Source organism: Botrytis porri (genome assembly GCF_014898465.1).
Source record: "Botrytis porri strain MUCL 3234 chromosome Unknown BPOR_002, whole genome shotgun sequence".
NCBI classification, from domain to species: domain Eukaryota; kingdom Fungi; phylum Ascomycota; class Leotiomycetes; order Helotiales; family Sclerotiniaceae; genus Botrytis; species Botrytis porri.
The window spans coordinates 75,676-1,198,692 of record NW_024066076.1 but is presented as its reverse complement, the minus strand read 5'-3'; the positions used below and the strand labels follow the sequence as shown (position 1 = coordinate 1,198,692).

Here is a 1,123,017-nt window from a genome sequence, read left to right as displayed (position 1 = left end):
TATCTACTCTTTATATAATCGGAATTTCTTCACCTCCTTCTTTACTTTTTATAAAATATCATACATCTTACTGTTACGGGAGCTGCCTCTAGGGTCACGTGGAAGTGTCTAGAGATCTCTCGAGGTGGTTTAGACTAGACTTCAAGTAGGAATTCAATAAGGTTGGTAACTGGTTGCAATTCTCGTAACTATAGTAATGAAACTAATAATTGTTCTTGAGCACGAAGCTCTACATTGTAATGAAACCCATTCCCTTATATAGACCTTCTTGCTCAGTGTGATCAGTACGGCTCAGTACTGGTTTGTTTGTACTTTCATGGCTCAGTGTCTATCCCGCTGAGGCAGACTGAGCCAACCACGTGACTTAGTGCCCCAGTCCCGTGCCTATGTTGCGTCGTTCGTAACACTTACCTAGTATCTATCTCTTGTACTGTGATAATAGAATCAGTTCTTTTTAATTGAAATCAAATCTAAAAATTTTAACTTAAAGAAAGATAACTTTAAGCTTTAAGCTTTAAGCTTTAAGTTATTTAGATTTAAAGTATCGAATTATTTCTATTAAAGCTTTAGATTATAAAGTTTTTAACAATTTATAGATTCTAGAATTTTTTAATTAATTAAAAACAATAGTTACTTTTTCTGGTTATTATTTTCAATCTATTTTTATATAAATAATTGAATTATTTTATATATTATTTAATTCATTTTTTGAAAACCAAATGCTTAATTCTAGTGTTGGGCAGACTTGGTAAGGTGTGTATACACAATATGTATGGTTAAAAGGGTTGTTTATTTCTGTCTACCCTCTTTGTATGAAGAGGGAATTGCTATATCTATATACGTGTACTACCCCTACTTACGCACTTCGTGCGTATGTGGGGTAAAGCGTGACATGTAATGTCACGTTGTTGGTCACGTGTTCCGACATCTAGTGAATATATTAAATATACTAATAGTAGAATTATTCAATGAAATCTGTAATTTGATATTCGAATATAAATCCGGAATTTATTAAAATGAACGAATTATTCAATGAAATCTAATCCGATCTGTACATTCAAACTAGCTCTCAAGTACTCCACAGCGGATCATATATATAGCTGAAATTCACCATGGATTTCACCTTTAGCTTGAAAAATTTAGTATTTATTGACTGACTAGTGTCTATTGAAAACAATTGCACTCCAGCGATCAAAATATTTCGGGTCATTCGTTGAAGAACGACATACTGGACCCCAACCCTTTTGCTGAGGTAACCTTATTGCATGTTGCGGCAATTGCTATTTGAAATGAACCCCAGCAAAGCAAATAAGTGTGTTATCCAAACCACTGAATTAGCGAGCGTAGTTTCTATATCAGTCAAGCTGGATATTCGCTTTGTGTTCTTGATCAGCATTCTAGTTTCTGAATAAAATGTCCTCTCATCACCAAGGAACTACCGTATGATCGATTGGTACCCTTCTAAGGATAAGAAATTGAAGCTTCGCACAATTACAACCTACACAATAGTGAAGCTGCCCGAGTTGTGATTTATCCTTAGATCTAGTCATGCTATCTACAGTGAAGTGTGCAATTGAATCTCAGTATTATGCCGCAGCGAGGTAGGGCTACACTCCAAGTCATTATATGCAAAACCGTATGCTTTCGTACGTATGATTTATAGCATTGGTTTAAGATCTTCTGTAACTGTAAAAGGTGCATCTGTCTTGCTCTTGACCTCTTCCACTGTCACCCCATCTGCAATCTCAATCAAGGTGAGTCCCTTTGTGAAGTCGACATCAAATACTCCCTAAATATTTGTTAGCACTCTTTCTTCTTTGCCATCCATCGCCATTCGCCAAGTGATCACTTCATTATCGGCGTGGACAACGGGCCACTCACCAATTCAGTAATAATCCTCGAGACGCAAGCTTTTCCTGTTAGAGGAAACTCGCACTGTTTAACAATCTTTGCATTTCCCTTCTTATCACAGTGCTCCATTGTTACAACAACCTTCGTCATTGAAGGGTTGCTAACTAAATCCATGGCCCCTCCAAAGCCCTTAATCTTCCCGGGTAGCATCCAATTCGCAAGATCACCATTCCCGCTTACTTGCATAGCCCCCAATATGGTCAAGTCTACTCTTCCTGATCGAATCATACCGAAGCTCTCTTCACTACCAAAAACTGAAGCACCGGGGTTCAGCGTCACGGTCTCTTTGCCAGCATTGATGAGATCCGCATCCTCAAACCCCTTTTGAGGATAAGGACCTAACCCTAAGATACCATTCTCTGATTGTAGTTGTACTTCGACTTCTGGACCAACAAAAGATGGCGCAAGCATAGGCATCCCTATGCCGAGATTGGCATACATACCATTTTTGAATTCTTTGGCGGCGCGCCTAACGATTCTCTCTCTCTTGGCAGCGGTATCACCACTACCAAGTGCACTCTTTGCCGCTGGATCATTTGGATCTTTTGCAAAGGTGAATTTTTCGATGTCTTTGGACGTTGTAGATTGGATAACTCTCTTGACATATATTCCCGGGAGATGGACAGCTTCCGGTGGGATGTCTCCTGGCTCTACAATGCTCTCTGCCTCCACGATTGTCATCTTCGCGTTCCTTCCCATTGCACCATTGAAATTGTTGGCTGCTAACCGGAATTGACAATTTCCAAGCTTATCCGCTTTCCAGGCCTTCACGAAAGCGTAGTCACCTCGAATACTTTCTTCCAGAAGATATGGTTTGCCGTGAAAGACTTTTACATCTTTTGGATAGGAAAGCTCCTTTGGTGTACCATCGAGATTGTTACGAAGTGGAAGCTCGCCGGTCTGTACAACGGTTCCGAATGCAGCAGGGGTGTAGAAAGCAGGTATACCTTTACCACCCGAAGCACATCTTTCGGCCAACGTTCCTTGTGGTGTCAATTCCAACTCGACTTCACCAGTCAGGTACATCTTCTCAAAAGTTTTATTCTCCCCGATATAACTTGCAATCATTTTTTTGATCTGCTTCGTCTTCAACAATTTTCCAAGACCTGATTCATCGGTACCAGCATTATTTGAAACTGCAGTAAGACCTTTGAGCTCTGGTCTTTTGACGACTTCATCAATGAGGGTATCTGGAACACCACAGAGGCCGAAGCCTCCGCATAAAACCGTACTGTCCGGCTTCATATCTTTGAGAGCCTCGGAGGCTGAAGGAAATACTTTGTTTATTTCATTGCGGCGGGTGGTCGATGCAAATGTGCGAGCGAGTAATATTGATTGCTAGAACCTCAATTAGCAAAAGATATGCATGGATCAGATTATGCCGGCGGACTACCTTTCTGCTAGTCCTAACATAAGCTCTCGCTGTTCTTAAATACAAATGGTTCGACATATTTGTGATATGGGGACTCAATGAACTGAAGAACTAGATAGTTGCACCGCCTGTATATTTACCCAAGGGATATCTCTACTGTGTCAATGGCAGTAATTTAAAGCAAAATAAAGTACGGCAGCACAAGCAACAACAAAATCATTTCAATGATTCAATTCACCAAGCTGTTTTGTGAGAAACAACACGGGATTCAATTCTCCTGATTTATTATGATTGATGATGCGGAGTGTTCATTCAAAAATCTGGGGTAAGAACATAACCCTATGTAAACCGAAAGGAGGGGCCGTTGGAGCGGAATGGATTTATCGGAATTATTCCGAAATTCGTCAAGTCAAAGGTGAAGTACAGTAAAACTGGACTATATCGGACTGGGATGTACCGGAATCTTTTCTCATTTGATTACTTTTTATATCAGTTAGTAATATTGGATTTCTAAACAAAACTGAAATATTGAATACTTTTTTTCGATTTTGATATAAATTTTAATAGTCAATTTAACTAAATAAGCTTAATTAGCTATTATTATATAATACTTTTTGAGAATATTAGGATTTGAAGCTAAAATCCGATTGAAATATTAATTAAAACACTTGGGCCACTATATTTTATACCGAAATCTTGAATATACCGGATTTAATTGATCGATTTTTTCGTTTCAGTATAATTAAGTTTTACTGTAACAACAGCGGTCACGTGGTTTAGACACAATCACAACAACCTCATCATTTCACTTCATTTCCATAAATACATATAATGCTGTCTTTGTGAATGAGACCCTGATGTTAATTTCTATGTTGCGTAGAATTTCAAATCATCTCTCCTTAATCTGCTCTTCTATTCTTTGAGTTGATATCTCAATCTGAGGTCTACAAATACCCGGGTATCATTGGCCTCTCTACAATCGGACTGGCTCGGCAGCAGACTCTAATTAAGCAGCAAGTTTACAGACAGCTGATCGTTATTTTGACATTTTGAAGAGGACATTTGCATTCTATGCCACCGATTTTTTTCTCAATCATGGCTAAATGAGTTGATTCAAACAGATTATATTGGGTCGAATACACATCCTAGTGGAACCGGACCTACACAAGGTTTTGAGAAAAGTTGTGAAGTAGAACATGTAACAGTGCGAATGTTTGGCGCCTTTCTAGAAGGACGATATGGATTGGTAGAGAGAGATAACCGCTTTAACGAGGGAGTGGAAGGTAATGGAGAAAAGGACTGGATTGAGGACCCGGTTGAAACAAACTCAACCGAGGGTGGTTATCGGAACTGTCTGTGGTTCCAAAGGATATGATAACTTGAGAGTCTCATAGCAACCAGGGGGAGAGAAAGAATCAGACTCATCAGTAATATCTCGATTGATTCACATCAGCTAAGTTTTACGTTTTCCCAATATATTTCATATAGTGTCACGCATGCCCTCCACTTCAAGATATAACATTTCTTAGAAGGATGGAAAGTAGAGGATATGTGAAAATTGATAGGATAGGATTGAAGAAGAAGAAGAGGATGTGAGATTTGAAACGCTGGAAATTCCGCCTTTGGATATTACCCCGTGACTATAGCATCACACACCAACCACATTCATGGCTTGCTCGCTTCGCTAGTTTTACCCTTATGATGAGATCACTCTCCAAGAATGGTATTACAGCCCCCTGGATGAGATAGTCCCATCCACCTTTATCATATTTCTTAGATCTATTTCAATATTGAAGTGGTACAAAAGCAAAACTGCAAACATCAAGAATACACGGCGAACCAAAAATCTCTCGGACAATATGTCGAGCCGCCGGCGAAAGAACGATAGCCGATTCTCTTCGCGAGTAGTCTATTTGTATCAAAGGCGCTTTAGTTTAAATCCGTTATCATTATCGACAAGTGGATAAGCCTCAGTATATATATACAGGATTTAAACAAGGGCGAAAGATTCAAAACCTATACGCAGTACCCTCTTCGAATCTTCAATTCTTTTATTTTATTAGATTTTGAAGAGCTAAGATTGAATCCATTAATATCTATTTATTCAAAGCTATACAATATACCTATTTCTGCTTCATTTTCGAAATTTCTAATATCATAAATTATCCCCATCAATACCTCGATATCCTAATATATTAAGGTATTTTATATAGGTATTAGTGCGTACATCATATTAGTACGTATACTACTCTTTTTACATATAACATGGTTTATCAGTACGTACACCATATTAGTACATACACCATTATTTTTATATACACAAAACAGCCGTATATAACCATACACTTTCTTTATTTATTGATATAATTTAATTTTTCCTTGTATATATTATATTTATTTATATAAATAATATGAAAATGAATTAAAGTAGTAAAATCTTATAATAAAAAAGTTATTTAAAGAAATAGATTTTTGTAATATAAAGTATAATATTCTTGAGTTATAATTAAGATATTTATAAAAAGATTAAATTTTATAAATATTTTATTTTTATTATTTATAAGAAAACTTTTTTAGAGAAAAAATAATGATTAATAATTTAAATAAAAATATTAATAAAAGATTAATTTTAATGTATTTTGAAGTAGTGTATATACTGATATAGTATATGTACTAATAAACCACGTTATAATTAAAGAATTGAAGAATTTATTATAATAACGAAGAGTTCACTTCGTCAAGCACTGATTCTACCATTATAGGGTTGACAGTCTAGGGGATACTATATCATATAGGATTTGAATCAACAATCTCCTGTTGGGCCGACGCACTCTACTATTTATGTACTCTCGCTCGCCACTCGGACGCACCAATGGAAAAGCTTTTAAGGGGGATAATCTTATTGTAGAAATAATTTGATAGAAAACAACGAGTGAGGAGATAATTCATAACTGATCCCACGGCTCGGTTGTGATGCTGGCTAGTCTTGGTAACAACTGCAACAAGACAAGATCGGTATTAAAGGTGGTGAATAAGACACCAGAAACAGGACCTGTAAGGAATCGTGTTGATCCGACACATGGCTATAGCGTGACGCAGCATGTCGGTCAGCAGCTTATGATCAGTGTGTTATGAATCTCAGCTACCATAGACAGCTTCCGCAGTTATCGCCATCACTAAAGAAGCCCAGCAGTATACATCTGATGAACCCTTGGACATCGAATATGCCAAGAAGATGTAGCATGATAGTTGATTTCGGATACTGTGTACTGTAAGGATCTTGCTTATTGTCACGGGCACATTGTCACGATATCAACTTTTTTGTCCTTTGGAATATGCTATTAAGTTGAGTACCCCATTTTCAGGCCACCTCTCTTTTGGGCCATCTCAAAAATTTACATTATATGATATTAAAACATTAATTATTCAATAATTATTCAGTATTATAATAAATACTTGAGGATACACTTTCATTATTATCATTAATATCTTTTATATCAATTTTATAGTTTCTTATTTCAATTTGTATCTTTCTAATCTTTTTAATTTTAGAAAACTTTAAATTTGAATTAGTTTCTATTTTATGTTTCTTTTTAGGAACGATTTACTTCAATTGATGTTCTAATTGTCTTATTCAATATCTAAATTGTAGAATTTTATAATCCTTAGCATCGAATCCCTTAGTAATCTTTCTAAAAAGCTGGTGACAAGTATAAAGATTAGTTCCTTCACTTTAAAGAAATATATATATATATAATGAAAAAAAAACATGGAAAAATAAGCATTCTGAAAATTTGAAATAAAATTGTAGAATTATTATAGAACTATAAACAAAGCCCTATAATATTCCCATAAAATTTATCTGATTAAAACAAGTTTAAATGAATATATCATTACTATTAAAAACCTAATAAATACCCCTGTAGGAACCCTTTAAGATTATAATAACATTTAAAATAAAGAAAATAAAGATTTTTAAAGCAAAATATTAAGAGATAATTAATATAATAATATTTGAATTCTTAAAGATAATCATTAAATCAATAATATACCAATACAACTTGATAGAGATATTGAAAATAGAGATAGGAAAACTCTATAATATTTAGATTATTTACTATAATATTAATGAAAAAGTATTGGGATAGTTTTAAGAAATATTAAAAGATTTAAAAAAGAATATAGGGAAAGGAATATAAAAAGTATTAAGAGAATAATAAATATAATTATATATAGATATATTAAAAGCTAGATTAGTATTTATATAATACATTAATGTAAACAATTTGATTGGGAAACCTATTACTATACATACTTTTGAGAATGTTCGAATTAATCTCGATATTATAGATATAAAAAGATATAAAAGTACATTCAATAAAAATCTATTAAAGAATATTAATAAGGAAATAGAAAGAATTAATATAATAAGAATTAATAAAATATTAAATATCAAATTCATTATTATAATTAAAACCTAAAAGAGATGTAATAAACTTATAAAGGATTTTATCTAAATCAATATTATTTTTCTAAATATAAAAATGAAATAATTCAGAAATCAAATTATTATATATAATATAAAAGTAGAACAAACCAATCTGAAAGAAGGTCTAATATAAAGAGGATTCAAGATTGTTTTTATAATAAACAACCTTAAGATTAATTTAAATATAAATCATTTATTTTAATTATATAAAAAAATTATTAAGAAAAAGGAAATATCATTTATTATTATGATCATATTCTTTTCAAAAGTAGTGAATTAAATTCTATCCGATAGTCTATTTTATAATAAAATATAATTGAAGATTAGTCTTTATAATATAATATATTTATTAAATTGATATTATAATTACTAAGAACTTGAAAACTATAAATCATTTATATATATTAGATAGATAATATATAATAATTATATAGAAACTTATTATTCAGATTAATATAAGAATAAAGGAATTAAGAATAAAAGAAAATAGAAATATGTTAATTATAAGGGAAATTATAGAGTATAGAATAGGTATAATTGCTATAAATTGATAGAGAAATTCGAATATATAAAGTAAATGATATCTTTTACCCTAAATTACTTTATAATAAAAAACGAATATAATTAATTCAGTATTTTAGTATAAAGAAGTTGAGAATCTAATATTATCTTAAATAGTCAATTCATATTTATTAGCTTATAATAGCTAATATTATTTCAATAATAAAAGGTGATATGACACAAATGATTTAGAATATTATCCCTAAATTGGGATCAGAGTCCTAATATTGTGGAAATAAGGTAAGAGTTTATCCCAAGTAGTGATTCATTCAATAATCAAAACTAACCTTCGGAACCCTTATAATACTATATTATAATACAATATTAACAAATAGAAATTTATAATAATTACATTTCTATATTATAAAAAGATTATATAATATTATATTATTATAATCTAAAAATCTTAAACTAATCTATTTAATAAGTCCATTTACAACAATAATCAATAATGACATTTTATTTACAAATAGAAAAACAAAACTAAAATAATACTATATATAAATAAGACCTTAAATATAAATAAATATCCAGTACTTCTATATACAACCTCTATTTTATCTACCTTGAGATTTAAAATGAAAATATTAAATAATAAATATAAATCATTAATATCTATAATCCCATTTTATTAGCTAAATATAGAACTACTGGATTATTAATTTTACTAACAATTTCCTACTAACTAAAGAATCTAGATTAAGAACACATAATTCTAAACAACTTTAACCTTTATTATTTATTTTAGAAGAGAATAAAGGTAATATTCACGAAAATATACAACAAGAAACTTATCAATCTTTACAATCAATTCCTTCTTATATTCATCATTCCAAAAGGAATTATAACATAAAATAAAGGAATCCAAAAATCTATAATAGACTTTGTTTAGATCTTAAATAAAATCCTAAACTAAATCTATAATAGACTTTGTTTAGATCTTAAATAAAATCCTAAACTAAATCTACTTTACCACTACCTACAAATATTTAGATTTGAATTTGAATTATATTTCACTTCTCATAAGAATTACAATACAACCACATACCTTTGAATTACCGCCAAGATTTTTATAGAAAGCCATAAACATAGATAAATTTAGGAACAACATTATAAATAATATATCAAATATCACATCATTAAAGATAATAAATGAGATCAACAATTACATTAATGAAATACATTACTATCTACAAACAGCTATAAATAATAATATATTTATAACAATTATATCTTTATATTCTAAGCTATATTAAATAAAATATTACACAGTATTAATCAAACAAACTCGATTACTTTATTAGAAATATATTACTAACCCCTCTTCTAATCTTTATAAAGCTCTTAATAAAGTATAAAAACTAAAAAAAAAGATAATTCAAAATGAAATAATAAAATACTTTTAAAAAAGAATTAAAATAATAATGAAAAAGAAAAACGATATATAAATTTTAAAAAGGTAGATTAAGAATAAGAACTATTTATTTAAGATAATATCTTAATTTTTTAATCATTATTAGGGAGATAAAGTAATAATATTAAGGGAAAATAAAGTAATAGTACTTGAGAATTACTTCTTTATATTATCATTAATGACAGATTTATTTAATATAGACTAATATATAGAAAATTCTTTTAAATATTTTCTCATAATAAATACAAAGTTTCAATTAATGTAAAGAATGTGGGGTTCCGGGGGAATCCCGGCCAGGGCCGAAGGTTAAACTTATATAATATATCATATAATATAATAAGAAATCAAACCTTTTCGAGCCTGGTAAGAACCTTATAGGTACTCAAAATCCCTATATATACTACTTTTTGAATAATAAATAATAAAAATAATAAAACTTTTCTTATAATACTATATAATTCACCTTAATTATAAGTTTAATAAGTACTTGAATTATAAGATATTCTTTTAAAAGACTTTTAAATAACTCATATAAACTTACAAAACTGAAATATATATATTATATTTCTATTTTCTTATAATTATTTCTTATCATTCGTTTTCTTTTTATAATATAACTTTGCTAATTTTTTGTAAAGTTCTTTTTGAATTTGAATCTTTATAATGAAAATAAAGCTAGTTATTCTTTTTGATAATAAAGAAAATTGTAAGAACGTTTTTCTAAACAATCATATTAAGTAGATTAAATAGTATAAAGAATTAAAAAGAAAAAGTAAAACTTTTGAGATTTGGAAATACATCGAGCCTAATGAAAATGACAACAAAACTAACCTTCCCCCAAAATCTATTTAATCAAAGCTATTTGTAACTGTATCTTAATCGGAATTACTCACTATCAAACCCGTCAAATAAAACGACGCTATTACTAGAAAGACTGTAAACGATATAAACACTATTTCATTCTAAAAATATCTAAAGGAATAAAAATTTTCAAATATACAAGATCAGATTTGAAGAATAAGCTTGAAATAAAAAAGAGTATAATATAATTAAGACATAAATTATCGAATTAATATCAATTTTCATTTTGATAAGGGCTTAGAATATGTTCATTATTAATAACGAATTATACTCTGTAAAAGCATTTATTACAATATTTCAAAAAGAATTATAACTATTCAACAACGAGATACAAGAATTAGCATGTTTTAAGTACATTAAGGTTATTAATAATACTAAGTATATTTATATATTAATAATCAAATAATATTAGAAATAAATTAAAGCTTACTTTAAAGCAATGAAATACAAAATTCCGGAAATTATTAGAATATTGAATATTAAATTCTTTTTAATTATAATTATAATTAGATTTACATTAGAATAAATAAATTCAAAGCTTTGAAATATAATTATGGTATAATTCGAAAACTTTAATATAAAATCTTTACAGAAATAAAATCTTTAATATAAAATCTTTACAGAAATATAGGGATATTTTCGATATATTTGTAATTACTTTTCCCTATATGGTATTAGCTAAGGGAAGAAGTGGGGATGGTATGGGTCAATATTTAATACTTCAAGGTAGATTATTTAATATAAATACATCTGGGTTATGTCTATACATTAAACCTAGTAAAAGATCTTATAAATAGTCTAGTATTAGATACCATCAACTAGAATATATACTCATTGGGTTCAATTCGAAGTCAATCTCAAGCGTATTTACTAATTAAAATATAAAGAAAACATTCGATAGAATTTAATTAATTAAATTTAAAAATAATCAAGTTATTTGAAAAGAAAAAAAAATAACTGAAAGTTTATATTAAGGAAAAAGAATAAAAACTTTATTTCTTCTTTATAGGACAGATGGATATTATCATAATTATTCTAAACTTAAATAATTTTGAAAAGATTGAATCATTTATTAATGTTTATTTCATTTTTAAATTAATTGATTATTTATTATCGGTATTTATTCTGATGGATAATTATAATGTAATATATATTGTAAATGATAAGGAATTGTTTGTAGAAGGGTTGTACTACAAGGTTGAGGATAGAAGGAAAGTTTATGTCAGATCCTTGTCCCTTTTGATTAAAGGTTATGGTATAAGAGTGATTGAGAACTATCTCAAAGGCAATACAAAGCCGAATATAAGGAACTTGATTTTCAAGAATATCACTTATATTTACGATTTTAATGTTAATATTATCTTTAAAACAACTCTTAATAAAACGGGAATCTAATATTATAATCTAGATGTTACGACCGAGGTCGTCACATGACTAGATTGATTAAAATATCACCTGACCAAGGTGTCCCACTGAGTCCCACTGAGTAAGGCCCAGTGGGACACAGTGGGAAGCAGTGGGACAACAGAGAACGAAGGTCTATATAAGGGAATGGGATTTCATTACAATATAGAGCTTCGTGCTCAAGAACAATCATTAGTTTCATTACTATAGTTACGAGAATTGCAACCAGTTACCAACCTTATTGAATTCCTACTTGAAGTCTAGTCTAAACCACCTCGAGAGATCTCTAGACACTTCCACGTGACCCTAGAGGCAGCTCCCGTAACACTAGATTATATATTGAAGGAGGGTAAGATATTTGAAAAAAGTAAGGTTATTAAAAAGTTAGAATATAAATTTATAATTATCTTTTTTGAATATAAACTTTTATACTTTTATTTATCTTTTTTGTATATTCTAAATAATTCGATTGATATTCTAATATATTTAATAATTGTAAAAAAAATGTTGAAATAGTTTAGGTAATAAAGAGGAGAGTATTTGAGGCTGAGGAATAATTCAAGTAATCTTTAATATAAATATATGAGTTATTTAGGTTAAGAAATATTGAAATATTTAGTTTATTTAACGAGAAATGTTAAGATTATAGGAATATTTTGTATTAAATACATATATTGTTTAATAGTTTATATAAAATAAGTGATATTTTGTCAATTAAGTTCATAATTATTAACCAGATTCTTTTAAAGAATGTTTTAGGATCTTTTTGATTTTAAAATTAGCTATAATAAGTTGTTTTGATTATTATTAATTAAAAATGAATTTAATAAAAAAATCTTTTCTTTTTTTTTTATAAAAACTTTTATAAAAAGATAATATAGATTATCAATTTGTATTTTATATTATAATAATAATACTTTAATTATAAATATTAATAAGGAAATAGAATACTAGAAGTAAATGTAGAAATAAGGTATAGATTTTAAATTTATTTTTATTTATATTTATAAGTCAAATAATAATACTAAAAGAATAGGATAAGAAGTATATATTAAGGTAATTATAATATAAAAGGAAATCAATCTTTCTTTAGATTTTTGATTAGAGAGTATATTAATAATAACTTATTTATATAATATTAGTTTCTCAAAAGTATTAGATTAAAAGTTTCTAAATAAGAAATTGAACTTATGGTTTTATAAATACTTTAGGTATTATGATCTAGTAATTATTTAGAAAGTTATTTCTAATCTATAATCAAATTGAAATGGAATCTATATATACAAATATAGAGTATATCTATTCTTTAAAAATAAAGAAATTAGGAGATATATAAAAAACTTCAAAATTTGTTTGTATAGATTTATCGAATATTTTATTGAATATATAAATAAGAATATATATTAATTTGAGTATTGTAATTTAAATAAGTTAATATAATAAAAAATATAATATTTAATAAAAATACTTTTTTTCTATTAATTAGAAATCTTAATAATAGGATAGATATTAATATTATAAAATATATTATCGAATTATTAAAGAATAATAAAATAAAGAAATAATCTTTTATAATGGAATATAAAAATGAATCAATCTTTAATAATTTAAATAAAGAATTAATAGATTCGGAAATGAGGGATGCTTTATTTATTGGAGAGTTTATCTTTAATAAAAGTTTAAACTTGAGGGTAAATAAGATATAAGTATTTTTAATAAAATTGATAATATTTAAGTATACTTTAAATTTGATTGGTATTGGTTAAGATGAGTCTATAATAAGAAGAATCATTTTGCAATTACTAAAACATAAACCTCTAATAATTTGAGATAATAAAAAAGATTTGAAAAAGGAAGGACAAATCTTTAATTATATAAATATCCTTATATATCCAATCGTAGAGCTACCATTAATAATTTATAACCTAATTATATTTTTATTTCATAATAAGAATTTAAAACTAGAAAATAAACATTATCAATTAGTTATTTACATAAAAAAACCTTGAATTATAGTGTTGTAGTTAATATAACCAGTCGAGAGGGCCTGAATTAGGGCCTAAATTGACGCTAAAGAAAGATCAAAAGTTAAAGCTATACGAAAAGCTATAAAGAAGGAAAGAATTAATTTATTAATCAATTCTATTCTTGATATAATTTTTGATAAAGAAATTAAAATTACTTTGAACTTAAAATCCTTAAGTATTAAAACAGAAAAGGATAAGTTTATTAACTAATTTAATATCATTAGAAAAGGAAACTTTTATGTAGAATTGTTTTTGTAATAATTAAACAAAAATAAAGCACTATTCTTCTTAATATTCTTTAATAATACTATTATATCTAATTAGTTTAAATAAATACTTAAAGATAATACCAATTTGAAAAACAAGGTATTAGTAATTATATATATAATCATTATTATATTTACATAATAGTTTAGAAAGAGAAAACTAAATATTATATTTAAAATACCTAATTCTGAATTATTAATTGTTTCCACTTCAATACTGAAAAAGAACTTTTTAAATTTAAATAAAGTTTTACTAATCTTATATATACATATAATATTATTATTAAAAAAGCTAATAAAGTATATAAACCTAAAGAAATATATTTTCAAACTATATTTCAAGTATGTAATAAAATTAGAGATTTAAAAGCTTGAAAATACAAATTATTAAAGAATTATTAAAAAATCTAAAGTTCGAATATATTTATTATTTTTGAAATAAATATATAATTATAAATCGAACTCAGATAATTATTTAAAAAGGTGTAAGATTAGATTAGTAGTATATAAGGATTTGTAAGATACTTTAACTATTAAGATTATTTTTGTTGTCATTTTAGTAGTAATATTATTTCAGATAATGATAATATTTGTCATATAGGAAAACTTAAAAGTAAAGTAATCTGATATAGTAAATATATATATAAACATATTTAAATCAAATACTTCCGAATTTATTATTTATTTCTTACCAAATGATTTTAGGTAGTCGGGTATAATTAAAAAAGTAAATCAGATTCTTTATAATCTTAAAGATTCTATAGTATTTTAATATAAAGAATTCATATTGAAGTTAAAATACTTAGGTCTAAAGGATAATAAAGAAAATTTATGTGTTTATTATATTAAGGATAGAATAATAAGATTATTATTCTTTATAGATAATTATTTTATAATATATATAAAGAAAAATAAAGAAAAAACCCATTGAATAATGATCGAACTCAGGTATTATTATATACTGAAGAAATTAAGTAATATCAAATGGTTTTTAGGAATTCAAATTATAAGGAATAGAAAATTGAAAAAGCTATAACTTATTTATAATATTTATATTAAAAAAATCATAAAAAACTTCAATTTCATAAAAGAAAAATACTTATTAATATTCTTACCCTATTACGATTTATTCCGATATAAAGAATAATTATTTGAAAAAAATATTAAAAGATTTCAAGAATTAATTAAATTCATTTTTTATTTTATTATTATAATTTGAGTGGATATAATATTTGTTATAAGTAAATTGTTATAGTTCTTGAAGAATCTAAGTTCTATTTATTTAATAATTATAATAAAAACAATACCTTATCTTTAGAGTATTAAATTCTTATTAATCAAATATATTAAGAATAATAATAATATAATATAATATATTATAACATTTGATTCTTTATTTACTAATGATTTAAAAACGAGATAATTATTTTAAAGGTATACAATCTTAATATATAAAGATTTAATAATATAAAAAGTTTTTTATCAAAATATTATAATTATATTAATAATAAAAATAAAACTCCTTAATATCGAAAAAATTGTAAAAAATATTCTAAAGAAATATGGTTTGAAATAGTATTTATTTAAATCTTTTGTAATAATTAATAAACTATTTGTTTGATAATAGAAAAGAATTACAGGATTCGGATAAAGCTATATCATATTGATATTTAAAATATATAACTATAATAAAAACACGAAAAAGAAAGCTTTATTGTTATTTATATATCAACAAATAAAATATTAATTAATAGTTTAATAAAAGTATTAATCTAATAAAAATTCGAGTGTTTTCGGTTATTATTGAATTATCAAGATTTTCATGAATACATTAAAAAGATTGATTAATATATATCAAGTTTGACTAATATAACTTTGCAAAAAGTTAATAAAGTTATGAATATTGAATAAACTTATTGATATTAACTATATTATATCTTTTTTTATTTATACTTATATTTTATTTTATTTACAAGTATAATCCATTATTATGAGTAAGCTAATATTTCATTTATTTAAAAATACAGATTCAAGAAATACCAACTAAATCCGAAAATATTCATTTAAAGTTTACTAAGCTTATTATTAAAACTATTCATTATTATAAGATTACGTATCAATATTATCTAAGGATTAATAATACAAAAACATATAACAGGTAAAGAATAAACAAGAAAAGTATTATGAAAATTAATAACAATAATAAAGTAAATGAATATAAAATAAATTGTTTAAATAAAAAGGATATAAAAAAAAAGTATATTAAAAAACATTTAAAAGAGGATATTTTTAATTCAAAATTGAAATAACTTGAACAAAATCGAAAAGGATTTGGGAACAATATTTATTTAAATAGAAACAAAAAGATATATTTTTTAAAAAGAAGAAATAAATTAAGAAAATAAATTAATAAGAATAGAATTATTATTATCCTAAAAAGGATTTTAATTATCATCTCGAATTTGGGGGGTAAAGGCTTTTCAAAAGGCGGAAGATCTTTTAATGATTATTAATAAATTAGGTAACTTAATAAATAATATATTAACCAAGTCCTTATAAAAAAAAAATTATATTTTTAAATTCTAAAATAAACTCTAACTTATTTGTATAAGTAATTGTTTAAATATATATCTTCCTTATATCTTCCATAATTATATAAGAAAAGAGTAATATCTTTATTAAAATAATTATATTCTAATAAATAATGGAATTCGTTTGGCTGGTATTAATATTAATTTTAATTTTAATAAGCCTTTCTTCAAAATACTTATACAGATTCTTTAAACAAGTTGTTTTATAATTCTAATAGCTTTAATAAATAATAAAACCATTATAATTAAGATAATTTGAAGATTTATCTAATATAAAATATTTGAAATAAGGAAAGTAAATTAAAAAGTTTGTAATATTAAAGTTAAGATTGATTTAGAAAATAGTTAAGATAGAAATAATACGGATTATTTACTAAAGTTTAATAATATGTTTTTTCTTTTTGAAAGAATATCTTTTCTTTTTAATATAATTCAAACCAAAATCTTTAATAATAATTAAAGACTTACAGCTTTAATCAGCAGAATTAATTATTCTTTTAAAAAATTAATTAAGATTAAATAAGTATGTTTTTTATTAAATTTATTATTAAAAAGAATAAGGTTATTAGGAACAAGAATATTATTCTTATATTAAACGGGAATTTCCCCTTTTTTAAATATATTATTATTAATATTATTATTATTATTATAATATTCAGTTTTTTCCTTGTATTCATTATCTTCATATTAACTAAAAGGAGTTAAGGAAATATACCAAGATCAATAAAACAAAAACTATCTGGAACCAACTGTAAACAATTCAACATTACTTATTATAAAGGAATTATTACTAAAAGATTTTAATATATATTATAAAATAGAGAGAAATGAGATAGGAATTGAAAGAAATTATATTCTTTTTAATTTCTATAAGGTAAAGAATTAATATCAATTAGAATAATTGAAGATTATTGGGAAGAAGTTATATTATTATATTAATTAAAGGAGATAATTTGTAGAATATAATTATTAAAGGAAACAAATTAGGAAAGGGTAATATTAATATTAAAATGATTAAATATTAATATAAAAAAAAGAAAAAGGAAAGTTAACTATTATATATCTTCAAAAATATTTATAAATCAATTAATTTATAATATTGTTTATTATATTAATATTATAAATACTTTTTAATTTTATAATAATAAAGATTACAAATAATTATATAAGAATTAAAAACTTAAATATACCAAAAATAATTATATTTTAGTACTTTATAATTAATAACCGTATAAAAAGATAATGAAATTCAAAAAGAAAAGAAAAATTGAAGATAATATATATAACAAATAAAGTTATATTAAATATAAATAAACAAAAAGTACTATATTTATATATAGCTTTATAGTATAGTATAATAAATAATAAGCTTTTCTCGGGGGTAACAAATAATTATATTAAATTATAATATAATTTATACTTTATATTATAAAAGGATTAATAAAATAGGATTATAAGTATTAAATAAGAATAACAACTTTAAGCGTTATATTAACATTTCAATATATAGGTGTTTGTAAAAGTAAAGAATGTGTAAAAAATGTAGCGTTTTAGGGGAATCCTGGTTGGGGCCGAAGGTCACACTTATATAATACATCATATAATATAATAAGAAACCGGGCTTTTTTGGGTTCAGTAAGGGCCTTATACGTATTTAAAATCTCTATATATATTATCTTTTGGGTAGTAGATAATAGGGATAACGAATATAATAAAACTCTTCTTATAATATTATATAATTCATCTTAATTAATCAAAGTATACCTTATTAAAATAATAATAAAATTGAAATCCTATATAATATTAAAATTATTAAAAATTATAAAATTTATTATCAAATTCATATTAAAACTTAAACTAATAAATATCTACTACTATTATCTATTCTAAATCTATATAGCTTATAAATATTATTCAAAAGTATTTAAGAAAATATATATAATCCTTTTTTACAAATTAGAAAAGGATAAATAATAAATTAAATTATATTACCCAATTATTTTTTTAAACATTTTAAAAAAACTTTTAAAAAAACTTTTAAAAAAACTTTTAAAAAAACTTTTAAAAAAACTTTTAAAAAAACTTTTAAAAAAAATTATATCTAAAAAATTATTTTATATTATAAAAATCTATAACCTTTTATTTAAATTTTAAATAAAAGTATAATTAGAATAAAATATTATTATTATTTTAAAGATATTCACTAAGTAAACTCATATAATATAAAATATTAAATCAAAGAAAATTATATGTATACTTAGTTTATATATATTTAAAGCCTTTAATAATACTTTATATTCTAAATTGATTTATATTTTAAGGAATAAGGAGATACTTATTTAAACAATTAATTTTATAATAAACTTCCTTCAAAATAGAATTAATAATATTTAAATAAATAACTATATCAATCTTTAAATGAAAATTTTAAATAATATCCTTCAGGGTTTTTTACTAAATTTAATTCTTTTTCTATTTTATAATAATGAATTCATTAATATTTATATGAAAATTGAACAATATATTAGTATAATAGATTTTATAGATAATATTAATATTCTTATATAAAATGATATTATAATAGAAAACATATATATTCTATATAAAATCCACAAGAAATGTATATAATGAGTAGGATGATATAATATACAATTCATTTCAATGAAATACTAACTACTTTATTTCATTTGATATTCTAAATTTTATAATATAAAAGCTTCCCTTTAGCTCGACTTTATTATAATAACATTAAAGTTAAGTATCAAAATACTAAACCTTTATTTAAATTCCAAACTATCTTGAAGGAAGTATGTCTAGTAAATAAAAGGAAAATTGATTAATTAGATGCTTGTTTTATATAGGATTACAATATTGATTTAGAAAATTAATTTATATTTATTTTAATAAGTATATAAAGTAGTAGTGCTGTTTGTAATAATATATGTATTATTTATATGGTATACTTTAGTAATTATTAAGATAATGACTAAATCTATTATTCTCAATCTTTAAAGAGAATAGAATGTTTGTCTTTGAATAATTATTGATGCTTATAAAGTGATACTCATCTATATACTATATATAAAAGTCCTTATAAAACCTTTGAATATTTATTTAGATGAATTATAAGCTATAATAAGATTTAGATTGAAAGGAACAGGTATACTGAAATTGATTTAGGAAGAATGTAATAGAGTATATAGGAAATATAAATCTGTAAAAAGATTGAGGAGAATTTACATCACTTTTGGAAAAGTAAAGTTTAAATAAGCTCTATTTAAAATAAAATATAATAAGATTATTAGAAATTATAAATAAAAATAAAAAATAAAAAAGGATAGTAAACGAATTCTATATTAAATAAATATAATAATTTATTTTCGATTTTAAAGTATAATAGATTGAATAGTTATATAAAGAAACATTCTTTAGAATCATTATGAATCTAAAACGCTTGTAACTTTAGATTATCAAATTAATAGGAATCAGTTCAAAATCTATAATAATTTTAAAAAAAGAATTAGTTTAATAGTATTAGATATTAGAATAGAAAAGATAGGTTTAAAAAGTTTCCTTATAAAATAAAGGGTTTTAGGATATATATTAGAGTATATATAATATAGATAAAGGAATTAGATTATTAATTAGATTATATTCTACTATATAGATATAATATTATAATAATGGAGGCTTTGAATTCAGATATAATAAATGTACAATTTTATATAAAACTCGAGATCACTTAAAGGGATAGTTATATAACTTATCAAAACAGAATTACTTTTCTAATATATATTTTTATTAAGAATATTAATATATAAATTTCAAAAATACAAATCGAAATTATAAAGATAATTATAGAAATACAATAATATTAATGAAATCTTATCAAACCTTAAACTTTATTCTCAAAGAATTGAAATGCAATTTTCGTACTAGTCTTGTTATTATTATTGAGGTTCTCCCTTTAAAAACCATACTATATTAATTAGTAATAATAACGAAAAGGACATAAGAAACAATTTATAATAGTATAATATATATCGACGAATTAGGTGAAGAAGGATATAATAGATTCTATAATCTTAATCTATTATACCCATATAATAGTTTTAATAATGACGAAAGTATAATACAACCTTTCGATTATAGCATATATAATAGTCTTAAATATATTAAAGAGATTACAATATTTAAAAGGAATTTCAACGGGCTAATCAATATTAGTGGTACTGACGATAATAAGTAACTTTTTATAGGTATAAAGGTTATAAGTAATTATAAAGGTATAAAGATCCTAATTATTATTATAAATATTAGGATCATCTATAACCTTTTGTATACTCTTCTTATAAATGGTAGTGATATGTAGAGTAATCATTATAATATTCATATAATTTATTGGAATTTATATTAATAAATGTTTTATTAGTTAGAAACTTTTAAAATCAAGATCTGGAAACGAGATACTCATATTATAATAGAAGTACTTCCTATAAATACGAATACAGATTATAATAGGATTATAAGTAAATTGATATAGGTATTTGATATAATAATTACGAAATAGGTGTACAATAGGACAAAAACGAAGAAAAAGCTTTTAAATATTTACTCTCTTTTTAGGAAGTATTTAAAAGAGTATTATTTCGAAAGTAATAGATTAAGGTTTAAGTTGATAGAGATTAAAGGATAATAAAATAGATATAGAATAAAGTATAATAAGATATCTAAAGGAATATAAAGGGATTTATACTTTATTATAAAGAATAAAATAAATAATAAACAAAAGATTAGATAAGATAAATAAAGAGAAAAAGAGTAAAAAAGATAAAAAGCAAATAAAGAAATATAATTGTTGTAAAATAAAGGTGGGTAATTGTAAAGTTATATTATTATAACGATAATAATATCAATAATAATAAAAATTGTTGTATTATAAAAAAAGGAAAAGGGAATCTATATTATTATATTAGATAGAAATAGATTATATATTATTAATTTATAGAATAAAAATAAAATAATTGTAACAATATTATCTTCAAAAGTATAAATATTATAGACTATAAGTATTGAATAAAACAAATATATAATATAAGCAATTTAATAGGATATTAAAAAGGGATAGATTTTTATATCTTTTTCCTATTTACTTTATTCAATTAGATATAGATATAGGTATATCGCATGATCTTAGTATAGCTATATAGATCGAATTGATTATGAATTTACTACTATTACTACTATATATATAATTTTAAATCATTAGCTTTCTAAAGTGTTTTAAAAGTTGAAATTGCGAACTCTTTATTTTATTAATATACAGGATTATCATTAAAAAGTAAATTCTAATTTATAACTTTTTTATTATTATTTTTAAATAACAATCTGAATATAATAGACTTAATATAATTTAAAGGCCATAAATCTAAAGCTTTTCATTCAGCTAGTATATTATACTCTATTAAACTATTTAATTATACTTTCTAATAGTATATAAAGAAATTAGTCTTTTTAATTACTTTAGAATCTAATAAAGAAACTAATTTATTAAGGTAGTACTTATATACTCTTTTAAAAGATAAGAAAACAAATAAATTAAAAGGCTATAGGATATATGATATATATAATAAAAGAAATAAAAGGTGTATATTATATTTAAAGCACTTATATATAAATTCAATAGTTTTATAATTTCTATACCCGTTTAATATAAGGGGTTTTAGCTTATCTAATGAGGAGGGGGCTGTTTGAAATATAAAGACCTTTTTAAGTCATTCTAGGATAATATTATTTATAATCCATTCATTATCTGTAATAATAAAATGCTACCCTTTATAGGGTTTTAAATCAGCCGGAAATCATTATTATTATACTGATTTTCTTTTTAATATAATAAAAGAATCAAAAGCTTTTCCTATAACTAAGATATACTTTATAAGTAATATTCAAGTTCTAAAATCAAGCTCCTTTTTCTAAATAAAATAATATTCTAAGCTTCTTAGAACTAGTCTATTTAATCTCTAGCCTTCTTATATACTTACTTTATTCATATTATAATAATGTTAAGGTTTAATATAATAAATTGAAAGTAAATTCAATTTTGAAAATTATTAATTAATAATATCGATAATTATATCTTTAATATGTACTAAATCGATTTTAACTTGTTTTTTAATCCTAATCTTTAAATTCCTTTAAAGAAAGTTCTATACTTATTGTTTTCTAAACATAGAATTACTTCTTTTAATATTAAAAAAATACTCCTCAATTTCACAAATTTATTAATATATAAGACTAATATTCAAAGACTCTTGAATTAATATCCAATCTATTAACTTTTTTTTTGTATTGAAGCTATCTTTTGTATATATTACATACCTTTATTATAAAATAGATGACCATTTATATGATTTTAAAGAATAACCCTTGAAATCCTATAATTTAAAGTAGCTTATCGAATTGAATACTTATTCACTATTACATATAAAGCTAAATTAATATCAATTTTAATATATATCTTAAATATAATATAAATAATAATATATTAAAATTTTAAATCAATTAATTTAAGAGTTATAAAATTATTAAAGATTTAAAGTAAGAGGTTGCTTTTTGTAATGAGCTTTTTTGAGGTGGCCTAAAAGAGGGGTGGCCCGAAAATGGGGTACCCGACTTACTTTTGCGGGTTGCAAAGAATATGCATACAACGGTGACTAAGAAATTCGATAGCTAAACCTGGTCTTGGACTCTAAAAAGGAACAGTGATTATGCAAGAAATGATCTGGTAGAAACAGCGGTTAGTGGGAAGGGCATGGAAGGCAAGATTGAATGGAGATAGAGATCAGTATGGGGTCAGTCGTGATTAGCCGGTCGCGTGGGCCAATCTGTAGCGCTGGAAGTGCTTCCATATCAAGACAACTTGAGCCGACGCTTTTTTTTTTTTGAAAATGATGGCTCCAACTGTCCGGAGCACCGAGACATCCATGTTTCCGAAATCTGTGATTGGCGGGTTAATCCGAAGCGGTATGAGAGTAAATTGAAGTCAATTTTAGTGGCGTGACCGCAATTCACCGATATATATATCTTAGCACTACCCCGTAGACAAAGTCAATCCGAGATCAAACCACTCTATTCGTACAATTTTACTCAATAAACAATCGTCACTCTCATCTAATGTTCCACTTCTTCACTCAATTATCAATTTATCTTTCCAGGCAATATCAGTCACGATCATGTCTGAAATTAATTCTGAGTATCCCCATAGGGCATCGCTATCGTTGGTGGCGGTATCGCTGGAATAAATTCAGCTTTGGGCCTCGTGGATCGAGGCATCTTTTGAAAAATATATGGCTGAGACCACATCTTTTCCGAGATTGGTGTTGGTGTTGCATTTGCTCCAAACTCTATTTGCGACATGAAAGTCATGTAAGCCACAGGTACAAGTGTGCCTATTGCGGTCGTATACCGATGGAAAAACCGATGGCTGAATTGGGTGAAGATATGGCCGCGAATGCTAAGATGCACCTCGGGCTAGACGGTCACGTTGTAAATTTCCCTGTTGACAGTGGGGAAACTATGAATTTGGTTGCTTTCAAAAGAACTAAAGAAGGCTAGACAGATCCAAATAAATCCACACTTGCGGCGACTAAGCAAGATGCACTGAGTGAATTTGTTGGTTGGAGGAAGAAAATCACTTTCATTCTTAGTCTGCTCAATGAACATGTTGACATTTGGGCTATCTTTGATATTCTGGACCATTTTGCGTCCACTTATGCCAAAGAAAGAAAGATTTTAACAGAAGATCCAGTACATACAGCCAGTCCTCACCATGGCCCAGGTGCAGGTTTTGCCATTTGAGGACTCTGCTGTATTAGCCGAAATGCTCGCGACGCCGGCCGCAAGAACACATAAGGAGCTGCGTGCAGCGTTTCAAGCCTATGACCTATGCCGACGTCCAAGAATTCAACGGCCTGTGGCTAGTAGTCGACGCACCTAACGGCTCTATGAGTGGCAAGTCGAGGGTGTTGGAGTAGATATTGAGAAGCTTGCAAGGGAGGCACATGAGTGATTTGAGAAAATTGTAAGGGAAAAAAAGACTGCCGAGGCGATGATCAATATCAAGAGTAATTGCAATAGCTTGAGTTTAGAGAGTGATGGATAGAAGGTATCCATAAGATTGATGTAAAAAACCGTAAGGATTGTCATCCATATTTATTGAATTTATAATAACTCGAAACCGTTGCCATAATAAAAGTACGTGTTTATATATCTATACTTTGTTAAGCATAGTATTTTTCATGTATGATAATCGGTCGAAATTAGCATGAGTTGATAATGTGTTACCAGACACGTATTTCCATGGGTGTATGCGATCACATTCAGAACAACGAGACGACGACATCGGCATCGGCCGCTTGATGCGCTGGTTGAGAAGTACTTCGAAGCTTCGCCTGGGTGATATTATTGAATCAACGAACGCGCAGTATAAGGTCAGAAGATTAAGACATCGCTGTGTAAAGAATCGATTAAGTGCATAAGCGAAAAAGAAGCCGGCTAAATTACCTGCTGTCACAATGATAGAGAGCCATGTTGAGCACCCAACTCATATCTTACAGCTACTTGAAAGTCAAACCACCACCGAAGCTGTGCTCACTATTCTTACCACCCTTCGTAACTTTGCCCTCGGTAATACCGGTCTCAAAAGCACAACTTCCCATATCCAGCTTCTTTGCAGGACCAGAAGGGGAGATATCGAAATCAAAAATATCCATGGGCAAACCAAGAGTCGTACATGCTGGTTTCAAATTGTAAGTGGGCGATCTTGTGGCTTAGAAACTTTCGATTGAACTTACCGTTTGGAATATCTACGATTCCAGCGACGTGACCTTGTACTGGTGCACAGGATAACAAGAGATAGATCTGGTAGTCAGAGTATCCAAATCGACGTAGGTACTCGATGCAACGCAAAATAGTCTCGCGGTAGGCTACAGTGACGTCCATGTAGTGCTTTCGTGTTTCGTTAGTAGCCAGAATCACTACACAGACTTGCAATACTACGTACCTGCTTACCATGGTGGTCTACACTGAACCCTTCAAAGGTAAGGTATCTTCCTGGTCCGTAATGGGGCTCGACGGGGCCGGGTAAGTAGAGTGGTGATTTCATACCAAGATCTGCTATACCATTTTTCATCACCTTAAAATTGATGGTGATGACACCGGACATCTCAATGGCACCGCAAAATGAGATTTCACCGTCGCCCTCTGATTTCACAATTATGACTTTGTAATGATAAACAACAAAGAGAACCACTTACGAGAGAAATGGAGATCCCCAACAGAGAACTTGGCTCCTTTAACATGTACTGGAAGGTAGACCTTATCATGTCGTCAGCATTGATCTTCAATCATTTCGTTACTAGGTAATCTGACCTTGCTTCCTCTGCTCAAATTCTTGATGTCGCAATTTCCACCATGTTCGGGACGACCTAACAAATATTAACATTTGAACAGCAATTTGGGACCACATGTGATCATAATACCTGGGATCGTTCTTGCGCCTTCGCGGCCAATCTTTGTTTTGATGTCCTCAGATGCCGAACCAGCATGCACGTTTTGGGGGTTAGGTGGTTGAGCAACGATCCTGTCCAGCTTGTTGGCAGCGATCAATTCACCCTCCCGTTTATTCCATGTGGCTAGAACCTATAATCCATCATCAGAACATGGAGATTTGGAAGGGACAGTGTGAAATAAATGGCGAATCGGTCGGGATATTTATAGTCTAAACGTAGTAAACCTTTGAGAACCTTCAACCTTGGAAAATATTACGGGCTCTTTGGATATAGCATGGCATCTTGAAATCGACCTGCCACATCCCAAGTAATTTCAACAACTGTACTAGCTTCTAAGACCAGGAATACTTTGTTCTGGGACTGTGGCCCCGACTGTGCGAGTCACTGGATTCAACTGTTGCTGAAGTGCTCCTGCGAGAATGGGAGAAAGAGTAAAAGTGATAGCTTAGGAACCTACCTCTGCAGATGGTGCACAGCCAAGAATACCAGGGTGAATCAATCCAGGAAATTTGACATGAGGAATATGTCGCGATGAGCAATAGATCCCCTCGAAATCCCAAATAGCCTTAGCTCTATATCACCACTCATTAGTTCTAAAAGCCAGTGATCAATCGAAATTAGACATACGCCGATGGGTAAAGTTCATCCAGGAAACCACCTCCATTTTCTTTGGCGAAGACACCTAGGCAGTCAACGTCAATATCAAATCTATTGAAACTGCTTGAACAAGTTGTTGCTCACCGGTGCTATACGCGATCAGTAATCAGTAAGCGATGTAGATGTGACATTGATTGCAAGTGACTTACAAGCCCCAAGGATGCTCTTGATGTGGCTGTACATCCATAATTTCAACAAGCAATACATCTCCTGGCTCTGCTGTCTCGATTTCAAATGGCCCAGATAAATAGTGGATCTTGGTCAGATCGACATTTTTTACATCATCTGCACTGTCATCGTTCTCTTCAGCAGCCATGAGTAAATAATTACGAAGACAATGACGTGAGTCGACAGCTTACTGATTTGACCTCCAGTCCAGTCAACCTTTAGCAACGATTAGCCACTGCTTTGAAAAGGATTACGGTGCAAGGGGCACTTACACATTCTATCTTAACGGTTTCACCGTTCTTGATGGTGTCAGCGAATGGGATATCTGGATGCCATCTGTTATGAAGCTTCGGTTGACTTTCTGCAGGTTCATCGAGTGAAACCTTGCAGATATTGCGGATTTCTGATCGACCCATTGTATCTAGTTGAATATCGAGTTGCAATAGTTACAGATGGGAGAATGAAGTAAGGTGTCGATTACGTTCAGGAATTTGTTGTGAAAAGAGAAGAAGGCCAGATGAAATTTGACGATGTGGTCAAAAGTGAAATGAACAGGGAGAAAGCACTAACTATCACTTACTCTTATACTTTAGGTTACCTAATAGATAGTCAACCGAAAATGGGATATAATTACTATCAATTCCTATTAATTTCTAGATACAGATAAAAATCCAGGGAGTTGATCACAGAAGAGACGCAAGAAATGATAAGAAAAAGGACGTTCGGAAGCTCTTATCGCAAATTACAAATTACAAATTACCCCTCCCCTCTCAGATGGATCGAACCAATCATCTGTGCAGACCAATCTATGTGGCACTCGAATCAAGAGAGTATGGGGATTCGGAGGAATGCGCGGGGTTCATCGGCTTGGAAAATATGTATGATGCCGAGAATTTCAAAAGAAAGGGAATCATGCGACTGTCTCGGGAAGTTCATGATGGCTCAAGTGTGCCTAGCATGAGGTTGGAGTTTGGCCATAGAATGTGGCATGATTAATGTCTAGTTAGCTGCAGTATACAGTCTTACACAGATGTTTCTTAGTATTTTACCCTCAATCTGCTTGGTAACCGTAGAACATGGCAAACGTTTTGGTCATGCTGTCAAGATAACTGGGCGATTTTGCATGCTACCGAGCTCGGTCATACGCTCTCTATTTATACCATCCATCCATTACCGTGATCTTAAATCGCTGTACGGCGGAGGCACTTCTGTGGCCGATGACGAAGCTTTCTCGCTTGAAACGCCCTGCGTGACTTCATTCCTACCGGACGTATTCAAAGAATCTAATTGGTCGAGCTTGAGGTTCAAGAATTCATGCTTGTTCTTCCACTTTTGTTGGCTAGCAGCAAACTCGTCCTCTTGTCCAGCAGGTGGAGGAGGGTCGGTAATCTTGGTAATAAGATATGCCGTGGATGCTTCTGCAATACCATAGACAAGTACACCGAGCAGAGGGATTCGAAGGAATATATAGAAGCCGATACCAAAGCCAAACAAGAGTCCTTCTCGATCATGAAACCAATTCTTCTTTTGTTCCTTGGTAAATTTGATACGAGCAAAGTATGGCTCAAGCTAGACTAGTCAGATGCGATTCAAATCACTACAACGATTCAGGACTCACCAGTTCACGCATCAAACTGCGTGATGAGAAGTAACTCTGGAGAAAGATTACGAGATATCTGCGAGGCAAAAAGATACCCGTGCCAAACACTATAAGGCCAGGACCAAGTCCTGCGGCTCTAAGGACTGTTAGTATAATACATATCATATTTTGATTGGGTTTCGTACTTATTGAATGTATAGAAACTGGCAGCCGGAAGCACGAATCTTCCCAGGATCGGAACGTAGGATAGAGCATATACTGCCAACGAGAGCCCCGCCTTCTTTCCAAACTTTATCAAAAACATGGACATGTTCTCTGCTGTGCTTGTTTTATGGGTTGTGCCATCTCTCTTAGGATATCGTCGTAGATTTGGATAATATTCGTCTCTTAGTGTGGACCGTTCTTCTCCTTTGTGTTTCTCGTAATACGTTTCGTCAACGAACGCGAGGCTCATCATGAACCTGTAGTGATTAGTACAGGATCGCGATTCAATGGGATTTGTGCGCTCGCACCGAGATACTCACATGTTGTCAAGGGTTGGAGTGACTCGACTTAGTATACTCATGAGAAAGAACGGAACCTGTAAAACATGATTCTGGATAAGGTCTAAGCCCTCAACAATTCTGTTGTCGAAGGTAGAGGCTCCGAGGTCTACAAAAAATGACATGAGCCATAAGAAGACTCTCACACCAAAAATCTGCTACATGTTAGCAGGCAGCATGACGCGCCGAAGTATGGCGAGAAGTCGTACGGGGATCTCTATAGCTAATCGAATTACGACGCCTGCCAAAACTGCGAGAGCAGCCTGCTTGTAATGCTCCGAAGTAAACAATTGCGGATTTCGCAGAGCCCTTAGAGCTATAAAGCAGCCAGTCAGCACTGTATCTCAATGTACAACATGGTATTATTGTTGTTGTGCTGTGAGACTGACCTCCCACAATTGTCAATTGGGCTCCTCGCAGAATAGCGTTCAAATCGAAATGATCGATAGACAATTTCTCCTTCAATTCATCACGATTTTTGAAAGGCTTCTGCAACCTTTCTGAATCCATATTTGCCTCGCCTTTACTTGAGTGGACGATAGTTGAATATCGAAGGTTGAATGAAAGATGAGAAGGATGTGGATGTATCTGCCTTTTTGCTTGTTCTTATTGAGCTATTGGATATGGACCTGGAGGTAGGAGTAGCAGAAGGAGGAGTAGCAGCAGTAGGAGTAGCAGAAGTAGGAGTAGTATACATTACACAATTTTACCCCCCTCAATCCCGGTAATACGCTGCATACGACAGCTCAGAGCTCTCTAATAAGAAGCTACAACATTCCTAGTTCGGCTTATGCGACGTCATCATTTTGAACCCCTCATTGTCCATTATTCATTGTTGGGGTGTTCTCCAAAGTCCCGTAGATATATATACGAAGTATTACTGAGTCTATGAGTGGAAAAGAAATACCAGCAATGGTCCATCGGATATAGCTCCGTATACTGTTCATTGACATCTTTCAGTCTTTGGGGCTTTGGCCACTTCTACGGTAAAGTCCTACTCCTACTGTACCGTCTACCTACAACCTACCTAGGTACCTAATATGACCCAGATACCCATCAACGAGGCTCTTCAAGTATCTTGTACCGGTACATCTGCATCCAGTGCATCCATTCCATCCATTCCATCCATTGCATCCATTGCATCCATTGCATCCATCGCATCCATCGCATCCATTTCATCCATTTCATCCATTCGTTACACGTTGGTGGAAACGGTTAATACCATACCATTCCTACATCGTAATTGTTGGGGGAGCGTCTGAAATTGCTTTGGAACAGCAAGTTGAAGGTCCGGGGCACATGTTACTTCCTTCCTTCCTTGGATCACTCCACTGTCTGATCCCCCACCACAAGCTGCAACTCTAGCTATATTACTTTACTGTATGCTCCGTGCAATGCAATCCGCCAATGCCCGAACTCAATCAATCTCCAGGAAATTGAAACAATGTGACTTTGACTCAGTGGTAAATTCGTACCGTATATCCTCCGAAATCGTACATGTTGGATAAATCCTGACTTTTAGGAGGTGAGAGTATGTGTTGGAGGCAACATTGTAAGCGCGCCGTCTCGTCATAGATGTTTAGTACAATATACAATATATACCTGCCGCTATACACACTAGGTATATCTACAACTATAAACTTCCTTGCTTCTAGCCACCACCATCAATAGTCCCTTCTACTGTCCCGCGTACACATACTCGCACATCTTTAAATTCACTACTCTACACTCTTTCTCGAAATTTCACCCCAAGAAATACCGGTAGAATTGTCAGGAAGCCACCTTTAGGTCATACGTGGAACTGCCTGTACCGTCTTGAAACTCGCCGAATCTAACTGCGACAGCTTGCGACATACAACTCCATATCTCAAATTTGCATTTATTTTCGACGTTCAAAAAAAAAGACCGTCTCTTATCGCGCAAATGTGCAATACCATGATGGTCATCAGACAGGAAATATAAAAAGGAAATCGGCTCATATTGCCAATGGCTTATTCTTCGTTATCGACACGCGCTGTGTCTGTTTCTGATCGATCAATATCGACTCCTGATCCCCAAATCGAGACACTTTATAGTGTCGATGGCGCCCGCATCATATCTTTTTCAATACCATCGCAAACTTCATCGCGACCGAGCTCGAGTAATGGATCTGCGAAGGAAAATACGGAAATAGGTTCCTCTTTGAGGTGGTCGTCCCCAGGGGAAAGGACAATCGCAGTTGGTACGCGTTTTGTGGCAATTTTGTGTTCGCTCTAGGAATGAATGCTCATGCTGATGTGAGATTTGCAGGCACCTTGCGCATCTATAGAGCTCCCGAATCTGTCGCGTTTTTCAATTGCCAGAAAGCTTTAAAGCCGATATTACCTCGAAGTCAATGTTGGTTTGTCTCGGACGATGGATCTAGCAAATTTGTGTTGCAAGTACGAAGGCTACAGGAGTACTGGCGAATCGAGATAAGCAACACAACTCCCGAAGAAATCAAGCAAGGAGAAGAACTCAAGAAGATATTGGCGCAAGTATTGTTATATGAAAAGACTCCTTGTCCGTTCCAAAGAATGTTTACAGTTGATCTTCCGATTGCTCTGCAAATACCTACCACGCAAAAACCGTGGAAGCCAGTACAAAGATCATCATCTAGAATTCCTTTACCTAGGGGCGACCTTTATCCTATTGCTTTGAAGTCAACCTCGTTGGCCCCAAACTCGCCAAAGCTGTCATGCAGAAGAACCCGCTCTTCTTCCCCACTTCAGACTTCTGCATTGCATCGATCCGTGGCCAGCCCCACAGATACATGCATATCAGACTTGCAATTCCAAGAAGAAACGCCAGAAACATCTGTAGCCAAATCAACGAATCCAACAGTACATTCGCCAATATGCCCACTAGAAACTCTTGCAGCCGAACCTCATCCAACAGAATATGGTGTAGCCTCATCAGAATCTATAGTTACCGCCTTGTCCCGTACAGAGGTTGTCGGGGGTGGTAATAGTGACTCAACGGATGTCTCTGATGCTACAGTTAAAACTCCCGCTCAATCGCCACGTTCGCAATCACTTCCTGGCTCCAGAAGTCCCTCACAAGTGTTACATCACTGTAGTCGATCGATCACGGCCCCTCCTGTCCTCTCTCTAGTCACGAGTCCACCCTCAAAGCGTCGAAATAGGTCTCCAGTGGGAAAAATTGCGGTTGGTGACCCTGAATCAGAGCTCTCATCAAGCGTCGATTCATTTCACTCTACACAGTCATGGCACTCTCCACTTGATGTACCACCGTCACCGCCCCTGTCCGGTCCACCTTCACCTATCACTTTTCCCTACCCTCACGATAATATCGTCCTTCCAAAGAAGGTACACCCTACGCAAGCAATCTCACAGCTCAATGCAACCCCCGAAACACATGGAGTATGGCACACACCTTCACTCATTAGTACATCTCCTCGAAGTTTGTCACCTGCTCCAAAGACACCGACTTTGGTCAATGACTGCGGCAAGTCTGAAGATGAACCCTTTGAGGCCAAAACTCCTTCACCACCAAGATTGAGACAACGTGGTACTACAGGTAGCAACTCACGAAGAAGAACACTATCCCCTCTCCCTGCTGCAGTAAATCTGTTTTCTCCACCACCGGGATCACGGCGACTACAAACCGCTCGACATCTTCCAACAGCCATCATCCAAAAGACATGTGAAATTCTTTTGAGTCCTCCAAGTCATTTACTGCAAGTTATGATCAATGTTGCATCTAAAATTGCAGCGGGTGAATGGAGAGGGGTGCTACTCGGTGAAGGAGAGGCCGTACATTGGGATTTCACCGAAGACGAATATCATGGCGAAGATTGGACTGAGGATGACTTTGGATTTAGTCTCACACACACGCCTTCAAGACGAAGGGAGGTTTCCTCACAATCCAACAGGGATACGACTTCCAGCGAGAGTTGGGAGGTCGATTAGGATTCTGTTTGTACACTATAAACCCACCATTTGTACTACTGTGATTTTGTAATTGGGGCTTGGTATAAATTGTATCAAAGATGATTTACTAGGAGTATTAGTGGGAAGGTCATGCAATCATCAATTTGGTTGAAGTGGTGCTTATGATTTTGACGGGCTTAATTCGGACATGGTTTGGGCATGTATAGATAGTATGGATATGATGCATTAATATTATGGAATACGCCATATAATAGATCATTTGGGTCAACTTTTCAAATGAAGATATCTATTTTCATGAAAAAATGTGCGTGATCTAATGTTGTGGATTTGGTGTCATGGAAGGAGGAGAATGGACATAAACGGCGTCTTGACTTTACAGAGGTCATGTTCGATTAGAGATTCGCCTAAAGAGTAATGAGTGTATGGATCTCAACCAATGAGGTTCTACTTGGTAGCTGTCACTACCTCTTGCTTTTCTACTCATACTTCACGGCGATAAATTTTATCTTTATGCTATCATCGTTCATGTCCTGCTCTGATCTCCTGCATTTTCAATCTTGTCGGTCTCCACTTCCACACACGTCATTCAAGACCTCGGCTTTCACCCGAATCACTAAAGTCGTCTCATTTGAGTGAAGGCACGTATTATAGAATCATGGCATGTATGTGAACGATGATTGACAAGTCGATGGCATCGAGATTAATCTGAAGGTATCTATCCACGCTTTTCACTTTCTTCAATTCAACCTTTACCATACTTGAAGGTCCTTTCCACTACCCTGGAAATCCTCCCCTGGCCATCTTTCTCGCTCTTCCCTCTCTACGATTGTGATTAGCTCTCGATCCCTTATTCGCTTCTTTCTTCTGTCTAGCGACGTCAGTCTCCTTATCACCACTCGTACCCGCCACGTTTCCATTGCCTCTTCCCCCTCTTCCCCCACCACCTCTCCCACCTCTAGCCTGTCCTCTAATTCTGCCTCCTCTACCCCTATTGCCAATCCCATTCCCGTCTTCCTCCCCTTCAACAGCCTTCCATGACATGCTCTCTAGACTTGTCTGCTCTCCCTTAAACGTAGCGAATCGAGTTTCGAGTCGTCGCATTTGCCTAGGGTCACGGGAAAGCATGACTGCCCACCCCTCGAGTGCTTCGTCAGTCATGCCTGTATCTTGTCTTATAGCTGCTCTTTCTTTGCTTCTACGAGTGGTTGCATCTCTAGCAAAGATGCTTGGTGATGACTTGTAAGCACGGAAGAGGGCTTCGTCGTGTGCACTCTGTTGTGAGTTGTTCTCAGGGTTGAATTCTTCGGGGGTGGCGGAATCAACTGTTCCGCCGACATCAGCGACATCATATGTATCGTCTCTTTCATCATCGTCAGAATCGAATGCAGCGAGTGCCGAAAGAATCGCGGCTTTATTAGGAGCGGTGGAGCGATCTTGGAGCACATCATCGGCTGTTTGATTGGGGTTGCGACGGCCGAAATGCAGGCGAGATGCGTCAACCGTGAGCTGGTCAAGTTCGTCATCATCAAAGATATTGCGGCGAGTAGGAAGTTGCGGGGGAGTTGAATGAGGTACTAGGTCGGCGTGACTTGCAGATGGTTGGTTAGGTAATTCGCTATGAAAATGGTTAGAGTAATGACTTTGCCAGAATGAGAATACATACAACTCCTCATATCGATCAGCATTCTTCAAACTTGCTGGTAAGGATCCATCCAGAAGGTGAGATATGACTTCCTCTGTATTATCATTATATTCTTCAAGTAACTTCACAATAAAGCCTGATCCAAGATCTGGGAATAGATCCTGGACCTGTGATATGAGACTCATCTGATGAACGTGTACACTACTATTTTCATGATCATCAGTGTCAGCCAATCCCTTGCCTTTGTTGAGTCTCTTCTTGACATGGCGTAGAGGCCGACCGCTACTTCCAGGTTTACGAAAGCCATGTAGAGTAGCAAACACAGACTTTGCTCTGCTCGACCCCGAGCCGCTAGCATCGATTCTTTGTTGAAGTTGCTTCAAGACAGGTGTTACAGTGACCAACTCAGCAACCAACGAGTCATTCACATTGGTTGGACCTTTTTTATGCGCTTCAGCCGCAGCACTCAAGGAATAAAGTTGGTCGACGAGTGATGAAAATCTTGGTTTGGGGCCTTCTGTAAGCCCAATGATACAAAGATAGATAGTAGAGATGATGACCTTTCGTAGTGGTGGATTCATCAGCTTGTAACAACTTGTCAGAGCATCCACGAAATCATCCCCAGCTATGAAGAATGAAGCTGCTTCAGGAGAAGCGTGTAACAGTTGATTTAATCGCCTCAGCTGAATTTCCGAACCTTTGAGATCTCCTTTGATCCCAGCATCCAGTTCTTCCGTCAACAAGCTTTTGACACTGCCCAGCGAGCCTTCGATTATTGAAGAGTGCTTGCTCCATGCTAATGTTGTGACTTTGCTGCCCTTTTCCTTCCCATACACTTTACATACATCCGCGAGAACTTCCCAACGCAGTAACGATTCAGGCGACTTGTCAACGCCAACCAGTCTATAGAACAAGAGATATGCTTGCTTGCGAAGTTGCTTGGTCTTTGAGGGATGGGCTAACGAGTTTTCGTCATGTGATAGAGCTGTTTCGGCAAAGTAGGATGCTAGGAAGTTCGGTAGGGATTCATCTTTTGCTGATATCCGTACAAAATCCGGAGATGGTATTGATAGATGTGCTTCGGTCAGAGATATCCAGGCATCTAAGCAAGCTTCCCACTCCTCCGGTAGCATATTTGACCTCCATGATAGTTTGGGATATGGAACTACAGGTGGGAGAAGTATTGATTTTGAAGCCATCTCTGAATTCTGATGTAGTATCGGTAAAATGGGGAGGAATTGTGAACTCGTGAAATAGGATGATATTTTGGGGCTAGGTCAATAGGTGACAGTAGGTCTTGTATGGTACACCAATGCTTTCCTCGTCTGGTCAATTAATATGATGGAAACTTAAATAAGCCAAAATGGAATGGAAAGTTTTGATCGTCTAGTACTTTTAAGAGATATGTGTTTGCGAGTGAAAGGAAGAAAGTGCAATCGAAGAATTTAAATGTATCAAAATATGTACAATTAATGCTCTCGCCGTTTGACTCAACATGTAGGTATACCATCAAATTACTTCTGCTGCTACTACACTCGGCCGCACTTGTCAACTTGACCCACCTATCAAATCAATGATGATGGCATCTTGGACGAAAAATATATAGGTGCCTTAAATTGAAGTGGTATGCCATGTAGAAGACTTTAAGGCATCAACATTCACGAAACCTCACAGGTGTGATCCCCAACCAATAGAATTCATTCGTTTAACCCTGCAATGCCAAGACTTTCACCCACAGTTGTCGTGAATCTTCAAATTTATCTAATCCTCGCGCCAAATTTCTAAACCCTTTTTTCTACGACCACCTTCATCACTTTGCCGCAACTGGAACCATCGTTCGAGTCTTGAAGGAATAATATCAATCAATAGAATCCCATTCTATCAATCCATTCAACCTATCAGCAAACATGTCTTACAACAAGGAGAAGGATTTCGCCGGTGAAGGCCCAGTATGTTTTCTCCAAATACATTCAAAATCCCCCCCCCCTCGTTTGCGCGAAGGCCAAACGGCATATCGGATAAGAAATATAGAATATGCAATTAACCATTTCCCCTCTCACAGAAAACCCACAAGATCAGAATCACCCTCACCTCCAAGAAGGTTGAGTCCCTCGAGAAGGTCTGCCGTGAGCTCATCGAGCGTGCCAAGGGAAAGGATCTCCGCATCAAGGGACCAGTCCGTCTTCCAACTCAAACCTTGAAGGTCACCACCCGTAAAACCCCTTGTGGTGAAGGTTCCAAGACCTGGGATTGCTTCGAGATGAGAATCCACAAGCGTCTCATTGAGTACGTCTCCCCCGCATTCTTTACAATTGGAAATCTGGCAGAAGATCGAGAGAGAGGCCTAGAGAAATCTAAAAAGAGAATAATATACTAACTGCTCAATAGTCTTAACGCCCCTACCGAGGTTGTCAAGCAAATCATCATCAACATCGAAGCTGGTGTTGAGGTTGAGGTTACCATCGCTGCATAAATTAGTTGAATGTGATGAGAAAGGGAGGAAATGACGGTGAAGAAATAGGTCGACCACTTTATGAAGGTAGACAATTGAACGCTGTTCCTCTCATTTATTGATACTCTCCATGATACTTGTATGATGCTTTGTGACCGAGATGTATACTGCCAATGGGGATTTCTATTGATGGATGTTGATGTATTGCTACGAATCCATCGCATGCGGAAAATATATAGCATCCAATCTCCTCTTTCTAGTGTATCCTTGGGGCAACCCTATACTATGGAAAAATCACATTCGACTTTCAATTGCCTCTAGCCAATACAGCTTTCCCTTGCCCTGTCGTCATTTTTATAGGCAGTCTCATGTCTACGCCTATGCACATCTCCAATCCTCTACGATCCATTGCACCATTCTCCTCACCATCATCCACACTCATCTCAAGCTTCAATATACTCAAACTCCACGAACACTCATCTCCCCATCTCCAAGCATCCCAAGACAACAAGTCCCCGCCACCAAAGGACATCTCATACTTAAGGTAAAGCACAATAGCTTTCTAACATAACAATCTTCGTAGATCATCAACTCTTATCCTATCCCCCATCCACTCTCTTCTGCTCACCTTTTCACCTCCTCACCTACCTCTTCAAACCCAAACTCAAACTCAGACTCCAATCCAACTCAACCCACTAAATCAATATTGTCTTTGAGTCTTTGAGTCTTTGAGTCTTTGAGTCTTCGAGTCTTCTACTCTCCCCTTCACCCCATAATCTCACCATCTCCCAATTAAAACCCCCTCCTCCAGGCCCTAGGAAAAGAATACTTATTTACCTACCTACCCACCTACCTAAAATCACACTACCCCTTAGAACCGAAGCGAACCGGACCGAACCGAATCAACCCAAACCAAGCCAACCACATCATTCATCCATCCATCCATCCATCCATCCACCACCACACCACCACACAACCAGAAAAGCAACTACACAAGTAGAAATCTTTCTATTTCCAAGCTCTCTAAATTTCCCGGTCTCCACTATCTCGTCTACAAGACATATGTATATATACTTGCTTCAAGAGCACTTGTGAAAGACACCTACTCTCCTCTTCCTTCAGACATGAATGATATGGTAAGAGAAGGAATTCCCAAGTTCCAGATCCAGCTTTCATATCCCAACTCTCTACGACTCCTGCAATCCCAACTTCGAGTTCTGTTCAAACCTACGCTTGATTCCTTGATATTTTGAACGAGAGACATTGATACAACCAATTGCGGGCTGTTGTTTGCATCGCTAAATTGATACCGGCTCCTATGCCGCCTTCGATTAATATCGAAACCTCGAGGTCCAGATTACTCAAGCCCCCGAATAGATCCCATCACCACATCACGAAGCATACGAAACAAATTAAGACCAAAAAATCCCCGATTGTTGTCATCATTCAGGTAGGTATCGTGATTTCTCTCTTTTCTCCCTCCAAATAAAAACTACAATATGTACAATTGAAAAGTATCTCCATTCTATCATCAGGCTCCCAGCACCATTTTGCGTCCTCAGCCCATCTAACCTCCGCACCACAAACCGCGCGCAGTATATACTCGGAGCCTGGTACCCAACAGTCGGCTCTCAACAGTATGAAATACACTCATGTTTTATCTCAGATTTCCATTCATCAATCCTTTCCACTCCATCAAGTACAATAATAGCAGAAAAAGATTTTGTATGTTCACACCACATGTATGTACATATTGGTCACAAACCCCAAAGAACGCCGTGAATACTCCAAAGGTTAGATCAGATCGTCATTCAGGTCTGCGTGAGAATTTAGACCAAGCCAGCTGCTACATCAGAAGGAGCATTTCCAAGGTATCCCCAGGATTGTTCCGCCATGAAAAGAGCTGCGGTGTTGACCTTCCAGTAATCATTGAATGTACTGAAAAGGAAGACGTTGGATGCGTTGGATGCAAAAAGATCCTTGATAGCTGCCATAGCAGTGGTCTGCGCTTCAGGAGAGGCGACAGCCTGATCGTGAGATGTTCCAGCGGATGGCCATCCGGTCTCAGTGATCACAATGTCCATATCAGGGTTGGACAAGAGGGCTCTCAACTCGGAGATTTGGGTGCTAAGGAAGGTACCAGCAGCATCGGCGGCCGTGTTAGTATCGAAGAAAGGATGGCAATTGACAGCGCAATAATCAACATTGTCGCAAAGACTTGGGTAAAGCTTAGTGGCAGCCAAGGTATCAACGGCTACAACCTTTCCAGAGTAGTTGGCAGCAGAAAGGATAGATTTAGCAGTAGCGACGGCACTGGCAACACCAGCAGCATCAGTCACACCGTTGTTGACCCACTCGTTTCCGATGGAGATGGTAGTAATCAAACTCCAGTCACCATCAACAGCATCGACAATTGCTTGAGTTTCGGATGAAACCTCAGCGAAATCATATACACCAGCAAAGATCTTGAAACCATACTTCTTGGCGGCTACCAAAGTAGTAGCTACTTGGTTGCAATCTGTTCCGTAGATACGGACGGTAGAGTACGATGATGGAATGGCGGCAAAATCCTGGTTCACTTGGTCTTGAGTCTTGCAATTGTTATTGGCCATGTAAGGAGAGTATGCGAATCCATATCCTCCAGATGATGCAGCGACAGCTGAAGTGGATGCGGCTGCAGCGGAAGAAGTGGTGGAAGAGCTCGAAGACGCTGGGACCGAAACAACGGCAGCGCTGCTAGAGGAGCTGACAACGGGAGCAGCAGCACTGGTAGAAGTAGAGGCAATAGGGGAAGCAGAACTAGTGTAAGCTACAGAAACTGCGGAGGCGGCGACAGAGACCTCTACACTTGGAGCTTGAGCTGCTGGTGTGCTTACAGCAGCGGCGGTGGTTTGAGTCGATGGTTGAACGGCAACAGCGGCGGCAGCTTGAACATCGGCAGCTGGAGTAGTGGTAGCGGTGGCACTCGAGGTAGCGACAGATGGGTTCGATTGATAGATGGTCGTGGGTTCGTTGTCAAGATATTCGGTAGTAGTCGAAAGAGGGGTACCGTCGGTGCTAACATAAATGATGACTTCTGGAACCTCGGTAGCCTCGACGACGACGGTATCAATCACTGTAACCAAGTTTCTCTTGTCATGAATTGCCCGGTGAGCATTGTGACGGTCTGTGATGTGTTAATAAGTATCATGAGAGTGGATTGCGCCAGCGAATACATACTGAATGGTTGAGCCAAAGTCAATTGGACAAGGGAGAAACCCGCGAGGGACAAGATGGCGCTCTTCATATTGAATGTGATATTGGGAGAAAGACTGTGTTGGGTTGAAAGTCGAAATAGATTTTATCTATTGCCGGCCAGCGGTTAGTATAAGGTTCAATGTAAAGTTGACAAAATAAACAAAAAGAAGACGAGGAATGAAGTATTTGATCTGAGTTCGTGAGAAGGACAAGATCCAAGATCTTGTAGTCAAATAAACTCCTTAGGCAGGGCAGGAAATTCCATGTTGATCTCTAGAACTTTAGGACCTTCAAGGCATGCATTGAGAATGGCCTGGTGAAGTTTGATAACAGGAACGAAATCAACCGACCTTAGATTTCGAGGTCGTTGGAATGTAGATATGGTCTTGAGAATGTTCTCGTCAAGAAGGCTTAGTCTCAATTGGGTATCAACCAACGACGACAGGAATGTAGTGTTTTCTTGGTAGTAATCGAAATGAGTGAGTGACTTCGATCTCGAGGTTTCAAGTTATGAATGAGTGTTGGGCAAATAAATGCAAGCAATAAGCACGGCAAATTTTGCAATTGTAATTGTCGAATCTATTTCTGAAAGACGTCTGGGTCCAAGAAATCAATGGAAAGGAGGGTTATGAGATTTGACTGATTGTCAAATCGTCGTTGAGAGAGAGAGAGAGAGAGAGAGAGAGAGAGTGTGTGTGTGTGTGTGTGTGTGTATATGTTTGTACGTGTGGATATTGAAGGATAGTGATGAGAAATCGAAGATCAATTCGAATTTCTAAAAAGAGATTAGAGACTTTATTAATTCTGGTGGTAGAGAATGATGATAAAATCCCAAGTCGAGGAAGTAACCAACGATAGAGATTAATATGGTTGTCGGAGGAGGAGGAGGAGGCTTGGTTTTGTTTACGGAAGCACTTACTTATTATCTCAGGTATGGATTCAGGTAACAAGATGAGGTTGACGTTCCTTTTTTATTTTATTTTAATTTACTACTCCACTCCGTAATTCACTACAAAGAAAGTGGAGAGTAAGATTTTTTTGGTTGGTGTTTACTGTTAAGAAGTGAAGGTCCAATCAAGTGAAGGTGAAGTACGATGTAAAAGAAAGGTGAGGAAGGTAAGGAAGGTAAGCAAGGTAAGAAAGGTAAAGAAAGGTAAGAAAGAAAAGGAAAGATCAAGAAATGATCAAAGTCCAAGTCGAATTCAATCCGAACAACGGTACCACGGGATGATGGTGGAGGTTGACCGGGGATGATGAGAGAGAGAAACAAATTGACGATGAGATTGGACGAAATAGGAAAGAGAAGCAGCCTTTCCCGTATCTATGAAGATCACAAAGTCTAGACGATGAGAAAGACCAACTTTCTTTTCCCCGGTCAAGGTAAATTTGAGGAATAATACTGTGTGTGTACTCTGTAGAGTTTGGAGAATATAAGATATAAGATACAAGACATAAGATATAAATAATGAATTATGAGTTATAACTTACAAAGTCTAAAGACTGAAGTCTAAACATTACCTAGTAATGACGGAAGATTGTTCAGAGTGAAGGCGGCATGACGAGGACATGTATGGGGTAACAGAAAAATAGAACAAACATATGGGGTCTTGGACTCTTCATTCTGTTTTGGAAAAGAGAGAGAATAGAGAAGAGAAGGGAAGGAAAGGAAAGGAAAGGTTCATCCCAACTTCATCACCTCAAGTCCTCAAGGTCAGAAGCCCTCGATGAAGACTCCAAACTCCAGAGTCTAGAGCGACCACATGAACGAACTCTCTTTTGACAGTTTGAAATGAAATGGAAGATCCATAAAGTGGATGAAACAAGAATTTCTGAGTGCTACAACTAACAACTACAAATCATTTACCACCTCTTTTCATATTAATATAGAGTATTGAGTATTAATATATATCCACTTCATATATCATGGTAATATATGTTAACGCTTTCTGACTGTACTTACTTTATGGTACAGATCCAATCAATAATATTAGAATTCCTTCTCATCCCATCTCCAACTTACAGATCACTCTGAGTTGGATCCTGACTCTGATCATTCTGTTCTTCTCGACTTTTGCACCACACCCCCTTTTCCCTTCAAAGTCGGAAATCTGTATCTTAATTTTCATCTCATCTTTTGGTGTACCTACTCGTAATCTTATCACACATACCTACCCCCGAATTTGTGAAACTTACTATTATGCAATGCGTATCCCCGAACAACAACCTTATATAAATTATTCCGTCAACGTTGCTGCAACTTGCTTGGGTATCATCAGTAGTTGTTCAATGTCGTGTTCGGCCAAGACTTAAAAGCTTAAGAGAACCTTCTTTTTCCCGACCTTTCCTTCCCCCTTTCCACTTTTCGAGTATGACCTACCCATACCATTTCACCAGGTTACCCACCAAACCTCACCAGACCACGCAGACAAAAACTTTTCGTTCGCAAACTTACAAGTGAGAGCCCTTTCCCAAAGAAATTGTGGAAACAGGAACCTTATCCACACCCACCTACCTACTCAAGACTCAAGAGATCCCAGCAATCGCCCAGGACCTACGTGGTCCTTAATCAAACGACCCCCTTCCTAGTACCTACTCGTGTGAGCCTGAATTCGCCCCTAGAGCACAACCTATTGGAACCATTCCTCACACAACCCTTCCCCCAGCCGCCGAACGAGTAATCTTCAGATCCCGGCCGCCGGTTGGTGTGTATATGTCAGGTACAGACTGCAGAACAGGGCTGCAGCAATCCTTACCACGGGCCTCCGATTGGATCGAGATGTGCGCTCATAAGAATGGGTCTCCTTCCTTATTATTGTAAGACGTAACCGATGGATGAACGAACATTGGCGATGGGAAAGAATGGGCACAAGAAAATCTTCCGAGCCCGATTGCAACATCATTTTTGTGCAAATCTGAATGTACTCCCCCACGGTGATCTTGAGTCTTGAGTCTTGAGTCTTGAGTTCTGGTGGTAACATTGTTTCATCCAATTGATTCTGATGCTATGAATTGAATTGAATTGAACTGAATTGAATTGAATAAACATGCCATACGCGATGTGATGTATTTCAATTCATTGAGGTAGGTATGTGAGTGTGTTTGAGTGTGTATGAGTGTGTATGTGCACATGTATCATGTACTAGCTCTGGTCAGTATGTCAGTCATAGGAACACACGACAGTCCGGACTTATCCGTGAAAGCCCCCTAGTTCCAACTTCCCAGTCACCTCCTAGTACACTTTCATGCCCTGCCAGGCTGCAAACTCTATCACTCTGCCCTAAAATTTCATTATAGCGGCAATCAACAAGCCCATAAGGCGCCAAGTCTTTCCTTCCAGAATCCAGACTTCTGTTTGTTCAATTGTTGTCCTTTCAGGTACCATCTGAATGTCACTGGCTAATAATTGATTGGTACCTGCATATCTGTCGGCCATTCATAAGTTATAGGTGACCGTTTCTTTCTCTTTCTTTTTTGCCTGGGATATATCTACCAGTAATTAGGTCCAGTACAGCATACCATATTCTAGAAACTTCCTCCAAGATTTGAAGAGAAAACAGACGGTGAACCGGATAGAAGGGACTTGGGACTCCGAATAATCCCAATCAAACATTTATACATTTCATTGAAACTTCTCATATTCCTTTATTTAATTGCTTATTTATCTATTTATTTATTTATTTATCTACCTACCTACCTACCCACCTAATCTTCCTCATCTCCAAACATCCACCTGTCATACCAATACAACCCCCAAAAGTAGCATCGCAAATAATACATACATACATAATACATACAGCCCAGTACCATTCAAATGATCCACTCTCAAGACACTCAAGCCATCATCCACAAATTGGTCATCATATCCGAATTCCTCCCTCTCATTTCCCAGCTCCAATCCATGTGACATAAGTTCTCCCTCCTTACTAATTAACTCGAGTAAGCAAAAACAAAGACAAGAACATAATGCTCAAAAAAATTCAACTCGGAATTGATTCTGATTTGTATACTCAAATATGCGTGTTAAGCCCCATGGCATCCCCGTCCCATTCGGCTCAGGTACCAACATCCTATTTGAACTCAGATATCCACCGATTCAGTCTCGAATCTATCAGATACCAAATCCAATGAACATAGAATGCCAAAATGGAATTATCTACGAATAATCTCATTCCTCAGTAGGAAAAGTCACCCTTGAAGTGCAGTATTCCATGAAATTTGCTACGTGAAGATCTTCATTCGTAATCTCTACTTTATATATTTCTGTCTATACTCATATCAAATACACATACCCCATTATTATACATTACAGCTCTTCAATCCTCTTCTAGCCCCCTTCACAGCCCGTTCTCCCAACCGCTTATCCCAATAACCCCCTATCCATCCATCATCCATCATCCATCATGTAAAAAGAGACACTCCGCTACTAAAAATGTAGCCGAGGAAACAATGAAGTTAGGCCAGTGGCAAGGCCAACTTACTACTCGCCTTTCTAGTCAAGACTTTCGTAATAGCATGTCTAATAGCGACACCAGCCTTCTCAATCTCCTTTTTCGAGAGTCCTGTCGTAATGCATACTTTGAGTGCTGGCTGTAATTTCCACTCTTCATCTTTGCCATTGCTACCCGAGTAGACTGGCATACTTTTGAGTCTAGTAATCATAACTCCATTGGCGAGTGCCTGTATACAAATTAGTGGATAGAAACAAGATTAAGTGACAGAATTGCTCGCCTCATCAACACATTCTTGCATGATACGTTCTTGTTCTTCGATACTCAGACGTCTGGAATTGACAATATCTTGCTTGAGAACAAGGAGCATGACCGGGTTTTCAACGGCACTGGTGCAGTGAACCCAATCACTTCTCGGATCAAGCTGAGCCCTCATCGCCTTGATGTTCTCTCTACATTGTACCAAAACCTCAGGATTAGTTTGTAGCATGTTGAGCGTTTCGCTAGCGGTAGTAGCTAACATAGCCGGTAAAGCCGCGGAGAAAGTGTAGGAAGCAGCAGTGATACGCTGATGTTCTACCACATCGTTTGAGCCTGCGCAGAATCCACCTCCGGCACAGAGAGGTCCAGCCAATGATCCAATCAACATATCAATTTGTGATGCATCCACATTCTGTGCTTCCGTAAGACCGCGACCAGTTCTACCAAGAACTCCAAAAGACCATGTCTCATCCAACATCAGGCGGAATTTGTAACGACGTTTGAGTTCAATCTAACGATTTGTTAGTTATGCACGTGTGCATTAGAATATGATTGGAGAGAGTTACCAGCTTGGGCAAGTCCACGCAATCACCAACTGTTTCTGACAATCCCTCTGTAACAATAAATCTTCTGGTCAACGGTCTCTTGGATTGTTCCTTAACCACCTTCTGCAATACCCTTTCCAAATCTTCCATATTGTTATGTTCGAAATATTTGACTGTACTTCTAGAAATTTGCAGACCCTTCCTGATTGAGTAATTGCTTGCTCGATCCGCCACAATAATATCACCTCTTTTGCAAAATGCTGGGATCACACTCGAAATCGTAGAAAATGCGTGAGCATACACAATGCACCCTTCCGTTCCCAAACATGATGCAATATCCGCTTCAGTTTTCATGTGTACATCTTGAGTGCCGTAGAATTGAGGGGGTCCGCAAGGTCCTACGCCATAAGTTCGGAGAGTTTGGATGGCCTTTTCTTTAACTTGCTCATTACCAACGAAATTGTAGAAGTTATAAGATGCGAGGTTTGTTACCGTTCGACCATTTGAGAGCTTAGATTTTGGTCCTGTAGGTCTTCTTTATGTTAGTACACTGCACAAGCAGAATATTGAGGAAGGGGAAGTCGAACTCACCCTACGATAATGGGCGTTTTCTCACTGTCTGCCTCTTCAAAAGGGGTCATTTTGGCAACCAATGGCTCTGGCTGCCACTCGTCCACCAAGTCATCGATTTCCTGATAATATGTTAGATCAGTTTCCATAACTTTGCCTCGCAGACCAATCTCCTGGTGAAAGACCACTTACCTCCTCTGTCAACTGAACAAAATTATTGTTGTGCGTCACATAACTTGGTGCCAACAAATATCTAATGAAGAAGATAACTAGAACCAATTCGATAACAGATCTGACTGGATCATCCTGATAACTCGATTGAATGTAGCGGATGAGCATGGCAGAGCCAGGCACCTTTTGAAAAGTCGATGTGATCTCGTTCATGGACGAGACCATGTATGATTGAATATCCTGAAGGTCCATGTTGATAGCAATCGGGTTGACTGGAATCAGAGAAGAGAATTAAGTATTTTGCTAAATGGACGATTGGTAGAAAACGTTCCCGCTTCCGTTCGTACTGGCACAAAAAAGTGCTGGCTTGTTCAATAGTGGTTATCGCGACTTGCTGTCGGTTTCGCGTAAATGAATGTCCGAGGAGTCCAAGTTAAACAGGTGGGCCAGAGATAGATATACTGTCACTGTCCGTATAGATATCAATGATGCAAAAGAAAGATGCTATTATTGTATTGTAAGTTCTTCAAGGACTATATATCTGGATTATCGATTTATCATAACTAGATAGCTAGAATGTGATGTGGGCTGCAAAGAAAATTATTAAGCTAGTGAAATTCATGCTATGATTCTCTGTTAGGGAAAAAGAGGCACGTCAGAGTTCCCTCGTTTCATTCAAATAGATTGGACTAGCATTGCATGAATGATTGGAAACTTTGGTCACATTGCAGTCGTCACAATAATTAGCCATCTAAACAACTTGGGTTAACCAAAAATTTACTCGTATTCATTGTAAAGACTCTGTATTATCTTCGCGCTGTAGAACATATTACAGCCGTAATTTGGGACTCGGGGTGATTGAAGCCTGAGCATCCAGTATTGCATTCGGGTCATTATGGAACAGTAAAGGAGGAAAAAGGAAACAAAAAACAAATATCTAAAGCCGTTTACCATGCGAACACCCTAACTCAAAGTTTAAAAACACCCCGTGAAGTGGCGATGGCCACGCATGCATTCCAAAGATCTTTTTAATGTACTGCATACCATACCATTCTATATTACAGCCCTAGCAGTCATCTATACAACACCGTCATTCTAAAATAGCCTAATTTTGGCAGCCGCGGTGCTAGAGGCACTCGCGGTGGCACTAGCACCAGAGCAAGTCACGCAGCCAGTACCGGTTTCGTTGTAGCCCCGAGTGTCGTTGTTATTTTGACCGGTAGGTTGGTAAAGATTAAATGGAATCTTACTGGTCAAGCTATCGGACAGAATCATCTTGCCGGCAATAAGTGGACCGATTAACAAGGCAAGGAATACGACGAACAAAACGAAGTAGATGACAGCGTATCTCCAAACACGTCTCTTTCGTAGCTTGGATTGCTTCATTGAGTAAATTGGAGGACGAATTTGTCGACTGGGAGAAAGTTAGCTCTGAACCTATGTGAGTGATGTAGTGAAAATAAACATACCTTGGACGAAGCCAGAAGAGCATCACAGAATGAAGCTTGTCAACCTGAGGAATGGCGATGATAGGAAGCATGATGAAGAGAATGAGGTGACCAAGAACGAAGTCACCAGCGAACATTCCAAGCTCAGTGATCTTGCAAAGGAATTCACGACCAGGTTGCGAAATTGAATGCCAACCCATGGAATACCATTTACCAGTCCAGAAGGCAATGTTGGAGGTGTCGGTCTTTAATTCTCTGGTCAACGTCAAACTGATAATGAGCTTGTAGATAAATCTCTGAATGGCGGCCGAGGCAATCATTCCCAACAAAGTCTTGGCGAAGTTAAATCCTTCCAAGAAGAACATGACCTCGAAGAATACTAAGCAGAAGACAACGGCGAGAGCGTGTGCAATAGCGGCGAGAACCGATCCGAATTTCTTGCAACACATGCCAAGAAGGGGCCCCATACAACAAGCCATACCAAACATTGCACCCGCTACACCAGCGTTGACTGCAATGGGAGCACCGGCTACAATTGCCACACGAATCAAGGCGGCTGTTGGTTTGGTCGCGGTGCCATTGTTGTTGTCTGGGATGACACCTGTTTGAGCGTTGATGAAGAGATATGGAATCAAGGTGAGAGCGACAATCATGAGCGGTCCAACAATTTCACCGAAGAAAAGGTTGGAGAACGTGGCACGAGCGGTATCCCCAGACATCTTGGCCGATGGGTCTCCCAGAATCTTACGTTTGTAACCTGTGATTCTGGTACGCGAAAGACGACAAAAAGCAATCCAACTTGATGCATGGGAACGAGAGTTTCCGCGAGATAACCATCTCAAATAGTCTCTGTAATCAATGAAGAAATCGTTCCAGGCAAATTGATGAGGGTTGTACAAGAACGGTGAAATACACAAAGCAAGGAGAGTAACCCAGAAGTAGACCAACGCAGCTTGCCAGACAGTGATGGTTGCGAACAACAACATCATCAGTAATCTAGCTCCGAGATAAATCGAAGGACCGGCAAATCGAGAGAAGAGAATGCCAAAGGGGATACGAGCAGTAGCGAAACCACGACCAGTTCCGATATACCTGGCACCACCGAAAGAAAGATCTTGTTGGACAGCGTTGGCATAGATTTGACAGACGAAAACTTCGAAGAAAGGTGACAAAGAGCAGAATTGCTTTCCAAGACGAGTAGCCGCACGCCAGAAACCACGTTCTGTCAATTCCTGAACCGTCAAAGGCACGAAGGAAATGAAGAACACAATGAAAATCGAGATGACGCAACGATATACCCAGTTGGTAATAGGGATGATGTTTGCACAACCGGTTGGGAAGAGCGCATCGGTGATGGGGACGTTGACGTTGTAATTACACTCAATGACCTGGTTCTTAAGGGCTCCCAAATTGATTAAGCAGATCATGAAAAGATTGACAGACAACATGATAAACATGTTGTTCAAATGGAAACCAGGATGGGCGTAGTAAAAGGACAAGAAACGATCAATGGGCAGTTGAGTACCGAGGTAATAATACTCTCTCGACAACATTTGTTCACCCATACCAGTTCCAATCTTTGTAGTGAAGTTAAGAATCGAGCCAAAACCAAGATCACGACCTTTACCGCATTGATAGTACTCGCAATGCTTGATGCGACCTCCGCGAAGAAGTGCAGTCATACCGGCGTAAATATCCTCGTTGAGATGAAGACCTTTTTGAGCTTTGGAAACACCACCTCTGGTAGTCATGAAAATACCATTCAAAAAATCAGGATGTCCATAATGAAGCTTACCACCGATGGCAGCAAGAGTACGTGCGAAGAGTGTACCGAATGTTTGTTCCTTTCCGGCAGCGATATCTCCCAAAATACCAATGTTCTCGGAGAAAATATACTCGCGAGCACCGAGAATAGCGACAGGGGCGATCTTAGGATTGGAAACACCAGGAGTATAGGGAGAGACGTTTTCGGTTGTCATTTCCTCAAACTCGGCCAAAACGCTACGAATTTTCAAGCACTCTTCCAAATAGTTGTCCTGATTAGCATCAATGAGTTGAATATACTCACCACGATAGAAGATAATGGCATGATTTTGGTTATCGGATTTTCCATCACCCAAAATTGGGTTACCAGAAAGTTGAATACGGAACTTAGGTCTGCGCATTCCATTTTCCATGATTTCAGAGTGACCATCAATAAGAGCGGAGTAGAGACGTGGCTCTTCACCTTCGGCAAGAGGGGCTTCTTCATCCAGGTACGCGATTTGAAGATCAGGGTAGGCACGGAGGAGAAATTCGGTGTTTTCCATCTCCTCTTTCTTGAATTTGGCATAACGTTGCATAGAGACACAAAGCTTGAACTTGCGGCGGGCCATGCGTTCAAGTTCGCGCTCGAGCTTGTCAGAGTTACCACCGAACATTTGAACAACCTCAGGGTTCTCGACACGGTAGAGAAGCTTGATAGCACGACTATAGTTCATGAAACCAGAGATTGTACGGTAAAGAGTTTGGGCTCTCAAAGAGGCCCAGATACGTGTGCGGAGAGTGTACTCGGGAGCGGCCGATTTGAACCCAATGCAGTAGAACGGAAGATCATCGATCTTGCTCTTGGCAGTGTTCTTCTCATCCTTATCGTAATCACCATTGAATTGAGACGTCTCGTCGGCCAGAATCTTAGTATCCTTAACGAAGCAGTCCCACTCGTGAGGGTGCAATTGCTTCAGATACTCAAGCATAGTAACACGGGAGTATGGTTCGTCTTCACGAATGATTTCACGCAGTGAGAACAAGATCTTCTCTCCGTAATGAGGAATCATAACAGTGAAAGTGGGCATGTTATCGACTGGGAGTGGCTCTGGTATAGGAGTGGACAAAGATTGGGCGAAGAAAGAGATACGACGCTCGGCTTCACTCTGACTTGGGAAGAATTCCGTTTTGAAAGAATGATCTTCTTGTGAGACGAAGAAAGTTGGGGCTCGAAGAGTTCGCTTGCCTTCTTGTTCAGATGGAACTTGATGGTAGAGAAGCTTTTGGACGTGGTCGATAGCAAGGAGATGCTCTCTGTACATAGAAATAACTATGGCGTTCCAAATCTGGGAAATAAGGACCTTTGGCTTATACTTGATCTCCATGTCAGTGGTGGCGAGAACCTTAGAGTAGATACGCTTTGGCAGGCGCGAGAAGATATTTCTCCATGGTGTCCAGATAGAGACACCGAGGTAGAAAGACCGAGCCACTGAGTAGATAGTGTTCATGATAATGTACCACATGAAAGTGTCCAAGAAGAACAACGTGAGATCAGTAACGAACATGATACCAAGGAGAATCTTGGGCTGCAATTTGCAGAGAACGTCGCCAAAAATAGCATCTCCGGCACAGTAAGAAATTTCCATACTGGCCAAGTATCTGATAGGATCACGGAAGGATAGAGTCAAAAAGACGTAAGATTCAGCGAGTTTGGCTCCGAAGACCGTGATCCAAAGACCGTAAGACATCCACATGTCGTTGCCCGTCAGACGAGGATAACTTGCAGTGAAAGTTTGACTGGCAACGTATTGTCGAGAGTTCCTGGTCAAGTAACTACCAAACAATCCTCCCATCGGCATAATCGAGAAGAAGAAGTAGGTAACCAGAGCGATGAAGAATTGGACAATACCCAAAATCAAAGCAAGCTTCGTCTCTTGTGTGTTGGGAACGACGAAGATGTAGACACTGGGAGCGACATTGAGAGCAAGAACAGCGAGAAGGAACAATAGCTTCTTGGTCAAATGTTGAGCACCTGCCCAACGACGAGGAACGTAGGACCATTCGCAAATTGTAGCTATAACCATGATGAGACTTGCAAGAGCGCCACCCAAAGCGACTGCAGACCATTGTGCAGAGGCTGGAGGTTGATTGTTCTCCTGTTGCTTGTAGTTCTTTTCCAAAAGGGTGGGGGAGTTCTTAGCAGTGAAGAACCAAAATGCACTGATATGGATGACCCAGATACGATTGAAGTTGACCAGCATGTGGAACCAGGAGCGGGTTTCGCGATACGTTTTGAAGAAGACCTTGTTCCAGTTGACATCCTTGAGCTTGAGATAACGTTCCGCGGGAGAGAGATCCACTAGGCGAGACTTGTCTTCCATAACAATTCTCTCAATACCTTCAGGATACCAAAACAGTTGATTGCAGTCATCGTATCCGATAATCTCATTGTGATCACGTTCTCGGCGAACATACTTGCCATCCTGAACTTCGTAACCTTGATCTCTGCAGTATTGGTACAGAGGCGTTATGACGTGGTTGAGGTATGTGAATTCCTCTACTGGCTCAACCAAATTTTGACAAGCAGGAGAGTTCAGGTAGTCATCGGCACATTTGAAAATGAAGCAGAGAAGTTCGGGCATGAATCGGACTTGGTTGGCTTCACCCCAACAGAGGAGGTAGAGGGCCAATTGACGTACTCGGTCATGTTGAGACATGCGGTTCATGCGAGTCTTCCATCTGTACTCGGCAGCTTCGAGACTATTGTCGCCCTCCATCTGCTCCAGGGTCTGGGCTTCATTTTGAGGATCTGCTGCTGCCGCCTTGGCTGCTTTGCGGGCTTTGCGAGTACGACGATCTCCTTTGCCAAGTTTCATGTTGGCAAATCCTACAGCATCATCAAGATCGAGATGAGCGGCAAAATACCATTTTCGGTAGTTTGCATTGTCACCACCAATGTAATCTGCGTGGAGAGACAAGAGGGCTTGATTTGGAGTCATACGCGAAGCTCTCGAATCGAGCAGAGTCATCAAATGATCGTACACATTCCTCATGCTATCACGTTGGAAACCAAATTTGGCGGTCAAATCCAGGAAAATATCTTCGATTTCTTCCTTAGATAAAGGGATTTGAGCATCGGAGGTCCAGGCAGGATATGGCTCCTTAGATCGTTGTCCGGCTGGAAGTACATTGTTGTAGTCCATCCCGTAATTTGGCGTTGATGCTCCGGACGATCTGTTGCCACCATACGAAACCTGCGAAGATGGCGGTCTGTAACCACGACCACCCATTTGGCTCTCGTTGTAGCTGTTGTATCTCTCATCGCCGCGGCCATAGTAGTCCATGTCGGTGGCTCGAGCCATATCTGATCTCATGGTAAAGTCGCTGAAAGTCTCTGAATCCTCTTCTGAATCGCCCCGACGCTTGGCTTGAGGTGCTTCGCCAGCTGCTGCACCACCCTGCTCGTAGTACTGGTCGTTGTAGTATTCATCTTGGTATTGGCCTTGGTGTTGATCACCACCCTCGTAATATCCTCCCTCTTGGTGATATGGATTGTTGGCATCAGCATTGTAGTAGCCTCTGTAATGCGTCGTTAGCTTCCGATCTACGAAAAATTATCATTCAAGGCCACTCACGATTCATCATAGTACCCTTCACCACCTTGCTGCTGATGGCCTGCATGACCTTGCTCGTAGCCAGCATTATTATCGTAATATTGTTGACCTCCGTGTTCGTCCTGGTAATAAGATTCGGTGTTACCGGGCTGATGGCCGTAGCCTTCGTCGTATTGAGCACCTTGTTGTGGGTGTCCCGACATGATTGCGTGTTAAATTATTTACTGACAGATGGAATGTTAACATTGAGATCTCTAAGAGTCTTCCGAAGAGGACTGGCGCGTAAAAGTACTGTTCCTTTGCCCCGGCCTTCGTGGCGGATGTGCGAGAGTTGAAAAGTGAATAGAACGAAGAATGAAATTGGTACTCACAAATTAAAGGCACATTGGAAGAGTGAATGATTCCGTTGAAAGTCCTTGAATTGAAAATGGGCTGAGCAGAATGCTTGAAATGCGGTCAAAAAATGATGGTCGTGATGTAAATTAAATAAGACCGATTTTGCTCGTCTTAACAGTGAATCTTTCGAGAGGATGAATTGAATAAAATAGAGGTTACAAGAACTTGACCTCCTTTCGAAAAATAGAGTTTACTTTATCGAGAGAATGTCGAATGAGTTGTAAAGAGTGACTATTCAATTAAAATAAAAAAAAGATATGTTGATGATTTGGAGAAGGAAGCAAATGGAGCGAGATTTCCCTTCTGTTTTTCTCCCCCTTTATTTTTGGTGATTCGTTGCTGCTTTGGTCTTGTTGATTTTCGTTAGGGCGGCTTGTTGTCCTTCCTACGAACTCGAACTACCTAGTAAACTTTCGATACTGTCGCGTCTAAATGGCACGAAACAGGAAAAATAGCGCTGAACGAGTGTTGAAAGATTTACAATATCCAGTTTACAAACAAAGTGATAAACAAGAATCGAGAGAGAGAAAGAGAAAGAGCACACTGAGAAAAAAAGAATTGCCTTCCTTTCTCTCGAGGTTCTATGCCCAAGATGTTGGTATAGTTGTCGAGGTGAGAGTATGATCTTTCCCAAGAGTGAGAGATTAGGGAGAGGAAGAGAGTGGAAAAGTTGTGAGAGAGGAGCAGAGAAGGATTCTCAGAGTACTACTAGGTAATTAACTTAATAATAAGGAAATTCGGTCTACGGTTCGTTGAGAAAATCAAATTTGGCACTAAAAACAGGGTGACAGTTATTTATTCCTTGAGATGGGAGAGAGCGGGGGGGAGAAAGGTTGTTTTCGTCAGTAAGATATGAATTGGGTGGATCTACAAAATAGCTAAATAGATACTGGCTCGAGTCTGGTAGTCCGGTACGAACTGTAGTGCACCAGCAGACATATCTAGGCAAGAGAGTCAAGAGACAAATGATATTTACCAAAAATAAAAGAGGCTGGTTTCTGTGGTTGGTGGTGGCTTCACGCTTTCCATTGGTTCAGATAATTCAAATATCAGCATTATGGTGATAATCTTGGGGAGTGAAAGGGAGCAATACTTCCTCATGGAGTTAAGACGTTTACACAGGTGGACAACAATATCGAGGGAGGCAATAGGGAACATGTAGAATAAATTTAGATATTCCAGGTGGATACTAGATGCACTAGTAGGAGCAAAATTAAATGGAACTGGGAAGCTATGAAATGGTTCAGTTTAATAAGTTGGATTGACTCGTCTACTACCTACCGAGGACGTAGACAGATAATGCTGACAATTGATTGTGATTGGGAGGGGAAAGTTCTAGAGTCCGGATCATACCTAGTAGCCAGGGGCAAGTATGAAGAAAATCATGAGAAAGTGCCCAGATAGGATTTTCACCATGCTGCTTTTGTCTCCCGATTGCCAGCTCCATGCCATTTTCAATTAAATTCGTTCATCTATCACAGAGTAGGGTAAATTCTATTCACCATGCTAATTCAGGGGCACGCAACAAGCTTGCGCATCAATTGATCATACTCCGTACAGCTGAAAGCTTCGACTTCCCTACGCTCGAACTACTCGCACCATCTGTAGATATATATATGCATAGAGGCAAGAAAAGAATCGATAGAAATCAACATGGGAATGAACGTATTTCCCAAGTTTCTTTTCCTTCTCAACCTAATTTGACTTAGCCATTGACTTGATGCGTCTTTCTCTTCCCAAGGCTGTTCGTTGTCAAAAGCTTGTCTCCTCTTAAATCCACAGAGGTTATCGATATCTGAACGCCTTATGGTATTATTCTATTATACCGAGTATGTCAATATTGCCATCGATATTTCTAATTGCTTTTCAAAAGAAAGGACCATGGATTATCATGGCACAGCATCATCGTCTCCTCTCCTGCCCCCTGTTGCTTATTAGCCCTAGCTACAAGGGACGTATCCATAATAGATTCTTATCTGCATCAATCTATTTATTTCTACTCTCGAGAGCTTCATTGTTATTCCAGATCATCACACTTACATCAACGATTCTACCACTGTATCCTCATTGGATTGACCGTCAGGCCGTCTTACAGGTACCCAAATCCACACCAAATATACGCATAGGTACTGTTGAAAATCTTCTGGTGTGATGAAGCCATTGACGACACTCAGTCGATTCCCGGGTGGAACGAGATGATCCTCTTCCAAACGGTCCAGAGGAGATGAAAAGGGGGATAAAACGGCAACTGATCGGTGGTAAGTGGGTGCGTTAAGTGGATATGTGCCACAGTCAAGTTGGAACAAAGGCGGTGCAATGTGCATGCATGAATGATACTTTGCAAATCGACCAGGATACACGACCACTTTTATTCGAAAAGATCTCGAGCTATCGATCGGGAGTCGGCGTCGGAATCAAACATCTACTTCCCTAAAAATTGTATTATATAAAGTGCTGCTTCAAATGTTCGAAACATCGATAGTAGAGCAGCCCTCTTGAGATTATTGTACCAGGTCTACTAATGTCCTCGAAAAACAGCAGGTCTTCCGTTAAATTATGTAGAGATGGAAATTTGATATTGTCCGCTCCTATGGAATCTGAAATCCATTATTGAAGCGCGTCGACAACCCACCCACTCAGAAGTTAGAAGGGCTTGAAATTTCTTCTAGCCTGGATTACTTTAACAGCGAACTACCTACTCGGCCACTACTTTTATTGTCCATTGTTTTCAATGCTAGACTCCCGGGTTTCCGAAGGCTTTCCCATCCGATCAACAACAAAGACGGGCTGTTAAAAAACTGATCGGGCTAGGTTATCTTGATTCGTGTCTCTCAAGATCTCCTAAAATAGATCAAACTATGTTCCAGTTGAGTGGCGATTCGAGATTTTTAGTAAGCTATCATTGGATACTGTAATATTAATGTCCGAAGCTTCAACACACGATAGGACAAAGACGATGTTGATTGGCAAGGTTGGATTGATATCAGAGAATGTTGATGGGAGCTACTGCAAACAGCAAATAACCTTTCGATAAGTATATATTACCAACCATCTCTCTATCGAGCTTGAACATGTCCCGTTGTATTTGATCCAGAATGTTGTAGAAGGTGAAGGTGATGCACCAAGACGCGTTTTGAAGAGACAGCCGTTTAGATGACAAGCGGAGGTATCGTGGGACTTTTGCTACCAATAGGTACTGGGTACTCCGTATGATTTTCAATTGAAGTACTATCTCGATGACAGCATGTGATGAAGGACTGTATATCGGCAATTGATTGACATGAAAATCCTCGAAGTTCTCGGGTAAGTTAAGTTTCGAACGTGATACAGGAGTGTAACCTTCGCCTTGCTGCACGACAACAATTGGAGGGGAGAAGTAACCTGGCTCAACATTCACTTACCTAAATACGAGCTCACTACGACTGTGTCAAGGCGGCTGATTTGAGGGAATGAAAATGAGAGATAATCCTGTATCAGCGTCTGAAAAGATGTTGTATTATGTACCTAGTATGCTCAGCCTACCAGTGATACCAAATTCAGACTGAAGCTGCTTGTCGAGCCTCCCGATCAGCAGAGGATATGATGCAAAGGATATTGTATTGTGTTCGAAATCTTGAGGTTCGATTGATATTTTATACTCGACTGCCTATGTAGGCACGGAGGTATTGACGACAATCTTGTGTGAGAGGAAAGCGTATCAATACTCAGAGAGCCGAAATAAGCGTCTTCTTTAGATTTCATACAATTTGTGTGCCCTCTGGATAGCATCATATATACCCTTTTGATGAGATAATTTGATTTCTAAATCCACACAATTCCAAAACGACATGTCTCCATTCCTCGCATTCCGCACTGCTCAATTCATACCACCCAGACCGAGTTATCAGCCCAATGATTGCTCCTTATTATTTACGAGTTTGGGGCAGTGCTTCGAGAAGCATTCAAATTAGGATCAACCAATATCCCAGACCAAACCAAGGACGTGTTTAAGCTTTACTAAGTATGATCAGGTTATTTAAGAGGCCCCTAGTGAGTGTCCTGAAATACCTAACGCTGCAATCATCGAAATAGGTACTGGGTGGGGTTGTGAGCATTGCGTAAAAGACAGGACCGTACGTCGTACCCAAAACCACCGTTGTCTGTGAAGTGGCTTTGAGAGACCGGTATCCTGTAGGATTGATAGAGTTGATAGAGTTGGTAGAGTTGATAGAGTTGTTGGTGGCAGTGTGGTGATTCATGTCATACTCCCCTCGTGTACTCCGTATATGTATTTAATCATCCATTCATCCATCCAGTCACGATTGAACAATCCAACAACAGGGTCAATAATTCCTACCAACCTAGAAGCCTAGCTCGCCTAGGTGCTTCGGAGGCGGCATGTACTAACTACAGTCTACGAAGTACGTATGAACCTTACGAATAGCCAAGAATTTATTCCAATGAAATCCAATGAAATCCAATGAAATCCAATGAGATCCAATGAGATCCACCCCTTTGATTGGCTCATCCTCCTCTTGCCGTACTACCGGCACGCTCCTTCCCCATGCTTCTCTTTCTCACAAGTAGATTCTTCTAACATGAGAGACAAACGGGTTTCCTGAATTTCCCAGGTAGGCAATCCAATCGACATAAAAGAGGATTTGGACCAACAGACCCAATCTAATCTCTAGCCCAGGAACATTTCTTTCTTTAGCACACATCTCTCTACCAAAGTACCAACGTACCTTTCGTACCCATCTCCACTCCGAATTTATACCATTGAATCATTGTCCCGTATCCCCTAAATTGTTCTTCCATTTCAAATCTCCTTGCCACTCTTATTGGGACTGTGTTAATCATTCCACTTCCATACTTCTCGACATTCATTTGCTATCTTTCCATTTCTCTAGCAATCCCCATCCCCATCTCCATCTCACTCTAGTTGGGAAGACAGTCATTCGTTAAAACACTCTTCTTTTTTCTTTTTAACTAGGACATCTGCCGTGCAAGTCGTTGTTAGAGAAGGAGAAATTACATCACCATCACACTCGTTCTCTCCTAATCCAAAACTCACCTGAGACGGAAATATCTTTAACTAAGCATTTTGATTGGGATTGGATTCTTGAATTTTCATCTCAACATCAAAAAACAACTACTCACATTCATCTATCGCCAACCAAAATCAACATTATAACACACACACACACACATTGGTATTTCAATTAGCATCATGAAGACCTTTGGCTTTGCTTCAGCAGCTGCTGCGGCATTGACCGGTGCTTTTTTCGCATCGTCTGCTGCCGCGGCTGATCTCCCTTCTATCGTCATTAAGGTATGTCACGGATCGGTCCATCCGACGTTGTTGGAAGTCACTTTCAAATGCTGATTCGCATATCAGGGCTCCCATTTCTTCTACGAGAACGGTACCGAATTCTTCATTCGTGGTGTAGCATACCAACAAGACGTTAACGCCAACACTTCTTCCGACGCTACTTTTACCGATCCCCTTGCAGATGAAGCTGGTTGCAGGCGTGACATTCCTCTCCTTCAAGAGCTTGGCACCAATGTCATCCGTGTCTACGCTATCAACTCCTCGTTAGACCACTCTGTCTGTATGGGATTGCTCAACGATGCCGGAATTTATCTTATTCAAGATTTGTCTAACCCCTCATCTTCTATCAATCGAAACGACCCAGAATGGAACACCGATCTCTTCGCCACCTATGCCGGCGTTGTCGAGTATGTATATCTTGCACTTGTTACCCATCGTCATATCCATCTTTCTGACCTTTCACTTGCATTATGAAAGGGGGGGGGTAATCAATTCATCGTATTCTTCGTGTGCTAACATTCCAATTTCAGTGCCATGGCCAACTACACAAACGTCCTCGGTTTCTTTGCCGGTAACGAGGTGTCCAACGATGTCAACAACACTAACGCCAGTGCTTTCGTCAAAGCTGCCGTCCGTGACATGAAGGCTTACATTAAGACTAAGGGCTACCGCACCATCGGTGTTGGTTATGCTACCAACGATGATGCCAACATTCGAATTGATTTGGCTCACTATTTCAACTGTGGTGATGCTGATTCTGCTATCGATTTCTGGGGTTACAACATCTACTCGTGGTGTGGTGATTCCTCTTACACTGAGTCCGGATATGATCAACGAACTCTCGAGTTTGCCAATTACTCCGTCCCCGCATTCTTTGCCGAGTATGGTTGCAACACTGTCCAACCCCGTAAATTTACTGAGGTTGGGGCAATTTACGGCAATAAGATGACCGAAGTCTGGTCAGGTGGAATTGTCTATATGTACTTCCAAGAGGCTAATGACTATGGTAAGATATGACGTAGAACCTTCTGAAGCACAAGCTGACAAAAACTTTAGGTCTCGTCTCGGTTTCAGGAAGCTCTGTTAGCAAGCTCGCCGATTTCACTGCTCTGTCCAAGCAATTGGCCTCTGCCACTCCTAGCTTCACCAACTCTGCCTCTTACACTCCCACCAACACGGTAGCACAAGCATGCCCAGCAACCGGTACCGCTTGGGCTGCGTCTAGCAACCTTCCACCTATCGCAAACGCTGAGCTCTGCGAATGTATGGTCAAGTCGTTGTCCTGTGTTGCCAACAGTGGTATCTCTGGTAACTCAAGTGCCGATCTCTTTGACTATGTCTGTGGTTTGGACAGCGCTGCATGTGATGGTATCTCAAAGAATGCTACCACTGGATCCTACGGTGCCTACTCCATGTGCACAAGCGCTCAGCAATTGTCTTTCGTATTTGACCAATACTATCAAAATCAAGGCAAAGCAGCTACTGCATGTGACTTCAACGGTAGTGCTAAGACTCAAACTGGCTCCAAGAGCTCAACCTGTTCAAGTCTCATCAGCCAAGCCGGAACCGCAGGAACCGGAACTGTTACCAGCGCACCAACTGGTACTAGATCTTCAAGCAGCTCATCAAGTACATCCACCTCTACTAAGAAGAGTGCTGCCGGTGCTACTATTGTCCCACGTTTCGATTTGGGCTTGTTGCAATTAGGTGCCTATCTCGTGGTTGCTGGAATGGCAGGTGCGGGTATGATCATGTTGTAGATGATATTATTAGCATTTCCCGGCGGTGGATTTCTGGCTGTCTGGATGAAGGTATCTTCATTCGAAAATTGATCGAGTAGTAATATGTCATTCATTCCTTGATAGTCATTTCATATTGCCGAGGCGTCATTTCGTCCCTCTTCTCTTAGTAACTCACGGCATCAATTGAAGATGTTAATTTGTATATTAAACGATAGACTGATCAGATATTTAAAATGGTGAGAAAAGCAATCTCTTCTTGTAATTTGAGATTGATGTATTGTTCCTCAAAATGTGCTCACGACCAAACTTGTTTCAAGCCCCTATTCAAGGCGAGTTCAGATACTTTTCACATTGAAGTTTGCACACAAAGGCCTCAATATCTAGGCATGTATACACCCAATCAAAGTTATCTAAGCGAAAAGCACATCATCACTGGCTAGCTTACGACTCCGATGACAAGCGCGAATTGGTGTGTTTTTTCTTTGTAGATAACAGATGACTTCAAAAGGCCAACGATACTTTTGAAATTTTACTTGCGTTCCAATCCAATTTATAATTTTGACCTTTAACCAAATTTTACCCTCTCTATCCGATTGGCAATTTAAGGACTGATTGAACTATCAACTAGAGAAGCAGAAGTTAGGAAAGTGTCAGGGAACGTGCCTAACATTGCGGGGAAAGGGACAGATTAAACAAAATGGCGGACGTAGCAGCGGAACTAGAAGAGGGGGGCTTCAAGAGAACCTTGAAGGACTTGTTTGCCGGGGCTGCTGGGGGTGTAGCTCAGGTTCTGTTGGGTAAGTGAGATGCTGTTTTCATCCTGGGGTGTTTTTGAATATTTTTGGGTTGGTTGGGAGGATCACGTGGAGGTAACGAGATATGTTGAGGAATGGAACTGTCTTCGGGCGATGACAATGGTCTGTAGATTTGCGCAAGCCTTTTGATGGATACGTTTCAAGTCTGGATCTTCCCTTGAACTTGTTTTTAGGATGGGAACAACATAACGAGCACTTCACAAGATGATGATCTAACCTCTTCCGCAGGTCAACCATTCGATATTGTCAAAGTTCGTCTCCAAACCACTACACAGTATGCCAATGCTCTTGAAGCCGCTCAAACCATCTACCGCAATGAAGGTGCTCTCGCCTTCTACAAAGGTACTCTCACGCCTTTGATCGGTATTGGAGCCTGTGTTTCCGTCCAGTTTGGAGCTTTCCACCAAGCTCGTCGTTACCTTGAAAACTACAACACTACTCGCAATCCTCTTTCCCCAGGTCTTTCCTATGCACAATACTATGCGGCGGGTGCCTTTGCCGGTATCGCCAACTCTGGTATCTCGGGTCCCATTGAACACGTGAGAATTAGATTACAAACGCAGCCCCACGGTGCGGGAAAACTCTACAATGGTCCCCTGGACTGTGTTCGGAAATTGTCGGCCCATGAAGGCGTTCTCAAGGGTCTCTATCGTGGTGAGGCCGTTACCATTATTCGAGAAGCGCAGGCTTATGGTGTATGGTTCCTTTCTTTCGAATACATGATGAACAGCGACGCGGCCCGCAACAAAATCGAACGCAAAGATATTCCGAGCTGGAAAATTGCTTTCTATGGTGGTCTAGCTGGAGAAGCTTTATGGTTGGCCAGCTATCCGTTTGATGTTGTAAAGAGCAAAATGCAAAGTGATGGGTTTGGTAAGGAGATGAAATACAATGGTATGAGAGACTGTTTTGCAAAGACGTGGAGAGCGGAAGGTGCAAGAGGATTCTGGAAAGGCATTTTTCCTACGTTGTTGAGGGCTATGCCGGTCAGTGCGGGTACTTTCGCCGTGGTGGAAATGACTATGAGAGCTATTTCTTAGATGGTTTAAGGAATCAGAATAGTGGTGTAGGCGGTATCTTGATGAATTCATGAGATGATGAGAGTCATGCCACATGCTTGTTTATATGATATATTTTCAGTAGAGCGAACATGGCATGGCGTGGTATAGCATCAGCATCAGCATTAGAATTATATCGATGAATGAGATAAAGAAATCTACGTAAAGATTCCGTGTATATCAGAATTCACCAACATCTCCAAGTGCCCACTGACTCTTAGTTCCAGTACGTAGACTACGAACCAGAAAAAAAGACGATACTCGTGAAACACAACTTTCTCTCACTTATCACCCCCAAGGTCCTATATTTTGACATTCCAATTGCAATTGACAGTTCGTCATGAAATTTGATAATGAATGTACTTTATCCTACTAGTAATATCAGTACTCAATATAAAAATTTCACACCGCTGGCTTTCTTGGGATTAGACCGCAAAACCCTAAGTGTTGTAGAACTATCTATCTATCTATATTCCATGATCTCGTTCTTTGTGCTTGGATCCCTTCCTGTGAAACAAGCACGTACTAGATTTATTAACGAGTTGTGTCTTGTTTTCCTTCTTCTCAGGCTTTACTAAAATCTTAAAATAGCTACATTCTGGACGTTGGGGCGGAGGAAAGATTTGTTTGATGGATCATGGTAGGATCTTTATCCTTGCATTGGGGTGCGATCAAAAGCTAGGGAGAAACTAGAGTGATAAATGGGTGTGTTTTGATGGGTTATTTTTATCAACATTTCTATCACTGCTATGTTACGGTGGTGAGAAGATGTTATAAAGAACTTGATGATGTGGAGTGTAGTGAGGTGGTAAAAGTTATTGACATGAGCTCTGCTTGACAAGAGCCGGTGAGTGTATACTAGATGTGTAGGCTATTTGTTTACTGTCTTTTCCATCTTCCAATCTATCGTGTTTCTAACCTTTGGAAATATCCCAACCATCAATATCTAGCTAGATTTATATAGATGCCACCCTTGGTGTGGACATTTAGTCGTTGAGTAGCTAGCCGATTATCTTTGCGGTAGCCGATGTTTACGACGTATACTAGCTCAGTAGATTCATCATTCCTCTCCTCAAACCCGACTATATCATAATCAGAATCTCAACCACAATTTCAAGTATCAACCTCAGCCATGTTGTAGTGGCCTAATTGCTGCGCATGAGCCGCCGCTTGAGCTTCCCCATGAACAATCACACCACAATCTTTACACTTGATAGCCATCCCTCCTGTATCAGTATAATAATGCTTTTCTCTTAATTTTGAGCATAATTCTACTGCTTTGGCGATAATGGTGTCGTCGGATTTATCGAAAACTCGAATGTCATTTTCGGGAGTTGAAGAGAAGGGAGAAAGGGCTAGCATGTCATAATGGATTCCGGAGTAGATCAAAACACATCTGGTGTTGGTGCCAGATTCGTGGAATTTGTGGATGGATAGGGACTGGGTATTGTTAGTTTGTGAGGTTATGATTGAGGGTCATAATGAATGAGGGTTCTCATGGGGAATGGAAATGTCAACTCATAATTGAAAAAGGGATGACATACTTGAACATCGACACAAACGACTTCTATACCAAAGGCCTCAGCCAAAATGCCCATCTCGATAGCTCCACCCCAAGCATCAGAGGTTTGAATCCAGCGACAGTAATCATCGGGTGCTTGTTCTAATACAACTTTGCTATAAAGTTCGGGTTTGCCTTGAATGGTAGAAGCTACGACGGATCGAAGCTCATGCATAGAAAGGTCATCACCAGGAAGAACTGCCGTTCCAAAAGCTCGGAAAAGACATGAGTTATCGTCTGGCATGACACGGAGGACTGAGAGATGTTAGTGGAGTGAATGATAATTTTGGGTGGAAGACTTACCAAGTGTAGCCTGGAGTTCCGGAATTGGAATCTCAGGTACATCTCCAGCAATACCTCTTTTACGCGAAAGGGCCACAGGAGGTGCAGAATCCGATGTGTTTTTCGCATCACCATGCATACCAGAGAAAGAAAATGACTTCGCCTCTGCTGTTTGTCTATCTTTTACTTTAGGAGGGATAGATGAGGTTTTAGAATCAGAAGGTGAAGTCGATTTTGGTGATCCCCCAGATTTACGTTCTTCTCTTGAACTGATCGTAAGTTGTTCGCCATTTAATTTGATATCCAACTTGCTCAGAGGTAATGAAGGCTCGCTTTGAGAAAGGAGAAGTGGTTTTGGCGGATAACCATATTTAATATCGAAATTTGTGAGAGACGTCTTTAAGGCGATTTCGGATATGAGATCACTGATTTTGGCATCGTCTGAAAGAGTTATGGTGGATGTCCCTTCTGGTCCTCGAATTCGCATTCGCGGCATCTTTGATATCTGGGTTGGTATTGGCACGTGGGTGTCGTCGAAAGTGGTTCAGTACTTGGTTTATATGGACAATAATTTCTTGAAATGTTTATGAAAGATAACAGTTTAAAATCGTCGTGGATTCGTGAATCCTATATATTAATTAATATTTATCGTCTAGAATCGTTTGGAACCCGTACTTAGTTTAGAGAAGAATGTTGTGGCAAAATAATAAGTGAATAAAGTCCACCCCTTCCAGCTGTTCGCTGTTCACTTCGGCTTGAATACCCCAGGAGTCACGTGGCAATATCCTTTGCTCGACCGGTTTCCGTTGCTTGTGGGGATCGCGCTCCAACGCGATTACTCGAGCTCCCTCAAAAAGCGACCAAATCCTTAGCAACGCAACCCCGCGATATAGTTGCTAGATTCAATAAAAAAGATGGAGTCGCCTGCACCGGCCCCGATTCAAGATGAATCAAGCGTCAAGACAGAAGAACCTAAGACTTCCAATGATGTTGAAATGACCGATGCGCCAGAAGCAAAGCCTGAACCCGAACCGCAGCCTGAACCCGAAGCAGAAGTAGAGACAGTAGCTGCAAAGCCAGACACAAAAACAACGGGAAATGCGCCAGAACCTGTAGGCTCCCTTGCGACGGTCAACGGTGTTACAAAGGATGGATATATTGTTATGAATGAAGTTGTACACAAATTGTCGGAATATCGCACGGAAGAGTATGTCAATTGCGGTTTGCGCATGTGTTTTTCAAGGGATGCTAATATGAATCTAGCGGTTACGATATCTCACAGCTTTTTCAGCGCATGCTCAACAAGAGGTTTCTACCAGATTACTTCGAGGTGATTAAGGAACCTACCGCATTCAGCACCGTTAGAGTATGTCATTCCTACCTAGCAGATGCGCGCGCGTGCAGCAACTGACACATTAATAGCAAAAAATCCTCAAGAAGCAGTACAAGAGCTTCAAGGAATTCGTCCGCGACTTTGCCCTCATATCTCATAATGCACAAGTTTACAATCGTCCGTCTGCAGCTGCATATCATGACGCCATTGCGCTTAGAGAGTTATTCAAGAAGGAAATGCAACAATTGGTAGATGGAAAGGTGATTACCGCAGAGGAAGCAGAGATGCCGTATCTAGGAGAGCTCCCACCCGTCGAAGATTCACCACCACCTGGCCCTGGAGACGAAGAACAGGAGGAAGACGACGAAGATGACGAAGAGGATGATGAAGAAGACGATACCGATGATGAAGGCGCGAAACGAAAATACAAACGCAAAATTCGACGTTCGAGCGTGAACAGGCGCGATGGTAATACTGATGAAGCAACAAAAGAGCCCGAAGTGCAGAAGAAGCGCGGTAGACCACCTAAGGTGCATACTCCCATGGAAGCCCGCATAAATAATATTCTGAAGGGATTAAGAAAGTTTAAAAATCCTAGGGGAGAGCTTAAAATTGCACCATTCGAAAGATTGCCCGATAAAACAAATATGCCCGAATATTACCAGGAAGTCAAGACCCCTATGGCAATGGATCTCATTAAGAGGCAGGCAAAGCGTAAGAAGTACGAAACTGTGGGCGAGGTTTTGAAGGATATAGAGCTCATGTTTGAGAATGCAAAGGCGTTCAATGAGGAGGATAGCGAAGTTTATAACGATGCAGTGTTCCTTCAGAATGAAGCTAGAGCTCTAGCTGAACAAGAGAAGAACAGACCGGATGAAGACTTTGCCTCTGAGGATGGACGAATACCTCTCAAAGAGATCCTTTACAAAGGCGAGATGTGGAAGGTTGGAGACTGGATTCACATAACCAACCTTAACGATGTTACAAAGCCAGTAGTTGGCCAGATTTATCGAACCTGGCGGGATATCTCAGGACAAGACTGGATTAATGCTTGTTGGTACTTACGGCCCGAGCAAACAGTTCATCGTTATGATAAACATTTCTACGAAAATGAGGTTGTTAAGACTGGACGCTATATCGATCATAAGATTGATGATGTTGTTGACCGTTGCTTTGTCATGTTCTTCACAAGATACTTCAAAGGACGTCCCCGTAACTTTCCTGCGGATAAGGAGATCTATGTTTGTGAGGCGCGTTACAATGAAACCGTATTCAAGCTCAACAAAATCAAGACCTGGGCTAGCTGTGTACCAGATGAAGTGAGGGAGAAAGATTATGAAATGGATCTCTTTGACACCCCAAGGCCCATGAAAAAGTTTCCGAGCCCGATCAAACATCTGCTCCGCGATGATGCTACAGAACATGACGAGACTCCAAAACCCACCAAGGGTGTAGATGGGGCGCCGCCTATTGTTGGAGCTGTGCATAAGCTACCTCGTGCCGAAAATGTAAGTTCTCTATTATGAGATGTGTCAATCTACGTATTCTAACACTATAAAGGACTCTCCACCACCATCGCCCACTCCACCTGCCGCATCTCCTGTACCAAATTCAGAACGAAGTCGTCCCCCTCCTACAAGCGAAAGACCTCGATTTGACTCACAGGGAGATATATCAATGGGTGGAACAACTCCAAGCGCTACTGCCTCGCCCATGATCAATCAGCATTCAGCTCAACCGGCATATACGCAATCCTTTACACAAGCTCGGCCATCTGCATCTCCAGCGCCTCCTCAGCACGCTCATTCATATAGCTCGCACGGAGCCACACAAGCTGTACCACCAACTCCGACGTACCAGCCAACAACTTCATATAACCATCATACTTCCTCCACTCCCACCACCACCCACCACCACTCCAACCCATTAGCCAACTACCAGAGTTATCATAGCAGCAGTACACCACGTGTTGGTGGCTCTGGTTCGAATTCACATGGTTCACACGGGAACGCATACAATCCACCACGTGCAATTGAAGTATACACACTTTCAGATGCAGCAAATTCTGCCATTCCACCCGACGTTCGATCACAATTTCACACGGATGAATTTGGCAGGGTCATTTTCTATACTTCTCCTCCACTTGAATCAAACCCAATCCCGGAAGAATCCCAGGTTTTGGGACATAGTTTGAAGTATCTCGCCAACAAAGTACGACGTAAGGAGGAACTTGAGAAGAAACGCAAAATCCGTGAAATCGAGTTGGGAATCGAAGCTAGTGAAAGATCGAAGCGTATGAAAGCTGAGACAGAGGCCAGAAAACAAGCCATACTTGACACTCAAGTCATGCAGATTAAAGCCTGGACTGAGGACTTGCGAAAGGGTACAGAGGCGCTTTATAAACAGTTGAATGGTGCGGAGTAAGAGAAAGTCGGGACACAAGAAATATGAAGCATAAACCCTTGAGATCGGGAGAACGAAAGCACTATGATAAAGAGTGGCGTTTGTGACATTAGGATGTACGAACAGATAATCGTATTTGGGCTTGATTGGCGTATTTTGGCGTGGAAGAAATTGATTGCGAGGATCTCAGATCCTCAAATTGTACATACCCAAGAGAAACTTGATGGATAGTCTTGGAGCTGGGTAAAAGCCGTTGGGTTATTACTTACAAATAATATACCATTCTTATGAGATTCATACTATCTATCTTGACTTTATCAGTGGGCGCTTCATATTGGTGTAGAAAAGTATTAGCACATCGTATCTAGGTATAAGGATGTTGGGCAGGTTTGAATTTGGCTTGGAATTGGGTGACTGTGTATCTCAGTCTCACAAGGCTGACGGCATTTTAATATAATATGTACTCGAGTAAGCTTTTCAAGAAAGCAGATTGGAGGCTTGATGTATGATATACACGAAATCTATTGGACTACTTCGAGACTATCTAAATCTAAAAAGATCTAATAGTGAATGATTAAGACAAACGCAAAAGGCTGGTAGTATCCAGATCATCCGCTGAGAAGAACTACAATTCATGGCGAAACGATATCCTACTGTCCTACTACTCTACTCTACTCCCACGGAGCAGATAGGCATCTCCACTTGTCAAGCTGGCAATAGTATAGTGAGGCTCGTTCGTTGATATGGTTGTTAGTCCTATAAAATAAATCAGATATGTTGAAACTGATTTCGTATCATCTTGATATAGTTCTGGTGGTCGATTCGGGTTATTTTAGCCGGTTCTGTATGGGAGACAAAGGGGGCTGGGTGCATATTATTTTCATCGTGTGTATGTAGGTATTCATTGAAAAATGCCTATAGGGAGGAAGCGAACTGGCTGCTCACCGGCGGGCATTCGTGTGTGATAAATGGATATGTTTGATTGATTAGGGGTAAAGCACAGTTATGAGATGTTGGGCAGCGGCTTTTAGTTTCACTGTGCTAATGGTCAGGAGGTGCAGATGGAGAGGGAGACATGGCACGCGTTAGGGATTGTCAAAGTAATGCTGCTTTTCTTTCTTTGAGGAATGGATGAAGATTATCTAGGGAGGACTTGGAGATATGTGGACTTTGAGATAGGTAACATAGTGGCAAGCCATAATGATGAGTATGTTATGTCTGGCAAGAGGTGATTGAGGAATATTGTTCGCTGGTGAAAAAACACATACTGTGCTTCTACAATATGAGAAAATATGAAAGGCAAAACACAAGAGATTGTAACTAGGATGCGTGAACAAGAATGGCATGTTATGTAATCCAAAAACTGCTCCGCGGCCTGGACAGAATTTACGATGACTTGGGAATTGGTATCAATTTACAATACCAAGCCAAAGATCAAGAAGCAATAACACGAGCCATTCAACTCCACCTCCTAATACACCTCCCCCCCTCTAACCATTCTCAACAACGCCGCTCGTGTGGTCTCCTCGTCAAAAACTCTCTCCAACAAAACATCCAATTCCTGCTCAGCCTTCAACACCTGATCTCTCTTCCTAGGATCCTTCAACGACAACCTTGCTTGCCAGTGCTTGGTGAAAGCCGTAATCTGTTGTACCAAGACCTTTTCTAATTCCTTCATAGCATCTAATACTTTATCAACCACAGCAGGAAGTAGTTGACCTTTGATCATTGGTCTGATATATGCAAGGGGATTAAACACTTGGTGACGAGATTGGAGTTCCTTGAGCGTCTCCCAAAGAGGAGTGAAGTCGAGTTCGGCTGATTGACGGATCGAGTCTGGGATTTCGTGAGTCATGAACAAGTTTTCGATGAGCATCAAATTTTTGATGAGAAATAGCTGTGCATCCATTATGTTATTCGAAGTTCGCTTTATGATTGTTGCAGCTCTTTGCAGAGATTCGGTAGTTTGATGCACAATTTCGTAAAGAACATCACCTTTCTTGAGCTGTATACGAATGTTAGTGCAGTCACATTTGTATTTGAAGCAGTGTGACTTACTGTTCTCTCATGCATGCTTTCGTTGTATAAAACTAGTAAACTAACCGCCGTCTTGACTGTCGGAAAGGCATTTGAAACACCAGCCTCAACAGATGTTCTTTCTTCGAGAGGCTTAAGGGTCGTATCAACTCGTAAGCCACTTGTTGGAATGGATTTTTCATTGGATAACTTCTGAGCATTTGGCGATATGATCTTGAGATCTTCCGGAGATGCTTTGAAGTGCTCAAGTTTTCTTGCTTCCATGATAAAAAGCTGATCAGCCAATGGCCAGAGATGAACGCCCAACAAGACCTGCGCAGCCAATCTTTGTCCATCACGACTCTCATCTTCGTGTGCCTCTGCTGAGATAAAAGTGTCACCCAGCCAAGCAACCAAGTCGCAAACTCGATGCAAGTCACCATTGCTTAAATATGGGGTTAGGAAGCCGTGGAGTATCTTTACATGAGACAGACAACTCTCCTCCAATTCCTTGAGGTATGCATTAGGCATGTTCCACGGAACAGGAGGTGGGGGATAATCGGCCATGAGAGGTCCATTCTGAAAGAATTTAGCTGCTAGTTTCAACTCATTCTGACATGTATCAAAGACATATTGCACGGATCGTCTAGCGAATAGTTCAAACTCTTTGTCCGGGAGGGGTGAAGTAGTTGAGAATTTTTGAAGATTTTTGAGAACAAGAGGTCCAACAGGATCACGGGATCTTATGTAGGACTCAAGCAATTGTTGATAGAGGTTATGCCATTGTTGGATATATGGTGTTCGGTCCACATCTCCTCTTCTCCCAAACGCAAATTCATCAGTCGTCAAGAGTCGTTCAATCGAAAGACCTAAATTCTCCCTAGCAGATTCGTACTTGCCATAGAGAAGAATATATTGATTTGTCTCCGTTTGTTCTTTGGCTTTCAATTGTTTTGAGGCATCATCTGATACTTCACGCAGAGAATTTGAGAAAGCAATTTGGACGAGGTTAAGAGCTTTGTCTAAAAGTGTTGTATAGCGAGTCTTATACACGGTCGAGTCTTTATAGTTTGGCTGTAAATAATTAGTTACAAGTAATTTAAGGTCTATCTCAAGATATATGAGCCTCGTAATTTATTGTGAAACAGCTCCTTGATTTGAGAACGGATTTGATAAAAGTAGCATGCATAGAAGGTGTTTCTACTAGTCTACACGAAGCAACCGCCGAGTATCAAAATTTCCGAGATATGGGCATAAAAAAGACAAGACCTACATGCTGATCCATAAACTCAATACAAGAGTTAAGATTCTCTAACATATCCAAGAAGTCGCCGTTTTTGACCAGCCTTCCAGCACCTGGAGCATTCAAGCGTCGAGTCAGAGGTTCAAGATAAGCATAGTATTGCAAATCCGTTCCAACATCATCTGCCAATTCACGTATACGTTTTTGTTCCTCTAAAAGATCTTCACATTGGGCCTGAAAGGCCGTGGTTTGTGCTTCGACTTTCTTGAATGATTCGGAAAGACTAGTAAGCGTATCCAGTGCGCTTGTGGTATCACTTAAAAGAGTGTCAAGATGACGCTCGGATAGAACTAATTGGTCTAGATATAATCTTCAGATGGTCAGCGTTTTGGTTTGATCCTCGTCGCTTATATTTGACATACTGGTATTCCTCGAGGCTTCCATCCACCAGTTCGTCCTCAAGCGCACTGTACCGCTCCTCAAACAGAGGAGTCCTAGATTCCTCTCCTTCAGCATCGCGCTCGTTCTGTGTCTTTCCCTCATTCGTTTCCTTGTTTATATATGCCATAGCTACTTCGTAGAAATCGCTATATGATTTTGCTCTTCTTGCCAATGTAGCTTTCGGAGGGTCATTCGATACAGGTTTATCCTCATATATCCCTAGCATTGGAGAGTTCTGGTCCAACATTTGGTTGCTGCCCTATATAAACCATCAACTCAAGGCACTTTTCGAAATACGAAAGGGGCTTACATTAGATTGCTGCAAAAGAGATTCTTTGCGACGATGTTGCGATGCCTGCGAGGTGACATAATTCTTTTTGGTATTGGTTTCCGGTACAAAACTGTACCACGCATCTTCGTACATTTTACCGGTACCTTACATTGACGTTCCAAGATGTTGAGTAAGGCTGAAGTGTCGTGAGTATTAGAAACACCGTTTATTCATGGGGCTCGGCACGGACTACTAGCCTTACATTTAGTCAGATCATTATTGGTTCATGAAAGTCAATTCGTCATGGGATGGAAACGGACAAGGCTGAGGAGAACTTTGTGGTATGAGGGGCAGTGGCGAGTCTAATAAATGTCATTGTCGTAAATGTACAAAGCCCTAGTTCTCAATTTTTGATATAGGCATAGGAAATCAATGATGTTGTCAAGCAAAGTTATGCCGAAATGCGGCACGATTGTTCAACGAGCAAATCGACATACCAATCGCTCAATTGCATTCCAGAGGCGATATATTGGAGGTTCCAGTGATTCCAGAGTTGCTGTTGCCAGCAGAGCTTCAAACTCACGGAAAGCTGCCTTATTATTATCACTGACAATATGCGCTGGAGGTTTATATGCGAGCGGCTATCCACGAGCTTTACATGCAGAAGAGCTCCCTACACCCGCCGAGCTACAATTCGAGAAGAAGAGGAGGAATACTAGCACAAAAGAAGAGAATCGAGATCAAATAAGCTCACAGCATTTGCAAGTGAAGAGGAGCTGGGAGAACCCAGGAGTATATGCATGGGGGTCAAATACGGGTCGTGTTGTTGCACCCGACTCCGAGGAGATCAATGTCAAAACTCCAAGACGAATACCATATTTTGATGGGAAGCTCATTCGAGATATTAAGTTAGATCGTAATTTTGCTGCAGCAATTACCGAAAACGGCGATCTGCTACAATGGGGTACAGGATATTCACCGGATTGTAAAGGGCCTACATCAACATTGAAGGGAAAGGACCTTGTCAAGTTATCTATATCGAAGGACCGGATCATAGCACTTTCGTCAAAAGGCACGGTATACTCGATTTCAGCATTACAAGCAGATCAGGCATTAGAGCCAAAGCAACCAGAGAGCTCATGGATTCCCTTCTGGAGTAGTAAATCTTCAATTGGTTACCGAACCTTGAACCCGGATAAAATGGTCTGGGGAGAAAAGGTGACGGATATTAGCAGCGGCCTTGAGCATTGCCTTCTCCTCACATCCAAAGGACGTGTTTTTTCTGCAGCATCCGCTTCTGAAGATTATCCTTCAAAAGGACAACTCGGTGTTCCTGGTTTAACATGGACGTCGCGGCCCCCTGGAAGATACGACCAACCACATTGGTTAAGTACGCTTCAGGGGTTTGACATTGCAAAGATTGCTACCGGTGACTATCACTCTCTCGCAGTTGATACGCAAGGGCGAGTTTTCAGCTTCGGCGACAATTCCGTCGGCCAATTAGGCTTTGAATACAACTCTGAAGCATCTACCATCGATGCCCCCTCGCTAGTCCCCATTGATAGACTCTACAAAGGCACAAACCTACGTCCTCGCGTAACCGACGTCTTCGCAGGGGGCGTCAATACATTCTTCACGGTCGACGCTACCCGAGTGGCCGGACAATCAGAAGACGAACCTCCTGCAGACCTAGGCCGTATCACAGCCGATACCTGGGCATGCGGACAAGGAATCTATGGCACCCTCGGCAACGGCCGCTGGACACACGTCCAAGGACTTCCTTCGAAAATAAAGGCCCTTTCTGGCCTTTTCGAATACGACGAAGTTGCCAACAAAGTAGTCCCTATCCGACTCGCCCGCCTCTCTATTGGCAGCACTCATGCCTCCGCCGTAATGAACAACGTAACTCATCTGAACGCTACTTCTAAATCTAGCTCCAATGATACGAATTGGGGTGCCGATGTTTTATGGTGGGGCGGAAATGAATTCTACCAATTAGGCACTGGAAAAAGAAATAATGTTAGTCAGCCAATTTATATCCAGCCACTGGATTTGGCGGCCGATAGAGAGAAAGGGAGGAGAGAGGAACATCGCTTCCAGATTACGCCAAGGAAGACGGTGAAAATTGGTGGAAGGAGTGTCAGCGTGGAACAGAGAATCGAGTGTGGGAGAGGCTGTACCGCGGTTTATTCTGGTGCTTAATTGTTTCACAGCGATGCATTGAATTCAGCTGAGCCTTGTTATAAAATTTCCTTGAGGTTCGAATGCCTTGTTGTACTGTACTTTTAGTTTAGCCAGCGAGGGGGGGGAACCGGAATTGGTACGTAATGGGAATGGTAGGGGGAAACGGTGTCAAAATCCAATGACTGTACATTTATTTCCGACGAGACTCGACTCTGTATCTGTATTGGGATGTCAAGGACTTCGCGGCTCCATAGCATAGAGTAAATTATCCAGTCATCCAATACAGTCACAATTAAAATAAATGAAGTAATTTATTTGACGAATTTGAAAAATCAAAGATCTATAATCTTACACGTTTTAATGTCATCTTCCAGTGCACAACTGGCTTGCTGTAGGTACAGCCCTAATAACCACCAAAAGAACACGTATTGATCATGGGCCATCTATCTATTCATTCCTGATCGCTTCCATCGACTTTCCTACCATCCATGCCCCATCCATAACTGAATAGTCCCAATAAACGCCATCCATGAAAATTAAAAGTACTCTGCGCGTAAAGAATAAAGAAAAGTGCTCGACTTAGTTCTCACTCTCCTCCCAAGATTTGCGCGACCATCCTACGATTGTTCAGACATGACTGCCTCGATAGATTCCCGACCTAAACACCATGCAATCGAACACTTCATAGCCCTGCCGCAACGGCACTGCTACCATTGATTTGCGGCTGTGGTGATCCCAAGGCACCTGCTTGAGCAGTATTTCTTGCCTGATGTTGGGTCTCTTGCTGCTGAACAATTTGGGCGCGCTGACGATCAATTATAGTCTGTTGCTCGCCTGAAGTCAAAAAAGTACTCATGTTATTATAGGAGTTTTGGTGATGTGATTGCGGCGGCAGAGTCTGTTGAGGCTGAGGTTGAGGTGATTGAGAGGAGCCATTCATGACCGGTGGTTGAGCCAACTGACCTTGCATGTGCCTAGTGGCATTGGGTGGTAAAATCGGAGGAGCGGGTGTTGAGTACGGAGGGCGGACTTGAGGTTGAGAGTGTTGATTTGCTTGATTATACACAGGCTTTTGAGGCGAGCTCTGTCGGCCAACATGCGTTCCATTTCCATAAGCCTGAGTATATGCAGCACCATTTTGAACTGGCTGTTGCTGGGCAGCGTATGGTGGCTGACTGGGGTATCGCACTACCTGAGGTGTAGATTGTGGAATGCTTTGGTACGGCTGAGTTGGAGGGCGTGTGTAGGAAGTGGTGGGGGTATTATGGTGATACTGTTGTTGTTGGCCATTTGCCTGAGCATATTGTGGTGCTGTTGGACCTGGCGTTCGGAACTGGTGTGGATATGCAGCCCCCGGATAAGCTGCCGGGCGATATGACGGAGCAGATGGGGCACGCTGTGCATACGAAGTAGGAACCGGCGCAGTAGCAGGCGGACGTTGCAAATTGCTTGGTGGCGGTCTGATTGGTGTTTGAGCAGTAGCGTAGTGTTGTCCAGTAGGGGCTGGAGCTGGTCGCGAAGACGAGTATTGATTGCCGTAAAGTGCAGCAGAAGAAGAGCTTCTGTGCAACGAAGAGCTAGTGGTGGGTCGTGTGTTTGAGGCTGCGCTCATTGCCGCGACCTTTGCGCGAGCTGCTATCTCGTCTTCTTCCATGACACCTTTTTGATCGTTCAATTGAACTTCAATCTTTGTACTGATGCTGAGTTCAGCCAATTGGTCGGAGTTTAACTTCGCAACGGCATATGGCGGTAACATGGCAACCATCAATGCTAGCTGCGATTTGAGGATCTCATATGTCGTCACTTCTGAATCGCTGGGCTTTGAAGGAGTTCCCATGAAATTAGTTTCTAATGTCCCGAACGCGCTAATAGTTCGATTCGTAGCATTGAGAGAAACGTGTCGATTCCTTTGATATGAGTTGAGAGTCTCTAGCAACTCCGAAATTCCCTGCAGTACTTCCTCAACATCTTTTTCTTCTGCCGTCTTTTCCACATTTGAGTCGGTAGACATCAAGCTGGGATCGATTAAAGCATCGGGCGATCCTTTCGCCGCTTGCTCGAGCTCCTCAAGTTCCGCATCGTTGAAAGACAAGCTAGTGGTACTTGGCTCCGTGGGATAACCATCACCTAGCCCCTCAGCCCTGTTAATTATGTCTCCCCATCGTTTTTCACCGACTCGTTGCCACCAGATCTTGCTCAAAACACTTTCCGGAGCGATAGCTTTGGAATCATCCTTGGTCGGCGCAAATCCTGAGTACGCTCTCCGAAACAAAGCATCCAACTCAGCAGCATCGATTTCGCTCGAGTCAATGCCTGCTTCGGCATCTTCACTAGAACCTGCAACTCCAGTGCGTTTCCTCTCTGGGCTGAGTGACGAGGTATTGCTATAATCAAGCCATTGTCCAGTAGTGAGTGGTTGTTTCCAATAGCTAGTACTTCGTGGATCGGCAACCAATGGTTGGTGCCACCCGTCGATTGAAGTTGGTAACGAGCTCTTGGAAATTTTTGGCGGCTTCAAGGGATGAATGTTTGGAGGTGTTGGAAAAAGCTCTCCTAAAGTCTGCGGGCGTTTCTTATTATCGTCAAAGCTCGTGGGCTGTAAGGGAACAATCTGAGTTGTCGTAATACCATTTGGTAGGCCGGCTTCGCGAAGAGGCTTAGAAATCGATTCTCCGGCATACTTGACTGGAACCTGTAAACTAGAGAATAACTGTTTCGGTTGCGGTGCGTTGCCGTAGAGTGTAAGAACCACTTTGCTATCCTCCGACGTTGCAGTAACTGGCGCATTAGCATTGGATCCAAAATTCCTGTTTGATAAATAGTTGTTGGCATTGGTTATTTGATTGCTATTCGCGTTTTCTTGTAGCCCCGTGGTAGCCTTTTCTCTGCGCACAAGCTCATGTGCTTTCTTTTTAAAGGCCGAAATCTTGACAGCTAGCTCCGATTGTCCAACGGGAATAGGTATGTACTGATTCTGATTTGAGCCAACAGTTAATTGCAGCCTTTCTATGATATCAGATGCGACAGCATCAACGTCTCTGAGAACTTCATAAACAGTAAGATATTCATGTGCTGTCGCGCGTGATAGAATAGTTGGTGAATCAGTCGCGCTATCTGACTTTTGTCTTTTAGCGTGAGGTTCGGTCGAGGGGATGGATTCAGGAAGAGCTCGTGTTAAGATGGAGGGCGAGGGATCGTGACTACAAAGTTATAGATCAGTAATAGGTCTGGAATGAATTGATATGATACTGGAAGCTATGCTACCTGATGAACAGATTGAAAGGGTGTGTTGAAAGGTAAAACTCACCATTTGAGTACATCAATCAAATCTTCGACAAGACCTTGTGTATCTATCGTCGATGGTTCTTTTGTAATTGCGATTTTGGAATCGTTGCTGGCGCCATTCATAAGAGCTGTCTGATCGATGTTATCGTCGCGTTTTCGTTTTGCTGGTAGTGTAATATCTAAATGCGGTTGGGTGGGGGGACTGAGAATCCCGTTGGTCGAGGCCATCACGTAGTCTCGCGGTCCAAAGATTTTTTGGGGATTCCTTTTTTTTTTTCGCGTCGCGATCGCAGATGGTATGTGTGTTACCGATGAAGGAGACGCTTTTTGGGGGGGGGGGGGGGGTAAGGGTAAGGTCAGATTGTACGGGTAGGTAGGTAGTTGGAGACTTTTGGGGGGTAGAAAGGAAAACCAAAATTCAGCGCTGCAGAGTCATTGAAGTCTTCATTCAAAAAGAATTCATGTGTGAATTTCAATGCGCAAAATATGAATGAAAATTGAAGTAGTCGCAATATTGGTATCGCTTTCTCTTGAAGGAAATATTGGTTGTAAATATTGCAAGAAAGGGTCGAAAGTGTAGGAGATGTGTATATGATGTTATTATTTCTTCGTTCCTCAATATTGGTTGCGAGGCTCTAATGGAAAGACGAGGCAGATTGGTAGGATGGTAGAAATGGTAATGGTAGACCAAAGGACCAAAAGGCACGGACGTGAGACAACTTAAGCGCAGAACAGAACGATAAAGTAGACTTCAGCCACAATAAGCTAATCTGGAAGTGGTAAGTGTGGCGGTTGCCGATCTGGTCATGTGAGATCTTTTGATTAGTCATCCACAAAATAAATTTCGATGTTGAAATGGATTTACGAGCCGGTATAATAACTATCACTTTACTTGCGAAGCAACAATTCTTGCGTTCCTCTCTTTCTTGCAAGGGGCATATACCTCTACTTCTTTGAAACCTTTTCCGCGCATTAGTCTCCCGTTTTGTCCAAGGAGACATTTTCTCTACAATACATACAATACAACGTCTGATATCTCAACTAAATCATTTACCCTGAAATCCAGTAATGCAAGTTAGATTTGCATTTTGATACTGTCTCGACAAAGATCTTGTACAGTACAACATGAACGGATGCAATCGTGCCTCCATTCTTCGAAATTTGGCAATGCCTCCTCATGGCGTCATGCCAGGATCCTGTCCATTGTATCATTCTTTCGAGTAAGCAAAAGAACATTTCTACATGACTACTCAGCAATTGAATGAATTCTAATATATTTTGCGTACAGCTCCCTACAGAAATAAGAGATATTCGTAGAAGCCAAAGCCACTTGCTCCAGCCACTATCAACTAGACACAACTCGACCACTTCGAATTTGAATGAGTCCAGTGAGGATAACCCTTCGCAGGATTTTTGGGATCATGTCAGAAATCGGAAGAGTCCGCAAATGAGATGTCTGAGTATCAAAAGCTGCATTGAACGAAGCCCCATTGAGCTTCTCAGACCCAGAGACGATAACACGTCTAATCGGGAGGGGTTTGATGAAGATAGCAGCCGCTCAAATGGACTCGCTCCTGGCGTAATAAACCATTCGCCAGTCCATTTACGGTCCAAGGAGGTTAGACCGCTAAGGTTGAGCAATAGGCTTAAAAAAGCACGACGACTTTCGAGTCTTGATTTTTTTGGGAAGTGGCTAGATTTGCCAGATGACGATGCTCGGGAAGTACTTTGGCAACACTTTAGATCAGAGAAGTCTAAATCAAAAGTCTCGGAATCAGCCTTGCCAACAATCCTACTGCAGCACATTAGGGTATTTCTATCAAATCCTGCAGCTTGACATTGCTAATTTTGAGGTGACTTAGGGCTACCCCTTGACCACAGACATGAGCCTTGCCTTGCGGAAGCGAGGCTTCAGTATAGACGATCTAGTCGTATGGACTTACATTATTCAAGGAAAAGATACAGATGAAAAGGCACAACGATTCCTTTCTTCGCCCTCAAAAAAGCCAACATTTTTATTACTGGAGATTCTCCGTAATGAAATCTCGCACGTGGAAACTTTTAAATCACTTCTAAATTATACTTGGACTCGAGTTTTCTCACCAAATCCCCAACAACGCACAGGAGACCCTTGGCATGCAATTTTCGAGTTTTCCTTTGCGGAAGAGACAGCGGATTCAATGTTATTCTCTTCACCAGACATGGAATTAACTACTTTCACAGTTCTTATCTCCCGCCTCCTCCATCATGCACGGCATCTACTACCCTCTGCTGTCCTCCCCATATCCCATATGGTTCCTCCATATTTGTTCCATAATCTACATCATGGGTCTACAACGGAGTCGTTGGAGCCACGTGCACATAGCCGATGCTCTCATTTGCTCAATAAACTACTTCACGCCTTTTCTCGACCATCACAATCTGTCCCATTTAAATCTATGATCCATAATTGGCATGCGCAAAAAGTCCTATTGCGTTTGGCAAATCAGACTAAACCGCCCCTAATCATTGACAGGGGTGGTTATCATGCTGTACAAGTCGTACTACTTGCATTGCAAAAAACCGATGATGAAGTAAGATTAGCTAAGCTCCAGGCAAAAAGTTGGCCTCCCTGGAGAATTGACCAAGATGGTATGGATGCCCGAAGATCGCCAGATGAAGATCTGAGTAGGGTCGTCTTTGCAATAAGGCAGATGAAGCAAGCTGGATACAGTTCGAATGTCAGCACTCATGCTCATGGTATTCTTGGGGGGCAAGAAGATGATGGGACACCAACAATTCATACCAGGTCTTTGTCCAAAGGTCGTATTAGAAAGTTGCGCTCTTTAGTAAAGTCTAGTCCTCTGCATCCTCGGGTTTGGAGTTCGAGGATCACAGCAACGCGTGATGTACAGGAAGCTTGGAGCGCATTTAAGACTTTTCAACGTCTAGGTGGCACACCCACCTCTTCCATTTATCATGCTGTGATGGAGAAAGTTGAAGCCGAAAATAGGAGGGCCGGTCGTTCCCGAATTATAGATGTGATACCTGGCGAGGGGAAAGAAGTTCTTCCACCTTCCGTCGACAACTTCAGCGATTTCTATAAAGAGGAGCTTCGACCGCCATCATCTATTGATTTCTTGTATGAGACCATGATGTCAGCTGGAGTACGGCCACAAAGTGATTGTCTAAATTTCCTTATCGGACATGCTAGGGGAATACCTGATGGTATAAAGTATCTTCGTGAAAGTGGACAGCGACGTACTTTCTTGAAGTATATCGTTGGCCAAAACGCTAATCCACCAGCCAAAATGACATCTGCCGAAATTCGCATCATTCATGCATTCGTCACCTTACTTTGCAGGTGTGCGGATAAATTTATCCCACAAGCTTCTTCAGACTCCGAAACATCAATGCCCAAAGATCCGAAAGGGCAGCATGAAAATTTCGCAAATGTCATCAGCGATATCAACGCAAATGAGACAATGCCACGGACGCTGCCCAGATCTAGAAAGTCTGGTATCAATCCGCTGTCTCACGCACTGGAGCTCATACGAACCAGCCAGACAAGGTATAAGCCCACATGGTATGCGGTCTTCAGTGCACTTGCTAGACCTGGCATTACGATTGATCCTAATGTAATTGGTGACCCGCAAGATGATATCAATTCCTGGAGAATCTCTGCTGCTGTACTACAGGACTTCCACGACGCGGGGCTTGAGCTTGAGCCAAACGGCTTTCAATTCATTTGTCGAGGACTGGAAAAGGCAATGGTCGCATCATCCAGAGTAGACCAAAAGTCACCGTTCGCGGACGATGTTCTACTTGTGAAAGATGAATTCGCAAAGTTATCTTCGACAAGTTTCGATATTGGACTTTCGACCCTTGCTCACGAACTACAAAGCAAAATGCACGGCGCTGTTCTACATGCCTACGTCCGTGTTCTAGGACTAGCAGAGGATTTCGAGGGCATCAAAGCTGTAGTAGAGTGGATGGTGCTTCATCACGAGCGTTTAATTGCTGAGGCTGAGTGGGGCCGCAATGGTCACGAGCTCTTGAGAAGAACCTTGATAGCTGCAAAGGTTTTTTGCAGTGGGACATCCTACGAAGAAGAAGCACGCATAATGTTGGAAGGCGCTGAGGGCTGGGCATGGCCAACTGATCAAGATGCCAGAACTTACGTTGAAGGGGGCTCATCGTTCGAATCTGGTGAGAGCTCTTTAGTGAGAGATGGAAATGATGAAAAGACCTTACTTCGGGATTTCTACTAAGATAGGCCATTATATTAATTTAATTGATTGTTCATTTAGTAAATCCTTGGAATGAAATGGTTCAGGGATTGGGCTTTTTGGTGTACGATATTGAAGTAGATAGATTGCCAGTGGGTGTACGGACTGTAGACAGGCACACTGCAGAAGTCGGCTTGGCAATGTCTTTTGAAATATCAGTTCAGATATCTTGAACGTTATGACAATGACCCACTGAAGATTGCATAATGGAATAAATGATTCAGATAATGCATTTATTACAAATTTTGAAAGTTGAGAAGTGTCCCGTCAGTCTATGTACCCACTGAACTTGATAACCTTTTCACAAATTCTTGAGCATGAAATGCTCATTTCCTCAGTGAGTATCCTCTTAGTAACTGGAAAAGACATCGCTGCGCTCAGAATTCGGCACATGGGTCATATTGGGTATTGGATATAATGGGATGGACACAGGGATAGACCAAGAATAGTTCTGGCACGCTAGGAAATGGTATGTGGAAAATGAGGTATGCGGGTATGCAGGATAGGATGGCGAGGATGGGTTATAAATGAATGAGGTTTGATGGCTTGGAAGTTGGGAATGGTAAGGGCTGGATGTATGGCTCGATGGACAATATTGGGCGGGTGGGGAAGGAGGTGGGAAAGTGGAGGAGCTGTGAGCTGTGAGCTTGGAGCTTTGGGTTGGTTAGTGTTGGATTGGTATCGTAGATAAGGGGAGCTGGGAGCTGGGAGCTTGGGGATTGCTTGGGTGTCGGTGGATGGGTGGATGAGATTGACAGTGTTTGGCAGAGAGATAGAGCCATGGATTCTTTCTCGATGAACTTGCTATGTTTTGAAAATTGTAGTTTGGAAAACGTCTCTTCATTTATTTATTGCTCATCCACACTCTTTCTTCTTTGGATATTTCAAAAAAATACTATAACATATACAACGTACTAAGTATATAACATACATCAGAATGTAAAATAGCCTGCTAAATACATGTCCAATCCACCGCGGAAGGTCTTAACTGTTCTTCAATCTCCATGTACAATTTTTGCTGCATCTGCATGGGCATCTGCAAATTCTCCTCTTCGTCTCCATCAATCTTCATATATCATGATCAATCGTGTTTTCGCTCACCTCCTACTCTCACGAAGTAAACATCCCCAATTGTTTCTGAACATTCATGACCCTCCTCCATCTTTCCATGACCCCCAATACACTCATGACCCCCATCAACTCAAACTCATCTCCCAGCCCCGCACTTCCGCTCTCGAGCTCCAACCACCTCATCATGCCCAACACTTTTCCCCTCTCCTTTCTCGGCCTCCTTTTTCGTTCCTTGTCAGCCCAATCTTCATTCCCAACCCCGACATACACAGCGATCGTCTCGCCCGTAGAACAGCGCATTAACTTCATTTTTACCCCGCCTTTCTTACTCGTCATTTCCTCGGGTACGGACGCCAGCCCGACGTGTGGCGCGGAGGAAGATGAGGATACTTGGCGCCATTCGAATTTCTCTTTTACGAAAGTGCGCGGAAGAGTGTGGTAGAAGGCGTAGCGTTCGGCGGTGAAGATTCCACCCGTAGGAACGAGCTTTTCGGTCTTGTACCCATGGGATCGCACGCCGAAGGTGAGGGATTCGTTGGCGGAGGTAGGAAGGTTGTAAGTCGTTGGGGGCGGGACGATGGATTTTGAGGGGTGGGAGGAGGATGAGGGGGGTGTGAGGGGAGAGAGCGGGCGCGTGGGTGGTGGGAGGGTGGTTATATCTGTTATGAGGGTGACGGTGTTGAAGCTTGCAAAGGCGAGGAGGGGTGAGTTGGGTGAAGCGGTAGAATGGAGCGCTATATCCGGTTTATTAGGATTACTGGGAGGTGGTAGGGCTGGAACACTCTGTGGTGTGGATTGATGAATTGTTATGTAGAAGAGTGGTGGTGGTGAAGAGGCAGGTTTATGGCCATTGCTCACTGGTTGTGTTGATGATGGCGAGAGAAGAATATCATATATTGAATTCCTCGTAAATGTTAAATCTCGTGGGAACCTGATTCCGGAACTAGAAGGATTGATGGGGGTATGAGATGGGGGATTGCTCGGGGCATGCGTCGAATGAGTAGTGGTATTAAACCTCGACGTTATCGCTGATATGGGGGTGTGTGAAAAATTAGACGAAGTTGGGGATCGAATAACTGCTTCCGGAGCATCTGAAGATTTTATAACTGCCTTCAAGGCATCTGAGGGTTCTATCACTGCTTCCGGAGCATCTGAATAGGTATAATCGAGAGGAGTTTCTATCACCTCGGGCGCATCATTGTAACTGTGATTTACGACTTCTGGTGCGTCGTGATATTGGAATTTGGGAGTGAGTTCTTCGAGCGTCTCATGATAGTAGGATACAGTAGGACTGATGGACCCTACTGATTCATAGATGGATTCGGGGGATTCATAGCGATGATATGGAGGAGGAGTTTCGGATGTGGGGTAGAACCCCTCGTCGAAGCCTAGGACTTCTTTCCACTTGGATACCGATCTTGTCCGTCTCACAGACATAATTACATATATGTAGACCGTCTTGATGTTGAATTCTCTGGAGAGATGGATATTTGCTTGCAGCTCGGATTCTTGATCGAAAACAATTGGATCGGCATGAGGTTGCGAACACAAGAGATGTATGATGTTTGTTGTATACGAAACGGCTAAGAGCGATCGATAGATAATATTGCAGTAGATGAATGGCAAGGTAGGTGAGGTAAGGTAAATTGTAATGTCACACAGAAAATAACTACGGTTAATTTTCCAAAGTGCATATGTCCACACTGAAACGGCACAGCGTGAGCTTTCATGCTGACCCCCCTATTAGTTATTGGTTATTGGTTATAGTGATATTTGCTCCCTGTAACGTGGAGAGCGAACGAGACCACGCCAACAAAGCCAGCAAATGAACAAAACACGAAAAGCTAAAGCATTTTTATTCAGGCATTGAGTGAAGCATGATGAACTCATATCGTAAAATCTCACATACCTAGGTAGCAGGTAATCGCTCATACCTATATCTCCACTGTGCAAAATAGATCAACGAGAAATCTTTTTCAGAGGAATAGAACCTTGAAAGAGTCCTTACGAAAGAGCTTCCAAGATCTGCTTGTTGTCCTGCTTGCACGCCCATCCACACACTTCTCTCGTCGAACTCTCCACATAATCTTTTCTATTAGATGTTTCTAGATGGTTTGAGATAAAATGAACTTGTGATCGGCATATTATCCATTATCACAGGCAAATATGCACCACGATGCAGGTAATACCAGAAATCCATGGTGTGTTGACTTCGTTTCCATTTTCCATTTGTTGGTTTTGTGCAACCCTGACATTTTGAGCGCGGACATCCTTCAGAAATTGGCAAGGTTTGTGTATGCCAATATATGAGATAGGAAATGGTGTGGGAGAGATTGAGGTGACACCTCCGCCCTACCCCTGCATCCTCGCACTGGGCTCCCGTACCTGACCTACCATGTCCTACTTTCCGGCAATTTTGCTCGTGGGTTCCATAGAGCTGACAGCTTGTGCATAGAAAAGAGCCAGAGTGTTTGGCTGGATGTCAGAATAGGGTAACTACAGTATCCCCTGCGTCAACGTCAAATGACAGCCAGCTGATGCAGAATGATTCCACCAGACCGGATCAGCGAAATAAAAAACAAAACCCTATTGATTAAGTGGAATCAGTGGAGGTGAGGATAAGAACCCTTTAGATGAAGAGTGGGATGGGTTGAAATTTGATGGTATGAGAATATTATTATTGAGTTTTGACGTCTAAGAGCTCATTAGCTACTGTACGATATTGCGTTTTATCACATTCGCTTCTTCCGAGTGGATATTCGATAACCGAATTGATTGATGATTAATTAGACGATGGTTGATGACTCTGATATGGATGATCTGGTCTGAATCATCTGATACGTCCGAACACGAACAACACTTGCCTAATGGATATTTCTTCGAAATTGCTCTCTGGGGGATTGAAATCATTTTGCTGAAAGGGGATTGCCGTGCAATAGATAGCAAGTACCCAAATTTCATCTGATATACAAGGTACAAAAAGGTACCAGCCGTGAAGGGCTTAGAGTAATCAGGGGTAATACGCCATCGGTCCCATTCGGGCGCTTCGAAGTAACTGAGCCTCAAGCCGACCATCTCCCTCATCAACCTATAGGATTATACATGTACTTCGTGATCGTCCAACTTTTGCTTTTTGAGTTGTATTTCCTCCCGCGTTCAGATCCTATACGGAAGGCTCGGCAAACGTATAATTCTCTCCTATCCCTCGGATTGATGATTATTGATGGCTCTCCAAATTTGCACCTCGAACTTCAACTCGTTGTCAACTTTTAAGCTGTCATCCCTGACTTCCGGAGCAACATTGGAGCTCGGGCATCCAAACCATCTAAGGAGTGCAACTACCACGACCCGGTCCAAGTAATCTTATTAATGGCCGTCCAACGCACACCGTTTATCTCGTACAATAACTTCCCCAACATTTCCCCGAGACCATCGATAACACAACAATTGGTGCCTGTGTCCAGTTTGGCCAATAGAGACCAAAATGTGGGGACGGACACCAACTTCTTCAGATGTCGAAAAGTTTTCTGATATGTTCATTTTGACATAAAAATATACTACTGTATATTCATCCGTCTAGGCATCACAAATTGTGATTTACAGTATCTCAAATATTTGACGACGTAATCTAAGCGGCAAAAGATCGACTACACATCGAAGATGCATTGATGGCTGGAAAAGTCGTGCGTTGTGGATTTTTTTTGGCATTAAAACGTGGCCACCATCTGAGGGTGGCTTAATATTTCCCGTCCTTTTGCTTATTTATGCGTATGCAGCAGCATCTTGCCAGACGCCGAACAGGAAGTATGATTTATTGAATTCGCATCTTTCTCCGGTATTTCGAGAATGATGCTTTGATGATCCAGCAAATATGTACTGTGGTTTGATGTAAGCAGTTATTCAGGCATCGAAAGTCCGGTCGTACTTGGACATCTCTTGATACAGCGGGAAGCAGCGTTTCTGGAGCTCCTGCACCATCGGCATATACTCATACTTTGCGATAAAGCAAGCTCGCCAATATGCACTACTAAGGTAATCAACTCATGCTGGATGTGTCGATTCATCAATGATCGGCAAATCTGCATGCACACCAGCCATCTCCCAAGTTCTCGGGTTTGAGGTTGTCTCACTCAGAAATCTGTTTTGGGATTTCAAGTTCTTCAGAGTATTCTTGAATTTCCACTTCAAGATACCCAGTTGATGTCCCTGGTAAGGTAATGCAGCATTGCAGTTTCTGACGTCAGTACTTCTTCCCACTATGAAACATATAGGTAAAGGGCGATTGGGTTGCGGCAACACGGTCTTTGAATGCCGCTTATCTGCAGCTTGTCAGGCGCCATTGAATCATATTGCTTACAACAAAAGCTAGACCACATGATGCTGTCGTTCATGTCGCTGCAGAGATACTGATTCATGATTGGTGAAGAGCTTCGGAAATACAGTATTGCTAGTCAACAATGCATATCAGGTAGTCTTGATAGTGATTTTGGCCGAAACAGTCATCGGAGATGCGAGTGTGATATCCATGTGAGCTATGGCTATTTGTCTTGTCATTAGGAAACGGCAGCCGACGGTCATTATGGATCATACAGCGTAAAAAGGTGTTCCTAAACATGTAGGCCCTCAGACGACGCGGCAGTCGGAGTTAGGAGATATTGACATTAGAAAGGTTATGATCCAAGTATGATGATTATCTGGGCTGAGCTGTCGCATTTACAATATCGATTTTCAAGTAGGAATGATGTGCAATACTACATCTCACCGCTTTGCCGACGCGACCTTCCTCAATTCACTGTCGCCTCTCGCCCCAAAAAACATAAGTTTTAACACAACCACTTACAACCTCACTCCCTGCGCCTTCAAAAATTCCAAGACGAAAATATAAATACAGACAGACAGCAAGACTATGCAACTGGCAAAACCTTGCCGCCCCATGAGAGGGACGGGAGGAGAAACCCCGCGACGGGATTTTTTTCCGATTCGAACCAGGCGTATTACCACTCCACCACCAGACCGCATTTGACCTGAACAAACAAGTCTGTTTGTCGCCTTTGCGATCTGGATGGGAGAAGTTGCTTAAGAGGGTTTATATAGTAGAGTTGATGTTTGTGTGTGGGAATAGTAGATATTTAGATGCTTGCTTGATTGATGAATATTTTTGTATATCGCAACATATCTCTCTATGTATGTGACCCGCGCAGTTGATATGGCAATAGAAATACTTTTATGGGCAATGAAATGCATTGGCTCTCTACAATCTTTCTATCAACTGCACGGTGTCAACGTCTTTTCTATACTGTTGAGAATTTCCTATCACACATATAGGCACGCACCACAAGTCAAATTTGTCACAGCAGCTCTAGCATTATACTCGAGTACTAGAGATACAGTGCCTTCGAGGTATAATGCGACTTGTCTATAAAATACAAAAAAGGTCAAAATGACATGCGAAGCAAATTATCTTGCGTGATTCTATCACTCATTAGACTTCAGACTCTGTCCATACTCAATTTCCAATTTAGCTATAAATATCATGCATGTACAAAAACACCGCCCAAACTTGTTCACAAAATTACAATTAGCAATACACAATACACCATTCCATCTGCAATCGCCGTTGTCTGTGATTTTGACCCTGCTGGAGCACTCGTGCTATCTCCAACATCAGTTCTGCCATGAGTGAAATCTGTGAAGGTAATTCTTGTAGACGTCTGATGATTAAGGATGGGGTACAGAATCCATTTCCCATGATATTTTGAAGGACTTCTAATTATACCAAGTACCCAATTGAAGAGACAAAAGACGTGAGTGTTTATTGAAGGAAGAATATAGCATAAAGTGAGCCATTCCCTCGGAGACATAGACAGGGATAATCACAGCGTGAGTCGCTGAGAAGGAGCCTGTGGAAAGATGCTCGGATCCCAATAAATCTTGGGCGGTATTGTGAAGGTCGTTACTTCAACTTTGATGCTTCCGACTTCCAAATTCCCCTCCCAATATAGTTGATACCGTACCAACGTGCTTTATGTGAATGTCGTTGTGATGCGGACGCGAAGCCGATGATTCCCCGGAAGCTCTGACTTGTGATGTTTAAGTGTCGCACTCAGCCTCAACATTCACCTACCTAGGCATAAGCAGGAGCTTGGAGTTATCATCCTTCCTGTAAATTAGTCGATTGTGCCTCGTTCTCTATTTATTATCACTGGTTGAAATACGCCAGAAAATCAGCTGAAGATAAGACAACAAACCCTCGTCGGATAGCCCTATTTGGTTGAGAAAAAACAGACTGCATTTGTCAATCTCAATCTCAACATCGATAATTAATATCCTCTAGAAAATCAATCGCAAATAAAACAATTAATTTTGATAGCATGGAATAAATTTTCGGCTTGAACTCACCTAGGAACGCATTCTAATTTCTTTTAAATTATATCTGTGGAAGGAATAGTTACATTGTTGACAGGCTTCACTGATGGTCAATTGTCATCTGTCCTCCGGCTAAGCCTCTTCACCGATGTCTATGTATCGATGATGTAGAGCGCCGAGGAGCAAGGCTACAATAACGGTGCCGATTTCCTCAGCTTCTGATCCAAGTATACCCACCATGCCCCAGTTCTACTCAGGGGAAACTCTGTTATGTGTCAAGCCACAGAGTGAACATGTTTCGCGGTCGGGTGATTCATAATAAGGCTGGTTGTTGGAAAAAAGGAATCAAATGTTTGCGTCACATTCCTTCATCAACTGAAACAAAAACACATGCCTTGATATACCACTCCATGAACTTCTAGCATTATTCGCGTTGCTTTCTTCTGCGCGTCGGTCTATTTCTTCATTTTCATCTTCATGTTTATTCTGTCTGTCTGTCTTTCCCTAAGCAAATTCATCAATCATGGCCGTTAAATTTTATCCGTCGCAAATCGGATCCAACCTCGTTACCCCTTTGTCCTACACTGCATCTCCCGCCAAATTGTTTCTTCAGGATTTGTGGATTGTGTTTGTGAATCTTAGATTTGTTCCTGGTATCTTTCTACCTCTGACTCCCACACCTTCTGGTGTGCTGGACGAATTATACCCTTCTGCAGGAAACCTATTCGATCTTGCTTTGCATGCTGTTCTGTTCTTTCTGCAATTATGTTTTATCCTTTCGATTCCTATCTGGATGATGATGCCCGTGTGGGTGGTAGCCACGGGCTTCACCATGTTTTGGACGTTTAATTATTACCTTTGTTTGGTTTTGAATGGGTCAGCATCGGTAACAACGTGTGAATCAGCTCCCGAGTATGCCCAAAGAAAGGAAGAGCATGCTCATGAGCGATGGGTGTACATGAATGGTGTTTGTACTGGGTAAGTCTCCCGAGGATACCATTTGCATCGTAGACTAATGGATGGACAGTCACCACTGGCTCAAAGGTTCCGTGGATCGTCTTGCTCTCACATTCGGCCGCCCGGTTCTAGGAATTCACAATAGAACGTAAGGTCTTGGAGGATTGTATTCCAGTTTTTTATTAACAAAGTGTAGCAAAGGACTCGTCTTTGATCTCTTCGAATGTCTGATTCAGCGCACTCTCAATTACGCTACTACTGACATTCGTACCTCGTACCGCATCCTTAAAGCAACCCTGTACGAACCTGAGGTTACACGAGTGATATATATTCTACACTCGCAAGGCTCCATTGAGGGCAGCATGATCATAGACTGGCTTCTCGCCGAGATTCCCCAGGATCTTCTCCAAAAGCTTGAAGTCTACACCTTCGGAAACGCCGCTAACCATTTCAACAATCCACATCTCCAGATCGCATCTCAGAACAAGGCCCTGGCTCACCCGTCATTACCGGCAACTTCTCTAACTAGAACAGTAACCACCTTGTTCACCAACTCAAGTAACCCAGTAGAACTCCCAACTACCCGAAATGGAAATGGGAAAGCCATCCCGCATATCGAACACTATGCACACACATATGATTTCGTCTCCCGATTCGGAGTTCTCCACTACCACAAAAATTATAGTAATGATACCTTCGCCCCGCGTTTCATGGGAAGACTATTTGAAGTAGAAACTGTGAGTACATTTAAAAGAAATGTTGACACATCTACTAACCCCGATATATAGAGCGGTCACATGTTCGTGCAGCACTACCTAGACACCATGTTTCCACTTTCCAAATCCGCACGAAGGCTGTTGCAAGGCACCGGAATCAAAGACGACAAGAAGCCTACAGATGCAAACTCAGATCAAGAGCGTGTGGATGAAGAAGACGCATTTATGACCAGTTCTGTCGAAAGCAGAGGTCGTGTGGCCCCGGAAGATAAACTCGGGAGAGAAGATTGGGAAGTTTCTTGTGTGGGGGAATCGACTGATGATGGGGTTGCGCCACAAATGAGCGCCAAGAGTGGAAAAACGAATGGGTCAAAAAAGAAGAAGGAGTCGAACTTGTCGGGAGAGGAAATGATGGTAACGAATGGCGATTTTGGAACGGGCGGTTACAAGGTTAAGAACTTGAGCAGATTATGGTTGTATCGCGATGGTAGAAGTCCCATGAATTAAGATGGGTTACAGTAGTGAATTCTTTTTTTGTTCATTGGAAGGGCAACTTGAGTATGGTGTTTGGTGATGTGCCCGGGAAGGACTTTTGGTTCGTCGGGCTTTTGAAAATTTCTTCTTAGAGGGGTTATATTCAGTATGAGTATTGATATACCAGTGAATTTGGATGATTTAGGGCTGGCGCTTTGGGATCTGAAATTACATTTGGGTACCAATCTCTTTTGCTTTTCATGAATATGCACATCAGAACCCCTAAAACCGTGAAAGAGCAACCATCCTGTAAGTGTAGGTATTATTATATTCTGAGTTTCCTATTCCGTTATAACTCTCTCCAAACCATGCATTCATCGTCCATATAATACCGCCTAAGTTCACGCAAATGCGCATTAAGCATAAGCACCATCGCCCTTGTCTTTACATACAGGACAACCGCCTCTAATTCTATCCTTCAATAACCTTGCCCTCGTGACTTTCGTTCCAATACTATGCACATTCGTGTACCTGCGCTCATCATCCCCATCGTCAAATCCGTCATAAGTAGGATGTCTTTCTGCATCTGCGGATTGGCGAATTTGATCTTCACTCTTTCCATAATTCAATAAATGTGATAAGTGCCACACATGACCGCATGCAAAACCAACCAACGTCTCCATTTCGCCTTCATAAAAGGCACTTTTGCAACTTATGCAATGAGCAGGCTTGTGCTTATGTAGTCGTCTAGCGGGAGGTTGTTGGGTTTCGTTATCCACCTCGAATTCTTGTTCGGCGACATCGAATTTGACACCACGACGTTGACCTGCTCGAAGGGTATTCTGGGCCATTGCAACTTCACCTCTTAATACTCTTGCTACTCCTTGGCTGATACTTTCTTGAATTTCATACTCCTTGATCATTCTACTTAGACCTTCTCTCAAGCCTTCAATCTCTAGACCTTCAGGAATTTTGCGGACTAGTCGGATTGGATCAATCGCTGTTCCAACCTCTTCCAACAATCCGCGAATGAATCTAGGTTTATCCATCGAGTATTCAAGAAGATCATCCCAAAGGTCGGCGTCATTTTGAGATTTTGCAAATGATATTGCTTGTGAGACATCTGCCAGACGATCAATGATGAGATAGAGCGCACGTTTTGTTTGACCAGTCTTAGAGTAGAGATATACGAGCTCTGGGATGTATGAATGATTTTCGCATTCAAGTGTTGCCTAGTAAATTGTTAGTTTGCATTGAGAACAAATCGAAGTCACACAAACCTTTTCGAAACTGTAGAAGGTGGAAGACTTAAGGAACTCCATAAGTAGATCGCGATCATATGTCGCGAAGAGTTGTAAAGCTAAATCAGCCAGACCGTCGACAAGCGATCTACTTTCTGCGATTAATCGATCACGATTCTCGCCTGGAATATCGTCGATGCCGTCTCCTTTCCAGAGGGAGCTGACGTAGAAGAAGAGGTACAACGGCATTTCTTCCAACTGATCCACGACAATCTGAGGCCGAACAAGGCCATGATGAGCCTCGTCAACAAGTAGTTGAATAGCCTCGGAAGTGGCTTCCTTTAATTCTGAAATAGGAGCATGTCGCCTCTGCTCTTTCGAAACGCGGAGCATGATAAGACTGGGTAGATTATCTGCGACTGCGTCCACCAAGTGATATTGTTTGATAAGGCCCATGGCGGTGTCTGCATCCTGCAGCTTCATGTAACATTTTAAAGCCTCACGATGTCGACCATCAGCCACGTAAAGCTTTCCCAAGCTTTCCATGACAATTCGCCAATCTCTACCGATTTTGCCATCCTCTACGCTGTCTTGGCGGACATCACGAAATTTGAGCTGGTTTTCTAAAGCTGTGGCTACAGCTTTGATATCGAACAAGTCGGGAGACCATTGATCGAGTAGCTCACCAACTCGTGGTAAGTTATGTGTGATATAATGCGCTAGTACGATTTCATAGATAGTCGAAGGCAGAGGTGGCGTGATCTGTGCTGTCGGTATAAAGTTGGTAATCTCATCAAATTTGTCCTTTCCGGCAAATGTCCAGACCCAATGTTCCCACCGATCAGATGTACCCAGCACTTTGCCGCATATCCTGCCTGCTGAGGTCCAGTCATCATTCTCAATCAAAGATTGAATCCAAAGTTCACCAATCCTACGCTTCTCTTTTTCCACAGAAGAGTTAATTAAGCGACTTGCAGATTCGATAGTCGTGCTTTCATTATCGTAGAAATCATCACTACTTGAGCGTGTTCGATCCGGAGTTGCTGGCCCAATCTCAGAGAGTTTCTCGGGAGAAGATGAGATCACTTCGGGATGTTCATCAATCAGCTCCCAGGCCTCTTGGTGCTTTTCGTGCTCTAACAGCCATGCAAGATGGTCAGATAAATCTCGCTTTGTAGCCAAAATGCAGTCATATGGACTTTGGATAAAGATTTTCATCCCTGGTGTGATAATGTGCGGATGAGCAGCCGTGGCGCGATTGTGGTGAGCAACTTTTGATCTAATCGATGTGTGTTTCGAATCACCATCGCCTGTACTTCCATTGCTAATCACACTTGCACTGGAACTCAGCAGTGCTGTAGCGTTAATTGTAGCATTCCACATACCACTACCCATTCCAGTAAGGGCTTCCAGAGTTCCACGAGATGATTGAACTACTGGTTGATCTCGAGCGGCAGGCAACACGCACAAATGGTAATCGCCAGCCGAGAGCCTTTCATAACGGCTAACCGTCAATCCATCAGTATCAACTTCTTGGGATGTTCCAAGATCAATGAGACGCAGTTCTGGAGATAGTGCGTTTTGTCGACGCCGTATTCCACCGCTCGGCTCACTACCTGTGGACGGATGCGATCTATGTCCTTTCGGCGTAACAGATTCCTCATCTTCATCATCAGGCATAACATAAGCAAGTACAACAAGTAAAGTTGGGGTATATAACGATAATCCAGAAATTATGCAGTCCATCCGTAACCTAATGATGTTAGAAAAGTGCTGGAAACACCGTGATAATGAGTTCAAATCTTGCAACTCACATTTTAATGATCTCAGCGCTACCAACTGTGCGCTCTCCCACATTCTTTCCAACACCGGTTCCACCAGGGTGCACATTAATCATCCAGATTGTACCACCCCATCCAACGACCAGCTTTTCAATACGCAATTTGTCTCGCGAGGCTTGCAATCTCAGTTTTGCTGTGGCCGGGGAAGCAGATGATGCTTCGCGAGCTTTGTCATCTTCATCAGTTTCAAGAGTTTTCTCGTCTATCCATTCGACTCTAGCTTTCCAAACACTAGCCATATCTTCCCATTGCTCTCCATCTGGACGAGGTATGTGCCCAATTCGCTTCCAAGCAGATTCGGTATCCGCACTATCCAGTTGTAGATGAGATCTCATAATCTTGATACCATGCTCATTGCTCCATGCCACATATCTTCCTGATAAGGACCACTTGATGGTATTAATTGTGCCTTCGCCGGAGTGTAACACAGTATCCTTCCCAGCATGCGTTCCTAGACCAATCGTCCCCAGCCAGCCACTTGCAGTAGCCGCTGCACTTCCTGTAGTAGTAGAGGTCGAGCTTGTACCTGCTTTGCCGCCGACGGTAAGCACTAGATTTCCTGCCAGTCCTCCCGATATATATGAGCGATCGTTTTTGTAATCCGGCGACAAACTGACAGCTTGGACAGGTCTCGCAAAATCTCTCAATTGTACATCTTTTACATCAACCAAAGATGCTATGCATACCTTGCCATCAACAGAAGATGTGCCAATGTATATTGCGTTCGAAGGAGTTTTGGGGACTACTGGACCTCCAGGACTCCGAGCTGTGGTTGTGGAGGTCTGTGATGCCATTGACGGAGCTCTCTGCGGTGCATTTGAAGCTTCTGGTTGCACGCGCGATGTGAAGCGCTGTACAGCTTCGGGAACTGGTGTGGGTAGCGGAGGAGGGAAAGGGGATATGGATATGCTCGTAATTGAAGCTGAATGGGCATGGTAGGTTCGAATCGACTTGAATGAAGGCAACGATAATACATGCTGCATATACTGTTAGAAGATCGTTTGGGTGAAGGGAGGGATCCATAGCATACAATATTACCGTTATGTGTACCAATAAACTAGAAAACAGTTAGCTAGAGAAATACAGTCACCTGGTGATGGAGGTTCACCATCTTGTCGCCAGCGACTAGGAAGGTACTTGTAGCATCGCCATTTCTATAGACTGGGCCAAGATGGCTTGTCATTCGAGCATATTTCAGCTTGGGCTCTTCCTCCTCTTCATCCTCCTCGTCGTCCTCCTCTTCCCCATCCTCCGACTCTGTCTCAACGGTGTCATCATCGTCCCCGGTTTCAGTTCCACCTTGACTGGACTCAACACTGTCCAGGTTTTTGGTGTCGCTTTGTTCTTCTGACCCTTCAGCCATAACGGCAGACTCTCCCGATCACATTTGCTTTTGTTGTCAAGGATGGCAGGGGTAGCTACACCGACGACGTCAATGCAATTGAGGTTTGGAGCAACCTGAGATAAGGTTAGCCGAGTTCTAGGCTTTCGGCAGTAAATTTAATTTTCTGTAATTTTGAGAATTTGTTTCGAACCCCCGCAAAGATGGACAATTTTCTGTATAATTTATGTTGTATGACTGATAAAGTCTACAATAATCATGAAGTCATTCTCTCGCTCATTTTGCTCTATCGCAGTTAAACGGCCAATTGGTGGAAATAATTTACAGCTTCCTTATCGATGCCTCCTTGCTTCAGCACCGACACTATACCCTAGGAAACGGAACTTCTTCTCATCCAATGCTATCCTCCAACAAGATGTCGCATCCTCAAGTATTGAATCAGCAGCCGAGCTGAAGCCGGTTCAGAAAAGGAAATCTTTACGGTCTCCCGCCGGAAAGACGAGTTTAAGGAGGGTTGCAGTTGAAGCTCAAAGATCCAGGCAGAACATAACTCGACCTGAAAACACCTCTGAAAATGTTGAAGGCACAAATAGAGTTATTGCTATCTCCGTAGCTGATCATTTTGATATGGAAGCTGTAGCTCGAGTTCTACGATCGCATGGTTTCTCAATTGACCCGGATGGAACTGGCTTTGAATCCGATGAGGTTATACATACACGAGGGGTCAATAATGGAGATATATTTGTGTTTCCTTCAGGTTCACTGGTAGCGTGGTCTTTGTCCGAAGATGTAGTTACGGATTTGGCAACAAAGACTCTATTGCCGGCTGCTATTGATTCACATGTAGGCAACGTTGAGATAGAAGATCTGGAATGCGAGGAAGACCCCAAACGGGAAAACAGCAGCATCAGAGGCGACACCATTGTGTTAGGAACTAAGGACTCACCAAGCGAGGGACGTGTAAGGTATGCTATGCCCGGTCATATTTGCGTCATGAATAGTGTACACTAACTGTTGCTGTAGCTCACAAGTCGACACAACTCTTGCAAAAATAGCCTTTTCCTCCGGCCTTGCTAGATCAACAAAACTCGCGGTCCTCGAGACTATGCTATCCAAGTACTTCGAATCTACTAAATCTATACCCACATTACTCTCACGAGGGTCAAGGCTACCCTTCAATCGGCAATTCATGTTACAGAAGACTGGAGAGCTACTCGATTTACGAGCGCGGTTGAACCACTATTCTGAGCTCACAGATTCACTTCCGGATTTGTTCTGGGACAGTCGGCATGAATTGGGCCTGGAAGGATACTATGATCAGGTTGGGAGGGCTCTTGATGTTGGTGTACGAATCAAGACTTTGAATCAGAAGATGGATTATGCCCAAGAAATCGCGACGATTCTTCGGGAGACGATGAGCGAAAAACATAGTATTCACCTAGAGTGGATTATTATTGTTCTCATTGCTGTGGAAGTAGGGTTTGAGCTTCGGAGATTATGGAAGGAGCGAAGTGAGCGATTGGAAAAGGAAATGGAAAAAGAGAAAGGAACATGACATTGCTAGACCGTTGACTTGTTTCGTTTTTCTCAAGATACCCCACTCCATATTTGATACCAGAAAATTAACATTTATCCCCATCATTTTCGGATGCAAAATGATACAGAATTCTATCCTGCGTACTCAAATTATTCCAGATGCAGACTATCTTTAACGCAAACCAGCAAATATTTTGATGAGTCCAGCGTTCGTACGAATGCAAATGTCCCACCTATAACCAAGGAGTGAGCAGGCTTGAACTAGTGTTATACATCGTGAAGGGTTCTTGATTGGCTATTTTCAGCGACTGCCCTGAATACCGCCAGCAATTCTACACCTACGCACCAATAAGGCTGTACACAAGAACTTGCTTTCATGCAAATTAATCCTTAGACATCCCGTCCTGAGTATCAGACCTATGAGAACAACCGCTCGAGCTTCCAAAACATATAATCTCTAGTCGCCCATATTTTACTTCTTAATCGTAAGAGGTATGAACCCGGCAGTCATGAATCGTTGGAGGAGAGAAAGAGCAAAGGAAAGAGCGCCTATGTACAAGGTGCCAGTCACTGCGGATGGACCAGACGCCAATGACGATGATGCAGACTCTGAATATCGTCCAATAAGAAGATGGCGATCACAGAGGAGCGAATATCGTATATCAGAAAGGTACGAGAGACGAAGCCAGAGTCAGAAGCAGCAGAGGATGTTGATTCGGGTGGTCGACTGTCCACCTATGCCAGGTATTATTCCAGAGTTTCGGGGCTTGTTAGAATGGATAACTAGTTAATTCAACGACTGGAAGCATACAAATAGTCACAAAGTCCCAATGTCAACATTTCCTGGAAATTCTCAAGTAACAGATATACAGCCTATGAACGGGCCAGATCAATCAACTCCCAATCTAAGGAATAAGTCGTATGTGCTTTTGCTTCCACCTTGTGCGATATTCCTCGTACAGCCTATACCCAATCTTATCACCCTCTGGACCAATGCTCCGATCAGATTGGACTTCTAGAACGAGTAACTACCTGGCCCGAATCAAAAAATTATGGAGATTTACTAAATTTCAAGCTTGTTGTAAGGTCGCTCAGCGAGCACCCAGAATATTCTGCGTTATCTTACGCATGGGGAGAGGAAACCTCGATAGGTTACATATTAATTAACGGCAGCCTAGTTGAGGCGCGAGCGAATCTAGTAACCTCCTTGGAAGATATTCGCCCAATGACTGCCTATTTGTGGGTTGACACCTTATGTATCAGTCAAGATGATGTCAATGAGCGGAACCACCAAGTAATGCAAATGGGCAGTGATTATAAACAGGCAAGTGAAGCTATAGTGTGGTTAGGGGGTGAGGCTGATCGCATGTTTGGGCATGATGTAGAGACTGAGATGCCCGGCATTGGGCTCTGTTTCAACAAAAAGTTGGCTTCATTGCAAAAAGGTCCAATGGAGAAACCATTCGGAGCAGGTGTTACCGCTGAGATTGATAGGCTTCTTGCCGGCGCAGAAATTGTGTCTTTTAGCGACTTGTGTAACAGGCCATATTGGAATCGGTTAAGGATTGTGTAGGAAGTTCTCCTCGCCAAGGAGCTGGCTATTTGCTGGAGCAATAAACATAGTCCAGGACTAAGAACTGTGACCTGGGAAGAATGAAGTCGAGCTAGACAAACTTTGGAAAACTTCAAGTATTCACTTGCATTGAGTTGGGATAGAAAGCTTAAGATAAAAGTTATCGAAGCTATCCTAGAGAGTGCACCCGCAAAACTTGACCAACTCCGAGAGACTGGCAATCAAAGATGTCCTTTCAAAGTATTGCTAGAAATGTTCTCGAGATCCGAATGCCAAGTCCAAGCCGATAAAATATATGGTCTTCTAGGAATAGTAAGTGATATGAACTTTGCGATTTTCCCGTAAATTATGCTCGGTCTTTTTTTGACACACATGTTCAGGTTATTAAGTGCTATACCCGGGCGCGATTTTCAGAATCGTCGCCACTCGACATCATCAGGCTCAGTCACAGTTTAAAGCTTGCATTAGATGGTTCTATTCCAGCGCTTGTAATGGCTTTGAAGTGGCGCGACACAAACCCCGAAGGACCAGGCAAAGTGGTTCAGATATCGGGGTTATTTGGAAGGCTTCATTGTCGCGTCTAATCTCGCGAAGCATGACCTCTCCCAAAAATTGAAAGCAGACTCACCGGAAATCAAAAGGGCATGGAAGAAACTTTCAAGCAAATTCCGAGATATGGATCTCGGTGGCAAGAAAAGCTCAGAGCGCTTCGACGACAAAGTGCACGAATTAAATCTTTTCATATCTAGCACAGGAGAATTTGGCATTGCCTCAGTTAGAGTCCAAGAGGTCGATTTCATCTGTCGTCTCAAAGACACTGAAATCTCACTGATCATTCGTCAAAAAGGCGATCATTACCCACTTGTCAGTGTAGTAGTCGTTTCATCCTCTGTAAGCGATGTAATGGAATTTGGAGGACTCACCAAAAGTAAGAAGGACGATACCCTCGATCTCCCACTTGATTCATTGACACTACAGGCACTGACATGCCCGATTGAGCCCGATGAAGCAGATTTATACTGGGACTGGCTTACGATGGAAGATGCGATCCACAAATTGGTGACGAATGATACGACAAAGAAAGATTCCTCCCAGCATTTCTGGTTCAAACCCATTGTTATTCAGTGAATCTGTTTTAAAAATCCAACAGCGGCGATAATCTGCCACGAAGTATCACTCGTTTCGCGACGTGTTTCCTCACCCGCTACCTGCTGCGTTTTGTAGTGTTTATGAACTGCATTTACATTGATTCTGCTGCACTTAAGTATGGCCATTGGACATACTATGATATGCCGACGAGGAATTCAGTACTTGACTGCAAAGAGTGGAATGTTTTCCACTGTCAACCTTTCACACAGAGATCTCTAAACGCATAGTCCAAAGCACCGGATGTAAAACATCATGTCAGTCAAAATATTACTTTATATAGTTTTAAATCTAAGCTCATAATAATTACATATAGGTCTCCAATCCAATTCAATCTCCTCATCTACCATCCCCTTCTAGTACCACTCCTCAGCCCCTCTATTCCCGCAGACCCCAATCTACAATTCGATCTCCTTCAATCCCTTCTCGCTCAAAAGTCCGTTGGTGGTGGTCAAGATACCACCAACAGCAGTGTTAACCTCTTGGATCACACCAGCATCACCTTGGACAAGACCAACAAAGGTGAGAATTGGAGTGAGGACTGGGCTGAGGAGGCTGTAAACTTCTTGTACCTCAGCGGTGACGAGCTCGAAGGTTGCTATAGAAAATTAGTTTTATATTTCACGGGATGGTTTATGGATGAGAAGACGAAAAGGGAATACATACAGTCCAAAAGGCTACCGAGAAGGTCTGAAAGCACTTGAACGATTTGGAAAACAATGGCCTCGACATCGTTCAAGATATCGAGAACATCAGTGACTTCAGTGACAACAATGTCAAGCACAGTAGGTAAGGTCTGGGAGAGAACACCATCAACGGCACCAGTGAGCGCAGCAACAATATCACCCAAATCCTTGATGATCTCCTCAGCAAGACCTTGTTGACCGGCTGCAGTGGTACCAACAGAGGTGATGAGAGTCTTGATGGAAGAAACATCAGAAACGACGGTGGTTCTGATTGATTTGATGGAGGTAACAACATCGGTGACTTGAATGATGTCGCGCTTGATAGCGACGTCGGCAAGGATATCAGTTACTGGCGAAATGACAGGTGAGGCGACACTGGTGATACCGGTGAGTCCTCCAACTTGTCTCTTGGCTCCGACCTTTGAGACGACACCTTCGACGGCTGAGAAAGGCGAGGCGAGGTTTTGCGCATCTCTTGGGATTGGGAGATCGGAGACTGGAGCGGAGGGAAGCTCGGAGAGGACGGAGGGAGCAGATCCGAGCTTTGGGAGGGAGGCTTGGGGTGCGGCAAAGGAGGTTGCGCTGAGGCCGAGAACGGCAATGAGGCTGGCTCTGTATTGCATTTTGAGGGATTGAGATTGGAATTGGAGAATTAGGGAATTATATAAAAAATTATGGATTGGTTTTTGTAAAGAACGTGGGGGTTTTAAGGAAAGTGTAGTAGTTGGATGAATGAGTGATAGTGAGAGTGAGATGAGAAAGTGAATGATGGGGTATATATATAAGAATCTATACATATACTTCACATCGTCATCAGAATTTGAATGCGGACGACGATCACATCAATGCTTGAAAGGGGAAGAGACAGGAGCTATTGAACCCCAGGAGATTTTGATGGCTGTACAGTGGATGTTGGTAGACTAGGCATTTAGCACATCCTCTCATCTACGAAACTAGTTGTTCCACCTTTGTGGTCACTGATCGCCCCGACTTTTATTTCCCCGAAAGTACCTGCCCTTCTTTCCAGCATATCTAAACGTGGAAAGTACCCAACTAAGACAGCTTTGATGCTCAAATTGATCCACTCCGTATTTCGATATTCTGGCAGCACGAGTAGAACAAATAGGAAATAATCATACGGCCTCCACAGAAGACGCGAAGAACAGCTACCAAAAGAGACGAGATAGTGAAGATCATCATGGAGAACGAATCAACCATGCAGAGATTTTCCAATGACGGTAAACGTTATTGGGCTAAAAAAAGACCTCCTAATTGGGAATTGCAGTGTCTGCTCCGTATATCAAATTTTCAAAGCTTAAAACGGGGAGTATTGCGGTCAGAAAAACAGCATATCAAAGTTTGACTTTCGTATCATTAATTAGTGCATGTCATTCTGTAATTTTGATTCAACAACATGATAAATTTAGCAAGGTCCAGAAAGAAACTGTTCCTCTTTTCTAGTACCATAAATCCATCACCAAAATCAGACAGCATATATATCATTATCGTGCCCCCAAAACCACTAACGTGATTCATCACCGAGTGGATCATATCACCAAATGAATCACTTTCACTTCAATTGATATATTCAAATTTATATTATTCAATAATCATTGATTCAATTGATTAAAGCTATTAAGAATCTAATAATCTAGAATCTATTATATCAATTTAACAAGTTCTTGTATTATAACCTGTCTTTCTACAATTACTATAATATTGACTAGAAAATACTTCCCTATTAGAATTCCTTCTATTTTGATATTTGTTGTATTGAATTTGAATATCAACTTCTTGTTGAGATAATATATTTATAGCCTCCTATTTAATAAATACTTCTCCTTAATATATTTGTGTCTTTTTTGTATATCAATATTGGTTTAATGTTTCATTAACTTTTCGAAATGTATAGTTTTTTATATTTAAAAGTGTATTCTTATATACTAATCTCTTTATATTCTTAACTAAAGCTAACACAATCTTAAATAAAGGTATAGGAAAACTTAATTGATGATAAGTTATTTGAGATTTAACTAATATTAATTAAGAAAGAGCTTTTATAGGATTATAAGGAGTTTGAAAAACCTAAAGATCTAAATTGAAAGGGGAAGAAGTAGACATATAAATTTGAATATTTAATTTAGAAAGCATTACTTTAAAATTAAATAGAACTAATCCTGCTCCTCAAGACCCAACTTTTATATTCTGATTTGTAATTAATTATTAATATATAGTTTTGAAAGCTATAAAGAATTCGATCTTTGAGATATAATTGATATATGCTCTTATAAACCCCTCAATTTGAGTATCATATTCTCGTTTTAAAGTATTAAAACATTTAATATTAAGAGGCTAAATTAAATGACTTGAATATAATAATAAACATACATATTTAATATTATTCTCTTTATAATAATTCTGGAATAGTATTAATTCATGGTTCTTATATTTATTCAGTACTAGCATTCTATATTTACCCTTAATTCAATTTCTTATATATTTATTGAAGTGTTTCAAACCATTTTAATCCTATCTCATTATTTGTCCATCCATTAGAAGTAGGTTTAATAACTCAATCTACAAGAAGATCAGTTTCTGTATACCAATTAAAAAAATGTATCTATTCTTAAACTATTAGAAATAAAGATATAATATCCCTCTCATTATTGTTATATATAATTACTATCGTTCATTCTCGATTGCCTGGTTATATAGTTTTACTTCTATTGAATCTTTTAAAGCTAATAACAATCATACTAGTATTTATAATTCCCATTATAAAGCCTATTTCATTGAAATTCCATAAATCATAATCGAGAATACCAAATTTGTTTTATATATTCGATATAAATCGGAACCAATCTTCAATAAGTTTAGGATCTTTGTAGAAAGCTTTTTGAAAATCATAAATACGAGTAAAACATATCCTTAACTCTTTATTACGTTTTACAAATCAATATGCTCATTACTTTCCAACTCTTTTTACTCCTTTTGATTTAAGAATATAATTTGCTATATCTTCCACCCCCTTATATTTAGACATAAAACCTTTTATATCCATATCAATTATATATTGAATAATAATCTCCTCTTCTAATTTCAAAAGGTTACTATTATTTAGTAGAGATTTGGTATAAAAAGTAAAACCATTCATTCTATAATATAATATTATATATAATATATTATATAGCTTGATAGATTATTGAATACTAAGTTTTTTGTCTTTTCGAATAGCCTTAATAACTAAGAATATTCAAGCTTTATTATTATTCGATTACATAATAATTGATTGATAAAATGTATATTGAATTGAGATATGAATATTTGAGGTGAAAATGATTCACTCAGTGATATGATCTACTCGGTGATGAATTACGTTATACAAGCTAGGCACATATGATATAATGATTTTAGCATACCGTTACTTTCGTCAACAATGTGGGGATAAGGCTATTAGGAGGAAAAACAAAATAAAAGCATAATTTCCAACGGCGGAGACTACGATGCTCAATATACCAAATGGGCAATGTGTCAGTGCACACGCGGTAGATCACCAATCCTTCTCGTACAGATCGACGCTGTCAGAAATAATCTCATTTTAGACCCTGGACAGCACAGGGGCTCATAATTCAATTGCCGAGACTTCTCGTTATGGATGAATTACTGTACTTTGTCTCGAGTGTGTTTATATGAAGTGGTGAGCGCTTGGTCTCTACGGAGAGATGATTAGCTATTGACATGCTCGGACTCCATATTAGTACCAGTAGTTGCGTGCGTTAATTTAAGGTGTCTTTACGCGGAAATTTAGAGTTGGTTGGGTGGATGGCTACAACCTATTTTGTAAATAATAATCAATTCGGACAACTTTTGAACCATAAACCACGATAACAACGATGGCAGGATTTACCTCCAAAAAGATAGCAATAAAAAACATTCAGGAAGGAAGAGACGAGTTAAAACAATACCCTAGTAAAGATAAACAAGGTACTTGCCCAATCAGACCCTAGCGTCACACTAGTTCGTAGCAAGAACATCCAAATGGGGTCTCTTGGATATCACCCCTGTGGGTAGCGAGTGTCAGAATTTCAAGAGGACATTTGGTACAGGGAGTTTGGTAAGCAACGAATGAGTTCAAAGAACCATCTATCTACAGAATCTAACAAACCGCCAATGCAAGTCTAAACACCCCATAGAAGAATAACTATCTACATCTAGTACCCCTTTAATGAAAGCAACTCCAACCTGTAAAATAGCAATAACAATAAAAGTAGCAACAGCAAAATAAGACACCACCTACACCTGCACCACCACTCCGTAAGTAATTGCAGGAGATAAGAATGAAAAACCACGACAATGCAAAAGCCAAATTCCAATCAAGCCATCACTAAACCAAGCACTACCTATCTATAACTCGTCCCCGCCGCATCCTGCTCAATAATAACCGCGGCCGCCTTCTCACTAACCATATAAATCGGCACCGCGATATAGAATCCCGGAATTTTAGGGAAAACACTCGCATCCACCACTCTCAAACCACTCGTTCCCCTCACCCTAAAACTGCTATCCAAAACCGCCATCTCATCATCATCAGCACCGATAGGATTCGTGCACGAAATATGATGACCCCAAGCTTCATCCTGGATGAATTCCTTGAGTTCTTCTTCTGTAGAAACATCTGCTCCCGGCCATGTCTCATTGAATGATCCGTCGAGCGGAACAACACTGTTCATGATCTGGCGAGAAAGTGACATGCCCTCGTACATTGCCTGGAGATCTTTTTCCCACGCATTATCGGTCGATGTTCCTTCGTCGAAATAGTGCATCTGGATTAATGGAGTATCGAGCGGATCGGATGATCGAAGGGTGACTGTCCCCGCGGTATTGCGCGCATGAGCCTTAAGCGTAATCCAACTCCAGTGTAGAGCATCACCAAGAGCAGGACCGGAATAGCCTGGATAATAGCCGTGGAAATTGGCGGGGGCGCCGGAAATCAGGAGATCAGGATCTTGTTCTGCGGTGCTGGAGCGCGTGATCATGGCGAGTGGGAGACCGGGCGTGGCGTAGAGTCCTGCATCAGCAGTGTTGTTTTGCCATTTCGTTAAGCAGGGATCGTCGGTAGTGGTGAGGAAGGTACAGCCCTCGGCGATGGAGAATGGAACGTCTGATTCAGATACGAGAGTCGTTTCGTAGCGATCTTGCATGTTGGTACCGACACCGGGGAGATCAACCAAAACTGGGATATTAAATGACTCGAGTTCAGCTCTGGGTCCAACACCACTGAGCTTGAGGAGCTGAGGACTGTTGTATGTTCCACCTGAAATTATGACCTCCTTTCTCGCGTTGACACTACCGGGAGTACCTTGAGTTCCAGTTTTTCCAGCTCTGGGGTCAGCTCTATACAAGCTCTTGCCTTCCAAGTAGTCGACACCGAGAGCGCGAGGTGTTGTGTCGTTGGAGAATCGAATCTTGGTGACGAATGTGTTGAGTTTGAGAGTCAACTTGTACTTTTTAGATCCGTCAGTATTAACGGCATTCACTGTCTCGAGGATGAAATTTCTAGCTCCGTTTCTTGTCCTTCCATCAACAGCAATTGGAATCTGGTATAATCCAATGTCGTTGTCTCGCGTAGGTAAGTCATTATTGGCATCTAAAGCCACGACCTGGTTGAAGCCTCCAGCAGTCGCAAGAATCGAGTCGGATGCATTTACTGCGAAAGCATCAGCGGCAGAGATAACGATAGAATTAATCTTGTCATCTTGAACAATCATAGTTTGATTCGTGGCACTTGTGTGGAGCCATCCGTCAAAGCCATGCCCGGGAGTGTCTTCTGGGAGATAATCACAACGCTCCATCTTTTCAAAATATGTTCGCATGTTGTCAGGAGCCCAAGAATCGTCACCGGTAATATTTACAATGTATTTCCAGTCACTTTCGTGTGGGTAGATTGAAATCATAGCGTTATGGTTCGAGCAGCCACCAAGAGTTCCAGCTCGAGGATACCAGACACCAAGTGGTTCTGCGCCCGCTGGAGGATCTAATCCGACGTAGTAGTCTCCATCAGTAGTTTGATAGGTCATTTTCGTATCCTTCTTTTGACGTTCGAGATCAGAGTAATGATGCACGAAGAAATTCCATCGCTGTGCTTCAATCTCAGTCGATGCGAATTGGAAGATAGGCATTTCAGCGAGGATCTGATCCCCTTGGTCATCTCCAGCATCGATCAATAGCACTTCATATCCGGCAAGAGCAAGACGAGATGCAAGAGGTCCACCACCTGGACCACTGCCAACAACAATGTAGTCAACTTCACTCGGTGTGTCTTGTGTGACTTTAGCCCGAGCATCATTTCGAGACCAGTATCGTGCCTGTTTGGGATTTCTCGAAGATGTCAGTAAGAGGATTTGCCAACTAGTTGATTTGCAAGCACCTACAATGCCAATACAGATGAAGACCCCAAGGCCCAAAGACTCAAGGCGCGGATGGAAACCATTTTTGAGAGTGGTCGATATCAGAATCTGTTCTGAGCGGATGGAATCTTGTCGAACAAAGTCGTTTTCTAGATACAAGGTAGAATTTTGCGCGAGTAAGTTTCTGAGAAAGCTCTGAATGATCCGATGATCTCTTGAGGAAGAGTAGTGAGAAGCTGATGAAGGATACATCTTGAGAACGGGGAACAGCCATGGTATTTATCGTCGCCGCCGACAGTATTAATCTCAAGCACTGTCAGTCTGATATTGGTTCTTCATCCAATTTAGAAGACTCCTGAACTCCGATTTCAATCCTCCATTGTCTTCTCAGATTTTCTGTTCACAATCTTCAAGATTCGAGGTCAAGATCCAGTTTGAGGGAGCGTTGTTTACGGGACCCCGAGTTCGAGTTGGGAAAGTAGTATTGATCGCGAAATCAACAGACAACAATAAATTCGACGAAGATTTGGCGTTTTTACTTTGTATCAGATGCCACCATGAAAAGAAATATCGAGTTTCCTAAACGACTGAAGATATAAAATCCAAAGTGATCCGCTGATGTAATGCTCTTGAAATGGTCTTACGCCCCACAAGATAATGATGTTGAGGGCTAGGTATAACGCCAGAGCAAGGGAGAGAACCCGGTTGGTGTACATGGTTATTCTGCAGTCACTCGTGCCACCGATGCCACCAATACCACCATCGCTGTCATATACCCTAGGGCATAGCCTACCTGTTGAAAATCATCTATTTACCATAAGCTTGATTTCTTGCTTACACGCCCAGGCGTATCGATCAAAATTCAAAAAATGTGTGTCAATAACCTTAACCTGAGTTGAAGCATGAGTTTACGAGAAATGAAGAATCGGAATAATATGAAGCCGAATATCACCAACCCCTTCTGTCCATACGAGAGTACTGTCTAGGCTTGCGAACCGCGGGCAGCCTCCCCTGGTCACAAAATTGCTAGGGGCAAACGCCTCTCTGCAATAGGATTTCCAATTCATCCAATAAGATACTATTTGTTGTATTGGCCACAAGCAGTTGTCAGTCAGTTGAAGAATTGAGATTAGCAATCCAATTTCCAATCCTTATCGCAAACATTCTAAGTGTTACCATGGGTAAAAGGCTTATGGGTTCAAGCATGTCATCGCTTTTTGAAGTAACTGAAAAACAAATGCCGTGGGCATATAAAAATTTCAGTTCATTTTGTCCACAGAAAACTTGAGTATTTGCGCCATCCCGCTGCTAAGGGTTCCTTGGCAATCCCTTAATGTAGTAGGCCTCATCTGATAAATATTTTAAGTGGTGGCCTTCGCTTCATTCCTATTGGCTTAGCTACCAAACATCCTTGCTGATTGTTGCCTTCTGCATTTTTGCCCTTGTCAAAACGGATTGGGTGTAGATCCCGAGGTTAGCTATGAAATTACATTCATCTCGTTGTATATTATACAACCTGAGAGGCCGTATGTTTTGAGTGCTTATAGCGCCGTAAATCATCATGTGTCTCCTGCACTAGCCATGGATGGGCTGGTAACACCCGTCTCTATAACTTTGAAGACGGGCAAGAGGTTTTAAAGTCCCAAAAATAGATCATTGCAGCTGCCTAAAAGCCACGAATAATAAACGGGTTTCATGTGGTACGATAACGGTACAGAGTTACATGAACAACTTCGAAGGAGATAGCATGTGAAAAGTCGTCATCGGCGATAAGTTGAGACAGACAATCATCATTGACTATAGATATCAACGTTACCAGATTAAGAACAATACACTATCTGGGGTAAATCCCAACTTAGGAGTTCACCCGTGCTGGGTAACATCTTTGTCTACACTTGTTCGAAACCCCCGCCATATTCTGAAGATATGACGGTATTTCACGCGCAATTATGCATTCGAGCGGCAAGACTCCCGAGAAGGGAAGTAGAAATACACTGGAGATACGGAGTATGTATATGCCCACGAGGAGTACTGTGAAGAAATAGTCTGAGAAAAGGTTGTGTTACAAACAATCACATTTCTTTGTGAAATTCGCCCGTGTTTGTGCAAATTGGAATGTATACAAAAGGCAATATGAGGTACCTACAATAATCTGATACTTAGCTTGTGAATACTACCAGGAGACGATATGCCTAGCAATCGAAACCTGAGAAATTATTTCGCTTAGCTCATCCCTTTGGAGGCTCTGAGGTCCTTTATTGGTCAGGAATGAGGCTGCCAATATTTGGGCAAGCTGTTTGACTTTATTCCTAGGCTCAATGAACCCAATTTTCTGCGATCTGTTCTCGACTATTTCGTTTAACTTGCTGGCGCTAGCATCTTTTGGACATTTCGAATCGTAATGTCTGCCTAATTGCTTTCTCGACCAGACGCCCACTCTCGACCCGCTTCCCAGCCTTGCTCAAACTCATCATATTGGAAATAGCTCCTGCTCGAGATCGGAGAAACTGTGGGAATTTGAACTTGATTTCGCAAGTATGCGTTTTTGCACATGCATGTCTGTTGAACAATTATACGATGATTATCAAGACAACAGAAAAAGAACCCTTTGATCGTTGACCCGAGTCTAGCTTTCGATATTGTTGTTGAGGTAAGAACTTGCGATCAGGTCAATTCATTGTTCGATTCATCAATGCAGTTGGAGACAAGTAAAAGTTCTTGACTCGGGTTCGTTCCTGTCGTATATTCCTTTCATTCGGTTTCGGAATCGGAACTACAAGCGGTTTCTAATCTTGACCAGCGTTAACATTCCGCCCAGGTATCGTAGCGTGGAAATCGCGTGGCGGATCTCGCGTGGAACACTTGATAATATATTGTGCATAGATCTCGAAGCCTCACAATGGACCTGCAGTAAGCGTGGAGAAGGAAGCACGAGCTGCATGCTGACAAGGCTTGGAATGTCACACACGCTAGTGATGTCGTGTAAACCAGTCCGACGGTGATCAGGTACGGCTATTATGACAGAATGATTCGTTCTCACATTCAGCTCGGCTGGAAACATCGGCCACAAGTGTAGCTGAGGACTGTCGTCCCCCTCCCTTGCCGAAATTCTTCAGTGTTAAACCGATCAACAACCCGGAATACATAGCCTGCATTCCACAAGCTAAAGTCATCAATCATAGGAATAGACCTCGTGTAGGCCATTCACTTGTCTAGTGGATCATGCGGGCGGCACAAGAAAGGTTCGGAAGATTCGACCCGAATCTTTTCATAGGCTTATACTGGCGCCTTATCATCGAATATCAATGGTTGGCGAATGACCGCCGTTGGTATTCTAACATGAATTCAGACTACCGATATGGACCCGAGTCGTGAGAGATCCCGCAATGAGAATTTGCGGCGCAATTAGGCTGACGCGAGGTATTCGATGAACCAATTTCCTTTCCAGAATGATTGTGCTCAATCGGTGTTGAGTTTGATCCTGATGTGGGGTATGCTATATTGAGAGCGCACTGCGAAGTCAACCCCAGTAATTTAAGACGCCTAGCAAGCACCAACATAATGTGGAATGCATCAATGAAAGTTGCTAGATGAAGCATGATGTAATGACTCTTCTGCTCACCACCACATACTTTGTCGATGGCCAGAAGAGTCGAATGTCATACATCTTATCGTCCATGTGCTTCTGTCCAACCTTCTCTATCTCTGCAAATGCCTAGTTTGAGAAATCTTGTCTCTTGCATTCTTTGAGAAAGGACACGGCTATGCACAAATAGCCAATGTTTCAGTGACTTATGGACTTGAAGTTGAATGCTAGAGTGGTAGGATGACCAAGGTTGACAGATCAATACCGATAATGGCTCAATAGATCAACAATAATCGTGTTGCAATCGTTGTCCATACTGTAACCCATACATCACGAACCAGCGATGTGTTCTCCCATCAATTTTCTCCATATGTGCAACAAAATGGCCAGATTTCCCGGTGTAGTTATGACATTCTGTCCACTGTTGCGAAGTAGTCCACAATCGAGTGGAGTGCAGTTAGCAATATGGCACCCCAAAACAGAGCCTTCATTAGCTAGATGGAGCATTCAGAGCTGCGGGGTTTGAACCAGGATTTAACGTTTGTGTCATCATCTAATTATGCTTGCACAGATCAAGCAATTTTGTAACCGAATTGGTTTTCTGAAGGAATGTGTGAAGGCTCAATGATATATATCAATGGAGCGCGACTCCTGATAATGGGATAATGCAGTAATTGATTTTTTCATTACCATGATTGAGGGAAAACTATGTTGTTTTGTTGTGTTTTCTTCATGCGTTGGAGGTGCAATGGAAGGTTTGTCAGCACCTTTAGTAAGCCGTCCTCGCTTTCTTTCGTATCGGCGGGTAGAGAGCCTATGGAGTACATACAATTCATCCGAAAGCCTACTAAGGGGAATGAGCTGACAACTACACATAAATTATGCACTCTGTTGACATAGACCATCATTTTCATGTCATGCTTTCTTCACATTGTTGTCGTCGTGAAAAACTCAAACGCTGATATGATATCACTAAGTTACAATTTCTTTTACTTTCATGATCCACTCCAAGCCGGCTCAATTATCTATCCGATTAAAGGCCGACGATATGGTGCTTTCAAATCATTTCACGGCCCTCCTTTCAAGACACGATGGGTACACCTCGGTGATTGGGACTATATAAAACTTTGAAAATTCTCGAAAAGACGAACACAATCAAGATATCAAATACTGCAATACTTATATATCCAAAATCTAGAAGAACCGTCTCATCATGTTACTTTCAGAGAAGATCACATTACCATGCGGGTTGACCCTACAAAATCGTCTTTGCAAGGTATGAAACATCTATCAAAATTCTATCACTGCAGTCTCCATAATGCTAATTCAATCTCAAAAGGGTGCAATGGCTGAAGCTATGTCAACTACACATGTGCCAGATGAATCATTTTTGAAGGCATATGGTACTTGGGCCGACGGTGGATGGGGAATGGTAATGACAGGTACGAACCAGGAGTGCATTACGACCAAGTTCAATACTCCAAGTGGGTTTGATCAATTGAAATGCCCAAACTTCTCCGTTTCTAAAACTTTCACACGTCAAATCTCCAAGTCCTAATCCAGATAACAGGAAACATCCAAGTATCTTCCAAATACCTCGGAGGCCACAAAGACGTAGCCAGCACTCCCCAACCCACAGAAGAAACCAAAGCCATGTGGAAATCCTGGGCAGCAACCTCCCAACGCTCCGGAACACCCACCATAGTCCAAATATGTCATGCCGGTAGACAATCGCCCCTTGGGGCCGGCGACCGCGGCTTCTTTGCAAAAACCGTAGCTCCATCTGCAGTGCCAATAAATTTTGGAAGCAGTTTCTTCGAACGGGCTGCTGCTGCGTTGATGTTCGGCACACCACGTGAATTGACGACTGATGAGATTTCTGGACCCGGCGGTATCATTGATGAGTTTGTGTTAGCTGCGAAGCAAAGTTTCGAGGCGGGATTCAAGGGTGTTGAACTCCATGGCGCGTAAGTTGTCCCCCAAGTTCTTGTGGTCCCCTGGATAGCTCTTATTGATTCAATTATAGACACGGTTACTTGCTAGCGCAATTCCTGTCACCTAAGTCCAATCTCCGGACCGATGAATTTGGCGGCACAGCCGGAAAGAGAGCTGAAGTCGTAGTAAGAATTATCAATGAAGTCCGAAAACAAACAAGTAAGGAGTTTTGCATCGGTATCAAGGTAAACAGCGTGGATGCTGCTTCCAACGAGTCATTAGAAGATAGTATGGAGCAAATCAGGTGCATAGTAGAAGCCGGAGTCGACTTCATCGAGATTTCCGGAGGAAGCTACGAGAATCCTCGCATGATGGGTGAACCTTCTTCCGCCCCTTCAACTTCTTCTCGCGAAAGTTTTTTCCTCGAATTCGCTAAAACAGTACGCGAGCAATTTCCTGATGTGCTCCTAATGGTCACGGGAGGTTTCCGCACGAGAGTCGGTATGGAGGAGGCTTTGAAGTCGGGAGGATGTGATCTCATTGGCATCGCCCGTCCCGCTGCCGTTATTCCCAAATTACCAAATGAAATTATTCTCAACAAGGATATACCCGATGAAGAAGCAAACATCACTCTTGCACCACTTTCTCCGCCATTTTTGGTTCGCCACTCGCCTGTCAAACAAGTCGGGGCTGGTTTTCAAAGTATGTATTACTCGTCACAGATTCAGAGAATGGCAAAAGGCATGTCGCCTATCAATACCAAAGTATAGATCGCTGTTGGATGTAGATAGATGAGTTGTAGACAGAAGAATTGTAGACAGAGGAATTATAGACAGATGGGCTTGGATATACCTAGATATAGAAATCAATATAGATTATGTACATATATACAAAGAATCTTCCTTTCAGACCCCCCACCACAACGCCCCGCTTCTCACATTACCCAGAAAGTCCTCATCACCCAACCTAAACACAGCTTCCCGCAATACTACTTGTGGTATTCTTGCTATACGCGCTTAATGCACTTCCTCCACACATAAGACCCTTCATAAACGCAGCAGCCACTGTGTTAGCGCCCGCGGGACTAGTATGCGTGTGATCATTTGGATAATACGCATCGACGACTGTAGCACCAAGCGTCTTGTAAATATTTGCCACATATTGACCGTGGTCGACAAAGGAGGCCAGCGAACCAAGAGAAGTGACGACGGATTTCCCATATCCGGTAAAGCGGGGGGAGGTGTAGGACCAGGTGCCGGTTTCCCATAGGTTATTGGGAGTAGGCGAGGCGACGATCAAGTGTGCGCCTTTGGCGGTTATGAGACGTCTGGAGGGAGTGTTAGTTAAGTTAAGTTGGTGAGATTGATGGGGTAGGGTTTGCGGAAATGGAGAATTGGAAAATGCCGAAGGAGCAGAAACATACCCTGCTTGTAAAAGGTAGTATACATATGTATACACGGTCTCCCCTGTAACAGGAGAAATACACGTCTCGCTACCGCCTCCATAGCAATCGGTACGGAGATTATCAGTCGTGGTCAAAGAGCCTCCATCATTGTGGCCAAACTCGCTGAGGAATAAATTAGAACTTGTTTATCAATGAACAAAGAGTGAACCATTGAAGACATACAAAAGAACATAATCGCCGGCAACAACCAAATCGGCTAATGCAGAAAATTTCCCTTCATTCCAATATGAGCGGGCGGATCGTCCGGCAACGGCTTTGTTCACGACGTTGATACCGCTGAAACTGTATTTGGGATATTCACCGAATCCTATACAGAAGATATGTTAGAGAATATCCCACACTCCTATGTGATGTCTAGGATGAAAAACAAAAGCACAAACCTTGAGTACCGGTTCCACCGCCACCAAGCGCCATAGTGGAATCACCAGCCAAATACAAAGTTGGCACTGCGCATACCTGAGCCGCGAGCGCGGAAAGGAGAAGTTTAAGGGAAGTCTTCATGATGAATGATATGAGATGTTATGAGATCGATGTTAAGAAGTGCTGCAGAATTGACAGACACTGTTCGAGCCAAGCTTTTGGATTTTCGAGCCGATCTTTCTCTCTTTATATAGTTTTTCTAACCTTCGACCCATCATGCGGAAACATAAAAGAAATGGTCTTTATCTACCTCCATGTTCAATTTCTCCATCTGGCCCCCTCAATACGAGCGAGATTCTCGGCGCCGAGTCCCCCTTCCCCTCCAATCAAATTTACATTCTGCTAGCCATCGAAATCCGCATACACCTCCACTGAAAAATCCGCATCTGGACGCCCTCCAATTCCAAGCGCCAAAACAACCCCCAAAATTTCCCATACTCCTCGTACAATCTCCACCCGAGCAACCCACCTTAGCTATTATTCATCTAGGCAAAACGCCAAGACGGAAACTTCATCGTGCATGTTAAGCTTATTCTTGATCCGAAAAATGGAATACAACCAGGAGTCAAAAACTTCGCGCTCGGTGAATCTTCGCTCACGTTGCAGATTCGGTATACCCCAGATTTTTGGCGCGGGTCCCCCTCATTTGACATGTAACTATCTGTGCCTGAACGTGAGAAAGGTTGCCGGGACATTCGGCTGCGTGTGTCAGATCCACCAATGAAATTTATCCGTTTTGATTAAATGCCGGCTGAATTGATCTTGGCAAAGGCTTGATGATCACGAGATGGGGAGATCGTCGGCTTTTATGGTTGCACGAGCTGGGTATGGCGATTCAATAGAGGCGATGTTGTGAGTGCGAATGAAGATTATTTGTGCGCTTGCGTGTGGAAAATATGCTTGGCGGAATTTTTTGTTGAAAATGAGGGTGTGGATTTGGAATTTGGTTAACAGTTTAGGAATGTTATGATTGAGATGCTTGCGTACCACTTTGGTGCATTTGTACTATCTCGTAAAAAAAGTCATTCGCACTGCAGAAAAATCAGATGAACAAATCGAGTGCGATAGATATTTGGCTAGAGATCAAGCTGATTAAAGTCTTTGATCCCCTCACCTGACAATAGGCTCAAACCAAAAATGAAACGACCGTGCAACATGAAGTCGTGAACCTCTACATCGATGATTTGTAGCTTTACAAATCAGTAGAAGTTGATTTCTGTTAAATAAAGAATCATAGACTCAACTGAGCATCGCACGTTTGATGCGAGGGAAATTGTTGAGTACATCATCGCATTAACGGATTGGATGTATGTTTTTGAAGCCATCCGCATGATAGGTCGGTATCGCAAGACCAAGTTCAAAAACGTTATTTTGATGAAATCAATATTCTAATCGACATCCTAAGAAAACAAAATCTAGAGGGATTTAGTCGAGCCCCAGAGACTTTCGAATTATTGATGATGTGAGTGAGAAGGTGGGTTGTTGGTAGAATGGAAGGTTTCCGTTGGAGAACGTTCTGAATGAGGTTCCAAGTCTCATCAATTCTTTATATGATCGCTTGTGGCTGAGATCACAATCCAAGAAACGACTTCCCTCATGATCCGATCCATACTCGATGTTCTGGTTGCGGCGTTTCGATATGGATATCTTCACATGTTCTTTTCGCGGCAAGCAATAAGGTGACCCCGAAGACACAAACGCCGGAAGGTTTCTCAAACAGCAAAAGTTGTATCACATCGACGTCCACTTCAACGTTGACCGTGATATTGATGTATGTGCATTAAATTGAGTGCAAGTGGGGACAACAATATCTTCCTCGGGAAAGGGAACTGACTTCCTTGACCTAAACTTTGGTCTCCAATATTCACTTTTGAACGGCAATTCCACTTTCTCACGCTATCTTATTTCAAGACTGGTCTCGCCTAATTCTCAAATATAACCAAAGAGATCGCACATACTCTCGTCAATTGGTGGTATGACAACACGACACTCTAGCTTAACGGTTAGATACGACAACTCGAGGTGCGCGCGGTATCTTTGTGGGGAGCATTCGATCCCTTCGGAGTCATTGATACCGCGAAATAGGTCAACAAAGATGTAGGGCCCCAAATTGGGGCCTGAACTTTTGCTACTTTTGCTACTTTGAATTCTTTTATTCTTTTATTCTTTCCAGCCAGGGTCTCTTTTGGATGACTTCGTTCTTTGGCCTTTTTTGGGAGAGAGTATTTTGGCGACTGTAGATATTTGACGTCTAAAATTGAAAAGAGAAGGCAGGAGGAGAATTGATATGATCTGCTTGAAGTCTGGTGATAATGAATTTGCTCCACTCAAAGCTCTCTGACAATTGCTTTTGTATGGATGGCTGAAAAAGTGATTATGGGACGACTATCCGAAGAGACATATGATGATGAAGCGCGAGAGTCTGAATTGGCACGGGACAATGGAGTTCTACTGAGCTGTCTCTGTTGGATGATAATTCCTGAAATCTTAGAGCTAGCCTTGAAAACATGACGGTGATGGGAATAGAAAAAACGAGATTACCTTCTGTTTGAGTAAAGCAGTTTGAATAATGTACTGGGTATGCCACAGATAATAACTACATGACCTCGGGGCGCCTTGATAATCTTACATTGTGGCTACTTCGACTTCCTTGATCCCTTTTATCCAAAGATCCGGCAAAGAAACACGAGAGCGAGCTCCTGAAGCCCCAGGGATCTATAGAAAATCGATTTCTGAGTGGGCGATTGTTGTCAAGGCGACAGATGATCCAGAGCAGAATATGGACGATGGGTGCTTTTGAAAAATGTTCTGTAGGCTTGTAGAGATATGAAAAGAACTTTCTCGTGTTGGATCATTTTGTGTGCAAATTCTTGATCTGAAGGTATACGGTAGTAACGTTGAACAAGATCTACCACACTTTCGCTGGCTTAGTCATCACGAATAACCTTGTAAGATACTTTATTCCGAAGTTTGATCGGTTTGTGATGCCCCAACCTCTTGCAAATCTGTCTCTTTTAAGTCTTATTGATTCATAGTATAACGTCGAACTGAATGCTATCTTTGAGGACATTTCCAATCGATTTGCTAAGACTTTGCGCATTCCATTTCTTCGTGTTTGACTGCGCTTTCCTCATCCGTTTGCAGATAGACATCCGCGAACGAATAGAAACAGCGATGATGAAGAACCTTCCAACTTTGCTTTACCGTTCTCATCGAGGGCTGTTGAGCTTTTGAAGTCGAATTAAGACTCTATGAAGGATGGTCTCGTTACGCGCGCAATTCCAGCTCAACTTTGAAGGCCCACTTGGATGTTGGTTGACCTCAAGTTGTTGCTCTCCTAATATTACCTAGGTCACAACTTCATGTTTCCTTTTAAAAGTCTCTTTGGAAATAAAGTCTTTCATTTGATAACACTCAATTGTCAAGACCGTTGCATTGCTTGCATCTGGGTATATCCTTCGAGATGAATACCTATAAACATTCGTCAGAGACCTCCGTCGCGGAGCACGTCCCAATCACGCGGAGTATGCGTCGCATCATTGCATCTAGATACATTCAGTCTATCGATATATGCCCGCACAGCATCTTGGATGGATCATCTTTACCAAAGTTGACGACCTTTTCACTTTTTCGCAATTTACCACTTGAACTCCGCGCTCAGATTTGGACGTTTGCTTTTCAAGAGCCTCATGTAGTAGAGCTTGAGCTTTTGACTTCCATGAATACAGCATCCAGCCCGCAGCAGCGATCATCGTCATGGCGCTTTCGCAATACAACCCCGCACCCTCTTCTTTCAACCTGCATCGAATCCAGGGAAGAGGTTTTCAAGCGGTACCGATCTTCTGAACATTCGAGATATAACTCACTTCCTATCAACTTTGTCGTCAATTCATTGTTTCTCAAAGATCTCAACTTTGGTTCTGTCCAAGGTTATTGGCTGCGGAATGTGAACTATGTTAAGAGTGGAAATTGTAGGGTGCTTCTACCGAACATTTTTGAGTCTGTAGAAAGTTTAGTGATTTCTCGAACATCTATCTTAAATGCAAAATGCGAGGCAGAAAACATCATTCGTCACTGTTTCCCGAATCTTTGTCTACTCATCGTCACTGTCGATGTTTGTGTCGGGAACGAACCCTCTTCGGGCCACACTTCCCAATTTCTTTTGCATCCAGAAGACGATCACCATATTTCGCTGTTAAGCTTTGCGCCAACGACTTGTTCTTGGGACGCGATTTATGCATCAAGGATCAAATTAAATATGCAAAGACGGTTTGCAAGACAGGAAAGAATTCACAGAGATTATGTTGCGCCCGTTATAAAGGTCGTAAGCGCCTGTTGACGCTACGGCGGAACATAAGGGTGTTTTATCTGGCTGTTTCAGATATGATAGTAAGATTTCACTACGTTGCGTGAATAGTTTTTCGAAAGGAACAAATTAAGACACGAAAGAATCTCTTACAAAACAAATCGAATTGATTGGCATAGCCATGACGGTGGACTAGAAGGAATCACTCTCCATATACCCGGCGGCACTACAGAGAGAGTACTCTTGCAATTGTGACGTGACACAAGCCCTGTCACTCTGTTCGGGAGCTATGAACTGGTCATGTTTCGAAAAAAAGAGGATTCAACTCACAAGGATTGTGCATTAGCTACCTTATCTGGATCTTATCCATAACATAACCAAACTCCCGGAAGACTCTGCGCTTCCTGATAGGAGCATCATGTGCAGAGTAAGAAAAGTGATGGCTTTGCAGCAAAACCTTGCTGCAGAATGGGTTCGGGAATACCCTCAACCTAGGCTCGCAAAGGCAGCTGGTTGTAACCTAACTTATCACTGCACCTTCAAAATTTGCATGGGATCGTCCGAGCCAAGTTTGGCAGCCTTCAATCGTTATCACTCCGATCAGAAATCAATAATGCACAAACTACGATAATTCCTTTCAGATCCCGTTGCAATGTCCCATTAAATGGCCACTACCCAAGTGCTGTGGTTTTGGTTTATGTTTCTAGTCTTTCAATCAGTTCTTAACCTTTGGTTAACAGTCTCGAACTACTAGGTATCCGCCCCAAGTGGTTTTGTTGGTACGAGCGTCTGTGTTATGATTGGTTGATACACACTGGATCTTGCCGCCGTGGAAACTACCTTGCAGTTCACAACCCCGCAAAGCTTTTGCACTTGGGCAAGAATACCGGTACTTCTTCCCATCTTCTTGTACTCGGCATCCTTGATTTGGCTAAAGTCAACGTTATCGCAACTGTTGTTACCCGAAATCCCTAGGTAGTTCTCGCCATCCACGGCAGCCAAGCCTTACCTCTCTGTCTACATAACACTTCTACTTGTACAGAAGATAGCCTTGAATACAAGATCTTTTGTTCAACATGTCAGCCAGCGAAAGTTATCGTGCTCAGCTAGCAATTCAACAACGGGTTCCTCTTCTTTCGGGGATCTACAGTCCACCTCCGACTCATGAACATGAGCCTGAGACTGCAAAACGCTACGAAGCTTTAGAAAATGAGACCGAATTTATCATAAGCCAAGCCAAGACACCTCATATTCCTTCAGAATCAGATGCTCCACCTCAGCCTCCACCTCAACCGCCACAGCATCATCGAGGAAACAGTTCAAGCCGCCTTGGCATCTTCACTAAAGTTTTCTCTACAAGTCCTCCTGCTTCTCCAAGATTTGAAACTACTTCTATCACTGTCCTCTTATTACCTCAAGCGGGCACACGACCCATCCTTCTCAAACTTCGCACAATAGATATCCGTCTCGAAGGACTCAGAGATAACCATCTCTCGCATATCCCTGATATGCGTTCATTTTGGGGCGATGGAGATGCCTGGCACGCTCGTATACAGAAATATTCCTCTCTGGGTAGGGTCAAAGACTCAACAGACCATGCTTTGATTGGCACATACATGTTACTATACACGCCTGAAGGAAACGGATTACCATTAAACCAAAGATGGAGCGCAGGCGTCAGTGGAGATGCGTGTATTGCGAAGATGTGTAAGAACATATGGGGAAGAGGAGGAGTGGCTGCATATGAGGATATCGATAGGGAGTTTCTGGATAGTAGGTTGTACAGGAAGATGTTGATGGGATTGTTTGATAGTCCTTTGAAAGACTCGCAGGAGGGTGCTACGGGAGAGAATGAGGATATTATTGATAAGGAGACTTTGTGAGGTGCTGGCACTTCTAGGTTCTCCTTTGTCGTTCAAATTCTGATTCACTTGGGTATATAATTGCTGGGATATCTTCAGAGTACTACTGGAGTAATATTGGGGTTTGCGGACTTTACGGAGTTTAATCTCTTTGTAGGGTATGTTGGATTTTCTGAGTTTTAATAGTGAAAACCGTATAACAAATCAAGAGATGAGGCAACCATTTTGGATCTAGAGTAGTAAAAATGCGAGTATATCAACGTGATGAAGGAGCTTGTCTGTACAACTGGCCGCAGTACGCACTTCGAGTATACAGAAGCTTAGACTTGGCATATGCATACGCTAATGGACCCTGAGAATTAGTTCCCGGGTGAGGTCCCGATCTGCCCCTCCTTCGCATGCCGAAAGCACTGATAGTTGCACCCGCTGATCATTCCGATGCTTCCAATTAATATCAATACTAGCTAGCTCTGGGTAAACAGCGTCTTCCATTGGAATTTCGAAAATGAAAAAAGCACATATCAATCCGTTCCATTCCATACCATATCACAACTCAATCATCTGTATTCTTCTTAACCAACTCCACAATCCTATCCGCCGATAAATGGGCATCTCCAGGCCACCTCCCACTAGTGTAATTATACTTCTCATGCTCTACCACAAATCTATTTTCTCATCAGTCTCGACCCTCTATATCCCATAAAACAGAAAAGGGAAATGAAAGAATAGAAGAAAAAACCCAAACTCACGGCTTCAACCCCAAATAATGTTTCCACTGCCTCTCTCGCTCATCCAACCCCTTCCTAACACTCACCTCTACCCTTCTCACTCTCCGCCCCATAAGTCTTATGATAATCCCCCAACACCCATCTCGTACCCCAATAAGCCGCTCCATCCCACATCCCCGGAAGAGCCGTCGTATCACACTCATGAGTAATCGATTTATCCCCCGCCGTTAAAGTCTCACTCAAAACCATCACACCGTGACACACAGCCCCGATATGTTTGTTCCCGGCTTCTCAACTCCTTTCCAATAGGAAAGTAGATATCAATGCATAATATCAGGATCAATCAATTGACACACGTTTTTCTCGTGGCCGCCGGGCAAAGATGCTAAATTGTAGGGGTCGAGAGAAAAGGAAGAGGAAGACTAGGAAACAGGGGTGCTGAATTCCTGTGTCTGGGACATTTGTTTGTAGGCGGTGATGGCTTCTTGAGTTGCGCCGAGAAGCTTCTGAGTGATTCCCTCGAGCATTTTACGATCGCAGGCTGGGGGAGCACCGTTTTCGGTGGCGAAGTGGACGGTATATCTGGCGTTGGTGAAGACGGTGCATAGGATTGCGGTTTCTGGGATGGGAGTTTAGTATATGGTATAAATGGTGTGGTTTGGAAAGAGATAGGAATGATTTCTTAGGATGTTTGGAGTTCTGTGTGGGAGGAATATATTACCTGTTTGATCATGGCCGTAATTTGACGTGGGAATTAATATTTTTACACCAGGCATCTTTGCTGAATGCTTCTTTGTGAAATTTATTTATGGGGCGATGAGAGTAATGTGAAAACCATAAAATATACTCGGGATTGAAAAGACTAATGTATAAATGGTGTTAAGACCCTACTTCTCAAGACTTGAACGCAGTAAGCCAACAAAATGAATGAGCTTTTGTTTTAGCTTAATCTGCTGTTAAGACTTTTTGCTCAGAGATCCGAATTTGGCACCGAGGTTTAATTAGAATTGAGTGGTTATAATTATTTCATATCAATAAGTGAAGAAGTAACAATGTCTACCTAGACACACATCAAGATATCCATCACTGTTATGGCGCGAGAGGCTGTTGGTGAACAAAGGGGTCGATGGCGAATGAACCGAGGGATTGCAGGGTTGGCTGAATGGGTATCTGAAGATCGAATGCATACTCCAACCGTTGCTCCCTGATTCGAGGCCAAGCCTTACCCCCTTGCTCGAAAAATTATTCTTGGGGTTTTCATCCTGTCGCTTTGGTTCATTTTCTAGAGAGTCATCACAATGTATTCGTTATTCGAGAATGTGGCTCTTGGGTTTGCGTCTTGGGTAGTCTCATCTTGCTCTTCCTCATATGCGGCCAAAAAGAACACCTGCGTCGAAAGAGAAGAAGAAAAGAAGCTGAATTCATTGGCAATCAGGCTTTGTAGCGTTTAGAGGTATAGAATCCACTGGAAATTTGTAAAAAGAATAATGTTTTCAACGATCCAAATAATTATATTCAGAATATACAGTCTCAATGAACTACCAGAGTCCTTATGACTACAAATACACACCATCACCCTACAATCCATTCCTCCTGAAGCTCTTCATCTCCATCATCTCGAAGAGGACCTTGTCTAAATTTGACTAATGCCTTTCATCGTCCAAGGGACGTTATTTCCGTTACTGCGATCCGAGATGACTCCACCACTTCCTCGGCTTTCGAAATATTCTCTAAATCCTTCTCTTCCTTATCTATAGTCCATCTGCCAATACTACTCGCCAAGTTACTATCCCAACCACCTTCTCGTTTGAATGAGCCGACCAGAAGAGCGTGTGCTCTCCTGCGAAGCACAGGATCACGACATTTGGTTGCCACACAAAGCTACAGTGGGATTATTGCAGTATCGAAAGAAAACAACCGTCCGTTTTCCAGCCTTGAATTACCGTACGATTTGAGAAGAGATTCGGCTAGTGAAGTCATCAGCTCGAACTGATCCATATATCGATCGTAGTCCAATTCAGTCCCGAACTGCGCCGCTTCGAGAATTAGTTTGTTGGCGACATGATGACGTTTCAGGGATATTGATGCTTGTAGATCGTTTGTAGTCATTGTTTGACCTGCTGCTTGTGCAAAGTTGTTGAAGACTCTGGACCACTACTCAAGCTGCAGAACTCGCTCACTCTTTTCTTCCACGATAGCATTCAGGCTGATTGATTGTAGAGTATCATAATTATCTGCCATCTCTGGGCTATAATGCTGTGTTGCACTCTGATGGTACACCAACATTGCGTGGGTCTGGTTTTGTAGATGAAATTTAGCTTCATTCAGCGACGAAATGGGGTTTGGTATGTTAGTCTGGGTTCTGAAATCAAATTTCGTGGTCCCGCTCGTCAATTACCATTAAATAGAGCTAGTTGAAAAGTATTCTGATTGTCTGGATGTCTAGAGCTCCGAATTAAGGTACTAGTTCCGAGCGGATGATATCTCGACCCACGCTTGACTTTGAATGAGTGAGGGGATTTTGCCCGTTTCTCTCCATCCAATCGTTTAGAATCTTTAAACCACTGTTTAGGTGAGCAAATGCAGCTTGGTAGTTCCCTTGCATTGCTTCGAAGCAAATGAACAAAATACAAGATATCAGAATTACTTCTGAAGATTGTCGGTGCCCTCCATGCGAGAGATGACCCGTCAAGTAACGTATGGCTTTTATATTCTGTAACAGGGCGAATCGTTGCTTCGGATCAGCAGTCACTCCCGCTTGCAGTAGTTTGATGTCGCCGAACTTAAAGGACGTGTTGAAGGCTCCCAAAGCAATGACTGCATGGATGGGCGGATCCGAGTAACACCTCTGCAAAATGAGACTGGTCTAGAATTTAGATTCAAGATTACCCGCTAATTTCGGTGCTGTCTTGGTGATGAAAAAATTGACGCTTCTTCGCTCTTCTTCATCCCATTCAATGACCGGAGAAGGCATTTCGACTATGCTTGTGGTAAGACTCACGATGGAACTATCAGTCGACGAAGAAGCCTCACTATCCCTTCGTGTAGGTGGGGAACTCGACATCTCTGGACCATCAGAATCATAGCCATCGCATTTACGTCCAGTCTTCGAGCATCGAAGGCACGCCGGTCTCTCTTCTGCACATTTGACACGGCGAATTCTAAGGCTCCATTAGCGACCCAACTTTGAATTTTCTCTTGTGTGCTGATTACATAGAAAAGATAACTTGATGTAGAAAAACTAACCGGCAAGTAAGACTGCTAGTTTGGGATGTTGGTCTCCAAGTTTTCTTTCTCGCAATTGTAGCCATTGTCTATACAGTTTATTTCCTTTCGGTATATGAGATTGTACGCATCACACTGATTGCGGAAACTACTTCTCGTACCACCCAAGACATTATATCAGGTACCCACAGCATTTCTCATATCTCGGGGGAGCCGTTGACCCTTGAGTCAACTCTCAGATTCAGCAACTGTGTCGCGACAGCGTGACTCTAACGAGGGATTTGTATCTAGCGACAAATGGCCACTTCCCTTGATTACAGGGGTCGCAACTATAGAATTCAGCCTCGCTCCTTGAATGTAGAATGCGCTTATATTAGTGACTAACGCAAAAGTCGCATTGCGGTGTCTTCATTGGCCTCTACACGATGTGTGATCACATTTAAACCCAGCCTTGCGATATTGCACGACGCAAATAAGGCTGTTTTGGTCGCGCGTCCCTGCAGCGGCTGCAACCCTACCGCTACATCGAGATTCTGAGCATCACTTGCATCCACATGAGCACAGAAGCTATCCTTACGTACATAAATTTTTGGTCTGGATTACAGTATTCCTTACGTTCGTAAAGTAACATCTTTCTATGTAACTCTTCTAGATTGTTGATCGACGAGTTGAAATAAATTAAAGGATGTTCTTGAATGGGCTAGCGGTGTACTTCGTAGGAGCTTTGGATCGTACCTTTGACACATGACATCGCAAGGGCTATGCATGCCGTGCTATATCGATAGCCAGAAGACAGTATCTAGATTTCGCATCCCTCAAACATCTGCCGGCTGTAAGGCGGATAAGGACGTAAATTATTCCGTGGCCCAAATCCGATTTTTCAGCTCGAGAACAGTATTGTCAGCAGTGACGAGTTATTAATTGCGAAGCCATCACAATTGCCGATTGAGGCATTCAGAACATTGACGCGCATGAAAACGTCGTATAGGTACTTCTTCAAGCTTTGCCGACTCTTCAGCCTTGGGATACCGAATTATGATTCGACGGTTCGGACAGCCCTAAAACCGCGAATGAGATATCTACCGATAGCTATTGGTAAGCTGTTCTTGAAGACCTAGTGGACAATGCCCGAATGTGTGTAATGACTTCAAGGTTTGTCATACAGAACTTTCATTCGCTTTTCGGGACCTATAGAACGTCAAGTGGAGGGTACAGAAGAAGGATTGCGCTACCCCGCGACGAACCAATCCAGGAATAGGAGTGGTTCACCATATATCATGTCAGGATGTTAGACAGAGGACGACGGGAAAGGCTGAGGACCTTATTTGGGAGACACAGTAGGTCCAGCTATGACCTTGGACGCTCTCGCGCAACGAGAGACAAATTAGACGGCACATCAATGTTGATTAAGGTTGTCTAGGCTTAGGATAAGTAGGATGAAGGATGGGGAAGGCTGCTGTGGCAGTGGCGGTGGCGATTTATGTAGATGTTGAGCATGGTGAAGATATTCACACTATTATCTTATAAGATGAGATGAATCCGTTACGAAGTGATGAGGGTGTGATAATTTGCAATATGCATGAATATGTTTTGACTTCAATCAGGTACGTAAGGTTGAAGGATCACTACTCGTGGAGGTAATATTGAAGTTGCTTTTAGCTCTAGTTCCTGAGGAAGAACATAGGAAGAAATCCAGGGAAACAATTTGGCGCTGATAGTGTGATATGTTGTGTGAGATTGGAATGGATGCGAAATGCAATTTTCAAACAAAGCTCGGTGGGAACTGTTCCCCAGTGAGTCCGTGGTAAAATAAAATGAATTGAGAGGTCATAAGACAGCCCTGCTCACCGGTAGATGTTGGTCTAGTGGGGGTGGCTGAAATATCAGTGGCACTATGTAGTGTGGCAGAACTTATCTCACGTGTAAGAGATTACGGACACCGACAAATAATATGATAGCAAAATCGCGACGCGAAAAAAGTTGAACTACAATTGATCAGGTAGCGGCAGCAAAGCTTTGAGAGTTCTTTTCATACCCTAGCAACGCTCTCTTACATACCCAGCATTGCGACTATTCGGTGATTCAGGCGTCTTCTTAATTTGTATCATAAACAGAGTCTCTTGCAAAATGTCGTTCGGTGGCCAGACTCCAACCATTATTGTGCTGAAAGAGGGTCAGTAACCCAGATATTGGTTTGACCACATAGTATACTGACAGAAGTGTATAATATAGGCACAGATTCTTCTCAGGGAAAAGGACAGATCATTAGCAATATCAATGCTTGTTTAGCTGTTCAAAACACAATAAGAAGTACTTTAGGACCATATGGTGGGGATTTATTACTTGTGGATGAGAATGGACGACAAACTATCACTAATGATGGTGCTACTGTTATGAAGGTAAGCCTCTCGGCAGAAAACTCTATGAATTTGGTATAGCTAGAACTCATAAACTGATTTCTGGGCGTAGTTACTTGACGTTGTTCACCCCGCAGCACGAATTCTTACCGATATCTCTCGATCACAAGATGCCGAAGTAGGAGATGGAACAACATCCGTCGTTGTTTTGGCAGGTGAAATCTTGAAGGAAATAAAGGACCATGTCGAACAGGGAGTCAGCTCGCAGACTATCATTAAGGGTTTACGAAGAGCCTCTACGATGGCCGTCAATAAAATAAAGGAGATCGCTGTCAATACAAGTGAGGGTAACCAGAGGGAAACTCTCATTAAATTGGCCGGTACTGCCATGAGCAGTAAGCTGATTAAGAGAAATACCGGATTCTTCACAAAGAGTATGGCTCCAAAATGTTGTAGTGAGACATAGCTAACAACATATAGTGGTCGTTGATGCGGTTATGACATTAGATCAGGACGATTTGAACGAGAAACTCATTGGCATGAAGAAGATTCCAGGTGGATCCCTTACCGACTCACTGTTTGTTAACGGTGTTGCATTCAAAAAGACCTTTGCATACGCCGGATTCGAACAACAACCAAAATCTTTCAAAAACCCCAAGATTGTGTGCTTAAATGTTGAACTTGAGCTTAAGTCTGAGAAAGACAACGCAGAAGTTCGTGTCGAGCAAGTCTCGGAATACCAGGCTATTGTCGATGCTGAATGGCAAATTATTTACAACAAGATGGAAGCTCTATACAAGACTGGCGCAAAGATTGTCCTTTCCAAGCTACCAATTGGTGATCTTGCTACTCAGTATTTCGCGGATAGAGATATTTTCTGTGCCGGCCGTGTAGGATCTGATGACCTTGAACGCATCATTCAAGCTACAGGAGGATCCATTCAATCTACTTGTTCCGATATTCAACCAGAGCACCTCGGAACCTGCGGTTCGTTCGAAGAACGTCAAATTGGTGGAGAACGTTTCAACTTTTTCGAAGATTGCCCAGCTGCCAAGACCTGCACATTAGTTCTCCGTGGAGGTGCTGAGCAATTCATTGCCGAAGTCGAGCGTTCCCTCCACGATGCTATCATGATCGTCAAGCGCGCCATCAAGAACACCACAATTGTTGCTGGAGGTGGAGCTTGTGAAATGGAAGTATCAGCTTATCTCCATCACTATGCCGACAACAATATCCGCAACAAGCAACAAGCAATCATCAAATCCTTCGCTAAAGCCCTCGAGGTCATTCCTCGTCAACTTTGCGACAACGCCGGTTTCGATGCTACAGATATCCTTAACAAGCTCCGCGTGGAACACAGAAAAGGAAACATATGGGCTGGTGTTGATTTCATTGGTGAAGGTATTAGAGATAATATGGAGGCTTTCGTCTGGGAACCAGCGTTGGTCAAGGTTAATGCTATTCAAGCAGCAACTGAAGCTAGTTGTTTGATTTTGAGCGTAGACGAGACCATTAAGAATGAAGAGAGTCAACAACCACAAGCTCCACAAAGAGGCTTGCCTCCGGGAGCAGCCCAGAGAGCATTGAGAGGTAGAGGAAGAGGCATGCCAAGAAGATAAGCGATAAATGGTAGAGAGGGATCATGATTCATGAATGATGCAGAGGAAATTAAGGACAAGCAGAATTTCGACGTGTAGATGACTATTCTATGATATGATATAATAGTGCTAGATGTATGGCAAGTACATACTTGCACTTTAGAATTCAAAAGTTCAAACCCTCGCTTATGTCTGAATTTATGAATTTGGTGATGAAATTTACTTTGGCATTTCTGTGATTGGTTAGTGGTGTCTGTTCCAAGGTGTCACCTATTTGCAAACTAGACCTCTCGTGTCTCCAATTTTGCAGTAACACAGCTGTTCTCTGATTTGTGATATCATTGTTATCGACCATAAAATATGTCTACTAGAATATGTATCTCTTGTGTAAACACATCCTACGCTAATTCATATCAGGATTAGATGCACATGATGCTTTCCACAACATCAAGACATGACCTGCAAAGCATGTTGTGGATTATCGACGATGTACCCCCGACATTAACGATCCAACATTCAACGAGAGGCCGCTAGTACTAACTATGGTCCTTGGCATGCCGCTCTCGTATTTGTCGTCAGCCAGTGACAGACGGTATGCATCTCGAAACTCGGTTTCGTCTCCATCTCATTAACGATTATCCATCATTTTCTTATCGAATAATACGGTATTCAAACTCATCGATGGCCCTCTACTTAACACCCTCATCCCCCATTCCCATCCATCACCCCCCTCGAAATCATTTCCTGCGCCAATCTCGCCGTAGCCATAACATCATCATGAGATTTGTGTCTTCCATTTCCCATCGAACCATTTATTGTCTCGTCAGTATTCATATCATTCCCGGTATTATTATCCACGGTGCCTATATCTCCGATATGCTCTACATCTACTTCATCTTGATCCACAAGCATATCGTCAAGGTTTCCATCCACGCCGGTGCCCCCATCCCCAACACCCCCATCCACATCTACATCCCTGTTTTCCAACATCGCCTGAAAAGAATCCGTATCATGTTCATGGTGCGCGTCAAAATGCGGATGCGGGGAATGAGATGCATGTGTGTAATCCATGATTTGAGGATCTATTTGTAGGTAATCTGTTGCAGAATGTCTATGCGATGGGGCATGAGATTGGGAGTGAGCTTGAGCTTGAGCCTGAGCCCGAGCTTGAGATTGTGTACGAGTTTCTGCGTGATGAAGTTGCATTTGGGAAATAGGTGGTTGATGTTGTTTGAGGTGGATAATGGGATTACTGTGAGGATGGGGAGAGTGGGATGGTAGTCTGCGGTTAAGGACTTGAGGTGACACAGATGTACTGGTGTGGTCATGGTGGTGTTGAATTTGCTGGAAGTCATGCTGCAAATGGGAAGGTTGTGGTTGCTGATCATGGTGATGTTGTTGATGATGAAGATCTCGATGGTGGTTGAGTTGTTGTTGCTCGGGCAAAGATAGTATGTTTGCATCTGTTACATCTTGACTTTTGCGAGGAGATTGACGGGCTAGCTGAGCTTGGTAATCCGGTTTGACAACTGGTGCCTTGCCCAGTTCTTTGCATTCTCCACAGTTCTTAATTACTAGACTAACCGTCTCTTTGATTCTAATCCAGTGATATTTCTCGGCGATCATAGCTGTGGTTTTGTTGATTCCACCATGTTGCAGTACATGTATACCCCTCGCAATCTCGTATTGTTTTTGCGGGTCACTGATGACTTCCTTCCCTTTCAACATGAGCTTATCCTCGTCCGGTAGTAGTTTGTAATGTGTGGCGGCGCTACGAAGTCTGCTTTTTTCCGCGCGATCAGCACCCAATGGATATTCTTTATGTTTCAAGTAGAATTTGATTTTATCGAAGCGTTCTTCACTCACGAAGTCGGAGCCATCAGGCCCTAAATCCCGCCCATATATAATAGCATCGATGAATTGCCCTGGATAGCTCTTGAGATTTCCTGCACCTTTGACACGCCCAATACGCTTGAAGCCTAATGCATCCCAAATGCGACAAGAAGCTACGTTTGTCTCATATACGAGATTGAAAACCGAGTATGTGTAGCCGAGAAGTGGAGCCCAGTGGAGGTAGCTTTCACCAAGTAGACGCCCAACACCTCTGCCTCGTGCAGCGTCTGTGACGAGAAATCCGGCGTTGCAGATGTGGGAGCTACGTCCTGGATAGTTGGGCTTTATATAATAACTACCAAGACATTCTGTAGCCCAATTTTTGCCTTCGACTACTTCATCTGCGGACTCGATATTACCAAGGAGCATTACTGCACCAAAGTTTTGAAACCAATAAGAAGCAAACTTCTCTCGTGGCATAGTATCAAGCATAGGATATGTGTCACCCAATTCGACTTCCTTTTTGAATTGGTCACTGAGATATGCGAGAAGCGAGGGAGGAACCCGGTTTTGTGACGCGAAAGGCACGATTGTAGCGACTGTCACTCGATCACGTAGAGTAACCTGTCGAGGGAAGACATCGAGGGGCAATGCGGGGTTAGTGTCGTGAGGATCTGGAAAAGGCGCGGACCCAGAAGCACGGTAGATTGTGGGAGCGCTGGGGTCATCGAGCATGGCAGGCATTTTGAAAGCTAGTCGGTAATCCGAGGATTAAAGGGGTTCAGGGGTAAACACTGATCATATCGTTAGAACACTACAACAACTCAATTCGTCCATTTCAAGCCGACGAACCCAAAAATAAGAATACCACCCCGCACAATCAACACTGTGCAATTCTCAGAATGATTCAAAGAGCAATATCAAGAAGTATGCAAAAGTTTCGAAATCTCTATTGAAGTATTTGTATATGGAGAGTGATGAGATGTGCAACTGTTGTTCTGAGAACGACAACTGAAGTTGTCAAGAAGAGGGCGTTCGTCGGAGAGGTGGGTGATTATGTAAGCGACGTCATGAATTTGGTAGATCGCCGAGATCACTTGATTAGTGATAGATTCATCAATACAACAGCCAATGTATATCAAATCCAACAAAATCGTGAATATTCAGGGTTTGATCTTCGATTTGCTTTACTCTTCAAACCATTCTAATGAGAGCTGCCGAAGGTCAACAATCTTACATCATACAGACTCGCACCGCAAAAGAAATGGCTTAAGCTAGCATCAGTGTCATAAGAGTGTGATCAGCTTCACAGCTATGATTGGAATACATTATAAGCCTGTAAACCGCCTTCCGACGGTTGTGTTATCCTTATTATCATAGCTAGAGGAGGAAGTTAGGTCACTACCCATAATGTAAACTATTGCACCCACCTTTCTCTTATTAAACCATCATTGTTCCATAATACCGGCCTCTGCCTCATCGAAACTCCTTTCAGCATGAATAGCCTTTTGCCTCAATACTTCATGTCCATATATCTTCCTTCCACTCGAACATGGCTGCTGTCTTATCCAGCCTGTGCGGAGTACTGAATTTCTTATGCCAGTCCTCTTCAGTTTGCGAAATAGAAGCGCTAGATTGCGAATAGTTTCCTATATGAATTTCACTACGAATGCAGTGATTTCAGTTTAGCTATCGCCTACATAAGATTCGGAAGTAACAGGTCTTTAGAACACTCATTGCATTGCCATTCCAGGAAATTAGCATGATGGAATATTGCCAATATTCTATCATCAACCATCAATTGAAGGCGATCCGTCATATTTGAAGTCAATTATATCTTAACCTTAGGCGATAACCTTGAAGTTCTGAGCGTTGAATACCTTCTCCAAGTTTCCTTCCATTTGTTACGGCGATGGCTGAAACGATCGAATTGGCAATCCGATAGAACCGAGAGCCTAGACTAATAAGCCGTTATCAACTCATAATCTAGTATACCAAGATATGTCATCCTAAAGAGCAATGCGGCAAGGTCAGTGTTCTGGGGGGTAGTTTCTTACACCAAGAATCAGTCAGTATTTTCTCGCTGAACTGTGCTTTACTTTATCATGCAGAGCCACAAGTCCCAGGACTTTTATCTAAGCCTAGTGCAACAGATATTAGTATTAGCGGTATTCATCGAGGTGGAATCGTCTATAGGGATTGTCTTGCAGCATTGTTGAGATTGAGAGTATAATTGACCGTGATATTATTTTTTGCAGTATATTCCTTAAAAAAATTCCTTGCAGCAACTATAATTGAGAACTTCCGTTGACAGAAAGCTGCTATGGTGGGACATTCCCGTACACGACCTCTTTCGAAAACGTCTAAGAACATAATCCATGGTACTTTCAAACTCGCAATTGCGAAATCGCTGAGCCATCGCCCCGCAACTTCTGCTTCGCCTGCTATCGATTCTTGGGCTAGTAATAGTAGCTTAATAGGAAGAGAAGAGTGCGGGCTTTGGGGCTTTTGAAACGTTGCTCATGAGCGAAGGACTAGATATATCTACAACATCTACGCACACAATATAATAGCCTTATAGTGATTGAGCGGATTAATGAACGCAATGAGGTTTCCTCGAATCAAGAGCTCGTTATAGATACCCTAGGTATGAAACGATCTTTCGCTTCCCTGTTAAAGGACGCGTATTCTTGCTGCTGTGTAGGCCGTGTTACAAGATAAAGCGCCATACAGGGTTTCTTCTTCAAACAGACATAGAAAACTATCGAACTCGTAGGCTAATCAGTAAAGTTAAACTTGGGACATCTTGAACTTGGTTTACTACTTAATCAAGAGCGATGTGAGAAGAAGGAGAGGAGGGAGGGGGGAAGTTCCTTCAACTCTAATGCCCGACTAAAAGAGTCAAGGATAGCCAATCCATCTCGACAATCTACGTCTTTTTTTGCTGCTCAGTGCAAGTTGAAAGATCACTATTATGGTACACCAGTATCATAAAAAATCAATGATGAGATAGTGAAAGACTGTTGATATGTTCATTTGAGCAAGGCCTCCAGCTAGAAAGACTGAAGGGTAGAAAGGGTAGGCGGTAATTGGTTTGATACAATTACAATGGACGCATGATGCAACGAAGAATGGCGAAGTATATTCAAGAACTATCATGATGGAAAATTGCTGCTAGATACACAAGACAACAATATGAAACATGACGCCATGAGACTTTTACGACACCATTTTTCTACTATTACACATAAGATCGCAAAATGAAGATGTCTTAACCACCTAGATGAATGTCCAGCTTGTTGTTTTGGACTGCAAAGTTAAGGGTATTTGATGAATCAACTGAAGCTCATACCAATATCTCATACTGTCTTTCACATTCCCCTGGTTTCTGTTTGATTGGTTTATTTAGAAGCACTGGGAAACATGTCCTAGGTACCGTAGTAGCTACGTCACTTGCATCAGTGTTCGGGCTATTAGAGTTCTTCTAGTTCCCACATAGTTCCTTCGTAGCATCACCGTTTCATGATAATATCAAATATCACATACTTGATACAACTTCAACGAATGCACCTAGTACCGTGTGTGATAGAGTGCTACCACAAGTAGACTAATGTCAAGTAACCCGCTGAATTTACTGTAAAATATGTATGTTTCATCTCAATTTTAGCGATTCGAAACGAAGACAGTTTGGAGTCAATTATATTCTGAGCGTGATACGGTTTTCAACCGAACCTCCATGTAGTATCAACAACTACCGAATGAAACCCTGAGTGAGAGCCTCAAATAAAACATCGGATTGTTAAATATACTTTGGGCAATAATCTAGAGTCTCTTTTATCTTGAAATTTATCAGTATACACCTTGCTCAACATTCCTGGTATACTGTGAACCCAAGGGGGTTAATATTTAGCAAGGTGAACGTACCATCTTTACTTCAGCCTTTCTACTACGGTCCCATGTTTATTTACGGTAATATATTCACTCAATATCATCTGTCATACTTGCACTAGCGTGCTTAAGAAAGCCATACAATATAGATACGGTCGTCCTGGAGACTGGTTCCAGACTGTTTGAATACTTAAAAGTATCCTAACACTCCACCACTTCTTATTCTTGTCGAAACTTCAACTTCCAAACCTAAAGTCTTCTCATCCAATTAACAACAATCATACCATCTTTCACTTTCCATCGAAATTGCAAGGTGCTATTCAGATACGATACCATACCACACCATACCATCCGATAGAGAACTCTCACCCAACAACTTCTATCCAAATACAAACTCGAAACCCTATCTATCAAAATGTCAACACCATCCGGCTGGTCAGTTCTTGATCACCCCAACATGGTAATATTCATACGACCCAACTTCACAAAGCTCACCACAAACAACGGTCCAGTCCCATGCAGAGCTTGTAACACATCCATTACATGCCAAGGACTTGTCTGCGAATGCACTGATCTCGAATACTACTGTTCTGAATTCTGCCGAAGCCAGCACTTGGGTTTCTGCATCTCCCATATTTCAAAACATGTCGCTCGTCCTACACCTCAACACAAACTCGCACTTTATTTTCCACCCAACAGGGAGAATCCTCAAGTCTTTTGGTGTCCCTGTCCTGCTATCATTCAGAACCCATGTGTTCCCTACTGCGACACCTGTATTGTCTGCGAAATCTGTCACGAATGTCATGGTTATGACGTTCCGCTCCCTGCCCCCATTATAGCACAGGGAGCAAACACTACAGCCAATCTACAAGACGATCTTGTGAGCTGGATGATCACTCCAGGAAAAGAAGATTCTGCAGGCTGGACACCGGGTACCGTCATGGGATTGGAAAATGGAGATATTCTCGATCAATGCGGAGAGAATTTATGTATTCAGAAACTCATAGGATGGACACGAGGTTGGATCGGACCGTTTGTGCTGGTTGGGGATTCGTGCGCTGACTGTAATGGGAAGACGATGACTAGAGATATCAATATGGATGATATGGAAACCGCGGAGAAGTTTTTCCTGTCAACGTCTCCTAAAGATTTGGTTGCTGCGGAAGTAGCGGTTGCAGAACGCAAGGAGAGAGGTGTTTTTGAGATGAATGATATTTTAAGTCGTGTATTGAATAGGAAATAAGTTGCTTTGGAGTTGAAGAGTCAAAATTGTGACGGATGACTTTCGGATAAGGATATATTGTTCAATGAATTCGAGCCATTGGGGGACGGGAAAGGGATACTGAAGGTTTCAGAAAACGCGATGATTTTCCACGTTAGACAGTAACTTTGAATGAATATCAATGTTATCCATTTAAAAGCAATTGATAATCGTGAGGTTTTGACAACTATAATTTAGAGAAATGTTGTTTCTCCTATGATAACTAAAAAGTGATATATATTCCACCCATAATTCATGAATACAGGTCCAACAACAATGTAACACTCAGAACCCCTCAAATGTCCTAATCTTTTCACAAAATTTCAACAAATAGACTTTGCATATCAAATTGAACCGTCGCACCAATCTTCTGTCTCCTAAACGTTCCCACCTCACCTCTCTCTTCGAAGTTCAGGAACATAGCCACAACAATAGACGCAGACAAGGAGTTCTGTGAAACAAACCTAAAAATACCAGAGAACTCAATACATATGTAAAACCCAACGACTTACCTAATCCTTCCCATCACTCAAGATATATCATCTCATCAATCTGCATTGATTTCCACCCTTGCTAGAAGCATTTAAAGCAATTTCTCTCGCAGCATCTCACAAACTCACGGCTCTCGTTTTTAGGTATAAACATCATTAGTAACACCCAGCCTTGAGATTCCATTACAATGCTAGAATAGTTAATCATAATATATGAAAGATTCTCAAGGTATCTTTCATCTTAAATCACCTAATTATTTTACACATAGCTCAACCTGTACTTTCAGCGCTGCTACTCAAGTATTTCCCTTACGGAGTTAGATATTTACAACATTCTGCGACATATAATCAATGACTTACCACTACTTCTGAGAGTCATCGCCTGGTAGTATAACGCACACCAGTATATGAAAAGCGCCGAGAATATAAATTCTTGCTGGACTTATGGTTTCATGACCGTGAGGTTTAACAGTTTGTATTGAGAATATTTGATTTCATGAAGAAGTGTCTCGATTTTGAAGAACTCAGTGAGGCAGGCCTGTAGTTGCAAATGATATCAATCTCTCAATGATCGGTTTGATAGCTTAAGATTCGTTCATGATCTGATGTGTTAGGCGGGTGCTGCAATACTGTAGCTTCAGTCTGGCTCTGGATGGCAAATCCTTATTATATTCGAGAACTTTGATTAGATAGAAGCGAGTCGAGTATTATTGGCATATCATGGAAGAAAAGGCGAAATTGTCACGATTAGTATCCTCGCTACCTCTGAGTTGAAGTATGCAGTTCAAAATATGCCTATCCTACGAACAACCTCCAAATTATCCCCGGCATTCTGTGATAGTCGAAATATTGTTAATACTCTTACTTATTTATCATTGTCTCTGCTACTCTGCATAATCCTCACTAGGGTTGAGTTGAGCCATATATCGATATAGCCGAAGACAAAATAAGATGATTTGATAAACTAGCGGTAAATCTGACCTACCATATTTAGAAGAACAAGAACATCACACACACAACTTATCTCTTGATATTAATGTCCAATATCCATTCAACCAAACGAGAATACAGGTGGTTGGTGTGGTCGAAGCAAAGTGATCACCACAAAACCTTCCATTGGCCAATTACCGAGTCGCCCCTGTCATGCATGAGATTTCCAACAGTCACCAACACCAACGTACTTCCCGCATAATGACTGAACATGTTGGATAGTAAGATTAAGGCCACATTTGCACAAGTGCTTATGTATTCATGTATCTCCATCAGCTGCGCCTCGAAATTTGCGAGAAAAATCTACAAGATATCTTTCTCCAGGGGCTGTACATATTGTGGAAATATCTCATTTCAGAAACCATTATCAGTGGCCCTAAGCTTTCAACGACGAGAACTCTTTCCTTGGAATCAACCCTCTAGAACTCTTCTGTCCTAACCGGAATCCCTTAATCTGAGATCACGTCTTGTTTGATCCCACCATGGCCCCCACTCTTCGCACCGTCACAACTTTCAAAGAATTTTGTCTCGTGATAGATTGCATGTGGGAGTCGTATGCCGATCCCTACAACCCGTTTCTGGGTATCATGGTCCCGATCAAAGAACCCACTGCCGAAGGAGTAGCGACTGCAGTCCAGGGGCTCAAGGAACGATTTTGGAAATCTCATAAAGCGGATAAGGATGATTATTGGGTGTATATTGTTAATGTGGAGGATCAAGGAGAGGGTGCTGGAAAAGTTTTGGCGGCAGCGAATTGGGGTTTTTATGAAGCGAGTCCGTTTGGGGGAGAAAAAGATGGGGAAAGTGGTGAAAATGAAGATAAGAATGGCAATAAAGATGCCGAAAATGGTAATGAGGAGGAAAAGGAAAAGAAAGACAATAGCATTATGTCTTGGTGGCCCGAAGGCGAAGCACGCGAGTTTGTACAGACGGTTATCTTCCAAGTATTTGGTACGAGAGCCACAAGAATGACAAGACCTCATGCTCGTGAGTAAATTCCCAGATCCCTTCTGTTCTCCTTAAAAGGTCTTCATACCTACCACATTATTCTTGCTAATATTACCAGATCTCTCCAAGATGTTTACCCTCCCTGACCACTGTGGTCGTGGTTACGGATCTTTACTCATGGATTATGGAATGTCTAAAATCTCAGAAATGGATGTAGAAGCACTCGTAGAGGCCTCCGCCGGGGGAGTATCACTGTATGAGAAATATGGTTTCCGAACCATTAATAAAGTGCTCGTAGATACCACTTACAAGAACGGGAAACCAGGATTTATTTGGCGTAAGATGGCGCATGAGTGCAAGGGAGAGACTACGTGGTGGATGTGGAAACCGAAACCGAGTGATGGGGTACTTTATAAGCCAGGAATGGAGTTACCGTGGGAGAAGAAGTAAGAGAGCTTGGGTCGGTAGATGTGGGATTTTGATGGAACCATGGCTGAAGCCCAGGAAGTCGCAAGAGGTATAGTATTGGATCGGGTCATCTCAAGATTTTGCTTCTTGTATTCTCTTTATGGGCCGATCAAAAAGAAAAGATGTGAACTTGTAGAGTAGAGGTAGGCAGCTTGCTATTTGCATCGACACAGTAGAAGTTATTGAAGTAGAAGTAATGGTATCGAAATTTGAATACCCACCATTTTATTCATCAGTGACTTGATTTTTCCAATATCCCATCCATTTTCAATATTTTGGAAGAGGCACGAGAGATCCAGAATCAAGGAGTCTACCATATTTTTTCTGACTTTCTACCTGGTGAAAAGGTTTCCTAGTAGTCTGTACTCTGTATCTCCTTTACAAGATAGAAAGAAGTCTGACAGCAAGTAAAACAGGAACCAGTACGAAATATCAAGTACTCTAAGGACATTTTCTTTATAAAAGTCCCAAGAACAAGGTCCAACTCCAACTCCATCTCTCAGTAGGAAAGTCGTAAGCCCTGTTAACCACAGTCCACAAAGCCACCCAACCCATATCCCAAACCCAAACAGATCAATTCGTGCACGAACCACCATGGCTCAACTTCGGACTCGGAATAACATTCTCCTTCTCCGACCATCCAACCACACTTCCCCAAACCCCTAAGCACATGATTCTATTGCAATCCTCGAGCTTTTTGTTGCATATCTGAAATAGTTGATTTTAGATTTTCTAGTTAATTTCTAAACTTCGAGGTTACTTTCAAGAAGTACCTCAAAGTTGATTTTTGGGGAGATTTTTGAGAACTTGGAATTTTGCTTCAAAGTTGGATTTGTTCGAGAGAAGAGACTTTTCTGATGTTAGTGATCAGGGTTTTTATTATTTAAACAACTTTTTGATGTAATTAAAGTTGATTTTGTAGTATTGGGGGTTGATGAAGGAGGGGGGGGAAGGAGAGATTGCTTTGTGAGTGTTGATATGTTTTCTTGTTATTTGGGGGTATGAGAGGTGGACTGGAAGATATAATCTAAGACAGTTCAATTCTACTTAACATATCTTTCAAGACCTGAGGATATAATGGATGTAAGTGTAGATAAACAGTGTGGTTGTGAGGAGACATGCATAGAATCTTGGTCATAAACACCAACTGGATAGACTTGAGGCCTAATTACATTCCAGTCACATTCCAGTCACGATTAAAGAATTGAGATATGAATCTATTTATAGAAAGGAACTACTGGCCCTCGAGCTCAAGACAACTAGCTGTAGTCTCAGATGTTGGAAACAATAGAACTTTCTTCACAACATAACTAGAAGGCAATATAGGGAGAAATGATTATTATGGCAAAGAATGTTAAATACTCACTAATTCTGCAAAAGGATAAAGCTCAAGTGACAGAATTTCTATCATTCTCTACATCCTCCAAGCATAAAGATCCACCAAACTTCAGTGTCCTAGAACTAAGCGAGAAGGGGAGAATAGGAAACAGCTTATCACAATATATAGATCTGATAATGATGAGGCAAGGAGAGAACAATTGCAGAGAAACCTTCACATTGTTAGACTGTTTAATTTCGAATTTCAGGGACTTCTTCCTCTCATTCATTTCCTATCCACCCTTGTCAACTTTTCCTCTTCCCTTTCGAAGAATGCCAATCTTTCTACTTCACATACAAATATACAAAGTTACAAAATCACAAAGCCCTATAACTAAAAATCCTCACATACCATACTTCACACGTTCAACGTTCAACCGTCTATATCCTCCAATTTCCAAATCCACAATACCCAACCAACGTTGACTACAGCCAACTTCCAAAACTTGCATTCCCACAAACAAACCACCCCAACTAACCCAACCCAGCCCTTCCTCGGAACAACAATCCTCCATCCCAAACCCTAACCGAACCAACTACAGCTCCTCAAAACACCTGATTCCCATTCTTTCCCCTCCTTGTTGCACATCTCAAAAGTTGATTTTCCAATCCCAAATGACAGAATTGTTAAAAAACCTTCCACGAAATTTTGAAATAGGTCTCGAAAATGTTTTGAGTATGAAAAAGTTGATTTTTTTGAGATTTTTGAGATTTGGGAAATTAGAGTTTTTGGAAAGGAGGAGAGGGAGATAGAGAGATGGGGATTTGAGAAAAGTTATTGGATTCATGGGGATTGTAATGGTTCTGTTATAATAGTTGATTTGAGGGGTGGGATGGGGGGTTTGGAGGGGGGAAGGGGAAGGGGGAGAATCTTTGGGTAGGAGGATTTTTGTGAGGAGGGTTGAAGATTATAATAGCTTATTTCTATAGTTCCTATTGTTCCTTTTTGACTCTAAAATTTCACGGCAAGATATTTTATCTCTAGAAACAATGGTTTGTGTACTTGAAAAGTTGAATTTGGTATAAAATAGCTGAATATTTCTCACGGAAATATCCCCTCTTCTTTTCTTGCAACGTCCTTTTCTACCTCTCACTCAACTACCCCCATCTCTTGAACATCCCCCAGACCCGCGCACTATTATATCTTCGTATCTCTTCTTTTAAATAGTCACCCCTCCTACTGTTTCCTTCACTCTCCCCATCCCCAAACCTCACACCAACCTCTCACTCAACTACTCCGTCTGTTCCTACACTTCTGGGCCCGCGCATTATAACGTTTTGTTTCTTCCCTTAAACACTCACTCCTTCCTATCTTACGTCCACCTCTCAACCATCTCCAAACCTCACACCAACCCCCATTATCAACCCCCATCATCAACCCCTAATCAACTACCTTCTTTCCTTCCTCCAAGCAAAAAAACTCCCAATCCATCACCATCTAAAACTCTTCATCACTCTTTTTAATCAACTAATTAATTAATCAACTCATCAACTCATCAACTCATCAACTCATCAACCAAACATCCAACCAACTTCATCTTCATCACACTCCAAATCCCACCCCAAACCTCACCTCAACCCGCTTCCCACCACAAAAAATCGTCCTCTAGATAAGTTATCTACAATATCTCAACATCTCCAATCTTATGTCAACAATCCATATTCATAAACATGGCTCAACCTAAGTAGGTTTCCGATGGCATCACTATCGACAAAAACCATCTAGATTCTATAATGTAACCCCAAGAACCCTCCTGTGATAATACCGCATTCCACTTATTCACATCGTATATACCAGAGCTCGATTCAAATCCATAACTTCACTTTCCCACTGGAGCAAAACTCCGAGTGTACATGCATGAACAGAGCACCTAAAATTATAAAGTCAAGATCAATATGAATAGAACAGTTACCAAATTATCTTTACATTAAAACTAACTAGAAAAAGTATCCTCATATCATGTTCGCCACCAAATCTCCATTTGCATACATAAGAAGAGGTATTATATCATATCATACCACTCCACCCAATTTTTCCTATTTTAGACATACCGCAGAATAACAAAATAAAACAAGTAGAACTATATCGACAGGTAATTTGACAGACAGATAGACTTTCATCCATCTGTCTGTATGTCTATCCAGTTTTCCATTCCCATTCCCATCATATATATGCTCATTCAATCCAATCCACCCCAGTTCCCAGTCCCCACATGGTATAGAGCGGTATAGTACAATATGGTATAAGGTATCCGGCATCCAATACCAGAAATCCAGACAGTCATTAGTGAAAGTGCCATAAATCAAGTAAGTGAATCCACTTCCTCCCTCTTACAGCACATATCCTCTCTCTCCTTTCCGTCATCCTCAGCTTCATTTTGTTCCTCCTCCAGAAATCCTAGTCCGCTATCAAATCTTCTCCTCTTCTTCTTCTCACTAGCTCTCACTCTACCACTTGATCTTCTTCTTGCCTTTGTCGCATTCAGAAACTGACCTTTCTTGACAATTGGGGCTTTGATTCGCGAATTCCTTGTAAATTCTCCAGCTTCCGTCTCGCTGGACTCGTAACCACCCTCCTTCAATCTCTTTGCATATTCGGTAACACTCTCCGCTTGTTTCGCCATTACATCAGCTGCCCTCTCTCGTCTCTTCCTTTCTTTGCTAGCTTGTCTCTTTAATTGTTCTGCGTAGTTCTCAAGACCTTCGTTTTCGGTCTTCAAATCCGAGTTTTCTTGTCGCAAGTTCTCAACCGCCTTTTGAGTATTCTTCAGGATGTATGTTGTTCTTTCCAATTCTTCTTGAAGCTCTGCTATTCTTTCATCACGTTCTGTTAAGTCCTCGCTGATTCGTCGATCTGAGAGAAGTATTTGCCCATCTTTCTGATTGAGGAGATCCCGGAGGGTGGCAGAAGCATTCAAAGCAGCCGTTAATCTAGTCGAAAGTTCACCCACAATCATATTCTTTCCTTCGAGCTCCATGGCAAATGCGTTTGCCCTGAAGATTTCGTGCTGGAGTTGATCGTCTAGGTTATGAATTCCACGTTTCAAATCATCCTCGACGACTTTGTGCTCCTTTTCGATTTTCTCGACGAGATTCTCCAACCCAGAAACCTCACTTCGGTATCCATTCAGCGCACTTTGAAGGCGTGAGTTTGAAATTTCGTTTTCGGCGAGTTCTTTACTCATTCTTGAAACAGCGGTCGAAACAGCCGATAATTCCTTTTGAACATCTTGGAAGGCATCAATACGAGCCGCCAGTTGTCGTCTGAGAATGAGCTCTTGTGCGTGATACTGATCGATGGTTTCATCTTGTGTTCTCGCTTTCTCGACCAAAGTCTTGAGACGTCCCAGCAACATACTCAGAAGTTTGCCATTTTCGAATCCTTCACTTTCTTCTCCGGGATTAAGATACTCGAACTCAAGTCTTGCGTTGCGGAATTGTTCGACAATAATCTGGATGGTGGCTTCCGGATCGGTAGAGAATCCTAACGAGGTTACTTCGTTTGAGAGAGCATTGAATGATGCTTCCTTTTCAAGAGCCTGAGCTTGGGCAATAGTAAGAGTTGTAAGAACCGAATCAAGCGCCGATTCGAGGGATGAACTATCGTGAGATTGGTCAGATGGGATATATGACATTAACTTTTGGGAAAGGCGATATTCATGATCTTTGTTCAGTGCCAAAGTGGAAGTAAGACTCTGGATCTCGGATTGCAAATGAAGAAGTTGAGCTTCGAGCTTTTCATTGAGAGGATTCGGGAAGTCAGCTTGTGTCGACGTTGATGAGTGGGAAGGCTTTTGTGAAGAGACATCAGCTATTGCGGCAGGTAGCGATGGAATTGGAATATTGTGCATGTTTGTCAGGTCATCGGATTTGGAAAAGGGGTCGTCAAAAGTTGCCATCTTATGGTCGTCATATGAAGAGTCGATCACCATGCCAGGATCATCATCATGTCTATTAAAGGCATCATGATCTCCGGCAACACTCGTATTGATACCATTATCATCATCATCATCATCGTCACCGAAATCAAATGGATCGTGCGTTCCAGTTTGCCAGTCATGTTGAGCGTTCGAACGTTCTTCCTTTTGCGATAACTCGGCTTTCAGCTCCTGAATCTCTTTTTCCATTTCCTGAAACTTCTCCACGATAACAGGATTTGCACAAATAGATGTGCCTGCCTCGAATCCTAATTGGCTTGCGACGTCATGTTCATCCTGGATACACTGTAATTCGTGATTTTTTCCCTCCAATTCCTTCTTGAGTCGAAATATTTCCGATTTTCTTGCTTTAGCCTCATGTTTCTTCTCCCAGTCAATCTTGTTGGTCTCCTCACTCAATCGATTTCTTTTCATACGTCTTGTCACTCTTCCATCCAACACTTGTCGTAGTGGGGCAAATTGTAATTCTCCGGAGAATGGCTCGTTGTCCTGCCGACGATCGGGTAGTCGCTTTACAGGTGCTGAATGTCGACGGTTTGATCTCGCAGATGAGAGAGAAGATTTTCGAAGGAATGGTGTCAAACCAGAAGATGATTCCTGAAGAAGGTTTGGACCTGGATCGGAGTATCTTACCTTCTTCTTAGGTTTTCTTGCTCTGGGTGTTGCGGGTAAAGGTATTGATACTTCGATCATAGACGGCGTTGAAGCTCGAGAAGTTGATCGTGATTGTGTCTCTGAAGCAATACAACTTCTTCTTTGCTTCCGTAAAGCAATGGGTTCATCAACCTCCATGATCATGGCGACGTCGTTGTCCGCCATACTTTCAATGTATGGGCTTTTACCTTGATCAACAATTGATATGTTTGTTGTCTCGCTGGAAAGCAAATGAATACTGCACAATGTATTGCGTATGGAGTTAAGAAAATGCGCGATGCTTCAAAGAATCAAAAACCAAAGTACAGAGCAAGAATTAAAAGATAACATGGGGTGAAATAATGTTAGAGAGAATGGGTCGAATGAATTCGGGTTTGTGAATATGATATGAGAAATCAGATCAAGATGAATTTAATTGTTTACATCCTACCGCATTCGGCTTAGCGTCGTAGCTATTTCCTCTAGTACCCCACCGTATCAAAAATTGGTTGGATGGTAGAGGGACAACGGGGCCAAATTGTATATGGACACGACAAAAAAGCATGATACAGTACAGGATACAGCATGGTGTGTTGACTCGTGAGTGGAGAGTAAGTGGTTTCAAGGCCGTATGGCTCGATTGTGAAATTTCGAGAACTCTTCCTTAATGGTAATGTTTGGCCGTTGCTGCAGGGCTGCAGCTGGATCCACGACATTAAGAGCATGGGGTAGCAGCTTTCGACGACTCCACCGAAATCTCCAGATGTGCAATGTTGGATCCTTGTACAGAGATTTGGAAGGGTCCTTCGGTGTTGATGATATTGACGCCGTAGATACGCGTACAGTGTAGGAAGAGGACGGAAGAGAAGAAGGAGGTAGAAACAAGTTTGATTTCGTTGGTGGTGGTTCCGTAACCTTATCCGGTCGGATAAACGTCGGGATATCGACAGTCAGTAAGATTCTGAACAAACTGATTGAGCCACCACAGGACTCCGTTGGTGGGATGTTGCTGGCGTCGTGTTGAACTAAGTGATTTGGGCGTACCTCCATTGGTGTTGGGTATTTTCCTGCAGAAATGACGTACGTTTGCTAAGATTTGCCTTGTTGAACTTCTAGCTCTGGATAACAATTCAAATGCCTTCATTGGAGTAATTCTTCGCATCAGCGAAAGGTTTTTCTACCAAAGGGCTACCGGTACAAGTATCGAATCTCCATCGCCTACACTCACAGATCTACTGCATATACATGCATCGATATCTGCATTCTACGTTCTAATCTTCTGTTGTTAGACTTTGCTAGAAACGCGGGCTAAACTTCTAACCACATGCCGAAGTTGCTTTAGAGTAGCATATGCAGTATTTGTTAGCAACATTGCAATACATGAAGACAGAGACGGTAAATTTATTCTTCTTTTTACTTTTGCTTTATCCATATTGCTCGAGGAGACGGTTTCCTTGAGTTCGAAATTTTACATGATGCTTAATATACGATTGCTGCTTCACCAAGAGATATCTCTCATCACTGGCAAATCTAACAATGGTTTATTGTCTCCTGTTGCGAAAGCTAGGGGATCTTTGTACTTGATCCATTTGATACAAGTCCGTGGGCTTTGATGACAAGTACTAATTACGGTCCCAGCCATTCTTGGCTGATTGCCCCTATTATGGCTTTGCGATTGCTCCACAAGAAGCTGAGTTGCAGATAATTATATGAAGAACTGAGTACAACGATGAAAACGAGTTCTGTAGGTAGGAATACGGGGCTCAATCTTTGGTGGTATCATTGAGTATCTGCTTAAGCGCACATCTGTGCAAGTTAGGTGTGGAATTCGGAGAGAAAGTATCATGGGTCGATGAAATAGTGAAGGGTATCATTCAGTGTCAGCTCAATGTTTGTCATACATTTATTTCTGAGATTCATAGGTAAATATTATCCCAATCTTGCCCAATTGGCTCCATGAATCACCTTGAAGCTTTTCCAAACTCAACCCCCTCCAATCATCTCACAATACCTTTGTTACTCAATCCTCCGAATGATTTTTCTAACGTATCACTAGATTCGAGACATAAGGGCGTATCAATTGACCATTGACAATTTCTCTTTTAGCCTGCTTCAAATCCATGATTTTCAGAAAGGTTGCGCGGTCACAAAATTGACCAGAATCTAGGCTAATGCCACCTACCGATTCGGATTAGCTAGTGAGATGAGCTCGACTGTAGACTGATTCTCTGTTAGTCCGAAATAACACATTCAACATCAAAACCGTGCTTCTAAACTTTAATAATTGAGATTGTACGGAACAATGACGGACACTGAAATGAACGACGTCTTGTCTGACCCTCCAATTGAGCCTCATGATTTAAGTCAACTACAGTATCATATCAACTTACGTGACTTTGGTGAAAATGTACAAAGAGCTGCTAAAGGGGCCTATCCAAATGATCAAAACAGTAAGTAATACACAGCACTCGGCATCTGACTCTATGTGAGCCATTGATTGTCGCATTGTTGAAAATGTCGGAAGAATATTGTTGACTGGAAGTGCTGTAGTCAGATATGCCCGAGACTATGCTCTTCTCATATTATGGGAGGACGAAGACCCGCAATTGCTTGTTCCACTAGAAGTCCATGAACTAGGCATTGTTTTAGTTTCCATTTACAGGTACGAAGTACAAATATATCGAATCCCTAGTGGCGGACGCCACAACAAATTGAATCAAAAGATTTCGGATTCCGTTGAACTAGGTGGAGATAGTAAGGAAGACCTAAAAACTGTTTATTATGGCGGACATGGCATGCTAGCTCAAAATCTGCAGCCTTGTTGGGTGAGGTAAGGTAAGTGATTAATGAATATTTCCTACGATACACTACTAAGCTTAAACCTAGCACATACCGATTTTCGGGAAATTTGATCTTCGAAAGTACTTTTGTCTCTGGAAAGATTTGAGTTCAACTAGTGTGTATAATTGTCTGAATAGCAGTCAGGCAGTGAGAAGTATTGCTGCACTGAAACCAAACGAAGTATCAAATTCATCTGAGACATTGGTGTCATTCCGAGAGTTGGGTTGGTTTCGGACGTTGAATTAGTGCTGGAAGTTTTCATTAATTCTGCTGCTACGAGAAGTTTGAGGCATACCGCTTAAGGAATCACCTATGATTGCCTCATAAAACTAACACTTCATTTGCCTAGCCGTTCTAATCCCAAGGCCCTAGTCTCAGCATGGTGAAATGGGGCGGGATTCAAAATTCCTTGGAAGAAGCACAATCCGACGTTCTACTCTTGATTGACTGTTGCTCCTCGGGCACTGCTAACACAGGAAATGGGTATGGAACCACAGAACTCATTGCTGCTTGTGGTTTCAACAATGTCGTAAATGGTGTCGGGCGCCATTCATTCACCTATGCCTTGACAACTGAATTACGCCTGTTAAGCTCATATCCGAAGTTCACTGCAGCGGTACTATACAATAGAATACTATGCCGAATACAAAATTGGATGCCCGAAGGTAGAGAATTGCAGAAAGCTCCGCTGCACGTTGTTCTCACTCAAAATACAACTTTGCTATCAAGCATACAACTTTCAGTGAAGCCAAAGCCAAAACCAAAACCGAAATTATTCGGATTCCCTTGGCCAACACTAGGATCGCCGAGTACCGCTTCGTCTGCGAGCAATGAAAGGACGGATCCCAACTAAGGTTCTGGTCCATCGCCCATGTGGAGCCTCCTTTCAGTTGATGAAACATTTCCGAGGATCTTACTGAGTGTGAGACTCAAGGAGGATCTGACTCCAGAGTTATCTGCTGATCTCTTCGCTGAATGACTTCGTATGATGCCTGTTGTTGCCAACTCTATTACTGTTGAAGCTGGATTCAGCAGCTGTTCAACATTAATATTGTTGTCCATGCCAACACCAATGTGGGTCTGCCTTGGAAAAGATCCGGCCTTCAATCTTGTTGGTACTAAATACTACCCACTTGCCTAGTGTTTCCTCAAAATGCCCTCGCTCGAAACACTCTCACTCGCAACCCTCGCATCATATGGCCAATATGAATCAGGATTATCCGGCCAATATAAACCAGGATTATGTTTATAGCTTCTCTACCAGCGGGACTGACCCGAACTACCATTGAACAGCCGTGGATGATGCTTAAGCTTTTATTGAATGGACTGTATGACGAGGTCTACTCCTAAGATCTAAGCTTATCTGAATCTGTCTTGCAGCATTCATGTCCCTCAGCTTTCCGATAGACATTATTGAATATGCGACCATGATTTAGGGGGTTTCACTTTTTACATGTTGCGAAATTTCTGCATCAATCAAAGAGATATAATAGTCTTCAAGCTTGCATACTATTATGGTAGACTTTGGTTGAATTAAAGAAACTTCACTCACTTCATAACGATAAGCAAAGGCGAGAGGGGAAGTCTTGGGATATTACTCCCGACACAACATACCCATGGGACTTATTCGTAAGAACGTTAGGCTTTCAATAATAGATTTCTGGATGTTACCAGCAATTAGTTCTGAAGATAAATTGAGTGGAGACTAATTGAAAATTATTCTAACACAGAAGCTTCAGAAAACTAAAGGGTGGTGAAGCAAGCACATGTTAGTTTTCAAAAGGGAACTATTCTCGGAAGCGAAATAGGGGCAGGAGCGCTAAACGTTCAGGAAATTGGCGAGGCACTAATCATTGCATTTCGGATTCTTGTTTCATTCAACAATGTCGTAGCACTGTCACTACGGATGTTATATAGGACCGGAGTAATTACTTTAAGATATCAAGTTATTGCTATGAGCTTTTGATGATTCATGGGATAAATTCTTCACTGCCTTTCGTTGAAAAGATAAAACGTAGGCAAAATTGATGTAACTTATGGATTCTAGAGAAACATTTCAATGCCCCCTCGAAGCTTCAAAAATGAACATGAATTGCATGGATCAATTTCATCTAGGCGAAGTATCTAAGATTCATCACACTCATACTGAAAATCCTTTTTTTATGAATAACCCACCCCCACTTTCCCCATAAAGATTCACCCCACCTCCTCTCGAAATCAGGCTGAAGACACATTTACCCCTCCTTCCTCATATGACCTCACTAATTTTCTTCTCGGAAAGGAAATCTCTACCTAGTGTTTACAACATCTTGAATTGTTCACCCTCGTCCAGATCTTCCATTCTTCAACCAGCAAAACCGAAACATCAAAATGCCTCTCGATGCAGATTTCGAATTTCTCCCATTGGGAGCCATCATCCAAAGCTTCCTCATCCCCACGAAAGATAAATCGGTGAATATCGTCCAATCATTTCCAACCGCGGAGCTCTATCAAAAACACAACCAGCCGTTTTTTGGAGAAACGATCGGAAGAGTCGCGAATCGTATCGCTAATGCGAAAATTAATTCTTTGAATGGGAAATCTTATACTCTTGCGCAGAATAATGGGGCGAATGCGTTACATGGTGGTGTGAAGGGATGGGGTAAACGTGTTTGGGAAGGTCCAAAGTTGGTGGGTTTGAGAGAGATTCCGGGAGTGGAGGGATTGGAGGGAGGTGAGAGTGTGCAGTTTACGTTGAGGGATGAGGATGGTGAGGAAGGTTATCCGGGAACATTGGATGTTAGTGTGGTTTATACTACGGGAAAACAAAAGGTCGATGGAAAGGAAGTCAGAGTGTTGGGTATGGAATATGAGGTCAAGTTGGTGGATGATGGAAAGGGAGTTGAGGAGACAGTTGTCAATGTCACCAATCATTCGTGAGTAATCTTTGTTTAACTGAATTGTTTTGACTTTCTCGGAAGAGAGATCATTGATGTCATGACAGTTATTTCAACCTCACTGGCAAATCGACAATCGAAGGTACACAAGTCACATTATGTACCAACGACTACCTACCAGTCGACGATGGAGGAATTCCTACCTCTGGACCAAAGCCATATGAGAGCATTACACCTAATAAGGAATTTACATTGGGGCCCGAGGAACCAAATGTTGATGATTGTTTCATTGTGGATGCGAAATCCGAATCTACCCCCCTCGATACACGATCTTCGCCTCTCACTACCCTAGTCAAAGCTTCTCATCCAGAGACTGGTATCCATCTGGAAGTTTCGAGTACCGAACCCGCATTCCAATTTTATACTGGAAAATACATCGATGTACCAGCAGTTGAGGGACTGGAGGCGAGAGGAGCTAGAAGTGGATTCTGTGTCGAGCCAAGTCGATACGTTAATGCAATCAACGAGGAGAAATGGAGAGGACAAGTATTGCTTAAGAAAGGACAAGTTTATGGAAGTAGGATTGTTTATAAGGGGTGGTCTGAAGTTTAAGCAGTGGAACGGATGCGCTCGATATCATTGGGAGGATTTTTCTGAAGCAACATTGCACGGCCCAAAGTTGGTATTTGACTCGTACGTGACTTGAGGGTTCATTAGCAAAATACCATAGCATATTATTAGGATTCCCATGCCGAGTCAGATCTAGTGGCATGCATGACATGTGAAGAATCCGGTGAAACGTAGTACTTTGTCTGAGAGTTCTTCGTTTGCACTTGTTTGGCTTCATTGGAATAATAAATTGAATCTCCATACATAGGTTAACCGAGAACAGTCACGTGTGTTCTATTGTCGGTGTTAGTGAGTATACCTCGGCACCCGGGCATCAGCGCTAAGTGCAACCGGTGGGATTTCACATGTCAAATACGATGTATGGACCAATCATATGATGGGAAATGGTAAGACAGAGTGCACATGAGGTGTTTCCGGAAGGCAGGTGATAGCATTTTACTTGTACAAGATGGAGAAAATCCGGGGTGAAGAGAGGTTAGATGTGAGATCAAATTGGTTGGTAACGGAAGACGGTGTACAGCTGAACCAAGGATTGCATGCGATGCTTGTTTGAAGTGAGAGTGACATGTGAAAGAGAAAGAAAGTTGCTTGTCAAACAAAAGCGAGTATCATCTCCCGAATAATTAGTAAACACATCTCATTCTTCACACCTCACCTACTTTATTCCTATCCACTCACTTACTTTCTTGTTCTTATTTACTACTCAGAATCGATACATCTATCTACATTGTTAGACTTACGTTAAACAAATTCTATAATACGAACCAACACATACAGAAAAATGTCAAAGACTTTCAGTCAGAGTGATGTTGCATCGCACAATAAGCCGGATGATCTCTACATTGTCGTAGATGAAGATGTCTATGACCTCACCAAATTTCAAGACGACCATCCAGGTGGCAAAAAGATTCTTACCAGAGTTGCTGGGAAAGATGCTTCGAAACAATTCTGGAAGTACCATAATGAAGGTATTCTCAAGAAATACAAGGCAAAGCTACAGGTGGGATCGTTAGATACAAAGAAAGCCGCAGCACCACCAACACCACCTGCGACTCCTCCACCAGCAAAAGAAGCAGTCAAGCCACAGGCGGAAAGTGGTGCGGTTGTGCCGGTTCCAACAGCGGCTGCGAAGCAGGTTGAGGAGGAATCGGAACCGTTGGATCCGTATGGTGATTTGATTCCGTTTGCAGACCCATCGTGGTATCAGGGTGTATGTTTTTTCCACTCTCGCGAATCTGCGAATTATACTAATGTGACAATAGTACCACTCACCATATTTCAATGAGACACATGTTGCTCTCCGCGAAGAAATCCGCGAATGGGTATCGGCTGAAATCGAACCAAATGTCGGTGAATGGGACGAGGCACGCAAAGTCCCAGATGAAATTTACAAACAGATGGGAACTCGAGGATATTTGGCTGGATTGATGGGTATGCATTATCCAACTCAATACACAGAAAATAGAATCAAGAGTGTGGCACCGGAGAAGTGGGATTTGTTCCATGAAATGCTTCTCACAGATGAATTGTCGCGTGCGGCAAGTGGTGGATTTGTGTGGAATGTTATCGGAGGATTCGGAATTGGCTGTCCGCCTTTGGTCAAATTTGGAAAGAAACCTTTGGTCGAGAGAATTTTACCTGGGATCTTGAATGGTGACAAGAGAATTTGTTTGGCTATCACTGAGCCAGATGCTGGTTCCGATGTTGCAAATTTGACTTGCGAGGCCAAGTTGACAGAAGATGAAAAACATTATATCGTCAATGGGGAAAAGAAATGGATCACTAATGGTATTTGGTGTGATTATTTCACAACTGCGGTTAGAACCGGAAAGGATGGTATGAATGGTGTCAGTGTTCTGCTCATCGAGAGATCAGCTGGTGGCGTTAGCACGAGAAAGATGGATTGTCAAGGTGTTTGGTCTAGTGGAACTACTTATATCACATTTGAGGATGTGAAGGTTCCAGTTGAGAATCTTATCGGAAAGGAGAACCAAGGATTCAAAGGTATGTTACGTCGTAACCTTATCCTTGAAAACCCGCTGACAATAACATAGTTATCATGACCAACTTTAATCATGAGAGAATTGGTATCATCATCCAATGTCTCCGTTTCTCCCGTGTCTGCTACGAGGAATCTGTGAAGTACGCACATAAACGTCGCACATTTGGCAAGAAACTCATTGACCACCCTGTCATTCGTCTCAAGCTCGCTCATATGGCGCGTCAAATCGAAGCCTCATATTCTTGGCTCGAATCCCTCATTTACCAATGCTCAAAGATGGGAGAGACAGAAGCTATGTTGAGACTCGGTGGACCAATCGCAGGTCTCAAGGCTCAAGCTACTGTTACCTTTGAATTCTGTGCCAGAGAGGCAAGTCAAATCTTTGGAGGTTTGAGTTATAGTCGTGGTGGACAAGGTGGAAAGGTGGAGAGGCTTTACAGAGATGTTAGAGCTTATGCTATTCCGGGAGGAAGTGAGGAGATTATGCTGGATTTGAGTATCAGACAGAGTTTGAGAGTCGGACAAGCATTGGGAATGAAATTGTAAGAGGGAGATGAATTGAGCATCGGGCAACAGATCGTACTCTCGTTAGGATAGAGGGAAGACAAAATGATCTTTTTGTATATTAGAAATCAAAGATTGAGGATTTGCGATTTGGTGGTGTTGGAGTTTGGATAAGGATTCGGGAGATTGTTTAGTTCAGAACATTATATTTTACATTCACAAACTCCATTTTCTCATGATAGTGCAACTGGCTGGCTGTATGATATGCAAATATCTACTCTCGACTTGTATATGCAGGAGCTTTCATTCAAGACCATTCTTCAACGTGTATCTCTAAGACCTCAAATCTAAAGCTTGGAAATCTTTAAGATAAACGATAGGGACTGATGGAATTCAATCAACGGGATAATGTTGTGGATATCCAACATAAGCTCGGCGTAACATTCACACGTGATGTGTCACATGGATCTTGAAAAGTGTTGATTTTGTTTCGTGTAAAGAGAATGAATATTAGAAGTCGTAACTTCAGATGTAAATAAATTTGCGAAGGTGAGTTGAAAATAAAACTTGTGATGTGCAGCGGAATTTTGAAGGGCTTACGACACGTGATTGATAGAATTTGATTGCCAATCTCGAATCCAAATCTCGAGTGCTTTAATCTTACTTCTAGCCACGAGATGTTCTTTCTGTATGAAGATCATCAACAGAGTCTACTCGCTGCTCAGGACAATTAATGATCTATGTAGTCTACTTCGACGATCGCACAAATGTCTCACATTGTCAAGGTCACTCCAATGGCAAGTACTAGGTATGCTTCACCTGGCAACCAACTCTGTTCTAGACCAGATCTACATGGAACATATAGAGGATTTCGAGTTTTTCTACCGCGTTTTATGCTATCAATTGGGTTTATGTCTTATTGGAATGTCTACCAAACTATCCAGTTCTTCTTAAGCAAACTTCAATGGGCGAGATTGAAATGTGCAATTGGAATATCAATGAAGTCAGTAATTAATCTTAACAGGAGGCAAGGCCAAAGGAAAGTACATGTTATATGGTAGTTCATCCAATATATACATTTATTGATTCCCCCTTCATTCTTCATGTGGTGCATTCCGAATCTCCGCTTTCTCGACCCCCTTTGCTCGGTTAGTGGAAACTACAGGAACGGAACATTCTCCTGTGACAAATACAAATTTCAATATCACCAGGAATGCGAGTTTCATTCCGAGAAGATTTGAAAAATACTCCCAACATATCAATGAATACCTAACGGGTTGGAGATAACGGAAAACAGTGGCTATGACAACACTTGGCCCTGAGTCTAATAGTCTCACAAGAAAATATGAAGAACATAAGAATGTGATCTAATCCCCGCCTCTTTTAAGACCATTCTTCCTATTATCTTATACTATTGCATTTTATCCAGTCACTCGTTTCTCCTCGTTTCGTTTCTCAACTCCTTTCTTCCTTTATACCTTTAAAGATAGTCTAAAATGGCAACCTCATCACTCTTTTTGAGATGCCTTACCATCTCTAGCTTCATAACTTCCATTACGGCACTCACAGGATATCAGTTGGAGGAAAGCTATAGTGGCAACACTTTTTTCGATGCGTTTGATTTCTTTACAGCGCCCGATCCAACTCATGGGTTTGTGACATATGTGAGTGAAAGTGCTGCTTCGCAGCAAGGATTGATATCGGTGAGAAGTGATGGGGTTTATATGGGAGTTGATTCCAAAACGATATTGAATCCTAGTGGACCGGGAAGAAATAGTGTAAGGATTGAGAGTAAAAAAAGTTGGACTCATGGACTTTTCATCGCGGATTTGGGTCATATGCCTGGTGGCGCCTGTGGTTCTTGGCCAGCGAGTAAGTTGTTGACTCGGGTAGCTATTAATGGATATTAGACTAATCTGTTCGTACAGTGTGGACTGTGGGCAATAATTGGCCATATAATGGTGTGTTGTATGCCATCTTTAGGGAGGAGTCAATTGTTAATGACGATTCTAGGGGAAATCGATATCATTGAGGGTGTGAATAGCCAGAATCACAATCTCATGTCTTTGCACTCGTTAGTCTCCCTGAAAGTCACAAAACCCACCTTGACATAGTTCGCTAATAAGAATGATCAAAGTGGTCCAACATGCTCAGTCGCTGGTTCAGGACAAACTGGCACTCTCCAGACCGCCAACTGCAACAACTTCGCCAATCCCGTCGGTGTCGGTTGCGGAATAAGCGATCCACGTACCAACAGCTATGGCCGAGGGTTCAACCTCAATGGTGGTGGTATCTATGCCATGGAATGGACGTCCTCCCACATCCGCGTCTATTTCTTTCCAGCTGGATCAGCACCCGCAGATATCAACGGACCAAACCCCGATCCAAGTAAATGGGGAACTCCAGTTTCAAATTTCGAAGGTGATTGTGATATTGATACTCATTTCAAAGAAAATAGATTGATTTTTGATACGACGTTCTGTGGAGATTGGGGAAGTGCTGTTTGGTCAAGTGATGCTACTTGTGGATCAAAAGCGGCAACTTGTGTGGATTATGTGGCGGGTAAACCAGAGGCTTTTGGTGATCAGTGAGTTCTCTTCCTTGAGAGATTTTTATCTTTGTTGTTCAACGGGAAAGGCAAGAGACTAATTCAACAAAATCAGATACTGGTTGGTCAAATCAGTCAAGGTATATCAACTTGGAAACGTCGCCAGTCCAGCACCTTCCAGCACTCCAATCGCAGTACCAGCACCTTCTCCCAGTGCCGTAGCACCACAAGCATCTCCTGCCGGTCCACAGCAATCACAAAATCCTCCAGCTCCAGCTGTTACCCCCGCAACTCCGGCCAATTCACCAGTCGCTCAACCACCTTCCCCACCCAGCGGTAACAACAACCCCACCCCAAACGACGACTCCATCCTCAACCACATCTCCGATTTCGTCGGAAGTATCGGCGACTTCGGCGACTTCAACGACGAAGGTAACTGCACTCCCCCTCCACGTCCCTCACCCACCTATGATCCCGCATACCCCAACTGTGGCAACGGTGGTAAATGTCCACTAACCCCCGCCTTCACCTGTATAGGAACCCCACTGACGATCTCACAAACCTCTTCCCCGCCTCTCCCGCTCTCCCCAGCGTAGCCCCCCGCTTTCGAACTCCTCGGTATCGGATCTGGAGGTATCCCAGATTTCGACCTCGATATCAACGCGGAGAATTATCTCAATGCCGCAAAAGATGATTTGAAAGGACAACTTCAGGGACTCGCTAAACAGGCGGTGGCATGGACGGGAGATGAGGGTGGGAATGAGGATGCGGCTGCGGAGACGGGAAACCCGTCAAGAGTCATTGTGGCGAAACCGTTTTATCCTGATGAAGCTGGGAATGGGAATGAGACGGCGGGATCGGTGGCTAGTCCGACGCCCGGGTTGAATTTGGGGGAGAAAAGTAATGTGGTGGCTTTTGAGGGGGGCGCGGCGGAGATGGTGAGTGGAGGGTTGGTGCTTTGGGGGGCGGTGGTGGTTGTTTGGGGGTGGGCTATGATGTAACCTTGGAGATTATGATGATGATGATGATGATGGGTATGGGTATGGGAATGGAAATGCTTATTCGAAGATTGGTGGGTTATGATTATTCATGTTGTATAATGGAGTTTTGTTAAATAGAATAGTTGATTTTATTCGTTTGATTACCTTTTTAGGTGTCTTGTGAGAATTTTATTTAAACCCTTGTGAATACCTTGTTGTCCTTCTATTTTACTCAAGAAAGTATAGTGGTTACCATAAATACGTAGCTCTTCTTTAAAAAAAGTTGAAGGATCTTATTCAACTCCAAACACACAAATATTAACATGTACACTTCCTTCAATTCACACCAGCATCCAACCTCAATGTCCCAGCCCAGGTATCTCAGCTCTCTTCCCGGCTACAACTACATACTGCATACTACACCACCATCTCCATCTCTACTATGTCCCTACTTCTGTATATTCCTCAACCCCTTCCATCCATCCATCTGTACAGATCTCACAACACTGAATATATCATACATGTCCTCCACCCCCTTTTACCTGCTACCACTCCAAAAGTTAATAACTTCCAAATTTACAATTCTATTATCATAAAACTCCTTCATTCTTTCTTTTACTACAATCATAACAAACTATTCTTCTCCTCTTTCGCCAAAAAAGCAGCAGAAGCCGATGCTTTGATCAAACATCCACACATCCTCCACCTAATTTTCACCAACCCAAGTCTAAAAAGTTGATAATCTCCCTACTTACAGTTCAATTATTGTAAAACTCTTCTTAAATTTTCCTTTCAAAACCTCAAAATTCAATCATCTCTCTCTTTTTACCCCAAAAGACTAAGATATGATAGGTTCATTAAACATTTATATATTCGTCACTCCTTCTTTTATAAAACAACTCTGAAAAGTTGTTGATTTCCAAATCTACTATCTTATAATTACAGCCTCATCTTATACTTCCTTTAATAATTCTCAACACTTATAAAATCATCTACCTTCTCCTCATTTTTATTAAAAAGCAATAATGAAATCAGATGATATCATCGAATATCTAAACATTCTTCACACTTTTTCCTTTAATGCAGCTTCGAAATGTTCTCAATCTTTAAAAATACTATCTCATCATTATAAAACCACTCTATACTTCTCGTGAAGATCTCAAAAATCAACTATTCTCCTTTTCTCTTGTAAAGAAATCAAGAAAATCATAATCAGATAATCTTATAGAACATCTTGTTACGGAGGTACCCGCACCGCAATATGAATTATAAGGTAAACTTAAGGCCTTGGTGTTGGAACCTACGAAAACAATATTATAGGAACAATTGAATTAAAGGGTAACTAAAGATAGTGGTAATCGAATCAATAAGTAATAATTAAAAGATAAGTACCTATCTTTTATTAGTATCTATTCTACAATAAGCATAAAAGGGATTGTGGTTATAGGTTATCTAGTAAGTATAGATTAAATAAGCAATAGTATTATATAGATTATAGGGTAAGTATTATATAATGGATAGACAGAATAGGCAAGCTATTTAGGCTATTTATAGATAAACAGGATAGATAGTTTATCTAAGCTATTCAGATGAAAACGAAGGTTTATATAAGGGAATGGGTTTTATTATAATATAGAGCTTCATATTCAAGAACAATCATTAATTTTATTATTATAATTATAAGAATTGTAATTAATTACAATCTTATTAAATTCTTATTTGAAGTTTAATTTAAATCATTTCGAAAGAATTCTAAATATTTCCATATAACCCTAAAAACAGTTCCTATAACATTTTAAGCATTCTTTTTACTTCAAGTATTAATTCAATAACCTATTACTAAAATATAACAATTAGAAATATTCTTACAAGTCAGCTTATATTAATAGTAAATATTAATAATATTAAAATAATCAATATTCTATAGGAAATTATTATTAATAAAACCCTTAAGATTGTTTTATCAAACAAATATTAAGATAATCAATAGAAACTCAACATTTTTTTTTATAATTAGAAATTTATTTTTGATTTAATAAGGATAAGTTTTACAGTTATAGAATTCAAAAGTATATAAACTATATTCTACTTTAAAGAAGAAGTAAATAAGTGGATTCAATTATATTTGTAAGATTATTTCGAGTATAATGATTAGGATTATATATAACTCATTCAAACAATTTTTAATAATTTTGAAGAATTTAAAATAGAGATTTGTAGAATCTTTAGGAACTTTAATAAGCTAAAGGTAATAAAAGATAAGATCTTTAATCTCAAGTAAATAGAATTAGTATTGAAGTATGCTATGGAATTCCAAAGATATGTAGGAACAATTAAATAGAACGAAATTGTTATTATAAATTATTATTATAAAGAACTCAAATCAGAAGTCAGATTAGAATTAGAAAGATTTATTGAGAGTGTAAACTTGAATAATCTAATTCAGGATTTTATTGAATCAAATGATTATCTTTATTAATATCGATAAAGTTAAAGATTATATAAATTTTAAGGAAATCAAAAGTAAGAGTGTTATTGTAAGAATGAGGAAAGATTATGTTATAATTCATAGAGTTATAGGGACTTTATAGAATTAAACATTATATACTATAAGAAAAGGAATAATAATCTAGAAAAGAAATAAAGATGGGAAAACAATTTATACTTTGAATATAGAAAAGTAGGGTATTGAGCAGTAGATTGTTAAATAAGAAGGTAGGGGAAAGAAAGAGTAACTTTAAATCCAAGTTTAGCAAAGGTCAACTTAATACTACCTTTGTATTTTAGGAATATTTAATTAAGATTGAAGAAATTGAGACCTTTATCAATAAAGAATTCCGGAAATTATTAGATAAGTTACCACAAAACTAAAAGAATATAAATATAGTAGACTTATAGGAATAAGAGTATTATCGAACCCTATTATCTTTTATAACAAAAGAATATATTAAGGAAGAAATATTAGTGGATTACATAATAATAAGCTAAACTACTTATTATAATAAATTCTACGGAATCCATTAATTAAATAAAGAAGCAACCAAATAATTCTTTAAAAAAAGAAAGATAAGGAATCAATAATCTAATAAAACAGATAAAAAACAAGTTATCCAGTAATTGAATGCTATAGGATAAGCAGAATAGATATATTATAAGGTCAAAATAAACAGATATATATAACAAGTTATAATAAATTTAAAGGCTATAGGAAACTTTATTATATTAGAAGCTATAGAGTACTTAAAAGTTTTATTCTAAAAAAAACAAAAATCTTATTAATTATAATTAGTTAACGAATAATTAGTAAAATTTAATGGGAATGTTTTATAAAAGATATAATCAATATAAATAAATATAATTTAATATTCAAAGGTTATATAGCTTGATATTATATTATTAGGTCAATAATAGATCATTTTAGGGATACTATAATTGAAGGTATATAATTCTAAAATAAATTAATTATAAAAAACAATAATATTTGATTAATATAAGAACAATTATAATAATATGTTCAAGGTATCCACGAGATGTAATATATATTAAGGAAAATTGAATATAAACAATATTGGTAATATAGGACATTTAATTTAAAGTCCTTTATTAAGAATGAAGGTTAGTATATTTTCTTTATAAATGTAGAAGCTAATGATATAGTACGAAATTACAATTAAAGTAAAGAAGCTTATAATACTAGAACAGTATAAGAAATACAAATATGTTTTTAAAGAATTAGAAATCCATAAGACTTTATTAGAATATAAGCCATAGGATTATAAGATAATATTAAAGGAAGGCAAGATGCCTATGTATATTCTAATTTATTTAATGTTAGTTGATAAACTGGAGATATTTAGGGAATATATCAATGATAATTTGGCCAAGGGATGGATTAGGGAATTTATATCTTAAGTGGTAAGTCTAACTATGTGGGTACTTAAGAAAGATGGTATTAAGAAATTAGTTGTGGACTATAGAAAGCTTAATATACTTATAAAGAAAGATTGATATTCACTTTTATTAATTATAGAATTAAAAGATTGATTAAATGGACTAATAATATTTACTAAGATAAACCTACGAAACAGGTACTACTTAATTAAAAAAAAAAAAAGGCGAGGAATAGAAAACCATTTTTAAAACAAGATATAAGCTATATAAGTATTAAGTTATATTATTCAGATTAATTAATGTATCAGCTATTTTCATAAGACTTATGAATAATATGCTATTACAATACTTAGATACTTATTGTATATACTATTTGAACAATATTCTAATATATTTAAATAATGAGGTCCAATATATCAAAGATATTAGTAATATTCTTGAAAATTTAGTTAAAGTTGATTTATTATATAAATTAAGTAATGTGAATTCTATGTTATAGAAATAAAGTTTTTAGGATTCATTGTATTAAATTAAAGGTTCAAGATGAATAAAGATAAGGTTAAAGCAGTGCTTGAATGGAAGTAGCCAATTATGATTAAGGAAGTACAATCATTTTGGAATTTATCAATTTCTATTAAAGATTTATCAAAAGTTATTTAAGGATTATTATATCCTTGACCATATTAACCAAAAAAGATTAAAGAAGCTTCGAATAGATTACTAAGATATAGAAGTTCTTTGAAACACTCAAATAGGTAGTGACCGAGGAGCTAATATTATTGATATTCAATCCTGATAAGCAAATTATAGTGGAGATAGACTCTTTAGATTTTGTTATAGGTGTAGTATTAAGCTAATCAGGTTAAAATGAGGAATAGCAATCAATTATATTCTACTTTTGAAAGCTATCACTAGCTGAATTGAATTACGAAATATATGATAAAGAATTACTAGTGATAGTCAATGTATTTAGAGAATGGCGGGTTTATTTGGAAAAATTAAAATATATAGTATAGGTATATATAAATTATAAGAATTTGATTTACTTTATTATAATGAAGTAGTTAAACAAACAATAGGTTAGATGATTGGAAATTATAATCAATTACAATTTCAAAATTTCATATATTAAAGGATCAGAAAATACTAGAGTTAATGTTTTTAATCGAAAATTAGAGTACCAAGAAAATAAGATGTACGAATTATACGCTATATTTAAGAAAGAAGGCGAATCATTGGTTTATAATGTATTACAGCTTATAGTTACTTATATATTAAAAGATAACCATCTTAGAAGTCAAATCCAATTATATTATGACAAGAATACTACAATTATACGTATATGTAAGATAATAGAATCAGGATTTACAATAAAAAACGAAACTATATACTTTTATAGGAAAGTATACATTCCGAATCAAATGATTAAGGAATTTGTGACAGAATAATATGAATTGTTGGCATATAGATATTAAGGAATTACAAGAACATTTGCAAGATTACGGGAAATCAGTTATTTCCTACAAATAAGAACGATAATTGAAGAAGTTATTGGAAGTTGCAATACCTGTATATGAAACAAGTTATTACGATATGCGCTGTATAATCAGCTCTAGACCCCAAACATACCTTCTCAGCTATGGAAGTTTATTATATAGGACTTTATGGTTAAATTACTATTCTCAAAGGATTCTATTATAGGAATTGAATATAACGCAATACTCAATATAATAAATAGGCTAACGAAATTTGTATATATAATATTATTCAAGGAAATATAGGATATTAAGTAACTAGTATATATATTCCTTAAAATCATAATAAATATATATAAAGTATTAAATGAGATAATCTCGAATCGAGACAAGCTTTTTACCTTGAAATTCTGGATTATCTTATTGGCACTTATAGGTATCAAAAGAAAGCTATCAATATCTTTTTATTTATAAATAGATGGTCAAATAGAGAGGACTAATTAGATAATAAAAGTATATCTTAGATGTTATGTAAATTATTGATAAGATAATTGGGTAGAGCTATTACTTATAGTACAATTCGCATATAATATATCGAAAACAGAAACCACAAAAATCACTCTAGCACAAACTAATTTCAATTTCAATCCATAAGTATATAAAATCCTGATACCATAAGAAATTAATGCCGAATCAGTGATAATACAAATCGAACAACTAAAAGATTTCCAAGAGCAACTAGCTCTTAATCTAAAATTCATATCTTTTAGAATAGTAGTGTATTATAATACGAAACGTAATATAGAATTTATATTTAAAAAGGGAAATAAAGTTTATTTACTATAATAAAATATTGAAACTAAAAGATTAAGCAATAAACTCGACTACAGGAAACTAGAATTATTCAAGATTAATAAAGTAATAGGAACAGTTAATTATCAATTGAAATTATCAGATATAATGAATATTCATTTAGTATTCTATATATCCTTGCTCAAACTAGTACTATTAAAAGCGCCAAGTATGTTATTTATAAAAATCGAATTAATCAACCCAAATGTTATATATAATGTTGAAACAATACTAAACTGTAAATATATTAGGGGTAAAATCAAGTATTTGATTAAATAATTAGACTATTTATATTCAGAAAATATATAGGAATTTAAGAAGGATCTCAGCTACTCTAAGAAACTATAGGCATTCTATCTGAAATATTCACATTTGTCAGTAAAGCCTTAAGCTTGGTATCAGATAATGGAGGTAATGAAGAATCGAAGAAGTTAAAGAAGGGGGAATTATTAGGATCAAGCGCAGTAATATTTGCGGTTTCTTTATCTATACATTCCTTTTCTAGCTTTTCCTTTTCTTCTAGAGCATCAAGCTCATTCATAAAACTAAGACCAATGGCTATCATTTTCTTTTCTTGTTTATTTAGAAATCGTTATTGTTTACATAAACAAAGAATTTTAGTTATAGCCTTTTCCTTTTTATTATAAAGGTATTGACACTAATGATTAATAAACTCCTAATCGGATATAAAAGACATTTGATTTTGCTCTTTTATATTATAGATTTTACCCTACCTACAGCATTCAGTACAGCAACCAATATTAAAACCAATTTTCATTTTAACACAATATTTGTTGGATTTTTTATAACAAGAGTATACAATCATTTCGATTTCTAACCTTTTAATTCGTTAACCAAGGGATATTTGTTTTGTTCGTTTTTTAGTATGCTTAACTAATATATTAAAAGAAAGAAGTAGTTAGTTAATTAATGAGAAATTGATATAAGGAAATCCCATTATATAAACGCTTGGGATAAGCACTAACCTAAAAAGAGGATAGTATTATAGAGATACCTGTATCGTAACATAAATTATAAAGTAAACCTAAGGCCTTGATATTGAAACCTATGAAAACAGTATTGTAGGGATAGTTGAATTAAAGGGTAATTAAAGATAGTAGTAATTAAATCAATAAGTAATGATTAAAAGATAGGTATTTATTTTTTATTAGTATTTATTTATAATAGGTATAGAAAGGATTGTGTGTTACGAACGACGCAACATAGGCACGGGACTGGGGCACTAAGTCACGTGGTTGGCTCAGTCTGCCTCAGCGGGATAGATACTGAGCCATGAAAGTACAAACAAACCAGTACTGAGCCGTACTGATCACACTGAGCAAGAAGGTCTATATAAGGGAATGGGTTTCATTACAATGTAGAGCTTCGTGCTCAAGAACAATCATTAGTTTCATTACTATAGTTACGAGAATTGCAACCAGTTACCAACCTTATTGAATTCCTACTTGAAGTCTAGTCTAAACCACCTCGAGAGATCTCTAGACACTTCCACGTGACCCTAGAGGCAGCTCCCGTAACATTGTGGTTACAGGTTATCTAATAAGTATAGGTTAGATAAGTAATAGTATTATATAGGTTACAGAGCAAATGTTACGTAATGAATAGATAGGATAGGTAAGCTATTCAGACTATTTGTGGATAAACAGGATAGATAGTTTATTCAAGCTATTCAGATGAGAATGAAGGTTTATATAAGAGAATAGATTTCATTATAATGTAGAGCTTTGTGCTCAAGAATAATTATTAGTTTTATTATTATAATTACAAGAATTACAATTAGTTATAACCTTATTGAATTTCTACTTGAAGTTCAGTCTAAATTATTTCGAGAGAACTCTAGACACTTCCACATGACCCTAGAGGTAGCTCCTGTAATACATCTACAAACTCATTACAATCAACTATTCTTATCTCAAAAAGTTGTTAACTTTCAAAACTATAATATCATTATTGTAAACCTACTCTAATCTTTCTCTTACCATCTCAAAAATCAACTCTTTCCTCCTCTCTATTAGAAAAACCAAAACCAGAGAATCTTATTAAACATCTATATAACTCATTCATACAACTTTTTACTGTGAAAAGTTATTCTATATCTTTATAAACTTAATTAAACTACTTTATTTATACTAAATAATAATCTATTCTAATGTCATACGAATTGAAGGAAAATTTAAATAATTATTAATTTCTAAAGTTGAATGATTAATGAAAAATTAAGAAATCAGAAATAACCAAAATTAAATACTATCTTTAAAAAATCAACTATTTCTCATTTCTTTGAAAAGAAATCCACTTTCTTCAAGAGTAAGCGAAATACTCTCGGAAATTCAAAAATCAACTTTTTGAGATATACAACAAAAAAGTTCGAAGAGCAAGATTATGAGATCTAACTAACTTATAAAAATCAACTTTTGTACCTCTATAAACTCTTTTATCATTACAAGAACTTGAATAAACTATTCTCTACATATCTACTAAGAATCCCTTCCAATTCCAAAGCGACGAAAGGAAAATTAGAATTATAACAATTTTCTCAAGTCAAGTTATTAATGAAAATTCTAAGAAATAAGAAATAAGAAATAATAAAAATCAACTATTTGTTCAACCCTCCCTCTGAAAAATCAACTCTCTCAAAAAGTTCTTTAAGAAACCTTGAGAATTCGAAAATCAACTTTTCAGATATGCAACAAAAGAATTCGAAGACAGAGGTCACGAGATTTGGTATGTGCTGATTAGTTATTAGTTGATTTATGAAAATCAACTTTTTTCTACTTCATGAACAAACAATCAACTTTTTCACACTCGGAAATTCTTCCATCTTTTCAAAAACTTGAATAAACTATCCTCTTTGTACTAAAGAATTATTTTCCTCAGTTGCAATTCAATCAAATCAGAGATGAAATAATCCTCAATTTTCAAAGTTGAGTGGTTGATGAAAATTTACTAAAAATAAGCGGTAATATTGAGAATCAACTATTTTTCCCCCAACTCACAAAAAATCAACTTTTGGAAAAAGTTGAAAACCTCGAAAAATGGAAAATCAACTTTTCAGATGTGCAACAAGAGGATTCGAAGAGAGAGGTCACGAGGACTGGGGGATGTTGGTTGGTTCGGTAAGGTTGGTCTGTGTTAGTAGATGGGGAATTGTTTGGCCGGCCGAGCCGAGGTTGAGCCTGGGGTGGATGGTGTGTGGAATGTGGGAAATTAGTAAACCTGTTGATTAATTAGTACAACATGCTCTTGAAAATACACCTACTCCTGCAACTGTGAAGGTTTGTCCAATTTTGATGTTGTTGTTTGTTCATCAGCAATGGTATGAAAATCTGTTGATTATTGTTGAGATGTTGTTCAAATAACTTTTCTTATACTCATGGTGGGAAGTTTGGAAATTTGTGTTTGTTTTCGTGAGTGTTGGGGTTCTTTCTATTGATTTGAAGAAGAAAGGTCATGTTGGAATTCTAACATGGAATCTCATAACAACAATTATTTTCAACAAACTCCATAATCCATGAATTATTAGAAAGAAAGAAGGAAGGAAGGAAGGAAGGAAGGAAGGAAGAAAGAAAGAAAGAAAGAAAGAAAGAAAGAAAGAAAGAAAGAAAGAAAGAATCAGGATGAGGGGTATAAAGGAATTGCTCTTTGCTATTTCTATTATACATCTCTTTTGTCTCCTCACCCACCTTCAAAGCTTTGCTATCTTGAATATATTTCTTGGCAAATTTGGCAACTTTTTTTGATGGCTAAGCGTAACGATGTTCTTGGATGGAGGAATGATGAAGGGTTGCAGGAAGCGACAATTTTGTCCAAGGCGTTAATTTTTTGTTGGTGCGGTTTAGTAACTACACAAGTAAAGAGGAGATTTGCGAAGATAGAATGAGAGTGATGCTTGCGGTATGTGCTGAGTGGGCAATAGTTTCCCGTCTAGGTTCTTGTATACGCCAAGTGGTTTCATTGCAGGCGAAGGGCAAAGTTTACAAGTGTGCACTTTGCTGTATGTGAAAGTCAATCATCTTCTTCCATATTCAGGGAGTGAAAAATGTTATTGCGTATAATAATATCAATTCTCGATGTGTTTGAGAAAAAGAGGTGACTACAAGTTGTGATGGAAATGTATTACGCCCACTCTTGGAAAGTTGTCCGCCTTGTTTTGTGTGGCACTAGAGACGAACAAATTTTTGGGTGCTGATAATGATAGTGAGAATGAGTGCAGCAAGGACTAGATTCTTCTCCACACTTGCTGGATGATAAAACCTTCGTCTCAGGCTGTGTTCGTCTTTTCATGACCTTATTAATTCCATCACTCCCCATGATCTATACGTAATGTAAATTCTGTTTCCCCTGCCTAGTGGGCTTCACTCGCAAAAATGAATCGGGTCAAAATGCAACATACGAAGGTAGTATAGAAAAGCGTTGCTCCATTTTCCAAAGAGAGTGCATCAAGTCATCGCCCTCAATCTAGTTATCTCAAGGTTTACAAGGCTTCTTGTGGCATGAGCCCATGGGTCCACATCACACCTTCGAATGTCTTTGGAAATGGGCCGGGTAAAGTTTGTAGACTCCCTTGCAAAATAACACCTGTAAACAGTATAGAAGCGAAACTAAATGTATAGGAGCCAAATGATTGCTGTCTACATGCAGGTTCTTGAAACTCATGCTAGATCACAAGTGTTGAAACCCCTCCCCTCTATACTTTATTCACAATGTTTATTCACGTTCCCTTTTAAGCGTTTCAATCCTACTACTAAAAGCACCTTCAAAAGAAACTTGGCTTGTTGGAGCTAGTGCCTCCTCACAGTACTGCGAGGAACTCCATGAGAACTCTGTATTCGCAACTTTGCCTACTTCTCTTGTTCCCACATTGCTCCCTTCATTCAATTGTCCATCTCGTGTGACTAGGCTATGGTCGTCCAAGTGCCCTGTAACAATGCTCAGCATGCTCTCAAATTTTATACTCCACCCAGCCACGCCGCGGGAGTTCAAATCCCGCCCCTCGAGTTCTCGGACTTTTGCCTTGCCGTCTCCGAACCACCCTCTTTTCGCTCTGTTATTCCTATGCTGGGTCTCCTCACGAGTGGAGTTTTCACCTTAAACCTTCTTTGTCTTCTGGTCTTTTGCCATTCCGCCTCGCCACCACCATGTTCTCTACCTATATATTTTTGGCTTTCTATGTTTTTGTTCTTCCCTCCGTTTGCCCTGGTACTTTTCCCCTCGTTCTACAATCATCGTACATCTGCCTCCGTTCCCTTAGCCCGGTGTCCCTCAGCCCTCTGGTCATGAAAACGATGTTCCTTCACAACTTCTATCTTTCGCTCACCGGTCCCTCGAGCCCAACCATTTGCATATTTGTCGGGTACTTCAAGCCTTCCACCCTCTGTACCACCAAATGTCTGCGCCCATTGTAATCATATGGTCGCCAGTTTCGCCTTCGACGGCATAGAGCTCTGGGGCCTATCGAGAAGTAGTCAGCACAATGGACCGGCAAAAAGTATTTTTGTGATCATCGATGGGAGATTGGATGGGTCATGAATTTTATGTCTACTTAGCCATAAGGGATTCCAGAGCCTTTTGCAGTCAAACATTGGTGGCCTGGCTCAGAGGCCAACGGATTTCGACGACGAAGATCGAATGACCTGTGCTTGAAAATGATAGTCTGTCGAGTTTTAGTCTGCTACAGCGTATCTTGTCCATATCTAGATTCTCGTCGTCCCCAATGTAGATCTATTCTGCCACCGGTTATTCTCTTTTCGTACCATGATCATCATGATTGGCTGTTCCGCATAGAGAAAGTGCTTTTGTAGAGATAGGCGATACTGTGCGGTCTTCGATAATGAATGGATATGTGGCAAGAGAGTTATGATTTTTATTTCTTTGAGAACTGTTCATAAGCATTCCCGTATATAAGTGTTACTGGTATCTCGCTTGTGGTTCTAGATCCGCTCGAAGTTTCACAATCTTTCCATGTCGAAAAGGTAGCAGGAGAGTTAGGCGTGGAACGAGATAAAGAAGCTGCTCGGAGGTACTCAATTGATGTCTTGATCGACGTAATATAGAAAAGAAATGGAACTGCTGAACGTCTCGGGGAACAATTTGTAGTCCATAGCCGTCCGAGTCTTTAGGCGATGTCTGTCTCTGGCTTTCATTCAACCCCAAGATTGACAATGAGCTCTTCTCTCGGACTGGGGGATTTTGGCCCGCGCCGTCGTAAGGATGGGATTCTGGGTGGCCAAGCAGTTTATGTCACTCAACCCTTGATGATTGCCAGCAGAGACAGCAAGGCTCGGAATGCAGAACAAGATTTATTGGCATAGTTATCAGGAATAGTTAAGCCTCTCAAACCATTCCAACTGGGCTCTCTGGATTCTGTGACTTCGAAAAACTCATCTGCAGTCCTTGTTCTGTGTATTCCTGATTTCCCCCACAGGTACATGTTTTCTTTCAGATCCGCCCTCACATCAACGCCTGGCGCGTTCCAGTATGTTGAATATAAGGTCTTCGAAAACTGTCACAAAGGAGATAGGAGTGTTGGGAGTCGCGTTTCTGGTGACTTCAATGACTGAAATGATTCGAAGTGATGTGCATTAGACCAGTTGGTGTTTCGTCACCTCTTCCCAATTTCGTCATATAGCTCGTCCTAGATTCCTCTCCAAAGAATGACAAATACCGTTCTTTGTCTTCGATGTTCTTGAGTCCTCGATGGACACAAACCTTCTGCGAACCTTGCTATCATAGTACGTGCCTGTGATTCCGCCTGCCAATGCCGTTTTCTGAATCCGAGATCGAGACTCGTTATGAGTTTCTGTATGATGAGTGTAAGTCACTCATCAATCAGAGAAAAGAAGGAAAGAAAACTTTACCGATAAGTAAATAAGATCTTCCAATATTGGAAGATAGACAGAAGACTATGGGTAGACTATGCTCCATACGCCAGCCTTGATATTGTGATACTTGCTTGCTGATGACACTGGTACGATCTAACGCCGTGTCTCGCCTTCAGCTTGGTGCCCCACTTTACCGAGAGAGGGAGGATTCTCGCTGACAAGTAGTCGGTTTTCTCAGTACACAGACATAGGTAGCTAGTAAAGCCAAAAGACTAGAGTTCATCTGCGGCCCGTTTTCGCCATGAAAATTATCGATTAGTTTCACGATCCCATGCTCTCCGTGCGATTCGGTTGATTAGACAACTGTTGGTGAATTCCCGAGCTTTCAATGTAGAGTTAAAATTTATTCTTGAGGGGCAGCCACTTGTTGATATATCAATGGGAATTTTGGAGATTCAATGATAGCCAGAGTCTTGTGAGGCCCTCAACCTAGATTCAGACCTTATCGCGGTAGCGATTACTCGCTATCTCATGGTATCAGTACCGGTGTCTCGGTTCACTTTATACTAAAACTAGCGGTCACCCTATGTGTCTGCAGTTGATGAATGAGAGGCTCGGACTCAGGAAATATATCCAATGAGTGGTTAGTGGTGCTTTATAGTCCCGCAGATGGTTAGAAGCAAGCAAAATGTCCCCATCCATCTGCGGAGCCTGTCACTATTGTAATTCTCGGCTATCGCACTGATCTAATGGAGTCATCTGGAACCAAGTCGACTAGAGGGTGGAACTTTAGTTGGTGTAGTTGATATTTAAGACTACCTACTATCAGTTAGCAGCGTAGAGAGAGGGTCTAAGGTGTCAAGCAGCAGATCCTTTCCAGTTCTCGGCGATAGTCGAAATTATAAATGTATTCAACCTACCGCCTAAGATCATCCTGTGTGTGCATTAATATGATCGCCCTAGCCCAATACTATTCATTGAACTCAGTTCATTATGAGCGCCCACGATCCGTCCCTTCCTGTATCTATGTGTCCAAGATAATGATCGTCCATTGAGAGAGCGCCGATGGATTTATGCAATTAGTCGGTGCTCTGGATTAGGTAGTAACGGCAGGAAGCAAGAAAAAGGCCGGCTCCTTCTGCGGAACTCATTGAGGAATAGAAACATTCGTCAGTCACCCAATCCAATATTACTTTTAGGTTCGAGTTCGTATCAAGAGTACTTCCGGCTTGGCAACAACGGTAGTATGGATATCCCTTCTGCGGATCTTATCGTAATTTATAAGCTTATGCTCGCCACCTAATCTTATATTACTTCGCGGGTCGACTTCATGTGAAGACTGGCAATGAGCCCATATATTCGTGAGTTAATCATGCTGACCGGCTCCTGAAAAGTGGAGAAACAAGGGTGTTGTGTGAGTATGTAGGTTGTAGTGTTCGGGTTTCGGCGTTTCTTAGATGTCTGGGTGCTAAAAGGAGAGTCCGACCTTTCGCAGAGCTTGTTGTGAGTTGTGAATACTGTTTTCTACACCATCTCATATCGATTCTTGTGTTCACACTGCCGTAAACCTGGCACTGAACCTCTATGCCCTGCGAGTCATGTCTAGCAGTCGACTGTTGAAGAGAGACAACGCAGCCTTTTGTGAGCAAGAGCAAGAGCAAGTGATCTGTGTTATCTGGTTCTCAACAACATTCGAGATGGAAAGGAGGGGGCTGATCCCTGACATTCTCGGGGACTTTTTCGTGATTTGTATCCTTTTTCCGCCTTATATAATGTTGTTTCTCCGTGTCTGAACTATCTCGAGAACTGACTATGGGCGCTTCTGGCGATCCGCGAGTTATGGATGTCGAATTATCGTGGAAGAGGGAAGGGGTCCTATAATGGGTAGGAAGTTAGTATTATTTAGTCGTCGTCAACGCTCGGAAGTAGATAGAGGAGCCCGAATCTTTCACGGATTTTATTGTAGGTTGTAAGTCCTATTCCCCGCCTTATCTGATTAAATTTCTTGTGTCGGTCTACCGCGAGGGCTAGCAACGAGGGGTTTCGTGTGTAGGTAAAAGGTAATAGTCGGCTGTTGAAGAGATTCTTTGGTCAATAAGCAGTCAGTGCTCAAGTCCCTGACAGCACCTGGAAGAGAATAGAGCTTACCGTGAGTTTTAAAACCTTTCCTGCACCCCATCTGACATTTCTTATTGTTCCGAACTTATTGCAAGAGCTGAAATTGAGCTTTCTCACCCGCATATCCTAGATGATTGACAATTTTGTAAGAGAGAGATGGGGTTTTGAATCGGTAAGTAGTATCTTCCAGTCTTCGATAACGATGAGAGACGAACGAAGCACCTGCCCCTCCACGGATCCTGTTGTAAGCTGCGAACACCTGCTTTCCGTCCGCCCAACCGAGTATTTGTTGCTTCGCTCCAGGTTATTGTGAAAGTTGACAATTTTGACATTGAGCTCTGCGATTCGAAGACGATGGCCGGTTCCAACAAACGGAGCCAGAGTAAGATGGCATCTTCAGTAGGTAATCAGTCAGTATTCTTTGGTCTTCACCAACCATATGAAACGCAGGAAACAAGCAGATACTCTTACAAATTCTGTTATATATAGTAAGTCTTTCCTTTCTCCAGAGCTGTCGCTCCTTTTCTCCGAGTCTAGTCAATGGCGAGATCCTTTACCCGTCGCTGAAGGTGCTCATAATCATCTGCTTAAGATCAAAGTGGATTAAGAGCCGACCCACAACTGATATTTGGAGGTTCCAGGTGAGTTTTACAGGAACGAGAAAGAGTCGAATACTTCTGCCAAGCTTGAAAGAGGTAAGTATCTGCCATTGATCTGCTGTATCACCTTTTTAGATCTAGACTACCATCGGGTTATAACAATCTACAATCGCGTTATAAGAGGACAAGCAGCTGGTGAAATCAGGAAATGGCTTTGATTTCAAAGCGGGTGGTATCCTTCGACTGACGGCGATGGTTCGCCGCAAACAGAAAGACGGATCGTATTATGGTAAGTTTCTGCCGCTCTCTTGATTTAAAGCTACTATTTAGGTCTAAATTCATAGGGCTTGACGTTTAATCTGTGTTCTCGTGGTATATAGTGGCATAAAGCTGGCGGTGCAGAGAAAGCGCTTCTATAATCAAGCAAATAACTGACCTTCGGTGGCTGTTAGGAACGATTCGAATGGAGACGAAGATTCCAATTGCTTCTTAGATCCCGTTATAGTTGGCGCACTTCCTCCGGATTAATATTAGTTCTTGAGGGCTTGAATAAATGAGATTGGAGCGATTCGAACGGCAATAATATAGAATACCTAGAAGTTGTGCATGTATAGGAAATACCATTCAGCTGCTCAGCAGTCACCAGATTCCAACTCTAGCAGTGACAGGAAGCATAAGACGGACTTCGACTGAGGCTTCTACCTCTTCAACATAGTTGTATACTATTCTCTTGGTTTGAATGCCGTTCGCAGATATTGGGATTAACATGGAGGTGGTAAATGAACCAAAATCTAGATTATATCACAACAAGAGGTTAGCCAAACAAGTGAGAAGAACAATGGCAATAAAAAGTCTGGAGCCTTCTTCTCAGAATAGTTTGCTACTGCTAAGTGAGATCAGACAAGTATGCCAGGCTAAAAACCTGTTGGAACAAGACAATAAAGCAGGTTGAAAGGCATGTCGATCCAAAGTATATTACTGTAGGATATCTAATTAAGCTGATAATACCACTGATAGATGCTTTAGGATCAAGTCCCCAGGAAGAGAGCATATTACACAGTCTACAGAAGCCAGCTTCCAAATATCAGCACATCACAGTTCCCAGGTCCTGGCAGCAACGCCGAGACAGACCCTCGAGGGTATCTAGGTACCTAATACCCTTTTAGGTTAAGTTTAATTCTTAGTGCCATTAAGCTCACACAAACCTTTCCATTGTCTTTAATTCAAAGTTCTCTTTCCTGCTCAATTTAAAATCTTTTTCTCTTTTTCTCCACACCATCCATGTACCACGATCAACACCAGCACCTCAACGCCAACATGTCACAACCAAAGGTACGTAGTTTATTTCCTATTATATTCTTCTTCTCATTTCTTTGCCTCTTCTTCTCCAATTGAAGCGTTAAGCTTCTTCTAATTGCTGATGGCGGCATCTGAAAGTCGTTGATCGGCAAGATCGCTGCGTTCAAAGATCGAACACTTCGAACTAAATCAACAATACAAAGTACTAACATGTATAGAATATAGTAAGAATACTTCTATAATATAGATTCAGCTTTATAGGTTAATCTAATATCAATTACAGTACCATTGTGTGCGTTTGAATGTTGAGATGGCTCCGTGCCAATCGGAAGTATCACTCCCGCATCTACCTTTCGCCTTACACTTAAGCTGACGTCGTTTCATAGCAGTTCAAGTAAGTAAAAAGGAAATCTCCATTATTGGAACACTCAATTGTGATATATGCGCGAGTCCATCTGCTGTTATTTTACTCTTGCAGATTTACATTGTGTCGGCACAGTTGCATGTTGGAGTCTATGCTAGCGCATGAAGATGACATCAATTTATATGGTCATGACCAGCGTCTGGCTATGCGACATGATGTCTGGGCTTGTGATAAGTCATCTCAAGCAAAGATCATATACAGACATACAGAACAGCCATGGTATTTGTCACAACACCACGCATTGAGCTATGTGCAACTCACGCTCTGCTTTGGATCAGTCACCTCGAACAAAGCTTACAGTTATATGCACAGAGATTTTTTTGTGCTATAATACCATAGAGGGATCACATAAAAAGCGATGGAGTACCTGGAAAAAATCATGTGACTTTCATTCACTGAAGCAGTTTCTTCATTGATGTTGTCATTCACCTCTTTGCAGAGATGTTAACCTTCATTGGTATTTGCCCTAACTCACCGCCACGATGCGAATATTCACCATTGAGCTTTGCCACAACAGACAGCAAGCGCTTTCTTTTCAGAGTCCTATGTGCAAGATTCTGATTGGTGCTCCATAATTCAAACCTTTCACTCTCCTGTCACTCATAAAGCGATACCAAACGCCACAACGACGATATATCTCCAGTTACCTGACCCTTAATACTCGATCTCTTCTTATTTTGTTGTCGGCTCTTTCTGCTCTACTTCTACTCAAGAGGATTGCCATCAGTATATCTTCTCCCGCACGATACCGCTCTTTGTCACTATTCAACGCCGCTGCCAAGCAATACCGGCCGTCAATCTCTGTCCTTCAGGCAAAAGAGCATCTGGAATCGAACCTTCCCATTTTCGCACAGCTTCTCCTCCACTTATCTTGCTATCGCTGCAAAGTCCTGCCATTCATTCGTTTCATCGCGCACCAAATTCAGTCAAAATCACCCACCGTCGCACAGAATACAAGAAGCTTGCCGTCAATCTATCACTCGCACGAGGAAGTTACAGTCCTAGCTTGATATATTGCACAATAACATCACTGCCAACTTCGAAGCCGGAGCCGATTGACAACCTTCTTAATCCCTTTTATTTCGCGAAAGACCAATCCTTTAATCTACGGCGAGCAATTCGATAATACTATAAACAACAACCTTCTTATCCACACCTTCTCCTCTCGCTATTCTCACCTTAAGACAATACCCTTCAAGACCACGATATTTTATCCGGATTACACGCTCTTCTCTTTGCGCAATCAACACCAGAGATTTCCACAGCTCCCAAAAATTTACAATTGGGTCAATTTCAGCGTTTCTTCACAGACTTTTTCTCGTGAGCTATTGTTGGGACGACGCCAAGCTTCTTGTCAATCAGGATTTCGCTCTTCTTTCCGACTACTGCATCAAAAAACCCTCACAGCGACCCACCTCTACTATTTCTCACCTTCTTCAGAAGACTTTCAACTATAGTTGTTTAACACTAGCCATCTCATGAATAGCTGCGACATCTTTCTTGTATTTAAATACTCCCACAAAGCCCCTGGAATTACCGAATCTCTGAAAGCTCGTTTAGCCCACTGAACTTCGATCCTTTCTATTTTGCAACCACGCCAGAGCTTTGTTTCTAGGACCACTGTCTCGTACGATATTCAAATCACGTCATTTGAATCTACCAATCTCCTCTACGTCTTCAACTTATCAATTCCTAACCTTTAATCATATTGACCATCCCTTGTCTCTTTACATTCATACACGGTTTATATATTGCCACAAATATAATTCGCATTCGAGGCTTATCTCTGTTGAAAAAACTCACTGAAGAACCCCTTTGCATTAGCAACACTTGTCGTTTGTCCGATTCCCAGAATTTATCTCCCCAGTAGGGAGTAAACAAGATATCAATCGTATGACAAGCTTTATTACTCCAAATTCTTCCCATAGCTCTTTATTTCAGACCTCTTGCAATTGCCAACCGGAAGTCTTGTTCATTTTCCAGTATTTCATCTTTCTAAAGGAGATTTGTCAGTTTTCTATCTGTTTTTTGAGACATCCACTCCCTATCCATGACTCTAATGTTCAGGAATTCATGCTAACAGATACTATAGATCTCCGAAGATCATAAAGCCTTTTAAAAAAGTAAGTACATTCCCCCCCAGTCAAGATCCCGGATATCTCGCCCTCCACGAGATGTCAATTGCTTGTCTCTTCTCTTCTATGTCTCTCATATCAATACTAACATGTGCATAAGAGGAATATGGAGGCAATTTCAGAGGAGACGGCCGGTTTCCGCCAGGCAACCCAAATTTACCTGGCGGAAAACCGCGCCGAGATGGAATCGTTAATCCACGAAAGCACCGATCGGCTCATGGAGCAAACACGGGTCCCGGCCGAAGAGGCCCATAGCTGGCAGACGAGAACTGTCGAGCTCCAAACGGAGTTCATGGTTAGTTATTCTCCCAAATTCCACTTGCCATTGATATGTTTTGTTATTCATATTGGTGTGATGTGTGGAAACTTCACGTTTGGCAGTTTGCTCTGATGAAAATTTTCAACGTTTCATGGAAGCATTGAGACTTCTGAGGAATACATGCTGACCTTCACAGGAACTCTTGAAACAATATCTGGAAGCGGGAGGCACTGTCCTCGCCGCACCAATATACCGCGCAGATGCCCGTAAGTTCCCAGACTCTTTTTTGGAAAGTGGAAGCTGCTTGCTAAAGATATATAGTAAGGGTCGGCGGACGACCGGCAATACGCCCTTCGAGGGTTCATAGTTTCACGGAGTTCAAGAAGCGATATGCACCGGGCAATGTGCCACTTCATCTCCAGCATCTGCTAGAACATAGATCCAATGGACTATGGATCCAAGCTTTGGCTGTCCAGAACCAAGATGGGGACATGATCCAATGTAAGCACTCCTGAGCGTCCCCTTTCACATGAAGCGATACTATTATCAGAAGTACAAATAACTAATCTAATCGTCTAGTGAAAAGAATAACCGAAGAATCAACACCTCGAGGGGAAGACTCAACTGTCTGGAAGTGGTTGTTCTGTGAGCTTGGAGAGGGGGAGGATTTGAACACCTTGGTGACGGAAAAAGAGAGATGGGGATGGGGTGGAAAGTTTACGTGGGGAACGCCATTGGAGAGGGGAGAGCAGTGGGGACATGGTCAGTTACTTGGTGGTGATGAGGAGAACATTGTGGTGTTGATGTAGGGCCTCGAATACAGTATGAGCATAGGGGCTGATTCCAGCGTGGGTCAGCAGCTGCCAAGACACGGGTCGCACCGTGACACTCGCGCCCTGGCTCTTTTAGAGCACTCTACTGTTGATGATGGTCAGGGGTGGATAGTGTGGTGGATATGGGCTTACGATTTACGAAGAGACGAAACGATGGCACGATCAACTTTTTTCTCAATCGGTTCTATTTATAGATAGTTGCATTTACACTGGCATCAGCGGCATTGGACTTCAACTCGTATGATTTTTAAAGATTGCGAAGAGGTTCGCCTGGCATGGCGTTGTTGAAAAGGGGCATTGGGCTTATACCATCGTTGCATTTGCGTTCGCGTTGCGCGCTGGATTTCATTACAGAAAGGATTTTACTACCGTTGATACCCATTAAAATTGATATGGCTTGCTATTTCTTCTCGTATATGAACTATTCTTGCAGTCTCAGTGATCATATGCATAATGACCTGATATCAAATGTTTGATGGTTGCGAGTGTTGAATCCATCAACGATTGAGCCACTTAAGAATTCCGTAGAGTAGACTTTCGATTCGTCGGCAAAAGTAACGCATCGAACAAATATTTAATTTGTTTTATTGAATCCTTTGGATTATCGAGTTAGTTGAAATTTGAGTTCTGGCTGTTTAAAGTTTCAAATTCGTCCGAAGGATAATGGCTCTTCATTTCCACTCAGCGAACCAAATACTCAATTGCAACGACAACAAAAACCACGTAAAGTTTACCATCACAGCAATGACCTTTGACATGTTTCGCAGACACAAAAGAGCTCAACCCAACCGACAGGGAAAGTCTCACGCATCATTATTTTATTTTGAACGTTAGCTTTCTTCCGGCAAGTAACTAGTAGAGGTCAATGAAGGTTAGGTTTACTCCCGACATTAACTCAGGTATAATCTGCTGGAACAAAAAGCTTACGAAATTTACTTGAAAGCTTTTTATCACTAAAGCCAAGTTTTATGCCCAGTTAATTCAGTCAACAAAGTTTAAGAGGAAGAGTATCCAGCAACCAAACATTCCCGCACACAAGCGACTGCTCACCTACCTACTTCAATCCACTGAAATTTCCAATAGTCCACCTGCGATTGATGATTGCTCTCCTCTGAGAGGATTTAGCTAGACCCCATGCCGGCAGAACTCAGATTCTTACCCAGCGAAGGAAACCCGCCCAACTCTACCATGGAACAATTTCCTGACCGAGAACAAACATCGGTGACTTGACGAGGAAGAAAGAAGCAGGTTACTGAAATATATCCAGGCTCAAAGACCTCGTAACTTTGAGCCAATGGAGAAAATGTGACATAAAATTATGAAGAGCACCTCCTTCGCTCTATTTGACACTGCAATCATAGATATGCTCAATCCACTAACGACATCAGTACTCCGGCCTGAAAGAGGTACTCCGCTTTAGTTTCCTTTTCGATCTGGATTCAGGGAATACTAGGTTCCGCTTCGCAGCTGTTCATTTCTAGCTTCTCCATTAAAATTGGGCACCTGCCAAACAACTCTTCCAGGGATTTTCTGCTCATCAAATCCATAGGTCGGTAGTTTTAGGTATCTTTGAGAAGACCTGACAAGAATTAATGAACTTCATACATCAGAAGTGTGGAAGCGGTGGTAAGAGGTCATTGCTGTACTAGTAACGCCCATATAGACTGGTAAGTCTTGTGTTTGATAGAGAAGCTCAGCCGCGGGGAAAATAAGGAGGACTAAGTTGAGGACAGAATCTAAATATGTCTTTCTGAGAACTGACTCCAACACAAATAATAATTCGCGGGATAAATGAGTGAATTTCAGTATGTACGGAAGAGACAGGATGGTATGGTGATAACCTCTTAGCGATAAATGTATCAATTCAACTCGCTCATCCAAATTTTTGATTGTGTGCTGTAAGCTTCCAAAGTATATATCAACTTTAGTATCACTAACGCATACTAACCCCCGTCTTTTTCAGTTGAATCATAAATATGCCAATGCATCGGACGAATCTCACAGATGCTTCCCTTCTATAGTCTAGTATATTCATCAGAACTCGATTGTACATGTCACCCATTCTTTAGGGTAGCTGTGTACTGACGTTGCCGGAAGAGCCGATGACTTCTTTGTTCAGCTCATTGACTGCCAAGGAAATCCACGGAGACTTTCCATCCGCAAGATTCAGTAGAACTTCCTTGAGGGTAGCTTTGTGCTTGTCAGAAATACTATTCATGCGTTAGATACTTTCTGAAACAAATGATCTGAGGTCTTCTGTTCTCTTTTCAGTGTATTCTTTATCTAGGTTATCCAAGTTGATTTGCAACACCGTCTGAATCTGATCTTGTAATGAGCGGTTAACGATGAGAGTTTCATTTTTTCTAAAGACTCCCAACGATAGACCTATTAGATCCTTCCGGTTTTGCTTGAAGAAATGACATCGAGTCATGATCGCGCTCATCAAGTCCGTCCAAGATTAGAACTACATTCTCTGGAATTTCTTTGACCATAGACTGAGAGATACGCCATAAATTTTCCCTGTGAAAATTCCTGGCAACAGTTCCATCTTGACGGCGAAAACTATCAAACTCACCCAGATATCCTGGTATAAACTTCTCTTTGCTCTTAAAAGCTGAAAGATCAGACTCCGAAGTACACATAATGCCGAATTGCTTTGAGAATTACTACTGTCGCAGTAGTATCTCAAAACCAGATGACGTGGTTCTCGAGAGTCTACAAACGAAACCCAGCCGCTCTCCAAAAAGATGAAAAGGTATGTTTTCCCTTTTACGGAATCACTGTACATCTATAGGGAATTTTTGGAATTAGGTATCAAGCTCTACTCAAGGATCTGAGTATTCGCACTTCTTGCTAGTATGTTTCCACTTGCGACAGAGAATTTGGTTTCGATCACCATTGAACGTTCGGAATTCGCAACTAGAGAACATGTTAATTATGCTCTACAGATCACCAGTCCCATCAGCAAAGGTTCGAATACGCCCAAGATTCAAGGAAACTCCTATACTGGTTCTATATGGGAGAAAAAACAGGTCAGAATTGATCACTAGTTGTTGGTATCACTATGGGGATGTAAAGTCAATATAATACTATGATTCACATTGTTGTGATATTACTTGAGATTCTAAAAGCTAAGACTATGAAACATATTACTATAATGTCGAAAGGTATCAGCGTTAATGCTAATGTGATTATATAATTCCTATTCTAATATCAATAACTCTTAAATACTAATAATATATCCTTTCTAGTTAATTCTTTTTTATTTATATATCTATCCTTTTAATCTCTATCAATTCATTTTATACTCTTAATCTTTATTATATTATTATCAATTAGATTCTTTGAAACTTAATATAGCTTGAACTTAGTTATTATATATATAAGATTAAATTCTTTATTAATTTATTTAGTTTCTATAATCTCTTATTTCTTATATATCTTCTGAATTATTATTATATTAATTATTAGTTTCTTCTCATTAATGAAAGGTTTACCTCCTTGATAATCTTATTATTCGTGAGGATTATAATACTATTGTTACGGGAGCTGCCTCTAGGGTCACGTGGAAGTGTCTAGAGATCTCTCGAGGTGGTTTAGACTAGACTTCAAGTAGGAATTCAATAAGGTTGGTAACTGGTTGCAATTCTCGTAACTATAGTAATGAAACTAATGATTGTTCTTGAGCACGAAGCTCTACATTGTAATGAAACCCATTCTTTATATAGACCTTCGTTCCTTGTTGTCCCATTGATCCCATCGTGTCCCACCAGGTGGGAGCAGTGGGATCCAGTGGGAATCTCTAATCCCGTGACTTTCTGATCAGGTGACTCGGTATGTTAGATGTCGTCGTAACAACTATATATATATATAAAATAAAAACTCTTATTTAATGAGACTCAATTTAAACGATCTAATTGATCAAAGTGAATTTTGACTTTATTATTATTATAATATAATATAATATCTGAAAACATTAATTATCTTTTTTAACAAAACTATTTTAATTGAATTAAAAAAAGAATCAAAAAAGTAATAATTATATAGAATAAACTGAAAGCTTTTAAATAATATAATTTTTATAATTCTAATTTTAAGTATAAAGTTTATATAAAGAATTAAAGTTTATATGTGATATTTTAAAGCGAATTAAGGGTTTATTGACTTTTTTAATATTATTAATAATATATACACAACGGAAGAATTGAGAATTTATTATTATTATTAGTATTATTATTAGTATTATTATTAGTATTAAAAGAATTGAAGAAGTTAAAAGGAGGTAAACCGACTTTCTTTACAAGCTCTTAATACAACTACTATTCAAAACTATATTTAAAAGTTTATAATAATAAAAATCATTAAATAATACTTTCTCAAAAAGCAAGCGGTCCGGGGGCACGCAGACCCCTAATAATATTAAGTTTTGTAAGATAGTTGTAAAGTAATTTAAAGTTGATATATATGATTAATAGGATTTTGTAATTTAGGAAAAATCTATTGATAATTCTTTTAACTATAATATTAATACCAGGGGCCTGCGAGCCCCCGGAACCCTTGCTTTTCGAGAAAGTATAATATAATAAATTTTTTCATTATTAAAATTTAAAAAGAAGTTTATTAAATGCTTACAGACGAAGTTGTTTTATCATTAGATTACTTTTCTTTTTTATAATGTTTATAATGTTTATTTTTCTTAAAATTTTGATTTAATGATTTTGTTTTGAATTATATTTTATTATTATTATTACAGGCATCGATCGGTTCGACATCGGGCCGACTATTATTCCGATATTAAAGAGTTTATATATATATATAGCTTCAAGAAAAAGTTTGAAAAGGAATTAATGAAAAGTCTTTGAATTTGACTATGTTCTATTATAATACTAGTCTTCACCTTATATTAATTCTTATAATTATATTATAAAAGCTTTAAGTATTAAAACAATTTTATTAATATAGATCCTACTACATCTAATATATTCTCTTTCATATTAATTATATAAGCTTTAAATCCTTTAAAAGAATTTAACTTTAATTTATTATATAAACTCTAATTTTAAAGCTAATATTATAAAAATTATTTCAATTACAAGCCCTTGGCTTATTCTATAAAGTTATCTCTTTTTATTTCTTTTATTTGAATTAATTTCAATAAAATAATTAAAATAGATTTCATTAAAAAAATAGATTTAAATTGTAACGCTATAATATTATAATATTATAATATTATAATACTTCTATTCTTATAGACAATAAGTAGTACGTGTATAGTGTGAAAGAAGGACGAAGTTCTTATTATGCTATGTAGAAGCTATTTATATGTACCTAGGTACTCTGTTGCGCTAGTATTAGCGTATCAAACAGTTCGAATAATCTCCTCTGAGGCGTCTGTCATAGGGAAGGGCGGGCGAGATTTGGCCACGAATTATAATGTATATGGATTAATGGAAAGGCGTGTATCTTGAGGACGTTGGTAAGTATGGTGGGTATGAGAGAACTCACTTCTGGAGGTATAGTTGTGTTCTAATACGAATTTGTATTTCGAACAGATAGTCACTAGGACTTGCTATCATTTAGTACATGTATGATATGAAAGAAGGACGAAGTTCTTATTATACTATGTAGAAGCTATTTATATGTACCTAGGTACTCTAGTACGCTAGTATTAGCGTACCAATAAGATTATTAAGGAGGTAAACCTTTAATAATAAGTATATTAAAATTTAATAAAATTATACTTATTCGAATAAAATAATACTAAACTTGAACTAAATAGTATTAGTTTTTATTCTTTAATAGACATTACTATAGACATTACTATAGAGAATAAAATATAAACTAAAATTAATATAAAAGTTGTTATTATATTATTAATTACTCTCATTCATATAAAAACAAATATCAAATTATAATAAATTAATATAAGTTTTTTTAAAAGAAATATCAACCTTAATTCAAAACACATATTATAATTAAGTTTAAAGTATTAGATTTCTAATTTATATTATTACTAATTATTACTAATACTATTATAGAAATAATAAAGTCAATATAATATTATAATTCACGTTATTATAATATTATTTAAGATTCTAAAAGCTAAGACTATGAAACATATTACTATAATACTAAAAGGCGCTAGCGCTAATATTAGCGTAGTTATATAATTCCTATTCCGATACTAATAAAGCCCTTTAATAATCTAAATGTTCCATTCCGATTTAAAGAATTAAATTTTTTTATAATTTTTATAATTGAAAGTTATTCAAGGATTTACTTGTTGTTATTAATTTTTAGAATTTTATTATTGCTTGAATTATTATAGAATTTATTAGAATGATTAACTTTGACCTCTTTTTTCTCCTACGAATAGGCTAAATAATACAACCAATTCAAATTCCCCATCTCGCTTGAGTACCCCATACAGACGAATCCACCTAAGCGCCCTCATCAGTGAACTCGCAGTCTCTGAACCAATGAATAGTCCGGTGGGGCATAGATCTGCCACACCCAAATATACATGCGTTCTGCATGATAAGATCGACAACTTAGAGCAGAGCGAATCCAATTTCGTGGGCATTATCCTCATTTATATAATTTACCGCTGGGTTAATTACCCCTGCGAATACGAATGTGGGACGATATCCAATGAATTCAAATCAACTGAATGAGGGTGCACTCGATGTAAAGATTCTCTATCGAAAGATGCAACGTATGCCAAAAAAAGATCAAGCATGCGTTTACATCGCCGCGAAGCCAGTGTGCCTCATAACCCAAAAAATATCAAGAAAATCTGTTCGAAAAAAAGTGGTGGCTAAATAGTATTAATAGTTGAGATTAGATACACTCAAAATGTTGTGTTTTTCCTCCAAAATTTGTATTCTGAAATTTTCATTGTGGTATCCAACACACATCTAATAAGAAAACCTCGGAATCTCGATTATCTGCTCAAAAGCCTACAATAACACAACAATCCCGAGTATCCAGCTCTCTCCATTCATAAACTAAACTTGTGAACAAGAATTTTAAACCATCATCTCCTCCAAACCCTCAAAATATGGTAACCACCCCCCCTCTCCCCACAAAATAAGAACAGACCTCCTAACCGAGACTCAGTCCGGACTCGAAATCATCGGCGCCCTATCCGCCATATCCGGCCTCTTAGAAAGCAGCATAAATCTCCTCAGCCGCCTCCGCCGAACCTACAACGACCAGAAAAACGCCTCCCAAGTACTCGGAGCCCACGTTGTCGAGATCCAAGGCCTCCTCACCATTCTCGAGCTCGTCAAACATGAAGCGAATCTACGCACTGCGGGCGTCCTCTCCGAGATTGAGAATATTCGCAAGATAGCGATGGAGTTGATGAGTAATTTGGAAGTAATGTTATCAGGGGAAAAAAGCCAAGCACGGCGTTTTGCGCATCAATTCCTACAAGGGACGAAAGAACAAGAGATACTTGCGAAACTGATGGAGCGGCTGGAGCACGCAAAGTCGAATTTGAGTCTGAGTTTACATGTTGCTCATGTGGGAGTGACGCAGTTTGTGGGTGATAAAGTTGCGATTAACATGGATATTTTGAATCGAGTAGATGGGCTACTGCGGAATGTGTTTGGAGATGATGGAGGTCTTAAGATTGCTGAAGCAGTTAAGAACTATCGCCCCGAAAGTATGCTGCCATTCCACTCTTCTCTTTCGAGAATCCGCTGACAGATACCAGAAGATGGATTGGTACATATCAAGAGTGAAGAACTTTCACTGAGAACAGACAAAGATGGGAAACAGGCGGGACCAGTTTCTAGTCGAAATGTCATGAGGAATGTGACCAGAGACCAAGCTCTACAGATCAATGGACCCATTGGAGAAAAGGGGTGGCGAGAGGTATCGCAGCTGGAAATTATAGAAAACGAAGCTGCTGGAAATGGCCTCCAAATAAACCATGCGATTTCTGAAGATATGTTCATTCGGTTGCTGGCGCAAAGAGACCGAAATCAGTCGGATGGTACACTGGGACCAATTATGCAAGTCAGCGCCAGGCCTTGTGTTCCTGTTTGTAGTCGCTCTTCCATTATGCCTAAGATTGAAACTAATGAGATCAGCGAATAAGCTGAGAATTAACTAGGAAAATATACTTATATCTCCTCCTATATAAATCATTTTAATAAATGAGAATTATAAACATATACACATAACACACACACACATAGAAACAGACACAAGCATAAAGTAAATTCACAATATAACAAATATATTAGCCTCATGAATTCTCTCTTTCTCTTCTTCCTAAACTACACCTCGCACCCCGCACTCCTCATCTTCACCCACCATCTCTCTTCCTCTCCTGACATCCATAAAGCAGTAGCTAGTATAGACAAGCAAAGCCAAATTATTAATACACATAAATTTACACAGCAACTCTGCCCTTTCTTCTCTCCCCAATGAAGCGAAATTGAGCTAATCCAAGTTACGACATTTCAAACTTGTTCCCTGATTCTCAAGTGACCATCACAAGCGAACCCCTATTTCCTCTTCTCTTTTCTCCCTTTCTTTCTTATCCTCCTCTTTCCTTCTTCTCTCCCACTCCAAATCAACCAACAACGAAAACAGAATCCAAGCCAGTAAGCAAGAAAGCGCAAGAGCAAATTCAACAACAGCGAACGGGGTATAACCACAACCAGCCAACCGACCAACCAAGAACGCGCCCAATCAAATTTCAATAAGCAATTTGGGCCAACTAAAAGCAAAACCAATGCCAATCAGATAGCAAAGTAGCGACAAGAAGCGCACTACTCATTAAAGTGCCTACAGATTAAAACGTCCTACCTCCCTCCCCTTCAAAAATTTGTTAAACGCCATTCTTCCATTTTCCTGCCATACTCGCCATATAATCATTCCTCCTATCTCTCATCCATCAAGAGAACAAATCATCGGAGTTTTTTTGAGGAAAGCATCATGCGTATCGTATATACATAATCGTCGTGATGTATCTTTTTTTTTCGTGCAATGAAACTTGCTTTAGTTTTATCCAGTGATTGTGGTATCAACTTCTGCTTCCTCTTCCTCACTTTTCCCCTCGGCGACGGCTTGATGTGCCGCTCTTTCATGATAGATTCTTTGTCTGCCAATTTCGGCTGCATGTAAACTATCAATGTATGTTGTAAACTTTACAATTTCGCGAAGCAGATATGAAGATTTCTTTTCCCAATTCGCCATTGCTTTTTGCGCGTTAGGATGACGCGGTGAATACTGTACTAGGTTAGTGAAAATAAACCACGAGGAAAATTCGTAATACTTACAGCTAGAAGCATAGCATTCCTCAAAATATTATGTTTCTGCAATTCTTCCTCAATACTCTGCACATAAGCAGTCAATGTTTTTAATTGATCCGGCTCCATCAAGTTACTAGCTCTCATGCTCTGTATTGGAGGACTCCAATCGTTTATAGCAATTCTATCACCTGGCAATCTTGATCTAACCCCGCCTACATAGCCGTGATCCAAGCTTGATCGTAGAGAGCTCTGCATGCTGGGCCTAGCACCAGAAGTCGATGGTCTGGTATTCTGTTCGTTGATCGCCGTAACTAAGGCGTTATTTACAATTTCATCAGACCAGCCGTATTCGATATTACTGATACCACCTACGAGAGGATGGTTTGATAACCGAGCACTCCAATAATTGGCTGTTGTGACAAATTCTTTGACGATATCTGCTGTGCCTACTTGAAAGAGATGTACTGCTCCAGTGGGCAAGGAAAGCGCCCAGACATGAGGGCGAGCTTTGGAGTAGCCTGGTGAAGGAAGTGCACTGGCAATAGTTTGTCGGAGGAGAAAAGAGCCAAGACTTTCGGCATTTTCTTGCCAATTTCCACCACCAACAACTCCGCCACTAGTTTTACCTTTAGTTTTGCGGACATTCTTGGTGGAGAAAGAGAACAAGCTCATGTAGCCCTTTTCGATAACGGCAAATGTTTCAATCCAGTTACGATCCTTTGCTTTCTTATCGAGAGCTTCTAAATGATGCTTATGCTTGACCATACCCTCCTTTGCCCATGGTGCACCAGCCAATTCTAAAGATTCATCATCAAGTAGAGGGGCAACACGAAGCTCTTCATGATCGCTGCCCCTACTTCCTGAGCTATGAACCGTCTCTTCACGAATGATTGCTTGGCTGAGAGCATTGGCGAATCCAATAGATTGTTGGTAATCGCCTTGGAATGCCGAACCAAGAGAGTCCACAGACATCGAGGTATGTTTTCCAAGAGAATACTTGCTCCAAGTACTAGACGATACCGAAGGACTCCACATAGATGATTGATCGTCCAAACTAGTTCGACTAGATCCCATCCCCGAGTTAGGATATAAACGAGGTCTCGATCTGGTCTTGTTGCTCCACTTCCCGTTTGTGCGCACGGTCTCTGCTGTTCTTCCACGAAGATAACTAGGTGACTCTGAGGGAGCTTTACTCAGAACACTAGGAGAACGGCGCAACATACCATTGGTGAATACTGAAAGAGTGCTGGATGATGAAGCCGGCATTTGTGATCTATCGACGGCACCAAATAATGGAAGCCGGTCATTCCGGATAGAATTATAAAAGTCCTTAAGAACAATCTCAACCTGTACTTCCCATGTACGTAAAGTTCCGCGGAAAGGTGCCTTGACCAAGGGGCCACAATCATCCATGGGAGTATCATAATCTAGAGGTGTAGGGGCACTTGGGTTATCAGGATCTGGACGTGGCGCAGGCTTGAATGAAGACCTCCAAGAAGGTTTTTCAAAAGCTTCAATTGATACAGCGTCGGAGTTTTCGTCGTTGACATGAGGATCATCAAAAGCGGAACTTTTTCCAGGGAGTACTGTCGGCCTAATAGGCTCAAATTCATGCACAGAATCTGCTACACTTCGACGGATCGTAGGCATTGTATTCTTGATGAATTGACTACGAGTCATCTTTTGTTCAATATCGGCAAGATGCAAATCCGTGTTGAGTAAAAGAACCGAGTAACAGATTGTGTGTACGACATCTAACAATGTTAGCTTGCTATAATTTAGATAAACTCGTAAACTTACCTGTAGTTTTAAATCCATGGTTGGGATTGCTCTGACACCACCTTTTTGAGAAAGCGTCCAAGATTCTATCAACTTGTTGACTTTCACCCTTGAGCACTAATCTGCCACACATTACGCGCATCGAGGCGAGTATATTAAGGTTTGTAAAGTCGTAAAGGCTCATATAAGCTGTCAGCGTTCTTGCTCGAACAACTCCCTCATCTCCCATCCATGCCGTCGCCTTTTCTTTTTGAATGAAATCCTCATTGCCATCGTAAATTTTATGTGCTCTAATTAAGTCTTCTTCCGTAGGTTGTGCGTCATCAATCCCTTCTGATTCAGAGTAATCAAATGGCTCAACGTCGTCTCTATCGGACATAGTAGGTGGACTGGAAGGGGGACCTTCCTCTTGTCCCTCAACTTGCAACAATGGTAGACTGACGGCCGATTTGTATATCGTATCTGTAGAACCTGTAGCTGCAATCGAGTTTGCGAATTTAGGTTTCAAGGTATTTGTACCTGGCAAATCATCTTCAGATGATCCAGGCTCCAACCAAACACGATCTTTCTGTGGGAACTCGGATTTAGAAGGAGAAATAACGACCCAATCTTCTTCTTTGGCAGGACCTACAGGTAGTTCCTGACTGTCATTCGAACCCACCGTACTCAGAGGTGAATCCAGAGGAAACTCTACTTCCTTGGGCTCTGATTTCGGTAGGACTTTGGAGGACGTTGGAGAAAGTTTGGAATGTATTCTTTCATATTCCGCAACAAGAGCAATATCTCTCGCCACCGAAGGGGAGTGACCAGGAGATGTCGTATTGGGTAACAGTGTATTACCAGGTACATCTTTCGTAACCTTCAACTTGAACTTCGCGTCACGATCATTTTCATTAGATTCTTGGAAAATGGTTTCACGGTCTTCTTTGGCTTGCCCATCGAATCCACCGGGTATTGCTAAATTGGTACTTGCCGATCTACGTGGTTGTTTAATTGACGAATAGGATGGCTTGCGACTATCTCCGGCATGTGATGACGCTGGTTTTGAAGGAGGTATTTGTCTGATGGTAGCATTTGGGTCTGGATCGTAGTCTGGAGAAAAGCCTCTTACATGGCGTTTATTTACAACATCATCGGAAATATCATTAACTTGCCGATCGAGACTAGCCGTCGGTGCATGAGCTTCAATGGGAGGTCTCCCTGGGCTATGAAGGTATGGATTCATGACTTGGCGAAGACTGCTGACGGGGCTAGCCTCAGGTTGCCAATCTGGAATGTCCGGTCGCAGTTTGTGTGGCTCGAGGTTCATGGGTGGCAACGGCATTGGTGGAACGGGGATGGATTCGGGCTCAGATACCGACTTCTTACGCCTTCGGAAGAATGATGACGGTTTTTTGGTAAGTACATGCGGTTGTTCCTTTAGGGCTTGCGGGTTTTCTCGAGACGATGCTACGTTGTTAGGCTTCATCTGGTTAGCAATATGAGTTTTGCTACCTGGATGATCCGCCGTTTCAGTAGAGGTAGTGGAACCGTGCGACGATGGTAGGTCGGGTACCGCAACATTGTTGTTTCTGGAAGAACCGAAAACCCTTCTGAAGAATCCAGGTCGTTCCTTGGGCGTTTGGGTGAAAGCTTGCGGCGACCCTAGAATATCTTTTGTTTTTGAATAAGACCGACAATTTGGCGGAGATTGCTCTTTGATGAATGCTGGCATGGGTGGCAATTCTTTACTTCGATCATTTAGATTTACACCATATTCATGCCTGGCAGTGTTCGTATACCCCTTCGACTTATATGCGCTCTTCGAGGATTTTGCGCTTCTTTTTCTTTCTAATTTCTCCATTGGGGGATCGATAAGGCTAGGGTCGGGTCTTGAGACCAAAATTGGGGATGTAGGTCGAGGGCGTCGTGGACCACCAGGTACTGTGGGTGTGGGAGCGGCGTCGTAGTCGTATGAAGGGGTCGAAGGTACATTTGTATTGTTATATCTTCCTGCATTTAATTGTGAAGTTGCTTGGTGACCGCTTCCGTAATCAAAGCTTGAAGACCTTCCTGCTAAACCATGCGCCCACCTTTGGCTGCTTGTAACTTGTGCGTATCCAAGGTCGAAACTATTCGCACTACTCGCCACACTACTACCGGTATTCTTTCTTCCTCCTCGATGTGGAATTGGAGGTCCTCTAAGTGATCCACCTGTATCGTTGCGTATACTATTGATTCTGGTCAACCCAGTTTGGAAGTTGGAACTGCTATTGCTTCTTCGACTGCGAGAAATCTTTTCTGAATAATGACTTGAGTCGTCCGCTGGATCGTAGTCGGAACTGAAGGAGTAGGCGTGTCCTCTGCCACCTCTAGCTGCAAAGTTTTGAGGCGATTGATATGGCTCTTCATCACCGAAGGAGGAATATAATCGATCTTCGTCAAGCGTAGGATTGCGCAAGCTAAAATCTTCTTGGCCGAAAGAGAATTGGTCCAAGGAAAGTAGCATATGATCTACCAATGAGTCGCGGGTAACTTGTCGGGGGGAAAGGGAGAGGTCGTGAGAATCCCGGTTATTTCGTACATTCTCAGGATCGTTTTCTTGGTTGGAAGGATCAACTGGTGTAATGTCATCTAAAAATGACTGCCCTGTTCCATTCCGCAAATTAAGCGCCCGATTCGATGGAGTAATATTTTCTGGACTGGAAGTCTGCGCCTCCGGTGTCTGGGGCGGAGATATGCTTTCTCTTCTTTTTGCCTTATAGCCAGTATCAACATTCAGGTCAACGCCGAGTCGCTTCGTCGGTGCATTCGGCATCTTCTCGACGGTATGCATGGCAGCCACAATTGCAGCTGAGCCGTCATGAAGTATTATAAACTAGTTCGAATTTCGAAAGGATTATATGATGGTTCTTCGAATTGGTTCCTGGTTTGATCCACCTTCGCTGCGACTGCAACCCGGATCAATACGTCAATTTCGATTTTCAATTGCGTATCAATCCTCTGCCGATGCGACACACTCAATCGATCCGTATTCTAGATTTCTCGAAGATACTTCCCGTCTATCTGCCGCTTGCGATAATTTATCTGCAAGTAATATATTTTAAATGGGTGCTAGATATGTTTGAGGCAACGAACGTCGGAAGAGGTTGATGCAGCAGAAACTCTTTGGGAAACAAGCCGGAATGTTGGGGAAAGTTTGTTTGCGTGCGACCAGAACAATTTACTTTCTCGGGATTGAATCGGTAGGGACTGACTAGAAATTGGCATATGCTGGTGAGGAAGCAATGGGGTGTGGTGAGGTGATGTGAAGGTACAATTAAGGGAAGATGATTTCCTATCCGTTTGTTTGTGCGTTTGATTGTTTGTCGTCGGACAAGTAAATATTGAATTGGCAGGTTGTAAAGTACGTAAAGTATGTAAAGTACTATGCACAATAGCGGGATTCGTTCGTAACAACGGAAAAGCAGAGGCAGCAGCAGCAGCAGCAGCAGATGCAGGACAATGTTGATACTCCAAGACTCTAAGCAGCTATTGAGTAATAACGGGTCGTGCAGTAATGAACTCGTGATATGGGGCATATACTTTATTGGGTTTCTGTCACTGATTGCTTTTGATATCCATATCTATTTAGGTAGCGGTACCTGGTAAATAAATGATTAGATACCTTACCTATATGGAGAAAAAAAAGACCCAGGTAGCTCAATAATTTCTAGGATATCCGACTCCGATAGAATGGCGACCACTGGGATTGAAGATTCTCAATCCCAAAAGAGCTTCTGGAAATGTTTTCTCCAAGGGTTGTAACGGGTAAAGAGAAGATTGGTATGTCCAAAAGAAAATATGCTTTTCCCGTAAATGGACGAAGGGGAAGGGAAAGAAGGAAAGGACGGGAAGGGAAGGGGGTAGAGAATTGGATGATGGGTGGGTGAAGATTAAAGAGTGAAGACTGAAAATTGCGAGTGAAGACTGAAGATTGAGAGTGAAGACTGAAAATTGCGAGTGAAGACTGAAACCCGAGAGAGAAGATTGATAATTTTTCTCATCCAGAAAAATCCATTCATATTCATTCAAGAGAAATTTGATTTGATTTTCATTAAGGATATGATTTACACTTACAAGTTGATGAGTTTACACACTCATTTCCGTTTTCATTCATGGTTCATGGGCGAACATGAACAGTGCAGTTGAACAGTGCAGAGGGCAGTCATAATTGCACTGAGTTGCAGCAGAGAAAGCTGCTGTGTATCAATTTGGGCCCGTGCTGGTTGGCCATATGGATCTATGATCTTCATGACAAGAGAAACAAGAGAACCCAAATCTATCCGACCCAAACTACTTCCAGTCCCCGACATCCACAAAAAGGAAAGAAGAGGAAAAAAGAAAGCGATATTTGTGGAAGAGCAATGAGCAATCATGATACCGAGCATCCACGAATTGATCAAAGTTTCCATCCATGGTCAAAGTCAAATTTCTTCGACATGTACGTACTTGGTATCTAGATTCTACGGAGTATCTCTATGAAAGGTCTATGCTTGCAAATTACAAACTCACCAACCAACCAACAATCAATGGCCGCTGCTGCATCTCCTGGGGAACCCTTGAATTCCTCTCCATTTTTAATTTAATCGAACGATTTCATTCCGAACCTTGGATAAAAGTTTAAAAAGGAGGCACACTGCGAGACTGGCTCTGTCCCTACCACCAAGCTGCACCAAACTGCACCAAACTGCATAAAGGGATTGGGGCCGGCAGAAGAAAGGATCTAACCAGGGATTGAGATTGGAAGGAGAGATGGTACGAAGGAAAGATGCCATCGTGACACTAACAGCCTCTTCGAAGTTTCAGGGGGAGGGGGAACGGAAATGTACGTGCAACCATGACCTTTCGTACCCTTCTAAATCTGTCAAAAAAGGATCCTGCGATCCCTTGCCCTTGAGATATACCTGCGGCTACCCGTCAAATATACACACACGGAAACACAGTGTAACTACCCAGGTAATTTGGTACGATGGGACTTTTACAGAGGAAAAGAGCGGTGTACCACGAGCATGATATACATCACGCCTTCGTGGACGCGTTTGATATAGGTACATAATCTACTTTGGCAGAGAAGGGAAATTGCATTTGAGATCCGTTGGACGAAGCTTCCAATAGAGTAATGTTTCATCTTCTCATACCGGTATCATGCCCGCCCGTTCACAATCCTGGAAAGACAAACATTCAAATCTCATGGCGATCAAAGCTTCGAATCATCTTGATATCCAGAATCCAGATGTCCCGCATTAAGCCTCTGCAGACGACCTGTTGGTTAATAGGTCAACACGCACCCCTATTTCCCTGTATGAAGACGGGACAGAGACCAATGAGTTGTTCATTCACAATGATGGCGGAAAGGATATCACGTGATTTTATAAACCTCATATGGGCCGAAACGGAAGATCATTGGATCACGAAATGCCAAGGAAGGATAAGCGACATTTACCCGGTATGATTCAAGCATTGAGTTCTCTAACAGATCTACACTGTTGACGCAGTATGATTTGGTCGAATGTTATCGCTATGTTCTCAATTCTTCAGCTACATTGGGCACTACCGACTATGACTTTTTGTTATTTTTGAGTTTGAGCTGCGCTTTTTGGGGCTGAGACTTGAGTACGTAAAAGGATGAGAGATGCTTCGGAAACATCCCCGACTTTCTCCCGAAGGATCCTAATTCCTTACATATCTTACATCAACTTTAATAGGCTCGACCACATCAGATATTCATATGAAGATACTTCGAAAATATGACCAACGGGGAAGGTGAGACTTCAACTCGAGCTTATCACGACATGCTATGGTTTCTTTCTAGCATTTGCAGTTTTTGAATTGTGCGGTGATTTTGTATTATATTGCATTTATCTGATAATGCAGGTATTGATGATCTTGTAACACGGAAACTGATATCACGTATTAGAGTTTACGAAGATCACCAAACGCTGCCGCAGGCTGCATGGATGACTCGATCTATCATCTTTGGTAGCGGCAGATCTTCAAACCCCTTCTATTGCTGTATGCATCACAGAGTTGGGACAAAAATACATACGAAAGTTTTACGAACGATAATCTGTTTGTCCAGGGACGAATGCTGATCATTCGTATATTCCAAGCCGATGTATACGAAATACTCGCATCGCTTACCATGAACAGCCTTCTCGCTCACAATCACTAAATTCTTCGTTTTATGGAACAATTCAACACAGCTAACGACATTAAAGCTCAATCCCAAAATATCAACTCCCTGAGGATTTCCCATTGGCGTCATCGCGCGTTGGGCTTAGTCTCATACCGCCTTGACAATACCATCAAAGTTATCTTCGTTGACCACCAAACCATGTCCAAATTTTCATCCTAGCACAAAACCCCACGAAATTGATGGGCAGAGAATACGAATTCTCCACTGTCCACGTCGTTGGAGCTTGCCATGAAACTAGAACCAGATGTCACTTCGGCTTCACATGCTGTAGATAATTCTCAATACCCACATGATGCTTGCTAGGACAAGATATAATCCGACCGCAAATGTGAAAGTCGATCCTGATTAAGGTCTTCCTTCCTGGTCGGTGCAGTGTGGAAGAGTCGCCTGCAATAGAGTTTTTGGAAGTTCGGTTCATCTTGTGCAGAAGTAGCAAACCCGATCTGCTCGGGTTCAGGCATCGACAACTTGAAGACCATATCCAATCGGTCATTGTTGCCACGACATATGCATGAAGCGCACAGCATCCCAATCACTAGTTCAAACAAAAGAGACAACCATACAAGTGTTTTCTCCCTAAAAACCACTTTGATGTATAGATCTTCATGTCAGCATGTCATCTGTCTTATACTTTCTTTTCCCTTGAGAGATTCTCATTCCTTTCAACAACTGGGTCGCCCATCACAGTCTCTGTAACCCACCGAATCAGATCATTAGGTCTTGAACATCTCTATGATGTTTCTTGAGTCAGTTTGTAGCAGCTTGGGCGGGGGTGCAGATCTGTTTACAAACATGTACGTCGCCTGCGACCGACGCGGGTTGATCATAACTTACTTTGGCTCATCGTAGACCAAAGTCGCCGCTTCGTCATAGGCGGCATCTACTGTCTCATTGTCGGAGAATTTCCCAGGCTCGTCATATGAGACCTTGGCGGCTTCATCGTATGCAACTTTGAAGGCTTCGTCATACGAAATCTTGGCAGGCTCGTTATGTGAGACTTCTGCCGCGTCGTCGCTCGACAAAAGCCAGTTAAAGGCCTAGCCTAGTTGTATATCGAAAACGTTGCCTATGCGAAGTATTTGGTAGCGATTGGCAGGGCAAGAGCACCAAGAACGAAAGAGCCAACAATGAACGCATATTTGGCGTGCATTTCAATGAGCACGTGGCATTATTGTTGTATGAAGAGGATGGATAGGTAAAAGTTTGTTCATACCTTGACAATTGATGTTTTTGATCTATTGTATGGATCATGATGTTACCGAAATTTTCTGGAGAAGCTATTCCAATTCACTGCCATCAACTTACTCTTTCTTAGTATGCATTTTCACAAAGCAATTTTCTTCCAAGAATTACTTATATTACTTTCATATGGACTACATACATTCGCGTTGGACTTTATAGCGATAAGAAACTGATCAGATGTATCTTGAGCGGTTTGTGTGTATCCTTTAGAGATACACATCGTTTATATAGCTTTCCTCTGTAGTTTACAGATGGTCAGGTGACAATTAAATATTGTAGGTAGCTAGGTTTCCTCCTAGAGGGCTTTTGGCATTGATTACACCTACGATATGGAAAAATCATATGTGTTAGAAGACCAAAGGTCCAGTAAGCTCATACAAATCATCTAGTCTTAATTTTGTCCGGACAGCAGCTTGCCTAGATCACTACCGCAACGTCGCACTTACATGGCGTGATGAAAATCATACCTTCAGATTTATCTTTATCAGCTTTCTTCTCCATTTATCTATTCCTTTCGCATCCCTCTCATCTTTCCGTCTTCTTTCATTTCTCTTTCCATACCCCTATCATGACCTCCAACTAAGTCCCGATTGGCCTCTTCCCCTCTTCTTTATAGATCATCGTATAGAATGTTATGCATTAATCTATCTTGTCAAGTAGATGGCGGAATACCTCTTGCGCTGGATTGATGAGTGTGGACAATCACTTGTGGGCTTTGGTATAGCGCTTAAATATCGAGAGTCGGATATGGTTATTGGGTGGGTGAAAGGGAGAAAAGTTGTGCTGAGAGAATATGGAGGATTGTGGAGTGGGGAGGGGGCAATTTGGGAGACTAGGGTTGGACGGAGAGTAGAGCTAAGGGGGGGTGCAATGCGCGAAGCCTTTGGGAATTATCCGTTTGTGAATACGAGAGAGGAGTAGGGGTAGGTGGGTTGGGTTGAGAATTGGCAGAGCAAGAGGATGGAGAGTGCGGTGCCATGCATCTCCTTTCCCTCTCCGCTTCTTGCTGCCTTTTCTTAGCGTTGTGAAAGTCTGGATGAATAATATTAAATGAGTTTCTTTCATCTTTTTGCTCATGAATACTGTGTATTTGTATGTTTGTATGCTTATGTGTTTTCATCCATTTGATAGATTGTGATGCGAACGCAGCTGATCATTTTGTGATCTGATAAGTTATGGTAAGGATGGGAAGTCTTTCTTTGGGGTGAGGGGAGGGAAGGGGTGTGTTGGGTAGAAGTGAGTCTTTGGGGCGTACTTGTGCTATATATATGATAAATTGTGTATGTGTTTTGAGTGGATGAGAAAGGGTGTGAGAAAGTAGGTAGGTAGGTAGGTGTGATTTGTAGTGGGGGGGAGGGTTGATAATGATGCCTGCGGGAGTATGGGACTATATGTGATTGGAAGTTTGAGAAGAAATCAGGGGAATGGAGGGTAGACATACGATGCTCCATTTCTTCCAAAATTGCACTCCCGAAATAGAAATAGAATAGGAAATACACGGCTCTGCCTTATGAAATGTCTCATCCACTTACATTCCACTCCTCAATAACTTATAAATTACCCATCACATTTTATAGTGTATAGTTACTCACCCCTCCCTCTTCTCAAATTAACTTCCTTCTTCTAGAAAAATGTTATGTTCATATCAATTATCGATATCCTCATAGGTATCTTCTCACTTGTCTAAACTCGAATAAACCAATGATATAACTACTTCACCTCAATACCATCTATTATATTAGCGTTAGTCTTGCAAGTATTGTCAGGGATTTTAATATGAATTTTCTTATTCCTAACGAGAGGAGGTTATGAAATGTGTTCATGAGATCTGTGTTAGTAGATTGGGTTCAAGAGGGGATTATCTCCGATTGTATGGGTGAAGCGCCGCGTACGGCTCTTTCGAGGGCTTGGTGCTTTTCTTGATTCTGGATATAGGATGGTTTGTAGTTTATAGTGTGATTTGGAGATATGTTTCGAGACTTCTTGATGGAGGCTCTTGTGATTAAATTGAAAGTAAGTAGAGAAGGGGAAAAGGGAAAGAGTCGAGATTCTGAGAAACGCGTTTGAAGTTCACAGGTCACATTATTTACAATCTCAACATCAGTCAAGCACGACTTATCCCCCAAAATCTTAAGAACAAGATACGCGTCTTTTTCTCAAGTCCCATAGAACCTATCACTGTCTGCACATCCAGAAATATCCCTCATTCCCAGCTGTGGGATATGAAAACTTATCGTTTTTCGTTTGAGAGAAAGAGAGGAGGAATAAATTAAAGTTCACTGTGCAGATTGAGTCACCCACTCACGTAAGACTTTTGGAGGTAGTTTGATGATTTATTTTTTGTGAACTAGGTACAGAACTTGAGGAGAGTGGTGGCGACTTATTAGAGGTTTATATATCCTTGATCTAACTATGGTAGAAATCTAAAACTCGGGTATCCTGTAAAATTGAGCGTTTTGAATGCTCTTTATTATGGTACGAGTGAGACTGTCGCATTCAACGCGGCTGGATCTACCATGGTGATGCACTAAGTCGGGTACCCCTACTTTCGGGCCACCCCTGTTTTGGGCCACTCTTTACCACTAAAAATCTCAAAAAATGGAATTTTTAACTTTCTTATTTATGGATAAAATTTATTGAAAATTAGTATATATATAATTCAGATCGTTTTGAATTTAATCTGAAAATTTTAGATTTTTAGGATTTTTTTGTATTGAGATCTAAAGCTTTAAAATATCGATTTTTTAATTTATATAAGAATCACATATAAATTTAGAACTTTTATAAAATCTTTAATAAATTTTTAATAATAATCATCAAAAGAAAACTGTATATCTTTTTGAAACTTTTGAGCTTAAATTTATATAAAAATTCAAAAAAAAATTCAAAAAAATTAACAAATATAAAGATATAGTATATAATGAGTTTGAAGTAGTATAAATAATCCCTATAATTTTGAAGGTATTCTTTTAAATATCTATTTATAGGAAATTTTCTTTTTTTTCTGAATCCTTCAAAATAAACATGTTATAAATTTATAATAAAATTTTATAGTTTATTTTTAATAATTTTTATTAAAAAGTTATTAAAGATTTTATAAAAGTTTCAAATTTGTATGTGATTCTCATACAAATTTAAAAATCAATATTTTGAAGTTTTAAATCTTAATACAGAAAATTCCTAAAAATCTGAAATTTTTAAGTTAAACTAAAAATGATCTAAATTATATATATATAAATTTTCAATAAATTCTATTCATAAATAAGAAAATTAAAAATTCCATTTTTGGTATAAAAAGTGGTTCAAAAGGGGGGTGGCCCGAAAATAGGGTATCCGACTTACAGCAGTCCTTTTCACCCTGCTGGTAATTTTGAAAAGATTCGAAGCGTATGATATTAGAATCCTCACAATGGATCCCCATTTATACGTCTCCTAGGATTATTCCACCCCCTAGAGCTAATCTCCGCGCGAACCGCCACCGAAGAATTCCCCCCCTCAGCCATAATCTCCTGAACATTCGACTCTGTCGCATTAACCTTCGCCTGCGCAAGTCCAATCCTCTTATTCTGCAAATCCATTACCGCATAAGCGGCCGAGAAAAACGGGGCTCCGAACGATAGAAGATCATCTTCATTCGCAGTGGGGTTCACCGGAACGATGCATAGGTTGTTGCCATTGTTATCTTTTGCTTGCGTGCCATCTTTGTTTTTTGCAGGCGTGAGCATCATCTCGATGGGGACTTGGATCGTGGTATCTGAGAATCCGAAAACCATGTTCATGCCCTTGGTGGCTATGTTACAGGTGACCTGCATTGAACCGTCTGGGCCTGGGTTCGCGTTGAGGGCGGTGCCGATGGCTTCGACGGCGGATAATGGGACGTCAATTGAAGGGTTTCCGGTATCCAAAAGTACGGGAGTATTTCTGCTTGGTAGAGATATATTCATGGTGGCACGTTTATTGTTGGAGCCTCCTGTGATTGCAAGAGAAGTAGCTGATATTACGAATTCGGTAGCTTGGCCATTGGAATTTTCGAGTATGGGCAGCATGGTCATGTTGCCGGTGAACTTGGCGGTATCCATACCTCCAAAAATGATCGAACCTTCAGTAGACCCTGGGATATATATTAGTAAAATCTCTTATATGTAAAGGATAGGAAATGCATACTGAAATCGTTGAGGTAAATACCATAGGCAGCGGTATTGGTCAAACCTGCCGATTTCATAGCCAATGGGAGGTTTTCATATGGCGTTGGGCTCTGCTTCGTCGCAGAGAACTCTTGAGTCGCAAAACCAATGCCCATAACTGGAAAGAGGGCGCTGGGTAAGAAACCCTGGGTACTCAAACCCATGGTATTATTCTTGAGTTCAGTATTTCCAAGACGAACCGAGTCTTGCATAAATGTCCCCGTGACATTCACACCGCCAGTATAGATTGCAAAAAAATTCGGATTTCCTGCCACAAAAGTAGTAGAGCTATTGGAAGCGAAGGAACCTGTGGAAAACTTTTTGTCGGATGCAATGCACTGGTTTTTTGGATCGGCGCAGAGTTTGCTCCCACTTGCTGGTACCCAGAAATCACTGCTGCCTGTGTCCAAGATGGCGGTCATATTTTGCGGTGGGTTGCCAACGGCGACATTGACTGCTGCGACGAACGTGTCACCATTGGTGACTCGCGCTATGGGGACTTGAACAAACTTTTGTGCGCAAGAGAGGGAAGGAAATGTGACGGCGCTCACCAGGAGTGCAGAAGCGAATGTAGTTCTCATGTTAAATATATTAAGTAAACGAATGAAGAAATAGAGAAGGTGATCTTAATTGCTGTTTACGCTTCACGAATTAACCTCTGATCTTATAGTCAGGCTATAAGGAGTAAAATCCAACTCATTAATCCAGAGCTCTTCCATGTTTCAGTATAAACTCAGGCGGTCCCTCCCGGCAAACACCATTCTAGAAATTCTAGAAAGGTTTGCGAAAATGGAACAATAGAGAGCCAGACGCGTATATAATCGGTGCTATCCTTGGATGAGTTTCTTCCTCGTTGAATACAATCCCGTTCTAGCATTTGCATACCTGCGTAGTCCGTAACAGAAGATCCAAATCTCTCAAGGGGGTGATCGTTATTCAAACAACAACATATCAAGTGTGTTTCGGATGTCAGAATAAACTTTTTGAGGGTCCGAAACTCTGGAACTCACCTGTTCTCGTGTTCTCAACTCCGTCTTGTAATACTTGGAGAATTTCAGCCCCGCGTTTCGCACCCAAAGTTTATTGGAAGAAGGTTACCGCAGATGCTGTCAAGTTGAGCGTTTGATAGTCGACCACGAATATTTCCCCACAATCTTAGGGCCTCTATCTGATATTGAAAACGGCCAGCAAAGTCGAGATCTAAGCCTGTATGTTGGCTCTGAGTATAAATCTCTGATTGCAATAATACTAGAAAGCTAGGAGATTAATCGCAATTTGTCGAATTGTGATGATGAAGAGATGTAATTGGAGATTTTAAACAATCAAAAATTGAAAATTAAATCAATCGAGTTGTCGATAGGCCCCCCGAAACAGGATAGCCATCAAAAGAAGATAAGCATGAAACCCGTCCGACTATGCATTTATCTGATTTGCGATCAGATTCAATTGAGATCCTAGACGCCGAACGACAAGTAGCATTATCACGATACCTCTGAAGCAATTTACACAATGTTCACGACAGGCGGAGGGGTTCCATGGGGCAGCAAAAGAAGGACTTGGCGTATGGTTTCACGCGTATCAGAAGGTGGTTCAAGAGTATGGAAACATATCATATGGAAGATTCCGAACATCCAATCGGAACTATGGAATCAATTCGATTAATTGATTCTGTACCTCAAACGAAATATTAATATAGTTTATCAGTACATACATTATATCAGTGTGTATATCACTTTTACATCAATTTACACTTTCAAATCTATATTATTCAATAACAATTAAATCAATTAATTAAAACTATTTAGAATTTAACAATTTAAAATCTATTATATTATTTTGATAGATTTTTATATTGTAATTTGTCTTTTTATATTTATTACAATATTAAATAGAAGATACTTCCTTATTAAATTTATTCTCTTTTTAATATTTATTATATTGAATCTGAATATTAATCTTTTATTAAGATAATATATTAAAAGCTTTTTATTTAATAAGCACTCCTTCTTAATATAATTAGGTTTCTTATATATATTAATACTTATTTAATATTTTATTTGTTATTTAAAGTATATAAATCTTTATATTTAAAAGTGTATTTTTATAAGCCAATTACTTTATATCTTTAATTAAAGTTAATACAATCTCAAATATAAATATAAATGAATTTAATTGATAATAAGTTATTCAAAATTTAATTAATATTGATTGAAAAAGAGCTTTAATTGTATTATAAAGGGTTTAAAAGATTTATTAATCTAATTTGAAAGAAGAAAGGATAGGTATACAAATGTGAATATTTAATTTCGAGAGTATAGTTTCAGAATTAAATAAGATTGAACCTATTCCTTGAAATCCTGATTTTATATTCTAAAAAATAATTAATTCCTTATATACAGTTTTAAAAACTATAAAGAATTCATTCTTTAAAATATAATTAATATATAAGTTACCTTAATAAATTTATTAATTTAATTATTATATAAACATTTTGGATTGTTAAAATAATTAATATTAAATAATTGAATTAAATAACTTGAATATAATAATAAACATAAATATATAATATCATTCTCTTTATAGTATACTTGAAAAGCTATTTATTTATAATTTTTATACCTATTTAGTACTAATATTTAATATTTGCTTTTTCTTTAATTTTTAATATACTTATTAAAGTATTTCAATTATTCTAAACCTGTCTCATTATTCGTTCATCTATTAAATATAGGTTTAATAGTTTAATTCATAGAAAAATCAATTTCGATATATTAATTAAAGAAATAAATCTGTTCTTAAACTATTAAAAATAAGAAAATAGTTTCATCCTTTTCATTCCATATATTATTACTATAGCTTATTCTCGATTATCTAACTATACTGATTTGCTTTTATTATATCTCTCAGTATTAATAATAATAATTATTATATAACGTAACGTATGGGGAACTCGGACACTTTTAGCCCATCACCAACTTGAAACCGCAATAACTTTTATTATGCATACCCAATCACCTTCTACATCTGCTCAAATTGAAGAGAAGCTTCAAAAGGCTATAATTTCACTTCAATTGAAAGAATTTAAATCAATTAGAAAGGCTGCAGAGCATTTTGAAGTCCCTAAGTCTACCCTAGCTGATAGGCTGGCTGGGAAGAAAACACGTTCCCAAACCCACGAAATGGCTCAAATTCTTTCAAACGTAGAAGAAAATACTCTTGTACGATGGATTTCACGACTTACCATCACTGGATTCCCTGCTACACCTATGTTGGTGAAGGAAATGGCCGACGAAATTCGTCTTCGACGCGTTCGGGTCGCGTCATCTCGAAATCCTACCTCGACAGAAATTCCACCTATAGGCCACGAATGGATCTATAGATTCCAAAAACGACATCCAGAACTTAAAACATGCTATTCACGTCAATTAGAGTCTAATCGGGCTAAAGAAGCAACTCCGGAGAATATTCAGGCTTGGTTTGACGCGTTTCGCACGCGTCTCATTGAGCGAAAGTATGAATTAGATGATATGTATAATATGGATGAAACCGGATTTGGAGTTGGAAGTACTCAAAGTACGCGCATTATAGTCGATTCTACTCAGAAATCGAATTGGAAAGTTACAGCTGGCAAGCAAGAATGGATAACTGCATTTGAATGTGTCAATGCAGCTGGAAATGCTCTATCACCTATGGTCATTTTCAAGGCTCAGAATACGAATTCTGCATGGATTCCAAAGGACACACCTCAAAGCTGGCAGTTCTCTACTAGTACAAATGGATGGACCTCAAATAGCCATGGATTAGAATGGTTAAAAAGGGTTTTCGAACCAGAATCCAAGAAAGTGTCAGGTGACCGACCTCGACTTTTGATCATGGATGGCCATTCAAGCCATATTACAGGTAGCTTTATTGCTTTCTGTATAGATAATGATATTGATTTACTTATATTACCTCCTCATTGCTCTCACTTGCTTCAGCCACTTGATATTGCGGTGTATGGGCCAATGAAACGATATCATGCTTTAGAGGTCGATCGATATTCTCGAGCTGGTGTAAAGCGAATCCAAAGAGCTGAATGGGTAGAACTCTTTCAAAATATTAGAAAAAAAGCATTGAATTCTTCTAATATTAAAGCTGGCTGGAGAGGAGCTGGTTTAGTACCTTTTGCCCCACGAAAAGTACTCGATTCATTACCATTTAACTCCTCCCAGCAACCTTCTACTCCACAAATGAGAACCCCCAATCAAGACCTAGACTTGTCTATACTCAGGAGTTCTCCTCCAGATGGAACAGAACTAAGGCAAGCAAATCAGATCTTTAATACAGCTCTAGCAAGCAGTGGTTCTCCTGCATCGCCAACTCGTCGATATGCCAAGAGAATGACTAGGCTTGTAGAATCTCAAAATGCTGAGATAGCCCTACTTCGGAAACAGCTCTCTGATGCTCAGGAGGTAATTGAGACTCGAAAGAAAAGAACTAAAGGCAAAAGAGTCAAATTACAAGGTCAATTTGTCTTTAGTACTAAGGAAGTATTGAAAATGGTACGTGAGGCGGAGGAAAAACCGAAGGAGAAAAAGCCACGAGGACGGCCACGCAAACGCCCAATTGAAGAATCAGAAGAAGAGATTGAAGAAGAAGAGCTAGAGAATAGTTCAAGTGATTCGGAATTGGAATTGGAGGATTGTGTGGCTCGTAGAACAAGATCGCGTGTAGAATAATTGAAAAAGTGTCCGAGTTCCCCATATGTCCGAGTTCCCCATACGTTACGTTATAGATTTTTAAATATAATTTTAAATAATAATTGTATTGAGAGCTTATAGACGAAGTTAATTTAACTTCTTTTAACTTCTTTAATCCTTTTTATTATTATTTTTGATAATAATAATAATAATAATAATAATAATAATAATAATTCTAGTAATAAATTCCTAGTTTAATTAAGTTGATTAATATTAAGATATATATGTATTTATATATAGTATATATTATATATATACTATTAATAATATTAAGAAAATCATTAAATCATTAATTCGCCTTAAAAATAATATATACAAACTTTAATTCTTTATATTAGTTCTATATTTGAAATTATAATTATAAAAATTATCCCATTCAAATGCTTTTAATCTATTTTATATAATTATTACTTTTTAATTCTTTATTTAATTTAATAAAAATAGTTTTATTTAAAAAATGATAAATTTTTTTAGATATTATATTATACTATGATATTAATAAAGTTAAAATTCATTTTGATTGATTAGATCGCTTAAATTGAATCTCATTAAGTAAGAGTTTCTATTTTTTATATGTATATAGTATTAGGGCCTGTTTAATAGTCGAAATAAATCTAATATATATAATATTTAAAGGATAGTATGTTAAATATTATGACGTTTATGTTTGATATATAGCATTTAAAAATCATTGATTAAATACTAGTATTTATTATTATATAAAATTTTCATATATTATATATTAAAAAAGAGGACCATTTTATATACTATATCTTAGTATTTGTAATATTTCTAATAATAACTTTTAAATAATAATAATTAAAAATAACGCTAAGAAGATTTCAATCTTAATAAAAGTGTTAATCTTAATAATAATATTCGATTGAATTATTATAAAAAAAATTCAAGAATTCATTAATAATAATTGAATAATTATAATTAATCCTTTTCTCTCAGTTTTTATAAATAATTCTGAATTGAATTCAATATTGAATCTAAGTAATTGATATTTATTATTATAAGTAATAATGAAAGATATTGAAAGTCTTCATTTTATAATAAGAAAGCTTATAGAACTACATTTTAAAAGAATTATAAAAAAAACTTTTAATCTTCTCGAGACTTATCGAAATTAAGAAGATAATTCTTTTGATTAATTTAAAGTAAACTTTACTTTTCCAATAGCTTTAATTAAATTAATCTTAATAGAAGTAAGAGGAATTCTTTTAATTAATATAATAAGATTATTTATAGTATTGTATATTATACTACATATTATATTATGTATTATAGAAGGACAATATTTCTTAAATACCTTTATTATAATAAAATATTAATAAAATATTAATATTTATTTTAAACTTTATTCACTATATAGATATTAATTGTTAATATCTCTAAATAATATATTAAGATTATTACATATAACGTAGTTTATTAGTGGGTCGGTCATATCAGTGGATCGGCCACTTTTACCTCGAATTGTTACTCCAAAGCTATATTATTCAACAACAATTAAATCAATTGATTAAAACTATTAAGAGTCTAATAATCTAGAATCTATTATATTATTTTGATAGGTTCTTGTATTATAACCTGTCTTTCCGTATTTACTACAACATCGATTAGAAGATACTTCCCCATTAGAATTTCCCTCTTTTTGATACTCATTATATTGAATCTAAATATCAACCTCTTACTGAAATAATATATCAAGAGCCTTTTGTTTAGTAAGCATTTCTCCTTAATATAATTAGGTTTTTTTTGTATATCAATACTTGCTTAATGCTTCATTTACTACTCGAAATATACAATTCTTTATATTTAAAAGTATATTTTTATAAGCTAATCTTTCTGTACTCTTAATTAAAGCTAATACAATCTTAAATATAAATAGAGAAGAGCTTACTTGATAACGAATTATTCGAGATTTAACTAATATTGATTAAGAAAAAGCTTCAGTTGAGTTGCAAGGGGTTTGAGAGATTCATTGATCTAGATCGAAAGAAGGGGGGGTAAATATGCGAATTCGAATATCTAATTTCGAAAATACAACTTCAGGATTAAATAGGATTAAACCTGTTCCTTAGAATTCTGATTTTATATTCTGAAAGATGATTGATTCCTTGTATACAGCTTTAAAAGCTATAAAGAATTCAATCTTTGAAATATGATTGATATATGCCTTAATAAATCCATCAATTTGACCACCATATGAACGTTTTAGATTGCTAAAACAATCAACATCAAATGATTGAATTAAATGATTTGAATACAATAATAAACATAAACATATAATATCATTCTCTTTACAATATACTTGAAAAGCTATTGATTCATGGCTTTCATGCTTATCCAGCACCAACATTCAATATTTGCCCTTTCTTCGATTCTTAGTGTACTTATCGAAGTGTTTCAACCATTCTAAACTTGTTTCTGTTACGGGAGCTGCCTCTAGGGTCACGTGGAAGTGTCTAGAGATCTCTCGAGGTGGTTTAGACTAGACTTCAAGTAGGAATTCAATAAGGTTGTAACTGGTTGCAATTCTCGTAACTATAGTAATGAAACTAATGATTGTTCTTGAGCACGAAGCTCCATATTATAATGAAACTCATTCTGTTATATAGACCTTCGTCCTCTGGAGCCCCTGGGATCCGTATGCTCCTGGAGCCCGTAGCTCCCCAAGGCTCCCTCACGTGACACGCGAATGTGTCATGTGATGTCTGTCGTAACACTATCCCCTTCCTAGTCTAGCGCTTGTCCCAAGCGTTAATATAGTGCTACCTGTCCCCACATGATGTTCATATCGTACCGTACCTCCTTGTCTTTTAACTATGTCGTCAACTGTTAATAAAATTCGAATAACAGCCAGAAAACGTGAAGAACAATTAATCCTTGCTCAGCTGATTGATTCCTGTGGTGTCGAAATGTCTCCGTGTTCTCATTGCCGTGAGCAAGGTTTGCGCTGTGTTAAGGATTACGGCAATCCCCAAAGGACTCGTTGTTCGGAGTGCGTGCGCTCCCGAGTTTCTTGTGATGCTGAATTTGCTCTGGAGGATGATTGGGATCGAGAAGTTCCTCGTGCCTCTGACTGGGCTTCCCTAGATCGTCAAGAAGAGAAATTGGATGAAGAGGAAGAGCGCGCGGTCGCGGCTTCCCAAGAAGCGATGGCCAAGGTGGTTCGCCTTCGTAAACAAAAGAAATTTCTTCGCGAACGTAGGAAGAAAATGGCTGACCGTGGCCTAAAATATTTGGATGAGCTTGATGCTCTGGAAGAAAAGGAAAGACTAGAGAAAGAGCGTGTTGAGAGAGAAAAGGAGATGACGTCTGCTCCTGTCGCTGGTCCTAGCGGCGACTCCTTGGCTTTCGACTCTTCTTTGGATCCTTCGATCCTTGTTTCGATGGAATCTCCTTCTTTCTGGGCAAATTCGGGTATCTCTGGTGAAATGCCTCCAACTTCTCAGGGCAGTTGAGGTTTTCTTTCGGTTCCCATGAATTTTCGGTATGTGGGTAATCTAACCATTTGATCAAGTATTTGACTATGCCTCTGACGTATTTACAATCTAGTATTGTTTCGACATCATATATGGCGTTGGGGTTGACTGGTTCGATTTCGGTGAATGGCGCACTCGGCGCTCCTGGTGGTGCTGGTTCGAGTAAGGATATGTGGAATACTGGGTGGATATTCATCGTGTCTGGTAGTTTTAACCGATAATTGACGGTTCCTATTACCTTATCAATCTTGAATGGTCCTAATTTCCTGTGATCGAGTTTATTGCTTGGTCTTTTGGTTTCGATGTTTCGTCGTAGCAAGTAAACTTTACCCCCCTCTTTAAGCGTAGGTTCCATACTACGTTTCGTATTGTAGTACGCTGCTGTTCTGGATGATATGAATCTTAGATCGAGAGCAAGCTGCTCTTGTAAATCCTTTAATTGTTCGACTTGTATTATTGCTGATTCGGCATTAACTTCTTGTGGTATCGGGATTTTATACGCTTGTGGATTAAACCCAAAATTAGCTCGTGCTGGGGTGATTTTCGTGGTTTCCGTTTCCGATGTGTTATATGCGAATTGTGCCATAGGTAATAGTTCTACCCAATTGTCTTGTCGATAATTTACATAGCATCTAAGATATGCTTCCATTGTCTGGTTGGTCCTCTCTGTTTGACCGTCTGTCTGTGGGTGGAAGGCTGTTGATAGCTTTCTCTTAATACCCATAAGTGCTAATAAGGTAGTCCAGAATTTCGAGGTAAAGAGTTTGTCTCTGTCCGAGATTATCTCATCTGGTACTCCGTGTATGCTTACTATGATCCGGAGGAACACATATGCTAGTTGCTCAGCATCCCATGTTTCCTTGAATGGTATCATATATGCAAATTTCGTTAGCCTGTCTACTATATTGAGTATCGCATCGTACTCAATTCCTGTAGTAGGATCTTTTGAGAGTGGTAGTTTAACCACAAAGTCCCATGTAATGGACTTCCATGGCTGAGAAGGCATGTCTGGGGTCTGGAGCTGACCATATGGAGCATGTCGTGATGACTTGTTCCGTATGCAGGTGTCACAATTTCCAACAACTTCTTCAACTATCGTTCTCATTCGTGGGAAGTAACTGATTTCCCGTATTCTTGCAAATGTCCTTGCAATTCCTTGATGTCCGTGTGCCGGCAACCCATGTTGTTCCGTCACAAATTCCTTGGCCATTTGACTCGGAATGTATACTTTTCCATGAAAGTGTATGGTTTCGTTTTCTATTGTGAATCCTGGTTCTATTGCCTTGCGTATGCGTATAGCTGTAGCATCCTTGTCGTAATGTGATTGGATTTGGTTTCTGAGATGGTTGTCTTCCAATATATGAGTAGCTGCAAGCTGTGGTGCATTGTAAACCAGTGATTCGCCTTCTTTCTTGAATATTGCGTATGATTCGTACGACTTATTTTCTTGGTATTCTGGTTTTCGGCTAAGAGCGTCGGCTCTAGCGTTTTCTGATCCTTTAACATATGAAATCTTGAAATTGTAATTGGCCATGGTCTCCGACCATCTGACCTGTCGTCTGTTTAACTGCTTCGTTGTGGTGAAGTAAACCAAGTTCTTATGATCTGTGTACACTTGTACTGGGTATTTCGATCCTTCCAAATAAACTCGCCATTCTCTAAATGCATCGACTATTGCCAGTAATTCTTTGTCGTATATTTCGTAATTCAATTCGGCTGGTGATAGTTTTCGAGAGTAGAATGCGATTGGTTGTCATTTCTCATTCTGGCCTGGTTGGCTCAAAACTGCGCCTATAGCGAAATCTGAGGAATCCGTTTCCACTATGATTGGCTTCTCAGGGTCGAAGGTTAACAGTATTGGCTCTTTCGCTACTGCTTGTTTGAGTGTATCGAATGACTCCTGCGCCTTGGTGGTCCATTCGAAACTTCCTTGATCCTTCTTGGTTAGGTTGGTTAAGGATGTTGTAATCCCTGAATATCCTCTAATAAACCTTCGGTAAAAGTTGACAAATCCTAGAAAGGACTGTAATTCTTTAACTGTATTTGGCTGCTTCCATTCAAGCACTGCCTTGACCTTATCTTTGCTCATCTTGAGCCCTTGGCTTGATACGGTGAATCCTAGGAACTCCGTTTCCGTAACATGGAATTCACATTTGCTTGGTTTACATAGCAAATCGGCTTTGGCTAAACTTTCAAGAATGTTGCTGACATCTTTGATGTGTTGGACCTCGTTGTTTGAGTATACTAGGATGTCGTCCAAGTAGCATATACAACAGGTGTCCAAGTATTGCGACAGCACATTGTTCATAAGTCTCATGAAAGTAGCTGGTGCGTTCGTTAGCCCGAATGGCATAACTTGATATTCGTATAGCCCGTATCTTGTTTTAAAAGCGGTTTTCCATTCTTCGCCTTCCTTCATTCTAATCAAGTGGTACCCGTTTCGTAGGTCCATCTTGGTAAATATTGTTGCTCCGCCTAATCGATCTCTTAATTCCGTAGCTAATGGAAGTGGATATCGATCTTTCTTTGTAAGCGTGTTGAGCTTTCTGTAGTCCACAACTAGTCTCTTAGTACCATCTTTCTTGGGTACCCACATAGTTGGACTTGCCACTTGGGACGTGGATTCTCTGATCCATCCCTTGGCCAAATTGTCGTCGATATATTCTTTGAGCGTCCTTAGCTCATCGGCTGACATTGAATAAATTGGGGTGTGCACAGGCATCTTGCCTTCCTCCAATATTATTTCATGATCCCATGGCTTGTGTTCTGGTAAAGCCTCATGGATCCCTGGTTCCTTGAACACATGTTCGTATTTCTTGTACTGTTCTGGTATCATAGGCTCTTCTGCCTTGATTGCGATTTCCTGCCGTGTCGTTGGCTTCTGCATTTGTAGAGGAGGTGTACTGGCCTTCGCTCTTAATGGAGGACCCTGGACTGGGTGTCCTACGTCGCCGGTGTTGTTCGCGTTCAACTCTCCTTGGCGCGTGTTACGTCTCGCGGACGCCTTGAACGTGTCGTCGTGACCGTTCTTGCACTGATCAAATGTCACTGTTTCTTGTGACCAATCTATTCTAGGGTTGTGTGCCTTCAACCATGGCATCCCTAAGATGATCTGTTGTTGGCCCAATGGCACAACGTCAAGCTGTATAACCTCTGAGTGTTGGGTTATGCTCATTCGTACTGGTCGTGTCTCTTGAGAAACGTTCCCGTCAGATCCTGCTAGCTGTCCGTCAACTAACTGCAATTGGTAGGGTTCTTGTTTCTCTTGGAGTGGAATTCCCAGGTACTTTGCAGCTTCTCGTGCAATAAAATTTCCTGTAGCCCCTGAATCTATCATGGCTGGCTGTGTTTGTCCATTTATCTTGACTCTGCAGTATATTTGTCCTGCTTGTCCTGTAGCATTTAGCTGTGGTGTAATTTGCTCATTCTCGTTATTCTGGATGATCTCATCGGCAAATGTTACACGTCGAGGCTCTTCCTCTTCTAGATAGACAGCGCTTGTTCCTGATCTAGCTCTGTCATCAAGTAAATCCCTCCATAGGGTGTATCGGTAGTTCCCTTGAGTGACTTTCATTATCGTACCCACAACTGGTGGTGGTATTATGGCCTGAGCCTGGACCCGGTGTTCTTCTCCTACTCTTCTGCATAAAAATAGAACCTGATTCTCATTTCTTTCAGATGTGTGGTGATAGAACACTTCCCATAGCTCTCCCCTGTCTGGCCACTGGAGGTGATCGGTACTAATTCTTTCTATGAATGATGTGTTTGTAGTGATTCCAAACCATAGGATTCGATGCTGATCAACGTATCGAACCTCGTACGATTCGCCCTCTTCAGCGCCTGTTACGCTGAGGTCTTCGTTCATAGTCCCTTCGTCTGTATCTCCAAATTTCCAGATACGACGGTTCCATTGGTCGATTCCTTGAATAGACCATAATTCTCCTAACTGTGGGTCTCTATTTACCCATGAGAGGTCTTCTACCTCTTCGTCTTCTCCTAGCTCTTCTTCGTAAGCTGGTGGTGGTGTGGCTAGTCCTGTGATGCTGACTGCACACAATTGTGGCGTGAAAGTGGCGTTGAGTTGGCCTTTGCCGAACTTATTCTTAAAGTTGCTCTTCTTGCCCCCTGTTTTCTTGCTTCGACATTCTGCTGCCCGATGCCCTGCTTTTCCACATTCAAAGCATAAGTTATTTTCTCGTCTTCGTTTCTTTTCCGGATCATCATTCCCACCTTTGTGGTGCGTAGCGTCGAGTTCCATAGGGTCTCCATATCTCTGTGGATTGTAACGTGGTCTTCCCTCATTCTTGCGGTAACGCTCTTGCTTTTGATTTCCCTGGGGTTTGTATGATCTTTGACTTTGTCGATATCGGTAAAGACGATCATCTGATTCGATGGAGTCCTGGATTAGGTCGTTCAAGTCTACACTCTCGGCAGATCTTTCTAACTCCAGTCTGACTTCTGGTTTGAGTCCTTTACGATAGTGACTCATGATGGCGGTTTCGTCCCACTTGGTTGTTCCAGCATATCTTCGAAATTCCGTAGCATACTTCAATGCTGATCCTGTCTGCTTGAGGTTGAAGATTTTATCTTCCGCTACCTCTAGCTCATTGGAGTTCCCGAAGATTCTACGAATCTCTGTCTTAAATCCTTCAAAACTGTTGAAGATTGTTCGAGTGGGTTGCATGCGATCCTGGTCGTCATGCTCGAAATAGTCTCGTAAATATGGTTGAATCCACTTGCTTGCTTCTCCTCTGAGATATGATACAGCCCATACACTCTTGGATTCCTTTTCGGTGAACTTGTCTTCGTTAAATCTGAAGTAGATTTCAAGTTGTAAGAGGAAGGTGTCGAGTTCCTGTCGACTTCCTTGGTATTTGTCTGGTAAGGCAATCTTGAGTGTTTCGTTGATGGTAATTTCCTTGGGAGCGTCGGTCATCTCGACATCGTCGGTGTCGGGTGCTTGTGCCTGACTGCTCGCGGATGCACTGGTGGGTGCCATATCGTCGGTTGGTATTGAATTGGTACTTGAAGCAGAAATGGTGCTCAAAGTGTTACGGGAGCTGCCTCTAGGGTCACGTGGAAGTGTCTAGAGATCTCTCGAGGTGGTTTAGACTAGACTTCAAGTAGGAATTCAATAAGGTTGTAACTGGTTGCAATTCTCGTAACTATAGTAATGAAACTAATGATTGTTCTTGAGCACGAAGCTCCATATTATAATGAAACTCATTCTGTTATATAGACCTTCGTCCTCTGGAGCCCCTGGGATCCGTATGCTCCTGGAGCCCGTAGCTCCCCAAGGCTCCCTCACGTGACACGCGAATGTGTCATGTGATGTCTGTCGTAACAGTTTCATTGTTTGTCCATCTATTAGATATAGGTTTAATAGCTTATTTTATAGGAAGATTGGTTTTGGTATATTAATTGGAGAGATGGATCTGTTCTTAGACTATTAGAAATAGGGGAATAATTTCGCCCTTTTTATTTCCATATATTATTGCTGTAGCCCATTCTCGATTGCTTGATTGTATAGATTTACTTCTGCTATATCTCTCAGTACTAATAACAACTATTGCTGCACATATAATTCTCATTATAAAGTCTATTTCATCAAAATTATAAAAATCTCTATCCAAAATGTTGTATTTCGCTTATATATTCGCAACTAATTGAAATTATTCTTCAATAAGCTTGAGATCCTTATAGAAAGTTTTTTGAAAGTTATAAATATAACTAAAACATATCTTTAATTTGATTTAATATTTTACAAATTAATATACTTAAAGCTTCTCGATACATTTCGTATCTTTCGATTTGAAAATATAATTCATTATATCTTCCACATTCTTAAATTTAAGTAGAAAACCTTTTAAATCCATATCAAGAATATATTGAATAAATACCTCTTCTTCTAATTCAATCAAATTATAACTTTTTGATCGACTCTCAGCTATATTAGATTTACTTCAAATTCTATTACCCAATATAATTCGAGGTATACAATAGAACTAAGCTGCCTTTCGAATTGATAATTTTTTATCTGATTCAATAGCTTGAATAATTAAGATTATATGTGCTTCTTTAGAATGAATTTTCATAATTAATTATAAAGAAAACACATATTGAATATAAAATAATAATTCGAGGTAAAAGTGGCCGATCCACTAATATAACCGACCCACTGATAAACTACGTTATTAAGAATGATTTTTATTAAATATACTGCTATTTTAAATATTATTTTCTATATATTACTAATAGTTAGTAGTATATTATATACTATTGATTAATATTTATTTCGATTATCAAATACTTTTACATAGTCCTCGCGGAAGTAAGATTATTAAGGAGGTAAACCTTTAATAAATGATAAAAAAGCAAATTAAAAGATTAGAAAAATAATAATATCTGACTTATAATAAACCTAATTTATCAAATATTAAATGGTTTATAAAACTATATTTTATTTTATATCAAAATAGACTTTTTACTCATAAGATATTATCACCTGATTCGATTAATATCTATATGAACGAAAAAAACAACCCGTATTCGAATATGTAGATCTAGAATAGAATCGATCGATTAATTGAATTACTATGTGGACCTCTTATGAGAAGATTAAATGATTGAATGAATGAATAATAGGTTTGAAAAGACTGGAGTAGGATGAGATGAATCTTGTAAGGATTTACTATTTTTGTTTTTGTTTTCGGGGTTATAGGGAGGGAGGGAGATAGATGATGAATTATTAGATTGTTAATTAAATTTACCTATCTCTATAAGGATATGTACGTAGATAGAGCAGCGCAGCTATCTCCTTCCACCCCTGCATGTTCAACCATTCAATTCAGCCCTACGCACCCAATCCCAAGATCCCTGCACCCGACATCGGCAAGTACAAACGCATAACCGAGAAATCCCATATCTGTTGCCTCGGGCCGTGACCGCATCATATAGGAATGGGAAGATGCGATGTTAGGGAGTGGGATTTGGGTTGATGGGGAGCATGGGGAGGGGAAAATTTTGCAGGCAAATGGGCAGAAGTGAGTGCCAAGGTGCCGAAGGGTTGAGGGTGATGGTTGGGGGTCTACCGGTAAGGGATTGGTGAGGGCAGGGGAAAAGTTGGTGAGGGCAGGGGAGGTGGTGGTGTGTATCTGGGTACTGGGTTAGTTTTGAGTGAGGGAGGTAGGGAGGGAGGTAGGGAGGGACGTTGGGGGGGTCTAGGTTGTGTGGTGTGGTGTGATGGTGTGGTGTTAATTTGTGAGTTTATGAGTTTATGGTTGATGAATATAGAATCAACCTTCGAGTAGGTAACTAACATTTTTCACAGGGTGATTGAATTGATACCGAATCTTTGGATTTTTAGGCTTATGTATGAGTAGATATACAGGCTAACTTTCTCATATTGAAGAGTATGTTACAGTATCTGAGATGAAAGAAATGCGATGATCTCATCAATCTTCCAAACTATTACTACAAAAAATCGTGTCCGAAAAATCAACCCCATTCGATACATATTCCCGACTCCTTTACTCCATCATTTAAACGAGACTTATTCACCACCCTAGACAGTAAGATCATCTCCACCCACAAGTTACAACCTCAGTTCGCAAAATAGAACCATCACACACCCGGGTAAAAAGCGGCTGTAAGTCGGCAATAATAATCTTTTTGGTACCGCTTTGTTTCTATTATCTCAGAAAATGGTGTTCTTGGAAAGTTTTATGATGACTTTGAGATCTGAGACAGGGTTGTTGGATTATTTGTGGAGTCGCGAGATGTAATAACTAGTTTGTATAGGGTAGTTAGGTCGAGTATGTGAATGGTGGGAGGAAGTTGTCGGATCTTGAGGATTTGGTATGAGGGAGAGCGGATGTGAAGATCTAGATGGTGGGATATATAAAGGTCTAGGTACCTTTGTGAGAGAATTTGTTTGTTTGTTTGCTAGGTTGCGCTTCAGATATTTTTTATATTGTCTTGTATTCTTACTTTTTTTTGTGCTGCAATCTTGTAGGAGTTGTCTATACAGGATTTTCATTACATCGCATGGTAAACATCCACATTTATCTCCATCAAAATGTCAGACTCAGAGAGTAGTACCTCGAATCCCAAAGATGTCCTTTATAATTCCATCCTCAACAATCACACAAGAAACCCCCAAACACCCATCACCCGCACTCCCACCCACAAATCTACACATTCCCGACGCGGCAGCACCACGCTCCAAAATACCCCAACCCATCTCTCACAAAAAGAAACCCGAGATCCAAATCTGGACATCAACCTTCCCTATCGAACTCTCAGTTCCAATGCCAATCTTTCCGAATACACAACCGAGAAAGCAGAAGGTGAAATCCCCTCCGCGAGACGAAATGGAAAGAGAGATTATAAACTCGTTACTTTTCTTCCTGATGATCCGGAAAATCCCAAAAATTGGTCAAAGGCGTTTAAATGGTATATTACCATGGTAGTTGCATTGACGTGTTTTGTGGTGGCCTTTGCTTCCTCGGTTATTACGGCGGATTTGATTGGAGTGGAGGAGGAATTTGATGTCTCGGAGGAGGTGGCTTTGGTTAGTATTACGGTTTTTGTGATGGGTTTTGGTATTGGTATGTTGATCTCATTCTTCAATGTATATTACAAGTTGAAGAACAAGGGCTAACATAAATCAGGTCCAATGATGTTCGCACCTCTTTCCGAAGTCGTCGGTCGCCGCTGGATATACGGCGTTACATTATTCCTCGCCGTAATCTTCATCATCCCCTGCGCCGTCGCTCAAAACATCGAAACCCTCCTCATCTGTCGCGCTCTAGATGGGATCTGGTTTTCCGCCCCCATGACCCTCGTAGGCGGCACCCTCGCCGATCTCTGGCGCACCGAAGAACGCGGTGTCCCCATGGCGGCTTTCTCCGCCGCCCCTTTCATCGGTCCTGCAATCGGTCCTCTCATCGGTGGATTCCTCTCCGACGCAGCAGGTTGGCGCTGGCTCTACTACATCCAAATAATCTTCGCCTTCGTCGTCTGGATTCTCATCACCTTCACCGTCCCCGAAACCTACGCTCCTACAATCCTGGCACAACGAGCGAAAAAAATGCGCGAGCAAACCGGCGAACAGGAACACGTCACAGAACAAGATCTCGATCTGAGACCCTTCGCAGAACGTCTCCGTATTTTCCTCATCCGTCCTTTTCAACTGCTTTTCGGAGAACTCATCGTCTTCCTCATTTCTGTCTACATGAGCGTCCTCTACGGTCTCCTCTACATGTTTTTCGTCGCTTTCCCCATCGTCTATCAAGGAGGAAAAGGGTACTCCGCAGGCACCACAGGACTTATGTTTATTCCTCTCGCGCTCGGGGTCATCGCATCGGCTTTATGCGCACCCATCGTAAACCGAAATTACATGACCCAAGTACGCAAATACAATGGACATCCCCCAGCCGAAGTTAGACTAATCCCAATGATGTGTTCATGCTGGTTTATCCCCATCGGTCTCTTTATATTCGCTTGGACCTCCTATCCCCATCTCCATTGGATCGGTCCCGCTATCGGTGGCTTTCCCGTCGGATTCGGATTTATCTTCCTCTATAACGCGGCGAATAATTACTTGGTTGATTCCTATCAACATCAAGCAGCATCAGCGCTCGCGGCGAAAACTTTTCTGAGATCGTTTTGGGGAGCTGCGGTGGTGCTTTTCACGGAACAAATGTATGCGCGATTGGGATATCAGTGGGCGAGTTCGTTATTGGCGTTCATAGCGTTGGCATGTTGTGCGATCCCGTTTGTGTTTTGGGTGTGGGGAGCGAAGATTAGAGAGAAGAGTCGGTTTGCTTATGGGGGGGAGGATGAGGAGGGGGGGAGGAGAGGGGGAGAGGAGGAGTTGGAGAGGCAGAGGAGTTATGTTAGTACGCCTTAAGGGTTAGGGGTGGGAGACGGTGGTTTGGGGAGATTGTGGGGTGAGGGTGGGATAGAAGGATGAAGTAATGATTTGTATGAGGAGATGTGTAGGGTAATGGAACAGGGTGTTTGATTAGCGTGGTAGATGGATAAACGGGATTCCCAATAGATTTGTATTTTTATTTTCACATTATAATAGTTTACTTGCATCAATAGAAATTACAAAACACCATTCACACGAGCAGTTTGCTATCTGAGTAGATGCATATATGTACACAATTTTTGTGAAATGATCTCTGTATTATTCATTTTATTCTGTCTGACCCTCTACCTTATCTATCTCCTCATCTCCATCTTGTCATACCCCAATCCTTCATCAAGATACTCCAATCCATTCATTACCCCCCCTTATAGTTAAAATCTAAAACTTCCATACTCTGTCGATGTAGGTGGAATAGTCAATCGTTGGATAATAAAGAAAAGCGAAATGTTGAATCCGGGGAATTTTATTCCTGTTGTAGTCTGAGGGTGAAACACATTCGGATACTGATGAGTATTGGAAGGGACTTGAATCTTAGCCTTCACATTGTCGAACCAGTCTTGAATCTTAGCCTTTACATTTGCTGACCCGGCTTGTGGCCCTTGCAATCTCATCTTGCACCCTGCTCTTTCTGATATCCTCGCATAATATGTACTTCATCAAGTTCAGGCCGGCATCAGTTTGAGTGGTTAGATAAAGACTTAGAGAATATGGTGGAATTCGAGGTCTGCTTAATTGCGATGACGAACGAGATTTGAATCTGTGAAGAGAACTGGTTGATGTTGATATGTGTGTTGTTCTGGTGGTGTTGGAGACTAGGTGTGTTGGGTTGAGTGGTGAGCGAGACTTGGATCTTGGCCTTGAAGTTGTTGGGGAGACTTGAATCTTGGCCTTTACGTTGTCGATAGGTTCATGCAGTCAAGAAGAAAGAATCGTTAAATCTTCTTCCGAGAAAATCCACTCCTGGTCTTGGATCTTGGCCTTGATGTTTTTATCAGTCGTGTAATGAAACTGAGATGTGGGAATGATCATGCGCAAGCACAGCATTAATTAGAATGTGATCGCGATTACTGCTCTGGTCCTTGCATGATAAGAAGCCAGGAACCAGGGAATAAACACGGAAAACCGTAGTCTTGAACTGTGATTCCCGAAACAGAGAGTGACTCCACCGCATGCTGTAATCACTCAAGATGCAGGAATCCTCAAGTTGCTTTCCGACGGGAACATACTTGGATCTTAGCCTTGATTATCCATTTGCTCCCACTATATTAGAATCCTAGAAGCCAATCACGAGTAGTCGTAGTTTTCGATCCAGAGACTTATTGTTGACCGATTTCGAGGTAATTGATGGTATTGATGTGCGAGTTGTATAGTCTTATTATCTTGTTGTCGAGTCTAGAGAATAGATTAGTATCATGTAGAAAGAGAAAAGGGGTGGTAGTATTTACCTTTGTATTGTTGAAATGAGCTTCTCCACAGGCAAAGCCTTTGAATGTTGTAATCGGAGAGAGAACAAACATCAAGTTGCTTTCCGACGAAAATCACTCTGAATGTTGTAATCGGAGAGACCACAACACCTTCAAGTTGCTTTCCGTCGAAACTAACCCCCTGGATACTGTGGTCAGAAAGACTACACACATCACATGAGGGTTATAACAAGATAAATCTTGAGTTTTTGCCATTTCCCTTCCTGTAGAATCCCAGATCTCCAGCAGGAGGTCCGTGTTATAGAGCCCAGCGATAAAATTATGATGTCGAGGGTTGGAAGTGGGGGCAGAAGGGACTTCCCCTTCGTATCCGCGCTCACTCCTAGCCCCAAGCATAAGGGCTCTGAAACAAAGTGAGTGCCAGCTTGCACACAACTAAATCAAAACACACACCAAAAGGGATGAAGTTTATGACAGCTGTCCAACCGGCCGAACACATGGAGTCCACAGTTGATAATGTGAACATCATCCTTAACAGGACTTTGTTCACACTACCTAAAAAGGGAGGCATGAGGTAAGAAGTAACACTACTAACTACTCTGCTAAGAAATCGTTCCAAACGAGGGTAGTTTGTCGTTATATATAAAGTATATAGTTGATACTGAACACTACCCTCATTCCCAGATAGTGATTCGCGGACTGGGAATGAAGGTAGAATGTACACGAGTCTGGATTGCAGTTTGATGGTGAGGACTTTCGATGTTCGAAAGTCTTTCGTTGTTTGAGAGCAAATGAATACGTGAAGGTACTTCAGAATCGAAGGCTCTCAATATCTAGATGCATTTTGACGGCTGAAAGAGCATTGAGATTTGAAGACACCCTGTGCCTAAAGTCGTTCAAAATCTGAAAGCAGTCTAACATTTGGACATAGGACAACGCTAAAATGAACTCAGCATTTCAGACTATCTCAATTTCACATATGGGCTTAAAGCTTGAGTGTCTTTAATGTCAAATAGTACTCTAGACCATTGTTATCTATGCAGATTCATTACAGGTGCTCGAAAGTTGAATCGATACGATCTGCCTGATGTGAGTGGTTCCGAAACACTCAAACCTCGAGCTGATCAGTGAGCCATATTGGCAAATCTCAGAAGCTAATATTGAAACAGAATCGGCGACAAGATGCAAGGGAAATCTTATTCTCCACCATAAGAGGGTGAAGAATACTCCTTATATACAGTCTCTGTTACCATAGTTGCTGAATCGAAAGGTATTTGAGGTACTGATGTTTTATGGACTATTGGTATTGGACTAAAGGCCAATTGCATTAGTGTATGTGATCATGAAAGGCGAGGAATACTCAACTTGGAAAGCTCTTTGGTTTGCTCATAATTGTCGTAGATATTTTTAGGCTTGGGTCTCAGGATCCGAGGCGAAATGGCTGTTAGGGTAGATTCGATCGTTCTCGATAGGATGGATCCATTTGGAGGATTATACAAAGACTACTCGACTCCATATTCATTTCGGTGGATTTAGAAGTTGAGAAGAAATTGAGAATTGCAGGGGAAGTGCAGACTTTTATACTCCAAGTGAGAACGAAGATCTTCAAGCTAAGATTGCGTCATTTTCCTAAGCCCACACTACCTCGAACTCTAATATCAAACTTTTCGAGTCTTGTAGATCTTTTTTCAATCACTAGAGTCGATTCAGTAAAGTTTGATCATAATTTTCTCTTTCTTTAGGAAGAGCTTGGCATCTGAAGATGACAGCTGTTATTAAATGTGTTCTCTATTGACGAATCAAGCATCTTCTTGAATAATCACTTAGTGGAAGTATAATTTCAGCTCCTCTAAATGTGTATCTAAAGCCTGTTAATTCTTCGTTTGAAGATTACAAATACATTTTGATCCAGAAGTCATACGGTACATGGGAAAAAATTGTTAGTTAGAGTGACTAAGGTTCCAACAAAGTGATAGTGTAGCTCAGCCACATATAGCAATTATGACAAGTAAGGCTTCCAAAAGATGAAGCTAAGCTCAGGATATTCTGAAACTAATTTGAATCCTGTTTTCCTGCTTTGAAAGCACTATAACCAGACTGTAGTAGCAAATCGAGCTTTCCGTATTAAGTTAAACTTCAGAGTTTTTGCGGTAATATCACAAAGCATCAACGTTTTTTGGAAAAGTCCATCGCTTGCTAGTGACCTAATGCTAATCTACAAGTTCATATGATACCAGATCGATCTTGCCCATCCGCCGCCTGGAAGAAGACTACGAAGATACGCTCGTGGTGCCCACGGAGCCATTTGCTTCGGCCATTGTTGATGGGGAGGAGTTTGGCGAGGCAATTGATATCTTCGTAGTCTTAGAAGTTCGCAAAACTTTTGATATTTTTAAAGCGAGGCGGCTTGAGAGGTTTCTCGTTCCATCCTCCCATGAATTGTAGTGAAATGCAGGCGTCATCAGCAACATCATCAGTGTAGCTAAGCCAACTCTCCATATACTAAAATGAGATGTAGGCATCATAATCAATGTCATCAGTATAGCCCCAAAGCTTAGAGCCCGGGGTCAATATATGAGTGATTAACTCTCTCTCATTCGGATCATTGAGAAGGAGGCTCTGTAAACCAAGCCTAGCATGATGGAAATCCGAAAAGTAAGTAAATCTTTCATCGGTGGAATGTCGTAACCTGTACCTCCTGGATTCGACTGATTTTCCCAATTTGGTCAACATGGGGCAGATGTCAACCTTCTGAATTCGCAATTCTCTAAAAGCTCGAACCCAAGAGAACCTCATTGGAGATTCTCAGACCTCCTGAAAATCATCTTCAGCAAAAGTCAGCCAGAGAATCGTAGAATCAAGGTCGGGAAGATCGGAAAGATCGGTCGATATGCACCGGCATAAAGCAACAAAGTCCCCCCAAAAAGGTATATTAAATTCATCTCTAGGGTCGGAATCTATAGTGATGTGCTTTACGCAGGAATGAAAAATCTGTTTCTCTTCAACCATGTCAAAGACTTCTGCAAGATTAAGTTTGTTAGCCTTTCATTGACAAGGAAATTCAAATCGTTTATGGTGACAAATGAATCACCCACCTCAATGATAGGAGTGTTACGATCACTCTTCCAATCTTGGTTACAACATTTCACAGACCACACCACACGCGTGCAAATGAACCCAAGAAATCCCTCTTTCGCCTCTTGGCTACCGTCGCTTTCTCGTCTTCGCAACACTTCGGCAAACCCTCTTATCCAACAAAACTCTCCCATTGCATGATTCGTCGTCATCCCAACCTTATTTTCAAGTGTAATAACCCCATAATACTTATTGGAGGCGAAATCGCTATCTGTTTTCTTAGTCTCTGTTGGGGATGTTAACATATCATTCGTGGTAACCAAACTAAAGAGACCCTTATAATGAACGACATGTTCATAGATAATTTCTCTAATTAGCCAAGGTAGAAGCATAAGGCCCTTGAGAAGCCTAAGATGTGTATTAGTAGATATTATGAGATCCTGACTATTTGCAATATTACCAATCTGGAGAACAACCATGGTCGTTGAAATAATATGCCATTTCTTGTCCACATGGAATAAATCTTGTAACTGATGGGCAGGTGAAGTGAGTTGCACCCATATACCATCCGTCTTTGTGATCGCAAGGCAGAGCAAGGAACGTATCTCTGTTTGTTGAAAGCGGAGCCAGGTTACTGCGTTCCAAGTATCTTACTCGTTCATCAGTCGAAAGAAAATGGTTCGACCATCCTTGACTGGCGTACGATTCTCTAGTGTTGTAAAAATGTCTTTCTGTTGGTGTACGATCAACTCCGTCATCAGGCAGTGGACCGTTTCCAAGAGATCCCATTCCTAGTAGGCGCGCCATTCGTAGTAAGGGGTCACCCATATTTGCAGAGAAGACAACGCCTTTCAGTGAATGATAAGATCGTACGATAGGTATTTCCTGCTTGCAAATTGACTCATTTTTTCCCCTGATAATGTCTCTATGACATCGATGTTCTATTTATGATAATGGGAGAACGGCAAAGCGACTGTCACATATAAACGATATCCCTGTATCGTGCACGACCCTGTATCTTGTACGCTTTAATTTATTAAATTAAAAATTGATTATAAATTCAAAACTGTTTATAATAATATTAAAATTTATAAAAAACAAATTGAAAATTAATGAAATATAATAAACAGTTTTTAATGAATTTGAAATATTAAATAGAATATTAATTAATTTAAAAAATAATATTTTAAGATATTAATAATTTAATAAAAATTTGTATCAGAATGAATTTATATTATTAAAAATAAGTTTTTCGAATTAATTTATATTATTATTATTGAAAAAAAAGTTGAAATTTTGAAAAATATAAAAAATTGAGTTTTAAATACAATTTCAAAGATATATATAATATTCAAAAAAATAAAAGAATTTAAAAATTCTTTTTAAAAATTTTAAAATATTTATTTATAGATTTTAAGAATCTGAAATTATTACTTGGATTTTAATTAGAAAATTAAACTTTTATATATTAGAAAATCTATAATATAATAATAATAAAATTATATAAAAAATTATAACTTATTATATTATAAATTAATATATAAAATGAAAAAATAATAAATAAAATAACATATTCTAATTTCTTAATGAATAAGTCTATTAATTGTTTAAAAAAAATATAAATATTATAAATCCATTTTTAAAAGAATTTATTTTTTTAAAAAAAGTCCTTAAATTTAATAATATTTCTAATAATTTTACAGATTAAATATAATTATAATTCAACATTATAATATATTCTGTCTTTTATTAATATTAAAATCAGTTCTATTTTTAATAAATTTAAAAAAAAATCTTTTTTAGAAATATCTTATTATTAATTATATAATCCTAATAACGTAGTTTATTAGTACGTATATTATATTAGTATGTTTTTACAATGAAGAAGTAGGCCAGTGAAATGCATGTAATATTGATTATGTAGATTAATTGTACTAAGGTAAAATCTAACTATAAAGTGAAAGTGATATATATACAATAGCTAAGTACATGTACTACAACTTTTAACACTCTCTTAAAGAGTTTATTCTTTCAATTTTAATAATTAGCTTTGAAATTCTAGTATATTCTTAAATCTTTTAAATATTACTTTTATATATAGTTTTATTAATCCATCTATAATTATATTATTTATATTAATATAGCTAATATTAATTAAATGTTTTTCTATAAAATCTCAAATAAAATAATGATATATATTAATATGCTTTGATTATTTATATAGATATAGGTTTTTAATTAATACTAATGCTTCTTAATTATCTTCAAGTAAACCGTTAGTAAATAAGAATTTTAAAATAAGCTATCCTTATATCCGGAACATAATATTAGAAATGATTTGTTTTACTATTAACTCATAAAATCATAAAGTGATTCGAATACTATCGGAATGGTAAATCTACTATATATACTCAATTAGGTGATTACTCCCTAATAATAATAATAATATAAAGATTAAAAAACAAAACAAAAAAAAACAAAGAAGAACAAAAAAAAAATAGCAAAAAAAAAGAAGAAAAAAGGAATAAAGAAGCTTAAAAAGAAAGAAAGAGATAAACTTATATAAGTTGAGTACTCTACTTTCGAGCCACCTCTCTTTTAAACTACTTTTCACATCAAAAATGGAATTTTTAACTTTCTTATTTATGGATAGAATTTATTGAAAATTTATATATATATAATTTAAATCATTTTTAGCTTATTTCTAAATTCTCAAATTTTTAGGATTTTTCTATATTGAGATCTGGAGTTTCAAAATATCGATTTTTAGATTTGTATAGAAATTATATATAAATTTGAAACTTTTATAAAATCTTTACTAACTTTTAAATAAAAATTACTAAAAATAAACATAAAGTTTTATTATAAGATTCTAGTATATTTATTTTGAAAGATTAAGAAAAAATAGAAAACTTTTTATAAATAAATATTTAGAAGAATACCTTCAAAATTATAGAGATTATTTATATTACTCTAAACTCACTATATACTATATCTCTATATCTATTAATTTTTTGAATTCTTTTTTGAATTTCTATATAGATTTAAATTCAAAACTTTCAAAAAGATATATAGTTTTCTTTTAATAATTGTTGTTAAAAAGTTATTAAAGATCTTATAAAAGCTCTAAATTTATATATAATTCTTATATAAATTAAAAAATCGATATTTTGAAGCTCTAAATCTATTAAACAAGCTTAATAAGATGTATATATATAATATATATAGATAAAAGAATTGTTTTATTTCTATTTATCCTTTTTGTATAAAGAGGAAATTATTATATCTATATATATATACTATTCCTACTTATATATTTTATATATATATAAGGTAAAGCATGATATTACACGTTATACTCTTAGTTATGTGTTCTAATAAAATCTCAATATAGAAAAATTCTAAAAGTCTAAAAATTACAAATTAGATTCAAAACAATCTGAATTAGTAGTAGTAGTAAATTCATAATTGATTCGGTCTATCTAGCTATACTAAGACCATTTAATACGCCTGTATATGATTCTAATTAAATAAAGTAGATGGGAAAAAGAAATAAAAACTTATCCTTCTTTAAACTTCCTTATCAAAACCTATAGACAACCTTCCGAGTAATCCTTTTAAATTCTTTAAATCGTTTATATTATTAATCTATTATATTTAAAAACCTTCTTTTTATTAAATTCTTTAATATATTTATAGAAACTCTATACTTTCTATTTTGTTATAATAATCCCTTTCTTTCTATTTAACTCCTTTCAAAATATTATAAAAGCTATGATTAATTATAATATTGTATCCCTTTCGAAAGATTATCTTCGCCCTTTAATACTTCGAATCCTTTAGGAATCCTATTATAACCTTTAATCCATTATTTATAAGCCTTATATCCACCTTTTCCTATAATATATTGATAATATATAATTTCTTTTTAAAGCCTAATATCTTCTATTCCCTTTTCTTTTATTGAATTACCCTATCAATATAGAATATAATATATTAGAACCTATCAAACCACCCTATTAATATAAAGGATAAGATTATATTATAGAACTAAATGATTAAATAAAATCGAAATAATAAATGTAATAATATTAGAATACTATTACCTTAATAATATACACTCTATATTAAAGGATTATTATTTCTTTAATTATAATTAATAGTATATCGTTTATTATATAAAATAATATTGAAATTAGTATTTCATAATAATAATATATATTAATATAAAATATTATACATCTAAATCAATATATTATAAATGTTTTTTAGAAAATCTAACTTTTCTTTTCATTTGTATAAAATAGTTATAAGTATACTAATAGAATATTAAATACTATATTAATATATCTTTTATAAGATATTTCTTAAAAAAGTAGAACCTTTTGAAGAGTTTTTATCCTTTATTTTTCTATATCTAAAAACCTTCTTCTTTATAATTAAGACCCCCTCTATAAAACCTTCAAGTATTAAAAAGCTTAAATCATTATAGAAATCTATAATTTAATCTTTTTTATTAATTATATTCGATATAGTAAGTTTATTATTAATAATATTAATATTAATGATTCTAATATAAATATATTAGATCCCCCTTTTCGATATCAATAATAATATTTCCCCAACTCAAATAGATATTAATTTGATAATTTCAGAAAAGAATAAAAAGTAATATTCTGATTTAAATATAATAAAAATTAATAAGTTTTTTCAAGAAAATCTTTTCTTAGTTTTTCATGTAGTCTCGATCTGAATTATATATATATAAATTTTTAATAAATTCTATTTATAAATAAGAAAATTAAAAACTTTATCTTTTGAGATTTTTAATAATAAAGAGTGGCTTAAAACAGGAATAACTCGAAAGTAGAGTACTCAATTTATAATAAAAATGATTAATACAAATATTAATAAAAGTTATAAATGAAAAGTTATAAATAAAAAGTCAATTAAAAACTTCTCCTTATAAACTCAGAATTTAAAAAATAAAAGTAAAAAAGAGAATTAGAAATCACAGTATAGACATTAAATAAAGGTTTAGAAGAAGTAAAAGAATATAATAGAATGTGCAATTCACTATATCTTATATATATATCTATCTCATGAGATAACTAAAGTGTACTTTCCTAAAGTAGGTAGGTAGATAGATAGTTGATACTCTCATCATTTCTTTACTCTCGCAGTTTGTCATTCCTCCCATCTAGTTTCCAGGTTCCCTCCTCTCCTGTCCTCATTTCCATCCTATGCTATGCTATGCTATGCTATGCTATTCTCATCTCGACCCGACATATCCCATCACATCCTAAAAATTCTCGTATACTACACACATACATGATACATATATCAAATTTCCATTCAGATCCAAATTCGAATTCGAATTCAAAAACCAGTCCCAAATCCAAATCCCAATCTCAAATCGTAATCCCAGATCCCTAGAATTCGAGGTAATCTTACATAATACTCATACTCATCCAGCATACATGTTTCGCCGACAGGATACCCATCCATCGCCAGGAAGAGAAACCCATACACATGAATACAGAGACACCATAGAGTACAATACAAAAACGCAACCACATTTGCAAGAACTAGTATCCCCCTAGCATATCATGCGTACTCTGATGTCTTCGCCTGGCATACCCTAGCATAGCATAACCTTTCATTGTGTAGCGGGATTCCCTAAACAGATCTTCAAAAAAGCCCAATCCAATCCAAGAATTCATTCCACTTTAGAGTTCGAGTAAAAGTCGAAGAAGAGAAAAGAAGAGAAGGCAGGAAAATAGAAGAACATATCCAAGAATCGAGAACCTAAGTGATTGAATAATCAGAGCCATAGCGCCAAATCATTGATTTCCAAACCAAAAAGGATGAACAAGTAGAAGAAAGGGTATCATGTTTACGTGAGAGAAAACGATGCGAAACGAGCCGAGCGAAATAAAACAAACAGAACAGAACAGAACCAGACCAAGCTAAACGACGCCAATGTAAACTCCAGATAAAAGATCAAGTCCGAATGAAAGTTCCTCATCACACAACTCAATGTATGAAGTGTTCTCGTTCTCCCATACTGAAGTCTTGGCAAGAAGCTGCTGTGGACTTCAAATAGTCGGGTTGACCAGAGCAACCGAGAAGAAATCGAATCTCGCATCACAGCATCCTTCTACCTTCCACTTCACACACACAAAAGAATTCACTACCCAACAACCCCCGCAAGCACCCCCCATACACCCCAAATAAACCCCCACGCAAACCAATCCTTCTCTCCTTTGAGAACCCCTCAAAGCCTTAATACTTCCAATGACATCAGTTAGACCTATAAATCCACTTTGTACAAGTGCACCTACAATACCCGAACCCACCAAACAAACCACCGTCATCCTACCTAGGAATGTTGGGATCGTTGCGAAAGTCAGGATTGGGATTAAGATACTAAGAGCTATTGCACATGCCAAGGTAGGGAAATCTTCTGCATGAGAAATTTTATTTCCTGCTCCAAGATGATCATTCGCTAAATGAGGTGGTGGATGAAGAGGTGAGTCGACAGCGCTACTGGTCGGTGTTCTCTCAATTGGATGGTCATCATCACTACTATCTGATATTGAGGATAGTAGTGAACGTTTATGACGAATGAATTGATCTCCATTTCGATGACAGCCTTGGCTTCTAAAACCAGAAGAACCAGAAGCAACGGAAACTAAATCATCCTCAACTTTTGGATCCAAGAATCTCGTTTCTACTTCGGTTATGGGGCGGACGGTTTGAAGGTATTCGCGATAATGGCTGATATCCGGTTGAGAAGCGGGAGGAAGTGATTGAAGAGAGTGGAATAAGGTTAAAGTTTGATCTAGAAGAGGTTAGTATGGGGGAATGTGTGAGGTATAGGGTAAAGTAGGGATCGCGAGGAGTGCTGACTGTATTGAGCCAACTTGTAACCGATCCTCCCTAGAATATCCATTTTATGCCACTGTAAATCACCACCCATTTGTTCACTTGCTCTTCTCGATGCAGGAATTACATCCACCCCAATATTAACATTACCAGTATGTCGTAACCTTCTAGATTCCGTATCGGCTTTATCCAATCTTTGTAACTGTTCTTCAAGTTCGCTTATCTCATCTTGAAGATGAAGGAGAAGACGATGATTGAGTGCTTCGAATTTTCGATACATTGGCTTGATACGATCTTCTACTACTGTATCTGAACCTGAACCGGAACCGGAATGGGAAGATGCTGATAAGCGAGAGGCAAGAAGTTCATAGCCTGTAATAGTCGGGTCAATCTGAGATTGAAGTGTGTGTTTGGGTGGATGTGGATTGCGGGGTGTTTCAAGATCAGCGGGAGAGAGTGGATTACTATCTGTGTGATGGTGGATTTTTGGTGTTCCAAATGATGGAGCTGCTCCGTAATAATTTTGTCTTTGATTGGCAGCTGCCATTTGGGACGCTAACTTGACTGACGCATCTTTTGAATTCGTGGTGACTCGTAGATTTTCTCGACCATTAACACTTCTTTCCGGTGATGTACTCCTATCTGTGTCGATATCGGCTTCTGGTGCTGAGAAGTCATCACTATGAAGACTACTTGATACTGATGAAGGGCCACTTGGATGTATCTCAGGAGTTTGTGGACGTGATATTGGGGTGAAGCTTTTATCGCTATGGTCAATCAACCATTTAGAGGTATCGTCTTGTGTCTCCACCTTTTTCCCCTCTGCGTTCTCTTTCCTAGCCTCCTCATCTTCTCCATCTTCTTCATCGGAGTCCTGTTGTAAATAGGCAAACACATTTGGAGGAGATGGTACAGCTGGCGATAGAGACTCTTTTTTAACTTCAGTTCCTTTCCCCAAAGGTAAACCTTTCGTAATAGAAGCTTGAGTTACTGTTGAGTTACTTCCACTTGAGCTACTAGATTTATTGGTTGATGTAGTCAAAGAAGTTAAATTGGATATCATAGATGGAGATGTTAATTTTGCTCTTGAAGCTGCAAGGACCGATTTGTGATTAGGAAGATTTTCATTTTCATCCGAAGAGCTTGACGATGACGACGATGATGAACTTGGAACTCGGTTCCGTTGTACCGGCCTTTGGCGAAGACGTTGCCCCTCCATATCATTTCCTTTTGAAGATGATCCACTTGCGCGCTTCGCATTTGTATGCTTAGGTTTTGGTTTTGATGCAGAGTGTCTGGTGCCACTCGAGGTAGATTTATGCATCTTTCTTGATCTATCTCTTTCCCTACTCGTATTGGCTTTTGTGGGTGAAGAGGACATTGTGGACTCGTGGATTGATCGATGTTGACGACGAGTTATGCTACTCTGGAATTCTCGTTCGATATTACCCCTTACATCGTCCCTTGATTCATCTTCGGAATCTTCGATTATTGATTCAACTGTTGGTATTTTGTATCTTGTAGCCATATCTAAGGAGAGATCTACCCAAGTCCATTCAAATCAGCTCGGCTTCACATTCTTATTCAAAAACAAGACAAGAAGAAAAAAAGCAAAAATCAAAAGATCTCGTTAGGAGGGGAAGGTTCTTCTAGATTGACAGGGCTTACCTAGATAATTTTGGGTAGCTATGATAGTGTATCGATATGCGATGACAAACTACCAATGCCCGATGAAGAAAACAATTGAATGAAGTGAATAAATTGATGATACGGATGAAATAAAATAAAGGATCATAGTAAACATGATAATGAAGGAGGAGAGATCAAGTGGAGGAATTCAAGACGAGAGCAGAGAGCAGAGAGCATAGAGCAGAGAGAGGAAAGAAGAGGAGAAAAGGATAAAAATTCACCAGGACCAATATGATGAGGATGGCAAAGTGATTGTCTGTATATCAATTTCCAGCTTCAGCTATGATACCAAGATGGTATAAAACTGGCGCGCGCGTTGATCAAATTGGGATTATTACCTGAGTGATGATGAATGAGGGGGATGGGATGAGATGGGGCGAGGGACATGGATGTGTGTGCGTGTGTGATGTGCGATTGTTCAGCCGTCTTGTCTCCTCGTGTTTTGTGAGAGAAGAAGTGTTTCAGAATATTCTTAAAAGATGGAACCACCAACACAGCACAGCTCATGAGAAAAGAATGAACGATGATAGATATCAAGTAATTACAAGGAATGGAAGGGAGGCGAGGGAGACGAGGGAGACAGTGAAGGGTCAGAAAAAAAGGTCTAAGAAGGGACCAGGGATAATACAAAATGAAGCAGGGGAGCTTTTAAGACTTTATGATCATGGGAGAGTTCCCGTGCGTGGAAATGTTGGGTAGATGGTCGATATTGTTTGAGAATTCGCAGAAGATGTTGGGTGGTGTACGAAGGGTGATATTGTTTGTGTAGAGGTCTTGGATGGATTGAAGTGCGATTTGACAATGATCTATTCATATTTTGGGCGTGTGTTTGGAGTGATGGAATTGATGGGCTGATGATGTTTTCTTCCTAGATTTGGAAAGGGAAAGGGAACGCCATTCGAAGGATTTCATGCATTGTGAAGATCACAACATTTGGCTTTTGTGGCGGATGGGAATATACCTAGTAGTTATAGTCTCTTGTTGTACAGGAGAGTTTGTAGCTCCAATATATTCTGAATATATATACGAGTATCTTTTCATGGCTTTTGTTTGTTTGTTTCGATATATACCTAGAATAGACACAGGTATGAGTCCTAGAGATGTATATATTGACAACCTGGTCCCATGGCTTATCTGATCTACCTGACTATCTATCAAGCGACCAGTACCCCGTCTGACTGTCTCATAGTCCGGGGAATAGAAGCCAAGCTAGATTTAAGTACAAAATAGTAGAATAAGTAAACCATCCATCCCATCGTGACCATCTCACTATCTCTACTCCGTGACAATATATTTACTCAATACTAGTCGGCCTCCACGGCAGTGGCCCCCGGAGGGCCAGCGGAGCGTCATGTAAGATCTTCCTTTTCCTGCATTGAATCAGGTATTCTTACTCACTAGGTAGTTATATAGCTATAAGGTATGTAGGTATGTAGGTATATAGGTATGTAGCTATATAGGTATGTAGCTATTTTCATACTCCTCCTGTCTCTAATCGATGATGAATATAAAATCTGCCTGTCTAGTATGTAACATCAAACAAAGCAAATACTAAATTATATGTATATACAGTTACGATGGGATTGGTCGGATCAATAGTTTGCTGCGTTGATGCATTGCGGGACGTTCTATTAGACCAAACTAGAGTGTATGATAATACAGCTATAATAGCGTGAATAGAGTGAAGGGTGAAGGGTGAAGGGTGAAGGGTGAAGGGTGAAGGGTGAAGGGTGAAGGGTGAAGATTGAAGTGAAAGATGATGAGAGTTAGAGGACCATCAGATTGTGGCTATTAACCTTGACCTCGCAGCAAATAAAAACAAACAGACAGACACATATACCTATAACTATACATGCACACATTCCAATTGAAGTTATTGATCTGGGTAGCTACCGACATTAATTGATTACTTAATCAATCAATTAATTGGTGATGAGAATTATCATTAATGTAGGTACCAATCTTCAATCCCCCAAATCAAAACTAATTATGATAAACATTCATTCAGCCTCACATTTTCTCATATTCTATTCTTATTTCCTTCATCTTTTTGATAAGAAAAAGATAATATCATCGCCGAGTACGATGAAGATTCCATTACACAAGATAGAAGATTCTATCAAGACGTGCATCATTCTTACTCGACACCTTATGTGTATAACCAATACTTCTTCAACACATATGATCATATCCCATCAATCTCTTACGCCTTACGGGATATATATCATAATCAGTTCATCGATAACGATCACAATATCGATCTCATTTGGATTTCCTTCATTTTTCAAGCATCATTCACAAATAAGACAGAGAGGAGTCACAGCCACCCAGTGATCCTATCCATCCCTATCTTTTTTCCCTCCGAGACTCCTCGAATCGGGTGCCCAATTATTCAGAAAATCTCATTACATGCATGAGCCCGAGCCCCAGCCCGAACCCGAACTCTGCCTGACCCCCCATCTGATCAACGACTGTGAATTTCCTAGAATTCTCTATCAATTCATGATTTGCCCAAGAGAAGACCAATTGGAAAGAGACCACCTCGTTGAGAGGATCTGCAAGTCCGATGACTCGATTTTCTCCTCTGGTTCTTCGCAGATATCTCCTTGGGGGCCAAATCAATTCGACGGGTTGTCTTCGTCATAGAGCTATTGGTAATAATCATTTACCTTCCATTTACGCCTCCAGATCTCGGGCAAGACAAGAATTACATACCAACACAGAATCGGCCTCTTCCTCCTCCACGAATCACAGCATTCAAAATTCATTCAAAGCTGCGCGGAAACAGCCAAAAGATGAAGGGACGGGACGAAATACAAATTCGGAAAAGTTACAAAGTCTCGATGAATGGGAATTAACGGTAGGAATCGAAATACACGCACAATTAAATACTGAACGAAAACTTTTCTCATACGCTGCCTCGTCTTTTAACGATACGCCCAATACACATGTCGCATATTTCGATGTAGCCTTACCGGGCTCTATGCCCATATTTCAAAAAGAAACTCTCATACCTGCTATTCGAGGCGCATTGGCTTTGAATTGCAATATTCAACGAACGAGTCGATTTGATCGCAAACATTATTTTCATTGGGATCAACCTGCGGGCTATCAAATTACACAATATTACGAACCTTTTGCGAAAGATGGATATATTACATTATATGCGCACGATGGAATTGCCAAGGAAGATGGAGATGAAATTCGCATAGGAATCAAACAAGTACAAATGGAACAAGATACGGCAAAGACTATCTCACAACCTGGGGATATACATTTGTTGGATTTCAATCGTGTGGGTTTACCATTGATTGAAATTATTTCTCTGCCACAGATACATCATCCAAGTACAGCGGCTGCATTTGTCCGAAAGGTACAAATGTTGTTAAACTCAGTTGATGCTTGTGTTTTGGGTATGCAATCTGGTGGATTGAGAGCAGATGTAAATGTTTCTGTAAAGAGAAGATCAGAGGAAAGTTCCGGGTTTGAATATGCAGGTGTTCAAGGGCTTGGGCAAAGAACAGAGATCAAAAATTTAAGTAGTTTCAAATCTATTGAAGATGCTATCATTGCCGAACGTGATAGACAAATTTCGGTTCTGGAAGAAGGTGGGGTTATTGAAGGAGAAACTCGTGGATACGCAATTGGAAGTACAGAGACACGAAGACTTCGAGGGAAAGAAGGAGAGGTGGATTATAGATACATGCCAGATCCAGATCTAGCCCCGGTGATTATCGATGAAGCACTTACACAACATCTTGGTGCTACACTCGGCGTCTTACCCGATGAAGAATTGGCAATACTCGAGTCGGAATACGGTATCACGGTAAAAGATGCTATTGATTTAGTGTCTTTAAATGAAGGAGGACGAGTGGAATATTTCCGTAATGTAGTAGATGTGTTAACATTATTGAATCCTCATGAACCGCAAACGAAACTGGGGAAATGGGCAAGCAATTGGGTTTTACATGAATTAGGTGCACTCATCTCGGATTATGGAGAAGAGGAAAACCCACTCAGATTTACGGGTTATGGAGAGTGTATGATTTCACATTCTCAGATGGCTCATTTGATTCATTATCTTAATGAGGAGAGAATTACGGGGAAAACGGCGAAGACAGTTTTGAAGGTTTTGTTTGAGACTGGACAGGTGGGGGAGGAGAAATCGGTAGAGGAAATTATTGAGGGGGAGAATTTGTGGTTAAGGAAGATGGAGAGAAGTGAATATGAAGAATTGGCGAAGAGAATTTGTGAAGAGGAGAAGAAAACTGTCAAGGAGATTTTGCAGGGGAAGGAGGGGAAGATTAATTTTTTGTTGGGGAAGATGATGAGGGGGGATAGGGAGGGGAGGGTTCAGCCGGTTGTTGCGAGGGAGGTTTTGAGGGGGGTGGTGGAGGGGTTTAGGGATGGGTAGGGGTGGGGTTGTAAAGGGTAGGGGGAAGGGGGTTGGATGGGGTTAGATGATTGAATGATTGGAATGAAATTATACATTTATCCTTGTTTATTGTTGGTGATTGAAATAATGTTTTGCTTATTTTCGTGTCGTTTCATTTCCATTCCACTTCTCATTTTCTTTCTCTTCCTTTCGCCTCTCTTCATTCTGTTGCCACATCTCCTTCCTCATTACATTGGCTGTCAGAATTACCACAAATAGTACCCAGGTGACGAGGCTGGGCTAGACTATATACTCGATTTCATAACTAGCTTTCAAAACATGACTTTTCTATACTTTATTAAAAACATTTAAATATTATATTTTTATTATTCATTTTATAATAACTTTATTAATTTAATATTGTTGGGACAGGGATTATGTAACTATGTTAGTATTGATGCTAGTGTTTTTCAATATTATAGTAATATGTTTTATAGCCCTAGCTTTTAGAATCTTAAGTAATATAATAATAATATGAATTATAATACTATATTAACTTTACTATCTTTATAATAATATTAATACTAATTAATAACATTATAGATTAGGAGCCTAATACTTTAATTTTAATCATAATATATGGTTTAAATGTTACGGGAGCTGCCTCTAGGGTCACGTGGAAGTGTCTAGAGATCTCTCGAGGTGGTTTAGACTAGACTTCAAGTAGGAATTCAATAAGGTTGTAACTGGTTGCAATTCTCGTAACTATAGTAATGAAACTAATGATTGTTCTTGAGCACGAAGCTCTACACTGTAATGAAACCCATTCCTTTATATAGACCTTCGTTCTCTGTGCTCAGTCGGATCACAAATGATCCCTCTGATCCGATCAACTGGATCACTAATGATCCCTCTGATCCGGTTACCTAAGCGTCGGGGTCACGTGACGTCTATTGTGGCAGACCATCGTAACATTAAATTAAGATTAATATTTCTTTAAAAAGACATAAATTCTTATATTATTTCAATATAATTTGATATTTATCTTTATATAAATAAGAGTGATTAATAATATGGCAATAAATTTTATATTAACTTTAATTTATATCTTGTTCTTTATTATAATATATATTAAAGAGTAGGAATTAGTAGTATTCAACTCAAACTTAATATTATACTCTTTAAACTCAAACTTTGCTATATCTTAATAAAATTAATATCTTACTATCTACTTATTATCCATCAAATATGACAGGATTATTCGCAAATTCTCTTACATTTCAGGAATATTATATCGAAAATATTGAGTATTCAGCCCTAAAACAATTCAACAATATTAAATCTATTAAATCCATTATTAAATTTCTAATTCCATTAGAGATTACATTTAATAATTATAAATTAATGGTGAATAAATAAAAAGATTATCCTTTTAATATTAATTATATAAATAAAAAGAAAATATGAGATTTCTATAAATATAAATTATATAAATATAAATTCAATAACTTTTATAATAAGGAATTGTAATTAAATTATATTACAAATTTTAAGAACTTTAAATTAGAGTATTTTCTATCTACTGAAATACAATTGTTATATAAGTTATAATATAAACTTTGTACATATAAATTATTTGTCATAAAACATACCATCTGTTTAAAGTAAACGATTGATAAGGTATTAATCAATATATAATTCATAATATTCTAATAATAATTAGATCCTGAGATTATAAATACTCTTAAAAAAAAAGGATTTCAATTTCAATTATTAAGTATATTTGAAAGAATTATAAAAGGATTGAAAGTACTACTAACTATCTCTAAAATAATTAAAACAAAAGATTTAATTAGATAAGCTATTTATAATTAAGATAGATTTCTATAACTTTTAAGCACTAAGTCGGGTACCCTACTTTCGGGCCATCCCCCTTTTGGGCCACTTTTTACACCAAAAATGGAATTTTTAACTTTCTTATTTATGGATAAAATTAACTGAAAATTTATATATATATAATTTAGATCATTTTTAGCTTACCTTGAAAATTTCAGATTTTTAGGAATTTTCTGTATTGAGATCTAGAGCTTCAAAATATCGATTTTTAAATTTGTATGAGAATCACATATAAATTTAAAAAATTTATAAAATCTTTAATAACTTTTTAATAAAAATTATTAAAAATAAACTATAAAATTTTATTATAAATTTATAACATTTTTATTTTGAAGGATTCAGAAAAAAAAGAAAATTTCCTATAAATAGATATTTAAAAGAATACCCTCAAAATTATAGGGATTATTTATACTATTTCAAACTTACTATATACTATATCTCTATATTTATTAATTTTTTTTTATATTTTTTTTTTTATATATAGATTTAAGTTCAAAACTTTCAAAAAAATATATAGTTTTCTTTTAATAATTGTTATTAAAAAGTTATTAAAGATTTTATAAAAGTTTCAAATTTGTATATGATTCTTATACAAATTAAAAAATCGATATTTTAAAGCTTTAAATCTCAATACAGAAAATTCCTAAAATTTTCAAATTTTCAAAATAAGCTTAAAATAACTTAAATTATATATATTCAAATTTTTATTATATTAGATTATATATTAATAGAGATATTAATAGGCTAAAAAAGCGATTTTTAGTGTAAAAGGGTGGCCCAAAACAGAGGTCGCCTGAAAGTAGAGTGGTCGACTTATATTTGAATCATTAAACACCAATTTATATCAATATAATAATAAGAATAAAGATATCAAGAAATATAAATCATATATCCCTTTTTTATTCAAATTACTATTATGATAGTAAACACTAATAATTTGAGATTATACTATTAATCTTTATTAATAAATAATTATAATTAACTTATTATTTATGAAAGTGTTGAGATCACTTAGGGGGGGGGGGAGTCGTTAACTCAAATCATCATATATAGTACTATATAGTCTATATAAAATGAATAATATAAATTAAGATGATCTAGAATAAGATATAATTCTTTTTAATATATATATAATAAAAAGAATTATATGATTCGTTTAAGTATATAATTATATATTTCGATATAAATAGAATTTCTATTTATAATAAAAATCTGGAATATATAATATAAAAAGCGAATTGTATTAACTAAATCCTTTAAAATCTAAAATCAATCTAATTAAAAATCATTTCTCCTTTTTATCTTTTTTATTTTATAATTAAGTTAAAAAAGGTAAGAAAAGAATAAATTGAATTGAAAGTTGTATATAAATAAGGAAGAGCTTTATTTGTTAAGGTGGAGTGATTGAAGGGGAGGATGTTGAATTGATTTGATTAGGTGGGGGTATTTATATTTAATTGAATTTAAAAGAATTGAGAGTGGAGGGGGTTTAATTATTATATAAAAATGAATAGAAGTAAGTTATTCTTTTATTTCTTTATAAAACTTAAAATATAAGAGATTGAATTTTCTTAATAAGGGAATAATAATTTAAAGTTTGTAAGGCTTCAATTTAGTATATCTTTTAAAAATATAAATAAAAACTAAATTTATATAGAATTTCTTAAAGTTATTTTGTTAAATAACTATTTGTATTATAATAAGCTTTTTAATTTTATAATCTTTTTCTTTTACTTTTTTGATTTAGATGGATTAGATTTATTGAAGATAATAAATAAGTCTTTTTCTTAATTTAATAGTTATATAAAAGAGGATGTTTTATATTATAAAATGAAAAAGGAGGGTTTAATAAAAGGTTTTTAATGAAAAGAGAGTGGTGAAATGATTCTTTTTATATAAAAAAGGAGGTTTTAAATTCGAAAAGTATATTGAGTTTTGAGTAGGATATAATAAATGCGAATTGAACTATTGATTTATTGAATTTTATAAATATAGTAGTCTAATTTATAAATCAATTAATCCGTTCAATTCTAAAGAAATCAATTATAGTTAGAAATCCCTTTTTAGTATATTGATTAAAGAAAATAATATAAAGAATATAGTATTCTAGTCCTTTATATAAATCATATATAAACATAATCTAGTACAATCTTATTCATCTTTTTGAAGAATATCTCATCAAATTGTTACGGGAGCTGCCTCTAGGGTCACGTGGAAGTGTCTAGAGATCTCTCGAGGTGGTTTAGACTAGACTTCAAGTAGGAATTCAATAAGGTTGGTAACTGGTTGCAATTCTCGTAACTATAGTAATGAAACTAATGATTGTTCTTGAGCACGAAGCTCTACATTGTAATGAAATCCCATTCCCTTATATAGACCTTCGTACTGTACTGGAGCGTTCAGGACCTAGAGAGGTCCTGGACCTTTGGTCTGTATGGACCTACATTCCGTTATGCCTGTCATGCAGGGTCCATCACGTGCTAAGAGTCATGTGACGCGGTACCGAGGATGGACCGGCGTAACACAAATGACCTAAATTATCCTTTTTATTTTCATACAAATACCTTTATATAAAACCTTAGAAAGTAATCTAATTTATAAATATCTTTAATAAAAAGGTAAACACTAATTAATATTAAAATCACTTGAGAAAAGAGAATTATTAACTCAAATCATTATATACAGCACTATATAGCCTATATAAAATGAATAATATAAATTGAGATAATTTAGAATAAGGTATGATTCTTTTCAATATATATATAGTGGGAAGAATCATGTGATTCGCTTAAGCATGTGATCATACGTTCCGACAAATATATTGATTAATATTTTATATCCTCTCATGTCTTAGTTATTGAGTACGAATTGATTTATTTTATAAGATGAATAAATAAGGTGAGTATGTATATATGTATATATGTATATATGTACACCTTTATCTTTATAAATAGTAATCTCCTCGAGTATACCTCTTATTTTATTCCTTTCTATTTAGATACTAATATAAATTATTTATCTAAATAGGTATTTATATTTACAACATCATCTCAGAATCAATCGAGTCGGAATATAATAGGTGAAGAAGAGAATCTTATATAGGATAATCTTAATACTTAGTATTTAACTAGTAGTATTTTTGATTAGTATGTATTAAGTAAGAATATAGTAGGACGAGAACAAGAGGAAGTAACCTCTAGGCTTCGATCTTCTTTCTTTTAAAGGCATATCAAAGACATATATATGGATTTATTAATAGAAAGAAAAGTTTTAATAAAAAGAAAGAAATTCGAAAGAATTTTAGTAACTAAAAGGAAAAGCTTAAGGAGAAGAAATACTCAAGGAATCTAGAAATCACGACTAATATATTAGAATATAAAGAATAGATAAATCTTATATAAGAGATTAAATGAGATATATTATAAAAGAAAATAGTGAGAAAAAAAAGAAGCAAATAAAGATATAATTATCATAAAGTAATAATAAATAATAGTAGGATTATATAAAAAGAAGAAGTAATATGTAATAATATAATAATAAAGAAAAAGAGTAAAATTCTATAATATCTTGAAGAATATTTATATTAAATATATTATTAACTTATAGATTGAAAATGAAATATTGTATTAATCGTTTTTGAAAGTATTAATATCATGGACTATATATATAATCGATATAATAAAACCTTATAATAGACTTAAATGAGCTTTAAAAGGAAATAGGTTTTATTATTTTTTCTCATCTACTTTATATCATTAGATACACTTAGGCATATCGCATAGTCAGTGTAGCTTAGCTATAGATAGACTGAATCGATTATGAATTTATTACTATTACTATTGAGTAAGGTATTTGAGGTATTCAACATGATTGGTGTTGTGGTTGCTTGGGTGGTGTAATCTTGTACTTGTGGGGTTGGGGTTAGTTGTGATTTGTGATTTGTTTATCATGTAGTAGGTATTAGTAAGTGGGATTTTGAATTTTAGGGGGTTATAGGGTTGTAGGGAACTTGGGATCAGAGATTGGGGATTGGGGATTGGGGATTGAAGGATGAGAATGAGGATTGGGGGATGAGAAGTGGGAATTGGAATCGATCGGAGGAGTAGATATATCCCAAGTAGATGGGACCCGAGCGATGAGACTCTAGAGCTGCCTTGCTTACCGCGCGCTTAGGTGCGGTTGATCAGGGTTGGATATGGGTTGGGGTTGGGGTTGGGGTTGTGATTTGTTGGGGATTCCAAGGTTGGACTTGGTTTGAATTGAATTGGATTGGATTGGATTGGATTGAATTGGATTGGATTTAGTGTGGTATAATGTGTCTTAATATTATAGAGCTTGGAGTAGATGAGAGATGAGAAATGAATGTTGATATAAATGTAAGTTTTGAGGCTAGCGTTAATCTAGGGTTCGAGTTTAGATGAGTATTAGGATTTTTTAAGCTTTGGATTTGAATTAGTTCTCGGTTCGTGTGGTTTGATTTTGGTTTGGTTCGATTTTCTCAATCTCAAGTATACTTCAACTGAAAAGATGTGATAGAATTGATAGACTGGATGATTTAAAGAGATTGTTTAGTTAGACTTTTCATTGCTGAGGGGTTGAGAAATGAAATGGATGTTGTTTTATTATGTCATGAGATGTTGATTGGAGTTGGCATATTGGGATGGCGGAGTTTGATAGATTGGGATTGGATTGGATCGGATGGGGTTGTGTCGGGTATAATAGAAGGAGATGAGTAGATATTACGATTTAGGTTGATTGAGTGTGTTTATCCTTTCTTTTCTACTTTGATTTTCTTTTTGATAGTGGTTTATTGGCTCTGGATTTGTATGATTGTATGGTTCTGTATGTGATAAGTCTGGATTATATCATATCTACTTACATAGATATATCAAGTGATTTATATGTAATTTAAATGTGAATATCTATCTCTTCTGAAATATGAAATTCTTGAGATCTATTTTTTGGCTCTATTATAGAATTCATTAGGTTAGGTGTATATCGTCTTTTCTGAAATATAAAGTTTTTCGGTTCTTTTTCAAAATACATCTAGATGTATATAGTCAAGTGTTAGTTCATGAGCCCGTTTTCTTCAAGAGTACGGCACAATTGGATTAGATCGAAAAGGAACAACTACTACAGATCTGACCAAACTCGTTTAAGGTTGAGAATCAGGTCAAGTGGTCGATTTGTAGGCTTTGTGTAAGGTTTTGAAGGATGAAGAAGTGTTAAGCCACGGTTTGGTTAGGGTTGCGTCATGAAAACAAGGAGAAGTAATAGACACTAGACCGGGACGGAACCATGACGGAAATCGGGACCATGACGGGACTAGGGCGGTGTATCTTATGTATGAGATGTTATGCTCTGACCTCATACTCATTGTTCGCAGTTTGTGGTAGGGCTGGCTGGTTTGATTTAAGTAAGTAAGTAAGTATGTATGTATGTCAGTGAGCAGGCCAGATGGGAGGTGAGATAAGATGAGATGAGATGAAAGTGAAACAAAGGTAGCTAGGTCTCGATCGAATCATCTGTTTGTTTGTTTATTTGATATCGATCTATATGGAGTCAAACTCCATCTTGGTAGAGGGGTATTAGATGAGAGATAGCTTTTATTTCATATCTTGATTTACATTTAGATTTTAAGTCATACTCATGGTTTTATGGGGATGGGAGTGGGATGCTATTGGATAGGTACTTTGGGTATGTTGGTATATTTTCTAATCGAGCTTTGAGGTTTGGGTTGGGTTTGTTTTAGGTGTTTCGTCGGAAGGGGAGTGGGGTAGAATCTAGAATTCGGGCAGGATAATGGTTGGGGCTGTAGATGGATGGATATGTAGAGAAAGAAGAGGTGTGAAGATTTGGGTGGGAGACCTGGGACCTGGGACCTAGGACTTTATTCCTTTGACCATTTAATCATTTATTTGTTCGTTTATTTCTCTTTTATTACTCTTCTTTTGTCTCTTGGAATTGTACGTTTTGCTATAAAATTCTACTCTTTATTTACTTTTGTATATATTTGATATCCAAACCCTTCATTTGTTACATTTCATTTCATTTCACACGTTTCAAATAGTATTTCACTCACACCTTTCATCCTCATCGTCCCTAAGATAGAAATCCACTTCCAAACTCTTTCTTCATCACAATCATCATCATCACCATCTGCTCCCTCCCTTCCTCCCTTTAACTCATCTCTCCCTCAAACCCCAAAATTAATGCTCGAATCCCTCACCTCCTCTCTCACAACCTTCCTCCCAGACTTCCCAGATCTCCTCTCAATCTTCTATCTCGATCTCCTATTCCTTATTCTCTATTTCTGTTTTTGGCAACGCTAGATAGATAACCTGAGTTTTTCATCTTTGTCTTCTATTTTTGGAACTAGATTGAAAGGCTGAGTGCTTAGATATATTCTTGATTGATATTCTTGGATAGCTTTTTTTTTCTTCTCTTTTTTTATCGCGCTGGGGAATCATTGAAGAATAGTAAAGTGGATAAGTGGTTAAGTACTTAGGAGAAGAAGAAAGAAAAGAAGAATTAGAAGAGATGTTTCTCCGCTACTGCGTATATGTCGCTTTGACGCTTTATTTGCGGTTTCTTTAGTTGGATGGATGTTTCTCCTTTTCTGAATTTTTAGCGGGGGACGTCTTCTGTTGGTCATCTAATTACCATCAATTACGGATCTCACTCCCTCCCAGTTTAAATACTGGTTTTTGGACTTGGAGTTTCTTCATCGACTTGTTATTTTGAAGCTATTTTACAGCTATTTTATAGCTGTTTTCTCGGTTATTTCTGATTTCCTATTTCGTATTGCTTAATTTTTCTCGGTTGCAGGCAAGCGATTGGATTAGATATGTATTTTTGAGATAGCTGGCGATCGTAGATTCGGATTTCAGGGGGGTGTTTTCTGTAGTGTAGGCAATAGTATTTCTCGTAATTCGTATACGGGTTAGTTTAATTATGCGTATCGATTTTTTTCGAAATATATATATACATGATATGAAATTCAATACTGCTAATAAGATACAAAAATACGAATCTCTAATTGATATAGAATAAACCGAAATATATGAGTATAAGATTATCTTTAGATTTCAATGATATTAAATCCTATATTCAATCGAATTATTATTAATTGATGATAAATTATTAGTATTATTGAATATTATAATATTTTTAATGTCTTTAAATATAAATATCAATATTATATTATTTTCATAAATTTGAATGTTTTGAGAGTATTTTTTTTATGTAATGTACTTTACTTTCTTTATTCAATAATAGAATTTTATAAAAATTGAAAAATATAATATTTAAATATATTAGCATTCTAAATCTCAAACTTTTTATTAGTATAAAAGTTATTATAAAAATAGTTTTTTTGTAATGAAAATTATGACAATTTTGAAGAATTTTGAAATATAATAGAAATATTTATATTAAAATTAGATTTTAAAATTTGAAATTTTTATCTTCTGTTAATTTTTTAGTTTTTTTTTTGAAAAGAAATTGATTAGTTATTAAAATACAAATTTTTAAAAACAATTAATTTTGATATATTTTGAAATGATTCATTTAATAATAAACCAAATTAGACTTTATTAAGATTAGTTTTTATTTTTAATATTTTTATTTTATTTTTAGGTTTATATATTTTAGTTTTACTATATATCTTTATACATACTCATTTAAGTAATATATACAACAATAAGTTTGTATTTCTTCAATATAAATTATCTATTATATTAAAAGCTTTATACGCGCCATCGTTTTACTATAGTATACTATTGCCTACATTGGTTTTTTGATATGTTGTTTTTCTTCATATTTCATATTACTTTATTTACTCTCGCTACTTGAATGTCAGATCATTTATTTTCTATTCTTCTGTATTCTTCTCTTCTTTTTCCTCCCGTCACCGTCCCATCTTATCTCAAACACTCTCACATTTCTCAAGTTATCATACTTATCATACTCATCTCACTTTATCCTCTTATTCTCCTTGCCTCCTTCTCTTACCCTATTTCTTCCTTTTTATACACATTCCCAAACTATTTCGTCCATTACATTTACCCCATCTATTCTCTCTCACCCTTAATTTCCCCTTCCACTCCCCTAAAGCATCTCAAAACCAATCCGCACAATTTGATTCGCTAACTTATATTTACTGCTTAGATTCCGATACTAAATTCTTCAAAGGTTCAAATTTCTAGACCTGTTGTCTCATACAATCAACAAAACCTAGCTAGCTAGCCGGCATATTATCATTCTAGTCTTCATACTAAAATAATCATCATGATACCAATGATAATAATACTTTACCGATTCAATCAATAGTTCGAAGTAGTATGTGAAATCTTACAATGATGATTCATTTCGCTTCTATCAAAATCTCTTCGCTTAGGTGAAAAGAAGGGGGTAATGATTAGATCGTTTTGAGCATGGATTATAATACTTTATTAAAACCTTATCTAATATAACACTAAGTAACTACATCTAAAAGCTTAGAATTCTAATAAACGATCATATGGAGTTTTTTTACTGTGTATTATTACTCTTTTTGAATATCTAAACGCAATTGAATAACCCTAGACATCAGGCGAATAGAGTACACTTAGCGAGAAAGCTAGCCTCTAGGCATAAGGATTGATTTTTCCTCTGTAAAGCTAGCTCTCTTGATTTAACCTATTATCGATAATCAGGACCTAAAAAGTAGGTACTGCGTCATCTGTAACAATAATCATTCACTAGGTCGAGTAGATTGATTTGAACTGATAGGTGGTCGTGAGTTGATGAGATTGATCGGTCTCGGTGGGCGAGGGAGGGGGTTTGCCTTGTTTCGTTGCTGGGTTTTTGATGTAAATTGTTTCATACACTTGTCAATGAGAAGGCTCTAGTAGAGGTCGTAATCTATGATTATTTCAGATCCATACTGCTCGAGGATTTCAGCTCCTAACACCAATCTGGAGCGGCTTGATGCAACAACTCATACATTTTCTATTGATGCAGATATCGACCATCAAGGTCAATGCTCGCAATGACCGTGGAAATGACACGCTGTAGAATTTGCCACTACCATACGGGATCCGAGTGTCGTGTATACAGACGTTACATCGGGTGGAGAGGGAAGTGGCGATTCAAAAGGGGGTTCTTTTCATAGATTGGCTGGCCAAGTGAGTCAGGTATGAAGAGATCGTCTTCTGTGCCGTTTTCATGGTAAACACAATACAACTCTTTTTCTACATGTAGTATTCAGCCGTCTCTTCATTTGTGCGGGTATCTTCCACGTAGTCGTGGCGTGTACTGTACACCGGGATATGAAAAAGCTGAGACACTACAGAATATAGAACAGCAATCACCAAAATGTATTAACCATGCAAGTTTCAATATCTTGTCATTCTATAGGTACAGGAAATTTTCAGTTCGGGTTCGGTATTAGAATATTGATTCGTTGAAGCGATGTCGAATATAAAACGAGGTGATGATAAACTAGCAGGCTACTACTAGCTCCTGCCCCAGCTGCAGTATCCACAACTAATCATCCTTAGAGAGACCATGTTCAACTACCGCTTATATGGGTTATTTCCCCACTTCAGTTCCCAAAGTGTTCATTTGATTATTTGCTACTATCATCGAGAACTGCACTAGAGGTTGTTCTACCCGGCATCTTTCCCGAGGCTTCATGTTCGCTCGAAGAATTCTTTTAGCATTTGTAGTAGTAGTACTGATTCAACAATCGATTCAATCTATCTATAGCTAATGCTAAGTTGACTACGGGATGCGCCTACGGGTGTTCAGCATTTGTATCAATCCAAATTCTCATCAGTTATTCAAAAATTTCAGACTTTCATGCTTTGTATTATAGGATTTCAAAGACTATCTGAAAGAAGAACCATCCGAAGCACCTACTCCCGCTGAGGCTGATGGGTGTAGATAGAGTGGCGAGTGGGGCGCTGAGTGGGGGACACTCGAAGGTCTACGACCATATATTCTTGGTACATTGGTTCTTCCGTCTGCATGGAGCCAGGGTAAGCTCAGCTCATGCGTATCCTGCCAAATATGGAAATTCCTTCGCAACAAATTCCCATAATGACTTGATGGCGAGTGTGAACCACATATAATGATACGACATTGTTTAAAATTAATTTCTGAACTTCTGTTTCTCATCAAAGCATTTTATTCCTGATGGTTGTGCTCCATAAGGACACTTCGAATTATTATGGAAGCCATAACTACATCACATGACGACGATTTGTCCAAATCAGAGCCCACTCAGGGAAACAGCAACAATGCCTTTCCCGAATTAATCGTCAGTCTTTCCTCAGACCCAGGTGGTTCCATAGCGGATCTTCTCGTAAAGACGATGAAAGAAAACGACCTCAATGAACTGAGAAGACTTTTAAACTCCAAGGTTGATTTGCTTGCGATACCTATAACTACAAAAGTCATACATGATGATAGTGAGATATTCCTCGACCTCGCCTTGATTCAATGGGCTGCGGGGTTTAGTAAACCTTCAATCATCAATCTTCTTTTAGAATATGGCGCTAAAGTGGACGAGAAGATTCCTATGATTGGCGGAACCGCACTGCATCTAGCATCTCGATATGGTTCTAAAAACAACATAGATGTACTCCTTTCTCAAAAGCTGGATATAAACCAAAAAGATCTTGATGGAAGAACTCCATTACATTTGGCATCATTATATGACAGAGAGGAGAATGTGGAGTATCTTCTGGACACAGGCGCCGACTATAGCCAGCTTGACAATTATAACAATATGGCAATTCATTATGCTGCTTCGTTTGGCGAGCTTGAAATTCTCAAAAATCTTTACAGACGAGGTTCACTTAGATATATCAATGAGTCAAATTTTTATCACAATGCACCACTGCATCTAGCAAGTATATATGGCCATGTCAATGCTGTAAAATGGCTTGTAGGAAAGGGAGCAGCAATTAATCAGCCAGGAATAGGAGGAGACACTCCGTTGCACCTAGCCACTGCCAGGGGTCATGTCGAAATTGTCAGGGAACTTTTGAACAACGAGGCGGATATTCACAAAAGGAATGAAAGTTCCTATTCCCCAATTCTAATCGCGTCTGAAAATGGTCATATAAAGATCTTCATGGAACTAAAAACATCAGGTGCATTTCTCTCGGATATAGGCGCGCGAGATAATGGTACTTGCTACCACAGAGTCATATCGTGTTCCCAGGAATTTTCACGCGACCACAACACCATCATAGACCGTTTGGTAGGTGAAGGTGTAGATATCAACCAACTGAATGCTCATGGCTATTCACCTTTATTTCTTGCATGTATAAAGCAAAAGCTCGAACATGCCCAGTGCCTCCTGAAGTATGGTGCCAACGTCAACCAAATGGGGCCTCGAAAAAATCTGACTCCTTTGATGGAGGCTTGCTGTCTTCCTGCCGGTGGCATAGTCGAATTGCTCCTGCGGCATAATGCTGATACAGCAATAGAGAGCAGTCATGGGATGACTGCCTTTGCTTACGCCGTCTCCCACAATCATCTTGCACACGTCAAGCTTCTTATACAGAATAATGCCAACGTCACATGTCCTGATCATCGAGGGATCACACCTCTTCACATTGCCGTTTTGTACGAAAAGAATATTGATATTGCGCTCGAAATTCTGGCTGCGAAACAATACTACCCCGAGAGTCCATCCGCGGAATACTCTTACATTAAAAGCACTTTTGAGATTCGTGAAATCGAGATGGGATTACTACAAGGCTTTAAAAACTCCAAGTATGAGACACTGGAGCAGCTTCACATCATCATGTATTGGGCAGTCTCTAATGGCGCAAAAGATTTGGCTAACCGGTGCATTGATAATGATCGACGAGTACTGCGCTGGACCAGAGAAGGAGCTACATGGCTTCACATAAGCGCTAAAAGTGGTATGGTCGAAATTGCACAACTCCTCTTAGGAGAAATGACGATGCTATCAGACGCACCGGATCAGCCATTAGGGTGGGCGGCAGTTGCTTTGATCATACAGCAAAATAGTCGAGGGGACTCGCCATTGGCTATAGCCATTGGAAAAGGGCATGATCAAGTAGAGGACTTGTTTTGGTCCCAAATCGAACAACTTCGAATCACCGAAAAAAGATTGATGAAGTCTTATCCAGATATTGCAGCTCAGATTCTCGAGTTTCTAGCTCGACATGAAGAGCCCGGGAATGAAGAGATACTCAAAGAATTTTTGAGGTCCGATGATAAGAGCAATGCCAGAGACTCGGAAGTTTTTACAGCTCTCCAGTGGGCAGTTTGTCGATCCAAGGCAGTGATTGTATGGTGGTTGTTGTCGAAGGGCGGTTACTCGTCTGACAAGATCAACAGCGCCTTGAAGCTTGTTGTTGAAAATACAGACAAACAATCTAAAACCATAAAGGAATTGCTCCGGGATCCTCCGCCAACTCTCGATCATGTCTCAAATCCGAACAAGAAGCATAAGCGCAAGTTTACAAAGTCCGCAAATAGCATTCGTTTCAAGAAATATCAGGGGAGCATTGTTGATATTCTTCCTGGTGCAGAACCAAAACGTATTAAATATGCCCCCTCAAGTGTTCAAGACCTGATTTACGATATTGGCCCAGAGAATATAATGAGAGAAGCCGGAGATTTAAGTCAGCGCCATTTAGCGTTACTGAAGGAGACCCAAAAGAAAGATTGCGGGCATTTCTCAAACAGGATTGGTGTTCAGACGAAAGACTCTCCGAGTCTGGATTCAACTTCACCCCAACATGAAGAACTTGGTAATGAGGAACCTTCAAGCAGCAGCCTGCGTGAGTTTGATCTTCGCTGGATTCATCTTCCTGTTAACGAGGTAAGACTTTCTGAATTTGCATGTGCGTTGAGTTTTGGAGCGACGCTGATAAATGATTGATAGTTGCATCTAATGCGAGTGAGTCTTATCATGATTCCATTCTTGCCACAGAAACCTGATAATATTCTTCTTAGGACCTTGTAAGTCGGCTATCAAGTGATTCGGGAAGATCTGAGAGAGAACATATGGCTATTATGAAACACTTCAACAAAAGCTGGACAGAGCTGGCTGCAGGCGCAGAACGTTATTACATGAAACCCCAATTTGTGGTATGCAATAAAGAATCAAAGTTAAGATAGAGATGAGAGCTTACCATCTTTGCATTTAAAGCGCAAGCAGGAAGCTAGCCATTACCATTCAATCAATGATCTTGATGGCGAGCAAGCACCAAGAGAAATCACCGCCGGCGCTTGCGCGGCACTTTACGTAGGCGGCTGCCCAATTTTCTGCTTGGATAGAAATGTAAGATACTGACCATTTTCCATTAAAGATGCCATATTTAGACATAGGGACCTTTCCTGGCAAAGGGGATAAGTCTTCAACGACTGAATCTCCCGCTGTGCTTGACGAGTCTATCAACGAGCGTAACTCGAGAGCCGTTAAACATTTGCCGATGACTCTCGACCAATATTACTATCCAACGATTGAAGATACTTCAAAAAGAGATAATGATCAAGTGCTGTCAAAATTCTTGCAAAAGAAATCGGGACAATCTAAAGGTACCGCCGCATTCTTGTCGAAAATAAGTATGGAAAAATCGATTTAGTTTGAAGCTAACACTTACTAGACAAAAAAATACTCATGGTAAACCAGCTTTGGATTTGGATTATCGACAAAAGTATTTTGAAAAATTCCGAATTGCAATTACAAACAAGCGTGTGATTCAGCTGACCTTGCTTCAGAAACCATCATTACGGCCACGACTCAAAAATTCGATAAATCTTCCAAGGAAAAAAATAGCGAAGCAGACCGAGAACCTCCAGAGAGCCTCCTCCAGAATGCATTGGATAACATACTTCACGGCGAGACCAAAAGTCAATTTGAACGGACAAGAACAGTCGATTCCCTGATGGAGCTTCTTCTTGGTGTTGCATCAGGGCTCTTCATAAAACGATTTGTCCCTGTTTCTGATCAAATCTACAAGGGGCCGATTGAAATATTTCGAGAGTCAATTAGAGATGTGGTATGTTACTGTACTCAGATGAAATTGCCCAATCTTCAAACTAATAAATTTGATTAGGCTGAGAAAGAATCTTCGCTTTTCCAAGAATTTCTTGAAGGTCTCCAGGAAGCAAAGCCTCGGGGACCAGAGCAAAAGAAAAGACAGCCTTCCAGTGAAGAGTCTGACTCCAAGTCATCGGATAGACCAATTCCTTTAAATCGCTATCATGTTATTTCATCTGAAACCGAACTTCTCAACATGATACGAGATATCCGTGACGAGCTTCATATGCTCAGATCTCTAGCGGAGGACCAAGAAATTGTTTGGAAGCAGGCCTTTGCTTCCAGTGACCTCATGCACTTCAAGGCTTACACTCCCACTAATGTCAAGAAAGATCTGGATGATATGCTTTCTGAAGCAGATAAAACAGAGGGTTATGTAAGTGGGATACAAAAGATAACATAAGTTGAATTTTTAGCTGACATAAAACAAAGATCAACACTCTGCTCGACCTACGACAAGCGGAATTCGGCAGATTACAAGCATACGATTCAGCCAGGCAGTCCAACAGTATCTTCATATTTACTATCATGACCATTGTATTTGTGAGTCTTGGTTGACCATCATTAGAGAGATGTGAATACTAGCAAAGCTAATGACTATCCTTTAAACTCAGCTTCCTCTCTCATTCTTAACGTCTCTCTTCGCGCTAAACGTATCCGATTTTCCCCACGAAGGGGACAACGTGCAATATAAGGCGCGGTGGATATTTCCTATCATCTGCGAGTATTCCTGAGACCGAGAAATTCAATAGCTGACATGATGATTAGTTGGTGTCACCGCACTTGTCTCTGTTCCCGCTACCATCTTCGCGTGGAAAGTCAACGCCATTTCTAGCTTTCGACCACGAAATAATATTGCCAGTCAAAGTTCGAAGCATACTGATGCTATAAAGGGAGCTTTGAGTAGAGTAAGAAGGAGAGGTAGGAAACAGCATGATATCGAGGCAAAATAATGGGAAGTGGGCATGATATATACGCATAAGCTGGGAAACATATTGATGGAATTTTTTTTAAACATATAAACGAATTCTCATTTTCATTTGCCCGAAATTCCGAATTGTAACGGTTAAAATATATACACGAACACATTTTCCTCCTGGATTGAGTGTACCCACTGCTGCTTTCTTTCAAATGGACTAGCGATGTATGCACTTGCGATGACTGTAATAACATCAAGTAGCTTGACTAGCAAGAGAATGCTGCATTATATATATGAGCGGCAATTCCACCATTCCCAATAAAGCACGATTTTCGCGATGATTTCATTTGATTTCGGGGAGATCAGCAAGTATTGGGCAGGAAAGATGTGTCAGCGCGGACGACAAATCTTCTCCGGAAAAGTTTCTGATACAGAGGAGGGCAACTGTTGTTTGGAAAGACTATCTGCATTAACGTCACGAGTTGAAGGGATGATCTGTTTCATCGATCAGGTAGATGAGCAGGTATACAAAGTCATTAAAGTATCCACATATCATATCCCACCTTAACATTTACTCATAAGAAGCAGACGTGCGAGGAAGACAGTTGGCGCACTACAGGAATTCGATGCGCGACTACCAGAAACTAATAACTGTTTTCCGTGACTTTGGGCCCGAGAAATTGTGGTTTCAAAGGACGCGAGTATAGCTTCCGTCTTCTCAGCCTATGGTCATACACAGCTGAATACATGCATATCTACTACTTATTGACCTCCGTAGCATAATTCTCGTCTTTCTTTTCTTCGTCCGCATATCTTCATCCATCACCAACCCGGAAATTCTTCATCTACTCTTCCATCTCACCCTGCCCACCCAATCCACAAACTTCTGCACATCCTCCCTCTCCCCCAGTAACTCCACCGTATAATACTCCTTAGCCAACTCCTCATGCCCCGCAACGCGATGCACAAAACTATGACACGCTCTGCAAAACCACGCTACATTGTTTAATTCTTCCTCTGTATGCCAACCGCGTTTTAAGACTTTAGCATGCACGAATTTGGGAATGAGATGGTGGTAGGTGAGAGGGATCCAATCGCGGTCGCAGAGCTCGCAGGCGGTGGTAACGGCGCGGAGGGCTTGGGGTGTTGGGGGCGGAGAAAGGAGATGCGAGAAGTAGGTGGAGAGGGGTGTGTGCAGAAATGAGGAGAGAGATATACAGGGGGGAAGCAGGGAGTAGGTATGCAGTGAATCGGAGATGCTAGGGGGGAGAGAATCGGTGAGGAGAGTTGAGGTTTCGAAATCGAGGGGGTGGAGAGAGGGATATTTCCTTTGGAGAGAGGGATCGTGGGTGTAGCTTGTGTATGATAAGGTTCGGAGATCGGATGGGAGATGTGTGAATATTTCTAGAGCGATGTACTGAGTGTATATATATTAATATTCATTTACTTTGGAAAGGCTCTCATTTATATATATAAAGGAAAGCGTACTTCGATAAACTCCGCCAGCTCCGCTGCATCGTTGATTTTGGTTTCTTCTACATCGATCTCTTTCGATAGAGGTTTGATCGCTGTTTTCCTCCCCGCTTTAGCTTTCCTCGTTTTCCGTTTCGATGTATTTGGCTCCGAGGTAGATGTACATTGTTCGATTAAGGGTGTAGAGATACAATCTAGAAAGATGCGAAAATTGGGTTCTTCGGTGGTGTCGATCATGAGGCGTGGAATTTATCGCCGATGTTGATGGTAAGGCTGGAGGGGGAAATGAAGGGGTAAAGGCTCGTTAGTTTGTGATTCCGTAACTCCATGTGAAAGCTGATAATATGCAGTTTTGTTAACATGGTGATGTTTATGTTAATTGAAACCCCGAACGCCACCATCGATGAAATCATGACGGTGAGATGCAGTGGTGGAGATGATTAGTGCTGCCAAGTATTGAGCTGGAGCCACTATGATGTGCAGTGTATTGGGTCGTCCCGCAGTAAATATTGTAATTTTAGGCTTTCGGTACCAAGCGAAATCTTTTGGTGTTGATAGCCGGGTAATATAGAACCTTACCCCGCAATGATGTTCTCATTGGAGCTTATCATTAATGAATAACAAACTTTGCGGATATATTTCTTCAATAATCTCAAATATATATAATTGAATACCAAATATTATCTTACAGCCCAGTAAGTTGTCACTTGATATTGTTGAATGAGCAGGACGAGTTCTGATTTTATTAGGTATATACACAATCATGTCGGACAAGAAAACGATCATAGCCTTCGATCTCTACGGTACTCTCCTCTCCACCGAAAGTATTGCAAAAGAATTGGCTCGTCATTTTGGCGATGAGAAAGCACAATCAGTTGCTACACTATGGAGGAGATATGTATGTAACGATCCAGTGTTTCTTGTCAATCGGTGCAACTCGTCTGATACGTGGACATAGCAATTAGAATATACTTTCCGGATGAACAGCATGTGTAAGTTTTCTTTGCTTCCCGATTCAGGTCCCCATCTTGAATTTTCTCCACAATGCAACGAGGGAAAAATACAAGCAACAAAGTATTAGATAGCTAACAGTAATCATAGTACTATATAAACCCTTCTCAGAAATCACAAATACATCGCTTCGTCACGCAATATCCGAACATAAACTTGCTCTGTCTGAAACAGATATTGAGAGTGTAATGAAAGCATACGATTCTCTCTCCGCCTTTCCAGACGCTTTAACCGGACTCGAAAACCTGGCCAAAGATTCAGGAACTAATGCTTATGTATTTTCAAACGGGACAAATAAAATGGTCTCTTCATCTGTCAATAACTCTTCAGAGCTCTCAAAGTTCAAAGACCTCTTTAAAGAGCTTATTACGGTGGAAGAGGTGGAATACTATAAGCCCCATCCGAAAGTATATGAACATTTGGTCAGAAAGGTGAGAGGTGGTGTTGGAGAAAAGGATTGCGAGAATGTGTGGCTTGTCAGTGGGAATCCGTTTGATGTTGTAGGTGCAAGGCAAGCGGGCTTGATGACTTGTTGGGTGGATAGAAGTAAAGGGGGTTGGAATGATATGTTGGGCGATTTAGCAAGTGGGGGACCGCATCTGATTGTTGAGGGGGTAGATGCTGCTGTGAGGGAGATTCAGAGAGTGTCTAAGGATTAGTGAGGAGTGTATACCGAAGCTCTAGCTAAACTTTGGTAGTTGTATGCTTGTACACTAGGTGTGAGGTAGAATTTGTTACAGATTGTAATCTTACATGTATGGATTATCTGTCGAAGGAAATGAAATGGGCAAGTCGAGAAGGGAAAGAGGGAAGAAACTTCACATTTTTGATCCAAATTCCCTAGGTAAAATAATTGAAATAAGTCAATCGCCAGCTTTCCTTAAAACGAATTCTGTAGAAAGCAACAAACGGTTTTTTCGTCCTACCTAGGTAGGATGTGTTTCCGATGCACAGCCACATATCACACGTGGCGGTGCAATATAGCTTAGCTTACCTAGGTAGTTCTTTCCACTGTCTGCTCCGCAATATCAGGTTTCTTGCCTTGAAGAACTTGAAAGCTGTTCAATGCCATATACTTTGATAACTGAAGTCAGAACTACATGAAGATGTAGGAAGGGAAGATGTAACTTTTCGAGTCAAGGTATTTGTCAAGAGGTTCTTGTTATCGTGGAAGGTGAGTGGGTAGTTCCTGAGTCGGTAGGCAGTTGGCGAAGGTAGTGGCTAGGTAGCTAATGACTAGAATTAGGTGGTGTACTTGGCTGTGGTAGGGATAAAGGAAGCGGACTGGCCCGCGCAGTGCTACTAGCTCTGCATGTGAGGTATCACTGATCTCTAGATCCAAGGATTATTTCTTACACCATTTGCGACACGCCAACGACTAAGTCAACTACCCCACTTTCCGACCACCCCCTCTTTTCGACCACCTCAAAAACCACACCGCTTTGAGTAATTATAAAATTTATACTTTGAATAACTCAACAATGCTTTAATCAATTGATTTGAAATTTTGATATTATTATAATTGTGATATGAAGAATAGTTATACCGAAGAAGATATCGCAGAGGCTCTTAGAGCGATTACAAATGGAGCAAGCATACGAAGAGCTAGCTTGGATTATGGTGTTCCACGTACCACACTTCACGATCGAATATATGGTGGAGTTTCGCATCAAAAAGGCGCCCAAATACTTCAAAAGTTATCTCCAATTCAGGAGAATCGACTAGCAGAATGGATATTAGTACAGGAAGCTCTTGGTACTAGCCCTACACATCGTCAAATCAGAGAGATGGCAGAGCACCTCCTTATTGTACGAGGGGAGGATCCCTCACTTGGAAAGAAATGGATACATAGCTTTTTTCGAAGGCATCCTAATATTGGAACTAAGAAGCAACATCAAATCGATTCTGCACGAGTTTCAGGTGCTACATCTGATATTATTAAGAAGTGGTTCCGGAACCTCGCAATCCCTGAAATCAAGGCTATTAAGCCGGCCAACAGATGGAATATGGATGAAGCAGGTATAATGGAGGGTCAGGGTCTTAATGGACTAGTAGTAGGAAGCACTGATCGAAGATTTATTCAAAAAAAGCAACCTGGATCTCGAATTTGGACCTCTTTTATAGAATGCATTTCAGCCAATGGAAAAAGCATTACTCCCCTTGTAATATATAAGGGAAAATCAGTTCAACAACAATGGTTTCCAACAGATTTGACTCTATTCAAGGGTTGGAACTTTACCGCTACAGAAAATGGATGGACTACAGATGCTACAGCTTTAGAATGGCTGAAAAAGATCTATATCCCTCAAACTACCCCTATTCAGCCGGAAAATTCAAGACTCCTCATTTTGGACGGACACGGAAGCCATGAAACTACAGCATTTATGTTAGAATGCTTTAATAACAACATATATCTCTTATTTCTCCCACCACATACGTCACACGTACTACAACCACTCGATTTATCTGTGTTCTCACCCCTAAAAAGTGCATATCGAATCGAACTTAATAAATTAAGTCTATTATCCGATTCCTCACCAATTGGAAAGCGCAATTTCCTTTCTTGCTATCAGAAGGCTAGAATAGAAGGTTTAACTATTCAAAATATCAAGTCTGGGTGGCAAGCTAGTGGTCTTTGGCCCAAAAATATGGCTAAACCTCTTATGAGTCGACTTTTGCTTGAAAATAGCAATAGAGAGGTTTTATCACTTAATCCTGAATCTGATGATGATCCTATTCTTCAATGGAATATATATTCATCGTTTATTCAATGGAAAACCCCTCAAAAAGGAGCCGATATCAGAAAATATAGAGATATAATGATTCAAGAGAAGGAGATCGATTTGCCAACACGAAGATTACTATTTCGCAAGATTATAAAAGGATTCGATGCTAAGGATTATGAACTCTTAGAGGCAGAGAATAAGATTAGAAAGCTAGAATATCAATTAGATGAAGCATTACCTAGAAAAAGGCGAAAGGTTGTGGTATCTCCAAATTCGAAGTTCGCAGGGATTAGAGCTATAAGGCGTACACAAATTGAAGCTGGAGATCGTGAAGATGAGGTAGATGGTAGCTCTAGTGCTATAGAAAGTGATTCTACAGGCGATTTCATTGAAGTTCAATAGTTATTGAGTTATTAAAGTTTTAAGTGTAGATAATATGAATTTTTTAGGTGGTCGGAAACAGGGGGTGGTCGGAAAGTGGGGGTAGTTGACTTTATCTGTCCTTTCTAACTTTGTCTTCAATATTTCATTTTCTAGAGAGCATCTTCACATGTGTACTCAGTGTTTACGTCAAGAATTAACAGACTGTGTGATTGATTTAGAAATGCAATTTATCTTTTTTCAAATAGAAGTACAAGCAGTTCTCTTTCTCAGTCGGTCACCTTCCAACTTTTGGGTAAAATTCTCTCTGGCTCCTTTGACCACGCTAGCAAGGCATCGAAATCGTTACAAACGTGCATTACTCCATGATCAGCCACGCGATGGGGATCGCCATCAATGTGTCCTTCGGCAGTAGAATCAGCGAAGCACATCAAAGCCTGCCGGACGTAGTTGAAACAATGCGCCTTGTGCTCTTCCCATGTCAACGTTACGCCACTGTGGTAGCCCGGCAGTTTTTCTTTGGGGATTCCGGCAGCCAGAAGGCCAAAGTCCTCAAGTATAGATGTCTGTCAATGGAGGTTAGAAGTCTGAATTGAAGTCTCGGGAACAGGAAAATGGCCTACTAGACAATGCATTTGATGAAAAGCGGCAATTTCAAACAGATCTCCTGCAAACAGCTTTTGAGGTCCGCTGCCATCATACGGCGTGGCTCGTACAAAGGCTATAGATCTCTCATTTAGACATTTTCAACACGTTGGATAACTTTCAGGGAGCTTCTTACCATGAGAAAGACCTTGCCACGAGCTAAGAGTTTGATTGAACAGACCTCGGTCATTGAATGCATCAGCAGCTAGCTGGTATTGATCTGGACCAGAGGGTTTGGGTATACCCCTTGAGCTAACATCTGTTTTTGAAATCAGTGACATTTGAGAGATTGGGATAGACAAGAAGGCAAGGGAGACTTACCATGGGGTACGAAGTGATTGTAGTCACTTCCTGCCGGCCAAATCTGATTACCACAGGCACCCGCTTTCCTGGTGTCATTCCTCAAAATAAGACCAGTTGTAATAAGAAGGCAGACAATGAGAATGATCTCTAGACAAAAACGAAATATCTGTATGCGGGAAAAGAAAGTTTCATGACCGGAGATGCGTTTAATTCTGCTAGTGAATGATGCATCGTCTGTATCATCGTCTGACGACGAAGTGCGTCCAATTAGCTTGTTTTGTTCCATGAGAGCAAATGAAGCAGTACTAAAAGTGCTTTTGACAAAGATTGAAAGCAGAGAGAAGAGAAGTAAATGGCATGGTGTGGAGTTCTTTTGAGAGCGTCAATAGGTAGTACAGGTCCTTGTGTTCATACATGACCCAGCAAATTGGCAGTAATCAAGGATTCTATCTTTTTCTGCCCGCGTAAGCTTCCTTAGCAAGCCTAGAAAGCTATTGACCGAAAGTAGAGTACACCATCCCTTGTCCCTCGGATGTTGATATCCGATCTGATAGCTGTTTGTCCGCATGTCCACATGCAAAACAACTTTCTTTCGGTTTGATAACTCTGGGATGCTTAAATTGCTCGGGGAAAGTTGCAGCGAGGCCCAATTGTATGGAATCTTTCGAAAGTTGGCCAAATGGAGGCTGGGTAGAGGGCCTGCATACCGTTGTAGACCGTACTATTCCTCCCCACAATGAAGGTTTATTTTTGAGTGTTCCCAAGCAAAGAAGAGTGGGGCATTTATTTAACAGGCTCGCGATCACCGAGCACAAAGTATCAAGTACGAGGGCGTGTTTTTCATGAACGATTTGTAAGCGAGAATATCTATAAAAAATCTCGTCTTATACAAACTAGTATTATAATATATTATTCATTCCAAATCTCTAAACTACATAGATCTTATGATATTTTATAAGCATCTCAATATATTCAAAGTAAAATAAATAGATTATATTGAATAGTTAATTTATAATTCAATTATTAAATAGAAATAAGATCTTTTATTGATAATTTCCTTGTGAGTAGCTTTTATTAGAAACCAGCCCTTGTACTTTGATTTGAATTACTATACTCGATTTAATAATATAGTTCTAAGCCCTCAAATTTCAGTGTTTTATATAACAACTTTATTAAATAGAGTCTAATTCAATTAGAAATTAGATCAAATGATAGATGATAAGTGATTTTGTTATTAATATAATATCAACTTATTTTAAATCCTTACTGATTAAATTGGAAATTTCAAGACAAAAACTAGAAAACACCTTGGAAACACATTAAATTTTGATCTTATATATTCGATTTTTGATTTATTTATCTCTAATTCAATAAGAATCTTTCTAGAATATCTGAAAATTAATATATTAACTTATCCAATTGAAATATTAAATATTTCGAAGAATTTGTTTGATTTGAAAACACATTAATGAAATTAAGAATAGTTGAATTGAATTTTCTATTTGAAAGAATTGATGAGGCACAAAATTCGCTTTTTTTCTGGAAACGAGTTAAGGTTATTGATCGGGTGTATGCACGAAAAAGCTAAACGTACAAAGAGACCTTGAGAATGGGATAACGGCCTTCTCTGTGGATACACTTCGTATATGGCATGACTAAACGTCTCGACGTGTCCAGATATTCAACCCCACCTTCTTCCCGCCCAGGGCGGGGAGGCCAGCATGTAGCGTGCGCGTATCCCCAGTTCCATTGGAATGGAGATTCTTCCAAAACACAGCACTGCCGACGACCCCACGTACTGTTAACTCGTCGATAGCCTTGCAATCAACAAAATTGCACCACCTCTGATCCTCGGCGTCCCAGTCTACTGAGATCTTGGGAAAACGAGTCCCACAGCTGGAGCACTCCACATCAAGCACGGCAAAAAAAGTGGTCTCCCTATTCGTTGTTTGATTCCTCGCGGCAGGGTTAATTGCCCAATCGTAGTGATTCGTATACTGCTGTCCTTCTAGATATCGCGTTACTTGCAGGTTCTCCATCATTTCAAGGTCGACGTAACCCTGGTACTCTGAAGCTCTGGACCTAATGCATTGGACGACAGGATCGTCCGAAGGCAAATATGCAGTGGAACTGGTTCGCTCATGTGAAGCTACAACCCGTCCATCAGTTTCGATGGCACGGGAGGGTCGGAACTTAGAATGTCTGCACGACTTGTTAACACTATTATTTGGATTTACCATCGATACCATAACTTACGCGATCTGGAGCAGGTGAGAAGCCTCTCGAGGAGTGATAAAATTCTCAATGTGTTGGATAAGTGGATCATATGACAAGGTGCGGACTACATATCGTGGTTGTGAGCAGGAGTTTCCGGCCAAGAAGCCAGGTACTGTTGTGAATCGTGAAACAGCGGAAAATACTGCAGCAAGAAGAGCCACGATGAAAGAGATGTAGAAGATCTGCTTGAGAGCCATTTTGTATAAAGAAGAGTGCGCCAAAAAGAAAAAGGCCTAGAGAAAATTCCGAATAGGAAGCACGAAGATTTGAAACACTTTTGTGACAGGGTAATAGACCAGACATTTGACCCGCCTTTATATGCTCGATGGTAACAAAATATCACAAGACAAGACATGCCAACAATGACATACGCCAAAAATTGTCAAGAATTAAAGTTTGCCAACATTGAAACAGTTTTATGGGGTTTTAATAATGTTGAATTTTCGTCGGCAGCGGGAGAAATAATTATGCTAAGAAGTCAAAGTGGAGCAGCACTACTTTTTGAGTCGATCCTTCGGACCCTGTTTCCGACAGCATGGCACTATCTTTGACCCCTTGCATATCAGAAGGGGTGTGTGAATTTCCCTCTTATGGCAGTATCCCGGAACGCCTTGATTTTTCTTAGTGTGATATGAGGATGATAAAGTTTGTACGATGATAACCTCATATAGCAACATTCCATGTGTTGTTGATACCTCGACTAGCATAAATGCTATTTAAAGTTTAGTGAGAGTTCTGAAACCTACTTACCGCACATATAACGCTTTTCCGGCTAAACCTTCATTTATTCAACTTTTTATATCCTAGTTTATTCATTATAATATGAAGTGAATTTAAAAATTATATCATAAAAAGATTCGAAATTACTGACGATATCAGTTAAAAAAAAAGGTAGTTTATTTTTAAATATTTAATAATTTCTTATAACGGGTTGAAGTTGAAATACTTGAAATTTTCGAAAAAAATCGCTTATTTTGTAAGGGAAAAAGAGTACCAATTAAAAATTCTAAGCTTTTTCAATTAAAAGCTTATATAAATCTTAAAAAAAATGTTTAAAAATAAAGTGTATATATTTTTCATATTTCAATATATTCGAATTATTGATTTTAAGAGTTTTAACTCAATATATGATTAACTAAAATGGTGATATTATATTTTAGTTTATATGAGAAAATATAAATTTTATAGTACTTATATTATAAAACATTATAGTATACGATAAGTAGGTTTTAGGATTCTTATATATTAATCTAGATTACTTTATTTTTTAAACATTACTATTCTAGTTTTAATATAAGATAACGATATCCTAGTCATAATTTTATTAAGAAAAATTATCTTACTTTCGAAATTTTTCGAAATTTTTCAAAAGGGGATTCGAAACTTCAACAAGATTGTTTTTTCTTCCTCTTTCAAGTAAATTTAAACAACGTTGATATTCTATTTTTAGTCTTGGTTTTTTCTAGATTTCCTAAGAAGGTTTAACATTTTGAAATTCTTAATTTACTAATGTTTTATGGAAAAAGAAAAGACTTTAAAACGATATTATAATATTGAAAAAGGAAAGACCTGAATATCAAAAACGATATTTGACGTTGTGTTAGTTGTGAACTCTGATGTTTAAGGTACTAACATATAGAATATCGATCTATGAGATCACTACTGTGACTTTCATTAGCTTTAGACTTTGCTAGCAACGGATGTACTTGCCACAGGAACGTTGCATTATAGTCTTTTTTAGCTTTGAAGTCAGCTAGATTAAGATGACAGTTCTAGCCGCGGTCCTCTTACTAGGTGAATTGAGCATCGAATCGCTGATTCGCTGCACCCTAACGCACTTATCCGTAAGCTATCTATCTGTCTATCGCCTTACTGCCCAAAGCATCTGGAGCCCTGAGTTAGCGTAACTATGGCTGCTGAATGTTTGTATCCGGTCACGGAAAGCATATGTCTTCGGCAGCGTGATGGAGTCAACAAAACAGCCTCCGCATTTAACCTCACCTCGTGGAAAAGTCTAAGAAGCAACAATATTTAAACCTGCTTCTGCCCGCCCTTTCTATAATTCTCTCAGACTCAGACAACTGATAATTCACATATTATCAAAGTCCTTACACTTTCATCTTTCACTCAACATCAAGATACCTAAATCCATCATGCAGATGCTCAAGATCACCGCCATTTTGGCTTTCGCTGCCACATTTGCTGCCGCCGCCCCTGCTACAAAGCTCAACGCTGTTGCAAAGCGCCAGACTACTGAGTTCGGTCCATACCCAGAGGATGACTACAACACCAAGCGCCAGACTACTGAGTTCGGTCCTTATCCCGAGGATGATTACAACACCAAGCGCCAAACCACCGAGTTTGGTCCTTACTCAGAGGACGACTACAACACCAAGCGTCAAACCACCGAGTTTGGCCCATACCCCGAAGATGACTACAACACCAAACGCCAGACTACTGAGTTCGGTCCTTATCCCGAAGATGATTACAACACCAAGCGCCAGACTACTGAGTTTGGCCCATACCCCGAAGATGACTACAACACCAAGCGCCAGACTACTGAGTTCGGCCCATACCCCGAAGATGACTACAACAACAAGAACTAATGTAAGAAATTTATGCGCTTTCGTCTTCTCAAAAATGAACTTCAAGACTAACGTTTTGAAACCCGTAGTCTCCTACGTCTAAGCTGAAAATGCCCGTCAAATATAAGTGGCATTCACATCTAGTACTTAATGCTTCTCTACTGATGCTTGTGTTTCACCACTGGATAGACTGCGCAACGGGTACCCGTGGGGCGGATAATAATCTTGACAGATAATCCGCAGATAATCCGTCTGTAAAGCAGATAATTTAGAATCTAAATAAATAACCTGTAAAACAAATAAAAATTATTTATAAATATTTATTTATTTGTATATTATATAATTATTTATAATCTTTTATAATATTAATATAATTTTATAATTAATATAAAAAGTAATATAAATCTAAGCTTGGATTACTTTTGGACTGGAAAATAATTTGAAAATAGCTTTATATTTTAAGCGAAAAAAGTAGAGAATCTATATATCCACAAATTATTTATAAATAATCTGTAAATTATTTGTAAATAACTTATATATTTGTGAATAATTTATTTATTTATAGGTAAATAGATTATTTATATAAAATAGGTAATTTTAAAGTCTCAATAGATAATTCATAATGTAAGTAGAACCTCTAATAGATAACCTATAGAGCGGATTATTCGTAGATAATCCATAGGTACAGATAATTTGTGCGCAGCCTACTACTAGATCTACTCTCGACATGGAGCTGTCTCTATATCAGGGATATCTTAATACTCGTACCTAGAAACAATTGATGAATACAACTTATTTCTCTTACTTGGCCTATATTTCTTATCAGAGCGATTTTGAATGTGATATAAGTCTTTACTGAGTACTTTGAAGATTGAAAGTGGTGATAGCTAGTGTGAATTATAATCAAAGTCAAGTGAATCAGATTGATCCGACGCCTCTCAGCTCTTGAGAGCTACAAATCCACCTTGAGACAGCTCTAGAACACGTGCTGTGCTGTTAAAGAAGCTTAGATTCTCACATGACATGAATGCCCCTCTTATTCTTAGCTACTATATACTCAAGCGCTTCTTACTAGAGTATACCTGTGTTTATTACAAGTCGGGCGAAGAAATAAATGTATCTAACGCTATTTGAAGCCTCTTTAAGATAGTAAAAAGATTTGAAAAAAATCTAATAATTAGGTATTTATAAGAGTACTTTCGAGGTTATAGAGATTATTAAGCCTTATATCAGCTTTATCTCTATAACTATCAATTTTTTTAGTTTCTTTTTAAAAACAATCTTTATATAGATTCAAGCTTAAAACTTTCAAAAATTCAATTAGTTTCTTTCTATTATTGATAGTTGAAAAGTTATTAAAGACTTAAAAAGGATTTTAAATTCATATATAATTTCTATATAAACTGAAAAATCGAGAAATTTAAAATTTTAATATATTATTAATATCAATCTAAAGATTTAGTCTATTAAATTTCATAAAATTATATTCAGTTTTAATAGAGTTATTAATAGGTTAAAAAAGTAAGTTTTGATGTAAAGGAATGATTTAAAACAGGAGTAGTTAGAAAATGAGAAGTTTAACTTTTCTATAGTCACGAACGATAGAGCGGCACTCAGCGCTTGTTTCTCGGCCCCGCGGCTAATATTTCACTATAGATCGTAACTTTTTATCGCATGTCGTATAATCGTTTAATCGCTTTTAAAACTAAGTAAATAATTGGTCCACTAAATTATTCACGTAAGAATTGAATGAAAAGTAAATAAAACTAACAAAATTATAAACATTAATACGAATAATAAACTATTAGTATTGATTGTTGTTAGGAAGGTAGTTGACTAAGCATATAATGATATTTTAGCGCTCTCCTCTTTCATTACACTTTCAATCAATTGATTCCATGAACCTTTCTCTGGTGATTCAATAGCTCAACAATTTTATTAGCCCACAGAGTTGATATGTTACATAAATTTGTTGGCCCAAATGATCTAGTGATGCGATTTGTGGCCGCCTGTAATGATTCCAGATATTCGGTTGAAGCTCAAATCAATGGCTCGGATCGACTTGCCGGATAAGGTTATTCAATATGAAATTGTTCCAAGGTTTCAGCTAAAAAATGAGAAGAATGCAAATCAATTTTTTGTAAAGGACCCAAGAGGGAAAACGCAAATTGTTCAATCGAACCCTCCATAACAATACTCGACCTCAAAAGTCTATGCGATATGCTTGGCATCCTTCCAGATGCTAGAATCCTGTTTTTTTTTTGCTGGAAGACGGCTTGTAAGTTTGAGTGACTTACTGCTCTCGCAGTCCTGACATCCGGTCAACCTAGTCGTGACGGGTTGCATCTTGTAGATGGGAATTACGGTCCAATAGAATCCGATGAAGAGAACGCTTTGCTATTAGAAGGATCGGAATCGGAAGACAGAGAGAATCGTGGAATCGCGGAATCGTGTTTCAGTATCTGCGGCTCTGGGAATTTGACACAACTTTTTCTTTGTGTGATCATGAAGTTGTAGAATTTTCCTATTTGTTTCTGTTGATTGTTCTAAGCCTTTACAGAAAATGAGTTGAGGTACTCAATGAGAGAGTCGTTCTGTGAGATAAAAAAAAAATCACCCCTCCCTACATCAACCCAAGCCACGGATACCTTCACCATGACTTCCTCACCACTCAAAGTCGGATTAAAATCGACTGTTGATGGTTTTCCAGGCGATTTTCAAACGATTGCCATAAACAATAACACTGGTGGCAGAATGGAGATCTCTTTCCATCGAACGATTCGGATCCCGGATGACGGCAAGAACTACCAGCTTCCCCCCGACCTCGGAAAATTACCTATATTCTCAATAGATGATTATGCAGAGAAGCTACCTGTCGATATCGTTAGGAAGGGAGGTGTATTTGTTCCTATTTGGCGCAAGTCTAAGAATTTTCGCACCCATGTATGGTTGCTATACTGACGCACGGATTAGAGCATGAGGCTCTGTGGATCAGATTTCATGCCTACGGGACTTCGCGATTTGCAGTCAAAGTCTTTGTTGGTGGAATTAATGCTGTGTCAGAAGAGAGCAAACATTGTGAGATGGTACCTGTGGAGCCCATAGCTGGATCAGACGGAAAGCAAGATTATCTTGTGGTGCCAGGACAGGAATGGCTTGACGGCATTGTCGGAACTAATGGGACAGTCATGCAATTTGTCGTAGTGCCTACTAGGTCAGGATACTCCGTTGAAGCACAGATCACGGGTGTTGACAAAATTGTTGGTCTTCAGTTCGAAATCATTCCATTTCGCGTATTGCCTCACTTTGATGGCATGATAATCATCAAAACTCTGTGGGGTAAGAGTTTCCCTGTGCATGTGAGCTCCGACATGACTATTGCAACACCCTAGGATCGTATGCAGGGCAAAAAAGGCATACCGCTAGATCAGCAGCGTCTCATATTCATGGGAAGAAGCTTGAAGAATACCGTTAGTTTGACTCAATTAAAACATTCACATGTATATGGACTGACAAATCATTTGCAGACACTTACGAGATATTAGTGTAAAAGAGGTCAATAATATATCATGGGCTTCACAATATCTATTCTGATTTGATTCTTAGGGAATGACTGTATTTTAAGTTCTCAGGCTGCGTGGAGGTTTCGATTCTTCAAATTTGTCCCCTTGGGAGAAAAAGTAGCTGCAAAATAGAATGAAGAGAGACGCCAAAAAGATGGAAAAAGAAGAATACGACGAAAATTATGAGCTGGAATTGGCCCCCGGTGGTTCTATTCATCAAGCAATACGAAGAGACTACTTCCACAAAGACAGATATGACGAAAAGAATGCAGTCATGCTCAACGTACAATTCCTTGCCCCCAAAACATTCCACTTAGTCACTGGTACACCACCTCCTCAGGCCCCAGGTTCTGCCGAAACCGACGCTAGACACGGACATCCATTCTTTGAGATGTACAACGAGCCAAAAGCCAAAACGGGTACTTTCGGAGACCTTCTGAAAAGGATGGGGAATGTCGACAAGGAAAAGAATGTTAATTTGGAAGTCCATCAACGAGAGAACGGTTTGCATTTCAGGAGTGTGAAGTTAACTACGGTGGATAAGATGTGCCGATTTTATACTGCATCGGCTGTCCGGAAGCTAAATGCGCAGAAATGATATGGGTGGGATGACTTAGACGAGTTCATTGCCGTGTGATTTTTAAGACTTGAGAGCATCGCAAAGTTTAAATAGACTGAATTTATGCAGCTTTGAATATCTATTCTTTTGAATGTGAAGTCCATAATAGTTCCTCAGAAAGACTCTTTCTGATATATGATCGACCATATTATTTCTGTACAAGTGATCAATGTAGTAATGTGTAATAATGCACACAGCCACACTGTAAGTAAAGATCTTTTTATCATCCTCCCTACACCACCAGTTGGTATACGGACTAGTGAACCACTATAAAACTGGACTTTCGAATTACCTTTGTTCTACTCATTCTTATATTATAAAATAGGTTTAATTATTCATTTGAACTAAAACAATCAAATCACAAGTTCTGATATCAAGCAATTGAAGAATGAATTTGTCAAAAGTTTCGATGGTTGTGAAGTGAGTGTCCTGTCTCTATATGAGAGAAAAAACAGGCCGGAATCGCCCACGGGTTAATTCCTTCAATAACCCAAATGTTTCATTCAAATTTAGACAATTAAATGTTGAAATAATTTTTATACTTAAAGGTTATTTATGGGATTGCTTATTGTTATAAACTTTCAAGATTTTATTATTAGTTGATTAGTCATAGAATTTAATAGAGCCATTGATTTTGGCCTTTTTTTTCTCCTATGAATAGCCTGTCAATCCACACACCCACTGGTGCGCCCAACGAACAGATATGTCATTAGTTCAAACTATGCAACTAGAACAGTAGTTAGCATAGCGATCCTGGATGCCATGTGTTTATAGCCAGGCTATACCCCTAAGGACACAAAATCCGTTTTTATTATGCCTATTCAGGCTAGCGCCTTCCCCATCCACAGGAAAACTCGATCACAGGATCGGGAGGCATCAAGCCGGTGGCCAAGGGCCATCTCAATTGCCTATAGAAGGGAAATTAGGAATGTGAGAGAATCATTACTGACAAAGTTTGACATTAGACTACCGAAAAAGTTATTATGACCTAGTCGCTAAGACTTTAAGTCTATTATGAATTTACAGCAGTGAACTGATGGAAACGAGTAGTTTCAAAGTAGAAATTCTTTATCAATCACATCTTTTCGATGTATGGCATTATCTAAGAAATTATTTTGTGGCTGGGATTTCTGCTATTCAGACACTCCGAGCCCGTATGCGTTGAGAGCTTCTAAGTTGTCCATTGCCCCACAAAATTAGAGTTGTACCGATGTTTCGCTTATAAATTTAGGGGAAGACAGACTAGAGATTCCTTAGCACATGGTACTCCAAACGTCATTTCTACACCTACAGTAAAGAACTTGTGCGCTGCACTAATGATACTTCTGAGCTAGTTCTACGAGTTATCTTAGCTTGCTCATCATTATCTATGTCATGAAATACCATACTAAAAGAAATTCTCGCACAAATCTTTTGTCTGAATATAATTCTCAAGGACTGCAGAGTTTCTAGTACGGAAAAGTACTTACGACAACTTATCGACAGATTCAACGTCTCACCAAAATACCAAGATGCCTCAAAAATTAGCTGTTCAAAACCTGCCCTTTGGGGCCGATGAATCCTCAGCGCCCGCTCACCAACAGGCGGAAGAGATTATTCACAGATGCGTCGGATACCGCCCCGGAAACAAACGCGGCGGCAGCAATGCTGAGGAAATTACTCCAGATTCAAAGTTTCGTGACGATCCTCTGCCCTTGAAGTTAATTTCAGGGATGGCTGACGTACAAATCACCGGGCCACAACGGCAAATATTGAATGGACATGGATCGGAACATTACGCTGCACAGAGTCGTAAGGAAGAAATAGAGAACTGGATTTCATATGTGCAAAGCGAAAGCGAAAATTTTACCAAGTACGAGTATAATATGAACAAGGATACCAACAATGGAGATACTCCTCTCAATGGGTATACGGTCAACGCGAGCCTACCCAGCCCTGCAGAGCACTTCGAAACTAAGGAAGAAGTCGATCTGAGAATTCAAGCTGTCATTGACTTCATATTCCACGCCATTGACCCTCTTGCATTCTTAGCAAAATACGCTTCCGACCTCAATATTGACGAGAGCTATAAGGAGGAAATCGATAGTGATAAGAATTAAGATTCACTAGAGCAAATCTCTTAAAAGTGACGATTCTGTCGTGTGTGAACTTTCATCTGCCAAGAGTTTCGAGATGGAACAACACCACATAATTGCATGCGGATCATCTTTTTCGAATTGGGGTAGCAAATGTGGATACAAGGACCTAAGACACCTCAGAAATTCTCGGAATTCTAATTGAAGCACGCCTCTTGGCCATCAAATTCTCTCGCCTGTAAGTCATATTCACTATCTGGTGATCCATTCCAAGTCCTCCCTCCACCGCCTGGCAGAATATCTCAGAAGTTTTGTTGCATATCTGCTTCAGGCTATGGAAGCCTAGAGATGCCTATGCCAGACAGTCTTTAGGTCCCATCTGAATTCGGAATTAATTCATACTTAGTCATTGCTTGTCAAGAATATGAGGCCGTAATCTCCCATTCTGAAAATGGCAATGATACTCCGCAAAATCTCCCCCACCTAGCGACGAAAAAAGATACCCGGGCAGGTCGATTGCATTATAAGAACGACTGGTGTAGAAGGCTAAAGATTTACCAAGATTTCAACCGAGTCAAGAGCCTATCCTGAAGCTTTGTTGGCGTCTACCGAAGCGACTTGCATAAGCAACGCCATTGGAAGCTTGGGCTCTGTATTGAGGGTCTTGATGCCCTTGCTTGATAAGGTGCCATTATCTTGAGATATTTGAGAAACACAATAACAATAATGAGGGTTTTGTCTGGAGAACCCCGGGCACGAAGGAGATATCTTGATGGATTTTTGGTCTGGAGATCCAGCGTGAATGGTGATGTGTTCAACAATACATCGAGAAGTATCAAGTCGTGTCTTCTTATAATTCAGGAACAACTTATGGCGAATATGAGAATTTTATGATTTTTTATTGACTATAGACCATTCAAACAATGAGATGTCGTTGATGGTGGGGTAGAGAGTGCAACCACATCGGCAAAAAAGGTCATGACTCAGCATACTTCATAACCACCAGTGGGTGCATAGACTCACGGGACAATATGGTAAAAAAGCATAATTTCATATTCAAATTTATTAATTTCAAAATTCAATTAAAATTCAGAAGTTCATTTAATTTTATTTAAATTAAAACATATAATTTTTAAGTATAAGAATTATATAGAATTCAAAATTCGAATTTCAAAAAGAAATATTGAACTTCAAAATTCAGTAGTATATTTTTCTATTAAAATGTTTAATAGGAAATTATATAATGGATTATATAAACTTTAATATTTATTATAATAATATAAGATTTTTATTAACGTAACTTATGATGAACCGGGTCATATAAGGAACCGGGTTATAAAATTCAATTCTCTTTATATAATCTTGTTCTACAAGCTATATATTTATTCAATTCCAATTCTAAATCATTTGAATTACTCTTTGGCTCTTCTTCTTTAATTTTCTTTTCTAATTCTTTAATTAGATGTTTACATAGTCATCCTTATGGCTTTTTCTCCTTAGGTTTTTCCTTTATCTTATATACCATTTTCAGTACTTCTTTATTATTAAAGACAAATTGATCTTATAATTTGATTCTTTTGCTTTTAGTTTTTTTCTTTCAAATCTTAATTACCTCTTAAGCATTAGCGAACTATTTTCGAAGTAGGACTATCTTAGTATTTTGAGATTCTACAAGTCTAGTCATTTTCTTAGTATATCGACAAATTAATAATACAAGAGAATCATTATCTACTAGAACTTTATTAAAGGTTTGATTTACTTGTCTTAATTTTGTCCTATTTGGAGAAGAGCTTCTAAGTATAGATAAGTCTAGATCTTGATTGGAGATTCTCATTTGTAAAATGGAAGGTTGTTGGAAGGAGTTAAATAGTAATGAATCGAGTACTTTTTGTAGGGCAAAAGGTACTAAATCAGCTCCTCTCCAGTCAGCTTTAATATTAAAAGAATTTAATACTTTTTTTCTAATATTTTAAAAGAATTCTATCCATTCAACTCTTTGGATTCGTTTTACATTAGTTCAAGAATATCGATCGACTTTTAAAATATGATATCGTTTCATTAGCCTATATACTACAATATCAAATGATTGAAGTAAATAGAAGTAATAAGGAGGTAATATAAGTAAATCGATATCCTTCTCTATATAAAAAGTAATAAAGCTGTTTATAATATAACTTAAATAATCATTTATAATTAAAAATCAAGGTTGGTTATCTAACACTTTCTTGGATTTTAATTCGAAAATCCTTTTTAGTCATTCTAATCCATAACTGTTTAAGATCTATTCATTTGTATTAGTAAAGAATTATTAGCTTTGAGATATATTCTTTAGAATCCATACAAAATTTGTATTCTGAGCCTTAAAAATGATTATAGGTGATAGAGTCTTTTCAGTTGTATTAATATATTCAAATATAATTATCTATTCTTACTTATCAATTATAACTTTTCAATTCGATTTCTAAGTAGAATTAATTATAATATGTATACTTTAAATACTTTCAATTTTAAATCCAATTTCATCTATATTATATATATTATCTAGTTTATACTTTTGTTTAATAAGATGAATACAAAACATATCAAATCAAACCTGAATATTCTTTAGTGTTGCCTTTTTAGTCTGATTAGATTCTAATTGATATAAGTAGTATATCTTAAGTTCTAAATGTCGTTTTTGGAATCTATAGATTCATTTGTAGTTTATAAATGAAATTTCTGTTGAGGTAGGAATTCGAAATGATATGATCTAAATGTGTCGAAGACGAATTTCGTTGGTCATTTTCTTTATTAATATAGGTGTAGTAGGGAATCTAGTAATAATAAGTTGTGAAATCTATTGTACAAAAGTATTTTCTTCTATGTTTGAAAGAATTTGAACTATTTCGTGGGATTGAATATGTGATTTCCTTCTAGCGATCCTAACTATAAAAATTGATTTAGAAACTTCAAAATATTCTGCAGCCTTTTTAATTGATTTAAATTCCTTTAATTGAAATACAATAATAATATTTTGTATTTTCTCTTCAATTTGAAAAGATATAAGAAATGATTCGGTATACATAGCAAAATTTGTTAGGGTTTGAAGTCAATGATGGGCTAAATATGACCCGGTTCCCCATATGATCCGGTTCATTATAAGTTACATTATATAATTAATTATTAAAAAAATTATAAAAATTAAATAACATAGTTTATTAATAAATATACTATATCAATGTGTATACTACTTTTACTTTAATTTACACTTTCAAACTTATATTATTCAACAATAATTGAATCAATTAATTAAAACTATTCAGAATCTAATAATCTAGGATTTATTATATTATTTTGATAGGTTCTTATATTATAATTTATCTTTTCGTATTTACTATAATATTAAATAGAAAATGCTTTCCTATTAGATTTATTCTCTTTTTGATATTTATTATATTAAATCTGAATATTAATCTTTTGTTAAGATAATATTTCAAAAGATTTTTGTCTAATAAGCATTCCTTCTTAATATAATTAAGTTCTTTTTTATGTATTAATATTTATTTAATATCTTATTTATTATTTAAAGTGTATAAATCTTTATATTCAAAAGTGTGTTTTTATAAGCTAATTGCTTTATACCTTTAGCTAGAATTAATATAATTTTAAATATAAATATAGGTGAATTTAATTGATAACAAGTTATTCGAGATTTAATTAATATTAATTGAAAAAGAGTTTCAGTTGAGTTATAAGGGATTTGAAAAATCTATTAATCTAAATTGAAAGAGGGAATGGTAGGTATACGAATTCGAATATTTAATTTCGAGAATATAGCTTTAAAATTAAATAGAATTAAATCTATTCTTTGGAATCTTGATTTCATATTTTAGAAAATAATTGATTTCTTGTATGTAATTTTAAAAGTTATAAAGAACTCAATCTTTAAAATATAATTAATATATGTTTTAATAAATTCATCAATTTAATTACTATATAAATGTTTTAGATTACTAAAATAATTAATATTAAATAGTTAAGTTAAATAATTTAAATATAATAATAAATATAAATATATAATATTATTCTCTTTATAATATATTTAAAAAGCTATTAATTTATAATTTTCATGTCTATTTAGTATTAACATTCGATATTTGCTCTTTCTTTAATTCTTAATATACTTATCGAAATGTTTCAATTATTCTAAATCTATTTTGTTATTTGTTTATTTATTAAATGTAGGTTTAATAATCTAATTTATAAAAAGATTGGTTTCGATATATTAATTAGAAAAATAAATCTATTTTTAAACTATTAGAAATAAGAGAATAGTTTCACTCTCTTTATTTCCGTATATTATTACTATAGCTTATTTTCGATTACCTGATTGTACTAATTTACTTTTACTATATTTCTTAGTATTAATAACAATTATTATTATATATATAATTCCTATTATAAAGTCTATTTCATTGAAATTATAGAAATCTCTATTCAAAATGTTATATTTCGCTTATATATTCGTAATTAATCGAAACCACTCTTTAAAAAGCTTAGGATTCTTATAAAAAGCTTTTTGAAAGTTATAAACACAATTAAAACACATCTTTAATTCTTTATATCGTTTTACAAATCAATACACCTAAAGCTTTCTAATAGCTTTTCCTTCTTTCAATTCGAGAATATAATTCGTTATATCTTTTACCTTTTTAATTTTAAAAGGAAAATCTCTTGAATTTATATCAAGAATATATAAAATAATCACTTACTTTTTTACTTTAATAAGTTTCAAATTCTATAATTGAAATTCAATTATAGGAGTTGTTTTATTCATTCTTCAAATAAGTATTATATATATAATATTATATAACTTAACAGCCTTTCAAATCAAAAGTTTTTTGTTTTTTTAATAGCTTTAATAACTAAAAGTATTCTTTCTTCTTTATTATTCAATTATATAATAAATGATTAATAAATTATATGTTGAAATTGAAGAGTATAAATTGAGGTAAAAGTAATATATATACTATTAGAAGTTGTGGCACGTGCGCTTAGCTACTGTGTATATATTACTTTCATTTCATAATTAGATTTTATCTTAATACAATTAATCTACATAGTTAATATTATATATATTTCATTAGTCTACTCCTTTATTATAAAAAGGTTATGAGTCTAGTAGCTTTATAATAAGATTAAGGTTGAAAGCTCTTTGAATAGCTTATATTATTAAAGTAGAGGTTAATAATGAAAAGTTTCTATATAATATAACGTCAATATATAAAGTGCGTATAGTAAATAGATTACTAAATAATAATAATAAAATAACTATTTATATTATATCTGTTGGTATCACCATGGGGATGGTGAAGTCAATATAGTACTATAATTCATACTATTGTTATATTACTTAAGGTTTTAAAAACTAGGGCTACAAAACGTATTACTATAATATCAAAAAACGCTAGTGTTAATGCTAGTGTAATCACATAATTTCTGTTCCAATATTAACAACTCTCTAAAATCACTAAATCATATTTTTCTAGTTAATACCTTTTTTATTTATATAATTATTTGTTTTTTTTAATTTTTTTCAATCTATTCTATAACCTTAATCTTCATAATATTATTATCAATCAAATCTTTTAAAATTTGACACAACTTGAATTTAGTTATTACATTTATAGGATTAAAATCTTTATTAATTTATTTAATTTTTATAATCTCTTGTTTTTTATATACCTCTCGAATTATTATTATATTAATTATTAGTTTTTTTTGTTAATAGTTCCAAGTTTTATAAAATAATTATAAAATAATTTGAAATTGATGCATATAATTAACAGGATTTTATAATTTGGGAAAATCTTATCAATTATGCCTTTAATTGTTATTCTAATATTAAAATCTAAAATTATAATATAAAGTTCTAATACTAATATACTTCTAATAACTCTCTTATATTTAATAAACGATTAATAAATAATGTTAATTTTATCATAAGTTATATAAATCTAAACAAAGATAATTATACTTTGAATTTAATTCTAATGATTGATTCAATCATAATTATAGTATTTTTAGTATAATCCTATATTTATAGTTACTAGCTTCTTCCTAATTAATATATACCTAATAAGTTTATATAAAAAAGAAGTGAGTATTAGAAAGCGATTATTTAATTAAATATATATAATAGATTCATTGTTTTAATAGAATTCAGAACATTTTATACTTTTATAAGTTAGTAGTAAAGTGAATCATTCCTAACAATTATTATTATTATTATTAAAAGGATTAAACAAGTGAAAATAAGATAAACCGACTTCGCCTATAAGCTCTTAATACAATTACTATTTAAAAGTATATTTAAAAATTATTAAATAATGAAAATTATTAGATAATGAAAATTATTAAATAATAAAAATTATTAAATAATAAAAATTATGAGATAATGAAAATTATTAAATAATACTTTCTCGAAAAGCAAGGGGTTCGAGGGCTCGCTGTTACGACGGTATCCAACATACCGTGTCACATGGCCAAACGGTCACGTGATGGACCTAGAGGATCTAAGGGATTGAAGAATAAATATCTAGATCTATAAGATCCAAAGGATCCAAGTAGAACAAAGCCTTATGGTTCTGTAGAGAACGAAGGTTTATATAAGGAATAGGGTTTCTTTATATGTAGAGCTTTACACTTAAAAACAATTATTAATTTTATTATTATAGTTATAAGAATTATAACTAATTATAACCTTATTCAATTCCTATTTGAAGTTTAATCTAAACCACCTCGAGAGATCTCTAAACACTTCCACATGACCCTAGAGGCAGCTCCCGTAACACTCGCAGGCCCCTAGTATTTATAAATTATCAAATCTTTAATATACTTTTAATTCTCCATCTCTTAATTTACAATTTTTCATCAATTTTCTTTAATATACTTTTAATTCTTTATCTTTTAATCTATAACTTCTCATTAACTTACATTCTCATAATAAATTTCTAAAGTTCTTCAATTATATTTTTCTATTTATTTATATACTAATAACAATTCTTGTCTTTATAAAATAAAATGCTTAACATCTTAACTAATAAGATATTATTTATGTTTTTTAATTAATATTTAATTTATAAATATTAATCTCTATTTTCTAATTAATCTAGTTCTTTTTCTTCTTCCCTCTTCTCCTCTTTCCTATAAAAAACTTCTTCTAAAAACCTTTTCATTCTTTTATTCTTATTTTTCTTATACTCTTAAACTCTTTCTAAACATTTAATTTTTATCTTTTAATTTATAATCTAAATCATATAATCTTTATTATAATACCTTATATAAAAATTTGAGAAATATATTCAACGAAATAATTAAAGATATATGATATAAATTAAATATAATTATAGCTTGAAGTTTTTCTAATCAAATTAACTAGAATTAATATAATAATTACATCAAATTAAAATTTCTAAAAAATTGAAATTGAAATGATGAAAATAAAAGCAATTGAAATTATTGAATTGATTTAAAAAATGCTTACTTTTGAATATCTTTATAATTTTTATTAATTTAATTAATTTAATAGTTATAATATTAAAACATAAGTATATTCTTAGATGAAAGCTTTATTTTCAAATAAATATATTTACATAATCATTTATTCATAATTAAAAAGATTATTCATATTTGAGAAAGTGATTCATATTAAAAGTAAAAAAAGTATTAGATTTCTTACTTTTAAAAGAGTAAATTCGCTTATTTTAAAAATTCTATATATAAAACCAGAAAATTTAAATCTCTTTTATAATTTCAATCTTGAGTAGTTTCTTAAAATAAGGAATAATAAAAAATGTTTTTTTTTTCAAATTGAACTTTATCTGATTTTAAATAGAATTTGAAAGTTTCATAGTATATAAATAAAAATATATAGAATCTAAATTTTTTTTTTTATTCTACTAATTTTCATTAATTAAACAATCTTAATATATGATTTCTCTTTCATTTTCAATACAAACCCTATAAAACTTTCTTCTTATATATATAATATAAAAAAAATTATTCTATTAAGTTTTACATAATTTGATTAAAATTTGATTAAAATTTAAAGAAGTTATAGCTAATACTAATAAATACTATACATCTTTAATTATTTTATCGCGTAAAGGTTTAAGGCTTCAGGCCGATAATAATATACATATAATTATAAAATATAGAATTTTCATAATTTAAAAAGAATAATAAAAAGTCTCTATATTATAGAATACTAATAATTGATTTATTACTCTTATTTATTCTTTATGACTATCTACTCTTATCGTTCTTATTATCTTATTCTTCTTATTATCTCATCTTTTTTACTATCTCATTCTTCTTATCATATTATCTTTCTTATCATCTCATCTTTCTTATTATCTCATTATCCTTATTATCTCATCCTTTTTTTTCCTTACAATCTCACACTCTATTCTCTAGACCGTCATTATATAACGCCTCGCTTAACAAGAATCTTAATGATCAATTAGAACATTAGGATTCTAAGAATTCTTATAATATTAGGATTATATTCTATAATAACTATTGAAACACCTATTATTATTATATAAAGGAATATCACATTCTTTACATTCCTATTTACTTTTATACCTTACTCCTTTTTATCTAAAACTAATAGATTTCTTCTTTAATATAACCCTTTTTATTCTATAAAACTATTCCTTATAAATATAATAATCCCTTTTATTCTTCAATCATATAAAATAATAATCTTGAAAAAGGTTATAAACCTCAATTGAGACTAGCTAAATCTGTTTTATACATTTAAAATAATATTTGAGTTTAAATTCAACAATCAATTTAATAGCAAAAGATTTGACTATAAAATACTTTAATACAATTTCTTTATAAATCAAATAATAATTAACTAAAACAATAATAAAAAGCCATTGTTCTAAAATTTAATGACTATTATATTATTATTGTTAATACTTTAATATAAATATTTATAATTAATTCTCTATATTAATAATATTCATATTATAATTATAATCATCAAAAAGAATCAGAATAAATAATTCTTTCTCATATTCATTTTTGAATAATACTCAAACTGTTTTAATTTTTGAAAAGGTAATTTTCAATCTTTTATATATTTTATTGATAAAAGTTTTTTTTCATTATAAATTATAAATTATATTAAAACTATTATATTATCTTTTTATATTATAAAATATATATTGTTCAAGAATAATATTTTAAAATGAATTGTTCTTTATAGTATCTTATCATTTTTAATATCTTGAACCTTTAAATTAATTAGATCTTTGTAAATACTAGAATTAAACTTACATATTCTTATCACAATATATCCTGAATAATGTATATACTTCAAAAAGTTATAGGAAATAAATAGATTACCGATATAAATATAATATAATACTTTAAATAATCTTTACATTAAATATAAAACTATTATTTATATAAGATTTATATGTTTTTTCCTTTATTATTAACTCTAAAAAAGGAGGTATAACTATACCTACAGGATCATTCTTTTTATTAGTTTTATATCAATTTCATATTATAAAGAAGCCTCAATTCATTACTATCTATATCTTAAATCCTATAGATATAAATTTATTTTTAATAATAATAATAAAGCTTAATTGACTAGAATATTAAGCTATACCTTTATCAATTAATATTAAATTCTGAAGTATTCATATTAAGAGATTAATACTCTAAATATAATCTAATAATGAATCTACTTATAAATAAGTATATTAGTATATAAAATTCGAATTGATAAAATAATATCTCACTCTTTTATAAACATTGCTTATTCTAGGAGGTTCAACACAGTACTTTATATAAAATTCTTCTAATTTATTCTTTAATATAAAATATATAAAAGAGTGTATATTAGTATTCTTATTATGCTTTCAATAGATTTCAAATTTAAATTCAATATAAACTAATATATATATATATATACCTAAATATAAATAAACCTTGTTTATTATTATAAAATATTATTGAAATATCTATAAATTCGAAAGTTCTTCGTCTTTCAATATTTATATATATAAATTCGTTTATTCTATTATCAATTCTATTATTTTAATAGAAAAGTAAATATAAAATAAATTGAATATATTATGTTCTTGAGTATTAACTTATAGAATAAGTTTTCGATTGAAATCGATAAAATTTATAGGTTTGAAGGAACTCCCTGCTTTCAAAATAAAGGGGATATCTAGATATAATATCTTTGCATCTATAGGATCAAATTCCATATTAATTGAAATCACATTAATAGAATTATTGTGTATCATATATTTATTGATTTCCTTATTATCAATATTATTTACAAAAATATTGATAGTCTTGCTCAATGTACAGATTATTCAGGCGTCATATAATGGCGGTCTAGGGGATATAAATCTATAATTATTTCATTATTTCATTATTTTAACATTTCATCATTTGATTCACATCACCCGTCATTCCATCACCCGGTTATTCAATCAAGCCTAGCAATCAAGTCAACCAAACCCAATTATTAATATCAAAAATAAATGAATGACTGAATAAGTATATGTATTCTTTTAACTTTCCCAATCAGTCTTTCTGAACCTATCTCTCCCAACCCAACTCTCCCACCTTCATCTTTTCAAAGATCAGAGAGTAGAGTATAATAACGCGATACGATATAATATAGCAAACCATCATCCACCTCAACATCCCAACAACCAACTAGCCCATCCACCAAGTCTAAACATCCACATTCAAAGATAACCACCCAGCCCCTTCCCATTCCCTTAACCATCTCTTTCCCATCTCTCACAAACAAACAAATACTGCTCGTAAAAGCCCCTGGTATAAAGAACTCTAAGCCCCACACCATGCCATGCCATCCAATCCCACCCCAGCCCACCCCAATCAATACAATTCAACCCCACCTCCCCAATAACCAGCAAAAACGTTCAAAAGGACTTAGATACCCGCGCCATAGCGCGTCAGCTCAACTCCCAACACCATAACAAATCCTCCCAAAACCCTCCACTCAAACTCCAAGGCAAAGCCCATCCAATAGTTTCATGAATCCCTCCAAATTCAACTAGCAAAACAATGTAGAAGAATCCTGCTAATCAACCATCCTTGAAGTGCTCGTTATGATTCGTCGCATTATCGAAAATTCGTTTATATTCGTCGTCGTTCTTTTCTCGCTCTCTTCTCTCATCGGTTGTCTCCCTCTGGCCGCCAGTGATCCCCTCCCTCACTACACCCTTTCCCTTCCAATTCATTCCACTCGTTCCACTCGTCCCCCCACTCCTCTCACTTTCTCTTCCCTCCTCAATGTTTGTAATCCCACTAATACCACCTTCATTGAATCCCAAACTTCGCGCATGAACAGGTTGACTCTCCATTGTTGTTCGTCCTCCAAGAGATGCCGGAACTGCCGTCCCACTTCCCATGACACCACCATTACTAATTCCCCCAGGTCCAATATTTCCCTTTCCAATTTTGCCCGTCCCTTCAGTACCCATTCCGGGACTTCCACTTTTTGCAGTCCTTACACTATTATCAGAGTCCTTTTTCAACAACTTTGACGGTCTCGGAACCGTAGAATTCGTTAATTTTCCCGGATTGATATTTAAATTCGGATTTGATGATTCTGAGTTTTGCGAAATTTCATTATGTAGTGGACTAGAATGGCTCGGCGAATTGGAATGTTTGCTTGACGCATCACCATCTTTACTGCGTTTAGAACTACGCGAGGATATGCGACCTTGCTGAACGTTTAGAAGATATGAGATTAGTGTCGTGTGCCGTATAAGTAGTGCGATGGGGTGGATGAGATAACAAACTAAGAACGATGATAGAGCAAAAAGGGCGTAAAGCAGCTATGTGCTTGAATATTTTTCTCGCGGATAATAGCGAAATGGCACCTTGACCCGCCCTTGATATTGAAATTATCCACTGAGAACTTTTCGATTTTGATCCAGAGATGAATATAGAATAACCGGAAATTGAAGCGGATTTTCTTTTCAACAAACTTAACTTCAAGATGTGGAGGATGATGAATGATCAACAGCTTGACCAGCTATTGGTGCGGTGTCAGAACCGTCATCACTCACCTGTTTCGCCCATCTCAATCCACAACTATTACACAAGTCTCGATTCCCACTCGGCCCCCTCCTCCATTCCGGAGTATTCTTCGTATGGCAATTAGCACAATCGCGTTGGACGTTACCAGGTAATTTTCTTCGTTTTCGTTTCTTTCTGGCATTTACTAACGATGCTACCTCCTCGGCGAGTGATCGATTTTCCTTTTCCATTTGTCGAAGTTCATATTGCCAACTTGTAGCGCGTGTCGTTTTCAATTCCTCAAAAATATTATCCCTAGAAGCTAAAGCTTCATCTTGAGATCCAATTGGAAGTCCGGATCCACCTGGTTGCGTGATAGGTATAGTTGTAGTACCCGAAGCTCCTGGTGTCATAGGTTCCGGAAATGGGCTAGCATGGGAACGAGCCAATTGATTGTTTGATGATGTTCTATCGGGAGTTTGTACATCTGTTCTAGTCATGGGACTCATGATCATTGTTTTACCGCCAGGAATAGTAGTACCATTAGCTCCAGTGGCCGAAGCAACATTTCGAGATGCTTTATTGACCAATCGGGTCTGGGCGACAAGAAATGTAGGTTTATGACCCTCCGATGCATCTCCAGGATATAGTACTGTCTCGGTTTGTATGACAAGACCACGCTTGTTGAAAAGCTCATGTGAGTATTTGACAATCTTTCCCGTTCTTGCCTTTTCCAAGGCTCGACCAAACGCGACCTTAGAGTCAGCACGCATCAATGCTTGAATGCTTGTACCAACAAGATCATCTGGTGTACGATCTAAGAGGGACCGAACATTTGTTGCAACGTATAGAAACATGCCAGATGTTGACAGTTTCGAATACATTTGTTGATCACTGAGGCCGTCCATTCGCATCAAGTCGCTTCTAGCCAATGCATATACTGGTCTTATCCGACCAACCATAACGATGCATTTTCGACCTTTGCCTTGCTCTGCACAAAGAGAACCATGGCTCTCAAACCATGTATAGCCACTGTTCTTTCGACGAATGCGAAACACAACATTGACAGCACTTCCTTGTGATGTTTCCTTCAACTCACGAGTGACAGGAACTATGTCACTAGGATGACAGATGGAAGACAAAGCGGTTCCTACTAACTCAGATGCATCGTATTCCAAGACTTGGCAACACGACGGTGAAAGATACATGAATAAGCCTTTCAGAGAAAGAACATGAATAACATCATCACTATTCTCCAAAAGAACTTTATCAAACATTCTCTTAGTAGTTTCCGGATCGCTACCATTGTCATATGAAGCTAATGCTGCGCTAACATCATCTCGACTAATCGTTTGTCCGGCATCAATAAGACGAATATTTTGCTGAGGCGGTTGCCATTGATATCGTGGTAATGTGCCTTGTTTATAATTCATCGTATAATTCCCACCACTCATACCATCGATACTAGTTGGGTTCGCAACCACATCAACCTGAAAACCGACCACCAAAGAGAGTGTAGGGTCGTCGTCACTTGCAGGGATGGGAATCATCGTCAAAAGATTCATAAATGGTTGACCCCCTCTTCGATAATTGATAATGGCCTGCTGAGTTTCCGTTCGATTGTCTACAGCTTTCTTGAGTTCATAGACCTTATCATTTTCTGTGGCCGTCCTACGTTCACCAGCTTGGATTTTGCCATCCGGTGATTGGAGAAATCGACAGTTTCTTCCTAGTACCTCATGTCTTGAATATCCGGTAAGGTTCTCAAAGACATCAGATACATATATTATAGGACAATCTGTCTCTCGTAAGTCGCAGACAACGAACGCACATGATAAATCGACGGCGCCAATGTTAATAACTTTATTTGGTCTTTTAGCCACTCTTATCAATGCTCCAAGCATATCAAAGCCAGTGCTGGAGTATATGCCCGTAATACCTTGCCCTGATGGTGAGGTATCGGGAGCGGTGAGAGCTGTGGGGGTTGATGCAGATGTGGGGATCATAGCCGTACTTGATGTTCGTGTTGAAAGATTCGGAGGTGCGTTTGGAGTAGACGGGGAGTTGTAGTTAATTAAGGTTTGAGGCATGCTCATCGCGCTTGGTGATTGACCCATGACATCGAATCTCGAAGACATTGCTTCGTTCTTCTCATCTTCCAAGGGCCTCATTATCATGCCCTCTCGAGCTCTCAAAAGCGACTCCGACGTTGTGGGGCCCATGATAACGGATCTCGATGACATCTCTTCGTTATTCTCATCGGCCATCGTTCTTATCCTCCCACGATCTTGACCCCCCATAAACATATTCGAGTCTATAGAATCCATGGGATCGTTCCCATATACCGTCGGGGAATAATTCTCATTCGAGTACATGCCCATCGGCGAATCTTGAGACATACCATCCATACCTATGGAAGAATAACTCATCATTCCAGGCATCATGTCTCCCGAGAAAGACCCATATCCCATCGTTGTATCCATCAAATTTGGTCGCACAGAGTCGGAATAACCAATTTGCTGCATTTGTGGCATTATACCCATTCCAGACTCCATCCCTCCGCCATAAAAGTCGTTCATATTCATCTCACCTAAGGATTGTCGACGTAACATTGGGTTTTCGGAAGAAGATGTTGGGGTGGCAAATTGAAAATCGTTCAGACCGACATCACTATTGCCAAATTCCAGCATGGAAGATCTGCGATCGTGATCTTGCGAAAAGTCTTGTGAGAAACTCTGCCGCCGCTGTAATTCGTTATTATTCTGCATGATAATTTCATCCAAGCTATTTCCACCGCTCATATTATGGTTCATGCTCATAGAACTTCCGTTAGATTGTGCGGAAGGCCGCTGTTGTTGCTGCTGCGGCTGAGATTGTGGTATACTCAGAGACCTAGAATGCGCCCTCCTTTGAGCGACCTGCCGCTGCAGGTCCTCTTGGGACATTGGCATATTGAAGAAATTACTCATGATAACGTCGACATCTGTGTCGGAGTTGCTGGTGGCTGTGTCGAAATCGAGTGTGCGGTAATGACACTCGAGTGTTGAAGACGAATGAAAGTTTGCGTGAACGACGAAGATTCTTTCGACCTCCCGTGAAATCTTCTCTCCACTTGATCAAGTCCGCAAATACTCCACCACTCACAGAATCTCACGAGGAAAATCGACGTTTGTATTAATTTATAGGGTTTTCAGGGTTTTTCTCAATCAAGTATGCGCTTTGTCGTATGCCATATCTCTTTCTAGGTCGCAAAGTATCGAGTCGCTCTGCGTGGTGATAATATCGAGTCGCAGAATCCACCAATCCTCCTCAGAAGATCTCAGAAGACACACTCTCGGTCGGAAGATTCTTGTAATGTTTTGTAAAGCTTGTGTACTTTGTACAATTTGATTGTCTTTCGTTCCGAAAATCTGCGGGGGGCTTTACGTCGGAAGTGGATATCGGTTTCGAAAGTACCGATGATTGAAATGCGTGGGATTTGTATCGATATTGTAATGTGGATGGATAACTGGCAAGCCTTTGATGGGTGGTGGGGATTCGAGCTGAGGTAAGTGAATATGATACAAATCGATAAATATATTTCTGGTATCAATTGACGTTGCTCGTAAAGGGGAAACGAAGCTTGTTTAGTAGTAGTGCTAGTAAGTACTATATAGTTAGATCAGGACGATCAATGAATCAACTTTTTGTGTGGTGATGCAAGAACCGAAAGGCAAAATTAATAGGGAGGTTGTGATTTGAAGTGTGATTACATAATGCTTTACGAGTGACTTTTACATCGAAATTATATATGGCCTTTGACTGGAGTATCGATACGATATATGTACTGGTATGTGTGTAATTGTTCTCATCTCTTACATTCTTCAATAATAAAGACCTTCAAGATAATATATGTATATCTACCAGTCTGTACAACCCCACAATCTCTTTACTCTTCACTCTTCACTCTTCACTCGAGATCTAACCAGATGATGCACTTAATTCCCGACGAAAGTATCTCCCGTCCCGTCCGTCTGCGGACACTTCCATAGTTAGGTACTTACCTCGCACTTATAAAATGAACGGATTTTGCATTAAATATTCTGAATGCCTTAGGTATCAAAGAGTTTAGATAGGTTATTAATCTACTCATCTGTGCGATTCCATCTCTCTGTATGGAAGGAAAACCCGAGTCAAAATTAATCATCCACTCAACATGTCTCGAGCCAACTACCCAAGTAATCATCAACTCTCCTTCCCAATTAATATAGATCAACATACAAATCAATATCATAAAAGATTATAAAACAAAAAGTAAAAAATACATCGAAACATCATTTGTTCACTCTAATCATCAAAACATCCTAATTCAATTTGTAATGGAATCTTGAATATATATATATATATATATACATACATCCATACATCCATACATCCATACATCCATACATCCATACATCCATACATCCATCCATACATTCATCCATACATCCATACATCCATACATACCCAACATCAATAATCATCCCCCCCCCCCTCTCTCTCTATTTTCTACTACTTATATATACACACACACATATATATATATACCTATCCACACAAAAATCCCCTCTACCCATCACTAACAAACCCACCGCACCCACCTCGTTCTCTCTCTTCATTCCATCCCACTCACTCACCCACTCACCATCCACCACGCATCCCCTCCTCTTCCCTAGTTTCCCTCCCCGCCAAACCAATGCAAGAAATCATCCAGTTCCCTCCCCCTCTCCCCCCCTCCTAAACTCTCGGCACCACATAATCCCAGTTCAAAGATCCCGAAAACCCAGTATCGGGCATCACGGCATTGCATCACCATATGCAAGCCACTATCATGTAGGGACCCCAACCCTTTTGGGGTTACCATTATGGCCCTCGATTGAAATGTTTCACAAATTTTCTCATCAACAACTTATAAGTATATTTCATTTTTTTTCATTCACCTATCTGTAACTGTGGATTGACCTTTTCTTGTCGAGTCAACTTCCTACAATATTAGAGATTTTCTGTTCTCTATTCTTTCTTTCCCACTTCCCGATTTCTTTCCGTCTGCATCCCAGGCTTTCCTAAGCTATTTAAAACATGAGAAGGTCTGAACAAACCATTGTTATTTACTTCCTAAAAAGAAAGAAAGAAAGATCTAGCTTGCAGTGGCCCCCATTTGATTGCTATGTCATTCCATACACCCATTGAACTCGTCGAGTAATATTGATGACTAGCCAAATTCCATCCACCACCTTAGCTTAACCATCCCAAAGGTAACCCGGAAATATACGTGCTCATGTGGTATCATTCTATCATCAAAACTTTATCTCATACCCTCAACCATCCATGCAAATCGAATATCAATCCCAAGGCAAAGCGAAAAATCAAGCAAACCATGGGTGAACAGCTTCTTGAGTTTTGGGAGAAAGTTGAGCCAAAAGCTGAGCGGGGTTTAAGCTTGCAGCCGCGAGGAGGTTTTTGGTAGCTTCAACAACTCTGTTTGCAGTCTGGCCCTGTAGTGTCTGGAGTTCAAGAGCTTGAGCAACGAACACAAAGACCTTGGCTGGTTGAGAAGTAACGGCGGGGTTTTGTCTAGATGTGTTAGTCATATATAAATCAAACTTTGAATACATAAACTTACTGTTCAATGAGCTGAACAAGGAAGAGATATGCATATGGAGCAGCCTCTTCATCGTTAACGATTGGTAAAGTGTCAATCCATGCTGTCACGACTGCTTGTTGATTCGCAACACCAGATGCATTATAATGCAAGATCTTAGCAATGGCAGCACATGCATTTTCCGTGGCGTAGACATCATCTACGCTTCTCGCGTTGGGGATTTGCGTAGCATCAAACAAGAGCTGGATTGTGTTGCCTACAAACTCGGTCCAGGGTGCACCTCCTCTGTGAGCTGCAACACCAATACCATAGGTAGCGGCTTGACGATTGGCGGGAGCAGGATCTTGGCATCCAGCAATCAAGGGACCCTTGATGAGAGGTTCCATATATCTAGCGCTCTCTGCACCGCAGAACTCGAGAACATCATCAATGATGCACAATCCCCATTGTCTTTGTGTGGGGTCCTCGCTTGAAAGAAAAGCGGAATATGTTGTGAGGAGTTTCTGCCATGATTCCAAGAAAGCGGGACCGTGATTCTTGAAAATACAATGGAATGCTTTATTCATGTCGGAAAGCAGAGTTTGATCGTCTTCAATAGCGTAAAGTGTTTCCTCGGAATCTTCATCACCTTCTTCTCGGTTGGCATCAGCTCGTTCCTCCGCCCTAGCCCTGACACGTTCTTTGTAATCTTCCAGGGCAGAAATAGCGGAATCCATAAATAGATCCATTTGCTGCCTAGGAAGACAATTCTTGCCCATCACTTCCACTGACTCGTAAAAGCATTGATACATCTCAGCAAGTGTATCAATAGCTGGCTCGGCGCTCAGAACCTCGAGAACCTTGGGAATTGTTGCTCCCCAAAGGTCCCTTAATTGAGAAGATTCAGGACCGTATGCTTTCTTGTAGGAATTGAGTAATTGCGGTACACACTTCGCCGAGACCACTCTCACAGGATCATGGAAAAAGAACGCGAGACCTGGCAAGGCAATGTTTACCATAACACCCTGCACATAAGGAGCAAAATGGGCCTCCAAGACTTGAGCGTAGACCACCAAGAGCTCGATTGCCATGTGCTTGTCATCAAGAGTGCTAGTTTTGATGCCGATGACTTTGCCCTTGAGTGGAACAAGCTCCCAGCCCTCTTGTGCCTGTACGGCCTCAACTTCCTCTTCATCATCAAGAAGTTGAATGTCTGCTTTAGCACTTGCCAATTCCAAAAGAGGAGGCATGACATATTCAAGATATGCGAGGAAGTCGGTTCCCATAACTCTACACATACGTCCCCAGCAGTGCATGAGATATTGAGCTTGTGGATCATCCGGATCCACAATGCCTTGCTGAACAGTGGCCAATAATTTGACCAAGTCTATTGCGTCATTGCCTAATCTCTCTCTTCCAACTGCTAAAGCGATCAGAGTAGCACATTCCATTGCTTTGGCGCGTAGCAAACGGAGCTCCTTTGTTGATTCGGCCTTCAAAACATTGAAGAGAATAGGCATCAAGGTATCGTAGTATTTAGCAAAGGCGGCCTCTGCGGAATCTGCAATAGTTGCTATGGTAGAGAGAGCTTGTTCTTGAACATATCTCTTTGGGCTTTGAAGGAGTTGGAACAAGTTACTCAATAAGTCGTCGAGATATGGCTCGAGGGTCTTCTTTTCAGCCTCTTCACAGAAATTAACGAGAGCAGCAGCTGCGTGAGCTTGAACACGTGGTTCTGGGCTCTTGAGAACCGGGATAATGCTGCCTACTACAATTTCGTGGTATTGCGCCTGCATGGTTCCTGCAAAATCTGTACTCATTTGGCCAAGAGCATTGCAACCGGCCCAACGCACACGTGGATGCTGATCGCTCAAAGCAGGAACAACAAGCTCTAGAACTTTGGTCAATTCCATGAGCATCAAATCCCGGCAGCCTTCTGAAATTGCTGAGATGGCCATCAATGCAGCATGTCTATCTCTCCACGCTTCGGAAAGCATCATTCTGGGTAGCCAATTAAAGGTAGGTGCCAAGATAACGGATCCTCCGAGCTTGTTTGCCAATCGATCCATGCATTGCTCACCAGCAACGTGATTCAAGTCACTCTCCTCCGGATCCATCTGTTTTAGTCAGTAAGTGCTTCGACAAATTAGATTGGGACATTCGTACATCATCTGAAGCATTCCATTCGGCTGCATCATCGTCATCCTCGCCAATATCAGTCATGAGACTCAGGCATTGAGTAATCATGTCTGTTACAAAACTTGAATCTTTCTTCACCATAGCTGGAGCGTAATCGGCAAATGTTGCCATGAGCTCGAGGGCATTTTGACGAACCACGTCGCTCAATTCCTTCTCCTGGATTGTTTGAATGCAGAATGTAACTAGGTTGTGGAATAATGGTCTAAACATCTTTGGAGCAACCTCTGCAAGGGTCATGAGTGAAATAAGTGCTGTGCTGAGACTTTCCGAGTCTAGACTTTCCTTCAAAGGTGGCAAGATCGAAAGGACTTCTGGAATAAGGCCATAATATTTTAATTGTGATTTCTTGCCGAGACTAGAGAAAAACGATGTAAATGCTTCCATAGCTGCCAAGCGGACCTTGTCATGTTATTAGTGGTTGTCCTGTATCCTAACCGTCAAGGGAACTTACTGCAGTTTCGGTATCCTGGAAACCATTCTTAAAAGCTGTTAATACTGTATCTTCATGTTGCTTTTCGATTATGCCAGGAGTCGTAGAGAATATTCTGAATGCTATTTCTCTCTGCCCAGCTACTTGTGAAGAACTTAAAGTAGAAAGAACGCCCAAAATTTCTGGCCATTGTTCACCTATCAAATGTTAGATTGACTTTCCAAAACATTTCCTGCGCCCAAATATCATACCATTATCAGAATATTCTCTAGCTATCTCAGCGACCGCATCTCCAATCTTATTTCTTACTGGATTAGACTTCTCCAGACCTAATGCCTCTATGAGCTTTTGTCGGATAATATATGCTTCTTGCTTTGGGATGGCGAGGAATAATTCGATCGAGTTGTTCTCGTCTGTCTTGCGAGACTTGGATGCTATACGACGGAAGAGAACTGCAGCAAATGATCGAGTCTATGATATGATGGAAATTAGAGACACAAATCTTCCAGTTGGATGTTGAGGATAAGAGATAAATCTTACAGTTGCATCGTTAGAACCATATATTTGCTCAACCAAGCCCATCAACAACATCTCGGGTTTGGTGGCTACCCAGTTATTGTTCAAGTGCTCTTCAGCCTGCGTGCGAACATTGTTGTCGGCGGACTGTAGAGCAGACAGTAGCTGTGCAAGCTCTGCATGTGCATCTGCTGGAAGAACAGACATGATGGTGGAATGTGGGTGGGAGGACTCGAAGGGTTTCAAAGGATACGAGGGATCGGAACGTTGAATATTAAGGAAGAATTTATAAACTTGAGCGCGAGGCGCATTCAATGCGCCTTAATTCCTACAAAGTCGAGGATGGCAGATAATTATTGAACGAAATGATGGAAAAATCGAAAGCGTAAAGGTTTGTAGAGAGGGAAAGAAAGATTTCTTTATTTAGAAAGTTGACGTTGGATGAAGTTGTGTTGTTGTGGTGGGGGTTTTAGTTTAGATTTGAGAATTTAAGAATTTAGAATTTTAGAATTCCCTCCCAATTTTTTTTTGGAGATCACCAAACAAACATTTAATAAAGTGACTTCTCGCGCTAAAACAAAATCCCGGATCCATCTGAGTGGTCTCTACGATAATGGCTAATGAATAAATGGCCTTGTCAGCGAACATTACCGTATAATAATAAGTGAATGAATACCAACAGATCCCTAGTTGTTACAAGGTAACCGTACGTACTTCTTGACGAGCCCTTGATACTGCTGTTGGAGCTTCCTACTTTGTATGTGTACCTAGGTATGTTATATACATTACATTACAGCTACCGCACTTATTATTATAGGTCTTGATGTCTCAGTCTTTGCATGAAGTTTGATTACCATTCCATTTATTGACGATTCTAGAGTAAGGACACCACGACCTGCGTAACCTTACCTCGTCGGTGACGGGTTAATTAAGACTAGATTCTCGGAATGATATAGCGTATCCTCTATCTGCTAATCTACCCCTCCTTATTAGAATCCCTTGCTGATGAAAAACTGGTTGATGAAGACACCAATGAATGTTATTTTCCTTCTAGTACATGCGTTGTACGAAGTAGTCCGTACGGAGTACCCTGACCATAACTGCCCAAAAACACAGCCTCATCAATCGATATCATCCTACTTATGAGCCTATTGGCCTTCTTGAGATAAACGCGCGCACCACCGATCCATAATTCACAAAGAGTAGAAAGGACATTTGATAGGTATGAATGGCCTTGCTACCGGGTTCGTGTATCATGTCGGTAGCCCCTCCAAGACTATAACAATAATACGAATGGTAGTGTTGGCTTGTAACCGTTCAAGGGTCTGGTAAATTTGATGTACTCTTACCAATAGTGATATGAGTACCTAGTAGTATATGACGAGCAAAGAATACCAGAACAGAACTAGACATAATACACCTACTCGAATATAAATACGTAGTAACCATTCATCATAAACATACCCAACTACCCTAAGTGATCGTGTATGATACCAAATACTCACCCCAAATTCCTGTTCTTCTCTTCTGTCCCTCCCTTATTACATCCACAGATCACTCTATCATCCCTTTCTCAGAATAATACGCTCAAAATTTGTAGTAAATATCATCCCTTTGCCTCGTAATTTACAGCAAATCAATATTTATATTACTGAAACAGTCATCATGACCGAATTTACCCCAATTTTATAGATCGTAAGGGATCTTAGCGTGCTGCTACCCCTCAATCCATGTTTGCTATGATCATCATTCCCATCTATTCTCCAACATCAATCAAAATCAAAATCAACATCAAAATCAAAATCAAAATCATCAATCCAATAAATTAAGATCACGACTCATACAGTTCTAAAGAACAAACTACTATACATCCTTAGGTAGCACTAAATCCAAGTCTCAAATTAATCTCTCTGTCATGGCAGATCGTACAGTTTTCGATCCTCCTCCGAGGCAGAGTACTTCTTCACCTAGTAATAACAATCCTGCGACTGTCAATCATCGTTCTAGCTTCGCCGAAAATCTTCGACAATCGCCAAGGGCTCAGAGGCATCCATCATTCACACAAGCTGCGGTTCAAGAGTTATTAAATCATCCTCCCGCTCAAAAGTGTGGAGATCCAAAATTCCTAGGAAGGGATTGGAGACAGATCCACGTTGGAGAATTGGTACAAGAATCTGATATTCATTGGTGTGAACTTGATACAGATGTTGAACATGCGACAAAGGTTTGCCTACATTTCTTCAAATTCTTTACTCGGGATATTAATCTCTCAAACAGGCGCTCATAGAATCCGGCCCTCCAAATGTCATCCTTATCCGCGAAACTCCGACTAATGCGACTGCTTGCGATAGCTTCGATTACAATGACCTCAATGCGTATCTCCTTGTCGTCCTTGGACTAGCAAGCCCCGATGAAGGACAAACAGATACATATTCGCAATTAGCAAGCAAAGCTCGGGAACGCGAACCTATCCCACTTCGAGATGTGATAACACTTGCCAAAAAAGAACCTCTTACAACACTTTCTCAATCAGAAGACCTTTCGAAAGCCGTAGAAATATTTGGTAGCGGTGTACATCGTATTCTTGTCTGCAAACCAGGCACTACAACAGTTGTGGGAATTTTGAGTCAGTTGAAGTTGGTTAAATTCTTATGGGATAATGGTAGCAGTTTCCCAGCCATCGACCAGTTATATCCGACTATTCTGAGAGATTTGAATATTGGAACACAGCACGCTATCGCAATCAAGTGAGTTGTCAGTATCCTCACAACAAAACTTCTGCTAACAAGGGTATAGTGGTGACAAACTTCTCACGGATGCTCTTCAGCTCATGAGCAACGAAGGATTAACCAGCATTGCAGTGGTTGACAACGCTGCAAATGTTGTTGGTAACATATCAACAGCTGATACTAAACTTCTTACGCACACAAGTAGTTTACCACTCCTCCAATCTTCTTGCATACATTTCATCTCTGTCATATTGAGCGAACGAGGAATTGGTGATGGAAAGGATTCATTCCCAGTCTTCCACGTCAACCCATATTCGACTCTCGCTCATACCGTAGCAAAACTTGTCGCAACCAGATCTCATCGTATGTGGGTTGTCGAATCCGCATCTCCATCTCCATCAGCTCCTGCAACTCCATCTCTCGCACATGCCTCCGTTGTTCAACAACCAAGTGGCAGTGGCTCTGTACCACCTTCTCCTTCATTCCCTGCCGTATCTGCTGCAGCTTTACCAGGTGCACGTATCTCAGGTCGTTTGACAGGTGTCATTACCCTATCCGATATCCTCAATCTCTTCGCTCGTACATCAGGTCTCAATCCCTTGGATCCAAATGAATCTCGAGCGAGGAGAAGAAGGAGCTCAAGTTCTTCTTTAAGACCAAGTATAGATTTATCGAGAGGAGATTATCTGGATACAATACGAGGCGAGCGTGGATCGAGCGTAGATAACAGGAAATGAAAATTACGTGACGAAAGTATGCGAGGTTGATTTTTCGATTCAAATGGAGAAAGCGGAAATTCAAACATCAACTTCAAAACCCGGCTGTCACCTGGAGGCGTCATCAAAAAAACAAACATATCCAAGGTAGAATACGAAGGAGTTGTCATTCTACATGCTGAGCAAAAGTCCAAAGGCTATACGCACCGTTCAGGATGAACAGCAAATGTTGAATCGAAATGCGTAAGCGAGAACCTGAGAATGCCTCCAAAGTAATGGGAGCACCTAGATCAAAGGTGTGTTCGATCTTTATAGTGAGCAAAGCGTCATTTTAATAGGTTACTATTGCTTTTTTTTTCACGCGCGTGCTCTTCTACTTTCATCTTAGGAATCGCATTACATTATCGAATTGAATTGGAATTGGAATTGAGAGATGCGGACTGTTTCTAGATACCTTAGTCTTAGCAATAACATATAATATGATTTGAGAAATTCAAATTTTTACTCCATTAAATTGAAATTTATGATATTGGGTAGTTATTGATTATTGAAGCTGTGGAATGATTCATGTAATAGGTAGGTATTTGATAGATGAAGCATTCTGTTGTATCCTTTTGCTTTTGCTTTTGCTTTCCCATATCATTATCTTATTATTATCATGATTCTCACATGAAGAAAATCTGTATACTATATACTGCATATCTTGTAAAGATAGCGTGTTCTTTTTTATTTTCTGATTTCTAATTTCTCGAGCTTGATGGGGTGCTGCCTCTTTAGGTTATTTAGTTTTTGAGGTGTTGTATTTGGGCGATGGGAATACCCTTTCTGTGTTTTGGAGAAGGAGAAGGAGAATTGTTTTTGTTGTTGCTATTTACTTGACGAGAGATGTGATTGGGGATTGGCGGGGGTAGAGGGATGAGATATGGGGTGAGGAGGAGGATGGATTGTGGTGAAGATGAGATAGGGATGAGATTGAGGTGGGAATGACATTTTGAGTGATGGAGATATGAGGGGAGAGTAAGCGAGGTAGAGGAAGAGATTAGGTGAAGCATGAAGAGGAGAGCAAGCGAGGTAGAGGAATAGATTAGGTGAAGCATGAAGAGGAAGAATGAAAAGAGACAATGGAGAGGAGGAGAGAGCATTGAGATATTGATATTGATATTGATATTGATGAGGCAGGGGAAGATGTGGTATCCTACTGTATATAATCAAAGAGAGTCTAGAAATGGATTTTGCAAGTTCAAATATCCATATGTTTATTACCTAGTACCTCGTTATACTCACTCTGAATATCTTGATTGGTGATGCAAGTATTGATATTGTTAAACGTGAAGCTCTACCTACCTCCTACCTACCTACCTACCTAGTAGTGTTGTGGATAGATAGATTGGATAGTCCTCGTGAATGATAGTTCGATGCGGGAAAGAGGAATATAACTTGGCTTCATTTGACTGCGGTTTTACTCTACTGTTCAGAGCTGCTATGTTTGGAGGAGATGTGTGAAGCGAATGGGTGTATTCTTCGCATCGTGGAAATCATAATGATGTTGCGGCTTGAGTTGGGTACATAGTGGGATGTAGTGGGATGTAGTCGGATAAATGTCCGTGATGGCTTGCTGGATGAGGTTCTACTGGTTTTTTTCATGCGGGACTGTGCGTTGGGTGTGATGACTTCAGGCGAGTTGAGGTAGTACCGACTGAGATCGACATCTTCGGTATCCATTCAATTGTATCCTATAACCCTTTTCAGTGATACCTTTTGGTGACGGTATATGCTCGAAAGGATGATTAGATGCGGCCATTTATCACCTACGACCACATCTTGATTTCTTCCATCATAGTGATCAGATCAGTAATCATAGATGACATTCTGACGAAAAGATATCAAAGCTTCACTACTCCGTAATTACTTCGTACATCAAAGTTCCTGGGCAGTGCTCAAAACGGATCAAGTGGATCAATGACCGAATATCCCGTTATATCCGACAGATCTTTTCTTCAAGGAGCTTTCGTGAAGTGAATCGTGATGGAGAATCCCAGAAATAGCAGGTAGCCCTAATAAGGTTATCATATCGTAGAATTTTTCATTCACAAGGTAGATCTAGATGTTACATGTCAAGGAAGGACCGAGGTTACCTATCTTGATCATACTCTTCGACTCTGTACTAGTATTGAAGTCATCAACTTTATCCATCGATGTAAGAACAACATTAATAATACGCATAATTACATATAGTTAACTTATAACTTATATATAACTTATAACTTATTGCCCTCCTGTTTGGATAAGCATTAGAGAAGTGTGGTGAGCGATTGTGTATTCTTTTTCTTTACTGAACAGGGGCTTTGAAAGTCCTACATGAGACTTCGGCCAAATTAGATTCTGTCCCGGAGGCGCAAAATTTCATTAAAACATTGGAGTTTGACCCAGATCATTTCCATTGAATCAATCCGGCCACATATTGTAAATTGAAAGAAAAAGAAAGAGAAAGAAGGAGAAAGGAGAGATGGATAATCAAGTACTGAATCAACCAACCGAATCGACTCAACAAGTTCAGCCGCAATCTTCTGCGAGAGATCAGCAAATCGATCCCAACTTACCAAACCAACAAGGCTCTGACATCCGACCTGATATCCGACCTGGGCGGCAACGGGTCAAACGTGCATGTCAACCTTGCAAATCGAGAAAGAAGCGTTGTGATGGATCGGAGCCTTGCGCTACCTGTATTCGATACGGCTACGAATGCCATTATGAGCTCGGTCCGAGGAAACGGAGAAGACACACGTTGAAAGATCACGACACGGATGTTTCGCAAAGTCATAGTTCACCGGACGCGAGCATTCACCATCGAGACGAGCGGGAGAGAGCAGATAGTGAAAGTGCTCATGTCCCTCATACCAGTGGCGCTAAAGATACAAATCTGTGGGGGAAAGCATTCGCGGCTTCTTTGGCCTTGAAATTGGATGCGGGGAAGTTGAGTAAACCGCATTTGGCGTGGAATTTGGGTCTGAAGGATGAACAATCTTATGCTCAACCGCCGATCACGAGAGTGATAGGGCAAGCTGAGATGCAGAGACTTGCGAATCATTATTTCGACACGACGCATCAAATCTTTGGTATTTTCAAAAGAGATCTATTTGATCGGAAGATTGTGGAGAGATGGGGATTATTAAATCTCGAAAACTCTGATCCGCATGATCCCATCTTGTGTGGTGTGGCAGCATTGGGATCTTTGTTTTCGGGTGGCAATCCAAGTCCAGCAGAGGCACAGTTGGTAGAATTAGCAAAGATGGCGTTGGAAACAACGAGTGTGTTGAATTATCCTTCTCGACATCATGTGGTAGCATGGGTATTGCGGACACTTTTCTTGAGATGTACGGCTTGTCCTCATGCTGCATGGATCGCCAGTTGTACAACAATGCACATTATTGAGAGTGTAGGAATGGAGGATGATTCGGATAACAGCAGTAACGACGCGGACCACGAGAGAGGAATCGGTTGTGGAGTGTTAAATATGCAGAGATTGTTCTGGATTTCTCGACTGATGAATTCATGGGTTGCAAACGATTATGGTCGATCCAAAGTTACGGTGAAAATACCTACCCCTCCTTTTCCCGCGCCCGAAAGTGAATCCGACATCACGCTTGATTATCTCAGCTTGTTTCAAGTATCGGAACGTCTAGATCAGGATGTGGATCATACAGCCGCAGAATTCGAAGCAGGTATAGAATCGATCTACCGATTTCATGCTCGATCAGACGGAGCAATCCTTTCACAAACAAACTTGGTATTAGGATTGTACCGCCGTTTGCGTCTCCTCGCCTCGACGATATCACCTGATACCATTTCTCAGGTCATATCCATTGGCATGAAAGGCTTAGGATCCGTAATGAGAATGGTAGAGAGTCGCCAGCCTTGGTGGCACGTTGCCAATATCCCTTTCCAATTCGTCTGCATTCTCCTCGTCATCGATACCCCCGAATCTCTCTCACATATCGGCGAAGCTCTCGAGACTCTCGATGCCGTATCCCGCTGTTTCACCACGCGGTCACTTACAGAATCGGCAGCAACCGCTCGAACGCTAGTAGAGTTATCTCAAAAGAGAAAACAGGAAGAAATTAATATTTTGGGTCAGGGTCTCAAGACCAGATTGGAACCAATGCAGACGAACCAATTGCCAATTCCGAATTTGAATCCCGTACAGGTGATGCTGGCGCCGACGATGATGGGAAATGCAAATGTGAATGGGAATGGGAATGGCATGGTACCCGGGATACCGAATATTGGTTCGATGGATTTCACGGGGTTTGATTGGGATTCGTTTTTGAGTATGGATATTCCCGTGTTGGATGCGACGGCGATGCTTTGAGTGGGGGATCAGGGGTAGGGGTTTTGGATGTAGTATTTTCAGAGAGGGATTTGATGTTGTTGAATGTCTTTCCTGCCGAGCTTGAGAGGTTAGGACCTGAATGGCAAGAAATCTCCTGCTAGATGGTAGGGTCGAGAATGAAATTAATACTGTACATACATACTTGAAGCATTCATGGGATGAATGCGATTTCAAAAACCAATGCGTGTAAACAACAGAGAGATATTCTTTAGAGACTCAGTAGGAGTAGATAGCCTGAGTATAGCTTACAAAATGAAAATACAAAAGTCCACATACATACATACATACATACATACATACATATAAGCAAGATACTATATTCAATACTTTCAAATATTCATCTATACTCTACATATTATATCACATAACATAACAGATAAATGTAAACCAAACCAATTCAAATCAGATTCAAATCAGATTCAGATTGAGAAATAAATGTCTAATAATAACATACCTTACTCCTTTAGTATTGTATTACTGGAAATGAATCTCTGGATTGTAAGGATTACAAAGGGAATGAGAGGGGTTTTTGATTTATACATGCTGGATTTACTTAATAGTTATACTTCTTATTGAATTTGGTTTTACTGTTTTATTTTGAAGGGATGATTATCTTTTGGGTATTAGATGGTAGGTGGTAGATAGTCGATAGTAGGTATTAAATATTAGATAGGGATTGAATATTAAATTATAAACTCTAGTAAAGTAGAATGAAACTATTGTTATTTTTCTATTTCTAAGTGTTTAGTATATATGAGTATCGTATTAATTGAATTGGAGTGAAATTTTTGATTATTAGTCATACTGGATTAGTAGATTATATTCTAGACTATTAAAAGATTTTTTTTTTAAATTTTGAAAAGAATATTGAAAAAAAATATATATAGGAAATATATGTTTTTTACTCTTCTTTTTTTTTCTTCTTTTTTCTTCTTCTTTTTTCTTCTTTTTTTTTCTTTTCTATTAGTTTTTATTATTATTTATTATTTATTTGTTTATTTATAGTCTTAGAATAAAATTATATATACTAGGGGCCTGTGAGCCCACAGATCCCTTGCTTTTCGAGAAAGTATTATTTAATAATTTTTATTATTAACGTAACGTATGGGGAACTCGGACATATGGGGAACTCGGACACTTTTAGCCCATCACCAACTTGAAACCGCAATAACTTTTATTATGCATACCCAATCACCTTCTACATCTGCTCAAATTGAAGAGAAGCTTCAAAAGGCTATAATTTCACTTCAATTGAAAGAATTTAAATCAATTAGAAAGGCTGCAGAGCATTTTGAAGTCCCTAAGTCTACCCTAGCTGATAGGCTGGCTGGGAAGAAAACACGTTCCCAAACCCACGAAATGGCTCAAATTCTTTCAAACGTAGAAGAAAATACTCTTGTACGATGGATTTCACGACTTACCATCACTGGATTCCCTGCTACACCTATGTTGGTGAAGGAAATGGCCGACGAAATTCGTCTTCGACGCGTTCGGGTCGCGTCATCTCGAAATCCTACCTCGACAGAAATTCCACCTATAGGCCACGAATGGATCTATAGATTCCAAAAACGACATCCAGAACTTAAAACATGCTATTCACGTCAATTAGAGTCTAATCGGGCTAAAGAAGCAACTCCGGAGAATATTCAGGCTTGGTTTGACGCGTTTCGCACGCGTCTCATTGAGCGAAAGTATGAATTAGATGATATGTATAATATGGATGAAACCGGATTTGGAGTTGGAAGTACTCAAAGTACGCGCATTATAGTCGATTCTACTCAGAAATCGAATTGGAAAGTTACAGCTGGCAAGCAAGAATGGATAACTGCATTTGAATGTGTCAATGCAGCTGGAAATGCTCTATCACCTATGGTCATTTTCAAGGCTCAGAATACGAATTCTGCATGGATTCCAAAGGACACACCTCAAAGCTGGCAGTTCTCTACTAGTACAAATGGATGGACCTCAAATAGCCATGGATTAGAATGGTTAAAAAGGGTTTTCGAACCAGAATCCAAGAAAGTGTCAGGTGACCGACCTCGACTTTTGATCATGGATGGCCATTCAAGCCATATTACAGGTAGCTTTATTGCTTTCTGTATAGATAATGATATTGATTTACTTATATTACCTCCTCATTGCTCTCACTTGCTTCAGCCACTTGATATTGCGGTGTATGGGCCAATGAAACGATATCATGCTTTAGAGGTCGATCGATATTCTCGAGCTGGTGTAAAGCGAATCCAAAGAGCTGAATGGGTAGAACTCTTTCAAAATATTAGAAAAAAAGCATTGAATTCTTCTAATATTAAAGCTGGCTGGAGAGGAGCTGGTTTAGTACCTTTTGCCCCACGAAAAGTACTCGATTCATTACCATTTAACTCCTCCCAGCAACCTTCTACTCCACAAATGAGAACCCCCAATCAAGACCTAGACTTGTCTATACTCAGGAGTTCTCCTCCAGATGGAACAGAACTAAGGCAAGCAAATCAGATCTTTAATACAGCTCTAGCAAGCAGTGGTTCTCCTGCATCGCCAACTCGTCGATATGCCAAGAGAATGACTAGGCTTGTAGAATCTCAAAATGCTGAGATAGCCCTACTTCGGAAACAGCTCTCTGATGCTCAGGAGGTAATTGAGACTCGAAAGAAAAGAACTAAAGGCAAAAGAGTCAAATTACAAGGTCAATTTGTCTTTAGTACTAAGGAAGTATTGAAAATGGTACGTGAGGCGGAGGAAAAACCGAAGGAGAAAAAGCCACGAGGACGGCCACGCAAACGCCCAATTGAAGAATCAGAAGAAGAGATTGAAGAAGAAGAGCTAGAGAATAGTTCAAGTGATTCGGAATTGGAATTGGAGGATTGTGTGGCTCGTAGAACAAGATCGCGTGTAGAATAATTGAAAAAGTGTCCGAGTTCCCCATATGTCCGAGTTCCCCATACGTTACGTTATGTAATTCTTATTATAAAGCTTATTTTATTGAAATTATAGAAATCTCTATTTAAAATGTTGTATTGTTACGACGGCATTCAACATACCACGTCACATGATATAAATTACACGTGATGAAGCGTCAAGGAGCTTCAGCGCTTCTGGAGCGCGTTGCGATCCTTAACGATCCAATATATTGGAGAGGTTCTAGGGATTAGGATAGAGAATGAAGGTTTATATAAGAGAATGGATTTCATTATAATGTAGAGCTTCGTGCTCAAGAACAATCATTAATTTCATTACTATAATTATAAGAATTACAACCAGTTACAACCTTATTGAATTCCTATTTGAAGTCTAATCTAAACCACCTCAAAAGATCTCTAAACACTTCCACATGACCCTAGAGGCAGCTCCCGTAACATGTATTTCACTTATATATTTATAATTAATCGAAACTATTCTTCAAAAAGCTTAGAATCCTCATAAAGAATTCTTTGAAAGTTATAAATACAATTAAAATATATTTTTAATTCTTTATATTATTTTATAAATCAATATACTCAAAGCTTTTCAATAGCTTTTCCTTTTTTCGATTTAAGAATATAATTCATTATATCTTTTACTCCTTTAAATTTATATTAAGAATATATAAAATAATCATTTGCTCTTCTACTTTAATAAGTTTCAGATTTTATAATCGAAATTCAATTATAAGAGTTTTTTTTTTTCTTTAAATAAATATTATATATATAATATTATATAGTTTAACAATCTTTTGAATTAAAAGTTTTTTGTTTTTTTCGATAGTTTTAATAATTAAGAATATTTTCCCTTTTTTATTATTTGATTGTATAATAAATAATTGATAAATTGTATGTTGAAATTGAAGAGTATAAATTGAGGTAAAAGTGGTGTATATATTGATATGATGTATGTATTGATAAACTACGTTAAGTAATTATGTCTAGATTGTAGGAATGATTTTTAATGGCTGAGTGCGTTCGTGCGGGGGGGAGGGGGGGTTTCTACCACTTGGGACGTTCAAGGGCGAGAATATTCTTTAAACTTGGATTGCGAAGGAAATTCTGGGTCATTGATTGTTCTTAGCAAATATGAAGGATTAGACAAGCGATTTTCACGCCTGCATTAGAGCAACTAACCGTTTCTGGACCTACAACTCGGACGATAGCTAATGGTTTTCTCACCCGATACCTCATATCCGGATGCCTTCTCCACGCAAGAATCGGTATGGAGAACATCATTGGAGTTATTAGCACTATTGGTATAGTTGCAAGAACGCGGCATCTTTTAAGCAAGCTTCTAGAGACAATGAAAGAGATAGAGAAGACGCCTCAGAAGCTACCAGACTTGAGGATATAGGGTCATTTGATGTTGTATACATAAATCGCCGTTTCTGTTCCTCCCTTTCTCGAGCTCAGCTCCCGGTATTATGAGTTTATAATTTCACTTAGAGACTATCTTAAAATGTTTAACCCATATAATAAGCTGCTAAGCCTCGAATTAGCAGTTCTACATAGTCTTTTACCTATGAAGAATGTTAATGATGATAATGATATAATAAATAACATACTAAGTGAATAGGAAGAGAGGAATTCTATAAACCCACAATCTGTGAAATCCTTCTGCCCTAGTGACTACTTAGGTCCGTATCTTGTGTAATTATTTGAAAAAGTTGAAGATTCAATGATTTATTTTTAGTTATAATATTAATTTCAATAAGATAATTCCTACATCTCCTTCAAAAACTCAGATTCCCAAAACAGAAAAACGTAGTGCTCAGCCCTATGAAGCCCTCTGGATAGCTTACAATCCGAAACCTTCTCGATCTCTCACTCATTCAATAACATTCCAATCCTCGGCATATCAAGTTTCCCGTCTTATTACATACATCCAGCGTATTTCGGTTCGTTCAGCTCCCATTCTGAACAAACACATCGTTCGAGAAAATTTCCTCAAATAACATTATGACATAAATTTCTCGGCAGTCACGTCGCTACATCACTCCCGTTTAGCTCTAGTGACTTCGCCTCCCTAGATTTGGGGGCACTGCTAGGCAGATGGAAGATAGCCAATAACGTTTGCGACCTTGGATTCTTGAGATGCTTTTCCGCGAATGAGGGAGTGGTCAGGTAACTTAGAATATAATTTATGAATGAAGTGAATGAGAGAAACGGGAGAAAATAATAGAATATTGTAATGCGGCTGATTGTTGGATATTATATAGAGGATTGTTTTGTATCGCTGTTGTAAACAATTAGTTGTTGATCATTTCTGGAAGGTAGCGAAGTATTTTTCTGGTGTTACCTCGAGACTGGGAGTTATCCCTTACTTTGCGATATATACGACTTCAACTCAACTGCGATCACGATAACTAATATGGAGAACGGCAAGCCTAGTACGTGTATAGTTGACATCTTGATTGAAAGTAGCTAGATTGATTCTCTTGATTTAGTCGAAAATAGTCTCTACTTCTATGCGCCTAGCAAGGTAGCACCCGCTGTATTTGCAGTTTTGATAGCGATGTCTATGGTTACTCATGGTTATCAATGCTAGTATGTTGTCTCCTCCCCCGCACATATACTTTTTCCCCTATGAATGAGTTTATCGAAGTGCCATACTAATGAGCTCAAGTCGTTACAAATGCTGGAAAGTCACTGGACCACTTCCATGGTGCGGATGTATATATCTTGCCGGTTTCATCCTTCGAGAAATCGGTGCTTTCAACTACAGCAATCTCGATATATATGTCGCGAGTATCGTTCTGCTTTACGCTGCACTGTAAGTTTTACCCCTTTTTCAGCTTCTTCTTCTCCTCACTCTCGCTACCTACCTACTCCCTGTAGTAGTAAAGTTAATATTATGAATAAAGAGAAATTCAATACAAATCCCTATATAAATTTCTATTATATATATAATAATATTGATTTCTTTTTAGTTATTAATAAAATGTTGATTTTATTAGTAATGAATATTATTAGTATATAATGTGATTTGTTTATTACTGAATTTTAATAAGAAAAAAAGAAAATAAGGGGTTTTAAAGGCCTTTAAGATTTTAAGATCTTTGAATATTAGAATTGTAGAAAAGGTGAATAGAAAAATATATATATAGAGGTTAGGAGGAGGTTATAGAGGCGAATAAAAGTTAAGGAAAAGGAGGAGGAGAGTGAGTGTAAAGACTAGAATGAATGAGAGGTATTAGTCGAAAGTTTAAAGAGGAATCTATTTATTAATCGTATTACTTTATCTTTAATTTATTCTTTAATCAAAAGCTTTACTACTATACTACATAATATAGAATATATTAAATAACTAATATAATCTGATTTTGATACAAATAAACTTTTTTATTTCAAAGTGATTGTTTTAAACTAAAAATTAAAATTAAATTTCAAAATTCAAGAAATTTATTAAAACCTTATTAATTAAAATAAACTTCATAATCTATAAAAATTTAAATTAATCATATTAATACTTTAAAAATGATTTATTCAATATATAATTAAAGAATTAAAGAATTTATTGTAAGAATAAAGAGTTTACTTTATCAAGTACTGATTCTGCTACTATAGGGACTAAGACCTACCCGAATCCGCACTAAATTCAAATTGAAACACAGACCCATCTACGAACTAGTAAACTACTTCATTCTCACCCGTATTCTCTACTACGTCCCTTACCACTCTCCTCTCCATCCCGGCCGCGTCCTCACAACTTTCGGCGCCATATCCGCCGTTGTCGAAGCTCTCAACGCTAACGGTGCTGCCCGTATCGCCAACTCATCTCTTTCCGAAGATGCGCAAGAAACCGGTCGATCTCTTCTCAAAGCCACTTTATGTCTTCAACTCGGTACATTGGGAGCATTCATCTTCCTCGCTGCTTATTTCCACTTGAAATGTCGCAAATATTCGCTTTTACCGAGTAATTTGAATAATGTGTTAATCACACTCTATATATCGAGTGCGTTGATTGGAACAAGAACAATATATCGCACGGTGGAATACTTCAGTATCGCAGATTTGCATCTCGAGTCTGGGATAGAAGTTCTTGATATCAGTCCGATTATTCGGCGTGAGTGGTTTTTCTGGGTCTCTGAAGCTTCGCTTATGACTTGCCATACATTTTTGTTGAAGTGGAGACATCCGATGAGTTTTTGCCGAGGAATAATAAGATCTATTTAGGAAGAGATGGAGTGACTGAATTAGAGGGAATGGGAGATCAGGATGAGAGGAAATGGTGGGTTACAGTTATTGATCCGTTTGATGTTTACGGAATTTGGAAGGGGAGGAATTTGGATAGAGAGTTTTGAGAGCAGGATGGTGTGGAAAGTGTGGGGCAAGGAGGAGCGAATCCCCAAGCGGAGAGGCAGATAGGGGTGAAAAAGGAACGTGGAAAAGATGCGGTATGACGGTGGGAGTGGTAATTTTATTAGCCAATTTAATGTCATTTTTTCAAAGATGGCGGTCGTTATGATGTAGTATTTGGGGTAGCAGTATTTTAGTACAAAATGATGGAAGAGAGTAAGAGGAGGTATAGACAGTTATAGAACCTATGCTGATATAATATGCGTTGTTTCTCGCGATACGTCAAAGTAGAGTTTTCAGTCGATGATAACTTGAATCCGTTTTTCAGGCCGGATATCCTCTGATCGTATGTTCAGTGCTATTTCCAGAAGTATGTTTACGGCATTCGTACATTCTGTCGGCTCGGAAACGCACAGGGTACCGTCTTCATTATAGCTGAATATTCTGTCCCCTTTTTGGTAAGGCAATAGGAAACTTAGAAGTTCCAAAACCTGGGCCCAATTTTCATTTATAAAGCATGGAATTTGGACACAGATGATCAAAACACTAAGCCAGCTTTTCAGTTGCTTAGAAATTCCGTGAGAGAAATAAAAGAAATCTCTTCCAAGTTGAGCTTGAGAGTCAATCTAGATAAATTATGACTCGTGAGTGCTAAAATTGATGATTGCGCTGTGTGGAAACTTGTCCAGTCTATACGCATAACCCAGTTGTTTGCAATTGGCATTTCGATCCCCGCGAAACAGACTTCAACATAAAAATTCATGCATCTGTCCTCTGTTGCGTTCACCCGGGTGTGTGACAAGACTATGGTTATGAAATCTGGAGCATTGCATAAACATGAAAATACTTCCGTTTTAGGTGATACAGTAGCGGAGCGAGCTACTTGGGAATAGAAGCTCGAGTGAAGTAGAAGCTGCTAATAGGGTGAATGATTAGAGATATGTATGACTTTTTGAAATCCCCATAGTTTGTTTTGTGACGAAATCAATATCCTGTAAGTGGAGTGATTCGACTGATGAATCTTGAGACCAATTTGTTTTGATAAACTGTTGTATGGCCATATTGAGCTGAGGGTCAGCCAAGCTTACTTTTGTATGTGTAATAATCTTCCAATAATTGGTGAAATAGCTATCATCATACCTCGCGCCAAGAGAGCTTTGTGAGCTTACCAAACCGCCATCAGATTTTTCTTCTTTGCGAAGATCATGGGAGGAATCGATGAATTCAGCTTCTTCGGAGGCGTTATCAGGAAATAAAAAATTGGGTTCGTCTGGTCTCTTATCTGTAGCGTATCTTTTTGTATACAGTCGAGCATTGCAGCAATATTCGTCATAATCGTCAAGATATGTGTGTGCAATCTCCGGTACTAAAGGATCATCTACATCTGGAGACGATAGAAGACCGCATAGTGTGGTGAGCAGTGCTCCAATTGACCAGCAGAGCTTTCTGTTGCTTCCCAAAGACCATTTATCTGAACCATTCAGAGGGTTTGAATACTTGTGAAGCTGACCACCTGCGTAGCAAACATATCCTTGTGGGGATATATTTGGATGATAGATTTTTGTGTTAAATCTCATCAGAGGCAATTGATTAGGGTGCTGATCAGTTATTTTGATGGTAATCCAGAATATTCTACCTTCATGAGGAGTCTCGGCTGGCCCTCTATACTAGCCAGTATAGTATCAGGACAGTCCTTGACGGGAACAGCGCTGATAAATGGTACATTAGCTTGACGAATATCACGAAGATCGAGAAAAGTTCGCTTCAAAGATGCAGTACTAGCCTCAGCAGTAAGATTAGTTTTTCCGAATTCTCTGTCCAGTATTATATATCATTATTTTTGATAGCAAGATGATCTCCATAGTGTTTATCATCGTTGGAGAAGCTTAGATGCTGACAGTACCCAGTGACCGCAACAAGTCCTTGCATAAGACGGCGGTTCTGTGATACTTTCTTTGTAGATGATCTATTCGTAACATCATTATCCAAAGATGCCATTTCATAAGAGACTAGCGTTGAAATTGTGGGCAGAATTTCGAGTCTCAACGAGTCGTCTTGAGAAGCTACAATCTTTCCCTGCCTGGACACAACTATAACATTGAAGCATCCCATTATCCGTCATACATTTATTTTCATCGTAAAATTTTGTTCACAAGTTCTGGTGGACTTGAAAAATTCCCCTTTTTTCGCGTTCTTATTGTCCAGATGACTGCGGAGCCGAGGAAACCAGACTGTCGATCTTTTGCGATGGTTTTGACAACGCAGTTTGGAATGATAAACTCGAGCTATAAGTATAGGAGTTTCTCTAATTTCTTGGTTTTATCTATTTTCCTCAATTGCGACCATACGGCTGCTTGCAGTGTCTGAAACGTTTGAAGTAACAGAATCTTTGTGGCTTGAAGTAGCATCTCGAAGCAACCGCAGACTTTCCACGTCAATGATTCAGAATGAGAGAAATTATTGCTTCAGAAGTTGAATTCCAAATTAAACAATACTAGAAATTGTTGGGAGGGGAAATTCTTGCAACTCAGCCTCAGTTTCCTGATCAGCCACGTCATCAATGAAGGCGTGTCACACTAGACGAATCTCTGCAATGATCAAACACCACAGGCTCACAATATCTTACAGCTGTCAACTTGACATCAATTCTTCCTCTAGATTGATGTATTCCTTAATAGGCACGATTAATCTAATCAGTAGATAATTTTAACTCTTATATCGACCATTTTGAGATGATAATCGAGTGAGCAGGCAAGAGCAAGACAAACGGTAGGCGCGTTCTGTAGATTTTAACCCACGCAAATAGAGACACATCGTCACACTTGCGACCGAGAACCATATGCCAACAATCTGATAAGATGAGAATGCTTGAGTCTCAATGCTAATAAACTATTTCATAGCCACGACTATCCTACAACCGAAAGAAGCAGAATTTAGCAACCAAAGGGGCGAAGTCACATGAAAGTGTAGGTGCAACGGCCAATACAAACTTTGAAAGATGGAACTGATAACACCTTTGAACAGTAAATTGTATCGTACATTCTTTGAGAAAAAATTGAAAATATCAAGCGCAAGGTACATCCGACCAAGAAAATTCAAAATACGCCTCGCAGTAAACCCCATAGATCCACTTCCCGCCTCGGAAGTGATCCTCCAATCAGACACCAAGGATGCAATCTATTCTCCTGTTTGAATGATAGCACGGGGTAAGAATTCCGAGAGCTAGCAAGGATTCAAATAGAGCGGTTATGTGATTGTTCATCTGATATCTTTATGTCGTTTCGGATGGTTGCATTTTGATGTCGGCGTCGCGTAGATACTTAATCACAATGGCTATGGTTCCTAAGCGATAGAAAGTCTTTCGCCTACACGAGCTGGGTAGTTGATGGAATAAACAAGCAGAGAGATAAGATTGATGATCAATAGCACCTGCGTTATTTAAGTCTGTAACTCCCAAAGCGCGATCGGTAGATGGATCATTGGCCTCTTCAATATAACGAGCATCTTGTGAGCCTGGTAACACTTTTTGACGCTCGCTCTATTTTTCATGAAAGAGAAGACAGCCTCTGCAAGTCGCTAGCGGAGTTTATCAGTCCAATTTAGGTAAAGTTCTTTGAATTGGGGCATATGAAGATGAGAAGTCATGGGCGTGCCTATCATTTCCTCCACTGTCGTCTTACCATTTTTAAAGATGTAATTGCGATATATCGAGAAAATATCGTACCTCGAATACAGCTTTGATTCCCATTCTTCATCATTTATTTCTTCCATGTCTCTGCGATTAAGTTCCAAGTACTGGACTTATTACCGTTGCCTCTCGTAGGAGCCTTGGTCCCCAATGACTTTTCAATGAGACCATGAAGTCCAGTCTATCACATGCATGCATGGTATGCCTGCATAAAAGTGTCCTCTTACACGATCCAAATCATCATCATTGGAGAGAATCAGTTCGACTTCGAACTGAATCACTATTTAGGGTAATGAGGAGAGTCGGCAATCATGGACGAACAAGGATAATCCGAGATGCCTTACCATCGGAGATAAATAAGTGTGCATTTTTGAGCCATGTCCTTCAATGCCGCAACGAATGAAACGCGCTGTCACTCACTTACTTCTTCAGATATCGCCTTGGTGGCGTCAATATCAATCTCCACATACTCGTGAGGGTGCATCGACTGTAAAGTACGAAAGTGGCCCTGCATATAGTTCATATCACTCCGTTTCCACTCTTCCGTCCATGCATCCGAAATACCAAGTCAATAGATATCCCTTCGGAAGATGGCTCTGATAGTGTACATAGCCGTTTACATCAGGCACCTACATAACAGCGAACGAGCTTCGGCACCTCCGTGTAGGATCTCCGTAACTTAACAAAAAGGACCGAAAATGTATGCCTGCGATCTTCTTTGATAGACAGGGGTGGGGAAGTTGCCCGACGTTCTACGGCGATGTACCTAGATTCATTTTCACAAGTCAAACGAGGCGAAGGACACTAGAACTTCATTTTCCTGCGACAAAACCTCGTGTTTGAAGGGTGTTCCAGGTCTTTTGAAGAGAAAGGAAAGGGGAAAAGAAAAATTTACACAGCCACAATCATAGGGAATTCATTACTACAATAAGTTTCACCATCTCCTTCGGCCCAAGAGTCTCAAATCCCTTGCAAAGAATGTATTTCAAACTAACGTGGTTTATCATCGAGTAGCCTATATCATCAAGTAGCCCACTTTTACCTCAATTTACACCTATCTTTTTCAATATATATTTTATCAACAATCTATAATGAATTCGAATAATCAAGAAGCTTGTATACTCCTTATTATTGAAACTATTTATAAAGATAAAAAATTAAGTATTCAAAAGGTTGTTATACTTTATAATATTCCTTATACAACTTTTCAATATAGAATGAAAGGTTTATCTCTTTATATAAAAACTCAAACGAATCATTATAAGATTACAGAATTAAAAGAAAAAATGATTATTTAATATATACTTGATATAGATTTAAAAGGATTTCCATTTAAATTAAAGAATATGAAAGATATGATGAATAATATTCTCGAATTGAAGAGTATGAAACATGTTGGGAAGCTTTAGGTGTATCAATTTGTAAAGTGTTGAATTGAATTAAAGATATGTTTTAGTTGTGTTTATGATTTTCAAAAAGCTTTTTGTAAGGATCCTAAACTTTTTGAAGAATGGTTTTGATTAGTTGCGAATATGTAAGCGAAATACAGTATTTTGAACAGAGATTTCTATAATTTTGATGAAACAGGCTTTATAATGGGGATTATATATGTAGTAATGGTAGTAACTAGTGCTGAACGAAATGGCAGAAGCAAGACAGTATAGCTAGATAATCGAGAATGGGCTATAGCAATAATATATAGAAATAGAGAGGGTGAAACTATTCCCTTATTTCTAATGATTCAAGGACAAGTTCATCTCTCCAATTAGTATACTGAAACGAATCTTTTTGTAGAATGAGCTATTAAATCTATATCTAATAGGTGGACGAATAATAAAACAGATTTAGAATAATTGAAACATTTCGATAAGTATACTAAGAATCGAAGAAAGGGTAAATATCGAATATTAATATTAAATAAGCATAAAAGTTACAAATCAATAGCTTTTCAAATATACTATAAAGAGAACAATATTATATATTTATATTTATTATTATATTCAAATTATTTAATTCAACCACTTAATATTAACTATTTTAGCAATCTAAAATGTTTATATGGTAATCAAATTAATAAATTTATTAAGGTATATATTAATTATATTTCAAAGATTGAATTCTTTATAGTTTTTAAAGCTATATATAAAGAATCAATCACCTTTCAGAATATAAAATCAGAATTCCAAGGAATAGATTTAATTTTATTTAATTCTAAAACTGTACTTTCGAAATTAGATATTTAAATTCGTATACCTACCCCCTTCTCTTTCGATTTAGATTAATGAATCTCTCAAACCCCTCGCAATTTAACAAAAGCTTTTTTTTAATTAATATTAATTAAATCTCAAATAACTTGTTATCAATTAAGCTCTTTTATATCTATATTCAAAACTATACTAATTCTAACTAAAAGTATAGAGAAATTAGCTTATAAGAATACACTTTTAAGTATAAAGAATTATACACTTCAAACAGCAAATGAGGTATTAAGTAAATATTAACATATAAAAAAAACTCAATTATATTAAGGAGGAATGTTTATTAAATAAAAGGCTCTTAATATATTATCTTAATAAAAGATTGATATTCAGATTCAATATAATAAGCATCAAAAAGGGGGGAATTCTAATAAGGAAGTATCTTCTAATTAATATTATAGTAAATACAGAAAGACAGGATATAATATAAGAACCTATCAAAATAATATAATAGATCCTAGATTATTAGATTTTTAATAGTTTCAATCAATTGATTCAATTATTGTTGAATAATATGGGTTTGAAAGTGTAAATTGAGATGAAAGTGGGCTACTCAATGATATGGGCCACTCGATGATAAACCACGTTATCAATTCAAAAGAATTTGGCTACCTAATTCTAGCTACATTCTAGCTGCATTCCATTCTCGCGCAAGATCTTCCCTCTGATCAAAGCTCTTCCCTGAATCTCCAAATTCAGTCAAGCTTGATATTTGACGTCAAATATGTCCCGTAAATGTACTAGCTCATGTAAGGGTATCCGCTTTTACCCCGGTTGTTCGTAGTTTTTGTACTCCTTGTATTTGTTCCGTTAATCCGATATTTCGCCTTATTCTGACGAAGAGTTTGAGGCCCTATTGTGCTCCGCTATATTCTTGATATGATTCACATTTTGTAGTGGAAACGAATTCGTGTATGCGGGTGGAGCAAAATCGAATAGACTAGAAGGTTTTCGGACCGTGTTTGGCAACGACAGTGAGGCAGGCGAGCTGCCGGCTGCGAGTGGCAATCTCGGACTCGAAATGCTTCTAACGAATGGCAGATAAATTTGAACCTGAGGTTCTTTCCATATTCACCGATGTGTTCTTCTAATATGTAGCTTCTGTATAGAAATTTCTTGTGCCGAGCGTATCCATAACTTCACAATTGCTATACAGGCAAGTCTTCCATAGAATTTTGGACATTTCCCTCTAGATTATCGTAGTAGCATTGTAAAGGAATGATAGTGCTCGCGCCCGAAAAATTTCCTGAGCTCATTTGTCTGTCCCATAGATCGTTATCCAGAAATTCCCTATGGATTTAAATTTCAATTCTCAGCCCGTACTTCTAGGTCTCATAGTTCCAGTTCTCTTTTTACAAGCATTTTCCCACTGACTAACAACGTAAGGCGGAGGAGCAGGAGTCTTCAGAGACGGCGAGACTGGTGAATTAGATGCATCGTTCGAACTCACTGCCCAGCCAATACTCCTTGGCCCTCTAGGCATATCTCCTACACTATCCCACATCCACGGATCCCAAACATCATTGTCAATACTATCCACCGTCATCATAGCCTGTTGAAGTTCCGACAACTCTCGAACTCTTTTAGGATCTTCGGTTCGTCTAGTAGTAGTTGGAAAAGGTTGATATGGTTGAAAGGTCTCGATACTGGTTAGTGTAGGACCGACACTTTCTGATGTATCAGGTTCGGCGTTCCAATACGAGGGAGGTGTTGACCATGGTAAGTCATCTTCGCCGAGACGAAAACGTCCTGGTGTTGATGGTAAAGGTCGGTCTAATCGGTCCATAATGTTTTGCTGAGGTAGGTTCACTATCCGATGTTGTATTGGACTGCCAACAGCACTCAATGGGCTAACAGGACTGACTGGACTAATTGGTTGAGTTCTATCGTTCATCGTCGGTGGTGCAGATCTTCCTCTCCCTGGTGTTTCCATACCAATACTCAACCCTCGATTTAGATCTCGCTGTTGCTGTGGTTTTTGCTGATAGTGAGATGAATTATTGAGTTGAAAATGACCAGGAGTCAATATCGATGGTATTGGTTTGCCACCCAAATGTGTATTTGCTCCTGCTTTTTCCCTTTCCCTCATATTCCTTGATGCGTACCTCAGTGATGCCCCATGTCCCTTATCATTCTCGGACGTCGAGACTCTGAACTCGACGTTAACATAAACTCCTGGTGCAGTTGGCCAGCGGGATGATCTTCGTTGTGCATTTGGTGGATATGGACCATCAAAAGAAGTTGTCATTTTTATTCTCCCAAAATATAAATCTTCGATAAATCTTCGATAACTTATCGATTTTGAATGTTGGACAGTTTTTTTGGGTTGGATCGTCAAATGCGCTTGTAGGAAGAGATCAGTTGGGGGAGAGCAGTTTTATGGTCTTGAAAACAGCCGTTTGTGTTGCAATCTCATGGGTAACAAGCATTTAGATGACGTGAAACCAAATAATTAAATTTATCACATCCGACAAACAGGACCTACTCCGCCCTAGTTGGAGGGGAGGCTTCAGGGCTTCTAGTCCGCTGTGCCATCGTAGGCTTAGTAGGTATGTAACGAAGGATGCAACCCTTCAGGGATACAGAGGCGGAGTATGCCTGGTTTCCTACGTTGGAATGAAATGAAATTTATCAAGGCCATACCCAACTTCTTCGGGATGACCTATGCACAAAGTGGAGATTACCAACAGAGATAGATAAAGGTGCTAGATTTGATCCACAGCATTGTCGTGTTCGATTAGTTAGATAATGGAAAATGAATCCCGTCTTGTCTTTTTTCGCGATCTCGGATATGCACGAAAATGAGAGGTTGTAGGAGTTGCTCCAAGTGACTCCTGTCTTACAGTAAAATCCATGACATGATGGATTATTCAAAACGATACCGTAATCATTTAGTCAATCAATTGTCTATTTAGATACCAAAATAGTTTGATGTTGTGTTTAATGATAATATAGTAGGAGCATTTGACCGTGAATGATCTCGTGTAGTGTTGTCGTAAGGTTTAAGGGTAAGACTTAGTTCATGGTGATCCCCCCCCCCCATCTTCCAGAAAAGCCCCTTGGAAGGAGTGGATCCGAAATGTCAAGCAACAACGTAGATCATTCGCTACAAATTCAAGCTCGGACGATTGGGCGCGTCGCCCTGGCTAAACGGGTCTACATAGTACGAAGCAATACGTCGAAAAGTTTGCAATACAAGATGGGTCTGTGGGGTCATGGTTTGACTGTAGCGAGGAATAAATAGAGACCCGTCGGGATGTTGTCACGATTCCTTCGGATCTTTATCGAAATATGTTAAGCCACACCAGAACTCAAAAGCTTCTGTCGAGATCTCTCATGTTGATGCGTATTACGGATGGAGCTTTACAACTTTTAATCAGAACGCGGAATGTTTTTCGGAATTTTAATTATTGACAGCCAAAAGCTCCTCTGGGAGAAAACCTGGTGGCCTCGTCTATATCCACAACGGTACAGCTTTGCGGCTGCCTATTGTGGAGAACCAACAGTCAAACATTTCCCCTGATTCATGAAGTTTGTTGTTCAACATGAAATTTTCAAGAAAACTCGGTATGCCTCGTTTTGGCGCCTAGTTTGAGAATATATGCAGCTTGCGTGTCGAATATCGGACATGCAACGAACATAACCTTGGTTGAGAGAATCCAAAGCTGTGTAGGACAAAAGTAAACCAATTTCTAATTGCATACTCTGTTCAATTCTCATATCAATACTTACACCACCCCTCACAATGGCCATCTTCATGTTATCCTACCTGCCACATTCGTACTAACCTCTACATTAGATCGTCGTTATCTGAGTACAATATTGTGAATATGAATTTGCCTTCCCCGCTTCCAAGGAATTATAGACATATGATTGTATGCTCACATGCTTTTCTTTCCTATCTCTCTCCAATTCTCATTGGCAAAGTGATGAAGTACCCCCGCTTGCATTTACCTTCAGAAAGGGCGACGAAAGTGATTGCATCATTTTTACGAGGTCTATGAAGACAGTGTGACACCAGGTGAGAAGTCAATCGCAGAGTCTAACCCCATGAAGCAATGCACAAATAGGAAAACAATATATCTGGTCATAAGATATCTCCCCAAATTCTGTTGAATCTGTTCAGACAGATTTGCCAAAATCTCCAATAAAGAGAACTTTTCATTGAATTCACAAAGTTTTATGGTCCAAAATAATCTTTGAGGGCATCTGCATATTTTCTAGCCTCGATCTATTATTTGTGTATCCTCTGATGGTGAGATGTGGACTGGCCGTCTTGGTCTACAGAGTCTTGTGATATCGCACTGATGCACAATAGCGTCGAAACCTTCAAATTTAAATTCCAAGCAGTAGAACGGAAATGACATAGTCAGCCTCGCTTCATCCTCCAAAGACATTAATTTCATAAATTTGAAAAGTTGTGGTAAGCCTCGCTAGCTGAAATCCTCCATTGTCGAAATCGACCAAGCCAGATGATCCTTCGTGCTCCATACTACTCATGACATGAAAGCCCTGAAGAATGTAAAAATAATCTCAAGTTAAATACAGATATTCTATTCTTAACATTCTGCTAGAAAAATGGTCCTTTCTGGTGCTTCTTCATAGGAGCCTGCATGTAAAATTCTGCATCAAATCGAGTGAGAAGAAGTCTTGATGCCCAGTTGATCCGCTGCAATCCTTCGCATGCGAAGAGCCCGAACAACCCAATGCAAGGGGCGTTTTGTAGAAAACCAGGAGTTGATAGCCGAGACCCCCAGTCAGTTGCTTCTTCCAGAGGAAAGAACGAAGGCAGACTTGAAAACCAGAGCAAGATGCTTTCAACTAAAGGAAACAAAACTAGTCAAGACATCACAACTACTCTTGAGTTCGTTGTAGTCTCATTCTGACCCGAAGTTGATCCTTTTTGGGAATTTGTCACTTGATCAACTGAAGGTTTCGACCGAGTAAACATCGCAGTCTGAGTAGGTAAAAAATCCCCTTGAAGAAGTATGTCTATGTTTCAGACTCTCAGATACATCGTCTTGGTCTCCTTTTGATTCAAACAACGTAAGTTCAATACATATAAAATTGGAGAGCATATCGTTTACTAGGTATAGGGAGGACGAAGATTTTTAGGTCTTCTCTGGGTCTATTGACCCCCACCCTGGACCAGCGACGTCTGCATAAATATACATCGGAACGTTATAATCCATCTGTTGATAGACCAAGAACGGGTTTCAAAGATAAGTATTACCACAAAAATCATGCATAAAAGGTATTGAAGTCGAAGAACCAAGAATTACCTTGCCGACCCGCTCTCAAACATTTACGGATTTTCCGATTTGCCAGAAATTGACCTGTATCATTCTGCCGGTGGACGATGAGAGAGAACTGCAGAACGGAAAATCAAAAAACTGAGTGCCAAGTTTAAGCTCTACTGCTCTCTGAGAGTTCGTTTTGTTCTTTGGTAGCATTCAATAGAATTGTTACAAATCGAGAGAACTTCTCGATCGTGATAAGATTTACTAAAAGAAGGGGAAGTTTGCAAGAAAAACTACAAGTCCTGAATGATCGAATTTACCGCTCACCCTTCCCGAGATCAACACAACTTGGAAAAAAGGGTTCCCGCATATCGGTTTCCCCACTATCTGGCCCTTAATGGCAGAAGACGAGAAAAATCAATATACCCACATTTTCCTAGTCCTTTAATCCTGTCTTCCACCAAAAATTCCAAAGTCCTCATCTAATTGATGCAAGGAGAAAAGAATAACCATCCATCTTTCCGTTGACCCTCCTTACCAGAAGCCCATACACCAAATATCCTCCTTCGATTCGCAGCACCATTAATACTCCGGCCTATTTCAACCAAGATAATTGCTGTAGAACATCAAAAAGTTTCATCATCGAATCCGAGACCATGTGGAGTACCGTTTCAGGGAGAGAGGATACTCTTGAGCAAGAAGGAGGGATAAAGTTTGGTTCAATTGATTAGTTGTGGTGCAAGGACATCCACACCAATAACTCATACGCTCCAGAAAATGTCCCTCTATCCAAGTGTTCCAGAGATCAAGAATCTGTGTCTATTATGTTCGATTCCGTTATCATTTCTTATCCACCTACTGCTATCCTTCTCCGAAGATTTTATCTCCTGTGTTGCGAGCGTGTTCACGTCATTTAATCTTATGTCCCAGTGGATTCAAGGTGGAAAGTGGTGCAACAGCTTGAATATTACGCTTAAGTCTTACGCGCAAGACCGGCGATATAAGTCAACTACCCCACTTTCCGACCACCCCCTGTTTCCGACCACCTAAAAAATTCATATTATCTACACTTAAAACTTTAATAACTCAATAACTATTGAACTTCAATGAAATCGCCTGTAGAATCACTTTCTATAGCACTAGAGCTATCATCTACCTCATCTTCACGATCTCCAGCTTCAATTTGTGTACGCCTTATAGCTCTAATCCCTGCGAACTTCGAATTTGGAGATACCACAACCTTTCGCCTTTTTCTAGGTAATGCTTCATCTAATTGATATTCTAGCTTTCTAATCTTATTCTCTGCCTCTAAGAGTTCATAATCCTTAGCATCGAATCCTTTTATAATCTTGCGAAATAGTAATCTTCGTGTTGGCAAATCGATCTCCTTCTCTTGAATCATTATATCTCTATATTTTCTGATATCGGCTCCTTTTTGAGGGGTTTTCCATTGAATAAACGATGAATATATATTCCATTGAAGAATAGGATCATCATCAGATTCAGGATTAAGTGATAAAACCTCTCTATTGCTATTTTCAAGCAAAAGTCGACTCATAAGAGGTTTAGCCATATTTTTGGGCCAAAGACCACTAGCTTGCCACCCAGACTTGATATTTTGAATAGTTAAACCTTCTATTCTAGCCTTCTGATAGCAAGAAAGGAAATTGCGCTTTCCAATTGGTGAGGAATCGGATAATAGACTTAATTTATTAAGTTCGATTCGATATGCACTTTTTAGGGGTGAGAACACAGATAAATCGAGTGGTTGTAGTACGTGTGACGTATGTGGTGGGAGAAATAAGAGATATATGTTGTTATTAAAGCATTCTAACATAAATGCTGTAGTTTCATGGCTTCCGTGTCCGTCCAAAATGAGGAGTCTTGAATTTTCCGGCTGAATAGGGGTAGTTTGAGGGATATAGATCTTTTTCAGCCATTCTAAAGCTGTAGCATCTGTAGTCCATCCATTTTCTGTAGCGGTAAAGTTCCAACCCTTGAATAGAGTCAAATCTGTTGGAAACCATTGTTGTTGAACTGATTTTCCCTTATATATTACAAGGGGAGTAATGCTTTTTCCATTGGCTGAAATGCATTCTATAAAAGAGGTCCAAATTCGAGATCCAGGTTGCTTTTTTTGAATAAATCTTCGATCAGTGCTTCCTACTACTAGTCCATTAAGACCCTGACCCTCCATTATACCTGCTTCATCCATATTCCATCTGTTGGCCGGCTTAATAGCCTTGATTTCAGGGATTGCGAGGTTCCGGAACCACTTCTTAATAATATCAGATGTAGCACCTGAAACTCGTGCAGAATCGATTTGATGTTGCTTCTTAGTTCCAATATTAGGATGCCTTCGAAAAAAGCTATGTATCCATTTCTTTCCAAGTGAGGGATCCTCCCCTCGTACAATAAGGAGGTGCTCTGCCATCTCTCTGATTTGACGATGTGTAGGGCTAGTACCAAGAGCTTCCTGTACTAATATCCATTCTGCTAGTCGATTCTCCTGAATTGGAGATAACTTTTGAAGTATTTGGGCGCCTTTTTGATGCGAAACTCCACCATATATTCGATCGTGAAGTGTGGTACGTGGAACACCATAATCCAAGCTAGCTCTTCGTATGCTTGCTCCATTTGTAATCGCTCTAAGAGCCTCTGCGATATCTTCTTCGGTATAACTATTCTTCATATCACAATTATAATAATATCAAAATTTCAAATCAATTGATTAAAGCATTGTTGAGTTATTCAAAGTATAAATTTTATAATTACTCAAAGCGGTGTGGTTTTTGAGGTGGTCGAAAAGAGGGGGTGGTCGGAAAGTGGGGTAGTTGACTTACACGAAAAGAACACAGTGTAACGGCGAAAAACAATTCAATGGACTTTGGGGAAAGATTAGCTATTCGCAGTTTTTCATGCTTCACAATCATTATCTATATTATCTTCTCTCCTCTCCTAGGAAAGATGACACAAGAAAGGTTCAAGAATTGGTAGCAAGGAGCAGTCATAAGCATGAATTACAGCGTGGTGATAGCAAAGCCTTCCTATATACTACATTATAGGTATCCCATGAAGCTATCTAAGAAACTACAGAGCACTATGCCATGTTTGAGTGTCCATGTTGGTGGTTATGTACACCTTCCTTTGCTTTCCCTGGAAAATCCTTCGAAAAGTGACCGCAATCTGGATATTGAATCTTTGCCCTAACCTCAATATCATCCGGGTCATTGATTCTCGTCAAGACTTGTGAACAATGTTCCGTGTGAGTCAAAACATCTTCTTTGTGAACCATTCGACCTTCGGTCAGTGCTTTGTGAAATCTGAGAATGTTGTAAGCACAATGAGTCTTGTGCAGTTTATTGGTGAGGTAAACGGGTTGCGTGTCGGAACCGAATTGTTCTTCAGTGACCGATGCAGTTTTGTTTTGATCGGTGTAGAATATCCACGGCCCAGCTTTGCGGAACTTTTCAGTCAGGTCTTGATCAAAGCACTCATCCGGGACCCAGCAGAATGAGAGCACGTCGAAATGACATCCTCGAGCTATCGCTTCACTGGATGAGTTTCCGCAGGGACTTTTGAGAATTCGTTGAGCATTGGCCTGGGTAGGTAGGACGATAGACTGGAAAGCCCAAATGACTGAGAGTGCAAGTAGAACGCTCGAAGCGAGGCCGACGAGGAGTAAAGAACAGGTCCTTTGCCGGATCTGCGGTGGTGGTGGAGTATCAAAAGAAATCGAATTTTCATCATCCTCTTCGTTGAGCATGGGGAGTTTAGATTCATCTGTATCTTGAAAAGCCATGTTGTTGACGGGTCTGATGGAAGTTCCAGTAAGTCTGTGATACTCCTAGATGAGAGATCTTTGATTTTCTGGGCAATAGGTGTGAATGCAAAAGGAGCGATTGGAAATCATTAGGCTGCGTACAAATTATCTGTACCCGTGGATTATCTACAGATAATCTGCTTTATAGGTTATCTGTTAGAGGTTCTACTCACTCTATAGATTATCTATCGAGGCTTTGAAATTACCTACTTCATATAAATAATCTACAAATTATTTATAGATAATCCATTTACTTATAAATAAATGAATTATTTATAGATAATTTACGAATAATTTATAAATAATCTATAAATATATAGACTCTCCACTTTTTTCGCTTAAAATATAAAGCTATTCCCAGATTTATATTAATTTTTATATGAATTATAAAATTATATCAATATTATAAGAGATTATAAATAGTTATACAATATATAAATAGATAAATATCTACAGGTAATTTATACTTACTCTACAGATTACTTATTCAGATTTTTGAATTATCCGCCCCACAATGGATAATCCGTAGATTACCCACCAAGGCCATTATCCGCCCTGTGGGTACCCGTTGCGCAGCCTAGAAATCATCCACTGCGATAAAACAGCAAAGAGGGGTTTGCAATACATGCTAATTACAAAGTATCACGATATGATAGATATGGCATTGCTGGAAAAGCTTATTTTTTAATCCAACCCATGTATGACCGTTTATTTATCAGATTGTGATATACTCGTGCGGTCAGAAAGTATACCACTGTTACTTTAATAGGATTAAAGCAATGCAGGGAAGCTCTCTAGTGCTTGAAAGGGGTATGAATCAACCATATTTGTGCTGAAAGCAGCAGGGCTTCAATATAAGCGAGTCGTTTAATTGATTGATTTTTTTCAAGTCTCCGTTTAATATAATGGGATTGAAAAAAGCAGTAGATTTCATTAACCTATTAAGACCGATATAGCGTCTTTAGCGACGAAGTTATATACTTTCTAACCGTTCGAGTACTCAGAGGATTTAATCGTATAATTTTAAGATGAAATACCCTTTTTATATATCATATTAATAGCGAGACTATTAACTCACGAGATACTAAAGAAATATAGTACCAGGGTACGACTATTCGTCGAACATCGAAATTATACTAAAACTCGTATAATTCATTAATATATTTTTCAATAATAATATAGTTTATATATAATAAGTTTTATATCAATCTTTTTATTTTCAATTGAATTTTAATAAAAATAAGATTATTTATTTTAAGGATTTTAATTAATTATAAAATCTATATAGAAAGTAACTAGAGATTAAAAATATTGAAATTGACTAGTAAATCAAGCGAAAATCAAGAACTTTATTTTATTTTATTTTAATTTAATCATTTAAAGAAATATAATAAAAGCATTGAAAAATATAAATCAAATTATATTCGAACTCCTTACTATATAATAAATAATTACAGGAACTTTTAATAAATCGTATCAATTTCGAATATTTCTTTTTTTTGCTTTATAAAGAGAATAAGATAAAATGACTATTTTAGATGCGATTTTTAAAACCGACGAACAGCGGTATATAATTACTATTGTTAGAAATAGACAGTAAGTTATACATGAAGAGTAATATATCAAAGTCTATTATTATAAGTTAATGAATTCGAAAACCTCGAAAAGGAGAGTTTTATAGTGGTGTGCACGTGCCACACACGTGCTACACATGTGATTTCCAACAACTATAAGTATAATTTCTTACTCAAATTCATCAACTTTAAAATTCTGTTAAAATTCGATAATCAATCGAATATTCTATAGATTAATATCACGGTGATTAATATACCAACTTTACTAGATGTCAAAATATATCCTGTTCAATTATAATATTAAAAAAATGAAAATTGAGCTTAAAAAATCTAATATTTCATCTTAGCAAAATATATTAAATCAAAAATGCTTTAATTTAGATTTTTTGAATTCAATTTTGATACAATATGAAATCTCTATACTTAGAAGTTCTATGTCTCAATTTCAAAAAATATTATCAAGATTTCGAATTTTAATTGAATTATTAAATCGCCTTCTTTTTATGTGAAATTGTGCTTTATTGATAAGCTGTCCCGTGAGTCCGCACACCCACGGGTGGACCCGTCAAATAAACTTTAGTCGTTGGGATATCCAATATGCTCCACACGAACCTAGATCCATGTGATTTTTAGATAATATGCTTAAACTTTAACATACCTCGCTCTCTGGACGTGTTGTACGAAAACTCGAGTTAGAGTTAAGCAAAACGCATGAGAATATGTGGGCATACATTTTGCAGGGACTTTCCTTTGATGGGGAGCGTCTCAAATGACAGTGGAACGCCAAGGCGCTTACCCAATCAATCAACCTTCAAAATCCCAATAAGTCGGGTACCCCACCTTCTGGCCACCCCTGTTTTGGGCCACCTATTCACACTAAAAATCGCTTTTTAGCTCATTGATATCTCTTTCAAAATACACAATAATATATTTAAAAAAAAATTATATATAAAATTCAAACTGTTTTAAGCTTATTCTGAAAATTTCAGATTTTTAGGATTTTTCTGAGTAGAGATCTAAAGCTTTAAATTAAAAAATCGATATTTTAAAACTTTAGATCTCTATTTAAAAAAAAATTAAAAATCTGAATTATACATATATAAATTTTCAATAAATTCTATTTATAAATAAAGAGTTTTCTTTATTAATTTCAATAATAAAAGATGACTCAAAACAAGAGTAACTAGAAAATAGAGTACTCGACTTATTATTTAAATAATATCCTCATAAAAATAAGAACTTGAAGCTATTTTTTCTATGTTTATCTATAGATTATACTTGAGACTTTTAATTACTAATGCTATGGGAATATATAGTGATTCTAGAGCTTTAATTTATTAGTTTAATTAATATTATAATATTCAGTAAATATTAGAAATAGTACTTTTTTTATATATTAATATTAAAAATGTTATTATTGATATTTCTTTTTTTAAAACTAGTATTATTAAAAGATTTGTTCTAAATACTTTTTAAAAAAATGATATATTTTTTCTAAATTATTTATTATTATTATAATCTTAAAATTAAAAGTTGTAAAATTTTAGATTAAATTTCATAAATAAATATTCCTCATCAAACTTATATTCGATGTAAGATTTTGTAATTTATTATAAATACTATATTTTAAATCACATTTCCTATATTAGAATTGTAAGATAAAAATTATATAGTAATACATTATAAGATATAGGATTAAAATATTAAATTGAACTTTCTATTTTGAGATTAGAATATTACTCTTTTTTATTATATTAATGTAGAAATTAGAGTGATATTTTCTTTATTTTTAAAACTAGAATAATATTTATGAAGTTGAATTTTAGAATAAAAATGTCACTCTTTTAAAAAGTGTTTAGTATGAAAATATTTGAAGTACTAGTTTTATAAAAGAAAATTTCAATTTTGACATTTTTAATATCAATATATCAAAAAGTACAATTTCTAATATTAATCGTATAATATTTAATTAAATTTAAGCTTATTAGAAATCTTAAATAGGATCTGAGAGTAGTACTCAGAGTTTAAATGATTGAATTCAATCATAATTAAGTAAAAATGTATTATTATAACATTCTACTAGTTATAAATAAATTTGTAAACAAAGTAGTATAAGTTGATATTATATTGAATTAATTTGAATTTCATAAGCTTTTATAACATTTATTAATAATCCTCGGTAACATTGCTTATATAATACAATAATTTTAAGAGAAAAAATCTAAATACTTACATGTAGATAGGGCTTAACAATAATCGAAGTTATTATTCTAAAATTGTCGGAACACGTGACCAATAACGTGACATTACATATCACGCTTTATTTCATATATGCACAAAGTGTGTAAATGAGGGTAGTATACATATATAGATATATTAATTTCCTTTTTATATAAAGAGGATAGATAGAAATAAACAATTCTTTTATTTATATATATTATATATATATACTTTATCAAGTCTGTTTAATACTAATTAATAATTGATTAAACTTAATTATAGAACAATAAGGTTAAATCTAATAAAAAAAGATATTTTTTGAAAAAATCAAAAAATTATATTAGATTAAGTTTATATATAATTTATATAGAAAAACTAGAATACTATATTCTTTATACTATTTTTTCGAATTATATACTAAAAGAGATCCTTAATTATAATTATGATTTCTTTAGGATAATTTGATTTATATTGATTTTATTTATATTCATTATATTCTTATATATACTATATGAAATATATTTGATATAATATAATATTAAATATTATTATTCAATATGATTTTTCAAATCCCTGAAATATTTTTATATAAAGTAGATTTTACATTTTGAGTAAAACAATTGAATCCGAGTAATCTCAATTTCATAGAATTCTAAATAAATACTGATATTATTATATAAATTATCAATTTATAATTCAAATAATATAAAAGGCAATAATTATAAAACGAATTTTAAGAGTAATATAAAAGTTGAATTAAAACTATCTTTAAAATTATATATTGTAAAACACTTAAACTCCTATAAATTCAACTTTTTATTTACAGTTTTCAAGTTCGATAATTAAGGGATAGTTTAAGCTATATTAAAGTTTTTATTAAACTTATTTCGAAAAAAGTATTAAATAAATATATAAAAGAGATTTTAAAAAAAAATAGAGAATCCAAAATCGAGCTATTCAAATGTATATGAAATAATTGAGTTGAAAAGATTAATATATATATCAATATTTATTTCAAATTTATTTAATCAAACATCTGTATTATATTTATAAAATCAAAATCAATCTCATTTCAAACCTTATATAACACTAGATTATACAATATTAAAAGAAAATATATTATATATAATATATACAAAATACATATATAATCTCCTTTCAAATCTAATAAAAGTATATATCAATAAAGACTATAAATATAATGATAAAGAATATAATTTTCTTAATTAAAAACTTTAAATATTTTATAAATTTTATAAAAATGTTAACATCAAATCAGATTAATATAACAATACTTTTTTAATAATATTTAAAAACAACACTTTATTATTCTACTTTGATAAAATTATTAATAAAAACTTTAATTTTGAGAATATATTAATATTAATACAAGTACATTTTGAAACTAAAGAAAGATAATAAAAATATCTTATTAAATAATATAATACAACATTTCCACAAATTAAACAAAATAATTCTGAAAAAATATTTCCTTAACAATTAAAAATCCTACTTAAGAATCTTTAGAATCTATAATATAATTTAATTAATTTATATTAAGCAGAATTAATACTTTAAAATCAAATTATAAACACTTATAATAATATTTCTAAATATAATTTTATATTACTATAATTAGTTCTAATATATAAAGATCTTTATATCAATCTGTAAAACACTATCGAATAAATTAAATATACAAAAACAATAAGTTTCTTTATATCAATCTCTATTATTAATAACCTATTTAATATGGAAATATACTAAATTGATAATATATATAAAGGTCAAGAATTATATTAAGGGCAAGGTTGATCTTAAGAAATTCGAAATAAAAAGAAGTTTTCATTTCCTTCTCGAAGTAATTCTTTTTATTTATAAATTATATAATCTCAAAACAACTCTTATACATCATCATTAAAATACTATATATATAAAAAACCAGATTGTTAATCCATAAATCATCTTATATAAAAACAAAAATCTTAATATAATCAATTTATAACAGAATATAATATAAATAAAAACTAATTTTATTAATTCCTTTTTATATATAAGGATAATCTAAATAATATAAAAATTGAATTTAATAAAATTATAGATAAATAAAATATTATTAAATATTAGTAGAATAATTCATTAAATAATTAATTAATAGAATATGAAATATATTTTATTAAAATAGGATTCATTAATAGAGTGTATATAACTAAACTTTTCAATAAAAAATCCCTTATACATACTTTTTTATAATAAGATTAATTTAAGTAATTATACAAAAAGATAATTAATAGAAATAAGATTTTTTAATCTAAAGATTAATGTTTAGTTAATGTTTTTTAAAATATTATTCTTAATACTAATACATTAGAGATATTAATAATAAAAGAATTTCAAATGTAAGTGTTGAAAAGAAAAAAGAATATAAAATATATGAATAATGCTTAATATAATATTAAGTTTAGAAAAGACTTTATATAATTGTAAGATAATATTTCAATCAAAATATTTTTTAATAATATTATCTTTTTAATTGTATTAATGAATATCTCATTTCTTATACATATATAAGATATAGATTGTTTGTATATATCATTTAATAATCTTATAAATATTTTAAGATAAGATAATAAGATAGTTCCTATTATACAAAAATAAGAACATTCTTTTATACTTTTGGATTAAAAAAAGGAATCGATTATATACAATCATTTAATAAAGGTGGAATTTAAGCAAATTTATTGAAGATTTGATTATTTATTTATACAAAAACTTATAAATCTTTTAAATCAAGTAGAATATAATATTGATATTTATATGATTAAAAAACTCAATAAATTCTTCAAGTATTATTAACTTTATATAAAATCCTCTAGATAATTTAAATTTATAATCAAAAATGATATTAAATTCAATTACTTTATTATTTTTGATATCTTTTATATTAATAGAAATCTAGTTTTATATATTATTGATAAGATAACTACATATAATACTGTAATATTTGTACAAGATATATTACTAAAATAATATAAAATGTTATTCAAAAATATTGAATTAATATATATCTAAAATCATTAAATTATATATCATACAATACAGGTATGAATTTTATATTCAAAAAATTTCAAATTGATATTTGAGAAATCTTTATCGAAGTTTATAATATAATTAGAAAAGTTAAAAGATATTATTCCCTTAGATGATGTGTGTATAATATATTCAAAATTAAATTGAAAAATAATAATCTTAATAAAGAATTAATATTATAAATAGTAGTAAAGATAGTGAGCAATATTATTAGCCTAAATGGATTTATATCAATATTACTTATATATAGAGCTTATTTTTGAATAATATTATATAATTTACTATCTTTATTAATTTTAAAATAAGTGAGTATATATTATTTTATAATAAAGAAACTATATAAAATTTATATAAAATGAGTAGTTTAAGATATATTTACTATTCAAAATGATTTAGTTATATATAAAACATTTAATTTATTTTTTAATTTGTTAATATAAATATAGAGAGAAAGAAAAAATTGAATAGAATTATATAAATTATTTGTAATTATTAATTAAAACTGTATAATTAATCTTTTTTATAGTTTAATAGAATTTTGTATAATAATAATAAAATTGTTTTATAAAAAAAAATACTTAAAGGAAACTAATTATTATTTATTTCGGAAATATCTTTAATAATACCTTTAAATATTGAAAATTCGATACCTTAAACTTACGAATTATAAAGTTTTATATAAATAGTTAGACAGATATTCATATAAGTTTCTATTTAATATTTAATTCTTAAAGTAGAAATTCCTAGAATTTCATTATTTTATATAACCAATATTATTGATAAATATAATCAGCTTTTTATAATTATATAACCAATATTATTAATAAATATAATCAGCTTTTTATAATTATATAAAACAATTGAAATCTAATAAAGATGTTTATTATAAAGAAAAAGTAGAAGGTATTAAATTTTACAATAGAATTTTATATAAAAGGGATTATTACTATAAAAGATTTATTATTTGAAATTTTATAAATATAAAAGATTAATAATTTAATTATAAAAGATATATTTAAATTTGTTAAGTATAATTTTTTTATATATATTGAAAAATTATTTAATTTATATTTTATAAAAATAAAAATAAAATGTATAATAAATTCTTTATACAAAAAGTTATATTTGGTTATACAAGTATATAATAATTCAGGTAAAAAGTCAATTCTAATTTAAATATCTATAATATAAAGATTAAGTCAAAGAATTATTATGGCTTTAATTTTTATATTAATAAGAATGAATATCAAATTGATGATATAAGATATTATATAAGTATATATATAATTAAAAATATTATTGAATTGAATTATATTAGTAAAACTTTTGAAAAAACTTTAGGATAAGTATTTAGATAATATGATTATAATAGTTAAAAAATTATTGTATAGTATTGTGAAAGTAGGGACTCATTAATAAATAATATATTAAAAATATTATCAAGAAAAATTTAATATAATAATATTTTTATTTAACTTTTGTTTATTTATTGTTAATATAAAAGATATATAATTCGAAATTATAGGAATATAAATAAATAATATGCTTATTTTAATAGATCAAGAATCCATGAATTTCAAGGATTTAGAACTTAAAAATATAAATATCAAAGCAAAATTGAGTGAATACTTAATATATGATTTATCTTTAATTTTTAATGGTTATATTATATAATAGGATGAGAATCATTTAATCCTTATATAAAAAGGTTAGAAAAAGAAATTAGTAAAAGTTATTAATTCTGGGTAATATTATAAATAAAAAGTTTAAGGTATATATGTTATAACAATTTGTTAATTAAAAGTGTTATATAATCTATTTATTATTATATAATATCAAAATTTATTAAATAATAATATTAAAATACTTAATAAAAGATTTAAATAATAAATGGAAAATTTTAATTAAAGATTCTTATTTATTCCTTTTATATAAAATAATATAAAACTATTTATTTTTATTAAGTCTTTTGTAAATAATAAAGATTTAAATAGTCAAATAGGTTTTATTATTATATTAGTAAATAAAAATATATCGAATAAAAATATATTTAAATTGACTAGGAATATTATATATTATAGTAGTATGAAAAGTAAAAGAGTTATATATAGTATATTAGCTTCTGAAATATATGGTATAATAGGAGATATAAATATTAGTTTTGTAATAAGATCAACTTTATAAATTATTATTTTTCAATTGAATTTATTTAATGTTCTAGTTATTATTTATATAGATTTGTACTTATTATATAAATATCTTATCAAATTAGGTATAATAAAAAAAGAAGAGACTTATAATTAATATAATGACATTATAATAATTATAAACAAAAGGACTATTGTTCTTTGTAAGGAGTGGCTAGCTCAATGATAAAGCGATTCGTACCTGCTTTTACTCTGAATCATTTTTCAATCAATATCTATCTTTTCAAAGCTTAATCATTTTTGAATCTACAGCTTATTATTCATATATAATCAAGAAAGAGAATCGGGATTCCTTCTCAATCCTCTAGCTCTAATAAAAGCCTTCGTTTCATTATTACTTTATTTCTTTATTTTTAAAAAATAATTTTATTTATACTTAAGCAAATATAATATCCCTCTTTCTTTTTTAATAATATAACCATCTATTTACAACAATCTATAATCACCCTAACCTTTACTAGCTTACAAAAACCCTACCTTATTCAAAACCTTGAATAACTCCTAAACTCTTTAGTATAAAGTGAGCTGGATAGTCTGAACTTGTTAGTGGAAGTAATGAATGGTACTTATAGTGCTACCCACTTTTTACTAATATTATAATTATAGAAGAATAGAACGCTTAATTAAGCGGACAATTATATATATAGAACTATTAATTTAGTCTATCCTTAATACCCCCCTGGGAGATTGTAATAAGCTCTTATGACTTGCCCCCTGGATGTAAAATAATAAATAAATAAATATTATAATAATTATATAAAAAAAGAGAGCTTATTAAAATTAAATAAATTAATAGATTTAATAATATTATCAATACAATAATAAAAGAAAATCTCAATAAAATATTGAAAAGATTTATTGATATAAATACTCTTATTATATATATTAAAGAATGAGTAAAACAAGAAATTCGTATAAAAATCAACTAGATCTTTATATAAATATAAATTATAATTAGAAATAAAATTAATAATATTTTGTTTTTTGATTTTATTTTATAATTTTCCCTTTTTAAAAGTTTTCAATAAATAATTCAATTTTAAATTAGAAAAATATAATAAAAATCTAAGAATTGTATAATAATAAAAAGAATATATAAATTAATCAATAATAAATAATTTCTTAATAGAATTAGAATCAAATAAAAAAGAGTGTTTATGAGCATTAGAAGTTTTTAGATTATTTAAGTCGGGTACCCTACTTTCGGGCCATCCTCCTTTTGGGCCACTTTTTACACCAAAAATGGAATTTTTAACTTTCTTATTTATTGATAGAATTTATTGAAAGTTTATATATATATAATTTAGATCATTTTTAGTTTAGCTTGAAAATTTCAGATTTTTAGGAATTTTCTGTATTGAGATCTAGAGCTTCAAAATATCGATTTTTAAATTTGTATGAGAATCACATATAAATTTAAAAAATTTATAAAATCTTTAATAACTTTTTAATAAAAATTATTAAAAATAAACTATAAAATTTTATTATAAATTTATAATATGTTTATTTTAAAGAATTCAAAAAAAAATTCCTATAAATAGATATTTAAAAGAATACCCTCAAAATTACAGGGATTATTTATACTACTTCAAACTTACTGTATACTATATCTTTATATCTGTTAATTTTTTTGAATTTTTTTTTGAATTTCTATATAGATTTAAACTCAAAACTTTCAAAAAAATATATAGTTTTCTTTTAATAATTATTATTAAAAAGTTATTAAAGATTTTATAAAAGTTTTAAATTTATATGTGATTCTCATATAAATTAAAAAATCGATATTTTAAAGCTTTAGATTTCAATACAGAAAAATCCTAAAAATCTAAAATTTTCAGATTAGATTCAAAACAATTTAAATTATATATACACAAATTTTCAATAAATTCTATTTATAAATAAGAAAGTTAAAAATTCCATTTTTTGAGATTTTTGATAATAAAGAATGGCTCAAAACAGGGGTGGCCCGAAAGTAGGGTACCCAACTTAATAAAGGAGAAGTAGAATTTTAATTAAAAGAAGTATAAAGAGGAGGTAGAAGTTAATATTATTCATTAGTAATATAAGAATATGAATAATCGAATTGTATATATTAAATCCTATGATTTTTCTATTTATAATTCCTACAATTATTACTGAAATATCTCTATATATAATAATAATTTGGAAAGAATACAAACTATAACAATAATATTCCCTATAAAAATCCTTAATAAGAATTCTATGATTTTATATTAATAAGTTATTTATATATAATATTTATATTGTATAAATTTGTACAGGTGTAATTTAATTGTATATATATGAAATAGGATTATTTAGTATTATTAAAAGAGTAAATACAGCCCCTGGCATTGAAGTTAAATTGCTAAATTCGGTTGCGACGATCACGCCGCTCAAATAGTCCCTTATCTTAGCACGTCTAAATACCCTTAGGGAGGTTCAAGACAGACGTTAATTAATATAAAAAAAAAAAAAAAAAAAAAAAAGAGTAAATTAAAGATTATTATAACAATATGATATAAGAACTTACCTATTAATAGAAAGAATAGAATTTTGATTTAAATCTACCGTTGTATTTGTTATATTATATAATTGAAGGATTATATTTATACGAAAATATTAATATATTATATACAATATAAAATCAATAATAAATATAGGATAATTAATAATGTAAACTACTTATATTTTGATAAAAATTAATATATATTTCGAACAATCAATTAAATTCGAATTTTCTATAGTTTCAAAAGAATTAATATCATACCGAATCTAAGCATATTATTCAATACAACCAGAAAATATATATATAATAGGATGATTTAGATTTTAATAGTTTTAATGATTTTCTAATATAATATTTGATTAATTTAAGACAAAATTTACTATACTTGTTTGATTTATTATAGGAAATAGAGATTAGATTAAGTAATAAGATAACTACCTATTACAAGTTCTAAACATCAATCTGTTTTATACAAATTCTATTCATATAAAAAAAAAAGTTAAGTCTATATTGAAACATATAATTAATAATATAATATTACATATTACACTTTATTCTATATATATATAAAATTTATAAGTAAGAATAGTATATATATATAAATATAGCAATTCCCTCTTCATATAAAAAGAGTAGATAGAAATAAACAATCCTTTTACTTATACATATTATATATATATGTCTTACTAAGTTTGCTCAACAAAAATGCTTAATTTATATGAATGTAGAAGTGGAGAACTTGGCGTTCCACTGCTATTTCAGATGCTCCTACGATAGTCAAAAACCCTTGAGCGCTACACCCCCCGCAGTGGAGAATGTAGAGCAGGTACCATGAAGATCGAAGTCGAAGTTGTCCCACAATTCTCAGGCTCGACAACCTCTTTTGCTTATCATTGCGATCTCGTATTTTGACTTTTCATAGAGAAAGGTACAATGTTGCTCCATAACTTGGCATTGGAGTCCGGTAATATGCGGGAAAGCAGCGCCTAGAGACCCTCTCGAGATAATCTTCGCTCTTAGTTGGGCTTGCAGTCATTGCACCACCGTAGTATTGCTTTGCAATGATTGTCTAGTTTACACCGAGGAATCTTGTATCCCCAAGATCAAAATCTACCACCCACACTCCAGCTATTCATCAGCGAGCTTCTGGTCAAATCTTCTGTTGCAAAAATGTCATTCATAAAGCTCTTTTTGGCCGACAAGACAACAAAGTATGTCTCTGTTGAAGACGGCTCCGACACCGAAGATCGAGCTACAGTGACAACCAGCCATTCTTCAAAGGTATCAATTTCTAAGTCGTTCTACTTTGCGTCCTTATTCTTGTTTGCCGTCTTTCCAATCCTTATTATTGCCCTGTTTGTGCTACATGACCGTCTCGCCCACGCCCAAATCAACAGCGGTTTTCTCAAAGGCTTCACTACCGAGTTAGGTATTTAATCTTATTCAATGGGAGTCCAGACCACCAGCTAACCATACGATATTCCAAAGATCCAATCAAAAGTGTAATTTCTGAGCAAACTGTTCGATTCACTGGTGGTCTTCACTACCACAAGAACGGAACATTGCACCGAGAGACAATCGAAGGAGAGCCTCAGTATGTCGGACCACCCTCACCAGAGATAGATGCAGCATGGAATCAACTACTCAAAGGTAAGTAATTAGATGTAATGATTACCACATGCAACTCATAGATGTAGGTCAATATATGAACCTTATTGGAGACGAAGCATCAAGTATGGCCGACCGGACATGGAAAGATGACCATGGAAACTACGAAGTTGCGTAAGTTTAGTAACCTCCTGCAATTCAAGTCTTCTAAAAGCTGATGAATTAAAAAGTCTAGATGTGATGCATACCCTTCATTGTGTGGTGAGTTAACATAAATGATCTGAAGCGCCTTCAGCCTGCCTAGCAAGACAGTTAACAAAGATTTAGAACAAAGTGAGGATGGCTCTAGACCCAGATTATTATCCTAGAAAGGAAAGCCATAGAATCCACAGGATGCACGTTGGTGAGTAATGTAATATACCTCGTACAAAATAGCATCGCTGATGGTGACTATAGACCATTGTGTCGACTACCTCAGGCAGACTGTACAGTGCCATGGGGATCTCACCCCCATGGTTTTCAGCTGGTCAGATGACGCTGGTAGAGTGGTGGCTGATTGGAAAGAACCTCACACTTGCCGGAACTTTCATCAAATCCGCAGTTGGGCTGAGGATCATTTCCGTCCGTAATTCTCACCCGTTGTACCATAGCTTGCATGCCACCGATTTTGGGTAGATTGCGTAGACTGAATTGCAAAGAAAAAATTCTCTCTCTGGTCTCCCATATTTGAATGATGGGATAATGATAGTTTTACATGATTTCAATTCCTCCGGTTCTGCAGTAGTCTCGTGGTTACCCCTAAGTTCGTCTTGAACAGTTTTTGTCCACATTCACGCCTTTGAATTTACAGTTCGACATGGTCTCGTGGCTTTGTTAGTAGTAAGGGTACTTGGATATAAGTCCTCTAAGTGTTCAGTGTCCTATCTTCAGCGGTCGAAGCAAGAGACCTGGCCATTTAACTGTTTCAGAATGAAAATGTGACAGATAAGTGGTTGCAGCCTCTACTTGTAAAACTTGTGAGGATTTACGTTCAGAAGTACATGCAAAGCGTAACCCAAAGTATCAAAGCGATATCAGCAATTCCCCATGTCCTCAAAATAACCGAAACCAGATTGTGTAATTTCATAGACCATAATTCTGTGATAGATAGGTAAATGTATTTCGTTGTGGTGTCCTTAAATGCCGCTACCCCATCTAGCAAGTGCCTAGAAGCCATTTACTTTTCGATGCCTACTCACACTAGGGGAAAGAACTCAAAAAGAAGGAATCAAATTTTTGGAAAGTACACTTCAAAGCACCTCGGAAGTCCCTCAGAAGAGTCAGAGCTGGCCTCTAGAGAACTGATTCATTCACGGAGTGGTGATAGTGAAGCGATATTCTGATTAGTCATGCGAATATACATTTTTAAGAATACCTTCCATGGCCAAAGGTTTCCTTTCCAAGATATCATTGCGAGTGGCTGAATATCTCGGAAGAAGAAAAGAAATTAGAAACAAAAATTCACTAATTCAAGTGAAGTGAGTAACCTATTGTTCTGTAAATTTAGGGTGGCATTTCTCTCTAGTAAACATTTTCTCTCAAATATACTCGAGTACAGTTTACTCTTAGTCCTGGGCAAAGTAGATAAGTTATTCTGTTATGAGTCACCATACAAAGTCAGACTACTTATTCTGAATATCCTCGATGATCATGTTCCTAGTATTCATCGATTTAGCCTCAAACATTCCCTGACAAACACCTTCTTCATTCAAGTTCAATTGCTACCAAATAAAATATCATCATCTGGCAACGGAAATATCAAGCCCAACCTATCTTTCATTTGATCAACCGGAGCAAAGCTACGCTTCGTACCCGACTGGTCAATTATGAGCCTGAAAACTTCACGACCATTCTCGTCTTCATCGTTATCTCGATTATCATTGTTCTCTTCCTCATCTTCATTGTGAATGCTGAGGAGTGGACATCCATTCTCTTTGTACACTGTTGTTGTGATTGGACACGGTGGAGGCTTCATACCTAGTACAATTCCAGAAGCCGGTGCATTTATCATCTGCAGGTTAATATCAAAGTGTTCTCTATATCCCAGTCTTCTGCGTCAAATGTATCGGCTTCTATATCTTGCGCAATGTTTGTATTGGTATCTGCAAATATCACATCTCTTTTCTGACTATAATCCTCTTGTATCGTCTCGTAATGCTCCGGTAACCGTTTATGTGCTGCTGTTCGGGGCGAGTATTTTTGAGCTTCATGAGATCTTGGCCGACCTCCTAGACGAAAAAAATAAGAAGACCTGTAAACCCTAGAGGGAAAGTCGGATCAACGCGATTCAATTGGAGATATCATACCGAAGATAGATATAATTTTAACGTACCGACTGGATGCCATATGATACCAATTTACGGTCTTCTCACAAGTTAGCAACAGGTCATACAACGTACTAAAGTGACTTGCCGAATTCAAGCTGCTGGTCCGCGAAAGCTATTCTTTGTTCGTCATGTCGAATACTAGTAATGTTATGGATCTTGTCAATCAGATCGCCTGCAGTGGATTCGATAGAGATATTCAAATGAATGGCTTCGCCAGACAACGTATGCACAGTGATAGGTATGCGGTCTAGCTCGCTGATCCTTCGTGGTACGATCTCAAATTGCACTCTACGAGTACCGTCAGTCGCTTCAATTGACGATTCCGTTGACGGCGGGACGGTGTGATTTGGGATCGGGGCCGCGACAAACTTCATGATCTCGTCGCCTTTGATCTTGATAGCGTCCAAGCATCTTTGGCTAATAGTTCCGGCGATGATATAATCGTGAACTGACTTGTTTTCATAGATCGATGCTAAACGTCTGGGATCTACTGATAAGATTTCTTTATAAGGTTCTCCGGAGACGGCGTTTACACCATCGACAATGACTTTCACAGCGAAAATTCCACGTGATTCGAAATGAATCCACATCGCCTCTTGCTCTTTTGCTTTAGATCAGCATGATTCAACCTCTGGCATCATATCCAGTGAAATTTATGGAAAGAGAAATACTCACGATAGATAGGGATAAATATAACATCGTTTTTAGGTATAGATTGACTGATTTTATCCTTATAGACAACAATCGGGTAGATTGGAAAAGGTCCAAAGTCTGGAGGTACTCGGAAGCCATTGTCACTTTCTGGAACACGAAGAGTGTGTCGAAACAAAATGTCAAGAACATCTCCTTCCACATTACTGACACGGATTGGCTTGAAACCTGTTATGTCTAAGAGAAATTCTCTCAACTCAAGCGTCAAGCGGTTGTCGAAATCAACTAAGTCCTCCATTCTACCAGAGGTGCAGATCTATTTGGTAAGAATTAGATGATTTTGTAACCTACTTGAGGGCAGAATTGATGGCTACTTATTCAATGTGTCACCCGCCTCGCACAAGACCAAAAAAAAACCTTGTGACGTCAAAGGAGGATCAAAGCTCACAATCGTTATAAGCAAAAAAGAAGAGGGAAGAACAGCTATGAAGCACAGCAGAAATGAGGCAGAGTGAAAAAAGGTACGGTACAAAATTGCTCATCTCCGAAAGACGCAAGAAGTGAATTAATAATCTCTATCAACACAGGTGAGTAATGGGAAGTCAGGAAATAGGCCCCTCGCAATGATCAACAAGACAGAAAGTGAAGTCAAGATGAAACCAATAGTCAGGAAATCATTGGGATAAGGTTGAGGTCTACGAGTCTCAATCCAACGTAACCTAGTATTTAGATTCCACAAAATCCATATAAATCCAACATTAGAGACATAGGAGTGCGCTAACCACAGGGTATTTTTTGTAAGGCGTGATTGAATATGGAGTGAAGTTAGGTGTACGATACCTATGCTTTTATATAGACGAATAAGCGCAACCGCACTACTGTCATCACTTTCTATAAATAGAGGCCTATCAAATCCAAAGCCACCAGGTTCAAGCCGGATCCTCATCTATCACATGCACAGTTTCATCAACTAGCAATTCATAATTCACAATTCACAATTCACGCCCCAAAGGGACAAGAATCGAATATTCATCACTAGGTATCTGCTACAATACCCAGACCACCCATTCAGTTCCCACAACTTCCTCGCCCCAATCCCATGCCTACAATCGATCACACAATTCCCACACTCTATACCCTCTCTCACTCACCTTAGGACCCTTCTAATCCATCTTCCGAAGTCTCCAACAAGCTCGAGATTCTCAACTCAAGTCCAAATTCTCTTCAAGATTTAAAAGAATTTCCATCACCCCACAACAATCGGTAAAGCCCCATTGAACCGAGTACTTACAACTATCTTCGGATCTCTTTTCCCTTTTCAAACAATCTAGGAAAAGAAAACTCATAACCGAGGAATATTCTTTTCCCCAGACGATCCCTCACACACCCTTACAAGGGAGATCCCCGAACTAAGCAGACGTACCTATATCAGTCTCTTAATAGCTTGATCCCAACTCCACCCTCGAAGCCACAGCATCAACAAACATCTGAAATTTCAACATGAGAGTGTTATCTTTGTTTCAGTCTGTAGTGAGAACACCGATTACACTCTCCAAAATCTCTTTCTCAAGCATCTAAATATTCAATTGAAGGACATTACCTCTATCCCAATCCATAGCAGAAACAAAAATTTTACAAATTTTTTACAAACGATCGATCTAATAATAAAACCATCAGTCAAAATCGCCATCTCAGTCATTCCTACCTTCTCCTAATTCGAAATCTATAAGCGAATTACCCCCCCCCCCCCCCCCCTAACCTCTCTCCCACCAATCTCCAACCATTTAAAAAATCCATAAACCGCATGAGTTTAAGATAAAAATGACAGCAGAATTTCCATCAACATACCCAGAGACTTATCACTCAGAATCTTTCAATTCTCCACAAACCAGTACAAACAGATCAAATCCTATACCGCTGTTTCCCAAAGTTCCCCCTAGAATTTAGATACCAAATGCCTAGGTACTTGGAAAAATCGCAGACCCGGCAATTCTAAAAACAATTCTCACCTCGAACTATTTTCCAACCTAAAAAGCCCGAATTCAAAACAAATTCTCTTCATTTCCTTTTCTCCTTCAAATAACTAACTATTATTATTCTCCCATCAAACTTAACCCTCAAGTCAGAAAAATTACTCTAAAACATGTTACTACAAATTTCTATTAGTTCTTCAATATTATCCTTCTTTCTTGAGTAGACAAGGAGATAGCAATCGAATGAAAAATAGGTAGCTATTTCAATCCTGCAACTTACGAACTCAATCCTTCTATCGATTCTCCCCTATTGGATTCTATCAGAATATCAGCATCTCAATCCCATCCAAGTACCGTAACATCACCCATAGGAAAACTTAACAAAAACTCGCATTTCCATTATCAATTCCCTCAAACCAAATGTGCTCACTAATTCGGGACAAAACAATCCTAGTCCAAGATCAATCTTCTCATATCGAGACTTCAAAGTACATCCTGCATCCTCTATCCCGGATCCTGAATCTCAAATCTTTCTCTACCAACCTAATAACAACAATAGTAATAATAATAATATAAGTCCTTCGGACTCCAGAGTCCAGACCCTAAACTTGAATCTAATACTCTCCCTATACCATACTATCCCTATACCGTACTATCCCTATACCATACTCCCTCTATACCCTTATACCCCTTTACTACCACTCTTCTAATTCATTTCATTCTATCCCAAAATAAGAACCCCTCTAAATCCCCTCCATAATATCTTCCATCTTCTCTCTATATCATCGCCCCTCCACATCTTCTCCCTCTCCCCTTTCCAAAATATCTCCCCTCTATATTATCTCTTTTACACATATTCTCTCATTCTCACACTCCATAAGAATGTATTTGTATATTCCTTTAGATTCAATAAGATTCAATAAGATTCTTACCTTTTGTAAAAATCATATATACACATCTATCCAGACACAACACATTACAAAACACCACTACAATATAATTTCCGTTCAAAACTAATACAGAATAAGCATCAACTACCTCCCCTCTCTTCTGCTTCACCTATCAACAATCTCAGAACTAATCGCTCATCACTCATCCCTCATTCCTTGATCATCAATTCATCTTCATCTTCCTATCAAATTTCAACCCCCAAAAAACCTTCATTCCCTGATTCCCTGGTCAGTCCAAGAAAATAATACACACATCATGATTGAAATATTACTATCATCTACACCCCCCACCACCTATCAAATCCCTCCACCATCAAATCTCCCTCTCAACCCGCCTTACAAGATTTGATAGGTCTATTTTATACACTTCAATATTATTTCATACTGTACCATACTCAGACACCATCAATTTTTAAGACGACACATATGAATATTTCCTTTCTCCTCTCCCCCCAATCACAATCAACAACCAACAATTAACCCAAACATCCAGAAGCAAATCTATAAAACCATTCCCAAAACCATTCATCAAAACTCTCATTAAAACAACATGTCAAACTATTTCATCTCCTCTATCATAATCAGCTTACCCTCAACCTCCCTTTTTACCCTTTCTTACCTTCTCAAACTTCTCAAACTCCTCAATCTCTTTAATCTTTTAACCTTCTTATTAATCTTATTAATCTTCTCAAACTCTTCAATCTCTTCAACCCCTTCAACCCCTTCAATCTCTTCAATCTCCTCCTCACTCTTCCCTCACCTCCCCGAAATAAATTTCACTCCCCATAATCTATTTAAAAACGCAATGAAATGAATCTATCTCATTCTCAATTCTCATTACATCTATTCACCCATCCGCCCATCCATCAACAAACACCTATTTATCCAATCAATCTAGATGTCGTTCGAGTCTTTGGGAGACCCTCTAGTACACCAAGTGAGAGTTCTCATACGTATAACAATAAATAGACGGGATTAGGTTTGGCTTTTCATTTATCAATCATACTAAACCCAATCCTAACCATTTCCCAATTGTTCAATAATTTCAAGCGAATCGGAGTATATTAATTCATATCAAATACACTAGCACTCTCACCTGGCATATAAGAAGGTCTAATAAAAGTTAGGAAGACCCTCGACCTATAAGATTGCTATTCATCCACCTACCCACCTACCCACCCACTACATACCAGCCTCATCCTCCCCAATCCCCAAACAAATCCCCAATCAACCCTAATTATAAATAATTCGATTCCAAAATAGAATCTATTCAATCTAATTTTTTTTAATATAAAGTATTTATTTGAAAATATTTTATTTCAAATTAAAAAAAATTACAATCAATTTTAAGCTCGCTTCTTGAAATCAGGTTTAATAAGTTTAATGAAATTTTATCATATTGAATAATATGAGAATATAAGATACTTTATATATTTTATTAAGAGTTGAATAAATTCCTAAGATGAACATTATTTTTATATCTGTTAATATAATACGAGGTAATATTGAGAGGTGTGAATAAAGATTTCAAGAAAGAGGAGGTAAAGATTGAAAAGAATATAACGATAATAGAAGAGATTTTACAGCTTTATTAAAATCTAGTAAAGTTAATAAAACTAATATTCATATTTATATTTTCTATAATAAGAAAAGATATTAGATAAAGAATTATACTATGTTTACTAGAGCTAGAAAATCCTTTAAATTATTAGATAATAAATCTTCTAAAAAAGGTTCTTTTTATAGTACAATTACTCATTCAATAATAGCTCAATCTGAATATACTATTTCTCTTTATTTGAATAATATAATATACACTTAATCTCTCAATAGATATACGCGAATACTTGACTTCGAAGTCTCTAATCACTTCATTAGTATTCTTACGAGTCTTTCAAATATTACTTATTAAAATATATTACATACTATATACTATAACAACTAGTCGTTAACCCGGATCTGATAATCACTCCAGTACCGATTGTAACGAGTGGAAGCACTCAACCCACTCTAAGATGGCTTGGTGTCTTCTTCGATCGTCGGCTCTCGTTTCTACAACATGTCAAAACACGCACAGCGAAAGCCATGAAAGTAGCCTCGCACATCAGGTCGATCGCCCGCACTCTGCATGGGCCACCAGCTTCCTACTTGAGAAAAGCAGTGATCACCTGCGTCCTTCCAGTAGCACTATTCGGCACTGAAGTATGGTACGCTGGCAAACTCAAACCGAGCCTCGGTCAAAGCGAAGCAAGCACAGGCACAGGTATCAAAGGCCATCTCCGCTACATCAACAAAGTGATCAATACCGCCGCAAGAGGAGCGATCCCGGTATACAAAACTACACCGACCGCAGCTCTTATCAAAGAAGCCGGCCTGCCATCGGGGATAGTCGCATTAGAACACGCCAAGCTGCGATTCGCACTCCGCTTAAAAACGGTCGACAATCAGCACCTGCTAGTGAGCCGCCTGAAACCCACAGTACGAAAGCGCGGGCGAGGAGCAGGCACAGCTAGAAGGCCCCTTACAAGAATCCAACGGCTCGGCCTCCTCATCCCAGAGACCCAACGGCCGAAGTTACTTCGCCCGCACTTCTCGATAGGCTGCAGAACGGATCCGACGGAAGGGCTAACCAAAGAGGAAGCAGCTCAAGCCTTCAAAGAGTGGTGGCTGCAACTCCCACCTGAGGACTACACGATCTTCTCCGACGGATCAGAACAAACCATTGATCGTAAACACTGTGTCGGATACGGATATGTAATATATCACAATGGCACTCAATTAGCCTCCGGATCCAAGCAGATCCGGAGCGACTCACATGTGTTCGATGCAGAAGCGATCGGAGCGTGGCGAGGGCTGGAGCACCTGATCAGCACGTTTAAAGATCCCCCGAGTGGCCGGATCTGGATGTGTATTGACAGTACATCGGTCATCTGGGGTGTTCGCGGAAACGCGCCGCCCACAACGCAATGGGCCTTCCATAAGTGCCATAAGGCAATGAAACAACTTGACATTAGAGTGAAGTGGTCACCTGGTCACATGGAGATCGAAGGGAATGAGGAAGCAGACCGCCTAGCAAACGCAGGCGCAATTGGACCCATGGACCAGGCGATCGACAAGCTACCAACAATTAGCGGTGTCCGGACGATCGTTCGCCAAAAGCGCCTACGCGCAGAGACTGAGTGGTGGGAAGAGATGAATCCCTCTCTCTCTGCTAATTATAAAGAATGGTCTCCCAAGTACAACACAAAGGAGCCGAAGGAACTAACTCTGCCAAGAGCAGTCCTTCACCGACTACTAGCTATGAAAACAGGTCATGGCGACTACGCCGCTTACCATCAGCGATTTGGTCATCAAAACAACAAGCTGGACTGCTCATGCGGCAGCGCTAAGGAACCATATCACTTCTTTAAATGCACTATAAACAACCTAAAACGTTCAGACTGGCCCCTGGCCCCTGTAGAAATACAATCTAACAAACAGGCGATCACATATATCAAGAAACTCTTACACACACCTAGCAAGCTCACTCAGCTGATTACCGACTCAGAGTTCTACACTCAGATCTGTCCTAACTACTAAAGGACCCTTAGAAAGCGACCATCTTTTCAACAAAGCCTGCCGCCCCTTTTATAAACTTACCACTCAACTGATCACTCGAATATACCACACCCCTAAAAACCGCAAACCCAATATACAATATAAGAGCCTTGCCGCTCGGCTAAACAAATAGCAACCCACTCCCACTTCTTCTCCTTCACCATAGGGATCGGAGCCCACAACGAGCCTATCCACCCGGGAACCAAGCTCTACCCTAACAAGAACCCGGATCAGACGTACCCTTCTGGAAACAGAAGTGGATCGCACCTGCAGAGGAGCGAACAGCCCCTGGCATTGAAGTTAAATTGCTAAATTCGGTTGCGACGATCACGCCGCTCAAATAGTCCCTTATCTTAGCACGTCTAAATACCCTTAGGGAGGTTCAAGACAGACGTTAATTAATATAAATAAATAAATAAATAAATAAAATATATACTATAACACAATATACACATTATATACAACTTACTATCTACTTCTAATAAATATATTTATAAAATCTATTCTTTCCTTATAAAATCTATTTAAAAATAATCAGAATTTATATTTCTATTATAAAATTTATCTTTTCTTTATAAATTCTAATCTAAAATAATTAAAATCTATTCCTATCTTATAAAAGCCAAAGAATATAAAAGTAAATTATTTTTCAATTCGAAAGTATAAAAGTACTTAAATGACTTTAGAAGGGTATAAGACTTATTCGCCGTAGAATCTACATAGAACCCAAGGGGCATGAGACTAAAATTGACGTGATTTTAAGAACATAAGAGTAATTGAATGACTTTTGGAGGACATGAGAGTAATTTGCCGTGTATATTATTCATCGCACCAATCTACACATCATCCACCACACCCTTCAATATATGATTCAATATACCTCCAACACGCCACCACCCTATTCCACAAAACAATCTCCAACACCTCACGGCCTAGATTCAAATACTTCAAATACTTCAAATACTTCAAATACTAAATCCCAAACTCAGATTCCAATTCCCAAAGTCCAATTCCAAAGTCCAATTCCAAAGTCCAATTCCAAAGTCCAATTCCAAAGTCTAAAGCCCCCCCCCAAAAAGAGTCAAAAACGCAAGCAATTCAGCAAACAAGTGATTAGGTTAAGCAAATGGTTGAGCAAGCCAGTAAGCAAGCCAGTAAGCAAGCCAGTAAGCAAACGAACAAGCAATCCAAAGCCATGGAAAGATGGATATCAAATACCTACTTCGATATCAAATACCAAGCGAACTACAACTTTCCGCCCAGACACACAACATAACAAATCAAAACATCCATTATAAAAATACCCCTCACTCATTTACATCTACACATTCAAAGCAAGACACCATCAAAAATATGATAACAATAAATTTTTCCGCGTGCAATTGTTATTACTTAGCACTGTCCTGTGCATCCTAATCCCCCAGACCACCTCATCACATCATCACCTCATCACCCTATCCCCATCCATCCTCATTCCTTCCTTATTTCTTATTCTCATAACTAAATAAAATCAATAAATCAAAACTAAATCAAAAAAATCAAATATGAACAACGCCTAAAAAGAATGGGTAGATGAACAACCCCCCATCCAACCCAAAGATATCCTAAATCTTACACCCATCCAAACCATCCTATTTTATTCCGACCCTAAAATTCCACGCCCTCTAGTGTACAGTTTCAATCCAAAGAAGTTGGAGGAAAGATCTCAAAATTCTCTCACGGACTGCCAAAGAAGACATCATCTTCATTCCTGAACATGCCAGAATTATCAGCTGCTACGCCAAACATACTGTCGAATTTTCCGACCAAAAGATCTGGATCACGTTCGAGTTGTGTACCGCTGGTACTCCCTGTGACAGCAAAAGCCTCCAAGAACAAATCATCTTGCTCTGTGATATTTGGCAGATTACTGAGTTCACCACTATTTGAAACGGCATCTAGGTCATATTGATTGGCGCTAGTCGTGGGCGAAGAAGATGATTGGCATAGAGCAGGCGGTGAGTAATTGCTCTGTGCAGATTTGGTGGGTGATCCAGGATTTGATCGAAGATGTTCAGGAAAGTTGAGCCGAGTGCGGAATCCATTTGGCGCGTGCGTTGATTGTATTGTATTTGGTTCTACGCATTCGGCAATTGATGTCATTGATGAAATTGAAGATATTGATGCTGCTACTGAAGAGGACCTTTCTCTCGAAAATGGATAGCTGTCGTGTGTAGCAAGAGAGCTTTGAGAAAACCCATAGTCTCCAAAGGGTCTCTCATCAAGGATGTCTAAATCGCTACGAGGTGATTGGGCGCATGCACTTTCCGAATATTCTGATGATGATGTATCTGAAGGGCTCGTCTTGTTTTTGCTTCGAGTTCGCGATGCCTTTTCAACACGTTCTTCATCGTCAGGTCGATTTTTCCTTGGTCTACCTCTCTTTACTGTCTTCTTCACCACACCTTCGAAAGCACCAATACACATCCCACGTTGTCTGTGGCGAGTCAAAGCATCATGTCTAGCGAAACTATTTCCACATTGACATGGATAAGGTTTTACACCAGTGTGAATCTTTGCGTGTCGTTTGAGATCGTGCTGGCGTACAAAGCATTTGTGACAGTGTGGACATTGAAATTGTCTATCGCCAAGATGGGTCTGAACATGTGACTTGATATTTTCCTTTCGACCAAATCGCTTACCACATTCTGGATACAAGCAAAGCCACTTTGTGTCGCCAGGTTCCGGTGCTTGAATGTAGGTAGCGATATCATCAATGGTGATTCCAGTATCAGTAATTGACTCTTCGAGGTTGATACTCGAGACGGATTCGGATCGTCGGTAAGATTGAGCAGGAGAACTACAAGCTGGCTCTGAAGCGGGAAGACCGTGAGAGTAATTAGACATAGGGTAAGGCGATATGTCTGGCGCTTCTAAGATAGGTCTGTTTGTGAAAGGATCTCTGAAAACATTTCTTCGAGATTGCTCTGGTGATGAGGGATATGATAGATCTTGTGAAACATTAGAAGAAGTCGGTGAGTATTGTGCCGCTTGAAATTGTGGATCATTTTTCATAAAATCGAGGTTAATAGTTGACATATTCATGAAATTTGATGTTGGCATCGGTGCGGAGTCAAATGTGCTGGCAGTGGGCATGGGTCCTGATCCTAGTGGGGCAGGTTCGGCTTTCATCTCAGCTTCTCGTCTCATGTCGTCAAAAAGATTCTTGGTTCTCTGATTACTTTTAGGTTTGATCGTTTCCTCCATAGATGTGTCGTAATCATCACGAAATCTTTGTGGAATGTGTTCCAGCTTGATGGTTCGGTCGTATGGACTTTCCAGGGGAGCTGGGGGAAAGTAATCTAGAACAATGAGAACACATTCGAAAACCTAGATTGACAACTTACTGGTAGAGTTTGCATCTGGAGGTGTAATTGGTCTTGATGGTGATTTCAAAGCTAGATTCTCGAATTGAGCAACCCTCTCCAACATCACACCACTTATCCTTCTCGATGATCTTCTGCTGTGGTTTGCAGAACTTGGCTGTGAATGGACACTTTGTACCTCGGAATCCTGAAAGAATTCCATGAATGTTGGTGTCATTGCTGTGTTTGTAGTGAAGAAGTCGAACTCATTGTTCCCATTGAAGTTTGGATCGACTGGTATGATCGGGTTCATTGGGCCGGAATATGAATATGAGTGTTGATGTCCTTGCACCTCATATGGATTTGAACATCCGGAGTCGAACGATTGTCTGTGTGGGGTGACGAGTGGTGAAACAAATTGATTCTCGTCATTGTCGTAGATAGGAAATGGCTGCTGGCCCGGGCGAACCAGTCTCTGCTGCTGCGTCTCTCGCAAAATATGCTGTTGTGTCGTTTGATATCCTATGTTAGTATCACTTATCGATTGACCCTGCTGTTGAATTGGACGTGGTCGTGTGTCCAGACTCATCCCACGTCTGTGGGCATGTCTTTGGACCGGTGGCAGGTTGTTTGCCTTCACTGCATCGAACGCGGTTGGAGTGGAATTTTGGCGTCGATGTTGTCGATGTCGATTTTGAAGGTTGTTGGATGGATTAGACAGCATTATGAATGCTAGAAGAGTTCGGAAATGATGTCGATTGAAAGTATTGCAATTAAGCAAACCTATATGTTCCGAGACTATGCAATGCATGAGTTAGCGCGATGATCGATGTATGAAGATAGAGCGGTCTAGATATCCATAATCGTACATACATACCTCACGCAGCGCAAGCCGTTAGGCCGGGCAAATGTTGATCTCAGGATTGTTCAGCAGTACTTGACTCTCTTCTGAGTCTTTTTTATTATTAATGATAGATATAGGACTTCCTCAGCCCTTTGGAGTCAATTGAGCAATTAGCTAATGGGAGTTTTGGACGAAAGACTTCTCCGGTAGAGGAAGTGTGATCTACTGTGGTAGTTTTTCAAATGTAGGTAATATGATTCTTTCTTTTGTAAAATGTGATTCTTTTTTGAATCTGGATATGAATTTGTGGGGATGTGTGGAGAGATGAATGAAGGATGAGGGGAGCGAAGAGAGGAATTTGAAGGTTTAGATAGTCCAGCGCGCGTCCGGAAAGCTGATGTTATCTCAGGCGCCAAAATCAACAAATCCTAGTGTCGGTTGGGATAGCAACGAATTTGGACTAATTATCCAATGAACGATAAATCACGATAAATACCAGATAAATAGCTTATTTAGATGATCCGTGTGCAATGGATTGGATAGAATTGGATAGAATGGGATTGGATTTGTCCTTTTATCAATACCAAACTTCGGAGAAACTTTAATGAAATGGTGAGAGGAAGCAAAATCCAACATTGGGTGAGGATGGCCAATCAATTAACTCGGGTAGGGAAAGTTCTCTGAAGGCGAGAGAGAGATAGGCATTATGGGTATATAAAGTCAATTTGATGATTTTCCCGAGGTCCCTTTTGCCGATGACCAGACGGACGGGAAGGGCAAGATTAGAGAGAGGATATGAGGAGCAAGATAATAAGTAGGGAACTATCTGCCTTGTCATAAGTAGTCGAGTACTCCTACTCAAATACTAGATGATTGTTGAATTAAATCAAAGATGGATGCTCTATGGTGTAATTTATGTTGGATGATTTACACTTGATTTACACTTGATTTACACTTGATTTATACTTGATTTATACTTGATTTATACTTGATTTATACTTGATTTATACTTGATTTATACTTGATTTATACTTGATTTATCTTTGGTTTATCCTTAATTTATCCCTTGTTTTATATTATACCTATGTAGGTATCCACGTAGATATGTTTCATCATCTGTACAGCGTATGACAATTTCCATAAATGTTATTACACGACTACCCGTGGACTGTCTGTCTAGATACCTAGGGGAATACCTAGGGCTACCAATGAATCAGATACTAGGTATGATGACCTACCGACCTTCCTACTACATTATACCTACTATACTCTATGCTACTACACTCATACTACTACACTCATACTACTATACTCATGCTACTATACTCATGCTACTGCTCTCATCCTACTGCTCTCATGCTACTACACTCATGCTACTACACTTATTATGCTATTATACTCATACTACTACACTCATACTATTATACTCATACTACTACACTCATACTATTATAATCATACTGCTACACTTGTCCTACTACACTTGTCCTACTACACTCATCCTACTGCACTCATCCTACTACACTCATCGACATACTACTACCTAGCTACATACCACACATCACATCCCACATACTATCTCCAATGTTGATGATGATTTCACCATGAATCATTTTGAATTTCCAATCTGAAACTGATTCAAATGTCTGCCTCCCTAGTGCCTTCCCACTCACCTAGTCCTCACCTAGTCCAGAGTAAGAATCCTCAGATATCTATTTTTAATCCCAATCATGATCACTCCAATTTGGATTTTTCCTTTTCGAGCTGTCCTAAGAAATATCGTCCTCAATTCAATCTCCGGGTGGAATCGTGTACCAAAAATTCATTCATTTTTTTCTTCTTCATCTGGTGGGCGACCCAGGGATAGATAGTATTGAGTGGGAATCTCGGTATTTCCCTATCAACTATCACCCGTACTTCAATTTCTTCTGGAGCCATTATATACCTACCAAAGGCTCCCGGAAAGATTCACCACCCAAAATTCAACTTCGTGTGAAGATTTATTACTTCCCATTTCATTTCATCGGAATTTCTTCTCAAAACTTCGAAACGTCGAAACTCAATTATTAATCTTCAGCTCTTCAACAACACGGTTCCCTCAATTCTCCCATAGTTGACTGACTTTATAGATGATGCACAATTAACTTTTTCTAATTGTTTGATCTCGAATTTCCTGAGCCGTATCATCACACTACTAATAAAGTACCTATCTAACTGCCTAGTACGTACTTGACTACCCAGCTCCCTCACAACCTAACTAATCAGGTACCCGGTTCATAAAGTTGTGAGCGCATAATAAGTTAACTAATCATGGCATCCACTACGGGCACAATGCGTGGGACACCAAGTCGCAGCGGTCAGGCGCGTGGTCAATTGCCCGTCTTTAGCAATAGTCCGGCGTCGAATATCCCTCGACCCGCACAAGATTCTCATGCGACAAATGCAACTCCTCCAAATACACAAAGTGAAGTCGGTGGATCCAGTATGAGTGCAAGCAGAGCAAAACAATCCAAGAGGGATGAGGTATGTTATATTATTTTCCGATTATTGTTTCATCTTGTTCTCCCGCCGTCATTTTTATAAATCCGGTGCATATCAAGAAATTTGTTCCTCGTGTGTGCAGCTGCAATCCATCCCACCATGCCGCAAATGAGACGTCAAAAAAGTAAATCGAGGTTGACCGTGCCACAGGCCATCCGGAGGAAGATCGAGACGGACCTCAGTAAGAAGAGTAAGACGACAGGTCGTGCTCGTCAGACAAGAAAAGCCCCGCCAGGGACCGTCCTCGCCCTTCGTCCAAGTCAAGCTCTCCAGATCAAACCGAATACCACTGTAGCAGAGGCTGCACAGTTGATGGCAGCAAAGAGAGAAGATTGCGTCTTAGTTACCGATGATGACGACCGTATTGCCGGCATTTTTACCGCCAAAGATTTGGCATTCCGAGTGGTTGGAGCAGGAATCAAGGCCGCCAATATCACAATCGCAGAGATTATGACCAAAAATCCTCTCTGTGCGAGAACCGATACCAGTGCTACCGATGCCTTGGATTTGATGGTTCGAAAGGGATTCCGTCATCTACCAGTCATGGACGAGAACCAAGATATTTCAGGTATTCTTGACATCACAAAGTGCTTTTACGATGCCATGGAAAAATTGGAGCGGGCTTATAGCTCATCGAGAAAGCTGTACGATGCTTTAGAAGGTGTTCAATCTGAACTGGGATCCAGTCAACCACAACAAATCATTCAATATGTGGAAGCTCTTCGATCGAAAATGTCCGGACCTACTTTGGAGTCCGTACTCAATGGAATTCCACCCACAACTGTTACCGTACGAACATCCGTCAAGGAAGCTGCTGCATTGATGAAAGAGAACCATACTACGGCTGTTCTTGTACAAGATGGGGGGTCAATTACTGGTATTTTCACAAGTAAAGACGTTGTTTTACGCGTTATCGCACCCGGATTGGACCCCTCCAACTGCTCTGTTGTACGTGTCATGACCCCGCACCCGGATTTTGCTCCTATGGATATGACTATTCAAGCAGCGCTAAGAAAGATGCATGGTAAGTTCTGTTGTATTTTCCTTGGATAGACATTGACTGACATAATTAGATGGACATTACTTGAACTTACCAGTCATGAACGACCAAGGCGAAATTGTCGGCATGGTTGATGTTCTCAAACTTACATACGCTACCTTGGAGCAAATTAACACCATGCAAACAGGTGAAAGTGATAGCGGGCCAGCATGGAATAAGTTCTGGATGTCTCTCGAGCATGATAATGAATCCATGATCTCTGGTGAAGGAAGCCATCATCATACTACCGGCGGTCGTTCTTTGATGTCCCCAGATATGTCAAGAAGTCATGAACGTCAAGTGGATGCTAGTGTTGCTCCTAACGATTCTGCTTCACATGTTGGTGTAGATTCTCCTTCGCATTCACATTTGAGTCGTCATAATGATACACCTCCTGAGGATGTTCCATTTGCGTTCAAGTTCAAGGCTCCAAGCGGACGTGTACATAGAGTTCAAGTCATCGCTAGCCATGGTTTAGCTGAACTTATCTCTGCTGTAACAGGCAAGTTAGGATCAGAAATTGATGCTGTCGGAGGTGTAGCGACTGTGGAGGACGGTAAAATTGGCTCATCTGGCTTTGCTCTCAGTTATCTTGATGATGAGGGTGATTCTGTATCAATCACAACTGATGAAGATCTTCTCGAAGCAATTGTCCTTGCTAGAAATGGTCATCGGGATAAAGTCGACTTATTTGTTCACGATCCTGAGAAGCCACCAATGGCTGCTACTTTAGATCCTCAACCGCCTATCATTCAAGTAGCTACTCCACCAGAATCAGCTACTATCCGAAGACGTCGTGTTGTTGATTCTGAAGATGAAAGCGATGATGAACCTCGAGTCAAATCAAAGTCACGAAAGGCAGCAGCTCCACCGCCCGCTGCAGAAGTCATTCAAGGAGTACCAAATGAGCTCTTATTACCTGGAGCAATTGTAACTCTTGCTGTTGTTATTGTTGGAGTTTTTGCATTGACTCGCGCTACGAGCCGTTAACCTAATGTGTTAGAACTTGCGTTGATATTGTTAGACTTCAATTCTCTGTAGATCTCCATCTTCTAGACGGAGTCATACATGCATCATGTTGCCTTTTGATAACCATTTGATAGTTTTGCGGGAATTCAACTCTATACCCTTCTTTGCAAATAATAGAATTTATATTTTCTGCTACATGTGAACTTTAGATTTTTACTCTATGATTGTTATTATTGTCTCACATATTGTCGCCGTCATAAAAATTATGATGTGCCGAAACGAGATTAGCGTATGTTGCCCCACTAGCGTGATATCAATGTCCGAGATCTCAAAAAAGTCTCGATAACGTCAAAATCGCCATAAACAACCTCGAAATGATTTTAAGAAATATTGCCATACGGCATGGTAAGTAATTGTATCTATGTACACATGGGCTATTAATTGAAGTTCAAAACAGGCCGAAAAGCACTTGCTGCACCCCTCCGCGTCTCCCAATCCCGCACTCTCTCAACAGAGACCTCGACCCTCGAAGCCTCAATAGACAACCACAACAAACAAACCAATTCTCTCGAAGCCACACTTCATTCTCTCCACCTCACCCGTAACTTCACACCCCCTCAAAAGAAGAAAACCCCCGGTCCCAAAGTCCCCAATGTGGCCGAAGATTTCCACAGATTCAACCACATCAAGAAACGCACTGCAAAATTAGGATCCATCGTTCCTCAACACTACGAACCCCATCAACTCATCGTCAATCCTCCCGCTCCCAAAGATGTAACCCTCGAACTCCTCATGGCTAGTCAATCTCATCTGGGCCATGCGACACAGTTGTGGAACCCCGCAAATCAGAGATATATCTATGGAATTCGTCAGGGCGTTCACATCATCAGTCTTGAAGAAACCGCCGCGCATCTTCGCCGCTGTGCGAAAGTCGTCGAAGGGGTGGCGTATCATGGGGGTCTTATTCTCTTTGTTGGTACGCGCGCAGGCCAGGATTCTGCAGTGGTAAAAGCGGCGGAGTTAGCAAAGGGTTGTCATCTTTTTAATCGATGGGTTGCGGGCAGTATTACGAATGGTGATCAAATTCTGGCAAAGTGTGCGATTAAGGCGGTGGATGCTCTGGATGCGAGTGTGCCGGGGTATGAAGATAAACTTTTGAAGTGGAAAGCGCTCAAACCGGATTTGGTGGTTTGTTTGAATCCGTTGGAGAATTATATCTTGTTGCATGAGTGTGGTCTGCATAATATTCCGACGATTGGGGTTATTGATACGGATGCGGATCCGACTTGGGTGACTTATCCCATTCCGGCGAATGATGATAGGTATGTTTTAATTTTCTTCTTCCCTTCTCTCTTTTTATATTGAGTTTCTCCTATCCTCTCCTCACCCATCTCTTAAACCCCACACTAACATTCCCACAGTCTCCGCTGCATCCAACTCATAGCCGGAGTCCTCGGTCGCGCCGGTGAAGAGGGTCAAAGGAAACGTCTCCAAGCTGCAAAAGAAGGGACGGTCACTTGGTTACCACCACCGGGTCTAGGGGAACCAGTTACGGCGGAAAGTAAAGCGAGAGAAGCGGCGGCCAAGAGGAGAGGTGGTACGAGTACGAGTACGTAGGGGGAGTTGTAGGATTGTATAGACATGATAAATTGCATGGAATGGGGAAAATGGATAAAACACATGGATGATATGGATAAGATTATTTTATCGGGTTTTTGTCGCGTGTCTTGTGCGTCTGTGTTTGATTGATTTGGTTGTAGTTGCTAAATCTACATCTTGATGTGTTCGCGATGAGATCAGATTGAAAGTGGAAACTTCAATGAGAGAGGTATTCATTCATTCATTCACTCAACGATCATCTAATTGTACCTATCTTCTGTATCTCCTAGATCATTGCGTTCATCTCATCCCATCCCATCCCATCCCATCCATTTCTGCTTCATTTATTTTCTTATAAGTGTATCCATATCTCTGGTCTATTCTCTTTTCACCATGTGAAACGAAATCTCTTACGCGGATTTGGTGGAAGTTGCTTTTCATATGATTCATCTAATGTGTTCTCTGAATGATTACTTTATTCTTAAGGTTCCCTTTTAGCTCATAGCTCATTTTCATTTTCGTTCTTGTCTTGGAATTGTTTTCGCTTAGAGCTTGGATCTTCTAGATTTTCTCGACTCGTGGCTTCTCGACTCGTGGCTTCTTTGCTTATTTTATATACGCGCTTCGCGCTTTGGTTCTGGGATGTTTGAGTGCTTTATTTTGGGTGGGTTTGTGTTTTGGGGGGAAGAGGGGAAGAGGAAAGAGGGGAATAGAGGGGGGGAGGGGGGTGAGGTGGGATGAAAGAGATTGGTTTGTTGACTTACAAACTTCCACCTCGAACTCCTGTTCTTCTTGTTTTTTCTCTTCTAATCATTTCTTTTCTTTTTGTTTTTCACTTGTCACTTCTCTCTTGTATTTTCTTGCCTCGCATATCATGACTTCTCACTTCTTACTATATTGTTCTATCTTCTCCCTTCTTGTGTCCTTGAGAAATGCTTTAATTTCTATTTCAAGGTTAGATGGGTATATTTGATTTACTTTTTCATTCTTCCGTGCTCTCTGTTTATATTTATGATTTTTTCTTCCTTATACTATTGATTCTTTTCATTTCTAACTTTCTCATTCTTTTTCTTTTGCTTGTGTGGATTTTTTTGGTTCAATTCAATACGATTCGATTCGGTTGACGTATTTGTAATCTTTTTTCTTTCCTACTCCTGATCTCTCTCTCTCTTGATCCTTCTCACTTCTATCTCATCTTATCTTTTTCTCTTTCTCTTCTCCCTTCCCTAATCTTTTTTGCTCTTATCTCATGAAACTCCCTCTCTCATTTATTTTGGTTCGGTGGTGCGATTCGATCCCATTGCCTGGAGTTTTTTTGTTTTGTTTTCTTTTGAGGCTTAATTGTATCGGTTTTTATCTGTATTTACTTGTGATCTTTCTATTCATTTTTGAGGGGGTTCTCGCTTCTATTTTTGCTTCCTTTTATTCTATTTCATTCTATCTAAATCCCCTTCTTTCTTTCTATTCTGTTTATTGAGATAACATTTGATCCCATCTGATTCAATTCACTCATCTATACTCCCTCCCAGAATTCATTCTATCGCAATCCCTCCATCCCCCTTTTCTTTCCTGTTCATTTCGTAGAGATGTGATTCACATTACTTGAATTTAGTTCAATTTTAACCCTCCCTCTATCTTACCCCTCTTTTGCACTCCCCACTCTCAATTTCATCTTCATTCTTATATTTGATCTATAGAACCCCCCATCCATCCCTTCCATCTTTCAAAGGATAAGTGCTTGTAGTGTTCACATGGTGGTAGTCAATATGGTGATGCAGGTGGTGGGTTTGGGAGGGGAGGCAGATGATGAGTGTGGAGGGAGAGAAATTGTTGAATTTGGATTGTGATGATTTTAATATATATCAGGGTTAGAGCAGAGGATGATGAGAGATGGTGATAAAATGTGGTTGAATGATAGTAAAAGAGGGAATGAAAGTGATGATTATAGTGGTTGTGATTGCATGTGTATGTGTGTACCAGACGGAGTGTAACAATAGAAACGACGAGAACAAAAATCATATCTGATTTACAATGATAACATTTCATCGTTGTTAGTATCATCACACACCCCTCCTATCATCATCAAACTCTAACCTCCAATCTTTATCTTCCCAATCCCCATGTTCACAATCGCAAATCCTCATTTTTGAGAAATAAAAGTCTTCACTGCATAAAACTCTTCTCCTCTCCGCAGCTTGAAATAGTAATGCAGATCATAGAAAGGTTTCTAGCCTGGGACGTTTCGTTCAAATTCAGAAATTGGGTCTGAGCAGTGGATTGGGAGAATGGGGGAGGGGGGAGACGGGAGACGGGTTATATAGGGGGTTTCTGGAGATTTCTGGAGGATCTTTTCTGGGAGAGAATGGGACATGGGTAAAGAGTAGAGGGATATGGTGAGGGGGGGAGGCTGAAATTGAGGAAGTAAGTATGATTATAGAGAAACATTGAAAGGGGATATGAAATCTGCAGAAAGAAGGAGGGGGAGGGATAACCGAAGAAAGGGTTTCGTCGATTCGTGGGATTTACGGGCTTTTGTCTCTGTTCTCCCGAGGGGGAAGTGAGATGAGTGGGTAGGATAGAAAGATGAGAGTCTGGTGAGAGTCTAGTGGGAGTGTAGGATGCGTACTCAAGGATGAGGCGGGATGATGTATACTTTAATTCGGCAATTCGCAAAATGGAAATATAAATGCTGATTACAACAAATCTGATGAGTATGACAACTTTCAAGAACAATAATAATGATCTTGATAAAAATCTAATCTTGCTGTCCAATTCTCATTCTTGTATATCTCTATTTCTAATTCTATTTCTATTTCTCCTCCTAATTCTTAGTATTCCAGATTTCAGATTCCGGATTTTCTATTCTCTCCCCTGAGACTCGAATCACTAATCACAATTCCGGATGGTTTCAAAATGGTTTTAAGATTGATGCGGTAATGATGACGTATAAAGTATGGAATACTGGATAGTTTGAGAGTATTTCATGAATTTGATATATTCTTTTGCTGGGAGGGTTGAAGGAGGAATGGTATGGACGAAGACCCCGGGTGATTTATGCACTGGAAGGGATATCTGGAAAGTAGGATGAGGTGGGCTTCTAGAAGATCGACGGTCGAGGGATGGTGGGGTTGTGACTTGTGTATTCATCTTTCCTCTTCTCTTTCGACCTGGAGACTTACTCATGCTTAATAACTCCATCCCGAGGTCCTCAACCAATCTATACTAAAAATTTCTCGCTTAGAACTCCAAAATCGGAAGACAAAATTTACACTTCAATCCTTAACTCTCTGAGAGTGAAGTCTGGCTATCTAAGACATTTTCCTGACGAGATATGAGAGTTGGTAAAGAGATGAGAAGCACCCCGGCAGAGCATGGATGTGAATTTTGGGGAGGGCGAGTGTGGTGGAGTGGAGATGGAGGTGTGCGATGTTGAGAAAATGGGATATGATGGAGACTGAGGGAATTTCTTGAAGTGAGAAAGTAATGGATTTTGTTGTAGTTGTTACTTTTTCATTCCTCTTGCTACAGATATTCGGCGGAACGATATTGTCTTCAAACTCTGAATCTGAGTTTAAATTCTTCGAGTTATTGGTCAGTTGAATGAACTACTGGTTTCTATAGTTTCCAAACTCTTAATATTTGATGCCTGGTTCATATAAAGTCCTCGGCCCCTACAAGAGATCTCTATCCATATATATTCCGCAAAAAGGATAGAAAGTTTGAGAGTCTGAGTCTAGAGTCTGAGTCTTGATGGGCGAGTGTTTGATTTATATCATATGTCGAATATTATGAAGTTCTTGATACTGTGGGGGATGGTAGTGTGATTCCAGCCGTACTTTATTTGATTTACCATTGTCATTCTATATATCCACCTGTCTATCTTTCCATCCTTCATCCCCACTCTCCCATGATTATCAACACTCACTACTACGCTATCTTTTTCAGACTTTCGATCCCACACACACCCTTCAAGAAATAAACCAAAACTCTCAAGATACAACACACAATATCTAAACCTCAAAGTATATCCACAGCACTGTGTAGAGATAAGAGGAAAAACAAGCTCACAAAGCCACATCACAACGGTGGCCTATTTCTTTTTCGGCGGTTCTGGGGATTTGCTTTGAAAGGCAAAAGAAGGAGTTTATGTAGATGATTCTTGAGTTTCTAGATCAGAGATCTGAGAGATTGGGGTGATGATTTCATGATCGTAGGTAAGTCGTAGTGGTTGAGTTTGGATTGGGAAGGTGGTTGAGTTTTTGTGGGGAAGAGTTAGTCTGTGGATTCATACAGGGAGATGTGTATATATATACCGTCCTTTCGCTCTTTGCTTTTGAATGTAAGTACCCCGACCGAGAAAAGTCATTTGAATTCAGGTGCAAGAGATTGTGCATTTTCATAGTATAGAGATTTTGTTGAGAGATATAGGATATTTAATTGTTGGGGCGAAAGTCTCAAGTTAATTTCATCCGCTTCACGAAATCTCGGTAATGAATAGGAGAATAGGAGATGATGAAAATGCTTAGTGAAGGCGGCGGAAATTTAGTGATAGTGAAGTTGAATTCTTTTGTTGCTCTGTTTTGATAGATGATTTGAAAGCTTTTGCTTCGGGAAAATCAGGGAAGAGATGGATAAGCATATGAAAATTTCCCACCCTTAGATTTCCGTATACCGCTATGTCTGCTCCCTGTCTATGATGTGTTTCGCCTCAACACCATTGTACCCAACAAATATAATTCTGAACTTGCTATTTATAGATAGTTTTGAAGGTATAGCTGATCCTAACTGACTAGCTGGTTTCGTAGATGGAGAGGCTTGTTTTTATGTTGATACCAAAAGAGCTAAAATCGGAGTATCAATATGTGGGCATAGGATAAGATAATGTAATATGAATACTATTCTCCCATATGAAGTCTGTTCCTGCACGCAAGTGTGATCCATTTTCTGATTCAATTAAGAGACCATGCATTGTTGAGACAGAAGACTAGTACAACTTTGTGTAAGAATAAAGTAGAATATGAATCTGCATCGACAAATGAGAGATCAGATGAGATGAATTTTAGGAGTTGATAATCGACAATAATCGTGGGAATCCAGTAAAAAACGAATTAAAATAGTAAAAATAGGATCGTACTTACACAGATTTGGAATCCCCCAGGACGCTTTTGATAATGTCGTCATTGATTGATACACTTCATGTGCATAAAACACAATGGCTCATTCATTATATAGCTATCAAATGAAGATTCATCGCAAGGAATTGTCTCGTTAATACAGCTAGTGAATGTCCGCTTAAGCACTCACTACCTAATTGTACTGCGCCTCAATATTCCGCACCGAAGATGCTTCCTTCCATGTGTACATCATTCACTAGATACCGCGAATCTGTGAGTTGTTTCTCCCCAATTTGGACGTGCATCTTACAGTTGTAATTTATTTAAGAGACCGTCTTTGTAGATTTCTAATCCTCTATCCTACAAGAAAATTAGATAAAGATGGTAAGATGAGCATAGTAGACAGCAATAGTGATGGTGTGCATCAGAATTAGCACCTTTTGAACTTTGGGTGTGTTGAATATGTAGGAGTAGAAGTAGAAACGATTTTAAATCAGAGAAATTAGATGATTATCTTGATTTCAAATCGGTAGCGACTTATTTTTATTGTCGTTATTGAAGATCGTAATAATAGAATGCTGATGATAGCATGGACTGATTTACCTAATAACGCTAAATGACATTTCCAGAAATTCCTTTCCTCCTTGGAATAGAATAATACAACGATTGTTAGAAAACAACACTTGAAGGCCCTGGCGTGCATAGATATCTTGAACAGAACTTTAGCCAAGTGATGACTGATTAAACCGGGTTGTTTATGATTGAGTAGTGAATATTTCGTTACTTAGTCACCTGAGTAACCCGGTTCCATTCTCCATACTTCTACAACATATAAGGGCATCTATCTCTCTTGGAGAACCACAATATAAGTTTAAATCGTGAAAGAATATGAGAACAAGTTGAACTCTGCTTCCCATCGTCTTTGATTGACACAAGAAACATTGAACTATACTTAACGAGAAACTACGGTTTCTGGGGAAGAAATGTCAAATTGTGGCGTATGTAATAAAATGACAGTCTAAAAACAATGGTAACCTTCAGTAAGCTGCGCACAAATTATCTGTACCTATGGATTATTTGCGGATAATCTGCTTTACAAGTTATTTGTTAAAGGTTTTATTTACTCTATGGATTATTTGTTGAAACTTTAAAATTATTTATTTTGTATAGATAATCTGTAAATTATCTATAGATAATCCATCTATTTATAAATAGGTGGATTATTTGTAAATATATGGGTTATCTATAGATAATTTGTAGATTATATAAATATATCTGCTTTTTTTGTTTAAAATATAAAGCTATTCTTAAATTATTTTCCAGCTCAAAAATAATTTTATATTAATTTTTATACTAATTATAAAATTATATTAATATTATAAAAAATTATAAATAATTATATAATATATAGGTAAATAGATATTTATGAGTAATTTGTACTTGCTCTGTGGGTTATTCATTCAGATTTTTGAATTATCTGCTCCGTAGATAAATTATCCGCGGATTATCTGTCAAGACTATTATCCGCTCCGTGGGTACCCGTTGCGCAGCCTAACCTTTAGTGATAATCAGTAACGACCAAACTTCATCAAGTTCGTGAAAATTTTCGAAAACTGGAAACCAATTTTCTTGCATGCAAAGATGTCACAAACAACACTTGGCGTATGTCCGTACTAGATGCGCTTTTCTATTCAACCGGATCAACCTGTTCAGTGGCTGGCTAGAAGGACAATGCTTCAGGTTCACGTGATTTGTGCGAGCTCAAATTTTATATCTAGCTTAAAGCCGTCTCTCAATCATAGATCCCAGAATTAGAGAGAGTTATGGAACTAGTAGTAGCGTTGTTAACTGTCAAAAATCTCGATCTCAAGTGATAATTTGTTGCACATCTACTCAATCTCGAAATTGACGTGCTTAAGCTAAAAGATCAATAACACTGCGATCGCAAAGGAAATTTGAATATCATTTCTTCCGAAAGGCGGCCATCCGGTGCTGACGGGGAAGCTAAAATTAACGACGTATCGTACTGGAGCACCACTAGTGTGCCAGGGACACTATTTATATTAGCATAGACGTGAGTGAATAACTTCGAGCCCAGATCTCCCAACTTGGATTTGTTGCATATCTGCTCGATCTCGAAATTGACGTAATCATGTTGAGAGAGCCAATCAGACTCCGATCGCAAAGAGCAATCATTTCTAATTCAATCTGATAGGATTGATCATCCGATCTTGTAGATTAACGCTACTCACTAACGCCTCTTAAGGATATTACTGAGGAAAGGTAGCTCGCTAGTCTCGGCAACGCTCGTTCGGTAAGATGGATGGTCCAATTTAGATAATCAGTCTGGTTTTGTTGCACATCTGGTGAATCTTGAATTTGACGTAATCATTTTGATTGAACCAATAGTATTACAATCGCAAGAACAGTGTTTGAGATCTCGGTTAGAGCTTCTGATTCAGTGTCAGTAGTTTGATTTGGGGTTTAGTGTCATAATGTCATTAAATCCAGAAGCATAAGGTTCAAGCTAAGCCATGAACTGTTACTTGGATCTGGAAACTGGCTCATGGTCTAAGGTAATTGGATACTTACTGCCACTTTCGAACAGTATATAAATTTTAATATTGATTATCATGATCATGATCAGAAACAGAAAACACCAACTGAGGGCTAAATAGTTCTATACAGCTCTGTAAGTTTTCATTTAATATTTTCAATGGGTAGAAAAGGTACCGCTGTGACTAAATATTCAATCATATCAGACAAGAACACGAACATCAACACCAATACTTGGGGCGGAACACCGAACTTTCTTCTTTTTTATCGCTGCAAGATCAATTATGAAGCTTTCATCACCCGATAGAAGGCAGTGGTGGCAGAGTCAATGATAATTGAATGCATGGATCTTCACATTTGGCTTTGTGACGACCGATTCATCTAAATGCAGACCTCTATAGCTCAATTTTAACGAGACAGATGAGAATCTTTCCACTCGACTAGGAAGAATTTCATACAATAGAGATCCGGATTTCATAACCAACAGCAATAGAGGGAGTTTAGAATTGCGACCATGCTTTTATGATCGCACTTGAAGCCCAAAAGAAGTTGGTGGTCATTCACTCACGGAGATTCTCGTGTGACTCAAACAGCGGGCGAAAATTCACGAATTGGGGGTAATATGAAACATAAATACGAAAATTTCCAGAAATCAATCTTTTTGACACAGAAGAACGAAACGCAGAAGTTCCAAAACCAAAGGATATCTTAATATAAGTATGTTTCCAGCCATATATTCCTTTCGAGGCACAAAAATGACAATATCTCTCGGTGTATAGCTTGACTGAGCTGAAAAACATTCATATTCTTGGGTTCACCTTCGAAAGAAATGGCAGCAGAGATTTCAGACGAAGATAGAAAGTAGTAGCAGTGACAATTCGCTGTCAAAGATGCAAAATCTAGGCCACGAGTTCCTAACGTCCACGCCTCAACTTCGAAGTCTTGCAACTGTTTACATGCAAAATACGCTGTTCGTAAGTATGTGTGTAATGAACTTTATATCAGCACAAACCATTTGCATCGTTGTCTGCGCATTGAGCTTTGAGATTGGTGCAACAATTCTGGCACTTCGAGACCTTTTATACTTAGAACCAGGGATTTAGCACTGGGCCTTCACTTTTCAGAGGCTTATGAGGCCTATTTTCCCCGGGCTATATGTGCGGCAGTCGACGAGTATAATTCAAGATAGAAATATTCACTTCCTCAAATTAAGATCTAATCACTGAGCCCTGGACTTTAGTATAAATAAACACAACCGCTTTACATTATCGTGCCGAATCTTTGGGAAGAGACATGTCAAGTACAGATTTATTGCTTTTAGTATTTGCGATAGCAGGGCCTCGCATTCACAGCTTATAGTTTCTCAACTGTTGTCGACGAAAGAGTGATGAAGATTGAGCTTGACGAGAGAAAATTTAACAAATGACAGTGAAATTACCAAACGCTAATGCTTTTAAGAATGAAACTTTCGTGTCTGATCAGATCAACTCTCAGTGGCGAAATAGGCGCAAACCAGAGGTAAGATTGAGACTTGGATCAAGCTGCGAGGAAAAATTTCCCACTGCCAAAACAGAGCACATTGCTGCCTGGACAGTATAGCCGCTGCAGTCCCATGACCGCAAATTGAGCTATCTATTCTGTACTTTTATAGCACTCGCAAATACCATTTTTCGAACCTGAGGCGGGGTTTTAACCTTGTGAGTACCAGAGACAGTCAGAATAATCACTCTATTCACCGCAATCAGCCATCCCCGGCCCTTCAAGTGATTCCTTTCCGCTTATGATTGAAAATGTAGTATAAATAGGAAGATGTGATCCCAAGTATTGAAACCCTAAGCAAAGAAAAAAGACGTCAGGGACACTTGCCCATGGCTCTGTAGCTCCCTTTGAACAGAAGAAGCCGGGCAGATGTAACTATAGCTACCCCAAGCGTCTTCCACACACCATGTTCTATTAAGACCTCTCCGGTCAATTTGAGGAGTGGCAATAATCTGCTCCTCAATCAAAATTTATGACAGTGTGGAATGACTAAATGACAGCAACGACTGTCTCTGAAAGGCTCTAACAAATCTTGACTTCCTGTGGGGTGAGTTACGCGATCTTAGGCTCAAGAGCAATCAGGAAATGTGTCCATCGATTACAGCCTCATTTTCTCTTTTATTTCACATGGAGATTATCTCAAATTCTATATCCCCCGTTTATGTAAGACAGATCTGCTAAGGGGCATGAGAAGCGGGGTGTAAGGAAAAGCAGATCTTTTCACACAAGAACAACACGTACACACTGATGCTCCAAAAATTCAATAAACAACCATAACAATGCAATTCATCAACATATCTTTGAAAAAGCATTTTAAATCATATCGTAGATTCTGATCGAAAGTATTTTCAGTGAGTGTCAGATGTGTCTATTCCTATTAGGACGGGACGGCGACTGGTTTCGTCTCTCGTGGAAGGATAGCAAGTTGTTCTTTAACCATGATATTAGAGATCAAGATGAAAGGTGCGACCGTGGGTTCCATAAGTCCACGTCGTACGATCGTGTATACTCGAAGAGATCAATCTCCTTCCAAGCTAGAGTAAGAATATACTTTCAATAAAGCAATTTTCACTTGGATATGCGGAAAGTAGTCGTCATAGTTTTATTCTTCCCATCAAAAACGAAAATTTGAATCATTTGCAGCTCAATTCACATTGCACGACAAAAAGCCAACGAAAAATCAGCGCAGACGATACACACTACCACGATGCAGTCTAACATTTTCAAAAGAAGATTCAAGCTTCCTAGATCAAGCCCAACATTGACAAAATCTCAGAAACCAGAAAGTATAGCCACCAAAGTGCAGTTTTACCAGAATTGCTTCATCGTCGCATTCTCTTCTCTCATGGGAACGATCTGATTTACTGGCAAATGCTATTTGAGGATCGCAATGAGATCGCACGCCTAAAGAATGAGAACGACAATTGGAGAACTTGGTGGAATGAGGAAGGAAGATACATCGCGAGCACAGGCAACGAAATGCGTGAAGGCGCGGGAGCTGGGAACATCGAGAATGAAGGCAATATAACTTAACTTTCGGACTCAAGAGAGAGAACGAGTAGGCCAAGGCTATAGAAGAACTAATTCTTTGCAACGAGAGGCTATATAGAGAGAATGAGGAAGTATAAAAAGATTTGAGGAAACTTTTGGTCTAGGTCGAGAAAAGAGGACAGGAAGGAGTTTGGAAGAATTAGAAAAAAAGCGATAGCAACATGTTGGAACCATGGTGAATCATAGTATTCACTTCATCCCTGTTTACCTTGTACGACTGGATGATTAAACGGCATCCATCAAGGCCTGGTTATAACTGTAAAATGTAGCTCTTGAGTCCTGTCTGTCTCACAACCCCTAACAATTCATTCTAATATCTTGTTGATGGTTCCTTGGAAATGGACCTTTGAGCTTTCAAAGACCCTCCCGCATTCAAGCCCAATATAACAAACTATTGTAGATTCGCTGAAAACAAAATGCTAGCGGATATTGTTTCATGAACCCGATGTGAGTATCAATTTCTTTATGGTACTCGACCGGGGTTTCGAGTGAACAAAAAAGATGTAAAAGGATTCGAGGATCATATTAGCGCCATCTCACTGTGGCTGACTGACCCCCGCACTAATAGTGAAATTGCTTTGATTCACACTCCACTGACACACCTACCTAGCTAGGTCTTCAACCACTTTCAATTCCATTCCCCTTCTTTATAATTTCTTTATAATTAACCAAACATCAACTGCTTTTGAATAACAATCACCGTCCAATGTTTCTAGCTTCAAAAAATCAACACACAACTATCTCAAATAATGCAATGATGATATCTCCTTTCATGGATTCTCCAAAACGAAAACGAAATGATCCCCAGGCACCAACTCCGCCGGATTCCTCACCTATGTGTCTCCAAACTTCGATTACTTTACCTACATTATCTCCAGAAGAAGCTGGCCAAGGGAGTCCACGTACAAAAGTCGCATACCACTTCCAGGGTCTTGCCCTTGATGGACCCACTGATATAAAGAAACTGAATCTCAAGAACAAGGGACAAGAAGCAACAAATGCTGAATCTGATATGCGCAAAAGAGTTAAGATGTTTGCTTCTAGAGATGTGGATATGACCGGGAGTACAGTAACTGAAATTCCTGAGACACCACAACCAAAAACCTTCAGGGCTGTCATTGGAGGGGAAAGGAAAGTCGATCCAATAATTCGGGAGAAAGGAAATGATATTCGGCTTCATAATGAGGTTGATCACATAATATTTCGAGCCGGATCAAGTGATGCAAAGGAAAAGGATGGTTTGGCAAGGGCATATCCATCAATCAATCAATTGGACGATTCTACGTCTCGGGGGAAGAAAAGGGTAGGTACACCGCCATTGTCTAAATCTGAAGATGCCATGGAGGAAGAAAGGGAAGTTGTGGATCCGGACCGAGCTGCTTTGACATGGCATAATAATGAAATTACTGGACACAAACCAGACGACCCAGATGATGATGGAGAGGGAATCAATGGAATTGGATTTCGACCAACGCCCGCTCTTGCTTATGCTAGAACGGAAAGAAGGAAGCAGCAGATGGCAGATTACAGGAGCCGTGAAGCAAGGGAAGCTCGAGCTCGAAGAAGTGAGAGAAGACGAGGAACAGAGGAATCCGCCAGAAAGGCAGCTGAGAAGGTAGCCAGAAGAGTAAGGTTTATTGATTCTGATAACCAGGGAATCATTTCAACGTCTTGAGCTTTTAGTACTGGATTATTTCAGGCGTTTGATGGCAAATATGGTCACAGCGTTTGGTTATGAGCATAGTCTCGAGACATGGCTTAGGGATTATTATCGGTATAAGCACTGACAGGCGTTCGGGGTTATTTGTGAAAAGGACAGGATCTCAAGTTTTGAGTATACGAAATTATGCAAGCGGGATAGATGGTCATTATAGCGCAGTATGGGACTGCTAATACATTGTTTTCGGGATTTTACTTTATTACCAAAACTTCCAATTTGGTTTTTTGGCTGCTTCTTCAGCCTTTTTGTCCGCTTCTTCCTTCAGCCTCCTTCTTTCTTTCCTCCTTTCTTCTGCCTGTGCCTCCTTTTCCGCTTTCTTCCTATCAATGATTTCTACAGCACGCTTCATATGTGCTCGTTCTAATCGCCGTCTGTACAAACAGAATTCATAGGCTCCAAAAGCAGAGAACACAAATGTCCCAACTGCCCAATTCGCGGCTTTAGGTATCGGCGCTTGGGTAAGGCGTCAGCATTCGACCGTTCAAGCCTAAGATACACGATTGCAATAACATACCTCCAAATATAGCCCTGATTCCACCCATGGCGAAGCCCCCACCAATTCCAGTAAGAAAACTTTCCCTGGCACATGGATACATATGAACTTGCGAGAAATCTTGCCATCGTACAGTCTTGACTGCTGCCCCTAGAGTAGGTGTCTCTTTATGTGTACCTGCAGTATTCTGCCCAGAGCCGTCTGGTAAGGCATTTGCATTTTCAGGTGGCGTATGAAATACTTCATATACTTTATTGGGAGTTTTGACGTGATTGGGAGGTGAAGTTGCTCCAGGAGGTTGACCTCGGAGAGTAGAATTGGAATTCCTAGTATCGTCTGCCATTGCTGTACAAAGTTGTCCTTGAATTGCTTTTTTGTTGTACAATTGAGGGGAGCTTTGTGAATTGATACCGACGGAACGTAAATATGTGGGCCACCGTAGAAGGCTGCAGTGCTCTCCTCACTTAGCCCTGTCGATAAGGCTGAATTACACTTTACACGATTCTCACGCGCTATAGATATTTTTCGCGACTCGACGCGTTCCCCAATTTGTGTTCCGCAGCCAAAAGTTACTATCTTCAATCATAATTTCACGATTTGTAAACACCCGAATTCTATACCGCATATACCAAGTTACGTTTAATACTCATGGTATTTTGATTCAGCAAAAGACTCTGTCTCGAACACCATAATTCTTTCAATAGAATTGTTCAATTCCTTCTAGGAGTAATCTACTTCACCCCTTTCGCCCCGCCATTTTGGCACCACACATTCGCTCACAATGCCACCACGAAAACCACAACATGGCTTCCGTCGTGGAGGGAAGCAAGCATACCATGGACCTCGAAAAGCGAAAACTTTTGAAAAATCGTCTGGGAGAAATGAAGGTACATCATTGGAGGAAAAGGTGGAAGCCGTCAAATTAGGCCATTCAATAGATGAAGCCATGGGTTTTCCGCGGCATGAGTCTGGCAAGAAGAAGATTGGATGGTTGGTTAACATAAAGGCTACGACGATCGAGGACGACAAACATTTAGAAGGTCGAGCCGGAGTGGATTGTTACTTTATCGAGGATGATGGAGGAACTTTCAAAGCGACAGTGGAATATGAACCCTATTTTTTGGTCGCGGTCAAAAGAGGATACGAACCAGAAGCAGAGGAATGGCTCAAGAGAGCGCCAGGAGGAGGTGTTCTGAAGAGTATAAAAAGAGTGGAAAAAGAGGATTTGTCAATGCCAAATCATCTGCTGGGTTACAGGAGGAGTTTCTTTGAGTGTAGGTTTAGGAATGTGTCGGATCTGCTGGCGGCTCGAAAAGACATTATGCCGATTGCAGAGAAGAACAAAAAGAACATGAATGCAATGGATACCTATGCGGAGGTTGCTAGGTGAGTTTTCTGGGGTTTGAAGACTTTTTGGCAGAAGGCTAACTGGTGATCAGTGCTAATGCTGGATTCGATCTTTTTGACGACTCACGAGATGATGATAAACGACTTAATGTTTCTATTGCGGAGGGTAGCGATTTTATTGTAGATATTAGGGAATGGGATGTACCATACCATGTACGAGTAATGATAGATCAAGGTAATGGAGGAAACCTGCAATCGAAGTGCGGACGAATAAACTGACAAATTGTAGATATACGAACGGGAAAATGGTACTCAGTGGAGGCCAAGCACGGTACAACGACGTTGAAATGCCTGGAAGATCGTTTGGCCAGAGCCGATCCAGTAGTTATGGCATACGATATCGAAACGACCAAACTACCCTTGAAATTCCCGGATGCTACAATAGATCAAATTATGATGATATCGTACATGATAGACGGGCAAGGATTCTTGATTACGAACCGAGAGATTGTTTCGGAAGATATTGAGGATTTCGAATACACGCCGAAGCCTGAATACGATGGACCTTTTATGGTTTTTAATGAACCTGACGAGAAGGCTGTTATCGAGCGTTTCTTCCTACATATCAAAGAAGCACGACCTACAGTTATAGCGACATACAACGGAGACTTTTTCGATTGGCCGTTTGTTGATGCACGAGCTAGTGTTAATGGTATTGATATGTACCGGGAGATTGGATGGCGCAGGAGTCAAAGCGAGGATCAGTATATTTGTGATTACAGTGCTCACATGGACTGTTTCCACTGGGTTAATCGTGATAGTTACTTGCCTCAAGGAAGTAGAGGTTTGAAAGCTGTGACAACAGCCAAGCTAGGTTATGATCCAGACGAGATCGACCCAGAATTGATGTTGAGATATGCTAGCGAGAAACCTCAAACTCTTGCAGAGTATTCCGTCTCCGATGCTGTAGCAACATACTATTTATACATGAAATATGTACATCCTTTCATTTTCTCTCTATGTACTATTATTCCTCTAGGACCAGATGCGGTTTTGCGAAAAGGGACAGGTACCCTTTGCGAGATGTTACTCATGGTAGAGGCTTACCAAAAAGAGATTGTACTTCCAAATAAGCATGTAACACCAAAAGAATCGTTTTGGGAAGGTCATTTGCTGGAGTCGGAAACCTATGTTGGTGGACATGTGGAGAGCATTGAAGCAGGAGTTTTCCGAGCCGATATACCCGTCAATTTTGCTGTCGATACAACTGCTATTGATGAACTTCTCGAGGACTTGGATTCTGCATTGAAATTCAGTATCACGGTTGAAGAAAAGAAATCAATGGACGATATCGACAATTACGAGGAAGTCAAACAACAAATTGCAGATCGCCTGAATAGTCTGAAGAAAACCGCGAATCGAAGCGAAAAACCCCTGATTTACCATTTGGATGTCGCTTCTATGTACCCAAATATTATGACGACGAATCGACTCCAACCCGATTCTATGATTCAAGAATCAGATTGTGCGGCATGCGACTTCAATCGACCTGGTAAAACTTGCGATAGGAGAATGCCTTGGGCATGGAGAGGCGAGTATCTTCCAGCAAAGAGAGACGAATATAATATGATCAGGCATTCGCTTGAGAATGAACGATTCCCGGGAAAATATCCAAAGCAACCAATGAGGTCATTTCAGGACCTTTCTTACGAAGAGCAGGCTACGCTGATTCGGAAGCGCTTGCAAACGTATAGTCAGAAAATTTACCACAAAATTCACGACCAGACCACTATCGAGCGAGAAGCAATTATTTGCCAGCGAGAGAACCCATTTTATATTGATACTGTAAAGGATTTCAGAGATCGTCGGTATGATTACAAGGGTAAGCAGAAAGTTTGGAAAGGAAAGACTGATGCCCTCAAGTCAGCAGGTGCTCCAGCTGCTGAAGTCGAAGATGCAAAGAAGATGATTGTATTATTCGACTCTCTACAATTGGCCCACAAGGTCATTTTGAACTCCTTTTATGGTTATGTCATGAGAAAAGGTTCGCGATGGTATTCTATGGAGATGGCCGGTGTCACTTGTTTGACTGGAGCTCACATTATTCAAATGGCTCGACAACTAGTTGAGCGAATCGGACGGCCTCTAGAACTAGATACTGATGGTATTTGGTGTATGCTCCCGGCAACATTCCCGGAGAATTATGCTTTCAAGATGAAGAACGGAAAGAAGCTGGCTATCTCATACCCTTGTGTGATGTTGAATCATCTGGTCCATGACAAATTCACGAACCATCAATACCAAACTCTCACTGATCCAAAAACCTTCAAGTACGAGACGCATAGCGATAATTCCATCTTCTTCGAAGTCGATGGTCCCTATCGTGCTATGATTCTCCCTACTTCCAAGGAAGAGGACAAGAATTTAAAGAAACGTTACGCTGTTTTCAACGATGACGGAAGTCTAGCGGAACTCAAGGGATTTGAGGTGAAGCGAAGAGGAGAACTGAAGCTCATCAAGATTTTCCAACAGCAAATTTTCAAATTCTTTTTGGAGGGTACAACTCTTGAAGAGACTTATCAAGCAGTGGCCAAAGTTGCGAATCAATGGCTCGATGTTTTAGATTCGAAAGGAAGAACTCTCGCCGACGCAGAACTTATTGACCTCATTTGCGAGAACAGAAGTATGTCGAAGAGTTTGGAGGAATATGGCACACAGAAGTCAACTTCGATTACTACTGCAAAGCGCTTGGCGGAGTTCCTGGGTGAACAAATGGTGAAAGATAAAGGATTGAATTGCAAGTACATTATTTGCGCCAAACCGAAGCATGCACCAGTGACAGAACGAGCCGTTCCAGTTGCTATCTTCTCATCGGATATTTCAGTAAAGCGACACTTTTTGCGCAAATGGCTGAAGGAGGATCCTACAGACATGGACCCAAGGGCGCTCTTAGATTGGGATTATTACACTGAACGTCTTGGATCTGTCATTCAAAAACTCATTACGATTCCTGCAGCTCTCCAAAAATGTTCAAATCCAGTGCCCAGAGTAGCACATCCAGATTGGCTACAGAGAAGAATTCGAATCAAGGATGACAAGATGAAGCAAAAGAAAATGACTGATATGTTTACCAAAACTCCCCTTGAAGATATTTCAAACCTGCAAGATCCAAGAATAGCCGATATGGAGGATTTTGGAACGCAACTTCTGAAGCCTAAAACTCTAGGCTCCCAGTTAAATGCAGCCTCGCAGAAGCCTATGAAACGAAAGTCTCCGGAACCTGCTGTAGCAGTCTCCATAAATCCATTTGCAGCACTTCCGGATAAGATGCCATCACCAAGCGAAGATTATGAAGGGTTCTTGGAGTACCAAAAACAAAAATGGAAGATTCAGAAACAGGCCAGAATACGACGTCGACATCTTTTCGGTGAGAATCGTGGCGCCCAAAGCAATATTGCGACTACTTTTCAAAATCAAGCCGAACAGCTATTCAAAAGTACATGGCAGGTGTTACAATTGAGAGGTACTGAAAGTCCAGGTATTGTTCTTGCGTTCGTTCTTATTGACTCGAAAGTGCATATATTGAAAGTCAAGGTTCCGAGAACAGTATTCCTTAATTTGAAGGGTAAGGAATTACCAGATATTGAAATTGATGGCTGTGAAGCTGAGAAGGTCACTCATACACTGCCGAATGGACACCCATCAGTCCATCTGTTTAAACTCACGATGTCCGAAAATGTCTATGTAAACGAAGCGCAAAAGATATCTCTACTTTTCAATCATCCGAGTGTGGAAGGTGTTTATGAAAAGCAAGTTCCGCTAAATGTTCGTGCTGTTCTTCAATTGGGAAGTTTGTGTACATTTGATGAGACTCAACCCGGTGTCTTAGGAAGAGGTCTTGAGCAAGGCTTTGATCTATCCGGACTCCGTCGCGCATCGACCAAAAATCCATATCTTTCAAATTCGTCGATGGAATACCTCTACCTATACCATGTCATTGCTGGTGATAGACAAGTCTTTGCACTCTTCTTGACTTCAAAAGAACAGGCACATGTTGTGATTCTCCAGAAGACTAAGGTGGCCGAGCAAGATCTTCCTAACATTGCGAAAACTTACGCGGATGCCATTGCTAAACGCCATCAAGATGCAAAGGGAGAAGTTTGGCAAAATTGCTTCGAATATCAGGAAAAGATACAGTTCAAGATCAGCCAAGTCACAACAAGAAGAAAAGCATTGCTTGAAGTTGGTGACCTTGTCAAGAAACTGAAGAATGATGAGTCCAAGCCACTCATGCTCGTTGTCCAATCTCCACAGAGGAGATTACTGGTACATGATGTGCCTATCTTGGGAGAATTGCCAATACTTCCCCTGAAATCCGACGTTCAAGATAGTAAACTACCTCCACTAAACTGGCAATCTGTCATAGCAAAGCGCTTGGTTAGTCATTACTTAAACCTCGGGGAATGGGTCATTCATTTGACTGAGCTCGCGAGATATGGAGATGTTCCACTTTGCAATCTCGAGAGAGACGATCCTCGTTTCTTGATTGATGTGGCTTATGCGAGAAGACTACAAAAGAGTAATGTTGTTTTGTGGTGGTCTGGTGGTCCAAAGCCAGATCATGCCGGATATGAACTCGATGATGTTCTTGGTGGCCTTGACACTGTGCAGATGCCGTCGGTCAATAATCCTGGGACATATCCATCAGTTTGTATTGAGCTCGATGTTAGAAATTTGGCTATCAATACCATCTTGACATCATCTCTGATCAATGAACTTGAGGGAAGCGACTCGATATCTTTCAACCCTGCTGCACCATCAGACGATGCTCCTAGCGATGGTACCAATGTTCTCTACGCCGAGAACGCTTTTGCTACTGCCGGTGTTACAGTTCTTAGAGAGATGGTCAAGGCTTGGTGGACTGAAGCTTGCAGAGGTAGTAGCATGGCAGATATTATGGTGCAGCATCTTGTGCGCTGGGTTGAGAATCCAGACTCCTTCCTCTACGATCGTTCATTGCATTACTACGTACAAATGATGTCTCGAAAGGCTTTCCAACAACTCATGACCGACTTCAGGCGTGTCGGATCTCATGTCGTATTCGCAAACTCAAATCGACTTCTACTACAGACCACCAAAGCCGAAGTCGGAAATGCATATGCATACAGTCAATATATCCTCAAATCGATCAAGGCCAAGCCACTTTTTCATTTCCTCGACCTTGAAATCAAAGAGTATTGGGATTATCTAGTCTGGTACGATGAATTCAACTACGGTGGTAAAGGCTGCTCTGAAGTCGTCGAAGCTGAAAATCAATCGCTGGATAACATCATGCACTGGCAACTGAGCAATTTCCTCCCCGAGAAACTCCAACAGATCTTCAATGACTGGGTCCTAGAATTCATTGATATAATGCATGCTCTCAAGAAACCACGTCTTGGTATTGATTCTACCCCTCGAGCTACCCAAATCCCAGTACGAAATCTGGGGGATGATAAGGAAGATAAAATCATTCTTGGAAAAAGTTTCAAAAAACCACTCAAGAAACAAATCGCCGGTATCATTCGCAGACAAAAAGATGAAATGCTCCATCCTGAACTCGCGGAAGATTACAAATTCCCCATTCTCCCTGGTTCACATCTCAAACCCACGAACCCAGCACTGGAACTCGTAAAAAGTCTTATGCAAGTTCTGTCTCTCGACAAAAACATCACACTCGAAGCTCGTCTCTTACGAAAAGAACTCTTGGAAATGTTTGAAATCCGCGAGTTTTCTAACGCTGCCAAATTTCAAAATCCTTCCACGTCTGCTAAACTTTTCAGCGTCGTCTGTGATTCTTGTACCACGTCACGAGATATGGATTTTTGTCGTGATGAAGATTTACTTCCTAATAGTGAAGGAAGTTGGAGCTGGAAATGTCTGTTCTGCAATGGAGAATTTGAACATCTAGGCATTGAAGAGAGGATTATTGGGGAGGTGATGGCATGTGTGGGGGAATGGGTGGGCCAGGATTTGAAATGTGTGAGGTGTAAAGGATTGAAGATTAATGATTTGAGACAGGGTTGTGGGTGTGGTGGGGAGTGGGGAGAGAGTGTAGATAGAGGGGATGTGAAAATGAAGGTTGAAGGGTGGGAGAGGGTGGCTAGGTCTTATGGGTTGAGAATGCTGGGGGCGGTTGTTGAGGAGGTTTTGGGGGGTCTGTAGGCTGGGTGGTTGGCCTGGGTTGGAGTTATTTCTGGGAATGTTCTACGGTGTCAATAGGAGCTTTGCTTGTGTTGGAAATAGTATGTGGTTGGTTGGTGTAGAAATATTGACTGCATGGCGCTTCTATTCATATAGTATCTAATTAAAGAATTTCATTCGGTATCCTAGCTCCGGTGTTTATCAATGTACATCATGTATACCATCATCATACACTTTTCTTGGAAATACTAGAGCTAGAGATTAACTGTCAGTCTGAAATCTAACATCAATTAATGTTTGTCAATTCAAAATTCTGTATCAATCGGTCATTTCAGAATGATATTTGTTTGCTGTTGAACTGAAGATTATATACACTTTTTAAAAAGCATGAATGAAAAAGACTTTTCTAAATTCTCTCAACTTCATCGTATCATATATCTTCAAATATACTTCTTTGTAAATAGTTATTTATGCGACATCAAGCAGGCATAAGTTCATATAAATATTCAATTAATTCAAACTGATGGCTGGGTTATATGCAGATAGACAACTCAAAATCCCCAGCCTTAGAAATTATATACACCTCATACCATGGAGTCGAACATCAGCACCCATTTTATGAATAAAAAGCTCTGGAGAATTGGAGGCAATCGCTCGACTGCTATTCAGATGCTCTCACTCTGCGTTTATCTTCTAGAGATCCCATAATAATTCGTTCCTTTGTACTAAACCACCCTCTAGTTCAAACGCCAATAGAGAATCCCACAATTAATGACGTCGTGTCTCAATATAACCAAGTCTTTCAGAAGCGAATGAGTTATATAGTTAATCTTCAAAGTCGAAGAATCCCAAATGGGTCGGCACTAATCGTGTCGCATTCTTCGTTTCTGTGTTTGATGAAAGACAGATTAAATGTTCCGTCATAGGAATCTCATGTTTCAGCACTTCGTTTCCTACCAGGCTCATCTTATCAAATGATGACCTTCGAAAAGGGGTCTTGTATTTCTCAGTCGTTATTGTATTCTTCCTATATACTTTGAACACGCTATCCAGGGTGCGATTTCTTCGCATCTTTTTGGTTTGGACTAATATTTCCCAGCTGTGCGGCTTTGAGTTTTTTCATTTTCTCGCGCATCTCTTTACATTCGTTTTCAAAGTCTCTCTGAAAGTACACTTTTGAAGATTCGTAACTATCCTCAATGATTCTATCTTCCTTTAGAAGATCAAGAAAGGCTAAATGATTTTTTCTGACCTATACCGTTTAGATACATCTCTCTCGTCTCCCAGAAACGCAAAATGCCCACCTGATGGCGTCCGCTCATTTTGCTCCAGATAGATTTGCCAAGATATAATAAATCGATTGATTTGAAAAGCCCATGGCGATTTTTGGAGTTGATGTGAAACATTGTTCGCAACCCTTCCTTGGGTTTGGGAAATGTCTTTCCATCGGCCATCAGTTTGTGCACTTGGCTCAGAAATACAACTCCATTGCCCTGCAATTCATCATGGCTGGTGGGAATCCAATAAATCTGTCTCATGCGAAGTCGCTCCCGGTGGTCCTCGTATTCTGCGAAATAAGTGTAAATAGGAAGCAAAAATGAATCATAGTCATCTATAGAAGTTCTTTCGGCTAAAGCGGTGCTAGGCTTGTGTGTTCGTGACATTTTTGTTGAGTCTATAGCGGCGCAGAAGAAGAAGCATGAAATTATATACAGAATTAAAATTCGAGGTAATGAATGGAGAAAATGTGATCATTATTTGATGGTCGTCATCGTATTCCTCAAGGAACCTCATAAACATTTATAAGTTTCGTCTGGACGTTGGGAGTTGGGTTTACACTGGCCTGTATAATCCAAGATGCCGGGACGGATTCGCCGAGGATTAGTTGACCCGGTGTATAAGTACACGTTGGACCGACATTTGACCTAGTACTTCGCCAGGTAGATACCTTTACAGTGTTTTTAGACTATTTTCTTGTCGTTCCATATATGAATACGTGGCTTTCGATGGATGCATATCAACGTCGAGATGCCTGAGCTATCGTGAAGAGATGCGAAAAGAAATTCGCAAGAGTTATATAATACCAATCTACGATTATATCTGACGCAAATCAACCATATTATCTACAAAAACAACCCTCAACATCCCATGCGACACAACAAATGTAGCCTCGGCGCTAAAAATCCCACCAGCTCGCTTCTCGACCGCGTAGCAATGCGCTTTAGTCTTTGGTTCCAACACAGCATTGACCACGCACATAAAGCGCTACGATAAGCGCTTCCTATTATGTGGCACTGTTACACAAATACTGTGTTGCTTCTTGTTTTTAATGATAGCTCTAGGGTTTAAGATTTTTGTTCAGGCTTTTTCTATACCCGGGGATATTGGGTCTCGGCGCCTAGTGGGTTGGAAATGGGGAGACGTCATGATGAACTTGGGTTAAGTCCGTGCAGTTGGGCTTAGTTACCTAGTTTTAGATGATAATTTATTCACTGTTCAATTCCTAGTTAATAGTTTATGCCCCTTCATAGCTCGCTTATTGTTTTGGAGGGAACTTGTTGTATATCTCCTACATGGCTGTTGGATGATTGTGCTCGGTGATACATGTTTACAATGAATATTCGATATTATATCATCTTGTATTACCTTAGAGAATCTTTCTTGGCATTGATTTGCTAGGGCACAAATTAATCCAACAATGATTGAACTTTTGTTTCTGTGCTATCAGTGAGTTGCTGCGAGTAAGGTACAGTATTTAATGATTATGTCGACCCGTTCATTACTCAAATAATATTAAGCACAAAATTATATATGAACGACAGATGAATCATTTCCAAACGACACAAAAGAACGCGGAGAAATTCCAATTTTACATTGCAAATCTACCATAAACTACACAAAACACCTGCCCAAAACGAAATTTGTTGCCTTTCTGAAAAAAACGAACTACAACAACCTTTCCCAAATTGTGACTTATATACTACTACAAGCAAACGCAGGAAGATCGATCCCCAGCGAGGGTCCAGCCATCCTGAAAGAATCAAACATGCAATCAAAGATACCAAAACCGCGCCCACAGATCCCTATCAACCCAGGTTTATAGACCGGAGTCGGTCTTAAGATAAGGAGCCTGAGATGGATACCACGCATTCCACTTATTGCAGGTATTCGTCAATGCTGGCGAGATCGGATTTACAGCGTTGATCTGGTTTTTGGTCTCCAGAAATTGTACCGCGAGACCTTCGCTCACGTGCCATGCCTGGTTTGTGTGTTAGTACGAGCATTTTTAGAAGTAGTCTATGAGAAGGAAATACTTACAATATGGCAATGCATCAACCAAGCACCAGGGTTATCAGTTTGGAATGCTAGAACCATCCATCCACCAGCAGGCAACATGGCAACGTCTCTTCTAGTTGGGTTGTCGTAATCAAGGTTTGGTGCATTGATTGTGTTATTGTAAGTTCCAACTCCCGTACCTAAAAGGAAGAAATCATGACCGTGTAGATGCATTGGATGTGGGACGTTAATAGAAACCGGGTTTCCGTTAACGTTTCCAGGTACTTCTTGAATGATCCAATAATACCATTGAGCGGCATTTGGCAATTCAATCAAATTCTCTGAAGCAGGCCAAGAATTGTTGCCGTCAAGGACGTATTGTAGAATTGGCTTCTTCCAGTCGACATCTATGGCACTGAGGTTGATTCCCCATGTTACGATTGGTCCGCTGGCATCAACGCCAATATCGATCGCGACGTTGAGTTGATCAACATTTCCACTAAGTGGACCACTGGGCACAAAGCTATCCCAGAAAGGAATGAGTCCAGTTTCGTCGGTACATCTTCCAGTATATGGAGTAGCTGAAGACGATGGAGTGGCGCTTGCTGCCCCTGAATACGTGAAGATGCTCTTGATATTTCCATTATTGTTGTTGGTACCGCACCCATTCTGAACTTCAGCTCGGAACCAATAGCTTCCAACAGTTTGATTGGCAGTAATGATAACATCATATCTTTGGCCAATACCGATGAAAATCCAGTTTGTGGTATATGGAACGATAGGTACAAAATCACTTGTGATCACGGTAAAAGCATGGTTATCCAATGAAACCATGAAATGATTATCGACCGAAGTGTTGATGAGACGGAGACGGTACTTTTTACCTGAGGTTATGGTGTTCGTGGTATATTTTCCACCAGTTGCACCGGCAGGAGCAACCATACTACCGTTGATAAGTCCATTGTCACCCGATGGCGGTCCGGCTTGAGAGTGGGCTATTCTTTCACCGAGTGCAAACACTGGAGTATAATACCAATCTGAAATAGTGTAGACTCCAAGATCAACATCGTAGTTAGAAGTTGCCGGTCCATTGATTACAATTCCACCGAGCATACCTTCCCCGTATTGAGCCGAGTAATGACTGTGATACCAGCTCGTGCCGAACTGGGTCGCTTGAAAAGTGTATGTCTTGGTATCACCAGGGGCAAGGGGACATTCTGTGATTCCTGGTACACCATCCTCGGTGCATGTGTGGTATTGACGAAGTCCGTGCCAGTGAATACCAGTACCGTTATCTGGCATGGAGTTCTTCAAGGTAACTTGGATCATATCACCCCACTAAAAGTATGTTAGCAATTTGCACACAACATAAGAGAAAATAACACGAGTCTTACGTCAGCATATAGGGTTGGCCCAGGATATTGGCCATTGACTAACATGCAATTTTGGCGGGTAACTCCATCGGGAGCGCAAGTCGTGTTGGTCACTTCCCAGTTATATTTTCTGGTGACACCAGTGTTGGGATTTTTAGTATCGAAATCAGTTGCAATACTGAAGCCATTGCCCCAACAGGCTCTGGTAAAGGGCGAGTTTGTACAAGCAGGATCAGCGACTAAACTAGAGAGAGCAGAGGTGGAACTTGAGCTTAAAGTTGTCGTGGTGCCAACAGAGGTTGACGTGCCTGAAGTAGTTGTTGAAGACTTCGAAGATGATGAGCCAACTGATGACGACTGCAAGGTTGACGAACTTGAGGACTTGGAGGTACCAGACGATGTTTTTGATGAAGTGCTAGAGGCTTTCGATGAAGTATTAGAGGCTTTTGATGAAGTGCTTGTCTTGCTGCTGGAGACCGTTTGTCGTCTCACTAGACCATCACGTTCATCGAGTTGAGATGGAAGGATTGCTCCAATGGCAGCGGAAGACAAAAGTAGAATATTCAACAACTTCATTTTGAGCAAGTTAGAGAAAGAAACTTGAGAGAATTGATCTGAAGAGAGTAATATCTGCGCATTTAAGTGAAACTTGATGTATTTATCTTGTCAGATCAACACCCAGGCATTTTTGACTAGCATTGAGATGCCTTTTCTGGATTCTCATGTCGATGCACACGAGATCGCGGTGCCGTCTCTGACACGAGGTGAGGCTCGACTGACAAGCAGGAGGAGCAGCCATCACATTTACACCACACGCGCTATCAGATAGCCTTGTAAATCAAAAATTCGTGGCTTACATGTATCTCGGGATGGAACATCCAATGACCAAAAATTACTGTGACTTCAGCTGAAAGCATTTCATGTCCAATCATCCGATTTGTTGACTAAAATCGAGATTCCTGGTCGGGATCACTTCAAAAGTGTACACCACTTTACATGATGCCAATCCTCAAGAACCAGAATGACAGGATTTAGTGCATGGCTTGATATTGGTAGAAAATAATCAGGCACGGCAGCAAGGTACATATGCTGTCAGCCCTCGGACAATACTGTAGTTGCTTTGGTGGCACGCCAAGATTCGTTCAATCTTCCACATCCGAGATTCTACGGGAAAAGATGATAACAATAGCAACAGTTGCATCTCACAAGATTATTGGCATACGTATGCTTTCCGTTCCCGAAGATATCCACAGGAAGACTTTCAATATCACGATCTTTTGCCGAGGCCGAATATCTTCACGTATGCGAGGCTGAATTTTTCAGGTGTGATCCTTTTTCATGGGTTAGAATGACTAGCTAGCTTGGCTTTGACCATGTTGATCTTTGGCGGTTTGATGGGCCTAGGATTTCTTCTATGCCGTAGAACTTGTGATGGATGGTTAATGGAAGATGTTGCGAGTGCAAATATCGTAAAACCACCAGTACTTATTATTAGGTGGCTTGCTGACTCAGAACACCAGTGGGTGCATGGATTTACGGAACACTTTCCAACTTTCGAAATTTTTAACAAATTTAATCTTTGATTGTTTGATATGAGACTTCACAATTTGATTGTTTCAAGTCTAATGAACAATTGTAACAATTTTTGTAGTGTCCCGTCAGTCCGTACACCCACTAGTGGACTTGCAGAAACCCCTTGGAAAAATTGGGTAATCAGTCTAGTTTACAGGTATATTATTAGTGTATATTTAGCGTCTGGGCACCTGTATTAGAGCTTCAATTGGGCCTAAGTTATCCGTTATACACGAACTTTTAACGCCAAATCACATTCAATCATCTTCCGAAAGCATTCGACGGGAAATAAACATACGAAACGATACTAAATCACCTGAATCACCAAAAAGAGTCAAAATACTCGACTAAATCCTTGATTTGGTAATAAAAGTTGACAAAACAATATTATGCAGCTGCTTTTGATCATCTGCAGCCTATCCTTGGCTTAAAATTAGTGAGCCACAGTAGCGGCTCGGTTATTTATTGGCCTAGTCTTCAGGCTTCTGTCGCACGTGTTTACCCTGCATCAGGGCTTCTTTTATTTAATTTACAGGGGTCGCCCGAACCTTGGGGTTTTCTTGCCCTTTGCGGCTTAGTATTAAGAACAATCTTCACTGAGCGGCACTTATTTTTGTAGCACGCTGAATATCGCAAGGACTGCTATATTATGATATGCTCGTTTCGGAGTTGAAAATGCCATTTAAAGCCTTGTTGATATTAGAATGACCAAGATACTCAATACACTTACCCTAGTACCGATACCGAGAATAGGGCAGCTGCAAAGATGAAGATTGTGGCGTTTATCTGCGTCAGATTAGAGGTAGTCAGAGGTAGTCAGAGGTAGTCAGAGGTAGTCAGAGGTAGTTGGAGATACCTAGTCATCTCACAATACTATACAGTAGCTTCGAAGTGGCGCACAAGTCACTGTCAGCACATACATCATACTTCGTATTGATCCTTCCTCTCATTGCACTCTTCAGGCTCTCTCCACATTAATCACTCCACTTCATTTCATCTGACAAGAAGAATTCAAGCAATGAAGCCAATGACGATCCTTCTTCGAAATCGACTTGTTGAGTTTGTTGTGCGGCACAGCAAGGCTTGTATCTTGATCTCTAGTGTAATGAAGAAGCTGGAGACGTTCCGTTTCTATTGTTTTATGGATATTTCATTCTGTCAGATGGAGCCCGTCAGTACTCTGGACGATGTTGGAGAATCCTGTGTCGTATTGTGCGTGTCTACGATTTTGCAGCTGCGGTATGCTTCTTTTTTTGGATGGGCTCGGCGAGGAGCGGAACAGCTCAGATCCAGTCGATCCAGCTCATAAAATTTTTCCAGATATCAAAGTTGCTATATGATCCCGCGAACCCAATTGTAACTTACATTCATCATTCACCATCATTTGGCTTTTCATCATGTTTTCTCCAATCGTTCATCTCTCTTACACGTTCGTTGTATTAACTGCTATCTTTACTTATGTCAAGGCAGACTGTGCATCATATGGTATCGACTTCCAGAATGGAGGTAACTACTTCATCAATAGCGCAGATAATTCCAGCTTCACTGCCGTCACTCAATTCACCGGATGCACTGGGGAGGCTGAGGTGATTCTTGTTGCACCTAATGATGATTCATGGGAGTGCAGTGACATTGAAACTCAACCTGACAGTACCAACATGCTTTCGACATGGTAGTTATCCTTCTCAAAGACTTTGAGTTGACACTTTGACTAATTTTCGTCAGTCCTATCTCCAAAAATCAGATGTACAGTGGAACTTGGACCATTGTTATTTTGGCCAACAATGGAGCTGGAGCCTCTTTCGCCGCCCAGAGAACGTTTGAACTCACCGTTGGAATTCAAGCCACAGTAACATATATTCCAACCGGTAAGTTGTTCCAAGTGATGTAATGAAAGTTCTGGGAATTTGACATTCGTTAGTGAATATCACGAATGTTGTGACGCCGTCAACAACTCTAGCAACTACTATTACTGACACCGATTCAACCACGCTTCCTGCTATTACAATTACGACAGCTTCAGCCACTGCCAAGAATACAGTTACAATTACCCCCAAGAAGGTCACAACTACGAAGACTACCACCTCCACACGGACTATCACTTCGAGAAAATACACCTTCCCCATCGTTACAGTTACGAAAACAGCCTCATGCAGACTTCCCACTAACCCTCCCATGCAGGATGTATACCCCAATCAACACTTCCTTCTCTTGGCTCAAAGTGTCACATCCAATTCTTCCGTTAAACGTACTGCCATGCCAGCACCCGCAGCTGCAGTCATTACCCCGGCTCCCAGGGCTAATCCTGAAAGCCGAGATGCTCCTGTTGATATTGCTCATGTTCTTGGACGTCGCGCTATTGGTCGCGTCATCGCAAAGAAGCTTAAGAAGCGTGCTCCAGACTTTCCAACTGTGACAGTCACCGACACAATAATATCTGATTGGATCACATCCACTGTTACCAGCACTGCTGCTACTTCAACTTTCTTTAGCACAGGTGAGATTCTACTTTTTGAATTTTGTTTGATGGATGCTAGTATTTACTAACACACCTTACTCATTTAGCCACTACAACTACATTAACCACCATGTAAGAATCGATTACCCTTCCAAATTATCTAATATCTAACAAAACCATAGTACTCCTGCACCAGTTACTATTCGCAGCGGAGTAACTACTGCAACTGTGACAGCGCCTACGCCTACATCGACAAAGACTATCCAAACTTTCACCATTACCACAGTTACATCGACAATCACGCACAAGTATGCAAATTCTTCCTTCTGTGAAATTCGATGCAGGAGAGTAATCTCATACTTTATTCCAATCCCGCTAACATCACTTTCTCTAGGATCACTATCACAAAGACGACGACGCCAGCTTCGGTCATCGCAACCTGCACTTCGAAGGGCGGTTCAATTGTTTGATCATCTTAGAGATTTTCTTTACATTTGTCCCTTCACATTTCTCTGTTTGCTTTCTTCTTGAATTTCTTCTGGAGTTCAAATCCGAAGTAATTGGGGCGCGGCGCGATTTTTTTCGAGACCTATTATCTATCTAAAGATGGAATTGTGTTGAGTCACACCACAATACGAGCCGGGCGATGTTACATTTCTTTCATCTGTTTACCTGGAGTTATTTTTATATATTCGTGCAATTGAATCAAATATTGAAATGATCTCGTGTTCGCCGCCTGCAATGTAGTATTCGGCCAATTGACCCGTATATGCTTGATAAATCTGCATGCATTATCATGCACAGCATTTACCCCCGGATTGTGGCGAATACCCCGGACGCAATATAATCTGGCAGTGCATGTCTAGTCTTCCCAAGATTTCCTCTATAAGAGAATTTGATAAATTAATACTCAACCTCCACGCATTTTTTTGCAGCTTTAGTGCTACATCACGTATATTCTTTTTATATATTTCGGCATAAGAAGATAGGAGTCAGCTTTGATCGCTCGTCTGGATTCTTTTAGTTGTAAGCATGCATTCATCGGGTTTCTAACGTTCAAAAACTGAGAGGTCGATTCTAGGATAATCACGAATTTCATTTTTGATTGACAATTGATTCTTTGAAGTCTTGCTATGTTTAAGCAAATATAGTTTTTTTTGACTACATACAGTAATGCTGCCACGTTGAAAGCATAAATCAATTCCGTGTCATAATTCTGTCCTTAATGTATCAAACCCAAGCTCAAGAATAGCATGCTGCATCGAAAGACTATCGACAATGAGGTTGCAAAAAGCAGCGCCATTCTATGAGTACAATATGACCAGAGCTATTGTACGTACTGATAGCCGTGGAATTCTTCTTCAACAGATTCTAGAATAAGCAGAAAATACCTTCAAACTATCCCAGAAAATATAGCAGTACGATGTATCGTGTTATCCCATATAGCATACCAACATATAGGAATTCAGTCTCAGGAACAAACAGCCATCGAGTCCCCAAATAGAAACATTCACCACCACTAATCATTCGCTCGATCGTGTCAATCGTAGAAACTGCAAGCCTAAGATCCACGCCCTTGGTTCCAGCTTGGCGCTTCTGCAAGCCTCCATCCTCCCGCTGAGGCTTTCGGGCTTCGCTACTCTGACTGATGGGAACAAATCTGTCAATCCGTACCCCAATTTGTCTGTTAATGCAGTTTATCTGACTCTTCCTTTAGCTCTCACTGAATCAAAGTTTCTATTCAGCTGCCAAACAAGATATCAATCAAGGCATGAAATATCTCACTACCAAGGACCCTTCATCTAAACAATCTTCAGATAAACTTCGCACGTCACACAAGAAATAAGATCGGAGTTTCCAAGTCTTGGATATCAAGAGAGTATGCCTTGTGCCTGAGCTGATATCATGCAATGTATCCCGCGATTCCATGTTTCATCTTGACTCACTCCACCACCAGCTCGTGATAATATTCCGTTGTATTCGGAACAATGTTCGGAACGATATTGATGTCAATAAATCTACGGTAAGCTGCTGAGATGAGATGGCTGTGTAAAGCCAATATACGCCTCTTGTGAACGCTGAATACTGTCAGTCTGATTTTCTTTGCGCGATGATTCGATTGGTAGGTAGGTAGATAGTACAAGGGTAGTCTTATACGAAGTGAGCAAGGCTGATGTCTTTGAGGAACAGTAAGAAAGAGTACATTAGAAGTACATATAGCAAATCGAATGAAGTTGCGGGGGTAAGCTTGTGTTGATTATGGTGAGAAAAACCTTAGGGCTACACGTGTCACGATGTAAGATCTTACATGAGTATCAATCAGCATCAGCATTAGCATCAGTGTCGGAAAATTTTTATCCCACTTACCGATTTTGAGACGTGCAATATTGTGAGACATCATGATACGATACGATAGATGCTCAAGTAAGGGTCCAGATTTCCCCAGTCGTTCGAGTTTCTCTCGAGTTTTTTCAACGGTTGTTTACATACCTGTGAAACAACAACTACAGGCGAGACATTTCAACGAGGTTGTAACCTTACGTAATGAAAGCTGCCTGCATTTGTAAGAATTGAGGCCCCGGCTTATCGTACATTATTCTTTTTCGTAATAAAATCCCTGTAAAAATATTATTTTCCTATATAAATTGATTATTTTTATAATTCTTTAATTATTTGAAGAATTAATTTGAAAATTGTAAGTATTAAAAATTATTAGATAAAGAATCTTTAATCTAAATAGTATCTTGAAATTATAAAGATTAATAAAATTACAGGTTTTCAAAATTGAAATTTTTCAAAATTTATAATATATAATACTTTTTATATATAAAAGAATCACTTTTTTAAGTTTTTTTTAATAATTTCAACTTTGAGAATCTATAACTTTATCAAAGAAATAATTAAAAATACTTCATTCATTTTTCTAAATTGTTTTAATAATTTTCAATTATGTTTATTATTTTTATAAATTTATTTCGAAGATTAATTGAATTAATATATAGTTCAAAAGTTAAAGAAATAAGGGTTTTTGATATATTTTCGCTTAATATATAATAAGCTGGGGCCTAAACTCTTATAATCGTATCGTATAAGTATATAATTCAACGCAACATAAATATTTTTGAGTTAGAAATCTATTGTATCCCCTGTAGTAGTAGAATCAGTACTTGACAAAGTAAACTCTTTATCATTATAATAAATTCTTTAATTCTTTAATTATATATTGAATAAATCGTTTTTAAAATATTAATATAATTAATCTAAATCTTTATAGTTTATAAAGCTTATTTTGATCAATAGAATCTTAATAAATTTCTTAAATTTTGAAAGTTAATTCTAATTTTTAATCTAAAATAATCAATTTCAGATAAAAAAGTTTATTTATATTAAAATCAAACTATTTATCTAATATATTCTATATTATATAATATAATGGTAAAGCTTTTAATTGAAGAATAAAAAAGGTGAAATGTTACAATTAATAAACAAACCTCCCATTAAACTTTCAATTAATACCTTTCATTTATTCTAACCCTGTTACGACGGCATCCAATATACCGCGTCACATGGTCAGGAAGTCACGTGATGGACCTAGAGGATCTAGGGGATCGAAGAATAAACATCTAGATCCATAGGATCCAGAGGATCCAGACAAGACAGAACTGTAGGTTCTGCAGAGCAGGAAGGTCTATATAAGAGAACAGATTTCATTACAATGTAGAGCTTCGTGCTCAAGAACAATCATTAGTTTCATTACTATAGTTACGAGAATTGCAACCAGTTACAACCTTATTGAATTCCTACTTGAAGTCTAGTCTAAACCACCTCGAGAGATCTCTAGACACTTCCACGTGACCCTAGAGGCAGCTCCCGTAACAAACCCCTACACTCACTCCCCTTCTCCTCATTCTTAACTCTCATTCATCTCTATAATTTCCTTCTAATCTCTATATATACACTCTTCCATCCATCTTTCCTACAACTCTAATATTCAAAGATCTTAGAATCTTAAAAGCCCTTATTTTTTTTTCTATTAAAATTTAATAATAAACAAATTATATTTCATGTTAATAATATTCATTATTAATAAAATCAATATTTTATTGATAACAAAAAAGAGATTAATATCGTTATATATATAATAGAAATTTGTATGGAAATTTATACTGAATTTCTCTTTGTTTGTAATATTAACTTTGCCACCACAGGGATCACCAAACTCACTATAAAGTCTAGATGTAAATAATTAATGTACTTTCTTATGTCAAATTCAGACACAACATTACTGGACCAGTACCGTAGATAAGCTATCCTGCCCACCACAACCCTACTATCGGAGAAAGAACTAGAGGTCAAAAATCTCCTATTTAGGATACTTGGCTTTTGGTGTATCAATAATTTGTCTTACCTGTGCTGTATATGTATGCATGTATGTGCAAGGTGTACGCAATCTCCTCAAAGCTAATTGCGAACCAAGCCACTGGTATTGTGTAATGCATGTCGTGAGAGTACACGACAATACATGATATCGTTAAATTCCAGGTCCAAGAAATTGATAGATTATGTAATGCATCTAACCGATTTCCCTACTATGTGCACGACCCTACTATATGCACGCTTTTTTATATCAAAATAAAAATCAATTTAAAATTTAAAAATCATTATAATAATATAAAATTCAATTCTATAATTAATTAATATTATTAATTTAGATTTATAAGGATTTCAAATTATTAAATTGAGAATTGATTGAATAATTTAATAAAGAGAATATAGAATTTTGATATATAATTTCTTAATAAATAATATATTATAATCTATTTTTAGAATTGTAATAGATTTTTATAGATTTTTTGATATCAATAATATTATGAAAAAATTAAAAAAATTAAAAAAGTAAAAAGAATTAAATTTAATATGGATTATTAGATTTTTTGAATGATTTATAATTATTTTGAGAAAGTTGAAAATATATTTTAAAATGAATTTAAGTCTTATATCTAATATTAAAGATTTGAAAATTATATTTTTGGAAAAGGAATTATGTTAGATATTAAAATATATAAATTTTTAATTTATTAAGAGAAATTATTTAAAAAAATCTTTTATTTTTAAAATTTTATTTTTAAAATTATTTAAATTTTAATTTTATTATATATAATGAGAATTTAATTATATAAATTTCATTTTAAAATAAAATTCTTTAGAAATAAGTTTTTTGTAATTCGAAATATTATTAATTTATTTTTTAAAACAATTTTTTCAAATAAAAGTTGATTTAATGTTAATTAATAATCAAATTTTCAAAATTTAAAATTTTTATTAAATTAAGATTAATTAATATAGTTTTATTCTTTAATAATTAATTAAAATCTTTATAAAAAAAATGTTTAAAATTAAAATTTCTTAAAGAAACTAATAAATATTTATATTATATTTATTATTAAATTAAATCAAATTATTAATTATATTTATAAATCTCTATTTAGATATAATATTAATGAATTATAGATTTTAATATATTTGTATTTTTTTTAAAGATTATTAATATTATATAACTTAAAAATGAAATAAAATATTATAAATTTATTATTTTACTAATAATTAATCTTTAAAATATTTTTTACAAAAAATATTAGAATTTAATATCAATATAATTTCAAATTTTCGATAAAAGCTTTAGTTTTTTTTTCAAATATTTTATATTATAATATATATAGTTTTATAATTTCATTAAATAAAACTCATATTTTTAATTATATTATAAAATATATTAATAAATAAATATTTTTTTTTATAAAAATTTGATATCTTATTTATTATTATTATTACTATAATTTTTAAGATTTTTAAATTTTTTATTTCAAAATATTAAATTGATTTATTCCAATTATTTCAAATTTGAATTTCAAATTATAATATAGCTTTTTTAATTTTTAATTCAATTTAATTCAATATTTTATATAAATAATAAAAATGTGTATATAGTAGGGTCGTGCATATAGTAGGGAAATCGGTTACCTCCCTAGAACCCTCCCAAATTGTATTTGAAAACAGCACGCCGCTTGTCAAGTTCTCCCCCATTCACACTTCCCAACCCATTAACATTGAACACAGCAATCTTATTAATACCTGCATTGACATCCAGCTTCTTCCATCCTGGACCTGCTTGAGGATTTTTGGCGAAATTGGCCCATGATTTTTGGATCAAGGCACTTAGGCTTATTTCGGCTGCTGTAGAGTTTGCTGGTAAGTTACCGAAGACGAGGGGAATTTCTGAAGAATGATAAGCGCCGAGACCCGGAAATGGTTGAATGTTGGCAAAGGTTGCATTGTAGTAGTAACGGAAGGTAGGGTAACCTGCGGCAGAACTTGAGTTCGCGACAATAGCACTTGGCTATGGGGTAGAGAGTTAGTTAGAGGTCTGTGGAGAGGAAGCGTGTAATTGAGCTAAACGTACACATTGGAATATTATATCGGTATAGATTTGTTCGACAACAGCGGCTGGTGTGTTCAATCCATCTTGACCGACAGGATACGTAGCAAAAACTTCAGCCTGTAGTGTGGCATTACCCGGAAACAATGCTTGTAAAGCAGCTGTAATATTGCTTTGTCCATAAACGAAAGCGGAACCCTCCTGAGAATTTGAGCCGATAAGTACCGGTACATTTGCAATTTGGCGATTCGCTCTTTTGAGTTGTGGGTTTGAAATGCGAGTCAAGTTATCCACGATTGGCTGGAACGATAGTCCCGCATGCTCAATGTAAGATTTAATGGTGAGTGCGTCGGCAGCTTGTAGGCAAGCAAGCGCGCCACCTGTTTCGGAACAGCCAAGACTAGCAGCGAGGGCATTCCAAGAAAGAGTGCCAGAGACAGTGCCAAGTCCTGGTTTAGCCGTTAGGGTCCGAACACTGTCTTGCCCAGATTGCATAATTGCTGCGCGAAATGGTGGAGAAATTGGATAACTGGTGATTAGAGCATCCACAGAGAGTGCACCAGCGGACTCGCCGAATATCGTTACTTTGAGAGGATCTCCACCAAATGCTAAGATATTGGCCCTGATCCAAGCTAGTGCTAGTCGTTGATCAAGAAGTCCTAAGTTTTGTCCTATGTTGGGCAATTCCGGAGAATTTGGAAAACCAAATACTGTGGCTGATTAGCTATTGCTAGATTACATTGTCAACTCCAAGAAACACGAGAGCATATTTACCATTAGTTCGGTAGTTGAAAGTTACAACAATTAAATTTTGCTTTCCAGCTATATTGCTACCATCATAGTATGGAGATGACGCTGAGCCAAACTGCAAAGCACCACCATAAATCCATACCATCACGGGAAGTAACGAAGCAGGAGTACCTGCAGATGGAGCATATACATTGAGATATAGGCAATCTTCACTTTCTGATGCAGGTGGTGGGTTATTGAAGAGAGCCAGAGCGAAGGCACGAGCAGCATCTGGATCTGTATACAGTCAGGAAAGTTTGTGTGAAAGATACAATGATATCACGTACAGTTGAATTGCTAGATACATGCTAGCTGAAGCTGTGTTGCGTTGTATGAGTTGCCTGCAAATGAGCCTGGGATAACGGGCGGGCTAAAGCGTTGAGGGGGTCTTGCAAAAGGTATACCGAGGAATCTGGCAACAGGAAAAGTGACTCCTGGAACGGGGGAGAAATTGCCATTGACGATGCCTTGAGGAACAATGGCGATTGGATTGAGAGCCCCAACGAAGCCGACTAGAGCCAGAAGTAAGCCGGTCGTAATCATGATTGAATTCTTGCTTCAATTCTTCGGGGCGCCTTGGAAGAATGAGTTGAAAATATGAAGCTGCCGATAATCTGATAATTTGGAATCGAACACTGTAACTTTATACTTTTCTTTCAACATGTCGACAGTGGCATTTACGGCTGTTAGCACAATTTCGCGATCGTTAACATTTCATTCGCATCACTTGCAATTATTTGCAATTCCTCGGGACATGCTCCACGTCGGGATTATTGAGGTGATGTTGGAGGAATCACCAATCGCAACTGTTGCATCAAGTTGAACTCCGAGGTATATTGTTATGTGGGGGCACTAACTACTTTAAGTGAAAGGAAGTCATGGCAATAGCGTGGAACCGGGAAGAAATTTGTCTGTCAATACGATTTCACCCTGTTTAATCGTTTTCTAGAACTTCGTGGTGGTGGCGGACATTTTGTTGGGATCTCATCCAACTCTGGAAACTACCGAGGTGTTTAGATATTTTAAGTTCATTGATCAAGTGGAGTGAGAATAGATGAACAAATGGATGCTGGTTCTCTGTCTCTGGCCTTATAACAAGGAAGCAAGTAAATTTCATCTCACGTTTCTTCAGACATGAATTCAGAGCGTGGTCCTCAGGGATGGTGATATGCTTTGAAATCCACAAACCCTCGCTCTTGAGAGATACGTTTGGCTAAGATCGGAAGTAGGATTGCGGTAACATAAATGCTGGGATTAACTACAAGGATAAAATCTACAGCGGATGAACTGCGTCGGCATTATGTCTTATTGGAGAAATGTTTCCATCTGGGGTAGGATGACCATTGAGAATGGGGCAGGAATCGCTTCAAAGAGCCAAATTGATTGCCGAGCTGCCGCTTTCAAAAAGGAGGGGCTTTGACAGAGGGATCCAAAAGATCACCCTGCTCAAATTTCTTTCAAGCACCGAATGCATAGCTGCCAAGCATGGTATACACTTTCAATGGATCGTTCTCGCTTCTTTTCTCGAGAATTTGAGCAACAAGTTCCGCATTTCGATTGCCAAAATGACTGCCGATATGATGCAATTTTTCGGTGGCTCATGCAAATATATTGCAGTCACAATCTCCGACAAATTTAGCTAAGTAAAGTGGAAATATAAGTGTATAGCAGGCCAATCTGTGCGAAGGTGTATATGAAGTGCAAGAATTATGCGATGTAACATCTGGGTGCAGTAATTCTATTTGTCCCAACGACTTGACAGCTCCCACGCGGTCGAGATATTGTGGAACAGAAGCATATATGTTGGATGCAATCTCATTTACTTTAGTAAGATACTGCGAACGGTCCGTCTCAGTGGTGGCGTTTGGCACGAGAAAGTTCACCACCAAAACCTGAGCCACTCTTACAACATTCCACGTTTGGGTTAAATGTCTATCGGGGTATGAATATTAGACGTTTCCATAGGCCATTCTAGAGGGTACAGTCTTGAATGATTGTTTGATTCTTACATCGCAGTCAGAGAATTTCTTGAGGATGGAGTCCAATTCTCTTGCCTCTCGAAGAGAGCTTTCCCTGGCGCGTTTCCCATTTTGAATATCGCTTTGTAATTTAACATACTGTGCCAATATTTTCGACAATTGCCATTTGGGATTCTTTAGAACATCGATGGACGGGCTTTTCTCCTAATATTCTCGGAGGCGAAAGAAGCCACTCGGGAGAGCAGTACCTGCTGCGAGAGAGGTAATGAGCAAATTTGTGCTCAGTCGTGTGAAAGCACGCATCGCATTACTTGATGTAGTAAATTGATCTCCATATACTTGGAATATAGCCAGAGCTTCTCGTAAGTGGTTACTCCACCCTCGATTTCCAGGAGGTTGAGTAGTTGAGAGCTTTTCGAACAGATCCAAAAGTAGAGTTGTGAAGAGTGTCGTCATCTCCTTTGATGTTTCAGGTGATTCTAGAACTTTATTCATGACGCCAAGAGCTCTTGTATATCTTTCCAAAGCAGTTAAACGCGCTTTTTGCGAGCCGAACTGGTGTGAAAGGTATACTAAAATGGCAGCATCTCATGTCAATTGCAAATATGCCGGTGCTTTTTCTGATTGATGGTATGATTTCAGAAAGTCCCAAGCCCCTGATCCGTTGATTTGACCTGCAAGAATATAATGGTCGAAAAATAACTCTTTCGCCTGAACATCGAGTGCTACCGGAAGATAACGTGGTTCGGTATTGGCAGCTCTCAATTCCAGCAGTAGCGATTCTCCTCTATCACTGCTTCCATTGGCGCGCCGACGCACAGCCGCCGCTTTCCGATGTAGGCTGTCAGTTTCATCTCTGATGCGCAGCTTTTCGGTGTCCCGATATCCAGTGCGAATCACCCTAGCTCTGATGCAGGAGCCACAAGTCACGGGTGCGAGGTCGCACTGCAACGAATGTCAATCGTGATGTATTGAGAAAAATCGCGCCTAGAAATATCTTGAGTCTCCGAGCTACATCTTTCACAAGCCTTAGATGGCTTTCCATGCAAGGATATAATGATGATTCCACACCGAGAAGCAAACAAAACTCGGAAATTGGTATTGCCACTATGGATAATTCGACGGGTGTGATTCTACCAAATTAAACGAAAAGATCGTAAATAATTACCCAAACTTAGACAAACTGACTGGTTGGCTGGTTGGCTGGTTGGCTGGACTTGAACTTGGACTTAATAAATTTTTACTCTTTACGAGTATAAGGAGAATTTCTAATCTTCTTCGAGTTCAACAAGTCAGCAGATGGAGAATTTCGAAAGGAGCGTTACTAGTGCCACTCTTGAGACTGATCCGCAAGCATTCCAAGCTTTACCTAGGTATTCTGAGATACATTTCGACGCTAGCCTTTCGGCCAATGAAATTATTGAAGTCATTGGCTATGAACTTCATCTCCCATCCATCACTTTGTCTGGAGACGGAGAGCGGTACAAACATCATGCCTTCAAACCCAGGGGGAGCTCTTAAAGTACTCATGTTTGATCCAGTTCAAAATCCGATCCATGGAATCGGAGGACTTAAGATAATTGACTCCTCGGTGTAAAGCCTATAAAGTTTTTGTGGATGTCCATTATCACTTCTCAATATCTCAACCTGCCTATCGTAACATTTCATTCATCATTAACATATCCTTTCAGACCATTAAAGCTATATCAACCTCTCAGAATGTCATTCGCGTATAAGCACGTTCTCCTCATCGGAGCTACATCTGGAATTGGTCTTGCCATGGCTGAAAGTCTTGTTCAAGAATGGAATATCACCGTCGTCAGTCGTCGCAAGGATCGGCTCGATGAATTTGTAGCCAAGCATAGCGATATAGCAGAATCCATCTGTTTCGATATCGGTGACACTGAGAGAGCCTCTCAATTTGCAGCTGACGTATTCGAAATATCTCCTGGTATCGATTGCATCTTCCTCAACGCAGGATATCAACGCAAACATGATTTTTCTAAGCCTGGAAGTGTCGATATCGAAGGATTCAATTATGAGATGCACGTGAATTTTACCAGCTTCGTGGTAATGACTCATGTTTATCTTCCGTATCCTTTAGAGAAAAAGCAGAAGACAAGCTTCATTTAGTTCGTTACCCTGTAACAACTTCTATGTCGCTCTCAATTTGGAAAATGACCATCAGCTTACGAGATAAAAGTACAACTACAAACCCGAGCTTGGTACCAGCCGCAACTTTAGCAGGTTACTCTGCTTCCAAGGCAGCTCTCAGTGCATTCATTCTGTGCTTGAGAGATGACCTTCGGGATACGTCAGTAAAGGTCATCGAGTTATCCCCCCCCCATGGTTCAAGGTAAGTTTCATGATCACCTTCCTATCCTATCTCCATCATCTTGCCTCCATTGTGCCATCTCCTACTCCGGCCCTCTCATCTCATTCCCGCCCGTTGGTTCCTTGTTGCCCATCCCATCCCATCCGAACAAACACTCACGACAGCTGAGCTCCAACGACTATGTGGGACCCCACGGTCGTAAACTAGGTATACCCACCGACGAATTTACAGCTAAAGCATACACCGGTTTATGTAGTGGTAAAGACATGATTTTCATCGGAGATCTAGCTTCTGCTGGTAACATCTCGGATATTGCTACGAAGAGACGGGAGTTGTTCGAGAAATTGGCGAAGTTGATTAGAAGTCGTTGAGCTTTGATCTCTGGATAATGAAGAAGGAAGAACGATGCGTCACGATCCAGTGACTGGCGTGTGGCTTATGGGTATACGGTTAACGGCTGGAACTCGGATTCAGAATGAGAAGGTAGATCTAAGCATTCGACATTAGCTTTTATTTGAAATATGATATTGTCTTCGTAATAATGTTTTGATAAACTTCGGTGCCGAGGAAGTCTTACCGATTGGTCGGTGCGTAGACATAGGATTCCCACATCAAACGAGGATCATTATGTTTGAAATAGAAACACAAATGATTTCTCATCAAGAGCATATAATAATGAACGAGGTCAAAGATTAAATTTGAACTATAGATTCTTTCCACGCATCGAACTATATCTCCCCAGATTAGTCTTCCATCGGCTGTATTTACTCTCCATTCACATTTCGAAGTTTCCCCGACCCGGTGGAAGTTCCTATCTCCCAGACTCGCACCATCAGCGACTAGTATCCAACTCACTCGACTTCTAGTAAGTTTTTGACATCGGGCATATAATTCTCAACCGTAGAGTCCACGGAAGAGTCGATGCATTCAAGTTTAGTTGCTATCGTGCCCGGGAACTAAGTGCTGTAGGAGTTATCTAGTACAGTCAATTATCATACAAGGAATGAGTAAGGGTGTATTAACACAAGGCAAAGTAATCGGCCATTTGAATTTCGATAAAGAAGTGAGAATAGGTTTTGCCAAAATGGCTTGTGATTGTGTTTCCAGTAGCTGCTTTGAGGGAATATCGGAATAGATAGCCCGAGATAATCTTCAGGGAGGTGGAGAGGTGAGGGATGTTGAGGAAGAAAAGAGTGCCTTTGAGCTTGATGGAAGAACTTATTCTAGTACTGAGCTTGGCGAAATAATATGAAGTCATGGAGACAAGGGATGCGGACTAGTGAGGAACATGCACAATTAATGCATCAGTGAATATACCCTCATTTATCGATGCAATGTCAGTGAATTTGAAGATATGCGGGCTATCGTAGGCGATGCAATTTGCAATACAGAAATACTAATGCAAAGGCATGGTGATGTTGTATTCGGGGTTAAGGTTGAGTGTGGTGACTTGCCGCAATCTTGCGGGTGCGGCAGAAGAAACATAGGAAAGTGGAAAGATCTTGGTGAAAACATGAAGAGATTTTGAGTTGAATGCCATTATCTTGTATAAACCTACATTTTCTGAGTTTCCCCGGCCATTGATACTGTAAGAAGGATCTTGAATCAACAATCACCTCGTCGATGGGCTTTTTGATATACCCATTGCTGAAAGAGCAAAGACAAAGAGTACGAAAGAGTTCAATCCCAAGACCTGAATATTCACTTGTTCGAGCAATGCTAATAGACTCGATATCAAAATAAAGAATGTATCATAAGCAATAACTTGGCTTATAGAGGGCGCAACGTAGTGTGTAGGAATTTTCCCGTTGTGTGTGCTTGACCAGTAATCACACAAGGTAGGCAAAAGAACTCAGGGCAAAGCAGCTTCTCGAGTTCTTTTTCGACATCAAATCTTGTGATCAAGCTGCCATGGGTACTTCCTAACACAGTGATATTCACAAGAGCTACAATTCCATTTGTAAGATAAGACCGACTGTCTCACCCACAGGGAGGCAAGCGACCAATGGATTGAAAGCCAATTGAAAAAGTAATAGTATCCAAAGCGGTCAGATATTGTTGAGTCCCTTCTCACCATCATAGATCTTCGCCCAGTGGTGAGCGATCATATACGGTACGCTGTTGTCTTGAACCTTACTGTAGACAACCAAACTCAAGATTGATTGCAGGGAGTTGGTGCTGTAGCCTCGTATGGTCCGTGCACTGGCTTAACTTAACCTTCGATATATGACAGCCTTGCTCCTGTTCGCGCCTTCTACATTCACGACGCGTTCTCTAGAAAGTATTCAAAGGATGAAGGAGAGGCATTTATTGTAAAAATCTAAGATATATAAAGGTAGAGTGCGACGAAGAGACTTGGGAAAATAATGGCAGGTTGTATGCGTTCATGATTTTTCACAATATTTCCAAAATATGGCCTTGGTCACTTCTCTAGGTCTACATCAACCTACAGGACTTCAATATGCTATTAAAGAAGGATACCTGACTGCAGATGCATCTAGTGGTTCTTACGACTGGTATAATGTTTGCGACGATAATACAGGCTCAGAAGTCGACGACGAACTATTAGTTACACCAAGATGTGTAATTTGGTCTCGGGGAGGGGTTTTTTCGAAAAAGCTACAATTTTGATCTCGAGAAAGAACCAATTACACAGGCATTGTTGACCTCATTTCCCAGCGTTGGACCACTACTATCCAAGAATGGAACACCAAAGACACATCAGAAGGGCTCAAATACAAAGGAAAAGGCAATTGTAGTGTTCTTGAAGACGCAGGCACATGTTTACTTTCTCTCTGGAACCAGCCATGTTATACATTTGCCATTTGAAGTCGAGTCTGCCACTGCAGCACCTATCGGTCTCATTATACAGCGAAAGCTACGTTCAGAAACTAATGTTGCAGCATCTATAAAGTTTCCACGAGTACCACCCAACTCCTTTGTCTCATCTCAGCCTCAACCATGGTCTGCGACAAGCTCAATCCAGTCCACCTTTTCCACTGCGGACTTAGGTGCTCCTATGCAGATGCCAACTCAAATGTCTACCTTGGGAGATTTGTGGGAGCCTCCTTCTGTTCAAAGTGATGCAAACTGGCCACGATTATTTTCCTTGTCTGATCCATTATCAGAAATGGGCCTAGTCGTTGCTCAGCCAGGCTTGTCTGATGGCCGAGTAAAACGTAGGAGTTCTGGCAAAATATCAACATTGGACCCTTCAGAAGAAATTCTTCATGTATCTCGACCGAACGAATTTTCTGCCAAGGACTCAGAAAATCCTCTTGTACTAGCCATCACCCTGAACCGCGAGACTAGTATGTATACTGTGTGGAAGCTGACTTATGTTGGACAAGAAACAATACCAAACGGCAAATCTCGAGTTCTTAGTGGTGCAGCGTCGCGCCGACGAAGCTCATTCATGCCGGGTGGAACAGGAGCTACAACACCCATAGGAAATAGTCAGCAGACGATGCGAGAAAGCTTTGGTGGAGTCACTCCTGGATTCAAGAAAACCCCTGCATGGTCTGAAGATGCGAAAAGAGACAAAAAAATTGATTTTGCCTCTACGCTTGATCCCGATTATGAAGGTGGCATTATGCCCAGGAGAAGCTCCCGACGTGTAAGCTCGATGCTAGCAAGAGCAGATCTATCAGCTTCGCACGAGAGAAATGCTTTCTCCGAGCTGGCAACTGGTCACCAGCACAATGCAAGTCGACTTCGCGATTCTTTGGGAAGTCAGCATACCAGAACGAGCATTGGACTAAATGGGCAGACCTTCTCTCAGCCTAGCCAATTGAGCCAGAGCGTCAATAGTTTTCTTGAAGCACCAATTGACGAACTTCTGGATCAACTTCGTGCTGGGGGTGATTTTGGCGGCTTCAATGATATGGGCCTTGATGATGACGAATTTGACGCTCTTAGACAGGAAATCATCCTTACCAAAGTTTGTAGTGTCTCCGCCGAGCATAGTAACCTTCGCTTTTCGAGTCAACATATGCCAGCAAAGAGTCAGTGTAAGATCTTTATACTACCTGCACCACCGTCTGCGGCAGATGATCATCAGGGAAATTCAATAGTCATATGTATCCTGGATTCAGACGAGAAAAAGCTTCTCGTAATGACTCTTAACACCAAAGTTCATAAAAGAGCCACCTACAATGACAATGAGGTTTCTCCGAATTCAGAGAAGGAAATAACATTAGTCAACTTGAAGGAAGTTATGAGAGCTCCAGGTGTGATCGATGCTTGCAAATTCGATGACGGCGATATTTCTCGGATTCTAGTTTTGACCGAAACAGATGATGGTTTTGGAGAATTAAGTTTACAAGCACCATGGAGTATTCTCATGAAGGTGACTCTCCCTGCAAATTTCGTCATACACAACATTCGAAACTTAAGTCATGACCAACATCCACGTGAAAAGAGGGAGGGAAGCTTCAAGAGAGTTCTGAGTCAAGGTCCTCGTGCTTTAAAGGGGCTGCGTAACCCAAAACCTCGAGGCCTAGTCGATTTGGTGGATGATGAAGGCAAAATGCATCAGCTACAAATACTCATGGAGCCACGCAGTCCTTACGTGGCTAAAATTCTTGAGGTATGCACTAAAGTTCTACCAGGTGCAAGTGGAGGCGAAGGAATGCTTGTTACATGGTGGAATGCCATGAGATGGCTTGAGCTCGAATCAGTTGAAACTGCAGATGCAGAATGGACGTCTCTACTCATTGTTCTATTCTCAATGGTTATTAGCTTTAGTGCAGCCAAGCAGCCTCAGAAGAAGGCTCATGCAACAAGGAAATCACGCACAGCATGGTTACGATCTAGCAGTGGCGCACAAGTGGATGTGAGTTGCTATGAGGCTATGCTCAGTCAATTGGCTCCTTATGGAAACCCTATGCCGCCCTGGCTTAACAGTGGTGGATGGAAATGGCTCCTGGATGAACAAGAGGATTCCGGAGTCTTTCCTTCCTATGGAACGGAAGGCCTTCTATCGAAAACCAAAGACAAGGAAACCTTTACCAAAAGGCATGTGACTCTTGCACAAACGTTTTTTTACTCAAAATTGGGCCAGGAAGCGATTTCAGGCTATCTACCGACAGCAACCAACAAATCTCTTGAGCTTCGTCAAGCTGCTCTGATTGATGTTCTCGCTGCCCTACATTTATTGCGCGAGGAGAGAAAGCTTAGCACGATGACAGCCGATTCGTTTAGTACCGGCGTATCTACTCTAACACCAGTACTGACTCAAATTGTCCGATGGCTCAGGTGGGAAAGCTGGATAGATTTTTATGAGACTGAAGAAGCCTCTTTAGTAGATGCGCCTTATGACATTGGTAAGCTTCTATACTCTATGTGTGAAAGTTGGAAACCGCTCACCATCTTCTTAGATCTCGTTCTCGCAAGTCAGATTGCTGAGCCGTTTGATTGTCCATCAATTTACAACTGGATTCAGGACTGTTTCCTTGGTCGAAGGCTGATGCCATTCTTAACACTTCAAGATATAGTGACACTTAGATCTGCCATTCCTACCAGGGGTATCAGAGATCTTGAGCGATGGCGTAGCTCAACACCAAGAACTCTGCAACTTGCTCAATTTTTTTCATGCATGCAGGATGGATGGTCTCCTGTACAACTCGTAGAAGCACTGTCTACTTCTGGAGTAGATAGCCTTTTTCTTGAGACTTTGCCAGAGGCTATACTTGCCCCTCTTCAAGAAGCAATCGTCGAATGTCAAAGTGAACCTCCAACAACATGGAGTCGAGAACTGCTTGCACTGGTTGGTCGTGAAGATGTTACTATGCTGTTAACGCCCGGCCGTACGGCTCGAAACTTCCAGCCCTCTCTATTAGTGAGTCAAGAGTTCTATTATATCAACAAAAGCTAACATCTGTAGCCACCCTCACATGAATCAAGTCAGGACGTTCATGCTATCTGCGCATCTACAACGGAGATTGAAACAACTGGAGCGTTCGATGGATCCGCCGAAGTAGATCGTCAAGCTATTACTCGAGCCATCTTCAAAGACGACAGAAGAGTTAATGAAGCTTCTAATATTCTAAACACTTTCCGATCTACAATTGCTCGCGTCAAATCCTCACCTGATTGGACAGAATCAGAATTGTTAGAAGCTCAAAAAGAGCACGCTCAAATGCTAGCGTATCGCACTTTGGCCATACCATCTGGCAAAGGATTACTATATTACAGTGCTCGCATCCCTCTTTTAACTCAAAGATTTGCTATTGGGGGCTTCAATCTAAGCTGTGTCATGAAACCAAATAACAATACCATAGGTGTTGATAAGAACGCATTCACTGAAGAAAAAGTCTGTTGGGCATTCTTCCACGCAGGTGTATCTGCCGGTCTTAACATCTCTCGAGATGCAAAAGGTATTGATACTTCATGGATTCTTTACAACAAGCCACAACAAGATCTGAGCAACCGTCATGCTGGCTTCTTACTAGCACTCGGTCTTAATGGCCATCTTAAATCAGTAGCAAAATGGGTTGCTTTCAGATACTTGACTCCAAAACACACAATGACATCGATTGGACTACTTTTAGGACTAGCGGCATCCTATATAGGGACTATGGATTCATTGATTACACGGCTACTATCAGTCCATGTGACAAGAATGCTCCCTCCTGGAGCAGCCGAGTTGAACCTTTCTCCACTTACACAGACTACTGGCATTATGGGTATTGGCTTGTTATATTGTAACACCCAACATCGTCGGATGAGTGAGATTATGGTATCTGAAATGGAGCATATTGATCAAGAGGTTGATGAGGAGCCTTTAAGGAACGAAGGCTATCGACTTGCTGCAGGGTTTGCCCTTGGATTTATCAATCTCGGCAAGGGCTCTGATTTGAAAGGCCTTCACGATATGCGACTCACAGAGAGACTCATTGCATTGGCTGCCGGAAGCAAGAAAGTTGACCTGGTACACATTCTGGACAAGTCCACGGCTGCGGCAATTATTTCTGTTGCTCTTATTTATATGAAATCGGAGAATCAGGTGCTGGCTCGCAAGGTAGACGTACCAGATTCTGTTCTCCAATTCGACTACGTTCGACCAGACGCTTTCCTACTTCGAACACTTGCACGGCACTTGATAATGTGGAGTAAGATAGAGCCTTCACACAAATGGATCAAGAAGAGCTTACCTGCTCCTTACAAGAGTCGAAGTTCGCTACAATGGATCAGAACCTTGACATCCGCAGACCTTCCATTTTACGATATACTGACTGGACTCTGTTTCAGCATTGCTTTAAGGTTTGCCGGTTCGGCAAATTTGACTGTGAGAGATATACTGTTACATTATTTAGACGAATTTAGACGAATATGTCAAATCGAAGCAGACTCATTCGATAAGAAGTTGGCGAGAAATACTGTTCGCAATTGTCAAGATTTGGTGGCCCTTGGCCTAGCTACTGTCATGGCGGGCACCGGAGACATTGCTGTATTCCGTAGACTTCGTTCAATGCACGGCCGTGATGATAGTGAGACACCATATGGTAGTCATCTTGCAGCTCATCTAGCTATTGGTGCATTATTCTTGGGTGGTGGTACTTTCACTTTCGGAACTTCAGATAAAGCAATTGCCGCACTGCTTGTGGCATTCTATCCGATATTTCCATCAACTGTCCAGGATAATAAATCTCACTTACAAGCTTTTCGTCATTTCTGGGTTCTAGCTGCGGAACCTAGATGTCTCATTACAAAAGACATTGATACCGATCAACCTGTTCCCATACCTCTTCAAATTACACTTCGTGATGGGAAAGAAGAGGAGCGCCATACACCTTGTCTTATCCCGGAAATCAACCAAATCAAAACGGTTCGAACATGCAGCCCTGAATACTGGAATGTCGTTTTGGATTTGGAGAGCAATAAAGCCCATGTGGAAGCATTCAAATCGACTCAGGTTTTATACGTTCGCAAACGCCCAGCTCATGACGCTAGCACCAATGCATTCAAAGCTACTCTTCAAGCTCTAGACGAAGCCGATCAAACAGTCAATCAATCGCTTCAGTGGCTTTTTGAACTCCCAGCTTTCTCGACCCTTACGAAAGCAGAAAGGGCGTTGGTATTGCCGCCCGATCATGGCGGACCAAGAGATATCCATGCAGGCGCAGAACAAACATCTGTGGATTCTAGATTGATCCTTGAACATGCGACGTTAGATAGCGGGAATAAAGATAGATTATTAGGATTAAGGTTGTTATTTGAGTGGGCGGATAAAGCTATGGAGGAGGGAAGGGAGATGAGGTGGATAAGAAAGGAGGTGGTGCAGAGGTTGAGAGCAAGGGTATGGGTTGGTGAGATGGAGTAGATGATCTCGAGTTGCCGTGAGCATAGTCGAATAAATTAATGTTTTATGATGAATGGGACTGGCTTAACATGGTGTTGAAAGATAAAGTCAAAAGTTTGGCCGCATTGCAGGTGTGCTTCATAGATAGGAGTGCACAAATACTAGTTTGTGGTTTTAGATACCTAGTATAACAGATACGAAGACAAGAAATCAGTTTGTTTTCACTGTTTATTTTCGCTTTGCATTCTTGTTATTCTTTATCCAATTGCTCAATCTGAAATTCCAACATCGATAAAAATTTCAGCAACCCACAGAGTAACCCGTCGCGAGGTCTTTTAAAGGTCCCCCTCGTTGCCGCTTACATCACATTTGCTATTGCATGATTCAAGATTCTTCTTTCAGCAACAAGACCTCATAAGGACCACAGGCGACCTTTTCAATCTTTGGATTGCAAAAATTTCCTTTATTGATTCATGATGTATATTGGTAAAGAGACCGCTTCAATACGGGGTATGAAAGTCTTGGAAGGTAGGTATAGAGGGGATATATAACTTGAGTAGATACCTAGTGTTGAAGGAATATCTAAAATCTACTACATTCTCAAGTTTATAAAATAGATTGAACTATCGATTTCTTAATTTTTCTCCCTCAATAATATTTCCTATCTTTACGCAATTGTGGATTTAAGTGAGAAGATGAATACACGAACTCTTACTATTTTCGTGGCGTTGATGGTTTCTGGTGTCATTGCGGTGCCGATTGATCGCTTTACTGAGGACGATGCTTTTCAGTTGAGGAGGGGATTGAATACTACTACCGGTACTGTGCATGTAGCACGAAATGATTATCCGAGCGTGGGAGATGTAGTTCTTACTTTTTATGCGAGGAATGGGGAGTTTTGTATGTATTTTGTGTTCTTCTCTTCCCCTTCTCCCCTTACCCTCACTCTCCCCTTTCATCTCCCTCGCCTTACTAGCCCCCTCCTCAACCCCCGCCCAAACAACCAACTAACCTCCCCTCTCTAGTTCAACAAACTTTTGCCGTGGATGGAAATAACTATGTTATTGATAATCCCCTCAAGATCGCAAAGATAGTCGCGGAAGGAACGGGATATTGTGCGATCACGGGGTATTCGGGAAGTTTTACTCAGACGCAGAATACGTGTGGACCGTTAACGGTTAGTCCGGTTAGTGTGCAGGTTTGGGGACAGTGTAGTACGGCGTTGCCGGTGGAGGGGTTTGGGTTGGATGTTGTGCCTAATTAGTGGGGGGTGTGATGAATAGAGAAGGAGAAAGGGGTGGAGAAGGAGAAAGATGGGAAGATGGGAAGCGGTGATCGGGTGACGATGATGTTTTGGGTTTTACATCGTATTCGTTTTGTTTTGTCGGATTGTTCATAGTATGGTTATCTCTTTTTTAAGAATAGGAAATCAAAATGATTCGCAAAATATTCGTTGCAATTAATATTATGATAGTACGGAAACGTACTGGAGATTCACTCGTAAATAGTTGACATATCCTAGAAGACCTAACACCCCTCGAGACCCGAATATGGCTCGAACCTAAACTCCGTACCCTATTTACATTCTCTAAATAGCCTTTCCTCTGCCAGGCGCCTCCTCAAACTTCTTCAACCATTGCTCTTCTTGCTTGAATAACTCTACGGCTCTCATTGCGCTTGGAGAACCATGTTCTGGATCTGCGTTGCCTTCGAGTAATGCCTAATGATTATCAGAATCGGAAAGAAACACCAATCCAGAGATTCGAGAAAGTTTGACAAGAAAATAAAAGGGATCTGCATACCTCGATAACTTCAGATTCTCCCTTAAAGACGGCACCTGCTAATGGAGATTGTCCTCGATCATTTAACGAATTGGGATTCGCACCATGCTGAAGAAGAAGTCGAACCAGTGATGCGTGACCGTGGTAGGCAGCTAACATTATCTATTTCCCTTGTCAGAGAGCGACCATGGAATCAAAAGTTGTAGCATCGAAACTTGAATCATGTGAAAGGAGGGACGGCACGTGATGAGGGGTAAACAAGACTCGGGCGTCGTAGATTGGATCAAAACTTAAGACTCACCAGACTATCGCCCTTCTCATTTGTCATATTAGCCGGTAGTCCTCGAGGTAAAGCTTGTTGGAAAATCTCCATATCCCCATTTCGAGCTGCGTCGTACATTCTGGTTGCTAAAGCTATGGCTGCGGGTGGGAGTGAGGCGACCGTTGCGCCGTTTGAAGGGTTTGGATCGGACATGTTTGGATGATAGTTGAGAATTCTTACTTCAAGGAGGGAAAATCAATAGGATTTCACGTATTAGATATTGGATGTCGAGTTTATATGCAAAATATATGTATGTAGGTATCTAAGTTATGCTTTTGATACAGTAAGATTCGGGGCTGAAGATTATTAATCTTGGTTCTGGATTGGTCTTACTAGTAGACTTGATTAGCGATTCAATAGTGGTGGCATCGTTATATTTTAGGTGTACCTTCCCTATATGATAGCTTCACGGATCCATCCGCTCGTACCCGCTGATATCCGCAACACACAATGCTTCCCGAGGTTCTCTCCGCATTATATTGAAATCGATATCATCTCTTCAACTTCCTCAATCCTCAATCCTCAATCCACAATCTTAAAAATGCGACCATTCCTCCGTGTGTCCCTCAAATCCACGCTCCCACAACTTATCACCCCTCGATTTTACTCCACTGCCAAATCAGGTCGACCGCAATTCATCTCCTCCTTCCAGATACCAACCCCGCATTCCAACGGTACCATCCGTGTTCTATCATTATGTCGTCCCGAAGCTCGTAACGCTATTAGTATTCAATTACTGCAAGAACTGCGCGCGCATGTAGATGATATTGCAGCGGAATATGATGCGGAGGGAAATGAGATAAGGAAGGTTAGACCGCAGGGAGAAGATGGACCAACGAGAGCTTTGATCATTACTAGTGAGGTTGACGGGGTATTTTGTGCGGGGGCAGATTTGAAAGAGAGGGCTACTTTTACGCCTGAGATGTATGTTCTCGTTCGTTTCTTTGGTGATTGAATTCCAAGAAAAGATGAAGACTAACCATAAATAAACATCGACAGGACTCAAACATTCCTCCAAAATCTCCGCTCTACATTTACAAAACTTTCTGCCCTTCCGATTCCAACCATCTCGGCGATTTCTTCGGTTGCTCTTGGTGGCGGTCTCGAATTGGCGCTTTGTACACATATGCGTGTTCTTGCTTCCACAGCCGTCGTTGGATTGCCAGAAACGAGACTTGGTATAATACCCGGCGCGGGAGGAACACACCGACTTCCAGCTTTGATAGGAATAGGAAGAGCACGAGATATGATATTGACTGGGAGGAGAGTGAGTGGTCCGGAAGCGTATTTTCTAGGAATTGCGGATCGATTGGTTGAGGTTAAGGAGAATGAAGGGGAAGGGGAGGGAGAAGGAAAAGAGAAGGGAGATATGATGAAGAGGGCTAAGGAAGCGGTTTTGAGAGAGGCGGTACATTTGGCGGGGACGATTTGTGAGGGAGGTCCCGTGGCAATAAGGAGTGCGTTGAAAGCTGTGGGGTGGGCGAGGGAAGATGTTGAAAATGATATGTATGGAAGGGTCGTGGGGACAGAAGATAGAGATGAGGCGTTGGCTGCTTTTAAAGAGAAGAGGAAGCCTGTCTTCAAGGGGAGATGAGGGGTTCATTGATTATGGACTGAAATCTGTGAGGAATCAAATTTGATATCCATCAGAGGAGTCACGGTAACCAGTAAGGCTGGGATGAAGTTGAAACCAGCCGGAAAAGGGGGGGAAGACGGATGAGATTGAACATCATCACGAGATATGAATGCGAACTGGAAGCTCATTGCATCTGAGGCGTCTCGGTTCCAAATTGAAAATATCAGGAAAATGAAGGCATACCTGCTACGGATATAATTGCATATTACATTGTTCCAATATATCTGTACATTGAGATTAGATTCGATGGCACGCGTCCTTTCTGATTACTCTTTTCTCTCTGGGTTGAGCATCAATTCTGACCTAGAGAGACTTTCTTGTCCATAACCCCTTTTGGATAGTTTGTTAGCTGGGTGAACATTGTCTCAGCAATCGGATTTTACATCATCTTTATACGACAAATTACGTTTCTGTTTCTACCACTCCATCTGGTTCGCTCGGTTAACTTTTTTTCTTTTTTCGTTCTCTAAATCCGTATCAGTTAATTTGCTTTCATTCTATAACTCTTCTGGTCCGGAGGACACAGCACCAGCTCCAGCAAACGTAGTTTCAAAGCCCAGAGTGTCTCAGGACTGGGATTTGTATCATTCATGAGTCATGAATTTCATCGCTTAAGTCGTGGTATGATGGGTTGTGTCGTATGTACATGGATGTGTACATATACTTGGTGGTGGGTTGGAGTTAGGGTAAAGATATTACAGAGTTGAATTTTGTTGATGGAAAGGGGTGAAGTAATCGTGGAGGGAAGAGTGGGTTAGTGAAATTATGTGGCGAGGAAGAAGGGGAAGGGAATGGAGCCGATATCTCAGAGAAGGGAGAGAGAAACCGAAGAATATTGGCGGAGGGGACGAGATGGAAGATGATGTAAGGAGACACGAATATGGGCGTAATAAGAAAGCAGGAAGAAAGAAAGAAGGAAGAAGAAGAAAGAGAACATACTTATCTCTCGTTCTGTAACTCTCGCGTAAGTTCCTAACTTGATAATGAATCAAATAGTCACATTAGTTCATACTTAAGCTCCATTTCATATATGTGGTTCCAGTGAAGAAGTAGCGGCTTAGGGATGAATGTGATATAGCTTGAATTGAAAGTTCAGATTGATGTAGTTTTACCTCTTCAGTTGAGGACAGCGGGAACTTTGTTGATGGGAGCTCTGATTAAGTTATGTTGGTTTTGGCTTGGCGATGTTGAATAAGTGATGTTGAACAGTAGATGATAGATGAGGTTTTGAGACGTGTGTGAGTGTTGGGGGGTCGATACAGAGATAAAGAGTAGACAATAGACAGTAGAGCTCTAAAGATAAACGAGGATAGTATCGCTGATGGATTAGGTTTTGGCTAGGATATCGCTGCGAGTGAAGGTACTCCAGGGCCTTTCATCACATGATACATATCGATCCGGTTCTCGAGAGAGAAGGAATATCCAGAGAAGAGTGAAGGAGAAGTTAGCCACAAGGATATAAAAACAATGCAGCATGTAGATTAATACTTTCGTCTGCGGTGTAATAAACCTGTTATATAGACCGATTAATCATTTGTTTATCTTGTCACCATAGAGGTCAAGTCCGAAGTGAAATTGAAGCATGGTATCTCATCGAGACGGTTTCAAGAAAGCTAAAAAGATAATTAATCGTATGTTATTCAGGAAAAGCATCCCAGGACTCCAAACATAGTATCTTTATATTAAATAACAAAGTTCTAGTCATCTGTTATCTATCCATCTTGATATGAATCGATACCTATATCCGTCGGATATGCGATGCATGGATGATGGCTCTCGGGACTACATATGGGATGAACCATCTAGTCGTGTGGATTAGAAATAGAGACTAGACTTGAGTTATATAGAAGGATTTGAAAGGGTTCGATAACCTGAAGACTGACAGCAAAGTGAAGAAGACAATCACTGCTTACACTCACGACTGACATCACAAAATCTTGACGTGAAAGAGAGGACATGACGTAAAATAGCTTACTTGACTTACGAATATCTACACAGATACCCAACTCCAATTCAGGCATCTGAGTTCTATCATACAGAACAGGAAAATAGTATGATTCAGTCACCAGTGTACCTGCATGAGAATTCAAAATACTTACCAGAATTTTGATTCCAGACCCTTCCTTTCATTCGTGCGCTTCCAATTCCAAACTTTCTTCTGTGATATTTCTGTAGCTTACTAGTCTATTCCAAACATCACATAAAATCTACCTATAACTCTAACTCAGGGCCGGGCCGCCATGGCAGTTAGTGTGTATTTACGATCCGATGAATGGTGATTCGTTAGTCAAGCGGAGCCAGACATCACCTACAGCCAAGGAGAGTCCATGCGCCACTTACTCGAACGTTGCAGGAACGGAAGCATGCTTTCGCTCCAATGAGACCGCACCCCATTTTTGCATTTCCCCTCGTGTTCCTGTAAGCTTACCACGTTCGCAATTGTCCGAATATAAAAGAAGAAATGTGTGTGGGAGACTAGACAGTGGAGCACCGGTACCTAGTCGACAAACAAATAAACGTAAGTGGACCAATACAAAATTTCCTATTCCCCGAGTGATCAATACGAATCTATACCCGAAAAGATAATCCGCAAATCGTATCGAGCTTTACGAAATTCAGGAGATGGATTCCAACGGTTTTTGTTTACCTACCTCGAAGTTTCGGAGACAATTCACGTGTTATTGTATTGGCAACCCTCATTCGGACAATTTTCCATGCATCAGAAATTGCAAGTTCCTTGTTGTGGGGTACATAGCGTTTTCCCGGGGTTGTTCAGGTCCACCATACCACCTCATCGGCATTTACAGGGCCCAATCGATATCACAAAGTGACCTGACCACTTGCGTACCTAGTTGAAAACTCGCTACAAGCAACAGGGTTCGTTTCTCCATGTTCCGTTTGGGGAAATGATGGGACAACGTGATACTGTGAGATGGAATCATGGAATCCACCAATTGTCTTGAGGCGAAACTTTGTAACGGATCAGTCGGGATGAGATTGATAACATAATAGCAAGCGCTAGATAGTTTGATGTTGAATCGCAAGTGGTCGGCTAAAGGAGAATATACCACGTGAACCCCGCAAGATGCAGGAATGATGAGATTTATGCGACTACTTTCACGGCAAGGGATTGGAAACGCACCAAGAGTACGGCAGAGGAAGAAATACATCGATGCCAAGATGAATTTTCATCTATACATGTCGGCTTTCGACATGCCAAGAGAAGTTTCTCCGGGTCTTGTTTTCGTGAACTTGATTGGTGCGCTTTTCACTCTCTTGATATCTGGGGTCAGTTTCGAATTAAAGTTATCAAGCACAGAGTAAGGTGAGGTCACTAGGACCTCGTGCCAGGTGGATCAGCACTGGGGGATATATTCTGATACAAATCGATTTTCAAGATGCATATCGGACACACCAGTCAGAAGCTTGGAATGGTCAGGTTCGGACAGTTGGTTGACATAATATTGATACCAATGAATGGAAAAAAGATGCGCCTACTGTGTGAATGTATGGATTTAGAGATCTTACTTTGTGTATTATTGGGCTATTATCCTGACAAGGAAACTAATAGATGGGATTGCCTAGAAATGGGACGGCTATTGATTGGTTCCATATGAAGTGCATAGAGATGAACCTCTAGTAGCAATTTCTCGGCAGAGTAGTCTATCTGACATGTAGGCAAGCAGCTAAGCAGAATAGGGAAGAAGCACGAGACAAGAAGTACCTCAGTATATCTGTACTACATATAAGCTCCAGATCCTCCTCATAATCTGTTTCATCCTATCTCATCTCCTCATTATCATCCCATCTCATCATGTTTCCTCGGATCCTCCTCCCGATTTTAGGGCTTCTCAGTCTCGTTGCTGCATATGCCAATCCAGGTGCTTGTTCTGGTAATTGCTATGCTCATGATCCTGCTTTGATCCAACGTTCAAGTGATGGAACTTGGTTTAAGTTCAATACTGGAAATGGTATTGGGATTTGGAAAGCTACTGCATTGGCTGGTCCTTGGACTTATGTTGGTGATGCTTTGAGTAAAAGTAGTATTGATTTGACTGGAAATAGTGATCTTTGGGTATGTTTCTTTTCTTTAACTTCTTAAAGTCATTATGTTCTCTCGGTCCATTTATCATAGAGTTGACGAATGGATACAAAGATGTGAAGTGACATGCTAATGATAATATAGGCACCTGATGTTCATCTCGTCGGATCAACTTACTACATGTACTATGCGGTTTCAAGTTTCGGCACTCAAAATTCAGCAATCGGAGTTGCAACCTCCACCACCATGGAAGTAGGATCATGGACTGACCATGGTGCTACTGATATTTCATCGTCATCCGGCAAACTTTACAATGCTATTGATCCTAATCTCATCTTGGTCGGCAGTACCTATTAGTTTGTCCCCCCTTCCTCTCTCATATCTTACATCTTTCAATTTCCCCTCTCAACCCCCAACTCCCACACAAACTAACCCCTACTCACAGTCTCAACTTCGGTTCCTTCTGGGACGACATCTACCAAGTAGCCATGGCCTCCACCCCCACCAAAGTCGGCAGTTCCGCCTCTTACAACCTCGCCTATAATTCCAGCGGCACCCATTCCGAAGAAGGTTCCTACATGTTCTATTATTCCGGATACTACTACCTCCTCATCTCATCTGGAATTTGCTGCGGCTACGATACCTCGAAACCTGCTCAAGGCGCAGAATATAAAATCATCATGGGAAGAAGCAAGACTGCGACAGGAAATTTTGTGGATCAGAGTGGGAAGGCTTTGTCGGCTGGTGGAGGAACAACTTTGTTGGCTAGTCATGGGAATGTCTATGGACCAGGTGGACAGTAAGTTTTTTATATTTTGGGGTGTCTTTTTCTGGTTCGGAATATCATCTCAATGAGTGTTTTCTATCCGGGAAACGTTTTAGCAGCTTGATATTTACAATTACACATACGCATACTAATAATTACTAGGGGTGTCTATCTCTCATCCTCCGGACCACTCCTCTACTACCACTACGCGAATCCAACAATCGGCATCGCAGATGCGAATTATTTGTTCGGATATAACTATCTTACTTTTACTAACGGATGGCCTTCTGTCTAGATTGTCTCTCCTTTCCTCTCGTTCTTGTACTATATGATTACCCTCATATTCAAATTGAGAATCGAATAGTCGTCACTGGCTGAAGACATCCGAAAAAGGGGGGGATAGCAGAATTTTGTATATACTTTTATGGCTTGATTGGAGATTCTTTGTACATACATACATACTTCGTTGTATATAGGGATTTTTTTGGTGTATTTACAAGTAAATATACTTGATGGACGATTGTGATTCTACTTCTATATTTCTATTTCTATTGGCCTATCATGAACCAATGTACTGGAGTATATTTGCTATGATATTAACATTGGGGATGAGGGTTTCATGTGCTTTTTATATCAAAAGATAGAAGCTGATGATTTATGATGGAAAAAGAGGTGAGTGTGCATTCATAGGATGCATATGACACTGGGATATTGTTCCGGCAGGTAAGATATTCTAATACATCGAACATTTTCTACCATACCCCCAATTTCAAACAACAAACCAGTCATTTATTTCTTCAAACATCATTGCTATTCTAACTTAAATCCAGCTTAATATGAAAAAGGTCAGTATAATACCAATTTCTTTTTAACAATCCTGATTAATATCAACGTCGAGAGATCAATAAACCACAACATCTACCCACTTAGATACGGAGGGCGAAAGACTCAACACCTGTATACAATGCCCTCTACGAACCTTCAATTCCTTTATTAGAATTTAAAAAGCCAAAATTGAATTTATTAATCTTTATCTACTTCAAACTGTATAATCCACTTATATCTACCTCATTTTCGAAATTTTCTAACTTTATAAATCACTTTTATCGATATCTCAATATCCTAATATATCAAGATATTTATTCCTTCTAGATATATAAGATTTATTATAAAATAGAGAGAAGTAATATTAGAATAAAAAGATTTATTAGGAAATAGGGGTTTTCAAATTTTCGAAATTTATTTATATATATCAATATTTAGAATATTGTAAATAAGACTTATCTGAAAAGATTCAGATTATCTAAAATCATTATTTATAATTGAAGAATAATAGAATATCTCAATCAATAAAGGAAGGATACTTTAAAAGGTTTAATTGTATAGGAAACAAAATAATCAGTTAGCTTTATAGTATAAGAGCTAGAAATAGCTATCTAGAATATATAAAAGAATTACAATATTATAGGATCAGGAACTCAAGCTTGTTTATAAGGTTTTTCTTAGAATTTGAAGTTTTTTATCTTATTTATAGGATTCTATTATAATTCCTAAATATAGCTTGTCTTCATACTCCTCGAGAGGTCTCCCTCTAAATGTTAAACAAATACCATATCATACTATCCCTTAGACTGTTAACTCATGACGTCCGGATGGTTCGTATAATATACTCTATATAAAGAAGTCTGATTAATTAGATTAAGGACTAATACATTTTCAGTTATTCTATTTATAAAATAAAATTTTAATTCTAAATCTTGATTTTCTTAAAACCATAAAAATAAGAAAGATTAAAAATTAATAGATATTATTATATTTAAAATTTTGAAATAAAAATATTATAAAATGAGTTTTAAATTAAAGATTGAATATGAATATTTAATTAAATTTCAATAATTCTAATGATCTAGTTGATTAATAAGTCCTTGTTAAGCGAAAGCGCCTTCAGTTGATAGTCTAGGGGATACTCACTCAGACACCTACTATATAACACAACACATTCCCTATACTCAATTTCTCATAATAAAATCACCTAGTACGTCTTGACTTCTTATTATATCTTATCTTATCTCATCTTATCTGATATTGAATGAGATATTACTACAAATCCCAAGAACAAAAATATATAAGAACATAAAGCATCAGTATCAGCATTAAAAACTCTTCTTCTAGCAAAATCCAAATTAAAAATAAACCACCCTCATCGCCTATTATCTACAAGAGTCTATAATTCTTCCCTGTCGTCCTTATCCCAACGCCTTATCTATAACCCAATCGTACTCCAACTCCATATTTCAACTCAAATGTTCCCTCCTCGCCCACAATTGTCTCTTCTATATACATCTTATCCTTCTCGTACTCCCCCTCCTCTCCTCACCCTCACTTCACATAAAGCACAATCACAAACCCACACTAAATCACCCCCCTATCAATAAATCCATATACCTATTCATTTCACTTCTCCTCTTCGATTCCTATAGATAATACATTATACCATATATTAAATATCATCACTCCGATAACTAACTAAACACATAATAGTAATAGCTTATCTAGACCTCTCCCCTTTCCAAAATCTTCAATTAAGCCAACTCATCTATGAACCCTGTGTTTTAGTAGTTTAATAGTTTAATATTCTAATACCATGTATATGTCAAGTTCAGCTTCAATCTCGAGTTATCTTAAACGCAAGAATTAGATAGTACCTATTTATTTCTACTTCTTTTTCATGCCTATTTCATTTCCGCTTTTTCTCCATCTCCCCCTCATATAAACAAAGGAGTATCAAAAATCTAGATACTACAAATCACAAACCACAAACTCTTTTATCTCTTTCTCTCTCCTCTCTTATCTTCCCATCTTTCTCTCTTCTCATTTCTTCGTTCCTCTTAAGACCACCAGTGAATGCACAGACTCATGGGACACTCAAGAGAAAGAGCACAATCTCACACCAAAAAGAGCTATTTTGAAAATTCGATTGAAATTCAAAATTTCGATTAATATTTTTGAAAATTGAAAATATAAATCTCAAATATAAAGATCTCACATGATATCAAAATTAAATAAAAAGAACTAATAACGATATTTTTTAAAAGAATATATAATTTCCTATTAAAAGTTTTAATAAGAAAATATATTATTTGTTTTTTGAGCTTAGATCTCTTTCTTTTGAAATGAAACTTTTGATATTAAATTATGTTTCAAATTTTAATTAGATTTTGAAGCTGATAAATTTGAGTATGAAATTGTACTTTCATGTCACGTTGTCCTGTGAGTCTGTGCACTCACTGGTGGACTTCCCCATTAGATTATTCAACTGCCTATCCGATCAAAACAATCCCCCCTTCCCTTCTTTTTCAAAATATCTATCTATTTATCTACTCAAGACTCACTGACCCAAATCTCAACACAATCAAAACACCACTACATCAGATACTCAAACGCATTAACACAATCACAACAACAAATCTTTCATGCCAACAAACCCCTCCTTTTCCTCATTTCCTTTCTTAAACACTCTTCAATATTCTTTAATCATACCAAACATCTCAGATCTCTATAGAATCACTAACACTACTCGCTAAAGGCCCTATTACCATGTCCTTACAATAATGACAAATCCTCAAAATCGGAACCCAATCAAGAATCTAGAACTAACACACATTATCGAGATTTCAAATCTTCAATTTTTAAACCTATCACTCATCCCCCTAAGATCTTAGAAGCCCAACCTTCCACCCACTCCCTCAATTCTCTACTCAGCAAAAAATCTACCCCCTTTACTCTCTATCTTCCTCTCTCCCTTCCTCTCTTTTCTTCTTTCCTCTCCTCCCCTTTCACTTTCCCTTTCTCTCTCCCCTTCACACTTTATCACCCCTTCACCTCACATTCTATTCCTCCCCTTCTCACCATTTCGATCCCTCCTCATCCCTCCCCCAACTCATTTCAAATTCCACTATATGATGCAAATAATATTCTAATTTTAACAATCCCCCCTCCGCTTTGTGCTATAATATATATCTACCTATCTATCTATCTACCCACCCGCTCGCTTTTTTCCCTTTAAATCATATATAAAAAATCTTAATATCATATAAAATAGCATAACCCTATCTCCTTATTCATTCACTCATTCATTCAGTCATCTACCTCTATTTTTACCTCATTTGTACTCCCCTCTCTACCTCTACTTCACACACTTTACTATATCATACCCAGCCAGAAGATCAAATCATCAAATCATCAAGTCCAGAATCCAGATACCTAATTACCTACCTCCCCTACCTACCTAGATACACATAAACATATCCTTCACATTTACATTTACACTTACATTCCATCCCATCTCAATCCATATCTCAATCCAACTTTCCACAATACAATACCGCGTAGAATATATTATCTACATACCATCTATACACTCCATAAACTCCATATACTCCACAATTTCCTCATCTCATACCACCCCTCCCTCACCCCTTTCCATCTACATTTAAAAACCACTCGACTGTATAACTTCTATCAAACTCTTAACCTCCCGCAACAAACTTCCAACAAACCCTTTTCAAACTCATAGCTAACTCAAAATTCTATCAAAATTTCACAAGCTCCCAAGCTCAAAGATTTCCTTCCAGTACTCTTGGGTAATTTCTCAAGATTTCTCAAAATAAGGATGAGATAAAATTACTCATTACGTAGTTATAATCAAGATCGTTATTAAATTCACAAAATCAAGTAATCACACACACCCCAGGACTTTCAGAAGTTAAATCGATAACTCAACTCTATAGTATAGTCTACAATACAGTCTACAATACAAACCATAAAATACACTCTAACATACACTACAACCAAAGACTCTTAATTCTTTTATATAAAATCTTCATAATAGTCTACTATAAGATTTAAATCACGACATCAAAACTACAACAATTAAACTAACCATCTAAAAATTACATATTATACTCCTATTTAGTTATACTATTCATATTATACTTACTATTCATACTATTCACATTATTTATACTATTCATTAGCATCTAGATAACAATCTACTATAATTCTTTTATATAAAATCTTCAATAAGAATCAACTATCTACAAGAATTAAATCACTCCATCAAAACTACAACAATTAGACTAACCATCTAAAAATTACATATTATACCCCTATTCATACTATCCACACTATACTCACCATCCACACCATCCATCGACATCAATATAACAATCTACCACAGGATTTAATATCACTAATCGAAATGACAACAATTAGACTAACTACTAAGAGTTGTATACTACGCCCTCTATCCATATTATTGCATGCCATCCATCCGCATCTAACAATCTACCGCAATTCATCTAATTGACGAATATCCATCATCGATCCTGCCATCCATCATATCTACACATCATTGATTTTCATTTCAATCCACTTTATCACCTTCGACCTTCAAGATCCGTACTTTCATATTTTATGACTCAACGCCACGCCACGCCACGCCACGGCTAGCATACCCACCCATCCATCCATCCATCCAGCCATCCATGCACCATAGAAAATCCAGCGCCCAAGATTTACATACCCATTTTCACCACTATGATATAAAATAAACAGGTTGATATGAAAAAGTTTTTCCAAAGGATTGTCTAACTGGCCAATTCACTACATCAAGCCTCTCCTCCCATTCTACATCACTTTCCCTCCCCTCCCAAAGATTTACTCCCTATCAAGTGCATCCAACTCTGCTTGAACAGCCCCTTTAGTAGCAATCTTTTTCACTTGCGTATCTTCCAACTTCTCACCACCAGCTCTCCTCATTTCCAAATCCTCAATTGCTCTAATCTTCTTTTGTAATCCTCTCTTCTTTTTAGCAGATGGGCTACCATCACCACCTGGGCTTGTAACTGACAATTCCGGAGTTGAGAATTGTTGAGTTGGAGTAATTGGTTTTTGATTCGAGTTGATCGAAAGATTCTTCATTCCACCTGCATGAATTGGTGTACCTGCGCCTCCATTTGGTGATACACCTCCATTTTGACGTTGGTTTTGATGGGGGTGAGGATGTTGATGAAGGTTGTGAGGGCCACCGTTACCATGAGTTCGAAGCTGAGATGGAGAACGCATGTTGTTGTTGCTCTTAGAACGACTACGTTGACGATCTCTTCGATCTGGGCTACGATCACCACCTGGACCTCTTGGAGCATCTGGAGTTCCAGCACCAAGACCACCTGCTTTAGCCTCTGCCTCCTTTGCTTTCTTTGCTTCACGCTTCTTCTTGTTCTTGAGTGCGGCCTTGGAAAGATTTTCGTCTTCAACAGCACCTGGAACGGCGGGGGCGGCTCCTGGAACAGCGTTCTCGCTTAAATCAGCACCAGGGACTTGTCTACGAGATCGACCAAATCCATTGGTATTGACCATTGATGTACCATTGCTGACGAAATGAGCAGATCCACCTTCATCTTCACGTTTAAAGTGAGATGGGGTAGCTTGACCACGTGCTCCAGGAGGACGATAAGCTCCTGCTGGCTTGGATGGGGTTTTCACCGTACCCAAGTAAGCGACAGCCGATGAATGTGGTTCGGGAACTGGGCTCAAAAAGTCTCCGGCTGGGAAACTTTCGGGACGTTGTGGTCTCCATGTAACGTGGTACAATTCGACCATATCCTCGTTGTACATAATTCCACCAGTAACGTGCCATAATCGAATACCGTTATCAACTCTCAATCTAGGACTGGTAGTAGCTGTCAAGATATACTTGCTATCAGGACTCCACTCGCAAACACTAGGATTTCCACCTTCGATTGTACAGATTTTTCTGTAATCCTTTTCAACATCGTAAATGTCCATCTGACCAGCTAAGTTTCCGAAACCGGCCACCAAAACAAATCGACCAGTAGGAGAGAAAAGAATTGTGTTTCTGGGGCCAAGAGGGAATGTATGAGTAGCAACAGCTCTTTGGTTGAAGATAGTTGTCTTTGCTGGCATGTATCCGTAAATGACACCAAATTCTTTCGAGTTTGGTGACCATGAGACATCGTGAATTGGCCCCTCCTTGTCAAGAGTGATTCTAGAATCGAATCCACCATTTGCGCTCAACACATACAATGTAGTCTCTCCGTAGTAACTTTTGTTCGACTTATCAACATCTGTTTGGGCGAGAACAATCAAAGTTGTACCCAGTTGATTCCACTTCAATTGCACCTTGTCGCCCTTGAAAAATGTTTTTTGTGAAACCGGGGCATTGAATTGAGGAACGTTGAAAACCTTGACGGCAGATGGTTGACCCTATGTGATTTGTTAGCAAACCTCCCTACACAAAATTGCAATAATACATACCTTGCGCTCTGGAACGAAAACAGCTACAGAATAATTATTTCCAGGAGAAACTGCGAAATCCGAAACACCCTCAACACGAAGCTTATTCCAAACTGTACGCAAATCTCCACTCTCGTAGAATTGAACCTCATTTGTAACATTGCGGGCGCAATATTTCTCATCGAAAGTGTATTGAAGGTTCCAACCGGTTTGCGATTTTTGCACAAATCTCCCAACAACTTCCTTCTCAGCTCCCTCCGCGATTTCCTCCACCGTGCGCCAGATCTTCAAGTTCTTGACCGCATCACCATTCTCATCCTTCGAGGGTCTTTCCCAAGTAATGACGTATGAACCGAGAGGAGAGAAGCCCAATTCGTAAACATTGGGTGTGGGAAGGGTAGTGATAGTGCGACCGACGTAGGTATCAATGACATCCACTCCGTCATTAGAAGCCCAAGCAAAGTACCGACCGCATGGCGAATAGGTACAGCAGCGAGAGTTACCTTCGGGTCTCTGGAAACCAGGCAAAGGTTGGTAGACGGGTGCGGCATCCAAGATACCAATCCCCTTCAGTGTTCTGTATGCAATTTGTGTCGGAACTGCCATGGCTAATGAAAGTCACAGTAAAATTCTTTTCGGTAACAAATTGAGTATATTGTAAAGTCTTCTTTGTCGTGCGGAATGTCCTTAGGGATTGGATTCGAGATGGCTTGAATGTCGAGACGAAATCCTTTTGATGGGAAATTGTCTTGATGGAAACGAATCGAATAAGTTCTTCGAAAATCTCGAGATTGATGTTGTTGTTCGTTGTGGGTGGGCGGTGACTGTGCGAGAAATTTGTGGAGAAAAATTTGGTAAGGCTATTTTGTTTAGGTTATTGAGATGATGTCAAAATAGATCAACAAATGATTTTTTAATATGATTTGTCGATTTGAATGTTTCGTCCAGTCGACCGTACGATGAAGAAGAAGATATTGTGAATTGAGTGTATAATTGTCTTGACACTGATGAAGGGATTTTCGGGAGAGTACCGTTGAAATTGAGCGTGTGTAGAGAAGAAGGGGGGGAGGGAAGAAAAGATGGAAGGTGTTATTTTGTACTCTTTGTTTAGTTTGTCGCTTGTGCTAGTATGAGTAAGGCTGAAGATTTGATGTGGATGTATAGATGTGGATGTGGGTATGGCTGGAAGGACAATCACCCTTTACTCTTTATGCTAATTATAGTACAATCAATCAATACTTAATAGACATGTACGGTTGGTCTACAATGTCCAGTTTGAATGATATTCGAGTAGTAGTACCAGATTGATGCCATTCAAATAAGGTTCTCCATACTTCAGCCTTGTATTGTATATATTAACGAGAACCGATCTTTATCAGTCTTTTCCGCTATTAACCACAACCCACCCCTTTATTCATGCTAAACCAACACAACAATCAAAATCATCACATTCACATTCACATCTTCATCTCTATACACTCATCCCTCCATCACGTTACGCATACTACCAACACCACTTGAACTATTCTTTCTCTTCAAAACTTATCACTCAACCCCCATAATCTCACATCGTACAACCCCAGCATTGTAAATTACCGAAATCTAGCGCTTATGATACCAACTGTCTCAGAGACTCCATAAGGCTGATGAACCATCCTATGTTTTGAAACGTCTAGACTGTAGTCCATCTTAAGTTTTCGATTTTGAATTTCGGCAGTCGGAGAATAGTATTATCAATTTCCATAATCCATTCTTTCAGATCAATCCCACTCTTATCCGCGCATTCATTCCGATTCATAGGGCTGAATGATAATTACTATATGCTTATTGGTGGCTGATCATTCACATTATACACAATTGACATACAGATGACCATCTGGTTGTCTTTGCCAATTTCGCGGACTCAAGAAGCATTAAAAAGATTCGAGCTGCAAGTCCTAAAATACTATAAGTTCAAACATTATTCTATTACTTTCTATCGCTGGGTATCATCGGCACACTATCCATACATGATATCACTTTTACAATCATTATCTCATCCCTTATCGATACATCCATCTCGAAGATCATCCACACTCATGGCATCACGCCTTTTCTTCCGTCCCAGTCACAACCTCATCTCCCTTTTCCATGTCTTTCTCACCTGCCTCCATCACTCCTCCATTTTCTGTATCCATCGCCGCTTTCTTTTCCTCCTTTCTCTTCGCCCTAGCAACTCTCTTATCATTTCTCTCCTGTTCTTCCCTCATCTGTTTAATCAACGGACTCTTCGCTCTAATTCTGGATCCCCATTTATAGAAAATGAAAGGAATTGGGATTAGAATGACCTGTACTAGCCCCAGAAGAGTTCCAGCCCATTGCGGGTCAAGCGCGCCATACATCGCCGGTCCAGCCAATGGTAATGTACCTCCAACAATTGATCTGACAACACTATTTCCTGCCAATGCCGATGCCGAATAAATACCGTATGAGCCGGCGAGATAGTTGGTTCCGTAGATGAATACCAAGGTATTTCCTGCTCCAAAGGGGATCCCTGCAAGAATGGGCCAGATCCAATGGATGGTGATGGGAACGCAAGTCCATGAAAACCAGAGTTGACCGATGGGACACAAAACAGCTGCTATACAAATAATGCTGACCGAAGCTTCGGGTGGAACTTTTCCAGTTTCGGGATCTTTCTTATGTGAGTTGATCATTTTGCGAATAAGCGGTTCGGCGATAATTCCGAGCATGGTTCCTGATCCGATTCCTAGGAAAGCGAGACCAGTCTGGCCAAGACTCCATCCACGCATGTCCGTGAAAATAATCGGGTATGCGACGAAACAAAGATAGAGGATACCATAGATGACCTAAACGCCCTGATTAGTATAGATTGTTCCCGTGATATAAGTGAAATAGCTGGACCACTCTTGTATATCAGATGGAGTTATCTATAGCCGGAATGATAATTCGAAAGTCAGAGACTTTCAATGTCTGGATTCAAGCAAGTTGTCTTGACAGTTCGAAAAACCGATCTATCGTGAGTATTGAATTGCTTTCAGACATTGAGAGCCTCCAATGGTGGATCTGCAGTCCGGACTATTGAAAACTTGATATTACAATACCAAAATTGACGAAGCTAAGTTACGAGAAAAACTCACAGCAATGTACGTATTCCAAAACCAAAGAATTGGCTCTGTGAAGCTCAGGACGAATGGTCGAGAAAGATTGATTTTCAAGATCTCATAGACTATAATCAGAAATCAGTGTCTGTCAATGGATAAAAAGTTCACCATCCACTCACAGCTCTTCTTTTGATCGTATCGACACCAATATCGCTCATCGCCCGTTTCCTTGCGCATTTTTGCTGCCTTCTTGATCAAGATGACTGGTGCATAAGTCTCCTTAACAAATCCGCAAGCTATCCAAGCGCATCCGGAAAGTATCATCACAATCCAATTTGTCCATCTCCATCCTAGGTATTCTGCAGCGAACCCACCAATGAGGGGGCCTGTTACTGGACCATTCATTGGCCCAATACTCCAGATACTGAAAACCAATGCACGGTATTGGTCGGTTGTGATATCTGCAACTGTTCCAGGAGAGTTTGATATCATAGCAGCACCTGCAAGCGCACTATATTCCTATTAGCACCAAGGAAAATTGACGACTCGCATTTCAACGTACCCAACAAACCTAACACCCAAGACCTCCCCTAATGAAGTTGATAAAGCACACGGTAAAACCATCAAAGAGAAGAAAGCCAGAGATCCAATATAAACTGGTCTTCTACCCCAAATCTCACTCAATGGTGCAAGAACCAAACTACCAGTCGCCAATCCCAGTAAATATGTGGTCACACCCAACGTCGCTAGTGGTTTACTTGTGACGGAGAATTCTTTCATCATTCCGGGCATACTGGATGTATATGACGAACTATACAACACCGTAGACCATGTTGCAAAACTCACGGCAAAAATTGTATAAGATCGATACCACAAAGGCCAATTTTTCGGATCATCAGGATCATTGTCTTCGAAATCAATTTCGAATGATGGATTTCGTGATCCAGTAGTGGCGAATGATGTACCGGTCCTCGTGTAACTTAATTGAGCATGTGCAAGTTGTTCAGCAGCCGTTTCAAGGTTCGCTGTGAGAGCCTGCTCGAGAGGAGCAAGAGGATCACTATTGATCGAATCGGATGATAAAGATGTGATAGAAGGCGCATGCGAGAGCGGAGGGTAGTGGTTTTCATGATCTGATAGTGATGATGCGAGAGTTACAGAAGCTGTATTGGAGGATTTGAAATCATGGAGATCATCCTTCTCAAGGCCCGTATTGTCCGTCATAGTGAAGTGATTGTCCAGAGACTTTTGAGAAAACAAGTCTTTCCCTTATTCTTGTCACCCAAACGTACTTAAGAAGAGGTGCACAATGCGCTTTGATATTCTGCTCATGAAACTTCGATTTAGTAAGAAGTACTAAGGACAGTAGTGAGTAAGTGTGCAAGTAAAGATATTGAAAATGCCAACCATTCTCCGATGGGAAGGGAATCATTTATGAATGAGAAAAAGCGAATGCACCCATCATGTGAAAATTGTGGGCATTGAGTATCTTTCAAGGTCGAGATGACAAACCTCGCAATTAGGCAATCTAGTCCCTACCCCGGTTCCATCACGCAGATCCATCGCGGCCACTAATTTCGCTCAAGCTTTTTTTGTCCTCCGGGCCAATCTTGCTCAAACAGTAGCTAGTATACCGGTACAAGTACCTACCTAGTACGGAGTAGGTTCGTCGAGGGGTCAAGGTAGTGAGTGAGTAAAAACTGGTAGCTCAGTTCTCAAATGCTGACTGTCAGAGACCTGTCATATCTTCCAGTTTTCATGTTTCCACTTTTGATACGAACTTCATGGGCATCTGAGGCATCCAAACGCTTTACGTGAGGTTGATCAAGATCACATGCTCCACGGAGAGAGAACCACGATGAGAACGCTCCAGAGTTCATGGACGTTGGAATATCTTTCGATACTTTGGGGAGGGGAATTGAAAGTCCGTCCTGGTGCAATGAGCAATCAGCAGTGTGCAGTATGCAGTATGCAGTATGCAATACAACACAAATAAATATTGAATGGCGTTATTGAGAAAGTGTCGGTGGTACGATTCATTGTAGAAGACGGTGTGATGATTGATGGGGTATACGGTATGTCTGGTAGAGTGGTAAAGTGGGAGGGGAAGAGGGCGGTTTGCCAAGCTTTGTGCCGATATATCCGCTTGATAGCGACAATGTCCCACCAGTCGAGCCGAAGAAAAGACGATGCTAATGCAAGCACGTGGCAAGGAGAGGACTTGACGTGTTGGTTCAAGTTGAAGACGAAGTTTGTATCGGTGTGGCTTTTTGTACCTAGCCTCCACGTGAGTCACGTCTCATCCTTTTCGATTGAAGTCAGAACTGATGTCGATATGCGTTAGGTGAATGTAAGACCTTCAATGCTTCATGGGGGAGACGGTGATGTTTCAAGCCCAGACCCGCAAATATCATATCATATCATATCTTGAACTGTCGCTTCAATTTTTATTTATGGAGAACATGGAGAAGTTTCAGGGGATTCTACTTCGTAGACTTTCGGGGCTTGAAAAGAAAATCTTCCCCGGTGAACTTTAATTCATCAATTCTTCAAAATTGTCTGGGCTTTGAGATTATCTAAGCTCATCCGCATTAACTACGGCTGGTCCGGTATGCGGCCGCTTCAATCACGTGTAATCATAGTGCACGCGATTTATTACTTCGTACAGTACTTTGTATTGCTATCAAGCGCAATTTGTTGTCGCGACTGAAGAAGTTAGCAAATGTCAAAATTTCGAGCAAAGTGCCAACAAAATCTTCTACAATCTATCGCTGGCAACAAACGCGCTGGGATCACTCACTCATAGTATCTAATTAATTTTCAATAAGTCTCAACCATTCATCTCCGAGCCATGGCGTCCGGTGGTTCCCATCCCAGAGTTTCAAAGAATTCGCAAAATACACAATTGAGGTAGCTTCAAATTAATCTCTAGAAAATATCATTTCTAACATCAATAGTTACGAACTGCCACATCGTATTCATACTACCAAGGTCTACCCGTCACCTTCGCCAAATGGATCAACGATAATTCTACAAGGAAATGAAGGTGGAGTGAGAATTATATGGAGAGGTGGCAGGCCTTTCAAATTACAACGAGAGATAAGCCCAAAGACTACACAAACCAATGGCGCAAACAAAGTCATCTCTCTCGACTCAGATGAGGATGAACCTTCCAAACCACCCTTTGAAGATAAACCAGAATTTGAAGACGAGGAAGAGGAGATTGATCCAAGGCGGCCATACCCCAGCATTCTGCAGACTCTAGATTTACAATTTGGAACCGATGTTCTTCACATCAGTCTCCTACCAAGCTCAACATTAAAAGCGGATGGTACACCCTGGCGTGGAATTGATCCATTGAAACAAAAAATTGTTTTCACTGCAGCTTGCGGTGATAATACTGTTCGGCTAATCACATTACCTCTCACACCGCCGTCTCCTCTGAGCAAGGACCGTGGTGAATTTCGACTTTCCCCCGCGATAGCAAATGTCGGAAATGGAAAATGGGGCGAGACGATGATTGTTTTGACTGGTCACCAAAAGACTTCGGATGGAATAACTATGACTATTGATTTCGAAGGAAGACGGGCTTCCACGAAGGACGATTCAAACACTGCATTAGAAACACAAATCATAGTAGCTTCGCATTCAAAAGAAATCACTGGATTATTACGACTATGGCGCATACCACTGCCAATACCTCCTTCATCAACCTCGGTGCAACCCTTCCAATCGGTTTATATGCCATCTCCAGCCGTCAGCATTTCATTTAATCCATCATTCTCAGAACAGCATTCAAGTCATTTGCTAGTCGCCGATAATCTAGGCACTTGTCGAATTTACAACTATAAGCTTCTCGTTAATCCTTCGGAAGATCCCGAGAGCGTGATTGCTGAGCAAGGGTCTTGGCTTATTTCTCTATATCCTGGGTTTAAGAACAACAAAACTGATTCCCAAGCATTGCATAAAATAACTTCTTACTCGGCTTTTGGTCGAAAATCAATCGTGGATGCAAAATGGGTATACGGCGGCAAAGCAGTTCTTGTACTACTCAGTGACGGAGAATGGGGTGTGTGGGATATGAATGGTGTAGGACCAGGAGCAAAAAGAGGTGTCCTTGGTCAACAATCAATAAAAGGAGGTTCACGATCAGAGTTCTCCCTTGCAGGTTATGTCGAAGGGGCAACCAAATCTAACTCGAAATCAACCGGCCCTCCACAAATCTCCCAATCAAAATTCGCTCCCATGACTCCTGGAACGCGTAAAACAACCGATCTATTCAGCAATAAGATTCAGCCCACTGGTCCAGTCCGCGGAAATATTTCAGTACTCGAGATACCATCCGTGGCATCTCATTTGGCATTTGAAGAATCTATTCTTTTCTGGTTAGGTGACTCCTACACCCTCATTCCCTCCCTCTCAAAATACTGGTCAGCCAATCCTCGCAAAGGTCAATCTTCAACAAATATTTTCAACACATCTCCTGGTTCCCGTCCCATCAAGTTGGAAAATGTGGACCTATTGGGCGAATGTTGTAGTGGTATTGAACAAGCTCCCAAGTCCTCAATCTCACCACATACCAGGTCCGAGATACCTTCCGATATTTTTATAATAGGTGAACACAGGTTTATCATTTTCATCGGAGGCAAATCTGTAGCGCCAAAACAAAAACAAAATGCATATGCATTACAATTAGTGCAACGAGAAGATGAAGATGAGGAAATGACGGATGATAAAATGATAGCGGTAGGAAGTGGTGAATTGGATGTTAATGATATCGATAGAGCATTAGCGAGGATGGAAAATAAGGAGAGATTGGGTCGAGGTTTGTTTGGTGAAAAGGGAAAATGGTAGTATATGGATGGAGAGGGGTGGATGGGAGAAGATATGAGAGATGATGGAGAGAAAGATAGATACCCCGTGATGTTTTATTGGGAATAAAGTCGTATTTCCAGTATCCCCTTTCCTTTCCTTTACTTTCCCTTTTTCCTTTCTGTCCCCTCCATCAATTTTCCATTGTATGATTCTCGTGCCTAGTGATGAAATATTCTGCACCTTGGCATGATATCACCCTCTTTACGCATTCCGTCCCACCTCATCAATTCCAAAGTGCCAAATTTTATACAATTCCTCCATCCACAACATCCCCAATCCCCCCTCCGCAAGGCAAGGTGGAGTACAAGGCGAGACCATTCCTTGAAACTCTGTAATCCATGCGGTATATCAAACCAACCCCTCGAAATCATAAGTCTCTTTGTCCTTTGGACACAAAAAAGAGAACAATCATTTACTGGTACCTACTTGACTAAAAGTGTGGAGGTAAGTGGTTGTAGGGCGGATCCTTCTACTTTTGCTTGTTCTGGTGCTGCTTGGTTGGTTTCTTGAGACTGGCTGCGCGCATGCATTTGCATACTTGTGTGTGTAAGTGGGCAAGCGGGTGATATGGGATCTGGACATTTTTTGCTGAGGGGTTTTTTTTGTGAGGTTGGGAGAGGAGGGGTACAGGGTGTTGTGGGAGGTGAGGGAGAGGATGGAGGGGCAGAGGGAGGCGGGATGATCAGGAGAGATGAGATGGATAAATAGAAGTCTTAAAGTTATTGTGAGACGTAGATGCCAGGGAGGAGACGGCAATGGGAAAGATAATCCTGGAAAAGTACTTCTTGCTCATCACCTCAACGTATGAAAAATATATCTTATCCTATCATTCTATCTTCATTTCCTTCCTTCCTTGTCTTTTCTTTTCTTGTCTTGTCTCTTTTTCTTCTTCTTCTCATCTTATTGATTTCATAACTAGGTACTTGGTAATATCTATGGAACCCTGAATAGAAAATTCATATTCTGCATTCAGTGAACGTAATTTTTTTAATTTTTTTAATTTTTTTCTTCTTCGTTTTAAGCATTTTGATCTTGAAAGTTTAAATCCTTTGATAAATCCTTCAATGTATATAGATTACTGTTTTGGATGAGGGGATGTAGATTCCTTCTTTTCTTTTCTTTTCTTTCTTAGTGGCTGGTGTCGGATGTCTAATCTCTCCAGGGCTCGTGTATGTGGGATGGAAAAAGTGGCTTGTCTTGGCTTGGAAGGAAAGGCTGTGAGGTTGGATTGGATATCTGTTTGGATGGGTGTGGGTGTTTGTATATGTGTGAGTGTATATGGATAGATGAGGGTGATTTTATATGGTTTGGTGTGGTTTGTTGTGATTTATTATGGTTTATGAGTTCTTATGGTGAAGTGGGGAAGTGGTGGAGTAGTTTGAAATTAGAACTGCATATCCTTTTGTGAAGCGGATTGTAATATTTGGGGATTAATAGTAGGTTGGCGATAGGATGGGAATGGGAATAGGAATGAGGATGGATTGGTGAGGGGATGGATTGATAAGAGAATGGATTAGTAGGCGATGGATTGAAATAGAGATTTGGGGTGTGGATGGGAATGAGATTGATGAGGGGATCAAATAGTGATGAGGATGAGAATCTTTTGGTGAGGAATGGATTAGTAGGGTGACAGGATAGGAATGGCAATTAATAGTGAGATGGTTATGGGATCAAATAGGATGAGTTAGTGGGGAATGGGCTGGTGAGAGAATGGATTGTTGATGAGATACGAATTGGTAAGGGGACGGAGGAGGTTCGAAAGGAAAAGGTTACAAAGTTTTGTATTTCTTTTTTCATGGTGGAAAGGAGAAGAATAGTGAGGGAGAAATAGTAAGGATAAGACTAGAAGAAACTAGGCGAGTGTCTCACAAATGCCATGTAGGAAAGATCGTGTGTCATTCGCTAGAGCGTGTGAACAAGTTCTGGATACTGTGAATGCTGTGATACTATGAATGTTATGAATCCTATGCGGAGCTAGTCACTAAATGCATTTGATATTCGAATGATTATGTTCGTTGGTATCGCTCAGTGGTGATTACAGCATCTTCAGAATATGTTTAATGCATGAATTGATATTGTGTCTCTCTGATTGAAATAATGAAGTGGTTAAGAGTTGGATGGGGATAGTAAAAGGATTGATGAGGAGATAGGAATAGAAATTGACGATATGGAGTTGTACTAGTTTTAAGTTTATTGAGACAAAGAATCGATGTAGGAAAGGGATTTTAAAGTTCCGGATTTCTGTTGTGAAAGGGAAGCTATTTAAAGGAGGTCAGTGGAAATTAGTTTGGGATGGTTAGATCTATAAGATGATATTTCATGAATGGTATATGAGAAAGCTTGTTATTTATCATATACCTATAAAAATTCTGAATATGGTGAATGCTGTGAGTTCTGTGGATGCTGTGGATGCTGTGAATGCTTTGGATGCTGTGAAATTGGTAGTATGTTTAAAATTCGGACGATAGTATTGGATTCTGTGTACTTGAGTACCCTTGTAGAGCTTTTGGAAACTGAGGTCTGGATTGGAATGTAGGTTGATGGAGTTTGAGAGCGCTGAGGGGGAAACTTAGGGAATTACGGGGTTGAGGGCAGTGGGGTGTAGAGAGGTATTTGGATTTTGAGTGTGTGAAGTTGGCAGAGTGAGGGAATAATGTAGTGGAATCGTTGGGAGGTGGGTGGGGATCTGGTATGAGATCGGAATGAGGCACAAAATTGGGATAGTGCAGGTAAGTAGAGCAGATTAGAAGGTAAATCGGATATTTGGAGATCTGTAAAGGGAAGGGGAGGTGATGGTTGGGACATGGGTGTTTTGATGTTGTGGACAGGTGTGTATACATAGATATTTGATTTTTGTTTTTCGTGACCAAAAGATAGTGGATTGAAAGAAAAGAAGAAAAAAAGAATGAGGACGAGGAGCATCTAAGCAGAAGGAAAGGTGAGAGAAACTTGGAAGTGAATCCTTTGGAAGCGGATACCGAAGTGAAGAAAAGTAGGTTTAGACAATCTAGAGAACGAATGTCTTTTGGAGACACTCCAATATACTAAGCATGGGTCCTTCAAACAAGATGATACTAAACCCAATGCCAGCCTTTAAATGACCACTCCCAATATCAGAATCATATTTCAACAATATAACTAAATCGTGAATAACTAATCCACTCTGATTGTTTGTGCCTACTTCTGGACCTGGTACATAAGAGGGTCTCCCAAAGAGACCCTGGATGGAGCCTTGAAATTGCGTTTTGGATGACTGTTTCTTTCGTGTTCTTTTTCTTTTTCTTTCCAAGTACATAGGCGTGTGGAAATTGAGGGGCGAGGTATGACTTCGAGATCTATGGAAATTTTCTTCCTTTTCATGTGCTTTCTCTTGAGGTGGAAGGGAGGCGGTACGAGAGGGAGGATTAGTGGTTCATGAAATTTTAAAGCCTTCAAACAATAAACTGTCTTTTCCTTGTTTCTCAGTCAAGACAGAAAGCAAAACAAATGTTCAAGAACGGTAGAGATTTTCTTTCATAAAAAGATGTAAATTTTGATCAGGCGGGACAGATTTCTTGGTTCAAGGAGGAGGAAGGGGAATGAAGCGAAGATGTTGAATATACTGACCATGGACAAGAAGTCCAGGCGAGCCAAAACTCTGGACCAGTCTGTTTGGACATTAAAATCATAGGGACGGATGAATCGTGTGGCTACTCGAAGGAGTTAGATGTGACTGATTATTTCGTTCGAGATGTCTAACCGGCATGTTGGACTCAGAATTAATGAGGTATTAAATAAACGGCTCAATTTTTAGCATCGATGTATATGAGTTATCACATCTGAGATAGAAATTCAGTAGTGAATTGAATTTCGTTCTCTTCAGCGGAATAGAAACTCTTGGAGCATAGGTAATTGTGACTCGCTTCAACCTCCACTGCACTACACATTGGTGACGTCATCGCCCAATCACGTTCTCTTACAAGACATCAAGCAACTCAACCAACGCGAACGGCTAGTCGTCATCGCAGCCACTCTTCTCCGGCATGATCTCCGGCTCTAGTACCGGCCATCTTTGCGAAACTTACTTTTAGCCTAACCAGGTTTAGTAATGGGGACCTGCAGAGCAGATTGTTCTGAAGGCCTTGCAGATAAGTTGGAGCGCAGGTAGGACATTCTACAGAGCACCTGCGGAGCAGACTATCTGCATGTCACCTGCAGGTATAGATTTTTTGCGCAGTCCAAGTCTAACTATTGCTTTTCCCACAGAACATAGTAGATTTCAGTAGACTACTACCAAAATCCATGTATTTGGTGGCGTGGAGCCCAAAGTTATAGCATTTAAATTTCGAGGGATACGAATGACTGATTTTTTAATCACTATAGATGTAATCAAGGTAGAGTTTGAGGTCCCAAGTCTAGTGTAGTAGTAGTAGTAGTAGTAGTAGTAGTAGTAATTATTTACATTTAGGAAACCTATTTAAAGATATAAAAACATGTTAAACTAAGGATTTAAAATAATATACTATTAATAAAAAATAAAAAATTATATAGAACAAAAAGAACTTTTTATAAATAATCCTGGGTTCTTAATCTCATAATGTCGCAGTTCTATCATAAATCTTAAAAAACATTTCGAGCTTTGTCGTGTGTAGCTATTGATCACTCACTATATATAATCATAGTTTTATCTATATAATCCTCCTACTTCATTTAAGGTGAATATACGTTAACTTAAGTAAAAAAGAGCTCCAAATAGTTCGAATCTTCCATAAATAAGCCCTAATTTATTACCCTAACGTCCCCATAAAATCACACTTTTGAAGAATTCAAAGAATTCTCTTTTTCCACTTCAAAAGAATCCTTTCCTTTCCTTCTCCAACACTCCTTCCTTTTTATTATATATTATAACTCCTCAATTCGCAGATGATTGGTCTTGTGTTACATAAAATATTAAAGAGATTAGCAAAAGGTTGAAAAGGATTTTTGGAAGGTTGTAATTCAAATAAATATTGTTGTAATATACGGATTACTAAGAATATCAATAATTCAATCTTAACTCCATAAATTTTAATAAAATAACTATAGGTTTGTAGAGGGCACCACGTACAGACATTGAATCTCCGCCCTCCCCCAAGTCTAGTGTACCGTTTCGAAAGACTCATTAGAAGTTGAGTGAGAAATCTCATGCAAACATACATCGCGATGTTACGAGACGAGTGAATTTCAGAATGCGAAGATCCTCGGAGCTCCACACGAAGATTCGGATGCTGAAACACATTTGTGAAATCCTTTAACTCTAATTTTCTTTCTTGCACATACTTTGACTTCCCAGTTATCACTCAACGCTGGAGTCTGGTGAAGAGGGAGTAAAATCGTTGAATTTCAAAATTCCAAGATCCCTAGAACACCACCCGGAAATTTGGGTTCCTGAGCATGTTCTCAAAAGTCCCAGGCACCAATTCTTCTTCTTGGATGCGTTGAATCAGCAGTTTTTCCTCAACGGCGGAGTCTCGCGAAGAGCAAGTCATGGCGAATAGTTTTTGGAGCTCCGAGTTTGAAAGTCTACGTTTATCGGAGGTTTATCGTATTGGTCCTTGTATGGGTGTGGTATAAAACTCAAATCTACAAGTTCATAACTGTGCTGATAGAAATAAGAGTCTTGATGACCGCGTAGTTGTAGAGGTTATGGGTTTGGTGCGGTGTGATCCATAGGGATGAATGAAGAGTTGTTCTTCAAGATAAAGATGCTGTGTCGACTGGAAGTGGAGTGTCATGGTGTTCATTGGCTGCTATTTAGTTTCAGTAGAACACCATAATCGAGCTGTGGGAAGAGTACTTACAATACTTGTTAATTTCCGTGTAGCTATCTATTTATCTCGTATGTTCAAGCGCATCCCTGGATTATCACCAAATAACCATATCACCATGTCACCATGTCACAAAACACTCAAAGATTGGTGGAATAGTAAATTCTCTAAAGTATTTTCGCAAAGAAATCCTCCCGACATGTTCCAGTGCCAAATATCGTTATTTTAAACACCTGCATAGTGGTTTAGTTCAAAAACCTCATTATTATTCATCCATCCAGCCCTGAAAACACAAGTATGAAGGAAATAAGGAAATTGTGAAGGTAGAAAAATGAAAGACGATTATTAAAAAGGCCCCTAATGGGTAAGAAGATAAGCAGAGAGTGAGTAGAATGTGCAATCTTGCACTGAACTATCATGGTAAACGTCTCAGAAAATCGGAAATCGTCGTCGTCGTTGTTGGTATTGGAACGAAACACCTGATGCAAGACGTCTGAAAGAGATTGGAATTGACATTTCTGTTGTGTGTGTCAAGGATGAGAAATCTTGTGCAACACCAGACCATTGTCTGAAACGAAACTGTCAATTTAACGCATAACTTCGTAAGAAACTCGAATCGTAACCATGAAGAGCTGGGTCAAAGTGGAGTATTGGTGATGTGGTAGGACGTTAGATCAAAGATGACAGGTGTCAGACTAATGTATGAATCTCTTGTGAACATCGCCGAAGTGAGATGGGTGTTAATGGATGATAAATCATGGATAGAAAGTATCGAATTACCAACCCCCGGTGGACATTAGTAACGTTTAAGCCAGAGATGAAGAGACATGTGTAAGAAAGACCAATTTCAGGCGTAAAACGAAGCAGTTCCATCCAGCGACAGCAAGGTGAGGATGGAAATTGTACCAGAGTGCAGGAAACAACCATGAATGCCATCTAACAACGACGAAATAGATGTGAAAGGTGTACCAAAGCCGAGTGAGTGGCAGTGATGAACCATCCAGAGACGGAGAGTTGTATGGTGTATAGAGTCACATCCCAGAATGAAGACTGACGAATGACCATCCAGCAAAAAGTAGATGAATATGAGCGAAATCCCAGCCAGCAATGGGCATTGATGGTGTGCTATCCGGAGAAGAAGAAATGCACCATGAATAAAATCCATCCACGATCCAAAAAGTGCACAATATCCAGCCCAAAGTTGATGAAAGAGGCATCCGATAGTATGACCATAAAGACTGCATTGGTGTGGTTTCAGCAAAAGATGACAAGATGACAAGATGGCTATGAAGAAAGCCCTATCCCCATGCAATCAAGGTATCACACCCACCCCAAAGAGAACGAAACCCGTCGCTGAGAACACCAACACCATGAAATCATCAATGACACTCAACCCGAAGTATGCTGAATTATGGTGCATCATAGCCAAATCCCAGTGTAATGAAGCACCAACTACCAGCCAAGGAAATCGAGATGGCAGTCGACGAAGTGTAAACATCAAAACAGCTTCGAAGAGATTCAAACCGAAGAATTCCAGATGGCGGTGCGTGATGTATGGACAGCACCAAGAAACTTGAGGAATACCGGCCGAAAAGATCAAGATAGTAGACCATGATCTATCTAGATGAAGTTGATGCATGAGTACTGACCAATGCATACGCGATGAGGTGTAGCTGATGTAGAAGGGGACGTTGGATATTTGACGGTTAACGCAAGATGAATGAAGGGGTAGGTAGGCCACGATTGGCGATGATTGATGAAGGGGTTGACCATGAATCAAAGGGTCGATGAAGGATGAAGTGCAATATCAATGGAGTAGAACATCCATGAATTAGAAAGCCCAAAATAGTAGAATTTTCCGAACCAATCGTGAGAAAGCGGTATGCACAAGGCAAAACCATCAGGTAGAAGCCATAAAATGACATCTAGGAGTAGAAACCGTGCAGTAAAGTCAAATGATGAGTATGCAATCAGCAAACCCAAATCATCGACACCGAGGAGTGAAAGCCAGAAAGTAAAACCAGTAGTAAAAGCCAGAGTAGTGTATCATCCGTGAAGTTAAGTAGTAGAATGCATGCTTAAAGTCGTAAAATTGGCTAGAAATCCGAAACACAGGTGAAAATTGTCCATGAAAAAGCTTCAAAGCTTCCTTCCAATAATGACAGGAAGGATTCTCTGAGTAAATATCCGGACATCATACCCTGAAAAATCAAGATTTAAGGCCTAAAAATGACCTGATACCTTCTAAAACAGCCTAATAACCACGACGAACGAAAACAGTGACCTTCCAGAACATCCCGTGAACAGGACACTCGATAATCTTGTAGGAACGTCTCTTATGCCATAAACCCTCCGGATTCTCTTGGTGCTGAATGAAGCCCCAACGCTCTCCGTTGATGATCTGCATGCCCTCCCGAACGAGCTGGTTGGCAATGACTGGTGCAGAAGTCAGAGTATTTTGACCCCTAGCCCAGAGAGGAACCTCGAGTTGAACTGGCCAATAATACCATATGAGCTCCATATTGTCCCTAGATTTAGGGCCATTGGTGGAGGGAGAAACGACAGTATTTTGGCAAGGGTTTCTGTACGATGGATATTGTGGAGGATCTACACGGAAGCGTTCAAGGCGAAATTTGACATTCAGCTGGAAGTTAGGCCTAAGAAAGCGTGGCAGAGGGATGGCGGTGGTTGGATTGATGCTATAAGATGAGCCAGAATACATAATGTGACCAGTGATAGCTTGAGAGGTGTTGCTAAGTGGACCATTTGGTTGAGGATGTTGTTGTGCAGCATTGTTTTGACCATAACCACCACCAGCTTGGTAATTTCCTTGTTGATTGAAACCATATTGATGATTGCTGCCAGTAACAGCAGTATAATTAGTACCAACACCCGCAGCAGGTCCGGTTGGAGCTTGTTGCATGGGAACATGCTGTTGCTGACCACCTTGCTGCTGAACCACTTGCTGTGCAATTTGCTGGGCATTGGTACCTTGACCATGATCAGCATTACCTCCAACAGAGGGAATTGCTTGAGATAGTGGTACATCACTGATAAAGTGATTGGGATGTAGGTTACGGTTAGGTACCTGGGTATACGTTGCTATCGTAGGATGCAAGACGTGGGCCACAAAAAATGCCAAACGAGTGGTATACGCATTCACACCCGGTTGAGGTGGGGCGCCAACGCGCTGGCAGTTCCCGCAGCAGAAAAGAGCAGGTGAAACCTGCATGTTGTACTGAGGGGGAGGTGGGGGTAGTTGTTGCGGAGGTTGCGGAGGTTGTTGAGGTTGTTGTGGTGGCCAGTTGTTATTTGGATTGTACCCATGCTGGGCAGGGTTCCATGCACCACCAGTCCAGCCCTGATGACCTCCATAGCCTTGATTCTGATATGGATTCATTGTAGGTTTGTAGGAGGGTTTTCGAGAGGAGTTTCGAGGTAGGTAGGATGTAAGTTGAAGAATCGAGGGTCTGGACAACACAATAGTTAGCAAATACTCAATACTCAATGATATGGCCTTATTTGACCAAGATAAACTGACTGTGGGAGAAAGAAGGTAGTTCAACGACGTTGGATCTGAAATTCCACGTCTAGAGAGTAAATTAGTTAGTAAAAAGACAAAGGAAGCCCTTGTAGTTGGCTAAAAAGTACTCACTGTGAAAGACTCAAATTTTATGAGTAATTAGACGTCGATTTCGAGATCGAGAACACCTTAGAAAGAACGAAGAGGGTAGAAAGAAGAAGTTCTAGTAACAAGGATAGTTGGAAGAAGGTAACTCCTTGAAGAAACACAAGGGCAGGCACAACAGATACGTTCTAGTTGAAGTATCTCGTAGTATGAGGGGTCTTGAAAGGGAAGAGAAGGTTCTGGTTGAAGGGGGAGGAATAGTATGTAGGGAAGAAGAAAGAGGAAGAGGTTTCCAGATCAATGGGGAAGCTTAAATAGAAGTCTTGATTGGAAATCTCAGCAAGCTAAACCATTGACCCCGCTTCAAATCTACTCTACGGAACCTTCCCTGCCGTTGAATTCAATTGTTGAGGTCAAAGAAACAGTTGATTTGCGTCTAAACAAGCAAATGACCAATATCACGGCATCACTGTATACAAGGGTGTATTCCTAGCCGCTAAACTCCATTGCCGGGGTCTAATTGAGCTCCGGAACGCCACTAAACCATTAAAGGACCTATTATTACAAGTCTGAGCTGCCTAGAAACCATCTAGTGGCCTGAAATAAAGCTTAATTAGACTTCCAAATGATCAATGAAATTATTCACATCATGAGAGAAAGCAGGTTGGTCGATGAACCCATCTAAAACTACTATCTCGCTGTGATACTACTCAACAAAATTATCTCTGCCGCTCTTTAGGATCACTAGAAGCGGCGAGATGTATCTAGATCATTCAATGACCCGTATTGAGGCTAGAATTGCCCGAAGTGGCCAATAGTACTGCTCAAAAGTGTTTTAAAATGGTGAAATAAATCATTCACTCTTTTTCATGAACCGGATTTTATCTAGTTCTACCTAGCAAGTACCCTCCTCCTTCCAGTCTGTTGAATATGACTTTTCTTATCATTCAGATCATGAACGGAGGTCAAAACAAGCTTTAACACGCGTCTAATTCATTCAATCGCCAGTAATAAAGCTTAGATCTAGTATGATACAATGTTTTTCGCTGCTTAAGCCGAGTCCCGAGGCTAATATCGACGCCAACTCTTATCTAAACCGCGCAAATTCCCTCTACGACTGGAATAATTCCTTGAATAGCTCAATGATAAGTAGAAAGATTGATAGCCTATGATATTACTTGAAATGCACCTCCAGGGTACTCAATTACTGAAGATGAGGCTCATTTTCACGTTTGAATTGCCTCAAAAATTCAATTTTGACTTGAACAGACTTGAAAACCATCTAATTAGGGTATTAACACTTGTTATTTTCTTGATTGGAGTAATAGAGCTTGGATGAAGAGAAATGCTAGAAAGGGTCTCAAAAACGATTTAAGTCATCGAATAAATGTTATTAAAACGTAAATATATCTTTAAATTACTTTAACACCTGTGGTTTACCTCGAATATCCCTTTAGACTACTCGATTTGATCTGACAAAACTTAAATCGAATCTCAAAATAGTAATATTATTAACTATGTAATTTTCCTCTAAATAATTCTATCGCTTTGAGCTATGTTACATTAAAATCTCTAGAAAGCGATAGTATTTTCGAGTTTTCATTCAGCTATATACAAATAATTGGGAATTTTATTTCTCTAAGTTACAGATTAAGATTGAATTCTACAACTTTTATATTCTTAAGAACTTTCTATAATGAATAGAATAAAAAAGAAACTAATTCTAAGTTTTCCTCAAATCTCTCAACTAGACCCCCTTCATTCAACTTTATTTCTCGTGTAATATTACTCTAGATAGTAAATTCACTGTACATTCCTTTATATAATCACAATTTAAGTCTATAAGTAAATATAGTATATAGCTATAAAGGCTACTTATAAAATAAGAAATAATATAAACTCTAATTTCATTTATAAAGACTTGAATCCTAGAACTTAGTATATTTTAAGAGTATTTGATATGAATATAGATGATAAAACTTTAGTCATTAGATTACTACAATATACTAAATGAGAGAGCTAGTCTTAGGTATTTGAGAATTACTTCTTACTGTCAGCTACCTCTTGAAATAAAACACAATATTGCTATTTAGAATCTATTATTACAGGTATTATATTATCTATATTCTTCTTAAACTAATAATTTTCTTGCTTTTAGTTAAGAAGATCTGTTAAATGACTATCGATCTATCTTCATAAAGAGCAAGATATACATATAATATATAGAGTAACATCAAGTATTTATTAAGCTTAGTCTTCTCACGTGTACGTAGAGCTATGCTAAAAAGCTGATATCTTTATATAGTATTTTTCCTTCTTAATTTTCATCAGAAAACTCTTGTAAATAAGCTTCTTTTCATTTCCCATATTCTATAGCTATTTAAACAGTTTTTGTGTTTTTCGAATCAGCATTTCTAGAGTCGTATTGAAGTGAAGTAAAAGATAGAACCTCTTTTGCTTGAGTTTACTAAATTCTCCTACTCGAATATATTTTTCGCTTTGGATGAAAATTGAGGAAACGCTTCTCTAAATTATCTAAATTTATATTTAAGAGTTTCTACAATCTCTTTAATCATTATTTAATTCATGAGGAAAGCTGTTTTTGTTCGAGTTACTAATTCTCGAAATTTATTTTATCCTCGATGTACTCCCACGAAATGTTTTCATTCTAGGCACATGGTGTTTTAATTTCCTGGTCCACTCTCAATCAAAATAAGTATATTCCATGTAGCCTTCAGATCTATATCTTTCAATTAAGACTGGGAATCCTAATTGCCTAACAAGGTAATCACAAATTCTTAGCGTCATCTTCAACCGGAATTTTTCACAACTTGAGCGCAGCCCATGACCTCAATTTCAAGTTCAAGTTTACATTCCCTTCCATGCCGCTTCAATCTCAAATTCTTCTCAAGCTCAAAAAACTTGCTCATACAGCCTCAAATGACCTGTTGTTTATCTTTCATCCATCAACTATTCACCACTCGGCCTTCGGCCTTACCCTATAAACCCATGTCAGAGTTTTCTTCAAAGAAAATCTTCTTTGGGTGAATCACCAAGGCAACTTTCAAAGACACAGCCCGCCACTCAATAGGACATGAGATGATATTCACAGTCCCAATGAATTTACTGTTGAGAAAAAGCATTCGGGAACTTTCCATGGAGGGGTAAAGGGTCAACCTCGGATGACTTCGGATGGGTTGAGAAAAGTTAATAACATAGGAAAGCCAGATATTTTAGGTTTTGAACTCCGGAAGGGTTCGCAATGAGGGATGAGGGGTTCAGGTTTGTAAATTTGAGTCTTGGTTTGTGGGAGTGAATAACTGAGGATGGATGAGATCATGAAAGAAGACAGAGTTGGTGGCAGGAAATGAGACATTTGTGATAGAGGAATGATCAAGATAGAAGAGAAAACTTCTATGAGGAAATGATGAGGGGAATCAATTATCTTTGGATGTTTAGGTTAGTGTTTGGGTTGTGCTGGTATGAACTTAACTTATAGCAATGCTTTCTACTTGTGTCTTGAGATACATGGTGCTGACTTACCTACAACTTTACGAGGATAGATTATAAGTACACGATGTTTTATTTCGTCCAATTTGAAGCACCGCATGAGTTTTCTGATATGTGCTCAGTGAGATTCAATCACAAATGCAAGGTAGGAGTTAATGTAGGTCTATACTATCAAACGCAACGTGTTGTGACATTTGTTTTCCAAGTCTTCAAATCATGTCGCTACAAAACGCTCTTTGAAATGCCAAACATAGCATCTGAATGTTCAAGGTGATCCGTGGAGTGAGCGAAAGGACCAAGAATACAATACTCAAGTACAAGGCTTATCTTTCTACTTCCAAAATGTCATTCTACACGATATTTTCGGGGATCGCCAAACTTGAATCACAACCGCAGTATGAAGCTGCCAAAATAATGTACTAGATGCGCAGCTGCACACAAATTTTGCTAATCGACTTGCCGCAATCCATTTTCGTTTTCATAATAACGGAGTACTGACCGAAGTCCTAATAACCATACCTTTGACTTCTCTCAGGACGTCGCGCATGTTCAAACAGCTCAGATATCAACTAAACTCCTCCTCACTTACTTCGATGTTGAATACTGCAGGAGTCTAGACGTCAAAACCCCATTTCTTTCCCTACGTTCTCAGTCAGGCGCACATGGTTTCCACGCTTTCCACTAATCTCCTGGCTGGCACAACTCGAGATGAGGACTTGAAAATCTGGAATGGCAATTACTTGACCTACGGCACATTCTTTACACATGAAATTAAAAAGCGAACACAAGCGCGTTGAGTGGTAGCATCCCGATGCCCAGAAGACCCAACGATTTGGAGGGTATCATGAAGTCAAGAGGTCAGTCCCCCTGTTAGGATGTCAGAAACGATAGATGTGTCTGGCACTTGACTCTATGTACTGCTCTACAGTATTGGAATCTCTACTGACTATCAGTCAGCTCTATTTTACCTACAGACCAGGCCCTTATGGATATCTAGTTTCAGCATCAAGTTTGGCAGATGCCCGAAGAGCTCGACGCAGAAGCGAAGTGTTGGTAGTGATCTCAAAAACGCGAAAATCACCAGGATTGTTGATCACTTCAAGCTATATCATTTCAACCTATATATAGAAGTGAGTTAGTCGTCGATTGTCCTCCTTCTTACTTTCCAGACTCCTTATCGACGACATCTGCCAAAGGAATCAATATTAGTGTGGAGCGTCGGTAGCGTTAGTACACCAGTACCACAAAACTAGGAGGCAATCACTCATCCCGACAATGAATATGTCCGGAACGCTCTTAACAACATCAAGCACGAACGCAGAGTCCTAATCATTGTGCCGCATTCTTCGACTTCTCCCCCTATTATTCAGCCACGCGTACTTTCAAGAGGAATCAAACACCGAGGCCAAAGAAAAAACATACACATACTCACGCGAGGGTCATAGGAAGAAGTGATACACGAACAGATCCCCCATACCTACGAGTCACAAACCCGGTAATCCTTGATGCGTCATGGAGTTGTCAGCGGTCAGAATTAACTCTTCCAAGAACCAACAACATGACTTCGCACAAGCTACATTTTTACCTAAGTCGCAGTTTTAGATTGACCTTGATCTTCTATCTAAGATTTATATACTTACTTTGGATCGATTCGTATATTCCAAGTCGCTCAGATCCACCCTAAGAAAGCTACATGGAGATGTGTTGCTAGATCATCACGCTGGAAGAGCAGATGAAGCTCTTCAAGAAGTGATTCTCTCCTGATTATACACTAATAGCGGCCTATGAAAAGAGACTGATGAATTATGGTTAGGTGCTTATTTTTCATTGGGACTCTGGATCTACAACTCCGAAACTCTTTCTCCGCCGTCCTCAATCCGGCAGAGTCCGAAAATAACCTCATCGTGGATCTATTTTAAGCGCAAATTTCAGAGTATAAAGTGGAAGTAGAGAGCCCCTTGGCTGCCATGCTACACCCTATCATCGAGATAAATCTCTCAATTCCTAATCACCCCCTATTCAAAACGAGTTTTTTCTACTTTCTGGAAGCTGTCTTTTTCAGCACAATACTCACATTACATCAAGGCATTCTAGATCAAGAAGGAAACACAGCTGTCGCTCCTCTCCCCGAGCAGGCAAAGCTACCGAAATATCAGGAGATGAGTTACTAATGTCATTTTCGCTTCCTTTATGGATGCAAGAATTAAAGCACTCTAAAGTGCAGTTGTGGAAGCTTAAACTTTGCTAAATACTCTGCAGCAGAGCTTCTCCGTAATCGCAAGCGCATCATCCACAGCTTGTAATTACGAATAACCTACTTAGCTATATGAATAGAAGTCAAAACAGGGAGATGTGAAGGGTGGGATTTGAAGTATGGATTACATTGGTGTTGCATTGGAATAGCAAACTTCACTTCCAGGAATTATTGGCCGTCAAATACGACGAATGAGAGAGGGAAAGTAATCTGTGTTATTCAAGAATCTTGGAAGTATTCTCTTCGCCATTCCTGATATACCTCATGAGTTAAAACATTTTCGATCTCTCGAAACATTCCTATCATAAGGAAACAACACATCATCAATCATACACGACAACATCATTGTGTCTACTGTGACACACCATACCCTACCCTACCTAGCCTTGACGTGATACTTTGAAGAGAGTTTTACACGAGGAATCTGGGGAGTCTCATCATCTAAGATAACACACAACACAAGTCCCGCAAATATACCTATTACACAGTCACTCCATCAATACACCCGATTCCCCTAGCAAACGAATTACCCAAGCCCATTCCTCTACAAACTCATGTATCATCACCATGAATTCATATCTCCCTCAACTCTTCCATTGAACACACCTCCTCATCTCCAAAGTTCCAATCCCCACAATTATGCTCTCCTGAATTCTATACAACCACTTTTGTCTTGCATATTTCACCTCGTCTCCGAATCCACGTATCCCCATACTATTCTAAAAATATTTTTCCGGGGTTGATATACTATACTCAGATGTCTACGAGTTCGAGAATACTTATTGGTAGTTCAAAATTGACAGTCAACCTGATACCTTTGTACCACTCCAGACGCTTCTAAACAAAACCATTATTCTATCTCTCATTAAATATTTGGTACTGCGTCAGATCGATGTTTAAAACCTCTAAGATAGAAACACTCGATTATAAGTTCACTAAACAGCTTGCTTCATCTAGGTTTCTGTGTTTTCAATTTCCTGCCAAATCCCCAAAAGATAAAGACGACGCAAACTCGTATCGGCTCGAGGATTTTACATTGTATCAAACAAAGGTATTCGGTAAGCTTGTTCTTTCCCCCCTTTCCAATGAAATCCGTTACTACGTATTTTCTTGCAGACACTCCCCCTCTGACAACTACAATATACACCCGCGCAACTCATTTCACAATCATGGAATACATGAAATGAGCTAATCGCATTATTCTCTCCTCTCTCGTTCTCTCCCTTCCCTAAAAGAACTCCAACCCAGATCTAGATCACCAAATGAATACATCCTATCATCTCCCCTATCCCCAACACTAGGCTGCACACAAATTATCTATACCCATGAATTATCTGTGAATAATCTGCTTTATAAGTTATCTATTAAAGATTCTATTTATTCTACAGATTATCTATTGAAGCTTTAAAATTACTTGCTCTATATAAATAATCTACAAATTATCTATAAATAATCTATCTACTTATAAATAAATAGATTATTTACAAATATATAGATTGTTTACAAATAATTTATAAATTATTTATAAATAATCCATAAATATATAAATTTTCCGAAAAAAGTAGAAATTTACTTAAAATATAAAACTATTCTCAGATTATTTTCTAGCCTAAAAGTAATTCAAGCTTAGATTTATACTAATTTTTATATTAATTATAAAATTATATTAATAGTATAAAAGATTATAAATAATTATATAATATATAAGTAGATGAATATTCATAAGTAATTTATACTTGCTTTATAGATTACCTATCCAGATTCTGAATTATCTGTTCTACAGACAGATTATCTGCGGATTATCTGTCGAGGCCATTATTCGCCCCGCGGGTACCCGTTGCACAGCCTACCCAACACCCATCTCCAACCCCCATCCTCCATCCCACAAACAACCTCAAAAACCCGCTTCCGCCATAACAACTCCCTCCCCCCCTCCTCCAGAGCGAATACCCGATATCAAGACCCGTAACCCCCATCTCCCATCCCCTATCCCATCTAACATCTAACATCTAACATCTTCATTTCACCCTGCCCATCCTCAGAACCCGAATTCCTCTCCCAGATCCCTATACTTCCTACTTCCAAATAAAATCATCCATCCCTCGCACAAACAAAAGATAAAGAAAATCAATCCATTCCCTCCAAGCCAAGAAATCGAAGAGTCCAAAAATATCTAGATGTAACTGTTTCCACCCCTTTAACCCCCATTTTCTATACACAGCTATTTCCTCTTGATTTTCCATTCGTCTTCGAGGTAGAAAGAAATACTGAATAGAGGAGACTATATGATTATATAGGTAATGAACTATCCGAGTGAAAATACGAGTGAGAACAACACAGAAGCCTTTTGCGTAGATTTCGTGAGGGGGAAGAAGGGGGGTGGTTAAAGAAAAGAGCTATTTTCATTAGAATATTCATATGTAGGTATTTATAACATTTCATTCTATATATATACTTAGAATCCTCGATACTAGAATTACATTTTCATTCCCATTCATATCCATAATTTGTTCCTCTCTATGAACTCCCCAGAAAGAACGTAACAACCAACTACTAACTTCAAGACCATACCCAATGACAAGAATAGAAGTCTAGACCCAGACTATCTATCTATCTCTCATCTCCCATTATAGCATTCTCAGGATAAGCTACATTTAATATGAATGTAATGAGATGAAGAGGAACAGAAACATAAGTTCGAAAAAAGTAGATCTGAAGTATGTGTACACACACATATATATACAACTAGTAAACATGTAAAGATATTAAAATTCTCTCTCTGCCCTTCCTCCTGTCCTCAAAGAGTAATCAGAAGAAAGAAAGAAAGAAACAAACCCTCTCGGGAAGCACTACATAGTAGCTCAGCTTAACATGGATATACTATGTACTAAGTAAGAAACCTTATCTACTTCTACATGTATAGCTATAGTACAGTACAGCACCATGAAGTTTTCTTGAATCTATTCATTTACTCACCATTTATTTATATCCATCACTCATTCTTTCATCTTCTCCATTCATTTACGGCTTGTAAATCCCAATTAACCTTACATCTCTTGCAAAAATTGAATCAGATGGAATGGAATCAATCAATCAATTCAGATCAAATCAAATTAAATTAAATCAAATCAAATAAAATAAAATCAAATAAAATCCATATCCAAACCACAAATTCTCACTCTCACTCTTACTCTCTTCTCATGAAAGAACTTTTAGAAAATCCTAAAATCTAAATCCCTAAAGAATACATACATACCCCCACACTCCCCACACTCCTCTAATCCAATCTAATCCACTCATATCTACCTACCTACCTCTCTACCTACCGGATCTAATCATTCTTCCTCATTCTCACCCAATCTAAGCGCCCATATGCAGGTACCCCTCTCTACCTCCCTCTCATGAACCGGGTAAAGTATGCATATATGCATGCATCAGATTGCGCGTCGCGTTCTTGCTTACTCACTTATCTACTTATAGATGAAGCTGAAGCCGAAGTCGAAGAATTTTCAATTGTGTTTTTATTCTGGTTTTCTTATAGAGTAGAGGTAAAAACTTTTATATAAATAATTATATATAAATAGTAAGAAAGAGAGAAAAAAAGAGATGAAGTAAAGGAGATGAAACGATCGAATGAGGAATAGATAGGTATATATATAACAGTTCTAAAACCTTCTTACCGCACCCTATAAATTTTATAATAAAATCCCTACAAAATGTTGTTTTTCTATACAAATTAAGAAAGTTAATAACTTTTTCAATTTAAGAAATTTTATTTTCAAAATATAAAAAGAAATAATTAATATTATTCTTTATTAAAAAAATAATTTCATTTTTAATTATTTTTGTTTATAAATTATACAAATTTGAAATTAAAAATTAAAAATTAAAAATGTCTAACTTAGAATACTTTTTCTATACAAAATAAGCAATTGTTTTTGTCGGAACGTATGATCACGTGCTTAAGCGAATCACATGATTCTTCCCATTATATATAGGGGGAAGAATCATACCTTATTCTATATCATCTCAATTTATATTATTCATTTTATATAGGCTATACAGTGCTGTATATGGTGATGTTACGGGAGCTGCCTCTAGGGTCACGTGGAAGTGTCTAGAGTTCTCTCGAGGTGGTTTAGACTAAACTTCAAGTAGGAATTCAATAAGGTTGGTAACTGGTTGCAATTCTCGTAACTATAGTAATGAAACTAATGATTGTTCTTGAGCACGAAGCTCTACATTGTAATGAAATCCCATTCCCTTATATAGACCTTCGTACTGTACTGGAGCGTTCAGGACCTAGAGAGGTCCTGGACCTTTGGTCTGTATGGACCTACATTCCGTTATGCCTGTCATGCAGGGTCCATCACGTGCTAAGAGTCATGTGACGCGGTACCGAGGATGGACCGGCGTAACAGGTGATTCGAGTTGACGACTCCCCCCCCGCAAGTGATCTCAATAGTTTTTGAAAAGTAATAACTTTTATCTTCAATAACTTCTAAATTTATAAATAATATATTTAAAAATAAACTAGCTTTTTTTATATATAAAATTAAATTAATTCTAAGTCGAGTCTAAATTCTTTTTATTGTTTCATATAAAACTTTAGTAAAGAAATAGGAGGCTTAAAAGCTGGAAAATTAATGGTTTTAGTAGGAAAATCGAAATCTACATAATGAGAAGGTTCTAGAACTCTTATAATATAATAATGATTATATAGTAGTAGTATGTTACGACGGTATTCAACATACCGCGTCACATGGCCAAACGGTCACGTGATGGACCTAGAGGATCTAGGGGATTGAAGAATAAATGTTTAGATCTATAAGATCCAAAGGATCCAAGTAGAACAAAGCTTTATGATTCTGTAGAGAATGAAGGTTTATATAAAGAATAGGATTTCTTTATTTATAAAGCTTTGTACTTAAGAATAATCATTAGTTTCATTATTATAATTACGAGAATTGTAATCAATTACAACCTTATTGAATTCCTATTTGAAGTTTAATTTAAACCATCTTAAAAGATCTCTAAACACTTTCATATAATCCTAGAAGCAGCTCCCGTAACATAGTAGTAGTAAATTTATAATTAATTCGATCTATCTAGTTATACTAAAATTATATAATATATTTATATATAATTCTAATTGAATAAAGTAAATAAAAAAAAGAAATAAAAACCTATCTTTTTTTAAACTTTTTTATTAAAACCTATAAACAATCTCTCAGATAATCCTTTCAAATCTTTTAAATTATCTATATTATAGATCTATTATATTTAAAACTCTTTTTCTTATTAAATCTTTTAATATATTTATAAAAACCTTATACTTTTTATTCTATTATAATAATCCTCTTCTTTCTATTCAATTCTTTTTAAAATATTATAAAAGCTATAATTAATTATAATATTATATTCCTTTAGAAGATTATCTTCATACTTTAATACTTCAAATTCTTTAAGAATTCTATTATAACCTTTAATTTATTACTTATAAACCTTATATTCATCTTCTCCCATAATATATTAATAATATATAATTTCTTCTTAAAGCCTAATATCTCCTATTCTCTTTTCTTTCATTAAATTACCCTATTAATATAGAATATAATATATTAGAATCTATCAAACCACCCTATCAATATAAAGAATAAGATTATATCATAGAATTAAATGATTAAATAAAATCGAAATAATAAATATAATAATATTAGAATACTATTGCTTTAGTAATATATATTCTATATTAAAGAGTTATTACTTTTTTAATTATAATTAATAATGTATTATCTATTATATAAAGTAATATCGAAATTAGTATTTCATAATAATATTATATATTAATATAAAATACTATACATTTAAATCAATATATTATAAATGTTTTTTAAAAGATCTGAATTTTCTTTTTATTATATAGAATAATTATAAATATATTAATAAAATATTAAATATTATATTGGTATATCTTTTATAAAATATTTCTTTGAAAAAAGTAGAGTTTTTTAAAGTGTTAGAATACATAATCAATAACATAACATTACATATCATACTTTACTCTATATATATACAAAATATATAAGTAAAAGTAATACATATATATAGATATAGTAATTCCCTTTTTATATAAAAAGAGTAGACAGAAATAAACAACCCTTTTATCTATAACATAGTTTATTAGTGAGTCGGTCATATTAGTGGATTGGTTATTTTTACCTTGAATTATTATTTTATATTCAATATATATTTTCTTTATAATTAATTATAAAAATTCATTTTAAAGAAGCACATATAATCTTAACTATTCAAGCTATTGAATTAAATAAAAAATTATTAATTCGAAAGGTAGCTCAACTTTATTATATACTTCGAATTATATTAAATAATAGAATTCAAGGTAAATCTAATATAATTGAGAATTAATCAAAAAGTTATAATTTGATTGAATTAAAAAAGGAAGTATTTATTCAATATATTCTTGATATAAATTTGAAAGGTTTTTTATTTAACCTTAAGAATATGGAAGATATAATGAATTATATTTTCAAATCGAAAAATGCGAAATGTATTAGAAAGCTCTAGGTATATTGATTTATAAAGTATTGAATTGAATTAAAGACACATTTTAATTGCATTTATAACTTTTAAAGAACTCTTTATAAGAATCTCAAACTTGTTAAAAAATAATTTCAATTAATTGTAAATATACAAGCGAAATATAATATTTTAAATAGAGATTTCTACAATTTTGATAAAACAGACTTTATAATAGGAATTATATATACAATAATAATTATTACTAATACTAAGAAATATAATAGAAGTAAATCTATATAGCTAAATAATCAAGAATAAACTATAGTAATAATATATGAAAATGAAGAAGGTGAAACTATTTTCTTATTTCTAATAGTCTAGAAATAGATCTATTTCTTTAATTAGTATATCGAAACTAATCTTCTTATAGAATAGATTATTAAACCTATATTTAATGAATGAACAAATAATGAAACAGATTTAAAATAATTAAAATATTTTAATAAATATATTAAGAATTAAAGAAAGAGTAAATATCGAATGTTAATACTAAATAAATATAAAAATCATGAATTAGTAGCTTTTCAAGTATACTATAAAGAGAATAATATTATATATTTATGTTTACTATTATATTCAAGTTATTTAATTTAATTACTTAATATTAACTGTTTTAGCAATCTAAAATGTTCATATGATGGTTAAATTAATAAATTTATTAAGGTATATATTAATTATATTTTGAAGATTGAATTCTTTATAGCTTTTAAAGGTATATATAAGAAATCAATTATCTTTTAGAATATGAAATCAGAATTCTAAAGAACAAATTTAATACCATTTAATTCTAAAGCTATACTCTCGAAATTAGATATTCGAATTCATATATCTACTCCCCCCTCTTTCAATCTAAATTAATAAATCTCTTAAACTCTTTATAATCTAATTAAAGCTCTTTCTCAATTAATATTAATTAAATCTCGAATAATTCATTATCAAGCAAGCTTCTTTATATTTATATTTGAGATTATATTAGCTTTAGCTAAAAATATAAAAAGATTAGCTCATAAAAATATACTTTTAAATATAAAGAATTATATACTTTGAATAGTAAATGAAATATTAAGTAAATATCGATATATAAAAAAAACCTAATTATATTAAGAAGAAGTATTCATTAAATAAGAGACTTTTAATATATTATCTTAATAAAAGATTAATATTCAGATTCAATATAATAAACATAAAAAAAAAGAAAATTCTAATAGGGAAGTATCTTTTAATCAATATTATAGTAAATACGAAAAAACAGATTATAATATAAAAACCTATCAAAATAATATAATAGATTCTAAATTATTAAATTCTTAATAGTTTTAATTAATTGATTTAGTTATTATTGAATAATATAGCTTTGAAGTAATAATTCAAGATAAAAATGGCCAATTTATTGATATGGCCGACCCACTGATAAACTACGTTATATATTATATATATATACCTTATCAAGTCTACTCAACATAAAGAGTTTTCATTTTTCATTTTCCTATGTTTAAGAACCTTTTTCTTTATAATTAAACCCCTTCTATAAGGCCTCCGAGTATTAAAAAGCTTAGATTATTATAGGAATTTATAATTTAATCTTTTTTATTAATTATATTCAATATAGTAAGTTTATTATTGATGGTATTGATATTAATGATTTCAATATAAATATGCTGAACCTTTCTTCTCGATATTAATAATGATATTTTTTTAATTTAGATAGGTATTAATTTAATGATTTTGAAAAAAGATAAAAGGTAATATTTTGATTCAAATGTAATAAAGATTAATGAGTTTTTTTAAGAAAATCTTTCCTTAGTTTTTTTATGTTTTTACGAAATATTGATTATATATATAACGTAGTTTATTAGTATATATATTATATTAGTGGGAATATAAAAAAACTAAGAAGAGCTTTTTCGAAATAACTCTCTAATTTATATTACGTTTGAATTAGAAGATCATTCTATACTTTTTCTCGTACTTAACGAATAAATAGTAGTAAACAGTTATTAATATTAATATAATGTTACAGAAGCTACCTCTAGGGTTATATGAAAATATTTAGAGATCTTTCAAGATGGTTTAGATTAGATTTCAAATAGGAATTCAATAAGGTTGTAATTGATTGTAATTTTTATAATTATAATAATAAAACTAATAATTGTTCTTAAATACGAAGCTCTATATTATAATGAAACTTATTCTCTTATATAGATTTTCATATTGAAGTCAATCGATAAGTCGATTACTGTAAAGTCGATTTCGATAAGTTGGTTTTCTGATTATGTGATGTTCATTTTATAACTGATAATAATACTATTACTTATCTAACCTATACTTTCTAATTGATTATCCCTATAGTACTGTTTCCATAAATCCCAATATCAAGACCTTAGGTTTATCTTATAATCCATATTGCGGTGTGGGTACCTCTGTAACATATAAAAGAGAAAGTATATTATACTTATTTAGAAAATTCAAAATAATTAATATTATTATTATATAGAATAATTATATCAAATGAATTAATAAAAAGAATTCCTTAAAGATTTCTATAATAGTCTAAAGCTTTTAATACTTAATAATTTTATAAAAGAATCTTATATATAAAGAAAAAGAGTTTTAAACATAAGAAAATAAAAAAGGAAAATATCTTTAAAAAGTCTTATTTATTGTAAGAAATATCCTCAATAGTGTTACAACGGATTAGTAACAGGCTGTAGAATCACCAACGTATAGGCTATAATGGTACTATAAGCCTCGGTGATTCAGCTGCAGTATACCGGGGGACGCTAGGCACCCAGGAGAGCCTCAGGCACGTATATAGTATTAGTCATAGGATACCCTAGAAACATAGGACATAGTTCCCAGGACAATAGGTCCTAGGAAAGACAGAACACAGTAAGCAAGAAGGCTTCACTAGGATTAGTAATGTCCCAGGGGATTAGCCCCAGGACAAAAGAATAAGCTAGGACACCAAGAGTCACGGGATTAGTGTCCCGTGATGGACAGCTCAGGAACGACAGCGCTCCAGGAGCGCCCGGCTGTCCCAGCTGTCCAAGTAGGACGAAGATCTATATAAGGGAATGGGTTTCATTACAATGTAGAGCTTCGTGCTCAAGATCAATCATTAGTTTCATACTATAGTTACGAGAATTGCAACCAGTTACAACCTTATTGAATTCCTACTTGAAGTCTAGTCTAAACCACCTCGAGAGATCTCTAGACACTTCCACGTGACCCTAGAGGCAGCTCCCGTAACAAATAGAATTATCAATATACAAAAATGAAACTCTCATATAACATTTACAATTATTTTATATAAGAAAACAATATTCTTAATATTTTAATATAATAAAATTTATAAGAGTAATTCTAAAATGTAATAAAAATCACAGTATATCGATATTGATTATATTCTCTTATAATACATAACATATTATTAACTATTTGAAAAGAAAATAATAATTTTTAATAATATAAAGTATAAATAATATTAATAATTAGTATTATGATTCGTTTTAGATTATTAATATATCGAATATAAATAAGATTAATTATATAAATATTAACCTCCTTCATTATAAGATTTTAGAATCTTTTTATTAAAGGAATAATATTAATAGAATGAAATGAAAATAAAGATAATAAATTTCGAATAGAACCTAATCTAATTGAAATATTAAAAGGAGAAAATCAGAAATACAATATTCTATAATATAGAATTAAAATTAAAATTATTAAAATTATAAGGGAATGAATAAAAAGATGAAAGATTCTATAATATAATGAGATTTTATAATAGCAAATCTAAATAGGTGTTAAAAGAAAATGAGTTTTTTATTATTTTTTCCTATCTACTTTATATAATTAAATATATATAGATATATTACATAGTTAGTATAGCTCAGCTATAAATAGATTAAATCGATTAAAACTTTACTACTACTATATTATATTAGTATATATACTACTTCGAAATATATTAAAATTAATCTTTTTTCAACATTTATATATTAATAACCAATTAATATTTTCTTCAAAAAATATATTAAAAGAAAAAGAAAATAATCAGAAATCATAAATATTTTTATTATATTTCAAAAATAATAGAAATTGTTACGACTTTCGTTATGAGAATATTATTCTTATAATAACCACTATATAAAATCGAATTTTCGATTTTCGATTATTGATTAGAAATTTATATTATTTATATAGAGAATTATAATATTTAAAAAAAAGAATTAAATTATATCGATAAATAAAGAAAGTGTAAGATTAAATACAAACAAATTATATATATTCTAATGTAGTACATATAAGTTACTATTATCATACTACGCTATAAAGAATCTCAGCTCACATAATATTAATCTATTTTCGCATTTTACAATCTCATAATAAGCTTACTCCTAGTACTCGAGTATATCTCATTTTATCATCTTAGAATTGAAATAAAATGAAAATGAAAAGAGAAGGAGTACGAGTAATACTAAGTAAAATAATTAAAGATGATAGTATAAACTAAAGTTGAATATAACTTTTACAAATATTATTTTAATTCAATAAAATTTTGTATAGTAATTTATATATATATAAATGAAGTTTTATATAATTTAAATGAAAAATAAAAGAGAAATAATATATTAAAGTTAATAAGTTAATAAAAATAAGTATAATTTTATAATATATTTTAAATTTTATTTATCTTTATTAATTTTGAATCTTTTATTTTAATTTTTAAAATTCGATTGAAAAGTAGATAATGTTTTATTATATAAAGAGTTTTCTTTTTAATTCTTTAGAATAAAAAAGTTATTAAAGATTAGAGTTAAAAAAGTAAATTGAATTTTCTAATTTTTATACCTGATATTTTTAGTATTCTTGAAAATAAGTAAATTTACTTTTTCAAAAATAGTCTTTTTTAATTTCAAATATAAATAACTTTTTCAGTTATAAATGAATCTTTATGAAAGTATATATATTGAAAAGTAAGATTTTTATTTAATGATATATTTAAATTTTAATATCAAAAGTATTCAATCAATCGAATTATTAAAGATTAAAAAAGTATTCAAAAATAAGTACTTTTTGAGTAAATTTAATAGGTTTAATTGCTTTTATTTTAATTTTAATTTTTTAGTGTTGTTTTTAATAAATATTAATTAAATCACTTAATATTATTATAATATTAAGGGAACTAATTATAATAATAAAATTCTATTATTATAATAAAATAATAAAAATTCAATATTATAAGAAAAATTTCTTATATTCTTTATTTTCTTTATATAAGGAAGAATACTATTATAAAATAAAATAAAGAATTCTTTATTCAAAATGAAATCCTTTATTAGCTCTTTATTCAAAATAATAATTCATTATTTTGAAAAATTTGAAATATCACGTGGAAGCTAGTCCAAATGCGGAATGACAGACGCAATATTAATTTTTCTTTATTATAAAATTGATTTCAAATCAAAATATTGATTTCAAATCAGAATTTTCATGTACGCCACCTACGTATTATAGGCTGTATAGAGGGCAGGAAAAAAGCATAAATAAGTGGCTTAGGTCCCTGTATTCAGATCTTTTTCTAGAACCCACTTTTATATGTATTCAAGATTATATAATACAATAACAATTCAAGCTTCAATAATAATAGTAATTCTATTTATAAATTCTATAAGCCTAAGCTTCCCATATAGTACTATTATAGTACTATTCCCAATCCAGCCTAGTCAATCCCCTGCTAAGCGCATAACCTGCAATATTCAGAAACTTCTATATATTATAATTATTATATTCATTAATTATATATATCAAACATAGCTTATTCTATTTAAAAACATAAAATTTATAAATGTTTCTACTTTATACTATACATCTTGAATTATTTCGTCGAGTAGATGTATCTATTCTATAGTTGTAAGATGAATTGTATGATCGATCTAATAGGAGTAGTGTAGGTCCTCTATTGACAGTAGGGGATAGAGTTGGTTGATAACATATCACGTGGCTTTTAAATAGGTAGAATACTTTATAAATCACGAGATACCTACTATCTACCTACCGGGAGACCTAAAAAAAATCTCGGGACCGAGAAGACGATAATATGAGTTATGAGGCTTGGTGAGAGGAGAATTGAGAGGATTGGGAGGTGGGAGAGGAAGAGGGTAGGCGGATTGAATACGATGGATTGATGGATACTCACTGACAGTAGTGTGTGTATGGATATTTTGGGGGGAGGTATGGATAATGGTGTACGAGTACGAAAGAGGGGATTTGGATTTTGGAGATGGTATGGATAGGAGGATGGTGGGGAGAAGAATAGGGTTGATTGATTGATTGGTTGATTGATTGTTGGATATGAGGTGGGGTTTCGAGGCGAGTGTATGTTTTGGTTGTTTGGTGGAAGGGAGAAGGGAGAAAGTATAAGGAAGGAAGATGAATATAGTGATTGAGTGAGTACTGGTAGTATAAAATTGGTAGATAATACAATATAAATTGAGACGAGAATTGATCGATAAACTCGAGTGAAGACATACGAGTACGAAGGATATACCTAGAAAGGCAGGTAGGTATATGTAAACCGATTATGGCTATTTGATTGATTACTTACAGGAAGAAGTTGATTGATAAAATTTATTGATTTCTTACTTGAATATTGTCAGTTAAGGTTGATGATAAGGTTACTTTCATATTTCAAGGTTACTGATAGTCGTATAAAATGTGCTCTGTATGTGGGGTAACCTTGATGGATAAATTCATTTATAAGTATCGACGAGTCTCTAACTCGCTCAGGGTTTGATGATGTATTACGTAATATATGTGGTGAGTGGTGAGTGGTTGGATGTGGTGGATAGGATAGGATAGGATGGGGGTTTCTCTAATTATGCATCAGGAGTACTTAATAGGATCTTGGTACTATGTGTGTGGTTCTTGGTTCTTGGTATTTGGAAAGGGGTTTGGGGTCTAGGGAGAGGTTTAGGGAGAGGTTTGAGGTTGAGGTTGAGGTTGGGGTTTGGGATTGGATGAATGGGAGTTGGGATTGATGGACTGATGGACTGATGGACTGATGGACTGATGGACTGATGGACTGATGGATTGATGGATTGATTGATGGGAAGGGAGAGAGGGAGATATCATATAAAGTGAAAGGATACCTAGAGAGGTAGTTTATATCCAGACAAATGTACCTGTCTACATACCACTCCATCTCCATCTTCAACCCTAATGATTAACCCCCCCACACACAAACCGGTACATATTGCACACACACGCACGATACACAGACGCAATCACACGTGACACACTCAAACAAAAAGCAATCTTCAATCGTGAAAAATAGTGGAGGGTATCCCTGATCCACACCACTCCCTTTCAAGTATAGTATGCAGTAACTCCCTACTTTCATCACGTTTGACAGCGGACGGCTCGTACGTCCCTTTCCGAATCTTCCTTTTCCATCGTTGCTTTTCCTTCGGGGCTGGGAGAGAATGATTCCGTTACCGTTACTTGGGTCTTGAATCTTACATCACATCTTGGCTTGAATTCATCATTACAGTATGTTTTGACTGAATTCATCATTACAGTATGTTTTGACTGAATCCATCATCACAGTATGTTTTGGCTGAATTCATCATGCCAGTATGTTTATCTCTAATTCCTAGATTTTGAATACAAGAAAGTCCAAGGATTTATGGGCATCGGTACTCGTATTTTCCGTCGATATGTAGTTAGATTCTTTCCTTAGGTAAGCTGGGAATACCTAGGTACGCACCGTACTCGTAGACATGAATGAATGTTTCGGAAGGTTAACTCAATTGTGTGTCTAGAATTGGAAATCGAATTAGAATTAGCAATCGAATTAGAACTCGAAATCGAAATCGAAATCGAATTTGCTCTAGGAGATTCAAGCGTGATACTATAACATGCTATAACGATACTAGAACGGTACTATAATTGACCAAGTTTCATGGAGAAAATAAAGAAGAAAGTGAAACGTTCTAAAGAATTCTTCGGATAGTGAGAATCTGAGATGAATGAATGGATGAGAATCATGACCTCGGGAGAGATCGATACCCAGAGAGTCAGAAATTAATGAATCCATATTTAGGACTTGGGCTTGGGCTTGTACTGGGATGGCGAATCGAGAATTTCCAAGTCGGATGTCGGAATTGATGGTGTTTGCTTATTAGTGGCTAGTATCACATCCTTGTGTGCAATGTACGAAGTACATTCATAGGCATTCATTCATTGTGTTTAGAACTTCCGATGGGATTTCGTGGCGGTTGATCATTGCCATGTTCGATGACTATCTACTATCTACTACCGCTACCCAGGTGATTTGATATGGATGGAGTATGTATGTATGTATGTATGTATGGAGCACATAGCTACTCGGCATTGACAAGGTGTGCTCATTCTCATGGAGATTTTCACATTCTGTATTGATTCATGTCATATCTCCTTTCCCATAATACTCTCATATCATATCACATCATCCCCCTCGCGACCTCTATGTACAATCATCATCTACCAAACATAACCCTAGATCTCTTCTTCAACCCACTCAGCCCAACTCATTTTTCTCTCCATACCAACACACCCTCCATCACATCCATCACATCCATCCATATTTCAATGACGTGATGTATGAAATAGATAGCCACTCCTCAAAGACATACATCGTACGTAAACCCTGGTCTACCCCCCGAGAAAATCCAGACCCCGGCATTCATTTACCAGATACCAAGACTTCTCCCTAGCCGAGCCAACGAACCAGCGACCTCCCTACCTAAGTCCCTACCTAAGTAAAATCTCCATCGCATAGCATACCTAGCACGAGCGTTCGATCTTTCAACTCCAATCCGATTCGACCTCTCACTCCTCCCCATCAAATCTATTCATGCAACTTCCCTAGGCGACTTGCCTTTTTATGCTTGTGATCCGATGCGATGCGTGCGTGTTACATGTTTTTTTTTCGTGCAGTGAGGTCATGGTGCTGGCGCTTGATTTGGGAATTGAGTTTGATTCGGTTTGATTGATGTGATTGATAGGTTGATGGAGTGATGGATTGATGGATTGATAGATTGATAGATTGATCCGAATCAACTACCTAGTAGGTGAACGAGTGAATGAGTGAACGAGGGAGATATGCTTATCTTTACCAGATCAATCACCAAATACCTTGAAAGGGTATATACACACATACCCCCATACATACATGACCTGCCACCAACCTACCGATCTGCTCTTGTACACACACACACACGCCGTTCATCTCATATTATATGGGAGTACATCCTGATCCGCTTTTCCTTCTTGATCTTCTTTTCATTTCTTCATGTGTGACCGGTACATGTAATTGTTTTTGATTTCATTTGATTTGATTGATACCAAGACTTCGTTTCAATTTGATCTTCCCATTTGATTTCGTTTTGGTTTGATCTCTCTCTTTCACGTTTCTTCACCTCCATCGATTGATTCAATACTTAAGATCAAGACTTTCTTTCTACACTCGTTCAATCCCGATCAAGAGAAACATCTTTCTGCAAAGATTCCTTTCTATTTACTTACCGAAGATACCTGCCTCATTTGCAGCCATCGGTTGGGGATAAGATAAAACAGGATAAGAAAGAGTGACCGGCTTCTTCTCTCATATCTATATCTATATCTATATCTATATCTACATCTACATACCCAGCCAGGTACCTCCCCAGGTATCTCTCTACATGATCTTGGGATTCTCTTCTTGACCAACGTTTCTTTTCTCTCTTCTTCAATCATACATTTTCTTCCAAGAATTCTTTTTCTAATTGTCGATTTCGAGTTTGAATGCTTCTTCGATCGATGAGGGTGGAGTGTGAGAATTTATAAAGTTTACAAGGTTATAGTACTTACTTGTCTTGTTATCTACCGTCAAATCATCGTCAAATCATCGTCAAATCCTCATCATCATTCATATTCATGTCGGTCAAAACGGAAAATGTTAAATGGGTTGATGTAAGTTTCATTTCTATTCAATTCTTTTATTATTATTTACTCCATGGAAATTTCACTTCAATTACCACAGCAAATCAATCAATCAATCAAATAAATCTAACCAACACTCAAAAATTAGGGTCTTCGAGGAATAGCATCCCTCCTCGTCGTAGCAACCCACATCGCACGAGCCTTCGATCCCGATCTTTTCCTCGCCAGTTCCGGCGAAGGAATCCGTCCACGTCTTCTTCAACTTCCCATCCTTCGCATTCTCCCTCAAGGTCGCATTGGAGTTACCATTTTCTCTCTCGTCACGGGGTACGTCTGCGCTCTGAAACCCATCCGACAATGTCGCGCGGGTAATCCCACGGCCTGTTTCAATACGATTTCTCGCTCGGCGTTTCGACGAGTTCCACGTCTGGTTTTACCAACGACCATTGCCACGACGATTATTTGGTTTTTGTGTCAGTTTGGCATTTACAAGGTCGCCAAGAGATCGGATAGTTGGTGGATTGAAGCGACGAGTCCGGATATCACGCCGTATTTTGGTGATGCGTTCAAGAGTTTGTTGTATCATTTGATTACGACGTGGACTAGAGGTTGGAATATCTATGATGGGAATCAGTGGACTTTGTTGCCGTTGTTGAAGGGGGCAATGTTGGTTTATGTTTTTATGTTGGGAACGGCGGGCATGAAGGCGAGGTATAGAATGATGTCTAGTATGGCATTGTTTGTTTATTTTTATGTGGCGAATGATTGTAAGTTTTTTTTTCTTCTTCTTCTTTCATTTGGGATTGGATTGCATCTCTCCAAGATTTCCTCTATTTTCCATGGAGTTATTCAAATACTAATTATCCCCAGCTGCATTTGGAATGCAATTCTTCTTTGGAACATTTCTCTCAGACCTCTCTCAACATCCACCCCACATCGAATGGCTCAAAACCGTTACATGGCCCCGCTATTACCTCGCTCCCTCACTCATTGTCCTCGGGTTAATCTTCGCCTCGTACCCTGAAGGAAAACCCGAACTCCAAGCGTGGTCACAATCCCTCTATAATCTCTCACTCTGGATTTTCCCCAACGATCCTGATGTGCCTCGTTTTTACTCGGGACTCGGTCTCGAACTTATCGCCCTCGGAATCCATTTCTCCCCTCTGTGTAAAGATTTCCTCGCGAATAGATATTTGCTCTGGTTTGGTAAAAATTCGTTTGCTGTGTATTTGATTCATGGAACGCTTTTGAGGACGTTGTTGATTTGGATGCTGTATGGGGTTTCGATGCCGGAGGATACGGTGGATGATAAGGGAGAGACTGTTAGGGGGGTACTGCATATGTGTGGGAGATTTAGGTGGTATAGTATGTTGTCGGTTTGGTTTGTGATTTTGTATGCGATGGCGAATGCGTGGACGAAGTGGGTAGATCCTTGGTGTGGGAGGGTAACGCAGAGGTGGGAAAGATACGTTTTCGAAGAGGATGGAGCGAGAGAGGTGGTGGTGGATGCGAGAGGGAAAAATGAGGGTGCTGATAAGGGGTTGTTGGGTTAGGGGTGAGGGGTGAGGGGAAGGAGATTAATACAATACATGGGTGTATGTATGTCTATATGTATATATGTAACGAGATAAATCAAACTTGAATTGCTGGAATGATTGTATTGGAGTGGTGATTTATTATTTGTGTATATGTATTTATATGTACTGGTATGGAAACATTGAGGGATAGAATGATAGGTGTTGATTTACATGTGGGAATGTATAGTAGTAGTAAAGTCTTAATCGATCCAGTCTATCTATAGCTAAGCTACGCTGACTATGTGTGGGAATGTATATGTTTATTATTAATATTGATATTTTATATGTAAGGAGATTTAGGGATGCTGGATTATAGTGAGTTAGTTGTAAGATAATTTGAAAGATTGGGGATGGAAAGGGAGAGGGAGAGGGGAGGAGGGAGGGATAGGGTTTTTGAGGGGTAATAGGGTTTTAGAGAAGAGGGAGGTTTTGAGGGGTTTTTGAGGGGTAATAGGGTTTTTTTGAGGGGCAATCGGGTTTTAGGAAAGGAGAGGAGTGGGATAGAGTAGAGGAGAGGGTTTCTAAAAAGGAGCGGGTTTCTTGAGGGGGCATGAGGTTTTAGAAAGGAGAGGGTTTTTTTGAGGAGAAATGGGGTTTTAGAAAAGAAGAGGAGTGGGATAGAGTAGAGGAGAGGGTTTTTAAAAAGAAATAAAATAAGATAGAGTAAAAAATGAAGGAATAGAGTAGAAAAAGTAGAAAATAAAGGAAGTAGAGTGCAGATTTATTATATGTATATATAGATATAGAGATATATGTATAGATATATAGATATAGATATAATAATAATATAAATTCTTAATAAATTCAATTTATTTATAATTAAATTATATTAATTATACATAAGAATGTATATATTTATTATTCATATTGATATTTTATATATAAGAAAATTTAAGGATATAAATTATAGTGAGTTAGTTATAAGAAAGATTAAAGATTGAGAATAGAAAAAAAGGAAAAGAAAAAAGGGATAAGGTTTTTGAGAAGTAATAGGATTTTAGAAAAAGAAAGTTTTTTTAATAAAAAAAGTTTTAGAAAAAAAAAGAATGAAAAAAGAAATAGAATAGAATAGAAAAAAAAAAAAAAAAAAAAACAAAGAATGAAAAAAAAGAGAAAAGAAAAAAAAGAAAAAGAGAAGAGGGAAGAAAGAAGAGAGGAAATGAGAGAGGAAGAGAGGTTTTAAGAAAGGAGAAGATTTTAGAAAGGAAAGAAGAGGGTTTTGAGAAAGGAGAAAGGAAAAGAAGGAAGAGGGATTTTAGAAAGGAGAGAGTTTTTTGAGGGAGAATAAGATTTTAGAGAAGAGAGAAGTTTTTAAAAAGAAAGAGAAAATAAAAAATAAAATAAAATAAAATAAAATAAAATAAAATAAAATAAAACTAAAATAAAATAAAATAAAATAAAGAATGAAGAAATAAAGAATAAAAGGATTAAAGGATAAAATAGAAAAATAGAGTTTTAGAAAAAGAATAATATAAAATAGAATAGAGTAAATAGAGTTATTAAACTTACTTATTATATCTTATAAATTTTATAATAAAATTCCTATAAAAATGATGTTTTTCTATATAAATGTTACGGGAGCTGCCTCTAGGGTTATGTGGAAGTGTCTAGAGTTCTCTTGAAAATGGTTTAGATTAGACTTCAAATAGGAATTCAATAAGATTCTAATTAATTATAATTCTTATAATTATAATAATAAAACTAATAATTGTTCTTGAACATAAAGCTCTATATTATAATGAGACCTATTCTCTTTATATAAACCTTCTTGCTCTACAAAACCCATAATTCTGTCCTACTTGGATCCCTTGAATCCTAAGCTCCAAAAGCTCCTGGCTCCTTAAATCCTAGGCTCCAAAGGCTCCAACGTCCTATCACATGACACTTATCACGTGATCCAATGTTACCCGTCGTAACAATAAATTAAAAAAGTTAATAGCTTTTTCAATTTGAAGAAATTTATTCTCAAAACTTTAAAATAAATAATTAATATTATTCTTTATTAAAAAAAATTATATTTTACTTTTAATTATTATTAATTATAAATTATACTAACGTAGTTTATCATCGAGTGGCTCATATCATCGAGTAGCCTACTTTCATCTCAATTTACACTTTCAAATCTATATTATTCAACAATAATTGAATTAATTGATTGAAACTATTAAGAATCTAATAATTTAAAATCTATTACATTATTTTGACAGGTTCTTATATTATATCCTGTCTTTTCATATTTATTATAATATTAATTAAAAAATACTTCCCTATTAGAATTCCCTTCTTTTTAATGTTTATTATATTGAATTTAAATATTAACCTTTTACTGAAATAATATATCAAGAGCCTTTTGTTTAATAAGCACTTTTCCTTAATATAATTAAGTTTTTTTTGTGTATCGATGCTTATTTAATACCTTATTTGCTGTTTGAAATGTACGATTCTTTATACTTAAAAGTGTATTCTTATAAACTAATCTCTCTGTACCCTTAATTAAAGCTAGTATAATTTTGAATATAGGTATAGGAAAGCTTAATTGATAACGAGTTATTTGAGATTTAATTAATATTGATTAAGAAAAAGCTTCTGTTGGATTGTAAGGGGTTTGAGAAATCTATTAATCTAGATTGAAAGAGGGGGGGGTAGATGTGCGAATTTAAATATCTAATTTTGAGAGTATAGCTTCAGGATTAAATAGGATTAAACCTGTTCCTCGGAATTCTGATTTCATATTCTAAGAGGTAATTGATTCCTTATATATAGCTTTAAAAGCTATAAAGAATTCAATCTTTGAAATATGATTGATATGTATCTTGATAAATTCATTAATTTGATTACCATATGAACGTTTTAGATTACTAAAACAGCTAATATTAAGTGGTTAAGTTAAATAATTTAAATGTAATGGTAAATGTAAATATATAATATTATTCTCTTTGTAGTATATTTGAAAAGCTATTGATTTATGGCTTTTATGTCTATTCAATACTAACATTCAATATTTGCTCTTTTTTCGATTCTTAGTATGCTTATCGAAATGTTTCAATTATTCTAAACTTATTTCATTATTCATTCATTTATTAGATGTAAATTTAATAATCTATTTTGCAGGAAGATTCATTTCGGTGTATCAATTGGAGAGATGAACTTGTTCTTGAATTATTAGAAATAGGGAAATAGTTTCATCACCCTTTCCATTTCCATATATTATTGCTGTAGCTCATTCTCAATTACCTGGCTGTATTGTCTTGCTTTTGTTATTTCGTTTAGTATTAGTTACTACTATTGTTGTATATATAATCCCTATTATAAAGTCTATTTCGTCGAAATTGTAGAAATCTCTGTTTAAAATATTGTATTTCGCTTGTATATTCACAACTAATTGAAACCATTCTTTAAGAAGCTTAAAATCCTCACAAAGAGTTCTTTGAAAGTTATAAACATGACTAAAACGTGTCTTTAATTCGATTCAATGTTTTATGAATTGATGCGTCTAAAGCTTCTTAATACATTTCGTATTTTTCGATTTGAGAATATTATTCGCTATATCTTCTATATTCTTTAATTTAAATGGAAATCCTTTTAAATCGATATTGAATATATATTAATAATCACCTTTTCTTTTAATTCTATAATCTTATAACAATTTGCTTAAGTTTCTGTATAAAAAGGTAAACCTTTTATTTTATGTTGAAAAGTTGTATAAGAAATATTATAAAGTATAGCAGCCTTTTGAATGCTTAATTTTTTATTTTTATAAATAGCTTTAATAATAAGGAATATATGAGCTTCTTGATTATTCGAATTTATTATAGGTTGTTGATAAAACATATATTGAAAGAGACAGGTGTAAATTAAGGTGAAAGTGGGCCACTTGATAATATAGGTCATTCGATGATAAACCACGTTAATTTAAAATTAAAAAAACTAAAACCTACTAATATGATTTATCAGTGAGCAGATTATATCAGTGAACGAGTCACTTGAAAATACACTAAAATTAGGTCTTTTTCAATATTCTTATTTTAATAATTAATTATTATTTTGAAAAAAGAAAAGAATTTTCAATAACAATAAAAAGCAAGCTTTTTATAAATCTAGTTTTTTTATGAATATTTCTATTATATTCTAAAAAAAGTAGAAATTGCCACGATTTTCGTTACAAAAAAGTTATTTTTATAATAACTATTATAATAATTTAATTTTTTAATAAATAATTAGATTTTTATAATATTTATATAATTAAATTTCAATATTTTCAAATTTCTTTAAATTATATTATTATATAAAGAAAGTGCACGGTTGTATACAGACGAATTTTGTATATAAAATGAGGTGACCCGTTCATTAATATAACCTGCTTACTAATAAACTACATTAACTTGTAATACTTTTCTTATATAAAATAAGTAATTTTTTTAGAAAATTTATAATTCTTATCTTTAATAGCTTATAATTTTATAAATAAAATATTTAAAATAAACTAGCCTTTTTTTAATATAATTAAAATAATTCTAAATCGATTTTAAATTCTTTTTATTATTTTATATAAAGTTTTAATAAAAAGATAGAAATCTTATGTCGGAACACATAACCAACAGCATGATATTACATATCACACTTTACCCTACATATATATAAAGTACATAAGTAAGGATAGTATACATATATAAATATAGTAATTCCTTTTTTATACGAAAAGAATAAACAGAAATAAAACAACCCTTTTACTCATATATATTATATATACACACTTTACTAAGTCTACCCAACATCTTAAAAGCTGAAAAATTAATGATTTTAATAAGGAAATCGAAATCTATATATTGAAAAGGTTCTAGAACTCTTAGATGTTTATATATATATATATATATATAGATTATAAAGAGTAGAAGATGGTAGGATTATAGAATAAGTCTTTATAAATATTATAGAAATGTTACTCGGCGAAATAATCGAAGATGTATAGTATAAACTAAAATTGAATATAACTTCTATAAATTTCATTTTAATTTAATAAAATTTTGTATAGTGATTTATATATATATTTTGTTCACAATAAAGGAGCAGGCCAGTGGAATGCATGTATTATTGACTATGTAGATTAATTGTACTAAGGTAAAATCTAACTACGAAGTGGAAGTGATATATGCACAGTAGCTTAGAGCACGTGCCACAACTTCCAACACTCCCCCAGAGAGCTTACTCTCTCAGCTTCAGTAGTTAGTTTCTTTAAAATTCCTTTTATACGCCCAATAACTGATTGCTTCGAAATTCGTTATTCCTTGATCGTAGGGTTACTGTTTTAATATGGTAGACCATCAAAATCCGATCGTATGCGAACAGACCTTAAGCTTATCTGTTATTCCACGTGATTTTCTTGAAATCATTAATTTTTTTTTTTTTTTTTTTTTTTTTTTGATAAATTCGACGTAAGATGAATCCAATGAATCTGATGAAATAGGTGAAATGGGTGGATTCAGTGATTTTGGTCGATTTGGTCAATTTGGTCGATTTAGTCGATTTTGGAGCACATACCACAACTTCCAATACTCTCCCAAAGAGCTTACTCTCTTTGAAACCCCAGCATGTTCTTGAATCTCTCAAATATCACCCTTGCGCATGGTTTTGTTAATCCATCTGCAGCCATATCACTTGTATTGACATAGTTGGTATTGACTAGATGTTTTTCTGTGAGATCTCGAATGAAGTGGTGACATATGTCAATATGCTTTGATCGCTCGTGTAGATGTGGGTTCTTGGTTAACGCTAGCGCTCCTTGGTTGTCTCCGAGCATTTGAACTCCGCTGTTGCTCCCGATATACTGTGGTCGCTCTAAGTCCCTCAAGAGTTGGGCTACCCATTGCCCTTGTTTGGTGAACATCGCCATGGAAATGTACTCAGCTTCTGTACTAGATGTAGCTACAGATGTCTGCTTCTTGCTTGCCCATGAGATTGGTCCACCATAGAACATTACTACCCCACCAGAGATGCTTTTTCGATCGGTTCTATCGCTTGCCCAGTCTGCGTCGGTGTATACTTTGATGGTGCGTTGTAGGAGGTCATATTCTTTGCAAATATCTGATTGAACTCCCCCAGGCCCAAAACGTAGTTTCTGTTTAATAGTTGACCTCAAATATCTCATAAGGTTTTTGAGTGCAACGCTGTGATGTTTGGCAGGGTTAGACATAGCTTGTGCTAATCTCCCGAGACCGAATGCGATGTCCGGTCTAGTGTAAACCATAGGGTGGATCGTACTGCCGATTGCTTGCTGGTATTCGTTTACATCAGTGAGCTCGTCGTCTGGGAGCGTTGGTCGTAGTTGGTTGTAATCCGAGATTGGTATCTTCCTTGGAGTGTGTTGACCATGGGAGATCCCGAATCGGGTAAGCATTGCATCCAGATACTCTTCTTGATCCATAGTTAACACTCTCTCTGATCTGTTACGAATGATGCGCACTCCTAAGATCTTACTAATCTCCCCCAGGTCTTTGGTGTTGAATCGAGCAGAAAGGTTGTGATAAAACCATTGAATATCTCGTTTTTGTGCAGCAGCAGTAACAATATCATCTACATACACTAGGAGAATTAGCTGGCGCGGGTGATTGGTGTATAAACACGGATCCGCAAGGCTTTGTACGAAACCCATCTTGGTTAACTCTCCTTTCAGAAGAAGGCTCCAATCTCTACCAGCTTGCTTTAGCCCATAAAGACTCCGAAGTGCATGTAGAACGCGGCCGCGATGAACATGAACACCTTGAGGGGGTGCTAAATAGATTTCTTCTTTCAAGTGTGATTCGGTGAACGCATTTTTGATATCGAAATGGGAACACTCGAGGTCCTCTCTTGCAACAATTGCAAGGAAAAGGCGAAGAGTATCGAGTCGAACAGTGGGGGCGAAGGTTTCGTTGTAATCTTTACCTAAAACTTGGCTGAACCCTCTAGCCACTAATCTGGCCTTGAATCGCTCTACCTTATTATCCTTCGTCTTAACAACAAATACCCATTTCGTTGAAACTAGATTGCTCCCTTGTGGTAAAATGAACTCTTCCCAAGTGCCATTCTTGACCAATGAGTCTACTTCTTCTTGAATTGCAGCTTGCCAGTCTTTCGCGTGCTTTTTGTCTGCCATTGCTTCTTTATATGTATTCGGTATCTTGATCCCGAGTATTTCCGTTGCTGGTAGAGCGGTCTCAGCTTCTGCTGGTGCATCTGCTAAAATAGTCAAGATCTTCGAAGCAATTTCATTATTCGTCTCCTGTTCGAATTGATGAATATTTGGAATGGCAATCATGGCGTGCTCAATTGATTCTGATCCTGGCTTATTTAAGGAAGCAAGTAAGGCCCGAATGATTTTGGAGTCTCTCTGTTCTTCTATATCGTCGTCATCGCTTCTCTTTCTCTTCCTAAGATTGTATCTCAAAGGTGGTGTGGAAGTAGATGCAGATGTAGATGCAGTAGGTGGTAAAGTTTCATTAGGTAGTGCAATATCAGGTAATACACTCTCAGGTAATGTACTCGAATTCGATGGTGTATGATCAAGTGGTAAAGTTATATCCTCAGGTGCCCTTGACTTCGGTGGTGTATGATCAGGTGGTGAAGTTATATCAGGTAAAGTAACATCACTTTCTTTGTTGTTTTCCCCTGCCGGTCTTGTTAAATCATCAGCCACTTGTCGGATATTTCCATATTCATCTTCATCAAAGCGTGGTATTTCAGTCTTTGTTCGTTTTGGTATTGGCAAGCGCACCTCTATCGAGTCTGTGATTATTTCATTTGGTGATATTGGTGGATCGACTGGAATAGACGATGATTCAGGGACATTCTTAGGTCTGCCGCGAGGCCTGCGATCAGGTTCTATATTCTTGGTACCTTGTGATCCAGCTACACAGTTTCTGAGTTTGAGATCCAGATCCCCTCCTTTGTAGCTTTCGTCGATTGTAACACGATAAGAGCGGTAAGTATAACCTAGCTCTGGTGAATAAACCTTTATATGCTTGGTGGTGTCTTTTGAGTATCCCAGGAATATCCCAACCCTTGCTGTGTCGCGAAGTTTATCATGCCTTTGTCCTTTTGGGATGGTTTTGGGGTTGATATAGGCGTAACATCGACTCCCCCAGACCTTGCATGTATCGATATCTGGTAATGTGCCTGTAAATGCTTCGAGTGGGCTTCGATCGATTCCATTTGCATCTGGGCCAATACTAGTGCGGTTTCGAATGTATACGTCGTGCTCGACAGCTTCGTCCCAAAATTCTAATGGTAAATGAGCTTCTTTCAACATTGCTCTCATGTCGGTTTCTGCGGTGCGTATATTGCGTTCAGCTGGACCATTTTGGTGAGACGATACAACCACTGTAACCTCTGATCGCACACCAGTCTTCCATTCCCGGACGGCTTGAAGAAGCTCTGGTGCATTGTCGGTTCTGGCAGCAATTACAGCTACTCCTGTAGCAAGTTCAATTTCTTGCTTCCAGGCTTTCAGTAAGGGTATTGCATCGCTCTTCTGTTTCAATAGGATGACCCAATTTACCCTTGTGGCGCTATCGATAATAAGGAGAAAGTATCTGTGCCCTCGAATGGTCCTTGGGAAAGGGCCAGCAACATCGAAATGGATCAATTCTAGCCTTTTGGATTTTCGTGCACTTAGTTGACTTGGGATTCTGTTAGTCATCTTTGTGAGAGCGCACACTTCACAGACATCAAGAGTTGAAGGGACCTTGATCGGTCTCTGGAGTGTAGTGACTTTGTGCAGATTCCTGATTTTGTCAGGGCCGAGATGATTGAAGCGTCTATGCCAGATAAGGTATCTTTCCTTCTCCGTCATGGTTAATTCTTCGACTTCCCCTTTTGTACCATCAATGATCTCTGCAGAGAGCGCAAAGAATGCAGAATCTTCGTATCCTGGTTTCACATGCGAGATGATATACATCCCATCTTTCATTGTTGCTTTGATGATCTTATTATTCTTATCGTTTTCTGGTGTGAAATACATCTTCTTGAGACTGAATGTACCCTTGAGTCCTGCCTCACAAATTCTCTTGGCTGAGAGCAGGTTGACCCCCAATCCAGGTACATATAGCACACCAGCTAATGATGTCCTTGTTCCATCCTTGCACACCATGTCCACTGTTCCTCGCTCATCCGAGTACATAGCTCCCCCACCAACCGTTATCCTTCGTCGCGGAGTACGAATTAGACTTCTGAATAGAGAACGTTGGTCAGACATGTGTGAAGTGGCGCCGGTATCAGCGTACCATTGCGATGGGGATGCCTTACTAATACTTTCTTTGGTGAGATGACAATGCTCAGAATCAGACTCACTATCGACGACACTTTCAGTAGCATCGGAGCTTGATTCGGCGATATGAGCCTTGTGCTCCCTGCGTTTTTTGTCTTTTCGCACTGGAGAGGTGGATTGTCTTCTCTTCTGTTTGTGCTTTGAATCGGATTTCAAGAGACGCTTGGCGCGACGGAGCTGGAAGCATTTTAGGACTGAGTGGCCAGGTTTGTCGCAGAGTTCGCAAGTGATGATGGATGTGTCGGTCTCCGAGCTTGTGCTAGCCTTACGCTGGCGATGAGGTGGGACATATTTCTTTCCTTTTGCAAGGTGTGCCGAGTCTCCAGAGGTCTGGATCTCTGCCTCTTTGACCTGTAGATGCTTGATCTTATCGTCAATGCTTAGAGTAGAACTGACGACACGGATCATATCAATGATGACTTTGTACTCATCAGGGAGAGACAAGGTCAGGCTTTGAAAGAGTGATTTATCTGTACACAAAGCACCGGCTGAAGCATCCGCAGATAAGAGCTTTCGTCGAAGATCCTTGAGCTTATCCCATGCACCTATAATAGTCATATCAGGGGTATCGTCGAAAGAGAAGGTCTTGATCTTGAGGAGGTACTCGTCTGCTGCGATATCATCGATTCTGGAGTATTTGACGGCTAGATAATCCCAAAGTTTCTTTGCTGTATCATATTCGTCCACTAAAGCCTCATCATCGTCAGATAATGAGCGACAGATGTAAGATAATGCACTAGCGTCGTCCTTAAGAAAGGTGGCCTTTTTGTCGATATTGAGTCGAATCTTTGTAGTGGTACTGCCGCTGCCGCTGGAGACTTGAAGTTCTTCGAAATCCTGGATTAAGTTGTCGGCTGCTGCAATCCGTGCATATTCATGCAATGTCTTTTCGCATGTATAGAACCAACCTTTTCCTCGAAGTTGAATTCTTATTTGACGAGTCCAGCGTTCGTGATTCTCTTGAGTGAGAGGAGGGATGCGCTTGGAGTAATCCTTGGATCCAGTGTCTTCGTTCATTTTGAAGGTTCTGCAAGTAGAAAGCTTGCGTCGATGACCTAGGCGTGATTGATGGTGGAATGAAAGAGTGGAAGAGGAACTGTTTAAGACTGCGCTGTCCCGATTGGGATGTACTAGTGTTTGAAGGGAGAAATTCTCTTCAAGGCGGGGTAATTAAGAATAGTGAATTTTGATTTGTAGATAATGATTTTTGAAGTGATATCGAACACTATGTAGCAGGTGATGCTCTTCAGCGTTAAGCTGGAATGAATGGTCTTTTCAGTAATAACTCGTAGTTTTCTTACTTGAGGAAAAGGCGCGATGTAAGTGGTTACTTCGCTGTCGCTGCTCAGCAATCTGTTTGCTGTGCGCACCTCGTATGTTGACGTCGCGTTGCGTAGGAGCTTCTCGTCGTCAACCTCTCCTTTGGCAACGTAAGCTATTCAAAGAGCTTTCGGCCTTAGTCTTACTGCAGAGCTACCGGGCTCATAACCTGTTCACAATAAAGGAGCAGGCCAGTGGAATGCATGTATTATTGACTATGTAGATTAATTGTACTAAGGTAAAATCTAACTACGAAGTGGAAGTGATATATGCACAGTAGCTTAGAGCACGTGCCACAACTTCCAACATATTTTCTATATAATTATAAGGTTTTATAAGATGTGAATTTATATTTATTTATTTTACATCCGGGGGGCAAGCTATAGAGGCTCGTCACGACCTCTCAAAGAATACTAGGGATAAACTATGCTAGCGGGAGTATTAGTATAGTCATGTATTCTGTTCTTCTATAGCTATAATACAAACTAAAGAAAAAGCGGCTAGGGATATTATAAATGCTTCTATTGCTTGAATCTTATTTATAATGTTGATGCTGATTAATTTGTTTTGTACTGAATAATTTAGGTTTGAATTAACTATAAAGTTTTATATTATTAATCTTATATAACGTAACTTATGGTGAACCGGATCATATGAAGAACCGGGTCATATTTAGCCCATCATTGACTTCAAACCCCAACAAATTTTGCTATACATAGCAAATCATCTCTTACATTTTCTCAAATTGAAGAAAAGATACAGAATGTTATTATTATACTTCAATTGAAGGAATTTAAATCAATTAGAAAGGCTACAGAGTATTTTGAAGTTTCTAAATCAACTCTTATAGTTAGGGTTGTTGAAAGGAAATTACGTATTCAATCCCATAAAATAGCTCAAATTCTTTCAAATGTAAAAGAAAATACTCTTATATAATAAATTTTATAATTTATTATTATTAAATTCCCTACTATACCTATATTGATAAAGAAAATAACCAATAAAATTCGTTTTCGATACATTTAGGTTATATCATTTCGAATTTTTACTTTAATAGAAATTCCATTTATAGGCTACAAATGAATCTATAAATTCCAAAAACAATATCTAAAACTTAAAACATATTACTCATATTAATTAGAATCTAATTAAATTAAAGAAATAACACTAGAGAATATTCAGGTTTAATTTGATATATTTCGTATATGTTTTATTAAATGAAAGTATAAATTAGATAATATATATAATATAAACGAAACCGGATTTAGAGTTGGAAGTACTTAAAGTATGTATATTATAGTCAATTCTACTTAGAAATCGAATTGGAAAGTTATAGTTAGCAAGTAAGAATGAATAATTATATTTAAATATGTCAATGTAGCTGGAAAGGTTTTATCACCTATGGTCATTTTCAAGGCTTAGAATACGAATTCTGTATAGATTCTAAAGGATATACCTCAAAGCTGGCAATTCTCTATTAGTATGAATGGATGAACCTCAAATAATTATGAATTAGAATAATTAAAAAGGGTTTTCAAATCAAAATTCAAGAAAGTGTTAGGTGATCAACCTTAACTTTTGATTATAAATAATCATTTAAGTTATATTATAAATAGCTTTATTGTTTTCTATATAGAGAAAAATATTGATTTATTTATATTACCTTTTTATTACTTCTATTTGCTTTAATTATTTGATATTACAATGTATAGGCTAATAAAACGATATTATGTTTTAAAGGTTGATTGATATTCTTGAGCTAATATAAAACGAATTTAAAAAGCTGAATAAGTAGAACTCTTTCAAAATATTAGAAAAAAAGTACTGAATTCTTTTAATATTAAAGCTGGCTGGAGAGAAGTGTTACGGAGGTACCCGCACCGCAACATGGATTATAAGATAAACCTAAGGCCTTGGTGTTGGAACCTACGAAAACAGCACTGTAGGGACAGTTGGATTAAAGGGTAACGAAAGATAGCGGTAACCGAATCAATAAGCAATGATTAAAAGATAGGTACCTATCTTTTGTTGGCACCTACCCTACAGTAGGCACAGGAGGGATAGCGGTACAGGTTATCTAGTAAGCACAGGTTAGATAAGCAGTAGTATCATGTAGGTCACGGGGCAAGTGTCACGTGATGGATAGACAGTCTACCCAAGCTACCCAAGCTATCCAGACGAGAACGAAGGTCTATATAAGGGAATGGGTTTCATTACAATGTAGAGCTTCGTGCTCAAGAACAATCATTAGTTTCATTACTATAGTTACGAGAATTGCAACCAGTTACAACCTTATTGAATTCCTACTTGAAGTCTAGTCTAAACCACCTCGAGAGATCTCTAGACACTTCCACGTGACCCTAGAGGCAGCTCCCGTAACAAGAAGCTGGTTTAATACCTTTTACCCTATGAAAAGTATTTGATTTATTATCATTTAATTCTTCCCAATAATCTTTCACTTTATAAATAAGAACCTTCAATCAAGATCTAGATTTATTTATACTTAGGAGCTCTTCTCTAGATGGGATAGAGTTAAGGTAAGTAAATCAAACCTTTAATAAAGCTTTAGTAGATAATGATTCTTTTGTATTACTAATTTATCGATATGCCAAGAGAATGATTAGACTTGTAGAATTTCAAAATGCTGAGATAGCCCTACTTTGGAAACAGTTTGCTAATGCTTAGAAGGTAATTGAAACTTGAAAGAAAAAAACTAAAAGTAAAAGAATTAAATTATAAGGTTAATTTGTTTTTTAATAATAAGAAAGTACTGAAAATGGTATATAAAATAGAGAAAAAACTTAAGGAGAAAAAGCCATAAGGATAATCATGTAAATATTCAATTAAAGAATTAGAAAAAGAGATTGAAGAAGAAGAGTTAAAAAATAATTCAAATGATTTAAAGTTGAAATTGAATAAATATATAGTTCGTAGAATAAGATTATATAGAGAGAATTGAATTTTATGATCCGGTTTCCTATATGACTTGGTTCATTATAAGTTACGTTAATATAATTTGTATATAATAAAGAAAGGGGAAGGCGGCTTTGAGGGATATAGTTTTAATTAATAATATAAAAGTGGAAGATTAATAAATCTTTAATAAGTTTGGGTTTAATTATTCGAAGTGATTAGTAATTGTTAGGAAAGTTATAAAGTTTATTAAAGTCTTTAAAAAGAAAGAGATATAATTAATTATAGTTTTACGCGAGGTTGTAGTGTTAGAGCTACCGTTTTCAGATGGTTGCATCGCTGTTTTAGTTGGCCTTGAACCCCGATTATTAATCACGTGTTCAATCGGTCAAATGTTTGAGCGAACCATAGTTAAGCCATTCTTAAATTAAAGTAAAGAAACAACCATGATCAATCATACCTAGGTCATCGTTAAGACCACCCTCGAAAAGTAATACCTACTATCTACTTCACTTGCTACAATGTATTTCATCTTATTTATTCTTCTCTTCTCTCCTTCATTTTCTTCTCTTAACTTCTACCTTTCCTTTCACATTCATTTCAATATCAAAAACTATCATTTTCATGGCTCCAACAAACCCCAAACCTATCAATTCTCGAATAGTACAAAAGTCTACACAAATCATTCACAATCTTCACACACGCATAGAACGCCGTCGACCAAAATCGAAAAACAAGCTTTCATCTGAATACTATCAAAATCTCATCGCACAACACAATAACCCAAATACTGCTATCAAGCACCAATATGCAGATACTACAACGGACAACATTCAATCAATTAGAAGCAAGTTTATACGGTAAGACCTGACGCATATTGATCTTGTTGTAATGAGCTATTCTGACTCGGTAATAGGTTCTGCCATGAAAAGCTTCAACAAGACTGGAAGTTCACGATTCGCGACTGTTCACTCGGCACAACATTAGCATTCCTTCATTACATCCATACGGAAGATCGAGTTAAAAAAAGAGGCGCCATGCAACAATATATTGCACAATTTAAGATGCTATACAATCGAATGAATGGTCGTCAAATGGATACCAACGATGGGAAAAAAGCTTTGAAAGTATGACATTCTTTGGTTGTGAATGAATTCAGGATTCCTAATGACTGTTTGTAGTATATTGATACATTTGGACTCGATAATACGGTCAAGTCGAAACCCGTCATAGGAGTAGATGATCTCTTGCTTCTACTCAATCACCATTGGGCGCGTGATACTTCGGTTTTCCCTACAGAACGACATCGTATACAATTTGCACTCATCCTACTCATTCTCTTCGGCACAGGCTGTCGGCCCGCGGAGCTAGTTGATGCGCAGAAGAAACCAAAGAGCGCATCTAGCGCCGAGGTCATATCTGAAGGCGATGAGAGCGACGATGATCATGGAATGAAATACGGCAACAGCACTTTTGGCAAGAACTATAATAATAACAAAACTGAACGGTGTGATGCGCTGTGCTACGAGGATATTCGTTTATTGGCGGTACGAAATAGCAAAAACAACAAAGACCATGTCCTTGCTATGGAGGTGACATTGGCTCATCATAAAGGGCACAAAAGATGCCCAAAACCGTATGTCATATCCTACACAATAGGAATGTTTGCATGTTATTGACCAATATTTATAGTACAATATTCTTCTTTACTGAAATCGATGATCCAATCTTCTGTCCTATCACTCATTTGGTAGCTTTAGCGCTCGCAGAAAATGCATTCGAAGCCCGAATTAGTCTTTGAGCATAAGATTCATGGACCCATCTTTTGTACACCTTTAAACTGGAAGGCAGAAATGCTGAAGACTCCAATATTTCGTAGATATAAAGCTACCAGTCCCGATAGTCTGACTGCCCCTCTCCCATATTCTCAATTTCGGGATAGCCTAAACCGTCTTGGATGTGCGACAGGCTTCCAAGAGAAGCTAACCAGCTATTGCTTTCGTCGTGGAACAGCAAATATAGTTGATCGTAAGTAGACAATTATATCCCGAACGTGATATTATCCACTTCACTAATTTATTGTCTATTTTCAGAAAAGGCAACAGAAGCTGTTCGTGATCAGGTTATGAGACACAAAGCCATGTCAGGTGTATACAATGGGGCTTACATCAACGAACGAATTCGATTTGACGTTCAGTCTGCTGTTTTCGAGCGCCCCTCTGCAGATGGGGTGCTGCGTATGCTGACTCACATGAGCCTCATGCGCGATCCTCACGCTCCGGTTGTAGTGCCCAATGATATACTTGCTGCACTCCCACCGGATCCACACATTACCGCATTGGAGCAGGAGCGGCAGAATTTAAAAGGCCTCTCTTATCGAATCTAGGGGACAGACATTGAAGCAGAAGTCCGTCGCCTAACAAATGAAATTGGGAGTGCTAGAAGCAGACGTCGTAAGATTATCTCCGAAGAGTATAGAGCTGATTACTTTCGCCGCCGTCCTACCGAAGACATTGAAAGACAGAACAATGGATATGAGGCCGAGGAATATGTCGAGCCTATAGTTGAATATCAAATACCGGAAAGGAGAGAACTGGCCGAGCTTCTATGTACACGTTTTGGAACTACCAAACCGCAGGATGCTGTCAAACTCCGTATTCAAGCTGCAAACCTCATGTTGGCATTGTGTGGTTGCCGTGAGATACCTCAACGCTACATGCGTCGGGCTGAACTACCTGCACAGTCAATTATCGAAAAGGACTTGTCTGAGACCGACCCATTTTTCCCCCTTGTCTGTGGCAAAAGTCAATGTCCCTTTTGCATTGGAGACGAGACGAGAAGTTACGAGCAGCGTGTCGGTTCCTTTTGTCGTCCTGCAAAAATGATGGATCATGTCGAACGAGTTCATCTCAAAGGACAAGATCCAGGGGCCAGAATGAAATGTTACCATCCCATTTGTAAATCTCAGGGGCTCGTTCTCAAACATTTGGAACGTTTCAAAAGTCATGTACAATCTGTTCATGGAATCACCCTTCGAGTATAGAGTGCTATTCTTATTTGAAGAGATGGATGAAGCTTTTTTATATAGTTTAGATTAGTAATGTTATTATAGTAAGCCAATAGCTGAAGAAGTCTTGCTAGATGATCCGATAATTTCCTCATCACACGTGTTGCAGCTGGAGGTCATTTATTATACTCCCGAACTTGATTCGAATATAGAGCTTCGTTCTCTAGTACCTAGTTATTCTAATTCTATGTATAGTGGTGAGGTATCATTGGCTCTGGGCCTTCTCTTCTATCAGGGGTCTTCCGCGAGCACAATGATGGAGTATAGAATGAGGAATAATCTTCAAGAGCATGGTATGACCTACGGAATCTAGGCCCTATTCAAGGCCCCTGATAGGCCTAAATATGAATATTCATCGTGAGTTGTGGTTGGTCAGTTGGAATCGAATCTTAAAAAATGCTATAGAGGCTCCAAAGCATAGCCTGTGAAGTGCCAGTCTCATCGAAAAAAAAATTCAAGTGCCCATTTCTGACAAGGGTGTTGTTTGAAAGATATCGGAACATCGGAGGTTGCTTGATTGGGTAAGGGCCTTGGCATTACATCGCCATTTCAACCTGCCATTTGAAAAGATATTAGTTAGCGTCAATTATACATTGCGTGTAAGGCTTAGTATTGTAGATCAAAGAGAGCTAACTAGTTAAAATGAGCGGTTAGTGGGGCAAGAACATCAACTCACACTGACTTTGAAATTCTTCTATGCGATATATTTCACCAGCAACAACTTTCACCATTAAGAAGTCGGAAATTATTGCGATATAGCGAATATCTTTCTCTTTATCTTTTTATTCATTTATGAATGTGTGGTGATCTATAATCTATTAATTCAAGCCGAAAGTATTAACTGTATGGAAAACTTACCACTTTCAACTATATCCGAAATCATCTCGTTCGGCAATCCCGATACTTATCCCAAGTCAGAATATAGGGAGGGTGGCAGGGAACGATGACCAGGGGGATCTCTGACGAATGTTGATAGTTGGCTGGTAGTTTGTAAGAGATGTATCTTGAAAGCCGTTTTCTTTTGTTGAATAAGCACTTAGGATTAGTTCTATTTGATCTCAATAGAAGCGAGTTGTACAGAAAATCAACTCGCCAAGGTTATCATAGGTTTCCATTCTATCTTCTACAAGTCATGCTTTACAATGATTAACCTGAGAAATATAATTATTAAGCCTATGGCCCGTCAATCACGCCTTACAACCGTTCCAGCGATAAAGTTCACGGACACATTGTTCAAGTCAAACAAAAATCAATAAAGCAGAAATAAATCATCAACTTATTGATTGATTGAAATTTGATTTTTCTCAGGATAAAACAGTTTCAGTATTAAAATATTAACAAGTTTTCCAATCAAAAACAAACGGGGTGGTAATAGCAAATTCATAAACTTGGATAAGGACAGAATTTGTTATGAGTGCATCCGGAAATGTAATGAATGAATGTCGACCCTCTATAGCCTATCATCGCCTCATCTTCTGACCCCTATTGCGAATTTCGGTATTCATTACTTATCATCGGCAGACACGCCGACAGCCTTCTGAAAATTCCGAGCATTCTCGCTGCCATCCAGGACTTTCCTCGTAAGCACATTCCCGAATCTAGCTTCAGGAATGGATTTGATAAGTCCTTCATCCTCGTCGTCATTGTCAGGAGAAACTCCAATCTCCGTTGGCGGAGTGGCAAGCAGAGGAGGTTCACTTTGAGGCATGTTTGTGATGTCGATAGTTGTGATTATCATGTTTCCAGAAGCGACACCGGAGACAGGTTGTGCCGGCCCCTCAGGGAAATTGGCTGTGAATCCAGTGCTCGTGACGATTCTATATTTGGGTCGGAAGTCAATGTTGAAGGTGCCTTTATAGTACAGTGCCGTAATGAGATATTTCTTTCCCGGGGGGACATGCATTGATGCAGAAATATCGGTCGTCTTGGATGTTTCATAAGACGACGATTCACTGTTCTCCTCGCTGTATGTATATTCTGTGCTGCCTTCGGCCCCGATTCCAAATACCTTACCCGAAACACTAACCGATACCCCCAAACTTTCTCCCCATGTCTTGGTGGTGGATAAGGAGCTCGTGACGGTGACAGACTCACCAATGGTGACATCGGCATCACGCTCCCCTTGTATGTTATCCTTGGTCACTCGTACCACCGACACATCGCTAATCCCGCCCTGTGGCATCATAGTATAATTCATATCGACATCGCAGCGTTGGGGATCGTCTAACATGCCGAATGAGAATTGATCGAATTCCGAGCCTACTCGTCCGATGACAGCTACAATGAAACCGCTGTAAGGGCGTTGCCAATATGATTTTGAAGTGACTTTGCCCGCCATGAATGACCTCCCTTTGTCGGTAACTATATTGAAACCTGCGAACATTGGTCCATCCGTATAGCTAGTCATCGTTGTCAATCGCTCCCCATATGCTATTGTGAAAGAACTCAAGGTTCCTTGGTCTGTGCCAATCAATGGTGACTGTGTCCCACTAACATGGGTGAGTTTAATACCCCAGAAAGCTTCATAAGAGCCGCTGGTTGTCCAGGTCTCGATTTTTGAGACTGGATCATGTGGTCGGGCGTGTTGGAATGGCTCTCCTCCCATCCCACCAACCAGATAATGCCACCAGGCTATTGGCGCCATCGAAATGAGTTATTGGTGTTGAATAAATTAAAGAGTCGATAAAGCTGCAGGTCTCAAGTTTTTGGAGACTTGGAATTTGTTAGAAAAAGAAACCCTCTCCCAGACATTTCTGAGTACTTATATAGCATGATTTGAGTAGTATATCGTATAAACTCATCAAATCCAAAATACAATTTCCCTATTATAGAATAAGGTTTGGATATATAATCGGTTGATTATAAAAGTAAATAAAGTATTAGAAATCTCTACTGATTCTTTATTTGGAAATAAGAAATAAGAGATAATCTTAATTCAAAAGAGTTTAAGTGTGTTTTGGATTTGGTGAATTCATATAATAGTCGATTGTTGATAATTGAATTTAATTAAGTTAGAGCTTTATAATGTTCTATAATGCTTAATTGGCTTAGCATTCCATCGCTATTCCAGACATTCCCTCTAAAATGTAGATCCAAGCCCTAGCATTTTACAGTTTCCTATTCAAAAAAAGTTCAAACCATTTACGTATACGTCTATGAATACTCATCTGCAAATCTCACCTCGAACTCAAATCAATCTAGAATCATTACTATTCTATCTACCTGACTCGAGCTCATTGAATAATGAACATAGACAGATGTTATATATCGATAGTACAGAGTAAAATGTTGTAACCATTGCTTTAACTCCCGAGGCTAAATTGATGCGATCCATGGTAAGTAATACTTAGATAGAAAGTTTAAATAAATCAAGTTCTGAGTGGATGTACAATTGCACAATGATATTACGTGAAATGATTTCGGGGCTAACAGCTTGAAGGTACGTATGAAATCATCAATATTGGGTAAAGCATACGTTAGCACCTTGTGATTCGCGCACTTCATATAAAAACAGGCATACTACTTATTAGAGCCATTTTCGTATTACCTGACGGTTTGATATGTATAACGGCAGTAAGCGATTCATCCGTACAAAAGCATCTGTAGATCACAGATCACAGACCGAGGCAGATATGTGCTGTTAAAGCTTATAAAGATATAAGTAAGCGCTTTCTGCTTTACAAGAGCTTTTCAAGTAGCCATTGATAGGGAGATTGATATAATCTTGATAGGAAAATTGGGCAGCACTTGAATGCTTGGTGGTGTAGATAGGGTATGATTATATAGCTTGATAAGTTGCAATAAAATCTATTATCAAGTCGAAAGATAATGAAGCATTGTATCCAGAAGCTATAAGAAATGACAAATTTGTGTTTTCACAATTTGATATCTGATTCTTCGTTTAAGTCAATAATATAAATTGATTCGATTCTTAGATATAAGGGTAATCTCCATTAGAATATTCATATTCCCTTTAATAAACTTTAATTAGGTTTTGTTTAATGCTGATAATAATCATAAAACAGAAAATGAATAATAAGCATGTATATATGAATAGAAAAAGGCAATTAGTGTTGTAGAATAATGGTTGGCTAGCAATGAGGATTTGGTAAAGTTTGTTTTTGCAATTCGATTTAGTTCATTTTTAATTGGAAAGAATTATAATTAAGATTGAAATCCGAATCTAAATCGAAATAAACTATTTTGACATTTAAATTTATAAACTAAACGGAGTAATGTGGTTTATTTGTGAGTGAACTATATCACCAAGTGGATCACTTTTACCTCAATTTATTACTTCAAAACCATATTATTCAACAACAACTTAATCAACTGATTAAAACTATTAAGAATCTAATAATCTAGGATTTATTACATCATTTTGACAAGTTCTTGAACTATAACTAGTCTTTTCTCCACTTGCTGTAGCAGTAACTAGTAAATGATTTCTTCTAGGAATTAACTACCTTTTGAACCTTATCGTATCGAATCTGATCATCGACCTCTTGTTGTAATAATATCTCTTCAGCTTTCTATCCAGTAAGTACTCCTCCATTATATAGTTGGATTTTTTTAGTGTGTTGATATTTACTTAGTACTTTATTCGCTTTTTGAAGTATACGATTCAAGGCTACACCCATCTCTAGTTTCCATGAAGCTGCTGTTATGATTGGAGATACAGTATGTGGCCTTCGGAGATGCCACAAGCAGATTTCGGAATCGATCAACCATTTCACGTATCTAACCGCTCTTTGGCCGCTTCACTGGCTGCTACAGGAAAGCGGAAGGCTGACAACGGGGAGCGGTTTTAATGGTGGTCTTGGTGCGAGAGCGATGGCAGCTCAAGGAGAACTTGGTATTCTGTTCCTTCTATCATGTATAACCTTGAGATCAGTGAATTAGTAGTTGGCTGGGTGACCACCGGCGAATAATCATTGTTGTATGTTTTTGGCTTTTTATATTGTCGTGGCAGATTTACTCTGCTCACTCCTTGTTTCGCCTGAGGTTCAAGATAAAACATGCACTTAATGGCCTCCATCGGTTATGTATCACGTGACATATCATGTTCATTCAACGTGGAGAAGCTGCGTTATTTGAACGATGACCTAGTATTTAAATGGATCCTGTATCACGTGTCCATCCTCGGCTAAGGCCCTCTTGGCCAATGGCCTCCTGCCTTCCTGCGGTGTCACACTTATATATCTGATAAATGGTGCGGAGCAATGCGTTAGTCGCAACATTTTCTTCCTCCAATACTCTGAAGATGTTTAATCGAGCTATTTCATTGTCGATGAGAGCGGCAAAATCAGCTGTATTATGAAACTCCATGAACAACCAAGCTTTATAGTCGGTGTTGAGTGTGCTCTTGATTTTCTTCGCATCCTCCTCATGAATGACATCTCTTCTGGTGAGATTGTCGAGTGATGCCCGAGCATGGTCGCGGTCGTATGCTATTGACTCACTAAAGAATGTCGCGAAGTCCTTGAGGCTGGCCTTCGTTGCGAACTTCAACAAAGGATCAAACAGTTCTTGGGCAACTTCTATGTGCTGTACTCTTTCTGCGCTGCCATGGATGTACTGATTTAGAATGTTCCTAATAAGTTGGAATAGAGACCTCTTGAGTAAGCCGAGTCAGCAAGCCATTTAATAAGGTAAGAAGGGGTGAAATTTGTAGAGAGAGAACCAACCGTGCTTTGGAGCTGGCTTTGGAGCTGGTATTGTTCTTCTCTAGTGAGCCACTCGATGCTTTCCGTGGATTGTCTGCGTTCGTACACCATCACCCATGCATGGACATATTTAGATATAATGTCGCAGGCACCATTGATTGCTTTATCTGAAGGCTTTTTCTCATCTCCCATTGGTTGATAGCTCGTTTTAATGACCTCAGCTAGTTTGTTGCAGAAAATGTTGCGAAAACCTTCCCTGGTGGACATCATGATCAAGCCCATATTGACTTCGGAACTATCAGGCTCCATAGAGACCGTCTCAATAAATTTCCAATTTCCCATTTTAGACAAGATCTGTTCTGATTTGAAAGAAGAGAAAGATGATAGAAGTGAAATAGTAGCATTGTGAGATCAGACAGGAAACTTACGCTCTGATTATAATAAATGCATTGTCGGTACATTAAGGAAAGGGCATAAGACAGATGTGACTAATGAAGAAGGCATCTGATGCATATTGCCATTTAGAGCTGAGCTGAAAGTGTCAATAACGAACGACTCATGTGGAACGACTCATCGAGGTATGTATGTATGATATCATCAATATTGGGTAAAGCATACATGGTAGCACTGGTTGCATAAATTATGCACTCGACTTGATTTTGTCCCAGAGCAACTATTCCAGGACAAATCATGGCTCTGAACTACATTAAGGACGGTCTCCTATGTATAAACCTTACTTTGAGACAATCCATCCTCCTTGTATCATATTGGCATCAGATAGTATGCCTATATTTCCATATGAAGTGAGCGACTCACAAAATGCTAATATATACTTTACTTGATATTAATGATGTCATACATACATACCTCTAACCTATCAACCTTAAATTCTCTCACGTAATACCTTTGTGCAATTGTGCATCCCCTCAGATCTTGATTTATTTAAACTTTTTTTGAATAAGAAATTGTAAAATGCTAGAATTTGGATCTACATTTTAGGGAAAGTGTGTAAAATGGCGTTGGAATGCTAAGCCAATTAAGCATTATAGAATCCCAATTAGATCCAATTAAGAACCTTATTAACTATTATATAAGATAAACTCACCAAATCTAAAACACATTTAAACCCTTTTAAACTAAAACCATCTCTTATTTCCTATTTTCAAATAAAAGAAGTAATAGAAATCTCTAATGCTTTATTCACTTTTATAATCTATTCAATTATATATTCAAACGTTTTTCTATAATAGGAAAAGTGTATTCTGAATTTAATGAGTTTATACGATATACCATTCAAATCATACCATTGCCTACGAGATCTCTACACTGTTTACAAACTCTCCTCTATTAAGGTTAACGTGATTCATCACCGAGTGGATCATATCACCGAATGGATCACTTTCACCTTAAATATTTATATCTTAATTCAACATACGTTTTATTAATCAATTATTATATAATCGAATAATAATAAAGCTCGAATACTCTTAGTCATCGAGGCTATTCGAAAAGACAAAAAACTTAGTATTCAACAATCTTGTTACGACCGAGGTCGTCACATGACTAGATTGATTAAAATATCACCTGACCAAGGTGTCCCACTGAGTCCCACTGAGTAAGGCCCAGTGGGACACAGTGGGAAGCAGTGGGACAACAGAGAACGAAGGTCTATATAAGGGAATGGGATTTCATTACAATATAGAGCTTCGTGCTCAAGAACAATCATTAGTTTCATTACTATAGTTACGAGAATTGCAACCAGTTACAACCTTATTGAATTCCTACTTGAAGTCTAGTCTAAACCACCTCGAGAGATCTCTAGACACTTCCACGTGACCCTAGAGGCAGCTCCCGTAACACTTTGAGCACCATTTCTGCTTCAAGTACCAATTCAATACCAACCGACGATATGACACCCATCAGTGCATCCGCGAGCAGTCAGGCACAAGCACCCGACACCAACGATGTCGAGATGACCGACGCTCCCAAGGAAATTACCATCAACGAAACACTCAAGATTGCCTTACCAGACAAATACCAAGGAAGTCGACAGGAACTCGACACCTTCCTCTTACAACTTGAAATCTATTTTAGATTCAACCAAGACAAGTTCACCGAAAAGGAATCTAAGAGTATTTGGGCCGTGTCATACCTCAGAGGTGAGGCAGGCAAATGGATTCAGCCATACTTGCGCGACTATTTCGAGCATGACGATCAGGATCGCATGCAACCCACTCGAACAATCTTCAACAGTTTTGAAGGATTTAAGACAGAGATACGTAGAATCTTCGGGAACTCTAATGAGCTAGAGGTAGCGGAAGATAAGATCTTCAACCTCAAGCAGACAGGATCAGCATTGAAGTATGCTACGGAATTCCGAAGATATGCGGGAACAACCAAGTGGGACGAAACCGCCATCATGAGTCACTATCGTAAAGGACTCAAGCCAGAAGTCAGACTGGAGTTAGAAAGATCTGCCGAGAGTGTAGACTTGAACGACCTAATCCAGGACTCCATCGAGTCAGATGATCGTCTTTACCGATATCGACAAAGTCAAAGATCATACAAACCCCAGGGAAATCAAAAGCAAGGGCGTTACCGCAAGAATGAGGGTAGACCACGTTACAATCCACAGGGATATGGCGACCCTATGGAACTCGACGCTACGCACCACAAGAGCGGGAATGATGATCCGGAAAAGAAACGAAGACGAGAAAATAACTTATGCTTTGAATGTGGAAAAGCAGGGCACCGAGCAGCAGAATGCCGAAGCAAGAGAACAGGGGGCAAGAAGGGTAACTTTAAGAATAAGTTCGGCAAGGGCCAACTTAATGCCACCTTCACGCCACAATTGTGTGCTGTTAGCATGACAGGGCTAGCCACGCCACCACCAGCTTACGAAGAAGAGCTCGAAGAAGAAGAAGAGGTCGAAGGCCTCTCATGGGTAAACAAAGACCCGCAGTTAGGAGAATCATGGTCTATTCGGGAAATTGACCAATGGAACCGTCGTATCTGGAAATTTGGAGATACAGACGAAGGGACTATGAACGAAGACCTCAGCGTAACAGACGCTGAAGAAGGCGAATCGTATGAGGTTCGGTACGTCGATCAGCATCGAATTCTATGGTTTGGAATCACTACAAACACATCATTCGTAGAAAGAATTAGTACCGATCACCTCCAGTGGCCAGACAGGGGAGAGCTATGGGAAGTGTTCTATCACCACACATCTGAAAGAAATGAGAATCAGGTTCTATTTTTATGCAGAAGAGTAGGAGAAGAACACCGGGTCCAGGCTCAGGCCATAATACCACCACCAGTTGTGGGTACGATAATGAAAGTCACTCAAGGGAACTACCGATACACCCTATGGAGGGACTTACTTGATGACAGAGCTAGATCAGGAACAAGCGCTGTCTATCTAGAAGAGGAAGAGCCTCGACGTGTAACATTTGCCGATGAGATCATCCAGAATAGCGAGAATGAGCAAATTACACCACAGCTAAATGCTACAGGACAAGCAGGTCAAATATACTGCAAGGTCAAAATAAACGGACAAATACAGCAAGCCATGATAGATTCAGGGGCTACAGGAAATTTTATTGCACCAGAAGCTGCAAAGTATTTGGGAGTCCCACTCCAGAAGAAACAAAACCCCTACCAATTGCAGTTAGTTGACGGACAGCTAGCAGGATCTGACGGGAACGTTTCACAGGAGACACGACCAGTACGAATGAATATGACCCAACATTCGGAGGTTATACAGCTTGACGTTGTGCCATTGGGCCAACAACAGATCATCTTAGGAATGCCATGGTTGAAGGCACATAATCCCAGAATAGATTGGTCACAAGGAACAGTGACATTTGATCAGTGCAAGGACGGTCATGACGACACGTTCAAGGCGTCCGCGAGACGTAACACGCGCCAAGGAGAGTTGAACGCGAACAACACCGGCGACGTAGGACACCCAGTCCAGGGTCCTCCATTAAGAGCGAAGGCCAGTACACCTCCTCTACAAATGCAGAAGCCGACGGTACGGCAGGAAATCGCAATCGAGGCAAAAAAGAAGCCTACGATACCAGAACAGTACAGAAAATATGAACAGGTTTTTAAGGAACCAGGGATCCACGAGGCTTTACCGGAACACAAGCCGTGGGATCATGAGATAATATTGGAGGAAGGCAAGATGCCTGTGCACACCCCAATTTATTCAATGTCAGCCGATGAGCTAAAGACGCTCAAAGAATATATCGACGACAACTTGGCCAAGGGATGGATCAGAGAATCCACATCCCAAGTGGCAAGTCCAACTATGTGGGTACCCAAGAAGGATGGTACTAAGAGACTAGTTGTGGACTACAGAAAGCTCAACACGCTTACAAAGAAAGATCGATATCCACTTCCATTAGCTACGGAATTAAGAGATCGATTAGGCGGAGCAACAATATTTACCAAGATGGACCTACGAAACGGGTACCACTTGATTAGAATGAAGAAAGGCGAGGAATGGAAAACCGCTTTCAAGACAAGATATGGGCTATACGAGTATCAGGTTATGCCATTCGGGCTAACCAACGCGCCAGCTACTTTCATGAGGTTAATGAATAATGTGCTATCACAATATTTGGATACTTGCTGTATATGCTACTTGGACGACATCCTAGTATATTCAGACAGCGGAGTTCAACACATTAAGGACGTCAACAATGTCCTTGAAAGTTTAGCTAAGGCTGATTTGCTGTGCAAGCCAAGCAAATGCGAATTCCACGTTACAGAAACAGAGTTTTTGGGATTCACCGTATCGAACCAAGGGCTCAAGATGAGCAAGGACAAGGTTAAGGCAGTGCTCGAATGGAAGCAGCCTACCACAGTTAAGGAAGTACAATCTTTTTTAGGATTCGTCAACTTCTATCGAAGATTTATTAAAGGTTATTCAGGGATCACAACACCCTTAACCAATTTAACAAGAAAAGAGCAAGGGAGCTTCGAATGGACCGCCAAGGCGCAGGAGTCATTCGAGACGCTCAAACAAGCAGTGGCCGAGGAGCCAATACTGTTAACATTCGATCCTGAGAAGCCAATCATAGTGGAAACGGATTCCTCAGATTTCGCTATAGGCGCAGTGTTGAGCCAACCAGGTCAAAATGAGAAATAGCAACCAATCGCATTCTACTCTCGAAAACTATCACCAGCCGAGTTGAACTACGAGATATACGACAAGGAGTTACTGGCGATAGTCGATGCATTTAGAGAATGGCGAGTTTATTTAGAAGGATCAAAATACACAGTACAGGTGTATACAGATCACAAGAACTTGGTTTACTTCACCACAACGAAGCAGTTAAACAGACGACAGGTCAGATGGTCGGAGACCATGGCCAATTACAATTTCAAGATTTCATATGTTAAAGGATCAGAAAACGCTAGAGCCGACGCTCTCAGCCGAAAACCAGAATACCAAGAGAATAAGTCGTACGAATCATACGCAATATTCAAGAAAGAAGGCGAATCACTGGTTTACAATGCACCACAGCTTGCAGCTACTCATATATTGGAAGACAACCATCTCAGAAACCAAATCCAATCACATTACGACAAGGATGCTACAGCTACACGCATACGCAAAGCAATAGAACCAGGATTCACAATAGAAAACGAAACCATATACTTTCATGGGAAAGTATACATTCCGAGTCAAATGACTAAGGAATTTGTGACGGAACAACATGGGTTGCCGGCACACGGACATCAAGGAATTGCAAGGACATTTGCAAGAATCCGGGAAATCAGTTACTTCCCACGAATGAGAACGATAGTTGAAGAAGTTGTTGGAAGTTGCGACACCTGCATACGAAACAAGTCATCACGACATGCTCCGTATGGTCAGCTCCAGACCCCAGACATGCCTTCTCAGCCATGGAAGTCCATTACATGGGACTTTGTGGTTAAACTACCACTCTCAAAAGATCCTACTACAGGAATTGAGTACGACGCGATACTCAATGTAGTAGATAGACTAACAAAATTTGCTTATATGATACCATTCAAGGAAACATGGGATGCTGAGCAACTAGCATATGTGTTCCTAAGAGGCATAGTAAGCATACACGGAGTACCAGATGAGATAATCTCGGACAGAGACAAGCTCTTTACCTCGAAATTCTGGACTACCTTATTAGCACTAATGGGTGTTAAAAGAAAGCTATCAACAGCCTTTCACCCACAAACCGATGGTCAGACAGAGAGGACCAATCAGACAATGGAAGCATATCTTAGATGCTACATAAATTATCGACAGGACAATTGGGTAGAGCTATTACCTATGGCACAATTCGCATATAACACATCGGAAACGGAAACCACAAAGATTACACCAGCACGCGCTAACTTTGGGTTTAATCCTAAAGCATACCAAACACCGATACCACAGGAGGTTAATGCCGAATCAGCAATAATACAAGTCGAACAATTAAAGGATTTACAAGAGCAGCTTGCTCTCGATCTAAGATTCATATCATCCAGAACAGCAGCGTACTACAATACGAAACGTAGTATGGAACCTACGCTTAAAGAGGGGGATAAAGTTTATCTGCTACGACGAAACATCGAAACTAAGAGACCAAGCAATAAACTAGACCACAGGAAACTAGGACCATTCAAGATTGATAAGGTAATAGGAACAGTTAATTATCGATTGAAATTACCAGACACAATGAATATCCACCCAGTATTCCACATATCCTTGCTCGAACCAGCACCACCAGGAGCGCCAAACGCGCCATTTACAGAAATTGAACCAGTCAATCCAAACGCCATATACGATGTCGAAACAATACTAGACTGCAAATACGTCAGAGGCATAGTCAAATACTTGATCAAATGGTTAGATTATCCACATACCGAAAACTCATGGGAACCGAAAGAAAACCTCAACTGCCCTGAGAAGTTGGAGGCATTCCATCAACAATACCCGGATCTGCCCAGAAAGAAGGAGAATCCATTGAAGCAAGGATCGAAGGATCCAAAGAAGAACCAAAATCGAAAGAATCGTCACCAGCAACAACGGAGGAACTAGAAGCTTGTTCCTTCTCCTTTTCTAGACGTTCATTTTCCAATCGTTGTTCCTCGGCTTCAAATTCCTCAAGGGCCTCGATGGTATGCAAGTCATGTTGCAACATCTTACCCGCCTTTTCACGAAGAATCTTTTGTTGCCTACGAATTCTCATTCGACGAGCAAAAGCTTCTTGCTCCAGTTTTGCAGCAGCTTCTTCCTCCGCTTCAAGGCGAGCTTCTTCACGCTCCACGCGAGCCCAGTTACCAGCAGAATGACCATAAACGTTACAGTCACCACTTCCTACGCTTTTGGCGCATTCACCACAACGAGAACTATTAGGAAGAACCCTACATTCCAGATTTTTATCAACACAACGACTACACCTAAACGGCATAATGATTCCTTTTTCTTTGGAACGAAAATAAATGTTTTTTCGACTGCTAGCAGATTTTTCAGAACGAATGGCTGGCATAATGAGAAAGCAAAAGCATTAGAGAGAGCGAACTCCTGAGTGGGGAAGCTTACTTTATGAACGCTTGGGGCAAGCGCTAGGATAAGAAGGGGATAGTGTTACGACCGAGGTCGTCACATGACTAGATTGATTAAAATATCACCTGACCAAGGTGTCCCACTGAGTCCCACTGAGTAAGGCCCAGTGGGACACAGTGGGAAGCAGTGGGACAACAGAGAACGAAGGTCTATATAAGGGAATGGGATTTCATTACAATATAGAGCTTCGTGCTCAAGAACAATCATTAGTTTCATTACTATAGTTACGAGAATTGCAACCAGTTACAACCTTATTGAATTCCTACTTGAAGTCTAGTCTAAACCACCTCGAGAGATCTCTAGACACTTCCACGTGACCCTAGAGGCAGCTCCCGTAACAAATCTATCAAGTTATATAATATATCATATACAATATTACACTATAAAATGAATGGTTTTATTTCTTGTATCGAATCTCTATCAAATAGTAATAACTTTTCGAAATTAGAAAAAGAAATCATTATTTAATATATAATTGATATGGATATGAGAGGTTTTACACTTAAATATAAGGGGGTGGAAGATATGACGAATCATATTCTTGAATTAAAAGGAGTAAAAAAAGTTGGAAAGTAATGGGTGTATTGATTTATAAAATGTAATAAAGAGTTAAGGATACATTTTACTTGTATTTATGATTTTCAAAGAGCTTTTTACGAAGATCCTAAGCTTATTGGAGATTGGTTCCAATTTATATCGAATATACGAGACAAATTTGGTATTCTTGATTGTAATTTATAGAATTTCGATGAAACAGGCTTTATAATAGGAATTATAAATGCTGGTATGGTTATTACTAGCTTTAAAAGATCTGGTAGAAGTAAAGCTATATAGCCAGACAATCGAGAATGAGCGACAACGATTATATATAGCAATAGTGAGGGGGATATTATACCTTCATTTCTGATAATTCAAGAACAAATACATCTTTCTAATTGATATACAGAAACCGATCTTCCTATAGATTAAACTATTAAACCTACTTCTAATGAATAGATGAATAATAAGACAGGATTAAAATGATTGAAATACTTCAATAAATATACAAGAAATCGAACTAAGGGCAAATATAGAATACTAATATTGAATAGATATAAGAGCTACAAATCAATATCATTCCAGAACTATTATAAAGAGAATGATATTAAATATATATGTTTATTATTATATTCAAGTTATTTAACTCAGCCTTTTGATATTAAATGTTTTAGTATTTTAAAACGAGAATATAGTATTTAAATTGAAGGGTTTATAAGAGTACATATTAATCATATCTCAAAGATCGAATTCTTTATAGCTTTCAAAGCTGCATATCAACGATCGATCACGAATCAGAATATGAAATCTGGATTCCGAGGAACAGGATTAGTCCCCTTTGATCCTGAAATAGTGCTTTTCAAATTAGATATTCGAATCCATATGCCTACTCCCCCCCCTTTCAATTTAGATCTTTAAGTCTCTTAAACTCCTTATAATCCTATAAAAGCTCTTTCTCAATCAATACTAATTAAATCTCGAATAACTCATTATCAATTAAGCTCTCCTACATTTTTATTTAAAATTATACTAACTCTAACTAAAAATACAAAAAGACTAACATATAAGAATACATTTTTAAGTATAAAAAACTATACACTTTGAAAAGCTAATAAAGTATTAAACCAACATCGACATACAAAAAAGATACAAATACATCAAGGAAGAGTACTTACTAGATAGAAGACTATAGATATATTATCTCAACAAGAAGTTGATATTTAAATTCGACATAATAAACATCAAAATAAAAGGAATTCTAATAGAAAAGCATTTTTTAGTCGATATTGTAGTAATTATGAAAAGACAAATCATAATACAAGAACTTGTCAAATTGATATAATAGATCCTAGATTATTAGATTCTTAATAGCTTTAATCAATTGAATTAATGGTTGTTGAATAATATGAATTTGAATGTATCAATTGAGGTGAAAGTGATCCACTCGGTGATGAATCATGTTACAGCTATTCCAATACAATGTTTAACTAAGCTTGAACTTTTATTCGTTCCATTAGACTTTCAATACCATACTAATACAAAGCAAAATGCCGCCCGGACCCTTGAATACCAAGGCAGAATATAATATGCACACTTTGTAATAAAGTAATCTGGCAAATCCACTTATTAACTTTTCAGAATAAAGACTTCTTTTCGAACTATCAATCCATCCTTCATTAATCCTGAAGCAAAAGCAGAATTATTCTTCTTTAATTCAATCTGTCGTACTTATGGTTAAGTTGGATTTAACGGAACTCATAGTTGAGTGCTGTTATTATCACCATTGAATCTTCTGCAAGTTTACAATGATCAATCTTACTTCAGTGAAATCTGAATCTACTTTCCGGGGGCATTTTGACGTTTGCTATTGTGGATTTTATGGTGGTTGATTGATTGATAGGATGAATTGAGCGATACTCCAATGAGAAAGTTTGTTACAGGAGGAGAGATGTACTATAGACTTTAGTGAATAACTAGGTACTCGAGTCATAAGATTAACAAGCAATGATGTTTTTCCGCATTGGTTCTCGTCGATGATCTCATTATTATCCTCATCTTATAATTTTCATCACAGCAATGTTTTATTGAAATTGCCTATTATATTGTTACCTTGTGTGTTGATTTCGAGTTGACTTCAATACTTGAAACATTCGACACGGGCTTTACTTTTGATCGAGACTATTATACAACGGACACTACTTAATTTAGGTACGGGGAGTGGTTTTATTTAAAACAGGCTGGAAATTCCTGCACGAGAAATGTACACGAGAAATCAGCAACTCAATTCTACCTAGCAGCTTTTTTTGGTTATAGCTAATCTGTTACATAAAACTTGCTATTCAAATAAGTGAACTGTGGATATTCTTTCCACTCAAACAGAATCGTCTCAAATTCAGCTCTGTCAATTCCATCTTGTGTCTAGCAAACTGTCGTACCATATATTCCATAAACTTCTCAAATCGCCATCCTCTTATGAATTTCCAAGTATTTCAATCTCAATAGGAATCTTTTCCGGGACCAACTTTATTTGATCTACCAAGAACCAAAGAATCTGCAGTTATACTCGTACTTAAAACCTATTTTTCTGCACTTGTTGAGTTTGAAATCTATAATTATGTGATAATAACAATTACACATCACTCGAATTCTATTACTCTAGAAACTTGAACAATCAAAATTCTCCCCAATCTACCCCCTCATATATTACTACAAAATTTCCAGAATAGTTATCAAAAATCGACTAATGTGGCCTATGTAATGGCGATACTTTTTAAGCTGTCCCCATTCTATTATCGCGCTTTGATGGGGGTTTGACACAACTAAGAAGATCAAAAAAATGCCGTAGTATCACAAAGTAATTGTAACGTTATATTGAATACGTTCAGCTCTTGGCTATTGTGTGTGGTGTAAGCGATGTGGCTGATAGATTGCTTAAACTAGTCTGCATAAAACTAAATATGCAGATTAGCTAACGTACATAACATTACATGTGTTCCATTACTCAGGAATGCCTTAAGTTTCACTAGGGATATAGATCATAAAGTCACTCAACTCAATGTCTATAGTATATCGAAAGCAAGTTATTCTGTATTCTCAAAAATATCTACCTGTAATTCAATGCTTTGTTTGACCATCACATAACTCTGGAATGTCAAAGAACGCATCTTACACTCAGCGTGTTACTTCCACAGGTGCGGGGTAAAGGTTTTCAAGTCGAATGCTGTATCACTTAGGTGCTTTAGAGTTTAACAACACGAGTCCACACCTATCCTGAAGATGAGATTGGATGATGGTTATTTCAGCTTATTTGTACTTGGGTTAAATGATACCAATTCGACAAGTATGAGTTCAACAACGTAGATACAAACCTTTCTTGATGATAAGATTCCAAATGCCCAAGGATTAAATTGGATATGTATTTCTGCTTAGGTTAAGCAGATTATTCAGATGCTTTCGAGTTCAACAATATAAACCCAGACACGTCATGAAAGATCGATCCTCTTATTCAGTAACTAAGATACATGGCTATCATAATAATGAGATTTTGCATGTCAAAGAGGTTTAACTGGGTATTGATCTGCATTTACATGAGTCAAGTAAGTGCCAGTGACGAGAGTCACTCAGTATTTGTACAGCTCAGCAATGTTAGCAAAAACATCTAATCTATTGCGAGGTAGATTTTTGCAGATTACTCATGATATCACTTTTGTAGAAAGTTTATAAATACAGAAGCTGATGTCTGTCAATCTCCATTCCACTTCAACCATTCCTAACATTAAAATTTAATAACATACAATTTCTCTTTTCCACTCTTTAACTTTTCAATTTATTTAATACTACCAGTAAATCTTTCAAACTAATTCATATCACTAATACTAATAATTAAATGTACCAAATAACATTACAATAAATTATCATAAATAAATTGACAATACCCGAAGAACACGCTACAAAATTGCACACTCGACTTTCTAATCAAATTCCAAATCAAACTTCTAGAAAAACTATTTGACTAATCTCCACCCTCTCCAATTTAATACTTACCACAATCCTCCATACTACCTTCTATAATACAAAAGAGGCAGAACTTTCCTTTATAAAAACTCAATTAATTCAGATGCTTAAAATCTTTATAATTGATTAGGAAGTTGTTGAATACGGGAAGATGTATACCAAAATCAAAGCCCAAACTGAGAAAAATACTTTAAACAATACTATATTCTCAAATATTTCTTTCAATCTAAATAGGAACACACAATACACCAATAATTATATAATTACTAATACAAAAGTTATAATAAATGATTTCCTTACCATACCCGAAAACAAGATTATAGATATCACAATAATTAATATAGAATGCATTAATAGCTTCAAGTATATAGAAGCACTTACTGGAGCAGGAAGTGGAATTACTGTGTTAAGTGCGCCAAAGGTCGAGGAAGAGAGAGCCACTACAGCTTTAAACAGTCCCAAGCCAAATGCTATTGGTGATACTGTACACAGATACGTCTTGACTTTACAGCGGCTCAAATGTCACTGTAAACAAAATGATGCAGTCTTTGGCCCTAAAAACGAGATCTATTAGGCTGTTGCATCTGGATTCGACAATCGGGTTAAAATAAATTTCAAAACCAACAAATATGGATCCATTGAAAGTAAAGATACACACCAAATGAATCAAGTATATTTTGATAGTATTATGTAAGAGCATCTTACAGGGCATATTGAGTGTTGAAAGGTAAATGATAGTGGTAATAGCTTTTATAATAAGATGATACAAACTTTAAAAGAGATTTCAGACTTTTCCATTAATACAATTGTTGAGGCAAATGTTATCAATGATTGGGGAGATGTATATAAAAAAACAGAACAGGTTGTAGCAATTCTTGTATTAATTGGAATTTGTGGGAGACTTGTTGTAGCTTTCTTTAACTAGTTTATTAATAATAATAACTTGGGTTTTCAATATAAAATTGCTTTTATAAAGCTAGTATTAAATGCTTGGAGCAGACGAGCCAATGGCGAGTTATCATCCATGTTTGATGGGGGTAAACAAGGAAAGCATGAATTGCGGATCAGTTGTAGCATAACCCTCACTGCACCTCCCGCTAGTACAGCTACTGTTTGAAAAATTAGAGTTAGAGAACTTTATGCTATGCAATTCGATTTTTAACCAAGGTTAATTGCGATAGAGCATCGTTCGAGTTGTGAGATGTTTAAGAAACCCAAGGATCGAGCTCTATAGAGAAGGATCTGGTAGGTGTAGGTGTTCGTAATTTGATATATAGCTTAGAAATCACAGTTTGAGGATCAAGAGGTACTAATTCAGCTCCGCGGGGTCCAGCTAATCCATTTTGAACAGTTATTGATTGCAAACATGCTACTTTGAAGGCTATAAAGAATTCGATCTTGGTGATATGATTGATATGAGCCTTGATATACCCCTCAATTTGTTGACCATATGCTCGTTTTAAAACACTAAAGCATCCGTTATCGAATGGTTGGGTAATATGCGAAAATGAGGAGATAATGAAAGAGATATAATATTGTATTCTTTGCAATATTCTTGACTCTCGTGCCCGTCTAATACTAGCATTCGATAACCACCTTGTTTTCGAACAATAGTATGATTATTGAAGTGTTTGATTCATTCTGAACTTATCTTATTATTTGTCCATCCATTATTAGTAACTTTGATCACCCAATCAAGTGGAAGATCACTGCCAGTATACCAACTCGAAAGGTGATTTTTGCCTTTAACCACTGAAAATGGAGGAATGCTTTCTCCTATACCATTAATACATTCAATCGCTGTAGCCCACTCTCGATTACCTGGCTGTATTGCTTTGTTTCTGCTATGTCTCTCAGTATTAGTTACTGTAAAAGAGTAGAAGGTGGTAGGGTCGTAGAATAAGCCTTCACATATACCGTATACAGAGCGTTATGAAGCGTAGCGTCTCCGAGGAGAGGGTGGGAATGGAGGCTATATGAGCTCACATGTAGGGTCAAAATAGGAGGTAGGAACATAGATTGTCTTCTCTAAATTAACACGAAGAAGGCCTAACTATTATTCTAAGGATTTTTTTGGTGTGCACCACCGGTGGTGGCATCAATTGACAGGGGGTGGCATGGGCAAAAAAGACACCTGATGCCACCACCCAAAATTTGACGAAATATTACATTTCTTTAGAAATTTCAAAATTGAGAGATATAAAGAATTAATTAAATTCTCTTTATATTAAGTCAGAATTGAATTATCTTTTGAATGGAAAGATTGATATTGAATTCTAAATTAAAATCGATTTTGAAGTTCAAATTAGAATTCATTTAAAGCTTTGACTTTTTTATATTAACGTCTGTCCCTGCGTCCCGAGACGCACCCTGTTACGAGACAAATCTATAGTTTTGGAATCATAACTTTTTTCTTAACAAGTCTACAGAGTTGCTATTAATATACTATTTTCTTTAGCTATTTCTCCCTAGGGAGATCACTTAACAAATAAGAAAAAGAGTACAATTGATTATACTATCGATCGTTTCAATTACACCATCGATCGCCGCTTCCGCTGTCCACCCCTGTTTAATAACGACTACACCATCGCTGACTAATTCACTCAATTGCCTTAACCTCGCGATACGGCTTGAAAGTTTACATTGAACTGTTAAATAAGTTTAAAATAGAAAAAGAGCTTAATATTAGTCTTGCGGGTTGAGAGGTTCTATTGTGCTAAAATAAGAGGCTGTCTACAATTCACACGAGCGGCAATTACACGATGAAAATTTTCGTAAGACATTAGAAGTAAGACATTAGAAGTAAGACATTAGAAGTAAGACATTAGAAGTATTCTAGAGAATTATAGAAGACGTCTAGAATAATAATACATAAATTATTAATACTTTCATAAATTTAGAGCCACTTGAATTCGAAGTACCTGTAGTTTGTCTCGTGACGGGGTGCGTCTCGCTACGCAGGGACAGACGTTACAACTTTTTTTTTTTTTTAACATGGACACCCAGTTGCTACTTGTCCACAATGTCGATGTGCACATGCGCCTTTCCAGCAGCCGTCTAAGATACATGCTTCACCTTGAGCACAGTCGTCATTGGTGGTGCGGATTCTTGCATTTGCACATATCATCTGTCCAACACAAATTGGATCATTATTCATATCAGTCACACACCTCAATCCTGTTGGAAGGGCCCCTATTACGCTGACACTATCCGGGTATCATGGTAGATTCGTATTACATCCCGAGCTTTGTCTCGCTGCTAGTATTGTTGTTGTTGCCACAACTGTGATTTTGAGAGTCGAAACTGTACCTGTTGAGGTCGGCAACGTGGTTTTTGACACAACAAGTTTTGTAAACCCGGATGGCATAGTATTGCTGCAAAGTGTAGTTGCGCTTGTACCAGAAATGCCGTAAGTGACTCCCAATAGGCAATTATTGTCACAGGCACAAATTAGGGCCGTATCTGTCGCCTGAGGAGACCAGGATATACCACTTCCGAGTAAAGTTGGGGACAAATAGGCAAAAGTAGTAGTAACAAGAGAGCAATTACGTGGAAATGCACAGTTTCCATTGGTCGCGGATACGTATGGACTGGAAAGTGTTCTCGTTCCAGCGGATGGAGTGTTGGAAAAGGCTGTGCTTTGCACGGATGGAGTTGGCAGAGTACCTATCACACTGCTTTTTGTGTTGGAGGTAATTTTCCAGAATATAATAATAATAATAATATTCTAGTAATAGTGGAAGACTTAGCCACTCTAGCTTGAAGGACGAATCGAATATAATATAAGAGTTGAATTGAAGACAAATTATAAGAGAAAGCTTAATTGAGCTGAATTTTGCTTGCTTTTTTCCTAGGTTTTCTTTAAAGAATATCCTAGGTTTATATAGTTTATAATGAAATTCTAGTAGTTTCTATGCTTATAAATAAGACTGATTTAAATCGAATCTTACAGAATCATTTTATATCATAAAAGAGAAATACAACTAATTAATTTAGTTAATTTATTAACAATCTTCTATATGATTTCATCTCATTCTATTTTATTATAAATCAATTTGATAAGAGATATAGCTATATTATAATATAATAATATAATTTTATAATATAAAATCATATTATACTTATATTATTAATACATATATAACTTGATTAGTAAGATATTAATAAATGATTTAGTATACTTATTATAGAATCTCACAATGATACTAGGAGGCAATATCTAAACTTAGATCCCCATGATACTAGTAGGCATAGTAGGAGGCATTATAGATTTAAATAAAATAATTGACAAGACCTTCTTTGTATCGTTTTATTCATCGGCTATCATCGACAAACATGACTTCAAGAACCAATAAAACAAGGAGTGAAACCATTAGAAAGAGAAAAGCCACTCTTATTAAGAAGGCACATGAGCTCGGTAGACTTGACGGAATAGATGTTGCCGTCTTTATTTTTCATCGGAATCAATACTTTACCTACAAATCCGTCGATACAATCTCTTGGCCACCATCTATCAACGATATAGTAAGTCTATTTCCAACTTTATATAGTATATTGTTGATATTTTTGACAGCAATTAACATACCCTATGCCTGTGAATTTTACTTCTAAAGACATAGAGGAAAGATTAAGTTTGAAACGAAAGACAGCAGGTAATATACTTCTCTTAATCATCTTTATTATATGTTAATCTTTCTATAGTAGATGGAGCATCACAAAATGAAAATTTGTTCTCTATTTCCACACATCAGGAAGTCATTAAAGAGGGACAGCTTCGTGAAAACTCATGCATTGAAATTACTCCTTCTAAGATTGAGAAAGATGAGGGGAGTGATTTGACTTAGGTGTTGTGATTAGATTAGATTATATCCAACATAAAAATTCAACTTGTATGAGTCTGCACTACTTGATCACTAGTGTATCCAAGCTCACCTCCTTCTCATCTCTTGTACTGAATCTAAACTCTGTCAACTTTTCATTTATCGTCTCATTTCCTCCTTACTCCCCTTTAATCTAAGAGAAAAAAGGAGAGAATTTTGGATATGCTGTTATATTCAAGTGGTGACACATTCGCTGAGTTGGGAAAATGAATCTCGTCATTACTAAGCTAAAACATCAAGCTAGGAAAAGAATTGAACTAAACATAAAAGTAAAACTAAACATATAAAAAAGAAACCAGAGCCTTAGAACTTCCCTCAAATAAAAAAAGCAGCCATCATTCCAACAAAATATCCATAGACTGCATATCCACAGTATCAAAATGGCCATTCAGAAGAAACTTTTGTATTGTCATTCTCGCAACATCCCCACGCCACTTTGTACCAATCCCTCTACCGGAAATGCGACAATTGGGGCATCTAAATTTAAGAAAAGAATGATACTTGAATCCCATGGAGGTTAACTTATTTGGCGGGTGGAAAGTTGGATGCTTCATCATTACCTCCTGTATGAACAGTCGGAATTCGCATGGTCCAATGAGAAAAGTGAGATTTTGAATGTTCGTACAATTCTCTAATTGTAACAATACACCTTTTACATCGAGATGACAAAAGCAGCCTAAAGTAGGATGTCCGAATCTCATATCCTGAAAGTCAATAGTGATATTTTTCATGGTAGATGCCATGGGATGGCCAACGAAAGAACTGGGATCCAAGTCGAAATGATTTTTCAGATAGAATATCGATATAGCTGTTTGAAAGAGGACTTTTGAAACCATCCATCTTTGGAGTCGCCAGTTATGGTTCCTGTCTCTCACCTTGATGACACAAGGTGGCTTTTCGATCTCCATAACCTCATTTAATATCATGTACCAGATCTCTGCAGGAAGATGGAGTTCTTTATTTGGTTTGCCATACAGACAAAGTTCTTATGCTCTAAGATTGAATTAGTATCTAATATCCTTTATTGTATTTCATCTTACTTACAAAACATATCTCCTTTCAGCTTCCCAAAGTATGATCAGCTGGACTTGAAATGATACCCTTAATGCTTGAAGCGTATCCAAAGCAGGATCCAATTCGACCCAATCTTTGTTTATTGTTATTTTTCTCAATTCCACTCGTTTTGATATAATCTCCAATGTGAAATTTGCCAACCTGCTTGCTTCTTCTGACCGGTTCCTTCGTGTGTTGCATTTTGTTCCATGGAAAATTCTTTTTATCCTTCAAAGGTGGGATTGTTCGTCGGTCAATCGATTTTCGTCCGATCTAACTTTGGATTGTAACCCTGTACAAATCTCTTTTATAAGTTCCTTGGCCATCCAGATCTTAAGGGTATTATACTCTAAAGATCCCACATACTCTCTCATGACCACAGTAGATTCCATGGTAAAATCTCATTCCATTTCCAAAGGCTCTTTGGATATGTAAGGTTTGTGCTCACATATTCCAAATTCGATGTCTTTACTACTACATGTATATCGATGTTCGGAAAATCCATCTTCGAGGTTGATATCTTGATCAACTGAATACCAGAAGAGAAGAGATGACCAATCATAGCCTGGTGGAAGTAGCGCAAAATCTCGATCTAAGAAATGTCTTTTGATCAAAGACTGATTGTGAGTGCCATGCAATACGCTTTGAATTGACATATTGATTTCGAAAGTATAAGTGAAATGAGAATAAGACTTCATGTTTGCTCTTGACCTCTCGAGAATTATGAAGTATCATTACTATATGCTTACATAGATTGATGAGACGAAATTAAATTTAGAATCTGTCACAACCGAACTGTCGGTATGAGTATATTTAGATTTGGCTAAATTTGTCAAAGATGTGTCTTATTTCTAATTGTGGGTATGTTGGTTTCTATTTCTAGTAATCTGACCAACTTAGGCTTCTATCAGCTCTCTGGATTCTTTCCATCCGTCTCTCATGGTCTTTCTTGACATTCCCCAAGAGCTTGAAATGGTATAGTGCCAACATTATTACTATGAAAACCGTGCAAGTTCCTGTCACAGCTGTGGTCACGATCGCCGTAACTGACCAAACCCCTCCTCTCGCTGTGTAAATGTTTATCACAGTTGTACCCAACCCCGTAATCAAATTTATGAAGCCAGGCCTTCCACTAGTTTTCAGTAGGTTCCTTATATATAATCATGAACAGTCTTACAATATGATCCGGTTTATCAACTAAATATAGTTCCATTTCCACATCCACCAGAGCCATGTCATATCAGAAGCACCTATTACACAAAATATTGCAGCCACCCATAATAATGGCAGATTCCAATATGCTCTTAACACAACAGTACCAGCTTTACCAGTTTTCTCGGCTACTGCAGTCGAGTTCTGCAGTGAAGTGAAGGTTAAAGGTAGTATCAAATAACCAGCCAGAAGAATCCATGTCATTATACTTGCTAAAAGGTTGTAAATTGTAGGAATACGATCAAGCTGGAGAAGTATGTTGATATAATTTGTTGCCCCATACTCATACTTAGGATCCCGAGAATTTTGAGAGTGTCCAAGATTGTTGGGTCCTTCCACCCTATTGGTCAATCTTATATTTTCATTATTGCTACTCAGGCTGTGCCATGTTGGAAAGTGTTGTTGGTCACGAATATGCGCCAAGGAAGGCTTCAACAACAAAAGGGACAACAAATTTAATGGCATTAAGTTTAATATTTTGTGTGATGGGAAGTAACAAAGGAAGGACAATCTAGAGGTTTGGACTTGATGGGAAGGTAAGATAGGTTTATAAGCTTAGAGTCAGATACCAACCACTTCTTTTCCAAAATTAGTATATATAGGTGTTAATGACAATGAATGATCATGGAATGAAGATGAAGCCTCCCTCTTGCTCTACTATCTTTCATTCACGTGTTATGCGCCAGTGTTGAAAACCCAGGGTTGGGTAACCATACCTTATCCGGGAGTTTTGAGACCTACAAGGTATGTACCCTGAAAATCAGCCGTGTACGAGTCTTACCCCAGATTTCGACCAGGTGTTCATTCAATATTGTTATCCAAAGTCGAAGTTATTGCCAATCAAAAAAGCAATCAAAGAGATCAAAAAAATATATTGAAAAATTAGGATATAAATAATTACATAATCCTCGCAGAATAATACACTTCTTAATCTATGCCTCACGTATCTATAATCAGGAACATAACTGTACTCAATCATGTTTCTAGACCCTGGGTATATACTACCCTGTGCCCAACCTTGTAAAAAATAATCCTTGTCAGCTCCTCCTTAATTGCATTACGGAATAAATGCCTAATTTGGTACGTGCACCGACCCAAGAGAATGGTTCATGGTGATACAATAGGTAAAGCGTAATTCAATATTGTGATGATATTTAATGTAAAAAACGAAAAACAAAATATAAAACATTCCATTATAAATACTTCTGTAAAACAATCTTTTCAAAAACAACCCTTTGTTCATATCATGCAAACTACTCCACTAATTTGTGGAAGCATTGAGAGCATATTATTTGAGAGTAGACTATGTTTATCCTTTTTATTATACCTGGAGCGAATTTATTGTAGAATTGCATTATATCTTGGGACCAATTTACTAACCATTGCATCTGCTCTTTTAGTTGTTTGACATCATTTTCTAATCGCAATTCCCGCGTAGATGGCATAAAAGTATGCTCTCCCTATTGGTATGAAGAGTTATTAAAGTACTGAGAATGAGTTTCCAAAAGCGGGGTAGGTGTAATGGTGCTTGCTGGGATCGTGGTCGGCATTATCGCAGGCTGAGGATCATATCCTTGAAAAAGATTATCAATATTAAAGTGGATCGATTGATTAGCTGGATTGGAATCCGCTCTGATAAGCCAGTCAAAATCGTAATATGGTGCCTAAGGGACCGGTTCGAATAGTCCGTCGGTTTCTTGCCATTCCTAGCCCGGATGTTAATTGTCGACCTGTTCCTCGATAAGTTGACCAAATATTCCATACATTATTGAGTTCAACTGTTTGTAGTCGGTTTGTTCTTAAGAACATTGGCTGTTACTCTCCTTCGGCATTGTATCCGGATTTACGTGTTATTCTTGAATTATGGGTTTACGGTTGAGAATCATTTCTAACTGCCACTGGTTGTTTTGTTTCTGGGATGGATTGAGGTCCGACTGCTCGTCATTGTCTCGACCTTGTGCTTGGCTGAATGCCGAATGCTCGTAACTGATTTGTCCTTGTGTTTGGTTGAAAGATGATTGGTTGTAACTGATCTCTACTTGTGCATGATTCTGTTCGAGGTTTCCATCAAGCAGTGAACTGGGCCATTGATGATTGTTTTGCTCCATAAGGAAGATAAGGTGGATGAATAGGCGTGTTGTTGTTGTTGTTGTTGAGGTTTAGATAATGAGATTGAGATAGGTTAATCATACTTATTATATATCATCGAACTTGGCAGCAATTTTCTATTAAAATCTTAGCGAGAGCTTTCGATATTCAAGAGCATGGAGTAGCGTTTCATCTCAGAGCGTTTCTTTTTTGTTGGAAGTATATTCTTAAAAGCCGAATTCAATATTCTAGATGTGCTTTTGACACTGAACGCCAATTTTGTATGGTTGTATGGATCATTTCTAATTTGGGATTTCGGTTGGGCGAAGCAAGACATATTCTGTTGATACTGCTGATGGCAGTATTTCTAGTTAACCCTAAGCTTGTCATTCTTTATCTCAATTGCACACCTCATACCACTCTTATTTGTTTCCATTATGCCAGGACGAAAATGGACACAGGACGAAAAGGATCTTTTTGCCACTTTGCGGGATGAACATCCGGATCTTAAACTATCTACCCTTACAGAGCTCTTCAATGAGCGTACAAACGGTTCATATCGTAGTATTTACGGCCTCCAGGGAGTATGGAGGCATCAGAGGAAAGATAAGCTTGATGAGAATGTTGAATCTAAAGAAGTTTATTTTATGTATTAATTGTTTTCTCAGGGTTATCAATAAAATGCCGCAGAGATACTGGAAATTCTTCTCATTTTTCGTTTAAACAACGTCTTTCCGTCTCCCGACCACATCCCATTCTCCTCCAACTATCCACCCCAGTTTCATCCCTTCCCATTTCCTCATCGTCTAATTCAATCCCTTTAAAATCTTCTCCTACTTCATATAAAGAATTCGACAAACAACGAGAAGCAAGAACCATGAGTGGAATAACAGCGAAAGAATTTTGGATAATGGTGCTGAACGATCTCCCTACCGCACCAATCATCTCATCTCAGGTTGATCTATACTGGATACCAAATCATTTGATAACTAACTTATTGTTAGGCATATATCATTAGCAACTTCAAAATTTCCCCTTTACCTATCATAGCTGGATTTGACTTGGGGGAAGGACTAGAGGACACACATGTCTTTGAATAAATATTGATGCTTCCTTCATATCAATTACCATTGTTGTTCTCATACTGCGAGTCTTCCGCTCTTGTGACCTCTTGTTCCAAATGATATTCTTCTACAACATCTGCACCGAATGGGCTTTGTAACTTTAAACAATATTTTCCAACATAATATGTAATGAAGAACAAAATAATCAAGGATGCTAGAATGATCATCAACCCGGTGGTCTTATTGCTAATCGTTCTCTTCCAAATCATGTTACTTCTTGTAATCCCTTTCATTTTGAATAAGAACATTTACCTAATAAAAAGAGAGAAAGGAAAACAAAAGTCGTGCTTATGCCATACCACACCATACTATCGGATGGATGGAAATGTAGACCCATACTAACACCATTGCAACAATTGGAATGTTGGCATTGCCATTTTTAAAATAGAAATAGTATATTCTAATGCAATTTTGAAATTTTATGACTGATATACATAATGATAAAGGGTTATACATTAACATGCATGTAAGATTAAACACCAACTTATCCAAAAGATAAAAATAAAGCAAAGCATTTATCACTAATCATCTTACATATATGAAAGTAACTATAAGTTCACTAAAGTCGGGTACCCTACTTTCGGGCCACCCCCCTTTTAGGCCACTTTTTATACCAAAAATGGAATTTTTAACTCTTTTATTTATGGATAGAATTTATTGAAAATTTGTATATATATAATTCAGATCGTTTTGAATTTAATCTGAAGTTTTTAGATTTTTTAGATTTTTCTGTATTGAGATCTAGAGCTTCAAAATATCGATTTTTAAATTTGTATAGGAATTACATATAAATTTAAAACTTTTACAAAATCTTTAATAACTTTTTAATAAAAATTATTAAAAATAAACTAAAAAGTTTTATTATAAATTTATAATGTATTTATTTTGAAGGATTTAGAAAAAAAAGAAAATTTCCTATAAATAGATATTTAAAAGAATACCCTCAAAATTACAGGGATTATTTATACTACTCTAAACTCACTATATACTATATCTCTATATCTGTTAATTTTTTTTAATTTTTTTTGAATTTCTATATAAATTTAAATTCAAAACTTTCAAAAAGATATACAGTTTTCTTTTGATAATTATTGTTAAAAAGTTATTAAAGATTTTATAAAAGTTTTAAATTTATATGTAATTCTTATACAAATTAAAAAGTCGATATTTTGAAGCTCTAGATCTCAATACAGAAAAATCCTAAAAATCTAAAAATTTCAGAATAAGCCCAAAATTGCTTAAAGTATATATATTTAAATTTTTATTAAATTAGATTATATATTAATAGACATATTAATAAACCAAACAAGCGATTTTTCGTGTAAAAGAGTGGCCCAAAACAGGGGTGGCCCGAAAGTAGGGTGGTCGACTTATCAAATGCTTGAATCACTAGCATTATCTTAACTTTATCCCTTCGATACAAGTAACATCAAATTCCAATTTCTCGTAACAATTTTCAACTACACAAACAGAACAAAATTTTGAATTCGGCAACCATGCATACTGATCTAGCTATTAGCAAGATCATCGTGGCAGCAAACACAGACGTTAGTTAACAATCAATTTTAGAACCTGGGAACAGGATACTGACTGTCATTTAAGCAATAATCGACTGTGCCTGGTGCACTCGGAGCCCTTCGCATTCAAACCAATATTGACAATGAGAAAAGCGTTGAGGTTACTAAACCATCGAAGCAATCTGCTGGACCTTCTAGCTCCAAATTGTCTCAAGAAAGCTCTCTATATCCAATCATTAAGTAGATCGAGATTCCAGATGCCAACAAGGATCCCGATTTCAAAATGTCCATTGATATTGCTGGTGACACTCAAGCTCTGAAGCCTCAAAAATAGCAAAATGAAATTATAAATAACACTTTCCAACAAAATATCATCGCTGATCCTGCTAGTTTTAATGAATGGCCCAATATCTTAAACACTACTCATCAGCAAAATACAACCACTAGCTTAAGTCAAAATCTTCCACAAAGTGATACAGCTGCATCCGCTGCCGCTCACTACCTACAAGTTCTAACATATTTTCATGATTGGAACAAGCAGTACAATCGTACTCTCAAGCAAGCCATCGAGGAAACCCATAAGATAAGAGATTACGTGCGTGAATACAGAGTATCTGCAGGAAAGCATATCAAAATAGCCTCTCATATCTTTAATGTCGATTCAAAACTCATCCAAGAATATCGAGACTGGGATAATGATTACAAGCATCTTGTTACAAAATACCACTCGATAATGGACCAACACACAACTCTATGCCAAACTTTTGATAATAAGCACAGTGCAGAAAAAGAGGATCCCACTGCTGGGTACACTTCCTCCAACGACTCAAATGCTGATGCCCATATCTCCAGTCAGAACTCTGCAGAAAGTCCAAGTGCAGCAGCCGTCAATCTTGGTACCATTCGTCATGAAGATCTAATGGATGGCCTCACTAAAAACTCCGATGAGGGCCTTACACAAATGCCAACTACTGCTTCGCCTGGCCCGCAGATTGATTGCGAAAATTTTCGTATGTATTGTCATCTTAACCGATGCGATCATCTCATACGTCTGCGTGCTGAAACGACTGAAAAATTGGCTAGTTTGAGGATATTAGCTGCTAGATTGTTGGAAGATGATAATTTTTGCCAAGACAGTCATATGTACACTCTCTGGTTCAACTGCCAAGCTTTTTAGCATTGCTGAGGAGCTTGAACGTCATGAAAATGCTTTGAAGGAATTTGGCTCCTAAGTAACTACGTTAATCAGCAACTGTGGTAAAAGTGGTGGAGGAATGTAATTGTCACTTTTTAGAACTTTGATGCTGGACCGAAATTTATTGTTACTCTTTGGAACTTTGTATTTAAACTTTTGGTGGGTTGCTATCACTCTTTGAAACTAGGTACTTGAGAAACTTCCAAGCTGTTTGTCATTCTTTTAAGCATTTAATAATTCTCAAAGTTATTCTACAATTATAAATCGTTATGTCACTTGATTACTGCTCGACTTCAAGTAGAAACTTGCCAAATAATACATTGCTAGATCATGAGTATAGATTATTCATTACCTTGAACACAGTTTCATCCAAATGATCTTCAATTTGGATGTGCGGAAACATTTGGAAATAGAATCCTATATTCAGTGAATGATTGAGATCCACTGTTACGGTTGGTACTTGGAGACATATTCGATAGCATGCAGAAAGAGGTGGACGAGTAGGCCTGGAAATAATAGAAGTGAAGCATAGTTAGAAAAATCTCTTATAATCATCCAACTATGGAAAACAATGATGATGCACGGTCATAATCGAAGGATAATCACTTAAAGTTACATGGCACCTCTGCATACCCTGCTGAACAGTTAGTCTATACTTACATTTGCAATCCGAGAATATCGACCCCACTATTGCTACTCAATAAGAAGATGATTGCCCCACTTAATTACAATCATCATGGCGGGATTTCTTACATCTATTCCTCGCTCTAGCATGATTAACATAGCAATATTCCCAATGCTCGTTGCCCCACCCCTTTCAGTCATAGCCATGGGCATAACCCCACACTCAATATTAGTTGCTATACTAAGCCCTAATCACTTGTGATAAGTTAACATCTTGAGCTAAGTATAGATAACTACAAGAGTTATTCTTATGCCACCTTCACAGCAATTGATCTCAGTCCTACGACATCTGAATACTTCCTAAGTTTAGCCATCGTGTATCTGTTGGCCTACTGTGCCATTTATCATGACTGTTAGTTGCCATCATCATTTATCATGTCTCCCATCTAATCTGATACAATTGAATAAAAATTGATATATATATTCACTTACTCGTATAACAAAAACAACGACCAGAGATCAAAAATTCACAAATATCGATATCTTCAACACCAACTCCATCCGTAATGTCACTATCAAGAAGACAAATACCTATAAACAACAACTTTCGGGCTTCCTCTGTGCCTTCCAATATGACTCCAATAGATCACACTATCCTTCAAAGTAATGGCGTTACGACGGCAATAGAACTCAACAATCGAAGCTTGCAAGCTTGCAAATACGCCTCAGCTCTCAATCCTACACAACAGATTAAGGAATTGACAAGAGAAATGGCCGCTTACACCATGAAATTCAATTTCTCCGACGGTGTTCGAAGATCGACTATGAGTTTCGTGACACGATCTACCAAATATATCAACAAGTTTATCTAATACAAGCATTCAATATCTTCAACCAAATTCCTGATGTCAGGGAACGATTAGAAAAAGGATTTAATAAATACCACGAAAAGATCGACAAAGCACGAGCTTCTTGGCTTGCATTTTATGAAGTCAAAAATGATGCTATGCAAGAAGGGATGCCTTTTTAGGTGGTGGTGACATTTTTGGTTAGAACTGAGTCAACTATGAAAGATGTTCTTGTTTTCCAATATTGTTCTTTAGGATTATGAAGAGGAATTAGCTTTCGCTAGATGGAGAATGGATGTTGGGTGTTGGAGATCTGAACTTTTGATTGACAAAATAGTGTTGTACTTAGCATCGTTATATAACATAGTAGCAACCGGCTGATATATTAATGTAGCATTTGAGAAATCTCTTTCCAGTATTCAAAGGTAATTGACTGGGCTCCAGGTCTTGAGGTGGGCATTTAATGAGCATTGAATTGAGATCCTTCAATATATCCACAAGAAACTTCCCCTATCCTACAGTCTTGTCAAGATACCCTATTCAGCCATCCATAATTAAAATTATAATTCCTTACACATCTCCACATGATTCTCTCTCTTATCACTGTCTCAATATATTTCGGAGTTGCTCTCTCAAACTGCTATTTGATTCCAACTTTTAGGTTCAATTCTTGCTGAAATAATCGTATATCTTCTATTATAGATATCGGAAAGAAAGGCCTGTGGTGATCGCTTGAGGATAGTCCATCCCGAGTACATTGCAATAAAGTAGGCTTTATAATGTCTGAGTTTTTTGGTGACTCTGTTAAGGGATATATTAGGATAGAATATGGCTGTATGATTCAGTAACTGATTGGATGTTTATCAATAAGTGCCTTTCGAGAGTTAGCACCGATCTTCTTTGATTTAGAACATCGTCAAGATTTACCTTCTCTATTAGCTCGTACTCTATAACATTATTGTCTTGGTATACATCCAATATACTTCTCCATAAATTTACACCTTTAAGGAAGCTCAATACCTCGGGATTCTTTAATCGATCAAAGTATTGTAACCAGTCAAGTAACAAGAGTTTGGGTAGTTCTTGATATATGATTTGATCGATTTTGTCGGCAACCATGGCTGGGAAATGGTTATCGAGAATAATTAGGGTAGACATTTGATTGTCGTTCCTGGTCAACTCGAGACAATAGATAGATATGTACAAGTTGGATATTTCCAGAACTCTAAGGATTATCAGAATTGTCTTCTGGTGAAGTTTATGCCATTATTCACAAAATGAAGGGGTATAATAGAAGATGGAATGGGATGTTCGGTTAGATATAAGAATGTTCGAAATGAACGATTAATCGCGCTACACAAATGCGAGACGGCGTATTCCTAAATCAAAATAGCCCTTCATCCCAGTAGATATCATTAAGGATAGGTATAACAATAATGTCCGGCTAGCTGAGACCAAAAACCGAAGGAACTTATCGAGTCAGAAAACAAGGAATCTTTCGAACTAGGTTTGAGGGGCAAGTCTAGGATATAGTTTTTCTCTCTCTCAGAGCTTAGCAGTATTGGTCCAGCTCCCTCAAATTATATGGAGCTCGCCTAATAACATCCTGATTCTTCTTATGAATATCTCGCACCTCTATCTGATTAGATCCATAATGGAGAAATTGCCGAAAGGTACTAGTCTACAAACGAATTCAGAAAGGAAATTCGAAGCCTTATTAGGGGAAAACGACTTCCAGCGGAAGTGGGATAGATTGAATAAAAGATAGGGAAGCATGCATGAATTGGTCAACAATGATTCCAAAAAAGAAAAGAATTGAGATTAAGAAGCGTATCAACGATTGAGAATTGTTGAGGCTATTTTCCCTTATAATTCAATAAGTGCCTACACATAAGATTAAGATATTCGAGATTTGAAGCAATAAGTGAATGATAAGATCTACTAGGTGTACTAAATGCAATGAACTCTTCTCGACAATCAATTTCAATACCTCATATCTGTCTTCATCCTAGACATCCTAACTATTTCGAGAAATCTAGTATTCGATATCCATCCTGTCTTGTAAATACTCGCTGGAAATTCTTCGAGTGATGAGGGAAGTAGATTGAAAAGGGATTTCTCCTTGCTGTACGAGTGAGGGGAAAGCTAACTGAAAGTTGATCGCATTAGTTTCCCAGGTGGTGCTTGTTTGTACTGCATTGTTGTTTTTGTAGTAATTCTTGAGAACCAAATAATATCTGCGAAATCGAATCTTATTGCCGTTATTGTTAATAGTTTCAAACCCGAAAGAAACTATTTCTTTGTTATGAGTTTGATCTTTGAATGAGGAAGGATATGTATTTGAGGTAGAGATTTTAGAAGATAATGAGGTAACGGAAGCTTGTGTATACTTGGGAGTAATCTGCAATCATCTTGGAACTGCAGAAAGGGTATCTGTGCAAGTGGTTTGTTGTAGTATTGGGCTTGTGGCAAAACAATTGTCTATGGAGGAGGCACCGTGAAGGTTGTACTTTCTTCGTTCCATTTTCTTTATTCTATTCTCTGCCTTCTGGTTCCCAGTAATATTAGTTTTGTATCTTATCTTTTCACACATATTCTTTTAACAATTGAAAATATTTACTCCAATTTGATCGAACTCCGCTTTTGTGAAAGCTTGCCTGGGCTGTGATGGAAGGTATGTTTTTGGTACTTGGAATAATGGTGGCTTTATAAAAGCTCCAAGATTTTGCTTCTTTTTCTGATTCATTTCAGACGATGTAGTTTTGTATATGTTGTGGGTTGTTTAACGCCTGATAGGTGAAAGAAGGGGAGTGAGGGATGAAAACTGCAGATTAAATAACAACACGCATTTTATCCCCCTGATTTGTAGTGCTAATCCAATTCGGATATTCCCCATACATTTAAAGCATGAATATTGATACTACAACAAATTAAATTCCTATTGAGAACTCATAATAGTATGTGATTGTTTCCATGATATCACACCGTAGTTGAAAGGAAAAAGTGGGGGGGGTTTGCGAGCGTCTAAAATGACACAAGGTCACCTTGATCCTAAACCGCTTGGGGTATTCGTTTCAACCACTGTCAGATTTGATTTTGCTTCTTACTAGTACCATCATTCTATAGGCTGCTTTTCAGGGTCTCATACACTAACTTTCGGGGCTTTCAGGGCCTTTAGGCTTTCAATAAGCTCAACCTAATGCCAATGTTATGACCTTTCGCTTCTACACCTTAAGCATGGATATACCCAGCGTCCCGGCCATACCTTCAATCGATTCACCATCTTTTCCAATATCAAAACGATAGAGAACAAAAGGTCTACACATACTTCACACAATGAAGAGCGATATTATCAAGGAATCTCAGGGTTTATATAATCGATTTCAGGGTTATAATTCTATCAAATTCTACAATACCATAAGGTTGACAGAGCTGTGATTCATAATATGTTTTATACAAATTACAAAAGTCAAATATAAGGAAAGTAATAACTATGATTCAAATACTATAAAAAATAACTACAAAAGTCCTAGAAATCCGAGGGTCGAAGCTCCATTATACAATAATCTTCGGTACTCCATTCCCTTTAAGTTCCACAATACAATCTTGCAATGTCATAACTTTCCACTCCTTTTCAAATTTAAACAAACTCAACCATTCTGTCGGACATTTCCCAAAAGCCAAATATATCGAACAATTCAACCCTGGCCAAACACCCATCACTTTTTCAATAGTAGAAAGTGGTTGACCCCAATATAAAGCCATCTTCTCTCCAATAAGTGATGCTAATTGTAGGTATGTATGATCTATTGAGAAGAAATGGGTATCAAGTCTGACTGAAAAGCTATGAAAGCTTCGATCTATCGCTTGTAGCATCCTCAGTACTGCTACTGGATCAATCGATTGATCAGATATGAATAGTTGATAGCAGGCTGGTTTAATAGCGAGTAAATCGAAAGTGATTGGTTGTCGAGTCATTGAAGAAATACTAATGATCCATTGATGTCTTACTTCTAAGATCACCATAAAGCCACTTCCGATACAAGTATTGTGATAACCGCTACCATTATTATATAGGAATTTCAACCCAAATTCATTATCATAGTACTGTAACCATTCACAATCTTCCGTGGGGACCAAGGTTTCATTCTTGAAAGTAATTTGATAACGTTCTATGAATCCTTTGTGGTTGTCAGAGTCGTTTGTTGATGGAACCGAAATGATCTTGGAAGTGAAATGGGTGGGCGTATAGATTAGTAACAAGAGTTGTAGAAAGATAGCTTGAAAAAGCCTCTCCAACTTATGACAATTATTATAAATCGCAATAATCTTATCTCTTGTATATTTAGAACAAAGGTTTTCGGAAATAATCTCTTTAAGGAAGTCTTCGATATATTCTTTTGGAAGCAACTTTCTAGTAAGGTAGGCAATAGTTTTTATTAAATTCTTTATTGTGTTGATAGGTACAACAACTTCAGGTAAGAACTTGTCAATAATTAAAGTATTTAATTGCATTTGTTGCTCCGGATATATAAATTTAACTATTTCAAGGATTATTGATATGGTTTCATAGTTGAGGGATGATCTTGGTGACTGATTTGTGGGATTGAGGGTTGTCTCCTTTTCATTATTGAGTGATAGTAAGTTTTTGAAATTACTTATTATATTAGATTGTTTTCCTCTGCGCATTGTGAATTATAGGATATAATTCGGGAAAATGTTAAGAAGGCTTTGAATGAGAATAATTTTGAGATGGGAAAAACAAATGTATGTCAGTTGTAAAGATCAGATCAATAATGTAATAGGAAATAGAAGTATAACAAGGATAGAAAAACTAATAAATATAAGACCTAGATTTTTACCTCAGTTCTAATATAATAATGGTATTTAAGATAACGTAAGAGTTATTAACAGATTTATGAATTAGAGATAAATAGTTTTTTATTTAATATATTCTTAACTAAAATAATAGTAATATGTAAATCCATATTAATTAATTAGAATTTGTAAAAAAAAAAGGTTTAACTTATTTATTAAATTGAAAGATTCCTTTAGTTTTTAGTTATAATAAAAGGCTACTTCTTTTTAACTACTAAAAAGATAATTAGAATAAAAGAAAAATATTATTTTCTATATAATAATATATTTTTATAAAAAAAAATTTATATCTATTTAAATATAAATAATAAGAAACTTTATAAGTTAATTTTTAAGATAAAAGAAGTATAATATTAAACAAAGGTTAAACATACTTATCTATCTAATTATTATTATTCAGGAAATTATATATAAAAATCTATAACTTTATTCATTTATATATAAAAAAGGTTATTTCATATATAAAACTATAAAACATTTGACTAGATCTCTATAAGAAAATCTTTCCGTATGTTGATATCATTTATTAATTATAATTAAGATTTGAAATTATATATATTAGACTTTTCTTAATTAAACTTCAAATTTCAATATTTTTCAAAAAAATCGTAATATATATCTCTAAAATATAATCTTATAATAAATACATTATAATAAGATATAATGTAACTTATGGTGAACCGGGTTATATGGGGAACTGGGTCACATTTAGCTCATTATTAACTTCAAACCCTAACAAATTTTGCTATGTATACCGAATCACTTCTTATACCTTTTTAAATTGAAAAGAAAATACAGAATATTATTATTATATTTCAATTAAAGGAATTTAAATCAATTAGAAAGGTTGTAAAGTATTTTGAAGTTCCTAAGTCAAATTTTATAGTTAGGGTTGCTGGAAGGAAATTATGTATTCAATCCCACGAAATAGCTCAAATTCTTTTAAATGTAGAAGAAAATACTCTTGTACAATGGATTTCACAACTTACTATCATTAAATTCCTTACTACACCTATATTAATAAAAAAAATGACTGACGAAATTCGTTTTCGACATGTTCAGGTCACATCATTTTGAATTCCTATTTTGATAGAAATTCTACTTATAGGCTACAAATAGATCTATAAATTTCAAAAACGATATTTGAAACTTAAGATATACTACTCATATCAATTAAAATCTAATCGGGTTAAAAAAGCAATATCAAAGAATATTCAGGCTTGGTTTGATACGTTTCGTACACATCTCATTGAACGAAAGTATGAATTAAATGATATATATAATATAAACGAAACCGGATTTGAAGTTGGAAGTATTTAAAGTACGCATATTATAATCGATTCTACTCAAAAATCGAATTGAAAAGTTACAACTAACAAACAAGAATAGATAATTACATTTGAATATATCAATACAGCTGAAAAGGCTTTATTACCTATAATCATTTTCAAGGCTTAGAATATGAATTCTACATAGATTTTAAAGAACACACCTCAAAACTAGTAATTCTTTATTAATACAAATAAATGAACCTCAAACAATTATAAATTAAAATAACTAAAAAGGGTTTTCGAATTAGAATCTAAAAAAGTATCAAATAATCGACCTCAACTTTTAATCATAAATAACCATTCAAGTTATATTACAGGCAGCTTTATTACTTTTTATATAAAGAAGAATATCAATTTATTTATATTACCTCCTCATTACTTCTACTTACTTCAACCACTTGATATTGTAATATATAAGCTAATAAAACAATATCATACTTTAAAGATCGATCGATATTCTCGAGTTAATATAAAGCGAATCTAAAAAACTAAATAAATAAAACTCTTTTAAAATATTAGAAAAAAAGCACTGAATTCTTCTAATATTAAAGCTAGCTGAAAAGAAACTAATTTAGTACCTTTTGCCCCACGAAAAGTAACGTAAGTCATGGCGTAATGCGTCTAATTGTGGGGGACCACCCCATCAAAAAAGCAACAATTCAACAATGGTCCGTCGAAAAAGTTTAAAAGTGCAGGAAATGGAATCTCGACTTTCTGAAGCAGTATTAGGAGTTCAAAATGGAAAGTATAAGTCTTCATATGAAGCTGCAAAAGAACTGGGGCTTTCTAAAGATACTGTGACGCGACGCGTCAAAGGGGGTTCGTCGCGTTCTGAAGCACGTCAATCGCAACAGAAACTTTCTGCTGTACAAGAGAATGTACTTCTTAAGTGGATAAAGCAATTGACAATTAGCGGCTATTCACCAGGCCATCAGTTGTTAAAAGAATTGGCTGAGGAGTTACGTTCAAAACGGACTTATAATTTGGATTGCCCCTCATTTGACTCCCTTGAACTCCCACCACAACACCTTCTTGGTCATGAATGGGTTCCACGATTTATCAAACGACATCCTCATCTTACAGTTGTTATTGGCCGTCGAATTGAATCTGTAAGAATGGATGGTGCAACCAGGGAAACATGTAGTACTTGGTTTGACGCGTATCAAAAAGCGATTCAGGATTATGGAATTGAGAAGAAAGACGAATATAATATGGATGAATCTGGACATTCAATTGGGACAATGGAATCAACTCGAATTATTATCGATTCTACACTTCGTACAAAACATCAAGCACATCCAGGCCGTCAAGAGTGGATTTCAATGGTAGAGTGTATTTGTGCGGATGGATCCATTCTTCCACCACTCGGGATTTTTAAAGGTAAAAATGTCCTTCAAAATTGGATTCCGAAGGAAGTTCTTGGTAGCTGGTTCTTTTCAGCAAATACAAAGGGCTGGACAAGCAATCTTCATGGATTAGAATGGCTAAAACGCGTTTTCGAACCTGCAACTCGTGCAAAAGCAGGTGGCAAATATCGGCTTCTCATCTGCGATGGCCACGATTCTCATATTAGTGGAAGCTTTATAGCTCACTGCCTTCAAAATCGAATTGTACTTCTTATACTTCCTCCTCATACCTCGCATTTGCTTCAGCCACTTGATGTTGCGGTTTTCGGTCCATTGAAAAAACGGCTCACCGCAGCACTTTCTGATTTGAATCAAGCTCAACTTGTACGAATACAAAAGATTGAATGGATGGAGGCATATATTAAAGCTCGAGCCGACGTATGCCATCATCAAAATATCGAATCGGCATGGCGGGGAGCTGGGTTACATCCATTTAATCCACAGAGAGTGTTCCGTACACTGGGTCGAGAGTTTACCCCCGAAGTCGAAATATCCAAAGAACCAACCCAATTTGATATTTTTAACCAAGTCTTCGTCAATAGCTCACCCCCGGATGTAGCAATCTTACAAACAGCAAATAACCTTTTAAATTCAACAATTGAAAATGATACGACTCTTTCAACCCCGGTTCGTCAATACATTCGAAAATTGACGATTGGGAGTGAGCAACTTCGAGCTCAAAGTATTGTTCACCAACACGATGCGAATAATTTACGAGCTATTATGAAGAAACGTACGATACGTAAGAAAGGAAAGAGACTAGTTTTGAAGGGTCATTTTCATATTTCTACGCAAGAATTATGTGATGCAGTAGTGGAAGTCGAAAAAGCTACTAAGGTACAGACAATGAAAAAAGGAAAAGGGAAAGGGAAAGTAATTGAATATGAAACTGAAACTGAAGAGGATATTGGAGAAGAAGTTGAAGATGAATCTGAAAGTGATACTGGAGATTGTATTATAGTTGATTGTTGAGTAATTGAGATTTTAATAGAGTGGTTCCCCGCAATTAGACGCATTACGCCATTAGACGCATTACGCCATGACTTACGTTACTCAATTCATTACCATTTAACTCCTCCCAACAACCTTCCACTCTACAAATAAGAACCTCCAATCAAGATCTAAACTTATCTATACTTAAAAGCTCGTCTCCAAATGAAATAAAGCTAAGACAAACAAATCAAACCTTTAATAAAGCTTTAACAAATAATAATTCTCTTATAACGTAACGTATGGGGAACTCGGACATATGGGGAACTCGGACACTTTTAGCCCATCACCAACTTGAAACCGCAATAACTTTTATTATGCATACCCAATCACCTTCTACATCTGCTCAAATTGAAGAGAAGCTTCAAAAGGCTATAATTTCACTTCAATTGAAAGAATTTAAATCAATTAGAAAGGCTGCAGAGCATTTTGAAGTCCCTAAGTCTACCCTAGCTGATAGGCTGGCTGGGAAGAAAACACGTTCCCAAACCCACGAAATGGCTCAAATTCTTTCAAACGCAGAAGAAAATACTCTTGTACGATGGATTTCACGACTTACCATCACTGGATTCCCTGCTACACCTATGTTGGTGAAGGAAATGGCCGACGAAATTCGTCTTCGACGCGTTCGGGTCGCGTCATCTCGAAATCCTACCTCGACAGAAATTCCACCTATAGGCCACGAATGGATCTATAGATTCCAAAAACGACATCCAGAACTTAAAACATGCTATTCACGTCAATTAGAGTCTAATCGGGCTAAAGAAGCAACTCCGGAGAATATTCAGGCTTGGTTTGACGCGTTTCGCACGCGTCTCATTGAGCGAAAGTATGAATTAGATGATATGTATAATATGGATGAAACCGGATTTGGAGTTGGAAGTACTCAAAGTACGCGCATTATAGTCGATTCTACTCAGAAATCGAATTGGAAAGTTACAGCTGGCAAGCAAGAATGGATAACTGCATTTGAATGTGTCAATGCAGCTGGAAATGCTCTATCACCTATGGTCATTTTCAAGGCTCAGAATACGAATTCTGCATGGATTCCAAAGGACACACCTCAAAGCTGGCAGTTCTCTACTAGTACAAATGGATGGACCTCAAATAGCCATGGATTAGAATGGTTAAAAAGGGTTTTCGAACCAGAATCCAAGAAAGTGTCAGGTGACCGACCTCGACTTTTGATCATGGATGGCCATTCAAGCCATATTACAGGTAGCTTTATTGCTTTCTGTATAGATAATGATATTGATTTACTTATATTACCTCCTCATTGCTCTCACTTGCTTCAGCCACTTGATATTGCGGTGTATGGGCCAATGAAACGATATCATGCTTTAGAGGTCGATCGATATTCTCGAGCTGGTGTAAAGCGAATCCAAAGAGCTGAATGGGTAGAACTCTTTCAAAATATTAGAAAAAAAGCATTGAATTCTTCTAATATTAAAGCTGGCTGGAGAGGAGCTGGTTTAGTACCTTTTGCCCCACGAAAAGTACTCGATTCATTACCATTTAACTCCTCCCAGCAACCTTCTACTCCACAAATGAGAACCCCCAATCAAGACCTAGACTTGTCTATACTCAGGAGTTCTCCTCCAGATGGAACAGAACTAAGGCAAGCAAATCAGATCTTTAATACAGCTCTAGCAAGCAGTGGTTCTCCTGCATCGCCAACTCGTCGATATGCCAAGAGAATGACTAGGCTTGTAGAATCTCAAAATGCTGAGATAGCCCTACTTCGGAAACAGCTCTCTGATGCTCAGGAGGTAATTGAGACTCGAAAGAAAAGAACTAAAGGCAAAAGAGTCAAATTACAAGGTCAATTTGTCTTTAGTACTAAGGAAGTATTGAAAATGGTACGTGAGGCGGAGGAAAAACCGAAGGAGAAAAAGCCACGAGGACGGCCACGCAAACGCCCAATTGAAGAATCAGAAGAAGAGATTGAAGAAGAAGAGCTAGAGAATAGTTCAAGTGATTCGGAATTGGAATTGGAGGATTGTGTGGCTCGTAGAACAAGATCGCGTGTAGAATAATTGAAAAAGTGTCCGAGTTCCCCATATGTCCGAGTTCCCCATACGTTACGTTACTATAAAACAAGTATATATTAATTACCTTGTTCTACAAGCCTTATCTTATATATTTCAACTATGTCCTTTATATACAAAAAAGAATCATTTCTTATTTTATAACTTTATAATAAATTCTTTATTATATCCTCTCAAGAAAAAAAGAAATCCTTTAAATAAATATTCATTTCTTAAATAAAAAAAAGCTTTAATATTTAAGAAATCTTAAACAATAAGAAAAGCATAGTATATATTATTATAAAAAGTATTAATATTTAATTAATTAATAGAAAACTAAACAAAATAGAAGTAAAAATGTTCTCTATTGGTTTGACAACCTATGTTAAGCAGCAGAACACTAGAGAACACTAGAGTATTCGGTTGATATGGGATAAATGAAATAGAAGTAAGCATGCTTCCTATCGGTTTGACAACCTGCGCTAAACAGTAGGATACTAGAGGACACTGTTACGGAGGTACCCGCACCGCAACATGGATTATAAGATAAACCTAAGGCCTTGGTGTTGGAACCTACGAAAACAGCACTGTAGGGACAGTTGGATTAAAGGGTAACGAAAGATAGCGGTAACCGAATCAATAAGCAATGATTAAAAGATAGGTACCTATCTTTTGTTGGCACCTACCCTACAGTAGGCACAGGAGGGATAGCGGTACAGGTTATCTAGTAAGCACAGGTTAGATAAGCAGTAGTATCATGTAGGTCACGGGGCAAGTGTCACGTGATGGATAGACAGTCTACCCAAGCTACCCAAGCTATCCAGACGAGAACGAAGGTCTATATAAGGGAATGGGTTTCATTACAATGTAGAGCTTCGTGCTCAAGAACAATCATTAGTTTCATTACTATAGTTACGAGAATTGCAACCAGTTACAACCTTATTGAATTCCTACTTGAAGTCTAGTCTAAACCACCTCGAGAGATCTCTAGACACTTCCACGTGACCCTAGAGGCAGCTCCCGTAACAGACACTAGAGTATCCGGTTGACAGAGGACTGAATGAATTAAAAGTAAGAATGCTTAAAACAAATGAACAACAAGTTGAGAGTAAGATGAAAAATAGCAAGTTATAATTTTAATTTATTTAAGAGAGTAGAATATACTTTTTATATAAATTTGAATTAATTATATATATTGATTTGCAAGATGTGTTTTCTATTAAAGCTGTAAGATTTCAGTCATTCAATTTATCGGCTATATACTATATACTACTTTCGTCTATGTGTTCAATGTCATGATATATAGATGTGCTGTGTCTTTCAAGCCACGTCCCCCCCTCCCCCCCCTTCTCCTTAATCTTATATGGTACTATCACCCTTGTTGTTATTACTATATTTCTAATATCTTCTTCTCAAGAGCATAAAGAAATTGAACTAAATAAATATAGGGAAAAGATAAAGTAAGAAATATTACATGGTTTATCATCGAGTGGGCTACTTTAAATACATACAAAATTCGTTTGTATATAACCGTACATTTTCTTCATTTAATAATATATTTTTTTAAAATTTGAAATTATAAAACTTAATCATATAAATATTATAAAAATTTAATTATTTATCGAAAATTTGAATTTATATAATAGTTATTAAAGAAATAGTTTTTTTGTAATGAAAATCATAATAATTTTCATTTTTTATAAAATATAATAGAAATTTTCATTTGAAAACTAAATATTTTTACAAGAGATTTTCTTTTTCAAAAAATATTGATTGATTATCAAAATTCAAATATTAGAAAAAGATTAATTTTAGTATATTTTGAAGTGGTTCACTTGATGATATAACTTATTCAATAATAAATCATGATATATGTGAAAACTCTTCAAATGTCGAAATAATAGTCGGCCCGACTTAATATTCTAAGGTTTCAAACATCGATTTAGAAATATCTTAGAAATCTGAAACTTTTAAAATAAGTTTTAATTGTTTTACATTATATATAATCAAATTTTTAATAAATTAGGTTTATAAATAAGATAATGGAATATATCATTTTTTAAGACTTTTAGTGGTAGAAAGTAATTAAAAAAAGGGGTGGTCAGGAAATGAGGCGTCCGACTTATTATGTGTTCGATATCTCATTTGAAAGCGTGTGATTACGTAATGATTAAGGAGATGGATCTGTAGACTCAATCTACAGAAGCAAGAATTTTACTTGAGCGATCGATTCAATATCATTAACTACTTTACCCTTCTCGAATACATACATGCCAATCATTCCAATTATCAATCATATCCCAATGAAGTTATATCTCCATCCAGCACTTTGTACTAACAGATATATCGCACTGTTGTACCACAAGATTACTGATTCCATCGGGTACTACTTACTACAATCTCAAATTCTCAATACTATTCACGTCATATAAACGATTAAATTCTCGCTTATCTATTTCCCTTTTCTATTTCTCTGTATCGGGGTACCTACGCAGATATGATATGTACACTTTTCACACTCTCTGTCTTCCTTCTCGGATAGAAGAAGGACTTGGTAAGGATTTCTTTTCGATGTGCTGGATAGATAGATGAACAACTTGAGCCTTGTGTGGTGAAACTGAACAGGAGGAATGTTTATAATTGATATTACAGTACAATCGTTTCCCCATCCTCATCAATCAACATAAGAATAAGATTAAAGATATCAAAACCCCTTTTTATCTTTTATCTTCATACAGATAGACAGGTACAGATATCAAGTTATTCCTCATTCCTCACTACAATGAACGTAGAAAATTATATCTTCTAAGGGAAGAAACTTTATCCGAAAATTGAATTATCAGTCTCTCTCTCTACATCCTTATTCTCAGTACTCACAGCCCTAGTCCTCTCTCTCGGCACCCTTCTCAACGTACTGAGTCCACCATCCCCGATGAAAATAAACTCCCTGGTTCCACTTCCCTCTTCTTACCCATCTCAGCCTCCTAAATTCCTAACCCTCTCTCCTCAAGCCCAATCTCCTAAATTCCTAACCCACACCTCCCTAGGCTTCAGAAAATCTTCACTCACCAACTTCAACACACCGAGCAAATCCGCGTTCACATCCTCTCCGATGTTCACGGTCTACGCCTACATCATTACTGTCTGGTATCCACCATTGTTTATTGAGGTGTCCAAATTCATGCACGGCATGTAGTTCCTGACACTGGAGCGGGAGCGAGAGGAAGCTCCAAGCGTCCAATGTGGATTTTTGTCGTCTGAAGACGCGGGGGATTGGTTGGATTATCGTGTATCGTGTATCGTGTATGATCTTGAACAGGCGCAGATTCACTATTGGAATCATGTAGCGCGTGATTGGGTGATTACATAGTATGATGCGAAGGGTAGTGTCACGTGTAGAGGATGTTAATGAGTGCGCCGGGGACGAATTTAGCTGGGGAATTGTTAGGTTGTGGGAGAAATAGTGGGTTGATATGCTGTTGATCGATAGTAGGAGAAGTGGAATAGGGATGATCTCTCGAGTACTTAGATAGACACTCTTTGCCTTTGCGAGATTGCATGGTTTCGTCAGGTTTTTTTCTTCCTCTACGCGTGCATGACGGAAGACGGAAAGCGAGCCTAGAAATTCGCGAAACCAATCTCATCTAGGGATGAGAAGGAGAAGGACTAAAAGGAGTGAAATAGGTAGGAAGGGGGAACACTCTAGTGCATTTGTTTATCCCCGTACGAATGGGCATCCAAGTAATCATCCTACATGCATCAATAAAGTAATCGTAACTGTGGCTCAAAACTACCACACAGCAAAACTGATCACAACTTGGATATGATAAATTGTAGAGGAACACATCTTCCCCTGACATGTTACAACTCAGTTCTTTTCCATCCATAGTCCACCAATGATTTATCTTGTAAGATATATGTTTAGAAAGTATTCGCGTCTTGGATCGATGAAATCCAAGCCTTTTTAAAGTTCTTGAGTTTTGAAAAGAGAATGGGTAAGTAGATAGAAAAGGAAAGGTTTGAGTTCAGGTTGTAGAGTAAGTCTTGAGGGGCATGGTGAAGATATAATTTTCACAGATCCTCACCAACGCCAAATTGTAGATTCGAGGGAGTCTCGTTTGTAACAGGTTCTTCGGAGAATTTTTATATATTACGGTCAGCGGGTGGGGCAAATATCAAAAAGAGATGGTTTTCAATAGCTAGTCATGAGATGTGTGTTTAGCTACCGAGAAGTTGGAGACATTGAAAAGCTACTAAAAGAGATGATAGCCCACTCTCCTTCCCAAAATTCAAGATTGTTTTGGAAAATTTCGCAAGAAATTGAAGGTCATGGGACTCTCCTCAGAAACTTCAAGTAGCTTGCCCCATTAATATACATATAGAATCATCGGAAAAAGCAGGTGACGCCTTGATCACTGGATTTCGTTTACTTTAGCACATCAGATCGACTGCTGAAACATGACGGATTGTTTACTCTTCAATAAGTGCCCAAGAGATTTCATCACTGACTATCTAATTCTGTTCTCTGAGACTCCAAAGACGCCCATGATATGAAAACTTCCGTGAAATGCTCTCTTCACATTCCAATTTCTTAGTAAGATGTGAACACTATGCCGACTTTCGAGATAGCAGCTATATTGATCGTAGTATCGAGCCAATAGCATTCTGAGTTGATCAAAACTAAATTGTTCATTTTGTATATGACTCTCAGTCAAAGCTGAATTTGTCCAACTCGGAAGTTAAAAGTTGATGTAATCTGCTCAAGTCCTCTTTCAGAAGTCCTTAAATGCAGCGGAAAGGGTTCGTGAGATATCTTCTGGCGATCGTTGTCGAGATTTTTTAGCTGATTGCGAGGTCTTTGATGGGACAATCTGATGGGCTATGGTAAGATGAGTAGACATGTCACCGCCGGAGAGATTTGTACCACTGAATTGAGATGTTGAGATCGAAGGAGAACAGAAATGTAGTAGTCTGAAATTGTATCTTCGAATATCTGACGCGGCCCATTAATATCTGTAGAATCTTCAAAGTTGGACAGAACTATACCACTCATTTTGAAAGTCAGGACAAAAGGATTTCAGAGCGAAACCCTCGCTAGAATGATCAAAGACTCAATGCTTGCAGTTTGAACAGCCGGAGAGAAAGGATTTTAACGCAATTGCTGGGTCTTGAAAGTACTTGGAGTGTTGAATGCGATCTAGAACTTTCAGAGCCTTTGAAGTACTTAGACGTATCAGATCAGACTGCAGCCCAGACTGGTGAATGTCCTGATCATCATAAACGATATGTCAGATTATTTCCCCGAGCAAACCTCAGGTTTGGGCTGCTGAGCTGTTTTGACTGGGCAAAAGAAAAAAGAAAAAATTAGAATGATTAACTCGGACTGAGTAACAATCACTGAAGTTTTTGGATGATGAAGGGACTTAAGATGGGATAAATATACTCGGCGCTACTCAGGGCAGTAGGATCGTGCCAATCGCTGTCCAGACAGGAAAGGTTTCTTAGATCTCTTGTATATCAACGTCTTTATGTCTGCAAGTCTTGAATATTCTTTCTCTAGCTCACTCATATCAATCTTCCAAAGTATCTGAATCTTTCAAAATCAATCTAATATCCGAGAACACCGGATCGCAAAAGAGTGTTTGCCGTAAAGTCTAAGAACAGATTTCGTAGACACATCATCCAGATGGCATACTGCGATCTGAAGATTGATAATTTAGTAAAACTAGAACTAGCATAATATTTGAGCAAGTAATGATAAGTCCGAAAAGGATTTCACTCTGGAGAATGAAGTGTGATGGTTGTGATTAACTTGGATGAAGTGAAATGGAGCAAAGGTGATACTATCACGTGATGCGATTACTCTGATCCGTGCACGATTAGTCTTCCCCCTAACAATCCACTCTCTACATAGAAGAAAAAAGAGGCCAGGTTTGACCACTTCTAAATACTTATAACAATCCAATTCTTTTCTTCCAATTTGAAATAAAATATATATATTTATAAAGATCAATATAATTAAAAACGAAAATCAATTTGATATTATTAGATTTATTTATTTATATTTAGAGTTGATTTATAATTCGATTAATTAAAAAATTCTGATAAAGATTTAAATGGTCAATTGCGGCCTGTTTTTTCTCCTACGAATAGCCGCTCTTGCAACTTGCAAGTCACTTCATATGTTCGCGTTCAGATATACCTACAAAGCAACGACACCAAATATTACACCCAAGCATTACCCGCAATGAACTTCGACGATTTGTAATCGATGTCGAGCTTTAATTTATCACTTTCTTCCATAAACAGCCAGTATACCGCTTCTTGCATATCCGTTTGAACTTTGTACACGATCAACTTTCAAAAAAATGGCTTCATTCCCTAATCATTCCGTTTGATAAGCCGGGTGTGACCTACTGTAAGGGGTAAGCGATCTGCAACCCATCGGTACTCACTACACCGTGGAAAGATACAATCCGCCCACTGGCTGAATCCAACATAAGCTTTCCAATTTCCATGCACGGAAGAAAACCCCCATACCCACCCTTCAGGGCCTTCACACCGGCCATCGGGAGTGTGTCCTCATCCGGCAAAACCAAGGGTGATGAGTATCCCAGCCGATACATCACCTTCGCTTCTCCTTCCTATTACATCCGTGCCGATGGGAGACCCGCATACAATCTATTGTCTCCGAGATATATTATCTACACGGTACTTCTACAACGTGAAGAATCACCACGTTTTTTCTCAGTCATGTGTTTCTTCGTGTAGAATGTAGTAGACAATATATGGGAATGTATACCACGAGTGCTACATGCCAATCTTAGACGACCAATGGAAACGTGCCCAGAGATATTTTTCCGATTGGGGATTTATCAAGCGGGTGATTACTATGCATATGGAATCTGAATAGTCGTGAAGTTTAAATAGGGGGCGGCTGGGTCTGTATTCTTAATCGGTCTCATCAAATCATTCCAGGGGAGGGATACCGAAGATTAAATATGTAGTTATAAAGATCCTACATATCCTTTCCTGTTGGCTGTACAAGAATTTCTTACATTCGTCGATCATTCTCTTTCTTCTCAATTACAAGGAATATCCAAATATATTTCATCATGGTTGCCTTCTCGAGATCATTACAGCTTTCCTTTTCGGTTTTGGCATCTACAGTCGTTGCCATCCCTACACCATCACAGCTTGAATCTCGGGCCGTTATCAATTCCGATGCCGTTGTAGGATTTCCCGAAACCGTTCCTAGCGGGACAGTAGGAACAGTTTATGAGACATATCAACCATATCTTAAGATAGTCAATGGATGTGTACCATTCCCTGCAGTCGATGCATCGGGTAACACAGGGTATATCCTTACATTTTCATCCACATGATGTCTACTGAGTCTAACGTATTTTAGTGGTGGTTTGGCACCAACTGGCAGTAGCAACGGTGATTGCAGCAGTAGTACCGGACAAGTATACGTCCGAGGAGCACAAAGCGGATCATACTACGGTATCATGTACTCCTGGTAAGTTCTCACTCAACACCTCCTTACAGAACCAAACTAACACAATCCCAGGTACATGCCCAAAGACGAGCCTTCAACCGGTCTTGGTCACCGTCACGACTGGGAAGGAGTAATCGTCTGGCTCTCCAGCTCCACCGGCACAACCGCCGACAACATCGTCGCCGTGTGTCCTTCCGCCCACGGAGACTGGGATTGTTCCACCGATGAATTTTCCCTTTCTGGTACCAGTCCTCTCATCCAATACGAAAGTATCTGGCCGATCGATCATTCAATGGGTCTTACTAGTACTGTTGGGGGACAACAACCTATGATTGCGTGGGAATCGTTACCTACTGCTGCTCAAACTGCTCTTGAGACGACGGATTTTGGTTCGGCGAATGTTCCTTTCATTCCATCGGCTTTTGCAAATAATCTTGCGGCTGCTACTTTTTAGACTGGATGTCTTTACTTATGAATATTGGGGCTATTCTCTGGGAGTATTCTGGCTTTTACCCCTGTAATGTTTGATGTTTGGTATTTGATTAAGGCGTTGGGATGTACTCACGTCACTTCAGTTTAATGAAAAGTTTAATTTTTCACCCATGATTATTGTGTTGGTTTTGTGTGAGTATAGAGCTCAAGTTTGCAACTAACTCTTAGATTACTACAATGATTTGAAGATAGCGGCATGTGATGGAAAGAAATCCCAATTCCCAAATATACTTCCACCAAATGAATATACATGAAGCTTACACCACTCTTCAATAACCCCACTCGAAAACAACGATTGACATTCTCTGATATCCCAATTCAGATCTGAGAATCGAACAATTTTTCAAAGCTCAAGCTTACCCGTTTCATCTGGTACTGCTGAATCTAAACATTTTATCAAATGTTCAAATGTCTTCACCTATCACGTGAGTGGCCTCTTAACCCAGAAGCGCTGATGATAAAAATATCTCACATCTCTTGTATGTTCCACACCTGATTCCCTATCGTCGATTTGCCCACACAGGCATTAAGTCAACTTACGTCAATGATTATCAGCATTTTACAACATTCAAGATCCACTAGATCAACAGTTTCTACTCGACTGAAAAAGTCTCTCTATCCAAGCAGTACCTGTTGAAATGCCATTTTTCCGCTCCAGGAAACTCTGACTTCGTCCTCAATACCACTAACCACGGGAATTAATTTCTGCTCACTCAAAATACACCAGCATTCAAATTTTAACCACAATCACGATCCAAACACCCCGATTTGAACCCCATCCCAACGTCTCTCTACAACATTCAGAAGCATAGCATGTCACTCACCGGGACCCTTGAAATTCCACTCTATAGGTCCATCAACCTCTCGTCTTTATACAGTAAACCCACTCACCTCTGATGATACCAGTATACGTCTAGCTCGACGGATATAATATAACGTAACTTGACTAGAAGTGGGTTATGTCATGATATAAGTCACAAAAATCATATTTTCCTATTTGACCTTGTCCTACATACTACAGAATGATCTACAACTATCATTAATCCAATTGAACTATCACTATCCTCTTCCTCTTCCATCTTTCTTTCTACCTAATCAATTTAATATTTGAATGGTTTATTATATTATTGTTTTAATAAGAATATTTATTCAGCCTTCTCGATAATTTTCAATACTTCTTTAATACTAAATACAAATTCATCTTTTAATTTTATTTTATTTTTATTTTTTCATTTCTTCCATATTTTAAGTAATTTTTTATATTCTTGAAGTTCCTTTTGAAGAATAGCATTTTTAATATTTAAGCTTTCAATTTAATAAGTTATTTACTTTATATATCTTTGTACTAAAGAAGTAAGCAGATTATTAATGGATAAAGCTGAATTGAATACCTTATTTACTTATTGCAATTGGACCCATGGACCAGGCGATCGACAAGCTACCAACAATTAGCGGTGTCCGGACGATCGTTCGCCAAAAGCGCCTACGCGCAGAGACTGAGTGGTGGGAAGAGATGAATCCCTCTCTCTCTGCTAATTATAAAGAATGGTCTCCCAAGTACAACACAAAGGAGCCGAAGGAACTAACTCTGCCAAGAGCAGTCCTTCACCGACTACTAGCTATGAAAACAGGTCATGGCGACTACGCCGCTTACCATCAGCGATTTGGTCATCAAAACAACAAGCTGGACTGCTCATGCGGCAGCGCTAAGGAACCATATCACTTCTTTAAATGCACTATAAACAACCTAAAACGTTCAGACTGGCCCCTGGCCCCTGTAGAAATACAATCTAACAAACAGGCGATCACATATATCAAGAAACTCTTACACACACCTAGCAAGCTCACTCAGCTGATTACCGACTCAGAGTTCTACACTCAGATCTGTCCTAACTACTAAAGGACCCTTAGAAAGCGACCATCTTTTCAACAAAGCCCGCCGCCCCTTTTATAAACTTACCACTCAACTGATCACTCGAATATACCACACCCCTAAAAACCGCAAACCCAATATACAATATAAGAGCCTTGCCGCTCGGCTAAACAAATAGCAACCCACTCCCACTTCTTCTCCTTCACCATAGGGATCGGAGCCCACAACGAGCCTATCCACCCGGGAACCAAGCTCTACCCTAACAAGAACCCGGATCAGACGTACCCTTCTGGAAACAGAAGTGGATCGCACCTGCAGAGGAGCGAACAGCCCCTGGCATTGAAGTTAAATTGCTAAATTCGGTTGCGACGATCACGCCGCTCAAATAGTCCCTTATCTTAGCACGTCTAAATACCCTTAGGGAGGTTCAAGACAGACGTTAATTAATATAAATAAAAATAAAACAAATAAAAATTTACTTATTGCAGCTCAATATCATTTGGGGGAGAGTTATTAAGTAAAAAGAGATTTAGATTTTTTAAGTTTGCTGATGTATTTAGAATAAAAGGTGATAGTAAAAGCAAAGTTAAAAGATTATTTAGAACTTGATAAGAACTAAATAGATTCAAACCTGTTCCTTTCTATCCGCTTTTAATATTTTAATAAGTAAGATTCTTTTCTTTTATCTTTTAAAAAAGCTATACCCAATTAAACCATTATATTTATTATATTCTTGCTCGAAAATATCAATCAACCTTTTAAGCATAATATCACTTCATTGATTCATACACTCCAACATTCAATAGCTGAAGTAAATACAAGCAATGAGGTAATAGAATAAAAAGATCAATCTCCTTCTCAATACAAAAAGCAATCAAACTTCCTATAATATAACTAGAATGACCATCCATAATCAATAATCGAAACTGATCTCCTAATATTTTTCAAGATTCTAGCTCAAAAATCTTACATATTCATTCAAAGTTATGACTATTAGAAGTTCATTCACTATTACTTGTTAAGAAATATTAATTTGGAGAAGTATTAGTTGAAATCCATGCAGTATTAATATTCTAAGCCTTGAAAATGATTATAGGGAATAAAGAGCCTTTATCTACATTCACACATTTCAATACAATTATCCACTCTTGCTTTCCTATTATAATCTTCCAATTCGATTTGAAAGTAGAATCTATAATTATACATATTGATTTTGTTTCTCCAATTATATATCCTATCTTATCTATATTATATATATTCTTGAGTTTATAATATTGTTCTTCGATTTATACTTGAAATGTTGAAAACTATATTGAAATTGTTTCAAATGTAACTTCTTTATACCTTGCAGATTCCAATTTACAAGAATAAGTTCCTTTAAGTTTGGGATATTGATTTAAAAACCTATAGATCTATTGTTAACCTATATGATTTGATTAAAAGAATGAAGGGGTAAATAGTGATGCAAAAATGATACATTGATTTAGAATTTCTTAAACTATTTCTTTCAACAATTCAAAAGTTGTAGAATATTTAATAACTATTAATTATAAGATTTATTATATTAGAATCTTCTTTTCTATATTGAAAAGTTTTTGAAAGGATTTGTAAAATTAAGAGTGTAATTGTTGTTTAACTATTCAATTTATCAAAATTGACTTCGAAATCTTAAAATGAATAACAACACTTCGAATTGAAGTAAATTGTTTATTTTTTAGACTTTCTATAGCCTTTTGAATATTATCTTTCGATTCACTACGATTTAATGACTTTCGATCTATTGTATATTGAATAAACATATAAAATAAAGAAATGAGAGCGTAATTTTGACCCATATCATGACATGACCCACTTCTAGTCAAGTTACATTATAAATAAATGAAACGAGAAGAGAGACTGAGTGAAAAATCACGAAAGAATAACACATACATCTAAGGAGAAACATTGATAAAAGAGCGCTAAGAGAGGAGAGCTGAGTGGAGAAATCAAAAGAGAAGAAGGAGAATTGCAAGAGAAATACTTAATTGTAAATAGGACACAGTAAATGCAAACTGATACAAAAACCCCGAGAAGAAGGGTAAGAAATGCAATGCTAGATACCTGTTTGTGCGAGACTCTAATATTCCGTTGCCTTATTCCATTGATTTGACAACAATAATTCACATGCATACATTCATCAAGTTCGACAAGTGAAATTCACCGACCGCAATAACAAAAAGAGAAATCTTTACCGCCAGTTTTCAATTAGTTGTTAGCGAATGGTATCCAAACCGGCGACATCATTAAATTCCCTAAATTCATCCAATCAGTCAATGCCAGAAAAGAAAACAAACCATCATTCACAAATCACCATTCACAACTAATGAAAAAAGCCGTATGCACACCATTAATATTATACACCGTTGGCTTGTCATTTCTTAGTCACCACCATTCCGGTGATAAGCAGCGGTTACACTATCAAGCGCGGTTGCAACACACACCACATATGCTCACCACATGCTTTCCAATTATTCCTCGATCGTACTTATTATTGCCAGTCTAGTGACCGCAATCGCAGCCGCACATCACAAACCCTGCAAATCTCGAGCCTCTATCTGCAGTCTGACACATGGGATGATTGATTATCGGAGACGCGTACAATGAAATGAGTGTGCAGTTGTGGTTGATCATGATGACGGATCGTGATCGAAAGAGGAAAGAATGAACAGACTATTGGTTGACTTGGTGAGACTCGCCGTGGATGTAAACGGCTATTTCTGGGATCGCGCACTGCGCTTCCGTGTTTTGATTGGCCTTACTAAGATCCATATAACAGATCAATGTACACGATTATATGCGACGTTCAACCACTAGGGCTACCACAATTATTCAGGTCATTCGTGTATAGTGGATGTAAACGTACAGTCCAGATCAAATGATCCTGTGTAGGTGATTCGAATCAAATGATTGTCCGAATTGTCTGGTAGATTCAGAACTTCAGCAATTTCATCGAATCCTCTTGGAAACGAACCTGCTTCTTGGCAGAATTCAGTACCGTTGGAGTTTTCTTGATTTTTATATCTTCGACTACCTGTACGCCATGCACAGACCTCATGTGTGTACTCAAAATATTATCATCTGGATATAAAAGTCCACAAGCATTACACTTCAAATCAGTTGTATGAAAAGAGGTCAGATGGCGATAAAGATAGTCCCGAAGAGCATACTTTTTGGTGCAAATCGAACATCCGAATGGCTCTCCTTCTGTTTTATGTACAACTCTCTTATGTCGCTCCAGATTCTTCTTCATGGCAAATTCTTGATGACAATCTGAACAAGTACATTTATCAGACGGTTCTCCTCCAGCACCTGTTTTGTTAGCGAAATCAGAAAGAGGTTGCAAAGCTTCGATGGGCTTGGTTTTGGGTCGTTCGGAGGTGCTTGGAGAGTTTGCCGACATCGACTTGAATAGTGGAGTTGTGTCTTTGTTTTCGCTCAATGGAGTATCCTTCCTTGAATGCTTAGGAATGACATACTATATCTACTAGTATATACAACTGCCTTCCATCTGAAGATCCACTTACATATGGTTTTGATTTCTTCTGTGATTGAGAGACAACCGAAGCATCTACAGATTCATCCCGTTTGCGCTTTTCGCTAACAGCTGAGCTATGTGGAGAGATAGAGGTTTGAGGGACTGATGGCAGTTTTCCGGTAGACTTCACAACAGCAAGTACAGCTGGTGGTGATTTTGGGTCATCTTTGGCAGACTTCGCGATAAGTGGCCTCTGTTCCTCTTTCTGATTGTTATTGTTTAACGCAACTGGCAACAACGGATTTTCTAAGACTTTCTTGGTTGGTGAAGTCTTTTGTGAGGATTGCTCGCTCTTCGAGTTTGAGTTTCTGCGAAGTATTGGATATGGATTGTCGTTGATACCTTCATCGATAGTATCCGCAAGGAAAGATTCAACCACTGCCCTAGCATCGGGATACTCGACGCATAAACGCAAAAGTATCTTACCGAGCTGGTCTCCACTAGACGATGTGATGGCGTCTGCTAGGGGGCGAAAGAATCGTCGCTTGTCGGGTTCGATTGATATAAGTATGATGGATGATTGTGAAATCTCGTCCTTCCTCAGAGGTTTTGGATTGGTCGACGATCGACTTTGAGGTTCACAATTGAATCCAAATGGCTTTTGAGGCGAGGCTGTATTGGTTGAGGTCTCATTGTCTGAATCAAACTTGGTATCTGATTCAAATTCGCCATCATGCCCGTCCTTGGTTGTGATATATTTTGCGTCCCAAGCCGGCGGTACCAGAGGTCTAGCTGCTTCCAGAGCTTTGAGTTTTTCAGCCTTCTTCTGTTGTAAAAGAAATTTAATATCAAGGTCAGCCATTGTGGCTCAATAAAGATCCTGAATCTCCACCCGATGTGATAAGTCAAAAGATCGACAACAAAATGTGATGGATCAAAGAACAAATCCGAAGTCGAAGGATGATTTGTACGTGAGTTAAGGCCTTACGGAGAAGAACCAGGGACGACAAATGGACGATTTGTAGATATTCTGAGGGGTTTACACTCAATCAAATCTTGGAATGAATTAAACAAACGAGCGATTCGAAGAAGAAGATGAACGGGATAAAACTTTTGAACCAAATTCAATTGAATTCAATGAATGAAGACTGATAGAATATGGGGAATTGCGATACCTAGTAAGGGGAAAAGAAAACCAACACGTTGGTTGCCTCTCTTGTCATCTTGAAACCTTATCTCTCTCATGCAGGTGAGGTGGGATTGTTGTCGCGGTCGCGAAGTGAAAGAAAGAAAAAAAAAAGAAAAGAAACGCGATCTCAACTGCCAAATTCTAAATGAAGTATCCCTGAAAACACGAGGTCACGAGATCACGAAATCTTCGGTCGGATAATAATCGGCTCCGAATGAAGGTGGTCGCTGTTAAGAATGGAGTTGGTAGTTCCTTCAATTTTGTTCTCTGGAATTTGAAAACTAATTAACCCGTTCTATTGTTCAAGATAGATTCGGATATTCAAATGTCTTTTGAGGTTTATTCAAATTCCATACACTCAGAACATGACTTAGCGGTCATGTTGAAATGTCACTTCCACTGATACTTTGGACTTTTTCATCCGTTCATGTCGAGAATGTCTTTTATTACATTGGATGCCACAATCTGCATACAAACTTCGATCCTAAAATATATTCTCGATGCAATCATGGGCTGAAAGCTGTTTTGCGAGCAAAGAAATCTTATCTTTCTGCCCTTGCATGTATTCAGATGTTCCAAGTATTATTTTATTGGTGGCGCGATGGAGAAAAAACAAATCCTCTGATCAAATCGTTCTTTTGAGACCTGCCTATAGGCTTTTCTGTATGTCTTACTATCAACTCCTGTGTTCCCTTCCCCAAAAGTCCGCATCACTCTATTCTTGTTTGCGCCATCTCTCCATGGTTGATAGTTTTCAGCCATATCCTCGAAGCTGGTCTGAGTCAACTTCATCTACCTTTATCTTTTCTAAGAGACATATGGATTTCTCCTCACCCCTTGGTGGCTTCAAGAATTTGCTTGAGCTTTCAATTATTTAGTATTTCAATACTCTCTGCCTTGCTCCATTTCTCACTTCTCCTTCATTCTCATCATTCATTGTCCTTCTTTTTGCATTTAAACCCTCCATTTTTCTGGAGGTTCGTCAACACCATCCTTTAAGCATCAATCGTTTTGCTCAAAGTAATCATGGCACCACGTTCGTTAAGAGATTTGTTATTCTTTGCGGCCACCTTTGGTGTTGCAAGTGCAAGCATCAAATTAGAGGGTCGTAATCCTCAACACTTGGATCTTGCACCACGTCAGGCAAATTGTCCACCTCCAGTGACAGTCACTGTTTATCCAAGCTTTTGCTCAGCTGCGCCATCTTCTACTGTTGCAACCTCTTCGGGTCTCCCTACATCCAGTGCGGGACCTGAATCGATAACCACTACGGCACCAATCGTCTCTAGCCAATCGACTTCGAATCCTGCTGCGACTAGTAGTGCCTTGGAGCCAACTTCTTCTGGTAGTAACCTTCCAGAGTCGACGTTGATTTCCGGGAGTTCAGGAAGTCCCTCTTCATCAATTGGTCCTATCTCATCTCAGGGAAGTGTATTTCCAACTCCTTCGAGCTCCGCGGTTGCATCAAGTCTCTCATCGATCCTTCCTTCTTCGGTACTTCCCACTTTCAGTATTTCCGAATCACAATTATCTTCAGTATATATTTCGGTTACCAGTACTTTATCCTCCGAAGCTGTTCCTTCCAGCAGTAATGTTCTCTCCACCGTCCCAGGATCCTCCTCCGTAGCTGCTAGCGCGTCAGATTCTGTTAGTGGTAGCTTGTCAACCGTGATCAACTCGAATACCCCTACCTCCTCCGGAGTCGCAGCTACTTCATCAAATATTCTCTCCTCAGTTGTGGCTACTTCTTCTGATTTACCAGTCCAATCTTCAGCCGCATTATCGACGGAAATCACTGTGGGTACTTCCACTGTTCTCGAGACATCTTCGTCCTCTAGTAGCACCATTATTTCAATTGAGTCATCTTCATCTGTAGCTGCTAGCACTTCCGTGCAAATGACTTCCAGCTCAGCCGTTCTTTCGCAAAGCTCAGCTATCGAAACCGGTGTATCAAGTCTTTCATCTGAAGTTTCCATTTCTTCAATTTCGTTATCGTCTTCGCTTTCTTCTGAGTCGGCATCAACTTCTGGAAGTTCATTGATTTCCGCATCTGCGACGGACTCGGCATCCGCTTCCAGTAGCTTAACTTTATCCGAATCGGTATCTACTTCGGGTACATCGATAACATCTGGGTCCACATCGGCGTCTGCAACTTCCGCTGTAGAATCCGGCAGTGTTTCCAGTTTGTCTTCTGGAATTGCTAGCTCATTCATCAGTCAAGAATCCAGCTCAGGTGTTCTCACCGTCTCGAGTTCAACCGTATCGGAATCGGTATCTGGATCTGCTAGTGCAACTATATCCGAAGAATCTTCATCAATATCTTCGACCGCTAGCTCGGTTTTTGAAAGTGGTACTTCATCAGTCTCATCTTATACCGCTATAAGCTCCACAATCACAGGATCTGTATCTTCGATTGAATCCAGCTCACAGCCAACAGTAACTTTGAGTTCACTTTCAGTAACTTCCGTTTCGAGCTCCGAGTCTACTTTAGGACCCAGTAGTTCGATAATTTCGTTTCTACCATCTTCTACCATTGCTGTATCCAGCGGAGCTGCTTCCTCGTCTGCTGCAATTAGCTCGAGTGCCGTTATATCCTCGACCCCCGCAGCTAGCTCCAGTGCTACCACTACCGGAACGTCAATTACTGGACCAACTCAGGTTCCATCCATTGATACTGCTGCTGGTGTTTACGAGGAAATAGGTTGCTTCTTGGATTCTACCTTCGATGGTTTCCCGTTGACTCCACCTCCCATGCCTGTCAATAACAACAGCTCTCCGACTGTTACTGACACACCCGCTAGCTGTGCATTGTTCTGTTCCACCGCGAACAATGGTGGTCCATTCACATACATGGGAATTGAACCAGAACATTGTTACTGTTCAAATGGATTCAATCTCGGCCAACCAGAAGGTATATGCAACTTTCCATGTCCAGGTGATCCATCGCAATCTTGTGGAGGAAATTCGGCAGCCAAAAGATTCTCGCGACGTAACGGTCCACCTTCAATCGTCGCTTACCAACTTATTCCTGCTGCTGTATCATCTTCTACTATTAGCTCATCGCCAGCTACTTCCTCATCTGTTCAATCTTCCGGAAGTGGCATATCTTCTGCTGCCTCTAGCACAATTCCTGGATCCGCATCAGCTAGTCTCACCTCTTCGGCTGCTTCTTCTTCGATTGCCTCGAGTCAAGTATCTTCTTTAACCTCCGAAGTATCCGAAATTGCCTCCTCGACTGTTCCAAGCCAATCTGCTTCGGCATCTGCTAGTACAAGCTCCTCTGGAGTTTTATCTAGTACTTTACAGTCCTCTTCTTTGGCATCTCAACCCGCAACAGTTAGCTCCAGTATTCTTCTGTCCTCAGAAGTTCCTGCAACGACTTCAAATGTCGGATCCTCAAGTGCCGTATCTTCGAATGTCGCATCTTCGATTATAGCATCCTCCAGCGGTATAGTTTCATCAAGTGGAGCTGTTAGCACTTCTGCAATTTCTGAAACTTCTTCAAGCATTTTAACCGGTTCATCCGCCGTTTCTTCGGTAATTTTATCCAGTCAAAGTACTATTGAGCCAACGACTTCATCTGCTTCTTCCACTGCCATCCAAACCACTTCTATCTTCAGTTCTGCTGAGTCGAGTACTACTCAACCTTCAATATCTTCCAGTGGTGTACCAACCAATGTTGAGCCATCGATCTCATCCAGCGCTATATCAACTTCTGAAACAGCTCTCACCAGTGTTGTACCAACCAGTAGTGTAGAATCTTCAATCTCATCCAGTGAAATCATTAGCACTTCAGCACTACCTTCCAGCAATGTTGAACAATCCACTAGCCAAGCTACGACTGCCCCCTCGAGCACGAGTGAGCAATCATCAATCACTTCTTCTGTACTTCCAGAATCTAGCACTATTTCCAGTAGTGCTCAGTCAGCCACCTCTTTGGCTTCTACGACTTCCGAATTCTCTTCGACAATTGCTTCAGAATCCAGCACTATTCCAAATTCTGTGCTCCCCACCACTTCAGCCGCTTCCACCAGCGAAATCCAGAGTTCATCCACCACCTCTGATCTCCCCAGCAGTACATTATTCTCCTCCTCAGCTGAATCCTCCTCGATTCTACCGATTTCCTCTGCTGCCCCATCTTCATTCTCTACCCGTATCTCCTCAAGTTCGAGTTCGAGCACCACTTCCACTTGTCCAGCGGCAACAATCACAAATGGTGGATTTGAATCTGGATCTTTGTCTCCATGGGCACCTAGAAGTGATGGTATTGCCAACGCCAAGAGTAACGTTGTTATCAACAACCCTGCCGTTGCTCATACTGGTAACTCTTACCTGTAAGTTTTCCCTTCCTTTTTTCCTGTTCTCATTCATCCCTTTCAAAAAATCCCAAACTGACACCCACTTCCTAGCCAAATAACCATGACTCAAGACTTCTTGTCTCTCATCCAACAAACCACTACCATCTGTCCCACCACCAAATCCCTCACTGTCACAGCCTGGGGTCAAGCTGCCAAGTCACGCGACTGCTGGCTTCAAATCTGTGTTAACAAAGATAGTTATTGTTCCGTTCCCACCCCTCTCAAGAAGGGTAAATGGAAGAAGAATAAACTCGTTTACAAACCAAAGAAGAACTTGGTTGGCAAGACAGATGCCAAGGTACAGATTTATACCGAGTGTAGAGGAGAGAGCGATGGTATGGTATTGGTTGATGATGTGGTTATCACCAAGACGAAGTTGAACGCCAGAGAAATGGCGCCCCAATTGGCGCCAAGAATGGGGACTTTGAAGATGATCGATGCTTAGAATGTTATTTTTCATTCGTTGAGAGGGAATACATTTGAAATCTGGGTGTGTACGCTAGTGTTGTTGGCGAAGGGAGAGCGAGATAATGTGGGGAAAAGGGGAGGATTAGATGCGATTTTTTCTTTTGTTCTACTAAGTTTTTTAGATTTTGATTTCGAGTTGAAGTTCATTTCTTAGGGGGGTCTAGGGTTAAGATAAGATAAGGATATGAGAAACAATGTATGAGGGAAATATAACGATGGATTTGACGGATGTTTTCCTTGATTAACTTTACGTGTTAGTTATGTATGAGGTTAGACAATGTTATATCTATAGAGGTACCTTAATTTGATATGGTATTAGCTCCTGATTTTCACGATTGTTGGTTGTTGATTAGATATCTCTTACTTGATTATGGTGAACCCGTGGGGCTTGTGTTTGTGCAATGGAGTATGATGCGGAGAATACCCCGCACTTTAGGTTATACCGCCTTGAGTTCGTGGTGGCAGAATTAAGCACGGTGGCTAAAGGTTAATCAGATGCAAGGGGCTCGCTCGGGTGTCAGTGTCACATCACGTCATTGGTCAATGCGCTCGCGTCTTGTTATTCAATCAATGTTTTTCATTGAACTTTTTTTTTGTCAGCCCGTTATATTTTTAATCCATTAATCGCAAGCCCACTCATCAACCAACCCACTATTGTTCCTGCCTTGTGTCGTTATATCGTTATATCGTTATATCGTTCCTTTTTTTTAGTCCTTTCCTTTTCGTTGCTGTTTCCGTTTTCGAACTCCAGGCTCCATGCATGATATTCCATCTCTTTTCTCGCACATGGTACACTTGATTCGTGTATATATATATGTACCGATCGAACGACATAGCAAGTGCTACTCCTAGTATAAGTATTAAAGCTACTGCCCCCCACAATTCCCATAGAAACCCGCATCGAAGACTCGAATGTTGTCTCTTGCCGCGGCGGTATAGTACTGGGTGACTATTGCTTGATCACCACTGTACGCGAGGGTAGAAGATGCGTAGGTGGTAGAGTGATGGGTGTTATTGGTGTAGTCTTGGGTGCGGTTGGTTGAGAGGGTGGATTGTTCGGTGGGGGATGTTTGGGTTGGGGTTGTGGATGGGGAAGAGGAGTTGGGACTGTGTTGGGGGTGGATTATTAGTGTGTGTTGTTGGGGGAGGTATGGTAAGGGAATGCGAGATGGGAGATGGGAGAATGGGAGATGAGAGATGGGCTGTGGATGTGTGAAGTGATTTTTGATTCGGAAAGATGTTGAAGGAGAAAAGGTAAAGGTGTGTATGCCAAGAGGGGATGGGATACATGAGCCATGCAAGATGATGAGAGCCTCTGGGTGGAAATGATATAGATGGAAAAACAGTTGTGTATGGATTGGACAGATACAAAAAGGGTAGAGGCCAGATGGAGGAAAGAGGATGGGAGAGGACGAGAGTCGGGTGTACTAAGTAGTAGTGAAAGGTCCCGGGAAAAGATGGAAGCAGAGGACGAAGTGGCAGATAGGGAGACACGAATGTGTGAGAGAATAGCAATATTAGAGCATGGAAGAGCGAAGCGTAAAAGCACAGTATGGAGTACGAGAGATGTAGTACAAGAGCGCAGCGAGAAGTGGCATCGAAGACGAGAAATGATATGAGAGAATTGAATTTGTGAATTTTTCGAAAAAAGATAACTCATGAAAGTCGGAAAAGAAAAGAGAAAGGGAATTCACTCACTCGAAAGTGTCTGAGCCTTGTACAGCAGTGTTGGAAGTTTGGCTAGCCATGATGATGGTGCTACACGGGATATTCACGTGATACTGGATAGGGATTGGTATTCTTGAGGTGAATATGGATATTGTAGGAGGTAATTGAGATTGAGGAGATGAGTTTAGAAAGGATGTCATTGCGACGAGACATATGGGTTTATATAATTAGCTAGCTATCAGGCCAAGACTTACCTGTGTTTGGAAAGATTAGAGTTTGAATGTAATGAATTAGCATAGTGGGGCATGGAATCAAGAACTGACTAAAACTGCAGTCATGCCAATTGACTCCTCCAGCTGGGGTTGAAGAGCAAGGCTGTCTTCATGTAAGCGAAATAAGAGGCGGGAATTGATTCCTCTTTCAAAGAACTGCTTAGTTGGATTATAAATTCATCTCAAATCCAATATTAAATGCTGAAAAGACCAAGCGAAAATTTGAGCCTTTTTTATATAAATAGTAAGAATTATATGTATTTCATACAATATTGAAGAGAGATTCGAATTATCAAAGTCCTTTTGAATGGTGTTCAACTTCCACCTTTTATTTCGCTTATGTAGAGGCTGTTAAGATATTGGTTGAAATTATATTACCCGAGTTGTCAAAGCGGTATGCTCATTACCTACTTAGCATTGACGAGATGGAGTAGAAAAAGATCAAAATGGTTTTATCCGCGTCATTAAAGCGGCAAGCTCGCTACATAGTGAGTATTCTATAAGATAGAGTGTTTATTGAGGCCCGCCTCCCAAAACCAATCAAAAACCGCATATCAAGAAATCTGGTTAGAATTGCAAAATTCTTTTTAATCAGATCGTTCACGTTGGCTAGGTCCTCGGTATAAACTCTTATATTCCAATTGGGTGAGAGTTGCCCGCACCAATTTATCTGTCGAGAAGTGACTGTCACCTCATGAGTAAATGTTACGGACTCTTTAAGCAGCGTGACATAAATCCAACAACAGAATCCTGGTTCAGACCATTTTGAGGTTTTCTATGCCGGCTTACACCATATTTTCTCATCTCTTTACGCCAATTTCGCGGGCGGAGTGCCTCGCATATGCACTGTGCAGGCAATAAACAAATTGAACCTGTTAAAATGATATTAGACATGAGATAGGAGTCGTTTACTTTTCAGGAATTTTCGATGATCCTCAACTGTCGTCCATCCTTATGCATCATCAGCATGGACACGATGTTTCATTACCATTTTCAACATCGAGATTGACGCACAGGGATACAAATCCTCCACGGTATTGAAGCTGTTAAAATTTGTTTTTTCGAGACTTTTACCCAATTTCACTGCAGTTTCGGTGACCTTTTTTTGCTTTATTCGAATGTAGAAAGTCACACACAGATCACAGAAATTATTTTTTCGCGCAATTTGAACATACAGTCGTAACAAAAATTGGCCGTCTGATTCTAGATTCGCAACCATGGTTCTTTTAATTTACGAAACGTTCAATTGTACGAGACAATGTCGACTGGTAAGGCTGAGGATATGTTGTTGTCGCAATTGTGAATCTTTCCGGCTATGAGCTACCCATGCCTGTCATTCTAAGTCACCCAAAGCCACCATACATAACGCCAGATGTTGTGGCCGAGATCACATGTAGCGCGGCCAATCATTTGTTCTTTCGACGACTTTAGGCTCAATGAGGCGTTTCTTCATCATGCTAATTAACTTCTGCCAAGCATCGGTTCCTGGAATTCGAGAAGCTCTCCAAGACTTGTCCAAGGCTTGAGCTGGGGTTTTCTGGTTCTTAGGAGCTTAGTAAAATCGCAATGAAGATTGTTGATATTCACATAATTCCACCTAATCAACGCCATTTCATCACTTGGATGTTTTTGAACCATGCATGGACACCAAATCGCTATTCAAATTAATTGAGAGAAGGTTTGTAAAGACGTAGTGAAATCTCTAGATATCCTTTAGTTCTTTTACGGAAGACTTACAAGAAATGATGGCGGCACCGCTACTGTCGATCAATTGATCTTACCAGGCTACCAAATAAGTATCACTGTCACCAAATAATTATCACTGTCAGATGGTAATTATTAGTACCTAAGTAGGCATGGGTTGTGGGATCTGCTGATAAGGATAAATGTATTGCCGGCATCCGAGGGGCCCCTGATTGTCGGGCAACATGCGCAGCTCCCGTGGTTCGGGTGTTGCGGTCTTTAGACAATTACTCGTGTATAGAAATAAGGTTTATATAACGTGCATGCTTGCATTCAATATTATAATAAGCGTATGTAGTACACACATAGATACCTAGGTAGTATCGTATCCAGACTTTATGGTAGTATTGACTCGTGTGGAGGGAGGCAAGGATGTCTATTGAATATCTGGTGCAGCTGAGTAACAGAAAGTTTTTTTACTGCTTTTCATACACATTTTACAAATTGGATTATTTCAGTTGTGGTGATGTCATTGGAGAGCTAAGCTATCGGGTTTATTCTCTCTCTTGATAGGTCGGCTCAAGTTTTGCACATAAGCAAATGTGTATTATATGCCAATAGACGCAGCTGTCCCGGATGGAATTCGGCTGCTTCGTCTGTGAATTCAGGACAAAAATTGAATTTCGCAATGGAAACAAGCTTTGGCCACTGAGGCTTAATTGAGGTTTCAAGTGAGGTTACACCTCTCCAAACCACGCGTGGTTGTTTACGCAAGATTCTACAAGGAGGGAAGCTGAGATAGGTTCCGAAATTCCCTTGCCTTTGAAGCTATGTTTTGGCGCCGATGAGTACTGTATTGCAAGTACCTCGTGGGTTTTAGGAATACTCTATGCATCAAATCTCTAATGCAGTGGAATTTTCAGGCTCTGGAGGGGAAAGAAGAGTTTCTGACGCTTATTCTGAGCTTTTCATGATCGATCATGTATAAAAAGCAATCTTTTTTATCTTTTGTTTCGAAAGTCCACACAGGTGTTCACCTGGAATTTATTTCAAGAGTAGATATAAGATGAAAGGACTAGTGAAGAGAGAGTAGTCAGAAGGCGAAGGAAATTGTTAATCAACAATACGCTTTCTTTGCCTATACGAAAACCATTACTGTCTGTTTCTTTGAGTGGCCTCTTTATATACATGCTAAGTAGCCATCACTATTCAAGCACCACACATATCCAAGAAAGTCCTATGTTTACTCCTCATATTATTTCACTCGGCTTGGAACAATGTGTGCGAGATGTTTGTGAAGGGGTTGTGAAATGTCGATCATAATTAAGAACTAGTCTATATCCAATCAAAATACCAAGAATATTTTGTTGCTGACTTTCATCAGGCCCACTTGTTCTTGAACTGATCCAACTTATTCCACTGCATCTTTCCTATATTCAATGTTGCTTTCGCTTTTTCTCAAGTGCCAACACAATGAAACATCCAATTTTGTCTTGCGTAGAATGACCCAGGTATCATATCGACATCCTCTATTCACTATCTTCATTATGATAGTTGTGGTAAAAGGCTGCATCGAAGTCTTGCAACTTGTTCTTCATCTTGAACACAGCAACGGCAACGGTTTTTCCTCCAGTAACATGTTGTTGATTGATTGATGCATGAGGTACAGGCAAGTCGGAGTCTGTGAGGTAGTAATTGATGCGGTTTGCGGAGAGGCAAGTGGCTTCGAAACAGGTAGTGTTGGATGTGACGTTGAGACTAAGAAGAAGGCTTTATTAGATGAGGCAACAATAAGGGTGTAAGAGAGATTGAGTGGGAGGAAATGCAATAGAGTTTGAACGTTTGTGGCAGATAGTAGGAGAATACGAGTGAGTATTCATTCAGCCAAATTCTAACAACAAGGAATTCCTTGAGATTATTTCGGGGATGGATTCCAACACGACAAGGACATGAACTCACTCGGATGCCACGAATCCTCGTACGGCTGCAGTAGAGCTCTCAGTGGGGTTTGACATGATGATCTTGTAAAGTATGTGGAAGTGGTTTTTGTAGCTTTATATATTGCACGTGATATCTGGATACAATTATTGAAATACTAGGAGATGGACGGAGAATAGAACATGATTTCATAAGGGAAAAAGACTTTTTTTATGTGCAATTCTACTTCGGTGAGACGGGTTGTCTGGAATTTCCCAGGAATTGACATTTACCTTTCTGACTATGATCACAATGTTATGTTGCGTTGATAAAACAAAAAGATTCACGAAAGATCGGATGTGCAGGTGGGAAAGGTTCTAGTAATACGGCTCTGTACCACCATAAATTTCATGCATGAACGTTGCAATCTTAGTTTTGCCCCAAAGCGTCATTGGAACAAGTGGGGCGCCACAGATTTGGTAGGGTACTACCAATCATATAGCAACCATCAGATCTACTGCTTGCGTGATCCAATCTCTAGAAGATATTTACATTGATTCAACTCTTGAGAAACAGGCGAATGAAAATCTCCTATCGCACAGCTTGTAATTGTGATCTGCCGTTTTTTTCCTCACTAGCGTAACTTATCATGCCGCTACAAATTTCTATCCGAATTTCGAACTTTAAGATGGTTGGACGATATACTGGCGCAGTAGAGAAACGACGTTTATTTTCGACATAACCGTGATCAATCGCCTCCAACAGACATGCAAGAATTAAATCCGATATACACAGAACTATCCAGCTCCGATAGAAATGAAATTCGAGATGAGCTAAATCGAGTAGTTCGGTGTTCAAGAGTACATAAAACTATATGTTATCACTCGTCTCACGATATAAGCAAGCGAATTCAATAATACTGGGATAAACATGTAAAGTTGGCTTGTGTGTTTATGTCCAAAAGATCGAGCTTCATATTCCCTGCCGGAAGTTAAGCATCATCACTTTATCCTTCGCTTGCATTTATGTGTGAGTGTATCTTCAACAATGAGGTATTCACGTGATCCAGCCCCGCTTTTAATGCCTGTGGCTGCAGCTGCAGCTTACATACCCGATTGCGTAAGGATGCCACGTTAGCTATTATGATTTTCTGGCTTACCTTGATATGGCTATCACTATTTCATAATTGCTATACGATACTGAGCGAGTCAGCATTATGGGGATAGTTCAAGAGTACACGTCCCACAAAAGGCTAAGCGAGTTTTTAAAGGGGAAGCTTCGCATTATTTCCTGACAAGATATTTTCCACTCAAAAGCAAACAACTGAACAAATTTATACCCCTCCACACTCCATGAAATGTTTCTGAATGCTGACATAATAGCACTAGGCTTTTAGAGAATCGACAAGTGATCTCCTTACTCCGTCCGAGCCCAACCATAAATTTTTGATTCAATTGCCCTTCTCCGGATGCTATCTCTAGGCTGATGCATCGTACAAGCTACGAATTCAAGAGTCACTATTGCTCCGATCATTAGAATTATTGTTACCCCCCACTGTTATTACCATCAAAAGCCTTATCGAATTCCTCCAGCATAGCACCCATTCTATATCCGGCGGCTGCCACTCTGTTGAACTGTTTATGAACACTAGCTTGAGGATTCTTGACAATTGTTGCGTATGGTACAGAGGCATACGGGCCTTGGAGGTAGCTACGAATGCGAGAGGCCGCGATTCTTTTGGATTTCGCGGACTTGGCAGAGGAAGGTCGGAGAGATGAGATATTCTTTAGGCTAGACATGAGAGGCCACTGTTAGTATACTTCAAAGCGAATTAAGATAAGTAGAATAAGGGTCTATCAGATATAGTATTGAGCGCAGGTGATAAGATTGAACAAGAAACGACACGAGAAGGTGACTCTGAGAAGTTGATCTTGGAAGGAAAGAGGTAAGTGTACAGCCATGATTAAATCGAGGAAAGCACTGAGAAATAATGAAAAGAAAGCATAAATTAGACCGAGAGAAAGGTATGAACTACGAATATAAATGCGTTCGATCGGGAATAGTATAGAAATCGAAATAGATCAGAAGAGTGAAAATCGAGGTGTTAAGCAAGGGCCTCGAAGGAGAACATATGATTTTGTCGGAGTCGACCAACATATAAAAGATAAAAGAATCATTTCGTGAGATTTTAACTTACCAAGAGATTTTAGAGCCTCTCAAAACAATTTCGGAAGTTTGGCTAGACATAATGTGAAACGAGGTGGAATTCGTAATGTGACATGAGGGTACGAGTATCGGCGTGCCAATGCACGTGACTTTATTGGAATCACTAATCCTCTGAAGTAAAGTTCGAGAAAAGATAATGAAGTTGAAGATTAGTTATTGCATTTGGAAAACAATCTCGGGACTATGATAGTTCTTGTACCTCTTTTCGAATGAGTCGGTCTACCTGCCCGTTGTATAGTACATTTCGTTAAAAAAATCCGTCTGACACGTCAAGGCAAATTGCGAACCATAGTGCTCGGTGTATACTTTGTTAATTAAAATCCGTCTGGCATTAAATTATAAGGCAAAATGTGAACACTCTTCTGAACCTTCTTCCGAACCACGGTGTTCGGTAAGAATGTTCCCAGGAAACAGGTTTGGCGGCTCGCTTGAACAGTTTCTACCAAGGCATGCCAAGGATATTTGCAAAATAAGCCTCGTTCTCCGTATTGTGCAAACTCAGGCGATATTAAGGTAACAAAACATTTTCTTCTAATTATTGCGCAATTTAGCCTCTTTATCACTTTCAGATACAGGGTTAGAATATAATGACTTGATATCTGATCTTTTATGTCATGCATCCTATATTCTCGAAATCTCGTTATGAACTTCACACTACCCGGATGTGCTTCGCTTGAGGTATTATTTTCAATAATAACTATTTTCCGTAGTAAATGTGTTCTCGTGTTTACATTCAAAGAGATTTGAGATAATCGTTTTATAATTTATTCTTATTGGGGGAATGTGTTACAGAAAAATTCTCAAAAATTCCGGTTGATTGTTTGGCAACTCAAGAACGGAAAGTTAACCGATTTTGGATTGATTTTTTCATCTGTGGAGTACTATGAATTATCATGCACGATTCTTAAAGATTGACTCAATTTCATTCGCGAAGATTTACTCGGTCCCGTGCTCTAGATACGCCAACGGATGTATGCTGGTTGGTTGCCTTTCCAATTCGGCGCATTATTAGCCAGCAGTTAGAAGTTTGAAGGATCAGAGCTGACTTCTTAAGCCACTGTTTTTTGTTGAGGTTCTCTCTAGCCCACATCTGTCTAGATCAACACGCGTGGATAAAGACTTGCGAACGTTTCTCCTTTGCCGTTTCATCAAACTTTGATACTATTCTAGCACAAAGACGGAGGCAGTCACTATTACTTTTACTGCTCGAATATGCCCACATCAAAATTATACGGCTTTTATCTATGAGTAGAAAGCTCGAATAAATCACGGTATGTTAATATTTCGTGTTCCTTCCTTTTCTTTTCTGCTAAAATTCATTCGGGGCTAAACCTTTAGAAGCTCTAAAGATGAAAGCATTATGTACTACTCATGTTATTGAAGCTCGTATGAATAGGATTAAAATTCATGAATGATAGGAAATTGATTCACTCACGCGACAAATCGTAGAAACATGAATCACTTGGTTGCACTTGAGGCTTGGACTGAAAATCATTCTAGAGATTTTTCCTCTTATTAATGTAAGCTGCCCGATGTAACCTCAGCTATCGGATCACGTCGCATCCATATCTTATCGTCAGTCACACCCGTCAATATTTCTAACATCAACAGCGTTCCCATCACTGATAGACGGCAGAATAAGACTATCCCGACAAAAAAAATTCCTTGGAATGAATGAAAAAGTAATCTGCTTGCCGCGACGCTTATGAATATTTTAAAAACGGGTCTTAACTTAGAAATATTCCAATCCACAAAGAAATTCAACTGACTTCAGGCCTTTTCAGAATTTATTTAGCACCCATCATTCCAAGGATACTTTCTTTGGATCACTAATTGATGAACCAAGGATCAAAAGAGAAAAACACATAAGGATCCCGCCAGAAATGAACTGATTGAGCTGCGATACAACGAATTATTAAACTCGATTGTCAACAAGGAGATAATAGTGCATCCATGGATCTCGAGTTGGGATCAGGAAGAGATCATGGAGGAAGATCTGGCGTATAGAGCTGCAATTGTGTCAGAGAATTAACGATCAGACACTTGGTAAGCTGAACTAATTCTCGGAAGAAATCAACGTTTGGATTGCCCAAAGAACTAATTCCTGCCTCAAAATCAGTGGCCCGAACTATAGGAACGATTATTAAGCCATAACTAGTCCAGGAAGCTCCTCTCCATAACCATGCATCGACTGTAACCTTTATCCTTACTCGATACTGCCATCGATATGCCCATCCTGGTTCCTCCCGCAAAGCAAGCTTCCTGAGAGGTAGCTTACTATGAAGCCAAAGTTCTTTCATGTGTCATAGCTAGTCACGAAACTCAGCAATGTATCTTTTGAGGTCCGCTGCAATAGCTTCCTTGCGAAGCTCAGTGTTTCTTGTACTAGATAATTCGTCGTCGATAATAAAAGGCGAGGTGTAAGGGACAGAGTGATCTGAATCAGCAAGGTAGCGATCCATGCGGTAAGCATAGAGTGATGAGGATCTGCTGGTTTCGGTAGAGGCTGGGATGGAACTGGAATAGTTCGGTGAGGTAGGATTCTCATTCGTTCTGGTTAGATACAAGAGTGTTAGAATTGCTGCTTTGCACTTTGAGATAGGGAGAAATTATCAAGGAAACGATCAACATATGAAGAGGGACAGGAAGTTCAATTGCGATATCAAGTGCATAGTTAGCAGATCTAATTGTTTTGATTTTTAAAACGAAGAGTCAAGTGATGAAGACTGAGAAGGGGAAGATTTGACCATAGTCAGTATCAAGCAAGGGACAGAACGAGGCATCAAAGAAGAAATGGGTTTCCATCGAATCTTGAAAATTCTGGAGTGAAAGGCTTAAGAGATGTGATTTTGAAGTGAAATGTACCACCGATGAAAGAGTAACGGGCGTAGAAAAGAACACTGACCCAGCAATATCGGAGCCGTGGACCGCTAAATTGGAGCATTGGCTCAAGTTAGACATGACAACAGTGCTCGTGAGTGATTTTCGATCGGGTGCTTCGCAAAAGTATTGTGGGTCGATGGTAACAAAAGGAGTCTAGTCTGGAGGGGGTGGTTGAGAGAATGTAGAGGCATACTCAAAGAAGAGAGACTTTATATGATGAACTGAAAATTGGACAAGCTACTAAGCTATAGATAGCAATTTACATGTCATTTAGACTGCCGCGCTTTGAGGATAGGGCTGTCTTTCGCGATAAACTCGAGCCACGAAATTAATGCATCATGCACCATGCCTACTACCAAAGCATGGCATTAGATCGCATCACACAACATCGAATGGTATGTCTCACAACAAGAATCTCATTCAGATTGCTCTTATTTCTTTGTAAATTTAAATTATTGTCCACTCGTCCAACAATTCTTGTTTGTTTCTTTCTGGACAGCAGACACTTGTGTTTTTCGGGTACATCTCCAAGAGTCAGGGATATATAATCAACGCGTGAAATCAATGATATTAAACATAAAGATAATGAGTCAATTAACTAGTATATCAATGAAGTACGGAGGAAATGTCTCGTAAATGTGTACACTAGCACTATTAGAGTCATGCTCAAATATAAAGCATCCTTTAGGCATCATCAGTATCAAAAAGATCAATCAAACGAGGAGTCACCTGAAAGGGAAACATCAAGAAGTTCCAACGGTCTATAAACTTACATTACCCGCAGATGCACGATCAGGCACAAACAATATCGAGCCGTTAGGAGATGCAAGCATTCATACCCGAGCCATTAACTGGGTAAGCTTGGACTAGGATAATAACGGGTGGCTGCTCTACCTGCCGAACCACACTCGGAACGGAACAAACCCGTATGCACTCGGCGAGATAATCATCAGGTGAAACCTTTCTCTTCGCATCCACCACAGAAATTCCAAAAATTTCCAACGATGGTCCAGACCGACTCATCGAAGTGGGAGCAGGCATTCCCGATAATCCATGTGCAAGTGGCGTTTGCACCTGCATATCCGGAAAATATTTGATTGATAGATTGAAAACCACTAACCAGGGGGTAATACCCTATTAAAAGAATTCTCAGTTGCAAACGAAAAGAAATAAATGAGAGCACGAAGTACAATGAAAGATTAGCTACTAGCGAGGCTGAGTCTATATAGGACATGACGCCATAGACTACTGATCACGTTCAACCCATTATTTTTAATCATTCTCCTTGGCGAATAGGAGAGCTATTACTAGCATTTCCGTCTTCATCAAGATAGAGACCTAGTAGTGTCATAGTAAGGAAAATAGGTGGTTACTATCACTAATGATAATTTATGGTTGGCAAATGAAGAATCAAAATTTAAGTGAAGAAAATGAAACACTATTGCTAGGTATCTACTGCTCAAAGTCCAGCCGCCACAAAAACACTTAGAGAAGCTCATCAAAAGTATGAGTCTTGTATTCTTATAGGAGCATAAGGTGCGCTGCTATTATATTAGAGATCATATACCAATGTCCAAGAATTAACCTTGTCCACAAAATCTTAGAAATGTTAGTATACCGTCAATGAATTTGTATCTTCCATTTATCATGAATCCAAACGCTGTGACACGCGCAACATCTCAGATGGTGCTCTGAGAACTGCAAGATCGTGTAATATTGACAGATTTTTTGGTGCTGTCATATTTCAAATAAATCTCATCGCATCGTTCTACCCCGCCTTTGATTGGCCCTGTAATATAATGGAGATAGCTAAGCACAACACACGATAACGCTTGGCAGAGATCGGTGTCATGTATGATCGCGATAATTCTATACTACTGTGGGACAGCATCTGAAGAGTTTACATGTTTCACATTCTTCGTGATTTCGGTAAGGTATTATAGATTCCCGGCAGCGCAATGTCTTGACCTCATATGAGAGATTCAATAAAATTCGCTTGCGAGACGGCTCTGCTTATTTTTTGCGCCAAAGCCTTGTGCCATTCTAGTACGAGCTAAAGAGAAGACAGGCAGTGTGTTGTCTCCAAAGATAATGAATTCTCCCTATCACAACATAATCCCACCTCGGTATTGCGCATCGAGAATATCTCCTAGGTGTGTTGGAAGAGCTTTCTAGGTTTTCTAACGCGGCTCTGGGACTAGTTTGGTTACATCTAAAACGAGATGATCAATAATCAATATGGGTGTGGTTACAACTTATCGGGCGAAGTCCCGATCATCGGCTGAGTCGGCTTCCTCTCGGGAACACATTCGCTGGTACTATAAAGCGGGCCATGAAGTGAGCCTCACCGGCACTTGGCTCCATCTCACAAGCTGAAAAATTATTTCTTCTTCTTTTGCTACAACCCTGTGCGATCAAAATCAGGGCCCAAAAAGCCCCGTTAGAGTGATCTCGCAACCGATCAATTCTTCCGCAACTAATGTTACTAAATTAGACCCTTCGTATTACTACAACTTTGCTAAACTGAGTCTTCATACCTGTCATAACATCTGCATAATGTTGGTCCAGCAGTGTTAGCACTCACGGCTCATCCTTGGCTCAAGGTGTAGGGTACAATTAGCGATAGATAAAATGGATATCAAAGCCTGATGCACTACCGGAAATTCAAGTACAGTATTACTGTCGCCAATTTGCTCTCACAAATTCACGACAAACATTTTGACATCATCCTAAGTTCGGGTTTGGCAAATAAATACAAATTCGAGTTCTTCTCAGCCAAGTTACTGGAACCGAATTATAGGGCTGATGCAGTAACGTAAGTCATGGCGTAATGCGTCTAATGGCGTAATGCGTCTAATTGCGGGGAACCACTCTATTAAAATCTCAATTACTCAACAATCAACTATAATACAATCTCCAGTATCACTTTCAGATTCATCTTCAACTTCTTCTCCAATATCCTCTTCAGTTTCAGTTTCATATTCAATTACTTTCCCTTTCCCTTTTCCTTTTTTCATTGTCTGTACCTTAGTAGCTTTTTCGACTTCCACTACTGCATCACATAATTCTTGCGTAGAAATATGAAAATGACCCTTCAAAACTAGTCTCTTTCCTTTCTTACGTATCGTACGTTTCTTCATAATAGCTCGTAAATTATTCGCATCGTGTTGGTGAACAATACTTTGAGCTCGAAGTTGCTCACTCCCAATCGTCAATTTTCGAATGTATTGACGAACCGGGGTTGAAAGAGTCGTATCATTTTCAATTGTTGAATTTAAAAGGTTATTTGCTGTTTGTAAGATTGCTACATCCGGGGGTGAGCTATTGACGAAGACTTGGTTAAAAATATCAAATTGGGTTGGTTCTTTGGATATTTCGACTTCGGGGGTAAACTCTCGACCCAGTGTACGGAACACTCTCTGTGGATTAAATGGATGTAACCCAGCTCCCCGCCATGCCGATTCGATATTTTGATGATGGCATACGTCGGCTCGAGCTTTAATATATGCCTCCATCCATTCAATCTTTTGTATTCGTACAAGTTGAGCTTGATTCAAATCAGAAAGTGCTGCGGTGAGCCGTTTTTTCAATGGACCGAAAACCGCAACATCAAGTGGCTGAAGCAAATGCGAGGTATGAGGAGGAAGTATAAGAAGTACAATTCGATTTTGAAGGCAGTGAGCTATAAAGCTTCCACTAATATGAGAATCGTGGCCATCGCAGATGAGAAGCCGATATTTGCCACCTGCTTTTGCACGAGTTGCAGGTTCGAAAACGCGTTTTAGCCATTCTAATCCATGAAGATTGCTTGTCCAGCCCTTTGTATTTGCTGAAAAGAACCAGCTACCAAGAACTTCCTTCGGAATCCAATTTTGAAGGACATTTTTACCTTTAAAAATCCCGAGTGGTGGAAGAATGGATCCATCCGCACAAATACACTCTACCATTGAAATCCACTCTTGACGGCCTGGATGTGCTTGATGTTTTGTACGAAGTGTAGAATCGATAATAATTCGAGTTGATTCCATTGTCCCAATTGAATGTCCAGATTCATCCATATTATATTCGTCTTTCTTCTCAATTCCATAATCCTGAATCGCTTTTTGATACGCGTCAAACCAAGTACTACATGTTTCCCTGGTTGCACCATCCATTCTTACAGATTCAATTCGACGGCCAATAACAACTGTAAGATGAGGATGTCGTTTGATAAATCGTGGAACCCATTCATGACCAAGAAGGTGTTGTGGTGGGAGTTCAAGGGAGTCAAATGAGGGGCAATCCAAATTATAAGTCCGTTTTGAACGTAACTCCTCAGCCAATTCTTTTAACAACTGATGGCCTGGTGAATAGCCGCTAATTGTCAATTGCTTTATCCACTTAAGAAGTACATTCTCTTGTACAGCAGAAAGTTTCTGTTGCGATTGACGTGCTTCAGAACGCGACGAACCCCCTTTGACGCGTCGCGTCACAGTATCTTTAGAAAGCCCCAGTTCTTTTGCAGCTTCATATGAAGACTTATACTTTCCATTTTGAACTCCTAATACTGCTTCAGAAAGTCGAGATTCCATTTCCTGCACTTTTAAACTTTTTCGACGGACCATTGTTGAATTGTTGCTTTTTTGATGGGGTGGTCCCCCACAATTAGACGCATTACGCCATTAGACGCATTACGCCATGACTTACGTTACAACTCGGCACGACAATGGTCGCATGTTAAAGTTGCAATCTCTAAATTTGAGTGAAACCGGAGAATTTTTGTACTTTGGTACAGATCCCCATTGATCTTTTGTAAGGCTAAGGCTTGATTGATTGAACAATGTATTGAGATGGCGCCATTCCACGTGGAACATTGGCACTATCACTTTGAAATCCTTTTGTGTAGAGCTCACAAATTGGCTTGTTGGTTTTAGATTCAATCCTTGTATCATAAATTCAAATCATTGATCAAGATCTGGTTCGATGATCAGTTGTGTGAGGGAAATGTTGCAACACTGGAGTCTGTGTCAGCAAGCAAACATGTTGATTGATATAGTCAGCTGGTCTCTTGCTGTTACCATTGGTGTCATTATGTGTGACCGCTTATGCCACTCAGAAATGGTTGTTTTCTCTCTAATTGTGGCTTGGTCTTCACTTCTTTACAACTGGGATTTCTAAGATAGATTTCAGACTACAGAAGAAACGCTAAGTAAATCAATAAAATCGTGAGCTTGATAGAGGCAAAAGTTCACGAAATCTGGACTATCATTGTTGGAAGTCCAGGATCACTAGAAGGCCGTTGGGCCTCAAAAGCCGCTTTGGATTGCGTAGTTCAATTCTCTTCTACTGATCATGAATCCCCACTCTAGTATTGTCTTGCTAGAACTAGATTCTAGGTCTATTCGCACAAGGGAGTCCCAGTCTCAGTGAGCTTGGAGAGCTCCCAATATGATTATTCAATTGACCTTACGAAAATCTTAAAATTAATTCCAAAGATTCCCCGTTCAATATATTGAGCTACTGGTGACTGACATTTCAATACTAGAACAATATTAAGAAGTTTTTGATCCAATACACTGTCTAGATGAGCATTTCTGGTCGGAATAGTCACAGATTTGTGGAAATGATCTATTTCTAGGCCATTAACGAACACCAATAGCTGACCATATTAGCACATGCTCTGGCGCTCACATAGACAAGTCATTGAATCAAGGTCTAAATTCATGGTGATTCATTCTCACGACAATTCTGCAGCAAGATAAGTCTGATTATATTGATCTCGACCCTCGATGACTTGCCTATACGGAACTCGTGCTCGCAACTGTGTCTGGACTGTCATGGTCATCATACTTTCAGGGACTTTTTTTCATCCACCGCTATAGATCTATCATTCTGACGAATGAAATCTCATGGCTTTGCGATTAGGGTTGCAATACCTTGTCAATACGTAGGAAGCTTGCTACCCTACAAGATACTTAGGAAAAATCCCAGGGCCTTATAACAGACCCTTGAAGCCTACAAAAAAGCCTACTTTCTACGCCACTACGTCAACACGACCCCAAATCTCCATCTAATTATGTGGAATTTTGCTCTCGCAGAACTTCTGTTCTCTTTTAAAGCACAACTTTCGTCAAATAATTAATCCCCATAATGTCAGCTCACGTCCACGAACTTCCCCACCTAATCGAGCTACACTTCTATCGACTTGACGAGAAAAAAGATCACGATGAGCGACTAGCGCTTGTTGCCTATGACAGAGAGGCAGGCATCAGGCTCAAAGATGGAACAGTCAATTGTCCAGCTATGTGGTTCGACCAAAATGGCAGAGCCCATAATAGAAGTGGTATTCTCTTCGGAACTGCAAAGTCGCATGGACTTATCGGGATGATCCATATGCCTCCTCGTCAGGCTATTGATATGATTTATCAACATGCTGCTTTGGTTAGTACTTTTCTTTGTCATGATAAATTTCTCCGAAGCAGGACTAACAACTGTGTAGTGGAGCGTGTACACGATTCTCGGCTTTGAGCTCAGTAAAGTAGAATCTATCGTAAGTTTTTCCTATCTTTCCCTTTCCGCTTGAACAAAAATCTTACAATCCACCCTTAGGAAATCCCCGATGATTACAAAACAAGTACCAAAGACTCCGCTTTCGTTACCTTTGTGAACTGGCTCCGTCTCTGGCTTTCTAAGGGATTCTATATTGATTCCCCCGATGACTGGGCTTATGCACGTCTGAACCAGGTTTCTCGCAATCGTAAACGTCACATAGTCCGAACTCGAGATGATGATGAACGTGGAAAAGCTGATGCTGAGAAATTTACAAAAGCGATATATACAGGATTTCATAAAGTGGTTGAGCATAAGCCTGAAGATCTTTTCAGTGTGAAGGATCCCGGAGTGATGGGGCAAGGAGCTTGGGATGGAACGGAAGCTGAGGCGGAAAGATTGATTAGCAGAGTGAAGAGGTTGGTTAATAAGAGGTTGGGGGTGGAGGACGAGGATGAATATGATGATTTGTAGAGTAGGTGGGGGGATTATGGGAAACATTGAAAGTGATTGAGCATCGATTGATTGATTAGAGTACATGTTGCATTGTGTTTGAGTTGTTGATAGATTTATAGGCGTTTATTCTGTAAGTGGTAATGACTAGGTAGTACTTTCACCCACGGGCTGTGCTTCATCTTATAGCTACCATGAACCAAAAAGATAAGATTCTCTATGTTGTATTAAAATAGGATTTCGAAAACCAATTGCACTCTATCGTTTCAAGAAGGAAGTTTCTCAACTACCAAGCCTTCTGGGCAATCCAGACAAGCTTAGGGCAAGATATCGCACAACCATCACGCACTTGATCCATGGCTTCCCGGCTGAGTTGCAGTGATTCTTCAGGCTTCCGCACAATCATCTTTGCAAACTCGTCCCAAGTGCTCATATAACTATAAAGTGTCAGCAAGCTGTATACGCTCAAAAGCCCTTTATATGTTATCTTACACGTCATTCCAATACCTTGCCATAGTCAGGTCGTATTCCACTTTGTGAAGTCGGACATCCTCAAATCCGTCTTCGTTGAGTATGTCTACCATATAGCGCTTCCAGCTGGGGTATGTTAGCAATTTGGGGTTACAATTTGTCAAGTCTCCACTCACTCGTGAGATCCACATAGCTGTTGAAAGAGGCGTTTTACGGCGTCTGTAGCCACAGATGAGTCAATAGTCTTGACGGTCCAATCAACGCTATCAGCCTCATCCCATTGAAGGAAACCACCAGGTTCTAGATTTTCATATGTTAGTACCATGAACATGATGGACTTAAGCAAATGATCAACTTACTAAGCAATTTCCGCAAATTAGCCAAGACAGGTCTTGGGTCGTTGTTCTTGATAGCAACTGTGATCAACCTCACATGAACAATGTCAAAGGTCTCCTGAAATTGTTTTGGTGGCTCTTTATAGACGTCCCAGGTGTGAAGATGAGTATTGGTCGGTAGCCATGGGGAGGGAGAACATTGATCAAGACTGATATCGAAGCCGTCTAGTCTTGCCGACGGAGAAACTTCGCGTGCCACATCCAAGAGCCAGATCCTAAAATCATATATCAGCGTTTGACCGGGAAGGAGAAGTAGTGCTTCGGCAAACCCGTTCCCCGTGGCAACATCTGCAATTCTTATCTGGCTGTTATCTGTAGGTATGTCTGGATGAATGTTAAATTTAAGGGCATCTTTCCACAAGTAATGCTGAGCAGTAAGTCTATCACAGAAATTACAGTCAGTAAAGACGAGCTCGGATATATTTTAAGTGTTGAATGAATAATTCACCTAGTACTCGCGTTGAAATCGCGCTTCAGGGCATAAACACCCTTGGGAATAGACTCATAAGTGTCGACCGACTGTGGAGTTGAAGCTATAAAAGGAGCCATTGCTATCTAATTGAAGAATTTCTGAAGAATTCTGAGGAGACAGAAAGAGGAAGTGCATGGAAATATTGATGAATGGAGAAAATTCTGAGATCTGGAGCCTTCTTTATAGGCAGAGCTTACTCCTTGCAACTGTAAATGCCTGAAAGCATGTGTGGCGAAGCACTAAATTCTATTCTCATGTCAAATGGGCATTTTCCGCGTTGAGTATTGCCTTTCTTCCAGTTGATACTAGTCAATCGTCCTAAAGGGAGATGACATTAGGTTGCAAAAATTCGCACACCGAGTCTTCACTTGATCCTCAGCTGTTGTACTTCAGGATTGATGATAAGCATTCAGACTTTCGTATGTAGAGTCATAAATAGAAGCGGACAAAAGATTCGACGTCTTTCACTTAAAAGACTTGGATCTCCAAGATATTGGCCATTTAATAGCAACCCTACACACAGCACCAATGGAAAAGAGAACAGCCAACAAGACAACCAGTGATTGCAACTTTACTTTCATGGATGCCTAGTATAATTGTCTCATTACGACTTCCAAGTTATTCAATACTACTCTATCAGTCAAGGTAATATAGCATGGCCTCTAGTGTCTTTTTTGTGAAACTTTCTGCTCTACAAGATTCTGCCAGTAGGACTCTGCCAACATCATTGATGCCATTGTCCGCCTGGAATCCCACAACCCCTATCTCAAACATACGGGATTGAAACAGCCTGTGATACAATCTCTGCAATAGAAAATGTACCGTTGCGGCAAAAGAGTGACAGTGACATACTATTGACTCAATGCCGAACTTAAAATGCAACACATAAGCATAAGCTGGGCAGTGAGAAACGGCATTTATCACTCATCGTATAGTTGATTTGATCATCATTGGTGAGGTTCCGGTACGCCTGGTCGTTCCTCTGAACCCAGAAATATCCGGAGGTCAATTAAAGGGACGATCCGGTCTACAATAGTTCTGCAGTGCGATGTTCGTATACGGATTTCCCCTTTGATTTGCTTGAATGGATTACGTAGATGGATATTGAGCAAATCTTATTCCCACGTCAGATAGCGCCTAGGGGAAGCAACAATTGGTTGAAAGACCTTCAAAAACAGTTACACAAACAAGTTGAAGTGTCATCTTCGCAGATTATTCATCTCTCTAGTATACTGATTCAAGTTCAGCCCGGGGCACAGTCAACGCCTCAAAGCCTATTCTGCCAAAGACCTAGCATAGAAGAAATTTCCCATATGCAAAACATAATCGTGGATGCGCCTCCCTTTAGTCTCCAAATCTCGACAAAAACAATTCTTCACCTTAATCGTCGTCCTTTTAGATAATCGAATGGATGTATGGAACTGCGCTCTGAGGATAACATCTCATATGTCGAGCGTTCCGATGAGATTTTGAATAATACGAAAGAACGAGTATTACCCTAGCGGATTGGATGCGAACGCCAGAGTAGATCACGCTCTTGCAACAGATGGTGTTGATTACTCTGGGACGTTGCATTGTCTTGGGTCGCCCTTGTCTACTCGGCGTCATTCTTTATGAATGCCGGGCTGAGTAAGCGGCTTGGTCGGGACTTTCATAGGATTTTAAAAGGAATACATACCCTTTTGGAAGTTAAAGACAAAAGAATTTTTGAAATGGGGCATTGATTCTCCAAATGTATCTCAGGATTTCAGTACAATTTGAATTCAAAACTTCTCCATACGATAAACGAGAATTTATTGGGTTTTGACACGGATTAAGTTTTAGTTGATCTCTGTGAGAAAATTCGCTAGATGAAATCGGTCCGGCATTGAATGAAGATGACAATGAGAATCACGTCATCAATATGTCTTGCCTGGCCTATCATGAGATTTATACTGCATTGTGTCAAAGTAAGATAATGGTTAATCACATTAGCACTATACAATGATCTAGTTAAGAATTCCTCATTGGTCTGGTTTGAATTAGAGGAGCTACAGTATAGTGATTATACGCTTGATTTTTTTTGCTAGCACAATTTCAAGCATTTTCTTAGCTCCCGAATGCAAATCATATGGCCTTTGATAGCGGTGATGACATGTCAAAATAGACAAAAATATTTTGAAGTTTTCCACTGAAGTTTTCCACATAGATCACACTGCATGAGCTCCTGGTCAAGATCTACTGCCTCAAGATCCAAAAAGAGAAACCTCTACTAATCAACAAAATGTATGAAAATTCGCTTATTACATTCCATAAGTCTTTCATAGAACGCTACATTCTTTCCTGATTCTCAATCTAAGTCCACTTTTCAATGAAAGTAAGGGTTTTCTCAACAATTTCCTCGGGACAGCTGATAAATGGACAATGAGATGTCTTGAGATCTGTGATATCCCACGAGACTTTGCTCTTCTCGATCCAAATATCTTGTAAAAACAATGGATTGCATTGGTCGTCCGCAGTACGAATGTAGACACGACGTCCATCGAACGATGGCTCCGCCCAAGCTGGAGCCGGAGCTGGGGTTTCGAAGGCTGCTAAAGCATGAGGAATCATAGCAGCTTCAAGAGCGGGTGCTAAAGATATATCACAATCAGCGTAGAGGATTGGCATTACAGGATCGATGACTGCAAGACCCGGAGATGGCTATAGCGAAGCAAAAAAGTTTCATTAGCATTGGACAACATTGCAAATTCGGGTTGACTTGGGTTCAAACTCACTGTTCCAACTTTGATGAAAGGAGGGTATCCACCACCGACAGCTTCAAATAAGCTTTCGCCTTCAGAGACAATATTGCCAACCCAGTATACCAGTCCCAGGACACCACCAGCTTCGCCGCGAGAACTACGTGCAGCTTTACTCAAGCCAGCCGCAGCAGCTCCTCCAACAACCCCTCCATAAGAGTGAGTAATAACAATTACATCTTTGTGTTGCTCCTCAATGAGAGGCAATAGAACATTTTTGCGAGCCTCTGAAACATCGTTGGAAGAAGATATTGAGCCCAAATTGGACGGGTTTGGATTGCAGGAAGGAATGCGAACATAGACAAATGGATATCCAGCCTTCTCAAACAAAGGCACAACACGATCGAAGCAAGAAGGATCAGCGAACGCACCCGCAAAAAACACAAGAGTTGGACGAGGAGAACTCATATTGCAATGTTAGATCCAAGATAAATTGAGAGATGCTATTCAAAGACTATAGAAAGAGAAATATTGTACAGTAGATCGGCCCATATATGTGTGAGTAAATATCACGGCGCATGCATCAGCAATGTTGGGTCTAACTTATTTGAGAAGCAAACGGGTGGAAATGATCGGCAGTCAGCGGGGATTGATTAAAAAGTCTCGCCAACGTTACACCGTGCGGGGCTTGCGTCTTCTCCTGCTGCATTGCCCCTATCAATACCCCTGTTCTACCATGGAGATATCCCGAGGCCTGTATTGATAATTACGAAATAACCCAAAAGCTAGATTAATAATACCTGGGTAGGCATGTCACAATACCCAGGTACTCAGGCGTGCGTGTTTCATCTCTTCGCTATGCCGATATATAGCGAGGTTCACCAACATAGTTGATATTGATCAGCCTTCTCGAAGTTCGAAATTCTATCGGTTTCAAGTCTCTAGGATTTTATTGCGTTGCATAATCCCAAATCATGACTTTTGACTGTCGAATAGGTGACTATCCCCTAAACACGCATGAGCTGTAAGTTCTCGAGATTCCTCATGGATGATTGAACCACCCGAACACAGCATCAAATCCAATATACGGCTGATTCCGAGCTGACGACTATTTCTTGACCACACCAGCGTATATTTCTACCATAAGCCAGAACCATGTAATATGAGATCAAGTATCCGAAGATGACTGCATGAAAGGAAGCGGCATATGTGTAACATCAGAAATTTACCATGTTATATTATACTTGCTGCTGACCTCCGGACCGGTATCCCAGGCATTGCTGACCTCGAGCTTTCTTTATACATATCTTCACTTTATCTATTCTCACTGCAAGTTTAACTCTGCTATGGCTGATTCAATCGATCTGTCTGCCAGCAGACAAGCCAACTTGTACGCAGCAGATATCATCACATTTTTCGCTGCTGTAGTGGCAGTAGGACTTCGCATATGGTCGCGGCGAGTTGCTGGTGCTGGATTGTGGTTGGATGATCTCTTTATTTGCGTAGCACTGGTAAGTTTTCGCTTTTAAAAAGAGAATCGGAATTAATCCTATCCAGGTTGGTGGTGTTGCGATGATGATCAACTTTTGTTGGTGTAAGTATGAGTTCTCTATACTCATTGACTCCCATCACTGTTACTCATTCAACACTAGGGATACCACACGGATTTGGAAAACATATGGAGGCATTTGGCCCTAAAGCGGAGTATAATTTTTTCTTGGGGTTCTTCATGGCAGAAGTAATATACACTGTCATCATCGTCTTCGTCAAATATTCTATCCTGGCCTTGTACTGGCGGGTCTTTCGAAGCACCAGCATCAAATGGCCAGTGGCAATACTAGCGGCGATTGTCACATCTTGGGGAATCGCAGTGGTAAGCGATCCATCTGTCCATCAAGTGCCGGGATTCTAATGTAACCCACATAGCTTTTTCTTTCCATCTTCACTTGCGTGCCTCCAAAAGGCTTTTGGGATAAAGACATACATGCTGCTTGCAACGTCAATAGCCAGCAGTTTTTGATCGGTATCTCGGTTCCTAATATCCTTACGGATGTTGCTCTGCTGTTATTACCAATACCATATGTTCTGCGGTTGAACACTGCCTGGTCTCAGAAGCGACTCTTGATGGGCACATTTCTACTTGGAGGATTGTAAGTTCCTCAAATGTCATATAACGTATGTTTAATTTGCATTTGTCCTAACTTAAATCTGCTACAGCGTCTGTATAGCATCAATCATGAGATTGATTAGTGTTTGGCAGCAGAATTCTGTTTCGGACTTTAGCTGGAATTGGGTGGATCAGGGGATATGGGCAGTGGTGGAAAGTAATTTTGCAATAGTGTCAGGTATACCGCTTCACTCACCTTGATACACTTCCCAATGCCTATCCCTCCAATCCTATATGGAATATGCTGATTATAACCGACAAAAGCTTGTCTTCCAACCCTGCGCATCGTGTGGGTGTGTATATCCAGGCGCAAAAAGAACCAAGCATCGGCACCAACCTCAGATAGACCAGCGATCTGGACAATTGGATCAGGTCCGAGGAAACAGAATCGCAAACGAAAAGGAGAGTTGACTCTCGGGGAATCTATGTCGACGGACTCAACGCACCCATTCACAAGCTTGCATGATGCTGAGGAAGGCAATATCTCGGGAGATAAGGTGCATGTACGTTCAAGTATAGAGGTACATTCGGAAAGGGATACTATGAATTCTCCTTATCGGGAGAATTTCAATATGGTTCCATTGAGAAAAATATAAAAGCCTGTGAAGAGAAAAGACGAGCAGACATTTTTTTCGATTCAGAGCGTACGTGTATTGAGATCCAAATATTCCTCCGTCAATGTAGCTTCCATATATCTGCTCTTATGCTGCTTTCACTTTTCGAGTTAGAGCCCTATAGCTCTGTGCGCCATCCAACAAGTGTAAGTGTGGCTGATGGTTATTTTGTCCAGCAGCAGCATATTTTTCGCAACTTGGTCAACACTCGTTGTCTTATCACCGTAACGACATTTTCACAGCTACATCAAGTTGGTTTATACAAATACAACAATAATGAACACGCTCTGCGGCCTCAGAGCCTGCTGGGATCTTTGAGTGCGGCTTATCTCCAACGAGTTGATTTGGTTAGATTATGGTTGGCTCGAATGAACCTCTGTTTGACGAAAAGTAATGAAGGAAGGCAGAATTTCTTCGGTGGTCTAATCATGATAGCTGTATCAAGCGTTTGTTCAGCAGATCGTGCAACGCAGGAAGAGAGTCTATCGTCTATAGAATGGGGGCGGTTCGCGTCAAGGGACAACAGCTATCGGCTCTTCTACGTTAGTTTTAAACATTCAGATACCTTCTGAATCACACAAGATGTTAAATGGATATGGTTCGTGTGGTGCTGAAGGAAAGTGGGCTTGTCCCAATGCGTTCTAGTGAGAGCTCTGATATATATATTAGAGCTCTTATCCATGTAGTCAATTAGTACATTGAGTATTATACACTGAATGCCTTCAAATTCCAGCCTACGCTTCCCTCCGTACCCTGTAGAGAGTCATACTTGAAACATGAGAAAGAATTTAAAGAGCATGACTCCCACAAAGATTCCGTGCGCAGAATTAAATTGTGTGACGCATGAGAATTACAATTCTGAGATGTGTGAGTGTAGCAACACTTCCTACCAGGCGGTTAGTGTGAAAGATAGACTATTGCACAAACGAATAGGTTGGTTGCAAGGAAAATCCCCTACATCTACCAACTCCGATGCCGTACACGTTATGGAGTGGCAGCTCCTAGACCGATATAAGAAGGAAAGTAGATTGCCACCGCAAGCGAAACCAACAATTTCAGTTCAGGAGCCAACGATATGATGTGATCCAGCGATTTTTTTCTCTAGCACCTTAAGGACAGGGTTGGGCACCTAGTAGGGTTTACCCGGGTATACCCGGGTACTTTTTCCAGGTATTTCGATGAATATTCAACCTATAATATATTTTTAAATAAAGTAAATATCCGAAAGATAATATCAAATACAAATATATTCGCAAATAAATATTATATAAATCCATTGATTTACCCCAAAAGAATCACTACAACGGGGAGCCTCATAGAATTGAAAACCAATACGACTCGAACCCGAATAATCTGCCGATTCGGGCCATTTTTGTGGCCGAGATCCGGAATGGTTCGGGTACCGAGGCCGATTTGGTCGATATGACCAAAACCCCAAAAATAGATTTCTGCCTGAAGCAAAAAAAATTTCTAAAATTTGTATGGTGTGGCCATAGAAAACTTGGAAAAAATATTTGTACCATACAGAACGCGATCTCATCGCATATCATTATAAAAACTATATATAATATATCTTTAATTTTTCGAATAATATAATAGCTACAATAATATTATTAAATTATAAAAGTTATTTGAATAATAAAGCTTACTTTTTATCGATTATATAAAGCTTATAAAATTATCTTAATATATTTAATCTTATAATAAATAAATATATTTAATATAAACAAATAATTAAATCAATTTACTTTTTAATCGAAAATCTTTTATTTAATTTAAAGAAAATTAATAATATTAAATTATATAATCAATATAATAAAATAACATTTAATTTTATTAATCTTTAATATATTAAATTCAAAATATTTATATAATTTATTAAAGTCTATATTCTTTGAATTATTAAAAGTTAATAAAAATCAATATATTAATTTTTTTATATAATATTTATTAATATTTTATTAACTAAAATATTATTTTACATATATAAGTGTTACGATCAAGGTCGTCACATGACTAGATTAACTAAATATTACCTAACTAAGATATCCTACTAAGTCTTATTGAGTGAGGCTTAGTGGGATATAGTAGGAAGTAGTAGGATAACAGAGAATAAAGGTTTATATAAGGAATAGAATTTCATTATAATATAGAGCTTTATACTCAAGAATAATTATTAGTTTTATTATTATAGTTAACGTGATTTATCATCATGCGGCCCATATCATCATGCGGCCCACTTTCACCTCAATTTGTATTTTTAAATCCATATTACTCAACAACAATTGATTCAATTGATTAAAACTATTAAGAATCTAATAATCTAGGATCTATTATATCGTTTTGACAAATTCTTGAATTATGACCTGGTTTTCCACACTTACTACAGCATCTATTAGAAGATACTTCCCCATTAGGATTCCTCCCTTTTTGACACTCGTCACATTGAATCTGAACATCAACCTCTTACTGAGATAATATATCAAGAGCCTCTTGTCCAGTAAATACTCCTCCTTAACGCAATTAAGTTTTTTTCGCACATCGATGCTTGCTTAATACCTCATTTGCTACCCGAAGTGTACAGATCTCTACACTTAAAAGTGTATTCTCATAAGCTAATCTCTCTGTACCTTTAGCTAAAACTAATACAATCTCAAATATAGATATAGAAGAACTTGATTGATAACGATTGATTCGAGATTTAACTAATGTTGATTGAGAAAGAGCTTCTGTAAGATTGTAAAGAGTTTGAAAGGTCCAGAGGTCTAAATTGACAAAAAAAGGAGGACTAAGTATATGTATTCGAATATCTAATTTTGAGAGTACTATTTCAGGATTAAAGGGGACTAATCCTGTTCCTCGGAATCCAGATTTCATATTCTGATTTGTGATCGATCATTGATATACAGCTTTGAAAGCTATAAAGAATTCGACCTGTGAGATATGATTGATATGTGCCCTTATAAACCCCTCAATTTGAATACCATATTTTTGTTTTAACTTATTAAAACATCCGACATTAAGTGGTTGAGTTAAATGATTTGAATACAATAGTAGACATATGTATATAATATTATTCTCCTTGTAATATAATTGAAAAGGTATAGATTCGTAGTTTTCGTATCTGTTTAGCACCAACATTCAGTATTTGTCTACTCTGCAATTCTTTGTATATTTATTGAAGTGTTTTAACCATTCCAATCCTGTCTCATTGTTCGTCCACCCATTGCTAGTAGGTTTAATAGCCCAATCTGCAGGAAGATCGGTTTCCGTATACCAATTGGAAAGATGCACCTGTCCTTGAACCACCAGGAATGGAGGTATGATTTCCCCTACACTACTACCGCATATGATCGCTGTCGCCCATTCCCTATTGCCTGGTTGTACTGCTTTACTCCTACCACTCCTCCCAGCACTAGTAACTACCATACCAGCATTTATAACTCCCATCATAAAGCCTGTTTCGTCGAAATTCTATATATCGCAATCTTGTATACCAAATTTCGCTCGCATATTCGATATAAAACGAAACCACTTTCAAATAAACTCAGGATCCTCGCACAAAGCTCTTTGAAAGTTATAAACACGACTAAAACACGTCTTTAATTCTTTATGACGTTTTACGAATCGATGCGCCCAGAGCTTTCCAATCGCTTTTCCACCTCCCGATTCAAGAATATGATTCGCTATATCTTCCACCCCTTTAAGTTTAAATGGAAAACCTCTCGAATCCATATCAAGAATATATTGAATAATAATCTCTTCTTCTAATTCTGTAAGTTTATAGGTTTTATATCGATATTCTATACAAGGGGTAAAACCGTTTATTCTACGCCGTAGTGTTGTACATAGTATATTATACATCGTAGCAACCTTTCTAACACTTAGTTTTTTGTCTTTATGAATAGCATCGATAGCTAGGAGTATACGGGCTTCTTTATTATTCGAATGCATCGTGGGTTGTTGATAAAACACGTGTTGAAATAAAAGAGTGCAAATTGAGGTGAAAGTGGGCTGCATGATGATATGGGCCGCATGATGATAAACCACGTTATCTCAAACGCATTAGTATTGAAAGAAGATGTAACGTGATTTAACACCGAGTGCACCATATCACCGAATGCAACACTTCAAAATACACCAAAATTAGCCTTTTCCTAATATTCATATTTTAATACTTAATCAATATTTTTTAAAAAACAAAAAAGATTTATTAATAAGAAAATATTTTTTATAAAAGTATTAAGTTTCTATATAAAAATTTCTATTATATTCTATAAAAAGTGGAAATTGTCACGATTTTCGTTACAAAAAAACTATTCCTATAATAACTACTATATTAACTCAAATTTTTAATAAATAATTAAATTTTTATAATATTTATATAATTAAATGTTACAATTTCAAATTTTGAAAAATTATATTATTAAATAAAGAAAGTGCACGGTTACGCACAGACGTATTTTGTATGTAAAATTCGTGGTGCACTCGGTGATATGGTGCACTCGGTGTTAAACCACGTTAAGCGTATTGCAATTAAAACCTGTCAAATTCTTGTATACATCTGTTCCAGGCTAGATGAGGTAATAAGTAGAGCTAATTTCAACCACCAGCTTGGGTGGCAAATCTTTTGTATCATCGAAAACAAATCAATATCATTTGGCTCGAAGCTATTCTACCTCTGAAAAATGCGGGTGATAAATTTCTTCCAAAAATTTCGAGACGCACACTCACGCTGTTGCCCCTATCAGCCTTGAATGGTCCTCAAATCACGACCGACAACACGAAAGATCGTGGTTTGCAATTCGTCCCCATGTAGTTCGCAAAACCACAATTTTCTTGTCACACGTAGCCTTGTTGGTCAAAAGGATTTTTGGAAACCCAGCCTTGAAATGACCACAATCCTAACCAAGAATACCAAAAGATTATGAAATGTAAAGTAGTTCGCATTGCTCTAGGCTCCCAATATGGAATTGTTTTCAAATCTTGTCAAAGATGTTAAAATTTGTGGTTCTTAAAGAAAACATCACTTTTGCTATATCATCTTTGCCTCACCGCAATCGTCCCCAGCCTCGTTGTCTCACTAAGTCCAATTTTCTTCCAGCCTCGGTCATGCCTGTCAAAAAAGATAAAGTATGTGGTTCTTGAGAAAAAGAAAATGCCCCTGCTGGGCCGTACCCCTCAGTATCCTCAGCGTCTGGCTGAGAACCTGGAAATCTAACTAGCATACCATACACAGCGCACGGGGGTCACACACAAGAATAATTAGCCTAAGCGAGTCAAGTAGAGGGTACGTCTGCTCCAACGCCATATCCATAGCTCGACCTTCCACACTCTTATTTTGACCCCATAAGCCCACCTATAGCAAAGCTAGCAAAGCTACATTGCATATGCCGTATTACCAAAAGCGAGGTGATTATGAGCTCATTGGATAATCCATTTGAGATTTCATTAATGGAGTGACGATTTCCATCGGCCCCTACCTTACCCTTACCAGGGATTTACAAACTACGCGCACCCAAAAGACTATTTTTTTTTGAAGGATCTATTCCAGTAAATATAGTTACACTGCGACTGAATAAGATTCAGTACATAATCGTGCATCTAGTAATGGAACTAATGAGATTGTTAGTTAACAAGTTAATAAGTCAACTAATATACTATATAAATTTTAGAAACCCAGCAACTTTATAATATTTTCAGAATTTATCTTTTCGAAGATCTTAATATAAGTCGAGTACTCGACTTTCTAGTCACTCCTGTTATGAGTCACCTTTCATCATTAAAATTAATAAAGAAAACTTTTTTATTTATAGATAGAATTTATTGAAAATTTATATTTATATGATTCAGATCATTTTAAGCCTATATTAAAAATTTCTGATTTTTAGGATTTTTCTAAATAAAGATTTGAAACTTTAAAATATCGACTTTTTAAATTTATATAAGAATTACATACAAATTTTACTTTTTTAAAAAATCTTTAATAACTTTTTAATTAAAATTATTAAAAATAAACTTTAGATTTTTATTAAAAAAATTTATTTATAATATAGAAGATTCAAAAAAATTAGAAAGATTTCAATTAATAAGTATTTATAAAAATACTTTCGAAATTATAACGACTACAACAAAAGGACTATTATTCTCCGTAAGGAATAGCTGGCTCAGTAATAAAGCAATTCGTACCCGTTTTTATTCTAAATTATTTTTCAATTAATATTTATTTTTTCGAAGTTTAATCATCTTTAAATTTATAGCTCAGTATTTATATATAATTAAAAAAAAATCGGAATCTTTTCTCAATCCTCTAATACCAACAAAAAAAAACCTTTACTCTACCACCACCCCACCTTTTTACTTTTAAAAAGTAATTTTACTTATATTCGAATGGTTATAATATATCCCCCTCTTTCTCTCAACAATATAATTATCTATTTACAACAACCTATAATCACTCTAGCCTTTATTAACCTACAACCCTACCTTTTTTTAAGACTTCAAATAATCTTTAAACTCTTTAGCATAAAGTGAGCTAAACAGCCTAAACTTGTTAGCAAAAGTAATAAATAATACTTATAACATTACCCACTCTCCGCCAACATTACAGTCATAAAAGAACAAAATGCTTAACTAAGCCGATAATTATATATATATAGAACTATTAGCTTAGTCTATCCCTAATACCCCCTGGAAGGTTGTGGCAAGCTTTTATGGCTTGCCCCTCGAATGTAAATTAATAAATTAATAAATAAATAAATTATAACGACTATTTTTCTCCATTTAAATTATATCTTTATAACTATTAATTTTTATAATTTTTTATATAAATTTAAACTTAAACCTTTTAAAAAGTATTTAATCTTTTTTATCAATTATAATTAAAAAGTTATTAAAGATTTAAAACTGATTTCAAATTTATAGATAATTTTTATATAAATTAAAAAATCAATATTTTAAAGCTTCAAATCTTCACTTATAAAAATCCTAAAAATCTAAAATCTTCAATATAAACTTAAAATGATCTGAATTATATATATATATTGATAGAGATATTAATAAACTAAAAAAGCACTTTTTAGTGTAAAAGAATAACTTAAAACAGGAGTAGTTATGACTTACTAAACTATAGAGCTAGATTAAGAGATCATTTTTTGACTTTAGAAATTTAATATTTCTATTAGATATAGAATTATACTTAATTCTATAATATATATATTTTTTCCATCAGATTTATAAAATCACTGGGTTTTTAAAGTTGGTGTGATGTGTTAATTGACTTGTTGACTTGTTGACTAGTAATCTCGTTAATTCCATTATTAGGTGTATGGTTAGATATGGAAGAGTGATATGGCTAAAATTACGACCGAACAAGGGCTTGGCGAAAATTTGGAAGGTCAGTGACAAGATTGGAAGAGTGATATGGCACTGGGACCTGTCACTACTTTTACTCGTTGCATGTAACCTTCAGAAATAGATGACCGGAATGGTTGCTCATGAGTTTCCTTCAGTATATAAACACTTTGTTTCCCCAAGGTTTTCACTATTTTCTTCCTTTATACAAGAGATTCTTCTTGATCAGATGTTCGTAGTTCAATTGCCAAATTCCTCTCGCCAATCCTGAACGATACATCTACGTACCTCAAATCCCAAAGTAACCATGTCGAACAATAGTAAGAGCTCCTGCATTGCTGTGCAAGGCTCTGTAACCTCCGAGTAAGTTATCTTTGTTTCCTGCATTCGATAATACCATACGGGATATCCTCTCCAGTTCGCAACATGACATGATGTTCCTCAATGGCTTTTGTTTTCTATCCTCTAGCCTATTGGACTTTAAGATACTCTTTCAGCAGAGTCTGCATTGGATCAAGTATCCTGCAACTCGTCCTCTCTGTCCATTTTTGCACATCCCCATTTCACCTGCTATGAGGTTATCTATAGCCAAAAACTACTAATATGCAATGCAATAATTTGTCTTCAATCAATAGCCCATTCATTCCTCCCTCTCAACTGTGGCCATCTGAAGGAGTACTTTCTAATGTATCCTTCTTTCATTTAGCCCAACTACTACGTCGCATAGCTCTTCGAACGCACACTCTCCTACTGAAGCTGGGCATCTCTCTACACATCGCATTCACCGCTACCTTGTCGACAACGACTCTCCCGTGCCATACGTCCTGCCTACTGTCCATGTCAATGGCAACCTCAACAGAAGTTCAACTGCTATACATACAATGAGCGGGAAATTGCAGCAGTTCGATAGAATATTCTAGCGTAAATGAGAGGCTTGGCACATCACTTGAAGGTTCAAAGTGGGCTTGGCAACGTTGGATGGTTACAAGAGAGGCCTTTAGGATGATTCGATAACTTAACAGGAATGGGAAACTTGTCACCAATTTGTTAACATTTTCATTGAGGTTTCTTTACCAAGTGACATTAAGATAACAGTGAGTAATAGGTACGCTTAATCGTGAGTCTCCTTTCAATCAAGAGGCACTTGTGCACTTGTATGAAGGCTATGTAGAGAGAGACCAGCCAACTTTGTGGTCATAAAAGAATGGTGAACGTGACTGATGAGTTCTACCATAGTAAGTGTACGGTCTGCCCTCAATCGCTTATAGGAACAGGAACCACCGGGGGTCATTGGTACGAATTTCATGTACCATTCTCTGTACAACTCAAGTGATTAAGACAAGTAAGCCTCTGACATGACGTTCAGTGTATTTTTGTGGTAAAAGGTGAAGTAAATCGATATCCCAGACTTCAGGAAATTCAATAGGACAGGCTAGCGCTCTATGATCTTCGGAACTGCTGACCTTGACATGGACCTGATGAAGATTTCTCGGTCTAATCCACAACGAAAGGGAGACACACGTCAACGACAAGTTGGAAGACGAAGCATTGAAATCAGTAATGTTCAATCGATCTGGATTCGTCCCTGTTCAACTCGAATAGCGACTTGAGTCTCAATCATCCAGCAGATAGCATAGAATTCTACTTGAACTCAAGCCACGAGGTGGGTAGTGTATTGCTGACCGCCATGCTTCACCATTAGTAATTGTATGTCCAAAATGTTGGCAAATAGCACGTGAACCGTGTGCTGAACTCGGCGAATCACAATCCTGGAAGTAAGTCGGTTCCCTTCTCAAACCATACTTCACCATCATGCCTTGTAAGATGGCCTATTGGTATGTTGAAATGAGTACGAAGTATGAGTGGAGAGATCATGTTGTTGGAAGAATGAAAGACAGGGGAAGTTAACTTCTCACTAGCAACAAAACAGGAATAGTATGTTTCTGCAATGTTGGGTTCGACCCGATAAGCTCTAGCGTCGTGGGAACTGCGTCATTTGCAGCTTAAGCTGCTTTGCTCGTTCATCTATTAAAGACCCAGGTAGATAATTTAATTTGGATCTTTCCATCAAGAATATTGGAGTAGTAAGGAAACTCTTAGCAAGCAAGCAATAGCAAGCAAGCAATACGATTGATATCATACTATTTCGAAGGACTCCTACATTACTATCTTGTCTACAAAATACATAAAACGAAATCACATCAGGATTCTTTCAACCGGCGGAATTCAAAAGCCTAATCTTATTACTAGGTGTAAATCTTTAGTCCAGCCTTACAGCTCCAGAGACTATCGAGCTAATCAGCCCACCTTAATAAGAACCAAACAAACCAAACGAGCCAAGAAGCTTCCAATTCCACCAAACATACCTACCTAACTACTTACTCAAGCTGAACACACCAGAAATATCTAAACATCATCTCATAACACAAGGTTCAACATCAAGATGTCATCTACACCTACGTTAATCGGTATGCCCGAGCCACCATCAAATGTTGATACTCCAGTCGATGCACCGTACGTAGCTGTCCCCTCCATTACCACACTCTAGCAAACCACTAATCTAATTCTCTCCAGAGGAACTCCCAACTCAACCACCACATCCCTCTCCGCCCTCTCTACTACCGCCATCAAAGATGGACAACGCGGCTCCGCCCATCCTACCGCAAGTTCCCACCACCAACACACCCTCTCTAGCAATACTCTCGAAGCACAACGCGCGGATCGAATTTCCCGTCTCGCAGGTCTCGAACGAGTCACCACCGCAACCCCTCAAAACCCCAGCGGTAACACCTCTATCCCCGTAACCGGTCAGATCCCAGGCTATTTCGATCAAGCCGGAAATCCCGTCTACACAACCCGCATGTCTACGGTCGGTTCTGCATCCGCGACTGGATCTCTCACCGGTCGGACAACCACATGGGCATCTAATAGTGCGAAGGGACAAACGGAAGCCGATGATGATGAAATGAGCATGGATAACAACTTCCGGGAAATCGATGATCGGGATCGATTTTCCGCATCTGCTATGGATGAAGAAGGCAACGAGGATGGAATGAGCGACGATACGAGTTTAGTCGGATTTGGCGAAGGAGCCGGAAGTACCGTCAGCGGACCAATATACAGCCGGAGTAATCTCCTCGCGAGTCCTCTCGCCGTCGGAAAAAGCGGTCTAGCAAAAGAAGTCTCCAGCAGCAATCCCGGCACTCCCGTCAGCGCATCGACATCCACAACCACGGAGCAGCAAAAACGCGATGCGAGAATGCTAGATGGAATTACGGATGATAATACCAGCGGATATGTAGACACGGCTGCGAGGGGTCAGGGGGTAGGAATTGCCGGAAATCGCAATTCGACCGGTTCGGGATTGGGTACAGGAGTAGGTGCCGAAGCTGCAGAGAAGATCCTGAAAGAGAGGATTGAGGATAGTCCTTCTGCCGCGAGTAGACCTCCGCTTGGGAGTCCCGATCAAGCGGGTCTTGGAAAGTTTTATTTCGAGGAGAAGAAGTAAGGATTTCTTTTCCTAACAAAAATCGATATTGAGAATTGTATGTGGGATATGTGTGGAACGAGTGCATCGAATTGTCCAAAGTGAGCATCGTTCAATATTGGCGGGCGTTGACGTGTTGTCCTTTTTTTTCTTCTTCTTTTCTATGTATGGGTACCTATGATTTTGGCTGGGCTAGGCTGGTCTGGTCTGATAGCGGACGGATTGGGGACAATGGAGGGGGAAAGGGAGCGGGGTTCTGGGGAGATTATTAGGAGATTATTAGGCGGTTGGGTAGGCAGACAGGCTTCTTCGTATGATGGGTATGCTGCGGAAGATGATGCGATATTTTATGATGAATGGAATTGATTGATTGATTCATGAAAATTGAATGCATATGTGCGTGCATGCAGGATTTTAAGTATAATATGCCAATATCGATGTGAATGACGATATGTAAAGGGAGATGTAAAGGATATTTCCCATCTCCATCTCCATCGATTCAAACCGAATTCCCTTCCCTCTCCTTTCGTCCTGTAGCGAAAGAGTAAGGAGGGTCGATATCTTGCTCATCACGTATTATATCCCACCATATCTCATCCAACCATCCCATCCTATCCTACCCCATCACATCCTACAATATCAATTCATATTCAAAGAAGTTTATTGTAGGTACAGCAAATCACTATATTAGATTACAATAGTGTAGGTAAGTAGGTAGGTAGGTAGGTAGGTAGGTAGGTAGGTAGGTAGTGTAGGTAGGTATTATCATATACATCATATGCACCAAAATCCTCACCTCGCCTATTCCCTCTCATTTTCGGCTCTTCATTCATCCTCTGCTTACATGCTAAATGTTCGCTCGATTCAATGCTCAATTCTCAAATTCTCTCAACTCCAAATTCATCACCCCTATATTTATGATCTCTAAACCATATTGATTTGGCTCCCCGTAAAATAATTCCCTCACTTCTGAAAAGTCGCGCTTCGTCCCCCTCTCTCCCCGTTCTGCACTCTTCTCATTCCCTTCTCCGCATTACTACTCTTCTGATATGGATCGAATGGTTTCTTTTCTTTCTTTCCCTTTCCGCCCTTTCCACCTTTGTCTTTCTTATCCTTTTTGGAATTAAGTACCGAATCCGCTTTACTGTAATCGAAATCCTCTTCCTCTTCTTCTTGTCCTTCCTCTTCATCCGCTTGTTCTGCTTCCGAATTCTCTACGTCTTCTTCTACTTCTTGATTTTCGGATTCTTCTTCCCCTGCTTTAATTCCTTGTGCCGCTGCCTTGAGTTCCTTAGCTGCTTCTTTCTTCTGTTGTTTTCTTAATCGTTTCTCCTCCATTCTTGCAAATTTAGCTCGACGTCTTTCGGCTTCCGCGGACGAAGTATAGTCAAGAGAAATGTCATAATCACCAGCAGCCTTCTGGTCTTCATCAGGATCAGTGATAACCTCGCTCTTTCTTTTCGAGCCTCGCTTCAGGACAAATGGTTCGTCTTTTACCTTACTAGGTGTGGGTGTTGCAACAGGCGTTTGTGCTTCGGGCATGGCCATACGGGATCGATCGGTAAGAGGTGTACTCGTTTCGGCGAAAACTTCTTCCGAGAGTTGGGGCAAGGGGATTGCGAGTCTCATGCTGTCTTGATCCGGAGTTGTGGTTGAAGGTTCCCATATACTACTTCCGAATGCACCTCCCCAGAAAGAGGATGTCTCTGTTGTAAGTTCAGTTTTGTCTACCGGTGTAACGTCAAGTTTAGATAGCTTTTGCGATGCGGATTTTGCTCCAGTGTTGGATTTTGGGGTTGCGGTAGAATCCGGTGATTTTCTGAGGACGTCTATCGATTTTGGACCATCTTTTCCGTTTTCCTTTGCCGCCTTGATAACTTCCAAGAGTTCTCCAGTACGCGATTTTACGCTATGAGATATTGGTCGAATTATACTCAGCAAGGCTATCATATCCATAGGCATGAATTTGGCTAGATTGACAACAACCGAATTGGACATGACGAAATTAATGCTGTCGTCATCCTTTCTTGCTATCTGATCTCTCCAGGCGTGTACAGCTTTGAATACCGAGAATTGCTCACTACTTAATAGAGCAGGCGTTTTGTAAATTAGTGAAAACCATCCTCCTGGCCCTTTCCCAGATTCTGCATTGTATAGCTGTCGCTCATATCGAAGTAACGAAGTCTCTTTAGACTTTTGTAAGACTACATTCATCGAAGATGCTACAGGTTCCTCTGCATCAGGCGTTTCAACATCAGGTGCGTCAAGTAGTTCATTTCGTAGATTGTCAAAAATGTAAAGAAGGAAATGTGTATCAGCTCTAGCGTAAAAGAACATCTCTTCGGGAAGTGGCCTAGAGATTTGTTAGTTTAATGATATAAATCCTCAAAATCTGAGCTTACCTAATTCGCCAATCTGCTAGTTGGTATTTCTTGTCGGCATCGAAATCAATATACTTCTTCAATAAGAAGGCTAAGCTTCCTCCAGCAAATCCCAACCTTCTGCATGCATAATGTGTATCGAACAAGCCGACTACATATAGGCCGAGATCGCGTTGGAGCCATACAATATCCATATAAGCGCCATGGAAAACCTAACTCGTTAGCTAATATTGATAGATTTCAGGAAGTATACAACATACCTTGATTATATTTGGATCGGCAAAAACTTCATTGAGTACTTGAAGCTGTTGTCTCCATGGCTTGAGGGTATCGATAATCCAGTCCTTTTCGCGAGTACTGATCTGCATTAAAGATACGAGACCAACATATGAACGGGTGTCATGATGTTCCAAGTCGACCGCGATTTCCTTAGCGCCTTTGAGCTCCTCCAGCATCTCCAAAACACCCTCGTAGGTATCAACAAATTTCGCAGACGTGCTTTCAACCGGTAGATATTTAATTGGTTCCGCCTTCTCGTACATAGCGCTCGGGTATTGTAGTTGTAAAATTTCCGTTTCATAAGGATGTTTATGCCTGAATTGTTTGTTAGTAAATCTTATAGTGGAACCCATCTCCTAGAGCCTTCTTAATATCTCCCGTTTTGCTTTGGAGCGACCGACCCTGGCTGACTTGCTTAAGTCTTCCAGCTTCCTTCCTTCACGCGGGCAATCCGGGAGTGATGCGAGGGGAATAAAATTAAAGTAGTCATACTGTTTCTGGTCGAAATCGTTTGTAATGATTCCAAGACTTTCCTCTAATGGCACTTTCGCATGCGGTTTCGTCTTAAGAAGAGGTAGCCACGGTGATGTATCCTCATTGTCAGGTTTGACCTCGAATGCTAGTTGTGGCTTCACAAGGTTTTGTGTACGGAGCGAATTGTCGAGGGGTCGTTTCTGGAATTTCATTGTCGCAGAAGTCTGGCAGATGTCAGTATGCAATTTAATGGTTCACGCGATTCAACAATCACCTCTTCCACTTGTTCCCTTTTGATAATTCCCGTATATTCGTCGAGGCAAGTATCTGTTTTTTCGAGTAAGGAATCCACAACGTCCACAACACCGCGCCAATTGTTATCAACGTCGTCGGCATCTTCTAAAATTGGTACCTGAATACCCGAGACGGAAGCTGCAGACTTGAGCAACTGATTGGCAAGTGCGAGCAAGCGCGCATTCTGTTCATCGAGAGCACTTCCCACTTCAGGATTTAATGATCGATGAAAGCCGAGATCTTCTGATGCTATGTAACCGGCAGTTTTGACCGTTGTTACGAGAGCAGCCTGAACTTCATCTTGTAAGGACTTGAAATCCTGCGTATCTTCTGCCATAATTGACAGAATTGATTTGCTGTTGCGTTGAAAAAGATTGAGTTGAATTCTACGATTGGATTTGGTCAAAAAATATTCAAAAGTTCAACTTTCTTACCCTTGTCATTATTTCAAACGGTGGGTGGAACTACCTATACTAGCGTATGTTTCCAAACCTTGTTGCAGGTTGGGTCCTCCGCATTTTTGACAGTTTTCATTTCAGCCGAAATTATAAATTCTTTCACTTATTACTCACGACTTGGCGACTTCACGACTTCACATGACAAAGGATCTCACCCATCGCCACACGAGTTTGGTAGTAATAAAGCACAATCCGAAACCACAACTTACAATCTTACAATCTTACACCAAAATCTTCTCATAATGTCGGCTTCACTTGCACCCGAATGCAATGAAGTCAAGGAGTATGTAATGTCTACCTTATTCTATTCGTTTCTCAACCAGTTTCCGATATGCTGAACATTTTCAAAGACGATATGATTCGTGCTTCTTGAAATGGTATAGCGAAAGTAAGCCAGGTTCGATCTTGGAAGTAGAGACATGAACTAACATGATCATTAGAATACCTTCGAGGCAAAGGTACAACCGATGAGTGTGAATCTTTATTCAAAGATTACCGGAAATGTTTAACGGTAAGTTTGGAAAATCCTTCAGTAGTTCTGAACGATTCCCATTCTAACTAATATAGGGTGCATTGAAAGAGCGTGGTATTGACAAAATGCTTGAGGAAGCACGAGAGGATCATAAGGAACATGACGCCGTAAATTTACGACGGCCTTGTGAGTGATTCGGATTATACTCTGGGGGGAGGGAATGTGATGGCTAATTGTTGAGTAGAATGAAATGCATGCATGATATCAGACTGTACATACAACACTACCACTCATGCATGGGAAAGGCGTTAGGATGGTTTTGCAGGTTACGATTGTATTGTTGTTGGGGAATTTAAAGTATCTCAAATTTATATGATATTGATATTCAAAGAATAGGAACATTTTATACTCGCAAGCAATGCAACAGCATGGCATGGAGTACTTTGATAGCCACCAAAGTTTAGATGGACATTCCGGCTAGGGAACATGACTTATCGAAAGTGCAAGTTCTCTACGTCTATTTATTTCGGCAATATAGTGCAGCATCACTCATATGTATGACATATCGATTGATATAGCTTTCAACATTTTTGTCTTCATCTCCCCTCCATTTCCATTCCTGTCCCATCAAACGTTCACCAATTTTCACACTTCACACTAGCACGTGATCATAATCCTTAGCCTATAAAGCTTAATTTCATCTACCCCTGCAAAAGAACAAATTGCTTTCAGCCTCTCTCTGTTCGTTTCTCCAGATAAGTTTAAATTCCTGTATCGGGATTGGTTTATATGAAGGAAGATCCAGAAAAAAAGAATCCCACCCAAAATCTGGACCCTGACTTTATTATACAAATATGTGGGATTCGAGAACCTCATACTTGTGAAAACACCTTTATTATATATTCTCATCCTACCTACTACCTACATCGTCTATTCTCTTTTATCCCTCACCCCTCCCACCATCAACTCTTCCGCCGAGTACCGTTATCTGCAGAAGCCAGTAAACTCGTCTCGAACTCTCTACAGCAAAATATACAGTGATGCGCCAGCAATAGGAAACAATTCATGCACCCCTTCTCTATTCTCACACTTGCGATTTTCGTAGCCGGCTACATCACTGCGAGGTGGGATCTGGTTACAAGACTTTATGAGCTTGCAATATTCGCATGGGATCACGGAGTAGTGGTTAGCTTTGATTTCCCCTGAATGAAGTCAATACATATCACTAATAACACATTGGCGCATAGGCACGAACTTTGAAAGGATTCGCGATTCTTTCCCTCTTCTTCTTTTTATTCATCATACCAGTGGAAAGGCTCGCGTCGAGGGAGACGACACTAGTAAAGAAGCATTACATCTACAATCACAAGCCTAGCTAATAATCCAATAGCATCCGCGATCTGGCAGCGTCGGCATATCTGCACGAGAACAATTGCGACGTCGGGGTTCTTTTTGAAGGAAGAGAGTTTATGATAATTGAGTATTTGTCATGCCCGATCATGATGGATTGATGAGGATTTTCTGGCCGAGGGATATTCCAAGAAGCGATTCACCTGGAGTAATAGTTGGCTGGAGGAATTCTGGCCTGGACATTTTTGTGGTTGCGATATTGGAGGATGTTGACGTGAGCAGCGATAAGGCTATATGAAATTGGATCCGACTGACGTAATTGCAGGCGCGCAATGTAGAGAATGCATTGAAGGTCGGAACTCTGTTCCGAAATGCCAGTCATCCTATCGAGCGAATCTATGAGTTATGCGGGCAGTCTTCACTACAGGTATTGGGCTTGACAAATTCACCAAAGGCAGATGTCGATACTCTTCAAATCCGCGCAACGACAGGTTCGGCATACAAATTACCTCAGATATCTTGTGCTCGAGCATCAACGAATCAAATAGTCGTGTTTGATCGACCTCAGCCCAATAGGATGCAATACATATCTCTAAAGCCTATATCATTGGCATTGGATGACAAGGCTGAAATGACATTTCATGCACCAGGCAGTGTTGATGCGGAGGAAGAACGAGAAGAATTGAGACAGAGGAAAAGGACTCAGGAACTAGTCGAAAAGTTGAAGTACCACTCCGTCGTTAAACACCCGCCGTCACAGAAAGAACTCGCCTTGCCAAGAATTGTCAATCAAATCAATTGTGCTTGGGAGGTCCATCAATTATTACAGAAAAACATTTCGCTAGTTGGAGCTCGGTCAAGGAGAAGTCTGAGCGTGTCGGAAAGGGTAGTGGAGTCAGCAACCACGATGCGTGATTTCGTTCTTTTGACAATATGGCAACTCATCACTCTCTACATATATCCTATCATTAGACGTGGATTTGTTGTTGGTCTCGTTTGTCATAGATTTGCTGCTGAAGCTTTACTATTGATTCTAGAGTGGAGAGCTAAGCCAGATTATGCAGCCTTGAAAGATATCTCCGCAACTGCACAGCAAGTGGAGATACGCTTACAACAATTCTGCTATTGGCCTATGCAATATGTCACACTTCGAAGAAGTAAAAGAGACTGGGGTAGTGTGACAACAAGTCATCCGGACTACATAAGGTTTTATAATAGCCTTTGGCTAGTTGCTAATGATGTGATCATTGGAATTGCATTGGGGTCTTATATAATTGACAATTCCGCCTGGGTAGCAGAGACTATCAGTGATATCCTAAGCACCTATTCTATAGCTGCTCTACAAAGGACGATAAATTGGCTGATGGATTGGCCAGCTGGCTTGAAACTCAATACCGAATTGGCAGCTTTCCTTGGGGATCTGTTCTTATGGGTCATCGAACATTGGTCAAGTATGTTTATCGTCCTCTCCAACAAAATATTCATCAACTAACTTCCACAGGCTGTATTGAAGCTTTGCATCCAGTATTGCCTCATGTTATATGGGTTGTTGGTTTTTCCAGTTTCGCTGGAGCCAGCATGCCAATCGCCCTTTTCTCTGATCTACTTACAATCTTGACACTTCATATCTACTCATTCTACATGGCTTCTGCACGTATATTCAATTGGCAGTATACCATCCTCCTCTCTTTATTTCAACTGTTTCGGGGCAAGAAGCACAACGTTCTTCGAAAACGTATCGATTCTTGCGATTATGATCTCGATCAACTATTGCTAGGCACGATCTTATTCACACTACTTTTCTTTCTCTTGCCCACAGTAGTTGTATTCTACTTGGCATTTGCATGTGCACGAATGGCAATCATCTCATTAAAAGCTATTTTAGATGCTTTACTTGCATGCTTGAACCATTTCCCCCTTTTTGCATTGATGTTACGACTTAAAGATTCGCAACGATTGCCGGGTATGTTCTCACATAAATTTTCCAGACTACATCACACTAACGTACAAAGGTGGCATACGATTTGAACTTCGAGATACCCAACAACTAGCAAGCCAAATACCTAATACTCCATCTCCTCCACCGACATCCTACATATATCTTAAAGTATGATGGTTCTCTTTCTACTAATTTGTTTCACATTACTAACAGAAATCTACAGTCCGTCCCGCTCACCTTCCGCGCCATGTTCCACCAATATTTTCAACTCGGTCATCGCATCCGTAAACATTACGCTTCACCTCGTGTTCTTCTCTGTCTTGCAACCGGCAAATTCGTTCCGCCTATCCATCGCAAAAATCTTTATTCGCTTCAATACAGCATGTTACCAGCTCGTCGAGCGGGTATTATGGATATGTGGTATGCATTGACGACTAATTCTGATGAGGGAAAGGATAAGCGGAGAGGCAGTGCTGGGTGGTTAAATGGTGGTCTGGCTAGTTTGGCCAAGGGAAATGGAAATTCGAGGAGAGGGAATGGGTATATGGCTAGAAGGGGTGGACATTAGAGATTATGTGGAATGGGTATATGGCTAGAGGGGGTGGACATTAGAGATTATGTGGAATGGGTATATGGCTAGAAGGGGTGGACATTAGAGATTATGTGGAATGGGTATATGGCTAGAGGGGGTGGACATTAGAGATTATGTGGAATGGGTATATAGCTAGAAGGGGTGAACATTAGAGATTATGTAGAATGGATATGGATATGGATGTGGATGAGTGATTGATGGGTTCTTTTGTATATATGATTGGTTTTTCATGGGCCAAATGAGTTGGGATGAATAAAAAGGAGCGTTGGAGGGGTTGGAGGTGATAGGTTTTGTATGTACTGTATGTAGATACGGATTACTTAATGATAATATTTCCAGAATCGTCGGTTTTTATTTCACATTTTCACAATCGAAATAAGTAAATGGGGTTGTAAATGTTTGTGTGAAACATATTATAATTTTCTTTTATTCTTTGAATTTCGTGGCATTCATCAATTATTGACTGACTCCCATATTATCATATCACTTTCTGCTGTTTTCTTTTGACCCTTCATGTCCTGTCCTGTCCAGTCCTGTCCTGTCAACCTTTTTCCAGCTCCGGATCCACCCACAACTTATAATACAAATTTCTCTCTCCCTCTACATCTTCCCCTTCACCTCACTCGCCTTTCCCTTCGCCTCCCCCTTCAACTCCGCCGCCTTCCCCTTCGCCTGTCCCGCTAACTCCGAAGCTTTCCCAGAAATCTCCGACGCGGTGCCAGATGCGGAACCGCGTGCAGAGGAGGTGGCACCTTGAGCTTCGGAGGCGGCGTTGGACGCGGCGGTTTTGGCTTCGGAGGCGGAGAGACCGGCTGCTGCTTTGGCTTTTTGGGCTGCGGTTTCTATTTTTTGGGGGGAGGGGTTAGTTTGAGTTTGTGATGGTGGGTTTGAGGGGGTGGGGATGGGGATCAGGGAAAAGAGGGAGGATAGGAAAGGGATGAGGATAAAGGAAACAGAGAAAGAGAAAGAGGGGATACATACGACCAACTTCGATACCATCTACGATCTTGCTCGCAACGGCTTTATCCACTTGATGGACTGTTTCTTTGACGGTTTGGGTAGCGGATTTGTGGGCGATGAAGGTGGAGGAGAAGGGACGGCTGGCTTGGGTGAAGCGATGGGATTGGCGGGTGAGGGTGCGGGAGAGGGATTGCATTTTGATGGGATGGGAGGTGTTTAGTTTTGTTGGTTGAGTTTGATGGGTTTGGTTTGTTTGATGTGTGAGTGAGTGTATTGCAATTGAGAATTCGTAGATGATTTATTTATTTATTTATTTGGCTGTAGAGAAAAAGAATCAATGTAAGTAGGTAGGTACACGAGGTCAGAAAATCAATATATAAATACCATACTCCAAGCAAGCAAGCTACCAGAAAGGTAGGAAGCAGCTTCCTTCCGTCACAATGACGTCACATTTGTTCCACTACATCGTGTATGGTTAGAGCTCTACTGGTAGCTGCGTGAAGACTGAATTACCCCTCTTTTTCATCGATGTCGAGAGGGGCTAGGTAGAGACTAGATACCTAAGTGCTATTACCTCATTCTTGGTCCGAGTCTAGATTTGGGATTTGCGGTCGGGTGTGATGTGAGTGGAATTTGTGGAATTTGTGTGTACCCAGGTATTTAGTACAGAGTATATAGATGTGATAGAAAAACATATACAAGTACCTATTAGGTAGGTAGGTAAATATCATTTCAAAATCTATAAATACATATATCTAGTATCCACCTCCAAGTAAGTAAACAAATACATCGTACAGTGCAGTGTCCGGAGAGTGTCTAGGTAAGTAAGTTATGATACCTACCATCTACCTACCCAGTATCCAAAAATCGTTCAATTATTTATCCATGGGAATTGGATAGATCATACTCTATACATATAGAATGCGCTTTCCAGAAAGAGAGTGGGTACTTCTGTTCGTAAGAAAGAGAGACAGAAAGAGGATAGTTTCCATTCTACTCCGTGTGCGCTCGCCAGCTGAAAATTGCGTACAAGGAATTGTGGTAAATTATTTATTGTATTTCGGAAGATATAAATCATAATAAGTTAAGTGTAACATAAAAACATCGTAAACAAATTCCCATCTATAACACCAAACACCTCTTCAGTTTCCATGCCTATTTAAAATCCATCCCATGCACTCCGCCCATCTCCCTCCTACTTTCACCAAAAGAACCCCTCTTCTCCCCAAAAAATAAAAAGAATGAACAGAGGGGGATTCGAACCCCCGCGGGCTAAGCCCATGAGAATGCTAATTGATTTTCTATCAACTAAGCTAGGAGCTTGAGTCACACGCCATAACCACTCGGCCATCTGTCCGATGAAATCATTATTCATGATTCGTTGAGGGTGGGGAAATTATTTCTGTATATATTATTATCATTAATACGTGTAAGATAGTGGAGAGAAAATGAAAATGAGAGGATATTTGGGGCTCTGTGGTGTGCTGTGGTGGGGAAAGGAGTGTGATTGAATGGACGATATGATGTACTGTTGTGATGTGGTGCATGAAATGGTTGATACGAGACTAGTCGATCAGTATTTTCAAGTGATAAAATTAGAAATCCAGAGGTTTTTAAATTTTGTAGTCTTGGACTTATTCTATTTTATGTATATACCGTAAAATGTAAATGTACAAATAGAATCTGGTGAATACCAATAACTGATAAATGGATACCCCAGTATCGAAATCCAGATTGTAAGATAAAATACTCCCCCTAATGCAAAATGCTGGTGATATACCCCCAAGAAGCATGTGTACACATGATTTGAACCCCAGACGCCCAACTTATTCCATATAAAGACACAACCATCTTTCCCTCTCAGTGCCCCATTCGCCCTCGTCATCTCAACCCAAAACCATAAATCCCACACCTCCGATAACACCGGTTATTATAAGCGCCGTTAAGACTCCTGCTCCGGCTCTATCTCCACTGGTAATTGGTGTTTCGACTATTCCATCAGTAGTGGTACTACTTCCACTTCCACCTGCTGCATTTCCTACACTTGTTCCGCCCATATTATTGGTAACGAGATCGGCTGCTTGCCCAATAAGTGTTGCTTGAATGACACTTAAAGCGCTCATCTGTTCTCCGACTCCATATTTTCCATCGTACGTACTTCCTGCAGTCCAATGTTCTCCACATGCCCTTCCGCTAGTTCCTCCATCGCATTGTTCTGCTGCGGCTTTAGCAGATGCGTTAATGTAAGTCATGATTGTTGGTTCGGTAAATGGAGCGAGTTTAGTTGTTCCCGCCATCCACCGAGAAAGGTGGGCTTTGAATGATTGTTCATCGGTGTCGCAACCGACTGTGGTAGTTTCGCATGCTGCTTCATACATAACATTATCTTTGAAGAATACACTACTAGCATTCAAGAGTCCTGCTGTTCGAGTTTCCCAAATGGATGATCCGTTGGTCTGTGAGGCATGTGTTAGTAGAACTATATGGCTTGTTTGAAGGTAGTTAGAGGAAAATGGGGAACGAACGTAGTTGTACATCATGGCGGCCCCAAAAAGATAGATACCAGCGTTATATGTCCATTGGATATGATCGAGAGAGCTGCAATTCGTTGTATCGGATGTACCATCATATACCTCATAAGCATCACCGATCAATCCAACGGATTGTTCCCACGTGAATACCTTTTCGGCCCAATCGGCATATGATGAATTCCCGGTATACCTTGCCAACCTAGCTCCTAAGTTGAAGAAACAACCATTCGCAATACTATTCTTATAGTCGTATCCGGAGTTGAATGTAAAGATTTGCCATCTCAAACCACCTCCACAAGTTGAATCATCCCATCGTGATGCCATATCGTTGAAAACTGCTTGCGCCATCGCTAACCAACCAGGTGTTCCAGCGTCTGGATTGTCGAAATTAGCCTCTGCAGCTGTCATAGCAGCCATTCCCCAAAATCCCTGATCATCATTTCCTTCTGTCTTAGTCTGATTGGTAGGCATGAAATCGTAATCGTCGCCAGCTTGATGTAGGAGAGCTTCTTTTACTTCGGCGTTGTAGGTAGTATCTCCAGTATAATACCAATAGTCGACCATGATACCAAACATAGCTCCTGCCTCCCACCAATAATAGGGGTCAGGTAAGTTACCAGCGACATCTCCGGTATTATTTCCTGTATAGTACTTCATCATATCGTAGGCGACATCGGATGCGGCAGTTTTGATGCTTGCTGGTCATGGTTATTCAATCAGTACATTGCTCTTCTCTCAACAGGAAGCAACATAGAATGACAACATACCATCAGAGCTCAAATCAAGAGTAATTGCACTAACCAAACTACTACATGTTGAGCAAATAGCAGCAGTATATGCCAAGACTTTTCCTCCACTGACCCTCATCTTGCTCCTCATCCGTGATTCAAGCTAGAGTAGAGATACTGTATATAACGCTTCTTCACCAATCACAATACTAAAACGGGGTTTCCGATCAATTCAGGATTTGCAAACGACGCGGCCAAACGAGAGTATAAGATAAAATATGCCGGATCGCTGATGTTTAAGAAGAAAGAGCGTGCTATCCTACCATCAAGTCAAAAAGAAACGAAGACTATTCTCCAGGACTTCAAAGAGAAGAGAGACATACTTCCTCCTACACTTACCTCTAGTTCCATAATAACAAAACTTCTGGTCCACTGTTCTGTTTTTGACATACGGCCCACGGCAAGTCTTCTCTGGTTTCTTCCTTTTAATAGACCTTGCGCGTCAGCCACATCCCAGTGGGTTTCGAAACACTATTTTCAGATTCCTGTAGATCCACCAGCGGTTTTCCCGTGGGTGAGATACTAAAGACTGAGAAAGATTTGGAAACCTATGGGCTGAAAGAGTAATGCCTGGTTCATAACAAAATGAATAATGGATACGCGTTGGCTTACGCGGTGGGTATGTCATCCTTGTTTGGTTCACGTTTGATTGATTCCCTGGTGGCCCTCATCTCCTAGAGACATCCAAAGTTTCCTGACATCTCTCTGTCGTGAATGGAGGATCAAATCTTTCAAACGTGCCACTTTTGATCTTGATACAAAACGATCAAAAAGCAATACGGAACGATGATAGAAGCCAAGCCATAATTGTCTTGGATTGCGATGCTTATTAGTATGGTCCCCGTCAAGAGAGGAATCCTCCGTTTTTCTTGATGAAGCTTGAAAAAAGCTTGTCTCTACCAAGTACCGACAAGTAGCCGTTAATGGCGGAGATTGGCGGCAAGGATCATTTCCTACGAGATTGTGTGGCTAATCACGTGAAAGCCAACGAAAAGGGGTTGGAGTTGTTGTTACTAGTTCATGTTTGGTCGTGTTCTACTCCTCTCACATAAGATGAAGTATTTATCTTGAACTTTGAACTTTGAACTTTGAACTTACGATGCACACCCAGAACAAACGTTGAATCTTCAAAATCACCTTGATGATTTTATTTTGGTGATCTTCCCATGACCCACAACATGCAACTGCTCATGTGACCAGGCATTGTCTTCAGTTGGATTCGATGATCATTTGATAACCAAAGTTCCATGCAATGATACTTCGACAATGTCAGATTCTTTGATGAAATACGTGGTGATTTCGCATACGGTGATAACATCGCCAATAGTCAGGTGCTCATGACAAGATGTAGGAAGATTTGTAATACGATGTTGCCAATGCTTGGTAGGACAGAATGTCAATAACATACAAGAATGTGGTCTTTCTTCAATGGATAGAGCAAAGTTGCTCTTTGGTCAACTGTCCCGATCAATCAATCACCTGACAAACATTTCTGTGTCCACAGATGTTGGGTGTGTACACTTTGTAGTTACAATTATGGTTGTGGAAGCTACGATGGCGCAATCATGCAAAGCCAAGATAAGTACCTTGCTGGTTAAATGGACAAACCGTAAACAAAGTCCATGGAATTATGATTCACAATATTTTTGGGACGTTCAAACTCAAGAACCTTGTTGGGTTCAATATCACCAAGGTACTTATTATATCTTTACCAAGTGTGTAGATTTATCTTTACTGCTCCCACTGTACTTTCTTTGGTTTATGATCTCTCAAACACACAGCACATTTCAGTAGCAAACTCAACTTCCTCTATAACTCCCAAATCAGCAATCATGAAAGTTGTTGGCCCGCAAACGAAAAGAGAAACAGATGTTGGCAAACAATCTCTCAAAAATCTCCTTGATCTTCAAATGGCCGACAAACTAGACATGGTTTCCAAGTGGCCAAGTCAATGGTTTGATATCGTATTGAGGAAACATCACAATCATAAGGATTACAATGGAGTAATAGAGCTGTTTCATGCATTGGATCTGTGGGAGCTTAGGTCATTTTTATTGAAAGGCTTGACTTGCAGAAACCTTTCGGAATATCGTAATATTCGCTATCCCCACATCGAGTCGAGTCCGAAGACACAACTTGGCGACTGTACTTTCCCTGCTTTCCGGAAATTACCAGCCGAGCTTCGACTAGATATATGGGAATACGCATTCGCAGAAGATCTCCTCCCAAAGGTTCATCATCTCAATAACACGGACCGCAATACTGGAAAAACTACCGACTCAATCACATCACATCTCTCGTTCTCAAATATCGTACAAGTCTGCAAGGAATCTCGAGAATGGTATCTTTCGCGAACACAAAACACCTGGGCATTCGGGACATACGTCAACTTTTATACCGACATCTTGTACTTGACCAAGCAAGTTGAAGCATCCAAAATTCATTACAACACTCTTCTCTCTTGTCCACACATGAAGAAGGTTCAAAACTTGGCATTGCGTCGGACACTTCTTACCGATAACCCTCAGAATGCTTTCACTCAGGTCGAAGCAATCGAATATATTCGAGAAAAGATTCCTTCTTTGCAAAACATCTACGTCGTCATAAATGAAATTCGAGACTCAACAATCATCGACCGGGATAATGACATCAAGTTTCAACATCTCTCGGCAAGACAAAAGAGAAAGTGGGTGGATATCGGGTATGCTAGGACTTGGTTGAGATGGGTGAATAAGGTTATGATCGATAGAGGTTACCATAGTGTGAATCATCATTTTGTGATGGTTGGTACTCAATGTACGGATGTATTGTCCTCAGATTATGGAGAGGTGACCTTTGAGAGGAAGATTCGTGATGGAAGTCTTGAGCTATTTTGATTAGTGGTCGGATGTCTGTCATTTGGCTTTTGAATGCATGAGTACGTTTACGATGCTTTGGTCGGAGTTAAGGCTGGAAACATTGCGGGGTTGGGCTGGGTTGGGTCTATGTGCCTGAGTTTCATGGTTTGGCTGCTTGCTTATGAATGATATGAGGTGTATTGCTGGATATTCCATGGGATTAGGGGACTGAATGCAAATCATGAAATATGACAAAGGTGATAATGAAGAAAGGTCCGGAAATGGAAGGTTGAGCAAGTCAACCGGGCAAGCATAGCCTGGAGCAGTATTGTCATGGCTAGCTCATGGGGTACATTCGTCGAAGGATATTATACTGAACGATGTATGGAGTTCTAACATGAGCGGTCTCATATGTAATCTTATGAATGAGTTTAATCACACTTTCTGAAACACCTTTTGTGCTTTACACGTATTCTATCTATACCTTAGAGTAATTAAAAACCCCGGTGACACATCAGTCGGATCATCAATTCTCCTCATCGTGCCCTGTACAATTCATACACAAACATCGAACACTCCCTATAGGTGGAATTATATGAACAAACGGCGAACGAATAGCATTAAGTCATTCACAACCTATCTATCATACTACAAAGTAGCTATTTCCACGGGAATGCCCATAGAAGGACTGCTTATCTCGTACAGAGCTAGCTAGCTCTCGAGACCGCACACAATTTGACAACTAGGACCTACATAGTAGGTACCACGTCATTAGTATCACTCTCAGAATAAGAGAGGTCAAGAGAACAACGTTTCGTTGGGAGCAAGAAAAGATATGCTCTACTCGGTACGTGGAGAGGGATGTAGAGGGGGTTGGTTGTGAATGGATTCATATATTTGGATCAAGTACTTTAATCAAGTCTATATATGCAGATAAATCGATCGTCACCAAGCGGGAGAGAGGTACACATAAAGATACAGAAGACGGAAAGAAGCCACTGTGATATCGAAGTATTGTATGTAAAGTCTATGTATACTTCTCACGTCTATCAAATCATACCCTGACGTTATATTCTATATATTGGATTTCTTGACTAGCTTTCGAATTGCGAATAAGTATGCTCATGGAGTTTTTATGAAGGTACGTAGGGAGATGGATAGATAGATAGATAGGTGGGAAGAAAGGTGTGGTAAAATTCCAATTTTATGATTTTCATTTAGGATTGGATATATTTTTGAGGGAGTGAGTGAGTGAGTGAGTAAGTAGAATTTAATTAAAAAGACTACCCTAGTATTTATTGAAATTGAAATGCTTTGTTTGATAAGTAAGTTTATTGTCGAATCGATCATAAATAGACGATAGAGAAATTAAAATACACACACACATAGATGGATGACACTGTTTATTTCATAAAGTTTGTAACAGAATCGAAGTAGTTATTTATTAATGAAGTCATAGGAAGTCCATAAAAAATCAAGCGTACCAAATAAATATGGAGTAACCACGGAACATCTCCAATCCCGATAGCCGACGTTACACAACCCCCACCCCCTTTCAAACCACACACAAATTCCAAAACAGGACGAAAAAGCGAACAACCTACCTCAAATCCCAAACAGAAGGAGCAAAAAAAAGGCTAAAAAGCAAAGGTGGTTGAGGTTGGCTTCAACTCGCAGAATGCGGCTTCTGTGGATCGAACACAGTGCCTCCAGATTATCGAACCGAAGTGAACTTCAGTCTGGCGCTCTCCCAAGTGAGCTAAAGCCGCTTGAGTGTGTTTGTTTGATGAAAGGTACATGGCTGTCTAAAAATATATTCTAAACAAATCTTGCGATTTTTTTTGTGGTTAGAAAAAGCGGAACACTCAGGTTCTGGTTGGGGTGGAAAGTGTGATTTTGATTATGGATTAGAATTTGCTGCTTGAAGACCAGATCGTGGAGAGTAGGACTATTTCGATATTAATTTTACGAGTAGGCTTATAAATCAGTCTCATGAAGAAGAGATTGTTTTGAGGGGTGGCTCGTATTCGTGTAGGTCAGATCAATTCGAATTCAATTTATTCAAATCATTCAATATTTCCATTATGTAAGACTTGGTACGCAAGTAGATTGAATTGTTAGCTTTCAAAAGATACAATTTTTATTGATTTCTGAGTGAAAACGATGCTTTGATCAGAGATTTAGTTTCAAGCCTATGGAACTCCTTCATTCTAGATTAACAAATGAACCATATCATTTCCTTCAAATTTTGAATCAGCATTTGAATTATCATCTGGCCGTCAAACGTAACACTCCTTGAGGTGATTATCATGTTAGTTTCTTTGACATGATTTGATAATCGAATTATAATCTATTCAACTGCTCAGATTCTCAATCAGACCAGTCAATTCGTGAGTCAACAGACAGATGGGATTTTATTTGAGGTGATCGTCAAACGGACTCTAGATCACTCAAATGTAATAAAGCATTGAAAAATTTATACTTTAATATCCTATCATTAAATCAATTGATATCAAAAAGTGTTTAAAAACATCCCCGTAGTATATTGAGAGCTTTTAAAGTTATTCATCTCATCTTTTATTTTAATTAGTAATTGTTTAATTTAGTTCAAAAGAGTATAATATAGTTTATTAGCATATAGATTATATTATTATATAAGCTATTTCATTTTATATATTAAATTTGTCTATGTGTAATCGTAGACTTTCTTTATTGACTAATAGAAGTGTTCGAAGAAAATTTATATAATAACTATTGTAAAAATGTTATTTTGTAATAAAAACTACAACAAAATCTCATTTTTTTCTAAACATAATTAGAATATTTATATAAAAAATTAAAAAAATAGATTGTGATTTTAAATAATATTATTTTGTTATTATTTAATATTGTTTTTTTATTAAAAAATGAGGGTTGAAATCTAATTATTAAAAAATCTTGATTTTAATACATTTTTGAAATGATCTATACTATATCTTTCGATATTCTAGTTTTCTCTCTGTTACGGGAGCTGCCTCTAGGGTCACGTGGAAGTGGCTAGAGATCTCTCGAGGTGGTTTAGACTAAACTTCAAGTAGGAATTCAATAAGGTTGGTAACTGGTTGCAATTCTCGTAACTATAGTAATGGAACTAATGATTGTTCTTGAGCACGAAGCTCCATATTATAATGAAACTCATTCTGTTATATAGACCTTCGTCCTCTGGAGCCCCTGGGATCCGTATGCTCCTGGAGCCCGTAGCTCCCCAAGGCTCCCTCACGTGACACGCGAATGTGTCATGTGATGTCTGTCGTAACACTATCCCCTTCCTAGTCTAGCGCTTGTCCCAAGCGTTAATATAGTGCTACCTGTCCCCACATGATGTTCATATCGTACCGTACCTCCTTGTCTTTTAACTATGTCGTCAACTGTTAATAAAATTCGAATAACAGCCAGAAAACGTGAAGAACAATTAATCCTTGCTCAGCTGATTGATTCCTGTGGTGTCGAAATGTCTCCGTGTTCTCATTGCCGTGAGCAAGGTTTGCGCTGTGTTAAGGATTACGGCAATCCCCAAAGGACTCGTTGTTCGGAGTGCGTGCGCTCCCGAGTTTCTTGTGATGCTGAATTTGCTCTGGAGGATGATTGGGATCGAGAAGTTCCTCGTGCCTCTGACTGGGCTTCCCTAGATCGTCAAGAAGAGAAATTGGATGAAGAGGAAGAGCGCGCGGTCGCGGCTTCCCAAGAAGCGATGGCCAAGGTGGTTCGCCTTCGTAAACAAAAGAAATTTCTTCGCGAACGTAGGAAGAAAATGGCTGACCGTGGCCTAAAATATTTGGATGAGCTTGATGCTCTGGAAGAAAAGGAAAGACTAGAGAAAGAGCGTGTTGAGAGAGAAAAGGAGATGACGTCTGCTCCTGTCGCTGGTCCTAGCGGCGACTCCTTGGCTTTCGACTCTTCTTTGGATCCTTCGATCCTTGTTTCGATGGAATCTCCTTCTTTCTGGGCAAATTCGGGTATCTCTGGTGAAATGCCTCCAACTTCTCAGGGCAGTTGAGGTTTTCTTTCGGTTCCCATGAATTTTCGGTATGTGGGTAATCTAACCATTTGATCAAGTATTTGACTATGCCTCTGACGTATTTACAATCTAGTATTGTTTCGACATCATATATGGAGTTGGGGTTGACTGGTTCGATTTCGGTGAATGGCGCACTCGGCGCTCCTGGTGGTGCTGGTTCGAGTAAGGATATGTGGAATACTGGGTGGATATTCATCGTGTCTGGTAGTTTTAACCGATAATTGACGGTTCCTATTACCTTATCAATCTTGAATGGTCCTAATTTCCTGTGATCGAGTTTATTGCTTGGTCTTTTGGTTTCGATGTTTCGTCGTAGCAAGTAAACTTTACCCCCCTCTTTAAGCGTAGGTTCCATACTACGTTTCGTATTGTAGTACGCTGCTGTTCTGGATGATATGAATCTTAGATCGAGAGCAAGCTGCTCTTGTAAATCCTTTAATTGTTCGACTTGTATTATTGCTGATTCGGCATTAACTTCCTGTGGTATCGGTGTTTGGTATGCTTTAGGATTAAACCCAAAGTTAGCGCGTGCTGGTGTAATCTTTGTGGTTTCCGTTTCCGATGTGTTATATGCGAATTGTGCCATAGGTAATAGCTCTACCCAATTGTCCTGTCGATAATTTATGTAGCATCTAAGATATGCTTCCATTGTCTGATTGGTCCTCTCTGTCTGACCATCGGTTTGTGGGTGAAAGGCTGTTGATAGCTTTCTTTTAACACCCATTAGTGCTAATAAGGTAGTCCAGAATTTCGAGGTAAAGAGCTTGTCTCTATCCGACATTATCTCATCTGGTACTCCATGTATGCTTACTATGACCCTAAAGAATACATATGCTAGTTGTTCAGCAGTCCATGTTTCTTTGAATGGTATCATGTATGCAAATTTTGTCAATCTGTCTACTACATTGAGTATTGCGTCGTACTCAATTCCTGTAGTAGGGTCTTTCGAGAGTGGTAGTTTGACCACAAAGTCCCATGTAATGGACTTCCATGGCTGAGAAGGCATGTCTGGGGTCTGGAGCTGACCATACGGAGCGTGTCGTGATGACTTGTTTCGTATGCAGGTGTCGCAACTTCCAACAACTTCTTCAACTATCGTTCTCATTCGTGGGAAGTAACTGATTTCCCGTAATCTTGCGAACGTTCTCGCAATTCCCTGATGTCCATGTGCCGGCAACCCGTGTTGTTCCGTCACAAATTCCTTGGTCATTTGACTCGGAATGTATACTTTCCCATGGAAGTATATGGTTTCGTTTTCTATTGTCTTGCGTATGCGTATAGCTGTAGCATCCTTGTCGTAATGCGCTTGGATTTGGTTTCTGAGATGGTTGTCTTCCAATATATGAGTAGCTGCAAGCTGTGGTGCATTGTAAACCAGTGATTCGCCTTCTTTCTTGAATGTAGCGTACGATTCGTACGACTTATTTTCTTGATATTCTGGGTTTCGGCTAAGAGCGTCGGCTCTAGCGTTTTCTGATCCTTTAACATATGAAATCTTGAAATTGTAATTGGCCATGGTCTCCGACCATCTGACCTGTCGTCTGTTTAACTGCTTCGTTGTGGTGAAGTAAACCAAGTTCTTATGATCTGTGTACACTTGTACTGGGTATTTCGATCCTTCCAAATAAACTCGCCATTCTCTAAATGCATCGACTATTGCCAGTAATTCTTTGTCGTATATTTCGTAATTCAATTCGGCTGGTGATAGTTTTCGAGAGTAGAATGCGATTGGTTGTCATTTCTCATTCTGGCCTGGTTGGCTCAAAACTGCGCCTATAGCGAAATCTGAGGAATCCGTTTCCACTATGATTGGCTTCTCAGGGTCGAAGGTTAACAGTATTGGCTCTTTCGCTACTGCTTGTTTGAGTGTATCGAATGACTCCTGCGCCTTGGTGGTCCATTCGAAACTTCCTTGATCCTTCTTGGTTAGGTTGGTTAAGGATGTTGTAATCCCTGAATATCCTCTAATAAACCTTCGGTAAAAGTTGACAAATCCCAAAAATGATTGTACTTCCTTAATCGTGGTTGGTTGCTTCCATTCAAGCACTGCTTTGACCTTATCTTTGCTCATCTTGAGCCCTTGGCTTGATACGGTGAATCCTAGGAACTCTGTTTCCGTAACGTGGAATTCACATTTGCTTGGCTTGCACAGCAAGTCTACCTTGGCTAAACTCTCAAGGATGCTGCTGACGTCCTTGATGTGCTGATCCTCATTGCTTGAGTATACTAGGATGTCATCCAAGTAGCATATACAACAAGTGTCTAAGTATGGTGACAACACATTGTTCATGAGTCTCATGAAAGTAGCTGGTGCGTTAGTTAGCCCGAACGGCATAACTTGATATTCGTATAGCCCGTATCTTGTTTTAAAAGCGGTTTTCCATTCCTCGCCTTTCTTCATTCTGATCAAGTGGTACCCGTTGCGCAGGTCCATCTTGGTGAATATGGTAGCTCCGCCTAATCGATCTCTTAATTCCGTAGCTAATGGAAGTGGATATCGATCCTTCTTGGTAAGCGTGTTGAGCTTTCTGTAGTCCACAACTAGTCTCTTAGTACCATCTTTCTTAGGTACCCACATAGTTGGACTTGCCACTTGGGACGTGGATTCTCTGATCCATCCCTTGGCCAAGTTGTCGTCGATATATTCTTTGAGCGTCTTTAGCTCATCGGCTGACATTGAATAAATTGGGGTGTGCACAGGCATCTTGCCTTCCTCCAATATTATTTCATGATCCCATGGCTTGTGTTCTGGTAAAGCCTCATGGATCCCTGGTTCTTTGAAAACATGTTCGTATTTCTTGTACTGTTCTGGTATCATAGGCTCCTTTGCCTTGATTGCGATTTCCTGCCGTGTCGTTGGCTTCTGCATTTGTAGAGGAGGTGTACTGGCCTTCGCTCTTAATGGAGGACTCTGGACTGGGTGTCCTACGTCGCCGGTGTTGTTCGCGTTCAACTCTCCTTGGCGCGTGTTACGTCTCGCGGACGCCTTGAACGTGTCGTCGTGACCGTTCTTGCACTGATCAAATGTCACTGTTCCTTGTGACCAATCTATTCTGGGATTATGTGCCTCCAACCATGGCATTCCTAAGATGATCTGTTGTTGGCCCAATGGCACAACGTCAAGCTGTATAACCTCCGAATGTTGGGTCATATTCATTCGTACTGGTCGTGTCTCCTGTGAAACGTTCCCATCAGATCCTGCTAGCTGTCCGTCAACTAACTGCAATTGGTAGGGGTTTTGTTTCTTTTGGAGTGGGACTCCCAAGTACTTTGCAGCTTCTGGTGCAATAAAATTTCCTGTAGCCCCTGAATCTATCATGGCTTGCTGTATTTGTCCGTTTATTTTGACCTTGCAGTATATTTGACCTGCTTGTCCTGTAGCATTCAGCTGTGGTGTAATTTGATCATCCTTGCTGTCCTGAATGACCTCGTCATCCAATGTTGTCCATCGAGGTTCTTCTTTTTTTAAATAAACGGCGTTCGTTCCTGATCTAGTTTTATCATCGAGTAAGTCTTTCCATAAGGTGTATCGGGAGGTTCCTCGAGTTACTCTCATTATTGTACCCACGACTGGTGGTGGTAATATGGCCTGGGCTTGGACACAATATTCTTCTCCAACTTTTCTACAAAGAAACAGAGTCTGGCTCTCATTTCTCTCAGATATATGGTAGTAGAATACTTCCCATAGCTCCCCTTGGCCTGGACATTGAAGGTGTTCTTCACTAATTCTTTCCACGAAGGATGTGTTTGTAGTGATCCCGAACCATAGGATTCGGTGCTGGTCGACGTACCGAACCTCGTAGGATTCACCCTCCTCAGCGTCTGCTACACTGAGGTCATAGTTGATGGTTCCTTCATCGGTATTCTCAAATCTCCAGATGCGACGGTTCCATTGGTCAATTTCTCGAATAGACCATGATTCTCCTAACTGCGGGTCTTTGTTTACCCATGAGAGGCCTTCGACCTCTTCTTCTTCTTCGTAAGCTGGTGGTGGCGTGGCTAGCCCTGTCATGCTAACAGCACACAATTGTGGCGTGAAGGTGGCATTAAGTTGGCCCTTGCCGAACTTATTCTTAAAGTTGCCCTTCTTACCCCCTGTTCTCTTGCTTCGACATTCTGCTGCCCGATGCCCTGCTTTCCCACATTCAAAGCATAAGTTATTTTCTCGTCTTCGTTTCTTTTCCGGATCATCATTCCCACCTTTGTGGTGCGTAGCGTCGAGTTCCATAGGGTCTCCATATCTCTGTGGATTGTAACGTGGTCTTCCCTCATTCTTGCGGTAACGCTCTTGCTTTTGATTTCCCTGGGGTTTGTATGATCTTTGACTTTGTCGATATCGGTAAAGACGATCATCTGATTCGATGGAGTCCTGGATTAGGTCGTTCAAGTTTACACTCTCGGCAGATCTTTCTAACTCCAGTCTGACTTCTGGTTTGAGTCCTTTACGATAGTGACTCATGATGGCGGTTTCGTCCCACTTGGTTGTTCCCGCATATCTTCGGAATTCCGTAGCATACTTCAATGCTGATCCTGTCTGCTTGAGGTTGAAGATCTTATCTTCCGCTACTTCTAGCTCATTGGAGTTCCCGAAGATTCTACGAATCTCTGTCTTAAATCCTTCAAAACTGTTGAAGATTGTTCGAGTGGGTTGCATGCGATCCTGGTCGTCATGCTCGAAATAGTCTCGTAAATATGGTTGAATCCACTTGCTTGCTTCTCCTCTGAGATATGATACAGCCCATACACTCTTGGATTCCTTTTTGGTGAACTTGTCTTCGTTGAATCTGAAGTAGATTTCAAGTTGTAAGAGGAAGGTGTCGAGTTCCTGTCGACTTCCTTGGTATTTGTCTGGTAAGGCAATCTTGAGTGTTTCGTTGATGGTAATTTCCTTGAGAGCGTCGGTCATCTCGACATCGTCGATGTCGGGTGCTTGTGCCTGACTGCTCGCGGATGCACTGGTGGGTGCCATATCGTTGGTTGGTATTGAATTGGTACTTGAAGTAGAAATGGTGCTCAAAGTGTTACGGGAGCTGCCTCTAGGGTCACGTGGAAGTGTCTAGAGATCTCTCGAGGTGGTTTAGACTAGACTTCAAGTAGGAATTCAATAAGGTTGTAACTGGTTGCAATTCTCGTAACTATAGTAATGAAACTAATGATTGTTCTTGAGCACGAAGCTCTACATTGTAATGAAATCCCATTCCCTTATATAGATCTTCGTACTCTGATGTTGGTTGGAGTTTCTTGGAGTCCTGGCTCCCAAGGACCTCCTTGGAGCCCTGGCTCCTGGGGACTCCACCACGTGACACTTGTCACATGGCATTCTGTTACCCATCGTAACACTCTAGACACTTCCACGTGACCCTAGAGGCAGCTCCCGTAACATTATCTATAAAAAGTTCTTATTTATATATAAGATAATACCTTAAGTTATAGTATAAAATCAATAATTATAAAGCTTAAGAGAATGAGTATTAAACTAATTTATTAATTATTTAAAAACTTGAATTTGAATTTAATTAAAGTTTTATAGAATATTATTAAGAATTATATTACAAAATGATATCCTTAAATTTATTCTTTTTATTATAAATTGGAAGATATAGTATTAAAGGTTTAGAATATGATTATAGAAGAATAAATTCAAGAATTAATTGAAAGTATGTGTTACGGGAGCTGCCTCTAGGGTCATGTGGAAGTGTCTAGAGATCTTTCGAGGTGGTTTAGATTAGATTTTAAGTAGGAATTTGATAAGGTTGTAATTGTTGCAATTCTTGTAATTATAGTAATAAAACTAATGATTGTTCTTGAATATGAAGCTTTATATTCTAATGAAACTCATTTGTTATATAGACCTTTGTTATATGGAGCCCTTGGGATCCGTATGCTCCTGGAGCCCGTAGCTCCCCAAGGCTTCCTCATATGATACGCGAATGTGTTATGTGATGTCTGTCGTAATAGTATGTTAGTATATTGTAAAACTATTGTTAAAGTAAATGAGTGGTATATAAAATATTAGTTAAAATGATAAAGTAGTATTAGATTTAATTTTGATGTGAAATAACTAGGGGTACACTTATTTATCCTTAAGACCAAGTACTTGGGATAAAAGTATGGCCCCTTAAATAGCACTTGCTCTGTGGTCCACTGTTTTAAAGTTTGCCAATGGATGATATACTTTGCCATAATTTTTCGCTTATCTTGAGTCTGGACTCTGGCTAGCCCCACTTATGTATTTATGAAGATTTCAGGAAAATATGAGATCAAATACGATAGATCCTTTAAACATGATGAAAGCCGTCAATATTTCTTTAATCAAACAATGCAATAAGTCTCTAACTTCTTGTAACTAAAAGATGCCCCGCCATGTGCGCCTTGATGATCTGGGTATTAAAAACAAAATAGAAGAATGAGAGATAAATTTTCCCTTTGCCTAACGCGAAGATCCATCATGGGTTAATTCCCTGACAGATTCCGACTGGTCGTGTTTCGGCGACTTAGACAGCTCTACTTGATAAGTATAATCTGCGCGAATTCCATGCTGAGTATCTAGGTCTGGGTTGTGATCGGAATCCCCATCGTGCAGTCTACTCCAATCTCCATCTCCATGTGCGTGCACTGTAGCGAATGTCGCACCGGTGTCTGTAGGATTGCGAAAGACTCGACCTTTGGTATTGTTTCGGGCGCTTATCGGTGCGCTACCAAAAGTGACAAGATCTTTTGCGCCATCTGGTTGAGATGTTGATTTTTTTGTGGCGCTGTTGCGCATGAAAAAGCGACCGACTGTAGGGATCGAGCTTGCTACACAACCAATGGCTGTTTCTATGTTGGACAGGAGGACGATGAAACCGGTATAGTCTAGAGAATTATAAGTATTATTGCCATTAAAGAACTCTGCTGAATAACTTACAGAGCAGGTTATCTGTGGGATTGCGATAATGTTCAATGTACGGTGCTCGAATCATTGTCGATATTGAAGCACTAATCGAGAGACTCTGGTTAGTTACACCGAATTTTTAAGCAGTGGAGATCTAAGGGATTGTCTTACACAGAAGCGAATGACAAAAGCAAGCCCACTTGTATCTTCCTGCCCAATGGCATCTGTGTCCTATACAGCATTATACCAGGAAACACTGCGCAAGCCAAATCTGTCACAATGGTACAAGCTGTCGAGGTGTAGCTCAATGCGATCATTGTTCCCATGCCCGAACAAGTCCCTTTTCCTTCCAATACCAACGACTTATCCCAATTTGCAGCCACAGGTCTACACAGGAGCAGGATTCCAATTAAAGTCACCAAGAATGTAGCGATAGTGAGGCCGAGTAAACTCAAGACGAACAACCGGTACGTCTTTTGCGCGCTTGCTATACGCAATAGAGTCACACAAATCGAGCTTTTGATGATTGCCAGACCTACGACATATAGCATCATCCATAGCATGAGATACTTTGTTCCTTGTACCGAGAAGAAGGCGTTTAGTCTACTGTTGTGCGAACCAAGGCCAACTCGAGTACCATAACAGGCCAAACCGACATCGACGATGTAGACGATCTAGTGAAGGTTAACATCAAGTTATGAAATGAAGAGCTGGAGTGACTCTACCAGTCCCAGGACTACCAATTTATCGTCCCAGCCGAATGCATTATCATTAATTCTGACATATGTCCTTAATGCTATAGTAATTGTCGAAATACAAAGGCAAGCAATGGACACGGCAAAGATTGCCAAAGGAAAACCTTCCAGGGGAAGAATTGTAGCATCGACGTCAGACATCTGCGCGTTGAGTCAATTCTGGTTCAAAGAGCAGTGCGATGTATGTTTGTAAAGAATCAAATCATCATATTTGGAGACAACGACATTCTGTATTTCTTCATTCTCTATAGTCCGAAGAAGTCTATATTATGAACAGGGATCCGATGCATAGACATTTTCCCCAGGGTTCCGGGAAACAAAAGAGTCGTGCAGCCAGATAGTATGCAACACTCCACCCAAATATGGGCCACCAATCACCTTGTGTTTTACCACCTTCGTGCCTGTGAGTGGAGTGCGGCATACTTCCTGGCAGCACGAGTATCCTATACATCATCCACTTGATCTTCCTCGTTTGTTTCGATTCTGGGACTTGCACACTTGCTTCCGAGTGGACGAGCCTTTTCGTGGGATTCCAGTAGTAGTTAGTAAAAAATGGTCCCACTTTCCGCCCCTTTCATAAGAGCCCCACATTCTCCACTACAGCGTGGGTAGGTCGGATCGTGGTGGAGTGGAACGACTACACCTTGACCAATCCTGAATGTCCAAAAGCCTTATAAAGAACTACTCTAAGAAACTTGACAGGGCTTGTTCCACTTTTCGGCTGTTGTCGTTAAACAACTGATTTCCTCCTTAGGCTAGTGCAAGACTCTTAGTGGACTTATTTTGATGGATTAGTTCTGTATTTTTAAACTTTTACCAGGTATTGAAACTCTAAGATGAACCATAGAATACCCGTTAGTCACTAGTGAACTTTAACAGAGGTATAGTTCCGATATTATACATGAAATGAAGGTTCTAGATGACAAAAACAAGGCAAACTCATTGATTCGCTAATGACAACCACGTACTCATTCCGATTAATAGGCTTGGCAACTGCTTCGTTGCATAATTTTGCGTGCAACTTGAAGTTTTCTCAGGATTTCGGTAAATTTTACCCACTAGATTGTTTCCAGAAGAGAAGGGTTCAATTTCGATAGACTTTTGTGGACGGAAGGGTCAAAACCCCAGTCAATCGACAATTTGACAAGCTCTGTACGGTGTCCTATTCAAGATCTTAGATATTAATTCCCATCGGTCACCACCAATGACCCCTCAGTGAAGAGAGATTTCGCAAGGAGGCTTTGGACTTGTCCTTCCCCGGGTGGAGACGATTCCCAAAATCTCACCATTCGTTACCTCTTCAGTAATGTTTTGCTCCACCGTCATGTGTCATGGACATGTTACCCATAGTATGGGTCCCATACATTGGTATGCAAACGTGGGGGGTTGATAGTCTCTTCTTTTCTCCCTCTCGTCACTTGCTTTGGAAAACTACCGTTTTACGTTTTACGTTCTACCCGCACTAGATTTTTAGTACCTAAGATTTTTTTAGTGATCCAACATTCAAAATGGCTTCCAGCAAACAGACCACGGACACCGGTCGAGTGCATGAAGGCAAGGTTGCGATTGTAACAGGTTCGGCACGAAGTAAGGATTAATAAATGGCGCGTTTCTCAGTGTCTTAGCTAACCTTGTTTCTAGGCATTGGTGCTGGTATTGCTAGAAATCTCGCATCTAAGGGTGCCAACATCCTAATCAGCTATTTAACCGAGGCTTCTGACAGTTCTGCTGCTGAACTCGCGGAAGAGCTTACTAAGAACCATGGCGTTGTTGCCGTGCCATGTCGATCTGACATCTCTACACCTGAAGGCTGTGCAGCCATCATCGAGGCTTGCAATTCAAAGATGCCTCCCAATGCTAATACCAACAAGCTACAAATCGATATCTTGATCAATTGTGCTGCTATTATGATTGGCATTGGTCCCCTTGAATCAGTTACGCACGCGGATTTTATCAAGTCATACGAGACTAACGTACTCGCTCCTATCTTGCTTACAGGAGCATGCAAGCCATACCTACCAACAGATCGATCTGGAAGAATTGTAAACGTCTCCAGTATTGGACAAAAGGTCGGTACTCCATACTTGACGCTTTACAATGGAACGAAGGGTGCACTTGAGGCTATGACAAGAACTTGGTCCAGAGAGTTGGCTGAGAATGCCACCGTCAACACTATCAACCCTGGTTCGGTACTCACAGATATGTTCCGTCAATGTAGCAACGATGTGCTTGCAGCTCAGGCACAATGGAGTCCGTTGATCCCATTGTCAGGTGTACGTGAGTGGGATACCGAGGAAGTCAAGGCAGTTGGTAAGAAATGGGGTGGTCGTCCAGCATACGTCGAAGAAATTGCTAGCATTGTTGGTATGGTTTGTAGTCCAGAGAGTGCATGGATGACTGGTAGTGTTGTCAGCGCCAACGGTGGTCAATGTTTTAGCACTTAATCGCTTAGTATTTCATAAATGTCAAAGTTTATCTAGAATACAAATTAATTTGTGTTGGCTGAAACATTAGCGTGGAGTGATCACCAAGTGACAGACAAGCTAACCTTGAAATTGGACTGGAATATCTTACACCTGAGCTAACCACTATCATGACGGTGGTACCTTCAAGAGCATCTCGTCTGATTTTGTTCTACACATCTAGTCTCAGTCTGAATCTATAACCACTATTCAAATGTTCTATCTCTAATCTCTAACCGTACTCTTTGTCCGACCTCATCCCTCTTCTCTTCCCCATCCTCTGTGTCTATACCATCTACAAAAGTTTCATCTCCCCCAAGGAAATCTTCAAGTTGAATCTTTCCCTTCTAAATCAGAATCTCACTCTTGCCTCTATCCTTGATGCCAATATCGACCCCACTTTTGGCCCCGAGCTCCCTCATAATCCACTCATATGCTGCCCACTGTGCTGCATTCACAATGAACGCCCTCAAACTGCATACACCCAATCCCCTAAAAAACACGTGAATACCTTCATCACGATATGCTAGTCTTGCTATTTCTAAGGTTCCTCTGGGCTTGTGGGGTGGAGATCCAATCAGAAGTGATGTAGTTTCTGATGCGGATGTAGGAGCGAGAATTTGAGCTTGAAGTCTTGTTTTCACAACGTCAAGGGGGAAAACACTAGCCCATGTCACCACACCGGCTAAGCCACCGCAGAGGAGAATTTTGACTGCTTCGTCCGTAGAACTGGTAGTATCCTCCATTCCTGGCGATGACGAGAGGACATAGGAAAAGTAGAGACGCGATGACAATTCATAGCTCCAAAAATAGAACCCATAACCTATACTGTCTCTCAACGCAGTAACTACACCTCCGAAATACAGACCTCGGATTCCGGTTGTAGATACAATAGAGCGAGCTATCGCTAGGGAAGAGACGGGAGGGCTAGAGAGTTGAGCGCGACATTTTATCAATTCTGTTGGGGTAGAAACAATAGAGGAGCAGAGACCACCAATAGCGCCTGCAAGAAATGTCGAGAATAGGGGTACGGAGTCCGGATGGTTGGGGGTGTAAGTTGGATGGAAGAACGAGAGTGTTCTGTTATAAGTTACAAAGAGAAGGGCGTTGAGAGCGCCGGTTGAAAGAATGGGCGCGGCAGTTCCACGGAAAAGGGAACTGGGGGTTAACAAAGCGGTAGTAGGCGGAGTAGAAGTGAGAGGGGTGAGAGTCGAAGAGAGACCATTGGCACGTGATGAACTCGAGGCTTGAAGACGAACCTTGATAAGATCGAGAGGGTTGCCGATTATAATACTGATAGCACCACTAATGTAACCAGCCCAGAAATCTGCGGACATTGTCCGATCTATGTGGATAATAAAGGGGTATTAGCAATTGTCGTTATCGTGGGATCATGTCTCGGATCAACGGATAGTATGTCGATTGAAATCTGGGCGATAAGTTGCCGATAGGCTGTAGATTGGTTCCCGCTCTGAAACGTCCAGCGCTTTCTCTGAATGCCGTGTGTGGCTTGCTTCACTGTATACAGTAAACAACTGCACTGTTCCTTCGCTCAATTCCAGCTTTATCTATGAGAGAAAGATAGCTATCGTTGTTGGCGATAAGTAACAGAGACGCTTTTGTAACTCAAAGTAAGATGTCGACCGATACTGATTTAGACTCTCAATAATGTGAACCCATTTCGCTCGTTTTTGCTGGAACCCTAGAGGTTCAAAGAAAGGATCGGGGATATACGTTGGCGGGGAATATTCCTTGGCGAAGAATGAGCTTTCTGGAACGGAATAATGAAAATCCGAACCAAAGCAAACAGTCAGAGATCAAGGGATCCATCAGGACCATGAGAGTATCCACTCAAGAGACTCTACTCGATACACAACTCCTATAACGTAAGGTTCTAATATATTAAAATGGCAGGGTAGCAACTCAGGGGCTGGCGTCATTTGTCCCATTTAGGAATTGAAGGCCCTTGCTTCACACTCATTACAATCTTATCACGAGAGGGCTCTGTTTACATACAGAGAGGTCCACAAATTTAGACGACACCGACAGATACCTGGAATTGCTTCGCCCTAGATTTTGGACAAAAAGTAATACAGAAGTGCTTGGAAGTAAACCCCTTCTCCCCTTCCCCGAGTTTCAAAAACTTGCTTTGGAAGTCTGAAAGGCGTGTGCAACATCAACATGAGGCATTGTAATTACATGACTTCCATATTTTCGTCGTTACTCGTTTAGGCTCCATCTCAAGAGGAACTAACATTGACCAACTTTGGATCGGCGATGTCACTGCACAAATATGGAGAGCCAAGAAGCATTCCATGCTACAGATGAACAGAGGTTTTCCTCTTGGGAAGGGCATCTCATATTCTATCGGTGGCACAAGGAGAGGAGACCAGAGAAGTTATGGTGACTCAATTCAAAGTTCAAATCCAGTCAAATTATGCGGACCTCAAAAACAAACTATAGTGTTGATTGAAACCCCTATAGGACAAAGACAGGCTGTACCCCCGAAATGTATGTCGGTAAAGGGGTCAGACATAAGGATCGGCAGGAGAATCGATAATCTCTGAGATCCTGTAGCGATGGCCTTTAAGAAGTTGAGAGCTTAATGGTACACAAGGGACGAGTTGGCTGCAAATGATAGAAGACAGGAGAAGAGAAGAATTACGTACATAGGTCATGGGATGCAACCCTCCTACAAGGTTGCTTTTGACGAAACCATGTGACTTCTCTATTCGGATTTACTATGCTTCCGCTTCATATTCGGCACACCTATTCTGAGCTCTAGATCCAACAAATAGTTTATTTGCAGATCTTACAGGCTTAGCTTCGCACAAATTGTATCATCGTCTTCCACTACATGACCGTGAAACTCGAAGCAATTTGTGCAATCGTGGTTTAAAAGTGGCAGCCAAATTACACCGCATATTAGCGATCATTTGAAACCTTGCATTAGGTTGTAGTACAGTACCACAACATTTCAACTCCGAGGGAGTACATGGAAGAGGTGCCATTCAGATATGACATAACCTTGGGAGCCATAAAATACATGTACAGATATCATACAAATGATGTCGTATGCTGCCGCTCGGTTTACAGCTCATCAGACACACATGAAGATTCAAGCCGTCTCCCTTGCAGTATGTTCACTTGAAGCCCATTCTAAAATCAGTGTACTTGCTGTTGATACTACTTCAACTACCAATGACAGAACTCGAATATATCGAGCCATGTGAAAGATTCGGCAGAGTAGGTTCGAGAGTAGTTGAGCTTAGAATGACTCCTGCGAGTGGATATCTTTATCACGATGAAACTGTGTCCGAAGATAAGTACACCTCTGGATGGAGGCTGTATCTAATCACTTAGCGTATGCCCACCATGCTCTACCTGTTATTGAAAAGGGTGACTAAACTTATCTGACCATTGTCTGTTGTAGCTTGAGTATGGGGATATTCTCGGCTCAAATGGAGTCATCGATCGTCAGTACTTCTATCCTCTCCATTACCAATGAATCAAAAGGATTCGATGAAGCTTCGTGGGTTTTCACTTCCTATATGCTCACACACGCTGGTGTTCAACCTACAAATTATCATGCTAGTTTCAAATTTTAAGTGGTGAACAGGTCTTATCATGATCTGGGCGAAGCTCAGCGATATTTTTGGAAGGCAGAACTTGATTCTGTTAGTTACTGTGGTTTTCATTTTCGTATCTGGTGGTAGTGGAGCGTGCAAAATCCTGTATCAACTGTAGGCATCACTTCCCAACCTCTTTGCATTGCAGTTCAAATCGCTCTTGTGGATTTATTGAGAGTGTTTGGAGTTCTACCATCGGTGGTCATTGGTCATTCTTCGGGATAAATTGCTACAGCGTAAATTTCACATTCTGGCCGGAAAAAGAGGCTTGAAAATTGGAATTTCCGATCTCTATGTAGAAATCCTTAGTATCAAGGACGGGTATAGCAGGAAGAGAAGTCTCATTCACAAGTTTCAAACCAAACATTCCATTCCATTCATATGAAATAGGTATGATGAGTTTGGTATTCCAGTCATTTAAGTTTTTGTTGCATTTCTTTCCAATACAAAAGCAAATCGTTGGTTAGATACTTTATAGGAGCAATTTCTGCTCGTGCAGCCATGAAGTTTCTTATTATCGTGGCGCTGTGGCGTCCAAACTGTCGAGCTCTTCATCAGCATGCTGTATGGCAGCTGTTGGTCGTTCTGAGCAAGAGATGAGCAAGAAAATTGAAGAAATGAAAAGTGGACGAGCTGAACAAAACTCGTGCCCAATAACAATAAGCTGCGTCAACAGTCCAACAAGCACAACTATATCAGGGCCTGTAATTCAAGTTGAATTTTTTGTAGCACACTTTAAAGATCGACAAATATCTGCACGGAAGCTACAAGTCAGCGTTTATCATCACTTTCCTCAGATGATGAAAGTTGAGTCTGAATTTTCGCACTTAATTGGTACGATAGAGAGGGATACTAGTTCGACAAATTGTTGGATGGTCTCCTCTGTGACGGGAGACATCATTTCTACCGACGTACTTTGCACTCCGCAGCACCGGGTGCAAATCATGGTCTCGAAGGTAGACTTCCTCGGGGCTGTCCAGCGATGTTGCAATCAGACCACAGTTGTGGAAGTCACAGATCAAAGCCATCTGAATAAAGTTTCGGTTGACTCATGGCTTGAGATTGGTCCTCATGCCCAATATGCAAGAAAATAATCACATTATCTTGATCAAACTCGATCATCCGGTGGTTCAAATATATTTCCGCAAAAGAATCCGAAGCGATCCAAATTCTGTTTCCTTCTGCAAGTAAAATTCTTTGAGTTACATCAGGAAGTGGTAACATCATAAATCTCGACTACAGTCCCGATCCTGGGACTTGCTCGTGTGCTGCGGCAAGAAGTTTTCGGGGTTCCCTTTACCGCATTAGCGTTGGACGGTTCAATAGATCAGTGGGTAGAGCGGCATGCCACAAATATAGCTAGAATTGACAACCTCATGTCAAAAAGCACAAATAAGTTGGAACCAGAATACATGGAAATTGATTGATTTCTTAATATCATCCGCGTTTCAGAAGCCACAGCTATCGATATTCACATTTTTGAGAGAACAAACTACGTGGAGAAGACACAAGAACCCGGAAGAAGGACAACCATTACAACTGAATTGTCAAAACCCCGGGGCTTATCGACTCTATTGAATTCATTGAAGACCGACAAAGATCCGAACCATTGGGCGCAGACGAGATTGAGATAGAAGCCCACGCAGCAGGCGTTAACTACAGGGATCTTCTCCAGGTCATTGGAAAGGGAGCTAGTGATGTCTATGGTTGTGAAGGGGCAGGTATTGTTACTCGGGTTGGAGAAAACTGCACACAGTTTTGCCCAGGAGATCGTGTGACCGGCCGAAATGTATTTAGATCATACGCGAGATGTCACTGGGCTCTTGCGATGAAGATGCCTACAAATTTGACATTTCCACAAGCTGCATCTATTCCAGTAACATTCACCACCGCTTGGTATAGTTTAAATGAGGTCAGTTCGCTGCAGCCGGGAGAAACTGTCTCAATTCATTCCGGTGCTGGTGGAAATGGACAAGCACTTATCCAAGTTGCGCAACTTTTGGGCGCCGAAGTATTTACAACGATCAGCAGTGCAAAGAAGAAAACAATACCTAATGGAGATGTACAATATTCAGAGAGGCCATATCTTCTTTAGTCGAGATAACTCTTTCGCAGATGGAACTATGCGAAAGACATAGGGCAAAGGAGTAGACGTTGTTGTCAATTTTGTTTCTGGAGATAAACTTGCAGCAACTTGGGAATGCATAGCACCATTTGGTACAATGATAGAGATCGAATTGGGACATGTTTTTTTTGCAAGGAATACCATCTTTGTAGCCGTGAATCTCGACGATATGGTAGTGCAAAAACCTTTGATGATGTCGAAAACCTGTCTTAATGCTATGAAGTTGATAGCAGAAAAAGGCTGCGCCCTTTCATTTCTCTAGAGGTTTTATCAATTTCGGACCTGAGAAAGGCTCTTGAAGAATTGCAAGGTGATAAGCATATTGGAAAGATGGTGGTTGAGTTTGAAAGGAAAGCAAAGGTCCTGGTATGAGTTACCTTCTTTCTGTATATGAGAAATGCGAGGCTAATTTGTGAGTAGACGTTGCTGCAATCTAGAGCACATTACACGATGGACTCGAATGCAACGTACTTGGTGGCTGGTGAGCTGGGTGGTTTGGGTCGTAGTATCGCTCGCTAATCGGTAGCTAGAGGCGCACGGAATCTTATTTTGGTATCAAGATCAGGTACTCACCAAGATGCCCTCGCAGAATTCCGTGTATCCATTGGCGAGAAAGCTTGGTGCAGGTCTTGTAGCTGAAAATCCTAGCGTAAGGGAAACTCTCCAACAAATTGGGTCCGGTGGTCAATGCTACCACTTGATCTAGAAAAGCCTTTTGCACTCTTCGACCTCTACGTGACCCGACATTGTAATTTCAATCACTAATACATAGTCGAATCATCACTGGCCTAGTAATCCCTTCACAAATGATTGCAGAAGTTAAAGGGGTTCCTTCCTATCTTTATGAACCGATTTTCCTCTCCTTACACCAAATGAATGCTCTCAGCAAGTCATCTCAATATGCAAACGAAGCGGCTCCAAGTCACAAGAACCTCCTTGCCACTTGTCCAACGGTTGCGGAGGCGAGGCTTCAAGTTACCAACGCTTCGCGTTCAAAACTATCAAAAACCTTAGGCACACCAGAAGATGATATATTGAGTTGAACAACCGGGCGGAAAGCTACGGAATAGACTCCCTAGTAGCGGTGGAATTGCGAAATTGATTCGGGTAAGAGATGGGGGCGGATCTGGCGGTGTTTGAAATCCTTGGGGCCAATTTTTGGCATTAGGTTTGACGGCGGCGACCGAAAGTTCATTTCGACAGGACTGAGTGAACAAATGTATAATTAGATAAATATTTGTCCTAATATAGATTGGAAATTGTCGGTATTCATGTCCACATAAGAGCACTCAAGTGCTCACACTAACCACCGCGTGAGATTGCAATGGTAATTTCGAGCTTTTTGTGGCGCATCACTGAAAATCCCGCAACCATCATGAAAATGCCCAAAAAATCCTACAAACACTGGATTGTGAACTATTATGATATGCAGCATGTGCTTGCTTCAATGAACGGCACCCATACAACTGCTGCTCCTCAATGATGGATGCACTTTCATCAATATCTGTAGAATGAGCTTTCAAACAGCAAAACAGCTATCGAACTATGATATATATATGAAATGAACTACTTCCCGAATAAGTAGGAATCTTTTCAGGGCAGTGAATGCAATGCCAAATTAAAGGAAAGCAAAAGGTTTGAAAGGGGCAGGGAAACTACCAAGCAGTGATATCTTTGACCAAACGGAAAGTAATCACAAATATTTAGCTGTGAGATATTTTTGCAATGCTATTTTGCAATGACAAAGATATCGAAAGTCAAGATGGTCGTGGATTTAGCACGGCGAATGAATATCGAAGGATGATACGGAAGGAACCAACAGTGCTAGTGCTGTATTTGTGTATAGTCACGTGCTCTCGCGAAGTTTAGACGCGTTCATCGTTCAACCCTCTCTTTCCATCACCACGCCACATCAAGAAATTAATGACATCAAACTGCAAAACCGCGAACATAATTTGACCAAAATAATCACGATTGGGGTGTTTAAAAGTGTCACAGTAGCACATTCAGGATATAGGATCTGTTTAATCGACGACATAATGATAACGCCACCGAGTGAGAACGATACTGTTAACGCGCAAACAGAGGCGCGAACCCCAATTCTTCTCGCAGGGAAAAAGAGGATTGGACTCGCAGGCACTCCCCAATCAACAGATCGACTCAAACAACCTTTTCACATCACATCCGGTGAAGATAAGGAGAATGCTCCTCCTTCGACACAGAGAGGTCGATTATATGGCGGAACCCCTCAATCCGTCGACAAATTAGTAAAACCATTCCGGTGTCCTGGTTCAGCGACAATAACGCGAGCCTCCGTAAAGCCCGCTCGAAAGCGGCGAAAGGTTGATTATGGCGGTGCAGATGGCGAAGCGGAAGATGGAGATAAACCTTGGACAAATGAGGATCGATTAGCTCTTGCGAATAGAGAATCGAATAAGTTTCCTATTTTCCAAGTTAAGGATAAGGATACTATGTTTAGGAAACGATTTTCGGTACCATTGATAAATAAGGATGGGGGAGGATATAATCCAAATCGACCGCCGCCAACACTTGGACTAAGACAGGGAGCGGTGTTTGTTGCGAAACCTTTACATGACCCTAGTGGCGAGTTTGCGATTGTTCTTTATGACCCTACGATTGATGAGAAGCCAAGGAGTATTGAACAAGCCAAGAAAGAAGAAGAGGACGCCAAGAATGAGACCGAGAAGAAGGACGGTGAACCCGAGAAACCAGTAGTGAAGTTGGACGCCCCATTAGCACATAAAAGTCTGGCGGAAATATTAGGGATAAAAAAGGTTGTGGAAGGTGAACGACCCAAGGTCCCGGTTGTGATTGATCCTCGACTCGCAAAAGTTTTGCGACCTCATCAAATTGAAGGCGTCAAGTTCATGTACAGATGCGTTACTGGTATGGTGGACGATAGGGCGAATGGATGCATCATGGCAGATGAGATGGGTCTGGGAAAGACTCTACAATGCATTACTCTTATGTGGACAATGTTGAAGCAATCTACCGATGCCGGGAAACCCACTATCAACAAGGCTATTATTGCCTGTCCGTCGAGTTTGGTCAAGAATTGGGCAAATGAATTAGTCAAGTGGCTAGGTCCGGATGCCATTCAACCATTTGCAATCGATGGCAAAGCTTCAAAGGAGGAACTTATCCAGCAATTACGACAATGGGCTATAGCTAGTGGTCGTTCCATTACAAGGCCTGTTATCATTGTTTCTTATGAGACTCTACGACTTTATGTTGATGAGCTCAAGCATACTCAAATTGGACTGATGCTATGTGACGAAGGTCATCGTTTAAAGAATGGAGACAGTCAGACTTTTGTAGCATTGAATAGTCTCAATGTTACTAGAAGAGTTATTTTATCTGGAACACCAATTCAGAATGATTTGACAGAATATTTCTCCCTGGTCAGCTTCGCCAATCCAGGTCTTTTGGGCACTCGAATGGAATTTCGTAAGAAATATGAATTGCCAATTCAACGTGGTCGAGATGCGGCTGGTAGCGATAAAGATCGACAAAAGGGAGACGAATGTATCAAAGAACTTCTCAACGTCGTCAACAAATTCATTATTCGTCGAACAAACGATATCCTTTCCAAATATCTACCAGTCAAATATGAGCACGTCGTCTTTTGCAGTCTCGCGCCCTTTCAACTCGATCTATATAATCATTTCATCACTAGTCCAGATATCAAAGCGCTTCTAAGAGGAAAAGGAAGTCAACCTCTCAAAGCCATCGGCATGCTCAAGAAGCTCTGCAATCATCCTGATCTTCTAAATCTTTCCGAAGATCTTCCCGGCTGTGAACAATACTGGCCCGAAGACTACGTTCCAAAAGATGGACGCGGACGCGATCGTGATATCAAGCCTTGGTATTCAGGAAAAATGCAAGTTCTCGACCGTATGCTCGCACGCATCCGTCAAGATACCAATGATAAAATCGTGCTAATCTCCAATTACACACAAACCCTTGACATGTTTGATAAATTATGTCGAAGCCGCGGCTACGGATCTTTACGTCTCGATGGTACCATGAATGTAACGAAGCGCCAAAAGCTAGTTGATAAATTCAACGATCCGGATGGTCAAGAATTCGTCTTTTTGTTGAGTAGTAAAGCTGGAGGATGCGGTCTCAATCTCATCGGAGCTAATCGGCTTGTCCTTTTCGATCCCGATTGGAACCCAGCTGCTGATCAACAAGCTCTCGCTAGAGTATGGCGTGATGGTCAAAAGAAAGATTGTTTCGTATATCGTTTCATCGCTACTGGTACTATCGAAGAAAAGATCTTCCAACGTCAATCTCATAAACAATCACTTTCATCTTGTGTTGTTGATTCTGCTGAAGATGTCGAAAGACATTTTAGCCTGGATTCTTTGAGAGAATTGTTCCAATATAGAAAGGATACGACGAGTGATACTCATGATACGTTCAAATGCAAACGTTGTAAGCCGGATGGGAAACAGTTCTTAAAGGCCCAGGCAATGATGTATGGTGATACAAGTACATGGAATCATTTTGTTAATGCAGGGTTGGGAACAATACAGGATTTGTTGTTAAGACAAGAGTGCGGAGATGAGAATGTCAGTGCGGTATTCCAGTACATAAGTCATTAGGAAAAGGAAGTTGAGTGTATAGGAAGATGGGACTGGAACGGATGCCGAGTGTTTTTTGATGCATGGATTGGGGCATACTTTTGTTATCCTTAATTTTGTTTGGGAATTCAACGACGAATCGGAGGGAATTAAACTTCTTGGTAGTATTTCCTCAAGTGGGCGTTTTGGTATGATAATGATAGACAGAAGCGATTATAGTACATAGAATACTTTACATGATTTTGATTTTCGATTGTTTTGGCCTTCTAAGATTACTGGCTGTCTTATTTATTATTCATCTCATGCATATCAAAATTGGATTTAATATATTCAATAGCCAAAAGCCCTCTGGTATCGTATCTACACGTATGCCCACCTAGCAAAACTCCCCTCGTCATACCGAACCCTCAACTCAAACACGAACTCCTCTCGCACACCACAGGATCATCAGATGCTCGATTATTGAAATCAACATCAGCGTAAGAAACACCCAATTTTAAAACAGCATATTGCAACCCCGAGACCCCATCAAATCCATATCCCTCAGCATCGAAGTTTCAAATCCACTACCTCCCATTCTAAGTTCCAACTATAGTATATATAAGAAGGGACAGATCATATACGAGGACCGAACCATATCCATATTCATAGCTAGAGCTAGAGCATAGGGAGATTTAGAGCGAGAGCTAGACGATATTTGATATCGAGAGCAGAGCTGAGCGGATTAGATTTATATCTAAGAGATGGAGGGCATAGCTAATCTAGATCTAGATCTAGATCTATATGCTATATCTATATCTAGATCTATATTATATCTATCCTCTATTTCCCTCTACACCTCAATGTATTCCCTACACAATCTTAGCTTTCCCTCTCCTCCCTCCTCCTGTCTGTTACGGAGGGTACCCGCACCGCAACATAGATTCTAAGATAACCTATCTTTTTTGGCACCTACCCTACAATAGGCATAGAATGTATAATGGTTACAGATTAGCTAATAAGCACAGGTTTAGATAAGCAGTAACCTTACCAGATCACAAGGGACAAGTATTATATAAGGAAAGTCGATTCGACTTATCGATTCGAGTAGTCAAATAGACTTGTCGATTCGATCAAGAGAATGAAGGTCTATATAAGGGAATGGATTTCATTATAATATAAAGCTTCATGCTCAAGAACAATCATTAGTTTCATTACTATAGTTACGAGAATTGTAATTAATTACAACCTTATTGAATTCCTACTTGAAGTTTAGTCTAAACCATCTCGAGAGATCTCTAAACACTTTCACATGACCCTAGAGGCAGCTCCCGTAACACTGTCCCCCTTCCCTGTCCCTCTCCATCCCTTTCACAATTCCATAAATCCCACCCTCAAAGACTTCCTCACCACTATTAATTTAATGAGTCTAACTCTTGAACAGACAATCCAATCAATTCCCAGATAGATAGATAGATAGATACTCACCCATCAAAAATTTCGCCCCCATTATGCTATCTCGGTTACTCGGTAGGAACAATAGTTACACCACTATTAACGCTACTACTACCGTTATCGGATTACATTTGTACTTCTATAAATACCTATTTTCATACCATCATTCCACTACCACTACCACTCAAAAATTACACAGGTACATAGTACCATAAATACACACTACCATCATTCCACTATCAAAAGATACATGGGTACACACTTCTATAAACACATACTTCCATAAACACACACCTACATAAATACAAATCCATACATAGATACTCACCCTTCCCGTAATCTCCCCCTCATCTCCCCCTCATCTCCCTCCCCTTCCTCTCCTCTCCTCTCTTCTCCTCTCACCAGTTACAGCCCCCACCCCATTCTATCAAAATATCTTCATTCACTTACCCAATACATACACAATAGCCATATCATCATATCATCATACCACCTCCTCCAAACGCAAACTCAAACTCAACCTCCTACACCATTCTTTAAATTCCCTAGTAATTACTCAAAATTTACATACACACATACATACAACCATCCATCCATCCCCCCATCCCCATCTCATCCCCAAACACCACACCCCTCCCCATCCCCAACCACACATCAAAATCACTTATCCCTTCTGTGGCCCTCCACTCCACGACCTACAAATATCCAAAATCAATCTCAATCTCAATCTCAAATCGAATCGAATCAACTCCTTTCGTCCCACCTACTTACCACCTACCCATCCGTCACACAATGCAAAAACCCAGATAACCGAGTCGTACACACGATGAGACATTGTACGAATGACCTACTTTACCCCTTCCTTCATTTATTTATCTATTCATGCAAGACATCCGCGTCACTATTACATTACAATTTCCATACACATAAGATTATCCACCAAAGCAAAACAAAATATATAAATGCACCATCATATCATGAAAAATCTCATATTGCAACCTAGATACATAACACATAACATACTATTGATACATATCACTTTTACTAGCAAGAAAAAATTAGAGTAATTATTAGTATCTAATAATAGTAATAACATAAATTTATTCATTCTTATTTTTCCAAACCAGACTATGTGAACAACCATACATATCAATCAAGACCCATGTATAAGAGAATCCATGCACGATGAAAGAATGAAGCAAGCGAAGAGTTCCATGTTGAATTGGGACTCTATCTGAGGATAAAGAAAGAGAGAGGATGGTAAACTCGCAAAGTGAATACTGAGTCGTCGTGTCGAAAGAGAAAGAGAAGAAAGATATCGCAATGCCATAACCACGCGATTGAAATCCATATTTTGTATTCGAAATGTAATGTATATTGCCAATTAAATCGAACCGAATCGTCGAAGTCAAGATATAGTTCATATTGCTGAGATGGCGGATAGATAGATCGAGGTAAGAAAAGGTGATGATCGGCTGATCAGCAATGCTCCTTTCGAGGAGGATTCGAGATTTTTTGTTCATCTAAAGAACGATGGGAATGGCAACGCAGCTATTGGTGAGAACATTGATTCCACCCTGTGTACCAGCACTGTTAGAATCGTCATCGCAATCGGGCTAGCCATGTAAGATACGGAAATCTATTGAAGAATCGTAGAAGAAAACACTTACGCTGGTATCGCCACCGTTTACATTACAGCAGACGGGGGCCGAGTTGCATTTGCCTCCGAGCACGACACCGAGGATCGGGATTGGGATTTCTGCGCCTGTTATTTTTATTAGTAAGATCTTCTGGACTAGACGAGAGGATATTTGTAGATTGGTGGATATCAATGGGTTGATATAACAGGACTTACAGTTCAATCCCAATAGATTGCCTAAAAGACCATCACCCCCAGAGGTAACAGATTGACAACACGAGAGTGTTTGACCCTGAGCACAGGTTTGACTTCCACCACGAGCGAAGATAGTTGATTCCGTAGTGGGAATAGCAACGACCATTGAGGCCAAAGAGAGAATAACAGTAGCGATAGTGAAACGCATTTTGATTGCAGGAAGGATGTTATTGACTTGGATGATTGATGCAGAAGTGAATGGAATGAGCGAGAGTGTTTGTATGAAACGAGGTTCTTCAAGTAAATGTGAGTTGATGAGTTGATGAGGAATGAATTGTAGAGGAGAACTATGAGACCTTATATATAGGAGCTTCTTTTATCAAAGTAACACTGGAAAGTCGAGGCAAGAGTTGTCGCCCCCAGCAGACAGTCTAATGAACCGCCAAGAGGCCGAAATATTGAAAGGAGTAGGCGCGATTTTCTTCACCATCAAGCGAGATGGGACAAAGGAGATGGTATTGTGTATTCACACTGCGGAGGAAAGGGCTTTCATGTCACTAGAAAAACGCCAATCGTCCTTGTTGCCTGTTATACCGTCTCTTTTCGGAACTGAGTATTCCCATCCTGATTTTTTATGTGAATCATTAAAATGAGGTTGTTTCTTACACAGAAAACGAAGGAGGCATACTAGGGGAACGTGGTCTTGTGTAAGAGGAAGTGGAAAAATAACCCACAATCTGCCAAGAGAGATCGATGCGTAGAGAAAGGCCAAATCAAATAGTTTCCATGTGACGATGTACTACATCAATACCGAACTTTAGATAGATTTAATTTTGCCACGTTGCGAGATCACATATACTTGAATAGAAAGAGTCAATAAGTAACAGTGATGGATCGTCGGAATTCTTACAGGTCCCCGGGAAATTAAGCTGAAATTGTACATCATAGATAGTGTCTAGGGGGGACACCGAAGCACAGAACGAAGGAGAAAATAGACAAATCTACGTGGCTGATAATCTGTAGAGCGCGTGATGCTCAATTGTCATAATCCTCCGATAAATGCGCCACACTAAAATAGCTCTTATTATTCGATTCCATAACTATCAAAGTCAATTCGCCACTGAAGTTTGGTGAGGTGAAATTTTCGTAGAACATGTAGCTATATATTCAAAGATTATGCGGGCCTCCCTTGTCCCCTTTCAAGTATCATTTGTGCCAGAAATGCGTAAGAAGTACTTATTCCAAATATGAGCCTAGTTTGGATTCCAAACAGTCCACCAAACGCCAATGTTGGCCGCTATGATCAGATCTAACATTTTCAAGCCTTCATTATGGATGATAAGTTTCCCAAGTTTTGCACGTTTGCCTCTATTCCCTCCACCGGCCTTTTCCTGTCCAATACTAAGATCCAGCCGGTCTTCATTATCGTTCGTGATTGTCAACTCGTCTAAGAGGTTATTTAGTCTTTGTGTCAAGGGCGGAGAATCTTCTTCAAATGACGAGCTAATTGAGGAAGGTCTAGGTGGTAGATGAGAAAGGTCTACCCCATCACTTGAGTATGGGATAGCATGAGACGTTTGATGCGGCTGAGTTTCAGATGGATGGTGAGGGCTAGACTTAGATAGTCTTTTACGGAAACTTCCTAGTTTTCGTGTGAGCTTATTCGACCCACTCTTGACTTGAGCTGCAGCCAAGTCCACCTTCTCTTTATCGAATAAATCTGAACTTGGTAAATTGAAGCGAAGTTCGCTCACAGTTACAGAGCTTGACGAAGAGGTGGTGGAATCTGCGGAGACTGGGGCTGGTAGCTTGTGTAGACAACGTAAGGACCGGCCAGCGCCACCAGTGGAGAAAGTGCAGGTCCCTCCCCAAGGACTTAGAAATGTGTAACCCTTGGCGCGAGAATTTTCGGTCCCATCCGCGGACCGATTTTCTGGATCAGATTCCTGCGGACCTTCCGAGCTACCGCTGTTATTTCTGCTGTGATTTGTCGAGAAATCAGATATTGCCCTTCTGTGTTGTTTAAAAGTTTGATTCCATGAACTAGCCCACTCCATCGATATTTGACTGTGGAACCCAGATCCGGAGACCCCAGCCTTTTGCGTCACTGGTGTGGAGATTTCATTTCCGGAGGGCTGGAATCTAGCTCCTTGTGACTCCCGAGTTTGAGCTGTACCACCGAGCTTGTTATTGCCTATCGGGTGAGTATGATTGCGAAAATAGGTATAGCCTGGCGTTGTGATATGTACAGAAATGTCATAGTAAGGTTTTTTAGTTGCCGTCATCCCTACAGTAGGAGGATTTGATTTCCCTTCAACTATACCAACATTCCATTGGCTGCCCGAGGTTGGATCTCGTCGAATGATAGTTATCGAAAATGCCTTCGCAGAAGCATCAACTGGTTTGGGTCTTTCAAACATCGTATGGCTACTTTGAGGCCGGTGTGATGTTTCCAGATCATTGTGAATAGGACCACCAGTCTGAGAAGACTCTGGAGTGAATATCGAGTTTTGAGGCATTATTTTCGTGAGAGGCTTTCTGTTGACGGTATTCGATCGCGCCATAGAAGGATGCCGACCTACGACCCGCCGAGAACTACCTGCTTCTGCTACTATTGGCGTATTGGCAACGTTGTCACGCGGGGGCACAACATCATCGTGTCCCGAAGTATCCTTCTGGATATCTAGCGCAGGTGCTTGGTATCGTAGGCGCTCTAAGTTTAATACACTTTGCCTGTCAATATCCAAAGACTGGGCCCTCGATCCATCGGGTAGAGGTTTGCGGGGTAGAGTCTTCTTAGACAGTGCCCGGGAAGGAACCGGCTGCTCCTCGGGTAGGAGTTGGGCATCCTCATCCGAGTTTAGATGCAAGTAGTAAAAGGAATTTGCGACATCTTCGGATGTGACATTCTTGAGTTGTGGTTTCAAGGTGGTAAGAATGATATCTAGAAAATGTAGTCAGCTATGACAATCAACGCCCTATATGCACGCAAACGTACCATTACTACCAGGTACTCTAGCGATATAGAGAACTAGGTTGGCCTTTTTCTGCTCGGTTGGATTTCGTGGATACTTCGGAGGGTTTCCAGCAAGCTGAATCAGACCAGAAAGCGAGTTTGCTTCAATAAAATCTTGCGGAGACATAATTCGCCGGCAGTTTGAGATATACGATGGGACTGGACTGAAAAAAAGAAAAGGGAAGCTCTTCTTTGTACACTCTCGTTCCTCTGAAGTGATTCACACACACACAGCCAGAGAGGCAAAGCAACAAATTCGTCAGAATAAACCTTGGGATTATTGACAAGAAGCGAATCGAAGAAGTTCAGCCTTCTTGGAAAAGAATTTCGTGTTGTAGGGTCTTCGATTTATCAAGCTTTTTGCTATATCACTGATATTGGGCAGCGGAAAATGTACCCCAGATATGTCAGGGAAAGATGGTGGGTATCTGGAACTACCTAGGGTCTCATATGGCGAATGAGGGAGGCTGATGTGCTGATGGGATGAAAAAGAGCTGGTTGGTGCAATAAGGAATCGCAGAGACTTATTGTAAAGATTGAGAAGGTTATCAAAGATGTAGCGGTGATAATGATTGCCACGACATCATATCGTTGATCCACATGTTGCTTGGGGCTACCCAGGTATATTGAGATATAGAAAACAAATACTTAATAGATGAGACTTTTGTATTGAAATCCTTGATTCTTGGACTCCTTATGCTATTCCAAGCAGATATTATTTGGCTAGGTTGATCAGATCATCTGTTGGCGGGTCACCAAGGAATCCCAACCGTGAGATTGACTTGCAGCTTTGCACTGCCACAATGTCAATTACTAGGTAGGTAGGTAACCTTAAGTACCGACGAAAAGTGTGAGGCTGGTGTATGAGGCTGAGATTTTTGTTTTCTTTTTTTTTCTTCCCTTGACTTCACTTTCCCTAGGACGGAGGTTGTAACAACGTCCGTAGCTACTAGGAACCTACAGAGTACGGAGTAGTAAGCACGAGTATAGACTATTAGTAATGATAAGTACTAGAGGTAGAGACTCGAGAGTCGACTCCACTGGCTCACCTTGTCCGCCTCGCCCGCTTAAGATGGATCTTTCATTGAAAACCCCACAAATACGACCCTTGATTGGTACAATCTAACCAATCAAAACTCATCAAAAGTTCGTGCACTAGGAGTTAAAGAAATCTCGAAAAATTAATTTTGGCTCGGATTATCTCGTACAGAGGGAGGAGAAGAAAAGCTTCCTACTTTTTCCCTACAATTTCAATCATACCTAGGTACCATACAAACACCAAACAACTTCTATGAGAGTTATGTTATTTTGATTGCATTGGGATCAAAAGAGATAGCATTTATTTAATTCAAGTTTTATCTTACCAGCATTCATATTGTAATTCATTTGTCACTGGTAAAAGATGGCAGAGAGTACTCTTCAGGTTTGTCTTCCTTTCCCCGCCTTTCCTATTTATCCATTGACATTTTTTTTCACAGGACAGATTGCGGGAGCATGCAGAGGCATTCGATGGATTGCTATCCTTGATTCCAGCAAAATACTACTATGCCGAAGACACCAGTGTATGTTGAAAATTCATCCATCTTGGTTTCAATTGCTAGTGCCACAATGCTGATTGCCTTTCCAATACAGGATCAATGGAAAAAGAAGAAGCAAACTAAGCAACAAGCTGCTGCTGCAAGACGCGCAAAGCTTGATCCAGATTCTGCAAAGACCGCAAAAGATGTCATGGATGAAAGAGCAAAGAAGAGAAAATTGGAAGAGTCTGAGGATGTTGAGGAAGGTTCCGAAGTCGAGGGCATTGAGAAAGAATTACCCAAACAAGGATTGAAAAAGGCCATGGAGAAGCCAGCAAAGAAACTGAAGACCGATGCTGAATCCACAAAAGAGACATCCAAATCTGCGACACCAAAAGACTCTACGTCCAAGAAAGGTTTGACACCAGAAGAAGAGGCGGCAAAATTGGAAAAGAGAACCCAGAAAGAGGAACAGAAGAAGGCAAAGGCAGTCAAGAAGTCCGCTAAGCAAAAGGCAAAGAGGGAGGAAGCTGCCAAACAAGTCGTCGAATTACCAACCGAAGACACTCCTGCTAGTGAGTCGACTACAAAAGATGATGTGGCTGAAGAAGTGACCAAGGACACTGCCACTAACAAGACCCCTACCCAAAAGACAATCGAGCATGAAGTTGCGGCCGATGAGGAACCAGAGCATGATCAAGAAATTGGGCATTTCGAAGCTGAAGGTCTAGAGGAGCCTGAATCTACCAAATCATCGCCGCCCTCATCTACTTTCTCCGCAACAAACGAGGACAATACCAGTGGAGGTACATCCACATCCTCTACTATCCCTCCTACCGCCCCTCCTAAGCACATCACCATTCCAGCCGACTCCGAAGCTCTCCGTTCTAGATTAGCAGCTCGCATCGAAGCTCTACGAGCCCAACGGAAAGCAAACAATCCTGACGGTACCCCTGTTCGCAATCGCCAAGAACTGATGGACCAACGTCGTAGAAAGGAAGAACAACGCAAAGCTCATAAGAAAGAACTCCGACTCCAAGCCAAGATCGACGAAGAGGCTAGACGAGAAGCCGCTTTGGTATCGGCACGAAGTAGTCCAGCAGGAAGCTTACTCAGCCCGCTGATTCGCTCACCCGAAAACAATTTTGCTTTCGGTAGAGTCGCATTCGCTGATGGACAAAGTCTCAATGAAGATTTAACCGCACTCAAATCCATACCAAAGAAGAAGGGTCCACAAGATGCCAACAGTGCGCTCGCCGCAGCAGCCAAGAAACAGTCTCGACTAGAAGCTATGGATCCCGAAAAACGTCAAGATATCGAAGAGAAAGAACGTTGGTTGATTGCCAAAAAGCGCGTGAATGGTGAGAAAGTCCGAGACGATAGTTCGTTACTGAAGAAAACCCTTAAGAGAAAGGAGGCCGCGAAGAAGAAGAGTGAAAAGGAATGGGGTGATAGGATGGATGGTGTCAAGAAGGCAACTCATATGAAACAAAAGAAGAGAGAAGAGAACCTCAAGGCTAGGAGGGATGGAAAGGGTGGAAAGGGAAAGAAGGGTGGAAAGGGTGGAAAGCCAGCTGGTGGTGCAAAGAAGAAGAGTAGGCCGGGTTTTGAGGGTAGTTTCGGAGGTGGAGGAAAGAAAAAATAAAGGCTGTTGTGACTTGATGTTCTGTTGGGGATTTATTAGGTGTTTGGGAGTGAGGCCAGGAAAATTATAATAGAGGATGTAGTGGTTGGTGGGTAGGACAGGAAAGGAAAGTGATAGTGTCATGTCTATGGAGTAGACTGACCAGGAGAAGAACCATTCTCATCCAGCAACATGGATACATGGATGATGATATTGTACTTATTACATTGGTCATGACAGAAATCTTCTACAACACCATCTACAATGAATGTTTTTGTATAAGATGATTGGCTTTGTGAACAACTGAATCCTATTGATGTTTCTCAAAACGAGAACATACGAATTCCTTTGGAATCTCATCATATGTTATCCTATCCTATCTTATTCAATGTAGCTTAATACAACACAGCTAATGCCAACAAAAAACAAAAAACAAAGAGCAAATAAGCAATTTCGATTTCTATCTACTTAAAACTCATCATCATCACTTTGTTTCTCATAACCTTAAAGCAGACTCTAGGATCCCATACCAAGTATATTTAGAACGGACCTACGTAGGTATCAGATATTAAATAGTATCTTTGAATCTGTGAATCTATGAATCTTTGAATCTGTGAATCTATGAATCTATGAATCTGTGAATCTAAATCTAAATCTAAATCCAGATCCAAGAAGGTTTATGTAGATATGTATAATTATTAGTTTGTAAATTGCAAATTGGGGAGTCTTGTATATCATACATCACCTTCTACCCTTTTATATTCATCTATTTAGTTATCTGTTTGTTTATTCATTTATTCGTTTTTTATTCATCTATTTATTTGTTTATTCATTCATGCATGTACTCTGTCGGTGGAATATGAAATCGATGAGGATGAAAAATCTCATGATATACTGGGTATTCCCGATTACTCGATATAGTATCTAGGTAGTATTCTGAATAGATGGGATTTGATAGATAGTATAGATAGATGGTATATAGACATATAATATCTAGACAGCATTCCAGATAGATAGTTTATAGACAGGCAGTACATAGACAAACGGTATACAGACAGTCCTTCAACATCTACTACATCTACTCTATCTATCTACTCGACTATCCTGATACTTCTCTTCTTTCCTCTTCCTCTTTTCCTCTTCCTCTTTTCCTCTTCCTCCTTTCATCTTCCTCCTTTCCTCTCCCTCCTTTCCTCTCCCTCCTTTCCTCTCCCTCCTTTCCTCTCCCTCCTTCCTCTCCCTCTTCATATCATCTCTTCTTCTTATTAAGTCTATCAAGTCTATCAAACCCATCTCCTTTCTCAATACCAACCAACCCTCAATCATCAACCATCAACTCTTAACTATCACTAGGTATTAACCATCAACCATCGCCTAATTGCACTTCCCCTATTGTTCTTCCCCCAACAATCTATCAAGGAGAGAAAGCGAGGTCAACGACAAGATATTCAGAACTAGAATTAGAAGCAGAACCACAACCAGCACATCACTCACACCAAACATCCCTGTCTTCATCTTCAACATCATCCAAAAAGATATTTTTAAAAAATCTAATAATCTGTTTAAATTTTTGCTATTACAACAAAATTCCAAAGGTACATAACGTAAGGTAAGGTGAAATACGGTAAAGTAAAGTAAGGTAAGATGTGATTTTTCTTCTTCTTTTACAAGAAAATCCCCATCTACATCCACATCCACTTGCAAATCCGATGATTATGCATGTCCAAGCCCCTCATCTCTTGAATCTTGAATCTTAATCTTAATTTTCCTCTTTACTTCGTACCGTATCTGCAAATACATTTCCTGGCGCCCGCCCAGATAAGAACAGATGAGTGAAACTACTAGGTGAACTTTTCCCTTTCTCTTCCCTTCATTCCCTTCACGAACAAAGAGTCTAATATCCGACTCCCCTACTCCTCCTCCTCCCCTTCCAATTGAACGAAAATGAATGATGTAGCGGTGACATAGCAAAAGATCTCCTTGTGCGTGTGTGTGTGTGTGTTGATATATTTTGTAATTTTCCCTCCATCATAAAAGTGTCATCGAGATGCGGCCCACTTGCGCCTTGTGTATGAGATCGTGGATCGAATTGCATGTGTGAGAAATAATTATAGCAAAGAGTCCAAACGGGTAAAGACACTTAAACATGCGGCAACGACTTCGAGTTGTAGTTCTTTATCCTTTCCATTGTTTACTTCCTATTTGTGTGGTATTAGTACATGTAGTTTGAAAAGGGGTGCATGGACAGGGGTACTGGGTGAATGGAGAATGATACATACATCCGTAATAACCTGTCCCAAATTTGCACCTATTCCCGCTGAGCTTCCTGCTCTCTTTCCAAATGGCCATTGACTATATTCTGCCAATAACTCATCAACTTGAGCAAATGCTCGTTCTCTGGATTCGTGACCGAGTGATGCGAGGGCATTCTCTAATACGTTGGCTGCATAGGCAGCACATACCATGGCAATTGTTCTGACATATCTGAATTCGAGGTTTTCGGGGAGAAATTGACTGCCTGGGAGTACAACAGTTCGTTGCGTAAGGACGTTTCGAACTCTTCTTCTGATTTCCTCCTTTGCTCCACCGTCTGCTACAGGATGTGTCGCCATATCGAATAAAAGGAAGTTTCTCTTTTCGGTTCTTAGAATGCCCTTATCGACCAATCCTTTAGCCAATCGTTCTCTGACTTGTTTCAATTGATATCCGATTTTCATGAGATTCCATGTCTCGCCTGGTAGAAAATGTTAATGTTGAGATCTTAAGATGTGCGAAATTGCGATTCCTTACCACTCATCAAATCGATCCATGAACTGACACTCATCTTCTCACTCGCTTTCATCATTTTGAGCGCTTCGTCCAATAAGACTTCTCCTGTCAAAGTATCATCGATAACCTCAATTACTCTGTCTGCTAGAGGGAATCGCCGCCTCGAGGAATCCTTCTGCATGCTCACTCTCCCTCTGAATGCCAGCTCAATAACAATACATCCACGAAGCGCATATGATATATTGTCGTTCCAGAATGAAAGATAACCCTACACAGCATTAGTATCAATCGCAGAAGCGCAAACCACCACCTGTCCAGATCAAGCCACCTACTTGCTTATCCTTCAATCCCAGTAACAAAACTTCTTCCATCAACGTCAATTTAGGTTGTTTGCTTCTCTCTGCACTTTCGCTAATATCTCTTGGATCAAAGGCAATTTTGTGACCATTCTCTCCGCTCTCATATGATGTTTCTGGGCCGCTTGTATCGCGAGAATTTCCAGCCTTGGGCGCCGGTGATGCAACACGACTCGATTCTCCATTTTCCGTATCGCCAGCTCCTCCTCCACCACCTCTTCTGCGTGTAAGTCCAGAAGACATTGGGTCGTATCGCGAAATCGATTATACTTGTAGTATTTGATGTATGAGTAGGGGATGTCGTAAGAAATTAAGCAAAGGGGGATGGATTTTTGTCCTCTTTGCAGTGAGACAGCGGCGTTACCGCTCACAAAAGCAATTCCGCCAGTAGAATATCCTATCTTCTGTCGATAAATCAATTGATATCGAAGTTCTAGATTCTTGAATTCGTTCTTTTTCGTATCAATAGTAAAAAAGTGGGCGGGGCAATTGCAGTGTCAGGTAGGTTGAATTGTACTGTAGAGCTTTGAGGTGCGTGGATGAACAGGGATAGCGCAATCAGAGGACGCTAATATTCTAGAGAGGAACTTCTTTGACCGGGGAAGTGGGAGATTATTATAATGGTTCGGAGAGAAAGTTCTTGGTGAAAAGAATAATTTGAAACATATCCAAACTTAATGTATTTTCATGTTTTAAATTTAAGAGCGGAACACAGAGGTTTGTTGAGTAAGATGATCTAAACATTTTTACAGGCGCATAGAATCACATCACTTCTATGAACGCATCGAAGCTCGTACAAGTTCCCCCTCCCTTGTATCGCCGCCCGTTCACCACTTGTATTTCTCATTCCAGGTCCTTGAATCCCCCATTGCCTTACTTCAGTCTTGACCGTCACCATTTTATACAATTCCATGATCTAATGAGCTATAAAAGATGTTAGCAATTCTGTTTGCTTTTGTAAGATATTGTAGAAGACCCACCATCTGGTTGGTGGAGGATATACTCGACGGCTTGGTCAACTATGGAATTTGTTAGATAATTGCGCTGTTGAAAATTTCCACCAAGACAACATACCACTGAGAATAGAATCCGCATCCTTGTCTGGGATCTCAATGCTGAATTCCTGTGGCCGCATCAGTCTTTAGTTCCCCACTGTGAATGCCTTGTACAAACCTCCTCAATAGCCATAACAACCTCTACAGTGTCCAAACTATCCAACCCAAGATCATTCGAGAAGTGTGCGCTTGCAGAAAGCTATTCAATGTCAACCATGACGTTCAGGCCATCTTCCCTATCATATATCATACCTTCGTTGGGTCCGAAACCTACAGATCAAATTAATACATTCCCAGCCAGACATTATTAAGCACACTTACTTTGTCGAAGTTTTCCAGTAAAGAAAGGATTCTGCCCTCAACTTCTCCCTTGTTAAGGCCGGCGGCTGCGGAATAGCATCTTGCAGCTTGGAAAGCTGATGGGGCGAATTGAGATTTTGTGATGAAAGAACTTTGGTTGATAGGACGAGCAATTGCTGCAGGTCTTTGGACAGCTTTGCTAGCAGCGCTGCGGGCTGATCTGAGAAGGGCGGTTCTGAACATCTTGATGTGTGGAGAGGATTAGAAGTGACGTCTGTGGATGATACAGTGGTAGATACGAATTTGACGATAGAGATGCTTCCCAGAATGTTTAGCTTTAGCGTATTTTGAATTCACGTGACAGAAGGTGCGCCGACGAGATTGATGGAGTTACGTAGAGTAATTTTGATTGGTACAAATTTAGTTTGAAATGGTAAATTGTATCTTGAGGACTATTTTCAATCTATAGTACCGTTTCAAAAATATAAAGGGAAGTGGTGGCGTATAATAGAAGCTTTCAATTATTGGCCAATCACAGAAAGTCATTTCGAAATCAAGTCGTAAAGTTCCGACAACCCTCAAATAATATCATACCCAAGTTACAGATCTCCAACAATCCTGCCACGAGCAACCCTCCACAATGGCAACAACAAAGCCCATAACTATGCTCGTGGTGCGCAGTCGTCCATTAACTACTTTGACTGCATCAACAATTCGCACATACACACCCGTTGCATCCAGAGCAGCTTTCTCAACTTCTCAATTTCGAGGCGCCACCCCAGCCGGTCCTCCCCCGCCCGGCTTCAGACTGCCAAAACCTGTAAGATGGAATGAGAGTAAGGAGAGTACGATGGATAAGGCAGGGAAATACTTCCTCATGTCAGAGATGTTCCGGGGAATGTACGTAGTACTAGAACAGTACTTTAGACCTCCGTAAGTTATACCATTGAGCCTCTCAAGTTCCATATTGCAGTGGCTAATTACTTGTAGATATACAATTTATTATCCTTTCGAGAAGGTATACAGTCCAAAAATACATTAGGGTGGCAACGAATACTTATAGGATATAGGGTCCAATTTCTCCTCGATTCAGAGGCGAGCACGCTTTACGAAGATACCCTTCAGGAGAAGAACGATGCATTGCTTGCAAGCTTTGCGAAGCTGTATGTTATTCCATTTTCACGAGTAGTGGCGAATTCTCATATAATTTAGATCTGTCCCGCACAAGCTATTACGATTGAAGCGGAGGAGCGTGAAGACGGAAGTCGCAGAACGACCCGATACGATATCGATATGACAAAATGTATTTATTGTGGTTTCTGCCAGGAGAGTTGTCCAGTTGATGCTATTGTGGAATCACCAAACGCGGAATATGCCACTGAGACGAGAGAAGAACTTTTGTACAACAAGGAGAAGGTATGTCTATATTCAAATAACCCGCCGGGTTCGGATCATCGCTTACTAACTCATTCTACAGTTACTGGCCAACGGAGACAAGTGGGAGCCGGAATTGGCGGCAGCAGCAAGGGCTGATGCACCATATAGATAACCATATTTTTGTTTGTTGCGAGGTGGGAAATTGTACATATCAGAGGTGGTTCTTTAAAATGCGAGTAACTGGACACAGAAATTCTATAATTTGTGCAACAAAACAACTTCATCCTGGTTTGAATTTCAACCTATGTACCAAAAGAAGTGAACCAAATCTACAAGTGTAGACAAGTCACTCATGTCGAAATATCCACACGTCCTTATCATACAGGGATTCTGTTGAGACTTGCATGGAGTTGTTCGGCTCTCAAGTTGATGGCATTCAACTCTGCCCGACGATATTACTTTCAATCTACTTACTGTGCGTACCTAGATAGGTATTCATTCTTAAGTCAGGCACTACTCCCCTCCCTCCAAGTTGTTAAAGCCGAGATAAGACATCACGCTCGTCCACGTGTGGCTCTAGTGTCCAAAGGCAAATATCCCCTTCAGTGCACATCGATTGGGAAAGATTAAAAGCAACATCTGTGCAATCTCAAAATTGTAGTCTCGTCACTAAAGACGAGGAAGCTGCGATTATCGTTGTGGTGATGAGCAAATAACAGAAAGAGGAAAAAGCTGCCAGTGACCTTCAAGAACACAAGTGATCGTTTCTCCTCTAATCTGCCATCTCCTTGACACCATATTAGATTGTATCTTCTTGTATGCTTAGAAATACCTTCACTGCACAGCGCACAATAAATTCGATTCTGTCAATAGTCTTAAATCATCCTAACCCTCTTAAAATGGAAGGATTTACTGGAATCGATGCGAGTTCTCGTAAGAAGAAATCACTAATTTGCACCTCATTTCCTGCCGGGTGCTTCAGGACTCAGTCTGCGCTCGATCATCAGGGTCTGAATCACGTCATTGACCTTACAACGCCGTCTCCATCTTGTCCTCTCAGAACCTCTCAACTCAATATTCACCAAATTTCTAAACCATTTGAAGATACTCGAACCACGAGCCCAACGCTGAATAGATCAAGATACAGTGAAGACTCGTATTCTCTCCCATATTGCTCATCACGGGATGTCAAGAACGTAAATCAGTATGCAAAGAGAAGAGATGAGTGCGATTCAATTTTCTTATCAACATTGCGCTCTTTTTCAGGCTCTTCAGAGCAACTCCTGGAACATAAAACTACTGATGAGTATAGTAATCACCAGATGTCAAAAGAGAAACACGAATCACAATACTCCAGATATTAGTATCAGAATGAAAAGAAAATTGCAGCTCGTCAATAGAATAAGTAGTCCACCCAAGACTCGTAAAAAGATTACTCGACGTTACTCTACGGCATTCAAACACGATATCAAGGCAAATAATTTAGCAAGGCGTAACGAACAATTTGCGACTCTTATTTTACCCAATTAGACGAGAGTCATGAAATTTCGGCACACGTTGCTCTCTCCCTACGAAACTGATAAGAAGTGATTGTTGAGCAATAGTCATGCAAACTCCTGCGATTATTAATATACCATCTGTGCATCCCCCACGAAAAAGGAAAGTAGCGATATTCAAACAAGCTTCTCAAAACCCACTTCCCTGCTGCACAAACAAACCCTTGCGAAGAAGGATTTCTGGATTATAGCTATGTTGGCTTCGAAGATATATCTTCTTTTGACAAGGGGATGAGATATAATAAGTCTTTAGGCGTAATGGGATAGACTCTAAACTTGATGTTTAGAAGAAGCAGAAAAACGCGCGAGAAAGATGATTTTGGGAATGGCGGGGCGGGATTCGGTGGTTTGAGGAAATGTGTATGGAGAGATTTTTGGGAGGTTTGGTTTGGAGGGGTGGAGCACGGTTGGTAGTTGAGTAGATGAGTAGTTTGTTGGTGGATTGGTGGATTGGGAAGTCGGATATTGGGATGAGGTGTTGAAATGAATGAGGTATTAAGTGGATGAGATGGGTAGTATGGGATGTTCGATATTGGATTTAGGGGTCGTTGAGGGGAGTGAGGGGCTGATTTGAATAGGTCGTTCATGATTTGATGGCTTTGGGTACCTAGGTAAGCGAAGGAGTTTTATTTGGAGGGCTGGCGTGGTTTTGGTTTGGTTTGATAGTTTGGGGCTGGTATATGAGGGGGGTCAAAGCTGGGTTAGTTAGAGAATTCTCTAGAGGGGTTATGGTGTGTTATGAGCGGTATTCTCAATATGGCTTGAAATTGAAAAGGAAAAGGAAAAGGAAAAGAAATATTGTGTTGCGGGAAGGATTCAAGGGGTAGCGAACACATGGTAGAGATGGCGGGAATGGACTATATTCGATGGTGTTATTTGGGAGGGGATTGTTTTTGGGGGGAGGAGGTAGACGAGTATTGTGGTTGTGAAATTGATACTATTCGAATGTAGTGGTCATTTGAAGTAACGCTATAAGGTGTAGAATTGAAGATACTATCTCTAATCTGACTTCTCCATTTGATCCGTAGTAGACATATTTCGATCTACAATCCATGTATATCAATCCCTAATCCCAAACAAAACACACGGTACGAGAAACCAGGTATGCATAATCCGCACCGCGATGGATTACTCAACCCCTCTTACCACCAACCAGCAGTTATCACAAACCAAATCCAAACCTCCCATCTACCATCCAAACCCCTCATCATGCCACCAGACCTCCCTCCCCTTCCCAACCCACTCGCCTACATATGTTCTCAACTCCCTCGCCATCCCCTCAGGTCCACAAACCAGAACCGCGACTCTCTCCTCCAATCCCTGACAAAAAGTTCCATCTACAATCGCGCGCAAATCCGGTCTCGAATATTTCGTATTACTCGGTGAAGATGTCAAGTTGTGCAATTCGACACTACCGGGTTCACTTGACGAAAAAGTAGATGTGGAAGAAGGAGAAGTAATGTATAATTCTATTCCCGAATTATTTTCGATTTTGGATTCTGAGTTTTCGTTTTCAGGCGAGGAGGAAGACAGTGCCCAGGAGGATTCCGCAGCGTCTCGCATTACCCAGATCATTCTGACATTACTACTCATTCTGCCTTCGTTTTCCATTTCTTGCTTTACAGCTCGGTAGATGGGGAGAGTAAAGGTAGCGCCTACGCCACCGGCTACGAGCAATACTCTATCGAATTTCTCGGCTAGATTGGGGAATTTGCGAGAGGTTCCATAGGGCCCTTCGATTTTGAGTGGCGGACGAGCTTTGCTGAGATGAGAAAGAGAAGAGAGAGCGGATGTAGTGGGTCCATTTTGAGTGCGCATTGTTAGAGTGATTTGTGGTGAAGGAGTTTCTGAGACGGAAGCAACAGTGAACGGATTGTAGAGAAATTCATAGAGATGACGATTATACTCTGTAGATTTTGGGACGGATGATGGAGGAATAGATAGGTAAATGTGTTGACCTGGAGCGTATTGAAATTGAGAGATTTTCGAAGGTGTAACTGGGATAGTGACTTCGACAAGTGAGGTCTCTGGGACTGGTTTTATGATAGCGAAAGCTTTAACGGTGTTGAATTTGCGAATACCAAGGTCGATTACAAATAGAGCCAATGCTTCGAGTATGTAAACACGAAGAGCAGTAGCATGGAAGAATAGAAGAGGAACTATGGCGATGGCGACAAAAAGATGAATGATGAAGAAAACCCGGTAAGACCGACGACGAACAATTGGTAAACTCGTGATAATGAGGAGATTGATGAGCCAGAAAGAAAGTATACCGTAGATGATTATAGGTGTTGTGATTTTCATGTATACAACTTCAATCTGAACCCAAGCGTTTATATACCAGCTGGCATGGCAGGCAAGAAGAGTCCATATGACTCGGCCGGATATTCGGTGCCAGGTGTTGAGCTGTTCATGAGATGATTTAAATAATACGGAGAGTGGTGAATATAAAGACTTCATGGATAGTGCATAGTGAGCAGGGAATTGTGATGCTGCAACTATACCAAATCGCTTGGTTATGTGAAAGTAATCTGGATATATCATTAGTCATTATTTTCAATTATGCAACATGGGAATCCCCAAGGTCCTAGATAGACCTGGGCAACCACAGTTTCACCAATGAGAGGACCTTGACAGCTGAATATATTTCAGAGACTCCATCCATTCAAGGTGGGAAAGCGAGTCCAAGAAGAGAGGAGGGGTAGTGCGCTTGAAATCTCCGATCTACTCAGATGAGATATCCGTTTGGTGTTCTTTGCGAGTCCTCGAGAGAAGAGCTCCCACAAACTCCAACATACAGACAATCCAAGTAACTTCACTCAGACCAGTATACTCAACATACCTCCTCCAACCAACAACAAAAACAAATCAATAATCATACCATCACCCGTCCTATGCACACACAAAAATCCCAACCAAGCCCCCCACAACCCCGCCATAATCCACTGGCCCCTCTCACCCCGACCCGGTGCCACTTCCCCGCCCAACCACCACACTACGCTTCTGATCTGTCGTTTCCACTCCGCGCTCCTCGAACTCCTCTTCTTCTTCGATGTGGGAGAACTAGGAAGAGCGTTGTAATCGACTTTCGATCGTTGACGCTCGAAATAAACCCATATTGCTAATCGATAGACATTATACAGGATGATGGGGATGAAAATGGACATTTGGGCGTAGAGACCATATCGATCGAGGAGAATACGACTTTGGATTCTCTCTTCCGGAGTGGGAAATTTGATGCGGTAGGGCCAGGACATTTTGGAGGTATACCTATACCGACACCTGGGGATTTGGTTATTGATATCGACAACGAACAACCCTTCTTGAAAGAAAGAAAGAATGAATGAATGAATGACTCCAAATCCAAATCAAGACAGAATGCTTATATATGTCTATTCCCAACTACCCGCCCACTCGAAAATCCCGGACGAATAGAGTTTTATCGAGTATGGCATATGTCCGGGTGGTTCTAGTCCCTGTCTATCCGAATCCTTTCGGACTGATATCCAACTCATCAGCACTAAGTAATTAATTGACCAATCACTGGAAGGATGATTACACTAATACCGATTATGACCCGCGCGGAAGCTTAGACCATATACAGTAGAGAGAGGGATGAAATAAATGAATGGAATGGAATGGATGAAATGGATGAAATGGATGACATGTATTATATATTACGAAACTAATCCCTGTTCGACTAATAAAATACCCCATGAAGACTTTGGGACGTCAATTAGAATGCCACTACTTGAGTTATTAATATGAAAGATTTTATTCGATTTTTGCAGAAAGTTAACAAGTTGATTTATTAACCAAATAACGTAGTTTATCAGTACATACACCATATCAATATATACACCACTCATTTTACATACAAAATTCGTTTATGCGTAATTATGCACTTTCTTTATTTATTTATTAATATAATTTGATTTTTCCTAAAAAACTTTATAGTTATTTATATAAATAATAAGAATTTCTAATCAATTATTAGAAATATAATTTAATATAATAATTATTTTAAAAAAAGTTTTTTTGTAACGAAAATCGTAACAATTTCAATCTTTTTTAAAATATAATGAGAATATTTATATAAAAATTATATTTTTTAACTATTTAAATTATAATTTTTATTATACATTTTATTTTTTCAAAAAATAATGATTAATTATTAAAATACAAATATTAAAAAAAAACCCTGATTTTAATATAATTTTGAAGTGGTGCACGTACTGATATAGTGCACGTACTGATAAACTACATTATTCAAAATCAATAACTTATTTACTAACTTATCTCTCTATCCAAATTTCCACAATCGAATATCTACACATCCCACCAATGCGATGAATACAACCACCATGCGCAGTCTGCGCACATCAATCCTCTTACATTCGCCCCTCAAACCTCACCATCAACCTCTGATCCATCTCAGCTCCCTCCCATCAACCCAGCGATTCCAATCCAGCACGCCTCTCTCGCCCTCCCTCCCATCTAACCTCATCCCCACCAACACCGTCAACGGCCCCCCCTCCACTCTCCCCGCGCCCCTCGATCTCCCCACCCGCGAACCCAACCAACCCTTCTTCTTCAAATACGCCTTCACCCTCGGAAAAGCCTATGCCAAATTCTACAAAACCGGCGTCAAAAACATCTACTACAATTTCATCGCTTCCCGCACCATCCAAACCATCATCGATGAGAAACACAAATCGTCTCTCTCCTCCGCCGTAAAAGGCGCTGCGCTCTCCCGCTCAGATTTCCAACTCCTGATCCGCAATCGCCACGATGTCAAGCGCGTTCCTATCTTCGCGCTGGTGTTTTTGATCTGTGGGGAATTCACGCCACTGGTTGTGATTGCCATTAGTAGTGTGGTGCCGTGGACATGTCGGATTCCTAAACAAATTGATGCGGATCGGAAGAAGTTGGAAGAGAGGAGGGCGATTAGTTTTAGAAATTTAACCATGAAGACTCCGCCGGCGGGAACAGATGCGCAGGGATTGAGACGCATGCAATTGTTGCATATTTCTTGGAGTTTGGGTCTGAGTAGTAGTGTGTGGGATTATATTGGAGGGAGATTCCCTGGACTGCCGAATGCGATTTTGAGGAGGAAAGTGGAGAGGAGAGTGAAGTATTTGGATATGGATGATAAGCTCATTCAGCATGAGGGGGGTGTGAAAGGGATGTTGGAAGAAGAATTAAGGATGGCGTGTGTGGAGAGAGGAATCGATGTTATGGGACGGGATGTCCATATGCTAAGGATGCACTTGAATGCTTGGTTGAGATCGAGAGAAAAGGTTGGAGTGGAAACTCTGCTTTTGACGAGGTGAGTTGACGAATGATCTTCGAGCCTCCAATACACCAGCTAACCATTTTACAAGACCAGCTGCATGGCCCTCGAAGCCTAAGATGCTCTAGTTACCCAGAAACACACACGACGATTTTGTACGATAGCACACGAATTTCATGTCCAGATACACGCACTGCAATTCCATTTCTTGTTCATTCAAAAAATCATCTCCACATGTACAGCAATTGTAGGATACGGGAAAAAGCAACCACACTTCTCGATAGACAAAAAGACCTCACTCAGTATATAGATAGACATAGAAATAGAAACATCTCTGCATTTGATATTATTTGTTTATTGAGAGCTGTGATTTATATCTACGCACCAGTGATTTCTTCTGTTCTGTTCTACCCCCTAACATGCTCTCATCGCTAGCTCTCCCTGAAACGGCATGCATCATTTACATCATACACGGAAGAAAACAAACTCTTAACATCATGATGACTCCCATACCATGCCATGCCCTAAACTCCCGAAATGCACATTTAACCATGATCCATCGCGTAATATACAGAAACGCCATTCCTATATGCAAATTTAACGATGGCCTCCCGATCGGAAAAGAACAAAGGCCACAAATCCACCGCTTACTGTCTGTATCTAGCCAATTGAGCCATAATAGCCTGTACCTGCTGTGCATCTTGTCCATTTTGTTGTGCAGCTGGCTGGCCATATGCAGCGCTGTTGTTATAGCCGGCGTAAGGGTCTGCAGCAGCTTGTGGCATTGATTGTTGGTAAATCTGCTGAGGTACTTGTTGTGGTTGTGGTGCTAACCCACCCAACAAGCTAACAAGGTCGACGGCCGAGTTTGCTGCTACAGCAGGTGCATTCTGCTGCTGAGGCATATTGTTCAACGTTCCGAGCAACTTTTGCAAAGTAGGATTGTCCAGCTGTCCCATAATGTTGGCAATGTTTGCATTTGGTTGTGCTGTCGGAGTTTGGTAAACCGGAGCTGGGTTTGGCGCGTACTGAGGTCTCTGAGCTGTGGCTTTCGCGCGTACGACAAGCTCGGCAGCAATCTTAGGTTCCAAATCCTGATACTCATCGAATCGAACAGCAGCGTTGATTCCTCCTGAGCGATCGAATACTTGCAAAGGTATTTTGCTAGCATTTTGAGACCTCATATCAAGTTGAGAAACTGCAATAACACCTTCGAGAATCTGTCTACGAATAACAGCTTGAAGGGAGAGTCGAGGGCTAAGGAACATTACTTCGGTTTTAACACCTCGTCCACGAAGTTCTCCCTCAACCCAGGAGACAAATCCTCGGTCCAACTCCGCCATAAGAATGATTTGAACATCGGGAACCATTGACGGTTCGCGTCGAGGAATTTGAAGTGTGCCATCTTCATTGGCTTCACGGGTTCTTGGGCTTGGGCTACGATCTCTATAACTGCCACGCTGGGCACCTGAGAAAGGAGATCGTGAACGACGCCTATCTCTGCTATCGTATGAATCATTGTTACGAGTAGATCTGTATTCGTCTCTGGATTCTCTACCCCTATAACTTCGACTTGGCGATGGCGACCTACCAGGTCGATATCCATCATGTGGACGTTGACTTCCATGCTGTGGTTGCGATCTATGGCGATCATTCTGGTTGCGATCGTTGTGATTATAGCCTGAACTACGAGCTTCTGGCTGAGGATTACGATTACGAGCTGATGTATTTCCTCTTGTTTGCTCGGGGGATTGGGATCTTCTCCAGGTCTGGCCGGCATTTCGAGTGTTCTTCTGTGCTTTGGACACTTCGAGGTCTGTACGAAGGATATTTATTAGCTTGGCTTCGAAAAGCAACATGAAATGACTTACGCATTTTACGACCCCTAACTTCCTTGCCTTGCTCCATTTCTAAAGCTTTATAACAAGAGGCAGCATCATGAAATTGAACAAATCCAAATGCCTGTTTGATCGATATTTGGGCAAGTTCGCCATACTTGTGAAAAACATGGAACAAGTCTCGTTTAGTAAGTTTTTCCGATGGAAGATTACCTGAACAGAAATTAGACATTTGATAATTAGTGGTATTGCATAAGACTTTCTTACCTATAAACAATCGTGAGCCTTTTGGGAATCTTTCCCAAAGCCCTTCAGTGACATATGTGCGTTCTCTATCAAGAAATTCATCATACTTTTTCTGCACTGTTGGTCCCCAAGGTCTGTCATCATTGTCATGTCCATCATGGGATTGGTCAGATGGAAAGCGACGGGTTTGTGTGTAGAGTTTTGGGCTGTTCGCATCTTGATGGGGATGGTTGAAAGAAACAGATGGGGGTGGGGGAAGTCCATATCGGGGATCAGTAGCGGTACCAGGGGCACCGACTGCAACTAATGGTGTTACACCAGAATGGTTATAGGAGTTGGGTTGGTGTGCAAAACCTGAACCTCCAACATTGTACTTATGGGGATCATCGAAAGAAGTATAATTGGAACGTTTAGGAATTTGGGTAATTTGTGGGCGGGGGGGGAGGCTTGCATGGGTAGGTAGACTCGAGCTACCTTTTGGAGGGGCATTGCTAGAAGAGGAAGAATTTGGGCGGGCAGCTTGTGCATTAATCTCGGCATTGGCAGTAATATTGTCCAGAAGCTGCTGAATGTCTATTTCTCCGTTTGGATCGTCAGAGTTTGTGGTTTCCGCTTTGGTAATGGGATTTTGAGAATCATCAGAGCTTTGGGCAGCTGTAGATTGAGGAATCGAGGGCACAGTAAGAGAAGGGATGGTATGGGCGGGCTGGGTTTCTGGGCCATTTTGGGTATCAGATGTGGCAGGTCGGTTGTTGGGAAGAGGATTAGACAATTCGCTCGCTGGCACTGTGTTAGGAAGACTGCTCGACTCTTGGTCAACTGCCTGTGATTGATCGCGACTATCTGAATGTTCTTCCCCATCAGAGTCAAATGTCATGGCATAATCATCGCCTTCGTCTTCTTCCTCAGCCTTTGCTACTGTTGTATCCTCATCCTTCTCATCATATGCATCTGAAAAGCGCGTATCGGAGAGTGGAGATTCTATATCCACAGAAACCATCGAGGATTCGATAATTTCAGGAACCACCAGAGGAGCCTTTGATGGCTCATGGGTCGCCGTCATGTTGAAAGTCGGATCAATCTGATTTCGAAGAACAGGAATTTCAGATGGGTTGGGAAAGTGAACCGGAAGTGGAGAGAGCGGTGATTGGATTTTTGTATGGAATTCAGGTGGTTCTGAAGTCATAAATGTCTTTGTTATGAGTGCGGAATGCACACAAACTATCAAAGTTGATTGGATCCGATATTTGACAATGTCGTATGCTAGGAGGAGATACAAACTGATAGAAAGTAGCAGATATAAAAATTAATGGAGTTTGGAGATAACTTGATAGGCAAAGGCGAAGCGACAAGTTTGCAATCCTGGTTTAGGCAAGATTTGATTTGCCTGCTCGATGGAAAACTTTGGGGGAAACTGCAGTCAAAGAATAGTTATCTATTAGATTATCAAAAGTAAGATTGTCGCCTTGGTAACGTAGAAGATTTTGATGTTTACTGGCGTCAAGTTGATGATTTTCTTGGGGATGTTGGGATTGAAGTTATGAGGTTGTCGCAATGCTTTTGATGATTTCTAGATATGAGTTGAGGGAGAGAATTGAATTAATTTGATCATGCCAAGAAATCTTGAAAGACCTTTTTCCACTAGCCGTACCGGTACTGGTGCTAGGTAGTCTTGGGGAGTCTGGCTCGGATAAAGCTCGGATCTACGAGTTTCGTAAATTTGCTTAATAATGCTTATGTAATTCAATTACAATTCCATCTGCCCTCATCTCCATTGTAACACTGCACTTCAATGCTGAAGCTAACCGGGAAAAGTTTCCATTGGTAAAGTATTTACATACTACCTCAGTCAAGCAATACCTTGCCAACATCATATGAACCTCCGGGCAGGTGAGATAGCAAAGAAGTTTGTCGAAGTGATATGCATTATTTTGCGAAGCTCACAGCTAAGCTGCTGCCACCATCTTCTCAAATTGTCAAGCCAATTTATACACCATCTCTTCAAATACGACCCTTATTCTCAAGGTTAACTCTCTCGAGTTGTAGACCATATTCTGTTCAATCTACAGATGACATTGAATTTGAGGTTGCCAGAATATGGTATTCTAACTTCAATGACTCAACTATTTCTACAAAGCTAGCCGAGACTACCTACTCAGCTGCTGGAGGTCCTGGTGGTCAAAAGACAAATAAGTACGCCGACGTTCTTGAACTCCAAAGATGAAGCCTTCTAAGTACTGATCCCCTCCAGAACATCTTCAAAAGCGAATACCATTTGGTCTATGAAAAAGCTCGATGCCATTCTGCCATTGATAATATCGAAAGGGTTGCGTCGTGGCACTTACTATGTGAAGAATACTGATGCAATTCAGATTCAATGTGATAGTAGTCGCAATCGGACTGATAATAAAGAGGAGACACATCGAAGATTAAATGAAGAAATCAAACGTATATACAGAACAACCGTTCCGGGAAAAGCTTCAGTTCAACAACAGCAGAGAGTGAAGCAATTGTAAGTCATGAATTTACTTCATTTTGTGTTATTTCGAGCAGCATTCATTTGTGAAGTTCATCCTTCCTACATAGAACATCTTCTTCTTCAATGATAAATGGTGGAAGAAATTCTTTTCGAGCAAACCGTGTAAGTGGAGGGGATAAATACCCAGAAGGTCAAAAAATTCAACCAGGAGGGAAACCTATCCGAGCGGAAGTTAAAGACTGAGGCCCGTCGTCAAGTTATGAGGGCAAATCAGATTTGTGATTTATATTTGAAGCACTTTATAATAGCAATACAGTTCAATAGCTTGAGATACTGCCACCTTTCTGGACACAAGAATGCGCTAATATTCATGACAGACAAACTTCAGCCAACATAGCAAGGTTAAAAATGAAGAAGCAACATGGGGATAAAAAAAAGTCTAGAAGTAGCGGAAAAGGTGGCGGTGACTTCTGAAGTAGACTTAATTACATCCTTCTTGTTTGGAATGATCTACTATCTTTGAGTTCACCGAGAGAATACGAATTGTTTCACCGGATGAATTAGCATATATGTATTATATTTCAATCACTTTGAAGCAGATGCTGTACATGAGTATTGGAAGTGGATGCTCACTGTTTGAAGATAAAAGTCACCTACGAAATCGCTTGTTTCACCAAGCAGCCTGCAGAATGTGCTGAAGAATTCATGATTTACTGATATCATGGAGACAAACATCAAACTGAAAGTCTGAAATTCATACGCAAATAAAGAGTTTTCGCGGATATACATACAAGCACCCGCCCCTGCCCCGTCTATATTTCAATGTAATCATGTGTTCCTCATCCTGACCACAAGGCTCAAATTATCCTCCCTGGATACCTCACCATAGACTTTATTCCTTAACCCTAACCCCGGAAGCAGTCATCAATCGCAAACATTATACAATATACACTCGCGCACAACACACTGTGCATCTCTTCGATCAATGAATCCCAGCACACACGTCGCAGATGAACCATCATCATCATCATCATCGACGTGAAAATCCCGTCTCGGGTCTCGACCCATATACCCGAACCTTTCCACACATTTCCACATCGTACAGATTCTTGGGAAAGTTTCCTGGCGCGTTCTATCCTATCCATGGCTCACACTTAGATGAAGAAGTCCCATTCCATTACAACAGGAAACCCAACAGAGATCACTGGGAAACAGCAACAGCGACATTGGGGATTCCCTTAAGCGAGGTACGTCGCGAGGGGGCAAGCTAATTACCTAGCTTGCTTGCGTCTGAAAGGATGAGTATGGATATGGATATCTGCACAACTGTGACTTTTCCGATGTGGGATTATTCAGGGGTTCTCAGACATTACCATTTATACATGTGTACATACCTAGGATTAATGAAGCACATGAAGAAATATACAGAATTTAGAAGATCATTACTTTACACACATTACCCTAAACGACAAACCAAGATCGAAACCAAAGTTCTTTCGATTCGATTCGAGTGTGTGAAAGTTCGGATTGTAATATCGAGTTATGATAAGCTAGTACTTGGAAAATAAAAGAAAAAAATCAATTACTATGATAATCTATTCATTTCGAGAATAAATCATTTACATATAAACATATAAACATACAAACATACAAACATACAAACACAAAACCAACTCATCAAACCACCAACTCAAAACCAACTCGAACCAACCCAAAACCAACAATCAACCACTACCAACCACTACCAACAATTCCCAACAACCCATCTCACCCACCCCCCCTCACAATATCTCACAGCATCTACATTAACCTCCCTCTCCCTCTCCCTCCCTACCCTATCCACCCAAAGAATGCCTACCTCCCAGAAAGAAAGAAGCACAGCCCACCGACCGCCATCGATTGCGTGGAGGAGGAATATCACAAATGGAATACGAGAGATTAGTTATCAAATCAAGTCTACACACCTCCCTATTGACCACCACCCTAGTGACCAACCTACCAACCTATCAAGCTAGCAGGCATGGGAACTACAATAAACCGCTCAACAATTCAAATCTAGACAACCATTGTGAGATACACCAACCACTCACTTTGAAAAGAGGAAAAGACAAGTATAATAAATATCAAATCGATGGAAAGCTACGCTACCAACTCATTATTCACTGACCGGACCAGGATATCATATGCTGTTTTTCCAGAACGCCAATTCAAATGCCTACTACCTCCCTTCCTTCCTACACTTTCAATCCAATACTATCCCATCCTATCCAATCAAACATCAACATTACCACTTTTCACTACCCAATCCAATCCAATCCATCACACTGATCATACAAATGAAATTCATATTCGTATTCTCATTTGACTTTCACTTTCGCTATAACTTTAGCTTCCTCATTCTCACTCTCACAATCTCTGTCCCACACCCAACCTATCCAATTCCGTATCACTAATCACACTAGGTGCAAAACTACTCTGAGTCCTCGTGCTCGGATTTCTATGCATATCATTACCGAAAGCCGCAGCTAGATGTGGATTGCGTGCAGCAATCCATGCACCCGATTCCATAGGAGCTGGGGATAGACTTTGGGCACCTCCATACATCGGTGGAACTGTATCATTTTCATTCTCGACGTCGTATGGAGTATCGTAGTTTGATGTGAGAGAATCAAGATGTTCAGGAACGGCCCGATTTTGATATAGATCCTGGTTTCCATCGAGACCTCGCTCAAGACTCTCGTGGGAAATGGTGGGGCGTACGGGGGAGGGAGCTATGATGGTTGGTTCGAAGATCGAGGTGCGGGGGCTGTGCATTATTCTGGAGAGGCGGTGTTGTTCACCATCTGGTCCAATGTATGAGGTGTCATCATCGTCAAGAGGAAAGCCCATGGTATCATGTCTGACTAATGGTCCTGGTCTGGTGGGAGACCCGATATTTTGTGACAACTGAGAAAGGCGATTTTGTGTCAATTGAGACAGGCGGTTTTGTGTCAATTGAGATAGGCGGTGTTGATCTGTGAACGGATTTTGTGTTGGAGAGCCGAGGTGGTTAGATGGTGAGTGATATCCATTTCCTCCGGCGGCCATTCTCGGTTGAGATTCCTCATCATTTGGTAGAAATCGGTCTGTTTCCATATCACTTGAAAGGTCAGGATAGCTGGACTGTCCGCCTCTCAAATATGCTCCTTGATATGAAGTATCGGCAACCATTGGTGGTCGAGATATTTCACTATCACTACCTTGACTATTCCTTTTGACAAACGGTACACCAGCAAATGAAGAGTTTAATCCATTGTAAGATACTTGCTGAGTAACTCCTTTCCGACTAGCAGCCTTCTTAGTTTTCCTCCTTTGCAATAGATAGATAGCAATGAGAGAGATGATCAATAATGCTCCAACACCACCAAGAACACCTGCTAGTATTGTTGTTCGATCTGTTGATGATAGTCCACTTGAGGAAGAAGTAGAAGTTGGGAATGCGGAGTTTGTTTGACTTTGACTGTTAGAGGTAGTTGTTGGAGTAGCTGCAGATGTATATACGGATTGATATGCGGTTGTCTGAGCATTGTATTGACCTTGTGTTGTTTGACTTCCACTTGATCCATAGCTACCGGAACTGTCATAGCTTCCTTGGGCACCAGCTTGGCTTCCTGGGGTACCACTACCTCCACTGGATCCTACGCCATAGTCGTCCATCTCTTTTGACGGTAGATGTACGACTGATTACTACTTTCCAGTTTCTTTGCGCGGGTTTGTTGCGTAAGAAGATACTCTTGGTACACGAAAGAAAATTAAATAAAAACAAGTGAGAAAGCCAAAGTACAAAACGAGAGTATACTTGAAACAAATAAGCAAGAGCTGAAGCAGGAGGAGAAGGAGAAGGAGAAAAAGAAATGGCGCGGCCGGGGCAGGACAACATAATTAAGTGAATTTCAGCGCCATACACATCAATGACAACACAAGACGATATCCTAGTCGAGACTTACGATTTTTTGTGGATTTGTATTGTTGACAAGGCGCAGTCCCAGCAACACGATTTAAGTTTTGGAAGATCACATTCGGTAGAATTTTGAGATGATATATCTGTGACGACGCGTCTTTTGCGGTGGAGTAATTATATGGAGACAATTGTATCACGTGTAGAATAATTATGCTGTTAAATGAAAGGAGATGGATGAATTTGTGTGGCATGGTGTGAAAATTCAAACTTCTGGAACTTGTTTTAGAATTGGGAAGGTTGGTGTTGAGAAAAAGGAAAGAAGCAAGAAGCATGAAATGTTGGATCAAGGTTTGATGAAAGAAAAGAGTAATAATAAGGACTGAGGTGAGGGTTGGATTGAATAATTATCGATAGCAAGGTTCAGGAACAGAACACATGGGAATGGTCGAGGTTCCGCCACAAGATGGGAAGATGTTTAATGAGATGAATGAATGAATTGAGTTTGAGAATGATAGAAGGTGGTGGGTGGTAGCTGCTTTGAAGAATTGAATGATCACAGTTATAACAAATTAACAATGTATCTATCAATCTTTATTACAGACTAGGTAGTGACAAGTACAAAGTATATCATCGTGGTCGCGTATAGTGGATGTACTGTGTACTGTGTACTAATAGTAGTAGACTAGGAGTGAAGACAGATACGAGATCTCTAGTGGATCGTACTCGTATTTGGTGGGAGTGAAGTGTCAAGTGAAGTGCGAAGTGAAGTGAAGTGAAGTGAAGTGATTCAAGTGAAGTATGAAGTTCTGCCCTGTGTTTTTGACCCGAGGTACGCTCGAGGTACTCTACAAGAAAAATTCAATTGATCTAGCCATTTCCCCAATTCACAACAACCCAATTACCAATTTACCAATACCCTTTCCAACCTTAAAATAGACTTTTACATCATCATGACCAATGAAATCATCATTACCTCCACTATCAGGGTCCAGGTTTGTTTACACGTCAAAAAATATGTATGGCGGAGCATTTTGGTCTTTTATTAGCCGTACTAAACTGTTCTGTTGAACCACAGTATATTATATCAGTCTTCACTTCAGTGTGATAGCAGTCTTCACTTTATTCTATTATCAGTCTTTACTTCATTCTATTATCAGTCTTTACTTCATTCTATTATCAGTCTTCACTTTAGTGTGATATCAGTCTTCACTTCATTCTATTATCAGCCTTCACTTCATTCTAATGTCAGTCTTCACTTCGACCATTTCTATCACTCTGTACTCTGGACTCCTTACTCCCTACTCCCTCCTCACTCCTCCAAAGCAAAGCAAGTAAAAGTAAGCAGCGCAGCCTTGACCGCCAGCCAACTCTTCGGAGCATAGAACGGGTGATCAGCAATTGGAATCTTTGAGAGCCACATAAATAATGTAATAGATCATCTTTTCCTGAGCAGAGTATTCGCGATTATCACAGAAGATCAATTCAATCAATAATTATGTGTAACCCTTCAATCTCCTATCTTGACTCTTAGACTTGCGCATCAAGGTGAAGGGGTTCGTATTCATTTCTAGTCGTATATGTACATGATCCCTTGAAGGCTTGAGCTCAGTCGTCTTTTGTGCAAGTGAATGCTGGATTTTGGCCGTTGTAACGGTAGCGGGGGTAGCTGACCTCGAGCTTACTAAGCCGATAGAGCAGGCACCTAACATATCTAATAACTGTTCAATGTTCATCCATTGCCCCGCAATCTAACCGCACCTGCAATACCTGAAAGACCATCCTTTTCCATTCTGGAACTCCAGAACAACTAACTTCCACCAACCCTTCAAATTTACTTATCAAAAACTCTCCGAGAATCATCCGTGCAGAGTGGTTCATCATCACATTCTTGATTTTCGTGCGCACTTTTTAATAATATACCTCATCTAATACTCCATCACTCCGCACAACAAGATGACCTCCTCGAATCTCCAGGGTTCTCACCCGCAACCCCAAATTCAAGCATGTCGTTATAAGACTGGAAAGACATTGGGCGCAGGCTCATACTCAGTCGTCAAAGAATGTGTCCATGTTGATACGGGAAGATATTATGCCGCGAAAGTCATTAATAAACGATTGATGGCGGGAAGAGAACATATGGTAAGAACTTTTCATTCCTTTCACATTGATAATGTTTGCTGACACCTCCTACTTGTAGATTCGTAATGAAATCGCTGTACTCAAACGCGTTTCCATGGGCCACCAAAATATCCTGACATTAGTCGATTACTTCGAAACCCTCAATAATTTATATCTGGTTACCGATTTGGCACTGGGTGGAGAGTTGTTTGATCGCATTTGTCGAAAAGGTTCCTACTTCGAATCCGATGCTGCAGACCTTATCAGAGCAACGCTTTCCGCTGTGGCCTACCTACACGATCATGGCATCGTCCATCGAGATCTTAAACCCGAGAATTTATTGTTTCGAACACCAGAAGACAATGCGGATTTGTTGATTGCAGATTTTGGTTTAAGTAGAATAATGGACGAAGAGCAATTTCACGTTTTGACCACTACTTGCGGTACACCAGGTTATATGGCACCAGAAATCTTTAAGAAGACAGGACACGGAAAACCAGTCGATATATGGGCAATTGGTGTCATTACATATTTCTTACTATGTGGATATACACCTTTCGACAGAGATTCTAATTTGGAGGAAATGCAAGCGATTCTCATCGCAGATTATAGCTTTACACCCATAGAATACTGGCGAGGTGTTAGTCGAGGAGCTCGAGAGTTTATCAAGAAATGCCTTACAATAGATCCTACCCAAAGAATGACCGCCCACGAAGCATTGTCACACCCTTTCGTCACCGGAGAATCAGTGTCAAAGGATGGTAAAGGTAGCGATTTACTTCCGATTGTTAAGAAGAACTTCAATGCCAGACGTACCCTTCATGCTGCCATTGATACTGTACGCGCCATTAATAAACTCCGCGAAGGACAAGCTGGTATGATGGACGGTTCAAAATCTATGGAGCCAGATCGTGGAGCTAGACCTTTGAATCACAACAGTAAAGATTCTGGATTGGGTGGAATGGGACCTGGAGACGGAGATGGAGACAGTGCTATGGATATTGATTCAGGATATGGTACAGCAGGTACGAATAATGATGAGCGTGAAAAGTTTATGAGGGCTATAGAGAGAAGTTCTGGTCAAGGTCAAACAGAAGCACAAATCGAGGCGCAGACTAGGAAAATTGCTGAAACGACAAAGGGTTTATGGTCTGCAGGAGCGGCGAAGGTCTCGGGAAGATGATGGTGAAAAAGCACTTGATATTCAAACTTCTATTCTTCTTATTCTCTTCGGCCCTTTACCATTTTTTTATCTTCTCCACACCATGCTACTGGACGATACGAATTCCTTACGACCATGGTCTATTTCTTCTGGCGTTTCACGTCGACTTAATATTCAAATGAGGAGTTGAAGTATCTTTTTGAGCAAATTTGGGCTGGGGATTTTGGTTTGCATGATGAAGATGAGATTTGAGACAGTTGAGCTATGATATGAGCTCTTGGAAACCTAGTGGGGTGTATTGGGAAGGAAAGCTATAGATTTCTTAATTAACAGGATACCATTTCACAATGCAATGCTAGTCTTGGAATTTCACATGTTCATGAGTAGAACACTTGGGTAATCTTCTTGTTCTTCCTCTTAAACGTACTAATTGGATGTAATGGGGCTATTCGCATCAAGTCTAGCCCTTCATGATACCTTGTTTGTGTCCGAGTTCTTGGAGTTCTTGGAGCATCAAGCACTCTTCCATCTAACCCCGTGATTTTTCTATAATTCTCCATACTCACAGTCCACATATTCCCTCAAAACGCCCCCACCAAAGGAGATCTCCCCCTCGAATTGATACAAACGGAAGCAGCCGTGCTGATCTGAAGATGCCAAGCGAGAAATCTATATTTATCCATTTATCCAAACAGATAAGGTATTAGCGTGCGAATGGAACCTTTAACTTTGTCGAGTTTTATCTTGATCGCATCCACTCTAGACGCCAGTTCACATACTTGACACATGTGATTTACTGCGTGTCGTGTGGGAATCTTAAATGCCCAGAAGCTTGGGCGGGCTAAGATGTTTGACAGTTTGGATGTACGCATTTTCGAATGGGTGGGTGGGCGCAGTCCTACAAGTCTACTCTGTACGTACGGTGTTTCTCTGGATATTTTCTTTCTCGAGTCGGCACGTACGGTATGGTATGTAGCTTATGGTGGTATCGTGTCGCATGGGTGGAGTATGGTTTCAGCGGGTGGAACTTGGTGGGTGCTTGGCGGGCTGGACGGATGGATGGAAGGTGTACTGTAACGATTTGGTGACGGGACGGGATAGGATGGAGAAATGAGGGAGGTGGGCAGCTGATGGGTTGGAGGATAAATATTCGACGGGTTTTCCGGTTAGGGGAAGGATTTCTTATTTATTTTACTCATCAGACTTTATCGGTGTTTAATTACCTGCGTGTTCCTTCTTGGTTTTGTGCTTCTTGAGATTATATATATCGATTAATAGTCCCAGGCGGATTGTCGATTCATCTCGTTGCTTGATAGCTTTTATCGTCGTCTCGTCTCGTCTTTTATTGGTGTTCTGTTCACGTTACATCAGATCATATCATATCATATCATATTACATCACATCACATCAAATCATCATCATCATCATCAACGATTAACCTTATTTCCCCACAGATATTCCTCACGTGAATATCACTTGATACTCACATCGAACCCGCATTTCCTGTTCAGGAACGGAGTCGCTATTTCTACTTTGAGTTCCGGAGTCGAGAATTTGCAAGATCGTATATATTTATAGAAGAGAGGTTCTCTACGGATTATATTGAAAGCAAGCAAGCAGGCAAGCAAGTCGATCAACTATATCAGCTCATCGTCAAAGGAGATCTCTTTATTGAGCCCTTCGAATACCGGATATCTACTTCTTGATTAACTTACTTGAAGTATATCACCATCTTCATACTATTCCTCAAACACAACTCCACTCAACACACAAACAAACAAACCAAACCACCAAAATGTCCGCCCCCGAAACCCTCCCCGTCATCGCCCGTCACCTCCTCCGTTACAACCAATCCATCCTCTCAAAAACCCACTTCCAAAGCACCGCCAAAAACCTCTACCACCAAACCTCCAGCGTCAAAGCCTTTGCCAGCTCCGAGGGCGTGCGCGGAAACCCTCGAAACAGATATGATGTGCACGGAAACGGGTATTTCACGCATGGAAAACGGGAAGGGATGGCTGCGAATTTGGAGATGCTTGGAGTGAGGGGATTTGGAACGGGTGCAATGGGGGAGAGAGCACATGTGTCGATCTCGGCGAGGATTGCAGCGAGCAAGGGGGATAGAGAGAGGATCTTGAAAAGTATTGTGAGGGCCAGGGAGAGGAGGGGAGTTGTGGGTGAGGGTGAGGGGTGTGTGGAGGAGGGGAGAATTTGGGAGGAACAGGTTTATCCTCCTGTGAATGGGTGGTTGGTTTGATGGGATGGGTTGATAAGGTTTATTCTTGGGATATGTATGTGTTGGGATGGAGAAGGAGGGAGGAATGTTGGATGTTAGATGCGGGATATTGAATCCGGGGTGGGCACCAGAATATATACATCGACTGGAACACTGATGCTTGAAAGATGAATATCAGGCGATAGGTTGATATCAGCAATATCACTTCGACACCCACAAAAAGACCTCAAGGTGGAGATGAAGAATCTGGAGGCGGCCATTCATTCATGTGTTCACTCACTCATTCACTCATTTATTCATCATATTCTTTCCTTCGGGGAAAGGGGGGTTTGAACTTGATTGTTGTTGAATCATTTTCTTCTTCTTTTATAGCATAGTCTGGTATGGTATGGGTGTATGAGTTATACTCTTCCATACCATCTATCTATCTATCCTATCTACACCAAGGCAGGCAGGCATTCAATCAGATTGTATAAGAGTGTTTGAAGAAAATAGAAAGAAGAAAAAGAAAGAAGGCAAAAAAGAAAGAAATGGAGATTGGAGAAAAAGTCAAGTCGAAGACGAATTTTAGATTTCGCTTCTTACGCATTATGAATAGAGTTTGGGTTTTTTATATACACATATATTCTTCTTCTTCTTAGATAAGGATAGGATTGGGATGGATACAGTTAGATATATATAAGAATAAAGATATAAATAAGAATACATATGAGAATACATACATACAAAAATACAAACCACAAAAAAAATAAAAAATACATTCATCATATTCTCGTCTCACTCCTCCCTCCCCCCTCCATCCCTTTTATTCCCTTCCCTCCCCTCCCCTCCCTTCCCCACCACACACATCACACACATCACATCACACATCACACATAAATAACCCCTTTCCCTCGAGCCATCCAACCAATCCATTCTCTCACACTCAATGCTTCTCAATGGATAATATAATATCCAAATACTTCTTCTATCAGTTAATACTAATATATTATACTGAATATTACTAAATAAATAAGATATATATCTATCTATCTACCTACCTACCTATCTATCTACTTACCTACCCACCTACCTATCTATCCATACAAAAAGACAATACAATACATAATAACACACACTAAAAACCATCCATCCATCCATCCATCCATTCACTCATCTTCCAAGTAATAACAAATTTATAATCACTAGATAAAAATCTAAAGAAAAACAGATAAATAGATAAGATGATATATATACCTACCTAGGTATACCACAAACGAAAACTTGGAGATGAGGACACCTGATTATTGGGGAATTTTTGATATATTTTGACTGTGAGGATTTATCTTGTTTGGATTTATGTATGTAGGTATAAGGATGTAAGAGGATGGTTTGGTAGATGAGTGAGTATTTCCTAGTTACTAAGACTCAGAAGGAGACTGAGGAGGAGAGGAGACTAGAATGTCAGAGTAGGTATAATGATGATTGAAATCAAAATTTATCGTCTCAACTTTGAGATAAACGGGTTGTGTTGTGTTCACATACGATGGAACGATGAAATCATGCGGTGAAAAACTCATTCCTCATTCCCTCATTTCTCGAGAGACAAAGCTCTGTCGAAAAAGCAAAGATAAGACTAATGATAGAGATGTAACAAACAGATAACCTCTGTTCAAAATTCACATTGATCCAAGTTCGAAAACAATCAACGTATTTAGAAATTGATAGATTCTTAGTATCGAGTCGTACTTTTTCGTCTCGTCTCGATATTGAGTATCTTATAAAAAGCCCACCTCCTATACTCCTACCCAGACCCAACGCCTTTTGAAACCTTTCCTCTTTACATTATTATGCAAGGTCTAGATTGTTGCTTCTCTTATACCTTGACTCTAGCCTTCCTTATCTTATGGGTGGGGAGTCAAAGAGGGTAGAGGGTTATTGGCTGCCACTGGTGTGATTCCTGACTTTCATCATCGAACGAGAATGCGGACATTTCTCACGTCCACATCTCCAAATTCGCTCAATTGTGTGCGTAATGCGCTCAAATGTCAGCCTCTTAATCATACTACAATCATTCCAGCTTTCGGAGTGTATGTTGCAAGACCGTCTGAATACCTGAATCTAATTCTGGTAATGCTATGATTGCCTCAATCCATGCTCTTGTCTTCAGTGATAATTGAGTTTTATCATTAGTATTCTCCAATGATTCCTTAAGACGGTTTAGTGCAGATCCGATGGCGACTGCAAATTCGGGAGAGGTGTGATCGATGCCGATTAATGGTTGACGAATATAACAGTTGCATGTTGTGGGGTCATTGGGATATGATTCCAACATACTGTCCAAAACATGTTGGAGGATTTTAGGAAGACATTTTACTTGAGTAAATGCTGCGAACATATCGAAGAATCCTTCTGCTGCGACTGATGAGTAGAATGCTTGCTTTTTAGCCACATCAAAGATAGCAAGTGGAATGGCACCATTGAGAGCTGGTGTAGTCATTGGATCTTTAGCAGCTTCCGAATCTACTCCTACTCTTGCCATCATGCTTGGTTGCATTGTGTTATCCTTGAAATCTGGAATTGCAATCATGTCCTGTGAGGTTGTGAATCCAGATTCTTCCGGTGTTTCTTCGATTTCTTTTGGAACTTCGATAGTCCGATCAATATCCAAGCCAAGAATCCTCCTACGTATAGCAATCTTTGCCAAATAGATCATCTCTAATTTCGCATATTCGATCCATAAGTCCTTACTCCTAGTACAGAATCGAGTTCCTCTCTGCATATAACTTCTTGCCTCATTCATATCCGCATCCAATTCCAACGCCCATTTGGCCGCATATAGCCACAATTCCGGTTTGGTGGGATGTAATCGAATTGCCGCTGTCAAAACCGTTTTGAATTTCTTCGTCGCTTTGGCTTTCCTTGTGTATTCCAAATATGACATCCATAATGCGACATCTCCAGCATGCTTCTTTACACCTCGATCAAATATACCGAATACGCGTGCTTGACCGGCATGCGATGAGCTTCCTTTTATGCGCATTCGTTTGCATCTTTTTTGACGAAGTTCCTCAAGACTCATTTCCCATGCGGCATATCGAGCAAAATCAACGGCTTTTGAACCTCTCACTAACACTCTATGTTCGAAATCGGATCGCTTTTTAACTAGTGTTTTGATTTCATCCTGAATCCAATTTCTTGGTTAGTAGTTGATCGCATGAGATAGCCACGACATATAAGATGTAGAGAGAAATACTAAAACTAACCTTTGTAAAGATTTTCTTTTGCTCCAATTCTTGCAATTGAGGAACACCTTGTTCCAGATAAAATCTTGCTTTATCGTTTGCGCCCGACATTGTTGAATTATATGAAGATTGATTTTTATGATGACTCTCTGGACTTTTCTTTACCTTTGGGGAAATCTTCAGAAATTCTTTGGGCGGTGAATGATTGTAGAAATTATGCCGATCAATTTAAGCCTAGTCAATGGAGACGGAATATCAAAAGTCCGAGTCCCCGGCCAACAAGGATTACCTTTCATCCGTGTCATATTTTACGTGTTTACCCAGGTACACTTTGAACTCTGCGCGCCACGAGTTTTTTTGAATTGAACAGCTTTTTTGAACTGGTTCCACCTTGACAATTTAAAAAAATCCCACCAGACGTCACGGAGCTTTCGGAGAAGGCTGAGAATTTACCTTGTAAGTCCACCCAGGCAGGCTCCAGGTCTATTGGAGGGGAAAATCCAGTATCAATCGACTTGCACCGAATTGCACCGAATTGCATGAATCGATTGCATGACTTTTACGGCCTTCACGGCTTTCACGGCTATCCCAAAAGGCTTGGTCTCCAACAACTCATCGCATCTCATCGCATCTCATCTCATCTCATCTCAAATCAACGCGTGCCCACTTGTACCTTACATTGAACCCCATTTGTGATTACCATCCCATCCCATCCCATCCCATCCCATCCCATCTCAATTTTTCCTTCCCTCTTTCCTCTTTTATCTCTCCGGATGCTACGAACTACACTCATTTGGATGTGAATATTTCATATACAGAGTGATTAGAATCACAGATGGCACCGAAATTCAAGGACGGCGACACTGTACTCGCTTTCTCAGGTAAATGGGTGTCATGGACTCATACTGCAGTCGCATATGGTAAGAGCAAACGAATCTTGGGTTTGGTTCTTTTTTATGTGAAAATGCTTACCATTCATCAATAGCTGCTTTTCTCAGCGCACTCATTGTTGGAGTTTCACTTCATTATCATAAAATCGTTCAAAATGAATATTATGGTTATCCAGATGAATGGTTCCCTTCAGTTTCCGCGACAATTGGAGATCGATACCCGGAACGCTCGTTTTTTATGGTCTTTATAGCTATTACATCTGGTATGTGGCAGGAATCAAGATATCGGAGCCTTGTAAAGCTTCTCTAACATCTCTTTCAGGCCCTAGATTCGCTCTCGTTGGATTATGGTACCTTCTCACTGCACGACCAAATTCAAAGTTACCCAAGTTTGTTGCTTTCGCGGGCGTTTTTCGTACTCTTACATGTGGCGGTTGGACTTATGTTACCTCTACGGACGATCACGATTGGCATGATATTTTTATGATTTCATATTTGGTTGCTACTTTGCCATGGACTTTAGGATGTCTAGCATTGAGTCCAGACAATGCACGAGCTGTTAAATATCGAAAATATTTCGCGGGATCTTTCTTTGGAACTTTGGTACCTCTGGTTTACTTTTTTATACAGCACAAAGTTCACAGAGTCGCGGGGGGTAAGATTTCTATCAAATTAAGTGTCGAATTTTCAACTAATGGAACATTTAGCATACACGGCATACGCTTTCTTCGAATGGGCTTTGATTTTGTTTGATGTGGCTTTCGATGCTGTTACAGCTCTCGATTTTGAGACTTTCGAATTAGTTGTGAAGGATGTCAAGGGTCAGTCTAAGGGGTACGTCCACTGGCTTCCAAAATAGTGTATAACATTTTTGTTGAATGTAACATTATTATGAGCACGTCTAAATCAATATCATTATTTAGAAAAGAAAAGATGATGGTTGATAAAGTCTATGAGAAAGAGTTTGTGATATTTAATTCCTTTTTAAAAATGTTTGGCTAATCGGTAAGTAGAAAAGAAAGGAAGTTGGTCAACTATTCGGTCAATCTTTTGCATGGCCTGAAGCTTTTGATGCAGCAGCTGATGTCTATAATGGCGTAAGTAATCATTTTCATTGTCTAGGAGACTTTTACTGAGATTTATGTAGTTCGTATTCTGGTCAATGTTGACTTCTCTGGGCATAGTCGTCTGGTGTAAGTACTTGAAAAGAGACTGGAACGAAACTCGCTAATCTTGTCAGATTTTCCTCTTTGGCATATGGGTATCTCCGGCTATGAAGTTATGGTTATGTGTACCATTTCTCCATTGTTCTTGGGAATAAGATCCATTCGAGCATTGATTGTGAAGAATCTTCGGACATGTCATCTCATGTCTTTAATTGGCTTATGTGCCTATCAAATCACGAGTCCAGCGCCTAGACTTTTCGCCGTTGGCTTTGGCCTTTGGATGTCATGTTTGTCTTGGGCAGCTACTTGGTACGCATCAGCAGGACAGCCAGGTCGTCTCGAATCGAAAATTTCAGCATGGACCATTGGTCTCATTGCATCAAGTGTTGTTAAATTTGCATTCCACACCAATAATCCTATCTGGCCCATTGCGCATGCTGAAAATGGTGGTTTGAATGGTTATGGTCTCATCGTTGCTATTCTAGCTGTCTTGCGATCCACACGACCAAGTCAAAGTTTGATCACTGGAGATCAACTTTCTGTCCAAGGACGTAAGGAAGGACCATCACTTCTTGCTGGTCTTGGCATTGGAGGTCTTTTCTTTGCTTTGCATTCTTTGCTATCCGATTCTAGCACAATGATTCTTTGGGTCTGGGAAGGATACCCCGTTCGTGGTCCAATTTCAGCACCTCATGGTGCCTGGACCATTGCTGCAATGGGAGTTGGTCTCATTCTCGGATTATTCAACGAAACTTTGGCTCGTAGCTGGACGTTGTATGGTATTGGTTGTGTAGGTGCTGCCATGCTTACATTATACAGTCATTGGAAAGGGTATTATGGTGCCTTGGTTTTGACCGTTTACCTCATGGCTGTATCTGTTCCTTTATTGGGATCAGCTGCCAGAAAGAGCCCAGCTAAAGCGTTTGGAATTGGTTTCCTCGTATACAACTTTATGGTATTATTCCATGTTTGGGTTGTGGCTTATGCTTTTGTTCCAGGTGGTCCTCTTGTTAGAGAACACACAGACTGGGTCATGACTGTCACTATGTTGTTGATTGGTTGTGGAGTTTTCGCTACATATTCATCCACTCCCGCCGCACAACGAAAACGATTCAATGCGTTCTTAAATCAACGAAAGCAACGTTTATACTACCTCTATACAATTGCAGCTCTTCAACTTACTTCTATCTCGACAGCATATATGCGTTTCCCAACGTATGATTATGTTCCTTACCACAAAGAGGAGAAGATTTTCACAGCAGGCATTTGGACTATTCACTTCAGTCTAGACAATGACATGTGGTCATCCGAATATCGTATGAGAGATGTAATCAAAGAATTGGAAATCGATGTCATTGGTCTTCTCGAATCGGATCTTCAACGTATTATCATGGGCAACCGTGATACAACTCAATTCCTCGCAGAAGATCTTGGAATGTATGTTGATTACGGACCAGGTCCCAACAAACACACTTGGGGTTGTGCACTACTCTCCAAATTTCCAATTCTCAATTCTACCCACCACTTACTCCCATCACCTGTAGGAGAATTAGCTCCCGCGATCGCTGCTACGCTAGACGTATACGGAACTCCAGTGGACGTCTTCGTCTTCCATTCAGGTCAAGAGGAAGATCCTGAAGATCGAAGACTTCAATCTGAATACTTAGCTGACTTGATGGGTGCTTCTACAAACCCATCTGTTCTCCTCTCTTACCTTGTCACCAAACCTCTGGAAGGAAATTACAATACTTATGTGTCTGAGAGGTCGGGTATGCACGATATTGATCCAAGTGATTGGGATAGATGGTGCGAATATATCCTTTATAAGGGGCTTAGAAGATCGGCATATGCAAGAGTTTCCAGAAGTACAATTACGGATACGGAAATTCAAGTGGGGAAATTTTTGGTCAGAGAACCAGAGGGAGAGAGTGATGAGGTGAGAAATAGAAGAGTGGATGAAGGGGATGTGAGTGAAGGAAAGAGATTCCCACAATTATTTAGAGGTGAGGGGGTGAGGGGACATAGATATCATGTTTTTGATGAACCGAGATATTATGCTTAGGTTAGGTTAGGTTAGGGTTCGGAATGAATTTGGGAATGATTGAATGAATGATTGGACGGGTGCAGGTGTATCTATGCATACTTAATATATCTTTTATCTTTTATCTACTTTTATCTACTTTTGCATCTTTTGTCGTGGGTTTCTTTTCTTTTCTTTTCATTCCTGGTTATTATCATATTTATCATTGTCATGTCACGGACAATGGAAAACGGAAAATAAATACTCAATTGTGCTATTCTATGCTATGCTATTCTATGCGTTACGAAATGGTATTTATGATTTGATGTGTTAGGGATAGAATAGGAGGGAGAGGGAGAAGGTGGAATCTAATTGGCAATTTGGGAGGCAGGAAGGGAGGAAATACTATGGATGGGTAAATGGTGTAAGGAGGGAGAGGGAGAGGGAGAGGGAGAGGGAGAGGGAGAGGGAGAGGGAGAGGGAGAGGGAGAGGGAGAGGGAGAGGGAGAGGGAGAGGGAGAGGGAGAGGGAGAGGGAGAGGGAGAGGGAGAGGGTATATATGATAAGGAGGTTGTTATGTAGATGAGATGGGTTGGGTTGAGTTAAATGAATTGATTTGAGATAAATTTGTTTGAGTTGAGTTGAGTTGAATAGAATTGAATTGAATAAAATAGAATTGAAGTAAGATTTTCGAATAAATAATCAATAAACAAATGAACGAATATCTAGCTATTTTATACATTACATTATATTATTACTCTCACGAGTCGCTGATCGCTAGTCATTATCAAAAATTCAAAATACCTATGTACTAGGTAATAAATAACTCATAATTTCTCAAATATAAGTTAAGGTATACTCATTCATATACATTCAAATTCATTTTCAAATCCATCAAATCCATTCCATAATGATTTCAATTCATTTCATTCAACTCATATCAATCGTCTTCATCTTAATCTTAATCTTTATATCATCATCTTGTTCTTATTATTCATTTCATTTCATTTCATTACTTTCAACTACACTCTCCTCTCGCTTCCCCCCTAACTCTCCTTTCCTCAAGAGAAAAGAGAATTGCTGTCTTCCCTCCATCTCCTTTCCATCTCATCTTTATACATCACACCCTAAGGTCATTCCAAATCCAAAAGTGTGTGATGATCCCATCAATTCGATTCGATCCAATTCGAATCGTGTCTATAACGACGGATGTAAGCCCAAACCAAAATTAGGTTATGCTATGTTATGGTAAACCATTGAGGAAATCCATCTATAATCCCTTGTCCCACGCTCATTACATCCATGACATTAGAATACCCTAATTCCCCATCATCTTTTCACCACCACCAAAAAAACAATTGAAGTAATAAAGAATAGTCTCAAAATCTATATTCAGCGAGAGACTTTGAAGAATAATTCTCATTATAAAATGAAGAGAATATACATGTGTAGCGAGCCCAGCACAAACTTTTCTCTATAAAAACACCCCCTAAGAGAAGAGGTAAAAGCGGCGGTAACTCTAGCGATAGTTGGACTGTTTATTCACCCAAGGTGGGCGAATAAATAAATAAAAGTGCCCATGTCTATAATCAACCATGATAGGCGTATTATGAACAGTAAGAAATGAAATCGAAATGTTTAGCCAGAAATCGCTTGCCATGTCGAAATGACGTAGCAGATCGGCATGGTTCAGTTGATTCCGGCAGTATTATCATTAGTATATACTGTAAGGAACTCGTGTATCCAAATCTTCGAATTGAATGGTCCCGAAAGAAGTTAAAAGAGGTATATGTACAAATGTTCAAACTGTCCAGTGATCCAGGGAATGTCGGAAAATTGGAAGTCGAATTAGGATAGAAGTCGCTCATGTGGAAACGCCGTAACATGATAATGCCGTAAAATCATGATGAGAATTTCTCTCACCTGGGAGAGTCGAGAGAAATTGCTCCTGTCGAGTGCAACGTTATTGCAGACGTAAGAAATCACCTAACAACAACCTCGCTGAGCTCACTATCCGAAGCTTGAGATGCCAAAGTGTCACCTTCCCATGCCGATGCGTTTTCATCAGTTGGACTTCTCGATCCAGAAGAAAATGAAGAGGATGATCCCATGGTCCATTCGTCGCTGCTATCATGACGGAAATCTTGGTCGAGAACTGCAAGTCCATATTCGTAGATTCCGGTAGGTGCATCACCTCTCTCAACATAGTCGTAATCCCAACGGAACATCTTGTCTGCTTGAATTCTAGGCAGAAAGTTTGTCTTGGAGATATAGAAAGCAATGGCGGCGAGGAAACCTCCGGCTACGAGATCAACGGCATAATGGTGAGATAGATACATGGTTGCCCACCACATCCACATGGCGTATGCAATAACGAATGGTCTGAGTTTTGGGAAGCAATGGCTCATGAAAAGTGCTTCCAATACTGCATTACCAGAATGCAATGATGGGAAAGCTCCAAACACCAAAGGTGATGCGGTGAAGTTTGTTGTGTACATATCAAAACCGAATAGTAAATCGATTCGTGCAAGACCCGCAGGCGATCCTTCCATGGAATAATTGGCAGGCGCAAGACCATACAAATTCTCATACCAAGGAGGCGAACAAGGGAAGATCAATTGGATGGCGACTCCAATAATGTTCAAGTAACCGAAGGTTCGTGCGAATACTGGTACGGTACCGGGAGGACCGAAAAGGAACATCAAGGCGGCCCAAACAAATGGTCCTCCAAAGTGTAAAATTCCATAGGGTAACCATGCGAGGACATCAAGAACGACATATTGGTGTGCGGAGAGGATGTTGCTAATATTTGCACCATAAAAGATATTCTCGAGGGCAGGTAGAACTTTGACCCAGATATGTGGTCGGTATTCGGCCGGAATAAATCTATGAAGTCTGTTAGAAACAAAGCGGTCTGGCATGTATTTGACGGGGGAAGAGGAGTTTCAGAGAGGCTCAAAGAAAGCGGCAAATTGGATCGCAATGCGAATGGAAGAGTGCACATACCGAGCATTGAAAAAGAAAACCAACCAGGTGAAGATTGGGAGAACTGGTAAGAAGAATTGTCTTGTTGCTGGCATAAGAAGCGCAAGCATTAAAAGAGTAGCAGCACCAGTCTTCATCAGAGGCCCCGGCGCTTGACTGATTGAGAGCGAGAATATTGCGATAATGATCAAGATCAAATATTGACCATCATACACCGACCATCTATGTGACCTCAAAGCTCGTAATGTATCCTTTGGATCGAAAGACGTCTCAATTGAAGCTATCGATGAAGCTGGAGGTAGATTTGAACGAAATTTGGATCTCAGCCTCCTTCTCATCCTACGAGGTATAGGATTCGGTATCGACGGCCATGAGAAAGGCATCTTGGATTTTGTAAATGTTGGTGAAGTTGTCGACGAGTAATAATTTGTTTCCGGCATGGCAAATTCTGGGGGAGGTAAAGTTATCAAAGGAATGAAATGATCAGGTAGAAGTTCGACGATGTTTGGATCGTTGGACTTTTTCTTTTTTTTTTTGTTCACACGGTGAGGGTGAGGGTGAGAGTTGAGGCGTATCTACGGGATCGGCGAATACGCAATCAAAGGAAGATAGCGGAGTTTAAGAGGAAGGATGCTGATTTATAATTGTCGAAATGTATGATTATCTCATGAATGATGGATAATGTGTGTTTGTCGAATTGTTTGGGAGTGATTTATTGAGAGAGACGAAGAGAGAGAGGAAGAGAGAGAGAGAGAGAGAAGATGTTATTATCTAATTTTATCGAATCATAAAATTAAAATTGTAGTTGTTGTAGTGAAACCAAAAAGTGTAAAAGACTTCGGAAGGTAAGGTCAGGTAGGACGGGTCAGAGGATTGAAGGTGGAGGTGGAAGGAAGTGTGTGATGTATAAGAGAAGTCTGATTGGGATTGATGAGGGAAGAGGCGGATGTATGATGGAAGTGATGGAAGTGATGGAAGTGAAGGAACAAAAAATAAGAAAATCGGGTTTAGGAGGATATGGCGCCGGGCTAGTACAAGTAGTCCGAATGTACCAAGTAATGAAAAGAACCTTGGAAGGTCTTTTTGGGTCTTTTGCTTTACTTTCCCTTTCCCTTTCTCTTCTTTTCTTCTTCTCTCTCCCTCCCCTCCCCTTCCCTTCCCTTCCCTTCCCTCTTACTCAACTGGGGCTGGGTTCTTGTTTGGGTTTCGAGCACCAGGTCCTTTTTTAATTATGACTGGGTTCAGAAATTATGTCAGCTAAGCTCGCTCTTAAAGTAATAAGTACGTGAGAGAAGAAAAGAAAGAAAGAAGAAAAAAAGACTGGATCTTGGCAAGGGAATGAATGTATGAGTAATCTTGGCAAAGAGATTCATAGCAAAAAAAAAAAATATATGATCAAATACTCCGCCCACACATATACGAAATACGGGAGTCTGACCAAGGCCCTATTGGTATCTTTTCCGCTGATTTGACGATTAATTCATTTGTTTATTGATTTTAATCTCGACTGTTGGTAGATTATTTGGTAATGAATATCATTGTTTGTTGCATCTTTCCCGTCAATTCGGTAATCACGTAGGATGTTCCAATTCGGAAAGATCAAATAACGAAAACGGTCGGAAGAAAGGTAAAACATTAACATTATCATCATCACGAGGTGCAGGTGCAGGTGAGGGCGGTTTGAAGTGAGTCTTGCATAGGTAGTCACGACTTGAAAGTACTGGTCAAGAAATAAGGTCTAATCTAGCTACGCGCTTCAACAAACCTCAACACGCGGGTGGGTGGGATTACTTCGTAACAAGTAGGCGCAGGTATACCAACCAGTAGGGACAGGATTATTGCTAGAACATTGAGAACTCAGATCACTCATCGGTACATACATACATCAAGACATCGTACGTCGTATATCGTACATGCTCTGTACATACCTACATACCGGCCGGTTTACATACATGATACATGATACATGATACATAATACATCCAACCCCCAAATCCAACCTCCAATCTCTTACCGTAGCCCATAGAATACCGATGCGAGCTATCCGAATCCGACTGCGACCAATCATCACCGCCACACAGGATTTCCCAAGGTTGCTCTGGAACAGGAAAACTTGAAAGGAACATACTTTGACTTACAAATGCGGCGGGAGAAGATGGAAAATTATGTCAAACAGGGTACACTTCTGATGTACAGAGTACTTCGTACAGATGGACGGAGGGATTACAAAATGTTTACGCTGCGAGATTAAGTAAGGTTACTTGTGAAGAGAGTTTCGAACCAAGAGAAAAAGAAGGCTGCTTGCTATCGATCTACTAGATGAGCACGAGTACGAAGGAACTCAAAGCGGAATTCGAGATTTCTAGGTACAATCTATGTGATGGTTATTTATGTCAAATTGATTGATACTATGAAAGACATCAAACTGTTTTACAAAGATTATCAAGTCTTCACAGCCAGCCATTCGCATACCGGCGTATATCACCGTATAGCATATCAAATAAGACAATTTTCCCAAAGTCCAATGCTTCAAAATAATGATAAGCTTCATCTTAGCCCGTCCTCATCCTCATCCTCATCCTCATCCCTACCGACGTACTATCCCCATCCATTCTCTCGAGGCTATCGTTGCCTGCATAATTTTATGCAGTGTAAGGTTAATCGAGAGACCCGGAAGGGAAGTGCCTTATTAGTATGACATGATTGGATAAATCCCATGTCTTGTTCATCAAGTTCCGCACATCAAAATTTAACCCCCCTTGTCGTGTACCGTCTTCGTCTTTCATTGGCTGCATGGGACTTCATAGTCCTCTTATTAAGGCTTCCTCGAAAAGATTCATCACTTAAAAGGAAATGAGGATGGTGAGGGATGAATGGTGATACCGCAGTCGCAGTCGCAGTCGCAGTCGCAGTCGCAGTACATATCTTATCTGGGTATTGATTCAAATTCAATATCGAAATTACTGCCGCGCAAATCTTTCAAGGGAATAGAAGTCATCGTATATCATTTTTCATATCATCAGGTATCAATCAGCCTACAGGATCCATATGTATGTGCGGATTGTGGTTTCGGTGCCCCTGATTAGACGGAAACATCTAACCTTCACTCAACAATTCCTCTTGCAGTCTGTGAACACCTTAAATTATATCCATAGGACTAATGCGGAGGGTCTCTAGGTTTTGAACCTTCAGCTCCAACGATTCGCATCAAGGACGTCTTCAATTCAATTCATCTCATCATACCTAATCTCCTTTCATGCCCTTGAAGACGTCGTCGCGTTTTTTACGAAAGAAAGTTTCACATCCTCCAATTGTCGCTTGCAAGCTTCTCTAAGCCACTCATACCAACCTTGGGATGTTGTAGGATGCCCATGGCCATTTACGGAATCAACCTCCGTCTCCATTAACTGCGGGGTCCCAAAAGGGTATACTTTTTATGCTGTGCTGCTGCGCCAGCGTTGCCCGTGTTTTCAGTTGAGGACTGCCTTGGTCAATGTCCCCATTTCCATGGGTTCTCTACCACCAAGCATTGCCCAGCCACCCACGAAAGCGCGTACCAAAAAACTCCCATGGTGAGGATCATCTCAGCAAAAATCGTCATGTTTCACAGCTTTTTAATCGCTCATGAGTCGTTATCGATATCAAAGCTCAATACGCCTCACTATCTAAGTATCGTATTGCTCCCCAAGTATGGCAAGGGCAAGTCAAGATGATGTAGCTCAGTAAGACATCTTGATTCTTGACAAGAACAAAACAGATGTAATTGTTTTTGATAATACTGACCATGACAACCGACAACAATGCCTCTTTCATCAGTGGGCGCAGCGTACTCAACGAGCTACACCTTGTCTGGCATATAAATACGCCTTGTCGTGCTTGTCGTGCTTATCGTCTAATAGCCTCAAAGTTACTGCACAATGACTGTGAGCTCCGGAAACTTCGGTAGATGTCGAATCCAATCAATGAGTACCATCATTTACCATCATTCACACATCATTCACACGTCACACCCTCACCAAAACGTTTACTTATGCGATGCCACCTCGAATTGCATAACTCCCACTCGGGACAGAGAATCAGCGATAAACCGAACTCATTGCCTTGTCAATCTATCGAATCTTCAATTCCTTATCTTGAATATCCATTGTGATATCTCAAATATCGATACTGTGCTAGGTAATCTGTATATGTACAACCTCACGCGACCAATTTGCACCTCGAACTAAAAGCTTCAAGGTCGGGTTACGGGCAGGATAACTTTCATTGCTGTTCTCCCGAGCATCGATTGACACATGTGACATATCATTATCATCATCAGACAACCAGAACAAGACGACTAGGTAGCTATTCTTTAATCGTCAGACCGATACTCCATCACTTCTAGTTCAAGAATCGCACAATGGATTTCTCATCATTTATGGAGTGCAGGTTACCTACCTAGGCATCTTTATAAAAATCACTCCACCGAGTTCCACCGACTATCGAAAGAACTCTCTAAGCGCCTATCCACCATCGGCACCAAATAATGATTCACGGATTTACATCCATCCATCACAATGCTCGATTGACCGGGAAGTATCCGTCCTTTCTTACGGTGTACGATGTATAATGTATAGCTTCCAGAGTACATAACCTTAAACTCTACTTTCTGCACTTTAAAGTTTCTATTATTAAGCTTCTTTTCCTTCTTCCCCTTCTTCCCCTTATATGGTTCGAATCAAGATTCCTAATCATCAATCATTAAATACTACCTAGCATAAAGATCCCAATAAACCACCATGATTTATCAGATCAAACATCACCTCTAGCCCTTTGCCTACCCCTCTTCAATCACCACCCAAAATCTCCTTATCCAAAATCTCCTTATCCAATCCACACCGCACAGACACACCCCCTTCCCTCCCTAAACCCAAGCAAAAATCTCTTCTCCTACCCAGTAACCACACCTATACTTGTTTGCTTGCCATGTCAAGTTGTCAGCCCGTCCTCACACCATACCCAATCCAGCACACACCCTCATCTCTCCTCAATCCCTACGCGATAATCACAAACTACCGTATCCATCCTATACTATAGTACACTACACTACACTACACTACGACGATACCTCCTTATCCTTGCGCCACATAATTTCCCACGCGCATGGGAAATGGATGGGGCGCGCAGGCGAGCTCGGATATCGGAAATAGGATGAGAATCTGAGATGGGATATTGACTATAGTAAATAAAACCTCTGTATAAGAATTCCCTCTATAAGAATAATCTTTATTCTTAAAATCTCTCTATTAGAATATTCTTTCAAAAAATTAATTTAAGAATTATATATATATATTCTTATTAGATTAATAGAATTATTAGGATTTAGCTATTACATGATAGGAATATCGAAATTCTAGACATTTTTATACGAGTGGAAAAATGTTATAAAATAAACGCTATAAAATAGTTACGGAGTGTGACCCGATCGAGATTAATCGAAAGTAGCTTACTACTATTTCGGAATTAGTCGAATATCTCTCTACATGAATATCTCTATATGTTCTTGAAAAAGATTATAAAAACTAGTATTCTTATAGAGAGGTTTTACTATAAATTACTAAGTAAGCGGTGCTCTAAGGGAATTCAATCTTTTTAAAAAAAAAATCTTTTTTCTTTTAATGTTTTTTTTTTTTTCACAACCGGCCGGCTTATTTGAAATTGAAATTCTCCTCTCCGTACAAAGTATAGCATGGCGACTCGTGAGGAGGCTTTTAAGTTTTAGGATAGAGTTTTAAGTTTGGGTTTGGGTTTGGGTTTGGGTTTAGGGAAGAGGGGTGGGGAGTTGGGACGAGGGGTTTCTTGATTAGTTAGGGTTGAATGAATGAATGGATGGATGGATTGGCTTGTTGTGGAAGGTGGGTGGGTAGGTAGGCAGTGTTATGTAATTCTTCTTGGAATTAATCATCAAACGGAAAACGGAAAATGGAGAATGGAGAATAGAAATGGAGATGGAGATGGAGATGGAGATGGGAATAGCCATAGATGGAAAACGGGAATCGGGATATGCGGATTTCGGAAACGGATATTGAGAGAGGGGGAGAGAAAGTGAGGGGAAGTCGAGGATTATTTTGGGGTGTAGATAAATGTATAATATAGTATAGTATAGAATGTAGATATACAAGTAGGGAAGAAGAAAACTATCCGCGCTATCGTCTATTTCACAGCGTTGAGATTGTTGAGGTTGGTTACTTACCGCACTTAAGCACTTACGTATCTACTTACTCTTTGTAGATTATCTTTTGATTGTTCTATACTATCTTTAATCTCGTACTCCTGACTCTCTACTCCTATCCCAGACAAGTACGAGTATGAGTATGAGTATCTATCTATCTATACGCGGACTTCTCAAACATCTTTATATCCTTTCCTCTCCTCTCCTCTCCTCTCCTTTCCTCTCCTTTCCTCTCCTTTCCTCTCCTTTCCTCTCCTTTCCTCTCCTTTCCTCTCCTCCCCTCCCCTTTCCTCTCCTCTCCTGCCATTCCTTTCCAGCACACCACTTTTTCTTCTCTCTTTCTCTCCTCCCTATCAGATCAGATCAGATCATATATCTCCTCTTCGCCTATACACGATATATAATACAAAACCTCGCTCCCCCATCGAATTCGCATTCTCAAACGCAACGCAATTCCGGTAATGGCGATATATACCTAGCCTAGTCTAGTCAATAAGATCCTGTCTTCTATACAAGGCTTAAAACTTGAAGATCATTTTGGCCGAAAATGTTGAATGAATATGATATCCACTTTTTTAGCTTGCGGCTGGGTGCGGTGCCGGATGACTGGTGATGTGCGACGGGTCACGGATGGGATGGGATGGGATTGATGTGCGACGGAAGGATAGGAGGGATGGAAGTCTTCGATTCTCCGCTTTCCGAGAGAGTAGCCGAGGAGGTGGGTGGTTGGAAATTCGGTGGTGGAGATGGTAATTTTTGGGTATTGTATTGTTTCTTTCGGTTAGGTTGGAGGGGGTGGGAGGGGGAAAAGATTGATGGATAGATTGGTAGATTGGTAGATAGAATAATAACACTAAAAAAAGAATTTATGTATTTTGTTTTCGTAGAGAATCTTGTTAAGTGGTTTTGGTTTTGGTTTCTTCTTCTTCTTCTTCTTCTTTGGATTTGGATGCGATATACTGTATACAAGTACAGCATACATACGTACTGACATAGTGAAGAACAGTTTCTAGAATAGAGTATTCTGGTTTCTTTACCAAGTTCATAGATACTACTTCTCTCCTTTCCTCGTTCTCTATAAACCAAAATCTCGATCCATAAATTTTCTTCTCTCTCATAGTATATTCATTCTAATTATTCCAATCATTCCACTTGTTATAAAACTTGTAATCAAAGGAGATTCGAAAGAGGAAATAATGATTGGTTAGTATACTTCTTGTATTCTGTTTTGTTCGTGTATGATGGTGTATGATACTGGAGGAAATCTTTCTAGGAAGCGAAGAGAGGGGGGGTTGTGCAGCCAAAGAAGGTGTTGTGATGGATGTGATGTGATGGGTGAGTAGGTAGGTATTCGGAGTAGGTACTTGAAGGAGATACTCGGAGTAGGTTAATAATATGATACGATTTAATACGATGAGGTCTAAATATATTTCGTGATTCTTGAAATTTTCGTTGCGAAATAAAAGATACAATATATGCTGAGGTGATGCAGAGTGGGATTTCGGAGAAGTAGGAAGTGGTGTCAATATTGGTACTGGTACTAATATTCTTCGCCAGATGATCTGAGATATCTGGGATAGCAAGGGGAGATAGATTGAAACGTTTGAATGGGGGGCTGGGGACTACTTGATTGATGAATGGATGTAGTTGTGTACCCAATGACATCATGAAGTAGATCTGTAAGTCAGTACGAGTAGTACTACATGTAGGTCTTTTACTCGCTGTCTGTATCCTGTTGCTGGAATCGAATTTGCACGCTTACAATACATCACTGCGTGTAAGATTAGTTACGCACACGTAGATGTTTGATAGATTTCAAGTCTTTAGAAATCTATTATCTATTGAGCTTTCGAGGGTTTGAATGTCTAGAAATCTCGAAGTTTGGGGAGATGGATTTGTTGGATGAAGATTGGGTCGGTTAGATGTTTCTAATGACTATTCATTCACATCTCATGTTGTTCATGGGTAGAGAAGTAGTTTATACTAATGATACCACAATCTCAAGACGAGTGTCTTCGAGACTCTCACGTATCCCCGAAATAAGCGAAATGTCTAGTTAGATGTTTGGGAAGTCTTCGTAAGAAATCATAAAAACGAGCATCTGAGACACCTCTCGATGATGACTCGAGTCTGGTTCTAGACAATAGACGCTACAATATGTGGACTTGTTGGACGTGGTTTTGATCCTATGGGGTGGGAAGAAGCGAGGATTTGTTTGTAGTATGGAGGAATTACTTATTAAATGATAATCTGAGTATTAGTATATGATGTTTCTGTTAAATTTTCTTGAGCGAGAGTAATATTGTATTTCACCTGGAGATGTAGCATCTAAAGTTCTAGATTGGTCACTGGTGTTTGAGTTGATAGGTAGATTATCAGAAATTGATGAATGAGCTGAAAAGAGAGGAGATCGAAATGGAATGAGATTTAAATTATTGAAGGACGTATTTAATTGCTGGCTGACTTTGACCCCAGTCACGAGGGAAAGAGGATTTTTGATTTCGATTTCTTGAAATCTTGGTGTTTAAAGGGGAGTATGCGTTTATAATTGAATGGTAGATAAGATTGTTGGAGGAAAGGAGGGAGACAGAAGAAGTGAAGGCAAGACGAAGAAGTGGTGATAGAGCATGAGAAGATATCAAGAGTTTTGAAAGACATTGGGGATAGAGAGTGAGGATGTTAGAATGTAGATTGGGATCTAGAGATAAATATAGGGTGATTTAATCAAGATATACTTATCTAAACGACGATTCACACTCAAAAGTGGTGAGTAGATAAGCGAATAAAAGAAATGTAAACTATTCATTCATGATAAGAATCATTCATACGTATGTGACATCCCAGATGATCCCAGACATGAAGAGAACAATACTCATTCTATTGGAAACCAAATCCAAACTGGGTGATAATGTGAATATCAATATCGAGATACCGAGTATCTCAATACCCAACGAAGCCGTGGGAGCGTATAATTGCGACAATTTCCTTGGACAACTGTTTGACTGTACAACGTGGAGGCATTGCAGATATTGCTGTCAATTACAGCTAGTTTCAATCGAAGTATATAATGAGGTGAGATGAATAGGAGATTAATTTATAGACTAGTTGGTGTATAGAGGTATATATGAACGATACACAACGATGATTGGTTCAAGAAATTAACGAATAAGCGAGGAGTTATGATTTTAGTATAATTATCACTGGACGTGCGGGGAGATTTACATAGGATTGAGTATATTGGTAGACGCGATCAAGAAATTAAGCAGGAAACTGATAATATACTATGAATTTCGAGAGGCTGTAGGAGTAGGAACTAATGAAAATAACAAATTTGGTATGCAGCTTCCTTCTGTAAACCTCCCGGCTCTTTGGTTGATGAGTAAAAAGACGCACGAGGAAGAGCAGGTAATGTGAAGATGGGTTTCTTTCGAGAGCCTGTGAACCCATGGTCGCGCGGGTGAAAACAATATAGTAACTAATACTTGTAGCTACCCATAATACACCTCAGAGATGCTAGAACTGAATGTGACTCTCAACTGGGTCGTTTTCTTTTACGGGCCGAGCTGGTGTCAGCGTGAAATATGATACTAAGATTTGTGACAAGGCTGATTTTGGTATGCCTTCGTACATGTGCACTTTTAGCAAATTATTCATTTCTAATCAAAGCATCTACGGTTTTGGACTATTCCAATCGGGATGTTCTGACTTTTGGCTCTATAGAATAGTGAGCATCCTGTTCCGTGTGGATTTTCTTATTGAAGGTGTTATATTGTATCAAACTCTTTCTTCTCTAAACGAGGATGGAATTCTGCATGATATCTGCATTTCGGAACGATTAGTTACATATATAGTCATGGAATCTTGACTATGCATTATTTCTTCCTCTCTACGAGCACCGCATTTCCAGAGGTTATGGTAATAAAAGCGTGAGGCAGACGGAGTAAAATAAATATAATACAGTGACCAGTTCGATGCTTTCTGGAAATGTTGACTCGGTGATTATCCAATTGGAGTCGTCATGTATCAATCTGCATGTCGGTATGCTCTTGCATATCGGCAAAAGCAACCATGTAGCGTCGGGCCGAGCCTGGAAGCGAGATAGCCGACGCAGATGAACCTTAAACCCACCTCGAATGCACTCTAGACGTTACATTACCATGAATAACCGCAATAAAAAGTTCAATAGATGGTTTGTAAAATCTAGTTTCAAGAGGCATCGAATCCTGGGAAGATTATCGTGAGCTGTGTATCCTTTCTTACTTGGAGGTATGTGAGTTCAAATCCAAAACCCACGGACTTGACACAGTATCTAGCTCGAAGTATCTCTTTGCCGATGCAGAAGCACTTACCATACATAGTTCTTTGAAGTGAGTGAAGGATTCCTTGTCATATTGCATCTGATTTGGAAGAGATAAACCTGTTCACTCCAAGTATGTTTTGAGGATAACGTCTTGTTCCTGAACGCGTCAAAGCACAAATTTCATTCTTAGTATCACAAATGTTATTTGTTAAGTGATGCTATGATACAAAGATGAGTTTGTCAGGCTATAATGAGAGATAAATGCTATAAGATTATCATGATTAGTGTCCATACATACTTTTTCTCAAGAGTCAAAGTGGTGTTTTCTGGTTCTCCCACCTTGTCACGATCGCTCTTTCAGAAAAGCTTTTGTTATTTGATGGCATCAGGAGAAGTTTTTCGTGTTACCAAGAAGAAATTGAGCCCTATGTTTTGCATTGCAGCAGAGTGTAGATCTGTACCTTCTCATTCTATAACCTCAAACCCATTTCATAATTCCATTAGAGAAATATAAATATGTACTGTCCTCTCCAGCAACAACTATTCGAAAGTTCCTATTTGTGGCAAATACCACTAGACTGTGTATTTCTCTTTTATAAAGAAGGACTTGCATTTTCTATAGCTTGTCATGAGAGGAAAACCTCGGGGCCCAACCTGCCATGTTTAAAAAACCATGGATTTTTATAACAAAGAGATTGATTTTTGATTTGCTTTAAGGACGCTGTGGTTTGTGCTTAGTGTAAAATCATACATAAAGAAAGTCATAACTCTCAAATATCCTTGCTCGAGTAGTGAATAACTTCGTCTGGCCATTTCGGAACTATCTTTCTCCGGTGTTTACCTAGCAGTTATCCAGTCATAACAAAATTCCTACTCATATATTTCACAAGTCTCAGCTTTCTCTTTGATACTCACATATACATTGTATCAAACCTTTTACTGTCATTCTTGCAATCATTTTGTCGTTTCCTTCTGGCTTTTCATCAAGTTCACCTCAACAAATACACACTATTCATTCTCTAATAAACCCCGATAACAACGAAATTGCTTCTCTAAGCTTTGTTTAACTGATATTCATATTATGCTTATTGTATTTCGAGAATCATTGGCTCAATTTCAGAACATGATTATGTTAATTTTCATATTGGTCTGGGGTCTCCTGAGTGGACTCGCTGCTTCAGCTGGCGACATCAATGCAAATTTCTTTTACCTCACTCTGGATCCAAATGCAACAATCGCAAGTGTAAGATGATCACTCCTACTCTAATAACTTACTTGTCTGATAGGAAGCTGACACGTTGTAGTTTGAAAGTGTTCAAGTGGTTCCTCACTCTTCCAATGCGTCAGTCATTCCAGGCAACGTTCAAGCTATATGGCCTGCACTTCAGAACAATCAAGGCATTATGCAAACTGTGGTCGCAAACCAAGGAAGTATCGGAGAGTGGTTTTATATTGGATTAGAATTTTGTTGCACGTATGTATTTGTTATATCTTTTTACACAAAATTCGACCTTTAATGCTATCCGAGGTCGCTGGAACATATTCGAAGTAACAAAGCTAACTTACATTAAACGTGCAGACCTCAAGACTGGCAAGCCGATAAAGCTCAGCAGGGTACGTTCAATACTTATGCCAACATTCCTAAACAGACAGTGGAGCTGATAAAATATAGTATATCCAGGAGATCACATCACCACAAAGTACCAATTGATGAGTGCAAATAATGGAGTATATAATGTTACATGGAAAGTTGAGAGGGGTTACTCCGGCATTCAAGCTGGCGAGACGTCCTTCACTGCAGAATCCCTTTTCGATCCTCAAGACCATCGTAAGTCACTCACTTCAGCACTCTCATTCGCTACCAAAAGTAAATGATCCAGAAGCGAGGTTGCTAATGAGGATGATCAACAGCAACCCCTGGCGGCCAAGGCCCGTTTAACAAGGTAAGCAGCTGGCTTTGCAACTACTTTATGATCTTCCGACGTAGACTAACTATCTTTAGGCACTTTTCGCAATCGAAACACAAGGAGGAAGTAAGTGGGACTTTGGGCCAGTTCAATGGGAACAAATCACTATAAAAGCCGACACTACTAGAAGTGATTGGTGTTTTAAGTATGTCCTCGACTTTTTCTCTCACTCTTTGTCCAACCACACCGTGGGCGGTGATACTCACTCATTCAACGATCCCACGAACTAACAGTTCACAGACCTGTCAACAACACAGACTTCCAACATTACCTCTCTACTCCTACGGTCTTCGCCTCTGACAATCAAGTGATTTGTGAATATTCTTCGCTGATCTTTGGGGATATAAAACCACCTACAGCTCTCTCACCTCTCGTAACCTCGCACACTGAGCCTGGACCCACCACACAAGATCTAATTTTCTCGCCTACCACAAGCCCCACCGCTACAGTCCTCCTATACCATCAAGAGCCACCTCTTCCAACCCCAAGTCTCGCTGAACCAGGTAATGCTCCCACCTCGACGCTCTCGAATGGCCTTCCAAACCCCTCCTACTCTGCGCTATCAGCTTCCTGGGAATCCGCCAGTACCCACTACAATTCCTACCATTCTATCCAGATGTCCAAATACACCATGGCATTAGAAGCCAATCTGCAGAGCGTCTTCGGAACAACCACGATTACGACTGTAGATGGAGATAGTGCATTGACTACCATCACAACCGACAACTACAAAGCATGGGCTACCGCTTACGCGGCAGCAAATGGGAACGGAACGGGCAATTCTACAAGTGCGAATGGTAACAAATATCCTGTTCAGCTTATTCCAATGTCAGTTCCGTGGTTGATGGCTATGCTTGTGGTGATGAGCTCGGTGTTTGTGGGTGCTGTTGCTTTTTGTATTTACAGACCTAGACAGAGGGAGATTTCTTGAGGGTGTTCTGATTCAAAGTATGATCGACACTACCGGTAGTTGCACTCTAGATTGCTCAAGAAGCTTAGACACAAAGACTTCTAGAGTTGGAATTCTAAATAGAAAGAATTCAATAATATAAGAAACTCATTTCAAAACTCCAGATCAGAATCTATGAATTACCGTGACCGTGATGTATTTGAATTTCGACATTTTGTTTCCAAGATCATAACAGAACTTGGCAGGTATTATTGAAAATAATGTCTTGAGTTCGTAACCAGCTATTCCCCTACAACTCAAAAGAAGGTTTTCAATCTTTTATGTTATTTCCAAAATGCATTAGTGTCTCAAATCCATACCACTATCTTCTGGCTCCAATGTGAATGAACAACATAGATTTGTCCCCGAAATTTAAGTTGAAAATCATATCATTCTAGCTGTTCCTAAATTTTATGTAATATTTCTTGTCAGATTCCGAGCGATGTCCAGAAACTCAAGTCGATTTATGTGTCTACAACTCATACGATTGAGGCCAGAGATCAACATTCGGCTAATTAATATCAGGATTTTTGCATGATATCATCTGTATCTTATGGGTCTAAACCAATAGATTTTCTAGACTGGTCTCGGTGCTTCGAATGTTTAACGTTATTAAGATTGGGAGGGAATTAGATAAATGGTATCAAGATCGGTAGAGAGTTTAATTTTTAAGAAGAGGGTAAAGACTATGAGCTAGAAAAGACAAAGAGACATTGCGTGATAATGAGGAAATAGTAGTCTCTGTCTGTGAGGTCTAAAAGTGGATTAATTGCAAGGCACTACTTGTTATCAAATACATAACATTTCTGCGCTGACGATTTCACATATTCGGTTTTGGATATAAGCAATGGTTTTCATTCATAATGCGTCTTGAAGAATACTGTATATGATACATGAGATAGTATGCCATACATAGAAAGATACTTTTTTGCGTCCATGCGACGACGTTTAGTTGGTCATTAATCATACTAATCTCGACTTGAGATATAGCGCACTATGTAGAGATACCATTACTGAAAGCATCCCACGCATCCTTCTTCCATGGTGCAACCATAATACCCCTCTGAGCGTCACCGAGCTTTCCAGTACCGGCATACGCAATTGATAAATCCTCAGCACCTAAGACTCCACGTGGAGGGACGGATTTCTTCGCTGTCAGTACTGCCATCTCAGCCGCCTTTGCATCACCAGTCGTAGCTGCCAATCTCGACCAAACATGGGTTGAACCTGGATGAAGAATCACATCTTTCTGGACCTCGCTCATTACTTGAATCTGCGAATCCTCTTCGGCAAATGCAGCAATGGAACGAAGAACTTCGCCAACACATGCTTGTTCTGCATCCGTAATAACCTTATCAGTGCGGAGAGTTTGTAACTCCGCAGTTACTGCTTCGATGCCTTCGGTATCTGAATTGAATAGAGCTATGATTCCGAGAAGTAACACTGATTGTACGTGATTAGGATGAGACTCCACACATTCATAGAGAATATCTTGTGCTTTGGAGCGGGATGATTCGGTGCCATGAGCCCATAAAACTTGAGCAAAGACGCATACTGCATCGGGGTTTCCTTTAGATTCTTTGAGAGCGGGCTCAAAATACTCAAGAGCGGTATCGAGATTTTTCAGGTAGTAATGGGCTAGGCCGACAGTAAGATGAGCAGATAGTCTACATTTCTGACGATCTTCTGCAGAAAGCTCATTGCCACTATCTTCATCACAGAGTTGTAAAGCGAGGTCTCCACTTTCTACAGCTTCTTCATATTGCTCATTTGCCAATTGAGATCGAGCGAGATCTGCTTTGGCCAAAGCAAATCGAGATAATGATTCTGGTGATTCTGTAACTTCGTAATCGGCTTCAGCCGCTCCACAAATTGTGGTCAAGGTTGTTACAGCTGAAGAAATATCATGTGTACGCTCAGAAAAAAGTGCTGAGAGATGCTTTGAGACAAGATCATCAGGAGCCATCGATTGGACTTGGTTCAGCGCAAACAAAGGCTGAACCAAGTCTGCTACATTGGTGACATTCTTCGCAGCCAGAACTTGATCAAAAGTTGACTGTGAGTATTGCCGATGCGTGATTAAAGAAGACGATCCAGAAATCTCCATGGCATGAGTAAAAAGGAGATTGGCTTCCTTCGCATCGCCCAACATGAGAGCAAGAAGTCCCTGTCCAATCCAAGCATGCGAGTAATCCGGATCAGTAGACTGAGCTCTTGTAAAGGCATCATTGGCAAGCTGGTGATCATTCTGTTGTAAATATAATGATCCTAAATTAGTCCATGTCTGAGCACTTCTCTCATTCAAGTAGAGACTTCGAACAAAAGAATGCTGTGCAACCTTTGGATTTAGATCACTGGTAACTATACCCAACGCGTTCCAGAACTCTGAGTTGCCTGCTTCTAATTCGATAGCTCTTTTGAAACATCGAACTGCGGCTTTCTGATATCTGGTAGATTTCTTTTTCAAACTAGGTGCCAAACAGACATGGGCACGATGCTCAATCCAACCGAGATTGTAATAAGCAACTGCCTGGGCGTGTGTATCGTGAGATGAGGAATGTATAGCTCGCTTGTGGGCTAGAATCGCTGCATGAAGACATCGAGTTCGGCGCACTCCATCCTCTTCATCGGCAGGAAATAGTCCCTTTGCTAAAACGACATCAACAGATACTCCATCGACGTCTGCAAAAACATCATAAGTAGTTGCCCATTCTTCAAGCAATTTTTTGATATTCACATCTGGGAACTCGTTGATGCGGCTCCAAACCCAAGAGTAAACAGCACAAGCATCGCCTACAGCTCGCCAGAGGTTGAAAGCATCAGCTCTGCTCTCGAAAACTTGACTAGCAACTTCAATAGCCTCGGTCGCACGTTGAGCTGCTTGTCCAAAAAGCCCTTTCTCAATACTATCCCAGGCACTATCAACCAAAGTCTGAATCAGAGCAATAGAAACACCAAATTCCGCGGGACGATTTTGAAGTACAGATTTATAGCCCTCAATGGCATCATCGAAGTTTCCTAGCTCACGCTTTACATTGGCGAGCATATGCTTTGCAAACCAGGTCTCACCATCCTGTCTTTGCTCAATTTCGCTCTCGAATTGTTCCGCATGGTGAAAAGCTTTTGTTGCAGCAATGTAACGTCCGGAATTGTGATAACTTTCGCCTAGGCCGACCCATGAATGATAATCAGAAGGTGTGATGCGCAGTGCGGATTGGAAAGAAACAATGCTCTTGGAGTAGTCTTGTTTATTCAACTCGGCAGTTCCAAGTGCAGCAAATGGCCAACTGATGCCCTTTTTCTTCGAGCCAGGTGCTGGTCTGACCTTTCCCGAATTGACAACTCGTTGAGCAACTGATTCGACCAGCTCCCACTCGCCCTGGCCTGCGAATATCCTAGCCAAGCGCTCAGCAGCTTCCACTTCCGAGGATGAAAGCTCAAAAGCTTTCTGAAAACACTTTCGAGATCTCTTTTTGTCATTCGAGTAGTCTGCGTAGAATATGCCCAGACTAGTATATGCCGGAGCAAAATTAAGGTTACTTTTCAGTGATGCCAGGAAATATGAATATGCTCCCTTTCTGTCCTTGCGTGCAGATTTCGAAGTATCTATGTTCCATAAGCAAACACCAACACGATATTGTGTTTGGGCCAGTAAGTCTCGAGACTTCATATCTTTGGCTTCGATTTGAGGTAAGCACTCTTCTAACTCCTCACATCCACGAAGATAGTCGCCATTAATAGCCTTGACCCATGCTGCTTCAGCCTTAACTCGGATATTCGTAGGATCTCGTTGTAAAGCACGTTCAAGGAAGTCAATAGCGGCAACAAAGTCGTCTTCTTCCTCATAAATCAAACCAATTCCTATGAGAGCAGGAGTTGAGGTGGGATTTTCTTTCAACAGACCATCGAATAAAGCTTTTGCTTCCGGATGATTCTTCGGCGATTGATAAAATACGAGAGCAGTACCCAACATGGCTTTGAAAGATTGGGATGCATTTTTGAGCTTTTTGCCAATTTTGTTGGATTCTTCTAATGCAAGCCGATTTGCGTTCCGCATAAGTTCCACCACGCTTTCGTGCTCATCTAAAAATTGATAATACTCTCCCATGAGACGATGTGCCAGTACTGATGTGGGAGAATCCGTCATGCCTTCTATCATCATTGCCAAGCGATCTTCTGCAAGCATCGCAAAGTCATCCAACGTCACTCCTCCGTCGTCTTCATCTGAACTACTTTCATCACTTTTCTCGTTATTCGTGGGAGCTGGAGTTCGTGGCGGTGGCGGGAAAGGCGAAATCTCACTGGACATGTATCCTCGAAGAACCTGAGCAAGACCACTCGCAGGGAAGAAATATATGTATTCGCGTAAATTGTTGACATCCAAGCCTTGAACATATTCGGGATCTTGCCACTCAATAGCAATATCCCATGCCAGCTTGTACGGATGCTTAATTAAAACCATATCTGTAGCCAGCTTGAATACTTTTGATCGTTTCTCTGTCTTTGAGTCTCCGGGTGGGAGAACAACCAGAGTGTCTAGACATCTTTTAATGAGTTTCTCTTCGTATTGACGGCGAATCTCATCATCGGTGGTCCAGTCTATGATATTATTGTAAATTTCTTCCAAATCACTATCTTTCAAGACTTCTCGTTTCACTTCGACTGTTACTTGACTAATCTTGGCACCTAATCTTGTTCGTCGCTCTCCAATTTCCTTGTTGATACGCTCTTTCTCTTCGAACTCGGTAATCTGAGCTATGATTTGATAGGTGTGTGAAGGATGATGAACGCGGCCTTCCAGATATTGGTAGATTGGGCTATCAGGTAGAATGACTTCCAAGGATCTCCTGTGCTGCATGCGGGATCCTTCATTTTTGGCAAACGCGAGAAATTTGTCGATGACATCTTGACATTTGTATTTGTCGTCGTGAGCTTGATAGATTTGAGATAACTGCAAAGCTGCTATTTGATATTGCTCAACCTTGGAACCACCCTGCTTCTCGTATAACTGAATGAGACCTTGCCATGCCTGTGGCTCTCCTTCCTTGACTTTAGTTGCAGCATCGTAAGCCTTTTCTGCTTCAGGGTATTTCGCTTGTTTACTATAGGCAAATCCTAAGAATATATTCCTGCGGACCGGAAGTTAGAGAGTGATGTTGCTTCCGAGAAATATATATAAATGCATGAGCAATGATACAGGGTTGAACTTACGCCTGGTAGCTATTTGGATCCGAATCAAGAAGCTTCCGGGCTTGCTCGACAGCTTCATCATACTTGTGAGATTGAACTGCAGCATTTATAGCTTTCAGCGCGGCTTTGGTTCCTGACATGTTGTATTACTGAGCAATTTATCCGGCATAGTTAACCCAATAAACTAGCTTTGATTTATGAGAAAGTGTTGAAGATCAAACGATAAGTTCTGAACTACACATGATTAGAATTATACTCGTAGCAAGCACCAATAAGCTAGGTAGGTACATCATACATTTTTTGATTACAGCCTTGTCCTTCTTGGTGGGGTCTAGCCTGCCGTGTCTCCTCGTGCCTGTTCGGCTCGGATCATCTTCGTCCCCCTTTGGAAGGGAACACCGGAAGAGGCCTATGTTGTTTGTCAGCACACCCGTGGACCTGTAAGATAGCGAGTTAAACGAAGTAAAATCGATTAACAGGGTCTTTTCATTGGGTACGTCTTACTCCTGTGATAGTCGGATACCCATCTGACGTCGTCATTGTTGCCCCCAGACATAAAAACTACCTAGGCAGTGCAAATAGAAGGAACCAAGATCCCGAATACGGGAATTGGTACTGGTGGTTGTTTATTTGTTCTTATCACATTCATATGTCTTTTGATCCCATTCACATAAACATCTCTTTCCATACTGCAATTAGGACGATAGAGATATAATCATTGTCAATCAATCGAGGAGAGATCGACAAGAAGAACCACACCGCCGATATCTTATCAAAGCAAGCAGAACACTAAGCGCTGTCTGCCAGGAACTAAAATCATCTCGTACTTTCGCTGCCGGACGAGAACAATTCTTGAACCTCTCTCGCACTCTTCCTCGAAGAATTCATTCACACTATGTCACCACTGCGCTTAACGATCGAGAATGGCCTCTTCCGCGATTCTCATGGCCGTGAAGTTACTCTTCGTGGAATAAATCTTGCTGGAGACGCCAAGTATCCTAGCAACCCGAACCAACCCTCATATATCTCAAAGGACTTCTTCAATGGTGATCATGTCAACTTCCATGCTCGCCCATTTTCGCCAGAAGACGCACATACTCATTTCGCGCGATTGAAACGTTGCGGTTACAATACGATACGATATGTTTTCACATGGGAGGCAATTGAATCGGCCGGCCCGGGTATATATGACGAGACATGGATTCAGCACACCATTGAAATTCTGCGATTGGCAAAAAGTTATGGTTTCTATATTTTCATGGACCCCCATCAAGACGTCGTAAGTATGCAGCCTTCAAGCAAAAGTTTCAACGACTAACAAAGCAGTGGTCGAGATTTTCGGGTGGATCAGGAGCTCCAATGTGGACTCTCTATGCTTGCGGGTTTGATCCTAAAAAGTTCGCTGTGACAGAAGCGGCAATCGTGCAAAATACATATCCAGATCCCGAGAACTACCCCAAAATGATTTGGGCTACGAATTATACACGTTTAGCCTGTCAAACGATATTTACATTTTTCTTCACTGGTCGGGACTTTGCACCTAAATGTATCATTGATGGTAAGAACATACAGGATTACCTTCAGGATCACTTCATAAATGCTTGTGCCCACCTTGCAAAGAGGATTCATGAAGCAGGAGACCTCGAAAATGAAGTGGTAATTGGCTGGGAAAGTATGAATGAGCCTAACCGTGGCTTTGCCGGCTGGGCAGATTTATCTACCATTCCAAGCGAACAGAAGCTACAGAAAGGAACATCTCCGACTGCATTTCAAGCCATGTTGACTGGGTCTGGAAGAGCATGTGAAATAGCCACATGGGGTTTTGGGGGGATGGGACCATACAAATCTGGCACAACTTATATTGATCCCCAAGGAGAGACAGCATGGTTATCAGCAGACTATGACGAATCAAGATATGGCTACAAGCGAGACCCTGGTTGGAAGCTGGGCGAGTGCATCTGGGCTCAGCACGGCGTATGGGATCCATCAACAGATACTCTGTTAAAGAAAGATTACTTTAAGAAGAATCCTCGAACAGGGCAAGAACTTAGCTATGAAGAGTTTACAAACTCACACTTCATGGATTACTACCGCAAACATCGGGACGCCATCAGAGCTCACCATAAAGACTCAATCTTGTTTTGTCAGCCACCAGTGTTGGAAATTCCACCGTCAATTAAAGATACCAAAGACGACGATCCTCTTATGGTCTATGCGGCTCATTACTATGATGGAGTCACGCTTATGACCAAAAAGTGGAATCGTTATTGGAATGTTGATGTTTTTGGTGTCTTGCGAGGTCGATATTGGACACCAGCCTTAGCTATCAAGATTGGAGAGACAGCAATCAGGAATTGTTTCAGAGATCAACTTGCGGCGATCAAAAAAGAGGGTGAAGACTATATGGGAAATCATCCATGTGTTTTGACAGAATTTGGTATTCCTTATGACATGGATGATAGGTATGCTTACAAAACTGGTGATTATTCTAGTCAATCAGGGGCAATGGATGCAAATTACTTTGCCCTAGAAGGAAGTGCTATGGCAGGCTCTGCTCTATGGATTTATATGTGCGAGGCAAGTCACCAGAATTTTCATAGCTTGAATTTCACTAATGATTTACAGAATAAACATGCTATCGGTGACCAATGGAACGGCGAGGATCTTTCAATTTTTTCCTTGGATGATTTACCACTACCACTCGAAGCCAATCCTCCAACACCCAGCGATTCAAGTACATCGCTAGTAGACCACACAGCTGGACCCAATACCAAAAAACAAAACTCAGACGAGTCAACTATCAATCCAGGTAATTTAAAAGCAACATTGAAAACTCCCTCAATTTTGTCGAAGCAAACTGATAGCCCTCCTGAACTCACCAATTCTCCTGGTTACCGAGCCGCTGAGGCCTATGTTCGTCCATTCCCCATCGCAACGGTTGGTAAGGTTTTAGATTACGGATTCGATCTTCGAAAGTGTACCTTTACATTGCGACTTCGTGCCGGCGAAGCAACATCCGAAGATATGCCCACCGAAGTCTTCCTTCCCGAGTTCCATTTCCCGAAAGATAAATGCGAGGTTGAAGTTAGCGCGGGGAAGTGGACGATTAGTACGGATGATGCGGATGGAGGGTTGATTCAAAGACTTAGATGGTGGCATGCGGAAGGTGAACATTCAATTAAAGTCACGGGGGTTATAAGAAAACAGAATGTGAACACCGGGGAAGCAGATGATGAGGGCTACTATAAAAATATGCTGGGGTTTTCAAAGTCTTGCACGTTGATGTAATGAATGATATGAGATTAAGATTGTATATGGATTTTTTGAGCATGATTTGGTGTTCGGAGTGGGGTTTATAGGTTCTTGATTGAGGATTGTTGGGATGATGGGTATTGGTTGTTGATAGTTGGACCCATTTTCATAGCGTGTTTTCGAGATTCGTAATGTTCGTCAGTTGAATACTACCCTGTTGGGAGATGAGATTATTTGTGCTTGTGTGTGCGTATGTGGAAGGTGTAGGGTGTGAATGACTTGTACTTGAGTGAGTGATGGATGATTGAATAGATAGGTGCAGGATTGCGGTCACGGATATGAGTGTGACGAGTCACTGGAGGGAGCTTTCATGTAATGTAGGGGATGGAAATAGGTGTATTCATGTTTGAGCATGAGAGATTTATATTTTAATATGACATGGTTTGTAGACCTGGCATCTGTACGAGAATATTAGTAGATATGAGGGATGGTGATTATAGGGGATATGATATTTTATACTGTGTGAACTTTCATTACTTTGGACGCTTTAGATTTTCTGTAGATTATATTTATGATTTGTGTTTTGTGTTGATTTGTAAATACTGGATACTAGATACCTATGTATATGTATATGTATATGTACTACAAACACCCTTTCATGAATACTCGCTCCCTGGTAGCTCGTAACTCATAAGATATGGATATGGATAAGAATCAGATCACATACCCCAGAGTCCAGAGCTTCTTAAGCTAGGTAAGAGGTAAGAGGTAAGAGGTACGAGGGGGTGTTTCGAAGAGTATGTAGTAGTAGTAGTAGTGGGTAGTTATGAAGGAATGAAGGAATGAAGATATGGAGGATTAAAGTAGGTATTAAGCATATATACCGGCAATCAAGCATTGATTTGCATGATGTTGTGGTTTAGATTCTTGGTAGGTAGGTATGGGTCTGGGCTTTGAGGTTTGGGAGCGGTGGTCTGGGGAGGTTGTGTGTAAGTACTGGGTGGTTTGTAGGTATGTAGTGAGGTAGTATAGAATTTCGGGATTATCTATCATATTTATAGTGTTGGCGTTGGGATGAGGGGTTTATTTATAGGTAATATAGGTAGATAGGTGGTACATATATAGTAAATGAATATAAACACAATGATAATAATAAGAATAGACTACAGTACCTACGAGTTACAACCTACCCAAAATTCCAGAATCAAAAGTGAAACCCAATAGGTAAGAATAAAGACCGGGATGATAAAAGAAGTGTTTCGTCTGGAGAATTGTCAAACGGGGTGGCGGGCAGACGGAAATCTATTGGGTGGAGAGATTTGAGTTTCTGGGTGGTTGGTCCTAGTGGGGAGTAATGCGTAGGGTAGGTGGAGGGAATGATGCGGTTGGAACTTGGAACTTGGTATTTGGTAGTGTAGTTGGAGGTGCTTTGGACGATGGAGGAAATTGTCGATTGTAATTGAGGAGGTCAAAACTTTGGGGTTGGGGATGGATGGGGGGAGGAGAGGATAGGGAGGGGGGTTTAGAGAGATTCGCGCTGGGGGAGGGATGGATTTGTTGCTTTGCTACTTTGTGTGGATGTATTGTGATGGTGATTGAATGGTAGAGTTTGATTTGGTTGTATCTTCAAATGGTGGTCTGTTATGGTGATGAGATGGGATGTACTTAGGAGGAAGGGTAGGCGAAAGAGAATTGAAGTATTAAGGTTAAGGAGAGTGAAATCAGAGTGACGATCAGATCACGGGCCACATGATCGAAGTCATCTCAGAAGCCATGGCCCATTGCCAGAGTCTCCGTTTGGATGTTTGTTTGAGAAGTGGATGACAGTTGATGGACCTCTTAATTTATATGAGATGTTTTTCTGGTTTCTGCTCGAGTAGATACGAAGGGAAGGCAGGCTGGTTCGTAAGTGGTGATGTTTTTCTATCTTGCTAGACTGTGGGGATGATGAGGTTTGTGAAAGGAGATTGAGGATGGTGGATGAAACAAATGAACAGATAGAAAGGTAGATATCATGATGCATAGATTATAGTAGAAAGTCTAGATGAGCATAATGGATCTTTTCTAGAAAGATTTCTAGAAAGAGAGGGCAAAGCTTCTCGCACGAATGTCAGTGTGGATTTGGGAGGCTATATATACGGTGCTATACATATGGATCTTCGTGTTGGATGAATCTAGGTGTCTGTCAATGTTGTGTAATATTGGGACCCTACTCAAGATATGGTCCCTCGAGGACGCTCTGATGATACGATTCATCTTGTATCATCTCCATACCCACGGAAGGATAAGAGAAATGGAGTCTGAGTATGAATATGAGCAAGTAGCTGTTGATCAAACACAAATTACCGTATCTCTGTTCATAGTAAACTCTCACACCCTGGGTAGATACCTACTACCTAGTAGTTAATGAATAGAGTGTGAACATATGTACTGTAACACGAATACCTAGGTATAATTTCCACACACACGAAATTCTGTTGATTGGTTCCATGAGAAAAGACCAACGGCTGTGCCGTGTGAAACAGACGCATAAGCGAGTGAAATTTTTCAAATCATAGTAAACCAGTGGTTGTCAGAGTTTGGTTTGAGAGGTTGATTTGATCTCACCTACCTCGTAAGTGAAATTTCGATGTGATGGGGTTTTGAAATTTCGAGTTGGGCGCTTAGAGGGAAAAGAGTTGAGTCTGGGAGGTTATCAAGAGTAGACTTTTTGGTGGGGTCCTTTTCTTAGAGAGAGCGGTGATTTGAATGTGCAATTGGCGGTTGGTAGATATATTGGTTACTTTGTGTGAGAAAGTCATCGGTAGATTCTTTGATTTGATATTGATATTGATTGAGAAACATGTCCCTTTGACTTGGAAATATAATAATAATAAGTCAGTCATTTCTATACCTATTACAATTGTCTTCATCTTCATCTTCGTCTGCATCTTGTCTATTCATCCGTATAATACCCATATCTAGATACCAATGCCACTACTTACTTAGCTGGAATAATCACTTCCTAGTAAATTACCTTTAAATCTACTTGTATTTTTTATCTCCCAAATACCAAAGTATTTTAACTACTGTTTGAGATCTTTCTCGGATGTCCCTGAATTTGAATACTGAGTACTTTTTGACTTTCTTAACTTGGACCTTGGACCTTGGACCTTGGACCATTGCTTGCTTGACCTCCTTACCTCTTATTAGGTAGAGAAAAAAAGGGACCCAGCTTATCCATTTCATCCCACTCCACTAAAAAGCTTCCAATCAGCACCCGAGATCCCCCTCATTCAAAACCACTTACACCCGTGCTTTTGGCTACTTTACTTTCAACAACATCCATCACCCATCACCCACCAACTACCACTTATACTTGACTATTCGGAAAAGAAACATATTGTCAAAAGGATTCTTCTCTTCTCCATCTTTTCTTCCTTTATCATCTGAGGTTTAAAAGTCTTTCATCTCTCCTAGACTTCTTTCTCAACTCTGCGACAACTTCCTCCGAATTCAAAAGTCCAACGTGAAATCTTGGAAGAAAGAAACCTCATCCTTGTAGCGGGGCAATCTGAACCTCTTGGTCTGGAACACATATTGGGAAAGATTACAGTACAGGTACAGCATAACTCCTTTCCCAACTGTTTATATATTGGATGAATTGTCTACAATCTTCGTAGTCAATTTGCGCCTTTGTTAGAAGAAGTCTCGAGTTGTTCTGGAAGCTTTAAAATCTTTCAAGGTCGGTCGGTCTCCATGCGAGAAGGAGATGGTGATGTGAAAGCGGGACGCAAATGAGAGAGAACAAGAAATGCTGATTGTGTTTACTCGACCATACAGATAAACCACGATTCCCATTACCTTCTATCAACTTTCTTCGCTACTAGATCATCTCAGCTGGTTACATTCTGGCAATTACGACTTTGCTGGAGTTATATCAAAGCTGCGACAATCTGAAGATAACCTTTACCTTTACAACAGGACCGAGCACAAGCAGGTACAAGTGTTGAGAACACTTCACAACTTACTTTCGAGAAAGATCAATCAATCTTTTCAACCAGAAGCTTGTTGTCTTTGTACAAATTTAGCTTTCAACAGTAATTTATTCCAGAGACAGCTGAAAGAATATTGCAAGACAAGGTTCAAAAAAGGGTGAAGAGATCCATACTTTGCTTTGACATTGCTTGGAACATCCCCAACTAACGACAACAAAGAAAAGTTCCCGAGCTTCAACATTTCTATTTACAATAAAAATAGCATCCTTCAACTTCAGAACTTACAGTTTGTTCCTGTAATCATTCAGTAAAGCTGTCTATTAGTGTTTATATCTGGTAGACAAGTTTCCAGTTCTTCAATTCTGCAAGATACGATCTTCTTGCTTCATATACCCATTATTGCACCATGACAGCTCGTGCGCCCAATCCCGCCTCGGGATCTCGGAAGATCTCTTTCAATGTCAGCGAACAATATGATATCCAGGATGTTGTAGGAGAGGGAGCTTATGGTGTTGTCTGGTATGCTACCCCACTTTGTTACTCGTACAATCTCGAATGGAGGCAGAGGACAGGAACTTGCAGAAGATGGAGATGTGCTAATTCGATTTCTCTTTATAGTTCAGCTTTGCACAAGCCTTCGGGCCAAAAGGTCGCTATCAAGAAGATCACTCCATTCGATCATTCTATGTTCTGTTTGCGAACACTCCGTGAGATGAAGCTGCTTCGATACTTCAATCACGAAAACATCATCTCCATCCTCGATATCCAGAAGCCAAGGAACTATGAGTCCTTCACCGAAGTTTACCTTATTCAGGTATGTATATGAGCAGTATCAGGTGGAAATGGGACAATTTACTAATGCAATAGCAGGAACTCATGGAGACCGATATGCATCGTGTAATTCGCACCCAAGATTTATCTGACGACCACTGCCAATACTTCATCTACCAAACCCTCCGAGCCTTGAAAGCTATGCATTCCGCAAATGTTCTACACAGAGATTTGAAGCCATCTAATCTGTTACTCAATGCCAACTGTGATTTGAAGGTCTGCGATTTTGGTCTTGCAAGATCGGCTGCATCCCAAGAAGATAACTCTGGTTTCATGACAGAATATGTTGCGACCAGATGGTACCGTGCTCCGGAAATTATGTTGACATTCAAGGAATATACCAAGGCTATTGATGTCTGGTCTGTTGGATGTATTTTGGCCGAGATGTTGAGCGGAAAGCCCCTGTTCCCTGGAAAGGATTGTGAGTGACGTCTGTATAGAAGTGATGCTCTTTGCTAATAATTTATAGACCACCACCAACTCACACTTATTCTTGACGTTCTTGGTACTCCAACCATGGAAGATTACTACGGTATCAAATCTCGTCGTGCAAGAGAATATATCCGATCGTTGCCATTCAAGAAGAAGGTTCCTTTCAAGACCATGTTCCCAAAGACCTCAGATCTCGCTTTGGACCTTCTCGAGAAACTTCTCGCTTTCAACCCAGTCAAGAGAATCACCGTTGAGGAAGCACTGAAGCACCCATACCTTGAGCCATACCACGATCCCGAAGATGAGCCAACCGCCAACCCCATCCCAGAAGAATTCTTTGATTTCGACAAAAACAAGGACAATCTTACCAAGGAACAACTCAAAAAACTGATTTATGAAGAGATCATGAGATAGACTTTGCCTTTAATTTCGTTCTTAATTGCTTCGGATATCCTTCAACGCATTATTTGGAAATTTAAATCTTGAACTATTGATTAATTTAGTCCTAGAAAGAAGGAAGGTACTTGTGGTATGAAATTTCAAACATTTGAAACTGTACTTGCAACTTTCTGTTCTGGGCCGTATTTATCTCGCTTCACTTGGTGACGCAATCTTCACTCGATTTGTGTAGTCTCAAAAGTGAGTCTTTAAATAACCGAATCTTACGAAGATGGTATAAGAATATATGGCTATCAAACTTGCTTTTTGAGTTGGATAGCCTGAGAGTGGGATGACGGGAAGTGGGAGACTCGAAGAGCATTTTCTTTTCATAATTTACAGGATGGGATTCAGATGGGGGTTTGGGAATTAGTCAGAGGTGGGATATCATTTGAGATGATTTTTTTGAAAGTGAGATGATGATGGGATAGGGATGGGGATGGAGGATGGAATGCAAATTATGATGGCATGAAATCATGTTACGTACAGCTTCTTCTTTTTTATGTTTCTTTTCATTTGCTAGGGTTCTTTTTTATTTCATAAAGATTCATACATGATATGATATGATATAATATGATGTTTACGTGTGTTTGTGGTAACTTGGGTTTGGATGTGAATGGTATTGGTATTGATGCCGCTACGCTTTTCTTTGCTTTTATGATGTTCTAGAGAGATTGAATGGGGGTTTGATCTCTATTGCGTGAAGTATGGTGTATCTCTTCTCGTGCATTATCCAGTAATAGCGGATACAAATTGCTCTCTCCTGGACGCTCTATTTTTGTCCCTATTGATCGGGATCTGTGAGCTTTGAGCCATGGCGCTCTCTCTCTCTCTCTCTATCTCTCTCTCTCTCTCAGCTTGAATTCGTCGGCAGAATAGATCGTCGTATGATGTCTACGCGAGGGGTATAGAAACGACGAGGTGCGGATGGATGGATGGATGGATGGATGGATGGATGGATATGATGCTTCCACATCGATGTCAGAATTGCTACCATCGACCGAACTTCCCAACTGATCCCAAACATCTCCATCAACATAGCTTCCCATCCATCCGTACAATCCCCTTCACTCCACAATCATCCCCCACCCCTCCCCTTCTCAATACTCTCCCTCAGTCTCCCCTCCCATCCCTCTCTCCACGCCCGATCCAATCCCTCCACCCGTCCCCCAAGCACAATACACGTATGCGCCTCTAACCTCACCATCCCCCTATGTACTCTTGTTCCCCGCTGCAACAGTATCTTACAGCCAATATTCATTTTCGGAGGAAATCCTATTTTGTCCTGCAGAGGAGAAGAAGTCGGGAGAGCACTCGTGAATGCGTAGATAGTTGCGCCGGTAAGGTCTTGAAGGTGGAGTTTGAAAGGGCCGGGGGAGTGGGATGGGTTTGATTTATGCTGATTTTGGGTTTGATTTTGATGAGGATGTTGCGTCGATGCTGACGATCCGAGATCGAGCGCTGAGGAAGAGGAGGAAGATTCGTCTGCAACGCGAATGATTGAGCGGCCTTGTGTGCGTTCGCCGAGTCGCTCGGCTTCTAGATCGAGCAGGAGATCGCTTTTCGAGCGGCTGAGGTCTTCGATGTCGAGGACTTGGACGGGGATGTCGTTTTCGAGGAGGGATTCTTTTATGAGGGGGGAAGAGAGGGAGGGGGGGAGGGAATGGGTTTCTGGAGAGAGGAAGTTGGGGGTTGTGAGGGAGGTGGAGAGGAGACGGTGACGGGTTGTGGCGAGGAGGGAGGGGAGGGAGGGGAGTGAGGAGAGGTGCGTGGTGGAGGGGGTGAGGATGGAGTGTAGGAAGGTGGGGCTTGGGAGGGGGAGATGCGAGGTCGAGAGAGAGTGGAGAAGTTGTTTGTGCAGGGTTGAGGGGATGGGGGTGGGGGTGGTCATCTTTTTGTTCTGTGGTTTTTGGAGATGGGAGTGAGGAGTGAGATGAGATGAGGAGGAGAAGGAAGTGGTTGTTGAGTTATTAGAAATTAACGAACGAACTGTGTTTCTAGAGGATAGCTAGAAATTAGTCATGATGAATTGCGCACTAGACATAACATGTCGTCTCGTAATAGCTTTATTGGGGTCACATAGCATGAGAAGAGAAATAAGAGGAGAGGTAATACCTGAATGCATGTAAGCTCTTACAATGGTTTGCGAAATGATACAGTAGGTAGCCTTGTTCATGTTTTACATTCCATCAGCCTTGCAGCCTACCAAAAGCTTGGGCCATCAAAGAACGACATCTGTCAGCCGCGCCCCGGTGAGTCGCATTTGGCATAGAGATTAGTTGAAGAGTAGAGCCAGATTTGAGACAAATATTCTTCCTAGGTAGAGTCGGGGGTGTCACTAGTAGCAAAAATTCCCCCGTATGTGAAGACCGAGATTCAACAATTTTCCATCTAGTGGCTCACCGGGTGAGCTCCCTATGAATTTGTAGCTATAGATGTCTTCCCGAAATTAGCAACTTGTAGTTCGATCAGATATTGAAAATGGCACAATTTTGGCTATAATTTTTTTTTACGATACAGATACACAATGGATGTTGACTCAATGATGCTTCATATAGTCAAAAATATATAGAAAGCATATTAACTCACGTTCATCCAGACTCTCATTTGCTGAATTGCTTCGAATTGCCTTGAATACATACATACATACATACTGATTTTGCTAATCTCTAATCACTGGCTGCAACGAATGATCTATTCCCTCCAAATTCATTCACAACACCATCGACCCACTACTTATTACCAATCCCTCACATTTAAAACATCCCCAACAAGTCCTCATTCGTTTTCTTCGCACCACCCTGCTGTAACTGCGTTTGCGCACTAGGGGGTTGACTAGTACCACTCAAGTCTAGCCCTGCAAAACCATTCATCATATCATTCCCCATTCCGCCCATTCCCATGCCGCCAGCAGCTGGGGCAGGAGCAGGAGCATCAAATAAGCCCATCATATCTGCCATACTACCACCAGCATTGACACCCGCGGCTGGACTATTTACTCTTTGAGGCGTGCCTGCCAATCCTTCCAATCCACTTGTTCCAGCACTGGGAGGTGCATCTGCACTTGCTGGAGCTGCACCATCAAAATCAATATCGAGGAGATTCTCGGCGTTATTTTGAGCAGGAGCACCATTTCCGGCTGCAGCGACAGCGGCTGCAATTGGGTTCTCGACGGCATTTTGACGTTGTTCCTGAATAGCAGCGTGTTGGATAGCATCAGCGCCGTAGCGACCTTGGCCAACAAATGTCTCAGGAGGTTTATGGTATACAGAAGCGAGAGTGCTGAGTTCTGTCAACAGTTGATCGAGGAGTGCTGGGGGAAGGGATGTCATGGTTGTGGTAATAGGTGGTTTATCGGAAAGGATGATGTTCTAGATTTGTTGTTAGTGATATGATCTTGATTGGGGAATAGGACAGTCATAAATACCTTTGCTATCGAAAGATCACCTGATAACAAACGCCAATATACATAAGCTCTGTCTCTGATATCAGGGTTATCATTTTCGGCGGTCGATACTTGTAAGACTTTTTGAACAAGGCCCTGATTGTTATCTGGCTTCTTCAAAAACAACTTAACAACAGCTGTCAATATTTGAAGTTGAGTCTGGGTGAATTCTTCCATGAAACCTTCAACAAATCCTGCAAGGATTTCATCTGCATTGCTGATCTTCTCGGCATACTCGCCAACGATCCAAATTAAAGCTCCTCGCGCGTTTGGCTCATCTAATTCGTCGATGTATTTGCACAAGGTTGGAATAATACCCTCGTATCCTGGGTATTTTCTAAAAATATCTTTGATAACGACAATGGCCTCCTGGACAACATAGTTGACCTTTGTAGCAATCAAGTCAAGTAACGTGTTGACACACTTTTCGCTTGCGCTCTCAATTTTGATGGCTGCTTGACCAATAGCCTTGACGGCTCTTCGAACAAAATCCATGTCAACTTCAAGAGCATATTCTTTGAGCTCCGATAACAACTGATCAACATTCTTGTCGTTCGCTATCCGTACCATAATCTCCAACTTCTGAAGTTTTACATAAGGCGGATCGTTGTATTTGCAGAAGAAGACTCTCAACTCCTTACTGAGAATGTCTGGCTTCGCTTGCAAGAGAAGATCTATGTTTCTCAAGGCAACATATTGGACTTCGGGTGCGGAAGCAACAAGAGTTACTACAATCTGTTAGCTCAATCCTCCCTCAAGGTTCACCATAGTCCGGACTGCAGTCCAACCAGAAGCTTTCCATGTCTGGATTCAAACGTTTCAAATGCTTTGGAGCACAGAATTGCCTTGGTAAATCATGGTTCTGAATACCGAGAACTTTTATCACATCCGCCAGTCCAGACTAGGACACCTTGTTCTCCTTTGGCATATGTATTTCACTTACCAAGAGGTGGAGCCATCTTTTTCAGATATTGCTTTCCTAAATCCGCGTTTACATTCTTCATGTGGAGGAAAACAACCTTGACAGCAGCCAAGACAACACTTGGGTTGACATGTTGAAATTGAGGAGATACTCTTTCACAAATATGTTCCGACTCCTTGATATCCGTAGCCTTATAATCTGCCAGAGTAGACAAAATAGTAACTCTTCCCCATTCCGTACATTCGTTCAAAGCCATGAGCATCTTCTTCAAAGTCGCAGATGTGATCCGTAAAGCCTTTGTCTCTGGCGCAGTCTCATTGATTTCCACGAGCGCCGTTACAGAATTGGCCACAACCATAGGGTTAGGATCTCCGATCAATTCTTGCAAAGTTTCTAAAAAGCCGTTCTCGAGACACATCGTAGGATTGAGGTCGAACAATTTCGCAACACAGATTGCTGCAGTTTTTCTTACGTATGGCGATTCATCCCTTAACGTTTTCCGCAGGGGTTCCTCCATATAATCTACCATCTTGTCTACTCGAATACAACCCATTGTCCGAATCGCAAGAGCTCGCACCAGAGGGTTTGGATCTTCGGAATCCTGTACGAAAGTATTGACCGCTAGAATACAAAGGTCGGGATGCGATTTGGCATAATTCCTAATGGTGAACATTAGCAACATCATTCATCCAGATCCCAGTAGATAGTCTCGACAAACATTAAATACAAATACACCAGCTTCTTCTGGTCTAAATCTGCTGTAGCAATATTCTTCAAAACATCTGGAAACAGCGCAGACACATCTTTGCCCAGGGTCATGGACATGATGGTCTTTTGAATTGCTTCTTTGCGCTCGTAAGCATATTGAGATACCAAACCAGCTCTCAACTCGTATGTTTCTCCCTTCTTGGGTGGTGCGAAGGCACCTTTAATCCTATTCACCGCCATCGCTCACACAGATGGCGACCTTGAGGGTGCCCCTCATACGCCGATGGCTAAGTTGTCGATTGACGGTAAGGCCACGGTTCGTGGAAGGGGTTGATTAATGTGAGCTTTGAAATTTCCAGAAGGGAGTCCGCGAGCGTTCCGTGTAGTAAGGGAGAATCGTGAGATTCGTGGATTGTGTTGTAATTGAAGTATAGGGTCAAAGTGGTGGGCAGATTGTTGATACCAGATAGCTTCAGCCTGGTGCGCTTTGTACAGGACTCGCTAGATCTTGAAAGAACAGGGGACCAGCAATCATGCTTCCGGATATGAATCCCCTGTCAAATAAAGTCAAATGAAACAAATTGTTGGATAAACTCCTGGAAGACTTATTAATATGGTAACATTCATTAATCCCCCTTTTTATTTTGATTGAGTTGCGAAACTAATGATGGCTTTCTCCAAGGCAAATTTACCCAATCTTCGAAGACTTTTTGTTGAAGCAAGAACAGATGCTGAAGAGAGCACGTATTCAAGGAATGCTGTATGTTTTCTTCAAGATTGAAAGTCTATCACTCTCAGCTTATGAATTATAGTTCTACAACATAGTCTTATTCATATCATCTATTGCAGTATTCAGTGTTGTTGCACAGCGTATCAGCAAAGTTCAGACCTGATTACTAGCGATGGAAGGCTCTATCTAGACAACTGGAAAGAGACGTCAACAATTTGCTGTACGAAATTTGTCATTATCTTGGCTTTCTAGCGGCTTGAATAATATGCCTGGACCTCGTAGGATTGAGCGTGCAGGACTCTAGAATTTGTGACTGAAGAACTCAGTGCCACATGAGTCTAAACAAATGCTTTGGAAGACACTGTTCCTGATCTTCATAGGGCCGGGGTGTAGAGAAGCATCGCGATCGCAAACGCAGTGATTTCTCTTGCTCTACGAAAGTGCCAATATGAAATACCACCCACATGGCCCATTGAATAAGGGCTCAATCACAAACAGAATTTCTCCCTCCCAGTGACTCCTTGGTATATCATGACTCTTCTTCCCCGTGCTCCATTGTCCCCGTAAGCCCCGTTCCTCTCCCCGTCCGATTGCATCACCACCCCGGAAGCTGTAGTATAGTTCCATTCTGCGCCAGAACTCCGATTCCTTCTCCCTCTCAAGCCGTCGTCCCATCCACAACCTCTCCATTGGTGTTCTTTCCTGGCGCAACCGCCTCCTTACCATCCTCTTTCTGCATCTCCCATTGTTCCGGTGTGTAGCACTTGGGAGTCCAGGCATGGATGGCCGCAATCTCCGTCTTCAGCGCTCCATTCACCAACCTGTGCCTTGCCAATGTAGTCTTCTTCTCGAATTGCGGCGAAACAATCACGGCAGAGAATGCCTGCCCACAACCTCCTATAGACCAGAATCAATCAGCATGGCGGGGATACTGCGGGGCAGTTGAAGGTATCCGTACCTGACATATCTTCAATTTCGACATGACTTGCATTTAGTAAATCTGTGATCTTGAGCTTGAGAGCTTCAGCAGACATGCCTGAAGCTTCTGCCATTGTATCTGTAGTAATATAATACCGGTATATGTCAAACACTGTGTTAGAACTTTTTCGAAATTATTATTATGCGAAATCGGGGATTGTGATTGTGATGATGCGAGAATGTCGCCGCTTTAATATACGTCACTCTTTGGAAGAAAGTCATCCGCATGTGGGATGTTGACAAATTAAACTCAATATGAACGTGATGTTCTCAAGAATAGTTTCCAAGAACATTGCAATATCGAAAAGAACTATGTCTACAACCTCATCTCCATTTACTCAAGCCGTTGTTGCGGCTATGAGAAAGTTGTAAGTTATGGTCAATCAATATCTCCCAAAAAGTCCATTTCTCATGTTGCATTGCAGATATCCAGAAAAGCTCGCGGACAGTAGTTTTGATAACACAGGGCGTGAGTATCATTACATATCTCTGAGAATCTTTCACTCATAATATTCAAGTTCTGTTGGAGGCACCACATCGTGAAAATCATCTTAAAGATTCAGTTCTTCTGACTGTTGATCTCACAAAGGGGGTTGCAGATGAAGCTATCCGCAGGAAAGATTCAATCATTGTCACATATCGTAAGTATATTTGGTGTCCATTAGGCCGAAGGTATCATGTTTCTAATCATTTTTAAGACCCTATCATATTTCGTGGCTTGAAAGCAGTCACCCTTGCCAACTCCCAACAAAGTTCTCTGCTCCGTCTTGCCCAAGAGGGAATCAGTGTTTACAGTCCTCATACAGCTGTAGATGCTGCGCCTGAAGGCCTCAATGATTGGCTTGCCGATATAGTCACCAATCGACCCTTGAAAAAGAATCAAGTGTATGCTCAATTTCTAATGCCAACCCTACTCGTGAAATGAGAGACTGATATAAAATAGTATCGGTACCGAATCCATTGATCACGAACGCTCGATTATTAATTCCATCAAGGATATACCCGATGGGTTCGAAGGTGCCGGATATGGCCGAATCGTTCGATTCACGCAACCTCAGAAGCTAGGAGATCTTGTTGCACGGATGCAATCTTCACTCCAAATTGGAGATCGTATGTCCGGACTTTCCGTTGCGGTTCCACAATCCATTCCTAGAGGAGAAAAGTCATCTATTGAAATTTCTTCCATTGGCATTTGCGCCGGATCAGGAGGATCCATGCTTAACGGCTTGGACGTTGACTTATTATTCACTGGCGAATTGAGCCACCACGAAGCCTTGGCAGCCGTTGAGCAGGGTAAATGTGTTGTCACTGCATTCCATAGCAACACTGAAAGAGCCTATCTAAAGGACCGAATGCAGTCTGCATTGGCGCAGGCAATGGAGGGAAAAGCGGATATCGCGGTAAGTGAGGTTGATAGGGATCCCTTTGATATAATTCACAAGGATGAGGTGAACTGGTAGGATAGTGGGTGTCCTTGCAAGTTCATACGAATAATTGTCTGCTTGTGTTCCTGATAAACAATAATAGTTCGTATGCTGTCGTGCTATCAATGTCAGTACGGTTTCGTTATACTCTCAAAATGTTGCCGTTATGCTGTCGTGCTGTCGTTGCTGTGCTGTGATGATACTATCGCTGTCATGATGATCTCTTTGCTCTTATGTTAACCCAGCTCTTCTCATTTGGAGGCTCGCCCCTCAAGGCTGCCTCCCCGTCTTCTATACAGTCCTGCACGTCGCTTCCCCCTACACCTCTCTCTTTCCATCTTCTCAACAACGCTGAGATTTTTTCCCATTCCAATCTAGCTTCGTCTTCATTACCCTTCGCTACCAATGATCTCAGCTTCTCAGGTATCTCCAGTACTTGAAGCACAAGCTTCTTCATGTTCTGTTTCTTCTGAAATGTCACCCTTTCCTCTACCCCCATCTCCATGAGTTTCCTTTGTGATTCCGGAATGCCTTCTTTCAACTCAACCTTGATCTTTTCAGCCCTTTCGTAGATACTCGCGATAGCCGGATCGAGCGTACTGGCCATTGGATTTAATGGATCCATGTTTGTCCTCATCTTCCTGATTGTCTCTGTTGCCGCAATTAACTTGCTGTAATTATCATATACCAGTGCCTTTTTCTCCGCGTCTAGAGCCCTTATATCGGTCAAAACTCCATTGTAGGTCCGTAATAGCTCTCCCAGTGTTTGCTTTTCCAGAACCTCCCTCACATATTTCTCCCCATCGAATCCATCCTTGTCCATTTCGCATTCTTGTACCTCACTATCAAAGTGTATTGAGGAAACTTCGGATGCCGCATCGTCAGTAGGAGCGTCTTGTCCCTTTCTGAGGTTGTAATATTCTCGCAAAGCGGCACGGTTGCGTCGAGGTATCGCGACTGAGGATCCTCGATTCGGAGATGGTTCAGATGAACGGGAATGGTCTAGACTCGGTCGTGTTGAGGAAGTAGGTGTGGTGAGTAAAGGAACGCGACGCCCATTAACGGAGCTTTCTCGAGGTTGAGCAATTGTAGACATAATGCGCGGGGTCAATAGTTCGCATCAAGAAGTGTATAAGGCTTTTTGGTAAAACAATTGTTCTTGGTTGAATAAGGAGACGGAATGAGGTTGTGGCTCGAGCGTAAGGCTGAGCTGCCAAAGTACAGTTCGCTCTCATGAGCCGCAGCCGTCGTCCAATGATATAATCACGTCGAAACGATACGGTACAATCCTAGATCCCGAGACAAGCGATAACAAGCTTTTGGTGTGACCTTCGTATCCTTGCTTGATGTTCTTATCGAAATTGCTTGCGATCCATGGAAACCTCTAACTTGTTTATTTACGCGTGCGGAGGACTGTAGACACAAAATAAAATGGGCCATCTCTCGAAATTGTACAAACCTGATTACTCAGTGCTCGTGTGTATACGAATCGGGAATGCATTAGCAACCTAGGTACCCTTAGACTTCGCAACTTCCTCTCAATGTAGATCTCGCGTGTAATATGAATGCGTAGACATGTCACTCTCAGCTCTATACGAGTGAGATCTTCGATAGAATGTTCCTTTCTCCCCGGACTAGATTGTCCTTATCCCTGAAATGGATTTCAAAGCACATCTCTAAAGGGATGGTTCCCCGATGAGCCCTTAGCTATGAGTGGCTAGGTACCAGGTAGTCCCATCTCCATTCTTTGGATGACAGCCCCTAAGATCTTCATAACGTCTTTATCCCAGTTTCCAGTTTCCCCCGCCGGTTGCTAGCCCACCGATTAAATGCTCATTTCCGAATATCAAGTATATGGCAAGCCTTTGCAGACTTGCAACAATGTAATTAATATAGTTTTCGGCGCCAAAACACCTGTTGGTCGATAAGCCACCGAGGTAACGAAGAAGAGTACCGTCGCACGCTCACTTGAGTTCTATATATACGAGATGGCTTCCCTTCTTCCAAAAAAAATTGTGCCGTTTGCTCCATTGCAAATTGCCTCCTTTCTGAAAATTAAGATGATTGCAATCAAGGCCGTTGTGATTGCTGCTTGTGCAGTTCAAGCTGCCTACGCTTTGCCCACCAATGATTCCCTACCCGTCGTTGATCTTGACTACGCACTTCACCGGGCTACGATAAACGTAGGCAGTCTCAAATCAATCACGTTCTGGAGTGGATGCTAAATACATTTACAGGAGACAGGACAGTACTACAACTTCTCGAATATTCGATATGCAGCCCCGCCTATAGGAAATCTTCGATTTGCCGCTCCGATCGAACCGACTGAAGTAGACCGAACTATCAATGATGGCCAGCAGGGTGCTATCTGTGCGCAGGGAACACCTTATTGGGAAGAAGTTGCTTCGTACTATTTTCAAGGTGCTAATACAGCTACCTTGGAATTTGTCGAGGCAGAAGTAGAGGCAGTCGAGAAGAATCTTACCATCTCGGGACTCTCCGCGCCAGCACCATTGACTTCAGAGGACTGCTTGTTCCTCGATGTCATTGTCCCAAGGTCTATCTACGATTCTTGCGGTGAAAGTAACGCCCCCGTTATTGTTTGGATATATGGAGGTGGTTATGTCGCCGGATCAAAATTTGGTTCAGGGAACCCGGCCACGTTGATTTCGAGGAGTCAAGAGAATGGGGATGAAGGTGTAATTTATGTTGCTCTAAACTACAGACTTGGTCTCTTTGTAAGTTCATTCTCATTGAGTTTGAGGAAATTAACTGATTAGATATAGGGATGGCTTTCCGGTCCCACATTTGAGGAAAGCGGAGCGGCAAATGCTGCTCTTCTTGATCAAAGATTGGCTTTGGAATGGATACAAAAGTATATTTACCTCTTTGGTGGAGATGCGGATCGAGTAACAGTTATCGGCGAATCGGCCGGGGCTGGGTCGATCATGCATCAGATTACAGCATATGGTGGCAGCAATGGCAATGCACCTTTCTCTCAGGCTATTCTACAAAGTCCTGGCTATCCTCCCGTTTACTCAGATGCCCAACAAGAGGCAACTTTCCAAAACGTCATCACTCAAGCACAAGAACTTATTGGTCCTAACATTACCTCCGTATCGGATTTGAGAAATCTTGACTTCGCCACGCTGGCCGGGCTTAATACTATCATTACTGCGCGATCGGCTCCTTATGGTACTTTTACTTTCGGACCGGCAGTTGACGGTACCTTTGTACCTGAGTTACCAGCCAAATTACTTCTTGAGGGCAAATTCGATACGAACGTCAAGATCATGACAGGACACAATTCTAATGAAGGTGCATTCTTCATATCTCCCTTCTTCTCTACAGACGCCGATATCGCTACCGATCTTACAACAACTTTGCCCACCATATCCAATTCCACACTTGCCTACGTGACAGGAACCCTTTACCCACCAGTTTACAATGGTTCTTATCCATACACGAGTGTTTGGGAACGAGCATCCCTGATCACAGCCGAAATTGTTTTCACGTGCAATACTCGCTACCTGAACACCGCGTTCCTTAACGAAACACACTCCTACTACTTTACCGTTCCACCGGGACTTCACGGCGAAGATATTGCATACACTTTTTTCAATGGTGATACTACTACCTCAAATGATGGACTGCCAGTAAACGCTACCGTAGCAGCTGATTTACAAAGATACATCATGAACTTCGCCATGACAGGTAATCCCAATGGGGTTGGAGTACCATTCTTCCCAGAATACCAAAGCAACGCCACGACACTCGTTCTTGGAACTACTGGCTTGGGAAGTGTGCAAACTGATTCTACTGCAAACAACAGATGTGCATGGTGGCAACAAGCGTTGTACGAATAGTTTAGACGTGGATGCAGATTGATGCGATATATTAATATTCACGTGTAAAAATACTGTTTGTTGTTTGTTTTAATGTTTAAGTTTAGTTTATATACATGTATAATACACGTTCTTGAGTACATTGTTTGCCCGTTTATTGGCTCGTGACTAGTACTCTAGCTTGTGCTGATCCATATTTCCCAAAGAGGAAGTGGCTACCTCAAATCAGGTCAGTGTATTCAATAGTCCGGAGCACAAGCTCAACAGCGTTAACCTCTTGGTTTTGGACATTATGCTATTACCGACTTTATTGAAACAAAAATGCTAAACGTTTGGAAAAAAACTGTCAGACACACTCGATCAATAAACTCATAGCGGAATCATCACAGACGAGATGCTCCCCCAGATGGTAGATTTGTCTAAGTATTTTATTCCATACATGAACCTAACATTTCCACCAATAAAATCCATTCGATAGATCGTGTAACATGTTCTTACGTGAAAAGTCCTAGATTTCTCAATTCTCAGCCCCTTTCCTAACAACATAAAGCTTCCATATACTCTCTAGTAAGCGCGAGCCCACTACATAGAGGACGAACTAGATTGATCCTTAGTTCTATCCTACCAACGCTTATATGCATTCAAATTCAGGTTCTAATAGACTGACTGTTATGTTAGACTTTGCAATTGTGAGTTTACAGGTTCAAAGCCACATATTGTGGCGCGTTTTCTGTGACACGATGATGGTCGCCTCCGCATGCATGCATGACATGATTTATAATCCACACCTTCATTAGATGGCTCACAGAAATCATCGATAAGTCCAGCATCATGATTCAAGACTTTAACTGGAATCTCTCAGGGCTTAATAAACGAGAATTCACTGCCTACGCAAACCTTCTTGCACTCCGAAATGATGGACAAGTCGAGCCAGTCTCCTTGGGCACTGAGCTGTCTGACAAGAATGAGTCTACTACCAACAGCGATGCGATTAGTATAGACACAAGCTATTATGACCAGATCTCAGATTCAGGATATCATCAATTGAGAACAAAGTTCCTGGATTGCCTAGCGGAATTGACTGCTAATAGAAAAGGCGGCAAATATGTTGCATGTTCTAGTATGATGGAAGGCGAGGAGAATGTGACGCTTTAGATCACCCGAAATGGAGGCTTTCAGATTGTGGACAATATTTTCTTCAAGAAGCTAAGCAAGCGGCTGAGCTGCTTGTTCCACGGAAAAGGTAGCTGTTCGGTAATTAAACTTTGATCTAACTTTCTGTCAAGACTTGCCCAATCGAATAGTCGAGGAGGTACTTTGGAATGAAATGTTGGCGTATTATGAAGACCGTCTCGAAGACACTTATATTCCGAACCTGAGGTTGAGCCTCAAGAATTGCAACACCGTATTCAACGATGACAATAACGATAAGTTCGCTAGAGCACGTAACGAACTCTCGGTCCTTCAAAATCAGACCTTTGCTACGCTAGAGGCGGGTCAGAGGTTGATCGACAGACATGGCACGCTTGTCACAAAAGCATATGAATTACGAAAAAGCAAGGTCGTCGAGGAGTTTCTCCAAACATCTCCGAAATCTACGAAACAAACTAGAAAACTGTGGATTGATATGTTTTTCTCGGGAGGCTTCGAGTCATATTTGAGAAATTCGAAGAGGTTTCTCTTAAGCTCCCAAGTTTCAACAATGTTGCCATAATCCCAGTGACCGGTGATAGGATACCGCAAAAGGCGCTCAAGGGTGCACTCAAGCTAAGAGAGGCCTTGAATCTCCTTGGTCTCCCGACCGACACCTTGACAGTCGCAACTGTGATCAGGCCAAGCTGGACTGTTGCCAAGGCTGAGCGGGAGTACGGGAAGTTGCAAAATCAGGCACTTAACATACATGCTGAGATTAAATGGTTCTGTTTTTGAGTAAGAATAAGCGATTTTTGGATCAATAATTCGTCTATTTTGGTTGCAGCAAGTATAGCCGTTTCATGTGCTCGCACTTCCTCAAAGCATATGGCAGGATTAGTACAAGGGGTTGCCATGGACGACTATTCAAACGCTGGACAGTACCCGAGGCAACAGGACTAGCTTCTAGCCAGGCAGATAAGGTAGCTAAATTCAGTGGTACAAGTGCAAAAGGATATTGAGAAAGAATTGAAGTCGGACTTCGACAAAGCAATACGACTAGAAAAAACGTCTGTTGTTGGTGGAAGTAACATATTCAGTGACCGCAGGGCTGAAAGGTCTGGTAAGCACCTGGTAACAGAGCAAAGAAAAAACAAATGGAGCAAGAAAGACTTGCTGGGCTGTTCAATAGGTAAGAAGGATCAAAAATTAATCTTCCAGCTGGTGAAACTACTATACAAGAGCTGAGACCCGAACAGATTATGAGTAGGAAAGAGTAATACCGCTTTTCTGAAGCCCACCTGGGGAAATCCGCTGGGCGGCACATTGGCGAAGTCAAGTCAATCCGGTGAATGCAATACCTGCTCTAGAGTAACGTCGCGACGGTGCAGTACCTGTAATAAATATTTCTATTGCAGTGAATCATGAGAAACTAAGATACACGGGTCGCATATATTCACGTGTGCCAAGCGACCACTCACTTCGGCTGACTATCTTTATAGAAATATATCTGAGGATACCATTTCTAATGAAGAGGATATGCTTGAGGATTTTGGCTTCAGCCATCTGTCGTCACTTGCCGATAGATCTAAGCTTTTGGGCCTTTATAAGGGGTTTTGGCTCGGCGATGTCCCTGTCGAAGACATTCACAGGTGGCAGGTTGAGGGTACCCTTATCGCTAACATCAAAAAATACTTTTCTCGGACCAACGAAGCCAGCCGAGGAGGGTACTTTCTGTGGTTTCTGGGAAATTTACATATTTTGGAGAAACCATCAACTCAATAGGAGTCAACCCAGAATATGCTAGCCACATTTTATAGCCAAGCCCAAGTTTATTTGAATAGAGACCAGCATAAACAGCCAAGTCAATTAGAGCCCGAGGCCAAGATGCAATACTATTAACTTCTAGCAACGGCTCTTCATATGGCGCATCCAAATCCAATCCAGACGAACTGGTACGACTTCGGCTTTTGCACTTGCAACGACGAGCAAGAGGAACGCGCGCTTGGAGTGCTCTACAGACGATTACTACTCGGGAATAAACTTCTTGATGACCTTCGAGGAAACATTCAACACATGTTCTATGGTCTCGAGCTGCCAACAGCTATCTCTCCGGAATTCTAGCATGCGTATGAGTCTAGTACATTAATCAAACTCATAGACTCCAAAGGTCTGAAAAAATGCGATCAGAAATTAAGTTCCTAGAACGGTTTCTGTCAGTGTCCCCCTCTAGACCACAACCTTCAATCTAGTCTTTGAAACAGTTCGTAGCCATTTACAATCGCGCTGAGTTTCCACCAAATGCAACAATGGAAGTGGATTATGGGTTCATGAATTGCCAGAATTTCGAGGAAACCTGCAATCTGTTGGAGATTTTTAAAAGACTTCTGGAAAAAGCAAATCCGCTAGTGCTCCACCAAGCTTGGTTAACCAATAAACTTTTTAAGTTTGCACAGACATCTCATCATATGGATGAGAGTCAAAGGAGATTGATGAGGAATCTATATCCTTCGCGATGGGAGTGAGCATTGGCTAGTCCACCCGCGGTATTGTTTCCTAATTCTTTTTCTTTCTCACGACATTCACTATTTACTATCCCTCCACAAAGAAACAATTGGGTTTATCTGAATAACAATATTATACACATACCTTACAACATAGCTCATAACAAAAGTAGACATTTCAAGTTCAGCAGCCACACTGAGGGTAAAATCCAACCAAACCTAATCTCGTTTGTGCAACCCCTCGCTTAAATGACCAAGAAAATTCACTTCCAATATATACCCAACTCTGTGGCATTCTGTCACATACGACCATAGACTGAAGAGAATTGGGCATCCCGTCCGCTCTGCCATACACAAGCTTCAGATCGGTGGATTAGTAGTTGGGTGGGTGACCACCAGCGAATCCCCACTGTTGTATGTTTTTCTTTTGCTTTTTGGTAGGGGAATGTGTAAAGTTGGTGTATTTTGAAGAGCGACAAATAGTATGCTTGTGATTTTGGGCTTTCCATTTTGACTATTAGTTCGGTATGGATTGGTGATGAATGATTATTATGTTTTATAATGGAAGAAAAGGATTATTTGTGAGAGCATTGATGGCCTAGTTATTGAATGTTACTGATCAGATCGTCTATTTCTTTTAGCTGGATTAGCCTCCTAATGTTAACACTCGCTTCGTTGTTATATCATTATTTTGGAACATACACTTGTTTATCAATAGGGTTTGTACTATATAGGTTAAATAATTTCATTAATACTTACTCCTGACAAAAATCAAAGTAACATCTTACTCATCACACAGCACATCAATGGTTCACAAATAAGGAGTAGAAACAAATTCTCATTTATGCGTATAGTGTATTATATATGATATATGACTTACCTTCAAAGCAAACAAGTTAACACCTCGCGAATACGCAGGAAGAAAATCGAAAAAGAGAGAGGAAGGAAAGAAACAACGAAAGAAAAATCAAACACATACCTAGAGTACTCACCAGTCTACTTACTCAATCGTCTGAAACCCCGTAATCCTATTCAAAACTCTCCACTCCTCCTTCTCTTCCTTCTCCTTCTTCCCCCTGGACACTAACTTTCTCAAACCATCCTTCCCCCTCTTCACCACCGCTCCCAACCTCCCTCTCAACCCCTTCCCCTCACCCCCCTCCTCCTCACTCCCCAAAACCCTCTCCTTGACCACCAACTCCCCTTTCTTCTCCCTTCTCCTCTTCATCCTCTCCCTCTCCTTCTTCTCCGCCTTCTCCCGAATCCACGTCTTCACCCTCCTAACACTTTTCTTCACCCCCCTCCTCCTCCTCTCCAACCCCCCACTCATCATCGTAAACGCAGACGCATCACTCATACTCACATGTTTCTCAACATAGTGATTCGCCGCCCGATGATCAAAATACCAATGCGTATACATAGCTGCAGCGCGGGGTTCGAGTTCCGAGGCGGGAGTCGCGGGTGCGATTTCGAGGGTGTAGTGTATATGTTCGCGAGATTCAGATTTAGACGGAGTTTGCTCTTGAGATTGAGATTGTAAAACCTCAGGACTCAAAGGCGAAACCGGCGACCCAACCCCGCTCCCCCGGACAGCAAACGCATCTTCGGGCGAAACGGTAAACGATGGAGTGTGCACTAAAGGAAAGATGTCAGAATGGGATTCGGTGAAGATTGTGGGTGTGATGGTTGTTGATGTTGATGTTGATGTGTGTGTTTTGAGAATTGTTTAGTGTAGATAATATGTGATAGACTGTGAATATAAACGTAAAGGCAAATAGGAGATAAGATGTATAACTTAGAAGGTCTTCAGAAAATGGAAAGGAAGAAAACCACTCGGGACACAAGATACATTTTAAAGGAAGAAGGCTATTGTTCTATTAATTTCATTGTACTCAAACTCCACTTTGTCAAAAGATAACGAAAACTTAACAATTGGATTGCGATGAATGAAAAAGACAGGTATCTTTGTTGAGCAGAACAACGAACCCCTAAAATGATTGAAAGAATCGAATTCCTCTGCACTGCTTTGTTCTATTTCGGTTCAGCATCTAGAATCTAGCATGCATTGTGTATCTTGCTAGTAGCAGCAACCACACAAACTGCCACCTACATGATCAAACAAGAAAGGAGGGCGTTGCCTACCTAGTATCTATCCACCAGCCCACCCCCCTGAATTCAAAAGCAGACTGTCCAAACAGAAAAATTGTTGCATGTCTACTAATACTCAGAATGAAACAGAAATATGAGGACTACCTCGATAACTGAATGTTCCATTCGTTTGACCTATCCAGTTGCCGAAGCAGGAAAGTATGCAAATACAATGTGCAAAAGAGAGACGGAAATATAAAGGAGGCAGTTCACTTCAGTAGACACTTCGTTAAGCAAAACATAGTTCCAGATGTGTGATATATTCGTGCAAACAACGAATTCATATAATCATTTGCTTTCAATACATCTGTTCAACCCCCAATGCTTCTATTTCCATCATGTCTTGCGTTCATCATCCCCATACATTTCGAGGGTCAACAGGGCACAGCTAAGACAGAAATCTACTATATCATTTCGTTCTCATTCCATTTTTGCTATTTATTTTCCCCAATCCAAACGCCAGCCAGCTTAAAGCCATGCAGACCAGACCAGATCGTAACAGACCGACCATATACATATCGTTCAGTATGCGTGATCCCATCTACCCATTACGAGAGACCTAGATAACAGCTTCCACGCTCCCAACCTCTCTCCAACCCCCTAAAGTGTAGATTCGCTTTACTTTGCAACAGCTGCGCTCAGAACTTGTGTTCTGAAGAATCCTCCCTTCGTCCTCTCAATTACTTGTTGGTATACACTGCTTGGTGGGTGGTTCATGACAACTGTTCCTTCCTTGTAATCAATCTTGGCGTCAACTCTGGTATCTCTGATGAGATTGACAATCCATTTTTCACCATCATCTTGGTTCAAACCCAATCTTGCACTCAAATCCTTGATATCAATTCTTTGATGAATCTTGCAGTAGCTTTCACTGATCAAATGTCTTGCAGCCTCAACAAAGTTTTCAGAGGCGGCGACGAGGAAGAAATCGGAACGGAGAACTTCCTCAGCTTCGGAAAGTTTCTTTTGTGCTTCCTCAAAATCGAAGTCGAGGTATAAAGCCTTGATGAAATCGGTAACGGGGTCTGAGTATTCGTAGTTCTCTTGCTTAACAATACGAATAATATCTTTGAGTTGTTTCTGATATTGACCAGTGTTGCGTGTACGGTTACGGTTGGTAATGACTGCAGCAGTCAAATATCTAAGAATCCATGGGCAGGCGGTTTGAATGGTGTTGATGAATGCTGGGGAGAAGAAGAGGTCGCAGATAACATCACGAGCGGGTTCGTGGTTGAAGAATGGGAACAAAGCCCAGTGGATGAGCCAAGTGCGGTGATGAAGTTGTGCGAGAGGTTTGTTGAAGAGCTTGGTCTCGATCGATTCCTTCACTTTTTGGACTTCCTCCATAGCGGACTCCCAATTTCCAGTCAAGATCTCACAAGCCAATTTACCCCATGTTGCTGCAGTGACTTTGTCATCGTCGGTGGAGAGGACTCTGAATTGGTAAAGGAGTTCGGCAGCCGCTCCGTAGTTTCCACAGCTGTATTGGAAGTTACCGAAGTCGTATAAGACATTAACCATCTCAATTGTGACCTGTCTCTTTGTTAGGTTGAATTTTCAGTGACACAAAATTCCCATACGTACATCATGCTCTTTCTTCAAGAACTCCAAGTTAGCAACCTTGTCGCTTCTCAGCCCAGTAACAACATCCTCTCTGCCTAACAAATCTGTGATTTTCTCGCTCTCTTGTCCGAAAATTTCTAATCTTTGAAGAATTTCTTGTCTCTTATTCGCGTATTCCTTTGGTGCTTCATCCACACCCTCGATTTCGCAGTGGAGACTGGCAACATAATCTGTCATGTTGGTCTTCTTCAACAATTCGAATTTTGCCTTTGTGATTTCTGTCGATGGCTCGTCATCTTGGTCACCGACAAACTGTAGCAAAGGGAAGATTAAATGTCTGTCGAGATGGGTGATGAGTTTAGGAAGGAGATCGTTCTCTTTGGCGATTTCCTCGGGGCTCTTGGCCGCTGCTTGAGCAGCATCATTAAGAAGGTCATTCGCATTCGTGGGAGTATTGTCCGCCATGATTGCGATCCTATTGTGCTGTCGTGGGTTGGAAATAGTGGTGGGGTTCACGCTCTCGCAGGATAAAGATGTCGGAATTTGATGATTGTGTGCGCCCGCCTACAAAATTTCGCGCTAGCGGAGGGTAGCTTAAATTATTAGCGTCTTTTTTGTCTTGGAGAAGTTCGCGACGCTCGAATGAAGTTTGGGGAAGATAATTGATCAAAAATCAATCTCTTCACAACCTCATATCCTTTACGATGTCACTACAATTCCTCAGACCTATGGCTTTGCCTAGACCAACCACTTTACGATATTTTCTTGGTGTTGCTAGACTATCTACGAACCCCGCTTCCTCAAGCCCAACAAAGGAAGCAATTTCAACCTCAACACCTATCTCCTCACAAACTGCACCTGCGACAGCCCCGAATCAACCGTACTATGTATCTCGAACGCCATCCAAACAACTGCCAGTATATGCACTCACCAAAGCAGGTGGTAACTTGAAGCAGACAAAAATTCGAAAGATTGAAGGAGATATCATGAAGTTGAAGGAGCAATTAGAAGAGGCATTCTCCAACAAGGAGATCCGGGTCAATCAATTGGCGAAGCATATCACAATCAAGGTATGTTGTGTAGTCTTTATAGAGGTTTGACCCATCAGTTTACTGACCATATCACAGGGGTGGTGCAAACCGGAAGTAAAGGAGTTTCTCAAGGAGCGACATTTTTAATGGGATACTTGCAACACATCTATGGACGAGAAAGAATTTATACGGGTTTAGTTGTTTTCAAAGCAATAATTTGCTTTGATTATCATTCTACACACTCAATGCCTATATGTACAATACACTCTTACTTTTCAAGAGAACCCATCACCTCTTGTACACAAACCAATACCAACCATACCACAAGAATCACAGACATCAAGCAAATGCCACGCTTAGCAGGCAGATATATCAAATTACAAACGCCGACTCCATACGCTATTAATTCATGCGTCTATGAACCTTAATACATTGATGAAAACCCAACCACTATTTAGCCAAGACTTGTAAAAGTGCACAATTGTCGCAATGCCTCTTTCAGCCTAGGCTGTTTGCGTTCATGTAGTTTTATTATTCGTTCCGTCGTTGGCATTCCAGGTATGGGTATCATAGAGGTCGGGTCTTCGGGGTCTCGTGACTTTTCGGCCAGTCGGCGTAATATTCCAATTCCACCAAGGACTATTTGTAACATTGCCTCTTCCTCTGCCGTTTTAGGTACGGCAGAAACTCTGCCATGCGATGGACCTTGTGGAGCTTCATGACATAATGTTAATACAAGGTGTGAAAGGTTCTTCGCAAACCCATCCTCTGAAGTTAACCAAGCTTTTGCAATGCCACTGTCGTATCCTGGTGCAAGATGTGCAAGAAGTTCTGCAGCGAGTATGCCTTGCATCAACATTGGCTTTCGTGCTTCAACCAGAGGTAGGAAGGTTCCCCGTTTGGGGTCTTTTTGCTGATCAGGTATCACCGAGATGGACAGAGCGAATGTTCTTGTCAGAAGGTCAAAGGGTGGAGACGAAGACACGTCAGAGGCAAAGATCGTTTTGTAATGGGTTCGGTTTGGTTCATCCCGCGCAAGAAGCTTAGCAAGACTATCAACAGCAGGATAGATGTAATAATGAATTCTTGGGTCGTACTGCGAAAACGTGATTTTATCGGATCCCATTACGTTTGGGGACGGGCAGGGCGCGAATGCTAGTAGGAAATGCAATAAACACAATGCTTGCTCGCGACCAGGTAACTTAATCTCATGTGCTATGTTTGATAGTAAAATAACACCGTCTTTCATAAACTCGAGCGTGTTCTGGTTGGTCCTAAGTAGCATATTTCGAGTTCCCAGATACCGTATTACCACGCAGAAGAATTTAATAACAAACTCTTCTGCAAGGAACAAAAGATTTGGTTCGTGAAATGAAAGGTTCCGCAAAATACTGGTTATGCAGATCAGCTTCTCGACTGCTCGGTCGACCTGATATTCCTCCGACCCAAAAGGTGGGATATCTTGTACGGCATGCTTCTCAGCCTGACAGGCGCGGACGACATCTTCGTATGAATTTATGAGCATCATATCTGATACCTCTGCCGCATTTTCGGCTAACAATTCAACCTGATCCTCGGCACAATCAACCAGTGTCTCGACCAAATCATCACATTTCATCAACTCAATTGGTAGCCGTTGTTCCGAGGACACCAGGGCCAGAGTATCTAAAGCCAGACGGACTTCGGCATGTAGTCCGGATTGAAGGCTCATGGTTAAGGCATGAACGTCGATGGTGCCGATTTCAGTCAATGGTGGAAAATCTGGCTTTAATTTCAACAAGGAAGTCCCCTCGCCACGGAGAACCTCGAGGTCGAGAGAGCCCCCATTTTCATCGGGAATCCGTGAAAAGACCTTCAGTTTCTCAGGAAGGACTACGTTCATTAGTTCATCTTGATTTTGCTCATCTACTGCCGGCACCATGTTAGGATGAGGCGATGCCAATGATATACTGCCAGACTTGGGTATTGAGGCTGGAGACGGTATTGGATATATACCGGTATTCTGCGGCGGGGTGGCCTCGACACTCCTCGAGAGACTGTTTCGAGCATGGCTTTGAGATCCTAAAGGATGTACAGGCGGGGCTTGTGGAGTTGAGAAACCATTCATGACAGGTTGTTGAGGATGATGTAAAGGTGTCATTTGCTTCATGGGGGTAGTTTGTTGCTGCTGGAGATGTTGCTGTTGGGCGATCTGCTGTTGCATGTAATGCGATGCTTGCATAGAGTTTGATTGAGGCATTTGTTTAGTGGGCGACATTTGGGGGACACCGATGGCACCTCCCTGCTTCATTGCGGCTGCTCTCTGCCTTTGCATATTGGATTGAAAAGCCTCCTCAAACGCAAGAAGATTTCTCTCATATAGAGCCTTGAGTTGCGGAGGCACGTTTTGATATCTCAAAGGATGTATCTGAATAGCTTGCGCAATTTGTCCCCATGCATTTTGGGCCGTCACATTCCTGTATCCTCCATACTTGGTAACTGCCGCGTACAAAACATAAACATTGATATGTCTGTCACCTACAAATGGATTCGTCTCTAAAGGCAGACCCTTTGACTGCATAAAAGCAGCCAAGCTCTTGAGAAAATTGTTCTGGTTTTGATTTTGGGCCAACGAAGCTTGCTGAGGTCGCATGCCAGCAAATTGGCCGTTGGGTGCTTGCATCATCTGCCCTTGAGACATTGGATTCACACCGGGCGACATGTTCTGTCGTTGCGCGGCATGTAGATTGCTCTGTTGTTGATGCTGCTGCTGTTGCTGCTGTTGAAGTGATTGTTGCAATCGAATCTGGTACATCTGCCTGGTTTGGTCCAAAGAAGTGTTCTTTTGCTGCGGTTGGTGATTCGGTGGTTGAGCCTGTTGATTATACATTTGGGGTTGTGACATCGTAGGAGGCATCTGTGGCGTCGACATAACACTTTGCGGTGGTGCCGAAGTTCGTCCTGGTGGGGGAGTAAAATTTTGGCCATAGGCGGGTGCATAGGGAGTGTTCTGGGCAAATGTACTACTTTGTGGTGTCTCGACTCGGCTTCCATGATCGGATTGTGAAGGCGAGAATGGATGAGGAGAAGCTGTAGAGACTCGTTGTGGCAACCCTCCAGGACGTAGCTGATTGGCCATGATGGGAGACGGACTAGCATTACTCGATCCATTTTGCAGATGCGAATATGGTGTCTGTTGAGGCGCATGTTGTGGTGGGACATTATTAGGTGAAAAATTGGGATAGGCAGCTTGTTGTGGAGTTTGTGAGCGAGATCCAGGTAGCATGCCAGAAGCTTGCCTGGGTGATGTACCTAGACTGTCTTCCCTTGGCCTTGGTCTCTTTGATGGAATAACAGGATTGGTTTGATACACGGGGTTGTTGAAGGCTGGCGACCCATTGCGCAATCCACCATTTTGCATTCTTTGTTGTAATTGTTGATTCTGGAATTGATTGGGATCAAAGGATGATGAAATGGGCATAAAACCCGATGGGTCCATCATGTTTCCTCCGGTATTCGATTCGTTCATATGATTGAAGCCTGCGCCATTGTGATTTTGGACGGCAGCGTCGTTCATCCAGGAGCTCATGTCTGTGGATGATAGTAGTGGCAACCCATCTGCAGATGCGCACAAGTGTTAGTTATCATCAAAGTTAAGTTTGAATCCATTGAAAACCAGTAGGATAAAGGTGCAGATGCAGAAATAAAAGATAGAATCTAGCGCGATGAAGTCGCGACGCGCTGATGGGTCAAATGAAGCAAAGGGGGAAACAGTTGCTTCATCAACTTTATTATCAGCAGCATCCACGATATTCAATCAACATGCGCATCAATAACTACAATATGTCTCGTGACATCTTTCTAACATAAGGATAGGAATGAGAGGAATGAAAGGTAAGGTCTTACCTATCGACGCGCGCTGTTGAGGTCCCAAATTGTTTTGACAGTCTCGGAGTCTCTCTTCACCTGAATTGTACGCTAACGTAAGATTAGGATTAGTGACTAAAAAAGTAACGCCCCAAAATAACCACGCTTCGTTCATTCAATCAGAACAACGGAACGGAGCGTCAATTGAATGAAGATCAAAGGGGAAAAAGACTTTCCAGCATTTCAGAAATAATTAACGTACCAACCAATGACGAGATAATGACAATAGGTGGCTTATTGTAATGGAATTATAATGGAAAAAGAAGAATTTGTTATTTTCTAGAACAAAATATGTTGTGTCAGTCAATTATCCATGGTAATTGGAAGATCCAGAATGGTCGAATTGGTGGGTGCGCGGGTAGAAGATGAATGTGAGTATGAGTATGAATCTGTACTTGTGTTGATTTGATTGATGCTTGATGAATGATGCAATGAATAGATTGGTGTTGTGTTCCAAAGTAAATGATTGCAGCATAGCATTGGAGGAGAGTGAAAGCGTGACCAATTATGGGTGTAAGGATTCAAGGTCACGTTTGTGTTGGTTGGAGGTGGAGGTGGGTGGAGGTAGCTTGAGTGATAATAATAAAAGGTACGGTCGTGGTAAGATTGAGGGAGAGTTGCGAATGTGCGGTAGTCCGGTAAAGTAAGGTGAGAAAAGGTAAGGCAGCGACGAGGCGGTAAGAAGACAACCCGCACGACTTCTCCGGATTTGTACGGATAAGATACATGGGAAGATCAAAAGATAATTGAAAACATCGGAACATACCCGTCAGAATACACGGCTCCAAAAATAAGGTCGAATTAGAATGGCTTCGGGCAGAGAATGGGGGGTTGGATCCGATGGTTGGCGAAATAATGCTGTATCGTCAAAATGTAAAAATAAGAATCAATGTGAGAATGCTTGCTGTAACACGTTGGTTGAATCAACTGGTGGACCGAGTAAGCAACCCAAAGATAATTGCAATGCCTAGGCAGCTTGAAATGATACTCTAAAAGGAAGATTTGAACTAATAAGAAGCCTTCCGGGGAAGGGTTGCGTTGTTGAGTAATAAGGAGATTGTCGGATGAATGTCGCGGCGTTCACCTGTTTCTTGCTGATGGATGGAGGCTGTATGAAATCGTTTCGTTTCGTTTCGTTTTCCTTTCCTTTCCTTTCCTCGTTCGTCGCTCCATTTTTTTTAGGAGAGAAAAAGAGAAAAAGGCTAACGATTGTTAAGCCAATCATATCTTGATATCCTTGGCTCAACTCAATTTGTAACCCTTCCATCCGAAAAGATCATTTGGTCATCTGCAATGAATTCGCATTGGAATTCGAATCACATCAAAATCGCATAGAATGATCCTTCATCAAGACCTAGGTTATCCTTGTTATTGTCAATACCTCCCCAATGTCCTAAAAATTCCTTGGTTAATGAAATTGGGTGAGTAAGTATAGTAAAAATGAGCGATAGCATGTGTGTTGGACTAGTCTGATTGGTTCCCCGGTCGTGCCTGTTCCTCATGCGGTGTGAAATTCCTGGTCGCTTTAACCTGACGGATTTGTACCATGAGAAACTCTGTGGCATAAAGGGAAAACCTTGACGTTTCCAAGATGAAGAAAGTGAGGAAAAGGTTGCAGAGATGAAGGGCAATATTCCATGATATAGAGAGGTTTCCAAAGTCATTTGATGTTATGGATCCATTTCTTCCCACTTGTTGCATTTGGAAAATGGAAGGCCGCCCTGTGTTTGTCTCGACAAGGTTTGTGGTAGTGTGAGGAAGGAGGATACAAGACGGAGAAATTGAATCAATCTCCAATAATGACTCGGAACAAGAAAGAAAACGAAGAAGAAAAGACCGATGGATTAGAAGATAGAATCGATACTGGGGAGAGAATAGTAGAATGAGAGAGAAAAACAGGAACAGAAGAAAAAGAGGGGGAATGGAGTTTTATTTAATTGTTCAAAGGTGCAGGGCCAATTTGGAAATCACGTTTCCCACCGGGATATAAGCTTTTGGCGTATAATTCATTGCCTTACCTGACGATCCAGAAAAGATCAGATTGATAGGTTACAAATGCCGTCTCTGAAGGACATGCTGGTATGGTACTCGTTCCTTCTTTTACTTCTCTAGACCCATTTCAATTCTCCTCACATCTTGGAGATACTAACCATCTCACACACACAAACACACAGACCAATGGTACCCTTACAGATTATGCCTCTTGGGTTTGGGATGAGATGGGTGAGAAATGGGATTGGTAATTGTACCAGGAGACAGCTAGGCATACGATATTTAGATCTTTCTTTTCCGTGCGGTACCTCAATATCGTCTTGGAACCTCGTTTCCCTGACTCGTTATGTCCCGGGGAATTCGTTTGACAATTCCTGTGTGTTTCTTTATGATATGTTTGTGGTATGTTTGTGGCTTCGATTGACATCCACTAATGAGAATAGGTGAAAGGGAACCAGAAGACTAGACGGGAAAATCTATACTGTACTCAGGTCGACCAATGCATCTAGGTTCTTTTTTAATGGCATCTGAATGCCTGGTAAGTTTATAGAGCATTGCTATCATTGCCTTGACGGATAGCTCCTTGGTACGCTATTCTACCTCACAACCATATTGATCCATTGAAAATTAATGAGACCCATGAAATGCTACGCGTGGGCAAATGAAGGGAAGCTATCGTGTATGATGTTTTGTGGTGATTACTGCGTATCATGATTCTTGCATCTGAGACTATTTATCCTGCAAGTAATGTGCCGTGAAATTGCAACTTCCCTGGTGTTTTCTTCATATTCATTAGATGTCTTCCTCGGAGCCGGCCATCCGAATCCGTCGTTGGTGACTGTGGAGACTCATCAATATCTCGTTGAAGGTTGCTGGGTGGAAGCACGAAAGTTTGGTGGAAGGATAGATGCTTTTGACAGAATGGCGTTCATGTTGCTAGGGTTTATTTGAGAAGAGCGCCTCAATGGTCTGTCAAGCATGCATAATAAGACAGGGTCCGATGCCTTCAACAGCCCAGAACAGTACGGATGGATGGATAAATGCCCGTTAAATCACACATGAATAAATGTCCAGGTGAGGAACGAAAATGCAACGTCTAGTGGCACCATGGAAAAGGAAAAGATGTCTCTTATATAATCTACGAGGTGAACATTATATTGAGTCAAATCTCATTCTCATGTGTCTAAACATTCCCCTTCTCATGATTTGAATAAGCGCCTGCTAGATACCTCGTAACATTGCTTGCCTAGTATTTATCGACACTTTAGACACTTTCGTAGGTGGTATTAAAAGGGAGGAGTGCAGATGGTGTAACTGGGGCGCAACATGAAAATGGATTAGCTTTTGATTTTAGCTTCGGCAGGCACGAGGCTTCTTGGTCGTCATTTCTTTCGCTTAACGAAGTTTGGGAAACGCCGAGAAGGTTTTAATCCTTGTTTGCTCCATCCAAATAAATATATGGAGGCATTGGAGGCGTTGGAGTTTGGAAAGCTTTGGTGATATTTATGTTCATGGACCCATCAAATCATCCATCAGCTTATCTACTTCGTGCTAGGGGAATTCACCTATCTCTTATCCTTTGCATAAACATACAAGGTTTCAAATATCCATTGTGTTTACCATTAATAAAACACAACACACGGTACAAACGGTATATACCTAGGTATAGGACAAGATGGTCAAGAGAAAGGTCAAAGATATCGGAGATGAAGTTCACATAGAACCTCGGAGATCAAGTCGACAAAAAGCAAGCAATGCTGAGAGCTTGAAGGAAGAGGCTACAACTTCATCAACTTTGCATTCCTCGGCACCGAATACCAAGAAGGAGATCAAAAAAGAAACGGCAAACAGAGATTCTCAAAAAGGAGCAAATGCTAATGGAGAAGTTACTGCACCAAAAACGACTGCTGTAGGTTGATTATTTCCCTTATTTTCAATATTCTCCTGCTCTAGTCTTCCATGAATTCTATATCGACCTAGCATTGTCTGCTTCGTATTTTGATTCACGAGGACCTTTTTGGACAAGCACGTGCTCTTCACAAATCCCTCTCACTGGTAGTGATTTGATCTCACATATTCTTGAATCATTTTGACACTTCCCTTTTCTATCTCTGCGCTTTCGAGTTTAATTTCTGGTCCATTTTTAGAGTTCTACCAAATCCACAAAATCTACCAAACCATCTCTACCAAATGGCACCAAATCTCCTGCAACAGAAATTCCCTCGGCCGAATCCTCATCAACTCGTCAATATTGGCTAATGAAAGCTGAACCTGAAACACGTATCGAAAAAGGTCATGATATTAAATTCTCCATCGATGATTTGGCAGCCAAAACTGAACCAGAGCCTTGGGATGGTAAGTATTCCTTACGCATCTATTACACGTCAACATTAATACTAACGTTTTAAAAGGAATACGAGCATATCCAGGTGTGTCGCTTTGCAATTCTGTTTTACAATACCATCACTTACACATAAATTAGCACGCAACAATCTTCGTGCGATGAAAAAGGGAGATTTAGCTTTCTTTTATCATTCATCATGCAAAGTTCCTGCAATTGTTGGAATCATGGAGATCGTTGAAGAACATTCTCCGGATCGTAATAAATCCCCATCGATCATATACTTTCAATTATAATACTTACGGGGAGAATAGTCTCAGCGCATGATCCTAAGGCTCCGTACTACGATCCTAAGTCATCACCGGATGATCCCAAGTGGAGTGTCGTACACGTCGAATTTCGCCAGAAACTCAAAACACCTATCACGCTCAAGGAAATCAAAGCCTGGTTTGAAGAAAAGGGAAATGCATTGAATAATATGCAAATGTTGAAGCTGGCACGATTGAGTGTAAGCAAAGTAAGTAGTGATGAGTGGAGATTCCTGGTAGGTGAAATGGATAAGAATGGGGATGTGATTAAGGAGTAGAAGTCTCGAGACACGATGAAAGTGTGATTTTGTCGTCTATAGGTTATGTATTTTAGGGATACTAAAATCTTTTTGAGATGGGTGATTAATAATGGATATTCACAATTGCACAATAATTAATACGAATAATAATACTTCAAATACAGATTTAAAAAATCGAGGGGAAATGGTGCAAGTCTCACTGAAACCAATCATGTTATACCATACATGTGAAGTTGCGTGCTCAGATTATACAATACATAGTTCACTACAAATTTATCATCATGCTTCATTTCATCTCCAACCTCAATATTCCCTTGTACCTTTCTCCTCTAGCCCTGCTTGTCTGTCACTATATTCCTCTCTCTCTCCTCATACACCCACTCACTTCTATACAAGATCCATCCTCGTTTCTACTACATATCGCGCTCTTGAGTCTCCACATTTAGTTCAACTTATTTCCAATATTTCATTGTGCTTTGAGATAGTGAGGTGGTTTGTGGGTATGTAGTATCTAATGTTTGACGATATGTCGAATTGCCATACAAGAAAGAGATTGAGTTGGAAGTTAGATAGTAATAGTTCTCATCTGTGATGAGTTTCTTGAGTATATTATCTATCTGTCTGTTTATATGATATGATACGGTGGGCTGCTCCTCTTTCTCTCTTCCCCTCGCCCTAATAACTCGTAGGGCTAATCAGCGTTAAGCTTCTTTGAATTAATCATCATCATGAATCAAGTTAGTATTCTCAATCGCTTGCTTTTGCTTACAGGGGGGGTGGGGTTTATACAGTTATATAGCTAGTTTTTGATGGAGGATATTGTTTTTATAGGAAGAGAAAAGAGGATAGGGGGAGGAAGGAGGAAGAAAAATAAATAGAAAGAGAAAAGGGTGGTGGTGTTATATAAGTCTCTGTAGTTTATAGGTTTTAGTGTGGATTTGTTTGGAGTTTGTTGCGGTGCGGTGAGTTGAGTTGAGATGAGATATGAGATGTAATGTTATATGTGAGATCTTGAAGATATATCATATGGGTATGGTAGAGGGAAGGGCGATGCACTGGAAAGTCTTAGTATGCTTTGCGCAGCTGGATTAGTAGTATGTATTATTCTGTGTGGTCTAGGAGACTGATGATTATAATGATAGTTTGAATTAGGCGAGGGACGAAAATGTGGAGGAGCATTCGCCTCTGGGTTTGAGGGAGTATATGAGACTTAAGCTGATGTGCTAGATAGACTGAGGGTGAATATGTTTGAATCAGGAACGGGGGGTGGGGACAGGAACCCTAATTTGCATTTTTTAAGTAGTGATGGAAGGAGTAGAGAATTGCAGGCTCAGATGTGGTTCAATAGCTAGGGGTAGTAGTTTCCTAGCCAGCTCGTGTGCAGGTAAGACTATTACATTTACAAAGTTGATATTTTCATGAAAAGCATCGTTTCTATATAGTGAGGTGATATGTGCAGCAGTCTTCAAAATTTCCTTCAATTCATGGTACATGATCTTCTCTAATCTCACTTTCCAACTTTGCAGCAAACAGCCAAACAACTCTCTCTTTTCATCAAACAGCGTAGATCAATTGGAAACATAGTTCAATGGTAGAATACTTCTTCTCCAAGTGTGGACGGGCTGCATGTGGGGCACCTCAGAGTGCTTTCGTGGTTCGGACCTACCGTGAGCATGTGTGATGGGAGTTCGAGTCTCTCTGTTTCTAATAATAATTTTTATCTTAGGAGTGGATCGCAGAGAATAATGGAGCTGGACATTCGAAGGTGACTTGTGCAACAAAGGGTTGTTCGAGAATAAATCTCAACTTACTTCTCATTTGATCATAAGCAAATAACAAATTCAAAAGAAAGGGAGAAGGTATTAACATCCAATATTGGGAGTGTATGAAGCTAAGGTACTGCCCGAGAGACACTTCAGGACAAGCGATCTGTCAACGAAGGATGCCAACCAAGTTAGGAATGCAAAGTATCCATGAAGGTAGCGAGAACAGCAGAGGGAGGAGGTTTTCAGAAAGGCACTAGTTAAGGGAGGAACGAATGAACAGAGCGCCAAAGGGAGTGAGCTCAGAACTACTAAGGATCCAAACACACTGGTGTTTCCAACGTACTGTCACATACAGTTGATGAACTGATGGCCCAAACATATAGATTTTCATAGCAGCTGAAGAAATGGAGACATGGCCATCTAAGAAGGCAGCTTAGGATAATAGTATGGCTAATCTGAACCATAGAACTACAATATATACGATACATAGAGCTTTCAATGTATTATTCGTTATAGTTATTCCAGTTTGATTTTGAGAATCTCATCATATCAATGCCTTGGGTCATGTTGTACCACGGGCCTAGGTAGTGGAATTGACGTTGAGAATTCAACCCCGGATCGGAGATTTGATCACTGATGCATTACCGACTTCACCATGATTATGTAAGTGATGTGATTGGGTGGGTCCGCAAGGCTGCAGCAACCGCTGAAAACTAGGGAAGAAGGCTACATCTGGATTCACTGTACAAGTGATATTGCTTTAGTTAACTTACTCTAGATCTCCGGTATCAAATCCTCTCTCTACTGTACAATATTATCGAATGAACGCAGCACACGAGGATTCTATTCAATACCGACTTCCTGTACCTTCTTTAATTACGCTGACACAAAACTCTCACTTTTCTATTGATTGTAATTCTCATAAACTTCGTTTGCGAAGCAATTCGATAAAGCTCTTTGAACATCTAACTCTCGCATGAATTTAGGTTAGACCACATAATTCGAGACTCTTTCTATAAAGACGGGTATCTTTGGGAAATAAATCCCAAGAATCTGCAAAGTTTTTCTGGTCTCTCTAGCTTCCCCCATACAGTAATAGGTCACCATGAACGGGTCTACTAATGGGCACAACACAACTACCAACGAGGTATCAGCTGCTCATGCCAATGGAAACACAGCATTATTGTCACAAATCCACGAAGCCTTAAAACTTGTCCATGCTCCATATTCGTCCAACCAGTCTCGCCAACAAGCCTCGAGCTTCCTAGAGAACATCAAAGCCGAAGACGAAGCTCCTTATCATGGGTTTACCCTAGCATCCGATAAATCACAAGAACCAGTCGTACGCCACTATGCACTGTCTCTCTTGGAGCATGCGATAAAACATAAATGGGCAGCATATTCGGAAGGGCAAGCAGGTGCGCTGCGGCAATGGGTTATCCAACTCTCGGAGAATTTTGCTCAAGAGGACCCCTCATATCTGCGAAACAAGACAGCACAACTTTGGGTAGAGATTGCGAAGAGAAGCTGGGGATCAGAGTGGATTGATATGGATAAGCTTCTCGTGGGTCTATGGGAGCTTCCAGGCACTGTGGTTTATAAGGAGTTTGTTCTGTTTGTTCTCGAAACCCTCTCCGATGAGGTATTCAACGGCGAAGACGCTGTCACTGTTTTACGCGAGGGTGCTCTGAGCAAAGCTTGTGTCGAAATCTTTACACCAGCAGTTGTACTATCAGAAGCATTCCCAAATCGACAGCTAGGTACCGTTTTGAGACATGGAGAAGAAGGTTGGCTTGTAAGAATTGGTGGATTGCTAGGCCAGTGCCTTCAACTGGACATTTCGAGTCCTCAGTATCAGAGCTGTGCAGTGAAGATACTGGCTGTTTATAAATCCGTGGTACCCTGGACCGTACCAAAAGCCATCTCCAGTGCTCAATGCGTGCAATATATGTGCAAATGTCTCGCTGCGCCCAGTACACCCGTGCAACTGGTAAGTTTAATACAGTACCTGTGAAACTAGCTATTAGAACTGATATCTCTTGTAGGCATCTGTTCAAGCTCTATTTGCACTTTATTCTCGTGTGCATTTTTCGGATGAAGAATTCTTAGAGCTTGTGTGCCCGATGTATACCAGCGAAGTGGTTGGTTTACTACGAAATCTATTCCAATGGTCTGTGGTAGACCCAAATGACATTGACGAAGAAAAGTATCTATTTGCTAAAAAGTTTTCTGAGGTTTGACACACTTTTGACAACCAACCCATTCATACTGACCTCATATAGATGATGTCAAATCTCGGAGTCTTCATAGAATCTAAAATTACAGCTATACCTGAATCTTGCGATCTTTCTAACCTCTTGAATCTTTTTCTTGCTATTGCTCAAAGTCAAAGCCTTGTCGTTTCGATACCCATTATTCTTACCTGGACAAAGTTACTTCGCTCGCCAATCATTGGAGGGTCTTCTTTTATAACACCTTTAATTGCACCTCTTCTAGAGCTTTCTAGTTCACGCCTCATTCGATATGAGAACATGCCAGATGACTGCGAAGATCCAGAGTACCTGTTTCTTCAGGAAGATATCGATACACAGCCCGAAAGACATGCATTTCTCGGAAATTATCGACGATATTGCTCTCAAATCATAGAGCTTGTCGTTCGTCAAAAGCAATCAGAGGCCATCTATCATATTTTAAGCCAAGTGGATAACTCTTTGCAGCACCTCTATGATGGATGCCCCCCTTTTTCTGGTAGATTGCCTTCCCCTGCCCACCCCAATTTAAACTTGCAGTTAGTTGACCCAATCTCAGTGGAAAACTATTCTAAATCCTCGGTAGCAGTACTACGAGTTGATAAGAATTTTACCGTAGTAGAAGCAGCACTCAAGGGATATATGAAATGGAGAGCAGGGCATGGCTCTGACCCTCAACGAGATGTAATTATACACACAGCAAGATTGGCACATTCAACTGACTTTCTCGGTAGGAACAAGAGCGCACAAGTATAGAAGACAATCTAGAAACTTGGTGTCAACGATTGCTGGAGCTCAAATTTGAGGTTTGTTGAAGCGACACTTTTCTAAGTCTTATCTAACCTCGTCAATAGGATCCAATCATTCAAAAGAGAATTATACAACTTGCCGTCGCCTTTTCAACCACTGCTTTAGATAAGAAAGTGGGCTTCATGCTAAAAGTGCTGGAACACATTTTGATGACACAACCCATGGAGTATCCAAACGCCTCAGCTTATACGGAAGCTGTGAAAGAGCTACAAGCAGAGTCTGCTTATGAGTTGCAACGACTAGCTGGGAAGATGCCCGATCAACTATTAGTAAGTTTCTTCGAAACATTTAAGATGTTTTACTGATTGAAGCCCGCAGGACGTCTATGATCAACTTCAAGCAAAGGTCGATGAAATCATTTCTACCAGAAATCTTGATAAGAAGCGTCAGACATCTTATCAAACTTTCTTGTTCACGATCATGTATGTTATTCCTCACAATCAAACCTGAGACACAGTACTAATTTTGACAGCCACCGTAATTCTAAAATTGACCCAGAGATTCGTTTACAAAAGCTGCAAGGATTTTTAACACCTGTGCAAGCAAGTTGGCAAGATTCAGAAATGAATCACGCAGTCGAAGGGTTCTCTGGGTTCTGCGACTTACTTGGGTTGAACCGCGTAAGAGACTTTCTTGTCACAAGGCGAGTTCATGAGATACAGGATTGGTCGACTTATCAGCTTGACTCAGAAGCTCAATCAATACAGAAAGACATGGAAGAAAGATTAAAGGTATGGTCAATGCTGTTGAGCGCATGGGATAACTACTAAATTGGGTGCAGGCATTGCCATTGAGAACTACAAAATCATTTCTCGGCTGCTCGACTGAGAAGCTTGAGAAAGAAGACCCTGCCTATAAGGTTTCCTGCGCCTTATGGAGAGATGCATTGCCCATCATATTGCCAACCCTTCTGAGATATCTAAGGTAAGTGGAACTGCTTATTTTCGGATCTTCTTGCTAATTTTAATAGTCATGCACATGCGTTTCATAATCCTGCAAATTGGAATGAACTCCCCCCAGAAATGGCACCAATTGTTAGTCGAATTTTGACGGACCGTTTCTGGCAATCTGGAATTTCGGTTGGAAGTAAAGATGACTTCTATGCTAGGGTCACTGGTACCAAATCTACCATGGAAGGTCTTGCATCATCTATACGAGGCTCAATTCGTACTGTTAGAGAGTCTTGTTACTCGATACTTTATTCTATGAGTCGTTTGGATGTTGATTTCTATGGCTTTAGCGAACTTCCTGGACCGCTGGCAAATGCTTTATTCGCAGATGCCCATTGCTTGTCTTCGCATCAACTTATTGCTTTGTTGAATGTTGTGCGACTCATGGTGGATGATTGTCCAGTTGCAGTTCGATCTCATTTTGTGCCTCCTATATTGGCTTCCTGCTTCGCTCAAATGGACGCTAAATGTAGTTCCGAATGGGAGAGATTATCTCATAAGGAAGTGGTTCCTGCAGATGGAGACACTTTGACTGAAGAGATGAAGGAGGAGAGCATCCTGCGGCAGTTGACACATACGTCTGTCATGATGGTTGCTGGATTCCTGGATCCAGCACGACAAAGTAAATTACCAAGAACCTTTACAAATGTTACTAATACTAACCCTTTGCTAGATATCGGAAGCACACCTGCACCGAGGTCAGCCAAAGAAGCTTCAACATTCATTCAAAATCAAGCGAATTCATATCCAAGCATGAGAAAGTTTTGCTTAACATCACAAGCCATTTTGGAATCTCTTCTACTTTTCTTAACGCACGCGATTCGCATGAGAGATACCCGTTGTTGTGGGGTTGTCCTCCGTGTTTTCCGATCCATTGTTCCCGAATTTTCCTCAGACAACGATTCTTCTCTCGCCTCATCAATCCGAGAATTTATCAGCACCGAAGTTCTAAAAGCTGCCATTTCGTCACTAAATGAACCCTATTTCGTAGAACTACAAAAAGACCTCGCTTCTCTTATCGCGTCGATTCTAGCTCACTATGCACCCATTACAGATACCCCCAAACAAATCCTCCTCAGTTTACCTAGGATTCAAGAAAAAGCAGTTGATAATTGTATTGAAGCGTTAACGCTACCGGGTATTCAACAGAGAGCTCAGCGGGTGTTAGTATTGGATTTGCTGAAGGATTTGAAGGGGGTTAGTATTAGTGAACAGGGGAGGATCTCGAAGAGTGCAAGTGTGGTGAGGAAGGAAAGGAGTAAAATGCAAGAGGCTTTTATGAGGGGACCGGTGGAGGATAATAGGAAGGTGAAGAGTGAAATTGATGATTTGGAGGGGGTGGCGGGACTTTTTGATAATTAGATGGGTGGTGAGGGGGTGGGAGGATGGGTGGAAAAGAAAGGGAGGGAAAAGGAAAGGAAGGAATGGAAAATGAAGGGAAGGGAAGGGCAGGGTTTGGGAGGAAAGGAAAGTAGATAATGATAGACAGAATGGGAGAATAGAGGTCCACTGAGAATATGCAAGTTACAAAAGATAACTTAGTTAAGTGCGTTGCGAATAGGGACTAAGGTTGGGGATGGGATTTGAGTGCCTTGGCTCATTGATGGGTTGAGTCGGTGGGTGGGTTATTAGGTACAGCTACAGCTATAGTATCTATCTATCTACCTATTTATCTGTCTTTGTAATATTTTGCGTAAATAGATAGATAGATAGATAGATAGACATAGGGGTATATTCGATAACTCATATTCATCGATCGATCGATCTATCGATCTATCTAGGTACTCATGGTGTGATTTCAAATTTCCATTGTTCAAATAGCATAACATAACATAGCATAGCATAGCATAGCATTAGTAATATTCATTCATTATCTATTTATCTATTTATCCATCTATTTGACTATCCATCTATCCATCTATTCATCTAGATTCTACATACAGTGTATTGGGTTTGAGGCGATGTTGTCTGTTTGCTTGCTTGTTCGTCCGTTCATTTGTTCCGTTCTGCTTGCCTGCTTGCCTGCTTGTTCTTATCTGTCTGTTCCTCTGCTCTTCTATTCATTTTTTACTATCCGCCTGTTCTGTTCGTTTGTCCGCGCTTTGCACGACTTGTGAGCACGTCTTGTGAGCTTTATGAGCTTTACGGAATTTGAATCTTGAATTTTGAAATACAGAATTCAAATTCCGAGTTTGAATTTGAATTTCAGTAAGCATACTTTCATACATGCATACATATATTGCATGTACGATGTATGGGTAATCTTACCATAAGGAGTTGGGTCCTATCATACATGGGGGACTGTTGGTTAGAAGGCGAGATTATGGATTATGGGTTGGATGTATGTATGCATGTGTATGAAGTATGTATGAGGGATATATGACTTTCAGCTAAACATGGAAGACGGAGATGGTAGATGGAAGATGTAAGATGGGAGACAAAGCTAGAGCTAGGTGGTTCTAGGTGGAAGAAGATGATGATGATGAAAGAAGAAATTAAAAAGTTCCCAAGGTTTTACTTAACGCCGTGGTCGGGGATATATGTTGTATCGTTGTATCGTATAGAGATAGACGATGGATGATGGTTTAGATGGTTAGATGATGTGTAGTAGTAGTACAGTTATTACGGTACATATATGCAAGTGTTCGGATTTAAGACAGGGGTACGAGGGAGATTTCTTGGTAGTTGTGATTGTGATTGGAAGGTAGAGGAAAAGGTTGGGAGGACTTGGATGGAGAGAGGGAGAAGGGATGGATGGATTGGGAAATGTTTGCGAATGGATAGATGAATGAATGGATGAATGGGGATGATGGGTGGAGTTGAGTGATTGGTTGGGAGATAGAGATGAAGATGATGATTGACGGTAGGGGAGGTAGATGGGTGGTTTTGTTACCTGTAGGAATGGTAATTTGGATCTCACATATGCAATGTGGTAGAGTGCAGAACGTAGCACTAGCTTTATGCAAATGTACGGGAATAGAATGAAATGAAATGGATTTGGCGGCATGTAAGTGGTGCAGAGAAGAAGATTGACTGGGGGCCAAGAAATGGAAATGTCATGGCTGTGAATGATTTTGAGTTGATGTGTGGTTGATGACATCTTGGGATGCGTCAATAATGTATGTATGGTTTATGTATGGTATGGTACGTATCCAGGTTCTGGGGTCTTGTTATACCTTGTTCTTCTTCAGAGGGAACGGGATGAGGGGGGTGGACATGGAGAGGGCGTTGAGATAGGGTGAGACGAGATGAGACCAAGACGTAGGGAAAAACGAGGAGGTGAGTTCACTGGTGGAGAAGAGACGAGGGCTGCTGGGGGAAAATGTGTGTATGCTCAATTGACAGATCTGGTAAACGATCTAAATCGGACATAATCCCTGGTCAAATTGTCCGTCAGGTCGTCAATCCTTCATGCATCTGGTGCGTGCATGCAAAGCAGTCCCGATAAGGTATTGGTAAGCTTGCCTTTGGATTGGGTTACCGTTTTAAGAGTAATTGAGTAGATCGAATGCGTATACCTTTCTGCATAGAAAGGACGAGGAGGAGCTGAAACTAGCGTTTTCATTCCAGAAGCTGATGATATTCCCCTGACCTGACGAAATGCACTGTCGTGCAGAGCTTCTAGAGACTTCTCTCGCCGTCAAGAGAATAAGAAATATGCTCTACTAATAGAACATATCGTCTAGCTGAATCAGCCGTTAGCACAAAATGTCTTATATATCAAACAAAGCAAATTCCAAACCCATGGTTTAGCAGTGGGGCGAGCCATCGTCCATCCATCTTTGATCCTATGATTCCCATCATCGGCATCAGCATCGGTCGATTCGAGGCTGCTACCTCATGCCTCATCCTTCCAAGACGATTCCGGAGGCCCGGAGAGATGAAATCTCAGGGTTCGTCTACATTCGCCAAATATGGTCCGGTGAGATCTTGTTTGCACAATTGAATTGTGAAATATTAGGCGTTAGTTTGAAACCCCAGTCGTTCTATATATTTTATCCTTGAGGGGGAAGTTGCGCTTGGGTCGCGTTCTGGTGGGGTAGGTGGATGGGTTTGGGAGCATGTACGTAGACCTCGAGATACCTAGAGAGCATCGTTTGATTTGATTTGACAGATGCGTGTGGATCTGGTTGTTATGTGCTTTTTCGACGAGGCAAAGAGATGGAGAAGGACTTGAGGAGGTAGATGGGTGTATTGTATTTAACAATAGCTATTGTTGCTAGCCCGCCATAGCCTGCTAGGAAATGTATCGATCGAAAGCACCCTTGTTAGTAAAGAGACTTGGGTTTGATCTGGGAAATCGGGAATGAAGCGGAGAGATGGAAAGAGATTCCGGGCTGGATCAATGAATGAATGGATGGATGAATGAATGAATGAATGAATGAATGAATGAATACCAAGGTAGAGTATAGCGGCTGGGGATCTTGCAGAACGGGAAATCTCAATGGAAATCTGAGATTGGAGATTCAAGGTGGTATGGCATGCCAGGATAGATCAAGTTTGGAGATGGTGTGGTGCCAGCGAGTATTGTAAATGAAGTGTGGTATCCATTTGCTTGATCTGGCCAAGAGCGGAAATGAATATCTGAATTTGCTTCCCGACTTGGGTAGAGACTTTGCAAGCAGGCGCAGGTTGTAGTCAATCCATCAATGCAGCCTCATTGTTAGAGTGGATTTATTTTGATTCAATGCCGATGACTTGGAATGACTGGCGGTAGAAGCCGTTATTATGGAACCGTTATTCCACTTATCGTTCGATGTCTCGAGATGTCAAGCTATGGAAATGTCTGACTGCGAAGTATTTTGTATACTACATGTAGCAATAGATGACTTCTTACCAAGAAAAGCTGTCAAAGGGACTCTGTAGATCCCTCGCGGCAGTATGACCTGATCTCCTTCATTTGTCGAGATACCCATGTAGAAGGTCCAATAATGATCCATCCAGTATATTAGTTAGCTGCACATAGCTGCACAGCGATGCATTCCCATGCATCTCATTCAAGAACCACTACTGCGAACACAACAAACAATCACTGGGTACTCGAGTGAGTATGATTTAGTGACTCCCCGGATGATGAATGTTCTTGTAAATATATATATTAAATAGATATACATACACACACACACATATATATATACAAACATATATACATACCTAGGATATATATAAACAAATATATATATATACCTAGAATATATATATATATATAAACAAACATATATATATATATACATACACACATACATATATACATACATAGACCTAAAGCATTCAAACTTCCCATTCGCACGGTTAGATAGGTGAAATACCTCAACCAATCTCTAACCGTGAGACTGTCTTTGACTGTTAACCGTCGCACGATAAGATAGTCCTTGGAAACTTTGCTTCATAATCCGCCCAAGCAATCATAGCACTGATAGCAAGTCGTTTTACCGTTTCGACCAAACTACCCCCGCTGGCTCCACTGCCCCTTTACCAAATAACATTTTAAACAGTTTGAACATGCTCGAGACATGGTAGATTTATGAGGAATCTAGATCGGATATCTTTGATACCATACCATGTATCTCTTTCGTATTCCGTATGTACTGTATAATAATAAAACAATTTCTCCCTACAATTTCCTCAATTTCCTCAATTTCTCTATTCTCCAGGCACGGCTAATAGCCTTGGGGGAAAGTTGCTATCTATACCTACCTAGGTACCGGCTCGAACCGGAAGGTAATTTTTCCAATCGCACTCAAGGATGATGATTGAATGAATGATTACTTATCATTGGTAAATACGTTTTTAGATCGTTGAGATCTATTTATCTTTTTTTATAGATTCGATTTAACTTTGATTTACATTTTGATTTACATTTTACATTCAGCTGAGAGTTTTTATCAGTCCTCTATCTCAGTTGGTAATCATCCTACTTACTCAAGTACTCTACAGTATAAAACCCTGCCATTCAAAACATAAAAAGAAGTCTCCCCAAAAGAGGGGTTAGGGGTGGTTTGAATCGCTCAGAGGTTTGTCGTTCAGGGGGGACCCTTGACTAAGGGATAGATAGAGTTTGCATCAAATATCCCTTGACATCGGCGACCAGCTGCACGATTGATTCAACTGCTGAGGAAGAAAAAAAAGTGGTGGTGCTTGTTTGTATGCTTGCTTGCTTGCTTGCTTGCCTACTTGCCTACTTGCCTGCTTCCCTCGAAATGCTTTTTTCCCTCTCCCCAGTTTTACTTGATCATCATCCTTCGATCTTCGAAACAATCTACCAGTAAATCTAGATAGTTTGGTTTTAAATGCTACTGGCTACTGGCTACCGGCTACTGGCTACTTGCTACTTGGTACCTTTGCTAAAACCCACTAACTAGTAACCATCTAGGTAGGTAACGAGGATGCTTTACAATTTCCAATCCCAATTCCGCCAGTGGCTCTCTTCCAACGACTTCAAAGCCTTGAACTTATTAAGCATTTAAACATCCTAGACTGACAGATGTCAATCCATCGTGTTTCTTTCTTTATCTAAATCATATATTCCAACACGGTATCTCCACTGCTACCAGTACCTACATTTCTACCGTCGACTCATTTTGATTATACCTTGTCTTTTACATGCTTATTCCTAGCCCGCACTTTGATTCTCCATCAGCTACTCAAACTTGTGACCGAGGTGTGATCGGAGGAATAAAGCTTGTTCTAGCTTGTCTCATCGGAGCTGTTGCCGAGTTGTAACTTCATGTATGAGTTTCAGATTTAAAGCACAGCCATTTGTCAAGAATCGTATGAGTTTTAGAGCCTCGTCCCATATATTGTTTACGGTATATTCACATCATCTTGTTCCTTTCTTTGAATTTCCTCTTTTCGGAACCTGGATTGAGAAATTGATTTGATCAATTGTGAGCTGGAGGGAAACAAAGTATTCAGTTAAACCTATTGTCCTATCAAGGGTTCATCTTGTCCAAGAATAAACAAAAAAGTCAAGGTATATCAAGATGGTATACTGTGGCAAACCTTCACGGGGCTGCCAGATGTGCAGAACTCGAAGGATAAAGGTGTGGTCTTTACGTTGTCTATTGAGGAGTACTTGTGGGTTGCTAATATCATCCTCATAGTGTGATGAAACCAAACCTACTTGCAACCAGTGTCAAAAATCAAGACGACAGTGTCCAGGATATAAGGATGACTTCGATCTTGTCTTCCGTAATGAGACAAAAGCCACAGAAAGACGAGCACAACGATCATTAAAGAACAAGAGGGGCAGCAACAACAACACCCAGATCGGATCAGTGAATAGAAGTGATGCAAATCGCAAGTTTTCAATTGTCTCTAACTCAAGTTCCAACGATGCTGAACTCACGTTCTCATCGACTGGATTGGATCTGGCCAAGATTGAATCCGACGGCCATGATTCTTCATCCTCTGATGCCCTAGGACTACCAGTGGCCTTCACCAGTCCTATCGAGCAACAAGCACCATGCTATTTCATGTCAAATTTCGTCATTATACCACAGAGCGGACAAATACGAGGCTCGTTTGACTGGGTACTACCATTGATCAAGACGGAAGCTTCTGACTCGGCGCTATCACTTTCTTTTCAAGCTGTGGCTATGGCTTCTTTAGCAAATAGACCAAATGCAAGAGGAAGCAATTTGATGCATTTAGCTATTGAGAATTACGCGAAGGCCTTGAAGGTCGTTAACTTGGCGCTACAAAATCCAGTACAACAAAAAGCCGATCAGACGTTAGCTTCGATTCTATTACTGGGATTCTTCGAAACCATTACTCAAGAGAAAGCAAGTATCACGGCTTGGGGATCACATATCGATGGAGCCGTGCAAATAGTGAAGATGAGAGGGAAGAAACAGCTAAGGACGAAAGTCGGTGTTGCTTTATTCCAAAGTGTTCGAGGACAAATGGTATGCTAGTTGCCCCTCTTTTTAGTGGGCTCGATACTAATACATACTCAGCTTGTCAACTGTCTATCTTCATCCAAGACTCCCATGCTAGGCGCCGACTGGTGGTGCGCTGATTCTCCGAAAGATGAAGGGGCAGCCTTTGTCAACAGATTAAACCTACAAGTAGCCGAACTGCGTAGCGATCTGAACAGAATACTGATGTCACATCCCCGGTCACCGGAAACTACCGAATTGGTTACTGAGATTATGCATCGTGCTCTAGAACTAGAGCAAGAGTATCAAAGATGGGAAGAAACACAAACAAAGCAAACGGTAGCATGGGTGGATAATGTTCCCGGGGGTGATATAACAAAAGCCGATGTGTGTCCTGGACGAGTTGACCTTTACCCCGATGTATTCGCCTGCTCCGCATGGAATTTCTCCCGTGTTTCAAGGATATTCATCGCTGCAATCGTTATCCGTTGTGCAGCATGGACATGCTATCCTGTCGACTACCGAACCACGCCAGAATACGCACAAATGTCGAGGATGGGTCAGGAAATGATTTGTGATATCATCGCTTCTATTCCCTTTATGTTTGGGTGGCATTTAAATTCCGAGGGAAGATTGAAACCGGGAGATCCTATGAGTGGTAATGATGCTACGGGCGTTAAGGCGTTAGGAGGGGTTTATGCAATTTGGCCGCTGTTATCAGTCAGTTGTAGTGATTTCACGACGGATTCGCAGAGGCTGTGGATTAAAGGACGGCTCAAGTTCATTTCGGAAGTCATGGGCTTAAATCAGGCAAGGGTTGTCAGTACCGTAAGTTATTCCTTTCCTTCTGCCCTCTCATCTACCATCTCACAAACAAACAAAATTAACACTTACCCACAAAAGCTCCAACTCCGTCTCCCATCTATGATCGTCCGCCGCGACAATATGGGCAATGCACCGCCGAACGCGACAAGCTCTGTTAGACCTTCAGGCAAACCGTCAATTATGCCCACACTACCCCCTTCCATTTCGGCACTCAATTTCCAACAACGAGAAGCTATGAAGAGGGAAATGTGGGAACGAGAACGAAAAGCTGCGATGGAGAAGGTGAGGGAGGAACAGCAACAACGACAACAACATATGGGGAGGAGTGTGTTGGAGACTAGCAGTGGGAATGTCGGGGGTTTAAATGGGATCGGAGCTATGAATGGAAATGGGTTGAATAGTAATGTCATGTTTCAATATCAACAGACTAAATATGGGCCGGGCATGAATGGGAATGGGGTAGGAAATGGAAATGCAAATGGGATGCAGAAAACGGGAGAGATGGGTTGGAAAATTAGTAATGAGCAGGGGAAGAAATATGCGTGGTTGGAGGGGTTGGGATGGTGGGAGACGACGGTTTGATGGGGGTTTGAATAGAGGCGGGTCTTTCTGGTGCTGTGTACTGTGTTTTGTAATGGTGCTGGGCCGGGGTGGGGATGGGAATGGAAAGGATGGATCGAAATGCAATGAAGGGAAGGAGTGAATGGAGCGTATGGATTTGATTTGATTTGGATTTTGGTCACGGCATGGAAAGGAAAGGAACGGACAGGAAAGGAGAGCAGAGGTAAAGTCCTCAGGAAAGGCGTATACTGTTGTTTACTTTTGTACATCTTGTATATCTCTGTCTATAACTCTTTATTATAAGACAGTCAGTTAACCAGCAAGCAAAAACTCGGGATGGTGTGGGTATGGGTATTGATGTTAGGTGTTTATGGAGTTTATGGATTAGCGAAGGGAGAGGGGACAGGAGAGTCGTCTACTATACATATACATTCATTATGTAGACACTCGAGAGAAATAGACAGAGTATTTTAAGTGTTCAAAATTCAACATTATAAGTAGTGTATTGTGAATAGAATAATGGCGAGTAAATTAAAGTAAAATTAAGCTATTAGGTTTCATTCTGTAGTGTGATTAGAATTGGGAGGGGGTGTGGGAGATGTGGGAGATATACTGTATCGTCCTATTTCATAATGATAGAGAGTTCATGACATATAGACTTCATGACATGAATTCTGAGTATAAATAGAGTTTACTGATGAGGTTAGATTAGGAAAGCTGATGAGATTAGGAAAGCTGATGAGATTAGGAAAGCTATGAGGGAGAGAGGGAGAGGGAAGAAGTGGGGGTTTGAAAATGGTGAATTGTCTATTTTTCAGTGGTAATTGTAGTGGGATAGGTATGGGTAGGTTTGGGTTTTGTAGGTGTAAGTTTTGTAGGTACAAGGAGGAGATAGATTTCTGATTTGGGAACGAGTACGAGTATGGGATTTGTATAGCTTTGCTATATATCTAGTATCATACCCCTTTTATGAAGAGGGTTCATGAAATTGAATTTGAGATGACATAACTTAGGAAATACTCGTACGCATGTCGTCGTAAAACCAATATTCGTGAACCGATGGAGAGAGCTAGATGAAATAGAATACCAGATGGGTATATGAAAATCCCAATGAAAATGAAAATATCCGATCAACGTCCTCTGTTCCGTAAATCCAACGTGTGCGCAATTATATTACAAGTCACGAGGTCTGGAACTTCAAATGACCTCTCCCCTTTCAATCCAGCCTGGCAACCGGAGTTGGAAGATGAGTGAGTACTGTAGATCTGTAAAATAAAAGTATCGATGAGTGTCCCATCCATCGACCCTTTCTCAAAATTTCATGCTTTGCGCAGCTGAAAAGACTATTGGCTGTATTGTCCTCACATTAGAGGATATTCTCTGATTTGGGACAGAGAGAATCTGGTGATGAGAAATGTGAAAACGAGTACGGTAGTACAGAACGTGAAAATAGATTTGGAGTATTAGGAGATTTGCGCCCAAGAGAGCTTGATTTATCTGCTGGATGAGGAGCGAGAATATCTGAAGGGGAAATGGGAAATTAGTTATTTTCTGAGAGTATGTTGTTCAAAAGGAGGACGGGAGCAGCAAGAGATCTGGAAGCATAAATTCCACAATTATTCCACCCTCTCTTCCCCCTTTCTCTTCGGTGCATCCAACGATAAAGACCAAACTTACGGTTTCCTAGATTCTACTTTCCCATCGTTTCCATCATCCTTAGGACTATTCCAGGCCAATCTCGATTGATACGCAGGCCATGTACTTAAATTCCAAGCCTTGACCAAGAAACCTTGGGTTTTATCCACATAACTTTCATTTTTCAACTCTTTCACTCCGACTTTGACGCCGTCTTTGGTGAAGGAAACATTCTTGGATGCCATTTTGTCCGAGGCGGATTTTGAGACTTGTTGCGTGACGAGGTAGACTTGGTAGCCGACGAATGCAAATGCGCCGACGACGATGAGGAAGATGAGGAGAGGAAGAAGCTTGCTATTGGTTGGGAGCATGGTTAGCTATCGTTTGGGGGGGGGGGGGGGGGGGGGGGTGGGGAGCGGGGGGGGCGGGGGGGCGTTGACGTTCTACATGATTTGATTTGATTGTTCAAGGAGGTATAGGATAGAGAAGAGTAGGTTTGACAAGAATTACTTGTGTATGCGACAAAGTTCCAAAGTTCGTACAAGACAAAGAAATATCTGGTAACAGCTGGACATACCTTAAAGCAGAGCGGGGTGGTGGAGGGGCTTTTGAAGAAGATCCCCAAGCCATTGTTTTGTTGTTTGAAGAGGAATAAATGAATTTATTATGGGTATAAAATGAATGAATCGATCTTTGTCTTTCAAATGGAGAATATAAATTCGAAGCATGAAATTGGATGTATGTTGGAGAAGTATATGTACTGGTAGATGATAAGTTTCGGATTGAAGGGCTGCAGGTTTATATTGCGATTGTTAATTTGAGATGTTTATCCTGGTAATACGTAATACGGAATACGCAAAGGGATTTTAGGGATTTTAGGGATTGGGGAATTGCGCAGCCATCCATTAGATAGGTATTTACTAGGTAGTGATTCCAAATTTAGGGGGTCATTAGAGATCATAGGGGGTCATAGTGTCAGATAGACCCCCAATACAGCCCGGATAATCACTCTCGACACACTGTAAGGCTATGTTTGTACCTTGCCTCGAGCTTGCCCTTGTATCTTACTTGCGCCTGGTACTTGCTCTGGACTCTAACACGTGATGCTGCGGGACAAAATATTTTGGGTGGAGGGTGGGCGTGTGTGTCATGTTTGGCCGGTCGGTGGGCGTGAATGATGAAAGCCGAAAGGCCAGGATTCCTTTCAGAGAGTGACCAGTCCAAGTCCATAACTCGGGAATCTCAACCAAATTCAAATCACACATATCCTACCTATCCTATGCAAAAGTCCAATCCAATTCAGTTCAATTCAATGTCATGAATGAATTGATTGTATTTTTCAAATCTTCTCTTATTGTCTAGAACTACCCCTGGACTTTTTTACAATCTGTTCGGATCTCATCTAACTAGGAAGCTCTTTCTTAGCAACGTGTTCCTTGAGACTATCAACTATCGCAGATCATCTATCCAAGAATTCTAAGCTTGGGTATTGACTTGACACTTTCCATACTCGACCTACCCCTCGAACAGGACAACATCAAGCTTTCCAAGGGCGACTACCAATTTTCTTGCGCCACGACACCACATTTTAAATCTCGGAAACGCTGCCCCAGAGAATTAAAACGATAGCAAATATGGCGGCACCACAAGATGGATATCCGGGCCAAGCTTATCCCCCTCAGGATCCATACGCACAGCAAAGTCCCACGCAACCAGGCTACGAACAACCAATGACTTCTCCCACACAACAAGCTGGACCGCCAGGAGCAGATGCCGGAAAGAAGAAGAAGAGGGGGTATGCGACACAAGCTTATGATTTTGGCCAAGGTGCGAATTCAGCCTTAGGAGGACAAACACATGGCGGTGCTCAATTTCAACCCGCACAAGCACCTGCTGCATATGGCGGATATCAAGCCCAACCAGATCCCGCTGCTGCATATGGAGCTCCACAACCTGGCATGGTCGGCGCTCCTCAAGGCGGTTTCTCTCAACCACAATATGGCGGCGGTGTGGGGGGTTATCAACCTCCTGATGCCGGATATCCTGGCCCAGGCACACCCGTTACTCCTGGTGTAGCGGGAATTACTCAAGGAATGGGGCAGATGGGAATGGGTGGACCGCAACAACCTATTGCGGCTCAAGCTCGTCCTGGTGGTGCTCCAGGCCAGGTTGCGTTGAATCAGCTTTATCCTACAGATCTCACCAACCAACCTTTCAATGTCGCAGAGTTGGACCTGCCTCCTCCTCCAATTATCTTGCCTGCAAATGTAAGATTGAATGTTTGTTTTATGGAATTCTATGCTAATGCTTAAATAGTCCAGTGTTACCCCTTCCCCAAATGCGAATTGTCCACCAAAATATGTTAGATCCACTTTGAATGCGGTTCCTACAACCAATTCTCTCCTCAAGAAATCAAAACTTCCTTTCGCATTAGTTATACAGCCATATACTTCATTGCACGATGTCGACGATCCAGTACCAGTTGTTCAAGATCAAGTCATTTCACGTTGTAGAAGATGTCGTTCATACATCAACCCATATGTTTCATTCCTTGACCATGGCCACAGATGGAGGTGTAATATGTGTAACCTCACAAACGATGTTCCACAAGCTTTCGACTGGGATGCAGCTGCACAACAAAGTGTTGATCGATGGCAACGACCGGAACTTAATCACGCAGTTGTGGAATTTGTCGCACCACAGGAATATATGGTCAGACCTCCACAACCACTTGTCTACCTCTTCTTGTTCGACGTCAGCTTCGCTTCTGTATCTTGTGGCTTGTCGGCTACTAGTGCAAGAACTATTCTCGACAGTCTTAACAGGATACCAAATGCGGATCGAAGAACACGAGTTGGATTTATGGCTGTAGACTCCAGTTTACATTACTTCCAAGTTCCAAAAGATACGGAAGAGAATGGCGAGACAAATATGCTCGTTGTTAGTGATCTGGACGAGCCTTTCCTTCCAGTTCCTCAAGAGCTATTGGTACCATTGTCTGAATGCAGATTGAATGTAGAGAAATTCCTCATGACTCTTCCTCAAATGTTCCAGACCAATACAAACAATGGATCATGTATGGGATCAGCTCTTCGTGCTGGCCACAAACTCATCTCCCCTCTCGGTGGAAAGATTGTTGTAATCACTGCTTCATTACCTAATGTTGGATTCGGCAAATTAGAAATGCGTGAGGATAAAAAGCTACTGGGTACCTCGAAGGAGAGTGGTCTATTACAAACAGCCAACAGTTTCTACAAGAGTTTTGCGGTCGAATGTTCGAAGAATCAAGTTTCTATCGATATGTTCTTGTTCTCATCGCAATATCAGGATGTAGCTTCTCTTAGCAACCTTCCAAGATATACCGGTGGACAAACCTATTTCTACCCTGGATGGAATGCTGGAAGAAGCGAAGACGCTATCAAATTCGCTACCGAATTCAGTGATTACCTATCTGCTGAGATTGGTCTTGAGGCAGTGTTACGTGTCCGTGCTACTACTGGTCTCCGGATGAGCACTTTCTATGGCAATTTCTTCAACCGAAGTTCGGATCTCTGCGCCTTCCCAGCTTTCCCTCGTGATCAAAGCTATGTTGTCGAAGTTGCTATCGACGAGTCTCTCACCAAGAACTTTGTTTGCATGCAAACGGCCGTCTTGCACACCACAAGTAACGGAGAGCGTCGTATTAGAGTTATGACTTTGTCATTACCTACAACAACTAATCTTCAAGACGTATATGCATCTGCCGATCAATGCGCAATTACTACTTACTTCAGTCACAAGGCTGTTGAGCGTGCATTGAGTGGTGGACTTGAGCCTGCACGCGAAGCTCTCCAATCGAAATTGATTGAGCTTCTTCAAACATTCAAGAAAGAACTTGCAGGTGGAAATATGGGTGGTGGTGGACTTCAATTCCCTGCCAACCTTCGTGGATTGCCAGTCCTTTTTCTTGGTCTCATCAAGAATGTTGGACTTCGAAAATCAGCTCAAATTCCTTCGGATTTGAGATCTGCGGCTCTTTGCCAATTGTCCACTCTTCCTCTTCCACTCTTGATGCAATACATCTATCCACGTCTGTACTCATTACATGATATGCCCGACAACGCTGGTATCCCCGACCCGGAAACAAATCAAATCGTCCTTCCTCCACCAATGAACCTTTCATCAGAACGTCTCGTCCCATTCGGTCTCTATCTTATTGATGACGGCCAAACACAATTCCTCTGGGTCGGCCGCGACGCCGTTCCTCAATTGTTAGCTGACGTTTTTGATATTTCGGATCGCTCGAAACTAAAGGTTGGAAAAGCGACACTACCGGAATTGGATAATGACTTCAGTGAGAGAGTGAGAAATGTGTTCCAGAAAGCAAGAGATTATAGGAGTAGAGGTGTCGGTAGTATTGTCGTGCCGCATTTGTATGTGGTGCGAGAAGATGGAGAACCGTCGTTGAAGTTGTGGGCCCAGACCCTGTTGGTCGAGGATAGGGCGGATCAGGGTATGAGCTTTCAGCAGTGGATGGGGATGATGAGGGAGAAGGTTAGTTCTTAGGTTTCGAGTCTAGGGAGGGGGGGGGGGTGAGGTGGGGGGTTGGGAAAAAGTGATTTAGGACGGTGTGATTGCATGAACGGGTGGATGGGAAGAGGGAAAGAGAATGCTGCGTGCGAGAGAAAAATGATGATTAAGGAGTGAGAGATGAATGTAAGAGGAATCAGATGATGTATACATTGATGAATGGATGGATTGATGGATTGATAGGTGAATGGAGTGAAAATCTTAATTTTAAACGTGGAGACTTTCTTTCCTTCCTTCTTGCCTTCCTGATTTCCTTTCGATTATCTAGGTTCGCGAGAGATGCCCGCGAGAGACATAGGTTGAGTTGAGTTGATTTAGTCGGATGATTCATTTCAATTTTTTAAAATGAAAAATGAAAAATGAAAAATGAAAAATTCCTTTATTGTTTTATTTTGTTTGCTATTCTTCTTTTAGGCTCTTTATGTGATTTTAATTTGTAGATTTGAAATATAGATTTGAAATATAGATTTGAATATACAGATTTGATATATAGATTTGAAATATAGATTTGATATATAGATTTGATATATAGATTTTAATATATAGATTTTGAGATGTAGATTTTGACATAGATATTCTTAACCAACGGTGAGTATAATATGATCTCTTTTCAATTCATCGTTTTTCTCTCTCTCTTTCATTTATCTATCTATGCATGTATGTATGCTGTAAATACGTTTGTATTCATTTCCCATTTTCTTAGATTCCCAGCACACCCATCCATCCGTCAATCCATCCATACATGTTCCAAATCAAATTCAATTCGATTCGATTCATTCGACTTAAAGTATAAGTCAAGTCATCATTCATAAGCAAGCAAGCAAACAATCAGCAATAACGCCATTCGTCCATCCGTCCATCCCGTCCATCCATCAATGCTATCAAGGAAAGTATGTGCGGTCCCATCAAAAAATCTTCTTCTCTTCTTTTCTGTCCTCTCTCGCAGTACTCCCATTCCAGTCTATCCCAAACCCTAAATCTAATCATCGAATTCACCCGGTTCCAATCTCCCCTCCTCTCTCTGTTCCCCAAGATTGAATTGTTGAACCCCCTCTACCAAGTCTGGCATCTTGTCTACCGTCCCCTTATTGTTTGATTTTTTCGCCGCGTGTTCACTAATTCTCTGCAACTCGCTTACGAAACTTTCTCCCCACCATGCACTCGTGTATTTGAATACATATTTTTCCAATTTCTTGAAGTTAATTTCTCTCTGTTCTGGAGACATTGTGACAGCATCATGGATAGCATCTGCCAGTTCTTCCGTATTCCATGGATTAACAATGAGAGCACCATTGAGAGATTGAGCCGCGCCTGTGAATTCAGAGAGAATCATTACACCATGACGTTTACGTTGTGTGGCAATGTATTCGTAGGAGACTAGATTCATGCCATCACGCGTACTGGAAACGAGACAGGCGTCTGAAACGGCGTAAAGAGCGGTGAGTTCATCGAAATTGACAGATTGATGGAGGAAATGAATGGGCATGAATTCAACGGTACCAAAGCGACCGTTGATGCGGCCGACAAGTTCGTTGACGACGGCACGGAGATTTTGATATTCTTCGACATCTTGACGAGAAGGAACAGCGACTTGGACGAGGACTACCTTGCCGATCCATTCGGGATGTTCTGTGAGGAAGACTTCAAGGGCGTGCAATTTTTGTGGGACACCTTTGATGTAATCTAATCTGTCCACTCCGACGATGAGTTTAACACCTTCGAATTTGCGCTCTAGTTGAGCAATGCGCTCTTCGACCTTTGGCTTTTTGAGTGTCTCAATGAACTTTTCAGGGTCGATACCGATGGGGAAAGCAGCTACTGTGACATATTTACCACGGAATTCGACACCATTAGGTGTTGTTTGTGTTTCCCTATATATTGTTAGTTAGACTTCATGAGGAGCAGGATTCATACTTACAAAATTCTGGAGCAACTGCTGAGGAAATGCCTAGCATAATCATATGTATGGAAACCGATCAAATCGCAATGAAGTACACTCAACAACAAAGATTCTCTGACAGGTAAGATTCTGTAAATCTCACTGGAAGGGAAAGGTGTATGAAGGAAGAATCCAATCTTGACATTCTTCTTGCTCGTGCCGATTTCATCGCGCAGCATCTCTGGAAGAAGCATGAGATGATAATCGTGGACCCAAATCAAATCACCATCTTGTACATCCTTAGCAATCGTTTTCGCGAATAACCTGTTGACCTCCTTGTATGCCATCCATTGCGACTCGTCGAATGTAATCTCTCCTGGGTGGTAATGAAATAGAGGCCAAAGGATAGAATCTACGAATGCTGTTAGTACCTGCAGATGTAATGCCAGATGTAACCGGGCAGAGTTGGTGGAAAATACATACTAGAGAAACCATTGTAATGCTTGTCGGCCAATTCATCATCGACGAAAACTGGATGAGCACCATGTTCGTCCTTCAATCTCTTAACCAGAGGCTTTGCTTCAGCATCTGGCACTTCCAAACCTGGCCATCCATACCACTGAAATGTAGTCGTCTTTGCTAAGCCACTCAAACCCGTGACCAAACCACCCGAGGAACCAGTGAATTCATATTGACCATCCTCAGTTCGTTTGATTGTGATGGGTAGTCTGTTGGATACCAGAAGTAATCTGCTAGAAGCTTTGGGCTCCTCGCCAACTATGGAAGGCATGTTGTAGATATTTTCGTTTTATGGTCGTTGGTGCAATGTGCGGCTGATGGCACAACTAGAAGCAGAGCTGGGCTAGATCAAATAGTTCGGATTTTGAGTTGAGATAGATCTTGTCGGGGTCCTCTTGAAATCTTTCGAGGAAGCTGTCCAAGAAGTAGATAATGGGAAGCTTTACAAGCGATAAACGGGTGTTCCCGGTAAGGCTAAATAGGTAGTATGAGTTGGATAAATTTCCCAAGGTGTGAGTGGTTTTCTTGTTCGTTGGCAAGCTTGAGCTTGGGAGTGAATGATTTCCAAGGTTAAAATATAAATAAACTTGGAACCCGTCAGTTAGTTAGGTAGGTGGGCAGCTTCAGAGAAGAAAAGACAAAGGACAAAGATGTCTTCAATAGCGATTACACGAACTTTTCCAAGGGGTGAATTTCTCCGAAAGGGATTGAAAAGAAGACGAGAGAAATTATCTTTTCATCCAGGAATAGTATTAGTCTTATAAAAGTTTTGTGATCTCTCTCTTTTGTCTTTTTTCGTTCCCCGCCAACAGGAACATGGAATATTCGCAGGTGGTGGGTGGGCATCAATGATCCAATTAACCACAATTACCTCATCGGCGGAGAGTTTTAGGAGGTTTTCCTCCACCCCATGTTGAAAGTCACCGAGAAGGCATTCGAGAGATTACTAGATAGTTCGAAGTGGATCCCGAGTGTGAAGAATATACCAAGGTGGTTGGAATGTAATACCGGTATGTGTTTGTCGATGTGATTAAACAGTACTCTGCTACTAAAAATGTTCCTATAAAACCTGACGAGGTCAGCCATACAATACAATACAATACAATATGACCCCGCAGTGAAGAAAAGAAGGCTGAAGGAAGCATACACGACCACCAGGATGTAATCCAATTTAACCCATTATTACTGAAGAAACATTATTACGATTCTGATACATTGTTTACTGTAATCATTGATGATATTACCTAGCAGTCTCAATAAAACCCTTATGATTGGCTAGCAAGATGAAATAACGAACCAAAGCTAGAAAGGAATAAAACATCTATTGGGAAAACTTCATCCATGCGAACATCATCTCATATTGATATCATCCGTAGGTACTTACGAGGTACTTACGAGGTACATTGGTATTTGAAGCTTGGCAGAGAGTACCAGTACTTTGTATATTTCATGTATTGATTGAACCTTCAATCTAGACCTCACAAGACAGTCTTTGAATTCACCAGTACATACCTAGGTACCCATCGCGTGAGTTCCCTAAACAATGGCCTTCATTCAATATTTATCAATGTTCAAACGAAAACGAGAACGAAATCGTCACAAGACGCAGGGTCGTCGTGGATTCCTCTCATAACGTACTCGCATCCAATGCTTCTCACAAGCTTAGAGAGAAATCATCGTAGATGACTTCCACCTGTATTGATCGTATCACCTACCGGCATAACTTTCCATTTTCCCATATCCATATCCCAATCATGCTGCAGTGTTACAGCCAGATCATCAAATCATGAGGTCTTGCGATTTCGGTACCATTTGACTGGTGCCTAGATGTACTGCAACCTCATCGTGATATCAATCATGAATTGGTGATAAAAATCCCCAGGTATCTTATCTATTTACGGATTCACTTCTGTGCAGTTTCACCCCCCCCCCCCCCCCCCCCCGATAATTTGCCGGCCGATAATAGCTCCAAAAGTGGGCAGATATATGTTCGTTGTTCAGAGATTCACAGAGGTTCAATCAAAATATTTCCATCGGAGACAGACGAGAAAATACAAATTGTCGTACTCGGGGAAGGATAACATACCAATTTCGCCATGGAACTCCAACTTCGCCGAGCTACCGTGAATGACATCCCGCAACTTCATCCGCTGATTGATGCGTCGGTCCGAGGTCTCCAAGTCGAACACTATACGCCAGCCCAAATAGCCGGTGCTCTCAAATCAGTATACGGTGTTGATACCCAACTCATCCAGGATGGGAATTACTTTGTAGTGACATCTGGAGATACGATAGTGGGAAGTGGTGGTATATCTTATAGGTCCACGTTATATGGAGGTGATCAATTTGCAACTCGAGATTCGAAACTCTTGGATCCTGATGTAGATGGTGCCAGAATTCGTGCTTTCTTTGTTCATCCTGATTGGACACGAAGAGGTATTGCTGGTATGATCATTCGAGCTTGTGAGAATGCTGCGATAGAAGCAGGCTTTACGAAGGCTGAAATCGGCTCAACCTTGAGTGGAGTTGCATTCTATGAGAAGATGGGGTACGAGGCATTGGAAAGATCCGATGCACCTCTAGATGATGGATTGGTATTGGAGATTGTGAAGATGGGCAAGAGTTTGGTATGATGAGACACTCGGTACAGGCGTGAATGGTTGATATCTTCCTGGACCTTTATCTTTTGCGGGGTGATTTTGTCATACGGAGTAAGATTGAAGGAGAAGCAATTTTGTGTAATCACATGAATGGGGCGTTCAAGAGCCGGTAGATCATGTCATGTCGGAGAGGGGTCGAACCGTTGTGATGAGGGTTCAGAAATCTCGATCCCTTTTTTGCTGATGAAATAGGCGAGGAATTGGGTTGATCAGGACGTAAACTCTGAGCTCATTCATTATCCATGGTTGAATGTCTACCCAATTGTGAGACCCATAAAGTTGCACCTAGGTAAGCTTATCATTTTCTTTTCGGGACAGATATTGAAAGGCAAATTGACCGAACCGGAAGTTTCGTGTCTAGAAAGGGTATTTGTCTTTATTTTCCGTACCGACAACAACCTGGTAGGACGCATCTTTGTTGATCCCATGTACAGATCGACTCTAGACGATTTTAGTGCGTGCCCGGTGTGCTAGAGCAATATCTAAAATGCTGCTGAATGGTATCCGGAGATTTTGACATGTTGATCTTTCAATATAAATTGTTGCCACCCAAGTTTAAATGACATAGGAGGTTAGTGATCCAATCTAGACTTCATGCAAAAAAGGTGACTCGATACGCATGAAACAACTTCTGATTAGTCATGCTCATTGGGAAGTAAGATTATGAGAAGAAAGATCTTTGGGTAAGACAGAGCGTTTGTTCAGATTCATCGTCGATGATATCGAATTCAACGTTTCGGATACCGAATCAATTCGAAGAAGGGGTTAAACGAGCTTATCCAGCTTATTAGCTTGGAGCGTTTCAAAGCCAATGGAAAATCGAGATTAGGTTGGAAACGTTGTCAATCGTTTGGTGATTTCTGACATTAGATATCACTCAATGCTGCATGACGATAGGATCCTTTTTCGTTCTCGAATTGAAAGGAGACATTTGAAATCTCTGAATGTGTTTTCATCCTTTACCAGTACCTTAGCTGAGGTCGGATACCTGGATATCCGAATACTACTCGATGAGATCAGATATCTCTATCTTCAGACATCTACCGGTACTCGTAACGATTGGTGTGTGAAACATCTGAGCCATCCAGCCCTTTCCCAACGAATATAGTAATTGAAGGGATAAGTAATATAAAACGCATTTAAATGTATTGTTACTTTAGGCCTTTAAACGAATTAAATTATATTACTAGTAGAAAATTTATATAGTAAGATCTATCTAGTAGAAGTATTATAAAAATCATATTTTATTTTAAAAAAAATTACATTTTATTGAAAATTATTTCTTTTAATTAGAATCTAAATTTAAATCTTTATTATAAGTCTATTTAAATCTATAAAAAGCTTTAATAATTTTAAATATTATACAGTTATTAAAATTATTAAAGAGTAAGTATAAGTTTTAATTAATAAATTTTAAGAGAAAATAGTTTATTATCTATTTAATTCGCTTGAAGCAGTAATAAATTCTATAAAAACGATAAGATTTTAATAAAAGTAGGGTTTATATTACTTCCTTATATAACCGCCCCTCATTAAGTAGGACTCATAGCTTGTGGCTCGTGGTTTGTGGCTCGTGGTTTACCTCTGGATGGCTCGTGGTTTTTCCGGTTTGTAGTTCGTTAATTGGATATTTGGAATGCAGGTAGCATCAATCATGTCCTACCTGGGTCGACAGTGAGCTAGTGTGAAAGTGGCTACTCCGAAGCTAATAAAGGTCCCTGAATCGAGAATGAGCCCTAGTTATCGAAGAATAGAATCCAGACTTTCACCAGGGCCCCCGACAGACCGACTCCCCTGTTCTTTGAAGGATTTGATGAGTATCGCATTTTTATTATACATTGTACAGAACTTTGGAATAGTTATGTATAGTTAGAACAAATCGGTACTGTAAATTAATTGTTTGGTCTTTACATATAAAAATACCGAGGACGTAAATATACAAATGAACATATATATATATATACATGCCAAGAAGGCTCGAATCACATATACCGGGCCCATATACCTTCTACTTGAGATTTGTATTTTGGAAAACCCCATCTTGATTCATCGCAGATTCTCGATTGGTGGAGTCCGGATGGTAGCGGATTACTAAGATTCTCAACCAATCATATGGAGATGCGGCCATCTAAGTTCAGATCACCCATTGATTTTCAGATCTCGACGACCTTTCAGAAATTGGGAAGTTGCTCCATGGATCGTGGCTTGTTAAAGCATCAGCGAAGCAATAACCTAAACATGAGGTCAATTTGTTCAACATTCAATAATACCAACAAACTAGGTAGGTACGATACAGATACAGTCAATATGATGAATATTCTCTTTCCTTTATCATTTCTTTCTTTTCTTAGAAAAAATAAAATATTGTTACTTTCATCATTCCTTACCTACTACCTACGCTGTAAAGACGTGAAGAGGTCCTTTTTCAATATCTACTCAAATTGCGCACACATATGCAATCTCCAGCACTTTCTCATCCCACGAATTACACACAACCTTGGCCTTCGCTTCTATCAAGAATCCAGAAAGTTCCCAAGTATTCATCGCCCAGATTGTGACAGCTTTCCAATCGTATCCCCTCCTTCGGACACACAATATACGATACATACCTACCTAGCTATTCAATCGGGAAAAGAAAAAGAAAAATACCTTAGACGCAGTCCCAAATCTAATTCTTTATATACAACAAGTTCGTCACTGTAGACTCATTAGGGTATCTCGCTTCAACAATTGCATACAATCTCATCCAAATCGTAGGTCGACTGTGATATTGTCCACAGCCTGTTGCAATGGGTTCTTTACAATTATAGTACCACCAATTATCTTTGAATTGTCTCGTCGACTATGAATTTGGAATCAGATTCGACCATGGTTACGACGGCTTCTCATCCTCGAAGACCTCCGGCACATCTCTCCGTCTCCTTGAGGCACGACACGCCCAATCCTATTGAGAATGCAAAGTCAAACTTGAGTGTGGTGAAGCAGGTCGACAATTTTACTAAGCCAAGAAGTAACTCCACCTCTCCTTTCAGAAAACAAACATCGGACGATTCAGAGGATACCGTTGCGACGAATGTAAATGAATGGTTTGATCGCTCGAATACGCGTCCTGCGAGTGCTGTCAACCAGGACTCTGGAGAGACCAGTAAGTTTCTAGTCAGGGAGCTCCGCCAGCTCCTGTAAATTGACAAAGCTGCAGGTGACCCGCCATACTTTCTTCAACACAGCTCTAATGAAGACACGGATTCCAGCAAAGAATTGCCACATCGAGGTAACCGATACAATCTACACTCATTGAACCCCATATCAAGATCTCGAGATGGCAGTGCATCAGAAGAGTATCGCAGTATCATTGACGATTTGACCATCGAGAATCAGAAGTTGAAGGAGAAATTAAAAAGATATGGTCGTTCAGCGACTACCCACTTGGAGAACGAGAAGCTCTTCGAAGTCAAAATTCATGCCCTGTCCGCACGTAAACGAAGGGAGCTAGAAGAACTTCTTCGCTCATTTTCTACCAGTTTTGTGAGTTCGTCAGAAGATCTAAGCATCAACGGTCCAGTAGGTCGACAGTCAAGAGCTTATCCACCTTCCGGTAAACCCACAAAGCATAAATCCGTTTCATCTGGGTCCAACTCCCGGCCGACTGACTCCGCATATGCCTCGATGTCGAGATCTGGGCCCTCGCATAGCTCCTCGGCTGGGGAAGGGCAAATGCCAACGCAATCGCGGGTCACAACCGATCGAAAATTGCAAGATTTCTTGCAGGACATTCCTCAGGGATTACAACCAAGGTCATCCCTAGAGATGTCCGAAAATCAGCGAAAGAGGATGGTTGTTCGGCGCCTAGAACAATTATTTACGGGAAAGACAGGATCGCTCATCGGTGCGCACAGTCAATCTTTGCAACAGCAAGAGGTGTCCAGGTCGGCCGCGAGAGCAGATCAAGCCTCGCAAATTCATTTCCACCCTAGAGAAGGTGTACGCGAAGCTCACATCGGGCCACATAATATGGAACTAGACAAGCAGGGGTTAGTAAACAATTCAAAGAATAGCCAATCGCCAACAGGACCGTCAAATTCTCCCCAAAAGTCTCGTGGATCCCCTTCACCACAGCAAAGGCCAACCAGACCCTTGGATTTGGATCCAGACCGTGACCAAGTCGGTTCCGATAACGTTGAGTATATTCGCCACCTTGGAATTTCAGCACCCCAACTATTAACGGAAGAATCACAAGATGCTGCCGTTGATGCCGAGGGGTGGGTCTATCTGAATCTTCTCATCAATATGGCACAATTGCACATTATCAACGTCACACCTGGCTTTATCAGATCTGCCGTTACCGAATTGAGTAGGAAACTTCAAATATCTCCAGATGGCAAGAAACTGCGTTGGAGAGGTGGTACGCAAGGAACAAGATTAAGCAGTGACAGCGGTAATAGCAGTGTTCACCAACGATCTCCACCCGATAGTGATGGCAGTGATGAAGCTTCCCGCAAAAGACGCAAGGTTCATGCGAACAAATTCACTCCTACGGGACACGCACCACTGAAAATGATAAACCAGAGCTCAAAGAATCCTAAAGCGACGGATGCATGTTTTTATGAGCCGATGTTTGTTTGTTATCCACAACATACATCCGAGGTGTCTGGTGATGAGAGCGATATTTCACCGAATCGTTATAGTCTTCCCGGCTTTGCGTCCCCTATTAAGAGACTTGGCAGCAGTCCGCGCGATGATGGGCCATTGATATTCTACAACGGAACGAAATTCTTCAGCGATCTTTCTGGTGATCGTGGCGACCTTGAAACCCCGTTACATATTACTGGCGTTGACAAAGATGGTTACAGCAATCACACTGAAGATGCTGTCGGCTGCCCACATCCTACAAGACATCTCCTTAAGGACAGGACTCCTTCCGGTTCTTTTCTACCATTCAGACCGTTCAAGGACTATTCTAAGGGAGGAGATCTGTTTCAAGCCCCAGAAACAAGACCACAAACCCCTAGTATACTCTCCGATGATACGGACTTCGAATTCGCCACCGACATGGGTTGTGGCGACCCTCAATCTCCTCCAGCCCTTGTCGAATTTGTTGCCAGTGGGCTCGCCGGCATACAACCAGCCGACCACTTGCTTTACAAGGTACATACACGATGGACGGCGAATAATGACCATGTTCCTTTCAAGGTTTCTAAATTCTCTGCTCCACGTTCAACTTCGAAGATTCTACACACAATTTCACAGTCTTCGTTAGATTCATTTCACAATCCCGAGCCTCACGATGAGGTGGATGGCATAATCAGTAAATTGGTTCACTTGGCCGATCCTGCCAATGGATCTCCACCGCACCGACCATATGAGAGTTTACCCATAAAGACCGAAAACATCTCGGAAGAATTGATCATGCTTCACCCATCGCCCCTACCCGAGCCATCCTCTTATTTCGACATGCTTTCCGGCACCGAAACTTCAGCAGAGTATTCCGATAGCTCCTCCTCTTTCATGGGAATCTCTCATATTAGAGATGAACCTCTAGAAAAGGGCGAAGATCTAATGTCAGATAACGATATTCAAGTATCATCTGATGACGATGCTATGGATATTGAAGACGCGGGAGAAGATGATGATGATGATAGTATTGATTTGTTGGCTTATGCAAGAGGTGCCGATCCGGATGCTGTGGCGACCCAGGAGGAAAGGTACGAAATGGAAGCTAGTGATAAGAGTGTTCAGTTGGGGAGTGCGGCGAGCAAATCTGTCCCTCCGTTTCCGTTGGAGGAGAGTGAAGAGGTGGAACTTTGAATGTTGTAAACATTTATGAGATTTGGAGTTGAATCTTATTTCATTTGGCGAATACAGCGGGTATGAGCATATTATGGCGTGATCTGGAGGGTTTTTTCTGGGTTTAGGTCAATCTTGGTTGGGACTTGGGTTTGTACTAGCAGTCTATTAATGCTGGTTGTACGAGTGCGGGTGTGGATCTCTGGTTTGGTTTGGCGCAAGGTGGAGATACCATGTTGATTTTGAGCGAGCATTGCTGGGTATAGATGGATGATTTTGGGGATGATTTCATGGGTATGGTTTATATCATGTATGATGGAATGGAAAATCAGGAATCAGGTTATACCTTTATTGCTCGGGGTTTGATAAATTGAGCCTCCTTAATCTTTCTGGTAATTCAGACAGCGTTTAGCGATTTGTATGTAACCTTTGAATCTCAATGCTCTGTTAATTCAGGGAGAATCTGTATTCGAGATGCTCTATTGAAATTAGTTTGTCAATTTTATTGTGATTTGAGATTTGGGATTTGCAACCTTCGAAGGATATAATAGTACTTGGTGTTCTACTTACTCATCATCATCATCATCATCATCATCACAGAGATCCTTGCATCCGCAGGAGTACCCAGTAGTTGGCGTGAATTTGTAGGTAGGTGGGTGGGCAGGACGGCGGGTATAATAAATAGGTGAGGAGATGCGGTGATAAGGGGGAAGGGGAAAGGGAAATTATCTATCTGGTGTATTGAAATTTGATGATCCCCTTGGATCTAGATTATATGGAGTATTTGTTAAGGTTGGTAGGGAGGTTGATGGGTTGATGGGTTGATGGGTTGATGGGTTGATAAGTTGATGGGTAATAGGCAAGGAGTGGAGTAGGAGGAGGAGGTTTGGATTGTATGTATATACTGACTAGGTAGGTAGATAGATATATTTCAACAGTCAATAGATCTCCTAATCTCAAACGCACTCAGCCTTGAGTGTGATCAATACTATTGCGTTTAACTATACCGTGTATCTCATTCCGAGAGGTTTCTTTTTTCCTTGGGTATTGGGTGGGTGTGCTGGGATTTTTGCTTTGGGATTCGGATTTTATTGTCATTATCGTTACCATTGTTATTGGTATTGGCTACTGGGTAGGTAGGTAGGTAGGTATTTCAGAGTTTGGGAAATGATAGATAGATAAAGCAGAAAGACTTTTGTGATTATTCATTTCGTGGTATCTATCTGTTCGCGCGCAAGCTATTTGACATGTGGGTATGAAGCAGATCATATGAAGTGATGAATGAATGATACGCCATTGATCAGAGTGATAAATAACTGGATCTTGAGTGGCTGGGGATCATGACTTGATTGGAGGTGTTTAGCCGAGAACTTTTTCGGCGGCGCTGACTATTTGAGGGGATTGTGTTAGATTTTTCCTTCTTCTGGTGCTTTGGTTTTCTCTGCTCTGCTCGGCTCTGCTCTCTGAGCTGCGATGCTTGAATTGGGATGAGAATGATATGTGGAGATACCACGGGAATAGATGGATAATCTCACAAATGAAGAGGAAAAAGGCAATAGATTATAGAAAGGGAAGGGAAAGGAGGCATACCATCTAAACCAGTGTTATCAGGCTCAACATGAAGAGCCTTAACCTTTCCATCTTCAATTTGGAGCGCGTAACGTTTACTGCGGGGACCACCAAAAATGGCGGTGCCGTCGAAGGTTAGATCGAGGGCGGAGGTGAAAGAGGCGGTTGGGTCGCCGAGGAATCGGATCTGTTAGAGGGGAGAGTCAATGGTGGTTTGGGGTCTGGGGGATGAATTGAGGGGAATGGGTAGATGGGTAGATGAGTTAGAGAGAGGGAGAGGGGGGCATAAAACATACACCTGATTCACCGGTAGGATCAAGAGTTGAGCCCCATGCTTTGGTACTGAAATTTCATGTTAGTATGGTCTAGCAATTTCATTTATTCATGTGATATCCTCGTGATAATTCGGTCATAGTTCTCAAATGCGAGAGATGTAGTAGAATAGAAATAGTAGGATTTCACAGCCCCGAATGATAGGAGTAGCCTACTTACACAAAAGGATCATTAACAGCAACTACAAACACATCACCTGCTTCCTTGAGCTTGGGATGATTGATGTAGCCCGGAATGTGAGAATTGGAGCACGAGGGACCTGTTTTTGAGTCAGTTTGATATTAATCTTTCTTCATGTTTCTTTTGAGAATTCATATGATATCAAAATTCTCCAAATCTATCCGAGTAGAAATGCCGATTCGGAATCCTCACTATAGATTGAAACGAAAGCAAGAAAGGGGGAGTAACATACTGAAAGCAGCTGGGACACCAATGATCAGAGCTTTACCAGTAGTAAGCTCACTCAGGTTAACCTTGTTAGCGGGGGAATTCTCAACCAAAGTATCGAGATTGGGGATTTTATCGCCGACTTTGATGAATGCTGGGCGGGTGGTGGAGAAAGTGCGGAAAGTTTGAGGGGTTGCAAGACGGCGGATCGCGAATCGGGTAGCCATTGTAGAGGTGTGTTGATTGTTGATTGTTGATTGGTGATTGAGAGATGAATTGGTGTTTGAAGATTATCTCCTAAAGTCAATGAGATTGAGTTGTTGAGCTAGAATGGTGAAGGTATTAGGTTAGGTATTCAGATGTTGATAGCTTGGATTGGGAAAAGTTGGAAGGGAAGTTGCAAGCGATGGTGACGTGCTAAGGATCGTCACATCCTGCCTCTTTTGAGATGGGATGAAGCCGGCAGAAACTTTATTGTCATTGGAACTCTCGAACTTCACAACATGATAATCTACCTACTAGTTAATAAGTTATCCATACTGTTGGTAAATTGACGCGACTGAGTAATAAATATTACCAAGACTCATTTATTAGTATCGACAGCATCCAAATAATCGTATCATCAACGCTAGCTTTCTTATATGACACAAGCTAGTACCAATCTTCATCCATCCCAACCTTCTCCAAGAGAAACCAAGAACTTCAGACCTCGGACAAACAATTTCACCGCCAGTACATCTGCATGCAAGCTATTTTATCCCCAAGCTTCCCCTCACAATTTACACCTCGACGCCAAGTACATTTTTTCTTTACCGGCAACGGGGTGATGTAGTTACTTAGCGCTCTTCTCCCATTGGTGCGCATCCAAATGCACTGGAGAAACCTTTCTTGCGAACCAGTCCCGTGTTGATGGCCAGCGCGTTCAACTATAGTTTTTGCGGAGATCAACATGGGCATATCCCCATACCGACCGCACACTGGAGAGGACGATGCAGAGCTATGTCCCCAGTGGTTGCTATTCTCATGCGGGGTATTTTTCCGGAGTACCTGGTCATGATCAAGTGAATCAAACTTGGGGAATACAGGGGTATAGAGGGGAGTATAAAAGTCACGATTTTTCTCTTGTTGATTGTGTAGTTTCTTCTTGCGTTCTCATCCTAAATTCCTCTCTATTACTCAAGATGAAGTTCTTCTCTTTTGCACTGCTCGCTGCAGTGTGCGAGACGGTTCTTGCGGCTCCGGCACTTGCTCCTTTTAGCACATTTTCTGATGTCACGATTTTCACTCCTGGAGCTAATTGGACTGATCCGGGTGTTCTCTATGCCCGGACTGTCGAGTTACCAGGCGGTGTACTCTTAGCTACATGGGAAAACTATAGTCCCGAACCTCCTCTTGTCTACTTCCCTATCTTCAAGAGTACAGATGGTGGAGAATCATGGAAACATATTTCGAATATTACAGATCAGGTTAATGGTTGGGGATTGAGATACCAACCATTCTTATACTACATGACGGAGAAAGTCGGGAAATACCCAGCTGGTACCATTCTTGCGACTGGAAATTCTATCCCGACAGACTTGAGTGAGACTCAGATTGATGTCTATGCTAGTTTGGACCACGGATATACTTGGGAATATGTATCGACTGTGGCAAATGGTGGTGCAGCTGTTCCTGATAATGGTGTTCCTGCTATCTGGGAACCTTTCCTTCTCACATACAAGGGACAGATCGTCCGTAAGTGCTCCCATAATCTATACCATCCCATAAATACTGACCCAACAAAAGTCTACTACTCCGATCAACGTGATCCATTATACGGCCAAAAGCTCGTTCACACTGTCTCCTCTGACCTCCTCACATGGGGACCAATTGTAGATGACGTTCACTATTCAACCTATACCGCTCGTCCAGGAATGATAACCATCTCCAAACTTCCCAACGGTAAATACATCATGACCTACGAATACGGCGGTGGCCCAACCGTAAACAACACCTCCACCTACCTCTTCCCCGTTTACTACCGCATTTCATCATCTCCTCTCACTTTCCTCTCCGCACCTGGTACACCTCTTATCACAAACAACGGTATTCAACCCACCGGCTCCCCATATAATGTGTGGTCACCAATCGGTGGTGCAAACGGTACTATCATTGTCAGTTCTGGAGGCCGTTCGGAAGTTTTCGTCAACAGAGCACTCGGAGCTGCAGATGCATGGAGAACCGTGGCAACCCCAGAGGGAACAAGTTACACTCGCCATTTGAGAGTGTTGGATAGTAATAAAAATCATCTTTTGATTGCTGGAGGTGGAATCTTGCCACCTAGCACGACGAATAAGGTTACTGTTAGTGTGATTGATATCAAAAAGGGCTTGGCTGCTGAGTCGTAGTTTTAGTCTGTGGTGGAATGGTTGGGTTGGTTTTGCTTGAGGTATATGATATGATGTATGAGATATGAATTAGGAAATAAGAAATGTATAATTTATTTGTATATACTATATACGTGTGGATTTTGAGTAGGACCGAGAATCTTGAATAACGATTTGAGGGATATTGGAATTTGAGAAATGAAAAATTTCATGGCATTATTATATAGTTTTAGGGATAGATAATATAACGTGTTTTATGATACATACAAGCTATAGTCTCGAGACCATGCCAGAACGGTGGAAAGATACGATCCCAAGATTCTAAGTCTATCTCTCATATGACATGTACTGCTCCCTATGATAGCTTTCACATGAGTATGAAGTGTACAAGAGAATCTAAATAATATTAATATTAGCTTTGATTGTGATTGTGATTGTGATTGTGAATGAAGATCGACTTCAATATATCAGTGGCTTGGCTACTACTAAGCTACTGGATAATGAGAATCTAAGTATCGAAACAACTACGGAAGTATGGAAGTAAATAGAATATACGATTGAGAGGATGTATAGATAAATCTGTTAGCTTCCAGATTCCTGCTAGCTTTCACATTGATATTTGTTGGGATTCTTTCATGGGGGGGTTTTGACTTATCTTATATGTTAGAGTAAGACTATCGTACATTACAATAAAGATTGGTGATTTGAAACTCGGTGATATACAGTATGTCGATGTACATGTACACACGTAAAATCGAAGATTCAAGTTTAAGATAAGAAGAAGTATGATATTTCGACAACGATTAAGAGGAGATTTGTAAATCCCAATCAGATGATTTACATCTACATCTACCCGCCATCCCATGCAGCAAACCCATCCCTCGACTCCTCAATTTTCACATCATTAATCCCCCATCTTCAAAACCCACATATAAATCACAACAAACAAAGCACCCTTCTCATCGCCAGCCCAAGCTGAACCCGTGGCGTCTCCGCACCAGACTCTTGTCTCCTGGCTCTCCATGCTATAAATCCATCTGGTCGTACTAATATCGCACCTTGCGATGATATACCTGTTGTGGTTTCGAATATGTTGGTTTCAGTGACGAGATTGCCGTTTGGTCCTGTACTGTATGCGGATATGTCGATAGCTAGAGTTTTCGATATTAATATCGCAGCTTCGATCCATGCTTCTCCTTTTGCTCCAGTTATCAAGATGAATTTTTCCCGCCTAGATCAAGAGTCGAGATGCGTTTTTCTTTATGCAGCGTCCATAGATGTGTAAGTCTACTACCAGGTCTACCATTGAGTAAAAAGAACAGACTAGCTAATGTTCACGGTTTCCACATCAGACCACCAAGAGGAGATATATGCTCTGCGCATATTGCATTACTAACATAAGTATATCCGTGTCCAGATATTAATCTATCCTCCTATGAATCCCCACTATAACAGCTAGATCCCAGAAGTTTATCGAGATCATTCCCCTTTTATCGCTACCACTTGCTAATACCTCTGCTGCTGTTTTGCCTACGGGTTGACGTTCTGCATTGTATGTTTCTAATAATTTCTTGCTTGCTTTTTCTTGAAGTACCAGTGCGAGTTTCCAAGCAAGATTATGAACGTCTGTAATACCAGAGTTTGCACCCTGACCTCCCTATAAGGCATCTGATGAGCAGCATCACCAGCGAGAAAGATATTTCCATGTTGTAGTTGATCTGCTACTCGTACAGATGGTTCCCAAGGAAGTATGCTTTTGATATCTATTTCAAGATCGGGTATTCCTGTTGCAATGCGTAATAAATCTATACATTTCTCTGGAGTGAAATCTGAAGCTTACTCGCCTTTGGAGGGGTCATAAGCGAGATGGAACACCCAACAGTCGTCATTATTGATGGATGTGAATGCCACCTTGATCTCTGAACGTTCGATCAGACAGATGGAAAATTCTCGTTTGTGTACTAGGGATTTGAGACCGGCGTGAAAAAGCATGTTGAGTAAACACCCCATCGTACCTTGTCCAGATGTTGGGACATTAAATCGATTTCGGATAGGTCTTCCTGCTCCATCGGCGGCAATAAGGTACTCTGCACAAACCGAGTAGACAGCGCCAGTTTCTCGGTCTTCGAGTGTGGCCGTAACACTATCACTGTCCTGGTGAATAACAACACATTCCGTATAGAATCTCAAATCACCCCCTCATTTCCTTGCCACATCCACCAAAACTGGCTCAAGCATATCCTGCGTTACAAACGTTCCTTGCACCGGACTAATCGGATCCATCAAACTAGCTCAAGGAAACTTCCCGGGACCATCGGTTGGTTTCTTAGCTTCTATCACTTCCTTGAGCGATTTTCCTTTGTGAATACCCATAGTTGCTTTCATTGAGACACCGGCTTCTCGAAAAGATCGTCTATCCCGAGACCGCGGAATGATTCCATGGTTCGAGCATTAACGGATCGAGCTCGTGGGTGTACGGATGTTCCTGAGTGACGCTTGACGAGGAGAGATTGTATTCCGTGTTGGGAGAGGAAGAGAGAAGCCGATAGACCTACAATGCCACCGCCTATGATCAGGATGGGGATTTGATGCTCAGAGGCCATGGTAAAGAATTGCGTAGTAATGGAGAGACGAGAATGACAGCAAGAAAGAAACAAAGAAAAAAGTAAAGGGATCGAGACAATAGAGAATGAACTTAAGTCTAGTCCTTTGTACTCATACTTGTACTGAAGTTGAGGTGTTCTGATATAGATGGACCTAGATGACGTATATTGAATGGCATTCATTGGTCAAACCACTGGGCTAGTTGTATCCTTCGACCTACCATGGCAATTTGAAATCCGATGCCCGATTTCCCCAATGTTCAAACCAGATATGTGCATAGAAAACTGAGGATACAATATGGTTCACCATAACATTTGAACGAAAACTTAGGTATGACGAATCAAACGATGGACACCTTTGAGATGTGAGGACCCGACGGAGGATTGCTCGGCTCATAATTATTGGCTATCCCTTGAGAGGTATGGACATTCGTAACTGCTATATTGCAGGCTATTCCTTTCACCACAGTGCTGCTCAGGAGTATTGAAATGGATATCTGAGTTCCTAAGAAGCAATCTTTACTTGGAGAAGGATTTGAAAGGAACTGTAAGGATACTCCGTACGAAACGAGTCGAGATATCACTCAATCGCTTAATATCGGGCGCCGAGTCCGCTCTCAAAATACGCTAATGGTAAACGGGATAAGCGCCTCGCCGTAGTTGCCTTGCCGTGCCTCGCCTTGCCTTCCGTCACCTACTAGGTCTTGATTAGATAACGACCAACAACTGAACTTCAATAGCCAAGATCCAAGATCCATTTCAAGAGACAGTAATAAATAATCAGTGGCAGTACGCGCAGCACTGGTAACATGGATTTATAACCCTTAGTCAGACAAATAATAAAGCAGAGCCACTACGACCCCAAATCAAACTTATTCCATACTATTTATTAGTTTGTTCCCGATCTTCCAAGGTTTATTAAGTCTAAAAGTTTATTGTAACCTACACTTTTATTAGACACTTTCTTACCAACCTAATTCTTCTCACTTGTTCAGGTCATCTCTACTTTGATTCACAACACCTCTTCCTCCTTCCACCAAACAACGTGAGAAGGTCTCAGCGAATCCTTCAACATCTCTCACTTGAATCATCAGGTTACATACACCAACAATCACACGCCACTCCTGACTCGTTGCTTGCTTTTGAGGGTCATTCACACCGAGATCACTTTTCTTCGGTAGCCTTGTGTGCCTAGGATCTCGTCGGCTTTGACGAGCCAAGGACCCATTCACAGTCACCATTTCTTCCCAATCTAAAAAGAGAAAGGCGGCTGAGGCGATATCATACGACGACAAGGACGAGACTCGAGCCAACAAACGGATCGCCTCAGCAGCAGCAACGGTAGCTTCTTCTGCAAAACCTATAACACCTCCCTCTCCACAAACCAACAGCAACAGTATCAGTATGGATTCCGAGGACGATTTCATGTCTGGTGCATCCAGTGAAGATGACGTTATGGGTGAGAGTGAGAATGAGGAGGAGTCTGAAGATGGTAATGGTATATTTCCTTAAAACCTTCATAAGCATTTCTCCCACCTTGATGCAATTACTGATACCTTTAATACTATCTAGAGTTCGGTTTTGAAGAATCAGCACCAGACATCAGTTTCAAAGATGACAATTCGCAGAAGAAGAAGGCGACGTTCGACATTAACTACAAGGTTCATCATCCCCAGGATGTGCAAGGTCAGCAGGACGAACTTATAAACGAAGTCAACATGATACTCGACATTCGAAAGGAAGACGCAGCTATTCTCTTGAGGCATTTCAGATGGAACAAGGAACGTTTGATTGAAGATTACATGGATCGCCCGAAAAAAGTTCTTGACGATGCTGGTATGGTGTCGAGTAAATCTGGGCCACCCAAGCTTGAGGTTATACCGGATTTTGTTTGCGATATCTGCTGTGAGGACGAACCTGGCTTACAATCATTTGCCATGAAATGTGGGCACAGATACTGCGTCAACTGCTACAATCAATACCTGATTCAAAAGATCAAGGAGGAGGGAGAGGCAGCTCGTATCCAGTGTCCACATGATGGATGCCGAAGAATCATGGACAGCCACTCTCTAGATCTCCTTGTCGCTGCAGATTTGAAATCACGATATCACGAACTCCTTACCAGAACATACGTTGAGGATAAAGAATTCTTGAAATGGTGTCCCGCTCCAGATTGTCAAAATGCTATCGAATGCGGCATCAAGAAGAAAGATCTCGATAAGGTTGTACCAACAGTCGTATGTGATTGCAAACATCGTTTCTGTTTTGGTTGTATCTTAGCAGACCATCAACCTGCACCTTGTACACTTGTTAAGAAATGGTTGAAGAAGTGCGCGGATGATTCAGAAACTGCCAACTGGATTTCTGCCAACACAAAAGAATGTCCAGAATGTAATTCTACTATCGAGAAGAACGGAGGTTGCAACCATATGACATGTCGGAAGTGCAAACACGAGTTTTGTTGGATGTGCATGGGACTATGGTCGGAGCATGGTACAAGCTGGTACAATTGCAATAGATTTGAAGAGAAGAGTGGCTCCGAAGCTAGAGATGCTCAGGCCAACTCTCGAAAGTCCCTAGAACGTTATTTGCATTACTACAATCGATATGCAAATCATGAACAGTCGGCGAAGTTGGACAAGGATATTTACCATAAGACTGAGAAGAAGATGATTCAACTTCAATCTGCCTCGGGATTATCTTGGATCGAAGTTCAGTACCTTAACTCGGCTAGTCAATCCTTACAAACTTGCCGTCAAACTCTTAAATGGACGTATGCATTTGCCTTCTATCTCCAACGTAACAATCTTACAGAGCTGTTCGAAAATAACCAAAGAGATCTCGAGATGGCCGTCGAAAATTTGTCAGAGATGTTTGAGAAACCGGTTCAGGAACTTGCAGTTCAAAAGTTAAAGGTTGAAATTATGGACAAGACATCCTATTGCAATAAACGTCGGGTCATCCTGCTTGCAGATACGGCCGAAAATCTTGCCAATGGTTCGTGGTCTTGGAGTACAAACTTCTAGATCGCATATTGTTCAGTCTTCGGTCGCTTCTTCGCCAATTTTGACTCAGTCTTGGTAGATGATCAAGAATTTTCAAAGACCAAGGAGCGAGAGCAATACCCGTATCAAATATGCCAGAAGATTTTGTTATACCAACCATCTTTGAGCGATGGTCCTCAAGGTTCCCCTCTACCAGTTCCCAGACCTTAAATGTCTTTTTGTACAGTGATCAAAGCTTCTCTCTGCATCATCGGGCGTTCGTACTGGCTTGTCTCAGTCTCCTTGACACCGGATGTTTTCTTTATTTTCCAAGCACCTATTGCGATTTTCTCGACCTGAATGCCTTCTTACGACACGGGAAGAATAGGTACAAGAACACGGTGCATAATTTCTCTTCTACTTTAGCTATCTGTCTTCGTCCACTCTATCAATCATGGCGTGATGGGGTTATCATATTTGTGTTTTGCTCCTCTTGCTTGCCTTGTCTTTCCGCAAGTCGGCCGGGCGAACTATCTATGCTTTGGTGGATATCGAATGGAAAGGAATTGGTTTGCACTGGTAGGAATTTGGTTTGGTTGGTTGCTGGTCGCTTACTTGCTTGCAATGGATTCGGGGAGTACATAGGGGTGGGTGGTGTATGATCGGATAGGCAGGGCGTAGGTGATTGAGCTAGGTCACCATCGAGCAGATAAAAATAAGAACCCCAAAATTGAGATTCAGATTGAGATTGAGAATGAGAACAAGACCAGAAATAAAGTCTGATTTTGAGGACGGGATCAAATGAGATATGGCGAATCAATGAATTGAGAATTAGCGATGTTACATTGTATTTCGAATATAAAAAGCATAAAAAATTGTATCTTTCTACTACATCGCATGATTCATGACGTCTACACCTGGTGCTTGCTGATGCTGATACTTGTCATACTACTTGTATGCTTCACTCATTTTAAGCTTGAGAAAGTTTCCCAGCTTAAATAGCACTTGAAATAGAGCATAGAGAGTCTATGAGAAGCACAGCACTGGTACATCTAACGAAGCAATGAAATCCAAACAGCACAATCACATTTCACGCATCAAGCAAAGAAAAAGTCATAATCATCAAGTGTCTCTCTTGAGATTCATTACATAGCATTCGTATCTGTCATATCGTACGTAGTGTAGACAGTCTTGCTATCTGATAATATACAGGTGTACCTAGCTTATAGGTAGATGGTGCCAGCGGAGTGGAAAGGGTATGAAAACAACATTGAAGGGAAAGTCAAAACAGAAACGCTTTTTTTTCGTACCGGGGGGGGGGAGGGAATGGTTAAGTATCAGTGATTCTGAGCATCAATGGATGACACTTAAGCCTCAACAAATCCCTTAACATTCTTCAACCATCTCAAGTACTCCTTCTGCTCCTTCATGTCAATATAATCGGGCACGAAAATCGCCAATGCCTGGTTGATTCCTCGCTCATCCAAATATCTCTCCATCAACACCTGTAAATCCTCATCTAAGTTTCCGTAAGGAGGTCCAACATACATGTCTTGACGTTGGTGGACCGCCTCGGTAGTCTTTGCATAGGCGTGCGCGGCATCCGCATAGTAGTACACGCTATCGATGACGATCATGCCATCCTCTGCGACGGTTTCAATGGCGAGCGCACCCTTGCCCTTCTTCTCGACAATGATGTTGACGCGGGCGGGGAAGCCGTGGGACTCGCCTTCGGCGTCGGAGGGGTCTTCAGGGTTCAGCTCGGAGGAGTCCGCGGGGTCGATGTTGGGGTCTTCGTCGGACATGGCGCGGTCTTGGAATTCGTCTGCTTCGGGGTCGTAGGCGTTGAGGTCGGCGATGGAGAAGGAGACGCGGATTCTGTGGGTGGGGTGGAGGTTAGTTTTGGGGATTCTTTGTTTTTTGAGGGTTGTGAGGAGGGGAAGAAGAAGCAGAAGAAGATTTAAAGAAAAAAATGAAATAGGGTAGATAGAAGAGAGTAATTCAAAAGAAAAAGAAAAGAAAAAACCTACTTCTCATCACCAAAGCTTCTAGTCAAAACAACCTCTTCCTGCCCCGGTGTATCCAGAATCTTAAAAGGACCATTCTCCATGTAATCCTTCACACTTGTAGGAAGTTCCTCATGCTCTTTCATCTCCTCCTCCATTTGGATCTCGCTCGCGAGCTTCTCGACTAGCTCGGCATCGCTTTCTGGAGCAGCAGACTTGGCTCTGATGCTCGAAGTGGAAAATGCAGATGCGCATTGGAGTCTTGAGGCAGGGAAAGCGGTTTGGAGGAGGGAGGGACGGGTTGCGGTCTTGATGGCGGTGTTGGTGAGACCGCGGGCAACTCGTGGTGCTGAGCGGGTGAGAGTACGGAGGGAAAGCATGATGAATTTGTTTATGCTTTGGTTTCGAATTGAGTTTTTGGGGTTGATGTGGTATAAAATTGTGATGTGGAAGATTTTACAGTTTGATCTCTTGAGCTCGCCTCTGAGGGACTTTTTTTGAGCACGGAAAAAAAGGTGGATCTTATAAAATTGAGATGATTTCATAGGCTGTTTTCACAAAGGTATTTTCAAACTGAGAATTAATTCGATTGGCTTTTCAGGTATTAGTTACTACTCCTTATGTACTCGAAAAGTGGTTTATTATTCCAAGTTTATTATTTGTAGATTTGTTGAATGTCTCAACTCTATTCAAAGTTTCAAACATGCAAACCCCATGGCACAAATAACAACAATATCGTCCGAACCATATCATCCGCAATTTGCTCCCGCAATTTTGGGTATTGATATAAACTCCACTAACGCCGCCAGTTCTACTTAAGTCAATCATGAAGATCCTTTGGGTGGGAATTTAGTCTCTTGAATATGTCCACTGCTCGACAAGCGCACCCATTTCAAGGTGTTAAGATATGACCATGTATTTTTTTCCCATAGCGCAAAAGCCATCACATTATCCGAATCAGTGAGGTCTGGTAGATCTGTACATTGTTAGTCGTTGACTTCAAAGTTCCTCAGGTAGAGTATTGACGAACAGAATCCATTTTCATATTCCTTCTCGTCCGCTGCGATTTTGATTTTCAAGAGGTCCTCCCTTGTACTCGCAGGACGTCCAGGACGACGCTCTTTCTTTATAGCATTGAGCTCTTCATCGTTTTGGTGTACGAAACTGGATGCATTGTGATTAGACGGAAAGCGTTGAAAGTATGGTTGTTTGGGGGACCGCATTACGTTTTTATGAGACTATGGATCGCATCGAGCTCGAGTGGCTTCACTCCATTTTCTTTTATGGCATTCTGAAAATAGAGAGCTCGCTCCACTATGAGATTATGTTAATTGAATTGAAGCTTGCACACATCGGTTGAAGTACATACATATGGGACGATTATGCCTCTTTCTCTCAGCAGCCATTCTTTCTAATTTATCATCTCTTCCTCCTGCTCTTCTTAAACTCATAGAATCCCGAGACCCTTCGTGTAAAGCTGTAACTTCTCCTCCTCTCTTCTTCGAGATATGCTTCGACGTTTTCTTGAGACTTTTTGGCATCGTGAAGGTTGTGATTGATTGATCGAAGTGTATTAGATTGAAAATGTTGATGGTATGCAGGTAAAGTTGTAGATACTCGGTTCTTGAACTTTTTTTCCATATCGGAATCTTTATCGCAAAATTCCCCGCTTGATGAAATGTACGCTAGCAGGGATATGAGGTCCCAAACTCACCTGCAAAAAAGGGTGCGCCGCCAATCAATTTCATGGTTGCCGTAGTGAAGCCAAAGGAAGTTCCTTGGTGTTCGACGCGCCTTCCACACGCGTTCTTTCTATCATGCAGGTTTAAGTGGATGGGCATTTTAGACTTCGAACTTTGATATCAACATCTTATCGACTTCTTCACAACAACCTACGACAACTTCAACGACCATTGAACACTTATAAGTAATAGTATTCTCTTCCCCTTATCCATGTCTTGACCTACACATTCGTTTCATTCTTTGCTCGCCACCCTACGACATCTAATTCATGGTTAATGGTCTGATGGTTCCTCGAATCTCCCTCTATTGATTCGTTTGCTTTGTGTTGCTAACATCATTGTCAATATGGGGATCAGTGGTATGTATATAAATGATTGATAATTGCTACGAGTTTTCTTATGTTAATCACCTATAGGCCTTCTCCCTTTGCTTAAATCCATACAAAAGCCATGTAATTTGAAGAAGTTCGATGGCAAAACCCTCGGGGTGGATGCTTATGGCTGGCTACATCGTGGAGCTGTATCATGTGCTTTGGAACTTGCCATGGGAAAGCCAACAAGAAAGTAGGGAGACCGAGACAAGCCTAGGAAGAAATAGCTAACCCAAAAAGCAGATATGTTGAGTATTGTGTGCACCGGGTACGGATGCTGCTCCATTTTGGCGTCACTCCTTACTTGATATTCGATGGAGATTACTTGCCAAGTAAGGCTGTGACAGAGAAGGACAGAGAAAAGCGTCGGAAAGATAGTAAACGACTTGGGCAAGAGTTATTAAATGCCGGAAAGACTTCCCAAGCGTACATGGAATTTCAAAAAGCAGTCGATGTAACTCCAGAGATGGCCCGCCATGTTATTGATGAGTTGAAAGAGATGGGAGTACAATATATTGTAGCTCCATATGAAGCCGATGCCCAAATGGTCTACCTGGAGCGAAAAGGCATAATCGATGGAATATTATCTGAGGACTCTGATCTTCTAGTATTCGGTGCTAAATGTCTTCTTACCAAGTTGGACCAGTATGGAAATTGTATCGAGGTCAACAAGGCCGATTTCTGCGCTTGCAAAGATGTTAATTTGACGGGCTGGTCTGACGCCGAGTTTCGAAGAATGGCAATACTAAGTGGGTGCGATTATTTGCCTAGTATGAGCAATATGGGCCTAAAGACAGCCTATCGGTTGGTTCGGAAGCATAAGACGATCGAGAACGTCCTCCGTATGATTCAATTTGACGGAAAATTTCACGTACCGAAAAATTACCTGGAATCTTTTTACCAAGCCGAATTCACCTTTTTACATCAAAGAGTTTTCTGTCCCCACTCTCTCACTTTAGTGCTCCACACCCAACCCGATCTTCCACTCACGGAAGATCAAACCCAATTTATTGGGCACGACGTTTTACCAGAAATTGCCCAAGGAGTTGCGAAAGGCGATTTGAATCCTATCACCAAGCAACCTATCATCACTGGGCGCAGAAGCAAGATGGCAAATCCTTTCATGGCTTCGAAGAGATCTGTATCCACAAGCGATCTCAAGAAGGGTGTTTCAATCGAGACATATTTCAAAGCCAAGAGGACTCCTCTTGCGGAACTGGACATCAATTCCTTTACACATTCTCGTAGTCAACAGGAGGTTCTTTCTCGCAATCCTGGCTCATGGGTTGCTGAACCAGTCCGCCTTCATCTGCAACGAGCTACCACCGATCTCGAGCCCCAATTACCTCCTCATGCCACTTCGCAAAGACCCGTTTCGACTGGAAGAAGAGTGATGTCGCCCACAGAGTCTCGTCCACAAAAGCGTGCTCGTCTATGTGAAGATGATTCCTCTCTCCAAACACCCGGAACTGGCCAAAAAGTGGAACTTGGTCGAAGCCGGTTCTTTGCAGACGGATTCGAGGATGATAGTCCAAGCGTTAACAAGGTCTCCAAGAAAAAGAATAAACAGAAGGAAGATATTACCATCTTCTCGGATGATTCCATTGAGGAAGCGATGATGAGCATTCCAGATGTCGATAACTACTTGACAAACAAGCAGCCCAAAATCAAAATTTTCAGAGACGCTTCATTCAAATCTACTCTTGACTCACCGCAAAGCACAAGTACGTTAACCGAGCACGATCAGACTGAAAAGTCCCAGGACACGGTCCCTAGCCTCGAATCTTCGACCTCCAGTAGGAATTCATCTGAGCAACCTCCATCTCCGATCCCCGAATCGTCCACCCCGTTTCCAAGTCTGAAAAGCAGGTATTCTTTTGATGCTTCGACTCTGAGAACGCCAAAGACCATTTTCAACCAAGGTCTTCCAACTCCAACTTCCTCCTCGGCTCAGTCCCAATCGAAGATTCCTGTTTCAACAAAGTTAACCACTGCAGCTTCAAAGAAATCCCTTGCCACCTCTACTAGATCTGTTCTCACGCCTCTTCAACGATTGAGTGCTGTCGCACACAACCGCTTCAACCTACCACCAACACCACCAATGACGCCTATGGCGCCTATGCTTTCTGCTGGTCCCATCGCCTTTCTTCGAGGGACAACCGGCCTTTCTTCCCCCGAAAACAGCAAAGATAACAAATCAAACTTGGCAGACGTTAAACCGGCATCCATTCCATTGCCCCCAGTTGATGCGATTGAGGAGGCTGCTTTGAATTCAAAGGGTAGCGAGGATATGATTATACCAGACAGCGAGGGAGAGGATGAGCAATTGTCACCTATCGAAGAGGGACAAAGTAAGAATTTTGGCCTCCATTTGGGACGGTTTGTATATGCTGGTTAAAGATGCTGAGAAGACCTACTCGGATATGATGAACACTATGACCCTACAGCATGAAGGAAAGCTACGAACACATCGACAATGCTAAGAGTAAGAATAACGAAACTTGATCGACACGCATACTACAAGCAGCAGATGAGCAAACATTATTGGATTAATTGTTACTGTTAGATTTACTATATTGGAGTTTGGAGCGAAGGATTAATTCCGGAATTGTGGCATGGGAGGAATAACAAAAGATTGTTTGGTGTTGGGAGTAATAGAAAGCTAAGAGAAAGATTCATTGTGTGTTTCTCATTGCAAGTGAGAAGAGAGAGATGGGAAAATAGATGAAGGCAAAAATGATATCCTGTTGCTCTTGTTTTTGAGCCTTGAATAAGGCTATTAGTTATGGTTAGGATTAGTATTGAATAGGATGGAATGAGCAACGATGATTCAAAATAATGTGTTTATGGTTGATTTAAATTTGTCTTTGAAAATGTTCTGTGAAGTCATGATGAAAGGGAGGAGTATATTGTGCTGTCGCCGCATTTTTCGGTTTCTTTGGCTCAAGTCCCGGTTAGCTCCAAAAAGGTCTTCTGTCTTAGTAGTGAGTGAAAATCGGAAAAATCCAAATCCCCGGTGAGCTTTTTACTGTAGATTTATCTTTATCAAGTCAATGGTTCCTCCTCCATTTGGTGAGAATCATCATCGCGAGAAGGTTAGTTACCTAGTTGTCTAGTTTTCTAGTGAGTGAGTGAGTATGTGAAGTCAGATAGATATCATATTATCTAGTACCTGGTGAAATATCTTGGTCATTTGGTCATTTGATAATTCTGTAATTCTGTAATTTGGTAATTCGAGTCTGGCTGGCTGTTTGGCGGTCTGTTTGGATATAGATGGGATTGTGGTTGTGGTTGTGGTTGTGCATGTGGATGGGGATGAGATTGTAGTGATAGATGGGAGATGGGAGATGGGAGATGGGAGATGGGAGATAGTACTTAGATGGGAGGTATATACCTAATAAGTACTCGAGTAAGTAATAAGTAGTAAGTAGTAAATAGATAGTAGTAATAGTAGTAATGATGGAATGAACTCCAAGAGAACGCCTAGCTAAATAGGAATATAGTTATAATCATAATCATAATTATAGTCATAATCATAATCATAATCATAATCAAGACTATAATCAAGATCAAGATCATAATAAATCAACAAATATACAAGCTACAAGCTACTGTGCTCTGTATACCATCACATCATTTAGCCATCCATCCATTCATCCATCCATCCATCCATGACTTCAATCAATCCATCCATACCTTCACTCCAAACTTCCAAAGAAAGAATCACAAAGTCAAAAAGCCCGAGACATTTCATATAACCGTATATAATTGTACTTGTATATAAATCCCAGATTTTCATTCAATATCTCAACTTAATACAATCAATCATCTACTCCTCAATCATCTTCACACTCCTCAGTCAGCCAGCCAACCTACACCAGTATATCGATCGATACAAGCAAGCAAGCAAGCAAGCAGTAGCAAAAAAAACCATACCACAATACAAGACAAAAAAAAGGGAGAATGAGATTATGTAACGCCCACTTGTCCAACCAGATGATATTTAAAAAAAGTAAAATAAAAAAAAGTAAAATAAAAAAAGTTATAGTAACCCTATCAGGAATTCTTCTTGTAAAGTAATCCTTTCCCTATCTCCCATCCATAATCTCTTGATTCCATCCTAGCCTAGCCTGTCCATATAAACTCCGGGTAAGCTTCTATGCTTTACTTTACGTGAAGAATATCTTCCCTGTCATTCCAGTTGTCCATATCCCCATCCAACCCTATCCATTTAATCGTCCCTAAACAATAGTCTCGCTCTCCTCGCCAGTCGCAATAATAGGAACTGGTAATCCACGATCCGGGCTTTGTAACACCAATTGCTCATGTCTCCTCGCTCTAATGAAATCGCTAAATGCTCTAATCAAGATGAACCATCCAACAATCATCAATGCATACGCAAACCATTCATTACTAGCGATATCACCAATTCCTCCACTTCCCGAATCCATTCCTGCAGTAGCAGCCGCATTAACCTTGTCGGGGTCGAAATCATGAGAATTTGGATCGGGAGGTTGAGCATATGATGCATCATTTCCCCCTGAAGGTGGCGTAACGACATTATTTGTTCCTTTCATATAGAAACCATATTGAATAAGCGTAATTCCGAGACCGGCACGAGATCCATTTTTGGCGGCGTGAGTGGTATGTAACAGATATGTGAGGAGAAAACCAACGAGTTGGAAAGACATGGATATCATGGCGTTCCAGATAAAAGAGAATAAAGAGCCAACTGGAAGACCTTCGACGTATACTTCATCTAATCCACCCAATCCGGGAGCGAGAATGGTGGTTTCCCAGTACGGTGGTGCGGCATCTGCGGCTGCTTGTTCGTATGTCTAAAATTAATTAGTACAAGTTCACAACACTATAATATGTATACATACAGGAGGATGTTCTTCTTGTTTCTCGCCTCTCTCAGGCTTAGCACTTAGATTCGCAAAAACACCATCAGAACCCGAACCACCGCCATAAACTCTTCCACCTGTTGGCGGTACAAATGTCGGCACGACGGTTACTGTTCTCTGAGTAGTTGGTCGATCGTCGCTCGTCGTTTCATTCAATCTCTCCGTTGACGACGAAGGATTTCCACGCATTAATCGTTGCCTATCATCTCCATCGTTATCCTCATCATCAGATCCATCATCAAAAGTATCCGCTAGATTTTGGTCGACGGGCGCTACGTGATGTCGTGAAGAGGGAGAGGAACCTCGCGATCGGAAGGATGGTGGAGGGGATGTAGGTGTCGGAGGGGTATCTTCATCGTTCGCAGATACCTATTTCAAAATGTATCAGTATGTATTCTCTTTTTGAATCATAGCCATAGCATCCACTACACAGATCGTGGCGCGGATTAGGTGGGGATTACGCACCCTCTCATATCGTTGCGAACTCATCTTAAAATTGAGTTGGGTATTCGAATAAGACAGAAAAGAAAAAAGAACCAAGGAACAAAACTCGAGTTGTGAGCGAATGAATGTAAAGGGTTGGGGGGAGAAAAAGGCGTAGGTCGTGAAGTAGGTGAAAGGAAGAAAAGGAAAGGTTGTTTGTGTGAAGGAGGAGACAGGAGAGTTAGAGGGAAAAGAAGTAGAAGTGGAAGGTCGTGGAGCAGGATGGTCCTTTCGGCTTTGTTTGAGATATGAGATGGGTTATAATATTGTTAGGTGGTACTCTTGTTATTTATTAGTATACCTAATAAGATAAAGTCTGTAGCGCCACATTCATTCGCTAGAAATCATTGACATTTTCGATGGAGATGGACGAGGCGCAGTAAGGACTGGTGAACGGCTTTTTGGATTAATAAGGGGATGAACAATGGGATTTATTATTGTGATAGAATTGGATTAGAATTATGCAGAAATATGTGGTAAATATATAACTTACATACGATCGTCTATATGTTTTATAATACCCAGGTACTCAAAGTTCCCTAATGATTCTTCCGAGATGAGATTCCCAACTTATGATTATTAACCCCGTGCCTAACGAGATCTCTTACAAATCATGCCCCCAAGTCCCAAGTCACCTGCCCCCAATTCTCGCATCAAACTCTCCCAAATCTACTAACCACACACCCATCACATTCCCCAACCCCAACTAATCACACACCACCCTACCCAATCTCTAACATCCAAATATAGCAGCACCGCACCAAGTTACAACATGCACCACCACCACCCACTAATAAAACTCACCAACTCTCTTTTCTATTCCTCTCTAGGCTCTAGCGCACCCTAGAAGCATCATTCATTCCCATTCACCATTCTCCCAAAAGTCATGACCGCATACGGTACCTACCACCCACATATCGAGTATCTTATCTATCCATCACATCCATAATATAATCTGCATTGAAAATCCATTTTATTTCTCCCCCTCTAATTCTACGAGATACAGAAGATTCCCTGTCCATCTCTTTGTGAATATTTTGTATCAGAGATTTTAATTTATTGAAAACATCATGTCGCAATCGGTAAGCTTTGGTTTTCTTTAACTTTTGTCTGTACCTCTGTTTTTGATATCGATGGTGGTGGTGTTTGGGAAATCAAATCCTTGAACTTGTTTCGGGGGCGAGCTATGATGGGATGTGCTCGCTTGGGCTAGAAGTCTAGATCTTCATGTCATGGGATGAACTGGATAGGATAGGATGGGGTGGAGTAGTTATGTTATGAAGACTGTTTGAACTTCTTACTCTGCATAAGCTATATCCTCATTCTATTCAACGCCTCCCTGTCCTGCCCCCCTCCTTCTTCCCCCCTCTTACCTCTTATCCCCTCCTCCCTACCTCCTACTCCCCTTTTCCCAATTCCCTCCCATTCCTCCCTTGCCCTCCCCTCCCAAACCCAAACTCCCCAACTAACACCTCCAGCCCGCCACCCGCCACTACCTCCGCGCCCTCTCCCGCTGGCCCAAAGACGCTCTCCGTCCCGAAGCCCAATTCCAAGACGCCATCCGACGCCGTCTCGAACGCATATCCACTGCTGGAAACTTCAATGAAAAGAAAGAGCTCGGCCAGGTAAACGCATTGTATAGTTTAGTTGAGAATCGGTATTTGGGGAAGGTATGTTTAATTCATTTTCAGGAATCAGGGAGAGGGAGAGATGGAGGGAGAAGAAGATGGAGGGCAGAGAATACTTTATATTCTATTTTCTCAAGAAAAGAAGAAACAAAAGAAAGGAAAATAATTAAAAAGAAACCCCTAACTAACACGCCCCCCCCTCAATCTAGTACCCCCTCACAAGCAAAACCCTCAAACCCGCCAGCAACCCAACATACTACGAAGATCTCGTGAAAGAGCTCGAAGAGGCACCGAATAGGAGTTGGTTTCAACAGCAGGTGAATAGATGGAAGGGAGCTTTACGATTTCAATGAGTGGTTTACTTATGTTGTAAACAAATATGACGGTGATGAATGAAAGGGGAGGGAAAAAGAAGAAGGGGTAAAATTAGGATGTATATAAATAGGTAGGAAATGGAATGGAATGGAATTTCGTAAATATTAGGTCTTTCGTACGTTTGATTGATTTATGAGTCTGATGATTACAAGATGTCTGGAGCGAAGGATGAAGAGATGGTTGCATAAGTGTTTGTATCACTCGGTAAACAGAGGGGTATATATTCATTGGGAAATCATAATATATTCGTTCATTGAAGGATATATACTCGAGCTTTGAAACTTTGAATCTCTAGCTAGATACCAGGCTTTTTCTTTCTTGTTTTCTTTTCCTTCTTCGTTCCTTTCAATGTGCCCAAGAGTAAGGGAAGTGCAATAGCAACTCTTGCTCTGTACTTACATATGTACATACGAAGCACAAAGCACACAGCTCATCCCTCCATTCCTCCTACCGAGACTACAACGTTCGATATCCAAATCTGCAAGCTATGATTCCACTGCGAAGCTGGTACTCTCGAGTTATATTACGGAATTCTACGAGGCCTGTCGATTCTTCACTGTGTGCCCAAAATGCATCACCCCTTCCCTTCTCTCCCGTCCCTCCCCATCACCTTCCCCTAAATAAGCCTCCCATTCGGATCCACTCTCCCCATCAACTCAATACTCTGTTCATACATCGTAAACACAATCCCACCACTCAGAATCAATCTTCCCAATCGCGGCAACGCCCCACTCCAAAACGTAAACAAGCCCTCATTCTTCACAATCAAACTCGCGCAGTGAAAACTATTCTTATACAGCGTTCGCGCCTCGATACTCTGCATGCGCGTCTTGACCGTATCAAGCGGTTGCGTTACATACACCGTGATGATACCTGCTAACCCCCCGATTCCAAAAGTAGATAAAGCGCCTAGTTTTTCGCCCGGCGCGGTATAGGATTGTGCGAGCTGTCGCAGCGAAGTGTAGGAGCCGAAACGGACAGCGGAATTGGCAGATTGACGAGCGGTGGTGGGCACGAAACCTTGGAAGAATCCGCGTAGGCCTCTTTCGCGGGCAATGATGGGGACGGCGTGGAGAAAGCCTCGAAGACGGGGTTTGGCGGATTTGCGGTCGTCGATTCTGGGGTGTGTTAGGGGTTTTTGAGTTTGGAGAGGGGTGGGGGGAGCGGGGAGCGGGGTGTTACAATGTAGTTTTGATACTCTCGAAAGGCGTGACTGCTAATAGACTCTCCGTAACACCAGCTCCAAATCCAGCAATTACAGTTCTGGGCCCGGAAATCTTTCCATCCGCGTCTTGGAGTAGTGCTTTGTATTGATCGAATGCGACGAATCCTATTTGCGATTGAGATTAGCATTCATTTGTTCACACCCACAACTCTCCCACAGTATCAATTCCCCCCTCTCCTCTCTATTCCCCCAACCATCCCAACCCCAATCCCAATCCCAATCCCCCAAAGCTAACCAAGAAGAAGAAAAAACATACTAATCCCCGCCTTCAACGAATTCCCAATAATCAACGTCGTACACCCCGCATACCACGCGCTCCCAAATTTCGGCCACGGCAACTTCCCACTCTCGGGCAATCTTCTATTCAGCTGCGTTCGTGTCTTTGCGAATTCAAACGGATACGTGATGGCGATTTCGACGGCGCCGGCGGTGCTTCCTGCGATGATGCTGCGCAGTGCGGAGGGTCTTTGTTTGGGGTTTTCCTGCGCGGGAGGAGTGGTTGAGGACATGATGAGGAAGTATCGCAGAGATACTGCGGGTGTGGAGGGGTGGGAAGGTAGATGGATATGAGAATTACAATGACAATAGCAGTTCAAAATTCAAAATGTGAAATAGAAACCTAGACTCTATTCGAAGGAACAAAAAGAGCTATCAACAGGGACTCATGCGGGCGGGAAATACTTTTTCGTGCCTGTGTTTATTTTACTTGGGCATTGTCACTTGTGATGCAATCATATCGTTGAAACCGATGCTCGGTGCTGGCCGCTTTTAGCGAGGGGTATTTTGGTTATTGATTGATAGATCGACGGACTGATCATGAGATCTGCTTGATTCACTAATAAGTACTAGCTATAGTATTATGGATACTGGCTGGAATCCGAATGTGCAAGCAAGTTCAATGCAGAGGTCTATTCCTATTTTCATAGGTATACCCATCTTCATATATCCCATGACGTTGACTTGTATCTTTGGCTTCACATTCTTTCGTGCAGGTGATAATTGCTTGCCGCTTTAATTTGCCTGCCTTCACTCTCCAAGTTACCAAAATTAAATCATCATCCGTCACAAGTGCACAGCGAAATGAATATTATAACATTTGAAATTCTTGTTTTGCAATATACTCGTACAGTCAAAAGGTATAGAACTATTCAGTCATGCAAAGACAGGCAGTCTAATGTACAACCAGGATTGTATGCGCGTGGATTGAAACCCCAACCCAATCAATACTCCATATGCATTTCGATCCATCCCAACGCCTTGGTAAGTTTACCATTTCCACCCATACGAGGAGGTGATGTTTTCAAGAATAAAAAACTCTACAAAAAAATATGCCTGACCATTGATCCCAGCCAAATGCCATCCATCCCATTAATTGATTGACCTTACTGATTAAAAACCATGGGTGTTCCACCCAAACTCGGTGCAAGTTGTATGGTATTATATCCTCCGGGCATACCAGCCATGGAACCCATCTGCTCTCGCTCAAGTTTCTCTTGCTCCATGCGTGCACGATCAGCTTTCGTGATACGAGCTTTACGTGCTGCTGTGTTTCCACCACGAGAACCCGCTCCGCTTGATGTAGCAGCAGCTTTACCACCCGTACTGACACGACTTGTGGTGGCTTTCTCGCCAGTGGCAGCTTTTGGTTTTCGAACTCGAGGCTTCTTTGCTGGACCCTCACCCCTATGTAGTGAATTAGTTCTGTATTGTATTTCATCAGTGGTTTGTGGTCATACCTCTCGAGTGTTGGTTTCTCACCCTCTCGAACGAGAGGACCAGAATATACAAAGAAGCCATCGTTTACAGCGGCAGCTTGTTCCTCCCAAATCATCTCCGAATCGTCAACAAAACCGTCGTCCTTGTCGTATTCATCCTCCTTGGTCTTTCTTTTCGGGACAGCTTTAGCTTTTCTTGTACCGCTATCAGTACCAACTCGCCCATCACTCATTCCGCCCATCTCAACATTACTACCCTCCCCTTCAGAATCCAGTGACATTTCATCACCACTCTCCTTGTTGGAGCCATTTCTCTCCAAGGCCGCACCTGCTGCTGCAACCCTTGCAAGCCGATCACGTTGAGCTGCCAATCGGGGGTGTAAGGCATCCCAACCATATTTCTCCTCGGCCGTGCGAGCGAAATTGACATAAATATTTACATCACCATTCAAGGGAATGTCAAGAACGATTGTGGGGGCACGCGTCTCCGTACCGTCATTACCTCCGAGTCCCATCAGGCCTGAACCAGGAAGTGGTGGCGGGGTAAGAAGAATATCTTTTTCTTTCTCTTTTTCTTTGCCCTTTGCCGGTGGCTTTGGCGTTGAGGTTCCTGAAATTCCATTGGTTGCGGGTTTCTTATTAGAACTACCGTTAGAAACTTGAGATTCCTTTTGCGCCAAAACAATTGGAGCCGTAGGTAGTGTTGGGACGGGCATTGGTTGTGACGTTAATGTTGGGGTAGGTGCAAAAGGTCGAGGACTATTTGTCTCAGACATCGCTGATAATCCTAACCTATTGACAATTGGGGAGGCAGGTAAGGAAGTATGACCGTCTTGCTGACGTTGTTGATGCATTAAAAACGAATGAGCCGATGGCGAGGTTAATGGCTGATTAGGAGGATCGACAAGACTGGCGATGGAAGGTGATGCACTTGCGCGATTGGTGACTTGAGGTGGAATCGGTGATCCTTGAGAATTGTTGTACGAGTGGTGACTGACGAGGGTTTCTCGAACAGGATCAAAATTAGATCTAATAGGATCATAGTTTTGACCGCTAGTACGGACAGCACTCTGTGGTTGTGGTGGTTGTATTGCCACATGTGACTGGGGTTGACTGATTTGTTGCTGTACTTGTTGTGGCGGAGGAACTTGAGGTTTCGGTTGAGGTGGGGCGGTATTGAAGAAGGATTTGGGAATAGCCTCATTTTGTCCCGAATTGGCAATCATAGCGTTCTGTACTGGTGGGGTTGCAGGAGCACTGAAACTAACATCACTTAGATGCATCCCAGGAGCATCAGTAATCTTTGTTTGTCGTGATGATTCTCCCCCATTGGTATTTTCGGAAGGTGTCGCCTTTGGCTTTCGTGATCGTGCAGAAGGAGGAGCATTAGGGTCTCTTGGTTTGCGTACTCTTTTAGGTTTTGGAGCGTCGGTATTGGTGGCCGAACTAGGATCACCGACCTTTGGTCTAGATTTTCTAACGGCCTTCTTGCGGGTTGGCTTTTCTGATGTTGAGGCAGCGCCATTGGATTGGGTGACGGTAATGCTATTTGAATCATTACGAATTTGGATGTCATCTATCTCGGGACTGGATCTTGGTGGGGATGATAAATCGGAATTGCTGTTGTTGGAACCCATCTGTGGTGAAACCCCGCGAACATCATGAGAATTTGACATTTTTGACAAATAAACTCAAGTTATCTAATCTGAATATTCCAATGTGTAATCTGCACCATCTATTGAACTCTGGATAAATGTACGTGTTTCAATTGTGAATTTTGATTTTTGATTTTTTTGGGCGTGATTTGCATGTAACCCGTGATTGTTGTTGGCGATAACGTTCGTAGTACGAAAGCGTTGCGAAACTTCTGAATAGCTTCACTTTTGACACGAGGATGGGAAAACTGAAAAATGGTTGTTGTTGATAGGAAGCGAGTTGAGATCAAAGTGATTGATAGAGGAACAAATAGTTGAGACTAATCGGTATCTATTGGGATTATTTTGAGACGGTGATCGATAGAAAGTCAAAAATGATTGATGAAATGGATCGATTGATGATTTGAACTTGTATAAATTGTTAAGTGTAATTGAGAAGAAGGGTTTGAGTTGAAGAAAAGTGTTGAAAAGGGTGTTAGATATGGAGATGGAAGAGAGGGGGGGATTTTAGACTTCTTGTACTTTGATCATTACTACGTTTTGGATTTAATTCAATACAAGCGACATTTTCCAATTATTCACAGACGCCATATTTAATAAGAAACTCTTTTTTTGGCCGTATGGTACGGATGGGAAAGAAAGGGTAGGTGGTGGGTGGGTGGGTGGTGTCAAGGGCAGAGGCAAAGGGAAAGGCAAAGGGAAAGGCAAAAGGTAGAGAGGGAAGGGCAAGGGAAGGAAAGAAAAGGAAAGGAAAGGGAAGGGGAAGAAGTGGGAATTGGATTGGGAAAGAACGGTTGCCGGAACATGGACTGATAACTGACTGACTGACTGACTGACTGAGTAACTGACCGATGAATTGAGATGAGAGAGCAAGAGAGAGAGAGAGAGAGAGAGAGATTGCCCACGCTAGTTGGTCCAAAATGCCGTAGTACTAGCAATAAGTAATAAGCCTTTCTGTTTCGATTTCTTTGCTTTTTCCTACCCACCTTCACTTCAGTCAATTGGTACGACTTGGTCTGGGCATATGGGGCTTTGCTTTAGATTTGGGTGTTGGACATGGGGGGATGTGTTCGGAGTTTATGTGCGGTGGTGTGTGGTGTGTGGTGTGTTCCATTGCGGATCATCGAAGCAATTAAAATAGTCCTGTGAGCTGTAGGTCCCTAGGCAATTTGGTTGGTCTGACAAGGGAAAATAGAAGCGTCGGGTAGAAGAGATTCTCCTTCTCCAAGCTACGATTGATTGTCTGTCCGATGGGAATAGACGATAGACGAAACAAGACCAGGGCGAAAAGGGCAAAGGGCAAAGAGCAAAGGGCAAAGGGTAAAAAGGGTAAAAATGCTTACCTAATAATAAGGTATCACAGTCAATTTGGTGATTATGAACTAAATAAGGATGCGGGTGTTGGGAAGATAGAGAGAGAGAGCGAGAGAAAGGGAAAGAGAGAAAGAAAAGCAGAAAGAAGCATTCGATAAATCAATTCTCCCGTATTTTTAGCTTGAAGAATAATACTAGCTAGCTACCTAGCTACCTAGCTACATACCGAATGAGTACTATATCGGTAGGTAGGTAATAATGATCCGTTTTTCCAACAATAGGACAGACTGACTCTCACCACCCCAGTCTCTCTACCTCTATAAACTGACAAGGGGGGGGGGGGAGGGGGGGGGATGATGTTGAAAACTAATTATGCATGTGATTTTATACCCAGTTATATCCAACGGAAACATCAGATAACATCTCCGTGTGTGCAGCCGTATGTGCAGTTCCGCATCTAAAAGAAATCTCTCCATTTTCGGCAAATACAGTACCAGAACTTACTTCAGTTCAATCTTCCCCTTTAAATGTTCGTATCATGGTTGATAAAATATTTTGATTCATTTCATGATACGTATATGTAATCCTACCTATTTATCTATCCAATATTGACACTTATGTCGGTATATTATTAACATGCATAACCTCGAGCCAAAAGTGTAACAATAGAATCGATATTGTTTTCCATCGAGATGTTGTCAATCGTTGCTCGACGTCTGATGGCTTCCCGAAATAAATGTTTGTGAAATGCAGCTAGTCGATTGTGAGTTAGCGCATAACCTTATTTTTTTTCCCTAGAGGCTCACGTTTTCGATATCCTAGCAGCCTTGCATACGGATCTTAATTTCCCCACAACCTAAACAAAAAAAAGACTACAAAAACACTACTCTGTGCCAAAATATATTTAAACATGGAGTTTCGTGGTGAGAGATTTACTGTGAATCTTTCCGATGATGAGGATGAAATCGAATCAAGCTCAACTATTCCATCGAACAATACCCCTTCATTCACCTCTCCCTTCGTCGCAGATATCAAAGAACGTTCTACGAAACCGCCAACAGCTCCTCAATTAAAAACTTCAACAACAGGCTTTCCCGAACATAAAAAAAGAGTACGAGTATCAGCATTCAAAAAACAAAGGGCGGGTAGCGCAAACGATTCGGTGGCAGACATTCCAAAGGCAGCGGTAACAGACTCTCCCAATGCTTTCGGAGTTCCACCTTCTCAGGGACGTCCAACGGGCGCAGAGAAGGCAGCTTCTCAAGAGGACGATTTCAGTATCGAAAAGGAAAGGAAGAGAATAGATGAGGAGAATAAAATGAGAATAGCTTCTATGTCAAAGGAAGAAATTGAGCAAGAACAAGAAGACTTACTCGCTACTTTAGATCCTTCTTTGATCCAACGACTGTTGAAGAGAGCCAATTTTGATGACGGCCGTGGAGATACGGGAATAGATCCCCCATCGTTGACTCAATCACTAAAGAACGATGAGAACAAGACTATACCTCTGGAAAACAAAGATCAAGCCACTCCTGCACCCAAGCCAGAAGGAAAGCCAGTCGCGCCTCAAAAGTCTGTGAGATTTGAAGAAGATGAAGAACCGACAAAACCCATAGATCTAAAACCAACATCAGAGCCTGCTTCGAGCGTCCCTGAACTTCCTCAACCATCGATACACTTCCCGACCGCTCCCGCTGTTCCAGACTTAGATCCGAACGACCCTTCGTTTCTTGAAAACCTACATCAGAAATATTATCCATCTCTTCCCGCTGATCCCTCAAAGCTCGCTTGGATGGCACCAATACCCACACATGGTTCGGTAGCAGACCAAGAATCTCCGTACTATCCAGCAGCGGAAGCTTTGGCAGCTTCAGCCCTTCGATTTGATTTTAGAGGAGGTCTGTTGCCACCCAGAATTGCGAGGGCTATGCCAATTACCAAAGGGTTACACCATCATGGTGAGGCTCCCGAAGCGGCTGGGTACACAATTCCGGAATTGGCAAGATTAGCTCGCTCTGCGTTTCCAGCCCAAAGGTGTATTGCATTCCAGACTCTGGGGAGATTTCTATACAGGCTCGGCAGAGGCGAGTGGGGAGATCCGGGTACTGAGATGCCAAAGGGTTTATGGAGAATCGTAGAAGAGGGCAAAGTCATTCAAACTCTTGAGGAAGCTGCTAACACTGAAGGGGGACACCAAGGCAGCAAGGCCTACGCGATAGAAGCTTTATGGCTTTGGCAGAAAGGTGGTGGACATATTTGGAAAGCTGATTGACGAATTATGAGAAATGATATCTGGCCTAATGTTTATGATGTGTACAAAGGATCCTTGAAAATCAGCATGAGTTTTATGTCATGACATGATGAAGATTCGCAATCAAGGTGATTGTGTTAGACCTTTCCTGCCTATTAATTGCAAAACATCACTTCAATGTCCAAACGCCCACAAACATGTATACCCATCATATTAACCCAGAAAAGAATCTTATGGTACGATATTCGAGTCTGAGTAGAACATCCGTTGTATGGCCAGATTCCGGAAGAACGAATAGGCTAATAAGAAATAGAAAGCCCAAATACCATGGTTTTGGAAATCCACAAGTAGGTTAAAGCGAATTGATACCAATTTTTAAGCTTTTGCATCAAAACGTTCTCTTGCCTCTCTCCATTTCATACCATCAATCGTAAATTGTTACGACAGGGTCGGCTCTCAGCAAGAGCCTCCTAGTAAAATTTCATGTCACAACCCGCCATGTCAAGCAGCCGTGCTTTCCAATTTCAACAGTAGGGAAATTTCACCTCTTTCTTAACTTAATATCTCTCTTCAATACCTTAAGCCTTCTGTCCTAAATTCCTGTTTTCTCTTCTATCAAACTTTTCAATCCTAAGTACATCCATTAAGTCTTCAATGCTCTTTTCGATTTTGGTTTTGGTTTCTGATTTTGTCTCTTCTCGTACCCTTCACTGAAGAATAAATCATCTCGTTTTGGAGATCAACACCGTATTGTTAGAAATCGTGTTCATTGTTATTCGCTGAGCATCATTTCGTTTTGACTGGAAGTCAGTAGGTCGTTTCAGTACATTTCTGGACTTTGGTATAATAGGTATCTTTTTATCATCTAGTTTGGTTCAGTGACCTAGCATTGAGATTCAATATTCATCGCAATAGCTTTGGCGTTGAAGTTCATAAAACCACCACACACACAACCCCGACCGATGGCGATCGAAAAGAAAGGCGAGGAATTAAAATATGTGGGGCTGGAGAGGAAGAAATCGACAAAGAGGTGGAAAAATAATATGAGGGCTGACTCGGTGATTGATGGAGAGAGTGGCATGGCACCGCTGGAGGGAATGGCACCCTTTAATGATATCAATATTATGTCGTCATTGGAGGAAAGACATGACCCAGAAGAAAAGCATGCCACTGTAGAATCTTCAAAGGACACACATGAGAAGGGTCGGCATTACTTGGGTAAACAGGGGAATACACGGGCGCGTTTCATTGAACGTGAAGAATTCATTAGACTATACGTTGGCAATGTCCCGCACAATCGTCGTACCTTTCACGCCCCGAAAGCCCTTCTTCGTGCCAAAGTCAAATACTTCGATGACCTTTTCACGCAGAGCCCCGAGCTCAAGCACTTGAATCTTCCCGACAAAGAACCAACTTCCTTCGCTCTATTTCTCGAATGGATTCAACGCGGAGTGTACGCACCTTTGGACATCGAAGAGGGACTTATTTCCTTTCGAAGTCGCGTCATCCTGTATGGTCTAGGAGTTGAATACGAACTTCAAGAACTTATGGATTATACCATGACCGTTCTCATCACAAATTATGCAACGCATGATGAATTGACGTTCGACGAAAAGTACGCCCATTTGATATATATAGATACGGATGACGGTTCCAAACTTCGTTCGTTCGTGTCCCGCTCATTGGCGATTAGCCTTTTAGCTATGGGTGATTTTGCAGAGAAACAGACCTGGATGGAATCTGCTCATCCGAAATTGTGGAGGGATGTATCGAATTGGATGATAGTTATTAACAAGGGGAGCGCGGTGACTCCGTCCGTTTCTTCTTCATCTCCCAAGCCTTTGGCACCTTCAAAGTGTAGTTTTCATGTCCATGATGTAGGAGCGGCATGTGCATTCGTGGGTGATATATTCTAATGGGGTTTATAAATTATTGTATGGTCTTCAGAGTTGGTACTGGGAGAAATGTTTGAAGTGCTGCGTGTATTCATGATCATGCGTTTGTACCGGGGATTTTAATCGATAGGCACCCCCACACTCATTCATTTGCGGATAATATATCATAGTGGTTGAATCAAAGAATTTGGTATGAGCACTTGTGCCAGTTGCTTGTATTTTTTCCATTGTGTTTTCCTTTTTCGCATGAAACATCATCTAATATACATCCGATTACCTAACATATTTCGTCGTCAAGGAATTTTTGATTTCGTTCCTTCATAAAACTACGTTGTAGCCAATCATATGCGTAACATCATAGCAAGTTACATTGTAACTTAAACTGCCCTTTTCTTTGGGTCTCCATCAACTTCACCAGTACTACTAGCACTTGGCGTCTTCAACCCTTCACCCTCGACACTATCCACAGCACCTGCTTGTTCATCCTCATCCCACGCATCTTCCATATTCTCATCCCAATCATCAACTTCTTCATCCAGTGTCCTCGATGCCGCGGCCACACCACTCTCCTGTGCTCCCACTCCCTCTCCCAATTCCAAATCTTGCTCTTCGTCCCCGGGTACAACATGATACGTCTTTGCCAATCGCTTACGCTCCAACATCCGCAAATGATACCAACTACACAATGCGACACCAGCGAGCGAACCCACGATATTGGCGACGATATCATAGAAATCAAAGATTCTACCATTGGGCAAGAAACCCTGGAGGAATTCGGAGCCGACTCCAAGAATACCGGTGCAGATTATTAAAGTAAAGTTGAGGTTTCTTCGACGACTGGTATCGAGTATCCAATAGAAGACGACGGTGAGGATGAAGAAGGTTATGGTGTGCAGGACTTTGTCGTTAATGACTGCATCGACTTGGATGGATGTTAAGCCTGCATAGCCAGCGAGTAGAAGAAGGAACAGGAATGCTCCTATTGTGACAAGATTGCGTTAGTTTGGGAGATCTCGGGAGACATGGGGAAGGGATTATGGATAGGATGGTAGGGTGTGGAGAAGGAGGGGAGGACATGGACAAGGAGGGGGAGCTAAAGTATGATTTACCTGCAAAGGGTAGCCTTATGCGCATTTTCTTGAAATTCCTCGAGCCCTTTTCTTTTTCTTGTAGGTAGTAAATTGGATTTCCTTGAGTTTAAAAAAGCATCACTGCTAGTTTTTAACCAACTTGTATGGGTATTTGAGGTTCTGAGATAGTTGATTTCCTTGTGTATTATGTTGAGACAAGCTCTCTCTTCTTGTGTTCAAAAAGAGTTCAGAGCTTCTGGTTTAAACCTGGCAACTTGCAGATTCCTACTCCATCTCCCATGTGGGTTGGCTGCAGCTCGAACTCACACCTGAGGTTCAATTTCTTTCCAATGGTTAGTCAGTCTACTTCGTGCACCTATCAAAATTCTTTGCACGGACCAATATCTTCAATGTTGAATATGGAGATTCAGTACGAGGTAATGTTTAATTCGACCTGTACATGGGAAAATAGATAGATAAATGAAATGTATATATTTATGTTTGTAAATTGTGATGTATTGTAATGATATACGAATTTTGAAAATATTTCAGCAGTGAGAACATGGAATCCACGAGGAAATGATGGTTCAAATGTTGCTCAACTCATTGTCTTTTCAATACACTACGAGTGCTAGATTTCTAGGTAAGGGAATCACAGACAACGTCCTACAACCACCAAATCTGACCTCATCTCAAGAACTTCATCAAACCATCAACATCAACGCCATAAATTAATCAATATTTTGCGCAAATCTAATACAAAGATGCGCACAATATCGAATCCAATTTGAATCACGAAAAGGCGACAACTTTAAGACGGTTTGTCGCGACCTAGAGATTTGACGTTATGGGCGGCGGAGAGAGGGGACTTTTGTCTCGCTCTGGGGTATCCGGACACAACTCTTCCATCACAAATGGCACATCATGGTCACCTTCCTCATCGAATGTAGTTCATTCCCAAAAGACTTACCAAAATAAAAACAATACTCCTTCGCGATCGCATACTCCAAGCATATTCGATGCCACAATGGCTGACTCGGCCAACGTACTGGAGGAGGAAAGTCAAAGGACAATATTCAAAGAATTATATCGCCGCAGCGAGGCAAAGTTGGCGGGATTGTTTGGAGGTGGAGATTCTCCTGCAGATGTCAATGAAGATCATGATGTCTCGGCACAAAATACACAATTGGTCGGGGATGCAACCGCCATTGAACCAGCTAAGCAAGCACAACCACCAAAGAAACCGGCGCGCGCCATAGACGAAGACAATTATGATGACGATGACGAGGACGACGAGGATGAACAACAAGATTCCCCCTCAAAGGCAAGAAGCGCGAATGCTTTGTTGTCGCCTTCGAAATCGGGGAGTTCTCCCATCCAATCTGACTTATCCCCCTCGAAGCACGCGGAACAAAATAAAGATGATGCGGCGAGCGACCAACCTAAAACCTCTGAAGATGCGCGCAAGAAATTGGAAGAGGAGAAGAAGGCCGTCGAGGATGCTGCCAAGCGCAGTTTCAATACCATATTCTATACATTGGAGAATGATCGGATCGCCATGCTGGAACAGCAGCGGCTAGAGGAATCCGAAAGGCAAACAGACGCGGAAATGGACAATAATGGCAATGCTGGACCTGCCAATAATCGACAAGCCGAACAACATAGTTCCCTGGCCAGTGCCGAGATGGGCGCATCGAGTTTGACGTTGAAGAATCTCTTTGCTCGCATCGACGCCAAGCGTGACAGGGTCCAAGCTACGGATCTAGAGTTGAGAGCCTTGATCAATGAGGTCCGTAAGAATAGAAGTAAATGGGCCAGTGAGGACAATGTCAACCAGGAAGAATTGTACGAGGCTGCGGATAAGGTTTTGAGTGAGCTCAAGGCTATGACAGAATACTCGGCTCCTTTTCTTGTCAGAGTCAATAAGCGCGAGGCTCCTGATTATTACAATGGTAATTCCCATGGCTCATACATGACTAAATTTTGCCGCTGACATGAAATAGTTATCAAGCACCCTATGGACCTCGGCACAATGACTAAAAAGTTGAAGACACACCAGTATAGATCGAAGACTGAATTCGTTGCCGATCTCGACTTGATATGGGAGAATTGCTTGAATTATAATGGCGCAGATAAACATCCTTTGCGCAGAAATGCGGAAAGTATGAGGAAAGAGGCAGCAAAACTTATACCCTTGATTCCAGACCTTGTTATTCGACCTCGAGCAGAAGTAGAAGCAGAGGAACGTCGCAAACAAAACGGAGGGGATGATGCTGATGAAAGTGACGATGAACCTATCATGTCTTCTAGAGGTCGGGGCGAAGGCGGTCGAGGTGTAAAGGGGCATGGCAAAGCACGGAAGAATACTTCTAGGCGTGAAGAAAGCACCCCGGGCATCGATCAAAAACCAGCTATTCAACTCAATGGTGTTCTTGGGAACCTTAATCAAGATGGTTCGGAAGTGGATGGTAGTCAAAATGGCTTTTCTACCCCGATTCCGGGTGGTTCAGTAACACCTGGTGGCATGAATGGTGTTGCTAGTCAGGGTGATGGCATGGATAATGATGTCCCTTCAATCAATGGCATGGGTATGCAAGGATTTGCGGCAGAAAATATCTACGAAGATGAAGAGTATAAAATCTGGAAGCAGGTCACTAAGAAAAATCGTGCCATGGTTGCTAAAGATCGAAACCGATTATTCAAAGGTGATAAGTTGAATCCAGATGAACCTGCTCTTCTACGAAGCAAAGCTGGAATGAGAAGGTGGCTGCGCCAACGGAAACTGGATGACCCCAATAACTCAAATATCGAAGGTGCCATTGAAGATAAAAAAGTGAAACAGGGCGCAGAGACTCTTGCCGAAGGCATGGAGGGCGAAGAAGAACAGTTTTTGCCTGATTATTATGATCCCTTATCAGCTATTCCAGATATCAACCCAAGATTGCAGTGGGTGGAGGATGCGGATGGTAATCTGGTTGAACAGTCGGGAGAATTTCTTCGAATGTTACCTGCTGGACATTTTACCGCACCGAAAAGTTTCTTGACGGGCAAAGTTGAGGCCAATATGAAACAAATGCAAGAAACGAGAAAGTTGTGTTCCAAGATTGGTGTTATAAAGCAGATGCAGTTGCAGGCGCAGGTAAGATTGAGATGGTTTTGGCAGGATATTGAATTTTACTAATTTTCCATGCAGATGTATAACAATCAATTTCCCAAGTATGAGCCTGAGCCCTTCGTAGAAACAGATATCGAACCACATGTCACTTCAGATGATGGTCCTATTATGTCTTCTTGGGTTTGTAGAGCTGCAATGCAACGATCTGTCGCCAAGCTTTGCTATCATGCTGGGTTTGAAGAATTGCAACCGTCTGCTTTAGATGTTATAACTGATATTGCTGGTGATTTTTTTGGCAAAATTGTCAAAACCTTTGGTGTTTATCGAGAAGCGCATAAAGTTCCTGCTGCACCTGGCACTGGAAGTAAATGGCAAGAACGTTATACCAACGAAGAAGTCGTCTTGCATAGTTTGGGTGAAAACGGTATGGATATAGAAGCCTTGGAAAGCTACGTTAAAGATGATGTTGAGCGTCTCGGAACCAAACTTTCGGTTATGCATGAACGCATGAAGGCTCATCTTACAGATCTACTCAGACCCGCCCTGCAAGACAATAGCCAAGATGGATCTGGTGCATTCAATGAAGGCAGTGAACAATTTGTCGGTGGTGATTTTGCAGCAGAACTGGGCGAAGATTACTTTGGTTTCAAGGCCCTTGGTTTGGATAGTGAATTCTCAATGACGAGTCTTGGCGTTCCACTCCATCTCCTTCATACGAGAGTTCGCAGCGCATACCAAGGACCCACAGCTGCAGCGCCCCAAGCCGAAATATTCGCACAACTCGAACCATTACCACCTATTACAAAGGAAAGCATCAATAGTCAAATCGGCCTGGTCAAAAATTTCTTCCTCGCTAAGTTACATGCGAATGATGATGAACCGCTACTAGAAGACGAGGAACTGACTGGAAAACAAAAACCTACTCGACCACGTCTGGGTCCGACGGGTAAAATTACAAGCCCAAGAAAGAGACCTCTTAAAGAGCAGAGTGGTAATGCGAAGAAGAAGAAGAAATTGGATAATGGATCAGCAGTCGATTCTCAGTTGTCGATTAAGACGGGTGAAGGTGGAAGTCCGCAAAAGGGTAAGGGTGAGAAGGGCAAATCAGGATTGGCAAATGGAAATGCGGGGAGTGTGGAGGAGAGTATGGATGGGAATAGTCCGGTGGAGAAAGATGATGGGGCGACGATTCCAATGAGCCCGGAGAGTATTGGGGAGAGGTAATGGGGTTGTGTGGGGGAAGGACGGGCTACATAAAAGTTTCTGGGTGGTTGGTTGATTGGTTGTATTGGGCTTTGCGTATGCATGACGGTGGTGTTGCTGGGTGGCTATTTCTGGGGGGGGGAGAGTAGAATTGGATGGGATGGATATGATGAGATGGGATGTACACATTCACGATCCTATACTTTCCTTCGAATCAGATCGAGGAAAGTAAAGGAACACGGGAAAGACAAAAGTGAAATGTGCAACGTGCTCGCTGGTTGAATCCACTCACAGAAAAACAACCCGAGCATCAAGCATTCAGCATCACGGATAGGAATGGGCGAGCAGTATGATAGCAAGAAGAAAGAACTCAGTATACTAGTACATATGGGAAAGGGATGGATGGGCGGATGGGCGGTCTTTTCCAACGGTACCAGCTGGCTCCACATATAGGAGATGCTCATCTGGGTAGGATAGGATAGGGTAGGGTAGGGTAGGGTGGGAAACTTTGATATCAACATCCATGAATTTTAAGAGAGCGCGCTCGCTGAGCAATTCGCGCAGAGCATTTTCGGTTAAAGTTAATTAGTTTGTGTTATATGTATTACGAATTATCAATTTTTCCCCCCATTGCATAGTGTGCCTTTTATGGGTTTTTGTGGATGTTGTATTGTGTATTGTGTTTTGTGTCTTGAGTCTGATGGGTAGCTAGGGTATGGTAAAGGTGCTGGGCTTAAGTTTGCAAGGACGGGTAGGCATGCAGGTAGGTATTGGTATGGGATGGGAAAGGAACGGAAAGGAGAGGAGAGAGGATTTTCGTTTTCGCTTGCGCAAGTGTGACATCTGATATTATATTTGATTTCCATTTTTCTGGTAAACTATGAAGGAAAAATGTGAGTAGATGGATGATCAGACTTCTTTGTTTGGGCATCTATCTGTATTCGTTCGCTTTGGATGTTCGTTTTGGGTGTTCGTTGTGGAGGTGCTGTGTGCAGGAATGTGTGTATGTGTGTATATGTGGTGGGGAATGGAGAGAGTGAGATGAAATATGCATATTTGGGAGGTTTTCTTTCTGGGATGAGAAGATAAGGGAATGAGAAGGTGATTCAAGGGTATGGGTATAAGTATGAGATAAGCGGATGGGGTTTCTGGGTTGTATGCTAAGTGGAAGGTGGTAGGTGGGATGTTAGTTGGTGGATTGGATTGGTTAGGGAGATGTGAATGGGAGGGGAAGGGGAAGGGAAGAGGAAAAGGAGGGGAAGAAGAAGATGGGAGAGGTAAATGAGGAAGGGAGAGGGAAAGAGAGGAGGGAGAGGAGAAGAGAGGAGGGAGAGGAGAAGAGAGTAGGGAGAGGAGAAGAGAAGAGAGGAGGGAGGGGACAGGAAGAGCGAAGAGGAAAAGCATACGCCAATGATATTTAAATTTATATTCAAGATTCAAGATTCAAGATTCAAGGTTCAAGATTCAAGATTCAAGATAGATGATACGATGCGAAGCGAACTTATGCGAAATTATGCGAAGTTATGAATTGGATGGAGATGGGGATAGGGGGAAGGGATGCGAATAAGTCAATTTTGTATTCTCGAGAAGGGTGGCAGATGGGGTTTGATGTTTTCCCGGGGGATCTCGAGATTCGATACTTGATACTTGAGTAGAAGTCTAGAAGGGGAGTGTGTGTGGACTGGACTAATGGGCACCGCGTTGATTGGAAGTTGATTGGGAAATGGGAAGTGGGAATGGAGAGTTAGACACTTAGATCTGCGGAGCTGGCTGGTAGGAGCACATACTTGGGAATGGAAGCGCTAGGAAATTACATTGATATTGATATTGATATTCTATGGCATCTGCAAGGGTTTGAGGTGTGATTGTGTGATCATAAAGTACCTAGATGGCTTCGAAAACGCTTCTAGAGAGAGGTTTATCTACAGGATTGAGATTCAAACATCGATTCCAATGAGCTCTTGAATCCACACCTTCACATGTGACTAGCTTGGTACTTTCTTATCAATATCAAGAAAAGTCTATTTCAATTATGAATACGTGGGAAGAGAAAGGGATCTCATATGATATGTTCAAAGTCACTTCTTGCTCGCTCTACTATGATTACGTCATACGCATATCGAGTACGTAGGAAACGTAGTAAATGGATATCTAACGCCCTGGGCCATGCAAATGCTCCGGTACATACATACTTTTGTGTATATGTTTTATACATTCCTGATGATATTAACGCCCGCCCGCCTCACCTTTGCTTGATTTCTTGGAAATTTGGAATGCTTTTGATGTATGATTGCTAGCTGGTGGGAGTTAGGCAGCGGCTTGGGGTTGGGCACCTTGCGCCTCGGATTGGAGTTTTATTATCTGAGGAGGTGTTAGATGGGGGTTTTGGGGGGAGTGGAATGGGAACATGCCTCCATCTTTAAGCCATCACTTTTGTCTTGTACGTCTTTGATAGCTTGTTCGACTCGTTTTCTAAATAGGCGAGAGAAAAAAAGTATTAGAGTTTTATTCATTCTCAAATTCACCTGGAAATGTTCTCCCCAAGACTCCATTTCGAAAGTCCCATAAGTAGAATATTCGATTGTGTTGCAGAGGAAAGTATTGAATGTAAAGTGTAGAGAAGAGATATGGTACGCACATTTCCTTCTCGATGAATTCTAATCTTCCGTCAACAGCCATAACAGCTTCGGTTTTATCTTGCTTTAGGAGGACGGGGCCGACAAGCTTGTAGATGTTAGAGTCGGAGGAGAGGGCGGAGAATTCCTGAGGGTCGCGGGTCAGTGTGGTTCTGGGATTGGATTTGAAAGAGGATCGGCGGATGGAAAGGTGTGGGAAGTGAATGGGAATGAGAGGGAGGCGAGATGTACTTTTTGAACGCTCTTGTTTTCTTGTTGTTGGGATTCGAGCTTTTGGCGGGAAGAGATGGAGGTTTGGAGATCTGGGAGAGGTTAATATATGAAGAAGTATAGGAGAGGAGAGGTGAAAATGACCTGTTTGGAGTTTTTGATATTCCTCTGTGAGAGCTTGGAGACGCTGCTGCTGTTCTGCCATGGTGAGGATGTGAGGATATTTGGTTTCTGGTCTGGAGCTTTAGGGAGTTGATTAGGCTGATTATGTTCTGCGAAGATTACTTTTTCTGTGCGAGGAAAGTTGCAAATTATACCAATGGATTGCGATTATGAGCGCCACAAATCGACCGTCTTATAATGCAGTCGTAGAGAATTAAAATAATTTGTCTTTGAATAATCTTCCAATATCGAAATTTCGTGAGTTTCTCTTATCCAGTATCAAATTATGGAGATGATGTCTAGCGCAATCGCGGGGCAACCAAAACACCGCCAAGCTCACAAGCTCAAGCGACAACCTAGACTTTCGAATTCTCAATCCCCTCGACAGTTTCATACACTAGGATACACAAGACGAGAATACCAGGCGCATAGAGAATTAATATACTGGTTTGGTCTGTTAATATTCGTTCCTACAGTCCTACAGAATTTAATTTGTGCTCTCTTTGTTGACCAAGGTTATCGTCGTCATTCTACCAAATTCGAGACTTGTTTAAGTACAAGTACAAGGGCATTCAAACCAAACGTCGATCTTGTTGTGCTGTGACAAGAAAAAGAGGCGCCGTGTAGATAATCGCCTGGAGTTCCATTACTATCGAAGCAAGCTTCTGTATCTAGACATCAACATCAACACCCGTAAACCCCACCCTCAATATGTCGAACACTGATTTCCTTGGGCGGGCCATAGACGTGGTTAAGAAAGCCATCGAAGCCGACACCGCAGCGGAATACGATAAAGCATATCAACTCTACTACCAATCTCTTGAACTCTTCATGCTCGCTCTCAAATGGGAGAAGAATGCCAAATCCAAGGAAATGATCCGCGCCAAAGCCGGCGAATACATGGAGCGAGCCGAAAAATTAAAAACACATCTTGCAGATGCGGAAGGCAAACGAAAGAAACCCAGTATGATGGGAGCGAATGGGAGTTCGACTGGAGGAAAACCAAATGAAGAGGAAGGGGATCCAGAAAGTAAAAAGTTGAGAAATGCATTGCAAGGAGCCATTCTACAGGATAAACCAAATATCAAATGGGAGGATGTAGCGGGTTTGGAGGCCGCAAAGGAAGCGCTCAAGGAGGCTGTTATTTTGCCAATCAAGTTTCCGCATTTGTTCACGGGAAAAAGACAACCGTGGAAGGGTATTCTGCTTTATGGACCACCGGGAACAGGAAAGAGTTATTTGGCAAAGGCAGTAGCTACGGAAGCAAACAGTACGTTCTTCAGTGTGAGCAGTTCTGATTTGGTCAGTAAGTGGATGGGAGAGAGTGAAAGGTATGTTTCCCGAATTTTTATCATGGAGCTATATGCATATCTGACAATTCAATAGATTAGTCAAACAGCTATTTACCATGGCCCGCGAAAATAAACCCTCCATCATCTTCATCGACGAAGTAGACGCTCTTTGCGGACCCAGAGGAGAAGGAGAATCAGAAGCCTCGAGACGTATCAAAACCGAAATGCTTGTCCAAATGGACGGTGTAGGAAGAGACAGCCGTGGCGTGTTAGTTCTAGGTGCTACCAATATTCCCTGGCAATTAGATGCTGCCATTCGACGTCGTTTCCAACGCCGTGTTCATATTTCCCTTCCAGATCTACCCGCACGAACTAAAATGTTCGAGATCAGTGTCGGAACCACTCCTTGTGAATTGGTGGCCTCTGATTATAGAAAGTTGGGAGAACTGAGTGAGGGCTACTCGGGAAGTGATATCAGTATTGCGGTTCAAGATGCTTTGATGCAACCTGTACGGAAGATCCAAACTGCTACACATTATAAAAAGGTAATGTCTCCAATATCACCTAAAACCCCTCCTCTTCAATTCTCAATAGATGAAAATGTGACTAACTCTAAAAAGGTCATATCCGATGGAATAGAAAAATTAACTCCCTGCTCACCCGGCGATGCAGGCGCTATGGAAATGTCCTGGACAGAAGTCGATTCGGACAAGCTTCTCGAGCCACCTCTCCAAGTAAAAGATTTCATCAAAGCTATCAAGGGGGCTAGACCTACCGTTTCTCAAGAAGATATCCAAAGGAGCACGGACTGGACCAATGAGTTTGGTAGTGAAGGTGCTTGATTATGTCTTGCCTTGATACTTAGTAATAGCAAGAAAAGAAAACATAGCTGCGAGGAGTGGTTGGGGGAGAGGAGTATGGGACGGGGTATGCTGGCGAAGAAGGCGTTTATGAATGGATCGCGTTCTAAACTTAAACGAACGTCCGGCACAAGTCGATTTAAATGAATGCTACGAGTTAAGAAGGGCAAAGAGCTACAAGAATACAATGTCAATAATGTCAAGCACGTTTCACAGATTGATCATTCAAGATTCAGTCCAGGTCACATGAAACCGAAAGATTATGTGTAGAAGTAATGAGTTGTATGCTTTTTCCAATTTTATGCACCTCATAGTGTCTGACCAAGCCATATAAAATACCACCACAAGCCAGAGCTTCTACGGTAAGATTGTTAACAAAAAAAAGTAGTCCTCAACGCCCATAATAACACAGCTATACTCCGCCATTGATGACCCAGCTGCCCGAAATTTACAAGATGAGATGATAGGAGAAAGAAAGATAAAGAGAAGGACGTCTACACCATGTTTACAATGATGAAGGCGACATTTATTCCGCCTTGCTCTTCTTCTTCTTTTTCTTCTCGCCCTCTTCTTCTCCATTGGCTTCGCTGTGTCTACGCTTCTTGTCCTTCTTCTCACTCTTTTCGCTCTTGTCTTTCTTTTCCTTTTTCTCTTTCTTGTCTTTGGATTTCTTCTCTTGCTTGGAGACGGATGTTGGGGCGATGTCAGCCATTTCGGTATCTTCGGCGGTTGGATCTTCAACGTTGATATCACCAAGAACAGCATCCATTGCTTTTTTCTATCAAAATATGTTAGTCAATAGATCACGATTGAAAATATCTCAGAGTCCTTACCATAGCATCTTGGTTCTTTGTTGGTGCGGTACCAGTAGCGTAGAAATCTAATCTTTCTTCGACTTGGGCTCTCAAAGCCTCACCGAATTTGTTGGTTGGTGCCTCAGAGAAGTTATCGATTCTACTTGCAATACTGCACTTGTTGGCCAAAAATCTGGAGATACGTCCCTTGTTCTTTGCGCCCGCACGACCAATGAAGCTGGAGTGGTAGATCAATCCATATTTAGGTGTGTTACCCTTAGTCTTGAGTGCTCTAAACAAGGCCTTTTCAGCACCGAGAATTTGGACAGTGGAGGCTGGGTATTTGGAAAGGTTGGTAAGGGAACCGGCGTGAGAGATAAGTCTGGCAGCAACAACTTCACCGATCAAAGCGGCCAAGTTAGGTGCAACAATTGCCATTTTGTCGGTCAAGTATTGGAAAAGGGACCTTCTGTATTCGGCGAGCTTGACGACACGGTTTGCAAATGCGGAAACATTCTCCATATCGTTAACTGAGATATCTTGGCCCATAGAAACCTTTGCAGCATCAATGATCGATTGCGCCTTATCTCCATCATCGTCAACAAGGGCGGCAATATCGTGTAAATCTTCGTCGGTCAAGTTCTTCTTGTTACCAATTGCCAAAGCAAGTTTGGCATATGTGTGGTTATCCGAGACGAGTCGGACAAGTTCTGGGAAGTGCCATCCGTACCATTCACGGACACGCATGGAGAAAGTGTTAACGGCCTTGTCGAGATGATCCAAAGTAGCGATAGCTTGGATAATGTGGTTATCGTTCTTCTGGACTGAGAACTTGACCTTAGCGCGCGAATATGCGTGTCCAAGACCCAATTGAGCTCTCTCGACATCACCCTCCTGTAAACCCTTCAACAACTTTGGTGCGTGTAATCGCAATCCTCTGAGTAAATCTGCGACAACCTCGGAAGTTTCACCAGTCTCACAAGAAACACCTGAGAATTCCTCCTTGATGCTACCGGCCAAAGTCTTGTCGGAAACACCGAGAATGGTCTTCTTCTTCTTCGATGGCTTTGGCATGTTCAATTCCAAGTTCGACTTCAAGTAATCGGAAAGTACACCCTCGGAGATCATGTTAATATTTTCGAGCGCCTCGGCAGCATTTCTAGAGTAATTGTCAATTCAGACTCTCCGCTCTGCAAAGCATTGAATAGCTAACCTGTATGGCGCAAAATTGACAAGCTTGACCATTTTGCCAAATTTCGCAAGATCTTGACCTGCATCTTGAACTTCCTTTAATCGATTGCCAATTGTGTCAGCTTGGTGCACAACCTGGAAGATTGCGAAACCAGTGGCCGACTCATGGAGAAGGTAATCAACGGCAGACATCTTGTCGATATAATGTTGTCGTTGTTGGTGGTTGACTTGTTGGGTTGAAAGTTAAGCTTCCACAAATTTTCAGAAGCTCCTAGGATTATTTTTTTCGTCGTGGGATGCCCGTGAAATGCGCTAGGCTCAAAAAATTGCCGGTAGTTTTTGCCGATTCATCACGTGACATGATTCGCTTGGTCTTTACACTTCGGGCGAAGTTACTCATGCCAGGTGCGAACTGGAATCAGATCATATCTCACCACACCAGAACTCAATTGCATCGACGGCAACTACTAAGTGATCACATACAATAACGATCAAGTTATCTGTACATAGTCTTTGTTGCCGTATTACACTTGAGCTTTCTTGCTCGTCCACGGCCGCCGCAGATTGAATTGCAGCAGTGCCAAGCTAAAAGATCGATTTACTCAACCTGCCATTCACGACCACCTCTTGAGAAACGAGAATAACTTCTATCAAGGTAAGGTCCAATCCAAAGCACACGTTACCTAGCGGAGATATATTTGATTTCTATCAGAGCTTTGGAATGCTTCGACAGTTTTATTTTGAACACTTTCATAGGAACTTTTTGATTGGATTCTGTGTCGCAAGCGTAGCTTGATGTACCACAGTAACGCACATAACCAAGATGGTTTGATAATCCGTCAAATACACAGCTTTGGAAACTTGTTGTTGCTCAACGCGCTCTGCTTTCTTTTGTTCTTTGTGTCAGTTTGTTACATTTGAGATGGTAGCTTTCTAGTAGATACCCTTACCAAAAGACCCCAATCAGAATTGATTTCGTGGAAGCTTGTTTCACCTTTTGCCAGAGTTGTGCCAATGACGCAGTAGCTCACTCTCGTGTGTAATTCCTTGTTGCTACATTAAACCTCGTGTAATTCCTCGTTGCCGCATTAAACCTCTATCAGAATCCCCAATACAAGGATTATCATTTTATAGGGATATGCTCTTTTGGTCCCCAAAAATTTGGGGTTGAAAATGGTTGTATTCACCTCTTCGTCATCAAGATGGATTCCTACTCCTCTCAAAGCACTCTCATACACAGATAATGTCAATATATTTGATAACCAAAGATGGAGAACAAATGCGAGTGGGATAGCAGCAATATTGTCAATTCAAACCATGAAGGCAAGCATCATGAGATAATCATACTTCTCTTATCTGTTTTCATTTGTTATGTGAATCGTATTCCAGTCGCATCTGCTCTTGATTATACCACATCCATATCTTGAATTCTGTACTAACACGGAATTGGTAGATTCTCAAATCGTTGTTGGCGATGAAATGACGAGCAACCAAGCTTTTTCTCAATGCAACAGACCTATGCAAAATCTCACTCCCGACCTTTGCCATAGCTCTGTCCAGGTTGTCAACCGCCCTCCCGCTACAAATGCCATCCAGGATGTTCAGCCAGGCCCTGTTGACAACCCAAACAACATTCAACAGTCCCTGCAACGCATGAGAATTGTGCCAGCTAATACAAAGATGGAAAACAAGCTTTCGCCGGTCACACTCGAACACAGCACAGAGACGGAACGCGTTTTCACTATTTTCTCCTCCCTCCCTAAGGAAGTACAGCTCCAAATATGGAAAGAAGCAATCCTCCAAGATGACCTCTGTCATGTCACCGAAGTGTTCTTCGTTTCAGATTCAGATACGGCACAACCAAATCCTCGATTCATTCCAAACAGACAACCTTCTCCCCTCTTTCTCACCTGTCGAGCCTCACGTGAAGTGGCCCTCGAAGAATTCAATACTCTTTTTTTGCAATACGGATACAAAGACCTCCGAGCTCCATCTATACCTGTCTACTCTCGGTGCTTTGATATCATATATCTCCAATACAAGTCTGTAACTAATCGCTCCCGCGACTTCACGCAAAATGTTCTTGATGCACCATATATTGTCCTCAATGCCGTCAATCAAGGTATCACGAAGCTTGCCGTCAATCTATGTTATTGGTCCTGCCAGGCTTTGCTCAGAGAATTCAATATCTTCAAGAAGCTCGATCATTTGTATATAGTGGTTGAAGATCCAGACGGTGCTGAGCCGCATCGTGACAACACAGGTTATGTTCCTAAAGGAAGACAATTGTTTATGTGCAAAGAGCTTCCGGAGTCTAGAAATATTTCCTTGGAAGAAAGTCAGATACTTCCTACATTGAAACAAATCTTTGCACATATGCAAAAGGACGACCCAGAATGGGTGCCGCCGACTGTGGAGGTGGTGGGCATGAGGGCATTGTAGGATAGTAATGGAGAGGCGTTAACTGGATAATTTACGATAGGCACACGGATACAACGATGGGCGTGCTCTGGTGCAAGAAAGTACCGAGTTCAACATTTTGGGATCAGCGATTTACCAACCGATGATGATGCATTCTCAAATTATGCCAAGATGTGAAAAAACCCAACTGTAATTTTAATCAGAGAATTAAATTTTTGATAATTTTGATTATGTTTATGCTGGTGATGCAATGTCTCGAGAATCCCAATTCTGAATGTGCGTTCTGCGGAAGGCATCTTATCATATTTTGGGTGGGATTCTTCATCACAATAAGAACTGTTGGATACTTAAATAAGAAAGGATGAGTGTTATGAGCAAGTGAAGGCAAAGTAGATGGTATCATACCTCGACAGTCATCTGTCTACTTCAAGTGAGAAATGAATGGTATATATGAATGACCATACATGCATTGATGGTGTTGTGTTCTAAAACTTGCATTCGATGCTTCCTCCAAGCATGACATTGGTCTGAGTGTTTTGCAGACTGAGCCAGAGTATAGGCTCTCTCTCACCTGTAGAAGCAATAATTCTTAATAGTGTTCTTCGCCCTTCACGAATGTCTTTAGAACCAACGCCTCTATTTTATGAAGATATCGGCAAGCCTTAGTATAACTCAAACTCATGAAGGAAAGAAATAGTATGCTGTCCGTGGAAGAAAATTGAAGGACAGCTTGATGTCATTCGCCGCAGGTAAATTAGCAACAGCTCTGTGCAGATGAAATACTGAGAATAAAGGATAATGTGAAGCTGCAGGTCGGAAGTAATGCAAGCTTCCGAAATCCATGTTTGTCCAGATTCCCACCCGCATTTCGGAAGCTTGTTGGGCTATAATTTATGGTTCATGGCGCACCTCCTAGATGCTTGGTATATTTACTCAGTTGGACGCGTGGGTTTTGCACACCTGGGTTTTGGAAAGAACTGGTGGGCGATAGGTTTGAAGAATAATGAAGTGGAAGGCATTCTATGATTGGGGTTTGAACAATGCATGTTGTTTGTTGGTTGGATGAAGGGATTGATCTTTGAGTTAGAGGTATTGTGGGAAATAGAAAGCGGTCATCGAATCTATAAATAATGAACCACTCTATCATTATGGCACTTACATGTTGGAAACAATGCTCGAGCAACGTGAATATCTCATGCAGACTCCCGAGTACCTGCACCTTCTATATCCCTAGGGATCTGAATGAAATCACTGCTTGCTTCCCTACTTCCAAGTTCTACCTTCAGCACTTCAATCACATTTCACCGCTTTCGCTAGCATCCATAACATTTTCAGCTACCATAATTCACCATCTCCCCTCCCACACATATACCCAAACAAACTCAAATCTCTCAACAATTCATCGTACGACCTGGCGCAGTGGCCAATACGACTGTCCACTGCGCTTTAACCACCGCAAGGTGGGTGAGTGTTAAAACCGGCTCGATAAAAGTGACCCCGGAACGAAGGGTTCATGATCGGAAAAAAATTCCTGCCAACTCGGGAATTTTCCAAATCCTGTCTATCATAAAATAGCCAGCAAGGTTTGGTTTTTGCACTTTTGTTCGCCTGGAGATTTTTTTGGGGTGGGCACTGAGGGAGCGTATGAGTGAATTTAATGTGGAACTTGTGCTATGAGTCTCGTTGTCGCGTGGCGGTTGTTATGATCAGCATGTATTAATTTGTAGGTGGTGGATGTGTTTATCGTTTGGAATATGGGATACATACAAAGCTCGTCACTATTGTACAAGGCCGAGATTTTGGGTGCAAGTAACTCAACTACTTTTGGTGGTTTGAATTTGGCATCGTGGATTAATGTGTTGATGCTCCCTCAAAATACTGACCGGTGTGCGTTGAATTGTCCTGAGTGCGAACGACAACGAGTCTAGCTTCACTTATTACGTTCTACTAAGGGAACCTCAGCCCCTCAAGATTGCGCATGTTATTCCTTTCCAAATCCAATGTTCTAATCTCCTGAACAACCTTTTTGTGGGCGCCAATGTAGAATCAATACCAGTGATAGCCTTCTGTTCACCAATCTTAAAATGCCACATAGTTCGCCTATGGTTCCTCTATTTCACTATGCAGCTAGCAAGAGATATAGACAGAGATGGCAATGGAAATGCACTAGCATTATCGCTGATGACATCCAAGTAGCTGAACCTAGATCTTTTGACTTCTGTATAGCTAAGCGTGGTCACTTCATAGAACTCAGAGTAATACATAGAAATGTGTGCTATAGTCAACTTTCCCACAACATCAGCAAATGACTTTACTTACGTTTTCGTATCTGAAACTATTTGAAATACCCAGACTCTCCATTAGATACACTTGTAATAGAGCATAACGTACATTCAGGGTGTGGTGCGAGTCAATTTGAGTAAGCAAAAAAATAAGATTCTTCGACAAAATACCTGTATGGGAATCTGCCGAGGGGGTCAGATATTTCCATGTAGCATGTTTCCAAAACTCTTGGTGTGTCGGAACATAGGCCACCACATATAAATGATCAGAAACTGATGATTCTAAGGAAATGCAGACACACTTCTGTCACACTCTACTATTCAGTTGATGTTGAACGGGAGGGATTGCCTGTTCTCAGCGAGGTTTGCTCCTGTTCCTTTGTATTCTGATATGATCTCTCATACCCCAGTCAACTCGCTGATCAAATCTTCCCCTTTGATGTTATAAGCGCTCTCCTCTTCTCCCTCGATGAGCTTATTGGGGTGCGTTCTTTGAGCTGCTGAGTGAATAAGAGCTCGTTTCGCATCGCACTCCACCTTTGATGTTAAATCCGACGCAGCGTGATTCGCTGACTGACCTTCTCCGCATAAATTAGTCAAACTCTTGAAATCTTATCAGATCACTTCTCAGATCTAATCTGATCCTCGGGATTCCCGCGTTACACCAATATATGCATCTTGTTACTCTTCCACATGAATACCACTTTATCACACCATCTTCTCACGGAATGGATACACAGCACCGTTCGAAATGTTGTTGTTCATACAACTTCACAACTATTGACGAAGGACGATCCGGAGGAGAAGCCGGATGAGAATAAATTCCAGAAATTGATCGACGGAGCGCTTTATAATGAGAAACTTATCAATACTTATCCTTGGGTTATTTTAGGGTTTGTGTTGGCTCTTTCGGGGATACACTGGGGGGAGAAGGCTGTACGATGGAGGAGGAGGGCTTCATGGAAAGGAGGGGAGAGATGTTCATACGATTTACTGGACGATGGACCATCAAAGACAATTCGAGAGGAGGCGATAGACTATGGCGGTGCTAGCTCGTCCGGGAGCAGTACATTTGGATCGAATACTCCTTCCATTGAACACGATGATGAAGGCGAACGTATGCCCCTATTGTCCGGAAGTCAGTTTCCCAATAGCACCCCGTCGAATCGAATCACCGTCATCTCCCGCATTAAAGCGTTCCTCGTCTACCAACCTCGACCAATCCCCTATTTCAACAAAGGTCTCCCTTCTAACGGCTCTTCAATATTCATTCTATCATTTCTCGCCCTCAACATCTTCTACACCTTCTACAACATCTCATTTACATGGTTCGAAGCCTCCGTGCTTGGAGACCGAGCAGGCCTAATATTCGGTGTCAATCTCCCACTTTTATACATCCTCGGTGCAAAGAATCAGCCACTTAAAGTTCTAACGGGTGTTTCTTATGAATCTTTAAATATTATTCATCGACGGCTTGGAGAACTAATTATGGTTGCTGCGCTCATTCACGCTGGTGCCATGTTCGTGATGTGGTATGTGATTTTGGTACCATTTAGCGGTTGGACAATCTGGGATTTTCTAACCAATCCGTGTATCTATTTGGGACTATCGGCTTTATTCACATACAAATCATTATATGTAACGTCACTGGCATCGTTTCGTCAGCGATGGTACGAGGTGTTTTTGGGATTGCACGTTGTGTTGCAAGCTGGTGCTTTGGTCATTTTGTATTTCCACCACAGGGGAACGAGAACTTATGTTGGTTGGGCTCTTACAATATTCCTCGTGGATCGCTTGGTATATCGTCTTTGCGCGAAAAGCATTATGGCTGAGGTTAGTTTTTGCCTCGTCTTCTTCACTCTAACACAACTAATTAGCTCTTACCTAGGCCAAAGTCAGCATTTGTCCCGATAATGAAACCCTCCTCTTAACCTTCAATCTCCCCAAATCAACCACCACAATCTTTTTCCAAACCCTCGGCCACTCAATCTCTTCCGGCTGGAACGCAACCGACCACGTTTTCCTAACCATCCCCTCTCTAGGACGTTCCCACGCACTCCAAGCCCACCCCTTTACAATCGCCTCTCCAGCTCCCCTTCCCTCCTCTAAAACCTCCAATCTCACCCTCCTAATTCGAGCCCGCTCCGGATTCTCCGCCGATCTCCTTCGTGCTGCCCAAGTCAAAAACACACTAAAATGTCGTCTCGATGGTCCATACGGAAGTAGTCATGCTCGTTCTCTTCTCGAAGATTCGGATCTCGCGATACTAGTTGCAGGAGGGAGTGGAATCGCTGTTACGTGGCCGATCATACATCATCTCCTGAACATTTCAAGTGACGGTGAAGATCCCGAGACTGGAGCACGGACGACTAGGAGAAGACAAAGAATTGTGATGATTTGGATTATTCATAAAAGTGCCCATCTTGAATGGATTGATGAGAAGGAGAGGGAAGAGCTGGTGAGGAAGGGGGTGGAGATTGTTATCCCGGGTGCTACGACGGAGGTTGGGAGACCGGATTTAGATGGGTTGATGGAGGGTATTGTTTGCGGTTCAAGTAAAGAGATAGAGAAGAGACAGAAGATAGGTGTGGTGGTTAGTGGACCGGATGGATTGAATCGAACGGTCAACAATAAGTGTGCAAACTTGATACGAGAGGGTAGAGATCTAGAGGTTACGATTGAGAAATTTGGATGGTAAATATGAGGGCTTTCTTCTTGTTTCTTTTTTTCTTTTTAAAGCTTCACTTGGGTTGAGTTGGCACATAGAGAGCGGATATTTCTTGGGCATCCCTTGGTATTTTGAATTTAGCATTGGCGAAGAGCGGTTATGATGAGATGATGAGTTGAGATGAAGATATATGGTACATAGGTAGTGATTACTACATCCTGCATACACGATACCAAGCAATTAGAAACTACATACATATATAGAATTACACAATTAGCAAATACCACATATTTAACAAACTTCTCATTTCTTCCTCTAGAACCAGAATGATGGTCTATACTACTAATAATCTAGATCAAGCTCCACCCCCCCCTTGCTTCTCGGCTCGTCTGTACCATCTAGATTCCATTTTAAGACTCTGTGTAGCTACAAGTCGAATAATCAGAGCAAAATTCTCCTTATTATATAAACTAGTCGAAAGAGGTCTTTACTTTTGGAGTCTTACAAGTTACATGAATAAACACATGAATATACACATATCCAACCCAGCATAATCAAATACCCCTAACCCAAACCAGAATCCAAATCAAGATACACAGTATCCCATCCCATCACACTGCCATGAAAAAGATACGATTCAAAACTCTACCTAAATTCCAAATGTCATCATCACTCTGAAATCAGCAAACATACAAAATGCATACCACAGTGCCAGTATACCCAATGATAGTCCAAATAAGCAGATCATTCGTGATTGATATCTACCATTAATATCACTATTCGGAGACTCTGTCATTTCTAAGGATTCTAAATGACTTCTGATTCGATCTTATATCCCAAATCTCAAATCCCAAATTAAAGAATCTCCACCCCTATAAAACTCCAACCACATAGACCTCCAACCATCCCCCCCCTAAAGTCTCAAACTGAACCTCGGACCGCAATCCAGCCAGTAGAAACCCATAATTCAAGAGTTATTAGACATCCAAAGACACTAGATGTACTATATAGTGTATTACTCGCTATATATAATTTATAGGTTATAGATCTCTCTCTATTTGAGTTCTATCTTCATCCTCTTTCATCCTCTTGTCTTATACACATGTACTCCTTTGTATTTCCATCTTCCTATTACATTGTCTCCTTCCAAATATACTCTATACTCTATCCCCTCTCCCGAGTTCTTAATCCTCTTCCTCTTCCTCATTCACCTCCCTATATTCCTCACTCTCACTCTCACTCTCACTCTCACTCTCACTCTCACTCTCACTCTCACTCTCACTCTCACTCTCACTCTCACTCTCTCCAAACACCTCCCTTTCAAATAAACATCTGAGAATCACAAAAGACTTTGAGAAAAGTAGATTTCCTACCCCCCTTATTCTCTTCATTCTCTTCATTCTCTTCATTCTCTTCATTCTCAACCCCAAGTCCAAGTCCAAGTCCGAAGTCCAAACCAGATTTCAGTTTAATCTAATTCCCCGTTCAGTTCAGACTCTATTCCAGTCCCAAGTTTAATTCAAAATTTAGTTCTGCATTCGATCCAGAGTTTAATTCACAATCCAAAGTCTGATCCAAAATCTAATCCAAAGTCCAAACCAGATATCAGATACCAGATACTAGAGTCCTAAGCCCCATCCAATCCAAAGCCCAGCTTAGTCCAAAGTCTCATCCAGAATCCAGAGTCCAATCCCAAGCTTAATCCGGAATCCAAAGTTCAATCCAGAGTTCAATCCAAATCCAATTCAGTCTCGGTGCAAACTCCAATTCAGATCTCAGCCCAGTTCAGAGTTCAGAGTTCAGATTTCAGAGTTCAAACTCCAAACTCCAAACTCCAAACTTCAAACTTCAAACTCCAAAGTCCAAAGCAAATCAAAACTCTAAAGTCCAGATCAAAATCTAAAGTCTAAAGTTTCCTCCCGATTCAAATCCAATCCAGACTCCAATCCCGAGTCCAGTCCAAACCAATCTCCCCTAATCTACATTCCAAACCATACCCATCCAAAATCCAAGCCAATACCCAAGTCTACCCAAGTCTACCCACTCACCCACCCACCAACTTCACCCCCCTCACAACTCACAATCCAATATCCATCTACTACCTAGGTAGGCATCACAAAAGCATATCATCACATTACATTTACTTCACCACACCAACCCCCAGATCTCGAGGTCCCCAATCCCCAGTCTCCAGTTTCCAGTTTCCAGTTTCCAGTTTCCAGTCTCCAGTCTTCAGTCTCCAGTCTCCAACCCCCAAATCTCAAAATCCAAACCCATCAATCCCCCCTCGCAACCTCGCTTGGCCGTTCTCCTTCCCCCCCATTCAGCACGTTTACATTTACCAGACTACTCGTGCACATACATTAAAGCCATACTAATTCAATGATGGGCGGCATTCAATCACCATGTAGTCACACATACAATCAAAGTCTCGAAATCTCAAACAATCCCAATTAAGTAAAAAAGTACCAATACCAAATCCCATATCTAAAGTTCTGTTTCTGTCTGTACTGAACTACCAAAAGGATGAAAAAGAAGAAAAAACGCAAAACCTCGCATCGATAGAGTCTTTTTTTCTCCATTCCCTCAATTGTATGCATCCATTTCTCTCCATGCTCCATCCATGACACTATCTTAATTTTTCCACGTGTAACATGTATTTCTTCCCAATTTCATTCTCATTTCCATTTCCATTCACAACCCAACTGACATCTCTGATGACACCTCAACACCCATTCGCTCAACCACACGCCAACCAATCACAATCAACAACAACTCCCTTCCCATTATATACATCTACTGAGCAGCTGGCGCAGGTGCCTGAACACCCTCCTCACTAGGAACCGGAGCTGGAGCACTGGTTCCAGTTGGGACCGCACCTGCATTAACATTCTCGGTGTTGATAACATGTTGATCACCATTTGTCGATGCCCACTTAGGAGGTTTAGCCCAAGCAGGATCTGTCCAAGGACCCTCATCACTCAATGCACAACCACCCTTACACTCGCAGCTACCTCCAAAAACCTTCGGTAAGTTCTCCTTAGGAACTTGCGCCAATAATTCCTTTTGATAACCCGATCCCAAAACATGAATCTTCTCAACGGTAATAGGATCCAACCAACCCTTAACAACACCAAAAACGGTAGAGAAACCCCATGGTGCATTGATCAAATACAATTTTCCAAGACGCTCTGGATAATAGTTTTGGGACATGCCAGAGGCTTGTTTGACGTATGCGTAAACAGAAGGGACCTTGGAGAGTCCAACGCCCTTGAGATCCATAATGGTGCAGCAGGTTTCGAGGAGAGAACCAGCTTTGCGAGAACAGGCTGGGAGACGGGGATCTGCCATCTTCTCGTACTCGACAGCGAGGTTCTGAAGCATACGCTCGGAAGTGGTGATTTTGTACATGGCGTTGAGGTCAATGTTGCCCATTTGTTCAATGTAGACTGGACGGCCATCCTGTGGGTGAGATATGTTAGATCGTGACGGGTAAATACGAGCAAGGACAATCTCGCAAAAGAAACCAAATAAAGCCAGAAAATACATACCTTATCAGTCTTATGATAATATTGAGGATAGTACTTGAAAACCTCCTCCTTCTCCTGATAATCAAAAGTACGGACGAGTTCATCAAGACCGAAATCTTTTCTCCACTGCTCTGCATCTACGAACCTATTCTCTAGTATCAGTATCCATAGTTCTTCCAATATATCTTGACAATCAAAATTGTATATATCGAGGGTTCTTACATCTTCTCAGCCAATGTGACATCGAACTTACGTGCTCGTAAGAATCGAAGCTGCGAAGAGACAACAATTAGCTATATTCGATATGCAATCTCCTTTCCCATCAATGCTTCGCACATTATCAAACACTCAAACCAAGTAACCAACAGCGATTAAGCACAGAAAACAATCTCGATCATCAAAAACACTAGTAGATTCCCCCCTCTCGCCTCTTCCCAAGCTCAAGCATCAACACCAGCACCAGCACCACAAAAAGTAAACAAACAAACAAAAAAACAAACATACCAAAGTAAGCGTATCCAATCTCTCCGTAAACCCCGCCGCCTCCAACTTCATCCTCAACTGCTGCACCTGCGCATCCTGTTCTGGTGTTGTATGTCCCGGGTGACCACTCTGAGCCGTGGGCGACGTGGTAGGGAAATCATAATGATCGTATTTAGGATCGAGTTTAATTTCTGGATTGGCTGCCATGTTGTCTGACTTTCACGGGATATCCTATCTCAAAAAAATTCTCTGGGTAATATGTGCGGAGAAGAATAAAAAGAAGAAAGGGAAGTTATTGTATGGGGGAGGTGTCGATGTGCGCACAGAGATTCAACTTCTTGCCAGGTAAGTTGGCGGAACTAATTATTAGATCCCAGAGGGGCTCTAGCTTTACGAGGCTGGAAATGGTCCCTGATATTGTGTTTATGTCCCAATTATTACCTGCAAATTGTATATAACATATATTTCATTATACAATTTAAGATACAAAAAAGCTCAAATTTCATTTTGTCCTTTCGTTTCTTCTCATTTAATATGTGATTGATTTACAATCCTAATTCATCAAAGTAAATACTCAACTTTGCCTTCTTTTTCCCCCTACAAATATTAGAGTGTACGTATGAGTTCACGATGATTACATACCTACACCCTGTAAGCGAGTTTGGTATGGAAAAGTTCCCCTGATTGATCCCCTAATCAGGGGCAGGTACTCAACCTCAAATCAATATATCTATCCTTCGATATCAAAAAAAACCGTTGGAAGCAAACAAGACCAAGATTAAATCTTACAAGTATATCGCAGATTACACGAGCATGCATTTCCAGGGCAAGAGGTAAATCACATGGGGACTTCTGCTTACTCTGTACGGAGTCTATTGTTCCAAAGTTTCTAGCAAGAGCCAGGAGACTTCGGTATGATATATATTGATCAAATATCAACACACCAATGAAATATCAAGAATTACATTTCTCTACATCAGATCTCGAAGATCTTGTTTTTCTTCTCCTTGTATTTGAACCAGAGATGCTTTTGTTCGAGTTCTCCTGAATATCATCAACATCATCGTCATCATCTCATAAGAAAGCTCCCATCGACATCCCAGAACTTTATGTTTTCATTATTTCTCCTCCAAAGACTCTATCAACCATTAGAACTACCAGTCTTCCCATCCTTTTCCTCTGCAACCTCCGATTCGTTTTTCTCTTTTCTCTTCATCGTAACATCCCAATTGTATACCCTAGCTGTAGCAACCTCCATAGTCTATTCATTAAAAGAGTTTCATCAGCTTAGTCTCTCTCCACTCCGCAACCCTTTCTTTTCCCCAGTTATGGTCTGTGGGTGAGGTGGAGTAAACATACCGTAATCTGTTCTCTCAAGAAATCCAAATCCTCCTCGCAATTCGCGAAACTTTGTTTTGCAGCCGCGAGTCTGTTTGAAAGTAATTCCTCTGCCTCATCAATCGGATATGCTAACATAACATTTGCCTGCCACCTTGTCAATATATCTCCACCACCTTTGCCCTAAATGTTGAACATACCCCTAACCATAAATAAACCTCCTCTGTAGCCGGAATATTGGCTTTGGCATATAAAGTATCATTCAACTCAAACGTAGCCTGTATAGGATCCGCACCTTCCTATCAGAAACATATCAGCTCCAATTTCTCAAACCCCTCCGCTCACAACATAGAACAAACATACCTTCCTCGTCTTCAAAAACCTTACCGTATCCAGTGTCTTCTGAATATCTGGCATATTGATTTTCAACCCCGCGATTCTCTTTTGTTGATTTACCTCCATAAACTGATATTTCCTACACAAATTCCAAAGTATGAGCTTCTGATTTCCCAAATCGACCAATGCCCCGATGCCTCGATTTTCCCAAGTCCAAGTCCCCAAAGCAAACACTCCTCCATATGTATCAAATATCCAAAAAACTATCCAAAAAAATATCTAAAAATAGAGCTCCAACCTACGAAATCATCTCCTGGAATCTCTTCAACGTAGGCTCAACATCCGCCCTCGTAGTAACATAATCCTCGACTCGATCCACGAATGGTGCATATGGAATACCTCGCTCATTTGTGCGAGCGGCATCTTTTCTGAAGAGTTGGGTGTTAGCTAGTTTTCTGCGGATCATAAGAACCTCTTCTCTGCAAATGGCAGCAAAATCTTCTCCGCAAGCTTCAGCAGGCTCCAAAATCCATCTCCTCTGCAGATCAAATTCCATAGTTCATCTCACAGCCATCCGCAACTCGGCATTCTGCGACTTGGGGAACGCTCTTGAAAGGATAGACAAGAAGGACCTCTCTTCCTGCAGAATTGAAGAATTGGGCAGTTTCATTTACAAATGCAGATTCTTTACTTACTTAGTATCTGTATCCGCCATATTTGGCGTCTGCGAAACAAGAATGTTTATGTTATTCAAAATTATCGAAACTGCCCACTACAGCATACAGGTAAAGTTCTCGCTTATGTAATACTGTGGTGCTGCTGCATCATCTTCACCCCCGCCAGATGTAATGTCACACTTTGTGCGCTTCACAATCTTCATCATCGTAGGTTTTTCGTGGCATTCTTTGAATGAGTTACATCATATTTATTCACGATTAAAACAATCTCGCAAAGAACAGTTTTTTTCATCAGTATATCTGTATTCTGTATCGTACTAATAGATGTGTAGACATCAAAAACTAATGTGATAATGACCAACGATCAATGGGCAATTGTAGGCTTTCTGAACAAGGAAAAGTAACCCTCCTCCCCAAAGAGAAAACCATGCATGACAGTTATTATTAGAGAAATGAGAACTCCCTATTCTACACACTAAAAGGAAATTCCCATCGCCGATTTCCGTCCTCAAGTTACTCGAGGGCATTCAATTTGTTACAACTTTAGCACTTTGGCTTGATGAAAGTATATTTATGCCTTGGCCTTAGCAAGACCAACAGTGTTCTTACCAAGGTCATAGACGGAGTAGTATCTTCGGAGGAAAGCATCACCCAAGATAGCAAGAGGTCCAACTGGTTCTGGGAAGTCCATACCCTAGTAGATTGTTAGCAGACATCCATAAATAGAATCAGTGCAAAAAGAAAACTTACCATGAAGGTGGAGATACAGGAGTCTTGAACCTCGAGAATGTAGTCGTAAGGGCCAATAGCGAAATCATGACCGCTTAGGGTGAATGTAAGATCTGGGAGACTGTCACGCTTGGCACAATCGACAGTGTATTGACCGTTCCATCCCTTCTTAGCACCGATTTCCTTGTTGAGAAGCTCAGCAAGGGTGGTTGGGAGGGCGATGAGAGAAGTTCCGGTGTCAAGTATAACACCAGTGTTATCAAGCTCGGCCTTGGCATCACCAAAGGCGATCGCATCAAGGTCAACTTCCCAGTAAGCCTTACGTCTCAATGGGATCTCGGTGATCTTGCCCTCGTAGTGGTCCTTGTTGACGCCACCGAAGATAGCCTCGGATGCGTCAGTCTCGTCATTGGAACCCAAGTAGAAGGCGAAAACTGGCTCGTCCAAAAGACCTTGATCGATCATGCTGTAGAAAGGTGGAACGATTTTGTTTACGGAGATGGTATCATAACCAAGACCCAAGATACCGTCAAATCTACCGAAGGCAAATGCAAGACCAGGCTCTTCAGTAGCTTCGGCGAAGACTTGGTCCTTAATCTTCAGGTCACCAATGGACATAACGTCCTTGGAGGTGAAACCACTCAAGCTTCCTGAACCATATCGGATCTCGAATGAAGTTCCATTTGCCTTGTAGGTAGATGATGAGGATGAGTCGTACTTTGTGTGAAGGTAGCATGCGATGGAACCGCACTGGGAAGATGGAACCCAAAGGTTGGAACTTCCGGTATCAAGGACGACCTTGAATGTTTGTGGTGGTGTACCGATAGTAATTTCTGAGAAGTCTATTCGGAAGTTAGCATCTGATTAATATCTGTTGCTGGTGTACGTCCTTACATTGAGCGTTGAGGAAGTTGGAAACTGGAACAGTGTGGTCGCCTGCGTCGTGAACGGAAGTCTCCTTGAACATCTCACTGGCATGAGATTCAGGTCGAACACCCATATACTTTTGACCCAAGTGTTTGGCATGCTCCTGCATGTTGGCAGTCGCAAGTTGCTCACTCAAGGATACCTTCTTGAGAGGCATCTTGTGAACCCCGGCGCTCACACTGCCGAGCAGCGATGCTGCGGCGAAAACTGCACCCTTCATGATGTAGAAGTAATTCGTATGTAGATGTTTGGATTGTATTAATGAATTAAGAAGATGAGAATGATATCTTTGATGGAATTGCAAGTTGTTGATAAAGTAGAAGAGTTGGTTGTTGATAAGAGAAAGGAAGATGGCTGAGATGAAGGTAGAGAGCTTCAGAGTATTAGAAAGAGCAAAGCACAGCAGCACGAATGAATGACGATAGCGGTCGCCTATTACGGTTGCCTCCACAGCCCGGCCCACTAATACGCTCAAAAAGTGAGATTTAACCAATGAAAAGTGATCATTAGTTCTAGTCGAGTACATTGGCGCAGGACTTAAAATGATTAGAGAGATACCGATACCCCGACATTTCGAAAAGGGAATCAATCATACATAACATACCTTGGTAGCTTCAAGTACCTGCCTTGATCTATCAATGTCAGTTTCAGAAACAGTGACAGTACAAATATGCGAATACCTTGTACTTACGTAGTATCTGGATAATCAAACAATTCATCGCCACATCTATTGATCGATCTACGGAGTAAAGACAGATAATAATAAATAGATCACATGCTCAACTACCTACTACCCACCCTGTCTCCGTATACAAATACTACCTGTATAATATATAATACTGGTTATATAAGATCAAAACACCATATTACTTTATCATCAAAACATCAACATCAATAATCATTATACACTCCAAATATCCATCAACGACCATCCAGTATCAACCTTTCCATCCTACCTACCTACCTACCTACCTACCTACTAACCACCCAAATAACCTTGGAACCATCCGTACCCGTATCCCAATCCCTTAGCTTAAAACTCAATGAGAATCTTATCATGTCATGTCAGGCACAACGCGAACACTGCTTGTGTGGATCCGGCGCCAACCGCCTTTTCGCCCCAGAATTCAGGAACACAGGAAGTTCGGAGTGGCTTGCCTCGGATCAAAAGAAGGTGAAGGAACGTCGGAATTGGTGAAGATAAACTACTACCTACCTAGCCACATATGATTCATTGTCTCACCCAGGTAGATACCGGTGTGTAAAGTAAAGTCGTGAACAAGAATAGATACGATTTTGCTCAAGCAAATAATGAACCATATTATGTACCTACCTGCCTAGGTAGTATTTTACCTAATCATCCTGGTCAGATCTTAACCTAAATTCATCCCTCACGCAGTACGTTCAGCGCCCATAATGTTTATTCAAAAGACAGAAATGGTAGGTGATACAAGATCGGTAATCTTTTTCCCCAGTGAACATTCACGTTTTCGTCTCTAATACGTAATACTGCAATACAAAGTGACGATAGAAACAGTTGATTTTCTATCTAGGTATCTCATATGGTCTATTGAATTCGACCTCTAAACTTTTCCCCTCATAAACCCCCTGCCACTCCCTGGTATATCATGACGACGTTGAGTCAGTCAAAAGAAGTAGCGCCTGCAAATGATGAATCCTAATTGCTTTTTCTTACCCACACCCAAACCATGAACACCATAACCAAATGCCAAATTAGTCAAACGTTTACTCTCTCCAGCCCTCGACTGGGAGAGGGAAGCTGCTGGCCCACTCAGCAATCTCCTTTCTCAATTCGTTGATCTTCTCAACTTCACCACCAGCGACCTTAGCCTTGAAATCCTTAAGCTTGTTGTCACTCTTTGGTAGAGCAGCTTGGACTTCCTTGCAGATCTTGATGCTTTGATCAATGTATGATGCAACTCTCTTGAAGTCCTCAGTACCGAATCCACGACTGGTCATAGCTGGGGTACCGATACGGATACCGCAAGGGGTCAAAGCAGACTTGTCACCTGGAATAGAGTTCTTGTTGCAAGCAATATTGATTTGCTCCAAGACAGCCTCAACACGGGCACCGTCAAGTGCTTGTGCTCTGAGATCGAGGAGAACCATGTGGGAGTCAGTGCCGTCAGCTACGAGCTTGTAGCCCAATTGCTTGAACTCGTTCTCGAGAGCCTTAGCATTGTCAACAACTTGTTGTTGATATTTCTTGAAGTCATCAGTCGTGGCTTGTTTGAGGGCAACGGCAAGAGCAGTAATGGTGTGGTTGTGTGGTCCACCTTGGTGACCTGGGAAGACGGAGAAGTTGATTGGGCCTTCGAGATCGTAAAGGGTCTCCTTTCCGGTCTTGACATCAGTCTTACGGACACCCTTGCGGAAGAAGATCATGGCACCACGAGGACCACGGAGAGACTTGTGGGTTGTGGTAGTAACGATATCAGCATGTTCGAAAGGACTTGGGATGACACCAGCGGCGATCAAACCAGAGATGTGAGCCATGTCAACAACGAGGTAAGCACCGACAAGATCAGCGATCTTGCGCATACGGGCGTAATCGATAAGACGGCAGTAAGCAGATGTTCCAGCAACGAGAACCTTTGGTCTGTACATCAGAGCGTTGGCCTCGAGTTGATCATAGTCGATGATACCAGTCTCCAAGTTGACACGGTATGGGAAGGTCTCGAAGTATGTTGATACGGCAGAGATTCTGAAACATTCGTTAGTTGGATGAAAATACTGAAGAGACGACAATTTTGCGACTCACTTTCTCTGGGGGGTTTGGTAACCGTGGGACAAGTGACCACCGTGTGGGAGATCAAGACCCATAAGTCTGTCATGAGGTCTCATGATAGCTTGGTAAACTTGGAGGTTTGCTGGGGAACCAGACAAGCATTGAACATTGACACCCCATTTCTCAGAATCCAAGTTGAATGCCTTGAGAGCACGAGCTTGGCAGGTCAACTCAATAGAGTCAATGTGTTGGTTTCCACCATAGTATCTAGCACCTGGGTATCCCTCAGAGTATTTGTTTGACATGGGTGATCCCAAAGCATCGAAAACAGCACGGGAAGTAACATTCTCGGAGGCAATGAGGATAATCGATTCACGCTGACGTTGGATCTCGAGTTTCTATATGTTCTCGTCAGTAATTGGCATGGTTGAGGAGATGCATTGAGTTACTTACCATGATCTCAGCGATCTCAGGATCAGTCTCAACCAAAGACTTTTCCAACATCTGTGAAACAATGAGTCAGTAAAATTGCCCGACAATTTTGATCGCGGGGCACTTCATATGATAACGAACCTCTTGGTGAGACTTGGGGAGGGCGTATGTAGACATAATTGCAATTTGATACTTTTAAATGCAAAGGAGAGTGTAGATAATTTGTATATTGAAATACTGGAGTGAAGTTTGCTTGAGAAAATAAAAAAAAGATGAGAGGTCAGACAAAGAAGTACAAAAATTTAGCCAAGCTAAAGAGTTGCCCCTCCAGCAGGCTAGCGGGATCGGAGTGGATTTCAGCCAATGAGACCCCACAACCACTGTCGACGTGACTCGCTAAAATGAATATCCCGCATTAAAAAATATGGTGCGGGGGAACTATGGTGAAATCACGGGACAATTGATTATATTCTGGTTTGCATGAGGACGAATTCAAAGGTCAATCCTACTATTGATGGAAGAGTTGTATGGAGATTTGGTGTGTAATAAGATCTGGATATGCTCTTGAATTGATAACTTTACTATCATCAAATCTACGCAGTGGTGGTCATTACACAACTGCCCGGGGCTACTTGCTTGCTCTCATTGTCAAAGACGGAAGGCACGAAAAAGTTCGAGGTCTCCATGAAAGGGGCTCGCTTGAAGTATCCAGAAGGAAATTTACACGGGGATTTGTTCAATGAATGAGGTTCATTCACAGAGTTTCTTGAGTATATTTGGTCCCCGAAACGAGGTATTGCCAGGACTTTAGTTCTCCATTGGTGAAAGCAAGTAGTTCTCAATACGCAATATCTCCCATATCAAAAATTATCAGTACGAGACTCCAAACGTCTCTTTTTCGCCTCCATTTGCGCCTTTTCCTCCCATTTTACTTCATCCTTCGTGTTTGCCATACTCGAATCTTCATTGACAAACGTTGCTGTAGCTGTCTTCCTCGTACTCTCCGCATGCGAGGACAGGGGTTCTACAGTCGAACCGAGCGTCGCAGGCCGAGACTGCGAGATATCCTTACTCGGACTTGATCTCGCCTTCCCCGATGGGAGTATGCGAAGCGGTGAAGCTATATTATTAGTAGTCTTCTCGGGGCCCGAATCTGAATGATGATTTACTCGTTGACGAAGTAGCATAGGCTGATTCACGAGTTCAATTGCTGTCTGTTTCTTCAATATTTTTAGTTCCTGTAATCCTATAGAGGTTGATGGTAACAAACTCTTGTGCTTTTTCTTCTTATCTCCAGAATCCTTGTGCTTCTTCTTCGATGAGCGATCCGCACTTTCTTTAGAGTCCTTTTGGCTCTTTTTCGATTTATCGGATTTTGATTTCTTCGCCGGTGGTGCATCTTCCATCTCCACATCTGATGCTTCGTCTTCCGACATTGCTAATTTTTGGAATTTGGGAGCGCGTTCTTCTGACTCGTTCTCATCCTCGTCAGATCCAATGATACCAGGTGCGCTCGCAAAGCCAATTGGTTGGTATCGCGCCTTTAGACCTTTAGGTTGTTGACGAACAGGTCGCTTCGCGGGCACTGTAGCTTTGCTGGAGTTCTCTTTAGAAAGGTTAACGACTTGCTGCATATGATATATTTGATCCACGGATTTTTTCTCTGTGATTATATGTCAGTATACTGATGCGCATTAGTAGACGGAGTAGGTTACCAATAGAGTAACCATCTTTAGAATTGCTTGGTAACAATATCTTGGTATATGCCTTATCATCAAGCGGGTCGTGAACGAAACCATAATCGTTGCCATTCTGTGAAAATACTGCTTTGCCCAAGTATGCATCTCGCATCGACATCTCCGTTACAGAAGCAATGGGTACCGACGCAGGTGCTGTGATATACCAAATTTCTTTTCCCTCTAAATTAGACTTGCTGAATAACTGTGGTGCTTTACTGGAATTCTTTGAAGAAGACTTTTCGAATCCGGGAGGAGGCTTGAAGGGCGCAACTTTCATCGATACTGTTTTGGCATCTTTCCTGATATGATATTAGCAAAAAAAGGTAGAGTCTGTCAATCTTGGTAAAAGCTTACTTAGAAGATGATAGCGCAGCAGACTTCTTTGCATTTGCACTTGATTCGTCTTCAGACTCGTTCTCATCGCTCCCGCTTTCACTTTCACTCTCCGCGGAGCTCTCAGCCTCGGAACTGTCGCTACTCTCTGCGGTCTTGCCCTTGGATTGGGACTTGGATTTCGATGTAGATTTCACAGCGGGGTTTGAAGGCAGAGATTCGCTGTCGCTATCTGATTCTGATTTTTCTTCCTTTGGCTCGTCATTTTCGTTGTCGCTTTCTCCAACAAACTCGGAGCTTTTGAAATCTTGCGGTGATTTGACAATTGGAGTTTTGGATGCAGTTTTGGCAGAGGATTTCGAGGAGGATTTTGAAGAATCTACCTTTTTCTTTCGCTCACTAAGAGTCACTTTGGAAGGCCCCATTATGATTGAGTATATTATTGTTTTAGGAGAAATTGAGGGAGGATTGGTTCAATGGTAGTTGTAAATAAATTGAAAATCGCATCGAAACTTTTTCTTTGGCAAGGCCGAGCCTTGCTCGGAAAAACATCGGATCTAAGTTTTTCAATACCCCGAGCTGCTATCAGAACTCTCCTCTCGAACTTATAATTTTAATTATATAAGAACTCGTTTTATTGATATAAATTATTCAAAAAATGTCAAGTAAAAGAAGAAAGTTAGATTCTCCTATTAAACCCCGTAAGTTTATTCTGTTACAAAAACAAAAACATATTTACTAAATTCAATATAGAGCTCAGTGCTGTGAGTGCTTTCGCAGCCAGAAAGGCACATGCTGCTGCCCAGAGCACTAGCAGTTCACCAAAAGAGACCTCATCCTCTCCAAATAGTAATGAGAGAAACTCTGAGCAGGTTACAAATGACGTCCCATCCAGAAACTCTAAGCGTGGAAACCCGAGTCCGGTCAAAAATGATCTTCCTTCCATAAACCCAGGCTTTATTGTTGAGGGAAATGGACGAGGAGGAGAGTTAGAAAACCATATCTTGAGGTGTGTTCTTTACTCCCACTGGATTATGATATTAATCCTCTAAATAATGTTTTAAACCAGTTCTGATTCACGTGAGCAGTCACCTGAAGTGATTTCAAACCGACCGTCGATGGTCTTGTCTACTTTCAAGCCTAGTGATGATAATACCAAGGTGCTCAAAAGCAGAATACTGGTGTTGAAGCTTGCACCTGGTGAGGTCAGTGATAATATGTCGGTTAACTATATAATCTAACTTCTTATAGAGATTGGTCATTCTCGGACAATGTAATCTTGAAGTTGCTCAAGGACAAATCACTATTTTAGGGTCAATGCTAAGAGCTTCGAAAACTAAATATCCAGTATATGCAGCGACTTCATATTCATTACCAGTGATTAGATGTCCAGATGGGGAACTAAACCATGCAGTTCTCCGCCTCCATCAATCTGATGGTGGAATAAGATCCTTAGAGTCTCTCTCCCCACTGTTTGGAAAGTTATGGAACGAGGATGCCCGAGCCTTCAAATCAGTGCATAGTCATCTTGCGGCAAAGCTTGGAAAAAGCACATTTCAGATTATACACAAATCCTATCTGCAACCAGTTATTTCACCACCAGAATGGAACAAGACCTTATCGAAATTGTCCAGCTCCACCCAAACTACAAAGAGGATCATGCTCTGTGGCCCCAAGTCATCCGGGAAGTCGACCTTTGCGAAATTGCTTGTAAACCGACTTTTGCCTGCAAGTCATAATGAGAATAGTTCAAATTCAAGAAAGGGTCCCGGTGTTGCACTACTTGATCTTGATCCAGGGCAGCCGGAATATTCTCATCCTGGACAAGTATCTCTCATTCATATTCAAGAACCAAATTTTGGTCCCTCAGTTACTCATCCTATACCGGGAACTAGCAGTCGTATAATTCGTGCACATGCTCTAGGCGCAGTGTCACCATCTATGGACCCAAGTCTCTACATGTCATGTGCACTCGATCTATTTACACATTACCGCAATCTAGCCTCTCTCCATTTCAATTGTCCCCTAGTCATCAATACTCCCGGCTGGGTCTTGGGAACAGGGCTTGAAATTCTCGTAGACTTAATAGCCAAAGTGCACCCATCAGAAGTCATATATATGTCTAAAGCAGGTCCTGCCGAGGTGGTCGAAAGTCTTCAAGATGCAGCCAAAACAACTCCTTTTATCACTCTTCCTTCACAAACTACTGATTTCATGACACGCACTTCAGCTCATCTAAGAACTATGCAGTCAATGTCATATTTCCATCTAGATCCAACAAACAAGAAAGAACTAGCATGGAGCGGGATCCCATTATCATCCATTCCTCCTTGGGAAATCAAGTATTCAGGCGAAAATGCCGGTATTCTAGGTATCCTATGCTACGGCGAACAACCACCATCAGATCTCCTCTCTGAAACCATCAATGGCTCTATAATCTCGATAGTCGTTATTGAAGACCCTGCCGCAATACCGGGATATACCTCCGCTCAGCATGAAAAATCCGAAACCTCAGATCCCAACACTCTTCACGAGTTCAATTCCCCGTTAACCCTCGACCTCATCAAGAAGCCCCTCATTCTTCCCACCCCACATGAAAACCTCCCCTATTTTAACCCCCTGAACGCGATAACTCTCGATCCAGAATTTTCCCATACTATCGGATCAGCTCTCGTCCGTGGAATCGATACTAAACGTCAGCGCCTGCAAATCCTCACTCCGATCCCACAAGATGTATTCGAGGAAATTAATCAAGAAGGAAAGAAAATCGTGCTAGTAAGTGGAAAGTTAGATACCCCTGGGTGGGCCTACACAGAAGAATTAGTAAGAAGGACATGGATGGAGAAGGAGAGGCGAAGAAAGGAATCAGGCGAAGACGAAATAACAGATTACGAGACCGAGGAGGATGAAGATGAAGATGAAGATGAAGATGAAGACAACGAAGAGAGTGATACAGAAGAAGTGGAGATAGATACCGGAATTGGAATTGCACTCGAGACCCCGGATAAAGTATCCATCGATATGGATACACCGAATAACGCATTCCGGAATATTCCATGGGTGGAAAAACTCACTGGTTCGCAGGGAAGAGGGATTGGCGCGAGAGTTTGGCGTGTTAGGAGAGATTTGGGGAAGATGGGTGATGCGTAGGGGGTGGAAGGGAAGACGTTTGTATAATGTAATACAGTTTTGTATTGGAAAGTCGAGATATGTATGCATGTATAGTAGAGACTCGTGATAGTAAGATTATATTGAGAAGTTATATAGATACATACTTTCGTCCTCTACCTCTCTAATCACCTCTCTCTCTCTATATATATATCTATCTTCATGCAATACACTCTAGAGCATTACTATACATACATATCACCTATATATATATATATATATACATACAACACCATACAACACAACCCAACTTCACACAACACGATAAATGTCATAATGCCATCCATCCATGTATTCACCTATATAACCCTTCACCCATCCGTCCATTTCTCAATCAAGCTCGACCATACCAGACCATGCTATGCAACACCAAACCACATCAAAATACCTAAAATACACATCTGCCTGTTAAATCATGATTTATGGACCTCTCCCAAAACGCCCCAGGAACACCATACATCCCTCCTATGCCATGCCATGCTATGCATTCAAGCTTCCATTACATTCGATGCATTCGAAAGCAGAATATAAGGAAAGAACAAGGTCCGAATAGTTGCCTCTTTCCCATCTCTCACTATTCTCCAATTTCCCAACTGCATACCCTTAAACCACATCTAAAAATATTGCAACTCTCCACTCCCACCATTCTTTCCCCCATTACTCTTTTGCAACTGCGCCTGATACTGTTGAAACTGTGCTTGCACAAGTTGCTGCGGCGTTTGATAATTCTTCTGCAATGGAGGGAAATCCTCATACGCAACTGCCGGATTGTAAACTGGCGGCGTATTATTGGATGTCCGTTCATTAACATCATCCAAACTCCTATAACCGTATCCTCGTCCTTTTCCCTTACCGCCACCTCCTCCACCACTACCATTGCCTCCGCGATTGTTACGTCCAAAGCCTCCACGTTGATTTCCATTTCCCCTATGATTGCCTCGACCTCCACGTCCACCACCATAATTATTTTCTTGACCTCCTCTCTTGTTTGATGGCCCTTGATAGTTCCCACCATATGCTGCATTTGTTGGTTTAAGCTCAGGGGAATGCTTGCGCTTGAATGATTTATTGGGGAACAAACTCTCATACTCGTTTTCAGAAAGATCTTCCTTTTCTATCCTCAAAAGAACCTTTTCACCCACAGTACTTTCAAAGACAAAAGCCTGCTCTGGTGGAACAGGTTGCCAATTTTGTATCTTACCTGCATCAATTGGTCGAGCTCCTTTGCGCAATGCGAGAACGACTACAGGAATGGGGTTTTCGGTATAGAATTTTTTAGACTCTGGTACAGGTCTGACGCGAGCAGCCCAAATCTTATTCTCAAAGACTGCTGTTCCTGTTACTTCCCAGGTAGTCTTACTGCCCATTCCTCCAACTTTTTGAAGGATACTTTCTGGACATGGGCGTGGAGTAATAAGAACATTATTGGCTAGAAATTTGGCTTCTGTATCTGGCATGTTTGATGGAAGCTGAGCTAAAGTAAGCAGCTTCTGCGTGTCAGTATTATTGATCAAATAACCAGTATAGAAAACAGTCTTCTTAATTTGAAGTCTCTCGCCATAATTTCTTGCTTCAATGGCAGCATTGTGATCATTGATCAAACGCTGTACCTCAGCAGCTTCCACAACAGGATCAAGTAATGTGGCTCCATCTGCAACTTGAACCACCTCGGCAACGATAGTAGGGCGAGATGGAATACCATTAGAGCCATTTTGACGTTTGTTGTAATCCGTAAAGAAATCTCTGAATGCCTTGACATGTCTGACTCTATCCTCATAGATTCTGATTTCCTCGGCACCTTTATATGTCTCCATCAAACTTTCCAAGAAACATTGTTTGAAGTTCATCGTACTACTGAACCTCTCATTTCTGGGACCTGCTGCTGGTTTCAAGACAATCATATCCGTATCGAGGCCTCTACTGGCAAGCATTTTTTTCAACAATTCTGAAAATCCAGCCTCAGAACGACCAGTTAAGAGAATAGAAAGAACATCTTTTTGTTGCATACTCAACTGAATGAGTTCAACGATTCGCTCATTCCACCAACCTTTCCAAGCTCGTGGTTCTTCTTTCTCTACACCTTCACCTGTAGCTGCAAGAATTCTCGAATCGTGCCACCAACCACCCGTCGCAAATGTATCTTGAGTTTGTAGGAATCCTATGGTTGGTCCGTTCCATAATTTCGGATTGGGAAGAGGGCTATTGAAAACTGTGGAGGTATGTTAGCAGATGATATGTATAGATAAGAGAACAAGACTTCACAAGGATGGTAAACTGTGCCCCTTTAGAAATGGCATTAAACTTACGGGTATTATCAAAGTCATAAACATGGAGTGCCTTAATTTTGTCCACCGCTATCAAGAATTAGCAATTCATCCATCCTCACCCCCAATCTCTCCCGATCCAAGACATCTTACCAGGCAACTGTTTATCCGCAACAGACCAACGATTCAAAGCCGTGGTTGTGTATTGATTGAAGTTCGATCCCCCATTTGGAGTTTGCGCCATGATGAAGCGTGAGTCACAATGGCGTCAAAGTTTCTGGACAGAGTACACAGTGGTTTCAAGAGTTCTTGGGATAATGTGCAGTTTTTGCGCGCTCAATTGTCGTTATTCTGCAAATGCGATTGATAGGTAGGATCTTAACGTTGCCAGAATTTCTATCTGGTGTTGCTTTCCTCGAATATCGAAATGCTTTGACCAGCCATGGCGCTAAGCGTCTTGGAGTTTAGCGTAACAGTCGCACTACGGTTCTCGATTCTCATTTGCTTCACATAGTGAATGCTTTCTATATGCCGGACGAGATACTGAAAGAGCCTGGTACAGCAATCTACAATAGCCTTCCCCTATCATTCCAACAATGAAGAATGCCGCAGGTGGTTTTCTCAAGATAGTTAAACAAACCATACATTTAACCTGTCACGTTAAACCACACTCCAACGCATCAAGAGTAGGAATAAAAGCCTTCTCAGACACATCTTCCTCAATCGAAGTATGCGTCGCCCAACCAGCACGGGATAATGAAGCAAATAAAGGAGTTGTCGAGGTTTTGAGTCATGTATGGATTTGTTTTTGTTATTTGTTCTATTTTTGCTAATATATTCTATACAATCTGAGTATTGAATGATTTCCTAACAATACCTATGTAGATATTGGACTGTCCAAAGACCGACCTAGAAGTTATTCGTGGGCGGAAATCGAAGGATAAGATTGTTGCGTACAAAGGTGTAGAGGACTTGCTAGCAAATGGTTCTCTAGCTGAAATGACCTTGGAAGGAGTTAGAGAACGCTTGCGAATAGCGTGCAGAGATGCGAAGACTTGATAGATTGGGGGTAGTTGGTTTTGTTCTTGCGACCAGTAGACCTCTAATTCACCATTCTTCCATATAACATTCGTTGAGATCCGGCAAGCCTTCATATAGAATTCCAGAGCTACGTCGTCTCAAAGATTCGTCTCAACTGGTTTTGCCCACCAATGTAACGAAATTTACCCCTAGTGGCTCGAGGTCACACCTTCGCTAGTTAGTCGAGATATGCCGGCCATCCGACCAGGAACTTTTTGACAGCGGATTGCGGATTTGGGGGATATAGCAAAGCGCGAAGACCGAACGATAGCAAAATCAGCTTCAGCTCTGTACGCCGGCACAAACCTTACAATACTTCCCTGTTGGACCCTGTTGAACCCCTCAAGTCGATCTGTCGTATCATGTCCGACATCCCGTAGGCGAAGGAAGGATACATTAGTAGAGAAGTGATCATCGCGTTACCTGGCGAGTAAGCTCCTATGTTGTATGGACTCGGGTCTCCTGCCATTCGAACCGATACGCCAAAGTATGAGTAGATGGCGGCGGTTAATATCACAATGTAAAGAGAGTAGAATGTTTACCATCAACAGCAATAACATTTCATTCCATCAAATATCATCTTGAGTGCGAGAATAAATTGAGCTTAGTAAATCAATAAGAAATATCACTGGAATATGATATAGGGAGGAATACAGAATTTGGCTGATCTTATGAGGCTTTCGAAAGAATGAAGTAGGATTCGACTAGATAATCGAAATGGATAATTCGAGACACGTGATAACGGTTGATCTCCAAAGGGAGCGAGGGCGGATGGAAATTGGAGGGTGTAGATACAATTCAACGCCGTGATATTTCAGATACTTGGCATCTTCTGTGGCGCACACCACATGTAATTATCGTCGAACAAACACAAGAACGAAAATTCCACTAAAGCGAGAATACTACAAAGTAGGATTTCGCGCTGAGTCTGTACCCTCCACACTCCCATTTCATCGACCAAGGATGGGGTACGGAGTAGACGATGCATGCATGCTTGTTGAACTCTGGAAAGGATCATCACTGGATGGTATTTGGGTACACTGTACAAGTAGGAGTCTGGGTGAGATGTACTCGTATTGGCTTGAAGGTTCCTCAGTCGCTCCCGTGAACCCGCATGGGTTATATTCCGAGAATCAAAAGAAGGAAGAAGATGGCGAGCATCTATGTTTGAAGGGTAGGGAAAGCTCTGCGAATCAAGAAACATGTGTATACAGTGTAGGACAATGTTCAGGTAGTTGTACTCGACAGCGTACAGTAATAAGATGAGTAGCCAAGACATAGAAGTTCATGGAGGGGTCTTGTCTTGTAAGCAAGCCACCAAGCATGACAAGATGATTCTGCTTTTTCTTCTTTTTTTTCGATCAGTGGATCCCCTCTCATGCGTCCGTAGTTTAATATGCGCGCCGGTTAAGTATGGAGACACCACAGAAGATCCTTTCTTTTTTGTTCCTTTTGGATAAATAATCCGATAAGAATTTACAGACTTTTTAAGGTGGAGGGGTGGATGGAATATCAGTGGATATCCCGAGATAAAAAATCCTTTTGAGAAGCCGATAACCGATTTAATTTGATTTTGCGATGTGCGAAGTAGTAGTGGTGGAAGTCTTAATTATTCAAATGACATAAAATATTGTAAGAGATCTCGAGAAAGTTTTAGCTCTACTCACATGAATGATTATGCAGCCGATGAATGAAGCTCGTAGTAAGATGTGTTCCGAGGTAGAAAATCGGGATGATTGAGTAGGTAGAAGACACGCGTGATACGGTAGGCAGTATGATACGGTAGGCAGGCAGTATGATACTCATGACACTCATGATTCTCACCTTGGGCTGATAAGTAGCATGATTCTCACGTGAGCCCATTCGTCTCATCTACCGAGTATAGTAGCTACGTGCATTGTGTTTATATAGATATATACTCGTGTCTACACTCCGAAGACGATCCTCCACGCGTCTTCCTCTTTCTCAACCCCTTAGCAACGCCCACAGAGTGTCTATCTCCAAGGAAAAGTATACACGCAACTGTGCAGCCGTCAGTATGTTTCGTATGTATGGTATGCATAAAGGGTCGCTGGTCGCTGGTCACTGGTCACCGGTCACTGATGGCATGTGACCGTAACCCCTCGGCTGTGGCTACCACTGCGTCATTCCCAGCTCTTTGGCACTCAGCTCGTCGCGGGAAAGTGGACACTCTGCTTCTTTGACCGATAGATAAATTAGAGAACAAACGGGACCGAGAGGGGAAGAACTCAAAACGTCGGATCGATGACCCATTGCTATTGTACTTTTACTCAAACTCACCTTCCGAACCCATATTGAAAAGAGATAAAGGGGAAGGATCTACCTATAGTTACAAAAAGGTCGATTTATTGTTCATGCGATAAGATTGCTTCCAACAGACAGTATGAAAGAAAGAGTTCTTTCACATGAATAATATCATCCGTCTCTGATTCGTCTAAACAGAATTTCGATCAGAAAATCCGAATGTGGTGATAAATTACAATGCGTGAGTGAGTGACGATCAATTGCCACAACACAACACAACATCTTACCTGCACATGCTCGGGTCGAGGAACACCAAGTAATTAGCATGGTTCATGACAAGAAAGCGCACTGTGTGAGAAAGGGAGGAGGAGTTCATGTATCAAATCAGAGAACCTCTTTTATAAAACAATACTTCGAGTACCGGTATTCCTCTCCAGGTGCCTACATCGTACTTATTACTCCGTACACCTGCTTACCTACTACCTAGTACTTGGTTTGTGGCTCAAAGGTGCATAGGTGGGTGGCATGGTGGCATGGTGGCATGTGCTTTTCTCTCGGTACGAGCCCCTTCATCACAGGCTTTGATGATTCAATACTCACTGGCTGGTACATTACAGCGTCGAAAGACTTTTCAACATTTAACAACACATCAAGTGGAGAGATACGGGGGGGGGGGGGGATTTGGTCGGCAATGAGATCAATGAGGGAGAGAGTTCCGCTACATGATCACGCCTCTTTCTCTCCAAGTCTTGATTCAAATCGGTTTTGGTGATTGCATAGGTATATACATACTTGCTAGGTTGTTATACCGATACCCAGGTAGATGCAGATTATTAACTGCGTGCTATGTATCTAATGAAATCTACAACTTACCACTTCACTTGCCAATATTCCTCCGTGTATTCCAGGTTCAAGGTTTTTATTCTCATCCTATCCAATGCGTAAAGTTTAAAATATTATTACTCTCGGGGATCTCTTCCGAAAGATCAATAAATTAATAAGAGGTGGTCCCTGATATAAACACAAACATTCAAACACTCACGCAGCCTTTCACCCTTTTCTCGACACCTAATTCGTCTTTGAGCTCGAACTCCCTCCCTCTCGAGTCTCGAGTCTAGTACAAATTTTCTCATTGCGGATTACTTGAAAAATGAAAGCTGGTCCCGTCCAAAGATATCCAAGGGTTCATGGACAGTTTTCATCGGCAAATAAAAGAACAAAGACAAGGTACAGACAGGAGTACAGCACAACACAGAGTCACAGACAGAGGAAAGGGCAAGAAGAAAAAGTGATAAGTGACCCTGAGCGAGGAAGTGACTCGAGTATCATCCATGATTATGCAGAAAGATAGAGAGAATACTCCATGCACATCTCATCAATGCTTCCAGCACACCCTTGGTCCACCCACCATCAGCCAGATTGGTATTAGTTGATCTGATATAGGTAAGGTCTACTTCCCAGTCAAGACTAATATGATTTCAATCACATCTTCAAGTTTTTAAACTTTCAAAAGGAATCTCCACTACACCAGGATTAAACTTGATATTTTGGCTAATGGGACGAAGTATTTCCTAATACCTATCGTGGTTTCTTAAATTGTAGCAACTAGCTGGATCAATCACCAATTCTCGGATTTGGGATTTAGGATTTAGGATTTGGGACTTGGGACTTTGAACTTTGAACCTTGGACTTACTCTAGACTCTGGATTTACTTTGAATTCTACCTCTACCTCTACCTCTACCTCTTACTCGCCTACTCGCCTGCCCGCCTGTTACCCTCCAACTCTCCTACCGCCCTACCGCCCTACCCTCCAACCCTCCAACTCCCCAACTCCGTGCTGTATCATTCATTTTATATATCATTTGGCACCAGCCGCACTACCCTTTCTCTCATCCCACGTCGTACCATACTATATACACCTCACACTTAGGAAAACTATAATGTCACGCTTAATTTGAGAAGAAGAAGAAAAGAAGAGAAGAGAAGAGAAGAAAAGAAAGAAAAAAAGGGCAGCCGCACCAAAGATATACGCATCAAACCTTCTTTCTTCCTCTATCCTTCCTTCTCTCGTTCCTCGAGTTCTAGATCTGCAGCCTTTTAATAGAACCACACACACAAACCTACACATACACATACACATACACATACGCACAGCCGGACCTCTTGAGATCTAGAAAATCTTCCCGTTCTAGATTGCTTGTCTGTATCCCCTTCAATATCAATCCGTCTGTTCTCTTCAATATCTATTCTTGTAAGTCGCTATCCATAATCCGTTCGAGAATCCGTACATGATACCCCAGGAATAAAACATCATCGTTTATCACCTTATCACCCACATCACCCGTACCATCATTCAAATCTCGTTTCTCAAATAATCCTCCGGGATTCTCCAAGAATGACTTCCCGTTAACCGTGTGTGTTGGCCGACAGCTTTTATTACACTTTAACACCTTTTAAGGCATTCTTTTTATTTATTTTCGACCGACGCGACGGCCCGTGCATCTAGAAAAAGGTCATTTGTACTACTAAGGTACCTGGAATCATCGTCCCTTTTTTATATATACTCCCGTCTCTATCTATATAGAGGTTATCCTCGCCCACATCGCCGTCGACACATCAGGTTCTTTGGGGGGAAGGGAATAATATCGCTTGATATTCCTGTCATCGGACAGGTTCCCGCGCAAATATGATGGAGAAGGGTGGAGATATGGCTGGTCCTTCCGCCAACAATTCCAGCGACTTTGTAAGTATATACATACACACACTATACTTGCACCTTTCGCGACGTGATGGGCGCAAATATTTGAAATATGTTCAATGACTAACATATCTTTCACAGGTCCGAAAATTATACAAGTAAGAAAATAGCTCGTTCGATGTTCTAATTGGATGATTATTCATGCGACAAACCGCTAATGCTGCCAAATCTTTAGGATGCTCGAAGACCCAACATACGAAAGTATAGTTCGGTGGGGTGAAGCAGGAGAGAGTTTTGTGGTTCTTGAAGTACGTCTTCAAATGGGGAAATCGTTCTATCTTGATCTGTTATTAATATGAAGATGTAGAACGAGAAATTTACCAAACAAATCCTCCCGAAGCACTTCAAACACAGCAACTTTGCTAGTTTTGTTAGGCAGCTCAACAAATATGATTTCCACAAGGTCCGACAGAATAATGAGGATAACACACAATCTCCTTATGGGCAAAATGTGCGTGGTATTTTTCTAACTATACAAAGGCGGCGAACTAATTTATATACAGGCTTGGGAGTTCAAACATCCCGAATTTCAAGCGAACAAAAAGGATTCACTGGATAACATCAGACGAAAGGCACCAGCTCCGAGGAAAGTTGCTCAGAGTAGTGAAGAAACATATCCGGCTCATGCTCAACAGCAAATGGATCTCCTGAGTAATCAACTCGCCGCCACTCAACAACAGTTACAGGGTCTATCTCGAAGTTATCAGGATTTGGCACAGCTCAACGTGATGCTATTACAACAAGTTGTCGATGCTCAAAAGTTCATCAAAAACCATGAAGGAGTTATGCATGGTCTCGTTGGACATCTATTTGGCCAGGACGCGCAACGAAGAAATGGTCGGGCTCCAGGGCTTTCGAACGGTGGTGGACCCAACATGCTCGGTCGACCTAAAGACGATGGTCACCCGTCTACTCCATTGCTTCAAGCTCGAAGCCTTCTTGGGCAACTATCGGCCGAGAATTTTCCCAGCAAAGAGTTGGAACAAATGAGTCACGACTATCATTTACGACAAGATTACTCAACTCCTCCAAATGATCCAGGAGGACTTGTTTCAATGCCTCCGATTTCAGAGTCAGTGAATGCCCCCACAACAGGCTATTCTATGGACAAATCAGAATTGGATAATTTGGTCTATCCTGTTGGTGCTATAGTCGGTATTGATCCAATCGATCAACAGCATGTCAATAACATCCCATACGCTCTCCCCCCTCAAGGATTGATGCCAAGGGACAGTATGCCCCCCGCCGAGCTGATGCCCCAACCTCCTCGTGCACCCGGCCCGCGTAAGAAGGGCATGGTTTCGATTTGGGGTGAACGGAAGCCCAGGATTTTACTGGTAGAGGATGATCAGGTATGCGCACGAATTGGAACCAAATTTTTGGAATCATTTGAATGTGGAGTTGATATAGCAGTAAGTCTTTACCTCGTTTGTGCGCTTAGTTGTGCATTCAAAACTTACTCTCAATAGCGTGATGGCCTCGAGGCAGTAAGCAAAATCAACCTTGGTGCAGAGAATCATTTTGATCTTATTTTAATGGATATTATTATGCCGCACCTTGATGGTGTGTCTGCGACTGTTTGCATACGAGAAATACGTGCAAATATTCCCATCATTGCAATGACGTCAAACATTAGAACTGATGACATTGAAATGTACTTCCGCTACGGTTAGTCACATTACACACACACACACATTTCATCTTTCCAATACTGACTCGACTAGGTATGAACGATGTCTTACCCAAACCTTTCACGAAAGAGGGTATGATGAAAGCACTTGAGAAACACTTGGCTCATTTCAGAAAGGATGCGCCTTCAATCGGTTTCTCAAGCCCCGGACCAATGTCACATCCGGGTGGATTTGTTACTCCAACTCAATCACAGTCTCACCCTCCATTGGGTTTAAATATGGGCCAATTAACTGCTACTCAGTCCATAGTAGATGACACCGCTTCTGGAAAGTCACCTCAAACTGCTACATCTTGGCAGTCGCCAATTCAATTATCAGGGGGGTCTCCTGTTGTACCCTCGGCCCCAGGTAGCTATATGCAGCCTACTAATGGCATGAGAGACCCATCATATTCTGTGACTCCAACCCACCCTCATTCTCAATCTGGTTTCGCTGCGCCTCTATCCGGTCTAGGTAATCAGAGACCTCCACACAGGAGAGGCATATCTGATATAAGTGGTGCCAGTACCCCGGATGGAAATCCTGATCAAAAACGCCAGAGAATGTATGCCCCGCCTGGAAACTACCAGCAAGGCTGAAATCTCTTTCTCAACTGCTAACTTTTATTTCAAAAACACGAGCCCACCGTTTCAAAAAGCTTGTTGTTCGATCAAGCAAGAATAGCACGAGCTACAATGCTTGATTACCTGATGAGGATCTTGAGTTACCTCCTTCAGTTCCATGCTCTTCTGTTAAATATCTATCCGACAGATCAATTCTTAAAGATTTTGCACCCCATCGCTATTGACTCGATTGGTCTTTGATTTGTATATTTTTCTCAGTCCCTGATTTAGATTTAATTATCTAATCGCTGCTGGACAAACTTTTTGGACATTAAAAGCTCAGATATTAGCTTCTATTATACTTCTTTCGCGAGCAGGACGGTCGGACGAGAACAATATCCGGCGTGCCATGAAGGCATCTCGGTGTGTGTTAAATGATTAGAAAACTTAGATGCGAATCATGGCATGGCTTGGTCTGGAATCGGATGGGACAGGACGGGGGCGTTTGTCGTTTGTATGGATGAACGAGTAGCCGGAAAATCGGATAGGCCGACGCATGTCTGGCTAAATGTTGAGGTCATCGAACTTGGTACTTTGATACTCAGAACTGACAGATTGAAAAAATGAGTTTAGCTATTTAGCTACCTAAACTTGTTGACGGTCGAAACCATTTATAGGATTTTTGGTTGATAAAATATAAAAAAAATTGAACACCCAAGTTGACACATTTTTGAGATATGAGAATGATGAGCGTGAAGGGATGGAGCTGGCTTTTATACACACTTGGTTAATGATAAGAAATCTAGATCGTCAGCCCACCTGAAGGTCTAGATTCTTAGAGACTCGTGATATTATATGCAGTGAACCTTCAAGGAAGCGAGGCTCAAGACGAGGCTCAAGACGAGGCTGAAATGGAAATAAATGCACGAAATGATTACGGAAGGCCACAGCCCCACCAAATGCTAACAAAGAAAACTAAATAATACTGTAAGTACTATCGTAGGCGAGCTAGGTAAGCTAATGAATGGAAAGGCTGTGTGAATGAGTCAACCAAGCAACAAATTATTCTACCCCTCCATTTTCATTAACTTTGGATTTATATCTTCTCAAATCAACCCCCAAGAACTATTGAAACTTGGAACATATTTTTGTACAAGGGACTCAATTCTTAGTATAATCTTGTTCCTCTACGAAATATAATAACCGAAATACTATCTATTCATCCCGCACATAAAGAGAGATTTTTCCCTTCTCAAAGAACGAGATACACGAGCAAACGAATATGGCACAATCGGCAAAGTCCACCAAGAATACTGGCGGGGTCGGAGGAAAGGGAGCACAAGGAGGTGCTTCTAAAGGCAAAAAGGGTGCTGCTGCAGGTGGAGGAAAGAAAGAAGACGAGAGAGATGAGACATTGCAAGCTGTGGTACTAGCCGATTCCTTTGAGACGAGGTTTAATCCTTTTACATTGAACACACCAAGGTGTCTGTTACCTCTAGCCAATACTCCTCTCATCGAATATACGCTCGAATTTCTTGCCATGTCCGGTGTCGCGGATATCTATATATACTGTGGTGCACATACCGAATCTGTAGAAGAATACCTTCATAACTCCAAATGGGATCCACAAACCTCGCCCTCGTCACCTTTCAGCAAACTCATGATTGTTAAAACTACGGCTCACTCGGTTGGGGATGCGATGCGGGATTTGGACGCGCGAAATTGGATTACGGGGGATTTTCTACTGGTTCATGGGGATTTGGTCTCGAATCTACCAATTGATGCTGCGTTGGCTGCACATAGAGCAAGGAGATATGCGAATAAAAATGCTATTATGACTATGATTTTGAGATCAGCTGGATTGGACGAGCACAGAACAAAGTCGAATGGTATTACACCGGTTTTTGTTTTGGATCCAACAAAAAACCGATGTCTTCATTATGAAGAGATGAACCCTCTTCAATCGAATAAATATCTGAGTCTTGATCCGGATATTATATCAGAAAATTCCGAAATAGAGATTCGAACGGATTTTATTGATTGTGGTATCGATATTTGTACACCGGATGTACTAGCATTATGGGCGGAATCTTTCGACTACGAGGTTCCTAGAAGACATTTCTTACATGGTGTATTGAAAGATTATGAATTAAATGGAAAGACTATTCATACAGAGATTGTAACAGATCATTACGCAGCTCGAGCATTTAATCTACAAGCTTATGAAGCTATAACCAAGGATGTTCTGGGAAGATGGACATACCCTCTTGTTCCAGATAGCAATTTAGTCGCAGGACAAACATATAAATTCCAACGAGGTGGATTTTGCAAGGAAAATGGTGTCATATTAGCTCGAACTTGCAAGATTGGTAGAAGAACTGTATTGGGCGCAGGTACGAGTGTAGGAGATGGTTCGACAATTACCAATAGTACTATTGGTAGAGGATGTCGAATCGGGAAGAATGTCACCATTAAAAATGCTTATATTTGGGATGATGTCATCATTGGTGATGGATCATCTATAGAGCAAACTATAGTTGCTAATAATGTTTTGATTGGGCAAAAATGCAAGATTAGTGAAGGATCACTTCTTTCATTTGGCGTGAGGATAGCTGATGGAGTAGAAATCGCTAAAGGATCACGTATCACAACCGGACAGAGAGGAAAGGATGATTCTGAGTCTGATGACGACACACCCACCGACCCTAAAATCGTTGGAGAAGGCGGAGAAGGATTTGAATTCATCGATGAAGAAGAATTTGAAGATGAAGAATCTAGTGCCTTTCACTCTAGTCTCATATACTCAACCGCACATCTCAATATCTCTAGCGAATCCATCTCTACCATCTCATCCGAAATTTCAGCCGGTGAAGTTGATACCCGATCCCGTCACTCTAGTTTTGCAGGCTCACTATCGGATGATGAACACGAACATGGAAATTCGGAATCCTTCCATCATGATGCTGTTCAAGGTCTTCTTGATACATTAAGAGAAAATGGAGATTTCGATGGTGCGAAGTTGGAATTTATGGGTCTGAGATTAAGTAATGATGCGGACGACTATCAAATCCGTCGAGCAATCGCAGCAGCTTTCACGAAATTCATAGCGGAAGTGGTGACGGCCGGAACGAAAACAGCAGTTGAAGCAACGGTGCAGGCATTGAGTGTAGCGGGTGCACAGAAATTCTTGGAGGAGGTCGCGGTGGGTATTGAGAGGGATGAAGGGGGAATGAAGGAATTTCTCGTTTGCTTGCAGAAGGGATTGGTGGGGAAACAAAATGGGGCGCCGGTTATGGCGAGTCTTTGTCAGAAACTGTATGAGAGGGATGTGGTGACTGAAGAGGCGATTTTGGGATGGTGGGAGGAGACGGAAAGTGGAGGGGATGGAAAAGAAGGTGGGGATGTGGAGATGAAGAAGGTGAGGGAGAGGACTGGGGTGTTTGTCGAGTGGTTAAGAGAGGCGGAGAGTGAGGAGAGTAGTGAGGAAGAAGATGAAGATGAGGAGGAGAGTGAGGAGGATAGTGATTAGAGTGTTTGATGGGAGGATGTAGGATGTAGGGGTGGTGATGAATTATATGGTCTCTGCAGATACAGTACATGGAGACCTCGAAGTGGATAGATATTAGCGAGAATAGATCAACAGGGAAGGAAAACTTATACATCTAAATTTGAGGAAACGAAATCTAAAGTTTTCAGGTTGCAAAATGAATAAGTGACGAGTGGAAAGTGGAAAGTGAAGAGATGTGATCCCTGATTGTAATAGATGAGATTATAAGATTCCATTTCACTGTCTGTTTAGACACTTATATGGATTGGTAATCTTCGAGCTTGTATGTACGTATTCAGTTATGAATTCTCACTCTATAACTTGTAACCTGTAATCTCTGGATGTACTCTAGTAGAGAGTAATTCGGAGGATCTTGGGGAGTTGAGGACTTGGATGGGATAGGTGTTTGATAATAGTGCTGGCTAGGTAACGGGAGAGCTGAGGTGAGGTGTAAGAGTGTGTGGTTTGGTTTGTTTTGGTTTGACTAATACAAAAGAGTAAAAGGTGGGTGGACGGTAGAGTTATAGAATGAGTAAGCTTTCGCAAATACTGTAGAAATGTTCTTGCGAAAGTAGTATTATTAACGGAGGAGAAAGGAGAGAAGCTCTAGGAAGCTTTTGTGTAATTGTAATACACAGGGGGTATCATATATAATAGAATGGGTAGGAACTAATTACCTTTGTCTAAACTATATCATCAAAACTAGAAATCCCTAGGTACTAGCTAACCTTACAGAGAATGCCATGTGATCTGTGCGTGTTTTTCCGCGCATACTGGGGAGAGGAAGGTATATATTTATAAATGGAGGTCTTGTGATGGGGGATGAGGAGATATGAGATGGAGTTACTATAGTGGTTTATGATATGATGATTGAATGATAGTATTTGATATATATAATTATGCTAATTGAGATTGTTATAAAATATAGATTTAGAGAAGTTTGTATATATGTAAAAAGGGGAGTGGAAATAGAGGTAGAAAAAGATTGAGAGGGAGAGGGAGAGGGAGAGGGAGAGGGAGAGGGAGAGGGAGAGGGAGAGGGAGAGGGAGAGGGAGAGGGAGAGGGGAGTTGATTGTGTTGAGGATTGTGGATTTGTTAGGGAATTGGGAGTTGGGAATTAAGAGATTTTAATAGAATCAAGTATATTAAATTAGGATTGAGATTTGAGAGTATAGATAGAGAGGTTTTTTATAGAGGCTGAAGTATTTTAAATTGAGGGTTTGAGGGTTTGAGGGGGAAGAGGGGTATTGTATTCAGTAGTATTGATATATAGAATTTAATCATATTTACTTAATAAAATGTAATATTTAGAAGAGAGGGGAGGGGGAAAAAATACATAGAGTTGGGTAATTGATAAGGTAGGTAGATGGGTAGATAGTGTGATTTTTATATTTTTAATGGGATGGGATGGATGGATGGATGGATGGGTGGATTAATGAATGAATAGATTATAATGAGGATTGAGATTGATATTGAGATTGATAATTGAAGAGCTTTGTATTGATTTGATAGTTTTAGAAATGAATAATTTGAGAGATGAGTGCGTAGGTGGATAGATGAATAGTTAAATAGATGAAGGTAATAGGTCTATTTATGTATCTATGTATTTATATATCTATTCATATATTCAACCGAATGAAGTATATTTAGATGGTATTAGGTAGATACTAGGTTGTGTTTAATAAGTAGTGTTTGATCAATAAAGAGTTATAATATATCAAGTAAAAAAATGATTAAAAGTTAATAATTGGGAATTGGGAGTTGGTAATTGAAAATTGGAAATTAATAATTAATATTGAGTTTTTAATATCAGCTAGTTATTGGTCGGAGGGAAAGAGGTAAGGTGGAATGAGAGAGAAGAATGAGGAAATAGGTAGGTATATAGATACTAGAGTATAAGTATATGGTGAGAGTTTAAGATGTGGGTGTATGTGAGGTTGATTGGGAAGATATGGATGGATGGATTGGATTGAATAATGTTGATGGAGATTGATGAGGATTGATGAGGATGGTGAAAATTATGGATATTTGGAAGTTGGTAAAGCTCTTCTGGATGATAGCTTGGATGTGGAATTTGAGTTTGAATTTGATATAGGGATATGATATAGAGATTAGCTGGAGAAGGAAAAGGAAAAGAAAATTCGAGAAATCGTGATGGTTGATGAATGTTAAGTTGGAATATCTTCATCTGGGGATTGGAGATTTAGCTTTAGGGTTTATAGATTCATAGTTTAGAGTATAGAGATGGCGATTGATTGGAATTTTTAATGAATGGGAAAGGAGAGGTAGAGTATCCAGTTTTTATGGTGTGCAATTTGGTGGCAGATGAACGAGAGTTTGAAATGTGGGAGGTCTTGGGGATCTATTGTTCATGGTGTTTTGGTGATGTTGAAGTAGTACCGGAGAGAGAGGTATTGGTTATAATGGAAGTTCGGGTATGTGATCTTTTGATTCGGAAAGCATGATGTTGGGATAGAGATCATGATCGGAGACTGGAGAATAGTAATACTGGTAAAGAAAGGCATGATTTCAAACTTTATGAGTATCATTATGCTAGTTGAGGAAGTCGGGGATTAGACGGATAGAATGGAACAGGGAAGATATAGTGTGGATGTGATTATTCTGCCTCTTTTTGATGGGAGTAGAAGGGAAAGGGGTAAAGGGTTAGATGAGACAGGTTGAATTGGGATGATAAAAGGGGTTGGCTGGGAGGGCCAGGAGAAAGAAGTAGTGGATTGGATTTCAATTGGAAGAAGGAGAAAGCCGGAGGGGGGGGGAGGAGGAGGAGGAGGAGGAGGAGGGAGGAAGGATAATGGGCGAGATCGCATATACTGAGAACTAGTAGATTGAGACTTCGAACAACCTTGACATTACACTAACTATATGTAAAGAAGATGCCCACTCAGAAGAAGATCGTTGTCATAAACTAAATATCACTCCGTCTTGATTCAACAGAAACACCACAAGCTGCTGATCTATCCTGAGAGCTACTTTCTCACATAAGATATAACCAACACTAGCGTCATCTTCCACTATATATATACCCCGCATATCCACTTGCGGACGTCACCTTCACAGTACAACTGTTGATTCTGCGGCGCAGCAAAGATACCTGGCACCATAAGCAGACCAGCTTCCTCGTCATTTGCAAGAATCATCAATAATTTTCTTTCGAAAAGGAAAAGAAAGACAAGAAGGGAATTTCACACAGTACTTCCAGACTATAGTGATTTCTCAAAGTTTCAATCTGAATAAGTAATGGCCGAATATACATCCACAATCGAAGGCTTCCAGCGCGCAATGGAAGAGAGTCTTATTGGTTCACCTGCTGAAGCGAAAATGTATGCAGAAGCTACTGCAACTCCTACATTCTATCATGTGATGAACGGACAGAAATCAGATGTCGAGCATTGGATCAAGGGGATTGAAATGTGGAGGGGGAAGATTGGCGCGTATAAACCTGTTGTGTAAGTTATCTAACCTTGGTATCTCCTGAGTTTAGCAGGTAGTCTTGACTCTTTGGGGGGGTTGCAGAGAAAGATTGAGATATATACGAAAAGCTGACTCGGATGAACATAGCGATCAATTCCTCCGCGATGGAGACAGTTTGGCAGCGCATATGACGGGAACTATCCAAGTTGATGGGGAGGATACGGAATTTGAAAGCTTTATGTTTGGGAAGGTGGATAAGCAGAGTGGAAAGTTGGAATGGTTGCAAGAGAGGAGTATTTGGGGTCCTCAGGGAGGAGCACCGGAGCATGGTGTTAATTAGAGAGGAGGATTGGAGTAGGATGTTGGGAAAAGATTGAAATATGTGCAGTGCATGTTGGAAGTAAAGATGGATTCGCTGGGTTAGCTTGTCTTCGTACCATGTTGCGGTGATCCATGGATGAGATGGATTTGTGGCTCGATTGTGGCTGGATATTGATCCTCGATTAGTCAGCTAGAAGGATATATTTTATACACTTCTCATCAAAAACAACATGAAATACCTGGATATATCGAGTCAGATCTATATCTATAAATTGGTTCCGGTTAATGGAGAGTATTTGATTGTCTTCATTCTAACCACATCTTGTCAATTTGATCCCAACCGGTCGTTAAAAAAACTTTGGGGAAAAACATAAAATTGGTGTCAATTTTCACGCTCGAGATACAAGCGAGCCGAGATTTTGTGTTTTATAAGAGGCTACCAAATCAGAGTTATATTTTCTTGCTATTTCTGAACAAGGCTTCTTCTGTTTTGTCTCAAAGCTGAATCACAAGTCAGCTGATTGGAGTCTGACGTCGAAGCACTACTCTCAACTATAGTAATACCTCCCAATCGGTCGCAAAGAGATTGGCTAACTTGAGCATAGAAAATTTGGATGATTGAGCTTATATATTCCTGGTTTGATAACTCATGTCACTATGCCGTTACCACTAGCATTCTTTCCTCAAACCAGAGAGCCATTCGGACGACTCATCAACGTTATGGTGCGCCTAAGCCCCCTTGACGAATTCAGGCTGAGAAATCTTCGAAAAGACATCTATGCACCGAGGGTTCATACACAAGCAATGCCTAATTTGGAACTCGTGCGCGGATTAGGAACCTCGAATACTGAATTTATCAGAAAGACACTCTTTAATATTGCACACGCACAATCAAAATTTGAAGTTGCGCTGAGCAATCCTTTCCTTGTAGATAGATCGGTCAATTTCAGTCTGCACCTGCTAGCCTATGCGCCTGCACTCAAGATCCTGCGCAATAAAGTCCGGGAGAATTTGAGGGATATTGTTGTAGTAAATAACCCAACAGGTAAACATACCCTTGAGAATATACACCCCTATCTTTCAAAGGTTGGAACTTTCCCTTGGCCTCAAGATACAAAGATACTACTGAAACCGAGCATTCCACCAGAAGATGGAGATGCTTGGTTAGATCACGCAAAAAGACAAGCTTCCAAGAGGTTGAATCCCGTGACTGCGATCGGTCTCACCATGGTAATATATAATCACTCTCATCGTGTCAAACGTCATGATGAGAGAATGTTGCGTTGGATGCAAGTCCAGGTTAAAGATATGCGCGACTCGGATATCGTCTACGAAGAATTTCCATTTGAAGGCGAAGGATTCAAGGCTTTCGATACTAGTGAACGATAGCTATGGCTTTGAAAGGCATATGGATTTCGAGTACGGTAGGTACGTTGTGATATCATTCTCGTATACGAACTTTCTGCTCTTACAGCCTCTATTACTCATTTCGGATCGCTCCTGTTGCTCTTTTCGTGTTCATTCAAACTGACTATCCCAGAGCTGAATCCGTCTCCGATCCTGCAAGTCTACCATTCTCTTAGGACTTAGCCCAAGAACAAGCAAGGAGTGGTTATTCATAGACATGGGAATTGTTCTTCGTCAGTTTTGATATGTGCCGAGACACGATAACTCTATTCTCTTCACTAAGCGAATTGTAAGAGAATAGATAATATCTACCAGTAATCTCAACTCATGAATACCGAAGTCTGAGACTCGAGGCAGTGTTTGGGTTGAGACGCCTGAGATCTGGTCAAGCGTGAAGCTGAGGCTAAGCGGTAGCGATAGTGGTTCGTGTACTAGGAATGCTTTAAGGATAAGATTAAATCTCCTAGCAAATGGGGAATGTGGGCTATGCAAATACGTGGAATCAATGTCGCTATCGTTGAATAGGAAACTAGCATTTACAGAACTATACCCCACTATTGGTTGAAAATACTAGCTATGATTCTATGAAAAAATGTGTAGTAAAGCAGTACTACCATCAAGTTGAAATCTCTCACTACCTAGGTAGCCACCATAGAAATCCAGCCTCAACACCCAGTCCTACCAATCTAGCTCATCACCGGCGTGTTCGATAAACTTTCCTGACATCTTGCTTATCCCTGGCATCTCCATCAATCTATATGATACCATCAACAACCCTCCTTTCCCTTTCCTAACGCGCATCGACGCAAACTTAAAACCTTCCCCAAATTAGCTACACTCTCATCTCATATATCGACAGCACCGCTTCCCCCAATCCAAGTATTCGAGCTCCTACATTTCTCGTATCGGTTCTCACCCATTTACTTGACAATCGGCGATATTATATCATGCGAGAAGAGACTACTCGTTATTTATTACCCCAGGTTGAGCAAATGTCGAAAACCTCGTGCTCAAAATGTATTTACCTTGCGAGACAAATAATTGTCTCCTGAATCCTGATTTTTATAGACCATACGCAACATTTGGAAACGGATAGCCTGGTACCACATATACTTGTAATATAATAACCAGGTGATTGATTATTAAGACAAGATAGTCACACCAGATTACCAATATCAATATCGAGGGAAAAATAGCTCTCATCCGATCTGCCAAAGGACTACGATTAGGTGGGGGGGGGGGGGACATTTTAATCCTTATTCCCCTCTTAATATTGCGAAGAATGAAACGGGAAAACGATGGGATAACCTCTCTCAATATTCCTAAAACCCGCGACAAAAGAGACGAATAAACAAAGATTCGACAAGAGTAACTTTACGAAGAAGAAGCGTTCAAAAACCCCTGACAATCAGCTTCCGCTTCTCAATGAGCGGAACTGAGCCTAAGAGTTTCAAAGTGACGCAGAGAGTCTTTCACAAACCAACACTTAGGATCCTCAGCACTCTTCTTGAGACAATACTCGCCTTGCTTATTTAAGGTATGGATGCGCATCGAAACATGAATCGTGCAATGAAGTATATAGACTTGTTGTTGAACATTGGTGAAGTCTATCGGAAAGGGAAAAGTCTACTTTACTTTGCTTCTTCCTCGCGAGACTTCTATTCTATTATCAAAGTCGAGAGAATGTGAATTCACAAGTTTGGCTTGAATTCGATACCGGATCGATGGCTCAGGTATATTGTTGGAGGAATAAAAAAAGTGGATAATTTGAACAAGCAGTTCGTGAAGATATTGAGATTAATGCAGGACTTGGAACAAGCGAGGAGTTTGAGCGCAGTGGAAGTGTGGAAGTACGGAATCAGAGTCAAAGTAATCCAGCAACGGATTCTACAAAGTTAAACATCAACAATAGGAAAGCTTATGGAGCTTAGGGGAGAAACTCGTAAGTTAGTTGACTGCTCGAGTAATTTGAAAGAGGTTTGGCTTACTGAAACAATGATAAAATGCATACTTCATCAATGCAAAGAATGCATTTCTAAATTCCACATCACAGCAAGAATACTAGGTATTCACATATTTGAAATCTACCCATCTAGTAGCTCCTTAACAAGCCAACGAAGATCTACACATCAAGTACCAAACACCATTAAAGCCATCCAAACGTCATAACTACCTAGTGTTGATATCAATGAGACATATTGCCCTCTCGAGTCTCTAATCACCATTTTCATTCCCCCAAAAGAAGTTCTGAGATATTAGAGGAATTTGGAGAGGTAAAATCCGGTGGTGAATCTTTTCGATAAGTATAGAATTTCATCCTCTTAGGATTCAGTCCTCAATTCATGAGTGAAGATGAATTGGCGGTGCATCAAATCCCTAGCCTCCACTTGAAGAACAACTTATCTTTCCTTACTACCTAGTATGAATGCATATCTCAAAATTCGTATCAGATATGCCATAGATCAAGTCATTATATGAGCTTTTATGGTTGGTCGACGCATCACACTTTACTTCACAGTTGCCTCTTATAATCTTTTATATTCCATCTAGCGAAACCGCTCAATTTCATGTCAAAAGGGTATAGATTCATGCAGTTTGTATAAAGTTCCCTGCATTCATTGCAGAGATCATTACTACAACGTAATGTTTGGTATGTTGGTACAATTGCAAAAGCCTAGCATGAATGTAGCATCTGATACTTTTCAGAAATGCCACATTTCAAGGCATTTTCACTTTCCACGTCGCTCCCATGCCACTTCTCCCCACTTTATTCTTCGCGATTATCATTCCTCTATTTGTAGAAGTCGAATTTATCGGCCTGGGAAATGTTAGAATATTTTGACGTGAAACGCTAAGAGTTGATGAAAATTTCAGCTCTATACATACCTCTTGTGCACCCTTAACTTGACTAGAATAGGCATCTTCAAGATCGGATTGAATGATATTGTATCTATTCTTTCTGACGGCTCTCAAACCAGCTTCTTGCATGATAGCTGCAATAATAGCACCAGATAATGGATCGTTTCTAATGATTAAACTATCAAGATCGACCTCAGGTGACAATGACATCCTCGACGCAATAGTAGTGAAGATCAACCGTCTCTCTCTGCGATCGCGAAGGTTGGGGAACTCAATCTTTCTATCCAGACGACCAGGACGAAGTAAAGCAGGGTCGAGAGTATCGGCACGATTGGTGGCCATAATGACTTTAACATTGGAAGTTTGGTCAAAACCATCCATTTGGTTCAAAAGCTCGAGAAGAATACGTTGAACTTCTCTATCAGCTCCAGTTTGAGCATCGAAACGCTTCGTGGCGATGGCATCGATTTCATCAATGAAGATAATAGCTGGGGAGTTCTCACGAGCCATACGGAACACATCACGGACCATACGAGGACCTTCTCCAAGATACTTTTGTACGAATTCAGACCCAACGACACGGATGAAGTTTGCAGTTGTCGAATTCGCTACTGCCTTGACAAGCATAGTCTTTCCTGTTCCTGGTGGGCCATATAGTAAAACACCTCGTGGTGGATCGATACCAATTTGCTTGTATAAGTCGAAATGTGTTAATGGAAGTTCAACGGCTTCTCGAATTTCTTGCTTTTGCATATCGAGTCCTCCAACGTCTGCGTATGTAACATCGGGCTTCTCATCAGCACCTAACATGGCAATTGATGAATCGGCCTCGGGAGGTAAGATATCGACTAACGAATTGGAGTGCCTGTGGAGAGCGACAGAGGAGGATGGTTTTAGAAGTTCGCGATCGAGGGTGGATAGAATTCGAACAACATAGTTGGATCCTGTTGATGATTGTACAATACCAGTACTGTTTTCAACGTATTAGTATCACCAATTGCTGGAAAGATGAACGAGGGTGTGTTATACTTTTGATCAATAGCTTCCATGAATTGCCCTATCACCAAAGGAACACTTTGAATACGTTTGATTTCTTCTTGAGCTCGCACAAGCTCCCTCTTCAAGCTTCTGTTAAAGTAATCATGATAAGTACTTGTACAAACCACAGATAGAGTTCAGATCGCATACCTTTGTTCATCCTTGATATATTCTTCTTGAAGTTGGATATATCTGTAACACTCAGTTAGCATTTCACTTTCGAGGATCTATCCAACAATATACTGACTCCAAGTGCCTTTGAAGCTTCTTCAGTGTTGAATATTCATCACTTCCATCTGTTCCTAAGCCCTCCAGCGAATCTATGTTTGGTATCGAGGATGGTAATGGTTTTCGATGGGGCAAAGCCTGAGTCGCAGGGTTCTCTAATAAAACGTCACCCATATTGAAGATCTGCTGGTTTGATTTGAATGCGGATGTATGGTAGTGGCGAGATGTGGAAGATGGTTATGATGATGATGTTGTTAATTCGTTTTCAATTTAAGTCCTTAGAAGGCGCGCGTAGTTGTTAGCCTAGCTGAAGCTCAAGGCTGGCTCGGTGTTTGAACCATGCTTAGCTAATCACCGGGTCAATCACGTGATATTAGTTTTGCCTCATATCTAAGGCCCTAAATCATATCTGACAGTTGGGTGGGAACCCTGCTACGCTGTGCTTATTTTGGATTAGCGCATCACTAGTCAGCCCCATCTGTGACTCCACCAAATACGGGGGGGTATTCATGTTAACATTAATCTATCTTTCCAGGCTCTCGTTTACTTTCATTCTCATAAGACTCAAATCAAGTCATATACAACAACTTTGGAAAGTACCCAGTCGCTGAGTATTGATTTGGGACAGAAAGAGCCCTTTCATAAACTTTCAACCTTTCTTTGATTATCACCTAAATCCATCAACGTCCAGCTCGTCAAACTGTCAACCATGTCGTCATCTATCACGATTCCAACAAGAAATTCCAACAAGGCTGCTGCTACAGCGAGCCCAAGCAGCTCCTCGTCATATTCAAGCTCTCCTACAACATCACAACAATCACCATCGTCAGCTGCTACTTCTCCAAATACTCGATATGGATATGATAGGAGAAGAAGTCTTTTGAGTAAGTGTTTACCTCGTTGGTGCTTGGGATCTCATTTCCGGAAGATAGGAGTTGTGAATTGATGGAATTTTACGGACCTTCGGACATGATCATCACTCTCATGTCAATCAGTAGAGAACATGACTAACATGTCTACTTCAGGCACAGCACTTGCAAAGGAAGAACATACCACAATTAATATTGGAGATCCCGACGGCACACCACGACTTGTACGTTATCCTGCGGCGTGAGAATGCTGCAATGATTGAATATGTACTGACGAATGTTATTTATAGATCACTTGCGTTCGTTCTTCGCAAGGGTTTGACTGGAACCCAGGTAAGAAAGCCATATGGTCCTTCTTCCTAATATGCTAATAAGTTGCGATAGAAATATTCTTCCCCTCCTATATGGAATCCGATTTCGAATCGCTCGAACGAAAGCGCGAGCCTGTTCTTGAAATCAGATTGAGCGATGAGGAAATCAAGCAAATGTTTCCTCAATAGGTTGCGTACAAAAATACAAACGGAGGACGTTGATATAAATCGATGGGTTTGGTTTGCACATTCATGCGCTGAGGGTTTGAACATATCATTACAATTTCACGGGTGCAGAGGTGCGTTATATTTTAGGTAGCCTGGTCAGCGATTGCGGGTGGCATATTTTATCTAGGGACTGGCGGTATTTGATTTTGTTAGGAGACATGAGGAGTTTGGATACAATTCTTTTGGTATTTGGTTATTGGGTGTATTGGGCGAGGCGTCCCTCTTTCTACAACAGATTCCCCTTGATCAATTCAACTCCTTTTCAACTTGCATTGCTAGTCCATATTGCTTCTTGATTTTTTGATTAAAATATTGCGGTGGCGGAAAGGAAAGCACAACAAAGTCAGCCTCATGTAAAGGCCGATAGCATAGGCTTCATAGGCTACACTCGGGGCCACCGATATGTTGCGATACAAGAAGGAACACTAACTGCAAATTCAACCAGAGAATCATGACCATGTCTAATATACATACTAGGAACTTATTAGGTAGCCATACTATGACATTTATTATCTAGGACATCCATTATTCTGACAGGCTGAGTGCCATTTCCTCTCGTGATGTAGTCATCGCTAAAGTTATCCCAGTTATTTACATGTGCTGATAATTCCGTGTTGGAGTTTGGTTCTTGTTCTTTTCGATCTGAATATAGATTATATACTTAGAATACGGCTGTGTGCTCGGAGTATAAGACATTTTTCTTTCTTTTTCTTATTAGATTTACAAATGACTGAAACGCTCAGTACTAAAGTGACTCCATCCCCGCAAGATGTACGGTTAGCTATCGGCTTTCACTATCTAAGAACCCCACTCGTGTTATCGTGACCCCAGTGCTAATCGTGGTTAGCTCAGGTTGAGTATGCGGAGTGTGTGGATTAGGTAATCGGGGGGGCTGGATTCTACATCTTGTGAATATCCTGGTGGGGGATCTAAATTGTAGTATTCGGTTGGTGAGAGGCAATGTTCTCAAGAAAGTTGTCTTGTTGTGGTTGGCTTATTACTCTGTCCTATGATCTGCGATATCCCTTTCATCGTCAACCGTGTGTGCACGTGCATCTGTACGATTGGATTTAAGAACCTGATGAGATTCACCTATTCGACGGGCTTGGATTTGAAGTTGCTACCGCAGAGATTATCACAATTAAACCTCTCTATGCGTGCGCCAGCATTATGTAAGTATCTTATTAGAGGGATCGTTGCCAATGAAGCTACCACGGATGCTTCGGCAGTGTTTAAGATCAAGTTTAAGTTTGCATCAGAGAGATCAAAGTTTAGAAGGGGTCTTGTCCATGTTTTGTTCTGAAACTTGATTGTGATTGGATTCTTGTATCTCTCCACCAACTATGTTTTGATGATCAAATGTATCATGTGTATTGGCACGGTTTCATGTTCATGACATTCCCTTCGGAGTAATCTAGCAGCGACGAATGTCTCAGGACACGGAAAAATCTATCAAACTTGTGATTTATCCAAATGATTGGAATTTTGTTGTAATGTACAACGTTGTTTACAATAATAATGATACATAGCAGCAGTGCTGTAGCTTTTTTGGAAAATCTCGCCAAGCTTTAATGTTCTCGCTTCTCCCGCTTCTACCGCTTCCACTTGACACTAAATTTAAAAGTAGATAAGCGCAGGACGGCTAAATTCACAAAATGTACTCCAAAATCAACCTCCAATTACCAGTGACATCAATAACACCTATCATATAATTCGTCATATTCTCATCCAAACTTCCATCTATGGTCGGTCCTTATCATATGTTGCATACTTCTGTGAATCTCTCGTGGTATATTCTGTCTGGTTGAGATTGAACTGGATAATCTGAATAAAGATTTTGCAAATCTGCCATCGTTTGTTGAGCTGGTTCTGCTGAGGTGATGACGTTGGTATCCAAATCTGGATTGAACCAATCACACTGAGTTTGATGCGGCCAATTGTTCATTGTATTCATATCCAGGGAATCAGTGTTCAACAATGTCCAATCGTGTTGGGCCTTCGGCGAACACGCAGAAGTCGATGTTGGGCTTGGAGTTGGATAATGAGAAAATCTATCGGTCCTTTCGGTCCAGATTTCGTCAACATTCTCAAAGGATTGTTGGATAGGAGGGATCCGAACATTCAAGATTTCCTCTACCCTTGAAGGCATGAGGCCGTCTTTCTCTAACATCGAAGATGGAATTCGTACAGAACATTTTTGCTATAATACCGATTAGCAACTTCACTTACAAATATTGCCACCATATGCACACACCTCTGAGTATACAGTGGATCCTTGGCTAACCCCCAACTCTTCTGCCGCATACTTCATCCTTCCTAGGACCCATTTTCTTTGCGAATCGGTAACAAAGTCTGAAGTAGCGATAGAAAACATAGGCCACAAAATGAAAAGTCCAGATAGACCTTTCGCACGGGAATCGCTTTCATCTCCGCAGGCGAAGCTGTGCTCAGAAGGGATATTGATATCCATAGCTGTTGGTATTTCCCCGAGACAATTAGGGACGCTGGCAATAACGTCCCGAATCAATTCTTTTCCGGCTATCATAGCTTTCTCGTACTCCACAGTAGTTCGATAATCTTGTGGTGAGCATAGCCAGGCAGCACATCGGACGATAGTACTATTATTGAGTAATCGCGATCCTCGGGACAAATTCCAAATATGGGCTATCCAAACTTCGTGGTACTTGTCAATCTTACCCGGAAAATATTTCGATTCGGCAAGTTTCTCTTCCAGTATAGCGTCGATCCATCCTATGGACTTATAATTGCATTGAGGTGGCATTGATTCTGCCCATTCCGAGTAGCTTTGTTCTATGGCTTCAGCTCTTCGCATCAAATTCAGGACATTTTCGAAGTCTTGAGGAGTACGTTTCGCGCTGCCCATGAGCTCATCACATTCAACACGAGCTTCTGCAACTTTAGATTGAAGACGATTACACATTGTCCGGCCGCCCCTGGATAGGTCTCTTTTCTTAGTAAGGACTTCATTCCACTCTGCTGGGATATCGGACAGCTTTCCGTTGAGAAGACAACTCAGGTTCTGTTCTCATAAATTAACCGACTGATCCAATCAATGACGCAAACAAATTTAGACGTACCAAGTGTATTTTCACAGTCCATATCAATTCCAAAGTCAACGGAGACATCGGTCCTTTTACATCGCGCATCTTCAAGAGGGTTGTTGCACCAGTCACATGGGAATTCCAAGTGTTCCAGCCTTCATTCTCTTTCACTAGACTATATGCCATAGTCTGCTCAAAGTTAGCAACGGCATCTTCAATTTTTTTTTGGAGAATGTTAACCTCAAATAACGCAAGTAGCATAACCGCTGCAAGTGTTGTATCTTCAGCGGCTTGTTTAGGATCGCCTATGGCGTTAGTGACTTGACGTAATGCCTTCAAATAGGCCTGCTCGGCTTTTGGCTTTAGCATCCTTGCATTTGGTTGATTTCCGAAGGTAGCCAAAGCTACCGCAGACAGCGAATCTGATAAGACAGCCGAAGGTTGAAGCTTCATCAATGGAAGTAAAAAGCCGAGGAAGCCACATCTCACTGTCCCATGAGGAATCAAAACATAATTGGAAAGAAAGAAACAGATTGCACGTTCTTCCAATGCCGCTGTCAAAGGCGGGCATGCCAATTGTGTTCCATTCTGTATTGCTTCTACCAATCTCTGGACCTCCGGACTGCAGTTTTGCCTTGGTCTCCATCGTGTATAGGGCGTCATACTAGATTCCGATTTACTCCGGTTGTGAGAGCGAGCCATTTGAATTGTAGCAAGGGCTGTTGTAGTTGCAATTGCATGAGACGTTTTGCGTTGTGTCGAACTCGATCCGTTACGATGCATAACGTCAAAGACTGGTCGATATCCAGGACAATCGCGCTTCAACCTTTGGCAATTACCGCAGCCTGGCTTTTTCTCATCACACTGGTTTGTGTTAGTACTTCTCACATGCTGTATTGAGGATGACGTCTGACCTTGACTCGCCGAGATCTGCAGAGATAGCATCCTCTGGATGGTTTTCCAGTGTTAACCATCTTGTCAGTTGAATATGTTAAAGTTTCGATCGAATCAATTCTTTTGCCGAATCTGAAGTCAGGTTCGTATGATGAAATAATGGTTTCCTTGAGAAAAGCAGAGGCCTCCCGATAACTTATGGATGGAAGAAACTACGCAGGAACAATGCCAATTCATCCTGTTTCTCCGTGCACAATATCAATCCGTGTTTGGTTTCAACCTTGATAGAACAATTGGTTTCGGATATTACAGCAGCTAGAGTATTCGGAGTTAATCAAAGACATCCTAAGATTGGCCCATTGGTCAGATGTAGTTTCTAGACGTTTCATCAGTCTTCCTCTGCGCCTCGAGACCCTAGTTCCCAATAGCTCACTACTGGCATATCACTTGTATTGCCATCGATGCAAGGGTACATACTAGTCCTGATCCTCTAACACAGGTCTACCCGAACTGCCGGGAAGTATGCGTCAGTACGGAAACTAAACCTTAATACGATCCGGTAAGCTCAATCCAAATCGAGACACGACAAACGGCTTAAGCAGTAATGTCACTTTCTATCTGACAGAATCCCGGATCTGAAACCATTGCTCCCAAGCGCTGTCAGAGATTCGAAAGTTTCATTAAATATAGCGGAGTAACATCAGAGCGTTCTTAAATTAAAGATTTTCCCTATCTGCTGCGCATAACTTCTGCGCGATTAAGGTTTTTATTCTAAGTTTGTTCCCTCTGAATGGCGCAGCCATAGCTTGCTTTTTTAGGATGACGCTTTACTCTGTAGTCTCTACCAGTTAAATAGATGGCCCTAATTTGTTATCGATACTTTGCACGCTTGGACGTTATTCTTCCATGAATATGGAGCTAGTCTAAGTTTCCTACCGGGGATGAAGGTTCACATTTGTTCGGAATACGGAAATTGACGGGCTCTGCGCAAATAAATGCCATCCACTTGAAGGCTTGGAGGAGATGTGATACGGTCCGGGCTTTGGCACTTCCACTTTATTGCATATCACACGTCATATACACGAGTATAATCCTTTTCGGCTCGGAACTGCAAAGTGCTTATCGAACAACGAGAGCGCTCTTGTATTGTGTTATATCTGTTGAGACCCCGAAGAAAGATTCGTGGTATGTGATTATTACTGACACGTGCCGCTACCTTGTAGTCTGGAGTAGGCAAGTGACTTTGGGATGTGACAGGTCAATCTAGATTGAAGGGCATCAATGAAGGAGTGGCTGTGTCTAGATTATTAGGGGTCCCCCGCAGGATGCTAATCGCTAGAAAAGGGGAACGAGAACAGAAACTTTAAAAAGAACGGGGAAGACGGGGAAAGAGGAATTAGAACTAGCTATCAGGTAAGTATTAGCATGCTAGAGGATGTATATTACTAGTATAAGGTGGTAGAACATCTCTCTGTTTAAGGATCAGATAGAGTAATCATACAATATAAAACAAACTTGTTGTAGAACAGACACACCAAATGGAAACCCTGAAATCTAAATGTAGCTAGACATTTATTTCAATAACCTACTCGTGAATATACAACAGAAGTAAGACGCAAAACCAATAGTGACAAGCCCTAGGAGAATAAAGCTTATTTCGTGCACGTAAGTTTATCCAACCGGAGTAGTTTCAAGTGCAAAAGAGAGAGCAAAGCATCTGGTGAGGTCAAATGATTACTAATCAACCCCCCACGCACGGACTCTAAAAGTCTAGAAGCTTTGCGCTGGTGCCGTGAAGTTGTTTTCCGATATGATGGTTACTGAACTGTGGATGTAAACAAATAGTCTGCGAAGCAAAATACAGACAACGACGATTTGTCGCCACGATACGCTGCGGAATCTATTACTAAGTATATTTATACTTGAAATTTTGAGTCGATTCAACGAACTCGAATTCTTTGATTCATTCGCCTTCAGGATCCCCGAGTGGAGATAGTTCTGATTTATGAACGCGGAGAATTGATGCGCAACGCTAGTTTTCTTGCTTTCATCCTTTCGTCGTCGCGATAATTTCTGCAGATTGCAGAGGGGAAAGGGCCGTTATATAGGAGAGAAAAAAAGGAAAGAGGCAGATCGAAAACAAATATGGCAGAACAACAACGGAAAATCGAACTCCAATCGCCAGACGATTTGAAATATCTAGTCGCGAATGTCAAGAGGGCGGCGCGGGAAATGATTGATCGGGATTTACCACCGATAGAGGGAGAAGATGCGATGAGGAGATTGGTGGAGGAGATTGTGGGAGAGGTTTGTGTTTTTTCTATTCTTTTCTTGGATTTTGGGTTTCGTCCGGGGAGAGGATGTTGGGGAGACGGGAAACGCAAAGGAAATGCGAAGATCAGAATGAAAGATCACTAACGAGGAAGATAGTACATACATAAAACTTTCCTCACAGCTTCTCCTAGTATCTCGATCAATGGCATGGTACCCCAGCGGAAACTCATAAATGCGAATCTGCAACCGGAAGAAAACGATAGAGATATTATCGAAGAACGCGAGGAACATGAACCGTTTGATGGACAATTATGGGAAAGAGCAAAAGCATTAGCGGTGAAAGAGGAAGAATTAGTAGAGCAGATTGCGGCGCTGAGGAGAAATGTACCAGCGGTGGTGGTGGAGAGGGAAGGAAAGTGGAAGAAGGGGGTTGAGGAGGAAGAAAGGGAGATTGAGGGGTGGAGGGAGAAATTGGGGATGGAGGATGAGGCGATTTTTGCGGAAGGGGGGAGCGGATTGGGGTTGGAGAGGAATGAGAGGATGGTGGAGGTGGAAGGGGATTGGGACAAGGGGATTGGTGGGTTGGAGGGACTGTTTAGAGGGTTGCCGGAGGTGGGGGCTACAAGGGATAGAGCGGGACGGGCGGAGGAATATGTTAGGGGACGGGGAAGAGAGGCTAGGATATTGGGGATTGAGTTCTTTGGGAGAAATGAGAAATCTTGCGCGAGAGAAATGGAATGAGGCGTTTAGGTGTGGTTGTTTTTCATGGATACTGGAAGATTATACCCGGATTTTGATTAGTGTTTTAAATGAATGAATGAACGAATGGTCAAAATGATCTTGTTATTCTTTTTCTGAGTTTACTTAATCAGCTTCTCACACTGTGGTATCATTTCCTTCGTCCTTAACAAATGCCTGTTGCTCCTCTGCCTGTTTTTCAGCTTCAAGAGAAACTCCACCCTCATCACCATCTTCGCTCTCATATCCACTCTTTTCCTCCTCGTCCTCATGCTGCTCGTCTCCATCCTCTCCCTCATTACCTTCCTCGCCCTCCGCCCCGCCTTTCTTCTCCTTGGCCTTTAACTTCGCCTCCTTTCTCTTAGGGATAACCTTCAAGAAAGCCTTACCCCAATCGCCCGTTTCCAACCACCTTATCATGATCTCCATCACATGATTCACAGTCAACACGGTCCGACTTTGCATAGTCATATATTCTCCAATAGGTAACTTTGCGGTTGGGATACCCGCATCGCAAGCTCGTTTGTAGCAAAGGCCTTTGTGACGGTTTTTGTCGACTATACCGCCGATAACATAGGTTGTGTATGGAGAGAGAGTAGTGAGGGTGTTTTCGGAATCGGAGGAAAGGTAGACTATATTTGGAGTGATGGATGAGAAAGTGGTTGAGGGTGTAGAGTCTGAGGCTTCTGGGATGGTTGACTTTAGCTGTTCATCGACTTCTAGCTGTACAGCTTCCGCTGATTCTGCTCCCGCTGATTCTACTTCCTGCTTCTTTGATTCTCTGCGCGGTTTCTGATATTCCTCCAATCCATTTTCTGCAGCCAAAGCACCTAGCAACTTTCCACCTTCAGGTCCCCTCATAAGTCCATCCAGGATCCCCGCTGCTTCCATCCACCCCTCCTCCATGAATTTAACTCCCTTCCAACTATTAAAATTACCTGCCAATACCCCCTCAAATCTCTCCTTCATTTTGCCTCCCCACCCCGATATTCCCATATGTCCTCTGTAAACCGCAGTCCGATTATCACTATAACAGCGTGTTACTTGCGCTGTCAATGATATGATTTCTTTTTCCATCATATAAGATTCAAAATCACAATCAATAAGGAAAGAAACTGGGACTTGAATAGGTCGACGGGACGAGGAAGGTGGAGGAGGAGGTAGCAGTCCAGCTGCTTGAGCCGCAGCTTTACGAGCCTGCTTTTCTTTGCGCTTGATGCGCCGGAATTCGGTACGTTTGGATTTGTTGGCTTCCCATTCTTCTTGCTTTCTGCGCTTTTTTAATTGCGATTTGGAGAGGGGATTGGGTTCATTGGAAGGGGCTGTAGTGGTGGACTCGGTGGTATTGGACTCGGGGTTGGCGGGGGCATCTTCAGTCTTTATCAAGGTTTCGAGCTGCATTGTTGTGTCATTGGAGTTGGAATTTGCATTTGAATTGGGGGCAATCGAATCGGTAGAAGTCGATTCATCGTCAGTAGATGCGACTTTGCGAATTTTAGAGGGCCGTTCGTCGATGTCGGACATTTTTACATTTATTGGGGGAGTTGGTGAGGGGGAAGCTTGAATTTCATATGACTGAGAATAACTAAATTGATTTTCTTCTTCACCGCTTTGGCAGAACGCGTGATTAATGGTTTAGCGTGTCGCCTGTCGCGTCTCCTCTACTCTATTCTTGGGCAATTTGTTCAGAAGTTTGACTTGGATGATATGATCTCTATTTTCTTGACTCTGGAGCACCTTGAAGAAATTATTCAATAATTGATATCCAGGAAAATCTCTCAAAATGTCTTCCCGTCCTGAGCTTAAGGTACGCCACCTCTTAATTGTAGCTTTTGGTTAGAAAGACCTCTTACTGATACTGTAAATTAGGTTGATGATGAGCTTGGGTTCATTAAGTTTTTCACAAATTTACCTCAGAGAGATGGAGAGACCATTAGAGTCTTCGATAGAGGAGACTTTTATACTGCTCATGGAGACGATGCGACGTTCATTGCCCGCACTGTATGTATCTTCGACGAAAGGAGGTAAATATCATTTAACAATTCTAGGTCTACAAAACTACTTCAGTCCTACGAGATCTGGGCAGTAATTCTACAAAAATCCCCTCAGTAACGATGACTGTAACAGTATACAAAAACTTTCTGCGAGAAGCGCTTTATAGAATGGGAAAGAGAGTGGAAATATTCACAACCTCTGGAAGAAACAACTGGAAGGTCACAAAGACAGCATCGCCAGGAAACTTACAAGATGTGGAGGAAGAATTAGGAGGATCATTTGATGCCGCACCAATCATTCTCGCTGTCAAGGTATCCGCAAAAGCATCAGAAGCAAGAAACATCGGTGTCTGTTTTGCAGATGCAAGTGTTCGGGAATTGGGAGTCAGCGAATTTCTCGACAACGATTTATACTCTAATTTCGAATCGCTACTTATTCAACTGGGAGTTAAAGAATGTCTAATTCAAGTAGACAGAACGACAAAAGATGTGGAATTACAAAAACTTAAACAAATTATCGAAAATTGCGGTTGTGCCTGGACGGAACGAGCAGGTGGAACTTTTGGGACTAAAGATATCGAACAAGATCTTGCAAGACTTCTGAAGGATGAGAAGTCTACTGGAGTTCTTCCACAAACGGACTTGAAACTTGCTATGGGTTCAGCGGCAGCTCTTATCAATTATTTGGGTGTGCTACATGATAATTCGAATTTCGGACAATATCAACTCTATCAACATGATCTTTCGCAGTTCATGAAATTGGATGCTTCTGCGCTCAAAGCTCTCAACCTTATGCCTGGACCGAGGGATGGATCGAAAAGTATGTCTCTTTATGGCCTACTCAATCATTGCAAAACACCAGTTGGAAGTAGACTTTTGGCACAATGGTTGAAACAACCTTTGATGAGTTTAGAGGAAATCGAAAAAAGACAACAATTGGTAGAGGCTTTTGTTGAAGATCAAGAATTGAAACAAACCATACAAGAAACGCATATGCGATCGATACCTGATTTATATCGCTTAGCCAAACGATTCCAGAAAAAGTTAGCAAACCTTGAGGATGTCGTTCGAGCATATCAAGTCGTCATAAGAATACCGGACTTCATTAAAACTCTCGAAGATGTTATGGATGAGAAGTATCGGGATGCTCTTGATGAAGCATATACAGACAAACTTCGTGGATGCAACGCTAGCCTTGGAAATTTAGCAGAAATGGTAGAGACTACAGTCGACCTTGACGCAATGGACAACCACGAATATATCATCAAGCCTGAATTTGATGATAGTCTCAATATAATTAAGCGAAAATTGGATAAATTAAAGTACGAAATGGATCAAGAATTCCGTGTGGTAGCCAAAGATCTTGGCCAGGAAATTGAGAAGAAAATCTTCTTGGAGAACAATAAAGTTCATGGTTGGTGCATGCGACTCACACGAACGGAAGCCTCTTGTATTCGAAACAAGAGCAAATATCAAGAATGTCAGACACAAAAGAATGGTGTCTATTTTACTACCTCCAAGCTTCTCTCTATACGCCGCGAATTCGACCAGCTCTCGGAAAATTACAACCGCACCCAATCTAGTCTCGTGAATGAAGTCGTGGCTACAGCTGCATCCTATTGTCCAGTGATTGAACAACTCGCCTCTGTTCTTGCTCACCTCGACGTTATCGTTTCGCTAGCTCATACCTCTGCGCATGCTCCTACTGCTTATATTCGTCCTAAGATACACCCTCGTGGAACAGGCTCTACAATCCTTAAAGAATCTCGTCATCCTTGTATGGAAATGCAAGATGATATTCAATTTATCCCTAATGACGTCTCGCTTATTCGCGATGAATCCTCATTCCTGATCATGTATGTACAAACTTCATTCCCACATACAAAAAGTTTATAGAAACACAACAACTAATGGATAATATATAGAACAGGCCCCAATATGGGGGGCAAGAGCAGTTACATACGACAAATTGGAGTTATAGCACTGATGGCTCAAATTGGCTGTTTCGTTCCTTGCTCAGAAGCAGAACTTACAATTTTCGATTGCATATTAGCGAGAGTAGGAGCATCAGATTCACAACTCAAAGGCGTATCGACATTCATGGCAGAAATGTTGGAAACAGCCAATATACTCAAATCAGCAACTTCAGAATCTCTCATCATCATTGATGAATTGGGTAGAGGTACTAGTACATATGATGGATTTGGCTTAGCATGGGCTATTTCCGAATACATCGTTAGGGAAATAGGAGCATTCAGTATGTTTGCTACGCATTTCCATGAATTGACAGCGCTGGCGGATACTTTCCCTCAGGTCAAAAATCTACACGTGGTTGCACATATTGATACAGAACCTTCGTCGCAAGAAAGGAAGCGAGAAGTCACGTTACTGTACAAAGTTGAAGAGGGAATATGCGATCAAAGTTTCGGTATTCATGTAGCGGAACTAGTCAAATTCCCAGAAAAAGTAATAGGTATGGCGAGGAGAAAGGCAGAGGAATTAGAAGATTTCGGAACGAGTGGGAAGGCTGATAATGGAGATCCCAGTAGTCAGGAATATGGAAAGGAGGATGTGGAGGAGGGAAGTAGATTGTTGAAGGATGTATTGAAGAAGTGGAAGGCAGAAATTGACGGGAAGGATATGGCAAAGGAGGACAAAATTGCGGTGTTGAGGAGGTTGGTGGGAGGTGATGAGAAATTGAGGGCGAATCCGTTCTTTAAGAGTATTGAATGTTTATAGAAAGTTGGGGCAATGTGGAGGTGGATGCGCTTGATAGCTTGATATGGCATATAATTGGCGTTCAGGAAATTTGGAGGGAATAATATGATTTGGCTGGCTGGCTGGGTGGCGCTATGTTCTATACGCTAAGTCGGGTACCCTACTTTCGGGCCACCCCTGTTTTGGGCCACTCTTTACCACTAAAAATCTCAAAAAATGGAATTTTTAACTTTCTTATTTATGGATAGAATTTATTGAAAATTTGTATATATAATTCAGATCGTTTTGAATCTAATCTGAAAATTTTAGATTTTTTTAGATTTTTCTGTATTGAGATCTAGAGCTTTAAAATATCGATTTTTTAATTTATATGAGAATCACATATAAATTTAGAACTTTTATAAAATCTTTAATAACTTTTTAACAACAATCATCAAAAGAAAACTGTATATCTTTTTGAAAGTTTTGAGCTTAAATCTATATAGAAATTCAAAAAAAAATTCAAAAAAATTAACAAATATAAAGATATAGTATACAGTGAGTTTGAAGTAGTATAAATAATCCCTATAATTTTGAGGGTATCCTTTTAAATATCTATTTATAGGAAATTTTCTTTTTTTTCTGAATCCTTCAAAATAAAAATGTTATAAATTTATAATAAAATTTTATAGTTTATTTTTAATAATTTTTATTAAAAAGTTATTAAAGATTTTATAAAAGTTTCAAATTTGTATGTGATTCTCATACAAATTTAAAAATCGATATTTTGAAGCTCTAGATCTTAATACAGAAAATTCCTAAAAATCTAAAATTTTCAAGCTAAACTAAAAATGATCTAAATTATATATATATAAATTTTCAATAAATTCTATTCATAAATAAGAAAGTTAAAAATTCCATTTTTGGTGTAAAAAGTGGCCCAAAAGGGGGGTGGCCCGAAAGTAGGGTATCCGACTTACTATGTGATATGGTAGATAGACAAATTTCTTTAAGGAAAATCGACTAAAACAATACATATATATGAACCGTACCTTTACACATGGACTGTCGAATTGCTTAATTCATACTCAGGATATCGCACAATCCGCTCATTTCTACGACATGCCTGTCTAAAAATTCGTTGTTAATTCATGTCATGTCAAAGTGATTCTTGAATGTCTGTAGTCTTCTCGACGAATCATTGATCTGTTATTCTTTGAGAGAGGTTTGAGATATCCTTGGAAAATTTGCTTCTGCTTATAAACAGTGTTCTATAGTACATGATTTATATGACTATCGAGCTTCTGAGCTTTAATAGTCTTGTAGTGCTATTTTGCATCCTTTGAGCTACGTCATCCACAATACCACAACAATTAAAGACCCTACCCTTTCATTTAAGTGAATCAAAGTCAACTAGTTTATTTAACCAATAATTGAAAGAGCGCAAATAGAGCTGAAATTCAGATATGCAACAAATGAAAAGGTGCGAATATTCACTTTGTCGGTTAGTATTAGCGAAGCTAGCTGTTGAAGCTTGAGCGAATATAGTATGAAATATGAGATGTCGTCTGGAGATGCGAAACAAGATCTAGGAATCTCTTTATATAACAGATGAGTTTCGACTAATGGCCCAAAGGAGTAGGTGGCTTAAGGTTGTATAGGATCTAGGTGGGAAGTGAGGGCTTGGATGTGAGGGCTTGGATGTGAGAGCTGAGAGTTTGAGATTGGACGTCAATGAGTTTTCAAAGAAGGATGGAGAGTGAAGATTCAACTGTTAAGAGCAAGCAACCCTAAGCTAGTATGCTAATCTTGACGTATATTGTCCCATCTCCTATCAGAGCAATCACTATCTCAGCGTAGTAATCCGACGCGTAGTCCAATATCACTCCATCAAAAGTATCTCCAGAACATCCTCACCACAATCAAAAAATTTAACCACTAAATCCATCGACCTCCCATGACTTCACTTTTCTACTATCAGCACATCTGTAAAACTTAGCTTTTTGGACAAGTAATTCCTTTTTTACCGTGAACTTTTTACTTGGTTTTTTTTGCTTCGTCCTCGATTTAATGAAGCGATGAGTCAATGAGTTACTGATGCAAAGAAGAAGAAGGAGAGGGATATGCGAGCATCGACCTTAGATCATCTGGAAGAAAAATCAGAGTAAAAGATGAAATATTTTAAACATACCTCTCAATTGAAAGCCTTCTAGACACGTGCGTATCGCTTTCATCAGATACAGCAGTCATCTTATGGAATCTGCTTCGATTGGGACGGAAACTGAGTATTCAGAATTTCTTAGTGATTGATCAATTCAACAGGATTTTAAAAAGCCGATGAAGGGGAAAGATGCTCTTTTAGTAGGATAACCCTCTCAGGCGACAGCAGACGCTGTTTGGAAAAGACAGATAGATCCGGCGCAAATATGCAGCCACATGTATGTCTGGGTATTAAGATAATCTCCTCTACTCGATCAGATTCTTGTAGCTTACGTCTAGTTCCAAAAATGACGGATTCGGTTCTCGCTTTCCGGATAGATTTTCCATACGGAGGTATAAATAAAAAATTCAATCTTGTAACTGGGGCTTTCAGATCGCTACGTAACAACGGATACACAATTGATGAGGCGAATTCAAGTGCAAAGTGATTTACCGACTTGGATTGGTCAACTAACAGTTCCATTCCATCGTTTCTATTCTGGATTAAAGAGAAGCAATGATGAGAGTTATCAACTTTCAGTAGTAGATATAATCGACAATAATGAATGAATGATACCCGTTTGGTTGAATCGATAACAGCTTTCAGATCAAGATACTACCTATGTGTTTGGTGATAGTAATCACAACCGGAGAAATTGAAACAGCTTCGTCTTCAAACCGCTCTATCTCACATGAACCTTGATTCCAAGTCCAGATATTGCTCATACATGGTGTCTGATTAGAAAACAAGTACCTGTTTGGAAGTCTTTCATAGAGGAATTTAGATTGTGCCGAGAAGCATCTAACAAGCTAACTAATATATATATATAGTAGAACTTCCAGTACCAGGGAATAGAGTGAATAATCAAAATTCAGAAGTCATATGGTGGTATAAAAACATCTCCATATTTGAATTTTGATAGAATCGCAGCTAGAAACGGCAGGCATTTATCCCACCGAATCTAGGTACTCCAGAAATCCAGATTGTGGGGATTTATCTATAATTTCCCCTCCCCTGTTGCGCAATAGCATTTTTATTGGAGAAGAATATCAGGAATCTGTTGCATATTTTAACGCGGTTACTATCTGGGGATAATGTCGTAGCGAATTTCTAGCGGCGATAAACTGTATTGACGGCAGTGAGTGAGAATGTATGGTGGGCGATGTTTCGTCGCGAAAAGTGCATACTGAAGAGGAGAAAGATGCGAAGATTATTGTCGCAGTTTCTTGGTATTTTAGGGCTGCCTATTTCACAGAGTCTTGGGAGTAGACATTTTATAGAAGGGTGAAATGTATAGGACGTATTCTCATATATGAGGCAGGAAGGATATATATATAGCTGATTTCTTATTTGAATAACACACTGGTGAATAAAATGCTACTACAATGGCCTAAGACGAAACTCAAAAGCCTTGAGAGTAAAATTGGGATGAAACTTGTTACGCAAATAGAGCACTTACAACCAAAGTATCTAGACGTACCAGGTATGTATTTTCACAAGTCAAGCTTCGGTGGACATTCAGGTACGAGTTCAACGAGGTGTAGAGCCTCTTCAAACGTATTTAATGAGATGTAAGAACTGAAAGCCATGACCACTTGGTATACTGACCAAATTGTCCCGTTGATGAAAGGTGCCGCATGGTTCATTCAAGTGTACCATTTGTATCTTTAGAGAGGCCCATGGAGAGCCTCACTATGTAGAGCTAAAGTTGAAGACTGAAAGAAAAGGTACCTTACCCTAAATTGATAGTAGTGCATGAGTGATTGAAATCAATCATTGAAGTTGTTCCGTGAGTCATATCTTTCAAGTTTGTTTTGCATCAATACCTATTAATTTAAGCCCCTTCGAATGCTAATCGTGGGAACATTCATCGAATCTTGTGCCTTTCTTCTGATTTATGCACCCACCTGATCAAAAGTCTTCACATGCTTGATTTAGATTTGCTGTTTGTACGGCTCATATATTATAGGAATAGCAGTTTTGAAGGTCTGATAGGTCTGATAGGTGTCAGTTTAGGTGGTGCTCTATTGCGGAAGTGATTGTTAACTAAAGCAGAAGTCAACTTAGCTTTTATATAGTGCATGTGCCTCTCGAAGAGTTAACGTGCTTGATGCAATGCTCAACCATGGGAAACACAATTAAGGCTTGATTGTACCCATGAAGAGGGAAAAGGGGTAATAGCTGCTGTGAGCTGAAAACAGAGGCGTTTCCATATCGAACTCTGACTACATAATCTGTGAGTAGTAGTCTTTCAGAGTTAGATCATGACGATCAAACCCCCTTCGGAATAGATAGATCTAGCGCAAGCCAGTCTACATTTCGCCCTACTATACGGTGGCATTGGTATCGCGACACATTATATCACATTTTACATATTCGCCATGCTGCTGTGTAATAAAACTCCTCTTTTTTGGAGCACTTGTTGCAGAGATACATTAGAAGAGGGAACGAGTTTAAAGCATGCGCGTTTTAACGCCATATTAGCAGTAATGCAATTCTCATCGACCATATTCATTTCACCAATAGTGATAGCCCGGAGTCCGAACTGCCAACTTCATTTAATAGCGTCCTTGAAGCTCGTTACCTCTCTGACCTCGAGCGCAATAATGTTCTCCGCTGCCTGCCAAGAATCTTAACAAATATCGGAGCGTTCTGAAGCTACATTGTCACCCCTCTGGATTTTGGCAATATTCATTGCAACGACAATAGGTATAATGTTCGGCACAATTGCTTTGGTCAGTAATTTGGTACGTCATGACCTCAAATTTGGGGTCATCACTGGGATCTATAGCATTACTATAACCACAGTAATTTTGTTGATGACGATAGCTTCAGCTCTGCATCACTGGTATCGATCGTATTTGGAGGTCGACGAAGATGCTCATGAAACCAACCCGGAATCAGAGGGTGGTGCGGACCTCCAGATATCAATCCCAAATTTGGGATCTGAATGCCACCGGATGCTAAATAGTGTGTTAAACTTTCGATCGCTAAAATCAAGCTGTGTTATATGGGGAATTTGTGCAACTTCGACGCGAGTCTATATTGATTTGGCTGCCGGTTTGGCTGCAGAGAATATGGGTGGCAATCCCAATTCCAAAGCTGGACTCATGACTTGGTTCTTTTGGTTGTATTGCGGATTCCAGATGCTACCACTACTCAGCTGCTGAAATCTAGGAAATAAAAACTCTGGGGCTTCCTTAGAGAGAAGACTTTGTCGTGATCTTCATAGATGAAAAAAGGATCCAAAATGATAGACAAAATACGTAATAAAGCTTAGTATTAATGGCCTTGCATGCCGACGCCACCGGTGTTGTACTGGACCTTGGAAGCTCTTGATCGAAACAGTATCATGTATCTAGGATAGAAAATCAATTCCTCCGATTAACGTGATTTCTTTATTGAATCGCCATTTAAATAGTTGTGTTACAAACTATTATAAAGATATTAATTGAGTTAAAGGTCTTCAATTGATGTGTCTAAACATGTAGAACGCTGTGTTCGGCACTGGAGCTCACCGGTGCTTTCTCAGAAAATTGTTGGTGCGATCCGCACGAATATAGGGGTCGATTGTAGTCTTGTAGACTTCCATTCTAGACTTCTAGAATTTCTGGAATGCGACGATCGCACGCGCTACACGCGTCAAACACGTTATTTCGTTGTACAGAATGGCAGATTCACCGTTTCTTGGGTTTTACACTATCCCGATACAGTGAATGTTCATTACACTGCGGGGTTCGATGGGCGTCTCACCGCCTGAAACTACTGTTTGCAGTCATCGCTTCGCAACCGAGGTACGCTAAATACCCTATCGTTGAAATCCCCCCGCGAGAAATTTATCCACATTACGGATATCAAGAATCTCGAGGCAAATCAACGGATAATGACCAATCCGGGTAGATAATAACGATGTTCCATTCGAAAAATTTGGCTTCATATCAAATAGATGTCTAAGTATATTTTGTCTTATCTCTTTGATCCCATTCATCTCAAATGCAATATCATGTGCGTGTGGGAGACTTTGAATCAGGCTGGTGAGATTTCTATTAGGCTATTTGCTCTTTGACAGTAGGGATATCTCGAAACAACAAACAAAACCCCGTGGACCAGCATATAGAAACATATATATATATTGAGGTAGAAGATGCGACTGTAGGGAAAAAGTCGAAATATGGACTCAAAGGATGAGCACGAAGCTCAGGAGGCCAAGGTCGAATCATCGTTATCTATCCGATCGCAACCGTTAGCCTCACCATCCACAATTGAGGAAGATGCGACAAATCTCCAAGCTATCACGACTACTCAGAGCAACACACTTTCTCTGTCCGCTGTGGAACCGGTCGATGTTCAGATACGAAACCTCTCCGTGAATGTTGATATCTCCCCTTCAGCATTTTCAATTGAACGATGGATACCACGAAAAAAGGCCCAAGATGGATTTGCCACTCCCACCACGAAACAAATCTTACACTCAGTATCTGCTTCGATGCCCATCGGAACACTTACTGCCATTATTGGCGGCAGTGGTTCGGGAAAGACAACTATGTTAAATACAATGGCTGAGCGCATGACAAGTGGACGATTAACAATTGGGGGAACTACAACTTTCAATGGTATGGAAGGTGTACACAGCGTTCGGAGTGCATATGTCATGCAACAAGACGTATTACTACCAACTTTGACAGTTCGGGAAACTTTACGATATGCCGCAGATCTGCGGTTACCGCCACCGACAACTGAAAAGGAAAGGAGGAATATTGTGGAGGAAGTAATCTTGGAGCTTGGTTTGAAGGAATGCGCCGACACACGAATTGGTAGCACACAACACAAGGGTTGCTCTGGAGGCGAGAAAAGAAGAACTAGTATTGGTGTACAATTGTTAAGCAACCCAAGCGTCTTATTTCTAGACGAACCGACCACTGGACTTGATGCGACAAGTGCATTTCAGCTAGTCAGAACCCTCAAAGGGTTGGCCAGGAAAGGTCGGACGATTATTACAACCATTCACCAGCCTAGATCCGAGATATGGGGAATGTTTGATGGTCTAACAATTTTAACTAGAGGTAGTCCAGTATATTCTGGTAAAGCTGCGGACTGCTTGTCTTGGTTCAAAGGAATTGGCATGGAGCTACCGGCATTTGTCAATCCAGCGGAGTTCTTAATTGATGTAGCTGCTATTGATAATCGCTCCCCTGAACTCGAGGCAACTTCTTCTGCAAGAGTTGAAAATTTGAAACTTGCGTGGGCAGAAGAAAATAATAAAAGGTTCTTCCAAATTTCGGAAAAGGTCACAGCTCCTGAGACGCCAGATACAAAACCTCTTGTAGCAAAGAATTGGACACGTCACTCTCCGTTCGTTCGTCAGACTCGTGTACTAACTTCTCGAACCTTTGTCACAACCTATCGAGATCCTATGGGCATGTTTGGATCTCTTATAGAAGCAATTGGGATGGGAATCATGAGTGGGTGGGTGTTCTTTAACCTGGGGCAAGATCTTTCTGGTATTCGCAGTCGCGAAGGTGCTCTCTACAATGCTGCCGCATTACAAGGGTATCTCATGCTCCTGTTCGAAATATATCGTCTGACGATTGACATACAACTCTTTGATCGTGAAAATAACGAGAACGTTGTGGATATTATCCCTTTTCTGCTCAGTAGAAGAATTGCAAGGTTCTTTACCGAAGATTTTCCTGTTCCTCTGATATTTTCACTCATATCCTATTGGATGGCAGGCTTTAGATCAGATGGCTCGACTTTCCTTACTTTCTTTTCTATTGTCTTACTCTGTCAGTATATTGCTGTCACTTTCGCCATGACGTGCATAGCGGCTTCAAGAAACTTTGCTGGTGCATCTCTCATTGCAAATATGGGTTACACAGTTCAGAGCTTTGCCTGTGGATTTTTCGTACAAGTAAACACCATTCCGGTGTACGTACGTTGGCTGAAATGGACAGCCTATGTGTTTTATGCGTTTGGTGCTTTGTGTTCAAACGAATTCGTAGGCCAGTTTTATGATTGCCCTTACGAAGGCGGAGAATCAAACCCAGCCTGTGTAGAATATACAGGCGCATTCATCATAGATTCGCTGGGATTTCCTGATAACTGGGTTGTCAGGCCAATCATTTTCCTACTCTGTTATTCAATCATGTTCTACGGACTTGCGGGCATTGGTTTACGATTTTTAAAGGTTGAAATGACGATTGCTAGAGCTAGAGGATCGGATGGGGACTTTTCCGCAGGGAAAGAAAAGATGAAAGTTAGGTCCGCAGCGGAGGTTCGAACTGTGAGTGGACATTCTGTTTGCCGCTTTCCATTGATATCATGAATGGTGAAACGCGACTTGATGCACATTTGCAATTGATCACGTCTATATCCATTTACTTGATGGATTGGCACTAATTAGCATAGGTTGATATGGGCCTTGATAAATTCGCCTTAGATCTCGAGAAGCGTAATTCGTTTGGGAAAAAACAACCCACCAAAACCATATTAAATCCAGTCACAGCAACATTCCAAGCAGGCGTGCTAAACGTCATTATGGGACCATCAGGCAGCGGTAAAACATCTCTTCTCAATGCAATGGCTCTGCGACTACGTAATTCCATCGGAACTAAATATCGACCGAGTGGAGATATGACTTTTAATGGTGCAGTACCATCGGATTCGGTCATACGATCTGTTTGTTGTTATGTATGTCAAGATGATGATGCACTCCTTCCGTCATTAACGGTTAGGGAGACCCTTCACTTTGCAGCTGGGCTACGACTTCCATCATTCATGACCAAGGACCAGAAGATTCGACGTGCTGAAGATGTTCTGCTGAAGATGGGTCTGAAGGATTGTGCGGATAATCTTATTGGATCTGCTCTCATTAAAGGTATATCAGGTGGTGAAAAGCGCAGAGTAACTATCGCCGTTCAAATTTTGACGGATCCAAGGGTGAGTCTACAAGAACTTTGTCTATCCCCCTTACGCATCCAGTTGCAAATATTTCTTGCGCTCTTTGAAAATCCCTTAACTCTAATTCCTAATCATAGGTGCTTCTTTTGGACGAACCAACCTCTGGTTTAGATGCGTTTACCGCTTCATCCATCATGGAAGTACTTCAAGGTCTTGCACAAGAAGGTCGAACTTTAATCCTTACAATTCATCAATCTCGTTCGGACACCTTTAAACATTTTGGGAGCGTTCTTCTATTGGCACGTGGAGGCTTTCCTGTTTACGCTGGTAAAGGCTCTGATATGATTTCACACTTTAATAGCTTGGGCCATCCATGTCCTACTACGACAAATCCAGCCGATTTCGCACTCGATCTAATCACCATTGATTTACAACAATCTAGACGAGAGGAGGTCACTCGTTCCAGAGTGAGAGATCTCATCAATTCCTGGTCATCTGGTAACTTCACAAAAGCTAGCATCCCAACCACGATATCTACTCCTGCAGAACTGGGCTCTCTTGTTCGCAAATCATCTGGATTCTTCTCTGCATTCCCTATTCTTGTCCATAGAGCTTCGATTAATTTCCGTCGACAACCTGATCTACTCTTAGCTCGAACTATGCAAGTCTTGGGCCTCGCCATAATTCTCGCTTTGTTCTTTGCACCCTTAAAGCATGACTATTATTCTGTACAAAACAGATTCGGTTTCATCCAAGAATTTTGTGCATTTTATTTCGTAGGTATGCTGCAAAATGTTGCAGTCTATCCTAATGAAAAAGATGTGTTCTATCGAGAATACGACGATGGTATTTATAGCGTTGAAGCATTTTTCGCTCAATATACTACACTGGAGATACCATTTGAAATATTCACATCTTTAATCTTTGCGATATTGACGGATTTAGCTACGGGATTACCCAGAAATGCTCAGGTATTCTTTGTGTGCTTCTTTAATTGCTTTTGCATTATTAATTGTGGTGAGAGTTTGGGTATCATGGTATGTTCTCCTTATCCAATATTCAGGACTCATAGTAGTCACTAACATGACAATAGTTTAATACCCTCTTCTTCCACACAGGCTTCGCCGTAAACCTCACAAGTGTATTCCTATCAGTAGCCCAATTTATGTCCGGTATCATGTCTATTGGTATGCCTGCGTTTCTTCAAGGAGTAAACTATCTCTCGCCTATTCGCTACGCTATTAGGAACTTAGCGCCGTACACATTGAGAAGTATTGTGTTTACGTGTACTGACGCGCAGAAACTGCCAGATGGCAGTTGTCCGATTAATAACGGAGTGGAGGCACTGGATCTTTATGATTTGAATACGGATGCCTTGTGGAATATCATTGCGCTGGGCGTTTGTACTGTGATTTATAGGGCGCTGGCTTATGCGCTATTGAAGGGGATGAGGACGCATTGGAAAGGGATTGGCAAGAGAGGGAAGAGGAGCGAGATATCAGATGAACCGAGAGTGTGAGATGTAATTAGAGGTTTGAGCTAAACTCTATTGTTTCTTGCTAGCCATCACAAATCATTGAACGCTAGTAATTCTTTGGAATTGAACATATTGTTAGATGATGCACTCTGTTTTTGCACTTTGTCGTTTTATTGTCCATAGGCATCCATCTACATATACATCTTCATTTGCTACGCACCACAAACAAAGTTAATACATCGTTCATAGCCTTCAAACTCAACTCTGAACCCAATGTATGCATGTATCTTCATTATCCCTTTTCTAGACCCCTTTTCGATATCTTCGCTCAATCACTCGCTAAACCAAATCACCTGATTTTAAGATTACAAGAGATGAATTGCTATAGCCCATCTCATCTCATTTGATTGTGTTTAGTTTCATTAAATCATCATATCGAGAAACTCATCTCAAACCTCACATCGCATATTCTCGATACCTAGTTCCTCACCACTTTCCGCCCATATGTGAAGTAGTATCTCATCTCATCTCATTTCACCCGATTCCCTAATTAGCGCTCTGAGCGCTGAGCGCAGCGCAGCATCTATAAGTGTTGGTGGTGGGTGGGTGGATGCGAGATAAACGAGGTTACGTTGGGATAAGCGGCGTGACTTAAAGGAAAAGGGTGTGGTGTGTGAATGATTAGATTTGATTCGTGGGGATGGTGGAGGCGGAGTGGGGAAGAGGGGGAAGGAAATTGAAGGATAGATGAACGATAGGGTGATAGAGGGGTGGGATTGATATGAGCGAGGGAGTGGAAGAGTGGAAGAGTGAAAGGGGAGGGTGATTGTTGGAGAAGAGTTAGATTGTTGGAGATTCGTATTGAGTGAATTGATTTGATTTGATCGGTGTGATGGTTCGTGTAAAGGTTTTTTTTTGTTTGGGGGCGAAATGGGGGCTATGTGGCAGGGTTACATTGGGGGAGAAAAATATGAAAGGAGAGAGGGTGAGAGGATGAGAGGGTGAGAAGCAAGAACTCGAGGTAATTGTTTGAGATGGTGACATTGACTGTGATAGTGGTAGTGAGTGGGTAGTAGTTAAGAGGTGATTGTGATAGCGATATTTTTATGATGAAGTTGAATTGAATTCGCAAGGCGGAATAGACGCCCAGGTAGTAGGGAGACGCAAGGATTGGTGGGATCGGTAAATGTATGTCAGATTCGATGGACTTACGATCGTGATTGTGATTGTGATGATAGGTTGTTGGATTCAGAATGGAATTCTTAGAGTGCTTAGTGTGATCGGATTGTAGGAAGTTTGCTGTTCTTGTTGTTGATGATATTGTTAGCTAGTAGCTAAAGATTGGCATGGCATTCTTGAGATCGTTAGATTGGGGAATTTTCTTGTATTGTAGCTCGTCATCGGTGCATGCATGATATTGATCTTGATACCAGCTTTAGTTTCTTGGCTCTATGCTTGTGCCTGTTGGTGATATCTGTTTCCTGATTCTTGATTTCTGATTTTCGTGTTATTTGCGGTCATAATCAGGGGTGACTCGCCGAAGACAATTTGGTATATCTTGGGATTTCTTGGGTTTGGATCAAGAACCAGTGAAGTCAGAAAACAAGGGCTTTGTGTGAGAAAGCAAGGGATGATATCTGTATCTTGTTATTTTGAGGCTGAGATTAATGCTAATGGGAAGGAAGTATGCGGCTAGAAGGCCGAGGCGAGTTTGTGATGATTAGTGATTCGTAATTTGTTAATCGTCAGACTCATTACCAGGTTGGTAGGATCAATCCTTAAGATAGCATTGCCGAAAGAATTCCTCCCCAAGACAAGAGCCAAGGCATCTCACGTATCCTTGATCACCGAATGAGTCAATCGGAAAGTTCTTAGGGCTCTAGGCTTTAAAATTTCGGCGTCAGAGAAGCATGAGGGGCTGATGACATTTGCCGTTGCAGAATCGTGTGTTTCGAGTTTATTAAGATAGATCCAGATTGTTCTACTGGCATAATATGTTATAGAAACCGGTGGTAACTGGGATAAGATAGGCTGCCCCGATAGTTTGAAGCTGAATCCCGTTCACCCATGAAACTTATTGATATACTTGATGCAAGCGGCGTTGACGTGATGCTCTGTTGTTGCTTTTCAAGGTAGAAGACGCCTCACGTTACTAATCGAAAGAGGCCAACACTGAGTATCCACGATCCATCGCGTCCCGTTCGTTTTCAATCTCATGTACAGGATATCCAATGTTCCGGACTGCAGTTCAAAAGTATAAAGATTTGAATATCTAAAAGTAGTTAAAAATTGGAAAACAGTTCATGCGAATATTCACAATCAAATTCAATTGAATGTTCTTATTGGTTTAGGGATTTAACAATCTTCAATGTACCTGTTCATAGCCAGACTGGTACTACTTTTAATTTCAAGTCCTTATTGGTTTTCGATTGTTCGTTAAAGATAGATGGTGATGGGGTATCTTGAAATCTCACTCATCTCCCCGCATTGTAGAGTATTGGCTTAGCTCAGTTGATGTCAAAGCTGCGATATTTTTAAAATAGGCATCGAAACTTCTCAGTATCTGGCTTATGTCGAGCTTTATTTGACTTTTCCGTTTCTTAGTCCTCGATATGATTCTTACTGTGCCATATCTTGCTAAAATTGAAGCCTCTTAATCTCTGCTGTGTTCTCCTATCTCTCGTCTAATTTAGGCTTTGGAGGTTAATCACATGGAATATGGGCGCAGTATCTATTTTTGATATACACAGGCTGGTTGTTGATGGATATGTGCCGGCGATTACGTGAGATGAGATGAAATCTACAAGATAATGTACCGAAAATTAAGTGACGGCCCATTGGAGAAATTTTGATCATTGTGTCAATACCACGGAACAACTGGGCGTTGTACCCACTCATCCATCGGTTTCAACCTTAATTATCCCATAAATAACCTGGTTTCAAGGATCTAGACATGAATTATCCACACAGTGTTCCAAGATGAACATGTACATCTTTAGGGTTTCGGAACCTTCAAACTTTGTCCCCGGTCATAGCTTAGAGCGTGGATATGCCGGTAGTCTAGAACGGGTATGTTTTGAAGGAAGGCGCCAAGTATGGGGCAAAGTGATGTGATGTCGGCTAATCGTTGTTTCATCATGGCGGGAGGTTCATCAACAACGCTAGATCCTTGCATCCTATCACTCATATAATGGTTCCCATCTACCTACAATCTCACTCGAAGTGATCTATATCCTTTTACTTATATAAGTAATGCCGATATTGATCACTGCATGAGTTGCCCTGGCTAGTCAAATAGGCTGATCCTGGCCATTACTTGAGAGATGGCATAATTTAAGATAGCTTGAAGTGGCGTTTTCACCTCACCTTCGGTAAGCTTCTCGATGCGCTGGAATCATTCTTGGCAAGAGTGCGGGGATGTTTCAAAATTCGGTTGTGCCAGTGGCGTCAGAGCTCATATATTTCGGCTTCCATGCAGTGACCGGACTGTCAACTATAGATCTTATCTTAAAAATCCTGGGCACTGCGATTGACGAGTCGGTACTCACTCTGATCCCTGGTTCCTAAAATTACTGTAGGTATATATGCGTGAATTTTCGAAGCTACTGGAAGCCATGAATAATTGTTGTTGCTGTTTCAAGTTGTTAGTCTCGGGGTCACTCTGAAAGCTCTTTGGACACTCTAAGCCATAATAATTTGCCCGGTTTATCTTATCTAGTGGCTGTAAAAGATGTTTCTATTCAGATACTGTTTCAGGAATCGGAAGCGACAATCCGTGGAAGTGGTTCCCGGGATTTATGATCGTTTCCAGTAAATTATTGTAAATAGTTACGTGGCCAACGGCCGCTGGGCTGGGTTAGGCTGCAGAACTACGCACTGGCGTTCTTGCGGGACTTCAGATTATTCCAGTTGTCTGTTACTGATATATTGTTTAATCGTAACGATCTAGCATGAAACTCATGTGATCGATGGAGAGTACCATACTCGAGTATTTGCGTATGCATTAGTCATGGGTGTACTTCAACTCCCCCTTCTGATGAGTCAACTATGCCTAGATACTTAGTTGAGATATTAATGCAGGGCTTCCATGTCCGAAACATGCTGTAGCTATCGTCTCGATGTCAAGTTCAAACCTTTGAAACCCTGTAACAGACCTGCATGATCTTGGTTCAGATACCAATTTCGCATCAAAACTTAAGATATTTTCTAAAATAAATGATCCATAGCGACTGATAGTTTGACCTGATATCATCGGCTTGAACTGTAAGCCTTATCTCGTCAACAGCCATCATTTTCCCCATAAATATTTGTGTATAAAGAGTAAATAGTAATGTCGTCAGGGTTATGAAACGGTGCCAAGTTTCGGCTGTACTCTGCCGCAGCCCCTAATGTAATGGTACTTCTCGTCATTTGTAATTGTGAGGCTAAATGCCAAAAAGTTTGACAACTTATTCTTAAAACAGAGTTCTGACCGTCATGTGATATGTTTTGACAACTGCGAGCTGGTTATGATTTTTGTGACTCGCCAACTTGTACCACCGCCGGCCGTGTTCAATGCTAAAATCTGACCGGTGATGGCCTATTAATATCTCATTTTCATGCCGATACTTATCATGCTTTGATACGCGGGATTACGACCAAATGTGCTGATGCTGGGGAGCTTGCACCTCGTATTATCCCGTGAATCATCAAGCTCATGGTAACACCAGCTTGATTAACGAATTCGAGACGACTCTATGGTATATACGTGGTCAGTATTTACGCGGAATAATTTTAAAAATCTTTGATCACGAAGTTACCTTGAGGGATTTGAACTTCCTTTCACAAGTATTTGGATTTCAACGACGTTCTAGAATAAAATTAGGAGCAACCTCGGATCCGTGTGTCATGTTTTTATCGGAATGAAAATTGTGTAGGGCTGAAATACCAGCAAGGTAATTTAAATTCTATTCAATCAAAATTCACCTATAGGAACTTTTAGTTATACAGACGGCATAGTAGAGGAGCTGGGATGAAACATAAAAATCTCCAGCTGCCCCAAGATGGGGGTTTACGGCTAAGCGAGAAGGTCAGGCTGATTCACACACCTCTTGAACCGTGGGGTAAGCTGTCTCATGGGCAGTACCCGAATATTGCTCGAAAGTCCAGCGTGAATATCCGGGGAGAAAGTTGTACGGGTACGTTTATCGAAATAATACACAATTTTAAGATCAGTGAGCATTCGATCATATTTTATAAGTGGACCGATTATGCCCAAGAGCAGTTCGTTTTCTCGGCAGAGAAGCTCAATCGCTTTTCAAAACGTACAAACTGAACTGTTAGTGACTCCAACGAAGAGCCGCACCTACTATTTTTGCAAGGCTCTTCATGTCATCGCAGGAATCCCAAGACAGTTACTGGAGATTATGATAATCAATGTTTCTTTAGGTTTGAGATGTCATAGTTCTAATGATCGCAGGCTCATGCAACTAATAGCCAATGACACTCATGAGACTAATTGGAAAGTATTGGCCAGCGCCACGAGACGGCTTACTGATCACAAATATCACTTTGAATACGGAGTATACAACTCGATCGCAGCCTTGTTCTTGGATGGAGGTCAAAAGGCGCTTATAAGCGTACAGCTGATCTCTACAGTATTCAGAAAGGTCTTGTTTGGCATTTCATGGAAAGCGGGGTGAAGTCTTGAAAGTATTTGCCGGTTCTCCAGGATCAGCCTTTTGACCGTGGGAACTCTCATGGTTGGATACGCTGGAATGTGGTGGGCATGATTGGCGGGGTGTGATTTGGAATAGTGTTTCAGCTTTCAGACTAGCTCATCTCAAAATCATTACCCAGAATCCTCATTCTAGAAGTATCTTTTTCGGAACGCCCAGTGCCTCGTATAATTTCCTTCGATCGTTATCTACGAAATTGGAATACTTCCATCATGTTTTGGTACTGAGCAGTACCCCATCGGAACTAATATTTGTACAAGCTCTCCATCTCTAGCCAAGGTACTCGCCAAGGTTTCACGTTCTCCATGGAGAAGCTGGAGAAGGAAATTAATTACGGTGTGGTGGTACTGCTTTTGTGAAACATTAGATGTATATCTAAGAAGTCAAGCCACAGGGCACTCATTCAGACAAAACAGATGCCGATTTCCCTTTTGGAAATATTTTCGAAGTGTGGGGTTCATGGGCAATAAATCGTCTCCTCGCGTTGCTCTGGCTACCCCAACTAGACATGAGGACTATGCGTTGTTCGAACTGCTATTAGCTCTCATGCTATGACGTGCATAATCCTGACGGTCATACCAGGGCGGATTTATTTACTATCCTTATACGTACCTTGTTCCAATATTTGGGCTTACTGGCCCTTGTTAGCCTCGATGTTACCTTGTTTAGTAGGTATCGAATGATGAGACCCGATTTGTCTAAACGAGACTCGTCCACTTACTTCTTTTCGTCTATTGTTACAAACATTTATTCTCGTTATCTTCATTCAACGGCTGGATCACACTTCCACCGGTACTCTTACTGTTACATGCACTAGATCTTCTGCACTCTTCCAGAAGGGGTATAGTATTGCAAGATATGTACAGTATACTACTTCTGGTGTTTGTGGTACTTAACCACCGCAGGCCTCGTTTTTCTATACCGGAATCTTGCATAATCATAGCACAAACAAAATCCAATTAACATCCCGTCTCAACTGCATACATAGGTAGGTACACGTGGGGTTTATCATATCCAAGTAACGATGATTTGAAATCATACAAGAATATTCAAACAAGGATTCTGCATGTGACAATGCTTGTGATTTAGACCTGGCATGTTTGTACAATTAATTATCTCCACGATAAAATTGCTACTACTTGGAGTCGTAAAGATGGCTACCTACAGTTTCTTCATTAATTTTGAGGATACTTTCAATGTCAAAAGTCCTAGCTCAGCTGTTGGCCAAGCTCCCAAGCTGCGGCTTTCCGACTGGGATTGGGACCCTCCATCAGATCTACACTAGGGTGTCTGGTCTATGTACCGCTCTCTCAGATACCTGTACAAAGAGGAATCTTCACATCCTTCAGGCTAGCAGCACGAATATCACTGGTCCCAGCCTCGATTCCAATATTAACATCAAGCTTCACGATTACCACGAAGCCACTGCATGGCTAATGCGACATTTCCCTAGTCGGCGAATTAGAGATCGGGTGCTTCTAAACCCCTGCCACGATGAATGAGTGTGGTCTGACAATGCATAAGATGTTTGGTTCGTCTTTGTTAATATCATGGTCACCTACTCTTATCCTTACAAAAAGTTTGTCAAATCTAAGCCTTGTCCATAGGACTTGCCTGCAAACTATTTTGACACTCGGCCAGGCACAAAGCTTTCAGCCGCTTTCAGCACGATATGCTTTGGAAGTTACGACCTTTAACCATTCAAATCCCTATCAGATCCCCCATCAATGGAAGCTACGATAAAGAGAAAGAGAACTACTGCCGATGTTTAATGGAGAATATGATTTTTTGCACATATTGCGGAAAGAGTTTTACTCGGAAGGAACATTTAGAAAGACACATACCGAGCCGTAAGTAATGGAAAGCTCTATTATCACCATTGAATAGGAGAATTCTAATACAACCTCTATCTTGCAGACACAAACGTAAAGCCACATAGGTGTACATTGTGTCAACTATCTTTTCCAAGAAGGTATTCACACCCCGTACTTTGGCTATGTCAAGACTCGAGACCCACTAACTATGCAATATCTAGAGATCTTCTCCAAAGACATCACTCTACATATCATGAGGCAAAAGATCCAATGGAGCCATTACCAGGTGGTGTTCCAACGGTTAACGGTCGAACACCCATTGCATGTATCAATTGCGCTAGTGCAAAAACCGGTTGTGATAAAAGGGTTCCTTGCTCAAGATGTTCTGAGAAAAATCTACCATGCGCGAGCAGATATGCCCGACGTTCATCAAAGGCTGCGAACAGGTCCTTAAGCTCGCACAAAAAGACACCACCAACACAGGAGCCACCGCATGACCACATGGATCAGGACACAGCACCAAAAGAAACATTACCGGAAACCAAAGTTAGTCCCACAGAGACACCTACAGATACGCAATTTATGGTAGCAACACCAGAAAAAAATACATATCCTGCCCAAGACTTACGATTTACTGTTGATGGCTTCGGACCTTCCCCAGGCGAAAGCCTTGGGGGGATGGAACACTCAATGTTCGGCAACACAGATACAATGAATGGGAACGTCAATTACCATGACCTGATGGCATGGAGTCACTACCCCTTAGATATTGAAATATACTCGATGGGATCAGGATTATCCAGCAGTCTAGTAACGCCAAACTTTCTGGAACCAAGCGATACGTCTTCAATTTCAGAGCCAGTGTTTACTGGATCTTTGCATCCATCTCCATCGATGTCACATACTAAGAGCGCTAGCATCTCTTCAGATGCTAACCGTCTAGCCAAGCTTATTGACATCTCGGTTCCTATCCTGACAGATAATAGCTCTGATGACTTTGAGCTCCTGGTAGCGGCAGAATCGGCATGGCCGCTTGCGCGATGCAATCCACGACTGATTCCTGGGCCGTCAGCACGAACAGCTATAGCATACCTCGAGAATCTTGAGCAACACTCGAAGCACGACGCCACATGGGATTCGTTAAATCATGATTTTGAACCAGCCGAGCTTCGATATGGAGATGGGATATCTGTCATGCCTGTGAGCGCAAGCACCAGAGATAGGATAATGGCCATCACCCAAAGCTTCCTTCATACAGCTTTGGAAACACATCGAGGGGGCTTGAAAGGTTGGCCAAAATCTTCCAATTATACAAGTCCTGATGCAGGATTTAATTTCCTTGTTTTACCTCCATCAAACGTTTTGGAGTATTTTCTTCGAAGTCACGTTCGAAGCTTGGCTCCGTACTACACTCTCATAAACGGTGGAAATCTTGATCCGAACGAATTAATGCTGAACAACCAAACTTCAACATTACTATTGTTGTTAATGATAGCACATGGAGCTGCAGCTCTTCCAACCGCTGAAGCTAGATGTTTGACTGCGGGGCTTACTGAAGCTTGCCGCATATCGCTATTTAAAGTGATCGAAAAAAACGTTGATTTGTCAGCCGATCCTGTGGTGTTCAAATGCGCACTGCTTTTCACGATACTCGGTGCTTGGGGTGGGGATGCTTCTCACATGAACCTAGCTATGGCACAACGAGGGATGTATCTTGCGGTAAGTAATTGCTAAATCAAAGCTTTCAAGGTACTTACTTGTTGAATATAGATGCTCAAACATGCTGGTATGTTGGAGCCTCACATACCAATGGCGCCATCTTTTCAAGAATCCTCGAATCTAGATGACCAGTGGAGAATTTGGCTACAGAGAGAAAAGAAAAGCAGGTGAGATGCCAAAGCCAAAATCTCAATCCGCATCCATCTATCACAATCCAATGAACCATGATGATTTATTTAGCTGTGTTGATTTTCTCTATACGAAGACTAACAATATTTTAGGTTGGTCTACAACTGGGTCATGGTAGACCAGGAGCTGAGCTTATTCCACGATACCTCGCCTATTATGTCAATCACAGAACTTGAGACTCCTATCCCTGGAATAGAGTGCTTATGGCTGGCTAAAGACTCAAATGATTGGGCCGCAATTGTCCAGCAAACATATATCGGCACTGATTGGCTCCTGAATCCGAATTCTATCGAAACACCACCGGTAGGACCTTCACTCTGTGGCCTCTTCCGAGACATGTTATCGGACAACATTGAACGTCGACACGGGCAATTATCTCCGCTACAGTTAAAACTACTCCTTCACCCAATTCATAGCTCTCTGTGTCATCTGCATCAAGCTTTAACTTTTCATTCCGATATATGTAACTCCCGACAAGGAACTAGATCCGTTACCAAAGCGTCTAATCTACTACGTCTTCAGGAAGCTCAGTTATTGCTCCAGAAATGGTATGACTTGTGTGAAGTTCATGCTAGAAACGACCCAGATTGTCAAGTTACTCGAGCTAATCTCGTCCTGTACCATCTCATCAGTTTGAATGCGGTGACATTCTTCCCAGAGATTGAGCGGCTAGCACGAAAAGAGGACTTCGATGGAACAAGTTTGGAACTCTCTCTTCGCTACAAAAAATGCATTTACAATTCTGGAGAAGCAATTTTCCACTGTGGACAAGTCATTCGTCTTGTGACTTCGATGGCAAAAGAGGGACGGCCGCGTTGGTGGTCGGTGGCTATCTATCGTGCCACTATGATCTTATGGCTTGAAAGTGTATCACGCAATGACACCTATACACAAAAATGTGATAAGGGCCCAATATTTCCGATTGATGCAATGGCACCCGATCACCCCTCTGTCAAATCTTATTTATGGAATGGTGAGGGTGTTCCAGTACTCAGCAGAGCCGACGGGTACGTGGAACTTCATAGGCCTAATGATATTATGAGCCATTGTATCTCGTTACTCGAATTTGGTGTGACTCTACCAGTGTCGGACGGCATAAGAAGGAAGTTATTGGCCTTTTCGAAGAATTGGAACATGGTAATCCCATTGTAGAATACATAGAGCGTCGGATATGCATTTCCTTAGGAGTTTCGGGCATGTACATTTCGAGGGTTAGAGTTATTCTGATATCAGTATAAGGAAATGTCTGACATGCGACATTACTTTGCCATGTTGTATTTTGTTATCTTAGAATTCATTTGCAGACTCGCATAAGCTGGAAAGTTATTGGACTCTAAAATTTGATTAAATTACAGACACGCCTCCGAATCATTCTGTTTTGCTTCACTTCCAGTGAAACCCTTTGTAGCACGGAAGACTTAACACGCAAGGTCAGGATCATATGCAAATATATATGCACAGGCAGGCAGAAATTACGATCTTGATCAAGAAATTGGTGTAGGCTAAAAGGTGGCCATGGGTTGCAGATGGACCACAGCTGTTGATGTGTATCTTATCTGAAATTCGGGGAATTTTGCTGGGGTATCAACCCTTGGCGCTAAATTAACGAGAAGGGGTCAGGGGTACTCTTTGGTATAGGGAACATCTCGAAACAGGAGAAGTCTTGACTAAGAGTCCTAAAACTTCCCATTGTTTACTTCCTTGAGTTGGTATGTGCAAGTGTCATTGATTAGGCTTTACCTTCCCCGGACATCCGGTGGGGTATCCCGCCACAAAGCTTGCTGATATGCAAACAACAAGACTTTAAGGATACGAGTTGGAAGAGGATTGGCTTGTGTGTGAAGGACGATCGGACTTTAACAATTCCTATGAAGCCGATCACGTTTTTTCCTCGTGATTAGAACTTGCATGCCCCATGCCTTGGTAAGCGATCATGAGAGTCAGTATAAAATAAAATCGATCATTATAAAGCTTGGAAACTCTTTGCAAACTCCTTCACGAGATATTCATGGCCCCATTCCAAGACACCAAAATAATTCAAAACATGCCGCTTCTTCCAGCCCTTGACTGGGTCTACTCAGCCGTCTATGCAAGTGAGATCGTATTCACCACACCGTATTCAAAAATCCAAACATATTAATACACTCACAGATAGAGAGCATAGTATCGTACCAGCTCGGGGAGAGGTATTGGTATGGGGATGGTAGTATTGCCAGTCAGCCGCTGAACCTTCTCCGTAAACTGGCATAGATGCCTAAACAGCAACGGCCTATTGCAATAGAAACTGTCTACCAACATAGAGCGTTACTCGAGATGGTAGATTTTGCAGGGGGTCGGGAGTCTATTGGTCTGACTGCGGATATACATGGTTTAGTCGATATCTTCAAGTGAATGGAGAATTCCCTTGTTCTCGCTAGCATGACTGAAAGTCGCTTTACTTGATATTTTGTTTGATGACTCGACGATTATACAGCACACGATCAATTTTGAAACGAACCAAGAGTCGCCATTCAAGATGTATGGCGATATTAATTTGGAACTGTGAGACGATATTGAACCAAGTTTTAGTCAAAGATGCAATGTATTACTGGCATCGCATCAAGATATGTCAGTACATTGCTGCAAAGGCAGTGTTATCATGGTGCGCTTTAATTGATCTTGTAACTGTCAGCTCATGACCTTGGTATTGGTATCTCTGAGGCAACCTTTGTGCTACCTGCAATTCTTTTGCCAGAAGCTCACAATGAAAAGCTCATGGACAGCTTGAAAGTGTGCAATCCACAAGTATAATGGATGAGACTCGTATATACAAAGCACCGAAAAATGATAGTAGAGCTACCATCAGTGAGTTTTAATTAAGAGTAATGACGTTTCAGACGGCTAGCGAGGTGGCCGCCAAAATGTATTGTATACTTACAGCTTTTCATTCACATATTTTCATAAATGAAGACCTACAACAAACAAGCTTAAGAATTACCCAAGAACCAATAAATATGCTAAACATATGCAGCGCATTCCCAATTTCGCAGCTCGTCCAATCACGTCTCAAGGCTTACATCTTCCACTCGGATACACCCGAGAAGCAGGCTAGCAATTCAGGCTATATCATCGCAACGGCATTTACAATCCGGACTAGACCTTATAATACGGCATTGGATGAAGATCATTTGAAAACATACCAATGACTGTATTGATTTTCCCAGACTACTTGTGAGCTAAGTCATAAATTTAACGGAATGTGATACAAGCTTTCCAGCCATATTCGCTTGTGGTGTATGAATCCCAAACTTTCTCAGCTCGCAAGACATCCGGGAGGCTCGGAACGAGCAAGTTTCCCAAATAGATATTGACCGTTATGTACGTTTAGCAACCCCTGTCCTTGCCCATGACTATCATCTTATCTTCCACGATAGTTCTTATCAGGATACAACTAGTATACAAGGAGTAAGTATTGAAAATCACATGTCCCGTTCGCAATCGAATCTCATGTACGCAGGCTGGAAAATAGGCTGTACAGCATATGAGGTGGGTGGACGGACAAGGATCGTCTAGAAGAAAGCTGCAGAATCGATGCAGATACATATTGGTGGCTTCGTTTGCGCATGTTCTCTGCCGCGTTTGAAAACGCGAAGTACATGCTGATTTACATACGAGGAGCATGGCCATGGATAGGTGTGGAGTGTGGCGCGAGTGCAGATGTGGGGCTGGGAAGCAATAGTGCCGCTCCGTGCATACATGCCATTTTGGTGACATGCTATTTCTCAATCACAGCCTTGCATTGAATATCTTTCTTTTGCCCACTAGCATATAAAGTTTATTCACTAGAGCTATTTCTTTTCCAAGTCAGTCGAACTGAGGGAAAAATTGATATCATATACAGTAAATAGCTAAAATGTCAAAATTGTTGTCTTAGCTACTCAAGGCATTTGCCGTACTATGTACGCAGTGTTCAAGAAAATATGAAAGTGGATGTATAAATCTCATATGCAGTTGCAGTGTGCATATTGAGCTATTGTACGTAGACATCAGGAACGAAAGTGGTATTCATGAAAAGGAGATATTGTCATAATCAAAAGCATCCACTAAACTAGTACCACCAAATTTTAATACAATAAACAAGTATGAAATCTATCCCATCACATGCTAAGGGCCTCCCTCATAAAATCCCCTAGGAGCTTGATCTGTGAAGTAGTCAGTGCATGTGCGCCGTTGTTAATAACGCTATTCAACTTACATGAGGCGTGTGCATCATAGAAAAATGATTCCCTGGCATATGTCTGGTGACGAACTTTTTGTTGCCCAGATATTTATCCCATATGTTAGGTCCAAAATCGGTTCTATTGTCCAGCAAGAATTGAGCATGGCCATATGGGAAAGGATCCGGTCGTGGATCTGTTGGTAATTTACAAACGCCGTCTTCACACCAAATGGCCATCACTTGAGGTACCTTCTTAGGATCTATTGCTTCTGGCATGTAAGTCGAAAGAGCTTGCACAGAAGCAGCGAAATGAGGGAGAAGCCATTCAGGAATTTTGCTTGGATCGCCATCGCCAAGAAGACCAATTTCAGCGAACCACTTATGAAGTGATGATGGAAGAGGTTCAATGATATCAGGACACGGAGAGTCAAGGAGAATGAGCTTATCGACAACTTCGTTATTTTTGGTAAGTTGGCTGACTATTTCATAAGCGATGACGCCACCAGCACTCCATCCGGATAATGTATAGGGTCCCGTTGGCTGACGACGCTTCATTTCTTTGATATAGTGAGTAGCCATACCCACTACACCACAGGTGAATTCCTCGGGAGTCTTCATATATGGTGAGTTGAGCCCGAAAACAGCAACATCAAATGACAGCGCCGGGATTTCGGTGTATGAAGTTGCGGATCCGCCTCCATCTGGAACCATCCAAAGATACTTGCTGGCTTTCCTCAAATTCCCTTGAAGTAAAATTGAACTGGCTATTCTTTGAGATGCGGACTGTACATTCGTTTTGGCAATAGGAGCTGACGATTTAGACGGCCTTGGCTGCTCAGATAGAGCCTTAGATTTAGGCTTTGGTTTTGGTTTCGAAGGCGCTTCAACGTTGAGAGCCTTCTCGATATCACGAATAGTCTGGTTAACCTGGAAGAGATCAGATGGAAGAGAGAGACCTGTCTTCTCTCTTAATCGTCCAAGTACAGTAAGAGCCATGAGTGAATCCATGCCGAGTGAAGCGAGATCAGGGCAACTCGCAACCTCTAGAACATCAACGGACATCTCCTCGGCAATTGTAACTCTAATTACATCACCAAGATTATCCACGACCCCAATGGTAGAGATATCGTCATCTGAAGGATCTGTGAACTCCGAGTCATCTTGTGGGTCGTGAACTGACTCCCCAGGACTAGGTGTAGTGACAGGAGAACTTGGATCTTCGCTGTAGGCAACAGATAGCTTTCCCTCGAATTGTGATAAGAATGACTTGAAAGCTCCAATTGTGGGATGGTTGATGAATTCGTTAGAATTTATATCAATGTCCATTTCTTCGCGTAATCTTCCACAAACTGTTAAGGCCATGAGCGAGTCGGCTCCGAGATCGGTAAAGGCGACATTGTCAACAAGTTCATCGTGCTGTACGCCAACTTCTGCTGCAAGGATGTCCATAACTTGAGAAGTAATTGACGTGAGCTTTTCATTGACCTTGGAGAGATTGGCTTTTGTAACCTGGACTTTCTTGATAGCCTTTGAGTTCGGAGCCTTGGAAGCTTGAGGTGCTCTGGCCGCAGGAGATGGCTTCGTAGGAACCGCGGCGGCAAAGCCTACCGGAGGCAAGAACATATTGAGAACTTTTCGAGGAATGGCTTGGAAGGCTAATCCGCCGACCATACCGACAATCGTATCCCCATCAAACACGTAAACATCGCCGGCCATAGTCTTATCCTTGCGCGGCTGCATCCTGACATAGGAGCGGTAGGTCTTATCCGCACTGAGAGGCTCTGAAAATTTCAAAGAATCCCAACCATGTGAGATGTAGACCTTTTCTCGTGAATCAACAGCATCAGAACCATTGACGATGAATCCAGAAATATGCGCCACACTGTCAATCCAGTACGGACTGCATTTGAATGTCCCATCCTGCTCTGTGGTTTGAAAGACGACACGTGATGTGGCTTCCATTTTCATGCTGTCAAGGATGACCTCTTCCATGCCACGATATTTCTGGTCGTAGTCTACCAGTGCAGCAAACAGCTTATAGGCAAGTCCACGATTGATTTTAGAGACTTTACCATTCCTCTCGGCCTCCTGTAACCAATCGATTCGTGATTGAATGAGATATGCAGTCCGTTGAAAGTCGGCATGATACTCTTCAGTATCGCCAAAGTAGACTTGACAGTTTGCGTGCTCGACTCGAGCCTTGTCAGTGCCCGTTGAAAAGAGGAGATCAGCACGACCATTTGCCGCATTGATTGTTGTAGTGAGAGTGAGTAGTTGAGATTTTCCACCTGGGTCAGCTATCAACGGTTTGGGTACCTTCATTCTTCCAACATCCAGACCTAGATTCTTAACATCAGGTCGAAGAAGCTTATAACCATACTCGCATAAAGTCATGGCCATATCTGCGTACAGAGACTAGAACACTGTTAGCTTGAGCATGGGTTTCACATGGAACTACTAACCGATGGACATAACATTGCGCCGTTGACAAGATGGCCAGTGACAACGCCACGAAGATCAGCGCGCGCTAGATCAGACTGTGCAGTAATAACGGCAACGTCTCCTTCAATTTTTTCACTTACGACGGTATGAATGGTAGAAGTTGAGAGCTTAGGCTTAGGAGGCTCAAGCTGAAAAGAAGCTTTGTCTGGCGATTGTCCTTTTGTCAAGCACCAATCTCCCGTGTACTGAATCCAATAATTCTTATCGTCAAACGCATAGGTGGGTAAATCGAGAAGATGAACTGAATCATTGAAGTCTCGATGATACTCATTCCAGTCAATCTCAAGACCAGCAGTGTGCAAGACGCTGAGACTGTTGCTGAGAGTTTTGTATGCACTTTCATTTCTGCGAAGGGATGGAACAGCAATCGTGGAAGTACCGACTGTTGCTTTAATGAGTCCCAGGCATACTGGATGCGGTCCTACCTCAAGCCAGACAGTTTTCTCGTCTATGACGCCTGAATTTTGGGCAGAAACGAGTCCGTCTAAGAAATTGACAGGTTGTCTAGCATGGTTGCGTAGATATGCAGCATCAATGTCCTCAGATTCGTTAAGACACCTACCAAACAAGGACGAGATGAGAGGAATTTTCTCTTTGCTGAAGTGTGCAGATGCAGCCAAGTTTTCGAATTGGTCCAAGATTGGCTCCACTTGAGCAGAGTGAAAGGCAAAGGGAACCTTCAGTTGAGTGCATTTGAAACCAGAGTTGCAAAGTTGATTAGAAACATTCGAAACTTCAGCGGCCTTGCCGCTAAGAACTGTTTCTCGAGTACTGTTGATGCAAGCGATGTTCACTGATGTGCCAATCTCGCCCAATGCTTCGGTCACTGCCGATCTCGATCCTTGAACGGCAAGCATTGCATGCGTTCCAGCAGTGCATCGTTCCACCAAGAGCTGAGCTCGACGTCCAACCAAATAAATGGTGTCACTAGCAGACAGTATTCCGGCAACATTGAGTGCGGCGTACTCACCAAGACTGTGGCCAATTACAACAGAGGGTTTAACACCCCAAGACTCCCAGAGTTTAGCCATTGTCATTTCCAAGCACACAATTGAAAGTTGCACCATCACAGGCGACAATCCTTGAGCATCAGTCACACTGCCATCAATCAAGGAGATGAATGATGGGAAACCGAGAATTGTAGCAAGATTATCGAATTCCATGATGGTTTCCTTGAATAGGGATGAATTCTCGAACAACTCGCGACCCATAGCAGCATATTGAGATCCCTGACCTGTGAATAAGAATGCAACTTTGGGTGGCTCTGGAAGGACCGGAATGAATTGTTCGTGTAATTTGGATTTAAGGGCTATCGAGACTTCTGATACTTCGCTTGCGGTTACTGTCATTCTCCATTTATGCTGTATTCGACGTGCAGTAGTCGTATATGCCAGATCTGACAGGTTTATGTCTCGATTTCGTTCGAGATAAAATATTAGACGCTCTGCATTATTAAGCATGGCAGACTTAGACTTAGCAGTAATCGCGATGACATGTGTGGAGCGAGGGTCGGCTATTTTGGAAGGAAGGTCGGGTGCATCCTCAAGCAACAATCCGGTGTTTCCACCAGCAGCGCTGAAATTGTTGACAAAGATGCGCCTTGGAGCTCCGGACTTCTTTCTGGGAAGTGGTGTGTTCTTAAGAGCTATGTGTACATTGCGTTCCTTAAGATCCTTGGGAAATCCTTGATTGATCGTCTTCTTAATTCCAACGTGGGGGGGTATGGCATTCTTCTGCAGCATCATTAAGCATTTAATGAGAGCAGTAACACCAGATGCGGCTTCGCCGTGTCCAACGTTCGCTTTGATAGCCCCGAGATACAGCGGTTGATCCGGTCTTCTCTTTCGATCTGCCGAAGCGAAAACATTGGTAACAGATTTCATCTCCGTCCCATCGCCGGCTTGAGTTCCAGTGCCATGCATTTCCACGTAGTCAATATCATTAGGATCAACACCCGCATTATTCAGAATACGCTTGTAGAGAATCTCTTGTGTTCCTCCGTGAGGGTGGGTGATAGAAACAGCGTCTGCAGAGTGGTTGGTAGCACTTCCAAGAATAACCGCCAAAACATTGTCCTTGCTGTTGAAAAAAGCAGACAATTAGTTCAGAATCATGGAAAATACACTTCAATAATTAGACTTACTCAGCTAGTGCATGATCTAACCTCTTGATAATAACCGTACCAATTCCGTCTGCTCTACAATAGCCATCCGCATCGTGATCAAAAGTAGCACATGGTCCATTTTTTGACAAAAATTGCCCTCTACTAAGTCCTGAAAATATATCTGGATTTGTCATACACGAGAGACCACCAACAATGGCTGTATCACAATCTCCGGCCCATAAAGATGTGCAGGCGAGTTGGAGCGCGGCGGCGCTAGAGGAACAAGCTGTATCAATATTGAAAGACGGTCCTGAAAATCCAAAATGATAATTGATTCGCCCAGGTCCGAAGGCTCTTACCCCTCCCGTAATGAAATACGTATCCACATCTTGGGCCGCATTTATTTCACGCCAGTCGTCACTCGTCTGCCCGTAGAATGTACCAATTCGATCGAGCTTTGTGGAATGCGTTCTATTCGGAACATAACCAGCCATTTCCAGAGCTTCGTATGCGGTTGCTAGACCAAGACGTTGCATAGGACAGGTTTGATATGCCTCTCGAGGGGACATGTTGAAGAACCTGGGATCGAAAAGTCCTGGATTTTCAATCCAGCACCCGTAAGGAGTATGACTAGTATTTCTGATTTTGCTTGTAGGATCGAAATGTGTCGCAACATCGAATCTGTCTTTCGGTACCTCTCGATGAACATCTAGACCATTTTCGAGCAATTCCCATAATTTTTCGTGGCTGGCAGCATCTGGAAACCTTCCAGCCATTCCAACAATGGCAAGCTTGCACTTTCCTGGAGAAACTTCCATCGAGTGTTTTTGCTTAGCAGCCTGTTGATTTCCGGATTGGGGCGATCTCAGAGTTATGTCAAGTTCCGTCTGAGATTCTAGTACTGCTGCTAAGACCTTGGCCGCACTCGTAGGACCTGCTCAGAATTAGTAAAGTGATAAAGCTTCTCTGGAAACAAATTCTTACCAAATGGAATAATCAGGCACTCTCGGCCCTGGAACTCTTTTCCTTTCTGCACGCAACCTTGAAGAATTTTGCTGAATAAAATTGGCTCTGTCAACATTTCTAGTAGAATTGCTTGGAGTAGCAATTCTGGCTCTTGCTCGGTGTACCAGGTTCCGGTCGTACAAGAAATCACAGGATATCTGGTCTTGAGATTTCCAAGCGCTTCTCGGACTTTTTTGTCTTTCAAATGTAAAATATGCTCCACATTCAAACTCGAACGAAGATGGGTAGCATGATAGGGGCCGTATATAGGGATAGACACTGGCTTCGATTGAAAAGCCTCGGATGCAAAAAGTGATTTCAAAGTGGAGGGAGGCCCACTTATCGCAATACTTTTTGAGGTTGTTGCACTGATATATACTTGATTTACTATCGGTGTTTCCTTTGCAGAATCAGTAAGGATCGGCAAAATGAGAAAATTACAACGCACTTTTTCTTTGTGAAAGTCGCTGAGTATCGAGTTCACTTCGCTCTCCTGGGCAGCGGGAACGACATAAGTCCAGCTTTCTGGTAGCTCTGGTCGGCTATCGAGTCTATCGGCGAGGGCTGCGACGTATGCACCCGTTCGAAATGACATCAACATCACTTGAATAGCGATGGGTATCAATTGAGAGATCGATGGGGAAGAAGCAATTGCAGCAGCAGCAAAAAGTCCGGTGCATAAGCCAACAAGGCAGGTTTCACTAGGACTAGTCGAATCTCCATGTTCTTTCTCGTGACGGCTGATTAGATATATTAGTGACGGAAGTGGCTCCATATACGATTTATACTTACTCAATGTATTGCGACAACTGAGCAATGCACAAAAGGGCACTGTCTATAGCAGGACTTTTGATAGTCCCTGCGTGATATAACTTATTCAATTCGAGTATCGTGGAGAACTCTGGTATCCTATTTCGCTGAAGACTTGGTAGTCTATCGATCTCTTCCCTAAGGGCAGAGCCAGCCTGCTCAAGGAAAGATCTCGAAAGCACACTCGGCCTCCCATGTTGACAAAAGTCGGTCAAGAAAGTATGCGTATCCAATGACTGGTCGCCAAAGACCAGGAAAGACATTTTGTCCCCCATATTCAGTATGATACAAGAAACTAAGTTGGTAAGAAAACCTTGGGAGAAACCCGCTGGTATTTCAACAACTCTATATGCACAACTTGCAGTGGCCTGTATGTACTGAATCTCCAAGGAAGCTCAGCTCATCTCATCTGATTTGAAATCAATTTACGGAGTAACCTTTGCCTTCAACCATGTCATGATGGCAAAACACTGTGGATCATTATCAGCTCATTGACTTCTGATGTCTTTGTCCGGTCATCAATCTCAAAATAATATGACAAACAAGGGTTGAAAAGCTTGTTTAGAATGATGGAGGGTGCGGGTCGACTAAGAAACGTAGGCTTTTTCGAGATCTAACACTGACAAGTCCATATCTTACAACACTCTCTTTTTGGTATCAACGTCTATTACCGGGTAGATAGTTTTAACGCCTATACGGATACGAAATGAGATGGTTTGTCCCATTCCGCCGCACCAATAGTGATTAGCTGTTCTGAATGAATCGGACTGGCTCGAAAGGATCTCATTCGCCCGAGATTAGGTATCCAAAATACAAGGGTAATTGACATTGGAGCCAGGTGGTACCTCGCATAAGCAACGTCCGTACTGACAGTGCATAACACCACAGAATTGATTGTAACGAGTTCCGGTACGACATTGTCCGGCGGACATCCCCACGCGGTCATAACTCTGACCTGGATTTTGAGCGGCCCGCCTACTAGCCGAGCGCATCCAGATGTTGGAGCAAGTTGCTTGAGAGTCAAATGTCTTAGACTCGACCAGCTAGATCACCGTGAGATAAACACAATCATCGGGGGAGATATTCAAACGTGGGGATATGCCTCCATGATCACGGTTGAATCATTGCGGTTGCAGTTGCAAAATACGAGTTGGTGTTGTGGGTGAGATTGTCCGACCGGAAAATAAACACGCTAGCAAAACGCGCTCTACTTGTACATTTGTGGCACGTGACCTCACCGGGCCACTTCAATCCTTCCGCCAAACATGCCCAATTACATTTCGTCCCTAGAATCTCTTCTCCTTCTTTTTCGCTTCTTCCATTCATATCTTCCATTCATGTCTTCGATCTAAAAAGAATCCGAGATTAAATCATTCTGAAAGCACCATGATTAAGCTGTGGACAGCGAAATTTTCGTGACGACATTGACTGACTAGTTGCATGGCCCAGCTCAATTATTCCGATTGTTGGGCTTTACATATGAATGACTTCTCTGTTCTTCATATGTTATTCCATGTGAAGAATTCGTATCTTCTATGCTAGGCTGCATGCATATCCGAGCTGGAAGCTTGCATATTATTGGCCTCAGCTGTACTACAGATAGTTGTCAGACAATTTCTTGTGTAATCTTCGCACCGTGGTGGTATTTCGAAGACTGCTCTCCAGTAATGGATTCTTTTCTTGTTCTTATTACTTGACTTGCATACAATCCTTCTACAGAGTATGAATATCGTTCCTGTGTTTATCTGCAATATCTCAAAGCAAAACTCATTTCAACTGATGTTGTCACAAGGCAAGTCACCATTTTGGCCTCGACAGACTTCGGGCCTCTTACAAATGAATGGCCTAGATTTCATTTTAATTTCCGGCATTCAGAAATCAAACCATTCCTAGATCTGATACAGACGTCCGCTTGCCTATTTCAGAACGACTATCTTTCATGTCCTTCGCAGAACGGGCTTGATGAAGGAAGTGTTACGAGTGTCATAGTTCTTGACAACATACCATGCCGAATGTTATCGCGATTGATGCAGGCGGTAGTGCATATCATCTCTACTTTGTTTTACAAGCTTCCAAAAATCGGCTTTCTTGTACTCTACTCCGGGTACGGTAGTGCCTTTCCCGAGAATCATCATCTTTTGTCATTTTTGAATAATAAGGAAGAGTAGTAGCTAATTTACCATTCTGCGAAAACGTCTCCAACGACCTCAAGAGTTTGAACTTTGGAGAGGGCTGAGTATTACAATGGAAGACCAGCGCGAAGATTACGGAATGGATAATTGAGACCTTGACCTTGATCTTGTCATGAATACTGTGAAAGGCAATAGAAAGCAATTCGAAATGAATTGCTTAAAAGCCTTGAGATTACTTCGGGATACATAAGAACTGAAGAATGGATCGATGACCCAATGATTTGTTTCTTTGTTTCACAAACATCCGGCTGTGGCACTTGGTAGAAGATCAAACAACCAATTCAAGACAAACGTTTATTTTCGGGAGAGGAAATGGAGGGTTCATGAGCGCATATGTTCGGAAATCTGCAATCTGAATCAGAATCTCTATCTTGAAAAGAAAAATAATACGTCGATGGCTCAATAGCGTGTATGAACAACAATCACTATGTGATTAGAAGTCAGAACCATTGAAACTTTATGTTATCGTCAAATCTTGGCATAATGCTGTAAGGCGCAAGCTAAGAATTCTCTACGACTGGTTTCATTATATTTGAACAACCTCAATTCAAATGTTTATGCCGATGATATTATTTACAACTAGACCGTTTTGGATGCGCAATCTAAGCTGTGGTATCATACGAGCTGCAACACTACACGAGGCCGTGATACTTACACACGATGATCACCTTACTCCATTAAAAACACTCTGCCACAAGATGTGAGATGGCTCAGATGGAAGAGAACTACCACGGGAATGTCATTGAGACTCTATACACCGATCAATACAATACAAGAGCAGCCTGCTCTGACCAGCATTATTGAGAATTGAGTCACCGCAAAGGATAAATTTGACTTTCCATGCTGCCCGATTTATCTAATCTATCCCAGCTAGTTCTCGTTACAGCAATCATATAATTCATCTCTGGATGCTTCGAGGATGCATATAATCAACCTTGGCACTTCCAAACGATTTACCTCGTTCCTCAGCGCTGTCGTAGCAACATTCGAGTCGCCTACTGCAATCTTCGCAACATAAAGTCGGTTCTCGATTCCATCCAAGCATGCAACCCGCTTTAGATCCAATATTCGTTGTCAGGAGCCAATTGCATGCTTTCAATCATGTTCAAAAGATTCGAATGTTCAAATTGGGGCCGCGGTGACTTGCGACCTTGCACATGAGAGGTCAACCTCCTGTTTTCACTGTGATTTACTTTGCTGATAGACCTATGCACATGTTGTCCTGCCACATACTTAACAGTTGGCCTCTTACAATGACAATCAGTGCAAAAAATCGTTTGCGAGGCCAAGATTCTGCATCGCAGCAAGCAAAATCTCATATAACATTAAATTTGCGGGAGTTGCGCAACTTCACTTCAAGAAGCGAAAATTTCCATGAGTGTATTGTATCTTAGAACCACGGGAAAAGTAGTTGAATTAGATTTAGTCAATGCCATCAATTAGGTTTCTGAGACGCAATAAATATCTCTACTTTCAGTCGCACTAACTCCACATGATTAGTTGCAGAAGATCATTTGATAGCAGTCTTGATAGCAGTTACTCACTCTGAATCTCACTCACTGTCTCTTGCGTTGTGAGGAGTGTGAAAGAGCACGACACTCCTGCTATCATTTAACCTTCTTTGAATTTCGATATTCCGGGTTCTGTCGGAGTTTGCTTAAAAAACTGTACAATAAGAAAAAATTCAATAGTGTTGCTGGATAGGTTTCACCCTTAATATGGTAGTAACGTCGCATCTCTTTTAATTCCGTTGTGCATATCTAGAACTATCTAGTACAGACACAAGCAGAATTGTTTTGAATGTTGGGGCTTTGCATTGGTCACACATCATTTGCCATCAGTAATCCCCCAGACCAAGAATTAAGCAGATTAATCATTGTATGTATGCTGCCACAATATATACAAAGGTAGTTTTGCAAAATAGGGCCATCACAATTCATGCCAGTTTCAAATCTAGCTTGCTCAGAGAGGACCGTTGGGATGAATTAGAACTTTAGTATATCCATCCTCCCTTTTATCAAATTTTGTATATGCACTTGGTGCCTCGTCGATACCAATTTCATGTGAAACAACAAATGAAGGTTTTGCGACGCCTGAGGTAATCATATCTCGCAGATAACGGTTATAGGCTTTGACATTGCATTGTCCAGTACCAATGGAAAGACCCTGAGATGTTAGTAACGCTCATTTGTATTAGTACTTGTAGTAGCACTATCACCGAACTCACTTTCTCGAATAGCTTCCCAAAACTTATCAATAACATTCCTTGACCAGCATTGCTATCTGGAGCACCAGGATCACTTGGAACATATAATCCGGGAACACCAATACCACCAGTTGGTCTCGTCACTTTGATGCAATTTTCCAAGACAATACTTGGTGCTTCTTTCTTGCCATCTTGTGCAGAAGCTTGGTACCCAACAGCGTCCACGCTCCTATCAACCATCTGGCCATTCTGTTTTATGATTTCCTTGACAGCGTCACATTTCGTGAAATCCACAGCGATACAACCAATTTTTTCCGCAGCTTCTAGACGTTCCTTCACGCTATCCACGACGAATACTTTGCTTGCTCCTCTGAGCTTTGCGCTATATGCAGCCATCAATCCAACAGGTCCAGCCCCGAAAACAGCGATTGATTCTCCTGGTTGGAAGCCAGAAAGTACAACGCCATGCCACCCCGTTGGAAATATGTCGGCAAGAAGGATAAAGTCCGCTTCGTGTTCTTTTCCAGCAGGAAGAGGAAGGCAGTTGAATTCGGCATATGGTACACGGATGTATTGTGCTTGACCTCCTTGGTAAGGTCCCATTGCAACATATCCATACGCCCCGCCTGCGAATCCGCTTAATGGCATTAACGAAGTGTAAACAGGAAGCTCAAGCTTAAATGAGACCTACGGATTAACACCTGTACAAAAAGCTGTTTTGCCCTCTTCACAATTCCTACATCTGCCATCTGCCACATTGAAAGGCATCACCACACGATCCCCTTTCTTGATATGCTGAACGCCAGAACCGGTCTCGATCACTATACCCATATTCTCATGTCCAAAACATAACCCACCTTCCGCAGCCGTTCTTCCCTGATACATGTGCAAATCACTTCCGCAGATTGCGGCTGTTGTCACCTTAACCAGTGTATCGTCTGGATGTTCAATCGTTGGCAGTGGGCGTTCTTCGATAGTTACTTTGAAGGGTTCTGCATAGCATAAATGTCAATTGTTCGGTCTCTAAGAAAGTACTTGGGATGGAATTGACGATCATACCTTGGTATATAACCGCTTTCATTGTTTGCGTTGGAGACATCTCGAAGGCTATTTCTTTGCACAAGCTACGTCTTTGAGGGAAAATGTTGACTTCTATCTAGATTACCTGCTACAAATATCATTTCAATATGATGGCATCGTCTTCCCCGCGTTTTAACTATGGTATGTATATTTCCAGGCTCGGACGTTCATTCGTTCATGAACCATGAGAGGAACACACAAACCCCGCACCTGGCCATTAGCTGCTGATGGCGTATTTCTAGAGAGTTTTGTGCGTACTCATTCGTGCATTGTCTGCGTATCGGCAGTTGGGCTTGTAGAGTATTTGGGGCCAAAACGAACATCTCTAATGATAGAAAGCGAATTGAGTTACGGACTATAAGACCTGTAATTGTGAGATGTGAGCTAGTGTTAGCATCGTTAAGCTTTAGGTATAGCAATGGATCAGATTTGTACAGAAATAAATTTTAGATTCATTGTGCGAAACTGAATTTCGATGCTAAACCTATGTGTCCTCGAGGCTTGGGGATAGTGTGAGTAGACATTCTGATTGAATTCGGATGGATGGATGTGGTGTTCATATTGCCGCGTCTCACCGCTTTGGTGGGTATGTTGCTCCTTTTTTGAGCGACAAAGTTTACCGGCTCGACTGAATATTTGCAATGCGTTATTGTTGTTGCGGGAGTGGCCGGTAGATGCATACGATATGAAGTCATATTGGCTTCAAATATGACTTCATCTACGAATCTTTAAATGTCCACGTTTGTCAAGATCAAATTTGAGCCACTGATTCTGCAGCTCCACCGACGCTTATACCAATTGTTGCGGAGCAAAGCAGATAATGGATCCAATTTTGAGCCAACAGCAAAATCTCTCCATAAGCATACCGGCTTTTTTACCGAGGCCGATCGGTTCACATTTTCTAAGGCATTTTCTACTATGATACAGATACACATGATCTTAAGGCCTCAAAATATAAGGATATCCTTACGAAGAGGTTTTAAGGATAGAGATCGGTTTTAAACCTAAAATCCCATGCGACCCCAAAATATATCCTTATAGAGATTATTCTCATTTGCCAGATCCTTATAGAGAGGTTTTACTGTATCATAACTAAGTTCCTTGCCAAATTATCAATCAAGCTCATTAAGTCCGATAAGTTAGGTTATGAGGGATCCCGAGCTTCCATAGAATGACCTCGGTCCCCTAGCTGCTTAAAACGAGTGTTTAAGACCTCAACCATTTCTTCAAAGTTTCCTTTTATTTACCTTCTTTAAACCTCTTAGAGCCTCATATCTGAAGAAATCTTGACATATACATAATGGCACCAGTTCACTGCTTAGCAACTATTACTCCCGCACCGGGAAAGGAGGCTCGTGTATGTGCCTCAATATTCTCACTAATACTAATTCGAGCTAATATAACATTTCCAGCTCCGAGAACTCATCACCGACCTCGCAAACAAAGTCGAGAAGAACGAACCGGCAGTTCGTAAGTACCAAGCATTCCAGCAATATGATGGTGAACAGGGAAGTGTCTTCATTGTCCAAGAAACCTGTATGTTCCTCTCGTCCCACTATTTTCCACTCGCGCATCTTCAGCCATAAAAGTACAAATGGCACGTGAGGAATTACAGATGCTAACAATACTTAGATGAAGATGAAGCTGCATTGACTGCTCATTTCGGGAAATCCTACTTCATTGAACTTGGAAAGCTTTCGTCTGAGGAGGGACTCTTGGGTGCACCACTCGACATCAAAAAGATTCAGCCATTTGCTGGATTCGCTAGTCGCTAGACATCGGACCTCGAATTACTCTATAAACCCTCCCAATTCAACGAATATTGTATCATAAAATCTCATACGTCGGAACCTATGTCTACCTCTGCATCTATCTTGATTTGTCCATCCATCTTTATCTTTGCCTCTGACCATTTAATTGTTCAATCCCCTTCTATTTCCGATCAAATGAAAGCCGTTTTAGGAGCAAACCTTCCCCCAATCACAGGAGAATTCTCGGTCAACACATCCCAATCATGAGCATCCAGTGCAGCTTGTCTACTCTTCAAGACTGCCTCATAAGTTCTTGGTCTCATCTCTGCTTCGTATGCATCAATTGCTTCTTTTTGTGTAATTTCCCCAGCTGTGACCTTTTTCAATTGATCGACTAGAAGAGCTGCGTCCAGAATGCCGTGGTTGGCCCCTTCGCCTCGATACCTATTCATCATGTTAATTCCTACCAACTTCCACTTATCCATCCCTCTCAAATTTCATATTCATACGACGGCAAGAGTAAGATCAAGAAATCAAGAAATCTAAAAAACTCACATAGTCATCGCATGCGCAGCATCCCCCACCAATGTCACCTTTCCACCCCAATTGTCCCATTCCTTCGTCGGAAAGTCACTCAATCTCAACGGAGTCGTCTTGATATCCTCCGGAATACCCGTAACAATGCTCCTCAATGGTTCTGCAAACCCTTCCGTCCTCTTCTTCATATACGCCACTCTCTCAGCATCAGTCTTCGGCATCGCATCCACAACCTCGTCTTTAATCAACCAAGAAAAAACCACCAGTCCTTTATAGCTCTTACTTCCATCGTCTTTTTGAACTATCTCTTGCAAACTAAACCACATATAACTTCCAGTTTCCGGGTCTAATCCTTGGAATAACAATGGATCGATGGCTCTCACAGATGAAATCTGTTCTTCCGTAAAAGGCCTCACGACTCCAATACAATAAACAGGTAATTTTGTCAAGTTAGCCTCGTTAGACCCATTAAACAAGCACTTGCGCATCACACTATTGTTTCCATCAGCACCCACAACCAAGGTGGCATCACTTGACGTCCCATCCGAAAATTGCGCGGTCACGAGATCAGAATTTGAGGCCAGGGCAATTGATGTAAGACCCTTTCCTTCATGGATATCGAGATTGGTGGCGAGTACATTGCGGATTTTTTGTCGATCTAATCGTCGACGGAGTTTGCTTGGTGGGATTTTGTAGCGCGGTGAGGCGGTACGGGCGTTGAGGAATAGAAAATTTCCATCGTCATCGTTGAGGTCTGGATCGACGGCTGCCTGTTGTGTTTAGATATATTAGATGTCGGATCATTTTATGTCGGCAATTTGGTAACACGTGGCTTCTCTGAGATGTTTGCATCTCGTCGCTTCCGACTTGTCACGAAATTTCACACAATTTCTGAATTTCGTGCCAGGAAATTCTTACCGTAGGTATCAACTCGGATAATTTTTCCCCAATCGTTCTTTCCAAGCTTCTCAAGCACCACTATATTATTGTCTGATTAGCAGCTATCCCTTCATACCCTTCTCAGCCGTCTTGCCAATTCCCCATCCGTGATTTGAAGTACCCACTCATCAATCAATAATCCCATCAACATCAAAATCACCACCATCACCAACTCCCCTACTGCCAATCGGCCCCTCTTCCTTTTCTCCTTAAACTCACATGCAAAGTAATAGCCCACCCTTGCGCTCTCTTCCCATGCTCGTCCTTCTCCACAATCTCAAATTCAATCCCATTCTCCCTACATCCTTGAGCCAGTGTCAATCCCACGATTCCTCCGCCTACTATCAGGACTGTCAAATTCGATTTCGCTACTTCGCTACCGCTTTATTAGTACCAGCTATTCAGACCCGGGGAGAGATACACACGAAGGCATTTTTAACTCTAATTCTTTAACCCTAATTCTTGAAATTCTGAAATCAAGGCGGGGTGAAATCTAGGACAGTACAAAACAAAACAACATTGAAGTGGGAAACCCCTCGGGAAAAACTCAAACATACGATGTCAAGGTAAATTCGGATATCCGGCCCAAAAAGGTGTTATACGCGCTGGCGCATCAGCACCAATGAGAAGTGCAGATGAGACAAGGGAGGCTCTGAGGTGCAGATTACGCTGTTCTTTGAACATGGTTTTATATAAAGAATGGTATAGCTGGCCAAATGCACATGGCTATTTCCCCCCACCGTTTTGAAAGGACAATTCGCTAAGACGAATGTGGGAGGTAAGTAAATATGGTGAGTATTTTACTGCGCATGGTGAATATAATGAATGGCGTGATGTGCATCAGGGAGAGTATACGTGATATTGTCCTAACTATAACTATACAATCACATCTACTCTACATTCGAATCTCATCGTGTTGATTTTCGCAATTTCATCAATTCTTCTATTGCGCTCCCGCTGCTCGATCTCGTGCCAAAAGAGCTCAGAAGTTCCCATAACCACCCCCAACCACCTATCCTACCCGATTTAATAATTCTTTACAGACTTCAAACAGCACTTCCAAGTTTCTCAAAATTCATATCGGAGTCATGAAATGGCTATCTGTCACTACAAAAGACTGATATTCAAGCCCGACTCGCAACGAAAATAGCGGCGGGTGCAGTTAAGTAAACCTAATTGCACACCATGGCATACCACACAAGAATAACCTGCTCATACTTTGGAAACCCCCTCAACAGCAAACAGCAAGAACGAAGCATCAGGAAGAAACAAGAAGATGAATCTTCGAAACATTTTTGATCCAAACGAAAGCATTCCATAAAACAAAACCATCAATAAACCCCCCCCAAACCACCAAATACCCCTTCCCTCATCTTACTCACCATATTACTTACTACCAGCAAACATCCGATAACGAACAAACCTTCAGCATGCCTCCTCTTCCCCCTCCGAAAAAGTCTACGTTCCCGCTATTTTCAAACGAGATGTCCTACCACGAAACCCCATTTTTCGAAGCGACTCTCCACGAAACACACCCCTATGTCCCCTATGCTCCTGCTCGGCCACAGAAAGAATATTTAGCGATTCCTGCTGTTCCATCTGGTGCACCAATGCAACCTATCAGCTCAAAAATATCAGAGCCTCCTTTGCTCCTGATTCTTTTTGTATGTGTTTTGGTTGCTGGCTATGCGTATCGGATGTTTGCGCGCAGTACTTGTGGTTGTGAGGCACATAGGACGAGATATAGGACGGAAAAGGCGGCTACATGTGGGAAATACCATTGAGGCGTCAAATTGGGTTCAATGGGGGAGGCTGTGATAATGAATGTATGCATTCTTTGCTTGGATCGAAAGAATTTCGTTATTAGGGCTTTCTTTACTGGATGGGAAATAAGAAAGTTATTGGCGAGCCCGACTTGGATTTTGAGATGCAGCACCATAGAGGAGTTTCAGCGCCGGGCATAACGCATTTATTTTGGGCTTGTTCGGATCTTGGAAATAGGACATCATAGAGGCGTATCAGCGAGGATATGTTTGCGACTACGCAATCCAGCGACAATGTGGATAGAGAGGACGATTGTTAAAATTTTGATTGCATTTTAACGTGGGCTTAAACTTTGCAACTTGTGAGAGGTAGTGATAATTGCCATACCCCAACTGCCTTCTCCTGGCTGATGGCCTGTCCCGATCACAAACCTCTCCGTGAGAAATGTTGCTCTAGATACGGTTCTCGCAGAAGACCGCACAAGACGTACATGAAAGAGCAATTACCATGTGGCAATGCCCATGCCCCGAAACGAAGAAGAAAAAAAGACCCGATATTCCTGGTCATAACTTACACTCTGCCCTTGGCACGCCTGCCGCAAACAAAACCTACCTCTTCTCCCTTCTTCGGGCCATCATTCAATGTCTCTTTATTCCAAATCAAGACTGTAGTCCGAGTCTTCCCCATATTCATTCTCCGACCCGGAACCCGATATACAACCAAGAATTTCCCCACGCCGCAGATCATTTTCGTCTCACGACATCCAAAGTCGCACATCGCACATGGCACCATATGCAACGTCCGTCCGACATCCCCAAACTACTCACCGAAGAAGTTTCCACCGCATCATGCACTCTTACTAACCCAATCTCCCATGCAAACCTCCGCATATATCGAATGCAATGTAATATGATTGTACGGGTAACAAGCGGCAGAACCAATTCGATGGGCATTGCATATTAAACTATCGATGGACGTTCCGTTTTCAATGTGAAGCTCGCATCGTATTCCCGTATAAGCAAGACATCTCGTGCTAGTGCCGCGGTGATCGAGGGATAGAGTATATTCGAATCCGTATGAGTAAATAGCGATTATCTTATTGTCGTCGGAGATGCTAGAATTGGTGAACTAGTACTGCTATACAATTGCAGCTTCTCGTAATAGTAAGCTTACCATTGTATCCACAGCTCGAGAATTCATTCAATTCCTGCATTTCAGGGTCTTTATAAACCACATGTGCCACATCCACAGTCGTGTCGCCCTTCTCCATTTTTATGGCAGTCGGACATCCAAATATTTTTTGGCTGGTATTGCACAGAGGACAGAGTCGAGTTCATGTCCGTTGGTCGCACATCACTTCTTTTCCAAATGTCTCCTTGGCTTCTATGTGTTGAAGATATGTATGTGTGGAATAGGGTCCGGTGGCCGTAACTCCCAAGATAATATCGATAGGGGGGAGTTGTGCAAATAGTAGAATGGTTGATTACTCGTACGCGCTGCTTATCGATTTCCACATTCTGGTTTGGTGTATACCATCATCGTGGAAGCGCAGAAAGGGAGTGAAGGGAGTGATACGTGCTTGGTCGTTGAATCGAATCTAGGAGTGCTTAATCTGAGGTTGACAGACCCAAATAGCAAGCTAATACTGGTAAGTGTAATCTGTGAAGCGGCACTTAGTATAAACTTGGGCAAATTACCATGCTTGTATGTATTAGTATACTGCAGAGATGTCAAGAGCAACTAGAGACTTCAAAGCACTCTCGTAGATACTTGCTACTCGTGGCACGAGTTTAGAGGTAGAATTCTCTAAAAGATAAGATGTTCCCCGCTGCGTCGCGCGAACGTTGATCTTATCCGGAAACCTCCGTAGGCTATTCACGCCCATAGCTACAGGTCTCACAACTCTTTCCCCACCAATATCAGGAAAACCTAGAGCTTTGATGTTCACTGTTCTCTTTATTGACTATAATTTAGCTGTTCAGAGAAAAAGACTTTGAAACCATTACCGAGAACAATGCTATTTCCAGATATGCAAGGAAATTTTACTGTAGAAAGATAAGGTTGGATCAATCGTAAGTTTTTACTGTAATATGTAAAAGCCAGATCCCATTGAATTACATAGGAAGATACATGTGGAGTATGTGTCCAATTGTCAGGATGTCAAATCCCCTACGGAATTCTGTCGCTTAGTCGTTACTATGTCTCCCTTTCTTTATTAAAGAATTTAGATAAGGTAACGTTATTACAATAATGTATCTATCTAATCACTTCTGATGGGATTATATAGTATTTTCTAAACAAACTCTATTCTATGATACTAAAAAAACTTTTTTTCCACATATCAATGACACAGGATTCCTTAGCGCCACAATCGCGGGATCCCGTACCTACTCCGCAAACTTCGAACACATTGATCAATTCAATTTATAGACATGCAACAAAGTTCGAAGACTGAAATCGATTAGTTATATATCACGTGAATCATTAGTCAATAAGATGTCATACTACTCATGGCCAAGACATTTTGACTTTTGACAAGTCTTAAACTTAACAAACTCAATCGAGACCTCATAAAGCTTCGTCCCTCAACGTAAAGTCTATTTCCTGAATGCTCGAGATAAAGTTCTGTGGATTCACAAGAGTGATACACCGCAAATGGGTTTAGAACGTGGTGGCAACTTCGCTATCTGTCCAACTCTGGAACATTTTATAGTTCGAAACCCAACTCATCATCCAAGTCTGGGAGCTCGAGGAAAAGAGCTTTCATCGACCTGTCATTCTGAGACATCTCAAAAAGAAACTTTCTGAGCTTGAATATCATTGAATATTGAGAGTAAAGTTTGAATGTAGTGCAGATGACTTTGATGACGACCTTGCCTAGCGAAGTGATCATCCCCCTTCAACTTTTCAACCTTCCTCTCCGAAGATTTAGGAAGGAAACTTTCTGCGGTGTTAGCCAAATCAGACGGTAATCGAATTGATGAAATTAGCAAGTCATCGACTTAGATCGTTAGAAGAGACTCCTGCGAGTGAGGATCCTCATGTCCAAACTAAGGTGAGGCAGGTAACCTCGCTAGGCGAGGTTGCCTCAAAGTTTCTAGATGTGATGAGAAGTAAATCTCACTTTCAATTTCTTTCTTTTTTCAGATATGCAACAAAACTTTTGTCGGTGAGATATGATTGGCTGCATGGATTTGTATAGAAAGATTGTGAATTTAGACGAGAGATATTTCAAGGCATGGGGGTGACTTCCATGGGGGTGACTTCTTTATATTCAAGTTTCAGTTACGTATAATGTGTAAGCGAGGGCTTCCACTATCCCTAGCTCAATTGAGGAGGTAATGCATTGTTCATATTGCACAAGTAGTGATCCGAAGTAGAGTGGAAGAGTATCTGTATGCGGTTTTCATGACCTAAACGTTCTAGATTTGAAATCCTAGACAGAATTATCTGTACACATAGGAAGCTCGCAGCTGGCATTTAATTGGGCCCCCAATTCAGGAAGAATATCATGCCATCCCATTCCACCAGGAAGTAAGATCATATCTATTCTTGACTCTTTCCTGAACAATATATCCTGATTTAGCTTATCTTTCACTTCTCAAAGTCTTTGTGTCTCATTTCTACCTCACATCTTCTTTCACCTCCCCAGTTCAATGAAGATGTACCAATTTAGAGTAAGGAATTCATTCTTTCTACCTAATCATCTAAATTATCTCCATATATTAAAGTTTCGTCTCTTCTTCAGAAGTCATACTCATGCTTCAAAACGCCCTCATCAATATAATTCCCATACCATCATTTCAAAAACAAAGTTGCTTCGTAACCATTGTTAGAGAGGCTCCAGATACTATGCTCACAACCGTCAAATCATTAGAGGAATTCCAGAAGGAGGAATTCAAATACCTCCTTCTACCTCCATCCGATCCCAGTTCTGACCAGTCCATCTGCGCCTCCTAACAAAAGAAATTGACAACCTTCTCCTTGAAAGTCGTATGCTCCTCCGCCTCCCAATCAATGGCCCCTTCATCATCAAGTCCCAGACAACCAGTATCCAAATCCGCCTCCAAACTTCCCACAATTCTGGTCTTACAGATAATCTTATGTCCAAAATAAGCAACTATGAATAATATCAAACTGATATAAGCTACAAAGAACTCTTTGACCTGGAATCCTGGAATGAAAGCTGTGAATCCTTGGGTGATAATGATCAAAACCGTAAATACCAATCCATACCACGCGAACCACGGTTGCCACATCGATTTATAAGGCAAACGATCGCGACTGATACCCCGGGCTGCGAGTGCCTTCATAAAAGCAATGTGACATCCGGAAATACAAGCCCAACTGATAAATCCTGCGACGGCAGAAATATTTTGGATCCAAACAAATGCGTCACTGCCTCCAGAACTCTCATTCAGGAAGGCCAGGAGACCGAAAATAGAGGTAAATGCGACGGCGTAGTAGGGAACTCCACCTCTAGTTGTCTTCAAGAAACATTTAGGCGCGCAATTTCCCTCCGCGAGACCAACCAGGATACGAGAACCGGAATAGACGTTAGAGTTCGCGGCACTGAGAACGACGAAGAGAAGCACGGCGTTGATGAGTCCGGGAAGTGTCTTGACACCAGCGAGTTTGGCAGCAATAACGAAAGGACTAGCGGATGCATCTGAGCTCCCGGACAATAAATCTGGGTTATCGTATGGAATCAAGAGACCGATGAAGAAAATTGTTCCGACGAAGAAAAAGAGGATTCGGAAAAAGGTCTTGCGAATCGCGGCCGGGACGTTCTTCCTGGGATTCTCGGTTTCTCCAGCGGCAATTCCGACTAGTTCGGTTCCTTGATAAGAAAATCCGGCTTGGATAAGTACCGCCCAGAATCCGACGAATTTGGAAACGGGGTTCTCGGGATCAATGAGATAGGGTGCAAAAGCACCTGGATTGTCCCAGTTATGGAATCCAAGATAGCCTTGTTGACCTGCTCCGGCATCGATACAGATACCGAAAATGAGGAAACCTAGTACGGTGATGACCTTGATGAGTGAAAACCAAAATTCGATTTCGCCGAAAAAGCTAACAGGGAGGAAATTGACGCCGGAGATGACGACGAGGAAGACAGAGATAAAGATGCCGATGTTGAGTTGAGGCGCCCAGTATTGGATAATGAGACCTGTGGCTGTGAGTTCAAGAGCGTAGGTGGTAGCCCAGGAGAACCAATAGATCCATCCCATGGCAAATCCAAGCGAAGGATCGATGAATCGTGCTGCGTAGAGAGTGAATGCTCCGGGAATAGGAATGAAGGTTGCCATTTCTCCCAAGGACATCATGACGCTGTATATGAGGGTACCGACGAATGCATATGCGATGAGAGCACCTGCTGGACCAGATTCAGCAATGGCGGATCCGGATCCTATGAAGAGACCTGTGCCGATTGTTCCACCTAGTATACATTATTAGTATCTTCATTCTATTCCAGCAACCTCCATCAACCATGTTGTCATGAGTGGAGATGAAAAAGTGTGACAGTCCATAGAGGTAACGAACCAATAGCGATCATCTGTAAATGTCTGCTCTTCAACTTCCTCTGCAGCTCTGGCCCACTGCCCACCTGAATAGCCTTCTCCGGATCCTGCGACGAATGACCCGAGACCGAATCTTTTTTGTCATCTCCCGCGGCCTTATTTATGGCCTGAATTGAGTCCATCTCCATATGTGGAGCCATGTCGACAGAAAATGCGCGTGCGCAACTTTTTCGAGGTTTCCAAACGTAATATCTTCCTCCAACTTCCAAGCTGCGTTGTCCTTCTCTCACCGAGATCCCTTCCTGCAGCTACTGCTGTATGTACCGTCTCGAAACCGGGCCTGGGTCGCAGTGCAAAGACTCAACAGTAAAAGACTGAAACTGAAAACCTCGACGATTTCAAACTACGTCGAAAGGCTACAGTAACAGACGATTCCGTGAAACTCTTCACTCCTTTCCTATTCCGCAAGTATTCACCACAATGCACTTCCAATCACCAGCTCTCAAGATCCTAAATGATAGAGGTCAATTCTCACACGGATGTACAATAATTTTCAAAAATATTAACAAGAAAGAGTGCATGCATGAAATCAAGAAAAGAAAACGGTTGACATAAGAAGGGAAGAGTCATCAATATAGCAGATTCTAGTCTGTCAAAGAAATTTGTGCGAGCTAGCGTCATGTCCTAGCATCTGGCCCCAATATCTCCATCAAGATTGAATAATCCATCCAGGAAGATAAGTCCTGCCCTTCTGACTGGTAGCCTTTTAACCTCAACATAATACTACTCTGTCAAACGACTCAGACCGATTGACCCCGAGAAATCCAATTATATTGATAATCTGATTTTAAAGAGGGCCATTACTTGGCCTGTGAGCAGATGTATAAATTTCAAAATCGAGTATGCGCATCACTTTGCTGAAAATGAAAATTTTTGCAGCCGCTTACCGAGGAGACTTAACTAAACTGAGTTAGCACGTTGGCGAACTTCCTGAAAAGTCAACGAGTTAACTTTTTTTGACATGCAAAACTGGCCGATTTCCTTGTATTTTATGGTTTAAAGTCACCAAACACGAGCAAACTACAACGTATCTATACTTTTGCTCGAGTATCATTTCTAAGAACAGAAAATTACCAGTTATTATGATACAAACTTCTACGATCTTTCAGACAAGTGACAACATCAGCAAACGAAGCCGTATGCTAAGTCAGGGTCCATCTAAACATTTTCTGACCACCGCTTCCGATCAATCTCACTTCATGTCTTTCATATGCTAGGAGCAATGCAGTTCCAAGTGCATACCACAAACCCGTTGGATTAACAAGGGAATGAGGCACACGATAATCCTATGCCTTTAATATCCGATACTGTGCGTTGACCAAATATTTTGATATGTATCACGGTTTGCATAAACCATCAAGTGGGCTAATATTTTCGCCCTAACGCTTTTTTGCTTAGAGCCTCTGCAAATTTTAATAGTGGGGTTTCAACTGTCGAAAAAAGTAATTCTAAAATATGTCTGCCGGTGAGCGGCGTATCCCCTAGTGTAGCGTATGGCAATTGTAGATTTGCTTTACAGCTTCAGAAGATCGAGACACCTGCTACCGGTACAAGATTTTGCTAAACATTGGCACGAGGCTTCTCAAAGACTCAAACCGAGGGATTTTGATTTCCTTGAAACTTCAACACATGGCCTGTTCTAAACCAGAATTCACAGTCTCACATAGATCCTTGAACGCGCAGACGATCTTTGATGCAGAAAAGGTGTATTCACTGTAGCCATCATGTTCCTGTCACCCCCATCAATCATCTAAACTAAGTCATCTCTCACCCCCCTTTCTTCTCTTACTTCTTGTTCCTTCCCTCCCAAATTTCTCTTTCCCCAGTTAGCCAGACTGCTCATTGCAATTCCCAGTAACCACATCCGTTATCAACCTAAGTAGCAATTTGCCCTCATCTTCACCTACAGTATCGTCCCTAGATCCCCGTCATTCATCGCCTATACATTACCTGCACAAAATCCATTCTCTTCCCCAAAACTCAATGCATATAAGTCGTACCTATTGCTCCACTTACCATCCACTATTCCATCCCACTACACCTTACCTATGTAATTCCCAGCAGACACATGTGAATCGAACCTCACATCCCAATCAGAAACAGACTCATAACATCACAGTCAAACACACACCTTGACCCAATCTCCCTCTCTCAATTCCGACAAAAGCGGGTTTACGAGCGGAGTTCATTAATCAATTGACCCTAAAATCCCCAGTTTATTTTCGGAACAATGTTCTTGCTTTGGAAAAATTATTGTTTATTTGAACTCTTCTCACCAAGGACCGTTGGCTTCGAGCGGAACGTTATTTCAATTGCTGTTGGGGTATAGTTGACACACAATAGATAATCGCAAAGCAATTATGCGGGTAAGTTCATAGTAATAGCCGCTATTGAGAAAATATGGACAATTTGCTTCGCTCTCATCGATGAAGGGGCAAAAATCAGACCTCGGCTAATGTTTATCTTCACGTGACCTCATTCACATCAAAGTCAATATCTGTCAGATCAGATCGATCAAAATCTATCTTTCCCGCCAAAAACGGAGCCTCGGTGCGCTTGGGGTTGTTTCTGCATATGTTTTTTTCTTGTATTTGTATTTTAGTTCTTTTAAAGGCGCAGTAGCTTTTAGAAGGCGCAATAGGTATGTGTCGCAATGGGAAATGAAATGGTATCTTAGTAATAAAAAGTCCTCCTGTACCGCACATCAACATGACAAGTCGCAATGGCTTTTTTGTAATCCCTTTCCCCTTGATCGAAAAAGTCGCAATGGCAGACACGTCGCATCGGAATCGCATCAAGTCATCAATCATGATCTCTAGAAATATAATCATAACCCAAACCTCAGGTTTATGACTTCTGGTTCTCCACCTTCTCCTGTCTCGAGTCGCGGTCCAACGAATTTCGTAGGGAGTCTTCGTCGGCGGCCTCGATGACAGGACCGGTGTAGAACTTTTTGCCAGAAACATACCAGTAGATGGTAGAGAAGCCTAGGATCAATCCCAGGAAGGCGATAGCGTAGTTCATGTTGAGGGCAGTCACTGGTCGTTCAGTCGGGAGAATGAAGATGATACTGACAAACAGAGTCCAGATACAGGCCCAGGCATTTACGGCAGTACTAAATTTACCCATATGCCATGGACCTGGCTCGAATTTGCCAAATATAAGTTTGCAGGCGATTGGAATACAATAACTCCAATCTAAAGCAATGGCGCAAACGTTGAAGACTCCAGAAATAGCAGTGTAGGATCCAAGACCAATAAGGTTGATAGCAATGCAGAGGGCGACAGAAATCCAGACAGCCGCAATGGGCGTTCCAGTAATGGGTAAGATTTTTGTCCAAACCTTGGAAAATGGTACAAGCTTATCACGGGAGAAAGCAAAAACGGTTCGGGCCAATGATTGCTAGATTTATTGTCAGCCCATTTTTGCCAAAGGTAGGGAGGATTCATAGCGTACCATAGCTGTAAAGCAAACAAATTCAAGAATGATGAATCCGCAAACGGTGTAGAAGATACCACCTGCCTTTCCTAGACTGTTGTAGAAGAGTTGAGCAACTGGCTGACCAATACTGGTGCCAAGGATTTCGGCTGGGTCACCCATGCAGAAACAAAGTACAATGTTGAAAAGGAATCCAGCAACATAGGTGAAAAGCATAGCCATAGAGATAGCCCAAGGAGCTTTCTTCTCTGGTTCGGAAATTCTAATAGATTGATTAGCCCAAATGATCCAAGAAAGGGTCGAATTACTTACTCTTCAGTGATATGAGCGGTAGCATCGTAATCGGTCATGGTCCAGGAAACGGAGAGAAACCCAAAGAGAAAACTCCATCCGACAGGGGTCCAACCGGAGGTTGATTCAACATTGGTAAAAACATAGGTGGCATCATGTTTGTTCGGTGTTTTGACCAAAAGAGCGATACAGCACGATACCAAAACGAGGACATGGAAGATAACGTAGCTCTTTGTCATCTTTTCCATCCAATAGGTAGATAGTGAATTGACCAATCCAGTGAGAACCATCAAACCGGCCATTACACCGACCGTTGTATTGGCGCTAATCGTATAGTCGAAGTCTTTTCCAATGGAGACGGCTGCTAACAACATTTGAGATGCACCATATTGGGAGGAGGCAACACCAGCAACCTGTCCTAGAAGATTCAACCAACCAGTAACCCAACTGATAGATGGTACCCAGTCTGTTGGTGTGAGTCGTGAAATCGCAAAGTATAGACCGCCGGAGGTAGGATATGCAGAGACCAGCTCAGCGACAGAAAGCTAATATCAAATGAGCAAGATGTTAATCAAGAAATGTGGTTGTCATTGAACTTACGGCAATACACATGCAACCAGCACCAGAAGTTGCCCAACACCATACAGCTGCGGCAGATCCACCAGACATGATTGGGTAGGAGAAAGTGGTCATGGTAGTAGCAAACAATCCACTGATAGAGACGGCGAAGGAGAAAGTCGAGAGGTATCCGAATTCTCTCTTGAATACAGGCTTGTATCCGAATTGAGCAGCGAGTTGCGCATCAGCATCAGGGCTTTCCTCCATACCGACGACATTTCTTCTATGTAGATCTCCTGGATTGGCATTCTGTTCGAACACTCCACCAGATGAAGTGCTTTTGTAGTCCGCCATGGTGACTTTTGTGGTCTATCGTAATTATGTTTGAATATTTTAATGTCTATCAAACCAGATTCGGACCAATTGAGATAATGAATGAATACCGAAATCTGGAGGAAAGTCAAAACCATAGGAGGGGAAACTCTCGAGATATATAAAGATTAGAAACAATAAAAATATATGAGCGTTTGCCGTGTTCCAAATACCTGACCCATGGATGGCAGAATTAATGGGTCTTGGCAAAACTCAAAAGATCTTTAGTTCCAAAACAGGCGGCGAATGTTAGCAAAATACTCAGCGACTTCGATTTACGTAACAGTGCAAAAATACTGATCTGACTTCTGGGCTACGGTATAGTTGGAAAGACATGATTCCTTACGAAGCACCGGTGATTGCTAGGGGTTTTAGCAGGTCAGTGAGAAAGTAAGCGCGAGTCGACATGGAGACGGTGGTCGGTCGGGCGATTTTTTGAAGTTAGAGTGGGAATGGATGGAGACGAGTGCATCATCTTGCATGAGAAACCAGGTATCTGAGAATGAGAGCACAGAGATAGGCTGCAAAAGGACAAATCTCGGTGGTGCCGTGAGGGACTCCCCTTGTATATCATAAACGACGGATAAGTTATACCAGGTAGGTTTGGGAGAATAACTAGCATTCTGCTTGGCTTCTAGAGGTCGACAGTTTGAACGTTCGCCTTAGGATGAAGGGATGTGAAGTCAAATGAAGGGGCAAACATGGGATACGAGTGAATTTCCGCAAACTGCTAGAGGGTGATAACCGACTTAGGATAGTAAAATAGAATAGAATGATGAACATCTCTATGGATTATAGAGTTAATAGAATCTTCTGAAAACTCAATTAACACTTTGGCTATATCAGTCAGACATTGGGACGAATAATTGGATAACCTCATGGATAAGGATTTAGTTATATTTACAGTGGTGTGGAGGTGATGTTACAATGGAATAGTAGTGGGGTTCACAGTGGAATCTTTGATATGTCAAAGCATGTGTTTCATTGGTTCTGCAGCTTTTGCTCTTGATTTTCCGATTACTTAGATTTAGTTTGTCCGTCTATCTTTCTTCCTCTGTCAAGTGTCAACCTTGTTCACACCACCCGTAATAAGGCAATTACGGAGTACAGTACGAGAAGCGACTAACGTGCTTTTTTGTCCCCATGAAAATTTCGTCCCTTGTGGCTTTCCCTCATATGTTTCGAAACTTGGTCTAATCTCTTGTTTCTGAGCCTCTTGTTCTTGTTCTCTTTGGCGAGTATTACCGCGTCTTGGAAACTGCAAGATCAATCCACATCACATTCGTTTTCTACACTGAAGCACTCCATTGTAAGGTTGGCAGTATGGTTCTACTCCAGTATTGCGAATACCTACATGCGGAGTGATTCTCATCACGATGAGTATTACTAGAATAGGCATTCCGGTAGTGGATCAGAACGAGAGGGGGAGGAAAAGAGGACATTTTACATCTTGCATAACAATTATAGTAACAAATAGAGTCCTTCGGGGATTCCTCGCATTGAACCTTCGCAGCCTCGGACTTTCAAACATTTGAGACTCATCACATAGATCTCTGATATCTAAACCATATCTAGGGAATTCTTCATTCACTCTCCCTATTTGTAAACGGAGCCAGCCTTACACTACCATATCTGGAGTATCTGCGCGTGTCCCCAGGTACTAGAGCATGGACACCAGGCTGGCTGGCGTGTACTCCGTACAGATAGCACCCGCATTATGGGACTGCTCAGGGGCGTAATATTGATACTGATATCGCTATCTACAAACCCTCCTGGAATAGATAGGGCAAGTGAGACACTACTTTCGATTCTATTTAACCAAGGTTCAATATACTCGAATGGGCATATCTCTCCCTGATAATATAATCTTGATGATTAATAGAAGTCCCTGTCGACCTGGATACGAAGATATCTATCTATTGAATTACCAAACTCAATTTCGCGGATCATTGAACGTTTCTGGAGTTTGGCAGGTGTCTCAAACATTCTGTCAATGGCATCAATGTCCGCTCAAGGTAACGAACTCCACCCAATAACATTGCGATGGGACGCCTACCTCATCTCGGGGAATATCCCTATCAACAGGCTGCAATTCCATGTAATTCTTTCGTTGGGGGGATGCGATACCAACTTTGCTTGAGAGTACTATGCGCGAAACGAATCTGTTTATAACCTGAAGCTTCTCTCTCTTCATACCAGGTAATTTTTTTTCCAGCACTTTCATTAGCTCTATCTTCTCCACGATGTACAGATTTTCACAGGATCGATTTGAGATAGCCATAGTCACGTGAATATCACGTGTAGCTCAACTATCAGTTCTTGGAGCAGTCTTTAGAGCCGACTAGTTCCTCAGCTCAAGACAAGCGAAGTTGGACCTGATTGAATTGCGACTTGTTCTCTTCTTCTGCCACTTCGAAGCTACATTCTAGGTGGTTGTCTACCCAAGATCTCTCTTATCATCCTACCTCTCATCCCATACGGTATTTCACAGCAAACTTCATCCAGCAGTTCTAATTTGAGTATCGCGAGACGAGAAGGGGGATTGGATACCTACCGAAATAAATGCCGGTGTAATTAGTCTTTTGCTGTTCTTCACTTCATCTACTCATTGTCCTCTTCTCAAATCACTTCCCCAAAACGTTCGTTGCATATCCACAATCCAATTATCCGAACGTCCGAAATCCAAATCAAAGTGCTCTCCGAGCATTCAATAAGATCGCCCAGTACAGTTTCACGCCCATGATTGTTGGTCACCCACGTATTAACTGGTACATTGATTCATTTCAATCGCATCTCCATCCTTGCAGTATCTACTCTGTGAGTATTAAGTTGTCAATATCTACAATAATAATAAAAGAGCTAAATGCTGCTTCAAGTTGCTCCTCAATGAGTGATTCGACGATACAACTGTTGTAAACAATTACCATCCAGGCAGTATCTCTAGCCAAAGAATCCGAAAATGTTACACATTAAGTCGTGTTGTAATTACCATGTCAATGCGATTATCTTCTCATTGATGATATCATCACGACTCCACAGTATGAATTATGTTACAATGTTCGTCTTCTTGGTCAGAGAAGTTTGGCAATCATCTGGGTGGCATCTGGGAGTTTTGAAGTATACATAATTTGATCATTAGAGGTAGAGAGCCATCTGCAATGGATGCAAGATAGTATTCGATATGTGCAGTTAGGAAATTAACAGCAACTAACTCGGTTCATCAAAATCAAACCGCCTACGGTCGCTATCATGATTCGTGATCATACTCCATGAATTACAAAAACAAACAAACAAACACGCCACCGAACTATCTCAATCCATTCAGCTCCAGTCCCGAGAATTCCCCTCAATACGCCCCCTTATCCCTTTGAAAAGCCTTACACAAATCTCTTTAAAAACTCCATTCCCCTCTCAACCGCTCTTACCCCCTCATCACCACCCTTATCTCTAGTCAAATCAAAAAGATGTCCCGATCCCTCCAAAATCTCAATGCTTGCCTCAACTCCTCTTTCTTTGAGCGCCTCATATGTTTTCTGACTTTGCTGCCAAGGAATCAAATCATCTTCTGTACCATGGATCAGGAATGTGGGAGTCTTATAGTGCGAAGAGATTATGTGCGAGTAAGGTGATATACGGGCGATTTGGCTGGGCGAGGGCATGGTAAGGTTTTCGTAGGAGGTGGTAGAGAGAGAGGAAGAAGTGGTTGTTTGAGAGGTGGGAAGTGATGGAAGACCGTTGATCAAGATTGGTAATGTTTGGGCGCGCCAGTTCATGTGTAAAATGAAGCGCGTGCGCGGATCTTGTAGAGAAAACAATTGAGTCGAAGCACCGGTGCTGATTTTGGGCGTATAACTTGTTACCGGAGTGTTCTGTACGCCCTCGAGAAGATTATAAGTTGTGGAAGGATCGGAAACGGACATTTTTGGGAAAATGGAAGTTTTCCACCCTAGTTCAAAAAATTAGAGGAGTTATACGTCTCGGGAAACTGAAGAGATACTTACATTCATCGTCATAATCTGTAGGACAATAAAACGCCAAAATTGCTTCGGGTGGTTGAGTGCCTTGTTCGAGAGATGTAAAGGCGCTGGACATGGCGAGTGTACCGCCGGTAGACCATCCAAGTACAATTACCCTACTGCCGTCTACCTTTTGTTGAGGGCAATTCTTTAGAATGATGAACGGCAATATATTTCGGGCCCATGCCAGCGCATCACAAACATCGGACATGGCTCCTTCGCGGAGTGGTACCTCGGGTATAAACCGATAGTCAATGCTGACTGGGATAAATCCGTTGTCTTGGAGCAGTCGAATGTGCTTTGGGTTTATATCTTTTCGACTGTATAAGGTATGGCCTCCACCATGTATCATAAGTGCTGATCCTTGTCAGCACGCCGTTCCAACCGTCATGTTCATCATCTTGTGTAGCACTTACCAACAGGTCTCTCAATTTTGTTCCTCGCGGCACTGGAATCATAATAAACATCCGCAAATAGTCGACATTTCCCGACCGTCTTGTACTCCAGCGTTTCATACTCGAAACTTTCCCTCAGTCTCTTGGGAATAAAGCTCGTACTCTCGGGATCCTCAAGAAATCCTGTAATGATCCTCACAGTCCGCGATTCAGCACTAGAATTATGTGTCCACGAAACATGTCCAAATCCAGCTGTTTTCATACTCGATTCCCAAAACCATTCATCGGCTAACACATGGGTTCGTCCGTCTTCGAAAAACCACCAGCCGTCTAGTAGTCCAAATACCAAATCGAACCAGAATATGTTACGTGTGAATTCGACCAGCGAGCAAAAGCCATTGGGTAGGAGCATACCGCGAATATGTGCTGTAGAATTGGAGATATCTTTGGTGGCATGAATACAATTTGTTGACAACACTATGTGAAACTTCTCCTGCATATTTTCAGAGACTGGCTTTTCGATATCCAAAGTTGTAACGGTGACATTTGGATATTTGGCAAACCTTTTCTTGGCGGCATTGACGAACATGGGGGAGATGTCAGAGAATGTGTATTCGAAGGGAATATTATTGGCAGTGAGAGAATCTATCAAGTGTTTCGTTGTTCCTCCAGTCCCTCCACCGATTTCAAGAATTTTGAAGATTCCGGAATGGGCGGATAGAGCTTGGTGAAGGAAGTGCGTGAGGTGGGCTGTAATGGCCGCTGGAGCTGGAGCGATGGCGTACCATTCTTCCAAGAGCGTTTTGTTTTCTCTTTTTCCAAAGAGGAGCTGTACGGGATCTGCTTTCCCTGTAAGACATTCTGCAAGATGGGAGCCAGTGACGTGGAGAACGCGGTGTTCGAGGTGGAAGACTGGCGCTTCTGCCAAAATATTCTGATACAATTTAGAAGATGGAGTGGTGTCGACCAGAATATTGGTTCGCAGGAATCTGCCTTCATCACTCTTTATCAAATTGCCATCCTCCAATATTTTGTACAACTGCGACACCAATTTCTGATGTTTTGGTAAGAAATTAATCGTCGGGAGAGCTTTACCGGGAACTAGCGACGGAACGAGACACCCGAGCTTAACAAAGGCCTCCACAACATAAGATAGGACGAGCTTCTTCTGCGAAGGATAAACATTCTCCCAGAAGCCATTGAAACCTGTCTCTTTGGCAAATGTGTCGAACTCACGGCGAACTTTGTCAAATACCAACTGCGACCCTTTCAGGAAAGATGGATCGTCCGGCACCAAGGTTTTGCCTGTAGATTTCTTCATGACAATAGGCTCCTGAATCTTTTTCAGACTAGAAGTGAGGACCTTGGCGTCAATATTCTTCTTTTTGACATCCACTTTAATAGGCTTTATATCTTTACCGAATACAGCAATACAAAGCTCTCCAAAAGTTTGAAATTCATCCAGTGCGAGCTTTCTAACACCAAAGATTTTGCTGATATCATTGCCAAGCTCGATAGATAACAAAGAATCTAGTCCTTCATCTACCAGATTCATTTCTGGTCTTACACTACCCTCGGGGAAATCTAAATGCTCGATCAATAATTTCTCTAGCCGGGAAATTGGATTGGGACCTGCTGGTAGTGAAGAAATTTCTTCGTTATCTTCATCCTCGGAGTGAATCATCGTAGTATCGACGGATCTGTAGCCTTCATCTTCCACAGTTGTTGAGACTGTCAAATTTTCTGCTTCAAAATTATCAAATGTGAGCCGAGGTTCATCAATGACAATAGTGCTGCGAGCATTCGCTTTGGATAGTGTCTTAGTTAAAGAATTGATATTAACTCGCATGAACATAGCGCCAAATATCGTCAAAACCAGCTTATGACTCTTTGAGTCGAAGACATAGATATCATTCTCTACTTCTCTTGGTCCAGCTGTCGAATATGTTGAAAAGACCGTCCATCCGGATTGACTATCTGATATATCCAATTCTCTATGAAATTCAAGATCAGATATCTTCACGCAGACGTTGACTTCATTCTCGTTGATGGGAATTAGACAATTGAGGTGGATACCGGCTATTTGAATGAAGTTGTCCAACGCGATTGGCTCAATCATGGTCTTGTGTCCTAAGCCTGAGAGCTGACTCTCTTTTGGTAGTCCAATTTTTCCAACAATCTCGTGCTCCCTTGCATAGACGTCCCTTACACCTTTGTACATTTCGGAATATGTTACTGCCCGAGAAAACCTGTCATATATTTGCGTTCCTCGAAGGCTTTTCACCTTGGTATCCAATTCAATAGCCGTGAGGCGAGTTTGTGGTATCAATCTTTCCGTTCGTGAAGTGCTTGTTGGGAAACTATCTTGCAGCAATATCTTGCCAGTAGCATGTATCACTGGTTGAGGTGAATTTCTCTTGATTGTCGGACTCTGGCTTGAAAACTCGAATCGCCAAGATTCGCCATCTGCTCTGAGAATTAAGGCCACTGATTTATCAAGCGCTTTACCCAAAGGGGCTTTAATCTCAAGGTCTTGTATTTGGGGAAGTATAGGAGTGTCTTGATGTAACTTGTAGTTTTCAAGAATCAAAATCGCGAAGGATGCAAGTTCCATGTAGAGAGGGGCAGAGAAAAGTGGTTGTCCAAGAACTGCATGACCGGTGATGTATTTCTGATACCCTTGCTCCTGTACACTAATCCGAAATTCAACATGACTCCTATCTTTGTCATGGAATTTTACAAATGATAGCATGGAATTTGGCCGTTTAATGAAAAAGTCTCTTGGTGTTGACGGTAGAGGCGTGGCGGTCTGAGGTTCTTTCCATTCCAACCAATGACGTGCTTTCTCAAATTGGTAAGGAGGCAAATCAATTATTTTGTAGCTATCTTTCTCCCAGCGATGATGAAGCCAAAAATGGACTTTACAACCAGCTTTCCAAAGTTCAAGTGTCGTATTTGTCAAATGGTCCAAGACTCTTTCGTAGTCTAGTTTGATATCCAAGAACTGGTGCAACTGAACAGTAGATGTTCCCGACTTGAGCGCTCTCCTAGCCATCTTCGTGATGGCTGACCCAGAACCAACATCTAACCATGTGCAGGGACCAAATTTTTGATTGATTCGTTTGACTGCGTTGCCAAAGTAGACTCCTGTTCTCGTATGTTCAACGATCGATTCGGGACTAGGAGATAACCATGCTTCATTTTCAGAGCATGTTTCGACGTGAATCTTGGGTTCGCTGTATTTTAAACCTTTCAAAATTTGCATATACTTGGGTAGAAGAACATTTGTCATTGAGGAGTGGTAACCATGGGTAACATCCAATTTCCTTGCTTTGAGTGACAAAAACTCCACTGCGTTATTCTTAAGGATTTCTTCGACCTTCGCAATAGCGAGATGGGTGCCGACCAATACGAAGCTTGTTGGCCCGTTGTAACACGCAACTTCGACTTCAAATGCGGGCCCTTCCTTTCTCGTCAAGTCAATAAGCTTATCCAGGGTATCTTGATGTGTTTCTACAGCCAGCATAGAACCATTATCATGGCCCCACAACTTCTCAACCAATTCAGCACGACCAACAACAAGCTTCAATCCATCCTCCAGGGAAAGAGATCCTGCAACCATCAACGCTGTCAATTGTCCAAAACTATGGCCTATCAGCGAACTAACTTGGATACCGGAATCTAGCCATGTTTTAGCAGCGCTATATTGCAGGACGAAGAGTTTAGAGTGAAGATTGACTGTGCTGGGATCAGGAATAGAGTCGAAGATGCTAGGGAATATGGACTTCTTTCCTAACGACCGCAGAACCTCATCGCATTGATCAACATGACGACGGAAGAGTGTCGATTGAATGTATAGATTCCGATCCACGGAAGCTGTAGCACTTGTTTGTCCACCGAAGCACAAGATTACCGGCTTAGCTTTCTGAGGAACGATGAAGCAGCCTTCCGCTTTTTTTATCAGTGCGTTGTCTAATTCGCTAAGATCTGAGACTGACGCCGTGAAAACGTTGGAGAAATTCCAGTTCTGAGTTTCTGCTAGGCCATAAGAGAGATCACGCAAAGTAACAGAGTTCTGACAGAGTTGGGAAACTTGTAATCTCAGACGATCGCAATAGGCCGCCAAACTTCCCGGAGAATTTGCAGATACCCTGATAGGGTATTTAGCTGTCGTAGGCGAATTCTCCGGCTCGTTGGGAAGCCGAGGCTTGCACGCTTGAGACGGTGGCTCGACCACGACTATAGATGCATTGCTCCCAGATGCACCGTAGTTGTTGATGCTGGCGATATAGAGATCAGCTTCCCATGGTGTTGTCTGGAGCGGGATTTTCATTTTGTCCGGTTCCAAGGCTCTTATCTTGGGGTTTAAAGACAAATGGTTCGCTTGTTTTGGTATCGATTTGTGCTTCATCATTAAAAGGACCTTAATCAATGATGCAACACCCGAGGCACCTTCCAGATGACCAATATTGCCTTTCACCGATGCTACGTGTAATGGCATCGATCGGTGTGCCCCGCCGAATACTTTGCGGATTGCATTTATTTCTATTGGGTCTCTGCTTCGAGTCAGCTCCTGAAACATCAAGTCTGGCAATATTGCAGACGATATAGACTTCCAAATCAATTGATGAAAAAGGGAAAAACCTACCCGACAGGTGTTCCTGTCCCATGAGCTTCGACATATGTGAATTTCGATGGACTCGAGCCTGCAAGTGCCGCCACCTTTTCGAACAACACTGACTGAGATTCCAAATTTGGCACTGTGATACTCGTTGAATTCATACTCTGGTTAACAGCAGATCCAGTAATGACTCCTAATATAGGGTCGCCATCTGCAATCGCATTCTCCAATCGTTTCAACACAACTATTCCCACACCCTCTCCTCTACAATATCCATCGGCTCCCGCATCGAATGGCTTTGTAGCGCCAGTCGGACTCAAAAATGACGCGGCCCCCAGATTTTCGTAGAAATATGGACTAGTGTATAGGGAAACACCTCCTGCCAGAGCCGCTGAACAGTCTCCGGCTTGCAAAGATTTACATGCGGCGTCAATTGCAACTGCTGAAGAAGAGCAAGCTGTGTCGTAGATCACTGAAGGCCCTGTGAAACCAAAGAAATGACTGACTTTTCCACTGAGAAATGCTCGTAGACTGCCTAAAGATGAGAATGCATTTGGTGGATGGGAAGCAATATTATCGTTATAATCGGAGCCGCAAACTCCGAAAAAACATCCAACATCGTTTTGCTCATTGCCTCCTTTGCTTTTAGACATTGATTGCCGGCCAAAATATCCACTGGATGACAGAGCATTATAAGAACATTCAAGTAAGAATCTTTGTTGTGGATCTATGGACGCCGCTTCTCGAGGAGATTTTTGGAAAAACCTGTGATCAAATGCATCAATATCATCCACAAAATTGCCATAGAATGGCTGTTTCGAAGACCTCCTCAGACCGTCGATAGGGAATCTGCCATCTGGTATCGTTCGAAGCAATGACTTGCCTTCAGTCAAGATCTGCCAGAATTCTTCTGGAGAATTCGCGCTAGGAAATTTGCATGAATACCCTACCACTGCAATTGAGTGTTTGGGATAGACTTGTTCTTTCGGCGAAGGAGATTGCAAAATATCTTTCTGTAGAGGAGGAGCAATGGCTTGGGGTTCATGATTAGGCAGGAACTTGCTAAGCTTTACGACTTTGAGATCAAATTCACGAACAAGTCGGCTTGGAATGCAATCGACAAACCCTACTTGAAGTACATGTCTCTTCTGACTTGCATCCAATTGAGCAACTGTGTTTGAAATGGTCGCATGCCATTTCGATTGCCTGGAAAGCAATGAAACCAGCGCTATTTCATGAAGTGATCCTTCATGTATTTCTTGTCCATCCTCACCTGTTCTCAAAACGGTCCGAAGACTTTCTGCTTGGGGAAACTGTAAACATCCCGTTGATGCACATAGTTGAATGAGTTTCTGACAGACATTCGTCTGAACAGATGCATGGAAACGACCGAAGATAACCAATGGTATCACACTATACCCTTGATCCAGTAAGGCTTTTGATATAGAATCACGAAGTTTCTGGGGAAGTGTTATCGTGATTTTGGTTTGATCAGAGATAACAGAAACATAAGCCTGAGCACAGCCACCAGAAATTAGCATACAACCTTGACCTCGGGACCCCAAGAATTCACGGGAAGAATTTAACGGCACAGATGTGGCTTTTCGACACTCGCCACATGATTGTGCACTAGAAAGACGACTTACTTCTGGAAAATCCTTCAAGAACTCGTAAACATCGCAAACGGGTTTATTCCTCTCACTCCAAGAGACCATAACAGCCGTTGTCAGATTCTCTCCTGCATCCGACTGATCTAGATCAACATAAGCGCCTATGCAAAGAGCAAGTCGCAAGGCATTTGAGCAAAGTTTGACCAAAGTGTCCTCATCCGAAGCACAAGTCACAGCGGCTGCGGTCAGAAACCCTATACAGAACCCCTGGGCCCCAATCGGAGTTGCAGATGCAAGGAATTTATCGTATGCGCGAACAGGCCCATAGTGGGTCTCGAGATAGTTGAAAAACTGCACAACGTGGATGATGACTGTGAGGGGCGTGCAAACCATGTTCGGTAAATCCCGCTTCATTGGCCCTGGTGCTAATGAACCGGTTTCCAGCCATTGAATCAGGAAGGTGCAGTATTCTCCTGCAGGTAGTTTCTGCAAAGAAGGATCATGAGCCAGTAGTGTTGGCAAGAAGTCGGAAAGCCCAGTAATGGCTTTATGGAATGGCCTGAGGTGTTTGTTAAAAACTAAAGAGTTTCTAACGGCGGAGAGATGGGCCGCATCAAAGGAATTTGTCTGTGGTCCAAAGACCAGCGTCGAATGTTGAAGATTCATGCTCACTAGTGGTATTGTATTGTTGAAAACAATTTGGTGATGGTGTAACACCGTGATCAATAATCGAGTAAGAAGGTCTTAGATATAGCTTGTCATTGACCCCTCAAGAATCCAGTCAGTGATGGGTATAGTCTGAGGTGATTAACAGTGTTAATCTGTCAGTTCGTGGCAATTGTTCAGTCCAGGTAAGGCTATAAGTGCAATCTGCCAAGACCTAGCAGACTCTCCCTATTCACTATGTCGACCGGTGGTAGGATCAGATGTTCCTGTTGCAAGGAAAGAAAGATTCAAACTACGAAAATACCTCATGGAACATTTGACATCCTATATGTATTCTCACCCACCTATCTAGTATATGGCCTCATAAACTTTGACAAATTCATCACAATAGATTACGGGGCATAGTACTCGGGGTTTCTTCCAGGGGGAAATGTCTTCTTTCTTCCTAGCTAAATACTCCGCTCCCTTAGTGTATCTTACTAGAGCTGATCTCCTCAACGACAGAGCGGGGTTGGTGTATTTTATGTACTCCGTACTCGTTTGCTTGGAAAAATCCCGGATTCCCGAGGCAAAATTAAACCAATGTACGGGTAAAGCAATTACCAATTGGGGTCGCAGATTCTGTAGTTCTTTTACTCGATCATATACATTAGGGTATCATTGCTTCTGCGGTTCTCATAACTACAGATCATACATTCAAGGGGTAACCGTTCTCTTCCATCGCTAAAATACATATAAAATCATCGATCACCTGCCCATTCCTACGGAATGAGGCCTTTCCCTACCTCCTATCGATAGAGAGTCGCTGTGTTCCTGTGCTGTCGACGCCCTCTGGCCTTCCAAGTCTACTTCTCTCCCAGGTGATGGTGAAGCTAATGGCTTCATGTCGTAGGTCACTCCGTCATATTTATGGGCTGTGGCTTTAGATCTCCCACTACTAAACTGTATATACGACGAACTCGATGTCTTTGTCTGGCCGATCTTCTTTGAGATGTAACGATCCCAAAGAAATTTCAGCGGTGGTATACTTCCACAAACTATCAGGATAAATGCCTCAGCGCCACTCCAAACGAACAAATAGTACGTTGCCCCTATATCAATGTTAGAATTCTCTCCTTTGCGCTTGTTTGTAGTCTGGAAGCCTTACAGGTAATATCTGCTCGAGCACTGAGTTCTGTCAAATAAGATATCTCGATTGATCCGCAAATCGCAGCTCTGTGATTAATGTAGTTAGCTGGACTCCCCGAATGAAGCGAGGGCCGTAGCAGGACACATATATCATACCTCCTCCCAAGTGTGCACAGATTTCAATCTTTTCCCTCAAGCTCATTCTAAACTCCCCAAAGAACAATATGGGAGAAGTTGGGAGAAGAGCATCGATGAAAATAAGCCAGGTAGCATAGAATATCGCGAAACCCGATTGAACTTTTGGTTCCTAGCAGGTATGTGGGATGGTTGGATCCCAAAGCGCCTTTGCAGGTGTATATTAAACGTATGTCATAAGAATGTCGAAAACAAAAACGAGGCAAGAGGTGATGCAAAACCAAAGGAGTGGTTTTGGCCATTTCGGATTGGGCGAAAGAAGTCTCATTATCAGGAAAGCGACTGATACTTTTGCCAGGCAGATTGCCATAATAAGAAAGAGCTGCAGTAACCAGGTCATTTTGATCGCGAATTCTTGCTCTGCGAGAGGAATGTAATACAGATGCCTATCGCCACCATGTAGAGCCTGGACGGTGACAAACCCACAGAAAACGAGGGAAGCTAATAGAATCATAGTTAACAATTGCCATGATTGATTCGGTACCAATACCAATACATACTTGATCAAAGTACAAAGCATAATCCAATCATCTTTCCCGAGCGCTTTGATCGTAATTCTGACCAAAAACCTCAGAACGACCACAACGCAAGAGATAGCAGCTTGTGCCCACATAACTGCTATGATAGTTGGCCCCCTATCGATATCTCCTCCAACTGGGCCTCCATTGTCGAGTTAGCTGTCTTGGTTCCGTGAGTGCCAAGTTGCTGGAAAGTAGATACAAACTTTCCCCTAAAATCGGATCAGTCAAACAAGTCAATGATCACAATTTGTGGAAATCAATATCTATCCATGTGATGTGTAAGCATGGCTGGTGTGATAGTGTATGAGGATAGCACAAATTGAGGAAATTGTACTGTTCCTTCGATCCTCTTTCACAAAACTTCAGCACATCAGCAAAACAAAACATAAAACTTGTGCGTGTATCGAATATGGGAAAATCGAGCCTAGAGATGTGATGGTTGCCATGCCGTGGCGAGCTATCCAGGTGACCCAATGTAGTATCCATTTACGAAGGAAGATGGGGTGAGGAGATCTGACAATTAGGCTCGGGTTACAATAGTGGCACAGTCTATGCGCCACTCGCTCGACATAGACAACAACTGCGTCTATTGTTACGAGTACCCGGTCAGTCTATCAAGAATGGCTGTACAACTCCGCGGCTAGAGTGATACCTGCAGAGAATAGTATGCTGCATAAGAGATATATTATCTGGGCTCATCCGTGCTGAGGATATCGCCATTGAGGACATTTCCTAGTGATGAATAGGCGTGGCTTTGAGAAGGGGCTGTCAGCGTCGACGCTTGTCTTGTCTATTCGGTACGGAATACGAGATTGCTAAACATTGCTAATCCGAACCAATACCTCGCTCCCAAACCGTTGGAAATTTATTTAGTATATATATATCTGGATCTCGAGGACTGTATCAAAGTTGTCATTGACGTTCTGAATATCTTCTTTTCACATACATCTGTTGTTCCTCTAGAAACTGAACAATACCGTGACATTCCTTTTTGAAGTCAGAATATCAAGATAGGTTCCGTTGGAGATCTCGAACTTGCGCTTTCCAGAATCACGGAGGCGGCTAAAGTTGTTGATGAGCATACTCGCAAGAACCTTATCAATCAACTTCGAAAGATGGCTGCGTCTCTTAAGACTTCTGGTGAAACCATCCAGCGTCTTCTCTACCTCGTACATGTTCATGCTTGACGTAGGATACTCACATAGCCACTTACTGATGTTTCCTTCACAAGGCAATTCAACCAGCACTTTGCCATGCTGGTAATGATCTCGATATCTTCAAGATTTTAGCCAAAAACGACGGTCCCATGACTACGATAGAATTAGCAGAGAAAACCAAATGTGACACTCTACTTTTAAGTATGTTTCTACTCATCGAAAATCTTTACCAGTCTCTCATTATTGTAGGTCGAATTTTGAGGTTCTTGGCATCAACGGATATCGTGACAGAAGTCAGAGAAGAGTCATTTATCGCAGACAAAATCACAGAGGAACTTGCAAAACCTGGCCTCAAAGCTGGAATGAACCACACGCAAGTACATCATCGTAATAGAAGATACATACATTAAGATAATCCGCCTCTAGCTTCGATAGTGTTGGTCCAGCATCTCAAGTCCTCCCAGAGTTCTTCAATGCCACTGGGTACAAGGACCCTGCTGATGCGTCACACTCACCATTTCATATGGGACACCGTACAGATCTTCCATTATTCGAATGGTTTCAGCAAAATTCAGAGAAACTCGGGTTCTTATTGGAGTGGATGACTGCTCAACGAGCAGGAATGGATTTCTGGTTGGACTTGTTTCCCTTCGAGGCATATGTCAAGGACCTTGACCCAGCCCAAATTAAGTTTGATGACGTCGGTGGTGGAATTGGTCACAAATGCTTAGAACTCAAGACTAGACTTCCTGCCCTTAAAGGCGAGGTTATTCTTGAGGATCTTTCAATAACTTTGAAGCACGCTTTATCCATCGATGGCGGCAAAGCTTTACCACAAGATTTCTTCACACCCCAACAAATCAAGAGTACGTAATTTAATAAATCAAGAATATCATTGTTCGTACCAGGCTGACTCCGAAGTTAGATGCCAGATTTTACTACATGCGTAACGTAAGTGATAGTCTCCATGCAGAGTACGCTGGGATAAGATGACTGACCTCTTGTAATGTAGATTTTGCATGACTGGCCAGATGACAAGTACAAGATCATTTTGGACCATCTTCGTGAGGCAATAGGCTCAGAATCTGCCAGCTTGATTGATGAGATGGTTCTTCCCAACAGCGGCACCAATTTCCAGGCCATGGATATTGATTTCACTATCATGGCAGCTTTGTCGGCAATGGAGCGTACTCAAAGTCAATGGGAGAAGGGTTTAGACTCAGCCGGTCTTAAATATTGAAGACCCATACCTATACCGAGTCATTAAGAGACAGTGTCCAAGTTGTTGTGGCCAAATAGATGATTCGGATGATTTCTGGATGCAATAGGACCCTTAAGGTAGACAATGTTACCCTAGTTGACTATAGAAGTAAATAGCTCTGTAGACCAATCAAGATCGAATAATTATATAAGCATTTGAATGAATATCTCTATAGACTATTCAAAATTACTTGTTGTTGGCCTTGGTCGAGATGTGGTGGCCAGATACACTGCCTACCATCAAAAGAGACATAACATTTTAATAAGTATAGATACCATTCTGTGGGTTATTCATGTTCACCGTCGCACGGATATGCAGTTACCATCCTCTATTATACCATTGTTGTTTCACCATCACTATTATGATCTATATTCCACAGTGAAACCCTCATCCATACACTTCGATTCACTGAAGACCTAATATTTGGTTCATCTTCCAGTTGGTACTTTGCTGCGTCTGAATAAGATATAAATATGGGCTTCTTGAAATGATGTTACATCAACTGAATGCGTCGCATGGCTGCATTTCTGTACTTCTATCCATCTGTTGTGATGGAAACGCGAGGAATGCGGGGTTATAACAATAGAAAATCTCCTGGGCATGTTCTTTATCCTCACTTATCTGCTCGAAATTTGTCACCCAAGAACCATCACACTGCCAGCATTCACTGAAACAGTGATCAAACAAGTCATGAGTCGACGACCTATAAGAGATGCCGTTAGTGGAATCATTGGATTCGGCACTGATGCATACGCCTCTTTCAAAGAAGGGAAAATCAATTCAAATGAGAGCGCAGAAAAGAATGTCCAAAAAGCGAAAACTCCAGAGGCTTCAGAATCGGCGACTGTTGAAAGTGATAGCTTTACAACTGTCTTCGATGCTCATGGATATGAAAGTTACGATGAAGACGACGAAGGAGACTGGATAAGAGACGATACACAAGCCCAACTGTCTCCATATGATCAGGAAATAGTAGATGAACCCGAGAGTGTTAAGCAAATACTTGGAGACTTTGGAAAGCAGCACCCTGGCATATCATCGTCAACTCGGCCAAACATAAAGCAAGGATTACCTGTTCCAATAATTATACCTGAGCGAAGACCAGGATCTAAACATCGAGGATTCGTCAGAGCTTATGCACCAGTTTTGATGGATTGTGGTATAGATCAAGATACATTCATGGATTTTCTAGTAGGATTTGAAGCTTCTATCAAGGTAAAACCTATCTAGGTAGCTGAAAGCAGCGCGATCAATGCAATAAGTGCTAATGAATTGCTCAGGCATCTCCATACTTCCATGTGATAAATCTGGCTGTGGCTGCGAGTGTGATGGCTGAAGGACTAGCTGTAGCACCAAGTATTATCGTACACGCTGCTGCATTCGCAGTGCACACCAGCATTGAGTTTGGTCGAAGGGCGTATATGTCCAAAGAGTACGTACCTTCAGATTCATTGATTGTCAAGCTGGGAGGTATGAATCTAATTCTACTCCCTAGACAGAACAAATATCTCGTGGGAATGAATGAGAAATTGTTCAAACCACACAGACTTTACGCTTTGCTTCTGACCTGGAAATCAAATGACTCTACGGCTTCTCAACCACTTGTCTCTACTGTTGATATGAACACTAAGCTAGTCACATCTGTCGCCTCACGTGAAGTAAAAGGTCGCAGTGATTTCCATTCTACCTCTGGTAAAACAATTGGACAGTCTCAGATGCCGGAAAGTGCAGAATTAATATTTCCATTATTGGAGACAGCTACCGATGAACAAAAAGTAAATGCAATGAAAAAAGCAGGAGTATGGTTTGGGGAGTGGAGAGACAAGAGGAGCACGGCTAAATTTGTACGTTTTTGCGCCTCTTCGATCTTAGACTTAACGTCTATTATAATAATATAAGTAATGACAATTTGAGTTATGCAACAGGCAACCGAAAATCCTTCAACGACATTGGCGGCAAACGCTGGTGAACAACAAGTGCCTTCATCACGCTGGGCAGATGCTTCTCACCCTGTAAATCAAGGTGGCATCATTGGAGTGTTATCTGGTGGTCACCTCGGGCGAACTGCCAGGAAAGAGAGAAGAAGAGAGAGAAAAGGCTTGCCCAAGGATGAAAATCCCAAGCCTCAGAGAACTGGTATATTGAGGACTGCGAAGAGAAAGCTTCATGAGGTTAGTCTCGCCCAATTTTCGAAGAAATAACATTGTACTCACGTATTAATAGGATGTGCTGTATCTCATGATCGTCAATATGCCTTCCGATGAGGAAATGAAGATTGTAACCAGCATGGCGAAGGATAAGAAAGCAGAAGCTTCATAACAATGTCTTCTCAGTGAAGAATTTCCTCTTTTCAGAAATTGTTGTACGTACCTTGGCTTATTGTTTTACCAATGCTATGGGTATATTAGTATCTAGTGCATTTACCCAGTCCTCAATTTCCTTTACACAGCTTTCAATACTACAAAATTTGCACGCAAATTCAAGCTCTCTCCTGATTTTTCCTCGCTTAATCTCTTCTTTCCAAGCAACTACCCTCTTAGCCATCTCTTCATCGTAGAGACGCCTTAATCTTACCACTTCAACTCTTTCCTCTACGTTTTCGTGAATGCTCTCTTGACATTCTGTACTTGATTGTTGTGTATGTTCAACACTCAAAAATTGTGGATATTGAGTCGCTTTCCAGGTCGGCATGGCCGTCGCGTTTTCCCACCCTAAAATGCCTGCTATGTTTCCCATGTCGTCAATCAAAATATTTCTCATCGATAAATCGTCATGGACAAGGACCGTGGACACCCTTATTTGGGGGAATGTTTGAAAAATCTTAGCATGTACTTTTTGAACGAGCTTCTGAAGATTTTGTGCTTCGATCATTTCTTCTTCATCAGTTGAGGTTCGTAATGTAGACGACAACTCCTTCCATATGGGCACCAACAGAGCTTCTAAATAGGAGCTGCTATCCGGGAAAGAACAGTATGAATTCCGATCACTAATCGCAGCAATGGAGATTAAGCGACCAACAAAGGGTCGGAATTCTCTCGATAATTGATGCAAAGTACTGAAATCACCGTATCTATAGTCTGTGATGTAATCGTCCGCATCTTGAGCGTCAAAAAGGTTTCCAATGTCGTCAAAACTTGTTGCATATAGTTTAGTTTGATATTTCGCAATGCCTTTTACCACTTTCTCCTTTTGAGCAAATGACAAATTTTCCCACTCATCCTTGAGGCATTTTCCCTCTAGTTTTCTCATGAGAATCCACTCAAATCCCAATTTGTTCCTTCTATTTGCATCCCAAGCAATTACTCTGGGGGCAGGAACCCCTAATTTTCGTGCAAACTTCATGGTTGCTGCTTCACTCAACGTTTCGGCACTCTCTTGCAAAGGATATCGAACGCTCAAATGATAAACCCTCTCTTTCTTCTCTTCCCAACCGTCTCTCCACTTCACCATCTGATAAACAATAACCTTATAAACTTTCTTGAATGCCGTTCGGCTTTCAAATGATACTATGCAAGGATTATCATCTCGTAACCCTAAGCGATCCAAAACGAGTGTGCGTATTCGCTCCATTTTTGGTTCAAATGGCCAGCGGGGGACCCCCCATAAGGATAAATCTCTGGTATAGGCGGAGAGAGTCATGACTTTTGATGCTGATTTAGGCAGTGGAATGGGCGATTGAGCTGGAACGGCATTGAGAGTCACGGTAGTGTTAATGGAAAGTTTTTGTATTTCACGCCTCTTGGGAAACCGAGGAACCAAGTCCAAATTCTGAATCGCCATGTTTTTGGCCGTGTCTTTTGTGAAGCAGCGTGAAATCTGCAAGTAATAATGAGCCTTGAGAGGCGAGTGATGATGTAAGACAGACAAAAAATTACAAATATACAATGGTAAAGAGAAAAACAAAATAAAATATAACCCTCAAAGAATGACTAAATTGAATCTTTGACTTCTAATTATCGAGATAGAGTTTCAGCGTGTATCTATATGTCAGGGCTCGCTTCTACTCAGCCTCACGTTGGTGTAGGTCTGGTGGGTCGGGACAGGGCAGTACAGTACATGCGCGCGCTTAAGGTCTTTTCATACCGACATTGAGGCTTCTGGAATCTTTGGGGTCGCATTTAAGCAGCGAGAAATATGAAACGTACCAAATTCACCGAAAACCTCGATGCTGAGACTCGAATCTTGAATAAACGGTTTGATGCGGGGTGGAATTGTGGGGTATGTGGGATCTCGCGAGAATCCATTGGAATCCTTTGGGTTTGAGATCGAATTGTGTTTTATTGATTCATTAGCGTATGTGAAGCTCTCGTTGAATTTTTTATATCCAAAATTATGCAAGTATTCTTATTTATCAATTCATTAAGCACAGTGAATGAGTCTCACGATGGGCAATCAATCTCTCCGCTATAAACAATCGCTAGAAATAAATAGGACTATCTTATGCCCATCAGGATGAGGCATGTAATAACAAACGGACTAAAGGTGTTCAACATAGACCTTAAGGGAGGTTTATTTAGCCTTTACACCTAAAAGCTTAGTCTAGTGACTGGGATGAATAGAATCAACTCTGTGAAGTTATGTTGACTAACGATTAGTATTTCACACCAACAACGTCAAGGCATGCTTCGATGGACTGCAGATGTGTAACACTACCATTGAACAGGTTCTAATCGGAACATCAAATTGAGAAACAAGACTAGATCAGCACAAGACAACGCCACATCAATTTTCGTTTCAATACAATCTTACATGAAGGACGGATCAATCCTCAGGTACCTATTCTCCAAGTACAAAAGCCAGATCTTGTGCCAGTTAGCTCAATTAACCCCATCAATTAACTGCTGATCCAGCAGCCGAAACAAAGCTCTTCTCCACCAGAATTCTTTCCTCGGGGTACTTGCGATACCTCTGACTCTCTAAATCTCTAGCTCTACTTGTAACAACTGAAGTTGGCCCTGATCCATCGTCATTCCAGGGTGACTTTTCGGAGAGAGGGCTTGACAGATTGTTGGATGTGGAGTCAGAAGAATGTTTTCGGAACAAAGAACTGGTTTTGCTACGGATAGAAAGTTTGGAACGCACGCTGCCGATCATAGAGCCAAGGCTACGGCCGCCGCGGAGAAGAGGTGCAAGACAGGGAAGGCAGGCAGTTATAGTACTGGCGTAGGCTTCGATGTGAGCCCAGAGGTAGACTTCTTCGTCAAGTTCTGATAGTGGTCAAATTAGAGCCGTAAGATGATGGGTCATGGCAGACTTACTAAGATCAGGTGTGCTGGTTCCGAATAGTTTCTGGGAATAGTAAAGTCGGACGCAAGATGAGATGAGACAGCTATAAGAATTTGGTATTAGCAAAGTGTAACCATATGTCCGGTATAAAATTGGATTCTCACAAAGCACCGAGAAGGAAAACACCGGACACATAAACTTTCTTTTCTGTCGGCATATGAAGGCCCTTGATCACAGGGAATGGAAGACTTAGAACTGCGATATCAAGGAAGATATCTACAGCTGCGCAGGCGATAACAAGATTCGGAACATCCAGAATAAACTGAGTGCCGATTAACTCGGGTGCTGTATTCCAATACGCTGCGACAGGATGAGCCGAAAAGAGGAAAAGCTCAATGGATTATTAGTGCTGGACTCCTAGTGGACAATATCGATACTCACAAAGAAAGACAAAATCATATACAGCGATATCATGCCCAATACGGTGTTGGCACAAATGATGAAGGTCCGACTAGTGAAGATTCGTTTATAGAAAACCACGACTGATATTTTGATGAGTCCATACACAAAATGACAAATCAAAGTATCCGCAAATTGGACTTCAAAGAACCGTTCGATATCTGGAAAGTTTAAGGTCGATAGACGAACTCCTCGGAGTCCAGTCGCAGCTGCATAGATGCATTCAACACATAACGCAATTGAGCATATCTAACTGAAGTTAATGGTACACCTAATGAGTCAATGGGGAAAGCAACATACCAAACAGAAAAGAATCAACCAATCATCAGCTTGTAAGGCCAGCTTACTTCTCTTCCTCGCATAGAACCGTAGGGAAACAATAATAGTTGCGAGGACAACAAGAATTACATTTGCGACGACGCCGCCGACGGCAACTTCTGGGATCGCCATAGTATGGAAGTTAACTATGATGGTTTTGATCTGGGAAAGATAATCACGTAGATGTGGGACTTTACTTCAAACGCAATATTTCTGGACTCAAGTGGGGATATTTTTACATATATGACCGGTTTATTATCCGTGACGCCGACAAGTGTTGTGCTACATACATATCATATGCTATTAATTGGAATCTTCCACCCTCTCGACGCGACGCATGGCTGGATAGTACAAAATCGTGAGGGGGGTAACAGTGGAAACGGCTGAGCTAGAAGACTCTTCAATGGAATGTATTCAGCACGCAGATGCAACAACTCGGACATTCTATTACATGACTTGGCAATTTGGTTTGCCAGCGCTCCAAGAAATGAGGAGCTGGGATGCTTAGATACACTACTTAGACACGAGGTTCTGGAATTCGTGGCTAAAGTGGTATTACATGAGCAATAGCCTTGGGTCTTGGTGGTCGTACATGTAAGTACTTAGCCCAACACGATTGAAACCTTTTCAATGTATCGCTGATTGTTCATGTTCATTGAAGATGTACATTTAAACTCCACAATCCTCCATCTTCATGTCTGATTCAAATCCTTTCCGTCTATCTCAAAATTTCTCATGCCACTCTTCCTCTCCAAGGAAATGCCATCCAATAATACCATTCCCTCTCTTTCGCGTGGAACAATAAGCACTTTCACGCTCATCTCGCAAACGAATCACTTTCTCTTGGAAACACACATATTCACTCATAAACATCCAATACTATCCCGTCCTTTCAACTGCCGTGGAACATTGCTACCTAGAATTTAACCCTCAATAAATCCAATTTGCACGACATATTGAGACACATTTTCCCTCTTCCATGTTTATCTGATCCCTCATTTCAATTTCTTTTTATTCAGGCCCTTGATTCTGGCTTGAGAATTAAGAACTCAATCAGATCATGGATACGGGAGGAAAGATGGCAAGTTTTGGCTTGAAGCCCTGATGAAAATTTGTGGAAAACAATTTAAGAACTTGATTGTTCCCGTCAAGCTGCTTACAGGATGGCACTTCCGGCGGGCTGGCTGATTAAGATGACGGGACTTCCGCTTCCTACCTTCTTCCAAGTCGGAGATTTTTGATGAACTCCGAGGGGAGTTTATCCCCCAACGCATAGTATACTTTTGGGTTGCTTTCTATGAAATTCGGCTTACGCCTCCTCTTGTTTCGTGAAGATGTATTGATGATATGATGGCAATGGATATTCCAGACCTACTTCGAATTTACAAAATTCCAAATCGTATGAGATTGATATCTACTTAAATGTGAAAGGAAAGAATTTCTCAAAACTTTCTATTGTTATACACGGCTTATATCATGGTCGCACATGTACAACATACCAAGACTCCAAGACGATAAGGAAGCGGTAAGTAGTTGTACGATTCCCTTCAACTCGTGCTAGAACTGCTTTCATGCAGGAAAAATGTCACAGATATTTCACATACAGTATCGGACTTTGAATTTGATGTACTTTCAAGTGGTCGTGCATTAAATTTGAAGACGCCTCTCTGTATACGTGACTTCTTTGTCTCGTACCGACACGAGCAATTTAGTCCTTCTTGCGGTACTGAGAGAGAAGATAAATAATTCATACTTCGAGTTAATATGCTGAATCTGTCTATATACCTAATCGTATGGTGAAGTGACGCACAAAACTATGTTCAAACTTCTTGGCACAATGTGGTTTCCTTTAATCACGAGAGGCTCTACTTACGCACCCGTCACCGCCGATCTTGAAGAAGAAGCAAAGCCGGGGCTTCAAGAGAGTTCTAAGAACAAACTGAACCTGAGATTGAATATTCTATTACTCTTCACTCTTTGTTTCGTATCCTGTGCACTAGGGTTTCTTGCTGCAAGATTCCTAGACACACGATCGATTGCTGCCCGTGTAGGACCTCAATGTACACACTCTTTCTCTGGATTCATGAGATTATTTTCGCGCTAATATCACATTATAAGTTGCTAAAGAACTGGGCAATTTCTCATACAATCGCAATTTCTCGTATCCACCATCTAATACCACAGATGCTGCTTGGAATGGATTGTTTATGACGAAAGGTGGTGGGGGGTTTTTCAATCATCCATATGTTGAAGGTGATAGAGCTACATTGAGCGTTTTGCATCAGTTGCACTGTTTGGTACGAAATCTGGTTCTTCGACTCCCTATCTTCAAAGTCTTTCCTCTCCATGAAGTTTTTATCTTATGATATCCCAATCATCGTCACTGACGGTGGTCTAGGATGGTATACGTCACATTTACTACCTCAATAATGACGCAGCGACAACAGGGAAAGTACTTGTCGAGGAAGAATTAGAACCTCATATGAGAAGAAGTCATGTGAGACATTGCATTGATTTCTTGAGGCAGAGTTTGATGTGTTGTGGGGACAGTAGTATTGAGAGGGTTAATTCTGAGTTGAAGGTTGGTTTATTTCTCTTTCGCTTAACGCATAATTTCTTTCGTTTTTGAGGAAAAGTTGATGTGTTTATGTTGTGGCTGTGGAATAGTCGTAGAAGCAGAAGCTAAGGCAAGATATGCATGAAGAAGAGAAAGAATACTTGCTAACGGGAATCATAAAGGGCGTAACCGGATGGGGTACTGAGCATATGTGTACGAATTGGGAAGAGCTGCAGGAATGGGTTGGAGAGAGACAGAGGTTGGATCGTGAGGGATGAAAGACGAAGATAGGTGCAATCAGGTGTGATGAGTCGAGAGTAAAGATAATCTTTGGAGAAACCGGAAGAAGATTGCCTGAATAGCTGAAATCTGTACGAAATTAGCATTTGTATGATGGTCGCATAGCTAAAAAGCGGACCTCATGTGATCTAAATTATTGTCTCAAGAGTCTAAAATCTATCATAAAATGTAAATATGACAGAATCTGAGTATTCAGGAGTCATTGGCTCATCATTGTCAAGCTAAATATTGACAATGGAAGTCCATATAGTAACAATTAGTTACAATATCAAACCATGCCACCGCAAATTTTGAACAATTAAGCCAAGGCGCGTCAATTCACAAGAATAATGTGTCTCAGAACCGTTAAACAAAGTTTAATTCTCTCATCCAAGAATCTTAGGTAATACCAAAAGCGTTAAAAGATGTCTATGTTTTATTGCCACTATCGTTTATCACACATCCGCAGCCCAAAGGCTCCGAACTCCATCCTGATTATGCACCTCCTTCCAATCTAGGATTCACAAGCGCAGCCATCTCTTCCTCGCCAACAACACGATCAGCGAGAGACTCTATTAGCGCGTTCCAATCCACGCATCGATGTTCTGTCGGTTTGACGTGCGGCTGTGGCTTGGACAGTTTTTCCCATCCGAAAGTTGTAAGGGTTGTGTCGCCTTGGCACATTACTGCACTGCGTAGAATATCGAAACAGTGATCTAACTATTGCGTCAAGATTGTCATCTTGATAATGAATGGAGAGAATGCTTACCTGCATGGATATCCCAATGTTCGATTGTTGGGTCTGTTATGTTGGGATAATAGTAATCCCTGTAGTTCCAGCGCCGAAGCATTTTCTGTCGATTTGTTAGTTGCTTAGCTGAAATAATCTTCCAGATGAAACTTGCAATGCAATGCAGTTGATGATGAGCTCCAATCCAGACCATATGCCCACCACCTTCTGGTAGAGATACCGATTTCTGATTCCTCTTCTCCAATTCTTCGGTTGTGACCCGTATATTTATGTCTTTCAATAGATCATGCCATGCTTGATCTACCGACTCGCTCGGGGGTCCAGCGTAAGGTGAAGATGGGAGATTGGGAGGAGCAACTGGTACATATTGAATCCTCACACCCGGCAAAGCTAGAATGAATGATTATGTTAGCACCTGGAGGCCATCGCGAAGTAATGAAGCATACGATGAACTGAGGTTGATATGGGACAAAGTGACCGATTTATAGCGATTATAAAAATGATGGTATATAACAACATCAGTAAAGAATGTAGGAAGACGAGTCGCAGAGTTAGCTTCGCATTATCTCGTCTACCCCCAAGTTTTTGATTTCCCGATCCTTCCTCATCCAATAAAAATGGTTTGCTTTCTGACGACATTGTACTGTGATCGTGGAAATGAAGCTATTTACTGAAGCTTGACACGACTGATCGCAGATATCTTTAATCTAAGCTAAGGACATTGCATATCGGCAACTCGAGCCCAGCATAATCAGATTGAACTGTGCAGTACCGTGGTATGGTTGCTGCATAGAGCACATCGTATGATCTTCGGGGTAACAAAAGGCTTCGATGCATTGCCAACATAGCCAAGAATGGTAATTTCGAGACCCAACACCCGATGACATCCCCGCAGACAATGTGTAGAATATTGATATCGGAAGATCCTCGTCTAACTCAGAACTTACGCGCAAGCAGCTGAACAATAATCTCCAATAAAATTAATACTGGCCTCCTTTTGAACACCGGTTAAATGCAAAACCGTCGAGATTTGCTGCGGCAAGTATAAATGTCCGGCATTTGTGCAACCAGAGTGAGATAAAGATGATGGGGAAACCGATAAGGCTTTTTCATATAGGGGAAAAGATGAAACCAGCTGGGGACTTTATCTTTTAACCAATAGTACAAGTAACCTCCTAGGGCAGAACACCGAAAATGGTATTCGGTACCTATGTATGTGGAAGGCGAAGCTTTTTGCTCCTTGTCATCATCCAATATTTTAGATCTTTTCGGAGGAATCGATTGAGAAATGGAGATAAGATGAAGTCCTCAAATCATTTAACTAAACTATAAAATGATCGACTAGACCTACCTACTTATCTGCATTCTCTCAGACATCAAATACATTACAAATCAATCGAACGAAATCTCCTCGAAGAAAAATGCGCGCTACCCTTTATCAAGTCATAGTCTTGTGCTTTGGATTTATGGTCATTGCTGCCCCTCTCAGCGATCCTAGTAAGAGACATAACGCACCTCACTGGCATATTACCCCGCTAATCATTGCTATAGACTTCCTTGAGACCAGATCAAGAGGTTTGTGAAAATAAATCTCAACTATGCAGCATACTTTTACTGAATCTCCTATTAGATGGTGATGAATTTGTGAGATGGCCTGACAACGCCATTGATGCAAACGGGCTTGCTGTTGCCGCCTACCAAGGGGACTGAAGAAGACAGGAGTTGTCTGACAAATCAGAGGCTGTTTTTGGAGTTGAGCGATAAGGAAAGGGGATGGAAAGTGGCTTGTGGAGGCTGTGTTGTTATAATTGTTTTTTTCAATGGCATCATTTTGGATGAGAAAGCGGGATCGAATGTTGAGCTTCTTCGGCACCTGGCGGCCAAGAAATTTTGATTAGGTAGCTTGAGAGAATGTAACCCAATCACTTATCGGAAATATGTCGCGCATTGTCCCACCCATCGTGGTAGTGAATAACGTGCCAATCGGAGCTACCCCTTTCTAATCCATGTTAAGGCGAGAGCCAATAGACGACATATCAAGCACGTGAAAACGGCGGATATCCTATCAGTTTGCTATCCGTTTCCGTTTGTCAAAGTTATAAATATGTAGTTACACAAATAAGATGCTTTGCACTTGTGGGAATTGCGAGCTATTCAGATATCTTCCAAAACAGAAAGAACAACTTCTCAAACAAGAAGCGCAGTGAGCACTATTAGCTATGGCCTCTTTACTTATCAAATTGCTGTTATTATTCTCAGTTATCTTCTGCTATCAGCTTTATACAAGATGGAAACTCGGAAAGAATACACCTGCAGGATGTCAACCACCTCCAAGCTTACCCACAGTTGATCCTTTTCTCGGTTTGGATCTGTTTAGGAAATCTCTCGAGATACGAAAACAGCATACCATCTTAGAAACTCACGCAAAGCAACATGATACCCACGGCAAGACGTTGCAAGCTTTACGTCTCGGGAGAACCATGTTATATACAGCCCACCCAGACAACCTGAAAGCAATGTATGGAACAAACTGGAAAGATTGGGGTACAGGTAGAGCTGATGCCATGGAGCCCTTCTGCGGAAGAGGATTTGTTACCAGAGATGGTGAAGAATGGCGAGATCATCGAGGTTTGTTTGCTTCAACCTTGACAGAAGCCAATGCTGTAAATTTGAAGCTCCTCAGCGATGTTTACGAACACTACATAGATCATAATTTGCCGTCAAATGAACAGACTGTTGATTTGGGACCAATCTTCAACAAAATGGTGAGTTACAGCCCAAAGACTAGTGTATAATGTCTAATCGACCATAGTTCCTGGATCTATCACTCCAATTTCTGTTCGGTAAGTGCCTAGCAGTATTATATTCAGGGGACTCGCCGGTGGATATGCATACCTTCGAGAAAGCATTTGATGCTGCACAAAGTTGGATGGGTATACGATTAGCATTTGGAAAATTTGGACGCAGTGTCTCCCTCCTCAGTAAGAATTGGAAAGAATCGTGCAGCATAGTACATTCATTCGTGGACCATCATATTGTCAAAGCACTAGAGAAGCCGGTCAACTTGAAGTCAGAAGAGCATGCTTCAAGTCTTCTCGAGAATTTGGTGTTACGGGGAAAGAATCTAGAAGAAATCCGCTCGCAAATTCTTCAAGGTATGCTAGTTACTCAAGATACAACGGGAATAGTATTGAGCAATACGATATTCCTACTTTCAAGATCACCTAAAATCTGGACGCGCCTCCGAGAGGATATTGCTGCTCTCGGTCCAGTCGAAGTTTGGAATCCAACAGTTTTAATGAATTTAAAACTTCTTCAAAATTGTATTAAAGAATGTAAGCTTGTTTGAGTTTATGGCTCTAAAGTCTCCTGCAAGAAAACAACTAATTGATCAAGCTCTACGCATCTATCCTCTATTTCACGCAAACAGCCGTATAGCTCTTGTCGACACAACACTTCCAACTGGCGGGGGACCTGATGGTAGAGCACCAATATTCATTCCAGCAGGCAGGAAAGTCAGTACAAACTTTTACACACTGCACCGAGAAAAATCGGTATTTGGAGATGACATCGAGATATTCAATCCCGACCGATGGAATCATATTTCCCCAAGTAATTGGGAATTCATGCCATTCAGCCACGGTCCGCGTAGCTGTGCTGGTCGACACAAAGCTCTAGGAGAGGCTTCATACATTATTGCCAGAATGGCAACTCAGTTTCAGCGAATTGAAAGTCGTGATGATAGACCATGGACCGAAGATGTGAAATTGGTGGTGAAAAATGGTAATGGTTGCCAAGTAGCGCTTTTTTCTGCTTTAGGAGTAGCTTCGTACTAGTTTACTGTGCCTCTTTTAACCCTAACTCCATTGCCGACATGCATTGATGGCGACACTTTTGATAATAATTTGTGGTTCATGTGACCAACCCCCGTGGAATTTGCAGTAGACGAAGCGAGAGTTCCTGCTAGTGCTTTGAATCGGAGCTCAGATCAACTGGTTCCAAGACACGAGAAGGCAACTATTAGATGTGAAAAATGAGCTCTTGTGTTTTGAACGCGAATTAGGATTGAAGTCAAGCTATTCCCAAGATCGATCTAAGGAGTGTGCTTGTGACGTTGCAAACACTACCAACTGTTGGAACTGTGTGGGGGCATAAAGATACAAAAAATATCCGAAACATCAATACGTGAATGATAGCATAAATCTTGACCGAAATATGAATGAAACTCTTATCAGCACGCCGAGCACCCTTCCTCTTGTCTTCAAATCACTCCCGGAAACATCCCATTCAGAATGATACTCCCAGTCTAAGATCTATTCCCAAGCCCAAGGATCAAACTCCTGGAGAATCAGTATTCCATGCGATGAGCTTGAAATTTTCTCTGAGCTTGAATTCTTCGATAACAAGAAAGTAGAAGAGTCAACATTCTTAACCATCAACCTAAATGGCGGTAAGTACAATCATCACATCCCCTCAAGAGCTTGTGCCGAAATAAGAATGACAGAGCTCCAACGATCATCGACTCAAACAACAAACTACCATTTAGGAGTCCACTGCAATGATTAAATACCTCATCGACGTCCACAAAGATGAAGGTAGAATGGCAATCTCTACCCTCCTCAAAGATATGAGTTAGACGAATGGCTTTTCTTCCAAGCATCAGGACAAGGCTCTTATTTCGGTCACGCTTTCGTGCGTATTCTCCCTCAGAGCTTTGAGACATGAAGAATTATTCTCGCATCACAACCAACTAACACCCGATCCAGCCACGCTGCAATTCACCTCCTCCGACCACTTCAAGAACCTCTCACCCAGCATCCCAGCATCCCAGGACACTCCATTACCTCACCTCAACCAACCACCTAACAAGCTTTCTGAACCCCTTTAGCGAACAAAAATCACTTAATTACTAGGAAATGACCCCATAAATGCAGATCTAACCTCCATACCTTAACATTAGGGTATAGCGAGCGGGCTGCGGGAGCGGGCTGGATCATCATTTTCGAAGAGAGCATCTCCCGATAACCTCACACCAACATAATTATACGTACTTGGTAGTAGTATTCAAACTCCACTGCACATTAACAAACCATTCTCCAAACTCCCCCCCAAAATAACAACTTTATCTTATATCACCTTGATGATGGTAAAAATCTTTCAGGCATACCTACTAGTTTTCAAAATTCAAATCCATGGAAAGAAATTCCTATAAAAAAATATAATTACTGTATATAGTATCACAAGTTCCGGCTTCATCACCATTTTCTCTATCAAGTATCAAGTTTCAAGCATCAACGAAATACTCCCTCCCCTCTAGCGACAAATTTGGCACTAAACCCCCTCAAGCAATAAATTCTCTCTACCTTTACCTTTCCTCTATCTCTACCTTTACCTTTACTTCTCCTCTCTACTTCTCCTCCCAAAATCAAATGAAAACAATAAACAGAATAAACACAATAAATATCTCACCCCTAAAATATCAATATCCCTTCGCTTCCCTTCTCTCCCCTTCCCATTCTTCTCTCCCCAGTTCCCCGCTTCTCTGCGGCACCATATAAAACTACATCACGTGAAACTCCCTCATTTCTTCAGAGTGGCAAAACCACACCACACCACACCACCTATCTTTTCCAGCCAAAAAAAAAAAAGAAATCATCGCAGAATGTAATTGTTGCATATCGCATTCAAATCAACACATGTTGCACATGCACATGCATTAGTGCTTACTTATATGTATTTTATTTGGTATATGATATTTGGAAATAGTATTGGTTCGGATAATCAAAAATGGGTGTTGTCTAACTTACTGTGGAGTTTGGTTTGTGTACAAGATGTGGAGGTATATCAACATTCGTGGTGAAATTGGATATCTGAATGATTCGGTTGTTGGAGAGTGAAATTCAAAGAATAGAGAGCTAGCGCTTTCAAAAGATTATAATCTATATCTAAACCCTCGGGTTTGAAGATCCGTAAGATCCCCACCCATGTTCCCCTCTCCCTCTGTTCCCTCACCCTGATCCTCAGACTCCAAGCCCCATTCCTCTCTATCTCTCCTCGCATTAATTCGCTTCAAATACACTCTCATACCCACTGCCATTCCCGCAGACAAAAAATAACATCCCAAACAAACCGCAAATCCTCTCCCAAACCCCATATCTCTCTCCTTACCACCAAAAATATGCGGGCCCAACATATTTCCCACACAATACGCCACAAACATACACGCACTCATTGTCATTTTTTTCGTTGTCCCTCTTGTATTCGCTCCTAGAAGACTCATTGTTAATGGGATAGTAGCGTAAGAGAAACCGATTAGGTAGAACCCCGTGAGTTTTAACGAATTCAGAGGAGCCCAATTCATGAGGCTTGCGCCGATAGTAGGGGGTAAAAGTAGAGTAGGGAGAAGGAGAGTCGTGGTATTGCGATAGCGGGACGCGAGATATCCAGATATCACGATTGTGAGAAAAGAAATTAGAGAAGATGGGAGGGAGATGAGAGTTGATTGAAGACCGGTAAATCCAAAGCTTGTTATGAGAATGTTTGCGAAACTGGTTGTTCCTCCATTCGGAATCTGGGGCTCGGTTAGTTCTGTTTTCGGGAATTGTACGAAGGCCGTAAGGTGGTTGATATACCATGGTGAATAGGGAAATGAAAACGCAAAACCAAGTTTTTGGATCAAGTAGACACTCGATAGCTTGTTCGCCTTTCCATTCATTTTTGATAGACATAGTAATTCCAGTCCCTGCTACACGAACTCTCTCCTCTGCATATTTCTTTTCCTCGGGGGTGAGAAACTTGGCTCTGGAGATAGTATCTGGTAGGAAAATGAGGACAATAAAGCCCCATATAGCTGTTGCTGATCCAAATATCTTACAATATGTCAAAACTGAATCTTAATCGCTTTATTCGGACAATACTTACAATATATAACAGCTTCCAAGGTTTCAATGAAGAATGAATCTGTCCGATTCCAAAAGAGAGCAAACTAGCAACGGCGCCGCCAAAAGAATTCCCCGCATACCTAGGAAATATCAGCACCCTCACTCTGGGATTCTACCTATCTCATTCAAAGACTACTTACCACAACCCCATACGACTAGGCATTTCATCTCTCGTATACCACACACTCGTAACATACAGAAATGCCGGACTTATACTTGATTCCACCATTCCCGTGAATAACCTCGCTACCATTAATCCCTGATAAGAGGTACAGGAGGCCGTACTTGCAACAATGATTCCCCAGATCACAATATCCGCTGCAATGTATTTTGCAACGGGGAGGGTTTGGATGAGATAGACGCCGGGGTATTCCCATAAAAGATAGCCAAAATAGAAGACACTGGAGATGGAACTGAACTGGCCGTTTACTAGATGCTTGTTGGGTGTCAGTAACGACTGGTAATCCGCAACTCACGACCCTCACAGTCAACATTCTTTCAGAAGAAGAGAATCTCGAATCTCCAAATTCACGTGCGAAATATACATACCGTATCCCCAACCAACCCAAACACAGCGGCAGTGCTCAAGACGCTTTTATCAATGTAATTGAAATTAAACGTTATAAACATCAATGGCATGAGTCTTAGATCTATCTTTCTAACCAGCCTTTTTGCGAAAGCTGTGTTCTCAGGAAAGGCGTCAGCCGAGTATGGTGAAGCTGTGGTCGTGTCATCGTTGGATTTGGTAGGATTGAGGTTATCGGAGATCTCATCTGAGCTATGTAGAAGATTAGTGATGCGTTTGAGGATATATGAGACCAATGTTGGCATCAAAAGAAAGGGAAATCGTAGTACAGTAACGGTGCATCTTCCGTCGACATCTCGACCATCCCTTATCATTATCTTCCCTTTGTTATCAAGAAATCCAGCGAAGAATCCAGCCCGCAACTATGAATTTCAGTACGGAAACAAATGCATCAAGAGAATGAAGAAATTCTATCACAAAAACCCGTCTGAATGAAATCTATAGTAACGTGTTCTATAATCGAAAGGAAGCTCTTTGAATCATGATTGTGATCCTGGTGACAATCCATGTCACGAGCATGATAAGGTTAACGATAGTCAGAGGATCTGTGGGTTATAACAGGGGGTTCATCAACACCAAGCTGAGATGTGAAGATGGCATCTCGAGACGTTTGGTGTATATTTCAGAGACATTTGTGTATATTTCGAGTTAAAATGAGGACGCCTGGATTATTTTGATAAATCGATCATGATTTTAATATTTGTGTATTGCGTGCCACAAGATATTGACTTTTCTTTTGGTGGGTGATATGAGAATGATATTGGCATTCGTGGGATATGACTTCATAATTCCAATCAACTTCCGCTCATCATATGGCAACACACAACATAGAATTTGGATACATTAGCCAGAGCCGCGTCGTACACGCCATCAGAAAACTGCGGATGTAACATTTCACCACCCCTTCCTAACCTTTTTTCTCCGTTCCAAACTCCTGATGAAGAAAAACATCAATTCCCCCCATCATCCTCAGACTCTGTTCAATGCTGGGCGATCTATTCTCCCCTGGTATCTGAACCCACCTTTTGCTTGATGTTTGAAGATGTGATCCAATGTTTGTGACGTCTTGGCCAAGAAGATTACGGAGATACGGAAGACGAGAAGCGGCGAGGAGTACAAGCATTGCGCCGGTCATTCTGGGCGGATGTTAGTAATGCGATTGAATGTGTAATGGTATGAGAGGTAGGATGAATGGGATGGGATTCGTTATATGAAGAAGAGGGGGGAGAAATACGACAAAGAACATATCCAAGTATCCATCATAACTGTATGTGCAAATCCTCGTAAATTAATTATGTGAAGTGAACAGGCATCTAAACAATTTCGACACTTTTCCAGTACGTTTTGTGCGACGCTTATGTCTTGAGAATGATTTGTGAAAACCCAAGTTAAGTAAGGTCGATAAATAACACTTCTACATGTCAAATATCTCTGTCTCAGAAATCCAGCGTGTTGACCTTGAGCAGGTTGTGTATCAACGACGAATTGTAAAGCTGGGGTTAGAAAATCTCGCCATTCTTCGAGTTGATGGTCCAATTCTTCTACAATGAAAGGGAATCGTGCGTCGTCAAGACTTGCTCCGGATTCCTTAGCATAGAGAAGGTTGTGAACGCGATTTAGAAGTCGACGCATTGAAATGCATGCTAGGGAATAAACTGATGAGTGTTCTTCGTCTACTTGTGAGTCGCGTGTATCGTAACTACCTGGAAGAGGTATAGTTGATTCAATTGATGCAAGTCCCGACTCGGGAAGACCAGATAACTCCGCAAGGTAGTCACTTGTATGTGTCAACTTCAACGATCACGAAGTAATATCTCAGACTTACCTCAAGAATATAACATGACCAGAAGATGCGCCTTAAGCATTCGACATCTTCGGCCGATTCGCCGGGTGAGTGGTAAGATAAAAGCAGTCGACATTTTGCAGCGGTTACATTAATGTATTCCCATGCTTGAAGTGGTCTCTGAGAAAACGCAAAGTATACCCTGAGTTTTACAGTTAAAATTATTCAAGTCCGAAGAGACGGATACTCACGCTGTGTAGAAGAGACATTGAACGGCAGTTGAACTTATTTCGGTATGTGGAATGTACAGTCTCTTCAGAACCTCATCGAAACAGATATCTGCCATTAGTTTACGTCCCTTGTAGTACTCATGCTCATCCAACGTCAAATCCCTCGGAACAGCAATATTAATGATCGATTGACTTGCGCATCCCAGTGACATCATCAATAAAGCCAATACAGATAAAGTTGTGGGTTGCTCCAGTTTTCGTAACAGAACACAATTTCTAAGTTGGCTTCTTTTATTGTTTGACATTGCGAGATACCAAAAGTTTATGTTTGCTTGAAAAGACTTAATGATGTGATCCAGCTCCGGGCTTCCGACATACGGATGCATAGTAGACGGCCTGCTAGTGATTGGCATAATTGCTTGTTCCAAGTGAAAGATGGAGGTGTAATTTTGTCTGATGGAAGGAAACACATTGAATAGCTGCCATGAAAGAATGGACTCGGTAGCCGAAGTATGAAAAGAAGATAAAACCGCATTGTGGACACTTTGTTTATCATGAAAGGATAGATGACGAGGTCTAGTTATCTGTTGTGGTACTGGCGATGAAATGTTTGCTCCTCCTGAGCATGCCGTTTGAGGCGAGCCTGAATTGTGACCATTGGCAACATGATGATTCATAAGGGCAGGCGAAGCAACCTAGAGACGAATAAGCAATGGAATTTCGCTTGCACTGACAGAGCGAAGGATCATATACTATCATTGCATTCATATCCTGTAGATATCTTTCGATACGGAGGACGCCCTCCAAAATCGAGTCATTCTTGCCTCGACTAGTATTTGATCGTGTTACATAAGGTATCATTCAAGATTGAAGCGGAGACTTACGGATCTACCTCAATTCCATACGAACAATCCTGATCCGTCGCTATGCATATAGCATATGGATTGTGCCCATCAAATCTACTATACCACTATTTAGTATGTGAGAACGCATTGAACGGATGATAATCACCTAATTTTTCTCAATCGGCAAACATCTCACTGTATGAGTGATCAACAACTTCTCACATGAGTATTGGCCGAGGTTCTTACTGCATGAGCTGCTTGTCGTCTTATCCGTGGGGCAGGATCTACGGCCGACATCACAACGCTCGCAGGGTATACCAGACGCTCTCAACTTTCAATAAAGATTTTCGAGAGATTCGGCATAAGTCTCTTGGAATTAGAATTACAAGATATGGGAACGCTTGCTCGGTCGACGCGTTTCCATTTTTTAAATTATTGGCAGATATTTCTCCTTCTCGAAGAAGCAAGGCTCGAATAGTCTACCGACGTAATTATGTAGAGTGTGGGAAAATGAACATGCGGTTGGAATCCAAATTTGGGGTCATGTAGGGTTGTGAATGATTACAGAATCTTTATATCAGTGAAATAACAGGCGGGAATTGACCACCAAGCCACCCTCGCGACCGACAGAAAAGAACCGAACACCAACCCTGCAAAAATAAACGAAATCTGAACATGAATCCTTTTCAAAATTTAATATTTATTTCATTCTAGATTTTAAATCTCTCTGAATTATTTGAAAGAAATTATTGATTGATAAAAGATGACCGTCTAAACTTTGAAAAAGATTGTATCAGACGATTGTTTATCAATCGAATTTTGATTAAGGTGTAGATTCTTGGTGTTGGGGTTTTTCTATCGGTCGCGAGCCATCATTCGAAAGACCTTGAACAATTCAGATCTCTTTTTGAAACTATATTGAATAAAAGAGATTCTAATTTTCACCATAAAGAAATCTCAAATTTTCATTGGATCACTTCAGATTCTGACGATTACTTGGAAATTGAATTAATCATCGAATAAACAAGTAATATCAAAACTAGCTCAAAAGGTCAATTTCCGTCTGTGTCTTCGCTTACATAGAGCACCGTGACATAGAGAGGATATATCATAATATTCTCATTGTGAATTAGCTGGTTGTTTAATATACTAGTGCATAGTTCAATCAATTGAATTTCGATATACTTTAATTTATTATATAATATAGTTACCCGTTTATAGGAATGAATAACAAAGCTATTTCGAAATGAACTATCTGGAAGATTGGGCAGAACATACAGGCTTAAAAATCACCAGGGCTGACTTTGAATTTCCCCATGCCTAATGGAAATAAGCACCCGCCACCGCCTTAGTCTTAGCCCACGCCTTATCCAACGCTTCAAGAATCTCCTTCGATAATGATCCTTTCTCCAGATCCACCAAATTTTCTCTTAAATGTTTCGCGCTGCTTGCTCCTATGATAATCTTGTCTCCTCTCTCCGCCTCAAGCCCGCTATGATGTACCAACCATCTCAATGCACATTCACTCTCCGTCAATCCCTCCTTTTTCACTGCTTCCCTGATGATATCCAAGGCGTCAAACATGGTATCATTCCAGTATCTCTGCCTATACATCTTACCCTGCATATGCGAATCATCGAAACGAGAAGTTGCTTCGACGGATTCCTGGTTGCGATGGTAGCGCGAAGTGAGGTAGCCGCCGGCGATAGGGTTGAAGGCATAGAAAGACATGTTGTATTTATGAAGACATGAAAGGAGCTCCGATTCGATGGAGCGCTGAATGGCATTGTATACACCTTGGTATACTGAAGGACGGACCCACTTTTTCGGTGTTAGTTTTGTATTTTCCTAAGATTGAGTGACGATTGAAGAGACTTACGTTGTTTTTGATGCAAATTTCTTGGATTTGTGCAACTTCCCAAGACATGTAATTACTAACACCCAACCTATTGAATTTTCCTTCCTTAAATAACACATCACACATGCCAAATGTCTCCTCATAGGAAACACTTCTGTCTGGTGCATGCAAATAAAAGAGGTCCACTTTTTCAACACCTAAAGCTTTCAAACTTCTGTCCAAGTGAAGTCTGAGATCATCCGCTGAATGCGTGATCTTGACTCCAGTCATGTTGTTAGGATAGAGTTTAGTAGCCATAATGATACCACGGTCGGTATATGGGGGTTGGAGTTGTCCCAGATATTCTTCTGATGAACCCATGCCGTAGACGCGGGCAGTATCTATTTCATTATGACCATGTGACTGAAAGAAGTCCATCATAGAAGAGACATCTTTAATATCGTGGACTCGGGTTTGCATGACACCTCCATATGTGTTAGTTCCAGGGCATTGCAATTCCGGGAGAAACGACTTACCAGGTTTCCCGAATGTCATTGCACCCAAGACAATGGGTATCTTAGTCTTCGCTTGAGTTTCTGCTCCCATGTTTGCTGTTGGTGCTAGTAACTTTGTGTAAATGTAAATATTTGCAGAATGGAGAATAAAGTCTCGCCAGAATGTATTGAATCGTATAATAAACGGATTTAGAAATCAATTCTTTATGAGTATTCTTGAATATGTAATATGAAAAAGGTTCAACTGGATCCAAACAGGTGTTCAACAAAGTCTTTATATATGCTTGCTCAACAATTGGTCAACAAATTAGGAGTTTATTATTTAATGGTATTTTGTCTCCCATCTGGCGATAACGGATTTTACGTGCAGCTTTAGTGGAGTTAAGATTTTCGGCCGATGAAAGACATCGACCGCTTTATCACCGAAAACATTATGAGTGTAACTCGAAAAATAACATTTCGATGATGTAAGCTAGCATCCGCCAAACGTTTCTCCTGCATCTAGAGCCACCAAGCTAAAGCATATATTGAAAATATGGATTCTCCCTGTCGGTTAGATCCTGAAATGCCATTTTGTCCCTACTCACTTGATCTAATCTGCAAGATATCAGTCAGCACGATGTGAATCAAATCAACATGAGAGGGCAGCATGATATATGGTGTATAATTTTGCAAAGTGGTGTATCATTACAATCCGGCTAGCGTAAGAATGCTCCGATATCGTAGAGTTGAGTGAAAGTGGTATGAACGTACTCCATTAATGCTCTCTTGCGGTTTTCTCTAGTCAGCACGGCATACAACGCCACTGCTGCTATAATTGTAATGCAATAACTATCTCGCATTAGTAACTTCACAATGTCTACTTATTTGATTTGCGGCCTACCTAATAATTAATCCTGACCAGAGTTCTGGATAATGTCTCGACTTCGTTTGTGAAATGATCAACTGAGGTCCCACGATATTACCAACACAGTATGCCACAAATATAGTCGCTGCCATGAAACACTTTTTTGTTTGACCTGCAACATTGGCCATACCAATCGTGATAATCAAGCTCACTACAGGACCAAAGAATCCAATTATAGTATACCCGACAACTGGAGTAGCTGCGTGATGATGCCAAGAACTTTTCCATATCATTGCACATCCAGCAATGACTGGCAGGCAACAAACAACGAGAAGGACAATTCGTATATTTGGAATATGCGACGAAAGATAACCAGTAAATAAGATGAAGATCAAACATATTGCTCCAAGAGGGAATTGGAACAGAATAGAATCTAGAGTTGAATACCCAAAAGTAGACACGATAAGAGGACCAAAACCACTGACTGCTCCATTGACAGTGTAAGCGGAAGCCATCATGATAGCGACGAGCCATACTTTGATATCAAGCAAAGATTCCTTGATCTGAAACCACTTGAACTTTGTACAACGAATTCCGGTTTGACCATATCTTAGGCGTTCCGTAGCAACCATACGCTCATTTTTCGTAAGAAACCAAGCTGAGACTGGAGAATCAGGTACGAAGAAACAACAAATTCCGAAGAGAAGGGTAAGAGACCCGGCAAGCAAATAAATATATTGCCATCTTTCAAGATCTCCACCATCGATTTGTCCGAATCCATAATTCAGTGCACCTCCAATAATGGTAAAAGCCCCAGTTGAGGAAAACCACCAACTCTGTCTCAAAGATTGTTCAGATTGTGTGTAAAAAGAACTGATTATACACATAAATCCAGTTGGAATAATGCTCTCGACAAAACCAAGGAAGAACCTTTGTGCATATAGACCGCGCCAGTTTGTCACAGCAGCTGTACACATGCAGATCAAGGCCCACAAGCATACCACGATCCCTATGATCCTACCCATATTAAACCTTTGCAACGCAAATGTCATTGGATATAAACCCGCCAACATGCCAAAGTAAAAAAGTGATGTTGCCCAACTAAGACGAGATGTATCTGTAGTATGAGGGTTCACATTGGTATTGGTGATGGATAGAGATAGATCAGTCGTCATGCCAAAGAGGACTGCGGATCCTAAGATTGCCTGAGAATTGTTAAGTTTGGAATTGATATAACTGAAAAGATTTGTATCCTACCTTATCATAATAAACAAGCCCATATCCAATGAACATAGCAGGGACCAAATATCGATCTATCTTTCGAACGACTCGAGCTTCTACCGCGGGGTCAATTTCATGACGATGCTCTCCCACTACAGCGATAGCAATATCTTTATCCTGGTCGGCAGATGGTAGAATAGGAGCATCTTGAAATCTTGAAGGCTCTGACTGTACCTGTTTCTCCTCCGCAGCTCCAGCTTGAATGGGAGAATTCATTGCGTGTAGACTGAATGGCATGTTGATGAAGCTTGAAAATATTTTGATACGTGGATGAATCGAGCCGAGTCTAACCTAAACTATCCCGAACCCTACATGACGGGATGGTCCGTAGTTTAGGATCCAATCTGGAATCATCATGACTTATGAAGAGAAGACCTTTAGTATGATATGCCAGAATTCAGTAGAAACTGAGTAATTGTTTTGAGCTTGATATAACTGAGGGTCTGAGGGTGACGAGTAATTACTTATTAATCGAACAACGAACCCACGATGTCGTATTGGTGATGTATCGAAGGAACTTCAATCGAGTACTGCATTCTGAATTACCATGTGGAAATGACAATGAAAGTTTCACTGCCAACTCATCGATTGGACCGTCAAGATCAATGAGAATAGGGATATAACAAATGCCAGGCGCCGAGATACTTCGATTGGTGTCATGATAAAAGCTTGAAATACCTACGAAGTATGCACCACTGATTTTTAGTTCTATCATAGCTTCAGGTCCAGGTAGTCCCGCTGTAGGTCCAGGCCTGACTGACTAGCCAGCCTTGCGGTATCGAGAAGAAAATAATTATTGTGTAACGTTGGAATGTCTTTGCTTTGTGTAATAACATTAGCCACACTAATTGAAAGACATGATTTCAATACGGCGAGCAGTTAACAAGACTGTGCCACCTGCATTAACAACAACTTCAACATTTCCCATAAGAAATAATACTATCATCCGATCATTGACGACGACAACCCCTCCAAATCCCTGCAGACAATGGCGTGAAAGAACAAAGCAACCTCGAACGAGAGCGAATCTCCGACACTTTTCCAATTCAACCAATGTCTCCCCAGCCCTCACTCTACACAACCAAACTGTCGAGAAGATATCCGCGAATGTACGACAATTCTACGATCGAAAAGAAAAATTCCGCATCAATCATGGTTCTACGAATAGCACACGAAATAATACCAAAGGCAAAAACATAATCAATATTGGCGGGTTATCGCATGTACTGGAAGTCAATCCTACAAGCCAGACAGCATGGGTAGAACCAAATGTGCCAATGGATAGATTGGTAGAGGAGACATTAAAATATGGACTTGTGCCGCCGGTGGTTATGGAATTTCCGGGGATTACTGCTGGAGGAGGATATGCAGGGACATCGGGTGAAAGCGGTTCGTTTCGACATGGTTTCTTCAATGAGACGATCAACCGGGTTGAGATGATTTTGGCAGATGGTCAGGTTATCCAATGTTCGAGGACTGAGAAGCCTGACTTATTTCATGGCGCGGCTGGAGCTGTCGGAAGTATGGGAGTCACGACGTTGGTAGAATTGCAGTTACACAAGGCGAGGAAATATGTTGAGACTACATACCATCCGGTATCTGATATGCCAGATGCGATTAAGAAGGTCGAAGAGATGACCGCAGATCCAACTATTGATTATGTGGATGGAATTATGTTTTCGAAAAAGAAGGGTGCTATTATTACTGGTCGTTTGACAGATACCCCAACGGAGAATACTCCAGTACAACGATTCAGTAGTGCTTCGGATCCTTGGTTCTACATGCATGTAGAATCTAATATCGACAACAGCCAATCCTCCCCCAGATTCGCCATACCCCTCGCAGAATACTTCTTTCGATATGACCGTGGAGCATTCTGGGTCGGTGCTTCGGCCTTCAAATACTTCTCATTCCCATTCAACAAATTCACACGTTGGTTCCTTGATGACTTTTTACATACACGTATGCTTTATACTGCACTTCACACCGCCGGAATGCCTCCTGGGTACATCGTTCAAGATCTCGCACTACCATATTCTACCGCCACAGACTTTGTAGACTACACCGACAAATATTTCGGTATCTATCCCTTATGGCTCTGTCCCCTAAAGCAAAGCCCCATGCCAACCATGCATCCCCACTCCGCTTCCTACGAAGCCGACGGGAAAACTCTCAAGCCGCTTATGAACATCGGTCTCTGGGGCTACGGAAAAGAAAAAGATTTAGTGAAAGCCAACATCAGTCTTGAGAAAAAACTCAAAGAGCTCGGGGGTATGAAATGGTTATACGCACAAACCTACTACAACGAAGAACAATTTTGGGAAATGTACGATCGCAAATGGTATGATGGATTGAGGGAGAAATATGGAGCTACCACCTTACCAAGTGTTTATGAGAAAGTCAAAGCAGCTCCAAAAACAGAGGTGGCGAAGACGCTGAGCATGCCGGAAAAGATACTGAAAGCATGGCCTATTAGTGGTTTCCATGGGATTTATAAGGCGATTCAAAGTAAAACTTATTTAGCAGCAAGGGCTTCGGCATGGAAAACTCTTGATGTGGCAGCGACTAAAGAGAAGGAATCTCGTTAATCGCCATATGGGCCTCGGGCCAACAGCCAATGTGTCTCGTTGCAACAAAAGAGTATTTGCTCTCAGGGCCCATCAGAGACTGTATATACATAGGTTACCACATTTTAGCAGGATAGACGATGTACAATATAGCATGTATAGAATTACATAGGTAAAATCTTGAAGGTCATCTAGATTAAAAATAGAGCTGGGATATTTCATCGCGTGTGCATGCGCATATACAGCGGATTGTATACTTAGACATCTCCAATCTCAGTACGCAGTCAAAGGCGAAGAGAACTCTGAATAAGAGGACTAGATTGGCATCATCTCAAACGTCAATTGGGTTATGTCCTCTACAAACTTTCCGCATTGCACTGTTTTCTCACAACCACATCCATCCCGCAAAATCAATCACAAAACATCACCCCTCATCCCCCACCTCCCTTAAAGATCACCACCGGCTTTCCTAATTTCCTCCAAAGAACCTTACAAGCATCCATACTCGTAATAACATAGATTGACGCATTCCAGAATCCCTGCAGCGGCAACACAAACACCGAAACATATTGCAGAGACATATTAACCATGCCCGGATACAAAATGGAATAGATGCGATTAGCAGTTGATGGAATCCACGTGATCATCATAGCGAGGAAGAATAGTAGCGAGACTTTTGCATAGGCCCACATAGCCGCGTTAGCTTGTTTATTGGGATGCATACTTGCATATGATGGTTGAGCGGGGGGTAAACCAGGTCTGGAGGCTTTATCAGACGGGTGTTCTTCGACGGAATTGGTAGTAGGGAGAAGTTCGGTTTGTGAACTTCTAGACTTTTCTCTACGTGCTTTGGGTAGGTTGTCAGGTGATATGCGTTTATTTGCTCTCGCGAGTTCTTGTCGCTTGTCGAAGATTTTTTTTCCCGCAAAGGTGTAGATCATGATTGTGATTAAGATGGTGATCCTTTGAATACCGAGTCAACCAAGAAGTCCACGATGATGAATAGTGCAGATGCAGACATACCAAACCGGTACGTAGAAACTCCAGAGTCTCCACCAATCCCATTTTGTCTTGATCCAGCACCACGATACTGCACTTCCATATATGGAGCCGCGATTCTTTGTATGCACGAAGAGAAATACAAAGGCGGGAATGAATGGCAGACCGTAACATAGGAGTATGTACCACTTTTCTAATTGGTGGAGCTCTACTACATCGAAGTGGAAGAAAAATGCGCACATGACGTTACATGCCATGGCTAATGTCCAATATGCATCAGCGGGGAGGAACCTTCTATCCGTTAGAAACAAAGTCGATTCACTGCCCTATGAGGATTTGGAGAAAGTAAAATTACATCTGGATCAGAAAAGCCTGGAATTGACAAAACCGACCATCTGGATGCGCAAGCGCCGAGCGAGAAATGAGTGTCGCGAGATTCGTGAAAATATTCCCCAGAGACGCGTAAAATACTAGTCGATTAATGGGTTTACGAAATGCGGTGGTGGTGAGGAAGGTGATGATTATGAAGAAACAACCCAGGAGGGATATTCCGGAACATGTTCGTTCGATGGCGACGATGTTGGAGAATTCGTGGTCGGTGATGTTTTCTGCGGATTTCATTTTATGGATAGGTTAATTGGGTGGTGGAATCGGGAGGGGATTGATGGGTGGTGTAGATGAGGTAGCAGTAGCGGAAAAAGAGAATAGCGATGCTTAGGTATAGGGCGAATTTGCAATCTATGGATAGGAGAAGAAGAGGTTCTTGGGGATTCATAGGTATGGAATAATTATATATTGCTAAACAATCTGGGCGTTAAAATGAAGTCGTAGATCTATGTCGTGAGTACATGATTCCACGTCAACACTCTCGGTATTCATGAACGTGGAAAGCACTTTGCGAAGAACTTACCAGATACACTGCATAGCAGTTTCCTCACACATGAGATGTGTGATCCGGTATTGAAGAATCGTACGACATGGCTATATGACGACAATCAGAGCCAGACAAAGATAATTGGAATAATTTGGGAAGGAAATAATGAGAGACTAGATGAACATGGTAAATAGTGAGAGAGTTCATTGAGATCCCTCTACTTTTTGACATTTACAATCGATAAAAAGGGAAGGAACTCTGGGCTCCGCGACGTGAGAGAATTGAGACAGGTGAATATTGACAACTAAAATCACTCCGACTCTAGGGATTCTCCTTGTCAATCCAACGATACCTTAAGACCTCGTAGAATCGTTTCTTTAGAGTCTAGGTAACCTTCCAATGGCGGATTACATGCCTGAAAACCAGTCCATCAAATACCCTGTAAGAGTATTCTGAAATTAATTTCATAACAATCTCCTTTCGAATCCTGGGACCCTGGACCTTTTCAACAATATGGCCATATAAAATCGCTTGATGTTGAAGTGGTTAGAATGACGGCGCTAGATTTACCTTGTTCAGATCCTTTCACCTAACCGACTTTCGCTAATCTGGGGTGCCTAGTACTGATTTGGGCTGAGAGGCACTTAAAGACCTGACTCTTATCTTTCGAGACCTGGAGTATCTCTAGGATATGTTTTTCATGAGCGATAGACTAGGTAGAAGATATTCCCAACATTACAAAAGTAATGGGAGTATCCGATTCTAGCGACATTTCTTTCGTTTCATACACTTATCATTTCATCGTCGAACATATTTACGTTACGAGAGCTTGCAATTACGTCATCACGCAAAATTCGAAATCTTCCTTTTCTTCAACTATTGAATTATTAATCATGCCAATTTCACAGTCTTCACAAGATATTGTCAAAGCAGAAACCTTGGCCAGAAAGATAAGACGCACAGAAAGGGATGTTTTACCATACGAACTTAATGCTGAAAGGCAAGAGAAAATAGACTGGTTATCTTATAGAATCGGTGAAAAATTGTGTTCTCATTCTGAATCTTCTAAGTACTTTAGTCTTCGCGGTACGGAAGAAATAAGTTTGATATTGATTGCAACTCGGGACGACGACGAATTCAACACAATTTGGGAACTCTTCAAATCCACTATCGGAAGTCACGGTTATACACCTATTACACTCAGGATGAAGCTCAAGCATACACCAGAACTCCGTAATCAGTCATACGGATTTGAGGCTGCCATGAAACATTTTTCTACACAAATCCAAAGTATGCTAAGCGAAAATGAACAGTCTATTGAGCACTTTGCTAAATCCCGTATACTTCATTCAGTTTATATAGGGGCTATCGGGGGTTACATCGAACGTCGAGTGTAGGTTGACAGATGCTTTAGAGCGGTAGAGTATAATGTCGCCGTATACTCCAACGCCTTGAACCCGCGTTCCTCTCGCACAATCTCGAACATCTCAAGCGGTGTTACGGTTCCCAGTCGTTTTTCAATACAGAAGAGAGTTTCGAAAACTTCAGGCATCGTGAATTTAAGGATTTAGACTGGTATAAGGTTGTGCTTGATAACAGTAAAACGAGACACAGGATTTTGAAGGACTGTACTACCTCGATATTGAATCTCATTCACATGAGCTGTTCAGATTTGGCAACAGAAGCAGGTGGGATAGACTTGATTCAACAAACGAATCTGCAATTTATGAAGCCTGTAGTGGAGGCGATCCCAGTTTAATTGATCACACAGCAGATGAGTTCAGCTCAGCTACATTGAGCTCGACTACAACCAAACCAGAATCATCCTAAGCGGCCGCACCAAACTCAAAGCAACCCATGCTAAAAATATCCAACTCGGCTACATCCACACCAGACAAACCCAAATTAGTTACACATAAATCAGATAGATCAAAAATAGCCCATAAGTAGTAGATGAATCCACATCAGATAAAACCCGGTCTATTACACATGGATAAAATATACCCAAAGCAGCTCCATCAAAATCAGCTAGACCCGGCCCAGAAGAAATCAAAGCTGCTACATCAAAATAGATAAATCTCTCTGTAAACTTACTACCAGACCACGTAAGGACTACCGCTGACTCGAAGAAACCTAAACCCAGAACCCCAAATCAGCTATATTCAAGACAATCGAAGCCAAGCCAAACAGTTCTGAATAAAGAGATCAAAGAAACAACTACTTGAGGCAAGAACGGGAGTGGAAGGAGAGAAGTATTCATGCCCGGCGTTTATGGTAATAAGCTCTGCTTTTTCACAGTGAGATTGGTCTGTCTCATGTATTACGGAACGCTTCAAATTATATGAATGTGTTTTGAAAATAGAAATAGAAATTTATTTATCATACATCGTGATGTTTTATAAGATTAATATAATCCCTATAAAATTTATGTTTTCTCAGATAAACTAAGATATAAGATTAACATGGTTTATCACCGAGTAGATCATATTACCAAGCGAATCACCTTTCCCTTTCAACATATATTTTATCAATAAATTTTAAAATACAATCAAATAATAAAGAAGCTTAAATACTCTTAATTATTAAAGCTATTTAAAAAGACAAAAAACTTAGTATTCGAAAGGCTATCAAGCTATATAATTTATCATATATATTACTCAATTATAAAAGGAATTATTTTACTCTTCATATTAGAACTCAAACGAATTCTTATAATCTTATAGAATTAAAAGAAATAATTATCATTCAATATATTCTTGATATGAATTTGAAAGATTTTTTATTTAAACTTAAAAATATAAAAGATATAATGAGTTGAATTCTTAAATCGAAAAATAAAAAGTATATCAGGAAACTTTAAATATATTAATTTTTAAAATATTAAATCAAATTAAAAACACATTTTAATTATATTTATAACTTTTGAAGAACCCTTGATAAAGATCCTAAACTTATTACAAAATAGTTTCAATTAATTACAAATAACAAATACTTTGTCAACAATCATCTAGTCATCGGTTAATCTTTAAAAAAAAGAAATCATTCAACTACTGAAACGATCACGAATCAACTACATCTAAGGGCCTCACAGGAGGCTCCCCTATGCCGCTAGTGATGCGCGCCCCCGGCGCGCCGAGCGGCTCCCCAACCCAAGAGGTGATCCCCCCTCAATCAAGTACCATTACCCCAGGGGCAAGCATTGCCCCTCCACCAATTATAAGATCGCTCACAGGCTCTGCCCTTGGCGTAATTAAGGATCGATTCGAAAGGATCGATAAGACAGAACGGGAGAAGCGAGAGGTGATCGAGGCGTTCGCAGCACTAGCGGATAAGCTTGCACAAGGCTTCCAGGGTCAACAACATAGACTCGCAGTGAATATTAAAGGGACGATCATCTCCACACTGCTGGGAGCAGCAAAGGCTACTTCTGATCAATGGATAGGGCTCACAACAGAGCATTCACGAACAGAAAGCAATAAGCAGAAGACCTACACTGATGCACTGAAAACTCGGATAGTGCCTGAGGCAGAAAGCCCCACTAAGGCCCCCACCAACACAGAACGCCCTGCTCCTATTGGAGGAGCGAACACTGAGCGTATAGAAGCACGCAGACTCAAGAGGGAGAATGACCGGATCGAGAAAACGATCCTTATAATAGCTAATGGGGAAGCTCTGCTCTCAGAGACAAATCCCTTCCTACTAAGACTCAGAATAAAAGAGGCAGTTACTGGACTCACATTAGCAGAGATCCCCTTCCTTCAAAGGAATAATACGGGCTGGACTCTACGATGCAGCTCTAGCGCCAGCCGGGAGAAGATCATGAAAGCAGATAACTCTGAGCGGGTGCTTAAGACCCTCCATGCAACAAGCATGCGCAGACTAGAGAAGTGGTTCATGTATGCAGTCCCACAAGTACCTCACGATTTTTATCACATCGAAGGAGCTCCTGCTCCTATGCCTACTGAGCTTATCAAAGAAGAGATCACAGCTCAGACCGGCAAGCAGCCGGTCAACTACCGACTGGCACGTAGCGGGGTTAACCCGATCACTAAAAGAGCCACCTGGATCATTGGCTTCAATACTGCAGTATCGCGGTTCCGACTATTCAATAGTAGCTCCTACTCGGTTCTCCTAGACAAACCCCGGGAAATTCAACTTCACAGTACTGGCTGCCTAGGGTACTGCAACCCCTTCACCTGCAACAGAGCCTCACGATGCTCGACATGCGGTAAACTAAACACTGAGCACGAGGGTGCACTCGTACACCAACAATGTACTAGAGCAGCTCAATGCGCCAACTGCCACGGACCCTTCCGCGCTGGCCACTCCAACTGCCCAGCTGCCCCTAGGGTCTATGCTAAGCGACGGATCGTTCTGACCGCAAAGGAACTGGCCGCAGTCAGAGCTGTCGGCAGAAAAGACTACGAGACGCTGCACAGAGCAGATATAGACGAGGCAGAACATACCTCTGAATCACCTCTGTCTCCTATCGTAACAACCGCAGAAACCCCGATCACTTCGGGGGCGAGGATCATAGCATATGAGAATGAGCGCCTCAGCAAGCGCCCACGCAGGCTCAGTACAAGTCTGCCGATCGCACCAACCGGATTACGCACACGCTCAGCTCGTAACCAGAGCCAACGGAATCTCAATATAGAAGCGCTAGCAGAGAAAGCCTTCACTCCAATAGACCTGGAGATGATCGATACAGAAAACTCTATAACAGTTGCCACTGCACCTAGACCCTCTCTATGAGTGATGCAATCAATGGGTACACTCAAAGAAACAAAGGCCTCACTATCGCTTGGGCGAACGCAGGCCGGGGACACGCGAATCATATCACACTACTACAATTAGCAGCGGAGGCTCAATTAGATGTGATCTGTATACAGGAGCCAAGACTATACTGGAATTCAACAACACAAAATCACAACGCATACGATCGATATCAGCCGACCGACAACTGGAACCTCCGAGGAGACTTGGAGGAGAACGAGCAAGGCCCTAGGGTCATGACATATATACGAAAAAGCGCGAACCTGAAAGTAGAGCAAATGAGTCGACTCGGAAACAGAGACCTACTCTGGATACGAGTCAATGGATACTCGATCCTGAATGTCTATAGAGCTCCGTGCACTTTGGATATTATTAATTACATTACACACCTGGTTCCAAATGAGCGTACAGTCGTAGGAGGGGACTTTAATGCAAAGCACGATCTGTGGGAACCGGGGGTGATCACAGCCAACCAGGGGGCACAGCTCGCAACATGGGCAGACGAGCAGGGCATGGAGTTTATAGGTACTCCAGGCATACCCACTCACGCAAGAGGGCACGTGATAGACCTGACCTTCTCCAACATACCGTTCGCTTATACAGAGGTACTGGAAGAACTCCATTGTGGATCTGATCATGCTACCCAGGTCACTACTCTGACGAATCGTGGAACAACAGAGTGGGATCAGTATCGCTATCGGATAAAGGAAGTGGATCTGCCTAGATTAGATGGACTAATGGCCAACCAGCTAGCTCACCTCAATGATGTAGACATTCAGACTACAACTGAGATTGAAACCCACGTCAGTGAGCTGGCGAATGCGTTAGAAAAAGCGATCCGAGCAATCGGCAAGATTGATCGGAAGGTAGGAAAAGCCTCGCCGTGGTGGACGGACGAGTGCAGAGAAGCCCACCGAGCACACATAGAAGCACGGAGGGGATCAGACCCGGAAAGGAAGACTAATGCTACTCATCTCTTACAAAAGGTAGTGCGACAAGCCAAGAGATCCTACTGGGCAATGCGTCTCGACGGAGTCAAAGACGACAAAGAACTCTATCAGGTTATGGGATGGCACAAATTAACCCCCGAAAGTAATGCGAAATCCTCCTCCCTAATAATCGGCGAGCGGGTGATCTGCGATACAAAAGAGAAGGCAGATGCTTTATTCACAGCGGTTCTGGATCGTTTCAGGGCAGACGACGACCTACCAAACGATCCGCTGCTCAATCAAGCACACAAAGGGATACTCCCCTGGAAAAGAACGATCTCTGCAGAAGAAGTGGAAAAACATGTTATAGGAGCTACTTGCACTGCGCCTGGAGTGGATCGAGCCACTGTGCGCATCCTCAAGGCATGCTGGCCGAGCGTCAAATCACTGATCCGGGAGATATTTGCATCTTGCCTAGCTCTAAACTACTATCCAGAAGGTTGGAAGCTAGCGGAAGTAGTAATGATCCCTAAGGTGGGCAAGAAAGACAAAACGTCACCGCGGTCGTGGCGACCGATAGCCCTGATCTCCTGTATCGGTAAGGGGCTCGAACGGTATATAGCTAGTCAAATATCCTGGACAGCCCTGAGACACAAGGTAATCAGCCCGCAGCACTGCGGAGCGCTCCCCAGAAGATCAGGTACTGATCTAACGGCGGCTTTCACTCACGATGCGGAGCTTTCATTAGCAACGGGTAATGTGGTCTCGATTGTTACAATGGATGTTCAAGGAGCTTTTGACGCTCTCCTAAAGCGCCGACTCCTGAGCCGAATGATCAAGCAAGGATGGCCAACTCCGCTGCTCAAACTAATAGACTCGTTCCTTACAAATAGGAAAGTCAGAGTAAGACTCGAAGGCATCACAACAGAGGAATACCCAGTAGCATGTGGTACTCCTCAGGGGTCCCCCCTATCACCTATACTCTATATGCTATATCTCGCTGAGCTCCTCAACCGAGATACCAAATATCGCTTTGGCTACGCTGACGATATTGCGATCTATCACTCCTCCAAGCATCTCTCCACGAATGCCAGGATCCTTCAACGACGCGTTCGACAGATCATCCGATGGGGTAAGGAGAACAAAATCCTATTCGCCTCAGAGAAATTCGAGCTACTCCATATAACCAGACGACACGATACCACCAACCCACCACTAGTCGTTAACCCGGATCTGATAATCACTCCAGTACCGATTGTAACGAGTGGAAGCACTCAACCCACTCTAAGATGGCTTGGTGTCTTCTTCGATCGTCGGCTCTCGTTTCTACAACATGTCAAAACACGCACAGCGAAAGCCATGAAAGTAGCCTCGCACATCAGGTCGATCGCCCGCACTCTGCATGGGCCACCAGCTTCCTACTTGAGAAAAGCAGTGATCACCTGCGTCCTTCCAGTAGCACTATTCGGCACTGAAGTATGGTACGCTGGCAAACTCAAACCGAGCCTCGGTCAAAGCGAAGCAAGCACAGGCACAGGTATCAAAGGCCATCTCCGCTACATCAACAAAGTGATCAATACCGCCGCAAGAGGAGCGATCCCGGTATACAAAACTACACCGACCGCAGCTCTTATCAAAGAAGCCGGCCTGCCATCGGGGATAGTCGCATTAGAACACGCCAAGCTGCGATTCGCACTCCGCTTAAAAACGGTCGACAATCAGCACCTGCTAGTGAGCCGCCTGAAACCCACAGTACGAAAGCGCGGGCGAGGAGCAGGCACAGCTAGAAGGCCCCTTACAAGAATCCAACGGCTCGGCCTCCTCATCCCAGAGACCCAACGGCCGAAGTTACTTCGCCCGCACTTCTCGATAGGCTGCAGAACGGATCCGACGGAAGGGCTAACCAAAGAGGAAGCAGCTCAAGCCTTCAAAGAGTGGTGGCTGCAACTCCCACCTGAGGACTACACGATCTTCTCCGACGGATCAGAACAAACCATTGATCGTAAACACTGTGTCGGATACGGATATGTAATATATCACAATGGCACTCAATTAGCCTCCGGATCCAAGCAGATCCGGAGCGACTCACATGTGTTCGATGCAGAAGCGATCGGAGCGTGGCGAGGGCTGGAGCACCTGATCAGCACGTTTAAAGATCCCCCGAGTGGCCGGATCTGGATGTGTATTGACAGTACATCGGTCATCTGGGGTGTTCGCGGAAACGCGCCGCCCACAACGCAATGGGCCTTCCATAAGTGCCATAAGGCAATGAAACAACTTGACATTAGAGTGAAGTGGTCACCTGGTCACATGGAGATCGAAGGGAATGAGGAAGCAGACCGCCTAGCAAACGCAGGCGCAATTGGACCCATGGACCAGGCGATCGACAAGCTACCAACAATTAGCGGTGTCCGGACGATCGTTCGCCAAAAGCGCCTACGCGCAGAGACTGAGTGGTGGGAAGAGATGAATCCCTCTCTCTCTGCTAATTATAAAGAATGGTCTCCCAAGTACAACACAAAGGAGCCGAAGGAACTAACTCTGCCAAGAGCAGTCCTTCACCGACTACTAGCTATGAAAACAGGTCATGGCGACTACGCCGCTTACCATCAGCGATTTGGTCATCAAAACAACAAGCTGGACTGCTCATGCGGCAGCGCTAAGGAACCATATCACTTCTTTAAATGCACTATAAACAACCTAAAACGTTCAGACTGGCCCCTGGCCCCTGTAGAAATACAATCTAACAAACAGGCGATCACATATATCAAGAAACTCTTACACACACCTAGCAAGCTCACTCAGCTGATTACCGACTCAGAGTTCTACACTCAGATCTGTCCTAACTACTAAAGGACCCTTAGAAAGCGACCATCTTTTCAACAAAGCCCGCCGCCCCTTTTATAAACTTACCACTCAACTGATCACTCGAATATACCACACCCCTAAAAACCGCAAACCCAATATACAATATAAGAGCCTTGCCGCTCGGCTAAACAAATAGCAACCCACTCCCACTTCTTCTCCTTCACCATAGGGATCGGAGCCCACAACGAGCCTATCCACCCGGGAACCAAGCTCTACCCTAACAAGAACCCGGATCAGACGTACCCTTCTGGAAACAGAAGTGGATCGCACCTGCAGAGGAGCGAACAGCCCCTGGCATTGAAGTTAAATTGCTAAATTCGGTTGCGACGATCACGCCGCTCAAATAGTCCCTTATCTTAGCACGTCTAAATACCCTTAGGGAGGTTCAAGACAGACGTTAATTAATATAAATAAAAAATAAATAAATAAATAAATAATTACAAATAAAATATAATATTTTAAATAGCGATTTCTATAATTTCGATGAAGTAGACTTTATATTAGAGATTATAAATATAATAATAGTTATTATTAATACTGAAAGATATTAAATAAAAATAAATCAATATAATTAGACTATTAGTATTACTATGGGGATGATGAAGTCAATATAGTACTATGGTTCATACTGTTGTTTATATTACTTGAGGTTCTAAAAGCTAGGGCCATCAGTGGGTGCACAGACTCACAGGACAACCTGATAGGAAAGCACAATTTCATATTCAAATTTACCAACTTCAAAATTCAATCAAAATTCGAAATTTCAATCAAAATTCGAAATTTCATTTAATCTCATTCAAATTAAAATTCATAATTTTTAAGCATAAGAATTATAAAGAATCTAAAAATAGAATTTCAAAAAAAGAATATTGAACTTCAAAATTCAATAGTGTGTTTTCCCATTAAAATTTTTAATAGGAAATTATATAATGAATTATATAAGCTTTAATATTTATTTTAATAATATAAGATTTTTATTATATATATAATACTTTGCCGTAGAAGAACTGTGAGAGCAGGGTACAATTTATTCTTAGAATCTATAATTATAGAATCAAGAGTAAAGTGCTTATAAAGTATACCTATATATTAGCTATATATACACATATAAACAATTATAATTGTAATTAGGGCCGATTTGTGATATTACTCCTTCTTTTAAAAAAGTTTATTCTTAAGCTTTATAATTATCTATTTGGTTTATACATTAATAATTATAATAAAATATTATTATTTATATGGTTGAATAGTAACGTTATATTTTTTGATTTTAATAAAATGAAATTATCTATCTTGAAAGTTTTGAATTAATATATAATTAATTGAAATAACAATTTTATATTTTAATTTATATAAGAAAATATAAATTTTATAGGGATTATATTACAAAACGGTACAGTGTGCGGAAAGTAGATTCCAGAACTCTTACCTAAGTATAGATTGTGTTCAATAGACGAGGTGAGACAAATTCCTCCCTCTCTTTCTATGAAATAAAATGCAATGAAATCAGAGAATCTTCAATCCATACAAGAGTAGTGAGTGAATTGAGGACATGATCTACTCATCTACCTAGGTAATTTCTCTACATAAAGACTAAATGTCCTTTCATATATTGATGCGATATCCACCTTTCTCATCCCTCATCCCTCATCCCTCATCCATTCATTCATCCATCTCTCATCTTCGACTTCCGAAATGCGAGTGGAATCTCTATTTATACATATCAAATCCTCACAACTACTTCTACAAGAAATTACAAATATCTCTTCTCTTGCTTCTCCTCATATGCCTGTATTTGATCTCCGATTTGGAAGTCTGTCCATCCTGAAAATCCCATACCACATTCACCACCCTTTTTCATTTCTGAAACGTCTTTCTTTACGTTCTTGAGAGATTCGAGTTTACCTACCAAGCGAGTTAGTTATTGAATTTCAATTGCTCTGAACGAGAGCCGGCAATGGCAAGGTAATGATAGGAATCAAAAGAAAAAATAAGCAATGACATACCATCAAACACCTTCTCTCCATCTCTCAGTACCCTATATCTATCATCCCTAGACACGGTACCATTGCGAACCTTACAACCTGCAACACTCCTATATTTCCTTCCCTTGATATTAATATCGAAAATCTGTGCCACAACAGCTTCACCCAATACTCTTTGTGTAACCAGTGGTGGTAAGAACTTCGACATCTCAGCTCTTACATCATCCATCAATCTATAAATGATGTTATGATCCAAGATCTTGACCTTATTTTGCGCAGCAAACTGTGCAATATTTGGTTCAACTTCAGTGTTGAAGTTAATGACGTAACCTTTTGCAGTGGCAGCATGTTCAATGTCAGATTCACTAAGTTTACCGACTCCAGATCGAAGAATGATAGGTTCTACTTCTTTAGTACCAGTTGCGTTTAATTGATCGACCACTGCTTCAACGGATCCACTCACGTCTCCTTTGATGACAAAGTAGACAGGTTTAGGACCGGTAGGATCTTTGTTTGGAGTAGGAGAATCATTTTTCTCGCCTTCTTCACCAAGAAGAGCAGATTCTTTCTCTGCCTTTTCACGTTCGCGTTTATCGTGTTCGATTTTGCGGTTCTCATTAATGGCTTCCATATCCGCGGCCAGTTTATCTCTTTCCTCTTTCTCAAGTCGGAATTCAATAACACTCTTAGCTTTTGCTTCATCAGGAGCTTGAAGAACTTCATCTCCAGCAGATGGTTGTTCTCTCCATCCATCGATTTCTACCGGTGTACCTGGACCAGCTTCTTCAATCTCCATGCCAGCTTCATTGCGTAGACATCTAATTCTAGCCCAAGTTTTACCAGCGACGACAAAATCTCCTGGTCGCATGGTACCTCTTCTAACCAAGATTGTAGCAACCTTACCCATAGACTTGATACTTGCTTCGATAACATAACCTTCTGCTGGACCATCTGTTTCGGCACGCATATCAAGAATTTCGGATAATGTAACAACGGCTTCTTCCAAATCATCCATTCCTCTTCCAGTTTTGCCACTTACGCATACGACTTGAGTGTCACCACCAAAGTCTTCTACATCAACACCATGACGAGCAAGATCTTGTTTGACTCGCTCAATATCAATTTCAGGCTTATCGATTTTGTTGATTGCGACAATAATTGGTACCTTTGCTGCTTTGGCATGATTGATAGCTTCAATAGTTTGTGGTTTAACACTATCATCTGCTGCAACAACCAAAATCACAATATCAGTAACATTAGCACCTCTTTGGCGCATACTCAAGAAAGCTTCATGACCAGGAGTATCGAGGAAAGTAATTGTCTTCCCTGAAGGCATAGGTACAGAAAATGCTCCGATATGTTGTGTGATACCACCATGTTCTGATGCCGCAACGGAGGATTTTCGAAGATAATCAAGAATTGTAGTTTTACCATGATCAACGTGTCCCATAATAGTAACAACCGGAGCTCTTTGAGGTAGTATTGAAGGGTCTTCGGCTGGAGGTCTAGCTTTCAAATCTTCAGATTCGCCTCTTTCAATGATAGCCTCATAATTGTATTCCATAGCAATAAGTCCAGCATTTTCAGCGTTCAAAATGTGATCATGATTAACACCTTCGAAACCTAATTCTTCCAATTTGTCGAGGAAATCTTCAAGCTTGACTCTGAGTGCGACGGCTAAATTCGAGACACTGATAAACTCTGGCAAAATCATAGGGGTTGGTGCAGCTGCTTTCTTTGCCGCCTTTTCACGCTTTCTTTGCCTTCTGAGTTCTGCTCGCTCAGCAGCTAAATCACTCGCCTCATCTTCGTCTTGGTCCGTTCTGATCTCTCTTTGTCTCCTGGCTGCCTTTTTGGCTTGTTTACTGTGGGCATTTTTTGGCAGCGAGTGATCTCTGTGATTTGGGTTATTCCCGATATCTTCGTCGGCTCCCCAACGTCCCGATAATCTTCGATGCCTTGTTTCCAATTCCACTGGAGACGAAAATTCGTTGATCACTTTTTCACGTACATTCGACTCCTCAGACTCTGTCGCTAGTGGGCTATAAGCCACCTGATTTTCGGAAGGCTTCTCAACCGAATCTTCAACTTCCTGAGGTCTCATCGACTCAATCAATGGGCTTGGACTTGTCAAACCAGGGATCTTGAAACTACTTCCACCAGCCTTACCAAAGCCTGAGCCAAATGAAGGTCCGAAAGATCCAAGAGGTTTTAACATACTGCGAGCAGATTGTGCTGATTGAGCTGGGCGTACGGGTTCAGAATTCGTGGCAGGGCGTGAAATGGATATGGATCTGCTGTGGCCATTGTTTTGTGGGGGTTGATAATCATTCGTAGGACTCGTTCGTGAGGTTTGGGCCATGTCATTACTTTTATTATAACTATTTGGCCTACTCCACATGTCTGCTCTTGGAACATCTGTAAAGCGACCTCTTTCTGATGGAAATCTACTTCTCAGCGGCGTATAAGTCCCCGAACTAGCTTCCTGTTCCCTTCTGGCTTGAGCTTCAGTGATAGGATCTTGTGGTTGTTGAACTGGTGGTGGCGGTCGATTCTCGTCAATTTTCTTTCTCAATTGGGTCCATCTGGATACATCCTCGGAAGGGTCGCCAATGCTTTCAGGTGGAGTGGTAGTTCTAGTTGAGTCATTGATAATTTCACTGGAAATCTGACTACGAACACGAGAATCGCCTTTCTCAAAAAAACGCAAAGGTGCATCCTGTGCAGTGTGCTGCTTGTTCAACGCATGTATATCCATAGTCTCCTTCCTTTTCACGGCGACCTTAGCTATCTCAATCTTCTCCTTTTGTGAACGTGGTACTGGTCTAAAGGCTCTATTTGTCTCTGGCCCCGGCCCTGAATGTATCTCGACTTGTCGTTGTTGACTTATACTGAAAGCTTCTTCGGCAGATGGCTGTGCGGGTCGCTCTGGTTTGGGAGGATCTGGTATTCTTGACTTCATAGGAATTCCAGCAGATGGACGACCGAAGCTAGCAGAAAGTCCTACTCCTGGAATTTTAGAGCCACAAAAGGTCGGTTTACTAAAACCACTTCCCATCCCAGGTCCCGGGCGCCATGATGTAGCAGGTGCCTTGGGCTGCGCAAGCGGAGTTGATTCATATTCTTCAGGTTCTCGTACCGCAGTACCTTCGGCGGGTGGTTTTGATCTCGAATTAGAGGATTGTAAAAATCGACGCTGTGTATGCGAAGTAGGGCCAATTGCTCCAAGTCGATGCCAACAAAAAGCGCATACTGAAGGAGTTGATGTTTCCTATATTGATTAGAATGTCATAAAATATAATACGATTTGAGTTTCCATACCTTTATTAAATTGCGACCTTTCCTCATGATTGCATTGTCGTTTCAATGAATATTTAAATAATTTTCATAAAGTTGCCATCATAATGATAGAAGGAATTTACGGATACCAAAACAGGCCAACTACGCATTTCAATATTCCGAGACATTGTTCCAGCCCTTCCAATTCACAGTCCATACAGATTAAACTTCACAACCACATAATTTTTAATACATTCTTGTATATACGGATCATTATGCCTCCTAAAGCGAAGTCCAAGAAGACTTTTAATACTACTTCTGCTAAGAGATCATCCCCAACCACTTCAGATGAACCTCCTGCCCCCTTTACACGACCTCCTCCAAAGCTTCAACCATTCCTAGAGAAGCTCTCGAAGTATCATATTTACATTGCGCATATCGACAAACATCCCGCAGATTTCAAAAAGAAGATCTTCCTTGTTCCGGTGCTTATGAACGTTGCAATTGTTGTAGGACTTCTATGGCGCGCTTCTACCGTCTTCCCCTTTTACATGAAGATTTGTTTTTCAATGATGGGAAAATACAATGAGACAACCATTGAAACTCACAGGATACCATTGAATGATACTGGATTCGAGATTTTACGTCGTGCTTCAATATTTATGATCGATTTACTTCTATATATTTTTGTTTGGCCATGGCCTCGAGATTTCTTCCTGGGACGAACGATTGGTAACCCGGTATCATGGAGATTGGGTGTAGGTTTCCGGGAAAGAGAGATTGTTGTGCGGCGTAGTAGAAAATGGGATCAAACAATTGGGGATTTCTTAAAGGAAGATAATGAAACTGGAAAGGAATTAATGGCATCGAATGTCAGAAGGGCCATTGAACCATTATGGTTGTCACAAAAGACCGGATATTTGATGTTGAACAGAGAGTGGGATTTGGACTGGAAAGCTATGATTCAGGCTACAAAACTGGTGGATAAGAAGACTATGGATCTTCGAGATATCAAAACGACTGTTTTTGCATGGCATGCAGATTACGGATGGATGATTCAAACCGAGGCTCCTATCGACCCAAATAGTAAGGAAGAGTTAGGAAGGAAGAAAATAACAGCATTCAAGGATGAATTGACATTGATGGGAAAGGAAAACCTTTTCTTCAAATGGATTGAATTGGTCCAGTTCGAATCCTCGAAACCAGAAGGATTTGGTCCGGAGCAACAGAAGGCCACAATGGAGAAGGCCAAAGTAATGTTCGAGTCACAAGGAGTCGACTTTGAAGCATTTTGGGAAAAGATTGGTGGGACTGAAGGTCTTCCTGGTATGGATTGATTTAGTTTGAAGATTCAGATGATACCCTATAGAACAAGTGATACATTTTTCCACCAAAGGCATGAATAAGTATACAAATGAATGCGCAGTGAACCAAATACCACATTCTGATCAAGTTGACAGGTTTGTGCTATTAGTGGGTTTGCATGGTAGAGTTACGCCCCCAACATACACAAAATTTGATTACCAAACATAACTCTGATGCACGTCTCTAACTTCTGATTCCTACAAGTGTAGACAGAATGGTGACAAATGGGGCTTGAATAATCGTTGAATCACTGGCATGGCACTGCTTCATTCCCGTCTTCATCCAATAATTTTGGTTTTTACACTGTGGTCAGATAAAATAGCATTCTCTTCGACTATCTGATTCATACTGATGGTATACTAAACTAAATTCGACAAACAATTCTCAACTTCGGAAGCGAGCGACATTATACTCCTGCCGAAACCTGCCCCTCCCTACCATCAGAATGGTTCCGCTTTTGAAAGGCTTCCGCGCTAGACATCCTGGAAAAGTCATATGGTTCTCCATCGCAGCAAATTATCTTGCAGCTGATATGCTTCACCTAAGTTTCTACTACATGCCAAATTTACGCGTCGAATACCTGAATGGGCGGATGCGGCCGAGCTTCTCATCAAACACTGTGCCAAATATGCACCATGTCCAATACAACCTTGACGGCGATCCCGCTTTGCCATTTCCAGCGGCTCTCCAGGAAGGAGTTACTGTATACAAGCGCCTTGTTTACCTGGGTGTCTCCATCTGAAATCGTCATTTCAGGAAATTCTGCTGGAAACATTGCGGTTACATTCTTGAGACATGTTTCTGAGCAGAAATCAGATGGTGGGAATGGTTATTTTTACCCAACCTTGTCAGTTGTACATTGCGGAGTCCATCTATCGATCTCCCGTATCAAATTTGTGTCCATATTGATACGTATTGGAATTACATAACAGATTACCTAGCGGGCTTCACCTAGAATAGGGTATCAACCTCCATTTCCCAGACCCAATGGAAATCATGGTCCTCACTATTACTCCATTAATTTCCCACGCCAGTACCTGTATGGATGGTGCCTGAAAGGCAAAGGGAGGTACTTGTTGAGTTTGCATCGAAGGCGAAGGAAGTGAAGGGTATTGGAGTGGAGTTGCATGAATCTCAAATCATGCCTCATGATATTCTCCGCGTGGGAGGAAAAATGGTATGATACAAAGAAGCAAAGAATGCGGGATTGCTGCAGATTGAAGTTTAAACTTCTTCGGGGAATCTGCTAATTCTTGATGAGATAGGGACTTAAGTTGATGAATTGAATGATAACCTAAAGTACAGCTAATAAACTTTTGTAACGTGGCTTATAATTGATAGAAGTCATGTCCAGAGGTTGGAGAAGATGAGTGAACCGCATCGCTCCGATCTTTCGAAACTTTCATCCTTGCTACAATATTTGGAAGTGATGAGTATATCGGAAAGAAATAATCCATATGTCATCATTGTTGAAGTTATCATTGTACCTTGTCTTACCAATCCAGATATGATTGGAACTTTTTCAATCCTGCATGTTCCTGATCTGCCTCTGTAGTCTAGAAGCAAATACTCCACGATTTTGTCCCGAGGTCATTTTTTCTTGACCTAGCCTCTTCTTCTGACGTTCTTTCGCTGTTCTGATTAGCTATTGGTTTTGTTCCTTACAGTTTTCCTCGTCAGCTAATGCCGATCCAAAACTCTAATGGTGTTCATTAACATTACTATCATCCAATCAAACTTCATCGCAGCTCTTTCAAAGTTTTTGTTGCATATCGATGACCTTTTTCCATAGGCCACATTCCAAGAAGCGTTCGACTAGTATTCGATAGCCTTGGTAATCTAATTTTGTAAAGCACTAGGACTCGAGTACCGTCATTCCTTTATCCTTATGATCAAATCACATTTCATTTACACTTCTGTTACAAGCTAAGATGACGATGAAAAAAGTCGTCCAAACAAAGTCCCAAATGGCATTCATAGGGTCGCTCTTCCAAGAGCCACTAGAATCCACTTCACACTAGTACCTGGCATATCGTCTCAATTCACACATTTTGATCTTCAGCTAAACGGGTTATATACCTAAGATGGCAATAGGGAGTGTGTATCCTAGGAGGGGTTGTCTTGTCATCCATAATCCCCTCTCTATAGCTTCCTTGGCTCCCCCTTCATCTTAGTCGCACCATTACTCAAGAGAGAATGTCAGCGCGTTCTTCATTATTGTGAGTCGCGCTGAACCGTACCTTACAAAGGTAGTCAGTTCCAATTTGTCATGAGTTTTGAATGACGTCAATGGGTCAACAATTTTAGCATTCTACACCTTTCGAACTCTAAAGACCTTGCACTTGATGAAGTATCTGCTTGTCAGATTCGAAAATCATTTAAGCTCAAAATATCATCTTACTGTCAACCATGATTTGTGGCTTTGAATAAAACCTAAACACTTTTTTATTATGTTTATGTCTCTCCTAAGCATTGCCGAGCGGTCATGGGACAATCTATGTTCAAATACCGCAATTAGTGCAGATCGCCCATAAGCTAATTGGTACCACAGGACTAGTTTCAGCCTGAATAGTAAATTCTATGTGTGCACAACAGGAAAACGTCATTCACTTTTTGAGATCATCCCCAATTTAAACTTCAAACATGAGAACTAATTATATCCTCTATCTGATAGGATCTAGTAACCCCTATATTGATCCGTTTTTTTTAGCGTACAACTTCACGAACGCATATAAATATTTCCCCATTTTTTCTTCATGTTCTTCTTATCATACCCAATCACTCTTTTAAAATCATTCGCAATTCTATCATCCAATTTACATAATAAATAAACACGATCGCTTTCCACACAATCGCTTTCTAAACAAATAATCAAATTCAACTCGATATCTCTCAACTTATAGCTTTGAATCCCAACAACACCATGAATTCCAACAGTACCGATAATTTTTACGCCGGTATCACCTCTAAAAACAGTACTTGCAGCAGAGCTATCACATTGAGATCATGTATTCCAACACATGATTCAAAATCCATAAGTGACGAGCAAAAACCCGCCTACATTGCAGGTGTCTCGATCGCGTTCTTTTTCATCATCATTTTTGCTATCGCCATACAAAATATTCGCGCTCGCATTGTCTCGAACAGGAGGTCTATGGATGAACAGAGACGTGTTGAAGAAGGAAGAATGACAAAGACTGTTCAGAAGGTCACTGGTGAAAAGGCAACTGATAGTGAAAAGACAACTGGTGGTGAAAAAGCAGCTGGTGGTGAAAAAGCAGCTGGTGGTGAAAAGGCAACTGGCAGTGAAGAGACAACTGGCAGTGAAAAGGCAACTGGCAATGAAAGAGCAGCTGGTAAGGCAAAAGCAGCTGGTAAGGCAAAAGCAGCTGGTAAGGCAAAAGCAGCTGGTAAGGCAAAAGTAGCTGGTAATGGAAAAGGAGCTGGTGGTCAAAAAGCAGATCGAGCTTCAAAGGGACTTGCCAAGTCATGAGGACACGCAGTTTACTTCAGAGAATAAGGAGAGGAGGTAAAAGAATAAGGGATGGTAAAAGTTTGAGCTGTGATTTTCTTCAATGCGGTTACGATGAACGATTAAGGAAATTTTGGATGATAATTAATGACGGTATATTTTGTATGATGAAATGTTAAATAATTAAATATAGTTTTCATGAACGGTTCTCAAAAATTTCTTGTAGCATAACTAATTACCTTGTAGAACACTTGCGTGATCCACCCGTTATTTTATCTGCCCCTCGACAATTAGCGTTGTCGCACTTCATCAATATGATTCAATCACTGTTTCTTTTTTCCGAAGACGTTTCTTTCTGAATGCTTTCATTGTCTCCAAGAAGATGGGGAAATGGTTTTAATTAGGACAATAGCATTCATTGAGATTGGCTGGGACCGGAGCTCTCGAGATCGACGCCGTGCTGGAATATTTGATTTGCCGGCTAAGTAAATCTGTGACTTATAATCTAGGATTGAAAGATTGGTAAAGTTCAGAGGTTGAAGATGTTCGAAGATCGAAGGAATAGATGACGTGGATGTCTTATGTCGTCATCAAAAAGGCTGTGCGAGTATTAAGCATCTGTCATGCCAACTATAGACAGATAAAACTTTCCGACTCATCACGGGATTCGACATTTTAATTGGTGGCTATCAAGTCCTTTGGTAATTGAGATGGATTGATAGCCAAAGTAAATCATTAACACTAGTACTAATATGATTGTTCTAGAAATTTCATCACAGACTTTGATCGACCGATAGAAAGTTTATTTGGTGTCTTCCACCTATCAAGTCTATCCTCATCATGAATAATCACTGCCCCCTTTAACAGAAATATTTGATCTAAGAATAGGAATACCTTTGACGCACCCACAGTAACACACCAGAAGGTCACATCAAATGAACAATGGGCTTCATATTCATGAGCTATGTTGTCCTAAAAGTTAAAACCTTCTCCCATCCAAGCCCCCCCTCAAAGCGTTAAAATGTGCATGTCGTTCTATGATCTCATCTTCTCCTGGCCTGCATCTTGGAAGAGAAGAACGGAACTATTGAAGCTCAAGTAGTGAAACTTTTACACCATATTACTATCAAGTCCCAAGGAATTGCACAATCACTTCCCCACACGCACTCGTCTAATAGTATATCGGCCGTTGAAAATTCACAAATTTTTATTGTCGGAAAAATGTTTAAACCTGAATAAAGTCAAGTGTGTGACGTAAGTCATAACGCACAATGTAATATGCAATCTGAAATAAACCTGTCATGACAGAAACGCAATTGCAACTGAAATGTATTCTCAATGATGAAAATATCAATCTTTATCCCTATAAAGATTAAAACATAGATAAAGTATCTATATTCTCCACAACCAACCACGATCATGGAATCACATTGCTCAAAACTTCTTCGCGCCTTCGTTTAAGCGAGATGTCATATCTGTTCCTCTCATTTTAGCGCACGACTAGTATAAAAACTAGAGACGTTAGACTCATACATTTGTCTCCCCCACAAAGAAAGAGAGTTAAATCTCCTAGCTCGTAGACTAGACATTAGTAGTCAATATTTAGCACCAACTTAAAACCCAACGGTATAAGAAAACTGAAGTTTATCAAAAGAGTCTAGACTACTATTGAGCCAGACCATACCACTAAGGGCATGAAAACTGATCTCATTGTAGGGAATATGCATATTTAGGCTAGCCCTCTCTACCGTAGAGCTCATCAAGTATTGCAAAGACTTTTCAATGCTAAGATACTTGAATTTTCTGGACTAGATTCAACGGTTTGTCTTTAGCTGGTAGATCTGTTCTTTGGACTTGGCTAGTTTGCATTGGGAATTTCTATATAAAGGTTGTCCGGTCCGCATTTGAAAAAAAATCATCTCTTCCTATTTATACCAACATCAAGCATACCTTCATACATACCTTCATATATACCTTCACACATACCTTTACACAAACCTTTACATAAACCAGAGATAACAATGGCGAATCCCGCCAACATGACTTCTCCCCAAGTCCATCAATGTATATCTTCACTCCAAACATCATCCTGGCACCTAGCATTGCTGTCACTAGCAGTCACCATATTCACACTATATCTCTCCATGTCAATGATGATTGCAAAAATATCCTCATTCTACCCTACTTCCAACTTCAAACCCGCCACATCTCAGCCCCATCCTTGGAAGAACACTGCGAAAATTCTCTTATCGCTCATTTTGTTAACGGGTGTAGATCTTGACTTCCTCATCTACTATTTCTTCTATCACATTTCGCGCAAATTACTTGCGATTTCAGGTCTGGGCACGAGAGGAAAATTGAAGCTCCTCGCAATCACTCTCGCTTTTGAACCATGCTGGTTTTTAATTGGTGCTGCTCACAATTTTGGTGAAATGTATATAGACATAACATTGGAGCGTATCCTGAGGCCATTGGGGGAGAAGAAAAACAATGCTACTGAGAAGGAAGAGGAAAAGGAAGAAAAAGCTCACTCTGCAAACTATCCTGAACCAATCTCCGTAATCATCAATCGTTTATTCTCACTACGAGACGGAATTGAATACAATATCTTCGAAGAATCGGATGAAACCGACTCATACAAGCGAATAATTGGGAAACCAAAGGAAACACAAAAACCCGAGAGCGAAGCAGACAAGAAGGAAAATAAATATTCTTCCGCTCTTAGACATTCCAATAATCAATCTTCCCTGTCCCAAGCAAGAGCGCGTCGCTTCCTCGATTTTATGAGCTTCGACACTGAGAAAGGACCCCATAACCATCTCAATAAATATACTGTCGCGGAAGAGAGAATTTCTGCACCATATTATCTTACTCCACTTCCATGTGCTCAATTCGGGCCAACAACCATCGTTCGCCTTCCAAGCACTCTCAGATCCAGAATCCGTTGCATGATCGACTCAGTTACGCGAGAACTGAAATCAGAAAAGAGACATAAAGCACTGCGACTCATCGTAGAAACCGAACAATATGTGGAGAAATTATTCTTGAGATCTGAATCTAGCATGCCGGAAATGGTTGGGCAAATGGAGGAATTAGAAAGAAAGTTGAAGGGAATTTTTGAAGATGCGGAAATTGCTGAAGTGGAGAATGAGAGGGAGGTAGGAGATGATGATGATGAAGATGAAGAGGAGGAATTGGCATCCGGTATCTTGACTCCCTCAACCTCTTCAGGTGCATCAACACCTATTGTACGACCGGCAACTCCCTGGGTTCGTTCTGAATTTGCATTTGGAGATGCTACTGAGGATGAAGAGGAAGACATGTCGACTGGTGTGTTGCCACCTTCAACCTCATCCACGCCTTCGACGCCTGATATAACCCGGGCAATTCCCACATCTCCTCCACCTCCACCCCCATCCCCATCCACATTCACTCCAAAAACCACCATCGCCGGCCGTCCCTGGCACCTCTTCCTCGTCGATACAATCTACAAATGCGACAACTCCCTCGATTACGAATGGAGAACCCCCGAGCTGTTCAACGCATGGTGTAGAAAAAATTCCTGGTTTGCCGTTACAGAAGGAGAAATTGCGCTTTTGGAAAAATGGAAATGGTGGGCGTTGGATGATAGCCCTGTAGTTGAGAAGTGGAATTGGTAGATAGTGCGGATTGGGAATATGCACCAGGATTGATGATCTGATGAATATCTCAGAGTCATCTTACAGCGGTTAGAATGATTTGTAAATAGATATAGATTGAGATGCAAGAAACAGCGGAAAGTCTAGTTTATAGTAAATATTGCTAGACGTAAAATTGAAGACCATCTTGTGATCATTTCTTCGGTTGTCTCCATTGTGAATCTACGAAACGGAGACAGTAAGATCAAAAGACATCTCAGCATGTGAATTCAATCAAGTATTGGCGATCGGAAGAATGACGATTGACACTATGAATAGCATTGACTTGATGAGAATCTTTGATATGCGACTGTCTGGGGAGCACCAATACCACACCAGATGTAGCCTCAGTCACCGATTTCTACACCGTTCCCTTTATCTCTCCAATAATCAACCAACAACATTCCCGCCAACACCCTCACACCACCCTTTAATATTCTCTATGACAACCCTCCTCAATTTCTCCACACTACTTTTTCCATACCAAGCAACATGCGGACTCAAAATTAATCTTCCACTATCCCGCAATTCGCTATCCCTGGCTGCTTTCACTAACGTATTATTTTCTCCGGCTGGTTCTTCTACATAAACATCTGTTGCGGCTCCTGCAACTTTGCCTTGCTTCAATGCATCTACCAAATCCTCTTCATTGACTATTCCTCCTCGTGCGATATTGATGATGAGAGCATCTGGTCTCATTATTGATAATTCCGCCGAGGCAGTCATATTTTCGGTAGTGGGTGTCAAGGGAAGAGAAAGGAAGAGGACGGTACTGGTTTTCAAGACGGTAGTAAATGGGGTATAATTTGGACGGGTTTCGGATTCGGTAACACCTTTTCGCTCGCAGAATTGGACTGTCATTCCTAAGGCTCGACAAAGGTTTGCTATTCGGTTTCCTATGGTTTGTTAGTATTTATGGTTCGTGTGATTGGTGTTGTGGAATTGCAGGCATAGTTTTTAATGGCCCAGTCTGAAAGTGAAAGAACCAGAAGCTTCAATCCCGGAAGCCCATTTGAGCACTCGGTCTTCATCAGTTCCAAAAGTCCGGGCTGTAGTCCGGACTATTGAGTTTTCTGGTTCTTATACATAAATCGACGTTCAGACTACTGACTATTTTGGGTTGAAAAGGAGATGAAAGCTCTAGAGACGCCCATATCACATGATCTGGTCAATTTTGACGACATCACCTAGACAATACCGCCTACCGATAGAATATCATAAGAGAAGCATGAAACGAACTACGTCTCAATGACTCCTTCGACTCGACCCTCAAAAATAACCGTAAGAAAAACTAAACTGCAATCTTACCTAACTCCCCACCCCCTACAACTCCCACCACTTCCCCTTTAAATCCTGTCATCAAACCCCCATAAAAGTGCTCACTCAAACTTCCCTTCTCCTTCCATTCCTTTCCCTCTCTAGTCCTTTCATGCATCCCCACTACATTTCTTCGTAGTGCCATATACAACGTCAATCCATGTTCTGACACCGCCTCATTACTTGCCGCCGGGACATTCGATACCGAAATTCCATGTTCTTTACAATAAGCGATATCGATATGATCTGTTCCGATGGCGAGAATAGCTACATGCTTCAAATTCGGTAGTTGAGATAAAATGGATGAGGTGAGGAAGAACCGGGTAGAGATTAAGACGTGGGCGGGTTTGAGATATGTTATTAGTTCGTCACCCTTTGGAGGAGGATTGGGTAGCTCGGTGACGGTATAAGGGATTGGGAGCGATGAGAAATCGGGTGAGGGTGTATGGATTGGATCAAGACGTAGAATACGGAGGGTCTCGGGTAGATTTGGACGGAGGGTTTGTGAAGTTGAGTCAGCCATAGTTGCTTGATAAATAGAGACGGGATTGGCTGGTTAGATGAAGAGGTTTGCTTTAATTCGAGCAGTAGTCCTGTACTCAGTTTGAAAAGCACCAGGGAATGAAAATGAAATCTATGTGATGAAAAACAAGAACATCTTTTAAGCACATGTCTATTGAAAAGGCGCAAGTTTTAGTGGAACCTTTCTCCACATTTGTGATTGTCCGTGATAGGAGACTTCGCTTATCAGATTGGACGATCACCAGGTGGAAATTACAAATAAGGTTCTGCTTATCTTCCGACAAAAATGTTGTGAATGTCTGAGTTTGGATTGGAAATTGGAAATTTGGAAAGGAATGATTGAGATGTTGTCGTCGCGGTACAATCACCATCAGCAAAATTACAGCCGATGAAGGTAAGAGTCAGAACAATCCTCGATGAATGAGGCATGTATTTGTCATTCTTCCTGCAAGAGAGATATGTGTGGTGCTAAATTACAAAAGCAGTTGCGGATAATGGTATGCAATTGGAAAGACGGTGCTACAGTGCAAATTTGATCATCAGTATGATCTACTCCCATCCTATCCTACTCCGACGACACCAATCCAACCCAATTCAATGGACAACCACCGTCAAAGGCAACACTAATGAAATAACATCTACGCCGTACACTTTTTCCCAAGGCCATGCTGACAATAAGTAAACAACACACCACGATCTCTCGACCATGTCCGCTTCATTACTAATCGCCTCCGATGGTTCCTGAATTCAAACTCCGTTCTTCCATATGAGGATGAAAGCTGTGGCATCCAGAAAAGAAGTTGATTTACATGCCAGAGTTCTTGGCGGCTAAGTAGTTTTAAACGTGTTAGTACACCCGAGAAGTTCTTAGGGACTGAAAAGGTAAAGACCAAGGGAAAAAGATAGTCATATTATTGGGAAAAGAGAAGAGGAAATCCTGTAGCGTACCTTGGTTGACACCAGCAGAGTCGAAGCTAACGACATTTCCCTGGGCGTCACTCATTGAGGCAGTCGATGCATCCACTGCGCGTGATGCGAGTTGAACAGCTGTGTTTTTATTAGCAGGGGAAAGTTATATTACTCCGTTGATACGGGGAACGGAAAAGTGTCTGTGGATGATGAAGGTAGGACGTCGGGTGAAAAATTAGCATAACATACGTGTGGCAATCGCAATGGCGACGAAAGAGAGAATAGTGACAATTGTGAACTGCATGATTGCTGGTGGGTATGTTTATTTAGGTATTGAGCGATGAAAAATGCAGAAGACTATTTAATGATGGTGATGATTTGATGAAGTCGACCGGCAACAAGTGATTCAGTATACACAAGAAATTAAGCAATGATTGATAGATGAAGAGATTGAAGGATAACGAGATGAAGATTGATGATAAAACGAGTTCCCCATACTTCAAGATCCTCGTCTTTATATCTTTTCTTCATTTAATATCAATATCCCACGAACTCAAAACGAGGATCCAGACTCAAACCTGCGCCTCTCGCTTCCCAAAACCATCATCACAGAATTCATCCAATATTAAGAGATGATTTCAGAGAGGCACCTATCAACATGCCAACCCCATGTCTATTCGAATTTATCGCTTTGCTTGATTCGCAGAGATCATAATTCGAGCAGAAACCAGGGTTCATTGCATTGAAAATTGGATGACAATCACATGGTTATGATACATCGAATGTATGGACAAGGCTTATCTTGTGTAGAGTATCATTTAATCTCGTGGACATTCCTCAGATTTGCTGGAGAGTTGGGGTAACAGTAGAGAAAAACTGGATTGATGTGGTGTAAGGTTTAAAGGAAAAAGGGTGATGAAACATGGATGAAGTGAAGCGAGATGCAAAGAAGGCTGTCATCCCAACATTACCCATGAAGCTTCGAAAACAATGATCCGATGTAGTAAGGATCTTTTATGAGTAGAAGGTTTTGGAAAGACGGAAATCTTGAGATCCGAACAGATGGACTTTTGAAGGCTGTATAGCGAAGATGTTGTGGAGGATTAAGGTTTTTTTTTGTTTTTGTTTATAAATTTCAGGGGTAAAGGTCTTGTTTGAGGCTGGGTGGTCTGGGAAATGATTGACGACAAGCTTCTTAGACAGGTACCTGATGTTGATAAGTAAGTATATTGATTATTGCTTTTGATTTGTAAATAGCCATTGAGTATTTGACTTGGGATCTGTTTTAGCCTTGGTATCAAAGAACATGGCGTTGGATGGGCTAACACTGACTAGATACTGGGTACCTGAGTGTCTCGGGATATTTGTCCTTTGTAGTTTGTACTTTGAAATGATGACATATAAGAAAGAATACCTTTCAACCCAATACCAAAGAAGTCATCGCCATAGTCTCAACATCCACGTCGCTGGTCAATCCAAATCACTCCAGCTTCATTCTATACGATGGAAATGAAATCTAATCATCATTGATGTGAAGCCATAAAAAGAAAGCATCTACTGAGTATTCAATTTACTCATCTCATGCTGTATGGTATTCCGACCGACCGACCAACCGACCAACCAACGGAACCTAATGAGCCGAGCAAACCGGAGATCTCGGGCTAGAATGATGCAACCTCTTCGAATCCGAATCCGGAAGTGATATACGGTAATGCACAATTCACAATCACAAATTATCCACTCGAATCTCGATTTATGCAAATCACAAGCAAGTAGTACCTGAAACATTCCAAGGTTCATCATCGATTTCCACAAATCAAAGACCAAAGCTTATCGATAACCCCCCGCTATGAAGTCCCACAACCCCCAAGCTCCTTCGACCGGTCCTGACATTCATCTTCACTCACAACATCCTTCCTATCAGACTTCACTTCCACTTAGATACCGTATCTTAATAACATCAATAACATCAATAACCTCAAGAACCTCAAGGACCTCAAGAACCTCATTACAACAACAACAACAACAACAACTGACTCTCATCCCAAAGTCTGTCAAGTACAATAGAATCAACTTATTACATGAATACAAATTCAAATTCAAATACGATTACCAATATTCATACAATCACTCGGATCTATATTCGCATCTCCATCTCTCACCATCAGGTCGACAACTACAACTCCATCCAAATCTAATCCTCAACACCACCCCAAATTCATCTACCAATCCATCTACACCAATAACACCAATAACACCCACAATTATGGCAACCCCAGATCATTGTCTCTATTGTTTCGAAGTTTTAACTGCTCATCTGGAAAAACGACAACCATTAGGGTTGGAAAAGGTTCAAGAATTATGGACATCTTATCCTAAAGGTCTCGAATTACAAAACGCCGAAGAAGATGAAGAAGAAGATGTTGATCTTCACATAACTGGCACCCATCCACCAAAATCAAATCCGAGACCCGATCCCAATTCAACCACAAATTCAGCACGACATCCTATCCTCCAACGAATTACACGATCTGCTTCCGGAACTAGTACACCATCTTCTACTTCCTCCTCCGAACGAACATCAATCTCGAATTCCACATCTGCAACGACACCCTCTAGTTCCACCACCTCATTCACCCCCATCGGTATCTCCCCTACTCCCCGTCAAACAACCCAACTCTCTCCTCCCCGCAATCTCCGCGAATGGTCCACCCCCCTCTTCGTAACCTGGAATACTCTTTCCTCCTCCTCACAACCGCATCAACAATCTCACTCTCTACGCGGCTGCATCGGTACTTTCTCCTCGGAACCCCTCCTCACCTCTCTACCCGAATATGCAATAATTTCCGCTCTGCACGATTCTCGCTTCGATCCCATTACGCTGCGGGAACTCCCAAGTCTCGAGGTTGCCGTTACTTTACTGACGGATTTCGAAGAGTGTGCTCATCCGCTGGATTGGGAGATTGGAGTTCATGGAATTAGGATTAGTTTTTATCACAAGAACAAGAGGTTTGGAGCATGTTATTTACCCGATGTGGCGGTGGAGCAGGAGTGGGGAAAGGAAGAAACGGTTGTGAGTGCAATGAGGAAGGCGGGTTGGGGAGGAAGAAGAGAGAAGTGGAGGGAAGTGAGCCAGTTGAGTGTTGTTAGGTATCAGGGAAGAAAAGAGAGTGTTAGTTGGAAGGAATATAATGAGTGGAGGACTTGGGTAGAGAAGCTGGATAAGAATACTGAGGCGAGGAATTAGAGGGGGTTGAGATTACCTTCTAGATACTGGAGATAGGGATAAGAAAGGAAGGAATCTCAATATCATCGATTTAGCGGGTGGTAAAAGTGTGCGGAAATGGAATATGGAGAGCATAAGACACAACATACAATGATTTATGATAAGTTACAACAGATAGAGATTTATGGAACGGGGGGAGGGGTTCAATTCAACTTATTCCTTCTGTCATTCTACTTTATTACCTCCCTACTTCATATCATCGCATCGCATCTACTTCCCTCACGCCCCGCCTACTCATTCGTAGGAGAATTAATAAACCGGAATTGACCACTGGAAAGCCCTCCAATAATCCAATTGTACCATTATAGTTTTAAGAATTTAGAGTTTGAATACTAGATAGAATAATAATTGAAAATTATCCAAAGGTTCTAGAGCCCTCTAGCGCTCCATCCATCTATTTATTTACTCATTCATTCATACATACATACATACATACAACATACATACATACATACATACATACATACATACATACATATATACATATATACATATATCCATCCATCCATTCATTCATTCATTCATACTATATTTATACATATACACATATACACATATACATGTATCCATTCATTCATTCATTCATTCATCCATACTATATCTTCTCCTCTTCTCCCCATCCCTCTATCTCCTCTTCACTCCACCTAAATCTCCAATATATCTCAATCTTAATCTCAATCTCAATCTCAATCTATTTTACTACTATTACACACATAGTTACTCACATCGCAAGCAGCATGTTACAACATTACCATTCTTCGACGAGACGAGAGGTATTCACACATCTCACATTTCATACGTATCTACCCAACCTAAGTAACATCTTACAGACGGTACTAGACTGGTGGATATACACATCATTCAAGACCCTTTCAACCGATTCAAGGATTCGATCGCTAGAGAGAAATATAAATAAAAAGCTCCCAAGCTCCTCACTAGATGCTTTCCTATCCTATGGTATATGGTATATGGTATATGCTATTCCTTTTTTCCCCCTGCGTCTTTTCTTTTTGGCAATGGATAGATAGCACTGCGGTAATGATTTTTGTTCCATTCCATTCCGTACAGCTCATCTAGCTCCTTGACATTGATTGGCATTTAACTGGCCTAAATTGACAAATCCAACCATTCCGTATCCATCCCGTCCAAGCGTAACCTTCCTCCATGCTATCCCTATCCCTATGCTTATCCCTTCCCTTTCCTTTCCCTCCCAAATACAAAATACAAATGGATATCCAGTAAATCAACTAAGCAAAATCACTACTCATAAGTTGTGATGTCATTAATATATGTCGTAAGTTCTCGTCTTGTGTCGTCCATCTCATCTCATTCCTTCTTTCTCAATCAGTATTATCTCTAACCACCTCATTCCATCCATTCCATCGATTTATTTCCAACAGGCGAACTTCCTTCCTATCTCCCTCAATCTCCCCCTGCTAATTCCTCTCCCATTCCTATTCCCTCTTTTTTCAAACTCTTCATTTGGAGTTCCTGGTGGTAAAGGCGTCAATGGTCTCGTCATCGCCCTCCTAGTCCCCAACTTCTCTCCTGCCCCATTCATTTCATCCCCTTCTACCCCATCCATACGCACTCCCGATATCTCATCCCCAAATTCCCCTCTATCCATCAATTCCCTATCCATCAGTGCTTTCTTCCTTGCCTCTACAACCCGTCTAACAATCAACGCAAAAGTCTCCTCAATATTAACAATACTCCTCGCGCTTGTTTCCATAAACCCACAATTTCTTGCTCTAGCCCAATCTAAACCCTGCGAAGCCGTCACCTCGCGCGATTCTTGCAGATCGCATTTATTTCCCGCAATGATTTTAATCGGAGGTGTATATCCAAAATCCATTCTTCCCCCTTCTATTGATTTTGCATTTGAGCTCTGGAATTTCTTTGTTTTTGAACGAGATTTCAAAGGAGAAGATTCCGCCTGCGCTCTTCTCCATTCTTCGCCCCGAACTTCTCCCTCCATGGTAACTAATTCGTCGAACCAATCCAGCGCATCCAAACTTTCGCGTCGCGTAATATCATATACCAATAAGAAAGCATCACTTCTCATACTCCCATTAGCACTCTGCCACATCCCACGATATTCTTCTTGGCCTGCGGTGTCGGTTATGGAGAGATGATATGTTTGACCATCGATGCGCCGAGTGAGAGTATAAGAATCTTCAATGGTAGGGTCGTAGTCAGATGTCCATTGAGATTTTACGAGGCGGAGGGTTAAAGCGGATTTGCCCACGCCACCGTCGCCAAGGATGGTTATGGTTATGCGATTGGAGTCATAAGAGGTTGCTGCCATGGTCGGTTGTGTGGTATGGTATAGTGAGGTATCTGCGAAGATGGGGTAAGAGGGAAAAAGATTGAAGATTGATCAATTGGTAGGGTTTATTTAAGAGCGAGAGCGGAAGGACAAGTTGTTTGAGAAGGTGTTTGAGGTATGGTAGAAGTAGAATTGAAACCGTCGCTCGAAATCAAATCGATTGTCGCAGATATCTGTTCTTAACTGAGCGTTCAATGTCCGTTCAATGTCTGTTCGTTCGTTCCTTCATTCATTCGCTCGCTCGTTCATTTGTTTGTTTGTTCGTGTATGTATTGTATGTGTTGGATGTGTGTATTCCTCCAACCCTCCTACCTTCCTCCGCATTCACTCACGAATTCTCTTATATCCTTTCTCCTTTCTTTCCTTTTCCCAATTGCGCCAAACCTTGGATCCAATTGATTTAAAACAATTCGATCCCATTCGCATATCCTTCTTTCAACTAACCTCCGAAAACCCAATTGTCTTCTAGTCGAAAGAAGAAATTCCGCACAGACTGAAATATAAATATAATCTCTCCCGCGTCTCTTTTTAATTCCAATCCATCTTACCGTTATCCCCTTTCTTTTAATAGTATGTTTCCTCTTCAATTGGGTTTGGCGTATATATATTCTCCTATTCTCTTGAAGAATTGGAATCGTCTATGCATTTGTGAAGTTTGAGGACCGATATGCAACGATGAAAAAAAGAAAGAAAAAAAGGTGTGGCACACCCAACAATCGATTTGTACAACCGCGCCCCTCAATTAGTCTTCTCCAACTTCCCGAGACAAACAAGCAGACACGGAAGGGCAAGACGTGAACGGTTGAGCGATTATGTTGAGCCAAGTCATACCATTCGATAGTATATACTGGTCTGATATCAATCAACATGGACAGCTTCTCCCTGCTGTGCAAGGCGAGCGATGAATAACCCCCTGGTAAATACTTTGACCTACCTATTGAAAAGACATGTTACTCTCTATGCTTTTCGCATCTGGATTGACTCGAATGTTTATATTGGGTAATCCGTTCCCGAGCCCCGAGTCAATATAAGACCTTATGAAGACGTGGAAGGAAAAAAAGGGAATCTGAATCAAATCCTAGACTGAACTCTCCGGGGAAGGAAAAGATATGGAGACTCGGGTGACTCGAGAGATTTGAGAGATTGGGCTAAATGGAATGATATAATAAAAGGTAAACATTATGCGGAGATATACCAGGGGTATGTAAACCAATGAACTGTGAGAATTGAAGATGGATGGATGAATAGATGGATAGATGGATCAATAGAAAAATTGGTCTGTGAGATGAACCCGTGGGTGGCTTGGCTTGGTGGGCGGACGACCGAGACGGGCTAATTGTGATTTGTTCTTTTGGATCTTCTTCTCTCTTCCTTGGTAATTGGTAGGAGAGATCCAAAGCGAACAATTCTTCGCAGACAGACAAACTTCTACATGTTGTCTTCATATATAGACGTCGTAACAAAGGGGAAGAGGTTGAGATCTTCGATAAGCTCATTCGTGCGTGTACTGGCCAAGTGCGGGATTTGAGAATACTGAGAGGAAATGGATCAAAGGCTGCAAGAATCAACAAAGCAAGTAAGCAAGCAAGCAATTGATCAATCAATCAATACACAAGTAGGTATTCTGTGCAGACTATTCTTGTTCTTCATACCTTTCCTCAAATTCGTTGCTTCATCCACCCATCCCCTTTCATTGAATTGAAGAAATGTACTCGAGTAGTGAGGAAGGTATTCAACTGGTTGCAAGCTGCACCTTGAATAGAATACAATCTCATCGAGTTGAGCTTCCTTTGCGAATAAACCACCAGGGATGAAATGTTATTCGTGAGGCTGGTCTGGCCTGGGTTGGGGAGGTGCTTCAATCATTTTCCCTCTTATTATTCTTATACTATTAGATAGATAGGTAGTGAAACTATTGATGTGTATATCAAATATAATACAATAACATATTCCATATTCCATCTTCCATCTCCCATATTCTATTTCCTGTTCATTATATTCCATCTTCTCTCTCCCATTTCCCATTTCCTGTTCCTTATATTCATCTCCCATCTCCCTCACCCCTCCAAAGGCCTAAGCTCACTCATCTTCATCTTGGAGGGTCCCTTATCAACCACAATTGCATTGATTGTCACCATCTCCTGTCTATGATAACCATCCCTCGCATGTGCATTAAACGTCCCGATCACTTGATCTTTCTCACCAACTCCTCGAGTGCTTCCCCTCCCTGCTCCTTCCCCTCATCCTTCAATTCCCTCCGCACCTCCCCCATTCTCTTCATCTCCCTGATTTGTTCCATAAGAACTAGGTCTTGTACGGTAGGCCTCCCAACCCACACACCAGAAAAGACACGAAATGTAGATTCCAACAAAGCCACAGAGTGGTCCGATTCCCCATGCTGGGAACTTTCGTTCTATTTCTATGGACAAACCGTATTTCAGAACGTCGGTGGAATTCGAATAAGAGGAGGAGGAGGAGATATTTTGTGCGGGTGAGTTGGTTGCATTCATGGTTGCTGGCCTTTAATATCAATTTGTCAGTATATATCTCGTGAACTCTATGTGGTTCCTAAGAGATGATTCGTATGTGTTTTTCGTATCGTCCAAGACATTCTTGAGGATAAGTCTGTCTTGTGTGAGGAGTCGGTATTTATCGTTAAATGTGTTCTTCATTAAGAAAAGAATTATGAATTAGCGGTTATAGCTCTTAAAACTTTCTAGACTTGTGACCGCTTCAAGTCTCTCTCTTTCATGAAGTGCCGAGCAAGTTGATATACCTTCATGCTGTAGAAACAATGGATCCATTGAATACTGACTGGCATGAACTCGTATGCTCAAAGATCGAGTGTGTGAGTGCGCCTTTATACCAGGTACACAAACAACTGAAAGTGACCATCATAATAGATTGGATGGGCTTAACGTGGTTTAACAGTGGCTCGGTCATATCAGTGGATCGGCCACTTCAAAATACATATAAAACCAGCCTTTTTCAATATTCATATTTTAATTATTAATCGTTATTTTTGAAAAAGAAAAGAATATTAAATAATAATAAAAATTTAATTTTTTTAAAAATCTAGTTTTTATATAAATATTTTTATTATATTGTAAAAAAAAGTGGAAATTGTCACAATTCTTGTTACAAAAAAGTTATCCCTTTAATAAGTGCTTTAATAATTCGAATTTCTAATAAAAAATTAGACTTTTATAATATTTATATAATTAAATATCCAATATTAGATTTTTAGAAAATTATATCAATAAATAAAGAAAGTGCACGGTTATGCACAGACGTATTTTGTATGTAAAAATGGTGGCCGACTCACTGATATGGCCGAGCCACTGTTAAACCACGTTAGCCGTTTGCCCAAAATGAAGATATAGGTCAGTGTCGATATAGGAAGGGGGGGAGGTTATGTTTTAATTGAATAATCAAATAGGTAGATAAGGATTTGAGCAATGTTCCTTACACACTGGATATATGCCGTTATAATGATGATAAAACTTGTTTGGAGGAACAGGGAGATGTAGGGTAGAAATCAACAAGGGCAATTCAAGTGACTTCCTATTCTGGGAAGAACATCGAGAATGGCAGAGCAAATCACTAGTGTGTCTAACCGTTACAGGGGTTTCGGCTCCGCGTTCCCCGCACTAAATAATTCCCCAAACTTCACTCAATCTACCCCTCATCCGCCCTCAATTCATCCAACCAAATTCACGACTCCTGATGGCATTACAATTTGTCGGAGCATATATCCCCGAGGCCGATATCCGTCACCTGTCAATCGACGTATTTTGGTGCTCTCTATGCAATGAGGGGGTCTTCTGGCACGCCCACGAGTGGTGCACTCGATGCCAACTATAGCCTTGACATCAATGCCATGGTAGTATAATATATGCCATGGACAGACCAATACATTCTTTCTCATACATAACATTCACTTCTCGAGGTTTGTAAAATTCTTCACAGCTCACTGCCATCATGGCTTCCGACTTGGACACCTGCGACGAGAAGATCTTCCAACGAAATCGACTTCCAGCGAGATCCTACTATATCCCACCTTCCTCTCTCCTCTTGAATGGCACATGGGACTTTCATTATGCCCCAACACCCAAACATGCACCACTTCCAGTTCAATCAAATACACCAACCTCAGAGTTGGGCACTAAGGAAGGTTATGTGAACGTGCCACCAACTGCAGATAAACAAATTGAGACTATACCAGATGATGAGGTGGAATGGGGAAATATAACAGTTCCGGGGCATGGTCGACCTCAATATACAAATACAATATTCCCATTTCCCGTCTGCCCTCCACATGTCCCGACCGAAAACCCTACAGGAACTTATCGCAGATTGTTCCACGTTCCAAAGTCGTGGGAAAAGTCCTCCCAACTGCGATTGAGATTTGATGGTGTAGATAGCGCGTTTCACGTCTGGGTCAATGGCCAATTCGTTGGGTATTCGCAAGGATCCAGAAATGCGGCGGAATTTGATGTTTCGACATGTGTGAGCCGGGGAAGCGCAAACGAAGTCTGGGTTCGTGTTTACCAATGGTGTGATGGGTCATATATCGAGGATCAAGATCAATGGTGGCTTTCTGGTAAGTTTGAATTCTATGGGAGGGGCAATAAAACTGAGGAATGTAGACTAACAATTTTGTTCCAGGAATATTCAGAGATGTGAATCTTTTATCATTTCCTACAACGGGTCGAATCGACGACTTTTTCGTTACACCCAAGCTCGACGAAAAATACCATGACGCGACTCTGGAAGTTGCCCTGGATTTGGTTGCATCATCTTCTGGAGAGGTAAAATTGACGCTACGTGATACTTCAAATGGCGAAGAAGTCATACCGAGTGGTTCCGAATCTTTTGAGTCTGACGGGGAGAAACTCTCATTGAGCTTGTCGGTTTCACAACCTCAGAAATGGACTGCCGAGACACCCTATTTATATCAGCTTGAGATTTCAATTCATGTGAACAACAAGGTTACTCAGACCATTTGCCAAAACGTCGGTTTCCGTTGCGTCGAGCTCAAAAATGGTCTTATAACTGTCAATGGCAAAGCCATTCTCTTCAATGGCGCAAATCGTCATGACCATCATCCACATCTCGGACGTGCAGTGCCATTATCCCTTATCAAACAGGACTTACTGTTGATGAAGCAACATAATATCAATGCACTACGCTGCTCACATTACCCATCACATCCGGGAATATATGATCTGTGTGATGAGCTTGGTCTATGGGTGATGGATGAAGCAGATTTAGAGTGTCACGGATTTTATGATGCCGTAGCATATCCTGCCAATATCCCAGAATCGATACCTTACGAAGAACGTAAGAAATTGACCTTTCCACAAGCCGCCAAATTTACCTCTGATAACGAAACCTGGCGCGACGCATATATCGACCGAATGACCCAGCTTGTGAACCGAGATAAGAACCATCCTTCGATTATCTTGTGGTCTTTAGGAAATGAAGCATTCTATGGGAAGAATCACAAGGCAATGTATGACTACGCAAAGGAGGTGGACCCTAGCAGATTGGTCCATTATGAGGGTGATGCTGATGCAAAGTCTGCAGACATGTTTTCTTACATGTATCCACCCATCGATGTTCTTGTCAAGCACGCGGAGACTACTGGTGTTTCTGATGGCTCCTATGACAAGCCCGTTGTGCTTTGCGAATATGGCCATGCCATGGGAAATGGACCTGGGGGTTTAGAAGATTATCAGGCTGCATTTAGAGATTACGAAAGACTTCAAGGCGGTTGGATTTGGGAATGGGCGAATCACGGACTGTGGAAGACAGAGCCAGGAAAAGAGGGCTTTTATGCTTACGGAGGTGATTTTGGTGATGTCCCGAATGATGATACCTTTGTCATGGATGGCTTGTGCTACAGCGATCACACCCCTACACCTGGTTTGACAGAACTCAAAAAGGTCATCGCTCCAATTCGTGCTTGGGTCGAGGAGGGTAAAATCGTGATTGCAAATGGTTATGATTTCATAGGGCTTGATCATGTTGTTGCTTCGTATAAGATTGAGTCGTTCGAAAAAAGGTTTGTAGACATTTATCACACTTAAGAAATCAGATTTGCTAACTTTTTGAAGCCGGAAGATTGTAAAATCTGGTGATTTGGCACTTCCAAACATTCTCCCAGGAAAGTCCTCTTCAATAGAATTACCATCTACTCCTTCTAGAAATGGATCGGGCGAGCTATGGATTACAGTCACCTTTCAACAAAAGTTTTCGACTGCTTGGGCTGATGCTGGTCATGAGCTTGCATGGATGCAAGAGCAGATTTCGAAGCCTAATGCAGATTCGATCTCCCGAATTTCCCCTACAAACACTTCTCATCTCGACGTTGTCTCATCTAGGACGGAGTACAGAATTACAGGCTCAAACTTTCTATTTGCATTTGATGCTGCTCGGGGTAGTTTGTCTCAATGGAATTTTAGTAGTCCAGCGACCTTGAAGTCAACCGAGATACTCATCTCATCAATTACACCGGGCTTCTGGAGAGCTCCGACAGACAATGATATGCCTTCTGATCTTCCCTATTATAAACGATATGGTTTAGATGCATTGACGTCGCAGCTTCGATCTTTCGATGTGAAGACCGACGACGATCTAGTTACTCTCACCGCTGTAACATTCATTTCACCTCCAATATTGAACTGGGGCTTCGAGGCTACTACCACATATCAGATCTCAGCAACTGGCTCTTTGACAATCAAAGTCAACCTCAAACCTACTGGATCAATGCCATCAAACTTGCCTAGAGTTGGCTTGGACATTAAACTTCGCGATGATTTCGATAATGCAGAATGGTTCGGTATTGGACCAGGAGAATCGTACGCGGATAAATGCTCTTCACAGAAGCTCGGTATATATTCTGCTGATGTGGATGCGTTACATACTCCTTACGACGTACCGCAAGAAGATGGTAACCGTATGAAGACTAGATGGGTAAATATGACAGATTCCTCCGGAGTGGGAATTAGAGCAAGTTCATCTGAAAGCCCCACGTTTCAATGGGCAGCTACAAGATATTCTCCAAGTACATTGCAAAAAGCGAGACATCCAAGGGACCTAGTGAAGGAAAAAGAAGTATTGTGGAGGTTGGATGCTGAGTCTGCTGGTGTTGGATCGGCGGCTTGTGGACCGGGAGTCAAAGAAGAGTTTCAAGTGAAGTGTGAGGAGAAGAAATTCGCATTTGTATTCGAGAAGATCGGGATATAAGCATTTCTGCTAGGGATATTACATAGATATAAAGGCTTCAATGCCGGGTGGACAATCAAAAATGCTAGATGGGTTATTTACCGGTTGCATTGCTCTCACAGCTGCGTCTTAATAACCTGCACTGCCTCTTTTTATTATTCTCAATTTTCTCCTCGCTGTATCAGGGACAATTACCCATACGCATTCTTGAGCGGCCAAGACTCTCTCATAAGAAGTTAATGCTAGACTATCAGATTTTCGTACCCCCAGGTGCTACTTGTATCATCAATTTTATCAATCTTGTCCTTGCAATTCCTGTGCTTGCGGCATATATTTAATCAAACCTGTTAAGAAAGTGGACTTGATTATGGCTTTCATAATGTGACTTTACTGGCTATCAATATCATGGGTTTGAGATTCGCTGTTGATGAGTGGAGTGAGAGGAGGAGGCGTATCGCAAGTTAAATGTATGATACAAGTTTAGTTCTCAAGGTTATATTGACGAGCACACCATAATCTCTTTGGAGGGTCTAGCAGCTTCAAATGACATGTGTGCTAGAGGAAAGCCAAAATAATCTGCACGATTTATGTGATTTAGCTTGATTGGGGATTGATTGATCAATCTTTCTGAAAGGAATATAGGCTATCTACAGTAGACAAAGAATTAAAAAATTTCATTTCTCTTCGGAAATCAAAGGGATGGCAAGTTACTAGGCCACACATGTGTGTTCCTTTGTTCGTGATTCCAGGTTTTTATTTCCCGCCATGTATTAATATGAAGCTTCATGATGTTAATATAGTAATTGCATCTTTCAAGGCAAGTCTGCTGCATCATTTCGGAACATAGTGTCAGTTTCTCATTCTCAAGCTTATACAGTAAACCGGTCAATGAACCTCACTATGCAGACAAACACTTTCTTCCTGAAGACCATTCCATGGCTTCTCACACTACTTAACTCTATCCAACTCACCACCGCTGACCCATCATCGAGGGACTCAAATCATCAATCTTCTCCTAGTCGTTATGTTTTTGCACACTTCATGGTATACGCTCTTCTCTAGCGAAAAAAATGAAAACTAATCAAAACCCCTAGGTCGGCATCGTAAGCAACCGAGCCAGCTCCGCCGACTATGACAGAGACATGCAACTCGCTCGTCGTGCCGGAATCGACGCATTTGCCCTGAACATCGGCGCCGACGCATTCACAGACACGCAACTCGACTATGCCTATGCATCCGCAGCCACAAACCACATGAAAGTCTTTTTGTCTTTCGATTTCAATTCCTGGGACCCAGCAGATTCATCATCAGTCGGGGCAAAAATAGCAAAATACGCTAATCAGACTGCTCAATTGTCTGTTGATGATGAAGTCTTTGTTTCGACTTTCATAGGCGATGCACTCAATGTCGCAGATGTGCGTGCGAAAGCTGGTGTTCCGATCTTTTTCGCGCCGAATTTTAGCCCTGGATCGTCTAATTTTAAGGAGTTGGATGCGGCGTTTAATTGGATGGGTTGGCCGAATAATGGTGCTAATAAAGCGCCTTCTTCCGCCTCGAATCTCACAGTGCGTGATGGCGATGTGGCGTATATGAATGCGTTGGCGGGCGAAGATTATATTGCGCCGGTCAGTCCGTGGTTCTTTACGCATTACGGACCCGAGGTGTCGTATAGTAAGAATTGGGTGTTTCCGGCGGAGGGACAGTGGGTTCAGAGGTGGCAGGATTTGTTGGGGCTGGGAGCCAGGTTTGTGGAGATTGTGAGTTGGAATGATTATGGTTAGTTGAGCTGCTTTGCGTTGATTGAAGGATTGGAATACTGACTTGAAATAGGGGAAAGTCATTATGTGGGACCGCTTTCTGCACCACATACTGATGATGGAAATTCAAAATGGACGAATGATATGTAAGATTTCTTTCACAACCATAATTGACTTTCTGTTGAAATGTATGGCTAACAAGTCCAGGCCTCATGGAGCATGGCTCACCCTCGCTACCCCATTTATCCGTGCTTTCCACGCCGGCGCCTCCACCCCCTCCAAATATATCAAACGCGACCTCATAGTCTACTGGTACCGACCCAATCCCCTCTCTCTCAACTGCGGCGGCACAGATACAACCATGCTCCCTGCATCCAACTCCTCCGGCGACTACTTCAACGGCAAACCCCACGGCTGGCAAACCGAAACCGACAGCATCTTCGTAACCGCCTTTCTCAAATCTCCCGGCAACATCACCGTCGTCTCCGGCAGCGGCGCTTTCCAATTCAACGCCGTACAAGGCGTGAATGCCTTTAGCGTCCCCATGGGAATCGAAAACCAAATCTTCGGACTCTGGAGAAAAGGGAAAGTGGTACTCCAGGAAACGAGTCCCCGAAATGTAACAGAGACGTGCGCGTGTGGAAATTATAATTTTAATGCGTATGTAGGACGGGTTCCGGCCGCGAGAGGAAATGATGAGTTGGCTCTGGCCGGAACGGCACTTTTGACAAAGGGGATTAGAGTTCCGGTTGAGCAGTGTGTGGCTGTGAAGGGGGAAGTGGAGGATGTGGTGGAGGATGTGGATGGGAGTGTGGGGGTTTCGGAAAGTACGAGTGAGAGTGAGAGTAGCACGAATCAGAAGAGATCGTGGGGATTGCCGAATCGCTGGGAATGGATTAGGGGGTGGAGAGATTTTGTGGATTTGGGTTAGGTGATGCATTTGTGGCACGATCGGGTGCTTCTGGTGTTCCTTTTTGTTTCTTTTTGTGGTTATCCTTCTCGTGTCATTTACTTGTACTTTATAAAGGAACGCTAGTTTTATTCTCAAACGATGTTAACTTTTGAAGCACTCAAGACTCCGAGCAGGGTATTCGATAGTCCGGACTGCAGTACAAAATTATAAGGGTCTGAATGTCCAAAAGTAATTAGAAATCTGAATAGAGATTAATATTCTGATCAAATTCAATATCTCAAATGGCCTGAATATTCTAATTGATTTGAAAATTTGATAGATCTTTAGTATTGAACTAAAGTCTGGACTATTGGACACTCGGATTAAACAATATTATGTACAATCAGACCTGATGAGTCCCTTTCTCACCATCAACATAATGATGTTCGCTACCCATGCTATGCTCACTTACACTCTCTCCCTTTTCCATAACACATTGGCCCTCCTCATCACTACCCAAACCTCCAACTTTCCATTCCCTAATGTCATGTCCCTTCCACATTAGTATGACCACAAACCCAAAGCTCGCTACTTGTAAGAATGCCATCATTCCATATGTCCATCTAAACCCTAACTCCTCAACCCAAGGCGTAATATAGAATGTCACCGACAATCCGAAACCAACTCTGTAATTATTTATCACAATAGCTGTCTCAGCAGGAGCTTTCGTGAAGAGTTCACACGCATAGTTTACAGTAATCGGGGTGATAGATAAAGATCCGAATGTCACCATTATTTGTGCCCAGATAAGGACTCCCCAGCTCCAATGATTTTGGAGCGTTGCCCCAAAGAGACCAAGACCAATTGGATTGAAAATTAAGGCAGGGAGAATGAGAGCGTATAGACGATATTCGGGCTTCCAGATACCGCGATTTCGGGAACAAATCCAGAGAGGGAGACGGTCACTGACAAAGTGGCCGTAGATCAAAGCTATTATTATTCCTGCCCAGTGACCGAATGAAACTTGTGATTATTAGATAACTCTTCATTCGAGAACTGCGAAGTAGAGAGGTACATACATAAAGCATTTTCCGTAGAATTAAATCCGTAACCTCCTTCTTTCACATCCTTCTGTAACCAAACCGGAGTTATTGCATTCATAGCAACATAGAATCCAAAACTGATCAGCGTAGACATTGCTAACAAAATCATCGACGGATTAGCCATGATTAAAAATGGATTGGCTGCAACCCTGAAGACCTGTTTTAAACTGGCCTGCTTTGTGACTTTCGTCCCCGGGAGAAACGTCGCGAACTTACTCGCAATAAATCCATTGGGCGTCGCGATCGATGAATTATCTGCCCCCTCCGCTCGATCCCAAGAAGTCTCATACACGAACAAAAATACCATTATCGCTGCCAAAGCTGCCAGCGCCGCTGTCCACCAAAAAGCATAAGTCCATGATCCCTTCCCAGCCGTTGATATGAATGCCGACAGCGTTGGACCAGCCACCGTGCCGAAATCGAAAGCCCAATAAAAGTAAGTAAAGACACGACCTCTCTGGTGCAAGAAGAAGAGATCGAAAAGTGTACGAGGGCCGAGTATACCAGCTATGGCTCCAAAGAATCCAGCCATTACCCTGGAAGCAAGGAATGGGGCGTATTGCGTGGAGTGTGTCATGCATGCTGCCCATACTTGGGTGATGAATACTCCAACGGTAGACCAGAAGATTACTGATGAGCGACCGAATTTGTGAGATAGTGGAAAGAGGATCAAAGATCCTGCTATCATGCCAGCATTGGAACAGGATGTCTATATTTCGTTTGTGTCAATTGAATTTCAACCACTTGGAATCTCCGTCACTCGCCTAGAAATCTTCACGTACCTGATAAGCCATCTTTGTGGCCTCAACCCCATACAATTTTGCTTGTGGTGCTGGGATCAATTGACCAGCAAGGCCACCCGCACAACCGGCGAAGGTTGCGAGACATAAGGCAGCGACAATGGGTACTTTCTTCCTCATGGGCCAATTCTAGTAATTGTTAACATCGTGATTATTGATCAGAAGGGGGAAGAATCTACCAATGGATCTCGTGGATCATCACTAGGATGAGGAATAAGTGCAATTGTTCCTTCATTGTTCATAGTGGCGATGTAGTGAGCTTACAGCCTGAGTCCTGTGTGTCTCTATCTGTCAATTGTACGCATTGATCGCCAATATGTCAAATCAATCTTGCCTAGCAATGAAAAATATTACAATGCCTCAGAAGCTTCAACACGCGAATTACAAACAGAGAAACTAAAGACAAGCTCTTCCCCTCTATTATATAGTTTCTTGCCCCTTAGACCTTTTAACAAACGCCCTTCAAGCCCTGTGCGCATCACCTCATCGTCGTCGTCGTTCATCATTTCCAAATCTAATGATAGCGTGGATATCACGCGTCACCACGAGCGATCCCATTAAAATATTTCGATACGTTCAATCGCAGCTGGTTCCGCAGATGAAAGTGGACCTCTGGGTGGACACTTCAATCTCTGTACCTTGTCATTCATTATCCTGGGGTTGAAACACTGTCGCATCTACCCTAGAATGACGGGATTGAAGCAATAGAAAGATGAGACTGGAAAATAAATAAAACGAGTGAAGTGAATTTAGAGAGAAGAAAAGACCTTTCGGTTTCGATTAAAAAAGGGGGGGAGTGGAAAGATAGAAGATGTCTTGCACAGTATAAAGAGCAATGAAACACGCTCGCTCGGCATGAAAGCTCTTATCCGAGATTCGGTAAAGTTAAAGTCAACTATTTGTTCTGCACAATATCACGTGATACAACATAAATCTTATGCTCGACGATGAAATTTTCACTGGTCGAAAGGCCACATGTTGTAGATTGCAAAGTAAATATCTTTCTTTTGGTTCGTATTCCACCGTATTGCTATTAACAAGAAGAGTTTAAAAGGGATCTCATTTCTCATAATGCCATATCACTAATCTCCCCATCCGTCATCTGTTGCAATTCTTCATCTTCCTGGGATCTCCAGAGACCTATCTATATCCTCAAGGAACAACGACGGCATCATCTCAACACCAGATAAGCATTGACAACATGCTACCATCAACGCCCTACCCTTCTCCAGGCCCAGGATACTGGGGCCCCGTAACCTCAACCATCAATTGGTGCGAAGAAGCACGTGCCTCCATTCATTCTCTCTCATTCTCCCTAATCTCTACTAACATCCCGTGTAGGACTACTATGCTACAATCTATTCGGCTGAGATCGTGAATACGATTACCAATTTGATGTTTGTGATCTTGGCTTGGAAGGGGATTTCCAGCTGTATCAGATATGGCCATGACCGCGTCTTCCTTGTTGCCTTTCTCAGTTATCTGGTTATTGGAGTCGGAAGCATGTTGTTCCATTCTACGTTGATTTGTTCGTCAATATTTCTTCTTTTCCTTCCTAAATAAACGGAAGAATTTAACAACTTCTAGACCCCATGCAGCTTGTGGACGAACTGGCTATGATTTATCTAGAGTGCATCCTAGCCTACTCCGTTTTTGCGCACCAGAAATCCCCACTGTCGCGTTTCATGCTCGCTATCTCAATTTCTGCGCTTGCGATATTTATTACTCTATACTATCATTACCTTCAAAATCCAGTATTCCATCAGAACATGTTTGCACTACTCACCGCCATTGTGGTATTTCGAAGCATGTGGATTATGGAGCATATACTCAATCCAAAGCGTCGCGTTAAAGATGAAAAGGTCCCTACAGTGCAGCAAAAAAGAAGAGACGAGAGAGATAGCAAGATTTTGAGCCAGATGTGGAAGTTGAATTTCATAGGCTTAACTTATGTAGCGCTTGCATTTTTCATCTGGAATTTGGATAATATTTATTGTGGAACCATTAGAAAATGGAGGAGAGAAGTGGGATTACCGTGGGGTATTTTGCTGGAGGGCCATGGATGGTGGTGAGTCTTTTAATCTTTATTATTTTCAATAGCTGAGAAGAGAAAGCTAATGTACACAGGCATATTTTGACAGGAATTGCTGCGTACAATAATATCACGTGGTCAATTTGGCTGCGATATTGTCGTAATGGAAAGCAAGATCTGGTGGATTTGGAATGGCCATCGATGTTCACTTCAATGCCTGTTGTAGTGGGAATCAAGTCGCAAGAAAAAGAGCTTTAAGTGAAAGAGGATGCTTGGGATGCCAATTAACTACTCGTCTCACATATTGAGTTCGACCAGATTCTTGTCTCTCCTCAAGATTACTGTCCGTATATCGTCAGGTCATACTGTTAATTCAACAAGGCACCAACAAGTTGTGCCTGGCGTTGGCAATGCATTATGTAGTATCGTCACTATTAAGTACAAGCCTAGATCTCGTCTACTATTTGTTCTGGTTCCATTATCTTCCCCTTCACAACCTTAAACGCATAGTTGACGAATAACGGAATACTCGTTAGTCTTGTTGACCTTTTCATATTTTCTCCTCGCCAGCTGTTGCGTGGAGAAGCTTTTCGAAATTCAGCGTCATGTACCATCGCTTTCTTCCCATGTTCCAAATGCTGTTAGCCTACAAAGAAAATCCTGAAGCTCCAAGAGGCTGGTAGAGTTACCAATGAACTTTTGGCGAGCGTACATGCACATGCGAATGATAGAGAAAAAAGGAATAGAGCAAAGTATTGCCATAGCCTCGAGGGGAACCACTCTATGATAACCTTTCGTTTCATCGTAAGGATCAAAGAGTTCAAAGAGTTCCGAAAACCCATGAGGTTTTGCAGTAGGACAATTGCTGCGGGGCTGAAGAATAGGGAGGTTATAGTTTCGGGCGCATCAGTGGTAGTATCGTGACAAAACTTCTTTAATTTGTCGTATCGTGCGCCGACCATTTCAATGAAGCGAGGATTGTGGGAGAAGAATGTTGATTGTAAAACATCGATATGATCTACCGAGTCAGACATGAACTTTTGTCGCAAGCTAATGGAGAATTGAGACGGAGCTCCGATTTTAAGAGCAGCATAACATTGCAAGGGGTTTTCTGCAAGTAATACATGCTCAAACGAAGGCCGCAGGACATTGGCGAGAAGGTATGATTGACCTAGTAACACATGATATCATTCACTAGCCCCGCAGAGAAATACACCTGGAGCGAGATAGCTCATCTAGAAAGCTTGTAAAGATAAGATGGCGAGGCAAAGTAACTCGTCTCGAGACTTCACCATCATGGATAAGAATATAATTGACTTGAATGTGACGTTGGATCCTTCTCGTGTATCACAGAAACCTTCCGGAAACTTTTGTTGAATCGTTAGGGTTCCTTGTAGCAGTATAAAGTTTTCTATTCAAAATCCAAGCAGATATCGTGAAGGTACCGGCATTAGAGAATTATCTATCGAATGCATTTCGCATTCATTTTATTACATCTTCATGTACAAACCACGTCGACTTCTAAATCTCTTTGAATATCACCGTCGTTATCACCTCATTTCGGAGTCTCCATGAGCTTCTCTTTAGTTAAGTGAATTGTTGACTTGGTGAAACATCACGAACTCGGCATTTTTGTTATTTTCAAGTCAAGCCTTGATACGTGGCGTATTATCCTGTTGATCTTCGGACGCTAGATACCTCAACAACATTCTCTATCTAGGCAATTGGTTTGCTCTTAGCTGGTACCCTCAAGATATCTTACCTCCGAGTGTCTATATAAACAGTGATTTTTGAGTGCTCGAGGCGTGAACAGTCAAACAAAGCTACTCTAACTACGAATCACATTTGAATATTGGCATTTTTAACCTCATGAAAACAGCGACTAGATGCGAACAAATTTGATCCGGGTTTCGACATCATTCTTGGAGGTTAAACTCTAGAATAATAATAATATTATTATTCTAGTAGTAGTGGAAGACTGGATCACTTTTAGGCTTTTGGGGATAGATCGAATATATGATAGAAGAGTTGAATTGAAGTCAAATGATAAGAAAGAGCTTGATTGAACTGAATTTTCTTGCTTTTTCTAGGGTTTCTTCAAAGAATGTTCTAGGTTTATATAGTTTATAATGAAGTTCTAGTAGTTTTTATACTTATAAATAAGATCGATTTAAATCGAATCTTATTAAATCATTTATATTCCTCTCCTATATTCATCTCTCAACTGCCTTGTTTCTTTAGAAAAAGAAAGTACAATCATTCAATTTAGTCTGTTTTATCAACAACTATAAGGCAAACATTATAAGGTTATAAAAGCTATCTTATTTTTCTCTAGAGAGACTATACTACTTATAGTTATTTCTTATATAAGCTGCGCTACAGGGTAACGTGTCACAACAACCTTTCATATAATTCTATTTCATTATAAATCAATTTGATAAGAGATATAATAATATTATAATATAATATAATAATATAATAATATAATAATATAATAATATAATAATATAATAATATAATAATATAATAATATAATAATATAATAATATAAAATCATATTATACATGTATTAGTCATCAATTTATCTTTTACTTGGCGAGATATTAATAAGTGATTTAGTATACTTATTATAGAATTTCACAATCATAATTGTTCTCCTATCATATGTTGAATGTTGTTCTCTAAAAGATATTAAATCGCTAGCTAGATTCCTTCCCGAATCATTCAAGATGACAGAAGAGGAATCCCGAATCATATGACTTCTTTTTAGATATCTAAATATAGTTGTTTGGATGAATTGAGTGCGAATATGAAATTGTTCTGTATTGTTAAACCCAATGACTCTGCTATCATACGAGAATTGTAAAACGACGAGATAAAGGTGGTAGAATGCGCAATCAAGGGCTATACATTTATATCATCATCACTCAACTTATCTTGGGATATAAATTTATTGTCTACTAAAGTCCTCTGAATCAAATAAATCTGGTTGTATGCTGCTGAGATTAGAAAACTACAGATTCTGAAGTCTGCGACCTCGATAAAAACTTCTGAAACAAACTCATCGTATGACTTAAGTAAGAATAGTCTCGAATAGCAGCATTTCTCAGAGAAATTTGTGCAAATCGCGTCGCATTTGTTGAAAATGATAGACAAGATTATTTGATATCAACTATTCAAGGGGGCTATCCAGGCGTTGAATACGAATTAATAGTACGCTAACACATACGCGAATCGCAATTATATAACCGACTCTAGACTGATATTTCTACGACTATTCTATCAAGCATATGAAGTCGATCTGAATACCATTCATATACCCGTGAAAACTCTAAAGAATATAGTGGAATGAATTCCTTCTTTTCTTTATTAAAGTGCGTTTTAGTCTAATGAGCTGAAGATAAGAGCCTAGAATATCTAGAGTAATCAACGTGTATATAACAAATGATAAATCTAAATACCGACTTATAGTCTCTTGTTATTTATCTGAATTGTAAATCATTGAACGCTTCTTTTACAAGAGACCAACTTTGTTACCACTGGCTAGTGAGAGAGTTTACTTTAACTTAACGATAATATTCTAGTTCCTAAAAATTTGACGATAGTCCTACGATAAACAAATCAGTAGTGAACAAAGAAGAAATGTGTTTTGTATTCTTGAAGTGTTATAATAGTATGCTGAGAATATCTGATACTATCCAGAGGTTTAAAAAAACCAGTATTGAAACAATCAGATAATGGTCCTCTAGTATAAGTGTAGATTCCAAAGAATGGGTGACTTAAATCTAATACCCTGAAAGTGTCATATTGAAATCTCGAAACCCCAATTCCCATCTTAGACATCAAAACCCATTCAGAATTGAAAGATCAGACATTAGCACCGGCGACTCGGTCCTAAGGACGAACATTTGACAACACTCTCGTCCGATGTTTTCGATGAATGAAAGATGTCAAAATGATCGATGAACGTTCATTTGAAGGCCTGGAAGTTGGGCCTTGATATCAAATATATGGCATGTAGGCCTGAGGCAATAGGCTTGAGGCTCTGTATTTATAGGCTAGCACACTGTAAGTGTAGATCATTCGGTGAAATTCTCTTTGAAAATACCTGCAATCTTCATCAAAATGAAGGCATTTTGTCATAAAAATGACAAGTTTTGCAACAAGCTACTCCAACAAAGCTCAAATTCTGACTGCATATTTATCATCGTGTATTAACTTGGTGGGTATTTCGAGTCATTTTGAGGCCAATATATCCAAGTTTACCTTCATTTGATGAACACTTCAGCGTCAAACTAGGCTTGAATACCTACTCCAACTCATGACTTTGTATCTTCAACTTAGTTCACTTTCACTAATGTCGATGCTAAATCATGTCTAAATCCCCCAGATATCTACTTTTCACATCGATAATTGGTTCGATATCTATTGTGAGTAGACATGACTTCATTCACTTCACACCATCACCAGAATCTACTTCTACAGGTTTCTGTCAAGGAATAGCTTATCTCCCTCATTTCAATGCACCAGAGTACCAGCTTGTTGTGGTCAAAAAGGTGTGTATTAGTGTTAGGCAAGCTATCTTCTAGTTTATTTATCTCATTTCCAGTCAAGGTTTCTCAAAAAGAATCCCAAAGTACCAAAATCCCTCCCAAAATTACCCCAATTTACTTGAATTCTGTCTAGAATTTCAAAGCATTTCTTCTAACCTCCCACAAACTAACCCAAATGTCATCAGCAAGAGGCGCAACGGTGTTAGGGTTAGCCTTTAGGTGGATTCCCCCCTTAGCCTCCACCAAGAACGACTCCATAGCCTTCTCGGATAAGCCGTAATGACGTAGCTTCGCATCAGCTCCAGCTACCTTGACGATATCAAAGATATCTACGAGCATTTCAGGATGGAAATCCTCGCCCTTGTCTTCAGACTGAGGATGGAGTCGACGAAGTGTAGTATACGCAAGGTACTTGCGAAGTGGAGAGTCCTTTGGTGTCTTATCGTAGACGGCACGGGAGATTTCTGCTGGAACTCCTTGCAGCGGAGTGAAGAAGCGGAGAAGCTCAATGGACTGGATGGCGGAATTTTGTAACTCCGGCATCAAGACCTTGTCGGCAAGAAACCAGAGATCGATAAGCTTGGTGGTATGTTCAAAGGCAGTTGCTTGAGACTTGGTGATATATTTATCAAGGTCGCTACCCTGAAGTGTGCTTAAGCCAATACCGACAGGAAGGTTCTTGCGATCAACTAGCTCAAAGGCGGCAAGAGTGTTTAGCTGCTTCTTGTATACCCAGTCGATAAGCATAGTAAAGATCTCCCGATTAGACTCAGCAAAGTGGAGAGTCTGTGTGGCAGATTCGGCAAAACTAGAGTTGAAGACAGCGTCGAAGTATGGCGAGAGGTGTGTGAAGAAGGACTTGTGGAGGTTAAAAGGAGGACCGTCTATTGAACCATCCTCGCCCTTGATATAGATTGTTACCATGTCCATTGGTGCGTCTCTGTTTTACAATAGTTAGTATCGATTTTATAAATAGGATGGGTAGATATAGTGAAGAAAAAGGTGATGCTTACTCCCAAGTAGGACCTTGACTACGATTAGTCGCATCAAGATCTAGACGGCTTAATGCCCGCACAGCTTCATTGGTATTGGTCGGGTTAGCAGAAACCGTACCGAGAGCAGGATAGGCGGTTGTACCGCTAGCTACCCCAATCAAGCTGGTAGAGGTAGCCCTATGTTCATAGAAGGTTCCTCTATAAATAGGAGGTGAGTGTGACGTGGACAAGTTGCCAACGAGATAATCTCGAACGACGAGGTTGTAGGAACGATAAGGTCCAATCACAGCGTTGCGGTCGTAGTTAGCACCATGCTGACCACGATTTGGACTAGCAGAGAAGACGCCAAGAGGAGCAGGACCAGCATGCTGGCCCCATTGCCAGTTGTTGACGTTGTTGTTCATACTTGAACAGGTGTTTGTATAGAGGTGTAAATGTGAGGAAGTTGTTGTACAACAGGGAGTTTCGGTTACCGAAGGGACCTAATGGCGCAGCAAGTCTTTCTAAAGCGAGATTAGTTGAGTTGATTAGAACTGAATGACGAATAAGAATTACTTACAAGCTGTTGAAAGAGACTTGTGGGTCTGTAAGAGGGACTCTGGGGCTTAAGGTGTAGTAGATCAAGAAGAAGGCTTTCGAAATGAACTAGAGAAAGAGGATACGAGTTAGCCACACCATCGAGGTACAAGGTTAACAATGACTAGAACTGGATTAGGCATACTAACAGACGGCAGATAACTCGCAAGTGAAATTTGGTGTAGTGCTGAGTGTTCAATCGGAGAGCTTGAGAGGGAAGCCTATAACTTCAGTCTGGAAGAGGATATGTCGAGTTAGAGACGTCGATAAGCTGATGAAAGAGAGATCAGAGGTTATTCATGTGCTTACCAAACAAACAAGAACCTAATACTATGCGAAAAGAGTGATATATGTTGCTATGGACGAAAGAAGGTTGAGAACGTTTGAAACTTTGAAGTAATTGCTTTTGAAATCGTGTCGCAGCAAGAAATGACTTCTAGAAATCGCAAAGACGACTTCTATATCAAGCTGCTGAGAGCGACTAATATTCTAAAGCTCAAAAGGGTCCTTTAGGTGCATTTTTTGATGTTGAAAGAAGTTATTGATCGAATTGTTCCACAAAGTGGTGATATAAAAGAGTTGTACAAAGCTTGGAGGAAAGGGAAAATTTATGAAAGGTGGGAATTTTAAATAGCTTGACGAACTATCATATATAGAAGGCTGTATACCGGGTGAATTTTTAAACAGATTTAAACGAGCAGCGGAGATTTCAAAATATTAGATCCGAGTTGCATTGAGTCCCATTTGTCTCTCGTCTGATCTCTCATCCTGTAGCATATCTCAAGGCTGACAAAGGTGTTTTTGGTAGATAGTTGTTGCATTTTTGCAAAGAACATATGCCAGTAAGTCAAGCTCAATCAAATATCTGCATCATTTTCCTTTACTGACTACTAGAATGCTCCAACTAGAGAAACAAGCGAACCTCCTCTTCTATAACCTCTATTCAACGAATCTCCAAAACTTCTCCCATGGCACCACTATCCACCCTCAACTACCTGCTCTGGCATCACCGAATCTTCGATATAGAATGGTACCACCGCCGCTCAATTGCTCATGGTAAACCCATCAAGTCTTGGATCACCAGCTATAGAATAAGCGACATCATCCAGTTGCATATCTATGTAAGATTGGTTTGGGCCTGAATGATTAGATAGTCCATCTCGACAGCAGCTACGAAAGAACTGATAGGCCATCTACGAAGCTTGCTATCATCATTAAAGAGTCCATGAAGAAGGGCAGTCACTTCTTGGGGCTGCTTAACCCAATCGATGCAACAGGTTCCTATGAGATTCCAGAGCATCAATGGCGAGACTTTAATGTCCAGGAATCGGAGCGTAATCTGCAAGTGTCCAAAGACCTATAAGACACTCTATAGTCGTCTCGGAGCTCTTTTTGTAATCTACCATACTTAGATCGACAGAGTCAGATTCCCTGGACCAAACGATCATGCTCAGTCCCGTATGTATCATGAAGCTTTTATATATAATATAAATCCACTCCACAAATTTCCTGAAATACATCTTGGTAGTATGGTGGTGCTCGAATGAATGGGATTGAACGGGTCTTTTAGGCTGTCTATTTTTCATCAGTTTTATCTAAACCGTCGATTTTCAATATCTCTTGGTGTGGATGTCTACATTCGTGTCAGCACTTCCTGCTTTAATTCTTTGGCATGTCACTATTCCCTGTTTACATAATATTGAGAACAGTGCATCTATCCTTCAGTGCAGTGAAAGACACAGCAACTCTACTTGAGAAAATAAAGGGTCGTCTCCACGCCATTTCTACAACTAAATAAAGAGCTTGACACTCTCTTCCAATCTCCAGGTAACCTTTGCCTTCGGGTACAGTCAAGTATAACCACTTTAAACCCAGGAACGCCATAAAGAAGATACCTAGATCCTCATTTCATAACGCTGGCCTCTTAAATGAGAAGCGATAATCCCTGATTTTGCTATCGATGACGGTCGCCAATGGTAATTAGAGCCCTCTTTAAAGCTATGTGAATGATTATTGTTCTATGAATTTGACACCTTGTTTCAAGAGTACGTATATTCCTTTCGAGAAGATTGCTTCTTTCACACGGCTCTGAGTAAGTCGGGTACCCTACTTTCGGGCCACCCCTGTTTTGGGCCATTCTTTACTACTAAAAATCTCAAAAAATGGAATTTTTAACTTTCTTATTTATAGATAGAATTTATTGAAAATTTGTATATATATAATTCATATCGTTTTAAATCTATTTTAAGATTTCCAGATTTTTATATATTAAAATCTAAAGCTTCAAAATATTGATTTTTTAATTTATATAAAAATTACATACAAATTTAAAACTTTTATAAAATCTTTAATAACTTTTTAACAACAATTATTAAAAGAAAACTATATATCTTTTTGAAAGTTCTGAACTTAAATTTATATAGAAATTCAAAAAAATTAACAAATATAAAAATATAATATATAATAAATTTAAAGTAATATGAATAATCCCTACAATTTTAAGAATATCCTTCTAAATATCTATTTATAAAAAGTTTTCTATTTTTTTTAATCTTTCAAAATAAATATACTATAGAATTATAATAAAACTTTATAATTTATTTTTAGCAATTTTTATCAAAAAGTTATTAAAGATTTTATAAAAGTTTCAAATTTATATATAATTCCTATATAAATTTAAAAATCGATATTTTGAAGCTTTAAATCTCAATATAAAAAAATCCCGAAAAATTAAAATTTTCAAAATAAACTAAAAATGATCTAAATTATATATATATAAATTTTCAATAAATTCTATTTATAAATAAGAAAGTTAAAAATTCCATTTTTAGTGTGAAAAGTGGTTCAAAAGGGGGGTGGTTCGAAAGTAGGGTACCCGACTTAAATATTCGTTGTTCTTGGTCAGTGTCACATGAACTCACTTTATTCGAGACTGCGAGAGAACAATCAGCGAGGAAGGATCATTATTGTGATTTGTTTGGTTTTATTATAAGAGTTATCGAATCTACTCACCGTACATGTAACGCTTTTCCGACTAAAACCTTCATTTATTCACCTTTTTAGACCCTAGTTTTCTTATTATATTATAGAATGAAACTTGAATTTATATTAGAAGAAGATTTAAAGTTACCGAAAATATTGATAAAAAAGATAACGTAACGTATGGGGAACTCGGACATATGGGGAACTCGGACACTTTTAGCCCATCACCAACTTGAAACCGCAATAACTTTTATTATGCATACCCAATCACCTTCTACATCTGCTCAAATTGAAGAGAAGCTTCAAAAGGCTATAATTTCACTTCAATTGAAAGAATTTAAATCAATTAGAAAGGCTGCAGAGCATTTTGAAGTCCCTAAGTCTACCCTAGCTGATAGGCTGGCTGGGAAGAAAACACGTTCCCAAACCCACGAAATGGCTCAAATTCTTTCAAACGCAGAAGAAAATACTCTTGTACGATGGATTTCACAACTTACCATCACTGGATTCCCTGCTACACCTATGTTGGTGAAGGAAATGGCCGACGAAATTCGTCTTCGACGCGTTCGGGTCGCGTCATCTCGAAATCCTACCTCGACAGAAATTCCACCTATAGGCCACGAATGGATCTATAGATTCCAAAAACGACATCCAGAACTTAAAACATGCTATTCACGTCAATTAGAGTCTAATCGGGCTAAAGAAGCAACTCCGGAGAATATTCAGGCTTGGTTTGACGCGTTTCGCACGCGTCTCATTGAGCGAAAGTATGAATTAGATGATATGTATAATATGGATGAAACCGGATTTGGAGTTGGAAGTACTCAAAGTACGCGCATTATAGTCGATTCTACTCAGAAATCGAATTGGAAAGTTACAGCTGGCAAGCAAGAATGGATAACTGCATTTGAATGTGTCAATGCAGCTGGAAATGCTCTATCACCTATGGTCATTTTCAAGGCTCAGAATACGAATTCTGCATGGATTCCAAAGGACACACCTCAAAGCTGGCAGTTCTCTACTAGTACAAATGGATGGACCTCAAATAGCCATGGATTAGAATGGTTAAAAAGGGTTTTCGAACCAGAATCCAAGAAAGTGTCAGGTGACCGACCTCGACTTTTGATCATGGATGGCCATTCAAGCCATATTACAGGTAGCTTTATTGCTTTCTGTATAGATAATGATATTGATTTACTTATATTACCTCCTCATTGCTCTCACTTGCTTCAGCCACTTGCTATTGCGGTGTATGGGCCAATGAAACGATATCATGCTTTAGAGGTCGATCGATATTCTCGAGCTGGTGTAAAGCGAATCCAAAGAGCTGAATGGGTAGAACTCTTTCAAAATATTAGAAAAAAAGCATTGAATTCTTCTAATATTAAAGCTGGCTGGAGAGGAGCTGGTTTAGTACCTTTTGCCCCACGAAAAGTACTCGATTCATTACCATTTAACTCCTCCCAGCAACCTTCTACTCCACAAATGAGAACCCCCAATCAAGACCTAGACTTGTCTATACTCAGGAGTTCTCCTCCAGATGGAACAGAACTAAGGCAAGCAAATCAGATCTTTAATACAGCTCTAGCAAGCAGTGGTTCTCCTGCATCGCCAACTCGTCGATATGCCAAGAGAATGACTAGGCTTGTAGAATCTCAAAATGCTGAGATAGCCCTACTTCGGAAACAGCTCTCTGATGCTCAGGAGGTGATTGAGACTCGAAAGAAAAGAACTAAAGGCAAAAGAGTCAAATTACAAGGTCAATTTGTCTTTAGTACTAAGGAAGTATTGAAAATGGTACGTGAGGCGGAGGAAAAACCGAAGGAGAAAAAGCCACGAGGACGGCCACGCAAACGCCCAATTGAAGAATCAGAAGAAGAGATTGAAGAAGAAGAGCTAGAGAATAGTTCAAGTGATTCGGAATTGGAATTGGAGGATTGTGTGGCTCGTAGAACAAGATCGCGTGTAGAATAATTGAAAAAGTGTCCGAGTTCCCCATATGTCCGAGTTCCCCATACGTTACGTTAATTTATTTTTAAATATTTTTTGAATAGTTTACTGAAGATTTAAAGTTGAAGTTGTCGAAATTTAAATAAAAAAAACGTTTTATTTTATATGAGAAAAACGTTACAAGTTAGACATTCTGAGCTTTTTCAATCAAAAGTTTATATAAATCCTCAAAAAAAAAATGAAAATAAAGTATATATATTTTCATATTTTAATATTTTCAAATTGTTAATTTTTAGAATTTTAACTCAATATATAATTAATTAAAGTAGTAACGTAGTTTATTACCGAGCGAATTTTATCTTCAAGCGAATCATTTTTATCTTAATTTATATTTTCAATCTTATATTATTCAATAATAATTAAATCAATTAATTGAAACTATTAAGAATCTAATAAATTAGAATTTGTTATATTATTTTAATAGATTCTTGTATTATAATCTATCTTTCTGTATTTATGATAATATTAATTAAAAAATACTTTCTTATTAAAATTCTCTTCTTTTTAATTACTATTTATTATATTAAATTTAAATGAATATTTGTAACATTTTATTAAAATAATATATTAAAAGTTTCTTGTTTTAAGAATACTACCTCAATATAATTAAGTTTTTTTCACACGTCGATATTTATTTAATACTGTATTTACTTTTCGAAATACAAATTTTTTTATATTTAAAAGTGTATTTTATAAATTAATCTTTTTGTATTTTTCAGAACACGTGACCAACAACATAACATTACATATTACACTTTACCTCATATACATATGAAATATGTAAATGGGGATAGTACATATATATAGATATAATAATTCCCCTTTTATATAAAAAGAATAAATAGAAATAAATAATCCTTTTACTCATACATATTATATATACACATCTTACTAAGTCTGCTTAATAGTATTCTTAATTAGAATTAGTATAATCTTAAATATAAATATTAAGGAGTTTAATTAATAATGAGTCATTTTGGGATTTAATTAATATTAATTGAGAAAGAGCTTTAATTAGATTGTAAGGAGTTTAAGGAATCTATTAATTTAGATTGAAAGAGAGGAGAGTAGTTATATAAATTCGAATATCTAATTTCGAGAGTATAGTTTTAGAATTAAACGAGATTAAATCTATTCCTTGAAATCCTGATTTTATATTCTGAAAAATAATTGATTTTTTATATATAATTCTAAAAGCTATAAAGAATTCAATCTTTGAAATAGAATTAATATATATTTTAATAAATCTATTAATTTGATTACTATATAAACATTTTAGATTATTAAAATAATCAATATCAAATAGCTAAATTAAATGATTTAAATGTAATAATAAGTATAAACATATAATATTATTCTTTTTATAATACTTTTGAAAAGTTAGTGATTTACAACTTTTATATCTATCTAATATTAATATTTAATATTTACTTTTTCTTTGATTCTTAATATACTTATCAGAGTATTTTAATTATTTCAAATCTATTCTATTATTTAATTATTTATTAAATATAGGTTTAATAATTTATTTTATAGAAAAATTAATTTTGATATATTAATTAAAGAAATAAGCCTATCTTTAGATTATTAAAAATAAAGGAATAGTTTTATCTTTCTTATTTTCAAATATTATTACTATAGTCTATTCCCGATTGTCTATGTTGGGACAGGGATCATGTGACTACGCTAGCGTTGACGCTAGCGTCTTCCGACACTATAGTAATATATTTCGTAGCCCACCAGTGGGTGCACAGACTCACGGGACATTAAAGAAGAAAGCACAATTTCACACTAAAAAATGCGATTTTAATAATTCAATTAAAATTTAAACAATTAATATCTTTCTTTGAAATTGAATATTATAGTTTTTAAATATAAGGATTCTATATTGTCACAGATCGGCCCCAATCGCAATTACGATCGCTCACATGCGCATGCGCACACGTGTACGATTACATATATATAACTAGTATATAAATACGCTTTATAAGCATTTTACTCTTGATTTTGTAATTATAAATTTTAAGAATAAATTGTATTCTATTCTCATAGTTTTTCTATAGCAAAGTGTTATATTATCTACAACTTATTATACAATTGTATGGTCATGTTACGAACGACGCAACATAGGCACGGGACTGGGGCACTAAGTCACGTGGTTGGCTCAGTCTGCCTCAGCGGGATAGACACTGAGCCATGAAAGTACAAACAAACCAGTACTAAGCCATACTAATCATACTGAGTAAGAAGGTCTATATAAGGGAATGGGTTTCATTATAATATAGAGCTTCGTGCTCAAGAATAATCATTAGTTTCATTACTAAAGTTATAAGAATTATAATCAATTATAACCTTATTGAATTCCTACTTGAAGTCTAATCTAAACCACCTTGAGAGAACTCTAAACATTTTCACATGACCCTAGAGGCAGCTCCCGTAACAGGTCATTTGATAGCCGATTAAATAATATTTTATAATTTAATACCTTCTTAAATGAATTATATTAATTCAATATTATTTATAAAAAGAAGATCTATTTCAAATAATCTTTAATAAAGATATATTTTCCTAAATATCTGAATGTTACAACGAATTAGTAACAGCAGCCGAATCATGAGCATTTAGGCTATAATAGTAATATAAATACTAGAGATTCAGCTGTAAGATACTATAGAAGTCTAGTGTTACGGGAGCTGCCTCTAGGGTCACGTGGAAGTGTCTAGAGATCTCTCGAGGTGGTTTAGACTAGACTTCAAGTAGGAATTCAATAAGGTTGTAACTGGTTGCAATTCTCGTAACTATAGTAATGAAACTAATGATTGTTCTTGAGCACGAAGCTCTACATTATAATGAAACTCATTCCTTTATATAGACCTTCCTGCTCTACGAAACCCATGGTTCTGTTCTACTTGGATCCCTTGGATCCTAAGCTCCAAAGGCTCCTGGCTCCTTGGATCCTAAGCTCCAAAGGCTCCAACGTCCTGTCACATGACACTCGTCACGTGATCCAATGTTACCCGTCGTAACATAAACGTTATTATATAATTATTAAACAAATATATAATATTATTATTAATAAATTAGGGAATTCTATAATAAAGAAAATGATATTATAAATGATTGTTAAGGTAGTAAACAATATTATAGAATTAAACAAACTAGTTTTAATATTCTTAATATTTAAAGTATATTTATAAATAATCAACCTCGATTTATTAATATTCATAGTTTTATAATAATAAATTATAATTAAAAAGATAATAAACAAAATCAATAAGTTATGAATAATAAGATAGATATTAGATATATTAAATTAATATAATAGACTATTTATAATAATGTTATACAATCTATTTATTAACTTAAGGGTTTGAATATAAAAGAATATAAAGGTTAGATAGATTTGTATATTTATTAAAAATAAAAGATGAGATATGTACTATACAATTAATAAATAATCTAATAGAATTTTATATTATTTAAATCAAATTATATATAAAAAAGAGAATTGACCTTAAACTAATTTTATGAAAAACCTATTGAATTAATATAAACAGCAAAATTAATATAATTTAAGTAATTTATTAAGGATATATAAGAAGTATAATTAATATAAGTAATATAAAATATATTATAAAAGAATAAAAGAATAATTTTGCTAAAAGTTAGTAAAATTAAATTAATTATTTTATTAGCTATTATATAAAGTAGAAATAAGAAGGACATCCTTTTGAATTTGTTCAAAAACACTTAACTCTTATAATTATTAATTTCTTAAGTTATAATTTCTATATTAATAATCTTCTTTATAAATGAAAACATTAATTATATCGAATTTGAAAAATAAGTATTAAATTTAGTATTCTACCTTTCAAATAATAATGAACTTAATAATAATGAATATATAGACTACTTTATAATATTTATTAATAATTTAATATTAACGATTTTCATTAAATTAAAATAAAAGAAGATTAATAGTTTAATAGAAAATAGTGTTTTTCAGTTTATAAAAATTATAATGTATTTGAAAATATAAGGATATTCAATTTATGATTTATTAATAAAATAAAGAATAAAAAACTAATAAAATGTTCTTAAAATCTTAATTAATAATATAAGTATAAAAGAATTAAGAAAAAAAGGTATTGTTTTAATATAATTATTTATAATATAATAAGTCAGTTAATGAATTATATTATTAATAATAATTATATTTTTAAAGAATGAGATAATTATGAGTATTTATAATATTATATAAATATATATATAATCAATATTGAATTTAATTTAAAGGTTCTATGTATAATTATTAACAAAAATGAATATTCTAAAAGGTTTTATTCAGTAAGTAATATAATTATTATATAGTATTTCAAAAGTAAACAATTATTAATTTAATATTTATTATAAGTATTATATTAATACCCTCAAAATGATATAATCGACTTACAACTTATATCTTCTATATACAATTAAGGATAATATAGTATTTGGTATTATAAAATTACAAATAGATAATATACTTATTATTATTAATAACAAATTTATAGATTATAAATAAAAAGAACTTTATAATATTAAGTTTATAATGAAAAAATGTAAAACATTTATATTAAATATATCACTTAAGTTTAATAACGAATTAATTACTTAATGAAATAATAATACGATTTATTTTAATTAAAAGAATTAATATGAAAATCTATATCTAATTAAATCAGAACCATCTGATATATAAGAAATATATGAAAAATTAAGAAAAATTATAATAATAAAGAATCAATATATTGTATAATATATTCAAAAAATATATATTATAATAATATATTAATTAGAAGTAACTTTTGATTTATTTTATATTATACAAATTATCAATCTTAAGGGAGAAAATGCCGATTCTCTTAATAAATATATTCAATGATAAATTAATAATTTAAAAAGAGGCTTACAATTTGTCCCACTTAATATAAATTCTTTAAAACTAATTATATTTATTAATACATTCTTTATTAACAATAAAGATTTATCCTTTTAGATTGAATATATTATTGTTTTAATAAATAAGTATAATAAAACTAATATTATTCATTAGTTATTTATTAAGTATAAAAGAATTATTAGAAATATATTAGTATTAAAATTCTATGCTATAATTTTAGGTTTTGATATTAATATGATAATTAAAGGTATAATTAATAAGATCTTTCTGAATTATAAGATCCTATTGGTTATATGTATTAATTCTAAATCATTTTATAATTATTTTATAAAACTCAAAACTATTAATAAAAAGAGATTAATAATTGATATAATAATGATCCAAAAGGTGTATAAGAAATAAGAGATTATAGAGATTAAATAAATTAATGAAGATTTTAACCCTATAGATATGATAATTAAATTCAAGTTGTGTTAAGCCCTAAAAGACCTAATTAATAATAATATTATAAAGATTAAAGTTATAAAGTAAATTAAAAAAAATTAAAAGGACGAACGGTTATATAGGCAAAAGAGATATTAATTAAAAGAATATAATCCAATAACTTTAAAGAGTTGTTAATATTAAGACAAAGATTATGTAACTATATTAATATTAATGTTAATGTTTTTCGATATTATAGTAATACATTTCATAGCTTTAGCTTTTAAAACCTTAAGTAATATAACAATAGTATAAACCATAGTACTATATTGACTTCATTATCCCTATGTTACGGAGGTACCCGCACCGCAACATGGATTATAAGATAAACCTAAGGCCTTGGTGTTGGGACCTACGAAAACAGCACTGTAGGGACAGTTGAATTAAAGGGTAACTAAAGATAGCGGTAACCGAATAAATAAGCAGTGATTAAAAGATAGGTACCTATCTTTTATTGGCACCTACCCCACAGTAGGCACAGGTTGCACAACGGTTACAGATTAGCTAGTAAGCACAGGTTAAATAAGCGGTAGCCTTACCAGGTCACGAGGACAAGTGTCACGTGAAGGAAAGTCGATTCGACTTGTCGACTCGAGTAGTCGAGTAGACTTGACGATTCGATCAAAGTACGAAGGTCTATATAAGGGAATGGGTTTCATTACAATGTAGAGCTTCGTGCTCAAGAACAATCATTAGTTTCATTACTATAGTTACGAGAATTGCAACCAGTTACCAACCTTATTGAATTCCTACTTGAAGTTTAGTCTAAACCACCTCGAGAGAACTCTAGACACTTCCACGTGACCCTAGAGGCAGCTCCCGTAACACCCTATAGTGATACCAATAATAATTAATATCATAATAAAGTAGTTTATTTAATTAATTTATTAGGTTAATTTATGTTTTATTAGTATTCTTATTATTGTTACTTTATTAATATTATTAATAAGAGATTTATTTTAAGTGGATTTTCTTTTTTTCGTTTATTTTATTCTTCAACAATTTTTGAAACCTTTTTCTATTAATTTTGAAGTTTTTTTGGTAAAAGTAATGAAATTATAAAATGTATATTTTTGTAAAACGATTGATAACACTACAAATCAAATTATAAGGAATATTGAGGTTAATACTAAAACTATAAATCAGATATTAAAAATAATAGGAAATATAAATTATAATATAGCTGGGTTGTAGAATTATATTTAGAATATTATTATCATATATTTAAGAACAAGCTTTTCAGAAAGGGGGATACTATAATGATTTTATCATATTAATAAATTGTTTAGAAATTTACATAATCCACAATCCTATATATTATCATTTTTTTCTCAAAAGCTTTTTTAACTTTTTACCTTAATATTCTAAAGAATGCAATTGTTATAACTTGTAATATTTTTTCTATATAAAAAAACGATTTTTCGAAAAATTTAAGAAATTCAACTTCAATCTTTTATAAAAGCTGTTGGAAGTTGTGGCACGTGCTCTAAGCTACTGTGCATATATCACTTCCACTTCGTAGTTAGATTTTACCTTAGTACAATTAATCTACATAGTCAATAATACATGCATTCCACTGGCCTGCTCCTTTATTGTGAACAGGTTATGAGCCCGGTAGCTCTGCAGTAAGACTAAGGCCGAAAGCTCTTTGAATAGCTTACGTTGCCAAAGGAGAGGTTGACGACGAGAAGCTCCTACGCAACGCGACGTCAACATACGAGGTGCGCACAGCAAACAGATTGCTGAGCAGCGACAGCGAAGTAACCACTTACATCGCGCCTTTTCCTCAAGTAAGAAAACTACGAGTTATTACTGAAAAGACCATTCATTCCAGCTTAACGCTGAAGAGCATCACCTGCTACATAGTGTTCGATATCACTTCAAAAATCATTATCTACAAATCAAAATTCACTATTCTTAATTACCCCGCCTTGAAGAGAATTTCTCCCTTCAAACACTAGTACATCCCAATCGGGACAGCGCAGTCTTAAACAGTTCCTCTTCCACTCTTTCATTCCACCATCAATCACGCCTAGGTCATCGACGCAAGCTTTCTACTTGCAGAACCTTCAAAATGAACGAAGACACTGGATCCAAGGATTACTCCAAGCGCATCCCTCCTCTCACTCAAGAGAATCACGAACGCTGGACTCGTCAAATAAGAATTCAACTTCGAGGAAAAGGTTGGTTCTATACATGCGAAAAGACATTGCATGAATATGCACGGATTGCAGCAGCCGACAACTTAATCCAGGATTTCGAAGAACTTCAAGTCTCCAGCGGCAGCGGCAGTACCACTACAAAGATTCGACTCAATATCGACAAAAAGGCCACCTTTCTTAAGGACGACGCTAGTGCATTATCTTACATCTGTCGCTCATTATCTGACGATGATGAGGCTTTAGTGGACGAATATGATACAGCAAAGAAACTTTGGGATTATCTAGCCGTCAAATACTCCAGAATCGATGATATCGCAGCAGACGAGTACCTCCTCAAGATCAAGACCTTCTCTTTCGACGATACCCCTGATATGACTATTATAGGTGCATGGGATAAGCTCAAGGATCTTCGACGAAAGCTCTTATCTGCGGATGCTTCAGCCGGTGCTTTGTGTACAGATAAATCACTCTTTCAAAGCCTGACCTTGTCTCTCCCTGATGAGTACAAAGTCATCATTGATATGATCCGTGTCGTCAGTTCTACTCTAAGCATTGACGATAAGATCAAGCATCTACAGGTCAAAGAGGCAGAGATCCAGACCTCTGGAGACTCGGCACACCTTGCAAAAGGAAAGAAATATGTCCCACCTCATCGCCAGCGTAAGGCTAGCACAAGCTCGGAGACCGACACATCCATCATCACTTGCGAACTCTGCGACAAACCTGGCCACTCAGTCCTAAAATGCTTCCAGCTCCGTCGCGCCAAGCGTCTCTTGAAATCCGATTCAAAGCACAAACAGAAGAGAAGACAATCCACCTCTCCAGTGCGAAAAGACAAAAAACGCAGGGAGCACAAGGCTCATATCGCCGAATCAAGCTCCGATGCTACTGAAAGTGTCGTCGATAGTGAGTCTGATTCTGAGCATTGTCATCTCACCAAAGAAAGTATTAGTAAGGCATCCCCATCGCAATGGTACGCTGATACCGGCGCCACTTCACACATGTCTGACCAACGTTCTCTATTCAGAAGTCTAATTCGTACTCCGCGACGAAGGATAACGGTTGGTGGGGGAGCTATGTACTCGGATGAGCGAGGAACAGTGGACATGGTGTGCAAGGATGGAACAAGGACATCATTAGCTGGTGTGCTATATGTACCTGGATTGGGGGTCAACCTGCTCTCAGCCAAGAGAATTTGTGAGGCAGGACTCAAGGGTACATTCAGTCTCAAGAAGATGTATTTCACACCAGAAAACGATAAGAATAATAAGATCATCAAAGCAACAATGAAAGATGGGATGTATATCATCTCGCATGTGAAACCAGGATACGAAGATTCTGCATTCTTTGCGCTCTCTGCAGAGATCATTGATGGTACAAAAGGGGAAGTCGAAGAATTAACCATGACGGAGAAGGAAAGATACCTTATCTGGCATAGACGCTTCAATCATCTCGGCCCTGACAAAATCAGGAATCTGCACAAAGTCACTACACTCCAGAGACCGATCAAGGTCCCTTCAACTCTTGATGTCTGTGAAGTGTGCGCTCTCACAAAGATGACTAACAGAATCCCAAGTCAACTAAGTGCACGAAAATCCAAAAGGCTAGAATTGATCCATTTCGATGTTGCTGGCCCTTTCCCAAGGACCATTCGAGGGCACAGATACTTTCTCCTTATTATCGATAGCGCCACAAGGGTAAATTGGGTCATCCTATTGAAACAGAAGAGCGATGCAATACCCTTACTGAAAGCCTGGAAGCAAGAAATTGAACTTGCTACAGGAGTAGCTGTAATTGCTGCCAGAACCGACAATGCACCAGAGCTTCTTCAAGCCGTCCGGGAATGGAAGACTGGTGTGCGATCAGAGGTTACAGTGGTTGTATCGTCTCACCAAAATGGTCCAGCTGAACGCAATATACGCACCGCAGAAACCGACATGAGAGCAATGTTGAAAGAAGCTCATTTACCATTAGAATTTTGGGACGAAGCTGTCGAGCACGACGTATACATTCGAAACCGCACTAGTATTGGCCCAGATGCAAATGGAATCGATCGAAGCCCACTCGAAGCATTTACAGGCACATTACCAGATATCGATACATGCAAGGTCTGGGGGAGTCGATGTTACGCCTATATCAACCCCAAAACCATCCCAAAAGGACAAAGGCATGATAAACTTCGCGACACAGCAAGGGTTGGGATATTCCTGGGATACTCAAAAGACACCACCAAGCATATAAAGGTTTATTCACCAGAGCTAGGTTATACTTACCGCTCTTATCGTGTTACAATCGACGAAAGCTACAAAGGAGGGGATCTGGATCTCAAACTCAGAAACTGTGTAGCTGGATCACAAGGTACCAAGAATATAGAACCTGATCGCAGGCCTCGCGGCAGACCTAAGAATGTCCCTGAATCATCGTCTATTCCAGTCGATCCACCAATATCACCAAATGAAATAATCACAGACTCGATAGAGGTGCGCTTGCCAATACCAAAACGAACAAAGACTGAAATACCACGCTTTGATGAAGATGAATATGGAAATATCCGACAAGTGGCTGATGATTTAACAAGACCGGCAGGGGAAAACAACAAAGAAAGTGATGTTACTTTACCTGATATAACTTCACCACCTGATCATACACCACCGAAGTCAAGGGCACCTGAGGATATAACTTTACCACTTGATCATACACCATCGAATTCGAGTACATTACCTGAGAGTGTATTACCTGATATTGCACTACCTAATGAAACTTTACCACCTACTGCATCTACATCTGCATCTACTTCCACACCACCTTTGAGATACAATCTTAGGAAGAGAAAGAGAAGCGATGACGACGATATAGAAGAACAGAGAGACTCCAAAATCATTCGGGCCTTACTTGCTTCCTTAAATAAGCCAGGATCAGAATCAATTGAGCACGCCATGATTGCCATTCCAAATATTCATCAATTCGAACAGGAGACGAATAATGAAATTGCTTCGAAGATCTTGACTATTTTAGCAGATGCACCAGCAGAAGCTGAGACCGCTCTACCAGCAACGGAAATACTCGGGATCAAGATACCGAATACATATAAAGAAGCAATGGCAGACAAAAAGCACGCGAAAGACTGGCAAGCTGCAATTCAAGAAGAAGTAGACTCATTGGTCAAGAATGGCACTTGGGAAGAGTTCATTTTACCACAAGGGAGCAATCTAGTTTCAACGAAATGGGTATTTGTTGTTAAGACGAAGGATAATAAGGTAGAGCGATTCAAGGCCAGATTAGTGGCTAGAGGGTTCAGCCAAGTTTTAGGTAAAGATTACAACGAAACCTTCGCCCCCACTGTTCGACTCGATACTCTTCGCCTTTTCCTTGCAATTGTTGCAAGAGAGGACCTCGAGTGTTCCCATTTCGATATCAAAAATGCGTTCACCGAATCACACTTGAAAGAAGAAATCTATTTAGCACCCCCTCAAGGTGTTCATGTTCGTCGCGGCCGCGTTCTACATGCACTTCGGAGTCTTTATGGGCTAAAGCAAGCTGGTAGAGATTGGAGCCTTCTTCTGAAAGGAGAGTTAACCAAGATGGGTTTCGTACAAAGCCTTGCGGATCCGTGTTTATACACCAATCACCCGCGCCAGCTAATTCTCCTAGTGTATGTAGATGATATTGTTACTGCTGCTGCACAAAAACGAGATATTCAATGGTTTTATCACAACCTTTCTGCTCGATTCAACACCAAAGACCTGGGGGAGATTAGTAAGATCTTAGGAGTGCGCATCATTCGTAACAGATCAGAGAGAGTGTTAACTATGGATCAAGAAGAGTATCTGGATGCAATGCTTACCCGATTCGGGATCTCCCATGGTCAACACACTCCAAGGAAGATACCAATCTCGGATTACAACCAACTACGACCAACGCTCCCAGACGACGAGCTCACTGATGTAAACGAATACCAGCAAGCAATCGGCAGTACGATCCACCCTATGGTTTACACTAGACCGGACATCGCATTCGGTCTCGGGAGATTAGCACAAGCTATGTCTAACCCTGCCAAACATCACAGCGTTGCACTCAAAAACCTTATGAGATATTTGAGGTCAACTATTAAACAGAAACTACGTTTTGGGCCTGGGGGAGTTCAATCAGATATTTGCAAAGAATATGACCTCCTACAACGCACCATCAAAGTATACACCGACGCAGACTGGGCAAGCGATAGAACCGATCGAAAAAGCATCTCTGGTGGGGTAGTAATGTTCTATGGTGGACCAATCTCATGGGCAAGCAAGAAGCAGACATCTGTAGCTACATCTAGTACAGAAGCTGAGTACATTTCCATGGCGATGTTCACCAAACAAGGGCAATGGGTAGCCCAACTCTTGAGGGACTTAGAGCGACCACAGTATATCGGGAGCAACAGCGGAGTTCAAATGCTCGGAGACAACCAAGGAGCGCTAGCGTTAACCAAGAACCCACATCTACACGAGCGATCAAAGCATATTGACATATGTCACCACTTCATTCGAGATCTCACAGAAAAACATCTAGTCAATACCAGCTATGTCAATACAAGTGATATGGCTGCAGATGGATTAACAAAACCATGCGCAAGGGTGATATTTGAGAGATTCAAGAACATGCTGGGGTTTCAAAGAGAGTAAGCTCTTTGGGAGAGTATTGGAAGTTGTGGTATGTGCTCCAAAATCGACTAAATCGACCAAATTGACCAAATCGACCAAAATCACTGAATCCACCCATTTCACCTATTTCATCAGATTCATTGGATTCATCTTACGTCGAATTTATCAAAAAAAAAAAAAAAAAAAAAAAAAAATTAATGATTTCAAGAAAATCACGTGGAATAACAGATAAGCTTAAGGTCTGTTCGCATACGATCGGATTTTGATGGTCTACCATATTAAAACAATAACCCTACGATCAAGGAATAACGAATTTCGAAGCAATCAGTTATTGGGCGTATAAAAGGAATTTTAAAGAAACTAACTACTGAAGCTGAGAGAGTAAGCTCTCTGGGGGAGTGTTGGAAGTTGTGGCACGTGCTCTAAGCTACTGTGCATATATCACTTCCACTTCGTAGTTAGATTTTACCTTAGTACAATTAATCTACATAGTCAATAATACATGCATTCCACTGGCCTGCTCCTTTATTGTGAACAAAAGCCACTATAAAAATATTCAAAAGTAAAGTGTCTTATTTTATCAATATTTTTAAGAATTTCGAATCTTTTCATCAAATTAATTCTAATTCTATTCCATATCATGATAAATAAACTAGGGTATCAAAAGTTAAGTGTTCGAAGATTTTCGTCGGAAAAGCGTTGTCTGTACAGTAAATAGACTCCAGAACTCTTATATAAAAGGAGATGAGATGACTATTAAAATTCATCACTCTGTAAATTCGATAATAAGTAAATTCCATATGGAATTATAAGGATTAATGACATCAAATAAGTACTCAATTAGTCTTTAACTACAACACTATTTGAATTTTTATGTCTTCTAATGGAAATCGAACCATTGGATTATCGAGGGAGTGGTTGGTTTCGCTAGGGGCTTGAAAAGGGTATTGGAGTGGTATGGAGGATGTGTATGATCTCATCGAGGTTGTTAGCCTTGGATATGAAGTGAAGGCGCCAAATCAAAAACTGGGAATATTGCTCACCGGAAGACACAGTACTCAATTGCGGGAAGAGTTTCAGCAAAGTTTGTGTCCTTGTGATCATGTCCTTCATAGCGTGGGTATTTTGGTCTGTTTTTATGAATAGGTAGGTAGGTAGGTAGGTAGAGTGCAGAGAATAGATAGTTTCTTTTCCAGGTACTATTAGGTAGTTACTCGCTTGAATTGTTCTTATTGGTATGTGTCATGGAAGTGCCATATACGTTCTCATATACTCAGATACTCTTTAATTGTTACTGTTACTATTAATGTTTATCTTGGTGTAGATGTCTATGCTGATATTAATGTTACAGCAGAGTATGATATACCTATCTACCTATCTACTTACCTCGATACCCAGCCTAGTAAGTAAGGGTGCGTTTGGATCGATTTATTTCGGCTTATTTCAATTATTAAACCTTATTTATTTATCAAATAATGCTTAGTAAGCTCAAATAATAAGTTTATTAAATACTTGAAATTATAAAATAAATTATTAGGAATTATTGGATTTGTAATAATCTAAATAAATTAAAATGGTAAATGCTTTCAAGATTGTTATATATTGATTATAAAGTAGCTTTTTAAAGCTTTACAAATAATTCTTTAATAAATCTTTATTATTATTTACCCCTATCATTTTTCAACATCATCCAATATTATTTCAAATATATTAGCCTCAATACTCTTGTTATTTTAACAACATGATAAATTTCTTCAAATAAATAAGAAAACGAACCGAACGCATTCTAAGTAAGTCTGTGCTCTATCTGACACGAAACGAAACGGAACGGAACGAAACCCATTTCCTGACCACCAATTAGCATTCTGTGTACTTCGCATGGGATTTTATGGTTAAGGGATTGATTGTATGGAATTCACATTCGTCTGATGTTTGGGATTAACGATTGATGATTGATGATTGATATTTAAAACAAAGTGTGTGGAGCATTAACACATGCTTCGGTAATTGTTTCAGGAGAGGGGGTGAAACTTTATCTTACTTTTTCTCACTTTGCTTTACTCTACTTCGGCTGGCTTTCTTCTAGACTGATACTACCTAGTATGATAGATAGGTAGATTTTTCTATACTTACGTAGATTACTTATACGGTTTCGATGCATGATTGATCGTCAGAGAGAAAGAAGAGGGGGGGGATTTTGTTGCGAGGTTTGCGTGTGAGGTTTTCGCATCGGATGGGTTGGGTTGGGAGGGGTTGACGAGAAGGAGGGATGGAGAAGAGGGGAGGGGAGGGAACGGGTTAGTTTGATGATCTGGGTTTCTGACTTGTTTATCTAGTTGGGTATGGTATTGTATTGAGAAATCTGATCTGGTGCTTTAATTTATCTTGTTTCTTTTCGCACTCTTTCCATTTGGATTTATATACATCTCATTGTTGATATCTACATCTATTCCATCATATCATCATATCATATCATATCTAAAAGTCCTCGACGATATAAGTATTCGATATCATATTCAACAACATCTCAAAGCTCTAGAATATAAAACAAAAGAAAATTTTGTTTTCGGGTCATATCAACTTGATTGCTTAACATATTTATGCTTTCGTATTGATATTGGTATTGATATTGACATCCATCTATCTACGCCCGGGAGAGAGAGATATATAGCATCATATCACACAACATCAGTCATCCCATACATCACATACATATCACAGTACACCACATCAAACATCACAACTTACACCCCGCCAAACCCCCCACATACCAAAAAATCATGAAATCAGCCCTCACCTACCTCTACAGCAGCAGCAAAACCGCGGCCGAAGAACGCACCCAAAATCGAGAATGGAGACGCACACAGATGTATGATGGGAATGGAGGGTACCGGGTGAGTAAATTGGGGGCTGTGGGAGAGGGGAGAGAGAGGAGATTTACTATGGGGGGGATGGGAGATGGGAGGGGGGAGAGGGAGAGAGGATTGAGGAATGAGAGGAGAGATGAGAGGAAGAGGGAACAAGAAAAGGAAAAGGAAAAAGAGAGGAGATTTACTATTGGGGGGTTGGGGATGGGGATCGAAAGAAGGAGAGAAGAAAAGGAGAGGGAGAAAGTGGAAAGAGGGAGAGAAAGAGGGGAAGGGGAAGAGGAGATGATAAGTGGATTACGATTGAGGAGATGGATGGGGGTGGTCATGAGGAGGGAGAGGGAGAGAGGGATATGCATGGGGAAAGAGTGGGAGAAGGAGAAGGAGAAGGAAGAGGAGGTGTGGGAGAAGGAAGGGAAAGGAGAGAAAGAGAAAGAGGAAGGTGGAGAAAAAGTGTGATTTCGATGTTTCAACCGGCTTTGAAGAGGGGGGATTTTTGATTTTTGATTTGGGGCTTGTGAAAAAGGAAGGGAGGGGAGGGAGTTTTGGATGATAGGAATAGGAATGAGAATGAGAGATGAGAATTTGTAAGGAGAAATGGAGTATAGTACTATTCATTGGATAGTTCATAAGGCTTTTGTAGTGGGATTGGAAATAAATAATCTATTTGGTTCGTTTTGATTATAGTTTGTATGGGTTGGAGAATAATAAAATAATAGAAATCTATCTCTTTTAATTTTCCAGTTCTCAAAACAATAAAGATTTCTCATATCCATCATCTCTTTCCATCTTCTCTCCTGGGAGTTTTGGATGATAGGAATAGGAATAGGAATAGAAATTTTGAGGAGGATTAGAGTACAGTACTATTTGTTAGATAGGTAGTGAGGATCTTGTAATCGGAATGGAATGGATTGATGTAGATAATCGTTTGAGGTTTTTTGGTTATGGTGTGTGGTTTGTGTGGTTTGAATTATAAGGTAGGTAGGTTAATGAATGAGAACAATATAAAAATCTAAGTATCCAATCCTCGAAAAAGAATGAAAAGTGCTCATACCCTTTTATTCCTTCCGTTCTTTCTTAAAATGTTGGATGATGGGAATGATAGGAATGGTTATCGTGAGAGATGGAGTACTGTTCGTTGGATAGTCAATCAAACTCTTGTAGTGGAATTGGATATAAACGATTGTTTGATGTTTTCGCATTGTGATTTGTGTAGATTGGATACAAGCGGACAGCAAAAATATATATCTATCCAATAGTCCAGTCCTTGAAAAACAATGAACAACTCTCATAACATCTTCTTTCCAAGTCCATTCTTACAAACCTACACCACAACACCCTCTCCAATCTCCACTATCGCTTTCACCAACCCCTCCATAGTTTCCCTTCTCGTCTGTACATTTACCACGGCCCTAAAGAATTTCCCCTTTTCTCCACTCGCATAATCCACCATAAATCCTCTCGTCAACAATTTCTGCGCGACATCTTGGGTAATTTTCGTATTTTGTTCCCGATCCCCCAAGGTTCCCTCTTTTGCATAGTAAAAACAAATCTGTAAACACGGGGGTGGATTTTGCGAAACCAGTACTAAATCTCTATGGTCCTCAACCAACTGGGCAAAATATTGCGCCACGGAAAAAGCATGATCGATTTGTTTCTGGAAACCAGATGTACCGTAGTAGATCCAGGAGAGAGCTAGTTTGAGAGAATCTCCACGACGTCCACATTGCAGAGTGAGATCTGCAAGATCCCAGACTTCGGATCCATCTTCGACGGTGTGGAAGAGGTAGTCTGCGGGGAGGGTGTTTGCTGTGTGGAATTTGGAGACATCGGGTGCGAGGAGGAAGGAACAGGTTACGGGGACATTTAACATTTTATGCGGGTTTACGGCCAGGGAGTCGGCGAGGTGGGAGCCTTTTAGTTTGGATGCGTGGGTGGGAGAGAAGATGGCGGGACCACCCCATGAAGCATCGATGTGGAACCAGAGGTTGTGAGATTTACAGATGGCGGAGATTTCGGTAAAGGGGTCGTAGGAACCATAGATGGTGGTTCCGGCGGTGGCATTTACGTAAAAGGGAGTTTTGTTTTCGGAAATGCTCTTTTTGATGAGGGAGTCGAGTTCCGAGGGGATCATACGACCTTGAGAATCGACGGGGACGGGAATCACGTTATTGGACCCGAGACCACACATTTGAGCTGCTTTTTCCAGGGAATAGTGACCATGAGCCGAAGTGAAGAGAACGAATTGATGGTTTCCATTTCCATCTTGTTTTGTTTCTGGGAAAAGAGTATTGCGGGCAATGATCATGGAGGTTGTGTTTGAAGCCGAACCACCTTGAGTTGAGATACCTCCTGCACGAGGACCATTGAAACCGAAAAGATTGGCAAAAGCTTTTGCCGTAGTTTTTTCAACAATGGTCAAGGCTGGGGAAACTTGGTATACATGAACCTATTGATGAGTTTAGTGTAGGGCTGACATGATGGATGATATGCAAGGTTATCAGTCGTCGAGACATGACCCATGAAGGATTAATCTCACATTTGTGTTTAAAACGGCCAATATTAATTCCGAAATAATTCCTACCTATCGATCAAGTTTTCAGCTGGAGTTCTTTTGAACGTGTAACTTTCACCGCTCCAATTGTGGATGCAGAGAGATGCAGAGAGATGCAGATGAATACGTACCGCGTTGGTGCTTGCATACAGTTTATCCAAGAATCCTTGATCCCACGTATTCACACTGTATTTGAGCACTTGCGCAATGGATGACAGTAAACCGTCTTTTCCTTTTCCATTGATGGGAAGATTGAAATCTAAGAGTTGGAGTAATTTCTCTGGCTTGTGATGTTCGAGAAGAGTGGTTCGAGGACCTCCACCGGGAATGGCTTTTCCATGACCGGTGTGTTTGATCATGGCATCCTCATCGGCCGACTTGATGAAAGGGATGATGAGAGATTGCACGGCATTGAGTAACTAGAATAATTGAATATGTTAGATGATGTGTAATTTTGATGGTTACTGTTGGTGACATTTGATTGGGATGATTGGGATGATTTGATATGACCACGAGATGATGGGGATATGAAAGAGATGGGTGGCTGGATTAAGGTTTTGATATTGAGATGAGGTATACGGGTATGTGTAGGTGAGGTGGTGTGCGTAGGTGGTGTGCGTAGCTAGGATGTGGAGGTAGCTAGGGATGTGTATAAGATTGAAGGGGTCATGATGATGAGTATGATAATGATAACTCGTGGAATGATGATGAGTATGATAATGACAACTCGTGGAATGATGATGAGAGTATGATAATGACAACTCGTGGAATGAATGAATGCATCGACTTTTTTCTCACATCTTCTACTTCGTCGGCACGGTTCAACGGGTTTGGAGCGTCTGGCCCAGTTGAAAGCGTGGTGTTGTCCCGGAGTGGTAAAGTGGTTTCAGATGTTACATTTGCAGACATTTTGAGGAGGATTTGATGTATATGGTAAGTAGAAAGGAAGATCAATGGAAGAATGCCGATGGAGAATATCAATTGAATATTAGCAGAAGAATATCAATCGAATATTAATAGAATATCAACAGAAGAATATCAATCGAATACCAACAGAAGAATATCAATCGAATGAATACCAACAGAATTCTTCAAAAAGAGAATTCGAATTACTAATAGTAATATATACCTAGTAACTATAAGTAATTGAGTTTACCGATTATATATGTGTATCTGTACCTCGTATATACCTAGGTACCGTTACCAGCAACATAGAATGACAACCTCACTCCAACAGTCAATGATGAATGCATTGATTGATTGATATTATATAAAAAAACCATAATCCACAGGATTATATTCCTGGCGATGACTAATAATAACTCTTCCAATATTACGATGTATTCAATTCCCATGACGCAAAGATTTCACCATCATCAGTCATTTTGGGATTGTCAAAGCCATCATAAACCTACGAAGGATCATACCGGCAAACGTATTAGCTGTTCTCAGTATAATATTCCCTTCTTCTACCCTACCTACCTGGGCTGGCTGGGCCATAGCAAACCAAAAGGAGCGAGAAAAGCGGCAGAATATCGGACCAAAGGAAACGGCTGTGAGATGTATCATCATGTATGGAGTGAAGTGAAGTGAAGTGAGAATCAAGTGAAGTGAAGTGAGTGAAGTGAGAATCAATATAAAGTCAGAGATACAGTGAACCCAAGTAAAGTTCGATTAAAAAAGGAAACTCAAAGGAAAGAAATGGAAAGAAAAAAATTGATAAAAAAATAAAATAAAAAAGGCTGAAGATCTCACCGCTTTGATGAACGCTGGGATGGAAAAAGTACGAGCAATATGTATGACAACAAGGCACGACAAGGCTTACAACCCACTTCGTTCCAACACTTTGACCAATTTTTTCTTAAACTTGTTCACTTCACTGGGCAGTGGGCACTCACTGGTTCATTCATTATTCGTTATCCATCACTCGATCGACTCTATCGAAAGGTCCATTCACGGTAATTCACGCCATCCAATTCATCATTTTGCCAAGAAGGTTCAGCTATGATACAAGGTTATTTCACAATCTTTTGGTACTTTATAGGTAAAAAGAGGTAAAGAGTACAAAAGAGTATAAAGTACAAAAGTAAACCGCTAGCGCCCGCAATTCACATTTCCAAAACTTTTGATTCGAATTCTTCAATTGCTTCAACTTCCTCCTCCCTCTTCCATATATCCCTTGATTCAGAGGAAAAGAAAAAAGAACAAAAGAAATCCAATCTCATTTCTTCACTATATTTTCATTCTTTCATTCTTTCAATTCTCCATTACATTCAATTCTATTCGACTCAATTCAGGTCAACTCTGTTCCATTCGATTCACCTCAACTCCCTCTCAAACACCACATCCCCTCCAAAATGCCAAAAGAAAATAAGCACGCGAGAGGTAGAAGAGACACCCTAAAAAGAAAGAGGGAAGAAAATACCGATAGGGAAGAAGATCATGATGGTGATTCGCAAGATCTAAAAAAGCGAAGATCTTTCCAAATTGAAGACGAGGTTTCTTTCATAGGTCTAGATAACGACAAAAGTTTACCCTCATTCCCAGCTGCCACAGGGACAAATGCAATCGAAGTTGCGGACCGACCTTATTATGGATTACTTGAGGACGAAGAACAAGAATACTTTCGAAGAGCAGACGAATTACTCGAGCTGAACGATTTCCCCTCGGATGAAGAACGAAGTCTTTTTCTCGCAAATGTATACCGGGAAGCGAGAGGAAAGGAATTGAAGATTGCTTGTAGTCAATCATGTTCGAGGTTAATGGAAAGATTGATTTTGTTGAGTACACCTCAGCAAAAAAAGAAATTATTCTCTCAATTTGCCGGAAATTTTCCTCATTTGGTATCACATCGTTTCGCAAGTCATTGTTGTGAAACGCTGTTCATTCAGTCGGCTTCAATTGTTACCGAGGAACTTACAGGTGAAGAAAAGAAGGAAGAGAAGAATGTGGCAGAGGCAAAGGCAAAGGCAGATGCAGAGGATGGAGAAGAGGCAAAAGAAGATGAGATTACTGAGTCGATGGAAAGTTTGTTTTTAGCAACCTTGGACGAACTCGAAGGACAGCTATCCTCTCTCCTCACCGATCGATTCGCTTCCCATACACTTCGAGTTTTACTCATCATCCTTTCCGGTCGACCTTTAGAGAAATCTTCGACAAAATCATTACTACAAAGCAAGAAGAAGGAAAAGGTTGGTATAAATGGATTGGATACCGCTCCGACAGAATTCTCGCTCAGTAAGCGTCCTGTGCCAGAATCTTTCTTGTGGGCAATTGAGAAGATTATTTCGGATACCATTGCTTCTATGGATAGAGCTTTTATTCAAGTTTTGGTTGGGCATCCTACTGGAAATCCTTGTTTGCAATTATTACTCGAATTGGAGCTCACAAACCCAAGCTCCAAAAAGGGTGGTAATTCGGAACAAAAGACTCTCATTTCGACACTTCTGCCAGATGACATTACGGTGGAAGGTAGTCAATCTGCCATCTTCGTCAATGGCATTGTCTATGATCAAATTGGATCCAGGGCTTTGGAAACAATCATGACACACAGTCCAGGAAAGTTATTCAAACAAATTTATCGAGCAATTTTCAAGGATCGAATCGCAGGATTGGCACGAAACGAAATCGCATCTTACGTTGTCATTCGAGTCTTGAATCGTCTCAGCAAAGAAGATCTTGAGGAAGCGATAACCGAAATTTCTCCTCAAATCGAAGGTTTGGTCGGCAGACAACGTACAAATATTATCAAGGTTTTATTGGAACGTTGTCAAGTACGACGTGCAAGCACTGAAGCTCTCACCAAAAGCATTGCCGATGCATATGGATCTGATAAGAATGAGTTGATATTGAAGATGGCCGATGTTTCTCTCGAAACTCTTACATTAGCTACAGCACCACCTCCAGCCGCTGCTCAGGATGATAAACCAGCTCCGGTTCCTGTTTTACCAAAACCCAGCCCATCTCAGCTTCATGGATCATTACTTGCTCAGGCTATGCTCAAGATCCCGGGACCACCTGCGCAACTCATTCAGAATTCTTTATTGGCTCTTCCTACCTCTACAATTCTCGCACTCTCTTTATACCCAACCACAACTCATGTTATTCAAGCATCATTGCTTCCTTCTCCGCCTAATACTCCTTCAAACCTTTTATTCCGTCGCAAACTCATCAATTCTATTATATCACCTTCAGCCGGAGCTACTCCAACACCTCAACCTCCAATCATCACCTTATCCTTGTCGTCTGCAGGAACACACATCTTGGATTCCCTTTTACATACCACGACCACCCCAACATCTACTTCTTCAGCTTCCCTATTTTCCCTCTGCGAACGTATCGCTATGTCCCTCATGCCTTACGAGCCTATACTTAGAGATAGCTGGACTGGGAGAATTGTTTGGAGAAATTGGTCCATGGACTTATTCAAGAGAAGAAGAGCCGATTGGGTGAAGAGAGTTAAGAGTGGTGATACCCAAGGAAAATCGAATATTCAAAGTCAAATGGTATTGAAAAGTCAAGATGGTAATGCAAATGCTATCGTTGGAAAGGAAATCCTTGGAGATGGAATTGGAAAGCCACATGGAAAGGGTAAAGGTGGTGAGAAGGAGTTTGGAGGAGAAAGACAAAAGAGTGCTATCGAGTTGGCAAGAGAAAAGTTTGCTGCTCAAAAACTTGCCGTTGGAAAACTAAAGACTATGCCACCAAAGGGATTCAGAGCAACTGGTGCAAATGCTATTTGAGGGGACCAAATTGCAATTTGGGAGGGGGGATTGGATTAAACGAACATGGAATCATGAACGAGTCTTCACGATAATGACATGATGGAACTGAATGGATGGATCAAAATACTCACGACACCACTCGCTTTTCTGGAAAACGAACGTACGAGCAAAAAGGTGTTAGCCTACGAAAATTGGGATGGATGAGAACCGGATATTTAGAAAGCCAAGGCAAAATAACGAACGAGAAACAGGCACATGAAGGGTCAAAAAAAAAGGGTGTTTGATATGAGAATGCAAAAGACTACGAATGTGGTAGCTAGGAGCGGCGAGAAAGAGTTTTTACTTTACTTTCTTTTTTCGTTTGTTTGTCTGTCTACTCTGGTCCGCAATAAGATGTTCTTGGTTGTTTGATTGACTTTCAAATAATGAGTTTTCTTGTTGGTTATTTCTTTTTTTGATTGATCAAACATATTAGCGTGCATAGCGAGAGGAAATGGGGATAGGGATCGATGGATGAACGAACGGAAGATGAGAAGAGGGGGCCGGTGGATGAGATTAGATTAGTGGGAGAATGAAAATGATAATTTGGAATTTGATATCAGAAAATTCATTTTTTGGATCTTGATTGAAGTGTGGCTGAAGTATGATTGAAATGTGATGTGGCGTTTTGAAGATGGCGATTTGGTAAGTGAGCGAACTAAATATGAAGGTGGAGTTTGATAGGGGAGGAGAGGGGGGGGGGAGCGTATGGGATTGGATGGGCCATGGGGTGAATTCTGAATTTGGATCTGGATTTGAGAGACGAGATCGCGTGGGAGTTTGGGGGATGTTAGTGTAGGAATAGGTGGAGGGGAGGGAATGGGATAAGATGAGATGAGAATGATTTAAATGATTTGAATGATTTGAATGGTGGTGATGAGGTGAGTGATTGATTTGAGAGGAGGGAGCTTCGGTCGATCGAATCAAGAACTAGGAGCTAGTTTGGGGGTTTTACATTTTTCATACAATTGAGATCGAAATCGTTGTTTGTGTATCTGAATGTTATGTGCTAGGGTTTGATTTAAGGGAGGGGGGTGGGTATTTGATGATGGAAGGATTTTCGGGGTTTCAATTAGCTTTGAGTTTTGAGGGGAGAGAGATGCTGGATGGATGGTGATGGGTGTTGGCGTCTGGGATATGAACTCATCCTATCAGCAAGGTTGTGGTTGTGAGGTAGGAGGAGTTTAAAGTGGTGTGAGGAACGTGGGTTTCTTGGAAGTTGGACGCTGTTTTTGTTTGTTTTTATTGGGTTTACATATACTTTGATATGTATAGATCTGAGTACCCATTTGATGATTGAAAACACCCAATCGAAGACATCTTTCGCTAGATTTCCTTTCGTAATTTTGGGCCACCGATTTACTAAAGCTCTAGTCATCCTTCTTGTTATGTTCCCAAAATAATGGGAATGTTTTCAATTTCTGATGGATTCATTCTCTCTCCGTCAAGCATATGACCTCTACCTTCCAAAGAATCACCTCTCCACTTTTCAACCCCAGACGAATGATCCAAACCCCCTTCCTCCATCTCTTCGCTCCCATCCAACTCCCCACTCCCGCAACCCCAACCTCCTCCTCATCGCCCCCTGCATCTCCATCAACCTCCTAATCACCACCAGCCTATCCCTCCCCCTCACAACCCCCCTCTCCTCCTCCGTCAAATCCTTCACATCCACCCATCTCGAAGGTTCCATCGGCATCCCCACCAAAAAGTTCTCATCCTCCAATCCCCATACGTCTCCACCGGACACGGAATCCCCGTTGAGGTTTCTTCCGCTTTCGCCATCATGGCTCGATCTTCTCGGGCTCGCATTATGGCTTCCTCCATCTTTTTTTTCCGCGTCGGGCGTGGTATGAGGCTCAGAGATGGATTTGGTGGCCTTCTACCCGGGCCAGAAATCGGAATACTGCGAAGAGCGCGATGAAGATAGGACTACCTAGTATAAATGTGAGGACGAGAATGCTTCTTAATTCGCTTCCGCCGAAAATGAAGGAGTCGATTGTGTCCATGTTCGATTTGAGTGGTGTTTGGTGAACAATTTTGGTGCATTTTGCTTTTCAATTGATGGTGATAGAGTGAGTGATGATGGAGAGAGATATGTATTTATAATAAATGAAGGTGAGTTGTATGAACTGATGAAGAAGCATTTCATTTATATTTTATATTTTTTTATGGGATTTAAGATCCTGTACTATGATTTAGTCTATATCTATCTGGAACCTTTGTAACATTCCAGATTTTCTAAAATCTTGAATATCTGACTTGAAAGATAATCGATCTCTCGTTTTCCAGTGTCTCTAATTCTGCTGATGGTGTCCATACGGACTTTTTAACTTCCTGATAATTGATGTCGCAATTAAGAGGCATATTTTCAACTCACACATAAACGAAACATCACCATCTGTCAAAACCTCAGTAAGTCCTAGTGACTCCAAATCAACCCGCTGATACGTTTATTTTCATTATCCAGTCAGAGTTCGATAAATACCCAAGTCGGAAAATCAAGGAGGGGTTTAACGAGATTGAGTTCGCTTAGTATATCGATTAGTACCTATCTAGCTCTACACAAGACGTTCTAGTCACATCTTCTCAGGATTGGGAAAAGGTCATTTCAGTTTTATCACGATAACAATTTCTTTCTACAAATTCTACAATCATGTGCGCATTACATTGAAACTATATCTCTCCATGTGATAAAAATATTCGATCCCTTAATAATACCCATAACTCCATCGATACATGATTTTCCCCGCTCCGGCGCCCCCAAGATGATAAAATATCCAATCCATGTCCCCTCAAAATATGAAATTAAACATCATGATACCAAATCTACAAATCCACATATTCCCTCCACAAACTATGTTTCGCCTTCCAATATCTCGTCGGACTACTCGGATACACACTACGACAAATATCCGTATCAACAGGCGTAACCACAAACCCCCTTTTAATCACCATTTTCTTCCCCTTTTCCGGCGAAACCCTCTCAGCCAGCTCCCACGATCTCCCACGATCTTCTTGGATGTCAATTGCTTCCTTTTGGAAATCCAAATTCCGCCTCTCCGGTTTCCCCCAATCGAAATAGAGATGTTCGTGCTCGTGTTTATTTTTGGTGTAGGTGAGGTGCACAGTAATCGGTTGGCCGACGATAACATGGAGGCTTCGTTTGATGATGTAGGGTTTGGCGCAAATGGTGGCGGTGTAGGACTTTTCGACGAGGGATTGGAAGGAGATGGTTTCTTGGGGGATCTTTTTCTTGTTGGGGAGTTGGGGGTTGTAGATGTCGGTTTTACAGGGCCGACAGTGGCGGCCGTGTAGGCGATTGAGGGATGAGCGGATTGAAAAGGGCATTTGGGGGTGGATGGTGGAGATGAGGTGGGAACTGGAATCGGATTAATAGAAGATGAGATTTCGATGAGGATTTTGGGAGTGGAAGTAGTGATCTGATCTGATCTGATCTGATTTGATGTGAATTATGACTTTCTAAAATTTCAAGGGGAAACATCACTTTATATATTTCTATCTAGGGCAAGATATGTCATTCTTGTCACTCCGCAAGTACTTTAAAGCGTGGAACTTCATATCACTACTAACCAACTAAATTCAGATATAGTGTCGACAAACTTTTGGGTACAATAGATGTATAGCCTGACGGGACACTTCTCAACACATGAAATTCTCAACGTATTCACTTTTCAATTATTTGATATCAGCGTTCCTTTATTGATTATTTAATTCGTAATGGAGCAGTACAAGTACTCCTGAGATATATCAATCAATTTATCAAGAGATATCTCCAAGTTCGTTCTTGAAGTCCCATCAGACTACACACCCGCTAGTGATACCGAAAAGGTATCGCAAATCTCCAGATTACAAGCACCCAAGAAACTAGCGCATAGATTCATAGCTTTTCTTTCGCTCTGGTGTCATGATACCACGCCATCTGATGCGGGTTTCATGACCGTTCATATCTATGGCTATCATTTCGAGACTTTCTTTATCGCTTGGGTCGTTGATTATAGCGGGGTGATTGTTGTCTAGAATCTGTAGGCTTTCTCTGTCGCTCGATTGTTCGGTAACAGAAGGGTGATTGTCTTCTACCATTCGTAAACGTTCCTTATCACTCGATTCCTTGGTGATAGTGGTGGGGTTGTCTTTCACCATCTGCAGACTCCCCCTTGCATTCAATTCCCCAGTGATAGCCGTGTGATTATCTTCTACCATCTCTACTTTTTCCTGAGATCCACTAAGCTCTTCCCCCGCCATCTCGACTCTTTCTGGTTGTGTAACCTCACCCAAAGAGACCGAAGGATTGAAATCGATAACTTCCTGAACATGCGTAACTCCATGGACATCAATCACGGTAATGGTGATTGGTTTGTATGTTCGATAGTCAATGATTCCTCTATCATATTCCTCCTCAGTAATCTCTCTCATTCCGAGTCTTTGTTCTGTAATAACATTACTTTGGCGGTTCATTTCGGTATTGAGTTTGGTTTCTTTATCGACTTTGATTTGGGCTTTTTTTTGAGCCTGTTTTTGGATACATTTTTGATGTCGGTTGTGAAACAACTTCGAAAAGAAGGACCCCAAACAGAGACAGACCATTTTGATGATTGGATGAGATGTGACGTGAAGGATGGTTCGTTTGATGTGGTTTGGAAATGATGTTTGGGCAATTGGATGTAAACTTATGAAACTTTTAAGGATGGAATCTCATAAAAATTTGACGGGGTTGTCTAGATGGTTTTATTTATGGGCAATCGTTCGAGGGCGAGATACTTTTCTTGATTGAGTCTGATTCAGACTTAGTGGTTAATCGTTGACCGTACTAGACATAGCTAGCGCCGTACCGGATCTTGACAACCGCACGTCGAATCTACGGCTCTGTCTTTCTAGAATCAGGTGATCATGAATCGATGTCGAAGTTCGTGTGGCTTGAATTGACTTTTTTTCCTGACAGGAGCTGAGTCACTGGGAGAGCTAGGGTCATCCGTTTCTTTTCATGCTGGATATCTGGTCATCGCATCAGTAGAAATTAATTACAATTTAATATTTCCACAGTAGATAAATACTTCATTTCTTCAAGTTGAGTTGTTCATGAAATCTCTTCTAGTAGGGGGTATCCAGATCAAAATATGTCACTTTTTCAGAAGAGACTGAATAACGTATTTTTCCCTGCCCAGTTACATTATGAGCAATCCCAAATAAATACCATTGCTCCGTCTCATGGTAGGCTCCTGATTTCAGAATGACCAGGCCTTTGAGACCATTAACCCCATTACTAGACCGAAGCTCAATCGCAGTGCTATGATCAAAAAGATAATTAACACTCATGAAAGGTACTCAAATCTGAGGTATGAGAAATCGACTAGGACTATTGCCTAGATATCAGAAGACAAGCACAACCAACGCCCGAATTTACCCAGGAACAGATCCATTAGTCACGAAGAACAAAACTTTCTCCATGAATACACTCATTTTCTCCTTCGTACTCATGACTTGACGACGAATTACAAGGTCATTTCTCCTAGTACGTTCTTTAATTTGATCCATAATTATTTCTGTAAAATTTTGGTTCTTGGGCTTAGAAGTAACGTAAGTCATGGCGTAATGCGTCTAATGGCGTAATGCGTCTAATTGTGGGGGACCACCCCATCAAAAAAGCAACAATTCAACAATGGTCCGTCGAAAAAGTTTAAAAGTGCAGGAAATGGAATCTCGACTTTCTGAAGCAGTATTAGGAGTTCAAAATGGAAAGTATAAGTCTTTATATGAAGCTGCAAAAGAACTGGGGCTTTCTAAAGATACTGTGACGCGACGCGTCAAAGGGGGTTCATCGCGTTCTGAAGCACGTCAATCGCAACAGAAACTTTCTGCTGTACAAGAGAATGTACTTCTTAAGTGGATAAGCAATTGACAATTAGCGGCTATTCACCAGGCCATCAGTTGTTAAAAGAATTGGCTGAGGAGTTACGTTCAAAACGGACTTATAATTTGGAATGCCCCTCATTTGACTCCCTTGAACTCCCACCACAACACCTTCTTGGTCATGAATGGGTTCCACGATTTATCAAACGACATCCTCATCTTACAGTTGTTATTGGCCGTCGAATTGAATCTGTAAGAATGGATGGTGCAACCAGGGAAACATGTAGTACTTGGTTTGACGCGTATCAAAAAGCGATTCAGGATTATGGAATTGAGAAGAAAGACGAATATAATATGGATGAATCTGGACATTCAATTGGGACAATGGAATCAACTCGAATTATTATCGATTCTACACTTCGTACAAAACATCAAGCACATCCAGGCCGTCAAGAGTGGATTTCAATGGTAGAGTGTATTTGTGCGGATGGATCCATTCTTCCACCACTCGGGATTTTTAAAGGTAAAAATGTCCTTCAAAATTGGATTCCGAAGGAAGTTCTTGGTAGCTGGTTCTTTTCAGCAAATACAAAGGGCTGGACAAGCAATCTTCATGGATTAGAATGGCTAAAACGCGTTTTCGAACCTGCAACTCGTGCAAAAGCAGGTGGCAAATATCGGCTTCTCATCTGCGATGGCCACGATTCTCATATTAGTGGAAGCTTTATAGCTCACTGCCTTCAAAATCGAATTGTACTTCTTATACTTCCTCCTCATACCTCGCATTTGCTTCAGCCACTTGATGTTGCGGTTTTCGGTCCATTGAAAAAAACGGCTCACCGCAGCACTTTCTGATTTGAATCAAGCTCAACTTGTACGAATACAAAAGATTGAATGGATGGAGGCATATATTAAAGCTCGAGCCGACGTATGCCATCATCAAAATATCGAATCGGCATGGCGGGGAGCTGGGTTACATCCATTTAATCCACAGAGAGTGTTCCGTACACTGGGTCGAGAGTTTACCCCCGAAGTCGAAATATCCAAAGAACCAACCCAATTTGATATTTTTAACCAAGTCTTCGTCAATAGCTCACCCCCGGATGTAGCAATCTTACAAACAGCAAATAACCTTTTAAATTCAACAATTGAAAATGATACGACTCTTTCAACCCCGGTTCGTCAATACATTCGAAAATTGACGATTGGGAGTGAGCAACTTCGAGCTCAAAGTATTGTTCACCAACACGATGCGAATAATTTACGAGCTATTATTAAGAAACGTACGATACGTAAGAAAGGAAAGAGACTAGTTTTGAAGGGTCATTTTCATATTTCTACGCAAGAATTATGTGATGCAGTAGTGGAAGTCGAAAAAGCTACTAAGGTACAGACAATGAAAAAAGGAAAAGGGAAAGGGAAAGTAATTGAATATGAAACTGAAACTGAAGAGGATATTGGAGAAGAAGTTGAAGATGAATCTGAAAGTGATACTGGAGATTGTATTATAGTTGATTGTTGAGTAATTGAGATTTTAATAGAGTGGTTCCCCGCAATTAGACGCATTACGCCATTAGACGCATTACGCCATGACTTACGTTAGCGAGTAAAGCCGCTAACCAGTAAATGACTTGTGAAATCGAATTTGGTAAATTCATCATTCCGAGTGGGAAAGCTGAGATTTGACGTTACAAAGACTTGAAATTTGAGATAATTGAATTCGATGGCTTTGTAGATGGCGGGGATACTATTGTACCGTATCAAAATAGAGGGGAATTAGTTCTAGTTTGTGCTTAAGTTTGGAATAAAATAAAGAATATACATTTTTTGATAAGAACCTGAAAAATCATACATGTAGGAAACATTTAGGGCTGTGAAGTTAGTGACAGACTAGACATTAGACAATTAGTGTCGGTACATGATGCGATGATCTTGAGTCCGGTTGAAATAGGAGAACTCGTTTAAATGAGGCTAAACCATTTTAGGTCTACCATCTCTTCCGGCGTACCACTAGATTGTTCTAAGGTATTTTTGATTACAACTTTAGGGGATGTTATCTTGATGGTTGCAGAATTGAGTAATCTGAGTTGCATCATTCTCATCCGGGCCACAGTGGTCAGGAGAAAATGTGGTAATGTTGAATTTATATACGGCTGTAAAATGATTATTAGGTATTTAATCTAGAATTTTGGTTCAGAAAATTGAGAACCGTTTCTAGAGCCGAAATTTTATGTATCCCTAGCTACATATATAAATTGTGAAAGAATCTGAATATTATCCAACATTCGAGCCTGCAAAGTGAATCATTAGCTATGAAATAGACATCGAGCGACCGGAACCAGCAGGCACTGCGGATCTCGGTCAATTTTTTATCAATTATTTCGCCTGTAAAATAAGATCAGAAACTTCCAGAGTCAAGGCGGGGCAACTGGGGCTTGCAAAATAAGGTTCCAAGTGCTTTTAATGTTCGTCATGAATTGAGGGATTGTATTTCAAGGAGTTTATAGGACTGAGAAGTAAATTTGGCAATCATTTGTAGTGGCACAAGAATGTGTCTTGTTCGCCGTGCCGATTTAATGAACTTGTTTAGTCGAGGTAGTCCAATGTGATGATGATTTCTTAACTGACGAAAAAGCATACCGAAAGAAACATCGAGTACTTCGTACTGCTGCGCAGTTGTGTTGACATAAAAAGAGTCGACTCTGCGCATCACATTGTAACCGCACCAAGTACCTACTCAAAATCATACTCCAACGATAAGTTCTCCAGGAAATCATGTGTGAAACAGTGGCCTTGCTCTGAACACACACCATTATTTCTGTAGATTGCACTGGCCTTCTCCGAACCAGCTGTTCTCATTATCCTTGATCACACTATTAAGCCGCTCTATACGTGGCGAAAGCTAACTATTTCAGGGCCGGCGAGAGGATCATCCTGCCAAGGTTCACACGGGCCATTTCTGTATGGCGTAGGCTCTCTTTACTAGACTCAATAATAAGGCTATATGGTAAAATGAGAATGTGAGAGCGATTGTGTAATATGAATCCGGACAATGATATCAATTGGGACAATCATAGGGTTTGAAACTGGGAAGAGCTCTAAATTTATTGAATCTGTAATAAAGCTACCTACCACTTTTTAGTTACCACTTCTTTGGTGCCCCAACGACCGTCCTTGAAAATGTAGCACTGGCAATCGTTGGAGATACGGTTTTGGCTTTCTCTTTTGCTATTATACCTGTCCTATCGGTGACAGGGGTAGCATCGATAATGTTGTCAAATTCATCATCTTCTCCATTATCAGAATCCGCTTCGACTTCAGAATCCTCTTTCAATGGTACTGGCCTTGAGATCTTTTCTGGTGCGACCTTTTGACTGGAAATTTGTGGGTTGGCAAATGGTTTGGAGGCAAGGACTCTTCGACGGAGTTCTGCCATTTCTTCATCATCATCCTCATCATCAGAAATGGCAAAAGGATCCTTATCTTCAACCTCCTCCTCCTCCTCATCATCATCTTCGGATATGGGTTTCTTTTTTGGTTGTTCTTTACCGAGATAAATTCCATCGACTTCGTCGTCACTGTCTTTTCCTTCTTCGTCTTCTTCATCATCCTCATCCTCATCCTCTGAACTTTCAGGTAATCTATGATTCGTGTTTCCACTTTTCCAAATGTCATCTTCACCATCCGCACCACCCTCTCTACTCTCTTTATATTCTCTCTCTAATTTCTCCATCCAAACTTCCTGGGCTTTCTTTATCTCTGCTTCGTCCTTGCATGCTGCATATCGTTTCAATAAACTCGAGTTAATATCCAGGAATGATCTGCCGTAGTTGAATGGTTCTAATATTTGTTCTGCCCAATCCTCGAAACCACATATATAGAACGCAGCTCCCAAAGCCTCCACACAATTTAGCCTCCAAGGTTTGCCATAATTGACTGAGTTCGCGGCGACGAGGTATGGTAATAGTCTCTCGCATTTTCCACCTATCTTAGTCCAAGGAACTTCTGCTGTACGAGCCCATGAACATTCTACAACCGCAGCACCGTATTGTTGCATGATTTCACGATCTGCCGGGGATATTGTAGCTTTCGCATTTGGAGATATAATAACACCTTGATGTTTCTGACCAACATGTAGCTCTCGCATAAGATTAAGCTTCATAAGTTTCTTTCCGGAACATCGTTTTGGATCGCAGTGACCAAGATCCCAACATGCGGCTTTGAATGGAGGGCGAGAAGAGCGGGGTTGTGATTCATCGTCGGAGTTATTGCGAGGGCCTCGAGTTCGTGGAGGATTACTATATTTCTTGCCTCGAGAAGAGAAGTTATCTTTCTTATGTCGAACCATGATGTGAATGTGCAGATAAACTTTAATATGTGGTGATTTATTTACAAAAAAGAGAGTAAATGTATGATGTGACATAAAAATCGACGTGGGGAGCCAAGAAATGTTCCAGCCTTGCGAATAGTGATGACTAAGCACTCTCTCATCATTCCAAAGTCCAATCGTGTCCACCCCACTGAGCTCATTACAACTCTCTCTATTATCGCGCCGCATCAGCTCATCGACGAAGTTCTTACAGTCAACCCTTTTTTTTACAATCCATAACCATTCCGCTTGGTAGTATAGGAGAACATACCTCCAAATGGAGGCAGCTTCCGCAAGAATGGCGGCACGAGACAGGTTCTCTATGATGGGAGATCCAGGACCCTCCCCTCTCCAACGATATATCCAGCAAGCTTGTTCCCCTGAAAATTACGAGCCAAATCTTGCTATGAACCTCGAAATTTCCGATCTCATAAACTCGAAAAAGGGAAATGCGCCACGGGAAGCAGCTATTGCAATTGTCAATTATATTAATCATCGCAACCCAAATGTTGCGATATTAGCACTTAACCTATTGGACATTTGTGTGAAGAATTGCGGTTATCCATTTCATTTGCAGATCAGCACAAAAGAGTTTCTGAATGAATTGGTAAGGAGGTTTCCGGAACGACCACCTATCAGACCGAGTAAAGTCCAGATGAAGATTTTGGAAGCTATCGAAGAATGGAGGGGAACAATATGTCAGACTTCGAGGTACAAGGAGGATTTAGGTTTCATAAGGGATATGCATAGGTTATTGAGTTACAAAGGATATGTATTCCCGGAAGTTAGGGTGGAGGATGCTGCGGTGCTTAATCCAAGCGATGTAAGTTGAGTGGTGGATCTGGGTATGGGGCACTTCGATGGAATACTGACGATGTTATAGAATTTAAAATCCGCTGAAGAGATGGAGGAAGAAGAAAAGGCGGCACAATCTGCGAAATTGCAGGAACTAATTCGTCGTGGTGGTCCCGAGGATTTGCAAGAAGCCAATAGGTTGATGAAAATTATGGCTGGGTATGATACCAGATCGAAAACGGATTACCGAGCCAAAGCAGCAGAAGAAGTCGGAAAAGTACAACAGAAAGCGAGATTACTGGAAGAACGATTGGAAGAATTCAAGCCCGGAGATGTTATGACGGAGGGAGATGTCTACGAGGAACTTGCATCAGCTCTTCAAAGTGCTCATCCCAAAATACAAAAGATGTGCGAAGAGGAATCGGATGATCATGAAGCTGTCGCAAAGCTTCTTGAAATTAATGATAGTATCCATCGTACTGTGGAGCGGTATAAGTTGATGAAGAAGGGCGACGTGGATGCAGCTTTGAAGATTGCCAAGGGCACCCTTGGTACCAGTACAGGGGTTAGTAAGAATTCCGCAAATGAACTTTCTTTGATCGATTTTGATGGAGAGCCGGAGACCAATGGAAGTTCGTCTATGAATAATGCTCCGGCGAGCACATCCCAACCAGGTGATTTAGAAAATGACTTGTTGGGCCTGTCTATGGGAGATTCCTCATATAGTCAAGAGGGTGGCATCTCCCTTGGGTTTGGGAACAATACCAGTGAGTTGCCCATTATGATTAAATTTCATCACTCTAACACGCTCTAGATATTCCTGGGCCTGCTTTAATGTCTTCAACAACTGAAAACAGTACTGCTAGAGGTCCAACACCAATCAGATCTCCGGTACCTTCAAATTTACCTGTGAAACCCGATTATTCTGCGTTTTCTGCATTCGGATCACAGCCACCTTCAAAACCTGTCACTCCACAACCATCCCTCTTCCAACAGCAACAACAACAGCAACAAGCTGCAGCCGCGAGACCTCCCCCATCAAACATTGATCCATTCGCTGCTCTCAAATCCCCATCAAAGCAATCTACCCCTCAACAGTCTGGCTCCATTTTCGATTTCGCAAACCCCAAACCCCCGGTATCACATGCAGCGAATGCCCCAGCACCTGCAGCGGATGATGATGAATGGGCATTTTCTTCTGCGTTACCCGAGGGTCTTCCATCTACCAACGATTTAACCATTAGTAATACCAACGTCAAAATATTCTTAAATGCTACTCGCGAACCTACTACACCTGATGTCATTACTTTATCAATTGCATTCTCAAATAATTCAAATGAACCAATATCTGATTTAACATTTCAAGCAGCAGTCACAAAGGTATTGTTTCTTTATCTATCTTCAATGTGATTCAAAGATACTAACACTATAAAAGGGCTTTACACTTCGACTCCAACCTCAAAGTGGACGGAGACTTGATCCCCATCAAAATTCGGGCATCACTCAAAAGATTTACCTTCAAGGTGTGGAGCACGGGAAGGGTGATCAGGTGAAGATGAGGTGGAAGTGCTCATATAAACTTGGTGCTCAAAATTCCAATGAGCAAGGTGAGATTGCGAGCCTGGGAATTTCTTGATGTTGATGAAATGAGAGTGGAGATGAAAGCTGGATCCAAGGAGTTGAACTAGGACAGGATGTTAGGAATTATAGGTTATAGGTGTCGGAACGTATGTTTAGAAGCACGAAAGTTCAAGCGATTTAGTTCAGATGAAGGAGCGCGTTACAATACATGAAGGTTACGAATATCTGGCTATGGCCAATATTAACTAATTTCAGATTCAAATTATAAATCCTATTTGTCTACTTATTTGATGCGCAAAAATTGATTGGTGATTTATCTTGCTTGGGTCTGTCTTTGTGCGGAGTGCAGCCCCGAATCATACATATACTTTAACGTGGCGAATTCAAAGATACTCAGATTTCAAGCATAGTTATCTCCCTATCCGAGGAGATTCTCTCCGCCTGTTTCTTTTGACATCCTTCGACTTATCTAGATAGTACGAAGCTCTCGAGTGGATGAGTCAGTTGGATATTCCCAAATTCTGTTGGTAGGTGTTAGTAGAAAAGCGTCGACGCTTGGATTTGTGAGTTGGGAAATCTATGGCCTCTCAATGGGACGTTGCATGTATTTCTCAGGGCGAGGGGCCGCGTCGGATGTTTGCTGTGATTCTCTTTTTGGGTATATTATTAGATAAGTTGTGGAAGAATAGCGTAATATATATCCTGCTAGGCATGCATACCTCTCTCTGACCGTAAATCTGATGAATCAAGAAATGATACGAAATTGTAAAGAATATCTAGTTCTATTGAAGTCTCCCGGGTCTGAATTTTCAAGGGTACCCGCTAGGATTTATATACTACACTTTTCAGTTGAGTCTCATACAGTTTGATCGTAGGCATAGATCACAGGCTATATCACATGTCAGATCTAGACTGAGAGGCATAATGTATTAAAGACTCATACTCATTTGGGGAACATTGGACTTGGATAGTGTTCTCAATGATCCGGACTGTAGCCTACTTCAAGATCATAGGGTTAAGATTGCGCGGACACGATTGTTGAATTCATGAGTTCATTGATTCAAATCGATTCAATTGTCGCAATATGTCAAATACTTATGAAAAGAAATAGAATATTCTAATGTGTTTAATTCTTGGACTACAGTTCAGACTACTGGACACCCTGATTTCTAATAGATAGCCATGTATTAGAGACCTCAAGGGGATGAAATTCACTGATTTATTATTACATATAAAAACCTATTTACTCCCAAATCGATACCGTGCCCTTGAATCACTATATTTCGTATCTAGAAACCCAATTTCATCTCATACCCGATATAATCCTCAAATAACAATTTGGTTTGATACTTTGGTGAAAGCAACCGAAAGGATTAGAATTCTACCAAACCACCTCATTGTATCCGTAAAATATCCCTCGCGTAACCTTTTCTCTAGAAACATGATAGTCATATACATATACGTCCTTAGAACATAAATCATATTTAAACATTTAAATACCCCACACAATGGAATTGATCTTAAATCCTGAGTTTTTTTGGGTATCGAAGATTTCGATATGTGGTATGTGAGTCTGGAAATTTGGGGGCCCAAATATAAATCCCATGTCTCCGTCGTCGTTTTCGTGTGTCTTGGTGCCTGTACCAAATTTGGATTTTCTTGATTCGAAGCATGGTAGATAGAATTTCTCCGTCATGGTCTTATGATTTCTCGCCCTGTTAATCTAAGATTTAGGGTTTTAAGGCGATTCTCATATCTAGGAGGTTCGATATATGGTAAAAGGTTTTCGTCGTCGGTCGAACATGTTCTCCTCCGCATCTCACAATTACTTTCAGCCTAGACGGAGCATGCGATACGAAATTGCCCATCGAATAGAATGCAAGATGTATATAAGGCTCGCTAGGCTTCAATTCTTCGACTGGCTTCTAGAATACGCTTCAATTGCTATAGTCCTAATCTAAAAAGGCCTTTCCACCGACCATCATCGCTTTCCGTGGACATGCAGTCTGCGTATAAAATCCTTTCTCTCAAGCCCTATCGTTGAGAGAGAATACATATTCTTCACAACCCTCTACTTTCATCTCCGCAAGGCTTCTCGATTTCTCCTCCTACTTTTCCTCCTAGAAATAGAAGCACAACAAAAAAATAACATCGTAGCAACCTCAATAGCAACAAAGCAAATTACAAAATGAACACACCAAATATGCATCAAGATGATGGTAGTATTAACCTGCCATTGTAATTTGATGCTATTGGAGATGGTGAATCGTATGCGGTCGGCTTCCCAGGTGGCTTGCCAGACTGTGGTGTTTGAGTCGTCATAGAGAGAGGTGGTGTTCATGGTTTTGTGGAGGGGGTTGTTTGGGTGGGGGTTTGAAAGATTGGGGTGGATATGGTGTATGGTGGGATTTGATTTTGGGGATGGGTTATTTGGGGAAGTTTTGAGGGGGAGGGGAGGTTGCTTTATGTAAGAGTTCTGGAACCTCCTCACCGCACAGATTTCGATTTCCCTGCTAAAACCATTAATTTTTCAGCTTTTAAGACCCCTATTTCTTTACTAAAACCTCACATAAAATGATAAAAAGAATTCAAAATCGACTTAGAATTAATTTAATTATATATAAATAGAGCTAGTTTATTTTTAAATATTTTATTTATAGAGTTATAAGTTATTGAAGATAAGAATTATAATTTTTTTTTTTTTAAAAATCGCATATTTTATACGAGAAAAGTGTTACAAGTTTAAAATTTTCAATTTTTTTAATTTCAAATCTATAAAATTTATAAAGAAAAAATAGATTAAAAATAAAATATATATTTTTCTCAATAAAGAACAATATTAATTACTTATTTTCAGGTTTTAAAAATAAAATTTCTTAAATTGAAAAAGTTATGAACTTTTTTAATTTATATAGAAAAACATCATTTCTATAGGGATTTTATTACAAAATTTATAGGGCATGATAAGTAAGTTCGATAACTCTTATATTTGTCAGATTTAGGCTTTGGGACTAGAATGTTGGTATACTGCTCAGAGCAAGTACGGGCATACAACCAATGGAAGCTACTTTTGTACGAATGGATTCAATGTTCGATCGATAGTAGAGAGGTTGATCATTAGTGAAAGGTATCATTTCGTTGGCTATCGGAATATATAGCATACGAACTAGATCGACGTCTCAGCTTGGCTTATCATTAGCGAGACTAGACGAGAATGAATGTTTCTTCCACTCGTCATACCTTGGTCACTTTACTAATTGATTAAGGCAATTGACAGAAATGGTATGAGTAAACCATTCCGGAAATCTAAATCGCAGTGTCCTTTGCGCATAGCATAATATAGTATAATTTTAAATTGTATATTTTCTGGCCCTACAAGTATCCAGTATTCTTTACATTTATTGAGACTTCATAACTCAAATCTCATATCTCATATCTCAAACCCAAACAATGATATCAATTTCCTCTTCTTCTTCATTTCCTTTTCCCTCCTCTTTCTCTTTTCAAAATTAAATTAAATCATACCACATTACACATTACATCCCTCTACTTCTCCGACAGACAATCCCAATCCAAGTACACTGTTCAATATTCAAGTAAACCAATCCCCCTTCCCTCTCACCTTGAAACATGCATATTATAATAGCCTATCCACTAATATTAATATCGATACCAACACCAATACCAATATCTCAAAAAACACCTACACACACACACGTATATTCATAATCCATGAGCAAATTTCTCTCTCATAATAATCATCCCAATCATAGTACTCATAATCTATCCACCCATCTCCCCATCTCCCTATCCATCTCTTTCCCCCCTCTCCCACTTCCACTATCATCACATCTAACATCTAAATCTCCAACAAAATAAAAAATGTGAGATAAAAAATAGAACACATATTCATATCAATATCCAGGGTATCATACAAATTCTTCATAAACATCCTCATAAATATACACTGCCAGCCAGCCTAGCACTCCATCGACTTCCTCTTTCATCTTCCCTCCTAAATTTCTCTTCCCATATTCCTAACATTCACACTTTTCATTCCCTTCATCCCTTTGTATCTTTCGTATCAGGCTATGCTATTCTATCCATATAAAAATGCTATAAAGATGCAACCTATTCCTTCTTTTCCATGCTATGGTCGTGCTATCACCATCCCATTTCATGCTATTATCATTTCCATATCCATTGCCATCACATCCATACTATCCGGTATGTGTACATCTCCGTACACGCAGACCCACCCACCCCACCTATCCCGAGTTCTCTCCGTGGTATATCTATGCTATATAATATATGGTATATCCTATGCCCTGTGCCCTATGCCCTGTCCTATTCTATGCTATGCCGTTCCTTGCCTTGCCTTGCCAAAACTCCATAATAATACCGATGTGATGCAATCAATACAACATAAGAAGAAAATAATCGACAACCCCCAACCCAACCCTCAATCTACCCCATCATCGACTCCTACTCCTCCTTACCCCATACCAACCCCTCCCATCCCCATTCCCCCTCACCCCAGCCCCCACCCCCCCTGTCCGAATCCCCAATCCCGTCTCCCCAAACTCAATCACGTTCCCTCTCTCACCACTCCAATTCCTCTGCGCCTGCAACCTCTGTGATAGTGGTATTCCCAAATCTCCAAATTCGACGACTCTTCCCCCTCCAACCACTAAGCCTCCACTTCCACTACTTCCTCCTCGTGTCATTGGTGGGGCTTGGAGTTCTGTGTCCCCTATTCCCCTGGGATTTGCATTTGCATCTCCATGCGCGAATTCCCCACAACCCATCTCCGGACTCGGATAAATAAAACTCAAATCCATCACTCTCCTCTCCTCACTTTGATTCTGCCCCATGTAACCCATCTGACTTCCACTCCCACTTCCACCCGTCCCCATCCTCGGACTAAAATTCGGCGCCAAAGGATTAAACGTTCTCGGAATCCTCGCTTGCGACGAACCATATTGATTTCCTGCCTGTCCCAATCTCTGCAACTCCCTTTCCCTCCCCTGATTTCCATACAAAATCCTCGCAGCATCATCACCCACGACCGCCCGCGCAAAAGCTAATCTTGGGCTTTTTCTTACCATTCCCCTCTCGCGATCTTGGTGGGGTGCGTGGTTGAGATAATGAGTTGAAGAGGAAATTTGATAACTAATCTGCGGACTCATAATCTGTGCGGTGACGCGAGGAGAAAAGGGAAGTTGGGGGAGGGGTTCTGTTTCGGCGAGAGAGGTACGGCGTTGTTTGGTTGCGGAGGTGGAGGTTGAGCAGGGATGAGGGGAAGGGCGGGGGAGGGAGATGGTGGAGTGCGTTGATTGACCCGAAGGGTTGCGGGAGAGGGGTTGAGATGTGTAGCCGGATTCTTGGGGGGAGGTACGAGAGGTGGTTATACTAGTTGTATCGGAGTGAGAGAATTCGGGACGCCCGGGGTAGTATGTTGAAGGGGTTGGTCGATATTGCGAAGGAAGAAGATTGGGTGAGGATATTGATTGGAAGTGGGTTGGTCGAAGTAGATGATGGGGATTCTGAGGATTGCCTTGATTTGGAATTGGATTGTTCATCGAGTTATGTATTGAGTTAGGATAAGATTGTGAATCCCAACTTGGATAATCGTGTGGTAGGTCCCTCTTTAGCGATGGCGACAGTGATGTGTATGGTATTGAAGATCTTGCGATAGGAGGTGGACCTGTCATGATCGGATAAATATTGTCAAAAGGGTCCGGTATTGGTTTGAAACTATCTTGACTGTTATTCGTGATTGACGTGTTATACATGTTGCTACTAGTCGCAGAATATGGTTGTCGATAATACAGATCCGGTGTATGAGGATATGGTGGCATACGTGTATAAGGTACGTGTGGTTGTGGTGGTTGAGACTCTGTATCATGAGGAATACGTTGTAAAGCAGCAACAGCTGTTGTTGTTTCTGGGTATCCAAGGTTCGATGTCGTATCACTAAAGTTCTCTTCAGTGCCATGTCTTGAAGCTGTATCTCTCGTTGGACCAGAAACAGCTGATGCATAAGTTGGAGTCCTAGTGATAAGATTGGTTTCCGTCAATTTATGCGTAGGTGCTCTTCGATTTTGAATAGGGCCACCTCCCCGAACTGGGGGTGGACTCGATTTACTGATATGAGCGAGTGCTACTCTAGCACTAGATTGACCAGATAAAGTACCACGAGATTGTGGTCGAATAGCAGGTTGTTGTAATTCACCATGTGCTGTAACACTGGTCACACGTGGATCAGAAACCCCTCCAGGAGTCATTGAACGAAAAGAACCCGCACGATTACGGTATCTTCTTGATTCCTGAGCGCGAATGGTTCTATGAAGATCAAGCTTTGGAGCCGTAACTCTTGATCGTCGAGGCTTGACAACTTCCCATGGGCCACCAGGGCTTTCAGGTGAACTAGCTAGAGGTGCCGAAGGCTTTGGCGGCTGTAGTGTCATAGTAGAACCTTCTAGTTCACTATCATATCCAGTGTCTTCCTTGGGTAGCTGAGGCGGAAATCGAATTTGTTTGATATTTTCCACCTGTTGAAGGAAATCGGGATCATGAACCAGACTTTTAGGAGATTCAATATGAGGTCCAAGAACCCAAGGAGAACCATCACAAAATTTATCCGCAGGTGTTTCCGCATCGGCACCGGTGTCAGATGAGCTACCCGTCCGATCAAATATCGAAGTTTGGAATGCTTCTGGTTGACCTCCAGCAATTACGTGAGAAGATTCCGGAGTGCGTCGTTGGATTTCACTTCTGATTGCAGTTAATACATCATCCAACATGATACAAGTCGCATCCGGATCTAAAGTCTCTTTTTTGTGATGCTTGATATATTCCTTCTTGTGTCTCTCAAGATGACTTTGAAGTCTCATTCCATGGATTTCATAAAGTCGATAGTCTTCGACGAGTCCAGTGCGTGTTCTTTGTGTGATACGATCGTTTGCTTGTTCGAATGAGTAGCAAAAAACTGAAATGGCTCGATCAAGCCACATTGGTAATTCTTTTTTCGCATGCAAAGTATCTACAAAAAATCCTTGGACGACACTATGTAGCCTAATAACATCGATATCATCCGACAACAAATCTCTGCTACCTTTTGAAGTTTGTGAAGAACTAAGTGAGGCTTCGTGTTCGTTCCGGTCTATTAAAGCGAATTTGTTCAATACTTTGAATGTATTATTCAATGATCTACCAGTAATGGGCTCACTGGCTCTGATAGGAACATCCAGTGCATCCAAGCCTAATGATAATATTAGTACAGATAGATATCTATGAAGAGATCGATGTGCGTATGATGCACTTACCTAGTGCAATCATTTCAACAGGGAGATGTTGACTGAAGAAGCACAATATATGTATCAGATTGAGAGTTTCATAAGCACCTAACTTTTCCAATTGTTCAACAACCGATGTGAAAGCCTGAAGCTCTCTCAATCCCTTTGGCGCCGATGCATAAGATCTAGCATATCTTGCAAGTGGTTCATCTGTAGCTTTCAATCGTTGAGCAACGACATGGATAACTACAGGTAGGAATTGCATTGCCTGAACCAATTCCATGGAATATCTGAGGTCATCTTGCACATACGGCTCCTTCTTGTCCAATTCTCGTAATAGAAGATGTTGAGCTTCTCTCGCGGAAAGTGCTGGTAATTTCAAAACCTGTGGGTTCATAAAATGATGGTCGCCGCTGACAGACTTCTCCGTTGATGTATAGATGATACTAGTGTTGATACTATCGGGAATAAATCTTCGTAAGCTATCATCAAAGTGCATACCGTCCAGTATTAAAAGCCAGTGATGTCGATGATTTAACCACTTTTTGACCAATTTGATAAATTGATCAGGATTGTCGAGAACTTTTGGATCCTCATTAACCATCGAAGGTTTCAAAGCTGCCTTTTTCGCAATTTGCCAGAATCCTGCCGTAATTTCCTGCTTACTCTTTGCTCGAATCCAGAAAACACCACCGGGAAATTCGTGTCTATATTCGAATGCATACTGTCGAGCCAAATGTGTCTTGCCACCACCAGGCATACTCTGAATCAAAACCGCACATGAACCTTGAGATCTTCTCTGTTCATCAAAGAGCATTCTATGCATTTCAGCCAACTGTTCTCGGCGACCCACAAATATGGAATTGGGACGAAATCCAGGTGGTTTGATAAAATATTCTGCACTATCGTCTGACATATTGGGCTCAAGACTTGCAATAGTTTGTAGTGAATTCGATAAATCTACGGAACCAAACAAATCAGCTTCCGCCAACAAGATAAAAAATCACAATGCAAAGCTCCCATGACCAAAAAAATATGAAAAGAAAATATCATCTCAACGCCTGAGGTACAGATGATAGAGAACCTTGGCGATTAACTTCAACGATCCGCCATCTCAAAATCTTCCTCCTCAACTTCCGACACCTCATAATCAAAAATAGGTCTCGCTCGTGGAGACTCAGTCAACACAGGTTGAGGATTACTCGGAGAGCTACCATGGTACATACCCTGGGGTTGTTTTGGCGTTTCCGGCGCTAAAGATGGCTACGATTTTGTTAGTGAATTTCCTGGGCCAAAATCATAGAGGGCGTACATCTTCAAATTGTCCTCTAAGCTCTCTGATTTGGGCTTCTGTTTCCTCGGATCGTTTCTTTTTCTCATGTCTCCAGCGAGCACGAATTACTGGGGAAGCTTCCAAAGCCCATGTCTTGATTTTGGTCGAGACATTCATGTAACCTGGTGCTCTTTTGCTTTCATATTTGCACATGCCACTGTGTGTAGCCTCAATACCAAAGTAGGAAACATCTGGAAGAAGAGGACTGGCGGAAGTCTGATCAACGATAAAAGCTTTCGTGCCTTTGAAATCCGTCTTCAAACTTTCATGTGCCATACAAATCTTGAAGCGTTGATAAATGTCGAGAAAGTGAAGATTGATATTGGCAAGTGTTTCATTATTTGTCGTCAAAGTTTTGATGAGAATCGATTCCGAATCCATAGCTTTCTTCGGCATTAAAGCCGATACCATTCCTTGGAAAATCAATCCCCATTTTGCCGGGTCAGCTCCCGTATGAGGAGTACCGAGAAATATAATACCGAACGTCGAGACAGCAATGGAACGAATCTCGTCATTGCTCTTTCCTTGATAATCGTGGGAAATTTCCAGTGCCTAAGATGCCTTAGTATTAATAAAATTATGGGGATAGCCAGTCCAGTGGTGTTACTCACTCGTTTTACCAAGATACCACCCAAACTATGCGCAACCCAAATGATTGGGTTTTCTTCGGCCTCTTCGCTCTTCCTCTCTAGCGCCAAACTAGAAACTAAACTTTGTGCATGTTCGTGTATCCTGTCGTGCGAGGCTGATTTCTCTGCAAAAGCTACCACATCCGCATTGTATCCATAGACGAGTATCCGAACCTTTGCAGATTTGTTTGGATCTTTGGAGCTGAAGGTAACTGGGAGAAGAGCCGTGGGCCAGAAGATACCATTCTTAGCAGTCCACGTATGCTGTGGGTGACCGTTCAATCCATGAACCAGTACCACATCTACTTCAGCTTGGGGATGTGCATAGACTTCTGTGACTTCGAAGCGATTGATTTCATTGGGGTTTATAGCGGATCCATCCTGCCAGAGCACCAAATCAGCCCAAGAATTCTGAGATCCCTGCTGGTCCCTTACAGACGGGAAGAATGTTGGAATCTGGGGAAGGAATTGATCACTTACCATGTCGAGATCTTCGTTGGTCCGCGATGAAGCTCGAGTTCAATCGTATGGTTGCATATATAAGCATGAAAGAGTGAAGACTTATATAGACGAATGAAGGATGGAATCACAAAAGTAAGTAAAGTGTCGTGAACACTTGGAAAAGTAAGCCTGCGGACGCAAAGTATCGGAGACGTCTGCCTGACTCGATTGACGTACCCAGGGCATATAAGTTCTCGGTGTATATGAATATAAATGTACCCGTGAAGATTGTGGCACGCGCTAATGGAGGTTGGGGTGTTAGTCACACGGGGGAAGAAAAGTATATACGACGCCACAAGAACAACATTTATTTAGTTCGAGACATGATTGCTGCCATGTCGTAATAGATATATACTTTTCGTCGTGAGCGATTTGAAAGAGGGCGAGAAGTTGGATAATGGTGGGATGGATGTGAAAACATTTTGAGGAATATTGAAGTCAGCTGGTGACATGGGATGAAAGACAAGGTATAGGTATAGTAGGTAGAGTGATTGACTAGGGTTGGAGATGGAATAGGGTATAGTTTCTGGGGGTATCAGATTCATCAATAGGGCTACCGGTGGCTATGGAATCGAGTCGAGATGTCATAATAGCTTTAATAGGGTTAAAAAGGGTTAAAAAGGGTTAATAAAGTTATTAAGAGAAGGCTTAGCATTTTTACTAAAACTCCCCTCCGCATATTATATTTCCACCTAAATGCCCTTCCCCAATCATTTGGCCCTATTATCCCCATTCGCAAACCACCCTCGCCATCTCACACCTTTAACTCTAAAAATGGCGAATTTTGTGGAAAGGATGGAAGACGCTTGTAGGGTTTATTACGGGTACGGGTAGGTACTTTGTACATCCAATCCTAGATGGTAATTCTTTACCTGCGGGATGGCGCCGTAATTGCATCAGCATTGGTATCGGTGTCAGCGTCAGCATTATTATTGTCAGTACTTATCTGGAATTATGTATCAGGGGAATTATGAGAAATTCATATAAATCCTTAAAAATAAATATAATCTCTCGACTACCATAGATATTTGTTACCTACGAAAGAACTCAAATACAATAGAGAACGACTCAGATATGCTATCAAAACTATCAATGACATACCTACATCATCCGAAACATTCATTCACATTCGTAGCACTCACTATAAGACGAATAAAGACGCCGTCAAATGTTAGATATACCTAGTACCGGTGTTCTGATGTCAATCTAGTAATTTATACCAAGTATCGCAAGGACAGTCGATACAATCTTAAGATCATGTGAATATAGAGGAAACTCTTTCTTTCCCCTTGGATAATTCTCACTCATCGCCGGGACTCATTCACCTATAGCTTGATTGAATGATCACAATAACAGTCACAGTTCGTCCGACATATGCGCGTTTATAATGCTGCGCTTCAAGATGAGTAGGTACGCCACGAATGCTACTCGAATAGATTCCTACTAGTTAATCTTATTATTAGCCGACTAGATATATCCGGATCCAGATTAGTAGCGGATAGATACAGTACCGTCATGGAAAATTATATTCATATACCGGTACTCACTGTTACTAGAACGACGGTAACACTAACAGCTTATTAGTTATCATTTCAGTACCTATATCAATTAGACTATGATATCAATAAGCTGAGTGATCTTGTAACATAAGAAAGTATTTTGTGGAATTTCTAGAATAGCTACCTAGTATCTATGACAAACCAAATCCTCCTACCACCAGATACCCCAAACATATTCATCGAGGCGCATGCTGTGAAGATCTTGGGAGATATATACCTGGGGCCAATACGTAAAGGAGGCAAATCGCGTGAAATGGCGGTCAAAGTTCTACCTAGAGGAATGTGACCTAATCAAGGCATATAGTACTCTGGGGCTTCGTCATCCAAATCTGCCCTACAGTATTCACATTATGCGTTCACAAGTGACAAGTGACATTTATGAGGCTCAAAGTTTCAATAAGTGTGATTTGTCCATAAGTATTTTAGCACCGGCACTTTCCTCTCCATCTATATGCCCTAGTTGCCCTAAACCATACAAGCTTTTAAACTCTATTCGTTTTCTCGGCGAAATTACCGCGTTGACCTTGATAGGTTGTACTGGCGGCAAAGTCAAGTGAGACATTTGACATTTAGTGAGTATTGTGAAGAGTCAACTTTTTAACACATGCATGTTCTTTTCCCTTCAAAGATCTTCATACTTCCGCACGGTTTGGAAATCTTGTGATGAGTTGCAGCTGACTTCTGCTTCTCTGATATGGTACAAATCGTATAGCATGATAAGTATTAAAGGAGCTTCCGAAAGTATGATGACAACCACCTTTTTCAACAAATTCCTTTGGATTAAGTTCTCGGTGCCAACATTAGGACGTACTCTCTTGTACTGTGACCAAACTGTATCATGTCCTTATCCATCAACTCAACATATCGACTCGCATCGATCGGATTTTTGTTCATCATCGTACCATTCGCAGATTCGAGATCGATCAAGTATGGCTTGACTTTACGAATCTTATCTCCAAATTCGTTCATCTTCTCCGTGGCTTTGAACTGTATGACGGCATGTTGTTTGCTGATACTTGGATGTTCCGCAACTAAATCCACCACGGCACGTTCTCGACCAACAAGCCAGCAACTCTTTGCACTCAAATCAATGGTTTCGATGATGTCGGCGCCTTTAAACACAAAAAGTCTCCAATCATCTTTAGATGGGGGCTTGCATGCTTCAGGTGGTTCGTGATACTTTAGAACTATATAATTTCCATCCGCCTGTGTAATTGTATTTGAAGCTGCTGCTAAAACTCCCGTGTGTCCCAAATTCGGCTTCTCTTTTTCTGGTATTGGCTCGTCTCCGGTGGTTACAAGAGCCGTTGAGGATGGATCTTTTTTCGATTGGAACGATGCAGCTTGGGATGGTAGCGGACCGTTTTGTTTTCGAGATACTACCGACTTCGTGGGTGGTTCCAGCGACCCGATATTGTCGTTGTCCTTTTCATCCTTAATTCGTCTTCGGTCTCGAGATCTATCTCTTCTTCTGCGATGTGAATCTCGATCATCCTTTCGTCGAGGACTGCGCGATCTTCTGCGATGTGAATTTCGATTGTCTCTTTGTCGGGAGGAATTTGAATCAACTGGACTACGCGACCTTCTGTGAGATCTCACTTTCTCTTCATATTTATCTCTCGTGCCTCTAGAACGATCATCATGCCTGTCGGAACGAGTAGATCCCCGGTCAGCCTCTCTCTCTCTCCTGCGCCTCCTCCGCCTTCTTTCTTCTTCGGAATCTGTTGAGGGGGACCTAGAATATCGCCGTGAAGAATAATCCTTCTGACGATTCGAGCTTTCAGGCGAGTCCATATTATTTGATTAATGGAGTGACTGAATTGTTGAAGAAAAATAAAAACGAGAAACAAAATCAAATGATAGATAATGAAGATAACGTGGTTTATCATCGAGTGGCCCATATCATCGAGTAGCCCACTTTTATTTCAATTTACACTTTCAAATCTATATTATTCAACAATAATTGAATCAATTAATTAAAACTATTAAGAATCTAATAATTTAGAATCTATTATATTATTTTGGTAGATTCTTGTATTATATTCTATCTTTCTATATTTATTATAATATTGATTAGAAAATACTTTTTTATTAGAATTCCCCTTTTTTTAATGCTTATTATGTTGAATTTAAATATCAATTTTTTATTAAGATAATATATCAAGAGTCTTTTATTTAATAAACACTTTTCCTTAATATAATTAAGTTTTTTTTGTATATTGATATTTACTTAATACCTTATTTGTTATTCCAAATGTACGATTTTTTGTATTTAAAAGTGTATTCTTATAAACTAATCTCTCTATACTTTTAATTAGAATTAATATAGTTTTAAATATAGGTATAGAAAAGCTTAATTAATAACAAGTTATTCAAGATTTAATTAATATTGATTGAGAAAGAGCTTTTATTAGGTTATAAAGAGTTTAAGAGATTCATTAATCTAGATCGAAAAAGGGGGGGGGGGTAGATATATGAATTTAAATATCTAATTTCGAGAGTATAGTTTTAAAATTAAATAGAATTAAACCTGTTCTTCGGAATCCTGATTTTATATTCTGAAATGTAATTGATTTCTTATATACAATTCTAAAAGCTATAAAGAATTCAATCTTTGAAATATAATTAATATATGTCTTAATAAATCTATCAATTTGATTACTATATGAACATTTTAGATTGCTAAAATAACTAATATTAAATGATTAAATTAAATGATTTAAATATAGTAGTAAATGTAAATATATAATATTATTCTCTTTATAGTATATTTGAAAACCTATTAATTTGTAGTTTTTATACTTATTTAGTATTAATATTCAATATTTGCTCTTTCTTTAATTCTTAATATACTTATTAAAGTGTTTCAATCATTCTAAATCTGTCTTATTATTCGTCTACCTATTAGATATAGATTTAATAATCTATTCTATAGGAAGATTCGTTTCAATATATCAATTAAAGAGATAAACTTATTCTTGAACTATTAGAAATGAGGGAATAGTTTTATTCTCTTTATTTCTATATATTATTGCTATAGCTTATTCTTAATTACCTAGTTGTACTATCTTACTTTTGTTATTTCGTTTAGTATTAGTTATTATTATTGTTATATATATAATCCCTATTATAAAGCCTGTTTCATTAAAATTATAGAAATCTCTATCCAAAATATTATATTTCACTCGCATATTTACAATTAATTGAAATCATTCTTTAAAAAGTTTAGAATCCTTATAAAAAGCTTTTTGAAAATTATAAATATAACTAAAACATATCTTTAATTTAATTCAATACTTTACAAATCAATATGCCTAAAGCTTTCTAATGTATTTTGTATTTCTCGATTTGAGAATATCATTTATTATATCTTTTATATTCTTTAATTTAAATAGAAATCCTTTTAAATCTATATCAAGTATATATTAAATAATCATCTTTTCTTTTAATTTTATAATTTTATAATGATTTGCTTGAGTTTTTATATAAAGAGATAAACCTTTTATTTTATATTAAAAAATTATATAAGGAATATTATAGAGTATAATAATCTTTTAAATACTTAATTTTTTATCTTTATAAATAGTTTCAATAATGAGTATACAAGCTTCTTAATTATTCGAATTCATTATAGATTATTGATAAAATGTGTATTAAAAGAGATAGATATAAATTGAGGTGAAAGTGAGCCACTCGATGATATAGGCTATTCGATGATAAACCATGTTACCGATAAGTACCTATGATTGTGGATGTAAATCAAGCTTACCACCATTATTTGTACCTATCGTCTACCGTATCTTTAGTCGGTATGGTATGAGCGCCCACATCTGAACTTCAACCTTTCTGCTTCATGCTTAATTCGAACAGCAAGTATCTTCGACCATGAATCCTTCGGATTTTCAAAATGGACATTCTCCTGAACACCACCTCGACCACCTCTGTAGGGATTCACCCAAATTTCACACCTTTTCCCTCTCAATGTCAAGCTGTCCCAGATACCGTCAGCTCATGTTACTCCAAGCTCATGTCACTCACTTCATGATATGATATAGTACGGCACGATACGATACGATGTGATTGTTTGTGTTCTCTTTCGTTATACAATGTTTGTTTGCTTCTCTTCCTTCACCAACAACGATGATATATAATCCAAAGAAATCCGGTTCATGCAAATCTAACAGTTATACATATACATATGCAACGAATAGGATCATGTGGACGCCATCATCCAACTCCAAGACTTCCTGATCCATCCTGTTCTATTTTCGATACTCGAGATACGTTCACCATTGATTTGAGAACTGTCATTGAATACTTGGTTCTACCATACCTTTACAAAGAATACACTTAGGATGTAGCTCAGAGTGCATTGCAGGACCTGAAACTCTCCTCGAAAATCGATTACAAGGTGTCCTTTCTCCGTATTCCAATTCTCTTGTTTGATCTCTTTCATTGTTATCGTCTGCTTCCAATCGCGTCTTTTTCTCTTCTCTAATATTACTTGTTCTTGCTTTACTTCCGAGCCTTTCTACTGCGCCGTAAGCGTTGGTTATCGCGTTTGGTTGGATGTAGTGGTGACCAGATAAGCGACCGCCCCCATGGCGGTTACGAAAGTTTTTATGTCTTTTATGATTCGTCTGCATAATTTGAATCGACGCTTTTTCATCTGTTTCAGGTTACGGTGTTAAATCGAGTGGTTCATGATGACTCTTACCATTGAGGCACGAGGCCGCAGCAGCGTTGCCGCATACTCGCACACTTCAAATGATTGATCGAGGCGTCCAGCTCGACTCAAAATAATAATAATGTGAGATGGGGTCCAATCCTACAATATTTATATATCTATTTGGCCATGGCCTAGCCTCAGCCCTTGGATCTAAGCCTGCTTTGATTACAATTCAATCTTTTTGAGGCCAGTTTTCAACGTGAAAATCAACTGTCGTTTAAATTTTACGTCGCATGGGAATTCATTTGGCACTTACCCGACCGGATCTTTCTTCGGGTTTCTCGGATGAATTACTTGTACAAGAGTTTCCCGTATCAAGTTTTTCTCAACCTTTGGCACTGAGGTTTACCTCTTGCTTGGGTCAACACTTTTTTTAGTTACTTGTGAATACCTCTAAAAAAGACGTGGAATTATGCCTCATGTTGTCTCTCAAATGCAGCCAAGGGAAAGGCCCCAACAAACGTCTAACTCAAAACGAGTAATGATCAAGAATGTAGTTTCTCAAGATGACCTTCGACTGTCTACTTCTCCTCGTCGTCGAAATGCAAATGGCCCAACTCCTACCTTGAGTTTGCTCGTTACCCCACAAGGTGCTTGGAACTTTACACCAGGTCGACAACATTCAAAACAATTCTCTCCTGATAGAATGACACCTATATCTGCAGTCGATTCCGTTTTCGAATTATCTTCTGCAGCTACAAATGCTTCCCCAAATTCAGCCACATCGTCATTTATTGCTGAACTTGAAGACACTTCTCCTAGTGCTGTCAAACTTCAAAAAGTCAATATGGATCCGAAGTCTCCACTCAGTCCTACACGTTCCGTAAGTTCTTCATTGAAATGCTTTTTCATATCATCAATACTCATTCATATTCTCAGTTACATGCAGCTACTGCCATTGACGCTATCAATGACTTTGAGGCAGAGAATAGGCGTCTTCTCGAGCGGGCTATTGCCGCCGAAAGTGTGGCAAAGTTATTGGAGGAGCAAAATCTCGATCTCCGAAGAAAAGTCAACTATTGTTTGGAACAACATAGACCAAAGACTGCACCAGCTCAGAGAACCTCACAAGACTTACGCAAGCGCAAGACTGCATACATCACAACAACACCTCTATCCGCTTTCAACACTATGATGGATCATGTGGAGGCTGAGTATTCACCACCTCCTATTAATGATACACCCACACCATTACCTCGACGAAAATCATCGTTTCCATCAGAATCACTGGTTTCACATCAAGGTGAACTTACGCCAAACAGATTTGGTCCCAGTGGTTTTATTCCTTCGCGGCGACCTCCTCCAATTCCAGAGGGTAAAAAGGTTTCTGCATCAAAAGATCAAAGTCGTCGTCGTGATACATTGAAAAAGGACCCGAGCACTCCAAAAACAACACGTTTTAATAGTCGAATGACAAAAATCTCTTTGTCGGATGCAACTCTTAGATCCAAACCATTACCATGGGCTCCATCGGCAATTCCAGGTATGGTCGAGATTGGCAGTACATATGAAGATGCTTCCCCTAAGTCTCAATTAAGACCGAAGAAAAGTTTCGCAAAATTCTTCAGAAAAGCAAAGAAGGAATAATGAATGAGTAGTGTTCATGTTCACACACTTTTTATTTGTCGATAATACCAATGGGGAATTTATCGGGATGTTTTATCATACATCTCCAGACGTTTTGGACTTTTAATGTGTATATAGCTTATGAATGATGAATGTGGTATATATGGAGTAATTGACTATCTGGTATTTATCCGCGGAATCGGGGCTTTGTATGGACTTTTCAGAATGAGGAATGGTGGTTGAGTAATAATATACTTTTCCTCTCATATTTATCGTTTATTGTCTATGTGTGTTTAAAATTACTTGGTATTTCATTTCAGATTTCTATTTTTCATTCTCTTTTTTCTCTCCGAAGATGGGAGATTTTTAACAACATCTTTTGCGATGAAGAAAATTGCATGATGAGGGGGTGCAAAGTGCCTCTGCAAGTTATGAGGGTCTAACTTTCGGATGCATACGATAGTCTGTATTTTTATTCGATATACCGAAGGAAATAAAGTGGCATATCCCATGGACACTAATGCAAGTGGGGGGGTATGAAAATCAGGAAAGAATCGTGAGGATGAAAATGGTGGCGAGAAGTGATGAGTTCAATGAGTGTATGTGGAACTGAGTAAGATCAAAAATCCTCATCATTCGTTGATGGTTTCACGAGGGAAAGTTCCATGGACGTTCATTGTACATTAAACATGCCACAATGAGAGAATTGGTAGAGTTTCAATGATAGGAAATTGATTATCTTACAATCTATATATAACAATCTGTTGATGTATCTAGATATCCTTCATACCATCATATTTTCCAAGCTTTTCTGAACGCTGACCTTGGATCCTTTCATCCGTATTGCCATACTCTTTTTTTCATACAAGATATTTATAACTGTAAACTTTTGACCCTCTTTTCTATATGCCCATTCTCTTTCCATTAAGTCCTTCATCCAGTGACTCCCCCCTCCTTTTCAACCTCCTAGTAACCCCAAAAGCCTTCCGAACTACTAGAAAAATTATCGCATTCATCTCTTGATTGAGAACCTCCATTCACTCTCTTCATCTGCCTATCCCTTCTACTCGCCTCATCCAGAATCTTTTTATCCCCAGCATACTGATCTCGCTCATTACTAATAATCCTATCAACATCACCCCAATCCTCATCATCCGGACTCATCTCCCTATCCCTCTTCCCCTCATCCCGAGTATTCGGATCATCTGCCGCCGTCGCCCACGGTAGACCTGCAGTCCACGAAGAGGGTTCTTGGCCCGGGATTGTCATTGGTGCAGTGGTCGCATTGGACATTGTGAGGAAATCCGGGGGAAGAGGAGGACTGCGTAATCGTCTTGGGGGATTAGATTTATTGAGACGGGAGGGTCGAGAGGCAGATGCGGCGAATTGGATCACTGCTGGTTTCTTGGAAGTGGGTGGGCGGCGGATGGGTCGTGGGAGGTTGCCGAATACTACTTTACGACGGTTAGGTGGGGTTGGGTGGGTGGAGTGGGCGGTTTCCGATTCAGGTTCAGTGTGGTGGACATTGATCGTTTTGGTCGTTTTGGTGGGTTTGGAGGGTTCGGTGATTTTGGTAGCTTTGGCTTTGGTAGCTTGAGTAGCTTTGGTAGCATTGATACCTCTGTTAGCCCTTGTAGCATTGATATGCTCCCTATTCTCGGTCCTCCCGGTCGAAGAAACTGGACGTCCATTCTCCTCAGCCTCATACGGAGAAATCTCATCAAAAGTATGATAACCAAAAGAGGTTCTTCGTATTATCAATCGTTCGAGTTCCCCATCTGATTCGTAATTACACTGCTGTTGAAGCTCGGCTGTGTAAAGTTCACGAATGTAGTAGACAAAGTAAATGAGGGAGAAGAGCGCGAAGCAAGACATGATGAAGAATAAGGTAAAGAGTGCGGTCCTTGTTGCTATGTCTAACACCTGGTTGGTTGCAGAGACTGTGCTCAGAGTTTGGTTTGGGAAGAAAGATCTGGCGTGGATTCTTTGGAATTGAGGGGGTAGGGTGGACGCAGAAGGGTAGGATGATTGAGTTGGGTGAGTTGATTGAGTCGGATAGGAAAGGGAAAGTGGTGGAGAGACGAAGATAGTATCCGAGAAGGTAGCTCCTGGCGGGAGGGTACTATCTCCGAATCTGCCGTCGGTAATCATCTTTGTGATCATTTTAACGATGTTGAGGTGGTATTTAGATGGTGTTCGGTGATGACGTTGTGGTGATATCGGGATAGGTGATGTCTATCTGTTTATAAGATATGATATATAGGGATATGATAAGAAGTAAATGGTGTGCAATGAGATGAATATGATGTTTCTACGTATTCAGGATACTCTGATGATATTCTCGGTGCGATGCTTTTTCGTGCGATGTGTAGGAAAATATTTTCAAGGGCAGGAATACATTTTCAATTATTTTTTTCTTTTAAAGGTTCAATATGAGCATCATAATGAACTAATTTCCTACTTTTCTCTCTAGACATGCGCCAGTGTCTGTTAAGTACAATACTAATGACGATTAACATTACTTATCTACTGTTAGTAACTGTAATTGAAGCCCATATCAGAATATCAGTGGTTGTAATGATGACATCTAGAAGCTTGTCAGGCTTAGTACATAGTTTAATTTATTTGATCGGTAAAATGGGGAAGAATTGTGGGGTATAAGTTGAGCTACTCTCGCTTAACCCCCCTTTAGTCTTGGAGCGAGTGCTGTTGAAGCCATGCTAGGTTGGACTATATCACGTGATTTGCTTATAGAACGTCGGGCTAGACACAACTATTGGGAACTGGGTTTTGTATATGTGGTCTTTCCAAAATTTGATTGGAATTTCGTTCCCGGCTTATAGCTGGAAAAAAAAATCAGGTTTTGCAAGTGGTTGAATTCTGAGTTTTGATGATTGTAGGTCACTTTTATGCTCCACCTACACTTCTAACATATCTGACATACAGTGCTTTCCTTACGACGTTCCGGTTTACTCACCCATGTCTTATGATAAAAACCGGATTTTTGTTTGGATGAGGCTTCTACCGATATAAATTCTAACTTATCTCCATGTACCATAATAACTACTGCTAAATTTGTCTCCTCTCTGAAATTTCCTGCCCAGAGGCTTCAAGGGAAAAGTGAAAATCCAAATCTCAAACCTCAAACCTCAAAGCGCAACCCCATCCCGGATTCTGATCACCGATGTTTCTGAATTTAAAAAAACGCATAAATACGTCGAGAATATATTTAATTCATTTGTAGAGATGTTTCGTGGAAATCAAAATCGCGCGCTTATTTTCTGAGGGCCAAGGTAAATATCTCAGAAATCAATCCAACACTCTGCCTATTCGAGGTATTAGCAGTCATTCATGGTATCAAATAGATTCGTTTGAATTGAAGTGAAGAGTCTCGACATACTTTGAAAATTCTAGGCCTAGCAATTGACCCATTGAACGCATCTAATCGAAAGCAAAATCTTATGCTTGAGGATATACGGTAAAAGAACACTCAATTTTCGAAATCGTAGAATCAATTAATTGCTCTATATTCACCAAATAGTCTGATGGATGTCAGTGATATATTTCGATAGAGATGTGAAAGTTTCTGACCTTTCAATAAATTCCTGCCGCCGTTTCAAAGTAGTAGTAGTAGTAAATTCTTAATCGATTCAGTCTATCTATAGCTACGTTTCAAAGTATAACCATAGTTTTCAAAACATTTTCAGCACTATTGCAGTACTGCTTTTTGAAAGTTCAGTATCTCATTCCATGATCATTCCATAATTTTCCAGATTTTCGAGTGCAGTCAGACGGAGATCTCGGAGTCTTAAAAGATCAAAATATGACTCCAATGACTTATCTTCAATATCGTCGGCAATTGCAGGATCCAATCCAGCCTGGACTTTTCTCCAATATATATCATCTATGACTTGGAGATCCTGGTCTATCCAAGCTTCGATAAAGTCACAATCCATTTTACCATCCAATTTGGTACGAACCCTCGCGAGTCTTTTTTCAAACTCCCTTTATTTATACTCTTCTTCGAGCTCGTGAGCTAGACGTAACTAAACGCTGGCATACTCATAGCCAGGCACACATCTAGGGAGCCATCCAGAAAACTCAACCGAACCATATAACATTTCTTCAAAGTGCTCTCCTAACATTTTGAAATGAATAAGATATTCGAGTACGGCTAGAGTGAATACCATAGACCCAAAGATTACATCACGGTATCTTATAGAATCTCCCCAAAGAATTGAAAGGCTTTTATAAAAAACAATGCCCATTGAAAAGAAGCTTATCAAAAACGTTCGATATTGATGACAACCCTTCCAACCCTTTGATTGGTAGTAGACGTGCTGGATGAATTCATAAATCATCCAGAAAAGCACAAAAGGTAAAATGTAACTTAAATGGTTTATTGTTATGAATATTTCTCTACAGAAATTTTCACTAAAACCCAAATTCCGTAGTTGGCACATGGTTGTTGAGAATAAATTATTTGAAGATGAGATGGATACCTTGAGATTATACAAGAAGTGAAGATGGCCTGAATTTTGATGTACAGTAACCATGAGCATGAGCAAGGCTAAGTCTCCTCATGTGATGGATGGGTATAATTAGGAATCTATAATTAACGCTTTTATTGAGTAGTGAGTAAGACTAGAGATTATCTCCCAAACTTAGAAATACTATGTTGAAAGTCTTGGTGCCAGGTGTCATACTGTACCTAATACTACTACTGTCTTTTAAGCAAACTTCTAGTAAAGGACAGTTCTTTTAATCTATCATTTTCATCTGTCTCACGTCTACCACTAGAATTGATCACAGCTCAGAGCGGTAGACCATATATGATGAGAATTTTTGAAAGGTCACATCTTTTTCGACGGCTGATGATGAGCTGCTCATTTCTAGATAATTAGCCTGAAGTCACAAAAATCTCCAGCCCCTCATGATTGACTTGCACAATGAGAAATATAGCTTTGGCAACTTCCATTTCGGCGAGTAACAATGATAGACGCTACCTTGTCTCTATATTCGAAGCCTGTACAAGAACTTGGCAATTGACAGCCTTTGAAATGTGTTAATTCGAAGTCACTGCTAAAATTATACTGATTCCCTGCTAGGAAGCCAAATTTGACTTCTTGATGATCACACGTCCATTTTTTTTTTCAAACACACACATGAGCAGAGAATGTATGGATGACCATAACTGCCACATACTAAAAATTAGCACCGGTGAAAATTCTTTCTCTTTAAATAATGACTTTTCCGACCACCTTCAAATCGTAAGTTCGAAAAACTGCATCTTCAAGGTGATTAAATAATCCTCAATCATCCAACATCGTAAGTATTCCCCCGGGTTAAATGATGAAAAGGTCTAATCATTAAAAAGTTCGACTTTCAAAATGTCGCCATTACCAAATATCACCGAAATTACAGGAGCTGTCACAGATACCGCTGAAATTGCAGATTTTGATGTCACAGTTATGGAAATGATCATATATGGCTTCTTCGCCCCATTTGGAATTATATGTATGATTTTCATTATCGCCGGGTGGATCGCAATACTCAGTGTCTCCATTTATGATACAATACATGATTGGAGATGTGGTTTATTGGAAGTAAGCGAGAGCAGATCAACGTCGCAACAGACGAACACATATCTCATTTCAGATGACGAGAGAGCGAGAAACCCACGTTTGAATGTCAACAATTGGTCGCAATATTCAATGGAGGAAGAAAACTTTTCCAGCAGAGATGAATCGTCAAGCTACGGAACAATGACATGGATGTCGAGAGATGAGATTGATAATTTTCGAAGAAGCATAGCAGCATCTGATGAAATGATGGAGGTCTCCTCGTGGGATAATGAAGTATACAGATCTCGACCTTGAGGGAGTGATCAAGAGGTTAGAGGGAGGTTCTGTGGTTCAGACTCAGCATTGAATCGAGAGGAAGACATTTGACAGAAAGCTCATGGGAGGAAAAAGTTTGGAGTCACTGGAAGACTGTCATTTGGTTTTAACATATAAAATGTAATAGAGAGTCTTGAACCATTTCACAGTGCCTAACCTCGGGATGTCAAATCTACATTGTGCTCTGTCATGAACGATGGGAATATATATTGTTAGGGTTAACATTTTATGTTCTACTGACTACTCTTTGGATAAGAGTCCAAAAAATCTCAAAAATGATCTATGAATATTTATTGCATTATTTCATACGAGTACTTACTTCTATCGCTTCTAGTAGTCCCTTCATCTTCCTTTTACTGAAATTACAGATTCAAGAATCTGGATGGCAATGTAATTGAGTAATATGGTTTCCTTTTGGATAATAACTCCGAACGGTGAATGAGTAATATGATACCAAATTGACTCAGAATCTAGTCTCGCATGATTGGATAATGTTCGGGGAATTTGGCTTTGCAGATCTCAGCACCTTCTACCCGAATAAGTCAAGTGTGTAGCGTCTACTGAGAACCATTTTCAGAATTTTCAATTTTAAGAGTTTTGGAGGTATCATTAGTGTAATATTATTCTTGATCTTCTTAATCTGGCATATTTTGCTTCAATGACAAGAGCTCTTCACACATACCATCCACTTGTCTGAAGGCTCTAGTGCTAGATGTTAGTCTCAACAAAATTTAACCCAGGTTTTTGTCGAAGATCTATGTGGACCAATAACTTGGCTTTGAACTAGTAGTTATGTCATATATCATGAATCATAGATCGTTGTGACTAGAAAACATTTATAAATTGTGTATAAATTGCGCCGTGTCTGCACCTAAACCTAAACTTCTCGACTTCCAAGATTACATCATTCTATCCTAATCAACCAAAAGATCCAAATCTATAGCGAGATAACAATGCCTGCCCTACTCAATCTTCACCAAACACGATTGGGTCCTATTAATGAACCTGTTTTTGAGGCGGTCAACTCAGTCAAAGATGGACACGGACAAACACTGGGACCCTCTCCAACCACGATATTCATGTATGGACTCGCAAGTGGGTTGCTCATCATGACATCCATTTTTGTCCTTTCCGCTGCATTGTACGATCGATATTGCCGTAGGAAGAACGTGAAGCTCGTGAAATTTGGTCCCAGCTTCCCTGATCTGCAAGGAGGGAACAAATTCTTCATCGAGCAGGAAGATGGTATGATCTACGAGGGTGTTGTGACTGTTAAGAAGTCAGAGTACTATGATATCAGATGTGATGAGGCGACGGGTCAGGAGTCAGTTGTCATTCCTTCCTCTAAGTTAGAGCAGGTGGAGATAGAGGACGACCGGAAAAAAGCAAAAATGGAATTGAGGAAGGCGGAAGAGGAACACGAATACCAAGCTTTTATGGGTAGATTTTCGATTGAAAACTTTGCTGCTTTTATGGACGATAATTTTGATGGTGATGAGGAGGATGATGAGGAGGATGATGAGGAGGATAATGAGGATGATGATGAGGAGGATAATGAGGATGATGATGATAAGGATTCCACAGCATAGATGGTACTCGATCGGATTCTTTGAGATTGTTTTGGAGATATCAAAGTGGATTGTGGAATACATTGTGACAGTTGACATAAGCTCTAATTGTTGTGTTTGGGCGGAAGCTTTGCATGTTTCATGTAATTGTTAAGATCCGTGGACGTGGTGGAAAATTTTATGGCTTGGACATTGATTCGACTGATAAGAATTATTGAAGGATGAATTGGAATGGATTCCGGATAGTGGAGTTGTATCATTGGGTGCGTCGACGAGGGCGGGAACTATAGAACAGGGAGTTGAGAAGCTGAGGTTGAATGGAGAGTAGAGATTCACTAGGAATTCATCAGTGTGTTGAGCAGATTCAATTGGAGATAATTAATCATAATGTATAATCAAAGAATATTATGCGAAAGTTCTGAATTGACGTGATATTTTTGTTACCCAGTACCAGTCCCAATGCTTGGATATATGTAACGAATATCGAGTAGTCGGCATCTTTCAATCATCTCCAATCTACCCCGCCAGGGGTTACGGCTAGTACAAGTGGTCCTTCAAATTTTATATGGCGACCGAGACCACGAAGACCGAGTGTGAAGGTTGTAGCGAAACAGGAGAAATAATACAGGAAACTAGGGCTAGACATGCAATGAGTTCGATACGATATTGGCGGGCGGCAGAGCTAAAAAGTGAGGAAGAAGAGAGGTATGCGGATACGAGTGAGTGAAGATTGCAAACCACATTCGTGACTTCCCAAAATAATGTCTACATCTATCGGTTCTCCTGACCGTCGCCATTCTCTGCTTCCCCTAGAGCTCCCTTCAAGTCGTACTTTCTCCGTATTGAACGCTCAACTTACTCTCATTTTCAAAGAGAAATATGTTTCTCACATTTTTTCGTCAACATCACATCATATCATATCATCAATCTTATCCCACAAACTTAAGTATCTCGATATTCGGTTATTAGTATATTATACAAAATATATATATTCGCAAATCACATCACCATGCATCTGTATCGGCAAGAGGAACAAAACAGACACCATGTTGATTTTCCTCACCAGGGGAATCAATTCAGCACACTCGGAAATGGGTTACAACAGCACGAAATGCATCCTCCGTTTCAAAGATACTTTAGACAGGGTCTAGCCAATGAAAACCGACATCCAAACTTCCATGCAAACCCCAATTTCCAGAGCCTACAGCACAATCCGAATGCTGGATCGAACTTTTCGCAGCCTAGAAGAGTCAATATTAGATCAGAATATCTGTCGAATCAAGTTCATCCTATGATAGAAAATGGCTGGAGTGGAGATAAACCGATGGCTTTTAACACCTCAAATTCGTACTATCCAAAGTCAGAGAGCCACAACTTCAGCACAAATCCACCTGCTCCTATCGTAGGAAACGGACAGAGTTTTCAGCAATGGCCTGGAACTCTCGAAGCTCAATCAAAGTTCAATGTTCGGTTCCAGCGACTTGACGTAAACCCTAGTCAATTTTCGCCTCAAGCCACCATAGCCAATGCTCCGACACCATACCAACTACATCAATGGGCCAATGGAAGTTTGAACATATTTTTCCCCACTGCAGTAAATGGCACAAATCATCGACAGGCGCAGGGAGAGTTCGATAATGGACTGGGTTTTAATCATCCACACTTTAAAGGTGTCTATGTCCCACGAAGCACGATACTACTATCCGAGCTGCGCAAGCAGATGATTTCAATAGCCCGTGAGATCAAGCTCAGAACTGTGGAGAGTATAAGTGCACCTTCAGAACATGCGCAACCTCAGGGAAATGAAGAATTTTTTATGCTCTATCTTGTATGTAACTTTATTCTTGAGAGCTATGCTTCTTATCCTAATTCACAAAAAGGTTATTTTAGGGCAGTATCTCCTACAAGAAGGTTCCGCTTGGTATACCGACCTTCCTCCTCCAGCCATGTCACCTCGGGCCACGGATTTGCTTTCTTCGAGCCCTATCCCATTTAATCTAGACAAAATCAAAAGAGAGAGCCAAAAAAGTGATGGGATTAATGGAAACCCATGCGCTTCTAAGAAAATAAGTCCAATTGACACTACAGACTGGGACACTGTTCTTCATAGTCCGGACTTCTTCGCGCTCGGTGATGTAGATTGTTCTGCTCCTCTGGACTCTGGAGGTGTTCTCATTGAACCAGACGATTTTGAGATCTATTCAGATTACTGTCCTAGTCCTTCAATGAATGATGGAGGTTCTTTTTCTTTGTCTCCTCCCTCAGAGCCTAAAAACTCGAATACTCCTCTTTCAACACCCTCCATGCGATTCCACCCTCTTTCACCTTGTGCACCGGTGTTTGTCCCCGCCAGCAAAGGTCATCGAACAATTTCAAATGTTGATGGCGATCATGGACCACTTGAATCTCCAGACAATATAATCTTATCAAAGAGTCCTCCCGAACCAGGACAAGGTAGAGATTACTCTCCACGTATACAGTCTGTTTCACTTGCGGATGGGGAGATGCTTATAGACCCTTTTGTCACCAATAACTCATCAAATACAATCACTCCATCCGTTGCATCCCTCCAGCGAACCAGACCCTACTTATTGATTCCACCAACTCCCATTAGTCCCTTTCATCACGCTAGCTCATCCGATCTTGGCAGTCCAACCTCTAGAGATCGCTCTTTTGCTCACAAACCATTGCAATTTCCTAGTAACATATGTTTCATACGTACGAAGCCCGGCTCTGGAATAAGGATTTGCCTCCTTCCAGGGAAAATCTGGGTTGATCTTCCCCAAATAGGGATTCACCACTGCGATGAAGATTTACCAGACATGTGAGTACATTACACCACTACTGTGAGTAGGCTGGCACCTAACCTTTCATGTAGACATTACGTGATGGGTTCTGCAAGCTGGTTTTACACAAAAAATTGGGTTCCGATACTATACCAAGAGATTTTTACTTATAACTCATTGAAAAGGTTTGAGAGACTTGCAAAAGCGCCAACGCAGTCTGCACCCGCGCCATCCACTGTACCAACTGGATATGTAGACTTGTACGGAAGACCCATCTTTTTTCAAGCAGGTAATTCTAAGCCTGAGCCCAAAGTAGAATTGTTCCCCAGTGGCGATGATTTAGGTGTCAACTGGAATGCGACACCAGCCGAAAGAAGGAGGATTCGAAAAGCCGAGGTAAGACAAATGTGGGAGAATTGGGAAGAAGGAGTGCGTGATGCGAGATTGTTCTGTCATCTTTGGAAGAAATGGGGCCGGATAAAGGGCTGGACAGGAAAACAGAACAAATGCGGGGATAATGCAACCGGAGAAGAGAAGAATATGATCGCTCATCATCAATTGATGATGATAGTGCTACTCACGTCTAAACAAGGATCTGGCATCAAACTGATCGGTTCTGAGGAGAAGAAGAAATTTTTGGATGGAAGGTCGATTGGACAATTTAAACACGACTGGGAAGAGAGGATCAGGAAATTTGGTAGTTCGAATTGCTTGGAATGAGAAATTATGAAGGTCTTGAAGGAACGAATGGTTACACAGCGATAATATAATGTACGGCCTTATAATATAACTTCAGCAAAACAATCGATAGAGATTAGTGTAACAATTAATATCCGAATTGTGCTTGAGCATCATATTCTCTTGAGATCACGTGATCTACATCGTGACTATTGTGCTGCCCGAGAACATTCAGAGTTGTTGCTGTATGAATTGATCAGCACTAAAATGCAGGACGACAAATCGAACCCTAGCTTTTGTGACTACGTGCGATCTGAAGCAAAGAAAACAGGTATACTTACCAGTTCCCACACCCTCATACTTCCTCCACCCCAAATTTTCAAGTCCACCCACAGGATCCTTCGCGAAAGTAATTAAACTTCTCATCATCACCTTACTCAACCTTTCCTCGTCTCTCGTATTCGGAATACCACTTACATCCCTGCCCACACCATGCCACATATTCACATCACTCAAATGATACGCACCACTTGTTGGATAAAGTCGCGTGTTATCGAAATCTCCAAAATATCGATATAAATAAACGGTGACATTGTGCTTCGACCGTAAGAAGGCGGACTGGGCAGCGGAGCAGGTAAATGTTTTGAGGTTGAAGAGGTCCCAGTGAGAGCGGCTGAAAGTGATATTTTGAGCAAAGACGGAGACGGCGTAGAAGCCTGATTCGTGGTTCGCGTTACCCACTAGGTATGGTAGTTTAGCAAATCTTCCAGCGTTGATTCTAGTAGCATAGTCTGAAAACACAATCTTCTGGTCAATTGTTGGTACGAATTGTGTTCGTGGTAAAAATTCTGTCGGCTTAAGAGGTAACTTTTTGATGGCAGCCAAGATGGTTTGGTATGGTATCTCCTGCATACAGATCACAACGTCTTCTTCAACCCCACTCTCGCATCCGACTACGATAGAAAGCTGATCCCAATTTGACTTGTAAAATTCCGGACTATTGGGTGCGTCATTGGTAGTTCCGGATATGGACATGAATGAAGAAGCAATTGGATCATCTGGCCAGGCAAATGCATGATAATGAATAGATAGTCCACCAACTGATTGTCCGTACATGAGGATCCTGGAAGGGTCTCCTCCGAATGATGCAGTATTTGTTTTAACCCACTCGAGGGCCAGTCGTTGATCTAGGATTGCTAGATTAGCGCTGGGTAATAATGGTGAGCCTGGGAATCCAAAGACGAGAAGTCGGTAGCTAGTATACTTTAGTTCGTCATTCGAGTAAGTTGGAGGGAAAGATTATATACTCAATGGTCACAACAACGACATCGCCAGTGGCAGCAAGATACTGTCCTTCATACAATGTGTTGTTGGTACTGCCGGATACGAATCTTCCGCCGTGGATGAAGAACAAGACCGGTTTGAGCTCTTCTGGTGTTATGGATGAAGTCCATATATTGAGAGCCAGACAGTCTTCACTGAATCCAAGACCTGTTCCGCCAGTAGCTGTGGCATATATGCGGCCGAATGTGGAAGATTTGTTGGGGAAGGTGGGGAGAGGCGGAGCGGGGTGGAGCGGGGTTAAAGGGGCAAGCTCTTGGGAAGGATGTTAGGTGGGGACACAAGGACATCAAAGTATCGAGCGCGGTGGAGGATAATCCATCATATATGCTCTAAAGGATCCGCTTGCTAATTTGATCTTCCTGACCGAACATAAATCCCAAAGAGAGCGAAACCTACGGTGAATAGTGTGAAGCTTTGTATGTATCAGAGGAAATGGATGGAACCGGAGGCTGGAATCTCAACGAGCCATTGGTTGCCTGAGCATATCGAATACCTAGGAATTCAACAACACCACTTTCGTTTCTTGCAGGATGCCCAATGACTATTCCACTTGTCGTTTGCACATGAGGGATCGCACTTTCACTGAAGCCAACGGCTGACGAGAAAAGAGATGCAAAGAGGAATATCCAGTCAGGGGCGATGACCTTCATATCGGTGAGCTCATATGAGAGATCGTATATGAGATGTCGTCGATCTCGGATGCCATTTCGTGAAGTCTACAATATGGTATTGAAGGTATTTGATAGTAAGATGCGTGAGACAGAAGCTTGCAGAAGATGCGGGGTTGACAAGGCTACCGGTATTGATATTATTTGGATAATCCGGATGAAACCCGGAGAAGATCAGATAACAGCCCTGGTTCGGTAAGGCCCACTCATCCTGATCGGTACTTTCGATTTAATCCTTGGCATCAAAACATACTCTTTATAGATATCCAAATATATTCATTAGACAAACGTTTTTTCAATAAATTTCTTAGTATGTCTTCGACTGTGCCTCCTTTCTGCAGAGTCCCAGCAACCATTCGAGCCATTCTAATAAAATGACACCCTATCAAAGAAATCCCAGCCCCCATTTATCGCCATCATCCCCTGCTCGAAACCCTACCAACCAATAAAAGCATCATTTTTCCCCGATTCGGAAATTAACCCTGTATTCAGCGCGCCACTTAAAGGTAGTCTCATTGCTAGTTGACGATCTACGGTAAGAATGTGCACCATAAATGATTAAACTGGCACTTTGAAATTCACGAAGAGTCCCGACCGTTTTGCTTCATATTGTTTATTGTTTAATTATTATCCGTGGTCTATTCCTTGGCATGGACGGTTGGATTGGATCGATGCAGACGACGTGTATGATTAGATGAATAGATGAATGGAGTGTGTTGCGATTGAGAAGTGCTTGAGAGAAATTGGAGAGAGATGGCAATTTTGAGTGTGATTGCTGGAGGGTTGAGGTTGGAATTCAAAAGGGAATTGGTAAGGTCTCATCAAGTCTCCAAATTCTCGCTCCGGGAGCTGTGTTTACTGATATTTGATTGTTCTTTTGTTTTCTAGAATCAGAGTTCTGATCCGAGAGTTGGTTCTTCAAGAGATAATTCCACAAGTTCGACCTTGGCAGCTGCAGCATCGGGGTCTAATTCCTCGTCATTCTCTGCATTGTTTTCCACCTTGATACCCGTGGGCGTCTTTGCTGCAGTCTGTATCATCTCATTTCTTGTGTTAAGGAGTAAATATCCCAGAGTGTATTCACCTCGGACTTTCTTGAGTAGTTTGGACCCTCAGTAAGTTAGATGCGCTTATGACAAAAGATTGAACTGACCTTAGAATAGTGAACGCAGTAAGGAATTACCATCTGGATATTTCAATTGGATCAAACCCTTCTTCAATACTCCAGATGAAGCGGTTCTCAATCAATCATCGCTAGATGGGTACTTGTTCCTCCGATTCCTCAAGATTATGTGTGTAATATGTCTTGTAGGATGTGGCCTCGTATTTCCCGTCTTGATACCTTTGCATGTACTTGGAGGTGCTGGTAATGAACAACTTGATCAATTGACATTTGGAAATGTGGACAACCCAAGAATTTACTACGTACACGCGTTTCTGGCGTGGCTCTTCTTCGGTTGGTACAATCTTCTAGATGCATGAACTTTACTAATGAATGGTTAGGATTTATCATGTATACTGTCTCACGAGAGTGCGTTTACTACATTAATCTCCGTCAAGCTTATCTTCTCCATCCGTTTTATGCTAAGCGCCTGTCATCGAGGACTGTTCTATTCACGTGCGTTCCACAACAGAATTTGGAAGAGGCTAAATTACGGAAGGTGTTTGGCGATTCTGTCAAGCACGTTTGGATCCCAAGAGAAACCCGAGAGCTACAAGACTTGGTGGATGAAAGAAATCAAACCGCTTATCGACTGGAGAGAGCCGAGACCACATTGATAAAGCTTGCGAATAAAGAAAGAAACCGAGCACTCAAACATGGTCATCCAGATCTTGAATCGAGCATTGGTATCAATTCTGTCCAGGAAACAAAGCGTGGATTTTCAGCACCTGAAAATCGTAGGCCAAGCTTAAGCAGAAGTCCAGCTGATGTAAATCCTAGGGACATCGAGATTTCGGAAGACCCCATGTCACCTACAGATACATTGGTAGGGTCAACTTCCAGTCCGATCGGTGGCACGGGAAAAGAAGCCAGGATCACTGAGAAAGCAATTTCCCAAACAAATTCTCAAGCAACCACCGAAGAAAACCCCGCAACCCCAACGTTGAAATGGGGAGATAATGGATACGGAATGACCGGGCCTCCTCCTGGAGTAAGTGGATCAATTGCAGCACAATGGATCCCCCACAGCTGGAGACCGACACATCGACCCTTGTCAAATTATGGAAGGAGCGTAGATACAATCAAATGGACACGAGCTCGTCTGAAGGAAATCACCCCACAAATCAACAAACTGAGAAGAATGCATCGACAGGGAAAAATGAAGCCATTACCCGCCGCGTTCATTGAATTCGATACCCAAGTCAACGCTCAATCCGCCTACCAAACATTATCTCATCATCGAGCATTTCACATGACACCGCACATCAATGGAATTCGACCACACGAAATCGTATGGGAATCGCTTCGTATGAGATGGTGGGAACGTATCATGCGCAATTTTGCGATCCAAGGTTTCGTGGCCTGTATGGTCATATTCTGGTCTATTCCTTGTGCATTAATAGGAATAGTATCCAACATTAATTTTCTAACCACAAAAATCCCATTTTTAGGTTGGATCAACAAACTTCCATCTTCAATTCTTGGGTTACTCACGGGCTTATTACCAGCTCTAGCTTTGACATTTCTCATGGCATTAGTTCCAGTTATTTTACGGCACTGTGCGCGTCAAGCTGGAATTCCATCCTATTCGATGATTGAGCTCTATACACAATCTACTTACTTTATCTTCCAAGTTGTACAAGTGTTCCTTGTAACAACTATCACTTCTGCCGCATCTGCAGCATTCGAAAAAATCATACAAGATCCGACTTCTGTGCGCTCACTACTTTCGCAAAATCTCCCCAAATCATCAAACTTTTACCTCTCGTATTTCATCCTCCAGGGTCTCGCCATGTCCGCCACGAGATTATTGCAACTACCTGCTTTGATTCGGCACCTCATGTTTCAGAATGAGCAAAACCCAAGATTAATGATCAACAAATGGCATCGAATCCGAATCGTTCATTGGGGAGCCGTTTACCCTGTATTTACAAATATGGGCGTAATAGCCATTACTTATTCGCTAATTAGTCCACTGACAATCGTATTCGCACTCATGGGTTTATATCTCATATACCTTGTATCAAAATACAATCTCCTCTACACCTATTCCTCTGAGATATCCACACGAGGACTCTTATATCCGCATGCTCTTAAACAACTTCTTACAGGTGTATATCTTGCGGAAATCTGTCTGATCGGTCTTTTCGGGTTACGAAGCGCATTTGGCCCGTTGGTGATCATGTTTGGATTAACAATCTTCACAGCATTGATCCATGTAAGTCTCAACGAAGCACTCGGTCCACTCCTCTGGAATCTTCCTCGAACTCTCGCTGTCGAAGAATTGTATCGTGGACTTGCATTTAATTCCGATTTGCAAACACCCATGCCGACTATAAATCGAGGCAACGTCCATAGCGAAAATGAAAATGAGGATTCATTTTTCCCTATGCAGACACCTGAACAGACGCAATCTCAACCAGCAGTATCAACATACATAAGTCACCGCATATCCACAGCACCCAACCCCTACCCCACCATCTCCGAAGAAAACAAACCCAACACCGAAACCCACAAAAACTCCTCTTATACACCTCCCCACGAAGACTCCGACTCCGAGAAAGAAGATGAAGACGATGACGAAAACGACCTTCACGATCCCAACCCCCAATCCCGCTCCGCAGCCAAACGTATCGAAGGGCTTCCGCATCTCTCAAAACTAACCCTCACCTTCCTCTTCCAGGCTCTGAAATCCAAAATCCAACCGCACCTGCACCATCTCAACCCCTACCTAATTTACCTCACACCCCTCATCTCCCCCATCTACGACCCTTCCTCCCCTCCCAACTTCCTCATTAAATTCTTACACCCAGAGATATTCTCCGACTACCACATACTGCGCTCCCTCACTACTCCTCTACCACTTATGCCCTCGGGATTCGAATACACGGCGAAACAGCACGAGAATGCCTATTTTCCACCCTGTGTAGCGAGGGGTCGAGATCCAAAATTGTGGATTCCGAGGGATGAGGCGGGCGTGAGTAGACAGGAGTGTGATCATGTGAGGAAGTGGGCGGGGGTGGAATGCAGTGATGAGGGGGTGGAGTTGAAGTTTGAGAATGAGCGGGAGGGAGAGGAGAAGGGGAAGGGGAAAGGGAATGGAAGGTGGGGGAAGAAAATAGAGGGGACGGTTGTGGTGAAAGATCTGCAGGCGGAGAATTGTATTTGGGTTCAGGAAACGAAGTTTTGAATTTGGAGGATTGGGAGAGGGCACTGGGAATGAAAGGGAGGGCTCCATGAATGTGATGGTTGTGAATCGGGATTTTGGTTGGTATGGCGTGGTCTTGGATGAATGATACAATCACAAGGCATTATATTGAGTATAAAGGGAAACGTAATTCAATCCAATCTGAGATAAAGTCAATTATACCTTATTTAAATCCTCTCAAACAATGTTATATCATCAATGCATACTAACCTCCAGTCTCTTCAATCTATTTGTGGTATGTCCATATCTTATTATAAACCTTAATGATGTAGTGATCTCCTTTCAGATATATTTCTATAAGTTTTATTTTGGAAGTTTGATACAAATTAGATTATTGCCGTATAAATAAATGAGGTTGTGGTTGTGCCAAAACCATTGCCGAAAGACGAACACATAGGTCAGTGTCGCCTCGTGGGAAGAGGAGAATCACCTTCTCAATTGACAGGTCAACTAAGACTGGGTTGAAAAGCACCGGGTTAGTTTGCTTTTGAGATTGAACATATGCCTTTATGCTTATGATTTCGATCGTGTCTGGTGGCAAGCCTTGTGCTTGTCTAGAGGGAGGCTAGAGATTTAGAACCAACTGCTTGGATGATTTTGACCTGTCATCCGTGTTCCATCTTTCAAATGAGCTTGATAATTCACTAATTAATCCAGCTAAATTGTATTGTCGAAAAGAACTACGCCGAAGAGATCCGTATGGATTACCGCCAAGAGCCCAAGATCTTCTTCAGTCTTATACCTATCGTACTCCACAACTAATCTTTCTTACACACCTCATCGCAGTTACATTCTATCTTACTATGCCTTTCCTTACGTTACCTATGTTCCGCAGTTCTACATAAATCAAACCTATTCATCCTAGTGAAAAATGCCAAACTAGCCGTCTCCATTTCGTATAGTTTCCAGCATCGATCCATATTTGATGAACGCTCTTGTGGTCACTCTTTTCAAGGGTTTTGTGTGTCCATTTCTTAGCCCATCAACTACTATAAAAGGAGAATTTCCATTCACGAATCACCAGCACGAGTCTTGATTTTAATTGCAATAGCAAATTTTTTATTTCCTTGAAACCTAACTAAGTACCTACCGCAAGAACATCAATCCCCATTCATGTCTGTCTGCCCTTTAGTAGGAAGATTTCTCAGTCGAGAAAATCAAACTAAAAACTACACTGAAATGAAAAGAGAAACAACCCCATCTTGCAACTATCGCACCGCTAAATGAAATAAACCTTTGCTTGATCAATAATATCCCTCCCATCATCAAGTCCATAGTGACTTCCAGATACCCATATGCAATAAATAAAGAAGAGGAACTATGAAAGCTCAATCCCTCAAAAAAGAGTTCGAGATGAGATCAGAGTTCTAAGAAGTGAAAGTACAAGTCCTATTCCCAAATCCCTCATAAACCAATTGTCTTGGCAATTGGCGAGCAGAGAAAGATTGAGAAATCATCAGATCAGGGATCCGAAGATCAAAAATTCGTAATAAAACAAAATGAAGAAGTAAAATGGGTTCGAGATCAAGGACAAGGGTCAAAGATCGTTTTCATGATGAAGTAATAAAAGTACTTAAATGTACCACATACCAGTGCGAAGCTTCGAGATGACGTCCGGATTAACCTTGTCATTTTGGCTGAGTTGTCCCAAAGGAAGGAGTGGAACATCTTCAATCACTATCTGGCTTGACCCAGTTTGACTAGAGGGTGCCTTGCCAGCGACTCTGTCTTGGGCTTCCTTCGCCTGCTTCTCAAGGAATTTCTCTCCACCACGAGGTCCCGCACTATGACCCTTGGCCTCGTGAGCACGAGCACGGTTAGAGGCTAAATGTGCGTAGTAGACGGCAGGATCTGAGAATTAATTAGCACAAGTAATATGTCCGATAGTTTAGAAACTTACACAAGGAGACAGGAGTGGTAGATCGCATATATTGATAACAATGCTGATACACCATTCGTTGGAAGTCATTTACTGGAACCTTAGCTTCATCCATAATGACCTGGTAGTGAACTGGACGAGCAGTTCCTTGAATTGCCGAGTGAGAACTTAAGTAAAAGTCGTACTCGAAAGGATGAGTGATATCTCGTTCGACAAGTGTACCTGGAAGTGCATTTCCGTTCTTGTCACCAGCGGCCATATCATTATCTTTCGGGAAAAACCTTAAATGATGTCTCTTGGTGCACACCGTCACAGTCCAGCGAATCTAAAGGTTGTTAGAAAGAGACCATCAAGAATCGAGAAGTTCAAACACTTACTGCTGCAGCTTTGGGGCCAAATGCCTTTTCGAGGGCGATCTTCATGTTCTTAACCTCTTGGTTGATGACATGTTCGAATTGACCTTCGGAAACACCGTCTCTAAAGTAATAGATATGTAACGGTCCAGATCCCTTACCAACTTTGGTGATCCATTCTCTGAACAATGGAATTAGCATTGAATTGATATTATCAGGCGATATCATTTCAACGCGCTGTCCGTTAGTTTGGACCGCAGCGGCATATCTACACGCAGTAGAGTCCATTGACATAGTCAAACAAGCCATGGAAGACTGTGGAGATCCTGGTGTGGCGTGAGAGACATCCGCACCAATGACCATTGTTGCACGGGGAAAGAAGGGCTTTGGGGGTTTTGTATCCGCAACCTTGCATGTGGTACCACCGAGCTTTGCATTCACCTTCATACAAACGTTGGAGCAATATTGGGGTTGCGCCTTGGCAACATGAGCAACGTTCATCACTATGATCTGTTAGTCAGTTATTTTTGGGGTACGAGTGCCAAACTTACTCTGGGACATCATCGCAAAGCGACACTCATTGTTCTTCTTGAAGCGTTCGTACATGAAAGAATTTCGATCAGGTAAAATGAAGAATAAAATCTGAGGGATTTGCTTGGCTTGTTGACCAGCAGCGTTGCGAACTGCGTGAACTCCCTCGGCAATCTTGTCTGGAGCACCAGAAATCTTCATGATGGCGGGAGCCTTATTGGTGACTCTGCCACCGTGGCCAATGTAAGTCTGAATGAACACTTGGATGAAATTCTTGACAGCAGGTTCCTGGATACAGTTGTCCACGATGGCAACACCCCAAGAGACTAATAGTTCTGGATTAGCATATAGGAACTTCTTGCCACGTAAGTCCCAACGTCCAGATGTCTTGGGATCGATGACAGCCTTATCAAATTGAACTACTGGATTTTGAATTAGACGAGCTTGAGTCTGAAAACATGTAAGCAACTGTACAGCAAAGAGTATTACGAGGGAAACCACTTACCATGGTCATGGTTCGATCAATCTTGCAACCATAATGAGCGAGATATGGGTCCTCGTTCCATTTCAACATGCCAAGACCATGCTCAATCGATTGGATGCGGACCTTTGGTCTAGTGACTGCAAACTTGATCATGGAGGATGTCTGATTGGGGTCCAGCTTATACTGGTACTTTTGACTTGGGGCCAAAGTGCATACTTCCATGGGGAAGAAACCTGCTCTCTCAGTCTCGATCAAAGGTGCCCACCAATATTTAAGGTTAATGTTGTACTTTGCCTTGAAGTAATTGTAAATAGATATCTCCTTTCCAGTATCCTTGGGAGTGAAGAAATGATTCTTAGCATTGACACCATCAGTGGCATATGCGGGCTCATGACGGAACGTAAATCTCTTCACGGTATAGATCTTTTGGTCTAGAATTAAATGTTAATAACATTCATTTGTGGGTGGCGAGAAACAACATACCATTTGTCTTGCCGTGATGTTTCAAAGTGAACTTCAACTTCTTCATCTTTTCAAGCGTCAAGAACTCTGCAGACTTTTCAAGTCTACCGTTTGGCATGACTTTTTGCTCAGGTCTCAGGTGCTTTCGGAAGACATCGTAATCTAGCGCCTTGTTCCGAGGAACACTGCACAAATTACGAGCAGCCTGCATGAAGTCTTGCGAGGTCCAGAATGTACCATTGGCAACATCGACATTGACTGCCAAGCCACGTATGGCTGGACCCTTCTCATTGAGGTGATTACAAAGACGAATCGATTGATAAACACCTTTCATAGCCTCAATGGTGATGTCCAAAGGGCAACGGTCAATGCCACGAGCAAAGAAGCTACGCTTCTGAACAACGTATTGCTGACTGGGCCATTGACGAATCATATGATCTAGGAAGTCTATCATCATGAGAGTTAGTTACATTCATTGAGGTTGAACCAACAAGACTTACTGATAGCGCAAAGGACATTGTTGTCAAAGTCGCATTCTTTGTTAAGATAGGCGTGCAAAGAAGCCATTCTAATGGCGGTGGTTTGCTTGACCGTGCAGTAAATCATGCGTTTGGAGTCTCCACCTGGTTTGCCAGCCTCGGCATCAAGATCAACGAGAATGCGGAATTCACCACGGGCTAATGGATTGGAGCACCTAAGACATATGAGCATAGTGAGAAATGAGAGTTGAAGTGAATAAAATTACTTACCATGCAATCTTGTTACCATCCCAGAGCCAGTACTTGCCATGCTTTGCCAACTCTCTCTGAACGGCCTTGGATTCCCAGACCTTCTTGATAAGTCCCATCTTCTCGCCACCTTCACCAACCAAGATCTTGACGTCTGTTAGTATTTGGAAGGTGAGCTACGTGAATAGTTCAATACTTACATCGAATTGGTACACATCCTTGCTTGGAGCATCCAAGACCTTGAACTGGTTCACACGAATGCTGATTGCTTTTCCTTGAGAATTGTATCCTGGGCGAGCTGGGAGAATTGTCTCAGAGGCCTCGTCATACTGTTTGACATCAGTTTCACGTCTGAAGAAATGGTTCTGTTCCATTTTTGTAGTTCATCAAGTTTGAGAAAAGAATCAGAGAAAAGACGGAGAAAGATGAGAATGTTTGAAGGGTAAGGGTATGAGGTCAGAAAGCAAGTCTGAAGTGCTGGCTGAAGAATCAACCTGCAGCAAAAACTCTTGAATGTGGTAGATTTGAATGTGCTTGTAGTAGCTGGAAGGGATAGTGATATGTTTTGATATGTGTAAGGGCTAGAGATGGTTGAAGGATGAGTAAGGGGTTAAAAGGATTGAAGTGGTTGGTTGTAAGAGAGTTGGGATTGAGAGCAGAGGAGAACTCTTTTGTAGCTAGCAGATTGTAGCTAGTAGATTGTAGCTAGTCGAAGGGGGGAAGAAAGAGAAAGAGCGCTAATGCCCCGAGGAAGTGAATCTTGTACAAACTTGGTTGATCATAGAGCGGGGTATGACTGTGCATGAGGGTAGGTGGGTCACTCTCTTTGGATTTCCCCTCACTCCTCCCGAGAATAGTAGCAATTCAATCAAGCAACTAGCTTGTTTTGTTTGAGTGGGAAAGATGCTGGGGAGTATCCAGATAAGGGGGGTACAAAATTGTGAGAAAGGGAAGTTGATGGACAGGCACAACAGCCTGTTGACCTAGGCTGCGAGTGGAAACAGCGAGGTTGAAACCATCAAGTTAAGAAATGAATGTAGTGCAGAAATCCAACCACAGATGGCTCGCATCACAACACCACGTAGCTTGGCATACTTCCTTGAAGCAGCAACTGCTTCCACACAGATTGTAAAAACACCATGGCCAAACAGATAGATGAAGCAAATATATCACTTACATTTTCACGATAAGAGGGAAGCTCGCAACGCAACTTTCTGGTCTCATCCTTCTTCGGGTCTCTCGCAGGATCAAAGCCAGGACCACGCCCAAATGGATTCTGGCGTGGCTCATTTGGTCCGTCAACTTGAGGAATGATTGATGATCTGGGTTGTTGTCCACCAGCAACTGATTGTGTTACTGAAGGAAGTGATTGCTGCTGACCAGGGTTTCCAGCCGATGAAGGTGGACCCTGATCGCGACGCTGCTGCTGACCAGCACCCATGATGTCGAGTTTGATGGCGTCTATAATTTGAGAAGCAGTGTATTAGTAATTGGTATGTATGACGAGAAAATCTCGACCGAAGAGGAATGGATGGCTTGAAAAAGACGATGGTGAGAACTTGGATCGCGAAAGTGATGTGAAATTGATAGATCTTCGTGGGTGTAACAATGGGAGGAAGGTGTTAGGTTGTGAGAATAGCGGCGGCGGGAACGAGATCGGAAGCAAGTAACAAGGATGGCAAAAAGCAATGAATTTGTTTGACTTACCAAAAGTTGATCACCGTTGAGGATTGTTGTCTTTGTTTAGCGGTAATTGTACGAGGCAACAACCAGAGATCGTGGCAGCGAAGCTATGCAATGGAATTAGTTTATGCGGAAATTTGAATTTCAATCAACAATATGGGATAAAATTGACAGTTAAGTCTATATTAGATGGGAAGGGAAAGATTATTGCGATGAGAGTGGTTTTTGAAGTTGAGACACTAGGCTGTCAAGAACAAGCAAGCAACCGCAGCAGTCAAGAGAGCAAACAAATGCGACTTCACCTGAAAGTAGATTTTTCAAGTCCACTTCAAGCAGGACGACAAACTAATTTGATCCTAGAAGAGAAATGATTACTTACTTGTACTTTATGGCGTAGATCGATAGAAAGTATGGCGTAGAAGAGAAAATTGATGTTGTAAATAGAAAGGTTGTTGTTGTTGTTGTTGTTGTTGTGGGATAAAGAATTGAGGGACGAGAGAGAAGCGACAGCGAGACTGAGTAAACGTAGATTTGGCGGTAGTGCAGAAACCGAATGGAAATTGGAAAGAGCCGGCAAGGTACCTTCTCTCTTTTTTTTTTGATTGGAGGAAGGAACCTCTAAAAATGAATTAAAGCTCAGAACCGAGGTGAAATATGAGATGAGATGATAATCTTCTTTGCCAATCAGATTGGACTAGAATGAGGAAAGATAGAAGATGAGAGAGTTTTCTGTTACCTAGGTAATTTGAGACGAAAAAATGAGTCCCAAATGTTATTATGAGCCAGCAATTAAGTGTCATTGTTGAGTCAAGTTTATACCTTGAAGCAATTTGAATACTTGCTTATTGCACACATCAAAGATTTACAATTTATGGCATTTAATTGGTTGGCTTTCTTCATTGAGAGCGCTTTTGCGTTTAGGTTTGCGTCACTGTATGCGCCTATGCGCGATGCAAATTTAGGACAGTAACTGCTTGCCTATATGCCCTATACATGTATGCAATAGGATGATTTATGCAAACATGACTTCGTCACTCAATTTGCTATTTAACACGCATGAAACTGTAATCCATAGTTTCAACATCGGATTTCGATCTATCATCGACGCGAGGAAAGCAAGACGAACGGATGATTTGGTCAAAGTTCAAGGGAATAGAAACACAAAAGGGGACAATGGTGTAAACAGGAAAGAAAGATGATTGCTATGACTACGATGATCAATCCTCCCCTCTTCTTCTCCTCCTCCAAGCATGCATCGATTGTAGTAAATTTACTAAAGAGCACACGTTGAAACACACATGCGCCTTTGATTCCCTTGTTGGTATATCGTAGCTTGTGTCATAAGTACTTATGCATGCAGTGTAACATCAATCATGCACTACCCCTCATCAAGCCAAGTAATCAAACAGAAAGCTCGAACAGAAGAAAAATACACAAAAACTCATGTTGGTATGATAGTCATCATTTATATTCATCGATTACGCCACGTACTTCTTTAATATACATTCAAAGCTGACTAGCTGTCATGATGTAGTAAAACTTGCAGCTCCCTCCCAAACGCCATACTATGAAGAAACAACTTGCATAACCTTGTGCACAGTTACTGTTTCGTTACGATCAACCCCTTTCCATCAAACGAAGAATAATTGATACGGCGTAAAAACCTCTGGCGAAAAAGAATCGGGTGAACCAGAAATACCTCATCCGCGCCACTCCCCCCCCACCAACCACCAGAAACTAGGCAAATGTGGAGAAGCTTGGAGATATGCAGGGTATGGTGAAGAAGAGAGCTTATTTAAATTATACATTTTGCGTTTGGTTTTGAGATTTCGACGTAAAGAAAGATTTTGCTGTGAGGTCGACGACAGAATCATAATCGTTGAAAGAAAGATCATTATCGATAAGAATATCCTGTATAAGATTCAGAAGTTAGCTTCAATGATAATATCCACCATTGGAATTTCCATTGCCGGGCCATTGAGGTTGTATGTATGCTCCAGGCTGTTGTTGCTGCCCTTGCCATCCTCTATTCTCAAAGCTCGCATTTCGTGAATGAGAAGTTGCCTGGCTATATCCGCTTCCCCATTGATTATCCTGGGGTGTGACCGGAGACCTGGTGTAATCATGACCCTGAATTACGCTTGAAACTCGATCATCTACAGGAAGATAACCAGGCTGCGACATGCGCTGCGGCTCCCCAGAATATCCATTACTTCCAGTATTTTGTACACCATAACTATGGGATTCATGAGTATTGGGAGCTTGGTAACTGGGTGTCATACCGTCATAGCGTTGCTGCGATTGTTGTGGTTGAGGTTGTTGAGGTTGTTCTCGCGCACTTTTCCATTGCATGAAATCCGGCACCTCCGTACGGGCAAGGAGCTGCACCAAATCACTTGGGATGAATTTGACGCCCTTCAATTGTGGGTCACGAAGATAGATATCAGACCGAGGAATAATGCTAAGGAGGAATGTGATATCTCGTGGAATTACGTATGGTGCGGCGTTTGATTGCCATGCAGGTGCACCTTGCGTTTGTTGTATTCCCTTTTGTTGCGCCAACCTGCGTCCTGCAGCTCCCTTCAGAGGAGATTGACCACGAGCCAGTTTTCGTGGAGGGTTGAGCTCGCTTTCAAAATCTTCGGTTGGGAATGGTCGCTTTGGTGAGTTTGTGTTTTGATTCTGCATAAATGGTGGCGGTTGCTGTGGGCGAGGGCTTTGTTCTTGTACGTATTGTGGACGTGGACTATCTGGAACGGATGGAGCTTGCTCAATTGATTGCATGACCAACTTTGGCCTCATTTGTGAAGCAGGCGAAACAATTGGTCGTACAGCTGTAGGGTCGAATCCCTCCACACTGTAACGCGAAGAGAACCTGAGAAGCTTTGGATCATCCGGAAAGAGTTCCGCCATGCGCTTTTCTAGCTTCTTGATTTGGTCTAACGTTCCAAATTGAGATTCGTAGCTATGGAAGTAAACGTAAAGCGGCTTCGTCTTGTGAACAGTTTCGGGTTTCTGTGCTAGACGACTAACTGCAGTTTCGAAAGCTACCCTGGCATCTATGTCATGATTAGCATGGTCGAGGGAAATGCTGAGGTAAAAAAAAAACTTACTGGTGATGTCAGAAATGGAAATCAAGTGCTTTAGATACTCGAGAAGGTAGGTTTCATCGGTTGGGAAAAGTTTAGCGCCCCTTTCAAAGATCTTAGTACCAGATTTATCCTTGTATACCATGTGTTCAATCAACGCGCTGGCGACGTAAACTTCACTTGTGATCATGCCGCGTTGACGGGCCTCAGCAAAGACGTATCTTGATCCGGTTTTAGCGTCAATCGCACCATTTCCTTGAATGCGTCGCATAGCCCTCATTAGTGCAATCCAGGAGAAAGATACGGTTCTCTGCAAAAGTTTTCTCTGCATTTCATAACCTTGTGTGATAGCGTTCAGTTGGGCAGCTTTAGCACTTTCTCGGGCATCTTTATCGGGATCACTATCATCATCATCATCCTCTGCCTTTCGCACAATTGCACTGATGGAAGCGTCGATAGCTGAGTTTTCCTCAAGTTTAGCCTTTTCTTTTGTCTCTCTGACTTTCAAGTCCGCAATCAGTTCATAAAGAGATTCCAGAAGCTTGGCGTAAGGTGCCCGAACAATTGTTCCTTTCTCGACATCGCTTTTCCCAGCTTCCTCTGTAGAGAGCGTAGACTCAAGTCGATCAGCTTTCTTGAAAGCTATCAGACAACTCTCAGGGTTTGCGGCAATTCCATCGGCGAGAAAAGTATCGCCTTCCTTGTCTAAGTTGTTGTTGAAGCACCACTCAGCAGCGTCTACCCATATCTCAGGCCAAAAGCGTAACGCCATGACAGCTTGCTTGTAGACATATAAGATGCGCTGTTTGTAAGCATCCAGCTCATCCGCCTGGAGAACCAAGGGATCTTCCTGCTCCCAAGCTATCCACTTCTTCCATAGATCGAGTTGATGTAAGTACTCCTGATCGCCCTCAAATCCAAAAGCAGGTGGAAGTCGAGGTAAAGTTGTGCGCTGAAGTCCGCGAATGATATTCTCAAGCGCAGTATTCGCACTTCTTGCAGTCATATAATTTGGAGATCTCTCTTGAAGAAATTTGCGACCCTAACATGATCTGTCAGTTCTGAACCGTAACAAAATTTGAGAACCAAAACCTACCGTCATCTTATTCAGGCCCATCTCAAATTGATCATACTGTTTCCACAATTCATTCACGTTTGACATGGGAACACAGATGGCACGTTGATAGACTTTTCGCAATTGATCCATCTTTTGTTGATCTTGCCAACTATTGCCACCAATTGAACCAGGTGCACTACGAATGAATTGAATATAATCCTGCCAAATTTTACCAGAATCCCTATCAATCCCAATGTTTGCCAACACAAAATCGTATGCTTGAGACACGGTTGCACGAGCTGTACCACTGGGATCGACATTAAGGTCATTCATGCGGCGAATGTAGTTCAAATAAACCGACCATAATTGAATGTTCGGGACCGTTAATAATGATTTGCCAAAAATTTGTTCTGCTGCACCAAAGTTTTCGTATTCGAGTTCCATTTCAGTATAAGCAACCCATATCTCTGCCTGATTTGCTGTTAGTAAGTGTCGCAAGAGAAGAGACTGCCTGACTTATAACTTACAGAGTGTGGAAAGACCTTCAGGAATCTTTCATAGACTGCTCTGGCATCATCCAACTTGTTACGCTTGCGATGTTCACCGATCAAAGAAAGCCATGCTTCCATATCACCTCGTGGATCCTCCTTGACCCGATCTTCAAGCATACCAATCTTATCATGGGGAAGGCGAGCTCTAGGAACAGATGTACCTTGTGATGTACCAACAGGAATGGGCACTTGCACCGAAGATTGTTCTATAGGTGTTCCAACATTACTCGGGTTCATGGAATTGGGAACAGAGGAAAGTGCCTCGGGCTTGGAATCAACTTGATTCTCCAATTTGATGGATACTTCCTGTTGAGTAATAGAATTTTGCAATGGAGAAGGAGATCGTTTGGGGTCATCAGAGGCTGGAAGTTGCAAATGACCAGTATTAATTGGTGTAGATTCGTCATTCTCCTCATCAGAATCATCTGCAATAAAACCCCCGACAGTCTTTGGTTTGCGCACAGAAGTTTGAGAGCTGGGTCTTGTAATATCTTGTTCAGTTACCACAGCTGGAAGGGATGTAACAGAAGAAGGGTCATAATCGTCGCCAGCGGCCGAAGCAGCTGCGCCTGAAGGAGACAAAGCACGAGAAACTTGGGCATCTTTAACGGAATCTTGCTTGACATGTTCGTTGTTATCTTCTGTATTTGAAGGTAGATCACCCTCTGCGATTCCATTATCTCCATCTTCCCAAGCCGTAGCTTCTTGACCTGCCTGAAACTGATGTAAAAGAGCTATATCTGCATCTTCCTCCGCCATTTTGAAGACAAGACCGTTTCGAGTTATTGTTTGGAAGTGCGAGCGACAATTTTGAGTCAAAGTGGTAGGTATCGTAAATATTAATGGTCAAAAGTGTCTAGAAGATCATTGGTTATTAGTTAGCAAATGCACTTGCGTCGTTGTAGTGAGAAGATGTTAAGGGCAAGTTGGATGAGGCGAGGCTAACCTGTGTAGAGAATGCAACAAACTTGCGCGCAAAGTCAAAGGATCGTCGGCGCAACAAAGAAAGTAGGTAGAGTATCTAAGTCAATCAACTGTTGATTTCTTGATGATTGTTGTTGTAGAGGGACTCTTCAAAAAAAAGAAACAAACAAGATTTCTTTCCTTGTAGATATCGCCAAAAGTTGAGAGAGCTCTTTAGCTGCTAGGTACGTACCTAGCAACAACCTTGGAAAGAAGGCGAAGAAAATGAGAGCGACGCGCTAATACCAAGTAGGGTTAGCGTGTATCGTAGAGTGGAAATCGCGGTTCAATACACGCGATTTGGATTTTCCACACGCGTTAATACTGCCATTACTCACCGTGGTATTTGGAACTAAATGCTACCCCATCAACCAATTTATCGACTTTATTCGTCTCGACCCCCCGTGCTTTCTTCTCTTCTTCCAATACACAATACAATCACTACCATACAATCACTACCATAGTATTTCTCACAACCTTACAACATTCACTTGGTTGGCGTCTTTTGGTTAGAAAGAGTACAAATCTTGAATCGATTTTTGGAACTCATCTAAACATTATACGAAACAGCAAAATCAACCACTTTCAAGATGTCTGTCGTCTCACTCCTCGGTGTCAATGTCCTCAACAATCCAGCCAAATTTGGGGATCCTTATGAGTTTGAGATCACTTTCGAGTGTCTTGAGGCATTGCAAAAGGGTAAGTCACTGCTCTGCCTCTCTTGAGATTGCCGTCACCTCCATGTTCTCAATCGCTAATCTATCTATTCATCACAGATCTCGAATGGAAATTGACCTATGTTGGTTCTGCCACGTCGTACGTCTCCACCTCTTGAGTTTCTGCCTACTTCAAATCTGAAATTAACAAAACAAAGCGATGAACATGATCAAGAACTCGATTCTCTCCTTGTCGGTCCTATCCCAGTCGGCACAAATAAATTCCTCTTCCAGGCAGATGCCCCAGATACCAAGCGAATCCCAGATGCAGAAATCCTCGGTGTTACCGTCATTCTTCTTACTTGCGCCTACGATGGTAGAGAATTTGTTCGAGTTGGATATTATGTCAACAACGAATATGATTCTGAGGAATTGAATGCCGATCCCCCCGCCAAGCCACTCCTAGACCGAGTCAAGAGAAATGTTCTTGCTGAGAAACCCCGTGTCACTAGATTTGCTATCAAGTGGTGAGTCACCATGCACTCTTTAGGCAAAGTCACAAGCTAACAATTTTCCACAGGGACTCCGATGCATCTGCTCCTGCTGAATTCCCCCCTGAACAACCCGAGGCAGATTTGGTCGCCGATGGAGAAGAGTACGGCGCCGAAGAAGCTGGAGAGGACGAGGACGAGGAAGTTGAGGGAGAGGAAGGTGGCACAGCTGACCCAGATGCAATGGAACAAGATTTAGAGATGGCTGGCGTAGAAGCTGAGGGAGTTGCCGCTGAAGAAACTGGTGATGAGAGTGAAGATCTTGAGGCTGAGAGCAGTGGCGAATCCGATGAGGAAGTTGAGGAAGAAGAAGGTGCTGGAGATGATGACATGGAGATGGATGGCGTTGAGAAGCCAATCTCCGGAAAAAGTGGTGCCGTTACACATCAAGTTGATGTTGTCATGGCCGCCTAATTTCAATACCCCATACCCCATACCCCATACATAGTTTTTGATTTTAGAATTCATTGAGCGCGTTACGATAGGTTATGACTGGTAGGAAAACAGATATCAAGATAGCTACATGATGAATACAAAAAGTCAATAAGGATACCCTCGACAGGAATCTCGAATAGGCTTTTGAATGCTTTTAGTAGAGCATAAGAATTATGAACATATTTTCATCTTACTTAACCCTCTCACTGCGTTGATATTACTTTTGTCTCACTTCCTCCTGCTGAACTAGATTGGTGATACTACCTGTCACATATTTATGAAGCGAATAGCCAACTGGGCGCCAATTCTGACACGCAGCAAACTTTGGGTGGCTAGCACCTTTTTTCAACCACTGACAGGTGATTATTTAGCCTAGGGAGCTGTTCATGAATTTGACATTGAAGTATTCACAGTTTCCCCTCATTGTTATTCCCACCTTTAGCATTGAATTCACACCTTAACACAGCCAAGGTCCTATCCGTATTCCGAGCCAAGTACAGAACCTTCATTTTTGCAATGCCTTCTCGATATAGGAGCCATCGTCCGACTTCCGTTTGTTCACATACGATTCATGAAGGCACTGAAGGAAGATGTCCAAATATCGTAGCAAACTTACATATGTAGATAACATCATTTTCACTCAAGAGGGGAAATATCGCGAGAACGGTAACAGCGAATGGGTTCAGAAGAGCCGATATTGTTGTTATGTGTATATACTAATCATTCAATGATTCAATCATATCTGGAGTTTTCCCATTTCTAGCCAAGCCAGCCAGCCAGCTAGCTAGCAACGAACCACCCCAACGCCGGACCACCTGACTTGCAAGATATCAAATCTCACACCATATCTAACCTCCAAACTTCAAACTCCGCGCTCAGCCCTGCATCAAAACAAAGCTACAAAGTCCATTTTCTCACTTTGATTCCTTGTGTTTCTTTCTCGTCTGAGTCGTCTCGGTCGTCTCCCTCAAGGGAATCTTCGGAGCCTTTCTTTTGTTTCCAGTGTTTTCCTTGCTGTTGCCATCGTGCGTTCTGGCTTCCGAGGTGAACTGCAGTCCTTTACTCTTGGGTTTATTTCCAGTATTCATGTTTAATCGAGGGGGGACTTGTTTCTGTGATTCTGAGAGGCGTTTGGAAGACACTTGAGGCTTGTGTAGATGGAAGCTTTTAGAATGTAATGAAACTGATGGGAATTGATATGAAATGATTAGAATTGGCATGCGCAGGAATCGGAATATATAATTTTTAGAATTCCAACTCATCTAGGCAGCACCATGTTGGTGAAGTTTGAACTTCTCGATCTCCAATCTTCGACTAGGCACCAAACCATTATACATGTTCATTAACCATGTTTCGTGCTAAAAAAAATATTTATCACAGAGGTCTGGATATTGCCGTGACGATGTATGTAATAGGAGGGTCATGAGATTTCTCACCGGAAGACCTGCTAGCCAGCGTTAGTTTAGATTAATTAAATTTCATCCTCATGGTGGAAACATCTTCAACAATTCTATGCAATTCTGTTGCAATCGATCTGTTTGTATATCCTTTGATCTGAATTTCTCTAAGGGTTCACTCAGTCTACGCACCCCAGATTTTCAAACTGGCTCTCGATTATATGCAACTCGCGCTTCCATCTAACCCTCAAAAACAAATAACGCCCCAATTCAAACTCACACAAATATGCACCCACAGCTACAAAACATCTCGAATCTACGGGCCGTGTTAGTAGAATCATACATGACTTACGCCACACTACCAGACCCATATTAGACCTTCATCAGATCCTCCGTTTCCTAATTCAACTATCTGTCCCGGACTCGGCCCCAACATTCCCCCTCATATTATGCTGCCTGGGGTCTCTGGTCTCCCGCCTTCTCCACTTTTCAACCAGTTGTCGCCTAGCTATGGTAACTAGCCCACGACATTTTTGGGCAAAATTGAACCAGACGTAACGTCACTCCTTATTACATGGTAAAAATTTCATGAAATACTTCATTAAGTAGATAGATAAACTTGATGATATTTAGTCAATTTTCGACTACAATCATAGTAAGTAAACTCCACCTGATCTAAATAGCTTGAGCGGGGTGCCTCTATCCAATAATCTTCTAACCCAGATCAAATATCAATACATTCACAACATTGAGAACTGCATAAGTTTTGGATTCATACATCAAAATGTAATACCATTTCATTGAACGGTGATGTCATGTATTTCATGAAGTTAAACTTGCTAGTCTAACGCCCATCCTTCGTACGCTCCCTACTTCAGAATCATGTATTCTTTTTCAGTATCCTCGAAGTATCCCAAAGCCAGGTATCCACTAAATCCCAAGAACGCCCATTCAATACGACCATCTGCCCGTGCCGTCCATTTCACTGCCCGTTAAAACCATTTCCCAGTAATTCCACCCAACAACATATTCCTCTTCTGTTTGTTGACATACTTACTAACGTCATCCGCCCACCCCGCACTATTCTCTTGTACCTTATCTAAATTATCTCCCATGATATTGAGTTTCTCCGTCCTCTCATTGAGTTGTCTAGTCATGTAATCGCCCCACCCCTCTTGACTCCCACTAGGTCCAGCTCCACCTCCAACACTCCGAGCTAATCGTTCCTCTTCAGCTGAAGCGGCAAGCATGCGTTTACTAGGTGGACGACCAGGACCACCGATTAAGATATCGAGGTCGGTAGGAGAGACGTATTGAGTTCCGGATATCCATTGAAGATTTGAGATGGTAGGACGGGGAGGAATTAATGCTTCGGGATTGAACAATTTATCTTGACTTCTTCCAAGTAGAAGTCCGGTTCCCCAGACATTAACCATTGCTATCTCACTAGGACCAGTCCAACCAATAATATCCCCAGCAGGTGTAACGACACTATTCGACGAACGGGTTTTGTCCAGCATGTCCAATTTCGATGAGCCAATTTCTTTGAGTGCTGGAAGCGAGTAAGCGCGAGCTGTTCCATCACCAAAAACTCCGACGAGAGCGAAACCATGAAGTTCGAATTCGGTTACGGCAGCGGAATCACAAAAGACATCATCAAAGGTTTTGTGAGCACCTTTGGCACTGGAGGGTTTGAATATGCGGGCTTCCGTTTGGGTAACTATAGGATTATTAGTATTATATCAGATGGAAAAACGAACTCAGCCAAGAAAGGAATGACTGAAAGTGTAAGAAGCTACTGACCTCCTCACATAGGAAAGGAGGTCAATAGGGACCACGAATTTAGTGAACTTACCAACTACAAGGGCACCGTGTGTTTGCTGTCCATTTCGAAGTGCAGCTACGATAGGACCTGTTGCTGATGCAGGCTTTCCTGTTTCAGCTACAATGGGTGTAATTGAAATTACTTTATCGGAGCAAGAGGTCACTCCTGCTAACTGAGCTGTATATCCACCATTTTGTTGTGGTAAGATCTTGAATGTGGCGACCTTACCATTGTTCGTTCCCACGAAACAAGCAATGCTAGAGTATTTATCATCATCTAGTGTCATGACTCCAAATTCAATACATACGGGCCACTCCGGTTTGGCTGTAGTTTGGCTACTCCCCTTTCTCATGAAACTGCTTCTTTTATCTTGCTTGACGAAGTCACTCATCGCAGTGGTGAAGATGACCGATGGCCCTCGGAGATCGATGATTGAAAAGATTCCACCTTCAGACCCAACTCCCACAAATCCCACATCTGACGTACGGATTGCACTTATGGGTCCATGTGCCATGTCATAAAGGATAAATGGTTGTAGACCTTCCTTGAGAGATGGTTCTGCACGAACTGAAATATCCGTGATACCTCCTGGTTGCCTCTCGTTTGTCGGTTGCTCGCTACCATAGGCTCGATTGCCACCCCACCTATACACCACGACTTCACCGGCTGCTGTTCCAACACACAGCTCCCCAGTACTTGAAGCCATATTGACAGCAGAGATGTTGACAAATTCAGCACCCGCAACAGCTCTAGCCACATCGACTTGTAGCATACCGGAGTTTTCTAATTCATCCCCATGACCAGCGTCCCAAATTCGGACTGTACCATCACCGTGAGCCGTCTGAATGATATTACGAGCTTCATATCTCCTCAAATGCTTCACGCCCTCGGCCCCTCCTTTCAGAAGTTGAGGGCCTATAGCTCGAGTTTCTGTCATGCCGAGCCATCGCCCACGATCAACGGCAGATACAGCCACGAAAGTGACGAAAGGATGAACAAATGTAAGAGAAGGGTGAAGTTGATTGGTTGGTGAAATAGGATGACCACTAGGGAAACTTAATGTAACTAGCTCACCAGATGTCAGAAGTGCTATAACGGCAATAGGGTCTTGAGCACCGGCAAAATGTGGAGAAGTACGAGGAATAAGACAGAAATCTGCTATATCCACGTCAACAGGAATTGGTAGGAAATTTGAACGTTTTCCATCAAAGTGATCAGTCAGAATTTGCCAAGTGGAGGTTGCATAAACAGGAGTTACTCCCAACTCCATAAATGTCAATCCTTTTTGAGGCATGGTGGTGGGGATTCCACCAGCTATGAGTAGACCAGTATCATCGGGGTTCCCTTTGCAGCACCAAGCTATTTTTGCAAAATCTCCCTTCAACGAAAAGGTATCACCGGATCCTTGGGGTTGAGAACCAGGTACATTTACATGTGTATCTTGTAGGGTTCGAGCCATTATAATCCGACCGTCTTTAGGATCCCAAAATACAATGCTTGCATCATCATGCGCTGTAGCAATGAATGTTCCAGTTGGATGCCAAAGAGCTTGCGTGAGACGTGGTTGTCTCGGCGTACTCTTTCCCATAAAATCTCCATTCCCACCGGGGGCTCCAGCTGGTACTTCGTATTTAAAATATTTTATGGGTTTGTTTTGTTTGAAAGAGTATATCACAGCTCCTTCTGTGTATCCTATCAATAGCTGTCCAATATCTCTGGGGTGTAGTTGTAAAGACACACAACTTAATAACCTCGATCGTGGGTTCATTTCACGCCAAAAGTTGGGAAGACGTAATGGCGCAAGCTTCTCTCTATCCAGGTCGTAGCAGATAATATCTCCAGTTTGTAGTCCGATCAAGCACCAATCCAGCATAGGATCCGTCACAATGGTTGTCACTACTCCTGGCGGAGAGTAAGCCGCCAACTTCTTTGCCTTTGCCAAATCCCATACTATCACTTCGTTTTTGGAATCTACACTGATGAGTCTATCGGCGCAGAATTGTAAAGTTTTGACTGATGCCCGGCGGGGTAATGTAAGCTTTACTTGGACTCTCTTCTGACCAAAGATATAAATTTGTCCACTTCCGAATGTCGTCTCGTTCGTTCCCACTGCAAGTAGAGATTGGACTGGATCGAACGCGAGAGAACTAAATGGGAGAGAAGTTAGTTGAATGCCTTCAATTTAGACGGCGACGGACCCGGACATACCCTATTTGAGAATTGATGCCGAAACGATCTAGATCATCAGGCGCAAATAGACCTGGCAATATACCAGCAGATAAATCATTTTGTATACCCGCTTGCTTTCCACGTAGAAATGCTGCCATTTTGAACTGACAGATGTGGAATTATAATCGTTGTTGATATTGTGTTTGGGTGTTGGGTATTTATTACCTTTGATAGTGGCCAGGAGGATCAATGCTGTTGGAAGAACCCTGAAATTGCTTTATTGGCGTCATCTGAAGGAACCTACGTGGTATTTCTTGGCTATGAACGATGAAAAAGATATTGAGGGGGTTTTGTTAAACATCATTAGACAAAGATCATCAACACAACTTAAAATATTTATATCTTCACATTGATTGATATGTTATCATTCATCTAAATTTATTTCTTATCCGTCCACACAGACGTTCAATCATGTGGGCGCATGCGCTATGAAGTAGTTTTTTGACAGCAACAGTGCCCTTACAAAAGTTGCAGGTGGTACCTAAGGTCCAAGACACCAACTAACTACCTGCTTCGAACAACAATTCAAGCATCCAAATATGAGGTTCTTCAAAGATGTATATACAGAATCTCCATTCAACAATAACTATAGAACTCCATATCTCATATGGCTAATATTGCACATATCCATCCTCGTACCACCCAAGCGCAAATTACATTCAAGGTCGAGGTTGTCCTTGTTGCCATCCCCAAATCTCCCAATATTCATGCCAGGCACTTCGTATATTTGCATCCCTATTCTGCAATCTTAATAACCCTTCTTTCATTAAAGCAGGAAGCTCCCTCTCCAGTTCTTCCCGCCGCACCCCTGCCTTGATCAATTCTTGCGTTAAGTCGATTTGTTTCTTAATCTGCGCGACAGGATTGATGTAATACGGTGGGGGCAGGATTGCATCAGCAGCTCGTTTCTCGGCTGCTACTTGATCGCATTCTTTGCAACGCGGTAATGTGCGATCACAATCGAGGGAGGCTCTGATTCGAGGGAACTTGAGAGCAATATGTGCAAATGCAGGAGGTAGAATGAGGGGACGGTCGCAGGCCGGACATGCGGACATATTGATTTGTAGATGAGTCTCAGACGAAATGGGGTCGACAATGACTATAGGTGAGTATGATTCAAGGATGGATGTCAGGTATAGCAAATGGTCATAATTGAAAGATCGATTCGAACCTTCCTGACTGTACAATTCTTACCATCTTTACCTCATGTGAACAAAGAGCAAATTGCAAATGAGACTAGATTGGGCAACCAAGAATTGAAAATTCTTCATCGCGCACTGCAACCGTTCTTTGTCCGTTTTGGTGTGGCTGAAAGCAAATGTATGGGCAACAACACAAGCCCAACTAGATCCATTCGCGTGCAAAGTGCAAATCATGCTGTTGAATCCAAGACAATGCTATTTGTAGTTGGCTCCGAAAACAATAGAGAAAATAACAAGAATGGATTGGATGTAAATGTCCCGTTTTTTATATTTCTCCATGACCCAACGCATTCTCATGCCATAGGATGGAGGGTAAGTAAACGAAAAGATTCTCTTCTATCCTGCAATTTCCCCTCCAAGATCCCGCCATTGAAAGACAAAAGACCAGAGTGAATATTGAGGAATCAGTTTTAGTTTTATGAAGAGAAAAAGAAGAATCGGAATTCGAACTTGAAGATTGGAGATTATCTTGTACTCGAATTTTCAACATCATGTGATCTAAGCGAGCAATGGCGCCAACCTACCACTGAACTAAGCTTCTAAATATCGGCCAGTCGGCTTTTGGCATGATTTTTTTCATTCATTATCTCATTGGTCAAGGTCTCCCTTTGTTTTGAGCTAACGACTCTCATTAGTGCGGCGGGGTTTGTTTTTGTATGCGCCCCGCACTAAAATCGATATCTTCTAAATAGATTAAAAGCTCAATCAGTCATCATCCTTTTACCTGACATCACAAGATAAAAAAGTTACCTTGACGTTAGCATTCGATCAAATCTTCAACGCCAATACACCTCGAATCAAATAATCAATTCTCGATTTTCTCGACATCATCTAAAGACAAGATGGCTCCAGGAGGACCAGCAGCCGGACGTGGCAGAGGTGGGAAATTCAAGAAGTTCACTCGTGGAGGTAAGAATATCATGAATACAAGTGCTACATTGTGAAACATCCTGATTTGAACTTTCCAATAGGTGGTAAACACTTCTCTCGTGATCTTCGACCTCTCGACGCCAATGGAAACGAAATCCGCGAAAAGAATGCCGATGATTCATCCTCAGAAGAAGAAGAGGAATCGGAGGAGGAATCTTCTGAAGAAGAGGAAGAGGAAAAGCAAGAGATGACCCGTGAACAACGTCGCGCCGCTGCCAAAGCAAAGAAAGAAGCTGCTATCAAGAAGAAGAACCAAAAAGTCGCACAAGTTGGTGATCTTCCAACCGATAGCGAAGAAGAGAGTGAGGATGATGACATGCCCGCCAATCCCAATCATAGCAAGGCCGCTAGAGACCAAGCAAAGGCACCTCCAAAATCTATTGATGAAGTTGCCGATGACGTTGCAAAGATGAGCGTCAGCAAGGAACCTCAAGAGTTGAGTCGCAAGGAAAGAGAGGCAATTGAGGCTCAAAAGAAGAGAGAAGCATACCAAAGATTACATCTTGCTGGAAAGACTGACGAAGCTCAAGCCGATCTCGCAAGATTGGCAAAGGTCAGAGAGGAGAGACGCTTGGCAGCAGAACGCAAGGCTGTATGTTCCAATATACTCCCCTCCTTTTTTTGTCTTGAGATCATGCTAATTTTACGCAGGCCGAAGAAGAAGAGCGTAAGGAACAGGAGCAAGCAAAGTCAGAGCAATTGGCGAGGGAACAAAAGAGAAGAGAGGATGCCATGGGACCTGCAGCTAAAGGAAAGAAGGGAAAGAAATGAGGAGCTTTCCGATGTGAGATCTACTCTTCTGCTTTTATGGGTGAAGGCTTCTAGAATAAATATCCAGACATATATTTAAATCTCGGGGCGGCGTTGATATTTTTGCTTTTTCTGTATCGTTTGGCTAAAATCAATCTATACAACATTACATCTATCCTATTTTTATGAGCCTATATCACCTTCGTCGTTGCTGTCTTGTACTTGTGTGATCATCATGCTATGCTTGCAGATCTCCACAAATAAATCATCATCGAATTTCCATCAGTGTAATAAATCTATGATCTAAGTTGTTTTCGAACTATAAAATTATTCAAGTAGATAAGAAAGTACCTGTCAAGTTGTGCTGTCCCGAAACTCAACGTTATGCCGTCATGTCGCCATGCCCCTTTCCGCTTTCCCTATTCCCCACGCCACCTTCCTGTTCATCTTCACTCAACACGACAGAACACTTGATAACTATGAAACCAAACAATGGCCTTCACTCCATTAAATGATATAACATATAATCGAAGGCATGGCGCAGTGGTAGCGTATCTGATTCCAGCTCTTAGAATCTAGATTCCAGATGGTCCTGGGTTCAAATCCCAGTGTCTTCCTTAGTTTGATTTTTTGGTAGTTTTGGTTTCTTTCTTTTTGAATGAGAATAGCATATAGAATCCTAGTTCTACCCATTCATATTATGAGGGTGAATGAGGGTGGATGGAATGAAGGATTTGAAAAGGATGGTTTGTTTGCTTGGTGGCTTCCTTTGGAAACAGGGAGTGAGGGTGAGGTGGGACAAGTTTTATTTTCTTTTTGTCTGGGGGAACTGATGGATATCAAGTGAATTGGTAGAAAAATGATTGACTCGCTCTCTTTTCTTATTTCAATACTACTTAAGTTCTAAAATAGGTCAATCCATATGTATTCAAGTCCGAATGTGCAACGGCATCAGGAATATGGTTACCAGGACTGCAATTCACGTCGATTCTCAGCATACACGAGTTCATATCTACAACAACCTTACTATCATGAAATTACGCTTCTTTTATGATATAATGAGACTTTCATGTCAGTTCATTGTTAAATCACGTTTCCCTATTGATCAAACGGGGGCGTTCTTGCACGCTGTACCCATCCACGAATTCATCCGTCCTCCTCTTCTACCTCCAAAATTCAGACCAAATTATCTGCTCTTATAATCCATCACAAATCTGGACAAGAAACTCCATGCCCATACTTTCGGCTCCAAGATTGATATCCTTCAACATGAACGCGCTCAAATCACATGTTTCCGGTACCCATTCAACATCACTTTTTGGCAAATGAGACATCTCAGAGTGCAAAAAACTTTCGGTCTCAGCCTCTCGATAGTTGATTGTATCTGGGAGCAATCTAATGATTTTGTTCCATTTCATTTTTCATCGGACGTTTCCAAGTCACCTACGCAATTGGAATGAGGTATGGTAGGACGCTTTCTTTGTATGCTCCTTCATCTTGTCAAGTCGACCTTCGATATGAGAAATCCATTGACGAGTAAATACATGGCGGCGTCTTGGGGCAATGAAGAGATTTTTGATGACGAATCAGATGCCCCCGACATGCAAGGGTCGAAAAACAGTTGTAGAATGAACAACGAATACGGTTGCTGTCCTATGTACCGCGAGACTTGGAGCCCCTGGAGGCTTTCTTACAATTTGGATCTGGGGCGATCTTCAGGTGTCGATCTCGATCAGTATAGTGGTCGGACTGGGGACTGAAAGTCGTATGTACGGGACGTTGTTAATACCCATGCCTGAAGTTAATGGGACTCATGACGTTTCCGGTTTGATAATTCTAGGCAAGAACATGTATCGATGAAGTTAAGATCGGAGAGCGGCGTGTTGTGACTGGTATCGAAAGATATGCTAGGACGAGATGAGTATAGATTTGGATCGATATTGGGGAATGTCTCTTCAAGCATGTTCCTATGGCAGCTATGTGGTGAAGGATGAAAGCAGTCATCTGAAATCAAGCTGTTCTTGCCGGCTGAGCTTGTCACAAAATGTTGGGAAGGGGATGCAATAAGATCACTCATTGTGGAAATGTGAATGATGGAAAGAAGATAATGGATTATGGTCAATGAGTGCAGTACACGACAAGACACTGAACATTTGAACGTACGTCTCCTCACCCGTGGAATGAGTGCTATTTATCTCACTTGGAGAGTTCACTGACATTATGGTGGTCTTCATTCAATGGTCCTCACATCTTACACTTTGCGGAACAGACCAGAGAATTGAGAGCCGCAATTCTGATGGTTCTACATGGATAACATGCTCGTATCAGTTGAGATACATTGATGAAGAGAAGCTACCAGATATCTAATTATCGGTCTTTATTTTCCAATGCGTACTCAAAAAACGTCGGACAGTATTCTATACTCAAATGTCGGCCTACAGATTGGCGGTATCTACTGATGTATTATTCTGAGCTCGACTGCAGTTATTTTGGCGGTCTTGTGTATTGTTCAGCCCTCCTGTCATCAGCAGTATTGGGGCGTTGAGTTGACCAATCAACGTACCTTTTGAGTTGACCCCAAATGGTTAGTACGAACTAAGGTTACATCAACTATTCAAGGACCACCATTGTCCAGAAATTGCATGTTCGAGGCACGCCAGCAAACTTGAGAGACTCGAGCCTCGACATAATTCGATTCAGTTTTGACATTCTCTGGTGCGATTGGAATTCATGATTTCTCTCACTATCGGTCCTAACTTCTCATGTTCGTAAGAGATATAAAGAACCAAACTCTAGAGAGCGGTCGTTAGAATCTCCTCTCATTCTTGTATTTGGTACACGGAATCATGCATTAGCTTTGAATAGATTCTTGAAGAGAGAAAGGCTTAAAACCTGCCCCCCAAGGAGCTCCAGCAGAGGGGAACATTACCAAATTCAATTCTCCAACGGATTAACACCCTACTGGAAATATATCCTTTTTTCTTGACTTCTATAACTCATTCCAAGCCGACATCTCGCCTCGAATTTAGGTCATTCAACGTGGGATCTTCAAGTGACGTACAATTACTAGGTAAGCACGCGAGCACAGCTACCTTTATCGCGTTGTATCTCCGATCGCATGTTGACGAAATGAATAAAGAAATGAAGATTTCTGGCAATCTTGAGTTCTACCGAAAAATTCTAGATTTTGAGAACGACACCGGCAAACATGAATTGATACTCGGAAATCTCGATCGTTCACAGCAAAGGGCAATTCATTCAATTGCTGATAGTAGGAACTTGAACTATGAACATCGTCATGGTTATGTGAGAGTCTTGCGTAATTGTGCTACCAATTGGAACATCGAGGTTATGATCGAAAACTCTGGTGCGGAGCTCATCGATTACCATGAACCAATCGACTCCGGAAGACCCCTGGACGAACAATCCCACTCCGAACTCGATCTCTTTGGCTCTAATACAGAAGTAGAGCCATTGCTTCAATTTTTTAGTGTGCCCATTTCCACTGGAATTGCCCAGGACAATGTCGCGTCGGAAGGCTTACCGTTAGCACAACCCGAAACTGGCTCGCAATTAGATATGCCCGAGTATGAATCTGTGGTAATTCATCAGCTATCAACGGAATCGAAATGGACTTCAATACACATGTCGGCGAAGAAGTTACTTTCGCTGCAAATTTCGGCACACCAGGATCTCCTCGGACAATAGTGATTATGACCCTATTCAACAGAATATCCAATGCCAAGCATATGTCTGCAAAACTTGTCAAAAATCCTTAAATCAGCAGAAATTTTTAGACCATCACCAGACGTTCTTAAACCGCCACCTCATACTTCGCCCACTTAGTCCGACAATTAAAATATCGGAGCGTCATTGACCGACGAAGTATTTTTGACAATACCTTTATACGCCCCCCTAAACTCTTCGAGTCGGCGGAACTCAGGTTCCAACTCCTTTAACTCGCCCATACTACTATCACCAGTTCCTTTATCCGTACATGACCCTTCAAAATCACCACTTGATAGATTTGAGTGCAAGGACTACATAAATGTGCGAGTGGAAGTAGGTCAGGATCCGTTTCTAGTCTTCGGGGCGAGCATGGACGTAATCGAATTACGCAAACCTCCAGGTATTCAAGCGTAAGCAGAGACAAATCTTTGAAGAGTCAGACGATGGATGACACACATGATTCACCGTCTAGATGCACCTCCTCTGGAGGATCTGGTCGGAGTGGACCCCTAACTTCTTTTGCACGCATCGGCACGAAAGCTATCAAAATGATCGGAGGAGCGTGTTGGAAATGCCGAATTCTGGGCAAAAAGGTTAGTCTATGAAATATTAGAGACTGAATAATGCTAACGCCGGTTAGTCTACAGAAGAGAATCCTTGCGATACTTGCCCAAAACGAAACAAAGCTGGCAAAACAGCTTGGACTCAAATTGGTTGTAAACGAGGCACGCTCTCAGAGGAGATGGAGTCTATCGATCTCTGTCGAAATCATATTCCTAGCCAATGCCTTCTGGTATCGATATTTTTTGTCTTCAATGCCGGCGTCGTTGGTGTCAAAGCTCAGACTCGCATGAAAGCAAATGTCCAAGACGCCACGGTAATTGGACCTTTCATATCGGATCTCAAAATAGTGGCAGGTTGTGATTCGTGTAAAAGGTGCAAGGCTTGTTTCTTTAACTTCCAGCGATGGGTTCAGTCCACTAAGAAATTTGACAGTTAGTATGTACAAGGTGGAAGCCGTCCTGCGAAGCTTGTCAAAGTTTCCAATGTCCATGTATATATGGTGGAGTATCGGAATTAGATGGTTCCGAAGTCGAGGACTACAACGTTGCCAGCCTATCAGTACAACAGAAAAGTGGCAATCTTATGGATTGAATAGTTCAGGACACTTCTTCCAATATCTGTTTCAGGATGATAGACAACCGATTACGCGTGAGGCTACTACAAATAATGAACCTCAAACAATTCTTTCAAAAAGATGTTGGAGGGGACCCCAACCTAACAAGCCAATTGAAGTAGACGACATTGCAAATCTCTTTTGTGGAGGGGCTCCACTTTCAGAAACGGCAATGAAGATATTGTACGGAAAGTGTGGGGAGAAGCGATGGCCGCACAAGCTACCACGGCAAGTTATCTTTTCTTACCGAAGCCATCCTTTTTCTCGTTTTCCATATGATAACGTCTAGTTCTAGAATCCACATGAGTTTCCGAGAGGTTCACTGGAAAATTCATCCGAATGTCCCGGTCCGGTAAGGACACTATCAGCTTTCCAGCTCTTGGTAGCCGTTCTCACATCCGTACATGTCGAACCATTCAGACGAAGGCTGCGCGAATATTAGATAATTTGTGTGCTTTACAACAAGCAACTCTTGAAGTGAATAACGACAGGAGTTTTACTTCAGTCAAGATGTTCGTGTGCGTACACCATTGGTAAAGTGATTAAAATAAGGAACTTACTTACATGATTGGTGTACATCAGGATACAAGTTATTGGTATATTCCAATTCATACTGTTACGACTGGCTTTGGCGCCATATATGAGAAACGGATTGGAATGGGTTAGAATGTACGCAATTCACGACGCGTTCCTCTTTTGTCATGGGTCATTCTCTTAAGAATTATGAATGCCATGTCGAAGCTTGCGCCAGAATGAAAATTTTCCACGGGGTGCACCGCCACAGAGTACCCACCGCGTCAACATTCCTGGGGAGAAGGGATCGTGTAGTACAACGCCGATTGAAAAATCGATCTAAGGTATATTTAAGCCATTGGCAAGCGAATTGTCGGTTCAGAAATAGAAAAGGGGAGACTGAACCGCTTGACAAACCATACGAGCCGGTTCAACCGAAGTAATTTCGAAATGCATCAGTTTCGGGCGACCACGTGCACAAGCCCCAGAAAATCTTGGCGGAAATTCTGCGTTGTCATACCGAGTACTTTGATCTCCGTAACCCTTGTTATATCGATAAGGAATTCACCGCCACTTTTGAAGTTAGAGACTGCGATTACTCATTCATGGACTTGAAATTTATCTATGGAGAGATGCATACGAAGGACTGCCAACTCACAATCCCGATCCAATGATGTTCGTGGATTCATAGAGGCGGCCATGAAATTTGGCATCTAAAGGCGAAAGCCTCGCGGCTCAACTGGGGCGCAGGTGAGTATCCAACGATGGTGAGTGGCAAGGGCTGGTTCTTAATTTTCATCGGTCCAGCCATTTCTCTTCCTTTTCTTACATTTTTTTACACAATCAAATCTAACAGCCCTTCCCAGAAATGTCGAGTATGAGTACCGAGGAATTATTGAAGAAACTCGACGATCAACATCAAGCTTACCTCGAGACATTCAAACTTGTTCACGATGCCCTAAATAACAGCATCACAAATACAAATCCTGTTAGTGCGGCACCACAAAGTCCTGGTTCCATCCGAACATTTACAAAACGACGAAGAAGATCTACCAAAGATGATGGTGACATTCCCGAAATACGACCATCGACACTTCACAGCTCCGTTTTATCAGGAGACAGTGACGATAGCGATGATGATGACGATTTATATGTTCAAACACCTCTCGCACCTTTCAAATATGACGAAGAACAATTACGACAGCATTTCAGAACTTATAATTTCACGGACGCTGGTCATATAATTCTTGAAAGTGTGATTACGAAAAATGGACGACTTCTAGATCCTGTTCTATTTCCAGATTATCATAGAGCTGATCGATCCCATAATTCCCATTATTCTGTATTTGATGTTGGAAAAGATGGAGCCCCTCTATCTAGAAGAGATGTAGTGAAACCAGGTACTACCAAAATTGATTCTGCTATATGGCAAGCGGTTAAAGTGAGCGAATGCATCTACCATGAAAAGATCTTTGCATCTAAGATTTTGAGTGTAGGACTTAAATAGTGATTCCGAATCGCTCCGGCCGGCTGTGGGAAGGATAACGTGAGTCTTTCCTTCACTCCTATATTGATTATTCCTTGAGCTAATTTACCTACGCAAAAGAATTGTTCGAGAACCATCTCCTGTCGTACTTGGGGCCTTACATCTCACTTTGAATAAGACTTTTGACATGGATGAATTATTCAATCATTTAGTTTCCGACGAAGTTACATCTGTATGTGTGTTTGACTGAACAGATTCATGAAAGTTTTTTTTGGCTTACATGATGTGACAGGCCAATATAATGCGAAGACCTTTCTCTGCTGATAGCCGACAACAAAAGTCCTTTGTTTTTAACTTTGAGTACTGGACAATCGTGGGGGAAGAATGTCAACCAATGCCTTGGCAACTGGCCGACAAAACCCCAAGCACTTCAAAGGATCACATCCCTATATCGAGATGTAACTCCGTTGTAGCTCTCTCCTTATCTGGTGACCCTATCCGAAAGTTGAGAAATCCTGCTAGACGTGCTAGTACAGACTATGGGTATGTTTATGATCCATGGGCAGCATGGCACGTTCTCAATATTCAATGCTATCCAGACCATCGTCATACCATGGATGTCCATGATTCAACCAAGCATTATGTAAATGGACCGGAAGCTTTTCTCCATACACTGCTCTCAGAATTTAGAGATGCAGAAAAGAGATTCGAAGCAATATATATGAAGATCAGTAAGCTCGTTTCACCACCAGTAAGTTATGTTCTCGATTCCAAAAATTCATTTCGTACTGATCCATTCTCCAGGCAAATTTTATGTTCGATGGGGAAATTAGAGATAAATTACTTTTCGAAGATGAAGAATTCACCTATTCCCGTCGCTATTTCTGGGCCTATCAAACACTCGGTCTATTGAAGAATGGACTTAAAGCCATGATGGATAGTTACGAAGATACGTTTACCGATGATGTTTGGGAGGGAAAACATAAGACTCTATGGCCAATGTTGGATCCGGACTCCCATCGGAATAAATATTGGCAAAAACGCATGCAAAAATTAAAAATAGACTTCGAAAAGCAGATGGCTAACCTATTCAAACTTTATGAGGAAACTGACGAAAAAATGAAGGAGATTAGAACCTTGAGGGATCAACTTTTCTCGGGTACGAGTGTTTTGGAAAGTAGAAAGAGTGTGGAGATGGCCGCGGTTACTATATTACAGGGTCACAATATCAAACTATTGACTATGGTTTCGATATTCTTCCTTCCCCTCACCTTTGTAACTTCGGTATATGGCATGACGAATATGACCACTGATCATGATTTTACCCCTTTCGCTATAACGATGGCGACTGTCTGTGTTCCTTTCTTCTTTTTAGTTGGAGCATTAAACACTACCAGTGGTATGCAATTTTGGAGAGTAAGGTGGTATAGGTTTTTGGGATGGTTTGGACAGCAAGGTATTCACTCATCGTCCACTTCACCATCATCTTCGGCGGTCACTAAGACTTCATCATTGATGGGAGGTATGTACCAATTTATTTGATAACAAAGAGGATGAGAAAAAAGCTAACATCTTCAAAGACCCCTCACAATCGTATCCCAGTACAAGCTCGAGTTCCATAAACATTAATCACGATAAACCTAAACCTCTTCCACACTCATATTCAATCAATACCGCTCAATCTCTTGCAGCTCGGAAAGAGCTTACCTCGAATAGTAGTCATAAATCTCCAATCAAGTCACCTTTTTCGCCATCAACCACGCCATCTATGAATCCAATTCCAGAGCATCCATTATCAATGCCAATGACTTCGTATACGCCTACACCAAGACCAAAATACACTTCGATATCTTCAATCGATACCATTACAGCAACAACTGGCCCGAGACCTAGCTTGACAAGAAGTGCGAGTTGGTGGGATATGGCTTTGAAAAAGGGAAAGAGAACTGTCAGTTCTAGAGGGGAGGGATTTGGCGGAGTGTGATTTGAAGCGGGTTTTTGAGTACCCGAATCAATCTTGGTCTGCTTCAATTTATGCAGCTGTTTTCATCGTTTTCATCGTTTACCTCAAAGTCGAAAACTTCCCACCCTTACTCAAAGTGAGTCTACCTTATGTGTATGTTGGAGATTCGGGGTATTTAGCTAAGGATGTTTCTTAAGGTCGTTGTATCAAACTAATGAATGTTATCAAACCAATGAATGTTGTTGCATTGAAAGTTCATTCAACTTTTACCATCCACATAAACTCTGTGTTTATTTGCCCCATATATAGCGATCCAGATAGAAATTCGATAGTGATTTCGAATAATAGACTCGGACGGAAAACCTCAGCTCTGTAAGGACTCATTGTTTTATTGGAGATCCCAAGGCAGTAAGTAGTGCTAGAATAATGAACAGAGAGAGGAAAAATCTTTATGGGCGGGACAAAAATGAGGAAAACGCCACAGAAAATTGGGAAAGAGGTCAAAGTGGAATTAATATGTGTCATCATTGTAACCCGAATCTCACACGTTCATCAATTTCTTCCATCTGCTCTTTATTTATTCACGAGGCATAACATTCACCACCAAAAGACATCATTCTTTGTAAGAGAACTTACAATATCATGCATCACTAGCAATCAATTTTGACCAAGTACATGTTAAAAGCTTTGCATTACAGAAAGTACAGACTGTGTTGTGATTCAACCGTCCGTGCTATATCCATGTCTTCGTCCCACGTACTCTTCTCCATAAACCATATTTTTTTTCTGACGCCCATGACTACCCGCAAAATGCCAGTAACCCATGATGCCTTTAACTGCTAAAACTTATCCAGCCAATTTCTGAGTTGCTTTCTCGTCAAGAACGGGTTCTTCAACGGAAGCTTGACGTTTGACACTACCACCTGCGGTACCAACATATACTGGCAGAGCTGGAATAGATCCGGGTTGATGCCAAACACTCATGATGTATTTACATTTCTTACAGGGGCGAATGGCTGAGACGGATCCATATTGAGAGGTGTGGCATGATAGGCAGTACCAACTGTTAGTTAACCCCATTGATGCTTGTTGTTATGAAACTTTGTGATTTATCGAGATGTGATGTCGCTTCGAGGTTTCTGAAGTTGTTCGACTTTGATTCAATTATCGAGATTGTTTTTATGCTCTAGATGTTTTTCTTTCGAGGTTTGGAATAAACTTGTGAAGATCGTGGGCTATATCTTTAATAACTGGCTAGTGATGCATTTTCATTGCCTAGGGATTTACAGCAAGTGTTAATGGAAATGATAAACCATTTTGGAGCATAGAACTGAGGGATTTTGAGCCATTCAGATTAGGATGTTGTGCATGAACTACCTTGTTGAGGTTTGGAATTACTTTAAATGTCTATTCACAAACACTTACATGAAACTTATGCTTACTTCTGGAGCTTCCGAAATGAATTTGAATCCCCAAGTGGAATGTAATCGGGCAAAAAATAGAAATAAAACATTTGGGTCTTGCACAACGGTGATTTGCTATGGAACGGAAGGTTTCGATGTAAAGTATACACTCTGAGTCACTGAAGCCCCTGCACCAGCAACTTAGAATGACTAATCCTTGAAGATTCAGAATAACGATACATCTTTCAATCATGGTTCGCTGCTATTTAAGGGAGATGAAGTCCTTTAATAGAACTGGTTCGCTACTTCAACGGTCCTTTACTACAAAACATTACAAGACGCGCGTCTCAGATCCTAAAGATCATCACACCCTCAATTCAGAACATCAGCACCACTACAAGAGAAGCAAATCATACACCAATCAAGATTTGAAAAGATGACTAGTCCAGTCAAAGAAGTCAAAACACCTGCTCATGAAGATGCCATCAATTTTCATTGTCTAGTTTGCGGATTGGACGATGAAAATTGCCGAAACATACCAATAAAGCAGTGCAAGAATTGTCGCACCCGGTGGGAGATGAATAGTAAAGGGAGAGTGGAAATGTAAAAGACGTAGCTTGTTCACACGATGATATCGTGAGAAGAGGGAATGCGGATTTTTTGAATACTGAGACGAAATGAAGAAGGAAATGGCAGTACATTAGTGGTTTCAAATGAGATGCTACAGGAGCTCACAGATTTGAATTGGATTTTGAGTCATAGAGGGGACCTGAAAAATAATGTCTTCATATCTGTTCCGGAGACAATCTGATACCCATGAATCTAAATTTCGAGAGCCATGATTCAAACTTGCACATGTGACAAGATTGTATAGCGAGATTGATTAGGATAATCGAACTCGGTGTTTCCTACGCCATTCGGGAATCTCGTACAGCCTCTCTGCCGGATAATTCACCGCTTGAATCTCTGCGGAGTCATGGAACTGCTTTGATTCACAGCTTCCAACAGTGAATATATATCTTATACATTCAGATTGAAGAATAGATTTACAAAATGAACCACCATTCACATATCAATAAGAGTATATCTCAATTTTAACATGGATCAATCAAGTCAAATACCTTCAAAGTACATCTTTCCTAGAAAATTCCTCAGCGATCACAACAAATTCCAAGGAATTGACTCCAAGACTTTTATTCTATTCTAACCTTAATGAATGAAGGATCAGACAATAGTTCAAAGGGTTTATTAATTGATATAGGGCACAGAAAAAGGTTATAAAGTATTAAAAAGGTAACTCAAAAGATGATCCCTTATATGCCTCACTTATTAATAATATATTAATAAAAACTGCCTTTCTAATTCATCTTCCTTTTACTAAAAAAATAATAATAAATATAATTATATACTCAAATCTAAGATCTTATAGTATTTTTAATATATATCTTTACAAATAAATATTTCCTTAAAACGTTTCACTCCTAAACTACACACAAATTATCTATACCCATGAATTATCTACAGATAATCTGCTCCACAAATTATCCATTAAAGATTCTACCCGCTTCATAAATTATCTATTAAGACTTTAAAATTACTTACTCCATACAAATAATCCACAAATTATTTATAAATAATCTATCTACTTATAAATAAATGAATTATGCGTAAATATATAGATTATCTATAAATAATTTACAAATTATTTATAAATAATCCATAAATATATAAATTCTTTGTTTTTTTCGTTTAAAATATAAAGCTATTCCTAAATTATTTTCTAGTCTAAAAGTAATCCAAGCTTAGATTTATACTAATTTTTATATTAATTATAAGATTATATTAATATTATAAAAGATTATAAATAATTATATAATATACAAATAGGTAAATATTTATAAGTAATTTATACCCGCCCCACAAATTACCCATCCAAATTCTGAATTATTCGCTCCATAAATGAATTATTCGTGGATTATCTGTCGAGGCCATTATCCGCCCTGCGAGTACTCGTTGCGCAGCCTATTCACTCCTAATTATATCTTATCCTCCCTTTTAAAATTATATCTAAAAATTACTTCATTTTTCTTTTATTATAATCAATTTTTTCAAAAAAAAAACGAATATTATAATCTTCTCTTTTCAATATTTCAAATAATTCCATTCCTCTTATAACTCCCTTATACTCTTAAAATCTCAATTCCCTTTCCTAAACTTCCTAATAATTTCCTTTTCCTTTCATTAGTATAAATATTCTAGTAAATAAAAAATAATTCTTTTTCTTTAGATAAAAGAATTTAAAATAATCTTTATAATAAGTTTTTGAAATTAGAACCTTATTTGTTTATTTTAACTTATAAGATTTCCTTTAATTCTTAACTTTCCTAATAATAACAAAAGATATTACGATATACACGTGATCGCGTCCGATCGAACTAAGTACGATACTAAGCTTTAAGCCGATCGTATATATAACTTTATAGTATATTTTCTCTAGCTTTATAGCTTTTAATTTTAAGATTAATCTTTAAACACTTATTGAATTCGTTATATTATTAAAAGCTCTTCTAGATAAGAAATAGAATAATATCTATATATATTTATAAATAAAGCTTTTAATGTAGTTTAACACCGAATAAACTATATCACCAAATAAATCATTTTCATCTCAATTTATACCTTCAAATATAGATTATTCAATAATTATTGAATTAATTGATTTAAATTATTAAAAATCTAATAATCTAGAATTTATCTTTTTATATTTATTATAATATCAATTAGAAAATACTTTTTTATTAGAATTTCCTTTTTTTTAATGTTTATTATGTTAAATTTGAATATTAATCTTTTATTGAAATAATATATTAAAAGTTTTTTATTTAGTAAGTACTCCTTCTTAATATAATTAAGTTTTTTATATATATTAATATTTGCTTAATATTTTATTTATTGTTCGAAGTATATGATTCTCTATATTTAAAATTATATTTTTATGAGCTAATCTTTCTATATTTTTAGTTAAAATTAGTATAATTTTAAATATAGGTGTAGAAAAGCTTAATTAATAATAAGTTATTTGAGATTTAATTAATATTGATTAAGGAAAAGCTTCAATTAGGTTGTAAAGGGTTTAAGAAATTCATTAATCTAGATTGAAAAAGAGGGGGGTAGGTATACAAATTCGAATATCTAATTTCGAGAGTATAGCTTTAGAATTAAATAGAATTAAATCTATTCTTCGAAATTTTGATTTTATATTCTAAAAAATGATTGATTTTTTATATATAGTTTTAAAAGCTATAAAGAATTTAATCTTCGAAATATAATTAATATATGTTGATAAATCCATTAATTTGATTATTATATAAACATTTTAGATTATTAAAACAACTAACATTAAGTAATTAAATTAATTAACTTAAATATAATAGTAAACATAAATATATAATATTATTCTCTTTATAATATATTTAAAAAGCTATTAATTTATAATTTTTATACTTGTTCAATATCAACATTCGATATTTGCTCTTTTTTTAATTTTTAATATACTTATCAAAATATTTCAATTATTTTAAATCTATCTCATTATTTGTTTATCTATTAAATATAGGTTTAATAATTCAATCTATAGAAAGATTGATTTCAATATATTAATTAAAAAGATGAATCTATTCTTAAACTATTAGAAATAAAGGAATAATTTTATCCTCTTCATTTCCATATATTATTACTATAGTCCATTCTCAATTGCCTAGTTATACTACCTTACTTCTACTATTTCGTTCAATATTAATTGTTATTATTATTATATATATAATCTCCATTATAAAGTCTATTTCATTAAAATTTTAGAAATCTCTATCCAAAATACTATATTTCACTTATATATTTATAATTAATCAAAACTATTCTTCAAAAAACTTAGAATCCTTACAAAAAGCTCTTTAAAAGTTATAAATACAATTAAAACATATTTTTAATTCGATTCAACGTTTTACAAATTGATATATCTAAAGCTTCCCAATATATTTTGTACCCTTCAATTCGAGAATATAATTTACTATATCTTCTATATTCTTAAATTTAAATAGAAAATCTCTTGAATTTATATCAAGAATTTATTAAATGATTACTTTCTCTTTCAATTCTGTAATCTTATAATAATTTATTCAAATCTCTATATATAAAAGTAAATTATTTATTTTATAGCTAATTGTTGTACAAGATATATTATATAATGAAGTAATTTATCAAATACTTAGTTTTTTTTTTTTTAAAAAAGTTTCAATAATTAAAAGTAAATATACTTTTTTATTTATAGATTCTATAATAAATAATTAATAAAACATATATTGAATATAAAGAATGTAAATTAAGGTGAAAGTGGTCTATTCGGTGATATGGCCCACTCGGTGTTAAACTACGTTATATATACTCCGCTTACTCTTATTTAAGTATATTATTTTTACTTTTTTATTTATATATAAATCTAATTAATTTTATTTCAAAATGTTGTTTCATTTTTTTTTCTTTTTTTTTTAATTATGAATTATAATCCAATAAATCTTATAATTATAGAGCTTTATAGTAAAGTATTGATAACATCAACAATAACAAAAATCGTCGCGTTATAAAAGAGAGGAGAGGGGGCCTATACTATCATGCCGGGTGGAAATAGGCTACACATTACTAACTCACAGAATGGAAACAAAGCAACTGTAACAATATCATCTTCGAAAGTACAAATATCACGGGCTATAAGTGTTGGACAGGATAGGTATATAATATAGGCAACTTAATGAAATATTAGGAGGAGGGTATGTTTTTATATCTTTTTCCTATCTACTTTATTCAATTAGATATAGATACAGGCGTATCGCATGGTCTTAGTATAGCTATATAGATCGAATCGATTATGAATTTACTACTACTACTAGTAAAGTATTTTATTAGTAGGATGAAATCTCATTTTTATACTTTTTAATTCTTAAGCGTATCTTTACTATTCTTATTTCTTTTTAATTAAAACTCTTTCTTTTTAACCCTGAAAAATTTAATAATAACTTTTAGAAATTTGATATATAATTACCTTTAATTCAAACGAAACTATAAGTAAATGACATTATAATTAGTAATTCTATAATTCAATTTTATTATATTTATCTTAATCTTGAATCTTATATATAAATTATAATATTATCTCAGCTTTTTTTTTAATTAAATCATTCCCTTAAATTATATAATGATTTTAGATCAACTTATACATATCTATAATAATCTAAATAAAATTCAAGAGGTTAAAGATAAGTTATTTAATCTTAAGTAAAGAATTAATTTATTATATACTTATATTATAAAGTTTAAAAGAACTCTTTATAAAATCAAAGATTAAAATTAACTTAATTTGAATAAAATTTCAATTTTTTATAATAAACTCAATACTATTCTTAAAAATTGTTTTTCTTAATTAATTTTTTTATTTTACTTATATTTCAACTTTATTTAGATTATAAAATAATTAGCTATATGTTAATATCATCATGAGAATAGTAAAGTCAATATAGTACTATAGTCTATACTATTGTTTGTATTACTTAAGATTCTAAAAGCTAAAGCTATAAGATGTATTATTATAATGTTGAAAGATTTTAGTATTAATATTAATATATTTATATAATCCTTATTTTAATATTAACAATTTTCTAAAATTACTGAATTTTATTTTTCTAGTTAATATCTCTTTTATCTATATAACTACTCATTCTTTTAATCTTTATAGTATTATTATTAATTAGGTTTTTTAGAGTTTTATATAACTTAAATTTAATTATTATATCTACAAGATTAGAATCTCTATTAATTCATTTGATTTCTACAATCTCTTGTTTCTTATATACCTCCTAAATTGTTATTACATCAATTATTAACCTCTTTTCATTAATAATTCCGAGTTTTATAAAATAATTATAAAGTAATTTAAAATTAATATATATAACCAATAGAATCTTATAATTTAAAAAGATCTTATTGATTATACCTTTGATTACCATACTAATATTAAAACTTAAAATTATACTATAAAGTTCTAATACTAATATACTTTTAATAACTCTCTTATAACGTTACTTAATAAATAATTAATAAATAATATTAGTTTTATTATAATTATTTATTAAAATAATAATATATTCAATTTGAAAGAACAAATCTTTATTAATAAAGAATATATTAATAAATATAGTTAGTTTTAGAGAATTCATATTGAATGAAACAAATTATAGGTCTTTTTTCGAATTGTTAAACTATTATTGAATGTATTTATTAAAAGAATCAATATCTTTTTCCTTAGAATTAATAGTTTGTATAATATAAGATAGATTAAAAGCTACTTTTAATTAATATAGTATTATAATATATACTTCTTAAGTATATTATATAATATATTAATCTTTTGTTATTATAGATTTTCTTATTTTTCTATATGTTCTTTATATATTGAATAGTTCTAATTTAATTAGATATAAGTTTTCATATTAATTTTTTAATTAAAGTAGATTATACTTTTATTCTATTAAGTAATTAATTCATTATCAGGTTTGAATAGTATATCTAATATAAATGTTTTATACTTTTTTATTATAAACTTAATATTGTAGAGTTCTTTTTATTTATAATTTATAAATTCGCTATTAATAATAATAAATATATTATTTATTTGTAATCTTGTAATATTAAATACTATATTATTCTTAATTATATATAGGAGATATAGATTATAAATTAATTGTATTATTTTAAAAGTATTAATATAATACTTATAATGAATATTAAAGTAATCATTATCTATTTTTAAAATGTTATATAATAACTATACTATTTATAGAATAAAACTTTTTAGAATATTTATTTTTATTGATAATTATATATAGAACTTTCAAAATAAATTTAACATTGATTATATATATACTTATAATTATTTTATTCTTAAAAAATATGATCAATATAAATAATATAATACATTAATTAATATATTATATTATAAATAATTATATCAAAACAATACCTTTTCTTTAATTCTTTTATATTTATATTATTAATTAAGACTTTGAAAATATTTTAATAAAAAACTATAAATTAAATATTCTTATATTCTCAAATACATATATTTATAATCTTTATAAATTGAAAAATACTATTTTCTCTTAAATTATTAATATTTTTTCGTTTTAATTTAATGAAAATTTTTAATATTAAATTATTAAAAAATATTATGAAATAATTTGTATATTTAATATTATTAAGTTTATTTTTATTCAAAAGGTAGAATATTAGATTTAATATTTATTCCTTAAATAAGATATGATTAATATTTTTATTATTATTTATAAAGAAGATTGTTAATATAGGAATTATAATTTAAAAAGTTAATAATTATAAGAATTAAGGGTTTTTAAAAAAAATCTAAAAAGATTTGATTTTTATTCTTACTCTATATATTAATTAATAAAGTTTATAATCTAACTTCATCAGTTTTTAATAAAATTATCTTTTTTTATATAATATATTTTATATTACTTATATTAAATATACTTTCTGTTCACAATAAAGGAGCAGGCCAGTGGAATGCATGTATTATTGACTATGTAGATTAATTGTACTAAGGTAAAATCTAACTACGAAGTGGAAGTGATATATGCACAGTAGCTTAGAGCACGTGCCACAACTTCCAACACTCCCCCAGAGAGCTTACTCTCTCAGCTTCAGTAGTTAGTTTCTTTAAAATTCCTTTTATACGCCCAATAACTGATTGCTTCGAAATTCGTTATTCCTTGATCGTAGGGTTACTGTTTTAATATGGTAGACCATCAAAATCCGATCGTATGCGAACAGACCTTAAGCTTATCTGTTATTCCACGTGATTTTCTTGAAATCATTAATTTTTTTATTTTTATTTTTTTTTTTTTTTTTTTGATAAATTCGACGTAAGATGAATCCAATGAATCTGATGAAATAGGTGAAATGGGTGGATTCAGTGATTTTGGTCGATTTGGTCAATTTGGTCGATTTAGTCGATTTTGGAGCACATACCACAACTTCCAATACTCTCCCAAAGAGCTTACTCTCTTTGAAACCCCAGCATGTTCTTGAATCTCTCAAATATCACCCTTGCGCATGGTTTTGTTAATCCATCTGCAGCCATATCACTTGTATTGACATAGCTGGTATTGACTAGATGTTTTTCTGTGAGATCTCGAATGAAGTGGTGACATATGTCAATATGCTTTGATCGCTCGTGTAGATGTGGGTTCTTGGTTAACGCTAGCGCTCCTTGGTTGTCTCCGAGCATTTGAACTCCGCTGTTGCTCCCGATATACTGTGGTCGCTCTAAGTCCCTCAAGAGTTGGGCTACCCATTGCCCTTGTTTGGTGAACATCGCCATGGAAATGTACTCAGCTTCTGTACTAGATGTAGCTACAGATGTCTGCTTCTTGCTTGCCCATGAGATTGGTCCACCATAGAACATTACTACCCCACCAGAGATGCTTTTTCGATCGGTTCTATCGCTTGCCCAGTCTGCGTCGGTGTATACTTTGATGGTGCGTTGTAGGAGGTCATATTCTTTGCAAATATCTGATTGAACTCCCCCAGGCCCAAAACGTAGTTTCTGTTTAATAGTTGACCTCAAATATCTCATAAGGTTTTTGAGTGCAACGCTGTGATGTTTGGCAGGGTTAGACATAGCTTGTGCTAATCTCCCGAGACCGAATGCGATGTCCGGTCTAGTGTAAACCATAGGGTGGATCGTACTGCCGATTGCTTGCTGGTATTCGTTTACATCAGTGAGCTCGTCGTCTGGGAGCGTTGGTCGTAGTTGGTTGTAATCCGAGATTGGTATCTTCCTTGGAGTGTGTTGACCATGGGAGATCCCGAATCGGGTAAGCATTGCATCCAGATACTCTTCTTGATCCATAGTTAACACTCTCTCTGATCTGTTACGAATGATGCGCACTCCTAAGATCTTACTAATCTCCCCCAGGTCTTTGGTGTTGAATCGAGCAGAAAGGTTGTGATAAAACCATTGAATATCTCGTTTTTGTGCAGCAGCAGTAACAATATCATCTACATACACTAGGAGAATTAGCTGGCGCGGGTGATTGGTGTATAAACACGGATCCGCAAGGCTTTGTACGAAACCCATCTTGGTTAACTCTCCTTTCAGAAGAAGGCTCCAATCTCTACCAGCTTGCTTTAGCCCATAAAGACTCCGAAGTGCATGTAGAACGCGGCCGCGACGAACATGAACACCTTGAGGGGGTGCTAAATAGATTTCTTCTTTCAAGTGTGATTCGGTGAACGCATTTTTGATATCGAAATGGGAACACTCGAGGTCCTCTCTTGCAACAATTGCAAGGAAAAGGCGAAGAGTATCGAGTCGAACAGTGGGGGCGAAGGTTTCGTTGTAATCTTTACCTAAAACTTGGCTGAACCCTCTAGCCACTAATCTGGCCTTGAATCGCTCTACCTTATTATCCTTCGTCTTAACAACAAATACCCATTTCGTTGAAACTAGATTGCTCCCTTGTGGTAAAATGAACTCTTCCCAAGTGCCATTCTTGACCAATGAGTCTACTTCTTCTTGAATTGCAGCTTGCCAGTCTTTCGCGTGCTTTTTGTCTGCCATTGCTTCTTTATATGTATTCGGTATCTTGATCCCGAGTATTTCCGTTGCTGGTAGAGCGGTCTCAGCTTCTGCTGGTGCATCTGCTAAAATAGTCAAGATCTTCGAAGCAATTTCATTATTCGTCTCCTGTTCGAATTGATGAATATTTGGAATGGCAATCATGGCGTGCTCAATTGATTCTGATCCTGGCTTATTTAAGGAAGCAAGTAAGGCCCGAATGATTTTGGAGTCTCTCTGTTCTTCTATATCGTCGTCATCGCTTCTCTTTCTCTTCCTAAGATTGTATCTCAAAGGTGGTGTGGAAGTAGATGCAGATGTAGATGCAGTAGGTGGTAAAGTTTCATTAGGTAGTGCAATATCAGGTAATACACTCTCAGGTAATGTACTCGAATTCGATGGTGTATGATCAAGTGGTAAAGTTATATCCTCAGGTGCCCTTGACTTCGGTGGTGTATGATCAGGTGGTGAAGTTATATCAGGTAAAGTAACATCACTTTCTTTGTTGTTTTCCCCTGCCGGTCTTGTTAAATCATCAGCCACTTGTCGGATATTTCCATATTCATCTTCATCAAAGCGTGGTATTTCAGTCTTTGTTCGTTTTGGTATTGGCAAGCGCACCTCTATCGAGTCTGTGATTATTTCATTTGGTGATATTGGTGGATCGACTGGAATAGACGATGATTCAGGGACATTCTTAGGTCTGCCGCGAGGCCTGCGATCAGGTTCTATATTCTTGGTACCTTGTGATCCAGCTACACAGTTTCTGAGTTTGAGATCCAGATCCCCTCCTTTGTAGCTTTCGTCGATTGTAACACGATAAGAGCGGTAAGTATAACCTAGCTCTGGTGAATAAACCTTTATATGCTTGGTGGTGTCTTTTGAGTATCCCAGGAATATCCCAACCCTTGCTGTGTCGCGAAGTTTATCATGCCTTTGTCCTTTTGGGATGGTTTTGGGGTTGATATAGGCGTAACATCGACTCCCCCAGACCTTGCATGTATCGATATCTGGTAATGTGCCTGTAAATGCTTCGAGTGGGCTTCGATCGATTCCATTTGCATCTGGGCCAATACTAGTGCGGTTTCGAATGTATACGTCGTGCTCGACAGCTTCGTCCCAAAATTCTAATGGTAAATGAGCTTCTTTCAACATTGCTCTCATGTCGGTTTCTGCGGTGCGTATATTGCGTTCAGCTGGACCATTTTGGTGAGACGATACAACCACTGTAACCTCTGATCGCACACCAGTCTTCCATTCCCGGACGGCTTGAAGAAGCTCTGGTGCATTGTCGGTTCTGGCAGCAATTACAGCTACTCCTGTAGCAAGTTCAATTTCTTGCTTCCAGGCTTTCAGTAAGGGTATTGCATCGCTCTTCTGTTTCAATAGGATGACCCAATTTACCCTTGTGGCGCTATCGATAATAAGGAGAAAGTATCTGTGCCCTCGAATGGTCCTTGGGAAAGGGCCAGCAACATCGAAATGGATCAATTCTAGCCTTTTGGATTTTCGTGCACTTAGTTGACTTGGGATTCTGTTAGTCATCTTTGTGAGAGCGCACACTTCACAGACATCAAGAGTTGAAGGGACCTTGATCGGTCTCTGGAGTGTAGTGACTTTGTGCAGATTCCTGATTTTGTCAGGGCCGAGATGATTGAAGCGTCTATGCCAGATAAGGTATCTTTCCTTCTCCGTCATGGTTAATTCTTCGACTTCCCCTTTTGTACCATCAATGATCTCTGCAGAGAGCGCAAAGAATGCAGAATCTTCGTATCCTGGTTTCACATGCGAGATGATGTACATCCCATCTTTCATTGTTGCTTTGATGATCTTATTATTCTTATCGTTTTCTGGTGTGAAATACATCTTCTTGAGACTGAATGTACCCTTGAGTCCTGCCTCACAAATTCTCTTGGCTGAGAGCAGGTTGACCCCCAATCCAGGTACATATAGCACACCAGCTAATGATGTCCTTGTTCCATCCTTGCACACCATGTCCACTGTTCCTCGCTCATCCGAGTACATAGCTCCCCCACCAACCGTTATCCTTCGTCGCGGAGTACGAATTAGACTTCTGAATAGAGAACGTTGGTCAGACATGTGTGAAGTGGCGCCGGTATCAGCGTACCATTGCGATGGGGATGCCTTACTAATACTTTCTTTGGTGAGATGACAATGCTCAGAATCAGACTCACTATCGACGACACTTTCAGTAGCATCGGAGCTTGATTCGGCGATATGAGCCTTGTGCTCCCTGCGTTTTTTGTCTTTTCGCACTGGAGAGGTGGATTGTCTTCTCTTCTGTTTGTGCTTTGAATCGGATTTCAAGAGACGCTTGGCGCGACGGAGCTGGAAGCATTTTAGGACTGAGTGGCCAGGTTTGTCGCAGAGTTCGCAAGTGATGATGGATGTGTCGGTCTCCGAGCTTGTGCTAGCCTTACGCTGGCGATGAGGTGGGACATATTTCTTTCCTTTTGCAAGGTGTGCCGAGTCTCCAGAGGTCTGGATCTCTGCCTCTTTGACCTGTAGATGCTTGATCTTATCGTCAATGCTTAGAGTAGAACTGACGACACGGATCATATCAATGATGACTTTGTACTCATCAGGGAGAGACAAGGTCAGGCTTTGAAAGAGTGATTTATCTGTACACAAAGCACCGGCTGAAGCATCCGCAGATAAGAGCTTTCGTCGAAGATCCTTGAGCTTATCCCATGCACCTATAATAGTCATATCAGGGGTATCGTCGAAAGAGAAGGTCTTGATCTTGAGGAGGTACTCGTCTGCTGCGATATCATCGATTCTGGAGTATTTGACGGCTAGATAATCCCAAAGTTTCTTTGCTGTATCATATTCGTCCACTAAAGCCTCATCATCGTCAGATAATGAGCGACAGATGTAAGATAATGCACTAGCGTCGTCCTTAAGAAAGGTGGCCTTTTTGTCGATATTGAGTCGAATCTTTGTAGTGGTACTGCCGCTGCCGCTGGAGACTTGAAGTTCTTCGAAATCCTGGATTAAGTTGTCGGCTGCTGCAATCCGTGCATATTCATGCAATGTCTTTTCGCATGTATAGAACCAACCTTTTCCTCGAAGTTGAATTCTTATTTGACGAGTCCAGCGTTCGTGATTCTCTTGAGTGAGAGGAGGGATGCGCTTGGAGTAATCCTTGGATCCAGTGTCTTCGTTCATTTTGAAGGTTCTGCAAGTAGAAAGCTTGCGTCGATGACCTAGGCGTGATTGATGGTGGAATGAAAGAGTGGAAGAGGAACTGTTTAAGACTGCGCTGTCCCGATTGGGATGTACTAGTGTTTGAAGGGAGAAATTCTCTTCAAGGCGGGGTAATTAAGAATAGTGAATTTTGATTTGTAGATAATGATTTTTGAAGTGATATCGAACACTATGTAGCAGGTGATGCTCTTCAGCGTTAAGCTGGAATGAATGGTCTTTTCAGTAATAACTCGTAGTTTTCTTACTTGAGGAAAAGGCGCGATGTAAGTGGTTACTTCGCTGTCGCTGCTCAGCAATCTGTTTGCTGTGCGCACCTCGTATGTTGACGTCGCGTTGCGTAGGAGCTTCTCGTCGTCAACCTCTCCTTTGGCAACGTAAGCTATTCAAAGAGCTTTCGGCCTTAGTCTTACTGCAGAGCTACCGGGCTCATAACCTGTTCACAATAAAGGAGCAGGCCAGTGGAATGCATGTATTATTGACTATGTAGATTAATTGTACTAAGGTAAAATCTAACTACGAAGTGGAAGTGATATATGCACAGTAGCTTAGAGCACGTGCCACAACTTCCAACACTTTCTATATATTCTTAATAAATTATTCAGATTATATTAATTTGAGAAATTCTTTATAGAATTGATTTTAAGATTAATCTTCTTTTTTTATATATAACTTAATTTAAATAATATAAAATTCTATTAGGATTATTTATTAATTATATAATATAAATTTTGTTTTTCATTTCTAATAAGTAATATAAATCTATTCAATCTTTATATTCTTTTTATACTTAAATCTTTAAGTTAATGAATAAATTATATAACATTATTATAAATAATTTATTATATTAATTTAATATATTTAATATCTATTTTATTATTTATAACTTTTTAATTTCATTTATTATTTTCTTAATTATAATTTGTGATTATAGAATTATAGATATTTATAAATATACTTTAAATATGAAAAGTATTAAAACTAATCTATTTATTTTTACATTATTATTTATTACTTTAATAATTTATTAATAATAATATTATATATTTCTTTAATAACTATATAATACTATTCAATAATTCTAATTATCTATTAGATTTTAATTAATATATTCCTTATTCTAATTAATATAGTTATTATGTATTATATAAATTTCTTATTAATAAAGTTCTTTTTAATATTATATATAATATAATTTAAAGAACTAATATAAATATTCATTTAATATTTTTGAAATATAGTGAAAATATATTTTATAATAATATCATTTAATTATTATACTACTTGAAATTATATATTTTGATTAATAATATATAAAATAAAATTAATATATATTGTATTTATTATAATTAAATAATTGAAATTAATATCAATTTATAAATTGAATTTAATTTAATTTAATAATTTTCTATACTTTTAATAATATTAATAAACTTAATAAGTTTATTGATCTTAGCTTATATAATATTATTATAATTAGTTTATTAAAGTACTTATAAAAGCTTATATACTAATAGATAACTAAAATAATAATAACGTAGTTTATTAGTGAACAAATTATATCAATGAATAAATTACTTTCACCTCAATTTATACTTTCAAAAC

General features: G+C 40.0%; 285 protein-coding genes across 285 annotated transcripts; 149 read left to right on the top strand and 136 right to left on the bottom strand.

Annotated features, from left to right (window-relative positions):
* Positions 1–1,657: 1,657 nt before the first annotated feature.
* EAF01_001399 (uncharacterized protein) lies at positions 1,658–3,361 on the bottom strand (the record flags this gene model as incomplete). Its single annotated transcript, XM_038909649.1, has 3 exons — positions 1,658–1,789; positions 1,882–3,249; positions 3,305–3,361. The coding sequence occupies 3 exons, from the start codon at positions 3,359–3,361 to the stop codon at positions 1,658–1,660; spliced, it is 1,557 nt and encodes a 518-aa protein (XP_038774461.1).
* A 21,017-nt stretch (positions 3,362–24,378) lies between these two features.
* Positions 24,379–24,756, top strand: EAF01_001398 (uncharacterized protein; the record flags this gene model as incomplete). The annotated part of the gene is made up of 2 exons (XM_038909648.1): positions 24,379–24,444; positions 24,514–24,756. 2 exons carry the CDS (start codon positions 24,379–24,381, stop codon positions 24,754–24,756), a joined length of 309 nt encoding a protein of 102 aa, XP_038774460.1.
* Positions 24,757–25,514: 758 nt separating this feature from the next.
* On the bottom strand, positions 25,515–27,709 carry EAF01_001397 (uncharacterized protein; the record flags this gene model as incomplete). The annotated part of the gene is made up of 12 exons (XM_038909647.1): positions 25,515–25,693; positions 25,752–25,905; positions 25,961–26,160; positions 26,214–26,274; positions 26,329–26,384; positions 26,439–26,598; positions 26,926–27,040; positions 27,096–27,150; positions 27,210–27,214; positions 27,275–27,428; positions 27,485–27,509; positions 27,566–27,709. 12 exons carry the CDS (start codon positions 27,707–27,709, stop codon positions 25,515–25,517), a joined length of 1,308 nt encoding a protein of 435 aa, XP_038774459.1.
* A 216-nt stretch (positions 27,710–27,925) lies between these two features.
* Positions 27,926–30,421, bottom strand: EAF01_001396 (uncharacterized protein). The gene is made up of 6 exons (XM_038909646.1): positions 29,825–30,421; positions 29,645–29,751; positions 29,418–29,590; positions 29,079–29,354; positions 28,912–29,029; positions 27,926–28,862 (listed from the first exon to the last, which is right to left on the bottom strand). The coding sequence occupies exons 1-6, from the start codon at positions 29,943–29,945 to the stop codon at positions 28,464–28,466; spliced, it is 1,194 nt and encodes a 397-aa protein (XP_038774458.1). The 5' UTR covers positions 29,946–30,421; the 3' UTR covers positions 27,926–28,463.
* Positions 30,422–31,421: 1,000 nt separating this feature from the next.
* EAF01_001395 (uncharacterized protein) lies at positions 31,422–33,385 on the top strand (the record flags this gene model as incomplete). Its single annotated transcript, XM_038909645.1, has 2 exons — positions 31,422–31,656; positions 31,725–33,385. The coding sequence occupies 2 exons, from the start codon at positions 31,422–31,424 to the stop codon at positions 33,383–33,385; spliced, it is 1,896 nt and encodes a 631-aa protein (XP_038774457.1).
* Positions 33,386–34,099: 714 nt separating this feature from the next.
* EAF01_001394 (uncharacterized protein) lies at positions 34,100–36,486 on the bottom strand. Its single transcript, XM_038909644.1, has 2 exons — positions 35,031–36,486; positions 34,100–34,982 (listed from the first exon to the last, which is right to left on the bottom strand). The coding sequence occupies exons 1-2, from the start codon at positions 36,206–36,208 to the stop codon at positions 34,142–34,144; spliced, it is 2,019 nt and encodes a 672-aa protein (XP_038774456.1). The 5' UTR covers positions 36,209–36,486; the 3' UTR covers positions 34,100–34,141.
* Positions 36,487–36,916: 430 nt separating this feature from the next.
* Positions 36,917–37,482, top strand: EAF01_001393 (uncharacterized protein; the record flags this gene model as incomplete). Its single annotated transcript, XM_038909643.1, has 3 exons — positions 36,917–36,958; positions 37,072–37,295; positions 37,398–37,482. The coding sequence occupies 3 exons, from the start codon at positions 36,917–36,919 to the stop codon at positions 37,480–37,482; spliced, it is 351 nt and encodes a 116-aa protein (XP_038774455.1).
* A 1,298-nt stretch (positions 37,483–38,780) lies between these two features.
* Positions 38,781–41,388, bottom strand: EAF01_001392 (uncharacterized protein). Its single transcript, XM_038909642.1, has 3 exons — positions 41,049–41,388; positions 40,681–40,805; positions 38,781–40,627 (listed from the first exon to the last, which is right to left on the bottom strand). The coding sequence occupies exons 2-3, from the start codon at positions 40,745–40,747 to the stop codon at positions 39,291–39,293; spliced, it is 1,404 nt and encodes a 467-aa protein (XP_038774454.1). The 5' UTR covers positions 40,748–40,805; positions 41,049–41,388; the 3' UTR covers positions 38,781–39,290.
* Positions 41,389–45,150: 3,762 nt separating this feature from the next.
* On the bottom strand, positions 45,151–46,945 carry EAF01_001391 (uncharacterized protein; the record flags this gene model as incomplete). Its single annotated transcript, XM_038909641.1, has 5 exons — positions 45,151–45,375; positions 45,427–45,918; positions 45,974–46,484; positions 46,544–46,644; positions 46,715–46,945. The coding sequence occupies 5 exons, from the start codon at positions 46,943–46,945 to the stop codon at positions 45,151–45,153; spliced, it is 1,560 nt and encodes a 519-aa protein (XP_038774453.1).
* Positions 46,946–47,788: 843 nt separating this feature from the next.
* Positions 47,789–53,704, bottom strand: EAF01_001390 (uncharacterized protein; the record flags this gene model as incomplete). Its single annotated transcript, XM_038909640.1, has 3 exons — positions 47,789–48,107; positions 48,163–53,466; positions 53,523–53,704. The coding sequence occupies 3 exons, from the start codon at positions 53,702–53,704 to the stop codon at positions 47,789–47,791; spliced, it is 5,805 nt and encodes a 1,934-aa protein (XP_038774452.1).
* Positions 53,705–58,512: 4,808 nt separating this feature from the next.
* Positions 58,513–61,227, top strand: EAF01_001389 (uncharacterized protein). Its single transcript, XM_038909639.1, has 4 exons — positions 58,513–59,208; positions 59,275–59,615; positions 59,739–60,214; positions 60,265–61,227. The coding sequence occupies exons 1-4, from the start codon at positions 59,107–59,109 to the stop codon at positions 60,966–60,968; spliced, it is 1,623 nt and encodes a 540-aa protein (XP_038774451.1). The 5' UTR covers positions 58,513–59,106; the 3' UTR covers positions 60,969–61,227.
* A 420-nt stretch (positions 61,228–61,647) lies between these two features.
* EAF01_001388 (uncharacterized protein) lies at positions 61,648–62,805 on the top strand (the record flags this gene model as incomplete). Its single annotated transcript, XM_038909638.1, has 2 exons — positions 61,648–61,747; positions 61,994–62,805. 2 exons carry the CDS (start codon positions 61,648–61,650, stop codon positions 62,803–62,805), a joined length of 912 nt encoding a protein of 303 aa, XP_038774450.1.
* A 1,131-nt stretch (positions 62,806–63,936) lies between these two features.
* EAF01_001387 (uncharacterized protein) lies at positions 63,937–65,162 on the bottom strand (the record flags this gene model as incomplete). Its single annotated transcript, XM_038909637.1, has 3 exons — positions 63,937–64,263; positions 64,368–64,639; positions 64,688–65,162. The coding sequence occupies 3 exons, from the start codon at positions 65,160–65,162 to the stop codon at positions 63,937–63,939; spliced, it is 1,074 nt and encodes a 357-aa protein (XP_038774449.1).
* Positions 65,163–65,580: 418 nt separating this feature from the next.
* EAF01_001386 (uncharacterized protein) lies at positions 65,581–68,423 on the top strand (the record flags this gene model as incomplete). Its single annotated transcript, XM_038909636.1, has 4 exons — positions 65,581–65,873; positions 65,930–66,032; positions 66,089–67,507; positions 67,560–68,423. 4 exons carry the CDS (start codon positions 65,581–65,583, stop codon positions 68,421–68,423), a joined length of 2,679 nt encoding a protein of 892 aa, XP_038774448.1.
* A 985-nt stretch (positions 68,424–69,408) lies between these two features.
* EAF01_001385 (uncharacterized protein) lies at positions 69,409–72,548 on the bottom strand. Its single transcript, XM_038909635.1, has 5 exons — positions 72,413–72,548; positions 72,084–72,361; positions 71,692–72,031; positions 70,461–71,492; positions 69,409–70,407 (listed from the first exon to the last, which is right to left on the bottom strand). The coding sequence occupies exons 1-5, from the start codon at positions 72,524–72,526 to the stop codon at positions 69,874–69,876; spliced, it is 2,298 nt and encodes a 765-aa protein (XP_038774447.1). The 5' UTR covers positions 72,527–72,548; the 3' UTR covers positions 69,409–69,873.
* Positions 72,549–72,805: 257 nt separating this feature from the next.
* On the top strand, positions 72,806–74,575 carry EAF01_001384 (uncharacterized protein; the record flags this gene model as incomplete). The annotated part of the gene is made up of 1 exon (XM_038909634.1): positions 72,806–74,575. The coding sequence occupies one exon, from the start codon at positions 72,806–72,808 to the stop codon at positions 74,573–74,575; it is 1,770 nt and encodes a 589-aa protein (XP_038774446.1).
* Positions 74,576–74,853: 278 nt separating this feature from the next.
* On the bottom strand, positions 74,854–78,070 carry EAF01_001383 (uncharacterized protein; the record flags this gene model as incomplete). The annotated part of the gene is made up of 2 exons (XM_038909633.1): positions 74,854–77,757; positions 77,865–78,070. 2 exons carry the CDS (start codon positions 78,068–78,070, stop codon positions 75,240–75,242), a joined length of 2,724 nt encoding a protein of 907 aa, XP_038774445.1. The 3' UTR covers positions 74,854–75,239.
* Positions 78,071–78,975: 905 nt separating this feature from the next.
* EAF01_001382 (uncharacterized protein) lies at positions 78,976–82,092 on the top strand (the record flags this gene model as incomplete). The annotated part of the gene is made up of 3 exons (XM_038909632.1): positions 78,976–79,062; positions 79,131–79,652; positions 79,705–82,092. 3 exons carry the CDS (start codon positions 78,976–78,978, stop codon positions 82,090–82,092), a joined length of 2,997 nt encoding a protein of 998 aa, XP_038774444.1.
* Positions 82,093–83,220: 1,128 nt separating this feature from the next.
* EAF01_001381 (uncharacterized protein) lies at positions 83,221–84,618 on the bottom strand (the record flags this gene model as incomplete). The annotated part of the gene is made up of 1 exon (XM_038909631.1): positions 83,221–84,618. One exon carries the CDS (start codon positions 84,616–84,618, stop codon positions 83,221–83,223), a length of 1,398 nt encoding a protein of 465 aa, XP_038774443.1.
* Positions 84,619–89,433: 4,815 nt separating this feature from the next.
* EAF01_001380 (uncharacterized protein) lies at positions 89,434–91,987 on the top strand. Its single transcript, XM_038909630.1, has 4 exons — positions 89,434–90,525; positions 90,575–90,652; positions 90,701–91,241; positions 91,293–91,987. Exons 1-4 carry the CDS (start codon positions 90,071–90,073, stop codon positions 91,725–91,727), a joined length of 1,509 nt encoding a protein of 502 aa, XP_038774442.1. The 5' UTR covers positions 89,434–90,070; the 3' UTR covers positions 91,728–91,987.
* A 123-nt stretch (positions 91,988–92,110) lies between these two features.
* EAF01_001379 (uncharacterized protein) lies at positions 92,111–96,139 on the bottom strand (the record flags this gene model as incomplete). Its single annotated transcript, XM_038909629.1, has 5 exons — positions 92,111–92,926; positions 92,975–94,688; positions 94,750–95,753; positions 95,807–95,833; positions 95,885–96,139. 5 exons carry the CDS (start codon positions 96,137–96,139, stop codon positions 92,111–92,113), a joined length of 3,816 nt encoding a protein of 1,271 aa, XP_038774441.1.
* Positions 96,140–96,376: 237 nt separating this feature from the next.
* On the top strand, positions 96,377–97,673 carry EAF01_001378 (uncharacterized protein; the record flags this gene model as incomplete). Its single annotated transcript, XM_038909628.1, has 2 exons — positions 96,377–97,083; positions 97,142–97,673. The coding sequence occupies 2 exons, from the start codon at positions 96,377–96,379 to the stop codon at positions 97,671–97,673; spliced, it is 1,239 nt and encodes a 412-aa protein (XP_038774440.1).
* Positions 97,674–98,148: 475 nt separating this feature from the next.
* Positions 98,149–100,355, top strand: EAF01_001377 (uncharacterized protein; the record flags this gene model as incomplete). Its single annotated transcript, XM_038909627.1, has 5 exons — positions 98,149–98,398; positions 98,617–99,170; positions 99,345–99,539; positions 99,608–99,763; positions 99,822–100,355. 5 exons carry the CDS (start codon positions 98,149–98,151, stop codon positions 100,353–100,355), a joined length of 1,689 nt encoding a protein of 562 aa, XP_038774439.1.
* Positions 100,356–100,771: 416 nt separating this feature from the next.
* EAF01_001376 (uncharacterized protein) lies at positions 100,772–101,682 on the bottom strand (the record flags this gene model as incomplete). The annotated part of the gene is made up of 2 exons (XM_038909626.1): positions 100,772–100,971; positions 101,040–101,682. The coding sequence occupies 2 exons, from the start codon at positions 101,680–101,682 to the stop codon at positions 100,772–100,774; spliced, it is 843 nt and encodes a 280-aa protein (XP_038774438.1).
* A 3,777-nt stretch (positions 101,683–105,459) lies between these two features.
* On the bottom strand, positions 105,460–107,549 carry EAF01_001375 (uncharacterized protein; the record flags this gene model as incomplete). The annotated part of the gene is made up of 2 exons (XM_038909625.1): positions 105,460–107,437; positions 107,491–107,549. 2 exons carry the CDS (start codon positions 107,547–107,549, stop codon positions 105,460–105,462), a joined length of 2,037 nt encoding a protein of 678 aa, XP_038774437.1.
* A 4,716-nt stretch (positions 107,550–112,265) lies between these two features.
* On the top strand, positions 112,266–113,757 carry EAF01_001374 (uncharacterized protein; the record flags this gene model as incomplete). Its single annotated transcript, XM_038909624.1, has 4 exons — positions 112,266–112,328; positions 112,392–112,494; positions 112,623–113,019; positions 113,079–113,757. 4 exons carry the CDS (start codon positions 112,266–112,268, stop codon positions 113,755–113,757), a joined length of 1,242 nt encoding a protein of 413 aa, XP_038774436.1.
* A 196-nt stretch (positions 113,758–113,953) lies between these two features.
* On the bottom strand, positions 113,954–114,953 carry EAF01_001373 (uncharacterized protein; the record flags this gene model as incomplete). Its single annotated transcript, XM_038909623.1, has 4 exons — positions 113,954–114,314; positions 114,411–114,554; positions 114,615–114,759; positions 114,833–114,953. 4 exons carry the CDS (start codon positions 114,951–114,953, stop codon positions 113,954–113,956), a joined length of 771 nt encoding a protein of 256 aa, XP_038774435.1.
* A 3,382-nt stretch (positions 114,954–118,335) lies between these two features.
* Positions 118,336–119,211, top strand: EAF01_001372 (uncharacterized protein; the record flags this gene model as incomplete). The annotated part of the gene is made up of 1 exon (XM_038909622.1): positions 118,336–119,211. The coding sequence occupies one exon, from the start codon at positions 118,336–118,338 to the stop codon at positions 119,209–119,211; it is 876 nt and encodes a 291-aa protein (XP_038774434.1).
* Positions 119,212–120,254: 1,043 nt separating this feature from the next.
* On the top strand, positions 120,255–121,061 carry EAF01_001371 (uncharacterized protein; the record flags this gene model as incomplete). The annotated part of the gene is made up of 1 exon (XM_038909621.1): positions 120,255–121,061. The coding sequence occupies one exon, from the start codon at positions 120,255–120,257 to the stop codon at positions 121,059–121,061; it is 807 nt and encodes a 268-aa protein (XP_038774433.1).
* A 1,129-nt stretch (positions 121,062–122,190) lies between these two features.
* EAF01_001370 (uncharacterized protein) lies at positions 122,191–122,544 on the bottom strand (the record flags this gene model as incomplete). The annotated part of the gene is made up of 2 exons (XM_038909620.1): positions 122,191–122,387; positions 122,490–122,544. The coding sequence occupies 2 exons, from the start codon at positions 122,542–122,544 to the stop codon at positions 122,191–122,193; spliced, it is 252 nt and encodes an 83-aa protein (XP_038774432.1).
* Positions 122,545–123,421: 877 nt separating this feature from the next.
* On the bottom strand, positions 123,422–123,877 carry EAF01_001369 (uncharacterized protein; the record flags this gene model as incomplete). Its single annotated transcript, XM_038909619.1, has 2 exons — positions 123,422–123,608; positions 123,717–123,877. The coding sequence occupies 2 exons, from the start codon at positions 123,875–123,877 to the stop codon at positions 123,422–123,424; spliced, it is 348 nt and encodes a 115-aa protein (XP_038774431.1).
* A 757-nt stretch (positions 123,878–124,634) lies between these two features.
* On the bottom strand, positions 124,635–125,079 carry EAF01_001368 (uncharacterized protein; the record flags this gene model as incomplete). The annotated part of the gene is made up of 2 exons (XM_038909618.1): positions 124,635–124,929; positions 125,015–125,079. The coding sequence occupies 2 exons, from the start codon at positions 125,077–125,079 to the stop codon at positions 124,635–124,637; spliced, it is 360 nt and encodes a 119-aa protein (XP_038774430.1).
* Positions 125,080–125,373: 294 nt separating this feature from the next.
* Positions 125,374–126,709, bottom strand: EAF01_001367 (uncharacterized protein; the record flags this gene model as incomplete). The annotated part of the gene is given in 2 exon segments (XM_038909617.1): positions 125,374–125,560; positions 125,575–126,709. The coding sequence occupies 2 exon segments, from the start codon at positions 125,622–125,624 to the stop codon at positions 125,374–125,376; spliced, it is 237 nt and encodes a 78-aa protein (XP_038774429.1). The 5' UTR covers positions 125,625–126,709.
* A 411-nt stretch (positions 126,710–127,120) lies between these two features.
* On the top strand, positions 127,121–128,969 carry EAF01_001366 (uncharacterized protein; the record flags this gene model as incomplete). The annotated part of the gene is made up of 4 exons (XM_038909616.1): positions 127,121–127,166; positions 127,226–127,392; positions 127,463–127,784; positions 127,831–128,969. 4 exons carry the CDS (start codon positions 127,121–127,123, stop codon positions 128,967–128,969), a joined length of 1,674 nt encoding a protein of 557 aa, XP_038774428.1.
* Positions 128,970–129,650: 681 nt separating this feature from the next.
* EAF01_001365 (uncharacterized protein) lies at positions 129,651–131,525 on the bottom strand (the record flags this gene model as incomplete). Its single annotated transcript, XM_038909615.1, has 1 exon — positions 129,651–131,525. One exon carries the CDS (start codon positions 131,523–131,525, stop codon positions 129,651–129,653), a length of 1,875 nt encoding a protein of 624 aa, XP_038774427.1.
* A 3,559-nt stretch (positions 131,526–135,084) lies between these two features.
* On the top strand, positions 135,085–135,912 carry EAF01_001364 (uncharacterized protein; the record flags this gene model as incomplete). Its single annotated transcript, XM_038909614.1, has 1 exon — positions 135,085–135,912. One exon carries the CDS (start codon positions 135,085–135,087, stop codon positions 135,910–135,912), a length of 828 nt encoding a protein of 275 aa, XP_038774426.1.
* Positions 135,913–137,734: 1,822 nt separating this feature from the next.
* EAF01_001363 (uncharacterized protein) lies at positions 137,735–139,051 on the top strand. Its single transcript, XM_038909613.1, has 2 exons — positions 137,735–138,398; positions 138,478–139,051. Exons 1-2 carry the CDS (start codon positions 137,894–137,896, stop codon positions 138,807–138,809), a joined length of 837 nt encoding a protein of 278 aa, XP_038774425.1. The 5' UTR covers positions 137,735–137,893; the 3' UTR covers positions 138,810–139,051.
* Positions 139,052–142,507: 3,456 nt separating this feature from the next.
* Positions 142,508–144,961, bottom strand: EAF01_001362 (uncharacterized protein; the record flags this gene model as incomplete). The annotated part of the gene is made up of 1 exon (XM_038909612.1): positions 142,508–144,961. One exon carries the CDS (start codon positions 144,959–144,961, stop codon positions 142,508–142,510), a length of 2,454 nt encoding a protein of 817 aa, XP_038774424.1.
* Positions 144,962–147,077: 2,116 nt separating this feature from the next.
* EAF01_001361 (uncharacterized protein) lies at positions 147,078–148,469 on the top strand (the record flags this gene model as incomplete). Its single annotated transcript, XM_038909611.1, has 3 exons — positions 147,078–147,225; positions 147,326–147,605; positions 147,989–148,469. The coding sequence occupies 3 exons, from the start codon at positions 147,078–147,080 to the stop codon at positions 148,467–148,469; spliced, it is 909 nt and encodes a 302-aa protein (XP_038774423.1).
* A 1,365-nt stretch (positions 148,470–149,834) lies between these two features.
* Positions 149,835–151,463, top strand: EAF01_001360 (uncharacterized protein). Its single transcript, XM_038909610.1, has 2 exons — positions 149,835–150,531; positions 150,600–151,463. Exons 1-2 carry the CDS (start codon positions 149,987–149,989, stop codon positions 151,102–151,104), a joined length of 1,050 nt encoding a protein of 349 aa, XP_038774422.1. The 5' UTR covers positions 149,835–149,986; the 3' UTR covers positions 151,105–151,463.
* Positions 151,464–151,903: 440 nt separating this feature from the next.
* Positions 151,904–153,670, top strand: EAF01_001359 (uncharacterized protein; the record flags this gene model as incomplete). Its single annotated transcript, XM_038909609.1, has 3 exons — positions 151,904–152,332; positions 152,385–153,126; positions 153,177–153,670. The coding sequence occupies 3 exons, from the start codon at positions 151,904–151,906 to the stop codon at positions 153,668–153,670; spliced, it is 1,665 nt and encodes a 554-aa protein (XP_038774421.1).
* Positions 153,671–155,124: 1,454 nt separating this feature from the next.
* On the top strand, positions 155,125–157,177 carry EAF01_001358 (uncharacterized protein; the record flags this gene model as incomplete). Its single annotated transcript, XM_038909608.1, has 6 exons — positions 155,125–155,500; positions 155,557–155,589; positions 155,642–155,702; positions 155,766–156,215; positions 156,292–156,608; positions 156,714–157,177. The coding sequence occupies 6 exons, from the start codon at positions 155,125–155,127 to the stop codon at positions 156,770–156,772; spliced, it is 1,296 nt and encodes a 431-aa protein (XP_038774420.1). The 3' UTR covers positions 156,773–157,177.
* Positions 157,178–176,897: 19,720 nt separating this feature from the next.
* EAF01_001357 (uncharacterized protein) lies at positions 176,898–177,859 on the top strand (the record flags this gene model as incomplete). Its single annotated transcript, XM_038909607.1, has 4 exons — positions 176,898–177,086; positions 177,247–177,316; positions 177,372–177,551; positions 177,630–177,859. 4 exons carry the CDS (start codon positions 176,898–176,900, stop codon positions 177,857–177,859), a joined length of 669 nt encoding a protein of 222 aa, XP_038774419.1.
* Positions 177,860–184,943: 7,084 nt separating this feature from the next.
* On the top strand, positions 184,944–185,989 carry EAF01_001356 (uncharacterized protein; the record flags this gene model as incomplete). Its single annotated transcript, XM_038909606.1, has 3 exons — positions 184,944–184,946; positions 185,003–185,552; positions 185,604–185,989. The coding sequence occupies 3 exons, from the start codon at positions 184,944–184,946 to the stop codon at positions 185,987–185,989; spliced, it is 939 nt and encodes a 312-aa protein (XP_038774418.1).
* Positions 185,990–186,118: 129 nt separating this feature from the next.
* On the bottom strand, positions 186,119–192,640 carry EAF01_001355 (uncharacterized protein). The gene is made up of 3 exons (XM_038909605.1): positions 188,953–192,640; positions 187,180–188,906; positions 186,119–187,129 (listed from the first exon to the last, which is right to left on the bottom strand). Exons 1-3 carry the CDS (start codon positions 191,744–191,746, stop codon positions 186,905–186,907), a joined length of 4,746 nt encoding a protein of 1,581 aa, XP_038774417.1. The 5' UTR covers positions 191,747–192,640; the 3' UTR covers positions 186,119–186,904.
* A 7,154-nt stretch (positions 192,641–199,794) lies between these two features.
* On the bottom strand, positions 199,795–201,155 carry EAF01_001354 (uncharacterized protein; the record flags this gene model as incomplete). The annotated part of the gene is made up of 2 exons (XM_038909604.1): positions 199,795–200,501; positions 200,555–201,155. The coding sequence occupies 2 exons, from the start codon at positions 201,153–201,155 to the stop codon at positions 199,795–199,797; spliced, it is 1,308 nt and encodes a 435-aa protein (XP_038774416.1).
* A 15,631-nt stretch (positions 201,156–216,786) lies between these two features.
* EAF01_001353 (uncharacterized protein) lies at positions 216,787–218,720 on the top strand (the record flags this gene model as incomplete). The annotated part of the gene is made up of 2 exons (XM_038909603.1): positions 216,787–217,416; positions 217,480–218,720. The coding sequence occupies exons 1-2, from the start codon at positions 216,885–216,887 to the stop codon at positions 218,718–218,720; spliced, it is 1,773 nt and encodes a 590-aa protein (XP_038774415.1). The 5' UTR covers positions 216,787–216,884.
* Positions 218,721–223,140: 4,420 nt separating this feature from the next.
* EAF01_001352 (uncharacterized protein) lies at positions 223,141–224,071 on the bottom strand (the record flags this gene model as incomplete). The annotated part of the gene is made up of 3 exons (XM_038909602.1): positions 223,141–223,188; positions 223,264–223,651; positions 223,704–224,071. The coding sequence occupies 3 exons, from the start codon at positions 224,069–224,071 to the stop codon at positions 223,141–223,143; spliced, it is 804 nt and encodes a 267-aa protein (XP_038774414.1).
* Positions 224,072–229,341: 5,270 nt separating this feature from the next.
* Positions 229,342–232,822, bottom strand: EAF01_001351 (uncharacterized protein; the record flags this gene model as incomplete). Its single annotated transcript, XM_038909601.1, has 3 exons — positions 231,800–232,822; positions 230,156–231,673; positions 229,342–230,087 (listed from the first exon to the last, which is right to left on the bottom strand). Exons 2-3 carry the CDS (start codon positions 231,657–231,659, stop codon positions 229,342–229,344), a joined length of 2,250 nt encoding a protein of 749 aa, XP_038774413.1. The 5' UTR covers positions 231,660–231,673; positions 231,800–232,822.
* Positions 232,823–234,386: 1,564 nt separating this feature from the next.
* Positions 234,387–236,234, top strand: EAF01_001350 (uncharacterized protein; the record flags this gene model as incomplete). The annotated part of the gene is made up of 1 exon (XM_038909600.1): positions 234,387–236,234. One exon carries the CDS (start codon positions 234,387–234,389, stop codon positions 236,232–236,234), a length of 1,848 nt encoding a protein of 615 aa, XP_038774412.1.
* Positions 236,235–248,304: 12,070 nt separating this feature from the next.
* Positions 248,305–253,118, top strand: EAF01_001349 (uncharacterized protein; the record flags this gene model as incomplete). Its single annotated transcript, XM_038909599.1, has 11 exons — positions 248,305–250,941; positions 251,005–251,019; positions 251,076–251,210; positions 251,272–251,367; positions 251,432–251,660; positions 251,729–251,779; positions 251,844–252,124; positions 252,182–252,541; positions 252,598–252,708; positions 252,780–252,885; positions 252,934–253,118. 11 exons carry the CDS (start codon positions 248,305–248,307, stop codon positions 253,116–253,118), a joined length of 4,206 nt encoding a protein of 1,401 aa, XP_038774411.1.
* A 550-nt stretch (positions 253,119–253,668) lies between these two features.
* Positions 253,669–254,961, bottom strand: EAF01_001348 (uncharacterized protein). Its single transcript, XM_038909598.1, has 2 exons — positions 254,573–254,961; positions 253,669–254,501 (listed from the first exon to the last, which is right to left on the bottom strand). Exons 1-2 carry the CDS (start codon positions 254,792–254,794, stop codon positions 253,926–253,928), a joined length of 798 nt encoding a protein of 265 aa, XP_038774410.1. The 5' UTR covers positions 254,795–254,961; the 3' UTR covers positions 253,669–253,925.
* A 223-nt stretch (positions 254,962–255,184) lies between these two features.
* Positions 255,185–256,438, top strand: EAF01_001347 (uncharacterized protein). The gene is made up of 4 exons (XM_038909597.1): positions 255,185–255,252; positions 255,307–255,455; positions 255,516–255,549; positions 255,659–256,438. Exons 2-4 carry the CDS (start codon positions 255,321–255,323, stop codon positions 256,225–256,227), a joined length of 738 nt encoding a protein of 245 aa, XP_038774409.1. The 5' UTR covers positions 255,185–255,252; positions 255,307–255,320; the 3' UTR covers positions 256,228–256,438.
* A 659-nt stretch (positions 256,439–257,097) lies between these two features.
* On the top strand, positions 257,098–258,696 carry EAF01_001346 (uncharacterized protein; the record flags this gene model as incomplete). Its single annotated transcript, XM_038909596.1, has 1 exon — positions 257,098–258,696. One exon carries the CDS (start codon positions 257,098–257,100, stop codon positions 258,694–258,696), a length of 1,599 nt encoding a protein of 532 aa, XP_038774408.1.
* Positions 258,697–258,944: 248 nt separating this feature from the next.
* EAF01_001345 (uncharacterized protein) lies at positions 258,945–259,909 on the bottom strand (the record flags this gene model as incomplete). The annotated part of the gene is made up of 4 exons (XM_038909595.1): positions 258,945–259,241; positions 259,299–259,396; positions 259,457–259,579; positions 259,642–259,909. 4 exons carry the CDS (start codon positions 259,907–259,909, stop codon positions 258,945–258,947), a joined length of 786 nt encoding a protein of 261 aa, XP_038774407.1.
* Positions 259,910–261,278: 1,369 nt separating this feature from the next.
* On the bottom strand, positions 261,279–262,097 carry EAF01_001344 (uncharacterized protein; the record flags this gene model as incomplete). The annotated part of the gene is made up of 2 exons (XM_038909594.1): positions 261,279–261,825; positions 261,880–262,097. 2 exons carry the CDS (start codon positions 262,095–262,097, stop codon positions 261,279–261,281), a joined length of 765 nt encoding a protein of 254 aa, XP_038774406.1.
* Positions 262,098–264,053: 1,956 nt separating this feature from the next.
* On the top strand, positions 264,054–264,506 carry EAF01_001343 (uncharacterized protein; the record flags this gene model as incomplete). Its single annotated transcript, XM_038909593.1, has 1 exon — positions 264,054–264,506. The coding sequence occupies one exon, from the start codon at positions 264,054–264,056 to the stop codon at positions 264,504–264,506; it is 453 nt and encodes a 150-aa protein (XP_038774405.1).
* A 2,634-nt stretch (positions 264,507–267,140) lies between these two features.
* EAF01_001342 (uncharacterized protein) lies at positions 267,141–268,646 on the top strand (the record flags this gene model as incomplete). Its single annotated transcript, XM_038909592.1, has 5 exons — positions 267,141–267,381; positions 267,459–267,824; positions 267,878–267,955; positions 268,013–268,031; positions 268,181–268,646. 5 exons carry the CDS (start codon positions 267,141–267,143, stop codon positions 268,644–268,646), a joined length of 1,170 nt encoding a protein of 389 aa, XP_038774404.1.
* Positions 268,647–270,178: 1,532 nt separating this feature from the next.
* Positions 270,179–270,766, top strand: EAF01_001341 (uncharacterized protein; the record flags this gene model as incomplete). Its single annotated transcript, XM_038909591.1, has 1 exon — positions 270,179–270,766. The coding sequence occupies one exon, from the start codon at positions 270,179–270,181 to the stop codon at positions 270,764–270,766; it is 588 nt and encodes a 195-aa protein (XP_038774403.1).
* Positions 270,767–281,689: 10,923 nt separating this feature from the next.
* EAF01_001340 (uncharacterized protein) lies at positions 281,690–286,477 on the bottom strand. The gene is made up of 2 exons (XM_038909590.1): positions 282,865–286,477; positions 281,690–282,519 (listed from the first exon to the last, which is right to left on the bottom strand). Exons 1-2 carry the CDS (start codon positions 285,781–285,783, stop codon positions 281,875–281,877), a joined length of 3,564 nt encoding a protein of 1,187 aa, XP_038774402.1. The 5' UTR covers positions 285,784–286,477; the 3' UTR covers positions 281,690–281,874.
* A 1,274-nt stretch (positions 286,478–287,751) lies between these two features.
* On the bottom strand, positions 287,752–292,036 carry EAF01_001339 (uncharacterized protein). The gene is made up of 6 exons (XM_038909589.1): positions 291,586–292,036; positions 291,297–291,516; positions 291,067–291,242; positions 290,583–291,014; positions 288,459–290,533; positions 287,752–288,409 (listed from the first exon to the last, which is right to left on the bottom strand). Exons 1-6 carry the CDS (start codon positions 291,766–291,768, stop codon positions 288,202–288,204), a joined length of 3,294 nt encoding a protein of 1,097 aa, XP_038774401.1. The 5' UTR covers positions 291,769–292,036; the 3' UTR covers positions 287,752–288,201.
* A 1,440-nt stretch (positions 292,037–293,476) lies between these two features.
* Positions 293,477–295,027, top strand: EAF01_001338 (uncharacterized protein; the record flags this gene model as incomplete). The annotated part of the gene is made up of 3 exons (XM_038909588.1): positions 293,477–293,785; positions 293,839–294,308; positions 294,358–295,027. The coding sequence occupies 3 exons, from the start codon at positions 293,477–293,479 to the stop codon at positions 295,025–295,027; spliced, it is 1,449 nt and encodes a 482-aa protein (XP_038774400.1).
* Positions 295,028–297,512: 2,485 nt separating this feature from the next.
* EAF01_001337 (uncharacterized protein) lies at positions 297,513–299,375 on the top strand (the record flags this gene model as incomplete). Its single annotated transcript, XM_038909587.1, has 1 exon — positions 297,513–299,375. One exon carries the CDS (start codon positions 297,513–297,515, stop codon positions 299,373–299,375), a length of 1,863 nt encoding a protein of 620 aa, XP_038774399.1.
* Positions 299,376–304,727: 5,352 nt separating this feature from the next.
* EAF01_001336 (uncharacterized protein) lies at positions 304,728–306,660 on the top strand (the record flags this gene model as incomplete). Its single annotated transcript, XM_038909586.1, has 5 exons — positions 304,728–304,746; positions 304,804–304,903; positions 304,983–305,129; positions 305,971–306,422; positions 306,485–306,660. 5 exons carry the CDS (start codon positions 304,728–304,730, stop codon positions 306,658–306,660), a joined length of 894 nt encoding a protein of 297 aa, XP_038774398.1.
* Positions 306,661–307,587: 927 nt separating this feature from the next.
* Positions 307,588–308,653, bottom strand: EAF01_001335 (uncharacterized protein; the record flags this gene model as incomplete). The annotated part of the gene is made up of 3 exons (XM_038909585.1): positions 307,588–308,322; positions 308,379–308,469; positions 308,559–308,653. 3 exons carry the CDS (start codon positions 308,651–308,653, stop codon positions 307,588–307,590), a joined length of 921 nt encoding a protein of 306 aa, XP_038774397.1.
* Positions 308,654–313,913: 5,260 nt separating this feature from the next.
* On the bottom strand, positions 313,914–314,849 carry EAF01_001334 (uncharacterized protein; the record flags this gene model as incomplete). The annotated part of the gene is made up of 1 exon (XM_038909584.1): positions 313,914–314,849. One exon carries the CDS (start codon positions 314,847–314,849, stop codon positions 313,914–313,916), a length of 936 nt encoding a protein of 311 aa, XP_038774396.1.
* A 4,085-nt stretch (positions 314,850–318,934) lies between these two features.
* EAF01_001333 (uncharacterized protein) lies at positions 318,935–320,533 on the bottom strand (the record flags this gene model as incomplete). The annotated part of the gene is made up of 1 exon (XM_038909583.1): positions 318,935–320,533. The coding sequence occupies one exon, from the start codon at positions 320,531–320,533 to the stop codon at positions 318,935–318,937; it is 1,599 nt and encodes a 532-aa protein (XP_038774395.1).
* A 408-nt stretch (positions 320,534–320,941) lies between these two features.
* Positions 320,942–321,643, bottom strand: EAF01_001332 (uncharacterized protein; the record flags this gene model as incomplete). Its single annotated transcript, XM_038909582.1, has 1 exon — positions 320,942–321,643. One exon carries the CDS (start codon positions 321,641–321,643, stop codon positions 320,942–320,944), a length of 702 nt encoding a protein of 233 aa, XP_038774394.1.
* A 12,791-nt stretch (positions 321,644–334,434) lies between these two features.
* On the top strand, positions 334,435–335,501 carry EAF01_001331 (uncharacterized protein; the record flags this gene model as incomplete). The annotated part of the gene is made up of 6 exons (XM_038909581.1): positions 334,435–334,693; positions 334,753–334,914; positions 334,962–335,046; positions 335,103–335,133; positions 335,200–335,275; positions 335,329–335,501. 6 exons carry the CDS (start codon positions 334,435–334,437, stop codon positions 335,499–335,501), a joined length of 786 nt encoding a protein of 261 aa, XP_038774393.1.
* Positions 335,502–336,918: 1,417 nt separating this feature from the next.
* EAF01_001330 (uncharacterized protein) lies at positions 336,919–338,187 on the bottom strand (the record flags this gene model as incomplete). Its single annotated transcript, XM_038909580.1, has 4 exons — positions 336,919–337,139; positions 337,218–337,246; positions 337,311–337,839; positions 337,914–338,187. The coding sequence occupies 4 exons, from the start codon at positions 338,185–338,187 to the stop codon at positions 336,919–336,921; spliced, it is 1,053 nt and encodes a 350-aa protein (XP_038774392.1).
* Positions 338,188–346,125: 7,938 nt separating this feature from the next.
* Positions 346,126–348,477, bottom strand: EAF01_001329 (uncharacterized protein; the record flags this gene model as incomplete). Its single annotated transcript, XM_038909579.1, has 2 exons — positions 346,126–347,750; positions 347,796–348,477. 2 exons carry the CDS (start codon positions 348,475–348,477, stop codon positions 346,126–346,128), a joined length of 2,307 nt encoding a protein of 768 aa, XP_038774391.1.
* A 2,430-nt stretch (positions 348,478–350,907) lies between these two features.
* EAF01_001328 (uncharacterized protein) lies at positions 350,908–353,167 on the top strand (the record flags this gene model as incomplete). The annotated part of the gene is made up of 3 exons (XM_038909578.1): positions 350,908–351,120; positions 351,289–352,162; positions 352,212–353,167. 3 exons carry the CDS (start codon positions 350,908–350,910, stop codon positions 353,165–353,167), a joined length of 2,043 nt encoding a protein of 680 aa, XP_038774390.1.
* A 353-nt stretch (positions 353,168–353,520) lies between these two features.
* Positions 353,521–354,763, top strand: EAF01_001327 (uncharacterized protein; the record flags this gene model as incomplete). The annotated part of the gene is made up of 3 exons (XM_038909577.1): positions 353,521–353,551; positions 353,604–354,468; positions 354,568–354,763. 3 exons carry the CDS (start codon positions 353,521–353,523, stop codon positions 354,761–354,763), a joined length of 1,092 nt encoding a protein of 363 aa, XP_038774389.1.
* Positions 354,764–364,892: 10,129 nt separating this feature from the next.
* EAF01_001326 (uncharacterized protein) lies at positions 364,893–365,487 on the top strand (the record flags this gene model as incomplete). The annotated part of the gene is made up of 2 exons (XM_038909576.1): positions 364,893–364,993; positions 365,247–365,487. 2 exons carry the CDS (start codon positions 364,893–364,895, stop codon positions 365,485–365,487), a joined length of 342 nt encoding a protein of 113 aa, XP_038774388.1.
* Positions 365,488–366,259: 772 nt separating this feature from the next.
* On the top strand, positions 366,260–367,180 carry EAF01_001325 (uncharacterized protein; the record flags this gene model as incomplete). The annotated part of the gene is made up of 1 exon (XM_038909575.1): positions 366,260–367,180. One exon carries the CDS (start codon positions 366,260–366,262, stop codon positions 367,178–367,180), a length of 921 nt encoding a protein of 306 aa, XP_038774387.1.
* Positions 367,181–367,375: 195 nt separating this feature from the next.
* Positions 367,376–368,103, bottom strand: EAF01_001324 (uncharacterized protein; the record flags this gene model as incomplete). The annotated part of the gene is made up of 2 exons (XM_038909574.1): positions 367,376–367,678; positions 367,740–368,103. The coding sequence occupies 2 exons, from the start codon at positions 368,101–368,103 to the stop codon at positions 367,425–367,427; spliced, it is 618 nt and encodes a 205-aa protein (XP_038774386.1). The 3' UTR covers positions 367,376–367,424.
* Positions 368,104–368,499: 396 nt separating this feature from the next.
* On the top strand, positions 368,500–375,269 carry EAF01_001323 (uncharacterized protein; the record flags this gene model as incomplete). Its single annotated transcript, XM_038909573.1, has 3 exons — positions 368,500–369,104; positions 369,158–369,300; positions 369,355–375,269. 3 exons carry the CDS (start codon positions 368,500–368,502, stop codon positions 375,267–375,269), a joined length of 6,663 nt encoding a protein of 2,220 aa, XP_038774385.1.
* A 1,024-nt stretch (positions 375,270–376,293) lies between these two features.
* Positions 376,294–376,912, bottom strand: EAF01_001322 (uncharacterized protein; the record flags this gene model as incomplete). Its single annotated transcript, XM_038909572.1, is given in 2 exon segments — positions 376,294–376,481; positions 376,501–376,912. 2 exon segments carry the CDS (start codon positions 376,910–376,912, stop codon positions 376,294–376,296), a joined length of 600 nt encoding a protein of 199 aa, XP_038774384.1.
* A 1,433-nt stretch (positions 376,913–378,345) lies between these two features.
* On the bottom strand, positions 378,346–380,473 carry EAF01_001321 (uncharacterized protein; the record flags this gene model as incomplete). The annotated part of the gene is made up of 3 exons (XM_038909571.1): positions 378,346–378,507; positions 378,567–379,862; positions 379,919–380,473. 3 exons carry the CDS (start codon positions 380,471–380,473, stop codon positions 378,346–378,348), a joined length of 2,013 nt encoding a protein of 670 aa, XP_038774383.1.
* A 2,393-nt stretch (positions 380,474–382,866) lies between these two features.
* Positions 382,867–384,397, top strand: EAF01_001320 (uncharacterized protein; the record flags this gene model as incomplete). Its single annotated transcript, XM_038909570.1, has 6 exons — positions 382,867–383,141; positions 383,195–383,337; positions 383,391–383,966; positions 384,035–384,059; positions 384,110–384,235; positions 384,322–384,397. 6 exons carry the CDS (start codon positions 382,867–382,869, stop codon positions 384,395–384,397), a joined length of 1,221 nt encoding a protein of 406 aa, XP_038774382.1.
* Positions 384,398–385,205: 808 nt separating this feature from the next.
* Positions 385,206–385,773, top strand: EAF01_001319 (uncharacterized protein; the record flags this gene model as incomplete). Its single annotated transcript, XM_038909569.1, has 3 exons — positions 385,206–385,259; positions 385,389–385,613; positions 385,645–385,773. 3 exons carry the CDS (start codon positions 385,206–385,208, stop codon positions 385,771–385,773), a joined length of 408 nt encoding a protein of 135 aa, XP_038774381.1.
* Positions 385,774–389,952: 4,179 nt separating this feature from the next.
* On the bottom strand, positions 389,953–391,695 carry EAF01_001318 (uncharacterized protein; the record flags this gene model as incomplete). The annotated part of the gene is made up of 4 exons (XM_038909568.1): positions 391,440–391,695; positions 391,138–391,389; positions 390,388–391,073; positions 389,953–390,324 (listed from the first exon to the last, which is right to left on the bottom strand). Exons 2-4 carry the CDS (start codon positions 391,256–391,258, stop codon positions 389,953–389,955), a joined length of 1,179 nt encoding a protein of 392 aa, XP_038774380.1. The 5' UTR covers positions 391,259–391,389; positions 391,440–391,695.
* A 1,640-nt stretch (positions 391,696–393,335) lies between these two features.
* On the bottom strand, positions 393,336–394,661 carry EAF01_001317 (uncharacterized protein; the record flags this gene model as incomplete). Its single annotated transcript, XM_038909567.1, has 3 exons — positions 393,336–393,703; positions 393,806–394,076; positions 394,527–394,661. 3 exons carry the CDS (start codon positions 394,659–394,661, stop codon positions 393,336–393,338), a joined length of 774 nt encoding a protein of 257 aa, XP_038774379.1.
* Positions 394,662–394,850: 189 nt separating this feature from the next.
* On the top strand, positions 394,851–395,264 carry EAF01_001316 (uncharacterized protein; the record flags this gene model as incomplete). The annotated part of the gene is made up of 1 exon (XM_038909566.1): positions 394,851–395,264. The coding sequence occupies one exon, from the start codon at positions 394,851–394,853 to the stop codon at positions 395,262–395,264; it is 414 nt and encodes a 137-aa protein (XP_038774378.1).
* A 2,614-nt stretch (positions 395,265–397,878) lies between these two features.
* Positions 397,879–403,957, top strand: EAF01_001315 (uncharacterized protein; the record flags this gene model as incomplete). Its single annotated transcript, XM_038909565.1, is given in 4 exon segments — positions 397,879–398,049; positions 398,069–400,790; positions 400,845–401,305; positions 401,351–403,957. 4 exon segments carry the CDS (start codon positions 397,879–397,881, stop codon positions 403,787–403,789), a joined length of 5,793 nt encoding a protein of 1,930 aa, XP_038774377.1. The 3' UTR covers positions 403,790–403,957.
* A 506-nt stretch (positions 403,958–404,463) lies between these two features.
* On the top strand, positions 404,464–405,032 carry EAF01_001314 (uncharacterized protein; the record flags this gene model as incomplete). Its single annotated transcript, XM_038909564.1, has 2 exons — positions 404,464–404,668; positions 404,794–405,032. The coding sequence occupies 2 exons, from the start codon at positions 404,464–404,466 to the stop codon at positions 405,030–405,032; spliced, it is 444 nt and encodes a 147-aa protein (XP_038774376.1).
* A 324-nt stretch (positions 405,033–405,356) lies between these two features.
* EAF01_001313 (uncharacterized protein) lies at positions 405,357–406,024 on the bottom strand (the record flags this gene model as incomplete). The annotated part of the gene is made up of 3 exons (XM_038909563.1): positions 405,357–405,488; positions 405,571–405,711; positions 405,851–406,024. The coding sequence occupies 3 exons, from the start codon at positions 406,022–406,024 to the stop codon at positions 405,357–405,359; spliced, it is 447 nt and encodes a 148-aa protein (XP_038774375.1).
* Positions 406,025–406,412: 388 nt separating this feature from the next.
* Positions 406,413–407,465, top strand: EAF01_001312 (uncharacterized protein; the record flags this gene model as incomplete). The annotated part of the gene is made up of 2 exons (XM_038909562.1): positions 406,413–406,795; positions 406,871–407,465. 2 exons carry the CDS (start codon positions 406,413–406,415, stop codon positions 407,463–407,465), a joined length of 978 nt encoding a protein of 325 aa, XP_038774374.1.
* Positions 407,466–411,321: 3,856 nt separating this feature from the next.
* On the top strand, positions 411,322–412,610 carry EAF01_001311 (uncharacterized protein; the record flags this gene model as incomplete). Its single annotated transcript, XM_038909561.1, has 4 exons — positions 411,322–411,582; positions 411,694–411,905; positions 411,995–412,348; positions 412,478–412,610. 4 exons carry the CDS (start codon positions 411,322–411,324, stop codon positions 412,608–412,610), a joined length of 960 nt encoding a protein of 319 aa, XP_038774373.1.
* A 5,423-nt stretch (positions 412,611–418,033) lies between these two features.
* Positions 418,034–420,238, bottom strand: EAF01_001310 (uncharacterized protein; the record flags this gene model as incomplete). Its single annotated transcript, XM_038909560.1, has 2 exons — positions 418,034–419,602; positions 419,654–420,238. The coding sequence occupies 2 exons, from the start codon at positions 420,236–420,238 to the stop codon at positions 418,034–418,036; spliced, it is 2,154 nt and encodes a 717-aa protein (XP_038774372.1).
* Positions 420,239–421,565: 1,327 nt separating this feature from the next.
* Positions 421,566–425,070, bottom strand: EAF01_001309 (uncharacterized protein). Its single transcript, XM_038909559.1, has 4 exons — positions 423,299–425,070; positions 422,916–423,247; positions 422,773–422,861; positions 421,566–422,481 (listed from the first exon to the last, which is right to left on the bottom strand). Exons 1-4 carry the CDS (start codon positions 423,958–423,960, stop codon positions 421,717–421,719), a joined length of 1,848 nt encoding a protein of 615 aa, XP_038774371.1. The 5' UTR covers positions 423,961–425,070; the 3' UTR covers positions 421,566–421,716.
* A 517-nt stretch (positions 425,071–425,587) lies between these two features.
* Positions 425,588–427,590, top strand: EAF01_001308 (uncharacterized protein; the record flags this gene model as incomplete). Its single annotated transcript, XM_038909558.1, has 2 exons — positions 425,588–425,646; positions 425,694–427,590. The coding sequence occupies 2 exons, from the start codon at positions 425,588–425,590 to the stop codon at positions 427,588–427,590; spliced, it is 1,956 nt and encodes a 651-aa protein (XP_038774370.1).
* Positions 427,591–435,651: 8,061 nt separating this feature from the next.
* Positions 435,652–436,797, bottom strand: EAF01_001307 (uncharacterized protein; the record flags this gene model as incomplete). The annotated part of the gene is made up of 1 exon (XM_038909557.1): positions 435,652–436,797. The coding sequence occupies one exon, from the start codon at positions 436,795–436,797 to the stop codon at positions 435,652–435,654; it is 1,146 nt and encodes a 381-aa protein (XP_038774369.1).
* Positions 436,798–459,042: 22,245 nt separating this feature from the next.
* Positions 459,043–461,046, top strand: EAF01_001306 (uncharacterized protein). The gene is made up of 3 exons (XM_038909556.1): positions 459,043–459,391; positions 459,510–460,128; positions 460,232–461,046. The coding sequence occupies exons 1-3, from the start codon at positions 459,356–459,358 to the stop codon at positions 460,912–460,914; spliced, it is 1,338 nt and encodes a 445-aa protein (XP_038774368.1). The 5' UTR covers positions 459,043–459,355; the 3' UTR covers positions 460,915–461,046.
* Positions 461,047–475,096: 14,050 nt separating this feature from the next.
* On the top strand, positions 475,097–477,515 carry EAF01_001305 (uncharacterized protein; the record flags this gene model as incomplete). Its single annotated transcript, XM_038909555.1, has 6 exons — positions 475,097–475,332; positions 475,389–475,599; positions 475,654–476,108; positions 476,352–476,500; positions 476,566–476,709; positions 476,866–477,515. 6 exons carry the CDS (start codon positions 475,097–475,099, stop codon positions 477,513–477,515), a joined length of 1,845 nt encoding a protein of 614 aa, XP_038774367.1.
* A 1,528-nt stretch (positions 477,516–479,043) lies between these two features.
* EAF01_001304 (uncharacterized protein) lies at positions 479,044–480,183 on the bottom strand (the record flags this gene model as incomplete). Its single annotated transcript, XM_038909554.1, has 1 exon — positions 479,044–480,183. The coding sequence occupies one exon, from the start codon at positions 480,181–480,183 to the stop codon at positions 479,044–479,046; it is 1,140 nt and encodes a 379-aa protein (XP_038774366.1).
* A 2,468-nt stretch (positions 480,184–482,651) lies between these two features.
* EAF01_001303 (uncharacterized protein) lies at positions 482,652–483,547 on the bottom strand (the record flags this gene model as incomplete). Its single annotated transcript, XM_038909553.1, has 2 exons — positions 482,652–483,116; positions 483,227–483,547. The coding sequence occupies 2 exons, from the start codon at positions 483,545–483,547 to the stop codon at positions 482,652–482,654; spliced, it is 786 nt and encodes a 261-aa protein (XP_038774365.1).
* Positions 483,548–499,697: 16,150 nt separating this feature from the next.
* On the top strand, positions 499,698–500,206 carry EAF01_001302 (uncharacterized protein; the record flags this gene model as incomplete). Its single annotated transcript, XM_038909552.1, has 3 exons — positions 499,698–499,886; positions 499,936–500,014; positions 500,064–500,206. The coding sequence occupies 3 exons, from the start codon at positions 499,698–499,700 to the stop codon at positions 500,204–500,206; spliced, it is 411 nt and encodes a 136-aa protein (XP_038774364.1).
* A 1,968-nt stretch (positions 500,207–502,174) lies between these two features.
* On the bottom strand, positions 502,175–502,972 carry EAF01_001301 (uncharacterized protein; the record flags this gene model as incomplete). Its single annotated transcript, XM_038909551.1, has 2 exons — positions 502,175–502,445; positions 502,473–502,972. One exon carries the CDS (start codon positions 502,970–502,972, stop codon positions 502,493–502,495), a length of 480 nt encoding a protein of 159 aa, XP_038774363.1. The 3' UTR covers positions 502,175–502,445; positions 502,473–502,492.
* A 1,385-nt stretch (positions 502,973–504,357) lies between these two features.
* On the bottom strand, positions 504,358–504,615 carry EAF01_001300 (uncharacterized protein; the record flags this gene model as incomplete). The annotated part of the gene is made up of 1 exon (XM_038909550.1): positions 504,358–504,615. The coding sequence occupies one exon, from the start codon at positions 504,613–504,615 to the stop codon at positions 504,358–504,360; it is 258 nt and encodes an 85-aa protein (XP_038774362.1).
* Positions 504,616–505,032: 417 nt separating this feature from the next.
* Positions 505,033–505,251, top strand: EAF01_001299 (uncharacterized protein; the record flags this gene model as incomplete). Its single annotated transcript, XM_038909549.1, has 1 exon — positions 505,033–505,251. One exon carries the CDS (start codon positions 505,033–505,035, stop codon positions 505,249–505,251), a length of 219 nt encoding a protein of 72 aa, XP_038774361.1.
* A 464-nt stretch (positions 505,252–505,715) lies between these two features.
* On the bottom strand, positions 505,716–505,952 carry EAF01_001298 (uncharacterized protein; the record flags this gene model as incomplete). The annotated part of the gene is made up of 1 exon (XM_038909548.1): positions 505,716–505,952. The coding sequence occupies one exon, from the start codon at positions 505,950–505,952 to the stop codon at positions 505,716–505,718; it is 237 nt and encodes a 78-aa protein (XP_038774360.1).
* A 1,263-nt stretch (positions 505,953–507,215) lies between these two features.
* Positions 507,216–508,468, top strand: EAF01_001297 (uncharacterized protein; the record flags this gene model as incomplete). The annotated part of the gene is made up of 3 exons (XM_038909547.1): positions 507,216–507,266; positions 507,571–508,246; positions 508,374–508,468. The coding sequence occupies 3 exons, from the start codon at positions 507,216–507,218 to the stop codon at positions 508,466–508,468; spliced, it is 822 nt and encodes a 273-aa protein (XP_038774359.1).
* A 1,219-nt stretch (positions 508,469–509,687) lies between these two features.
* Positions 509,688–509,927, top strand: EAF01_001296 (uncharacterized protein; the record flags this gene model as incomplete). The annotated part of the gene is made up of 1 exon (XM_038909546.1): positions 509,688–509,927. One exon carries the CDS (start codon positions 509,688–509,690, stop codon positions 509,925–509,927), a length of 240 nt encoding a protein of 79 aa, XP_038774358.1.
* Positions 509,928–527,380: 17,453 nt separating this feature from the next.
* Positions 527,381–528,638, top strand: EAF01_001295 (uncharacterized protein). The gene is made up of 3 exons (XM_038909545.1): positions 527,381–527,892; positions 527,947–528,057; positions 528,109–528,638. Exons 1-3 carry the CDS (start codon positions 527,651–527,653, stop codon positions 528,488–528,490), a joined length of 735 nt encoding a protein of 244 aa, XP_038774357.1. The 5' UTR covers positions 527,381–527,650; the 3' UTR covers positions 528,491–528,638.
* Positions 528,639–533,369: 4,731 nt separating this feature from the next.
* On the bottom strand, positions 533,370–534,777 carry EAF01_001294 (uncharacterized protein; the record flags this gene model as incomplete). The annotated part of the gene is made up of 2 exons (XM_038909544.1): positions 533,370–533,915; positions 533,965–534,777. 2 exons carry the CDS (start codon positions 534,775–534,777, stop codon positions 533,370–533,372), a joined length of 1,359 nt encoding a protein of 452 aa, XP_038774356.1.
* A 1,502-nt stretch (positions 534,778–536,279) lies between these two features.
* EAF01_001293 (uncharacterized protein) lies at positions 536,280–537,956 on the bottom strand (the record flags this gene model as incomplete). The annotated part of the gene is made up of 4 exons (XM_038909543.1): positions 536,280–536,515; positions 536,603–537,304; positions 537,533–537,730; positions 537,899–537,956. 4 exons carry the CDS (start codon positions 537,954–537,956, stop codon positions 536,280–536,282), a joined length of 1,194 nt encoding a protein of 397 aa, XP_038774355.1.
* Positions 537,957–538,427: 471 nt separating this feature from the next.
* EAF01_001292 (uncharacterized protein) lies at positions 538,428–539,525 on the bottom strand (the record flags this gene model as incomplete). The annotated part of the gene is made up of 4 exons (XM_038909542.1): positions 538,428–538,636; positions 538,751–538,871; positions 539,037–539,356; positions 539,501–539,525. 4 exons carry the CDS (start codon positions 539,523–539,525, stop codon positions 538,428–538,430), a joined length of 675 nt encoding a protein of 224 aa, XP_038774354.1.
* A 5,557-nt stretch (positions 539,526–545,082) lies between these two features.
* EAF01_001291 (uncharacterized protein) lies at positions 545,083–545,568 on the bottom strand (the record flags this gene model as incomplete). Its single annotated transcript, XM_038909541.1, has 2 exons — positions 545,083–545,311; positions 545,513–545,568. The coding sequence occupies 2 exons, from the start codon at positions 545,566–545,568 to the stop codon at positions 545,083–545,085; spliced, it is 285 nt and encodes a 94-aa protein (XP_038774353.1).
* A 1,446-nt stretch (positions 545,569–547,014) lies between these two features.
* Positions 547,015–547,717, bottom strand: EAF01_001290 (uncharacterized protein; the record flags this gene model as incomplete). Its single annotated transcript, XM_038909540.1, has 2 exons — positions 547,015–547,261; positions 547,668–547,717. 2 exons carry the CDS (start codon positions 547,715–547,717, stop codon positions 547,015–547,017), a joined length of 297 nt encoding a protein of 98 aa, XP_038774352.1.
* A 2,288-nt stretch (positions 547,718–550,005) lies between these two features.
* Positions 550,006–551,659, bottom strand: EAF01_001289 (uncharacterized protein; the record flags this gene model as incomplete). Its single annotated transcript, XM_038909539.1, has 3 exons — positions 550,006–550,249; positions 550,602–550,732; positions 551,504–551,659. The coding sequence occupies 3 exons, from the start codon at positions 551,657–551,659 to the stop codon at positions 550,006–550,008; spliced, it is 531 nt and encodes a 176-aa protein (XP_038774351.1).
* Positions 551,660–556,708: 5,049 nt separating this feature from the next.
* EAF01_001288 (uncharacterized protein) lies at positions 556,709–557,581 on the top strand (the record flags this gene model as incomplete). Its single annotated transcript, XM_038909538.1, has 3 exons — positions 556,709–556,999; positions 557,058–557,108; positions 557,168–557,581. The coding sequence occupies 3 exons, from the start codon at positions 556,709–556,711 to the stop codon at positions 557,579–557,581; spliced, it is 756 nt and encodes a 251-aa protein (XP_038774350.1).
* Positions 557,582–557,846: 265 nt separating this feature from the next.
* Positions 557,847–558,975, bottom strand: EAF01_001287 (uncharacterized protein; the record flags this gene model as incomplete). The annotated part of the gene is made up of 6 exons (XM_038909537.1): positions 557,847–557,997; positions 558,053–558,157; positions 558,208–558,331; positions 558,391–558,641; positions 558,696–558,806; positions 558,875–558,975. The coding sequence occupies 6 exons, from the start codon at positions 558,973–558,975 to the stop codon at positions 557,847–557,849; spliced, it is 843 nt and encodes a 280-aa protein (XP_038774349.1).
* Positions 558,976–560,885: 1,910 nt separating this feature from the next.
* EAF01_001286 (uncharacterized protein) lies at positions 560,886–562,132 on the bottom strand. The gene is made up of 2 exons (XM_038909536.1): positions 561,655–562,132; positions 560,886–561,580 (listed from the first exon to the last, which is right to left on the bottom strand). Exons 1-2 carry the CDS (start codon positions 562,084–562,086, stop codon positions 561,233–561,235), a joined length of 780 nt encoding a protein of 259 aa, XP_038774348.1. The 5' UTR covers positions 562,087–562,132; the 3' UTR covers positions 560,886–561,232.
* Positions 562,133–562,964: 832 nt separating this feature from the next.
* EAF01_001285 (uncharacterized protein) lies at positions 562,965–564,381 on the top strand (the record flags this gene model as incomplete). Its single annotated transcript, XM_038909535.1, has 6 exons — positions 562,965–563,129; positions 563,176–563,212; positions 563,271–563,491; positions 563,545–563,768; positions 563,836–563,963; positions 564,050–564,381. The coding sequence occupies 6 exons, from the start codon at positions 562,965–562,967 to the stop codon at positions 564,379–564,381; spliced, it is 1,107 nt and encodes a 368-aa protein (XP_038774347.1).
* Positions 564,382–571,914: 7,533 nt separating this feature from the next.
* EAF01_001284 (uncharacterized protein) lies at positions 571,915–573,605 on the top strand. The gene is made up of 2 exons (XM_038909534.1): positions 571,915–572,115; positions 572,459–573,605. Exons 1-2 carry the CDS (start codon positions 572,060–572,062, stop codon positions 572,670–572,672), a joined length of 270 nt encoding a protein of 89 aa, XP_038774346.1. The 5' UTR covers positions 571,915–572,059; the 3' UTR covers positions 572,673–573,605.
* Positions 573,606–573,792: 187 nt separating this feature from the next.
* On the top strand, positions 573,793–575,517 carry EAF01_001283 (uncharacterized protein). The gene is made up of 2 exons (XM_038909533.1): positions 573,793–574,266; positions 574,327–575,517. Exons 1-2 carry the CDS (start codon positions 574,196–574,198, stop codon positions 575,258–575,260), a joined length of 1,005 nt encoding a protein of 334 aa, XP_038774345.1. The 5' UTR covers positions 573,793–574,195; the 3' UTR covers positions 575,261–575,517.
* A 406-nt stretch (positions 575,518–575,923) lies between these two features.
* Positions 575,924–579,004, bottom strand: EAF01_001282 (uncharacterized protein; the record flags this gene model as incomplete). Its single annotated transcript, XM_038909532.1, has 5 exons — positions 575,924–577,592; positions 577,642–577,832; positions 577,881–578,214; positions 578,392–578,597; positions 578,648–579,004. The coding sequence occupies 5 exons, from the start codon at positions 579,002–579,004 to the stop codon at positions 576,203–576,205; spliced, it is 2,478 nt and encodes an 825-aa protein (XP_038774344.1). The 3' UTR covers positions 575,924–576,202.
* A 363-nt stretch (positions 579,005–579,367) lies between these two features.
* EAF01_001281 (uncharacterized protein) lies at positions 579,368–580,188 on the top strand (the record flags this gene model as incomplete). The annotated part of the gene is made up of 5 exons (XM_038909531.1): positions 579,368–579,408; positions 579,476–579,513; positions 579,566–579,636; positions 579,693–579,783; positions 579,842–580,188. Coding segments are annotated over 5 exons (243 nt in total). The 3' UTR covers positions 579,844–580,188.
* Positions 580,189–580,662: 474 nt separating this feature from the next.
* EAF01_001280 (uncharacterized protein) lies at positions 580,663–581,053 on the top strand (the record flags this gene model as incomplete). Its single annotated transcript, XM_038909530.1, has 3 exons — positions 580,663–580,782; positions 580,845–580,937; positions 580,988–581,053. The coding sequence occupies 3 exons, from the start codon at positions 580,663–580,665 to the stop codon at positions 581,051–581,053; spliced, it is 279 nt and encodes a 92-aa protein (XP_038774342.1).
* Positions 581,054–581,086: 33 nt separating this feature from the next.
* Positions 581,087–583,454, top strand: EAF01_001279 (uncharacterized protein; the record flags this gene model as incomplete). The annotated part of the gene is made up of 5 exons (XM_038909529.1): positions 581,087–581,221; positions 581,273–582,398; positions 582,449–582,910; positions 582,960–583,054; positions 583,110–583,454. The coding sequence occupies 5 exons, from the start codon at positions 581,087–581,089 to the stop codon at positions 583,452–583,454; spliced, it is 2,163 nt and encodes a 720-aa protein (XP_038774341.1).
* Positions 583,455–584,078: 624 nt separating this feature from the next.
* EAF01_001278 (uncharacterized protein) lies at positions 584,079–584,634 on the bottom strand (the record flags this gene model as incomplete). Its single annotated transcript, XM_038909528.1, has 2 exons — positions 584,079–584,320; positions 584,460–584,634. The coding sequence occupies 2 exons, from the start codon at positions 584,632–584,634 to the stop codon at positions 584,079–584,081; spliced, it is 417 nt and encodes a 138-aa protein (XP_038774340.1).
* A 1,690-nt stretch (positions 584,635–586,324) lies between these two features.
* On the bottom strand, positions 586,325–587,836 carry EAF01_001277 (uncharacterized protein; the record flags this gene model as incomplete). The annotated part of the gene is made up of 3 exons (XM_038909527.1): positions 586,325–586,894; positions 586,964–587,667; positions 587,737–587,836. The coding sequence occupies 3 exons, from the start codon at positions 587,834–587,836 to the stop codon at positions 586,325–586,327; spliced, it is 1,374 nt and encodes a 457-aa protein (XP_038774339.1).
* Positions 587,837–589,589: 1,753 nt separating this feature from the next.
* On the top strand, positions 589,590–590,633 carry EAF01_001276 (uncharacterized protein; the record flags this gene model as incomplete). The annotated part of the gene is made up of 1 exon (XM_038909526.1): positions 589,590–590,633. The coding sequence occupies one exon, from the start codon at positions 589,590–589,592 to the stop codon at positions 590,631–590,633; it is 1,044 nt and encodes a 347-aa protein (XP_038774338.1).
* Positions 590,634–601,081: 10,448 nt separating this feature from the next.
* Positions 601,082–602,421, bottom strand: EAF01_001275 (uncharacterized protein; the record flags this gene model as incomplete). Its single annotated transcript, XM_038909525.1, has 4 exons — positions 601,082–601,506; positions 601,559–601,629; positions 601,697–602,199; positions 602,251–602,421. 4 exons carry the CDS (start codon positions 602,419–602,421, stop codon positions 601,082–601,084), a joined length of 1,170 nt encoding a protein of 389 aa, XP_038774337.1.
* A 1,367-nt stretch (positions 602,422–603,788) lies between these two features.
* EAF01_001274 (uncharacterized protein) lies at positions 603,789–604,724 on the top strand (the record flags this gene model as incomplete). Its single annotated transcript, XM_038909524.1, has 2 exons — positions 603,789–603,867; positions 603,922–604,724. 2 exons carry the CDS (start codon positions 603,789–603,791, stop codon positions 604,722–604,724), a joined length of 882 nt encoding a protein of 293 aa, XP_038774336.1.
* A 365-nt stretch (positions 604,725–605,089) lies between these two features.
* Positions 605,090–606,079, bottom strand: EAF01_001273 (uncharacterized protein; the record flags this gene model as incomplete). Its single annotated transcript, XM_038909523.1, has 1 exon — positions 605,090–606,079. One exon carries the CDS (start codon positions 606,077–606,079, stop codon positions 605,090–605,092), a length of 990 nt encoding a protein of 329 aa, XP_038774335.1.
* Positions 606,080–607,943: 1,864 nt separating this feature from the next.
* On the top strand, positions 607,944–608,350 carry EAF01_001272 (uncharacterized protein; the record flags this gene model as incomplete). The annotated part of the gene is made up of 2 exons (XM_038909522.1): positions 607,944–608,089; positions 608,176–608,350. 2 exons carry the CDS (start codon positions 607,944–607,946, stop codon positions 608,348–608,350), a joined length of 321 nt encoding a protein of 106 aa, XP_038774334.1.
* A 1,101-nt stretch (positions 608,351–609,451) lies between these two features.
* On the top strand, positions 609,452–610,466 carry EAF01_001271 (uncharacterized protein; the record flags this gene model as incomplete). The annotated part of the gene is made up of 2 exons (XM_038909521.1): positions 609,452–609,558; positions 609,971–610,466. The coding sequence occupies 2 exons, from the start codon at positions 609,452–609,454 to the stop codon at positions 610,464–610,466; spliced, it is 603 nt and encodes a 200-aa protein (XP_038774333.1).
* An 836-nt stretch (positions 610,467–611,302) lies between these two features.
* Positions 611,303–611,539, top strand: EAF01_001270 (uncharacterized protein; the record flags this gene model as incomplete). Its single annotated transcript, XM_038909520.1, has 1 exon — positions 611,303–611,539. One exon carries the CDS (start codon positions 611,303–611,305, stop codon positions 611,537–611,539), a length of 237 nt encoding a protein of 78 aa, XP_038774332.1.
* A 996-nt stretch (positions 611,540–612,535) lies between these two features.
* EAF01_001269 (uncharacterized protein) lies at positions 612,536–615,124 on the top strand (the record flags this gene model as incomplete). The annotated part of the gene is made up of 1 exon (XM_038909519.1): positions 612,536–615,124. The coding sequence occupies one exon, from the start codon at positions 612,536–612,538 to the stop codon at positions 615,122–615,124; it is 2,589 nt and encodes an 862-aa protein (XP_038774331.1).
* A 2,936-nt stretch (positions 615,125–618,060) lies between these two features.
* Positions 618,061–618,579, bottom strand: EAF01_001268 (uncharacterized protein; the record flags this gene model as incomplete). Its single annotated transcript, XM_038909518.1, has 3 exons — positions 618,061–618,114; positions 618,208–618,302; positions 618,393–618,579. 3 exons carry the CDS (start codon positions 618,577–618,579, stop codon positions 618,061–618,063), a joined length of 336 nt encoding a protein of 111 aa, XP_038774330.1.
* Positions 618,580–619,624: 1,045 nt separating this feature from the next.
* On the bottom strand, positions 619,625–621,514 carry EAF01_001267 (uncharacterized protein; the record flags this gene model as incomplete). The annotated part of the gene is made up of 2 exons (XM_038909517.1): positions 619,625–621,315; positions 621,370–621,514. 2 exons carry the CDS (start codon positions 621,512–621,514, stop codon positions 619,625–619,627), a joined length of 1,836 nt encoding a protein of 611 aa, XP_038774329.1.
* A 1,275-nt stretch (positions 621,515–622,789) lies between these two features.
* EAF01_001266 (uncharacterized protein) lies at positions 622,790–624,549 on the top strand (the record flags this gene model as incomplete). Its single annotated transcript, XM_038909516.1, has 3 exons — positions 622,790–622,810; positions 622,866–622,949; positions 623,020–624,549. The coding sequence occupies 3 exons, from the start codon at positions 622,790–622,792 to the stop codon at positions 624,547–624,549; spliced, it is 1,635 nt and encodes a 544-aa protein (XP_038774328.1).
* A 2,087-nt stretch (positions 624,550–626,636) lies between these two features.
* EAF01_001265 (uncharacterized protein) lies at positions 626,637–627,896 on the bottom strand (the record flags this gene model as incomplete). The annotated part of the gene is made up of 4 exons (XM_038909515.1): positions 626,637–626,726; positions 626,808–627,262; positions 627,319–627,565; positions 627,630–627,896. 4 exons carry the CDS (start codon positions 627,894–627,896, stop codon positions 626,637–626,639), a joined length of 1,059 nt encoding a protein of 352 aa, XP_038774327.1.
* Positions 627,897–628,309: 413 nt separating this feature from the next.
* Positions 628,310–629,449, bottom strand: EAF01_001264 (uncharacterized protein). The gene is made up of 6 exons (XM_038909514.1): positions 629,030–629,449; positions 628,961–628,978; positions 628,827–628,907; positions 628,728–628,776; positions 628,634–628,672; positions 628,310–628,577 (listed from the first exon to the last, which is right to left on the bottom strand). Exons 1-6 carry the CDS (start codon positions 629,249–629,251, stop codon positions 628,570–628,572), a joined length of 417 nt encoding a protein of 138 aa, XP_038774326.1. The 5' UTR covers positions 629,252–629,449; the 3' UTR covers positions 628,310–628,569.
* An 87-nt stretch (positions 629,450–629,536) lies between these two features.
* Positions 629,537–630,667, top strand: EAF01_001263 (uncharacterized protein). The gene is made up of 5 exons (XM_038909513.1): positions 629,537–629,941; positions 629,999–630,026; positions 630,079–630,171; positions 630,221–630,424; positions 630,486–630,667. Exons 1-5 carry the CDS (start codon positions 629,649–629,651, stop codon positions 630,555–630,557), a joined length of 690 nt encoding a protein of 229 aa, XP_038774325.1. The 5' UTR covers positions 629,537–629,648; the 3' UTR covers positions 630,558–630,667.
* A 617-nt stretch (positions 630,668–631,284) lies between these two features.
* On the top strand, positions 631,285–631,749 carry EAF01_001262 (uncharacterized protein; the record flags this gene model as incomplete). Its single annotated transcript, XM_038909512.1, has 1 exon — positions 631,285–631,749. The coding sequence occupies one exon, from the start codon at positions 631,285–631,287 to the stop codon at positions 631,747–631,749; it is 465 nt and encodes a 154-aa protein (XP_038774324.1).
* A 1,380-nt stretch (positions 631,750–633,129) lies between these two features.
* EAF01_001261 (uncharacterized protein) lies at positions 633,130–635,198 on the bottom strand (the record flags this gene model as incomplete). Its single annotated transcript, XM_038909511.1, has 2 exons — positions 633,130–634,472; positions 634,823–635,198. The coding sequence occupies 2 exons, from the start codon at positions 635,196–635,198 to the stop codon at positions 633,130–633,132; spliced, it is 1,719 nt and encodes a 572-aa protein (XP_038774323.1).
* Positions 635,199–636,290: 1,092 nt separating this feature from the next.
* On the top strand, positions 636,291–637,578 carry EAF01_001260 (uncharacterized protein; the record flags this gene model as incomplete). Its single annotated transcript, XM_038909510.1, has 2 exons — positions 636,291–637,270; positions 637,326–637,578. 2 exons carry the CDS (start codon positions 636,291–636,293, stop codon positions 637,360–637,362), a joined length of 1,017 nt encoding a protein of 338 aa, XP_038774322.1. The 3' UTR covers positions 637,363–637,578.
* Positions 637,579–640,882, bottom strand: EAF01_001259 (uncharacterized protein). The gene is made up of 3 exons (XM_038909509.1): positions 639,340–640,882; positions 639,106–639,285; positions 637,579–639,050 (listed from the first exon to the last, which is right to left on the bottom strand). The coding sequence occupies exons 1-3, from the start codon at positions 640,502–640,504 to the stop codon at positions 637,882–637,884; spliced, it is 2,514 nt and encodes an 837-aa protein (XP_038774321.1). The 5' UTR covers positions 640,505–640,882; the 3' UTR covers positions 637,579–637,881.
* Positions 640,883–641,239: 357 nt separating this feature from the next.
* On the top strand, positions 641,240–642,271 carry EAF01_001258 (uncharacterized protein; the record flags this gene model as incomplete). The annotated part of the gene is made up of 3 exons (XM_038909508.1): positions 641,240–641,511; positions 641,570–641,830; positions 642,175–642,271. 3 exons carry the CDS (start codon positions 641,240–641,242, stop codon positions 642,269–642,271), a joined length of 630 nt encoding a protein of 209 aa, XP_038774320.1.
* A 1,932-nt stretch (positions 642,272–644,203) lies between these two features.
* On the bottom strand, positions 644,204–645,493 carry EAF01_001257 (uncharacterized protein; the record flags this gene model as incomplete). Its single annotated transcript, XM_038909507.1, has 1 exon — positions 644,204–645,493. One exon carries the CDS (start codon positions 645,491–645,493, stop codon positions 644,204–644,206), a length of 1,290 nt encoding a protein of 429 aa, XP_038774319.1.
* Positions 645,494–646,687: 1,194 nt separating this feature from the next.
* EAF01_001256 (uncharacterized protein) lies at positions 646,688–647,119 on the top strand (the record flags this gene model as incomplete). The annotated part of the gene is made up of 2 exons (XM_038909506.1): positions 646,688–646,729; positions 646,964–647,119. 2 exons carry the CDS (start codon positions 646,688–646,690, stop codon positions 647,117–647,119), a joined length of 198 nt encoding a protein of 65 aa, XP_038774318.1.
* A 571-nt stretch (positions 647,120–647,690) lies between these two features.
* Positions 647,691–649,038, top strand: EAF01_001255 (uncharacterized protein; the record flags this gene model as incomplete). The annotated part of the gene is made up of 2 exons (XM_038909505.1): positions 647,691–647,876; positions 647,935–649,038. 2 exons carry the CDS (start codon positions 647,691–647,693, stop codon positions 649,036–649,038), a joined length of 1,290 nt encoding a protein of 429 aa, XP_038774317.1.
* Positions 649,039–650,812: 1,774 nt separating this feature from the next.
* On the top strand, positions 650,813–651,274 carry EAF01_001254 (uncharacterized protein; the record flags this gene model as incomplete). The annotated part of the gene is made up of 1 exon (XM_038909504.1): positions 650,813–651,274. The coding sequence occupies one exon, from the start codon at positions 650,813–650,815 to the stop codon at positions 651,272–651,274; it is 462 nt and encodes a 153-aa protein (XP_038774316.1).
* A 1,539-nt stretch (positions 651,275–652,813) lies between these two features.
* On the bottom strand, positions 652,814–654,810 carry EAF01_001253 (uncharacterized protein). Its single transcript, XM_038909503.1, has 2 exons — positions 654,499–654,810; positions 652,814–654,416 (listed from the first exon to the last, which is right to left on the bottom strand). The coding sequence occupies exons 1-2, from the start codon at positions 654,586–654,588 to the stop codon at positions 653,304–653,306; spliced, it is 1,203 nt and encodes a 400-aa protein (XP_038774315.1). The 5' UTR covers positions 654,589–654,810; the 3' UTR covers positions 652,814–653,303.
* Positions 654,811–655,312: 502 nt separating this feature from the next.
* Positions 655,313–658,595, top strand: EAF01_001252 (uncharacterized protein; the record flags this gene model as incomplete). The annotated part of the gene is made up of 8 exons (XM_038909502.1): positions 655,313–655,397; positions 655,463–655,630; positions 655,690–656,022; positions 656,075–656,201; positions 656,291–656,333; positions 656,381–656,464; positions 656,515–656,560; positions 656,608–658,595. The coding sequence occupies 8 exons, from the start codon at positions 655,313–655,315 to the stop codon at positions 658,593–658,595; spliced, it is 2,874 nt and encodes a 957-aa protein (XP_038774314.1).
* An 866-nt stretch (positions 658,596–659,461) lies between these two features.
* Positions 659,462–663,916, bottom strand: EAF01_001251 (uncharacterized protein). Its single transcript, XM_038909501.1, has 2 exons — positions 661,560–663,916; positions 659,462–661,439 (listed from the first exon to the last, which is right to left on the bottom strand). The coding sequence occupies exons 1-2, from the start codon at positions 661,976–661,978 to the stop codon at positions 660,536–660,538; spliced, it is 1,323 nt and encodes a 440-aa protein (XP_038774313.1). The 5' UTR covers positions 661,979–663,916; the 3' UTR covers positions 659,462–660,535.
* Positions 663,917–673,130: 9,214 nt separating this feature from the next.
* On the top strand, positions 673,131–674,947 carry EAF01_001250 (uncharacterized protein; the record flags this gene model as incomplete). The annotated part of the gene is made up of 7 exons (XM_038909500.1): positions 673,131–673,292; positions 673,354–673,523; positions 673,629–673,663; positions 673,722–673,877; positions 673,961–673,992; positions 674,052–674,161; positions 674,257–674,947. 7 exons carry the CDS (start codon positions 673,131–673,133, stop codon positions 674,945–674,947), a joined length of 1,356 nt encoding a protein of 451 aa, XP_038774312.1.
* Positions 674,948–675,789: 842 nt separating this feature from the next.
* On the bottom strand, positions 675,790–680,422 carry EAF01_001249 (uncharacterized protein). The gene is made up of 2 exons (XM_038909499.1): positions 680,177–680,422; positions 675,790–680,094 (listed from the first exon to the last, which is right to left on the bottom strand). The coding sequence occupies exons 1-2, from the start codon at positions 680,293–680,295 to the stop codon at positions 675,960–675,962; spliced, it is 4,254 nt and encodes a 1,417-aa protein (XP_038774311.1). The 5' UTR covers positions 680,296–680,422; the 3' UTR covers positions 675,790–675,959.
* Positions 680,423–681,050: 628 nt separating this feature from the next.
* EAF01_001248 (uncharacterized protein) lies at positions 681,051–683,443 on the top strand (the record flags this gene model as incomplete). Its single annotated transcript, XM_038909498.1, has 3 exons — positions 681,051–681,434; positions 681,482–682,732; positions 682,781–683,443. The coding sequence occupies 3 exons, from the start codon at positions 681,051–681,053 to the stop codon at positions 683,441–683,443; spliced, it is 2,298 nt and encodes a 765-aa protein (XP_038774310.1).
* Positions 683,444–687,790: 4,347 nt separating this feature from the next.
* EAF01_001247 (uncharacterized protein) lies at positions 687,791–689,061 on the top strand (the record flags this gene model as incomplete). Its single annotated transcript, XM_038909497.1, has 4 exons — positions 687,791–687,903; positions 688,003–688,198; positions 688,255–688,636; positions 688,685–689,061. The coding sequence occupies 4 exons, from the start codon at positions 687,791–687,793 to the stop codon at positions 689,059–689,061; spliced, it is 1,068 nt and encodes a 355-aa protein (XP_038774309.1).
* A 1,102-nt stretch (positions 689,062–690,163) lies between these two features.
* On the bottom strand, positions 690,164–690,976 carry EAF01_001246 (uncharacterized protein; the record flags this gene model as incomplete). The annotated part of the gene is made up of 1 exon (XM_038909496.1): positions 690,164–690,976. The coding sequence occupies one exon, from the start codon at positions 690,974–690,976 to the stop codon at positions 690,164–690,166; it is 813 nt and encodes a 270-aa protein (XP_038774308.1).
* Positions 690,977–691,694: 718 nt separating this feature from the next.
* Positions 691,695–694,609, bottom strand: EAF01_001245 (uncharacterized protein). Its single transcript, XM_038909495.1, has 4 exons — positions 694,171–694,609; positions 693,474–694,111; positions 692,513–693,258; positions 691,695–692,456 (listed from the first exon to the last, which is right to left on the bottom strand). Exons 1-4 carry the CDS (start codon positions 694,398–694,400, stop codon positions 691,842–691,844), a joined length of 2,229 nt encoding a protein of 742 aa, XP_038774307.1. The 5' UTR covers positions 694,401–694,609; the 3' UTR covers positions 691,695–691,841.
* Positions 694,610–695,548: 939 nt separating this feature from the next.
* EAF01_001244 (uncharacterized protein) lies at positions 695,549–695,942 on the bottom strand (the record flags this gene model as incomplete). The annotated part of the gene is made up of 2 exons (XM_038909494.1): positions 695,549–695,787; positions 695,849–695,942. 2 exons carry the CDS (start codon positions 695,940–695,942, stop codon positions 695,549–695,551), a joined length of 333 nt encoding a protein of 110 aa, XP_038774306.1.
* Positions 695,943–696,180: 238 nt separating this feature from the next.
* Positions 696,181–697,328, top strand: EAF01_001243 (uncharacterized protein; the record flags this gene model as incomplete). Its single annotated transcript, XM_038909493.1, has 5 exons — positions 696,181–696,236; positions 696,294–696,337; positions 696,387–696,509; positions 696,567–696,753; positions 696,812–697,328. The coding sequence occupies 5 exons, from the start codon at positions 696,181–696,183 to the stop codon at positions 697,326–697,328; spliced, it is 927 nt and encodes a 308-aa protein (XP_038774305.1).
* Positions 697,329–697,503: 175 nt separating this feature from the next.
* Positions 697,504–698,388, bottom strand: EAF01_001242 (uncharacterized protein; the record flags this gene model as incomplete). Its single annotated transcript, XM_038909492.1, has 1 exon — positions 697,504–698,388. One exon carries the CDS (start codon positions 698,386–698,388, stop codon positions 697,504–697,506), a length of 885 nt encoding a protein of 294 aa, XP_038774304.1.
* A 964-nt stretch (positions 698,389–699,352) lies between these two features.
* On the top strand, positions 699,353–701,158 carry EAF01_001241 (uncharacterized protein; the record flags this gene model as incomplete). The annotated part of the gene is made up of 3 exons (XM_038909491.1): positions 699,353–699,475; positions 699,530–700,030; positions 700,079–701,158. The coding sequence occupies 3 exons, from the start codon at positions 699,353–699,355 to the stop codon at positions 701,156–701,158; spliced, it is 1,704 nt and encodes a 567-aa protein (XP_038774303.1).
* Positions 701,159–701,968: 810 nt separating this feature from the next.
* EAF01_001240 (uncharacterized protein) lies at positions 701,969–703,066 on the top strand (the record flags this gene model as incomplete). Its single annotated transcript, XM_038909490.1, has 3 exons — positions 701,969–702,257; positions 702,424–702,811; positions 702,871–703,066. The coding sequence occupies 3 exons, from the start codon at positions 701,969–701,971 to the stop codon at positions 703,064–703,066; spliced, it is 873 nt and encodes a 290-aa protein (XP_038774302.1).
* Positions 703,067–703,425: 359 nt separating this feature from the next.
* Positions 703,426–704,392, top strand: EAF01_001239 (uncharacterized protein; the record flags this gene model as incomplete). Its single annotated transcript, XM_038909489.1, has 3 exons — positions 703,426–703,460; positions 703,771–703,934; positions 704,178–704,392. 3 exons carry the CDS (start codon positions 703,426–703,428, stop codon positions 704,390–704,392), a joined length of 414 nt encoding a protein of 137 aa, XP_038774301.1.
* A 56-nt stretch (positions 704,393–704,448) lies between these two features.
* Positions 704,449–704,793, top strand: EAF01_001238 (uncharacterized protein; the record flags this gene model as incomplete). The annotated part of the gene is made up of 2 exons (XM_038909488.1): positions 704,449–704,487; positions 704,521–704,793. 2 exons carry the CDS (start codon positions 704,449–704,451, stop codon positions 704,791–704,793), a joined length of 312 nt encoding a protein of 103 aa, XP_038774300.1.
* Positions 704,794–705,772: 979 nt separating this feature from the next.
* EAF01_001237 (uncharacterized protein) lies at positions 705,773–706,984 on the bottom strand (the record flags this gene model as incomplete). Its single annotated transcript, XM_038909487.1, has 2 exons — positions 705,773–706,407; positions 706,930–706,984. 2 exons carry the CDS (start codon positions 706,982–706,984, stop codon positions 705,773–705,775), a joined length of 690 nt encoding a protein of 229 aa, XP_038774299.1.
* Positions 706,985–707,538: 554 nt separating this feature from the next.
* On the bottom strand, positions 707,539–708,948 carry EAF01_001236 (uncharacterized protein; the record flags this gene model as incomplete). The annotated part of the gene is made up of 2 exons (XM_038909486.1): positions 707,539–708,453; positions 708,505–708,948. The coding sequence occupies 2 exons, from the start codon at positions 708,946–708,948 to the stop codon at positions 707,539–707,541; spliced, it is 1,359 nt and encodes a 452-aa protein (XP_038774298.1).
* Positions 708,949–709,187: 239 nt separating this feature from the next.
* Positions 709,188–709,661, top strand: EAF01_001235 (uncharacterized protein; the record flags this gene model as incomplete). The annotated part of the gene is made up of 2 exons (XM_038909485.1): positions 709,188–709,553; positions 709,611–709,661. The coding sequence occupies 2 exons, from the start codon at positions 709,188–709,190 to the stop codon at positions 709,659–709,661; spliced, it is 417 nt and encodes a 138-aa protein (XP_038774297.1).
* Positions 709,662–709,968: 307 nt separating this feature from the next.
* On the bottom strand, positions 709,969–713,082 carry EAF01_001234 (uncharacterized protein; the record flags this gene model as incomplete). The annotated part of the gene is made up of 1 exon (XM_038909484.1): positions 709,969–713,082. One exon carries the CDS (start codon positions 713,080–713,082, stop codon positions 709,969–709,971), a length of 3,114 nt encoding a protein of 1,037 aa, XP_038774296.1.
* Positions 713,083–717,087: 4,005 nt separating this feature from the next.
* Positions 717,088–718,339, top strand: EAF01_001233 (uncharacterized protein; the record flags this gene model as incomplete). Its single annotated transcript, XM_038909483.1, has 5 exons — positions 717,088–717,321; positions 717,560–717,767; positions 717,824–717,841; positions 717,895–718,011; positions 718,068–718,339. The coding sequence occupies 5 exons, from the start codon at positions 717,088–717,090 to the stop codon at positions 718,337–718,339; spliced, it is 849 nt and encodes a 282-aa protein (XP_038774295.1).
* A 2,853-nt stretch (positions 718,340–721,192) lies between these two features.
* On the top strand, positions 721,193–725,458 carry EAF01_001232 (uncharacterized protein; the record flags this gene model as incomplete). The annotated part of the gene is made up of 11 exons (XM_038909482.1): positions 721,193–722,077; positions 722,133–722,321; positions 722,370–722,835; positions 722,896–723,020; positions 723,071–723,142; positions 723,191–723,415; positions 723,465–723,568; positions 723,619–723,877; positions 723,928–724,070; positions 724,117–724,718; positions 724,770–725,458. 11 exons carry the CDS (start codon positions 721,193–721,195, stop codon positions 725,456–725,458), a joined length of 3,759 nt encoding a protein of 1,252 aa, XP_038774294.1.
* A 5,621-nt stretch (positions 725,459–731,079) lies between these two features.
* Positions 731,080–733,383, top strand: EAF01_001231 (uncharacterized protein; the record flags this gene model as incomplete). Its single annotated transcript, XM_038909481.1, has 4 exons — positions 731,080–731,139; positions 731,200–732,003; positions 732,055–732,804; positions 732,880–733,383. 4 exons carry the CDS (start codon positions 731,080–731,082, stop codon positions 733,381–733,383), a joined length of 2,118 nt encoding a protein of 705 aa, XP_038774293.1.
* Positions 733,384–734,855: 1,472 nt separating this feature from the next.
* Positions 734,856–735,627, bottom strand: EAF01_001230 (uncharacterized protein; the record flags this gene model as incomplete). Its single annotated transcript, XM_038909480.1, has 3 exons — positions 734,856–734,883; positions 735,040–735,351; positions 735,575–735,627. 3 exons carry the CDS (start codon positions 735,625–735,627, stop codon positions 734,856–734,858), a joined length of 393 nt encoding a protein of 130 aa, XP_038774292.1.
* A 1,004-nt stretch (positions 735,628–736,631) lies between these two features.
* Positions 736,632–739,542, top strand: EAF01_001229 (uncharacterized protein; the record flags this gene model as incomplete). The annotated part of the gene is made up of 2 exons (XM_038909479.1): positions 736,632–737,264; positions 737,314–739,542. The coding sequence occupies 2 exons, from the start codon at positions 736,632–736,634 to the stop codon at positions 739,540–739,542; spliced, it is 2,862 nt and encodes a 953-aa protein (XP_038774291.1).
* A 553-nt stretch (positions 739,543–740,095) lies between these two features.
* On the bottom strand, positions 740,096–743,040 carry EAF01_001228 (uncharacterized protein). Its single transcript, XM_038909478.1, has 3 exons — positions 741,929–743,040; positions 741,485–741,857; positions 740,096–741,437 (listed from the first exon to the last, which is right to left on the bottom strand). The coding sequence occupies exons 1-3, from the start codon at positions 742,233–742,235 to the stop codon at positions 740,546–740,548; spliced, it is 1,572 nt and encodes a 523-aa protein (XP_038774290.1). The 5' UTR covers positions 742,236–743,040; the 3' UTR covers positions 740,096–740,545.
* Positions 743,041–744,060: 1,020 nt separating this feature from the next.
* Positions 744,061–744,597, top strand: EAF01_001227 (uncharacterized protein; the record flags this gene model as incomplete). The annotated part of the gene is made up of 1 exon (XM_038909477.1): positions 744,061–744,597. The coding sequence occupies one exon, from the start codon at positions 744,061–744,063 to the stop codon at positions 744,595–744,597; it is 537 nt and encodes a 178-aa protein (XP_038774289.1).
* Positions 744,598–746,923: 2,326 nt separating this feature from the next.
* EAF01_001226 (uncharacterized protein) lies at positions 746,924–750,915 on the top strand. Its single transcript, XM_038909476.1, has 2 exons — positions 746,924–747,769; positions 747,824–750,915. Exons 1-2 carry the CDS (start codon positions 747,469–747,471, stop codon positions 750,427–750,429), a joined length of 2,907 nt encoding a protein of 968 aa, XP_038774288.1. The 5' UTR covers positions 746,924–747,468; the 3' UTR covers positions 750,430–750,915.
* An 852-nt stretch (positions 750,916–751,767) lies between these two features.
* EAF01_001225 (uncharacterized protein) lies at positions 751,768–752,924 on the bottom strand (the record flags this gene model as incomplete). Its single annotated transcript, XM_038909475.1, has 5 exons — positions 751,768–751,796; positions 751,999–752,164; positions 752,274–752,319; positions 752,470–752,569; positions 752,723–752,924. 5 exons carry the CDS (start codon positions 752,922–752,924, stop codon positions 751,768–751,770), a joined length of 543 nt encoding a protein of 180 aa, XP_038774287.1.
* A 954-nt stretch (positions 752,925–753,878) lies between these two features.
* EAF01_001224 (uncharacterized protein) lies at positions 753,879–755,084 on the top strand (the record flags this gene model as incomplete). The annotated part of the gene is made up of 2 exons (XM_038909474.1): positions 753,879–754,431; positions 754,483–755,084. 2 exons carry the CDS (start codon positions 753,879–753,881, stop codon positions 755,082–755,084), a joined length of 1,155 nt encoding a protein of 384 aa, XP_038774286.1.
* Positions 755,085–756,899: 1,815 nt separating this feature from the next.
* EAF01_001223 (uncharacterized protein) lies at positions 756,900–757,666 on the bottom strand (the record flags this gene model as incomplete). The annotated part of the gene is made up of 2 exons (XM_038909473.1): positions 756,900–757,217; positions 757,457–757,666. The coding sequence occupies 2 exons, from the start codon at positions 757,664–757,666 to the stop codon at positions 756,900–756,902; spliced, it is 528 nt and encodes a 175-aa protein (XP_038774285.1).
* A 1,404-nt stretch (positions 757,667–759,070) lies between these two features.
* EAF01_001222 (uncharacterized protein) lies at positions 759,071–760,692 on the top strand (the record flags this gene model as incomplete). Its single annotated transcript, XM_038909472.1, has 2 exons — positions 759,071–759,164; positions 759,239–760,692. The coding sequence occupies 2 exons, from the start codon at positions 759,071–759,073 to the stop codon at positions 760,690–760,692; spliced, it is 1,548 nt and encodes a 515-aa protein (XP_038774284.1).
* A 1,325-nt stretch (positions 760,693–762,017) lies between these two features.
* Positions 762,018–763,036, bottom strand: EAF01_001221 (uncharacterized protein; the record flags this gene model as incomplete). The annotated part of the gene is made up of 2 exons (XM_038909471.1): positions 762,018–762,528; positions 762,681–763,036. 2 exons carry the CDS (start codon positions 763,034–763,036, stop codon positions 762,018–762,020), a joined length of 867 nt encoding a protein of 288 aa, XP_038774283.1.
* A 444-nt stretch (positions 763,037–763,480) lies between these two features.
* Positions 763,481–764,197, bottom strand: EAF01_001220 (uncharacterized protein; the record flags this gene model as incomplete). The annotated part of the gene is made up of 4 exons (XM_038909470.1): positions 763,481–763,632; positions 763,687–763,820; positions 763,883–763,970; positions 764,026–764,197. The coding sequence occupies 4 exons, from the start codon at positions 764,195–764,197 to the stop codon at positions 763,481–763,483; spliced, it is 546 nt and encodes a 181-aa protein (XP_038774282.1).
* A 238-nt stretch (positions 764,198–764,435) lies between these two features.
* On the top strand, positions 764,436–767,605 carry EAF01_001219 (uncharacterized protein). The gene is made up of 3 exons (XM_038909469.1): positions 764,436–764,757; positions 764,815–764,962; positions 765,013–767,605. Exons 1-3 carry the CDS (start codon positions 764,745–764,747, stop codon positions 767,165–767,167), a joined length of 2,316 nt encoding a protein of 771 aa, XP_038774281.1. The 5' UTR covers positions 764,436–764,744; the 3' UTR covers positions 767,168–767,605.
* Positions 767,606–769,010: 1,405 nt separating this feature from the next.
* On the bottom strand, positions 769,011–770,165 carry EAF01_001218 (uncharacterized protein; the record flags this gene model as incomplete). The annotated part of the gene is made up of 3 exons (XM_038909468.1): positions 769,011–769,607; positions 769,656–770,045; positions 770,142–770,165. The coding sequence occupies 3 exons, from the start codon at positions 770,163–770,165 to the stop codon at positions 769,011–769,013; spliced, it is 1,011 nt and encodes a 336-aa protein (XP_038774280.1).
* Positions 770,166–770,804: 639 nt separating this feature from the next.
* EAF01_001217 (uncharacterized protein) lies at positions 770,805–772,351 on the top strand. The gene is made up of 4 exons (XM_038909467.1): positions 770,805–771,058; positions 771,166–771,241; positions 771,638–771,829; positions 771,997–772,351. The coding sequence occupies exons 2-4, from the start codon at positions 771,230–771,232 to the stop codon at positions 772,138–772,140; spliced, it is 348 nt and encodes a 115-aa protein (XP_038774279.1). The 5' UTR covers positions 770,805–771,058; positions 771,166–771,229; the 3' UTR covers positions 772,141–772,351.
* Positions 772,352–772,778: 427 nt separating this feature from the next.
* EAF01_001216 (uncharacterized protein) lies at positions 772,779–773,896 on the bottom strand (the record flags this gene model as incomplete). Its single annotated transcript, XM_038909466.1, has 3 exons — positions 772,779–773,280; positions 773,345–773,492; positions 773,644–773,896. 3 exons carry the CDS (start codon positions 773,894–773,896, stop codon positions 772,779–772,781), a joined length of 903 nt encoding a protein of 300 aa, XP_038774278.1.
* Positions 773,897–774,769: 873 nt separating this feature from the next.
* On the bottom strand, positions 774,770–776,739 carry EAF01_001215 (uncharacterized protein; the record flags this gene model as incomplete). The annotated part of the gene is made up of 2 exons (XM_038909465.1): positions 774,770–775,070; positions 775,124–776,739. 2 exons carry the CDS (start codon positions 776,737–776,739, stop codon positions 774,770–774,772), a joined length of 1,917 nt encoding a protein of 638 aa, XP_038774277.1.
* Positions 776,740–778,981: 2,242 nt separating this feature from the next.
* On the top strand, positions 778,982–780,343 carry EAF01_001214 (uncharacterized protein; the record flags this gene model as incomplete). Its single annotated transcript, XM_038909464.1, has 1 exon — positions 778,982–780,343. The coding sequence occupies one exon, from the start codon at positions 778,982–778,984 to the stop codon at positions 780,341–780,343; it is 1,362 nt and encodes a 453-aa protein (XP_038774276.1).
* A 941-nt stretch (positions 780,344–781,284) lies between these two features.
* EAF01_001213 (uncharacterized protein) lies at positions 781,285–782,238 on the top strand (the record flags this gene model as incomplete). The annotated part of the gene is made up of 1 exon (XM_038909463.1): positions 781,285–782,238. One exon carries the CDS (start codon positions 781,285–781,287, stop codon positions 782,236–782,238), a length of 954 nt encoding a protein of 317 aa, XP_038774275.1.
* Positions 782,239–782,594: 356 nt separating this feature from the next.
* Positions 782,595–783,351, bottom strand: EAF01_001212 (uncharacterized protein; the record flags this gene model as incomplete). Its single annotated transcript, XM_038909462.1, has 2 exons — positions 782,595–783,196; positions 783,327–783,351. The coding sequence occupies 2 exons, from the start codon at positions 783,349–783,351 to the stop codon at positions 782,595–782,597; spliced, it is 627 nt and encodes a 208-aa protein (XP_038774274.1).
* Positions 783,352–784,134: 783 nt separating this feature from the next.
* EAF01_001211 (uncharacterized protein) lies at positions 784,135–787,626 on the top strand (the record flags this gene model as incomplete). The annotated part of the gene is made up of 3 exons (XM_038909461.1): positions 784,135–785,239; positions 785,291–786,426; positions 786,481–787,626. 3 exons carry the CDS (start codon positions 784,135–784,137, stop codon positions 787,624–787,626), a joined length of 3,387 nt encoding a protein of 1,128 aa, XP_038774273.1.
* A 2,286-nt stretch (positions 787,627–789,912) lies between these two features.
* Positions 789,913–790,656, bottom strand: EAF01_001210 (uncharacterized protein; the record flags this gene model as incomplete). The annotated part of the gene is made up of 5 exons (XM_038909460.1): positions 789,913–789,966; positions 790,017–790,077; positions 790,244–790,368; positions 790,473–790,543; positions 790,596–790,656. The coding sequence occupies 5 exons, from the start codon at positions 790,654–790,656 to the stop codon at positions 789,913–789,915; spliced, it is 372 nt and encodes a 123-aa protein (XP_038774272.1).
* Positions 790,657–791,324: 668 nt separating this feature from the next.
* On the top strand, positions 791,325–792,747 carry EAF01_001209 (uncharacterized protein; the record flags this gene model as incomplete). The annotated part of the gene is made up of 3 exons (XM_038909459.1): positions 791,325–791,944; positions 792,000–792,450; positions 792,526–792,747. 3 exons carry the CDS (start codon positions 791,325–791,327, stop codon positions 792,745–792,747), a joined length of 1,293 nt encoding a protein of 430 aa, XP_038774271.1.
* A 165-nt stretch (positions 792,748–792,912) lies between these two features.
* EAF01_001208 (uncharacterized protein) lies at positions 792,913–793,279 on the top strand (the record flags this gene model as incomplete). Its single annotated transcript, XM_038909458.1, has 3 exons — positions 792,913–793,029; positions 793,080–793,127; positions 793,154–793,279. 3 exons carry the CDS (start codon positions 792,913–792,915, stop codon positions 793,277–793,279), a joined length of 291 nt encoding a protein of 96 aa, XP_038774270.1.
* Positions 793,280–793,291: 12 nt separating this feature from the next.
* Positions 793,292–794,942, bottom strand: EAF01_001207 (uncharacterized protein; the record flags this gene model as incomplete). Its single annotated transcript, XM_038909457.1, has 3 exons — positions 793,292–793,543; positions 793,599–794,718; positions 794,773–794,942. The coding sequence occupies 3 exons, from the start codon at positions 794,940–794,942 to the stop codon at positions 793,292–793,294; spliced, it is 1,542 nt and encodes a 513-aa protein (XP_038774269.1).
* Positions 794,943–795,923: 981 nt separating this feature from the next.
* Positions 795,924–797,396, top strand: EAF01_001206 (uncharacterized protein; the record flags this gene model as incomplete). The annotated part of the gene is made up of 2 exons (XM_038909456.1): positions 795,924–796,035; positions 796,204–797,396. The coding sequence occupies 2 exons, from the start codon at positions 795,924–795,926 to the stop codon at positions 797,190–797,192; spliced, it is 1,101 nt and encodes a 366-aa protein (XP_038774268.1). The 3' UTR covers positions 797,193–797,396.
* Positions 797,397–800,146: 2,750 nt separating this feature from the next.
* On the top strand, positions 800,147–802,151 carry EAF01_001205 (uncharacterized protein; the record flags this gene model as incomplete). Its single annotated transcript, XM_038909455.1, has 2 exons — positions 800,147–801,286; positions 801,342–802,151. 2 exons carry the CDS (start codon positions 800,147–800,149, stop codon positions 802,149–802,151), a joined length of 1,950 nt encoding a protein of 649 aa, XP_038774267.1.
* A 1,072-nt stretch (positions 802,152–803,223) lies between these two features.
* Positions 803,224–804,031, top strand: EAF01_001204 (uncharacterized protein; the record flags this gene model as incomplete). Its single annotated transcript, XM_038909454.1, has 2 exons — positions 803,224–803,235; positions 803,798–804,031. 2 exons carry the CDS (start codon positions 803,224–803,226, stop codon positions 804,029–804,031), a joined length of 246 nt encoding a protein of 81 aa, XP_038774266.1.
* Positions 804,032–804,550: 519 nt separating this feature from the next.
* On the bottom strand, positions 804,551–806,466 carry EAF01_001203 (uncharacterized protein). The gene is made up of 4 exons (XM_038909453.1): positions 806,156–806,466; positions 805,874–805,923; positions 805,673–805,796; positions 804,551–805,583 (listed from the first exon to the last, which is right to left on the bottom strand). The coding sequence occupies exons 1-4, from the start codon at positions 806,339–806,341 to the stop codon at positions 804,918–804,920; spliced, it is 1,026 nt and encodes a 341-aa protein (XP_038774265.1). The 5' UTR covers positions 806,342–806,466; the 3' UTR covers positions 804,551–804,917.
* An 809-nt stretch (positions 806,467–807,275) lies between these two features.
* On the bottom strand, positions 807,276–808,523 carry EAF01_001202 (uncharacterized protein; the record flags this gene model as incomplete). The annotated part of the gene is made up of 6 exons (XM_038909452.1): positions 807,276–807,395; positions 807,494–807,619; positions 807,673–807,771; positions 807,836–807,947; positions 808,111–808,236; positions 808,504–808,523. The coding sequence occupies 6 exons, from the start codon at positions 808,521–808,523 to the stop codon at positions 807,276–807,278; spliced, it is 603 nt and encodes a 200-aa protein (XP_038774264.1).
* Positions 808,524–808,767: 244 nt separating this feature from the next.
* On the bottom strand, positions 808,768–810,361 carry EAF01_001201 (uncharacterized protein; the record flags this gene model as incomplete). Its single annotated transcript, XM_038909451.1, has 3 exons — positions 808,768–809,179; positions 809,236–810,056; positions 810,109–810,361. 3 exons carry the CDS (start codon positions 810,359–810,361, stop codon positions 809,057–809,059), a joined length of 1,197 nt encoding a protein of 398 aa, XP_038774263.1. The 3' UTR covers positions 808,768–809,056.
* A 1,526-nt stretch (positions 810,362–811,887) lies between these two features.
* On the bottom strand, positions 811,888–813,499 carry EAF01_001200 (uncharacterized protein; the record flags this gene model as incomplete). Its single annotated transcript, XM_038909450.1, has 4 exons — positions 811,888–812,866; positions 812,924–813,288; positions 813,344–813,394; positions 813,464–813,499. 4 exons carry the CDS (start codon positions 813,497–813,499, stop codon positions 811,888–811,890), a joined length of 1,431 nt encoding a protein of 476 aa, XP_038774262.1.
* Positions 813,500–814,182: 683 nt separating this feature from the next.
* On the bottom strand, positions 814,183–815,819 carry EAF01_001199 (uncharacterized protein; the record flags this gene model as incomplete). Its single annotated transcript, XM_038909449.1, has 3 exons — positions 814,183–814,985; positions 815,038–815,360; positions 815,416–815,819. 3 exons carry the CDS (start codon positions 815,817–815,819, stop codon positions 814,183–814,185), a joined length of 1,530 nt encoding a protein of 509 aa, XP_038774261.1.
* Positions 815,820–816,035: 216 nt separating this feature from the next.
* Positions 816,036–818,612, top strand: EAF01_001198 (uncharacterized protein). Its single transcript, XM_038909448.1, has 4 exons — positions 816,036–816,095; positions 816,148–816,403; positions 816,464–816,599; positions 816,646–818,612. Exons 1-4 carry the CDS (start codon positions 816,053–816,055, stop codon positions 818,542–818,544), a joined length of 2,334 nt encoding a protein of 777 aa, XP_038774260.1. The 5' UTR covers positions 816,036–816,052; the 3' UTR covers positions 818,545–818,612.
* A 56-nt stretch (positions 818,613–818,668) lies between these two features.
* On the bottom strand, positions 818,669–821,295 carry EAF01_001197 (uncharacterized protein). Its single transcript, XM_038909447.1, has 3 exons — positions 820,980–821,295; positions 820,869–820,916; positions 818,669–820,771 (listed from the first exon to the last, which is right to left on the bottom strand). The coding sequence occupies exons 1-3, from the start codon at positions 821,068–821,070 to the stop codon at positions 819,177–819,179; spliced, it is 1,734 nt and encodes a 577-aa protein (XP_038774259.1). The 5' UTR covers positions 821,071–821,295; the 3' UTR covers positions 818,669–819,176.
* Positions 821,296–821,422: 127 nt separating this feature from the next.
* EAF01_001196 (uncharacterized protein) lies at positions 821,423–821,885 on the top strand (the record flags this gene model as incomplete). The annotated part of the gene is made up of 2 exons (XM_038909446.1): positions 821,423–821,620; positions 821,712–821,885. 2 exons carry the CDS (start codon positions 821,423–821,425, stop codon positions 821,883–821,885), a joined length of 372 nt encoding a protein of 123 aa, XP_038774258.1.
* Positions 821,886–826,858: 4,973 nt separating this feature from the next.
* EAF01_001195 (uncharacterized protein) lies at positions 826,859–829,199 on the top strand (the record flags this gene model as incomplete). The annotated part of the gene is made up of 7 exons (XM_038909445.1): positions 826,859–826,915; positions 827,012–827,028; positions 827,106–827,178; positions 827,238–827,381; positions 827,434–828,342; positions 828,400–828,598; positions 828,655–829,199. 7 exons carry the CDS (start codon positions 826,859–826,861, stop codon positions 829,197–829,199), a joined length of 1,944 nt encoding a protein of 647 aa, XP_038774257.1.
* Positions 829,200–830,445: 1,246 nt separating this feature from the next.
* EAF01_001194 (uncharacterized protein) lies at positions 830,446–832,692 on the top strand (the record flags this gene model as incomplete). Its single annotated transcript, XM_038909444.1, has 1 exon — positions 830,446–832,692. The coding sequence occupies one exon, from the start codon at positions 830,446–830,448 to the stop codon at positions 832,690–832,692; it is 2,247 nt and encodes a 748-aa protein (XP_038774256.1).
* Positions 832,693–835,969: 3,277 nt separating this feature from the next.
* Positions 835,970–836,483, top strand: EAF01_001193 (uncharacterized protein; the record flags this gene model as incomplete). The annotated part of the gene is made up of 2 exons (XM_038909443.1): positions 835,970–836,178; positions 836,291–836,483. The coding sequence occupies 2 exons, from the start codon at positions 835,970–835,972 to the stop codon at positions 836,481–836,483; spliced, it is 402 nt and encodes a 133-aa protein (XP_038774255.1).
* A 638-nt stretch (positions 836,484–837,121) lies between these two features.
* Positions 837,122–837,853, top strand: EAF01_001192 (uncharacterized protein; the record flags this gene model as incomplete). Its single annotated transcript, XM_038909442.1, has 1 exon — positions 837,122–837,853. The coding sequence occupies one exon, from the start codon at positions 837,122–837,124 to the stop codon at positions 837,851–837,853; it is 732 nt and encodes a 243-aa protein (XP_038774254.1).
* A 2,809-nt stretch (positions 837,854–840,662) lies between these two features.
* Positions 840,663–842,170, bottom strand: EAF01_001191 (uncharacterized protein; the record flags this gene model as incomplete). The annotated part of the gene is made up of 5 exons (XM_038909441.1): positions 840,663–840,689; positions 840,758–841,700; positions 841,760–841,858; positions 841,919–841,960; positions 842,016–842,170. 5 exons carry the CDS (start codon positions 842,168–842,170, stop codon positions 840,663–840,665), a joined length of 1,266 nt encoding a protein of 421 aa, XP_038774253.1.
* Positions 842,171–842,538: 368 nt separating this feature from the next.
* EAF01_001190 (uncharacterized protein) lies at positions 842,539–843,677 on the top strand. The gene is made up of 4 exons (XM_038909440.1): positions 842,539–842,880; positions 843,022–843,089; positions 843,156–843,198; positions 843,250–843,677. Exons 1-4 carry the CDS (start codon positions 842,706–842,708, stop codon positions 843,363–843,365), a joined length of 402 nt encoding a protein of 133 aa, XP_038774252.1. The 5' UTR covers positions 842,539–842,705; the 3' UTR covers positions 843,366–843,677.
* A 1,483-nt stretch (positions 843,678–845,160) lies between these two features.
* On the bottom strand, positions 845,161–847,440 carry EAF01_001189 (uncharacterized protein; the record flags this gene model as incomplete). The annotated part of the gene is made up of 4 exons (XM_038909439.1): positions 845,161–845,604; positions 845,659–846,444; positions 846,503–847,330; positions 847,381–847,440. The coding sequence occupies 4 exons, from the start codon at positions 847,438–847,440 to the stop codon at positions 845,161–845,163; spliced, it is 2,118 nt and encodes a 705-aa protein (XP_038774251.1).
* A 2,065-nt stretch (positions 847,441–849,505) lies between these two features.
* Positions 849,506–850,375, top strand: EAF01_001188 (uncharacterized protein; the record flags this gene model as incomplete). The annotated part of the gene is made up of 2 exons (XM_038909438.1): positions 849,506–849,667; positions 849,791–850,375. The coding sequence occupies 2 exons, from the start codon at positions 849,506–849,508 to the stop codon at positions 850,373–850,375; spliced, it is 747 nt and encodes a 248-aa protein (XP_038774250.1).
* A 135-nt stretch (positions 850,376–850,510) lies between these two features.
* EAF01_001187 (uncharacterized protein) lies at positions 850,511–851,896 on the bottom strand (the record flags this gene model as incomplete). The annotated part of the gene is made up of 1 exon (XM_038909437.1): positions 850,511–851,896. One exon carries the CDS (start codon positions 851,894–851,896, stop codon positions 850,511–850,513), a length of 1,386 nt encoding a protein of 461 aa, XP_038774249.1.
* A 178-nt stretch (positions 851,897–852,074) lies between these two features.
* EAF01_001186 (uncharacterized protein) lies at positions 852,075–855,389 on the top strand. The gene is made up of 4 exons (XM_038909436.1): positions 852,075–852,179; positions 852,242–852,373; positions 852,421–854,222; positions 854,292–855,389. The coding sequence occupies exons 1-4, from the start codon at positions 852,156–852,158 to the stop codon at positions 855,103–855,105; spliced, it is 2,772 nt and encodes a 923-aa protein (XP_038774248.1). The 5' UTR covers positions 852,075–852,155; the 3' UTR covers positions 855,106–855,389.
* Positions 855,390–859,977: 4,588 nt separating this feature from the next.
* EAF01_001185 (uncharacterized protein) lies at positions 859,978–860,433 on the top strand (the record flags this gene model as incomplete). The annotated part of the gene is made up of 1 exon (XM_038909435.1): positions 859,978–860,433. The coding sequence occupies one exon, from the start codon at positions 859,978–859,980 to the stop codon at positions 860,431–860,433; it is 456 nt and encodes a 151-aa protein (XP_038774247.1).
* A 598-nt stretch (positions 860,434–861,031) lies between these two features.
* EAF01_001184 (uncharacterized protein) lies at positions 861,032–865,810 on the top strand. Its single transcript, XM_038909434.1, has 4 exons — positions 861,032–863,546; positions 863,672–864,202; positions 864,301–865,200; positions 865,257–865,810. Exons 1-4 carry the CDS (start codon positions 861,435–861,437, stop codon positions 865,680–865,682), a joined length of 3,969 nt encoding a protein of 1,322 aa, XP_038774246.1. The 5' UTR covers positions 861,032–861,434; the 3' UTR covers positions 865,683–865,810.
* Positions 865,811–873,029: 7,219 nt separating this feature from the next.
* On the top strand, positions 873,030–876,231 carry EAF01_001183 (uncharacterized protein; the record flags this gene model as incomplete). The annotated part of the gene is made up of 5 exons (XM_038909433.1): positions 873,030–873,207; positions 873,275–873,329; positions 873,393–874,890; positions 874,942–875,057; positions 875,172–876,231. The coding sequence occupies 5 exons, from the start codon at positions 873,030–873,032 to the stop codon at positions 876,229–876,231; spliced, it is 2,907 nt and encodes a 968-aa protein (XP_038774245.1).
* Positions 876,232–879,215: 2,984 nt separating this feature from the next.
* On the bottom strand, positions 879,216–885,961 carry EAF01_001182 (uncharacterized protein; the record flags this gene model as incomplete). The annotated part of the gene is made up of 7 exons (XM_038909432.1): positions 879,216–879,260; positions 879,314–881,692; positions 881,740–883,858; positions 883,923–884,817; positions 884,868–885,288; positions 885,337–885,628; positions 885,681–885,961. The coding sequence occupies 7 exons, from the start codon at positions 885,959–885,961 to the stop codon at positions 879,216–879,218; spliced, it is 6,432 nt and encodes a 2,143-aa protein (XP_038774244.1).
* A 3,891-nt stretch (positions 885,962–889,852) lies between these two features.
* EAF01_001181 (uncharacterized protein) lies at positions 889,853–891,195 on the bottom strand (the record flags this gene model as incomplete). The annotated part of the gene is made up of 4 exons (XM_038909431.1): positions 889,853–890,056; positions 890,118–890,733; positions 890,788–891,088; positions 891,156–891,195. 4 exons carry the CDS (start codon positions 891,193–891,195, stop codon positions 889,853–889,855), a joined length of 1,161 nt encoding a protein of 386 aa, XP_038774243.1.
* A 1,281-nt stretch (positions 891,196–892,476) lies between these two features.
* Positions 892,477–892,951, top strand: EAF01_001180 (uncharacterized protein; the record flags this gene model as incomplete). The annotated part of the gene is made up of 3 exons (XM_038909430.1): positions 892,477–892,533; positions 892,589–892,712; positions 892,809–892,951. The coding sequence occupies 3 exons, from the start codon at positions 892,477–892,479 to the stop codon at positions 892,949–892,951; spliced, it is 324 nt and encodes a 107-aa protein (XP_038774242.1).
* Positions 892,952–893,118: 167 nt separating this feature from the next.
* Positions 893,119–894,836, bottom strand: EAF01_001179 (uncharacterized protein; the record flags this gene model as incomplete). Its single annotated transcript, XM_038909429.1, has 5 exons — positions 893,119–893,371; positions 893,483–894,234; positions 894,383–894,442; positions 894,623–894,779; positions 894,829–894,836. The coding sequence occupies 5 exons, from the start codon at positions 894,834–894,836 to the stop codon at positions 893,119–893,121; spliced, it is 1,230 nt and encodes a 409-aa protein (XP_038774241.1).
* Positions 894,837–895,833: 997 nt separating this feature from the next.
* Positions 895,834–896,187, top strand: EAF01_001178 (uncharacterized protein; the record flags this gene model as incomplete). Its single annotated transcript, XM_038909428.1, has 1 exon — positions 895,834–896,187. One exon carries the CDS (start codon positions 895,834–895,836, stop codon positions 896,185–896,187), a length of 354 nt encoding a protein of 117 aa, XP_038774240.1.
* A 487-nt stretch (positions 896,188–896,674) lies between these two features.
* EAF01_001177 (uncharacterized protein) lies at positions 896,675–897,130 on the top strand (the record flags this gene model as incomplete). The annotated part of the gene is made up of 1 exon (XM_038909427.1): positions 896,675–897,130. The coding sequence occupies one exon, from the start codon at positions 896,675–896,677 to the stop codon at positions 897,128–897,130; it is 456 nt and encodes a 151-aa protein (XP_038774239.1).
* A 2,993-nt stretch (positions 897,131–900,123) lies between these two features.
* On the bottom strand, positions 900,124–901,889 carry EAF01_001176 (uncharacterized protein; the record flags this gene model as incomplete). Its single annotated transcript, XM_038909426.1, has 2 exons — positions 900,124–901,607; positions 901,712–901,889. The coding sequence occupies 2 exons, from the start codon at positions 901,887–901,889 to the stop codon at positions 900,124–900,126; spliced, it is 1,662 nt and encodes a 553-aa protein (XP_038774238.1).
* A 2,707-nt stretch (positions 901,890–904,596) lies between these two features.
* Positions 904,597–906,390, bottom strand: EAF01_001175 (uncharacterized protein; the record flags this gene model as incomplete). Its single annotated transcript, XM_038909425.1, has 4 exons — positions 904,597–905,151; positions 905,206–905,449; positions 905,500–906,023; positions 906,079–906,390. The coding sequence occupies 4 exons, from the start codon at positions 906,388–906,390 to the stop codon at positions 904,597–904,599; spliced, it is 1,635 nt and encodes a 544-aa protein (XP_038774237.1).
* A 3,395-nt stretch (positions 906,391–909,785) lies between these two features.
* On the bottom strand, positions 909,786–917,716 carry EAF01_001174 (uncharacterized protein; the record flags this gene model as incomplete). Its single annotated transcript, XM_038909424.1, has 4 exons — positions 909,786–910,354; positions 910,410–910,781; positions 910,841–915,375; positions 915,468–917,716. 4 exons carry the CDS (start codon positions 917,714–917,716, stop codon positions 909,786–909,788), a joined length of 7,725 nt encoding a protein of 2,574 aa, XP_038774236.1.
* Positions 917,717–918,429: 713 nt separating this feature from the next.
* On the bottom strand, positions 918,430–919,652 carry EAF01_001173 (uncharacterized protein; the record flags this gene model as incomplete). The annotated part of the gene is made up of 4 exons (XM_038909423.1): positions 918,430–918,807; positions 918,864–918,929; positions 919,001–919,151; positions 919,209–919,652. 4 exons carry the CDS (start codon positions 919,650–919,652, stop codon positions 918,464–918,466), a joined length of 1,005 nt encoding a protein of 334 aa, XP_038774235.1. The 3' UTR covers positions 918,430–918,463.
* A 900-nt stretch (positions 919,653–920,552) lies between these two features.
* Positions 920,553–921,990, top strand: EAF01_001172 (uncharacterized protein). Its single transcript, XM_038909422.1, has 6 exons — positions 920,553–920,729; positions 920,792–920,918; positions 920,967–921,090; positions 921,144–921,583; positions 921,643–921,668; positions 921,730–921,990. The coding sequence occupies exons 1-6, from the start codon at positions 920,676–920,678 to the stop codon at positions 921,955–921,957; spliced, it is 999 nt and encodes a 332-aa protein (XP_038774234.1). The 5' UTR covers positions 920,553–920,675; the 3' UTR covers positions 921,958–921,990.
* A 678-nt stretch (positions 921,991–922,668) lies between these two features.
* EAF01_001171 (uncharacterized protein) lies at positions 922,669–924,297 on the top strand (the record flags this gene model as incomplete). Its single annotated transcript, XM_038909421.1, has 5 exons — positions 922,669–923,193; positions 923,259–923,410; positions 923,474–923,822; positions 923,904–924,149; positions 924,202–924,297. 5 exons carry the CDS (start codon positions 922,669–922,671, stop codon positions 924,295–924,297), a joined length of 1,368 nt encoding a protein of 455 aa, XP_038774233.1.
* Positions 924,298–924,354: 57 nt separating this feature from the next.
* EAF01_001170 (uncharacterized protein) lies at positions 924,355–925,758 on the bottom strand (the record flags this gene model as incomplete). The annotated part of the gene is made up of 1 exon (XM_038909420.1): positions 924,355–925,758. The coding sequence occupies one exon, from the start codon at positions 925,756–925,758 to the stop codon at positions 924,355–924,357; it is 1,404 nt and encodes a 467-aa protein (XP_038774232.1).
* A 1,050-nt stretch (positions 925,759–926,808) lies between these two features.
* Positions 926,809–928,113, bottom strand: EAF01_001169 (uncharacterized protein; the record flags this gene model as incomplete). Its single annotated transcript, XM_038909419.1, has 5 exons — positions 926,809–927,185; positions 927,237–927,307; positions 927,369–927,595; positions 927,646–927,912; positions 927,964–928,113. The coding sequence occupies 5 exons, from the start codon at positions 928,111–928,113 to the stop codon at positions 926,809–926,811; spliced, it is 1,092 nt and encodes a 363-aa protein (XP_038774231.1).
* A 1,684-nt stretch (positions 928,114–929,797) lies between these two features.
* EAF01_001168 (uncharacterized protein) lies at positions 929,798–930,816 on the top strand (the record flags this gene model as incomplete). Its single annotated transcript, XM_038909418.1, has 4 exons — positions 929,798–930,041; positions 930,100–930,278; positions 930,380–930,562; positions 930,721–930,816. The coding sequence occupies 4 exons, from the start codon at positions 929,798–929,800 to the stop codon at positions 930,814–930,816; spliced, it is 702 nt and encodes a 233-aa protein (XP_038774230.1).
* A 452-nt stretch (positions 930,817–931,268) lies between these two features.
* Positions 931,269–932,356, bottom strand: EAF01_001167 (uncharacterized protein). The gene is made up of 3 exons (XM_038909417.1): positions 932,015–932,356; positions 931,587–931,958; positions 931,269–931,533 (listed from the first exon to the last, which is right to left on the bottom strand). Exons 1-3 carry the CDS (start codon positions 932,205–932,207, stop codon positions 931,313–931,315), a joined length of 786 nt encoding a protein of 261 aa, XP_038774229.1. The 5' UTR covers positions 932,208–932,356; the 3' UTR covers positions 931,269–931,312.
* A 540-nt stretch (positions 932,357–932,896) lies between these two features.
* EAF01_001166 (uncharacterized protein) lies at positions 932,897–933,370 on the top strand. Its single transcript, XM_038909416.1, has 3 exons — positions 932,897–933,065; positions 933,120–933,143; positions 933,199–933,370. The coding sequence occupies exons 1-3, from the start codon at positions 932,990–932,992 to the stop codon at positions 933,276–933,278; spliced, it is 180 nt and encodes a 59-aa protein (XP_038774228.1). The 5' UTR covers positions 932,897–932,989; the 3' UTR covers positions 933,279–933,370.
* A 417-nt stretch (positions 933,371–933,787) lies between these two features.
* Positions 933,788–935,404, top strand: EAF01_001165 (uncharacterized protein; the record flags this gene model as incomplete). The annotated part of the gene is made up of 3 exons (XM_038909415.1): positions 933,788–934,333; positions 934,381–934,903; positions 934,965–935,404. 3 exons carry the CDS (start codon positions 933,788–933,790, stop codon positions 935,402–935,404), a joined length of 1,509 nt encoding a protein of 502 aa, XP_038774227.1.
* A 2,096-nt stretch (positions 935,405–937,500) lies between these two features.
* EAF01_001164 (uncharacterized protein) lies at positions 937,501–939,390 on the bottom strand (the record flags this gene model as incomplete). The annotated part of the gene is made up of 6 exons (XM_038909414.1): positions 937,501–938,139; positions 938,201–938,437; positions 938,490–938,589; positions 938,650–938,945; positions 939,059–939,287; positions 939,365–939,390. The coding sequence occupies 6 exons, from the start codon at positions 939,388–939,390 to the stop codon at positions 937,501–937,503; spliced, it is 1,527 nt and encodes a 508-aa protein (XP_038774226.1).
* Positions 939,391–940,002: 612 nt separating this feature from the next.
* EAF01_001163 (uncharacterized protein) lies at positions 940,003–941,413 on the bottom strand (the record flags this gene model as incomplete). Its single annotated transcript, XM_038909413.1, has 4 exons — positions 940,003–940,231; positions 940,330–940,872; positions 940,940–941,080; positions 941,130–941,413. 4 exons carry the CDS (start codon positions 941,411–941,413, stop codon positions 940,003–940,005), a joined length of 1,197 nt encoding a protein of 398 aa, XP_038774225.1.
* Positions 941,414–943,164: 1,751 nt separating this feature from the next.
* EAF01_001162 (uncharacterized protein) lies at positions 943,165–944,396 on the bottom strand (the record flags this gene model as incomplete). Its single annotated transcript, XM_038909412.1, has 3 exons — positions 943,165–943,774; positions 943,833–944,275; positions 944,327–944,396. 3 exons carry the CDS (start codon positions 944,394–944,396, stop codon positions 943,274–943,276), a joined length of 1,014 nt encoding a protein of 337 aa, XP_038774224.1. The 3' UTR covers positions 943,165–943,273.
* Positions 944,397–944,820: 424 nt separating this feature from the next.
* On the bottom strand, positions 944,821–946,649 carry EAF01_001161 (uncharacterized protein; the record flags this gene model as incomplete). The annotated part of the gene is made up of 4 exons (XM_038909411.1): positions 944,821–944,902; positions 945,059–945,136; positions 945,189–946,357; positions 946,410–946,649. The coding sequence occupies 4 exons, from the start codon at positions 946,647–946,649 to the stop codon at positions 944,821–944,823; spliced, it is 1,569 nt and encodes a 522-aa protein (XP_038774223.1).
* Positions 946,650–947,290: 641 nt separating this feature from the next.
* Positions 947,291–949,021, top strand: EAF01_001160 (uncharacterized protein; the record flags this gene model as incomplete). The annotated part of the gene is made up of 1 exon (XM_038909410.1): positions 947,291–949,021. The coding sequence occupies one exon, from the start codon at positions 947,291–947,293 to the stop codon at positions 949,019–949,021; it is 1,731 nt and encodes a 576-aa protein (XP_038774222.1).
* Positions 949,022–949,431: 410 nt separating this feature from the next.
* Positions 949,432–949,941, bottom strand: EAF01_001159 (uncharacterized protein; the record flags this gene model as incomplete). The annotated part of the gene is made up of 1 exon (XM_038909409.1): positions 949,432–949,941. One exon carries the CDS (start codon positions 949,939–949,941, stop codon positions 949,432–949,434), a length of 510 nt encoding a protein of 169 aa, XP_038774221.1.
* Positions 949,942–949,962: 21 nt separating this feature from the next.
* EAF01_001158 (uncharacterized protein) lies at positions 949,963–950,752 on the top strand. The gene is made up of 2 exons (XM_038909408.1): positions 949,963–950,175; positions 950,280–950,752. The coding sequence occupies exons 1-2, from the start codon at positions 950,157–950,159 to the stop codon at positions 950,471–950,473; spliced, it is 213 nt and encodes a 70-aa protein (XP_038774220.1). The 5' UTR covers positions 949,963–950,156; the 3' UTR covers positions 950,474–950,752.
* Positions 950,753–951,766: 1,014 nt separating this feature from the next.
* Positions 951,767–952,703, top strand: EAF01_001157 (uncharacterized protein; the record flags this gene model as incomplete). Its single annotated transcript, XM_038909407.1, has 3 exons — positions 951,767–952,266; positions 952,288–952,426; positions 952,488–952,703. The coding sequence occupies 3 exons, from the start codon at positions 951,767–951,769 to the stop codon at positions 952,701–952,703; spliced, it is 855 nt and encodes a 284-aa protein (XP_038774219.1).
* Positions 952,704–960,918: 8,215 nt separating this feature from the next.
* On the bottom strand, positions 960,919–964,779 carry EAF01_001156 (uncharacterized protein; the record flags this gene model as incomplete). Its single annotated transcript, XM_038909406.1, has 3 exons — positions 960,919–961,351; positions 961,453–964,702; positions 964,753–964,779. 3 exons carry the CDS (start codon positions 964,777–964,779, stop codon positions 961,200–961,202), a joined length of 3,429 nt encoding a protein of 1,142 aa, XP_038774218.1. The 3' UTR covers positions 960,919–961,199.
* A 206-nt stretch (positions 964,780–964,985) lies between these two features.
* On the top strand, positions 964,986–966,047 carry EAF01_001155 (uncharacterized protein; the record flags this gene model as incomplete). Its single annotated transcript, XM_038909405.1, has 1 exon — positions 964,986–966,047. The coding sequence occupies one exon, from the start codon at positions 964,986–964,988 to the stop codon at positions 966,045–966,047; it is 1,062 nt and encodes a 353-aa protein (XP_038774217.1).
* Positions 966,048–966,520: 473 nt separating this feature from the next.
* EAF01_001154 (uncharacterized protein) lies at positions 966,521–966,817 on the top strand (the record flags this gene model as incomplete). The annotated part of the gene is made up of 1 exon (XM_038909404.1): positions 966,521–966,817. The coding sequence occupies one exon, from the start codon at positions 966,521–966,523 to the stop codon at positions 966,815–966,817; it is 297 nt and encodes a 98-aa protein (XP_038774216.1).
* Positions 966,818–968,998: 2,181 nt separating this feature from the next.
* Positions 968,999–969,568, top strand: EAF01_001153 (uncharacterized protein; the record flags this gene model as incomplete). The annotated part of the gene is made up of 1 exon (XM_038909403.1): positions 968,999–969,568. The coding sequence occupies one exon, from the start codon at positions 968,999–969,001 to the stop codon at positions 969,566–969,568; it is 570 nt and encodes a 189-aa protein (XP_038774215.1).
* A 2,132-nt stretch (positions 969,569–971,700) lies between these two features.
* EAF01_001152 (uncharacterized protein) lies at positions 971,701–973,206 on the top strand (the record flags this gene model as incomplete). Its single annotated transcript, XM_038909402.1, has 1 exon — positions 971,701–973,206. One exon carries the CDS (start codon positions 971,701–971,703, stop codon positions 973,204–973,206), a length of 1,506 nt encoding a protein of 501 aa, XP_038774214.1.
* Positions 973,207–973,520: 314 nt separating this feature from the next.
* On the bottom strand, positions 973,521–975,064 carry EAF01_001151 (uncharacterized protein; the record flags this gene model as incomplete). The annotated part of the gene is made up of 2 exons (XM_038909401.1): positions 973,521–974,120; positions 974,533–975,064. 2 exons carry the CDS (start codon positions 975,062–975,064, stop codon positions 973,615–973,617), a joined length of 1,038 nt encoding a protein of 345 aa, XP_038774213.1. The 3' UTR covers positions 973,521–973,614.
* A 460-nt stretch (positions 975,065–975,524) lies between these two features.
* Positions 975,525–976,557, bottom strand: EAF01_001150 (uncharacterized protein). Its single transcript, XM_038909400.1, has 3 exons — positions 976,222–976,557; positions 976,012–976,110; positions 975,525–975,891 (listed from the first exon to the last, which is right to left on the bottom strand). Exons 1-3 carry the CDS (start codon positions 976,274–976,276, stop codon positions 975,869–975,871), a joined length of 177 nt encoding a protein of 58 aa, XP_038774212.1. The 5' UTR covers positions 976,277–976,557; the 3' UTR covers positions 975,525–975,868.
* Positions 976,558–978,238: 1,681 nt separating this feature from the next.
* Positions 978,239–979,219, top strand: EAF01_001149 (uncharacterized protein; the record flags this gene model as incomplete). Its single annotated transcript, XM_038909399.1, has 1 exon — positions 978,239–979,219. The coding sequence occupies one exon, from the start codon at positions 978,239–978,241 to the stop codon at positions 979,217–979,219; it is 981 nt and encodes a 326-aa protein (XP_038774211.1).
* A 1,426-nt stretch (positions 979,220–980,645) lies between these two features.
* On the bottom strand, positions 980,646–981,566 carry EAF01_001148 (uncharacterized protein; the record flags this gene model as incomplete). Its single annotated transcript, XM_038909398.1, has 1 exon — positions 980,646–981,566. One exon carries the CDS (start codon positions 981,564–981,566, stop codon positions 980,646–980,648), a length of 921 nt encoding a protein of 306 aa, XP_038774210.1.
* A 2,261-nt stretch (positions 981,567–983,827) lies between these two features.
* EAF01_001147 (uncharacterized protein) lies at positions 983,828–984,097 on the bottom strand (the record flags this gene model as incomplete). Its single annotated transcript, XM_038909397.1, is given in 2 exon segments — positions 983,828–984,000; positions 984,019–984,097. 2 exon segments carry the CDS (start codon positions 984,095–984,097, stop codon positions 983,828–983,830), a joined length of 252 nt encoding a protein of 83 aa, XP_038774209.1.
* Positions 984,098–985,568: 1,471 nt separating this feature from the next.
* EAF01_001146 (uncharacterized protein) lies at positions 985,569–988,838 on the top strand (the record flags this gene model as incomplete). The annotated part of the gene is made up of 3 exons (XM_038909396.1): positions 985,569–986,190; positions 986,256–987,654; positions 987,707–988,838. 3 exons carry the CDS (start codon positions 985,569–985,571, stop codon positions 988,836–988,838), a joined length of 3,153 nt encoding a protein of 1,050 aa, XP_038774208.1.
* An 867-nt stretch (positions 988,839–989,705) lies between these two features.
* EAF01_001145 (uncharacterized protein) lies at positions 989,706–991,505 on the top strand (the record flags this gene model as incomplete). Its single annotated transcript, XM_038909395.1, has 4 exons — positions 989,706–989,861; positions 989,912–990,593; positions 990,648–990,720; positions 990,782–991,505. The coding sequence occupies 4 exons, from the start codon at positions 989,706–989,708 to the stop codon at positions 991,503–991,505; spliced, it is 1,635 nt and encodes a 544-aa protein (XP_038774207.1).
* A 77-nt stretch (positions 991,506–991,582) lies between these two features.
* Positions 991,583–993,611, bottom strand: EAF01_001144 (uncharacterized protein; the record flags this gene model as incomplete). The annotated part of the gene is made up of 5 exons (XM_038909394.1): positions 991,583–991,591; positions 991,939–992,489; positions 992,546–993,278; positions 993,352–993,498; positions 993,549–993,611. 5 exons carry the CDS (start codon positions 993,609–993,611, stop codon positions 991,583–991,585), a joined length of 1,503 nt encoding a protein of 500 aa, XP_038774206.1.
* Positions 993,612–994,570: 959 nt separating this feature from the next.
* On the top strand, positions 994,571–995,659 carry EAF01_001143 (uncharacterized protein; the record flags this gene model as incomplete). The annotated part of the gene is made up of 4 exons (XM_038909393.1): positions 994,571–994,651; positions 994,711–994,897; positions 994,957–995,437; positions 995,497–995,659. 4 exons carry the CDS (start codon positions 994,571–994,573, stop codon positions 995,657–995,659), a joined length of 912 nt encoding a protein of 303 aa, XP_038774205.1.
* Positions 995,660–995,847: 188 nt separating this feature from the next.
* EAF01_001142 (uncharacterized protein) lies at positions 995,848–996,636 on the bottom strand (the record flags this gene model as incomplete). Its single annotated transcript, XM_038909392.1, is given in 3 exon segments — positions 995,848–996,039; positions 996,052–996,572; positions 996,597–996,636. 3 exon segments carry the CDS (start codon positions 996,634–996,636, stop codon positions 995,848–995,850), a joined length of 753 nt encoding a protein of 250 aa, XP_038774204.1.
* Positions 996,637–1,000,083: 3,447 nt separating this feature from the next.
* EAF01_001141 (uncharacterized protein) lies at positions 1,000,084–1,001,353 on the bottom strand (the record flags this gene model as incomplete). Its single annotated transcript, XM_038909391.1, has 2 exons — positions 1,000,084–1,000,894; positions 1,000,968–1,001,353. 2 exons carry the CDS (start codon positions 1,001,351–1,001,353, stop codon positions 1,000,084–1,000,086), a joined length of 1,197 nt encoding a protein of 398 aa, XP_038774203.1.
* A 20,174-nt stretch (positions 1,001,354–1,021,527) lies between these two features.
* EAF01_001140 (uncharacterized protein) lies at positions 1,021,528–1,022,073 on the top strand (the record flags this gene model as incomplete). The annotated part of the gene is made up of 1 exon (XM_038909390.1): positions 1,021,528–1,022,073. The coding sequence occupies one exon, from the start codon at positions 1,021,528–1,021,530 to the stop codon at positions 1,022,071–1,022,073; it is 546 nt and encodes a 181-aa protein (XP_038774202.1).
* An 865-nt stretch (positions 1,022,074–1,022,938) lies between these two features.
* On the bottom strand, positions 1,022,939–1,025,077 carry EAF01_001139 (uncharacterized protein; the record flags this gene model as incomplete). Its single annotated transcript, XM_038909389.1, has 4 exons — positions 1,022,939–1,024,063; positions 1,024,154–1,024,198; positions 1,024,300–1,024,587; positions 1,024,967–1,025,077. 4 exons carry the CDS (start codon positions 1,025,075–1,025,077, stop codon positions 1,022,939–1,022,941), a joined length of 1,569 nt encoding a protein of 522 aa, XP_038774201.1.
* Positions 1,025,078–1,026,525: 1,448 nt separating this feature from the next.
* On the top strand, positions 1,026,526–1,028,910 carry EAF01_001138 (uncharacterized protein; the record flags this gene model as incomplete). The annotated part of the gene is made up of 1 exon (XM_038909388.1): positions 1,026,526–1,028,910. The coding sequence occupies one exon, from the start codon at positions 1,026,526–1,026,528 to the stop codon at positions 1,028,908–1,028,910; it is 2,385 nt and encodes a 794-aa protein (XP_038774200.1).
* A 1,445-nt stretch (positions 1,028,911–1,030,355) lies between these two features.
* EAF01_001137 (uncharacterized protein) lies at positions 1,030,356–1,030,787 on the top strand (the record flags this gene model as incomplete). Its single annotated transcript, XM_038909387.1, has 1 exon — positions 1,030,356–1,030,787. The coding sequence occupies one exon, from the start codon at positions 1,030,356–1,030,358 to the stop codon at positions 1,030,785–1,030,787; it is 432 nt and encodes a 143-aa protein (XP_038774199.1).
* Positions 1,030,788–1,031,760: 973 nt separating this feature from the next.
* On the bottom strand, positions 1,031,761–1,032,282 carry EAF01_001136 (uncharacterized protein; the record flags this gene model as incomplete). The annotated part of the gene is made up of 1 exon (XM_038909386.1): positions 1,031,761–1,032,282. One exon carries the CDS (start codon positions 1,032,280–1,032,282, stop codon positions 1,031,761–1,031,763), a length of 522 nt encoding a protein of 173 aa, XP_038774198.1.
* A 537-nt stretch (positions 1,032,283–1,032,819) lies between these two features.
* EAF01_001135 (uncharacterized protein) lies at positions 1,032,820–1,033,539 on the bottom strand (the record flags this gene model as incomplete). The annotated part of the gene is made up of 1 exon (XM_038909385.1): positions 1,032,820–1,033,539. The coding sequence occupies one exon, from the start codon at positions 1,033,537–1,033,539 to the stop codon at positions 1,032,820–1,032,822; it is 720 nt and encodes a 239-aa protein (XP_038774197.1).
* A 4,405-nt stretch (positions 1,033,540–1,037,944) lies between these two features.
* Positions 1,037,945–1,039,150, bottom strand: EAF01_001134 (uncharacterized protein; the record flags this gene model as incomplete). Its single annotated transcript, XM_038909384.1, has 1 exon — positions 1,037,945–1,039,150. One exon carries the CDS (start codon positions 1,039,148–1,039,150, stop codon positions 1,037,945–1,037,947), a length of 1,206 nt encoding a protein of 401 aa, XP_038774196.1.
* A 298-nt stretch (positions 1,039,151–1,039,448) lies between these two features.
* On the top strand, positions 1,039,449–1,041,602 carry EAF01_001133 (uncharacterized protein; the record flags this gene model as incomplete). Its single annotated transcript, XM_038909383.1, has 4 exons — positions 1,039,449–1,039,994; positions 1,040,055–1,040,733; positions 1,040,781–1,041,346; positions 1,041,402–1,041,602. 4 exons carry the CDS (start codon positions 1,039,449–1,039,451, stop codon positions 1,041,600–1,041,602), a joined length of 1,992 nt encoding a protein of 663 aa, XP_038774195.1.
* Positions 1,041,603–1,046,022: 4,420 nt separating this feature from the next.
* Positions 1,046,023–1,051,290, bottom strand: EAF01_001132 (uncharacterized protein; the record flags this gene model as incomplete). Its single annotated transcript, XM_038909382.1, has 6 exons — positions 1,046,023–1,048,811; positions 1,048,876–1,049,805; positions 1,050,072–1,050,108; positions 1,050,158–1,050,730; positions 1,050,790–1,051,188; positions 1,051,288–1,051,290. The coding sequence occupies 6 exons, from the start codon at positions 1,051,288–1,051,290 to the stop codon at positions 1,046,023–1,046,025; spliced, it is 4,731 nt and encodes a 1,576-aa protein (XP_038774194.1).
* A 2,357-nt stretch (positions 1,051,291–1,053,647) lies between these two features.
* EAF01_001131 (uncharacterized protein) lies at positions 1,053,648–1,054,661 on the bottom strand (the record flags this gene model as incomplete). The annotated part of the gene is made up of 1 exon (XM_038909381.1): positions 1,053,648–1,054,661. One exon carries the CDS (start codon positions 1,054,659–1,054,661, stop codon positions 1,053,648–1,053,650), a length of 1,014 nt encoding a protein of 337 aa, XP_038774193.1.
* A 3,347-nt stretch (positions 1,054,662–1,058,008) lies between these two features.
* Positions 1,058,009–1,059,183, top strand: EAF01_001130 (uncharacterized protein; the record flags this gene model as incomplete). The annotated part of the gene is made up of 2 exons (XM_038909380.1): positions 1,058,009–1,058,419; positions 1,058,476–1,059,183. 2 exons carry the CDS (start codon positions 1,058,009–1,058,011, stop codon positions 1,059,181–1,059,183), a joined length of 1,119 nt encoding a protein of 372 aa, XP_038774192.1.
* A 945-nt stretch (positions 1,059,184–1,060,128) lies between these two features.
* EAF01_001129 (uncharacterized protein) lies at positions 1,060,129–1,061,325 on the bottom strand (the record flags this gene model as incomplete). Its single annotated transcript, XM_038909379.1, has 1 exon — positions 1,060,129–1,061,325. One exon carries the CDS (start codon positions 1,061,323–1,061,325, stop codon positions 1,060,129–1,060,131), a length of 1,197 nt encoding a protein of 398 aa, XP_038774191.1.
* A 3,227-nt stretch (positions 1,061,326–1,064,552) lies between these two features.
* Positions 1,064,553–1,065,041, top strand: EAF01_001128 (uncharacterized protein; the record flags this gene model as incomplete). The annotated part of the gene is made up of 1 exon (XM_038909378.1): positions 1,064,553–1,065,041. The coding sequence occupies one exon, from the start codon at positions 1,064,553–1,064,555 to the stop codon at positions 1,065,039–1,065,041; it is 489 nt and encodes a 162-aa protein (XP_038774190.1).
* Positions 1,065,042–1,066,015: 974 nt separating this feature from the next.
* EAF01_001127 (uncharacterized protein) lies at positions 1,066,016–1,066,651 on the top strand (the record flags this gene model as incomplete). Its single annotated transcript, XM_038909377.1, has 1 exon — positions 1,066,016–1,066,651. The coding sequence occupies one exon, from the start codon at positions 1,066,016–1,066,018 to the stop codon at positions 1,066,649–1,066,651; it is 636 nt and encodes a 211-aa protein (XP_038774189.1).
* A 988-nt stretch (positions 1,066,652–1,067,639) lies between these two features.
* On the top strand, positions 1,067,640–1,070,136 carry EAF01_001126 (uncharacterized protein; the record flags this gene model as incomplete). The annotated part of the gene is made up of 3 exons (XM_038909376.1): positions 1,067,640–1,068,458; positions 1,068,511–1,069,454; positions 1,069,509–1,070,136. The coding sequence occupies 3 exons, from the start codon at positions 1,067,640–1,067,642 to the stop codon at positions 1,070,134–1,070,136; spliced, it is 2,391 nt and encodes a 796-aa protein (XP_038774188.1).
* A 106-nt stretch (positions 1,070,137–1,070,242) lies between these two features.
* On the bottom strand, positions 1,070,243–1,072,088 carry EAF01_001125 (uncharacterized protein; the record flags this gene model as incomplete). The annotated part of the gene is made up of 3 exons (XM_038909375.1): positions 1,071,402–1,072,088; positions 1,070,436–1,071,349; positions 1,070,243–1,070,337 (listed from the first exon to the last, which is right to left on the bottom strand). Exons 2-3 carry the CDS (start codon positions 1,071,208–1,071,210, stop codon positions 1,070,243–1,070,245), a joined length of 870 nt encoding a protein of 289 aa, XP_038774187.1. The 5' UTR covers positions 1,071,211–1,071,349; positions 1,071,402–1,072,088.
* A 771-nt stretch (positions 1,072,089–1,072,859) lies between these two features.
* EAF01_001124 (uncharacterized protein) lies at positions 1,072,860–1,076,458 on the top strand (the record flags this gene model as incomplete). The annotated part of the gene is made up of 4 exons (XM_038909374.1): positions 1,072,860–1,072,916; positions 1,072,995–1,073,221; positions 1,073,270–1,073,562; positions 1,073,610–1,076,458. The coding sequence occupies 4 exons, from the start codon at positions 1,072,860–1,072,862 to the stop codon at positions 1,076,456–1,076,458; spliced, it is 3,426 nt and encodes a 1,141-aa protein (XP_038774186.1).
* A 1,591-nt stretch (positions 1,076,459–1,078,049) lies between these two features.
* Positions 1,078,050–1,082,354, bottom strand: EAF01_001123 (uncharacterized protein; the record flags this gene model as incomplete). The annotated part of the gene is made up of 10 exons (XM_038909373.1): positions 1,078,050–1,078,327; positions 1,078,377–1,078,680; positions 1,078,733–1,079,211; positions 1,079,260–1,079,689; positions 1,079,745–1,080,154; positions 1,080,207–1,080,632; positions 1,080,686–1,080,879; positions 1,080,935–1,081,059; positions 1,081,114–1,081,242; positions 1,082,091–1,082,354. 10 exons carry the CDS (start codon positions 1,082,352–1,082,354, stop codon positions 1,078,050–1,078,052), a joined length of 3,039 nt encoding a protein of 1,012 aa, XP_038774185.1.
* A 1,686-nt stretch (positions 1,082,355–1,084,040) lies between these two features.
* On the bottom strand, positions 1,084,041–1,088,417 carry EAF01_001122 (uncharacterized protein). Its single transcript, XM_038909372.1, has 5 exons — positions 1,088,240–1,088,417; positions 1,087,270–1,088,149; positions 1,086,782–1,087,213; positions 1,085,710–1,086,727; positions 1,084,041–1,085,655 (listed from the first exon to the last, which is right to left on the bottom strand). The coding sequence occupies exons 2-5, from the start codon at positions 1,088,050–1,088,052 to the stop codon at positions 1,084,532–1,084,534; spliced, it is 3,357 nt and encodes a 1,118-aa protein (XP_038774184.1). The 5' UTR covers positions 1,088,053–1,088,149; positions 1,088,240–1,088,417; the 3' UTR covers positions 1,084,041–1,084,531.
* A 237-nt stretch (positions 1,088,418–1,088,654) lies between these two features.
* On the top strand, positions 1,088,655–1,090,090 carry EAF01_001121 (uncharacterized protein). The gene is made up of 4 exons (XM_038909371.1): positions 1,088,655–1,088,955; positions 1,089,033–1,089,072; positions 1,089,131–1,089,439; positions 1,089,493–1,090,090. Exons 1-4 carry the CDS (start codon positions 1,088,847–1,088,849, stop codon positions 1,089,875–1,089,877), a joined length of 843 nt encoding a protein of 280 aa, XP_038774183.1. The 5' UTR covers positions 1,088,655–1,088,846; the 3' UTR covers positions 1,089,878–1,090,090.
* A 1,905-nt stretch (positions 1,090,091–1,091,995) lies between these two features.
* On the bottom strand, positions 1,091,996–1,095,493 carry EAF01_001120 (uncharacterized protein). Its single transcript, XM_038909370.1, has 3 exons — positions 1,095,329–1,095,493; positions 1,093,151–1,095,267; positions 1,091,996–1,093,015 (listed from the first exon to the last, which is right to left on the bottom strand). Exons 1-3 carry the CDS (start codon positions 1,095,445–1,095,447, stop codon positions 1,092,288–1,092,290), a joined length of 2,964 nt encoding a protein of 987 aa, XP_038774182.1. The 5' UTR covers positions 1,095,448–1,095,493; the 3' UTR covers positions 1,091,996–1,092,287.
* A 515-nt stretch (positions 1,095,494–1,096,008) lies between these two features.
* EAF01_001119 (uncharacterized protein) lies at positions 1,096,009–1,096,404 on the bottom strand (the record flags this gene model as incomplete). The annotated part of the gene is made up of 1 exon (XM_038909369.1): positions 1,096,009–1,096,404. The coding sequence occupies one exon, from the start codon at positions 1,096,402–1,096,404 to the stop codon at positions 1,096,009–1,096,011; it is 396 nt and encodes a 131-aa protein (XP_038774181.1).
* A 989-nt stretch (positions 1,096,405–1,097,393) lies between these two features.
* Positions 1,097,394–1,098,252, top strand: EAF01_001118 (uncharacterized protein; the record flags this gene model as incomplete). Its single annotated transcript, XM_038909368.1, has 3 exons — positions 1,097,394–1,097,460; positions 1,097,523–1,098,073; positions 1,098,133–1,098,252. 3 exons carry the CDS (start codon positions 1,097,394–1,097,396, stop codon positions 1,098,250–1,098,252), a joined length of 738 nt encoding a protein of 245 aa, XP_038774180.1.
* Positions 1,098,253–1,100,425: 2,173 nt separating this feature from the next.
* EAF01_001117 (uncharacterized protein) lies at positions 1,100,426–1,101,939 on the top strand (the record flags this gene model as incomplete). The annotated part of the gene is made up of 2 exons (XM_038909367.1): positions 1,100,426–1,101,301; positions 1,101,373–1,101,939. Exon 2 carries the CDS (start codon positions 1,101,373–1,101,375, stop codon positions 1,101,937–1,101,939), a length of 567 nt encoding a protein of 188 aa, XP_038774179.1. The 5' UTR covers positions 1,100,426–1,101,301.
* Positions 1,101,940–1,102,508: 569 nt separating this feature from the next.
* EAF01_001116 (uncharacterized protein) lies at positions 1,102,509–1,102,960 on the top strand (the record flags this gene model as incomplete). The annotated part of the gene is made up of 3 exons (XM_038909366.1): positions 1,102,509–1,102,553; positions 1,102,601–1,102,896; positions 1,102,957–1,102,960. 3 exons carry the CDS (start codon positions 1,102,509–1,102,511, stop codon positions 1,102,958–1,102,960), a joined length of 345 nt encoding a protein of 114 aa, XP_038774178.1.
* A 1,454-nt stretch (positions 1,102,961–1,104,414) lies between these two features.
* Positions 1,104,415–1,107,758, top strand: EAF01_001115 (uncharacterized protein; the record flags this gene model as incomplete). The annotated part of the gene is made up of 8 exons (XM_038909365.1): positions 1,104,415–1,104,417; positions 1,104,507–1,105,091; positions 1,105,147–1,105,196; positions 1,105,257–1,105,368; positions 1,105,429–1,105,887; positions 1,105,941–1,106,658; positions 1,106,717–1,107,235; positions 1,107,297–1,107,758. 7 exons carry the CDS (start codon positions 1,104,415–1,104,417, stop codon positions 1,107,118–1,107,120), a joined length of 2,331 nt encoding a protein of 776 aa, XP_038774177.1. The 3' UTR covers positions 1,107,121–1,107,235; positions 1,107,297–1,107,758.
* Between the last annotated feature and the right edge of the window lie 15,259 nt (positions 1,107,759–1,123,017).

Excerpts from the sequence above, each read along its gene's own strand:
- EAF01_001284 (XM_038909534.1), top strand. The coding sequence starts at position 572,060 with ATGTCGAACAATAGTAAGAGCTCCTGCATTGCTGTGCAAGGCTCTGTA. Across the intron at positions 572,116-572,458 it reads CAAGGCTCTGTAACCTCCGA|CCCAACTACTACGTCGCATA; the intron begins GTAAGTTATCTT and ends TCTTTCATTTAG.
- EAF01_001197 (XM_038909447.1), bottom strand. The coding sequence starts at position 821,070 with ATGGCGCAAACTCCAAATGGGGGATCGAACTTCAATCAATACACAACC. Across the intron at positions 820,917-820,979 it reads TGCGGATAAACAGTTGCCTG|CGGTGGACAAAATTAAGGCA; the intron begins GTAAGATGTCTT and ends AATTCTTGATAG. Across the intron at positions 820,772-820,868 it reads TTATGACTTTGATAATACCC|TTTTCAATAGCCCTCTTCCC; the intron begins GTAAGTTTAATG and ends ATACCTCCACAG.
- EAF01_001340 (XM_038909590.1), bottom strand. The coding sequence starts at position 285,783 with ATGAGTAATTTCTTCAATATGCCAATGTCCCAAGAGGACCTGCAGCGG. Across the intron at positions 282,520-282,864 it reads GATTGAGATGGGCGAAACAG|CAAGGTCGCATATCCTCGCG; the intron begins GTGAGTGATGAC and ends CTAAACGTTCAG.
- EAF01_001355 (XM_038909605.1), bottom strand. The coding sequence starts at position 191,746 with ATGCATACCGTCGAGAAGATGCCGAATGCACCGACGAAGCGACTCGGC. Across the intron at positions 188,907-188,952 it reads CCATGGATTTAAAACTACAG|ATGTCGTACACACAATCTGT; the intron begins GTAAGTTTACGA and ends TAACATTGTTAG. Across the intron at positions 187,130-187,179 it reads GGAATGCTATGCTTCTAGCT|TATTCACCGCGTCATCCTAA; the intron begins GTAAGTATTACG and ends AACCTAGTACAG.
- EAF01_001396 (XM_038909646.1), bottom strand. The coding sequence starts at position 29,945 with ATGGATTCAGAAAGGTTGCAGAAGCCTTTCAAAAATCGTGATGAATTG. Across the intron at positions 29,591-29,644 it reads GATTAGCTATAGAGATCCCC|ATTTTTGGTGTGAGAGTCTT; the intron begins GTACGACTTCTC and ends AACATGTAGCAG. Across the intron at positions 28,863-28,911 it reads GCAGTTTGATGCGTGAACTG|CTTGAGCCATACTTTGCTCG; the intron begins GTGAGTCCTGAA and ends TGACTAGTCTAG.
- EAF01_001226 (XM_038909476.1), top strand. The coding sequence starts at position 747,469 with ATGAATTTGGAATCAGATTCGACCATGGTTACGACGGCTTCTCATCCT. Across the intron at positions 747,770-747,823 it reads CCAGGACTCTGGAGAGACCA|GTGACCCGCCATACTTTCTT; the intron begins GTAAGTTTCTAG and ends ACAAAGCTGCAG.
- EAF01_001309 (XM_038909559.1), bottom strand. The coding sequence starts at position 423,960 with ATGACGGACAATACGGGCCTTGAGAAGGATGATCTCCATGATTTCAAA. Across the intron at positions 422,862-422,915 it reads ATACGATCAAAAGAAGAGCT|TCTATGAGATCTTGAAAATC; the intron begins GTGAGTGGATGG and ends TTCTGATTATAG. Across the intron at positions 422,482-422,772 it reads TTTGGAATACGTACATTGCT|GTCATCTATGGTATCCTCTA; the intron begins GTGAGTTTTTCT and ends CAGGGCGTTTAG.
- EAF01_001286 (XM_038909536.1), bottom strand. The coding sequence starts at position 562,086 with ATGAGTTCTCCTCGTCCAACTCTTGTGTTTTTTGCGGGTGCGTTCGCT. Across the intron at positions 561,581-561,654 it reads CTTTCATCAAAGTTGGAACA|CCATCTCCGGGTCTTGCAGT; the intron begins GTGAGTTTGAAC and ends GCTTCGCTATAG.
- EAF01_001172 (XM_038909422.1), top strand. The coding sequence starts at position 920,676 with ATGGCTGCGTCTCTTAAGACTTCTGGTGAAACCATCCAGCGTCTTCTC. Across the intron at positions 920,919-920,966 it reads ATGTGACACTCTACTTTTAA|GTCGAATTTTGAGGTTCTTG; the intron begins GTATGTTTCTAC and ends TCATTATTGTAG. Across the intron at positions 921,091-921,143 it reads AAAGCTGGAATGAACCACAC|CTTCGATAGTGTTGGTCCAG; the intron begins GCAAGTACATCA and ends ATCCGCCTCTAG.
- EAF01_001348 (XM_038909598.1), bottom strand. The coding sequence starts at position 254,794 with ATGATCGACACCACCGAAGAACCCAATTTTCGCATCTTTCTAGATTGT. Across the intron at positions 254,502-254,572 it reads AGCTGGCGGAGTTTATCGAA|TACATCGCTCTAGAAATATT; the intron begins GTACGCTTTCCT and ends ATATACACTCAG.
- EAF01_001263 (XM_038909513.1), top strand. The coding sequence starts at position 629,649 with ATGGCAACAACAAAGCCCATAACTATGCTCGTGGTGCGCAGTCGTCCA. Across the intron at positions 629,942-629,998 it reads GAACAGTACTTTAGACCTCC|ATATACAATTTATTATCCTT; the intron begins GTAAGTTATACC and ends AATTACTTGTAG. Across the intron at positions 630,027-630,078 it reads TTTATTATCCTTTCGAGAAG|GGTCCAATTTCTCCTCGATT; the intron begins GTATACAGTCCA and ends TATAGGATATAG.
- EAF01_001347 (XM_038909597.1), top strand. The coding sequence starts at position 255,321 with ATGTCGGACAAGAAAACGATCATAGCCTTCGATCTCTACGGTACTCTC. Across the intron at positions 255,456-255,515 it reads CTACACTATGGAGGAGATAT|CAATTAGAATATACTTTCCG; the intron begins GTATGTAACGAT and ends ACGTGGACATAG. Across the intron at positions 255,550-255,658 it reads TTTCCGGATGAACAGCATGT|TACTATATAAACCCTTCTCA; the intron begins GTAAGTTTTCTT and ends CAGTAATCATAG.
- EAF01_001122 (XM_038909372.1), bottom strand. The coding sequence starts at position 1,088,052 with ATGGCGGAGGAAGATGCAGATATAGCTCTTTTACATCAGTTTCAGGCA. Across the intron at positions 1,087,214-1,087,269 it reads TGAAGGTCTTTCCACACTCT|GCAGAGATATGGGTTGCTTA; the intron begins GTAAGTTATAAG and ends ACAGCAAATCAG. Across the intron at positions 1,086,728-1,086,781 it reads TGGGCCTGAATAAGATGACG|GGTCGCAAATTTCTTCAAGA; the intron begins GTAGGTTTTGGT and ends AGATCATGTTAG.
- EAF01_001186 (XM_038909436.1), top strand. The coding sequence starts at position 852,156 with ATGTCTTCCCGTCCTGAGCTTAAG. Across the intron at positions 852,180-852,241 it reads CTTCCCGTCCTGAGCTTAAG|GTTGATGATGAGCTTGGGTT; the intron begins GTACGCCACCTC and ends ACTGTAAATTAG. Across the intron at positions 854,223-854,291 it reads GAATCCTCATTCCTGATCAT|AACAGGCCCCAATATGGGGG; the intron begins GTATGTACAAAC and ends GATAATATATAG.
- EAF01_001167 (XM_038909417.1), bottom strand. The coding sequence starts at position 932,207 with ATGTCGTCAGAAAGCAAACCATTTTTATTGGATGAGGAAGGATCGGGA. Across the intron at positions 931,959-932,014 it reads CATATCAACCTCAGTTCATC|CTTTGCCGGGTGTGAGGATT; the intron begins GTATGCTTCATT and ends CATTCATTCTAG. Across the intron at positions 931,534-931,586 it reads ACATTGGGATATCCATGCAG|ATCACTGTTTCGATATTCTA; the intron begins GTAAGCATTCTC and ends CGCAATAGTTAG.
- EAF01_001121 (XM_038909371.1), top strand. The coding sequence starts at position 1,088,847 with ATGTCTGTCGTCTCACTCCTCGGTGTCAATGTCCTCAACAATCCAGCC. Across the intron at positions 1,088,956-1,089,032 it reads TCTTGAGGCATTGCAAAAGG|ATCTCGAATGGAAATTGACC; the intron begins GTAAGTCACTGC and ends TATTCATCACAG. Across the intron at positions 1,089,440-1,089,492 it reads ACTAGATTTGCTATCAAGTG|GGACTCCGATGCATCTGCTC; the intron begins GTGAGTCACCAT and ends AATTTTCCACAG.
- EAF01_001394 (XM_038909644.1), bottom strand. The coding sequence starts at position 36,208 with ATGGCTTCAAAATCAATACTTCTCCCACCTGTAGTTCCATATCCCAAA. Across the intron at positions 34,983-35,030 it reads GCTGATCGATATGAGGAGTT|CGAATTACCTAACCAACCAT; the intron begins GTATGTATTCTC and ends CCATTTTCATAG.
- EAF01_001380 (XM_038909630.1), top strand. The coding sequence starts at position 90,071 with ATGGCCGTTAAATTTTATCCGTCGCAAATCGGATCCAACCTCGTTACC. Across the intron at positions 90,653-90,700 it reads CTAGGAATTCACAATAGAAC|CAAAGGACTCGTCTTTGATC; the intron begins GTAAGGTCTTGG and ends AACAAAGTGTAG. Across the intron at positions 91,242-91,292 it reads GACTATTTGAAGTAGAAACT|AGCGGTCACATGTTCGTGCA; the intron begins GTGAGTACATTT and ends CCCGATATATAG.
- EAF01_001184 (XM_038909434.1), top strand. The coding sequence starts at position 861,435 with ATGGACTCAAAGGATGAGCACGAAGCTCAGGAGGCCAAGGTCGAATCA. Across the intron at positions 864,203-864,300 it reads AAATTTTGACGGATCCAAGG|GTGCTTCTTTTGGACGAACC; the intron begins GTGAGTCTACAA and ends TCCTAATCATAG. Across the intron at positions 865,201-865,256 it reads GTGAGAGTTTGGGTATCATG|TTTAATACCCTCTTCTTCCA; the intron begins GTATGTTCTCCT and ends ACATGACAATAG.
- EAF01_001190 (XM_038909440.1), top strand. The coding sequence starts at position 842,706 with ATGTCGTCATCTATCACGATTCCAACAAGAAATTCCAACAAGGCTGCT. Across the intron at positions 843,090-843,155 it reads CCGACGGCACACCACGACTT|ATCACTTGCGTTCGTTCTTC; the intron begins GTACGTTATCCT and ends TGTTATTTATAG. Across the intron at positions 843,199-843,249 it reads AGGGTTTGACTGGAACCCAG|AAATATTCTTCCCCTCCTAT; the intron begins GTAAGAAAGCCA and ends AAGTTGCGATAG.
- EAF01_001150 (XM_038909400.1), bottom strand. The coding sequence starts at position 976,276 with ATGCAGTTCACAATTGTCACTATTCTCTCTTTCGTCGCCATTGCGATT. Across the intron at positions 976,111-976,221 it reads CGCCATTGCGATTGCCACAC|CTGTTCAACTCGCATCACGC; the intron begins GTATGTTATGCT and ends ATAAAAACACAG. Across the intron at positions 975,892-976,011 it reads CTCTGCTGGTGTCAACCAAG|CCGCCAAGAACTCTGGCATG; the intron begins GTACGCTACAGG and ends AAAACTACTTAG.
- EAF01_001228 (XM_038909478.1), bottom strand. The coding sequence starts at position 742,235 with ATGCCTTCCATAGTTGGCGAGGAGCCCAAAGCTTCTAGCAGATTACTT. Across the intron at positions 741,858-741,928 it reads GCATTACAATGGTTTCTCTA|ATTCTATCCTTTGGCCTCTA; the intron begins GTATGTATTTTC and ends CAGCATTCGTAG. Across the intron at positions 741,438-741,484 it reads AGCAGTTGCTCCAGAATTTT|GGAAACACAAACAACACCTA; the intron begins GTAAGTATGAAT and ends AACAATATATAG.
- EAF01_001217 (XM_038909467.1), top strand. Across the intron at positions 771,830-771,996 it reads AGAATCGGTATTTGGGGAAG|TACCCCCTCACAAGCAAAAC; the intron begins GTATGTTTAATT and ends CCCTCAATCTAG.
- EAF01_001363 (XM_038909613.1), top strand. The coding sequence starts at position 137,894 with ATGGCCCCCACTCTTCGCACCGTCACAACTTTCAAAGAATTTTGTCTC. Across the intron at positions 138,399-138,477 it reads AATGACAAGACCTCATGCTC|ATCTCTCCAAGATGTTTACC; the intron begins GTGAGTAAATTC and ends TAATATTACCAG.
- EAF01_001392 (XM_038909642.1), bottom strand. The coding sequence starts at position 40,747 with ATGAAGAGCGCCATCTTGTCCCTCGCGGGTTTCTCCCTTGTCCAATTG. Across the intron at positions 40,628-40,680 it reads GACTTTGGCTCAACCATTCA|ACCGTCACAATGCTCACCGG; the intron begins GTATGTATTCGC and ends AACACATCACAG.
- EAF01_001339 (XM_038909589.1), bottom strand. The coding sequence starts at position 291,768 with ATGTCTGTTCTTCCAGCAGATGCACATGCAGAGCTTGCACAGCTACTG. Across the intron at positions 291,517-291,585 it reads ATGGTTCTAACGATGCAACT|ACTCGATCATTTGCTGCAGT; the intron begins GTAAGATTTATC and ends ATCATATCATAG. Across the intron at positions 291,015-291,066 it reads TCCAGGATACCGAAACTGCA|GTCCGCTTGGCAGCTATGGA; the intron begins GTAAGTTCCCTT and ends TAACATGACAAG.
- EAF01_001306 (XM_038909556.1), top strand. The coding sequence starts at position 459,356 with ATGTCGGTCAAAACGGAAAATGTTAAATGGGTTGAT. Across the intron at positions 459,392-459,509 it reads AAAATGTTAAATGGGTTGAT|GGTCTTCGAGGAATAGCATC; the intron begins GTAAGTTTCATT and ends CTCAAAAATTAG. Across the intron at positions 460,129-460,231 it reads TTTTTATGTGGCGAATGATT|CTGCATTTGGAATGCAATTC; the intron begins GTAAGTTTTTTT and ends AATTATCCCCAG.
- EAF01_001219 (XM_038909469.1), top strand. Across the intron at positions 764,963-765,012 it reads ATGGGAAAGCCAACAAGAAA|ATATGTTGAGTATTGTGTGC; the intron begins GTAGGGAGACCG and ends CCCAAAAAGCAG.
- EAF01_001245 (XM_038909495.1), bottom strand. The coding sequence starts at position 694,400 with ATGGCGGTGAATAGGATTAAAGGTGCCTTCGCACCACCCAAGAAGGGA. Across the intron at positions 694,112-694,170 it reads CTGGTGTATTTGTATTTAAT|GAATTATGCCAAATCGCATC; the intron begins GTTTGTCGAGAC and ends GTTCACCATTAG. Across the intron at positions 693,259-693,473 it reads AAAGATGGCTCCACCTCTTG|TAACTCTTGTTGCTTCCGCA; the intron begins GTAAGTGAAATA and ends AACAGATTGTAG.
- EAF01_001166 (XM_038909416.1), top strand. The coding sequence starts at position 932,990 with ATGCGCGCTACCCTTTATCAAGTCATAGTCTTGTGCTTTGGATTTATG. Across the intron at positions 933,066-933,119 it reads TGCCCCTCTCAGCGATCCTA|ACTTCCTTGAGACCAGATCA; the intron begins GTAAGAGACATA and ends TCATTGCTATAG. Across the intron at positions 933,144-933,198 it reads CCTTGAGACCAGATCAAGAG|ATGGTGATGAATTTGTGAGA; the intron begins GTTTGTGAAAAT and ends ATCTCCTATTAG.
- EAF01_001251 (XM_038909501.1), bottom strand. The coding sequence starts at position 661,978 with ATGCCGGAAACAAATTATTACTCGTCGACAACTTCACCAACATTTACA. Across the intron at positions 661,440-661,559 it reads GTTTTCTTTTTCAATGCTCG|ATTTATTCCGGCCGAATACC; the intron begins GTATGTGCACTC and ends CAGACTTCATAG.
- EAF01_001120 (XM_038909370.1), bottom strand. The coding sequence starts at position 1,095,447 with ATGGCAGCATTTCTACGTGGAAAGCAAGCGGGTATACAAAATGATTTA. Across the intron at positions 1,095,268-1,095,328 it reads GGCATCAATTCTCAAATAGG|TTCTCTCGCGTTCGATCCAG; the intron begins GTATGTCCGGGT and ends TCTCCCATTTAG. Across the intron at positions 1,093,016-1,093,150 it reads ACACGGTGCCCTTGTAGTTG|TTACCCAAACGGAAGCCCGC; the intron begins GTAAGTTCACTA and ends ATAATCCTATAG.
- EAF01_001259 (XM_038909509.1), bottom strand. The coding sequence starts at position 640,504 with ATGACTTCAGAACCACCTGAATTCCATACAAAAATCCAATCACCGCTC. Across the intron at positions 639,286-639,339 it reads AGGCTCACGATTGTTTATAG|GTAATCTTCCATCGGAAAAA; the intron begins GTAAGAAAGTCT and ends ATTTCTGTTCAG. Across the intron at positions 639,051-639,105 it reads AGTTAGGGGTCGTAAAATGC|ACCTCGAAGTGTCCAAAGCA; the intron begins GTAAGTCATTTC and ends TCCTTCGTACAG.
- EAF01_001389 (XM_038909639.1), top strand. The coding sequence starts at position 59,107 with ATGAAGACCTTTGGCTTTGCTTCAGCAGCTGCTGCGGCATTGACCGGT. Across the intron at positions 59,209-59,274 it reads TCCCTTCTATCGTCATTAAG|GGCTCCCATTTCTTCTACGA; the intron begins GTATGTCACGGA and ends TTCGCATATCAG. Across the intron at positions 60,215-60,264 it reads CCAAGAGGCTAATGACTATG|GTCTCGTCTCGGTTTCAGGA; the intron begins GTAAGATATGAC and ends CAAAAACTTTAG.
- EAF01_001249 (XM_038909499.1), bottom strand. The coding sequence starts at position 680,295 with ATGTCAGGAACCAAAGCCGCGCTGAAAGCTATAAATGCTGCAGTTCAA. Across the intron at positions 680,095-680,176 it reads GATCCAAATAGCTACCAGGC|GAATATATTCTTAGGATTTG; the intron begins GTAAGTTCAACC and ends TCCGGTCCGCAG.
- EAF01_001264 (XM_038909514.1), bottom strand. The coding sequence starts at position 629,251 with ATGTTCAGAACCGCCCTTCTCAGATCAGCCCGCAGCGCTGCTAGCAAA. Across the intron at positions 628,777-628,826 it reads TTGTTATGGCTATTGAGGAG|GAATTCAGCATTGAGATCCC; the intron begins GTTTGTACAAGG and ends ATGCGGCCACAG. Across the intron at positions 628,673-628,727 it reads TGCGGATTCTATTCTCAGTG|TTGACCAAGCCGTCGAGTAT; the intron begins GTATGTTGTCTT and ends CAAATTCCATAG.
- EAF01_001203 (XM_038909453.1), bottom strand. The coding sequence starts at position 806,341 with ATGGCAGCCAATCCAGAAATTAAACTCGATCCTAAATACGATCATTAT. Across the intron at positions 805,924-806,155 it reads GATTGGATACGCTTACTTTG|CTTCGATTCTTACGAGCACG; the intron begins GTATGTTTGTTT and ends GTCTCTTCGCAG. Across the intron at positions 805,584-805,672 it reads ATTATCATAAGACTGATAAG|GATGGCCGTCCAGTCTACAT; the intron begins GTATGTATTTTC and ends TCTCACCCACAG.
- EAF01_001283 (XM_038909533.1), top strand. The coding sequence starts at position 574,196 with ATGTCATCTACACCTACGTTAATCGGTATGCCCGAGCCACCATCAAAT. Across the intron at positions 574,267-574,326 it reads GATACTCCAGTCGATGCACC|AGGAACTCCCAACTCAACCA; the intron begins GTACGTAGCTGT and ends AATTCTCTCCAG.
- EAF01_001385 (XM_038909635.1), bottom strand. The coding sequence starts at position 72,526 with ATGTACGAAGATGCGTGGTACAGTTTTGTACCGGAAACCAATACCAAA. Across the intron at positions 72,362-72,412 it reads CTCTTTTGCAGCAATCTAAT|GGCAGCAACCAAATGTTGGA; the intron begins GTAAGCCCCTTT and ends TGGTTTATATAG. Across the intron at positions 72,032-72,083 it reads GGAAGCCTCGAGGAATACCA|ATTATATCTAGACCAATTAG; the intron begins GTATGTCAAATA and ends GACCATCTGAAG.
- EAF01_001198 (XM_038909448.1), top strand. The coding sequence starts at position 816,053 with ATGTCAAGTAAAAGAAGAAAGTTAGATTCTCCTATTAAACCCC. Across the intron at positions 816,096-816,147 it reads AGATTCTCCTATTAAACCCC|AGCTCAGTGCTGTGAGTGCT; the intron begins GTAAGTTTATTC and ends AATTCAATATAG. Across the intron at positions 816,404-816,463 it reads TTAGAAAACCATATCTTGAG|TTCTGATTCACGTGAGCAGT; the intron begins GTGTGTTCTTTA and ends GTTTTAAACCAG.
- EAF01_001253 (XM_038909503.1), bottom strand. The coding sequence starts at position 654,588 with ATGTCGGGCGCAAACGATAAAGCAAGATTTTATCTGGAACAAGGTGTT. Across the intron at positions 654,417-654,498 it reads AAAAGAAAATCTTTACAAAG|GATGAAATCAAAACACTAGT; the intron begins GTTAGTTTTAGT and ends AATTGGATTCAG.
- EAF01_001360 (XM_038909610.1), top strand. The coding sequence starts at position 149,987 with ATGCCTCTCGATGCAGATTTCGAATTTCTCCCATTGGGAGCCATCATC. Across the intron at positions 150,532-150,599 it reads GTCAATGTCACCAATCATTC|TTATTTCAACCTCACTGGCA; the intron begins GTGAGTAATCTT and ends ATGTCATGACAG.
- EAF01_001295 (XM_038909545.1), top strand. The coding sequence starts at position 527,651 with ATGGTTGCCTTCTCGAGATCATTACAGCTTTCCTTTTCGGTTTTGGCA. Across the intron at positions 527,893-527,946 it reads GATGCATCGGGTAACACAGG|TGGTGGTTTGGCACCAACTG; the intron begins GTATATCCTTAC and ends AACGTATTTTAG. Across the intron at positions 528,058-528,108 it reads TACGGTATCATGTACTCCTG|GTACATGCCCAAAGACGAGC; the intron begins GTAAGTTCTCAC and ends ACACAATCCCAG.